Source organism: Rhynchophorus ferrugineus, unplaced genomic scaffold (assembly GCF_030347505.1).
Source record: "Rhynchophorus ferrugineus isolate W39M unplaced genomic scaffold, kcgeb_rfMv2 rfM10, whole genome shotgun sequence".
Lineage (NCBI taxonomy): Eukaryota > Metazoa > Arthropoda > Insecta > Coleoptera > Curculionidae > Rhynchophorus > Rhynchophorus ferrugineus.
The window spans coordinates 25230688-26331904 of NW_027472589.1; the positions used below are offsets into that span (position 1 = coordinate 25230688).

Consider the following 1101217-nt stretch of genomic DNA (forward strand, 5'->3'; position numbering starts at 1 on the left):
ATTGGTTATTAAAAATGAGCCGGATAAATTTATCAAACGAGCTCGCACAGCTGCTAAATGGGAAGATTGGCCTCTGACACCCATAAATTTCGACGAAAACGCGTCGCACACACTATCCGAACTCCTCCGCGTTTTCCGAGGGGAGTCTCGGTCTTTAAAATGCATCTAGGAAGCGTAGACACAGTCTAGAGTAGGCCTGTTGTAAAATATCGATACAGAGATATTTTGATTAAAATATATCGATGTTTTCGAGCGATTTTTTTTATTTCGATATATGGATATAAAAATATAGTTTGATTCAGGTCTTTCTTTTTTTTGTGGTCAGTTTTTGATCATCAGCGTAGTAAATATTTGAAATGCATTAATATTTAAAAAAATATATCGATATATCATTATTTTGAAGATAAACTATTTCTTTTATTTATAGATAGAGGTTGATTTTATTTTCAAACTCCAATTTTTGGTCATCGGAATAGTAGATCTTTGAAATTCATCAATATTTTCTAACGATATATAGATATTTTTATTAAAATATTTCAACGTTGGCCTTTGTAGAAAATAATCAATGTAGTAAAGATATCTGAGGCATCTGGTCTATTAATATGTTCAGAGCCTTGTTAAGGGTCTCTTAAGGAGAATGATATATTTTATATAAAAAAGGAATAAAGGGCAAGAAAACCAGAACAGTAATATGCTAATTTGCGATATTGGAACCCCATTGGTGGCAATAAGCGATAAAACCTTAAGTATTTGCCTGCGCTGGAATGTTGTTATTATATATATATATATATATATATATATATATATATATATATATATATATATATATATATATAACTATATGTTAACTCAGCTAAAGTATCTAGGAATTACCTTAGGGGCTAGACTTCCTTGTATAACTTCATGTCAAAAAAAAAAACGAGAACAGTTAAACATCAAATTGAAGAAAATTCATTGGCTACTTGGAAGGAATTCCAAGTTGTTTACACATAACAAACTGTTCCTATATAACCAAATCTTGAAACCTATTCGGACTAATACTATTCAACTCCGAGATTGTGCCAGCCAAAGCAGCATTCAAATAAAGCTCCAAGGAGCATCACTGATGCACCCTGGATCTGCAGAAACAAAGTCATTCATCGATATATTCAAATCGTACTGTTCACCATAGCCAAATTTGCCAGTAGCTAGAAGCGAAAGTTACTCAACCATGTGAATGTCGGGGCTATCCAGCTTGTGGACACCGAAAACCCAATTGTTCAGTCTTCTTATACTTACGAGTATGAAGCCTCATAAATTAACGAAACAGTATTAGTGTAAAGGAGAGTATTATACGGGTTGTGCTACGTGTTAACATTAATGTGGTTACGTTACCAGAGTACAGGGCGAAGACTTTAGTTTAAGTATCATAATTTTGCATATTGATCTATAAAAATCAGGAATTAAAGGACCAGCAATGTTTGTTTTTAAGTTTTTTCTTCAATTTATTATCAGTAATTTAAGTATTCGCTAGTTTTTAAATAAATCCATTAAATAAATATCCATCGACAAAAAAAAAACAGCGAGCCTAACCTTGATTGAATTATTGATATCATTTATTTCGATATATCAACATAAGAAACGATTTTTTCAAACTTTTCTTTTTTTTTTGGTGTCGATGTGGATGCCTTTCCTGGATAACCCACAAATTCACTTCTAATCGTCAGTCGCAATAAGCCACAAAAAAAACCCTTCACTTTTTACTTGGCAAGCGATGAAATTGCGATGCCGGGACGGTTCGAAATTGCATTGTCAGTCAATTCGTGTGGTAGCCATTTTCTGCTCCAGCTGTCTAGAGTTCTTTGAGAGCTTGAAGTGGATTTTCGTTCATTGTTACTGATTAAAATCATCCCACAAACCTGACAATTCGAATATGACGGAGCAGCGTCACCATAAATTTCTAAACGTCTTTGATGAGCTTCTTTATTGTCTCCCAAATATTGCAACCTGCAGGAATATTTAATATTATGGGTTTATGTAGAGATTTTCCATAGATTGTTACAAATATTTATTTTAAACTATACACTAAGATCATTGTTTGGACTGAGAGTCGGAGACGTGATCGGCTACGGCCGGTGTGGTGCTGGTAACGTCGATGCCGTAGTCTTTGGGGTTGTCCACGTATTTGCAGAAATCGGTGAAATAATCCAGGTACTCGGTCTCTTCGGTGGTCAAGTCGCGTTGTTGGACGACCTGCTGCAGCTTATGTTCCTCTGGAGGCGATCGCTTCTTCGGCTCTACCAAAGATATTATTTAATTAATTTTACAATTATTGTTATATAATTTCGTTGAATGCTCTTTGTAAGATAGTATGAGCTGAAGCTGAAGCTGGTGAAAATACTTTTCTTTCATGTTAAATAGTTTATTTTCAACACTAATATATGGATGTGACCTTTAACATGAGTATGATGCCCGTATAAAAGTATTAATAGTATTTGAGGAGAAAGTTCGCAGTTCTTGCTTCCTTCATTGCTTTATTATTCTAAAACCTCCCAGCTGGAGATGCAACATGTCTGAGGATTGATGAATTATCTGAGTTTCGTAAGCAAGATAATAGGAAAATTTAAGTTAAAAAAATGACTGGCCGGCACGAAGATTGGAGGCCATAAAGCTGAGAATAATTAGTCAAGCAGGACTAGAAAATAGGAGACACAACTAGGTAACTTCACTGTGAAAAAATAGTACAAGAGGAATTTAAACTAGTGACAGACCAGACGAAAAAGACCTGAAGTCCTTTTGAACTCACTCACACTCAACGGGCTGCGTCAAGAGTCTCGAGAGAGTTCAGGATAGACAGCTCAATGTCTCAGGGTAGTATGTTGTAAATAATGTACTGAAGATGACATGAAGAGATACTGTGCATCATAGATCGATTACGTAATTACTAGAGAGAGAAGGGGATCATACGAGGAAGAAATAGTACTAGGGTTAGGCATGGAAGAGAAATAGTTGTGTCATCATTAAATAGGTATTATGAAGAAGAAATATATAGGTTAATGAGTAGAGAAGGACCGGAAGGTGTCCAATGGAATCTTTTAGATGGAGAACTTTTAGAGCAATTCTTTCACGAAAAATTTTCAGATAGGTATGAGCGTTATCAATCAGACATCCAAAATCAATTTTATACAAGATAGTGGTCGTATAGATTTCTAGAATGGTGACTTGACCTCTATTTACTTAATTAATTTAATCAATTTAAACATAAATGAGCTATTTGCAAAAATTATCGAAATTGATTCCAAATAATTGCAATCTGATTGAATGAATAAGTTGCTGAAGATCACAGAAAAAGACAGCTGCAGTGAAGCTATAAGAAAAAATGAATAGCTGACTGTTTGGTGGAGAGAAGGTTGATGGAGTCCAAAAGGCATTCCGATTCAGGCATTGAGAGAATTTCGAATAAGTTTTCTTAAGTCTACTTAAGACAAATTAATTGATCAAATGCTGTTCTTGAAGCTTTGAAGCTGAGCGGAAATAGAGGAAACTTGACGGAAACTCCACATCAAGAATCATAGGTAAAAAGATTACTTGAAGATAGAAATGTATCTTTTCTTCTTCTTTGTGAATTTTAAATGTGCCTAAACAGTGAAGCTAACATTGTCAATTGAAACTGCCGATTATAAAAAACACGATTACATATAGAGAAGCAAAATACGACCTAATAGAAATAACGGTAGAAGCTTGTGAGGATTATGTACTAATGATAACTTGTAGACCATATCACCTACAGAACATCTTAAACCGATGGAATATGACACAAGGAGAAAATGCAATGATAACGAAAACGATAAGGCAGAACGAAAGTCATGGTGTTATTACAGAATCAGAAGAAATAAAGACGCTCATCGAGAATCTAAACATAAAACAAGTAAATACATTTACATTAATACTCTGAATAGTAAATGCATTAATAACAAGGAAATATCAAGACAAATTAAAACGAAAGTGTACGATGTCATTTACAGGTTGATTTATAGGAATATACAAGTAGTAGAATAGAACTAAAATAACTCAGAAGACTCCGAAAATATCTCAAAGATGGACAGTGCGAGAAATAAAAAAGCTAGAAAAGGCCTCAGTATCGAATCAGTGGAAGAATACATTGAAACGAGACAACTCAGAACTCTGGAGAGCACAAGAGCACAAGGCTTTAGGAAACCTGAGATGAATATATCAGAATAATACTTCAGAGGAGAGGAAAAGCCCCGACCGAAGCAAGAAAATTAAGCAGAGACAAATAAATAGAAGGAAGAGAAGGAAATAAAAACAATACGCATAATACACACAACTTAGTGGTACAGAAGATGTTTTTTCTATTATATATAGGCATTCCTTTTACCTACCTTTACCCATAGTTTTCACGAATGGTGGCGCAAAGGCCTTATTGAGTTTGGCGGTCAGTCTCTGAAGCTCCAGGTACTGTTTGGCGGCTTTTTCCGCCAAGCGCATCACCATCATCTGTTCCGCGTAACAGCCGCTCTCCAGTAATGCCACCTGCTCGGCTGGAACCTTATCCAGAGCCAATAGCTCGTTCCTATACTTGGCCTCGATAGCTCTCATCATAGCCGCCATGCTCAGATTGGCGTCATTCGGTCCGATTCTCGTCTCGTACACGTCCTCGACGAACACGTGCAAGTTCAACACATCATCCGCCATGACCAGCTGCTTGAACTCATTCCCGATCAACTTCAAGGCCAGTTCCTCCAGGTACTTGGCCCGCTCCTCCTCCCAACTGATACCGCCCTCCAGTTTGTCGATGATCTCCTGCAGATTGTTGATCTCCTCGTCGAACATGGTCTCGGCTTCGCGCATCCCGTCGCGGACCTGCTCCAGCGGTATCGCCAGTTCCTCGGAGTGTAGGAGCGAGTTGAGATTCTGCATCTCCATGAATCTGGAACCGGAACCGTGATCGCAAACATGAGGGGATGGTTACTTGTTGCTTACCAACCGGAATACGTCAATTAATTGCTCGGGGTCGGTGAAATAGAGCTCGGGCTCGGGGTTGTCCGAGGACTGGTTCTCGAACTGCTGCAGCAAGTTGCTCAGCGACATCTGATTCTCCACCATAGACAGGCGATACTTACCGAACATGTTGTCGTCGGCTTCCTCGTCAGCTTCGGCTTCCGTATGACTGTGACGAACAAAATTAAAAATGAAGTATTAAATTGCATTCCGGAAATATCTATGTCGGATATATCTAATATTTCCCTCGAAACCATCCAAAATTGTGTTCTTAGAGTAGGTCTCGGGGCCTACCGCCTAGCCCAATTCCCAGTCTCCAATATCACTTTAGATTTCAGCTAAATTCACTTTAAATATCGCTCCTTGCATAATCTAAACTCCTCACCCAATCCATCATCATATCGAATAATATTTTATCTCTATGTAACACATGGACTGAAAAGTCCCGGGCGTAACACATAGCTGACGCTAGTTTTATTGCATTCACCACTTTTCCAGTTCGTGCTAGCACTCAAAAGAGAGTTGTTAAAATTTCATGATATTCTACCCATAAGTTTGTGAGTGATTGTGTTAAGAGTGACACTACTTTGGTTATTTTCAAAACGATGAATCTAAAACAATTTTATGTTTTAGTTTTACACTGCTTCTTGATGGGAAAAATAACGCTCAAGCGAAGCAATGACTTGAAAAGTGTTATAAGGACTACGCTCCATCAGAAATAACAATAAAACCTTTGGTTGCTAACTTCAAACGTAGTCGTAGAGACACACCAATATACAGGTGATTACATAAGAAAACAGTTAAAAAATCCGCAAAATCCTTTTGAAAGATCGCAAAGTGAAGTTACGTGAGTTAACTAACATCGTAAAGATATCAAAAGAACGTGTTGGTCTTATGTTGCATGAGCATTTGACTATGAGAAAGCTCTGTTCAAAGTTGGTGCCGCGTTTGTTTACTGTTGCCCAATAACAAGAACGTGTTGATGATTCTGACTAGTGTATGGCCATGTTTAAACGTAACAAACCGGAATTTTTGCCTCGATATGTAACAATGGATGAGACTTGGATCCATCACTTCACTTCGGAATCAAAACGATTGTCATCTGAGCGGACAGCACCTGTTGCACAAGCCTATTTTGAGGCAAAAGATAAATCGTTATGAACAAAATAATAAAATGCCTTTTCTTTATTAAGCTCGGAACTTTTCAACCCATGTGTTAAATATACTAAACTTTAGATGTTTCCTTATCGCAAAATGACCCTTCTAGCCCTCTCTATCTTCGTCTATAAACAAAAATCGTCTTGCATATACAAAAAAAGGATTTTGGCACAGATATTTGAAAATTCAATGATAACAATGGATCAAAGAGCGATGAGGGAATTGGTATTGTTGTTCTAGGTGCATCCACTTTCCTAACTTTCAGCCTCCCCAAACACATGACAATTTGTACTGCTTAATGACTCTTGAAAGAAGGGCCTGGTGAGTGGCGAATCAGCACGAATTCTTCTAGCGCACTGAGTGCAACTGAATTACACTAGGCATGATAATTCCTTTTGCCTGAATTTCCAGTCACAAGGGAATTAAAAGAAACGAAAGGATTGAACTTATGGCTGAGGACATCATATCAATTGGTCCTCATGATCAACACATCATGTAATATAAATATACACTATCTTTTACTGAATTTGAATTAGATGACTTAACACAGCTGAACTGGGATCTAATGGAAGATAGCAGCAAGACTTATAAACTAAGAAAACATAACCATACTCCTTTGAAACTCCTCTTAATCCTTGAGATTCTTAACCTACAACAACCAATTTTGCTATCTAAATCCACCCTCCATCATTAGTATTTATGTTGTTTATATCATTAGTATTTGTGTATTTACATGTATGTGTCTTTATTTTTCATCAAAATTTTCAATTATTTGATTATTTGAGCATTTCGTCAGTCATATCCATTTTTGTTCTGTTGTTTTTATATTATTATATTTTGTTATTTGTTATTATATAAAAATATTGTAATCGTAACCATATCCAGCTACCGTTCTAATCATAGATATCTAATAATATATATTAAAAACATTACCACGAAAGAACAAACTCAACACACACTCAGGCTAAAATGGTTTGGGCAAGTATGTCAAATAAAAAAACTTCTGGTGCGAAATCGACCTTTTGAGTGAAAGACGAAAAGGCATAGCTCCGAAAAGGCATGGGTCATGATCATAGAAAGGTATCCGAAAATAGAAGACAAGACATTGTCCGAAGCCAGAACCATACTACAGATCGCCAACTATAGTGAGATAAAATGTGATCAAATATGAATAACCAACATCTCAAAACTAGCAAACATGCATTAAAGATGCTAAACAAGATGCCTTTGAGTGTTAATAACTCACTAAATAGAAATGCAAGAAATATCATCCACGTGATTCTTAAGAAGGCAATTATTAAAATATTCGCACTTATATTAGATTAAAATCAGATCAATATTGTTTTTCTTAATTAAATGCTTACGAGTATTCGTTAATCACTTACTGTCGCATCCTCCAGCTGAACGGACTGACCAAATACAGAAACTTCTCGTACATCTGACAATTTCTCCACTTCTCCTCCGAATTGTACACGGAGGATCGGATAGCGCCGAATTTCTTCAGTACAGCCTTATATTCTTCGTATTTGTCGTAGGCTTCGCGCGCAGCTTTTTCAGAATCCTGCCAAAAGTCAGACGAATTACACAATTAAAAAGAAAAACTGTTCAATATTTAGTGATATGACACTAAATCCTAACGTTAACAACATCCAATCTATAAAGTGGGGCAAAAATAATTTCGGTTCTGAGGTCGCTAATATTCAACTCCAATAATACCGCTCAATGAAGCCATATTATGAATCAGTGGCGCAGCGTACTGTATAAATATTTTAACAATTTCATATTCTCCACACACCTGCATACGAATTGAATGAAAAAATGAAAAATGGTAGTTGGTTATAGGTATTGTAAGGCATAATACATCGATGAGTCCTCTGGATTGTATTGCTGAAGTGAAAAAATGAAAGGTGATTGCTGCTAGAGGCAATGAAAATAAATTATTTAAAAATTACTGGGAAATCCAAGTTGGAAGATACTCCGTCCAATATTATAATACCTCGAATATTCTTCGCAGTTTCCATGAGCAATGCCAGCTGTGATAGAAATATTTCAATATTCACGTTGATCAAAAATTACTTAAGATCACCAATGAGTTCTTTAAAACTAACCAATAATATATATATATATATATATATATATATATATATATATATATATATATATATAGGAAGGTGGTACGTCAGAGACAACTGATACTGTGTTCCTGTGAATCTGGAGAAATGTCAGTTGGTTTAGGTATTGTAAAGCATAATACATCGATGAGTCCTCTGGATTATATTGTTGGAGTGAAAAAATTGAAGGTGAATCGGGTTATCTTAGTTTAGAATATGGTAAGGCTTATTTTGAGACATTTGCCATAGCTGCGCTTAGTTGATAATGTAACACGCATAGAGTATATATGGAGGTTTTACCTCTAATGCTAAACTAATGACTCTGAGACCACTTTTTTATGGTCTATTTAAATGGGCCTACAAAGGTATTTGATTGGCTCATTTCTATAATGCGGTTGTTTGTTTATGACGCCATTTTTGTGCGTCTGGCATAAAGTACAGTCAACATTTTTGAGTCTTAATTATAATCACTATTATTTCATTATAATGTATCTTCATTCTCAAAAGTATTGTGTATCCAGTATATGTGCGGAAATAAAAAACCAGACGTCGTTTTCCTTGGAAGAAACAATTCAAGTTAGTTAGATTAAGGATTTGTGGCTTAGCATTGCTTTTTATCTGGCGTACAATTATTTATATAGAACATTTCTATATATGCATTCATATATATTATTTTTTACCGGAATATAACAGAAGAAATCATGAAAATATTACCCACATTTTAAAACCAAAATGGGTCCAAATTTGGCGATGATAAAATTATATTGAATATAAATGTGATTAAACTATATGAAAAGTTTTTGTTACCCTTTGAAAGGTTGTTCATCCGAGCTTTATCATTATGTATTATTTTCATGTGACAATTAACTATTAAATTTTAAATTAACTATTAATTTCGACATCATTACTTCTTTTCTTTAATTTTATGAAATCTATTAGATATTGCCGATGCCCATCAAACATTTTTAAAAACCTGTGGGGACACAGCTCCATCATATTTCCTACTATCTCTTGGTTTCAACGATTTAAAGGTAATAATCTTTATATCAATTGCAAAGAAATGCCTGGAGGTTCAAAAGTGCTCGAAGATAATGAATTGCAAAACTTATTGAACGAACACCGAGCCAAAATACACAAATAACTCTCTGACAGCTCAGCAGTTGATAAATCAATTGTTTCAAGACGTTTACATGCTATGTGAAAGATCCAAAAGTGCCAGAATGGCTGTGATACAAATTGACTGAAAACCATTTCGACATCACGGTTAAATTACTTGCCGGACAATAAAGGAGATTATGCTGTGGCGTTTTGTGACTAACTATGGAAAGTGCATTACTACAGCAATCCCGAGCCTAAAAAGTCATGGGTTAGCCCAGGAGAAGCCTCAACACGGATACCTAAGTGGAATATTTATAGGCATAATGTCTTGCTGTGCATGTAATAAGATCAGGAAGGTGTATTATATTATGACTTGTTGAAATCGAGTGAAACTGCACCTACATATACCTACATAAGACAATTTAACGACTTATTGTCGCAGAAAATACCATCAATAGTCATAATCATCTACTATCAATGACAATGCTCGATCACACGTTTCGAAAGATGTGAAGAACACATTTCTGCAGGCCGAATGGGAAGTTCTACCGTACCTAGCACACTCGGCAAACACAGTACCTTCTGATTAGTAATTGTTCAGATCGATGCAGTATATCTAGGTTGAAGCACGGCCTCGAAGTACTGAAGAAGTGCGAAAATTGATCAATGAATAAATCGCTGCCAAGCCAACATTGTTTTTCTTTTAACAGAAAGATGGAAAAAAGTTGTAGAAATTGATAGAAAATATTTTGATTAATATGCATGTTGTAGCAACTTTTTTTAAGTAAGTTCCTTTTGTTCATTTTTTTTGATAATATTTTTATTAGATATGCATAGTACAATCTTAATTATAAATTAAATTATTACTACATTTTATTTATACTTGGATTAATTCACAAGCAAGACAAATACGAGAAAATACATCAATATGTATTACTCAATTATAAAATTATAATAACTTATAACTATAGTTTACAGTCAAGGTATACACTTTATATAAGTTCGTATGGTTTGGTTCGCTACAGTCTAATGACATCCTGCGCGCTGTCCACTAGTTGTATTGCTTCCACGTTAGTATGATTTAGTAATCTTCTTTCGTGTTTCAAGACGAAATCTTGGATAATTTCGCAAATCCATTTGATTTCCAGGCCATCGTGAAGTCTTCGTTGATTTCGTAGCGTTAGGCATTGGTAATTAATCGAGGAATTTTGTTTTGGCAGCGTTGGATGGCCAGTTGATGTGCTAGTAGTTCTGCTTGAGGAATCGGGCATCCATTGAGTGATCTAATTAAGTTTTTATTATTTCGCTGCAATGCAAAATTAATGTGGACAGATTTGGAGCTATTAAGTTTAATTTTCCAATATTTTGTCCATTTGTTGATTTTGTTGACCGCCACTTACACTTTTTCTATTGCCTTAGGCAGAGATATATCTTTTGCCATAATAATTGTGTCGTCAGCAAAGGTTTTAAGTAGTGCTTCTTTTGTTGTTGGAATGTCAGCAGTGCAGAGCATATACACAACTAAGAAGTTACCTTGTGGAACTCCAGCCGAAATAGTTTTAAATATCGAGGAAAAGATATGACTCCAGCAATTGACAATAGTTACGCGGTAACAATTTGCTCATCTTACAGATTAATCCCAAATGCCAAACGCTTCTGAGCTTCAAAAGCTTCTGAGACATCCAGGGATATTGCAGAACAGTATTTCTTTTCCTCAAAAGCCCTTTCAATAGCCGCAGTTACTCTGTGCACTTGATCGATTGTTGAGTGGTGATTTCAAAAACCAAACTGGAAATCTGGTATTGTTACAAAATATTTAACATGTTTAAATATTAATTTCTCAAATATTTTTGATATTGCAGGTAGCAGCGAAATAAGCCTGTAAGTTTCGACTTGTTCTGCAGGTTTGTCAGGTTTTTTGAGTATAATTATTTATGCCACCTTAAAGCATTCCGGAACATGCTTCAGTCTTAAATAGGCATTAAATATGTAAATGTCAACATGATGATTCTTTTTCGTGGCAGTTCGTTCAATAATCCAGGTGAAATATCATCTATTCCAGGTGCATTTTTAGGATTGAGGTTATCAATTTCAGTGGCAACTTCCAATGGAGAAATTAGATTTAGATCTACATTGGGTTGATGAACAGGAGATGTATCCATCGCAGATTCTATATCATTACGTTTAAATATGTTAGCTAAGTATTGTGCGAACAATTCAGCTTTTTCATCATTGCGTCGAGCGCATTCATTTCGATCATTTTTAATTGGCGGTACTCGAATAATTGGTCTTTTAAATCTTCGAATTGCTTTCCATATCGAAAAATATTTGTTTGCCTTTAGGTTTAATTCACTTGCATATTTTTGAAAGCAATTCTATATTCTATGTTTATATTCTTTGATATTTTGATTCATTTGATTACTAATTCTATTAAAAGTTGTTTTGTCTGCAGCATTTCTGGTTCTGTGCCATATTCTTCTAGCTCTTCGCCTTTCTTTATCATTTTTCTAATTTCGAGGAGGTAAATTACTTCATATTCTGATTTATCTCTTGTTATTGGAGTAGCACATTTTGCCGCTGACTTTTAAACTGATTTGTTCCTGCAATATTAATCTGAATTTGTCCCAGTCAGTATATTTGTTGATAAGATTTTTGTTGGTAAGAAGAGGCTTTTTTGCTTTTCTTAGGATTGTCGCGCTCAGTGTTAACAATACTGGAGTGTGATCAGATGTTAGGTCGCACATGTTCTCTGTACTAATTTAATTTAATGAGATGCCTTTTGAAATGTAGGAATCCAGCAGGTCTGGGACTTTATTACTGTCTGTGGGCCAGTAAATGGGTCCGAGATCTATTAAAATGAGTGAAAGAATTAAAAGAACACCGGAAAAACATAATACATAGGAGCCTTTAAGGAATGTAGAAATACTACCTCTCTTTCCCGGTAGCAACGCAAAGTAAATATTAAAAAATTAACACAACTGCCATGAAGTGTGTTTATAATGCATTATACTCAAACACTTAAATTAATACAACTAAAGTGAGCGATTATACAGGAACATTATTAAATATTGAGCAATATGTCTACTATAAAACCAGTATTTTAATACAATGAGGCCATTAATATAATATAATCAAAATTTATGTCAAGGCCGCCGGTTAAAACAGAACTCCCTTCACGATTTTTATAGCGAAACATTCAAACCGTTCAAAATAAAAAAACGCCCGTTCCTAAACCCAATATTAACGGCATCCAGCGTCCCCAACAACAATACATTGTTACACGTAACACAATAATGGGAATTTCAACGAGCGCTGATGATAGATTACGGTCCGATCTGCGTCGCAATAGCCGAATTCTTCGGCTACACACCACGTAACGTTATTATTAGACGCGAGCTTACCTTGAGCAACTGCATGGACGAAGTGTGGTCCCTGTACAAGAACTCCTCGAACACGTTCACGTATTTGTTGTAGTTGTCCCTGATGGAGTCGATGATCTTCTGTTCCAGAAGGAGGTTCTCCTCGATCAGCATGATGTCGTCCTCCCGGTAGCCGTTTACGATTTTCGTCCTGAGGGACTCCCTCACCGTTTCGATGTATTTCCTGATGTCTAGGCGGTCGGGAATTGGACGACCTATGACACGTATTATATATATTAGTGATCGTCTTGTAGTCGAAATTCGACCACAATGTATTAAGTTAATCAGTTTTCCCTCATAATAGAGTAAAAGGACTAATTTGAAAATGATATTTTACTAAAACTTGTTTTCGCAGTATTTTCAATATAAGATCACATATGTATTTGATGCAATTTTAAATTATTTAGGAGAAGGACTTATTTATATTTTATATTTTAGTAAGAATTATTTACTAGAAGGACCCATCGGCCCTATCTCAGTCTCCGGTGAAATATATTTGAATTTTTATACATGTTACTGCTGTATTTTTTATTATTGCACTTTATTATGTGCACCTCACTACACAAGATCAGATGGTTTGATACTTTTGAGTTTTTGTCCTGTTCTGGTGCTATCCAAAAGCTGCAATACTTCAATATTCTCATGAGAATGGAGTCTTTCCTCATGCCCCCTAGCAATTCTCTTGATTTCTTGACTGACTGTGGGTATCTGAAGGTCTCGATGTAGGTAATCAGTCCTCTAGTATTTGGGTGCACCCACAATACCTCTCAGGATTTTGTTCTGAAAAATTTGTATTTTATTTATGTTACTCTTTGTAGCACATCTCCCTAATTGAACTCCGTATGTCCATATAGGCTTCAGTATTTTCTCATATAATAGCAAATTGTTATTTACTGATAATTTTGATATTCTTCCAATTCCAATACATTTTCCCATATTTCAATTCCAGTTCTTTTTTTTCCTTCTTTGTATATTCTTTCTCGCGAAGTTTTTCATCAAGTTTCATTTCAAGATATATGGAATGATTAGTATTATTTAGTAGTTTAGTAGATTGAGTATTATTTAATGTTATTGGTACTTGTACGGTCTGTTTATAGGTGAACTGCACATGTAGAGAATTACTTTCATTAATTCTTATTTTCCAAGCTTGTGTCCATTATTTGTCATTTTTCTGTTGTAATTTCCGTGTGGCTTCTTCACTATTGTCTCCGACAGCTATGATCGTAGTATCATCAGCAAATGTAGACATCGTAATATTATCCATTTCTGGTATTTCACAAGTGTAGACTAGACAAAGCATTGATCCCAGTACACATCCTTTCTTCTTGTTTAAGTCTTAACATTCTGGCTGTAATGTACTGTTCTGGTAAGATTTTCTGTAATTTATGAACAAACATACTTTTTGACTTTCGTAGGCTTTTTCAATAACATCTGTTATTCTGTGGATCTGGTCAATTGTTGAGTGTTTGTTAATAAACACAAACTGGTGTGTTGGTATTAGGTTTTTTCTCTCTAAGTTCTAGTATTAATTTACTACTAAACATTAAAACAAAATATCATAAGTAAGATTATTTTCACACACGATCTTCCTCTACTTTTATGTTAAGACATAAGTATGGAATAATAATGTAGTAATACATGTTTTTGTATTAAAGCAGATAATATATGAATAAAGCAAATTTGAAATTAACTACTGTATATATAAGGTCTATATAGTAAATAATAAAAATAATTGATCATTGATCAGTTTCATTTTAAATCCTGCATATTTTCAGTACTTCATGTATTTATTCATTTAATCTATCCTTTATCCATATTTGTCCCCTAAAATATATATTACAAAAATAATAAATACCATCCTCATTGAAAGAATATTTCTTTAACTAATTTCTTAAATAAAATTACATCGTTCTTTGCTTATTTATTTCACTCTTTTATGGCTTTCATATTGGCTATTGCTTTCTACTTTGTCATATCTCCCGCAAGGGAACTAACAGCACAGAAAGAAATGAAGAATATACTAATGAAGAATAACAATATCCATTTGCATTTATTCATTGATGGTGTGCTAATTAACGTATTTATTACCTACAATATTCGGTTACTGCTTTGCTAATAAATGCATTTACTAATGAAACCTGAAATTAATCGGAAGCGAATGCCACTAAAATGTACAGAAAAATTTTAACAACGTAATTCTGAACGTTTTAGTACAATGATATACTATGTCTCCGGAACCATATCAAATAATATAAATAATCTATGTTGGGATGAAATGTGTCGTGAATGAAATATGAGACCCACATATGTCGGGTTTTTCTTTCACAACTATACATACCTTCCGATAAAACGGACACACTAATTTGTTTTCTCTGCAAAAAATATAAAATATAACTTTACGTATCATACTATTCTTAATCGTTTTTAATTTAAACTTGCTATATATCCTATATTTCATTTTATAACCTTTTTGAAAAAAAACCTTTAGCCCCAGCAAAGTTCGATCCTAGTACGTTATTGTCGACCAGCTTATCTTTTACCCCGCACGGCTATCCACTGGGTTTGTTTGTATACTTTCTGTCACCCATCTTCCAACAACCATTCCTGGTTTCTTGATTTTTGCGTTTTTCGATTTAGTGGAATATATTTATTTTAACGCATATTACACTAGGACTAAAAATTCTTTCTTAATATAAGATAAAACCGTACCAAATTTCACGCCTCCGGGTACACTTTCTTAAAAGGGCGACACTATTTTTGCTAAGCCCTTTAAAATAACAGATATATGAAAAAATAACATTTTGTCATGGTTGCTCACCTTCTACCACCTTGAAATACTCTGGCGCCAAGTCCAAGATGGTTTTCATGTCGGTCACTTTGGGTTCCTCGACATAGAGCCTGTTCAACAGGTCTCTCCGCTGACGGTCCTTGTATCCCGGTTTTCTACTACAGCTCATCTTCAGCTCCTTGATTCGGACGTCGTTCCGCCATGCTTTGGTCATCACCTTGTGGGCGAACTCCTCTAGGTCTTTCGGGTATTGAAATGGCGAAGGTTCCTGCAATCAGATAATTACAATTCCTTTGCTGATCAGTACCAAATTATTAATCTAAAATAACACATATTTTTTAAAAATAATGATCATTAATATAATTATAAATATTAAGTGATATTTTTTTGTCGCTCGTATGAATTTGTCGCTCAATTTATTCAATTGGCGTTGGTAGATATCTTCAGCAATAGTTTTATTCGATTTTTAGCAGCTCGTAATATTCTACACCTTGCTAATCCCACCATATGCACAACAACACTTTACGTTCATGAATATTCTGCTTTGATGTCAATATGTACAAGTATTGGAAGAGCCATATTTCTGAACTAACCTATAACTATTTTGATTTGAGATTGCCGTCGTAAATCCATTTTCCATCCACCTGGATGTTTAAATGGTCCGCAATGGCAATTTCGGTCAATGGTATACATTTTACATATTTTCGGATCCTTTTATTGTATATAAACGTCTGGAAAGCGTTCATTACTCACATGCTAGCTTGCCTGAAAATTATTTGAAAGTTTGAACTGGATTTTCGTTCAGTAGGGCCCGTCGCCTTTTGTCGTTGACGTTAAATTGGCCACTTTTAAATCAAACAAATCAATGTTGCATTACCATAAATTCATTCGATAGCAGATTTGTTTAAATGCGACAACAATAATAATGAGTGTTGTTGAGCGGAATTTAATTGTTGATGTTACATTAATACTTCACGTTTTCATTAGTAGGTATAATTATAGAGAGGTTCATAGAATTACAGACGTATTTTAAGAAGTCTATGAAGGTAAAAAAGCTTGTTGAGCCATGTTCTTATATGTAGCATAAACCTTCGATAAGTTATACCACGAATGCCTTGTTCATAAGCAACAGTAAATGTTACCTAAACAAGCCACTGAACTATCAGAGTACTGCATTGCACCTAGAATGTGTAGAGTCAAAAAAGAAGAAGCAACACTGTACAATAAAATAATCTAAAGCAGATGTACCACAACGAAGTCTATTGGAGCTAATTCTTTACTTACTCTAGGCATGTAATATCACCCAAATAGAAAATATCACGATGGCTACATTTGTGATGAAACACATGAAAATTACAGCAGATAAGTTACAATATAATAATCGGATCCAAACCTAGATAATGAAAATTAACAAAAGCAAATCTGTGCGTATAATCAGACCGACCAGACAAACACCAATAACAATAAATAACTCTCATTACATATCGTAACAACGCTAAGTATCTCGGAATGAATCTTGACGCAAAACTTCGCTGGAGGAATACGTAAAAAAGGAAAGGAAAGAACTGAAGTTAAAATATAGGAAAGTGTATTGATTAATTGGAACAAAATAAGAATTATCAGTACATAATGGGGATAGTCCACGAGAACTAGTAGATCCACCTATAGATACTATGTTAGAGGACTGATTACTTACACCGACACCTTCAGATACCGACTGTCACTCAGAAAATCAACAGAATCGCAAGAAGACATGAGGAGAGACTCCATTGTCATGTCAATATTGATGTATTACAATTCTCGGACAACACCAGAACAGGACACATATTCAAAATAATCAAATCATTTGATCTCGCAGTGTAGTGTAGTGGGGTGAATTTGAGAGTAAAAGAACGGTGTTAATACATAAACATTATTACACTAGAAGCTAAGATAAGGCCTATAGCCCACCTTCCTGATAACTGGATTTATGTTATTGTGAAGAAAAATTGTGGGATAGTCCACCATGACCAGTAACAATGTAATAAATCACTACATAGTATAAAACAAAGTCGCCTTTTCTGTCCCTATATCCCTATGTGCGCTTAAATCTTTAAAACTACACAACGGATTTTGATGCGGTTTTCAATAGATAGAGTGATTCAAGAGGAAGGTTTATATGTATAATACATGCATAATATACTAAGGCAACATTGCTAATTTTAGAGGTTTCTAACGTGATGTCGTAAATTAACCTATTTTTTTAGGCTTATTTAGCAATTAGCAAAAACGCTGCCTAACCCTACGAGTTAGATCAAATTAATGTACTACAGTATTGTACACCATAAAAAGGTCTACAAAAAAGTCCGCGATGGTATATGTTTATCTTTTAGGGATAACCCACATTAACCATTTTTATTGTTTACTTTTTACGTGAGAAAATGGCTTATTTAAGAAGCTATTTTAAGCAATACGGCATTAATCCTTATCGAATTAAGTACCTTAAATACAGTGTGCAATTAATATAGATCATTATGGTTCCTTACAGCATATAAATTAAACAAATATTTTCGGAGATATTACAAATTTAAAATTTGCGTTTAAAAATGTGTAATGTAATAAAAATTGTATGAATTTAGATATTCCAAAGATAGCAGGAAATCTTCATAGTAAGTATAGGGGAAGAGGAATTGTTTTACTCCAAATTTAATGCGTGCAGGCCAAGGGCAGTAATGAATGAACCAAAAATACTGGATCGATTTTAATCATGTTTTCATTGAGTGACATAGGCATATATATTTTATGCCCGTGCAAAGTCGGAGCGGGCCGCTATGTTTTTATATACAACGTTCATATTTTTTCTGTAGTGTATTTAATTTAGTATCAGCATTGCACCCGTGCGAAGCCGGGGCGGGTCGCTAATAGTAAGTAAATAATAAAGAGCTAATAAGTATTAGTGAGTAAAATGCACCTAACTGATAATCTAAAAGTGAAACATTGAATATAAAATAAGGACAAATAAAAATACAGGATATCAATAAATATAAAAATTGTAAGAACAATCACTATTGGATGACAAAAAATAAGAGAAAATAAGAGAGTCTGAACTGGGGAACTATCGAATATTCCTGCAAGCACTATAATTTTCATATAAAATTTTGCGAAATTTCTCTAAGGGCACATTTACAGATATTCAAATAGAATCAAATCTGAACTGTGCGGTATCCAACTTTCTGTGCCAAAATTATATTACTATGTAGGTGATATAATGTCGACTATTTGCGCATGCTCTAAATTTCTATATGGTTATTCCAAGGCAATTCAGAGAGATGTGTATCATTAAAAAACACAGAATGATTGTATCTAAGACTGGTTTTTGTAAAATGTTTTAAAACAAATATGATGTCTACATAACTTAAATATATTGCATGTAATTGAATTGTTTCGCATTTAGATAAATTTTATCTTGTTTAAATTATTACATTTATTGCAATAACATTTATGCTATGATATATTCTTTTAATATCTACTCATTATTTATCTAGTACAGACAACGATATACATTTGTTCTGTCCATTGTTCTGACACTGTGTTGTCCATCATAAAATCTGTTTATTTTTTATATTTTTGGTCACAGCTCCCAACCCTCTACGTTAATCTATTGCTGCGACTGAGGATGAGTCATCTCTTGAGCCTCACGTGCTATTGTCGAGCTATAGTATGTTGCGCAGACCTCCTCTTTTGTATACCACAATTTTGCTCTTATTGCTTAAACAGGTGTGACGACCTATATATATATATATATATATTTGGTAGTTTGCTTGTAAATAACAGTATATTGTATATTAATATAGCAGCATTTTGTAAGATTATTTTTCAAGATTATTAATATAATATAATTATTATTATTAATAATATTAATATAATAAGTTTGTGAAAAATAAATAGTAAAATACTTTTGACTGTTTTGATGGAAATAATAGCTAATTTTTTTATTAACTTTTTTTCTCGATCTAACTCAAAAGCTTCCAGAAATTGCATCGATTCAAAATGATTTGAAGAAGTTTCTACAGTAGCAGTTAAATTTCCTAATAAATATAGTTTCTGATAGGAAAACAATTCTTTTATATTCAACAGTTTATTTCCTTATCTATTAAAAGATACATGAAAATAATGATGGTCGGGACACTTTTTGGTTAAGATTTATTTTATCAGCAGGTAAGACAGTGGAATCTTTTTTGCAATCTATTTTTATTATTTTATAGCTTTTCAGTAGAATGGTGCATTCAGCGAAACGTTCTATGGTTTAAGGATATTTTGAAAGAGAATCTTCAAGTTCTACTATCTGCAATGCTCGAGTTAAAAAATCAGTATCTGGTATTACAAGGAATGTTGAGGCGATACAAGAAATTATCACAAAATACAATTTACTACAACTAGAAAATCAAGACACAAATACTACCAAAGAATGTATTACATCTGAAGATATTTTGATAAACTTCCAGCTAGAATAAAAGAAATAATTACACCAGATACTACAACAACTTTACAACGTCTAGAAAACCTGTTAGATTTTTTGCAAGCTCATAAAATGATATTACTTGAATTATATTACCTACATCTAAAATATTCTGTTATATCCGCAACATATATCACTTCGGAACGAGCTTTTTCAAAATTTGGCCAAATTATTCATCATAATATAACAATCGAAGAAATCGCATAACGAGAGAGAAGCTGATTTTTGAATAGTGATTAAAAATATGTCCGTTCAATGATAAGTGAAACATGTATTTTAATTAAAAAGGCTCTGATAGATATGGTGCCACCATTTTTAGTTATGTCATGGCTTAGTTTTTTTCTATGATTAGGTAAATGTTTCATTTTTATTTAGTATTTATGGTTATTGTACATTTTTATTTTTTAGGTTTTGTTTAAACTCTATTTTAGTATCTATGTTTATTATAGTATATTATTTAAAAAGAGTATCTCGGAATGAATCTCGATGCAAAACTTCGCAGGAAGGAATTATAAATAAACAAGGAACATATAAAGAAGAAAAGAAAAGAACTGGAATTGAAATGTAGGAAAATGTACTGGCTAATGGGAAGAAAATCACAATTATCGGTACATAATAAATTGCTATTATATAAGCAAATATTGAAACCTATATGGACATACGGAGTTCAATTATGGGGATGTTCTGCAAAGAGTAACATAAAGAAAATACAATTTTTTCAGAACAAAGTTCTGAGAGGTATTGTGGGTGCACCCAAATACTACAGGACTGAATATCGAGACTTCAGATACCCACACTCAATCAAGAAATCAAGAGAATTGCAAGGGGGCATGAGTAAAGACTCCGTTCTCATAGAATATTTAAATATTGCAACTTTTGAATACCACTAGAACAGGACATAGACTCAAAACAATCACACCATCTGATCTTGTGTAGTGTTGTGTAGTGAGGTACATGTAATAAGAAATACAGCAGTGACATGTATAAACATTATTTCACCAGAGACTGAGTTGGGGCCGATGGGTCCTCCTAGTTATATCCCTAGATTTAAGTTAGTATAAAGACAAATTGTAGGTTAGACGGAAACGATTAGTAACAATGTATTAATTCAATAACAGAAAAAAATTTAAAATAGCAATTAACATATTATTAAAATACGATAAAACATTTGTGGGGTTGTTATTCAATTAATTTTTACAGATCCAAGCAATTATCTCTGTCCTTTTCTCTCTCACAATTTATACAGGAAAGAATTAGTACATCTTCGTCTGACATCAGGAATGGAAAAAAACAGTGGAACCTTGTATCTGACTAAAATAGTAATTACTTTCGACTGTTTTGCAATTATCGACTGTTTCGACTATTTTCAGTCGATAGTTCCCAACGCTAATTATATATTTTCATGTCTCTCCATTTTCGTATTAAAAACCATTATATCTTCAACTATCTCTAGATATGTATTCAAATATCTGTAAAAACATGTGTTTTCATATAATTTAACATAAATGTTCCTTTGTTCGATGGCAAACACCAAATTAGCGTTACAAAAGTATGACATTTTACAACTAATTTAAATTCACCCGCTTAGCAATATCACTCGGTCGCTCTATTGTAATTAATTTTAGTTTCGTCCATAAATTTACTCTAAAAGGCATTATAATAGTATTTCGTATTTACTCACACATCACCAAAATTTTAACAGTAATAATAACTTTATTATGAAATCATTGCAAATTAGTTTAACCATTTCGTCCATATAACAATATTATTTTCTAAAGTTCTATAAACTCTCGATATATTGCCTTCACATATGATAAATCGCACAACTGTGTGTGTATATGTTTCTCTTAATAGTGTGATGAATGAGACATCTGGGCATAGGGATTTAGTTTACTTGAGAATAGATCTAAACCCTCAGTATTGTTTTGTATTATTTCGCCAATCAACAGTTCTCACTTCTTTGTATGAAATTAAACAGTTTTTTTGATTGACTGACTAGCATTATTGGTCTCCACAACGCTTTAGCATTCTTTAAGAGACTATTAACACAAACCAAGGATTATTAACGACAACCGAGGCTAAATACCCTCCGACAGTTACGCGTTCCAAGGAATTCCAAACAATAAAATACGATCAAATAGATCAACAGCCAAACCTACACAACAAACATCAAGACAAAACAAATATATGGACAAACAAATAAATAATAATATTTTGTATAGATAAAAAAAAATTTCACCAATATATATCGATGAGCAAAATACACGGAAGAACCTAATAAAGACAAATTAAACCATTACTAGTGAAGTGTATCAGAATTAACCGAAAATATTAAATGAAAATCAAAAATATAGAATACTGGTTTACAAAGCATATTTCAGACTCGTCGTTATCAAAAAATGTCAAGACTTGACGGCTTCACCCTATTGACACAACATCGTCTTGTTGTCAGAAAAATCAGAAAACAACAAAATATTAACATGTTAAAAAATGCGAAAACTATCAATCAATCTGGTATCAATTCCTGGTAATATAAGGAGGAAGGTCATGATAATAGCAACAAAGGACGACAGTTGGTTTAGAACCCTTTAAACAAAAGAACGTTCCAGATATGAAACACTGAAGCTGGGAAAAATATATTAATAAAAAGTAACACAAAAAACGAACAAACTTACATTTTCCAGGATCTTGCAGTTGGTTTGATCGATTCCCTGGCCCGACGTGAAGAATCTCTCCCTCACCGCCGTCTTGGGCTTGTATCTCTGCTTGGCGGTGATGAACTTGGGTTTCTTAACCGGTATTGCCATCCTAGACGAACGAAAATTACCCTAGGGCTGAATAATTTTGAGACATTACCTTAACGATTTGGTTTTGGCCACTACTGTACTCTTGGACGTGGACGATGAGGACCTTATCGGCAGTTGATCTGGCAAAGAGCCCTGAGACTCTTGTTTTTGCACGTCAGCCATGACGGTGGCAAAATATCGCCGAAAATAGATCAGACGAAAGGGTAATATTCTTGTCAGCGGCGAAGTTTTAGTGGGTTTCTATGGATACCAATTATTTTAAAACTTGTGACAAGGCCTGGGGTCTCAGCGCATTCGCCATTTCAACTACATTTAACTAAAAGTATTATTTCTCCAATAATATGTTGTTGATATATTAAAAATATTAATAAGGTATTTACAAATATATTATTTTATTGAAGTATTAAAGTCATAATAATACTACTACGATCAGGCTTATTTTTAACTCTTTGATTTTGTAGCTTTATTTTATTTTGTCTAATGAATTTAAACATTCCTGATTTTGTAGGCTATATTGTAACACTTAAAACAATAATAGCACCACATAGTAGCACATAATGTGAACTGAAACATTGTACACAAAACTGATAAAAGCACATCCGCCGTTTTATTTTATTTTCATGAATTTAATTTAATTCACTTGGATTGGTCATAATAAATATTTATTATAATATTATATATATATATATATATATATATATATATATATATATATATATATATATATATATGTATATATATCTGCGAGTGGTACTAAAAACATGATACAAATATTTCAGGAAAGTGCTGAAAAATATTATGCACCCAAATACTATAGGAACAGAAGATATTAAGAGATTCAGAACAAGACATGAGGAAAGACTTCACTCTGATGTAAACAACAAAGTGCTACAACTCTTGGACAGGACTGAATTAGGCCGCAGACTCAAGAGAACCAAACCGTATGTAGTTGTATAGTAAACATTTTATTTTATTAGAAACTAAGTATGGGCCTTCTTATTACATAAATTATATTTATATAGAATTCTTTTATAAATTAGTCGGCAACTTAACCCACGATGTTATAATTCAAAATCTTATTAATATAATTTGCAAATTTCGATAATTTCTACAAATTATTCTTAAATATAAATATAAAATATATAAATATAAGATTTGTACCAATATCCTGGCGCATTCGCCTTTTGGACATTGTCTTATTTTTGAAGAATTTACATTGTTGGTGATATACAAATTTATACACAGTAAATATATTAGAATATAAGAGCCCATTTAATAACATGCGGCACCTTGAAATTCCTACAAAAACTTAATGAATTTTTTATCTCTATGTTATTGGTGTTTTTAAATTTAAATTAAGTAACACTATGATTTGAATGGGCTGTACTTGTTAAGTACCAAGACCAAACAGTACAAAAATGTTTATAATTTCACCATTATATTAAAAATATGTTTTAGACAAATATGAATCTTAAAAAAAGAAACTGAAGAATAAAATCAGCAAATTTCAATGGCATTTCAGTTAAATATAAAATTGATAAATTATTGTCCCTGCGCCTTCATCATTTCAAAATAAGAATTTACACGTATTTGAACAACCTAATGAATGCAGCTTTTAAAGAAGCTATCTAGATCTTTTGGAATAACCCACTGTCAATTTGATTCTCATTTTAATTTTACACACATACTTTTCGATACCATGTATTTGATATAGTAATTCAGATAATCAACTTTGTATTTAATTTCAACATACGTTTTTCAAATTTAATCTTCATATTTCCCTTCTTAATTGTTATTTTCTGTATTAATCGGTTTTATTCATCACTTCTATTCAATTATTTGCTCCTAAGCTTGGTTTTCTATTAAAATCGTGATTGTTATATTGCATTCTCTTGTGACCTGAAATGTCGTTCATGTTATATATATATATATATATATATATATATATATATATATATATATATATATATATATATATATATATATATATATAATGTTTTTGTTGTCTTTGTATTTCTTTTATTAATGAGTTTCTTTTCGTTACGATATATTCCACCACTTTTTTGTTTCGTCTGCTATGTTAGAATTGTTTTGTTAATTTTCCTTAAAAATGGAAAATCATTTAGAGCATGTATAAATAGATACAGATATAAGTAAATAAAATATGAGATCGACAAATATTACCGATTTGACATATATTTCCTATACTGATCAATAATACTTCAGGAATATAAAAAATTAAATTAAATAATTTATTGTGTAACCTGCGCATTCGCCATTATTACAGAACCGAAAATATATTTTTAAATACATAGATTTGTGCGGATATAATAGGTAGAACATACCCTATAAAAGATTAGTTATCCTATAATGTTTTACAAACTTCTCCAAGAATTTTAATGAATGATAATTTACCACTACCAATGTACTTACCCTTATAAAAAGAAACGAAAGAAAAGAAATATTTGAATATATAGAATCGTAAGATGCTTAGAGACGTATGTCGAAGATAGTCTAGCCTAAATGTCTAATAAGAACGTAATTTATTTTAAAGAATATATGGCAAACATAATAATAAATTTTCGCAATCTAGCGCATTCGCAATTATAAAGAAAAAATAAAACAATTCAAGAACTGCCATAGATAAAATTACGAGCCTGGAGACGTTTTTTTTTGTTATGAATTACATCAAACAACATCCGATAACAACTAATTTGTCATTTAATTTACTGATAGCCTTATCGGTACAAAACAACGTATAAAAATAGATCCGATTAGAATATTTACGTCTCGATCGGAACTCGCCTTCGCCACGGTCGTTCATAAACAAACTCGAAGGGTTTTTTTCCTCAATGCCTTTGGGGAACAACTCGGTGGATTAAATGCCGAGAATACTGGACATTCCGAGATTTAAAAAGTGCTAGTACAGTGTCGTACCGCGACCGCTAAATCGGTACCGATTGTGGTCATGTCGTCGAGAGAAAGCCAGTTATCGTCGATTCCGTCATCTCCCGAAGAAAGAAAGCGTCGATAAATTTGCCTGAACATGTACGGGGATGCGTGCCGGTTTGGTACCGATCGCCGCGCGTCACGCGTGGCCCCCAACGAGACGCTGCTGCTTGAACCACACGTTCCTCACACGAAATAATTTCGCGAACCAAATCCGCACACTCTCATCGGCACCGCCATCGAATCGCAAATTATGTTACGCACTGCGTGCGGCATTTTGGCGCTGGCGCTATCACTTTATGCGTTCTACTCCAGGATACGACCAGGTGGGTGTGCTCCTCTCATTCTCCGCAACGCTAACTCACGCCTCTTGCAGGAGATCAGTTCCCGAAGCTGCGGGACAAATGGTGGGGCGAAGGCTATCGGATCATGGAAACTCACTACGTTGAGGATTCAAGAATTGAAGTTACCGATAAGGTAAGTTGTCTGTAAGACCTGTGTATTAATATTAAAAAAAATTGAAACAATTCCGCAAGCCCAACAAAAAAGTTGTACAAAATATTTTACATTTTCAAATCAACCAAGTCTCATTCTTATATTCTTTTGATCACCCAAATTATCTCATAATATTTTTATTTAAAATTATTTATGTAGAGTCATGTGAGACAACGTTTCCGTCTAACCTACAATTTGTCAACTTAAATCTAGGTATATAATTAGGAGGACCCATCGGCCCTATATCAGTCTCTGGCGAAATAATGTTTATACATGTTACTGCTGTATTTTTTATTATATGCACCTCACTACACAACACTACACAAGATCAGATGGTTTGATTCTTTTGAGTCTGTGTCCTGTTCTGGGGGTATCTAAAAGCTGCAACACTTCGATATTCTCTTGAGAATTGAATCTTTCCTCATTCCCCCTTGTAATTCTCATCATTTCTTGACTATCTGCGGGTATCTGAAGGTCTCGATGTAGATAATCAGTCCTATAGTATTTGGGTGCGCCCACAATACCTCTCAGGACTTTGTTATGAAAAATTTGTATTTTATTTATGTTACTCTTTGCAGAACATCCCCATAATTGAATTCCGTATGTCCATATAGGTTTCAGTATTTGCTTATATAATAGCAATTTATTATGTACTGATAATTGTGATTTTCTTCTACTTATCCAGTACATTTTCCTATATTTCAATTCGAGTTCTTTTCTTTCCTTCCTTGTACGTTCCTTCCAGCAAAGTTTTGCATCAAGATTCATTCCGAGATATACAGCGTTATTGCTATATGGAATGATAAAATTATTTAATGTTATTGGCGCTTGTACGGTCTGTTTACAGGTGAATTGCACATGTACATATTTACTTTCATTAATTTTTAATTTCCAAGCTTGTGTCCAATTATTTATATTGTCACTTGCCTGTTGTAATTTTCGTGAGGCTTCTTCACTATTGTCTCCGACAGCTATAATCGCAGTAACATTAGCAAATGTAGCCATCGTGATATTTTCCATTTGTGGTATATCAAGTGTAAAGTAGATAAAGCATTGGTCCCAGCTTCCTTGTGGTACACCTGCTTTAGGTTCTTTTATTGTAGAGTAAGCTTCTTCTTGTTTGACTCTAAACATTCTGGTTGTAATGTACGATTTTAATAGTTTGGTGTGTTGTTTTGGTAACATTTTCTGTAGTTTATGAACAAGGCCTTCTTTATCGAAGGCTTGCGCTACATCTAAGAATATAGCTGAACATACTTTTTTACTTTCGTAGGCTTTTTCAATAACATCTGTTATTCTGTCGACCTGGGCAATTATTGAATGCTTCTTAATAAACCCAAAGTGGTGTGTTGGTATTAGGTTTTTCTCTCTATGATCGGTTTTATTATTTTCAACAGAAGTTTAAACCATAGATATTACTGGCAGCAGTAATATAAGTCTATAGGTTTTTATTTGGTTTGGTGACTTCCTAGGTTTTCGGATCATTATAATTTCCGCCATCTTTCAAGTGCCTGTGACATGTTTTAATCTAGTAATTTTGCAGTAATTCTCCTGTTATTAAATCCTAGCCCGGTGATTTCCTGGGATTAATGTCGGTATTACTAACTTTGGTTAGCTTTTTCGGCGTGACTAATTCAATCATCGAAATCAGCTTCTATGTCCGGAAAATTATATTCAATATTAGTTTCGTTTGGTTTGAAAGTTTTTTTAGATATTCAGCAAATTCTTCTGCTTTTGGTGATTGTCACGTGCCCAATTCCCACAAAGGTCTCTTATAGGTTCAGTTTCTTTATCATCAGTTACATTAGTCAATGTTTTTTGTTCAATTCTTCAGCAAATCCTTCCCAGTCTGTTCTCTTATTTGTTAACGTTGGGTTTCTTTCTTTTCTTATATTTATATTTTCTTTCTCATATTTTCGTTCAACAGCAGAATCACTGGCGTATGATGTGAACTTAGCTCAAAATTTTCTTCGACTTTTGTGTAGTTGTATGTTATGTTTCTTACTATAAAGAAATCTAACAGGTCTAGGGTTTCCTCTTGATCAGTCGGCCAATAAGTTGGTTTTTCAGTTGACATGTAACTACATCTTACTTCAGCAGCTGCTTCATACAGTTCATTGCATTTAGTTGTTGTCATTCTGGATCCCCATCATAAATAATTCCAAATAATTTTCCTTTTTTTGATTCTATCTTGGAGGACAATAAATTCCTTGAGTTTAACTTGAGCTACTCTATTTCTCCTTTCTTCTAGTGTTTTAGCATCTACACATTCTCTATAACTTGCTGGATGCACTGAATTGTAGAAATTATAACACTTATTCTAATGATTATTTTTATTTTTATTCAAACCTTGATGATTAAAGGAAATGCAGGAGGTGCTCCAGCATCAGTGGGAAAGTATCCGCACGTCAGAAACTTAATAATCTACTACACATATATAATCTCTATCACATGTAAATGCGTTTTCAAATGGAATAGCGATTTGCTTGAAACACTATTTTACTTAAGGAAACAAGAGGCGACTTGCTAAACGGCGATACAAATCGACACTGACGATTTAAATTAGCGTTGGTAATTATCAAGTGAAAACAGTCGCAGAACAGCCGATAGTCAAAAAATTAGCGATAGTCAAATTCACGGTTCGACTGTTTTTTTTATTCGTTATGTTAGACGAAGATGAAGATCATTTCCTGTATAAATTGTGGGAGTGGAAGGGACGAGATAATTAAAGATGCTTTAGGCAGTTAATTTTAAATGTGCTTATATTTTCCAACGGTAGTATAAGCGAGAGGGAGATGTAGATATTCCTTCACGTACTTACTTTAAAAAAGAATAGGAAAAAAATAATTACTGAATACTATGAATAATTTCATTTAAAATGTATTAAAAGAAATGGAATCATAATCCCACAAATACTTTGTCGTATTTTAATATATTAATTGTTATTTTTAAATAACATACTATAACAAAAATAGATAATAAAATAGAACTTAAACAATATCTGAAAACTAAAGATGTACAATAACCATGAATACTATATAAAAATTAAACATTTATCTAATCATAGAAACAAACTAATCTATGACATAACTAAAAATCATGGCACAATAACTACTAGAGCTATTTGAAATAAAACAAATGCTTTATTTATTATTGAACATAAATATGTTTACTCCCTATTCAAAAATATAATTACATGTTCAGCTTTTCTCTCGTGATGAGATTTCTTCAATTGTGTGTGCCAAAAATCTAATGGGTTTTCTAAACGCCCAATAAGTGGCATCTCCAAATACTGCTTAATTTGTAAAGTTGTTGTAGTACCTGGTGTAATTATTTCTTTCATTCTAGCTAGTTTTTTTTTATCGAAATGCCTTCAGTGTATCTTGAATTTCGAGTTGTAGTACTGTATTTATATTTTTTGAAGTTAGAATGGAATATATCTCTTTTGCGATAATTTCTTGCATCGCCTCAGCATTTGTAATTCCAAGTACTGATTTTTTGAATCGAGGTTCGCAGATAGCGGAAGTTGAGGATTCTCTTTCAAAATATTCTGAAACCATAGGACGTTTCGCTGAATGCATCATTCTACTGAAACATTATAAAATAATAAAAACAGATTGCAAAAAAGATTTCACTGTCTTACCTGCTGATAAAATAAATCTTAACCAAAAAGGGTCCCGACCATCATTATTTTCATGTATCTTTTATTAGCTAGGGAAATAAATTGTTGAATATTCAGGAATAGTTTTCCTATCAGAAAATTAATATATTAGAAATGTTTAATATAAATATAGAGTATAGTTTATCACCCCTTTACGGTTAATTTTTTTTCTGCTATATTAATATAGAATATATTGTTATTTACAAGCAAACTAATTTACTAAATCTATATAAGCCTAATTTCGGCATATTTTTGTCAAGGTTGCTGTTAGGACGACAACCAGAACGTTAAAAATCAGTTGAATGTAAGTTGTAGAACCGAAAATAATAACGAAAAGTACTCGACTGACACAGTGGATGGCAAATAGTAATAAAATCAGTCGGGCCGAAAACAGCGACTGAAAGTAATCGACTGAAAGACTCACTAGTAAAAAATAGTAAAATCACTCGAACCAAAAATAGCAACTGAAACAGTCGATAGCAAAAAGTAGTGAATTACTAAACAGCCGATAGTCAATTTCAGTCGAAAGTTCCCAACGCTAATTTAAATTTATTCGTACATGCCTATGTGCCTATGTCTAGATGTCTCACTCATCACTATTCAGTCACATAAGCACTCCACCTTGTCTTCGTATAATCGTAATCAGGCCCGTTAACAGTCGCATGATATAACACCTCCATCTTGAAGAACCGACAATAGCGACGCACGTAGTTATCGTCCCATTTGGACATCTTATAGTTGTAATAAATAAAATTATTTTTGAGTACATTTGAAGATCTTACAAATTTCCACGGTAGTTATCGTCCCATTTGGACATCTTATAGTTGTAATAAATAAAATTATTTTTGAGTACATTTGAAGATCTTACAAATTTCCACGGCATTCCTCTATGGAATTGCTTTACAAATTTTGGTGACTCCAGACTCCAATAGTCTACGGCTAATAAACTGAGCTACAATCTGCATTTCGTGGCCCTTCACCCTGAACTAGAATAGTTCAACAGTGACTTCAGTCCATCTGTGGCTCCCCTACACCCTTAACTGTAATGTTTGTGCCGAGAATCCACGGACTAAGGGTGTTTTTCAAAGTTTGAATGTTTTCTAATTTGAATAGTTTATGGCTAGAGGTGTTTGAGCATCTGCAACCCACCTTTTGTGAAATTACAGCATCAACTGTTGTACTGTATATTCTGAAAAATTAAGCACATGTCTGTGCACATAAATATTTCAGTCTCTACAATATCATTTCCTAGAGATACCGTATATTAATTATATACTCACCTTTTAGTTGTTTCCACTTCCATCAAATCATAATCCCATATTCAGAAATATTCATTCAAGTAAATAACTCATCTGTTAATTTCCAATCTATTTAACAGGTCAGTTGAAAACTCCCTGGTCTACCATAGTAAAACGCATATTTTTGGCATTTTTTTTATTCACATGATTCCCTTGAAGTTTGACACACTGATAGCGACCCCCCAACGTTTCGATACCATTTTTGTAGTACGATTCGTCCTTTGTTTCAAAATAGGCCTCAGTTTCGGTGATTACCTCTTCATTCGACGAAAATTTATTCCCAGCGAGCATTCTTTTGAGATTTGAGAATAAGGGGCCAGATCTGGAGATGGATGGATGGGTGGATGAGGAAGCAGTTCAAAGCACAATTCATGGATTTTTGCCATAGTTTTCACTGACTTGTGACACGGTGCATTGTCTTAGTGAAGCAGCATTTTCTTTTTCTTCAAATGCGACCGTTATTCGGCGATTTCGTCCTTCAAACGGTCCAATAACGCTATATAATAGTCGCTCTTGATGGTCTCTCTTTTTTAAGGTAGTCAATGAAAATTATTCTACGCACATCCCAAAAGACAGACGTCATAACCGTGCCAACCGACTGTTGCGTTTTCCGTGTGCAGTCCACTCGGATGACTCTCGATTGGATTTCGGAGTGAAATGATGGAGCAACATTTCATCCATTGTATCAATGCAAAAACGCGGGTTTATTGCGCTTGATCATCTTCAAACACTGTTCCGAATCATCAACCCATCGTTGTTTTTGGTCAAAAGTGAGGTCGCCCAGCTCCCACTTTGCACAGAGCATTCTCATACACAAATATGCATGAACGATATGATGTACACGTTCAGTTAATATATTTAGAGTGTCTGCTATTTCACTCAATTTCAACTTACGGTCATTCAAAATCATTTTGTGGATGTTTTAAATGTTTTCGTCGGTAACACACTCTTTTGGGCGTCCGCTACGTTCATTGCCTTCGGTGCTCATTTCAGCACGTCTAAACTTAGGATACCAATCCTTGATGATTGATTTTCCTGGGGCAGTGTCCAGAGATTCGGCATCAAGCTAAGTTTTTGCTTCAATTGTATTTTTGCCCTTTAAAAAACAATATTTTATCAACACGCGAAATTATTTTTATCAATTTTTTTTACAATAACAAATGTTGCTTCACTCAAAATGCTACAATTAACAAATGATCCGACAGCTGTCAAATTTATACATGCATCTTTTGAGGGTTAGAGCTAACTAAAAAACATATGGATTTAATTATAGTACCGCCATCTTTGTGTCACGCCGGGGACTTTTCAAATGAACTGTTAATATTTGTTCATGATTTCATCGTTTGTCAATTGCTTCTTCAATGTGTCTGATCGAACTCACCCAATCCGAAGGTGTTATTTCAAAACATTTCAAGCATGTAGAAGAACATAAATACAATAAATTATTAATATATGTTATGACTAATAACACCTAATAAATTAGTATTTGAACGTTTACTTTTTTTCCATCAACTTTCGTTGTCTTAATACTATTTTTATTATCATCTTGCCATGAGTGACCATTGGGAATATTGGTCCCATTCTGAAATATCCATGTTTCCTCTAAAGAGTCTTTATTGAAATAATAAGTCTTTCTTGATTTTATTATAGGCTTTAAAAGAATCTATTTTTAAAAACCAATGTCTTGAAGTTCCTTTAGACCTCTTCGATACTTTTCAGGCTAACAGTTTCCTCTGAAATAATTGAATTAAATTATTTCTATAACGAAAGAACTACTCACTATTTTTATTCATCTCATATATTTGATCTCTATTAGAGCTAACATAAAGCTGATCTTGAATCGTTACCCGCTTCGTTTAAGGACGGTATATTTTCGGTGAATCCCAGATTATATTTTTCAAATTTCCAGATATTTTAGCGACCGTGTCCATAATAATATTCAGTGCAGCTGCAACACGCTAAAAATATTTTCAATAAAAATCTAAGTAACTGATTACAGACGTAATCTGTTCTGTCTGGCTTGGGCATATTCAATCAGTGTAATAATAAGCAGCCATTTGAAATTTATTAAAACAACCAAAACGTTTAAACGTTTGCGGGTTTATAACTTGCGGTTCTCTCTTCTCTTTTTCTTCTTCTTCCTCTTTTCTTTTTAATTACAATGAAATGAGAAGGAAAATATTATCTGATTCTAAAATGAATTTACAAATTGCGGCAAGTTTTCAATGACGCGAGTTTACTGTTAATTTGAATATACTATAGTTTCAACCTTGGTAAGACAATCTTGGGATCTATTAATGTTTTGTTGTTGTTCTCCTTGTCGGATGTCAAAGTTTTTCTTACAAGGCATTGTTTATTGGACCAATCCTGATCCTCTGTTGTTCCATTTATATATAAGACATGATAGCTTATACTCATATACAGGTGACAGAGACTACTAGTACGCTTACATATATGCAAATTGCAGTAGGCGCCCAGAAGAACAACGTCCTGCCAATCTGGAGATACCTGAGATCCTAAAATACTCCTAAATAAGGACGAATTCGCATTACTCCAAGTAGTACTATCTGTTAAATGGTGGATATATGCGGTTACCAGGTGCTTTGTGAAGCTTTAAACCCACGAAGAAATATTCTGCAATAAATTTACTCACATTCTCTAAATGACTTTCGTAATACATATTGAATAAAGTCATAATATAGCGCGTTTAAAAGGTAAAAACCTTTCGCTTTTATGATTCATATTCCGAAAGTCCAAGGTATCAAGATGACAGACCATGTACGACAGTAACATGTGAAAAAAATATGGTCGAAGCTCGTAAAAGCTTCACAAAGGATTGAAAAGCACACATCGGTGACAAGGAAGGTGACATTAAATGCTTGATAGGATTGTAAAAGTGTTGTTTATTAAGTACAGCTCAATCCTTGGCTGAAAAAATATTCGACTAATTGTAGTAAATTAAAAAAACTTACTATCAACTACACACAGATGACTTATCCAGGAAAAGTTTGTCTGTAGACACACGACTGAAAATACGAAATTGCAGAATAACTCATAAGTTTCTTCTAGAGAAGGACACCTTTTTCAGTTTGTACTGAGTGTGACACAACATATATTGACTAAAAACAGGAAATACACACATCAAAGACACAGTCGTCATTCTTGAGGGGCAGTGTTTATTAATTACGCATGTTAATGTATTATATGTTTGTATTCTTATACTTATTTATATATGCTCAGAGTTATTTTATGTGCAGGGGATCGACAAAATAATATGAACACAATGCAATATAATACATCTTTTTCGTGTAAGTACTAAGGCGCGTATGTTTATTCAGTGTACAGGCCAAGTCTTTTATGTTACATTCCAGTTACATACGCCTGGTTCTGTGACATTTAAAATAAGTGATGGGTGAGCTCGCCCTCCCATTCATATCATTGTTCTTATTGTCATACAGGGAGGGGACGAATACACTGACCTAGACCCAATATATTCAGGTGTTCTGCAGGGCAGTGTTCTTGGCCCATTGTTATATCTACTGTATATAACTGACCCACCGACCTCAAGAAGTACTACTGTTGTAACATATGCTGACAATACAGCGGTTTTATCATCACAGGAGTATCCAATATCAGTCACAAGAAACCTCCAACTTCATCTTAACAAAGTCGAATTGTGGTTGAAAACGTGGCGTATCAAAGCAAATGACACAAAATCTACCCATGTGATATTTACCCTTCATAGATTGACATGGAAAAACATATAGTGACAAAACGCAAACAGCATGGGTTAAAACTAAACCAAATGTGTTGGCCGATAAGGAGTAAATCTAAATCATCATTAAATAACAAGGTTTTGTTGTATAAGACAATACTTAGCCCATTTGGGCCTATAGTATTGAACTATGGGGTACTACTAACAAATCTAATATAGATATCCTCCAGAGGTTCCAGAATAGATTGTTGCAAATCATCGTCGATGCCCCATATTACGTGTCCAACAAACTTATTCAGAGCGATATCCCTTTAGTGACGAGTGTGATTCGGAGTGTTAGTGCGAAGTACTTTGGAAGACAATTAGTACATCTTAATGCACTCGCCAAACAGTTAATTGTGCGCGATGACAGTGTAGTGCATAGGCTTAAAGGCAAACTACTATACGAACTGATTAATAGAGACATAGAGTGAGATTTAATAATCTTTAGAATAAGAATAGTTTTAGAATAAGATAGGATATTCTTTAAAATAAGTTAGAATAGTATCTAGTATAAGATTTAGATTATAAGTTGTACAGCAGATCACTTAGTGAAGTGATTTTGTGTCACTCATATCAGGATGGTTATATTGTATAACGGGAATCATATAATAATACTTATTGCCTTCTGGTAGTTTGTTGGCGTTTTGAAAGATTAATAAAAAGAAAATTTCACTGTGCGTATAAATATCTCGACATCAACCTTCCTTGACCACCACAATTGTCAGACCACAACATAACCGTTATGGGGAGTTTTAGAACACAAAGTAAGGCGTAGATTTCCATCTTTAATATCATTGAAACAATTGGCAAATGTCTTGGTACAAAAATGACATAACATTGGAATCTATTCAGACACTCTACGAATCGATGCAGCGAAGAATTGCGGATGTTTTAAAAACAAATGGTGGCGCAATATATTTTTAATGAATAAATATTGTGTATAAATCATGTGTTCATATTATCTACTCTATCCCCTGTGTGTTGTATCAATGTTCGTCAATTGTCAATCAAATGTCTATCTAAAGTGAAGAACGATGTGAAAATAAATGCAAACATCTAATACATGAGTCTCCAGACCATAGAATGTCATTGAATTATCACCTTTCAGGTTCTCTACGATCTCCAAAATCGACTGAAGGCCACCCAGAAACTACACCCCAGCTATCTGGGTATGGGCCAGCGTTACGGCATCAGGGACAACGTCATGCAGGACGTCCTCGACTATTGGACGAATCACTACAACTTTACAAAGCGCCTGGAGTTCATCAACCAGTACCCACATCGTTTCGTTAAGATACGAGGCCTGACCATCCATTTCCTATACGCCCAGGCGCAGAGGAAGCATCAAAACACCAGGATCATACCATTGTTGATGGTGCACGGCTGGCCGAGTTCCTTCCTCGAGTTTTACGAAGTGTTACCGATGCTGGTGAAATCGGACCCCACGCTAGATTTTGTCTTCGAGGTGGTGGCCCCGTCCATACCGGGATTCGCCTTCTCCGACTACCCGCACAAGCCCGGAATGTCCGCCATTTACATTGCGCAGATCTTCGCCGAGCTGATGGAAATTCTCGAGTACGACCATTATTACGTGCACGGAGGCGATTGGGGCGGCGTCATCATCCAGCATATGGCCCATCGATATCCTCACAGAGTGCTGGGTATGCATTCCACCATGTGCTACGTCAACACCATCACTAGCAACTTAAAGTAGGATAAGAGAATAGATAAGATAACAAGATATTGACCTCCCACAACTTTCAGGTTCATTATCGGGAGTTATCTGCCGTCGTTGATTTACGAACCAGAGGAGATGAGACTGTGGAACAAAACTGCCAATTCGATAGCTTTCATGGTTGAAGAGGGCGGGTACTTCCATTTACAAGCTACGAAGCCTGATACCATTGGTAAGAATCCCATTTCAAATATTTTAAAACCTTGCATAATGCGGACGTAGAGAATTCATGTGTTTCATCTTCAATTTTTGATTGTGACATTAATGTGTACCAGGCGTACCGGAAAGTTATGACCGGTTTTTTTTTTCAGCAAAAATGACATGACTTTCAAGGAAATGCCAAAAATGTATTTATTAAAAGTATTGTCCATTTGATTCTATACATCTTGCCCATTTTTCAGTCAATGTATAGATGCCATCCCAAAAAACTGTTTGTCCTTTGAGCAAAACCATTAATAAATGTTGCTCTGCAAGCGCGTATATCCCATCCAAATGCTTTCAACGCCTCCTTGATCGGTTTTGCTTTATGAAACGGCGCGTTATCGTGCTGTGAAATTATTTTACCGGGTCTTCGGGCCCATTCCGGACATTTTTCGATCAACACATAGTTCAAATTAATCATTTAATTTTACTATTAACTGTTTCACCAGGTTTGTAATATACCACGCAACTCTGATACCGCCAAACACAGAACATTACCTTGCGACCAAAACGATTTGGCCTTGGAGTCGACCGGCCGGCCTTGTAGGTGATAATCTACATTTCATCACTCGTCACTATACGATGCAGAAATAGCTTCCGAAATTACCTTTGACTTTGAATCTCACAGACGATTTTTCGATTTTCCATTTGCCTGTCATTCAATTGATCTGGAACTCATCTTCCCATCTTTTGGGTTTCCCCCATTGCCAACACATAAAACGCTTCTACCAACTTCTTCTTTTGAGTTTGGGTTGGGTCTTCATCCAATAACTCTTGCAGTTTCGCATCTTGAAACTTTTTCGGTCAACAAGTCTTCTTTGTTTTACACATCGAAATCGCTACTTTTGAATTTCGAAACCACGTCTCACATATTTTTATGGTTCGAGTATGCTCACCGGCAAACTATGGCTTTCAGTGGCGTTTTTCTTTTGAAAATAGAAATAAGAAAAGTAATCCGTGCCACAAATGCACATTTTTAGATACGAAACTTGACATTTTCAGAAATTTGTAAATCTGTAACGATGTTATTTTCGCAAAATATAACATGTATAGCTTTGAAGCTTGATCTTAGTGGAATAAAAATCATAACATTGCATACTTAAGCCTTAACGTAACGATATCTGTTAGAAAAACCGGTAGAGACTTTCCGGTGCACCTGGTAAATTAGTCTGTTTGAACTTGTGTTTACGTTATTATTATGATGCACAGCGCATTCGCCATATGTCTATAAAATTGATCATTTTAAAATTGTTTACTACTACTACTGCGGTTTTATAGACAAACGTAAAGATGAATTTAAAGAAACCCATATCTAACTTTAGTTTTCTTATATTTATTTAAATTATGTTATTTTTCGCAAATGGATTCTTCTTTTTCATTATTGTTGTTACAATATCGAAATATAGCAATTAACAAAACTCTAACTTAAAAATAATTATTAATTAATATAATGTTGGAATATTGATGCTATAGGTTCTATTTTATAAGACGATTGCTTTTAATTTTTAATTATCGATATAATCAGACTTCACAAATAATTCTTTTTTCATTTCTTTCCTTCACCAATTAATTTATCATTTTTTGGGAGGTGTCCAAATTTCATATGCATCGGTATCTTTTCGGCTAGATAACAAATGTTAAAATAGACGTATTTTCTTGAAATGTATTAATGCAAATAAATACAGTATGTTAGAACCGATTGTGTAGAATCGATTTGGTGAAGGTGTCCGGGCAATTAAAACACTGGATTCAACTGAGTCACTCTCTATCTATTTCGACAAACATTTCGGTCAAAGCCCCAACACAGAATGAATCAAGATGGCGGGATATTCATCCTGTCCGGATGGCATTAGTACGAGCATGCGCCGTAGCGTTTATTATAATTTACAGGAAACTACTAATCGGCTATGCAACTATATATACATCGTCAGAGAACGTCAGATGTAGGCGCACCCACCCAATTATTTATATATCCAACAAGTAATAAAAATATATCAACTTCCAGTATCTATACTAGGATAATTGCTATTTATATTTCTTATTTCTCAGATGTTAGCCCAGAAATATATATATATGACTATATATATATATAGTCTATTCAACGTTTATTTGTATATGCGTCATCGAAATTCAAAATGTTTAATAATTTTGACATACAACAAAATTCTAATCTAAATAAAACAATAGAACAAACATGTTATCAGATATAATTTATTTTAACATTATAATACTTTAAAAACTACAGTTAATTATACAGCCACAACAGTTTATATAGGTTAGAGTTATAACCTCTTATATAACTATTAACTATTGATCTCAAGAATTTTGCATAAGTCTGACAACCGGACAGGCCCATTCGTTTCGTGTTCGAACTAATTAGACAGCATTGTTTCTCTTTTTAACTAGAATAAAATGCAAAGGAAAATATTGTCTGGTTCTAAAACGAATTTACAAATTGCGACAGGCAATACATTAAACATCTTGATGACGCATATACAAATAAACTTTGAATAGACTATATCAATAATCATCGTATATATGAGAACTGAGGTGTTGGGAATTCCATAATTTTATAAAAACCTGTTTGTCTCCTAGGGAATGCCATGTTATTTGAAAAGACTAACTCAAATTGTTCTTACTGCTATTTGTTCTGATACAGGATAGATGTTCACATATACATTAGTTATTGTATTGTACAGGAATGGCCCTTCGAGACAGCCCCATCGGTTTGGCCGCCTATATGCTGGAAAAGTTCAGCACATTAACGAACGCTAATTATAGAGATCGCGAGGATGGTGGTCTAACTGAGAAGTTTACAATGGAACAACTCCTGGATAACGTGATGGTCTACTGGGTCACCCGATGTATGACTAGCGCGATGAGAATCTACGCTGAGGCAATCACCAACTACGAACTGGAGTTTAACCGATAGTAAGTACTATACACTAGATATAATACTATAACCTGTTCAATAGAACAGTGAACTCACATTATCTGAATTGATGGCGTCAAAACGTCGCAATGTTGCAGCATTAACTATGATTTTTAATTCATTTTGGTTTTGACATTCAACAAAATTATAATTTAAATAAAATAATTAAATAAAAATACTATTATCAAATATAATTTAACATTATAGCACGTCTAATGCATATATTATAGAAGGACTTAAAACTACAGTTAATTATACGGTTAAAATAGTTTGTAGGGTAGGATTGTTTTTTATTATATTGACAGTTGAGTTCTAGGCATATTTTTTATGTAGTGGTATCCTCTGGAGGCCTAATTAACCTAATTAACAATTATATATCCAGATAATTTATTTTACTTTCATTAGAGAGCATATTTGCCTTTTATACTTAATTATTGTGTGTTTCGGTAGAGTTATTCTATGTAAAGTCATTTTGATATCACAGTATCTCTAATTAGTTTGTTATGTTACTACCTGTATACATATTTCTTGATTAAACTAGATTTAATCACTGAATTCTCCCTCATGAATTGGCCATATCTGTAAAACAGTTAGTATTATTTCTCTTCTTACACATTTTAACCAAATGCTCATGTATATTCTGAACAATGAAACATATCTGTGCATATATTTTCACACCCAACATTCAGATTTTCTACAGTTATCGTATATTAATTATATACTCACCTTTAGTTCTTTCGACTCCAATCACCCTGTCTTTGAAATTTGAGTATTCAATCATAATCCTATGTCCAGAAAGTTTCATTTAAGTGAATAACTAATCTGTTAAGGTCCCAATCAACGGATTTGTTCACAATGGAGATCATCATTTCTTAATTTCTACTTCAATATGTCAGATCGAGTTCATCCTTAAGGATAACCATTCCTGTTTTTAACGTTAAGAACAATATATCTGCCATGAATTGTTAATAAATCTTATGACTAATAAAACCTAATCAAATGATATTCCAACATTTACCTTTTCCATCAAATGTTGTTGTCTTAACACTATCTGTATTATCACCTTGCCATGGGTGACTTTGGGCATATTGGCCCCATTCTGAAATATCCATGTCTCATCTAAATACAAAAGTTTAAATAATAAACCTTTCTTGATTTTATTATATGCTTTAAAAAATTGTATCCTTTTGAAATTCCATTAGACCTCTTCGTAGGTTATCTTTAATCCATGTATGAAAGGATGTTTTATATTCCTCTCTCTGAGCTTATGATACCTTAAAGACTAAAAATTTTCTCTGAAATAATTGTGTTAAATTATGTGTATATTACTCACTGTATTTATACATTTCATATATTTGATCTCTGATAGTGTTAGCATCAAGCTTATCTTGATTCATCGCCCGCTTCGTATGAGGACGGTTTATTTTTGGTGAATCCAAGATTATATTTTTCATTTTTTGAGATATTTGAATGACAGTGTTCATACTAATGTTCGGTGCAGCTGCAACACGCTAAAAATATTTTCAATAAAAACCGCGGCAACTTAATATGTAATATAATCTCTCTAACGAAATGTATTAGCAAGAGGGGACCTCCGTTATCTCATTCCTGTTCGAAGTAATTGATTTACAGACAGGCATTTTCAATCAGACAGCGGCGATTCGAAATTTTCAAAAAAAGCAAAGCGTTAAAAGAACGTTTAGCGGTTTATAACTTCTTATTACTAATGTTTTGAAGAATTTTGTATACATTTGACAACCGCAAGACTTTTGTGGACTGATTCGGTTACATATAATGTGTGATTCTAAAACGAATTTACAAATTGCGACAGGCAATACATAAAACATATTTATGACGCCAGTTCACTATTATTTTAAATATACTATAGATATTGTGTATATGTCAGGTCTTCATAGAATTTTCTCCATCTCTTACATTCTGACCTGATATTCTCTAATAAAAAACATTTCATTTGCAGCATGAGGATCCTGGTACCTGCTGGATGTGCCCGATTTCCCAATGAAATATTACTATCGCCCAGGTACATTCTGAAGGAGCGATATACGAATTTGGTCCATTTGACCACGTACAACAACGGCGGCCATTTCGCCGCTATGGAGGTACCCGGCTCGCTGGCCTATGATATCACCTCATTCGTGGAAAAGGTGGAGAAGATGCGACCAGCGAAGAAACGGTCGTGATACTTGTGATTGTTATTTATTTGTTAGTTCCATTATTGCTATATTTTTTATATGTACTTTACAATTTTTAAACAATTAAAGAAGAATCTTACTCTCTAACCTCATTTTGTTTAGTGATCTCCGATTGTCTGTATTAACACATAGGCTGAAAAATCCAATCAAAAAGAAATCGCGGTTTTTTGATCAAAAACGGCTTTATTCATCAACGTAATCTCCCTCAAGAGCCACACAATCATTCCAACGCATCTTTAACATCTCAATGCCACATTTGTAGAACGATTTATCTTTTTCCTCAAAATAGGCCTCAGTTTTGAGGTCCCAGTAGTCACTGTAGTTTTTAAAATTCAGTTATTGAAGTTTTGTAAATTCATGTAGTTTTACCATTGTTTTTATTTGTGATACAGTGCGTTATCTTGATGATGCAAAATATGTTTCTTTTCCATATGCGGCCGTTTATTCTTCTTTCTGAAATAGTTGATGAATGTTACATTATGCACGTCCCAAAAAACCAAGGCTATCGCATTTCCAACCGATTGTTGTGCTGTCGGGTGCTTTGAACGAGGTTCGCCAGTTGTTACACACTCAGATACCGATCATTTTGATTCCGGAGTGAAGTGATGAATCCATGTTTCATCCGTTGTCAGATATCGACACAAATATTCCGTTTTGTTACGTTTAAACATGACCAAACACTGCTCAGACTCATCAACACATTCCAGTTTTTGGTCAATGGTGAACAAACGCGGCACCCACTTTGAACAGAGCTGTCTCATACTCAAATGTTCATGCAATATGAAACCAACACGTTCTTTTGATATTTTTACGATGTTAGGTAGCTCATATAACTTCAATTTACGATCATTCAAAATCATTTTGTGGATTTTTAATGCTTTCTGGTGTTACCACCTCTTTTGGACGTCCATGGCGTTCTGGATCATTGATGTCTCTACGACCAGGTTTGAAGTCAGCAAACCAACACGTTTTATTGTTGTTTTCGATGGAGAGGAGTCCTTATAATACGTTTAAAGCCATTGCTTCGTTTGAACGGTTTGTTTCCCATCAAGAAACAGTGCAGAATTGAAACACAAATGTAGTGTCACTTTTGGCACAATAATTCACAAACATTTGAGTAGAATATCATAAAATTTTAACAGCTTTCTTTTGAAGGGTAGAACTAACTGAAAAGCGGTTAATGCAATAAAACTAGCGCCATTTATGTGCTGGGTCCGGGACTTTCCAGGCGTATGTTATCATCATAAAACACCTTTTTATACCGACGAAAATGTGTTACCAATGTTATTGTTGTAGATGTGTTATATTTGTTGCTTATTCTCTTTTTTACCATTCATACATTCCTTCCAATTTTTTCGGTTTGCAGTCAGTTTTCTTGCTTGGCAAGATTTTTCCTCTCTTCTGAAGTATTTCTTTGATACATTCATCCCAACTTCATTTAGGAAGCCCACTAATTTTTCTCCTCTCCGCCCTTGCCTCCTTATTCTCTTTACCTGTCTTGTGTCCTCCTTACACTATCTTATATTTTTTCTCCCAAGCGTACCGGAATGTTATTACCGGCTTTTTAACACATGTCGCTGGGCTTAATTGTGCTATGTTATGATTTGACAAATAAATAATTTTATTCCACTGCTATACATGTTATACTTTGCGAAAGTAAACCGCCATAGATTTATATATCTTTGAAAATGTCAAGCTTCGCAGCTCAAAAAACGAGCATTTGAGGCACGCATTACATTTCTTATTTAATTAAAGAAAGACGCAGCTGACAGCCATCATTTGTTGGTAGAAACTTACAGTGAACATGCTGAAGGATTCAAAAATGGTGATTTCAAGTGATTTTATAATTTAAAAAACCGTTCTGGCAGACAGAAAATATGTGAACATGCGAAAGTGCAAAATTTATTGGATGAAGTGCTAACCCAAACTCACAAACAAATAGCAAAAGCGTTAAATGTAACTCAAGAAACGATTAGCGACCAATTAGTAGCAATGGGAAAAATCCAAAGGATGGGAAGAATAGTCTGTGAAATGATGCTTTAAAGGTATGATCGGAAGTCATTTCTGCATCGAATAGTGACGCGTGATGAAAAGTGAATTTATTTTAAATACCTTAAGCGCAAAAAATTATGAACTGTTAATCAGTTATCAGCTGGCGAAGACGGCCGATCGACTCCAAGGTCAAATTATTTTGATCGCAAAGGATCAGAGTGATGTGGTGTATCACGATATTGAAAGTTAAAACCTGGTGAAATAGTTAATAGTGATCGCTGAGGACAACAAATGATCAATTTGAACCAAAAACCTCCAGATTGGCCCCAAAGATACGGTAAAATGATTTTACAGCACTATAACGCACCGACTCATAAATCAAAACCGGTCAAGGAAGCGTTGAAAGCACTTGGAGGGGGCATATTATCGCACCCGCTGTACCCTCCAAACCTTGCCCCGCTTGACTATCAACTTTTCGCATCCATGGCACACGCGCTTGCCGAGCAGCATTTAAACAACTTCTAAGAAGTTAGAAAATCGCACGATGAATGGTTTTGCTCAAAGAACAAACTTTTTTTTTTAGAGATGGCATCCATAAATTGTCTGAATGGTGGGCAAGATGTATAGAATCAAATGGCCAGTACTTACATAAATACTTGAATAAATAAGTACATTCAATACTTGAATAAATCCATTAAAAATAACAGGTCAATTGAAAAGGCCCCGGCCTAACACATAGATGGCGCTACTAAAATTAAATCCATACGTTTTTTAGTTACTCAAAAGATGCGTGTATAAATTTGACAGCTGTCGGATCATTAGTTTGTGAATTATATACGTTTTGAGTGAAGCAACTTTAGTTATTGTGGAAAAAATGGATAAAAAGGAATTTCGCGTGCTAATAAAATATTGCTTTTTGAAGGGAAAAAAATACAGTTGAAGCAAAAACTTCGCTTGGTGCCGAGTTCTAGGACATTGTTGGTCTGACGCCGAGTTTCCGGACACTGCCCCAGGAATATTAACCATTAAGAAAAAATACATTTGAAGCAAAAACTTGGTTTGACGCCGAGTTTCCGGACACTGCCCCAGAAATATTAACCATCAAGGATTGATATGCTAAGTTTAGACGTGGTGAAATGAGTACCGAAGACGGTGAACGCAGTGGACGCCCAAAAGAGTATGTTACCGACGAAAACCATAAAATGATTTTAAATTACCATAAATTGAAATTGAATGAAATAGCAGACACTCTAAAGATATCAACTGAACTTGTACATCATATTATTCATGAATATTTGGGTATGAGAAAGCTATGTACAAAGTAGGTGCCACGCGAGGTCACTTTTGACTAAAAACAACGACGAGTTGATGATTCGGAGCAGTGTTTGAAGATGATCAAGCGTAATAAACCCGAGTATTTGCGTCGATATGTGACAATGGACATAGTACTACAAAAATGGTATAGAAAAGTTGGAGGGTCGATATAATCAGTATATCACCTTTGAAGGGAATTATGTTGAATAAAAAAACTAATTTTGCCAAAAAATATGTTTCACTATGGTAGGCCGGGGACTTTTCAATTGATCTGTTATATTAAATAGATAAATTTTTCCATATTCTTGAAAATCATATAGTTTTTTTACGAAAAACCGGCAATGACTTTCCAGTATGCTTGATTTATATGTATTCCTCCACTGATTCGCCATTCTTCTTTTCTTATTTCTTTATATCTCATCCTGTTCATCTTTGTTACAACCTAAACATTTCTGATGCATTTAACTTCTTATGTTCGCATCTTATTTTTGTCCCTCTGACAATATCCACGTCTAGCAACTGAAAGTTTTCATTTCAAAGTTTTCGTTTTACATTTATAAATTATCATTCCATATTATCTTAGTAATATATTGTATCTGCTTCAGACTTTTTGCAGGTGGTTCAGTTGTAGTTATCATCAGTTGTTGATTTATAAGTTGTTATTGGTACATAAACAATAATTTCTTACCGATATTTGTATTTTTTTCCTTATTTCTATATCCTACATATGGTACTATTCCGACTATTGGATATATTTTTTTAAATATATTTTAAAGTCTCCTTTTACCAACTATGGGTTTATCTGGACGTGGCCTAAAGTTTAACGTGGGCTCCGAACCACGGTCCTCAGCACTAAGCCTACCGACACTGGCGAGTAACCAACTTTAGAAATCATCCCAGAAGACATCCGGTCTTACCCTGCCTGGTTACTGACGTAACTGGGATCATTTTCCTTGTCGGATTGTACACTCTTGTGTAGGACAATCACAAATATTAAACAATCACAAACATACATTTACGACCATGCCCCAGCAGGATTCGAACCCGCGGCTATCGCAACTGTAGGAGGACCGTCCCATCGCCTTTACCGCTGCGCCACCAAGCCGGCTATACTGGATATTTATTTATTATTCTATCCATGAATATTATAAACAGGATTGGGCTTAAACTTCTACTTTGTCTTAATCTTGCTTGTATTTCGAAATTATTTTAATCTTAGGAAAATCTATGTATATAGCTTTAAAACTTATTATTAATAATGCTTATTATTAGTCTATTATTATCTAATGGTTTTGATACAGATAAAGTTATATTATATATTATTAATAAAATGATATTTTGATTAAAAAAAACGGGATAGTTTAACAAATTCCGTGACCTTCCTACAAAACGTTTACCTACAAAATGCTGTTTTTATGTTGTAATAATAGCCGCTGATGCTTATTTTACCTTCTTCACTTATCAGGTTTACTTTTTTTGATACAAATATTGTTACGCAACCTAACCTTCACAATGGTTTTGATATTTCGATGAAATTTAGATCCTCATTGTCGTTTTGTATCTCCTTTAACAAATCGGCTATTCTTTCCATAAATAGTATTTTAAAATGAATTATAGGTTTTATTATTTTTATTATTGTTCTAAACCCCTTCATATTTCACAACTGGTGCAATCATTCCGCAGTTTCCCGAAGCATTCCTAGGATTTCGAGCGAAAGCATCGCAGCCGAAGCTCTAAGTTCACAAGAGGTGGATTGAAAGTGCTCAACGGCCGCTAGCCATAAATTGTTCCAATTGGGAAACACTCAAGCTTTGAAAAACAACCCTTGTCCCCATCCAATCCGGCTTGTGTCGGAAAAAATCTCGGCACAAGCAATCACAATTGAGGACGTAAGACCACGAAAGGCGGACTGCAGTTTATGTGAACTAACATAGTCTACTGGAATTTGGACGGAAGCTTGCAGTTCAAGATACATGATCACTAAAGGCGGACTGCAGTAGTTCAGATTTTCATCCGTATTTGAATTTAAAGTCACCAAAACTTGGAAAACTATTCTACACTATTCTATACCATGGAAATTTGGGTAGAAAATGTGCCATTTCGAGGATTACTAAAGGCAAACTGACACACGAAGGTATAGACGATAGTTATAGATAATTTTATAACTATAAGCTGTCCAGACAATGACCACGTGAATCCCGACAGTAGTTTCTTTAGCAGAGAGGTGTATCATGAAACTATTAACGGGCCATACCAAGAAACTTGTGTATTCAAGAACGAGGTAGTGTGGTTATGTTACAGAATGATGGTGATGAGTGAGACTAAAGCAGCTAAACAAAAGCAGTTAATAGATTTAAACCCTCAGTGTTATTTTTTGTATCACCACTCAACAAGTCGTCCCTTGTTATTAAAATAAATATATTCTTAATAAATAGGATAGTATTTATAAGAAATACTTTTATTTCTTGGTAAATAAAATACAAATATTCGAAAAAACATTATAATGGTCACTATCTTGACAATAAACAAGGTATTACAACGGTGAATACAATAACATTCGTCTATGAACTACCTCAACAAGATAATCTTCACAAAATATTGAGAATTTAGAAGGGTATCTTATATGGCCGCATGCGAAACAATGTTTTAGTTTGTTCATTTTTGTCTAGGTGGCTTAAAGTTTAAATTTGGTAGCAAAGCTAAATTTGACATATTCAGCCTTCAGAAGATAGGTCTAGAAGATAAGAAATCGTAGGGTACGTGTGTTTATACTTGGTGGAGAGAATCAAGAAGTAAGTCTATATTTTGGACTTTTTTGGTAATTATATACTTCCCGTAGAAATAATTTTATTTATATACAAATAATTTCGGATTAATTTTTTTCAACAAAGTTTTTGTGGAAAGCGTCTCTTTAGCTTTAACTTATAAACTTTCGTGTTAAATATTCTAATTTTGTTAACTGTGTTTTTATGGTTCTTTTTTAGTTAAAATGATTTGTTTAAATCTGAAGACATCTCAGGTGTTGTGTCTCAGGTTGTAATATCGTTTCAAATAGAATGCACAACTTTCCTAGGGATCCTGCTCTATGTCAGAAATAGTTTTTAACAATAAATCATGAAAAACTGATGGGAATCTCTTGTAAGGTCTTAAATAAGAGCAAAAGGGGTTGTAGTGTACATTTTACACAGGCTGACTACAAACCGAAATGTGGAAGAGCATTGCTTAACAGGGATGGGGATGAACAGGGTTCCAGTTGTTATTTAAATTTAAGTCTTTCATAATGTTTACTGATAATTAATTTAATGATAATGATAGATTTAATTTGATGAAGCCAGACACTTTTTTACTTTGTTACTTTGTTAGTAAATGATATCTTGACTGTTCCATTTAAATCCCAGATTGCCTGTATTTTTCGACATAATCACCTGTACTAAGCATTCTCAACGAGACGCGATGTTATGATTATCTGTCCAGAATAGTTAGGTGTTGTTTGTTTTGGTAGACGAGAAATCTGAACAGAATAGCGAAAGGCAAAAATGAATCATTTTTTATTGCAACATCTAAATTAATCACAGGTTTTATGGATGATCTACAATTATATACTTACAATAAGTATTTAGCAAAAAAAAAGATTTAAAAACACATTTCAAAATAAATAGTCTTCAGCATATATTTTGTACTGTACTCTATATTTGGCCGAGTTATATTTAAGATAATATAAAATGTTCCATATTCAATAGTTTATTAAACTGTATATTTAAAAGTATAAGTTTTGTGTTAAATTTGTTATATTACACCTTAATGTATTGTTAGTGTAATATGTTGTCATTAAACATAGAAAATTCTAAGAATTCTCCTTGGAAATAATGTTTGCAATGTGCATTTTACATATATTCAAATAAAATGTATTTTTAAACTTTTATTACATTTAATAAAAATGTTAACTGATATTATTATTAATAAAATATTTTAAATTTCCCGCTACTAATATTGTCGGTCGCGCCCCCTGGTAGCAAATGAACACTAAACTTGTTAATAGGTAATACACGGGAAATATCCTTCTAAATCCTCTGTATTTTGTGATACTCTTCGAGAGACTCTAAAAGAAAATAAATAATTTCCAGTCAAGGCACCGGCCGTTGTACTGAAAAAGTGCGCATCTCAGTATTAGCGAATGAGTCATCAGGTACCTTCTACGTAATTCGCCCATAATGTCGTTCTATATTTTCTTACATACTTTAAAGTAAATTAAAAATGTTATTGTTTTAAACCCTCTTCATATTTTATAACGTATATTGATTATTTAAAACGATTTTTTGAATTATACTAATAATAATCAATATATATCGATTATTCTCAACGCTAGTTTCCGGTATCAATCCTGTTCGTTATCAGTAAACCCGGACCCTTCCTATTCTACTCCACTTACGACAAAACAAACATGCCGTTCAAAGGCTGCGTTTGTATCGAAGACGGTTTTAGAAGACATCCTTGAAATCTGGACTGCGATAAGTAATTGGAAAATAACACGCAGAGCCGGCTTTAGACGTTAATAGATCAATTGTATTATTATTTCAGCGTACGAATGCGCGGTTGGGCTTGTAAGAAATACTTTTATTTCTTGGTACATAAAATACAAATATTCAACAAAACATTATATTGGTTATTATCTTGATATTATACAAGGTATTACAACGGTGATTACAATAACACTCGGCTATCAAATACGTCATTAACATAGTATACATTAAAAATCATCGTGGTCCGGCTTAATATACAACTGTATAAGGAGTAATTGTCAAGGTAGTAATTTCCATAAAAGTATCGATGTGATTATTATCTTACGAATGAATTTTAGGTAGACTACGATAAGGAAAGAAGAGTTATGGCCAAAAAATAATAATAATCTCTAATAATATCTCTCTCATCATTGAATTTTGACTAGGTAATAGAGAATTATATATTTAAGTAATATCAATTAATCGTCCATTTTATAGGCATTCCAGAAGTGAAGGAAAAGATTGCATACTATTAATCCTGAAAAGGTAGTTATTTGGGAAAGTACTGTACTTGCTACAGCCGTACGATTGGTTGATACGAACGACGAATAATCTGCCGAAATATCAAAGAAGAGAAAAGCAGATCTAATAAGACCTATTTTCCTTCAGTGAAATTAGGCTTAATGATTTGACTCAGTTGATCTGAAACCTACCTAATTGTGGCCTATAAGACATGTGTTTTCTCCTCCATTTTCCTGTCCAAATCCACATCCTACCAGGTCATCCTAAACCGGCTTATACTGGAACACAGCAGAGCTACACACTCAGATATTCTGAGGAGAGGTTTCCCCATAATATTCCCATTTTGGAGCACCATACACAGTTTGTCACATTCTCATGGCATGTCATATTCTGGCCACATTGAGATTTAAACTCGATTTCCCTCGATGCACTACCTGACATATTTATCTGAAGAAACCTAACTATTTTACAAACTATTACATTACAATATATTACATTACTTATTTATTATTTATTAATATATTATTATTAGTCATTACCAGTTCTGTTCAAACCACCGCGGAGTGCAGACGAACCTTTCAGAACTATCTGTTGTAAACAAAAACATCTGAGTGAAAACAGTGAAAACCTAGTCTCAAGTATTGCAGGGCGAGAACGTGATTTAAAACGTGAACTATTGAAAGTAAAATTGAAGTTTTATTTTTTATAAGCAAGGCTCTACATTCTAGGAATATTCTTTCTTACTTTCGGTAAATGGTAAATCGAGCGAGTAAAATTATTAATAAAACATTTAATAACTATGTGATCTGTACAGTTAATTTGAATACATAAAGGCTAATCCACAACACCTTTCTATCGATTTATCAAGTGAATTACATGCTATTCGAAATAACAATCAACTGTCAATAACTGAAATCCCTCAAATGTACGAATGGAACATCGTTACAAACAAAAAACAGTTGAGACGTCTCGAAGAACAAGTCGTCCGAAAACAGACGAAAATCAGCGACTATTGGCTTCAAAAACCCCTCCCAACATACAACAGTTTCAGTGCCCTGACGGAAGAGACAGAAGAAAACCAGAACAACAAAGAAAACCAACCAAAAGCAATTCCCAGACCACCCCCAATAACAATATATAAGGTAGGTGTTGTTAAACATCTGCATGACTTGCTCAAGACAGTATGTAATAATTACACAATAAAACAATCGAATGTGAAACAGTGAAGATTAAAATGTTTGACCTTAAACATTTCAAAGTTTTAACAAGAGAATTGGACAATAGAAACACGCAATATCATACTTTTCGACCAAAATCCGAAAAAAACTATTAAATTCGTCATAAAAGGACTACATCACGCAACGGATACAAACACAATTAAAACAGCCCTAGTTGAACAAGGTTACGAAGTTGTAAATATACATAATATAAAACGTTGTGCAACAAAGGAGCCACTGCTAATGTTTTATATTGATTTGACGCCAAAAGAAAATAGTAAACATGTTTACGAGATTAAGTATTTGGACCACAATGTCATTAAATGTGAGCCATCAAACACAAGAAGAATCATCCCACAATGCGCCAGATGCCAAGCATATAGGCATACCAAAACATACTGTCGCAAGTTGTATAATTGTCCATCTAAACACAACAACAAGGCAGAACAATACCACGGTTTCTTTAACATGCTGGGTAATAGATTCATCAAAACATGTAATGTGGGGTTCTAGATTAATAACAGCAAAAGCCAGAGAATTGGTAAAAGCAATGAATTCACATAACTCTACTGGTGAGCCAACATATTGGCCGTCGGATAGAAATAAAATTCCCGATACCATAGACTTTTGTGTTGTGACAAAAAATATTGACACCAAAACGTGCAAAGCTAAATGCTTCGATCTGATCATGCACCAGTTATTATAACAGTGACTGAAGGAAACTTTCAGGATATGTTAAAATGCTGTGCAAAGCTGGAAATTCCTGAGACACAGTGAATAACGCAGTGAGAGTGGAAACAACTAAAGGTATGCACTTAATTAATTAAATATAACTGTATAAAATGGTATTGTATGGCATGAAGATTTGTGTGCACAGATATGTTTGTAGTTGTTCAAAATTAAACATGAGCATTAGGTTACAACGTATGAGGAGAGAATGAATGCTCACTGATTTGTAGATATGGTAAATGTATTAGAAAGTCATTAATTTTATGAAGAATTGTGTATACAGATAGCAGAAGAAGAAATAAAATATACAGTGATACCAAGATGACTTGACAAGTAAACACACCATCGTAAACAAGAACTAGACGTAAAAAGGTAAATATGCTCTCGAATGAAAGTAAAATATATTTCTTAGATATACAATTGTTAATTAGGTGGATTCGGCCTAGCAGGGGGATAGCACTACATAAAAATACGCGCCTAGAAACTCTACCTCATGGATGATGTGGAAAAGAGTTAAATGTAAACAAAACAAATCTAACCTACAAACTATTATACCTGAGTTCTTAATTGTAGTTTTAAGTCCTTTGATAATATATGTATTAGATGTACTATAATGTTATATATAATAAATTATATTTGATGACCATTCTTATTCAATTATTTTATTTAGTTAGAATTTTCTTGTATGTCAAAGCCAAACTGATCTAAAACTCAGGGTTGATGCGGCAACATTGCAATGTTTTGACGTCATCCATGATGCATTACTAAAAAAACTCTGAATAGACATAATATATATATATATATATATATATATATATATATATATATACATATATATATATACATATATATATATATATATATATATATATATATATATATATATATATATATATATATATATATATATATATATATATATATATATATATATATATATTGTGTTCGTTTCATATTTTGATTTTGATTTTGGAGTATAAAATAAAAAAATAATAAATTTTATAATAAAATTTATTTACATTTAAAATTGCTAAGTAACATCGAACAAGTGTATAATATAATAATACGCAAATTCTATATTGATTAATGCCTTATTAATTTAAGGTTAAATGAATTAACTCAGTTAAAAATATCAATTACGTGCCTGGCTTAGAACGTTGTGAGGATGCGCGGGATAAAATTGTTGTTGTCGCTGTTTTAACAACACACATTTATTATTATAGCATCCGCGCTTGTTGAACGTCCGCATCAATGGGTCTAGCGTGTAAGTTGATATTCCCGTTAATACTTGTCGGAGTGGGCTATGTCTACTTCATTTTAACAAAACTACCACCGGTACCAACGATACCGGAAACGTATTGGGGTCCCGGTCAGCCCAAGCCCGATGACACCACCATAAGGCCTTTTAAAATCGATATCCCCGATGAGGTAAGTCCTGGCGAGACCACTCGGTATAGTTCTATTTCGGGAATAATCAATTTAGGTGATCAACCGCTTGAAAGATCGCTTAGCCAACACGTTACCGTTCCAAACACCGCTGGAAGACGCCAAACAGCACTACGGCATCAACGCAAACCTCCTCTCCAGCATCGTGACGTACTGGAGAACCAAGTATGACTGGAAGAAACGTCAAACGTTCCTCAACCAGTATCCGCAGTTCAAAACTCAAATTCAGGTAAGTAATTGTAAATAAAGGGTGCTTGTGTAATTTTGTATCAAAATAATACCTTATTTTATTAATATACATATTGAATTGAAAATTTGAAACGTGAAAAATAAACAATATTTTTTAATTAGTAATGTTTTGAGCCACCATTTTCTTTTAAAACAGCTGTAATACTTCGCGAAATAGATTCGTAGAATATCTGAATAGTTTCGGACGGACAAATGTCCCATTCTTGTATCAATATATCCGCCAGGCTAGATGAATAAAAAATCACAAAAATATTGATTTATAATAATATCACACTAACAGGTCAATTGAAAAGTCCCCGGCTTACCATAGTAAAACACCATTTATATACCATATCATTTTTGTAGTACCATTTGTCCTTTGCTTCAAAATAGGCCTCAGTTTCGTCGATCACCTCTTCATTCGACGAAAATTTCTTCCCAGTGAGCATTCTTTTGAGACAGAAAATAGTAGCTGGGCGTCAAATCTGGACAATACGGTGGATGAGGAAGCAATTCGAAGACCAATTCATGGATTTCTGGTATCGTTTTCACTGACTTGTGACACGGTGCATTGTCTTGATGAAGCAGCACCTCCTCCAAATGCGCCCATTTTTGGGCGATTTCGTCCTTCAAACAGTCCAATAATGCTATGTAATAGTCGCTGTTGGTGGTCTTTCCTTTCTTAAGGTAGTCAATGAAAATTATTTCATGCGCATCCCAAAATATAGACGCCATAATCTTGCCAGCCGACTGTTGCGTTTTCCCACGCTTTGGAGCGGGTTAATCTCACCACGTCTAAACTTAGCATACTAATCCTTGATGGTTGATTTTCCTGGGACAGTGTCGGGAAACTCGTCATCAAGCCAAGTTTTTGATTCAACTGTACTTTCCCTTCGAAAAGCAATATTTTATCAACACGCAAAATTCCTCTTATCCAATTTTTTCACAATAACAAAAGTTGCTTCGTTCAAAATGCTATAACTCACAAACTAATGATCCGACAGTTGTCAAATTTATACACGAATCTTTTGAGGGTTAGGGCTAACTAAAAACATATGGACTTAATTCTAGTAAATAATATCTCATTGATGTTACTAAAGAATTATAATCTGCACAATACTTGACCAATGAATAATAGTATGCTGTTCAAAATTACTAAAAAAACTAAAGATTTTTGCCTTAAAATCCATCAAATTTTTTACACTAATATAATCGTGTAAAATAGCATTCGGTTCTACTTTTGCATAAACATCACATACTATACCAGCTCAACAGACGTGTCCCCTTGAGTAGTCTTGTCGAATCCGAGGCGTCGATAAAGTGAATTACTCCAACATTGACATGGTGAAGAAAAAAAACTGTTAATTACTCTGGGCAAGTTTTAGTGTGGTACATTTCAATACTCTACGAGACCGCTTTTTAAGTACCAGGGTTTGTTTTGTTCCGTTCTTCTCTCCATATCTGGGAATAAGAATTTTTTTATACGCCTTATTCATACAACTTTATTGTATGTTGACGGGAAAAAGTGTCATCCAAATAACGAATACGTTCTTCTAAATTTAATATGAACTTCTTTCTTCTTATTTACGCGTGCTGAGCTTCACATCCAGTGTCATCTCTAAATATTTAACTGTATTTAGGTATCATGTGGCACTTGGATATTATTTATTCTGATAGGGATCTGTTTATTTTTCTTGCATGACAAATTGGTGCCTACAAATTTAGTCTTATTCAAGCTGATTCTCCATTTTTAATTTTTTTTGTTTTGTTTTTTGTAACGTTTTTAATATCATTCCTTCTTCCTCATGATCTTTACCTAACAGGCCAATTTGAAAAGACCCCGGCCTGACATATAGATGGCGCTACTAGAATTAAATCCATATGATTTTTAGTTAGCCCTAACCCTCAAAAGATGCGTGTATAAATTTGACAGCTGGCGGATCATTAGTTTGTGAATTTTACATTTTGAGTAAAGTTACTTTTATTATTGTGAAAAAATGGACAAAAAGGAATTTCGCATGTTCGTTTTTCGCGTGACAAATCGTACTATAAAAATGATATCGAAAAGTTGGAGGATCTCTATAATCAGTGTATCACCCTTGACGGGAATTATTATTATTTTTAGAGAAAATTATCTAATTGTCTCTCTGAAAAGTATACATAAAAGAATTAGGGACATGCAGCTTTTTGAGGGATGTAAGACATCCTTTCATACCCTCTTACAGAGCACAGGGTTTAAATGGTATAAAAATAACCCTGGGAGAAGTTTAATGGAACTTCCAGACATTACCTTAAAAATAATTCAATTTCTAAAGGAATAAAATAAGACCAAGGAAGATAAACTATTTGAATTTGTGTATATTGATGAAACTTGAATATTTAAATTGGTTCATTGTGGCACTCTTGGCAAGACAGTAACAAAAAAGTATAAAGACAATAAAAATTGATGGAAAAAGGTAAAAGTTAAAATAGCATTCGATTAGGTTTTGTTGGTCATTATATTTATAATAATAATTAATAGCAGATATATTGCTGGTCGAGAACAATATTCCATCAAAAACTTTTTGGATATGTGCAAGGAAGCATTGTCAACCATAATGTATAAATTTGACAGCTGTCGGACCATTAGTTTGTGAATTTTACATTTTGAGTGAAGTTACTTTTATTATTGTGAAAAAATGGATAAAAAGGAATTTCGCGTGTTCGTTTTCGACAAATCGTACTATAAAAATGGTATCGAAAGTTGGACGGTCGCTATAATCAATGTATCACCCTTGAAGGGAATTATGTTGAATAAAAAAAACTAATTTTGCCAAAAAATATGTTTTACTATGGTAGGCCGGGGCTTTTCAATTGACCTGTAACAACCATTGCGGCAGTATCGCCAACAAAAGTATCTGAAGTACAAGAATTTAAATATTCTATTAGTTATCTGGGTAACGTCTTGCTTAATTTGAATTTAATCCTCAGAACAAAGATTTCTATTTTCATATGACCTTTCAATTATGTTCTTAATTATATAAACTTAGTCTATAGTTGAGGCTTTTTCTTTAAAACCAAAATGATGTGCTGGAATTATGTTACTATCTTCTATTCAGTCTCTTAAGTAGAACTTTTTGGAAACTACCTGCATTAAGAAGATTGGTCTGTAAGATGAGATGTCATTTAGCGGGTTTAGGTATCACTATCATTTTCACGATTTACGATTCAGTTTTACGATTTTACCTGGAAACTGCTTTAAAATTTATATTGGAATCAAGTGAAATCTAGGAGCCTTCTCAAAATTAATGATTTAATTTATTTCCATCGCCAAATCTTTTGAATTAGTAAGTCTAATATGTTCATCTTTCATCGTAAGATTATCTCTCATTAGGTCGGAATTTTATTTCGAGGTATTTGGCATATCTTCTAGTTCTTTGTAAATTACTTTTTGTCGTAACTTTGGGTAATGGAGCTTGCTGAATATTTCTAACAAATTTCTCTGCTTGATAGTCTCGACGATGTTCTTTTTAAAAGTAGCATGATTAAATAGTTAAGTTAAACTGTAGTTTAAAACTTCGATCAGTTTTCCTATTAGTTAATCTCGGTGATAGAAATGTGGGAGAAAGATCGGAATTCATGTACCAAGCCTATGTTTATATAATTTTCAGTCACATTTTGTACTATGAAGAAATCAATTAAACTTGGAACTGTATTTGTATTTATGAGTCAATATTTTGAGTGCTGATGTGTATTTAACCTTTCGAGAAGCTGATTTTTTTGGTATTTTTTTAATTTAATTATTACATTGTTACTAACCGTTTCCGACTAACCTACAATTTGTTTTTATGATAACTTAAATCCAGATATATAACTAGGAGGATCCATCGGTCCTATCTCAGTCTTTGATGAAATAATGTTTATACATGTCACTGCTGTATTTTTTATTAACTGCACTTTACTACACAACACTACACAAGATCAGATGGTTGGATTCTTTTGAGTCTGTGTCCTACTATAGTGGTATCCAAAAGTTGCAATACTTCAATATTCTTATGAGAATGGAGTTTTCTCTCATGCCCCCTTGCAATTCTCTTGATTTCTTGACTGATTATGGGTATCTGAAAGTCTCGATGTAGGTATTCAGTCCTGTAGTATTTGGGTGATAACAATAACATTGAAATAAATGTTTTTTACCATCTAATAAATAATTTACAAATATCTTATAAAAACCCTGTACTGTAGATATTGGAGTGAAAGGTAACGAAACATATATTTCAGGGACTCAATATACATTTCCTTCACGTAAAACCACAGAAAGTACCTTCGGGCGTCCAGGTGGTACCCCTTCTGCTTCTGCATGGTTGGCCGGGATCCGTGAGGGAGTTCTATGAAATTCTCCCCATTTTGACGACGCCTCAGAAGGGTATGTAATTATTACTGGAAAAAGTTTTAAAGTTTATATATTTAGGACAGCTGCCATCTTATAACATCAATGGTAACTTGAAGGTTATAGCTTAGAGTGTACTTAACTAAATAATAATACTTAAACTAAATACTCATTAAAACCAGACATATTTGTAATAATTCGATATTAATTTTGATAAAAAAACATTTAACTAAGTAAATATAATGAAGTGAGTTTATCGCTCGCTTGAGTTTTTAGATAGTTTAAAATGTTATAAAGTTCCATTATGGATTGTGAATTATCATGATGATTAAAAACCAATGAGTGTATTTTTGAGCCAACTTCTTAACGGAGGGCTGTTTTTTTAATATCCCATCTTTACTGAAGATCCAGTCTTTTTCTTTTTGATTGGCATTCTATTTAACAACAATTTTCTTACTATCATGAATTTTACGAGTGCCTTCCGCTGGGCGTTCGCTATTATAGAAATGGGATTTTAAGGTATTTCTCGGCCTGGCAACGAAGAACTATTTACAGTTAACAAATAAAAAACGATTTTATTATTTTGTATAATCTTTAGTGACTTCAATACTCTTGGTCCAGCATTTCTCCAGCATTTCTCCAGTATTATATCTTCCGCAAAGTGAGAATCTGAAAAATTGTGAAGATATTTATCTAGGACCTTCCTTTAGGACGCGAAACGCTTTATTATAAACTAATTTCTTCAATTTTCAAGGAATAGAATTCCAAGAATACCAAATTAGGAGAATAGGGCAAGAGGTCGACCAAATTCACTAACTCGTACCCCAAATCCTGCGGTTTTCTCATTGCCAACCGTTGACTGCAAACGTGTTGTCCTGGTTCTTAAAGATTTATGGTTAAGCGATACCCGTAGTGTTTCCATATCCAAATATTGATCATCCTCACTTTCAGTACCTCCCATAATGTCATCCAATTATCCAATATCGACCTCTTTTAGGCGCCTTTGCTTGGTTTCGATGATGGATGAAATTACTTTCACTTCATTTTTATTAAAATTCGTCTGGTATCAGTGGCCGTTAAACACAAACGAAACGACGCATCTTATCAAAAATAGTGATGAGGTTGTTAAACGAAAAACTAGTTGGGCTAAATGATTAATTAACTAGTTCTCTTCTTCTTAGTCTTCGACCGCTTCGATAGCTCTCTTACTGGATTGCCGTTGGAGCCCTTTTATTTGTTGCTAATTAATTATGTGCCCTGGTTGCTCACAACTAATGATTTCAGCTAAACATTCCTGCGAATTAATGAAACTATTACTTTACACTACTTAATTTATTTACGCGAAATACAGTTTAAGTGGACCAAGGCGATCTTTCATATGGATCTTTCTATATACCTCACGAATTATCGCTAATTGTAGGTTTAACGAAGTGAAAGATGATATTTAAGATGACATGTACGAAACGCCTACTCCCAAAGTATACTACATTTGCCAATCCCCTTCTCTTCTAGCGAATGGTCAATTATAAAGGTTTTTCCATCTCAAATAAGTCAGAGGGTAAGTAACGGTCACAAAACATGATCATATACTTACCGACAATATGCCGGAGAGACCAAAATATCACCATAAATGAAAGCAGTGTTTTGGAAAATGACGATTGGAATTTTACAAAATGGTTACAATAATTAACAATTTTATTCATTTATCTCCCCGACGTCGTTAACAGACGTTATAGGATGATGACAAATGCCCTAAACTATAACGAAATTGTAAAAAACTTATCGCGTACTTTGCAGGAAGGTCTGTTGTTTTCGAGGTGGTCGCACCATCATTGCCCGGGTATGGCTTCTCGGACGGGGCTAGTAAGCAAGGACTGGGAAGCGCCGAGATGGCCCAGATTTTCAATAAACTGATGCAAAGAATAGGATTCAAACGTTATTACGTCCAAGGAGGCGAGTACTTGAGCACCAGCTTTGTCAACGACCTCCAACAACCGTATCTTATTTACAGGCGACTGGGGCTCCATCATAGGATCGGACATCTCCGTTTTGTTCCCGGATCACGTTATCGGGTTCCACTCGAACATGTGTTTCGTTAACAGTCTCATGTCTAATCTCAAACTGTTCCTGGGATCACTTGCTCCCATCATCATCAACGCCAGTCAACTAGAGATCGAAACCAACTATCCTCTCTCAGCCAAATTCAGCTTCATTATACTAGAAACTGGATACATGCACTTACAGTCCTCTAAACCAGATACTGTGGGTCGGTACAGAACACTCCGGGTGTCACCAAGATCTTTAACGCCATTTTTTGTTAATAGGCGTGGCTCTTAGAGACAGTCCGGTGGGTTTAGCAGCCTATATCATAGAAAAGTTTACCACGTGGACGAATCCCGCTTGGAAAGACCTGGACGACGGTGGCTTGACTAAGAAATTCACTCTGGACAAACTTCTGGACAACGTAATGATATATTGGGTCACCAGCTCCATCACCACGTCCATGCGTCTCTATTCGGAGAATTTTAACAAAGCCCGCCGGGATTCTGGAATAGACTCGTGAGAAACACCCACCAGATGAAAAAAGCACCCCCCAGCTAACCATTCTGTTCATGTTTCAGTCTTCCGGTATTAGTACCCTCCGGATGCAGTCGTTTCAGATACGAGCTGTCCTTCCTTCCTAGGTTTGTCCTCAAGGACAAGTACCAGAAGCTGTTGACACTAACCGGCCACGAGGATGGCGGTCATTTCGCTGCTTTTGAGTTGCCGGAAGTGCTTGCCAAAGATGTGTTTGATTTTGTGGAGGAAGAACGCAAGTCCGTTCAAATTAAGCAAGAACTTTAATATTAAACGTCGAATAAAAGTTTTGTTATCAATAAAGTTGTTTATTTTTTGTTAAGGGTCTCATTTACTGTTCAAGATTACCAATCCCCGATATTGAATTAAAAAACCTGTTTATTTAATTTGTTGAACATTATTTTAAAGATAATCCATGTGGATGTTCTAAAGATTAAATTTTTCATATTGATTTTTTCAGAAACTATGGACTCTATAGATTTTCACTAAGTATTGAAGATTTTATATACATATATTTGTGTAAAAATGCCTAAGATTTTATGAAGTGAAATTAATACCTAATTAATTAATTATTAATACCTAATATTGATGAATATTTAACATAGTCTGTTATGTTTTTTATTAGATCATAATTCTTTTCCATGTCATAAATATTAAAAACTTCAGTTAAAAGGTCTAATAAATTAGACCCTCTAACAATAGAACCGAAAGAATTCTACAATTAGCGTAACTTACATTTTACAGGGCTGTCCCAACCATTCATAATAAATTTGCGTCGAAACAACCTCCCTCCTAAAGAAGTGGCCACATGGATGTACGTAGTCGTTATACCGTCAGGACAGTTTATAATTGTTATAAAAATTGTTTTTAAACGTCAAATTGTACCTTCGTCCGCCAATTTGCCTTTCCAATTTTGCCAAGATATTCGAAATGGCATTGTTTTGCACAAGAACGAGCAGAAATAGTGACAATATTTACTGAAAATATTGCCAGGTAAAATTGAAGAGTTTTTCGTCTAAACTGATAATGAGCGATGAAGCCCACTTTCTTCTGAGTGGCCACGTCGATAAACAGAACAGTCGGTTTTGGGGAACACAGAATCCTCAATTAATTCATGAAATATCATTGCAGCCACTAAAAACAACTGTATGGTGTGGAATTCATGCTGGAAACATCAATGGTCCTTATTTTTTTGAAAATAACCGAGGTGTTGCTGTTACTGCTGAACGGTAACAAGACATGATTCGAAGCTTTCTTGTGCCTGAAAAGGATTAAAGGATATGTGGTTTCAGCACAATTCAATTCTTGAATGACGTTTTTCCACGAAGACTAATTTCGCCAAGTGGCGATTTAGTATAGCCAGCCAAATTTTCTTATTTTTTTACTATTATTTCTTATATTTTTTAGACTTATAGATTTTAGAGATTTATATCTTATAGCGTTTCTTAAAATCAAAAGTTTATGCGAATAAGCCTCAAACGATTCAACACCTTAAAGACAATATTCGTCACGAAATTGAAGAAATTCAGCATCAGATGTTGCAGAATATCATGAAAAATTCCTTAAAAAGAGCCGAAAGTTGCATAGCGAATCGCGGTCAAGATTTAGCCGGTATCATTTTTCAATCATAATGAAAAAAAAAATGTAAAGACCAAATATTTTGTTTATGAAAACCAAACTTACTTATATTTCCTTTAAGAAAAGTTAGAGGCAATCAAAATGGTAGCGATACTTTTGCCCCAGGTTGTATATATCCAAAGGGATGGTCTTCTAAATGTTGGTGACGCCAGATTCGCTTTTGGTGACCGTTCGCACTGAACTGCAAGCTTTTATCAATGTTCCAGTAGACTACGTTAATTCACAGTAATTTCAATCCGCCTTTGGTATGTAAAGCCTTGAACTATGGTGCATATGCCGGGAATCTGCGGACTAGAGGTATCTTTTAAAGCTTGAATGTTTCTTGCTTAGAATAATTTATAGCTAAAGAACATTCAGCACCTTCAATCCACATTTTGTGACCTTACAGCTTCAGCTGCTATACTTTTGCCAAAACTCTACTTAACTACACCAAGAAATGCTCCGAATAATTGGAATAGTTTATGGTTAGGGGTCCTGGACGATCTCTAATCCACCTTTTGTAAACTTAAATTAGTTAGCTGAAATACTTTTACCAAAACTCTACTTAACTACACCAATAAATGCTTCGAATAATTGGAATAGTTTATGGCTAAGGACCCTTGACGATCTTTAATCCATCTTTTGTGAACTTACAGATTCAGCTGCAATAATCTTCTCCAACCTCTACTTAATTACACCAATAAATGCTTCGAATAATTGGAATAGTTTATGGTTATGGGTCCTTGACGATCTTTCATCTCCCTCTTGTGAACTTAGAGGTACATACCTACACCAAGGAACGCTTCGAGTAATTGAATAAATTCAAAAGAGAAAAGCTTTATGTTTTCTCCTAAATTATACCGACTACGCTAGTTATATTTAACGAAAGGGCTTTAAACAAAAAATAACTATTATTTTACTTAAAACTGATTTGTTCAAGTAAAGAAGATGCAAACTGCTTGAACGGCAATACAAAGCTACGCCAAGTTTTTCATTTAGTATTACTGAGACATTCAGTTTTTCTTTTGAATAAATCTGTTACCAAAACCCTTCAAGCACTTTTACAAACTTGTGGTGATGCTGCTCCTTTACAACTCAATTTTTAGTTTTGCTTTCAAGAATTTAAGGTGATTTAGATGTCAATACCAAAGAACGACCTAGAGAGCCAAAATAGTTCAATGAGAATGAATTTCAATATTTATTGGACGAAAACACAGCTCAAATTGTCAAAGAACTTTCAGATACCTTAGCAATTAATGAATCCAGATGTTTCCAAATGCTTACATGTGATGAGAAAAATATAAAAGCAGGAAAATTAGCTACCACACCAATTGCTTGCTGGGCAAAAGAAGAAACATTTTTTGTCCACATAAAGTTGATCTACTACGACAATCTCAAGCTCAAAACATCGTGGATTGATCTAGGAGAACTATTTCTTTTGAGATTTGTTTCTTAGAAGCGTTTCACATACGGCAACGAAATTGGGAAGAACATAGATGAACATTTTCACAGTCTTTCTGACTTTAAACACTTCGGAGAAGGAACACTAATGTTGGATAAATGCTGGACTAAGTGTGTTAAGTCATTGGAGATTATGTAGAAACATGAAACTATATTTGAACTGAAAATCGCTGTCTTTCATTGTCAGGTTTTTTACCTTACCCTCGTAAGTATAAATGAGTGACTGTAAGACTAAGTTAATCTTGCACATTGAACAATACCTGTTCACGAAAATTCAAGTAATCTTGAGGAATCAATGAGAAATTTTATATATTAGAATAGCAAAATACAAAATACCCAAAAATATGTATCCAAGATGTTGAACACGTCGGCGAATTAATGGAAACGAAGAGTCAATAAAGTAAAGCGTAACGAAGCAATTTGACCTCGGATATCATTTGTTTGATTAATTTGTTTAACATCCACTTATAGGTAATATCATCCTTATACCAAACAAATATAAGAAATTCTAAAATCTAAAACGTTAAATAAAATCCGTCTCTTATATCCTTCCTTCCTTCTCAACCAGACCTTCTGTATGGATCCTAGGACATTTTTACAGTCTGGTATATGTAAGCTTGAGGTCTTCCTAACACGACGGTTAAGACAAACTCTTTGATATAACGTTAGAAATTAAGTAATTCCTTTAAAATGCCACAACAAAGCACAGTTGAGGAACAAATCCAAAGACACAGTTTAAAATGGTTTCGACATGTCTGTCGAATGAAAAATGAACGAATTCCTCACAAACTTCTGTTAGTACATTAATTATACTACATAATTACCTACATTTTATTAAAGTTGAATGTCTTTCTACCGCCAATATCTCGAATAAAAATTGAATTTTCAAGTATTCTTAACCTACAACATAACATAAGTATGCTACCCGAGAAAGATAACGTAAGATAAATATCTGTCGATAACCTTAGTTTGTAAATTCAAAACACACCAAAATAATATTTGTTAGCATGGCAACACATACATAATATATCATTAAAAGTAAACACATTCAAAATAAAAATCAGAATGCCTTGTTATTTTTATTATGTATAAATCTGTTTAAATTAATACATTGTTATTACAATGTTTTTACAATAACTTAAACTAACTTAACCATCTAGGAGAATCCATGAGTGCTTACTTAGTCGCTGTAGTAATAATATTTAAGTATTAATTAACACTGTTGTTTTTTCCTATTAAAAAGACTTCATTGCACTACTTACCTTGCAATACTTCATTGCATCTGCTTGTGTATTATCCAAGAGTTACAGTGAAGGTATTAACCTGAGATTGGAGTCTCTTCTGGTGTCTCTATGATTCTTTTGTTTACCTGTTGGGGTAGCAGTTGGTTCTAAAGATAAGTATATAATTATTCTTATAAGTAATGGATGCACCTACGATGCATCTTGTTTAAATCTAAACAGTTGGCTGTGTTGAGTATGTTGTTCTGGCAACATTTTCTTAAGCTTGTAGATAAGTTTAGCTTACCAAAGCTTGTCGAGGACTTATTATATATATTTTTAGTATTATTACTTATATTTTTAGATATAGCCCAGCTGACTTGTTTGTTGTTCATAGCCTTTTCCAATGACCATTGTCTTCAAACTTGGAAGTGTTTTGGCACTAGTCCTTTATATAATCTATCCAAAGTTTTTTTATATATGCGTCATGGAAACTTGTGACGTGAAAACATCACAATGTTACCGCATTAACTCTGAGTTTTAGTTTAGTTTGGCTTTGACATACAACAAAATTCTAATCTAAATAAAATAATTGAACAAAAATGTTATCAAAAATAATTTATTTTAACGTTATAGTATATCTAAAAACTACAATTAATTATACAGCCAGAATAATTTATAGGTAAGAGTTAAAACCTCTTTTCACAATTGCTTTCAAGAATTTTGCATACGTCTGACAGCTAGACGCCGTCCGGTTGTAAGATGTACGTTAAATTATTCAAAATTAGTTATAATTACTACAGGTTATAAATCGGCAAACGTTATTTTAACCCCTTGATTATTTTGATAAATTTTAAGTTGCTCCGTAACATATCATATCACTTTGTTCGAAAGTGTCGAAAACAATAGATATTCTGGGTCACAAATGCGGTTTTAATAGGTTATTTCGAAAAGAAACGAGATTATGAAGGCCCGGTGAATAACATCGCTTACAAAATAAAGAACAATACGTTAGATTCAACCAAGAAAACTTGACCATCTTGATATTGACTCTATTCGAGATAAAATATAAGAAATTTATAAGAACAGTGAATACACAAACTATTTTATCGATATAAACATAAGTTAATAACATTATTTTAGAGAAAATTGTTAGTCTGGAAAGTATACATAAAAGAGGGACATACAGCTATTTGAGGGATATAAGACATCTCTTCATACATTCTTACAGGGCAAAGGATTTAAATGGTGTAAATGGAACTTCCAGATATTGCCTTAAAAAGAATTCAATTTTTAAAGTCATACAATAAAACCAAGGAAGATAAATTATTTTAATTTGTGTATCCTGATAAAACTTGGATAATTCAAAATGGTTCATTGGGACCCTTTTGGCAACACAATAACAAAAAAGTGTAAAGACAACAAAAATTGTTGGAAAAGATTAAAAGTTACAATAGCATTTGATTAGGTTTTGTTGATCATAATGTTTATCAATAATTAATTGCAGATATATTGTTATTCATGCAATGAATAAGAATGGTTTTATGCCTGGTACAGAATTAGTATTTTCCTCAAAATCTAATGGCATCTACTATGGAGAAATGAACCATAACATGTTTTTTTATGGTTTGAAAATCAATTGTTAAAAAACCTTGAGGAACCAACAGTTATTATGTTGAACTCGATAAAACAGACATAGGAAATAATTGATAAATGATGGATCTTGGACATGTTTTAGACAGATTGGAAATTAATAGTTTAGTGACTGCCTTGGACAATGACTCGGAAAGTGAAAGTAACAAAAAGAAACTTTCAGGGTATGTAATATAATGCTGAAAATTCTTGAGACAGAATGATGGGACTGGAAACAACTAAAGGTATGCACATAATTAATAGAATATAACTGTAGAAAATGAAATTGTAGGGCTTGAATGATTTGTGTGCACAGATATGATTGTAATTGTTCAATGAGCATTAGTACATTAGTTTTATAGATATCGCAAATGCATTAGGCAGAAATTAGTGATTAATTTTATCAAGAATGGTATACACAGGTTGTAGCAGAAGAAATAAAAAATACAGTGATATCAAGATGACTTGACAAGTAAACACCATCGAAGGAAACAAGAACTAAATGTAAAATGGTAAATATGCTCTGGAATGAAAGTCAAATACATTAATTTGATATATAATTGTGAATTGGTGGATTAGGCCTCCAGGGGAAACCACTACTAAAAAATATGTGCTTAGAACTCTACCTCATGGGTGGTGCGAAAAAGAGTTCAATGTAAATATAATAAAATAACTCTAACCTACAAAATATTATTCCTTTGTTCTTAACTGTAGTTTTAAGTCCTTCGATAATAGCATATATTATCTAATACATATTAGATGTACTATAATGTTAAAATAAATTATATTTGTAAACAGTATTTTTGTTTAATTATTTTATATAGATTAGAATTTTTTTGTATGTCAAAGCCGATCGGAACTAAACCTCATAGCTGATGCGGCATCATTGCAAAGTTTTGACGTCATAAATTTCGATAACGCATATATAAAAATACTTTGAGTAGACTATATGTTGTATATTAGGAACTTGCCTATATTTAATAAAAATATTTTTGCTACATTTGCAAATGACAATGCAATCCCAATCATTAGAAATAACGCCGAAAAGTTACAGCTATCACCGAAATACAATGCTGGACAGAAAATTTCACCAACAAAAGAATCAAATACAAGCCGACATATATAAATCAACAAGTAGTCCCGTATGGAATTTCAGCCAAATATCTTGGCATGAGTCTTGATGTTGAAGCCACATTTTAAGCAAAAATGTGAAACTCAAGCTGAAGTACAGAAAAATGTGCTGGTTATTGGTAGGTATTCAACTCTATCGCCAATTAATAAGCTATTATTTTACCAACGGATTTTATTTATTATCTTAGAAACTACTGTAAACTTATGGTAAATATTTGGGTTGAACCAGACAAAGCAATAGAAATATCATACAAAGTTTCCAAAACTGCGAGGTATTGTTGATGCTCCATCCAGATTGTACATTCGTAACGGTAATCTGCATAGTGACTCCATGAACATATCATTGTTGAGGTTCTCCAGCTCCTATATAATAATGACTTGGATAGAAGTTTGAAGAGAATAAAACGATTTGATCTAGTTAAGTGAAAAAATTGAGTTATAAATAAAACTCAGTACACATTAAAAAACGGTGATATAAATGTTAATCCCACGATGTCTATAGTCGACTAAGGACTTTGTTTTTAAAACCGTAACAAATTAGGATAAAAACAAATAGCTTATATAGGGAGTGTTATTTTTAACCGACTTCGAAGAAAGAGGAGGTTCTATGTTCGACTGTATATATAAATATTTTAACGTATATTCGCAGATTTCTCCGTCTATTGTGGGTCGATTTTCAAAATTCTTGTTTTATTGGAAAGAGTGCCCCTCCGAGGTGGTCCCATTGGAACCAAATCAGGATCTGTTGGGGGGAGGGGGGAAATCGAGGTAAATGCTCAAATTTCAAAGACACGTACAAAGTTTTCACATAGTGTTTATCTAAAATAATCAAATATTTGTGTATAATGTTATCTCTGAGCTGATGCAGCGGAAAATTGGAAGTCATTCAGTGTAAAAGCCATTCAGTTTGCTTTTCAAGCACTAACTGTAGCATATAAGAGCTCTTAGAAATATTGTACTACTGCTTCTACTGTGTAATGTTTAAAGCGTTAACGGAGGTTCGATTCCCGACACGGAAAACAATTTTTGCTGTTCTAGTTTAGTTAGAACATTTGTCAAATCACCTATGCTAGATAGCGGAACCCGGGGCCTGAAGCCTTCCTTATTTTCAATCATTGTTTATTACTATTACTATTCTTCCTCATACGAATTTACTTGGCCTACACATTGTAATATTAAATAAAATAACTACGTAATATATTAAGTAAATATCTAACACTAAAAAGAGGAAAATAAACTAATTTTAGCAAAAAAAATTTAATTGAATTCAAAAAATAAATAAGAAATTCACTAAAAATTATTATTACATATTTTATACTGCGATTATAGCTGTCGGAGACAATAGTTAAGAAGCCTCTCGAAAATTATAACAGGCAAGTGACAATATAAATAATTGGACACAAGCACCTATAAACAGACCGTACAAGCATCAATAACATTAAACAGCAATCATTCCATATAGCAACAACGCTAAAAAATCTTGGAATGAATCTCGATGCAAAACTTTGCTGCAAGGAACATATAAAGAAGAAAAGAAAAGAACTGGAATTGAAATATAGGAAAATGTACTGGCTATTTGGAAGAAAATCACAATTATCAGTACATAATAAATTGCTATTATATAAACAAATATTGAAGCCTATATGGACATACGGAGTTCAATTATGGGGATGTTCTGCAAAGAGTAACATTAATAAAATATAAATTTTTCAGAACAAAGTTCTGAGAGGTATTGTGGGTTCACGCAAATACTTCCAGATACCTTCAAATACCCACAGTCAATCAAGAAATCAAGAGAATTGCAAGGGGGCATGAGGAAAGACTCCATTCTCATACGAATATTGAAATATTGCAACTTTTGGATACCACCAGAACAGGACACAAACTCAAAAGAATGAAACCATCTGATCTTGTGTAGTGTCGTGTAGTGAGGTGCATATATTAAAAGATTGAGCAGTGACATGTATAAACATTATTTCACCAGAGACTGAGTTAGGGCCGATGGGTCCTCCTAGTTATATACCTAGATTTAAGTTAGCATACAGAGAAATTGTAGGTTAGACGGAAACGACTAGTAACAATATATTAATTAAATAATAAAAAATTACATATTTTATTTTAAAATGTCTTTTTTGTGTTAAAAACCTAAGTTTGATTATTTTTTAATTTTTAGTGTTAGGTTAGTTTAGTTTAATAAAATAATTAATTCAGTGTAACCAACAAATAGATTTAGTTGTCAAATTAGATACCAAATAAGAGCCAAATCATTCATAACAGTCACTTAATTGATATTGTTATTCATAAATAAAAAATCGTTTGAAAATATTTTTAAATTTAGTTTCAATAATATTATCTATTATATAATACACTGCCAATGTACTTGTAATGCGTTTTTGAACGAAAACAAAATCGTTGCGTGCGCGTTCGTCACGGAGACTAATTACACAAACAAACGGCTGCGAACTAAATGAACTTTTGCGTTTTGATTAAATGGACATCGTTTAAGTTTAACAACATATACATATATTTTGTCTAGACTAGTTCACTTCAAATTATTGTAAAGTCACTGTAATTCGATAGTGATTTTTCGCAACTAATGTTTTGTTTTTGGTTTATTTGATACCATACTGGAAGAACCAATAATACAATAATTACTATTAACAATAACAATAATTGAAAATCCTAACCTATAAAGTGATGTTAAAAGGATGACCCTCAGTAATGCAGGGCAGGCATTATAGTAAAAAGACAGAGCCGTAATTGAAATTTGGGGATGAAATTGAGAAAAATGACCGAAAAAGAATTTCCTACAATAAGAGATATTACGGATACATAACTTGATAATATTAACTCTCATCTGGAAAACAGAACAATGAAATAGAAGGGAAAAACAATAAAATCATCAATATTTATTGGCAAAAATGCCAAGTATCAATATAAATAACTGTTAGAAATCCTAATTAAATTATTAAATTTCATAGATTTAACATATCTCTGCATAAACTAACATTTTTCCAGTTAGTATTATTGAGTTATTCCATTTTTAACATTATTTACATTGGTTGCTTAATTTATAGAAATGTGTTGATGACTGTTGATTTTGATGACTGTTGAGATGCGGGAGAGAAAACAAGGTTGTAAATTAAATATAATTTATTATTTCTCTTCCTTGACTAAATTAATAACCAAAGACGGGTTATTTAATTAATAATAAAGAATACATACATATATATATATACAAATCGCACGTACTTACTATTAACGAAAAGAAAAATTTAGACAGGAATTCTATGCTTTCAATAATACTTCAATTAATATAATGATTTCTTCAATGTTTCTTCACTTAATGCTCATTTAATTCTTTCTTCTTCATTCAATTCAATACTTTCTTGTCCAAACAATTCAATATTTTCTCTCAGCAATACTTTATTCTTCTCACTTTCAATAACACTCTTTTCCTCAATGTTCATGCAAATTACTGCCAGACTGTCTTCTCGTTGTGGATGCACAGTGTTTTATCGCTGAAGCTCCTCCCTCAGGTTCTTGGTGGTGATGGACAAGGCTGGTCCAAGAAACCATTTTCTGTACCACGATGCGCTGAGAATATCTGTGTGGGAAACACTCTTCCAGATAGGAACTTCTCACGCTGATAATACATGTGCGTTTCGGACTCTTAGGGAATTCCCAAAAATTCCACTAATTTCGGGTCTTGGTATTTATGGTTATAGGCTCCATAAGGAGTCGTTTACCAGGTCTACCATCCGACACGTTTTGTCTAACCTCGGTTCCTGAACCCTCGTTTTACTAAACACTGGACAATGAGCCGATGGGAATCATCCTTGTGGAACAACTGTGTACTGCGAACGTTATGTTTTTTTATCAGGTCATAATTCTTTTCCATGTCATGAATATTAAAAACTTCAGTTAAAAGGTCTAATAAATTATACCCTCTAACAATAGAAACGAAAGAATTCTACAATTAACGTAACTTACATTTTATATGGCTGTCCCAACCATTCATAATAAATTTGCGTCGCAACAATGACAAAATTCGAGGAATTACAAAATTTATTGGGCAAACACCTAGCTGAAGCAATCAAAGAACTTTGTTTAATGTCAGCTCTTATCGGTTGATGAATCAACTGTTTCCAGATATTGAACATTGGATGGGAAATATTCAAAAGGAGATAAAATGGCTACCATTAACTACCATTACCTGAAAAAATACAATATCTATCCGAGCATTGGTAATTAATTGTAGATCTTTGTTTTGGATGCGTTTGATTACTGGTTTGATATTTTAGTACAACTCCATATTTGCACCCCTTAGCTGATAAACCAATCTCTTTGATTTTAGATCAAGTTGAGAGTATCCTCCTACTAACCAGTACAGTTACTTGCCTTTGTCTAATCTGCTCTGATTCTTGTCACAAGAATGTGTTGAAGCAGATACAGGAGTGGTCTCAAGCCCTACCCTATATTCTAATTTTTGACATCGATTTTGAAAAATCATCAAGTTTCATCAAATGTAGGTTTTTGGAACGAGAGTCTAGCAGTAATTCGTTGTATTGATCCTTTAATAAATATCGATAATTTTGGGAGACGATATATCGACAATTATCGGTTATGCGATATACTGTTACATCACTACATATAATACCCTTTTTATTATCACTCTTACATCTAGTTTTCAAGAAATTCAAATTTCGACAATGGAAAATTACGTGGTCTTATTAATAAATGTTGTTATTCCAAGGTGATATACGATTCTTCAATCATCATATTTGCTATGATTCAGCATGACTTGACAAATTAAAGAAATAACAACTAATTACTTCACAAATGATTTATTTATCATATTGTTGACGGTTTAAGCAATATATCGCAGTATTATCAGAACGACTTAAGCTTTGTTTGTCGTATAACGGTCTAAATAAAAATATTGAAATTACAGTGCGATAAAACAGTAAAGGAAATAGGCAAGGTTTAATAACTGTGAAGATCAATAGACTGCATACTATTATGTACAACATGGGTTATAAATATTGTAAAAGTGTCTCGCATAGAGTATGTTAAAGTGTGTGGGAGAATATACATGTTGAATTATTTCTCTTTACCTTCAAATATCTTCCTTGGGCAAATTAATTACCAGATACGTATTTAATTTTAAAGCCTTTATGGTCAAAAAGAAATTTAAAATGAAAATAAAGAATTAAATTAATAAAGAATCTATCTGAATACTGAAGAATCTTAAAAGAGCTCTCAGTAAAGTGCAGCTAATTAAAAACATTCATCTTTAATGCCATTTTAAGACTTAATTACTATTCTAGCACCTGAAAAGTGACTGAAATGACTATGATCCCTGGGAAAAAATCAGAAGATGTCTCCTTTTATCGTCCTTTAAGCCTGCCACTTTACTATACATTAAGAGACTCAAAATAATCGCAGAGGAGAGAAATATTGGATTGGATTTCGTAATAAATACGAAACAACAGGACAAATATATAGATTAGTCAACCAAATTAACAAAAACTTAAACGATAAAAAATATTGCTTCACTGCATTTCTTGATATTTCTCAGGCCTTCGGTAAGGTGTGGCATACTGGACTGCATGTTATATTGAAACAAATTTTGCCCCATATGCACTTTAAACTACTGAAATCATACCTCACAGGTAGACATTTTATTGCCAAACATGGTGACAAATATACTGATCTACACCCAATATATTCGAGTGTTCCTCAGGGAAATATTCTTGGCCCATTGTTATATCTAATGTATACAGATATAATATACACCGACCTCAAGAAATACTAATGCTACAACATATGCAGATGATACAGCGGTTTTATCATCACACGAGGATTCAATATCAGCCACAAGAACCCTCCAACTTCATCTTAACAAAATCGAATTATGGTTGAAAACATGGCGTATCAAAGCAAATGAGACAAAATCTACCCATGTGTCATTCGCCCTTTGTAGAAGAACTTGTCCCTCAGTAAAATTAAATAATCATGAACTTTTACAAACAGACAACGTTAAATATCTGGAAATGTATTTTGATCGACGCTTGATGTGGAAAAAACATATACTGACAAAACGCAAACAGCTTGGACTTAAACTAAACCAAATGTATTGGCTGATAAGGCGTAAATCTAAATTATCATTAGATAACAAGGTTTTGCTGTATAAGTCAATACTTGGACCCATTTGGACCTATGGTATTGAACTGTGGGGTACAAGTAGCAAATCTAACATAACTATCCTCCACAGGTCCCAAAATAAAGTGTTGCGAGTCATCGTCGATGCCCCATATTACGTCTCCAACAATCTAATTCATCGCGATATCCCCGTAGAACCCATAACGAGTATGATTCGAAATGTTAGTGCGAAGTGCTCTGAAAGACTATTAGTGCATCCCAATGCACTCGCCAAACAGTTAAATGCACGCGATGACAGTGTAGTGCATAGGCACAAACGCAAACTACCATACGAAATGATTAATAGACACATAGAGTGAAATTTAATAATTTCTAGAATAAGTTCGAATAGTCTTTAGAATAAGTTGTACAGCAGATCACTTACTGAAGAGATCTTCCACATGTCAGGATAGTTATATTATATAACGGAAATTATATGACAATACTTATTGTAGATTGTTGAAGTTCTAAGAGATTAATTTTAAAAAATTCAGAATCTACCGTTGTGATGAAATTTGTTACGTTATCCTGTCCTGGTTATAAAGCCAAGCATATGTCACAAACGAAGAATTATTAATTTTCTCTATTTTCGTAAATTTCTTCACATTAATTAAATTAAAGACCACTTCCATAGTCACAGTTATTACTATTTTCTCAATATGTTTTCCCCTAAAACACAGACAAAGACATGTACCATTCAAGGAAATCAAAAATCGTTCCAAAATCAACGGTACTTGAAATTCCATCTGGTAGTACGATATTGTAGACCTTTTAAATTTGGCTCGTTTATGTTTTTTTAAGGTTTGAGCGACAATGTAAACGAAATAGGCGGGATTGTCGCTTCTTTTAAATTGTATAATTTGTCGTATAATAGGCATACAGTTCATCTTGATGGCGCGACTTCACTGCTACTTTGGATAATCTATAGTTTCTAACCAAATGAATACAACATTTTCCCATATACAGTGGGTGATTAAATTCTTAGAGACAATATTGATGTTATTTAATTTTTATTAGTAATTATGTAGCTTAATTGGATTTTTGTAACAAAAGTCAAATCAAAACAGCAATGCAAATATAGGAAAATGTACTGGCTAATTGGAAGAAAATCACCATTATCAGTACATAATAAATTGCTATTATATAAGCAAATACTGAAACCTATATGGACATACGGAGTTCAATTATGGAGATGTTCTGCAAAAAGTAACATAAATAAAATACAAATTTTTCAGAATAAAGTCCTGAGAGGTGTTGTGGGTGCACCCAAATACTATAGGACTGATTATCAACATCGAGACCTTCAGATACCCACAGTCAGTCAAGAAATCAAGAGAATTGCAAGGAGCCATGAGGAAAGACTCCATTCTCACACGAATATTAAAATATTACAACTATTGGATACAACCAGAACAGGACACAGACTCAAAAAAATCAAACCATCTGATCTTGTGTAGTGAGGTGCATATATTAAAAAATTCAGCAGTGACATGTATAAACATTATTTCATCAGAGGCTGAGATAGGGCCGATGGGTCCTCCTAGTTATATACCTAGATGTAAGTTATCATAAAGACAAATTGTAGGTTAGACGAAAACGACTAGTAACAATATATTAATTAAATAATAAAAAAAACAGCAATACACCCACGTGCCTTGACAAAACGTCGCAATGATGCAGCACCAACTCTGAGTCTTAGTACATAATGGCTATGACATATAAAAAAATTCTAGTCTAAATAAAATAATGAAACAAAAATGTTTTGTATTATCATTTATTTTAACATTATAGTACATCTAATGTATATATTATCGAAGAAATTAAAACTATAATTAATTATACAGACACAATCATTTATATAGAGTTCTAGTGGTGTTTTTTTATGCAATGGTATCTCCCGAAGGCCTAATCCACCTAATTAACAACTGTATATCTGAGTAATACATTTTACTTTCATTAGAAAGCATATTTATCTCTTACACTTAATTCTTGTTTGGTTCAATGCAATGTTTCCTTGTAAAGTCATTTTGATATCACTATATTTCTCCTTAGTTTGTTCTGTTACTGCCTGTATACATCTTTATTGATAAAACTACACATAATCACTGCATTCTACTTAATGCATTTGCCATATCTCCAAACAGTATTATTTCTCTCCTCATACATTTTAACCAAATCTTCATGTATATTCTGAAAAATAACACACATGCTCATAAAGCTTTAACACTCTAGAATATAATTTCCTACAGTTAAAGTATATTAATTGGAAACTGACCTTTAGTTGTTTCCTTTTTCATCATCCTGTCTTGGTAATTGTCAGCATTGAATCATAAACCACCATTCATAAAGTTTTATTCAATCACTCACACTTTCAGAAACACTAATCAAGTCAATAACTAAGTTGTTTATTTCCAATCTATCAAAAAATGATCGAGCTCACCCAAACCGAAGAAGTTATTTTCGACAATGCCTCTTTCCATAAATCCAGACAGTTCTGGTTTGAATATCCTCCACGATCTGAATGTCTATTGTAATAATTCTTTGCAATCATACCCTATATCAACTCCATTGTGTTAAATATACAGTGATAGGGGGGAAGAGGTAATACTCTGTGGCCATAACATTCAGCAATCTGATCTACCATGTCTCTTTTCTCAGGCTTATTTTTAAGAAAGTAAATTACATAAAATGCAATTAAATATTTCATCTATAATTACCGTGTAACAATTTGATTACTTATTTTATGTACTTCAAACCATTCTTTAATTGCATGGAATAATTGCATTTAATTGTTGGGATCTTCTCCACCAGTGTACTATGATATGGTACATTGTACATAACAACAACTGATGGTTCCTCCAAGTACTTTAAAAGCTGATTTTCAAACTACAGCAAAACCAAGTTACCGTTCATTTCTCCATGGTAGTCACCCTTGTTCTGAGAGGAAAACACTAATTCTGCACCAGGAATAAAACCATTCCTGTTACCAGCATGAAGAACTATATGTCTGCAAAGAATTATTAATAAATGTTATGACTAACAAAACCTAATCGATAATTATTCCCACGTTTACCTTTTGCCATCAAGTTTTGTTGTCTTGTTGTAATAGTTCTTCCTTGATTTTGTTATATGATTTTAAAAATTGTATTCTTTTAAAAGCACTGCCTGGAAGTTCACTAAACCCCGTCGTGGCTTATCTTTACACCAGTTAAATCCTATATTACCCAACAATGTATGAAGGGATGTTTTACATCCCTCAAATAGCTGTATATCTTTTGTTTTTTATGTATACTTTCCAGGCTAACAATTTTCTCTGAAATAATTGTATTAAATTATGTTTCGATTTAAAAAACTACTTACTGTTTTTATATATTTCGTATATTCGATCTCTGATACAGCTAACATCAAGCTGATCTTAATTCATCACCTGTTTCGCATAAATACGGTTTCTTTTTGGTGAATTTAAGATTATATTTTTTGAGATATTTTAGTGACTAATATTCAGGTTTATTAGTTCCCGCACTAATATTCAGTGCAGCTGCAACACACACAAAAAAATTTCAATAAAAACCAGGGCGGTTCATAACCCGTAATTATATTTTGAAGAATTTTGCAGACGTTTGACAAACGGACAACTTTTACAGGCTCTTTCGGTTACATGTTCAAACTTCCTTAACAGCATTCTATCTCTTTTTAAATAGAATAAAATGAGAAGGAAGATAGTGTCTGACTGTTAAACGAATTTATAACTTTCGACAGGCACATATTGATGACGTGAGTCACTACTGTTTTGAAGAGACTATATTTTTTATTTGTATCTGTAATCTATCAGGATCATAAAAAGTATAAGTACAAGTACAAAGTCCTTGTTTCAGTAATTTTAATCTTTTAAATTTATTAAAAAATAACGGAATTAATATTTGGTGATGGCACCCTTTACCACAATAAGAGCTTCCGTGCGTTGAAGCATGCTCTCAATACATGTTTTTGCATCTTACTGGATGGATTTCGGAGTTGTGATGCCATTCTGATGATAGTTTCAATTAACTGATGCTTGGTGGTAATCACTCCTTTTTCAATGGCCCGTTTGGTGAGTTCCAACATGTTTTTTATGAGTCATTTGGTATCGTAGATTTTTGGTATGGTAATTTTTTTTCTGTCACATTTGCCAAAACGATTTGCTTCAAGAGGTTTTTTATTATCAATTTTAATTTGAATTCGATTGGCGACAGATTTTGACTCCAGCTATAGCTGCTATCTTTCGCTGGGAATGTGTGGAGTGCAGTAATAACGTTTGTGTCTCTCTATATTTTCTTGGAGACGTGTCTAAAGTCTCACCCATCTTGAAAAGTTGACAATTTGAATATATTCGTGGACAATACATAGCAGAAGTACTATTATACGAATCATTGCTTACCTCTTGATTGTTTTAGACACAGAGTCTATTTAAAAGTAATGGAGTTATAAATATTATAACAATACAATTAAGACAATACGCTTGTTTTAACCGAAAATGACTGAATGAGAAGAAACGTAACACAACTGACAAATGACGGGCGTTTACCGTGTTGCCACTTTACCTATTTAAGATCAAATAACCTTTATTTAAACAAATATAATAAACAATATATGATGTAAATACTGTACTGCGAGTACCGTCCCTAATAATTTTGGCCACCTACTGTAAATCCTGAAAATAAAACACCCTTACCAACGCAATAAAACACATGATGGTTATTCGCTTTTATATTTAGTGAGAAACAAAAAAAGGAAACTATTCCTCGCACATGAAGATAACAAAAAAAACAAAACCGCATCGCGCGGCGGACACGGAATCAAACACAAACACACGGATATCTACAGCATATAAATAAAACAATTAAAATAAATTAACGTAATAACAGGTATCTTAATCTGGTCAAGGTAGCGGCCAGGGCAGGCCGGAAAAGTCCACGGGACCGCCGAGACCGGCGTCCGCCTCCAGCAGGCTCATGATCACCGCCATGGCCGCCTCGTCGTTGCCGTCCATCGTGGCATTGTTGGTGGCGGGACACGCGCGGATGTCCGCCGACTCGATGATGTCCGAGATCTCGGTGGCGCCGTCTGCCGACGTCGACCCGCCGCCTAGAACTGACACAGGCGAACATTCAGCGTCGGAGGAGGCGCCGGACAGATAGGGGGGTGATAAGCGTGACAGTTTGCGACGGCGTGGGTCGGGATAGGGCGGCTGCTGATGGTGGTTATGGTGGTGGTGGTGGTGGTGGTACTTTTCGCTAAGGTAATCTACCAGGGGATCTACGTAAACACTAAGGGGATGTTTACCGGGATCGCTGGGCTTCGCCGATTGGTCCAGGTAGTGGTCGTGCGAGGGGACCATGTCCTGGAGCACCTCGTTCGGCCGGTAAGGGTCGCTGGTGGAGATATGTCCCTGCGACAGAATTAAGTCAAAAAACAAGCACCGGTATCTATAAGTTTCCATTATCCATTAACCTTGGGTGTACCATGTGGGTTATGGGGCACACCAGCCTTAAAAATTCTTAAAAATTCGCAACTGTTTAAAAAAATCTATATTTTAAAGTCTTTTACCAACTAGAGGTTTATTTGGAGTGGACCTACACAGTTTAACGTGGGCTACGAACCACAGCCCTCGGTATTAAGCCTACTGACTGGCGAGGGAACAACTTAGAAATCATCACAGAAAACATCCGATCTTACCCAGCCTGTTTACTGGCTTGACTGGGATCATATTCCTCGTCGGATTTTGCACTCTTGCCTAGGACAATCACAAATATTAAACAACCACAAACATAAAATTACGACCATGCCCCAGCAGGATTCGAACTCGCGACTATCGCAACATTAGGTGGAGCGTCCTGTCGCCTTTACCGCAGCGCCAAATAAGCCGGCTGTTTTAAAATTTAAAAATCGTGATAATCATAAATATGGAGCAACGAGATGGCAAAAAAACCCATGAAAAAAACAACATTCGTAGCTGAGCTGAAAATAACATGTCATTTGAAAAGTCCTCGGCCTGACACAAACTATAATTAAAGCACCATTAAATAACCCTCAGAAGATGCGTGTATAAATTTGACAGCTGTCGGATCATTAGTTTGTGAATTATACCATTTTTACTGAAGCAACTTTTGTTATTGTGAGAAAAATCGATGAAAAGGAATTTCGCGTGTTGATAAAATATTGCTTTTTGAAGGGAAAAATACAGTTGAAGCAAAAATTTACTACCCCAGGAAAATCAACCATCAAGGATTGGTATGCTAAGTTTAGACGTGGTGAAATGAGCACCGAAGATGGGTAACGCAGTGGACGCCCAAAAGAGGTTCTTACCAACTGTAATTGTAACTGTAAACGTAAATTGAAACTGAATGAAATAGCAGATACTCTAAATATATTAGCTGAACGTGTACATCATATCATTCCCGGATATTTGGGTATGAAAAAGCTCTGTGCAAAGTGGGTGCCGCGCGAGCTCACTTTTGACTAAAAACAACGACGAGTTGATGATTCAGAGCAGTGTTTGAAAATGATTAGGCGTAATAAACTCGAGTTTTTGCGTCGACAGTCATCCGAGTGGAGTGCACATGATTAACCCGCTCCAAAGTGTGGAAAAATACAACAGTCAGCTGGCAAGGTTATGGCGTCTGTATTTTGGGATAAGCATAGAATAATTTTCATTGAATACCTTGAAAAAGGACCATCAACAGCAACTATTAAATAGCATCATTGGACCGTTTGAAGAACTAAAACGTCGAAAAATGGTCCAATTTGAAGAAAAAAAGTGCTGCTTCACCAAGACAACACCCCGTGTCACAAGTCAGTGAAAACGATGGCAAAAATCCATGTATTGGGCTTCGAATGGGTTCCTCATCCACCGTGTTCTCCAGATCTGGCCCCCAGCGCCTGTTCACAGATCTCAAAAGAATGCTCTCTGGGAAGAAATTTTCGTCGAATGAAGAGATGATCGCCGAAACTGAGGCCTATTTTGAACCGAAGCACAAATCGTACTACAAAAATGGTATCGTGAAGTTGGAGGGTCGCTATAATCAGTGTATAACCCTTGAAGGAAATTAAGTTGTATAAAAAACTAATTTTGCCAAAAAAAATGTGTTTTACTATGGTAAGCCGGGGACTTTTCAATTGATCTGTTATTATTACCCATTAAGTCACCTCTTGACGGTTTTAGTTTATTTATTTCGAATGATATGATTAGCGAGATTATGAATTGCACTAATGGAAAAATACACTTAACTACCAGTGATAATCAACAAACGGAGATAGCGAAGGAAGAGATGAGAGCACTTTTTTGAATTATTATTAGGCTCGGTGCGTTTTGGTCGCCCAAGTACAATAGATTTATAGGCCACTGATGATACTGGGAAAAACATTTTTCGGGATGCAATGAATAGAAACAGATTTTCTTTCTTGTTGAACACCTTAAGACTACACGAGAGAACAAAGACTGACTGTTTAGTTCCAGTAAGACACATTATTGAACTTTTCATAAAAAAAACTGTCAAGATGCTTATATCCCATATGAAAACCTTAGAATTGATGAAGAACTAATTACTTTTAGAGGATGAGGTAACTTCCACCAGTACATTCCTGCAAAATCGGCAAAGTGCGGTATTAAAATATATGCTTTGATGGATAGAAAGTAGTTTTACAACCTAAATATGGAAGTATATTGTAGGAAACAGTCCAAAACAAGCCTTATGAGCTTGAGGATCGATTAGTACAATGTGTATCACAATTATTTCGGAATGTTGCCAGGGACAATTGTCTTACTACTTACGAAACTAAAGAAATGTATTAGGTATCACAAGTTTACACAAGACAAGTCGTGAACCAAATAGACCAATATTTGAATTTCAAAAAGACGAGATTATATTATCTTACGTCCCAAAGCCACGTGAATTGATATATCTGATGTCGTCGTTGACATCATGACAAAGAAATTGATTGTGCAACCGGAAGTAAACAAAAACCAGCTGTGATAACATTTTATAATCAGACCAAAAGTAGTATTCCAACGCAATATTACTCAATCATGTATGAATGAATAAATAGTACGATCGTACATATGATTGATAATGGGATAGAGGGAAACAAACCAAATTTGAGATCAAAGTTTATTCATGAATTGGACATTTTTTGAATAAAAGACCATTTGTATACAAGAAGACCAATGTTTACAAAAGACTTGCGCAACGGTATCAGTAAATACTTTGAACATTGTTCTGAAAATGTAAAAGCAAAAAGGCCTAATATGATGCAGAAATGCTCAAAATGTTCTAGAAAGAAGGACAGAGGAACATACATGACATTTTGTACATATGTACAAAATGTCGTACTGCTATACGTATGGAAAATGCTGAATGGCAAGACTCCAGTAATTTGAAATCCAGTAATCTCAATTGAAGTTAGTGACTACTAAATTTAATTTAATTGTTTAATTCATAGTTTATGCATTGTTGATTTCTAAATAATAACAATTGTGATATTTACATAAGTCATTCGGACTTAATACATCAGGTAAAAAATGTTATTCTTGATTTTGACATTTTACTGCCTGGGGTATGCAACATGCCACCTACTATGGGGCAGGTTTTTTAGTCACATGGTACACAGAAGGTTAATACCAAAACGTCTTAGTAGCAGGGATTATCTTCGTTCGCACATGATCATTAGACTAAGAAGAATTAGCAGATTTTGCAAAGGAAAGTACAAGTATAGTATATTCAAAATTATTTTGTACATGCGTCACTTAAATTTGTGACGTCAAAACGTCGCAATGTTGCCTCATCACCTCTGAGTTTTAGTTCAGTTTGGCTTTCATATACAACAAAATTCCAATCTAAATAAAATAACTGAACAAAAATGTTATCAAATATAAATTAGTTTAACATTATAGTACATCTAAAAACTAGAGTTAATTATACAGACACAATAATTTATAGGTTAGGGCTATAACCTCTTATCACTATTGTTTTCAACAATTTTGTATACGTCTGACAACCGGACGACTTTGACAGGTTCATTCATTTACGTGTTCGAACTAATCAGACCGCATTGTGTCTTTTTTTTTTATTTAATTTGATAGCATTCAAATTCAGAAACAAGTTAACAAAATATGTGCAAAACAATTGCAAATTCAAGGACAAACTAGAAGCCCTGTTTTCTACCACATAAAAATCTTCAATTATTCATTCACGAGCAATTCGAATGTGGACATTGGTGGACGTTGTGTCGTGTTCAACTATAATCGTTTCATATTTAGAAGAACGATTAACAAAAATTATAACAAATAATAATAAAATATAACAAAACACCTTAATTCACCAAAAATCAACTTTTATGTTTTAATAATAAATAAATAGCATAAAAATAATGAATATAATCCACTAGATAATAACAGGCCAATTGAAAAGTCCTCGGCCTAACACATAGATGGCGCTACTAGAATTACATCCATATGTTTTTAGTTAGTCCTAACCCTCAAAAGATGCGTGTATATATATGACAGTTGTCGGATCATTAGTTTGTGAATTATAGCATTATGAGTCAAGCAACTTTTGTTATTGCGAAAAAAATGGATAAAAAGGAATATCGCGTGATTATAAAATATTGCTTGTTGAAGGGAAAAAATACAGTTGAAGCAAAAACTTGGCTTGATGCCGAGTTTCCGGACACTGACCCAGGAAAATCAACCATCAAGTATTGGTATGCTAGGTTTAGACGTGGTGAAATGAGCACCGAAGACGGTGAAGGCAGTGGACGCTCAAAAGAGGTTGTTACCGACGAAAACATCTACAAAATGATTTTGAATGACCGTAAACTGAAATTGAAGGAAATAGCAGACACTCTAAGGATATCACAAGATATCAACTGAACGTCTACATCATATCAATCACGAATATTTGGATATGAGAAAGCTCTGTGCAAAGTGGGTGCCGTGCGAGCTCACTTTTGACTAAAAACAACGACGAGTTGATGATTCAGAGCAGTGTTTGAAGATGATCAAGCGTAATATACCCGAGTTATTGCACCGATATGTGACAATGGATGAAACGTGGCTCCATCATTTCTCTCCGAAATCCAATCGAGAGTCATCCGAATGGACTGCACACAATGAACCCGTTCCAAAGCGTGGGAAAATGCCATAGTCAGCTGGCAAGGTTATGGCGTCTGTATTTTGTGATGCGCATGGAATAATTTTCATTGACTACCTTGAAAAAGGAAGGACCATCAACAGCGACTATTACACAGCGTTATTGGGCCGTTTAAAGAATGAAATCGCCGAAAAACGGCCGCATTTGAAGAAAAAGAAAGTGCTGCTTCACCAAGACAATGCACCGTGTCATAAGTCAGTGAAAACTATGGCAAAAATCCATGAATTGGGCTTCAAATAGCTTCCTCATCCACCGTATTCTCCAGATCTGACCACCAGCGACTATTTCCTGTTCTCAGATCTCAAAAGAATGCTCGCTGGGAAGAAATTCTCATCGAAAGAATATGTGATCGCCAAAACTGAGCCATATATTGAAGCAAAGGACAAATTGTACGACAAAAATGGGATCGAAAAGTTGGAGGGTCGCTATAATAACTGTATCACCCTTGAAGGGAATTATATTGAATAAAATAAAATTGCCAAATAAAGTGTTTTACTATGGTAGGCCGGGAATTTTTCAATCGAATTTTTCTTCTTCTTCGATATTTTCTGGAAAAGAAACCGCCAAAATAATCTGAAGTAGAAATAAGTGTTCATGTGCTACTTCAGAGAACCAGCTACCAAGACTTTACGATACTAATGGCGACTACGTGGGAGTACTACGTACCTCGCTACCGGTCAAGTCGGAGGTAACCGCCGACTCCTCGGGACTTGCAGAACAGGAATCGGCGCTGCGTCGTTGAAGATCCAGGACCTGATCGGCTATTTGGCGTCCAATCTTACTAGCCTCCACGTGGGTACTGATCAAACTCTGCATGTCCTTCCCGTTCGCTGCAAATACCCAAATAAAAACATCCTCGATATTATCAAATTTTCCACTTATCTCATACCAACTCTTATAAAGATTCTGTATAAAATAAATTACTGCAAGAACTAATTTTGGTCAATTAGCAACAGCTCTTTGCTTATTTTTGTTTTGCGACTGGTATAGCGCTCGTAGTGTACATGTTTTATGTATTACCACTTATTATTCTTAAAATATATTTTTTATATATTTTAAGGTCCCTTTTTTACCAACTGGTATTTATCTGGACTAGATCTACAATTTAACGTGGTCGCCCAACCACGGTCCTCGGCATTAGACCTACCGACTGGCGAGTGACCACCTTAGAAATCATCCCAGAATACATCCAGTCTTACCAACCCTGATTACTGGCGTGACTGAGATCGTTTTCCTTGTCGGATTTTGCACTCTTGTCTAGGATAATCACAAATATTAAACAATCATAAACATAAATTTACGACCATGGCCCAGCAGAATTCGAACCCACTATCAACTATCATAACAATAGGACCATTCAGGATAAAGTAGACCATTCTATCTACTTTACCACTTATTACTTTTATAAAAAAAATTTCATAAAATGTAAGTGTATTTTCATCCCTGAACATCCCGGAAATCAAAACTGATATACCGCTCAGTATACTAATCAGATGTTCTAATTATTCGATCTATATAAAAGTAGCTAATACACAGTTCTGAAATGTTGAGAAAAATTATAGAAAAGGCAGTAAAACAATAATGAAGGACTTTATAAATAAGTCCCTATACAAGCAAACAAATGTATGAAATTTTTAGATGCTTAAAAAGATCTAGCCCTACTTATTTAACGAAAATTAATATATTATTTTAAACACTGAAAAACATTTTTTGGTAATATTATCAATTTATATATTATTATCCGCTGTTCTTTTTTTTCCTATTAAAAATCCATCCAAGATTCAATTTTTCTCTCGTATTTTCATAAAAATTTCTAGAGTGTACGGAACCATAATTTTGAACCAAAAGAAGAAGATATTCTAGGCACTCTCAAGTATATTTTAACGTAATTAACGTTTATTAAGTAAAAGTAAATCTACCAACGACAACACTCAAAAAGCACATGGATCCTTCATAAAATTACAAGATGTTTCGAAAGATGGAAGGACTTCAATTGCTGGAAGGAATCTCCCAGCAATTGACATACTATAAACTTAATTTGCTGATGACGAGCCAACATTGGACGAATTGCCAACGATAATAAAATCTTGAAAATGTGATAAGACCGACGGAGTCGACAATGTAGTGACAATGATCAAGGCCACTGGAGAAACATTATTTCAACGGCTTCACATTCTGCTCGTGTAAATTTGGTGATAGGAAGGGAATACCCTCAAAATGGAAGATAGGGATAATTGTTTTTATACTGAAAAACGGAGATAGTAAACATTGTAGAATCTATCGAGAAATGAGTCTCATATCAATTGTTGGAAAAGTAGTTATCAAAATCACACAAACCAATCTTTATTGATTGGTTATTTTGAAATCTCAACATATTCTCTTAAAAGTTCTGGAGACATGTCATGAAAGATCTGTCAAATTCATTTAAGAACACCGGTTTCACCAAGGGGAAGTCGTCTTTCCACTGTTTTCAACAAAATAGTGGATGTAATTATTCAACAAGTGTTTAAACATACATGGAGTATATGATGCTACTTAAATGAACTGATGCTCGCTAATGATAGCGCTATATTTGCTGGTACAGCTTTTGCTTTTCTAGCTTTTTTTAGCTTTCTTTGTACATATTGTTGAGCTCAACTCCCCCAAGCAGAGCATGTTAAATATCTTGGTATGCATTTAGATCGACGCGTAACCTGGAAGAAGCACATACTCTCTAAACGGAAACAACTAGGACTAAAATTATATCAAATGTATTGGCTCATTGGGCGCAAATCCAAGTTATCATTAGATAACAAGGTATTGCTGTATGAGTCTATACTCAAGCCCATTTGGACATATGGAATTCAACTATGGGGTACCGCCAGCAAATCTAATATATCCATCATTCAACGGTTCCAAAATAAGGTGTTGTGTGCCATTGTTGATGCTCCGTACTATATTTCAAATAAAGTGATACAACGCGATATTCCTCTAGAACCTATAACGAGTGTAATCTAACGTGTTTGTGTGAAGTACTTCGAAAGAGTGTCAGTGCATCCCAATGTACTCGCTAACCAGCTAAATATGCGACGTGATAGTGAAGTGCGTAGACTAAAACGTTTAACACCACCTGATCTGATTACTGGACATATGTAGAGTTTAGAATAAGCATTAGAATAAGACTAATTAATTAAGATAATATTTTATACAGAAGATTGCTTAATGAAGTGATTTTCTACATGCCATGTATATATAATATAAACAGAAGAAATACTTATTGCCAATAGGGCAGATTGTGGACTCACGAAGAGTAATAAAAAAAAAATAAAAAAAAATAAAAAAAATATTGTTGAGCTATATAGTTTGAGAATTTATGAAAAAGGGACCACAACCGAAGGATTGCTATTGAAAATATCAACGGGGTCCAGTTAGAGCAACTGCAGAACTTCAAGTACTTCGGATCGGTAATACAAGAGAAGAAAGCGGCATATGCAGCTTAAGTAATAAGCCGAGTCGGCAAAGCTGCAGGAATATTTGCTTCTCTAATGGTGAGTACAGAGTTGAACGTTCTGTTCTTCTCGGAAAGTTTGGGCTTGCAAAAATCATCTGACGGTTTTCGTCGTTTTGTTCGGAACCCTGAATTATTTTGTCTATAACCATACTTTTCACAATGGCATTCCAAAATAAAATGTCTTGTGAATCATTTTTCGACGGTACGTGTAGTGTTTTTTTCCTAAAAAGCAATATTTATTGCTAAAATAATATGTACGGTCTAATAGTTTATTAAAAGAGTTATTAAAAGATTACATTATTGTAGGTATGACCGGAAACATAATAAACAAAGTTCTGATAAGGAAGAAAATACGAATAATATTGAAATTTTAAGGTAAGAATATAACATGAAACTGTTATGTTTATACGGCTGTAGTATTCTATTTATAGATTTGTGAAGAGATTGCAAACATTTACAATTCTGTAACGATTACAAAAAATGATCCAAAATCACCAGAAGATTCAGTCCCAAGAGGAAATAATGTGTATGTGTAAATTTCACTATGAGGTAGACATAATACAATCTTAAATTAAGAATATTACCTTTATTTGGTGGCACAAAATGTATAAATGGAGTCATCAGGCAATTCATTCGTCAATGATAGGGACAGAAATTATATGGACAGGTATGCATTTATATTCGCTGCGTGATGTATTTTGTGTATATTTTATTACTATTTTGAAGGTGAAATATTTTTTAACTGGATTTAAGTTATTTCAGACGCAATGGACACACTAAGTATGAAAAAATAAAAGTTGACAAGTGCAAAATGATTTGGATGGAAGAGCCGCAGTCCTTATAAGAGGATATTATGCTAGTGTCTTCTCTAATTGTAAAGTAAAAATAAATTTGCTAACAAGCAAATTTGAGTCATACCTTGGAAAAAATGAAGGAGTAACACTTTGAAACTAGTGATGTATCTGCAGTCTAAAGAATAACATAGGTAAGTGACTCTTTTCTCTAAAACTACTGTGTTTAGTGAGTTTTACTTTATATCTTAGGTCGAAGATATCGTTTTTTTTTTGGAAAAAAGCTAAGGAGCGATTGTTGAGTATAGTGCGTTTAATGGGTGGTTATTTTTACATGTTGATATGTTCGTCACGTTTTAAAATGTTTGCATTGTTCTATGAATTAAATAAAATTAGTTGGCAAACTTAATATATTCATGTTGTTAACAATTATTTTATATTGGGATGATTATTAAACATCTTTTCTCTCATCAGCTGTGAAATACTTCTTCCATATTATTTCACAAACTTTGTACTATGGACTTTCCATCAATAAATGTAATTACCTTCAATGAAAGATAAGGAAAGCAATTCATAATTTTGACACACTTTTTTCTAATTACCATTAGCAAAATAGAAATCAAAGTTAAATATTATTTCAGATTTCTGCAAGTAAAATATAAATATTTTAATTTTTCGTGTTTTAATGAGGTTTTTATATAATTATATGTGTTATTATTGATCATTAATAGATATAAAACACATATCTATCATTCAAAGACATCCTTATAGTAATAATTAAATTACAAGGAAAAAGAAGGTTATTTTCTCGAAGCTAAAATATATATCATTCATATACCCGTCGATTTTTCCCACGTTCGCTCAAATTTGTTGGCCAGTTGTGGCCCCTGGCGCTGGAAGTCATTGTGGCAAACACTGGAACTAAGCAAAAAGCATGCGCACTACTACTTTGAACCAATTTTGAGACGTGTTCATCACGAGCGTTCACCGAATTCAGTTCTGCTCATGCGCATTTTCAGTTTTCCCACGAAATTCGCCCCGGTCTGTACCCACCATAAGATAGTGCGTGTGACGAAAAGGACATTACAATCAAAACGAAAATCCACCTCTTTCGGACACTAGTTTTGGCAACCCTTTTACAACGTGTGGCAAAAGTCCTGCATTTTGATTATCTATAAACTATAACTTGCTCTAAGAAAAGATAAATAAGTTTATTTGGTCTTTACAAAACAATTTTTACACAATGCTTATAGCGAAACTGAGCTAAACGTCACACAACCAAGATGGCGGAGGATCAAAATGTAGCGGGACTTTTGCCCCACCCTATATATAACTTGGACTCGGACACAGTTACAGTCTGAGTCTTGAGTTACATGCTCCTCTCTGAAACCGTATTAGGAATGAAGTTAATCCATTAAAATGGAACAATCAATATATAGTTGAGTTCGAATTCTGTGGCGAAATTTGTCATTAACCCGATGAAATGTATATAAATAAATTATCTTTGAAAATATGAAAAAATAACCGAAACTATTTTTCCCAAAACTCTCTATATCTTTAAAAGCATTCATTACTGTTTACCTCCTGAAAAAAAGTCGTACGTTTCCTGCTCCTGTAAACTGTCCGTTCGAGTGGCACTGCTTTCGACCGCCCGAAAGTCGCTCCTAAACCAAAGACACAACATCAACAATTAACGAATTACTCAAGCTCGCGGAAATATTTACAGCACGAGGTTATTTTTCGCGATCATGTGTTCGATCTCCTTGGTCCAGGGATTCTTGAACGATCTCCAATCGCTTTGCAATCGGACGAAGCCCCCGTCCTTCGTACGGAACCTAAGAAACCAGATTTAATCGATATGAGGGTCCTACATTTGATAGACTCACCTGTAAATACTGGTCACGACGTGCTCGTTCGTTTGGAGAACCATTTTGTGTCGTTCCGCCAGTAAGGAAATATCGTCGTTATGGTAATACTCGTACATGCTGGTTCCTAGAAGTTCTTGCGGCAAGAAGCCCAAAACCAGGGTGGCCCTAATATTGTTACAGTAGATTAGTTATTTGCGAATATTAGTGTATGAGAAAGATGTTCAATTGAGGATTTTGGAGACAGACCAAGAAGAATTAACGAAAACTAAGAGGCTAGAACCCCTCCTTCTGTCACACGTTCTAAGAAAACCCAGAACAATTAGGCAACCATTCATTGAGAGTTATAATGTATATAATTTAGAAATAAATAAAAAAAATCCGTGACAAAACTTGCATAATAAATATTACAAGAAAACAAATGTATATACAAACAAATAAATAAATAATCAATAAATACAAAATGAATCTGTGTACAAGGCAAAATTATATTTTAAAATAAAGACCGATTTGTTTAAGGAAATAAAATAAATTATTTCGAGACAAGAAAACATTCCTGAACGAACCAACGACTTCTTCTAATAGTTAATACTATGGTGACGTCAGGCCTCTTCTTCTTATCGCGAACTGGCCACAGAATAAGATTAACCAAAAACGACCAAGGGCACGCAGAAAAATAGACAGCAGATGCATTCATCGTTCGACGTTCAAGCATCTTACATTCAATCAACAATCATCCATTCAATGATCAAACATTCATACATTTTCATTAGTTAATAAGATATATAACAGTTAGTGTTATTAATAAAGTGTTAAGGGAAACATAGTTTCATTCAATAAATTAACGAAGACCTCCATAATACGTTTTATATTTTCTTATAATATGGGAAGCGAACATTGGTTCCTCACAATTGGGACACAGATATCTCTTACTTCGATGCAGCAGCTTGTTTAATTTTATTTGTATATTTCTTTTATCTAAATAGACAGCAAGAAAAAATAAGTCCTTCTTAACCACTCAAGCTGCCCTCAGGCTCTTATCTTACGATGTACATGTAAGGACAAATTTTTCTAATATAATGTATTTCTAATTAGTTCGTTGCATACCCGCTCCTATGGCTAGGAATTTAAAGAATGCTGTTTTTTCGAGATATACAACGTGCAAAGTTCCGCTACCATTTTGATCACCTATAACTTTGCTCAAAGAAAAGATAAGTAAGTTTCGTTTTCATAAAAAGTTTCTTTGGTGTTTACATTTTTTTTCGTTATGATTGAAAAATTATATCGACTAAATGGTGACCGCGATTCGCTATGTAATTTTCCGCTCCTTTTAAGGCATTTTTCATGACATCCTGCAACATCTGAGGCTAAATTTTTTCAATTTCGTGAAGAATATTGTATTTAAGATATTGAATAGTTTGGAGCTTATTCACATAAACTTTTGATTTTAAAAAACTCCGTAAGAAAAAGTCTCATGCTGTTAAATCCGGAGATCTGGCTGGCCATGCTAAATCACCATTTCGCGAAATTAGTCTTCGTGGAAAAACGTCATTCAATAATTGAATTGTTTAACGAGCGGTGTGTGCTGTGGCCCCATCTTGCCGAAACTACAAACTCTCTAGTCCATGTTCTTCCATTTTAGGTACTAGACAATTTCGGTTCATGTCTTGGTACCATTCAGCAGTAACATTAACTGCAACATCTTGGTCATTTTCAAAAAAAAAAGGGACCAATGATGTTTCCAGCATGAATACCACACCATACAGTTGTTTTTAGTGGATGTAATGATATTTCGTGAATTAATTGAGGAATCTGTGTTCCCCAAACCACGGTCGCCACTGAGAAGAAAATGGGCTTCATCGCGCATTATCAATTTAGACGAAAAATCTTCAATTTTACCAGACAGCCTTAGGATTGCATTACTGTACTCAATTCGTTGATCAGGATCTCACGGTAGCAATTTTTAAACTAATTGAATTTTGTACGGAAACATTTTCAAACCAGTTTTTAAAATTCGCCTTAAACTGAGTGCAGAAATGTGTAACTGGGAACCATATCTCCGAATTGATGTTTCTGGAGATTCTTCAACACTATCGCGTATCAGAGCCACATTTTCAGCGTTACGAGACGTCCGTTGTCTTCCAGAACAAGGCCTGTCTGCTGTCGTACTGTACTATCGAAAATTCGGATGTAAACGATACATTGTGGTTTTGTGAGGCGCTAGACGATTAGGATATTTTTGACGCAATTTCCGCTGAATAGAAATAATGGAGCAATTATTTTCAATAAATATTGTGACTATTTCTACTCGCTCTTGTAGCGTATATTTATCCATAATGAAATTTGGACGTCTACATAACACAATGGTTAAAGCGAAACTGAGCTAAAGGTTACATAACTAAGATAGCGCGCAATCAAAATGGTAGAGGAATTTTTGCCCCACCTTTTATCTAAACTCTATAATTAATTCAAGAATTTCTACCACTAGCGAATGTGAGGAAATGTTGAATGTGATATATGTGCTATTGCTGTAGTGTAACCCGGAACATAATTTTTCAGCTTCAAAGGTCTCGATCTGTATGTATCATGAAAATAGTTAGTCAAAAAAAGTCCTCAGAAGCAGGGTTCGCTAGTTATTAATAAAATATAATGACAAAAATATAGTACTAATTACTAAATCAATTATTACTCACTAACCGTTGGTCAACGAACAGAAACTTGCCATCCAAAGCGTGTCTGGACACAAACTGGATCGGTTGGGCCTTGGCGTGTCCGCTCAGAGCCACGGTGGAGATGTGAGGTAGTACCCGTCCAATGGCAACCAGACACGACAAGTTGCACGAATCGGCCTCGCTGTCTTCCTGCTCCTCCAGACCTATCTTCGCCGGAGCCCACGACTTCAAATACCCCGTGCACTGGATCACCGTGAATTTCTTATCGGAACCCAGTTTGGTTTTTCGCCGGTGACACCCGGTGGTGGTGTCCGCTTCCTCCTTGACCTGAGACGACGAACGACACTTCATCCGACAGAAGAACGAACGTCTGGCTCCCGGGCAGAGCCTGCTGGCGCCTTGGGGAAGGTCGGTCTTCACCGGCAGCATAGCTACCAACAAAAATTCTCATAAACTCACTCGTTATCATTCCAAATGTACTAACGCACTTTTAGCATCGATCAATCGTTCGCGTGGATTTAGATCGCTGGAGGAGAGTTGTTCCTTGATCTTCGCCACATCCTTCGGATGCAAAATATCGAACAAACTTTGGCCGAGCAAGTCGCTCTGAAAATAATGTAATTAGTTGTAAATATGACGAGGATATACATAAATTACCTGGGTATAGTTGAGGATCTTCGATACTGACTCAGATACGTAGAGGATTCGTCCTCGGTCACATCCTACCACGAAGAGAAATCCATCCGCTGCCTGAAAATGTTTAAAACAAATAAACATTTATATTATTGGGTGTAATACTTTATCGAACAATATTCTTCACGATGAGAGAAAAAGATGAGAGATCTGCTGAAAGATTATATTTATAAGGTGGAGCCAAAGTGCCGCTACCATTTTGATTGCACGCCATCTTGGTTATGTGATGTTTAGCTTAGTTTCGCTTTAACCATTGTGTTGTGTAAACGTCCAAATTTTATTATGGATAAATATACGCCACAAGAATGTGCAGAAATAGTAACAATAACAACAACAGATGTTTCGTCTAAATTGATAATGAGCTATGAAGCTCAACGTCAACAAACAGAACAGTCGGTTTTGGGGAACACAGAATTCTCAATTAATTCGTGAAACATGAAGGTGTTATGTTACTGTTACATGTGCAGTTACTGTTACTGCTGAACGGTAACAAGATGTGATTCGAAATTTTCTTGTGCCTGAAATGGAAAAGCAAGGACTAGAGCACATGTGGTTTCAACAAAATGGAACCATAGCACACACAGTCATTATTAAATGACGTTTTTCCACGAAAACTAATTTCACAAAGTAAAGATTTAGCACGGCCAGCCACGGATCTCCAGATTTAACAGCACCAGACTTTTTCTTATGGGATTTTTTAAAATGAAAAGTTTATGTGAATACGCCTCAAACGATTCAGCATCTTAAAGACAATATTCGTCACGAAATTGAAGAAATTCAGGGATTCTCAAAAGGGACCATCCCCATAAATCTCAGTCAATTAATCTCGCATACCATCAAGAATCAAAGAAGTTAAACAAATAATAATGGGAGAGATTCATTATAAAAAATATGATGATCGTATAACCAAATCTATTAACTACCAGAGAAGGGTGTAAAATTAAAAAATATATATATTTAATGCAATATATCTAGAGGCTCAGCCTTGAACCCCCTATTTTTCAATATTACAAGAGATTCCATCTTCAGTAACATCAGTCCAGGAGCTCATGCTATTCTCCTTATCTTCTTCCAGTATTGTAGCCGCAAATTTGAAGAAAGCATTCGCTCAATATCGAAATGCTCACTTCGATGTATTTTAAATATACCTGCCTCAAAATCGGCAATATATTTCTGTAGAATCCGGAGCTGTCCAAGAATGCACAACATATCATCTCACTTTAGCTATCAATTAGAATTCTAGGACTTATCGTGGTAGTTTCTAGCAGACCGAGGCTTGGGATTAGATCGAACACTAATCCTCAGAACATATAAGACCATAATCAGAGCTAAACTTCATTACAGTTACTTCCTCTATGGCTTTGTACGCCGAATATACTTACGGAAAATGAACATCGTTCAGAACTCTGCAGTAAGAATGGCTTTAGGTACGTTTCGGTCTACCCCCACAACAAGCCTCCAATGCCTTGCAATATCGCCGAATAACACTTCTTCTGAAAAAATCCAGCATCCATCTCAGATTTAGTTTAGAGTAGAGCGTTAGGAACAGATTTCTATCTGATATCTATCTTTCTATCTAACAGATGCCCGATTCCTCAAGCAGAATCAGCTAAATACCTCAGAATATCTCTGGACGGTAGGTTAAACTGGAACCATCAGACAAAAAGCAGAGCAGATTGGATTCAAAGTCAAGCAATTGTACTGGTTAGTCCGAAAATACTCTCAACTTGACCTAAAATCAAATATATTGATTCATGAGTCAATCATAAAGCCAATTTGGACCAATATAGGGTTGCACTAAAACAACAAACCAACTAGTAATCCAACGCAGACAAAACAAAGTTCTACGATTAATCACCGATATTTATCGCTACCCTACCAATGAAGAGCTGCACGATGACCTCGAAATCAAAAAAATATACGAAGTGATCCAAGATTTCGTCTTAATACATGAAATAAGGTTGCTAAATCAACAAGCAACGTCCAAGCAATACAGCTACTGGACAACACGCAGGAAAACAGAAGATTGAAGCTAACTAAACCAGACGAACTTGTATAGTGTATAAATGTATTCTTAACTTTAGCTTAAGTAGTTTAGTTTTAGTTTAATTTAGGAAATACATACTGATATATTATATTAATCCCGTACTCACCTTGATTGTCTATTAATGAACATAACTAACAGCATTTGTAAGTTAAGATTTTACTAAACATATCTAATGTAAGATATAATTAATTAAAAAACAATTATAAGACATTGAGACTAGGCAACCAATAATACTAAAAGTATTTTACCGTTACCGCGACACATTTAAGGCGCTTTTCCGACCAGTTCTCTAAATAAAAATAGAAGAATGTATGGTTCCGAGTGAGTGATTATAAAAATGGTTCGAACTAAATAACAACAAACAGGTCGCGCCTTAAACACGCACCAGGCCAACCCAGATTAGTCGGTTATTCATAAACCCACCTGCAGTATGAGACGCTTCAGCTCCTGGTCCGTCAGGAAGGAAGGCTTGTAGTGGCCCTCGGTGTAGGAGTGAATGGCACCCCGGATCGTCTTCAGGTGTTGCACGGCCATCCGGAGCACCGTCAACTTGTCCAGCTTCCTGGACATGGCATGGCACATGGGGATCATCGCCGACAGCTCGGTGATGTACGTGTTCATCTTGTCCCTGCGTCGTTTCTCGATCTCGCTATGGTTTTGCCTGTGAACTCATACACGCGAGTAACGATACACTACGTCCGAAAAGATCCCGATCTCATTGTTAAGTGTACGAATATGATTCCGTCTCTTTTCGATAAACAAAAAAAAACTATTTCAATTATGTAGAATGTATAATATCAAGCTAATAAATTAATTTTAAAGGATTAAGAACAGATGATGTTAGAGTGTATTAAAACATCTCGGGTACATTTGTAAACATCTTCATATTTCACTATTCAATATGTGTTATTTCGTCAAAGTGTAAACACAACAAATTTTTAGTATGTTGAAATGTTCTGAACTTTTATAAAATAAATCAAATTGGTTTTACTTTTTTATTTCAAATTGATGAAAAAGGCAGCTGAATGACATCGAAAGCTCTATGAAGCTTGTTGCAACCATGCTATACTATATAATACCAGTTTCGACGTTATAAAAGTGACAATTTTGACACCGAAGACAGAGAGTGCTCTGGTCAGACAAAAAAAATGGAGACGAAGGCATTACTCGATGAAGCCATCAATGAGGATTGCTATTGACAACAACAGACGCGTTTGAGCTGAGCGCTACTCGAAAAACGACCAAAATACGATAAAAAACGCAACAATGTGATTCTTCAACATGACAACGCTTAAAAAGAAACAAAAAACTCAAGCTCAGCCTTATTTAATCTCTTTATTTCAGATCTGCAGAGAAAAGAGAACATTGACGTCGCGTTTTACGTTGACGACACTGGTTTCTTCACGGCAGCCAGGTTCGAAGTTACAATTCATGAATGTTTACAGAAGCAGCCCGATCATGCGACCAAATGTTTCAAATTCTGCAGGTTGCAAATCAACCCCCTGAAAACCCAGGTCATTATTTTCCATAAGAAACGTTACGCACTGCACAACGCAATAATTCCATGGTTGGATAACGTCATGTACCTAGGTCTCCACTTCAACTGACGGTTCGGATGGCATTCCCAAATCCAGAAATCAAATCAGAAAAGTTCGGAGATAGCAAACCTGCCATCTTCTCTGATCTGCCCTTCTAGCAGACAACCCATATCCATCAAATGCTTATTTTACAAGATGTTAATTCGGTCCGTAATCCTCTACGGATCTAATGTCTACTTTAAGTGTGTTACACGCAAGCAGATGAAACGGCTTCAAGTTTTCCGAAATAAGCTCGTCAGGAGAATTTTGAACGCTCCATGGTTTATCAGAAATAATCAAATTCATAGGGAAACTGACACTCCAGAAATTAAGCACTTTATATATCAATCATTCCACAAATAACAACTCAGCTATAGTTCTTCTGAAAACACGCTTGTTCGCGAGCTGTTTGATATACTGGGGGCTTAGCACCGCGTCACCGCTAAGCTCCCCCTTTTTTCAGGCTGAAACGACCTCATCTGTCGCTGCAGTCATAACTTTTGCCCCCATACGACAGTATCCAGTCGTGTGTTAACTCAAGTTCGCGAATCAATAGAATCGCTGGGTCTTCGTGCCCAATAACGTCTGCCCCATCAGCGGGTGCCATATCCCCAAATTTAATGCAGTTGCAGTAGCGATCCACAAGGGTCAACTGAGAGGCGGTTTCGGTTTAGTGTATTGGTAAGTCTAGAGGCAGTCCCACATAACCGGTTCAATTCATGCATTCCACCGCCTGGTTTTAGGCCAAAATAAAAAAATCAAAACTCAACAAAAAATAGGTCGATTAGTGGATAGTCTTAAAAGATGTATCGTTCTTTCGAGATAGAATCCGTAAATCACCTAAAAAATGGGAAGAGGTAGCGGCTATCGATGAACAATACTTCGAATATAACTAAATACCGCTTCTGAATATAACTAAATCCTTTAATACTAATTTATAGGCTTAATTCTTAATTATAAGATGAACTGTTAGAGTTGAAGCTAAAAGATGGGTTAAACTACAATCTAATATTTAGTAATAATTTATTGTTCTACAATAAAAACATCATTAATGTTTAGAAAGTCTTTCAAAATTGAATCAAATAAAGAATTGTTGCAACACGTGCTGTTTTGCTTGTTCAGCCAAAAGGAAAACGCGAATGAAAGTCATAGTGCTTTTGTGCAAACTTATATTGACGCAATTTTCTTAAACAACACCCTTGCGTAAGAAAAAAGTTGGATGAAATGAGTTGGATAACTTACTGCATCCGGGTTTATAATTTTAGTTTGATATTCTTGCAATATATCCATTGTTCATCATCAATAACAACTTATTTACAAATATATTAAATGTTTCCATGTACTTTGATCATTTTGTCACATTAAAAAGACATTTATTGAGAAGAATCGGCACAATATATGTTGATCAAAATACCTTCTATAATTTTTTACCATTTTTGCCCATCTTTCTTGCCTTATCAGGTCGAAATAACGAAGTGGATTTGACAGCGATCAAATCTTCAAGCCCATTTTACACTTTTTCAGCATTTTAAAACCATGTGCCAGCCAAACCATGCCACATCGATCTGAATAAGTGGTAATCCCAAGGGATTATTTCTGGTGATTACGAACTGAACTGTCAGTGAAATCTTGTTAACTGTGACTGACGTTGTCATACAAGGGGATGACTGCATCCGTTATACGATATTGCTGATCATTTTTGTAATTTACGTCATCCATATTGTTCATTTGGCGTTGATACACATCTACAGTAACAGTTTTATCTATATACACAACAAGACGTTATAGCCATGAATATTCTGCTTCGGTGTCTATATGGGTAGTTCTCCTGGACTAACCCATGACTTTTTGCCCTTGGGATTATCAAAGTCGATTCACTTTCTATCTCCAATCACAACACGAAACGCACATGAAACTCTTTTGTAGCAATTCATGTAATCATACTTCCATCTTTTTACATCGCATATAAACGCCTGGAAACAGTTAATCCTGGTAAGCTATCTAAAGGTTCTTTGAAAGTTTGATCTGTGTTTTCAAATTCATTATCATCGAACAGTTTTGGTACTCCAGACCGTTCTTTGCCATTGACTTCAAAATTATCAACTTTAAATCGCTGAAATCAAAACTAAAAGTATGTAAAACAGTTTGATGGACCTCGGCAGCAGATTTCTTCAAGGAAAAACAACAAAAGTAATTAAGTACTTAAGTAACTCTAGAATAATACTAAATTGAAAATGTTATTTTAGATAAAAAATGTCAAAATCATCATATTTACTTATGTTGTATATGTTTACACGTAACATTACTATTTTAAAAATAATTTGAAATTCGAAAAAAAAGCGTTTTAGTTTTTGTTTTGAAACCAGTTATCTTAATCTATTTGCATTTGAATTAGTAGGTAATTAAGACCTAAGCTAAAGGGAAAATAAAACCATGGAATCGATAACAATATTAGATAGGTTATTCACACAAACCAGATTCATTCATCAGCCAATATGAACTAATAGTTTTGAATTACAACTATTAGTTCATATTAGCCAACCGTACTAAATATAATATTAACCTAAAGTAACTATAGTTATCTGAACAACAGAAACAATCATTCTAATGTATTTCCACTTAAATCAGCTGCTTTAACTTAGAATAAAACCAGTTTAAATCAAAGAGGAACGTTTTTGATTTTATTATCCGATCAAGCAATTAACTCCGTCCTTTCCTCTCTCACAATTTATACAGGAAAGGTTTCCTACGTCTTCGTCTGACATCACGAATTGAAAAAAAAACAGTCGAACCGTGCATTTGACTGAAAATAGTAATTACTACTTACCATAGAAAGTAGTACTTACTAATTACTTACTAAGATGCTAGTGTTTTGACCATCGACTGTTTCGACTTTTTTAAGTCGATAGTTGCCAACGTTAGTGTCAACCACAGACCAGAGAGAACATTGAAAAAAACATAGAAATGGAAATCAAACGGAGATAATCGTCACCACCTTCCGAGACCATTAGAGTGCTGGTGTAAAAGCAAAACAAGTGACAGATTTATTGCTTTTAGTTTTATAGTTTGGTTAGAAATCTCGTAGGACATCTTTGCTTAATGTTTTTCCTATATTTGTGTGTAATTTTAACAATTTTAATAGCATTTACGGAAAAATATATTTGTTTAAATATAAAAACGAAACAAAAGTGTTGTGCTACAGAATATGAAAGTTGAAATAGAGTTTCTAAAGGATATTGCTCCAACCGAAAAATGGGTTTTAAAAATAAACAATGATAAAATTAGGAGAAACTCTTAAGAACACCTACCTAAGAATAGGAAGGTGCGCGTTCTTTAGACCGTCTGATTATCTGATTATGAGATGTCAGACCGGCTAATTATAGATTCTATTATTCTATATGATTATCATAAACAAGTAGACAACGTTAAATATCTGGGAATGCATTTCGCTTGACGTTGGATATAGAAAAAAACCTATAGTGACTAGACGCAAACAGCTTGGGGTTAAACTAAACCAAATGTACTAGCTGAAGGTTTTGCTGTATAAGTCAATACTTAGGCCCATTTAGATCTATGGTATTGAACTGTAGGGTACTACTAGCAAATCTAACATAGATATCCTCCAAAGGTTCCAGAATAAAGTTTGGCGATTCGTTGATGCCCCATATTACGTGTCCAACAAACTAATTCAACGCGATATCCCCATAGAACCCATATCGAGTGTGATTCAGATTGTTAGTGCGAAGTACTCTGAAAGACTATTAGTGCATCCCAATGCACTCGCCAAACAGTCAAATGTGCGCGATGACAGTGAAGTGCATAGGCTCAAACGCAAACTACCATACGAACTAATTAATAAACACATAGAGTGATATCTAATACTCTCTAGAATAAGCTAGAATAGTTTTTAGAATAAGTTAGAATAGATTTTAAAACAAGTTAGAATAGTATCTAGAATAAGATTTAGATTATAAGTTGTAGAGTAGATCACTTACTGAAGTGATCTTCTACATAACAGGATAGTTATATTAGATAACTGAAATCATATAATAATACTTATTGCCCACAGGCAGGTTTCTGACGTTCAAGGAGATTAATTTAAAAAATGTGGAAGTGTTGGTGTAATTCCTAATTGAGATATAACTAGCAAGTTTTTTTTATTATGGTCAACGTACATAATAAAAATTTAATATAAAACATTTTTCTATTCACATATTCTTTAGTTTAACCTATCGAAAAGCAAAATATTACCATATTAGTTCAATATTGGAATCAGCATAAATTGTTCAGTCCAGAATTTTCGAAAAGATGTATAAAATAAATACATATATATTTTTTCTATCGAAATAAATTGGAATGTTTGAAAATTGAAAGTAATAACATGTATTTCTCCACGCATGCTGTACCACATAAATATGTGCCTTCAACTTCTAGTAGGTAGGAACCAAACAGTACGAGTAAGAATACTAAGTGTATAAGTGGTAACACTACAAGCAAAGATTGTTACATATATTTTATACATTGAACTATTGATTATTACAACTTAAAGTTATTTATATATATTTTTATTATTCGGTTATTGTTATTACGTTGCGTTATTATGTTAGTACCAGGAATCTTTTTTAAATCATTAGTGAATATATGTCATTAGTATCACGTAATTTAACTACAATTCTTAATCACATGTTATGCCAGAAAATATCTGTTTATTTTTAATACAATTAATTGTCTAGATCATCATCAATAGAACATTATAATAAAAAAATAATACATGTACCGTTTATTTTGGAGGATTACAAAAATCACTAGAATCAAAGAATTTTGGAACATATATGTGATTTATAGTCGATATAGACATGAGACTTTTAAGATCATTTATACAGGGGATAGACAAAATAATATAAACACCTGAGATATACACAATATGTATTTATTGGAAAGGTCACTATTTTCCTTTAAAACAGTTGCAGTTGTTGGCGGAAGAGATTAGCAGTGCTTCGATCCGGTAATTGATGAACGAGTAAAAAAGTTCGAAGACAATGCAGGAAAACCTATTTCATGCTTTCGAAGAACATTCGGACAATTTAGCAGCTGATGAATTAACTGTTTCCAAGCGTTGGAAAAGACTGAAGAGGAGAAGTAAAATGGCTACCACACAAATCGACTGAAAATACCATGTCGAGGCGTTTCAACATGACGGTTTCTTTGTGTATCAGCATCAAAAGAAGAGTTTTCTGTTGCCTCTTGTGACTAGCGATGAAAAGTGGTGATCAAAAGTCATGTATTATAATAAAAAACACCCACATCCACAGTGAAGCGGAATATTCATGGCTATAAAGTTTTGCTATGTTTATGGTGGGAACAGTAAGGCGCAGTGTGTTACGAGCTGATAAATCTGAATGAAAGTCTTAGTGTGGATGCCTAACGATGCCAAGACCGGTAACATCGAGTAACATTATCAGCAAAATCATCCGCTTGCATATCAACGCTGGACCACACTTTGCAAGTGTTGTGAAGGATATAGTTTTGCAACTTGAATGAAAAATGATTACCAGTTCTTCAGATCGCTGGCTGGCACATATTTTCCAAATGCTGAAGAAATGCGAAAACGATTAGCCTCAAAATATACATCGTTCTTTCGATACGGAATCGCCATCTTACCAGAAAGATGGAGAAAAGTCGTAGAAAATTATGGAAATATTCATCAATACACTATCATTCAAAAGTTTGGAAAGCCGGATTGTTTCGCACAATGGTAAAGGCGACAGGACGGAGCTACTAGAAAAAATCAAGAAGAAAAGAATTAAGAAAAATCAATCAATCAAACCCCCATTTTAAATGAAACACAAAAAGAGCCAGCATGAGCTACAACTGTTGGCACCTAAAAAAACAGACTAACTGGTACCCAAAAATGGACTGGAGTGGGCGAAATATTGACGAACCAAAAATTTAACGAAAATTGTGATAATTTTTTAAAAAATTTGTATCTGCATTATTGTGGTTTTTTAATGACTTTATTGTTTCCAAACTTTTGAAGGGGTATCCCAAAAATACTGCCTCGCAACTTAAGATCGACACCGCAATAATTCCATGGCTGGATAACGTCACGTACCTAGGTCTTCACTTCGACCGGCAGTTCGGTTGGCATTCCCTAATCCCGAAAGCAATCCAAAAAGGTTCGGGGATAGCAAACCTGCTATCTTCTCTGATCTGCCCTTCTAGTAGACTTCCCATCTCCATCAAATGCTTATTTTACAAGATGTTAATTCGGTCCATACTCCTCTACGGATCTAATGTCTACTTCAAGTTTGTTACACCCAACCAGGTCAAACGGCTTCAAGTTTTCCAAAATAAGCTCCTCAGGAGAATATTAAACGCTCCATGGTTTGTCAGAAATAATCAAATTCATAGGGAAACTGACACTCCAGAAATCAAGCACTTCATATCTCAATCATTCCACAAACAACAACTCAGCTCAAGTTCTTCTGAAAACGCGCTTGTTCGCGAGCTGGTCGATATGCTGGGAGCTTAGCACCGCGTAACCGCCAAGCTCCCCCCCTTTTCCAGGTTGGAACGACCTCATCCGTCGCTAGTCATAACTTTTGCCCCCATACAACAGTACCCAGTTGTGTGTTAACTCAGGTTTGCGAATCAATAGAATCGCCGGGCCCTCGTGCCCAATAACGGCTGCCCGATCAGCGGGTGCCATATCCCCAAATTTAATGCAGTAGCAGTAGTGATTCACAGGGGTCAACTGTGAGGAGGTTTCGGTTTAGTGTATTGGTAAGCCCAGAGGCAGTCCCACATAACCCGGTCCAACTTGTCACTCCAGGGCAAGTCTCCGCGACCAGGTATGCGTCATGCATTCCACCGCCTGGTTTTTGGGCCAGAACAAAAAAAAATACCGCATGAAAGTTATTTATTCTCACAAGAAAGTATTGTACCCTAAAAAACTAATTATTGTTTCATCGGATTCTCCATGTTTCACACATTTCCACTGTATGCTAACTCATTTTGTTTTTTTTTAGAATATCAAACAAACGTAGTGCCATTTTAGGGCTGTTTCGCCAAGGAAAAGGCCGATGTGAAATTGTTCGTTTGCTCAATGTTACGTAGCCGACTGTTTCTCGTGTCATCGATTGTTTTAAAGAGCTTGGCTATGATGGTCGGCCTCCAGGAAGTGGAAGAAAGTACACCGCCAACACTTTTGCTAACCGCAAGATCATCAAGAATGGAGTGCTGCGAAATTGTTGAGAGTTGGTGTCATATATTATGAACTATTGAAACCTGGAGAAACAATTAATACTAATAGTTACCGACAAGATATCATCAATTATCATCAAAATAAATATGCGTATACCGAAGAAGGTTAACACGCTGAAATATATGATAAGGTTATTCTGTATGACAACAAAACCAATCAAAGAAGTGTTGAATCACTTGGATGCGAAGCTTTATTGTACCTGTCATACTCTCCAAACCTGGCTCCATCCAGTAATAGAAAAAACGATTCTATGAATGATTTAAGACAAACTGTTCTTTTGGAATGTCATCCATAAATTGTCTGAGAGATGAACAAAATGTATAGAATCAAATGGCCAATACTTAAATAAGAAAATTTTAACTTTTAACTGTCTATTATAGATAACATGTTTTCTGTAGAGAATAAGGGAATTACCAACATATCCGATTGATTCAACAATATTTCGAACAACAACGAATATTTTACTTTCTCAATTAATTAATCAACACACTTCAGATTGTCGAACTACTTTTATTATTACACTTGAGCTTTTTTTAAAAAAGCGACAAGGAAAGTATATAATGTAAGCGTAAGCCGAGTCAGCAGTGCTAATTGTAGGTGTGTCTGCAAAAAATCTCGGTGACATTTGCGCGGTAGAAGGCTAACGGGACCCATACGCTACTGAGCGAGTTTCCATCATTATCCAACCGCGGCGAGTCCACGCCATCATCTTTATATTTGCAAAAAATCATCGGTATCATACGATAAACAAAACAGGCGAAGATAGGATCGCAAAAAACGAACGTAAAGATCTATCGGAGATGCCCAACCGTTACTTGGCGGTCAGTTCGTAATGCAATCGCTGCACCTTGAACTTGAATCGCCATTTTTTCCACACAGGCTTCACCTAACTGCATTATCCATTACGTCATGAGTGTGTACAGTTCTTTGACGGTCGATGAGTTATACCAGGCCTCTTCGAATTGTACCGCGAATAATAAACATAGAAACTATTCTGGATACTCGTTCATACATATGGATTAATTCATGAACCTTTAGTGTGAACGTTCTATTGATTTCTTTTCGATAATAATATTGAATACTTCCATTAAGCAAATATACAACTTCCGATTATCGATGGGTAAAATGTTCAATTAAATGGCAGCAATCCAGTAATAATAAGCGGTCGAAAAAATGTGTGGTGTTTTTTTTCCGTAAAACTTAACTATATTTCTATTATTAATGATATATGTTGATGAAAATGCGAAGTTCCAATATAAACAAATGTTAAATTAAATTTTAACATTTCTGTATATAAAACAAACCTGTTGTTTTATTAGAATTATTGAGTTTCTCAGTGTTTGTGTGGTTCGATTTGTAGAAATTTGTCGTCGAAAGCCAATTAATCTTAAAAACTTATGGTGATGCTGCTTCATGTACTCATTGGTCATATGCCAATTGATGGTTTTAGTTCTAGTGATGAAAAAAACGATAAAAATGACACGATTTAATAATAAATTGCAAGATTTGTTGGACGAAACCAAACTATAAAAACAAACCAAACCAACAAAAAGTGGCAAAAAAGATATCTTCAGACATCTTAGCAGTTGATAAATCAACTGTTTCTAACGATTACATTTGATTAAAAGATCCAAAAAGACAAAATATCACACAAACAGTACTCACCAGACATTTTAAAGAGCCTTTTTAAAAATGTAAACATGATCACAATACATGCAAACATTTAATAGTAACAGGTCAATTGAAAAGTCCCCGGACTACCATAGTATCACCTTTTCATTCGACAATTTTTTTTTCCCAGCGAGCATTCTTTTGAGATCTGAGAATAGGAAATAGTCGCTCTGAACCAGATCTGGAAAATACGGTAGATGAGGAAGCAATTCGAAGCCCAATTCAGGGATTTTTGCCATCGTTTTCACTGACTTGTGACACAGCGCATTGTCTTGGTGAAGCAGCACTTTCTTTTTCTTCAAATGCGGCCGTTTTCGCCCTTCAAACAAAGCTGCTAAATTTATACACGTATCTTTTGAGGTTAAGGGCTAACTAAAAACATATAGATTTAATTCTAGTAGCGCCATCTATATGTCAGGTCGGGGACTTTTCAAGTGACCTGTTATTAAATAAAGTTTTATATTTTGATAATTCTTGGATCTTTGAACCACAATGCCCTTGACAAAGAACTTATGTGGTTTTTGATACCTATTGCCGACAGAGTAGTTACGAAGAGTAAACGAATTCCTCAACAAACTTCTATGAAAACATTCTCTCCATGGATGATGTAACAAGCAGCCTCAAAAATTTCTGCACCAGACATGGCGCCCTCTGATTTTACTAAATTATTTAATTAGTATTAATTAATTAGTATTTTACTAAAGTACTAAAATGAAGTTACTAAAAACAATGTTCGGATAGTTCTTGGAACATTAAACCCCAATGCACTTGGTGAAGAACGTGTGTGGTCTTTGATACTTATTACCCATAGGGTAAACAGATCCTCAACAAATTTCTGTGCCAAATTCTCTATTACGTGGAAAATTTTTCAAAGGCAGATTTTTCAGAGCAGTTTAAAAACTGGAGCAACCGTTCGCGAAGGAGACATGGGTTAAGATACCAACATAGAAAGAAATTTGGTGTAGAGGCAACGTGTTGTTTAAAAAGTATATCTAAGTGTCGGCTATAGATTGACGATGATGATGATGAATAAAAATCCACATAAAACATGTAACTCATGACACCACAATTTAACAAAGTCGAATTGTGGTTGAAAACGTAGCGTAGCAAATGCGACAAAATCTACCCATATGACATTCATCCTTTGTAAAAGAACTTGGGCCTCGGTAAAATTGAATAATCATGAACTTCCGCAAGCAGACAACGCTAAATATCTGGGAATGTATTTTGATCGACGTTTGACATGGAAAAAAACATATAGTGACAAAACGTAAACAGCTTGGGCTTGAACTAAACCAAACGTATTGGCTGATAGGGCGTAAATCTAAATTATCATTAGATAACAAGGTTTTGCTATATAAGTCAATACTTAGACCCTGAACTGTGGGGTACAACTAGCAAATCTAACACAGCTATCCTCCAAAGGTTCCAGAATAACGTGTCGCGAGTCATCGTCGATGCCCCATATTACGTCTCCAACAAACTGATTGAGCACGATATCCCCTTAGAACCCATAACGAGTATGACTCGAAGTGTTAGTACGAAGTATTCCGAAAGACTATTAGTGCATCCCAGTGCACTCGCCAAACAGTTAAATGTGCGCGATGACAGTGTAGTGCATAGGCTCAAACGCACAATACCATACGAACGGATTAATGGACACATAGAGTGAGATTTAATAATCTCTAGAATAAGTTAGAATAGTCCTTAGAATAAGTTAGGATAGACTTTAAAATGAGTTAGAATAGTATCTGGAATAATATTTCGATTATAAGTTATACAGCAGATCAATTAATGAAGCGATCTTCTACATGTCAGGATAGTTATATTATATAACGGAAATCATACAATAATACTTAATGCCCGCGGGCAGATTGTTGAAGTTCTAAGAGATTAATAAAACAAGACACCATAATCAAAATTATCATACGATATATCGACATCAATATCAATAGAGTATGTATTATAACCGCAATAACTAGTATTGACCTCTGTTGAATATTGGACAATATTACAAGAAAATAAGTTAAACTAGAATAGTTACCATATCCCCATAAGCACAGCTCTCTTACACATTTAGCGCTTCAATTAATTTTACCTATACTTAAACTTTACGTGCTGCAGTCAATCTCCAACCTAATAGATGACCACTGAGGTTCAAAGTTCACAAATTACAGTAGTATTAATGAAAAATAAAGTAGTAAAAAATAAAAATATTAAATAAAATAATTAAAAATAAAAAGTTTTGATATTTTCAAAATCATAGATGAAAAAGAATTTCATGTGTAAGCATTAAGCATTTATGATAAAAAAAAATATGTTTAAAGTCAAATAATAGTGTGATAAGCCTTATGGAGATTCTACGCAAGGAAGATCAACTACAGACAATAATTTCAGAAAACCTTAAAATCAAGTTGCGTGTGATAGCCAACGCCTAGCGCTGTTAGAAAATGTATAAACAAAATATAGAACATTTATTAGGATAATATGTGACTTTGGGTGAAACATGGATACACTACAACATTCCTGAGTCAAAATGGTGATCAGCAGTCTGTGAAAATAGTCCAAAACGACCAAAACATGGTATGTTTGCACTGAGTCTACAAAAGAGTCTACAAAGTCTATGAAGTCTACCAACCGGTCGGTTTATTGATACTGATGACTAACAGATTTAGCAAAGTCATCGACATATGCCAGAAGGTATTGAAAGATGTATATTGCAGATCGAGTGGAAAGTTCTCGGACGCACAGCGTTCTCGTCTCACCAAACTTGTCGTCGTCTTTAGATCATTTGTTGGTATCAGTGCAGTTGACATATATTTTTAGAATTAGTGAAATTATATCGCTATATTGTCAAAAAGGTGAAAAAAAATATGAACCTACAACAGACACTCGATAACGTAAACACTTAATAATAAGAATATTGCGTTAATGTAAATATAAAATTAATACCAATGGATCCTGCGATAACGTAAATAAACTTTACGCTCGATGATGTAAACGGTTCTTGCCAATCAGACGCTTGATAGTTCCCGATTTAGTAAAGGAATCCCTGACCCATTTCGGGTGCCGAAACACACTGGTTCGGGTGGAAGGGTTTAAGTATATTTACTTTTTGAATCGGAGCTGGTACACTGCACACATTCAGCATGTTTACTACTATGTTACCCACATCCTATACAAGAAGGTGCTGAAAATGAATCGTTAAATCATAGCCAAAATTGCCAGTTGGCAAAATAAATGATGTCATTTGGCGAAATAGAAGAACTTAAAAAAATTCAAATAGTGAACTCATAAGTGGATTTGGTGACGAAATACTTAAAGAAATGGCTAAAGTCTTAAATGAAAAACTGAAAGATAAAAAAAATTCGCAGCTAATGAAGACTGGTTACGATGATTTAAAACACTACATAGAATTCGACTACAATATATATCTGGTTAGAAATCATCACCACAGCTAAAATATAACTCAGGAAAATTGAAATAAGCACACGAATGATAATAAGGAGGAATAAATGTAGTGACTCAAGCGAAAGCTATACAACTCTTTAACCAAGCTTTATATTGGGCTGAAAGAGAAAAGAATTGCTTCAGCTGATATAAATTTATGGAACAAAGATAAGCAGACAAAAGATAACACGGGGAAAGATATGGACGATGAGGACATTCCCATTGAAGTTAGAAATGTAGTGAAAGAAAAAAAGGATCACACACATATATATTTTAGTTATTCGTAAATTTCGATGTTAAACGCCAATTAACTAAGGCGGACTAAAACTGCAGAACTAAAAAATAATTATCGCTGTTCAAATATCGGTCCTAACGATTATTTGAAGATGGGGCAGGGTGCTTATGTGACTGAATGATGATGATGGGTGAGATGACCAGACACAGACAGTTTAGTTTATGTTCGAATAGATTTAAAACCAAATTAATCACCAAGAAACGGTTACGGTTGATTCGAAGCATTCCTTGGTGTAGTTAAGTGGAATTCGGGCAAAAGTATCGCAACTGAAGCTGTAAGGACACAAAAGGTAGATTGAAGGTGCTCAAAGACAACTATCCATAAACTATTCCAATTACGAATCATTCAAGGTTTGAAAAACATGCTTAGTCTATGGATTCCCAGCACAAGTATCACAGTTGAAGGTGTAAGGTCACCGAAGTCGGAAGTTACTGTGAACTAACAAAGTCCTTTGAAATATTGACAAGAGCTTGCAGTTCAGGGTGAAGAACCACTAAAGTCGGATTGTAATAGCTCAGTTTCTCAGTTACCAAAATCTGGAGTTACCAAAACTTGGAAAACCATTCAGTAGAGAGATACCATGGAGATTTGGGTAGAAAAAGTGCCAATTCGAAGACCTTCAAAAGAAAATTGGGAAACGAAGGTACAGTCAATAATCAAAAATAATTTAATTAGAACTATAAGCTGTCCAGATGGGACACAGACCTTGTCCATCCCTATAGTTGTTTTTTAAAAGGGATATATTATATCACGCAACTATTAGCAGGCTTGATTACGATTATCAAAGACGATGGGGGGTATTTATATGGCTGAATGGTGATGATGAGTGAGACGTCTGGATATAAATCATAATTAATGTTTTATATCACCGTTCAACAAATCGCCTCTTTTTTTCCTTAAATAAAATAGTAAGTGGGTAAGATTTTGGCGAGATAATAAGGGTGTTCTCTTTTGAATTCATTCAATTAACCGATATCGAATTAATTATCAAGATAAGAAGAACATAGTCCACTGAAATTTGGACAAAAGCTTGCAGTTCAGAGTGAACGGCCAGTATAGCTGGTATGTACTTTGAGAATATTAAATAAGTGGGGTATATGGATAGTCACATGGATAACATCAAAATTATATCGCTCTAGTAAACAATCTCTACGCTAATCCTTCGAGTTCCGCAGTTACTCGAAGCATTCCTTGGTGTAGTTAAGTGGAGTTCGGGCAAAAGTATCGCAACTGAAGCTGTAAAGACACAAAAGGTAGATTGAAGGTGCTCAAAGACAACTAGCCATAAACTATTCCAATTAGGAAACATTCAAGGTTTGAAAAACATCCTTAGTCTGTGGATTCCCGTTACAAGCATGACAGCTGCGGGTGAATGACCACTAAAGGTGGATTGCAGTCAGCACAGTTTCTCAGTCGTAGACTATTGGAATCTGAAGTCACCAAAATTTGGAAAACCATTCCATGGAGGGATGTTAATTAGAAGATCTTTGAAGGAAAACTGGCGGACGAAAGTACAGACGATAGTTTATCAAGAAATTAGTACTTAAACATGTCACAAACACGTTAAATCGCGTTCTTTAACTGTTATAACGTATATTTAAATGTTAAAAATTGTTAAGAATTAGTTTTCGACCATGGCGCAGAAACGAAAGAACTCAAAAGATACTGGCGCCAAAAGACAAGAACAGTCAGATCGGGATTTTTGCAAAGGAACCCCGTCCCAGATGAGAAAACTTATCGCGCAGCCCGGGTACGACCCCGGTACCATTCACTTTCCGTTCGGTTTCCCTTTCTCTCGTCAACGCGCTTTTCTTTTCAGTTCTAACTGTTCGTAGCCGATCCAGAAGGTTACCGCGCGCAAGAATGCCGCCGGTACCGTTATCGCGTCCGTTACTCAATCGATTATCGGTACCACCCCTCCCGCCTGCTCCCCCCCTCGCCCCTTCAATTACTCACTTTTTGTTGTCGTCCGTCTTGCTCGACTTGGAATCCTCCCCCGTGTCGTCATCCACGTCGCTGACGTCACTGCAAACCAAAAACAACACCCCCGGTTAGCATTCAACCTCTCTCCCCCTCAGTCCCCCTCGCCACCCGATCAAAGCACCGACAAAACCAAAACCAATTTAGTCGCAATAATCGCGCAACATATGAACTAATTAACGGCGTCTTAAAGACGCCGAATCCCTTGAGGTGCAGCCTCTGCCCGCGCTCGTGTGAACTTTCCGAGAAACAAAACGGCGTTGCTCGGTAGTTTGAGGTTTTTTTTTCGAAAATCTGGCAGAACTTCCCCGCAATCGAAGTTCGAGGAGTCTTTGATACCTTTGGGTGGCTTCCCTGCGTTCGCGCCACTTGCCCGGCTTCGGCCTCTTTTATCCCGCCCCGTCTACTTACTGGAACGACGCCTTCCGCTTCCTCCGGACGGTGGTGTCCACCGCCTGGCCCTCCATCATGGTCGTGGTGCATGTCGAGCTGGCTAATGACGTCGCGTAGGACGAGCAGGGGTTCCTGCAATGATAACAGATCGAGTGGTCATCACCAGCCGATAAAAAGCCGAGTCCGGGATCACTTACTCGACTATGTTGGTGAGCTCGTAGTAGGTCGGCTGGTAGGCCGACGCCTGTGCCTGCCCATGGTCCTGGTGCACTATCACCGGCTTCAGCTCCTCCAACGAGATGAAGTCGCGCTCGTCGTCGCCCGGTATCTGCAGCAGTCTCGAGTACGGGATGTCCTGCACCGTCAAGTTCCTCGCCACCATGCTGATCGCATCTTCCGCGCCGATTCGACTGCGAGATTGACGACGTTGAAATGCTCGACGGCACTCGCCGCGCTACGAGTTTAAATAAAATCACAGTTGCCGCGTCCGCGACAACCGCGAACGACTATTGGCCGCCGCGACTCACCCCTGACGACCAACCGGTGCCGGAGACTGTTTTTCGCCACGCGGTCGCGGCGGGACGGGTGCGGGACGGGACGCCGACTAAATAGACAAACAAATAAGATCCGATACGACGGACATAATAACTGTCATTTGCAGGGAGGTATTGGGGGGCCGCGCGCGTTTTACGCAACGCCAGCTCCAGCCTACCCCCCTTCGCAAAAGGACAAAATAACTATATACATATCGGTTATTTTTTTAATTAAATCGCGAAAACGATGACATTTTTATTTTTTTGCTCGCGCGTGTGTATGTGTTTCCGCCGGCCTTGATAATAGGATTAAGCGAGGGGTGAAACTAACAAGCTTTTTTAAATTTTCGTTTCAATTATTTTCCGGTCCGCACGCTGCCCGTCAAAGACTACATGCATCGGGCTAGTTAAAACCAAGACGTTATCGTTACAAAAAAATATATAAATACGTATAAAAATATTCATCATCACCAGTTATACCATACAGTTATCAAATCAAACAAATCAAAATGAAATTATGCACAAACGCATTTAAATAATACTCAAAATAAAACAAAAATAATTTAAAACATTATATTAGTATGTATATTAAACACTAATAAGTTATTTTGTCAGTTAAATACACATTACATGTCACGCTAAAACATATCGGTCACACATTTCATCAAAACACAATAATAATTTATAAGACCTTTTACAAATCCCAGAAATTGTATATCGATATTCAAGGGTTATCATTTATTACACGCAAACGCACTTAAATAACAGTCGAAACAAATCAAAAATAAAAAATACGTTACTTTACTATGTATATTAAACAAGAAAAAGTCATTTTCGCAGTTAAATAACCATTACATGTCACGCTGGCAAATATCGGTCACACTCGCACACATCGGTCACAAAATACACCCCCCACTCTTAATTATTTTGACATTTAAAGGTGATATTTACTTTATATATACTTACTTATATCTTACTTATATTTACCCAAAACTTCAAAAAAGAATATGGCCATTACAAGGACTATATGACAATTAACCCCATAGCATCATATGCGCATTTGAAAAAGCACAACAAAAAGTGCACAATAAAGTCACAAGAAACACTGTGTTAAAACACTCTATTATTTTGATATTGTGACAATTAAGACACATTGACAGCAATCACTCATATTTTATCACAACTCAAGAATATACAAAAAAACACTACGTTAACACTGACAATTAAGACATACTGACAGCTGTCACTCATATTTTAACAACCCAAATATAATGTAGAAATACTACTCTATAATAAATTTTATCTTATACATTAAAACTTAAGACAAAAATTAATAAACGCTATATTTCAACATTACCCCTTCATTGTGATATACTATGTACAGGGAGGGGCAACAGAAATAATATACAATGGCGCTATACTAGCGTTAGAAGGCTTACTTACTTACTTATTTACTTGTATCTTACTTATATGCACCCATTACTTCAAAAAAAAATATTGGCATTATAAGGGGGTTAATTGTAATCTATATGACAATTTACCCCTCCCTTTATATACGAGGCAATACAACAAAAATTGTACAATAAAGCATAATAATAGTCAAAAAAACATTACGTTAATGCAACCTCTTATTTTGATATTGCCAAAGACACTGACAGGTGTCACTTATATTTTATGACAACTCAAGAATAATGCATAATAACTTAATAACAGTAATAATTAATTTACACTATATGTCAACATCCTCCATCATTGTGATATGCTAAGTACAAGATGATGCAACAGAGAATACATACAATGACCGCTATACGAATATTGAAAGGCTTCACGTCTTGAAAATTCGACAGTGAATACACTAAACAGTAAATCAAGAATATAGTTCCAACATGATAGGGCCAGCAGTCACCAAACTATAGTTACTCAGATAATTATTCCCAAGCAGACTGATAATTAAAAGGAGGTGATAACCTTCGCCCCCCATCTTTTGTGAGAATAACTGAAACAAATTGTTCTCAACCTTTTGGTATAATATAATTTACAATTAAAACCAATAGTGTCATCTGTTTCATGTCTGAACAATTTTGAGATTTAAATAATGCCAGTGACAGGGGCACTTGCAACAAATTTGTTAGAAATCAAACTGCAATTTAAATACACCTTCATTTAATTCGTATTTTTATATACTCTAGATTTCGCCTGAATTAAATTCAAAATGGGAAAAGAAGTTGAAGAATCGTATGTCCGAAAAATAGGAGAGAGCTTAACAAGAAGTTGCCTGGGGTAACTGAAAACTAGAAAACAATTAGCGCTTTATTTGCCAATTAGATGTACTGCGTCCTGCTCTGTAGGACCTTATTATGGAAATGTATAGAAAATAATAAATAAAACTCCCCTTATAATATCCAATATTAGCACGAAAATCATTTTTGAATGTGCGGAACAGAAATATAGTTTTCAGGACCCGGTCACAGGTGAGAGATCAGGTTTCTTTTTATAATTGAAAGGATCCGATACCTCCTTACCGAATGGATGGACCGATTGGCTATTTTTCGAATTAAAGGCTCATGTTTCGCACGTGGTAGACATCGATCGATTCTAAAATATCTTTTCGGTATAAAGAATAATTAAAAATACAAAAGTGGTTTAATATGAGTTTATGTTAATGTACTATATTTTTTTATATTCTATGTTTATATTTGCTCATACTGCATATTTATGATAGATTGTCATATTATAAAAAAACATAAAATTATTGAAATTCCCACCACCAAACCAATGTTGCCAGTCGATTTTAACTATAAAACTAAGCCGATACAAATATCACGAAAATAAGTAAAATTTAGAAGAAAGAAGAATCATCTAAATAATTAATTTCTATCCATATTTATAAAACAAATATTTATAAAATATTTAGTATATATTGTAAATAAACGACATGACAACATTGCAAGTACTCTAACCTTATTTGTCAGAAAGTTACTAAGTGTTTAAATTAACTAACTATAAATACTTTATACTTGAAAGCATTGAAAAACAGTGTTGTTTATAGAAAGCATGTGGTTATAAAGTCTCCTCAGCTGCGGATAAAAAAGGACGATACGGATACAATTACTGATCCAAGTTGCAGATTTCTCGAATTTTAGCGGGAATTTTGAATCATGGACGAGATGGTACCATTATTTAACACAGAAGATGATCTCTTCAGCTTTGAGACTGATCATTTAGCTTTAAAAGGTAACAAGGACTATTGTGAAGTTTTAAAAACACTTGTTGTATTGGGAGCTCAGCGTGAACAAGCTTTAAAAGTATGTATAAGGAAGCTTTTATCGACATTATGTGTTCTGTATAAAACTGGATGTCTATAAATGCTTTATAGGATTATAAAACAGTATCAGAAGAAAGACAAAAGGCTTTAGCTGATCCAATTAATTTCATCAAAAAGATGCAGAATGGGGAAAGCCTGGGACTACCGACTATATTTGAATTACCTAAAGTAAGCAATAATAACTACATAAAAATAAAAATTAAGTTAATTTAATAGTGGATAATTTTAGCTTCCCAAGATAGATTTTCAGAAATACAACATAAACGTTTCTGAAAGCGAACTGCTGGATATTTATAGTAATTCCCTTCAAAACACCGACGAAAAATTAGAAATTAAAAGTTCCCAAAACAACAGGTCTTGGACCACCGAAGAGCAGAAACGTTTGGAAGAGTTGTTGCAAGTATATCCACCAGAACCAGTTGAGATGAAGAGGTATCAAAAAATTGCCAAAGCCTTAGGTAAAATATTTATTATATTTTATTTAAATGGATTATTGATTCTTTTATTTCAGGTACAAGAACATATTTACAAGTTGCTAGTCGAGTTCAGAAATATTTCTTAAAATTATACAAGGCTGGATTGCCTATACCAGGTAGAGTACCAAAATCTAGTGAAAAATATAAGGTACATCATTTAAAATTGTGAGGGCAAATCTGTAGTAAAGCATTTTTTTGATATACAGAAATCCAGTTTACATAAACACCAAAGGCGTAACCATTACTTATGGAAACCAACAACTTTTTTCCCTGAATTAAATGTACCTGTTCAGATGGACAATCTGGAGGATATCCCAGGGCCTAGTAGCGTGCCAACTGAACAATATTCAGGCAACACAAATACAGGCAAGTAATTGTTACTTGGAGATTATTGATTAGATTATTTAAGATTATCGCTTCGGAATGAGCTTAACTTCTTTTTACTTAGCATTAGGTTTATTTTTATATAAATTATAAGGGTACAATGATTTTTTATTGATATAATCGAATAGTGAGTAATTTCAGTTTTTTCTTATTTTTCAAAATGAATTTAATCACATAAATTTAGCGCTTAATCTTTATCACTTATCACTCTATCACTTAATTATCACTTGCAGGTAGTTTATTTTTTCTATGTAAAATTCAGATGTGTAGACATAGCTTCCAATTAACAGCGGTAACCGTTTCTTAGTTCACTCAGTAATGTTATTGACAGCTGTTTGTACCCTATAGTTGTCTCAATATTGTTACTTGCAATGAATAGTGTAATATCATCAGCAATTGCGGCCATTGTTACATCTTCATATTTAGGGTATCACTAACATAAGTAAATACAATATTGGTTCATAGACACTACCTTGTGTTACACCCACATAACAGGTAAATTAAGAAGTTTACGGCCTCCCATAGTAAAACACATTTTTTTGGCAAAATTAGTTTTTTTATTCAACATAATTCCCTTCAAGGGTGATATACTGATTATAGCGACCATCCAACTTTTCGATACCATTTTTGTAGTACGATTGTCCTTTGCTAAAAATAGGCCTCAGTTTTCGCGATCACCTCTTCATTCGACGAAAAATTCTTGCCAGCGAGCATTCTTTTGAGATCTGAGGACAGGAAATAGTCGCTGGGATGAGGAAGGAATTCGAAGCCCAATTCATGGATTTTTGCCATCGTTTTCACTGGCTTGCACTGACACGGTGCATTGTCTTGGTGAAGCAGCACTTTCTTTTTCTTCAAATGAGGCCGTTTTTTGGCAATTTCGACCTTCAAACGGTCCAATAACACTACGAAATAGTCGCTGTTGATGGTCCTCCCTTTTTCAAGGTAGTCAATGAAAATTTTTCCATGCGCATTCCAAAATACAGACGCCATAACCTTGCCAGCCGACTCTTGCGTTTTCCCACGCTTTAGAGCGGGTTCATGGTGAGCAGGCCACTCGGATGACTGTCGATTTGACTTCGGAATGAAATAATGGAGCTATGTTTCATCCATTGTCACATACCGACGCAAAAACTCGGGTTTATTACGCTTTATCATCTTCAAACACTGCTCCGAATCATCAACGTTGTTTTTGGTCAAAAGTGAGCTCGCGCGGCACCCACTTTGCACAGAGCTTTCTCATACACAAATATTCATGATGATATGATGTACACGTTCAGTTGATATCATTAGAGTGTCGGCTATTTTATTCAGTTTCAATTTGCGGTCATTCAAAATCATTTTGAGGATTTTTTAAATGTTTTTGTCGGTAACAACCTCTTTTGGACGCCCACTGCATTCACCGTTTTCGATGCTCATTTCACCACGTCTAAACTTAGCATACCAATCCATGATAGTTGATTTTCCTGGGTCAGTGTCCGCATCAAACCAAGTTTTTGCTTCAACTGTATTTTTTCCCTTCAAAAAGCAATATTTTATCAACACGCGGAACTCCTTTTTATCCATTTTTTTTTCACAATAACAAAAGTTACTTTACGCAAAATGCTATAATTCACAAACTAATGATGCAACAGCTCTCAAATTTATACGCGCCTCTTTTGAGGGTTAGGGCTAACTAAAAAAAAAACATATGGATTTAATTCTAGTAGGGCCATCTATGTCTCAGGACGGGGACTTTTCAATTGTCCTATTAGATGGATTTCAATAAATAGTCTTTCTAGTGGCTTGTAGTAATAAAAATATCTCTCACGTTTCTATTATCATTTGATGATTTGTGATGTGTTTTTTTTTACAGAAAACTACTTATTAAGGACGAACTACCATAACTCATCGAACAACACGACGAATAGAGAAAACTCTCACGAACAACAACTGAATCTGTTGAAGAGGGTTCGACAGGAGAAGGTCAAGGAGGACGCTCAGGATTACGTGCCTTTCAGTCATGTCGGTTATAAGGTGAGTAGATGCAGTTACGCTTAAAGGCGATGTCATCGGCGCGGGTTCGTTTCAGTGCGATTATTGCGATGAGGACCCCATAATAGGTTCGAGGTGGCACTGCATAGTGTGTCCGGATTCGGTGGATTATTGCACCGACTGTGTCCCGTCCCAGTTATACTCAGAGAATCCCCATCCACTCGGCCACTGGCTGGCCATATACAACGACGATTCCGAGAACTACTCGTTTCCCGAAGACTACTCCGATGCCAATCAGATCGAGACCAAGTCCGATCCGAATATGAGCAGTGATGAGAACGAGGCGTCCGACTAAAACTACTGTATGTTATTTTGTAAAGTACTTTTGTTAAAATAAATTATTTACATAAACAACTGACTTAATAAGCACGGTAGCTATACTCATCAGTTCACCACCACCCCTTTCAGTAATTATTTATTTTGACTGATGCCTTAATTAGGCAGCATTTACGTTTTTATTACGAGAAGCCGCATACTGAATGGTCTTTAAAGGCCTGTTATTTTTTTAGAATAAGGAATGTGTTTAAAAAAACTTCAAACTAACTGAACAAAGGTGCTGCATCTGGTCTGTTGATTTTGAATTTAGAAAGGCCTTTATTGAGACAACTTACACAACAGTGCACCAATCAAATTATATCATTTTCAACTACTTTTTCCAAACATGGTGATGCACTTTGGTTTAGCAGCGATCCAATGAGGCAACACTTCGCATTCATGCTGCAACAGTGTATCAAGTCGTGCAAGATTACGACTTTACATCTATTACGCACAAATGCTGGTGTTTTTTGCTACAATACGTCGTTCAATTGACATCTGCAGTAACAGTTATGTAATCACCATATGTACAGCCGGACTTGGACCTTTTATTTAATTAACTCCTTAAGCGGCAAATGTATCAATAAATGAACTTCATTGCCAATGAAGATACCCATAACGTTCGTAAAATTAAAAATAGTAAATTCAATTGTTACTTATTTTTATTTTGAACTATGTGTTGAGTATATTTATGGAGTATAAAAGAATGAAAATAATTCAAACATACGACGCATACGATTTTATTGCAACATTGTCAAATGTTGCATTCGTTCTCTACTCCCTCGCTGATACTAGAAAAAGAAACTAAACATACATGAAAACAAGTCACACATGTTACGAATTCGCCTTCTATTTTACAAAGGTGTCCGAACCATTTCATTTCGTTCAGAAAGAAACACGGAGAATTTACCATACGTATCGAAATATATCTGAAAAACTTCAATCTTACACTTAAAAGTACTCTCGCCCACAAGTACTATCTTAAAAAACCGAAAGCTACTGCAGTTCTGTCTATTCCACTTCTTACTTCAGTAGTGGATACTACTTTCCTCACCTGTATTACTGATCTGAAATATCAAATAAACTCCTGCACTCACTCTAACTAATATTTACAGTAATAGGTGACACCCTAATTGACAATAGTTTGTTCTTTGGTTCATTCTTCCAAGAGATATAGCATCTCCTTGGCAAACACAGATTCGGATCTCAAATGATCTCGAGTCGTACCCAGATGATGAATTTATCGTAAAATATCAGGAGTTTTATAATGTTTAGAGGGACAATGTTCAGCTTCCAAGGCTGCTCAAAGTAACCAGTATATGCAGTCGAAAGTAGAGTAAAGAATCAATAAAAACAATTGCACGCCTTTTTCCATACCGACAGTACTTTCTCCGATGGCCTATTTTACGTAAGCACAACGTAAAGCCGTTAAAATAGCTCCTCCACTGGTTTTGGTCATGTTTTCTATTACTCAACCTACTCTGGTGTTCTTGCCACACTTTATTGCTGTTTATAATTCGTTCGTGGTTGACACACTATCAAAATTAAAATTCTGGTGTGTCAATTATTGCTGGAACTACTAATCCCTACGTTAGATCATGATTGTAGAGCTGAATCTTCATCTCTCAACTCACTCCAATGTTGGAAACGTTCGACGCGCGACTTTATGAAGGTTCTCTCTGATTTTTAAATAGTATTATTGCTCAATCAGCTCAACAAATTGCTCAATCAGCTCAACAAATTGCTCAATCAGCTTTAGAAGTCAGACAGTCCAAATATGGATAATAAGAATAACAAATCATCTGATTAAAGTCACTATACATTATTTTATAAAATGCTTTTATTAAAATAAATTATTTACATATAAAACTGACTTAAAAATTAGGGTAACTATGTCAATACCGTAATACCCGTCGTTTTCATCAACTGGACAACGTATCATCGGTACATTTATTGCAATATTGTCAACTATATTTGAGGTACAACTAATATAAAAATATATTCTCTAAAAATATGATATTTGAAGGGAATTATTATCACTGGTTTCAGGTTGCTGAGTCTCCTTGATCCCCATTTGTACTACAAAACGAAAAGTTAGAAGATATTTAAAAAAAAATGAACTCACACAACTCACGGGATCAGTTTTTTCAGATTCTCATTCTCGTTCAGTAAACTCTGCATTTTTTCCTGCAGGGAATCAATGTGAGCGTCCTTCTCTCTTAGCTGTAACTTCAGATCCGATATCGTGTCTTCTAGAGCCTCGAACATTGCCCGAGATTCCTCGTTGGTTTCCGAACAGGTGGGCGGTTCGTTCAAACAGAAAAAGTCCTGGATTTCGATCGAACTCACCAGTTCCGGTACTCGTAGAATGGCATTGACCAACGTCTGCAAGCCACTGATCCTTTCTTCCAAAAATATTGGATCAAAGTTGTTTTTGAGCCTAAAAATCATTGAGTTTGTACCAATTTCGCTCTTGGATAAAGCACTGAATATATCAGACCATCTTTTTCTGGGTAAATACTTTACAACGTCGTGATATCGGTTCCTCAGCTTGTTACAGAGCCTGACAAAGTCCGTGTACCTCCGAAACACATACCAACAATCACCAGTGATTTTGTTTTCTATTCGAAGTTTATACACCTAGAATGTACAGTTAAAAGATTTTAATCTACCGACGCCCACGCCTATATTACCGTAAAACGAGCTCGTTCCTCCATGATCTCGTACCCAACTATGGGTATTTGTATGGGATTAAGAATATCATTCTTGTTACAAGAGATATTGTCACCCCCATGACTCATGTTAATGCTGTTTTCATCAGAAAGTGTAAGGCTCTCGGCCAAAAGTGTCACATTAGAAGCCGTAGAACAATTGAAAGCATAATTCCGATATCTAAAAGTTACAGTGTAAAGTAAAACAAAAACATAATAACCACTACAATTTTACCTCAATGGATCCGATAGATACTCATCTGAATCAGTAGAAACAGCCTCTTCACCAATGTCACACCGCATATTTCCATTTTCTACGTCTCCATTGTGAACAGAATTGTCCGAATAATTTATTTTCGTTTCCTCTTTACTGTCCATCTTCAATGAAATGTATAATTCCAATTACGAACATTTAACATTAATTTGTTTTACATTTTATAGACCGACAAATGTACGTTTCACTCGAATGGTTTTAGAAAACGTATGTATAAGTACCACTTCACATGGGAAACCGGAGAAATTAAGACAAATTGACCTGTTGAAGCTCAGATATTACCAGTGAATGAAAACAAGAGCACCAGACCATAAACAGCTGTTTTTGACAACCTAACTGTTTTTGACAGCTCAAGTAATTTCAAATTAAGAAAATACTCTCAAAGTAATGACGTAAAACATGGTAAATCACCAAATGAAATGCCTTGATCGAGTGTGCTTTCTAACCTAACATTATTTTGTTTTTTTTTGCAAAAGACCAATAATTATTTTGATATAGAGTTGAGAATTTCAACAACACGAAAAAGTAAAATGCCGCAGGGAAGAAGAAAGACGCCGTTCAGTGGAAAGGCGAAAAAGGAACAACTCAAAACAAAGAGAGAAAAACACGGTAGTATCTAACACAAATAAATCAATGTAAAATGTATTGTTTTTTATGTTAGGAAAAAAGGTGCCTTTTTTACAAAAACCTGGAGGTGACAGTGAAGATGAATCCGGACCTTCTGTCCAAAGGATAAATCATCAACCTGGGAAAAGTGGTAGATCCAAACCCAATAAATATGCTTTACAATTTTTTAGAGAAACTAATGAAGAGATTAAAGAGAAAAAAGAACTGGTATATTATTTTTGCTTTTATTAGTCCATTTTATAGGAAAAATATTGGATTTTAGGCCCGCCAAAGTTTAAAAGTTATAGATGAAAAAGAACTTGAAATAGATGGTGATCTTTTTTTTGAAAATAAGCTGGATTTCCCCAAGAGGCCGCATTGGAATTTTGACTTGTCAAAAGAGCAGCTTGATATTCAAGAAAACAAGTATAAACAGATAAATTAAGTAATGTATTTAAGGCATCTTAATTATGTTTGTTGTAGATATTTCACAGATTATTTAAAAACTATTGAGGCTGGTTTTGACACTAAGGATCTTAGTTATTTTGAACTGAATCTTGAAACATGGAGACAGTTGTGGCGGGTTTTGGAAATGTCTGATATTGTTCTCTTTATTGTCGATATTAGATTTCCTGTGAGCTAAACAAATAGTGACAGATACAAATATTTATTTGTAAGGTTCCCTATTGTTTTAGGCAGTTATGTTTCCCCCATCATTGTACCAATATGTTACTGAAGAATTGAAGAAAGACTTTATCTTGGTATTGAACAAAATAGATTTAGCCCCTGCGCCTCTTGTAGCTGCTTGGAAGCATTACTTCCAACAAAAATATCCTTTATTAAAATTGTGTATGTTCACTAGTTTGCCTGGTTATAATTTAATAGGGCAAAGGACTGATAAAGGAGGTATTACCCAATGTCTGGTGGATAGTTCAATTTTTTAATTTATTGACAATGTGGTAGGTTTGCAAGTAAGAAGAAGAAAAGGACGCATACGTATGGCAGCTGAGGGAAATCAGCAGCTATATGAAGTTTGTAACAGTTTGGTTGGTGATAAAGTAGACTTAACTTCATGGCATAATAAAATCAAGGCAAGTTGTCTTTTAATTTGAGAGCTTATTGAGATGTTGGTGAGTTTTTGCTGATATCTTAGGAAGAAATGGAAGAGGACTACCAGGAAGAAGAGAAAGTTGAAGTCGGGAAGATGTTACATGTTCAGAACAATACTGAGTTCTTTCAATATGAAAGGTTTAAAGGGGGTGTCCTTACCATTGGTTGTATTGGTCAACCCAATGTGGGTAAATCATCTTTGATGAACGCGATAATGGGAAAAAAGGTGCGACGTCCTGTTATGTTTTCAGGTTTCTTAAGGTTAACACTATCTCTATTTAGGTAGTGAGCGTTTCTAAAACGCCGGGCCATACAAAACATTTCCAGACGATTTTCTTAACAAATAATGTGAGGCTCTGTGATTGTCCTGGTTTAGTGTTTCCTTCCAAAGTGCCCAAACCATTGCAAGTCTTGATGGGCAGTTTCCCCATAGCACAATTAAGAGAACCTTACAGTACCGTTAAATACTTGGGTGCGCCGTGAGGACATTTTACAACTTTGTTTCATAATTTCAAGTATCTGTTTTAGCCGAGAGACTGGATCTTGTAAAGATGTTGAGGATAGACCATCCTTACAATGACGAGGTATGGTCCGCCATGGACATATGCGATGGATGGGCGAAGAAAAGGGGTTATATAACCGCTAAAGCGGCTCGATTAGACTCGTACAGAGGCGCTAACAGTGTACTGAGAATGGCACTGGATGGTAAAATATGTTTTTGTCTGAGGCCTCCCCATTATGCAAGGAGAAAAGGTATTTTCGCGCTTTGTGAATGTTATCATTGCTTGACCAACACGTTGGCCTACTCTCGTAGATTTCTGGCAGACGCACCAGGATCTAGAGATGGTTAGATGGATACAGGCACTGACGGTGGAAGAGGAGGGCGACGATCATTTGAATAGGTCCGTCGGCGACGGGAACAGCGACATGTCCAGTGATAACGACGACCATAATCGCCACGCCACCGATGACGAGGACACCTCTGGCTCCTCTTCCAGCGCTCCCGAGGTCGCTGGCGCGCTCTCGTCCAACAAATACGCCACGTTAGAACTCGATGATTAAGATTATGCATTGTTTTTGTTTCTTTTTATATTTACGCTTTTGTGTTACAATACATACTACTTTTGTCCTTTAAAAGCAGTCATTAATTTACGATATGCGCTTCTTTTTCTTGCGGTCCGGCATCATGTCGTCTGAGACCTGGTTAGCTTGTACGATCTCCTCGCTCTGCTTCTTCACGTCGTCCCTGGAGAGGAGGTGCGGGTCAATGAAGATCGTCTCGATCAATGCTGCAAATCAACCACCTAAAATCGTCGTTTTTAAACCACGGAAGCTCGCTTACACTCTTCGCTGATAGCCGTATCGGTTATCGGCGTTTTTGTCGACTCGGTCATGGTCTGTTCAAAAACTTTGTACCCCTCCTCCATTTCTTGATGTTTCAGGAGGTCCCGCGACTGCTGCGCTAATTTGGTGAACCTCTTCACCAACTCCGGAACGATCTTCGTGCCTAGAAAAAGCCATTGAACGTGACGGTCCACGCGTGGTTTGGAATTTACCGTCGATTTCATCCTCGACGGGCTTTTCGACGACCTCCATCATGGAGACTTGTTTCTTGAACTTCTGCTTCGGTTTGGCGTCCTCCGTAATCAAATTCGCCAGCAACTGGAGGTGTTTCAGAGCTATGCGAACCTTGGCCAGCAAAACGTGCCTGTTGTCGATCAGGCGGTCGCAGTCTCGAATCTTTTGTCGCTGCTCATCGGTTTGAGCCAAGAATGTCCTCTTGCTTTGTTTATATCTAAAAAAATAACGGTGACTATACCCGATGACGCCATTCGGTATGATGTTTTCACTGGCTAGTGGTTTCTATCATGGTGTTCTCCAGCTCCGACTTCACTATATGGGCGTGATTTGATTTTTTCAAGAGCTCGTCTTTGCTGGCCTCGCACTGTTGCACCAGGTCAGACAGGCGATCCTTCTGTCTCACTTGTTCTTGCAGGCTGGAAAAACAATTGACCTCATCCACATATTAAACAGGTTTCCTCACCATGGATATATCGCTTCGATGTTGGCCACGAAAATGGCATTCTTGAGGTAGTTCAGCGTCATTTCCAAGTCCTTCATGTCATTTCTTAAACTGGTAAAACTCTCGGACGGTTGGAGTTGGACTTTTCCCAAATTTATGTCACTCTACGTTAAAGAACAGATGATAAAAGTGGAAAGAGGCAGTAATATATAAGAATTACATCTCTCCTCAGGAGGTTCTTGATATTGGACCCAAAAAAGTGTACTCGCTGGCTGACTTTATCGATGTCAACTCGACGTGACGCCAGATCTTTCTTTACTATTTTTTCCAGTATATGAAACTCCTGTCGTCTATCGTCTAGGTATTCGGTCGCCAGTTGTCCCAGTTTGGTAGCGTTGATCATGCAGTATCCCTGACTGATACCATCGTTTCGGATCGCTTCCAGGATAGCGTCAAAGTACAGTGCGTCCTGAAGGAAGCTCTTTTGTAAAGTTTTATTAAACATATCGCGTTTAAGACCTTTTTCATTATCGCTATCATTTGTTTGTAAGAGTGCCTGATGACTATGGCAGCCTCCGTCTTGAGGATTGCATTTTGGACTTTACCCGTTATAATTTGAGCTTGCCTCTCACTGGGCAATATGCTCTGCCAGCTCAATCCTTCGAACTTCACTATATCCTCCAGCTTGGCGTAATGCAGCTACATAATTCGAATGAGTAAAGCAGTCATTAAATTAATATTTATCACCTTTAAATCCACTAGTTCTTGGGTTTTCCGTTGTTTCTTATACCTCAGCAAATCCATGCACTTTCTCTTGTTAAAATTCACCTGTTCCACCATCTCGATTACTTTCTGTAAAATGATGTGAAGAACTAGTTGCTTCACAGAGAAGTATGGGTTACCTGCGGTTGAGAATATTGGTAAGCCAGTTGCATTTCCCGATGCTCAGCTAGCGTATTTCTAAGCTTCTGCTTGTCCCCTCGTATAGCGTTATCCAAGTCCTGCTTATTCTGTTCAATTTCCTTCTGCAACTTCTTCAGCTCTCGGATTTGTTTCTTCTCAGCTACTCCCGTGTCCATCTCGATGATCTTTCGATCTCTAGCTAATCGAAGGCGAAAACATAGTTGATTTTAAGTTGTTATGAAGCCGACTTACTGTAGAGCTTGATGAGGCCCTTATATTGGGTGATTTTGTCCTTCGTTGTCCATTTGGTGGACGTCATCCCGTGCAGCTTGACCTTATTGGCCGAGAGCATATTCGTGGAATTCATACTTAGGTTTGTATCGATACGATTAGCGCCGCGATGCCACCCTAAAAGAAAATCTCACAAGACGTTTTCCGGCTATCAAATTGACAATACCACATCAAGGTAAGACGCCATCCAAAACAGGTAACGTAAGATAGGAATGGGAAAATAAAAAGGAACGAATTATAAAGCTCTTTTATTTCATCTCTGAAATCACAATTAATCCATACGACACCATGGTTAAATAAACTTATCGACTAACAACAGACTTATTTGCAATTCGAATACTGAAAAGCAAAAAAAAAAGTGAGTGAGCTACCGACGTAACTAGGTCCTGGAAGCCGTCGTGTCTAGGTGAGATCGTCGTCTGCCGAGTCGCCGTTGTCGTCATCGGCGTCATTGTGTTGTTGGTGTTCGGGGTGGATATTGCTCAAGAGGTCTCGCATGGCGTCCACCAGCGACGCCACGCTCCTGCGGAAATCTCCGTTATACCCGTCCTGGGGCAGGGCTTGCGCCTCGTCCTGCTGATTGTCGGCTCTGAAAATTTCACACAATCAACCCCCAGGGTCTCGCATACGTCCACTACTTGCCCACCCTTCCACGTTTCCTGGTAACTGGCTTGGATTAAAGTCGGGCATCAGGGAGCCCAGAAACATCATCAGGGGATTGGAGATGTTGTTCACGGTGGTTGGTCGTTTGGGCCTCGTGTATAAATTGATGGAATCCTTGGGTGGGAGCGGGTCGAAGCTCATAATGGGCCCAGAAGAATCCTGTGAATGGGTAAAATATTTTTTTCCTCGCTAGATATGTTTTTATACATACCGAAAACGACAATCCCTTAACGTCATCGGAAAGTATAATGTGCCGTCCTATACTCAATGGTAAGGGGCCAGAAAATCTATCAGACAAACAAAAATTGAAAAAATAATTCACCTAACGGCGCGAACGCACCTTCTCACACGCCTCTCCTTATAATCGTCCACCAAAGGATCCTTTTTGTCGACCCTATTCAAAACCTCATGCACGTTCCCTTCCAGCCAAGACAAGAGGTCACCATCTTTCCATATATGGTAGTTTCTATTGACATAGAGCTGCACCAACTGGTTTAAAGATGGCGGAGTACTGGCGGGACCAAACACAAAACCGTTTTAGATGATAATGAACAATATGCCATGCAATACTTGCTTTTTTTCATTCAGGCTGTTGAAAAATTCGTGTGTCGAGACTCTACTGTCAATTTGGACAGAGCATTGTTCTAAAAGAGGCTTTAAAACGTTGGGAAACATGAGGAGGGCATCCTGTAAAACCAACAAATTCAACGTAACCACTATTAAGAATATCCGACACCTAACATGCCTGTAATAAGTCATCAGCTTTATCAATTTCTCCTGTATAAAAATATGCTACTGGTAAAGAAAAAGCAATATTGGGTAACTGTAATAAATTGTAAGTTGAATCCAACTCAGATACAAAGTCAATCAACCATTGGTACTCTTTTGCTCTTAGAGCATAAAAATCAATGGCCAGCTTGATGGCTACAGGATCTGTTTCTGGGTCCAAGGTTAGTAAGAGCTTGCAAAATTCCAATGATGTTCTGGAGCAAGCTCTCCCACCCAAAAACATCAGATGTTTAAAAATAGTTATATATAAAGCCCTGGAAATAAAATTAATAATAAATATAATTAATTTCTTTAAATCTCTTATATTAATAATAATGAGTTCACCTGACCGTAAAGATTAGAATGAGTAATAGTAAAAAAAACTATGTCAAATTAAAAGTGGACAAAAAAATACCTGTTTTCTTGTCTTCTAAAATCCAAGCGGCAATTACCTTGGGCAACATTAAACAAAGGATGGAATGCAAACTCTAAACAATATAAGGCTCTCTCCACCAATTCTGCTGCCATAGCCAAATCTTCACTTAATTTACACAAATCAGATAGTTGTATTAACGCATTTACATGATAAGGATGTTCATTTATGATGGCAACAATATTATCTGGATTGAGACTTTCTACTGCCTACAAAATTATCATATTTAAGCATTTATCATATCCATTTAGGTTTCGACACAAACCTGCAAAAATGTGTTCTCCACTTGCCTATAGCTTTGACTGTGTTCATAATAAAAATATTGCAGCCCACCCTTTGTTTCTGCCAAAGACATAGACAATCCAGACTTGCCTACTTGTGGCCAGTTGTCCTTACAACTCACCATCCAAGTATTTTTCAAATGACCTCTCGTACCAACCCTACTTTTGCGCTTACTACAAAAAGTTACTTGTTAGATTTAAAATAATTTATCTATTGCAAACTTACTGTTCAGCTTGAATAATCTTGGATCCAAATATCCTTTTTAATTCATTGCTGGGATTTAAATGTTTATGCTGTACAGAAAGAATTGTTTTCTTGTAAGTACCCCTCTCATGACCTTTTTGGTTAATGGGTGTTGCCACCTTTGGTGAAACATTTTCACCAAGAAGTCTATTGACTTCCCTTACTGACCTTTCAACTTCATCAATCTATGAACAATAACAGATTGTTATATTGATTTTTATTTTTAATTGAGCTTAATAATATCTTACATCTGCATTATCTTCACTGCTTCTATGATTTGGTTGTTTCCCTGACTTCTTTTTCCTCTTCCTGCGCTTCTTTTTCACAGACTCATGAATATTTTCACCCTCGCATGATTTAGCTGCTTCAGTTTCATTATCATCCTCTTTCACTTCACTTTCTGAATGAGATTGCTGATTAAGCTACAAAGAATGTCAGTGGATATTTGTAAATGCATAACAAATACTGCAATCAACTATTGCACAAGAAAGAGGACAATATACTCTTACCAAATCATAGCGATTTATATTAAGTTGTTTCCTCCTTGCACCTCCAACCGGAGTGTCTATATCCATATCGGATATATTCTCATTATCAATTAAATCTTTTTCTTTATCACCTTGCAATTTTCGCAAAACTCTAGAAGACATGGCAATAGTCTATTATGGAATAAAAGTTTTCGCTATCAACTACGTATTATTATTTAAAACTTTATCGACTAAAACCCAGGAAAAAATATATTCAAAGATACATTGATCATGACAGATTTGTCACCTTTCATGATATTTAGCGTCGGCAACTATCGACTACAAAACTGTCGATAGAAACAAAACAGTCGAACTAGTCGAGGGTCAAAAAAATAATCAATTTAAAATATTAAATTTTGTACCAATTTTGGAAAAGGAACGAGACAATTACAGATTTCTATTATACTCTACAGACATTTTGAATTATAATTTAATTTTATATTTTGTATATTGGATTTTATTGTAAATAATAGAAAAATTACCCTCAAATATTTCTTTTTCGTATTTTCTCAGTCAATTTTTAACATGTACTTAACTATGGCATCCTTCTTAAATAAAAAAAATATTTTCTTTATCATGTTTTTGATAGTAAAGGAATATTTTAAAACCTGTTCGTTAAAACTTCAATAAAATAGTTTAAACATTTAAAAGACCTGAGTAAAAATCAAAAGACTTCAAAAAGTAAAAAAGTGGCTAAAAAGGGACCTGATCGTTTCCAAGATAAGTTAAATAGGGTTTAAAGTATTTCTTATTTCTTAAAATTTGATTCTTATTGCCGTATTAATATATCAAGAAATAACACTGAAAATTAGTATTCCAAAGGCTGCTAAATTAATGTGTATTGTTGTTGTAAAAAGTAGTAAATTACTTTTAACGTAAAAAGAGTCGATACTCGTTTTCATTCGATACTTTCCAACACTACTTACGTTTCCTTATATAGATAAATATTCAATATTCCGGAATCCAAAAAACTTTGCTTAAAACCAATTGCTTCATAAGAAGAAATGCATAGAGAAAAATTATGCATATCCCGTATAATAAATTTTTCTGTGGGATACCATCTCTGCTAAAATGTCATACTCCGAGACTAATATCATACCAACATTATAGAAAGCTGTACTAAGCAGCTAAATTTTATAAATTCTACGTGGCGCCATCTAAGAAATATTCTTATAAACTGCTAAAAAAGTACTGATATATGACAGAAATCTGTAATACGAAAACAACATTACAGAAATCTATAATTTAGTAAGAACAATAAAGAAATCTGTAATGTATGAGTCACAGTACAGAAATCTGTAATGTAAAGACAATAATAGAGAAATCTGTAATGTAAAAATTATACAGAAACCTATATCAAAATAATACAGGATTAACAAATACCTAATTATATTACAGATATCTCTATTAAAATACATCAGTAGTATATTTCACAAAATATAGAAAACTGTGTTCTCTATATTTTGTGTTTGAAATAAAAGAAATACTGAATAATGAGATTAATGCATTCTTACAAAAATTGTGGTTAATTATAATGCAATACATTTAAAAAAGCAGAACCTATACAACTCACAACCGCATTTTATTTTTTATTTGTTTAATTATTTTCATTGATAAACTTTGATATCAAATTAAATCTTAATTACTTCTACTAAACTTTTCTACTAATTAATTACTTCCGAGATATTTTATATTTAGGGTCGTTTAATATAAAATATAGTAAAGGATATAAATTAATCTTTTATACTTTGATAGAATATGTGTGTTAATAAAAATGCAGTTATGAACAAAAAAAAAACAAATATTAAAAGAAAACTTATGTAATATACATCATTGATATTATTATAAATAGTATGGAGTTTATAATGATAATACTACTAGTTCTAATTGATAGATAATTTAAATTCTAAATGGGAATATTATATAATGGAAATAATATATTATATAAATTAGTACAATATATCTTCAGTGTAATTTATAAGAAATATCAGTTAACAACTAATACTTTTGAAGACATCTCCCAACCTAATAAATAAGTAATCTATATACAGTGTATCGGTATCTGTAGTGCCTATGAATACTTCTCCCCTGTACTATACAATGAGGTAGTATATATTATCAAAAACACAGTACACAAGTTGGTTACTGCGACAATGTTGAGTTGAGTAAAGACTTCAAGTCATCATGATTTATTCAATAGTATTGTATGTAGTACCAAGTTGTCATCTATAGTAAAGAGTCTATAAGTTTTCTTGGATCCAAAATTATACAATGTAGAAAGTAAATACTGTAGAGAAACATTAATAGTGAAGATGTTAAAGAAAAGAAGTATCCATAGAGAAGAAGTGTTGATGAGGGAATTACTAAGAAATATTAATAGAAATAACAGGCAAGAAATCAATCAAGTTTCAGTTGAATGCTGTTGATGGTGAACTTAGATGAATTAATTGTTGAAACTAAACTGAAAGAACGTTTTTGGTAGCATCTGAGTATATAACAGGACTTAAAAAACAATTTTCTTGCACGGTAGAGGCAGAAAGAGGGAAAGAGAATTGTAGACATGGTTGGGAGGAATATAGATTTAGCAAAGTAAGATTAACCTGCAACTGGCCTAGGTTACATGACGGGAAAGTGAGCTAATTGATGGTTTCAAAGTTCCCTACTATGCTTCTACTGTAAATGCTACATTATTTCTAAAAGAAAATTAAAATAAATAAAAAACACTCTAAAATTACATCAAATATTAACCATTTAAAAGTTCCAAATTATCATCATCCATAAATGGTAAAAAATGTAAAACAGTTATTCAATTAAGAAAGTAGAAAAGATCGTGAGAAAGTCAGCGATTTATCTTACCTAGCTGAAAGATAATTAATTATACCTTTTACTTGTGAATAAGTTTTGTTCTTGTCTGTATAAGATATTATTAATATAGATTTCACCATTGTTCATATGATTTACCTGTCCCTAAAAATGATCTCAACATTTTGTATATTATATCATAAACGAAATATAATTTATCCAATAATACAGACAATGCACGTCATCAAAATATATGTAATTTAAAATTAGAGTAATATAATACTCTATGTTTAAAATTAACGCTTGCAGGCTGGTGACCTCTAAATGTTTTGAAGAATTTTGTAAACATTTGTCAACAGTATCGAGTTTTATGGACTGATTCTGTCTCTTTTCTACCAGAATAAAATCCAGAGATGGAAAAATCTGTTTCGAGTTTAAAATTAATTTTATATACAAACTGTATTTTGCGGTAGCTATGACGTGCATCGGCTGTTTTATTGTATGGACTACAGAAATTACTGTATTTGTATTTGTTTTACCTGTGTTTCTATTCTTCCACGGTCACCCACTTCATTCACATTTACTCACATTAATTACCGAATTATACGTATGAATCGAGTTCCAATCCAATTAATGTACCGCTCACTTACCTAAAACAAGAAAATCTTATTATAAGACATCACTGAAGCACTGAAATATTACTCATAATAAAGTTAATACTAGTCTTGGGAACTATCGACTGTTTTGTGAATGACTACTTTTTACTATCAACTGTTTCAGTCGCTATTTTTGGTTCGACTGATTTTACTACTTTTTACCAGTGACTGTTTCAGTCGCTATTTTCGGCCCGACTGGTTTTGTTACTATTTACTATCGACTGTTTCAGTCGTGTACTTTTAGTCACTATTTTTGGTTCTACCAGTTTCATTCGACTGATTTTTAACGTTCTTACTCTGTCGTCCTTACATAGATTTATATGTCATATATATAGTTTTATGATTTTTTTGGTAGTTTGCTTGTAAATAATATATTGTATATTAATATAGCAGCATTTTGGATCGATATTTTTCAAGATTGTTTGAATTTAATATGGTAAAAAGATTAACATTGTAAATGATAAATAGTAAAATACTTTGACTGTTTTTAAGACTGTTATAATAGGTGATATTTGGATTACTCTCTCGATTTTTGTTAAAAATTATCTCCGTTCAATAATGATTGAAGCATTTACATTATTTAGAAAAGCTCTAGTAGATAATGTGTGATCATTTTATATATCATATTATATGATTAGGTATATGTTTAATTATTATTTAGTATTTATGGTTATTGTGCATCTTTAATTTTTAAGTTCTGTTGTATTGTCTATATTTATTACAGCATTATTTCAAAATAGCAGTTAACATATTAAAATACGATAAAACATTTGTGGGGTATTATTCTATTCCATAGAAAAAGTACCTTTCTTTTTACAGATCCACAAAACATTCAAATATAAAAGTACTTCTACTTCGTTTAAAATGAAATTAGTAATTGCATGTTAATAGTATTCAGTAATTATTTGTTTCCTTTTCTTTTTTAAAGTTAGTAGGTGAAGGTATATGTACATCTCCATCTCCCTTATACTTCCATTGGAAAATATAAGCACTTAACATTAAGCATTAACTGCTCCAAGCAATTATCTCCGTCCTTTCCTCTCTCACAATTTATACAGGAAAGGGTTCGGACCTCTTCGTCTGACATCAGGAATTGAAATAAACAGTCCAACCATACATTTGACTGGAGATAGTATTTACTATTTTCAGTCGCTAGTTTTTTGACTATCGACTGTTTCGACTTTCTTCAGTCGTTAGTTCCCAACGCTAGTTAATATTATCCAACATGATTGAAGTCAATAAAACCTTTCCATCCAATTTGATAATTACATTTTGCGGATAATATTTTACCTATAACGTCAAAACGAGAAAATTACCTTGAAACATCTGGAAGTTTGCTCTAAGTCCAGCTGTGGTCCCCAACAAGTTCGTTCCAAGGCGGTACCATCTGCGGACTTCCTGGAACACGATTCCAAGAAACAAATATCCCATGGAAGGCGTCCGAAAAAGTCAGCAACGAGACAATTTACGCTGGATATATCAATTTACGCTGTTTATCCATCGAAAGTTATTATAGTACCGGCCTGGAACCGCGACGCGACCTTCTTGTACCTCCATCTGTAACAAGTCAAAGTTATATATTAAAATTGGTTACAAACTATACAAGAGACTAGACTTACCCGAAGTTCCATGTCCTTTTTCCTTATTTGCTTCGGTCCTACCCCAATATAAACGTAACGCGCACTTCGGGTGCTCGAGATTCTTTCGGGAATTCGGACGATCCCAACAAAAAATAATTAATGACGCGATATCGGGCTCGACGGGACCCTGGTTCTCTCGAGGGTTGGACCACACTTCACAGGCACCGTAAACACTCACGCTGCGCACGCGAAATGTCCTAGAACAAAAATAAAACAACATTAAAAAATTATATATTAGATATATGAGAGAAAAACTCACCTCACTTTTCTAAAAAGATACTGGGATATGCTGGCTCCGACTAAGAAGCTTCAACGCTAGCCCAGATCAAAACAACGAACCGTCTGAAGCCAGTTTGGTCATGAAAACTGATTTCCACCGAAAAACTGGCCACCCACGGATAATTGTCAGGACTGAACCGGCGCTAAAACTGTTTTTGAATTGAATTAGTACAAAAAAAAACGTGATCGCTCAAAAAGAGAACAAACAAAAACAATGGATGATTTTACCGCGCCGGGGTTCGTGACGCTGGGCACGTTAATGCAACAATCCGGATGGTCACCACGGGCCTCCCGACATCCTGGGCAAAAATCTTCAACGAATTGCTCGCGTGACTAGTCCTGATGACCGTCGAGTCCCACATTATCACCGGAAAAGGAGGAACGAAGATCTATCGGACCACCACCAATGACAACCCATACTAGCCCACTCATCATCTATCGGTCGAACTCACGGGTCCCCAGCTGTAGGAGACCCGCAAGGCGATCGACTAGAAGTTGCCGAAGCAACGGGCGATATCATACAACGTGTCAAAGTCTGCAATGGCCTGCTACCAAGGGAATAATAATGTGCACCAAGACTAGAACGATCCAGGCTCGTCAGCAACATTTACGCGCCCAGGGGCCACGCGCGCAGGTCGCGAGGTCGATTTAATTTTTCCGTACCTGAAAATAGAAAAATAGAAAATAAGAATATTATACCGATGCTTGTGGCGTTGACTCAGCGACGAATGTACGCTAAGTTCAATTATATTAATATTTATGAAATAATATCAACTTACCCGATGGGGAGCACAGCAAGTCACTATATAATAAAAAAAAAGAACGAATTCGGATAAAATTACCGCATTTTTAAGAAAAAAAAAATTAATAGTTGTATGGAGCGACGGTATCACGCCACAACGAAGGGCACCTCTCATACAACTATGAAGGAACAGCGACGAAGTACGATTCTATTCGACATCGAAGTGCACCGTTGTCAACAACACCGGAAAGATGCTCATCCTTAAATTCAACAAACTAAAATAAATTTTGCGTCGACATTTCAAATATATCCAGTCGCGCTAACATTAAATAAATAACAGGTGGCGTAAACTTATTCAATTTTGTTTAATGTAAGTATAAATTCAATTTATTTAAAACAAATTGATAGCACATAATGACAAATGCAAAATGCATAATGGCAACATAGTGCGCAAATCACGGGGTTGAAAAAAAATCATGGCACACTAGTTTTCCTTATAAGCAACAAATATGCTTTTTTTTATAGTGCCGTCTTAAGAAACCACAACATTTTGAACAAACTTTATTCAGGGGCGTGCAAATAATTTTATTCGGAAAATTAAAAAATAAATATAGAATAAATTATTTTAAATAAATTCATTTAAAATCACCTTACGCTTTGAATTTTTGACAAATATTTAACAAAATTTTATTATATAACTATACCTATTTTAAAGATTATAATAGGGCTTAAATCTAGTAAATTATTTTTAAAATATTGAAGTAAATAATTAGAATGCTTAAAATTTGTTAATATATAATATGTAATTTATATATTTGTTATTTGTATTTATATATAATCAAAATATTTATAACTAATTGAAAATAATTTCCAAAATAACTTGAACGCCAAAATTGGTGGCATCAATTCCTCATATCGTTCGACATCTGATTCGTGAAATTTATTAACAATATTACATTTATAACCAAAAATTAATATAAGCCAAAATTAATATTTAATTGAATAACGACTATAATATATACAGTTTTAATATTTGCAACGTCAAAAAGGTAACTTAAAATTAAAAACAATAATTTTCAAAGTAAGTTTAGATGTTGATTTACGGTTAAATTGATTCCAGTGTATGTCAAAAATTAAATGAAGGTAATTTAGGCATAATATTGAAAACACTTAAGTCACACGTTTTAAGTCATAAAATAAGTAACACTAAATAATTTAAGTCATAAAATGATGTGTCATTATTATATAAAATGACTTGTTATTCTATTAATCGACTGCACTAGTCAAGCAGAACTAATTCAAAGTAATAGTCGATAGTAAATAATTGTTTTAGTTGATAGTTCCTAGGTCTATTATAGGTATGCAGTTGAAAAAAAAGTAATGTAGGCAACCAATAATACACCGCATTGGCAGATTAGTAAGTTCCGAAACGTTATAACAAAAATATAAAATTTTGATAGTAGTGTCGTGAAATGTTATTAATATTTTATAAAAATATGTTATGTTCTGTTTATTTGGTATATTATTGTGTTACTTATAATTGCGCCAAGAAAAAATAATTATGGATGTGTAGAAACATTTAATAACGGAACGTGCTGTAGTTTTTAACGGATGGTTGTTTGAAAAACTTTTACGAACAATTTTATGAACATTATACAGAAAATGCTAGGAAATTAAAATAATTTAGATCATAACTAAATAGCAATGGTGAAGTGCGACAAGAATCTGAAAACGCCCCGTCGTAGGACGTCGGCGAAAAGTTCTGTAACTGCTGCAAAGGTATCAAAAGCTTTATCCCAGCCTGCGACTTCTACCGTGCCTAATCTCGGTAGAGTATCTAATATGACTGTAGTTGTAAGAGTGCGCCCCCCTAATAAAAAAGAACAAGAACAGAATTCCCGGTGAGTAACGATGTTTTAGTTAATAAAGCACCAGTATTCTAGAGGAATAAGTATATGTTATATTTCAGCATCGTAGTAAAAACAATAGATGATAAGATGCTTATATTTGATCCCAAAGAAGAAGAACAACCCTTTTTTTACCATGGAGTAAAACACAGAGATTTCTTAAAACGTGGCAATAAGGAATTAAAATTTGTTTTTGACAAGGTATGTGGTAATATCTCCACTAATGTGGAAGTATACACCCATAGCACTAAGAGTTTAGTGGATACCTTAATGAATGGATATAATTGTTCAGTGTTTGCTTATGGAGCTACTGGAGCTGGCAAAACATTCACCATGATAGGTAAATATGGCCTACATTATGCCTAGGATAAAATTGTTAATTTAGAGTTAGAATGACAATAAATTGAAATTAACACATATACTGTCACTATTTGTTAAATTTTGGTGGATGCAACCATCGTTTTGTTGACGTTAAATACCGTTACTGGCGCCTGTATTGGGCTCTCCCATCAACGGCACTGAATGTGCTAATTAAAAGTTCAAAATTTATACTACTTTTGAATTGAGATACATGATAAAAAAGACAAAAACAAGAAGTTGAATTAATTATTAAAGATATACTATAGACTTGATTATTTATTATTGAAAATCATAATTTTGCATTAGGTGCATGTTACCTTGTGTAAATAACAGTTGTCTAAAAGCGTCATAAGGCAATATGTAATTTTATGAATTTAATATCGGAATGTACATGTATGTGTAGATTTACAATAACAGGTCATCCGTCTGTTTTCAAATTTTGGTTCATTCATTCTCAAGCCATATAGCTTTGCATTGCGGACCATATCATGAAGAATGCTAGTAGGACTCAACATCAAACTCATCAGTTCATCAGCAAACTTCAGATCAAGCAAGGAGTTCGTAGCTTCATTTTGAATCTAATGTCTGTTTTTAATCACATAATTACATCTACTGCTGTGTTAAAAATTACTATGGAGAGACATCTTGGCGAATACTGGATTAGATCTCTCAAAATTACATTTTCTCCAACTTCATATGATACTTCTGTAGTAATAATCATCTGTAGTAAAACTCTTTTTAATTATCCATTATTATAATGTTGCATTAGGTTGTTGCTCTTTAGCATATTAAAATTGTCACCTCACTCTCTAGACTATAAAATACATTATATCATCCCGTACAAGAATAAGAGATAAATATATTAAAACTAGTTTTAGTCCAGCCAAGTTCTCAACAAACTCTGGGCTTTGCTTTTCAAAGACTTTAAATGTATCTTCTTCAGGCTTGACCTAATCTTTTTCAACGAGTTAATACCCACCTTTGATATTATTATATATAGTATATATAAAAATATCCGACAGGAACTGAAGAATCCCCAGGAATAACATTCCTGACAATGCAGGACTTGTTCAACAGAAAAAACGAACTTAGTTCCGAGAGGGAGTTTGAACTAATGGTCACCTATGTGGAAATATACAACGAAGTAGTGAAAGACTTGTTATGTTCGAATGGTTCACCATTATATCTTAGAGAAGACTCAAAGTACGGTAGGTAATTCCTGGTTAATTAAATATGTTTTTAATTTAATATGCGTTATTTTTGTTAGGCGTTATCATTTCTGGCGTTAAAGCTCACAAGATATCCAACCCTAGTGAATTATTTTCGTTACTGGACCAAGGGAATAAAAGACGAACGCAACATTTGACTGATGCCAATGCCGAGAGCAGTCGGTCACACGCCGTGTTTCAAGTATATATTCATATGACGTGTAAAAATACCAGAGAGGTAAGTTAGGCCCCAGAACTAAACCGGAGGGTCGCGTTAATTCGGTCTAAATTGTTTTAGTCATCCACAGCCAAACTAAGCATGATCGATTTAGCCGGAAGCGAACGAGGATCCGCAACGGGATACGTGGGTCCCCGTTTCAAGGAAGGGGCCAACATCAACAGATCACTTTTAGCTTTAGGGAACTGTATAAATAGTTTGATAAACGGCAAAAATCATATCCCGTACAGGTAAGTCAACTTAACGATGCTCTCGTTTGTAACAAGGGGTATTCTGGTCCAGAAGCCTACATTTTAACTTGTTTTTCCGGGTAGTATGAAACTAAAAACATTTTATGAAAAAAAATCACAAGTGAACAACGACAGAAGTAGAACTTAAGAATATTATATCAATCTCAAGTTTCATTAAAGCTTTTTGAAAATATCATGGAAACCCCTTAGAAATACTTTTCAACGGGTTTAAAAGTTTAAATACGATTTAAACTATGATATATTTATTTACATTGATCTAGTATGTCCGGTCCATAGAGAATTCCTTCTTCTTCCTCTTGGTAGTCCTTTAAAGCTTCTTGATCCGAGTTTGCTTTAGTTCTGGACGTGCTTCAACTTGACGTGAACATCTAATCGTCTCCAATGTTTGGAGAATACTTGCATATTTTTTCGCCTCCCATGTGTTTCATCTAAATGCTAAATGATTTACTGACCACAACAATCACTACTCTAGCAACATATTGTTAGATTTATTTAAATCAAGATAGAACTGGAGGGATAATAGAATTAACAGTGCAATTTGATACTATCCCTGTGATGGTACCATAACAACTGCATGAAGAACATACCTACCAGATAATATTAATAGTTTTTAACTCTCACAGGCGTTGTATGTTAAATATCTTGGTAAAATGCTAAATGAAAACAACTTGGATTTAAAATAGGTCAAATATATTGGCTTATCAGAAGAAAATCGAAGTTAACTTTAGGTAGCAAGATGTGCAAATCAATACTTAGATCCATTTGGTCATACTAATTCAACTATGGGGTACTGCGCACAGGTCCTACATATAGCCATCATTCAACGGTTCCAAAATATTGTCGATACACCGTTCTAAATCTCTCATAAAGTCATTCAACGCAATATCCCTCTAGAATGCATAACAGGTATAACACAATGTGTTTTTGTACTTCAGAAGTGTATCCCCATGTAATTGCCAATCAGCAATTGGTATTAAGTCTGATTAAAGAAGAAATATACTTTTTTAGATTTAGAATGATATTTTTACACAGATCACTTACTGGCACATACTTATTGCTCACTGGGTGTGTGTGAAAACGTTTTTTTTTTCACAAAGGATATTTATTTGTCGCCCAAAAATGCAAATGTATGATATGCTAAAATGGTTTGTACGTCCTTACTTTGTTTTGTTTCATTTTATTTTAGAGATTCAAAGCTCACGAGATTATTGAAAGATAGTTTAGGAGGAAATTGCCATACCGTTATGATAGCCAACGTATCCCCTTCATCTTTATCTTACGAAGAAACGTATAATACTCTGAAGTAAGCGCTGGTGCTTCAATTTTAAAACAGGAATGTAAATGACTGTATGCTTTTTTCAGATACGCTTATCGAGCGAAAAGCATCAAATCTAACATTAAGAAAAACGTTATCAGTGGAGATTTGCACGTTGAACAGTATATCAAGCTGGTTAGCGATCTTCAGACCGAAAATGCTCACCTGAAATCCGAGGTGGAACGTTTGAAGCAAGAGAAGACGCATTGCGACGACGGTGACAGCAGTGAACTGGACGCTTTGAGATCGGAAAACAACGAAATGAAGAAACAAATAGAGCTATTAAATTTGACCATCAACGCTCTGCGGTCGGTGAAGAGCGAAGGGAAGGGGGACGGTCCGTGTCCTTCAGAAGACCTGAGCAAAGTGAGAACGGAGGTGTATCAGGAGTTCGCCGTGTTGGTCAAGGATCAGACGGATGCCTTACAGTCTATTTTTGAAATGGAAAAATCAATTGTAGCTAAGAAAAAGTGAGTATTTTGTTCCATTTTGTTTATATTCTAATTTCCTACAGTTTTAAACTTACAAAGTACTTATTCTACAATTGACACTTTTGACTTAACATCTATGTCACTGTTTATAATGTACTCTGAGTTTTACTTATAACTTCACTGAACTAAATCAAATGGTTTTACTCTTTTTGATGTGCTGATGGAGCCTATATTCATGTCTTTAGGCATAGTCCTTGATAACATTATCGACAACAACTTTGAGATCCTTATGCAGATCGGCGTTACGAATAGTACCATGGAGCGTCAACAATATTACGCGGTACCTTGTTTTGGAATTTTTGTATATTTCCATTGCTTTGACCGGTACAACCCTAGAAATGAACACCATAAGTCCACACTGGTTTAAAAACTTGTTAGAAAATCAAAAGCTTATTATATACCGACAGAGCTGAGTATTTACCCAATAACCTGTAAATTTTTAATTTTTTTGTAAGTCTGGTTTTGTTTCCTGTTGGATAATTATGAATTACTTCCAGTTTATTCTACGATCTCAGCCCCCCTCATGCATTAATGAAAATAGGAAAACTAATTTTGTCTCTATTAGTTAACAGTCTTCTTTTAACAGAGCCAGCACATTGATTATTTTTATTTTGCCATATAGTTTTGCCGTCATGGTCATAATCAGAAATCTTTTAGCTTTTTAGCGTTTTTTATACCCTACTTCAATTCTTTTCTAAAACACTAAAAACTGGCAACTTTGAATTACACCCCAGTTACTTTAACTGCCATCTGTTAATAAATTACACCAAAATGTCTAGAATTATAACAAAAATAGAAAAAATATATTTCCGTGTGCTGATTAATCTTTTGGCTCGAAGATGAAGAGGTCATCACCGAAAAAAACGCCTATTGTTTAGCTATTGCCTTGAGAAAATCTAGTATTTTGGAGCAACAAAACAATTGAAAAACGCTAGACTACATTATACTACATTAGTATACACATGTTAAAAATATGGACGAAAAAAAAAACGATTTTTTGTCGAAAAAATTTTTTTCATTCAGAAACTTACTGATGCCAGAAATAAAAACGCCATTTAATCGTCCAGCCGAATCCTTAAACGATAGAGTAAAAATCAGGAATTGATAAGGGCATCGTAAAATACATACTGCTATTTCGCTATTCTATTGAATTTTCAAAATTCTTTATAATAATTTATTATTACTAACATGTTGTCCCCCCACAAACCACTTTAGTTTTGAGTAACTCTAACCTATCTGATACCGTGTGAAAACAGAATAAAATACTTTTAGTTGCCCTTAGAGTTTTCTGTTATAATTTCTCTGGAAAATAGTGTGACTAGCAGCATACAATAGCAGCGGTACATAAATTCAAGCCCTCCGCAATCATTGAAAAGCACAATTCATTTTTTACTTTTACTGCTGTGTGATTAATAGCAACATTAGATGAGACAGAATGTTAAAACATCAAAGGAGAGACTACTATATGACAATTTAATTACATTCTTGACTTTTTTCGTGTAATACTCTTATTAAACAATTAGTAAGTGCTATTGGCTTTCAGTAGCTTCAAATCACTTTAATACTTACACAAGCTTTGAATGAACTAGTTTTTCTGACGGTAGAATCTTTAAATCTTCTAACTTGCGAAACTGAAAACGCAACATATGTTTTGTACTGATCAGTATTTAATTATCTAATTGCAATTGTATATTTCAGACAAATAGAGACAGAATTGGCATTGCGAAGCACTGGTAAGGGCAAAGACGACAAGAAAAAGATTTCTGATAAGTACGACAAGGAAGAAAAGGATCTCAAACTGCAAATCGAACGTCTGAAGTCGATCAAGATGCGGACGTCCGTCAAAATAAAGAATTTGCTGTTGGTGTATCCGGAGCTGAACCAGGAATACGAAAAGTTCTCGTTGAACATGGATAGACTGGAGTTTCAATATCAGGTGAGCGGTGTTCGACGCTGGGATATTTGCCGTTCTCTAATTCAGGTCTATTTTCAGAACGAACTGACTCAGATGAAGAACGACATCTTGCGACAGATGCTTACCGACTTTCAGAAGGAAAAGCACCCGTTGAGCCAGTCAGCTAATATGCCGGGTACGTCGAGCGCGTGCGGGACGGTCACCCGGCCGAAGCGGAACCTTCAGGACGCCAAGGGGAAGATGAACTCCACGTTCGTGTTGGAAGGTGGGGACAAGCCGCCCGTTAAAACCAAAACAACGCGCAACATCGCCGTAAAAGGTGGGGTATACTTCGGTCACGTGCTCGTAGAGATCCTGCAGGGTCTCCTGCACGGCGATATCAAAGATCAATAGTGATAAAATAAGCTGTAATAAAGTCTGTTGGGCCCTAACCTTGAGTAATTTTATTTGATTGTTTCGCATGAAGTGAAAGGATAAATGGGCGTGCGAATGTCCTAATGATTCTGGTGTTTGTAGGCTTCAAGACCCGATCGTCCAAGAGGTTCTTGTTGGGAACCACGTCAGTAGGCAAGGAGAACAAGCCCGGCGGTTCGAAGCTCACTCTATCCTATGACGTCAAGAAGATCCAGAGGAAACGATGGGTGTAGCGTCTGAAACGGTTCTTTTACATTTAGTTCGTTGCTAATTATCCCTAACGACTTGCCATTGTGATTATATAACTAGTTTTATTAATTTTACTGTGTTCGATTTATTTTATATTTTTATATTATTGAAATAACATATGCTATGATATTCAGTTATAAAAAAATAAACGACTGACTATTTTTAATGAGAATGCTTGTTTTATTCATAGGATTCTGCCTTGGTTCCCAACTGTTTCAAGGTATATTTTACATTTTACTTTTGAGAAATCCATTTACTGATAAAATAAAACAGAATAACTTTACACACAGACAATTTATCTCCCTAACTAAATGATTTTGTTCACTTTGGACAATTAAACGTGGTGCCTTTTCATTTACAAGAATTTGCGACTAAGAGGTGGTCTGTGTTGGATCATTTATTTTAATTTTGGACACTTTGCGATGGTAGACGGTCTTCAGCATTACGAAGCGGTTTGTATGTTTCTTTTCCCGTTTTTGTTTTTAAGAAGTGGCAAGTGCTCATAGTCAACAAAATTAGAAAAAGGTGGGAGGGTAATTTTGGATTATCCTTTTAAGTAACGTACACATCTTGAGAAATAATAACTTGTAGTAACCAAGGTTTATCAATTAAGTCTCAGGCACGTTGCAACAAACATTCAAATGTTATTTAGTAACGGCGTAACGCAAATAAAATAAATGAGATGTGTCGGCGTCTTGTTTCCATTATAAATAAAGAAAGGGTAAGCCAATTATTGATTAAAAATGCAACTATTTAATAAGACAACAAACCCACAACGCCCAACATTTCGAAAAAAATTTTCTATTGAAGCGGCCTGTTTTTACTAACTGTATAACTACCAAGGATATTAAATAAATGATAAAAGAGTTCGCAAAATAAAAAAAACAACATCATGTACACAGAAAATTGGTTTTCTTAAAATCACTTTAAGAAGAAACGATTAGAACTTTGTGTGAGGCTCAAAAATTTATTAAAACAAAGTTTTTCGGAGTATTGTCGACGCTCCATTAAAATATTAAAAATGAGGACGGTTTGTGAAGAAACATCAAGTGAGATTGCGTGAAAGAGGCAAAAACTCTTTGAACTAATATAGTATAGGTAAGCTTTGTGTTAAAAAGCGACGTATTTAAATGTGGAGTGAACCAGTGGAGGTTCATCTATCAAATGCTAATTAAGTTTGGGTCTGCCTAATCTTAGATCTGGATTGGAAGAATAATATTCAGTAAAATATACTAGATAGTGAATATACTAGTTGTAATATGTGTTCCATGTGCTTTTAAAAAATATAATTTTAATATATATATAACTAAAAGAGGATGATAGCCAAAAATAAATATAAATAAGACTTGATAAATATATTTACAGTTGTTTATTTAATGTTTTATTTCATGGGTATTGCAGGGAATTAAGGCAAATATCATAAACTAATGTCAATATACTCGTTATATAATAAATATATACGCCCGCAGATAACATAGTAGATCAAATTCGAAAATTCATATGCTATAAATTACCCTTTTACAAAAAAAAAAGTGACAAAATCTAATGAATTACATATTAAAGCGCCTTCGCCATTATCAAATAACATATTCAATTAAGAAAACATATTCTAATAGACTTAGATTCAAAACATAATTAATAATAATAATTTGGTAAATATTTATATATGTACTAAATCAGTGTGTACAAAATGTTGCTTCAACGACAGAATCAAAGGCTTTTTGCATCACGTTGTTATTCATCCTGAAAAGTGAATCCATTACGAAAATCCAAAGCAAAAAAAATCATGGGGAACAGCTGGCCATGTATCAGCATCAATATCAACGCAAACAAAATAATGTAATATCCGTGGCTACAAGTTAATGCTCTGTATTTGGTGGGATCAGCTTGGTGTGGTAAACTATGAGCTGCTAAAACCTAATTAAACCACCAACGAGGATCGCTGTCGACTACAATTGGTGCTGTTGAATCATGTACTGTGCGAAAAACGACTGGAATACGAGCAACGATACAACAATGTTATTCTTCCACATGACAACGCTCGATCACATGTTGCAAAACTGGTGAAAATATACTTGGAGACATTAAAAAGAAAAGTGATACCCCACCTGCCGTATTTTCTGGATCTTGGTGCTTTAATTTACTGCTTGTTCTGACATATGAATCTTGACCTGTCCGAGCAACGCTTCACTCCTTATGAAGATATCAAAAAATGGGTCGATTCGTAGACAGCCCCAAGAGATACTTCGTTATTTCGAGATGAAATCCGTGGATTGCCCGAAAGATTGGAAAAGTAGCGGCTCTCAATGTACAAGACATGAATAAAATACATTGTACCGATTTTTCATAATAATTTTTTAATAATAAAACAAATGTTAGTCACCAAAAACTGATACGGTTAATTGATATGATAAACTCCTAAAACAAACTTTCTCAATACCAAATAATCATACTTTATCAAGAAACGTATACTATTATCCAGTAAAAAGACTTATATACTTGATTAAACCAATAAATATAGGACGGATTAAGATAAAGAGGCAAATATATATTCGTTAAGCTAATGCTGGGTATTATAAGGGCGCCTTCGCCATTTTAGAAAACATCTTTTTTATCGATGTTTCAACAGCAAACACGGAATGAATGATGATAAAATGTGTACGTGTGTTGGGACAATGTCCAGTCATAATACGGGTCTGAAGAATAGACCGATAATGAATTTCCGATACTACTTATAAAACGATTTCATTGTCAGTACCGGTGCGTATCGTACAAGACGACCAAGTCTTCATTAAGACGCCTTTATCAGTATCTCGTCCAGTTCTCGATAAACTATTCCGACGCATCGGTAAATATTTGCTCTAAATAAGTTCATAATGCAATTGTTTGACGAATAATGTCGCTATATATATACATAATACCAGCCCGCGGTCTCATTACCTAATCAACTAACCAAACAGTTTTTAAAAGTGCAAATACAAGACTATTATGTCGGTCATTCCGGAGCTTCCGCGACCTTAAAAAAAACGCAGAGGATACGTCCAATTAACTATAACAATAAGCCAGGACGGCATGTCTTGAATCCATTGTCTGATCGAGTCGGGTCGAACATTCCTTCACTTTTCAGATTCCGACTAAAATTTTATCTTCTAAGTCGCGGCGCGGTACAAAACGGACCGTGTATGTGACGAAACGTTAGTTCTTCGAGTTGGTTTTATCCGCAGTGTTCATTTTTTGAGCTGGTCAGTGGTCGGATGAATCTCATGTGAAACGCGCTGGTGCGAGTGACCGATCTACATCGTTTCATCAAGTTATGAGGAACAACTAATCTGGATCATCGAGTCATGACAGGTGAGGTATCCATCATCGCCGAACAGCAATAATCAACACACTCACACCACGAAAATAACTACGTCATCACCGGCGATAATAATTGATATTTTTGTGTCGAAAACCAATAAATTATTTCTTCTGGACTTCCTTATCGCTAATCTCTCTAAGTCGTTTCTTTTTCAATTAAAATCAATTTATGGAGATTAATTAATTCAAAAAAAAATTACGATATGGTGTTAGCGTTAAAACGTATCTGGGTTGATTCGTGTTGTTTTAACCTCGATGATAAAAGTGGCGATAAAGCGACCCGCAATATTTTTGCGAGCGCCAACATGACGTGCTAGGTGCATGAATGTTACGAAATCGATTAGCGTTTATTGTAAACCTATTTTGTTTTAACGGAAAGTGGTGGCGACTTGTTGATACCGACATAAACGAAACCCTTGATCACTGGTCCCATCGACTAGGCACAAACACAATTACAGCAAATGGACAAAATAATATGAACACCCTGACATGCACTATATATTTATTAATAGGGCGTCGAGTCCTTTGACAGTTACAATTATTCCCGGAATAAATTCGTGCAGTGTCTGAATAATTTCCAACGGTATGCATATATATTCTTGCACCAAAACATCCGGTAATTATCTCAATGATGTTGGAGATGGAAATCTACTCCTCACCCTTTGTTTTAAAACTCCCCAGGTCAGGAAAAGTGTTTGATGATATTCTGATGCTCTTCAGACCAAGACTGAAACTGTTTGGCTGTGTGTATGTGCGCATTATCATTTTGGAATATGGCAATGTTTGGCAGCAATGTGCTGGTCATAGAACTTCATCGATGGTGATGTCGGGATATCCATTCGTAGTAATCCGGCCAGTGATGTGAATGAGAGGACCAGCTGGATACCATGATATTTTTGAAAAATATATTTACTAATATATTATTACTAGTCGTTACTAGTCGCCGACTAACTTAGAATCTGTCTCTAGAGTGAACTTTAAACTAGGTACTTATCCCCATTGGCACATATCAGTCTTTTTATCATTTAATGATCTTCACTACACAACTTCACAAGATCACACGGTTTATTTCTCTTGGGTCTGTGTCCTAATTCAGTGTTCAAGAGTTGTAGCACTTCGGTGGTAACAAGGGAGTGGAGTATTTCCTCGTGTCTTGTTGCGAATTTCTTAATTTCTTCTGTGACAGTTGGACTCCGAAGGTCTCGGTGTAGTATCTGCTAGCATTCATAATACTTCTCATCAGTTTATTCTCAAATACTTGTAGATAACCATACTTCATAGATTCCATACTTCATATGGGTTTTAGTATCTGTTATATAGTAGTAACTTGTTATGTGTGGATAATTTACATTTTCTTCCAAATAACCAATATATTTGTTTGTATATTAATTTCAGTTATTTTCTTTTGTTTTTGATATGCTCTTTCCAAAGAAATTTTGCATCAAGATTCATTCCAAGGCACTTAGCAATGTTATTGTATGGTATTTGAACGATTGGTGTATGCACTGATTTACTCTCGTTGAGTTTTATTCTCCATATTTGAGTCAACTAATTTATATTATTATTTGTGTATTGCAATTGGTTCTCCTGGCGCCAAAGACCAGGAGAAGGGTTATTGGAAGAAAATCCAGCTGAAATTCTAAAAGAACTTTCAGAGAGCTTAGCAATTGATTAATGGAAACAGTTTATTTACATACGAATTGACGAAAAATGTTATTTCGAACCGATTTCAACATCGTGGTTTCATTGCTTGTCTGATAAAAAGACATGTGTTACTCCAGGGGAGCCATCCGCATCAACATCGTAGCGGAATAAACACAACCATAAATACTTGCTTTTCATTTGGTAGAATCAACAAGATGCTAAAACCATATGATATTGTTACAATTTCAACGACTTATTGTTGCAAAAAGATCAAGCAACAGACGCAAAGCAATCTTCTTGCATGACCGCACTCGATTAAACGTTGCAAAATTTGTGAATGATACACTATTGCAGTTCTAAAGGGAATGGGAAAAATGATCATTATACATGCACCACCTAAAACTTCAATCCGTCTTTAGTGTCTGTACACCCAAAATGGCAAGCTTCCGTTAAAAATCCATTAGACTAGGCTAAGAGGTGCTTCCTCAACCTAGCATAAAATAGCCAATGCACGTCATAGATTATGTGGAATATACTGCCAAATGTAGTTTGCCAAAATCTAAAATACATTTTAAACTCGGAGCAAATTATTACATCCCATTTTACCCTAGTTAAAAAGAGACAGAATGTTATCTGATGCGTCTAAACATTTCATCGAATCAAACCATAAAATTCCATTTGGGTTGCTACTGGTCCCTGTTGTCAAATGTCTACAGAATTCTTCAAATATTAGTGAATAATTAGATGTTACAAACTGGTAAACGTAAAAGAAAAGTCCAATTCGACGCGGCAACATTGCGACGTGCTGACGTTATACATTTTGAAGACGTGCATTGGCTCTTTATTCGATATACTATATATAAAAATACTATAGAGTACTAAACTATTATAATATGTATTAAAATTTCGAGTTTTTTTCCGTAAATATAATGATATTATTCAATCTCTGTAAAACAAACAAATATTTTTGCTCAAATATGCCTCCTCCTTAGGCCCAGGCTGCTGATTAATCTAATAGATGGACTGAAAAGTCCCAGGCGTTCAAAATTAGCTTTTGTCTTCAACGTAATCTCCATCAAAAGCCACACAATCATTCCAGTGCCGGTCTAATATTTCAATACCACTTTTGTAGAACGATTTACGTTTTGCCTTAAAATAGACCTATCACCAGTTGCTGTCCACTCGGATGACGATCATTTTGATTCAGGAGTGAAGTGATGGATCCATGTTTCATCTATTGTCATTGTGTTACGTTTAAACATGGCCAAACACTACTCAGAATCATCAACACATTTTTGTTTTTGGTCAACAGTGAGCAAATACGGCACCCACTTTGAACAGAGCTTTCTCATAGTCAAATGCTCATGCAATATAATACCAACATGTTCTTTTAATATCTTTACGATGTTAGCTCACGCAACATCACTATTAGATCATTCAAAACGATTTTGTGGATTTTTTTCTGGTGTTACCACCTAATTGGGACGTCCACTGCATTCTGCATCATCGGTGTCTTTACGATCACGTTTGAAGTCAGCAAATCAACGTTTCATAGTTCTTTCTGATGGAGCGCAGTCCATAACACTTTACAAGCCATTGCTTCGCTTGTACGGTGTTTTTCCCCATCAAGAAGCAGTGTAAAATTAAAACACAAAATTGTTTTTGATCCATTGTTTTGAAAATAACAAAAGTAGTCACTCTTAGCACAATAACTCACAAATTTATGAGTAGAATATCGTGAAATTTTAACAGCTTTCTTTTGAAAAGAAACATAGCTTGAGAAACCATTTCGTACAGCGTATATCGTGGAAATTTGACTAGGAACAGTGGTAGTTCGAAGGTCATTAAAAGCTAACTGACGGATAAAAGTACATGCGATATTCAAAAATAATTTTATTGCAACCATAAGCTGTCCTGATGGGATAACGATTACGTACATCCTTTTGGTCGTTTTTTTACGAGTGAGGTGTTATATCGCGCGACTAATACTGAATTCGGATTGTGTATTCATGGAAACGGGACCATATATTTTTATTACGACTAAATAGTGTAATGAATGAGATATCAAGAGATAGGGGTTTGGATTGTGTAGTGATGGACTTGGGCTGTCGTTGTCGTTTTAAATTATTGTTCAACAAATCGCCACTTCTTTCCTAAAAATAATGTGGTTGTATTGTAAACCCTTTCACATATCATAACCTGCATACACCCTCTAACTGTACCGTGTATTTAGCTAAAGAAGACGGTAAAACCAATGGAGCCGGCACGTCGGTGGGTCTCAAGCGAGAGCTGGGCCTGTTTTCCGCCATCAACCTCATCCTGGCCGTGATGATCGGTTCCGGAATCTTTGTGTCACCCGCGTCAGCCCTGAGGTACAGTGGATCTGTCGGAATGTGCGTCATCGTATGGGCTGTTTGCGGAGTGGTATCTTTACTAGGTAACCGTTTAAGTTTTTTAAATGTTAATGTCGGTTTTTAACGCTCCACTTTAGAGGGATATACCTTAAGTATTGGAATAGGAATTAAGCCTTTTCCAAATCATTTATTTCTCGTAATTCTGTCTACACTATCAGATTCAATAGTTCAAATACTTATCTGTTATGAATGACACTTTATCTGCGGTCGTTAGCGTAAAATGGACCACCCAAAGTGTATTTTCGACACCATTTATTTACAAACAACCTAAACTAGCTTTTACATTCCATGATTTTAACATCCTCTGCATAAAATGAGATAAAATGACAGACGCCGCTAATCATATACCGTACTTTTTCGAAATGTATCGCTTTTGTTCACTTTTCAATCACTTTTTTAAACACTTACCGGCAATGCTGCTCCCTCATATCCCAATTGTCGATTTTGGTTTCAATAATTTAAAAGTCATGCTGTTGATGGCAAAGAATGGCCTGGAGCACCAAAATAATTTTGACAGACAAGGAATCCTAAGACTTTTTAAATGAAAGCCCGGTTTAAATTCTCCAAGAACTTTTTAGGCGTTTTGTAACACATGGGCTGAAAAGCCCCGGGCGTAACAAAGAAAACGCGTTTTTTTTTGTTCAAATTGGCTTTATTCATCAACGTAATCTTCATCAAGAGCCACATAATCATTCCGGCGCCGCTCTAATATTTCAACACCACTTCTGTAGAACGATTTATCTTTTGCCTCAAAATAGGCCTGTCATCTGTTGCTCTTCACTCAGATAACGATCGTTTTGATTCAGGAGTGAAGTGATGGATTCATATTTCATCCATTGTCACATATCGATGCAAAAATTCCAGTTTGTTACATTTAAACATGGCCAAATACTGATCAGAATCATCAACACGTTCTTGTTTTTGGTTAACAGTGAGCAAATGCGGCATCCACTTTGAACATAAGTTTTTCATGGTCAAATACTCATGCAACATAAACTAACACGTTATTTTGATAGGTTTACGATGTTAGCTAGCTCACACAACTTCCCTTATCGATCATTCAAAACGATTTTATTGAGTTTTTGTATGTTTTCTGGTGTTACCATTTTATTAAGAAGTCCACTACCTTCTGTATCATCGGTGTTTCTACGAAGCAAACCAACATTTGATTATTGTTTGTGATAGAGCGGAGTCCTTATAACACTTTTCAAGTCATTGCTTCGCTTCAATGGTATTTCTTCCCATCAAGAAGCAGTGTAAAATTAAAACACGAAATTGTTTTTGAACCATTGTTTTGAAAATAACAAAATAGTGTCACTCTTAGCTCAATAACTCACATGAGTAGAATATCATGAAATTTTAACAGCTTTCTTTTGAATGTTTTGAAGGTACTAACTGAAAAAGCATTGAATGCAATATATCTAGTACCATGTTATGCTATAGGAAAGATCCATAAGAGAGGAACACACCCTTTCGAACCGTTTCAACATCGAGGTTTCATTGCTTGCAGGAAGAAAAGTATATTTTTTGTAGCAATTTATGATTTCCAATGAAAAATGGATCTAATAGAACAATCCAAACCGGAAGCATAGCTTGAGTTAGCCCAGGAGTCCATCTACATCGACACCAAAGCGAGATTATAATAGACGTTCATGGTTATAAAGTACTACTGTGGTGATATACAGCATAAAACTGAATGAAACTCTCAAATGTCTAATGGCGCCATATCAACAAATTAAATAACGCAATATTGTTGCGAAAAATGCCAGCAATAGCGAGTAGCAGACACAAAGTTTTCCTCTTACATAAAACTTCCATTACATAACAGAATTATGAAGGATATCTAATAGGATACAATCTGAAGAAGTGCCTGGTCATTGTCAAGCCAGCATCGTTCTTTCGATACGGTATTGCTATATTGAAAGATGCGAAGCAGCTGTAGAAAATAATGGAAAATATTTTGAATAATTTTTAGGATAAAATGATTTTTTGAAGTGAAAAACGCAGAATACATGCAGTCGCCTATTACTTTTCGTGTTTGATTTGAATAAATCTGCTGCCGAAGTCCATTAAACACTTTGAAAGCTTCTGGTACTGCCATTCCATCGTATCCCAACTGTAAAGTTGGGTTAATGGTTGAAATGTGGGTATTAACCAAATTTTAAAAATTTGAGAGCTGTATCTGGAGGGAAATGGTGATGTAGATTCGCACATACGTTTATTGTTGAATAGTTTGCTGGGAATTATATCTAGTGACAGCTTTGAACAGGTCGTCGATGGAATTCGTCATGATCACATGTCGTTTGAGGACTCAAGAATTGGGTGATAACAGAAATAGTGTTATTACATCAAGGATAAGTCTAAACCGAACACTAAAGAACTCCTTAATATCCCCCATCTGGACTAGACCCTGGCTCTTTTCTTTATGATTGTTATAATAAGCTAATACGTCCATGTCAACCCTCTTTTATTTGTCTATTTTCCATAAATGGTTCAATCCACAATTTTTCCAATTGTGACACGTAATTATTTTGTATTATTAAAGTTTTCATGTTATCATCCGTCACTTCAACGTGGCTAAGACCATCTATTAGTCTATTTTAAGCAGTTGCTTCTCGCCCACTACCTCCTTTTGTCATTCCACCGCTGAATACGCTGTTGATGTGACTGGCGTTCATTGTTCGTAATCTAGTCTAAACTCATAGAGAAAAATTGCACGTAATTATTGTACTTTTCGTATTAAAATCTACAAACATTAACAGCATTATTTCGTATGTTAGGCCGATGAACTATTTTTTTCATTATTCAATGTTTTTTTGATTATTGTTGAGAAAAATTACTGTAAGTTTGCAATTATATAATTATTATAAGCATCTCGACAACTTAGGGTGTAGAAATCATTCGAAAATCACGAGGACAATAAACTTAATAGTCCTTATATATTATTTTTAGAAACCTTCGTTAAGACGTTTTCACCATAATTTAATAAATGACTTAATTGCTAAAGACATTTTTCAGAAAGGATGAGAATAACAAAACTCATCTCTGCATTTTTGATGATATTATCATCATTATCAATCCGTAGCCGACGCTTGGAGATATTGTCTACTTCTCAATCAATACGTTGCTATTAGTGCAGCAGACTTCGAATATTCCTCACTAAATCTCACAGTAGATGCCACTTTCTTCTTCCATATTACTGATCTCAAGTATTTAGTCTTGCACTTGCTCTTCTGGATTTTGTTGACAGTTCTCAACACTTTGGTATTTTCTTTATGAATTTTCAAGCCGTATGGTACTGCAAGAGCCAGAGTAGAAAAGAGGAGGAAGAGTTAGTAGAGGGTGCTGTAACTTGTATTTAGTGTGTATAAAATACCAGGGATCAAAATAATGTTTCTCAAGCCTTCATCAAGCTGCCGGCATCGCAGCAACAATCCACCAGGTATTAAGAAAAGGTCGAAAAACTGGAGCCATTTTTTTAGATGCTTACAAAGCTTTTGATCAAGTATGGCATGATGGTCTAATATTCAAAGCGAAATAGCTTGGTCTGGATGACATAATCTCCCTGATAGATTCATGCTTGGACGGTAGATCCTTTCAAGTGAGGATCGGTGACGTAGTCTCCTCTCGTAATCAGATTTTCGCAGGTGTCCCGCAAGGTGCTCCACTAGCCCCAGCCCTGTTCAACCTCTATATGACTGATTTCTCACACAGCATTTTATGCAGATGATACCGCTTTTTTCACAACCGGTTATAGTCCCGACGCTATTCGCAACAAATTCTGGCGGCTGCAGATAAACCCCAGCAAAACTCAGGCTATTCTGTTCCATAGCAAGAAGGAGTTCCGCACCTATCGCCTCCAAACTGATAAAGTCCCTATCCCCTAGCTCCAGAAAGTTTCATACTTCGGTCTCCAGTTCGGCCGCAGATTGCAATGGTCAGCTCAAATACAGCATCCTATTTGCAAAAGCAATGGCGTGTATAGCCTACTATTTCCACTCCTCTGCAGAAAAAGTAAACTCCCGATCCCCCAGACAGCGACTGTACCAAATGCTAGTCCGTCCAGTCTGCCTCTACGGAGCACAAGTATGGTACAGGTATGTTTCTGAGAGACAGCTTGAACTACTCCAAGTGTTCCAATCCAAAAAAACTGAGTCCGCGCGTTATTCAATACCCATGCTTTATGACGAACGTCAACACTCACCTGGAATCAGGCATCCCGTTTGTGAAGAATTTCATGAACATGCTCAGTGTAAGGTTCTCCATAGGCGCCTTAGAACACAACACCTTGAATAAATCCTTACCCATCCACAAACCTCGGTAGTAAACCAACTACGACAATCCCAGTCGTAACCCAGGGTCTCTGTCGCCCGCAAAACACTCACTATCCCGAACCCGAAGCAACATTAGTAAAAGACCATTTGGTTCTAGCGAGTCATTATGGAATAAGAAAAAAAAGTTTCTATTTTGTTCCAATGCCATAAGTGGTGTTATTAATTCCGTCCCGTCCTGAATCATAAGTGATTCGTAAGATTTATATCATGAATGTTAGAAGCCTTAACATCTGTAACAGCATACTACGAGCTATTATCAGATCGATCAAGAAGTTTGTCACACTACTATGTTGAAAAGTAGAACCAATCGAAACCAGAGCGAACATGAATAAAAAATATAATCGCACGACTCCATAAACTGGTGGAATGTGAAAATGCCAATCTTTCGTTTGAGCCTGTCTCCTCGCGAGCTCCTTCAAGTCTCATTTGTATAATTTTCATAAATAATTTTCCTACAATTGATAGGAGACTTATTCCTCCTAAAACTTCCGCAATTTTGTAACATTTTGACTTTGATATGATAGAATCTGTTCACTAGAACTTGAGTAATGTCTTGGAGAAAAAAGTCTTTAAAATTTTTAGGTGCCGCGTCACTAAATCTGCTATCACCAAAAATAACTTACATTTTGCAAAATCATTCTTAAAGGGTTAAACTTCGAAAATAGAAAAAAAATGATTTTTTCAAATTGCTAGCCAAGATTACCACTTTAAGAAACAAAGTTACTCTTGATGCACCTTTCGTATTACAGAACAACCACAAATAAAATGAATGAGCGTTATAAAAACCGACATTATTTTTTTAATAACGTATTACGTCCCATTCACTTCACCATACCCATAACAATCACATCCTAGGAGCTCTGACTTTTGCCGAACTTGGTACGGTGATACCGCGATCTGGTGCCGAGTATGCCTATTTCATGGATTCCTTCGGACCACTACACAAGTTCTGGGGACCCTTGCCTGCCTTCTTATACTCCTGGTTGATGGTGGTGAGTATAACCAACACCAACTCTCAATATCAAACAGTTTTGGTGAAAACTTTAATGCATAGGTCGTGATACGACCGGCTGAAGTCGCCGTTATTATTCTAACTTTCTCGGAGTATCTCTGTCAACCGGTCATGGATCTGCTATGTATGGAAGACCCCGAAGCCAGTCAGACCGTCATTAAATATATCGCCATTGTAGCGTTAGGTGAGATATCGCGACTTTACTCACTGGGAATCATTTAGTTCACTATCACTCTCGTTTTAGGTTTGATGACTTACATTAACGTTGCCAGTGTAAAGCTCTATGTGATCGTACAGAATGTGTTCGGGTCCTTTAAAGTATTGGCCTGCCTAATCGTCATCTGTGGTGGCGTTTACGAGCTATACATGGGCCACACCGAAAACCTATTCCGCGGTTTCGAAGGAACCAGCTTCAAACCTAAAGACATCGCCTTGGCGTTCTACAGTGGACTGTGGGCCTACGACGGATGGTAAATAACTCCAACCCTGCACGACAGGAAAACTGAAGGTTTCATTTTCAGGTGCACCGTGACGGTAGTCACGGAGGAAATCAAAAAACCCGAAGTGTAAGTATACCCCCGTCTCTTTCTATCAAATCGCCTGACGCTTATCATGATGCAGTAACATCCTTCGGAGTATCGCCATCAGTGTTCCCATCGTCACCTTACTCTATGTGTTCATGAACATTGCCTACATGACGGTATTATCGATACCAGAAATGATGGAGTCCAAAGCAGTGGCCGTTACGTTCGGCGAACGAGTCCTGGGACCATTCTCCTTCATAATCCCTCTGGGAGTAGCTCTGAGTACTTTTGGGTGTGCGTTAAGTGTCCAGTTTGGAGTAACCAGGTTTGTTATTATAATTATTAAGCAAAATGTGTAGGAAATTATCTTAAAACCACCCATCTTTATAGATTATGCTATGTCGCTGGTCAAGACGGTTTCATGCTGAAGAACTTCTCCTACGTCCACTATAAAAGGCACACGCCCAGTCCAGCCGTGGTGTTTCAGGGAATCGTAGCATTTCTCTTCATAATCTCGGGAGATATCGTTCAATTAATAGAGTTTGCCAGCTTTCTAATATGGGTGAGCTACGGTACAGCCATGGTCTCACTGTTGATATTAAGAAAAACCAAAGCGGATGTTCCCAGGCCTTACAAGGTAGGAATTCCCCTAAATAACACTGATATCGGAACTACAGTTCTTATATATTTTCAGGTACCGATATGGATCCCAATTTTCATCCTCCTGGTTGCTCTGTATCTGAGTATCACACCGATCGTCACTGATCCGGATCCCATGTACTTTTTCGCGCTGGGTTTCGGACTGGCAGGTGTTCCGATTTATTACTGGTGCATTTACAAGGGAAGGCGTCCCAGGAAGATGATGAGTAAGTTTAAAGATACATATAGGAGGATATGTTTCCTAAAGTGTGTCTAATTCCAGATAAATTGACATACTGGATACAAATACTGTTCGAGGTCGTCCCTCCCGAAGACTAAGTCTCGTGCCACATTGTTATAGTTTTTTAAGTGAATCGTTAATAAAATCATGTGATTTATTGCTGTTCTTATAACGGGTTTTGTTCCCAGATAATAAATTATTGATCTGGTGTTATGGTGACTACAGGTAGTTCAACTTCCTTAAAATATCTTCTTTTTCATAACGTCCATCCATTTCATTGGCCATCAAACAGACTACTTTGATGAATTTAAATAACTATGGACTAGGCTTTAGGATGGCACATAGCGAAAATAAATATATACATTTTCACCAGGAGGCAAAAACTATCAAGCTTTTCTAAAACCTATTGAAATATCTAGTTCAGTTCAGCTATTAACTTTAAATTTGAGACAATAACAATTAAACTGATCAAAATGTGACAAGTGTGATATTTTGAAGATATCTAACAACTATTATAGAAATTACTTTAGAATCTAACTTATATTAAGTTGAAGATGGGAAAATTCGCTGTAAAAACAAAGTTAAATTTGTTGTGGACAAATAATAAAAATAGTATTTAATAAGGAATGATGATGGACGATTTTATTTCAGAATTTAGTTATTTTTGTTCAAAAATAATCCCCTCTAAAACTTCATGATGGACTAAGATGAAGAACAAAAAAATCAATCTAAATGAAATTAAAACTGCATTCATCAATTTAAATTAAATTTGTGGATCACATGCACATACCATACATCAGTTAAGGAGTAAGGCTGAAGATGATATTTTTACTTTCATACTTGTTTGACTTGGTAGTTTTTGGAATGTTTTATGTAGAGGTAAATTAAATTCATAACCAGACTATTTTTATATAATATCATTTATTTAAATCAACTCTTAACATATATTATCACAAAATATATTGATTACCTTTGGGATTAAAAAAAAAGTTAATTCCTATGAGATCTAAAACTTATGTCTCCAAAAAATATTAGAGGAAAGTTTTCAAACAGAACAATAAAAATAAAAATTTAACAGAAACTATAAAGAAAACCTTGACAATTTCAGTAGTTTAGAAATTATTCAGTGGACAGCCAACGTAGGCCCCTTTATCTATACAATAATTAATCACAGCCCTCCAGTGCACGTCTTGTCCTAAGACTTGAGGAAACCCGACCACCATCAAGAGTGACTTGGGCCTGGATATGGCCACGTTAAGCCTCTTGGGACTGGTCACGAACCCCAGACCGTGTTCCAAATCGCGTACCACAAATTCCTGCCCCGATCTGACCGTCGAAAGCAGTACGACTTCGAACTCCTGGCCCTGAAAGTCTTCTACGGTGCCCACTTTGGGGACATCGAAGTCGGCCTGGCGTATCATCTGACGAATTTCGCGTACCTGTTTTGTGTACGGCGTGATAATACCGATATCTTCAGCTTTGACTCCGTTCTTATACAATTGGTTAATATAGAAGAATATCTGAGCAGCCTCATGTGGGTTATACCTGGAATAACATACGTATAATGGGCGATAGAAACAATAAAATAAATAAGTTACAATACAAAAAATTGGATTAACAAAAAAACACTCCTGCAAACTGAAGAATATAAAATGGTGAAGGAGCACTAAACATTTATCTATATATGTCTTTCATTTCATTTTCTACATAAAAGATGTGAAAAAATCTCTAAATCATGTTTATTAAATTATATTTTGTGAAATTAAATTGTATTTAGCTTTTATATATTTCATAAATGTATGGATAAATAAATATATGTTGAGATATTTTTTTAAAATAAATATATGTCATATCATTCTTCATCCATTTTATTTCCGTTTACTCAATCTGAGGTGGGTCTTTTTACTGGATAATGGTAAAAGCAACCATATTTAGGGCATGATTTAGTGATTATATATATATATATATATATATATATATATTCAGTATTCCTTCATTCTGTATTTGTTGATTGAAAATAATGGTGGATGCGCTAATTAAAAAATAAATGTTGAACTTAGATTATTAATTGTTGGATATATAAATAATTGGGTGGATGCGCCTACATCTAACGCCCTCTCTCGGTGTATATATGACATAGTTAATATTAAAGTAGTTTCCTGTAAATTATAATAAACGCTACGGCGCATGCTCGCACTAATGCCATCCGGGCAGGATGAAGATCCCGCCATCTTGATTCATTCGGTGTTGGGGCTTTGACCGAAATGTTTGTCGAAATAAATAGAGAGAGACAGTTGAATCCAGTGTTTTAATTGCCCAAACACCTTCACCAAATCGATTCTACACAATCGGTTCTAACAAATCAGAAGTGGGATAAAGAACAACGCGTGCACAGTGATTTATAGTGATTGTTTAAAGTAGTGTTTAGTGTGTAAACGACGTAAACTAGAATCCATGAGGCGAACAAGGTAATACAAAGGAATATTATTAAAACACTATTGTTTTAGATCAATCGCCACAAGGGCAGTTTGATTATTAATTAGTAATTAGCCATTAACACGAAAATAACATAATGTAAACAAACATCGGCGCGTACCCAAGCCACAAAATGGCGCCGAAATGGATGAAACGTAAACAAAGGATGCAGGTATGAATTTAAAACATTTTAATTACACTGTAGCAAGAAAAGGGAACTTTCTTTAAATTCTGAAAAAGAAATGTTGAAAAAAATTCGGCGCGGCGAATTAGTTCTAGGTAATAGGCGACGCAAATTGATTGTCCGCCTCTGGGCACAATGGCACAGGACCGGATCTAGTAAAATATTTTTTTTATTTATTTTTTTTACAAGCGACAACGTTTTCAAGTACAACAGACGTACTTTCTATTTATTATAGGGAGTAGATAAATTTGAAAATTATATTTTTTTGATTCATCTGTTTTTTTTCCACAAGGGTTCTGTTGCAAATCGATAGACATGACAATGAGGTACACCAGCAAGTCGCCATGATGTGGAACAGCGAATTAGCTGTCTACATAGAGAGCAATAACCTGTGATACAACAATTCGCAACTGGCAGGCCACAGACATGGTGAACTACACAAGTTCGCTATAGTGAAAGACAACACCAGGTATACCAACAAGATTGACGCCACCTAGCAGTCCTGCACGATGAGAGACAGGAAGGGGTACATCAACAGGATGGGCGCCAACTAGGCCTGCATCATGAGAGACAGTACGAGGTGCACCAACAAGAGGGGTGCCACTGGAACTTCACCACGAGTTCGCAGACTTAGTATCAGGTATGTAAACAAGGTCGACGCCAATCTGGGGAGCCATGACAAACGATCCGCCAACCTGGGTGTTCCACGACATGACGCCTACCAGACGAGCGTGCCGCCTACCTGGGGTCCGCAGTCAGCGTGCAGCTTCTTCGAAGGGCCCGCAACATGCATGTCGCCTACCTGACGGGCGTGCAACCGTCGTGCCGCCTACCTGGGGTCCGCAATCAACGCGAAGCCTCTTCGAGGGGCCTGCAACATGCATGCCTCCTACCTGACGGGCGTGCAACCATTGTGCCGCCTACCTGGGGTCCGCAATCAACGCGAAGCCTCTTCGAGGGGCCCGCAACATGCATGCCTCCTACCTGACGGGCGTGCAACCAGCGTGCCGTCTACCTGGGGTCTGCAATCACCGTACAGGCTCTTTAAGGGCCCTGCAACCTGCTTGCCGCCTACCTGACGGTCGCACAACAGGTGTGACGTCAACTCGAGAAATCCACAATGAGCTGCCCACCAATCTGGGGGCCACAACGAGCGTTCCTTCAACATGGAAGGTCCACAACGAGCTGCCCACCAACCTGAGGGGGGTCCACACGAGCCGCCCACCAATCTGGGGGCCACAACGAGCGTTCCTTCAACATGGAAGGTCCACAATGAGCTGCCCACCAACCTGAGGGGGGGGTCCACAACGAGCCGCCCACCAGCCTGGGGTCCACAACGAGCGTTTCTCTTACAGAGAAGGTCCACAACGAGCGTTCCTTCAACCTAGAAGGTCCACAACGAGCTGCCCACCAACCTGGGGGGCCCACAACGAGCTGGCCGTCAATCTGAGGGGGCCACAACGAGCGTTCCGTCAACCAGGAGCGTCCACAATGAGCGTCCCACCAACCTGGGGGCCACAACGGGCAGTCCATAAACAGGGGCCACGCAGCAGACGTGCAGCCAACCAAGGGGGCCACACTTACGAACCACCAACCTTGTGGAGCCATCGCAGACCAGCTGCCCAGCCAAGAGACCACTACAGAATCACCAAGCACGGTGACACCAAGGGTCAACCAACTGGTTGCCACCACGAGTGACGTTCCATGAACGTCTACAACCAGACTGCCAGCGCAAGGGGGGCCAACCAACCGGTGGCCATCGCCAGCGACGTTTCTATGAACGTCTACAACAAAGCTGCCTGCAAGAGGGGGGGGGTCAACCAGCCTGTTGCCACCACGAGTGACGTTCCATGAACGTCTACAACCAGACTGCCAGCGCAAGGGGGGCCAACCAAACGGTGGCCATCGCCAGCGACGTTTCTGTGAACGTCTACAACAAAGCTGCCTGCAAGAGGGGGGGGTCAACCAGCCTGTTGCCACCACGAGTGGCCACCACCAGGTGGCCATCGCCAGCGACGTTTCTATGAACGTCTACAACCAGACTGCCAGCGCAAGAGGAGCCAACCAATCGGTGGCCATCGCAAGCGACGTTTATATAAACGTCTACTGCCAGGTCTCCACTACGGACGACAATAGCAGTCACGACATTCACATGAATGTCGGCAACCAGTCCTCCATCACAGGGGATGCATGCAGTCAGACGAACAAGAAGTTTGTCCGCTATCAGGCCTTCACCATGGCCGACAGCAGCAATTACAGCAATCAGATTGAGGTTTACAGTCAGACCACCATCACAGAGGCATCCGCAACCAATACAGATAGTATATCAGGCCACAATTACAGTGAGTATTAACATTTAGGTTGACAAGACGAACATCTACAGAACCGCCAAGCAGACACTTCAGCGCGAACACGCACAGCCAAGCGAACCAGTTGAATATCTGCAGTCAGGCCACCAACATGGGGCCAGCATCATTCATTACAACCAGATGAATGTCCGCAGTCAGCCTACCAACACGGGGCCAACAACACGCACGGCAATCAGATAGACATTTGAAATCAGGACATTATTAGAGTGAGTATTAACTTCCAGGCCGACAAGATAGTTGTCTCTAATTAGACCACTAACATCGAGAACAGCAGCAACAGCCATGCCAACCTAATGGGCGTTTGCAATCAGACTGCCATCATTAGGGGGAACCCAGTAGCTGTCGCCAACTAGACAACTGGCCACAAACAGGTTGCCATGTTGACAAATAAGCGTCTAAAAGGGGTACACCAAAATGTATGTTAACCACCAGGTGGTAATAAGGTAAAAGTCAACAAACCAACTATCCAGATTATGAAGAATAGTAGACAAACCGCTAGCAAAGTGGGTGTCAACAAACGAGCCATCAAGATGAAGTACTATTAACAAAATTGCAGTAAATATACAGCCAATAAGGTTTATATCAAAGTAGTGATGAAACTAGTAATTAAGCAGTATCAAAATTAGTAAACAAAACCTCAATAAACACACATGCTGCCAATATGGTGGATGTCATCAAACAGCCAAGCACAATAAAAGTCGCAATCATAGAAGATCAAGTAGTAATCAAACAGTAACAAAAATAGTAAACAAAACCTCTAGAATTACACATGTTGCCAATATGGCGAATGTCACACAGGCTATCAATAAGCAAAAATTCAACAAACGCACCACCACAATGTGGACATAAACAAACAGGCTGTTCAGAAACAAAATCAAGTAGTAACAAAGTCAATCATGTAGTCAGTAAAAGACGTCAACAATGGCCAGGTTTTAGAAGCAAGTCAATAGCAAGCACAAGCTTTCAGCATTACCAGTACACAAAATTGATGCAAGTAAGATAGACATCCTATTAATGTGCACAAAATTAGTAAGGTGAGAGAATACTAGAAATCATTGGTTTAGTAGTATAAGTAGTAAATCCACATGAGTTTGGATTAAAGCTAATTAGTATTTTGTTTCGAGTACATTATTATAGAAAAGCAGATAGAGATTAGGAAATAACACATCGGCTGTTATGCAAAAGTTACATGGACACAAGAAAAGAAGGAACCAGCAGCATTCACAGAAGCAGACCATTGGAAGAATATTTTTGAAGATCACTCACGGAAAACAGCAAATTATTCCACAGTAAACTTTGTAAGATGCACATTGGGGTAAAGTAACCATTGTTATTAAATCAGCCAAAATTAGTATATAATAAAAAAATTGGGAATCGAGATATTTTTAACATCCAAGATTACTATTTTAAATTCCATGTTAAAATTAGAAACAATAGACTTTAGTTATTTTATACAAATTCTAAATAATTTGCAGTCAACAAACATACCAATTATGACGATTCAATTTAAATACAAACATAATTCATTAAAATACATATTTAATACGATAATCTGATTAGTCGCTAAATAATTTCAGCAAAATTAGGTAATAAAGTTGTAGGATAAATTATATTAAATAATAATGTTGCTATATTTCAAGTTAAGTGTAAATTTCATTTTTGTTTAAATTTAATTAATAGAAGCTCAATTGTAGCATAATGATAATATTTCCTATAAACACTATGTATTTTTGGGTAATATCAATACATTTTAATTAGTATAATACATTCTGAGAATTTAAAATAAACGTTCAAAGAACAGATGTTTAACCCTCAGACGAAAGAAATGTTATAAAGTGCAAGATTATAAAATTTTCAGACAACATTGTACTGACACATTAACACAATAACATTCTTGACAAAATTTTGAAGTTGATTAATTTTAATTCAGAATTAGGGTTGACAACAGATCATATCAATATGTTTGAATAAATGGATACAAATAAAGCCTTCAAATAGATAGTTTAGTTCAGAAAATTTAAAATATTTTGATCAGCAATGGTATAGTTTATATTTTGTTACAAATATATAAAATAGCAAATGATTAAAATAAAATACTTTCTTTAAAGAAAAATACTCACATTTCGTTTGCCAAATTATCTATAAATTAGTTAAATAATTGAGAAGTCAACGAAACAAAAACTTTTTAAAAAACTTGAATTCATCTAATGTAAGCTAATCCAAATTCTTTTTAATTTTGGTGATTTCCTGGAATGGAATATTATAATTAACATTAAAAAAAAAGATAGCAGAACAACCTTCTTAAATCTAATAAGTGTGCCAATTGTAGTTGCATGAATTTTGTATGTAGATATGGCTTGAGATTATTATCAATTTAAAGGTTGTATCTTTGAAAGAATTCATGCATGATGTTAACCTGAATTAACAACTTTTCTGTTCGAGAAATCACCTACTTTCGTCAATAATTCTCAAAACATGAATATAATCATAGGTAAACGCTTACACTAGGGAAATATGTTAAAATTTTGGAATTGTAAATTTAAAACTTGTAGTGTATACATACATTCAATATGATTCTGTAACATTTATGATTAAAATGAAGGCAACATAACAATAACTTAAAAACTTTTGTTAAAAGTCAGCAACTAATCAGAGAATAAATTAACTTTTAAACGCAAATACAAGAATGTATGTGTTTTAATGAATACATGGAATATAAAATAAATCTATTAAGGACATAGTGATGAAGAACAATAGTCATATGAAATCAGACCAGTAAATAGGCAGATATATACAATTTAGTTAAAAGGCAATAAATGATCAAAATAGAAATCAAGTAATGAAATACATGGGTAAGAATAGTGTGAAAGAAAATACAACAAAGGTTTGCAGAACAACAATAAGTATAAACAGTTTATAGTTGGGTAAAGTAAATAATAAGTATACAGCAAACATGAGTTTGATTGTTCAGTTGAGGTGAACATTGAAAAAGATAATATTGTAGTTGTTGGATAGTTTCATTGGTTATAAAGTTTCAAAATGTTATAAAATATTGCAGTAAATGCAATTAAAATAAATTTAGTTGGAAAACAAAAAAACGAAGCAAGAAATTTTGGGGATCAACGTAGAACTTGAGAATATAAAGGTGCAAAGTTATTAAACAGTGTGTAAATTGGCAAAGTAATTATTTCAAGTAAATAGTTTAGACTATTATTGGATGTAAAATTCTAAATATCAAACGCAAAAGGATATAAATTATAAGGTTCGTTAGAAAGTAGCAGAAGAAGAAGCACGTAATGCACCAGGCCATTCAGAGAAGTTAAAATGGAGGCTAGCAGTTGAACCTCACCGAAGGCATCTGCAGTTCAGCCAAAAAGTATAAAATTGACTTCACAGAAGTTATAAAACAAACTGCATGGAAGCTATAAAATGAAGCAATGAAGGAAAAAAAATCATCCAGGTAAGACATTTTAATAGACCATGTAGTAAAGACTATGTTTCCATTATAGAAAGACCAAAGCCACCAACTACAATGTTCAAGAGCAACTGGAGTGAAGCCTTGCGAGGACGCTGCGAAGTCAGGATGGCCGAGTGTTGGATATATAAATAATTGGGTGGATGCGCCTACATCTAACGCCCTCTCTCGGTGTATATATGACATAGTTAATATTAAAGTAGTTTCCTGTAAATTATAATAAACGCTACGGCGCATGCTCGCACTAATGCCATCCGGGCAGGATGAAGATCCCGCCATCTTGATTCATTCGGTGTTGGGGCTTTGACCGAAATGTTTGTCGAAATAAATAGAGAGAGACAGTTGAATCCAGTGTTTTAATTGCCCAAACACCTTCACCAAATCGATTCTACACAATCGGTTCTAACATAATATAATTTCTGACCGAACGTATCGTAATTTTTTTAATGCGTTAAAAAAAGTAAAAGATGAATTGTCGTAGGAGACAATAACGTCACCATAACATTTAACGTGGTGGTCAAGATTGATATCAAAGGGCCCAAATAACTAATCAATCAGTTTTTCTGAATTAATTCTCACATTTTTACCTTTCTATCACTCTGTATTATCTTAAACAATAACTTACCAAGATGGCGAGTCTGGAGTTTGGAAATTTTGTCCCTTAACGCCGTGAAAGACTACTGAAGGTATTTTGCCAGCTTTAGTTCTCGGTAGCATCGAGGACAGCGATTGTAATAAGCCAGATGTCTTGCTATCTTCTTCTGAAATCTGCAACAAAACATAAAAAAAAAATGTTAGTAAAGTTCCCACCTCACCACCAAGAGAAGGCATTACTGTTGATATGAGTTCTCCATTGTAGAACAGTGAGCTAAACAGATTCAGTATGGGGCTTACAGAACGATAATTGTACAACAGCTTGGTGACTAGCCTTGGGTCGAAACCCTCCGTATCTGGGAAACTTTGAGTATCGCGCACGTATGGAAACTTGTCCAGTAACCGTTCCAAGAGGGATTCAGTGAGTCCACAGTTCTGGGCAACTTTAGAAATAACGATGGGGCCCAGCTGCATCGGGTCACCTGAATACCATTGCCGTATATTATTAATCGGATTTTCACGTATCAAACTTTTACCTACCGGCTAATACGGCTTGTCCGTTATGCTTATCTAAGAAAGTTAAGGGAATTAAGACCTCAGGTTCGCCAGCTTGACCTGCCTCGTCAACAAATATATGTGTAAAATGACCTTTTGGAAAGTCCATCATGTGCATAATTCCTGAACTGGAGCAGGTTGAAACGGTAATGCGATGTCTTCCCAAAACGCTGCTGCTACAATCTAAGAGGGATAATTATACTTAGTATCGATCATGGATGAATTCGGAGAAACAAACAATTATTTGTTACAATTTCAATGCTTGAATAACATAAAATAGTTCATTACCGAATTACAGAGGGAATTAATTTAACATCTGGATGATATTTAGTTAATTCTTAAACATAAAACACCATACCTGCCAATTTAGCCCTCGCTACATTAGTGCGTTTGAAAACCACTTTTTTATTAAGTAAGCATTTGCGGCTGGTGTAATTTGATTGGTTAAGATCGCGAGATTACTGCTTCCATTAGTTACAAAGAGATCTTTACTCCTCTCTTGGGAATACAACATCCATATATTGAACGATACAGTCGATATCAAAATCTTTTCTGCTGTTATTAAAAGCACTTTGCTGAAGTTTCTGTACAAGACCCCTTTACGCCATAGCTCTTCATGAATCATGTGACATTGTTGATGGTGAACAAATGTCTCTTTATATGAGTTTTTGAAAAGCATTAAATATCAAGCACTGAAGAAAGAATTCCTAGTATGTTGCAGTTGCAAAATTTATTAGCGAAGAAACAGGATTAGTATAGAATACAGACATAATACCTTGGTAGGTTATAATTCACAAGGCATCTCTTTAAGAAATCTTTTTACAGTGAAAAAATTATGGAAAACAAGCTGGGAAAGTTGATTTTTGTATATTGTGCTCTGCTTATCAACACCGGTAGCTTAATGAGTTTCTTTCTAAAGTATTTGAACGTGCACCAACACATGTTACAAAGTAATGGCAATGTGATTAATACGTGATTCATACAAAGCACGTCTGTTTTCGTCGCAAGCTGGTCATTGTATTGTAAGGATAATGATTAATTAATTTTCCTACAATCACTGAACATGGAATGAGAAATTACAAGGCAAAAATGGTGGTATTTTCAAAGTTTCTATCTTATTTTAGGAACGAATTTGCTACAAGATTCCAAGACTGCAGAAGCGAGGAAGTTGTCACAATTCCCCAAATCGAATTAACAAGTTGCTAACATCCACTTCAAATAGAGACAAGAAGATATTTCCTTGCATATTTATAAAAAGTTATCTATTAAAGAAATTTTGGGTAAATACATGTTTCAGAAAAGTATGAACATTGCAAAACACCAGTCTCAACATATATCATCTTTCTTAAAAATTACTTTTATGAACCGCCTTGAAGACGCATATTTGCTGTTTCCCACATGAACTAAACTATAAAACTGGCTCAAAATCTAAATTTTTGCCATTAATTAAAATGAGGCAAAATAAAAATAAGTAACACTTCTGGACGTTGATGAAGTGAATATCGATAAAGTCAACAGAATCTGGTTCCTAATTAAAATGATTTGCAGATTTTTGCTAATATCAGCTAGTACAATTACCTCTAATAGCTGGTTGTGATAAGAATTAATTCTTGATCCCAATATACTATTTCATATATACATACCTAAACGCATCCCATTAAGAGAAGAAATGTTGTTAGCGATGGTGCCCTCCCTGGCTATGCTTCCAGTAGCACAATACGGAATCAGTTGAGACGGGATATTTTCTCCGGTAGCGTAATTAACCGATACCAACCTGACCAAATCGCCCGGTTTCAAAATTCCAGAATCTGCAGCAAGGAAGACAAACTTCCATTAACATACTCTTCCCACATCATGTCCAAACACTTACCGATCAGTCTCAGGGCCAGTAGATCGGCGGCACTGTTCGACGGCGCAGTAACAAGGATCCTGCTACCTGGAACCATCCTAATAATCTGCAGGACGGTCTCTATCAATGTTACGGTTTTTCCGGTTCCAGGAGGCCCAAAGATGATATAAGGCAATGGTCTGCACACTCCCTTCAATATGTTCACGACGGCGTCTTTTTGCTTACAATTTAGGTTTCTATTGAACCACTCCAACTTACGGATGTTTTTGTTGGTTTCTTCCAGCTCCTTATTCTTCCTCGCCAGTTCAATTAAAGCTTTCAATTCGGCAGCGTTCTTCTTCTTTCTTCCATTACTGATATTCTTCATATAGGTTTCGTACCAAAATTCAGTTTGACATTGCTTCTCGTCGATTTTCGATGGAAACAACCAGTGTCTGCCTAGATGTCTTGCGGCTAGGAAGACAGCATGGTGTTGCCTCTTGTATGAAGAACGTCCTAAATAAAAAAAAAAGTATTTGGTTTTGATCAGAGTCCATGGTACGGTATGGTACGAGTCCACTAACCTGCTACTACTTTTATGGAGTAATCTTCATCATTGTAAGTTTCATGGAAATATTCGGAGAACTTCAGGTAAACATGTTTGGCGCCTACTTTGTACACGTTGCCCTCGAAAATTTGCGTTGCTCTATTGGAAGGATCAAGGGCATGGATTTTATCACCTAAAAATTAAAAGACTTAATTATACTATCGATAGATAAATATGATTTATGCATACCCAGAACAATGGAAGGTCTTCGTTCTGCTAAATTCTCTATTTCCAACATCAGGAACTCCCCATTTCGTATGAAACACGCCCTTTCTTGATCATATTGACGTAAATGGATTAGGTTGGCTATTTCATCCAAATGCAATAGGGTATGGAATCTATCTTCATAATTTAGGTAACTCTGAAAAAGACATTTATTCAATAATTCAAGTGCTGTACAACGACTAAATCTAATAATTTTTGTGTATTGAGAGAAGCAAATTCTGTAAAATATTCTTCGTAATCCATAATTAAGAAAAAAGCTGAATATACTGAATTAAAAAAACTACGAACAGGAATTGGCAGTTTCGAAGATCCAAGAAAACAAACAACACCAGATGAAAGAAACATATTGGTGTTTAGCTGCTAAATATGTTAAAAAGAAAATAACCGAGCTGAAGCTAAATCACTACAGTCCAAGGAGAAATCAAAAGGTTTGTCGGAAAATACGAAGTCACACCACACATCCATGAAATCCCTGATGCTCTTCATCTACTAGATGTTCAACACATCATTCATAGACTGAAAGGGCCAAACCCTAGAGATTTGTGTAGTACTGCAAGACTAAAAAGGGTCTGAATTAAAAGAACTCAACTACAGTGAATGAGAACTGATTTAAAAATAATAAGAAATAAATTAATGATTAGTTAAGTAAGTTTTAACTTACAATTAAACAGAAATCGATAATGATAATTACAAAGACTACATACTAGTATATTAAATATGCACTTCTTCATGTTCTTTAACTCCTCTAAAAATACTAGATTGTTGTTTGTATTTCCATTAGTGATGACTAAATTCAATAATTTCTTTGGTATTCCATAATCTGGCAAGTTCTTGGCTTTAAATCGGATGGTCTGTTCATTTTGACCCCTGTAAATTCCACCAAAGTTATTAAATATATAAAAAAGTGAATATGTTCTCATACCTTATCACAGTATGATTTGTTGTCAGCATGTTGTTCAAATTAACCTTAGGATTTATATAGGATTGATTTCTATATTGTATGGGTAATTTAACCTCTATATTAATACACTTCCCGATAACAAAATCTTCAAATTTAAATAGCAGCAGTTCATTAGAAAGACCAATAGATTTTGCAGTACATTGATAGCTCAGATCAATCTTTTCTTGGGGATTTATATCCTGGGGAACATGTTTTTCATTCTCATATAGTTGAGTATACTCTTCTCCTAACTGTACATCTAGTAGCTTTAGTGTGACTTCTGATGAATTTGTTAAAGTTACAATTATTTCCTTGCTCTCACCAAGCTTTGTAAATTCGACATTTGAACATGATATGTCCAATCCCTCATGGGATTCTTTGAAATGTTTCACCTTGGTCCGGCTCTTCTCTTTATCTATTTTTCTTTTCATGCGCTCAGGTATTAACTTTACAGCCCTCAATCTGTACGAACCTTGATCTGATTCAATAACCTCAGCAACAACTTTATCATTAACCACAGGTATGTAGCCACAACTTAACGAATCCTGATTAAAAAATATAGATCTGTTTATATGACCTGTCTTCCTATTAGCATCCCAATAAGTTATTTGGCCATTTGAAATATGAGGTTTTAATGGAGCTATCTTTATTATGTCAATGACTTTGCCACTTAAATCTAATGTATTCTTATCAACTTCACATTTTACTTCCAGTTCAATCCAGTCACCAACTAAAGGAACAAACTCAGATGATACACTATCAAGATTAAATTTTATATTGTCCTTGTCTAGAAAAATTTCTCTCCCATTTCGTTCTATCACTTTTGAAATAATAATACGACTTGTAACTAATGAATCTTTCTCAATATGAAGCTCCCAATCTTTTTCTATTTCATGTACATTGTAAATAACAATGTTTTCTACAAAAAATATCTATTAAAAAAATATTCTAAAAAAATATTGTATACATACCACCTTCCACAAGTTTCTGGAAAGAAACAGTTGTACCCACGTTAAATTCTTCTTTCTCCGATAAAAACTTATATAAATCATCGATAACATACTTGTCATTAATTTTTGCTGTGATAATACCTTTTGTTGTTGAGAAATTATAATCGTCCTTATGAAAATCATTGTTTCTATTATAATCATTTGCTGTTGATTCTTCATTATTGTCATTTTGAGTTAAAATGTTGACACATTCCTCGAGGGAAAGTTCTGGCTTAGGCCTGTAGAAAAAAGATAAAATATAAGAAAACATCTTTATATCAATAGAAACCGGTTCAAATTAAAACTATTCTTGTTTATAAACACCTTAACCTAAAATTGCCAATGGATTTTCCTAGAATTCACCTGGTGTAGATTCTCCGAACTACGGTGTCAAAACAATTTTCAGTAATAATTTTAAACTTATGAAATTTTGGTTAAAATCGATCATAAGCATTAATATAGTAATTAATACTATTGTCATTTTTTTAATTATTAAATAATGATAAATGAGCGATAAATATATTAACAAATCGGCAATATACACCACAGGAATCTGTAAAATATTGATAAGTAAATTTATAGTAGGTTAAGGAATTATAGCTATTAAGAATGAAAAATTATCAGTAAAAAAACATTTGATTCACGAAAAAATAAAATTACATTTGGCAATCAATTCTGATTTATATTCCCTGTGGTCCATCTGGTGTTGATTCTTCAAACTATAGTGTCAAGAAAACTGTAATGTGTCAAAGTTTAGGAATTTATGAGAATGATTAATGATAAATATAAACATAGTAGTAAATACTATTATATATCTTTTTAAAATGATCTAGTATTTTAAATTGCTTAATTGAATATTGACAAATTTATATTGACAATTTGGCAATATATATTACAGGAAACTGTTGACAAATGATGTTCGGTTGGAGTCGGTTAAGACATCCTAGATTCTAATAATCGAAAGATCGTAGTTCGAAAGAAGCATTAGATGGGAAATATCTAGGCCGATAGCCAAAAACAACATTGCGCCATATCGTGGACCAGGAAGTGGCCGGATAACGTTCCTGTTGGCTGACCTGAAAATCCAACGGACTCTTATGTCTATTATCGGAAACGGCCTCAGGCCGTAAGAGAATCGTCGTTACGTAAGCGACGAAAATGGTAGAGATCGATAGGATAGGACGCTATACACTATCATCGGCCTTAATCAAGGATATGAGACGGGCATAATTAATTTTTCAGTCGTTAGCCGTTATCACACCTTTAAGGGTACTCGCGAGGCCGTCTGTGCGCCTTTGACACGCACACCTTTCTCCCCTTGGCGTCCGGAGCGTTAGCAGGGGGAGGCCGCCTCTCCCTCTCGCCCCCCGGCCACCGCGGCGCTCCACAAAGTCGATCAATACGGCAGGGCTGCAAATTTAGGCCGAGCCATATCGGTTGCCATGACGACGCCTTTCACTCACGTGACACACTGACACCCAGAGCGAAAGGGGGAAGAGGTCCCCCTCGGGTGCCCCCTTTCTACCCTCCCCGGATAACCTGGAAAACTCGCACGCTCCGTACCGACTGAATATTTTAACATTCGGCCAATTTCCACGTGTATATTTATACATCCAGACACAGAAGACGCATATTTTGAGATTTTATTGCATCGTTTGAATGTAATTACCGTAAATAGCATAAAATACCGACTCGTATTTTACTTAGTATTTTACATCGGATGACCCAGAATCGCATTAGAGAATATAATAATCTGTCAGTTTGATACTGTGTAGAAATTAGGTTGACGGGTTGCCTAACCGTACGTTAGTTTAACATCATTTAATGTTATAATAAACATTTCGGCTTTATAAATAATAGAAAGGCTGCAACTTAAATACAAATGTTATTTTGCCTACGCTTTCTTACATTAAACTCAATTGTACAACAGGAAGTCCACCCTGAATAAATTCGGATGATTATCCGTACGATAAAAACGATTAAAATTCTAATATCAATTATAATTATACTGGCCGAGCTTTCAGAGCTCGATCTACGAGCGAACCTCGTAATGGGTGACCTAGAAAAACTCTATAGCGGGCTATAAACATGCAGCAGCGTTATACTTAACAGTATTTTATTTCGAAAAATTATCAATTACACTGAACCAGAAACAAATTTAGGTGTAAAATAAAACAGGCCGTCTCATTTAGATTCAAATTACAAACTAATTATTACTAATTTAATATTTTAATCTGATTATAATATCCCCCAACAATTTGGCCTAGTTTGTTATTTGGATCAATAGTAGGATTTTTATCACTGATGAATATTAAATAAGTTTTGAGAATGAATTGCCTTTTGTTAACTATTGTTAGTTTTAGAGACGTGTTTTTTTGGTTAGAACAATTATATTTTGAAAGATTTTGATCGGATTTTTTTTAGCATCGTTTAATTTTAGTGAAATTTAAGTTAGGTTAAGTATAAAACATTATAGGCAAAAAGAGTTTCTTTTATAGTGGCGAAACTTTATTTTGAAATAAAAGTGATGCAAATAAGTTTAAAGCTAAATAACTTTCCATTTGAGATAAAATGTTATCTTAAAAACTGTATTATTAGTATGCAATTGTACCAATATTTGACGAATACCATGAACATTATTCTCACCATCTTTTAAATGACAGTTAACTTGATTAAAAATTCAACTGACACATATATGAAATGCATTACGTATAACAATTAGAAATTAGTTAAATATATTGGACTTTGGAATTTGATATGGCATTTAGGCAATCTTCCTTTACCTTATTTGATTTCAGCCGAGCTTGAAAACCTGTTATTGTCTGTCGTATACCGACCACAATTTTTTAACAATGTTCTTGAGTGTTATCCTGTTTCCGTTATTGATTATAATTTTAAAATAAAACAATTCCGTGACGTAAAGTGACAATGACTTTGATTTTGTCAAATATAAACGATTTTAATGTCACCTGTGGATCGAAAACCGGCATAAAATATTGGAATAAAGTATAAGAATAAAATAATAACCAAATTCCAACATAGTTCGGTTCACTTTTGGTTATGTAGAATAGTTTTAAGTGCTGTATTGATATGAATTAAATTGAAACTTTGATTTTGCTCTAAACTATAATTATAATACAAAAAATATACATTTTTAAAGTATTACTTAGCATTAGATACTAGTTTATTCCAGTTTCCTAACAATATTTAAACTTCTCGTTAGAAAAACCATATGGTATTGATAAAAGTAGTTGTTTATAGAAACGGAGGATGTCTGGTTAATATAGCCTGTAAGATAGATTTTTTTCATTTAATATATTAATTCAGGATCATATTTATCGATTAGAATTAGAATTGAAGCCAGAAGATTTTGAATTGATTTTAAATTTTACAAATGAACTCCAAGACAGCAAAAAAAAACAATTTTAACTCTAAAGACATTTTTTCGTAATGTTTCTGTTAAGTGTAATCTTGGATCACTTCGTATATTCATTTTATTTCGGGGTCATTGTGCAGCTTTTTTTTTCTTTTTCCAGCATGACCAGCTAGAACCAAATGGTCTTTTGCTCATGGTGGCTTCGGGTTCAGGAAATTGGGTTTTGCGGGCGACATAGGCCCTGGGTTACGACTGGGATTGTGGTAGTTGGTTTTCTACCGAGGTTTGTCGATGGGTAGGGATTTTATCAAGGTGTTGTCGTGTTCTAAGGTTCCTATGGAGAACCTTACACTGAGTATGTTCGTGAAACTACTCACGAACGGGATGCCTGATTCGAGGTTCCTCGTAAACCATGGGGCATTGAGTAACGCGTGGAATTTTTTGGATTGGAACACTTGGAGTAGTGCAAGTTGTCCTGTACCACACCTGTGCCCCGTAGAGGCAGATCGGACGGACCAGCATTTTATATAGAGTCGCTTTCTGGGGAATTGGGAGTTTACTTTTTCTGCGAGTTTACTTTTTCTGCAGAGGAGTGGAAATAGTAGGCTGTACACGCCACTACCTTTGCAAGTAGCTTGCTGAATTTGGGCTGACCATTGGAACCTGCGGTCGAATTGGAAACCGAGGTATGATACCTTCTGGAGCCAGGGGATAGGGATTTTTTCAATTTGAAGGCAATATGCTTGGAACTCCTTCGTGCTGTGGGACAGAATAGCCTGAGTTTTGCTCGAGTTAGTCATAGAGAAATAGAGATTTAACTTCATAGGAATTATCGGCGAAATGTTTCGCGACGTCTAACATGTAGATGTCGCTACCTTTAACACATTATTTGTTTTTTTCGCTATGGTAAGAGCCGCGACGGAATCTGATTGGTTCATTTCGTTCTATGGTTTGCTTGTTTTGCACGCCATTTTCAAAGTGCCCCATATGGAAAACATTGTGGTTAGCTTTTTATAACGTTAATACATTAAATTATTATTTTATTTTATTACTATATACAAGTCGGTAGTTGAAATGCATTCCTGTTCTGCATCATCTTTTTCTGTTAAAAAAGCGATCTGTAAGATATGAGTAGAAAATCGTAAAAATCCTAAACTGGTTGGGTTAAACATGAAACAGTTTTATGATCGTTACCATGTGAGATATTTTTGTGATACATTTAAACTTTCCTTTAAGTACTTATAAACAATTTAGTAGTAAGTATCATCGACATTTGAACAAACTCCAAAAGGTAATGGTAAAGTTTGTATTCATTCAGCCAGTATCACCATTTCTGCTCATTCTTACTGTTAATTACTTGACTCTATAACTTCAGTCCAGATATTTCTATAAGAGCAAACAAAGTTTTACGTTATACCGTAGTGTACATCTTATCTTATTTAATAAAACTTTTTAAAAAAGAAATTAAGTGTGCTTTTTGTTTACATACAATTATGAATAAATCAGTAGACCCACAAATTAAGACTGATTTTATAGAGGCAAGACAATATCTCGTGCTCCACACTCTAACAAAATTGTTTTATTATACTGTCAGTAGGCCTTTGAGCTATGTCTTATTTTATTCAGCGATTTTGCCACGTCGATAATATAACAAAATTTCTGTCAAATGTTTAAAAAGAAGTTAATTTAAAACCCTTCAATTGTACATTCCATAATGATCTTTCAGATAAAATATTAAAAGTACTAACGGAGAGACGGAAGAGATAATTTTGATTAGCAATGCACTTTGCAATTAATTTAATAAATTGATTTCAGAAAAAAAAATGTTTTTTATTTAAATTTCATTGGTCAATTAAACATGACGTCAAGGCTGTCACGTGCCAAACTTTACTAATGAGCCAATCAAATGTCTTCACGGTAAAATATTTTCTTACAGGTGCCTATAATGGAGATTTAAATTGACCACTCAAATTACTTGAATGGGCCATTATGGCTCCCTCTGGATGTTGGGCAAAGCAAAACTTTTCGCCAGATTCCCCTATTGAGTTGCATCTCTATTACTCTATGGAGTTAATGTGCAGTCGCCAGAATGTATACCACGCAATAGCTTAGTTGAGCCTGAAGTCTGTCGCGGATGGCGTCGGGACTGTAACCGGTGAAAGCTGTGTCCTCTGTATAAAATGCTGTGTTTGATTGCTTGGGAAGGTGGAAATCAACCATGTACAAGTTGAACAGGGCTGGTGCTAGTGAGGCACTTTGCGAGACTCCTGCAGATATACGAAACTGCAGCATGCAGCTCTTCGTTGGTTGCGTAGCTACAAGCATTGGTAATTAATCGTAGATCTTTGTTTTGGCTGCGTTGGGTTACTAGTTGGTTTAATATTTTAGTGTAACCCTAGATTTGCACCCCATAGGTTCAAATTGGCTTTATGAGTGAGTAATAACCAACTTTTTTTTATTGATCTAGTCCATTTGTAGATCTTATTGACTGCTACTTGCACTTTTTCTACAATCCCAGGCGGAGATATAACTTTTGTCATGATAACTGTGTAGTCGGCAAATGTTCCAAGTACTATTTCCTTTGTTGTTGGGATATCAGCTAAACTAGAGCTGAAATACGTTTAAATATTGAGAATTCCGCGGTAACAATTTGCTCATTTTATAGATTAATCCCAAGTGCCATGTTGTAGTGAAAAAGGCCAGTAAGATTTGAGCAACCTTAACATTCCGGAACATGCTTCAGTCAGTCTCAAACAGGCGTTGAATATGTAAATCAACATGATGTTTGATTTTTGTGGTAGCTCGTTCAATAAACCAGGTGAAATATCATCAATTCCAGGAGCCTTTTTAGGATTGAGATGATATCATATCATTCGGTTGCAATACGTTAGCTAAATGTTTTGAAAATAATTCAGTTTTTTCATCGTTGCGTCGAACCCTTTCATTTCGAATATTTTCAGTAGGCGGTGCTCAAATAATTGGTTAAAAAACAACTCTGAACTGCTTTCCATACCGAGTAATCCTTGTTTGTTTCCGGGCTTAAGTCACTTACATATTTTTCGAAAGAAACTCACTGTGTTTATTCTTTAATATATTCATATGTTTGACTATTAATTCTATTAAATATTGTTTTGTCTACAACATTTCTGGTTCTAGCTTCGCGTTTCTAGCTTTTCGTCTTTCTTTTATCTTTTCCTTAATTTAAAGGGGGTTTTTACATCATATTCTGATTTGTATCTTTATGTCGGGGTAGTTTCTTTTGCAGCAGGTATATGAATATAGAATATGTTCAATTATATTTCGGGTTTGTTGCTCAAGATCGTCTATACTTTTGAGTCAGTACGTTAAAACTGACTCAGTTAGTTCACTTGATATGTTAAGTTTGAGGTATATATAATTGTATAGATATATTGCACGATTGGGGGACAACCCATATTACATTAAATAAACCTTTTTGAAAAATTGATACTTAATTTTAAATATTTAGTGCATTTTGGTACTTAACCGCTTACAGAACGCTACTTTTTAAAATAATTGGAGAATATCAATATTTTTTGGGCTAATATATCAATATTTTTAATTTTTTTCTTAAAAATATCGATATATATTTTGTACGAATTTTCTTCCCCGATATATCGATATATTTTGTAAAATATCGAAAATGATGTATCAATATTTTTTAAAGAAATGCATGTATAAGAATACATAGTCTATTCAAAGTTTTTTTATACATACATCATCTAGATGTTTAATGTATTGCCTGCTGCAATTTGTCAATTTGGTTTAGAATCAGACAATATTTTCCTTCTCATTTTATTCTAGTTAAAAAGAGACACAATCCTGTCTGATTAGTTCGAACACGTAAAAGAACGAGCCTGTCAAAGTATTTATAACTATAATCTATAAACTATTGTGGCTGTATAACTAACTGTGGTTTTTAGATGTTCTATAATGTTAAAATAAATTATATTTGATAACATTTTTGAACAATTTATTTAGATTAGAATTTTGTCGTATGTCAAAGACAAACTGAGCTAAAACTCAGTGTTGATGTGGCAACATTACGATGTTTTGACGTCACATATTTAGATGATGTACATATAACATAACTTTGAACAGACTATATATAACTTTGGTTTACTAGTGTATCTTATTATAATATAAGAATTGTACCAAAAATGTTAATTTTGAGTTTTTAGAGAAGTTTTATGTAAATTTGTGAGTTTGGGATAATTTATTCTATTTATAGAATCTTCAAATATACGTATACTTTACAAGAACTGGCGTGCCTGGCGTTTCAAGAATTAGATTCTTGTTTAACATAACTAGACATTGACAATGTCCTTGGTAAATGCATTCAGTCCCATATCCGGACAAAAAATCGAAAGATATTTGCATACATCAAAAATTAACTTAATTTGTAACCCACAAGTGAACATGGAGTTAAATATGTATTACGAACACAACAATATTATCTTCTGATCAGGAAACAAGTCGGTTACACGGGAAAGCGCCAAGACCGTTTCACTTTTCCGGGATATCGGCGAAGCCTCTTAAGCTTCTTACCGTTTACTTTGAAAGAAGCGACGAATCCCCGTCGCCCCTAGCAACCGGCGTTTCTTCTTTTTTCCCTGTCAGTTAATCGTGCCACGGAATAAATATAATGTTAAAAATCTAATACCGTAAACCGACGAAAAAAAATACTGTAAAGTAAAAGTGGGCCTTTACATTTTTCTTCTCGATAAGTACGGTAACTTCCTGGCTGACTGAGAGCGAGAGAAAGAGACGGAGAGAGGCGAGAGAAAAAATAAACGGTTCGCTAAAAATGATTTAATAATAAGAACGGTGCTATGCTACAACTTAATATTAAACTTTCTATATTTCATCAATGAGAAACAATTATATAAGGTATCGAGTAGATTGACGGGAGATAGCGTGTTTTAGAACCGTGTCAATTGTCCCCGTTAGTCAACTGTCACAGGTTCCTTGACATCTGGCAGTTTCCTAACCTAAAATATATCGTATTTAACGGAAATTATTTAGTTTTATTTTAAGTTGACGTGACTAATATAAGAGGGTTTTGTTTTGATTCTTCTCACTTTATTAGTATTAAATTGAGTTGTAAATGGGTCTTTTTTTTCATTAATATACTATTTTGACGACGTAAAATACAATTTGTTTTGTGGTGTATATAGTTTTTTGGTTCTGTTTTTAAGAGCTTTTGATTTTCTGTACATTTTTCTCGCTCCATAATGTTGTTGTTGTTTTGTCCAAATTCCGTTAAACTATGTATCACAACATCTTCAGTAAGCCTTGGTGGTCTTACACCTTCAACTATGATGTACGTGCCGGAAATCTACGGACTAGGGATGTTTTTCGAAGAATGAATGTTTCTTACTGGAATAGTTTATGGCTAGAGGTCGTTGATCTCCTTTATTTTACCTTTTGTGACCTTATAGCTTCCACTGCGCTACTTTTGCCCGAACTCCGAACTAAACCACACCAAGAAACGCTTCGAGTAACTGCGAAACGATTGCCAAACCAACGCCAACCTGGTTTTTTTATTGATAATTAATTTTATTCCGGATAATCGAACGGATTCAAAAGAGAACAACTTTATAATGTCCCCGGAATCCTAACGAGTGCGCCAGAATTAATATATGAAATTGTATTAAGCAAAAAAAAATCGTTTACTTAAAAAAACATCGAACGACATTGAGGGTTCTTATCTATTAGAAAACAGACCAACCCCAGTCAGGGCCGTATTACATGACATTTATAGGCTAGTTTATATGCCAAGTGTGTAGGTTATATTTTAGTGTATTATAGGCTTTGTTCTGCAATCGTTCATCAGTCGCAACCCTCCGATTACCAAACCTTTTATTACGGATAAAATATATAACGGAAGATAACGTTATGCTGCGAATGAAGTGGTGTAATAGTATTCAGCTGATCCTGATATTCCCATCACTGACCAAATTACTGTGAATAAATATTTCAACATTCTGTATGATGATGATCTTACCATGACTAACATATAGTTGCCAAATACTCTCATCTCTTTGTGAAGATTTAATGTTGTTTTGAGATTTTTCGGTTTGAGTAGTATCAGAATATCATCAGCATCTTCTCTGGTCAGCACAATAGCCATATCTCAACATAACTGAACCGTTATGGGGAGTTTTAGAGAAGAGTGTGGAGTCGATTTCTATCTCCAACATCAGTGAAGCAATAGGCGAATGTTTTGTTATAAGAATGATACAACAATTTGTTGGACACTTTGCTACGTTATTCCACGAAGAATTGCCGATGTTTTAAAAGCAAATGGTGCCTCAATATATTATTAATGAATAAATTATGTTATTTTGTCAATCTTCTGTACAAAACAGCAAAATATATACAAAATACACGACATTACGAGACTGGTAACTGGCTCATGATGTTGCGGTTTGAAGATGGCCACCGCGGAATTTGTTTATATTAAATTAGAATTTCGTCGGTTATTTATCGATGTTATCGTTGAAAATAGGCCGCTAGTTCGTAGAGGAACAACAACGGAGCTGCACTTTTACCAACGCTGGCCGGGTCGATGACCTTCTCTTCTAGCAACTTTTGGGTCCGCTTGACAGTAATATTATATTTTTCGAGCGTATCGGGCGCTTTTTTACCTTTACTATTAAGAATGCGAGCTGGCATCATCGTTTTGGTGTGTTATTATTAGCGTTGGGAACTATCGACTGAAAACAGTCGAAACAGTCGATAGTCAAAAAACTAGCGACTGAAAAGAGTAATTACCATTTTCAGTAAAATGCACGGTTCGACTGTTTTAATCCATTCGCGATCTCAGACGAAGATGTACGAACCCTTTCCTGTATAAATTGCGAGAGAGGAAAGGACGGAGATAATCGACTGGACCAGTTAATTTTATATGTGCTTATATTCTCCAACGGTAGAATAAGCGAGAAGAAGATGTACCTATTCCTTCACATACTAATTTTAAGAAAGGAAAGGAAAAAATTAATTACTGAATACTATTAACATGCACTTAATAATTTCATTTTAAACGAAGTAGAATTACTTTGTAAAAGTGAATGGACTTTTTCTATGGAATGGAATAATACCCCACGAATATTTTATCGTATTTTAATATGTTAGTTGCTATTTTTAAATAATATACTATAACAAATATAGACAATACAATAGAAATTAAACAAAACCTAAAAACTAAAGATGTACAATAACCACTAAATAAAAATTAAACATATACCTAATGATAGAAAAAAAAAACTAATTTATGACATAATTAAAAATGATCGCACAATAACTACTAGAGCTTTTTAAATAAAGTAAATGTTTGATTTATTATTGAACGGAAATATTTTTAAAAAATCGACAGAGTAATCGATATATTACCTATTATTGCCATAAAAACAGTCAAAAGTATTTTACTATTTATTATTCACAATTTAAAACTTTTTGCCCTATTACATTAACAATCTTGAAAAATGCTGTTCAAAATGCCGCTATATTGATATACAATATATTCTTATTTAGAAGCAAATTACGAAAAAAAAATCATAAAACTATATATATTACATATAAATCTATGTTAGCAAGATCGTCGGTAGGACGACAGAGCCAGAACGTTAAAAATCGAATGACACTAGTAGAACCAAAAATATTAACTAAAAGTACACGACTGATATAGTCGATAGTAAATAGTAACAAAATCAGTCGGACCGAAGAAGCGACTGAAAACAGTCGACTGAAACAGTCATTGGTAAAATGTAGAACCATTTATCGAGTGTCGAGTCATTTACTAAATAGTCGATAGTCGATTTCAGTCGATAGTTCCCAACACTAGTTATTATGTTGATCGGCCAACATTACAACGTAGTAGTCGTTGGTAGACACACTTACGCCAAGTGGTGATATGAAATATTCGATATAAAACATTCAAATAATTCTAAAATATAAAATATCATATGTCATTCAGATAAATTAATTAAAGTAATATTCAATGCTCAATTAATTGGCAAACGATTTCAACTAGTTGACCATATACAGTCCGCTAATTACGATTCAGGCTAATGATGCAACAATATAATAGGTGTACCGGAAATTCATTACTGGTACTGACTGACTTCAAGCTTCAAAGCTAAAGGTAAAGCCTAAGCTCAAAAATCATGATTATGTTGAAACCTGGCGAAACAGTTAATAGTGATCGCTACCGACAACGAATGATCAATTTGAACCATACATTGATTTTACAGCGCAATAACCCACCATCTCATAAAGCTAAACCGGCCAAGGAAGCGTTAGAAACACTTGGATGGGACATATTATTGCACCCGCCATTAACTTTTCGTATCAATGGGACACGCACATGTAGAGCAACACTTCGCCAATTTCAAAGAAGTTAGAAAATAGCTAGTTGAATGGTTTTGCTCAAAGGACAAACAGTGTTTTTTGGATAGCATCTATAAATGGCTTGAAAGATGTATGACAAGATGTATAGAATGAATTGGTCAATACGTTGAATAAATACAATTTTCTATTTTCTAGAAAATTATGTAGATTTTTTCCTAAAAAACCTTGTTGGGGAATGTCCTTGGGGTAATTCTAGGACGTCAGTAATTTTTATGGATGTCTTTGGGATCCAGTGTGATACAGCACATTGGCGTGTTTTCGTAGATTCATAAAAAGACGCCTTAAAGTAGTTGTGCTTTACAACGACGGCTTCTATGCTTCTGTTCCTCTGGGACATTCCATACACCTCTAAGAAACCTACAACAGCTTGGAACTGATTCGTCGTAAATTAAAATATGAGGACCATGGTAGGCAGGTGTGTGATGATTTTAATATTTTGTTCATGTAGCTCGGACAATAAACTGCATTTAACAAATTCCCCTAGTTTTGATGTCTATGGGATAACAGACACCGAGCAAATTTCTGGACCAAAAAGAGCTGACCGCAGAGGAAGCTTAAGGTTGTTGAAAAGAACGTCCTCCAAGAAATGTTGGTACCTCTACATAAAGTCCTTTTACCATCGCTGCACATACATTTGGTAATGATGAAGCAATTTGTGAAACCACTTTCTAAGGTTTTAAACAACCAACCCATTTGATGGCATATTCATAACAAGTGAAGCGCTGCATAGACAAGCAAGGACTCATATGTCGGAACAAGTAATCAGAAGGAGCAAAGTGTGGATAGCACTCCCGATTTTAATGTTTCCAAGTATGTTTTCACCGGTTTTGCAACATGTGGTCGAGCGTTGTCATGTGGAAGAATAACATTGTTGTATCTTTTTGCTCGTATTGCGGCCGTTTTCCGCATAGTACTCGGCTCAAACGCATCAATTATAGTCGATGGCGATCCCCATTGATGGTTTCATTAGGTTTTAGCAGCCTATAGTATTCCACACAAAGCTGATCCCACCAAATACAGAGCATTAGCTTGGGGTCATGGCTATTCCGTTTTATCGTCGATGTTGATGCATGATCAGGTGGTCTTCATGATTTTTTTTGCTGTGTACTATGCAAAAAAATACACCAATTTTGCCGTTAAAGCAGCAGTTCACAATTCAACAAACGGAAGGCGAACCTTTCAATGTATCTTGGTTGTAATTCATACGACACAAAACATTCAAATTTTTGGATCATTCCCATATTCTTCAGGCTGCAGAATAAAGCGTTGCGAGTCATCGTCGATACCCCATATTACGTGTCCAACAAACTGATTCAGCGCGATATTCACTTAGGACTCATAAATGATTCGAAGTATTCTGACTTATTAGTGCATCCCAACGCACTTGCCAAAGAGTTAAATATGCGCGATGACAGTGTAGTGCATAGGCTCAGACGCAAACTACCACACGAACTGATTAATAGAGACATAGAGTGAGATTTAATAATCTCTAGAATAAGTTAGAATAGTATCTAGAATAAGATTTAGATTGTAAGATGTTGATGACAGCAGAACATTTACTGAAATGATCTTCTATATTTCAGGATAGTTATATAATATAACGGAAATCATATAATCATATAATAACGGGCAGATTGTCGACATTATATATTTTACACCAGTCGTCATCAAATAATGCCTACAGATCATCGTCTTCAAAGGTTTTTCATTGTTCGGAACCCTCTTTATCGTTTGGTGTCAAAATTACAGTTTTTAAAACGTCGAATGACTATCAGCCGCCTTTTTATTCAAATTGAGGTAAAAAAATAAAACTTCCCGTAAATGCGATTTACTCAGTACAACTTCAGACATTTTCAACGTACCGAAAAAATGTTGTCAGAGAGGCTATTATATGAATTTAGTTACAAATGATGCAGTGACGACAATCCTTTAAATTTAATTTATAGATTTAATGTTTTATTAGAGACTAAATAATGTAACATAACAAGTCGGTGAAGAGAAAAATTGTAACTTGGTTAGCAACGACTTGTAATAATGCCAATGAATTTGACAATTTTTAAAATATTTACCAATTAAAATCACCTTTTTCAGAACACCCTTATCACTTTCATTATATTTGCTGAGCTATAGCCTTGCAGTATTAAAATAATTGATACATTCTTAATTATTGCCATTACCCCTTTTACTGATTAAAATGTATTGAAATATAGGCTTAATGGCAGCTGTTTTGCGGGGAATCTATTGTCGGAGGGAACAATGAAATGCTCTTTTGTCTACGTCATCTTTTGTAAAATCCTACAACTACAAATTAATTCCGACGCATAATAAAAAAAAACGCGATGAAATAAAAACATCGTCCGCGTTTTCTTCTGTTAACTGTTGAACAAGCAAATAAAATAAATTAACTCGTAAGTGGTGAGAAAGGTAAAAACAAGCCTGAGAAACTGACAGCGACTTATCAATGCGCTCATTATCGGGCATATTTTCTGTAGTCTTTATCACATCCGCCACAACGGAGGTTATTCCTTTTCAGCTGCTTACCATTGTGGTATTATTCATAGCTCGACAACTTATGTAACGATAGGCTTAGGATAATTGTTGCGGTTTATTATTCACTCCATGTTCCTGATAATGTCAAAGTTTGTCGAAAATTACTGGAAATTTTAACAACAAAATTAACGAATTTAACAACAAAAATATTAACGTTCGAAAATAAATGCGAGTTTTTTGATATAGAAGTATAAACTTATTAATTTTTTTATTATTATTTAATTAATACATTGGTACTAGTAGTTTCCGTCTAACCTACAATTTGTCTTTATGATAACTTAAATCTAGGTATATAACAAGGAGGACCCATCGGCCCTATCTCAGTCTCTGGTGAAATAATGTTGATACATGTCACTGCTGTATTTTCAATATATGCACCTCACTACATAACCCTACACAAGATCAGATGGTATGATTCTTTTGAGTCTGTTTCCTGTTCTGGTGGTATCCAAAAATGCAATATTTCAATATTCGCATGAGAATGGAGTTTTTCCTCATCCCCCTTGCAATTATCTTGATTTTTTGACTGACTGTGGGTATCTGAAGGTCTCGATGTAGGTAATCAGTCCTATAGTATTTCGGTGCGCCCACAACACCTCTCAGGATTTTGTTCTGAAAAATTTGTATTTTATTTATGTTACTTTTGCAGAACATTCCCATAATTGAACTCCGTATGTCCATATAGGTTTCAATATTTACTTATATAGTAGCAATTTATTATGTACTGATAATTGTAATTTTCTTCCAATTAGCCGGTACATTTTCCTATATTTCAATTCCATTTATTTTCTTTTCTTCTTCATATGTTCCTTCCAGCAAAGTTTTGCATCGAGATTCATTCCGAGATATTTAGCGTTGTTGCTATATGGAATGATAGTGTTATTTAATGTTATTGGTGCCTGTAGGTCTGTTTATAGGTGAACTGCACATGTACAGATTTACTTTCATTAATTCTTATTTTCCAAGCTTGTGTCCAATTATTTATATTGTCACTTGCCTGTTGTAATTTTCGTTAGGCTTCTTCACTATTGTCTTTGACAGCTATAATCGCAGTATCATCAGCAAATGTAGCCATCGTAATATTCTCCACTTGTGGTATATCACAAGTGCAGAGTAGATAAATAATTTGTCCCAGTACACTTCCTTGTACCACACCTGCTTTAGCTTCCTTTATTGTAAAACTCATTAATTTAACAACATTTCTTTATTCGTTGTATAATAATTTGCACTATCAAAAAAATATGTCGAAACAGTATTTCAGGTTGTCTCTTCTTGAGAATATCGGTATACAAACTTCTGATGGCCTTTACCCTGGTATAACGCTTTCCTTTTGATGAATATATGAAGTATTAATGTAGACAATCATTAAATAACCAAGCATAACTTTTAAATTCGATATTTTCATTTACATTTCGACATGAAATAGCAGCTGAATGAGGGAATACTCAAAAATTGCATTTTCGACATTCATATACTTTTGTTGTTTGATTTAAAAAAAAACTGCTATCGAAGCCCATCAAAAACTATTAAATTGAGACATAATGGCTACCACATGAATTGATTCAATATGTAATTTTGAACTGCCAGGCAAAAAAGAAGAATTTTCTGTGCCGTAATGTGACTAGTGAGGAAAAGAGGATCTACTATAATAATTTCAGATGAAAATATTTATAGGTTAGTCTACGAACCGATTGAAAACCGAATGAAAGAGTTGAATAAATTGAAAGACTTATTTCGTCAGCATTTATTTTAGATTGGAAATAAAAAAGACACTGGGGATCAAGTCTGGCGAATATGATGGATGTTATAATTAATTTTGTAATTTTGACCATTGAAATTTCATTGGTGCAAACCCAAGCAAGATGATTTCGTACTCTCACATTGTCAATTACTATATTTTCCATCTGCTGTCCGAAATAGTTTTTCTCGGATGTTTATTAAAGAAAATGTTTTGTCAGTGACTAAATTATAGTTGCATTGCACATCAGATGGCTTACATTGTTTGAATTGAATATTTTTAATTCAAATACATACAAAATATATATACCGTTTATCCAAAGTTGTTTTGTACATACGTCATCTAAATTTGTGACGTCAAAACGTCGCAATGTTGGCGCATCAACTCTGAGTTATTGTTCAGTTTGTATTTGACACACAAAAAAATTCCAATCTAAATAAAATATTTGAACACAAATGTTATCAAATATAATTTATTTTAACATTATAGTATATCTAAAAACTGCAGTTACTTATACAGAAACTATAATTTGTAGGTAAAAGTTAAAACCTCTTATCATTATTGCTTTCAAGAATTTTGTATACGTCTGACAAATGGATGACGGCCCGTTGTCAGACGTACGCAAAATTATTAAAAATATTAGTTATAATTACTACAGGTTATAAACCGACAAACGTTATTTTAGCGCTTTAATTATTTTAATAAAATTTGAATCACTCCGTAATATACCATATCACTTTGTTTGAAAATGCCGAAAGCAAGAGATATTCAGGGTCACAAATTGATTGCGGCTTTAATAAGTTATTTCGAGAAGGAACGAGATAATGAAGGGCCCCTTTTGCTTGTAAATTCCGTTAGAGAGGTAATTATTGATGATATTAAATATTCTAAGTTGCTGAAATTTTATTGAAAATGTTTTAGCATGTTGCTGCAGTGCTGAATATTAGTTTAGGTAGTGTGAATAACATCGCTTACAAAATGAAAGAAATACGTTAGATTCACCCAAGAAAATCCGTCTACATACGAAGTGGGTGACGAATCTTGACCATCTTGATGTTGGCTCTATTCGATATATGTTAAACATAATTTAATAAAATTCTTTCAGAGAAAATTGTTAGTCTGGAAAGCATACATAAAAGAGTTAGGGACATGTAGCTTTTTGAGAGATTCCTTTCCTTTCGTACACCCTTACAGAGCATAGGATTTAAATGGTGTAAAGATAACTATAATGGCGCTACTATAATTAAATCCATATACTTTTTAGGTAACCCTAATCCTCAAAAGATGCGTGTATAAATTTGACAGCTGTCGGATCATTAGTTTATGAATTATAGCATTTTGAGTGAAGCAACTTTTGTTATTGTGAAAAAAATTGATAAAAATAAATTTCGCGAGTTGATAAAATATTGCTTTTTGAAGGGAAAAAATACAATTGAAGCAAAAACTTGGCTTGATGCCGAGTTTCCGGACACTGCCCCAGAAAAATCAACCATCAAGGATTGGTATTCTAAGTTTAGACGTGGTGAAATGAGCACCGAAGACGGTAAAAACATTGGACGCCCAAAAGAGTTTATTACCGATGAGAACATTAAAAAAATCCACAAAATGATTTTGAATGACTGTAAATTGAAATTGAATGAAATAGCAGACACTCTAGAGATATCAACTGAACGTGTACATCATAATATCATTCACGAATATTTGGGTACGAGAAAGCTCTGTGTAAAGAGGGTGCCGCGCGAGCTCAGTTTTGACCAAAAACAACGACAAGTTGATGATTCGGAGCAGTGTTTGAAAATGATCAAGCGTCATAAACCCGAGTTTTTGCGTTGATATGTGACAATGGGTGAAACATGGCTCCATCGTTTCACTCCGAAGTCCAATCGACAGTCATGCGAATGGACTGCACAGGATGAACTTGCTCCAAAGCGTGGGAAAATGCAACCGGCCGTCGGCTGGCTAGGTTATGGCGTCTGTATTTTGGGATGTACATGGAATAATTTTTATTGACTACCTTGAAAAAGGAAGGATCATTAACAGCGACTATTACATAGCGTTATTGGTCCGTTTGAAGGACGAAATCGCTGAAAAGCGACCTCATTTGAAGAAAAAGAAAGTGATACTTCACCAAGACAATGCGCTGTGTCACAAGTCAGTGAAAACGATGGCAAAAATCCATTAATTGGGCTTCGAATTGCTTTCTCATCCACCGTATTCTCCAGATTTGGCCTTCTTGTTCTTAGATCTCAGAAGAATGCTCGCTGGGAAGAAATTTTCATCGAATGAAGGGGTGATCGCCGAAACTGTGGCCTATTTTGAAGCAAAGGACAAATCGTACTACAAAAATGGTATCGAAAAGTTGGAGGGTCGCTATAATCAATGTATCACCCTTGAAGGGAATTATGTTGAATAAAAAAACTAATTTTGGCAAAAAAATGTGTCGCCGGGGACTTTTTAATTGACCTGTTATGACAAAGCCAAACTGAACTAAAATCCAGAGTTTATACGGCGATATTGCGACGTAACGTCACAAATTTCGATGACGCATATATAAATAAACTTTGAATAGACTATAGATGTAAAGACCAAAAACAATGTAATAAATAAATTTGAAAATCATATCGGAAGTTTTATTTTCTTGGATAAACCAATAGTAACTTAAACATATTTTCACCTGTGGTTTCAGTGACGTTATCAAAACCAGACCGAGGGCACATCGCACGCTATAAAAGGGCAATATGCTTCCTATTTCCGAATACCGAATCCTTGAGATCAATATCAATCCAACAATAACGCTTATCGCTCGATGCTGATTTGTTTTACCGTCGTTAACGTACATAACAATTAAAATAATCCTTACACGATCTGATAAAGTGGTCAGCGCGATAAATCTAACGGTTTTTTTTTAGCGGCAGGAGGTTCGAGAACTTGATTCAACGCCGACTATCAGGATTCCATGGAAACAACCGTCGATTCTCTTCGGACCAAATGCCGGACGTCGAAAGAGGACCTTTCTAATAAATGATCGGCGATTTTTACGAACATCTGCAAGGACATAAGTTCCTGCAGCACACTTGCGACCGGTTATTTCCATCCCAACGTTATTTTTATTCGAATAGTGCAGCCGGTCATTTTTTTACGGGAATTTTCGGAAATGGTTCGGTGTGGTGGACGCCAGTCAATTCGACACACGACGGTTTACTGTATTGGAGGCGTTTGTGCGAGGTACAGCCCGTAAATAATGGTGTTTAGTTCGAAATAATCGTGTTTATGAACCGTGTTATGTCGTGATATGTCATGTCGTTTGTCTTAATGCTCCGAAAATGTGTCGGATTTTGTAGATTTGTGTTAAACGGCCGTTTTCAATCATTAAATTTTATTTCTTGATATTATCAGGTGGTTCCTTGACAAGGAGCGTCCTGGACAGCGTTGCCAACTGGTGGCAAATGCCCTAATCTACGGGAAATCTCATGTTGATCGGTGATTTATTGGAAATATATATAAGATGATTATATTTTGTGAAAGGCTATTAAATAAGAACAAATTATTTTACATAAAAAAAACTGTTTTATTTTACGGAAAGAAGAGGCAATTTTTTGACAAAGCGATACTGAGAGTTCTTACCTATTAGAAAACATTTATTTTTCATTTCGTACTAGTTAGAAAGAGACACAATGCTGTCTGAAAAGTACGAATGCGTAACCGAACTAGCCCTCCAAAGTCGTCCGGTCGACAAAATTCTTCAAAACAATATTGAAAAGACGCTGTAAACCGGCAACGTAATTCTTAACTTGTTTTGATAAATTTCAAATCGCTGCTTATTATTACTCTGATTGCAAATTCCGAAGCCAGAAGATCAGCTTGATGTTAACTCTATTAAAGATTAAATATATGACATGTTTAAAAACAGTGACTAGTTTTTCATTACAAACATAATTTAATACAATTATTTCAAAGGAAAGTGAATAATTATTAAAATAATTATTAAAAGCATATAATTAAATGAAGGAAGACTTAAACTTAAAGTCTTAAAAACGTCCTTACAACCAATACTGTCGTTTTTGAATATATGGGTCAAGCAAAACTTTAGTACCCTTAACAATTTGAAAACACAGAACTGCAATCGACTAAATACTGTAGTGTCTTTAATTGCAACAAGGGAAATTATTAAGAAATTGGGCGGCAGTGTCAAGTTTAATTGGTTAAGCGAAATGCTTGCAAGAAAAATTTGGAAAAAAGTGTAACGTTATAATTCATAATATTACACTTTATTCCATGTTATGAAAAGATAAAAAATGAATAGTATTTAAGCCGTTGAGACTTTATTTTCATTTCATTAAAATAATTTTGAGGGGAATTTGTGAGGAATCAGTAAAATGTTTCCCTTAATTTGGAGAATTTGACTTGGATTATTGGAGAATTTGATAAATTGGCATTAGCAACCTTGGTCCTGGATAACCAAAACATTGTTCGATGAATGGTTAATTAATTGCTTATTGGATGAAAAAATAACTCAAACTACCAAAGAACTTTCAAATAGCTGTTGATGAATCAACTGTTTCAAGATGTTTATACGTGATTGCAGACTCAACATTATGGTTTCATTGTTGACACTGATCTGAAATATTCATGGCTATAATATACAACGTGCAAAAGTCCCGCTACCATTTTGATTGCCTATAACTTTGCTCAAAGAAAAGACAAGTAAGTTTGGTTTCCATAAAAAGTGTATTTGGTCTTCGGTGTATCGGCTAAATGGTGACCGCGATTCGCTATGCAACTTTCGGCTCTTTTTAAGGCATTTTTCATGACATCGTGCCACATCCGAGGCTGAATTTCTTCAATTTCGTGACGAATATTGTCTTTAAGATGTTGATCGTTTGGGGCTTATTCACATAAAGTTTTGATTTAAAAAAACTACATAAGAAAATGTCTGGTGCTGTTAAATCCGGAGATCTGGCTGGCCATGCTAAATCGTCAGTTCGCGAAATTAGTCTTTGTGGAAAAATGTCATTCAATAATTGAATTGTTGAACGAGCTGTATGTGCTATGATCTCATCTTGCTGAAACCACATGTTCTTTAGTCCTTGCTCTTCCATTTCAGGCACAAGAAAATTTTGAATCATGTCTTGGTAACGTTCAGCAGTAACAGTAACTACAACACCTTGGTTATTTTCAAAAAACTAGGGATCAATGATGTTTCCAGCATGAATACCACACCACACAGTTGTTTTAGTGGATGCAATGATGTTTTATGAATTAATTGAGGATTCTGTGTTCCCCAAAACCGACTGTTCTGTTTATTGACGTGGCCACCGAGAAAAAAATGGGCTTTATCTTCACTTTCACCAGTCACCGGACAGTCTTAGGATTGATTTAATGTACTCAACTCGTTGATCAGGATCTCTCGGTAGCAATTTTTGGACTAACTGAATTTTGTACGGAAACATTTTCAAATCAGTTTTCAAAATTCGCCTTAAACTGCTTGCAGATATGTGTAAGTGGGAACCACGTCTCTCAATTGATGTTTCTGGAGACTCTGCAACACTATCACGCACCGTAGCCATAGTTTCAGCCTTACGAGACGTGAGTTCTCTTCTAGAACGAGGCCTGTCTGCTGTCGGACCGTACTGTTGAAAATTCGCATGTAAACGATAACTTGTGGTTTTGGGAGGCACTGGACGATTAGGATATTTTTGATGCAATAATGGAACGATTATTTTCAATAAATATTGTTACTATTTCTGCTCGTTCTTATGGCGTATATTTATCTTCAATAAAACTTGGACGTCTACAGAACACAATGGTTAAAGCGAAACTGAGCTAAACGTCACATAACCAAGATGGCGCGCAATCAAAATGCTCTCTTCGCGGTCCTTCCCTGCGTCACCATGACGCACGGTCACTTGATGACTTTGAGCCCGTCTACCACATACTGAACGAATGTCCAGGGGTCATCCCGATTAGAACTAGGTAAGGGATGCAAAATTTTAGAAATGCCTTAACAGGAAAGAGACTCGTCTTTCGAGATTTTCTCCATAGAATCTAGCCTATGATAAGTTTAGTATTCCTGACTAAATAACCATTACCACTTCTATATGGGCGCTGATATGGTTGTGTTTGTAGTCCTGTATTTGTGTGTTCATTTTTAAATTGTATATACACTATTTATACTTTTAGCCCCCATGCACCACAAAAAATTTTACACCTGGTTTTAAAATTTGCCCTATAATCATTGATTCAATTAAAAGTAATTTAGAATTAGATACCGTACCAATGCAATCGTTCATAATATAAGTGATATCAGCCTATTACCCTGACGTTCCGACTCTATTAATCTATTCTCTCTTATTAATAGACAATCATCTACTAGTGTAACGAGAAAACATGTCCAATTAACCGAGAGCTGAGCGGCCGGTTATCTAAACGCTACAGGCATTGCCAATGAGGTCATCGTGGTGACGTCACCGCGTTTAAAATTTTCTCGGTTTTCTTTGTTCGCCGGTACTGCCGCGTTTCCATTTATTTCTCCGTTTCCCTCTCTGTGCTGTTTCCCCGACGTCTCACCTCCCTCACGAAACAATGCCAGGCGTTAGGGACGCGCAGGCGTGAGTGAGACAGACGCTGTTGTTTTCAACAGTGACAGAGGAGCTTTAAAGTTTTTTCAAGGTAACGCACGGTACACGTTATGTAATTTTTTTAAATTCAATCATCCCACTTGGAAATACGTACAATATATACGACGAACCAATAGTAATACTGTGTAGATGGTACCGTCTCTGTTTAATAGACTACAGGGAAGTGAATAAGATGTAGTACATGATCTAGGTTCGTCCTGCGTATGCGCATTGCGATATTCTACATCCGATTATGTATTATTATTTGCTTATCTTGTTCACTTCCTTGTGGTCTCTGTTCAATAATTTTTTTTAGAAAATTATCACTCAGGCAACAGTCACAATGTTAATAGAGTTTAGGAACGATCGATATTAGAAAAACATTGATGTTAACATCGAATAAATATAGATTCAGAAACATCGATATGTATAAAACATGGTTGTTTTCGATAACAAATAAAAGTACCGATTATATTTATGAAAAGTGTTTATTGTTATTGAAAAAGGAAAAAAATAACATTCGCAATAGTTTGGGGTACACTCTGTAAAAAATTAACTTTGACAGTTGTTTTCCCTTTAGTCTGTTTCATTGCTGGTACAGCAGTTGGCCAGCTTTGGAAAAAATCAGTTCTGAAGCTGTTGATGTCGCTATGCAACACAAATACTTAAGAGCAATTTTCTTTTGTAAAACCGAGTTTTATTTATTTATATTTTATCGAATTTTTTTCCTAAAATAAGACACAGACATGTAGCATTCAAGGAAATCATAAATCGTTCTGAATGCCTTTTAATTTGTGGGTCGTTCAATTGTTTTTTTTTAAAGGTTTGAACGATAATGTAAAGGAACTAGGCGGGATTGCCGCTTCTTTTTAATTATAAGATTTGTCATCGTTGCGAATACTTATTGACAGAAATAATTGAGTAAATGAATGGCAACAGTGTTGATCTTTCTTCGGGGGACTGTATTTGTCAGATGTGATCACGACCTAGGGATATTAGAACTTCATACTAGTCCATTTCTAAAGACGCGACTGCCAGGGTCATTACGTTGTCATCTTCCAGTTAATTTTATTGTGTTTTGTGCCGTCCAAGCTGAGTTTCATCAAATGATGGATTTGTTCACAGAGCATTCCAGTTTTTTCTTCCAGTATTCCTATTTATCATTTATTATTTATTAAATCTCCAGTTATTATATTCTAATTATTATTTTATATTTATTAGCTTTCATTTCTCATATTCTATTTATTATTTTATACTTATTATCTCTATTCATTATGCTCTACTTAGTTATTTATTTATCTATCCGTCGTTATATATTTTATTCTACTCTATTTTATTATTTCTTCGACTCGTCGTATATTCTCCATAATTCTTAGATTACGGCAAATCAAAGATATTTTTTTTACCCTTTGTGATTCCACAATATGCCCCATAGGTAAAAAGTATTTCTATATTATATTTACATGGTATGCAGAAAATCACTTTATTGAGCGATCTTTTGTATAAAATATTATCTTAATTAATTAGTCTTATTCTAAAGCTTATTCTAAAGTTTATATATGTCCAGTAATCAGATCAGGTGGTGTTAAACGTTTTAGTCTACGCACTTCACTATCACGTCGCATATTTAGCTGATTAGCAAGTACATTGCATCCCAACTGACACTCTTTCGAAGTACAAACACGTTAATCACACTCGTTATAGGTTCTAGAGGAATATCGCGTTGTATCACTTTATTTGAAATATAGTACGGAGCATCAACAATGGCACGCAACACTTTATTTTGGAACCGTTGAATGATGGATATATTAGATTTGCTAGCGGTACCCCATAGTTGGATTTCATATGACCAAATAGGCTTGAGTATAGACTCATACAGCAACACCTTTAACAACACCAATTAATCTAATGATAGCTTGGATTTGCGCCCGATGAGCCAATACATTTGATATAATTTCAGTCGAAATTGTTTTCGTTTATAGAGTATGTGCTTCTTCCAGGTTAGACGTCGATCCATATGCATACCAAGATATTTAACTTGCTCTGCTTGGGGGAGTTGACGATGATTGATATTCACTGGTGGTCATGTTCTTCTACACAGGGTAAACGTTGCATGCGTGGATTTTGTTTTATTGACTTTAATGCGCCATGTCTTAATCACCCATAATTGTATTTGCTCCAGGTGGGTTTGTAGGTTTATTAATGCTGTAAGCGGATCTTCATGGAATGCCAAGATGATATATATAAGATGATGATATTAATGCTGTGTCGTCGGCGTATGTTGCCACAGCAGTTATTTTTGTGGTGGGTAAATCGGCCGGATACAGAAGATACAGTAGTGGACCCAGTACATTACCTTGCGGAACTCCTAAATATATGGGATTTAATTCGGTATGTTCATCTCCTTGATTTACAATAAAATGTCTATCAGTGAGATACGATTTTAGTAACTGATAGTCCGGATGAGGGAGAAGTTTAACCTGCAAGCTCGTATGCTGCCCAAATTCTCTAGGTATTCTTAAATGTCTTGGTTTTGTTCATTTTGAATTCGTTCTTTCAGTTTTTTTATTGCACTATTAAATTTTCTCTTATTCCCTTCAGTCCTTTGCTGTTGACAATTCCGTCGTAACTTTCTTTTTTCTGCTATCTTTTTCTGTATTGTACATGATATATGTGTATTTTTTCTTGGAAATGTTTCATTGTTAGGAGTTGCGGAATATGCAGCCTCCTGTATATTTTTTGTAATGTTTATTCCTGCCATTTCTATGTTAATTTCAGTTTGTAACGGTAAGTTTAGAGAGATGTTTCGGTCTAAGTTTTCTCTAAATGAGGACCAGTTAGTTTTATTATTGCACAGAGAAGGGGGTTTATCTTTGATGGCAATTTTTGAAAAAAGTGTTACTATTATTGGTGAGTGATCAGAAGACAGGTCAAAACATGATTCTGCATGACACTTATTTATATCAATATTTTTTGTAATACAGAAATCTATAGTATCTGGATTTTTATTTCTGTCTGAAGGCCAATATGCTGGTTCACCAATAGAGATATGTTGTAAATTATCTGTCTTTATTGCTTTTAGCAGTTCTCTACCTTTTGAGGTTATTATTCTTGAACCCCACATTAAATGTTTTGCATTGAAAATCAAAGATAATAGTTTTATGGTTGCAACTATAATAATAATTAAAACTATTTTATAATCCAGAAAATAACATTATAATAATAATCTATGGATAACTTGAAGCATACGTAAACGCCACTGAAAATGGTTTCTGATGACCCTTGATGGCAGCGTATCTAGCGTATAGCTTTTAGCTTGCTTCCTTGTAAGCATTGCACGTCCATCATAGCTGGAGCTGGACAATTGAGTGTACGAGTAATAGTACTGTTCATTTTTTTTTTGGGAATTTAGCTTAATCCTAGCGAGGCCTATCAACCATAGTGGCAGAAGATCTCGCGCGTTACTTCCCTGGATCTCTTGCACGTCATTATTGTGTGTTAGGACATAAACTGGTACGTCGCGCGCTACTTTCCCTTCGTACCGTGTGCACATGTCATACTTCATCCAAGCACAGTTTATCATTGCTATCAATTATCGGTATTATATTATATGTTGCCTGTTGGCTATATGCATCCTGGCGAGTACTACTAACGCTAATAGCATGATATTGTGCATCTACCTCCCTTGATCTCATTACATGTTCCTTATTGTTGTTCTTAGGGTATAAGCTAGTACGTTGCGCGCTACTTTCCTTTCGTACCGTGTGCACATGTCACACTTCATTCTAGCATAGTTTATCATTGCTATCAGTTCCCGCTATTGTCTGTTTTATAATGATTGTCCTATGACTATGGACGAAGATTATCGCTAACCATCCTGGTTAATCTGTAATTTTTTACCTACCATTGTCTTTGCTTTTATTTGAGATTATCGACCACCTATTACCAGTATTTGTCTATATATACATTATTACTGATACAATTATATCTGCCAGTACTGTTAAATTTTAATTGCTTGACAATAGAAGCATCTATCTATGTAATATATCAATTATATTTTCACCCTTGTCATCGAAAATTGGTTGCTCAGGTACGTTTTTTTATGTTCGCAAAATTATCACCCGACCAACTCGAACATCAAGATCTCGCACGCTTATTTGCATTATTTATTTCGCCATTTATTGAGTAAGTAGTTGTTATATCATTTATTTTGATCTCTGTTTTTTGATTTTGATCTATTTAAGATGTTTGATTATTTTATATTGTTTTACTAAGTATAATTTTATTTTACGCCCTGGGTTTACAAACAACCCTACACTTCAAATTAGGGTGGGTGTATTCTAGCACTTTCCATAAAAGTAATGGGTCTTGTTTTACATTAGCTACCAGGCTTTTTAAATAAAATTGTAGTTCCATCGGCATATTCGTGTCGCGTTGGCTAGACCAAATATTATTATTTTCGTCAATACTCAATACCTGAAATCAATTCTTTGATACTCCTAATGGCCCTGGAACAGTCTAATGGATCTTGGAAATGTGTTATTTTTGAAGCCATGATCCAAGAGAGTGGTGACAGTAAGATTAACATGTTCGGTTTGTAGCAATCGTTTACCATTTATTTAATTACTTAGTTTTTTAAATTATGTCCTATTTTCTGTTTTGGTTGGAAGCCTGTCACTTTTATAGTAAGTAATCTGGTAAGTGGTATAACTTTGTACTGTATACGTACGATACTTACTTCATGAGTAGTCATTTCTGTTGGTCGTAAAATCTCACAAACTTCAGTTAAATCAAGAATAATTAACGTTTTGATATTTTATTCTTGTAACATCGATATCTCGATGATATCGAAGTCAACACATCGATGTCAAACCATCGATTTTTATTCACCATCGATGAATATCGATCATCTCTAATATATTTTTCAATATTTTACGAGAATTAATGGAATTAAAACTTCAAAACTTGTGAAAGTAACACTCCTAGTTTGTGGATTCCTGACACATATATTATAGTTCAAGGTGTAAGGCCACCAAAAGCTTGCACTTCAGGGTGAACGGCAACCAAAGGCGAATTGAAGGAGTTTCTTAGCCGTAGACTAGTGGAATATGGAGTCACCAAAAATTGGAAAACCATGGGATAGAGGGATGTTGTGGAAATTTGGGTTGAAACATTTGCTTTTTGCGATTTCAATGATCATCAAAGACATACTGGCGGGCCTGAAGGTACAGGCGATACTCAAACATAATTTTATTAGAATTACAAGCTGTCCAGACGAGACAACGACCATATCTCTGTGATCTTTTCAGCCAGTGCTACTATTGCACTGGCTACGGACTACTGTAATCTGAGGGGCCGTCTGTTTTGAATGGCGTTACGAGTGAGTAGAGTCAGCATGATTTTTACCTGTTTTCACCCTAACTGTCGCTTTGTATCGTCGTTCAACTAGTCACCTTTTCTTTCCATTAAATAAAATAGTTTTTTTAAGTAAACTAATAGTTTTTGTTTCTTAAACCCTTTCACATTATTAGTCACAATTACACTAACAGTGATATATACATATTTGACGTATTCTACCAAATAGTAATATAATTATAATATAGTATAATTTTTAACAATTTGCAACGTTGTAAATTCAAGTCTTTTGGCGCATGCGACGATCCTCCAGAAGTAAACTCTTGTGTCCCGGTAGGTAGTCCCGACCGTCGTATTCCGGACAGCCAGCGCGATATTTGAATTGTTGCGACGTAAAAAAGCAATTATCGCCACCTGTGTCGATTTTGGCGCGTTGCGCAAACGCCGTGGGCCAACCGAACGTTACCCAACCCGGGCGGTACCGTAGAAAATAGCGCGCGGTGGCCGTTTCGGTGACGTGTCGATTAGAAAACGTTCGATGACGTAATTCGCGGATGATTCACGCCGATTCTCTACGATCGCGGCCCGAACGAAAATTCCGCGTTACGAACGGATCCGAGGAATTCCGATTTCGTCAATGATGTCACCGCCGCCTTGTTTCTATGCTTGTGTTGTTTGTTTCTGACGAAAACCCGGGCATACGATAAAATTTAGCGTCCTTACCCAGTCATTTCATGATCGTGTAAACTGGTCTTCGTTTTTCGATTAATATTCATTGTATAAACATCCGCTAGGAGGTAAATATCACGGGTCTTGTTTTAATTTAAAGATACTGCCAATAAAATGTCTCGCAGTGATTAGTCGTATAGCGGATGGCCACTGTTAACCATTGTAATACTTGCGGGAAAATCTTGATTGATGCCACTACTATTCGGTGGTGTCTCCCAAGTCCTAAAAATGACATAGTTTGTCATCAAATGCCCTATGAATACTAATTAAATATTTTATATTGTAAAATATAAATAAATATTAAGACATTTTGATATAATATTCGCAATATTAAAAGCACAACGTACCGTCTTCGACAGATTAAGCTAAAGAAAAATATCGATGTGTCGGTATTTCAGTTTGGAGATTTCTTCCCCCATGTTCTCTAGTAATTTTGCGTAGAAAAGTAGGGTTAGAGTGAAGAAATGTCGATATTGTTAAACATAAGTATCGACATATTTTGTTTTTTAGGATTAATCTACAAAATGAATAAATCGCTACCGCGGAATTACTGTCGACTGCTGGAATCTTTTCGAAAGAAAATTTAGAGTCTCACATGAAGGGGCATGCTCAACACTTACCCCTATTTTGCCTAGAGTTCCATAGGGTAGTGTTTTGGGAGCACTCCTATATCTGCTCTATACTATACTGCTGATATCCCAACAACAAAAGAAACAGTATTTGAAACATTTGTCGACGACACAGTTATCATGCCAAAAGATGTATCTCCGTTTCAGGCTGTAGAAAAAGTAAGTAGTTCTTTATGTATTTCTCAAAAATTTTCGAGATTATCGGCTATAAACTGATAGGCCGGTAGCAGGTGACATCTTCTGATATTTTTCTTGGTTTGAGAATCATTAATATTTTAGCTACTTTCCAGATGCTAGAAAGAGTTAAAAACAAAGAAATGTACTGGTTAGTCGAAATATACCACTTTAACTATAATATCAATCCGACTTGTAATCGAACGATGCCAAAACAAAGTTCTTCAATTAATTACCAATGATTATCGCTACTTACTAAGTCACAGTAACGTGGAGAAATACAGCTACTGGTGTAGGAAATCAGAAGATTAAAGCGAGACAAATCACGTGAACTTATAGTGTATAAGTGCTACTCTTAACTTCAGCTCAACTGGTATAATTTAATTGTGATTTGGTTAATACCTATTGATGTATTTATCCCCCCCCTAGTCTTGTCTCGTCAAAACAATAGTATTAGTTTTTGAATTTATATTTTGTTAAGCATATCTAATGTACGATGTAATAAAAAAAGTTCTCCGAAATGGAAACTACGTAATATAATAATGATATTATTGTAAAAATTTGTGGAATTTGATAATTTTTTATGTTTTTGTATTCTGATCAGCTAAAGTTCGGAGATGAGTAGAAAACATTAAAAAAAGATAATTCTTGATAGAAAACCCTCATTATTCAAAGGAGGAACAATTATTGAAGATATTTAATCACTAATTCCAGCTCACAATGAAATACTTCACCAAACCTCCCTTCTTTTATGTTTTCTTAAATGTAAATGTATACAACAAATACCAGAAGTTATATGTTGGATTTGGCGAATAAGAACGGCGAATGTAATTTTATGTCTCAGCCAAATGTTGAAGATTATGTTTAATCTTAAAGGATATTCTAGTCACAACAATATTTTTGGTATCCATTTCTAACTAGATATTTATTAATTTTTAAGGAATACATAAAAGAAAAAAGTGAAAAAATAGAAATCTAAAAGTTACGGTTTAAATGACTGTTAGAAAAACCGAGACTTTGTCCACCATGATCCAAATGTTGTTATGATTTTACATTGTATGATAGAAGAATGCACAGAGAAGGCTCACACCAAATTTCAAGTAAATTGGTTCACTAGAACTTGAGTCATATCATGTGAACCGTTTCGAAGGAAATAGTTTCGATACCTGTTGCTTCAATAAGCTTAGTTGACACGCATTAATGAAAGTAAGTCTGTACATGTCCATTTCACCTATAAACAGACCATATAAATACCAATAACAATAAATAATACTATCATTCCATATAGCAGAATGAATCTAGATGCAAAACTTTGCTGGAAGGAACATATAAAGAAGAAAAGAAAATAATTGGAATCGAAATATAGGAAAATGTATTGGTTAATTGAAGAAAATCACATTCATCAGTACATAATAAATTGCTATTATATGAGAAAATACTGAAACCTATACGGACATACGAAGTTCAATTATGGGGTTGTTCTACAAAAAGTAACACAAATAAAATACACATTTTTTAGAACAAAGTCCTGAGAGGTATTGTGGGCGCACCCGAATACTATAGGACCGATTACCTAAATCGAAACTTTCAGATATCCACAGTCAGTCAAGAAATCAGGAGAATTGCAAGGGGGCGTGAGGAAAGACTCCATTCTTATGAGAATATTGAAATATGGTAGCTTTTGGATACCACCAGAATAGGACGCAGACTCAATAGAATCAGTTAGTTATAACTGTTAATAGTTATCAACTTCATGTTGAAGGTCTCACTGCCACTTACACTGATTGAATACGTTTTTCAGTATGTGTCATTTCGTCGCACTATGAACAAAACATTTTTTCGGTGCGTTGAAAATGTCCGATTTTATACAGAGTGAATCGCATTTGGGGGAAGTTTTACTTTTCTCATCAATTTGAAGGAAAAGCGGTTGAAACACTTGAAAATTCCACTCCATCGATTTCGACATGTGAATACTGATGTCGGCGTTTTAAAATCCATGATCTTTACACCGAAAACAAAGAGTGTCCTGCATAGCCAAAAAAATACGACCAGGATATGAACATGGACTTGAATATATAAGAAAAAAAATCTATTTAAAAATTAATATTTATAAAACAAAGTATGTTGATATTGAACTTTATTGTTCATGTATAGAACAAGGTTTATATTACACACAACAAAGCAATAACACACAGCGAAGAATATAATTACTTTCTTGTCAAATCAATAACAAATCATCTATGAACGCTGTCTTACTGTTTCAATTTCAGTTTCAGGTCTTCTTTGCAGACAAAAAACAGATATTCTATTATCAGGGAGTCGGAAAATTATCAAAAAAAAAACATGACAAAGGAATATAACATTAAATAGAAGCTGATCGACCCTTGTTGTTTATTTATAGTAAAAATGTTATATATCACAAAACTGAAATTATTTTCTTGACACCAGTCAAAAGTTTATTTGATTTATATAATTTTTTATTAAAAATTGTTTTGATTCTTTCTAATTATTTCTTTTCATATGTATTAGATTAATATTTAAAAAAATCTATAACAACTATAGAGAAACTATGAGCTCTGTTAGCCAGAACATCTTTGGGTCTTAGTTTGAAGTATCGATGTTTTTCCGGTAGTAAATACTAGAGTATCATATAGAAATGAATTAAGAAGTAAATTTCCATTAAAAAGAAGATCTTGCGGTTTGAAATAAATTGTATTAATCAATACAATCTCCTTGAATTGCACTAAATTTGTTTCATTTATGACTATGGAAAATATTGTATTTATAGAAGACTAACTATGGACACTGGAACCTAATTTTTGGTGAATAGAGCGTATAATTGATTTACATTTTCAACCCAAACAAAATAAAAATATAATTTTGTGATATATCGACACCGACATCAAAGTGGTCAGTTGATAGTAGTCAAAGTAATATTGTAAATAGATAAATAGGTTTAGGTAGGTATTAAGCTATATCGTGTGTATATAGTAGAATATAAAATACGTGTAGTAGATAGGTTAAATAAGGTTTTTGATTATTTTTATTTAGTTATTACAACGATTATTATGAACATATTTTATTTTTCAAAGAGGTTGATTTATAAGACAATTATAAAGCCAATGGGGGTGCCACCTATGGGGTGCAAATATGGAGTTGAACCAAAAATTCAGATCAACTAGTCATTCAACGCTGTCATAACAAGATTCTTCGATTGATTACCAATGCTTATCGCTATGTAACCAAGAACTACACGATAACATGGAAATCAAATGGATTTGCGAAGTTATCCAAGATTTCGCCTTGAAACACGAAAGAAAGTTAGTAAATTATACTAACGTGGAAGCAATACAACTGCTGGACAGCGTACAGGATGTCAGGAACTTGAAGTAATAATATAAAATGAATGTAATAATATGAAATAATATAAAGTGTACACCTTTGGTGTAAACTATAGCTATTAAGTTATTATAATTTTATAATTGAGGAATTGACATATTAATGTATTTTCTCGCACTCGTCTTGCTTGTGAATTAATCCAAGTACAAATGAAATGTAGTAATAAATTAATATATAATTAAGATTGTACTAAGGGTATTTAATAAAAATTTGTATAAAAAATTATTTTGAAATGTTTTTTTTGGTATTAAATATTTAAGTTTGATTATTTTTTAATTTTTAGCTTTTAAGTTCCTTATTTATTTTTTGAAGTCGATGAAATTTTTTTGTCGAATATATTTTATTTTTCGCTTTTTAGTGTTAAATATTTACTCAATAAATTACGCAGTTATTTTATTTAATACTAGCGACCCACCCCGGCTTCGCACGGGTGCAATGCTGATACTAAATTAAATACACTACAGAAAAAATACGAACGTTGTATATAAAAACATAGCGGCCCGCTCCGACTTTGCACGGGCATAAAATATATATGCCTATGTCACTCAATGAAAACATGATTAAAATCGATCCAGTATTTTTGGTTCATTCATTACTGCCCTTGGCCTGCACGCATTAAATTTGGAGTAAAACAATTCCTCTTCCCCTATACTTACTATGAAGATTTCCTGCCATCTTTGGAGTATCTAAATTCATACAATTCTTATTACATTACACATTTTTAAACGCAAATTTTAAATTTGTAATATCTCCGAAAATATTTGTTTAATTTACATGCTGTAAGGAACCATATTGATCTATATTAATTGCACACTGTATTTAAGGTACTTAATTCGATAAGGATTAATGCCGTATTGCTTAAAATAGCTTCGTAAATAAGCCATTTTCTCACGTAAAAAGTAAACAATAAAATGGTTAATGTAGGTTATCCCTAAAAGATAAACATATACCATCGCGGACTTTTTTGTAGACCTTTTTATGGTGTACAATACTGTAGTACATTAATTTGATCTAACTCGTAGGGTTAGGCAGCGTTTTTGCTAATTGCTAAATAAGCCTAAAAAATAGGTTAATTTACGACATCACGTTAGAAACCTCTAAAATTAGCAATGTTACCTTAGTATATTATGCATGTGTTATACATATAAACCTTCCTCTTGAATCACTCTATCTATTGAAACCGCATCAAAATCCGTTGCGTAGTTTTAAAGATTTAAGCTCACATAGGGATATAGGGACAGAAAAGGCGACTTTGTTTTATACTATGTAGTGATTACAATGCGTAGGCCAAGTAAAAGTGCTGCCCATATGAGGAAAAATAGGAAAAAAGAGACAACGATTGAAAATAAGGAACGTTTCAGGCCCTGGCGTCCGCTACCTGGTCTAGGTGATTTGACAAATGTTGTAACAACAACAAAAAGTTATTATCCCCGCCGGGAATCGAACCCGCGATCTCCGTTTGGAAGCTCTACGTTTTAACCATTACACCATAGAAGCAGTTATCTACAGTATGATAAGTTCCAATGAGACCAGTTCTGAAGTATACTCTGTCGAATAAAAAAAGAATTTTTTTAAATAACATATTTTAAAGTCTCCTTTTACCAACTATGGGTTTATTTGCACTGGACCTACAGTTTAACGTGGGATCCGAACCACGGTCCTCGGCATTAAGCCTTCCTACTGGCCAGTGACCAACTTCGAAATCATCCCAGAAGACATCCGGTCTTACCCAGCCTAGTTACTGTGATCATTTTCCTTGTCGGATTTTGCACTCTTGCCTAGGACAATCACAAACATAAAGTAACCACCATGCCCCAGCAGGATTCGAACACGCGACTATCACAACAGTATGAGGACCGTCCTGTCGCTATTACCACTGCGCCACCAAGCCGAGAATCTTGAAAATCGTCCCACAATTGAGGGAGAAATCGGCGAACATACATTAATAGAAAATATACAGCCGAATATAGAACCTCCTCCTTTTTCGAAGTCGGTTAATAAATTAAGAGGTAAATATTTCTATTAGAAACAAGATTTTGCGGTTCGATATACATTTTATTAATCAATACAATCTCCTGGAATTGCACTATATTTATGGAAGACTGACTATGGGTACATGAACTCAATTTTGGCGAATAGAGTGTACAATTGATATTTTAGTTCACTGATTTTAGAGCTGATATTTCAAACTAGGTGAAAAATTACATTTCCCTGATCTATTGGCTTGTTGATTGGAGGGCATCAGGTTATTTTATATTTCCCATAGATCGGTGAACAACTGAGAGAATGATATGTCAGGTGAAAATATTGGTGTTATAACTTAGTTAAGGAGTGGCTAAAACCTCTACTTTATTAAAATTAATGACTTGGCCAGTATCTATTCAGTGTTCAGACAAAATTGTCTGGACCGTATGCACATATTAGTATATTCACAGTTTAAGACACCTGATTTGGAGGTGACAATGGATGATGGTGTAACATAACCTGACAAACAATTTTATTGTACCTTAACAAACTATTTTATTTTAAGGAAAGTAAAGGCGAATTGTTGAACGGCGATGCAAAACGAAACGGAGGATTTTTATCAAACCCAACCACTATCTCGACGTCTATTTTTAGACATCTCACTCGTTTCATATTTTAGTTTTAAAATACACGACCTTAAATGGCTTGGAACACATGGTCTTGAAACACAGTTTCGTGATATAGCATTTCCCTCCTAAAGAATTGACCGCATGGATATAGATTGCCTTTAATGATAACATAAATGACAGTGTTTCTACCCAAATTTTCCATGGTATTCCTCTATGGAATGGTTTCCCAAGTCCATTCGCCTTGATCTGCAAATTTCTGTCCAAATTCCAGTAGACTATGTAAGTTCACAGTAATTTCAGTTCGTCTTTCGTGGCCTTACACCTTGAATTGTGATGCATGTGCCGGGAATCTAAGAACTAGGGATATTTAGGGTATATAAGGTGAATTGAATATTTGGATATTGAGGGTTTAGGTGAGTCAGAGTCTGTGTGAATTTGAATGACAAATGTATCGTCCACATACCAAACCAAACCAAGTCGAAGGCTTTTAGTGTGGTGTTAAATAGTATCTTGTTAACCGACTTCGAAAAAGGAAGAGGTTTTATGTTATATATATATATATATATATATATATATATATATATATATATATATATATATATATATATATATAATATAAATATATATATATATATATATATATATATATATATATATATATATATATATATATATATAATATAATATATATATATATATATATATATATATATATATATATATATATATAATATAAAATATATATATATATATATATATTTAATAATATATTTTTGATATATATTAAATTAATTTTTAATATATTTTCGCGGATTTTTCCGTCAATTGTGGGCCGATTTTCAAAATTCTTTTTTTTTCGAATAGAGCGCACTTCCGAGTTGGTTTCATTAGAACCAAATCAGGATCTGTAGTGGGGGGAAGGGGAAAATCGAGGAAAACGCTAAAATTTCAAAGGCACGTAGTACGTAAGTCTCATTGATAGGGACATTCACAAAAATGTAAATTGCTCCAAAACTAACAAGAAAGTCAAGGATTGGTACCGGTTCGTTCTTGGATTGATTTAGTTAAGTATGTTAGGATTGAAATTTGGACTTCGGATGTAGCGAATAATAGGGCGAAGAGGTAAGTACTTATAGAAGTACGGATAGTCTGAGTGGTAATCAGGAAATCTCGAGGAATTAAAGGTTCTATATTTTTTTTGTTCAAAACCAAATTCCTTTAGCTGAAGAGCAGTGTTTTTCAGATCTCTGAGGTTGGGTTTTAGGTTTCAAAGAACAACGCAAAACCAAGGATATACTCCTACACTACATGGAAGAGTTTTGGTGCCCATTATAATATCTATATACTTAAGTAGAAAGTTAGAGCTGACATAACTGCAACATTTATACTTACTACAGCAATTTTAGAATGACAAAGCTATTAGAAACAATAGCCTTTAATAAACGAAATGTATAAATGACGAAGATCGATGAGAAAGGAAAGCTGTATTGACTTATACAGCAAAACCTTGTTACCTAATGATAACTTAGATTTACGCCCTATCAGGAAATACATTTGGTTTAGTTTAAGCTCAAGCTGTTTGCGTTTTGTCATTATATGTTTTTTCTCATGTTAAACGTCAATCAAAATGCATTCCCAGATATTTAACATTGTTTGTTTGCAGTTCAGATAATTCAATTTTACCGAGGAACATGTTCTTCTACAAAAGGTGAATGCCACATGGGTAGATTTTGTCTCATTTGCTTTGATACGCCACGTTTTCAACCACAATTCGACTTTGTTAAGATGAAGTTGGAAGTTTCTTATGGCTGATATAAAATCCTTGTGTGATGATAAAACCGCTGTATCCTCAGCATATGTTGCAACAGTAGTATTTCTTGAGGTCGGTAGTTCAGCTGTATATAATAGATTATAACAATGGGCCAAGAACACTGTCCTACAGAACACCCGAATATATTGGGTTAAGTTCAGTGTATTCGTCACCCTGTTTGACAATAAAATGTCTATCTGTGAAGTATGATTTCAGCAGTTGAATGTGCGTATGGGGCAAAAGTATTTTCAATTTAACATGCAGTCCAGTGCGCCACACCTTGTCGAAGGCCTGAGATATATCGAGAAATGTAGCGAAGCAATATTTTGTGTTGTTTAAGTTTTTGTTAATTGGGCTGACTAATTTATGTATTTGTTCTGTTGTTCTATGTTTATTACGAAAGCTAAATTGATGGTCTGGAATAATATTTCCCACTTCCGCGATTATTTCGAGAATATTTTATTTAGATAATAACTTTTAGCCGTTACTATCTGCAAAAATTGGTACTTAATTACATGTTTTCAATACAAGCCAAGCTTAAGAATAAAATATAGATTTGTAAATAATTCAGTTCTGTGATAGAACGAAAATCATCATGATTTATTATTAATAATACTCTTGAAGCTGTACGTGTAAATATTTTAAAATAATTGTTGTCTTTTTCAAGAGACGTTCCAACTTCCTTGCATACATTATGTAAAACAAGTACTATTAAAAGGTTGCTGCGCCTGACTTGCCAGTAGCTCATTCTCGTAGACCAATTTTGCAGCCCGTCGTCGGTTGCTTGTGACTCTGTTGCAGGAATATCTCGACGGATCTATCAAAATACTATTTTAAATTATAATTCGAATAAATATGACCGTGATGCCAAATGGTGCCAATCGATTATTAATTTACAGAAAAATTAATTTTACTTTATAATTTCTGTGCTGTCTGATAGTTTCGTTTAATATCTAATAATACGTTTAGCTGATGTAACGTATGGGGTATGATCGAACATTCGGAGAACACTTAATTTTGATATGTGTAGCGATGGAAAAACACTTCTTCTTGTGATAATAGTTTTTGTTTCAAGATAAATAAGTAGCGACTTAGCAAAGATAATTCATTTAATCCGCACATACATATACATTTTTTAATCATCACTCTTTAAACAAGAAAATGGACAATCAAAAAATCGTCGGTGAAATATTGCCTCAAAGAATTTGAAGTCACTTCTGCATCGAATAGTGACGGGTGTTGAATAACGTGCGTTATCGCCTGGTGAAGCCGGCCGATCGACTCCAAGGCCAAATTGTTTTGGTTACTTTTGGTTGTTTTGATTGCAATTGACCTGTGTGATGTGGTGTATTATGAATCGTTGAAACTTGATGAAATAGTTAATAGTGACTGGCGATAATAAATGATCAATTTGAACCATGCATCGATCAAAAAACGTCATCAAGAATGGGCCCATAGAGAGAAAAATAATAATAATAACACACCAGTTTAGGTTTATTAATAAGCATTCAACAATCGACTAGGTCCACAGCATAACAGATGTTATTGAAAAAGCCTACGAAAGTCAAAAAGTATGCTCAGCTATATTCTTAGATTACAGAAAATGCTACCAAAACAAGACACCGAACTGTTAAAATCATACATTACAACCAGAATGTTTAGAGTCAAGCAAGAAGAAGCTTACTCTACAATAAAAGAAGCTAAAGCAGGTGTACCACAAGGAAGTGTACTGGGACCAATGCTTTATCTACTTTACACTTGTGATATGCCACAAATGGAAAATATCACGATGGCTACATTTGCTGATGATACTGCGATTATAGCTGTCGGAGACAATAGTGAAGAAGCCTCACGAAAATTACAACAGGCAAGTGACAATATAAATAATTGGACACAAGCTTGGAAAATAAGAATTAATGAAAGTAAATCTGTACATGTGCAGTTCACCTATAAACACACCGTACAAGCACCAATAACATTAATTAACACTATTATTATATATAGCAACAACGCTAAATATTTCGGTATGAATCTTGATGCAAAATTTCGCTGGAAGAAACATATAAAGAAGAAAAAAAAAGAACTGGAATATAGGAACATGTACTGGCTAATTGGAAGAAAATCACAATTATCAGTACATAATAAATTGCTATTATATAAGCAAATACTGAAACCTATATGGACATACGGAGTTCTAATTATGGGGATGTTTTGCAAAGAGTAACATAAACAAAATACAAATTTTTCAGAACAAAGTCCTGAGACGTGTATTGTGGGCGCACCTAATTACCACAGGACTGATTACCTACATTGAGACCTTCAGATACCCACATTATTTCACCAGAGACTGAGATAGGGCCGATGGGCCCCCCTAGTTACATACCTATATTTAACTTATCGTAAAGACAACTTGTAGGTTAGTCGGAAACGGCTGGGCCTAACGATACGGTATGTCGTCTCATAAAGCAAAATCAACCAAGGAAGCGTTGTAAGCACTTGGATGAGACATATTATCGCACGCGTCGTAATCTATAGACCTTGCCCCGTTCGACTATCAACTTTTCGCATCAGTGGGACACGCGCTTGCAGAGTAACACTTCGCTAGTTTCGAAGAAACGGGCTTCATGATAATGGCTCTTCCATAAACAGCTTCACTGACCCGCACCACATAATTTCTAATGAACAATTCGGTTTCCGTGCCAAACACTCAAGCCTTCATGAAGCTGCTCGCATCATAGCAACCATACATCAGGCACTTTGTGTTCGAAGTTTCGCAAAGCAAATCAACTAGGTCTACCAGATGACCTAATTTCTCTAATTCAGTTATACTTAAAAAGTATGGATCGGCGATGAGGTCTCTTCTTGGAAACAAATCTCTGTGGGAGTCCCGCAAGGTGTTCCACTTGCCCGTGTCCTGTTCAACTTGTACATGGCGGATTTTCCACTTTCCAAGCAATCAAACAGACGATACAGCTTTCCTTACCGTCAATTACAGTTTCGACGCCATCCGTGACGGACTTCAGGTCCAACTCAACCAAGCGATTGCGTGTTACAAATTCTGGCGACTGCTGGTTAACCGGAGCAAAACTCGGGCTATTTTGTACCATCGCCGGAAAGAGTTCCGCTTATACCGCCTCCAAATTGAAAAAGTTCCTATCCCCTGGCTCCAGAAGGTATCATACCTTGGTCTTCAATTCCACCGCAGGTTGCAATGGTCAGCCCAAATTCAGCAAGCTATTTGCAAAAGCTATGGCGTATATAGCCTACTATTCCTGCTCCTCTGCAGAAAAAGCGAACTTCCAATCCCCCAAGAAGCGACTCTGTATAAAATACTGGTCTGTCCGAGCTGCCTTTACCGGACACATGTGTGGTATAGTTACATCTCCGAGAGACAACTTGAACTACTCCAAGTGTTCCAATTCAAAAAAGTCCGCCAGTTATTCAATGCCCCATGGTTTATGGGCAGCTCGAACACCCATCTAGAATTAGACCGGGATGCCTTCATCAGATGAAAAGCTTCACGAATATGTTCAGTGCGAAGTTCTCTCTAGGCGCCTTAGAACACGACAACACCATGATTAAATCCCTACCCATCCACAAACCTCGGTAGTAAACCAACAACGACAATCCCAGTCGTAACTCGAAGCGATATCAGCAAAAGACCATTTGGTTCTAACTGGTCACTACGGAAAAAGAAGAACAAGGCCCAAAGAATGGTTGTGTTTAAAGAACAAACAGTTATTTTGAGTGACATCCGTAAGTTGCCTGAAAGATGGGCAAGATGTATATAATAAAATAGCCAATACTCCATTTTCTTGAAAATGTAGTTTAAAAAATCGCTAATGACTTTCCGGCACACCCGTTATCACTACATAGTATAAAACAAAGTTGCCTTTTCTGTCCCTATATCCCTATGTGCGCTTAAATCTTTAAAACTACGCAACGGATTTTGATGCGGTTCTTTTCAATAGATAGAGTAGTTCAAGAGGAAGGTTTATATGTATAATACATGCATAATATACTAAGGCAACATTGCTAATTTTAGAGGTTTCTAACGTGATGTCGTAAATTTACCTATTTTTTTAGGCTTATTTAGCAATTAGCAAAAACGCTGCCTAACCCTACGAGTTAGATCAAATTAATGTACTACAGTATTGTACACCATAAAAAGGTCTACAAAAAAGTCCGCGATGGTATATGTTTATCTTTTAGGGATAACCCACATTAACCATTTTTATTGTTTACTTTTTACGTGAGAAAATGGCTTATTTACGAAGCTATTTTAAGCAATACGGCATTAATCCTTATCGAATTAAGTACCTTAAATACAGTGTGCAATTAATATAAATCAATATGGTTCCTTACAGCATGTAAATTAAACAAATATTTTCGGAGATATTACAAATTTAAAATTTGCGTTTAAAAATGTGTAATGTAATAAGAATTGTATGAATTTAGATACTCCAAAGATGGCAGGAAATCTTCATAGTAAGTATAGGGGAAGAGGAATTGTTTTACTCCAAATTTAATGCGTGCAGGCCAAGGGCAGTAATGAATGAACCAAAAATACTGGATCGATTTTAATCATGTTTTCATTGAGTGACATAGGCATATATATTTTATGCCCGTGCAAAGTCGGAGCGGGCCGCTATGTTTTTATATACAACGTTCGTATTTTTTCTGTAGTGTATTTAATTTAGTATCAGCATTGCACCCGTGCGAAGCCGGGGTGGGTCGCTAGTGTTACTATAATCGATATATTTCCACGGTTTAACCCATTTCGAACAATTCCACTCGAAACCCTACATCTCCCGCGAAAACGATACATCCGACAACGTCGATCGTCAACTAGAACTTATTCGGGTTTAAACAATAAATAATCGGGCATTTATAAACGACGAACAGACGGCGTTACGCAATCGTATTAATAAAAGTTCGCCTATTTAAAGGTAGCGGGCAAGCGGGCATACTAGATCGGCCAACTGGCAGACGGGACATGTCGAGAGAGGCATATGCGATCTCAACCTTGAAACGTTAGTTACGATGAGCGAGAGACTATTATCCGGCCCAGAAAATATATCTGTCTCCGAAGCTGCGTCGTTTTTACTGTCGCCGTTAAGCATAAATATCGCGACAGTCTAGTGATAAAACGGTCGACGGGCGTCCTACTGTAACCGTAACGTTACGTTAAGTTTCAATGCAAATATATGGAATAAAATAAACAGAACGCGCGATTGCGGCGTAACTAGTCATTGAACGAGAAAAAATATGGCGGATTTTTGGCGGGAAACCGATTGACATCGCATAGCTCAAGGTCTTCAGTTCAGTTGAGGTGATCAGGCGATCTGCGCCAACGGTACGGACGGATACCGAGCGATTTTGCGTGGGAGTCGACAATTTTCGCCAGTGTTGCTCGTATGTGCCAGCATCATCGACTGTTTCATTGAATTTTAGCATTTACATGTATTTTATCAGCGATATCGTGTCAATATGAATAACCTAATCTAAATGGTTAATATTTCCAGAGCTTAACCAAATAAGAATATGCCCTTAACACGTTCACTGCCGATCTGGGATCAAATACTTACACTAGAAGCCGACTAAGTTTTCTTTGATTACAACAATAAAATATTCCTTTTTTATTATTTAATTATTACATTGTTACTAGTCTTTTCCGACTAACCTACAATTTGTCTTTATGCTAACTTAAATTTAGGTATACAACTAGGAGGATCCATCGGCCCTATCTCAGTCTCTGGTGAAATAATGTTTATACATTTCACTGCTGTATTTTTTATTAACTGCACCTCACTACATAACACTACACAAGATCAGATGGTTTAATTCTTCTGAGTCTGTGTCTTGTTCTGGTGGTATCCAAAAGTTGCAATACTTCAATATTCTCATGAGAATGGAGTCGTTCCTCATGCCCCCTTACAATTCTCTTGATTTCTTGATTGACTGTGGGTATTTGAAGGTCTCGATTTAGGTAGTCAGTCCTGTAGTAATTGGATGGGCCCACAATACTTCTCAGGACCTTCTTCTGAAAAGTTTGTATTTTTTTATGGTACTCTTTGCAGAACATCCCCATAATTGAACTCCGTATGTCCATATAGGTTTCAGTATTTGCTTGTATAGTAGCAATTTAGTCTTTACTGATAATTGTCATTTTCTTCCAATTAGCTAATACATTTTCCGATATTTCAATTCTAGTTCTTTTCATTTCTTCTGTATACATTCCTTCCAGCGAAGTTTTGCATCAAGATTCAGTCCGAGATATTTAGCGTTGATTCTATATGGAATGATAGTATTATTTAATGTTATTGGTGCTTGTACGGTCTGATTGTAGGTGAACTGCACATGCACAGTTTTACTTTCGTTAATTTTCATTTTTCCAAGTGTAGCGACCTTGAGGCATGTCGAATTTTACATCGTGGAATAACGGTCTATAAAATACCCAGAATTATAATCTCAGATGTTGAACACGGGCGGGGTGCCAGCAGTGCCAATAAGAACCCGACAACGAATAGCTGGCGGCAACCCCGAGACGTTTATCTGGGATGTTATTGAAGGGTATTTCGATTCATTCAGTACTTGACTACTTGACGTTTGGTTTAGACGTGCCACCATCGACTGCCCAAGCCTCGTCAACAGGTAACTCCGCTGCTATCCGTTATACCATTTGTATTTTTCACATTTTTTTTTTAGAGCCAATAAATAACGGTCACATAATGTAAACACCACTGTTTCATTTCGTTTTACCTCCATTCACCGAGCCACATCGTTTACCCTAAACAAGCTTGTGTCCAATTATTTATATTGTCAGTTGTCTGTTGTATCTTTCGTGTGGCTCCTTCACTATTGTCTCCGAGAACTATAATCGCAGTATTTTCAGCAAATGTAGCCATCGTTATATTTGTGGTAGATCACAAGTGTAGAGTAGATAAAGCATTGGCCCCAGTACACTTCCTTGTGGTACACCTGCTTAAGCTTCTTTTATAGGAGAGTAAGCTTCTTTTTGTTTAACTTTAAATATTCTGGCTGTAATATACGATTTTAGTAGTTTGGTGTGCAACATTTTCTGTAGTTTATGAACAAGGCCTTCATGCCAAACCTTACCGACAGCTTGATGTAGCACAAGAGAATATAGCTAAGCGTACCTTTTTACTATCGTGGGCTTTTTCAATAATATCTGTTATTCTGTGGACCTGGTCAATGGTTGAATGCTTTTTATTAATTGCTTTTAACAATTATTATACTAAGCATGTCTAATGTCTAATATTCATTAACTACTATGATCTCTAAAATGGTGTATTTATACATTTGTTAACATTTAAAGAGTTTTTAACTGATATCTAATAATAATTAAACCATTGCTGCAAAAACCATACGGTTTTAACAGAGCCGGTTAACGAAGTTTTCCGCCAACGTTCACGCGAAGGACGACTGGAACAAGCGTTGGCAAACGCGCATCAATAGATAGCCGATCGCCGAGATAAAAACGTCGCAGGATCAAAGTCCACCACCCGAAAAAAAATTACGCGTACTTTTTAAAATCTACTTTCGGGTTTAACATATAATGAAAATTGTTCAAAAATAGTATGACCACTTGACAATCCGCATTGTAGATTGCCGGGATATTTATAGTAGTTCCTACACGTTTTGTTTTTGTTTAAAATTTTTTCGATAAATTAAAAATAACAACATCCCGTCAAGAAGACGTTGTCGTTTTCCTGAATATGATCGTCACACTACTGGATCTAGTCGGTTTCAGAATGTCCACATGTTTATCTCGGGACAACACGAGTCTGTTGTTGTTGGAACTAGACGAATTCAATGCGTGTTTTGAATATCAGGTGATTTTCGTTCAAAAATCGTCCTTATCTACTTAAGTGAAATTTAAAAAATCTCATAATTCAAAAACATCATTGATGGAAGGTATATTTTTAGAAAGGGTTTAACCAAAAAAAAGTACTATTACTTTACATAAAATCTGATTTATTCAAGAAAAGATCCGATATTTCGGGTGGATGAACGGAAATACAAAGCGACATTGAGGGTAAAAACAGACCAATCCATCTCACTCGTTCACTAGGCCGATCAAGAGATGGCTGGATAATCTGTGCCATATTACATAACACCACCTTCCCAAATAAGCGGCAACAGGGATGTACGTGGTCATTATTCTATCTGGACAGATTATAGTTGGTGTTTTATGTTGAGTATCTCTGCCACATGAGAAATTTACTGTTAAGGAAGTAAAACAAATAATACATAAAGAAATCAATGCTAGAAAAGCTCCTGGTTTCGACCTAATTATTGGAAGAATCTCAAATCGTCCTATAAGCTTTTTACCTGTGATCTGAAAACTTTTCGATAAACTATACATTAAGAGACTCAAAATAATCGTAGAGGAGAAAAATATTATTCCAGACCATCACTTCCTTCCGTAATAAACATGGAACAACAGAACAAATACATAGATTAGTCAACCAAATTAACAAAAAATTAAACGAAAAAAAAATACTTCGCTGAATTTCTCGATATATCTCAAGTCTTCGACAAGGTGTGACACATTGAACTGTATGTTAAATTAAAAAGGCTTTTGCCCCATATGCACTTTGAATTTTATTGTCAAGCAGGGTGACGAATACACTGACCTACTACAGCCCATATATTCGGGTGTTCCGCAGGACAGTGTTCTTGGCCCATTGTTATACATATTGTATACAGCTGGCCTACCGACCTCAAGAAACACTACTGTTGCAACATATGCTGACGATATAGTGGTTTTATCATCACGCGAGGATCTTACATCAGCCATAAGAAAGCTCCAATTTTATCTTAATAAAGTCGAATGGTGGTTAAAAACGTGATGCATCAAAGCAAATGAGACAAAATCTACCCATGTGACATTCACCCTTTTGTAGAAGAACATGTACCTCAGTACAATTCAATAATCATGAACTTTCACAAGCAGTCAACGTTACATATATACAAAACACAAACAAAACGCAAACAGCTTGGGCTAAAACAAAATGTATAGGGCGTAAATCTAAATTATCATTAGATAACAAGTGTCTGCTGTATAAGTCAATACTTAGGCACATTTGGACGTATGGTATTGAACTGTGGGGTACTACTAGCAAATCTAACATAGATATCCTCCAGAGGTTCGAGAATAAAGTGCTGCGAGTCATCTTACTGAAGTGATCTTCTACATGTCAGGATAGTTATATTATAGAACGGAAATCATATAATAGTATTTATTGCCCACGGGCAGATTGTTGACGTTCAAAGAGATTCATAAAAAAAATGTTGAGCATCGACACCGCGGGCAACGGTTGAGCGAGCAACTGTTGTTCAAATTTGATGGCCATTCGTTCTGATAGTAGTTCACTTCTGTACAAATTCCAGTAGACTATGTTAATTAACAACTTCAGTCAGTCTTTGGTGGCTTTACACCTTGAACTATATGTATATGCCGGAAATTCACGAACTAGGGGTGTTTTTCCAAGCTTGAATGTTTCTTACTTGGAATAGTTTATGGCTAGGGGTCGTTGACCACCTTCAATCCACCTTTTGTGATCTTAAAACTTCAGCTGCGATACTTTTGCCCGAACTCCACTTAACTACACCAACGTCAACCTGTCTTCTTTTCTTGATAATTAATTTGACAGTTATATTTTATGAAATGGTTTTAACCAAAAAAAAAATGTTTATTTAATGTATATTGCTTAAAATCTGATTCATACAAGAAGAGAAGATTCGATTGGTTGAACAGCAATACAAAGATACACTGTACATTGAGGGTAAAAACAAACCAACCGTATACGTATACATAAAATACGTCAATGTTGAGTCAACTTAGGTATTTTTGAGGATTGATTTATTTGAGCAACGGCAATATTATCTAGCATGACATTGCGGGATTCGTTGTTAAATTCCTGGTACAAGAAAAACATTAAATAGGAAATTGAGGTATATTAAAATATAGCTTCTTCCATAGCTCTTATTGGTCACAGAGCATTTTCATATCGGAGGCTATGTAAACAAAAAAAGATAAATTTACAACAATTGTTAATGTGAATGATCACAAATATAACAGAACTTTAGACGAATAGAGCAGATTAGACTTTAACTATATTGATTAGTGAGAAGATACACCCAATTTAACCGAAGATCATAGAGATTGGCATGTTAGTCAATTATAAAGTCTATTTGGACTTATGGGGTTGTATTTACCAAAACATCAAACTGACTATTAATCCAACACTGTCAAAACAGCGTTCTTCGATTAACTACCACTGCTTATCGCAACGTAACCAACGAAGAACTGTACGATAACCTCAAAATCAGTTAGATCCACGAAGTTGTCTAAGATAAAACGTGAAATAACCCTACCAAATCACAACAACGTGATAGCAATACCGCTACTGACCAAAGTACAGTATATCAGAAGGTTCAAGTGAATCAAACCATATGAACTTATATTATTGTTACTAAAGTTAAGTAGTTTAAGTAATCTAAATTAATTTTAATTTGCGAAATACATACTGACATATTTATCCCGCACTCGTCTTGGTTGTGTATTGATGCAAGTACAACAGAACAATAGTCATATGTAAATTAAGATTGTACCAAGAATATCTAATGTAAGCTGTAAAACTGAACACAAGCAATCAGGAATACACAGTACAAGCGTTAAGGATCGAATGATTCAGTTATAGTCCCAAAAATAAGCTTAACAGATGGAATAACTTATAATATATTAAAATGATTAATTCGCATGTATCTTACTGGAATTGTAATCAAGTACGGCCCTGCTTTATTAATTTACTAAATAGAAATATCACTATTTGATTGCCAGCAATGACGATTCCATTTTAAGGCACATTGTTTCCATATTACATGTTGATGTGCTATAGTAAAATATTTAAATATTCTAAAACCCCATGAATAATAAATTAAGTGAGTAACACATAATAGAGGAATATAAGTAGAATTGTGATCGTCATCATTATCACACCTACAACTGCTTGGGATTGCATCATCGCCATAATTTTCATGACCAATATAGCTACAGTACTATTTTACTACTTTTTTAAAAACCGAACTAAATTCCGACGGTATCCGATGTCAGATCGACCTCGATATCTCTTGTTTTTGCTACATTTATAGATAAATCCGAATGCGATCTCATTGATAACTCTTGGTCGAACCGCTATAGTCAAACTGTTTATATTTTACTAATAGTAAATAGTTGAACTATATCCATATTAGTGTTGGGAACTATCGACTGTTTAGTAATTGACTACTTTTTACTATCGACTGTTTCAGTCGCTATTTTTGGTTCGACTGATTTTGTTGCTATTTACTATCGACTGTCGTGTACTTTTAGTTACTATATTGGTCCTGCTTGTTTTACTCGACTGATTTTCAACGTTCTGGCTCTGTCGTCCTAGCCGCAACCTTGACAAAAATGTACCCAATTTATGCTTACATAGATTTATATATAATATATGTAGTTTATGATTTTCTTGGTAGTTTGCTTGTAAATAACAATATATTGTATATTAATATTATGGCATTTTGGTACTATATTTTTCAAGATTGTTAATGTAATAGATGACTGTTTTTATGGCAATAATAGGTAATGTTCATGGAGAAATAGAGATTTAACTTCATAGGAAATTTTGGCGATATGTTTCGCGACGTCCAACATGTAGAAGTCGCTACCTTTAACATATTGCTTGTTTTATTCGCTATGCTAAGAGCCGCGACAGAATCTGATTGGTTCATTTCGTTCTATAGTTTGTTTATTTTGCACGCCATTTTCAATGTGCCCTATATAGAAAACAGTGTGGTTAGATTTTTATAACGTTTATATATTAATTTTTTTTTATAATTTTATTACTATATACAAGTCAGTAGTTGAAATGCTTTCGCATTCTAGGAAGTGTTGTATGCCCGGATGCACAGATAGTGAGGAAATGCATCAAAGTTTTCCGTTAAAAAAGCGATCTTTAAGAAATGAGTAGAAAACATTAAAAATCTTAAACTGGTTGGGTTAAACATGAAACAGGTTTATGATCGTTACCATGTGAGACATTTTTGTGATTCATTTAAACCTTCCTTTAAGTACTTATGAACAATTTAGTGATGGTGAAAATAATACCGCGAGCCCAGAATATGTACAAATGGAAGTGGATCAAAATCAAAATTATATAGAAGGTAAATTGAAAGAGTCAGTCACATTTTTGTTCATAATTGTTACCATTAATTTCTAAAATGTTTTACTATATTTGTAGTGCCTATTTCCATCATTCCAGGCCCACAATCAGGGTGTTCGAAACAAATATCATCGACATTTGAACAAATTCCACAAGGTAATGGTAAAGTTTGTATTCATTCAGCCAGTATCCAACTTTCTGCTCATTCTTACTGTTAATTACTTGACTCTATAATTTCAGTCCAAATGTTCCTATAAGACCAAACAAAGTTGTACGTTGTACGTAGTGTACATCTCAGGTTATTTAGTAAAACTTTTTAAAAAAGAAATGAAGTGTGATTTTTGTTTACATAAAATTATGAGTAAATTAGTAGACCCCCAAATTGAGACTGATTTTATAGAGGCAAGACAATATCTTGTGCCCCAGACTCTAACAAAATTGTTTTATTATACTGTCAGTGGGTTTTTGAGCTGTCTTATTTTATTCAGCGATTTTGCTACGTCGATAATAAAACAAAATTTTTGTGAAATGTTTAAAAAAAAGTAAATTTAAAACCCTTCAATTGTACATTCCATAATGAAATTATTAAAAGTACTGACGGAGAGATGGAAGAGATAATTTTGATTTACAATGCACCAAGGTTTTTTGCTTATGGTTTTATATATATGTATATAATATTTATATTTTATAAATATGTTTATTTTTATATTATATTTATATTTTGTAGATAATTTACATTATAAATTTATATTTATTGTTATAGATTATATATATATTCATTTAATTTTACAGATTATATTTATATGTATATTTAATTGAATTTAATTTAATAAATTTATTTCAGAAAAAAAATTGTTTTTTATTTAAATTTCATTGGTCAATTAAACATGGCGTCAAGGCTGTCACGTGCCAAACCTTACTAATGAGTCAATCAAATGTCTTCACAGTAAAATATTTTTCTTACAGGTGCCTATAATGGAGATTTAAATTGACCAATAAAATTTCTTGAACGGCCCATTATGGCTCCCTCTGGATGTTGGGCAAAGCAACACTTTGCGCAAGAATCCCCTATTGAGTTGCATCTCTATTACTCTATGGTAATAATTCGATTGTTCTCTCGATTTTTGTTAAAAAAATATATCCGTTCAGTAATAAATATAGCATTAACTTTATTTAAAAAATCTCTAGTAGTTATTGTGGGATCATTTTTAATTATGTCATGAATTAGTCTTTTTCTATGATTAGGTATATGTTTAATTTTTATTTACTATTTATGGTTATTGTACATCTTTAGTTTTTAGGTTTTGTTTAAATTCTATCGTATTTTCTACATTTATTATAGTATATTATTTGAAAATAGCAATTAACATATTAAAATAGGGTAAAACATTTGTAGGGTATTATTCATTCCATGGAAAAATTCCATTCTTTTTACAGATCCACAGAACATTCAAATATAAAAGTAATTCTGCTTCGTTTAAAATTAAATTATAAATTGAATGTTAATAGTGTTCAGTAATTATATTTTCCTTTTCTTTTTTAAGTTAACACGTGAAGGAATATGTACATCTCCGTCTCGCTTATTCTACCGTCGGAAAATATAAGCACATTTAAAATTAACTGCTCCAAGCATTTTCCTCTGTCCTTTCCTCTCTGGCAATTTATACAGGAAAGGGTTCGTACATGTTCGTCTGACATCACGAATTGAAAAAAAAAAACAGTCGAACGTGCATTTGACTGAAAATAGTAATTACTACTTTCAGTTGCTAGTTTTTTGACTATCGATTGATTCAACTTTTTTTGTGACTATCGACTGTTTCGAGTGTTTTCAGTCGAAAGTTCCCAACGCTAATCTGTATTAAATAAAAACTACATTTGTTTAAATATACAGTGTTAAATATGTTTTAACTTGAACGATAATGAAATGATAAAATATTAACCGCTTGCATGTACAGGGAACCGATGACGTATACACAATATTTATTTATTAATAAAATATTAAACCAGTATGTGTTTTTCAAGCAGCTGAAATTTTAAGTTTTAAAATATTTAAACATTTTAAATTAAGATGCGGCACTCTTGGACCCACACCTTTCTACTTAGTGTTCATGGTTTCTTGCAACTTGTGTCATGCCATATTGTAATATGAGGCTTTAATTCTTCATTGCATATTTGCAAGGTTTAATTAGAAACTTGTGCTATATCCAGGAATATTTCTGATATTAATAATTCAGATCAAGGAAAATGATCTCAATCACGCCAGTAACCGGGCTGGATAAGACCGGATTGTCTTCTGGGATGATTTCTAAAGTCAGTCACTTGCCAGTCGGTAGGCTTAGTACCGAGAGCCATGGTTCGGAGCCTACGTTAAACTGTAGGCCCGGTCCAGATAAACCCTTAGTTGGTAAAAGTAAAGGTAAACTATTTATAATCAGTATAAGTGTTCATAGATTATTTTAAATATATTTGAAGTGTAAAAACATCTATGGAAATGCTATGAGTGTTAACGGAGAAAAGATATTGTGGGACGAAATAGCGGATGGTTTAAGGGAAATATTGAACAGAGAATTTGCGAAAAATCAGAAATACTTAAATTGTTTTTTTCAGGTATTATCTATACTACAAGGTTTTCTCTAACGTTTCTAAGATTATTGCTTACCATTGTCATCGTTTTTACTGAGACCAGTATACGTCGATACACTTATTTAACGATACTACTATACCTGCCAGTATTCTAACTGTCAGTATGTAAAACCGAATTTTATTTGTTTATATTTTTTCGATATTTTTTCCCTAAAACACAGACACAGACATGTAGCATTCAATAAAATCATAAGTCGTTCCGAATGTCTATGGTACTTAGAATTTCATTTTGTAGTTCAATATTTTAGACCTTTTAATTTTTGGGTTGTTCAAGTGTTTTTTTAAAAAAGGTTTGAACGATAATGTAAAGCAAAGATGCGGGATTACCGCTGCTTTTTAATTATATGATTTGTCACCGTTGCGAATACTTACCATGAATGACAACATTCTTGATCATTCTTCGGGGGCTGTATTTGCTAGACGTGATCGCGTCCTAGGGATGTTAGAACTTCATAAAAGTCCATTCCTAAAGACGCAACGACCAGAGTCACTATATTCTTCTTATTCAGTTTATTTTATCGTGTTTTGTGCCGTCCAAGCTGCGTTTCATCAAATGGTGAGTTTGTTCACAGTGTCTTCCAGTTTAATATTTTTATTTATCATTGATTATTTATTAAATCTCAATTTATTATGTTCTAATTATTATTTTATACTTATTACTCTCTATTCATTATACTCTACTTATTTAAATATTCATCCATCCATCCGATGCTGGCGTACCTCAAGGTTCCCCGCTGGCCCAGCCTTCTTTAACCTCTTTATTTCAGATCTTCCGAGAAAAGAGCACATTGGCGTCGCTTTTTGCGCTGACGACACTGCTTTCTTCACGACCGCTAGGTTCGACGTTGCAACTTATGGACGTTTACAGAAGCAGCTCGATCATGCGGTCAAGTGCTTCAAATTGTGGAGGTTGCAAATCAACCCCCTGAAAACACAGACCATCATTTTCCACAAGAAGCGTTACGCACTGCGCGTCTCGCAACTTAAGATCGACACCGCAACCATTCCATGGCTGTAAAACGTAAGGTACCTAGGTCTCCACTTCGACCGACGGTTCGGTTGGCATTCCCAAATCCAGTAAGCAATCCAGAAAGGTTCGGAGATAGCAAACCTGCTATCTTCTCTGATCTGCCCTTCTAGTAGACTTCCCATCTCCATCAAATGCTTAGTTTACAAGATGTTAATTCGGTCCGTACTCCTCTACGGATCTTATGTCTACTTCAAGTTTGTTTCACCCATCCGGGTGAAATGGCTTCAAGATTTCCAAAATAAGCTCATCAGGAGAATCTTAAACGCTCCACGGTTTGTCAGAAATAATCAAATTCATTGGGAAACTGACACTCCAGAAATCAACCACCTTATATCTCAATCATTCCACAAACAACAACTCAGCTTAAGTTCTTCTGAAAACGCGCTTGTTCGCGATCTGGTCAACGTGCTGGGAGCTTAGCACCGCGTCTGCGCTAACGTCCCCCCAGTTTCCTGGTTGAAACGAACTCATCTATCGTTGCAGTCATAACTTTTGCCCCCATATGACAGTATCCAGTCATGTGTTAACTCAAGTTAGCGAATCAATAGAATAGCCATGTCCTTGTGCCCAATAACGGCTGCCCGATCAGCGGGTGCCATATCCCCAAATTTAATGCAGTAGCAGTAGCGATCCACAGGGGTCAACTGCGTCATGCATTCCACCGCCTGGATTTAGGCCAGAACAAAAAAAAACCATCCATCCATCATTATATATTTTATTATACTATGTTACATTATTTCTTCGAATCGTCGGATATTCTCCATAATTCTTAGATTACGGCAAATCAAAGATAATAGTTGTATGGTTGGAACTGTAAATATAAATTATAACTATTTTATAATCCAGTAACTAACGTCAAAGTGGCTAAAGTTACTGATGCGTATTTATGATCCATGGATAACTTGTAAACATAATGTATATGTATGCGTTTATATAAGTATACATAAACGCCACCGAATGTAGTTTCTGCTGGCTCTTGGTTGCAGTGTATGTAGCGTGTGGCTTTTAGCTTTCTCCCTTTTACGCGTTGCACGTCCATCATAGCTGCAGCTGGAGAAGTGACTGCACTAATAATAGTAGTGTTCATTTATTTATATATTTATTTTGAGAATTTAGCTTAATCTTAGCGAGGGCTATTAACTATAGTGGCAGTTACTTCCCTTGATCTCTTGCACATCATTATTGTTAGTGTTAGGACATTGCTAGTGTCATACTTCATCCGATCACAGTTCATCATTGCTATCAGTTATAGTTATTGTCTGTTTTATAGTGATTATCTGTTTTTATAATGATTGTCAATTATTGACTAGTATGGACTAAGACTATTGCTAACCATCCTGGTTAATCTAACATCTATTGTCTAACATTGTCGTCGTCTTTATTTGAGATTATCGACACCATCCATTACCAGTATTTGTCGATATATTCATTTATCCATATCATTATTATCGATATTATTATGGCTACCGTATTTTGACTGCCAATAACGTTATATTTTAATTACCTGACAATTGAAGCAATCTATCTACGTAATATGTCAATTATGTGTTACTTTCACCCTTGTCATTGAAAATTGGTTGGTCGGGTACGTTTTATTATTTTTACAGAATGATCATCCGACCACTTCGAACATCAAGATCTCGCACGCTTATTTGCATTATTTATTTTGCCATTTATTGAGTAAGTAGTAAGATGTTTCGATTATTTTATATTGTTTTACTAAATATAATCTTTATTTTACTCCATGGGTTTAAAAATAAACGAACAGTTTGCATACCAAATATTTCTCTTCAGAATATCGTAAAAAATTATTTATAAACGACTTTTTAAGGTATTTCACTTTAGATATCGCGTTTTTATTTAATTTTTTTTTCAGACCAAACACACAACCAATAAAAAATGTTTAAATATTCACGTTTGTTTGATCAACGCCTATACGAACGGTTCGACTCGTACTTCGCTCGTATCGTTCGATACATTTTATATCGGGCAGGCTTCTTCGCGAACCATCGCGGGCATGTTTATTTTTCCTATCTCTGTTCGTTCGTTCTGTTGCCCAATTGTGTCGGCGTTGCGATACGTTCCGCGTTATTCAATACGCCGCACATATACACGCACGATATCCATTCGATTCCGGCCGTCATCTCCCTATCAACAAACAGTTTTGAAAATAACTTGCTATGGGCCAACACTATTATATTTGAATAACCTAGTTTGGAGCTAACCAAATGCCACTAACCTCATTACATAAAATGTTGCTGTTTAAAAACCGAGCCTAAATTTAACCAGGACCGTATTTAGCCTCTTGTATTGTATAACAAAATTTTGTGAAAAAATACAGATTCACACTAGGGATGTTGGCCACCAAAAAATATAATATAAATATATCGATGTATCGATATATCGGACAAAAAATATCGATATTTTTAAGAAAAAATGAAAATAGTGAAATATTAGCCTAATATATATATATATATATTAGGCGATTAGATCTACTCGAGGCGTTGCACATACCTGAAGTTAGCACCCACGGTGAGGTGGCAACAAGTGGTACTGACAGAGGGTACGACGTGGCAACCTCGGGTGGTGAAGCTAGGGGATGACGCGACGCCTCGATGTGCTTTCCGTTCCCGACTCTGAGAGTGATCAGACGTGCCACTGTTCGTAACATCTGAAGGTAACTCTGCCACGTGCATTTCTTTATCTTTATATTCATATAGTGTGATCTTGTTTAGTGTATAATATCTGGTTTATTGTTTAATATCTGCTCGTCAAAAATTAATATTTCTTCTGCATATAATTATAATCCATTTGTACGAAAATAAATCATCGAAGATATTGTCTTTATCTAACCGCACCTGTACCCTAAATATATATATATATATATATATATATATATATATATTATTTCTAAATATTTTGAAAAGTAGTAATATTTTTAATAAACCTTTACCATTGGTACTTAATTTATTCTGAAACAATATCGAAAAATATCGGCTAAAAAATATCGATATATTGGGCAAAAGATATCGTCCAAAAAAAATCCTGATCCTTTTTAAAATGCAATCCAGAGCACAGTATTGCTTATGCATTATGAAGCACCCTCACATTATGAAGCTTTCCCTCACAAAGAGAGAGAGAGAGAGCTGTTTAACAAAAATATCTGCTACTGAAATGTTATTTGAACTGTAATCTTATCCATGTGAGGTAATATTGTATATTTGTAAAACAGAGATATATTTAATAATACAATAATAAAGAATTTAACATCTTATATAAATAAAAACAGAGAGATCCAAATAGATCTATTTACACCATACTTATAACATAACAACTACTTACGGCTTAAATGGTAAAATAAATAAAGTAAATAGCGAGATACGTGCTAGATCTTGCTGTCGTGGTGGTCGGGTGATAGTTCTGAAAATATGATGAAAACGTACATGAGCAACCAATTTTCAATGACAAGGGTGAAATTAAAAATATACTTGGAATATAACGGGGTTATTATTGATTATTATTACGACAGATACTTCTGATATCTGGTAATTTTGAAATATAACGCTACTGACTAATGTACGGGTAATTAGATGTATAAAATAATGTATAAAATCGACAAATACTATCGATATAGACAAAATTGATAATTTCAATAAAAGACGATGACAATGGTAGGCAATAACACTAACTGACAATCATTATAAAGCAGACAATAACGGTAACTGACAGCAATGATAAACTATATTAAGATGAAGCTGATGATGATGATGACCTGTGCACTCGGTGGGAAGAGAAAGTAACGCACGACGTACCGGCTTATACCATGACACTAACAATAATGGACGTACATTGAATTTAAGGGAAGTAGGCGCACGACATCCTGCCATTAGGGTTAGTAGTACTCGCTAGGATAAAGCTAAAATTATTTAATATATAAATATGTGAATAAATAAGTCATCACCTCTATTGCTATTGTGCACTCACTTCTCCTAACTCCCAATATGATGAAAGTGCAATGCGTCAAAGGCAAAAAGACAGAAGCAAACACGCTAGATACGCCGGCACCAAGAGCCGGCAGGAACCACATTCGGTGGCGTTTATGTATGCTTCAGATTGTCGATAAACCATAATTACAAAATATAGCCAACAAATAACATATAATGGATAATAATGATAATAGCGATAATTGATAGCAATGATAAAATGTCTATACAGTACGAAGGGAAAGTAACACACCACGTACTCTCTTATGTTCCAACTCCAACACTATGGTTGATATGCCTCGCTAGGATTAAGCTAAATTCTTAAATAAATAAATTAACAGTACTGTTGCTATAGTGCAATCACTTCTCCTGCTCTAGCTATGATGAATGTGCAGTGCGTACACTGGAGAAAGCTAGAGGCCACACGCTAGATACGCCGGCACCAAGAGCCGGCAGGAACCACATTCGGTGGCGTTTATGTATGCTTCAGATTGTCGATAAACCATAATTACAAAATATAGCCAACAAATAACATATAATGGATAATAATGATAATAGCGATAATTGATAGCAATGATATAATGTCTACACAGTACGAAGAGAAACTAACACACCACGTACTCTCTTATGTTCCAACTCCAACACTATGGTTGATATGCCTCGCTAGGATTAAGCTAAATTCTTAAATAAATAAATTAACAGTACTGTTGCTATAGTGCAATCACTTCTCCTGCTCTAGCTATGATGAATGTGCAGTGCGTTCACTGGAGAAAGCTAGAGGCCACACGCTAGATACGCCGGCACCAAGAGCCGGCAGGAACCACATTCGGTGGCGTTTATGTATGCTTTAGATTGCCGATAAACCATAATTACAAAATATAGCGAACAAATAACATATAATGGATAATAATGATAATAGCGATAATTGATAGCAATGATAAAATGTCTATACAGTACGAAGGGAAAGTAACACACCACGTACTCTCTTATGTTCTAACTCCAACACTATGGTTGATATGCCTCGCTAGGATTAAGCTAAATTCTTAAACAAATAAATTAACAGTACTGTTGCTATAGTGCAATCACTTCTCCTGCTCTAGCTATGATGAATGTGCAGTGCGTACACTGGAGAAAGCTAGAGGCCACACGCTAGATACGCCGGCACCAAGAGCCGGCAGGAACCACATTCGGTGGCGTTTATGTATGCTTTAGATTGCCGATAAACCATAATTACAAAATATAGCGAACAAATAACATATAATGGATAATAATGATAATAGCGATAATTGATAGCAATGATAAAATGTCTACACAGTACGAAGGGAAAGTAACACACCACGTACTCTCTTATGTTCCAACTCCAACACTATGGTTGATATGCCTCGCTAGGATTAAGCTAAATTCTTAAATAAATAAATTAACAGTACTGTTGCTATAGTGCAATCACTTCTCCTGCTCTAGCTATGATGAATGTGCAATGCGTACACTAGAGAAAGCTAGAGGCCACACGCTAGATACGCTGCCACCAAGAGCCAGCGGAAACCACTTTCGGTGCGCGATAAACCATAATTACAAAATATAGCCAACAAATAACATATAATGGATAATAATGACGTTTATATATACTACAAATTATCCATAGATCATAACTACACATCAGTAACTCTGGCCACTTTGGCGTTAGTTCCTGGATTATAAAATAGTTATAATTTATACTTTATAATCACTACATAGTATAAAACAAAGTCGCCTTTTCTGTCCCTATATCCCTATGTGCGCTTAAATCTTTAAAACTACGCAACGGATTTTGATGCGGTTTTTTTCAATAGATAGAGTGATTCAAGAGGAAGGTTTATATGTATAATACATGCATAATATACTAAGGCAACATTGCTAATTTTAGAGGTTTCTAACGTGATGTCGTAAATTAACCTATTTTTTTAGGCTTATTTAGCAATTAGCAAAAACGCTGCCTAACCCTACGAGTTAGATCAAATTAATGTACTACAGTATTGTACACCATAAAAAGGTCTACAAAAAAGTCCGCCATGGTATATGTTTATCTTTTAGGGATAACCCACATTAACCATTTTTATTGTTTACTTTTTACGTGAGAAAATGGCTTATTTACGAAGCTATTTTAAGCAATACGGCATTAATCCTTATCGAATTAAGTACCTTAAATACAGTGTGCAATTAATATAGATCAATATGGTTCCTTACAGCATGTAAATTAAACAAATATTTTCGGAGATATTACAAATTTAAAATTTGCGTTTAAAAATGTGTAATGTAATAAAAATTGTATGAATTTAGATATTCCAAAGATAGCAGGAAATCTTCATAGTAAGTATAGGGGAAGAGGAATTGTTTTACTCCAAATTTAATGCGTGCAGGCCAAGGGCAGTAATGAATGAACCAAAAATACTGGATCGATTTTAATCATGTTTTCATTGAGTAACATAGGCATATATATTTTATGCCCGTGCAAAGTCGGAGCGGGCCGCTATGTTTTTATATACAACGTTTATATTTTTTCTATAATGTATTTAATTTAGTATCAGCATTGCACCCGTGCGAAGCCGGGGCGGGTCGCTAGTACTAAAATATATGGAAAATAGTGATTCTTGAAGTTGGTAGATCAGCTGTATACAATAGATATAAGAATAGACCAACGACACAGATCTGCGGAAAAACTAAATATATTTGATGTCCAATTTCTCAAGCAGGTTAATGGTAGGTTAAATTGGAAACACCAAGCTAGTCAAGAATCAGAGCAGATCAGTCTCAAAATGAAGCAAATGTACTGGTTAGTCGGGAGATACTCTAAACTTGACCTAAAATCAAAGAGATTGGTTTATTAGCCAATCATAAAGCCAATTTGAGAATATGGAGTACATATATGATGTACATTTCACTAAAACATCAAACACGATTAATTACCAACGCTTATCGCGAAGAATTATATTTGCAATAGCAATATATATAATACTATTAGTAATTTCTCGTATTCTTCTTTTCATTTAATTTTGTGCTGAAGAACCTGGGAAGTAGATCAAAACTGATATTTAATTTGCTCGTAAGTATCAAATTTTTTTGTAAGTATCCAAATTTTGTTATAGTTATAGTTTGATACGAAAGAAGAACGTATAGAGAGGGCTTACACCAAATTTTTTTGATCTATAATTATTCATAGTTAACATATTTCGTTAGATATTTAAATCGTAACTCAAAATTAAATAATACTGCGACGTAATATCCGTAAACACTGTTCTGATTCTCAGTTCAGTGTAGAAATAAATTACAAGAGATAGAAGAGTAAAATGCATTTGTAATCGTCACTTTTTCATAAAACGAAAAAACTATTAAATAATTTAACTAAATAACCGCATCAAATAATCTACAAACCAAAATGTTCTTCTGGGAATTGTATCTTAAAAGCGCAATAACTTGAACTACTTTCATATATAAAATGTTCCATAGACTGTTGTCTTTCAAACTATAGCGTTGAATAAAATGGTTGAATAGATATTACTAGATTTTAAATGGAGTTTAAACCAATTTATTATTAGGTAAAATCAAAACTACTGTTTTCGCAAACTTACATCTAAACTATGTGCCATTTTTTGTGTGGGATTGTCATAATAAATTATACAATTTAGAGTCAGGTATATGCTATCAATTTTCTTTAGATCTCCAGTTATGTTAGTACAGGGGCTAGTGAACCCGTAATTTTTATAGTATCCAAAAGATTGATATTTGGCACTTAGAATCATAACATTCTCCCACACTTGGCATCTTAAAATATACCATGTTTCTGACGATAAAAAGCTATGAGCTGGGATTTACGGCAGTATTACTTACATTTATTTTGAACTTACTTATTTCAGTTCTTATATTGCAGGTAGTTATTTTCATAAAAGTAAATGCTAATGAATTATGCCATTCATCAGCGAGAGATTATAGATTAGGTGCTTGCATGAATTTTCATTTGCATATATTGGTAAAAATGCGAAGAAATAAGGTAAATATTTGTTTAAACAACCTAACCTAACTATTAAATTCGATAGCTATACGTTTAACGGCCTATTAATAGAAAAGTCGACTGTTTTTAGGAAATATCAAAAATAGGAAAAATTGTTATCACAGCAAATGACTGAATGTGCCATTTCGAACTGTATAACAAGTCAATTGAAAAGTCCCCGCTCAACCATAATAAAAAATATTAGTTTTAGTTTTTCATTTAATTAGTTTTTTTATTCAACATAATTCCCTTCATGGGTGATTCACTTATTATGGCGACCCTCCAACTTTTCGATACCATTTTTGTAGTACGATTTGTCCTTTGCTTCAAAATAGGCCTCAGTTTCGGCGATTACCTCTTCATTCGACAAACATTTCTTTCCGGCGAGCATTCTTTTGAGATCTGAGAACAGTAAATAGTCGCTGTGGGCCAGATCTAGAGAATACGGACGAATACAGCGGATAAGGAAGCAATTCGGGGCCCAATTCATGGATTTTTGCTATCGTTTTCACTGACTTATGACACGGAGCATTGTCTTGCTGAAGCAGTACTTTCTTTTTCTTCAAATGCGGCCTTTGTTCGGCGATTTCGTCCTTCAAAAGGGCCCAATAACTACGTAACAGTCGCTGTTGATGATCCTTCCTTTTTCAAGGTAGTCAATGAAAATTATTCCATGCGAATCTCAAAATACAGACGCCATAAACTTGCCAGCCGACTGTTGCGTTTTCACACGCTTTGGAGCAGGTTCATCGTGTGCAGTCCATTCGGATGACTGTCGATTGGACTACGGAGTGAAATGATGGAGCCATGTTTCATCCATTGTCACATATCGACGCAAAAACTCGGGTTTATTACTCATCTTCAAACACTGCTCCGAATCATCAACTCGTCGTTCTTTTTGGTTAAAAGTGAGCTCGCGCGGCACCCACTTTGCATAGAACTTCTTCTTATATTGCAGGTAGTTATTTTCATAAAAGTAAATGCTAATGAATTATGCCATTCATCAGCGAGAGATTATAGATTAGGTGCTTGCATGAATTTTCATTTGCATCTATTGGTAAAAATGCGGAGAAATAATGTAAACAAATATTAAACAACCTAACCTAACTGTTAAATTCAATACGTATACGTTTAACGGCCTATTAATAGAAAAGTCGACTGTTTTTAGGAAATATCAAAAATAGGAAAAATTGTTACCACACCAAATGACTGAATGTGCCATTTCGAACTGTATAACAGGTCAATTGAAAAGTCCCCGGCCAACCATAATAAAAACATTTTTTTGGCAAAATTAGTTTTTTTTATTCGACATAATTTCCTTCATGGGTGATACACTTATTATAGCGACCCACCAACTTTTCGATACGATTTTTGTAGTACGATTTGTCCTTTGCTTCAAAATAGGCCCCAGTTTCGGCGATTACCTCTTCATTCGACAAACATTTCTTCCCGGCGAGCATTCTTTTGAGATCTGAGAACAGTAAATAGTCGCTGTGGGCCAGATCTCGAGAATACGGTGGATGAGGAAGCAATTCGAGGCCCAATTCATGGATTTTTGCCATCGTTTTCACTGACTTGTGACACGACGCATTGTCTTGCTGAAGCAGTACTTTCTTTTTCTTCAAATGCGGCCGTTGTTCGGCAATTTTGTCCTTCAAACGGTACAATAACTACGTAACAGTCGCTGTTGATGATCCTTCCTTTTTCAAGGTAGTCAATGAAAATTATTCCATGCGAATCTCAAAACTACAGACGCCATAAACTTGCCAGCCGACTGTTGCGTTTTCACATGTTTTGGAGCAGGTTCATCGTGTGCAGTCCATTCGGATGACTGTCGATTGGACTACGGAGTGAAATGATGGAGCCATGTTTCATCCATTGACACATATCGACGCAAAGACTCGGGTTTATTACTCTTGATCATCTTCAAACACTGCTCCGAATCATCAACTCGTCGTTCTTTTTGGTCAAAAGTGACCCACTTTGCATAGAGATTTCTCATACCAAAACATTCGTGAATGATATAATGTAAACGTTCAGTTGGTATCTTTAGAGTGTATAGTATTCCATTCAGTCCACTGGGTTCACCGTCTTCGGTGCTCATTTCACCACGTCTAAACTTGGCATACCAATCCTTGGTGGTTGATTTTCCTGGAGCAGTGTCCGGAAACTCGGAATCAAGCCAAGTTCTTGCGTCAACTGTATTTTTTCCCTTCAAAAAGCAATATTTTATCAACACGCGAAATTCCTTTTCATCCATTTTATTCGCAATAACAAAAGTTGCCTCACTCAAAATGCTATAATGTACAAACTAATGATCCGACAGCTGTCAAATTTATACATGCATCTTTGGAGGGTTAGGGTTAACGAAAAAACATATGGAATTAATTCTAGTAGCGCCATCTATGGCTTCTATGACTTTTTAATTGACCTGTTACAATGTTTCGAGATTTCAAAATAAGAATATATAAACAAAGGTTGAAAATAATCAGATTTTAATCCTTCAGGACAGTCACTAATTAAATAGTATTATTATAATGAAAGATAAAAACCGGTCGGTTAAGTCAAAATCAAAGTTCCAAACCAAGTACGATCCTGTTTTAATACATCTGTATATCTCGACCATTCATTGGGAAATTCTAACGATATTCTATGCTACTCTAGTCGACCTCATTTTATTATTTACAATATAATCAAAAATAAGGTCGTGTTCGGAGTCATTACTAACACATTATAAATTAGAACATTTTTATCGTTGTTGATAGCTGTTGGAAATTGTTCGAAAATTCGCCTGTTTATGCTTTTCAATATTGTACAACGCTTTATCAATCAGTAAAAATTTGGATGACGGTTTTATGTGTCGACATTGGTAATGGTGTTAATAAATCAGATTGGGTAGGGCCCTGCATTGCCAAATATATTATAATCGAGCTATTTATTGACAAAATCTGGTGATTTCTGATGACAAGTTCGTCCTGTTTTACGTAAACCTCAGGCAGCTACATTCTATAAGTTTCTGGTTATTTTTTTCGGAATATTTTATTAAATAATGGATTCGGGAAAAAGTTATTTCGGTATTCTTTTATGTCCTTCAAAGCTTTCTTAAAAATTATTGTTATAATTTTCAAACACTAGTCAATTAAACATTATTTTTCTGTGTGAAGTTTTTTTTATTATTTAATTAATGAACATTAACAATGTGTTACTAGTCGTTTCCGTCTAACCTAGAATTTGTCTTTATGATGACTTAAATCTAGGTATATTTCCAGGAGGACCCATCGGCCCTATCTCAATCTCTGGTGAAATAATGTTTATACATGTCACTGCAATTTTTTAATATATGCACCTCACTACACAACACTACACAAGATCAGATGCTTTGATTCTTTTAAGTCTGTGCCCTGTTCTGGTGGTATCCAAAAGCTGCAATATTTCAATATTCGTATGAGAATGGAGTCTTTCCTCATGCCCCCTTGCAATTCTCTTGATTTCTTGACTGACTGTGGGTATCTGAGGGTCTCGATGTAGGTAATCAGTCCTATAGTATTTGGGTGTACCCACAATACCTCTCAGGACTTTGTTCTGAAACATTTGTATTTTATTTATGTTACTCTTTGCAGAACATCCCCATAATTGAACTCCGTATGTCCATATAGGTTTCAATATTAGCTTATATAATAGCAATTTATTATGTACTGATAATTGTGATTTTCTTCCAACATTTTTCTATATTTCAATTCCAGTTCCTTTCTTTACTTCTTCATATGTTCCTTCCAGCGAAGTTTTGCATCGAGATTCATTCCGAGATATTTAGCATTGTTGCTATATGGAATGATAGTATTATTTAATGTTATTGGTGCTTGTACGGTCTGTTCACAGGTGAACTGCACATGTACATATTTTCTTTCATCAATTCTTATTTTCCAAGCTTGTGTCCAATTATTTATATTGTCACTTGCCTGCTGTAATTTTCGTGAGGCTTCTTCACTCTTCACTATTCTTCACTATTGTCTCCGACAGCAATATCATCAGTAAATGTAGCCATCGTAATATTTTCGATTTGTGGTAGATCACAAGTGTAGAGTAGATAAAGCATTGGTGCCAGTACACTTCCTTGTGTCTGTGTGAAGTGATTTGCCCTTTAAGTCAGCCTACTACCATTGAGAGACTTTTGCGAAAACACAGCATATGGCTGTTAAACGTCCGGACCATACAGTTGAAGTATCAAATACTTCGATAGTTTATATCTACTTATGTTATAATTCTATGGTTATATTTTAGTTATATGTAGTTGTGTTTTAGTTATATGTAGGCACCTATCAGTATATAATATATTATTAGTAAAAACTCAATAAAAATTCAAAGCCCATTTCATTGGCGCAGTAGTTAGGGCAAATGATAAAATCACCGTATCGTCAGTATATATTGCCACAGTAATGGTGTTTGAGGTGGGTACGTCAGCTGCATACAGGAGATATAACAATGGGCCAAGGACCCTGTGGAAGGTCTGAATATATTCTTTGTTTCTAAAAACTAATGTTGTAATTATGTATGGAATATAAAATCGTACAAATATTCGCTTCTCACGTTGGGGTGATCCAATTTTCCTAAATCAATATTTTATTTAGATTAGAATTTTGTTGGATGTCAAAGCCAAATTGAACTAAAACTCAGAGTTGATGCGGCAATATTGCGACGTTTTTACGTCCCAAATTTATATGACGTATGTACAAAATAACTTTGGATAAACTGTATATACTAATTGGTATTTTTTACTGAACTGTTATTTACTGTTATTCTATTCTATAAAATTCTTGGACATGGCGATCTTAGTATCTCATTAGGGCTAAAATTGGACAGTATTTTGAATTACTTGTAATTAAAATAGGCAATTGAAATACACGTTGTTTTAAATCTACCTCTCTAACGGAAATTATAGGCAAAAGAGACCTCCATTACCTCGTTCCTTTTCGAAATATTTTATTAAAGCCGCAATCAATTTGTGACCCTGATTGTTTTCGGTATTTTCAAATGAAATTATATCATATGTGATGGAGCGATTTAACGTTTGTCGGTTTTTTAATCTGTAGTAATAATGACTAATATTTTAAATACGTGGGCAAAATTCTTTAACGCAATAGTGTTAAGAGGTTTTAACTCTTACCTATTAATTATTGTAGCTGTATAATTAACTGTAGTTTTCAGATATACTATAATGTTAAAATAAATTATATTTGATAACATTTTGGTTCAATTATTTTATTTAGATTAGTATTTTGTTGTATGTCAAAGTCAAACTGAACTAAGACTCATAGTTGATGCGGCAACATTACAATGTTTCGACGTCAGAAATATCTATGACGCATTACTCAAAAAACTTTGAATAGACTATATCTAATCTAACACCAAACTGAAGCTTGTAATTTGTATTTTAACTAAAAATAGTTTATTTTATATCTTATATTTCAAATAAATGCAGGATGGTATTTCTTTATTCTTATTTTAATCAAAGTAAATAATATATTTTGCCCAGCTCTGGCTCCCGCTCACACCAAATCCATTATACCCGAACCGGGAATGTCCGGCGATGTTTTAGTTCTAGTCCGACCTCATTTTGCTATTTATAATATAATTGAAAAAGTAGCACGCGTCTATTTCCACACGCAGAGACCGACGGGAAAAATGGAGGCCAGGAGAAAAATCAATGAGGAACGGCGGAAAAATCGCCTGAAAATAGGCAGGGCAGCCGAGAAGAGACGACCTAAAACCATTCCATCCATCACGTCCGCGATCTAATAAACAACTACGAAATTATCGTCCCGTTCGGCTCGTATCTCTCGACTAGGAACTAGGTCTGGATAATAAAACCGATTATACGGACAAGAGACGTGGGTTTTTCTACTTATTAAAAGTGTTTATTGGTGTTCGTCATGACGATGTGATGTTTGTCTTTTAATAATAAATAACAGTGCCTTAAGTTTTTTGTAATTATTATTCTTGGTGGTTCAACAATCTGCCCAGTGGGCAAGGAGCATTTCTTATAATAATAATATATACATGACATCTGGGAAATCATTTCATTAAGTGATTGTATAAAATATTATCTTAATTAGTCTTATTATAAATGTTATCATAAAGTTTCAGTAACTGACTCTAATTGGTCTTTGATAAACATTAGATTTTTCGGTATATTTTGGGAAATAACGATTGAATGCATCGATCAACATTTGTAAATGAGTCTAGCGTCATACTGTTTGTCTTCCACACATTAAAAGTACTTTCAAGTGCATTTAATGTATGCAAACGCAAAATAATTATTTTCTTCAATTTTATGTAACCACAACTGAAGAAATTTTTAGAGATCAAGGATATCAATATTATTAGTTAGGTGCTTGTATGTATTTTCATCAGCGATATGTGTTGATGAAAATGTTATAAACAACATAGAAATATTTCTCTGCATAGAAATATTTCATTTAATATTATTAACTTATATGTGGTATACAGAAACTAATCGTGGAGAGACCAAAATTTATTAATTTACTAGCGACCCGCCCAGGCTTCGCACGGGTGCAATGCTGATACTAAATTAAATACACTACAGAAAAAATATGAACGTTGTATATAAAAACATAGCGGCCCGTTCCGACTTTGCACGGGCATAAAATATATATGCCTATGTCACTCAATGAAAACATGATTAAAATCGATCCAGTATTTTTGGTTCATTCATTACTGCCCTTAGCCTGCACGCATTAAATTTGGAGTAAAACAATTCCTCTTCCCCTATACTTACTATGAAGATTTTCTGCTATCTTTGGAATATCTAAATTCATACAATTTTTATTACATTACACATTTTTAAACGCAAATTTTAAATTTGTAATATCTCCGAAAATATTTGTTTAATTTACATGCTGTAAGGAACCATATTGATCTATATTAATTGCACACTGTATTTAAGGTACTTAATTGGATAAGGATTAATGCCGTATTGCTTAAAATAGCTTCGTAAATAAGCCATTTTCTCACGTAAAAAGTAAACAATAAAAATGGTTAATGTGGGTTATCCCTAAAAGATAAACATATACCATCGCGGACTTTTTTGTAGACCTTTTTATGGTGTACAATACTGTAGTACATTAATTTGATCTAACTCGTAGGGTTAGGCAGCGTTTTTGCTAATTGCTAAATAAGCCTAAAAAAATAGGTTAATTTACGACATCACGTTAGAAACCTCTAAAATTAGCAATGTTGCCTTAGTATATTATGCATGTATTATACATATAAACCTTCCTCTTGAATCACTCTATCTATTGAAAAAAACCGCATCAAAATCCGTTGCGTAGTTTTAAAGATTTAAGCGCACATAGGGATATAGGGACAGAAAAGGCGACTTTGTTTTATATTATGTAGTGATTCATTCATTCAAGGCCTTTAAACACCTTTAAAATCTTGGTGATGCTGCTCTGTTATATATCAATAGTCGGTTTTAATCGACAAAGAACGGCCTGGAACCCAGTACTTACTATTAAAGAAATTTCAGACAGATTAGCAGTTGTTAAATCAATTGTTTCCAGACCTTTATCTGCGATGAAAGACGAAGTTATTATGACAATCCCAACAGCAAAAATTATTGGTTAATTCAGGAGACCAGAAATGCCACATCACCAACGAAGCGGAACATACATAGCCATATACTAAGTCATGCTGAATATGGTGAGATCAGCAAGATGTAGTATATTACGAACTACTAAAACGGTGTCTGCAGATATTTAGTGATGTTTATTGGACAAATTCAACGATGTGTTGTTGCAAAAAGGGCAGCAATAACTATTATAAATAGAGTAATAGAACACTATTGCAGCTGAAGAAATGCAAAAATGGATCAGTGATTGGACTATTGCTAAAATAATATGAAAAATATTTTTTCCATGAACTCTTTTAAAATAAAAAATTATCAGAATATATGCAGACACATAGGCAATATAATCAACTCTTGAAGATTCTAAATTATCAGATTATCATAACAAAAATTTACCACAACTTAACCATAATGTTTCCAATCTTTCTGGTTATATTTGAGTTCCCCATTATACCTGATATCACTCGGAACAACTGTCCAAAGGGACCACGATGGGTGAATACCACGAGTACCATTTATTTCTTTTCACATACATGATAACATTTCTCTTATAGTGGTTCTGATCGGTTTGAGCACTGTTAAATAATCTCCATTAATAATTCATCGTTATTAATTATTGTTTTAATCGTTTAAACGAATTTAATGAAAAACATAGTCGTTATATGTTAATTAATAACAATAGTTCCCAGTAGAATAGTAAAATTTATTATTATAATTATCGACGCTGTAAAATCAGGAATTCCAACAATTAGAATATAATACGCAAGAAAACTAAATGAACTTTAAAACATTTATTCTGCGCACTGCCATAACATTTGTTCTTGATATCATCTAATTTCATAATTTTTATTTCACTGATTCTTTTTATAACATCTTTATTGGATACGCTTAGTACAATCTTAATTATAAATTAATTTATTATTACTTTTCCTATGTACTTGGATTAATTAACAAGCAAAACGAGTGCGAGAAAATACATCAATATGTATTCCTCAATAATAAAATTATAATAACTCATAGCTATAGTTTACACTAAAGGTATACACTTTATATAAGTTCAAATGGTTTTGTTCGCTTTAATCTCCTGATATCAGCGTGCTATCTAGTAGTTATATTACTTCCATGTTAGTATGATTTAGTAATCTTCTTTCGTGTTTCAAGGCGAAATATTGGATAACTTCACAAATCCATTTGATTTCCAGGTCATCGTGCAGTTATTCGTTAGTTACATAGCGATAGGCATTGGTAATCAATCGAAGAACCTTGTTTTGACAGCGTTGTATGACTAGTTGATTTGAATTTCCAAATTGGTTTTATAATTGTATTATAGATCAATCTCTTTGATTCTAGATCAAGTTGAGAGTATCTTCCAACTAACCAGTATAGTTATTTTATTTTGGTTCTAATGTGTTTTGCATTTTGTCTAACGTGATGTTTCCAATTTAATCTACCGTCAAGATGGATTCCAAGGTATTTAGCTGATTCTGCTTGAGGAATCGGGCATCCATTGAGTGATATAATTAATTTTTTATTATTTCGACGCAATGTAAAATTAACGTGGACAGATTTGGAACTATTAAGTTGAATTTTTCAATCTTTCTTCCATTTGTAGATTTTGTTGACTGCCGCTTACACTTTTTCTATTGCCCTAGGCAGAGATATATTTTTTGCTATAATAATTGTGTCGTCAGCAAAGGTACCAACTAGTGTTTCTTTGTTGTTGGAATGTCAGCAGCGTAGAGCAGATATGGGAGAGGTCCTAAGACGCTATCTTGTGGAACTCCAGCCGAAATTGTTTTAAATGCTGATTTCTGGTTCTGTGCCAGACTCTTCTAGCTTTTCGCCCTTCTTTTATCATTTCTCTAATTTCGAGGGGGTAAATTACTTCATATTCTGATTTCTCTCTTGCTATTGGGGTAGCATCTTTTGCAGCTGACCGAATTTGTTCAGTTATATGTTTGGTTTGTTGCTCAAGATCATCTATACTTTTAGTCTTACTTTTAAACTGATTTGTTCCTGGAGTATTAATATGAATTTGTCCCATTGCTTTTCTGAGGATTCTCGCGCCCAGTGTTAACAATACTGCATCAGATGTTAGATCACGCAAGCTTTCTGTACTAATTAGATTTAATGAGATACCTTTTGTAATGTATTTCCACTGAAATGTCGCAATAAGTTCGTATAATACTTGTTCAATGCGTTTTCTCTTTAAATGTAACTAATTAATCTTCTAAAAGACTTTTCTTTTTCAATATTTTAAAGTCTTCTTTTTACCAACGACGGCTTGGATCTGGACTGGACCTACAGTTTAGCGTGGGCTCCGAACCATGGTCCTCGGTATTAAGCCTACCGATTGGCCACGGACCTACTTAGAGACCATCCTAGAAGACATCCGGATTTATCCAGCGTAGTTACTAACGTGACTGTTAAAATTGTCTTCCATCTTTCTGATCTGCGGTAAGAGATGTTTTACTCTACCCCTTGCTGACTCCACTATGTGCACAGCAATACTTTATCTTGGGTCTAGATGTGGATGTCTCTCCTCTAATAACCTATAATAGTAAACCACTGCAAAGCAAAGATATCATGATGTTAAAACGGTTCAAACGACATTTGCAGTCAATCCGTGCGTTACTAATTTTCTCTCCTTTTGAATATTTGCACATCTGGAGGATAGTTGATCAACTGCCAAGTAGGGTAGGTTTTCACCCAAGAAGATTTGTGATTCATTGTTTTCGAATATTTTTGATCCCCTGGTTCTTTGTTATTGAAATCAACATCACATCACTACTGTTTTCAGTAGTAAATATTTTTAATGGACTTCGATACCAAATTTATCAAATTAAGCAACAAAAGTATCGAATGTCGAAATTGTAATTTTGAGCCTTCCAGGACTAACATTTTAATCTACTGAATGAGTTTATAAATCCATAAAATTGCTTTTTTTACCATAATAATTTTGCAAACACAAACCCCCTATCTATACTTCCGGTCGCCTATATCTAGAATTACCTTCGTATACTCGATTCTGGCCCAACTCCTGAAAAACGGACAAACGTTCATTGACAATGAAATTATTGATTAGTCAGTGACTATGAAGCCAACATTGTTATGTATACATGAATTATTCTTTCTCTATGTATATACAGTAGTGTTGGGAACAATCGACTGAAGTCGACAATCGACTGTTCAGTAATTGACTACTTTTTACTATCGACTATTTCAGTCGCTATTTTTTGGTTCGACTGTTTTTACTAGTAACTGTTTTCAGTCGCTATTTTCGGTTTGATTGATTTTGTTACTATTTACTATCGACTGTTTCAGTTGTTTACTTTTAGTTACTATTTTCGGTTCTACTAGTTCATTCGACTGACTTTTAACATTCTGGCCTTCCGTCCTAGCCGCGACCTTGAAAGTAATGCGCCGAATTTATGCTTATATAGATTTATATGTAATATATGTGGTTTGATGTTTTTTTTTGTAGTTTGCTTGTGAATAACTATATATGGTAAATTAATATAGCAGCATTTTGGAACGCTAGTTTTCGAGGGCAAAAAAATTTAATTGTAAATGATAAATAGTAAGATACTTTTGACTGGCATAATAGGTAAGACTTTGGACTGGTATGATAGGTAATACTTTTTTGATATACTTTCACGATTTTTGTCCAAGCCTCTTGTTTGTCGAAACTTTTTTCCTAAAATCTTGAAAACTAAAATTAGGTTCCAAAGGTTTGAGAAATTGCATAGATCCAAAATATTTGAAAATTTTTTTACAGTAACAGTAAATTTCTTTTAAAAATATTAAGCGTAAAGATATTAAGATTCACCTCTCAGAGTATATTAAATATTTGTAGTAAATAATACATTTTCTGATCTCTGATGAGGAAAACTCTACTTTAATATTCAACAATTTATTTTGTTGGCTGTTAAGAAGAGCACCACAGTTTTGATTTGTTAACGAATGGACTATCTTAACAGAATGTGTTCAACTTTTAAAGCCCATTGAAATAATGACCACCGAGTTATCTCGTGAAAGATATCCCAAGGATGACTTAATTATATGGTTAATAAGAGGACTGTAACATTCCATCAAAACCAGGATTTTAACAAGTGAATGGGGGAAAATGACAAAATTGTCTACTAAATGTCATCAATAAAAGACTGGAAAATTTAGAAAAGAATACGATATGCGTGAAATCCACATTTTTAGATCCTAGATTTAAAAAAGCAGGATTTGGTATTGCAAATAATGCTGAGGCGATACAAAAAGTTATCACAAAAGAGGTATCTTTCATGCTGAGGCGATACAAAAAGTTATCACAAAAGAGGTATCTTTCATTCTAACTTGAAAAAATACAAATATAGTACCAGAACTCGAAATTCAAGACAAAACTACTGACCAAGAATGTATTGACATCTGGAGATATTTTGATAAAAAAAAGGCTAGAATGAAAGAAGTAATTACTTCAAGTACTGCAGCAACTTTACAGATTTAGCAGCATTTGGAAATTTCAATTATTGGGCGTTTAGAAAACCCATTGGATTTTTGGAAAGCCCATAAAATGAAACTATCTGAATTATATCAGTTACACATAAAATATTCCTCTATACCCGCCACATCTGTCCCATGGGAACGAGTTTTTTCAAAATCTGAGTAAATCTAGAAAAGGAGAAAAGTTGAACATGATAATATTCACAGTAATTTTGAAATATTTCCGTTCAAAACTAAATAAAACTTTTATTTAAAAAGGGTCTGGTAGTTATTGTATGATCATTTTTAGGTTCATCATGGATTAGATATTTCAATGAGGTATATGTTTACATTTTATTTAGTAGTTATGGTTATTGAAAATATTTACTTTTTAGGTTTTATTTAATTTGTATTGTACTATTTATATTTATTATGATATGTTATTTAAAAATAGCAATTATTATATTAAAACAGGATAAAACATTTGTAGTATTATTATTCCATTCCTTTTTACACATCCACAGAACATTCAGTATAAAAATAATCCTACTTCCTTTAAAATTATATTTATTACGTGATAATACAAATTAGTATTTTTTTTTCTTGAATATATATACATCTCTGTCTCGTTTATACTACCATTGGAGATTATAAACACACTTAAAATTAACTGCTCCAAGCATTTATCTCTGTCCTTTCCTATCTCACATTTTATACAGACAAGAATTCGTACTTCTTCGTTTGACATCACGAATGAAAAAAAAAAACAATCGAATCGTGCATTTGACTGAAAATAGTAACTATCTTCAGTCGCTATTTTTTTGACTATCGATTGTTTCGACTATTTTGCGACTATCGACGATTTCAACTGATTTCAGTCGATAGTTCCCAAAGCTAATATACAGTATATTTGTTGAATATGAGTCACTATCATACCATGACGCATCCTAATTTGATTACTAACACATTTGTATGTTTACGTTTAGCTATTTCAACCACAATTAATCATAAACTTTTGTTTTTTTCCTAAAATATTCGCGGATATACTGGGGGAAAGAGTTAAAAATTGCTGGTGAGTTATACGAGAGCTCCTTGATAAATACCAGGACCTAGGTTAGAAGTAGTGCTGTAGGTTATCAATGTTAAAGATCTTAGTAATACTAGTTAATTTGTGGTTTTACAATAAAACATATAAAGATATTCTATCGCAATAGACAGGATGATTAACTTTATTTTACTCAGAATATGTATTATTCCTCCAAAAAAAAGTTTACAAAAATAATTTAAAAAATATTTTAGTTTCTTTTTACCAACTAGGGTTTATCTGTAGTAGACCTACTGTTTAACGTGGTCTTCGAACAACAGTCCTCGTCATAAGCCTACCGACTGGCGAGTGACCAATTTGGAAATCATCCCAGAATACACCGGTCGTACCCAGTCTGGTTACTGGCGTAACTGGGATCACTATCCTTAACGGATTTTGAATTATTGCCTCAAGGACAATTACAAACATAAATTTACGACCATGCCCCAGCAGAATTCGATCCCGAGACTATCGCCACAGTAAGAGGACCTTCCTGTCGCCTTAACTGTTACTCCAAAACGGCATTATCATTTGGGTCTAGTTTTACAAGTATGCATGAAGAATATCTACTCCTACAAGATTTAAATGGCAACTAACCAATATTAGTAAATATTTGGTATCTTGTACATCAAATAGTACACTATACTAGCAATGCTAACCGTATGTCATACATATTTGGTTGAACAGTGTCACTTTATCAAGTATTTACAGCTTGGTGGGCGTTATGACACAGAGAAGTTTGGTACATTTTAAACAATACATACTTATAGCTGGCTCGGTGGCGCAGTGGTAAAAGCGATAGGAAATCCTGCTGGGGCATGGTCGTAAATTTATGTTTGTGAATGTTTAATATTTTTGATTGTCCTAGGCAAAAGTGCAAAAGCCGACAAGGAAAATGATCCCAGTCACGTAACCAGGCTGGGTAAGACCGGATGTATGTTTTCTGGGGTGATTTCTGAGTTGGTCACTCGCCAGTCGGTGGCCTTAATGCCGAGACCGTGGTTCAGAGCCCACGTTAAACTGTAGGTTCAGTCCAGATAAACCCCCTAGTTGGTAAAAGGAAGCTTATATATACATACATACATACATACATACATACATACATACATACATACATATATATATATATATATATATATATATATATATATATATATATATATATATATATATATATATATATATATATATATATACATTTAAGAGAAATTAACATGTTAAATCATGTTTAACTACGGATTTTATAAAAGTACTTGATGAAGTATTGTAAATTGCTAAACAGTACTCTTATAAATGGTGGGGTGGTTATTAAAATAAACTTCAAAATTACAATATGTGCATTTTATTTAAAAATATTATAACGTATTCCAGTACACTTTTTCTTTCCACAGACTTACAAATGCTTATCAAAATCAAACATCCATCACTAAATATTTTAAATATAATTTAAGCTTTTTTGTGTTATAAATACTGTGACTACATAAAGATTTTTTTGTAGTCACGGTTAATATTGGTAGTCCTGTCGATAAAATTGAAGATGTAAACGTAAATGTGTTTGACACGTATTGCATCATAAAATATTTCAGTAGGTTTGCCATCGATACAATTTTAATACGTCTTAGCAATTATGATATACTTGATCTCATAACACTATTTTCACACTCTCCAATTGGTGATGATGGATACATTGGATATTTTTTTGAGAATATTTCTTGCCTACGTGTCAGTGTATAGCATTTTGTAACTTCATTTTCTTCAATATTCTACCACCTTTCATGTTTAGTGTGTTTAGAATGCTCTTTTTCGATAAACCGATTTTATAAATATGAAATATAAGATAAATAACAGTATACAAATGATGAAACGAAGGAAACTTAATATAGATAATTTTTAGACGTTGTATTTTTATATCTACTAAAATGTTAATAACAAACTTAAAATTTAAAAATACATGTTTTTAGAATCTGTCATATCGTTATTATAAATCAATATTCTTGTGATTCTTTGTTGTTGCCATCAAGTTCATTCGAATAAAACTTTCTTAAACTGCGCGTACTTGCTGGAATTGATGCGTTTTGTTTATAATTTGCTCAGACCGCAACAGCATGGCTTGATTGTCACACAATTTTAAAATCTCAAAAAGTGATATCATTCTATTAACAGAGTATCTTTATATTGTCAAAAAAATATTGAAAAATATTTTTATTAGCCTAGTTTCACCATATTTTTTATAGTATTTCCTATAATTTTTGCCTTTATGAATGTTGTTTCATAAGAATTAATTTACTATAGCATAACGTGGCTACACTGCACAATGCAAAATGATAATATAGTTAAACAACAACTATTTTTAGCGTGGTTGTGATCCACAGAACTGAAACACTGAAAATAGTTAAAATAATTGCTCTTACAGTTAAAAGAAGAATAGAGTAGCACATTGAAATCCAATCAAAATAACTTTGTTATCCAAACGAATCTCGAGAAGTTATCGAGAACATTTCACCATAACTTGTAGTCTCGTTCATCAAAATTAAAACCAGGGCCTCGAATGTAATTTAGAAAACAAATTACCTAGTCAGATGAGCCAGATTATGAAATCCTACATTTCTAATCGTTGTTTTAGAGTAAGTCACAACGACGAATATTCAGATATGAAACTTCTCTATGTGGGTGTACCAAAATGTAGTTAGTGTCCTTGGACCAATATTGTATTTACTAACAATAGCCCCATTTGCTGATAATACTGCAATACTCACTACAACTAACAATTTTAAGGTAACTGTAAATACATTACAAACAGCTGTCAATAACATTGCTGAGTTTATGAATAAATGACGAATAAAATACTATGAAGTCTACACGGACGACAATCCGAATTTTTATTCCACAATAAATTATTAATAGCCGATCCAGTATCAATCTGATCCAAACTAATCAGAAAAAAATTATTCGTAGCACTGTTAATGTCCCATGATATAATAGAAAGGAGGTCATTTATAAAGAACTAAGGGTGCCTGAAAAATTGAAATAATCACAAGGTATATGTAAAATTAGAACTGTATTTTGGCGAAGATAAAATTGGGTTCCATAAAAAAAAACAAGTGAGATTGCGTGAACACAAAAACGTCAAAATATTACAACGATGAACCCATTCGATGGTTGAAGGAACAAAAGCACTTTGAACTAGCAAAGTTAAAGTATGTGTGAAAACTATGTCATCTTTTAAAATTATGTGGAGTACATCGGTGGAAGTATATCCATCAAAAGCTGATTAAGTTTGGGTTTGAAATCTTAAATTTGGCTTTGTAAGAGTAATATTAACCATAGTTTCAGATAACAGAGCAGGAAACAAATATAGGGTATAAAATGATATGAATTGACAAAATAAAAATTGACTAAGCAAATCCAATGTAAAGATTAAACCCATTCGATGGTTGAAGAAACAAAACCACTTTGAACTAGCAAACTTAAAGTATGTGTGAAGACTATGTCATCTTTTAAAATTAAGTGGAGTACATCGGTGGAAGTATATCCATCAAAAGCTAATTAAGTTTGGGTTTGAAATCTTAAATTTGGGCTTGTAAGAGTAATATTAACCATAGTTTCAGATAACAGAGCAGGAAACAAATATAGGGTATAAAATGATATGAATTGACAAAATAAAAATTGACTAAGCAAATCCAATGTAAAGATTAAACCCATTTGATGGTTGAAGAAACAAAACTTTGAACTAGCAAACTTAAAGTATGTGTGAACACTATGTCATCTTTTAAAATTAAGTGGAGTACATCGGTGGAAGTATATCCATCAAAAGCTAATTAAGTTTGGGTTTGAAATCTTAAATTTGGGCTTGTAAGAGTAATATTAACCATAGTTTCAGATAACAGAGCAGGAAACAAATATAGGGTATAAAATGATATGAATTGACAAAATAAAAATTGACTAAGCAAATCCAATGTAAAGATTAAACCCATTCGATGGTTGAAGAAACAAAACCACTTTGAACTAGCAAACTTAAAGTATGTGTGAAGACTATGTCATCTTTTAAAATTAAGTGGAGTACATCGGTGGAAGTATATCCATCAAAAGCTAATTAAGTTTGGGTTTGAAATCTTAAATTTGGGCTTGTAAGAGTAATATTAACCATAGTTTCAGATAACAGAGCAGGAAACAAATATAGGGTATAAAATGATATGAATTAACAAAATAAAAATTGACTAAGTAAATCCAATGTAAAGATTAAACCCATTCGATGGTTGAAGAAACAAAAGCACTTTGAACTAGCAAAGTTAAAGTATGTGTGAAAACTATGTCATCTTTTAAAATTATGTGGAGTACATCAGTGGAAGTATACCCATCAAAAGGTAATTAAGTTTGGGTTTGAAATCTTAAATTTGGCTTTGTAAGAGTAATATTAACCATAATTTCAGATAACAGAGCAGTAAACAAATATAGGGTATAAAATGATATGAATTAACAAAATAAAAATTGACTAAGTAAATCCAATGTAAAGATTAAACCCATTCGATGGTTGAAGAAACAAAAGCACTTTGAACTAGCAAAGTTAAAGTATGTGTGAAAACTATGTCATCTTTTAAAATTATGTGGAGTACATCAGTGGAAGTATATCCATCAAAAGCTAATTAAGTTTGGGTTTGAAATCTTAAATTTGGGCTTGTAAGAGTAATATTAACCATAGTTTCAGATAACAGAGCAGGAAACAAATATAGGGTATAAAATGATATGAATTGACAAAATAAAAATTGACTAAGCAAATCCAATGTAAAGATTAAACCCATTTGATGGTTGAAGAAACAAAACTTTGAACTAGCAAACTTAAAGTATGTGTGAACACTATGTCATCTTTTAAAATTAAGTGGAGTACATCGGTGGAAGTATATCCATCAAAAGCTAATTAAGTTTGGGTTTGAAATCTTAAATTTGGGCTTGTAAGAGTAATATTAACCATAGTTTCAGATAACAGAGCAGGAAACAAATATAGGGTATAAAATGATATGAATTAACAAAATAAAAATTGACTAAGTAAATCCAATGTAAAGATTAAACCCATTCGATGGTTGAAGAAACAAAAGCACTTTGAACTAGCAAAGTTAAAGTATGTGTGAACACTATGTCATCTTTTAAAATTATATGGAGTACATCGGTGGAAGTATATCCATCAAAAGGTAATTAAGTTTGGGTTTGAAATCTTAAATTTGGCTTTGTAAGAGTAATATTAACCATAATTTCAGATAACAGAGCAGTAAACAAATATAGGGTATAAAATGATATGAATTAACAAAATAAAAATTGACCAAGCAAATCCAATGTAAAGATTAAACCCATTCGATGGTTGAAGAAACAAAAGCACTTTGAACTAGCAAAGTTAAAGTATGTGTGAACACTACGTCATCTTTTAAAATTATGTGGAGTACATCAGTGGAAGTATACCCATCAAAAGGTAATTAAGTTTGGGTTTGAAATCTTAAATTTGGCTTTGTAAGAGTAATATTAACCATAATTTCAGATAACAGAGCAGAAAACAAATATAGGGTATAAAATGATATGAATTAACAAAATAAAAATTGACCAAGCAAATCCAATGTAAAGATTAAACCCATTCGATGGTTGAAGAAACAAAAGCACTTTGAACTAGCAAAGTTAAAGTATGTGTGAACACTACGTCATCTTTTAAAATTATGTGGAGTACATCAGTGGAAGTATACCCATCAAAAGGTAATTAAGTTTGGGTTTGAAATCTTAAATTTGGCTTTGTAAGAGTAATATTAACCATAATTTCAGATAACAGAGCAGAAAACAAATATAGGGTATAAAATGATATGAATTAACAAAATAAAAATTGACCAAGCAAAGCCAATGTAAAGATTAAACCCATTCGATGGTTGAAGAAACAAAAGCACTTTGAACTAGCAAAGTTAAAGTATGTGTGAACACTATGTCATCTTTTAAAATTATGTGGAGTACATCAGTGGAAGTATACCCATCAAAAGGTAATTAAGTTTGGGTTTGAAATCTTAAATTTGGCTTTGTAAGAGTAATATTAACCATAATTTCAGATAACAGAGCAGTAAACAAATATAGGGTATAAAATGATATGAATTAACAAAATAAAAATTGACCAAGCAAATCCAATGTAAAGATTAAACCCGATGGTTGAAGAAACAAAAGCACTTTGAACTAGCAAAGTTAAAGTATGTGTGAACACTATGTCATCTTTTAAAATTATATGGAGTACATCGGTGGAAGTATATCCATCAAAAGGTAATTAAGTTTGGGTTTGAAATCTTAAATTTGGGCTTGTAAGAGTAATATTAACCATAGTTTCAGATAACAGAGCAGGAAACAAATATAGGGTATAAAATGATATGAATTAACAAAATAAAAATTGACTAAGCAAATCCAATGTAAAGATTAAACCCATTCGATGGTTGAAGAAACAAAAGCACTTTGAACTAGCAAAGTTAAAGTATGTGTGAACACTATGTCATCTTTTAAAATTATATGGAGTACATCGGTGGAAGTATATCCATCAAAAGGTAATTAAGTTTGGGTTTGAAATCTTAAATTTGGGCTTGTAAGAGTAATATTAACCATAGTTTCAGATAACAGAGCAGGAAACAAATATAGGGTATAAAATGATATGAATTGACAAAATAAAAATTGACTAAGCAAATCCAATGTAAAGATTAAACCCATTTGATGGTTGAAGAAACAAAACTTTGAACTAGCAAACTTAAAGTATGTGTGAACACTATGTCATCTTTTAAAATTAAGTGGAGTACATCGGTGGAAGTATATCCATCAAAAGCTAATTAAGTTTGGGTTTGAAATCTTAAATTTGGGCTTGTAAGAGTAATATTAACCATAGTTTCAGATAACAGAGCAGGAAACAAATATAGGGTATAAAATGATATGAATTAACAAAATAAAAATTGACTAAGCAAATCCAATGTAAAGATTAAACCCATTCGATGGTTGAAGAAACAAAAGCACTTTGAACTAGCAAAGTTAAAGTATGTGTGAACACTATGTCATCTTTTAAAATTATATGGAGTACATCGGTGGAAGTATATCCATCAAAAGGTAATTAAGTTTGGGTTTGAAATCTTAAATTTGGCTTTGTAAGAGTAATATTAACCATAATTTCAGATAACAGAGCAGTAAACAAATATAGGGTATAAAATGATATGAATTAACAAAATAAAAATTGACCAAGCAAATCCAATGTAAAGATTAAACCCATTCGATGGTTGAAGAAACAAAAGCACTTTGAACTAGCAAAGTTAAAGTATGTGTGAACACTACGTCATCTTTTAAAATTATGTGGAGTACATCAGTGGAAGTATACCCATCAAAAGGTAATTAAGTTTGGGTTTGAAATCTTAAATTTGGCTTTGTAAGAGTAATATTAACCATAATTTCAGATAACAGAGCAGAAAACAAATATAGGGTATAAAATGATATGAATTAACAAAATAAAAATTGACCAAGCAAATCCAATGTAAAGATTAAACCCATTCGATGGTTGAAGAAACAAAAGCACTTTGAACTAGCAAAGTTAAAGTATGTGTGAACACTACGTCATCTTTTAAAATTATGTGGAGTACATCAGTGGAAGTATACCCATCAAAAGGTAATTAAGTTTGGGTTTGAAATCTTAAATTTGGCTTTGTAAGAGTAATATTAACCATAATTTCAGATAACAGAGCAGTAAACAAATATAGGGTATAAAATGATATGAATTAACAAAATAAAAATTGACTAAGCAAATCCAATGTAAAGATTAAACCCGATGGTTGAAGAAACAAAAGCACTTTGAACTAGCAAAGTTAAAGTATGTGTGAACACTACGTCATCTTTTAAAATTATGTGGAGTACATCAGTGGAAGTATACCCATCAAAAGGTAATTAAGTTTGGGTTTGAAATCTTAAATTTGGCTTTGTAAGAGTAATATTAACCATAATTTCAGATAACAGAGCAGAAAACAAATATAGGGTATAAAATGATATGAATTAACAAAATAAAAATTGACCAAGCAAATCCAATGTAAAGATTAAACCCATTCGATGGTTGAAGAAACAAAAGCACTTTGAACTAGCAAAGTTAAAGTATGTGTGAACACTACGTCATCTTTTAAAATTATGTGGAGTACATCAGTGGAAGTATACCCATCAAAAGGTAATTAAGTTTGGGTTTGAAATCTTAAATTTGGCTTTGTAAGAGTAATATTAACCATAATTTCAGATAACAGAGCAGTAAACAAATATAGGGTATAAAATGATATGAATTAACAAAATAAAAATTGACCAAGCAAATCCAATGTAAAGATTAAACCCATTCGATGGTTGAAGAAACAAAAGCACTTTGAACTAGCAAAGTTAAAGTATGTGTGAACACTACGTCATCTTTTAAAATTATGTGGAGTACATCGGTGGAAGTATATCCATCAAAAGTTAATTAAGTTTGGTTTTGAAATCTTAAATTTGGCTTTGTAAGAGTAATATTAACCATAATTTCAGATAACAGAGCAGTAAACAAATATAGGGTATAAAATGATATGAATTAACAAAATAAAAATTGACCAAGCAAATCCAATGTAAAGATTAAACCCATTCGATGGTTGAAGAAACAAAAGCACTTTGAACTAGCAAAGTTAAAGTATGTGTGAACACTACGTCATCTTTTAAAATTATGTGGAGTACATCAGTGGAAGTATACCCATCAAAAGGTAATTAAGTTTGGGTTTGAAATCTTAAATTTGGCTTTGTAAGAGTAATATTAACCATAATTTCAGATAACAGAGCAGAAAACAAATATAGGGTATAAAATGATATGAATTAACAAAATAAAAATTGACCAAGCAAATCCAATGTAAAGATTAAACCCATTCGATGGTTGAAGAAACAAAAGCACTTTGAACTAGCAAAGTTAAAGTATGTATGAACACTACGTCATCTTTTAAAATTATGTGGAGTACATCAGTGGAAGTATATCCATCAAAAGGTAATTAAGTTTGGGTTTGAAATCTTAAATTTGGCTTTGTAAGAGTAATATTAACCATAATTTCAGATAACAGAGCAGAAAACAAATATAGGGTATAAAATGATATGAATTAACAAAATAAAAATTGACCAAGCAAATCCAATGTAAAGATTAAACCCATTCGATGGTTGAAGAAACAAAAGCACTTTGAACTAGCAAAGTTAAAGTATGTGTGAACACTACGTCATCTTTTAAAATTATGTGGAGTACATCAGTGGAAGTATACCCATCAAAAGGTAATTAAGTTTGGGTTTGAAATCTTAAATTTGGCTTTGTAAGAGTAATATTAACCATAATTTCAGATAACAGAGCAGAAAACAAATATAGGGTATAAAATGATATGAATTAACAAAATAAAAATTGACCAAGCAAATCCAATGTAAAGATTAAACCCATTCGATGGTTGAAGAAACAAAAGCACTTTGAACTAGCAAAGTTAAAGTATGTATGAACACTACGTCATCTTTTAAAATTATGTGGAGTACATCAGTGGAAGTATACCCATCAAAAGGTAATTAAGTTTGGGTTTGAAATCTTAAATTTGGCTTTGTAAGAGTAATATTAACCATAATTTCAGATAACAGAGCAGAAAACAAATATAGGGTATAAAATGATATGAATTAACAAAATAAAAATTGACCAAGCAAATCCAATGTAAAGATTAAACCCATTCGATGGTTGAAGAAACAAAAGCACTTTGAACTAGCAAAGTTAAAGTATGTGTGAACACTACGTCATCTTTTAAAATTATGTGGAGTACATCAGTGGAAGTATACCCATCAAAAGGTAATTAAGTTTGGGTTTGAAATCTTAAATTTGGCTTTGTAAGAGTAATATTAACCATAATTTCAGATAACAGAGCAGAAAACAAATATAGGGTATAAAATGATATGAATTAACAAAATAAAAATTGACCAAGCAAATCCAATGTAAAGATTAAACCCATTCGATGGTTGAAGAAACAAAAGCACTTTGAACTAGCAAAGTTAAAGTATGTATGAACACTACGTCATCTTTTAAAATTATGTGGAGTACATCAGTGGAAGTATACCCATCAAAAGGTAATTAAGTTTGGGTTTGAAATCTTAAATTTGGCTTTGTAAGAGTAATATTAACCATAATTTCAGATAACAGAGCAGAAAACAAATATAGGGTATAAAATGATATGAATTAACAAAATAAAAATTGACCAAGCAAATCCAATGTAAAGATTAAACCCATTCGATGGTTGAAGAAACAAAAGCACTTTGAACTAGCAAAGTTAAAGTATGTATGAACACTACGTCATCTTTTAAAATTATGTGGAGTACATCAGTGGAAGTATACCCATCAAAAGGTAATTAAGTTTGGGTTTGAAATCTTAAATTTGGCTTTGTAAGAGTAATATTAACCATAATTTCAGATAACAGAGCAGAAAACAAATATAGGGTATAAAATGATATGAATTAACAAAATAAAAATTGACCAAGCAAAGCCAATGTAAAGATTAAACCCATTCGATGGTTGAAGAAACAAAAGCACTTTGAACTAGCAAAGTTAAAGTATGTGTGAACACTACGTCATCTTTTAAAATTATGTGGAGTACATCAGTGGAAGTATATCCATCAAAAGGTAATTAAGTTTGGGTTTGAAATCTTAAATTTGGCTTTGTAAGAGTAATATTAACCATAATTTCAGATAACAGAGCAGAAAACAAATATAGGGTATAAAATGATATGAATTAACAAAATAAAAATTGACCAAGCAAAGCCAATGTAAAGATTAAACCCATTCGATGGTTGAAGAAACAAAAGCACTTTGAACTAGCAAAGTTAAAGTATGTGTGAAAACTATGTCATCTTTTAAAATTATGTGGAGTACATAGGTGGAAGTATATCCATCAAAAGGTAATTAAGTTTGGGTTTGAAATCTTAAATTTGGCTTTGTAAGAGTAATATTAACCATAATTTCAGATAACAGAGCAGAAAACAAATATAGGGTATAAAATGATATGAATTAACAAAATAAAAATTGACCAAGCAAAGCCAATGTAAAGATTAAACCCATTCGATGGTTGAAGAAACAAAAGCACTTTGAACTAGCAAAGTTAAAGTATGTGTGAAAACTATGTCATCTTTTAAAATTATGTGGAGTACATAGGTGGAAGTATATCCATCAAAAGGTAATTAAGTTTGGGTTTGAAATCTTAAATTTGGCTTTGTAAGAGTAATATTAACCATAATTTCAGATAACAGAGCAGAAAACAAATATAGGGTATAAAATGATATGAATTAACAAAATAAAAATTGACCAAGCAAAGCCAATGTAAAGATAAAATCTATCTTATATTTATTTTTCTTTTGTTATGTTAGTAAAAATAAGGACTGATTTATTAAGTTCCATTTACTTTACATCAAATCTGGTAATTCACCAGTAATAACTGGGAGTTTTCTATAAAATAACATTCGAAAGAAGATAGATATTTGGAACATGGTCTACATGCGACTTACTAAGATATAGTACAATAAATTATATAGATAGTAAGTCATACATTGTGTGATTGTTGACTTCTTGATTCGTTGAATTTTAAGTCATGCTTATTCAAGAAGGTAAGATCAGATGTCTCCTAGATACTCTAGTTGGTAAAAATAAACTATACTTTTAAGAATGCAGTAGTTAATAAAAAATCGATTTTTACAAATTCCTAGACTAGACTACCCTCTTAATGGTCGGTACAGGAGACCAAAAATCTTGTATCATTGCTACATTGTACGCTGAACAACCAGAAGGGATCAAAACTGATATTGATATTTCCTGTAATTCTAAGTACCAATATCTTCTGTTATTCAGAAATGTTACTATTTTTAGGATAATTCTACCCCATATTTTAATAAAAGTATAACCTAAAATAAAATAAAGTTCTTATTGGTTGTCCATCGATATAAGTACAACCGAACAATAGTAATAATTTTACAAATTAAGATTGTATAATTAATTGAAAAAAAAATCTCTTAATAAATAAATAACACCATTTTGTATCATTTTCTTGCCATGACCGATGCTGTTAACTATGTGTTGATATTTCCCGTAATTCTAACTATCAATACTTTGTTGAATTTTTATACCATCTATCGACATAATAATAAATAATACCAGAATAGTAAACATCTAAATTTTGTAATAGTTTTAATTTTATCGGATAGAAGAAGGTACAGAAAAGGCTGAATTTGAATTTCGATAAATCCTTTTGAGGAGAAAATGCGAAAAAATTTTTCTCAAATTTCTGGATTAGAATAGCCCCTTAATGGTTGATCTAGAAGACCAGTTTGAATGTGGAATTACATTTATTAATTTTTGTTTTCAACAAACTGAAAATATAGGGATATGTCATTTACTTTTAAGTACCAGTATTTTAAAAGTATAACCTTTTAACATTTCTTAATCAAATATTTTTTACCATTTCTGAATTTATTAAAAATATTAAACACCTACATATTGTTATAGTTTTTCTTTGATAGAACCGAAAAAGATGTAGAGAAGGCTTTATTTAAATTTCGGAAAATCGTCCTAAAGGCAAATTCTTAATGGGTTAAGCTTTTAATATGTGAAAAAAAAGTTATTCACAAATTTCTAGATTAGAATAGCCCCTTAATGCTTGGTCCAGAAGACCAGTTTGAATGTGGAATTAAATTTTATAACGTATTCACATCATTATTATATATCTTTGTTTTCATATAATTTTGTTCTGAAAATCCTGAAGAAGAAAACAAATTCGATATGCGTCCGATTCTAAGTAGCAGTATTATTTGAAAATGTTACTATTTTTAGAACGTTGCTGAATATTAACCGATTTTTGATAACATCTTTTCAACATGTAAAAAATATATTAAAACGTAAAAAATGCCCATTAATTGTTCACGCACCTAACGGGAATCAACGAAACAAATCACCAGATTCATCGGGCGCGTCAGTACGACCAACGGTCAACGAAAATGCCCACCAAGGGGACAAACAGGAGTCGTATTCGATGATCTAGTCCATCCGTTCGAAACTAACGAGAGCCCGCGATGTCGATGATTGAAACGGCCGTTGCCAGATCTAAGAGACGCGCGCCTGGCGATTTGCCGTCGGTTCCGTTTTTTCCAATCGTCCCACTTTGACCTAGATCGGCTGCGATCGCCCGAAACGGCAACGCGGTCCGCTATCGCGTTGCCAAATCTAACAGATAAGGTCCGAAATTCGGATTCCCGTATCGACCGATTCAAACGGTCGAAACGGTCAGCGCGTGTTATTTAATTTTTCTACACGTTGGCGTGGAATCGCTGACCTTGTAAATTCGCCTCTGATAGAACAAAGATGCGCCAGAACTTTTCTGCAACCCATCGTCGTTGAGAGAACGTACGACGTGGGCAAGGATCGCGACTATCGCGTTGACTAGATGTTGAATCACACATCTTCGTTGCTTCAATCTCGAAAAATAGTGACGACACTTTCGAGATACAACTCAGAAACTATAATAAAATATAATATGCGACGCGAAACATTAGATAGAAACAGGGCTAGATACGATTTAAAATCATCACCGTTAAATAAACAGCGCGAAAATCGCCAAATCTACGTTTTTTTATTCGAGTAGTAATATCATCGAGTTACATGTGGACGCCGACCGAACGAACGAATTACCATAAACATTTGAAAACGTTACACAATTGTCAAATCGACAAGTCGCGCGCTTCCTGGAAAAAAACTCGATCCAAGGCCTATTAAAAAAACCGTAGCCCGCGTCCTATTTTAAGACGTTACGTCAGAGGCGCGCGCGAATCGGGCAGGAAAAAACGGTCATCTCAATCCGGACGACATAACCTCACCAAGAGACGCCGTTCTCTAGGCCGAATATTCGAAAAAAAACTTACGTAACAAAGAACAACGGTCGCGGTCGATTACTGTTCTAGGGACGGTTGATGGTCGCGGTCCATTGTTCAAGAACAGGACTCTCGAAACCTGTTTGGGGGCCTTACGTAATCGTAGCTGGCTAGTCCCGACGGGAAGGTCATGATAATGTAATAAACAACGCTACCAAAATGGTTCCTTAAAAGAAAAACCTACTATTTACTTACGGGAGACTCGATGGTGTTATTGTTTGCCGTGTTGCGAAACCGAAGCGAACTGTTCCTACCTAATTTCGAAAAAAAATGATGTCGAAACCGAACCGGAGAGAATTTAGAAAAAAAAAACTGGTCGAATTGACTGGCGTCCCCCTAGTTGCTATGGCGAACGAGTACAATTACCGTCCTGGTACGCTATTGGCCGAAAATTCGCTAGCCGAATCTCGGGTAGAACGGGCCACGTCGATGGTTCGTGAAATATGGCCTTGAGCGCCAGCGGTTATATCATCCGGTCTTGTGATGGCGCGGAATTAGTCGTAGAAAAAGTTAAACTCCTGGGTTCGGGTTCCTCTCGTCGTGACGAAATGGATTAAATAGGAGAGAGAAAAAGACTGACTGGTTGGAAAAGCAAAGTTAGCCTGAATCACTCTCCTACTCACCCATTAGGCTGGCCGCTGGCTCGTTAAACGATCCGGGATCTGCAATAAAAAAATCGCTTCTCTTCATCCCGCACTGTGGTGGTACGCGGAAATAATATACGAGGCGACAAGATGGCCGCTGTGCGAATGCGGAAGTCGGTTAAACTGGGTCGACGCCGTCGGATTCTTCCTGGATGACGCGGACACTGGCTGTCGGATCAAATACAGACGCACTGTCGGTGATGAAGTAAGCGAGAACAGGGACCATTACAAAAAACAACAGTGCTTGTTGGTGGAATAGAAAAAAAGCAGCAGGCAACCCGAAATCTCCCGGAGACTCGGAGCACAACCACACGAAACGACTGCCCGATCAAGAATGAGAGAACTCCCAGGAAAACGATCGAGAAAGCAAACGGCGCGGCGGGGTGGGGGGACGAGCGTCCTGCGCTCTCATTGGCCCCGATTACCCCTCCCCGGCGGCGTGACGCAATGCGCTTCGGTGGAACGACGCGCGCTCCTAGTTTTCTAGGACAAAGATGGCGGTAGTCGGTCCTTTTTACACGTGGCCACCTATCGAACAAGTTCGATGACCTTCGGATCGGAGGGCTCGATAAGAGACGCGAGCCGCTAGAAAGAAAATTGGAAACAAGCGTCTTACCTGGTCGAGGAGACGATCGAACTACGTCCGTGCGATTCGGAGGGGAAAATACCCACAAACAACAACAACAAATGATTTCACTGGCGAAGCCACCCAGAACGACAGGACAAGAGTGAACGAGGCTTCGGCTTGGATTTAAGGTTATGACGACGCGCAATTACGTCACAACACGTTCGACGACTAGCGCGAACGGAGCCGAATAACCGAAAATTTTTGGAGGAAAATCGAGTTGGCCTCGACGGAACGCTCTCGCCCTGTTGCCACGTCCTCCGCGTTGTCCGATTCGATAACTGCCTTGGAGAGGGAGGTGGAAATTAGCGTTGGGAACTATCGACTATAAATAGTCGATAGTGAAAAAAAATTGCGGCTTCAGTCAAATGCAGGCTTCGTCTGTATTTCTTTTCATGATAACAGACGGAAATGTACGAATTCCTTCCTGTACTAATTTTGAGAGAGAAAAGGACGAAAATAACGGTTTGATCTTTTGTATTGTACAGATCGATTCATTTAAAGTGGCAAGTGGCAGTGTCATAAAAGGAATGAAATAATGATCTCAAATGTATTTATTCTTATTTTAATATTTCGAATATTCCGGTTTATTTCTATTGAATTCCAACATATGCTTATTAATTTGTTCTTTCAACTGTGACATAAGTAAGACGGGGATACGTATAACTTTTGATAAGAAAAATATAAGAAAGAGAAAATTGCTATTACGTTGAAAATAAGACCCATTTTAAATTCAATAAGAATTTTATTTATGGTTAATGAGGAATATTTTAAGATTATTATTCGTTGAAGCTTGAATGAAACAAGTTTTAACTTTCAAAAGACTTGAACAATCATCGACAGACTTAGAAAATTGAAAAAGTTAATCAAGAATGACCTAAAATATTGTTCTTTTTACCTTATTAATTAATAAACAAACGTGAGAAATAATGAAAAAAAAGTGAATAGTGAAAAACAAACCATATAAAACCATATATATTACATAAATATTTATAGGGTGGGGCAAAAGTCCCACTACCATTTTGACGTTGATTGTGACGTTTAGCTCAGCTTCGCTTTAACCATTGTGTTGTGTAGACGTCCAAATTTTATTATGTATATCTATCCATAACAAAATATATATTTATGCGCCACAAGAACGAGCAGAAACAGTGACAATGTTTATTGAAAATAATCGTTACATCATTGTCACTCAGCGGAAATTTACTTTTGCCCCACCCTATATTATATGTAAGAATGAATTCGGCACATTATTTTAAAGGACGGCAAAGTAGTGGCTCTTTCTGGAAAATCTTGACCGTATTTTCGTGAGCGTGATCGATCAGTGATTCATAAAGGTATATCAAGGAATAAGAGGTGAATTTTATTAGAATCAGACAAAAATATGATTGCAGCTAAACTAGCTGCTATATAATTCATATGGATGTTATGTTGGATGAAACGCGAGCTAATTTAAGTAGTGGTAATTTGAAGAGACTAGATTTATTCATTTATATAATATAGCATCACGTTAGACAAAAAGCAAAACACATTAGAACCAAAATAAAACAACTATACTGGTTAGTCGGAAGATACTCCCAACTTGATCTAAAATCAAAGAGGTTGATCTATAATACAATTATAAAGGCAATTTGGACCTATGGGGTGCAAATATGGGGTTGCACTAAATATTCAAATCAGTTAGTCATACAGCGCTGTCAAAACAAGATTCTTCGATTGATTACCAATGCCTATCGCTATGTAACCAATGAAGAACTGCACGATGACCTGGAAATCAAATGGATTTGCGAAGTTGTGCAGGATTTCGCCTTGAAACACGAAAGAAGATTACTAAATCATTCTAACGTGGAAGCAATACAACTGCTGGACAGCGCACAGTATGTCAGGAGACTGAAACGAACAAAACCATACGAACTTGTGTGAACATTTAGTGTGTATTATTAGTGTAAACTATAGCTATAAGTTAATAATTAATAAATAATTATAATTTTATAATTGAGGAATACATACTGATGTATTTTCTCGTACTCGTCTTGCTTGCTAATTAATCCAAGCACATAGGAAAAGTAGTAATAAATTAATTGTAATAATAATAATAATTAAGATTGTAATAAGCGTATCTAATAAAGATGTTATATAAAAAAAAATATATAATATTCAACAAACAAGCCAATTTAATTCTACAGATACAAAACATAAAAGTTACGTTACCAGTGTCGTGTTGGAGCATGGGTAAATGATATCAAAAGCACAGGATGCGTATTCTATAATCCACAATATTAGTTTCGGAGTACCCATCCTATTTTAAATAAAGAAGATTTTACGTTAGTCATAATGAATGAAGGGCAATATGAAATATTAAAAGAAATATAGCCATGAATTTATACAGCTTAATGTATGTTGGTTTGAATTGCATTCATTGCGTTAATTAAATGAATTGAGAGAGCGGTCTCCATGTTGTTTTTGCATATCGAAAAGTTTTTTTTAGTGTTGTGCAATATTTGCTATTGAGTAATATTAAAGATACAAGCATGCTTGAGTTTTCATATATTGATAAATAAATAATGTTTGTAATCTTAAATGTTATTTTATTCTCCCATCTTCGTTCTTCCATAAAAGGTTAAATTAATATATAAACTACAATAATAGACGGTAAACTTAGTTAAATTTGAATTTGAGTTTCAAATGAGATTCCAGAATATATATGTACTCTTCAAGTATACGCAAGTTTATGCATTGGTAAATAATTACATATTGTTCTATTTTCTCTTTTTTGCTTGTTAAAATTATTTTAAAATCAAAGACATTTACAAAAAGTTCTTCGTATTATATTTTTTATGTTTTAAAAAATTTATAAAAACATTTTAATTTGGGTCTCAACAGAAATATTAGGTTCAATTTATATTATATTCTTCAAATGTATATATAATTTTATACAACTGTCAACGTTGCAAACTAAAACCTTTGTGCGCATGTCGGGATTCTCCAGAACTAAACTCTTGTGGACAACAAACAGTAAGTCCGGAAATAGTAAATGAAAGTACACGAATGAAACAGTCGACGGTAAAAAAAGTCAATTACCGAACAGTCGATAGTTCCCAACTCTAGTGGAAACTGGTGATGACCTTTATTTCGACGAACTGTAAATATTTGAAATACATAGAAGTTTGTTTTAGCGTAGGCGCTTTTCTCTTTCTCTCTCACATACGCGCATGCACTCTCTCAGTAACAGAACGACGTTTAAAAATGGTTTTTTGTTATTGTGGCGAAGATGGGAGCAGTTTTTCTTAAGCCAACACGATTTTCTCGGTATTACCTTGAACGTCGATAACCGTGGAAAACTACGTGGCCCGTGGCCCCGGGCTGGAGCCGGCAACAGCGCGCCCGTTCCGAACGAAACAAAGGAAAAACGGTTGACGGGCACATGTTTCGCTTTCGAGTATCGATCGAGCGCGTTCGGCCGCGATCGTTCGTTTCCGTTAGGACCGCGCGTAAATAGGTCAGTAGAATTTTCCACGTGCCGCCATCGTAGATCGCTGACGGCCTTGACTTACTCTTCGCCGGGGCGACAGAGAGCGCGAGCCTGAGAGAGATAGACGGCGGGGGGGGTTGGGATGAACGAAAGAAAGAGCGAACGCGCGAGGGGTTGGCGGGTGGGTGGTTGGTCGGTGGCGAGAGGGCGTCGAATAAAGTACCCGGTCCGGATGGCGGAGGAGGCAGAGGAATGTTTGGGTTTATTTTTAAATAGCCTGCGATTATTTTAAAAACAATTACGTAACGACATACTTATTCGGCGGTGACGCGGTTCGCCTTGGGAACGACACACGTACAGGGTCGACACTGTGCCGTTCGAAGGCGGGGAGCACCGCGATCGATAAGCGCCCCCCCGAAATCTCTGGACTGAACCAGGTCGTGTCTTCTTCCGCGATGCCGTCGAATGAGTCGAACTAATTGCTTCGAGGATCATTATCGAGAACTACGTCACCCGGACGTGTGTAAGGCAACCGCATTTTTCTGTTTGTTTTACGCGTATATCTATCGGTCCCAGCTGTAATATTACGTTCAGTTAAATATTCGATTGTTTTTGTCGAACCTTATTACAATAGTGCTCGTTTCTAATATAAATATTTTTTCGACAATAGTTAAAACTAGCGTTGGGAACTATCGACTGAAAACGACTATCGACTGTTTAGTAATTGACTACTTTTTACTATCGACTGTTTCAGTCGCTATTTTTGGTTCGACTGATTTTACTACTTTTTATCAGTGACTTTTCAGTCGACTGTTTCCAGTCGCTATTTTCGGTCCGACTGATTTTGTTACTCTTTACTATCGACTGTTTCAGTCGTGTACTTTTAGTTACTAATTTTGCTTCTATTAGTTTCATTCGACTGATTTTTAACGTTCTGGCTCTGTCGTCCTAGCCGCGACCTTGACAAAAATGTACCCAATTTATGCTTACATAGATTTATATGTAATATATATAGAGTTTTATGATTTGTTTGGTAGTTTGCTTGTAAATAACAATATATTGTATATTAATATTATAGAATTTTGTACGATATTTTTCAAGATTGTTAATATAATTCGGTAAAAAGATTAAAATTGGGAATAATAAATAATAAAATATTTGGACTGTTTTTATGGCAATAATAGGTAATACTTCGATTACTCTCTCGATTTTTGTTAAAACATATTTCCGTTCAATAATAAATATTTACATCACTTCGTATATTATAGTAAAATTTAGTATATTATTTAAAAATAGCAATTAAAGCATTAAAGCACTATAAAACATTGGTGGGGTATTATTCCATTCCATTGAAAAATTTCATTTCTTTTTACAGATCCACAGAATATTCAAATATAAAAGTAATTTACTGTTAATGTTATATATATAATTATTATAATAGTATTCAGTAATTATTTTTTCCCTTATCATTTTCAAAGTTAGTTCATGAAGGAATTGGCACATCTCCTTCTCTCTTATACTACCTGACATCACAAATTAAAAAAAAACAAAAACAATCCAATCGTGCATTTGACTGCCAATAGTAATTACTATTTTCAGTCGCTAGTTTTTTGACTATCGACTGTTTCGACTGTTTTGCGGCTATCGACTGTTTCGATTGTTTTCAATCGATAGTTCCCAACGCTAGAAAAATAAGTCATTTGTTTATATTATGATTTGTAACTAAACTTTTCAATATATATAGTAGATGCTTGTATGTATTTATCAGTCCTATAAATAGTTCTAAAGGATTTGCAGTAGATTGTGTTAAGGGTAATAAATCGCATCACATCAATATTTTAACCAACTTCATATTGAAGCCGATCGATCATACGGTCAAGTGGTTCAAATTCTGGAGGCTGCAAATCAACCCAGGCCATCATTTTCCATATAATAAATCTGATTTCTCCAATGGAAGTTCCCACGGAAATTGACAACAACCTCAATCCTAAAAAGGGTCCCGGAATTGATGATATTTCACCTGGGTTATTAAAAGAGATGCCTCGAAAAACAATAATCATGTTGACATATATATCCGATGGCTTTTTGGAGACTGAAGCATGTCCTGGAATGTCTTAAGGTTGTTCGAATAATTATGCTTAAAACACCTGACAAACCGCAGAACGATTCGGATTTTACGGGCCTATTTAGCTGCTCCCTGCGATATCAAAATTATTTGAGAAACTAGTGTTTAAAAGTACTAAACCATTTATAGAAAAAGCATCACGTTAGACAAAAAGCAAAACACATTAGAACCAAGATTTACTGGTTACTCTCAACTTGATCTAAAATCAAAGAGGTCGATCTATAATACAATTATAAAGCCAACTTGGACCTATGAGGGGCAAATATGGGGTTGTACTAAAAATTCAAATCAACTAATCATACAACGCTGTCAAAACAAGGTTCTTCGATTGATTACCAATGCCTATCGCTATGTAACTAAAGAAGAACTGCACGATGACCTGGAAATCAAATGGATTTGCGAAGTTGTCCAGGATTTCGTCTTGAAACACGAAAGAAGATTACTAAATCATACTAACGTGAAAGCAATACAACCGCTGGACAGCGCGCAGGATGTCTAGAGAACGAAGCGAACCAAACCATACGAACTTATATAAAGTGTATACATTTAGTGTAAACTATAGCTATAAGTTAATAATTAATAAATAATTATAATTTTATAATAGAGGAATACATACTGATATATTTTCTCGCACTCGTCTTGCTTGTTAATTAATCCAAGTACATAGGAAGAGTAGTAATAAATTAATTGTAAATTAAGATTGCACTAAGCGTATCTAATAAAGATGTTATAAAAAAAATTATAGAAATACCAGATTTCCAGTTTGGATTTCGAAATCACCCCTCGACAGTCGACCAAGTGCACAGAGTAACAGCGGTTGTTCAAAAGGCATTCGAAGAAAAGAAATACTGCCCTGCAATATTCCTGGATGTCTCACAAGCTTTTACTGGGTATGGCATTTGAGATTAATATACAAAATGAGCAAAATCCTACCGCGGAATTACTGTCGACTGTTTACGTGATCGTGAGTACGTTTTCGTGATCTTGAGTAATATTATTGAGGTTATAAAACACACCGTATTTTCTACAATGTGATATAATGTTGCATAAAAATAAAACTAATATGCAAACGTAATAATATCTACACATCTTTAACCATTAATCTTTCACTGATATTTTGTCAATGACCGTTCCCACTTCATAGTTATCTATCATTTTCCTGTAGTATTCACAAAAAATATTTATATATATTTTCAAAATTTTTTGGTGACCAAAATTCTTGTATTTTGTGTTTTTTTTAGTCACATATCTATGAATAGCGGAGGGTGAGCAGAATTTTAAAATGTTTCACTATACGCATTTTTTTCAAAGATAATTCTGGTGGACATATGACGAAAATTATATTGAAAAAAAAATACTCTACATATTTTTAAAAGTAAGTATAAGATATGTAATATTTACAAATAAGATTGATTTTTGACGGTAATTTTTGACATGATGGGTAAACATTTTTAATAGAAATTAATAACTAGTAGATAGAAACTATTTATAGAAATATAAATGTAGCATACAAACAATTTCGTTAACACATTAATACAGTCTAACCAACGATTATTTCATTCTTTCCAATGATCAAATTTCATAATTTCATCAGATACTGACTTTTAATATGTTCTGATATTCCAAAATATATTTTAACTATAACCTGCCATAAGTCTTTTTGTACTTTATCTTCTAGTTAACACTTGAAACCCCCGGAAGAAGAAAGAAGTATCCAAGTATAGACTTAACGTCTCTCTAATTGTATCATAACATTAATAGATAAGGTATTGATCTTAATATACAATGAAATTTACAACAAATATAACAATTGGTAAACTTTTTATAGTGTCAATATTCCAATATTCCTATGATAAGTATTTCAATGTTTACTGAAGAGAAATCTATTAAATTCCTGTTTATTATGTTATTTTTATATATCAATATTTACGTATCATAAAGTATATTTTAATTTTTTCTACATCATACTTTTACATAGTATGTAGTATGTTATAAATGTTGAATCAAGCTGAAATTTTTAATACAATATCAATGTTTTATTACGAATTTTATTAGAAAAACCTAAAATTTCACACATCCTTTTTGTTTCAGAAACTAATAAGGAATTAGTTGTATAAAATAACAGACAGCATTGAAAATATTTAAAATAAATAAAGTATGTTATACATTAAAGTTATATTTTTGAATATATAGGTTTTCGACAAAGCATAACGGACTTATTTACAAATCTGAGGACTTACTACTAAAACGATATACTAACATCTATACTCTTACATCTGAGAATATTTAGAATGAAACGAGAAATAATCAAAAGGTACGTGTATAAATTTGACTACTGTCGGATCATTAGTTTGTGAATAATAGCATTTTGAGTGAAGCAACTTTTGTTATTGTGAAAAAAATGGATAAAAGGAATTTCGCGTGTTGATAAAATATTTCTTTTTGAAGGGAAAAATACAGTTGAAGCAAAAACTTCGCTTGAAGCCGAGTTTCCGGACACAGCCCCAGGAAAATCAACCATCAATGATTGGTATGCTAAGTTTAGACATGGCGAAATGAGCACCGACAACGGCGAACCCAGTGGACGCCCAAAAGAGGTTCTTACTAACGAAAACATTGAAAAAATCCACAAAATGATCGTAAATTGAGATTAAATGAAATAGCAGACACTCTAAAGATCTCAACTGAAAGTGTACATCATATAATTCACGAATATTTGGGTATGAGAAAGCTCTGTGCAAAGTGGGTGCCGCGCTAGCTCACTTTTGACCAAAAACAACGACGAGATGATGATTCGGAGCAGTGCAGTTTTTGTGTCGATAAAATGGATGAAACACGGCTCCATCATTTCACTCCGAAGTCCAATCGACAGTCATCCGAGTGGACAGCACACGATGAACCCGCTCCAAAGCTTGGGAAAACGCAACAGTCGACCGGCAAAGTTATGGCGTCTGTATTTGGGATGCACATGGAATAATTTTCATTGACTACCTTGAAAATGGAAGGACCATCAACAGCGACTATTACATAGTGTTGTTGGACCGTTTGAAATCGCCGAAAAACAGCCGTATTTGAAGAAAAAGAAAGTGCTGCTTCACCAAGACAATACACCGTGTCCACCGTAAGAGGTCATCGCTGAAACTGATGCCTATTTTGAAGGAAAGGACAAATCGTACTACAAAAATGGTATCGAAAAATTGGAGGGTCGCTATAATCAGTGTATCACCCTTGAAATTAATTATGTTGAATAATAAAACTAATTTTGACAAAAAAATGTGTTTTACTATGGTAGGCCGGGGAATTTTCCATTGACCTGTTATATTAAGGTTACCGAAATAATGCAACTTTTGTACAACACTGAATTAGAAGGAAGACTAAAAAAACATTTGATTTTGCGTAGTCGTATGTGTTGTTTAGAAAACTCAGCAATGTTAATAAATACATCAACAGTACTATCGTGGAGACTAAGTAAGGACCAATGGGTCTTTCTATAAAAATAATTAATTTAAAATTATTGTAAAATTAAATTGTAAGTGACTAACAACAATAAGTAAATATTTATTGATAAATAAATACATTTTAGAACTGTCATATTGTTTAAACTAAAACAATTTTATCTCTTATTATTTCGTCGCTTATATGTTTTCTCAAAGCCACTGTGTTTGGATCTAATTACATTATTTACAGATCCCTGTAGATTAAAGGTCAAAAATGTTATCTTAATTATATTTCAAAAATAATTTACTATGAAACACTCAGTCGCAAAGTTTGTAAAACAATTACGTAAGAAATCACTTCAGGATGTAAATTCTATGTTTATAAATACCACTACTAATAAACAAATCATCAGTTTATATATATGCATTATATATTTCGCCCTGCTGAGATAATATTTCACGTCATATGACTAATAAAGGTTTGGTTCACAGATGGACTGCTATGATGTAAAACACCATTGTGTCAATTACTTAATGACATTGAACAAAACTCGTAAATTATTGGAAAACACCGGTCAAGGTCATTGTAATTTTTATAATCCCGCAGATATTATTACAGTAGGCTTTGCACGAGTCGGTTTTATTTGTTTCCGTCATTTTTCATTTCCCGTCAATGTGTATAAATGTTATGTATGGATCCAACAAACAGCATAACATTTTTTATAAATTTTATTAATCTCCTAGAACGTCAACAATCTGCCCGTGGGCAACAAGTGTTATTATATGATTTCAGTTATTAAATATAACTTTCCTGACATGTAGTAGATCACTTCAGTAAGTGACCTACTGTACAGCATAAAATAATATACGAAATAAAACGTTAATCGATAGATAAATAAGGTTATGTGGAATCGCGAATATAACTCGATATTTGAATGAACGGTGTAATAGAAAATACTATAGACTCGACGAAACAAAAGAACGTCTTGACAGAGGCTGACATTTAAAATACACACGAAAGTAATCGATGACAAAAAAGAGAAAAAATGTCGCTCAAGGTCATTTTAATTACCTAACCGAACAAAAAACGATGCATATACTCATAGTTACAGGATAATATTTCGAGCGGTTATGTCAAAATCACGGAGTACTAGAATTTGTATTTTAGTTTAATGTATGCGTTTAATTTAGTTGGCGATGACCAAATCCTTTGAATATAAATTACGAATCTATAGGAAACGTATGGTAATTTTCAGTGGCATAGTAACATTAAAAACAGTACTTAACGTCAAGAAATGATCTTTAAATTGTCTTATTCTTGTCTTTTTTGTTGTAATTTGAACGGAAATATGTTTAATGGATTGCCTTGTATAGAACATTATGTGAAACAATCTTAAAATCTCAGAATAAAGAATCTTCTGTTGATATTTATATTTTCCTATTTTCTGTAGTTAGATCACAGTCGGCGATGAATCCTTTGAAATAACGTTATGATAAATAACTTACATCTCGGTTATAATTCAATGACATTATACCCTTGAAAGTCGCCATTTTGGATCGATTGTTTCACCATATAGTCTGTTATAAAGTATTAACAGAAATTTTATCAATTATCTTTAATTTGGTGTACCATATAGCAACAAGAGAAGTACTATTCGACTAATAATTGTCTTAATGATCATTAGGAGTTCTCATTTATTCTAATAAAATGTTCTAATAAGAATAGTGTAAAAATTATACACTGATAAATTTAAAAAATACGATGTTTACATTCTTTGCTTTTGTTAGCTGGGGCCAGACAAAATAATCCAAGTAAATTCCAATGACACACTAGGCTGAGGGTCACCATCTTGAACTGACGGTTTTGTGAACTTTTGTGTAACGAAATTTATCGAAAACGATGTAAATATTGCGTTTCTAATATTGTGGAAGATGTCGATATATATGTGTATTATTTCTCTGAAAAATAACCATAAAACTGCTATTACATTTATCAATTATTAAATATATACAGAGGATTCTGTGAGTTAAACAGACGCGAACAAAACACATGTCAACATCATAGAGAACCAGACTTGTTTATTTGAGTTGGCGTTTAACAAATTATTTCCAAACAATTGAAGGAAACTATGAGCAATGTTGGTTATTTTTCAGTGCCACAGTGGTAAAGGAAATCGTTGGTTTGAATTGATCGAACACCATTATTTTGTTTAAAATTCAATATTAAAATATCAGAAAGTAGTTTGAATTTTCGTAGATATATTGAAAGGAAATTATTATTTTGAAATATTTTTCACTGTTAGTCTTTTACGGGAAAATATATCTTGTTATTTATATTTTTAATTAATTTTATTTATAAATGACATAATGCTCTACATTTTATTTATTTATTGTTACAATGTCCTCTGTAGCATTATAAAATTGTTTCGTTTCAAAATTACAGGGAACTAGACTTGTTTAATTGGGTTAGCAATGCACACATTGTTTTCAAACAACTGAAAGAATCTATATACAAAGTAGGTTATTTTTCAACGACCCAGTGATAATGTTATCATTACACAGTTTATCATTAATGTTAAATTGTAGATAAATAGATACTGTTAATTTTTGTGTCCGTATATGACATTAATACATTCCATTGGTAGATTTTTAGGCTTATACATTAATTTTAAAGGATTTACAATAGATGGTGTTACTGTGTATTAAATGGAAAACGAGTATATTTGTAACATCATTCATGGGCTTCACTTTTTAGAATGTGTCGAATTGTGGACAAACATTTTTTTCAGTTGATCCAAAAAGGTCTGAATTTGTATCGAGTGACTCGCATTTGCGGAAAGTTTTACTTTTTACTTCTATTTGGAGAAAAAAGGTCAAAAAATTGGTCCGGCTTATGGTCATCGAATGCTGTGTGAAGTATATGGTAACTATGCTCAATCGATTTCAATACGTGAATACTGGTTTCGAGGTTTTAAAAGTGGTGATATTGATATCGTAGACAAAAAATGTTCTGGACAGCCAAAAAAGATGAAGCTTTGAAGGCATTACTCGATAAAACCATTAATGGGAATCGCTAGCGATTACAATTGATGCGTACGAGGTGAGCATTGCGCGAAAACCGACTGAAATACGAGCAAGGACACATCAGTGTTATTCTTCACAGTATGCTAACAGTTCAGTATGATAACGCCCGACCACATGTGGGAAAGCCGGTAAAAATATAGTGGGAAACATTAAAATGGCTGGTGCCACTTCACCCATCATATTCTCCAGATCTTGCTTGACCTGTCTGAGCAGACCTGCTAAGCACTTCTTATGAAGATACCAAAAAATAGGTCGATAAGCGAATAACCTGAGTATATAGATCGTTCTTCCGAGGTGGAATTCGTAAATTGCCTGAAAGATGGAAGAAAAGTAGCGTCTATTGATGGACAGTACGTCAAATTAAAAAAAAAACCTTTAAAATAAATTTATGGGTCTAATAGATAAATGACAATTTGAATTTATATGGTTGTATCTAAACAAAATAATTCATTGGTAGATTTTTACAAAAAATGTATGAGATTATTATTATTTGTCATTACATTATTTTAACATAACACAATGCTTCTCTGCCTAGGGCAATAGAAAAAGTGCAAGTGGCAGTCAACAAAATCTACAAATGGAAGAAAGATTGGAAAATTCTACGTAATAGCTCCAAATCTGTCCACGTTAATTTTGCAATGCGGCGAAATAGTAAAAACTTAATTATATCACCCAATGGATGCCCGATTCCTCAATCAGAATTAGCTAAATACCTTGGAATCCATCTTGATGGTAAATTAAATTGGAAACATTACGTTAGACAAAAAGCATAACACATTAAAACCAATAATAAAATAAACTAACCATAACGAAATAAAACAACTATACTGGTTAGACGGAAGATACTTTCAACCTGATCTAAAATCAAAGAGGCTGATCTATAAGATAATTATAACGCCAATTTCGACCTATGGGATGCAAATGTGGGGTTGCACTATAAATTCAAATCAACTAGTCATCCAACGCTGTCAAAACAAGGTTCTTCGATTGATTACCAATGCCTATCGCTACGTATCCAACAAAGAACTGCACGGTGACCTGGAAATCAAATGGATTTGCGATGTTATCCAAGATTTCGCCTTGAAAAACGAAAGAAAATTACAAAATCATACTAACGGGGAAGCAATACAACTGCTGGACAGTGTGCAGGATGTCAGGAGATTGAAGCGAACAAAACCATACGAACTTATATAAAGTGTATACCTTTAGTGTAAACTATAGCTAAAAGTTATTATAATTTTGTAATTGAGGAATGCATATTGATGTATTTTCTTGCACTCGTCTTGCTTGTGTATTTATCCAAGTACAAATTAAATATAGTAATGAATTAATTGTAAATTAAGATTATACTAAGCGTATCTAATAAATATATTATAAAAAAATAGAGTGGTATTGAAACAAAAGAACATTTCATCAGCAGAATTTTATAGGAAAATATATCACATTATGATTAAATATCATAAAATTTTTTTAAACGGAACATAAATTTTCATTATTTACAACCAACTCATCTATTTATTGTTGTAATGTTTCTCTAATGACTATAACGAATTAACATTTAAAAATCACAGAGAACTAGATTCGTTTTTGAACGAACATATTATTTCCAAACAAATGAAAGAACTTATTTAAAAAGTAGGTAATATCTCAATGACACGGTGATAATGAAAGTCGCCATTTTGAATCGATCCAAAGAAATTTTTTTGTTTATTATGAGTGTTAAATTGTAGTTAAATATATCCTGTGAATTTATACGGTAATATCAGAACAAAAGAATATGTTATTGGTAGAGTTTTACGCGAGAATATATAAGATTACTATTATTTATCATTACATTTATTTATACGGAACCTAACTAACCGTCCTATATAGAATAACTCCTCTTTTGACTATCAAGAAGTAGGATTTCAAAATCACAGAGAACCAGATTCTATTGTGGGTCGACGATGAACACATTATTTCAAAACAATTGAAGGAATCTATTTACAATGTAGGTTATGTTTCAATGACACAGTGATAATGAAAGTCGCCATTTTGAATCGAACTTTCAGTGTTGTAAATAAATATCCCACTAGCAAACGTCTTGCGGGAAAATATATCGTGTTAAATTTATTTATACGGAACTTAATGGTTGAAAAACTAAACTATTTATTGTTGCAACGTCTGATGGCGATTATAAAAGAAGCAGGAGGAAAAAATGGTTATTTTGTACGGTACGCTCGCAGCTTTCCAAAAAGCGGCCGTTCGGCTTTTTGTTTATCGGCTTTCACTTTTGATAGATTAGATCGAGAGGCGAAACACCACCTTTCGTCCGCGCGGCAAATGTTTCCAAGGCCTACTTCGAAAAACGTTACGAGACCACGTAGTCTCCGGGCTTCGGGTGGATGAAGATGAGAAAACCTTACCGGGTCTTGGAGAGCGTCTTCGGCGGCTAGCCGGACGTAACGGCACGCTACTGTAAAGCTGCACCCCAACGGCACTCTACTGGACTTATACCGTGAGGGAACCCGCGTAGCCGGGGCCCGCAGGAGTCGGCATCGATCCGCAGGGGGTGGCGCCGACGCAATGTCCTCGCGCCTTACACATCGGAAAATTCGGACGATCATCATCAACAACGTCCCCATTACTCGTCGACGCTATTAGAGGGGGAGAGGAGGGAACGGCACGATAAGAGTCCGAAGGAGACGGTACCGAGTCGGTAAATACTAGGTCTACCGGAAAGTAATTACCGGTTAAAAAGAATTACATTTTCTTATTATTTAATTATTTCATTGTTACTAGTCGTTTCCGACTAACCTACAGTTTGTCTTTATGATAACTTAAATCTAGGTATATAACTAGGAGGACCCATCGGCCCTATCTCAGTCTCTGGTGAAATAATGTTTATACATGTCCCTGTTGTATTTTTTATTAAATGAACCTCACTACACAAGACTACACAAGATCAGATGGCTTGATTCTTTTGAGTCTGTGTCTTACTCTGGTGGTATCCAAAAGTTACAATACTTCAATATTCTCATGAGAATGGAGCCTTTCCTCATGCCCCCTTGCAATTCTTTTAATTTCTTGGCTTACTGTGGGTATCGGAAGGTCTTGATGTAGATACTCAATCCTGTAGTATTTGGGTGCGCCCACGATACTTCTCAGGACTTTCTTATGAAAAATTTGTATTTTGTTTATGTTACTCTTTGCAGAACATCCCCATAATTGAACTCCGTATGTCCATATAGGTTTCAGTATTTGCTTGTATAACAGCAATTTATTATGTACTGGTAAATATGACTTTCTTCCAATTAGCCAATACATTTTCCTATTTCATTTCCAGTTCTTTTCTTTCCTTCTTTATATGTTCCTTCCAGCGAAGTTTTGCATCAAGATTCATTCCGAGATATTTAGCGTTGTTACTATATGGAATGATAGTATTATTTAATGTTAATGGTGCTTGTACGATCTGATTGTAGGTGAACTGCACATGCACAGATTTACTTTCATTAATTTTTATTTTCCAAGCTTTTGCCCAATTATTTATATTGTCAGTATATTGTCTTTCCTGTTGTAATTTTCGTGTGGCTTCTTAACTATTGGCTCCAACAGATATAAACGCGATATCATCAGCAAATATAGCCATCGTAATATTTTCCAATTGTGGTATATCGCAAGTAAATAGTAGATAAAGCATTGGTCCCAGTTCACTTCCTTGTGGTACACCTGCTTTAGCGTCTTTTATTGTAGAGTAAGCTTCTTCTTGTTTAACTATAAACATTCTGGCTGTAATGTACGATTTTAGTAGTTCGGTATATTGTTTTGGTAAGATTTTCTCTAGTTTATGAACAAGACCTTCATACCAAACCTTATCGAAGGCTTGTGCTACATCAAAGAATATAGCTGAGCATACTTTTTTACTTTCGTAGGCTTTTTCATTAACATCTGTTATTCTGTGGACCTGGTCAAATGTTGAATGCTTATTAATAGACCCAAACTGGTGTATTGGTATTAGGTGTTTTCTTTCTATGATCGGAAAAATTACATAATTTTCAAGAATTTGTAGCGACCTCGAAGCATGTCGAGCACATCATAGAATAACGGCCTACAAAATACCCTTAAAATATTATTCCAGATGTTGAACACGTGCGGGGTGCCAGCAGCGATGTTCATTAAAAGAAAACGAGGATCTGGCAACCCCGATACGTTTATCTGGGATATTATTGAAGGGTACTTTGATCCATTCAGACACTGACGAGCGTTCAGTGGAGACATACCATCATCGACTGTCCAAGCCTCGTCTTCATATAAAACTAACGCCGCTCTGTTCTATCTAATATCTACTGTATTTTCGATATTCTTATTTGCCAATAAATGTTTTATTTCGTTCTACCTCCATTCACCGAGTCATATAATCATTCCTAAATTTTTTAAAATTAATTTCTCAGAACTGCAACAATTTTCCCGTGAGCAATAAGTATTTTTTATGATTTTCGATATGTAACTATACTGCAATGTAGAAGATTGGTTCAATAACTGATCTGCTTTACAAAGTTATAATATAAATCTAATTCTAGAAACAACTGTAACTTAAATTCTATCCTAACTTATTATAAGAGTATTATAACTTAATCTAGAGAATATTATATCTCATTATATGTGTCTATTAATCAATTCCATGTTAGTCCATCCCTTTGAATCATACTCATTATGGGTTCCAAGAGTATATTGCACTGAATTAGTTTCTTGAAGACTTAAAATGGGGCACCGACGATGGTCGCAAAACTTTATTCTGGAACCTTTGAAGGATGGCTATGCTTTTGCTATGGCTAAATTTGCTAGTTGTATACCAGCATAGGTCCAAATGTGCCTAAGTATTGACTTATCTAGCAAAATCCTTTTACCTAAGGATCATTTAAATTTACGTCGTATATATCAGTCAATATATTTGGTTTAGTTTAAACCCAAGTTGTTTGCATTTTGTCGGTATATATTTTTTCTTCATGTTAAACGTAGATCAAGACGCATTTCCTGATATTTAACATTGTTTTATTGTATTGGTCCTTTGATTCTACACATGTTGCTTATGAAAAAATATCTAGTTGTCCTTTGAGCAAAACTATTCATCAGGCCATTTTCTAACTTCTTCAAGAATGCCGAAGTGTTATGGCTATATGGCATATTGATAAGAAAAGTTAATCTCGGACGAGGTATGGTCTAGAGAGTACGGCGGGTGCGATGATATTCCCATTCTATTTACTATTTCACGAGGCTTCAACAGTTCGTAATACAACACACCACCACTCTGGTCCCACCAAACACAGAGATATTGTGACCAAAACGATTTGACCTTGGAGTCAATCGGTTGGCTTCACCAGGTGATAACCATGATTTTTTGTGCTTATGGTTTTCAAAATTACTCCACTTTTCATCACTCATCACTATTCGATGCATAAATAACTTTCGATCATACCTTTGAAGCAACATTTCACACACGATTTTTCGATTTTCCATTTGCCTCTCATTCAATTGATGTGCCATCTATCTTTCCATCTTTTGAATTTTTCTTATTGCTCGTAATCGGTCGCCATTTGTTTGTGGAGTCATTTCTGCCAAGTGTGTTTGGGTTGGGTCTTCAGGCTGAGGCCTCAATATTATTTATTTTGATATTACATTATTTATACTTTAAACATAATTAAAAGTACTGAAAATAGTAAATATTGACATTGGAATGATCTTAATGCTGTGACTAAATTACCAATGTTCCGCCTTGCAAGATTTTTTACCTTGGAATGAAAATATATAACTTCTTTGAAGTTTTTGCTGATGTATAATTATATTTGGGACTCTAACACCATCAATACACGTTAGAATATCTAATTATAGCACATAATTATTAAAATAATGTATAAATAAGACCTGTACCCAAGCAAACCTTCCAGTGCGACCAAAACGCCTACGTCATGTGCAGATAGAAGCGTTTAGGGCGTGTTTAAAATTTCATTATTCAAAACGTCATTTTTTTTGAAGAAATAACTTATTATTCCAGGTAACGTAAATACGTAGAATTGTCTTAAAATAATTTTGTTACAAAAATAGTCCTCTAGCCTGTTAAAAAGTAACACAGTCTGTTTGGAGGTCGCGACAACAATGTTCGTTGTATGCTGGAATGGATGGAACTTCACCACTAGGGTGGGAATGCGGGATAGTAGGTTATGTGACAAGGACTGAAGGGCGGTACCTTAGATTACGCACCGTCGACACCTTGAGAGATGGTGGTACAAAAACAGACAAGGGCTGAAGACTCAGGTGTGTTTTTTATGCACTAATGGGTGTCAAGAAGTGGCTGGGATATAACGCGGTGAAAGTACTTCGGAGATGATGACGATGACGTCGCCGGCGCTTCAACCGGAACGAAGAGAGGTGAACGCCCGGTGGATGGACGTCATCGTAGCTCGGTGCTTTCGTAGTTTTCCTCGATGATGTTTCAGGTCGAGGATTTCACTATACGATGTTTTCTCTCACTGGCCCCGTATCGGCCGCTGAGATTTGTTACAGTTAAACTTTGTGGTTAAAATATAGACTTTTTCAAACCGTGCACAAGTATTGGAATAAGAAAATAGAGAGAGAGTGTACATGTTTTAGGCCACTTTATTATACTAGGTAGTAAAGATGAGTAATTTTTATTTCCAGCTGTTAGGTGCTTGAATATTAATCAAAACATTTTCCATTATTTTTTTCACGATTTTTTGGTGACATGGCGAAACAATGTCGAAACGACGATGTCGGTTTAGCAGCGATCCGTTTATCGATCTGAACAAGATGTAATTAGAAGGCGTTATGGACCAGATATATCCTACACAAATCTTGCAAGTACTATCTTTAATAATAGAAAAGCAAGTCAAGTACGGGATTAATTCATCAATATGTATTTCCAAAATTAAAATAAAACTAAACTACTTAAGCTGAAGTTAACAATGCACTTATACACTATACAAGTACGTGTGGTTTCGTTGGCTTCAATCTTCTGATATCTTGCGCGATGTCCAACAGGTGTATTGCTTCCACATTGCTGTGATTTAGCGACCTTATTTCATGTTTTAAAGCGAAATCTTGGATCACTTCGTAAATCCATTTGATATCGAGGTCATCGTGCAACTTTGGCTACTTAGCGATAATCATTAGTAATTAATCGTGGAACTTTGATTTCGCTGCGTTGGCTTACTAGTTAGTCTGATGTGCTAATACAATCCCATATTTGCACACTATAAGTCCAAATTAGCTTTATGATTGAGTTAAACCAATCTCTTGGACTTTAGATCAAGTTGAGACTATCTTCCGACTAACCAGTACAGTTGCTTGACTTTGAGTCTAATCTGCTCTAAGTTCAGGTTAACCTACCATCGAGATGGATGCCGAGGTATTTAGCTGACTCTGCTTGGGACATCGGGCATTCGTCAGGTGGTATAATTAGGTTTTTACCATTTCGCCGCAACGCAAAATTAACATGGACAGATTTGGAGTTATTTAGTGGTGTTTTCCAGTCTCTATATATCTTTTGTCATAGTAACTGTGTCGTCGACAAAGGTTCATAGTATTTTTTCTTTTGTTGTTAGGATATCAGCACTGTAGAGCAGATACAGGAACGATCCCAAGACATAACCCTGGGGAACTTCAACTCAAAATTTAAGTGTTCAGAATGCGAGACCCTAAATTTTCTTTCAAAAATATGTTATTCCAGCAGCCGACAATAATTCGACGGTGGCATATTGCTGTTAGTCTGTGCACTTGGTCGATTGTTGAGTGGTGATTTCGAAATCCAAACTTGATATCTAGCATTTCTTATAAATAGTTTAATACGTTTTAACGGGACTTTCTCAAATAATTTTAATATCGCAGGTAACAACGAAACAGGCCTGTAAGATGCTGCTTGTTCTGCCGATTTGTCAGTTTTTTTAGCATAATTATTTTAGTAAAAACATTCTGGAACTTGCTTCAGTCTCAAACAACCATTGAATATATATGTCAATATGATGACTTTTTTTCGTTGCAGTTCCCTCAATAATTCAGGTAAAATATCATCAATTTCAGGAGCTTTCTTAGGATTGATGTTGTTGTTAATTCTGGGACAACGTCCATTGCAGAAATCAGTTTTACAGCTACATTAGGCTGATAAACAGGACTTGTATCTATTGTAGAATCTATATCATTCGGTTGGAATAGCTTTTCATCGTTGCGTCGAACCCATTCATTTCGGTATTTTAATAATTGGCGTGTTAAATCTCCGAGTTGCTTTCCATAGCGAGACAATAATTCAGCTTCCGGGCTTAATTTAATTACATATTTTTCGAAGCAACTTTGTTTGTTCTTTGATCTTTTTATCGGTTTCGTGTCTATTCTATTTCGTGTTCGTTTTTATATAATTATGTTTTGGATTTATTTCTTTATTATAATCAAACTAATTTGACGAATCATTTCTCACTCCCTTCAGGAAGTTTAATAATTTTTAAGGAAACATGTTCAACTTCCGAAAAACTGCCCAAAATGAGAGAATGTGAATCTTGTCCATAAGTCGGTTTAAAACCAATCTTCTCTTCTTGGCCTCTTTGCCAGCTATTTGAAGTCTGACTTGTATAGTTCTCATAAATACTTGTACGACAATTGATAGGAGACTTATATCTTGACAGTTTTTGTAATATCAACTATATATTTCATAAGTGGAACACAGATTGTATTTTGTCATGCTCTCGGCACTCTACCTGCTGGCGAATGTGAAGACATTGAAATAAGGCATAAATACTGAACTTCATAATTTCGGATACCACTCGAAGAACCTTGGTTTGACAGCGTGGGATGACTAGTTGATTTAATTTTTAGTGCAACCTCATATTTGCACCCCATAGGGCCAAACTGGCTTTATGTTTGTCTTATAAATCAACCTCTTTGATTTTAGATCAAGTTCAGAGTATCTCCCGACTAATCAGTATAGTATAGTTGTTTTATTTTGGTTCTAATGTGTTCTGTTATTGGAGTGTTTTAGTCTAGGAATTTTGAATATCTTAATATCTCAAAAGAATTTGAAAAAATTTGAATTATTTTGGAAGATGTAACTGTTTTAGTGAACCGGCATCTGAAAACGAAACTTTTAAAACTGTAAAAAAACTAAAAAGGCTTTTTTCTAGAAACTATATTTTCGGGATGGTTAACATGATATCTCAGTTTTCACTAAACCGATTTACTGAAAATTTAGTGTGTAAAATTGTATACATTTTCCTATCACACAAAGTAAACCTATAACAAAATTTTAGACTATTTTTAAAGAAATGGTAAAAAAATTCTCGTTTTTCCCAAACAGCTTTACAAAAAAAGAAAAGAATTTGTTATTCTTTACTATGATACTCTGTACTGTAGAAAAAAAATATGGAGAAGGCTCACACCGAATTTTAAAAAAATTGGTTCAGTAGAACTTGAAATATCATATCAACTGTCTAGAAAAAAGAGTTTTGGTAAAAACACCCTTGGAGTTTCGTTTTTAGATACCACGTCCAACTAATTCAGCGCGATATCCCCATATAAATCATAGCGAGTGTGATTCAAAGTGTTAGTGCAAAGTACTCTGAAAGACTATTGTTGCCCAATGCACTCGCCAAAGAGTTAAATGTGTGCGATGACAGTGTAGTGTTAAAACGCAAACTACCATACGAACTGATTAATAGAGTGAGATATAATAATCTCGAGAATAAGTTAGGGTATTCTTTAGAATAAGTTTTAATGGTATCTAGAATAAGATTTAGATTATAATTATATACTTATACTTATACTTTATAACGTAAATCATAAAAAATATTGCCCATGGGCAGATTGTTCAAGTTCTTAGAGATTAATTTTTTTGATAAAGTCTTTATTAGATACACTTAGTACAATCTTAATTATAAATTAATTTATTACTACATATCATTTGTACTTGGATTAGTTCACAAGCAAGTTCGTATGGTTTGGTTCGCTTCAATCTTCTGACATCCTGCGCGCTGTCCAGCAGTTGTATTGCTTCCACGTTAGTATGATTTAATAATATTATTTCGTGTTTCAAGGCGAAATATTGGATAACTTATCAAATCCATTTGATTTCCAGGTCAACGTGCAGTTCTTCGTTGGTTACGTAGCGATAGGCATTGGTAATCAATCGACGAACCTTGGTTTGTCAGCGTTGGATGACTAGTTGATTTAATTTTTAGTGCAACCTCATATTTGCATCCCACAGGTCCAAATTGGCTTTATGTTTGTCTTATGAATCAACCTCTTTGATTTTAGATCAAGTTGAGAGTATCTTCCGACTAATCAGTATAGTTGTTTTATTTAGGTTCTAATGTGTTTTGCTTTTTGTCTAAGATGATGTTCTAAGAGATTAATTAAAAAAAATTTTTTTTAGGGGCATATCTTTAAAAGGTTAAAGCTTTAGAGATATAAAGTAAAATTAGTTTTTTCGAATTTCTATACTAGAATACTCCCATAATATAAGTTTCCTGCAATATATCCTGTTGAAGATTTTTTTAACAAAAAGAGCGATATATTATTGACTAAACATTTTCTCACTGAATAAATTAATGTTTTATGAAGCAGGCGTTTCAGAAATAGTAAAATTAAAGGCAGAGACCTATCGGATATATTCCAACCGTTCTAATCGCGCAAAAACACTTTACGTACGAACACATTTGCGATTTATTGAGTGATCGGTATCGTTTCTCAGCGAATCAGCCACCTGGAGAGGATCAATACAGCCGAAAAAGAAAAACCTTGATGGAGGGAAGGAAGTTAGGAGGGCCACGTGCTGCTGCAAGACTCGAATGACAATACCCGCCGAGCAATTGACAACCTGCCTGCCTGATCCCCCTCGCCACCCTCCCCGCCGCCCGTAAACTATGATTTATTATTAGAGCTTGGCTCAGAACCGGGTCAGTAGGTCGATCGATGAACGAAAACCGACCATCTACCGCATTGGGCGTGCCCTTTCCCCAAAACTGGAACGGGACCCTATTGATTCTTTCGTCGGATTTTCGGCGAAATCGGGCCATCCGAATCGGGGAAAGGAATCGGCCCGATAACCCCCCTTTGTCTAGTTAACGACGATAACGCGGATAATTGCCGGTATAAGAAGAATTGGGTCAGCTTTCCCGGTAAATCGGATCGAGATCAAACAGTTCCTTGTTACTTTTATTGGGATCATTAATCATGATACATATTTTTATCAACATGTCAACATATTATCAGTAATATGGATTATTATAATAGATTTTTTTTAATTATCTTACTAGCCCAACAATATTCTCAGTGGGCAATAAGTAAGAATTACTGATTATCATTAACATTACATCTAAAAGATGGATTCGTATGGACTTTGTATAAGGCAAAACTTTCTAGCAATTGTTTAACACATTCTGGGAATTTGCCAAGGTCATAAACACAAAGAAGCCACAAGCAGCAACTACTAGATCATTAGGAAAGAAGTAAAGCTAAACCCTTAATAAATTAAGAAATCTCTTAGAATGAAAATTTAAGCCAATTTCCGAAGGTGAATTGGTTAAAAAATTATGTTTGGAGATTCCCTTTATAACGATTTTAAGAAGCAAAGTCAAATTGTTGTTGAAATTCAAGATCTACAATTGAAAGGACGAGTGAGAAAATAATATATTGATAGATATTTTTGTTTTTTCCTTCAGTGTAATATACTGACAAATATAAGTGATATAGCAAAATTACTTGTATGTTGAGATCCCATATTGTTGAATTGTTGCGTATGATTTCTTTCAAGGAAAATACTAGAGTTGTAGATAATATTAAAACATTTAAAAATTTTGCCCAATGATTTGAAAGTAACACTTTTTAAATTAGTCTTCTCAATAAGATCGGATGGCACAGTTGTTATGATGGGTTTCATAAATTGATTTATAGTCTTATGTGAAGAAGAAGATGAAATTCCCAAACTTTTTTGAGCTATCGCTGCATAATTCACCAGTAAGTATTAGCTAGCAAGAGACTAAAAACAAAAAAGGTATTAGACATTTTTTTTTAAATTTAAAATTGTCAATTCAGTTCAGGTTCCCTCAAACGGCATCTCTTGCAAATACAGTTCGATGAAGGTTAACTTGAATTATTACTACGTACCGATGTCAGATGGACAAGTGTAGGTAAATTTCTGCAGACATTTTGTGATTTATTGCCTGAAATTATAGATTTTCAACACGAACAAGATGGAAACTGTGAAAATTTAAATGATGAAACTTGGCTTAATAAAATAGCAATTACTTAATTGCTAACAAAACAAAATTAATCCGAATAATTTTCCAAATATGGCAGATGATCTACAGGATATAAAAAAATTAATTATAAGATCGACAAATACATTGCGGAATTACAAAAAGTAATTAAAGATTTTGAGGTAAGATGCCAGGATTTTATTAACATTCAAGAAATTGAAGAATTTACATATTTTCTTTAAAGAAAATTAAGTGTTAAACAGCTTAGCCAAAAAATTGCAGACATATTTCATATGACTCAAAATGTATTAGAAAATTAAATTATATTTTTACAAACTGACTTAATCTTACAATAGTATCAATATTATCAACAAATATAGCGGATATATACTTGTTTCGGCTATACATATGGTACATATGCATTTTCACACTTGAAGCTAACTAAGACTAAACAACGTTCTACCCTGAGCGAAGGCTCATTGTTAATATCTTTGTCAGTATATATACTTAATAATGAATCTTTGGATAGACACAAGCAAACTCAGTCTACACGTTAATGTTAAGGAAACAAGGTAATTCTAAATCTGTTTTTATCTTAACTAATTTGAAATAATACCTAATGTTAATAATTATCCAGGTTTTATGTATGTAGATAAACCATATATCTACATTTCATTAAGGTATAATCAGCAAGCTATTGATAGATTAATAATATAATATAAATTTGCCTGCCCTAAAAAAATGCGAAAGTGAAATATTGAAATCAAGTTATCAGTCATTTTCTGTATTTCTATAACATCTTATATGTGTTGCTATGGGACTTATGGGATTTATTTTTTTTAAGTCTGCCTGTAGATGTTCTCAGGTATTTTGTAGAAGAGTTAGGGATCAAGTAACTTAATTTTTCAATGGGCAGTTATTCATATAAACACTAATAAATAATATACGTGTTCATCAACGGCCTTTTGCTATCAATGCAGTTTGTAATTAGTTGCAATGAGTTTTGTAAATAGTTGTTTAAATTTTATGGAAACACTAAGGATAGTAGGCAACGCATTTCCTATTGATTTTATCCGTTTTTCTTTGATCGCTTGCTTCGATCCAATTAGGGGTGTTGATGGTACTAAGTCGAGTTAATGGTTTGGCAGGTGTTCATGATGAATCTTTTGAATCCCTTCGAATATTTATCATCGTCTTTCGTAGTAATAATGAGTACTTTGTAACTATTTGTCAAAAGTAGAGAGGTTTATCTTCAACATCAAAATTTCTGGAACATAAATAACCGAAAGTATGCTTCAGGAATCTTTTTTTTAAGCGCTTTTGACGCAAAAAGATCTTTTGAAAAAGTAAATGAAAGGCGCTATTTTCATATCTAGAATGTGCTATATGGTTCCTTATTTTAAAACCTAACATCATGTTAAACGAAAAGCAAAACACATTAGAACCAAAATAAAACCACTGTACTGGTACTGGTTAGTCGGAAGATACTCTCAACTTGATCTAAAATCAAAGAGGCTGTTTTATAATACAATCATAAAGTCAATTTGGACCTCAGGGGTGCAAATATGAGGTTTCAGTAAAAATTCAAATCAACTGTCATCCAACGCTGTTAAAACAGGTTTCTTCAATTGATGACCAATGCCTATCGCTACGTAATCAACGAAAAACTGCACGATAACCTGGAAATCAAATGGATTTTCGAAGTTATCCAAGATTTCGCCATGAAACACGAAAGAAGATTACTAAATCATAGTTACGTGGAAGCAATACAAATGCTGGATAGCGCGCAGAATATCAGGAGATTGAAGCGAACCAAACCATACGAACTATATAAAGTGTATACCTTTGGTGTAAACTATAGCTATTAAGTTATTATAATTTTATAATTGAGGAATTGACATATTAATGTATTTTCTCGCACTCGTCTTGCTTGTGAATTGATCCATGTACCAATGAAATGTAGTAATAAATTAATTTATAATTAAGAGTTTACTAAGCGTATCTAATAAAAATTTTATAAAAAAATTTAAAACCTTGCATTATATTCTTTCAATACCCCAAAAAATGACGAACATAATATTTTTCCTGAAATCTTATATGGATATATTTTCATATATCTTAATTTAAACCCTCAATATCGTTTTGTATCGCAATTCAACAAGTCGTCACTTCTTTCCCTAAAATAAAGTAGTTTAGTAAAAGTTTTTGTTATCACAAACTCTTCAGATTTCATATTTGTGCTTTTATTGAACTTAATTAATGCTAGAATATGAAATGGCTTCAAATATATCTCCATATTTAGTTGAAAATTATCTTATTTTAGACTCGAAATATTTCATCTCATTAATTAATTTAACATTAATTTGTCCAGTTATTGTTGATATTTAATAGTTATAAAATATAGCATTTATAAAAAATATGAAGTCAATTTTCCTGGATGATTGAGTTAAAGTTAATGAGATTAAATAACTTATCGCTGTATGTCGAGAGATAGCGTTATCAGGACTGCGTGTGTGTAATTTACGATATCAATACAACTATAAGAAATTAATGTAAACAAGCTTCAAGTAGGGTGTCTAACATTTCCTTGAAATGCAAATTGTTTAATTAATATTTTGCATGTTGAAATTTACTGTACATATGTGTTGATGTAGAGGGCGACCATTCAACAATAAATTAGTACAAAAAATTATTAACTTCTCAAATAATCTCAGCACAACTCGACATAACTATGTTATGTAGTAACATTAGGACGTCACTGCTGGAGATCATAAGGCGGTTTTCTGTTGAGTTAATGAAACCAGAATTAAGCCAGAATTAACTAAAGAAGAAGATAATCTATTTATTAAAAGAAGAAAACAGGTTGACGTTGGATTGGTAATCGTTCTGCAGTTACTCGAAATACTCTTTGTACTCATTTTACTTCGAATAATTCATGGTTTAGTGGACTTTGGGCAAAAATATTGAAGTTGAAGCCGCAAAGTCACAAAAGATAAATTGAAGGTGCTCAAAGATCGCTAGCTGTAAACTATGGACTGAAGTTGCGGTGTACTATCATATTCTACTGGAATTTAGATAGAGTCTAGGTAGTCAACCGTAGTCATCAAAGCTTGGGAAACGATTTCATATAGTAATAGTGCTATTCGAAAGAACATCAATAACAAACTAGCGGACGAAGACGCAGATGCTCACAATACTCACATTTAACTGCAACAATCAGTTGTCCGGTCGGGACAGCGACCACTTACACCATTTAAGAAAGTGATTTTTGAAGGATCTCAAATATCATCTCAAAGGGGGATATATCTCCTTTTAAAGACACTTTATACATTTGCTGTTCCCCACGCAAACAAAACTACAAGCTAGAATAACAAGGTTCAAAACCATGATTTATGATCTCGAATTAATTTTACCTATTGTGTTTTATATGATTAGTTAAATGAGGCAAAAGAAATATTAGTAGGCATTATGAGTTTTCTCAGGGCGTCGGTAACATTTTTCAAAAGTACCCAGGTCCCTTTTAAGATTACTTACTACGTTAATCACCAAAAAGCAGAAGCATTTGCTAAATATCTAGAAAAATCTTTCAAACTAAAAGAAACTAATATTGAATATTCAACAATTTGAATGAAAGCATTCAACAATTGACCAAGTCCACAGAATAACAGATGTTATGAAAAAGCCTAAGAGAGTAAAAAAATAAGCTCAGCTATATTCTTAGATGTAGAACAAACCTTAAATAAGGTTTAGCATGAAGGCCTTGTTCATAAACTACAGAAAATGTTACCAAAACAACACACAAACAACTACGATATTTGTTACTATAAAAATCGTAGACTACAGCCATAATGTTTAGAGTTAAACAAGAAGAAGCTTACCCTACAATAAAAGAATCTAAAGCCACAAGGAAGTATACCAGAGCCAATGCTTTATGTACTCTACACTGCTGATAGATCAAGAACATTACGATGGCTACATTTGCTGATGATACTGCGTTTATAGCTGTCGGTGACAATAGTGAAGCAGCCACACGAAAATTACAACAGACAAGTGACAATAAGATTAAATTGTATTAAAAACGCAGTTGACCTACAATCAGATCGTAAAAGCACCAATAATCATTCCAAATAGCTGGGAATGAATCTTGATGCAATACTTCTCTGAAAGGAACACATAAAGAAGAAAAGAAAAGAAATGGAATTGAAATAGGAAAATGTATTGACTAATTGGAAGAAACTTACAATTATCGGCACATAATAAATTGCTATTATATAAGCAAATACTGAAACCTATATGGACATACGGAGTTCAATTATGGGGATGTTCTGCAAAGAGTAACATAAGAAATAATTCAGCATTGACTACCTACATCGAGACCTTCAGATACCCATAGTCAGTCAAGAAATCAAGAGAATTGCAATGGGACATGAGGAAAGATTCCATTCTCATGAGAATATGGAAGTATTGCAACTTTTGGATACCACCAGAGCAGGATACAGATTCAAAAGAATGAAACCCTTTTACCAGAGACTGAGATAGGGCCGATAGGTGCTCCTTGTTATATACCTAGATTTAAGTTATTATAAAGACAAATTGTAGGTTATTCGGAAACGACTAGAAACTATCTAATAATTAAATAATAGAAAACAAATTACTATATCTATACATGCCCCAAAAAGGCGTAATAATGGTTGTATGTCTAATAGAGTTTATAAAAAATTGTAATACTAAGTAAAACCAACAAAATGTGCTTATGAATCGATAGATATGAATGAACCGGTTTTGCAACATGTGATCGAGCATTGTCATACCGAAGAATAATATAGTATTTGCTTGCAAACGCATCAATTGTAATCTATAGCTATCCCCATTTATGGTTTCATCTAGTAATGTCTTCATATCCTCATTTTATATATATTTTTTTAACTGTCCAAACGCTCTATGTCTTCGGTGTCAAAATCACCACTTTTAAAGGGTCAAAAAATGTTTTCTTATATTGCAATCGCTGGAGCTTGATTGTCAGAAGCTTAACACAGCATTCAATTATATTTAGCCGCGTTTTTCTTCAGATTGAAGTGGAAACTTAAGACTGAAGACTTAAACATAAAGTTGGTTATAAATTAAAATTTTTTTTAATTAATTTATAAGCAAATGACTTAAATATAAACTATCTTGAAGAATCTCTAAATATTGAACGTATGTAGCTGTTTAGTTCAGCATTCCTTTTAACCATTTTGATAATAACAACAAACAATCTTTGTAATATTTTAATTTTAAGATTGCAGTGTAACAATACGATTTGAACAGTAAGACTCCGACAGATAACATTAATCATTGATATATTCAAGGTCGAGAATAAGTGATTAATAATATTTTATAGTTACCTAATGTATTTTGCCGTTTTACTATCATACATTTGCCTGTACAAATATTAGACCGTAAATGCGTATGTAATGGTACACATAGTATATAACATATTAGTTACATATTTTATGAGATATTTAAATTATTATCGCGATTCTCAACACGATTTGATTAATAAAGCCATTCATTTGTTTTAAATTAATGCGTCTTTGTATTTTACTATGTACTATACGAGATTTTAAATAATTTAAAAACATATGCAGGGTTCATGGCTTGTTATGATTGTAAATATGTTTTGACGTAGTTTGAAGTTAGAAATATAGTATATAAAGACAACTTGTCTGTTTTCTTCATTATTGTTGCAATTACTTATTAAAAATACTGAATAAATGATAAATAGGGATATAAATATCTGATAAAGTATTTCCTATTGTAGTTTGCTATTTTACTATGTTATATAATTTATTAAAAGTGTGAAGTTTAAAGGTACATACCTTTAATACTCTTAAAATCCACTGTACAAACGACACTGCCTAATCAACCATATTCTAACGTAATATTTTTTCATTAATCTCTTAGAACTTCAACGATCTGCCCATGGGCAATAAGTATTATCATATTATTTCCATTGTATAATATAACTATCTTGGCATGTAGAAGATCTCTTCAGTAAGTGATCTGCTGTACAACTTATAATCTAAATCTTACTCTAGATACTATTCTAACTTATTTTAAAGTCTATCCTAACGTATCTAAACACTATTCTAAGTTATTATATAGATTATTAAATCTCACTTTATGTGTCTATTAATCGGTTCGTTAGGTAGTTTGCGTTTGTGTCTATGCACTACACTGCCATCGCGCACACTTAACTGTTTGGCGAGTGCATTGGGATGCACTAATAGTTTTTTAGAGTACTTCGCACTAATATTTAGAATCACACTCGTTATGGGTTCTAAGGAGATATCGTGCTGAATCAGTTTATTGGAGACGTAATATGGGGTATCGACGATGACTCGCAACACATTATTCTGAAACATCTGGAAGATAGCTATGTTAGATTTGTTAGTTAGTTAGTACCCCACAGTTCATTACCATAGGTCCAAATGGGCATAAGTGTTATCTAATAATAATTTAGATTTATGCCCTATTAGCCAATACATTTGGTTTAGTTTAAGCCGAAGCTGTTTTCGTTTTGTCACCATATATTTTTTTCATGTCAAACGTAGATCAAAATGCATTTCCAGATACTTAACGTTGACCCATTTTCCAAGTGCTAGGATGGAATTCAATATGAATGTTATTAATTTAATGCACTTTTCGGAGAGCTCTTTTAAGTTTCTTTCAGTAATTAGGTCAAGAGCAGGAGCTTTATCAGTATAGATTTCCCTAACTATTATTTGTTTTACTTCCTGAACAGCAAATTTCTCATGCGGCAGATCCATTTGAAATGGGATTTTAAGGATGTCAACCAAATATGTTATTTTCTTCAGTTGTGCATATTTCATACGAGTATGGATTAAATAATGTTTCTAAGTGTTTAGAAAAAACTTCCGCTTTGTCTTTATCACCTCTAGACCACGTGTTGTTGTCAATTTTAATGGGTAACGTAAATGAAACCCATAAAATGTATATACTATTCATCACTTGTCACTCACATCTTCGCTGATTTATTAGAATATCCAGTGCTGTATTAGTCGCACTATATGTAGCTCCTTACAGGGGACAAAATAATATGATCTGACAAAATAATATGTATAATATATAATATGTACACAATATTTATTTATTAATAAGTTGTTGTATTTACCATAGCAAGAACTTTATCATTAAGGATGTCGAGATCAGTGATGTGGATGAGAGGACCAACTGAATACCATTATATTGCCATCCAATCTCTCACATTCGTAACCGTAGGAAGCAAGCAGTCCGGATAGTAGGATTCTTTTCGGTTTCCTATTGATTCTATTAATAGTTGTAGAACAAGGCGTATAATATACTGAATTATACACTACAAGACTTGACATGTAAACTGAGCAGTACATAGGCATCGCATTATTTACACATGACAACAGTGTTGATAACATTCAACAAGATGTACTATATTGTATGGTGTTCATATTGTTTTATCCAACGTCTGCTAGAATATGTTAGGACCTTCAGTTTAATTAAGGTTTTATTAATGAAGCATTCTTGAATTGTGGAATATTGAGATTCCATCTTGTATAACAAGAAACAGGGGATGATGAAGATGGACGGATGCCAAAGATTATATGAATATCTTGGTTCCGTAGTATTACGGTGAGGTATTTTAGTGTTGAAACACTTAAATAAATTTCAAAGCTCAAATGGAAAGAGCATGTAAACAAGGAACTAGCAGAACTTTGTTTGAGGCTCCAGAAATGTGCTGCGTGCTTCACAACGAATTGTAAATATAGGAACAAATTTTGAACTTACCTACTAGACTTTACTTTTTCTCATTTTTGTTAGTTTTTGTTAAGTTTCCTCAATTACGTCAAATCCTTGATCTTATACCATCTTGATATACTATGGCACTTGACCAATTGTGAATTGTTCCATATAGATTTCTAAATCCATACTGATGAACCGAAATTAGTAGCTTTTAAATGTAACGTCTCAAATAATTTGATTGCTAACGATAGCTGTGATATTGGTTGATATGATATTTTATCCTTGGGCGATTTACCTTTTTGATGATGTATAGAACTTTCTAATTCTTAATCCGGTTCGAAGGACTAAAAATGTATATACTTTTATGTTTTCCTATCCGTGTTAGAGAATCTTTTCAATAGCCCATGAGTGGAACTGTCATTGAATAATGTCAGTAATTCATGACATTAGCAGATGGCTAGTAACTGGGAAAGATTTCCCAGTTACTCATAATTGAACTTCAATTAGATTTGGATGTAATTAAACACTCGCTCAACCAGAAAAATAAAGGTTCTTGAACCTTTAAAAACTCCCAAATATAGGGATTATACTATTTTCGACCATTTTCAACTACATAAGAGTATGTTACAATCATACTGCAGCGCTGAATATATATCAAGTTTTATTATGTAATTTTTTGAAAGCAGTTTAAGTACTTGGCAACCCACTAGATCATAAGCTGGAGCTTTGGGTTTGTAATAATTGGGTTTTTAACTGTTTCTTAATTTCTATTCAGATTAGGTAAGGTATCACATCCGTTAGCAGGGTGAGGTTGGAAAATATTTACTAAATACTCAGCAAATAATTCCACCTTCTCGCTATCTTTTTTGCTCACTCTCCATTATCTTTAAATTAAGTTTAAAGGCCTTACAACAGATGGTGGTGTTACTGTGTAATAAATTGTATACATTGGGTAAATTTGTAACCTACTTCATGTTGAAGTCTCACTGACGGGCTTCACTTTTCAATATACGTGATGTTATCTAAATGTGAATAACACACTTTTTCAATGCGTTGAAAATGTCTGAACTGTCTCTCTATCTGTCTATTTACCAAGTAAATCCTATTTGTGAAAAGTTTTAATTTTAACATCAATTTAAAGAAAAATGCGACTGAAAGTCATCTAGTACTCTGTAAAGTTTATGTCAACCATTCTCCATCGAATTCAATATGTAAATACTGTTTTCGACTTTTTAAAAGTGGCAATTTTGACACCCAAAATAAAAAACGCTCTGGAGAGAAAACGATTTAAAGACGAAGGCATTAGTCGATGATGATATTGTAGGAATGTTCGTCGGGTCGGTCAGTCGGTCGAAATGTGTGGCTGCCGCTGCGATTATTTGTCAGAACACTCACTACGAGTACGAGAACTGAAAAACACTGGTTTAATAATCACTTGTTTATTTCGATATTGAGTGATACATGTGGTCGACGGGAGAATTGACAGGATATTAGGTTAGGTAGAGGAAGTACGGTAGCGCTGTGGAAGTGATACTATTACAGGGGGATGGAGAAAAGAGAAGAGAGCGAGACGTCGTCGTGATGGTCTTTTATACCCTGGAACTGCATGGTACCAATCCACCGGCGTTGCCAACCTTTGTACTTGTTGATGAAAACGTGGTGGCCTATACAATATAAACGGGAAGAAGAATATGCAGAATTGTGGGGAGAAACAGAATAAACCAGTTTTAATTGCTCAAAGAACCTGGAAATGATTAAGAAGCTTGCATATTTCATGTCATATAGGTTATTAAAAAGTATATCCATTAGGTAAATCCAACCACCTGGCCATGCACCAACCTCAACGGCAAAGCCGAATATCCATGACTTCAAGTTTATGTTCTGTATTTCGCAGCATCAGCACTGGTACACTATGAGCTGCTAAAACTTAATGAAACCATCAGTAAGGATCACTATGGACTATAATTGACGTTTTTGAGCCGGAATACGAGCAAAGACCCAACAATGTTATTCCTCAGCATGATAACTCTCGATTACATGTTGCCAAACTGGTGAAAACATAGTTTTAAGCATTAAAATGGGAAGTGCTATCCTCCCGCCGTATTTTCAGATCTTGGACTCTTTGATTAATACTTGTTCCGATATATGAGTCGTGACTTATCTGACTGATCGCTACTCATTATGAAGGTATCAAAAATGAGTTCTTTTGAGATGGAATACGTCCATTCCCTCAAATATAGTAAAAGGTAGCGGATATCGATGGACAATACCTTAAATATAATACAATATACAGATTTTTCACAATAAAACTTCAAATTAAATAAAAAAACAGAGAATATTCTTCCTTCAATATTTACAAATAAAAATACTCGCTCCTACAGCCTACTAAACGATGATTTCACGTCGGATTTTCATAATTTTGCTAGAATTTATTCGAAACAAAGTAGATCGAGAGTCTGTTACGTTTCAACTCGATCTAAAAATAATCCCATTGGCGTAAAAGTATTTTTATCTCTATTACGAATACGTTTATGACATCGGGAATCAATCTACATCGACAAAACCTAGACATGTCCCGTTTTCGCAGTCGTACGAGTTAAATTGTTATTGTTACTTGTGCGTAATAGAATTAGTAATCAGATAAATCAAAAGATTATAGAATATAAACAGATTTGCTTCGAAAAACATGTAATTAAGCCAGGAAGCAACTCGGTAATTTAAAAGTCCAATTATTAGAGTACCGCCTCTTAAAAGTGATAGAAATAAATGGGTTCAGCGCACCGGTGAAAAAATTTAATTATACGCAGAATATTTATAATTATATTCTATTTATCAGCTCGATGTAGCTGAAAATTTGATTTCTCCAATGAAAACCAAACTCATTCCTAAAAAGGCTCCTGGAATTGATGATATTTCACCTGGGATATTTCACCTTATTGAAAGAGCTGCCATGAAAAACAATAATCATGTTAACATATGTATTTAATTCCAGTTTGGGACTCAGCATGTTCTGAAACGTCTTAAGATTGCTTGAATAATAATGTTTAAAAAACCTGACAAACCCGCAGAACAAGTTGGATCTTACAATCCTATTTCGCGGTTAACTACAATATCAAGATTATTTGAGAAGCTGCCGTTAAAACATATCAAACCATTTATAGAAATACTAGATTTCGAAATCACCATTCGACAATCGATCAAGTACACAGAGTAACAGCGGTTGTTGAAAAGGCATTCGAAGAAAAGAAATACAGCCCTGCAGTATTCTTAGACGACACACAAGCTATTGACTGGGTATGGCATTTGGGATTAATCTACAAAATGAACAAATTGTTATCACAGAATTATTGTCGGCTGCTGGAATCATAATTTCGAAAGAAAATTTCTCGCATGACGGGTCATTCTCAACACTTAAACCTATTTCGCCTGGAGTTCCACAGGATAGTGTCTTATGATCGTTCCTGTGCCTGCTCTACATCCCTAATCCTACAATAAAAGAAACAGTAGTTGGAACATTTGCCGACCACACAGTTATTATGACAAAGGATGTATCTCGGTCTAAGGCTGTAGAAAAAGTATAAGTAGCGGTCAACGAGACCTTCAAATAGACTATAGACGCTTAATAGCTCCAAATCTGCTCATATATTTTTATTAATCTCCTAGGACGTCAACAATCTGCCCGTGGGCAAAAAGTATTATCATTTGATTTCAGTTATATAATATAACCATCCTGACATGTAGAAGGTCACTTCAGTAAGTGATATACTGTACAAGTTATAATATAAATCTTATTCTGGATACTATTCTTATCCTAACTTATTCTAAAAACTGCTTATTCTAGAGATTATAAAATATCACTCCATGTGTTTACTAATCAGTTCGTATGGTAATTTGCGTTTGAGTCTACGCACTTCACTGTCATCGCGTTCATTTAACTGTTTGGCGAGTGCATTGGGATGCACTAATAGTCTTTCAGAGTACTTCACATCAACACTTCGATCACACTCGTTATGGGCTCTAAGGCGATATCGCGCTGAATCAGTTTATGGACACGTAATATGGGGCATCGACGATGACTTGCAACATTTTATTCTGAAACCTCTGGATGATATCTGTTTAGATTTGCTACTAGTTCAATACCACAAGTCCAAATGGGCCTAAGATTGACTTATACAGTAAAACCTTGTTATCTAACGATAATTTAGATTTGCGCTATATCAGCCAGTACATTTGGTTTAGTTTAACCACAGGCGGTCTGGGTCTTGTCACAATATGTTTTTTCCATGTCAAACGTCGATCGAAATGCATTCCCTGATATTTAACGTTGTCTGCTTGCGAGTATATGATTATTCAATTTTACTGAGGGACATGTTCTTCTACAAAGGGTGAATGCCACATGGATAGATTTTGTCTTGTTTGCTTTGATACGCCATGTTTTCAACTACAATTCGATTTTGTTAAGATGAAGCTGGAGGTTCTTTGTGGCTGATATTGGAACCTCGTATAAAACCAATGTATCGTGAGCATATGTTGCAGCAGTAGTATTTTTTGAGGTCGGTAGGTCAGCTGTATACATAAGTTATAAGAATGGGCTGAGAACAAATCCCTGCGGAACACCCGAATATATTAGGTCTAGGTCAGTGTGTTCGTCACCCTATTTGACAATAAAATATCCGTCTGTGAGGTGTGTTTTCAGCAGCTGAAAGTGCGTAAAGGTGCAAAGCTTTTTCAATTTAACATGCAGTCCAGTATGCCACACCTTGTCGAAGGCCTGAGAAATATCGATAAATGCAGCGAGCAATATATTATATCGATTAAGTTTTTGTTAATTTGGTTGACTATTCTATGTATTTGTTCTATTGTTCCGTGTTTATTATGGAAGCCAATTTATTTTTCTTCTCTGCGATCATTTTGAGTCTCCTAATGTATAGTGTTTCGAATAGTTTAGAGATCACAGGGAACAGGCTTATAGGACGATAAGAGAAATCTTCTGGTTTTTTTCCCAGGTTTAAGAATCATAATAATTTGAGCCACTTTCCAAGTGTTAGGAAAATAATTAAGTCTTAACATGACATTAAATATGAATGTTGTTAATTTGATGTACCTTTGTGACAGCTCTTTTAGGATTCTTCCAGTTATTAGGTCAAAACCAGGAGCTTTTTAAAAATTTCTTTCTTCTTTGATTTCTTTATGTCTGTTCGTTTTGCTTCCTGAACAGTGAGTTTCTCGTATGGCAGATCCATTTGAAACGGAGTGTTAAGAAAGTCAACTATGTTATTTTCTTCTGTTGAGGATATTTCAGACGGGTACGGCTGCCCATCTTAATTTCGCATTGCGACGACATGACAAACTCCTTATTTTATCACTTGATGGGTGCCCGATTCTTCAAGCAGAATCGATGGTAGGTTAAACTGGAAACATCATGTTAGAAAAAAAGCAGAGCACATTAGACCCAAAGTCAAGTGACTGTACTCTCAATTTGATCTAAAATCAAAGAGATTCGTTTATCAGTCAACATTAAGCCTATTTGGGCCTATGGTGTGCAAATATGGGTTTGCACTAAAACATCAAACCAACTAGTAATTCAACGCACTAATCCTTATCGCTATGTAATCAACGAAGATCTGCACGATGACCTCGAAATCACATAGATACACGAAGTGATCCAAGATTTCGCCTTAAAACATGAAATAAGGTTGCTAAATTAGAACAACGTGGAAGCAATACAGCTGCTGGACAACACGAAATAAATCAAAAGATTGAAGCGAACCAAACCACACGAACTGGTTTAGTGTATAAGTGTATTTTTAACTTTAGCTTAAGTAATTTCAGTAAATTAGTGTTATTTTAATTTGGAAAACACACTGATGTATTAATCCCGTAGTGGCTTTGCTTGTGTATTAATATAAGTACAAAAGAGTAATAAATTAATTTATAAATTAAGATTGTATTAAGCATATCTAATGTAAGAGATGTAATTAATAAAAAAATGTGCGTTATCTAAAACGGATAACAAACGGTGACATAACCATCGATTACGGCGAGTTTTCAGATGTCAAACGACCTTGATACGTTCCCTCGCTCGACTTATTATCGCTTGATTAATTATCATCGACCGAATTAATAAAGCGCCAGGAAAAATATGGAGTTTTATCGAAAACAAGTGACGCCGGCCGCTGGTGGCGTGACTGACGCGTGCCATTTTCGTCGAGGGTGAGCAAAACGGCCCAAAAGCGACGACCCCCTACCACCATCAGCGGCACAGAAGGCGCCTGGTGGTGTCATGACGGAGATGCGTCGTGGGTAGCGAATTGGCCTTGACCTACGCCAACCCTATTGGTCGGGCTCAGATCTAGGTAAAAAAAATTGACTGGGGGCGTTTTTATTGGTATTTTGGTAGCGAGATGCGGATATAAAATGGCGCTGGATTTGAGTAGGTTCGGAAATAACAAAAAATTTTCGTGTATATCGGATTTTTTTCGTTAATATAATAATAAAGGAACAGGTTCTTTTATTGCCCCTTACGTTAGATATGTTTGCAACAATCTTAACTTACAAATTATTTTATTACTGTTGTTCTATTCTGGTTTCATCAATACGCAAACAAGACGAATACAGGATAAATTAATAATAAGGTGTTGCCACCAATTGATTTTAAAATAGCTGCAGTTATATGCGGAATAGATTCGTAGAGTGTCTGAATAGTTTCCAATGAAATGTTGGAAATTGATATCCACTCCTCACTATCTGCTTTAAAGCTTCACATAAGGGTTCAATTATTTTGGGATCTGGTGCTTCTTAAACCAAATGGACATATGCTAGTCACAGTCAACTCTAAACACCAAATGGTTGTATAAACGAGACGAAGATATATATTCCTTCACGTACTAACTTTGAAAAAGAAAATAAAAAAAATAATTACCGAAAACTATTAATGAATCTATGGATCTGCAGAAAAGAATGGAATTTTTCTATGGAATGGATTAATACCCCACAAACGTTTCGTCATATTTTAATATGTTAATTGCTATATTCAAATAATATACTATAATAAATATAGACAATATAATAGAACCTAAACAAAACCTAAAAACTAAAGATATACAATAACCATAAATACTAAATAAAAATTAAAAATATACCTAATAATATAAGAAAAACTAATTCATTGCATAATTAAAAATGACCGCACTATAACTACTAGAGCTTTTTTAAATAAAGTAAATGCTTCATTTATTATTGAAATGAAATATTTTTTAAAAAAAATCCGGAGAGTAATCGAAATATTACCTATTATTGGCAGAAAAACAGTCAAAAGTATCTTATTATTTATCATTCACAATTTTAATCTTTTTACCCTATTATATTAACAATCTTGAAAAAAATCGTTCCAAAATAGTGCTATGTTAATATACAATATATTTTGCTATTTACAAGCAAACTACCAAAAAATCAAAAAACTATCTATATTACATATCACTACATAGTATAAAACAAAGTCGCCTTTTCTGTCCCTATATCCCTATGTGCGCTTAAATCTTTAAAACTACGCAACGGATTTTGATGCGGTTCTTTTCAATAGATAGAGTGATTCAAGAGGAAGGTTTATATACATAATACATTTAGAGGTTTCTAACGTGATGTCGTAAATTAACCTATATTTTTAGGCTTATTTAGCAATTAGCAAAAACGCTGCCTAACCCTACGAGTTAGATCAAATTAATGTACTACAGTATTGTACACCATAAAAAGGTCTACAAAAAAGTCCGCGATGGTATATGTTTATCTTTTAGGGATAACCCACATTAACCATTTTTATTGTTTACTTTTTACGTGAGAAAATGGCTTATTTACGAAGCTATTTTAAGCAATACGGCATTAATCCTTATCGAATTAAGTACCTTAAATACAGTGTGCAATTAATATAGATCAATATGGTTCCTTACAGCATGTAAATTAAACAAATATTTTCGGAGATATTACAAATTTAAAATTTGCGTTTAAAAATATGTAATGTAATAAAAATTGTATGAATTTAGATATTCCAAAGATAGCAGGAAATCTTCATAGTAAGTATAGGGGAAGAGGAATTGTTTTACTCCAAATTTAATGCGTGCAGGCCAAGGGCAGTAATGAATGAACCAAAAATACTGGATCGATTTTAATCATGTTTTCATTGAGTGACATAGACATATATATTTTATGCCCGTGCAAAGTCGGAGCGGGCCGCTGTGTTTTTATATACAACATTCATATTTTTTCTGTAGTGTATTTAATTTAGTATCAGCATTGCACCCGTGCGAAGCCGGGGCGGGTCGCTAGTAAATCTATATAAGCCTAAGTTCAGCATATTTTTTGTCAAGGTCGTAGAATCGTCGGAGAATGACAGGGACCGAGCGTAAAAAATCAGTCGAAGGAAACGAGTAGAACCAAAAATAGTAACTAAAAGTACACGACTGAAACTAAATCACTTCAATCACTAAAAATAGCGATTGAAATAGTTAGTAATTAATTACCTTTTACTATTTTAAATGATTTTACTACTTTTTACCAGTGACTGGTATGTGTGTATATATATATATATATATATATATATATATATATATATATCTATATATATATACATATATATACCCAAAAAACTATTATGTTTTTTCTATTTAAAAAAAAACATTTAAAATTGTTTGTTGCTTCTCAGAATAATCCGTAGAAATATCTTCTCTAAATCTGTTTTCTTGGGTAGTAGATACAAATCCTCTTGTTTTTATTTTTAGTCAAAAAATTATGCTTTAGGAGACATCCTTGTTAGCTATAACGTAGTCTTTATTTTTACTAATGTCTAAATTAAATATAATTCAGAAACAAAAAGACTGCTGTCTTTCGATCCCATATTTATTACAATTTCAATTCCTATCTGTTATCCCTTCGCTGCCAACATCATTCTTCAAGGAACATTTTAAAAAGTAGCCACTAGCCACTTAAACGTTCTACCTGTTTTATATGTATAGAAGTAACCATGCATATTCAACATCTAAATATCTAATTCATCATGGAGAATAATTGCGTGATTCCTTTCCTAAGCATACAAGTAAACTACTTCGACCTAGGCTACATCGCCTAAACTATCCATTAACTAAAACTATCCATCCTTAATTTATAGGGCTCTCATTATATCCAAAATATACCCCTTATAGAATGAATTTAATCACCTCATGTGTGCGTTTCCTTAAAATGGATACAGCTCGAGGGATATAAATATAAAGTAAATCCTCCAAATTCGCAGTAAGATCTAACAATCATACACAACAAAAAGAGAAACAGGTACTGAAAAGATAATAAAGAAATACAATATTACAGATTCAATAATAGGTGTCAAAATGGTTCATTTAAAGTATCGCCATGTTGCCAAAAAATGTAGAAAATGATGGACAATATTTTGGGTAATATATATCGTACCGATTTTTGTAATAAACATTTTTTCAAGTGAAAGAGCCCAAGAAGCTAGTTCCTTGCCTTGATATTAAAGTAAGTCTTCATAAAAGGCGTTAAATTGCTTTTTTATATTTAACAAAAAAAAACTATTATGTCACTAGGAATGTAGAGGAATATTGCTGACTGAACTTACACATTTTCAAGGCATATTGATGTAACGAATATTATGTCATTAATATATGCCAAAACTGCATCAATTACAACAAAAATACTGTAAAATTAATTGTCACAGCAATAGTATGACCATTTATAAACTTTAAACAACTAGATCGTTTGTGTTTGGATAGTTGATACTTCTATAGGTTTGCTAATAGTTTATTTCCAGATATTTTCGTTCTTTATTCAATATAAACATATTTTTGTTATTGTTATTGTATTTATTATTTAATTTTTGTAATTATTATTTTTAACATTGATTTGGCAGACAGTATTTAACTCTCTCTGAGAGGAACATTGACTTATCCCTAATATTTAAAAATATCAAGTTGTGATGGGAATCTTTCCAAGTTTTCGACTTCCTGATATCGAAATCGACAGACATTATCAGACTGTTTCTAACAAAATCGCTTTCTACGTGAACTTCGTAGTTTATTACAGTTGCTAGTTTCTCAGGAACTAAACCTGTTTATTAGATGATTAGGACGGATGTTTTTGATTCGTAATTAGTTATTTAAATGCTTTAAATGTCACTATTACTCATAGTAATAATGTTAGGGTCTCCATACGTTGGAGACGCGTAGGAAGTATTAGATTGTCACACTTAGTAACCTATTATTTTTCCTTCGTATCATCTTTTCGTATGATGAAAAATTATTTTCCAAAAACAATTTTTGGTGAAGTGACAAGAGTCAGCAGTCACAAGGAGCAATTGAAACAATTCATACTTTACATTTTAGCGATGGTTTTGAACAAGTGTTGTATCTTAATATTTAAAATGGTCTTACCTGATGATATTTAAAATGGTCTTGGCAAACCTGATCTTTTTTTTGCGAGTTTCTGCGTCACATTGATTGATTGAAAAGTTACGGCCGGCTTAGTTGGCACATTGTCGCGGGTTCGAATCCTGCTGGGACATGGTCGTACATTGATGTTTGTGATTGTTTAATATTTGCGATTGTCTTAGACAAGAGTGTAAAATCCGACAAGGAAAATGATCCCAGTCACGCCAGTAACCAGGCTGGGTAAGACCGGATGTCTTCTGGGATGATTTCTAAGTTGGTCAGTCGCCAGTCGGTAGACCTAATGCCGAGGACCGTAGTTCGGAGTCCACGTTAAAGTGTAGGTCCAATCCAGATAAACCCTCGTTGGTAAAAAGGAGATTTAATTTTTTTTAAGTTACAGTAATAATCTGAGTCTATTGTTTTAACATTTTGCAGATAGTCTCTGAACAAAATTCATTTTCTACACAAAAAAAGTAATTATAGCACTTTCTTGGATGATTTATTAACACGAACTCACTTAGGATTGATTGGGCTGGATGCTGGATTTATTAAGTTACGTTTTACTGTTGTTGCCGCAGAATGATATGCAAATGTAGAAATTAAATTTACTGCTCACTCAATCAAAAGATTGAGTTGAGAAATAAGTAATTTCGGTTTCTTGTGTCATGCGCCATTTTTATCTATGATATTTAAGCATTTTTATAGTAAAATCATAATTCTCTAACTGAATAATTATTGGTGATTATTGATAATAATAGTTAATTCTACCAACATTTAAGATTTTTGTCCGAAAAACTGAGCCAAATGATTTTAATTAGCCACTTTTGAAGCCAGCTTTCATTAAGAGGGCTTTGGAAAGACCGAAACAAATAATAGTTGGATGAGCCCCGGTTATACGATGAATTCATCAAAACATCCCAGCTAACCTCCCTCTGTATTCTGCTCATTTTTCGCTTTAGAAGGACATTTATTCAGAAAAATTATATTAGTATAATATATTAATCGAAATACTTTCCATCGTTTTCTGCAACCTTTTTTATCTTTCTGATAGAATAGTGATACTGTGTCAACAAAACGATCTTGGTTGAGCAGCAATCCAACCATGGAACAATTGCTCGTAATCGGTCGCTAATCCTTTCTTGGGCGCCAGTTAACGCTTCTGCTAATTGTTTTTGAGATTGGGTTTGGTCTTCATCCAATATCTATTGCAGTTTCGCATGTTCAAACTTTTTCGGCCCATCAGAGTCGAAATCAGTGCTTTTTAACTAGTGAATTTTCGAAACCAAGTGTTTTTAAAGTTGCTCTAACAGACCAATTAAAAAGTCCTCGGTTTGACACATAGATGGCGCTACTAGAATTAAATCCATATGTTTTTTTAGTTAGCTCTAACCCTCAAAAGATGCGTGTATAAATTTGACAGCTGTCAAATTTATACACGCATCTTTGCGCTATTGTGAAAAAAAAATGGATAAAAGGAATTTCGCGTGTTGATATAATATTGCTTTTTGAAGAGAAAAAATACAGTTGAAGCAAAAACTTGATTTCATGCCGAGTTTCCGGACACTGCCCAAGGAAAATCAACTATTAAGGATTGGTATGCTAAGTTTAGACGTGGTGAAATGAGCACCGAAGACGTTGAACACAGTGGACGCCCAAAAGAGGTTGTTACTGACGAAAACATTAAAAAAATCAACAAAATGATTTTGAATGACTGTAAATTGAAATTGAATGAAATAGCAGACACTCTAAAGATATCAACTGAAAGTGTACATCATATCATTCACGAATATTTGGGTATGAGAAAGCTCTGTGCAAAGTGGGTGCCGCGTGAGCTCACTTTTGACCAAAATGATGATACCTTTGATGATACGAAAGTAATCAACCCGAGTTTTTGCGTCGATATGTGACAATGGATGAAATGTGGCTCCATCATTTCACTCCTAAGTGCAGTCGACAGTCATCAGAGTGGATTATACACCATGAACCCCCTCCAAAGCGTGGGAAATGGCAACAGTTGACTGGCAAGGTAACGGCGTCTGTATTTCGGGATGGCCATACAATAGTTTTCATTGACTACCTACATTGACCACCTTGAAAAAGGAAGGACCATCAACAGCGACTCTTATATTGCAGAAAAATAACTGCATTTGAAGAAAAAGAAAGTGCTGCTTCACCAAGACAATGCACCGTGTCACAACTCAGTGAAAACGATGGCAAAAATCCATGAATTGAGCTTCGAATTTCTTCCTTATCCATCGTATTTCCCAGATGTGGTCCCCAGCGACTATTTCCTCTTCTCAGATCTCGAAAGAATGCTCGCTGGGAAGAAATATTGGTCGAATGAAGAGGTGATCGCCGAAACTGAGGCCTATTTTGAAGCAACGGACAAACCGTACTACAAATATGGTATCGAAAAGTTGGAGGATCGCTATAATCAGTGTACCACCCTTGAAGGAATTATGTTGAATAAAAATAACTAATTTTCTCAAAAAAATATTTTTTCACTTTTCAATTGACCTGTATGGCTCTTCTGTTTTAAGGTTAAAGCATGCTCTACCAGCGAACGATGACTTTCAGTGGCTTTTTTCTTTTGATTAATTAAGAAATGCGTGCCGCAAATGCACGTTTGCAGGAACAAAACTTTGAAAATGCCAAAGAGGTATAAATCTATGGCGGTGTCATACTTTACTTATACTTAACTTAACTTAATGTTACTTTCGCAAAATATATCATGTATAGCTTTGAAGCTTGATATCAGTAGATTAAAGTGACATATGTGTGCCAAATCATAATTGTATACTTAAGCTTAGCGCAATCTCTTAAACCTTAATGACTTTCCGATACACCTGGTATATATTGCAGGAATTGGAAGGATATCTTTATATAGCATTAAATTCTAAGAAAAAAATAATATTTTTAAAGGCTTCTTCCAAGCTTGGTATTATTAAGTTTCGCTATACAAAAGTCAAATTGTAACTAATTTACACAACATTCCGTGGTGATATTATGTCTGAGACTAAAAACAAACCATGTTTCTTCAAAGCCAACTGACACTTTTTCTTGTTTTACCGCTTCGCTTTTAAGGTAATAAACGATAAAACATTACATTCACATCGTACTGGCATATTTACATATGACCGTAAAATATGGTTACTATTTGTTTTTGGTTATACTATCTGATACACGTACGTAAAATCTTTTTTTGGGGTCTACTAATGGTTGTGAAACGATATTATTGTAACATATAACAAGTATCTGGAGCTGCAGTTTTAATTCATAGCCAACTAAGATGATGTTTATATTATACATCATCATAACGATTTATTAACAGACAAGCAGTCTTATATTGTACAAATATTTTCATGTTCCATGTTTGTAGAAACTATCTTACCGCCAAGGCTTAGTACTACTTAAAGTATTATGATATTAGATCTAAAATTATAAGCAAACAAAGAAAATAACGGGGCTAGTATAATCGTTGCGTTACGTTGTATCTAAGGTTAGAAACAAGTGACAACACTTTCCTTTCAAAGTCAACTAGCACTTTCTCTTTTCGTGTTGTTCTACTGTTTGGGAGATAAATAAACGGTAATATACATCGTTCACTACTCTGTGCTGAATACCTGGCGTTTTACGGTATATTTCCCATATACAGAGCAATTTAAATTTATTACCGGTTGCTTTTTTTGTAAAATCATATTCCTAAAATACTTTTATGTTTCTTGCGTTTCGATAACATATGTTTCGCTATCTATTCATTAAGGTGTTTGGTTATTAATTAATATATATTTTAGAATACAGTTATAAGGCATCAGCTGAAAAGTCCGCGGTTCCAGCTGAAGGTCAATTCAATATGATTTTTATGGGTTTAAAGTTTTGTTTTTTTCGTTCAAGGTCAATAATTATTAATGAATATCAATAACCAATATTATAGCACAATAGTCGTTCAACTGTGTGTTGAAATTAAGAGTTGAAATTAAATCCATGTGCTCTCTTTCAGTAAAGTAATGAACTCTATTGTGTAATGATTTTAACACCAACATTCTTAGGCTATGACTATTTTTCAAAATGCGGAAAAAATATCAATCGATATATCGATGTTAAAACCTAAGGTTCTTGAACAATCAACACTACTATTCTTTTTGAGCATTGATTGAGATTTAATTTATAAGAACTTTACATGAAAAACTAGGGTTCAAGTAAAGAAATATCTATATTGTTAAAAATAATTATCGATATTTCTTTGGGGTTATCCGATATTCTTTATTCTTCGATATATTAATAATTTTTGAAAATATAGAAGACGATGTATCGCTATATTAATATTTTCTTCCTTGGACAACACAAAAATACAGGTAACTAAGACTCATTTACAGTAAATAAATACAATGAAGAATTTGAGAATAATATTAGTTTGATTAACAGCTATGGTAACTGAGTAACTGGTCCAAAAGGTAAATAGACTGAAGAAATCTGTTTAAATAAACAATATTCGTATACTTTATATGTGATTATAATATTATGTTAAAAAGAAAGAGGAATGTATTTTTATACATTCGGTCCTTGTGTGTATTTTGATCAAGTACTAATGTAAACAAATGTTTACAATAACTGTATTTAATTCTAATTATGGAACCATTACAAATTAGTTTTTCGATAATGATTACTTTTGTTGTTTATTTTAAAGAACGGGGTCTCTAGTCCATTTGGTTATCTAGTCCATTTTTAGGTTATCTAGTCCATCTACTACTTGTTCTCTTTTCATAATTATCGGCCTCTAGTCAGATATGTTTTTTGTCATAATGTCAATTTCAAGGAAGAGGGATGTTGAAGGAACGTGAAGACTATATTAGGTGGAGAATTATTATTATTATTATTATTTAGTAGTTATTTTAGGAAATAGTTCATTGCGTTATAATTAATCAGTGCTTGCTAAATATGTTCAATTAGTTTAGAATCTTATGTAGATCTATTTATATTTTTTTAAATTTCTTTTAGCCAATAGTTTGAGATTATATACATGAACTCTAGTATATTGGCTCAGTGGCAACTTTAACGTAAAACAAACATATATTTTAGTTAATAATGTCATATTTTACAAAATAATCTATTGTTACTGTTCTGTTGTACTAGCATCAATACACAAGTTCGTGTGATTTGGTTCGCTTCAGTTTTCTGATTTGCTGAGTGTTGCCTAGTAGCTCTATTGCTTCCACGTTGCTGGGATTTAGCAACCTTATTTCATGTTTTAACACGAAATCTTGAATGACTTCGTCTATCCAGTTGATTTTGAGGTCATCGTGCAGCTCTTCTTTGGATACATATCGATAAACATTGGTAATTGTTCGTAGAATTTCGTTTTAGATGAGTTGGACTACTAGTTGGTTTGATGTCTTACTGCAACCTCATATTTTCACTCTATAGATCCAGCTATAACAGTTTCTTATATAATATTGATATAGCGGGACAAACCAAACATTTTTTTTATTACTCTTCGTGATTCCGCAATCTGCCCTATTGGCAATAAGTATTTCTTATGTCTATATTATATATACATGGCATGTAGAAAATCACTTCATTAAGCAATCTTCTGTATAAAATATTATCTTAATTAATTAGTCTTATTCTAAAGCTTATACCAAAGCCTACTTATGTCCAGTAATCAGATCAGGTGGTGTTAAACGTTTAAGTCTACGCACTTCACTATCACGTCGCATATTTAGCTGATTAGAGAGTACATTCGGATGCACCGACACTCTTTCGAAGTACTTCACACAAATACGTTGAATAACACTCGTTATAGGTTCTAGAGGAATATCACGTTGTATCACTTTATTTGAAATATAGTACGGAGCATCAACAATGGCACGCAACACCTTATTTTGGAACCGTTGAATGATGGATATATTAGATTTGCTAGCGGTACCCCATAGTTGGATTCCATATGACCAAATGGGCTTGAGTATAGACTCATACAGCAATACCTTGTTATCTAATGATAACTTGGGTTTTCACCCGATAAACCAATACATTTGATACAATTTAAGTCCAAGTTGTTTCCGTTTAGAGAGTATGTGCTTCTTCCAGGTTAGGCGTCGATTTAAGTTCATATCAAGATATTTAATATACTCTGCTTTCTTCTACGCAGGGTAAACGTTACATGCTTGGATTTTGTTTCATTGGCTTTAATGCGCCATGTTTTCAACCAAAATTGTATTTGCTCCAGGTGGGTTTGTAGGTTTGTTGATGCTGTGACTGGATCTTCATGGGATGCTAAGATTGCTGTGTCGTCTGCATATGTTGCCACAGTAGTTATTTTTTGTGGTGGGTAGATACACTACCTTGCGGAACTCTTGAATATATGGGGTTTAATTCGGTATGTTCATCGCCTTGATTTACAATAAAATGTCTATCAGTGAGATACGACTTTAGTAACTGATAGTCCGGATGAGGGAAAAGTTTCTTTAGTTTAACCTACAAGCCCGTATTCCATACTTTGTCAAAAGCCTGAGATATGTCTAGAAAAGCGACCGAACAATATCTTTTGGCATTTAGGCCAGTGTTTATTTGGTTTACAAGTCTATGCACTTGCTCTATAGTCCCATGCTTATTGCGAAAGCCATACTGATGTTCTGGAATAATTTTTCTTTTTTCTATTATATAGTTTAGTTTTTTTATGTATAATTTCTCGAAAACTTTCGAGATTATCGGTAATAAACTTATAGTTCGGTAGGAGGTCACATCTTCTGGTATTTTTCCTGGTTTAAGAATCATTACTATTTTAGATACTTTACAGATACTAGGGATGTAATTATTTAGTAGCATACCATTAAATATAAATGTTAATAGTTTTATACCCTTTTCTGAGAGTTCTTTTAAAATTTTACCAGTAATTCAGTTATAACCAAGAGCTTTTTTAATATTAATCTCTCTCATTATTGTTTGTTTAACTTTTTTGACTGTTAATTTCTCGTGTGGCAAGTCCATTTGAAATGGCAAATCTAAAAAGCTATTAATTTTATTTTTCTCATCTTTATGTAGTTGAGACTGGAAAGGTTTAAAAACATTTTTTAAGTGTTTTGAGAAAATGCCGGCCTTCTCTTTATTGCTTCTCGCCCAATTATTTTCGTTTGCTTTAATAGGTGGGTTATGCTGCTGGGATCTCCTAAGCTTTTTTGTTGCTTTCCACAACGAATAGTCTGTAGCCTCAGTTGATGTCAAGTTTTCTAGGTATTCTTGAATGCCTTGGTTTTGTTTAATTTGGATTAGTTCTTTCAACTCTTTTATTACCCTATTAAATTTTCTTTTATTATCTTCAACAAACCAAACATGGCTTATACTAATGTAATATTCTCAACGCCATTTCAACAGTCTGATAAAAACCTTTCATAATTTACATGACCGTCTTGATGGCATCGTCGAAATTGAAAATAATCAGACCGGCGAGATGCGATAACGAAAAGGAGGTCTCCCGACAATCCCGCATCATACGTCATAACTAAATTGCGCCTTTTCCAAGCCGGCTCGCTTTTTCCGAGCAAAAAGTGAAAATGGTGCACCGAAATAGCGTGCTGGGCCCGCTATCGATCCGGCTGGCCGGCGCAGACGCCGTCTCACTCACAACAAACGACGTCGAGCAGCGAGGCAAAAAAATATCCGTACGAAAGGCCCAGAATTTCGAGAAAACGTCGTTTTACGACACGTGACGACGTGGCGGTTCGAAGAAACGCAACGAGATACAACTTATCAGCGAAGATTTCTGGGGAAAATCATTGGGAAAAACGCGTCGTTTGGTTGAAAGCGATGAATCGGTGAAGTTTCTTTTAATACCCTTAGTGGTTCGACAATCAGTATTTTTTATGATAACCCAAGTATACACGGTTTTGGACCTGAGAAACCAAAAGCTGTTTATAAAGTAAATCGAGAACCCTAATCAGAATAAGCCACCCGTCTTTTAAAATTGCTTCTAATTTTTAAAATATTCAATAAATTCATTATTTTACTGTTTTTCGCAATGAACAGCGATTTACTGAATTAAAAAGTATAAATCAGAAATAACAGGTCAATTGAAAAATCCCCGGCCTACCATAGTAAAACACATTTTTTGCCAAAATTTTTTTTTTATTCAACATAATTCTCTTCAAGTGTGAAACACTTATTATAGTGACCCTCCAACTTTTCGATATCAATTTGTAGTACAATTTGTCCCTTGTTTCAATTTCGGTGATCACCTCTTCATTCGACGAAAATTTCTTCGCAGCGAGCATTCTTTTGAGGTTTGAGAACAGCAAATAGTCGCTGGCGGCCAGATCTGGAGAATACGGTAGATGAGAAAGCAATTCGAAGCCCGATCGTTTTCACTGATTTGTGACACGGTGCAATGGTGAAGCAGTACTTTCTTTTTCTTCAAATGCGGCCGTTTTTCTGCGATTTCGTTCTTCAAACGATTCTATAACGCTACGTAATATTAGCTGTTGATGGTCCTTCCTTTTTCAAGGTAGTCAATGAAAATTATTCCATGTGCATCCCAAAATACAGACGCTATAACCTTGCCAGCCGATTTTTGCGTTTTCCCACGCTTTTTTTACACTCAGATGACTGTCGATTGGACTTCGGAGTGAAATGATGGAGCCATGTTTCATCCATTGTCATATATCGACGCAAAAACTCTGGTTTATTACACTTGATCATCTTCAAACACTGCTCCGAATCATCAACTCGTCGTTGTTTTTGGTCAAAAGGGAGCTCGCGCGGCACCCACTTTGTACAGAGCTCTCTCATACCCAAATCTTCGTGAATGAAATGATCTACGCGTTCAGTTAATATCTTTAAAGTGTCTGCTATTTCATTCAATTTCAGTTTACGGTCATTCAAAATCATTTTGTGGATTTTTTAAATGTTTCCTTCGGTAACAACCTCTTTAGGGCGTCCACTGCGTTCATCGTCTTCTGTGCTAATTTTACCATGTCTAAACTTAATATACCAATCTTTCATGGCTGATTTTTATAGGGCAAAAAGCAATATTTTATCAACACGCGAAATTCCTTTTTATCCATTTTTTCACAATGACAAAAGTTGCTTCACTCAAAATGCTATAATTCACAAACTAATAATCCGACAGCTGCCAACTTTATACACGCATGTTGTGAGGGTTATGGCTAACTAAAGAACATATGGATTTAATTCTAGTAGCGCCATATATGTGTCAGGCTTGGGATTTCTCAATTAACTGAGTCTTTTATACTGCTTGGGGTCCGTTTCACGCATTAGGACCCAATAATAATGTCTCGTCATGAATTCGTCCCTAAAACATTGGAATCGTTTTTCGATTTTCGTTATATATTGGTGTAGCTGCTTTCCTAACTGAATGATCGTGTCATTCAAGTTTTGTGGAGAAAAACGAAGATGTGAATGCAGAAAATATAGACATTCAAGCTCAAATCTTGTGATAATTTTGCAACAAATTATCAATTACGTACTTGTAATCCTGTGATTTGTGGTTACCCAGAAAGTTGTCAACAACACCTTGAAATCAAATACTTTCCTTCTATAACGAAATCGCTTTCATCACTCTTATGTTATGTGATGAAGACGAAGTTCTTAAAGCTTTTTGCATTTATATCTGAACAAATAGTGATCATATTACTGTCCGCACGTGAATCTCGATTTAGCACTGATGGTACGTCAGGATATTTATACTGTACTATATTCTTGCATGTATACCGACGACATTCATCGAGTAAAAGTAACAGTCATCTACATAAATTTTCTGTCCTCTCCATAACGTAGGCACATAAAATGAAAAGTATACATTTTCATGTGTCATTTTCAGCGACTACTTGTTCATCTCTGTTCTCTGTACGCGTTACAAAACAATTTCGGTACCCATAACTTGTCAGAATTTACTATAGCAGAACCAAATTGCTGTAAATACGCATCTTTGAGTGTATTTGTAGTGATTTCTCTACGTTTACTGGGTGTATAATACACACAAACGTAACAAAAAACAATTTTAATAGACTTTGCAACGTTGTCTCTGCATTTTCACGCATTCTAAAAGTATAGATGAGGATGAAGCTTTTTTAGTGTACCCTGCAGCCCTGTGTGTCATATTCTATCAAAAGCCTGAGATATATATTGTAGGAATGTTCATCTTGTTGGTCGGATTGTATGGCTGTCGATGCGATTGTTTGTTCGAACACTCTACCATTTTGTGGAAGGAATTCACACGGCTACTGCAATCACTGATTGAATAAGAACTTGTTTATTGCGACGTTAAATGTGGTCGATGGAAGGATGGACTGCTACAAGGTGTAGGTATAATAATTGTGGCCTAAAGGGTTGTAGCGGTCGTTACAATATTATAATATAGCCGCATATTTTTCACAATTCAGGTCTGTATTTATTTTATTTACCAGTCCATATATTTATTATATAGTTCCGTGCTTGTTACGGAACCGAAATCAATGTTTTAGAATAACTTTTTAAACAATAAAGATGTTCAATTATTGTACTAAGCCTCTTGATGTACAGTTTCTCAAAATCTTTCGTGGCTCGCTCAAATCTCCTTAGCTTTGATATCATTTGTAGAGTCAGAAACTGTTCAAGACATCTCACTTCCTGTGTGTAGTAAGGTAATAATTTCATACCAGCAAAAACCATTTGCGAAAATATTCGACCTCAAAATAAACTAGTATCACTTTTAGAAAGAGCACATTGAAGACTTTAATATTATTGAGTGCATATCCTGCAGAAAACTTGGCGATGATCAATCCTTAATATTAAGGGCCTAATCTATAAATCTATGATTAGGTCCAAGCTACATTATGGCTGATCCTTACATAATAATTCTTCAGCAATTACTACTTATTTACGAATAATAAAACCATGCAAGACACTGTCTTGAAAATGACACTGGGAGCGTTTAAATCTAGTCTTGTAAATAATGTTATCACTAAGCTATCAAAAACAATTGGTCTATTTCTTATTACCCAGGGTTGAATATATTTTCACATCTGAGACGCTATGAATTTTGTCTAGTATCAAAGTAAATTGGACAATAACGTCTTATAATAAATAAAATTTAAGTTAATTAACTTTTCAGGAATTATTCTATCTTTCAAGTCCTATCAGATCACCCAAATTGTGAGGTTAATTACACAGTTATAAGTCCTCTCTAGCTGTACGTGATGCAATACATTATAGATCTCACAATAAACTCTTCTCAGTATTTCAATCCCCATTTACACCATTCTTACTGCTGAGATGAATAAAGAAGACCATACGCCTTTATGAAATATGTTTTAATAGCCATGTCAAAACCATGTTATATGATGTGGCTAGTTAAACTTACTGCAAACTATCGCCCCTTCTTCTGTGTCCCAATTTCAATAAACCATAAAATCTTACTAACTATCAGAAGTCATTGTTTGATTCATAGAGGGATGTTTACCCTCAAAATTCGCCCGAATTGTTCGATTTCTTTAAGAAAACTGGTGTTTATTTTAAAATCACTATAAAAATTCATTTTAAGATAACTTTTATCTAAACACAACTTTATTTGTTTATTTATTGATGTATTTGTTTATCTAGATACTTGTACTGTTTCGATATTTATTATGCAAATTTCATTACTGATTTTATTTATTTATTTTAAAATTTTAAACTTTATAGCTATTAATGAATTGTTGATTTATTGTTTGGGTTTCCTTGGAAACTCCCAACATACGAAAGGGTTCCAGCCTTTTAGTTTTTGTTAATATTTAATGGTTTTTGGTTGTAGTCTCCAAAAAATAGCATCGCCTATTCCCAACGCATAGGAGAGACTAAAGTAATAGTATGAATCAATCAAGAGCTTCCAAGATTACAGATAATAAATAAAATAGGTCGGTAGGAGGTGAATACTACTTTTTTTCGGATTTCTGGTAGGTTTTGCAGAATTTTTCTAATTATCAGATCATATCTATCATCATACCATGGCCACGAGCTTTTCTATGCTTAGTTTCACTTATTATTTACTCACATTATTTATGAAACTCCCTTCACAGTAATATTTTCATGGGGTAGGTCCAGATAGTGGATTTTAAACTGGTAATTTTACTTTCCTCATCTATAATTATCTGAATCGAGAAGTCTAAGAAGCGACGAAGTGAAATTAAAACGATGGTGGATGGAAAAAACCGAGCTGATCTAAACAATCGACAGAAAAGAGGCCACCAAAACAAGAGGTCGTGAATTGAAGCGAATGCCTTCGCCGGAACGTGGGCCGTCATGAGAAAGGAGAATAAATGAAATTACATGCTAGGAACGTTTGGAGTCATGGGTCGGGCGAAGACGGTCTGCACGACACGCTGAAATACACACGTAAAATAGAAGTATATTGAACGGGGTACTCAAGCTCCTTCCATATATATATATAGCAAGAAACACACTCACACTATTATTTTAACATAGAAATAACAGAAATACCTTTAAGAATACATTACCGAGAGAACATTTTAAAATGTTATATAGGGTGGTCTATCTGGTGTTCTCTTCGTGATATTGCTAATGCTACTAATTTTCTTTAAAAGCAATGTTCTTAAATTTTTTCAATCAGTTAGGAAAAGTAATTTCGTGTTTTTTAAATGTTCTTCAAAGCGCTTGCCAAGGAAAATTATAATTCCGTTACTGTAGGCGAACCAAGTGATTTTCACAAGATTTCTCAAGTTTTATAAGAGCATCGAGACATCCATGGTGGTTGGATGGGACAAGATCCGGGCTATACGATGGATACACTAAAACTTAGAAACTATCTATAATAATTTTTACCAAGTCGTTTCCTATTGATCAATTCCTAAGATCAATTCTCAACTTCAACTGGATTTGGAATATATTATTTTATTAGACGAATATCCCAATAATTCATACATAATAAGTTGTGGTTATATAAGCAAATCTAGATACTATAGGAATCAGAAGAAAATTCAAGAACGTCAGGAATTGGTTTATAAGGTCAAAATTGATAAGATACAGCATAGTGGCGTCTTTTCGTAGTTTAATCCTTTAGCAGCAATTCTGTTTCACAACAGGGGATTTTATGTTTGTATTCCTGTAGTTGACAAGCTTGGTTTGCCAAATTAACTTGCTCTTTGTGTCTATGATAGCAGAGAGCGATAAAATGACTGAAGATAGACCACTTAACTTTTACCACCTCTGCGAATAAAGTTGGAATTGATGAAGCGATGTCTAAAATCATCTTTCATAGATGGAGATTTCTTAAAATATTTAGTTTCAAAGTTTCCAGGCCTCTTCAACGGCAAGTAAAGATGTTTTCGTAGGGCTAGGTATTAGACGGCTTATAAATGACGCACAATTCATCATGGACATGAAGGATCCCAAAAAGAAGTGTGGATTGCTTTCAGTAGGTCATAGAGAAATTTTTAAGCAATTAAAAAGCCTTAAAACTATGAACAAATCATCAAAAGAATGCTAAAGCCTTTCAAGCTTTTGCCTACTGAGTTTAAAGTACATTTTCTTCATTCTTACCTCGATTACTTTCCTGAAAACTTAGGAGATGAAGTAAAGAGCAAGATGAACGATCTCATCAAGACATTAAGGAGATGGGAAAAATATAGCACGGAAAATCGGGCAATCAGACTAGTACTATTAGATGCTTCAGATAGACCTTCCAGATTCTTCCTACACTGTATGCTAGTGAACATATATTAGATAAAAAAATTTATTGTTAATATTTTGTTAATAAAACAATATTTTTCTAGTCTACTCTCTCTTTTCTTAATATAATAAATCGTTTAACATAATTGCCCAAATTGTCAAGTCAAAAGTAAAATGTCTTTAACAGGAAAACATCAGTGTTAATTAACACATGATCAGTATTATAATAGAGACTAAGTAAAAGGATTCTCTTAGATATGTATCTGGATTTTAAGTTATTGTAAAACAAATTGTAGATTAATTAGCAATGACTAATGTGGACAATGTATTAATAAAAAGCTACTTTATTCGCATTCGTTCTTGTAGAAAGTAAAGAGTCGAATTCATGGATTAGCCAGTTTTGACCAGTTTTTTAATTAATATCTTATTACTAGTTGTTGCCGATTAACTCAGAATTTGTCTTTACAGTGGCTTAAAACTAGATACTTTCTAATAAGAGCCATTGGCCCTTACTTTATCTCTTCTAAAATAAAATAGAACTAAAGTTGGTAGCACTTTTCAATGTTTTACCATTTAGCAGACTTCACTACACAACTACACAAAGTCGCTCTGTTTAATTCTTTTGAGCCTACGCTATCCAATCCTCATGAAAGTGTTCCAAATCCAAGAGTTATTCTAACATGGGAGTGGAGTCTTTTCTCACGTCTTGTTGTGAATATTTTAATTTCCTCTATGGTAGGTGGAATCCGAAGATCTCTGTATTAGTAATTCTTCCAATAGTATCTGGGTTTTATTCGTAAATATTTTATTATGTTGAGTTGATATTACTTCTCGAGGAACATGCCCATAACCGAATTTCGTAAGTCCTTGTAAGTTTTAGTATTTGCTTGTACAGCAGCAACTTTAGAATTTCTTCCAATATCCTCTTTATATTCAGTTCTTTAGAGCTAATACGGGCTTTGCAATTGTTCGTGAAGCTTATCCAGTCTTCGATTCAAAAAATTCACTCGATTCGTTTCTTTTCGACAAGGATTCTCAAAAGGGAACTCCGCATATTTAATTTTGTACTGTTAATTCATGTGAATCGCGAGTCTTATTATTTTCTTATATAAATAGCTTAATGCTATTTTACAGCCGATATATTAAAGAATTTTATGATTTTATCAAAGATTGGCCGACCGCCATGAGAGTTTCTATTAGACTGCCGTTTTTTCCCCTATTTGAAAATAAAAGAAGTAACGAATAACTTATAACTGGAGTCATTTCCTGAGCTTTACAACCTCTTACCTCTGGATTTAAAAGGCATCTATTAAGAAATATTGAAATTACAATTTCCCATTACCACTTATTACTTATCATTAATTATTATAATTTGATGATTCAATTTCTCTTTAATATATGAATAATGTCATTGTTCCCAGAAATACGTTAAACAGTCATTCTTTCAGGAAGTATTGATTGTCAACTAATACTAGGTTTTCAATAAGTTGGTGGAATTTGTTTTTATATTTAAAAGCACACGGCGCACATATTACAACTAGTTTTTATCTGCAACTATCTATATGTAATCTATATTATATCTATCTCTAATTTTTATTTCATTTTTTAAGTCCAGATCTAACACCTAAACCCAGTTAACATTTGATAGATATACTCTATATAGTTTCAAATAGACACATAGCACAGTTTTCACACATAACTGCATAAATTCAAAAGGGTTTTTGTTCCTTCAACCCCCGGGAATGTCCAGTGCTGTCGAGCAGTTGTAGTTCTTAGAAATTTTCTAGATGCTTTTAATTTTTTCGCTAACCGTTCGTACCCTTAAATCTTTGTGGATGTCATCGTCTCTAATGTACAATGGCGCATTAACAATTCTCGGAAAACTTTATTTTAGTAAGTCTGAATCATATTAACATTAGATTACTTCGTGAAACCCCATAATTACTTCAAGACTTGCTCGTACAAAATATACTCATATAAATATCTGCTCTTTCCATTTCAATATGCTTTTTCAACTTGAGGTTGAGGCCAGTGTTTGCATACGGAATTACCTTAGAGCCAATTAACAGGTCAATTGTGAAAAAAATTTATAAAAAATGGAATTTCGCGTGTTGATAAAATATTGCTTTTTGAAGGGGAAAAATATAGTTGAAGCAAAAAACTTGGCTTGTTGCCGAGTTTCCGGACACTGTCCCAGGAAAATCATACCATCAAGGATTGGTATGCTAAGTTTAGGCGTGTTGAAATGAGCACCAAAGACGGTGAATGCAGTGGACGCCGAAAAGAGGTTGTTATCAATTAAAACATTTAAAAAATCCACAAAATGATCTTGAATGACCCTAAATTGAAATTGTATGAAACAGCAGACACTTTAAAGATATCAACTGAACCTGTGCATCATACCATTCACGAATATTTGGGTATGAGAAAGCTCTGTGCAAAGTGGGTGCCGCGCGAGCTCACTTTTGACCAAAAGCAACGATGACTTAATGATTCACAGCAGTGTTTGAAGATGATCAAGCGTAATAAACCCAATTTTTGCATCGATATGTAACAATGGATGAAACATGGCTCCATCATTTCACTCCAAAGTCCAATCGACAGTAATCCGAGTGATCTGCACACGATTAACCCGCTCCAAAGCCTGGGAAAACGCAACAGTCGGCTGGCAAGATTATGGTGTCTGCATTTTGAGATGCGCATGGAATAATTTTCATTGACTACCTTGAAAAAGGAAGGACCATCAACAGCGAATATTACATAGCGTTATTAGACTGTTTGAAGGACGAAATCGCCGAAAAACCTCCGAATTTAAAGAAAAAGAAAGTGCTGCTTCACCAAAACAATGCACCGTGTCACAAGTCAGTGAAAACGATGACAAAAATCCATGAATTGGGCTTCGAACTGCTTATCTACCGTATTCTCCAGATCTAGCCCCCAGCGGCTATTTCCTGTTCTCAGATCTGAAAAGAATGCTCGCTGGGAAGAAATTTTCTTCGAATGCAGAGGTGATCGCCAAAACTAAGGCCTATTTCGAAGCAGATTGAAGGACAAATCGTACTCCAAAAACGGTATGGAAAAGTTGGAGGGTCGCTATAATCAGTGTATCACCCTTGAAGGGAATTATGTTGAATAAAAAAAACTAATTTTGCCAAAAAAATGTGTTTTGCTATGGTAGGCATAGTGTATTGACCTGTTATAACTGGTAGATAATCTAGTTTTGGTGTGTAAAACCCACATGTGCTTCATGCGACTTCGTAGTATTTAATTTAGTTTGTGGTGTTCAAACAGAAATTAAGAAAACGGATTTTGCCCAACATTAATACACTTGTTTTAACGATCTTACTATTTATGGACCCCATCACTGTATTGTTCGAAAATCTTCCAAAATATCTCTTTACGATAGCTATTACCTTTTCATTTGATGAAATGTAATAGTTTTCGATTTTTGTTGTTCAAATGCATAAAAACTACTTAAAACACTAACGTAAAAACACGAGTAACTAAATCTGGAAATTAATTTGGATGTAAAGGAAAATCGTAATTTGATTTACTAATTTTAGCAGCAGTTTATTGAACTGTGTAAACAGCTGTAGTCAATTTTTAACAAAGGTTACAATGGTAATAAGGATTTTATCGTTTTATCAGTTCTGTAGGTAACATACGAATAAAATTCCGTTCACATTGAATTTTTAGTTCCATCATTGATGAATAAATGAGCTCCATTGATATTCTAAAAAAGTTATAAAGAAATCATTTGGTTATGTTTTATGTGGTAAGTTAGTTATACAGTAAGTTATTAGTTATGTATGCAAAATCAACGTTTTCGATTTCACAATATACTTGAAGGGCAAAACAATTTATTTTTAATTTTGGATGTTTAACACTGACATATCTGTTATTTCCATTTATGTTGGTGTAGACAATGTCGATATGATACACGTTAAAACTAATACATTTGCTGTTTTCATATTTCTACGTATTGTTAGGAAATTTTGAAACACTATGCCGTGTTGTTACAAAATAACAAGAAAGATACTAAAAATAAAGATGTAAGTATTCCTCTCAGGGTTTGTCAGTGATGATCTGACATCTTGTTCCTTTGTCAATAGATTTCAATTTGGTGGAAAAATCTAAATATATTCTCATGACTAAAATAGATGGGCTGGACACATTAACGCTTGTAATAATAATGATTGTTAACCAGCATTACTACCTTGAGGTTCTCTCCTGACCATCATTCATTTTAGGACGACCTATCCACTCACAATACATTATTTATTAAAATCTTTATAATAAAGCAACGTCTCAGTATTAGACCGTTTTCCCGCATCATTGTCATCATCATCATAATCATTATCAGCAATTTTTTACCATGACAATCGGTAACATTCATCCCTCCTTCACAGGGACACTCTTCAAGCTGTTAAAACAGATGACATGACTGATATCATAACCATTATTAATTTTAACCCTGTCATGACAAAGAACACCACTTTTCACTGTATCACAGGAACACTTTTTAAGCTTTCTGTTTAGCTTAAAACAGATTACATCATTCCTATACGAGCTTACAGAAGAAGAATGTTTTGAACAATGGTAAATTTGTAATAATATATCCTATGTTATGTAATACCTAAATTATAACTGATATCGAATAATAATGGAAGTAGGGGATATATTTTTTTAGAAATTTACAACAAGGAAATAATAAGAAGAGCACAATTGTGTTACTAATTTTTTTGGTTTATTATCTGTAATTTTGTAGATCTGGTATTGGTTTGGTCATACGGTATTCAACTCAGGGGTCATCTCAAGATGACGTGATAAATTACTAGTTTCCTAAGTTCGCCATTTAAAATGAATTTACCACATAAAAAATTCATAGTAAATGTCAACAAATAATAATCAGAGAGATTAAATGTGAAAAAGCTCCTGGATATGATTTAATAACCGGAAAAATATTTCAGGAACTATCAGAGAAGGGGGTTAAATTATTAATATTCATATTCAATGCTATATTATGAATTAATTATTTTCCTAAGATCTGGAAAGTAGCTCAAATAATAATGATTCTCAAACCAGGAAAAACACAAGAAAATGTCACCTTCTACCGACCTTTAAGTTTATTACCGATAATCTGAAAAGTTTTTGAGAAACTGTACATAAAGAGGCTTAATAGTATAATAGAAAAAAGAAAGATCATCATAACAAACACGAATTTGGGTTTCGCAATAAGCGTCGAACAATAGAACAAGTGCATAAACTTGTTAACAAAATAAATTTGGACTTAAACACCAAAAATATTGTTCAGATATATTTCCAAACATACCTCAGGCCTTTGATAATTTAAGGCATACGAGATTGCAGTTTAAATTAAAGATGGTTCTCTCTCATCCGGATTATAAACTACTTCAGAAACCCCAAAAAACCTTACCTACAGATCTAAACCACAGATCGTAATGTTATTGTAATACAAGGCAATGAACATACCGAATTACAAGCAATATATTCAGGAGTTCCGCGAAGTAGTGTACTGGGTCCAGTACTATATCTTCTGTACACAGCAGATCTACCTACAACAAAAATAACCACCGTGGCAACATATGCAGACTAATGTGGCTGACAAGACGGCGTATAAAAGCAAACAAAACAAAATCCAGTCATATATGTTGTATTTCAATAAGAGTTTTACCTAATGTTCTTGAAGATTGTTGGAAAGTTTAAATTTTACAGATTACTGCTGGTAGGTTTCAAAAAAGTATCAAAACAACAGGGCAGAAACATAACAGAATCCACGAAAAGTTTATTTATATGAGAAATCCTACGCTATCTGTATTCGCCAGAAGTGGTTTCTTGTGATAATTATTTGTTCTGATCGATGCCCCACTATATGAACAGTGCTCGGGTACAATGTTGATAAAAATATTCGAAATTTGATAAAGAATTCAAATTCTATCAAGTAACGGCTAATGATGAACGATATTTTGAAAAATAATAACGTACACAATATTTCACAATAAGATAATGAATTTACAAACAAAATTTCAAAATTATTATATACAATATTGGAGTAAAGGTATTATATATATATGATGTAAGGTCGTATTATTTGATCGAAATACTGAATAGCTTTTGTTTCTGTCTAAAGAATCACTACATAGTATAAAACAAAGTCGCCTTTTCTGTACCTATATCCCTATGTGCGCTTAAATCTTTAAAACCACGCAACGGATTTTGATGCGGTTTTTTTCAATAGATAGAGTGATTCAAGAGGAAGGTTTATATGTATAATACATGCATAATATACTAAGGCAACATTGCTAATTTTAGAGGTTTCTAACGTGATGTCGTAAATTAACCTATTTTTTTAGGCTTATTTAGCAATTAGCAAAAACGCTGCCTAACCCTACGAGTTAGATCAAATTAATGTACTACAGTATTGTACACCATAAAAAGGTCTACAAAAAAGTCCGCGATGGTATATGTTTATCTTTTAGGGATAACCCACATTAACCATTTTTATTGTTTACTTTTTACGTGAGAAAATGGCTTATTTACGAAGCTATTTTAAGCAATACGGCATTAATCCTTATCGAATTAAGTACCTTAAATACAGTGTGCAATTAATATAGATCAATATGGTTCCTTACAGCATGTAAATTAAACAAATATTTTCGGAGATATTACAAATTTAAAATTTGCGTTTAAAAATGTGTAATGTAATAAAAATTGTATGAATTTAGATATTCCAAAGATAGCAGGAAATCTTCATAGTAAGTGTAGGGGAAGAGGAATTGTTTTACTCCAAATTTAATGCGTGCAGGCCAAGGGCAGTAATGAATGAACCGAAAATACTGGATCGATTTTAATCATGTTTTCATTGAGTGACATAGGCATATATATTTTATGCCCGTGCAAAGTCGGAGCGGGCCGCTATGTTTTTATATACAACGTTCATATTTTTTCTGTAGTGTATTTAATTTAGTATCAGCATTGCACCCGTGCGAAGCCGGGGCGGGTCGCTAGTGTTGAATAAAGCAACATACTATAACAGAACATGTGATTTAATACCGAATAACAACTAAAGAATATTATTATGGTGATGTTGACTATTAGTAGTAATTATAATTTGGTGTAATTGAAATTAAAGCAATTACTTATGGGTATATGAGAGCAGTTTGAGGACCAGCCAGTGACTTTTTCTATGAAAGGAATTTTTTTCGCCAAAAAAGTTTTATTTCTCAATATAACTCAGTGTTAAAATATGTGCATCAAAATTAATAAATAATTGAAATAATACGGATTTTTTTGTTATTTAAAGTTTTTAAAGTATTAATTTAATCAGTATTGGAAGAAACAATTATTTCTAGCCACAGCTACCTTTACGCTAGTGGTATCCGGAATTTCATCCATATTCAGTTGTAGCTTTGCCAAGAAATTCAACGTCTCATATATTTTTACGTGTGCTTACGTGTTTTTGTTGTTTAAAAGTTGATATAATATTTTGTAATGAACATTATTGATAAAACAGCATAACATTTTTTTATAAATAAACGTATCAAAAGAAAATAAATTCATATCATTGTAACTATTTATTTGCGAATTATACTGGTTTTATGTTTTGTTTTGCTATTTTGAAATCACTGGATAACAGAAACCTTGTGTGTTGATTAAACATTAATTCTTCACCCGGAAGAATGCTTCTGAAGCCAAACAGTGGTTTGATAAATGTTATGAAAACTCTATAACTTTGAAATCATCCATGATTAAGATTTGTTTCCATGATATAAGATTAATAAAACTAACTAATACAATGCTAGTTTTACAAATTTTCTCTTCTTGTAAACATTGCGTTGTGTTTCAACTGAATGAGAATATGGAAGGAGTAAAAACGAACTCCTAAAAAAAGATCTTTCTTAATTAAATTCAATTTTTATTTATTTTCTTAACTTTTCTGGAGATTCTATGTACTCAGGGAAGTATAAAACATGTTCCCAACAATAATTTAAATTAAAATATTAATAGCTGAGTCGTATAATAAGTTGTTCAAAGACCAACAACTCATAAAACTAACAAAAACAATGATAATATTTATTTGTTATATAATATGTTTTGTTGTTGGAAAAAGTTTGAAATTTTTTTTGGATATCGTGCTTTTAAGTCAAATAGCCATCTTCTTTTTTTGTTTTATTAATTACATCTTACTAGATATTAGATATGCTTAGTACAATCTTAATTTACAGTTAATTTACTATTACCGTTTGTTGTACCTGCATTACTAGAAATAAAAATAAAAGAAAAGCTAGTACCAAATTAAAATAAAACTAATCTACTAAAACTACTTGAGTTAAAGTTAAAAATATACTTATACACTAAACAAGATCATGTGGATTAATTCGCTTCAATCTTCTGATTTCCTGCGTGTTATCCAGCAGCTGTATTGCTTCCACGTTGGTGTGATTTAACAACCTTATTTCATGTTTTAAGGCGAAATCTTGGATCACTTCGTGTATCTATTTAATTTCGAGGTTATTGTGCAGCTCTTCGTTGGTTGCGTAGCGACAAGCATTGATAATGAATCGTAAAATTTTGTTTTGGGTGCGTTTTCTTGCACAAAATTTGCACCACATAGGTCCAAATTGTCTGATAAGCCAATCTCTTTGATTTTAGGTCAAGTTCAGAGTATCTTCTGACTGAACCAGTACAGTTGCTTGAATTTGAGTCTAATCTGCTCTGCTTCTTGTCTAACGTGATGTTGCCAGTTTAACCTACCCTCGAGATATATTTCAAGGAATTTGGTTGATTCTGCTTATAGAGTCGCGCATCCATCAAGTGATATAATTAGGATTTTTGTCATTTCACCGCAAAGCAAAACTAACATGGACAAATTCGGAGTTACTAAGTTGTATTTGCTAGTCGCTAGTTCATTTGTAGAATTTGTTGACTGCAACTTGTACTTTTTTTACAGTCTTAGACAGAGACACATTTTTAAATACCAATTTTCTGCGTACTCTGAACTATAAAGCATGTACCAAACAACAAATTAAATCAAATAATAGTAGCTGAGTCATACCAAGTGTTGTCCAAAGACGAATAACTCATGATATTAACAAAAACTACACTAATAGTAGATATTTTCCTAGGAAAAAAGTGAAAAAGTTTCTTAATTAGGATCAAATCCGGTTAGGTATCGTGCGTTTAAATGAAATACCAACCTTCTGCGTACTCTGGAAACTATAAAGCATATACCAAACAACAAATTAAATCAAATAATAATAGCTAAGTCAAACCAAGAGTTGTCCAAAGACGAATAACTCATGATATTAACAAAAACTACACTAATATTAGATATTTTCCTAAGAAAAAAGTGAAAAAGTTTCTTAATTAGGATCAAATCCGGTTAGGTATCGTGCGTTTAAATGAAATACCAACCTTCTGCGTACTCTGGAAACTATAAAGCATGTACCAAACAACAAGTTAAATCAAATAATATTAACTGAGTCGAGTAATAAGTTATTCAAAGACCAACAAGTCATAAAATTAACAAAAACCATGATAATATTAGTACCGTGTTACAGTACCTATTCTAGAAGCTAATAACTTTAACATCTGGGAATTTAGAATACAAACAATATTAATAAGGGAAAACTGCATTGATGCCATACTAAAAAGCAAACCGAGTGCAAAAGCTACCACATCGGAGATGGAGAAGTGGATCAAAGAGGATTGTAAAGCAAAATCCATAATAGTGCAAGGAGTTTCAGACAAACATTTAAATATAATAAAAGATTGCACAAATGCAAAGGATCAAATGGAAGGACTACACTAATATTAGATATTTTCCTAGGAAAAAAGTGAAAAAGTTTCTTTATTAGGATCAAATCCGGTTAGGTATCGTGCGTTTAAATGAAATACCAACCTTCTGCGTACTCTGGAAACTATAAAGCATGTACCAAACAACAAGTTAAATCAAATAATATTAACTGAGTCGAGTAATAAGTTATTCAAAGACCAACAAGTCATAAAATTAACAAAAACCATGATAATATTAGTACCGTGTTACAGTACCTATTCTAGAAGCTAATAACTTTAACATCTGGGAATTTAGAATACAAACAATATTAATAAGGGAAAACTGCATTGATGCCATACTAAAAAGCAAACCGAGTGCAAAAGCTACCACATCGGAGATGGAGAAGTGGATCAAAGAGGATTGTAAAGCAAAATCCATAATAGTGCAAGGAGTTTCAGACAAACATTTAAATATAATAAAAGATTGCACAAATGCAAAGGATCAAATGGAAGGACTACACTAATATTAGATATTTTCCTAGGAAAAAAGTGAAAAAGTTTCTTTATTAGGATCAAATCCGGTTAGGTATCGTGCGTTTAAATGAAATACCAACCTTCTGCGTACTCTGGAAACTATAAAGCATGTACCAAACAACAAGTTAAATCAAATAATATTAACTGAGTCGACTAATAAGTTATTCAAAGACCAACAAGTCATAAAACTAACAAAAACTATGATAATATTAGAGATTTTTCTTCAAAAAAAAGAATGTTCTTAAGTAGGATCAAATCCTGTTGGGTATTATGCTTTTAAGTCAAATACCAACCATATGCGCACTCTGGAAATTATAAAGCATATGCCAAACAACGAGTTGAATCAAAGAAAACTAGCTGGGCAGTTTTAAGAGTTGTTTAAAGACCAACAACTCGTAAAACTAACGAAAACAATGATAATATTAGAAATTGTGCTTGTAAACACGGCATTGTGTACCAGTTCTCGCATCAGTATCAGTTATATACGTAAAATCGAGACGGAGAGGCGTTTAAAAATAGGAAAGCCATCGTGTACGTCGTCCCAAACGTGATATCTAGCACGTGGAGTATCTAGGTCAACGGCGTTGCATCATCTCACAACGGGGTCACGTGATACCAAGCGCCATGTTTCCCTTCGGAAAAGGCGGCCTTTGTCGCTTCCCGTCTTCGTTGTTTCGTAACGCCAACAGCAGAAATAAAGCCGGCCACTTTTCCAGCTACCAAATTTGCCCTCGATTTTAGGCTGATGTCCGAATGGAATCCTTGCGCCATCTAGTAACGATCTAGAGAAATACCTCAACCAACGCTTCCTTAGGTGTATAACATGTTGCATAAAAGGTCCATTGTAATTCATCTTTAATCATAAAGGAACTGTTATAATATATCTTTGAAAAGGCCTATACTTCGATTTCAGACTGCAATAGCTACTATGTTAAATTAACTGCCATTTGAAGGTAATTAAGTGAAATACTTTAGTTGAATAGATAATGGATTTGGTTTAAGGACAAATTTAATCGAGCTGATGGTGCCATCTAATGATAACTGGTGCAAACACAAGATACTTATTTCCGGTATGTATTACATGTTGCATAACGGTAAATTTTTTTAATTAATTACAGCTTTATATAAAATACTAGCGACCCGCCCCGGCTTCGCACGGGTGCAATGCTGATACTAAATTAAAAACACTACAGAAAAAATATGAACGTTGTATATAAAAACATAGCGGCCCGCTCCGACTTTGCACGGGCATAAAATATATATGCCTATGTCACTCAATGAAAACATGATTAAAATCGATCCAGTATTTTTGGTTCATTCATTACTGCCCTTGGCCTGCACGCATTAAATTTGGAGTAAAACAATTCCTCTTCCCCTATACTTACTATGAAGATTTCCTGCTATCTTTGGAATATCTAAATTCATACAATTTTTATTACATTACACATTTTTAAACGCAAATTTTAAATTTGTAATATCTCCGAAAATATTTGTTTAATTTACATGCTGTAAGGAACCATATTGATCTATATTAATTGCACACTGTATTTAAGGTACTTAATTCGATATGGATTAATGCCGTATTGCTTAAAATAGCTTCGTATATAAGCCATTTTCTCACGTAAAAAGTAAACAATAGAAATGGTTAATGTGGATTATCCCTAAAAGATAAACATATACCATGGCGGACTTTTTTGTAGACCTTTTTATGGTGTACAATACTGTACTGTACATTAATTTGATCTAACTCGTAGGGTTAGGCAGCGTTTTTGCTAATTGCTAAATAAGCCTAAAAAAATAGGTTAATTTACGACATCACTTTAGAAACCTCTAAAATTAACAATGTTGCCTAGTACAAACAATAGCATATTATGCATGTATTATACATATAAACCTTCCTCTTGAATCACTGTATCTATTGAAAAAAACCGCATCAAAATCCGTTGCGTAGTTTTAAAGATTTAAGCGCACATAGGGATATAGGGACAGAAAAGGCGACTTTGTTTTATACTATGTAGTGATTGAAGTATATACCAGAGAAACTATTAGTAATTATTAATATTAATAATACAACATTTGCGATACAGGCATACGTATTAGAAATTAATAAAAATGTTTCCTTATAGACCTAGACTACATTCTGGTGGTATGTGTAATTAAATTCCAATATTAAAATTTTTAGAACAAAATTATTCATATACAATTATAACTCTATAACAGGAACTCTCATCTATACTCCTATAGGAACTCCTGACATTTCTGGGATAAAAACTGAACCTAAACTGTTTTCAAGAGCTTCCTTTAAAAGTCACTTTAACTGTTTGTTCAAAACTTTTTAGCAATTTTAGTCAATACAAGAAAGTTTTCTGAAAATACCCCTTTAAGTATGAAAATGGCAATCGACAATATACTTAATAATTTGAGATATAGTACAGGTACAGTGTTGCCAACTTTAAATATTGATACATTTAGCGGTCGCCATTATGCTTACAAAACCTATTGAGTCTTATTTTCATTGCACAAAGTTATTTTAATAAGGTCGCTAAATGTACTTATGTTCAAATGTATTTTGGAGCCATAAAAATGTTAAATACTAACTACAAAATAGCTCAGCTTCAGGAAGTTAATATACCATTTACTAATGACCTTTTCAAAATTTAATCGAATTACAAATACCAAATGTATTTCAGATATGTATTTTATTCCAAATAATTAGAATACTGCTCAACCCTCCTTGGCTGGTATACGATTTATTATTTTTGACAACGTCTCGCTATGTTCTCAGAAAGACGGAAAACATTGGCAAAAAAGGAAAATAATTTGATTGTACAATAATTATACCAACTTTTCAAATTTTGAATGATCATGTTGCTTTTCTAACAGGGCGTTCAAATTCTTACAGAAGCTTGCGAAAAATAATAGTTCACGGCAGACTCTCGTTTTACATTTATCGTATCACATTACTACTCGGTTTTATTAGTATAAGACAAAACAACATTTTTTTAAAGCTTCCATTATAACAACTACACATTATATATATCGAAAATGTATGTGTTGCTTAACGTAGGTGAGGACATCCTGTCTTACCCATTAGAGTTCTTTAAAGATCTTAAGTTCTTTAAGGTATTACTAAACAAATGTTGTTGGCTGTATATTATGTTGCCTAATTTCAATAACATACATTTTTGACTTTATTAAGATTTTAAAATCTTTAATTTTCTATAACATTAAGTAAGCTTTATTTAAAACGAATCATGGATACATAGGTATCTAATCTCACTTGGTAAACAACAAACAGTATCGTAACAGTAAAAGGTTACTAATTTAGTTTCATACTACAGATACTTCGCGTTAACCATTTTAGATTACTGAATGAAGGCTGACTATGCAGATAAAAGACTAAATGACTATTGCTCTCTAAGTAATTTTCTGTCTATCAATACATAAAGCATCATATTCGGATTACTTTTTAAGAATTTTTCGCGTAAGCATGAGCGTAAAATTTGATATAATTAAAGTTTATATGTAGAGATTCAGAGTAACGCAATAATAATTGGATAGTGTAAAAATGTGTTCCACTATTACGTCATCGAAGTAGCGTCATATAATTTAAAACAAAACCATCAGAGGTCCTTGGAAATAGTGACATTTGAAAACGCATACCAGAAATTATTGTTTTAATAATTTAGAATAATGATCCTTGGATTAATTGGATATTAATGATTTAGGAATTAAATAGATAGAAAGACATTAATACATAGCTAAACTAACATAGCTTTTTTCTATTTCTATTAAGTTTGAATCAGTAGGGGAACTTCAGTTGAGGTTCATTGAAAGGGACCTAATATAACTTGTTCGTGCCAAAAGTTATTTTACAAATAGAAAACAGCTTGTTTTATTTAGTTAAGATGAATGTTGCCTAGAATTAAATAATAAAATAATTTTGTTAAGATTCAGAACTTAAGATAATTCGGCAAATAATGAATGTCTTTGTTTACACGCAGAAAAATCGTTTACACAGATATTTTTCAATTTTTTTATTGACCAATCATTTACTTCTTACTTAGTTTCTGATAAAATAATATGAAATAAGAGATAGTAGAATTATCACAAGATAATTTTGTTAAGATTCAAAACTTAAGATAATCCAGCAAATAATGAATGTGTTTGTTTACACGCACAAAAATCGTTTGCACAGATATTTTTCATTTTTTTTATTTATCAGTATATTATTACTAGGTATTAAGGACTAATTTAAAATTCGTCTCTAAAAACTAAGTACTTATGTAGAAAAACCCATTGACTCTTACTTAATTTCTAATAAAATAATATAAAATAAAAGATAAAAGAGAAAACTACACAACCCCACAAGATCGCACGAATTGGTTCTCTTGAAGATCCTCATAACTAAATTCTATTGCTCCATGTCGTTTACTATCTACTTGCACAACATGAAAATTTTCAAACAATACATTTTTTTTGTGTTTTAATTTCAGTTCTACTCTTTCCTTTTGATACACTACTACAAAAATCCGACTACATCAACAAATTTCAAAATATATGAATCATTTATATATAAATATATAAATAAAATGTTCAATTGATTTAATGATATTTTTACTTTCTTGTTGTCGCAGGGCAAACACTTATTAGCACCTAATTACAAACTGGTCTGGTTTAAAATGTGAGAAGTAAATACGATGGTGGTTCAAATATGATTTATTTACTGTTGAAAAAAATTACAAAAATTTACAGTCTTTCTAGGTATTTCTCCTCACTAGTTACGTATTTTGTCAAGTTTTTTGATGCCGGTATCGAAGAATTCCTTGGGCAACTCGGACAGTGATATGCGCACGAATTCCTCTACGTCGTCGCCAGTGTTGAATATTTGACCTCCGAGGGCTTCTTTCGGTGGTCCAAACATGCGGTAGTCGCAGGGCGATAAATCCGGACCATAGTGGGGGCGTTCCAGTACCTCTCACCCTAATTCCGATATTGTATTGTGCGTGAGACGCGCGGTATGAGCGCGCGTTATCCTGGAGAAGAATCGCACTTCATGCTGGAATGCTCCTCCGTTTCTAGCGATAAGCGGGTTTCACGTGTGTTTTCAGAAGGTTAGAGTAGTATGCAGCATTAACGGTACGTTGGATGCGCAGGAAATCCACGTACAGCACGCCCCACCGGTCTCAGAACACCGTACACAGAACCTTACCTGCGGATCTGGTTGTCTTCGCTTTGACTTCCGCCCTTCGCTCCTCCTTTCGCCACTCTTTAGACGACATATTGCTTTCGGAAGTGTAATAGCGTACCCATGTCTCGTCTGTAGTGAAGATTCGCATTAAAAAATCGTCACCTCAATCAATTTCTGTTCGAAGTTCAACAATTTAGGAACCCATCGCGCCGTTATTTTGCGATATTGAAGGTGTTCATGGATGATAGACTCCACACTACCAATACTGATGCCAAGTTCAGCCGAAATGTCTCGACCATTCATCCTATGGTCCAAAATGAGTTGTTTCTACGCGGCGAATATTGTCTGGCGTGATGCTTGTTCGCGTTCGACGATCATACGGCTCATTCTCGACGGTTTCGAGACCATCCTTCAATGCTTCGGCCTCACCCACTATCGAAATGATTTCGCAAATGCAAAAAAAATCCGCCTTTTTAACTCCTTCCCACGCTAAAACATGAATAACAATACATTGCGCTACGGGTCGGTACTTGACGTACTTGACTCATGGTCGTAGTACGCGCGTGAAACATGCGCTCACGACGGAAATTATGCCACACTGTTCCGTCTGGACAGCTTATAGTTGTTGTAAAATAATGTTTCAGTATCGTGTCGTATATTCTCCCGCTAATTTTTCCTTAAAAATCAAAATGTTACTGTTTCTACCCGATTTTCTATGGAATCCCACTATGGAATGGGTTTTTAGCTTTGGTGACTCCTGAATATAACACCCTATATATATGGACTGAAAAGTTCCGGACCTGACATATAGACAGCGCTAGTTTATTGTATTTGTAGGATTATTCGTCTTGTCGGTCGGAATGTATGGCTTTTAACACGATTGTTTATCCGAACATTTACTACTATTATTTTGGAAGACATTTGCACCGGAACAGAAAACGCCGGCTAAATAAAAAGTTGTTTAGGTCCATCTTAAATACTACATGTGTTCGACGGGGGGATGGATAGGATATTAGGTTAGGTAAAGGAAATATGGAAGCGCTACTGAAGTGATACTGTTACAAGGGGATAGAGAAAAGAGAAAAGAGAAAAAAGAGACCTGTCCTTGTGGTATTTTATAGCCGGGAACCGCATGGTACCAATCCACAACTTTTGAACTTAGTGTAGCTATATACGTGGTGGCTTAAAAGGTCGTAGCGGTACACATACAACGGTTTTTCAGTTAGTACTAACCTTCCAAAGAAAGTTGTTAAAATTTCATCATATTCTACACATACGTTTAAGAGTTAATTTGTTAAGAGTGGTTCTAGTTTTGTTATTTTCAAAACAATGGATTAAAAACAATTTCGTGTTTTACTTTTATATTGCTTTTGACTCCGCTCTCTCACATACAGCAATAAAACGCTGATTTGCTGACTTCTAACATGGTCGTAGAGACACCGATGATGCAGAACGCAATAGACGTTCAAATGAGCTGGTAACACCACAAAACATAAAAAATCCGCAAAATCGCTTCGAATGATCGAGAAGTGAAGTTGCGTGAGTTAACTAACATCGTAAAGATATCAAAAGATCGTGTTGGTTTTATATCGCATGAGCATTCGACTATGAGAAAGCTCTGTTCAAAGTGGGTGCCGCGTTTGCTCACTGTTGACGAAAAACAAAAATGTGTTCATGACTCTGAGTAGTGTTTGGCCATGTTTAGACGTAACAAACTGACATTTTTGCGTCGATATGTGACAATGAAACATGGATCCATCACTTCACACCTGAATCAAAACGATCGATATCTGAGTGGAGAGCAACAGGTGACAGGCCTATTTTGAGGCAAAAGATAAATCGTTCTACAAAGCAAAAAGGAAAAAGTATTCAAAAGTATTGAATAACCGACAAAATGAATACTTTCAATACTTTGTTTATTGTCTCAATACTTTTTTTATTGTCTCAATACCTTTTTTAAAATTATGGTTTGCTTTTTCCGCTCATAAACTATATACGCACATACTTTCAATAGATAAGATATAATTTTATACTCTAGAAAAAAATGATATGGCAAAACAACGTTTTCCGGGACAGCTAGTCAATATATAAACAGTTCAAGAGATACTTTAGTGACTTAAAATAAATAACAAATTAAATAAGATAAGACTAATAAACAGATTTAAAAGTTACTGTTGTTCGATGAGTGGTTATCAGCTTTGTTATATAAATAATAGTGAAAATTTTTCTCAGAAATGAAATGTTTCCTCTATACTATATCTATACTTTTTACCAACCACAGTTTATATGAATCAGTTTTTCCCAAAAATTATTTTGCCATGGTCCGGTCATATTCACACTGCCCATTCGTGACCCACTAATACTTTAAAACCCAACCTGGTTCCATCAGGTAAACCAATACACATCCATTAATAGTAAAAATTAGCGTTGGGAACTATCGACTGAAACCAGTCGAAACAGTCGATAGTCAAAAAACTAGCAACTGAAAATAGTAATTACTATTTTCAGCCAAAAGCACGGTTCGACGATTTTTGTTCCACGGTTTTTTTTAATTCGTGATGTCAGACGAAGATGTACGAACCCTTTCCTGTATAAATTGTGAGAGAGGAAAGGACGGAGATAATTGCTTGGGGCAGTTAATTTTATATGTGGTTATATTTTCCAAAGTTAGTATAAGGAGATGTATAAATTCCTCCCGAACTAACTTTAACTAATTTAAAAAAAATAATTACTGAATACTATTATAATATGTAATTTATAATTTAATTTTAAACGAAGTAGAATTACTTTTATATTTGAATGTTCTGTGGATCTGTAAAAAGGAATGGAATTTTCCTATAGAATGAAATAATACCCCACAAATTTTTTATTGTATTTTCATGTATTAATTGCTAATTTTAAATAATATACTGTAGTAAATATAGATAATACAATAGAACAAATGAAACAAAACATAAAATCTAAAAATGTACAATAACCATAAATACAATATAACAATTAAACATATACCTAATCATAGAAAAAAAAACTAATCCATAGCATAATTAAAAACGATCTGATTGAAATGTTAATCTATGTTAAATCTATACTATATATATATATATATATATATATATATATATATATATATATATATATATATATATATATCTATATATATATATAAATATATATATGGATGTTGACCTCGAAATCAGATGGATCTATAAAGTTATTCAAAATTTTGCCTTAAAAAGTGAAGTAAGTCACAGTAATGTGGAAGCAATACTGGACTAGACAATAAGCAGGCAATCAGAAGATTGCAGCGAAACAAACCACATGATTTTTATAATGTTTGAAAGTTGTTCTTAAAATCAGCTTAAATAGACTAGTTAAGTAAGTAGAGTCATCTTACTTGTGTTTTGATGCAAGTGCAACAGAACAATAGTAATAAAGTATTTTGTAAATTAAGATTCTAATTTGCATATCTAATGTAAGATGAAGCTTATATATGTGAGAATGGAGGATGGGCACGTGGTTTTTATAATAAAACTTCCACTATGGTTTATACAAGAAGCCAGCTCAGAAGCTTATTCAATTGTCCTTGGATTAGGACTTTTCCTTCTTCAGGTGTGGGGAGGGGATCTTAATATTTCTTCGGATATTCAAAGGAGGCCGCACCCCAACTGCTTACGGCCAATAAACGGCGTATGTTCACATATAATAAATCGAATTAAAATCTATTTCAACATATTTTAATAATTATATACAATTACTAGTGTTTATTGACTAAAACGATAAATCCGATTACTGGCCTATTAGCTTGATCAGCTCTCTTTCAAATCTAGCAAAAAAAGTGTTCATCCTCAGCAAAATATTATTTGAATCTAGCTGACCACTTTAGCAGAAAAAGTTCTCACTCTGATATTCTAATTATTTTAACTAAGTTCAGGAGGATAAATGAAGATATTATACCAAAAATACATTAAAAGTTTATAATAATTAATATACAGTTAGTAAAAAGACGACATTCAATGATTTAATAAAGATAAAAGATGATTTACCAACTCTGGAGCATACGACATAAAATTAGTTTACTAATGTTAAACCGCACACCGCAGAAATTGTCCGATTTTATTAATAGTTATAGCACATGCAAGTTCTATAGGCAATGAGCATGATTACATTTACAAAGAACAAAAACAATAATTTGCTTTATTTAAGTAGGTCACAAATCATAACAATCTGCTATATTCAGTCAAACATCCCTTTCCTGACAAAAGTTTTCCTGACATCACACTTTCCTAAACATTTTCGCAGTTTGTTCGAACTTGTTGGCATGTTTTGATTTTTATTCTTCAGTTGCTTGAAGCTTTACTGTTGTATAATCAGTTTTGTACTACCAATAGCACGAAAAAGAAATTTTCGTCTGCTAAATATATTTTTTTATTACTTTTAGTAGATCTATAATCTGACCAGAGGGCAATAAGTATTTGTTACGTTTATATTATATATGCATGGCATGTAGAAAATCACTTCACTAAGCAATCTTCTGTAAAAAATACTATTTTAATTAACTAATCTTATTCCAAAGTCTATTTCCAATAATTAGATGGGACTTCATTGTCACTTCGCATATTTAGCTAATTAGCGAGTACATTGGGATGTACTGACAACTCTTTTGAAGTACTTCACACAACCCCGTTAAATTACATTCGTTATTGGTTCTAGAGGAATATCGCGTTGTATCACTTCATTTTAAACATTTCCATTTGGCAAGTATTGTAGAACGAATTTCATTATGTGGGCATAAATAAAAAATATAAATTATTTTTAAAGGATATTTGGTTATTTTAGTTACAAGAAAATATATACACAATAAAAAGAAACATCATATAAAGTACTTACAAATAATAAATCAATTAAAGTAAAAGTAAACAGGTGGTAAAGGTCTATTGAGGAAATAGTAGGGCGACAGTTCTGAAATAAATAAAAAAGTACCTGAGCAACCTATTTTCAAGAATAAAAGTAAGATATAAAGAACTTTAAATCAGCTGTATAATTATTAAAGGAATTATCGGCCAAGTTAATTAAAAACGGTGATGATACTGATAATTAAGGCGAATTGACGTAATTGAATTTGTACGTCGGTCTGTTGAGTTTTCAATGCCGATAGTGATAACAATGCTTAAACTTGGTATTAGGGAATAATGATGAAAGACAATAGCGATATCTGATAGCAATGATAAACTATGCTTGGATGAAGTATGACATGTGCTCACGGTACGAAGCGACAGCACGCGACGTACCAGCTTATGTCCAGCACTGACAATAATGACGTGCAATGTGATACTGTCACTAAGATTTGTAGGCTTCGCTAGGATTAAGCTGTATTTTTAAAATAAATAAACAAATTAACAAATAAATAGTACTGTTACTAGTGCACTCACTTCTCCAGCTCCAGCTATGATGGACGTGCAATGCTTACAAGGGAGAAAGCTAAAAGCCACATGATAGATACGCTACCATCAAGGGCCATTAGAAACCACTTTCAGTGGCGTTTATGTATGCTATAAATTACCCATAGATCATAACTATACATCAGAAACTCTGGCCACCATGCCAATAGCCTCTGGTTTATAAGATAACTACAATTTATATTTACAGTTGCAACCGTAAAATTATTACCTTTGATTTATAGTGATTATGAGTTATAATAATTAAATAAATAAATAGCGCCGAATGTTCAGAATAAATTGATAACTGAATAGATAAATGAGTAGATAACGGAATAGATAACTGAATAGATAAATAAATATATAGCGGAATAGATAACTGAATAGATAAATGAATAGAATCACATTTGGCAACTGCAGTTCGGGAAGGGGGCTAAACATGTTGCCAATTATGTCAATTGTTTTTGGTGCTGGGTGCAAAGGTGGCAGATTCTTTACCGGTATCTCAATTTTCCCGGAAACATAAAACACACCAATATCAAATTTCTCTTAAAATATGATCGATGTTTTACCGTTAACGTAAACTTTCTAACGGTCGATTCTGGTTCGATTTCCAACTCCTCGAACCACAAGTGTTTCATTTTGTTCGGTTTTTTTTGAGATGAATTTAAAATATTATATTAAAATATAATTCTTTACAGTATATAATGCTTTAGGGTAAAATGATGTGGCTCGGTGAATGGAGGTAAAACGAAATAAAACAGTGGTGTTTACATGATGTGACCGTTATTTATTGGCAATATAAAAAAAATGGGAAAAATACAAAATAATAAAACAGATGGCAGCGGAGTTACCTGTTGACGAGGCTTGGGCAGTCGATGGTGGCACGTCTAAACCAAACGAGGGTTGAGCACTGAATGACCGAAATACCCTTCAATAATATCCCAGATAAACGTCTCGGGGTTGCCGCCAGCTATTCGTTGTCGGGTTCCAGTTAGCACCCCGCCCGTGTTCAACATCTGGGATTATATTTCTGAGTATTTTGTAGACCGTTATTCCACGATGTAAAATTCGACATGCTCAAGGTCGCTACAATGCTTTTACAGTATATACTTCTTCCAAGTTAGGCGTCGATTTAGATGCATACCAAGATATTTAGCATCCTCTATTTGCGTTCTGTTCTTCTACGGAGCGTTAAAGTTATATGACTGGAGACTGCTAACTTGAAATCTAACAGTAAACGATGCCTTTCAGCGCACTTATCTTTTTATCAAATATGAAAAGTAATGCATGCCGTAAATGCAGGTTTTCAGGCACGAAATTTGACATTTTCAAAGAGGTATAAATCTATGTCGGTGTTACTTTTGCAAAATATAACGTGTATAGCTTTGAAGCTTAATATATTTCAAATCATAACATTGTACACTCAACTTTAGCGACATCTGTTAAAAAAACCGGTAATGTTTTTCCGGTACACCCGGTAGAGTATTCCGGACTGTTACCTGTCAAACGTACCGTAGTATGGTAAATATCCGGGTTTCGACGGAATTCTTCTGACGAATTACCCAATTAAAAAGGCTCCCGCATAAGAAACTCGCGGAATTAGCTAACATAATTAACTCATAATCATGAGGCTGCAACATTTTCCGGCGTCTTGGAAACACGCCCATATAGCGGTTATTCCCAAGAAAGGAACAAAATCATCTCCATCTGGTTACAGGCCCATCAGTCTTATCAGTACCATTTCGCAGTTTGCTGAGAGTGTAATGCTCCACGCTCTCAACTCATTCACCAAGGAAAACAACATCATTCTTGACGAACAATTCGAATATCATGCTTACCATTCATCCGTTCATCAGGCTACTCACAGGCGGCACATATCCATCACACAACACGCTCTTAGCCGACGTGAAAAGCTTAGAGCATTTCTCCTGGACCTAATCAAAGCTTTCGCCAAGATCTGGCGCGACGTTTTAATCACAAAATGTGTACGGTTACCTAATCGCTCTCATCAAATCCTACCTATCGATCAGATCTTTCCTGGTCCAGATTATGTAAACACTTACCACCAGCTTTGTTATGAAAATCAAACAAAGCTGGCGTATCTCAAGGCTCACCACTGGACCCAGCCCTATTTAACCTATTTATTTCAGATCTGCCGAGAAAAGAGCACATTAACGTAGCGTTTTACGCTGATGACACTACTTTCTTCACGGCCTCCAGGTTTGAGGATACCATTCAAGGACGTTTACAGAAGCAGCTCGATCAAGCTGCCAAATGGTTCAAATGTTGGAAGTTGCAAATCAACCTCCTGAAAATCCAGGTCATCATTTTACGTAAGAAGCGTAACGCACTGCGCGTCTCGCAACTCAAGATCTACACCGCAACAGTTCCATGACCGGATAACGTCACGTACCTAGGTCTCCACTTCGATCGACGATTCAGTTGGCATTCCCAAGACCAGAAAGCAATCCAGAAAGTTTCGAGAATAGCAAACCTGCTAACTTCTCTGATCTGCTCTTCTAGCAGACTTTCCATCTCAATTATATACTTATTTTACAATATATTAATCCGTTCCGTACTACTTTACAGATTCAATGTTTACTTCAAGATTGTTATATCCAACCAGGTGAAAGGTTTTCAAGTTTTCCACAATAAGCTCCTTTTCTTTTCAGAGAAACTGATACTCCAGAAACCAATTACTTCATATGTCAATCCTTCCACAAGCCATAACTCAGCTCAAGTTCTGAACCTTCTGAAAACGCACTTGTTCGCAAGGTGGTCGACATGCTGGGAGCTTAGCACCGGGTCACCATTAATTTCCACTTTTTCAGGCTGCAATGACCTTATCGGTAGCAGCAGTCATAACTTTTGCCCCCATACGACAGCATCCAGTCATGTGTTAACTCAAGATTGCGAATCAACTAGTTCCACTAGCTACTCTTTCGCCGGGTCTTCGTGCCATATCGTGCTATATCACCAAATTTAATACATTAGCAGTAGCAACCTAGAGGGGTCAGCTGTGAGGTGATTTCGGTAACCCGGCCTAACTTGTCGCTCCAGGGCAAGCCTCCGCGATTGGATATGCGACATGCATTCCAGCGCCTGGTTTTAGGCCAGTAAAAAAAAGTGGTATGGTTTCATAAAACCAAGCCATCTATTCGGAAGAACCAAAATTACATTTCCCAAACCGTATATTTGCCAGTTTGGTTGGCGTAGTAGTAAAGGCGACAGGACGGTCCACCTGCTGTTGCGATAGTCGCGGGTTCGAATCTTGCTGGAGCATGGTCGTAAATTTATGTTTGTAATTATTTAATATTTGTGACAGTCCTAGGTAAGAGTGCAAAAGCCGACAAGGAAAATGATCCCAGTCCCATCAGTAACCAGGCTGGGATGTCTTCTGGGATGATTGGTCAATTGCCAGTCGGTAGGGTTAATCCCGAGGACTGTGGTTCGCAGCCTACGTTAAACAGTATGTCCCGTCCAAATAAACCCCCATTGGTAAAAAGTTAATCCATCCAAATCCCAGTCACGTCAGTAACCAGGCTGGGTAAGACCAGATGTCTTCTGGAATGATTTCTAAAGTTGGTCACTCGCTAGTCGGTAGGCTTAATGCCGAGGACCGTGGTTCGTAGCCCACGTTAAACTTTAGGTCCAGCCCGGATAAACCCATAGTAGGTAAAAGGAGACTTTAAAATATATATGAAAAAAATTGTATTAAATTTTCTTTCCACACCTTTTTTCCAGTTATTACTTTATTTCAAATGTACCCCCTTGCACCCTACTGTCAGCGCCAATGTTATTTTTTGTTTTATTGCCTTTATTTCAACTAGTGTTAATTTTATGTGTGTTTTCTTTCTTTAATTGTAATAATCACAGAATAATATTATTAATTTATTAACAAGGTACTGAGCTGGCATTTGATATCAAAACGTATGCAATTCTTCGCAGAATAGAATCGTCTGAATAGTTCCCAATGGAATGTTGTTCCATTCTTGTACCAAAATATCCGCCAATTGTTTCAGTGATGTTGGAGATGGAAATCTACTCTTCATTCTATGCTATAAAACTCGCCATAACAGTTCAAGTACGTTGAAGTCTGACGGTTGTTCTGGTTTTTGGAGTTTTTACGTCGATATGTGACAATGGATGAAATATGGCTCCATCACTTCACTTTGAAGTCCAATCGACAGTCATTCGAGTGGATTGTACACGATGGACCCGCTCGCAGGCGTGGTAAAAAGCAACAGTCGGCTGGCAATGTTATGGCGTCTGTATTTTAGGATGCCCATGGAATAATTTTCATTGAGTACCTTCAAAATGGAAGGACCATCAACAGCGACTGTTACATAACGTTATTGGACCGTTTGAAGAACAAAATCGCCGAATAACGCATTTGAAGAAAAAGAAAGTACTGCTTCACCAAGACAAAACACCCTGTCAAAAATCCATGAATTGGACTTAGAATTGCTTTCTCATCCACCGTATTCTTCAGATCCTGTCCCCAGCGACTATTTCCTATTCTCATATCTCAAAAGAATGCTCGCTGGGAACAAATTTTCGTCGAGTGAAGAGGTGATCGCCGAAACTGAGGCCTATTTTGAAGCAAAGTTTAAATTGTACTACATAAATACAATACATATATATATATATATATATATATATATATATATATACTATATATAATTACATAAAGTAATATGTTCTCCACAGTCCCTATAGTGTTTTTAATCATAACATAATATACCCCAAACTATTCATTTCGTATAAATATTTGTGTAACGATGGATATGATGGATTGAATTGGGCCTAGCAGGACTGAAACGAATTTATTCTCGTTATCAGTAAATTCTGGGACATTTACATGTATTGCTTGCGTTTGCTTTGCTTGTTAACTGCAATATTTGCTTGTTAACTGCAAAGCATCAAAAATTAATTCTGCGCACTGTTTGCCGCATTATTCATAGAATTTCTCAATACCGATTAACGCGCGCTCTGGTAACGTTATCATTAAAGTTCTGTAACTGTTCGGAAACTAACTGATATATAATCTGTTGCAATTAATACTGGTTTTGGGCTGAAAGTAGTTTGTGAACAAATATAGACAGGTAAATATTTATACACAAATTTCACGACTAGATTATTAGGAATCAAGACCGTATCAAACAAGTATTGGTAAACCACAATTAACAAAAAAGAGGCGACCATTGAATAGCTGCTGTTACCGTCGCATTCACCATTTAATCGTGAAACCCGACCATAATTTTCGATGTGGTTATGTTTCTTTTCCTTCTCTGTTCTGCGTCATGGCAAACTGCTTCAGTATAATAAGCTACTGTGTTGTCCATTTTCTAGACTGTTTGTTATTGTATTTTTAACGAGAAATCTTCAATCCCATACCCCGTTAATAAAAATACAAAATAAAAAGCACAGTGATAAATTTAAGACAATTTATTTTAGTATCGAAAAAAATACATTTTCATAAAAATTTAAAATGCTGTATTATTGTGAAGGTTGGTGCTGCCTTTTTTCAACTAAATTGATAATATTCGTGTTTACATTTTTACCCGATACGTAATCTCTAATCGGATTCCAAATGTAATCTATTTCTGCATTTGTTTTTGATGTACACGAGAGCAAAGAATACCATTTCACAGAGGTATGTGGGTCAGAAAAACAATAAATGTTTCTTTTGCTTCTTCTTATATTTCTTTATAAACATTTTTTAAATTCACCGAAAAACTTGTTAGCGAACATTCTTTGAAATTACGTTTTCAAACTAAATGACATGACATTTCGCTTGGGATGTTGGATAATGGGATGGGATGATATCTAAATCATTTGCATTGAAGGATTCTGCTATGAAAGGTTTTTTTTCTGCCGGGTTCTGGAAAATAATCCCGAAAAGACGACCTCAAACTACTGAGGTGTTCATTTGATCTTCTGTTTGCATTCACCAGACGACTCCAAAAATGTTGTCAGTGTAGGAAAATCATAAACGTTTTCTTTAAATTGTACGATTGGTACAAAGGTCAAGTGTTTTTTTTATCATAGTTTCTATTTTATCTTCAGTTTGGAAGATATTGTTATCTCTTCCTTGTAGGCTTTTTTGCAACTAAATTGGTAATATTCGCGCTGACGTTTTTACTCGATTGTAATCTCTAATCGGATTCCAAATGTAATCTATTTCTGTATTTGTTTTTGATGTACACGAGAGCAAAGAATACCATTTCACAGAGGTATGTGGGTCAGAAAAACAACAAATGTTTCTTTTGCTTCTTCTTATATTTCTTTATAAACATTTTTTAAATTCACCAAAAAACTTGATAGCGAACATTCTTTGAAATTACGTTTTCAAACTAAATGACATGACATTTCGCTTGGGATGTTGGATAATGGGATGGGATGATATCTAAATCATTTGCATTGAAGGATTCTGCTGTGAAAGGTTTTTATTTCTGGCGGGTTCTGGTAAATAATCCCGTAAAGACGACCTCAAACTGCGAAGGTGTTCATTGCATCTTCTGCTTGCATTCACCAGATGATTCCAAAAACGTTGCCAATGTAGGAAACTCATTAAGGTTTTTTTTTAATTGTAGATTAGGTTTGTTAGAGGTCATGTTTTTTATCATAGTTTCTATTTAACCTTCAATTTGGAAGATATTGTTATCTCTTCCTTGTAGACATAAGTTCAGATCGTTTAGGACACTGAAGTTATTGCGGAGCCCCTTACACATAACACGGACCTGCAGGGTGCCGCTGACCACAGGTTAAGTATCACTGCTGTATATGAATCTATTACTAAAGCTGGAGATGTCGCATCTCTTAAGCTTCACGTGCTGTTGTCCTCTAATTTATCTCAACGGCAATGTCATTTGCCTGTTTGTATTTTGGGCTGATAATTTATGCTATAATTTATTATTTCCTGTTTTACTGTTCGCAGACCGATGATCCAGATTTTTCTAAATTAATCTCTTAAAACTTCAACAATCTGCCCATGGGGCAATAAGCATACTATTATATGATCTGCTGTACAACTTATAATCTAAATCTTATTCTAGATATTATTCTAACTTATTTTAAAGTATATCCTAACTTATTCTAAAGACTATTCTAACTTATTCTAGAGATTATTAAATCTCACTCTATGTGTCTATTAATCAGTTCGTATGGTAGTTTGCGTTTAAGCATATGTACTACACTGTCATCTCGCACATTTAACTGTTTGGCGAGTGAATTGGGATGCACTAACAGTCTTTCAGAGTACAGTTTGTTGGAGACGTAATATGGGGCATCGACGATGACTCGCGATACTTTGTTCTGGAATGTCTGGAGGATAGTTATGTTAGATTTATTAGTTGTAACCCACATTTCAATACCACAGGTCCAAGTCGGTCTAAGTATTGATTTATACAGCAAAACCTTGTTAACAAATGATAATAGATTTACGCCCTCAGCCAATATATTTGGTTCAGTTTAAGCCAAATTGCTGATTGCGTTTTGTCACTATAGGTTTTTCCATGTCAAATGTCGATTAAAATACATTGCCAGATATTTAACGTTATCTGCTTGCGGAAGTTCATGATTATTCAATTTTATTGAGGGACATGTTCTCGTACAAAGGGTGAATATCACAAGGGTAGATTTTGTCTCATTTGCTTTAATACGCCACGTTTTCAACCACAATTCGACTTTGTTAAGATGAAGTTGGAGGTTTCTTGTGGCTGATAATGCAACAGTAGTTTTTCTTGGGGTCGGTAGGTCAGCTGTATACAAAGATGTAACAATGGGCCCAGAACACTGCCCTGCTTAACTGCTGTATATTGGTCACCCTGTTTGACAATAAAATGTCTGTCTGCGGGGTATCATTTCAGCAGTTGAAAGTGCGTATTGGGCAAAAGCTTTTTCAATTAACATGCAGTCCAGTGTGCCACACCTTGTCGAAGGCTTGAGATATACAGCGGAGCATGTTTATCGTAAATTTTTGTCAATTTGTTGTGTTGTTCTGTGTTTATTACGGAAGTCAAATACCAGGTTCCCAGGTTTAAAAATCATAATGATTTGAGCCAATTTCCAAGTGCTAGGAAACCATCAGTGTCACGATTGTACCATTTGTCATTTCTTGTCTGATGAAGTTCATCCAAACCAAAGGTGTTATTGTAGATAATACTTCTTTCCACATATCCACACAGTTCTCGCTTGTGTATCATTTTCAACTTATTTCATCATTTCAATTGTTTCAGCATATCTATTATAATAATTCTTTGCCACTAGTTTTAGATTAACTGCTTCGAAATTGACTTTAACAGCAATTAAGCGAAACATTCGGGATATGTGATTATGATGCAATGTTGACAATTACTAAGATAGGGCGATTGGAGTGGAAACAACTAAAAGGGTGTATAGAATGAGTAAAGTCATTAAGTCTTAGCTCGGCATTAAATATGAATGTAATTATGTAAAAACCAGGACCTTTTTTACCATTCATTTCTTTAAAAATTGTTTGTTTTACTTCCTTAACAGTAAATTTCTCATGGGGTAGAGATACTCAAAATAAAACAACAACTATAATCTGTCCAGATAGAATAATGACCACGTACATCCGTGTTGCCGTTTATAACGAGTTATTTAGTTAGTTAGGAGTTATGTAATACGGCACAGACTACAAGTTACTATTAATAATTTTTGTGATAAATGTAAAACCAGTAAGCCAGGAATATTATTTCTGCTAGTTTGCTAGGAAGTAGGTTCGCTATTTAAGCTTCGTTATTTCTCTTACTCGTAGTGGTTGCCTTCGATAATTGGGGAGCCCCAATGTGTATGCTTGTCCAGTCCAGTCACGACAGATAAATCTGGTAACTTTTTTAGCAAAGAAGCCTCCTTTAAATTTTGTATATCTAAGTAGGCTAGTAAACTGCAGATGTGATGTGGCTGAGGTTTATTGAGGTTTTATACTGTTTTTAATAATAATGGTTGTTTACCATGGCTGTTACCCGATGGATGGTTCGCTGTATGGACGGGGTAATTTTGAAATCAACATGAGATTTAGTAGTAAACATCGTTTCAGATATTATAGAAATTGGGGTTGTCGTTATGTTGAACAGTATTTTTATTATAGGTGTCGAGAAACAATGGATAAACAATCGCCACCGCCATATACATATCAAGCACCACCGCCTAATCCGGGCACGTATCCTCCGGGTTCTTATCCGTCACAACCGAGTTCTGGGATATACCAACCTCCAGGTGCCCCACACGTCAACCACTCTGGCCAAGCGCCCATACATCACATTGAACATACAGGTATATATATATTTTTTTTTCTAAATTAATATAAGCTACAGTCGTCAAATTTTGTACTCTAATGTAATTTCGTCCTTTGTCGTATTTTTTCTGTTTACTCACACTATATAGTCTATCCAAAATATCAGTGAATTCACGTCATCTAAATTTGTGATGTGGGAACGTTGCAATGTTGCCTCATCACCTCTGAGTTTTATTTTGATTTTGACTTATTACAAAATTGTGATGCCAAAAAATAATGAAACAATGCTATCAAATATAATATAGTTTAACATTATGGTATCAATGAACTTAAATTACAGTTCATTATACAGCCACAATGGTTTGTAGGTAAGAGTTTTATTATATTTACATTGAACTCTTTTCCACACCACCCACGAGGTAGAGTTCTAGGCGCGTTTTTTATGTAATGGTATCCTTTGGAGGTCTAATTCGCCTAGTTAACAATTCTATATTCAAGTAATGTGCACCTTTCATTAGAGGGCATATTTACCTTTTTAGGTTTAGTTCTTGTTTCCTTCATTGCTGTCTCTCGTTGCACTATTCTTGGTAAATTTTTATTTAAACACTACATTCTCCCTAATACATTTACTATATCTAAATAACATTTATCAAGTATTCATCCTCTTCTCGTACATTCTAACCTAAGGCTCATGTATAATTCTGAACAATTACACATATATTTATGCACACAAATCTTTCACATCGAACAATACAGTTTTCTACAGTTATCATCCATTTATTGTATACACCCTTTTAGTTATTTCCGCTCTCATCACCCTATCTTAGTAATTGTCAGCATTGTATCATAATCACATATCCCGAATGTTTCATTTAATTGCTGTCAATCTCTAAGCTGTTAGTCTAAAACTAGTGGCAAATAATTATTACAATAAATATGCAAGTTGAAAATGATACACAAGCAAGAACTGTCTGGATATATGGAAAGAAGTATTGTCTACAATAACAGCTTTGGTTTGGATGAACTTCATCGGACAAGAAATAACAAATGAGTGGATGGGGAAACATCTGATCACGACCAACTCTAGATTTCTGCTGACGAAGAATGTAGTAACAGTGGTGATGTCGAATGCCCAGTTTGTCAGTTGCTTTTCCCAAGACAAAATGGAAAATTTTTCTTAAGATGGATCAAATGTTTCCAATGGATGCATGAAGATTGCGTAGAAATTCCATAATCTAAAATTTATCTATGCAACGTACCTACAATTTGTCTTTATAATAACTTAAATATAAGTATATATCTAGAACGATCTATTAGCCCTATTTCAGTCTCTGGTATAATAATGTTTATATATTAACACTGATGTTTTTCTATTAAATACATGTTACTACACTACACAAGAGCAAATGGTCTGATTCTTTTGAGTCAGTGTCAGGTTTTGGTGTTATCCAAGAGTTGTATTACTTCGATATTGACATGAGAATGGAGTCGTAGAGACAGTCTCCATGCATTGCTCCCTTGATTTCCTGAGTGACACTCGGTATCTGAAGGTCTCGGTGTAAACAATCAGTCCTGTAATCTCTAAGTGCACCTACAACACTTCTCAGAACTTTGTTCTGGAAAATTCCTATAGTATTCATATTACTTTTCGCGAAACATCTCCATAAGTGAATTCCGATCCACCGATATCAGTGTCATGTCGGTGCCGGCAGATGTGAAAACGCCCATACTTGTAGCGTACTTGAGCGTTGTTGCTATATGGAATGATAATATTATTTATTGTTATTGGTACTTGCTCGGTCTGACTATACGTGAACTACACATGCACAAATTTACTTTGGATCATTTTCATTTTCCAGGTTTGGGTTCAATTATTTATATCGTCACTTGCTTGTTCTAATTTTCGTGTGGCTTCTTCGCTATTGTCTATGACAGCAAGGATCGCAGTGTTATCAGCAAATGTAGCCATTGTGATATTGTCCATTTTTGATATAGCATACGTGTAGTGTTGGTAAAGAATTGGCCCTATACATTTTCTTAGGTACACCTGCCTCAGGTTATATCATTATAGAGTAGCCTTCCCCTTGTTTAACTTTAAACATTACTGCTCTATTGTAAGATTTTAATAGTTCAGTGTGTTGTTTTGTGTGTTATTTTCTCTAGCTTATGAACATCTATCCTTTATCCAAGGCTTGTGCTACATCTAAGAGTATAGTTGAACATACCCTTTACTTTCATAGAAAAAATTAAAAGGAATGTAAATATTGTAAAATGAATATAAAAGGAAATATATTTCATAATATGGCTATTAATATGGCATGGCTATACCGTCGCAGTGGAAATTTATTTCGATAAAATAAACTAACGTGGAATACGCGAACTAATTTTTCTTTTTCGTTTTAGTGGTTATAGCTACAGCACCTGCAGCTTACGGGCCCAACCCCATTCAAATAGGCTGTCCTTATTGTCACGCTGTTATTACCACAGCAGTAGAAACTGAACCGACAACTAAGACACATTTATTTGCTCTTATTCTTTGTGTAATAGGGTAAGCAAATTTTGCATAAATTTACTTTGGTGCATACGTTATTTTGTTAATTTTAAACGTTCTTATTTACAGATGTTGGTTGTGCTGCTGTTTTCCATACTGCATGGATTCCTGCCAAAGTAAGAAGCATTTCTGTCCAAGCTGCAAAGCCTATTTAGGCGAATATAACAATTAAACAGATGAGAAACAAGTTGTGATGAACTCTAAAAATAACTATTTTATATAACTATACTACCATTGTTATATACATTTATTAAAAATAATCAGTATATACATAATAACAAAACATTAAATTGATTACAATAACATTCGTCTATCAACTACGTCAACAAGTACCCTTCGAGACTTTAAGAAACTATCTAATCTCCAGTCAAGGCGTCGGCATTTATATCCAAAAGTGTACAAATCAGACTTTTACAGCACAAGAATACAATTTAGTAAAGCCATCTACTGAAAAAATTAACGATTTATTTTTACTAAACCTAAACCTAGGCGTCCTTAAAGAGATAGGGCTATGGAAAAATAACTTCTCGAAAGCTTAAGCATTTTCAAAACTTTCGAAACTGTTACGAAACAGTCCAAAAAGAACCTACCGAAGTTGTTGATGAAGAGTCTCGAAAGAAGAGCGATAAAACTGGTACGTAATCCTTATTTAGGGCATTGTGATTTATCAACAAAGTATCAACAAAGTTCCCTTAAACAATTCCTTCGGATAAACATGTTACTAAAGGCTTTAGTTTACGCTTTTAATGCGTCAAATATAACACTCCCAATAAGCCAATAAATATGGTTAATTTTTGGTCTAATAGTTCAGCTCTAATAGTTCTAATAAAATTATTTTTGAGTATCGTCTGTACCCTCGTCCGCCAGTTTGCCTTTCAAGATATTCGAAATTTTTTTTTTATTACTCTACGTGAGTCCACAATCTGCCCTATTGGCAATAAGTATTTCTTATGTCTATATTATATATACATCACTTCATTAAGAAATCTTCTGTAATAATTAATAATTAATTAGTCTTATTCTAAAGTTTATTCTAAAGTCTACATATGTCCAGTAATCAGATCAGGTTGTGTTAAACGTTTTAGTCTACGCACTTCACTATCACGTCGTATATTTAGCTGATTAGCGAGTACATTGGGATGCACTGACACTCTTTCGAAGTACTTCACACAAACACGTTGAATTACACTCGTTATAGGTTCTAGAGGAATATCGCGTTGTATCACTTTATTTGAAATATAGTACGGAGCATCAACAATGGCACGCAACACCTTATTTTGGAACCGTTGAATGATTGATATATTAGATTTGCTAGCGTTACCCCACAGTTGGATTCCATATGCCCAAATGGGCTTGAGAATAGACTCATACAGCAATACCTTGTTATCTAATGATAACTTGGATTTGCGCCCGATGAGCCAATACATTTGATATAATTTTAATCCAAGTTATTTCCGTTTAGAGAGTATGTGCTTCTTCCAGGTTAGGCGTCGATCTAAGTGCATACCAAGATATTTAACATGCTCTGCTTGGGGGAGTTGACGATGATTGATATTCACTGGTGATATTCGAAATGGCAATACGAAATTTCGATGCTATTCCCATGAGGAAAGTTTTGGTGACCCCAATAGTCTATGGCTAAGAAACTGAGTCACGACAATCCGCCTGTGATGGCCGTTCACCATAACCTGGAAGTTGTTTTTTCAAATTCCAGTAGAACTCACGAAATAGGGCCGTTCTTTATAGCTTCAATGTTTCCGAATATAAATAGTGTATGGTTAGTGGTCTTTCAACACATGCAATCCAACTTTTGTAAGCTTATAGCTTCAGTTCCTATACTTTTACCCTAACTACACCAAGGAATGCTTGCCTTCTTTTTTTGATAATTAATTCGAGTTCGACTAATTAATTTAAGAGCCTGCAATATTCCTGGATATCTCACAAGCTTTTGATCGGGTTTGGCATTTGAGATTAATCTGTAAGATGAGCAAATTGTTACCGCGTAACTATTGTCAATTGGTGGAGTCATATTTATTCGGAAGAAAATTTAGAGTATCGCACGAAATGGCGTTCTCGACATTTAAAAATATCTCGGCTGCAGTTCCACAAGGTAGCGTCTTAGGACCTCTCCTGTATCTGCTCTACACTGCTGACATTTCAACTACAGAAACACTTCTTGGAGCCTTTGCTGACCACACAATTATTATGGCAAAAGATATATCTCTGCCTAGGGCAATAGAAAAAGTGCAAGTGGCAGTCAAGAAATTCTACAAATGGACGAAATATTGGAAAATTCAACTTAATAGCTCCAAATCCGTCCACGTTAATTTTGCATTGAGGCGAAATAATAAAAACTTAATTATATCACTCAATGTATGCCCGATTCCTTAAGCAAAATCAGCCAAATACCTTGGAATCCATCTTGACGGTAGATTAAATCGGAAGCATCACGTTGGACAAAAAGCAAAACACATTAGAACCTAAATAAAACAACTATACTGGTTAGTCGGAAGATACTCTCAACTTGATCTAAAATCAAAGAGGTTGATCCATAATAAAATTATAAAGCCAATGTGGACCTATGGGGTGCAAATATGGGGTTGCATTAAAAATTCAAATCAACTAGTCATACGACGCTGTCAAAACAAGGTTCTTCGATTGATGACCAATGCCTATCGCTATGTAACCAATGAAGAACTGCACGATGACCTGGAAATCAAATGGATTTGCGAAGTTATCCAAGATTTCACCTTGAAACACGAAAGAAGATTACTAAATCATACTAACGTGGAAGCAATACAACTGCTGGACAGTGCGCAGGATGTCAGGAGTTTGCAGCGAACAAAACCATACGAACTTATATAAAGTGTATACATTAAATGTAAACTATAGCTATAAGTTAATAACTAATAAATAATTATAATTTTATAATTGAGGAATACATACTGATGTATTTTCTCGCACTCGTCTTGCTTGTTAATTAATCCAAGTACATAGGGAAAGTAGTAATAAATTAATTGTAAATTAAGATTGTACTAAGCGTATCTAATAAAGATGTTATAAAAAAATTTAAACATAATAACAATTAGTTTAATGAAGAACTAGTTTATTCAAGGAAATAATTCAATACAAAACGATATTGACGATTTAAATATTTTCGAATAAAAACATATGCAAACATATATCAACGTATATAAACAAATCTACCTATGCCAATCATGTCAGCATTTAAAAATCGTGTGTCATCCTAGCCATGATGCATAAGAACAAAGGATAATTAGAAGATTTATCTGATGAGTCTACTGGGAATGGCTGCACTTTCCATAGCAGCTCTTCGAGATTGTTATGGAAAATAGAGGTAGCCATTTTGTTTCCATTTTTACCATTTAAACATCAAGAAAGGACTAAGCAACAAAGCGATAATATGATTAAAGTACATCATTATAATGATCACGAGTATCCAATATTTTTTTTATTAATTACATCTTGCATAAGATATGCTTAGTACAATCTTAATTTATAAATTAATTTATTACTATTTTTCTGTTTTACTTGCATTACTAGAAATAAAAATAAAAGCAGGGCGAGTACATCATTAATTAATATGATTAATACATCAGTATGTATTTAAGAATAGACTTCATTAAACAAGTTCGTGTGGTTTGCTTCGCAACAATCTTCTATTTTCCTGCGTGTTGTCCAGTAGCTTTATTGCTTCCACGTTCTTTTGAGTACGTTGGATTACAAGTTGGTTTGATGTCTTTATGATTGACTGATAAATCAATCTCTTTGATTTTAAGTCGAGTTGAGAGTATTGTGCAACTAACCAGTACAGTTGCTTGACTGTACATGATGTTTCCAGTTTTACCTACCATCGATATAGATTCCGAGGTACTTGAATGATTCTGCTTGAGTGATATAATTAGGTTCTTGTTATTTCGCCGCAAAATTAACATGGACAGATTTGGAGATATTAAGCTGTATTTTCTCTATCAATCTCTAGTCCATTTGTAGGTCTTCTTGACGCTACTTCTACTTTTTCTACGACCTTAGGCAGAAATAAATTTTTTGCCATGATAACTGTCGTCGGCAAATGTTCCAAGTACTGTTTATATTGTTGTTGAGATATCAGCAGTATAGAGCAGATACAGGAGTGGTCCCAAGGCACTATCCTGTGGAACTCCAGCCGAAATAGGTTTCAGTGTTAAGAATGCACCTAAAGACTTTAAATTTTCGTTCGAGAAGATATGACTCCAGCAGTAAGTAGTAATTCCGCGGTAACAATTTGCTCATTTTTAATATTAATCCCAAATGCCATACCCGGGCAAAAGCTTGTGAGACGTGCAGGAATATTGCAGGGCAGTATTACTTTACTTCAAAAGTCCTCTAAACAACCGCTGTTACTCTCTGCACTTGGTGGATTGCCGAGCGGTAATTTCGAAATACAAACTTGAAATCTGGTATTTCTCTCATCTCAGTTTCTGAAATAATTTTGATATCGCAGATAACAGCGAAATAGACCTGTAAGATCCAACTTGTTCTGCCGGTTTGATAAGTGTATCCAATAAATGCCTGCACTTTCTTTGAGGCAGTCCTATGTAAAATTACTTTATTGAAATATAATTAGACAAAATATTACAACTTAATAAGCTTCTAATTGAATCTAATTAAATTGAATTTTATGTCGTTATCTTTTCACCTTCATCTTCAGAAGATCGAGTTGGTGCGACATGTGGCTGTATTCACATCTATGTTTCAATACATGATATTATAGGGTTGCAAATTGTGTAAAAGTTTGTATCTACAATAAATATTCACCGAAACCGTTTGATTTGTAAAAGAATACGTTCAAAGTTTTGTCCGCCAAGCACAGAAGAGCCCAAACCAGACAATAAAAATTATTCTGGAATGAAAATGATCAACAAAGACAAATCAGAAGATTTTCAATAGATTATTGTAGGAATAATTTAGTGTGAATATAATATTTGCTTACTTTTCATATATAAAAAATAGTGATTTGGTTCTTATTGGCATCATAATATGTATGATGTTTTGACTGTATATAGAGAAATATTTCTGAAAATATATACACAATAAAAACAAACATCATATGAAGTACTTACAAACAACAATAAATCAATTAAACTAAAAGTAAACAGGTGGTAAACGTCTATTGAGGAAATAGTCGGGCGACAGTTCTGAAATAGATAAACAAGTATCAGAGCCACCAATTTTCGAGAATAAGAGTAAGATATAAAGAATTTTAAATCGGCCGTATAATTATTAAAGGAATTATCGGCCAGGTTGATTAACAACGGTGATGATACTGATAATTAAGGCCAATTGACTGGTAATTGAATTTGTACGTCGGTCTGTTGAATTTTCAATGCCGATATGTATGATAGCAATGATAAACTATACTTGGATGAATTATGACATGTGCACACGGTACGAAGGAATAGCACGCGATGTACCAGCTTATGTTCTAACAGTAACAATAATGACGTACAATGTGATCAAGGGATAACGCGCGAGATCTACTGTCACTAAGGTTTGTAGACCTGCTAGGATTAAGCTGTTTTTTTAAATAAATAAACAAATTAACAAATGAACAGTATTGTTACTAGTACACTCACTTCTCCAGCTCCAGCTGTGATGGACGTGCAATGCGTACAAGGGAGAAAGCTAAAGCCACACGCTAGATAAGCTGCCACCAAGAGCCAGTAGAAACCACTTTCGGTGGCGTTTATGTATGCTTCAAATTATCGATAGATCATAACTATACATCAGAAACTTTGGCCACTATGGCATTAGCCTCTGATTTATAAGATAGACAATTTATATTTACAGTTGTAACCATAAAATTATTACCTTTGATTTATAATGATTATGAGTCATAATAATTAAATAAATAAATAGCGCCGAATGTTCAGAATAAATTAATAACTAAATAGATAAATGAGTAGATAACTGAATAGATAAATAAATATATAACTTTTTATTATTTAATTAATATATTGTTACTAGTCGTTTCCGTCTAACCTACAATTTGTCTTTCTGCTAAGTTAAATCTAGGTATATAACTAGGAGGATGCTGCTGAATTTTTTAATATATGCACCGCACTAGACACCACTACACAAGATCAGATGGTTTCATTCTTTTGAATCTGTGTCCTGTTCTGGTGGTATCCAAAAGTTGCAGTATTTCAATATTAGTATGAGAATAGAGTCTTTCCTCATACCCCCTTGCAATTCTCTTGATTTCTTGACTGACTGTGGGTATCTGAAGGTCCCGATGTAGGTAATCAGACCTATAGTATTTGTGTGCACCCACAATACCTCTCAAGATTTTGTTCTGAAAAATTTGTATTTTATTAATGTTACTCGTTGCATAACATCCCCATAATTGAACTCCATATGTCCATATAGGTTTCAATATTTGCTTATATAATAGCAATATATTATGTACTGATAATTGTGATTTTCTTCCGATTAGCCCGTACATTTTCCTATATTTCAATTCCAGTTCTTTTCTTTTCTTCTTTATATGTTCCTTCCAGCGAAGTTTTGCATCGAGATCCATTCCGAGATATTTAGCGTTGTTGCTTTATAGAATGATAAATATATAACTGAATAGATAAATGAATAGATAAATGAATAGATAAATGAATAGATAAATGAATAGATACATAAATTGTTAAATGAATAGAATTAAAATAAAGAGAAAATTGGAATACTCTGTAAAAACTCACTATATTGAAAACTCGGGTTATGCAGCATAAAACACTGTATAATCGACACGATTGAAAAACGTAGTTACTCTGACGGTCGCGGCTGCTGGCTGCTGTTGGTGCTGGGTGTCTGCAAGGGTAGCAGATCCCAATCGAGCAGAGGTGACAACCTCGCCCTTTCTAGTTTCTTTACCGGTATCTCAATTTTTCCCGAAACTTAAAACACACCAATAAAATATCAAATTACCCTTAAAATATGATCGATGTTTTACCGTTAACGTAAACTTTCTAACCGTCGATTCTGGGATTTCCAACTCGTTTTTTTTAGAGATCAATTTAAAAAAATTATATTAAAAATAATTCGCTTTTACACATGGTAACAGTTATATATTCTTCTAATGTTATATTGTTTTTATTCACGTCAAACCCTTGGATTTTTTAGTAACTGGACCTACAGCTTAACCGTGCGCTCCTAACCACGGTCCTCATCATTAAGCCTACCGACTGGCGAGCGGCAACTTTAGAAATCATCCCAGAAGATATCCGATTTTACCCAGCCTGGTTACACTCTTTCCTAGGAGAATCACAAATATAAATTTACGACCATACCTGAGCAAGATTCGAACCCGCGACTACCGGAACAGTAGGAGGACCGTCCTGTCGCCTTTATCACTGCGCCACCAAGCCGGCTATTTCTTCTTCTATTTTTCACAACTTCACTTAGTCCCTTCCCTTCGGCAGCATTTCATATAGTTTTTGACATAATTGTTTATTATTTGAGTACACAATACGTGTTAGTTTACCCTAACAATTTTCTCTATTAGACCATACCCTGTTTTTCGATGTTGACATTTTAGAAGTTTTTTGGAAATTTCCTTTGGATTATTGATTTATAACTTTACCTTCATGTCTACTTGGATTAGGTAAGGTATCATCTCTGTCAATTTGTTAAATACTCAGCAAATTATTTCGCTTTTTGGCTATATCGCTTTAGTTTTTCAACCGCCTCCCGAAGAGAATATTCAGTCTCTTGATCGTCTGCTAAGTTCTTATATTATTTTTCGCAACACGAATTTCCTGTTTAAGTTGTTGAACCAGCTGAAGCTCTGTTTTGTTGCCATTTTTTTCCTTGCGTTACGCTTTGTTGCAAAAAACCCTCGTTTTCTCAAATTTTCTTGCATAGCTTACGCTGGTAGTTTGTTGCTTGGTATTGGGATATTATTCGATGTTATTTTTTTTGTAAAAAGGGCATAATTCTTCTTCCATCTCCGGTCGTTCAATTGTTTTCAGAAGAACATGTAAATTAATATTTTATACCACATCTATCCTGGATTGATTCCACTCTGTCTATTTTATGTATTAACAATAATAAATGGGATACATTAATTATTATCTCGCTCGCCAAGTCATCTGAGAATATATCATACTTGATGAAACTGGTTTAAATATTTTTCGACATAAATGATAAGTATCTTAGGTTTGGTGTTTGGTTCGCATCTGGTGGTCAATATATTGGTCTAGTAAACTTGCATACACATGGCTTGTTTAATTGCATCGTATAGATGTTTACCACTTGTGGTGATAAGTCTCGATTCCTAAAATGTACATATGGCATTGGATTATTCTCGAATTATAAAGCGATTGCTTTACTAACATTATTACTGACCCTGAAAGAGTTCGAAGTAGTCATATTTTTCAATTGCATATCTGAGTGGGTAGCATATTGCCCTAATTGTATACTCCTTGGACTTTGTACGGATTTGTAATGTTTAATATAATTATTTATTATTACTACAGATCGATGCCTAGCTGTACTGTTTAGGTGGATAGAAAGGTGCAGCTGGTAAAGTATATATTATGGTGAAATTTAGCAAATACCTATTTTTTTGGCCAAAGAAAAATATTTATATTTCGTGGATATTTTATATACAGCCCATTTGTATTCCAGGTAACTATTTTAATTATTGACATTTAGTTCTTGATTTGGAAGCTGCCCACTTCATTCGTTCCAAAAGCTAACCTTCTAATACCATCTAGTGTGAACATACATATATATATATATATATATATATATATATATATATATATATATATATATATAGAGAGAGAGAGAGAGAGAGAGAGAGAGAGAGAGAGAGAGAGCGAGAGAGAGAGAGAATAGAGAACGGCTGGACCGATTTGGACAATTTTGGTCTTGAATTAAATTAAATAAAAACAACAATTTTGTTTTTTCTTTTATGTATCCCCCGTCGTTTAGAAATCAAATAGAAAGAATAGTTTAAAATGAATAACGAATTAGAATTTTTATATCTTTATTCTCGGAAGGTAAAAAATAAATTTAATTTTAGCTAACTACAGTTGTCAACTATATATTATATTATTTTTATATAGATTGATAAATCTTATGTTTTGTCACAAATTAAATTTCTGAACGCAACTATAATATTTGACATTTGACAACCAACTAATATGCCTTTTGGTCACAAATTAAATTTCTAACCACTACCATAATATTTGACATTTGAAAACCAACTAATATGTCGATCCATATTCTATGTGGATCGATATCTCAGAAGAGTGCATCCTTCTATCTTTTTGAGTGACGATTACCGCTACGTGCCCGATAACTTTCTTAACTTCGATGATCTTTTGTGACAGTGATGAAGTGAATTATGTGCTCTTTTTTTGTTAACTTTTTGTGATAGTGACACTTTACTGCTAACTGCGCGAGAACTTTTCTTACTTAATTACAATTTACGATTCCGAGGAGAAGACGGCCTGACTTAGGTCGTCGCAGTCAATCAAATGTGCGAAGAGCTACCTCACGTGCTAACTGCTCTGATGACCAGAGTGAGACAGGCCAAGAAAATAGTCGTATTGCTATGTCAGAATTGCGTTCTTTAGAGAGTGACAATGAAGTAGATAGGCTTAGAATGCAGCGAATTCGTGCACATCAAACACAACAACAGCGAGCACGACATAATGAAGTTGAGCGATTCCGCAGACACAGTGCTCCTGTGATCCTGGAACGAACTGCATTCCGACATGTGTGTGCCGACAAATCGGTAACAATTGGGGAAATGACAATAATTTGTAAATATTGCAAGGCGTTAAAATACAGTGGTGATTCTACTGGATTATATTGTGCTGGAAGCAAAGTAAAATTGCCACAATTGGTCCGACGACCAGATCCTTTACGCTCTTTAATTTCTGTGATTGGAAATGATTCTAAGCACTTCTTGGCCAACATTCAGAAATATAACAGCTGTTTCCAGATGACATCACTTTCAAGGTTTACCATAACATTTTATCTTATTTACTAAGTATCTTCATATCTTTGTTACTTATTGATGTACAATAAAGTATTACAAACATTTTTTTATAATATTCAAGTTTGTATTAAAATATATACCAGAAATAATTATTGGACAAGTCTTTAAAAATTACAGATACAAGGACAAATGTATTACTTACTGGGGGCGCTGTTACCACTACCAGATGCAGACCATCAATTTTTACAAATTTATTTTATAGGCAATTCAGATGCGGAAGTTGATAAACGTTGTGCTCGTAATCCAACAGTGAAGAGAACCATTGTCCAAGAATTACAGATGTTTCTTCATCAGAAGAACAATTTAGTAAACTTGTTCAAAATAGCATTGGATCGGATGCCATCTGACAGCCATAATATTGTCATTCATTTAGGTCTTTTATTTATCGATTGAGATAGTACGAAATCTGCCGTGTCAGCTAGTTAAATAATAGATTTCTTGTTATTGGACGCAATGTAAACATATTTCAAAGTATAGTTTTCCATTTTTGTTCCGTGTCATGGCAATCTACCTCAGAACAATAAACCGTTATGTTTTCCAACTGAACTGTTCGTTTATTATATTTTATTGGTAAGAGGGCTACTGACTATGGATGTCATATCTCTTGAGCCTCATGCGTTGTTGTCCTCCTATTCCAATCAGCGTCAAAAACTATTTTGAAATAGAGAAGCTTTTATCGATGCAAAAAATAGTTTTTCAAAAGCTTAAACATTTTAAATTTTCTTTCAAACACTGACATTAGCCCAAGCCACCTTGTTTTACTACTAACCTAAGAAATTTTTTTTCCTGTTAATTGAAATATTGCAGTGTTTATATAACGATAAAAATGATATATAAATGGATTTTTTAAATTGACATTATGCAAAAAAAGTCAGACTCTTGAAGTTCTCACAATCGATATATTAAATTAATGATAATTAATTAGTACAGTTCTTCGGCCATTTAAAGTCCAAACGACTTTGTTGCAGTAAAGTTTGTTTGTTTGTAAAGACAAAGGGGTAAATATGAATATAGATATTGACAAATTTACCGAAATTTATTGAATATTTTTTATTACTATAGGGATTGACGGAAAATGGGGGATGGAGACCGACCATCGATATATACAAGTGTCCCAGAAGAACCTATCGAAGATGCTGATGAACAGGCATCAAACCACAGCAAAAAGACCGGTATGTGGTATTGCTCTTATTTAAGGCAATGTGACTCTTCAATATATCTATTACTGTCTTAGAATATTATCAATCCACGCGCTAGGGGATTATAGTGCGCTTTTAATAACGAATACCTAGAAGATCACTTCATTAGGTGATATGAGTCTAAGAGTTTCATATTATTTTGGCTTTAACATATACCAAAATTCTAGTCTAAATAAAATAATGAAAGAAGTATGTTATCAGATATAATTTATGTTAAGATTATAGTACATCTAAATAAACTACAGTTAATTGTACAGCCACAATAGTTTGTAGGTTAGAGTTGTTTTATTATATTTATAAATTAAACTATTTTCCCACCACCCATGAGGTAGAGTTCTAGGCGCGATTTTTGATGTACTGGTGTCCCCTGGAGGCTTAATCCACTTTATTAACAATTGTATATCCAAGTAATATATTTTACTATTATTGGAGAGCACATTTACCTTTTTACGTTTATTTCTTGTTTACCTCGATGGTGTGATGTCTTGTCAAGTCATTTTGATATCACTGTATTTTTCTTGTTTCTTCTGTTATTAACTATATGTGTACACCATTCTTGACAAAACCAACTACTGAATTCTCCCTAATGCATTTATGATAACCACAACATAGTTAATATTCATCCTCTCCTCATATATTCTAAGATAATGCTCATGTATAATTCTGAACATATATCACATACGAGTGAGCATATACGAGTATTATTGAAGGACTTAAGCTATAGTTGACATAATTATACAGCCACAGTAGTTCGTAGTGTAGAGAAAACAAAATACCCAGAAATATAATCCCAGATGTTGAACACGGGCGGGGTGCCAGCAGCGCCAACTAGAACCCGATAACGAATAGCTGGCGGCAACCCCGAGACGTTCATCTCGGATGTTATTGAAGGGTATTTCGATTAATTTGAGTGCTCAACCCTCGTTTGGTTTAGACGTACCACCATCGACTGCCTAAGCCTCGTCACCAGGTAACACCGCTGCCATCCGTTTTAATATTTGTATTATTTAAATTTTACCCTAAACCACCTATGAAATAGAGTTCTAAGTACGTATATATAGCGGTACCCTTGGAGACCTAATAACTTATAAACGACACTCTAAAGAGGAAAGACTTCCAGTCAGTTCATCTTCTGAAGAGCATAGTCTCTACCAAAGACTTTCAGCTCTCTATGAAACGTATGTCCTCCAAAAAACCTCCAGGCCCAGATGGTATAACAATAAACTTGTTAACATTATCAATTCCATCCTGAGGTTAAAACATTTCCCAAAGAACCGGAAACATGAGCTTGTCGAACGAAACATTTTCCTAAAAGAATGCCAAGTTTAACCCATCTGACTACAGGCCCATCAGCCTGATTAGTTCACTCTCTAAACGTATCGATAAGGCGATATTAAACGCATAATCCCGAACGAACAATTCGGTTTCCGTGCTAAACATTCAAGCCTCTATCAAGCTGCCCGCGTCGCAGCAACTATCCACCAGGCACTGATAAAAGGTCGGAAAACTGGAATCATCTTTTTAGATGTCTCCAAAGCTTTCGACCAAGTATGAGGAGACAACTAGGTCTACAATGACCTAATATCCCTGATAGATTCATACCTGGATGGTAGGTCTTTTCAGGTGAGGATCGGTGATGCAGTAAACTCTCGTAAACAAATCTCCGCAGGTGTTCTGCAAGGTTCTCCATTAGCCCCAGCCCCATTCAACCTTTATGTGGCTGATTTCCCGCTCTACAAACTTTTTCCACACAGCATTTTACGCAGATGATATCGCTTTCTTCACAACCGGTTACTATACCGACGCAATGCGCAATAGACTCCAAGTACAACTAAACCAAGCGATAGTGTGGTACAAATTCTGGCTGCTACAGATTAACCCGAGCAAAACTCAGGCCATTCTGTTCCACCGCAAGAAGGAGTTCCGCACCTATCGCCTCCAAATCGATAAAGTTCCTATCCCATGGCTCCAGAAAGTTTCGTACCTCGGTTTCCATTTCGACCGCAGATTCTAATGGTCAGCCCAAATTCAGCACGCCATTTGCAAATGAAAACGCTGAAAAATATTACCAATACAAGAAGCAACTTAATAACTACTACTGTAATGCATTTTACTGACATCTCCATTGTCTTGTTTCTGTTCGAAGTAACTCATTAGAGACGCAGTATGTTTCTGTCTCTGACTCCTGAGTCAGAGTCAGTGAAGAAGAAGCAGTCAGCCAATCAGAATAATCTTAAATGTTAAGCAGGGATATAAGCTATTTAACAAGGTTTACAAACTCTAACTTATATCACTAGTGTTTGTGAAGTATTTTGCAGACATTTGAAAACTTTAACTTTTAAAAAAAAATTTTTTTTTAAATATATTTTTAAAATGAATTTAAAAACTGCATTAGACTTTGTGATGACGTAAGTTTACTGTTATTTTGGAAGGATTATGTATCACTTCAATATCTTATCAATGTAGGTTAAGATATTTTACTTTGTATAAGTTATGCGCCATCAAATTATAATAATAATGCAACATTAACTGGAAGACACCGAGTCCCCCATTTTAAAATCAGGCGTAACCGTGTGCCACATTTTGTTTCTTTTTAAAGGCTCAAAAGACATAGGTATATTATTAATCTTGAATATTCCCTGTAATGAAGACACTAAAAGAGTCCATATGATATTAGTCAAGAGATGTCTTGCTCTTGAAACAATCTATTAGCACGCAACCTGAAGAAGAAGAACAACAAGAACAAGACGAAGCAAAAGTATTTGATGGATATTAATCAGACAAATAATTTACTCCATATATATGTAGTCGTACCATGTTTTATTATTAAATAGTATAGTATATTTACAGAGAAAAAACAATTATATATTATATATAGAGCTTTTGTATATATAGTAGATCTATAAGATCGTGTCAGGTACATTTATAACTAACTTCATGCTGAAGCCTCAATGACTGGCTTCACTTTTCAGCATGTGTCATTTCGCTATAGTGAAAAAAAATGTGTTGAGCGCGTTGAACATATCTGAATGTGAACCGAGGAAATCCCATTAGCGGCAAGTTTTACTTTTTACTCCAATTTGAACAAAAACACTACTGAATGTCCTCGAATGATGTGTGAACCTTATGAGAACCGTGCTCCATTGGTTTCATCATGTGAATCCTGGTTTAAGCGTTTCAAAATTGATGATTTTGACAACAACAATTAATGTAAAACTCCATGCAGAATTGCTGAGAATAACAAAAGAAACCATTTTCAATCGCTTGAAGAACACAGGAATAATTCAAAAGCTTGGATATATTACGCCTTGCGAATTGTAGACAAAAAACGATGCATAAATGTACTAAATGCCTTTTTAAAGCAAAACAATGATCAGAATGCATCTAGACACTTAGCAAAGGATTAGAATCAAATGAATAACAATGTCTCACTTCATTTGAAACTCCCTAAAAGCTGCCACACGATGTTTTCTAATTTTGGCTAATTTTTGTCTTTCTTTTATGTCATGACAGAGGCATCGACTTCGTCTACGTCTTCAGCTTCAGAGGTTCCGATTCAGGTGACTTGTGGTTGTTGTCATACCTCTTTTTCAACACAAACTCTAGTTGAAATTTTAAGGTAAGTTTGTATCTACATTCCTACATATTTATATGCATTTTAAACCTTTCTCTTTTTAGAAACATACATTCCATATTTTTTCAATCAACTCAAGAGCAGTCCAATCCAGACGAGGAAGACGATTAAGACTATGACGAAAAGGTGGAAGAATAGTTAATGGGCTATTATTTAAATAATATAGTTTAAATATGATTTTTTTTACTTTATACGTACGTACCTTATATAAAAAGTTGACACTGTTGTTTTTATCATAATAATAACAAAATAAATATTGTTAATTATTATACGATTATTTTCAATAACATCTCAGGTATAGAGAAATAGTTCTTCTTTCCTCTGTTCGTAATTATCGTTATGTAATTCATGTCTAGCCGTCAACCATCGCTCTGTTGTTGGTGCTGCAGGATACGTAAGTTTCGAAGATCCTTCATTAAATCTTCAATCACTCTGGGCTCGAACAATATCGCATCTGAAAGAGTTCGAGCTTAGAGATCTTAGAGCTGCTAGAGAAGGAATTGCATAATAAGTGGCCCGCTTGTCACGCTCTCTAGCAGTTTTTTATTCTATATATTATATATGGGAAAATCGTCTTCTATGTCTTATTTTTGTAAGTCTGTACGTTTTTAACCGACTTCAAAAAAGGAGAAAGTTCTATGTTCGATTGTATATTTTTTTATGTATGTTCACCAATTTCTCCGTCAATTATGGATCGATTTTTGATATTCAAGCCAAGCAAATGCAAATTCATGCAAAAGCAAAATGCCGAGCCCAAATAATTTCGATATAATAATATAATTATGGATCCTATACACAACATTATCAATTGGTAGTGGTTAAATAATATAGTAAATAGACAAAAAGGTTCAGGTAGGTATTAAGCTAAATTGTGTGTATATAGTAGAATAAAAAGTACGTGTAGTAGATAGGTTAAACAAAGTTTATGTTTATTTTTATTTAGTTATTACAGCGATTATTATTTACATATTTTATTTTAAAATCTTTTTTTTTGTGTTAAAAATCAAACTGATTAATTTTTACTTTTTAGTGAGTTCCTTAATTTTTGAGTTAAAAATATTTTATACTTGTAATGTTGCTAATAATATATCAGTATCTTATAATATTTAATTTTATTTTACCTACAATCAGATATTTCAATAAGATATATAATTTTAAAGTATCTGATAAACTGAATACATTTTTAGCAGAGTGCAAGATTAGATTTTGTCGTTAACTGGGTTCAAAAATAAATCTATTTAGGCTTTTAATTGGATTCGAATGTCATCAAGATTAAATCCGTTTAAATTGCCGATAATTTATTTGGATAAAAAACAGATTATTTGTACATAATTGCACAGTATTTTGTTCATAAAAATGAAGAGGGAATCCAAGAATTTATGATTTTGCTAACTTCAACTATCGACTACTTATCGTTAACTACTTTTAGCTAACTACTTTTTTTTAGTAATTAACTACTTTTTACTATTAAATGCTTCATTTGTTATTAGCTTTAAACTGATTAGTAATTTAAGAGGAGTCCAATCCAGACGAGGAAGACGATTCAGACTATGACGAAAAGGTGGAAGAATAGTTAATGGGCTATTATTTAAATAATATAGTTTAAATATGATTTTTTTTACTTTATACGTACGTACCTTATATAAAAAGTTGACACTGTTTTTTTTATCATAATAATAACAAAATAAATATTGTTAATTATTATATGATTATTTTCAATAACATCTCAACTCAATTTGGTTATGTATGATATTTTGGTTGAGTATAGAGAAATAGTCCTTCTTTCCTCTGTTCGTAATCATCGTAATGTAATTCATGTCTAGCCGTCAACCATCGCTCTGTTGTTGGTGCTGCAGGATACGTAAGTTTCGAAGATCCTTCATTAAATCTTCAATCAATCTGGGCTCGAACAATATCGCATCTGAAAGAGTTCGAGCTTAGAGATCTTAGAGCCGCTAGAGAAGGAATTGAGTAATGAGTGGCCCTCTTTTCACGCTCTCTAGCAGTTTTTTATTCTATATATTATATATGGGAAAATCGTCTTCTATGTCTTATTTTTGTAAGTCTGTACGTTTTTAACCGACTTCAAAAAAGGAGAAAGTTCTATGTTCGATTGTATATTTTTTTTATGTATGTTCACCAATTTCTCCGTCAATTATGGATCGATTTTTGATATTCAAGCCAAGCAAATGCAAATTCATGCAAAAGCAAAATGCCGAGCCCAAATAATTTCGATATAATAATATAATTATGGATCCTATACACAACATTATCAATTGGTAGTGGTTAAATAATATAGTAAATAGACAAAAAGGTTCAGGTAGGTATTAAGCTAAATTGTGTGTATATAGTAGAATAAAAAGTACGTGTAGTAGATAGGTTAAACAAAGTTTATGTTTATTTTTATTTAGTTATTACAGCGATTATTATGTACATATTTTATTTTAAAATCTTTACTTTTTAGTGAGTTCCTTAATTTTTGAGTTAAAAATATTTTATACTTGTAATGTTGCAAAAAATATATCAGTATCTTATAATATTTAATTTTATTTTACCTACAATCAGATATTTCAATAAGATATATAATTTTAAAGTATCTGATAAACTGAATACATTTTTAGCAGAATGCAAGATTAGATTTTGTCGTTAACTGGGTTCAAGAATAAATCTATTTAGGCTTTTAATTGGATTCGAATGTCGTCAAGATTAAATCCATTTAAATTGCCGATAATTTATTTGGATAAAAAACAGATTATTTGTACATAATTGCACAGTATTTTGTTCATAAAAATGAAGCGGGAATCCAAGAATTTTTTATTTTGCTAACTTCAATTATCGACTACTTATCGTTAACTACTTTTAGTTAACTACTTTTTATTAGTAATTAACTACTTTTTACTATTAAATGCTTCATTTGTTATTAGTTTTAAACTGATTAGTAAATTAAAATAATGTTTAATTAAAATAAAATTTGTTATATTTTTATTCGGCATATTAGAGCGTTGCTATTAATTTTTATCATGTCTACATGTGGTTGGAAAGTTCTAATAGCAGCCGCTGGCAAACATTTAAAAGGAGATGAAGAGTGCAATAGACGATACTGTAAAAATGACGTGGCATCATTACAAAGACATTCTCATAATTATAAGTTATTACAAATATAATTTTTTTTCCAAAGAACTAAATTTAAATATTCTAAAACTGAAAATTATAACAAATACATCTTCGCAGGTCTTTTTGAAACAAACGAATCGGTGCCTCCAATTTAATACAGATAAGATTCAGACAGTATAGCACCAAAAAGTTTAAGTAGTAAGTAGTCTATATGTTATTTATCGGTACTTGAAACCTTTTTTAATTCATTTGTGTATAAAGCTGTCACTAGATTTTTTTATTTATCGCTACAAATATGTACTAAACTAAATTTAAAGAAAATTATCATTCAGATGTTATGTCAGCAATTGCAATTCTTTGAAAACGATTCATTGTGAATTATATCCCAAGAAAAAGCAATATAACAAGAATAATAATAATTGCGTTTTGGGTTGTGGTTGGTGGAAAAAATGTACATGTCTTAACATTCAATGAATTTAAACCTTGTATAAAATACTGTTTTTTATGTTTTAGTGTTTTTTTAAATGTATTCTGGAACTGCTTTATACAAATATTAAGTAGCATTTAAATAAAAATCCCTGTACCGAGAATTGTTTATTAAAATAGTCCTTTTAAATCTCCCCCTCTATGTATATTCGCGCTTAACGCGCTCTGGTTACGACGCGAAAAACTTAGCTACAACTTCATACATACGTTACATCGGCAGATCGTATTCTCCTTATTTTAGTATTGGAATAATTAAAATTTTCGTTATTCGTGCAGTGTGCTGCAAAAACGTAAATAATTCAGCCTGTTTCTTTAATATTGCTGTGATTATTGTGGTAAATATAGGATTTTGTATTTCGTTTGTAACGTGATTATAAACAGCAACGTACATTAACACGGCAATATTTAGAAATGCTATTTTAAGGTAAAAAATAACCTGGCCAAGTATGTTGTTCTTTTTATTGAATTTCTTAGTTTAAAATTCTCTCAATGTTTGTTAAAGTCTATTTGATGTTAAAATATATTTCATTGCAGTTTTAACGAATAGCAGTTTTAAGATATTCTCGATTAATGATAGATAAAATTGTTACTTTACTTAGAAAGTGTTTGATAGTATTGTCTGTATGTTAATAACACATAATGGAATAAATAATAAGTTTAATGTAATGTTTAATGTTTTTTTTTTGATACACAACATTGTTAGTTTTGTTTTTTTTTGGCGCTTAAAATGTTGGATATTAATGTTAATTTAGTTATCTTGTTTCAGTTTTTAAGGCGAAATCTTCTCTGATAATTTCATAAATCCATTTGATTTTGTGGTTATCGTGTAGTTCTTCGTTAGTTTCATCAGCATAACTAGCAGTTGTGCCCTTTACACAAAATATTGAGAATTTAGAAATGTATCTTATATGGGCGCATGCGAAACAGTGTTTTAGTTTGTTCATTTGCGGATAGGTGGCTTGAAGTTTAAATTTGGCAGCAAAGCTAAATTTGACATATTCAGCTTTCAGAAGACCGTTCTAGAAGATAAGAAGACGCACAGTACTTGTGTTTATATTTGACAGGCCTGTAATATGTAAGTTACGCTAATTGTAGAATTCTTCCGGTTCTATTGTTAGAGTGTCTAATTTATTAGACCTTGTAACTGAAGTTTTTAATATATATGACATGGAAAAGAATTATGACCTTGTGGTGACATCAGGCCTTTTCTTCTTCTCGCGAATGGATACAGAATAAGATTGACCAAAAACGATCAAGGGTAGAAAAATAGACAGCGGATTCATTCATCTTTCGACGTCCAAGCATCTTACATTCAATCAACAATCATCCATTCAATGATGAAATTCAATATGAATCTTTGCATACATTTTCATTAGTTAATTAGTTGTATAATAGTTAGTATTATAAATAAAGTGTTAAGGGAAAGATAGTTTCATTCAATAAATCACAAGAGGACCTCCATAACCTGATAAAAAAACATAACGTTCGCAGTATATTAAACGTCTTGTGAATATAGACAGACAAAAAGATACCAAGTAAACAGAACAGACGTGATCAACAAGGATGATTCCCGTCAGCTGGTTGTCGAGTGTTCGGATAACGAGGGTTCAGGTACCGAGGCTAGACGAAACGTGTCGGATGTTAGACCTGGTAGAGGACTCTTTATGGCGCCTAACCATAAATATCAAGAAGACCCGAAACCGTGGAATTATTGGGAATTCCTTAAGAATCCGAAACGCACATGTTTTATCAGCGTGAGAAGTTCCTAGCTGGAAGAGTGTTTCCCACCCAGATATTCTCAGCGAAAGACAGAAAGGGGTTTCTTGGACCAGCCTTGTCTACCTCCACCAAGAACCCGGAGGAGCTTCAGCGATAAAACACTGTGCATCCACAATGAGAAGACAATCTTACAGTAATTTGCATGAACACCGAGGAAAAGAGTGTTATTGAAAATGAGAAGAATAAAGTATTGCTGAGAGAAACTACTGAAATGTTTGTAGAAGAAACTATTGAATTGAACGAAGATGAAAGAATTGAATGAGCATTAATTGAAGAAACATTGAAGAAATCATTGTATTAATTGAAGTATTATTGAAAGCATAGAATTCCTGTCTATATTAGCTATACCTTTCTTTAATAGTAAGTACCTGCGATTTGAATCATAATCCTTTTCCTGTGACGTATTAAGTAATAGCTTTTAAATGTATATATGTGTATTCTTTATTATCAATTAAACAACTCGTCTTTGGGTATTTCCAGGTTATGCACAAAACTTAACTTAACAAGACCAACTGTACTGAGCATTCTCAACGAGATTTGATTACAAAGATAATAGTTAGGTGATAGTTTGTTTTGGTGGATGAGAAAAGTGAACAGAATAGCAAAAGGTAAAAATGAAACATTTTTTATTGTAACATCTAAATATAACACAGCTTATATGGATGACTTACAAACATATACTTACAATAAATATTTGTCCAAAGAAAGATTTAAAAAGAGATTACGAAATAAATAGTCTTCAGCATATATTTTGTACTGTACTCTATATTTGGCCGAGTTATATTTAAGATAATATAAAATGTTCCATATTCAATAGTTTATTAAACTTTGTATATTTAAAAATATGTCATTTTTTTATATTACGTTTTAATATATTGGTAGTATAATATATTATCATTAAACATAGAAAATTATATGAAATCTCCGTAAATTTTACATATACTTAAATAAAATGTATTAAATTATTTTTAATGTATTATTACTACTGTTATTATTATTACTAAAATATTTCAAATTTCTTACTACTCATATTCTACTTGTTAGTCGCGCCCTCTGGCTGCAATTGATCGCTAAACTTGTTCACAGGTAATGCATGGGATTCTAATATCTCTATATTTTGTGACTATATAGTGTTATAAAGGACACAAAGGTTCACTGTTACGCATCTGTATAATAAAATCTGTTTAAGAACCAATCAAATGCCTTCTTTTAATAGAGATTTAAACTAGCTAATTAAATTACTAGAATACCATCTGGATATTTGACTTTGTGAAACATTTCCCCAGAGCACCTATTGAGTTTTCTCTCTATTACGTTATGCTAACAAATATGAAAATATAGTCAGTTGAAAATTGATCAAATCTCGCTTATATTCGAAAATGGCGCTTGACAAAATATAAAATCTGAAACGAAACAATTTTGTCCAATCTAATGTCGTTACGCCAGCTTACGCCATCTATTATAAATCATAAAAACTTCCCTATGCAAAATACTTAATGTAACAAACAGTAGTGATGGTGATATCGTTAAACTTACACATGCGTTCATAAGATGTGATATCTTGTGTGTTGACTCTGTTTTACTGGGAATAAACATACAAAGGTAAATAATTCAGTCTGTTTCGCTTCCTATTTAACATTATTGTGATATACTGTGGTTAAGCTATATTTAAGATATAATATATTTGTTAATAAAATTTTTTCTGTTGTATATATATATTAATAACATATACAATACAATATTATTTGCGGGTACTGTACCGCTTCTTAGGTCTCTCTCTCTCTCCCTTTCGCTCTCTCTCTCTCTCTCTCTCTCTTTACATACAGAGAATGTTTTACATCCACTTTTTAAATGATACATTAGATTAAATATAAACGTTCTTAATTTTGTTTACTCTCTGGTATCAACATTTTCATATATCAACATACACTTTTTGAATGATATGGAGATAATATCAACATTTTCTTTACTGTTCCTAGCTCAATTATTGTTATTATTTCTAACGGGTAGATTATGCTACTGGCTTCTGTCAAGTTTTCAAATTGCTATCCATTGCCTCAGTTGGCATTAGTTTAACATCCGGTTTCCTGTTCTGTTGTTACTTAATGCTTGATGTTGTTCTGATATAGATTGTGGCGATTGAGATTAACATGAGTTTTTTCAAAAAGTCAGTGACTTTTTGAATGAAACATGCTTTTTGGGGAAAAAAGTCGTTTTATTTACCAACATAATTTCTTTTTAGGTCACTAAAGTTTCTTCATTATTTTTCCGATTTTTTTGTTGTATCCAAATAATTACTTTTCACGGGGCCTCGGGTTTTGAAACAGAAAATAGTCGCAAGGAACTAAATCTGAAGAATATGCTGGATGGATTAGCATTTTGGATTTTTTATTATTATTATTTAATTATTACATTGTTACTAGTCGTTTCCGTCTAACCTACAATTTGTCTTTATGGTAACTTAAATCTAGGTATATAACTAGGGGGACCCATCGGCCATATCTTAGTCTCTAGTGAAATAATTTTTATACATGTCACTGCTGTATTTTGAGTCTGTGTCCTATTGTGATGATATTCAAAAGCTGCAATACTTCAATATTATCATGAGAATGGAGTCTTTCCTCATGCCCCCTTGCAATTCTCTTGATTCCTTGACTTACTGTGGGTATGTACTGTAATGTACTTATTATGTGATTTTCTTCCAATTAGCCAGTACATTTTCCTATATTTCAATTTCAGTTCTTTTCTTTTCTTCTTTATATGTTCCTTCCAGCGAAGCTTTGCATCAAGATACATTTAGCGTTGTTGCTATATGGAATGATAGTATTATTTATAGGTGATTGTACTGCCTGATTGTAGGTGAACTGCACATGCACATATTTACTTTCGTTAATTTTTATTTTCCAAGCTTGTGTCCAATTATTTATATCATCACTTGTCTGTTGTAATATTCGTGAGGCTTCTTCACTATTGTTTCCGACAGCTATAATAGCCGTACCATCAGCAAATGTAGCCATCATTATATTCTCCATTTTTGCTATATCACAGGTGTAGGTAGATAACGCATTGGCTCCAGTACACTTCCTTGTGGTACACCTACTTTGGCTTCTTTTATTGTGGAGTAAGCTTCTTCTTGTTTGACTCTAAACATTCTGGTTGTAATGTACGATTTTAATAGTTCAGTGTGTTGCTTTGGTAACATTTATTGTAGTTTATGAACAAGGCCTTCATGCCAAACGTTATCGAAAGCTTGTGGTTCATTTAAGAATAAAGCTGAGCATATTTTTTTACTTTCGTACGTTTGCTCAATAACATCTGTTATTCTGTGGACCTGGTCGATTGTTCAATGCTTGTTTAGCAACCCAAACTGGTGTGTTGGTATTAGTTTTTTTCTCTCTATGATATCATTTTGGAATTCTCGATTATAAATTTTTGCCATGGTGACTATGCACATATGTGTACTTGTGCATTACCTTTAGAACGCCATTCCACCCCAAATATGGTCGTGTTTGTTTCAAATCAATCAACTGCCCCTAGCTCAATTATTAATATTATTTCTATTCGGTAGATTATGCTAGTGGTATCTTTCAAGTTTTCAAGTTGCTTTCCATAGTGGATATTATGTTGTCCCATTTGGCATTAGTTTGGCATCAGTTTTTCCAAGTATTCTTGAAGTTCTTAACTTTGTTTGTTGTGAATCAGTTCTTTCAGCTCTTCGATTTCTCTTCATTTTGTACTTGCTGCCAATGTATTCCTGTTATATAATGCAACTACGGTTATATAAGACGGAGCTAACTCGCTAATCTGAATGGTGAACGAGTAAGATCGGTCTGTTTTCTAATAGATAAAAACCCTTAGTTTCGCTTTGTATTAAATATTTGTTCAAGTAAATTAATAGATTTTATGTTCTAAACCCTTTCACATTTTTTAACTTTCACAGCTTATATGTTACTGAATTGACGGTTTTTTACTATAGGTATTGAAGAAAAAATGGAAAAACAACTACCACCGCCATATTCCATTAAAGATCCGCTGTTGAATTCAGAAATGTGCCCTTCTTATTTACCACCGCCAAGTCAAGAGATGTGTGATACAATTGCTTATCCTCCACCAGATCTAGGAATGTATATTCCACGTGCTTATCCATCACCTTCAGCACCCCCATCGTTACCACAACCCGTGCACCAGCACGTTGAAATGCCAACGCAGCAAACAAAACAACTCGGTACTAGTTACTATTTTTGTTCATGTTTTCCTTTTGTTAATATCTACTTTTCTTTTAAGTCATTATCACTTTACCCGAATCACCTGCTATATACGGACCCAGCCCTATTTCTACAAGATGCCCTCGCTGTAGAAACCTGATTACAACTGCAGTACGAACTAAGCCCACCATAAAGACGCATTTATTTGCCCTACTCCTTTGTGCTCTAGGGTAAGTAAACTGCAGCCCCAATTCCAATGATTTCAAACATTTGTTTTTATGCTAGATGCTGGTTGTGCTGCTTCTTTCCATACTGCATTGACTCCTGTCAAAGTAAAAAGCACTTCTGTACAATCTGCAAAGCATATTTGGCAGAATCTGTCGTGTAAATTGAAACATGAGCGGTCATATCTAAATACTTTAAAAGGAATAATAGTAACAGCTTTAGGAAATATCGAATGAAATCATTTCCGATTGGTAATCCAAAAAGATATGTAAAATAAAGACATGTTAGGTATTTTAAAGTCAATTATATAAAGTTGACGTAATGATGCTTTGTTAAACAATTAGTCTTTTACGTTCGACTTTATGGCTAGTTCGTCTAAAATGCAAACTGAAAACACAACACATAGATGTATGACCAATATTCTGTGAAATGCTAAAATTTTCCATAAACACAGTATTTTTCCTCCAGTAAAAGGGCATTTATTTACTCACTTTTTCGGAAAATTCTATGGAGAAGATAATGTGGAGACAATTTTGATTCCTTTTTTGAATCTATTAATATGAAATTTAAAAGAAATTTTTTGCCAATTTTAATAATATAGAATATTATTATGCATATGTGCATTTCTAGTTCTTTTAATTAATTTATACACTGCCTTTTGCTAAGTTTAAATCATTTAAACTATTCTCTACACTAGTAATTGTAGCGAATTGAGGCATGTCGAATTTTACATCGTGGAATAACGGTCTACAAAATACCCAGAAATATAATCCCAGATGTTGAACACGGGCGGGGTGCCAATTGGAACCCGACAACGAATAGCTGGCGGCAACCCCGACACGTTTATCTGGGATATTATTGAAGGGTATTTCGGTCATTCAGTGCTCAACCCTCGTTCGGTTAAGACGTGCCACCATCGACTGCCCAAGCCTCGTCTTCAGGTAACTCCGCTGCCATCCGTTTTATTTATTTGTATTATTCACATTTTTTTTTATATTGTCAATAAATAACGGTCACATGTAAACACCACTGTGTTATTTCGTTTTACCTCCATTCACCGAGCCACATCATTTTACCCTAAATAATTACAAGTTATATAGTAAGATCTATTTTCATTCGATATATCCCACCACTAACTAGTAATATAATTTCTGTATTTTATATGATATGATATAACTACATTTATGATGCACTGATATATATATTATGTGTTATTTTAATAAAAATATGTTCTTATCTTATCGCTCTCTGGTACCCTATGTGCCTAATCAAGTCATCCGGTTGCTCGTTCTGTTGTTATTTAGTGGTTAAGGTTTTTCTGATATAGATTGTGGCGTATTATATATTTATTTAATTATTAACGTGTTGAAAACGATGTATATTCATAATTTAATTAATGGTAGTTCAAAATTACGAGAGCAGTTTATTAAGACCGTGATTTTTTTTGAATTATTTATTCTCGTATTTATTCTTTCCAAATAATTGCTTTTCACGAGGCTGTTCAGGTTTGGAAAGAGGAAATAGCCTCAAGTAACTAAACCTGAAGTATTTTCTGGATGAACTAGCATTTTGGAATGCTGGATTATGGCTTTTTGCCATGACAACTGCGTATGTGTGCACCCGTTCATTGTTTTTAGAACACTATTTTCTTCGTTATGTGGTCGTTTCTGTATCAAATCAATAACACATCTGTCCAAACGCTTTGAATAATATTTTCCGATAATAGTTTTGTAGGAATGTTGATCTTGTCGGTCGGAATGTGTGACTGTTAACGCGATTGTTTGTCCGAACACTTACTACTATTTTTGTAAAAGGAATTCGCACGTGAATTGAAAATACCGGCTGAATAAAAACTTGTTTATTTCGATCTTAAATGATGCATGTGTTCGACGGGATAATAGACAGGAACTAGGTTAGTTAAAGGAAGTACGGAAGCGCTATGGAAGTGGTACTGTTACAAGGGTATAGAGAAAAAAGAAAACAGTAAGAGGTGTTCCTTTTTCTAATTCCATGATGACCAGCTAGAACCAAATAGTCTTTTGCTGATGTCGCTTCGGGTTTGGGATAGTGAGCGGTTCGCGGCCGACAAAGACCCTGCGTTACGACTGGGATTGTCGTAGTTGGTTTACTACCGAGGTTTGTGTATGGGTAGGGATTTAATCAAGATGTTGTCGTGTTCTAAGGAGCCTATGGACAATCTTACACTGAACATGTTGAAACAACTTGAACATGTGAAATGTGAAATGGGATGTCTGATTCTAGGTGAGTGTTGACGTTCCTCATAAAACATGGGACATTGAGTACCGTGCGGACTTTTTTGGATTGGAACACTTGGAGTAATTCAAGTTGCCTCTCAGAGACATGCCTGTACCACACCTGTGCTCCGTAGAGGCAGACTGGATGGACTAGAATTATGTACAGAGTGGTTTTCTGAGGGATTGGAAGTTAACTTTTTCTGCAGAGGAGAGGAAATAATAGGCTGTCCACGCCATTGCCTTTGCATTAGCGTGTGGTATTTGAACTGACCATTAGAATCTGCGGTCGAACTGCAGATTGAGGTATGAAACTTTCTGAAACCAGGGGATGGGGACTTATCAATTTGGAGGCGATAGGCGCGCAACTCCTTCTTGCGGTGGTAAGAGACATTGTCGTGGTGGTCTTTTAGAGCCGGGAACCGCATGGTACCAATCCACCAGCGTTGCCAATCCTTGAACTTGATGTAGATGGTGGCACATGGTGGCCTAAATGGTAGTAGCGGTCATTTTATACTTTCCAAGATAATTCAAGACTTCTTTGGCACACATTCACGCAGAGAGGTCCACTGTTTCGATTGTTCCTTGGTTTATGACGTTTTGTAATGCATCCATGTTTCCAAACGATGCAATATCACTTTTGGATTGCGATTGAACATCGCAAAACACTCCTCTGAAGAGGTCGAACTGTTTTACTTACATCATATTAATCCGAGGCAGTTGAGAGTTGCAATAATGTATTTAGTTGTTGCGCGGTAAATTCAAAAACCAATCACTTATAAAACTACCCTCGTATTTACAAAGAATATTATTTTAGTGTTATGCATTATTTGTGCAAAGCTATTTAATGACTCCATTGCTCTATTAGTTTGATTTAGTAATGGCTACCGCTATAAAATATCGACTAATAAAGTATAAGACTGTTAAAAATATGTCATCAATGAACATCTTTATCTAATTTAGTGTGAAACGAAGAAAATCGAAGAAAATAATATATATTATTACTCTACATAATCGAAAAAAATTCTTATAATAATCGATGATTCGATAGTTTTAGGTGTATAAGTTTTTTTGTACACACGTCATCAAGATGTTTAACGTACTGCCCGCGTATTTTTTTTCACATTTTATTTTAGTTAAAAAAAGACACAATGCTGTCTGATTAGTTCGAACACGTAAACGAATGAGCCTGTCAAACTCGTCCGGTTGTCAGACATATACAAAATTCTTGAAACGAATAGTGATAACAGGTTATAACTCTAACCTATAAACTATTGCGACTGTATATTTAGCTGTAGTTTTTATATGTACTATAATATTAAAATAAATTATATTTGATAACATTTTCGTTCAGTTATTTTATTTATATTAGAATGTTGTTGTATGTCAAAGCCAAACTGAACTAAAACGCAGTATTGAAGCGGCAACATTGCGGCGTTTTGACGTCCCAAATTTAGATGCCGTATATACAACATAACTTAATAGTAATAATAAATAAGCTTATTACCAATTAAGGAAAATTATTATAATTAAGGGCATCCACAAAGATCTAGAGTTACCAACGGTTAACGAAGGAATTAGAAGGGTTCGACAAAAACTTCAAAAAAGATTGCGAGACCACAAAAACGTCGAAGTACTACAACTGCTCGACAACAGGACTTACTCGGATATTGAAAAGACAGGAGATTTTTGAATTTATACGATCGTTTGTGAAAACTGTGCCGTGTTTTGAAACCAAGTGGAATGAGCGTACATCCATCAAATGGTCCTTGGTTTGGCAGGTTTGATGTTGTATCCGGACTTTAATTGCTAGACAGATAGATAGGTAGATAATAACTAGTTGTAATGTGCGTGCCATGTGCTTTTAATTAATAAAAAACCCAAATTAAGTTCTTTAAAACTGTTTCATTTAAATGTTAACTATCACATAAAAATATTTCTAAGTTAAAATCATTTTTAAAATTTGTCGTTATAAATATTTATTCTTGAAGCGCTCTCTGGCGATGACTCGAAAAACTGATTACATATTTTATAGTTATAAAAGATCGCCATCCATGCGCCTCCGTTTTGTAATCTTACACTAATATTCTCATATGCCAAAGTTTACGGCATAAAATAATATACAGAGTTTTAACTTAATATAAATAAGTTTAGAATTGTTTTGCGTAATCTCAACAGGAAGGCGCTGAGGACGTCATTTCATTGCATTTCATTGGTTAGTTTTGAATTACCATTACAGGCATCTGTAATGAAAATATTTCATTAGGAAACCATTTCATTGGTAGAGGATTATATAACTATATTTGAAATAAATAAAACCAAAATTTAAATTTTCAAAACCAATTATCAATATAAAATTTTCTATAAATACAAATATTATAAAATATTAAAAAGCTAAAATATCAGTATATTATGAATGTATTATATATTATGTATATAAATAAAAAATAATTAAATGTGAATATAAAAGAGATATCAATATAATCAAAATTTTCTATAGAGCTTTTTCCCTTTTTCATATTTTTTTAGTGCAATCAATTCAAATAAGATGTATTAAAATTTCATTAAATTAAATTTTTTATCTTTTTATTCCCTCATACTGAAAGTAGAGCAGCACAGCTGAAAGTAAAATAATGCAAAATAATTTTGGAATTATTCGTATTAAGTTAACACTCTATACATTACTCTATGGTATAAATTCAGACATTTTTGACAAAATGACACACACTGAAAAGTGAAGCCTGTCAGTGAGGCTTCAACATAAAAATGATTACAAATATAGCCAATACGATTTAATACACAATAACACCATCTATTACGGTTCCTTCAAATTAGGCCTGTGTGACTTCAAGTGACGTTTTATCGTGACTTAAAAATCGCCATTTTTTGACATAAAATATACACTTTTCAATAAAATTCATCTACAATTGAAATATGACAACAAATATGCGTTTCGGTCCTGATCCAATTCAAATGACGTGCCCTTATTGTAACAGTCCAATTACAACTCTAACCACGACCAGGGCCAGTAAAAAAACACACTTAATGGCTCTATTATTATGCTTTCTGGGGTGAGTAGAGCAGTTATCACTATTTACTAGCAGTACATTCTTCTAATTGTTTTGTAGTGGATATTGTTGCTGTTGTTTGATCCCTTACTGCGTTGCCTCTTGTAAAGATATCATACATTACTGTCCTAGGTGTAATCATTATTTGGGAACTTACGATAATTAGTAGCAAAGTATGTAATTTAATTTATATAGAAAATGTAAATATAAAAAATACATAATATACATAGAAAAGTCAGGCTTAAATAATAGGTTCGTTGACTGTTTACCAAAGGTTCGCTCACAGAATAATAAAAAGGCTACTCAATTGGGAACCATCGAGAAAATTTTGGAGTCCCTCATACTACAATGTCCATTTGAGGAATGTTTTATTATTGTTATTTACTATACTAATCTAGTAAAATAACATTAATAAGCTACTGTTTTAAAATTGCAAATTACTTATACTGTTATAGACACTTTGGACTTAACATCTAACAGTTCAATTGAAAAGTCCTCGGCCTACCATAGTAAAACAAATTTTTTGGCAAAATTAGTTTTTTTTATTCAACATAATTCCTTTCAAGGGTGATACATGGATTATAGCCACCCTTCAACTTTGCGATACCATTTATGTAATACGATTTGTCCTTTGCTTCAAAATGGGCCTCACTTTCGGCGATCACCTCTTCATTCGACGAAAATTTCTTCCCAGCGAGCATTCTTTTGAGATCTGAGAACAGGAAATAGTCGCTGGGGCTCGATCTGCAGAATACGGTGGATGGGGAAGAAATTCGAAGCCCAATTTATGGATTTTTGACATGGTGCATTGTCTTGGTGAAGCAGCAATTTCTTTTTCTTCAATTGCGGTTTTTTTCGGCGACTTCGTCCTTCAAACGGTCCAATAACGCTATGTAATAGGTGCTGTTGATAGTCCTTCCTTTTTCAAGGTAGTCAACAAAAATTATTCCATGCACATCCCAAAATACAGACGGCATAATCTCGCCAGCAGACTATTGCGTTTTCGCACGGTTTGAAGCAAGTTCATCGTATGCAGTCCACTCAGATGACTGTCGATTGGACTTCGGAGTGAAATGATGGAGCCATGTTTCATCCATTGTCACATATCGACGCAAAAACTCGGGTTTATTCGCTTGATCATCTTCAAACACTGCTCCGAGTCATCAACTCGTCGTTGTTTTTGTGTTGTCACCCACTTTGCACAAAGCTTTCTCATACCCAAATATTCGTGAATGATATGATGTACACGTTCAGTTGATATCTTTGAAGTGTCTGCTATTTCATTCAATTTCAATTTACGATCATTCAAAATTATTTTGTGGATTTTTTAATGTTTTCGTCGGTAACAAGCTCTTTTGGGCGTCCACGGCGTTCACCGTCTTCGGTGCTCATTTCACCACGTCTAACCTTAGCATACCAATCCTAGATGGTTGATTTTCCTGGGGCGGGTGTCCGGAAACTCGGCATCAAGCCAGGTTTTGCTTGAACAGTATTTTTTCCCTTCAGAAAGCAATATTTTATCAACACGCGAAATTCCTTTTATTCAATTTTTTTGCACGATAACAAAAGTTGCTTCACTCAAAATTCTGTAATACACAAACTAATGATCCGACAGCTGTCAAATTTTACACGCATTTTTTGATGGTTAGGGCTAACTAAAAAAATATATGGATTTAATTTTAGAGTTATTTATGTGTCAAGCCGCCGACTTTCCACTTGATCTGTTATTTCACTATTTTTAATGTGCACTGAGTTTCACTTATAACTTCACTAAATTAGTTCAATTGGTTTTACTCTTTTTAAACTTCTAACTAAACCATCATCTAGGACCTGGAGAAGCCCAACTTTGATGTGCTGATAGAATCACTCTTCATATTTTTGAGCGCAGTCCGGTATAACATTATCGACAATTTCTACCTTCGGGTCCTTATGCAGATTACCCTTACAAATGTACCATGGAGCATCAACAATATCTCGCAGTGGGATATTTGAGAATTTCTCTATTCTTCTATTGATTGATATACCTGGTAAAACCTCAGAGTTGAAAACTATAAGTCCACATTAGTTTCAAGACGTGTTGGTCAAGCAAAAACGTATTATATGACAGGATTGAATTTCTACCCAATAACCAGTTTAAATATTTAAATGATGAATGGAGATATTTTGCTGTATCTACACGGGACTAATTGTTGATTTATATATACTAACTTGTTCTTGATTTTTTTGTTGGTGAAATCAATTTGGACTGACTACATTTATTTTGATACATTTTGATGCTCCATTTCTCTACCCAATATTCCATTTCGGCAATAGCTGTTTATGCATTTTCGTCTGATTCAGTGTTGTTATCACCAATGACTAGGATTGCAGTGTCATCATAAAATGTAGTAACGAGATTTTCGTTGATTGTAGGCAAATTTAAATTTTACAGCAGATAAAAGACTGACCCCAATAGAGTTCCCTGTAGCACTTCTGCGTGTATTTTCCTCAAGTCAGAATAGGTATCTTCTTGTTTGAAAATGTTGCAGAACAAATTTAATTTTCCTCTAGTGACTTCCCAATGACAATGATATGGGAACTTGATCAATCGTTGACTGTTGTTTCCTGAAACCAAATTGATAATCCAGAATAAGATACTTTTCCTTAATGATTAATTTTAACTTTTTTAATAAAATAATTTAGATATTGTCGGCAAAAGCGATACCGGCCGATATGACGTTATTTCATGAGGTGGCTTTCCTGGTTTAGGAATCCTAATTACTTCAACCACAGTTGTGGTACGTATTGTAGTCTGAACAAAGCGTTTATTAGGTTGATGGTCTTAATTAGGATTTTTCTTGGGAGTTCTTTTAATGTTTGCCGGGTAATTAGATCACAACTATGAGCCGTTTTTGGACTGATATAGCAAATCAAACAAAATTGATCAAAATCTACCCATGCAACTTTTACCCTGTGTAGAAGAATATACCCAGGGGTGAATATCAATTACAGCTAGAGGATGCTATATACTTTATCATGAATCTAAACGTCTAAATATATTGCCTAAATCCAAGTTATCATTATGTATTAAGATATTGTTATATGAATCGATACTTAAACCTATTTGGTCGTATGGAATCCAACTATGAGGAACTACCGGTTAGTCTAATATAGCCATCATTCATTGGTTTCATTGTAAAGTGTTGCGTGTTTCGTATTTTGTCTCTACTGGAGTGATACAGTGCCATATTTCGTTAGAACAAAAAATGTAATTCAAACTGTTTTTATTATGTACTTGGAAAAAGTGTTAATACACCCCAATGAGCTTGCTAATCAAGTAAATGTGAGCGAAGTTCGTAAAGTAAAACGTTTAACGCAATCCGAACTGATGAATGGATATGTTTAGACTTTAGAATAGGTTAATTTACACAAAAAACATCACTATCACTACATAGTATAAAACAAAGTCGCCTTTTCTGTCCCTATATCCCTATGTGCGCTTAAATCTTTAAAACTACGCAACGGATTTTGATGCGGTTTTTTTCAATAGATAGAGTGATTCAAGAGGAAGGTTTATATGTATAATACATGCATAATATACTAAGGCAACATTGCTAATTTTAGAGGTTTCTAACGTGATGTCGTAAATTAACCTATTTTTTTAGGCTTATTTAGCAATTAGCAAAAACGCTGCCTAACCCTACGAGTTAGATCAAATTAATGTACTACAGTATTGTACACCATAAAAAGGTCTACAAAAAAGTTCCCGATGGTATATGTTTATCTTTTAGGGATAACCCACATTAACCATTTTTATTGTTTACTTTTTACGTGAGAAAATGGCTTATTTACGAAGCTATTTTAAGCAATACGGCATTAATCCTTATCGAATTAAGTACCTTAAATCCAGTGTGCAATTAATATAGATCAATATGGTTCCTTACAGCATGTAAATTAAACAAATATTTTCGGAGATATTACAAATTTAAAATTTGCGTTTAAAAATGTGTAATGTAATAAAAATTGTATGAATTTAGATATTCCAAAGATAGCAGGAAATCTTCATAGTAAGTATAGGGGAAGAGGAATTGTTTTACTCCAAATTTAATGCGTGCAGGCCAAGGGCAGTAATGAATGAACCAAAAATACTGGATCGATTTTAATCATGTTTTCATTGAGTGACATAGGCATATATATTTTATGCCCGTGCAAAGTCGGAGCGGGCCGCTATGTTTTTATATACAACGTTCATATTTTTTCTGTAGTGTATTTAATTTAGTATCAGCATTGCACCCGTGCGAAGCCGGGGCGGGTCGCTAGTTGTATATAATAGTTAATATTGAACATATTGTTGCACATCACGATACCTGATTCGAGGTGACTGTTGACGTTCCTCATAAACCATGGGGCATTGAGTAACTCGCGGACTTCTTTGGATTGGCACACTTGGAGTAGTTCAAATTGTCTCTCAGAGACACACCTGTACCACACCTGTGCTCTGTAGATGCGGACTGGATGGACTAGCATTATGTACAGAGTCGCTTTCTGGGGGATTGGAAGTTTAATTTTTCTGCAGAGGAGTGGAAATAGTAGGCTTTACACGCTATTGCCTTTGCAAATAGCGTGCTGTATTTGAGCTGACCATTGGAATCCGCGGTCGAACTGGGGACCGAGGTATGAAACATTCTGGAACCAGGAGATGGGGACTTTATCAATTTGGAGGCGATAGGCACGGAACTCCTTCTTGCGGTGAAACAGAATAGCTTGAGTTTTGCTCGGGTTTATCTGCAGCCGCCAGAATTTGTACCACGAAATCGCCTGGTTTAGCTGGTCTTGAAGTCTGTTGCCAATAGCGTCGGGATTATTAATCGGTTGTGAAAAAACCGATATCATCTGCATAAAATGTTTTGTTGGAAAGTTTGTGGAGTGGGAAATCAGCAATATAGAGGTTGATTAGGGCTGGGGATAGTGGAGCACCTTGCGGGGCTCCTGCGGAAATCTGTTTACGAGAGGAGACTGCGTCACCGATCCTCACTTAAAAGAGATCGAGATGGTACCGATCCACCAACGTTGCCAACCGTGCAGTGCCATCTAGATAATGGACACAGCAAAACAATTCTTCAACATCGCTTATAAAGTTAATTTTATGTGCTTTCCTATTTTAACATCCATTGTGTCATCATTAAGCATTGATCAACTGGGTAACAAGTTAATTTTTTTATATTTTGTTCTTCTTTAGCCAACTTTTTACCAACTAGGGTTTATATGGACTGGACCTACTACTTAACGTGGCCTCCGAACTACGGTTCTCGGCATTAAACCTATCGACTGGCGAGTGACCAACTTAGAAATCATCCCAGAAGACATCCGGTCTTACCCAGCCTGGTTACTGGCATGACTGGGATAATTTCCTTTGTCGCATTTTGCACTCTTGCCTTTGGACAATCAAAAACATAAATTAACGACCAGCGCGATTCCCAACCCGCGACTATCGCAACAGTAGAGGAAGCGTCCTTTGGCCTTGACCACTGTCTCAATCAAGGCGGCCAGTTATATATATATATATATATATATATATATATATATATATATATATATATATATATATATATATATATATATATATATATATATATATATATAATGATTTTGGTCTGATTGTCTTTTTCGAACTCCTTTGAATATTCCAACTAAGATAATGACTATCGTTGTACTCCCCTTGATATCTAATTACAGATAAACTTTCTTATAATGAAATTAATTAATTCAGTCTCTTCTGATTCATCCATTCACACACTTACCAGTTTATTCAATTTTTCCTGTTTATTTTTCTTTCCCTGCTTTTTCCTTTTATTGTATATAGGCAATATATGATAATGTATTTACTGTGTATAGGCAAAAAAAACTGATATTGGCCATGTATATGAATAAAAATATATCGGATTATAGGCAACACAATATACTAGGGAATGTATAGTTTCGCTTCCAAGTATACAGAATTTACAGCTTATCATGGTTATATTTAACTAATTGAAAACATTTTGTAAACAATAATAATTTTCCTAATTGGCGTTATTTAGCAAAAAGTAATATTTAATTAACATATGTTTCTTTAATTCCATTATATTTATTATCAGTTCATCTAGTTTCGCAATAAGCACTCAGTAATTTTTGCTGAGATTTTTTGGCCCATATATCGAAATATTTTCGGAAATATTTTTTAAAAATATATCGATAGTTGTAAAGTAGAGAATAGAACTCTTAGTTACAAAATGGTTATCAAGTGAATTTTGCGTGGAATGGTAGGATTCGGTCGAACTAAAAACTTTTTAAAATATGAATATAACGAAATATCGATATTTCCGTTCGCGGTGTACATTCCCAGTTTGGCTTTCTGTAGTTTTGTTATCTCAAATTATATCCTTATCACTAGCGCACTATTACACAAGTTCAGTCGCGTTTGTAGTTGTATCCTCTGAAGGCCTGATCCACTTAATTAGCAATTGTATATCCAAGTAATATATTTTGCTTTCATTGCGTCCTTCGGTACAATGTTTCCTTTCCAAGACATTTTGATATCACTGTATTTCTCCTTCATTTTGTTCTGTAAATACCTGTATACATCTTTTTTGATAAAACTAGAATTAAGCACCGCATTCTCCTTATTGCATTTGCTATATCTGCAAAACGGTCGCTATTCTTTCTCTTCTGACATATTTTAACCAAGTGCTGAGCAATTACAGACGTATATGTGCACATAGATCTTTTACACTCTACAATAACATTTCCTACAGTTATCATATATTGATTATATTCTCACCTTTACTTGTTTCCACTCTCGTTACCCTGTCTTAGAAATTGGCAGCGTTGAATCATATCATATTCAGAAAGTTTCATTCAAGTGAATAACTAAGCGGTTAATTTACAATCTATCTAACATTTGTTCACAATTTCATCATTTGTCAATTTCTTCTTCAATGTGTCTGATCGAGCTCACCCAATCCGAAGGTGTTATTAATCATTCCAGTTTCCAGCATGAAGTACAATATATCTGCAATGAATTAAATATTACAGAAATGTTATGACTAATAAATCCTAATGAATATTTATTCCAACGTTCCTTTCCAAGTCCAATTCCAACCTTTTTCCATCAACTTTTGTTATCTTAACACCACTGTTATTATCATCGTGCCATGAAAGACCCAATATACTATTCTGAAATATTCATGTCTCATCTAAATACATAAATTGAAATAATAAGTCTTTCTTCATTTTTTATAGGCTTTTAAAAATTATATTCATTTAAAAGCAATATCTGGAATCAGTTTCCTATTTCAAAGGAAACTTACTTAAACTACAAAAATTGTATTAAATTATGTTTGTAATGAAAATCTACTCACTGTTTTTATATACTCCATATATTTAATCTCTAATAAAGCTAATATCAAGTTGATCTTGTTTATATTTTTCATTTAGAAATATATCAGTGACCGTGTCCATACTAATATTCAGTGCAGCTGCAACACGTTAAAAATATTTTCAATAAAAATCGTTGAAAATTAATATTTAATAGTAAAAACGCTTACCTCTCTAACGAATTTTACTGACAAGAGGGGGCATCTACTCTCTCGTTCCTATTCTGTCTCGCTTCAGCAATTTCGATCAGAGTAATAACAGGCAGCAATTTGCAATTTTCAATACAAGCAAATCATTAAAATAACGTTTGTCGGTTTATATCCTCCGATCACTATTGTTTTCAAGAATTTTGCATACGTTTGACAACCGGACGACTTATCAGAAAACAATGTGTCTGTTTTTAACTAGAATAAAATGAAAAGGAAGATGTTTGATTCTTAAATTAATTTACAAATTGCAGCAGGCAACACATTAAACATATTGTACAAGATAACTTTGGATAGACTATATGCTACTAATACAAAGTATGAACAAAATAATATGAATACCTGACATATACACAATAATTATTTATAAATAAGATGTCGATTTGCTTTCGAAACAGCTAAAATTCTTCACAAAATAGATTCGTAGAGTATCTGAAGAGTTTTCAACGCAATGTTGTACAATTATTGCCACATATGCTTGGTACAATATGCGTTGCGGAAGGAAATATATTCCTCACTATCTGGTCTAAAACTCCTCATAATTAGTCAGTCATGTTGAGGTCTAGCGATTGCGGTGGTTGAAGGAAGATGTTTGATGATATTTTGATGCTCCTAACCAATGCTGAACCTTTTTGAGTGTACGTATAGCCGCATTATCATCTTGGAATATGGCAGTATTTGACAGCAAATGCTAGTTATAGTAAGAACTTTATCATTGAGGATTTAGATATATTCATTCACAATAACCCGTCGAGGGATATGAATGAGATAACTAGCTGAATATCACGATATTGCCAACCAAATCATAACGGAACCTCCCCGATACTTGACTATGGATAGCAGGCACTGTGAATTCGCTGATTGGCTCGCAGACCATTAAATAAAATCCGAGAGATCACACATTTCACCGTTCGCTAGTTTTAGCCGTCTTAGAAAATTAGCGTATAATACACTGAAATATAACCTACAAAACTTGACGTGTAACCTAAGCTGACATCTTCTATATATAGCCTATTCAAAGTTATTTTGTATATACGTAATCTAAATTTGTGACGTCAAAACGTCACAATGTTGCCGCATCAACTCTGAGTTCAGTTGGGTTTTGATATACAACAAAATTTTAATCTAAATAAAATAATTGAACAAAAATGTTATCAAATATAATTTGTTTTAACATTATAGTACATCTAAAAATTACAGTTAATTATACAGCCACAAAAGTTTATAGGTTAGAGTTCTAACCACTTATCACTATTGCTTTCAAGAATTTTGAATGCGTCTGACAACCGGATGACGGGCTCATTCGTTTACATGTTTGGACTGATCAGACGGCATTGTATCTCTTTTTAACTAAAATAAAATAGGAAGGAAAATATTGTCTTATTCAAAAACGCATTTACAAATTGACGTAGAAAACATATTAAACATCTTGATGACGAATGTACAAAAAAACGTTGAATAGACTATATGTATTATATATTCCATGTCACTACCTTAAGCATAATTCAGAATGTTCATGTTCTTCATTATTTCTGAAAAGCTTATTGTAAAATTTAGGGTGTTGAATGTCTTTAAGCTTTAATCGATCGTGTCAAACTTTGTCGAAAGCTTGTGCTGCGGCTAAGAAAATTGCAAAACTTATTTCCTTTACCTGTTCGAAACAAAATTCCTTTAACGCCTTAAAAAATTAATGCTAACACTTTGTGGGTTGGATCTTAAACAGAAACTTGCTGAAAACCCAAGTTTATACCACTCTTTATTCTCTGGGTTTCAGGATTATCTTCATAATGGACGGAACGATTCATTCATACTCGGATGTAAAAAGAAAAGAGTGTAAAATATAATTTTTAAAATTCTTATAATAAAATTTTGATTATTATGAAATATATTATGAGAAATTAAATATTAAAATGCAGCAAAAATTAAAATATAATATTGAACAGTTTCACAATATTTTTGAGTAATCTAATACATTCAAAGTAATTAATGTTTTCCGTTTTAATTAAATAAAATTATTTCGAAAATGTTTAATAAATAAGGTAGCCTGATTCTGATTAGGCGTCTATTATCTATAGTTATAAATTTTCTTAACATATATATCACATCAATTATATTTTAATGGAGTGAAACAATAACATTGACATTATCTAAAGTCATTTCGGATAATACCTTTTCAAACTTTTTAAGTGTTTTGCTGGTCTCTGATGCAGCGTATTTTTTTGTTATTATTTTTGAAATTCATCGATGATGAATTGGCACTTTTTAGCTTAGACTCTATTTTTAAGTATTGGTATTAGTATTTTTAGCCTTCGTTCATTTTTACGGGTAACACACGAATTCTCTTTAATAAAATCTTAATTTTCAAGTTAATTTACTACTATTATTCTGTTGTACTTGCTTCAATAAACAAGCAGAGTGAGTGCTATATAAATACAGTATGTATTTTCCAAGTTAAAATAAAATTAGATTACTTAAATTAAGGTTTACAGTGACACTTTTAAAAGACATTATACAAGTTCGTGTGATTTGATTTGCTTCATTCTACTGTAGTCCTGCGCGTTGATCAGTAGGATATAACAGGTCAATTAAAAAGTCCCCGACCTACCATAGTAAAACACATTTTTTTGGCATAATTATTTTGTTTTATTCAACATAATTCCCTTCAAGGGTGATACACTGATTATAGCGATCCTCCAACTTTTCCATATCATTTTTGTAATAGGATCTGTCCTTTGCTTCAAAGTAGGCCTCAGTTTCGGCTATCACTTCTTCATTGGACGAAATTCTTATCCCAGCGAGCATTCTTTTGAGATCTGAGAACAGGAAAGAGTTTCTGGGGGCCGGATTTGGAGAATGTGGTGGATTTTTGGCACGGTGTATTGCCTTGGTGAAACAGTACGTTCTTTTTCATCAAATGCGGCCGTTTTTGGGAAGTTCATCCTTCAAACGGCTCAACAACGCTATGTAATAGTCGCTGTTGATGGTCCTACCTTCTTCAAGGTAGTCAATGAAAATTATTCCATGCGCATCCCAAAATACATACACCATAACCTTGCCAGCAGATTGTTGTGTTCTCCCACGCTTTGGAGCGGGTTCATCGTGTGCAGTTCACTCGGATGACTTCGTGGATTGGACTTCGAAGTGAAATGATGCAGCCATCTTTCATCCATTGTCAAATATCGACGAAAAAACTCGGGTTTATTACGATTGATCATCTTCAAACACTGCTCCGAATCAACTCATTATTTTTGGTCAAAAGTGAGTTCCCGCGGCACCCATTTTGCACAGAGCTTTCTCATACCCAAATATTCGTGAATGATATGATGTACACGTTCAGTTGATATCTTTAGACTGTCTGCTATTTCACTCAATTTCAATTTACTATTTATCGAACTATTTTCATGATTCTTTTTAAGGAAACCCTCAAGTGATATAATTAGTTTTGTGTTGCAACGCAAAATTGACACATGAACACATTTAGAGTTGTGAAGCTGTATTTTACAAACTCTAGTCAATTTTTGGATCTTGTTAACTGCCACTTATACTTGTTTTAGCCCTAGGCAAAGATTGGATAGAAATGTGTCGTTTTCCATAATATTTATATTCTATAAGTTGGTTAAAAGGATTAATAATTTGTTAAGAAAAGTGTTGGTAAGATATGGGAATCAGAATCAGGGGTTAAAAGTTTAACCAATCACTTATAATTCGGGACAGGACGAAATTAATAGCACCACTTATGGCATTTTTGAACAGTCCCAATACAAATTATAGTGCCCTCTACTAGCTGTTCTTCTTTTTTTCTACATTAATTCTTGTATCGACATAAATCATATATTTAACACCGCATCTCAAATTAAATGTATGTAACAACTGACTTGATCAACATTATAAACAAATATTACAAAAATACACTTAAATTACCAGAACAAAACTATTCTAGAACTATAACTAAAACTATTCTATTTAATTAATAATTTAATTGAATAAGTCTGCACAATTATGTGACAAATTTTTGAACAATTATAGAAATACCCGCCAAAATATTGTCCACTATTAATACCAATTATTTAGTTTGTACTTGGGCTGCCAAATCTACAAACATGTATTCTTCGAATGAATTTACACCGTGCCACTGGATTGGCTTTATGAAATGTCAGTCTTCATCTCTTGCTCCTTCAAGCCCACTATCACCTTATGGTCTTTTGTAGTGTTGGGATCTATCGACTGAAATCGACTATCGACCGTTTAGTAACTAACTACTTTTTACTATCGACTGTTTCAGTCTCTATTTTGGTTCGATTGATTTTACTACTATTTACTATGGACTGTTTCAGTTATGTACTTACTTAGTTACTATTTGTGGTTCTACTAGTTTCATTCGACTGATTTTTAACGTTCTGGCTCTGTCGTCCTAGCCGTGAACTTGACAAAAATGACTTTATCAAATATTTCTTTATATACGAAGTATGACTGCATTTTAATATAGGGTTTTAAATTATTTATCCCCCTTCGTAGATATTAATATTAATGTCAATCAGTGTTAGACCCTCCATGTTAAATATCTCGAGCAGCCGTTAAATTATGTGTTTTTGATGAACTTTTAATCGCTCTTCTGATATATTTAAGAAAAAAACCTAACAAAGACTCATCATTAATTTGCTGATCTTGTGGATTCATCTCAATACCATAACAGGTCAAATACTTGTGAGAAGCCCGGGTATAATGCAGGGCATTATCTTTTTTAAACTCTTTCCTTAAACCGCCCTTTCAATTATTTCGACCGGTTTTAGCAACACCTATTACCACATAACAAGTTGACCTGACAATATCCTATCAGGACCCTTGCATTTTCTTCCGTTTGGTGTTGTCATAGTAAATCCACTCTTTGCCTCCATTAACTATGCAATACGTATATTTCTTTCTTCATTGTTGTTCGCGCTTTTGCTGAAATTCAACAAATAAGTAAATTCTAAGTTCAGATTCTAAGTGTGCGAGATCTTGATGTCAAGGTGGTCGGAATTCTGAAAACCAACGGAAAAAATACGTTTTCAACCAGTTTTTAATGATTATCACGACAGATAATTCTAAAGTCAGATAATAATTAAATATAAACACACTGACAGTTACGGGTAATTAATTTTGCTACTGTGTCATAGTAGTGATAAATAATAATACCGATAAACAAAAGCACTGAGAAATGATGGTAAAGATAATAGATGGCATTGATAAATCAGTAACAGACAATGAATGACGTAATAATTATGATGGTTAACTACAATCTTAGTCCATAGTAGTTTACATTGACGAACGTAATCACATGATAAACGATTGATTTACGTGATAATCATAACACACAACAAATAACATACAACGGATAATATAACGGTAACTGACACTGGCGATAAACTATGCTGGGTTTGAAAATTGAAGAAACCGCTGTTAAAATGCCTTAAACTATCTATAGAAATACCAGATTTCCAGTTTGGATTTCGAAATCACCACTCGACAAACTACCAAGTGAACAAAGTAACTGCGTTTATTGAAAATTCAAAAAAAAATACTGCACTACAATAACAGGTCAATTGAATAATATCCAGCCTGACACATAGATGGCGCTACTAGAATTAAATCCGTATGTTTTTTAGTTGGCCCTAACCCTCAAAAGACGCGTGTATAAATTTGACAGCTATCAGATCATTAGTTTGTGAATTATAGCATTTTTAGTGAAGCAACTTTTGTCATTGTTGAAAGAATTGATAAAAAGGAATTTCACATGTTGATAAAATATTGCTTTCTGAAGGGAAAAAATACAGTTGAAGCAAGAACTTGGCTTGATACCGAGTTTCCGGACACTGCCCCAGGAAAATCAACCATCAAGAATTGGTATGTTAAATTTAGACGTGGTGAAATGAGCACCGAAGACCGTGAACGCAGTGGACGCCCAAAGGAGGTTGTTACCGGCGAAAACATTTAAAAAATCCACAAAACTATTTTGAGTGAACGAAAATTGAAATTGAATGAAATAGCAGACACTCTAAAGATTTCAACTGAACGTGTACATCATATCATTCACGAATATTTGTTTACGAGAAAGCTCTGTGCAAAGTGGGTGCCGTAAGAGCTCACTTTTGACCAAAAACAACGACGAGTTGATGATTCGGAGCAGTGTTTGAAGATGATCAAACGTAATTAACTTGAGTTTTGCGTCGATATGTAACAATGGATGAAACATGGCTCCATCATTTCACTCAGAAGTCCAATCGACAGTCATCCGAGTGGACTGCACACGATGTATCCGCTCCAAAGCGTGGGAAAACGCAACAGTCCTCTTGACAAGGTTATGGCGCCTGTATTTTGGGATGCGCATGGAATAATTTTCATTGACTACCATGAAAAAGAAAGGACCATCAACAGCGACTATTACATAGCGTTATTGGAACCGAAAACGGCCGAATTTAAAGAAAAAGAATGTGCTGCTTCATCAAGACAATGCACCGTGTCAAAAATCTATAAATTGGACTTCAAATTGCTTCCTCATCTACCGTATTCTCTAAATCTGGCCCCAGCGACTATTTCCTGTTCTCAGATCTCAAAAGAATGCTGGGAAGAAATTCTCGTCGAATGAAGAGGTGATCGACGAAACTAAGACCTATTTTGAAGCAAAGGACAAATCGTACTACAAAAATGGTATCGAAAAGTCGGAGTGTCCCTATAATCAGTGTATCACCCTTGAAGGGAATTATGTTGAATAAATAAACTAATTTTGCCAAAAAAATATGTTTTACTATGGTAAGCCGGGGACTTTTCAGTTGACCTGTTATTCCTGGACGTCTCACAAACTTTTGGCTGGGTATGGTATTTAGGATTAATCTACAAAATGAGCGGACTTACCGTCGAGTACTGGAATTATATTTTTTCTAAATAAAATATACAGTCTCGCACGAAGGGGCATTCTCAACACTTAAAACTATTTCGGCTGGACTTTTCCAGGATAATGTCATCGGGTCACTCCTGAATTTGCGCTACATTGCTGATGTCCCAACAACAAAAGAAATAGTACTTGGTAATCATATCTCTGCCTAAGGCTACAGCAGTCTACAAATGGAGTAAAGACTGGGAAACACATCTTAATATCTCCAAATCTGTCTATGTCAATTTTTCGCTGCGGCGAAAAGACAAAAACCTAATTATATCACTTGATGAGTGCCCGATTCCTTAAGCAGAATCAGTTAAATACCTCAGTGTCCATCTTATTGTAGGTTAAACTTGAAACATCATGTCAGACAAAATGCAGAGCAAATTAGATTCAAAGTCAAGCAACTGTATTGGTTAGTCGGAAGATACTCAACGTAGCACTAAAACATAAAATCAACTAGTAATCCAACGCCAAACAAAGTGCTACAATTAATTACCAATGATCCAAGATTTCGCCTTAAAACCTGAAGAATTCCTGAAGAGTTGCTAAATCACTAACATGGAAGCTATTACTGGAAATAGTGTATATAGTCTATTCATTTTATTTATTTATCAAATTTGTAGCTATAGATAATAGAGGCCTAACTAGTATCAGGTTACCTTTTTTATTAAAAATTTTAGAAATAATCTTATTTAATTAAAACTGAAAACATTAATTACTTTGAATGTATTAGATTACTCAATAATATTGTGAAACTATTCAATAGTATATTTAAATTTTTGCTGCATTTTAATATTTAAGTTTTCATAACATATTTCATAATAATCAAAATGTTATTATAAGAATTTTAAAAATTATATTTTACACTCTTTTCTTTTTACATCCGAGTATCAATGAATCGTTCCGTCCATTATGAAGATAATCCTGAAAACCAGATAATAAAGAGCGGTATAAACTTGGCTTTTCAGCAAGTTTCTATTCAAGATCCAACCCACAAAGTGTTAGCATTAATTTTTTAAGGCGTTAAAGGAATTTTGTTTCGAACAGGTAAAGGAAATAAGTTTTGCAATTTTCTTAGCCGCAGCACAAGCTTTCGACAAAGTTTGACACGATCGATTAAATCTTAAAGACATTCAACACCCTAAATTTTACAATAAGCTTTTCAGAAATAATGAAGAACATGAACATTCTGAATTATGCTTAAGGTGGTGCCATGGAATCTATACTACATATAGTCTATTCAAAGTTTTTTTGTACATACGTCATCAAGATGTTTAATGTATTTTCTGCCGCAATTTGTAAATTCGTTTTAGAATAAGACAATAATTTTTTTCTTATTTTATTTTAGTTAAAAAGAGATACAATGCTGTCTAATTAGTCCAAACATGTAAACCAATGAGTCTGTCAAAGTCATCCAATTTTCAGACGTATTCAAAATTCTTGAAAGCAATAGTCATAAGAAGTTACTCTAACCTATAAACTTTTGTGGCTGTATAATTAACTGTAGTTTTTAGATGTACTATAATATTAAAACAAATTATATTTGATAACATGTTTGTTTAATTATTTTATTTAGGTTAAAATGTTGTTGTATATCAAAACCTAACTGAACTAGATCTCTTATACTCTGAATATATTCTTAACTTTAGCTTAAGTAGTTTAGTATTATTTTAATTTGAGGTATACATACTTATAGATTAATCCCTTACTCGCTTTGGTTATCTATTATACTTGATTGTACTAAGCGTATCTAATGTAGAAGTATCTAATGTAGTTACTTTTAAATTAATTTACATCCTTTATCAAAAAATTCGTCATCTATTTTGATAAAAGCATATAGGGTCTAGGAAAAAATTAAGACCAGATATATGACTTATATCAGTTCCTGGTATAAAATATGAAATAAAACATGTTTGCTTAGGCAATCGTTAAGATATTAGACGAAAATTAACGTTAAATATCCGCGAGAAACTTAAGAAAATCCATTTGCGGTTTAGTGAGATACCAGTGCAACGCATCCAGCGATACAGCGAACTTATTTATACTGAGTTGTTTCCGTAGTTAAACAAATTCATTGAGAGTCCGTTGTTTTGTCAATTCGCGGCCTTCTATTTTTTCCCAGCATTGTTAACAACGTTCGAATAACACTAATAAATAAAAAGGTGAGAAACGTATGACTAATTGTTATATAGCGATAAGAGCGAGCTTAGGGCATGTTTATTATTAGTTGGTGTTTGCTGCACGTCAGGAACTATTACAGGTGAGGTTTTTTTTGCCTAGTTTATGTCCATCGGACGTGGCAAACTCATCAAAACGCCACGACTGTCCATTTACCAAAGTCCGTCTGTAATTATTGATGGTTTTTCGTAACATTAATTTATTCGCAATAAATTTTTGACGTAGGTGTTGTAAAAGCTGGATAAACGGTAATCCTGATAAAAATTCCGTATGGTTTAGGATTTATTTAGTTCGTACATCTGCCCAATATAGTTACTATCGTGTCTCAGTTTAAATAAAGCGAATCAGGTTGGTACATTCTAGTTAATTATAATTTAAATAGGTTTCATTAACAGTATATACAGATATTATTTAAAATTATATTATAAAAATGATACATTAGTGCAGATCGAAGGTATAACTAACATTATTACTATCACGGAAACCATTACCATTTTTATTTTATACTCACCCAACATAATTGTGCAAAATGGTGAAATATAATCAATACTTGAAATAATTTTTATAGCAATATTTGGATCTTAATTATGTATCTACATTACATAACGAATTCTCGTCAATTAAAATTATTATTAGACAAAATATAAGTGAATTTAATTACTATTAAATGCAGTAATTATTAATATATTTAATTTTGTTTTTATCACTGGCGCATTCACCATTTTCTTCATTATACTTAACAGTGCCTTTTCTGTTTTAGTGATTGAATAAAAATGGAAAAAGAATTACCGCCACCTTACGCACCACAACCGGTGATGTATCCCCCGGGCGCCTATCCACCACCACCCCAACCTGGATATCCTCCACCGCCCCAAGCTGGATATCCCCCTATTGGAATGCAAACACCATCAGTCGGACATACTGGTATCTATTATTCCCCGTTAGCCCCTCTTCGTATATTTAATTCATTTAATTTCAGTGATTGTTACAACTACAGCACCTGCAGCATATGGTCCTGAACCCATCGGTGTAACATGTCCCTATTGTCACGCTGCTATTACCACGACCGTGGAGACTGAACCCAACACCAAAACCCATTTATCTGCTTTACTCCTCTTTGTATGTGGGTAAGTGACTTCGGAGAAGAAGATGAGATTTTGTCAGACTGGCATTATTTTCATATTTTGTCTTTCTAGGTGCTGGTTGTGTTGCTGTATACCATATTGCATGGACTCCTGTCAAAGCAAGAAGCACTTCTGTCCAAATTGCAAGGCCTACTTGGCCGAATATTCTCCTTAATTTTTGTGATGATATAAAGCTATTGGAGTGTCTTATAATATCAATGTATCATTATCAGATTTCTTCACATAATCAAATATTGCCATAATATATCGTAAATATGTTTAATATACATAATTAGTCAATATATTTTAATGCTGTTTAGTATTTAATAGTCAATGATGTTTAGGTATTAAATTAGTTTATCTTCATTCTAAATGTGTATATACCAAATATAAATATATATTTTTATTAAAAATTTAATGGTACTTGATGAAGAAGTTACTATTACTCATGACCAGTTTTTGTTTTCACAATGTGCTGTTACCAATATACAGTATCAGAGAATATCAAAGATATTATTATCCTTTCAAAGAATCTTTAAACCTCAGTTGAGAGGCTAAATGTACTTGCTTATTATAGAAATAAAAATAGATCCATGTTTTTATCCAGTACCCCTAACCTCCAATTGTGTAATAGAATTATATTAAATTATATATTCAAACTTCTTTGAAAATTTAATCTACAGAAGAATGTATCTCAAATGCTTAATGAGATTAATTTAACGATCAAATATTACAGATTTACTTCTAATTAATTTCTCAGTAAATTACCAGGTAGTTAAGAAGTAACATTCCAGGTAAGAATCACCATTTGTTTACTTAATTCCAAGTTATCAAGCGTTGGAAATGAAGATCCCATGTAGTCATTTTCGTCATATTTGGTTTTTTATTTCCGAAAAGAGAAAGAGGCAGCATGTACTCATCGAAAATTGGGTAGTGTTTACGGTGATAGATATTTAAATGAACACCAAGCTCAGAATTGGTATGCTATTGTTATTCCGGAAATCTAAATGTTAATAAAACTTCACCGACCAATTGTTAAAACATAAACATTTCGAGGTAGACCGACACATTTAACTAAAGATAATCAACTATAAGATAATATTGACCCATTTACATAAGACTGAATATGAAAACAGCTCAATAATTGGGATCCACGCGAATTAAGAGTAAAAAATTTATTGAATCTAGTTTTTATTTGTGAACTCCTGCTCAGACAAGACGAAAAAAGTTGATGATAAAACGTAAATAACTTATTACATTTATAAAGGAAGGAATTATTCATCAGGAGCTGTGATAATCTATCCAACCATTCATGCCAACTTTTTCAATTAAACGATTTGAACATGAAACTACGTAATTCCATCACCTTCGCCATTCCATCACGTAATGCAGATATTTCGATATAATAATATTAATAATATATTATATAATACAGATATATTTGATGTTACTTCAAACATATTGTCCGCAGAGTATGATATTATTTATTTTATTATTTGGTATTATTTGATTTGATTGAAGTCTTGACGTATGACTTTATATTTATTTTGACATAAATTATTTATTTTAAGACTCATTCGTATTATCGCATATACAAAATATGACTACAAATATACGATACGGTCCTGATCCCATTTTTATGACTTGCCCGTTTTGCAACAAACCAATAACTACTGTTATTAAAACCAAGCCCAGTAAAAAAACTCATTTATTGGCCCTTATATTGTGTTTTCTTGGGTGAGTAAAACAATAATCATAAGTTTTTGTTTTCTGTAATTTTGTTCCAGAGGTTGTTGTTGCTGTTGCTTGATTCCATATTGTGTACCTTCATGCAAAGATAAATTACATTATTGCCCTAGATGTGACACTTACTTGGGAACTTATGCCAATTAATAGAAAGATGCTCCGCAAAAGCAAAATTTGCCTGTTTTTAGCAATATTTACGACATTGTTATATGGCATAAATAAATGTATTAAAAATTAAATATAAAAATATTTCTTTTACAGTTTCCTATTATATTGACTTGTTTATAAATAATTTGTCATAACTTGCTTTGTTTATTTAAATTATATATTGTTATATTTAGCTTTATATATTTTATTACTTATCATATATGTACGTGTTACTATATCAGCTTGCTTTTGCTTAATATTTTTTGTAACATTAAATTAAGGCCATGCTGTATATTTCAAATATAGGCAACATAACACTCATCAAAATAATTTTCGAATTATTTATCCTCATTGGAAGATTAGTAAATTCCCTTCAAATACGGGGATTTAATGAAACCGATTAAAGAGCCAACATTATTGATAAATGCATTCTAAAAATATTTTCTATTGGAGGCTCATATTAATTTAAATCTGTTCAGCACACTACTGCTATAAATAAATGTATCTAAGAAAAGAAACACATAAGAAAAAAACCCAATACACAACCTCATTATAAGATAAGTTCCAACAAGTTTTCTGAGAGATACACAATTCATCAAACAAAGACTGGGTAAGTTAAATGTATTAAAAATGTATATATTCACAAAGAGTAAATATAGTGCAGATTTGTAAAAAGTTGAATATATTGAAGGCTTAACTAGCAAATTTATTAATATATATGTATTATCTCTTGTTATGTTATCTTAAGTTGATAGATATTCATATCTTAGATTTTTTAAAAGCTATTCTAATGTTATTTTAGCTGTCAATTTGGTCAATCATAATTCAGAAATGGATTATTTAAGTGTACTTAAGAACGTATTTCCAGACCGTCCTGAAGAACAATTGCTTGATATTATAGCTATTATAGAGGAAAGCTTGCCTAGTGATAACCCAGAGCAAAAGTATGAACAAATGGTATTATTATTGTCTGGTGATTTTCTTCCAGATAATGTGGAATTGAATGGAGATGAAGCTGCTGGTATGTAATTAGTTGATTGTTATTGTTTTAGACTTGTTAAACGTAATTATTTAGTTTGTTTTTAGGTTATGTATTTTATGAATTATCATAATAATAAATTTTAGGATATAATATTCCTGTTGAGAATGTTGGACCTGCTGCTGGACTCGATTGGAAAGCAATATGGGCCCAGTATAGAGATGCTTTACCAGACGCCGATCCTGAATATCTAAGGGGACAGGCTATGAACTATGCAAAGCAGGGTATTGAAAGTGTTGAAAACTTTTTGTCTGCAGCCATAGAAACGAAAGATTATCCCAAAATGGAAGAATATATCAAGTATTTTATTTTTGCTTTATAATAATCCAGTGTGAAATCTTTAGATATAGAATCATTTTTATTAACTAAAATTATCACTATATTTATTGTCTTTCAATTTCTGTGACCAAACTGTTGAAGTGATTGAATCAATTACTGAATTATAATGATGAAATACTATGATTTACTAATTTTAATTTAATATTACTTTGATGTTTTGTTCATAGGAGACAGAAAGATGAGTCCACTTTGGCTCGTTACAGGGAGGCTGTAAATAATAGAGATAAGTTCTTGGAGCTATTTCCTAACCCTAATGAAGATTTTAAGAATGAGTCTTATGCGAATGTGTTGGATGATGAAAATATAACTGATGATGACCTGTTTTATGCCAAAGTTTTCCTTTACAATAAATATCCTTGTATAAGAAAGAGGCACATTGATCTCACATTATCTATTAGGAACAAAAATTTATTGCACTGCTGTGATCATTTGGACATTATCCATAATGGTTTAAAGAAACCTCGCCGTGCTGAAAACTTTCCCAGTATCGCAAATATCACACTATTGAAACTGGTAAGTGTATCTCCTTATTTTTCCCCTTGTATTTTTTGGTATTGTGGCTCATATTGGAGGACCTATTGGTACTTAATAACTGTAATAATACACACTTTACTATACTACACAGGTATAAATAGTTTAATACTTTTGAACTTATGTTCTACAGTGTTATCCCTGAGTTGCAATATTACAATGTCAACATGAAACTGGAGTCTTCTTTTGTTTTGCTGCGAATGTCTTGATTTCCCACAGCCCCAGCACAAGTAAGCCGCTGAACACATTCAATAGCGGTAGCAAATTAACACAGTGTGTTAATTTTGATATCCCATTACTAGTTGAGGCCACTGCCCTGTTGTTTTATAATCTTTGGAGTTTTGACAATGATTCAATAGTTCCTTCCTATTTATTAATTTTTGTTTAACATTTTGATTATTTGTTTATAATTATAGGCCACATTTTCTTTAATTTTTCTACACATTTTTGGTCGCTCTTTCTTGGTTTCAACAATTAGGCATGTGTAACTTCTCATCCATATCTTAACTTCTTTCTGATATTCTTTGCTGCACTTTGTTCATGATGGTTTAGCATTTTTAGTTTTGTGCAATATTCAATAAAGTGTTTGCAAGAATATTTTATACTACTTTGCTCTTTCTTGGATATATATATATGGACAGCGCCGTTGAAAAATAACTGAATATACTAGGTGTTGGCAGGTATTTTGTTCAGCGAAATCTAAAGCTGAAAATACCAAGTACCACTATAGACAAAAAAGAAGAGTTTTCTGTGGCATATTAACGATGCAAATTGATGAGGATCTACTAGGACAATTCTAATCGTAAAAAGTCATGGATTAATTGAGGAGAGTCATCTATTTCGACAACAAAGCATAACATTTATGGTCATAAATAACGTATTTTTACAAAAAAAAAACCAGCAATAGTGAATAAGATATGCCTCTTCAGGTTCTCCTTCTATATCACAACACTCTTTAGCCACACCCAGGGTACTAATCAGGCATAGCGCCTTCTTGTTACTATTTGGAAAGATCAATCACAGCATGGCTTACTTGATATACGGTTTCGAAATACTGAATAAGTACGAAAATACATAACTGCCAAACCAACATCATTCTCCGGACACGGTAAAATTTTGTAAAAAATGTAAAATATTGTAAATTTTTTCTCAATAAGTGTTTTTTTTAGTGAAGAAATTATCAGAATACGTGCAAGCATATTGTTATTGTGATTTTACATAAACGAAGCACAATTTTTATTAACATATATTTATTTTTAGGTTGCTTTCCTCCAGCATAGGAAAATTATCAACAGCTATAGCAAATATAAAAAAGATACCTATGATATTTTCAAAGAAGAGGCACGCCAACTGAATTTGCTCAAAGATTGTCTTATTTGTTATGATGAATTGATACCCGAGGAATGTTTCATTTGTCAGAAGGGCTGTATATTTTGTAAAAAGTGTCTACATCAAGCTATTATGGTTAAGATGGGGGACGGTGAATATAATTTCGATTGTTCGATGTGTGATTCTAAGTTCACCATGCCGACAGTGCAGGTAGGTTTTAATGTTACGTTGATATATCTTTTATTAGACTTTTTTAGAACGTTCTGGGACAGGAGAAGTTTGACGCGTTGATGATAAAAGTCCAGAGCGAGGAAATCCGAAGAGCTAACGTGGATGGTATGGAGACCTGTCCATTTTGTGATTTCACCGATGTTCCACTACCAAGCTCAAATATATTTAAATGTTTGAACCCGGATTGTCGCAAGGAATCGTGTCGGTAAGGAATAGTCTGTTTTTTTAAATAACAGAACCTGTACGTTTCATATTTTTCTTTAGGTTATGTCGTCACGAATCCCACATTCCACAAAGATGTGACGAGATCGAGTATGACGAGGATGTGCAGAGACGAATTTTTATCGAGAACAGGATGACGGAAGCCTTAGCCAGGTAGGTTATTGGTATAACCAGTATATGTAAATATGATAAATGGATACATCTTCAAGGACATGTTACAAATGTAACAAAATGTTCATCAAGACAACGGGCTGCAATAAAATGATATGCAACTGCGGGGCAATGATGTGCTACATATGTCGCCAGCCAATTGAGGGTTATGATCATTTTGGGGTACTGTAAGTAGAAACATAATTCACGTATCCCTCTCTTTCTGCTTGTGGTCGTATCAATTAGGCAATAATATCAATGTTTTCCCATTTATCATTTACATTATCATTGCATCATTGGTTGTGTGGTTTTGTTGGTTTACTGCTGACTCACCATTTTGGTTTTAGTCCAAAATGTCCACTGCATACGGACGATAAAGAGATTGACTTGAGAACAATTCAGCAATGGGCCGAAGAAGCAAAAGCCAAATTAGGGAACGTTAAGATTAAGAATGATCCTAGTGTAGGTATAGAGAATTTCTACAACTAATATTGGTCACTGAAATGTTTCCATTTATATCATTCTTGGTCTATAAGTGGCCAAGCAACATTTATAAGATTTGTATGATTTATCAAGAAATTACTGGTAATATAGTGATTAATTATGTGCCAATATTCTGATATATAGAGTTAGTTATTCAATGATTTATATGGATAGTAAGGACTTATATATTTTGTTATATTTTGTTTTTATTTTTTTTTTAAGATCCTTTTTCCTTTTCCCACGTTCTTCAAGTTAAGTTTCTAGTTGTTGAAGTAAGGCAGTTATTGAATTTATGATAATGTGAACCAAGTACTTTGACTACGTGATTAAGGGTCCGAAAATTAGTGAAAAATAAGTGCAGATTACAACTTATTATTTACTAAGATAGGAATTTTATATACTTCTCATCGCTTGCTCAGATATGAACGTTTGTTAAAATTATTTTAAAAATCTGATCTTAAGTAACACCTTTTAAAATAAAACATTTTATATATGATGGTTCTGCCTTGAGAATGATGTTGGGGGCATTTAAATATAGTTTTGTAGCTAATATACAATTGTGCTATATATTAAATCTCCTAGATAGGCGGCTCTCTACTAAGATTGTTCACTAAGGTAGGAACAGTGAATAGAAGGTCATGGATCCATAAAAGTCGTGGATCAATATTTCAAATTTATATGAATTAAGTTCGTTTTGTAACTAAATTACTTTTTTCCCAACCGTTTATAATTAGATTGTCATCGGTAGTGAACACCTTAAATGGAACCTACGGAATGCTCTCTACTTCTAGATTAACGTGTACAGAAGTTGGCTTTGCTCTAAATTGCGAATTGTGGAATCCTTGATCAATAGCTATCAAATTGATCGAATTGTTAAATGCAATAAAAAATGGATTGATTTTGATAACAGACGGTTTGCATAATGGATAGGAAAATAATAAGTTTGGTTGGCCACACGGGACGTTATAAGTAGGTTTTTCACCGCGTACCAATTACATTCACCATATGGTCGTGATATTTCGCTTTGTGATTACTGTCACTTTTGTTTTACTCCGAACCCTTTAGCGAGAAAGCAATTTATTTTTCTGGAAGGATCTAAAACTGGGATAATTATTTTTTAACGCTTCGAAGAATCACTACTTTTAAAATGTTGGAAGAAAATATTAACATGTTTGCCGTATGGTCAAGACATTTTCCTATGTGCAATTATTATTTGTATTTAGTATATTTTGATGAATATTGTATAATATAAGTTGTCCCATTTCGAAGACAATTTTAATACTAAGATTAATTTTGTTCGTTTTTTTTTGTTAAAAATTGTTATTTTTATAGTATTGATGATAATTATTAGCAGTCACCATACTGTCATCATATTTCTTATCAATCAAAATTTTTTCTTTTACTTTGCTTTCTGTAATTACTACATTTAGAAAGTATTACTACTTTAAGAAACATTAAAATTGTTGGTTGCTTTAAATTTTTATTGTTTCGATAAGGACGAAGTAATTGGCTTGGTTTAATTCTAGTAAGTTAACACGGCTTATAGACGCCCAAGTAAAAGTTACACCTGGGACAGAAATGGTAAACGTTATTGCAGGACCTGATACAGAAGGGTAGTAAGCAACAAGGCCAACACAGGCATAGAAATAGCACCATGGAGCTGACATACGAGAGCACTGAACGTTCCGGACGAGTTTCCGATACCACTATGACCCTGCAACGTGGACACGTAACATAAACTGGCCGCGGCCCTAATAAAATGGAGTCAGCTGCAAGAAAGAAAACATTAATAGTCCTATGTTCAGTAAAGGTAAATTTACATGTATTCTAGAACAGGGGTTCCTAAACTTTTAAGGTTCTACAGAGCCCTATTTATTTTATACAATTTTGATAAGACCAAAATGTTTTAATTAGAAATATTTGAAAGAAAATTTTAATTATTTACTTTAACTTTTAATGTGAAGCATGAAATTATTTCATTGTTTTGTATATAATTGATCATTGAACTGGTTTGGTATATGACCGACTGTTGTATGCATCCATTCTGAACCATTTTTTATATTTTCACATGTGTAAGCTGATACAATCTGTTTAACGATGCTTTGTGATAAAAGTAGAACCAAGATATCTTTCTTGACTACTTCAACGTATTCATTCCTAATACCAACCCATAACTTGTTCAAAGTGATAGACTCAAACGTGCGTTTTAATGTGGATGCATCCTGAAAACTTAAGGATAGAATGTATTCTTTCATGGGAATATGATTTATACGATGCCTGTATGTAAATATTTTGCGGTAGATATTTTTGCAGGAAGAGCTCTGATGTCGTATTAAAAATGTTATATGATTTTGTTACATTATTTGGATGACCAATATCACTACAATTCCTTCTGCCGTTTCTTTCGTTCATTAATTTAATTATAAAGTGCTCTGGGTTTTGGAACTGACTTAATATATACAAATGTGTACAATGAATTGTTATTGAACTGAACTGGTCATTGGGTCTCCCTTTGTAATTGGTTTGTAAAATTAATGTTATATATTTTTTCTAGTTTGTGGCAACGCTTGGGTAAATTTCAGGTATTTATCAAGTGTCTAGTTATAATTTATTTCATTTTATTTCACAATTCTAGCATGTTTCCCTGGAGAAAGCTGTATAAATGTCGAAAATATATTCACTCTTGTTCCCTTCTGCGCAGACAATTTAATTTTTCTTTAAGGCTGATAATTTGTCTCTTACCATAGATAATGTTGTTAATTGTCTATACAAAAAGGTTTTGTTGATTTCTCCAAAATGATAGGCTAATTTTATGTCACTGCTCATCATGCATGAAAATAGTTAAAGAAACAGATTTGCGGCTACCTATTTGAAAAATCTTTCAACTCTTTTTGAAGATCATATAACCTGACTTGCTCCTTGTTGTCATTAAGGATTGTCGGTGTGCAAGAGTTCGTATTGAATGTTCGTAATCATCTGACGCTATTTGGTGCGAGTGCGTAAAGATGCAAAATACAAAAAAATATAAAAATATTTTTACATTCAGGTGCAATATTTCGAATTTTTGATATGGCACCTTTTATTTTCCTTATCATTTCTGTAACTCCATCGTTACATATATATGTATGGAATTTTTTTAATAGTCAAAAATAGGAATCATTGTTCTAGAATAACTCAAGATAATTTCATGACGCTTTGGTGAATTTTAAACTGACCTTCGGTGAAAACTTACAGGAAACAACGCTGGGATTATCGTCCCAGCCGTGGACTTCAGCGTATGAGGGAGGCGGTGGTCGGGCGATGAAGGGTATCGAAGGGTAAGTCCGGGAATCAAAGATGGTAATCGGTGGCCCCAGTTTCAGGACCGTCGAGTAGGAAGGCGGTATTCGGTTCAGGGAGATCTTCGAGTCGGGTTTTTGGACGTAGTGCTCGTGGTGCATGGCGCTTGTGCTGTTAACGATGCCTCCTGAGGAACCAAAACAATGCAGAAACGCCCGCTTAAGATCAACTATAGATCGGTACCTGTGCTCTTAAAAACGTTCAGATCCTCGTTATCGCTGCGCAAGTTCGGCTGCGACATGGTGATCAAGTTGGGCTTCCTCTCGTCCCTCCATAAACCCAGAAAGGCGTAGCCGGATGTGGTCGCTGAGACGTGAGGACGATTTTCTTCCGTTGCCTCGGTTGGGGGTGGTACATCGTTTGTGTTAGCTTCGTTCGCATGATCGGAGGTTTTTTTTGTGGGTGTCTTGTCCTCGTCGCTCATCGCTGACATGTGTCAGCTGTGACGGACAATCGTCAAACTTGACCGCATCGCAAAATGTCAATGGGCCACGCCGCCGCTCTGGTTCTGTTGAATGGAATCAGCCCTGGTGTGCCAGATATGCGGTCAGAAGTTGTCGTTTAACCCGGGATGTCCGTGTTCGTTGGGCGAGCACATGCTGAGGAAACATCCCCATCTGGAAATGGGGCATTTCTCTAATCAGGATATATGTAATTGTTGTAGCGTTTCATCGAAAAATCGTCCACTTTGTAAAGCGATCAGAACCATTAACTTTCGGAGTATACGGTGTTTTTATATATTCCAGGTTCTCGGACACAATTACCTTGTCTTTGTTCATCATTCGAAAAGCCACGTAAACCGAAACCCACCGTTTTCAAAACCACAGGTACTTATTAATCATCGTATATTTGTCTCGGTTTCAGATAGTTGTTGAAAATTTGAAATACTGTGCCATAAGACTGGCGTTAATGTCAACGTTTTTTAGTAGAAAGTTGGAAACCAGGGCCTCTTAGAGTGACCTGTCCACGATGTCAGCACTTGGATCGACCGTGCATTCGCCACCAGAGAAACAGAGTAAGTTGAAGTAAGTAATACAGTAATAGGTACAATGTTTCATTTTTATTTGAATATGTTGATAATGTTGTTCCATGGAACCGTAATTCTTGTTGTTTTTCCTTTCAATCATTTTAAGGGAAAGGTGAAAAGTAGTAAGTTTTAGATTTATTTTTATATTTATGATTTAATAGTATAATGTTATGAAGTACAATAAGACTGAACCTAAATTATTTAAATTTATTTTAGAATTTGCATTGTTCTTATTATATTCTTATTCTATTTGTTCATTATTTAAAATTGATTTATTTTTATTACATAGAATCTTAGGATCTCTCTGGCCAATTATTATTAAATATAGGGAGTCTTAAAAACCCAGTGAGATATAGGGTTGCCCTAGATTGAACTGAGTTCATGTTGTATGTTGTATTTAGCAATATTGTCTCTGGAATAATTAAGTATTTTTGATTCCTTATAGGAATATATTTACAGGATATATTTTACAGGAAGTTCTTTGTGTATATATTTGTTTGTATCTAATAATTGGCATCTTGTTGTTTTTATAGTGAAATATTTTTTATGTTATACAGGAAAATATCTAAATATTAAAATTGTGGTAAAAGGTTTTTTGTCTGTATAAATTTGTTTATTGTTTGAAATTGATTTGTTTTTATTATGGAGTGGGATTATATGATCCTAGGATTTCTGACTCAATATAGGACACTCGGAAAAAGCAATAAGCTATATGTTGTGACATGGTATATGGTGTCATGATATGGTGTTTTGCCTCTATATTTTTTTATTGTTTGAAATTTATTTGTTTTTATTATATGGTTCAGAGATATAAGGACCCCTCTGTACGTCTCCAACACAATATAAGAAATTTTAAGAAGCCAATGAGTTATAGTTAGTCATAATTTGGCATATGTTCTATATATTTGTTTATTGTTTGAAATTGATTTGTTTTATTATATGATCTAGATATTTTAAGGTTTATCTTTACATTTCTGATTGTTTACAGTGAGTTTAAGAAACAAGCGAGATGTAGATTTGCAACAGATTGATTCTGTTTTGATTTATCTTAACTTAGTAATTGGTTTATTTTCTTTTTATGGTGCAATATTTTTTATGCTCTATAGGGAGATATCTAAATAGTCAAATTGTGGAGAAAGGGCCAATTTATTAATTAATATTTCTCAATTTAGTCATGATATGGTTTTTTGTCCATATATTTGTTTATTGTTTGAAATTGATTTGTGTTATTATATGATCTAGATATTTTAAGGTTTATCTTTACATTTCTTATTGTTTACAGTGAATTTAAGAAACAAGCGAGTTGTAGATTTGCTCCAGATTGATTCTGTTTTAATTTATCTTAATTTAATAATTGGTTTATTTTCTTTTTATGGTGAAATATTTTTTATGCTATATAGGGAGATATCTAAGTAGTCAAATAGTGGAGAAAGGGCCAATTTATTAATTAATATTTCTCAATTTAGTCATGATATGGTTTTGTGTCCATATATTTGTTTATTGTTTGAAATTGATTTGTTTTTATTATATGGTTTAGAGATCTTAGGATCTCTTTGTATATTTCTGACTTAATATAGGACACTTGGAAAAACCAATAAGGTATATGTTGTGACATGTTATATGGTGTCATGATATGGTGTTTTGTCTCTATATTTTTTTATTGTTTGAAATTTATTTGTTTTTATTATATGGTTCAGAGATATAAGGACCCCTCTGTACGTCTCCAACACAATATAAGAAATTTTAAGAAGCCAATAAGATATAGTTAGTCATGATTTGGCATATGTTCTATATATTTGTTTATTGTTTGAAATTGATTTGTTTTATTATATGATCTAGATATTTTAAGGTTTATCTTTACATTTCTTATTGTTTACAGTGAATTTAAGAAACAAGCGAGATGTAGATTTGCTCCAGATTGATTCTGTTTTAATTTATCTTAATTTAATAATTGGTTTATTTTCTTTTTATGGTGAAATATTTTTTATGCTATATAGGGAGATATCTAAATAGTCAAATTGTGGTGAAAGAGCTAATTTATTAATTAATATTTCTCAATTTAGTCATGATATGTTTTTTTGTCCATATATTTGTTTATTGTTTGAAATTGATTTGTTTTTATTATATGGTGTAGAGATCTTAGGATCTCTTTGTATATTTCTGACTCAATATAGGACACTTGGAAAAACCAATAAGGTATATGTTGTGACATGGTATATGGTGTCATGATATGGTGTTTTGTCTCTATATTTTTTTGTTGTTTGAAAATTATTTGTTTTTATTATATGGTTCGGAGATATAAGGACCCCTCTATACATCTCCGATAAAATATAAGAAAATTTAAGAAGCCAATGAGATATAGTTAGTCATGATTTGGCATATGTTCTTTATATTTGTTTATTGTTTGAAATTGATTTGTGTTATTATATGATCTAGATATTTTAAGGTTTATCTTTACATTTCTTATTGTTTACAGTGAATTTAAGAAACAAGCGAGTTGTAGATTTGCTCCAGATTGATTCTGTTTTAATTTATCTTAATTTAATAATTGGTTTATTTTCTTTTTATGGTGAAATATTTTTTATGCTATATAGGGAGATATCTAAATAGTCAAATTGTGGTGAAAGAGCTAATTTATTAATTAATATTTCTCAATTTAGTCATGATATGTTTTTTTGTCCATATATTTGTTTATTGTTTGAAATTGATTTGTTTTTATTATATGGTTTAGAGATCTTAGGATCTCTTTGTATATTTCTGACTTAATATAGGACACTTGGAAAAACCAATAAGGTATATGTTGTGACATGGTATATGGTGTCATGATATGGTGTTTTGTCTCTATATTTTTTTGTTGTTTGAAAATTATTTGTTTTTATTATATGGTTCGGAGATATAAGGACCCCTCTATACATCTCCGATAAAATATAAGAAAATTTAAGAAGCCAATGAGATATAGTTAGTCATGATTTGGCATATGTTCTTTATATTTGTTTATTGTTTGAAATTGATTTGTGTTATTATATGATCTAGATATTTTAAGGTTTATCTTTACATTTCTTATTGTTTACAGTGAATTTAAGAAACAAGCGAGTTGTAGATTTGCTCCAGATTGATTCTGTTTTAATTTATCTTAATTTAATAATTGGTTTATTTTCTTTTTATGGTGAAATATTTTTTATGCTATATAGGGAGATATCTAAATAGTCAAATTGTGGTGAAAGGGCCAATTTATTAATTAATATTTCTCAATTTAGTCATGATATGGTTTTTTGTCCATATATTTGTTTATGGTTTGAAATTGATTTGTTTTTATTATATGGTTTAGAGGTCTTAGGATCTCTTTGTATATTTCTGATTCAATATAGGACACTTGGAAAAACCAATAAGGTATATGTTGTGACATGGTATATGGTGTCATGATATGGTGTTTTGTCTCTATATTTTTTTGTTGTTTGAAAATTATTTGTTTTTATTATATGGTTCGGAGATATAAGGACCCCTCTATACATCTCCGATAAAATATAAGAAAATTTAAGAAGCCAATGAGATATAGTTAGTCATGATTTGGCATATGTTCTTTATATTTGTTTATTGTTTGAAATTGATTTGTGTTATTATATGATCTAGATATTTTAAGGTTTATCTTTACATTTCTTATTGTTTACAGTGAATTTAAGAAACAAGCGAGTTGTAGATTTGCTCCAGATTGATTCTGTTTTAATTTATCTTAATTTAATAATTGGTTTATTTTCTTTTTATGGTGAAATATTTTTTATGCTATATAGGGAGATATCTAAATAGTCAAATTGTGGTGAAAGGGCCAATTTATTAATTAATATTTCTCAATTTAGTCATGATATGGTTTTTTGTCCATATATTTGTTTATGGTTTGAAATTGATTTGTTTTTATTATATGGTTTAGAGGTCTTAGGATCTCTTTGTATATTTCTGATTCAATATAGGACACTTGAAAAAACCAATAAGGTATATGTTGCGACATGGTATATGGTGTTTTGTCTCTATATTTCTTTGTTGTTTGAAAATTATTTGTTTTTATTATATGGTTCGGAGATATAAGGACCCCTCTATACATCTCCGATAAAATATAAGAAAATTTAAGAAACCAATGAGATATAGTTAGTCATGATTTCGCATATGTTCTATATATTTGTTTATTGTTTGAAATTGATTTGTGTTATTATATGATCTAGATATTTTAAGGTTTATCTTTACATTTCTTATTGTTTACAGTGAATTTAAGAAACAAGCGAGTTGTAGATTTGCTCCAGATTGATTCTGTTTTAATTTATCTTAATTTAATAATTGGTTTATTTTCTTTTTATGGTGAAATATTTTTTATGCTATATAGGGAGATATCTAAATAATCAAATTGTGGTGAAAGGGCCAATTTATTAATTAATATTTTACAATTTAATCATGATATGGTTTTTTGTCCATATATTTGTTTATGGTTAGAAATTGATTTGTTTTTATTATATGATTTAGAGGTCTTAGGATCTCTTTGTATATTTCTGATTCAATATAGGACACTTGGAAAAACCAATAAGGTATATGTTGCGACATGGTATATGGTGTCATGATATGGTGTTTTGTCTTTATATTTTTTTGTTGTTTGAAAATTATTTGTTTTTATTATATGGTTCGGAGATATAAGGACCCCTTATACATCTCCGATAAAATATAAGAAAATTTAAGAAGCCAATGAGATATAGTTGTTCATGATTTGGCATATGTTCTATATATTTGTTTATTGTTTGAAATTGATTTGTGTTATTATATGATCTAGATATTTTAAGGTTTATCTTTACATTTCTTATTGTTTACAGTGAATTTAAGAAACAAGCGAGTTGTAGATTTGCTCCAGATTGATTCTGTTTTAATTTATCTTAATTTAATAATTGGTTTATTTTCTTTTTATGGTGAAATATTTTTTATGCTATATAGGGAGATATCTAAATAGTCAAATTGTGGTGAAAGAGCTAATTTATTAATTAATATTTCTCAATTTAGTCATGATATGTTTTTTTGTCCATATATTTGTTTATTGTTTGAAATTGATTTGTTTTTATTATATGGTTTAGAGATCTTAGGATCTCTTTGTATATTTCTGACTTAATATAGGACACTTGGAAAAACCAATAAGGTATATGTTGTGACATGGTATATGGTGTCATGATATGGTGTTTTGTCTCTATATTTTTTTGTTGTTTGAAAATTATTTGTTTTTATTATATGGTTCGGAGATATAAGGACCCCTCTATACATCTCCGATAAAATATAAGAAAATTTAAGAAGCCAATGAGATATAGTTAGTCATGATTTGGCATATGTTCTTTATATTTGTTTATTGTTTGAAATTGATTTGTGTTATTATATGATCTAGATATTTTAAGGTTTATCTTTACATTTCTTATTGTTTACAGTGAATTTAAGAAACAAGCGAGTTGTAGATTTGCTCCAGATTGATTCTGTTTTAATTTATCTTAATTTAATAATTAGTTTATTTTCTTTTTATGGTGAAATATTTTTATGCTATATAGGGAGATATCTAAATAGTCAAATTGTGGTGAAAGGGCCAATTTATTAATTAATATTTCTCAATTTAGTCATGATATGGTTTTTTGTCCATATATTTGTTTATGGTTTGAAATTGATTTGTTTTTATTATATGGTTTAAAGGTCTTAGGATCTCTTTGTATATTTCTGATTCAATATAGGACACTTGGAAAAACCAATAAGGTATATGTTGCGACATGGTATATGGTGTTTTGTCTCTATATTTCTTTGTTGTTTGAAAATTATTTGTTTTTATTATATGGTTCGGAGATATAAGGACCCCTCTATACATCTCCGATAAAATATAAGAAAATTTAAGAAACCAATGAGATATAGTTAGTCATGATTTCGCATATGTTCTATATATTTGTTTATTGTTTGAAATTGATTTGTGTTATTATATGATCTAGATATTTTAAGGTTTATCTTTACATTTCTTATTGTTTACAGTGAATTTAAGAAACAAGCGAGTTGTAGATTTGCTCCAGATTGATTCTGTTTTAATTTATCTTAATTTAATAATTGGTTTATTTTCTTTTTATGGTGAAATATTTTTTTTGCTATATAGGGAGATATCTAAATAATCAAATTGTGGTGAAAGGGCCAATTTATTAATTAATATTTTACAATTTAATCATGATATGGTTTTTTGTCCATATATTTGTTTATGGTTTGAAATTGATTTGTTTTTATTATATGATTTAGAGGTCTTAGGATCTCTTTGTATATTTCTGATTCAATATAGGACACTTGGAAAAACCAATAAGGTATATGTTGCGACATGGTATATGGTGTCATGATATGGTGTTTTGTCTTTATATTTTTTTGTTGTTTGAAAATTATTTGTTTTTATTATATGGTTCGGAGATATAAGGACCCCTCTATACATCTCCGATAAAATATAAGAAAATTTAAGAAGCCAATGAGATATAGTTGTTCATGATTTGGCATATGTTCTATATATTTGTTTATTGTTTGAAATTGATTTGTGTTATTATATGATCTAGATATTTTAAGGTTTATCTTTACATTTCTTATTGTTTACAGTGAATTTAAGAAACAAGCGAGTTGTAGATTTGCTCCAGATTGATTCTGTTTTAATTTATCTTAATTTAATAATTGGTTTATTTTCTTTTTATGGTGAAATATTTTTTATGCTATATAGGGAGATATCTAAATAGTCAAATTGTGGTGAAAGGGCCAATTTATTAATTAATATTTCTCAATTTAGTCATGATATGGTTTTTTGTCCATATATTTGTTTATGGTTTGAAATTGATTTGTTTTTATTATATGGTTTAGAGGTCTTAGGATCTCTTTGTATATTTCTGATTCAATATAGGACACTTGGAAAAACCAATAAGGTATATGTTGCGACATGGTATATGGTGTTTTGTCTCTATATTTCTTTGTTGTTTGAAAATTATTTGTTTTTATTATATGGTTCGGAGATATAAGGACCCCTCTATACATCTCCGATAAAATATAAGAAAATTTAAGAAACCAATGAGATATAGATAGTCATGATTTCGCATATGTTCTATATATTTGTTTATTGTTTGAAATTGATTTGTGTTATTATATGATCTAGATATTTTAAGGATTATCTTTACATTTCTTATTATTTACAGTGAATTTAAGAAACAAGCGAGTTGTAGATTTGCTCCAGATTGATTCTGTTTTAATTTGTCTTAATTTAATAATTGGTTTATTTTCTTTTTATGGTGAAATATTTTTAATGCTATATAGGGAGATATCTAAATAGTCAAATTGTGGTGAAAGGGCCAATTTATTAATTAATATTTCTCAATTTAGTCATGATATGGTTTTTTCTCCATATATTTGTTTATTGTTTGAAATTGATTTGTTTTTATTATATGGTTTAGAGGTCTTAGGATCTCTTTGTATATTTCTGATTCAATATAGGACACTTGGAAAAACCAATAAGGTATATGTTGTGATGTGGTATATGGTGTCATGATATGGTATTTTTTTGTTATTTTGTTTTTTTTGTTTTTATTGATATTTTTTTGTTGTTTGAAAATTATTTGTTTTTATTATATGGTTCAGAGATATAAGGACCCCTCATTATTTGGCATATATTCTATATATTTGTTTATTATTTGAAATTGATTTGTTTTTATTTTGTGGTTTAGGGATTTTAGAATTTCTCTATATTTATGATTCAATAAAGTGTTCAAAGAAACTACTGAAATATTTTGTTGCTTTGGATTGACTTGGAGCTTGTATTAATTTATTTTAATTTGATATTTGACATTTTATTATTAATTTGGTGAATTGTTTTTGCTGTTATACATATATTTAGATAGTGAAATTCTGGGGAAATAATCAGTTCTTTAATTAATATTACTCAGTTCACTTGTGATATGATTCATTGTGATATGTATATATTGCTTATTATTTAAAATTAATTTGTTTTTATTGTGTGGTTTAAATATTTTAGGATTTATCTCTAAATGTCTGATTCAATACACGAGTTTTAAGAAACTGCTAAGAGATAGAGTGGCGCCAGATTGACTCAGTTTGTTTAAATTTATTTTAATTTGATATTTAGCATCTCGTTACAAATATGGCGACATATTTTGATATTATGGAGATATTTTAATATAGTTACATCGTAAAGAACGAACTAATTCATTAATTAATTAGTACTTCCATTTCAGTTATGACATGGTTTTGTGGGTATTTGTTTTTTGTTTGAAATGGATTTATTTTATTATACATTTAGATACTTTAATATGTACATATATTTCTGATTTAGTATAGGTCGTTTTAAAAACCAATAAGTTGTAAAGTAGTTTCAGTTTAAACTCAGTTTGTTTTAATGTTTTAATTTGTTATTTAACCATTTTTGTTACAGCTATTTTGAAATATGTTTTAAGCTCCACAGTGATATATTGAAATGGTCAAATTGTGCTAAAAGGATTGATTGATTAATTAATGTTAGTCGGTTACTGAACCTGGGTGATATGGTTCTTTGTGTATATAATTATTTATCTTTTAACATTGATTTGTTTTTGTTAAGTAGTTTAGAAATCTCAGGATTTATTTCTATATGTTTATTTAATATAGGGAGTTTTAAGAAACCAGTAAGATTAGAATTGCTCCAGATTCATCTCAGTTTATTTTAATTTATTTTAATTTAATATTTGGACAATGTTCAAATATATAGATAGATTAATAGATAGATTAATATATAGAAATATATATAGATAGATTTCTATGATTTTGATAGATATTTTTTGTTTTCTGCATCTTTCTTCCAAAGGTATTGAACCTACACACTACAGCGGCCTGTGAGGAATTCATTTAGCTTTCATACAACAAACATGTTAAAACCAAATCATTGTAATCAGCGTCTTTGAATATGTTTGTTCATCCATGCATCGATTGTCGCATCTTAAACGTATGTGTTCATTTGTAAAATCTCGGAGGGAACCATATAGATCTGATATATGAGCTAAATTACCCCCTTGATGAAATTGATAAAAGGAAAAAGAGTATGGTACAGAACCAGAAATGCTGTTGAGAAAATAACATTTAATATAATTAGTAATCAAACAAATCAAAAGATTAAAGAACATAAACAGAGTTGCTTCGAAAAATATGCAAGTTAATTAAGCCCGGAAGCTGACTATGGAAAGCGACTCGGAGGTTTAAAAGGCCAGTTATTAAAGTACCGCCTACTAAAAACGATCGAAATGAATGGGTTCGACGAAACGATGAAAAAGCTTAATTATTCGCACATTTAGCTAACGTATTCCAACCGAACGATATGCGATCTACATTGGATACAAATCCTGTTTATAATCTTGAGGTACCTGTAAATCTGATTTCTCCCATGGAAGTTGCCACAAAAACTGACAACAACCTCAACCCTAAAACGGCTCCTGGCGTTGATGACATTTCATCTGGGTTATTGAAAGATCTGTCATGAAAAGCTATCATCATGCTGACATACATATTCAATACCTATTTGAGACTGATGCATGTTCTGGAATGTTTTAGGCCTCTCATTCATTACCTGCCCGCCGACCGATCCGCTAATGAGTGACATAGAATAATACATAGAGTGTTAACTTAATTCACATAATTTCAGAATTGTTTTGCGTGGTCTCAGCAGGAAGGTGGTGAGAACGTCATTTCGCTGAATTTCATTAGTTAGTTTAAAGTACCATTACAGGGACCTGTAATGAAAATATTTTATTAGGAGAGCATTTCATTGGTCGACGATTTCATATGCATCACATGACTAACGTCTGACGTCACATTCTACTGAACAATTATATTACAAATAAAACAAAATATGTAATTTTTAATATAAAATTGCATATAAATTTAAATATTATACAGTATCAGAAAGCCAAAATATAAGTATATAATGAATGTATTATATATTATGTATATAAATAAAAAATAATGAAATATAAATATATAAATAAATAATAATTAATTGTGGATATAAAAATGGCTGCAATCTAATTCAAAACATAACATATGTCGTGGCAAATACAATAAAAATTGTCTATAGCTCTTTGTCCCTAAATCCTATTTCTTTAATTGATTCATTCCATTGCCATTTTTAATTGATAGCACTATCAATTCGATAAGATGTATTAAAGTTACTATTTTTTTGTTCCCTTATACTGAAAGCAGAGCAGCACAGCTGAAAGTCTGTGGCTGTTAATATTTTACTTATTTGCTCAACACAAAAATGTATTGAGACAAGATATAACTATTACTACAATGCTATTGTGAAAATTATGGAACAGATAATTAAAACAGTTTAATCAATATACGTCAGAATGGAGAAAATATACCAAAAAAGTAATACTTAGCATCAAAAAATTTAAATGTATGCTATTTTAGGGTAAATGATGTGGCTCGGTGAATGGAGGTAAAACGAAATGAAACAGTGATGTTTACATTATGTGACCGTTATTTATTGAAGTAATATAAAAATGTGAAAAATACAAATAATAAAACGGATGGCAGCGGTGTTACCTGGAGACGAGGCTTGGGCAGTCGATGGTGGCACGTCTAAACCAAACGATGGTTGAGCACTGAATGAATGAAAGTACCCTTCAATAATATCTCAGATAAACGTCTCGGGGTTGCCGCCAGCTATTCGTTATCGGGTTCTAGTTGGCGCTGCTGGCACCCCGCCCGTGTTCAACATCTGGGATTATATTTCTGGGTATTTTGTAGACCGTTATTCCACTATGTAAAATGTGAAATTCGACATGCCTCAAGGTCGCTACAATATATATCAAAAGTATTACTGTGCTCTTATTGTAGTAACATCGAGGAGTCAAAAAGACAGCTGAAGCATCTGTTATCAACAATATAATAAAACAGGCATGATAACCTCTTGTCTACAAAATCAAGTTCATCTTGTTGGTCTACAAATTGTATTATATTATTTTGTATTAATGTATTTTATAGACATCCCTGTAGAAAAGGTTATCTCGGTTAAGAAGCCTTAAGCCAAATTATTAATTGTAAGTATCATGACTAATATATATTTGTGTTAAGTAAATGATCGCCTTCCAAATAATTAGGTTTTTAAATGATGGCACTTTACAAACAACTTTTTAAGGGATAATAAAATCTTTTCATATGGTATAATCACATTTACCTTCAATGTCATTTTGCCGTCGCCCCATTTAGACATATTTTTTTAAAATTTATTTAAAGTCTCCTTTTACCAACTATGGGTTTATCTGGATAGGACCTAAAGTTTAACGTGGGCTCTGAGCCACAGTCCTCAGCATTAAGCCTATCGACTGGCGAGTGACCAACTTTAGAAATCATCCCAGACGTACTAGGTAAAAGCATTGCAAAGTCATACTCATATCCTTAATCTAGCTAACTTGGGTTGTTTCTTCCAAAGAAAACTACGTCTGGTTTTTTATTTCCGCACATACACTGGATACACAACACTTTCGAGGGTGAAGATACATTATAATCAAATAATAGTGATTATAGTTGAGGCACAAAAATGCGAATTGTATTTTATGTCAGACACGTAAAAATGACGTCGTAAACAAACTGAACAAACAATCGCGCTATAGAAATGATCTAATCAAATTCCTTTGTAGGCTACTTTAAATGAACCAACAAAAAAGTGGTTTCAGATACATTGAACGGACCACGCAAAACATTTCCTTGGTTTCGCCTATTGAAGTAAAACCTTTATATATACTCTATGATTAATGGTAACCAGAGACACAGCATGTAACGGTCAGGGTCGTGTCGCAAGTTCGACAATTTGGCAACCGAACCTTGGACGCAACCACAGATTTGTCCGGCGACTCCAAGCGGGTCACAGGATTTAATACATTGCAATAAATGTATAAACTGTGCTTTTGCAACTACATTTTGGACAAAATGGGGGCCATAGTGCTGTTATAGGTTTTGTGCGGACAATGAACTCCATTGCCAGGTTCGTATAATGTATGCTGTAGCATAGATAAGTCGCATTTGGGGTCCGGTCTAAGCTCACATAATGAATGGGGCTCTTTAAGGCAGATCGAATAATTAAGCTCAGAAAACCTGACATACCGCCAGAACAAACCGGATCTTACAGGTCTATTTCGCTGCTACCTGCGATATCCAAATAGTTTGAGAAATTTCTGTTAAAACATATTAAGCTATTTATAGAAACACTAGATTTCTAGTTTGGATTTTGAAAACACCACTCGACAATCGACGAAGTGCACAACGGTCGTTGAAAAGTCATTTGAATAAGAGAAATACTGCCCTGCGATATTATTGAACGTCCCACAAGCTTTTGATCGGGTATGGCATTTGCGATTAATCTACAAAATAAGTAAGTTGCTACCGCGGAATTACAGTCGACTGCTTGAATTATATATTTAACACTGATGACTGATATACTGATTATAGCGACCATAGATTTTTGCCATCGTTTTCGCTGATTTGTGACACGGTGCATAGTCTTGGTGAAGCAGCACTTCCTTTTTCTTCCAATGCGGCCGTTTTTCGGCGACTTGGTCCTTCAAACGGTCCAATAACGCTATGTAATAGTCGCTCTTGATGGTTCTTCCTTTTCCAAGGTAGTCAATGAAAATTATTCTACGCGCATCCCAAAATACAGAGACCATAACCTTGCCAGCCGATTGTTACGTTTTTCCACGCTTTGGAGCACGATGAACCATGTGCAGTCCACTCGGATGACTGTCGATTGGACTTCGTAGTGAAATGACGGAACCATGTTTCATCCATTGTCACATATCGACGCAAAAACTCGGGTTTATTACGCTTAATCATCTTCAAACAGTGCTCCGAATCATCAACTCGTCGTTTTTGGTCAAAAGTGAGCTCGCGCGGTACCGACTTTGCACAGAACTTTTTCATATTCAAATATTCGTGAATGATATGATGTACACGTTCAGTGGATATCTTTAGAGTGCCTGCATTTCATTCAACTTCAGTTTACGGGCATTCAAAATCATGTTGTGGATTTTTTAAATGTTTTCATCGGTAACAACCTCTTTTGGGCCTCTACTGCGTTCGCCGTCTTCGCTACTCATTTCACCACATTTAAACTTAGCATACCAATTCTTGATGGTTGATTTTCCTGGGACAGTGTCCGGAAACTCGGCATCAAGCCATCTGTTTTGCTTCAACTGTATTTTTCCCTTTCAAAAAACAATATTTTATCAACACGTAAAGATCCTTTTTATCCATTTTTTTCACAATAACAAAAGTTGCTTCACTCAAAATGCTATAATTCACAAACTAATGATCAATTTATGAGCTGTCAAATTTATATACGCACATTTTAAGGGTTAGGGTTAACTAAAAAACATATGGATTTAATTGTAATAGCGCCATCTATCTGTCAGGCTGGGAACGTTTCAATTGACCTGTTAAGATGTAATTAATAAAAACGCATATATTTTCTAGATATCCCGATCAGCTTTGGGTGCCTTGTGCTTGCTGTTGTGCTGGCCGGTTTGCTTCATGTCCGAGAGCAGCAGGATCCACTTGTTCTGCCGCAGGTGTCACGCTTTCATGGGTAAATATACCTGCGTACGATTCCTTCGATTCCCGCCCCGCATATACAGGTCGTAATGTTCACAGGGGAGTACGATCGGAAGACCGGACGCATGAAGTGTCCACCCTGTCCGGCCAGCAGCCGGTACGACCTCAACACCATCCCGTCCGTCTGCTAGGACGCCGTCCTGGCATCCCTCCGGAGTGCCGCGACCATCCGCCGTCAGTCACGACCCGACGCCGTCACAGCGTACATCGGTGCAGTTTGTCCGCGCCCGCGGCCTCGACTCTCATTCGTTTTCGGATTCCCGACGAGACGCGACAGTTCACCCGCCAAATTGTTTAGCGACAGTGAATACGATAATGTGAACAATAAAGTTTGGTTCGTTCAGTCAGTTTGTTTTTGTGGTGTTTGTTTATCATTTTTTTTTCGGTAAGTATCCGATGCGTTTTACTAACATGTTTTTGTAAATTATTTTATCTTTGGTATTTCTCATTTAAACTTACGAATTTATATTCATTGGTATTTAAAAAATATTTTTTTAAATTTATTTATTACATTGTTACTAGTCGTTGTAGATAATTCGTCTTTTCAATAACTTAAATCTAGGTATATATATAAATATATATATATATATATATATATATATATATATATATATATATATATATATATATATATATATATCTATATATATATCTATATATATATATATATATATATATATGTCCTATTCCGGTGGTATCCGAGAGTTGTAATACTTCGATGTTGACATGGGAATGAAGTCTCTCCTCATGCCTCCTTGCGATTTTCTAGATTTCCTGAGCGACAGTCTGTATCTGAAGGTCTCACTCCTATAGTATCTGGGTGCACCTATAACACTTCTGAGGACTTTGTACTGGAAAACTACATTTTTACGTTTTTTTTACGAATTTACGTTATTTTTCACGGAACATCCCCATAATTGAATTTCATATGTCCATATATAATAGCAATTTATTATGTATTGTTAATTGTGATTTTCTTCCAATTATCCAATACAGTTTCCTCCAGTTCTTTTCTTTTCTTCTTTATATGTTCCTTCCAGCGAAGTTTTGCATCGAGATTCATTCCGAGATACTTAACTTTCTTGCTATATGGAACGATAGTATTATTTATTGATATTGACACCTGTGCGGTCTAATTAAACGTATATGCGTTACTGCACATGCACATATTTACTTCTATTGAGTTTTATTTTCCATGTTTGGGTTCAATTATTCATATTGTCACTTTCCTGTTGTAATTCTTGCATGATTTCTTCGCTAGGATCTCCAACATCAAGATCGGGATTCTTCTCATCAGCAAATGTAGCCATCATGATATTTTTCCATTTGTATTATTGTATATTTGTATCACATGTGTAGAGTAGGTTAAGAAATGATCCCAATACACTTCCTTGTGGTACACCTCCTTTAGCCTCTTTTATTGTAGTGTATTTTGTTTACTGTAGGTTTCCTCTTATGTGACTCTAAACATTCTGGCTGTAATGTAAGATTTCAATAGTCCAGCGTGTTATTTCTGTAACATTTTCTATACCTTATGAACAAGCATATAACTGAACATATTTTTACCTTCATAGGCAAATATGATCATGAAATAATTTTTGTCATATCCTTATTTGAATATTTTAAATCAACTTTTTCCATGTTTTTGGTAAATATTTTGTCGAGAAAATTCGATTTCTAGTTATTTTTGCATTTCCTTAGCATTTGGCCATTTTAAATTTTTGATTATTAGAAGGCACCAAATATGGTGGATATTCTAGTTGCGCAAAACAAACGTTTTCTCGAAATTTTGAATTTTAATAACGTTTCTTCGCTGTTGTTGATCTTTTCCGTTCAGAATGATCAGAACTTCTTCGTTGAGATCGTTAAATTGCGAATGGCGGACCATGTTTGGTTGATTATGATGTATTTTTTGTGTATATATTTGTTCATTATTTAAAATTGATCTTAGGATATCTCTGTACGTTACTAATTTAATATTGGAAGTTTTACGAAACTAATGAGGTATAGATTTCCCTAGATGGAACTGAGTTTAGTTTAATCTATTTTTATGATCAAATAACATATTTTTGATTCGGTACAGGGAGATATTTAGATAGTCAAATTCTGGCGAAGGGAGCGTTTTATTACTTAATATTTCTCAATTTAGCCATGATATGGGGTTATTATGTACATATTTGTTGATTGTTTAAAACTGATGTGTTTTTATTATATGGTTAAAATATTATTGATACTTAATAGGTAGATATGAGATTCATAAGATATCTTTTACAGGAAGTAATTTTTATATATATTTGTTCATATTTAAAATTGAACTATATTTATCATATGGTTTAGTGATCTTAGGATCTCTCTGTACGTTTCGAATCCAATATAGAAAGTTTTACGAAACCAATGAGATATACATTTCTCTAGTTGGAACTGGGTTTAGTTTAATTTATCTTTATGTGGTATTTACCCGTTGTTTATTTTACCCGGTACAATTAAATATTTTTGATTCTATACAGGTAGATATTTGGATAGACATATTGTGGCGAAAGAAGCCTTTTATTGATTAATATTTCGCAATTTAGTCACGATATGGTTTTTGTGTATATATTGCTTGATTGTTTAAAAGTGATTTGTTTTTATTACATGATTTGAATATTTGAAGATATATCTCTATAATTTATAATGCGTGAATATAGGGAGTTTTAAAATTATTTTAGATTCAGAAATGCTTTAAAGTTAACTCAGTTTATTTTACTATAAACAACATGTATATAAATGTATATGAAGATGTACAATAACCAAAAATACTATATAAAAATTAAAAATATATATAATCATAGAAAAAAGAACTAATCCATGACATAATTAAAAATGATCTGAATGAAATTATATAAATGCTTTATTATTGAACAAAAATCGAGAGATTAATCTAAGTTAATTATTGCCATAAAAACGATCAAAATATTTCACTATTTATCATTCCCAATTTTAATCTATTTACCCTATTACATTAAGAATCTTGAAAAATATCGCACCAAAATGCTACAATATTAATATACAATATATTGTTATTTACAAGCAACTATCAAAAAATCATAAAACTACATATATTACATGTAGATCTATGTAAGCATAAATTGGGTACATTTTTGTCAAGGTCGCGGATAGGACGACAGACACAGAACGCTAAAAAACAGTCGAATGAAACTAGTAGAACCAAAAATAGTAACTGAAACAGTCGCTGAAAAAAAGTAGTAAAATCAGTCGAACCGAAAGTATCGACTGAAACAGTCGATAGTAAAAAGTAATCAATCACTAAAAACTGTCGATAGTAAATTTCAGTCGATAGTTCCCAACACTAATATATATATATATATATATATATATATATATATATATATATATATATATATATATATATATATATATATATATATATATATATATATATATATAGGATATTTAGCCAGTTAAAGACACAACCAAAAAAAAAACGGAGCCAAGAAAACATAAATCCGCATGTACAGGAAGCATCCGACGCGAAATAAACACTGCATGTTCGGAGCGTGTACGTTTCCAGTTTGTAAATATATCAATTTCAACTAAAACATCGCCGAAGACTGTGACAAGAATATAAATCGAGCCCCCGTAGCCCGATAACGTCAAAGTTAAAAGTTACCACCCTAATCGCTATGAAAAATGTACTGCCGACGGAAGTTCTACGTTTTGCATTTGGCAAAAGTCGACGGCAGCGGAGAGTGATTCCTCCTCCTCTTCTGGTTATCGCGATTTTTCTCCGGGATTGCGGAAGGTTCGGCGATCTTGCCGGGATGTTTTATCGGTCGATTCGAATAAAAGAAGAACGGGCAATTATCGGGTATCAACTTGATCCAACTGACGCCTGTGGGTTAAATTCGATCGGTGGGAACATCAATTAGGCATTAATACGAGATTATCCGTGGTAAAAATTGTAGAACATTTAAAAGAAACTCATTTTAAAGGATCTATTTAAAGTAGTATGTTCGATTTAACGGGATTAATTGTACTATTATTATTTACTATTGTAAAATACAGACTACAGGGAAGTGAACAAAATGTATTTATATGATTGGCTAGTTGAGCGCTTGAATTGGGTCGTTGATTGAGGTTGTTTTTTTGACGCTTTTATTGTTGATATTGTAGGAATGTTCACCTGGTCGGTCGGAATGTGTGTCGGAACACTCACTACTATTTTATGGAAGAAGTTTGCACGGGAGCTGAAAACACTAGTTGAATAAAAACTTGTGTATTTCGATGTTGAATGATACATGTGGCCGATGGGAGGATGGACAGGATATTAAGTTAAGGTAAAGGAAGTACGGTAGCGCTGTGGAAGTGGTACTGTTACAAGGGAGGGGAGAAAAGAAAAAAGAGCGAGACGGTCGTCGTGGTGGTCTTTTATAGCTGGGAACCGCATGGTACCAATCCACCAGTGTTGTTAACCTTTGAACTTGCTGTAGTTGAATGCGTGGTGGACTAAAAGGTCGTAGCGGTCGCTACAATATGTCTGTATATCATTGAGAAATAACCTCTCTTTGAAAAACAATTGATTACAATGCGGATACACTTATCAATATTTCAAGAGAATAGAATTGAAGTTGAAAAACTTAACTAAAAATAAAATCAAACTTGTATCAATAATTACTTATTATATTGATCAAATTTACTAATACGCCTTTTTTCGTCACTAAATAACTGAAAATAATATAAATAAAACTTGACTAGACTAGAACTGAGGCATTGAAAACATTAATCAGAATGATGGAAACAAAATAAAGTTGTTTCAGTCGTGTAGTTTCAGTTAGTATATTCAGTTCTACTAGTTTCATTTGACTGGTTTTTAACATTCTGCCGTCCAGCCGCGACATTTAATATAATGTGCTGAATTTATGATTACATATAGTCTGTTCAATAAAACACTGAACTCACGTCATATGAATTGGTGACGTCAAAACGTTGCAATGTTGCCGCATCAACTCTGAGTTTTAGTTCAGTTTGGCTTTGACATACAAGATTCTAATCTAAATACAATAATTAAACAAGAATAGTGTTATCAAATATAATTTATTTTAACATTATAGTACATCTAATGCATATGTTATCGAATGACTTAAAACTACAATTACACCACTTATAATAATTTGTATTTGTAATTTTTCCATCAACTTTTGTTGTCATAACACTATTTTTATTATCATCTTGCCATGAGTGACTATTGGGTATATTGTTCCCATTCCGAAACAGCTAACATCGAGCTGACCTTGATCACCCGCTCCATATGAGGACGGTTTCTTTTCGGTGAATTCAAGGTTATATTTTTCATTTGTTAATATATTTCAGTGACAGTGCTCATACTGGTTCAGTGCAACTGCATCACTCTAAAAGATAATATCAATTAAAACCGCAAAATTAATATTTTACAGTAAAAATGCTTACCTCTCTAGCGAATTTTCCTGGCAAGAGGGGGCCTCCATTATCTTGTTCTTGTTCTAAGTAACTAATTAGAGACGCAATCTGTTTTATCTGACTTTGCATTTGCATTAAATTTGGGAATATGGCACCCGCTGATCGAGCAGCCGTTATTGGGCACGAGGACCCGGCGATTCTATTGATTCGCTAACTTGAGTTAACACATGACTGGATACTGTCGTATGGGGGCAAAAGTTATGACTGCAGCAACGGAAGAAGTCGTTTTAGGAATAGGGGGCGAGGTTAGCGGTGACGCGGTGCTAAGCTCGAAACATGGCGACCAGCTCGCTAACAAGTGCGTTTTCCGACGAACTTGAGCTGAGTTGTTGTTTGTGGAATGATTGAGATATGAAGTGCTTGATTTCTGGAGTGCTAGTTTCCCTATGAATTTGATTATATCTGACAAACCATGGAGCGTTTAAGATTCTCCTTAGGAGCTTATTTTGGAAAACTTGAAGCCGTTTGATCTGGTTGGGTGTACCAAACTTGAATTAGACATTATATCCGTAGAGGAGTACGGACCGAATTAACATCTTGTAAAATAAGCATTTGATGGAGATGGGAAGTCTGCTAGAAGAGCAGATCAGAGAAGATAGCAGTTTTGCTATCCCCGAATCTTTCTGGATTGCTTTCTGGATTTAGGAATGCCAACCGAACCGTCGGTCGAAGTGGAGACCTAGGTTCGTGACGTTATCCAGCCATGGAATTATTGCGGTATCGATCTTAAGTTGCGAGACGCGCAGTGCTTAACGCTTCTTATGGAAAATGATGGCCTGGGTTTTCAGGGGGTTGATTTGCAATTTCCAGAATTTGAACCAGTTGACCGCATGATCGAGCTGCTTCTGTAAACGTTCATGGATTGTTACTTCGAACTTGGCGGCCGTGAAGAAAGCAGTGTCGTTCGCGTAAAACACGACATCAGTATGCTCTTTTCTCGGCAGATCGGAAATAAAGAGGTTAAATAAGGCCGGGGCCAGCGGGGAACCTTGAGGTACGCCAGCATCGATTTGTTTTCGACTGGAAAGTGTCTTCCTGATCTTGACCTGGAAAGATCTGTCCGAGAGATAGGACTTGATGAGAGCGGTTAGGTCTTCTGAGAGGCCTAATCGCACGCATTTTGCGATCAAACCGTGGTGCCAGAGCTTGTCTTGAAGGCTTTGGTTAGGTCCAGAAGAACTGCTCCAAGCTTTTCACGTTGGTCAAGAGCGTGATGGATGTGTGCGGCCAGACGGGTAGCCTGATGGACGGATAAGTGGTGAGCGCGAAATCCGAATTGTTCATCGGGAATGATGTTGTTGTCCTTTGTGAAAGAGTTGAAGGCAAGCTTTGAAATGGCACTGAGAAGGCTGATGGGTCTGTAGTCAGATTGGGATGATTTTGCTCCTTTCTTGTGAATAACGGCTATACGTGCGTGTTTCCAAGACGCCGGGAAATGTTGCAGCCTCATGATGGAGTTAATGATGTTTGCCAGTTCCGCGAGCTGCTTATGCGGGAGCTTTTTTAACTGGGTAATTGACATTCCTTCGAAACCTGGAGATTTTTTTGGTTTGCAGTTTGCCGATCATAGCCTGTAGAGACTTTGGAGACATGAAATGGAGACACATAACGTTCCTTGATGACAGTGTCGTTATCTTTAGCTTTAGTGTTTTCTGAGGGTGGCATTTCATCTGAGCCTTGTAGGTCTCTGCGAGGAGCTCGACTTTTTCTTGGTTAGTGACTGCGAAATTTCCTGTAACGGCTGACTTCAGGGGGTGGGGGAATTACATTGTGCGTCTTCCCCACGAGGCATTTGGAGACACTCCAGAAAGAAGGGAGGCCATCCAGCCTTTGGTCCGCGAGAAATAAGTTCCATTTCATCGCTTGCCAGGTTGAGACACTTCTTATCTTCACACTGCGGCTTTCCTTATCCCCTCACATGCTCTGTTCGCCTCCTTCTTGTCTGCTGTATCAAGGATGAATCGAGCTAATCTGCATGGATCGATTTTGATGCGAATTTTATGTTTAAGAGTAGCGGGAAGGTTGTTTCTCCACGGTTGGGGTTCTGATGAAATTTCGACTGGTAGATTCGTGAGCAGACTGAATATCACGAGTTAGCTTAAGTACAGCTTCCTCGAGCTATTCTGGAGTGTTAATTATCGGTATTGGATCGGATTCCAAGAGAAGAGATTGGTAGTTCTTCCAGTCGGTCTTTTTCCTGAATCTTGTAAGTGCGACTTGAGTGGTGGTAGATAGGCTAGTTCTGTTACTCGGAAAATATTCTTTGATTCTAAAATGACAAATTGCGGCAGTCATTACATTAAATATCTTGATGACGTATGTACCAATAAACATTGAATAGACTATAGGTTATAACCGGTATTTTTCAGAGGATGTGATCACATATTACGAACGTCTGGTCATATATTATAAAGTGACTCTAGACGACGGACATATTTTAGTGCGTCGTGTTTTGACGAGGGTCGGACGACAAAAAAAGAACCAGAACGATCTCTATCGCGACGAAGTCGAAGGGCAACGTAGCATTATCAAAGGACGTGATTGGAGGAAAATTGAGGAGCTTGCTCGTCTCATTACGCGGTCTTTGAGGTCCGGACGGTGTTTTTGCCCGGTAAATATGGGTTCGCGATCGGCCGGAGAAAAACGACATTAATTGAACAGAGGGAATGTCGAGTCGGTTGATGACGAGGTCCGGTCTTCGGCCGACCATCGCCGTTATTACGACGCCATTCGGTGCGATTTTGATGAGGGGTCTCGAGAGTGGATCTTCGAATCTGTTATTCTGGTAGCGCTGGCGTTCGTGGCGACAAAAAAATAGTTTTTCATATACAGCTGACGCTTCTTAACGTCAACTAATTCATACCTAGCGTAGGTCACATTATCGGAATGTTTATATGTGACCTATAAGTTTATTTTAAAGGATTTTTTTAATTTAAAGCTTTATTGTGAAAAATCAGTATCTATCAAATATTTTCCATCTTTCAGGTATAGTAACATTCATATTTAATGCCATGCTAAGACTTAGTTACTTTCCTAGCACGTGAAAAGTGAGCCTACCTGTGATCTCTAAACTTTTTTAAAAACTATACGTTAAGGGACTCAAAATAATCGCAGAAGAGAGAAATATTATTCCGGATGATGAATTTGGCTTCCGTAATAAACACGGAACAACAGAAATGATACATAGACTAGTCAACCAAATTAACAAAAAATTAAACGATAAAAAAATTGCTCTGCTGCATTTCTCGATATATCTCAGGCCTTCGACAAGGTCTGACACACTGGACTGCGTGTTAAATTGAAAAAGCTTTGCCCCATACGCATTTTCAATTGCTGAAATCGTACCTCACAGCCAGACATTTTATTGTCAAATAGGGTGACGAATACACAGAGTACACTCAATACATTCGGGTGTTCTGCAGGGCAGTGTTCTTGGCCCATTGTTATATCTATTGTATACAGCTGACCTACCGACCTCAATAAATACAACATATGCTGACGATACAGCGGTTTTATCATCACACGAGGATCCAATATCAGCCACAAGAAACATCCAACTTCATCTTAACAAAGTCGAATTGTGGTTGAAAACGTAGCGTATCAAAGCAAATGAGACAAAATCTACCCATGTGATCTTCACTCTTTGTAGAAGATCTTGTTCCTTAGTAAAGTTGAATAATCTTGAATTTCTGCAGGCAGAGAATGTTAAATATCTGGGAATGCCTTTTGATTGACATTTAATATGGAAAAAACATATATTGACAAAACAGCTTGGGCTTAAACTAAACCACATGTATTTGTTGATAGGACGTAAATCTAAATTATCATTTGATAACAAGCTTTTCCTTTATAAGTCATTACTTAGGTCCATTTGGATCCATGGTATTGAATTGTGGGGTACAACTAGCATATCAAACATAGCTATTCTCCAGAGGTTTCAGAATAAAGAGTTGCGAGTCATCGTCGATGCCCCATATTACGTCTCCAACAAACTGATTCAGCGCGATATCCCCTTAGAACCCATAACGAGTGTGATTCGAAGTATTAGTGCGAAGTATTCTGAAAGTCTATTAGTGCATCCCAATGCACTCGCTAAACAGTTAAATTTGCGCGATGACAATGTAGTGTATAGGCTCAACGCAAACTACCATACAAACTGATTAATGGACACATAGAGTGAGATTTAATAATCTCTAGAGTAAGTTAGAATAGTTTTTGGAATAAGATAGGATTGACTTTAAAATAAGTTAGAATAGTATCTAGAATAAGATTTACATTATAAGTTGTACAGCAGATGACTTACGGAAGCGATCTTCTACCTGTTAGGATAGTTATATTATATAAGGGAAATCATATAATAATACTTATTGCCCACGGGCATATTGTTGAAGTTCTGAGAGATTAATAAAAAAATCTTTCAGGTAATTTACGGACTTTATCTCGAAAGAACGATGCATCATTTAAGGCTATCCACGAATCGACCTATTTTTTGGCATCTTTACAAAAACTGAAGCGCTACTTAGACAGATCATAACTCATATGTCGTCGTTGCTGATGAGTAACACTGTCATGTCTTCATAGTGCACACGTTGTAGTCGATAGCGATCTTCATTGATGACTTCATTAAGTTTTAACAGCTCATAGTTTAGTATACTAAGCTGAAAACAACAAATACATAGCATTAGCTTGGATGCCATGGATATTCGGCCTTGCAGTTGATGTTGATACATTCACATTATTATCGTAATGGATCCACTTTTCATTACCAGTATCAATACGATTCAGCAATACCGTTAAAGTAGTATTTCACATATGATCACACGCCTTTCAATGTCTCTTGGTTTCAATTCATACGGTTCAAAATACTCCAGCTTTTGGATCATTCCCGAAGAACAAGTGATTGGAAATGGTTTCTTTTACAACGTGGCAAAAGTCCCGCTACCATTTTGATTGCGTATAACTTTGCTGAAAGAAAAACTAAGTAAGTTTGGTTCTCATAAAACGTTTATTTGTTCTTTAATTTTTTTTGTTTGGTTATGGTTGAAACATTATATCGGCTAAATGGTGACCGCGATTTGTTATGCAACTTTTGGCTCTTTTAAGGCATTTTTCATGACATCCTGCAACATCTGAGGCCGAATTTCTTCAATTTAGTGACGAATATTGTCTTTAAGATGTTGAATCGTTTTGTTGAAATCGGAAGTAGTTCAGTGTGAAAGCTTGTCAGTTTGCTTTTTAAGCACTGAACGTATCATACGAGAAGTCATAGAGATGTTGAAGGCAGCTACTTCTACAAGGTGGAACGGTTAAAGCGTTCAGCTCACACGCAGAGGAGAGGTCGCGGGTTCGATTCCCGACGGGAACAACAATTTTTTGTTGTTCTAGTTTGGTTAGAACATTTCTCAAATCTCTTAGGCTAGTTTTTTTGTGTTAAAAATCTAAGTTTTATTATTTTTTACTTTTTAGTGAGTTTCTTATTTATTTTTTGCAGTCGGTTCAATTTTTTTGTTAAGAATATTTTATCTAGTGAGAATATTCCGTTGCATCAGTTGCCGTTAGCTCTTTCACGTCTTTTGTTGTCTTGTTTTTCTTATTCTTACTTATGGCAAAGTTCTTCGCCACTGAGATTTTGTGGATGATATGAAATTAACTTTATGATATGCTGCACTATTAGTAGTTGCATAGTATGCTGCATCTGGTATGTTTTTTGTTATGGTTATTGCTATTATGTCTGTATCTGTCTCACTTTTGAAGAGCAAATTTAATGATATTAAACTGTGCGGTTAATATTAACTGTTAACGAAATAATAAACATTATATTATTCAAACAGTATTTATCTCTTGAATCTTATGGTATATTGGATGAAAGCAGCAAGTATATTTCAAGATGTTTCTCGTATCAAAATTGTTCTTTTACAGGCGCGCGAATACTTATTTCCACCGTGTTTTAATAGACTTACTGAGAATTTAACCATCGTAAACTCGACATTTCATCATCAGTTCGCCCGGCAGCCCTCTCCTCCGCCCCCCGCACTCCTCCACTCACGCCCGCTCGTCCCTTAAGTGACAATTATGGCGTCGTAACGTCGACCGAAGCCGGCGTTCCTCTTGAAAGATTTCCATTGCCCGAGAGCAAAATAACTTGATATATGATTAGTGGCTCGCACACCGCCGTGCAATTTAAAGGGCCCTGAAGATGACTCGTAAATACGTTTTATTCCATCCGACGAAGTGCATTGCCGGATAAACCTGATCCCGGTGCTTTTGTATTGTCTGGATTATTTCTGGTTCGAAGTAAGAGTTTCTGTAGATGAGAACCGTTTCGAGATACGGCGGAAGCTCCCGTTAATTAATTTAGGATTGCTTTTCCATGAAGAAAAAATACAAATTACAATCGATCGCAAAAATTAACTTTTTGTCTTTTTGAAAGTTAAATATATTTTTTTATTATTTAATTGTTGGATTGTTACTAGTCGTTTCCGTCTAACCTACAATTTGTCTTTAAGCTAACTTAAATCTAGATATATAACTAGGAGGACCCATCGGCCCTAACTCAGTCTCTGGTGAAATAATGTTTATACATGTCACTGCTGTATTTTTTAATATATGCACCTCACTACACAACACTACACAAGATCAGATGGTTTGATTCTTTTGAGTCTGTTTCCTGCTCTGGTGGTATCCCAGAGTTGCAATACTTCAATATTTTCATGAGAATGGAGTCTTTCCTTATGCCCCCTTCCTCATTCTCTTGATTTCTTGACGGACTCTGGGTATCTGAAGGTCTCGATGTAGGTAATCAGTCCTGTAGTATTTGGGTGCGCCCACAATACCACTCAGGACTTTGTTCTGAAAAATTTGTATTTTCTTTATGTTACTCTTTGCAGAACATCCCCATAATTGAACTCCGTATGTCTATATAGGTTTCAGTATTTGTTTATATAATAGTAATTTATTATGTACTGATAATTGTGATTTTCAGCCAGTACATTTTCCTATATTTCAATTCCAGTTCTTTTTTTCTTCTTTATGTGTTCCTTCCAGCGAAGTTGTGCATCAAGTTTCATTCCGAGATATTTAGCGTTGTTGCTACATGGAATGATAGTATTATTTAATGTTATTGGTGCTTGTACGATCTGATTGTAGGTAAATTGCATATGCACAGATTTACTACCGTTAATTTTTATATTCCAAGCTTGTGTCCAATTATTCATATTGTCACCCGCCTGTTGTAATTTTCGTGTGGCTTCTTCACTATTGTCTCCGACAGCTATAATCGCAGTATCATCAGCAAATGTAGCCATCGTAATATTGTCCACTTGTGGTATATTACAAGTGTAGAGTAGATAAAACATTGGCCTCATTCCTTGTGGTACACCTGCTTTAGCGTCTTTTATTGTAGAGTAAGCTTCTTCTTGTTTGACTCTGAACATTCTGGTTGAATGTACGATTTTAATAGTCCGATGTGTGGTTTTGGTAACATTTTCTGTAGTTTATGAACAAGACTTTTATGCCAAACCTTATTGAATGCTTATGCTATATCTAAGAATATAACTGAGCATACTTTTTTACTTTCGTAGACTTTTTCAATAACATCTGTTATTCTCTGGACCTGGTCAGTTGTTGAATGATTGTTAATAAACCCAAACTGGTGTGTTGATATTAGGGTTTTTAGCTCTATGATGGCTAAATAATGAAATAAAATTTTTAGTTCTTATTGTTAATTATTCTTTTACAAAATTTTAGTTATGTTATAAAACATTATTTACACAACCTTTCTACTCGTTTATTCTATATATATATATATACATATATATATATATATATATATATATATATATATATACATATATATATATATATATATATATATATATATATATATATATATATATATATATATATATATATATATATATATATATAGTCTTATGGTGTTATACTGTCTGGTTTTAAAATTTTCAGTTTTGAAAAAAAATTTATTTTCTTTGAAAAAATATTATAAGTGTGGGCTGAGCAACTGGTGATTCCAACATTTAAATTGTAGTCATAATTTCCTTTTCGGTAGATTAAGGGAAATTATCTGGGAATATACACATATCATGTATTTCCATTCAATTATCGATGTAGATTTTAATGAAAAACTTACTATTAAAATTGTAGTTAGGAATTGTATTTTAGTTAAAAGCTTTTGTTCGAAAGCTTGATGTAGAGAGATGATCATTAGAGGTTTCCTGAAATTTATCATTATTTACTTTCAAAAACCTTCACATTCTGGCAAACAACACTTTCTTCTGTTTTTTGTATTTAAACAAATTATATTTATCTTAAATGCTATAAAAATTATGTCGCAACAACAAATTTTCTTAAAATTATAGACAAAAATAAAAAATACAAAATAAATGAAATTTGTCAGTTGTCCTTGGTTATATATCTCCAGCCCCCCTTTAGTGCGCCTATTTAGCTTTCCATTCTATATTTTATGAATATAATAATCTAAGTTTGACACATTGAGTAATAGTGAGACAATTCAATAGGGGCTCTGCAGAAAGGTTTTGTTTTGCCCAACATCCAGATGGGGCTAAATCGGCCATTCAAGTATTTTGATTGGTCAATTTAAATCGCCATTATAGGCATCGGTAAGGAAAACATTTTGCTGTGAAGACGTGACTGCTCTGACGTCACATTTTATCGACCAATAAAATTTAAATAAAAAACAATTTAATTTCTGAAATAAATTTATTAAATAAAATTCAATGAATGAAATTAATATAATCTGTAAAACTGCAAATTATGTATAAAATATAAATATAGTATAAAAATAAATATATTTCTCTGTTAAAATTCTGTTTACCTGTTTTATCCAAAAGTATATGGCACATATTTTTAACATTCTATCTGGATGAACATTAAATAGTGTACAATTGAAAGGTTTTAAATTTAAACATTTTTAAAAGATGTTTGACAAAAATATGTTTTATTATCAATGTGGCAATGTTGTGAGATAAAATAATAAGATAGTTCAAAGAACTACTGACAGTATAATGAAACTATTTTCTGGGTTAATATATATATATATATATATATATATATATATATATATATATATATATATATATATATATATATATATACGGATAACCATACATTTTTTTAATGAAATGAACCCTCTCAAGGTGATTATTAAACTTTTAATCAACTTAATTAACAAATTTGTTCATACTTGGGCAATATAATTTAAGCACTATTTAACTCCTTAATCGCTTTGCACCCTCTTAAAAGGTTTGCATTCAGTAGCTATTATTTTAGTGGAGTTTCTTCAATTATCATATAATTGATCCAAGAATAAAAGTATATGGCCGTTTGTGTAGCTTCTTCCGGAAAGAGATTAATTTCTAAAATTAAAAATTAAATATTTGATATTTTTAACGATTATAAATTTCTTTGATAGTTAATCCAGTCACTTTGGGATTTTTAATATTATCAATCATTTTTTAAAGACAGTAAGTCAAGTAAAAGGAGACAAAGTAAAAGGAGTCTGCATATCTTTACTATCTGTACATTCGAGTACACAACATTTTCTGGATCGATAATTCACTTTACTTATTGTACTACTGTTTTATAAATACTGATGAACTAATAACTTAATTTCTAAGGGTAATAAAAATCTAAATACACTGCTGGTTAGGTTAGGCACACTGAAAATGGCGCCCGAAACAAATAAACAATAAAGGCGCTATAGAGACGAAGTGAACCAATTGGATCCCGTCACGACTCATAGCATAGCGATTAAAACAAGTAATAAGTTAAAAGTGGCGACATTTACATTTCCCCAAAATTTCTTATGAAGTTAAATCATAGAGTAATAGAGATGTAACTCAATAGGGGACTCTGGCGCAAAGTTTTGCTTTGCCCAACATCCAGAGGGCGCGATAATTGGCCGTTTAAGTAATTTGATTGGTCAATTTAAATCCCCATTATAGTCCTGTAAGAGAAATATTTTACTGTGAAGACATTTGATTGGCTCGTTAGTAATGTTTGGCACGTGACATCCTTAACGTCATGTTTAATTGACCAATGAAATTTAAATAAAAATCAATGTATCTTAGAAATAAATTTATTAAATAAAATATAAATAAATATTTATATAACCATACACAAAAAACTTTGGTACATTGCAAATCAAAATAATCTAAATTTAATAGGATCTATCAGAGGTGGCAAAATCGCTGAATAAAATAAAAGAGATAGCTCAAAGACCTACTGACAGTATTCTCATATCATCCCCGGTTATTATAGAATATAAATATTTAGAGCCCTCATGTTCATCCTCTTCACAATTACCGAAAGACCAATGAGATGAAAAAGATTAACTTATGGTCAGCGCTTCAAATGATTTCTGAAACATACTAGCCAAGGATGTATATTCCTGAATCCATCAGCTAGATCCGCAACAAACTATCTTGATTAAGTAGCCTTAAGAAAATATATTTATTTTAATAATTATATTAAATTGATGACACTTTAACAAATTTGTTCTTACTTGGGTAATACATTTTACACCAAAATCCCTCGTGTATTGAATGTCGGTTAATCGTCTTTCAATAGATTTGCATTCAGAAGCCATCATTTTATTAGAGCTGCAACTATTGCTCCAAGAAGTAAAGTATGTAGCTATTTGCATGGCGTTTATCGGAAGGGTATTAATTTCTAAAATAAAAAAAATTAATATTTGATATTTATATATATGAATAAACTTACCCCAACTTACAATAACAAAACATACTGTAACGATCATAATTTTTCTTTGATATTAATCCAATCGGTTTGGGATTTTAAACGTTATCAACCATTTTTTAATGAGAGCCAAATACTTCGAACGGAAACGATTCTGTTTTTCTTTACTATCTGTACATCCGGGTACACAACACTTCCTAGTTCACTTTACTTTTTGTACCACCGACTTATATATACTAATGAACTAATAATTTAATCTCTAAACGCACTATTCCATATGTAAGCCATACTGAAAATGGCGCTTAAAATAAATAGACAACAAACGTACCATAGAAACGAAGTGAGCCAATCAGATCCCCTCGTGGCTTATAGCGTAGCGATTAAAGCAAGTGTGGCGATCGCCACGACCCTTTAGGCCACCACGAATACATCAATAAGTACAAAGGTTGGCAACGCCGGTGAATTGGTACCATGCGGTTCCAGGGTATAAAAGACCATCACGACGACGTCTCGCTCTCTTCTCTTTTCTCCATCCCCCTGTAATAGTACCACTTTCACAGCGCTACCGTACTTCCTCTACCTAACCTAATATCCTGTCAATTCTCCCGTCCACCACATGTATCACTCAATATCGAACTAAACAAGTGATAATTAAACCAGTGTTTTTCAGTTCTCGTGCAAATTCCTTCCAAAAATAGTAGTGAGTGTTCTGACAAATAATCGCAGCGGCAGCCACACATTTCGACCGACTGACCGACCCGACGAACATTCCTACACAAGTAATAAATGTGGCGACATCTAGATGTTGGACGTCGCGAAACATTTCCCCAAAATTTCCTATAAAGTTAAATCTCTATTTCTCTATGAGTTAAATATCTATTTCGCTGTGGTTTGACAATGTCAGTGTTGTTACGCATCTGTCACTCCTTATATTTTGTCAAATATCAAAAATCGACTGTTATAATATACGAGATCATTGAGTTTACATAATATAATTGGCTTCCATGCGAACGATCCGGCACTGTATCAAACGAGCTTGGCTGAACCACAGCGGGCGAAGCTTTCGCGTAAAGCCCTCCTATCACTTACCGTTCCACGAATAATTCCTGCCGTTAGACGTATGTGGAGCGAAAGTGACACGACAACTGACAAATCGTTAACATATTGAATCATATTAATACTAAGAATCTGTTAGAAGGGGACATAATAGAATTTTCAGGCAATTTTCACTCCCATCAAATCAAAGTGAGAAAAACACGATTAAATAATGACTTTTTGACAATATCGGATATATAGATATGGACATTTTTATGTGCTTGATATACATCACCATCATCTTTGAATAAAAGAGGAAAGGTTTAGAATTTCAGAATTATTCAGAAAAATATAGGGTGAAAAAATATACGTTTTTCATGTTTTTGTGCTATATTGAAGCCTTTGTTTTCGAGACATTGGTACAACAATTAGACATCATCATGATTACAATATAAGTATACACTCGTTGAAGTTACGAAATGTGAAAGGTTTAAAACCACAAACATTTTTAATTTATTTTAAAACTATTTTCTTTTAAGGAAAGACGAATTATTCATATAATTTTTAAAAATTTACAAACATTAATAAAATCGAGGTTACATTTCCCTAACTTTTTTTTTATTATATATATTTTAAAGTCTCCTTTTACCAACTATGGGTTTATCTGGACTGGGCCTAAAGTTTAACTTGAGCTCCGAACTACGGCCCTTAGTATTACGCCTACCGACTGGCGAGTGACCAACTTTAGAAATCATCCCAGAAGACATCCGGTCTTACCCAGCCTGGTTACTGGCATGACTGGGATCATTTTCCTTGTCGGATTTTACACTCTTGCCTAAAACATTCACAAATTTTAAACAACCACAAACATAAATTTACGACCATGCCCCAGCAGTTGGAGGACCGTCCCATCGCCTTTACCACTGCGCCACCAAGCCGGCATTCCCTAACTTATTATATTTTACTTATTATCAGACAATAATTACAATATATACACAAATATGTGACATGAATATAATTATTGTGTTGGTTGATTCAATATAACATTAGTTACAAAAATAATTCATGTTTTAGATGCTTGTATCTATTTTTAACCGACTTCAAAAAAGGAGGAGGTTCTATGTTCAACTGTATATTTTTTTATGTATGTTCAGCTTGACGGGGAAATCGTCAAGTATGGACCGATTTTCAAAAATCTTTTTTTATTAATATGGAAAGTCATATTAGAGCGTTCAGCTCATATGTGGAGATCGCGGGTTCGATTCTCGACAGGGGTAATAACTTTTAATTGTTCTAGTTTGGTTCGAACATTTAACGGCGTAATTATTTGAGGAAATATTTAACATTAAAAAGACGAAAATAAAAAAAATACAAAAAAAATTCTACCGATTTCAAAAAATAAATAAGGAACTCACTAAAAAGTAAAAAATAATTAAATTTAGATTTTTAACACAAAATATTTTAAAATAAAATATGTGAATAACAATTGTAATAACTAAATAGAGATAAACAAAAACCTTATTATAACATATCTACTACACGTATTTGATATGCTGCTATATACACACACAATTTAGCTTAATACCTACCTAAACCTATTTATCTATTTACAATATTATTTTAACTACTACCAACTGATTAGTTTGAAATCGATGCCGAACTCAAACAATACAAAAATAATAATATAAGCTTCTCACTTTTTTTTTACTTTTACTTTTAATTATTTTTTGAAGACAATTCATTTTTTTTGTAAAACATGTTTAATGTTTATGACGAAAATGCATGAATGAATCATTGTAAAAAAATTGAAAAATTACCTAACATAATTGTTGGATGATTTTGAGACTCTCTACATAAAATTACTTTATGTTAAATGATCGTTTTCCCTTAAATTCCATTTCCGATATTAAATGCTACTCAATTTTGAAAAATCTACCGCCGAGAACCATCACACTTTTGAAACATATGGTAATGCTGCTGTTTTTATTTCAGCGATTTAGAAGTGCTTGATTTTGATGTCAATGACTAAGAACCGCCTAGAGGATTAAGAAAGCTTGAATACAACAGATTGCGTGCTTTATTAGATGAAAACCGAGTTCAAACTATCGGAATACTTTCGATCAGTTTATCAGTTGATGAATTCATTGCCATCCAAAAGAAAGAAATATGGCTACCACGCAAGTTGACTGAAAATACTATTTTAAAGCGATTCAACATTGTGATTTCATCACTTACCATGCCAACAAGAAGAGTTTTCTGTTATATGTGTAACTGACAATGAAAGATGGTTCTAGTACGATTACCTCAAGTGCAAAATGTCATGGGTTAATTCAGTGGCTTATTCATGCCCATAATGTATTCCTGGTCATATGGTGACATCAGCAAGATGCATGTGTATTATGAGCTGCTAAAACTGAATGAAACTCTTACTTCAGATGTCTACCGATGCATACACTGCAAAACTTGTGAAGAATACACTATTGCAACTTGAATGGAAAGTTGTACCGCATCTAGCGTACTCACTAGATAATGTGCCTTTTGATTACCACTTGTTTAGATCGATGCAATATGGTTTGGCAACACTGCGAATATGTATCGATGATTGTATAGCTGCCAAACCAACATCGCTCTTTCTACACGGCATCGCCGTGTTTGTAGAAAGGTGCTGGAAGAAATTAGCAATAAAAATTAAGCAGAATTATCTGACATCGCAATTCGGGCATGCCATTAAACAACTAAAAAATGACACCATGGGTGGATTTTTACGTTGACCTGCTAATAATGTCTAGTGGTGAATATTTACTATGGAGAGCTATCAGAATCTTAAAAGTGCCTATCATACAAACTCCGATAAAAAATATGGATGGGAGCTGTACCAGCATCATACAGTCTCATACAGTCGATGATGTTAAATCATTACCCTGAGTCATTAGACAAGAAAAGATGAAAATTCCATTTGTCACTTTGACCGAGGTTAAGAAAGATATAAAAATGATATTAACACAAAAGAGGCTCCTGGTTTTGGCCTTATTACTGGGACAATATTAGAGGAACTTCAAAAACAAGTACTAACTAAGATCATCAACCTAATAAATGCTTCATTCAGACTACAATATGTACCACAAGTGTAGAAGGTGCCTTGAAATAATTATAATTCCTAAACCAAGAAATTGCCGACAATGTTCAAATTATATGAAAGGCTTCTCTTGTAAAGGATAAAAGCAATCATTGTGGAGGAGCATCTTATTCCGGATCATCAATTTGATTTCAAGATACAACATTCGACAATCGATCACTAGAAAAATCATGGAAAAATCACTAGAAGAAAATACATTTTGTTCTTCAATATTTTTATATTAATGTTATTGATGTTTCATGGTACATTCGTAACGACAATCTGCATAGTGACCTGAAGGGAGAAACTATCGATAACATTATCAAAGGACTATGACCAAAGACGTCTGGCTGAGGCTGCATCAGTACATTAATGTTGAAGTTCTCCAACTCCTAGATAATAATAGTTTAGTCAGATGATTAAAAAGAATAAAACCATTTGATCAAGTTCAGTGACATAAAATTCAGTGCACCTTAAAAAACAGTCACATAGATGATAAGCCCAAAATGTCTATCGTAGAAGAAAGTAGTACTTTGTGGTACTTTGTAATTTTAAAACCGTAGCAAAATAGAATAAAACAAATAGCTTATTAGTGTCAATTTACTATATGGATATAATAAGTATTTTAAAAAAAAGTTGCAGGAATTGATGGAAAATATTTTGATTAATATATGCTGTAGATATTTTTCCAATAAATGCCTTTTTACAATGAAAAATGATTAAGGAGTATCTGCAAGCACCTAATGGTATTTTAGACAAAGGCCTGAAAATCCCCCTTAGAGGAAAGCAAAATTAATCTGATCCATCAACATATTTTTATTAGTTAGATCGACGATTCATCAACGTGTTACACATATATCGGCACAATTTGTCAGAAATTACCCAGATGTAACGAAAAAAACAGACGATTCATGTTCATTTGTCCATGTGGCTCGGTGTATTAGCACTAAACCCGCCGGGTCCGATGTTGGAGGCTGACTAGTCAGTTGGAAATCCATTAATCGGCTTGAATGAAGTTAAATACAAGGTTGCGGGGGCGGATTGAAATCGAACGGGGACGATTGAGAACGCCAAAAAGGGGGGAAATCAGAATAAAGTTGCGTGGGGGGTTAGGCCCTTACCAACTTTGTATTTACCGAATCGGGATAAGTTACTGATATTGACTTGTGATGTTTACTATTGTTGCTTATCTCGCTTTATTTTTGCGAGGACTAATTTTTTTAAAATAATGCTGATTATTCCCACCTTAGTTTGTGCTTGTTTTGTAGGGGTATTTTTTTCAAATATATTTTAAAGTCTCCTTTTACCAACTAGGGGTTTATCTGGACTGGACCTACAGTTTAACGTGGGCTCCGAATCACGATCCTCGGCATTAAGCCTACCGACTGACGAGTGACCAACTTAGAAATTATCTCAGAAAACATCCGGTCCTACCCAGTCTGGTTACTGGCGTGACTGAGATCATTTTCCTTGTCTGATTTTGCACTATTGCCTAGGACAATCACAAATATTAAACAATCACTAACATAAATTCACTACCATGCCCCGGCAGGATTCGAACCCGCGACTATCGCAACAGTCGGTGGACCGTCCTGCCGCCTTTACGACTGCTCCACCAAGCCGGCTTGTAGCAGTAATGATGTGGCATAGTGGTCCGAATTAATTAAATACTGTATTGGATTTAGTTATATCATATTAATATACTCGTTGAACTTTTTATCACCTATAACTATTTTACAAATTTTCTCCCCCCATAACTATAGCTTAAGCAACATTTTTACTAAATCGCTGTTCTGATGAAGAACAGTTTCTTGTTCTTGGATCATAGTCCGCTTCACTGTTGGATTGGAGCACTTAAACAATTTCCTCATCTTATTAGTTCATAAATTTGTAAGAATCTATGTTTTCTATCTTTAATTGTTTAAGATGTTATCAGTATTTGTTTGCTACAAATTCAATATTATCAAATTTCTTTATGGTATATTAACTTAAAAATAGATATGCAGATTTTATGTACTATATTTAAAGTATATATTTTATGTATTATATTTTTGAATGTTGGCCAATAAGTGGTTGTGTGGTGATGCTGGTGGGACAATTGTAGAAATGTTACTTTGCCACGTTACTTGTTAAATGTTAAATGTTACTTTACAGCTTATGTATTATAATGCCTGATAATATTCACACACGGTTGTAATTTCCCCAATTATATCTGATTCCTTGGCACCATAACTGGCACTATTTTTGACAGAAGCACTGCTTTTTAGGAATAGCTTACTTTCGTTGTGTCGTGCTTTTGTTGTTTTTTTTTGATATAAAAAGCTCGTAACATTCTAAGTCTGTCCACTTTTTACACATTTCCAGTCACTGTCGGACGCATTTGTGACATTCCAATACAATTATTATCATTTTGTCTCTCGTTGGTCAGTACCATCAGTGTGGTTACTATGTAAGGTACCTCGTCGTAATTTAATTGGCTTTGGTGACCTAAGTTAGGTAGTTTTCACTTTGGCATAAATAATACTAAGAAATTAATAGGAAAAATAATCAAATATAGATATAAAAAATATACAACCTTATTGAGAAGACAACATATCTCCTGGTAAATATAATACAAATTGTCTATAGCGACTTTTCCCTTTTTCATATTTCTTTATTACTATGAATTTAAATAAGGTGTAGGAACTATATCGTTTTGTTTATTCATACTGAAAGCATACTAAGCCTGTGCCTGTTAATATTTTGTTTACTTGTTCAACGCAAAAATGTGTTGGGGCAATTGGCATTTATAGTAAGATTGGGCTTTTTTTCACAATTATCACGCTTAGTTTTAACAACACTGGACTGTGATCAGACGATAGTTCGCACAAGCTCTCGATTTTTATCTGATTTGATGAGATGCCTTTCGAAATATAAAAGTCCTGTAGGTCCGATACTTGATTACTGTCGGTGGGCCAGTATGTAAGTTCGCGCCCTGAATCATAGTTACAATTAGTATTATTTATTGCTGCGAGTAATTCGTTTCCTTTTCCAGGTGTTATTAATCGTGAACCCCAGGCCGTGTATTTAACATTAAATTCCCCTCCAAAATAATCCTTGAGCCTAATTTTAAAAATAAATCTCTGAATTGTTTTTGTGTTATTTTATATCTTGATGGACAGTATATAGCTCACGCAGTAGGACAGTGTTTTCAATACTAATTATCGCAGTTTGTATTTCTTCTCATATAATCTCGTCTCATTGGAAATTCTGTATATTTTGTTTTATTATTAGGGCTGTTCCGCCTCGAGTACGTTCACTGGGGTTTACTGTCCAGTATGCATGATAACCTTGTATATATATATATATATATATATATATATATATATATTGTCCACCAAGATACAAAATAACACAAAAACAATAGAGAGATTTATTTTTCAAATTAGGCTCAAGGATTATTTTGGAGGTGAGACAATATGAGAGCTATATATATATATATATATATATATATATATATATATATATATATATATATTATTTGTTGTTAGAAATAGTTCTAGTTCCTGGAATCGCTGATTTAGCCAATTTGTTATCATACTTAAGAACGAATTACTCATTTTTATTTTTCTTTAACTTATTTTGGGACTTTTCTAAATTTTTCTACTCTGTTTTCTAATTGAAATTTTGTCCCATTTCAGTCTGAAATTCACTGAGCAATTTCATCATAACGGCGATGGTTCGCTCGTTGGTTGCAGTTTCCTGCTTTTTTACGTTAATTGGTTTATCATTAGAATATTTTTTGCAGTTGGAGTTGCTGTATCTTCAAGTGTTTTATTTTCAATGGCAGTTGGCTTTGCAGAGTGTTGGGCTTTGTCGAGTTGTCTTAGGTAATTAATTGAAATACTCTGTTTTGGCACCGTTTGATTACTAGTTGATCGGGGGTTTCAGTATAATAGTCATATCAAGACGCCATACATTCAAATAGACTTTAAATCATATTTTATTTCATATCAAAGATCGATACCTAAAAGAAACTTGATGTTCAACATTAAATACTGTAGATTGCGACTTTCTCTCGATTTGTATGTTTCGACGACTCCAATTCAAACTGGTATTTTTCGCCGCCGTTACGTACAAGTATTACAGAGCAATAAATTATATTTATCTGTCTGATGAACAGAAAGATAAATACGAACGGGCATTATTCAGCGCATTACTCTAATTACATCTAACAACTTCATTTCCCTAGAAAACCTGTTGCTTTCAGTCGATTTCCATTCATTTACATTATGTTTTCCTGACGCTTTCGTTGCGCAACAAAATGACGCGATTTTTACGTTGTGTATTCGTTTTGTTTTATTATTTTTATTATTCCTGGATGTTTTTACTATTCCGAAGTGAAATCTTAAATTAAATTGAGATTTACGGCCTGTGATGAACATAGTTTGACTGGAGATTGCGTTCAAGGTGTTTTTTTTGGGTTGTATCTGGATAAACTGTCTTAATTTTTCTTACCATTTAAAAAAAAATTGGAAATATCATAAAACGATAAAACATAGATTTTCGAATTTCTGAACCATAAGATCGCCCTTAATTAATGTAAGCACAATTTGAATTTCTTTTCTTGTCTTGTCTCTTGGTTACATTTTGATTGGGTAGTACATCACGTGTTCCTAACACGTTATGATTATATTTTAGGTCTTTAAATAATTTCTTGCCGTTCTGTTCTTGTTTTATTTGTGAAAAATCGTATATCCTAATGTTTCGAGGCTAACAAAGTGTCATATCATTTATGGAAAGCGAAAGTTATATCCCACTAGCTTATTTCTCAAGAATACTGTCACTTTAAGATTAGACGTTCTATTTTAACATTATCAAGTGATCCTTTTATTTCCGATGTTCTCATCAGGCATATGATTTCATCTTTACAGGCTTTTTGTTTTGACATTTGAAATAGTTTGGTTAAAAAGGAATTTTGCTTTTTTCTAATAGATGCCTTTAAAGTGACCACACATATCACGTATGTCCGTGATTTTCTTGCGGATTTCTCGTTAAAGAAAACACGTAATTTACAATGGATAGTTAAAATAGTATTAGCATTCAAAGTAGTGGCCATTTGGTTCTATACATTTGGCTTACCTATCAGGCGACTATAACTCGTCTAGCCATCTTTTTAACCGATTTAAAAAAAAGAGGAGGTTCTATGTTCGGCTATATATATATGTTTTTCGTTCGCCGTGTATGTTCACCGATTTTCAAAATTCTTTTTTTATTCGAACGAGTGTACTTCCGAGGAGGTCCCATTGGGATCAAGTTAGTATCTGATGTGGGAAGGGGGGAAATGGACGGAAAACCTCAGATTTTAAAGGCACTTACATTGTTTTCACACATTTTTTAAGACCACACGCGGAGGTCGCGAGTTCAATTCTCAACAGGGCAGCTATTTTTTTTTTCTAGTTTGGTTGGAACATTTGTCGAATCACCTAGGTAGCGGGCCCTAGGGCCTAAAACGTTCCTTATTTTCAATCATTTTTTTTATTCCTATTTTTCCTCATGCGCATTGTACTTTTACTTGAGCTATCCATTGTAATATTTAATAAAATAACTGCGTAATTTATTGAGTAAATATCTAACACTATCAAACTTAGACTTTTAACAAAAAGAAAGACGTTTTAAATAAAATATGTACGTAATAATTGTTGTAATAACTAAAGAAAGATCAATTTGAAATCGGTGCCCTCAAAGAATGCAAAAATAATAATATAATTTTATGTCATAAACACAAAATTAAATTAGAAACAAAACAAATCTAATTTAATGTAACTGTTTGGGCACGGTGCCGACTTCAAACTGATTTGTTGGTTGTAGTTATTTGATAGTATGTTAAGTTCTGAGAATAATTAGTTGTTGGTTGTACATTAATTTTAATAAATATATTAAAACAATAACTGATATCAAGCCGGCATTGTTCTGAATAAATTCAGAACAATGCCGGCTTGATTGGCGCAGTGGTAAAGTCGACAGGACGGTCCACAAACTGTTGGGACAGGGTTGTAAATTTATGTTTGTAATTGTTTAATCAGAATAATAAATATAAAATGTTTTAGTATATAACTCATGGTATATAAAACATTTGATTAATTAAAATAATGTAAAATGCTACTAAGAAAGATGTATTTCGTTGTAGAGGTCAGTCGTTTTCAAGATATCAAGTTTTCCAGGTTTCCTATAATAAGGCACGCTTTCATTATATCCCCAATCCCAAATTTCCTGCATTTGCTGAGCGCATTTCCTGTATTCTAACAGGATATGCTTCACTGCGGCAGACCTGTCGCCTTTGGATAGGAATTCGCTTGTTATCTTACAGTATCCTATTTTTAGACGGGTGTAGGTGGATATATATTTCCTGATGAGTTAACATATTTTACAACAAATATTTCGCTACTGTTGCTAAGACAACTGGACATTTCGAACAAACGACAAACGAAAGTATTTTACTCTCGCAGTATATGTTCTTCACTGGTCTTGTTTGTAAGGCTCTAAGGACTATTTTTAATTATGGTGTCCAGATTTTCAATGCAGGATGAAACATTTACCTCGAATTTTGAAATAGTTAGATACTTGTAAACGTTCAATTATGTAAGCCTGGTTGTACTCCAGTGGAAGCTGACAGGAGTCAAATTTGATAACATTTGGGAACATATAAGTACATTTCATCAGTACTTCTCAATCAATAAGCTGCTATTAGCGCCGTAGAACATTCTTCACTAAATCTCTCCACAGCTGGCGGTCGGCTACATTGTTCAGCTTCTGAGAATCTTGGTCTATGTCTTTTTCAGAGCTATTTGCTATATCTTCCAATCAAAAAGTCTATATCGCCACAAAAGTCTGTAAGGAATTCATTCACTTTTTATTCATTATTTTTTTCATTATTTTATATTTCATTATTTTATATAACTAATCTGCGTTTCTGTAAGTTTGTTCCTTAATTGTGCACTGATTAGTCCATCTTAAACCAATACATTTATTTGTAATACAGTCTCGGAAGGAAACATGTAGAATTTGTCTAGGCATTGCATCTGAAATACTTCTAACCGAAAGATGTCAAACGGTACTTGCACTCCCACACTTCTTCTGAGTGGTTCCTGTTGTAATATATTAATTCTCAAGAGATATAGCTCTGCAGTATGAGCTATTGCGTGAAGAAAGCTACAAGCCTTATCATTTATATCAGCATATATTGCGATCATCAGCTAATTCACGAGGATCACTATTTATATTTCGGGAATTGGCAACACTGTTGTCATGTGAGTCCATGTGACGGTTCCATCGTGAAGTTTGACATTTTAGACGATGTACATACTCAGAACATTTTGTCGCACGGACGCTATTTGTTTATTTTATATTTAGTTGAATGTTCGTCTCGGCAAAAAATGGGGCTAAATCGTGAATATTTTCGTGATTTTTTACGATTTTCGACGTGGATTATCACAAGAGTGCATCAGTCAACTTAATTTGACTTTTGGCGATGAAACTCCATCAAAAACCACCATATATCACTGGTTTAGTGAATTCAATCGTGGTCGTAGTTCGCTATCCAACGAGTGAAGGTCGTCCAAAATCGGCTATTGTGCCAGAAAACATCGATGCTGTTTGCGAAATTATTAAGCAAGCCATGTCACCTATTGTGAGATTGGGACATCTCTAAGCATTAGTTCCTTCAGCATATATGCGATTTTACATGAACATTTGGCTGTGCGAAAGTTACGCTCGCGTTCGATCTCACTCAGTTTGACAATCGCCCAAAAAAAGGCTCGTGTTGATTGATGTAAACAAATGCTTAAGAAAATCAATCGGGGTGCTTCGAAAGACATTTATAAAATCGTGACAGGTGACGAATCATAGATATATTTGTATGACCCCGAAAGTAGGCAGCAGTCGACTGTATGGGTGTTCCAAGATGAATCAAATCCAACAGTTGATTCCAAAGTTGTTCGCGCACGAAGTCTTCAAAGAAAATGGTGATCTGTTTCTTAAGGCAGACTGGTCATATGGCAACAGTGCCTCTAGAGGATCGTAGAACTGAAAATTCTGCTTGGTACACAACCATTTGTTTGCCAGAAATCTTAGGTGAAATAAGGAAAATAAACAAGAGACGCCGGATTGTTCTTCATCATGAAAATGCTCATACATCGGCTCAAACAAGAGACTGTTTGAGCACTCAAAACATCGAATTGATAGGCCACTCACCGTACAGCCCTGATTTGGCACCCAATGATTTCTTTTTGTTCCCATCCGTGAAGAATAAACTGCGTGGTCAACGATTTTCATTGCTCGAAGAAGCTATTGAAGCGATCAGAAATCATGTTATTAAGATACCTCATTCGGAATGGAATAAATGCTTTGAAAATTGGGTTAAGCGTATACAAAAGTATATTGATCATCGTCGCGAGTACTTTGAAAAACAACAATAATATATTCGCAGTTTAACTATTTGTTTTTTTTCCTATTCCCGAAATATAAATAGTGACCCTCGTATCAGATCGGACAAGAAGTTTGTTTTCATCAATTGATAGTATGTTAATGCTTGGGTAATTCCTTCTAAAGTAGCGAATATTAGTTTATGTCCAAGCAGCAATGGACATTCCATCCTCTGCAGCCCATGTCAGAAGAGAATCTAAGCATCTCTCAGCCGAAGACTGACATATCTTGGAATCCTAATTTGTGTAATAAACTGCAATGCCCTCTGAAGTTAATAGAAGCTAGGAGATGACCGTTAGCTTTTGCTTGGAATTTTCATTTTAGTACAGAATTTCAGACTGTTGATGACCAAACCAAACCAAATAGCTGTCAAAATCATCAATACTTTGAAGTTTTTGATTAAATTTGAATACACGTATAGAATCAGAGAGCGTAATCAGCATCGCCAATACAGGTGTACCAGAAAGTCATTACCGATCTTTCGCTAGGCTTATGTATGCAATGTTATGATTTGACACATATGTCATATTATTCTACTGACATCAAGCAAAGCTGTACATGTTACATTTTGCGAAAGTACCACCGTCATTGATTTATATATCTTTGAAAATGTCAAGTTTCGTGCTTAAAAACGTGCATTTTCGGCACGCATTACTTTTATTACTTAATCAAAATAAAAATCTTCTGAAAGTTATTGTTTGCTGGCAGAAACTTGATGATGCTCTAACGACGTGCAAGACAAAGAACGTTCTGATAGACCGAAAATGCTCGAAGATGCGAAAAAGCAAGAGTTATTGGGTAACACAACAACCTAAACTCATAAACAATTGGCAGAAGCGTTAAATGTGACCCAAAAAACGATTAACGACCGATTACGAGCAATGATAAAAATCCAAAAGATGAGAAGATGGATGCCACATCAATTAAATGAATATATGACGAAATGTCCGAAATCAATGAAAATCGTTTGTGAAATGTTGCTTCAAGTCATTTCTGCATCGAATAGTGAGGGTTGAAGAAAAGTGAATTTATTTTGAAAATCGTAAGTGTCAAAAATCATGGTTATCACCTGACGAAGCCAACCGATTGACTCCAAGGCTAAATCGTTTTGGTCGCAAGACAATGCCCTGTGGTTGGTAAAACCATAGTGGCGTGTTATATTACGAACTGTTGAAAGCTGGTAGAACAGTTAATAGTGATCGCTATTGAAAACAAATGAACTATACATTGATCGAAAAACGTCCAGAATGGATCCGAAGACAGGGCAAAGTGATTTTACAGCACGATGATGTCTCATAAAGCAGAATCAGTCAAGGAAGCGTTTAAAGCATTTGGATGTTTTAATTAAAGCACCCAGTGTTTTTTCCAGATATTGCCCCGTCCGACTATCAACTTTTCCCATATATTGAACACGCATTTGCAGAGCAGCATTTTGCCAATTTGGAAGATGTTTGAAAGTGACTCGATTAATAGTTCTGTTCAATGGATAAAAAGTTTTCTTGGGATGCCATTCATATATAGCCTGAAAGACGGACAAGATGTATAGCATCAAATCGTCAATACTTTGAATAAATAAACAGCGGTATTTTTTTGCTATTTTTAACAAATTAATTTATTACTACTGTTCTGTTGTTCTTGCATTAATATACAAGCAAGGCGAGTACGAGATTAATACATCAGCATGCCTTACACCTAATAAGGGCTAATAGGCTTCACTTTAAAAGGGCATTTACTGAAAAAATAACGTCGATAGGCATCTGCAATAACATTCTCCTTCGGTTTTAGATGTAGTAGATGTAGATGACCCTTCTGGACTTCTATTAACCTATGACTTCTTGCATCTGAGGTTGTCGTAGTAGATACACTTTTCCTTGTTATCTACAATACACCACAGAAAACTTTTGTTATTTGGCAAATAATAAAATCGCTTAGTCGAAATGGCTTATTGAATTGAATGGCTTGAAATAGTGGAAATGAGACTTGAAGTTGATTCGTGTGGTAGCCATTTTTTCTTCACTTGCAAACAATCTTTTAATTAATTTTTAAGCTCTCTGAAAGTTCTTTGATAGTTTCAGCTGGGTTTTCGTGTAAGAAGTCTTACAATTCATTGCCTTTGAGCTTTTTTGATCCGCCAATGGATTATTTATCATTGACACCAAAATGGTCGATAAAACTCTCATCAACCTTCAACCATAAATTACTGAAACCAAACTAAAAATATTGAGAACAGGACGGAGCAGTATCACCATAAGATATTAAGAGTATTTCTTAGGTGTCGGCAGTAGATTGCTTCAAATGAAACAATAAAAAGTAGAATCTCAAATATAATAACAGGTTAATTGAAAAGTCCCCGGCCCACCATAGCAAAATACATTTTTTTGGCAAAATTAGTTTTATTCAACATAATTGCTTTCAAGGATGATACACTGATTATAGCGACCCTCCAACTTTTCGATACCATTTTTGTAGTACGATTTGTCTTTTGCTTCAAACTAGGCCTTAGTTTCGGCGATCACCTCTTCATTCGACGAAAATTTCTTCCCAGCGAGCATTCTTTTGAGATCTTAAAACGAGAAATAGTCGCTGGGGCCAGATCTGGAGAATACGGTGGATGAGCAAGTAAATCGATCCCAATTCGTGGATTTTTGACACGGTGCATTGTCTTGGGGAAGCAGAACTTTCTTTTTCTTCAAATGCGGCCATTTATCGGCGATTTCGTCCTTCAAACGATCCAATAACGCCAATGTCGTTGTTATTGAAAATTATTCCATGCGCATTCCAAAATACCGACGCCATAACCTTGCCAGTCGACTGTTGCGTTTTCCCAAGCTTTGGGGCGGGTTCTTCGTGTGCAGTCCACTCGGAGAACTGTCGATTAGACTTCGGAGTGAAATGATGGAGCCATGTTTCATCCATTGTGACATATCGACGCAAAAACTCGGATTTATTACGCTTGATCGTCTTCAAACACTGCTCCGAATCATTAACTCGTTGTTGTTTTTAGTCAAAAGTGAGTTCGCGCGGCACCCACTTTGCATAGAGCTTTCTCATACCCAAATATTCGTGAATAATATAATGTACATGTTCAGTTGACATCTTTAGAGTGTCTGCTGTTTCATTCAATTTCAATTTACGGTTATTCAAAGACATTTTGTGAATTTTTTAAGTGTTTTTGTCGGTAACAACCTCTGTTGGGCGTCCACTGCGGTCACCATCTTCGATGCTCATTTATCACCACGTCTAAACTTAGTATACCAATCCTTGATGGTAGATTTTCCTGGGGCAATGTTGCAACACGCGAAATTTCATTTTTTTCACAATAACAAAAGTCGCTTCTCTTAAAGTGCTATAATTCACAAACTAATCATCCGACAGCTGTTAAATTTATACACGCATCTTATGAGGTTTAGGACTAACTAAAAACCATATAGATTTAATTCTAGTGGCGCCATCTATGTTTTGGGCCGGGGACTTTTCATTTGACCTGTTATACAGTTACACTCTCAGGAATATACATTGATGAATTCAATAATACTAAGAGAAAAAAACTATTATTTTATGTACCGAAACAATAAGCAGTTACGTTAGTTTGTTTAACAGATACTTAGATTAATAATTTGCATTTTCATCAAGATATATTACTGAATAAAATACATGCAAGCATCAATACATCAAACCTTCTTAATTTCTTGACGGTTGGATTAGTACGTTTTAATAAAATCGAAATGAGCGAATTATAATTCGGCTATCGATAAGCTCTCCTTGCGATAATATCGATTATTGAAATATATCGATCATGTCCAACACTACAATAGTAACAACGTTTTGACAGAAACGATATATATTGATAGAATATTGACTTAGCATTATATGGAACAAAATAACCTAACAAGGCATGACTGGACATTGACAAAACTTGATATAAAATGACATGACCGAAGTAACCGTATCAATAAGACACAAATTTGTCGTGTTGTAGACGCAAAATGAGAACTCTATCGAAACAGGAATTTATTTTAACGTGTCCGAATTGTCTGACGCCAGCTTTGACTAAAATCGTGAGAAGACCCTATAAGAAAGCGTTATTGTTTGCTGTCTCGTTAATGCCGTTATTGCTATTGTTAGTGCCTTTTTGCATCAAAAAATTCAGGAGATATGAACATCGTTGTCGGGCTTGTAATGTTTTTTTAGCGTTGACTGAGAAATGAATATCAAAAGAAGCAATAAAATGTATTATTTGGTGTTTGAATATGCTATATTTTTATTAAATTTTCCAAAGGATTGCTAATGTTTTGATGAACAACCAATATCAGAGTGAAAGAAATAATTTCAAAATTATGTGTTACTAGAACTTGTTTTCACAGTATTTTCAATATAAGATCAGAAATGTACTTCATATATAACTTTAATTAAAATAATAAATATGTGTATATTTAAAACATTAAAATAACTATCTCAAGAACTAACACTCATTAACCTTTTTTAAATTACATTTAATTAAATCTAATTTTTTAACTTTCACAATTTTAACTGTTGAGATGCTAAATGTTGAATGTAGAGCTTTGAAATTATCAGTAGATATTAAACCCATACTTCGTTGAGTTAGGTACTGGAATAATTTATAGTTTTTAACAAAAAATGGCGTAAATAATACAGCATTATGTTATTATTTCCAATAATTTATATCTTTCATTTTACCACTCAGTTATAAGATCATTTTAGTAGGTATTATTTTACTTTATGAGACGACGCTTTACTTCAAGACCATTCTGAACGTCATTCGATCCACGCATGGTTCAAATTGACCATCTATGGCGATCACTATTAACTGTTTCACCAGGTTTCAATAGTTCGTAATACACCACCCCTCTCCCACCAAACACAGAGTTGCGACCAAAACGACTTGGTCTTAGAGTCGATCGGCGGGTAATAATCATGATTTTTTGCGCTTGTTGTGACACCCATTTTTCATCTGATTTTTTTTACTCGTAATCGGTTGCTAGTCCTTTTTTGGGGCTCATTTAACGTCTATGTTAATTGCTTTTGAGTTTTCATGGGGTCTTCATCCAATGACTCTTGCAGTTTCGTATCGTCAAACTTTTTCGGTCTAGTCTACCATATCGAAATTTTTGAAATAACACTTTTTAGTTATCGAAACCACGCCTCATATGCTTTAAGTGTTATAGTATGTTCACTATAAGTTTCTACTAGCAAACGATGACTATTAGCGGCTTTTTTCTCTTGATTAAATATGAGAAGAAATTCGTACCACAAATGCACGTTTTTAGGCACAAAACTTAACAATTTCAAATAGGTTTAAATCTATGATGGTATTACTTTCGCAAAATATAACATGTATAGATTGGAAGGTTGATGTCAGTAGAATATAATAATATATAGTCTATTTAAAACAGTACTGGCACGGATGACCTGTGAAAACGTAGTGGTGTTGCCGCAGCAACTCTGAGTTTTAGTTTATTTTTTCTTTGACCTATAATAAAATTTTAATATAAATAAAGTAATGAAACAAAAGTGTTATGTTTTATAATTTATTTTAAGATTATATTACATCTAATGCATATATTATCAAAGAATTTAAAACTACAATTAGAGTGGAGTTGTTTTATTATATATACATTAAACTTTCAAGGCCTAATCTACCTAATTAACAATTGTATATCTGAGTAATATATTTTACTTTTATTACAGAGCATATTTATGTTTTACGCTTAGTTCTTGTCTCTTTCGATGCAGTGTATCCTTGTAAAGCCATTATGATATTGCTATATTTCTTGTTAGTTTGTCTGTTACTACCTGTATACATCTTTCTTGTTTAAACTACATTTAATCACTACATTTTCCTTAATGCATTTGCCATATCTTCAAAACAGATATTATTTTTCTCCTCATATATGTTAACCAAATGTTCATGTATATTCTGAACAATAACAGACACGCTCATAAAGCTTTCACACTCTATAATCTAATTCCCTACAATTAAATTATATTAATTGTATACTAGTTGTTTTCACTCTCTCTTGGTAATTGTCAGTACTGAACCATAAACCAACATTCATTAAGTTTTATTCAATCACTGTCACATTCAGAAACACTAATCAAGTTAATAACTAAGCTGTTTATTTCCAATCTATCAAAACCTTGCTCAAGATTCTACCATTTGTCAATTTCTTCTTCAATGTGTTTGATCGAGCTTACACAAACCGAAGGCATTATTTTCAACAATGCCTCTTTCCATAAATCTAGACAGTTTGAATATCCTTCTCGACCTGAATGGCTATTGCAGTACCCCATATCAACTGAATTGGATTAAATATGCAGTGATAGGGAGGAAGACGTAATACTCTGAGGCCATAATATTCAGTAATTTGATCTACCATGTATCTTTTTTCAGGCTTGTTTCTAAAAAAGTAAATTACATAAAATGCAATTAAATATTTCATATATATTTACCGAGTAACAATTTGAAATAGTTCATTCTTTAACATGATTTCCTCGAAACTTATTTTATGTACTTTAAGCCATTCCTTAATTGCAGCCTTTGTTGATGCACCTGGTGGAATTTTCCCCACCAGTGTACTATATATATGGTATATATGGTGCATTGTACATGTCAATAACTGATGGTTCTTCCAATTTCTTCAAAAGTTGATTTTCAAACTACTGCAAAAACAAGTTCTGGTTCTCCATGGTAGTCATCCTTGGACTTAGAGGAAAACACTAATTCTGCACCAGGAATAAACTATAATAACTAAGATAAACTAAGATATATAATATATAAAACTAAGATAATATATAAACTTATATCGTTTATATAATATATAAACTAAGATATATAATAGATAAACTAAGATATATAATCTTTCATCCTGTCTCCAGCATGAAAGATTATATATCTGCAATGAATTATTAATAAATGTTATGATTAAGAAAACCTAATCGATAGTTATTCCAACGTTTACCTTTTTCCATCAACTTTTGTTGTATTTGCACTATATTTATTATCATCTTGCCATGGTCAACCCACTGTACCATTCTGAATTATTTATGTCTTGTTTATATATATATATATATATATATATATATATATATATATATATATATATATATATATATATATATATATATATTGATATATTGATATAATAGTTCTTCCTTGATTTTGTTATATGTTTTTAAAAATTGTATTATTTAAAAGCAACATCTGGGAGTGCTATTAAATCCCTTCGTTTGTTATCTTTACACCACTTAAATCCTGTATTACCCAACAGTCTATGAACGGATGTTCTACATCCCTCAAATAGCTGTAAATGTTTTGGCTTTCTATGGATACTTTCCAGACTAACAAACTTCTCTGAAATAATTGTATTAAATAATCTTTCGATTGAAAAACTACTTACTGTTTTTATACAATTCGTATATTTGATCTCTGATACAGCTAACATCAAGCTGATCTTGATTCGTCACATATTGTCATATATTGTTTTTTATTTTTTGAGATATTTTAGTGACCGTACAATAAAATCCCCGGCGATTTGCAATTTATTAAAACAACGTTTGTCGGTTTTTAACCCGTAAATATAATATTTAGAGAAATTTTGCAAATGTTTAACAAATGGACAGGAACTTTTGCAGGCTTTTTCGAATACATGATCAAACTTCTCTAACAGCATTCTATGTCTTTTTAAACAAAATAAAACGGGAATGATAATATTGTCTGACTGTAAAACGAATTTACAACTTTAGACAGACACATATTGACACACTTGTCTCTACTGTTTTGAATTGACTATATGTGTCAAATAATAACATTGCATACTTAAGGTTAGGCACATTTGAGGGAGAAACCGGTAATTACTTTCTGGTATACCTGTTATATTATACATAAATATATGCAAATATAATTTTGGCATATTATTTTTAAGGTCGAGGCTAGGACGGCAAAGTCTGAACGTCACTAGTCGAATGGAACTGGTCGAACTAGTCGAAAATAGGGACCAGAAGTAGACTGAAACAACTATTGTAAAAAGCAGTAACTTACGATCGATAATCCTTTTCAGTTGATAGTTTCCAACTCTACAAAATATGGTATTAACAAAGTTCGCATCGGTGTTATCTAAAATCCCGAATATTATCTAAAAAAGTACATTTTTATTTTGAAATCTTTAATCTCCAGCGACGGTATTGTTTTCGTAGTTTGTACGGGATTTCGGACGCTTCATTCATCATCCTCCCCCACCGGCGAACCGTACCGCACCACCTCCCACGCCCGCGGAAAAAAAGCGAAAGCGTTGTTAAACGAAAAGCCATCGGACCAGAAAACACGACGAATAATAACGATCCGTTCTCGCACAGGCTGCGCTTCGTAAAGTTTAATACAAGAAAAATGACCATAGACAACCCCGCGGATGACTTCGGACTTTCTCATGATCCTCCCTTCTCGCTCTTCCTGCCTCCCCCCGCTCCGCACGACCCTTCGTCATTTAGTCCGTGTAGTTCTTGTGCTCGTCGCTGCTGCTGACATAATGTTTATATGAAAGGGATGGACAAAATAATGTGAACACCGAACATATAAACAAAATGTATTTATTGATAAGGTGTAGAGCGACTATTTGCCACTAAAATAGCTGTAATTATTCACGAAATGGATTCGTAGAGTTTTTGAATAGTTTTCATTGGAATGTTGTCCCATTCTTGTATCAAAACAACCGGCAATTGCCTCATTGATGTTGGAGATGGTTGGAATTGCTCTAAATCTCTCCATAATAGTTCACTTATGCCGAGATATTGCGGCGATTTTGCTGCTCCAAAGATGTTAGATGATATTCCGATGCTACTGAAACCAACACTGAACCGTTTTGGTATGCATGTGGGCACAGTATCATGTTGGACTACGGCAGTGTTTGGTAGCAATACGCAGGTGAGAATAAGTTCTTCATCAATGAATATGACGAGATATTCATTCGCAATTATTCAGTCAGTAATGTGAATGAGAGGACCACCCAAATACGAAGATATTACCGCCTAAGTTATAACAGAACCTCCCCTTGCTTGATTGTAGTAAGTAGTTTGTATGGATCGGTTGAAAAAAAGGCCTTATCAGGTTTTTCATACACAAACCCAGTCGTTTGTAGGAAATAATGTGAACAATGATATATTGTACCATATATACTCAATTCGAAACAACAATGTACCCAAGACCTGTCAAAACGTCGCAATGTTGCCGCAGCAGAGTTTTAGTACTTTCTGACTTTGATATATAATAAAATTCTAATCTAAATAAAATAATGAAACAAAAGTGTTATATATTATAATTTATTTTAACATTATAGTACATGTAATGCGTATATTATCGAAGAACTTAAACTATAATTAATTATACAGCCTCAATAATTTATAGATTAGAGTTGTTTTATTATATTTACATTTAACTTTTTTCCACACTAGTATAGGTAGAGTTCTAGGCGCGTTTTTTATGTAGTGGTATCCACCTAATTAACAATTGTATATCTGAGTAATGTATTTTATCCTTTCCTTATAAAGTCATTTTGATATTACTATATGTTACTTCTCTGTAGTTTGTCCTATTACTACTTGTAGACATATTTCTTGATAAAACTACATTTAATCACTGCATTCTACTTAATGCATTTGCCATATCTGCAAAACAGTTAGTATTATTTCTCTCCTCATACATGTTACCAATGTTTTCTCTTTCATCACCTTGTCTTGGTAATTGTCAGTCATTCATAAAGTGTCATTCATAAAGTCTTGTTCAATCACTGTCACTTTCAGAAACACTAATCCAGTTAATAACTAAGCAGTTTTTTTCAATCTATCAAAAACCTGGTCACGATTCCACCATTGGCTAATTTCTTCTTCAATGTGTCCTATAGAGTTCAGCCAAACCAAAGGTGTTATTTTCGACAATGCCTTTTTCCATAAATCTAGACAGTTCTGATTTATGGCTATCTGAATATGCTCCTCGACCCAATGTCTATTGTAATAATTCTTTGCAATGTCCTATTTCAACACAATTGGATTAAATATGCAGTGATAGGGAGGAAGACGTAATACTCTGTGGCCATAACGTTCAGCAGTCTGATCTACCACGTATGTTTTCTCAGGTTTATTTCTAAAAAAGTAAATTATATAAAATGCAATTAAATATTTCATTTATATTTACCGACTAACAATTTGAAATAGTTCTATCTTTAACATGGTTTCTTCATAACTTATTTTATGTACTTTAAACCATTGCTTAATTGCAGCCTTTGTTTGGATCTTCTCCATCAGTGTATTATGATATTGTACATTGTACACGACAATAACTGATGGTTCCTTCAAGTTCTTTAAAAGCTGATTTTCAAACTACTGTAAAAACAAGTTGTGGTTCGTTGGTGAATTTAAGGTTATTTTTTTTTTTAGATATTTTAGTGACGGTGCCTCTACTAACCGCGGCGATTTGAAATTTATTAAAAGAAAACGTTTGCCGGTTTATATTCCTTAATTATAATATTTTAATATAAATAATTGGACACAAGCTTGGAAAATAAAAATTAATGAAAGTAAATCTGTACATGTGCAGTTCACCTATAAACAGACCGTACAAGCACTAATAACATTAAATTATACTATTATTACATTTAGAAACAACGCTAAATATCTCGGAATGAATCTCGATGCAAAACTTTGCTGGAAGGAACATATAAAGAAGAAAAGAAAAGAACTGGAATTGAGATATAGGAAAACATACTGGCTAATTGGAAGAAAATCACAATTGTCAATACATAATAAATTGCTATTATATAAGTAAATATTGAAACCTATATGGACATTGGGAGTTCAATTATGGGGATGTTCTGCAAAGTGTAACATAAATAAAATACACATTATTTCACCTTCAGATACCCACAGTCAGTCAAGAAATTAAGAGAATTGCAAGGGGGCATGAGGAAAGACTCCATTCTCATACGAATATTGCAATATTGCAACTTTTGGATACCACCAGAACAGGACACAGACTCAAAAGAATCAATCTGCTTCATCTGATCTTGTGTAGTGTTATCAGAACTACTAGTAACAATGTATTAATAAAAAAAATTATAATATTTTGAAGAATTTTGCGGACGTTTGGCAAAAGGACAATTTTTGCATGTTCTTTCGGTTACATGTTCGAACTTCTCAAACAGCATTCTATTTCTTTTTAAATAGAATAAAATGAGAAGGAAATATTCTCTGATTGTAAAACGAATTTACAACTTTCACAGGCACATATTGATGACTTGCATCACTACTGTTTTGAATAAACTTGATAAATTCGAATAGGCAATCATCAAGTACACTGAATAACTCAATAACGGTAAGTGGATTAATCGAATTTAACAGTTATTTATATTGATGGTTCGCAATTTCACTAATAGATATCACCGATTAAAATACATGCAATCACCTGACACATATCACAGTTATATTCATGGAGTAAAAGAAGCATCTGCTGTCATACTTTTTTCCTAAACAGATTTTTAAAGGTAATCATTTTTAAATACCAAAAATAGACCATCAAAACTAAAACAAGATTTTAAGTTCATATCACTCTTAATATTCAGTAATATAAAAATCGAGCTAATAGTACTATCACTATTAAAAACCCTGTTTCCATTTTAATGAATAAAAATATTTGGAAAATAACGCATGCGGAAAAGCTGAAAAATGAAATTAATAATTTAATTTTTTACAACTCGGGATAGTAAATATTTCGTTTCAGTTTTGTTTTTATATTTATATGTAGGTAATAAAAAACGTACTAATTTCATTGTGAAAAATGTAATACACCATTCTTGTTATATTATACAGTAGCTTAGAAATTTATAATTGTCGTATTTGCACTTGCTTCAGCATTTATTGAGAAATATTGGCACAAACCAGCAGATAGCATGGTGTTTACTGTAATTATAGCTCTTACAACGTCGCGGTAAGATTGCGGTTTTACGTTTGTTTCAGTTGGTCCTTTTCACAACGTCTCTTTGTTAAAATCGTTCAACTAATGGTGGTAAACTTCAGCAATCATCCTATCACTCCATCATTGTTCTGGTTGCGATGTTGATGGGTTTTCCAGGATTAACCCATGATTTTTTTATTTTATTAATTCACATTATATTTTGCAATATACCAGATTGGATTTATTGACAAATATTCAACAATTGATGAGGTGCATAACAGGTCAATTGAAAAGTCTCCGGCCTACCATAGTAAAACAAATTTTTTTGGCAAAATTAGTTTTTTTTATTCAAAATAATTCTCTTCAAGGGTGATACATTGATTATAGCGATCTTCCAACTTTTCGATACCATTTCTGTAGTACGATTTGTCCATTGCTTCAAAATAAGCCTCAGTTTCGTCGATCACCTCTTCATTCGACGAAAATTTATACCCAGCGAGCTTTCTTTTGAGAACTGAGAACAGCAAATAGTGGCTGGGGGCCAGATCTAGAGAATACGGTGGATGACGAAGCAATTTGAAGCCTAATTCATGGATTTTTGACACGGTGCATTGTCTTGTATAAGAAACATTTTCTTTTTCTTCAAATGCGGCCGGTCAAATGTAATAGTCGCTATTGATGGTCAAAAGTGAGCTCACGCGTCACCCACTTTGCACAGAGCTTTTTATACCCAAATATTCGTGAATGATATGATGTACACGTTCAGTTGATATATTTAGTGTGTCTGCTATTTCATTCAGTTTCAATTTACGGTCATTCAAAATCATTTTGTGGATTTTTTAATGTTTTCGTCGGTAACAACCTCTTTTGGGCATCCACTGCGTTCACCGTCTTCGGTGCTCATCTCACCACGTCTAAATTTAGCATACCAATACTTGATGGTTAATTTTCCTGTGGCACTATCCGGCTTTTTGCTTCAACTGTATTTTTCCCTTCAAAAAGCAATATTTTATCAACACGCGAAATTCCTTTTTAACCATTTTTTTTTTCACATTAACAAAAGTTGCTTCACTAAAAATGCTATAATTCACAAACTAATGATCTGACAGCTGTCAAATTTATACAAGCATCTTTTGAGAATTAGGGCTAACTAAAAACATGGATTTAATTCTAGTAGCGCCATCTATGTGTCAGGCCGCAAGGAGATATGAGGAGAGACTCCATTCTCATGTCAACATTGAAGTATTATAACTCTTGGATATAGCCGGAATAGGACACAAACTCAAAAGTATCAAACCGTTTGATCTTTTGTAGTGTAGTGTAGCGTGGTGAGCTGCATTTAATAGAAAAACAGTGGTGTTAATACATACACATTATTACACCAGAGACTAAGATAGAGCCAATGGGTCCTCCTAGATATACACCGGTGGGTAAGATTCAAGAGAAAGAAAAATGTTCACCAACGAATTGACTAAAAATGCCATTCAGTATTGCGATTTCATTACTTTCAAGGCAAAATCCAAACATTTTCTATATCATGACTGGCGCTGAAGATAGATATATACCTAGATTAAAATTATTATAAAGACAAATAGTAAGTTAGTCGACAATAGCTAATAACATTGTAATAAATAAATAATAAAAAACTTACCCAACGGGTAGTCGTGAACCCTAAGAGTTTAACTTGCCAACAATAACGTACTACGATCAAATCTCGAGCTAATGTTCGTCTAAAAAAGGTTTATAATATACAATAAAAGGATAGTGTTAAAATTAAGTGAGTGTTTGAAGTCGCTAAATAACACAATAGTGTTGGGGTGACTATAAATTATAAAAAAATTACAGTTTATTTTCCTGGCGATTAAAGAAACTACCATTATGATGATCCGAATTACAATAACATATTTAGATAATTTGTTTGGTTAACATATCCATTCCTTTTCAAAGCCTTCTAATATTTTCTAACAGTCGATTCGTCAGTTTCCAGCTTATCGATTTTTTATGTACTGGGGCTAAGTTTACGTTGTCCTCTCTTTTGAACCTCTCTATTCTGGAATTTTGTTTATCATTCGTTCTCATCATCACCACCATCATCCAGTCCATAGCCGGCACACGGGGAGAGTATCTACTGTTTTTAGTTTTTAATTTTTTCAGTCTTGATGCTGCTTTATATTTTGATTCATGTTTTTTTCGAAGATGCTTGGTGGGCCCTCCATGATTCGCAAATTCTTCACCTGTCTTACCCATTTCAAGTACTTGAACTCTTGCTATGGAGTTTTACAGTAGTGGACAAACCGTTATCAATTTTGACTTTTTGCCTTCTCTTCATCGATTCTCAAGTATATAACAGGCCTTAATATTAGCACCAAAAAATATACTTCGATCATCAGGGAATATGAGATCTTATTAATGTTATTAATATTGCAGTATCATATTGAACGTCATGTCTGCTTTTGAAAATGTTTCTTTTAAAAAGTTACCACTACTACGTTAAAAAACAGTGGAGAGACGATATCTCCTTGACGAATATTGGTTCGGATCTCAAATAAATGTAACAAATCATATCTCACTCACAAACAGCTAATGGAACCATCAAAATATGCCTGTAGTAGTTTTAATTTCTAGGGGAACATGTTCAGGTTTTTGTTCGACTTCTTGTACATTATAACAATTTCTAAAGAGACATGTTCAGATTTAAAGTTTCCCAATGCGAGGGCCATCGTATATAGTCGAAAGCACCAAATTAACAAAAAAGACAATCGCATGATTTCTACTTTTTGTTGTCGTTAACAATAAAACAACCATTTTTAAACCACGAAAAGTTTGGTAGTTGTGGTATCATCATAAATATCGACAAGTGTTTGATATTATAATATATCTTTTTAAGTTTCCTCTGATTTTAAGTTAACTCAGTATTATTTTTTAATTAATTACACTTTACATTAGATATGCTCAGAATAAATTAGATATGGAATCTTAATTTACAAATGAATTTATTACTACTGTTCTATTGTACCTAAATCAATACATAAATAAGGAGAAAGCTGCATAAATATATCATTATTATAAATAAAACAAATGAGCATTATTGAAGAAAAGCTCTTTTTAGAAAAGATTTTTTAGTATCCTATTGTTCAATTATTTACATGGTTTAGATCCCTAGCTATTTCTCATCGCTACTAACAAAAGTGATTAATTAAGAATATCTGTGCCTTAAATTATTAATTATTTCACAGTCTGTGCTAGGAATAAAGAGCTTGATGTGCTTCTCTATTTTATCAACGGTTGCTGTTGATGTTTTTTTTTTGGTCCGTAACTTGCTAGAGGAAAAACCATACGCCCTGTTATGCTGTAAAGCGACCGGAGATATTTAAAATATTTGTAATCACACATACTCTCTTAAGATATAAATATATTTCTACCAATTTTTCCTGTAATATTAAAAACAGACATTTGTCTGTTAATTGTTCAAAAATGTATCGAGGATTTTGTTAATTTTGGTAGTAGTTACTGCCACTAGAGATGTTTTGTTAATATAATGTACTTTTAAATTAAGTTACATAATAGTATTATACAGTGTTGTACTAATTGACCTGTGTGATTAATAAAAACCAAATCAGACCAAAAACAAACAACATAGCGGTTCGAAGAAATCAGACTGGAAATTGACTATTATTTATAGAAGAACCAGAAACCTGGAAAACTATTTGAATGAAAGCAAAGAAGTAGAACAAAAGTGAAACTTTTGAAGCTTTTTCACTAAGTTCTAATAACTTAAACATAAAAGACAGATAAAAGATGAAAAGGAGACAACACAACTGAAGATGAAAAAATAAGAGAAACATGAGAGGAATTCTTTCAGGATTTGCTTTTTCCACAGGAAGCAACATGCGAAAAATATATCGACCAACAAGAGAAGAAAGTGAAAGTACAAAGGAGATAAAATTGAGGAATTAAAAATTGTATTTAGAAAATGAAGAATGGGAGAGCACCGGATCAAAAGATAAGATGTGTACCAGAAATGTTGAAAAACTGAGTCAGAAAGTTCAACCATAAAAACAGATATATCCAGCTTGTATTGATTTAGATAAGTCATTTGACAGATTAAGACAAGAAAGACTATGAGTTATGTTAGAACAAAGAGACGTAAGTTACAGAATTGTAAGAATGATTCTAGAAATACGCAGGATTAATATCAATGCTGCCATAACAGAAAACATTAAATTAAAAACTACATTAGGACCAGGCGTAAATTTAACCGCAACCCTATTATTATAAGCAGTACGAAATAATAATGAAATGTGGAATGGACAAAATAGGCTATAAAATTATGGAAAGAATAGAAATGTTGATAAGAGCTTTTGCATGTGATAATAACCGCCTATAGCACAGAATACTTACACAAAATCGAAAACAGATGAAATATAAAATTAAGAGAATATGGAATGATAATGAATAAAAACAAAAGTAACAAATTCATAAATAAAAAGAACAAAACTGAGTTGGCAGAGTACAAAGCAATTTACAGACCAGCCCTTACATTCGGTTGCGAGGACAAAATCGCCGAAAAACGGCCACGCTTGAAGAAAAAGAAAGTGCTTCTTCACCAATACAATGCACCGTGTCACAAGTCAGTGAAAACGATGGCAAAAATCCATGAATTCGGCTTCGAATTGCCTCCTCATCTACCGTATTCACCAGATCTACACCCCCCACCCCCCAGGGACTATTTCCTATTCTCAGATCTCAAAAGAATGATCGCTGGGAAGAAATTTTCGTCGAATGAAGAGGTGATCGCCGAAAGTGAGGCCTATTTTGAAGCAAAGGACAAATCGTACTACACAAATGGTATGGAAAAATCACCCTTGAGGGGAATTATGTTGAATAAAAAAAAACTAATTTTACCAAAAAAATGTGTTTTACAATGGTAGGAATTTTCAGTTGACCTGTTATATGTTTTTTATTTTAGCTCCAGTCTGCTCCACATTGTTTTTTTTAAAATTGATAGTGTATTACGTGATATAGCCTTGAGCAGAGTGTTACTGTATTAGTCTCCCCAGCTTAAAAGCCAAACATTTGGGAAATTGGAGTGATAAAAATCGACCTGCCTAACAGATATTGATGAGCATCCTTTCGTAATTAATCGTAATCGCCGTATCAGCATAGGCGCGTGTCCTGACATATTGGACATGTGTTTTTATCAGTTGGGCAAATAAGTCAAGTGCGCGATTGAAGTAATTATTTTCCTGACATTTTGGAAGCAATAATAATTGAGTTACGGTATATTGCGTGGTTTTCAATAAATTATTACTATAATAATTCATGAATTGACTCCCTTTAACACCTCTATCACATATTCGGTTCGAAATATGTATTTCCAAATATCATTATATTAATTAAATGCCAAGAAAAATGCGAAATTTCTTCGTATCAATACATTTTATTTTTATTTTCTTTCGAAACTGAATTGTTTAAATTTAAATCTAATGCTCTTATAATATATCATTTAGTATATTGAATGGATTTACGTTGAAAGTTGTATATATTGTTATTCTTTAAATTTCATCGACGTATTCACATCTAGCTACTACATTTTTTATCTCTTATCATATTCATAAAAATAGAAGTGATGTTCAGTTAAATCAGGCTGCATCAATTTAATGATGTGCTAATACAAAACTCTGGAGAATACGGCAAGTAAAGTAGTATTTACCATTAAAGTGCTTGTTTGCCAAAATTCAAATTTCAAAGGCACATACAATGTTTTCACATATTTTTTTATCTAAAATAATCAGATATTGGTATATAATGTTATTGCTAAGCTGATATGACGTAAATTATTTAGTGTAAAAGTCAGTCACTTTGCTTTTTAAGCACTAACCATATCATATGGGACGACGTAGTAACACTGTAGGTAACTGTTTCTATGATATAATGGTTAAAACGTTTAGCTCACACGCGGAAGTCGTGGATTCTATTCCCTACAGGGTAGTAGCTTTTTTTGTTTTAGTTTGATTGGAACATTTGTCAAATCACCTAAACTAGGTAGGGGGCTGAAACATTTCTTATTTTCAATCATTGGGTTTTGCAATAAGCATGGGACTATAGAACAAGTGCACAGACTTGTAAACAAAATAAACACTGACCTAAAGGCCAAAAGATATTTTCGGCTGCCTTTTTAGATATATCTCAGGCTTTTGACAAAGTATGGCATACAGGCTTGTAGGTTAAACTAAAGAAATTTCTCCCTCATCCGGACTATCAGTTACTAAAATCGCAAGATAGAGGTCCGCAAGATAGTGTACTGGGTCCAGTACTGTATCTTCTTTATACGGCCGATCTGCCAACCATAAAAATGATTACTGTGGCAACATACGCAGACGACACAGTAATCTTGGCATCCCATAAAGATCCAGTCACAGCATCAATAAACCTACAAACCCACCTGTATCAAATACAATTGAAATACAATGGTTGAAGACATGGCGCATTAAAGTCAATGAAACAAAATCCACGCATGCAACGTTAACCCTGCATAGAAGAACATGTCCACCAGTGAATATAAATCATCGTCAACTCCCCCAAGCAGAGAAAGTTAAATATCTTGGCATACACTTAGATCGACGCCTAACCTGGAAGAAGCACATACTCTCTAAACGAAAACAACTTCGACTGAAATTATATGAAATGTATTGGCTCATCGTGCGCAAATCCAAGTTATCATTACATAACAAGGTATTGCTGTATGAGTCTATACTCAAGCCCATTTGGTCATATGGAATCCAGCTATGGGGTACCGCTAGCAAATCTAATATATCCATCATTCAACGGTTCCAAAATAAGGTGTTGCGTGCCATTGTTGATGTTCCGTACTATATTTCAAATAAAGTGATACAACGCGATATTCCTCTAGAACCTATAACGAGTGTAATTCAACGTGTTTGTGTGAAGTAGTTCGAAAGAGTGTCAGTGCATCCCAATGTATACGCTAATCAGCTAAATATTCGACGTGATAGTGAAGTGCGAAGACTAAAACGTTTAACTTTGTTCAGTGATAAAGCTCCATCCTACATCATTGTAAAGACCTGGTATAACGAATTCAATCGTAGCGGACATCCGCTCCTGCACAACCTTGGTTATTGTGCAGGAAAACGTCCACTCTGGGCGTAATCTTATAAAGCAGGAATCGTCAGGTGTGGTCAACAAAACATTGCACGATTATGTTGCTGTGAACGTAATTATTCGACTTGGATGCTGTAAAATCTGACAATAACACAATAATAACTTCATAACAGTAATGAATGCAATTTCGTTTTGAATTAACTATTTTTATTAAAAAGATAAATGAATTCCAATGATTAATATTTCTCGTTACCTTTATTTAATACTAGCGACCCGCCCCGGCTTCGCACGGGTGCAATGCTGATACTAAATTAAATACACTACAGAAAAAATATGAACGTTGTATATAAAAACATAGCGGCCCGCTCCGACTTTGCACGGGCATAAAATATATATGCCTATGTCACTCAATGAAAACATGATTAAAATCGATCCAGTATTTTTGGTTCATTCATTACTGCCCTTGGCCTGCACGCATTAAATTTGGAGTAAAACAATTCCTCTTCCCCTATACTTACTATGAAGATTTCCTGCTATCTTTGGAACATCTAAATTCATACAATTTTTATTACATTACACATTTTTAAACGCAAATTTTAAATTTGTAATATTTGAAAATATTTGTTTAATTTACATGCTGTAAGGAACCATATTGATCTATATTAATTGCACACTGGATTTAAGGTACTTAATTCGATAAGGATTAATGCCGTATTGCTTAAAATAGCTTCGTAAATAAGCCATTTTCTCACGTAAAAAGTAAACAATAAAAATGGTTAATTTGGGTTATCCCTAAAAGATAAACATATACCATCGCGGACTTTTTTGTAGACCTTTTTATGGTGTACAATACTGTAGTACATTAATTTGATCTAACTCGTAGGGTTAGGCAGCGTTTTTGCTAATTGCTAAATAGGCCTAAAAAAATAGGTTAATTTACGACATCACGTTAGAAACCTCTAAAATTAGCAATGTTGCCTTAGTATATTATGCATGTATTATACATATAAACCTTCCTCTTGAATCACTCTATCTATTGAAAAAAACCGCATCAAAATCCGTTGCGTAGTTTTAAAGATTTAAGCGCACATAGGGATATAGGGACAGAAAAGGCGACTTTGTTTTATACTATGTAGTGATAACTATTTACAATGTGTACTGTAATTGTAGTGTGTGTGTAACTGCAAGTGCCAAAGCGTAGAAAAGAAGAAATCCTCTATGATTAAGGATGACGCCTAATATAAATAACTTTTGGATGCCACCTCGTTACACTGTGAAAGGGTTTTTCGTTTTTTTTTCCACTACTATCGAACCCTTTTAATTAAGCCGAACACAATGATTGCCTTCATAATGTTACAATGCCATCAGTCACTATACAGACAGATTTATTTGGTTTACATATTTGTTCACGTTGCGTACAAGTAAATATGATACTGATCCAATTTCTGATAAATATACTAGGATTGTGTCAATATGAGCTAATGAAAGAGAATCGGTGGTGGTGGTCGAGTTTTATAATCATGGAATTTTGCTTCTTTCATCCTTTATTCTATGGATCGTAGATTTTTTGATATATAAAGATAGTGAATTAATTTTTTTGTATCGTATTTTCAAATAAATCTGCTAATGCCATTTATGTTATTAAACAATTTCATGTAATCTAAATGTGACATTTCTCTACAAAAAATAACAGTTATTCATTTAGAATTATTGAGTTATTCAGCGTATCATTACAAGGTTTATAATTGCATTTTAAACATTATTTTTTCATTATTTTTGTTGTTTAATTTCAAGCATTCTGCTTGCGAAGCTCATTAAACAATTTTAGGAACTTACGGTGATACTGCTCTGTCATATCCCAATTGCCAGTTTTGGATTTAAAAGTGGTGATTTTGCTGTCAATGACAAAGAACGGCCTGGAGGGCCAAAAAGCCTTATGACAGTGAATTCCAAGACGTATCAGACGGATTGGACTGCTTTAACTCTGAAACAACTTTCGGACAGCTTATCAATTGATGAGTTTTCTGTTTTCAGACGTATATATGCAATGGGAAATATTTAAAAAGACAGAAAAAGGCTACCACCCGAATTTAATCGCAGTTTTATTTATTTCTTTTAAAGGAGCGTTTTCTGTCGCGTTTTGTAACTGTCTATCGATATTTATTAAGCAAGTTCAACGACGTATTGTTGCAAAAGAGGCTAATAGTAGCAAGTACCACTCGCAAAATCATTCTCTTACATTATAATTATCAGCCAGCCCACTAAAAAATAAATAGCATTAACATGTTACCAGTTTTAAGACACCTAACAGTCGGATAAGATTTGTATTCCTTTAAAATCATAGGTTATATCTAATTTAGCGGTTATAATATATTATTATACGTCTATTAATTATATTGCTTGAGGGAAGAACTGAAATTGAACTTATATTCCCAAACTTCTTTTAAAGCTTTATACCATTAGGAGAGTCTTGCTCAGACTACAACAAATGGTAGTCAGACTCTATGACGTATAAATCACTAAGCTCCATCTCCGAATTTTGATTAGTTACTAAGTATGTATGTGATCTAGCGTTGTTGTGATGGAAATCCATGCCTAGTTGTTAATTGAGCTTATTTTTTAATTGCCAGCCTCAATGCCATTAGTTATTGACTGTTTTAACTGCCGAAATAATTATTTGAACAGCTCGTGATGAACAACTTCTTTCCAATTACGCCGAACACTTAGCGTTACCTTTCTTGTCATCACTGGGCGCTTATCAGGCTGTTGTGAAGCTTCTAGTCTTCGACCATGATATCTTTCACACATTATTATCGTAGATGATCCACTCTTCATTTAGCGTAACCGTTCGTTCCAAGAATTACTCGATTTTAGTTCGTTCTAGTAGTGATTCACAAATGGAAACTTGGAAACCCAAGTATTATTATACAGACATTTGTAAATGGTTCCAAACAGTTTTCTAATTGATACTTAGTTCTATAGTGATTTCATGAAATGAAATAAGGTGATATACCTTGATATTTTTAAGAATTCCGTCGGCTTTTACAGCGATTGGTCGGCCAAATTAATAGAGTTATTCAACTAAAACTTTTTTTAATTCAATTTTGGATATTTATTGAATCAAATTGGTTTTTATTGCGTTGTTTATTCAGTTTAGCGAATTAATCGGATAGAGCCTATAACCAAATCCAGTTGATAGGATGTCCACTGAATGTTGTGAGATAAATATTTGAAGAAAAAAATCGCGGTTAACCAATGTCATAAGGTGGATTGTCGTGATGAAGCCTCTTAAGACAAATAAGTTCATGCAAACCACTTCTTTTTGACATAACTCCTTGTTTATACTTTTGTCGGACAGGAAGAAATTAAAACAAACAATTTCAAATAATATATGCCATGTGTACATAACTTTTATGTTATACCATTGTTTTAAAATGGTATCAGTATCATATAAGCGACGGTTTCGGCTGATCTGTGAACAAATGCGAGACATGGGAAGTGGATTAATATTTCAGTATACATAATTGTTAGTTATATGATGGCTGCTGTTTATATGTTGATCCTAACAATGAAAATACAGTAATTTATAAATAATGGTTTTATTGTTTTCAAAGTATTCTCCATGATAACCAATACATTTTTGCATGCAATACTTCAACTATTCGTAACACTTTTTCCGTTCTGATCCAGGTACATAAAACATGCTTTTTGAAGGAAAAACGTTGACCGCGCAATTTATTTTTGTTAAAAACAAGTAATTTCGTGTCAAATCAGAACTGTATGAAGACCGACGACCAATCAATTCGATTTGGCCATTCAAATAGGTGGTTGTTTCAGCTTTCACATAGCTTTCATGTTGAAAAATAATCTTTGGATGTCGCTTTTTTTTTCATATTTTCGGAGACACTTCTTGTCAAAAAATGGTTTTGTACCATTCTACATTGTTTCAGTGACACGGTTGCCACATGTTAAGTTATTCCGAAGAGACAGGCGATCATTTGATTCGAATTACTTCACGTACGAATAATTTTTGTTTTACCCCTTCTTGGAAGACCCATACTATGAGTTGATGAGTTTTCTATTTTCAGACGTCTATATGCATTGGGAAATATTCAAAAGGACGGAAATAGGCTACCACCCGAATTTTGTCACGGTTTTATTTATTTCCAGGCAAAAAAGAAGCGTTTTATGTTGCGTATTGTAACTGCTAAATCTTGCTGTCCATTTAGTGCTACTGCATATGCTTGTCGATATCTATTAAGAAAGTTGAACGACGTATTATTGCAAAAGAGGCCAACTGTAGTAAGTACCACTCGCAAAATCATTCTCTTACATTACAATTCTTGGCCACGCGTTGCAAGAATTGTGAAATATAGTTTTGCAGCTAATATGAGAAGTTCTGTCGCATCTAGCATATTTACCGGACATAGCGCCTTCTCATTATCACAGCACATTATTTCGACAGGCGATCATTTGCTTCGAATCACTTCACGTACGAATCATTTTTGTTTTACCACTTCTTGAGAGACCCATACAATAAATTGTATTATTTAGGGTTCATGCGCATATACCGAAAATTCGCCACCTTTGCAGATTTTAAACACAGCTTTTGATGTACTGCGGCTGCATTTCTTGGTCATTTCTTTGCGATTTTGTCAAATTATGAGCGATCCAATATGAACATGCGTTTTTTAACCGACTTCAAAAAAGGAGGAGGTTCTATGTTCGGCTATATATATATATATATATATATATATATATATATATATATATATATATATATATATATATATATATATATATATATATATATATATATATTTATTAAAGGTATGTTCGCCGATTCGTTCGTCAACTGTGGGCCGATTTTTAAAATTCTTCTTTTATTCGATAGAGCATACTTCCAAGGTGGTCCCATTCGAACCAAGTCAGGATCTGTTGGGGTAGGGAGGAAATCGACGGAAATGCTAAAATGTTTAAGGCACGTACATAGTTGACACATATTTTTTATCTAAAATAATCAGATATTGGTGTATAATGCTATTGCTGAATTGATGTGACGGAAAATCCGAAGTCGTTCAGTGCAAAAGCCATTCAGTTTGCTTTTTAAGCACTAACAATAGCATATAAGACCTCGTAGAAATGTTAGACACAACTGCTTCTATGGTATAACGGTTAAAGCGTTTAGCCCCCCTAAGAGAGGTTGTGGGTTCGATTCCCGACGGGGACAATTAATTTTTGTTGTTGTTTAGTTAGAACATTTGTCAAATCACCTAGACTAGGTAGCAGACCCCAGGGTCTGAAACATTCCTTATTTTCAATCATTGTTTTTTTTGCTAAACAATACAAAAATTAATAATACAATTTTGTCACTTATACACAAAATTAAATTACGAACAAGACAAATCTGATTTATTGCTCGGCACTGACTTCAAAGTGATTAGTTGGTGGTAGTTAAAATAATATTGTAATTAAATAAATAGGTTTAGGAATACCTACCTAAGCTAAATTATTGAAACGTTTTGTTTGTTCCACGGTACCAAAAGACACTGAGGCTTTTTATTTATTAAAAACCCAGTAAAAATCTTTATATCGACGACATCTAATTTTAAACACTTTCAATCTTAACACAATAATAATAAATGCCCAGCGTAGATCGTAGTGAGTATGTTCGCCGATTTCTCCGTCAACTGTGGGCCGATTTTCAATATTCTTTTTTTATTCGAAAGAGCATATAATAAAGAGGAATACCTACCTAAGCTAAATTGTGTGTATATAGTAGAATATAAAATACGTGTAGATAGATTTTTATGTTAAAAATCCAAGCTTGATTATTTTTTTACTTTTTAATGAGTTCCTTATTTATTTTTTGAAGTCAGTTCACTTTTTTTGTTGAAAATATTTTTTGACATCTTAATTTTCAGGCACTCGGTAGTGCTATAATATAAGTACGATTATTGATGTAGGTTGGGGATGTATGTATGTAATTGTGTTCTAATCACAAAACTTTTAAAGAAGGTTTTGATTATAAAGGTCAATATTTCTAGTATTGCCGAAGCTCACAATGTAAATAGCAACCCAGGTAGCACACAATCTTAGTTTTAGCGCCATACTCTTATTTTTTAGCTACACCTTGTAACAATTCTTTCTTGGCTTTGGGGTTATAATGTTGTATATTGACAATATTTAAATTGTTGTATTTTAACGTTTTTATTCCCAATTGTTGGAGGTTTTTTTCCACCGCAGATAATGTTCTATTCATCTGAATAATAATCGTAAATCTATCATTGTTGATACGGAATTGATGGTTTTGCGGCCCTATTGGGACTTGTGCCTGGTTCATATCAAGATAATGCAATGGGGATGACTGAAAATCGATATAAATGGCGGTTATCGGAGAGGATTTTGTTGTAATTAAACGAAGTCTAGAGAACAGGGTGTGTGAGCTGTGTTTATGAAGTAACCAAATATTTTTTCGATGTTTTGCGTAAACACGGTTGAGATACGGTGGCCATATTGACAGTGTGGTGAAGAAGTAAGTGATTTTTTATTGGCAAACAACAGAGTAACTATTTTAATAACCACTTAATTGTCCTCTGTTTGACCTAGGACAATTGACTAAACATTGCGTTTTGATGTGATATATTTGGGTTTGATTGGATTTATCAATTATAATCTTAAAAATGCAATTATTGAGATTAATCCGTACAATATATTTTGGTCAAAATATTCTGCATTATTTTCTACTTTATTTGATTGAGTACCGAAATTGAATTAATCTGTTTGAAATATTATTTTCGGCAAATTCGTGTTTCATTTTTCTCCTTTTAAATTTTTCTGAAATTAATTGTTTCATCAATTAAGCTTTCTGGAAGTTACAGATTGAATTCTTTTAATTTTGTTGGTCTTGTTCTTTTAATTTTCTTCGAACGGTTTTGATCTTCCAGGTCGCTCTCTATCATTGATGTCAAAATCACCATTTTCCAATTATTTAAACGTTTTGTTTGTTCCACGCTTAGTTTAACAAAACTATCCTATTTAACAGTTATATTAGGTTGCGTGCATACCAGTTGTTTACGTTCATATGTTATTTCGCATTTTTGCTAGTAGATCACTAGTCAAAATATATGCTAGCTCCTGATATATTATTTAAGCAAAGGACTATTATAACAAAAGTTTTGTTGCGTTGGTCCCAAACAGTATCTGTTATTAATTGATCTCCTGTTTTATCGTAGTTTCGTAATTATTTAGATTAATCTAAATGAAAACTGACAACCGCATTGAGCAAAACTTGTATAAATAGATAACGATAATAATATAGAAGTGATTTGATAATGAAACGAGAAAAATGTTCTTACTTAATTCAATATACAATATAAAAGAAGAATTTGTAATTTTATTATTAAGTATATTATAATACAAAAGAATGGAGTCTTCGATGGGCTACACAATTGCAACCAGGCATGTACATTAGTTATGATATCTGTGAAAAGGCTTAAGAAACAAACACTAGATAACTGTATGAAAAGAAGAGGCGACTTGTTGAACGGCGATACCAAAGGACATTGAGGCTTTTCATTTATTAAAAACCCAGTAAAAATCTTTATATCGACGACGTCTAATTTTAGATACTTTCAATCTTAACACAATAATAATAAATGTCCAGCGTAGATCGTAGTGAGTGACGAAACAATCACGCAATGTAATCCCTTTTAAAGAAATGACCACAGGGATGGCGTGGACTTAAACTCATCGCCTCTACCTCCGTCCGCCAGTTTGTATCGTTGATTTTGTAAGTGACACTGTTCCTATCGAAATTTTCGTAATATCCAGGTATGGAATTGTTTCCCACTGTTGAACTTTACACATACATATAGGAAACTGAATCTTTAGCAGCTGTACACTCTCAACTGCAAGGTTCGTCCACATTTCAGTTGAGTTCCCAGCAATTTTAGTCCATCTTTGGTCCTTGAACTAGGGACTTTTGTGATTACATTACAGATTCAGCTGCGATACTTTTGTCTGAATTCCACTTAGCTACACAAAGAAATGCTTGAACGAAAGAGTAATGCTTTTAAAAATAATATATAATAGTAGCGTGTGGAAGTGAGTAACTGCTGGACAATTGCCACCCCAATGTCCAGAATAGCTTCTTTTCTTGATACTTAATTTGATTCCAGTTATTTGAATTAATTCAAAACAGAACGTGAAAGGGTTTACAAACAAAAACTATTAATTTACTTCTGCAATCTTAACAGAAGTACTTTTATGGTCCGACCAAACCTAAAGTCCAAAAAAATTGTTAATTCAATTAAAATTAGCCAAGATTTACGACGCCAGCACGTTGCCAGGTTGCCTAATTACTTAGGTTGCCTCTAATTATTATCATTAATGTTTTTAAGAATTTTACAGGCATTTGGCAACATATCCCACCAGTACCACCTCAAATCGAATTTGATAGACCAAAAATGAAACGAAATTAGTATAATTCAGTCCTTATTCACAGTGTATTCCTCTTTTATCTTTATATAAACTGTGGAAGAAAAGAAAATTAATCGACATATTACAAGGAATCATAATATGATATATTATATCATAATAGATGAATTTCTATTTTAGTTTAGTCTCTGGCCGATCTCGTGCATAATAGGCGGTATAGTTTTTATCCCGTAACGCTGGGATCACAAAAGGGTATAAGAAAAGCGGGATTTTCCCCAGTCGATGAACGTCGGATACCGCACGGCTTTTGAAAGGGCCGGTTCTAGGCTTTTGTTTCTTTGATAAACATTGTGAAAGCGTTTTAAAGCATCCAGGACATTGTAATCCGATAATTTAGTGGGCCCTATGAAAACGTTTGTCAAGTAATTACTTCCTTTTTTCGCCGGACCTGGGATAAATCGACAAAACAATGTTGGGATTCATTTATTACAAGTTTAGTGATTAAAATTGTAGTAATAATTAAGTTGTTAACAGAAAAAATGTTAATAATATATTTAATAACGACTTAACTATCCGATTTTATTATTCGGCCGATGAGAACACACTCAAAAGGCGCTTTAAGAATAAAAATTGTATTTTCTTAATAAGCTCGACGAAAGCTAATTTTTTTTATTAATCTCTTAGAACATCAACAATTGGTCCGTGGACATTAAGTATTATTATATGATTTCCGTTATATAATATGACACGTAGAAAATCGCTTCAGTAAGTGATCTGCCATACAACTTATAATCTAAATCTTATTCTAGATGCTCTGGTTCTGTTCAAATCACCTCGGAGTGCAGACGTACCTTTCAGAATGCTCTGCTGTTAAAAAAACATCTAGTGTTACTATTGGTGTCATAGAAGTGCTGGTCATAAAAAGTGAAAAAGTCTCAACCATTCTAAGGTGAGAACGTGATTTAAAACGTGAATTATTGAACATGACATTTATAATTTATTTCTTATAAGCAAGGCTCTATCTTCTAGGAATTTTCCTTCTTATTCTCGGAATGGTAATTCGAGCGAGTAAAATATGATGCCTGTAAAAAAAATTATATTAAACATTTAATAACTATTAAGTGATCTGTGGGGTTAATTTCAATACATAATGGCTAATCCGCAACACATTTATGTCGATTTATCAATTGAATCACCCCCTATTCGAAATAACAATCAACTGCCGATAAAAAACGCTTAAGAACTCCTGAAGGACAACTAGTCCGAAATAATATGGAAATCAGCGACTATTGGCTTCACAAACCCCTCCCAATATACAACAGTTTCAGTGCCCTGACAGAAGAGACAGAAAAAAACCAGAACAACAAAGAAAACCAAACAAAAGCAATTCCCACACCACCCCCAATAACAATATATAAGGTGGGTGTTGTTAAAAATCTGTATGACTGGTTCAAGACAATATCCAGCATGATACAATAAAAACAATCGGATCTGAAACAATAAAGATTCAAATGTTTAAAAACTACTTCAAATTAACATAGCCCTAGCTGAACAAGACCACGAAATTGTAAATATACATAATATTAAGCATCATGCAACAAAGGAGCTACTTTCAGTGTTTTATATTGATTTGAAGCCAAAAGAAAATAATAAACATGTTTACGATATTAAGTATTTGGACCACAATGTTATTAAATCTGATCCACCATACACAAAAATAATCATCCCACAATGTACCAGATGCCAAGCATATCGGCATACCAAAACATACTGTCCAAGTTGTATAGATGTGTGAAATGCGCAGGAGAGCATGCGACCAATGATGCAAAACACGTGACGATAAAGTAAAATGCGTCAGAAAAACTGTTGTTGTTATCTAATGATAATTTACATTTACGCCCTATCAGCCATTCTTTGTCTTTAATTTATCATCAAAAATCCACCACTTTTTAATCGTTGAAACCAAAACCAATAATTGAAATATGACGTAGCAGCATCATCATACAATTTTAATAGTTTTTAATTAAAATCAGGTTCAGGTCTTCATTGAATTACCCAATAATACCAAATGGAAAACTGTTATTTTAGCTAGATATATGATACTTTGCAATTTCACCAAACGATATCTCTGATCAAAATATATGAAATTTCCTAATATATTATTTCATTCTATGGAAGTACCTTTCAGGGGTGTGCAACTCCAATGGTAAGTAATGGGACAATGTTTCGCTTAGTTCAATCATCGGCGGCGTTAACAACGTGAATTTGATTGGTTAGTTTAAAATAGTTACGTAGAAACCTGTAAGGAAAATACTCTGCTTTGATTGGTACCTTAAACTACGTGTAGACATGTGTAACTGGGAATGACGTCTCCGAATTGATGTTTCTGGAGACTCTACAACATTATGACGCACCAGAGCCACATTTTTAGCGTTACGAGATATTCGTCACCTTCCAGAACGAGGCCTGCCTACTGTCGTACTGTACTGTCGAAAATTCACATGTAAAAGATAAATTGGGGTTTTGTGAGGCACTGGACGATTAGGATATATTTGACGCAATTTCCGTTGAGTGACAATAATGGAACGAATAGTTTCAATAAATATTGTCACTATTTCTGCTCGTTCTTGTGGCGTATATTTATCACTACATAGTATAAAACAAAGTCGCCTTTTCTGTCCCTATATCCCTATGTGCGCTTAAATCTTTAAAACTACGCAACGGATTTTGATGCGGTTTTTTTCAATAGATAGAGTGATTCAAGAGGAAGGTTTATATGTACAATACATGCATAATGTACTAAGGCAACATTGCTAATTTTAGAAGTTTCTAACGTGATGTCGTAAATTAACCTATTTTTTTAGGCTTATTTAGCAATTACCAAAAATGCTGCCTAACCCTACGAGTTAGATCAAATTAATGTACTACAGTATTGTACACCATAAAAAGTTCTACAAAAAAGTCCGCAATGGTATATGTTTATCTTTTAGGGATAACCCACATTAACCATTTTTATTGTTTACTTTTTACGTGAGAGAATGGCTTATTTACGAAGCTATTTTAAGCAATACGGCATTAATCCTTATCGAATTAAGTACCTTAAATACAGTGTGCAATTAATATAGATCAATATGGTTCCTTACAGCATGTAAATTAAACAAATATTTTCGGAGATATTACAAATTTAAAATTTGCGTTTAAAAATGTGTAATGTAATAAAAATTGTATGAATTTAGATATTCCAAAGATAGCAGGAAATCTTCATAGTAAGTATAGGGGAAGAGGAATTGTTTTACTTCAAATTTAATGCGTGCAGGCCAAGGGCAGTAATGAATGAACCAAAAATACTGGATCGATTTTAATCATGTTTTCATTGAGTGACATAGGCATATATCTATGCCCGTGCAAAGTCGGAGCGGGCCGCTATGTTTTTATATACAACGTTCATATTTTTTCTGTAGTGTATTTAATTTAGTATCAGCATTGCACCCGTGCGAAGCCGGGGCGGGTCGCTAGTTTTCAATAAAATTTGGACGTCTACCCAACACAATGGTTAAAGCGAAACTGAACTAACACTCACATAGCACGTAACGGAACTTTTGCCACCTGTTATATAACTTTTTTTGTATGTACTTTCTAGGAAATGTTTAGACATTACCCTCTTATGTTTCCAATTTAATATGTTTATTTATATCCCTCAAGCTGCGCCTATTTTGAGGAAGGAAAATTCTGCAGCGAGTGCGTTTTATTAAGGAATCTGATTCGGATTCGATGGAGATGAGCTTTTGGTATAGATTCTGACGTGATGTAACCTGTAAATAATGTTTCGCGTAAATTTGGTATCATTCCTAACCATTATCTTCTTTTTTTTCATCGAACTACGACATCTAAGAACCGAATATCTGAATTATTTCGGCTTCAGTCATAAACAGGATGTCTGGATGGGAAGTTTTCACATATTATTATTTTAAAGTTGACGGATACTATAAATCTTATCTAAAAACAACGATAAGTTATCGCTATTTGGTGGTTGTTTCGAATTCTAATTTTTTACTATACTCCTATTTATTAACAATAGATAAAGAACGAAACGTTTATTTTAAACCTGCGTTTTGTCAGTTGATATCCTCGTTACCGGGAATTTGGCGTTGTTTAGCTTTTTATTAGAAAGTTTCGCAGCCCGAGACAAAGGAATAAAACTTTTAAGTGACGTGTGTGAGCCTCAAAGATAGGATGTAGACGATAGAATAACCGGCAATATCAGCGAGCTGTAAGTAATAAGGTATAAGGGACATAGATGCTCGGAAGACGCGATGTGAGGCAGATGTCTAAGCCACAGCTCCGTTCGCGTAATATTCGGTGAGTTTCTGTTTGGAATTTGAACGTAAAATTGTATCAATGTAAAAGGTCAATGGTTTTGAAATATTCAAAATCGGGTATTAAACTAATCGTCCATTCTTATATGGACGATGTCTATTGTTGAAGGTGTGTTCTGGCGATCTGCCATCTTGCAAATATGTTTTCTTTTTTGGCAATGCTATTGTCTCTGAATTTTACTTCAAATTTTGCGATTATTTATGAAAAATATCTTTATAAAAATTGTTGCAGCTGAGTTGGCAGTTAATTATTTTTAATACAACGTCCACTCTTTGTAAGGTGATTTTGTAATTAGCTCGAAGTATAATTCATATATTTATCTAAAAATTGTCCAAATAACAAGCGTTCAAAACGACTGACACTACTACCAAACGGCTGTTGGTGATTGGATATTAAAGACGGAAGATGGCACTTTTGTTCTAAAAAAATAATTTTGAACGCAAAATCATTCAAGACCATGTCAAGAAGCGATTGCGGAAATAGTCATCTCTTGAGATCCGAAAGATCCTTACGTATGCTAATTATGAATTGAGGGTTTTATGTTTTAATGTATATTTTACGCGTATATTTTTCATTGCCTCGCATGAAGTTTTATAGCAGTTTTTTTATCAAGCTTCATTCATATCGACCCAAAAATTCATATAAATTTTTGTTTAGTTTCTGCATCACAAAGTTATTTTTTCTCCCAACAAACATTCAAACAAGAGTCTATTTAAAGTGAATCATACTGTGCGTAATAACACTTTACTTTGCTACGCTGCCAATTTATATAAATTGTAGGCAAGTTTCAAAAATATAACAGGTCAGTCAAGTCTCCGGCCTGGCACGTAGATGGCACTACTAGAATTAAATCCATATGTTTTTTAGTTAGCCCTAACACTCAAAAGATGCGTGTATACATTTGACAGCTATCGAATCATTAGTTTGTGAATGATAGCATATTCAGTGAAGCAACTTTAGTTATCGTGAATAATAAACATGAATTTCGCGTGTTGATAAAATATTGCTCTTTGAAGGAAAACATACGGTTGGAGCAAAAACTTGGCTTGATGCCGAGTTTCCAACCACTGCCCCAGGAAAATCAACCATCAATGATTGGTATGTTAAGTTTAGACGTAGTGAAATTAGCACCGAAGACGGTGAACGCAGTGGACGCCCAAAAGAGGTTGTTATCGACGAGAATATTTTAAAAATCCACAAAATGATTTTGAATGGCCGTAAATTGAAATTGAGTGAAATAAGTGAAGTGCGAGCTCACTTTTGACCAAAAATAACGACGAGTTGGTAATTCGGAGCAGTGTTTGAAGATGATCAAGCGTAATAAACCTGAGTTTTTGCGTCGATATGTGACAATGGACGGAACATGGCTCCATAATTTCACTACCAAGTCCAATCGACAGTAATTCGAGTGGACTGCACTCGATGAACCCGCTCCAAAACGTGGGAAAACGACACAGTCTGCTGGCAAGGTTATGGCGTCTGCATTTTGGGATGCACATAGAATAATTTTCATTGACTACCTTGAAAAAGGAAGGCCCATCAACAGCGACTATTATATAGCGTTTGAAGGACGAAATCACCAAAAAACGGCCGCATTTGAAAAAAAGGAAGAACAATACACCTTGTCACAACTCAGTGAAAACGATGGCAAAAATCCATGAATTGGGCTTCGAACTGCTTCCTTATCCATAGTATTCTCCAGATCTGGCACCGACTATTTCCTGTTCTCGTATCTAAAAAGAATGCTCGCTGGGAAGAAATTTTCTTCGAATGAAGAGGTGATCACCGAAACTGAGGCCTATTTTGAGGTAAAGGACAAAATGGTACCGAAAAGTTGGAGGGTCGCTGTAATCAGTATATCACCATTGAGGGGAATTATGTTGAATAAAAAAAAACTAATTTTGCCAAAAAAATGTGTTTTACTATGGTAGGCCAGGAACTTTTCAATTGACCTGTTATATTATATTGAGTATTTGGATAGTTGGGTATTATCACCATGTCTTGTTCGATTTTATTTTCTGTTGATGATATGTTCTTAAGTCATGGATTTAGTTAGTATACGCGTAAATACAAACACATAAACACAAGATTAATATCAACTGTATGAGATCATGCTGAAGAATTTCGACCCTTCCCATCCAAAAGTATCGTTGTCATTTTCCAAGGATGTGAAATGACTATGATTATCCAACAAATATATAAATAAAAAAGGAAGAAAAGTAATTTAAAAACAATATTAGAAAAAAGCTTATTATTAATATTTCATTGACTCACAATTACTTTTGTTGCAGGAATAAGAGTGGCAATGCTTGATTACGATGTGGAGTTATGTAATGGCATCTGCTCGAGGTAACATGAACAACAGGACTGGGCCAGTCTTCACTGTCCAGACAGCGAACAGTTGTGGAGATCCAGGTCCCTGTAGAGACGGACTAAATTCTGACAGGTGCGAATTGTCCTTTTGTAATCTCATTCCAGCATTCTGTCTTTTCTATCTATTATTATAGATTCCCGACTAAGCCACGGTTTAAAGTTCAGCCACAGTTGCTGAATGCTTTGTCCAGAACGGATCTGGGGATGGTTCTATCGCGAGATGGATCCAGGGATGCGTTGGCCGAGGTTCGGGTACAATCTGGATGTGCGGACAATACTTTGGATAATCCTTCACAAGTAAGTGGTGACATTTCTATAATTTTTAATGAATCTTTTAGCTTTTATGCATGCTATGTTATGTTCAATGTCATGTTGTGTTCAATGTCATGTTGTGTTCAATTTGAAACATAAAAATTATTTAATTTTTTCAGCATATTTAGTGATATTTTTAAAACGTATAATTATATTAAAAATAATAATATAAAGGTACAATTTACAAGCTAATATAAGAGTAGAAAAACGTTGCAGCTCTTTTGATCGGCTAAATCAAAATTAATATGGCGGTTTTCTATGGAAAAATTTGTTCAACTATGTTGAAAATTGGTTGATTTTTATCTTGTCTATAAATATTTTAGTACAATTATCGAGTGGTCAAGAATAATTTTACCAAATTTAATATATAATATTTTATGTGTGTTATTCGGACTTGGTGCATTTCACCAGCAACTGGTGAAAGAAAATTGTTGTAAGTCAGTGAATTCATATTAAATATTTGAATAAATAAAATATATGAGAAAAGCGTTATTGTGACGTATTATATTTTTGTTAAGGACTAATTGTTTTATTCTGAAGATATATGTTCTATATATATTTATATTTTGTCGTGTTTAAAAAAAAGTTGTAGAATAATTATTTCGAATTATAAAAGACTGGCATCACTTTTTCCCCACATATTTCATACCGTTTCACCTAATATATGTACAACTTCATTTCTTATTTTGAATTTGATGTTGCAAAATGAACATTTACGAAGAATAAACGTGACAAGTATTCTTAAATATTTGGGACTGTTCTCATCAATTACGCATTATTTAACGAGTTTTTTTTAAGTGATGGACTGTTTTTGTCCAATCTATTGGATTGTTGTTTCATTATCAGTTTGAAAATTATTTGTTTAGTTATTCCTAATTGTGAGAATATATAAAATGCATTAGATAAAGAATACCCTGGACTTGAAGCAGTCCTGTTTATATTATCTCTTTCAACTCAAAAAAGACTATTTGTGATATATTTGGTATTATCTCTACATACAAATTTGGAATCTTTTTGTCCAGATTATATTACGTGTCAAGCTTTCGTGCTAAGCATTGTTGAAAGCTTATGTGACGTCTACAAAAATTACAGACCAAATCTCTTGATCCTCCAAAGAACGATATGGTCGCGGTGTTAATAATCTCTTGAACATTTCCATGGCTTAATTCTATTTTTAACCACCTTCAAATAAAGAGGAGGTTCTATATTCAATTATATGTATATTTTTTATGTATGTTCGCCGATTTCTTCGTCAATTGTGGATCGATTTTAAGATTATTTTTTATTTGAAAGAGAGCACTACCGAGGTAGTCCCATTAGGACTAAGTCAGTCTCTGACGGTGGAATCCGGAGAAATCGAGGGAAACCTTCAAATTTGAAAGGCACAGAATATTTTCACATATGTATTTTCTATCTAAAATAATCAGATATTCATGTATGCTATTGTTGAGCTGATGTGAGGGAAGACACAACTCCTCAACGACTAGAAGTTGGAGCATATTTCTTTAAATATTATGGTTTAAGGCTTTGAGGTTATTTGGTAAGTTGATGTTGAATGCAGTGACCGTATTGCTATACCCTTCAGGTGTTTTTGAGAAGTTTTTAGTAAGGATTTGCTTACCAAAATTCAATGTAAAAGCCGTTCAGTTTGCTTTGTTTGGTGCCGAGTCCAAACAATGATAATATAATTTTGTATCATATAAACAAAATTAAATTACGAACAAAACAAATCTAATTTGTAACTCGGCACTGACTTCAAACTAATCAGTTGGTAATAGTTAAAATTATATTGTAAATAGATAAATAGGTTTAGGTAAGTATTAAGCTAAATTGTGTGTATATAGTAGAATATAAAATACGTGTAGTAGATCGGTTAAATAAGGTTTTGTTTATATTTATTTAGCTATCACAACGATTATTATGCATATATTATATCTTAAAACTTTTGTTTTGTGCTAAAAATCTAAATTTGATTATTTTTTACTTTTCAGTGAGTTCCTTATAAATTTTTTGAAATCGGTTTAATTTTTAAAAATATTTTTATAACGCTAATAATACTTTTATGTAACAATATAAAGAAACTTGGCAAACTCCCATATCATATTTTGTACGGTGGTAGACTGTTGCATATCTTCAATATGTTGCAGAGAAACATTGTAAATAATGCAATTCATAGACATTTGGAATGACGGCTTACATCTCAATATTAGTTTTGTGGTTTGTTTGGTGCCGAGTCCAAACAATGATAATATAATTTTGTATTATATAAACAAAATTAAATTACGAACAAAACAAATCTAATTTGTTACTCGGCACTGACTTCAAACTAATCAGTTGGTAATAGTTAAAATTATATTGTAAATAGATAAATAGGTTTATGTAGGTATTAAGCTAAATTGTGTATATATAGTAGAATATAAAATAAGTGTAGTAGATCGGTTAAATAAGGTTTTGTTTATTTTTATTTAGCTATCACAACGATTATTATGCACATACTATATCTTAAAACTTTTGTTTTGTGCTAAAAATCTAAATTTGATTATTTTTACTTTTCAGTGAGTTCCTTATAAATTTTTTGAAATCGGTTTAATTTTTAAAAATATTTTTATAACGCTAATAATACTTTTATGTAACAATATAAAGAAACTTGGCAAACTCCCATATCATATTTTATACGGTGGTAGACTGTTGCATATCTTCAATATGTTGCAGAGAAACATTGTAAATAATGCAATTCATAGACATTTGGAATGACGGCTTACATCTCGATGTTAGTTTTGTGGTTTGTTTGGTGCCGAGTCCAAACAATGATAATATAATTTTGTATTATATAAACAAAATTAAATTATGAACAAAACAAATCTAATTTGTTACTCGGCACTGACTTCAAACTAATCAGTTGGTAATAGTTAAAATTAGATTGTAAATAGATAAATAGGTTTATGTAGGTATTAAGCTAAATTGTGTGTATATAGTAGAATATAAAATAAGTGTAGTAGATCGGTTAAATAAGGTTTTGTTTATATTTATTTAGCTATCACAACGATTATTATGCATATATTATATCTTAAAACTTTTGTTTTGTGCTAAAAATCTAAATTTGATTATTTTTACTTTTCAGTGAGTTCCTTATAAATTTTTTGAAATCGGTTTAATTTTTAAAAATATTTTTATAACGCTAATAATACTTTTATGTAACAATATAAAGAAACTTGGCAAACTCCCATATCATATTTTATACGGTGGTAGACTGTTGCATATCTTCAATATGTTGCAGAGAAACATTGTAAATAATGCAATTCATAGACATTTGGAATGACGGCTTACATCTCGATGTTAGTTTTGTGGTTTGTTTGGTGCCGAGTCCAAACAATGACAATATAATTTTGTATTATATAAACAAAATTAAATTACGAACAAAACAAATCTAATTTGTTACTCGGCACTGACTTCAAACTAATCAGTTGGTAATAGTTAAAATTATATTGTAAATACATAAATAGGTTTAGGTAAGTATTAAGCTAAATTGTGTGTATATAGTAGACTATAAAATACGTGTAGTAGATCGGTTAAATAAGGTTTTGTTTATTTTTATTTAGCTATCACAACGATTATTATGCACATATTATATCTTAAAACTTTTGTTTTGTGCTAAAAATTTAAATTTGATTATTTTTTACTTTTCAGTGAGTTCCTTATTAATTTTTTGAAATCGGTTTAATTTTTAAAATATTTTTATAACGCTAATAATACTCATATGTAACAATATAAAGAAACTTGGCAAACTCCCATATCATATTTTGTACGGTGGTAGACTGTTGCATCTCTTCAATATTTTGTAAAGAAAAATTGTAAATAATGCAATTCATAGACATCTGGAATGACGGCTTACATCTCGATATTAGTTTTGTTCTTTGTTTGGTGCCTAGTCCAAACAATGATAATATAATTTTGTATTATATAAACAAAATTAAATTACGAACAAAACAAATCTAATTTGTTACTCGGCACTGACTTCAAACTAATCAGTTGGTAATAGTTAAAATTATATTGTAAATAGATAAATAGGTTTTGGTAAGTATTAAGCTAAATTGTGTGTATATAGTAGAATATAAAATAAGTGTAGTAGATCGGTTAAATAAGGTTTTGTTTATTCTTATTTAGTTATCACAACGATTATTATGCACATATTATATCTTAAAACTTTTGTTTTGTGCTAAAAATCTAAATTTGATTATTTTTTATTTTTCAGTGAGTTCCTTATTAATTTTTTGAAATCGGTTTAATTTTTAAAAATATTTTTATAACGCTAATAATACTCATATGTAAGAATATAAAGAAACTTGGCAGACTCCCATATCATATTTTGTACGGTGGTAGACTGTTGCATGTCTTCAATATGTTGCAAAGAAAAATTGTAAATAATGCAATTCATAGACATTTGGAATGGCGGCTTACATCTCGATATTAGTTTTGTGGGAGCATATAAAAAATCAATCTACAATCATACCGAATCGAATTCTTGTCCGCCATTTGTAGAAATTTCCATATAAATTTTCATCTATTCATATTTTCCGCATTTACATATTTTGTATCTGACTGAAGCCGAATAAGACAAACTGAAAACTCTATACATACAAAGACTTCGTTATAGAGGGAACATATATAGATATATATATATATATATATATATATATATATATATATATATATATATTTTTTTTTTTATTTTAATCCCGGAAAAGTTGGTTGAAATTTTCTTTGTACATTGGCAGAGGATGTTTATTGCTTCTATTTAAATAATGTCTTTTGTTGTTTGTATCAGTTCTACTCACGTCAATGTCAATGTTTTTTTCTATCTAGCAAATTAACACTAATAAACTATTTCCTTTTATCCTAATTTGCAACAGCTTAAAATTATAAAGTACTTATTCTAGGACATAAACTTTACATTTTTTAATATGCTCTGAGTTTTGCTTGTAACTTCACTGAATTAGATCACCTGGTTTTACTTTATTTAATATTCTGACTTAATCAGCATTATCTAGGAGCTGGAGAACCCCAACATTAATGTGCTGATGGAGCCTCTGTTCATGTCTTTGGGCATTGTTCTTGTATACGTTTTGAGTATGACAGTTTCTACCTTCAGGACCTTCTGCAGATTGTCGTTACGAATATGTTTCCATTGGTTTAGCTGGTACAATCCCAAAGTTGAACACCATAAGTCCACACTGCTTTTGAGGCTTGATGCTAAAGCAAACGCTTATTATATACTGACAGGGATGAATATCTACCCAATAACAATTTTGTTGTACTTCAGCTGGAGTTCTTCACCTTTTTTTACATGTGGGGGTTTACCAGAATGATCATCAAGAACCATACCAAGATATTTGGCTATATTTCCATATGAAAGTATTTGCTGATTAATATATACTGGCTTGTGCTTGATTCTTTTATTGGTGAAATCAGTATGTACATATTTGTTGTGGTTCATTTTGCTATAGAATTTTTCTGTTCAGCATTGTATTTCGGAAATAGCTGTTTGTAACTTTTCAGTTTGTTCGATTCAGTGTTGTTATATCCAATGACTAGGATTCCACTGTAATCTAGAAATCTAGCAATACTATTCTAATTGAATATCAATAGACCCTGAGTGTACAACAGATAAGAACTGGCCCAATACACTTCCCTGTGACACACTTGCTTGTGTTCTCCTCATGTCAGAATAGGAATCTTCTTGTTTAATTCTGAAGTATCGATCGGTTATATATGAGTCTTAAATTTGTGAATATTGACAGGGGAGAAGCATTTTAATCTTATGTTTTAAACTCTTCTAGAAAGCTTGAGAAACATTTAGAAATATTGCAAAACAAACTTTATTTGCTTCTAGTGATTTTTCTATGACATTTGTGCTTCTGTGAATCCGATCAGTCGTGGAATGTTGTTTCCTGAATCCAAATTGATGATCCGGAATAAGATGATTTTCTTCAGTGATTGGTTTTATCCTTTTCAATAAAACTTTTTCATATAATTTGAACATTGTCTGCAATAGTGATATTGGTCGATATGACGTTGTTTCATGAGGTGGTTCTCCTGGTTGAGGAATCATAATTGCTTCAACTACCTTCCACATTTGCGGTACATATTCTAATCTGATTGAAGTATGCTATATTGCATGGTGTTAATAGAATTTTGTCTATCCTGTGTATGTTTTACTAAGTTTAACTAAGATGTTAAGCAAGATGTTTTAAAATAAAAAAATCGAAAACAAAAAAAATTGATGTTCTTATTAAACCAATATCTATATATAATAAAATGAAGATTGCTGACTGAAAATATTTGTAGGAGAGCGAGGTCTTCTTCGTTATTGCCAAAGCTATATAGACACTCCATGATTTCGTATCTACTACTATCTATATATTTCTCATCTTTCGGTATGATACTGTCCCCCTTCTTAAATAAACTGCAGTGTATTGCAGACTATCATCATCCCCGTCATCGACATCTTCATTGTTGATTACGGGAAAATCGCAATATGTTAAACGTTCTTTCTTTACTGAAAACCATAGGAAAGTTGAATAATTCATCAATAGGTAGGATGACTTAATCTACTTACATAAATAAATGACTTCGTCATACCATTGTCCCGGATCAACAGCAAAAATTGTGCATATGTAGTTTTCGTGAAGCAGCGTTATGACTGTTAGTATTCCGGCCAATAATAAACATATTAGCCCTAAAAAACATAAAATCGCTGTATAACTATTACTGAGAATATAAGCATCTAGTTAGCCATGCTAAACAATACAATAAAATTTGTATAATTCGAGAGAATAGTGTTTTACCAAACGAATTATGTAGGTGTTTACTGGGGTTTAAATAAAACCATATACGCGGCTAGGCCTATAAAATAATTTTAAAGGATTTACATCACACGGTGTTATGTGTACCTTCACGTTGAAGCTTGACTGACAGGCTTCACTTTTCAATATGTATCATTTCGTCGAAGTTTTTCTGAATTTGTACAATTTTAACAAAAAGGCCACCTTTGGTGGAAGATCATCGAATACTGTGCGAAGCTATGATAAAGATGCTCCATTTATTGTAAAATTTTAAAAGCAACAAAAACAAATATACAAAAAAATCTCTGGTCAACCAAAACAATTTAAAAACGAAGATTTGAAGGCATTAGTCAATGATGGTGTTTGTAAAAAAAGGCAAGAAGAATATGCAGAATTATTGGGATCAACAGAAGAAACCAAATTTTTAATTGGTTGAGGAACCTGGGAATGATCATCGAGAGCCAGAAGCTAAGGCAGGCAAACATATTCGAAGGAGAGGATTGGAAGACATTATTGAATAAAACTGTTAATACGGATCGATTCTATCGATTACAATTTGTGCGTTTGAGAAAAAAAATATCCGGAATACTAGCAAAGACACGCCATTGTTATTCTTCAGCATGACAATGCTCGGCCATATGTTGCAAAATATACTTGGAAATATTAAAATGGTGAGTGCTAGCCCATCCACCGTATTTTCCAGATCTTGCTCCTTGTGATTACTGCTTATTCCGACATATCTGTCGTGACCGGTCTGCGCTTCGTGAATAGCCCCTAAAGATACATCGTTCTTTCAAGATGGAATCCATAAATTGCCCGAAAGCTGGTCGAAAGTAGAAGCTATCGATAGACAAAACTTTGAATGAAATAAATTGTACTGATTTTTCACAATAAATCAGCATTTGGAGGTTATCATTATCACTACAAACACACGTGAGATATATTGGGAACATAAACAATATTGTAACTCGAAGAGACAAAAAGGAAGTGGTAGTTCTTTAATTAGTGTTAACCCTGAAGATATTAGTATAGTATAAGAGATTATTGAACAGAACAATATCATTGCATATAATATTATGCAAATTTATGTGGACTAAATCACAAAATGTGGCCACCACAATTATATTAGAATAATGGACAGAGCTATTCGGTACATCGAAAACTGATTGTTTACTGTGGTCAGTAAAGTTCCAAGAGCAGAAGCCACATTGTATATTGCATTATTACAGATAACAGTAGCGTATTCAATATTTCACTAAAAATGAACTCCCAGTTAAGGAGCATACTCCTTATTCACCGGACTTAGCGATATGTGGATTCTAGATATCTGTATACCAAATATTTGCTGATTCCAGTTTGATCATATAGATAACTTTTGGAACAATAATAATGAAAACAAGACGCATTTATATACGACTCTTCGAAACATTAATCATATTTAAGTATTGTGTTATAACTATGGAGGGGACTTGGGTTGCAAATTCTGATAGAAAGTTCGAAAAAATTAGCCGTAAAGACGTTGCATTGATTTTTCGAAATGCAAAAGGAACTTTGACCTAAAACAATATTATTATCAGATTATTATTGATGTTTTTTTGATCCGACGTTTTTTAAAACGTAAAAATTGACAAGAAAATGCATGGTTACAAATTTGTTCATAAAAAAGTCACTTTTTCACACCCAATAAACCATCCCTTTGAATCAGAATTACTTCCTTCTTATACTCTTCGATATGATTCATCAGTCATTGGATTTATATATATGGACGGGCTTATATACTAAGAGGCATATTTTTTATTTTTAAACGCGAATTTCATTATTTTGTATAATTATAATATTTATAATACCTGTGCTGAAACAACACCAAAAGGTGAGACCGTAATGAGGTACTAATGTACCATTTCCCATGTAGATTTCCAGAGGTACAGAATTTTTAATAATAGCCCACACAGAATTGGCTATAAGCAGAAGCATCCCAGATGTCGCTAGGAAATATATACCTAAAAAAGAGATAAATGTACATATTTAAATTACTGGATTATTTTATATTATATTACTATAAAAATATCATCAGAATAACTAATCAAAATAAAACATATTAATGGTTAATACAGCTGTTCTTTTTGTAACACATATATATAGCGACCTTGAGGCATGTCGATGAAAACGGGCTGGGTGCACCAACTATGAAATGATAACGATTATCTGGCAACCCCGAGACGTTTATCTGGGGTACTTTGTTATTCAAGGGTACTTTCCTTGAATGTTTTCTTATTGTTATTGTTAATCTTAGAGCATCAAACCCTCCTGCTGCTGTAGATGCCACTTTCTTCTTCTTTATTACTGATCCCACGTACTTGAATCCTTACAATTGCTCTAACTCTAATTTGAAATTCCATTGAGGTACAATTGCAGTTGGTAGGTAGATAGTTGAGACCAATAATTCAATTTTCTTCATCAGATCGAGCAGATAGTTAACACCATATCTGTTTTTAAAACTGTTCGCTTAATAGCATCCACTACGGCATTCAAAAGCCGTGGAGGCACAACATCTCTTTGGCGAACATCGCCCCGATTCTCAAAATGAACTTGACAAATTATTTCGCAAATGCACACAGATGGAACATAGTGGACATAACGGAATTATAGTAAGATGATGTCTGAAGAACTTTAATAACGAACCCCTTTCTGAATATCGATTTTCAATGCTCTATCAGCATCTCAGAAATTGTCCACTTTCCAATCAATACAATTTCGAATATTCTTTACCAAATTCCGCCAGTTTTGACTATCTTCAGCAAGTATTGCAAACCTCGAGCTGCTTGGTGGTTTAGCTTTTTCAGTGTTTCAGATTTTCAGCAGCTGCTTTAACTTGTAATTTTCAAATGAAATCACTATATAAAGAACGCGTCTAATGATGTTAAAGATGACTAGTCAGCATTCTTTCTTACGTTCAGGTCGACATTTGACTTCGAGTTTGATGTCATGTCCATATCTTATCACAGCCAGCATGATTTAGACCAAAATTTAGTTAAACAATCTTTTCTATGGATATAAAATCAAGTTTTATTTTTTCTTCTTTTCGTCAGAGTTATGAAACATTAACTAATCAGACATAATTGACTTTGATCATTGACATAATTGTACAGTAATAATTATTTTATGAATGCTTTATTAGCCTAACACTCCATAAATGGATATCGCTGCTTTTGACGAAGCATTCTAAATGCTTTGTAGTGAATCAGTCACTGCTCCGTTTCTATTTTATTTTATTTTTTTCGGTTTTATTCCGTTTTTATATATTACTATTTGGTTCACGTATGTCTGCATCATCAATTATTTGTTCTCTTAATCTTTCTGTTCATTCTGGCATTTTGGTACATTTTTTTGTTTCTTTTTAAATTTTTATTTTTAGTGCTTCTTTAGTGTTTTGTTCTATTCACACAGTTGTGTCATTTTAATATTTGATTTTTGATGATAATGTACTCTGTAAACGCTTTTTGTTTTCGGCTCCCCTGTTTTCATTTTCTTTTATTTCTTTCTCTTTTTCGAAGTATTTTCCCATTATCTTCCCTTGATTCTTCCGTTTCTGTGCTTTCCAACGCTTGTTTCCTCAGTCCAACTTCCCATTCGAGTTGAAATAGTATTGCTATCATAACTTTTACGACCTTTGGCCGAGTGTAACAATTAGTCGTTCAATTTATTGAATTGTCGTCGATAGATATTTTCAGTAACAGTTTTATTCGGTTTTCACAGCTCGTAGTACACTACACCTTGCTGATCCCCCCATATGCATCCAGACTTTACAGCCTGCAAGTCTATGCTGATTGCTTTTCTTAATTAACATAGGTCACTTTAGACCTCATCGCCACTCATAATACAATACAGAAAACTGCTTCAGAATTGGCGTCGAAGCTATTTTCCCTGTTTTTAATAGTTCCCACCGAATGAAAACGCTTGGAGACCGTTCGTCTGAACCGTCCGAAAGTTCTTTGAGAGTTTCAGCTGTGTTTTTGTTATAAGTCTTTAAATTCATTTCCTTTAAACTTTTTTTGATTTTCTGGGGTGTTAATAACCACCCCCTCAGTATCAATGTATCTTTCTTACAGATATTTGGGAAATGATGAAATAGCATCATCATAAGTTTCTAAAAGTATTAATTTATGAAAAACTGTTGTTTTATGTAGAAAAATTCGATCGAATTTTATATAATTAAATAATTAAATAATATTTTATAACATTTTCCAGATTGATTATGTCATATGAAACGATACCAGTGCAATTACAGTAACTTTATTAAAAGGATTATTATCAACCGATATCTGTATAATGTTTCGCAACTTTATTTCAAAATCGTCGCAGTCGCCAATTCCGCTTAATGACTTCCGGGTATAATATCATAATTAAAAGCGCGTGATCCATCATTTTAACGCAAAATCATTATAAAGCATTGTGGAAAGAATACTGATTAGCCTTACCATAATTCACTACCGTTTGGAACATCACCAACGAGATGAGGTAGGATATGAAAGCGGTCCATAAAAATAGGTTCGTATACCAGCTCGCCGACCTGTAGAACCTTCCGTATCTGGAACCGGGTTCGTCCACCACGAAATACTCCAGAGCCCACAACAGAGGTTTGGGTAGGTTCCTGGCTCTGGATTCTTCATAATATTCCTTCATTTTATTGGCTGAAAATCAATGAATTTAACTTGTTTTGTCACTATTGAGCTTAAGAAAAAATTGCGTTTCTTTAAATTTGATTTTAATTTACGAATTTTTGATAGTTTCTGATTATATTCGTTATTCTATTAGTTTTTATTAGTTCCAATATCATTCAATGCAGTGATGCTTTTAATGTGCTTGTGAGTTCGAGTGAGCATATCAGCAATAAAATGGGATGGTCTCTAAATTGGTCACTTATGCATAGTTCCAGAGACAGAGATTTCTTGTTAAAAATCACATATTATAACTAGTTATTTTATTACTACAGCTATTGAGTAATTTTTCCTTAATAACGTTCTTCCAAATCGGTGCCAAGCCCAAACAATAAAAAAATAATAATATAATTTTGTGTCATATAAACAAAATTAAAGTATGAGCAAAACAAATCTAATTTGCTGCTCGGTACCGACTTCAAACTAATCAGTTGGTAATAGTTAAAATAATATTGTAAATAGATAAATAGGTTTAGGTAGGTATTGGGCTAAATTGTATGTATATAGTAGAATATAAAATACGTGTAGCGGATAGGTTAAATAAGGTCTTTGTTTATTTTTATTTTGTTATTACAACGATTATTATGTACATATTTGGTTTTAAAATGCTTTTTTTTGTCAAAAATCAATATTTTTGCGAGTAGTACAATATCATCAACAAATGCGGTTATTGTTAGTCCATCACTTTACGGTCTACACCAGTGATGTTGAGTAGAAGTATAGTATTAATTTGGTGACAATACTTTGTACAACCATATAGATCATTGAAATCTGATTATTTGTCGCCGTATCTTATTCTAAAGTGATGATTAGTAATGTAATATTTGAAAATCTGGCTTTTCTGAGCTCAAAAGCTTGGGCCACATCTAGAAATATAGCGGAAAGTGTTTCCTTTATTCTAAATGTTTTTTCTGAATCAAATCCGTAATAAAATGTGCTCCATCAATTGTCAAGTGTTTCCCAAATGTAAACTGATGTGTGGGTTGAGTTGCTTTTGTTTAGTAGTTTTCCTTTCGAATTATTGAGTTAATAATTATCAACCCATTAATATTATTGGTTGTAATTCCACCTAATTTCAATTTGGATTAGGTAAGATAGCACAACCATCAATAGCAGTAAGGTTGCCAAGTATTCCCAAAGTACTCAGCAAAGAGTCCCGCCTTTATACTAACTGCTTTGCCCAGTCTCCATTTTCTTTATCGGCGAGTTTTAATATTTTTGTGGATTTCATTTTTTGGTGGCCTTCCAAATATCTCAATCTTCAATTTTTATATCAATAAATATCTTTATCGTTTGCTAATTCTCTTTCTTGGTCCGGTTTATTTAGTAGAGTTTTGATTTTCTGTTTTGTTGCCATTTTCTTCTTTTATGCTTTGTTGCATCTCTCTTATTTGCCTTCGGTAGTTTTCATTCCCGGGCTTTTGCTTTTTGGTGTTGCTTCTACGCTGCTTTTTTAGGCAAAATAAACTATTGCTAGGAGGAGGTAGTTCCTTTCGTTTGTATTCCGAAATATTAACCTTCATTGAAAAATATCTCCCTTTTTAAATCAAGTAAGGGATCAGTAAGTAAGTTAGTCACGCCAGTAGGGTCAGCCAGTTGTCGAGTTCTACGTCAGGAATAAACTGGTAACCGGCTAAATCGGACTGTATGTTTAGAAACAACAAGTAATCACACGGAGCAGTGTACTGTGAATACAGCAAATAGGGTGAGAGTCTTATTTAGGCATTTCCTTGCAGAATTTTATGAATCTTGTAGCCTGTGGCCAAAAGTCGTCAATCTTTATTCTTCGCTGTTTAGGTAATTTTTTTTTTTGATGATTCTATCTCAAAAATATGGTTAGCTTTTTGAGGTGATCCAAGTAAAGTACCCATTGTCGAGCTCTACGCCGAAAATGAGTAGATAACCTGTCCGATCCCACTGTACCTTTCGAAATAAACAGTAATCACGTAAGGATCAGAGTTCTGCGAATATAGCAAATAGGGTGAAAAGTCCTATTTAGGATTTTCCTTGTACAATTTTAAATAATTTATTGTTATCACGTAAAATATCCTTCTTTGGAACATTTATTATTACCAGTTCTTTGCTCTGATTTTCATTCATTGATGGAAAAACTTTGAAAGTTGTATGAGCAAATATTGGGTCCATTTACGCATCTATTAATGGGGCAAAAATGGAAAATATAATATGTGGAACAGCATTCATATTTTAGTAGTTGAAGATGTAAGTTCCTGGTTAAATTTCGCCTGATATAAAAGAACAGTTATAATTTAATATTAATGAGTTATTCAAGGTATACAGATTCTTATTATGGAACAGTCCAAATTACATTTTCTGGATTCATTTCTGTAATTTTTAAGTTGAACAAATTTGCTATCGAAGCCTATCAAACATATTCAAGAATGATTTGTTGCTCCATCATCTTCCCAATTGTAGGCTTTGGGTTCGACCTTCTAGAAGAAAGTTTTGGATGACCCAAGAAATTCCAAGACAACGAATTCCAATACTTATTTGACGAAGATCCGGCTCAAATGTAAAAGAACATTTATATAGTTTATCGATCACTGTTTTCAGACGTTTAAATGCGATATCGAAGTGATATCACTGTGTCGAATCTGATCGGTTAACTGTCTAAAAGAAAAAAGTGGAAAATGCCTATCACACAAAATGACTGAAAAGTAGGTATTCCAATTGAACTGGAATTGACATCGCGGTTCCACTGATTGCCAGTCAAAATAGAAAAGTTTCCTGTGACTGACAATGAAATGTAAATATACTACGACAATCCCAAGCGCAAGAAACCATCAGTTATTTAAGAAGAGAACTAGTCAAGACAAAAGCCACATCGATACCGAAGCAAGAAAAAGAAAAAAAGAAAACTTAAAAAAGAGTCTTAATATATGTATGGTGACTCTTCAAGGCTTTACTGCAGATACTTACCGACGTCAATTCAACATGAATTATATGATGCATGTTATCATATAATTGTCATATATATATATATATATATATATATATATATATATATATATATATATATATATATATATATATATATATATGTATGTATTACTATTTTCATTATAAATAATATTGCAACTGATAAGAATCTATTCAAGTCAGTCTTACCATCACTCCAAGACCACTCAAATCTTTCGTTGTATTCGATGACCTTTCCAACAAAGTATCCTTTGTTCTTGATGACATCTTTTTCAGTCATGTGTCCTTGTATGCTTATATTGAACCCGTGTATTCCGACAAGAAGTTTTATAGTGTAGTTCACCTGGTCAGCATGACCCGGTAGAAACTGAGTAGATGTTCTCAGGCTGCCTTCCTCCCATTTTGACGAATAAATTGACACTGAAAATATAATAACCAATCAAAGTCTTCATTCGTGTTAGCATATATATAGTTAAATTTCATTCAATGTTATTGACAAGATTGGCCCACGCAACCGATGCTCAAATTTTAAACTCTTATACTCTTACATCTCACCCAGAATCCTTAGAGTCAAGTGGCATAATATCTGCTTTACAATAATATAAAGTAGAGCAAATATACTACAAGGAAGTGTATTCGGAACAATTATTTACCTACTTTATACGCCGTGATACTTACTGTTGGAGAAAATAGCGAAGAAGTAGCCAGAATATTGTAACCGCCAAATGATAATATAAATAACTGGAATCAGACATGAAAAATAACACATATATCATCTCATACAGCAACAACTTTAAGTATACTGGACTGAATCGTGTTGAAAAATTAGGTTAGAAGAAGCACATAAAGAGAAAATAAAATAACAGGAATAGAAGTGTAAAAAGGTATATGCAATATACTAATGATTCTAGAACCTTTATATTTTATATATAAAGACATCTACACCCATGTAATATATAATATGCAAAAGTATATCCGAATTCTAAAAGTATATCGAAAGGCTTAAAACAAGGAGATGGGCTGGACTCTGTTAACCTGGACCTTATTTAATTAAGCTCTAGAATACATAGTAAAGCGGTAGACTTCGCGAAGGAAAACCTGCTAGCGAATAAGATGCCACTGCTACCCACCAAGTGTTCCGGGTCATCGTCGATGCCCCATATTACGTGTCCAATAAACTGATTCAGCACGATATCCCCATAAAACCCATAACGAGTGTGATTCGAAGTGTTAGTGTGAAAAACTATTAGTGCATCCCAATGCACTCGCCAAACAGTTAAATGTGCGCGACGACAGTATAGTGCATAGGCTCAAATGTAAATATACGAACTGATTAATATTAATAGACACATAGAGTAAGATTTAATAATCTCTAGTTAATAAATAAGTTAGAATATAATTTATAATATAATTAATTAATAAGTTAGAATATCTAACTTCTACATGCCAGGATAGTTATATCATATAACGGAAATTATATGATAATACTTATTACCTATACGGGTAGATTGTTGAAGGTCTAAGAAATTGATTTAAAAAAAAAACAAGATGCCACATCTGGCTGTCTATGCAGATGACATCAATGTCATATGAGCCGAGGAGCAGAAGCGGCAAGCCAAGCATGTTCAGAACTAAAACTCCATCCCAACAACATCAGCCTTGAGATTTAAAGCATAGACTTTAAGACAGAAAAGAGGTAATGGAGACGCACAAATCATGGTAGAAGATGATATTAAATCGGTGGATCACTTTACATATGTCAGAGTGGAACAGAACCCAGCGGTAAGATGGAGAAATTCGCTGAAGCATAAACATAGCTAATGAAGCCTATTTAGCAATATCCTACGTACTGAAATCTAGAAACCTACACCGTGATAACAAGCTGAGAGTCTGCAAAAGAATAATAAGATTCATCGCAAGCTATGGATGCGAGGCGTGGACCATGACGGAAAGAACAAAAATCATGCTCAATCTCTTCGAAAGAACCGCATTGAGAAAGATAATGGCAACATGGCACAACATATGGCACCATTTAACGATAATAACATCTGGAAATCTAGGTATAATCAAGAATTATATGATCTGTTAAAAAACACTCTCAGAATTCATCAGACTACAACAGAATAATTGAAGACGAGAGGTTACCAAAAAGAGCTTTAGATAGTCGAGTGCACAAGAAAAGACCAGTGGGAAGAGGCCAGAAACGCTTTGAAGATGAAACACAGGAAGATGTACGGGAGCTTCTGATACAAATATGGAGGCAGAAGATAAAGGAGGCCAAGGCCCAGTTGGGGTTGTAGCGCAATTTGGAGAAGAAGGATATATCCTAATGTATCATGTACCAGAAGTCGAGTTAGAAAGATCCAAAATACCCAACAGTTTTATTAATTCACTGAAGTACCCAGTATGCAACCAAATACAAGCAACATGGATCAAAAGGTGTCGTAGATGCATCTGGATGCTATAAAAATTATTAACTACACTGCGAGACCTCCAATTTCCGACTGTATGCTACAGATTGACGAAATTAAGAGAATCACAAAAAAGACATGGAGACAATCTCATGTATAACGTATTTACCCAATTTTAAGTTATTATAATAAGAAATTATAGATTATTTTGCAACATCTTGTAACAACGTATATATAAAAAAAACTAGATCTACTGTAAAACAAGTGTGTAACTAAAATGCCATATTCATAGTTACAAGTTAGTTATCTGCAAATTATGTAGCAGCAGTAGAAGACAACTGAGTCAGACCTTCACTTCTGAAATATATCAACGTCATCATTCACAACGCACAACAGGATACACCTAACTAATCTAACACTATTGTAATTGAAATGAGCCGTTATAACTTTCGTTGAGATCAAAAATATGTTGTTCTATCGACAAACTATTGCTATGTAGCCAGAGAGATGGAAAAAATATGAAGTATTCTATTTGAATCCGATATTTATAAAGTTTTGTCAACAAAATGCATATTTGCGTATACAGAGGATATACAAAATAATACGAACACCATGTAATACAGTAGATCTTGTTGCATGTTTACAACACTTCATTTGAGTAAACAATGTGACACATATATATTACTCAATTTGCACGCCAAGTTTTGTAGGTTATATTACATTCTATATAGAGTATTATACGTTTTGCTGTGCAACTGTTAAAGACTTCGATGAAATATGACACTTAGTATATTGTATCAGACGAAACAAGGCAAATCGTTGATGCTCGGTTAGCAGAAGCATCTGTGACGATAAGAGGTTAATTGTTTAACCGCGATTGAATGTAATTGCGAAGCTTTTCATAACAGGAACGAAAGCTAAGATGCAAAAGGAGAAGTAAAACAATCATAAAACTTGATCACTGGATTTGAAGAATGTATTTTGGATGAATTATCATGTACATTGTTTCCTACAAATGTCCGGGTTTATATATAGAGGAACCCCAGAAGAAGCCATGTGTGAACTTTCGTTATGATTTCGGCGACAATATCTTGGTTTTCAGCCAGTCTTTTCGTTCATATCACTGATCAGATTACTGCAAAGGCTCAATATTTCGACATCCTCAATGATCAAGCTCTTACTTTGACTAGCATATTGCTGGTAAATACTGTCATATGTCAAGATGAGAATGCGTCCATACGCACAGCCGAAAAAGTTCAATTTTAGCTTGGGGAGCATTAGAACATCATCAGACATCTTCACTGTCCAGCAAATTTCCATCCCCATCATCATTGAAGCAAGTGTTTTGGTACAAGAATGGAGCAACATTCCATTGGAAACCATTCTACGAATCTATTACGAGAAGAATTACGGTTATTTTAAGAACAAATGGCGATTCAACACCTTGATGAGAAATAAACATTGTATATATGCAAAGTGTTAATATTATTTCGTTCATTCCTTGTAGGTAGATTATTGGGCGTTCCTGTTATTTCAACTATGCATGAATAAAAGTTTAAACCAAATTTTACATAGCCATTTTAACACAACATGTCCAAAAATTAAATACATATAAAATATATTATACTCACATAATATCATAAGTCCTATGACGAGTTTGATAAAAGTCCGGACATAAGTTATAAGCACCTGCAGCCAAATCCAATGTTAATTAAAAATCGAATAAAACATAAATGTTTAAATTAAGATAAAAACGAGTCCTTACTTCCTTCCAGTTAGGCCTCAACAGCGATATTAACAAAGCACAAATAATAAAACTGAACAGGATTAAAATAACGTTTTCTTTCCACAACATATCGTCAAGAATTTAAAACAATGGCCATAATATTTTTAGTTCAAACGACTGATGTCGACACAGTGACATGAACTATCAATTTGCGGGTTTCCTTTCGATGAATGACTAATTATTATTATAACTATAGTTAACCGCAGCTATGTATATACACAGCGTTATCAGTAATAGACTGTATAATACACATATAGACTGTGTAATACACATATAGACTGTGTAATACACATATACATAAGATATGCTTAAAAAATTATATTCATTTTAAATAATTGGTCGTTTTTATTTATGCCCAGGGGAACCCCTCTACACTTGTTGGCTCTTAGGATATACACTGTATTAAAAATTTTTCAGGCATATTACGATGGTTCCAATAGCTATGTGTGGGTGTGACATGATTTGTTAAATTTATTCGACTTCAGAGACAGTGTTCGCCAAGGAGATGTCATCTCTTCACAGCTTTCAACATAGTAGTGAATACCGAAGTATTGACAATATATAGATCGTCTGCTATTGTAAATCTCAATGGGATCCAGCAAGTGCACAAGTTCAAGTATTTGGGATCAGTAATACAGGAGAATAAAGCGGCATCTACCGTCGAAGTAATAAGTTGAATCATTCAAGATATAACTGGCCAATTTAAAAGTCCCAGCTCTGACATATAGATGGCGCTACTAGAATTAGTTATTAGTTTTTTAGTTAGCCCTAACTGTCAAAAGATGCGTGTATAAATTTTACAGCTGTCGGATCATTAGTTTGTTAATTATAGCATTTTGAGTGAAGCAACTTTTGTTATTGTGAAACAAATGGCTTGATGCCGAATTTTTAGACACTGCCCCAGGAAAATCAGCCGTCAGGAATTGGTATGCCAAGACTAGACGTGGCGAAATAAGCACTGAAGACGGTGAACGCAGTGGACGCCCAAAAGAGGTTGTTATCGACGAAAACATTTTAAGAATCCACAAAAGGATTTTAAATGACCGTAAATTGAAATTGAATGAAATAGCAGACACTCTAAAGATATCAACTGAACGTGTACATCATATCATTCACGAATATTTTGGTATGAGAAAGCTCTGTGCAAAGTGGGTGCCGCTCGAACTCACTTTTAACCAAAAACAACGATGAGTTGATGATTCGGAGTATTGTTTGAAGATGATCAAGCGTAATAAACCCGAGTTTTTGCGTCGATATGTGACAATGGATGAAACATGGCTCCATCATTTCACTACGAAGTCCAATCGACAGTCATCCGAGTGGGCTGCACACGACGGACCCGCTCGGCAATCCAGTCGGCTGGCAAGGTTATGGCGTCTGTATTTTGGGATGCGCATGGAATAACTTTCATTGACTACCTTGAAAAAGGTACTACCAAAAAAAATGTGTTTTAATATGGTAGGCTGGGAACTTTTCGATTGACTTGTTAGTTTAGAGTTTTAATTATCCAAAATGGTACCTAAGGAACCCAGGAAATATTACAATTAACATTAAAATCCACTTATTTCCAACGCTAATCGTGCCTATCCTTTTTTTCGCTCCAAGTTTTGGGTACTGTTACAGTCTTATATGTGTAAGCTCGAGGTATTTCATATGCGATGCCCAAGGCAAAATCAATTCGGAAATGCAGATTACATTGGCCTGGAGATGTTTGTCTAATGAAAATTTAACTATTTCCTCACCCACTTTTATTACAAAATCGACCTTTGGGTGGAAGATACAGTGAACAGCTCCGAAAAAGACATGGATCAAGATCGTAGGAAGCGATCTGAAATATAGAAGACTATATTAACGTTGTCCAAGCCTTTATTTTTGTGAGATTCCTTCATTCTCAAGTACCGACTATGGATTGTTGTATTAAAAAATACAAGCGTATTTCTCTCTTTATCACTCGAAACTTTTCTCTCTTTATAACGAAATTGACGTGTGTATATAAGTATATAAGTGTCACTTTAGTTCAGTAATGGTTAAGGCGACAGTTAATGGTTCAAATTAGGGATGCATATAAAATATCGATATTTTCTGAAAAATATATATCGATATTCTTGGCCGATATATCGATATTTTTTAGCCGACATTTTTCGATATTTCTTGACAACAAATTAATTATAATTTTTAATAATCCTTTAAAATTGATACTTATTTTTTTTAAATATCGAAAACGATATATCGAAATATCGATATTTTTTTCGGTGGACAATATCCCTAGTTTAAATCTCACAGAGCAATGGTTGCTTTTATGGTTGCGATTTTAATTTTTTCCGCTGTTTTAGAATCATGATTATTTTAGCTACTTTCAAAAGCTAGAGAAATAACTAATTCATAATATTGCATTAAATGTGAATGTTATACTCTTCTGTGGTAGTTCTTGTAATATTTTCACTGTTATTAGATCATATCCTCGAGTTCTTTTACAATAATCTTCCTCATTATTATTTGTTTCTGAAATTGGGAATTTAGAATATCTGTGATTTATTTCCTTCGTCTTTAAAAAGATCAGCCGGGAAAGGCATATGTTTTTAACCGACTTCAAAAATGGAGGAGGTTCTACGTTCGGCTGTATATATGTTTTTAATGTATGTTCGCCGATTTCTTTGACATTTATGGACCTATTTTCAAAATTATTTTTTTTATTCAAAAGAATGCACTTCCGAGATGGCCCCGTTGGAACCAAGTCAGGATCTGTTGCGGGAAAGGGGAGAAATCGAGGGAAAACCTCAAATTCTGAGGCACGTAAAATATGTTCACATTTTTTTTTTCTAAAATAATCGGACTATAAATATCTAACACTAAAAAGAGAAAAATAAAATAATTTTAACAAGAAAATTGAACCGACTTCAAGAAATAAGTAAGGAACTCACTAAAAATTAAAAAATAATCGAACTTTAAAACAAAAAAACCTTATAAAATAAAATATGTATATAATAATCGTTGTAATATTTAACCTATCCACTGCACGTATTTTATATTCTACTATATACACACAATTTAGCTTAATACTTACCCAAAACTATTTATCTATTTACGATTGTATTTGAACTACTACCAAGTGATTAGTTTGAAGTCGATGCCGAGGCTTAACAATACAAAAGTAATATTATTTTGTAACATATGGACAAAACGAAATTACGAACAAAACAAATATAATTTGCTGCTCGGTACCGACTTCAAAGTAATCAGTTGGTAGTACTAAAAATAATATTATAAATAGATAAATAGGTTTAGGTAGGTACGTACAGCAAATAGATTAAATAAGTTTTTTGTTTATTTTTATTTAGTCATTACAACGATTATTATGTACATATTTTTTAAGCATTTTTATTAACTTAAAACTAGTTTTTTTTATTCAACATAATTCCCTTCAAGGGTGATTATAGCGACCTTCCAACTTTTCGATACCATTTTTGTAGTACAATTTGTCCATTGCTTCAAAATAGGCCTCAGTTTCGTCGATCACCTCTTCATTCGACCAAAATTTCTTTCTGTGAGAACAGGAAATAGTCGCTGGCGGCCAGATCTGGAGAATACGGTGGATGAGGAAGAAATTCGAATTCCTGGATTTTTGGGGCGGTGTCTGCGGGCATTGTCTTCGTTTTTCGGCTATTTCGTCCTTCAAGCGTTCCAGTAACATTTTATCAATACGCGAAATTGCTTTTATCCATTTTTTCACAATAACAAAAGTTGCTTCATTCAAAACGCTATAATTCATAAACTAATGATTCGACAGCTGTCCAATTTATGCACGAATCTTTAGAGGGTTAGGGCTAAAACATATGGATTAATTCTACTAGCGCCATCTATTTCTCAGGCCGGGGACTTTTCAACTGACTTGTTATTGTTTATTGTCCAATTATCCTTTTTTATAGGATAATTCTGGTGTCTTTTGATCTTTCTTGTTGCTTTCCGTAATGAATAATCTGTAGTCTCAGTTGGCGACAGATTTCCAAAGTATTCTTGAAACGCGGCGAACATAAATAGTAAAATATTTATAAAAATATATTAATCAAAAGTAAATATTTGTGTAACTATAAATATCTTTTTCCATCTCACTTCTAAGAAATGGATGTTGATGATATGAGTTTTTAAAAGTATGTATTTGTTTATATAAATCTATATAAACAAAAATGAATCGCGCCTAAATGTATGTATGCGCATGACTTCCGAACCACTGCACCAATCTATATAATTCTTTATTGCTGTTGTCAGAACAAAGTTTGTACGAAAAAATTAAATAAAGCTAACGGAAAAGTTTTTTATAATTCAACCTCATAATATTTTTTTTATAACATCTTTATGAGACACTCTTAGTACAATCTTAATTATAAATTAATTTATTACTACATTTCATTTGTACTTGGATTAATTAAGCAAGACGAGTGCGAGAAAATACATCAATATGTATTGCTCAATTATAAAATTATAATAACTTATAGTTATAGTTTATACTAAAGGTATACACTTTATATAAATTCATATGGTTTGGTTCGCTTCAATCTCCTGACAACCTGCGCGCTGTCCAGCAGTTGTATTGCTTCCACGTTAGTGTGATTTAGTAATCTTCTTTCGTGTTTCAAGACGAAATCTTGGATAACTTCGCAAATCCATTTGATTTCCAGGTCATCGTGCAGTTCTTCGTTGGTTACGTAGCGATAGGCATTGGTAATCAATCGAAGAACCTTGTTTTGACAGCGTTGTATGACTAGTTGATTTGAATTTTTATTGCAACCCCATATTCGCACCCCATAGATCCAAATTGGCTTTATAATTGTCTTATAAATCAACCTTTTTGATTTTAGATAAACTTGAGAGTATTTTCCGACTAACTAATATAGTTGTTTTATTTTGGTTCTAATGTGTTTTGTTAGACAACAGTCTAATATGATGTTTCCAATATAAAACCTGATAATATGAACAGAGTGACACAGAAGACAGGTTAATATTTTCTGTCGTCTGCTTCTTTGACCATTGACTAGTTCGACTATTTCGCGACTGTCGACTGTTTTCGGTCTATAATTCCCAACGGTAATTAAAATTATACGAGTCCTTCTATTTTTCACAGTCCTTCTTGCATCATAACCGAATATAAACTGTTTCGAAACCTCAAACCAGTTTGAATCGCAAGTGGTACCGCTGTAATCCAACGCATACGTTCCTGGCTTTAAGGTAAAGCAAGAGCGAGGATTTATGGAAATCGAGTACGCGCCATCAGGATTAAGATGGTCCATAAATTCCGGGGAAAATATCATTTTACTGGATTTTCTCATAGCGCCGTGTTTATTGCAAATTCTGTTAGTTGTGCGCGCCGTAGAGGGCGTTGCGGTTTGAGGAATGGCGTGTACGTGTTAAATATAAGCCGGATAAGTCCCCGGAATAAATACCGACATGTTTTTGATCGAGAAAAATCGGTTTGTTTTTGACGTTAGGTAATCCAGATGCGATATAATCGTTTGTTTGCTTATTTCCGAATGGAATACGTTCTGTGGGAAGAAATGTTCGAGAAATGCGCGAATTTTGCACGCTCGGTGTGAAATAACAGGCCAATTGAAAAGTCCGCGGCCCACCATAGTAAAATAAATGTTTTTTAGCTAAATTAATTTCTTTTATTTAACATAATTCTCTTCAATGATCGTGATCAATCAAGTGATACGTTGGTTATAGCGATCCTCCAACTTTTCGATACCATTTTTGTAGTAGGATTTGTCCTTTGCTTCAAAATAGGCCTCAGTTTCGGCGATTACCTCTTCATTCGACGAAATTTTTTATTTCCAGCGAGCATTCTTTTGAGATCTGAGAACAGGAAATAGTCGCCGGAGGCCAGATGTGGAAAATACGGTAGATAAGGAAGCAATTCGAAGCCTAATTCATGGATTTTTTTGCAATTCACGCAATTTTTGTCATCGTATTCACTGACTTGTGACACGGTGCATTGTCTTGGTGAAGCAACACTTTAATTTTATTCAAATGCGGCGATTTCGTCCCTCAAATGGTCCAATAACGCTATGTAATAGTCACTATTAATGGTCCTTCCTTTTTCAAGGTAGTCAATGAAAATTATTCCATGCGCGTCCCAAAATACAGACGCCATAACCTTGCCAGCCGACTGTTGCGTTTTCCCACGCTTTGGAGCGGGTTCATCGTGTGCAGTCCACTCGGATGACTGTCGATTTTACTAGAAATTGATATATTTTCGGCCGAGCGAAATAAATTCAAAAATACAAAACGACTGAATTAAAATCTTAAGAAATTAATTCTTAAGATAAGCGATATCGAAATAAAGTCAATCATTTTTAGATCGCCGTCAAAAGCAGCCCGGGTCTTGTCGGAGACTCAAAATTATACGATAAAAAGAAATTGGTCTGCTGGAATAAATAATTTTCGACCCGTCTCAGTACAACGTTTCGGCAGGTTTATTAAGATTTTAACTGTCAGTAAGTCTCTTTAACAAGTTCTCTCGGAATATCATAACGAATAATTAAAAAGTTGTAATTACTCGTTCTAATAAATCATATCAATTATGTTGAGCTGGATTGACAATAAATATATTTATTGATTTGGTAAGATGTGTGGGTAAGAATTATTTCCTGCTGTGGCTATATAGAAATACGTAGTCTTTTCTGGCAAAATAATTCCAAGTTAGAAGTACGATATGTTACTTAAAGGTAATTTTCTCATCAGATAGGTCTGATAAATGTGACGGATGGATGCTAATTGGGAAAGAGATCGAGAAAAAAAAGCTTCTTGTACCAACTGCTGCAAAGGCGTGCGAACAAGTTTTGAAGGTGTTTTCTTAGAGGAATATTTAATATCTTGACGACGTTGCGGCAGAATTTCATCAGCCATCTTCAGGTTTTGCTTCCTTTTATTCTATTTCCGCTTACACGAAATAAACTGAAATATATATATATATATATATATATATATATACTAGCGACCCGCCCCGGCTTCGCACGGGTGCAATGCTGATACTAAATTAAATACACTACAGAAAAAATATGAACGTTGTATATAAAAACATAGCGGCCCGCTCCGACTTTGCACGGGCATAAAATATATATGCCTATGTCACTCAATGAAAACATGATTAAAATCGATCCAGTATTTTTGGTTCATTCATTATTGCCCTTGGCCTGCACGCATTAAATTTGGAGTAAAACAATTCCTCTTCCCCTATACTTACTATGAAGATTTCCTGCTATCTTTGGAATATCTAAATTCATACAATTTTTATTACATTACATATTTTTAAACGCAAATTTTAAATTTGTAATATCTCCGAAAATATTTGTTTAATTTACATGCTGTAAGGAACCATATTGATCTATATTAATTGCACACTGTATTTAAGGTACTTAATTCGATAAGGATTAATGCCGTATTGCTTAAAATAGCTTCGTAAATAAGCCATTTTCTCAAGTAAAAAGTAAACAATAAAAATGGTTAATGTGGGTTATCCCTAAAAGATAAACATATACCATCGCTTACTTTTTTGTAGACCTTTTTATGGTGTACATTAATTTGATCTAACTCGTAGGGTTAGGCAGCGTTTTTACTAATTGCTAAATAAGCCTAAAAAAAATAGGTTAATTTACGACATCACGTTAGAAACCTCTAAAATTAGCAATGTTGCCTTAGTATATTATGCATGTATTATACATATAAACCTTCCTCTTGAATCACTCTATCTATTGAAAAAACCCGCATCAAAATCCGTTGCGTAGTTTTAAAGATTTAAGCGCACATAGGGATATAGGGACAGAAAAGGCGACTTTGTTTTGTACTATGTAGTGATATATATACATGCATTTCTATATATAAAAATTATGATCCGGAATCATCTTCCCAATGGAACTTTTTCAAATAAAATATATTGACCGGTAAGACGATATTTCATAAGGTGGCCTTTCAGAAACCTAATTATTTCATCCAGGTGGTTCCAGAGAAGGTTCCACAATAGTGGTACATATTATAATCTAGATGAAGCATTTATTAAGTTGATGATCTTAATTAGTGCTTTTGCTGGAAGTTCCTACAATATTTTCCAGGTAATAAGATCAAAGCCCTTTTTTACGCTAATATTATTCCTTCTTCCTTTCCTTTCTTCGCAAGGTAGTATATAACATCATCCACTACATGGGATTGAAACATTATTTTGATGTGGTTTACATATCTTGCCGGCTTCTCCTAATTATCTCTAGCCAAGCTCATGGCTCTCTAGAGCGAATACTCAGCTCTAGCTTTAATACCAATTGTTTAATTTTATGTCTCAGCTGCTATATAAGATTATTCAACTTAGTTTTATCTTGCTGAGATTTAGAATAATATCATTTCTTCCACTTCCTTTTTTTTCCTGTTAATTATTCTATATACATATTTATTATAAATATATTATTGCTATATATAAAATATATATATATATATATATATATATATATATATATATATATATATATATATATATAAGACCTCTGGAAATAAAGGTTAGGTTTACCCTCAGTATCCTTTTCTATCACTTTATAGTCTGTAAAATCAAGCATGTAAAGACATACATTTCATAAAGAACCTACAAAAGATTTGGAAGCCTATGAAACATGCAATAGGGCCTAAAATGGAGAAATCTTTCTATAACTGGTTTTTAAAACAATGGGAAAAGTATGTCCCAATAAGCGGAGAAATATTCAATGAAAGTACTACAACTTTAAATAAAAAAACTTAAGAGACCAATATAGTGATAGCGAGCTAAAATGATTTGTAACAAGATATGGTATTCGACTACTATCTAAGTGAGAAATTATCTATAATTAATACAAACATTCAAAAAAAATTGATGAAAGTAATTAGCTAGGTAGACTTAAGAGTAATAGAGTTTAGAAAAGTATAATTTGTCCTTGTCGAAAAAAAAAGCCTGTCCTAGTAGAAAGCCGGAAAATAGATAAACAATGAAGGACTTTTCTTACTTGTACTAATGCATATAATTCACAAACACTTTATGTTTTACCTTTAGACTTTATCCAGTGACTACAGGAAAAGCAAAACATCTGCGCTCATTTAGAAAATTTAATATTCCTGTTGATTATTGATGATATTCCTGATGATTATTCAAAAACTGCCTGGAGGATAAGCATTATATTCCTTCAACGGTCTCACAAGCGATTTGTCCTTCAGTTATTAAAATGATTTTGTAAACGCAAATGTTCCAGATCCAAAAAGAGCATAATCTTCCAATAAAAGCCCTATTACTGTTAGATAACGCATGTAGTCACTTTCCAGGATAGCAAATGAGCAGCATTGAGCAAATATGTACATTTTTGCCATTTATCTGCCACCGCAAACAAAATTACAATGAAACAATTATGTATGCAAAACTTAGTGGAAACGTTATAATAACCCTTTGTTTAGCACCATTTTGTCAGATGTGTATTAAATGTCCTTTTTTCGTATTATAACTGTGGACCTATAAACTAATTTTAAAGGATGTACATCAAACGGTGTTACTCTGTGTTAACGTTAAAAGCATCTATAATAAGTTCATGTTGAAGCGCGAAATGTGAACAAACATTTTTTCAGTGCGTTGAAAATGTCTGAATTTGTATCGAGTAAATCGCATATACGGGAAGTTTTATTTTTTTATTTCAGCTTGTATAAGAAGGCGGCTAAATACGGTCGAATGCTGCGTGAAGCTCATGGCAACCATCGATTTCGACATGTGAATACTGATTTCGACGTTTTAAAAGTGGTGATTTTAACACCGAAGACAAAGAGCGTTCTGACAGGCAAAAAAATTGACGAGGACGAAGAAGACGAGGTTTTTAAGGCATTACTCGGTGAATCCACCAATGAAAATTCGTTTGAGCTGAGCACTACACCAAAAAGGGCCAGAATACAAGCAAAGATACAATAATGTTATTCTTCAGCATGACAACGCTGGACAACCACTTGTTACAAAAGTGATTAAAAGGGACTTAAAAAAGTGCTATCCCACTCCTCCAGATCTTGCTCCATTAGAATACTACTTGTTCCGACATATGTGTCGTGACCTGCTGAGAAGCACGTCACTTTTTATGATAATTCTCAAGAATTGGTCGTATCGTGAATAACCTCAAAATATGCATCGTTCTTTCGCAATAAAATCCGTAAATTGCCTTAAAGATGGGAAAAAGTAGCTGATATCAATAGACAATACATTGATTGAAATACATCGTACCGATTTGTCATATTAAAGCTTTAAAAAAAAGATCATTTAAAACTAATTATATAGCATATATACCTGCCCTCAATCCTGATCAGACTTCTATTAGTCTGGATTGTTGAGTCTGTGAACAGAGGATTTTATGAATTAATTGAAATGTATGGGGAAAATATCCAAAAGGTATCTGCAATGGCTATCGAAATACTAAACCTTAATCTCAAAAGTACCAATTAGGTCCAGTTTTGCAAATAAAAGTGAATGATATGCCACCATTCCATATTTCTTATTTTCAGTTTGTAATAAATTCGTTTTTCAATATTAACTTGTTCCATTAAAACAAGTTTCCAAAGCTATAAATAGTGACATCAGGACAAGTGCTGAAAAATCTACTAAGAAAGACAATTATAAAACCCACCAATTTGATTTGTGTAATGTTGTTATGAAGAAAATTACCATGATTCTACTTATGGCTTGGAAATTTATAAAATTACCAGATGAAGTAAAATATTATCGGCAATTTTCACTGCTTCCACTAATATCTAAAATATTTGAAAAACTCCTGCAAAAAAAGTTTCAGGCGATAAAACTAATTTATATTAAGGCATATATACGTGGCCTCAGTAATTTAAATCCTGACCAGACTAATTAATCTGGATTGTTGATGTCTACAAGAAACAAAACAGAGGGTTTCATCAAGTAATTGAAATTTGGGGGAAAAAAATCCAAAATGTATCTTCTTTGGCTATCGAAATAGTAAACCTTAATCTTATAAGTACCAATTAGGTCCAGTTTTGCAAATAAAAGTGAATGATATGCCACCATTCCATATTTCTTATTTTCAGTTTATAATAAATTCGTTTTCAATATTAACTTGTTACATTAAAACAAGTTTCCAAAGCTATAAATAGCGACATCAGGACAAGTGCTGAAAAATCTATTAAGAAAGGCAATTATAAAATCCACCAACTTGATTTGTGTAACATTGTTATGATGAAAATTACCATGATTCTACTTATGGCTTGGAAATCTATAAAATTACCAGATGTAGTAAAATATTATCGGCAATTTTCACTGCTTCCACTAATATCTAAAGTATTTGAAAAACTCCTGCAAAAAAAGTTAAAGGGGATAAAATTAATTTATAGGCATATATACGTGGCGTCAGTAATTTAAATCCTGACCAGACTAGATAATCTTGAGTGTTGAGGTCTACAAAGAAACAAAACAGAGGGTTTCATCAAGTAATTGAAATTTGTGGGGAAAAAATCCAAAAGTTTATAGTAAATTCGTTTTTTAATATTAACTTCTTACACTAAAACAAAGCTATAAATAGCGACATCAGGACAAGTGCTGAAAAATCTATTAAGAAAGGCAATTATAAAACCCACCAACTTGATTTGTGTAACATTGTTATGATGAAAATTATCATGATTCTACTTATGGCTTCGAAATCTATAAAATTACCAAATGAAGTAAAATATTATCGGCAATTTTCACTGGTTCCAGTAATAGCTAAAGTATTTGAAAAGCTCCTGCTAAAAAAAAGTTAAAAGCGATAAAACTAATTTGTAGGAATATATACCTGGCCTCGGTAATTTAAATCCTAATCATACTTTAATTAGTCTGGATTGTTGAGGTCTATGAAGGAACAAAATAGAGGATTTCATCAAGTAATTGATATTTATGGGGAAAAAACTAAAATCTGAGCAAAACAAAGCGAAAAATTGATAATCGTAACTTCGTGATATCCCCCGTAGACAATCCATTTTGATTTTGTTTACGAAAAAAATGCCTTTCCATTAGTTATCGCACTCAAAGGTACAGCTGAATTTTAACCTTTCGCTCCGCAGTTAATTTATTCAAATGTAGTACCCTCACGTAGTGGACCGCCTAATTGGCGTTTAGTGTCACATCGACACCTTGAATAATAAAATAATTTTCGCCGCGAAACGTTGCCGTTAAAGCCGGCGAGTTTTTTTTTTTATTTCAACGTGGAGACAGCGACCTCACGCTCAACCGTTCGGAGTGGAATTGATTTAAAGATTTATATAAAGAGAATAAAACGAGAAATTAGCGAGAATATAACTTTCTCTATATATTTTTGGCTCTTTCTAACCGACTTCAAAAAAGGAGGAGGTTCTAACAGGTCAATTGAAAAGTCCCCGGCCTACCATAGTTAAACACTTTTTTTTTGGCAAAATTAGTTTTTTGTATTCAACATAATTCCCTTCAAGGGTGATACACTGATTACAGCGACCCTCCAACATCTCGCTACCATTTTTGTAGTACGATTTGACCTTTTCTTCAAGCGATCATTCTTTTGAGATCTGATAACAGGAAATAGTCTCTGGGGGCCAGATTTGGAGAATACTGTGGATGAGAAAGCAATTCGAAACCCAATTCATGGATTTTTGACACAGGGCATTGTCTTGGTGAAGCAGCACTTCCTTTTTCTTCAAATGCGGTCGTTTTTCGGCGATTTCATCCTTCAAATGGCCCAATAACGCTATACAATAGTAGCTGTTAATGGTCCTTCCTTTTTCAAGGTAGTCAATGAAAACTATTCCATGCGAATCTCAAAATACAGACGCCATAACCTTGCCAGCCCACTGTTGCGTTTTCCCAGGCTTTGAAGCGGGTTCATCGTGTGCAGTCCACTCGGATGACTGTCGATTGGACCTCGGAGTAAAATGATGGAGCCATGTTTCATCCATTGTCACATATCGACGCAAAAACTCGGTTTGTTACGCTTTATCATCTTCAAACACTACGCCGAATCATCAACTCGTCGTTGTTTTTGGTCCAAAGTTAGTTCGCGCGGCACCTACTTTGCACGCAGCTTGCTCATACCCAAAATATTCGTGAATGATATGATGTACACGTTAGAGTGTCTTTAGAGTGTCTGCTATTTTATTTAGTTTCAATTTGCGGTCATTCAAAATCATTTTGTGGATTTTTAAAGTGTTTTCGTCGATAACAACCTCTTTTGGGCGTCCACTGCATTCACCGTCTTCGGTACTCTTTTCACCACGTCTTAGCATACCAGTCCTAGATGGTTGATTTTCCTGTATTCAACTGTTTTTTTCCCTTCAAAAAGCAATATTTTATCAACATGCGAAATTAATTTTTATCCATTTTTTTCACAATAATAAAATTTGCTTCACTCAAAATGCTCTCAAATTTATACACGCATCTTCTGAGGGTTAGGACTAACTAAAAAACATGTGGATTTAATTCTAGTAGGGCCATCTATGTGTCAGGCCGGGAACTTTTCAATTGACCTGTTAAATTTTAGTCCTAAAGGTACCGATTGAATCCAGGTTTGCGGATAAAAGTATAAATTAAGATTATAGTAAATTCGTTTTCAGATCTTTCATCAGATCAAAGATCTTTCCAATGGTATGGAGAGGGACTTCAGGACAGGTACTGGCAAAATCTACTAAGAACGGCAATTATAAATACTACTAGTAATACCTAAAGTATTTGAAAAAGTCCTGCTAAAATATTTAAAACCCATCATAGACAGAATACATCTAATACCCTGCACATTAGTTTGGTTTTATGACCAAACAATTGACCAGGTGCCGGCTTGAAGAAGACAGAACGGTCCACCTGCTGTTGCGATAGTCGCGGGTTCGGATCCTGCTGGGGCATGGTCGTAAATGTATGTTTGTGATTGTTTAATATTTGTGATTGTCCAAAAGGCAACAGTGCATAATCCGAAAAGGAAAATGATCGCAGTCACGCCATTAACCAAGTTGGGTAAGACCGGATATCTTCTGGGATGATTTCTAAGTTGGTCACTCGCCAATCGGTAAGCTTAATGCCGAGGATCGTGGTCGGAGCCAACTGTAGGTCCAGTCCAGATAAACCCCTAGCTGGTAAAAGGAGACTTGACTTGAGAATCATATACATTTTACACCATGTACACAAAGAGCATCGAAAAACTAGAAACGCGTTGGAATTGAGAGAAAGTATGTTGATGAATAATATGAATTTGTTAAAGAAAATTTTCAATGATTCGTTATATTATATTATTATTATCCCACTATACTAATATTTTGAAGAATCACAATCACAAGTAAGATAACGATGGTACCCCATTTGATCGATCTTAATATGCTCCGCAAGCGGTGCAAGATAGATGCAATTTAAAACCTTGAAATCGCAGGCCGTCGGAGCAATCGCGTTTAAACAGATACGATTCTTCTTAATTTTTTCCTCGCCTCTCGCAATCCAAACCGAACCCCCACCGGCCCCCTCATCCGGTTTAATCCCGATAAAAGTTTCCCAACTATCCATTTCCATCCGCAGGAATGTCTTCCCGTCTAACTTCCAGGATAATTGAAATGCGGTGGATTAGGATCGGATGGGGGGGCTGCGGTGCCGGGCGAAGGGAGGGGAGTGTTTGCCTCCTCCGATTTGCCTACGACCTTGATCGGGAGGTCCCCAGAAACAAAACGGAAATGACCCGGCGCGCAGAACTGGAATCCGGCTACGAGATGGCCTTTCTCGCCGTTTTTCCAGGTAGTTACTCGGATGGAAATTGTCACCTGTTTTGTTTTTTACGTAAATAGGGCGCCGTTGCGTTTACCGTTTGTTTTTACGTCGGCGATCGAAATGAAAAAAGTTTTTTTATATCCACATCGTCATCACCTATTATTATCCTCACCAGCACCTCAACTGCCTCCATATTCATGATTTATGCTGATGATAATATGGCTTTGGCAGAATTTAAATTCCAGGCCAACAAAAACATCAGTTCACCTAATCAGGCCACGTAGTATTGGTCAAAATAAAAAGAATAGAAGGGACAAGGTCAGGTGTATACAACGGATCTTACAGGACATTTTCCATGCAGGTTTTCACCCTTTTTTTCAAACATGTGGTTGAGATAGAGATGGATGTTGTATAGATCTATACTCAATCTAATTTGGTCATATGGAATCGAGCTATGGGGAACCGCTATCATGTCTAATATATCCATCATATAACAGTTCCAAAATAAAGTGTTGCGTGCCATTGTCGATGCCCCGTACTATGTTTCAAATAAAGTAATACAACGCGATATTTCTCTAGAACCAATAACGAGGGTACTTCAACTTGTTTGTGTGAAGTACTTCGAAAGAGTGCCACTACATCCCAATGTACTCGCTAATCAGCTAAATATGCAAAGTGACACTTATGTGCGTAACCTAAAACGTCTAACACCATCCAATCTGATTATGTGTATATATACTTTAGAGTAAGCTTTATGATAACACTAATTAATTAAAATAATATTTTATACAGGAGATCACCTAATGAAGTGATGTTCTACATGCCATGTTTACATAATGTGAATATAACAAATACCTATTGCCCTCTAGGCAGATTTTGAAACTATGTTACTAAGAGTAAAAAAAGCTTTTTAACATATTATACAACACAGGGATTTGTCTTATATTTTTATTATTATATAATATATCAATGATTTTACTTAAAAAATTATAAACTGAACAATACTTGTTCAATGAGTAATACAATACAATTCTAAATTACTGAAAAAAGTTTAAAGATGTTCGTTTAAATCTCGATTTATATTAAAATGTCTTGGGTTCTATCGCCTTGCTTACGCTGACATTAACGTATAGTCACTATGCTATGCTTTTACACCGCACCATCTCAACTTAAACCTCTTAAGTTGTCTTGTCCATCCGCGACTTCAAGAAACCTAATTGTTTTATCATTAACATGATGATAGAGGTCTTTGCTCATAACAATTTTTAACGGTCTGGTTAATAATGTCCATTTCCAAATCTATATGGATGAAAACCACCAGTCATTAACAGCACAGCTCAGTAGTTTTTTCTGAAACCGCTGAATTATGTTCGGAATTACTACTCTTTTTGGCACCACGCCATCTCTGGGTACCATATGTCCACTGGTTTTAAGGATTTACTTATACAGCGGTATTTTATTGTATATTAATAGGGCAGAATTTTTCCGTAATAGTCGATATATTCTTATACTTTTAATACCCAAGTTGTAACTTAAATCATCTGTTGTAAACAACAAAATTAGTTCAATTTACGCTCTATATAATAACGTTTATACTGCGCATCTTTTTTGACTGTTTTTTTTACTTCTTATAGTAGAAAAATTAATTAAATAAATATCAAGCAGTATACTGATACCATACCATATACACAGTGCATAACTGTACTCAGCTCGTTAATCAGGATCTCTCGATAGCAATTTTTAGAGTAATTGAGTTTTATACTAGAACATTTTCAAATCAGTTTTCAAAATTCGCCTTAAACTGTGTGCAGAAATGTGAAACTGAGAACCACGGGGGTCCGAATTGATGTTTCTGGAGACTCTGCAACACGATCGTGCACCAGAGCCATATTTTCAACGTGACGAGACGTCCGTTGTCTTCCAGAATGAAGCCTGTCGTACCATAGTGTCGAAAATTCGCATGTAAACGATAAATTGTGGTTTTGTGAGACACTGGACGATTGGGATAATTTTGACGCAGTTTCCGGTGAGTGGCAATGTAACGATTATTTTCAATTAATATCGTCACTATTTCTGCTCGTTCTTGTGGCGTACATTTATCCATAATAAAATGTGGACATCTATACAGAAAGAATAAAATAATATTGATATATCAAATATATTTTCACCAAACATCCTGTACAGTCCGGATTCTATAATAAAGACCTGTTACATTCGGATGAAGGATAAAACTGATTAAAATTCCGATCACATTTTTGTCTCTGCTTCTAAAAATAGGCATAGACTGGCCGAAATAAGTTTTACGACCTCATTAATATTTTCCATTTTTACCAAGCCTCCCTCCTCCAGGGTCTGCATTACGTTACAGAGGAAAGCCCGATAACGGTTATTTCTGAATCACTGGATGGTTAGCTGGATTAATGGTAATATCCTGCGAGTAAAATTGGATTTGCCGAATATTTGTAATTGGATTCTAATCGGTTGACAATTAAGTCGTTTCATCTATTTTTTTCAATTAAATTGTTTTGGGTAATTTTAAATTATATGTATTTTATATATATTTTTATTTATATTTTAATTATATAATTATAATTCTTAAAACCTATTTTCTAATAATTTATTATTTCTGCAGGAAATAAAGGTTAAAAAAATGATTTTGCATATTTTGGATTTTTAAATTATCGTTTCTTAGGATCAGTAATACTGAAAATGTCTGAATTTTGTTGACCAAAGGCTGAGCAACAGTATCAGCAAATCAACTATTGGCATATTTAAGTTATTTGTCTTGATGGACTCTTGCTTCTAGCTTTTCTTTCGATAGCTTGGAAACTAGACAATTGATCCTTATAAACCACGAAAAATTCTGTTAAAACAGGTGAAAAGGATTAAAAGGCACATTTATCATCGTGTTAGTGTTCGTGCAAAATAAAATGTTAATTACGTCGAATGGTACATGTGATAAAACAATGGGAAAGTACAAGGAAGAAATGAGAAATTATTCAATATTTCATTATTTGATGAAGCGAAATTGGCAGGCGGTATTACATGGTAGTCCGATTGAACAAGAAAACTTGGAGAAACAATCTGATTGATTAAAACAACAGCAAACTCCAAAGATTATGACGAGATATATTAGTTGAAGATGAAAAACTAATGGAGATATGCAAAACATACGAAAAAAAGTGTTAACTCAGAGAAGATAAACATTGAGGAATTAAAAAGTGTACTGAAGAAATTGAGGAACGGAAAAGCCACATAGGTTGCATTTATTTGATTGTTTTGGCTGCACACACAGTCGATTCAACAAGTACTTATTTTCGTTGATATACTACAAGTAAGTAAAAAGAAAGAAAAAGTAAAATAAAGCTTCTATTTGGAAGTCTACACGTTTCACACAAATATACTCTTAATGCTTATCTGTAATATCTCGAATAAAATAGCATTATGATAACACACCGTCCAACACAGCAGGTTTCCTCATTGGATTCAACAATATAAATAGATAATTTCTAATTATGTTTCTATTACGAGAGACATGGATGATATGGTTGTCAATTATTTTCTTTGGTAATATTGCTAATAACTGGCAGAATGCATTTAAACTAGCAATTAACTTTTACTAAAATACATTATATTTTGATACATTTATATAAAACTCAAAAGGCGTCTTCTTTGGTTATCGAAATAGTTAATATTATTCTTAAAAGTACCAATTAGTAGTACCTCTTATATATTCTTTATTTTCAGTTTAAAATTTAGTTATTTAGTAGTTATTTTATTATTTACCGTATTAACTTGTTGCACCAAAAGAAGTTTCCAATGTTATAGCGGGTGACATCAGGACAAGTGCTAAAAAATCTACTAAGAAAGATGATTATAAAACCCACCAGCTTGATTAATGCGACATTGTTATGATGAAAATTACCATTCTACTTATGACTTCGAAATCTAGAAAATTACCAAATAATGTAAAATATTATTGACCAATTTCGCTGCTTCCGGCAATATCCAAAATATTCCTGCTAAAAAAGTTAAAACCAATTATAGACAGAAAAATTCTAATATCTGCACATAGGTATCATGACCAAACAATTGACCAGATGCATAGAATCACATACATTATTGGAAAAGGATACAAAAATAAAAAATATTGCTCAGCTACATTCTTGGACGTAGTGCAATAAATATGATTAGTACTATTATCCCATATAGTAGCAGTGCTAAGTACCTTCTGATGAATCTTGATATAAAACTTCATTGGAGAGAAACTATAATTAAAATACAAAAAACGTATTGATCATTTGGAAAAAATATAATATATCCGTAAATAATAACTAAAAATCTACCGATGGAATTGGGTTATGTGGACGTTCTGCAAGATGCAATATAAATGTAATACAAGTATTTGAGAATAAGATCATAAGAAGTATTGTGAATGCACCCACATACTATAGGGACAACTATTTACACCGAGACTTTGGGATTCCAACTGTCTTAGAAGGAATTTAGAAATTCTAGGTTAATCGGCAACGACTAGTAAGAATATATTAATTAAACAATTAATATTCGTGCTAATTGCCCATATAAATCTAATGTAGGTGCTTGAAATGCAATTGTTACTTGTGAAATATATTATAGTTTTGGAAAGGAAAGGAAAATAATCTTGGGAAGCTTCCATAGAAGACATAGAAGTTTACGAAGCAAAATAGAGGAAAATTATTCTCACTTGGTCATAGAACTTCTACAAAAATACTTCATTAGCCATTAGGGTTTCATTAGTACAAAGCTCTTGCCTCACTTGATGTTTGCTGAACATGGTACTGTATTCGCTGACGCAAGTGTTGAGGTATTGGCTTGACAATCATAGTGCATATAAAAAACTATGCATATTAGAAATCAGACTAAATTCCGGTTAATTTTAATGCTCATCTCGCCAATCCCTCTCATGCCTTAAAAATTTGAGCTAAGAGGTATATTTCTTCGACAATTTCAATTATTTATTGGGCATTATTGTAGCTCTATCCTTATATTTAGTCTTTTTTGTTCCCCAATAAGTTACTCGTAATTCTCTCCACGCCTCACCACCTATTCTATCTATATGCTTCAAAATTAATTCAATCGGCTTGGTTAGCGCAGTGGTAAAGGCGCAGGACGGTTCACCTACTATTGTGATAGTCGCGAGTTTTTAATCCTACGGGACATGGTTGTATATTTAGGTTTGTGACGGTTTAATATTTGTGATTATCCTAGGCAAGAGTACAAAATCCGACAAGGAAAATAATCCCATGTCTTCTGGGATGATTTCTAAGTTGGTCACCCGCCAGTCGGTAGGCTTATTGCCGAGGACCGTGGTTTGGAGCCCATGTTAAACAGTAGGTCTAGTCCAGATAAACACTAGTTAGTTAGGTAAAAAGGAGACTAAGAAAAGGAGAAAAGGAGAGGAAAAAGTTGGAGGAACACTGGTTTAGAAAAGTCTTCCCTGAAAGAAATCGCATTGATTCCCTCATTTATTTTCTCAATATATTTTTAATTAATTAGTCTGGGAACTTTTCCTGTTGATATATTACTTTTTATATTACCACCCACGCTTTGAGCGTATTAGTTATCGTTAGTTTTACTACTTTTCGATTTCTGTAAATGGTACAATGTTTCGTCCTATTGTGACACAATTATATTACAGCGGGAGCCGGTTTATTGCTTGCTGTTTCGGGTGAAATTTCGAGCTAAAACTTTTGTATTATCAGCGCTAGAAATTTCATTAGGCGTTCTGATTGTACAAGCGAATTAATCCGACTCTCCGTTTTCGTTTGAGTTAATCCAATCAAATAAATAAATATTCATAATGCGATAAGTATTCATAAAAGTCGCTATCAACAAGGACAATTTAGTTTTTATACGATTTTTAGTGCGACTGGGACTCTTACAGTTTATGATTTTAATTAACAAATAACCCGAAATAAAAATCATTAAGCGGATTATTCTCCTCCGATACCAGGGTTACTATTTATATTTTTTTCCTTGCTAAATCCTATACTAAGTGTTGTTAATTTAACTTTTATAACCGTAACTTTCTTCAGAACGTTTTATTATTTGAGCATGACGTGTGTTGCTAACATATACAGTGCCTTGGGAAGTTTCTCTGATTAAAAAATGAAGTTAATTCGTAAACATTTTCGTGCGATGATTTTTAGATAGAGTTTCGACGTAGATCATTAAGAAAGGAATGCATGAATCAACTGTAGGGCTAAATTTAAAAAAATAGTGCGTAAAATAAATATTTTATTTAAATAAAACAATTTAGTATTTAGAAAAAAATAAAGCAGAAGGCAAAATAAGTGATATAACAACGTTGTACTGTTGGATAATAATACTGATAAAGAATAGTACCGATACATTATTGTACTGACACTTATTAGTGCTGGTAATCAATGGTATTGATAATGTGAATAACAGACAATGATAATAATAATCAATAGCAATGACAGAACAATCATGATGGTTAACAACAATCTTGGTCCATAGTAATCAATAACAATGGCGGAAAATCGTAACAAACAAAGGTAATAGATAACAAATGAAATACAATCTATATTTCTTATTAATATTATTTATTTATTAATTACCCATCAGCCTCTTGAGCTTTTTAGGATCAGTTTCTAGTATTACAAAATAGTATAGCATTTAAATATACTTATAAGTGATTAAATATATAATGGAGAATAAAAAATATAAATCAAAATTTTAAATATGAAGTATAATAGGTGATGGGTTTGTACCGAATTAAGGCTGTTCTTAGAGCTAACTTTAGAGCTTTGTAGATGGCTACACGATAAAGAGGGAAGTTTGAAGTCGTTTTTCCGATAACGCTAATGTAAAAGCTCAAATAATCATAGCTCTTGGATCCATCTGTATAGATAAAAAATGTTCGGGATACCTATTAGTTTTATTTTGGTTAAAGAGGGAGCAACACTGTGGGAACCGTTCCTCTTGGAAAGATTCCTCATGAAGAAATCTTCTGAACTGAAAGAAACTGAAGAAAACAGTTACAGGTGGTGGTTGCCAGAGAGATAATATATCGCTTATAATGTAGACAGGTGGAAATCCAGAGATAGGCGATCATAGACTGCATGAAATTTGTGATATAAACCTTGGTACTGGTCTCTGGACTTTTAAAATCTTTGAAACTCTACAATTGATATTAATATGTATCGAAAGAAAGGCTTATACTGAGTTATCAGTTACTTTGACCACTTTGGCATCAGTTTCTGGCTTGTAAAATAGTAATAATTTATACTATACAGTTGCAACCATAAAACTATTATCTGTAAATTACAGTAATATAAGAATTATGGAAAAGATACGTTTAAATAATAAAATACAGGAAATGAAGTATATAAAGATAAAATGATAAATAAATAAGTCAATAGAAAATAATTAATGGAATTAATAGAATGGAATTAAATTAAAAAGAGAAAACTCGAATAATTTATGAACAAACTTAGCTTTTCCTTATTAGACTAACGAAAATAATTGTATTAAACTAACAAAAAACAACCTTATCTGGCCTGTACACTTGAGGAGCTTAAAATGCGATATATTAAGGCAAATTCTACACTTTTATCTCTGAGACCGTATTAAAAATGGTCATTCATTTAAAATGTGACAATCATCAAATAGTTAGTTGAGGAACGAGTCCAGAAAATAGGAATATAGGAGACTAACATTGAAGTTGCAATAGCTGCCACCGATCGCCAACCCTGGCAAAGATAACGTCTTTATTACATTTTTATCGCACGTTTCCTCTTTATTGGCGATATTTATATGCACTCTATCTGTCACTTGTTCTCTTTCACTGCACTATCCGTAATGGAGAATATTTGAATGTTTAATCTAATCCATACCTATAGCACTCTTTTTCATTATTTGTCTATTTTCAAACTGTAAACACATCTAACCAAACATATTAATACTTATTATCCAGACAGTGTATATAATTCGAACACGAACCACTGTCACATGTAACATATATTTACAAAATGCCCTCGAAAGTGACAGGTTTCAAGCAATATATTGCCTAAGCTATGGTCGTGTATGAATTATGGATGAACTTAATATTTAACACAATTTCGTATTATGAAACTATTTTTTGTTTGTTTAAAATAACTTGGAATATTAGAATCTGGGAAATTAAAAAGAAATCAATAACACTTCTTATGTATTTTAATTATGTAATTACAAGAAAAATTAAAACCAATTTGTCTGCTTTTATTAACTAGACAAAAAGTTTACCAAATTTTCTGAATCTTGAAAAAAGGTATTTATATGTATTAAAAAAATATTATTATTATTAGACTATTTCAATGTTTTTCATAATATTTATGACATGGGAAACTAATTATAACTTGACACAGTATAAAATATATCATGGTATCAAATGTCTCTGATAACGTGCCAACCAAGAAGGGGTTATTCGTATAATGAGGTTCTGAATAAGAAGCTTCTGTCAGAAGATGCAAGATCGTGGCATTCTCAATACTCCCTCGAGAAGTTCCTAGCTGGACAGTCGTTTCCATCCCGATATTCTGAACGAATCGGTGTACAGAAAAGGGCTTCTTAGACCAGCCTTGTCCACCGCCACCAACTATCCGAGGGAGTAACCCAGACGATAAAACAAGGAACATCAACAACGAGAACCAGATTTTTGATAAGAAAATCTAGGGAAAGGATAGTTGACTAAAGATTTTCAACCAGGAAAAACACCTGAATTAGACAGAATTAAGAAGGAAGAATTGTTAAGAAGTATCGACAAGAAAGAATTACTGAAGAATTGAACCAGAAGATCAGAATCAGACCAACATCCCAACAACACAATTTAACGTAAATCATTTTGTACTCCTTTTCCCAGCTTTTCTACAACGTGAAGATACCGTATTGATAGAACGACATTTGTTTGGCAGTGATCCATTTTTAACAAGTGACAAACCGTGGGTGCTATGTCTGGTGCTGACGCCAGGTGCACCAGAACTTCAGCACAGGAGATTCACTTCAGCACGTTATATCCTTTATATAATATAGTATAGCATTAACAAGTAGCATATCAAACCCCTATGGTGACATGTTTAAAAATAACATTTTCAGCGAATGCTGCTAGTGTAGTAGCAATTTTTTACTTGAGTTTGAAAGCTCCCTGAGAGTTTTAACTGAGTTCTCGTTCTATAAGTCTTGCAATTCATTGTTTTTAACCATTTTTGGACTCCCTGGTCGTTATTATTATCATCAAAATTGCCACTTTTAAATCGTTGAAAGTCAAACCGACTATTGGGATATGATGAAGCATCATAACCATATATTTACAAAATGGTTTTTAGAGACTTCGACAACAGATTTCTTCATATCAAAGAAAAACGTAATGAATGTCGAAAATACAATTTGGAGAACGAATTTCATAATCATGAATTCATAGCCGGCGCTTAGGGAAGTGACTGCAGGACTTTGGACTTTTTGGATGTTTTTTTTTCGGAGCCGTTTGCCGTATCTTCCGATCGATCGAGTCGATTTCGCCACAAAAGTCTATGGTGGATTTGTTCACTTTTCATTCGACAGACATATGACATATCCAAATCATTGTAATCCGCGTCTCTGAATTTGTCTTTCAGATGTTCACTTATTGTCGCATATTAGACGATTTCTAATACGATCTCAGAAAGAAACATGTAGCATTTACCTTAGGATTACGGGTGTCAGACTGAACAGTGTATAAGACAAACGTTCGAAAGAAGCGAATTTTAGTCTTGATTGTAATATGTCTCCTCTTCCATGCTCACCATCTTAGAGAAGAAAACGCTCCAGTAGCTTCGCCGATTGACGGTAGCTTTTCTCCTCACTGCATCCGCTACTGTGTTAAAAAACAGTAGAGAGAGGACATCTTCTTGACGAACATGGTTCGGACCTGACAGTGACTTATAAGTCATTTAGCACTCAGCTAATGGGACCTTCTTAGGACACCTGAAGGAGTCTAATAACTTTTAGACGAACGAAATGTTCAGCTTCCAAAGCTGCTCAAAGTGAGGGACAGTGTAGACAATCAAAATCGGAGCAGAAAAAATAAAAATGATGATCGTATCTTTTCCGCATCTAATACGTTTCTCCATAAACTGTCCTAGTGCGAAAATCTTTTCTACACAATATCGGTTACATCTTGATCCCTTCTGTTCATATCGGTTTGTCTCTTCACGAGTTTTTTGAAGCTTCATTTGTGTGATCTTCATAAACATCTTCTCAACAGTTGATAGGGAGCTTATATCTTCGTAGTTCTTACGCTGTTTGCTGTTACTTTTTTCAGAATCGGTACAATTAAGGTTGTAAGATACAACAAACTTAGGCATCTAGGTCTGGCGCGGTTGGCTTTTGGTGTATGGACGCTCGGTTGACTGCCCTTTGTAGCGCTGGTTTCCAAAATGGCAGGCGCTGTGTATCGTCTATAATTTTGAGATTCTTGGGATGTTTTTCTATCTCAATAGCTTCTCTTATGATCCTTTTTGATTTATACTACAAATTAGCTATGTTTTTGTGTTGTCAAAATCAATCCTGTGTCAAGTCATTCTTGCACATTGTGCAAGAGACGAAATTTTTTCACTTTTGTTGATTACATTGCGATGGTACTTCCTTCGTCTGCCCATTCTTCTTTTTGTTTATCTCATGTAGATCTTCTCAGTCTTCGCAGGGAATTTTGTATACTCCTTGGTTTTCCAGCTCTACTTTAGTTTTTCGCTTTGATAGGATTGCACTAATCTTTTTGTCGGTCTTAAAAATTCTTTCAATGTTGTATTTTTAAAGATTCGGGTAATTTTTTCTGCGATGCCTTTTATGTATAACAGTATACACGTTTTTCTTAATGGCCTTTCTTCATGTTTACTTAGGCGTGATCCTTGTGCTCTTATTTTGCTTTATTTCTCCGTGTAGCTGTTCTGGAGAATTTTCTCTATTGTTTCTATTTTTTTATTTATTTTGTGAATATGTTTACCTTTCTGATCAATTGACAAGTCCCCGGCCTGGCACATAGATGGCGCTACTATTTTAGTTTTTCAGTTAGCCCTAACCCTCAAAAGATGCGTGTATAAATTGCGTTTGATATAAATATTGCGTTTTGAAGGGAAAAATTACCGTTGGAGCAAAAACTTGGGTTGATGCCGAGTTTCCGGACACTGCCCCAGGAAAATCAACCATGAAGGATTGGTATGCTAAGTTTAGACGTGGTGCAATGAGCACCGAAGACAGTAAACGCAGTGGACGCCCAAAAGAGGTTGTTATCTACGAGAACATTAAAAAAATCCACAAAATGATTTTGAATGACCATTTTGATGAAACATAGCTCCATCATTTCACTTCGAAGTCCAATCGACAGTCATCCGAGTGGACTACACACGATGAACCCGCTCCAAAGCATGGGAAAACGCAACAATCGGCTGGAAAGGTTATGGCGTCTGTATTTTGGGAAGCGCATGGAACAATTTTCATTGACTACCTTGTAAAAGGAAGGACCATCAAACGCGACTATTACATAGCGTTATTGGACCGTTTGAGGGACGAAATCGCCGAAAACGGCCGCATTTGAAGACAAATAAAGTGCTGCTTCACCAAGACGATGTCACATTGTCACAAGTCAGTAAAAACGATGGCAAAAATCCATGAATTGGGCTTCGAATTGCTTTCTCATCCACCATATTCTGCAGATCTGGCCACAGCGACTATTTATTTTTCCTGTTTTCATATCTGAAGAGAATGCTCGCCGGGAAAAGAATTTGTCGAATGAAGAGGTATATATCTGAGCCATAAGAGAGGGTTGTGGCTTATCATATTTTTTGCTTTTACTCCTAGTTGCTCCATAAATAGGTTTGCAATGACAGGGGTTGACTGTAAACTCATTTGTGTCCCTTCCATTTGTTTGTATATTTTATCTTTAAGAATTGTCAGATTTTTTGTCTCCTCAAATATAGTTTTTTATATTGGTTATGGCCTCTTTTATAGGCACGTAGGCAGGAAAACTGATACAACGTCAAAGCTTACTAGCTATGGGCTCGATGAAGTTCTTAGCCAAAGAATCCGCTTTTTCGGCCTAAGGACTTCGGGATAAGTTACATTTGTTGTTCTCTATTGATTAATGTCTTGAGTTGCCTTAATTTTGATTAACGATCTTTTGATCTTACCTTTAGATTTAAATATATATATATATATATATATATATATATATATATATATATATATATATATATATATATATATATATATATATATACGAAACATCTAAACCAAAAAAAATCTGATAATCGTTGTCCAATATCATTTCTGTTCGATTTTAATGATTTCCTTAATATCTTTTCGATGCCATTTCGGGGGGGACCGGCCATTTATGCAAGGCCAATAAAATATTATTTATCGGACGTCGTCTAAGACGGTATTAGTTCTTTCTTTATGGTCGACCTCCCAGCCAGGAACCGACCGCGGCAGCATGTTACGCCACGATGATGATTCCCGATAGCAAAAACGCCGGATTTATCAGTGAAACGAAATGGTTCATATCAAAATTGATATCGGTGAAATATTAGGCGGACGGGTACGTAGCAATATGTTTCTTTTTTTAGTTTTTCCTTTTTGTTATTGACCGAAAATGTTTCTATAACGATTTCTTATTAATTTCTGTTTTATTGTGTTGTTTTGATATAAATCCTTAATATTTCATAACTTCATAACGCACAGTCATCGTAATTAGGACCGAATCAGTCACACGATATATAACACCTTCTTTTAGCTTTTGGTTGAAGTAGAATTATATGTAAGTATCGCCTGTACCTTGGTCCGCCAGTTTGCCTTCGACAGTATTTCACTTCTCACTTCTAATCACTGTTTCTACCCAAATTTCATATGGTATACCCTGTAAGGAATAGTTTCCCAAGTTTTGACGGCTCCAAGTTCCAATGGTCTTTCGCTCAGTGACTTAGCTACTATAATCCGCTTTTGCTGACCCTACACCCAGAACTTCAAGTTTTTCTCATCAAATTTCAGGAGACTATATTAGTTTACAATAACTTCAGTTTATCTTTAGTAGTTTTACATCCGGAAAACTGGGATGCTTGTGCCGTTTCTCGCGGCATGTATATTTCCTAACAGTAATAGTTTGGTTAGTATAATAATGGTTAGGGATTTTTGAACGCTGCGATACTTTTGTCCGAACTCTACTTAACTATACCTAGATATACTTCCAGTAATTGCGCAATGAATTCCAAGTCAACGAATTAAGAAACCATTGCGATATAAACCGAACTGCTATAGTCTATTCAAGGCTTTTTTAGTAATGCGTCATGTATTGTGACGTCGAAACATTGCAATGTTGCTGCAACAATTCAGTTTTGGTTCAGTTCAGTTCAGTTTGATATCTTATACATATATTATCGAAGCACTTAAAGCTACAACTAAGAAGACAGGTGTAATAGTTTGTAGGTTTGATTTGTTTCGTTTACATTGAACTCTTTTCCACACCACCCATGAGGTAGAGTTTCTAGGCGCATTTTTTTATATAGTGGTATCCCCTAGAGGCCTAATCCACCTAATTAACAATTGTATATCCGAGAACCGCATTTTACTTTCATTCGAGAGTATATTTACCTTTTTACGTTTAGTTTTTGTTTCCTTCGATGGTGTGTTTACTTGTCAAGTCATCTTGGTATCACTGTATATTTTATTTCGTCTGCTACTATCTGTGTACACCATTCTTCATAAAATTAATCACTGAATTCTGTCTGATGCACTTACCATATCTACAAAACAGTTAGTATTTATTCTCTCCTCATACGTTCTAACCTAATGCTCATGTTTAATTTTGAACAAGTACAATCATATCTCTAAACATAAATCTTTCAAACCTTATAATACCATTTTCTACATTTATATTCAATTAATTATGTGCATACCTTTAGTTGCTTCCACTCTAATCACTCTGTCTCAGGAATTTCCAGCATTACACAGCTTATCACATATCCTGAAGGTTTCCTTCAGTCACTTTCACTTTCCGACTCGCTGTCCAATGTAATCACTAAAATGTTAATTTCTAATCTGTCTAAAATATGTTCTCGATTCCACCGTTTATCAATTACTTCCTCTGTATGTCTTATCCAGTTCATCCAAACTGAAGGTGTTAGTTAGCTTCCTTCCACATATCCAAACAGTTTTTGATTGAATATCCTTGTCGACCAGTAATATATCTGCAATTAATTATTAATATGATGACCAACATAACCTAATCGAATGCTATTGTAACTTTTACCTTTTTCCATCAATTGTTGTTGTCTTTACACTTTTTTTTGTCACTGTCTTGCCAAGAGTGCCACAATGAACAATTTTGAAAAATTCAAGTTTCATCAAGATACACAATTTCGTAACAAACAAACAAACAAAATAGTTTATCCTCCTTAGTCTTATTTTATGCCTTCAAAAATTGAATTATTTTTAAGGCAGTGTATCTTATGCTATCATTTTAGTTCATACAATTTCCATTAACTATCTGATATTCATATGATCTTAAAAATTCATGGCATTTCTTTCAGACATCTTGTACCATTTATTAATTTAATAATTTCAAATATCTTGCGAAATGGAAGGTATACGTGCAAATGTATACATGTATGACCACTCCCCATTATTACCTTTAGTAACAACTTCTATTTTCATATTATTTAACATAAATATCCCTTTGTTCAATAGCAACGTACCAAATAGTGTTAGCAAATTAACACACATATTTTCATATTGTCTGGTGCTAATTTACTATATCAAATAATAAATAATTATATTAAATTAATTTTTTTATTAATTACATCTAGATATACTTAGTATAGTCTTAATTTACAAATTAATTTATTACTACTGTTCTGTTGTACTTGCATTAATACACAAGCAAGACGAGTACGGGATTAATACGTCAGTATATATTTCCTAAATTAAAATAAAACTAAACTTAAGTAAGTAGCTAAAGTTAAGAATATACTTGTATACTATAGAAGTTCGTGTGATTTGGTTCGCGTCAATCTTCTGATTTCCCGCGTGTTTTCCAGTAGCTGTATTGCTTCCACGTTGATGTTATTTTGCAAACTTATTTCATGTTTTAAGGCGAAATATTGGATCAATTCGTATATCCATTTAATTTGAAGGTCATCGTGCAGCTTTTTGTTGGTTACGTAGCAATAAGCATTGGTAATTAATAGTAGAACTTTGTTTTGGGTGCGTTGGAATACTAGTTGGTTTGATTTTTTAATTCAACCAAACAGCATAGGTCCAAATTGGCTTTATAGTTAACCACTTTCTTTGATTTTAAGTCAAATTGAGAGTATATTCCAACTGTTCTGCTTTTTCTAACGTGATGTTTCCAACTTAATCTACCATCGAGATTTATACCGTAGTATTAAGATGATTCTACTTGAATAATAGGCCATCCGTCAAGTGATATAATTAGGTTTTTATTATTTCAACACAACGCAAAATTAACTTGGCCGGATTTGGAGCTATTAAGCTGTATTGACTGCTACTCATACTTTTTCTACAACCCTAGGCGAGGATATATGTTTGCCATGATAACTGTGTGGTCGGCAAAGGAACCAGGTACTATTTCTTTTGTTGTTAGGATATCGGCAGTATAGAGCTGATACAGAAATAGTCCCAAGACATTACCCTGGGGAATTGAAGAAAAATGGAAGCGTAAAATTAACTCAAAAAATACCATCTAATTATTTTACTCTAGTCCAACAACAACGCGTGGCGTGAAGACACTATTCACCAAAAATAACAGCTAGGAATTCCAGAAATTGGCTCATGTGGAAAGAGTTAATCACAAATCACTATCATGTAGTCCAAATCTACCCCTGAATCGAGATCTATCCCAGACTTCACATGAAGAAGTGACTGGCGAGATATAAATAGTCCTGGGCTTATTGAGATTAATTATTCTGATTAATTATTTGAGCAGGACTCTCAGTTCTGTCGAAGGTGTCTTACGATGGATACATAAGCTGTGTTCGAGTGCGAAGTGAATTGTCAAATTCATTTGAGAGCCGAGCTGGTATTCGCCAAAGAGATGTCTCGCCACTGCTTTTCTACATAGTAGTGGATGCAATTATGGGAATAGTTTTTAAAAGCAGACATGGCAACCAATTCCTTATACTGATCTAACGATCGCTGATGATAGCGCTATATACGATGATATAAATGTTGATGCTTCTAACATTCTTCATGGTATAGTTCCTATTGCAGAACCATATAGCTTGAGAATTAATACCAATATATTGATAACTGACCGATCGCCTGCCATTGTAGAACTCAACGATGGAAAAGCTGCGTCTGGTGTTACTTAAAAATAATTTATAGCGTCATTTAAAAATAATATTATGAAATATTTTAAGACACATTGCACCAAAAAAATATACGTGATTTTTTATGGGGATGGTGGTGTAGGAATGTTCGTCTTGTCGGCCGGGATGTATGGCTGTCGACGGGGTCGTTTCTTGGAACACTCACTACTATTTTTGTGGAAGGAATTCGCATTGGAAACTGAAAACACCGGTTGTATAAAAACTTATTGAAAACTATTACTATATTAAATGATACATGTGTTCGATGGGAGAATTGATAGGATATTAGTTTAAATATCATGGAAGTAATATTACAAAAGGGTAGAGAAAAGAGAGAGAGATGTCGTCGTGGTGGTCTTTGATAGCCGGGAACCGCATGGTACCAATGCACCACTGTTGCCATTCTTTGAACTTGATGTAGGTGAATACGTGGTGGCCTAAAGTGTCGTAACGATAGCTACATAACTCCTCGCCTAGTGGAACTGCCGTTGAACGTATCTCCATGTGGTACAGGTTCCTGAGAACACCTGCAGTCACGCAATCAATCGCACAGGGGCTGCCAATCATCATCCAATACGGTATCAGCTACCATCGAAAGAGTAGCAGGACGTAGTTCATCGTAGGGTGTTTCGATTTATTTTAGGATACCTACAAGTGTGGTGCCTTACGTGTCCCGTTGCGTGATGCAAGGGTGTTCATGTGTTGATGTTATGCATGATGGACTTCTGTGGTTTTCGTCCATCGCGCTAGTCTCGTAGGATAACGTCGATCATGGGTGATGATGGGTTCCTCGCGGTATCCTTCCATGAACGTGTCGAGCACCTGTCGAGTGGATCGGGTTGAGCTGGTTTATCCGTTAGGCACTTCGATCACGTTAGGGTCACCAATTTAGGGTTTTATAGGGCTCGGTTAATGGAGATAGAACAAAATGAAATAGTTATGGTTAACATGATGTGACCGTTATTTATAAATATAATATAAAAAATGAAAATATAAATAGATAAAATGGATGGCAGCGGTGTGACTTCGAGACGAGACTTGGGCGGTCGATGGTGGCACGTCTGAACTGAACTATGATCAGTGACTGAAGGGATGACTGGATAAACGTATCGGGGTTGCCAGATATTCGTTATCGTGTATTTGTTGACGCTACTGGCACTCCGCCCGTGTTCAACACCTGGGATTATATTTTTGGGTATTTTGTAGACCGTTATTCCACGATGTAAAATTTGACAAGCCTCAAGGTCGCTACAGATAATATTATGAAACATTTTGACACACATTGCACCAAAAAAATATAATTAATTTTTTATGAGGACAATGGTAAAAAGCTGATAAATCATCACATGATTAATGCACGGTTCCTATTTTTACAAATCAAGTTACAATCACTTTTATCAAGAAAGAGAAAGCGTTTTGAGACGATTGAGGCGATAAAAAAGAATTCGCTGATGAAGCTGAATGTTATTCCTAAATCGGCCGCCGAAAAGTATTTTGACGATTCTGAAAAGCATGGGAATAAGTGTATTGGTGTTAATAAAATGTTATAAAATAAATATAGATATGAATTGAGCCGCTTCCGTTTTATTTCTTCCAAATTCCGGGTATTTTATGTATATTTATAGCAAATAACACCATATTTTAGACTTTTAAACTAATTTCGTACTTTATATTGGTATATGCATTAGTGCTAGTTCTCGGCTGTGTATATTTATTGTTTTACTCGTTATCAATTAATTATTATATTCTTTATATTTGAAAAAAATTCCACTAACCTACACGTGGGCCGCCGTGGACTACGCCCATCATAAAAATGGATTGGACATTAGTGGACATTTGACATTTGAGGACGTTAGTATTTCAGAGATTATTCCTTCAAATCTTGTCACAGTACCCGAATTGTGAGGTCGTTTATAAGGATAGCTCTAAATTATGTATATGAGTAGGTGCTGCAATACATCATAGGTCTAAAAAAACTCTATTGCCTGAGGCCTTCTATTTCCACTGTACTTACAGCTAAAATACTTGCAATAATTAAGCCCCAAAGCCTTATAATATCACTTAGTAGTCATGCTGAAACATGGCTTATGTGCTCTAACTCGCAAAACTCGGTTCATGTTATCGATAATGTTTTTTCCCCATATCCGCTAGTGGCCCACATCCTTGAATCATATTCGTCTGGATCCAAAGCTACAATGGCATAACTGGGAATGAATTGACTGATGGCCTCGCCAAAAACGCTATAGCGGGTTGTAAATATTTTATATTATAAGGATCTTCACCCATTTGTAGATGGTAGGATAGATAGCCTAGTGAAACTTGAGTGAAACGTGCTGGAAGAGGAAAGCAAGCTTTAGGCCAGGAAAAGGCCTCCAGGAATAGAAACAGGCTACTGATTAGTCACTAGTCCATTAGTCCTTCATAATGAATCGAACCTGAGTGACTGACTGACTGACTCTGATATTATGGTGAAATGAAGAAATATGTTAACTGTTAGAAGAATTTATGACTTACCTGATTCATTGAAGAATGTGTTCTTGCCTCAAAACTTTACCGAATTCTTTTATTTCCTCAAAGAAATCGGTCGGTACTTTAAAGTCTAATTTTAGCCTGTTTAGGATGACTTTTATATTAATTTTATTATTTATTTGTTTGTCCAGATATTTGTTTTATCTCGATGTTTGTTGTGTAGGTTTGGTTGTTGATCTATTTAATAGTTTCTTTGAAGTTCTAAACATATTAACTGTTAATTAGCTTATTGTTTTGGAAATCCTTGCAACGCGCAAGTGTTGCAGGGTATTTAGCCTCGGTTGTCATTAATAACTCTTGGTCTGTGTTAGTCTCTAAAAATGCTAAAATGTTGGGAAGGGTCTAAACCAATAATATCAATCAATCAATCAATCAAAAAACCTCACCTCTTTTGACGTGTTTATAATATTTGTGCTTATATTAGAGAACCTCTTCTATAGCTCACGAATAGAACTATAATCAGATCCCGTCTGTTTTAATTTATTAACGTCAGTGCTTCACGATGTGACATTAACATCTTTCTCTTCTAAATGCCTTGGTTTCTGACAATTGAACTCTAATTTGACTTCGACTCAATCAGATATCTGACTGTATTTAACATTATTTTATTTCAACCAACTATATATAATGAAGTCAATCAGGTGAATTTTATCAATGAAACTACTTCTGCGACTTCTCAAATAAGGATGTTCTCTACTTACATCGTAAAGTAGCAGACCCACCACCATCAGCCTGAGGTAATATTATATTTTCCAAGAACCTGACCCCATTAGCGGATGTTGAAATGACTCCTAATAAACATTCATAGCCCCTTCGAATTGATTCCATGTTATGATTGATGATTCCAATATAGATGGATTTACAGAATGTGATCAATATTAGCCTTTAATCTATTAAAAATCTACTAACAGAGTGTTCATGTATGTGGAAGGGATGACCGGTATTATATTTTACTGTTAACTATACATCAATCATTGTCATAATGAACATATAATCCCCCTCCATCCCCCAAAGTCTTATAGTCTGTTGGTTGTTTCTCACGTATGAGTCCCGTATCAGAATAGATATGTAACAGCAGCATATAGGAAAAAAAAGGAAATGGCTACCACATTTAGCAGAATATATCAATTCGAATAGTTTCAGCATCCCAATTTTATTCCATTATCAGGCAAAAAAAGAAGAATTATGGCTACTATGGCGTATTATAACTGGCGATAAAAAGTGGATCAACTACAATTTCGTTCTTCGGTATAAGGCATTGAAGTAAAGCAGCGAATAATATTTTTTAGCGTTGGAAACTATCGTCGTAACAGTCGATAGTGGCAAAACAGTCGATAGTCAAAAATTTGCGACTGAAAATAGTAATTTAATAGTTTTCAGACAAATACACAGTTCGACTATTTTGTTGAATTCGTGATGTCACATGAATATGTGCGAACCCTTTCCTATATAAATATGAGAGCGGAAAGGACGGACCAACGGTAGTATAGGCGAGACGGAGATGTACATATTCCTTCATGTACTAACTTAAAAAAAAAAGGAATAAAATAACTACTGAATGCTATTAACATACAATTAATTATTACATTTTAAAAGAAGTAGAATTACTTTTATATTTGAATTTTCTGTGGATGTGTAAAAAGGAATGGAATTTTTCTATGGAATGGAATAATACCCCACAAATGTTTTATCGTATTTTAATATGTTAATTGCTATTTTTAAATAATATACTATAATAAACATAGACAATACAATAGAACTTAAACAAAACCTAAAAACTAAAGATGTACAATAACCATAAACACTAAATAAAAATTAAACATATACCTAATCATAGAAAAAAAAACTATGACGTAATTAAAAATGATCTAAATAAAATGATATAAATGCTTTATTTGTTGTTGAACGGAATAATTCTTTAACAAAATCGATAGGGTAATCGAAATATTACCTATTATTGCCACAAAAAAACAGTCAAAATATTTTACTATTTATCATTCCCAATTTTAATCTTTAACAATCTTGAAAAATATTGTACCAAAATGCTATAATATTAATATACAATATTTATTTATAAGCAAAGTACCAAAAAATCATAAAACTACACATATTACATATAAATCTATGTAAGCATAAATTGGGTACATTTTTGTTAATGTCGCGACTAGGACGACAGAGCGAGAACGTTTAAAATCAGTCGAATGAAACAAGTAGACCCAAAAATTGTAACTAAAAGTACGACTGAAACAGTCGATAGAAAATAGTAACAAATTCAGTCGGACCGAAAATAGCGACTGGAACAGTTAATAGTAAAAAGTAGTCAATTACTAAACAGTCGATAGTCAACTTCAGTCGATAGTTCCCAACACTAATATTTTTCAATGTCAATAATCACCTCCAAATATAAAACTGTCTAAGATTTGAATTGGTGTACTTTAGTGGGCAGCTATTGGCAGCCCATTATTAAAATTGTGGTTTATTATTCATACAAAATCTAATTAGGAAGAATTGAAATAATTAATTTAATTGCCTTATTTTACTAAAATTTGATTCCCATTGTACAAATTTGTATACAAGAAAAAATAGACATATATTAATAACCGAACAAAGCTTTTAAGCTTAACCTACACATAGAATTATAAAAATTTGTAAATTAAATACGGATAATATTATTTATTAAAAATACTTGTTACAGGATGCCACCCAGCAGAATCGTATTTTGCTGGCAATGAGGGGACGCCTACGTCAAGTGGCCTCCTCTCTACAAGCTGCCATCCGTCTCCGAAGATTCTCCAGACGGACTGCCACAGCCCCGGATTGGTTCGTCGATAAAAGCCACCAGGAAGACGCCCAGGAGAATGGGGACGCACTCCGGCAGAACTGTTGGGGTATCCGGGTGGTTTTTGATCCTTCATCAACTAATTATTACAAGGTAACGATATATATGTATCTCAAATAAATAGGTTTTAAGCCACAGAAGTTAAGGACTATTAACAGATCTATATTTCATGTTGTATATATATATATATATATATATATATATATATATATATATATATATATATATATATATATATATCTGAGCGATGAATGTTCAATTCGAATTCGAACACTGGACTAAATGATTTTAAAAAATTCAAAAACATATCATATTTACCTTTTACGTTTAGTTCTTGTTTCCTTCGTTACAGTGTTTCTTTGTAAATTCATTTTGATATCACTATATTTCGCTTTAGTTTCTTCTCTGACTATCTGTATATATAATATATCTTGATAAAATTACATGTAATCACTGAATTATTCCTAATATATTTGCGCGCATCTGTAAAACAGTTCATTCAACAAGTATTCCTTCTCTCTTCATACATTTTAAACAAATGCTCATATATTTTCTGAACAATTACACATAAATATATGAACACAGTTATCGTATATTAATTATATAGTTACCTTTAGTTGTTTCCACTCTCATCGCCCTGTCTCGTTAACTGTCATCATTAGATCATAATATCACAGCCAGTTTCATTCAATCATTGACACTTTCTGAGTCTCTATTCAAGTCATCAGCTAAGCTGTTAATTCCAATCTATCTAACACCTGTTGTCTTCTTCTTCAGTATGGTGTGATTCAAACTAGAGGTACTATTGCATACAATCCTTCTTTCCAGATATCCAGGCAGTTCTTGCAGCTCTTCACTCTCGACTCTCTTCACTCTTCACTCTTCTCTTCTCTCTTCACTCTCGACCTGCTGTTGATTGTAACAATTCTTCGTCAAACGCCATATCAATTCAATTACATTGAATATACAGTATATATACAGTACTCTGTGATCAAATGCCATTGTCAACAATTTTATCTACTATTTATTTTTTCATGCCTTTTTCTAATAAAAGTAAATTACATTAAACAATTAAACATTTCATTTGCATTGACGGAGTAACAATTTCAAGTAGCTCGACGTTTAAAACTTAATTTATGATTTGCAAGCTTCTCCTTTGTTATGGCCTTTGTTGATGTACAAGGGATATTTTCTACCAGTGTGCTATAGTATGGTAAATTGTCCATAAACCAAAGCAAGAACATACTATGGTTAATGAACCATAGTATATTATTATATGCTTTATTATACAGATATCACTCAGCTTTCTATGAACACTTTTAAGTATAACATTTTGCTCTGAAATTATTTATTTTTATAAATTTCATAAATTTTATCTCTGATAGAGTTAACATTATATATATATATATATATATATATATATATATATAAAATAATATAATATACTTATATTTCATAAGGGATACGTTCGATGCTTACAAATAAAGGATTAATTACAATTAAAGAAGACTAAATCTTAAAGCACAACGCATTTAATCAAAATATATACCGAAACGATGAAACTGGCGGAATTTTTTCAATCAGTTAAAATTGAACTGCAACTACGTTGATCAACGGCAATCGATCAGTTCATTCGGCACTCAAGCTGCCGTTGAACATGCACACTAACAAAACTCCAACTTGCAGTCTTGGGTTCTGCAATAGCAAAAGTACTTCAGCAAAGCAAATTGATGAATGTTCGATGGCACATAAAAAGTTTTTGAAGACATAGACAAACGTATACGCAGATGTTTTAACACTGCAATTCTAATAATAATAGGTGATTAGAATAAATAGTAGTTGTTGTGATAGAAGCTCAGTTTTAACATAGAATAAATTAAGGAAAGCAATTACCGGAAACTAATGAATGTAATGGCTCTGATGGCTGGCGATGGCCACTGGCGCAACACAATCTAGGGACTTCATTTTTAAACTTAAATGAATTGCAGCATCGACAAGAGATGTTCCTTGTTCCAGTAGCAAAGATCCTCTGAACTATAATTAAAGAACCAAATTCAAAACAAAATTAAAAACTGAGTCCTTTTGATGGTTCTGTATACCACCTGTTAGTCTATCAAAGGTTATATATATATATATATATATATATATATATATATATATATATATATATATAATATAAATGAATGTGACGTCAAAACGCCGCTATGTTGCCATATCAACTTTGAGTTTTAGTTCAGTTTGGCTTTGATATATAATAAAATTTTAAAAAATCTAAATAAAGTAATTAAACAAAAATATTGTTATCAAATGTAACTTTATAGTAAATCTAATGCATATATTATCGAAGGAATTAAAACGATAATTAAATACACACTTACAATTGTTTGTAGTTTGGGGCTATATTTGATTATATTTACGTTGAACTCGTTTCCATACCACCTATTAGTTACTAGTTCTAGAGGTGTTTTTCATGTAGTTATATCCGCTGGAGGCCTAATCCGCCTAATTAGCAATTGTATATCCATTAGTATATTTTACTTTTATTAAAGAGCATATTTACCTTCCACGCTTATTTCTTGTGCCCTTCAAAACAGTGTTTACTTGTAAAGACATTTTTATATCACTGTGTCTCTCCTTAGTTTGTTCTGTTAATATATGTATACATCTTTCTTGATAAAACGAGATCTAGTCACTGCATTCTTAATGCCATATCTGCAAAACTGTTACTCTTCTTTCTCTCCTCGCACATTTTAACCAAATGCTCATGTATATTCTGAATTTTTAAAGTTTTTTATTATTTAAAATTATTTTATACATTTTATTAGTGAAAATATGAAAATTTAATATTAGCCGATGCATATTAACCTCTGGCCGCAGTTCGTGACTTTCTTTGGCTCGAAGGCCTTTAGTTTCCATTACGCCTTTTTTTGTAAACCGCCATTATTCATTCTCGCCATCTTTAGTAATTCTTTATTAAAATAAAAAGCCTAAATTTATTCTAGTTGAAAAAATATTTATTCTCTATAATATTACCGTAACAAATGGTGTGAGCTAGAGTTTTGTTTAAATAACACGTCGGTTAAAAAGTCCCCAGATCTACTAATAAAATGCGTTCGAGCAAATACGAGTTTATCCGTTCAATTTAGTTTCTTTCAAAAGGGATATAATCAGTTATATATAAGAACTATTTTTATAGGAAAATGTCTCAAATGTCTCTGTAGTTTCTAATGTGGCATCTCGATCGATGACTCTTTACAATTTTTCATAGTTCTGTTAGAGAAAAACTGAAGTTTCTGAGCGAAAAGCTGAACTGGCGGCGATTTTCACAAGCAAAATGATGGTGTGGTAGATGCAGCAAATCGTCTGAGTCGATGTTTTTCTTATGTTTTCTAAATCATTAAATTTGTATGTGGTCTATTGATATAGTGATGGAAACCAACTCATTTTCTATTTACTAATTATGAAGTGAATATAGTAAAACAGTAGTAAGTCAAATTAACGATTTAGCTATGTTCGAGCAACTGATGATAAACGATACCATTCCAATCTCCCTAAGTACGTAAGTAAGTGTTTTAGTACATTTTATGTACTAAAAAGTATGTGTTATTTCACTATCAAATCTCAAATATCGATAAGTTGGTCCACTAACATAAGTATTTCACTATTAGTTGTAACAGTTCTAACGATTCTAACAATCAAATATTGTCTTATGATTGGGGTTTAAGTCCATACCCATGTTGTGAAATGAAAAATGTTGATCTACCTCGATATATTAATATTAGGATTCGCTGACCAGGTGAAGAATCATCGTTAACATACAGTGTTGATTCTGCCGAAGCACCCATGGCATCCCATGGGCACCATATACTTTTTGACGATCCTGTGCTGCTTTTTTCCTTTTACTAACTTAAAATATGGTAATATTACCTTTTTCTTCAATTTCGAAGCACACTATTTTTAATAAGGAATGACGGTACACACCTACCTTTCTACCTTTCATGCCTGTTAAAGCCAAGAAAAAAAACAAAATTACATTTTCCTCAACATTATATTATTTATAAACACATTATTTACAAAATTACAATCAACTAAAACAATGCGAATGAACACCAATCCATTCGAAGGACTAATTTTAGTTGCGTCAGTAATTTTGTTAGGATGAGTGTTGAGAGATTCTGATGTTGTTTTCGTAAACTTCCGTTTCCTAATCGGATTAACTATGGGATTTCCGGGGAAAGTATTGTTGACCGTGCATTTTAGTTTCTTATTAGCGAAGTGAAGAGAAGAAATGAAACAGCTGACTGTGTTAGTTCTTTTGTAAGCCTAAATTGAATACAAAATAATTGCTTGTTTGTTATTGATATTTTAATATTTCTATATTTTTTAAATATTCACATAATTTGATTAATTGCGTTTAGTAATTATGTCTGAAGAATGATGAATCCATCGACCCTATCTCAGTGTCTGATGAAATAATGTTTATACATGTTACTGCTATATTTTTATTAACACTACACAATATCAGATGGTTTAATTATATTGAATCTTTGTCCTGCTCTGGTGGTATCCAAAAGTTGCAATACTTCAATATTCTCATGAGAATTTAGTCTTTCCTCATGCCCCATTCTACAAAATATTCTACAATTCTCTTGATTTCTTGATTGACTGTGGGTATCTGAAGGTGTAGGTAGTCAGTCCTGTAGTATTTGGGTGCCCCCACAATACTCCCCACAATACTTCTCAGGGCTTTGTTCCGAAAAATGTCTATTTTATTTATGTTACTCTTTGCGGTATTTGCTTATATAATATCAATTAATTATGTACTGATAATTGTGGCTTTCTTCCAATTAGCCAATACATTTTCCTATACTTTTTGAGTTTATATAATGGAATCTTACTATGCGGTTCAGGATTAGATACTGTGTGGAGATTTAATAGTTGTCTTTATATCATTTTATATATAAGTAAATAGCAGAGCAATGAGCAATAATGAACCTTTGTCCAAACAAGAATGAAAACTTTAGTCAATGCCAAAAATATTCTACAATTACTAAAAATTGAATTTTATTTAAAACATTTAATAAATATGGCGATTATTTTAAATATTTCTGTAGAAAATGTCTTGATTTGTCAGAAGTTATATTGAAAGAAAGAGTTTGTTGTCATATTGTGAGAGGTTGCACTAAAACATCAAAACAACTAGTAATCCAACATAGTCAAAACAAAGTTCTATGATTAATTACCAATATTTATCACTGTATAACCAACGAAGAACTGCACCTAATAAATCCAAATAGGTTTTATTATAGACCACTTTGTTCAACAAGTAACATCATGTTCTTTCTTGACATTACACTGAACTAATAGGCCAACAATTTTTAATTTATGGTCACCACAACATACTTCTGTAGAGTGCTACAAATGTTATGCATTTCTTCATTATTCTTTATTCTTTTACAACCACACTGATTATTACAATTACAATTTTATTCATAAACAGATAGGCTCCAGAATTCAACAGTTTTTTTTAGCAAAGTCTAACACGTTTTGTAATTTTGTTTTGCCTCTTTGTATTTTTGTCAGATAATGGAAAACAAAATGATCTACAACTATTTTAAATTTTTTTTTTTTTTTTTTTTTTTTTTATAATTATATACATTGTTACTAGTCGTTGCCGACTAACCTACAATTTGTCCTTATAATAGCTTAAATCTAGGTATATATCTAATAGGACTCATCAGTCCTACATAGTCTCTAACATAATAATAATTGTTTTAACACTTTGAGTTTTTTCTAATGCACCTCACTGCACTACACTACAACACACTACACAAGTTCAAATGGTTTGGTCCTTTTGAGTCTGCGTCCGGTTTTGGTGTTGTCCAAGAGTTGTAATACTTCGAAATTAACATGAGAGTGAAGTCTCTCCTCATGTCTCTTTGCAATTCTTTTAATTTCTTGATTGACAGTCGGTATCTGAAGATCTCGATGTAAATAAATGGTCCGGTAATATCTGGGTGCACCTACGATGCTTCTTAGGACTTTGTTCTGGAAAACTTGTATTAGATTTATGTTGCTTTTTGCGGAACATCCCCATAATTGTATTCCGTATGTCCATATAGGTTTTAATATTTGTTTATATAGAAGTAATTTATTATGTATAGTTAATTGAGATTTTCTTCCAATTAGCCAATACATTTTTCTATATTTTAACTCAAGTTCTTTTCTTTTCTTTTTGACATGTTCCTTCCACCGTAGTTTTGCATCAAGTGTCATTCCGAGATACTTAGCATTATTGCTGTATGGTATGACAGTGTGGTTTATGGTCAATGGTGTAAGCGCGGCCTGTTTATAGGTGAATTGAACATGCACAGATTTGTTTTGGTTAATTTGTATTTTCCAGATTTGGGTCCATTTATTTATAGCGTCAGTAGCCTGTTGTAGGTTTCGGGTTGCTTCTTCGCTATTGTTTCCGACAGCAAGAATAGCAGTATCATCAGCAAATGTAGCCATTGTAATGTTTTCGATTTGTGGTATATCACATGTATAAAGTAGGTACAGAATTGGCCCCAGTACACTTCCTTGTGGTACACCTGCTTTAGCTTCTTTTATTGTAGAGTAAGCTTCCTCTTGTTTCACTCTAAACATTCTGGCTGTGATGTAAGATTTTAATAGTTCGGTGTGTTGCTTCGGTAATATTTTCTGTAGCTTATGGACGAGGCCTTTGTGCCATACCTTGTCGAAAGCTTGTGCTACATCTAAGAATACAGCTGAGCATACTTTATTATCTTCATAGGCTTTTTCAATAACATCTGTTATTCTATGCACTTGATCAATCGTTGAATGTTTGGTAATAAACCCAAACTGGTGTGTTGGTATTAGGTTTTTTCTCTCTATAATTGGTTTTAATCTTTTCAAGAGGAGCTTTTCAAATACCTTAGCTATCATCGGTAACAGTGAGATAGGTCGATAAGCTTTTATATCATTTGGTGATTTTCCAGGTTTTGGAACCATTATTATTTCAGCCATTTTCCAAACGTCTGGGACATATTTCAGTCGAAATGCTGCATTGATTAAGTTAGTGAGCTTTATAATACCCTTTCTTGGCAGATTGTGCAGCAATTGCCCTGTTATTAAATCATAGCCTGGTGATTTATTTGGCTTGATGTTAGTTTTAATAACGTTGGTGACTTCTTTCGGAGTTGTTAATTGAATTGTCGAATTTTCGCCGTCTATGTCCGGTAAAGTATGTTCAATTTCACTTTCGTTTGGTTTGAAAGTTTTCTCTAAATGGTCAGCGAATGCTTCTGCTTTCTCCAGGTTGCTGCGTGCCCAACTTCCATGCATGTTTCTTATCGGAGGACTATGTAGACAGGATCGTTTTAGGTATTTAGTGGCTTTCCAGAGCGAGTAGTCTGTGTTCTTGTCATCTGTTAAATTTCGTAGATAGTTATTTATGGAATTGTTTTTAATTTCCAAAATTTCCCTCTTCAACCTTTGTGTTATGTTGTTTAAGATATTCTTATTTTCAGGTGTTCTATTTTGCTGCCATTTTTTCCGTAGTTTTCGTTTTTCAGCTACCATTTCCTTGATTTCTTTCGGGTAATTTATTCCTTTGGTTGAAGTTTTAATTTCTGGAGTGTTATTCCAAGCAGCCTGTTGGATGTCTGCAACGAATTTTTCGGTTTCATAATTTAATTGGTCTTCTGTCTTAAGGGGAACATTTAGTTGAATTCGATTGTTTATTTCTTCAACAAATCCTTCCCAGTCTGTCCTCTTGTTGGTTAATGTTGGATTTTGTTGTTTTCTTATAATGTTTTCACTCAGCGTCAAAATCACAGGTGTGTGATCTGAACTTAAGTCAAAATTTTCTTCAACTTCCATGTAGTTAGTGGTTATGTTTCTAGCTATAAAGAAGTCTAACAGGTCTGGAGTTTTCTCTGGATCGGTAGGCCAATAAGTTGGTTTTCCTGTCGACATGTAACTGCACCCTAGCTCAGCAGCTGCTTTATGTAATTCATTACCTTTAGTTGTCGTCATTCTAGATCCCCATCTTGTATTTTTAGCATTGAAATCACCACCGATTATAAATTTTTCTCCTAGGTTGTTTAGAACATTCAAGTAATTTTCTTTTTTTTGGTTGTATCTTGGAGGGCTATATATGGAAGCTAATGTAACCCTGTATTTGCTAGATATAACAGTTACTGCCGTTACCTGATTTTCTGCTAAACTGAGTCCGGGTTCTTGATGATGGCATATATTATTTTTTATTATTATTGCACTTCCTCCTCTTGCTGTGTTAGCTGGATGAATGGTGTGGTAAAAGTAATATCCTCTAAATTTAATAAAGGATTCCTTTGTCAAATGGGTTTCAGATATTAAGCAAATATCTATTTTTTGCAATTCTAGGAATACTTGTAGGTCAGCGTGATGTTTCTGAATCCCATTAGCATTCCAAATTGCGATGCGGATGTCTTTACTTGCCATTTTTAGTTCTTGAGGCCACCGCCCTATTGTTTTCGAGTTTAAGTAATCTTTCAGAAAACGATTCAATAATCTTTTCCTGGTTGTCCAGCTTTGCTATAAGTTTCAATAGCAGTTCGTTGGTTGTAACGTCTTCTTTTTTTGTTTCTTTTTGAGCGGTTTGGTTTATGCTTTGAGCATAGGTCATTTCATCGTTGATTTCGTTGTACATTTTTGGTTGTTTATTTTGAGTCACTGTTTTTTGCTCTTTAGCCTGACTGATTTTATTTCTTCTCTCTTGGAATGTTTTCGCAACTACGCATCCTCTGTAGCTTGCTGGATGCGCTTCATTGCAATTCGCACATTTCGCTTTTGTTCCTTTGGGTTTTTTGCATTCTCCCGTGATGTGTTTTCCTGAGCATTTTACACACCTTGGTTCCCTTTTACAGAATTTTTGTGTGTGTCCATGTAATTGGCATCTCTTGCACTGTGGCACAAGATTTGCCTTTCTAAGAGGTTCTATTTTTACTTCGACTCCTAGAATTTGTTTAATTTCATAAATTGCTTTTATGTCCGTGTTATGTTGGAATGATAACATAAACAGTGGTAAAGGCTTCTTCTGGACAACTATTTCTCCATTGTTATTTTTATTTCGTTCTTTTTTCAGGATATTTGTGACGTCAGTACATTTAAGTCCATTTTTTATTAACTCTTCCACTATTTTAGTAGTTTTAGCTGTCGGTGGAAGCCCTCTTGCCATTACTTTAATGTCTCTGGTTTGCTTATCTTCATACGAGTGCCATTGTAATTTTAGGAATTCCAAGCACTCAGCAATTTTCGTAAAAGTTTTACGACATTCGGCGTTTAATTTGATTTGTCCATTGTTTAATGTTGTTGCTCTAAATAGTATATTATTTGTTTTCATTGTTTCATATAGCAAGTCAAAGTCTGTGACATTACTTACTATAATTGGAGGTGGTCTCGGCACTTTTATTTCTTTATTCAATTCTTGTGCTTTAATGGTTTTTGGTTGTTGTGGTGAAGCTTCAGGTGTGTAGTTTGCTTTTCGTTTCTTATTTCTTTTAACTGTTATCCAGCCTACTTCTTTTTGCAATTCTTCCTCGTCTGTTTCATAGTTTACAGGCAATTTGTTTTCAGTGCACTGGTTCACTACGGGAATGCTAGTTGGATTGTATGTGTTTTGGTTTTTTATTAGGAGTTGTAGTGCATCTAATTGTTTTTGCATATTTGTTAGTGCAATTTCCAGATTCCGTCGGGCTGTTTTTTCGTTAATATACGCATTATAGAGAGCTTGCTCATTTTGCGTTCTCTTATGGTTTTCTTGACAAAAGATTTGATTCTGTTGTGCCAGATAAGCTTCACCTGACGTTGAGGATTGTGTTTCCATCTCATTTAGTCTCTGGTTCTCTCTATTAATCATTTTTATTTAATGAATAGTTTAATTCACGTTTTTACAAAAATTTCAGTACCGGTATTTGTTTCAGAACCGTTATAACGCCGCATTTGTGGTACAGATGATGCACCTCCGACCCTTAACAGCCCCCAAAATTTTACCTTTGTTACTTTATTGCAGTGACCATCGTTTTAAACACATTTTCACTAAACATTTAACGCGCAGTTTTAACACTGTTATTGTCGTCACGGTTTTTACTTATTTTTTAAAATCGCATTTGTGGCACAGGTAGTACACTTTCAAATTTATTACACTGACCGTCGCTCCAAACACGTCTTTACTCTACGAAGGTCGAACGACAACTGAACTATTTTAAATGAAGAAGTAAATCAAGACGCATCAGTACCAATATGATCTTTTCGGTGTAGTTAATGATCGCTAGTGTAAAATATCTAAAATGTCAATTTCAAAATTTTTCTACAAAGTAATTTTAGTAATTTTTTATTGTAAAGAAGATAACTGGATTGATTAGTCTATCTTCATAATCACACATTCGTAATCATTTTTACGTTCTCTGCTTTATTACAGTTATTGAATATTCATATTAAAGATGCCCAGTAATCCCTATATGTTCATTCTGACATTTTTTTACCTTCTAGATATTTCTTCGATTTTCTTCACGTGATCAGACAATACAAAATAAAATATACTTAACATAGATACTCACTAGATATTCCATTGAGATCGCAATTTACAGGTCAGGTTTTTTTTAGTGACTTTTGTGCCAGTGACCAAAGTTTCATTTTATTTTTTGTACGGTATATCTTAAATATAGAATAGGTCTGATAAATTAGAGTATAAGGTAGATGAATTGTTATATTATCTTACGAAGAAGTTCCAATTAGTTAAGTAGGATTTTAACAGCTTACACTTTAGATTTATCTCATGTCAGTATGAGTTTTAGTTTTTTTTATTATTGCGAATATCCACAGAATAATATATTTTAGCTTCCAAATCCCCATTTATCTTATTTAACTATAATTACATCGACTTATCTCGAAATTCCGTTGAACCTGTTTCAGAAACCTATTTTTTTCTATATATAATCATCATAGAAGATTTATTAGGTTTCGTAAAGTGGGTTTAAATGTTTGGTTACTTTGGAGATCACAGAATTTACATTTTTGGATTTTTTGTCTATTTTCAATGATTGCAGTTTGGCCCCCATATGGATATATTATAAGGAATATTTCAGCTGGTATAGGATACACAATAACATTTAATGATTGTTTCCTTTATAGAATTGTTTTTATTTATAATTTGGATGGTTGGTCTATTTATGGTGAGACAGGACAAATTTAATAGATTTTCCTAATAAAATATCAGGCCTATAAATTAATTTTAAAGGATGGTGTTAGTATGTATTAAATCGCATTTAATACCTTTGAAACGGTCATGTTGAAACATCACTGGTTGACTGACGAGTAAATCGTATATTCGCGAAGTTTTACATGTTTACTTCAATTTGATGGAAAAGGCAGTTATCTAATGCTATGTGACGCTTATGGTAACCATGCTTCATCGATTTCAACATGTGAATACTGGTTTCTGCGTTTTAAATGTTGTGATTCTGACAAGACGAGAATTTGAAGGCATTATTCGATTCAGTGAATTTAACTTGATTCTTTTACTTTTAAACTAATTTATAGGCTTAGTAAATAAATAAGGAATTATTATTATATATCCAAGAGGTAATTCTTGTCAATGTTAATTAGCTACCGTTTTCTATTAGCATTTTGTATTTCTTAATCAAAGTAGTTTCTAAAAGTTTTTGTTCAATCCGCCATAATTATAGTTTAATTAGTTTTGAGAAAACCCTTTTTTTATTAATCTCCTAGAACGTCAACAATCTGCCCGTGGGCAATAAGTATTATTATATACTTTCAGTTATATAACACGCACTTCACCGTCATCGCGCACATTTAACTGTTTGGCGAGTGCATTGGGATGCACTAATAGTCTTTCAGAGTACTTCGTACTAGCACTTCAAATCACACTCGTTATGGGTTCTATAGGGATATCGCGATGAATCAGTTTGTTGGACACGTAATATGGGGCATCGACGATGACTCGCAACACTTTATTCTGGAACCTCTGAAGGATAACTATGTTAAATTTGCTACTTGTACCCTACAGTTAATACCATAGGTGCAAATGGGCCTAAGTATTGACTTATAAATTGATTATGACATCGTTTTCACTCACTTGTGACACGGTGCATTGTCTTGGTGAAGCAGCACTTTCTTTTTCTTCAAATGCGGCCGTTTTTCGGCGGTTTCTTCCTTCAAACGGTCCAATAACGCTATGTAAGTCGTATGTAGTCGCTGTTGATGGTCCTTCCTTTTTCAGGCTATTCAATGAAAATTATTCCATGCGCATCCAAAAATACAGACGCCATAACCTTGCCAGCCGACTGTACGTTTTTCCACGCTTTGGAGCGGGTTGATCGTGTACAGTCCACTCGGATGACTGTCGATTGGACTTCGGAGTGAAATGATGGAGCCATGTTTCATCCATCAGGCACCCACTTTGCACAGAGCTTTCTCATAGCCAAATATTCGTGAATGATATTATGTACACGTTCAGTTAATATATATCTTTAGAGTGTTTGCTATTTCATTCAATTTCAATTTACGGTCATTCAAAAACATTTTGTGGATTTTTTAAATGTTTTCGTCGGTAACAACCTCTTTTGGGCGTCCACTGTGTTCACCGTCTTCGGTGCTCATTTCACCACGTCTAAACTTAGTATAGCAATTCTTGATGGTTGATTTTCCTGGGGTAGTGTCCGGAAACTCGGCATTAAGCCAAGCTTTTGCTTAAAATGTTTTTTTTTCCCTTCAATGAGCAATATGGGACCAACACGCGAAATTCGTTTTTGTCCATTTTTTTCACAATAACAAAAGTTGCTTCGCTCAAAATGCTATAATTCACAAACTAATGATCCTATAGCTGTCAATTTTTGTACACGCATCTTTTGAGGGTCAAGGCTGACTAAAATAAATGGATTTAACTCTAGCTAACCGGTAGCGCCATCTATGTATCAGGCCGGGGACTTTTTAATTGACCTGTTATGCTTAACACTTCGGAAAAATGACAATATCTGCCAAGCGGTTGCATGCATTAATATAAAAATCTTAAATATAATTCACATTATTTAGAGTACCACTTTTGATACAAACAATCAAATACATTTTTATTTTCAAATGGAATAAATTTTGGTGTAATTTTCAACGAAATACGGAATTCGAAATAAAATTAACCGAAATTACTTTTCGCGTTGCTAAATAATATCACTTATCTAGCCAGTCCGGAACAATGAAGCGCACCCTTCTCACCACGCTTATATATTAACTGACTTGGCGTTAATGCTTCCGACTGTTTCTGTTGGCGAATGTCTCGCATTCGTCAAATTAAAAGCCAATCGAGAAAAATAAGCGATACGGTTATTGAGGATTCCACACCGATGCGACCGTTCCTATTTACTATTAACGCCAATAAAGCGTATCGTTTTCATTATGATAATGATAAAGGCCACTTCGTCGTTCTTATCTGTTAATTGACTTATTTGTCGTCGCTTGACGGGCGACAGTGCCACGATGACACCCGAAGAAGTGACCAAAAAGATAGAGCGGTATATTTTGCAGATCACCGGGAGTGTTATTAACGAGGTACCACTTATTTTTTAAATCTGTTTGTTGTATTGTTGCAAAATCGACGTTTTTAAGCTTCTGCTGTTTTGTGCCATCTCGTATTCATTTGTTTATCCAACTACATTTGAATGAGACGTCTCCTCACATCCAGCGTAGTCACGAGACACGTGTATCACGTCACGTGTTAAAATTGAAGCAGCATCACTGGAATACATTTTCAAAATGCTGAATAAATGCGAAAAGCGAATGGGATGATTCCATCGCAGCCGAATAATTTTTTCGACACGCTATCACCGAAAAAAAACCTATAAAAAATTATGGAAATTATATTGATCGTCGATTACCTGTGGTCATTATATTTAATTAATCATTCTTCTCTCATAACAGAGTAAAAGGACTAACTTAAAAAATGATATGCTGCTAAAACTTATTTTCACAGTATTTTCAATATAATATTAGAAATGTATTAGAATATATGCAAACTATCTCAAGAACTAACACTCACTGAACATTTTTTATCTTTTATTTAATTATTTCCTTCAACTTACAATAATCAACAAAGTATAAATAAGTGTAAATTATTGCGCCACTGAACATAAGTAAGATTATTTTCAGAACTATAACAACTTCACAGCATCAAATATAAGTATACATAATCTTTCTTTATTGATTATTTATCTTTCAAAAGAATTTCGTAAATATAATAAGGTTCAAATAATAAAATGCCATATAGTCTATTAATGTATCAATGGTTTAATATGTTTATAAATGTTCTGTTAATAATTCATAATTTCTTCTATTTGTCCTATATGTTTCATCTATGCAAATTATGTAGTTAGATAATTTCAGTTAAAATCTTGCATATTTATTACTTCATTTATATATTTATATAATCCTTATCTATATCTCACGCTTAAAGTATATATTACAAAAACGATAAATACACCTGGCTGATTATAAGAATAATTTATTTACCTAATTTTTTAAATTTACATTGCTCTTTGCTTATTTATTTCACTCTACAGTCTCGCCTTTACCTATGGCTCATCTTTAGTTCGTCTTCAGTGGCTTTCAATTGTTTATTGCTTTCTACTTTTTCTTATGTCCCACGTGGGAACTAACAACACACAAACCAACTCATCATCAACAAATAAGGAAGTTTAATTTTAACTCTTGATGCACAAATTACCTGAAATGCTCGGTTAGTGTTTTTTTTTTGGTTCTGGACTAAAACCAGGCGGTGGAATGCATGACGCGTACCTGGTCGCGGAGATTTGCTCTAGAGAGACGGGTAAAATATTGCCATCTCGGCAAGCTTCGAAATGGCACTGAGAAGGCTGATGGGCCTGTAGTCAGATGTAGAGGATTTTGCTCCTTTCTTGGGAATAACTGATATATGTGCGTGTTTCCAAGATGCCGGGAAAGGTTGCAGCCTTATGATAGAGTTAATGATGTTTGCCAATTCCGCGTACTGCTTATGCGGGAGATATTCCGTCGAAACCTGGAAGAACCGGTCCATCGAAACCGGTTTTGAGGTTTTCCGATCATAGTTTGTAGAAACTTTGGAGACGCGAATTGATTATAAAGGCTGGGGTGACTGGTGTTTTGATGGAGGGTTTAGTCTTTTCTGCGGAAAGGATGTATTTAATCTGGACTTCGTAGGTTTCGTTCGAGCTCGACTTTTTCTTGGTCAGTGACTGCGAAATTTCCTGTAACCGTTAGACCGCCTCTCTTACCATCTTGCATGCTCTGTTCGCCTCCCTTTTGTCTACAGCATCAATGGTGAATCCGAGCTAATCTGCATGGACCGTTTTTGATGCAAATTTGACGTTTAAGAGAAGCGGGAAGGTTGTTTCTCCACAGTTGGAGTTGTGATGAAATTTCGACTGTGGTAGATTCGTGAGAAGACTGAATATCACGAGTTAGCTTGAGTACGGCTTCCTCGAGCAGTTCTGGAGTGTTAATTTTTGGAATTGTATCGGATTCCAGGAGAAGAGATTGGTAGTTCTTCCAGTCGGTCTTTTTCCTGAATCTTGTGAGTAGGACTTGAGTGGTGACGCAGTTTCCGGGTTTGAGGAGAACCGGACGATGATCAGAGTCTAGTTCGATTTACGTCCTGAAGAATAAAGAAATCGGGGACGCTTGCTGCGCCTTGAGAAGCTGAACTGGGGTGATATGTGGATTCATTTGGCAGGGCAACGATAGCGTTACCTACGGGATAGCCTCTAGAACACCCCCAGGTGAACACTCGCTTCGTGCTTTGTTAAGAAGTGCATTTACTAAAGAAACGTAAAGTTCAATACTACTAAAATGTAGAGAAAAATCTTAACAACCTTTAGAATTACATTTAGTAATTCCATTTTTTTTACATTCAATAATAATTGAATTATATTATTAATAATTAATGAAGTGGGTCGACATGATATTACTTCGCACCTTCAGCCATCTTCCAAAGATGTTTCCCGGAAGTACAATTCTAATCGCGTTTCCCTCGATTTGTCCCCCTCCCCTCCCCTACAGATCCTGGTTTGGTTCCAATGGGATTATCTCGGAAGTCCACTCTGTCAAATAAAAAAAGAATTTTGAAAATCGGGCCATGATTGAAGGAGAAATCGGCGAAAATACATTTAAAAAAATATTCAGCCGAAGAATAAGTTTTTTTCATAGAAGAATTTTTTTCGAAGTCGGTTAAAAGTTTCAAGCAGAATCTACGCACCAAAATAGAGTATGAGAGAGTATGAGGTTCAATATATTGTGGTGGTTGCACCACCCCATAACAAATGGTTATTATATGGGGAGCACAAGTCCCGCTACCATTTTGATTGCCTATAACTTTGCTCAAAAAAAAGATAAGTAAGTTTGGCTTTCATAAAATATTTATTTGATCTATGCATTTTTTTTTCGTTATGATTGAAAAATTATACCGGCTAAATGGTAACCACGATTCGCTATGCAACTTTCGGTTCTTTTTAAGGCATTTTTCATGACATTCTGCACCATCTGAGGCTGAATTTTTTTAATTTCGAGACGAATATTGTCTTTAAGATGTTGAATCGTTTGGGGCTTATTCATATAAACTTTCGAATTTAAAATAATACATAAGATCTGGCTGGCCATTGAAATTGAAGTCTTCGTGAAAAAACGTCATTCGATAATTGAATTGTCGAACGAGCTGTGTCTGCTGTGGCCCCATCTTGCTGAAACCATATGTCCTCTAGTCATTGCTGTTCCATTGCAGACACAAGAAAATTTCAAATCATGTCTTGGTACCGTTCAGCAGTAATAGCAACAACTGCAACATCTTGGTCATTTTAAAAAAAGGGATCAATGATGTTTCCAGCATGAATACCGCTCCATACAGTTGTTTTTAGTGGATGCAATGCTTTTTAATGAGTTAATTGAGGATTCTGTGTTCCCCAAAACCGACTGTTCTGTTTATTGACGTGGCCACTGAGAAGAAAATGAGCTTCATCGCTCCTTATCAATTTTGACCGAAGTTTCAGATTCACCAGACCGCCTTAGGATTGCATTACTGTACTCAATTCGTTGATCAGGATCTCTCGGTAGCAATTTTTGGACTAACTGAATTTTGTACGAGAATATTTTGAAGTCAGTTTTCAAAATTCGCCTTAAACTGTGTGCAATAATGTGTAACTGGGAAGCACGTCTCCAAATTGATGTTTCTGGAGACTCTGCAAGGCTATCGTGTACCAGAGCCACATTTTTAGCATCACGAGACGTCCATTGGCTTCCAGAATAAGGCCTGTCTGGTATCGTACCGTACTGTCAAAATTCGCATGTAAACGATAAATTATGGTTTTGTGAGGCACTGGACAATTAGGATATTTTTGACGCAATTTCTGCTGAGTGCCAATAATGGAACGATTATTTTCAATAAATATCGTCACTATTTCTGCTCGTTCTTGTGGCGTATATTTATCCATAATAAAATTTGGACGTCTACACAACACAATGGTTAAAGCGAAACTGAGCTAAACGTTACAAAACCAAGATGGCGCGCAATCAAAATGTTAGCTGGATTTTTGCCCCACGTGGTACAAACAAATTTTGTATCTAGTTTTTGGACCTATAGTGTACAACTATGGGGTTGCACATAGAACACCCCAAGATATGTTATAAATAAAGACATCCATATAGATCTAAGGGTACCATCAGGCAGAGAAGAAATTAAATGGTTTGTAAAGAAAACTTCAAAAGATATTGCGTACGCATAAAAACGTCGAAATACTACAATGACTGAACAGCAGTGGACTTAGCCGGAAGTTGAAGAGACAAGAAATTGTGCTCTGCTTTATGCGTGCATCACCGTTAATTACATTTGAGTCTAAAATCTTAGATCTGGACTTAAAAACAATATAAAGGAAAATTACTAGATAGTTGTAGTTATCAACTAGTTATGCTATATGTCATTTTTTAATAAAAACATTTTCATATACGCAATGTTATATTTTAGCATTTTACTTGTTATCTTGACTCTCAGAGGACAACCGTTTGTTTCGAAACATTAGCTACCGCGCTAAATATGAATGATATATCTTAGCAAAAACCGGACACGTTATATTAACCATGCAGCGATAGAAAGTCGGCTTTTTCGTTGCATTTGCGGGGGTTTTCCAGTGGGATCTCAAGCGTGATATATACGGAGCTTTCAGCGATGGTTAGAAAGAATCTACGACCGCCGTTAAGCCCTTGCGCTTTGGCGAGCATTTACTTTTAAGTGGGATGACAAAAAAACAAAGAAATGGTAACCAGAGCTGTAGCTTAATTAATGAGAATAAACGCATCTGCCATGTATACATAAAAAGTACGGTCATAAACCAAACTTTCAAGCATATTATTTAACGTTTTAACATTTGGTTACTAAATCCTAATTACAGGGATGAACAAGAAAATATGAACACTTGACATATACAAAATATTTATTTATTTGTAGGGTGTTGAGCCATCATTTGCTTTTAAATCATATGCAATTCTTCTCCGAATAGATTAATAAAGTGTCTAAATAGTTTCCAAAGGAATATTGTTCTATTCTTGTAGTAAAATATCGGCCAATTCCTTCATTACAGTATGTGTATTATTATACTTGGGCTATTACTAATGATATTTGTTAGATGCTGTAAACTTATTTATTAGAAATTATTAGAGATTATTAGAAACCCAATAACCTATATACATATATATATATATATATATATATATATATATATATATATATATATATATATATATATATATATATATATATATATATATATATATATATATATATATATATATATATATATATATATATATATATATATATATATATATATATATATATATATATATATATATATATATATATATATATATATATATTGCGTCATGGATATTTGTGACGTCGAAACATTGCAATGTTGCCGCCCATCAACTCTGAGTTTTAGTTCAGTTTGGCTTTAACATGCAACAAAATTCTAATATAAATAAAATAATTAAACTAAAATATTATCAAATATAATTTATTTTAACATTTATAGTACATCTAATACATATATTATCGAATGACTTAAACGTATAATTAATTACATAGGTATAATAGTTTGTAGGTTTGATTTGTTTTGTTTATTACATTGAACTCTTTTCCACACCACCCATGAGGTAGAGTTTCTAGACGCGTTTTTTATGTACTGGTATCCCCCTTGGGTGCCTTATCGACCTAATTAACAATTGTGTATCTGAGAAACGTATTTTACTTTCAGTCGAGAGCCATAGTGTGTTTACTTGTCAAGTCATCTTGGTATCACTGTATATTTTATTTTTTCTGCTACTATCTATGTACAGCATTCTTCATAAAATTAATCACTAAATTATGTCTAATGCATTTACCACATCTTCAAAACAGTTAGTTCATCCAAACCGAAGGTGTTAGTTAGCTTCCTTCCACATATCCAAACAGTTTTTGATGGAATATCCTTCTTGACCAGCAATATATCTGCAATTAATTATTAATAAGTATAATGACCAAGAAAACCTTATCAAATGCTATTGTTAATTTTCCTTTTTTTCATAAGTGTTTGTGGTCTTTACACTTTTTTTGTTACTGTCTTGCCAAGAGTGCCACAATGAACCATTTTGAAATATTCAAGTTTCATCAAAATACACAAATTCAAATAGTTTGTCTTCCTTGGTCTTATTTTATGCCTTTAAAAATTTAATTAATTTTTAAGGCATTGTCTGGAAGTTCCATTAAACCTCTCCGAGGGTTATCTTAACACCATTTAAACCCTATGCCCTGTATGAGTGTATGAAAGGATGTCTTATATCCCTAATTCTTTTACGTATATTTTCCAGACTAACAATTTTCTCTAAAATAATTTTATTAAATTATGTTTATATCGATAAAATAGTTTGTGTACTCACTGTTCTTATAGATTTCGTATATTTGATCTCGAATAGAGTTAATGTCAAGATAAGGTCAAGACTCGTCACCAACTTCGTATGTAGACGGGTGTTGGGTGAATCTAACGTATTGTTCTTCATTTTGTAAACGATATTATTCACAGTACCCACACTAATATTTAGCGTGGCAGCAACCCGGTAAAAAATATTTTCAATAAAATTGTAGGGACTTATATTATTTAATATTGTCAATAATTACCTCTCTAACGAAAATTATAGGCAAGGCTTTATAGGTGACAGTGACTATCTATTGTTTTCAAACAAAATCGTTCTTTATGATTGTTCAAAATTGTGATTGTCTAAATGACAAGAGCGTTACGCCTGTAACCAAGCTGGATAAGACCGTATATTTTCTGAAATGATCTCCAAGTTGGTCACCTAAAATATTAATCTCCCTAAAATATTCAGCAATATTTTTTACACTAAAGTAATTGATATTAAATATTCCAAAGAACGGTGTGGTTGAACCGGTGAAAGTATTGTCAATTGATGATTGAATATTTTATGGTTTTTACTTCTGATAGCGATGAATCGTTTTTATGCTGGTATACAGTCCTCATACGGTGTAAAACTAAACTGGTCCCTATTTGGGTATTTTATGTTTTCTTTCAGTGTGAAGATGAGTTTGTTGTTTTACGAAGATATCGTTGTTGGATTCGCCAACGTTAAGCTGGTGAAAGTAAGTGTTAAAATGACCGTTTCATTAGTTATGATAGCGTTTTTTAATTAAATTAAATCATTCATCATCATTCAGTTTAACAGTAAATATTACTAAGTATAACTAAACGATAGATTGGTAGTAATCACCTGTATGTTATATTTCAAGCGGTTGTTTTCAATATATACTAGGTTGTTCTATGTGATTTTAAATATACAAGCTTAATTTTATTTTTTGGTAAAATTGTGTTAAAAGTTAATATAGTGAGAGGGATAATCGTAATGGAAACAGTAAGGAGACTCCGGAAGCCTGTTGAAATATACTTCCACGGCTGCTGTTTCCTTTAAGGGAATATACAACAATTATCTTTTTAACAGACTTCAAAAAAGGAGGAGGTTCTATGTTCAGCTGTATATATATATATATATATATATATATATATATATATATATATATATATATATATATTTAATGTATGTGCGCCGATTTCTCCGTCAATTATGGATCGATTTTCAAAATTCTTTTTTTATTCGAAAGAGTGCACTTTCGAGGTAATCCCATTGGAACCAAATCAGGATCTGTTAGGGGAAAAGGGGGAAATCGAGGGAAAACCTGAAATTTCAAAGGCACGTACAATGTTTTTACAAATTTTTAATCTAAAATAATCAGATATTGGTGTATAATGCTATTGCTGATCTAATGTGACGAAAAATCGGAAGTAGTTCAGTGTAAAAGGCAGTCAGTTTGCTTTTTAAGCACCAAAGATATCATATGAGATGTCATAGAAACATTGTCATTAACTGTTTCTATGGTGTAATAGTTAGAACGTTGAGCTTACACGCGGAGTTCGCGGATTCGATCCCCACCAGTGCAGCAATTTTATCATGGTTTGATTGGAACATTTGTCAAATCACCTAGACTAGTTAGCGGACCCCAGGACCTCAAACGTTCCTTATTTTCAATCATTGTTTCTTTATTCCTACTTTTGCTCACACGGGCTTTATCTTTACTTGGGCTATCCACTGTAATAATTAATAAAATAACTACGTAATTTATTGAGTAAATATTTAATACTTTATGTACTATTATGTATAAACTGTTATGTATATATATTATTTTAAAACGTTTTTTTGTGTTAAAAAACGTTTGATTATTGTTTATTTTTTGAAATCGATTCAATTTATTTGTTAAAATTATTTCATTATACAACAGTTCACACATTAGTTTACTAATTTTCATAATGATTTCTTGAGATATGTGAGAGAGCATGTGATCTTAATAAAAACGATTAATCCAAAATATTGCTATAATAGTTTGGAGATAAAATTAAATTAACCATTTTAAATGGGTATATTCAGGGGATAGACTATATAATATGAACCACTGACATTTTTTTTGAAAACATCTTTATTAGATACGTTTAGTAGAATTTTAATTATAAATTAATTTCTTACTACATTTCATTTATACTTGGATTAATTCATAAACAAGACGAGTGCGAGAAAATACATCAATATGTATTCCAATTATAAAATTTTAATAACTTATAGCTACAGTTTACACTAATGGTATAAACCTTATATAAGTTCGTATGGTTTGGTTCACTTCAATCTTCTGACATCCTGCTCCCAGTTGTATTGCTTTCAGGTTAGTATGATTTAGTGACCTTCTTTCGTGTTTCAAGGCCAAAATCTTGGATAACTTCGCAAATCCATTTGATATCCAGATCATCGTGCAATTCTTTGTTGGTTACGTAGCGATAGGCTTGGTAATCAATCGAAGAACCTTACTTTGACAGCATTAGATGACTAGTTGATTTGAATTTTAGTGCAACCCCATATTTGGCCCCATAGGTCCAAATTGGCTTTATGATCGTCTTATAAATTAAAAATTTTAATTTTAGATCTTCCAAGAGTATCTTCTGACTAACCAGTATAATTATTTTATTTTGGTTCTAATGTGTTTTGCTTTTTGTCTAACATGATGTTAAACCCCTGACATATACACAGTATTTGTTTATTATTAAGGTTTGAACCCCCGTATTCTTTTAAAAATCTTGCAATTCCTCTCGGTACAGATTCCTAGAGTGCTTATATAGTTTTTGACGGAATGTTGTGCATTTCTTGTACCAAAACATACGCCAATTGCTTCAGTGTTGTTGGAGGTAGAAATATATTACTCACTCACTCTTCGTTATTAACTAATTGATTAAAATAAGATCTGGCGGTTATGCTGGCCAGAGAAGATATTTGTTTCTGATGCTTCTCAAATCAGAACTTAACTGTGTTTTATCGCTGTGCGTATGGGAGCATTCTCATATTAGAATATATCAGTGTTTGGTGGCAATATATACTAGTCAAGGCAAAAACTTTATCAGTGTAGAAGTCCATATGAATGTGGATGAGCAGACTATATAAATAACACTATATTGCGGTTCAAATCATAACGGAACCTTCCTCATTCTTAACTGTAGAAAGCAGGCATTCCAGGTTGTGGGCTTCTTCTAGGATTCTCGATAAACAACCCTAGTTATTTAGAAGGAATAAGGCAAACTATGATTCGTGGGACTATACCACATTCTTATAAACATTGTGCTACTTCTTTTGCAGCTTAGCATTGGCTTCCGTTATAAAGGGTTTCACAGTCGCAGCGCTTCCATGAACGTTAGCTTTGTGGAACTCTCGTTGTACTATTCCTCAAATGAATGTTGAGTTCTGCTGTCACTTTTGCAAATAATTTTATGTTATGTGACAATAATCCTTTTTAATGTTTGTGTTTCTCTGTCAGTTCTCTTAGGGTTTCGGTCATTATTCCACTTCGTCGATGATGTTTTACCATGTTTTGTGTTTGCTGTCATGACCGTGGATACCATCATGTTTCATAGTTTCTACATATATTTTCACTTTATAAACAATAATTTGGTTTTTCAAGAAACCACATCGAATTGTATTCGCTGACAATTGAAGCAGCTGATTTTGCTGAATAACCATATATACCTCACAACTTTTCGCGCTTAGGAGTATAGAAAGGTATTCATTTTCCATTACTTGTAATAATATGATTTCTCTTCTTTCCTTTTCTTCAGATAGAGGTGCAGTTTTCAAGTAATACTAATTATAAAATATTGGACATCATTTGGACAGATTTAAAAGCATCAAACTTAATATTAAAATACTTTATACTGTTTCTGTAGTTATAGACGAATGGCACCCTAGAAGAAACTTGCAGCCTTCGATGCGCTAAACTTGTTAAGTCAGTATGTAAGAGAACTGTTATTAAACCTGTCCTATATGTATAACAATTGTCAGCTAAACAGTGATGCTGATGAAAAAAATGTAAATAAGTTACGAAGTGAGAACAATTAACAAAAATACAATAAGATTGGTACTGAATGACGTGTTATTATAAAGGCCATTATAAGTCTATAAATTAGTTTTAAAGGTTTTTTTTAATTTGAAGCTTTATTGTGAATAATCGGTACAATATTTTTTATTGGAAGTATTGTCCATCGATAGCCTCTACTTGTTCCCAACTTTCAGACAATTTATGGTTTCCATTTCTAAAGAACAATATTTTGATAGACGCATTTTTTGATATCTTCATTAAAAATGAAACGGTGGTCAAACAGGTCACGATTCATATGTCGGAACAAGTAGAAATCAGAAGCCTCGAGATTATGGCGGATGGAGTAGCACTTCCCATTTTAATACTTAACAGGTCAATTAAAAAGTCCACGGCCTACCAATGTAAAACACATTTTTTTGGCAAAATTAGTTTTTTTTATTCAACATAATTCCCTTCAAGGGTGTTTCACACTGATTATAGCGACCCTCCAACTTTTCAATACCGATTTTGTCCTCCAAACGGTCCAATAACGCTATGTAAATAGTAGCTGTTGATGGTCCTTCCTTTTTCAAGGTAGTCAATGAAAATTATTCCATGCGCATCCCAAAATACAGACGCCATAACCTTGCCAGTGGACTGTTACATTTTCCACGGTGTGGACCGGGTTCATCGTATGTAGTCCACTCGGGTCACTGTCTATTGGACTTCAGAGTGAAACGATGGAGCCATGTTTCATCCATTGTCACATATCGAACAAATCGGTTCAAACACTGCTCCGAATCATCAATTCGTCGTTGTCTTTGGTCAAAAGAGAGCTCGCGCGACACCCACTTTGCACAGAGCTTTCTCATACCCAAATATTCGTGCATGATATGACGTACACGTTCAGTTTATAACTCTAGAGTGTCTGCTATTTCATTAAATTTCAATTTAAGGTAATTCAAAATCATTTTGTGGATTTTTTAAATGTTTTCGTCGGTAACAACCTCTTTTGGGCGTCCACTGCGTTCATCGTCTTCGATGCTCATTTCACCTAATGTAAACTTAGCATACCAATCCTTGATGGTTGATTTTCCTGGGGCAGTATGCGAAAACTCGGCATCAAGCCAAATTTTTGCTTCAGAGGGTTAAGTCTAATTAAAAAATATATGGATTTAATTCTAGTAGCGCCATCTATGTGCCAGGCCGTGAACTTTTCAATTGACCTGTTAAGTATGTTTTCACGGGTTCATGTGGTCGAGTGAGGTCATGCCGAAATATAACATTTTTGTGCCGATCACTAGGATCAATTACAGTCGATAGCCATCCCTATTAATGGTTTCGTCGAATAATGCCTTCAATTTCTATTCTTCACATTTAGACGCTCTTTGCCTTCGGTGTAATAATAACCACTTTTTAAACACCGGAATCTGTATTCACATAGCGAAATCGATAAAGCATGGTTAACTTAATAAATAATAATATAATATAAGCTTGACACAGCATTCGATGACCTTCAGTCGCCTTTTTTTTCAAAATTTTCAGTAAAACTCCCGCAACTACGAGTTACTCGGTACAAATTCAAACATTTTCAACGTACTGAAATATTTTTTATGCACACTTCGACTAATTAATATTTACGGAAAAGTGAAGTCTCTCAATGAGACTTGAACATGAATTTGGTTACAAATATACCCAATGCGATTAACACCAGTAACGCCAGTTGTTGTAAATCATTTAAAATTAATTTATAGGCGTGATTAAAGACGCAACTAATAAAAATATTTGTTTTCTTTTCAGTGGTTAATGGTTGTATCGCTGGCTGTTCTCTACAATGTCGTGTTCGTATTGGGCAGGGCGGTATTCTGGGAGCTAAACATCTCCGTACCGGCTCTCTGGTGGACCCTGGACTACGTATGCGACTTGATTTATATCCTCGACACCCTGGTACACGCACACGAAGGTAAGAACGACGCACGAGCCGGGATCGAGGAAACGGCGTAGAACAATAGATATAGCACGCGCGACAAAGAGCGGCGAGGGCAGGAGGGAAAGGGAGGAGGAGGGCTTGCGACTCGTTCCGGTCGGCCCGCCCTTGTTTGTCGACGTATTAAGGAAATATCACTTCGAGTTTAGCGCGTAAAATGAGAAAATTATCATTCATAATTTTTCTAACGGCCGGGGGGGTTATTGGTTTGCTTTTTTCGCTTCTAGTGCGAGCGACGGCGAGTGTTTTGCAAATATTTGAGCCATTTCTGACGTAACGCGATTAAAATGGGCGCAAAGGCGGCACCCCACTTTTCCCGCTTTACATCCTTTATTTGTTTTTTGTGTACGTTATATTCCTGTATGGGGTTGGTAGTTTGTGGAGTTACAATATGCTGAACCTTTAGAATTTATGCTTTGATTGTTATTTTATAATATAGGGAGGTTTTTTTCTGTTATGACCCTCAATGTCTTTATATTTTGCCCAATGAGCAATAAGTATTCCTTATGATAACTATCTATTATTTATTATTATTTTTTATTACATTGTTACTAGTATTTATTACTATTATACGACAACATTAATATCATTAATAAGACTTTCTTACCAATGATAATATCGATATATTTGTTGATACAGATGTTGAGGCTTCTTATATTCTTGAGAATTCATGAAGAAACGAAAAAGAGTCAAAATTGACAACTGACGGTTCTCCTGTTAAGCATAGGAGTTCAGGTACTTCAGATCACTAGACAGGTGAAGAAATCGCGAACCACTGAGGGCCCAGCAGCCACCTCCGACAAAGACATAGGTTTCAATAATTGCTTCTATAATTGCAATTTATTAACATATCAATTGAGAAGTCCCCGGCGTGACACATAGATGGCGCTACTAGAATTAAATATGTTTTTTAGTTAGCCTTAACCCTCAAAAGATGCGTGTACAAATTTGATAGGTTTAGGATCACTAGTTTGTACATAATAGCATTTTGAGTGAAACAACTTTTGTTATTGTGAAAATGGATAAAAATGAATTTGGCGTGTTGATAAAATATTGCTTTTTGAAGGTAAAAAATACAGTTGAAGCAAAAACTTGGCTTGATGCCGAGTTTCCCGGCACTGCCCCAGGAAAATCAATCATCAAGGATAGGTATGCTAAGTTTAGACGTGGTAACGAAAACATTAAAAAAATTTCACAAAATGATTTTGAGTGATCGTAAATTGTGAAGATATCAACTAAATATATACATCATATCATTCACGAATATTTGGGTATGAGAAAGCTCTGTGCAAAGTGGGTGCCGCGCTAGCTCACTTTGGACCAAAAACAACGACGAGTTGATGATTCGGAGCAGTGTTTGAAGATGATCAAGCGACGAAACATGGCTATCATTTCACTCCGAAGTCCAATCGACAGTCTTCCAAAGCGTGGGAAAACGTAACAATCGGCTGGCAAAGTTACGGCGTCTGTATTTTGAAACACGCGTGGAATAATTTTCATTGACTACCTTGAAAAAGGAAGGACTATCAACAACGACTATTACATAGCGTTATTGGACCGTTTGAAGGACGAAATCGCCAAAAAAACGGCTGCATTTCAAGAAAAAGAAAATTCTGCTTTACCAAGACAATGCACCCTGTCAAAAATCTGTGAAGTGGGCTTCAATTTGCTTCCTCATCCACCATATTCTCCAGATATGGCCCCCAGCAACAATTTCCTGTTCTCAAATCTCAAAAGAATGCTCGCTGGCAAAAAAATTTCGTCTAATGAAGAGGTGATTGACGAAACTGAGGCCTATTTTGGAGCAAGGGACAAATCGTACTACAAAAATGGTATCGAAAAGTCGTAGAGTCGCTATAATCAGTGTATCGCCCTTGAAGGGAATTATGTTGAATAAAAAAAATGGACCAGGGACTTTTCAATTGACCTGTTAATAAAATGTAGTAAAATAGTAAATACCTACTATCAAAATGGTCTTCATAGATATAGATTACCGACGTTTAAGTTATATCTGCTGGTTTTCGTTTTGCAACGTTTATCTACATATATCTCACCTCCATCTTTTTGCCTTGGAACTACTATAGGTGCATTATTATACTCAGGAGCCGCACACCGTCGATGTGCCTTAGAATGCATAATTATAACATATAATTTTTAAAACAATATAGCGATAGGGCTTGTAACTATACAACTAGTCGAGTGTGACAAAAACGACTACGTCGCACACAGTCTTAGCACGCATTTAACATAACATTATTTCAGATCTCAACTCTTCTTACAGAAATAACATTTATTCCGGGATAGGTAATTGAATATATAAATGTGGTGAAATAGTATTTCAAAATTAGTCAGGTTAAGCCTGGCTCAAACTTTTAAAGAGTTTAAGGCGGCTTCTCAGTTGATGAACAAACTCTTTCCAGATTCCAGATGTCTCTTCTAAATAGAAAGGAAAACACAAATTGACTGATAATGCCATTTCAAAAAAATGGGCACTAGAAATATGCTGGTGCATGATTCCAAAGAAGAGTAGAAATGGGTTGATGATTTAATCACTGGTAAACCAACATTGTTCTTTCGGGTATCGACAAGTTGCTATAAAGATGGTAATAAGATGGAAACTATACCTATGATTGAAAATAATTGTTTAATTGTTCAATAAATGCCTGTTTAAACCGAACAATTGATCAGAATACCCGCAAGCACCTCATACTTATAATGTTGGGTTTTCCATTTCTCCAACCATTTAGTATCAACCGAATACTTATTTATTAATTTAAAAGCTTTAGCATAAATATTACTTCTTGAGTTATTATTCTTTTTTGAACACATTTCATTGGCAGTCATTGGAATCTATAAAGATAATTAAATTGATAAACGTTATAACGAACGGTATTAAATTAATGGCTCTATTATCTCAACCCCGTTTTCTTTTAAACGTTTGTTGCCTTTATCATTAGGTTTTTATTGAATTGGAAGAAAAGAGAAATTACTTAATGAATTTTAACACTAAGTTTTTTTTAAACCTATTTATATCAAGTTTTGGCATGTATTCTGGTCATTTTTTCACTTTAAGAGGTTTTTAGTGAGAAAAATTGTACAATCTACAGGAGATGAATATTATTTAATATATTCAGAGTATTTATTTAATAATAAGACGTTGGGCTACAATTTGCTAACAGCTCCACAAATAGTGCTTGAATAGTTTCCAACGGCACGTAATCCTATTCATTTACCAAAACATCCGTCAATTGCTACAATGATGTTGGAGATGGAGATAGTACTCCTCACTCTGCTCTAAAACTCCGCATAACTGTTCAGTTATGCTGAGATCTAGCGATAGTGCTGACCACTAAAGATGTGTGATTTTGATGCACCTCAACGATATGAATGAGAGGACTAGCTGAATACCACGATATTCACGACTAAATTATAATAGAATCTCCTCAATTATTTAAGGTGGAAACAGACACTCCGGATCGTAGGCTTCTTTTGGAGTTGTCCATATTGCGTTGCCCAGGCGTTTTTAAGAAATAATGTAAACGATGATTCATCGAATCATACCACATCTTTTCAATCATCAAACATCCAAGTTTTATGTTTGTTTCAGTTGATTCAATTAATGTTAGCTCTATGGAGAATTATAGAAGATTCCCCGCTCTACTGTTTTTGTCGAAATAGTATTACTGCGAGTTACGTTATGTTGTCACAATCATTTTTCTGTCGGTTTTTCTCAGATAACTTTGGTGTTCGTCCACTATCTCCCTCCGCCGATGATGCTTTAGCATGTTTTGTGTATTATGTCAGTACTATGGATACTGTTGATCGTGAAGGTTCTGAAAAGTTCTGAGAGATTACTCATTTCACCGATCCCTTATTTCAACTGCCGCAGAACAAAGCTTATAATATACTGAAATATAACATATAAAACATTTTTTATTACACCTAGTGGTTCCGCAATCTGCCCAATAGGCAATTAGTATATCTTACGTTTTACTCTACGGACTTCATTATCACGTCGCATATTTAGCTTATTATCGAGTACATTAGGATGCACTGACACTCTTTCGAAGTAGTTCACACAAACACGTTGAATTACACTCGTTATATGTTCTAGAGGAATGCTGCGTTGTATCACTTCATTTGAAACATAGTACGGAGCATCAGCAATGGCAGACAACACTTATTTTGGAACCGTTGAATGATGGATATATTAGATTTGCCAGCGGTACCCCATAGGTGGATTCCATATGACCATATAAGCTTGAGTATAGACTCACACAGCAATACCTTGTTATCTAATGATAAGTTGGATTTGCGGCCGATGAAACAATACATTTGATATAATTTATGTCCAAATTGTTTTCATTTAGAAAGTTACAGGTTAGGCTTCTTCCAGGTTAGGCGTAACATCCTCTACTTAAGGGAGTTGACAATGATTGATAATCACTGATGGACATGTTCTTCTGCGCAGGGTAAAAGTTATATGAGTCGATTTTGTTTTATTGGCTTTAATGCGCCATGTCTTCAACCATAGTTGTATTTGCTCTAGGTGGGTTTGTAGGTTCATTGATGCTGTGACTGGATCTTCATGAGATACTAAGATTGCTGTGTGGTCTGTGTATTAGTAGTTATTTTTGTAGTGGCTAGATCGGCTGTATATAGAAGATTACTACCTTGCAGAACTCCTGAATATATCGGATGTAACTCGGTATGTTCAACGCCTTGTTTTATAGTAAAATGTCTGTCAGTGAGATACAATTTTACTAAATGATAGTCCAATGAGGGAGAAATTTCTTTAATTTAACTTGCAAGCCCGTCTGCCGTACTTTGTCAAAAGCCTGAAATATGTCTAGGAAAGCAGCCGAACAATATCTTTTGGCATTTGGGTCCATGTTTGTTTTGTTTACAAGTCTATGCATAGTTCCATAATTATTGCGAAGCCCAAACTAATGTTATGGAATTATTTTTCTTTTCTCTATTATATAGTTTAGCTTCTTTATCTAATTATTAAGTATTAGTTTGAGAATCATTAATATTTTAGCTACTTTCCAGAAGCTAATTTGTAGCATAGCATTAAATATAAATGTTAATAGCTGTATACCCTTTTCTGATAGTTCTTGTAAAATTTTACCGGTAATTAAATCGTAACCAGGAGCTTTTTTAATATTAATCTCTCTCATTATTGTTTGTTTAAATTTTTTGACCGTTAATTTTCTATGTGGTAGGCCATTTTAAATGGTGAATTTAGAAAGCTAATTTTATTTTCGTCATCTTTATGCTCAGACTGGAAAGGTTTAAAAACATTTTTTAAGTGTTTTGAGAAAATGTCGGCCTTCTCTTTAATGCTTCTATCTCAATTATTTTCATTAGTTTTAATAGGTGGGTTATGCTGCTGGGGTCTCTTAAGTTTTTTTGTTGCTTTCCACAACAAATAGTCTGTAGCGTCAGTTGATGTCAAATTTTCTAAATATTCTTGAATGCCTTGGTTTTGTTCACTTTGGATCAGCTCTTGCAGCTCTTTTGTCTTATTAAATTTTCTTTCATTCCCTTCAGTTCTTAGCTGTTGCTAATTCTTTCTTTCTTTTTTTTCAACTTTCTTTTTTCTGTTATCTTTTTATTATTCGTATTTCTGAATTGTACATGATATATGTTTGTTTTTTCTTGGAAATCTTTCACTTTTAGCAGTGGCAGAATATGCTGCTCCACCTATAAGACATGGCATGTAAACTGAACTATACATATGCGTGGTCCACCTTTTACAGCATTTCGAATCTGTGTATCAGTCATGCTCCATCAATCTGAACAAGTGGTAGTTAAAGAGAACCATGATAGTGCCTGCGAACTCTCAATAACTCACTAATACCACATGGAAAATTCTTACTTTATGTAGTGAAATATCAGATCCATAGGATTTAACAGTTAGGTTAACTATTAGGTTAGGTATGCACTCACCTATTATTTCACCTAATATTTTGAATTTTGCCCGTACAACAGTCTAGAGTTGCACTTAAATAACCATAGTTATATTGAGTCCAACTCAGAAATGAAGAGTAAAACAAGAAAGAGTCTTTTGTTAGTTGTAGTAGGCATCATTTAAGTGTTTTTAAATAAATCTATTCTGTTTGAGTGTGAGTTTTTGAGCACATGAATAACTGGAAGTGTCCTAAATATTTGATATAATTATTTCTGGAAAATAAAGTGACTTGCATTACTATGGTCTAAGTCAAATCAAATAATATTATTCATTAAAATGTATAAGTTTTCACATAAGAGCGAACAATTGAGAACAATCGGCCAGCAATTTACCTTCCATAAACATCGTTTCTTGATGAGAAGCCAAGAATGGATGAATTGCATTTAAATGTTGTAAGACCGCTGGTATCGGCCTAGCAGTGACAGAAATAATAAAGGCCGTTGGAGAAACATTCTTTCAACGACTTCATGTGCTGCTTATACAAATTTAGTGACAAGAAAGAGCACTGTCAGCACAGCTTACACTTAAAAAATGCGATAGCAACATTCTAAAAGTTATCGCGGTATAAGTCTCCTGTCAATTGTCGGAAAGGAGTTTATATGAGTGTCTTAAAAATGATAATTTAAAGAGCTCGCGAGAAGACTCTTTTGGCAGATTTCGAAGCTTAACAGGTTCCATTAAAAAATATTCACTTCTTCAGGCGTCTGATCGTATTCCTATTAGTTAGATGCAAGTGTGAGATCGGATCGGATAGTAAATTCATTTGAGATCCGAGCCGGTGTAAGCCAAAGAGATGTCCCTCCACTGTCTTTCAAAATAGTCAATCTAATTATACGAAATTTTTTTAATACAAAAATAATATAACTATATTTATGACTGCAGTATCATATGAGTTGAGTGTAGTATTGCTGCTGTAAATCTCAACGAAATCTAGATAGAACAAATGGAGAACTTCAGGTACTTGGTATTAGTAAAATAAAAGAGGAAAGTAACATCTATCGATGTAAATAAAATTTGGATATGAGCCAGGATAAGAGCTTTTGCTTCTCTAAGGTGATGCGTTTAATCAGGATTAAAATATGAACCTTTTTTCACCAATCCTTCTGTATCGCTCAGGAACTTAGAAACTGCTACATCTAGAAACTAATTTGCTGCAATATTTCAACATTCTCATGAGAATGGAATCCTTCCTCTTGCCCCCTTGCAATTATCTTGATTTCTTGACTTACTGTGGGTATCTGAAGGTCTCGATGTAGGTAATCACTCCTATAATACTTGGGTGCACCCACAATACCTCTCAGGACTTTGTTCTGAAAAATTTGTATTTTATTAATGTTACTCTTTGCAGAACACCCATAACTGAACTTTGTGTTTTTTTATAGGTTTCAGTATTTGATCATATAATAGCAATTTATTATGTATTGATTTTCTTCCAATTAGCCAGTACATTTTCCTATATTTCAATTCCAGTTCTTTTTTTCTTCTTTATGTGTTCCTTCCAGCGAAGTTTTGCATCAAGATTCATTCCTAGATATTTAGCGTTGTTGCTATATGGAATGATAATATTATTTAATATTGTAGGTGCTTGTACGGTCTGATTATAGGTGAACTGCACATGCACAGATTTACTTTCGCTAATTTTTATTTTCCAAGCTTGTGTCCAATTATTTATGTTGTCACTTGCCTGTTGTAATTTTCGTGTGGCTTCTTCACTATTGTCTTCGACAGCTATAATCGCAGTATCATCAGCAAATGTAACCATCGTGATATTTTCCATTTGTGGTATATCACAAATGTAAGGTAGACAAAGCATTGGTCCCAGTACACTTCCTTGTGGTACACCTGCTTTAGATTATTTTATTGTAGAGTAAGCTTCTTCTTGCTTGACTCTAAAGATTCTGGTTGTAATGTTTGATCTTAATAGTTCGGTGTGTTGTTTTGGTAGCATTTTCTGTGGTTTATGAACAAGGCCTTCATGCCAAACCTTATCGAAGGCTTGTGATACATTTAATAATATAGCTGAGCATACTTTTTAACTCTCGTAGGCTTTTTAAATATCATCTGTTATTCTGTGGACCTGGTCAATTGTTGAGTGTTTGTTAATAAACCCAAACAGGTGTGTTGGTATTAGGTTTTTTCTCTCTATGATCGGTTTTATTCTTTTCAACAGGAGTTTTTCAAAAACCTTAGATATTACTGGCAGCAGTGATATAGGTCTATAATATTTTATTTCGTTTGGTGACTTCCCATGTTTTGGGACCATTATAATTTCCGCCATCTTCCAAATGTCTGGGACATGTTTTAATCTAAACGCTGTATTGATTAAGTTGGTGAGTTTTATAATTCCCTTTTTTGGTAGTTTTTGCAGTAATTCTCCTGTTATTAAATCGTAGCCTGGTCATTTCCTGGGGTTAATGTCAGTTTTATTAACTTTGGTTAACTCTTTGGGCGTGACTAATTCAATCATCGAATTTTCAGCTTCTATGTCCGGCAAATTATGTTCAATATTAGTTTCGTTTGGTTTGAAAGTTTTTCTAGATATTCCGCAAATGCTTCTGCTTTTTGGTGTTTAAATAAATAAACTCATCTTTACACTTATTGTTTACAGCAAAAGGAACTACTCAACAGTATGCTTCCCTTCTTGGAGGAACAGAATTTTTTCAATAGCCGCGTTACATTAAAGTCCAAACGGCGGAAGGTCTTTTAATCTGCGCCCCTGTATACCGACCCACGTTCCAAACAGCATGAAAGGGACGACCCCAGCCTCTACTCCACCTCCCCACCTTCCGCCCGACCGAAGAACGATCGCCATCAATTAGGAGCGGGGCGTCGCGACGGAGGTCAAAGCCGCAATAAACGTCAAAACGATGAGATGATTCTATTCGTAATTAGTGGCCGTGTTTGCCCGAGTTAAGTGGTGTTTGCCGGCGGTAAATAATACTGTTTGCGTGCCGCTGCCCCTTGCGAGACAACCCTAATAGCCCGAATTACTTTATTAAATTCGAAAGACAATTAGATAGATTTCGATCTGGTGTCCGGGGTCTTTTTGCACCCGGCTTGTGTCTGTATCTGTGTGTGTGTGTGTGTGCGTCTTAGCGGCCGTTGATCGACGGACCTGGGCCGCGTCGATATTTCATTCTGACCCAGATCAGCGAAATCGTGCGGATCCAACGCCAACCGGATGAAACCGAACCGTTTTGTTTCAGTTGGCTTTTTTTCTGTCTCCTCTATCTGTTTTTTTTTGTCTTTGTTGTCCGTTTGATGGACTCGGATGTTCGGATGATAATCTTACACGGAAGGGCGTGATGGATATTGTTTCCTGGGATCAACGCGAAATTAATTGATCCCTAGACCAACCGCTGGGTTGTTCGATAACCCTGCCAACAAAAAGAGAGTGTTTCCACCATTTTTTTAGTCAATTCTCGGTAATGCATACATGTTGTACATGTTGTTTTCTGATATGGAATATATGAAATCTTTTCATTAAAATAATCACAAGTCGGTAAAAGAAGTCTTCTATCATATTATGTGATAACTTCAAATCAAAACGTGTTAAAACCACTCATATATATGCTGCTATTGTATTTCTGAATGTTGGTCAAGAACTCGTTAGAGTTATTTCCCGTCCCTGAAACCAATGAACGCAATGGATCTGGCGATGGAACCAGTTTGTAATTTGGTAAATGTTTACTCGACTATAGTAAGAATGCGATTCAAAATCATCATCATTCATTAGATATATATGTCATTAATTTCCATTTGTATTAAATATAAATCTTGGTAAAGTATTAAAGGAGATATTTTCCAATCGCTGTTTCATAATAGTGACCAGTAGTTTTAATCAGTGTCTCACTAAATAAACTTTCCCTAAACTTCCACAAATATTTCACGACCAACATTATATAAATAGGTCCAGCTATTTTAGCCAGACTAACGAACAGTAATTCATGCCGATATAAGTTTATAGATATAGATTCTTAGGTTTCGAAATCACCACTCAACAATTGAGCGAAAGTGTGAAAGGCGTTTGACAAAAAATAAGGTTTGCAATATTGCTGGATGTCTCACAGCCATTTGACCGGGTGTAAAATTTGAGATTGATTCACAATATGAGCAAAATATTGCAGATCTATTTTTTTGAAATAACATATACGAAGGGGTATTCTCAACATTTAGACCTATCTCGGTTGTAGTTCTGCAGGGTCGTTCCGTAGGTAGGTTCCAAGACTCTCTTGTATCAACACTGCTGATATACCAACGACAAAAAAAACGGTACTTAGAACATTCGCCGACGACATAGTCCTTATGACAAAAGACACCTCTCTGCATAGAGCTATAGAAAAACAATAAGCGGATGTGAATAAGCTATGTAATAGTCGCTGTTGATGATCCTTCCTTTTTCTAGGTAGTCAATGGGAATTATTCCATGCATATACCAAAATACAGACGCCATAACCTTGCCAGCTGACTGTTGCGTTTTTCCACGCTTTGGAGCGGGTTCATCTTGTGCCGTCTACTCGGATGACGGTCGATTGGATTTCGGGTGCAATTATTGAAATGATGGAGCTGTTAACATTCATTGTCACATATTGACGCAAAAACTCAGGTTTATTACGCTTATCATCTTCAAACACTGCTCCGAATCATCGGCTCGTCGTTGTTTTTGGTCAAAAGTGAACGAGCGTCAAATATTCGTGAATGATATGATGTACACGTTGAGTTGATATCTTTAGAGTATCTGCTATTTCATTCAATTTCGATTTACGGTCATTCAAAATCATTTTGTGGGGTTTTTTAATGTTTTTATCGGGAACAACCTCATTTGGGCGTTCACTGCGTTCACCGTCTTCGGTGCAAATTTCACCACGTCTAAACTTAGCATATCAATACTTGATGTATGATTTTCCTGGGGTAGTGTCCGGAAACTCGGCATCAAGCCAACCAACCAAGTTTGTGCTTCAACTGTATTTTATCCCTTCAAAAAGGAATATTTTATCAACACGCGAAATTCCTTTTTATCCATTTTTTTCACAATAACAAAAGTTGCTTCACTCAAAATGTTATAATTCACAAACTAATGATCCGACAACTGTCAAATTTACACACGCATCTTTTGAGGGTTGTGGCTAACTAAAAAACATATGGATTTAATTCTAGTAGCGCCATCTATGTGTCAGGCCAGGGACTTTTCAGTTGACCTGTTAAACTTTTTATTAACCGACTTCGAAAAAGAAGGAGGTTCTATGTTCGTCTGTATATTTTTTAATGTATGTTCGCCGATTTCTCGTGAACTATGGACCGATTTTCAAATGTCTTTATTTATTCGAAAAAGTGCATTTCTGGGATGGTCCTATTGGTACCAAGTCTTCATCTGATTAGGGGAAGGGGGCAAATCGAGGAAAACGCTCAAATTTCAAAGCACGTATGTTTTTTATCTAAAATTATCAGATATTTGGGTATAATATTATCGCTCAGCTGATACGGCGAAAAATCGGAAGTAGTTCAGTGCCAAAGCCATTATTACTAACTAACTGTACTGCTTCTATGGTTAAAGCGTTTAGCTACCTAACGAAGGGCACAGGTTCGATTCCCAGCGCGGAGAACAATTTTTTGTTATAGTTAGAATATTTGTCAGATCACCTAGATCAGATAGGCTAGAGAGCGGACCCCGGGGGCTGAAGCGTTCCTTATTTTCAACCATTGTTTGTTTAATCCTAGTTTTCCTCATACGGGCTGCACTTACTAGGCCTACACATTGTAATATTAAATAAATTAACTGCGTAATTTATTGAATAAATATCTAATACTAAAAAGACTATATTTTATTTTATTATTTTTTAATTTCAGTGAGTTCCTTATTAATTTTTTAAAGTTGGTTCAATTTTTTAAATATTTTTTAAGTTTAGTATAAGAACTGGAGCTTTTTTTAGAGATTTAATGAAAACTACATGTTTATACTCATTTGGTAAATACTGGGTTCCAAATAGTTTGTAGGCACTATGACAACCGATTTGCTAATGTGGACACATTCGTATGGGGATGGAAAGTAGTATAGAAAGTGGCCAGGTCCAATTTAGCATGCGTTTTTGTGTGCATTTTCTCACAAAGCTTAATTTCAATTAATTCCATCGAATTATTATAATTACATACGTATTCTAATCAATTAACGTACAAATTATTGCAACATCCTTTTTACTTACCAAATTTACTCCTCTCCGACTTTGGCTATTAAAACGCGGACAATTAAACTATTAATTAATAAATTACTGGAAAGTAGTTTTACTACGTGATAATTTTTAATTACAGGTTATCTGGAACAAGGACTTCTGGTTACCGATCCAAAGAAGTTACGAGCCCACTATCTCCAATCAAAATCGTGGAAAACCGACGTTTTCGCGGTACTCCCAACGGATTTGGCCTATTTCTGGTGGTGGCCGTTCGACTGTCAGGTGAAAGTACCTTGCAGCGTCATAGTACGCCTCAATAGACTGTTCAAGCTGCCGCGATTGTGGGAATGGTTCGAACGCACGGAAACTGACACAAATTACCCCAACGTTTTCCGAATCTGTAAGGTGGTACTGGCCATTCTGGTACTCATACATTGGAACGCGTGTTTGTATTTTGCAATCAGCTATGCTATTGGTAAGTATACTTAATATATAACTTTTTTATTCTTGTGTTTCACTTACTCTATATGATCTGGTCAAATTCAACCAAATTATAGTTAGTATTAATATTTTTTAGTACATGCATCCATTTTTTTTTTGTTCTTCATTCAATATACTGGTTCTCTAACGCATATATCAAAAAAAATAATTATGGTTCCAGAATCATCAAAGTCAGTTAATTTAGATAGAGGATGCCAATCGAAAAATATTGGCTATTTAAATATATAATTAATATTATAATAAATATATAATTGCGAAATACATCTGATTATTACTGTAAAATGTTATCATGACATTTAGTGCGTTTAAATTAAGCAATTAAGCTATAAAAGAAGAAAAGGCAGAACGACTAAATAGACACAATAGGTTAGATTTGCAATAAATAATAATTCTAGGCTTGTTAAAAATGTCACTTGGAAGGTGTGTTGATCAAGATCCTTCCCATTATACTGCACCGCCGTTATCATGCTATACAAATTTAAAATACGAACTTTCCCAATGGGCATCCTGTTAAACTAAATAAGCATATTTTATAGTATAATGGTTATTGCTTAGTATCCAAGTAACAGGTCAATTGGAAAGTCCCCAGCCTACCATAGTAAAACACACTTTTTGGCAATATTACTTTTCTTAATTAACATAATTCTCTTCAAAAAAAAAGGTTGACACACTTATTATATATATACTACTGATTATATTTCAGCGATCACCTCTTCATTCAACACACCGAACTATTAAATTCATACATTACAACCAGAATGTTTAGAGTCAAACAAGAAGAAGCTTACTCTACAATAAAAGAATCTAAAGCAGGTGTACCACAAGGAAGTGTACTGGGCCCAATGCTTTATCTACTCTACACATGTGATATACCACAAACGGAAAATATTAAGATGGCTACATTTGCTGATGATACTGCGATTATAGCTGTCGGAGACAATAGAGAAGAAGCCTCACGAAAATTACAACAGGCAAGTGATAATATAATTAATTGGACACAAGCTTGGAAAATAAGAATTAATGAAAGTAAATCTGTACATGTGCCTATAAACAGACCGTACAAGCATCCATAATATTAAATAACAACAACGCTAAATATCTCGGAATGAATCTCGATGCAAAACTTCGCTGGAAGGAAGATATAAAGAAGAAAAGAAAATAACTGGAATTGAAATATAAGAAAATGTACTGGCTAATTGGAAGAAAATCACAATTATCAGTACATAATAAATTGCTATTATATAAGCAAATATTGAAACCTATATGGACATACGATGTTCAATTATGGGGATGTTCTGCAAAGAGTAACATAAATAAAATATAAATTTTTCAGAGCAAAGTCCTGAGAGGTATTCTGGGGGCACCCAAATACTATAGGACTGATCTACATCGAGACCTTCAGATATCCACAGTCAGTCAAGAAATCAAGAAAATTGCAAGGGAGCGTGAGAAAAGACTCCATTCTCACACGGATATTGAAATATTACAACTATTGGATACCCAGAACAGGACACAGACTCAAAAGAATCAAACCATCTGATCTTGTGTAGTGTTGTGTAGTGAGGTGCATATATTAAAAAAAAAAAGCAGTGACATGTATAAACATTATTTCAGCAGAAACTGAGATAGGGCCGATGGGTCCTTCTAGTTATATACCTACATTAAAGTTATCATAAAGACAAATTGTAGGTTAGCCGGAAACGACTAGTAACAATATATTAATTAAATAATAAAAAAAACCTCTTCATTCAAAGAAAATTTCTTTCCAGCAAGCATTCTTTTGAGATCTGAGAACAGGAAATAGTCGCTGGGGGCAGATCTGGAGAAGACGGTGGGTGAGGAAGCAAATCAAAGCCCAATTCATGGATTTTGATCATCATTTTCACTGATTTGTGACACGGTGTATTGTCTTGGTGAAGCAGCACTTTCTTTTCCTCTTTTCGTAGAAGATTTCGTCCTTCAAACGGCCCAATAACGCTATGTAATAGTCGCTGTTGATGGTCCTTCGTTTCTCACGGCAGTCAATGAGAATTATTCCATGCACATCCCAAAATACAGACGCCATAACCTTGCCAGGCGACTATTGCGTTTTCCCACGCTTTGGGGTGGGTTCATCGTGTGCACTCGGATGACTATCGATTGGACTTCGAAGTGAATTGATGGAGCCATGTTTCATCCATTGTAACATATCGACGCAAAAACTTGGGTTTATTAGGCTTGATCATCTTCAAACACTGCTCCGAATCATCAACTCTTCGTTGTTTTTGGTCAAAAGTGAGTTCGCGCGGCACCCACTTCGCACAGAGCTTTCTTATACCCAAATATTCGTGAATGATATGATGTACAATACAGCTGTCAAATGTATACATGCATCTTTTGAGGGTTAGGGTTAACTAAAAAACATATGGATTTATACTAGTAGCGCCATCTATGTGTCAGGCCGGGGACTTTTCAATTGACCTGTTATTGCTGACTTTAGTTCACCATTTCTTTATATGTAATTATTTATTATAAATTGAATAGAAATGTATTCATTTACATTTGGTCGGTTTAATTAGAATGCAACCTCAACATTAAAATTATTGGAAACACAATCCTAAAAATTATTTAACACTTCTTATAATTTTTTATAAGCATATCCATTTTCATTTTTTATACTTTACTGAGAATAAAATATCTTACCGATTATTTCTGGAGCTTTCGGTTTATCTGCATCTCTCTCTGCTTCAGGTTTTGGAACGGATAATTGGGTTTACAACTTAGAAGGGCCGAAGAATTCAACGTTGGCGAGACAATATATTTACAGTTTTTACTGGTCGACGCTGACGCTGACGACGATTGGAGAGACCCCAGTACCCGAGAACGATGCCGAATATCTGTTCGTGGTGGCCGATTTCTTAGCCGGAGTCCTCATCTTTGCCACCATTGTCGGTAAGTCTTCCTCTCACTATCAATTGAATGAATACTACTTACACTAGATTGAATCGCCTTCGTTTTTTAAGAGTGTATTCTAGTTTAGAATTTTGAAAAACTCGATTTTTGAGGCTTAATCATTCAAGAATGTGAGGATAAAGAGAGGATTTTCTAAAATCATTTTTTTTTTCTAAAATATGGTTGTTTTAGTTATCTTATTTTTCTCATTATATCTTCGAAAATAATTTAAATATTGAAAAATCCTCTTAAGGATTAAGTTACTTAAGGACTTAATGATTGGAAAAATGTAGTCCAATGAATCATCATTTACATTGAATCCTAGAAATGGCTATCTTTATGTATATAACCCCAAAAGAAACCTAAGGTCCAAAGTGCCTGCTTCCTACACTCAAACGTGGGGGAGCATGGGGATGGTATTCACCTGTTCCTATCATTCACATCACTGGCCGGATTACTGCGAATAAATATCTCCACATCCCCAGTGATGAATTTATTAGTATGACCAATAATGCACCCACATCATTGAAGTAGTTGACAAATATTTTGAAATAAAAATGGGACAATATGCAATTGAAAGCTATTCACACACTATTCTGCGAAGAGTTGCAGCTATTTTAAAAGCAAATACTGGCTCAATACCTTATTATTCAATAAATATTGTGTATATATCAAGTGTGCTTTATTTTGTCTATCCTTGGAATTAAGGCTACCGACTGGCGAGCGACAAACTTAGAAATCATCCCAGAAAAAATCCGGTCTTACCCAGCCTGGTTACTGGCGTGACTGGGATAATTTTCCTTGTCGTATTTTACACTCTTGCCTAGGACAACCACAAACATAATCTTACGACCATACCCCAGCACGATTCGAACGCGCGACTATCGCAACATTAGGTGGACCGTCCTGTCGCCTTTACCACTGCGCCACCAAGCCGGCTGGGGTTAAGTTTTGAAAATCGTTAAATTAATATTAATAAATATTGACTATAACTTATAGTTCTTGACACTTTTTTTGATAGAAAAAGTTAAATGTATTACTTAGGAAGTTGTTCTTAAATACGTTGTTCATTAATAGGCGCTACTTTGCCCCAATTTCGTAACGAAATATAGACTCTTCCTTTTTTTTTAATGCAATCCATGAATCGATTGATCTAGACTGATAATAGTTACGGGAAGCAACATCGGGAAAATGAAGCGAATATAGGAGGATTTCCCATATGAGCGTTCCCAAATATGTTTTGATGATTTTGAGGCGTCCCAACAAATATTGTACTGAAAAATTATTTTGCCATGTCTTAAATATTCCTATGTAGCGACCTTGAGGCATGTCTAATTTTATATCGTGGAATAGCAGTCAACAAAGTACCCAGAAATATAATCAGATGTTAAACACGGGCGGGTGCCAGTAGCGACAACTAGAATACGATAACGAATAGCTGGCAACCCCGAGACCTTTATCTGGGATGTTATTGAAGGCTATTTCGATCATTCAATACCCGACCATCGTTTGATTCACACGTGCCACCATCGACTGCCCAAGCCTCGTCACCAGGTAACACCGCTGCCATCCGTTTTACCTATTTTCTATTTTCTACATTTGTATTACTTCAATAAATAACTGTCACATAATATAAACACCACTGTTTCATTACATATTACCTCCATTCACCGAGCCATTTTACTTACCCCAAACATATTATTCTTTCTTTATGATGTCATCCTCTAGTTATGATGTCATTTGGTTTTTGTAGATCACATTAAATGTTTCTGATGCTTGTTTGTTGTAATAGGTCCGTTTCTTAAAGTCGCTTATTAATTATTGCTTCACTTCCTTCATTACCATTGAAGCAGCAGGTTACAAATGAAAACACATCTCTCAATCCTCGTAGATTTCATCATATGACATCTCTCGATGGTGATAGGCGTTTGGTCGCTGTTAATAAGTCATCATTCAACGATTGACATCAGTTTTCATCTACAAATTTCTCGACTTTGCATTTAAACAAGCGATATGTAAAATGTGAGTACATACACAATGGCAGCATACCCAAAATATGGTAAAACATTAATAATGGTGGCCTGACGAGATGAAACTACCGCGGCGAAAGTGACGGCAGAACTCAAACTCACTTGTCCAATACTATTTCAAAAAGAAAAACAAAACAGCTGGAGCTCCACATCCATAACTAACATCCATGGAAGGGATACGATTACGAAACCCTTTATAACGAAAACCAACGTTAAGCTTCGAAAGAAGTGATACAACGATTATAAAACCTGGATTTAATGATTGGAAAAATGCGGTGTAGTCCAATGAATCATCACTTACATTGAATCCTAGAAATGGAAAGGAAGCTTCAAGAAGCCCCAAAGTGCTTGTTTCCTGCAGTCATACATGGAGGAGGATGGGGATGGTATTCAGCTGGTCCTCTCATTCATATCCCTGACCGTATTACTGCGATTGAATATCTCCACATCCTCAATAATGAAGTTCTTAGTATGACTAGCATATTGCCGCTAGAACTGTCATATTCATAGTCTAAGCCAAAGAAGATCTTAGTTTCAGTTTGAGGAACATCAAAATATTATCAAACATCTTCTCTGACCAGCATAATCGCCAGGCTTCAACATAATTGAACCGCTATAAGGAGTTCTGAAGCAGCGAATAAGGAGTAGATTTCCATGTCCAACATCAGTGACGGAATTGACTAATGTTTTGGAATAAGAATGGGACAACTATTCAGACGCTATTCTGCGAAGTATTGCAGCTATTTTAAAAGCAAATAGTGACCCAACACCTTTTAATCAGTAAATATTATACGCATTTCAGGTGTTCATAGTATTTTGTCCATCTCCTGTGATTCTAGATTGCTGAAGGAAATATTCTAATGCCCATTTATTATTTTCTAAAACGTTACGAACTAATAATTCCAACATCTAATATTATAGAATAATATGCTTAGAGCATTACTATATGTTAAAAATAATTTTCATAAATAGATAAAGGAATGTGTGATAATATCCTAATATTCCGATATATAATCCAATAAAGATATCATATACATGTCAAACTTGATTTGATAAGGTCTAGCGAACTTGATAATCTCTGTTAATCCCTCGAATGTTTGATTTAGAAACCTGTGCGTTGAATTAAAAGTGTTTTTATATTAATCGTTAGCTAAAGATTCATCATTTCATTATAATTCAGAAATAGAAGTGTTACTAATTTAATTAACAAAAAATATAAACTTTATCGGTTGATAATTCCATGACTAAGACTAATTTTAAGCTCATAACATTTGCCTTCGCATTTGTTGAAATATTGGAAGCATCACGTTAGACAAAAAGCAAAACACATTAGAACCAAAATAAAACAACTATACTGGTTAGTCGGAAGATACTCTCAACTTGATCTAAAATCAAAGAGGTTGATCTATAATACAATTATAAAGCCAATTTGGACTTATGGGGTGCAAATATGGGGTTGCACTAAAAATTCAAATCAGTTAGTCATACAGCGCTGTCAAAACAAGGTTCTTCGATTGATTACCAATGCCTATCGCTATGTAACCAATGAAGAACTGCACGATGACCTGGAAATCAAATGGATTTGCGAAGTTGTGCAGGATTTCGCCTTGAAACACGAAAGAAGATTACTAAATCATACTAACGTGGAAGCAATACAACTGCTGGACAGCGCGCAGGATGTCAGGAGATTGAAACGAACAAAACCATACGAACTTGTGTGAACATTTAGTGTGTATTATTAGTGTAAATTATAGCTATAAGTTAATAATTAATAAATAATTATAATTTTATAATTGAGGAATACATACTGATGTATTTTCTCGCACTCGTCTTGCTTGTTAATTAACCCAAGCACATAGGAAAAGTAGTAATAAATTAATTGTAATAATAATAATAATTAAGATTGTACTAAAGCGTATCTAAAAAGATGTTATAAAAAAATTGTTGAAATAGTTGGCCGAATAAAAAGCAAATGTTCTTTTGTGTGGTACCAAACATGATATGATATCAAGGGAACAAAAGGACTGCTCCACATATTGTTAAACGGATATGTTGTATAATAAAAATTGGAAGAAACCCGTTAGATATTCCAGCATTGAAAGACGATCTTATAATAGGAACATCATTCGGAAATTGAAACATATATTTGAAAAAATCTCCAAAAAAGTCCAATATTTTTGTGTAAAACCTACGAAACTTTGTCCAGTTTGTCAAATGCCCAATATCTTCAGTATTACTCCTATATATAGAATGGGGCGAAAGTCCCGCTACCGTTGACGCAATTTCTGCTGAGTGACAATAATGGAACAACTAGCTAATAATGGAACAAACTCAATTAATATTGTCACCATTTCGGCTTGTTCTTGTGGCGTATATTTATCCATAATAAAATTTGGACGTCTACATAACACAATGGTTAAAGCAAAACTGAGCTAAAAAGTCAATGGTAGCGGGACTTTTGCCTCAGCTTAATGTCAAATCAAAATGATAGCGTGATTTTTGCCCCACCTTATATAAGTTTCTAAACAAAACCGGACTCCTCACATAACATTACGTGATGAAGATGTAATTCAATCTAGTAACAAGGACGTCTGCTTCAAAAATATGATTGTTGCACGTGTGACATGTTGTTGAAATCACAGCTTCCTCATATCTAATTCTAAAGGTAATAAACGTAGCTTTATTTACTATAATATTGCCGTCAGTATTGTTTTTAAAAAATTATAAGTTAATGATTTCACCGGTCTCTAAAATACACAGTTAGTTTATCTGAATATAACAGTATTTCAACATGGTCTTGAGGATTGTCTTCATTTCAAAGGGCCAGTTTTGAATCAAACCAAACCAAATATAAGTTTCATTTCTAAATAATGTTTCCACTATGCTACAGTCTAGGGCATCAATAAAAATGATGATATTTTAAGAAAAATTTGCACTGCAAAAACTTACTCTAGATATTGGGCCTCAACGAACTCAAAAGAGAGACAACATAGGTTATTACACCGTCTAAACATTACTCGTGGGCTTTACCTTTTTAGACTTTCAGTGGACGAAGTGTATATGAGTGAATAGAAAATATTTGTAGGGTATTTAATTAGGTCCTTATATGAATTTTGATCAGAAATATCTATAGATGAAAATGAAAAGTATCGATGTAAACAACAGCTAAATCCAGTGTTTTTGCCATTGTTATAAATGAAATAATACTTTTTAATATAATATTATAGGGTTTTTATCTATATCCAGGCGCTAATTGTAGAACTGCCGATGTCCAACACTTTTAGAAACATATGACGATGCTACGCCATCATATCCAAGTTGTCGGTTTTGGTTGTATTACTAGTTGGTTTGATGTTTTAGTGCAACCCCATAGGTTCATTGGTTTTACGATTGATTAATAAACCAATCTCTTTGATGTTATGTCAAGTTGAGAGTATCTTCCGACTAACCAGTACAGTTGCTTGATTTTGAATCTGATATGTTCTGATTTTTGACTAATATGATGCTTCTCATTTGACCTACCATCGAGAAAGATACCATCTGATTCTGCTTGAGGAATCGCGCATCTGTCAAATAACATTATTAACATAGACAGATGTGGAACTATAAAGCTCTATGTTTTCAGCACTTGTAGTTTTTCTACAGCCTTAAGCAGAAATATATATATATATATATATATATATATATATATATATACTAGCGACCCGCCCCGGCTTCGCACGGGTGCAATGCTGATACTAAATTAAATACACTACAGAAAAAATATGAACGTTGTATATAAAAACATAGCGGCCCGCTCCGACTTTGCACGGGCATAAAATATATATGCCTATGTCACTCAATGAAAACATGATTAAAATCGATCCAGTATTTTTGGTTCATTCATTACTGCCCTAGGCCTGCACGCATTAAATTTGGAGTAAAACAATTCCTCTTCCCCTATACTTACTATGAAGATTTCCTGCTATCTTTGGAATATCTAAATTCATACAATTTTTATTACATTACACATTTTTAAACGCAAATTTTAAATTTGTATCTCCGAAAATATTTGTTTAATTTACATGCTGTAAGGAACCATATTGATCTATATTAATTGCACACTGTATTTAAGGTACTTAATTCGATAAGGATTAATGCCGTATTGCTTAAAATAGCTTCGTAAATAAGCCATTTTCTCACGTAAAAAGTAAACAATAAAAATGGTTAATGTGGATTATCCCTGAAAGATAAACATATACCATCGCGGACTTTTTTGTAGACCTTTTTATAGTGTACAATACTGTAGTACATTAATTTGATCTAACTCGTAGGATTAGGCAGCGTTTTTGATAATTGCTAAATAAGCCTAAAAAAATAGGTCAATTTACGACATCACGTTAGAAACCTCTAAAATTAGCAATGTTGCCTTAGTATATTATGCATGTATTATACATACAAACCTTCCTCTTGAATCACTCTATCTATTGAAAAAAACCGCATCAAAATCCGTTGCGTAGTTTTAAAGATTTAAGCGCACAATGGGATATAGGGACAGAAAAGGCGACTTTGTTTTATACTATGTAGTGATATATATATATATATATATATATATATATATATATATATATATTACTATGATAACTGTGTCGTCAACAATGATTGCAAGTATTTTCTTTTATTGCTGAAATATCAGCAATGTAGAGCAGATATAGGAGTGGTCCCAAGATACCGCACTGGGGAACTCTAGCCGTAATAGGTTTAAGTGTTGAGAATGTCGCTACATAAAATATTTTCCTTATATGCTTCTTTTGCAAAGATATGACCACAGTAATAATTGTGCGGTAGCAATTTGCTGATCTTGCACGTTAGTCCCAAATGCCATACTCGCGTGTAGGGCGTCCAGAAATATTGCAAAGCAGTGTTTCTTTTCTTCAAAAGCCTTTTCAACTACCGCTCCCTGCATTTGGTCGATTAGTGAGTGGTTATTTCGAAAATGCAAATCTAGTATTTATATAAATGGGTTAATATGTTTTAAGAGCATATTCTCAAATTATTTTGATATCGCAGGTAGCATCGAAATAGGTCTGTAAGATCTGACTTGTTCTGGTGGTTTATATATAGACTCATCAGCCTAATGGACTATTTAGGGTTTGTTTACAGAAATACAATATACATCACATTTACATCAGTTAAAGTATACAATGTTATGACAACTATAGAATGCAAAGAACAATATAAATACATGGTTGGAATATAAAGTCTATAGTTAAATGTGTAGGATATAGAGTACATATTATAAAATGACAAGTAAAATATGTAAAATCAGACAGATGCATGAATATATAAATGTTACAGTACAATGGTCGCACAACCCACGACAATGGTATGGATACAAGATACAAAACTGCAAACGAACATGCACGATATTACATAGATGCACACTATTATATTTCTGTTACGGTTAGAAAATTAATGAGCTTGTCCAGGTTCTCCAGCCCAAGACACTGGTCCATCGTCTCTCCCAGGTTGACCAACCGTCTCTGGGTGTTGTATTTTCGGCATTCAGTTAGTGTGTGTTGATAAACAATGATAAAACACAATCGACGCACAGTAATGGACTTCTTCCCTTAATGAGAAACTCATGGGTTAGTTTGCAGTGACCAATTCTGAGATGCGAAAATAAGCTTAAGTTGCGCCTGTTGATGTTAGTGGTGCTAAGGCCCTGATAATACTCTTCTTACATCTCCCAAAGCTTATTGTTTTCTATTAGATCCCATCTGAGTTGGTTTAGATATCTAAAAATCCTAGTAGAGTGGTGCTTAATATATCTACTCCAGAAGAGAAAATTTTCCGTAAGTGATCCTTCCCTCTTATAGGCTAAGTAGTCCGCTCTTTCATTTTCAATGATCTCAGAGACAGAAGGGAGCCACATAAAGGTGATAGTTTTGCCGCTCCTTTTCAATTTAGAGGTTAATTCCGGATAAGAACTCTTAACGGTTGTAGAGGTAGATGTGGTTAGAGGCACTTTAAGGAGTTCATTGAATCGGAGTCGATAACTATTCGTTTGTCTTGAATATTTTGTATTGAGATCAGGGCCCTATACATGGCAGTCATTCAACAGTTCAGTTGCAACAGGCAACAGTTCAGTCGTCAACACACTCGATGAAACGGGGTGTCCTGAAGTATCCTTCCGATATCACCGATGTAAATGCTGCCCCCACGTAGTCATTGCTCTTGGAAACGTCCGCGAATATGTAAAGATGTTCAGGATATTTAATTCTGTCGGTTTGAAAGGTATTTCAAGGTAAACATTTCAATATAGTTGATTAATCAACTGCTAGAAAGTTATTTAAAGTTATTAAGAGTTTAAGCTGTGTTTTCATCCAATACTTTTACTATTATTATTACTTTTTATTACTATTATTACTTTTTAATTCATTGCCTTCGAACTTTTTTAGTCTCGAAGTTGCTCTTTATCATTGCTATCAAAACTACAACATTTTTTTTCAAATCAAACAAAAAAGAAATTCATCCAGAAAATATAATTTGGGGTGTTCCAAGATTAGCGTCTATATATACTGAATAACAGAATAATTCTAAATGAATAACGGTTATTTTGTGTAGAAAACTATACAAACCTTCGTATTTATCGATCAGGTTAGGTTGTTTAACAGTTGTTTACGATGATTCTAACATTAATGGTTGATAAATAATGAATATTCCGAATAAAATTATCTTAAAAATTGTCTTAAAAGAGCTTGCGCATATTCATTCTCTTAAAATGTTATTTTAACCATTTCGAGCAACCATTTTTATTTCTCTAATCAGAGATCCAAACTCGGGACCACCGTTCTTAAACTTAAAAGTATCTGTCGATGCAAATATAACGAACGAAATCGATGGTTATTTTTCGTCTGGAACTTTTTCCCCCTCTCTCCGGCTAATGAATATTCATTTTTCTTTCGCGACTTATCGGAGCGTCTGTTTCGCACGGTCGAAACGGCAGGTTCAGTTTTCGTTTTGATGAACAATTAGCCGTGAAAAGGGAACTTTAATTAAATCTTCAAAATACGCGCGAAACAATTAAATTTCCCACCGTGGTTATTAAAATTATGTTGTTTTTTGTCTGAAATTGAGTAGTAAGTCATCGGTAAAACCAAACTTAGGGAGACCACTTTTTGGGACTGAAGATACCTTATAATCAAATAATAGTAATCATAATTAAGTAACAAAAATGGCGTCATACACAAATTGAAACAGACCATAGAAACAAACAATCGGTTTATAGAAATTAGCCAATCAAATGTCTTTGTAGGGAAATTCAAATGAACCAATCATAAAAGTGGTCCCAGTGCCTACATTGGTGGGACCACGCATAATATTTTCCGCGGTTTCGCCTATTGAAGTAAAACCTCTATATAGTCTATTCGAAGTTTTTTTAGTAATGCGTCATGGGCATTTGTGACGTCGAAATATTACAATGTTGCCGCATCAACTCTCAGTTTTAGTTCAGTTTGGCTTTGCCATACAAAAAAATCTAATATAAATAAAGTAATTGAACAAAAATGTTATCACTACATAGTATAAAACAAAGTCGCCTTTTCTGTCCCTATATCCCTATGTGCGCTTAAATCTTTAAAACTACGCAACGGATTTTGATGCGGTTTTTTTCAATAGATAGAGTGATTCAAGAGGAAGGTTTATATGTATAATACATGCATAATATACTATGGGAACATTGCTAATTGTAGAGGTTTCTAACGTGATGTCGTAAATTAACATATTTTTTTAGGCTTATTTAGCAATTAGCAAAAATGCTGCCTAACCCTACGAGTTAGATCAAATTAATGTACTACAGTATTGTACACCATAAAAAGGTCTACAAAAAAGTCCGCGATGGTATATGTTTATCTTTTAGGGATAACCCACATTAACCATTTTTATTGTTTACTTTTTACGTGAGAAAATGGCTTATTTACGAAGCTATTTTAAGCAATACTGCATTAATACTTATCGAATTAAGTACCTTAAATACAGTGTGCAATTAGTATAGATCAATATGGTTCCTTACAGCATGTAAATTAAACAAATATTTTCGGAGATATTACAAATTTAAAATTTGCGTTTAAAAATGTGTAATGTAATAAAAATTGTATGAATTTAGATATTCCAAAGATAGCAGGAAATCTTCATAGTAAGTATAGGGGAAGAGGAATTGTTTTACTCCAAATTTAATGCGTGCAGGCCAAGGGCAGTAATGAATGAACCAAAAATACTGGATCGATTTTAATCATGTTTTCATTGAGTGACATAGGCATATATATTTTATGCCCGTGCAAAGTCGGAGCGGGCCGCTATGTTTTTATATACAACGTTCATATTTTTTCTGTAGTGTATTTAATTTAGTATCAGCATTGCACCCGTGCGAAGCCGGGGCGGGTCGCTAGTCAAATGTAATTTATTTTAACGTTATAGTACATCTTATACATATATTATCGAAGGACTTAGAACACATTTAAGAAAGACAGTATTAACTTTAAGAAACAGGTATAATAGTTTGTAGGTTAGATTTGTTTTGTTTACATTTAACTCTTTTCCACACCACCCATGAGGTAGAGTTTCTAGACGCGTTTTTTTATATCCCGTATCCCCCTGCAGGCCTAGTCCACCTAATTAACAATTGTATATCTGAGAAACGTATGTTACTTTCATTCGAGAGCATATTTACCTTTTTTACGTTTAGTTCTTGTTTTCTTCGATGGTGTGTTTACCTGTCAAATCGTTTTGGTAACACTGTGTACGCCATTCTTCATAAAATTAATCACTGAATTCTGTCTACTGCATTTACTATATCTACAAAACAGTTAGTATCCATTCTCTCCTCATACCCTCATCTCTAACCTATTGCTCATTAATTAATGCTAACAATTACAATCATATCAGTGCACACAAATCTTTCATGCCCTACAATACCATTTTCTACAGTTATATTCATTTAACTATGTGCATACCTTTAGTTGTTTCCACTCTCATCACTCTGTCTCAGGACGTTCCAGCATTGCACAGCATTATCACATATCCTGAAAGTTTCCGTCAGTCACTTTCACTTTTCGACTCACTGTCCAATTCAATCACTAAACTGTTAATTTATAATCTGTCTAAAACATGTTCACGATTCCACCATTTATCAATTACTTCCTCTGTACGTCTTATCGGGTTCATAAAAACCGATGGTGTTATGGTTGACAATGCTTCCACATATCCAAACAGTATTTGATGGAATATCTTTCTCGACCAGCAATATATCTGCAATTAATTATTAGTAAATAGAATATAATTTTTCCATCAAGTTTTGATGTCTTTAAAATTTTTGTTACTGTCTTGCCAAACTTCCACAATGAACAATTTTTGAAATATTCAAATTTCATCAAGATACACAAATTTAAATAGTTTATCTTCCTTGATCTTATTTTATGCTTTAAAAATTGAATTATTTTTAAGATAATGTCTGAAAGTTCCATTAAACCTGTCCGAGGGTTCTCTTTACGCCATTTAAACCCTATACCCTGTAAGAGTAAGAGTGTATAAAAGGATGTGTTACATCCCTCAAAAAGCTGCATGTCTCTAATTCTTTTATGTATACTTTCCAGACAGACAATTTTCTCTAAAATAATTTTATTAAATTATGTTTATATCGATAAAATAGTTTGTGTACTTACTGTTCTTATACCTTTCGTATATTTAGCCTTGAATAGAGCCAATATCAAGATGATCAAGATTCGTCACTCACTTTGTATGTAGACAGGGTTTCTTGGGTGAATCTAACGTATTATTCTTCATTTTGTAAGCGATATTATTTACAGTACCCACACTAATATTTAGCGCGGCAGCAACCCGCTAAAAACATTTTCAATAAAATTGTAGGGACTTATATTATTTATACCATTAATAATTACCTCTCCAACGGAATTTACCGGCAAAAGGGGCCCTCCATTATCTCGTTCCTTTTCGAAATAACCTATTTAAGCCGCAATCAATTTGTGACCCTGAATATCTATTGTTTTCGGTATTTTAAAATAAAGTAATATGATATATTACAGAGCGACTCCAAAGTTCAAATTTATCAAAATAATCAAAGGGCTAAATAATGTTTTCCGGTTTATAACCTGTAGTAATTATAACTAATATTTTGTATAAGTTAAAGTACATCTGACAACCGGACGGTAACCAACTGTCAGACGTATGCAAAATTCTTGAAAGCAATAGTGATTAACTGTAGTATTTAAATGTACTATAACGTTAAAATAAATTATATATGATGACATTTTTGTTCCATTATTTTATTTAGATTAGAATTTTGTTGTATGCCAAAACCAAACTGACCTAAAACTCAGAGTTAAAGTGGCAACAGACCTATGTGGGAATTGGGCACGTGACAATCACCAAAAAGCAGAAACATTTGCTGAATATCCAGAAAAAACTTTTAAACCAAACGAAACTAATATTGAATATAATTTGACCGACATAGGAGCCGAATATTCGATGATTGAATTAGTCACGCCGAAAGAGCTAACCAAAGTTATTAAAACTGACATTAATCCCAGAAAATCACCAGGCTATGATTTAATGAGAATCACTGCAAAAACTACCAAGAAAGGGAATTATAAAACTCACCAATTTGATCAATACAGCATTTAGATTAAAATATGTCCCAAGCATTTGGAAGAAATATAACCAGAAATTTCCAGAAAACCTAGAAAGTCATCAAACAAAATAAAAACCTATAGACCTATGTCACTGCTGCCAATAATATAAGGTTTTTGAAAAACTTTTGATGAAAAGCATAAAACTGATCATAAAGAGAAAAAACCTAATACCAACACACCAGTTTGTGTTTATTAACAAGCATTCAACAATTGACCAGGTACATATAATAACAGATGTTATTGAAAAATTGTTATTGAAAAAGCCTACGAAAGTAAAAAGTATGCTCAGCTTTATTCTTAGTTATAGCATAAGCCTTCAATAAGGTTTGGCATGAAGGGCTTATTCATAAATTACAGAAAATGTTACCAAAGCAACACACCGAACTATTAAAGCCGTACATTACAGCCAGAATGTATATAATTAAACAAGAAGAAACTTACTCTACAAGAAGCTAAAGCAGGTGTACTACAAGGAAGTGTAATGGGGCCAATGATTTATCTACTCTACTTGTGATATGCCACAAATCGACAATATTACGATGGCTAGATTTGCTGATGATACTGCGATTATATCCATCGGAGACAATAGTAAAGAAACCATACGAAAATTACAACAGGGAAGTGACATTGCCTGGGATTGCATGGGAAGTGGATTGAAACATTGCAATGTTTCAAATATCCATTAAGCATTACTAAAAAAACCTTTGAATAGAGTATATAATACCCTCCGACAGGACAATGTTTGTCGGAGCTGATAATGTTATATATTTTGTGAATTTTAACACCCGTTAAATACAACCGTTGTCAGATGTACATTTAATATCACAAATAAAATACTCAAATCTATTAAAATAATTCTTGTTTTCTGAATCGTCACCATTACATAGTGAATAACGTAAAACGAAAACGTTTGAAATTTCTTTTCGCTTTATGGGTTATTGCGGTTTGGAATTTTTTGTTATAATTCGCATAAACATATATAGGCGGGGAAACAAACGGGAGAGAATTTATTAAAAACGTTAGGAACGACCCTTTTTCCTAGGAACGGGCGGTCGTCAGAAAGACAAAAAAAAACACTGACGCAACCCTAACAAGATTTTTATTGTGATTAAAAATGATAGACCATTAAATCCATTCTGTTATTTAATTACGATGGGGGGCAGATAGCGGCTGTATCGCTCTAGGGATGAAAGGGCGCGAATAAAAATAATTGAAGCCGGCTATTAAACGGCGTTAACATTCCTGAAATGGCAAAAATTTTATATACAAGCTTTGCAGATGAATTGGACCGACGAAATATGGTATAACCCGATTTAAAATATTTGTTTTAGTTTTTATTTACCTTTTTATTTATAATTTAACTTCAAAAGTATTGTTGTATGTATAGTCTGCCTAGGGAAATAGAAAAAGTGCAAGTGGCAGTCAACAAAATCTACAAATGGACTGTAAACTTTAACTTAATAGCTCCAAATCTATCCACGTTATTTTTGCATTGCGGCGAAATAATAAAAACTTAATTATATCACTCAATGGATGCCCGATTCATCAAGCAGAATCAGCTAAATACCTTGGAATCCATCTTGTCGGTAGATTAAATTAGAAACATCACGTTAGACAAAAAGCAAAACACATTAGAACCAAAATAAGACAACTATACCGGTTAGTCGGAAGATACTCTCAACTTGATCTAAAATCAAACAATTTGATCTATAATACGATTCTAAAGCCAATTTGGACCTATGGGGTGCAGATATGGGGTTGCACTAAAAATTCAAATCAACTACTCATACAACGCTGTCAAAACAAGGTTCTTCTATTGATTAACAATGCTTATCGCTACATAACCAACGAAGACCTGGAAATCAAATGGATTTGCGAAGTTATCCAAGATTTCACCTTGAAACACGAAAGAAAAATACTAAATCATACTAACGTGGAAGCAATACAACTGCTGGCCAGCGCGTAGGATGTTAGGAGATTGAAGCCAACAAAACCATACGAACTTATATAAAGTGTATACCTTTAGTATAAACTATAGCTATAAGGTATTATAATTGTATAATTGAGGAATACATATTGATGTATTTATCTTACACTCGTCTTGCTTGTGAATTAATCCAAGTACAAATATATATATATATATATATATAGGCTTCGGCTTCAGTATTTGCTTATATAATAACAATTTATTATGTACTTATAATTGTGATTTTCTTCCAATTAGCCAATACATTTTCCTATATTTCAATTCCAGTTCTTTTGTTTTCTTATTTATATGTTCCTTCCAGCGAAGTTTTGCGTCAAAATTCATTCCGAGATATTTAGCGTTGTTGCTATATGAAATGATAGTATTATTTAATGTTATTGGTGCTTGTACGGTCTGATTTTAGGTGAACTGCATATGCACAGATTTACTTTCGTTAATTTCTATTTTCCAAGCTTGTGTCCAATTGTTTATATTGTCACTTCCCTGTTGTAATATTCGTATGGCTTCTTTACTATTGTCTCCGACGACTATAATCGCAGTATCATCAGCAAATCTAGCCATTGTAATATTGTCCATTTGTGGTATATCACAAGTAGAGTAGATAAATCGTTGGCCCCAGTACACTTCCTTGTGGTACACCTGCTTTAGCTTCTTGTAGACTAAGTTTTAACTATAAACATTCTGGCTGTAATGTACGATTTTAATCGATGTGTTGCTTTGGTAACATTTTCTGTAATTTATGAATAAGCCCTTCATGCCAAAGCTTCTCGAAGGCGTATGCTACACCTAAGAGTAAAGCTGAGCATACTTTTTACTTTCGTTCAATAACATCTGTTATTCTGTGGTCAATTGTTGAGTGCTTGTTAATAAACACAAACTGGTGTGTTGGTATTAGGTTTTTTCTCTTTATGATCGGTTTTATTCTTTTCAACAAAAGTTTTTCAAAAACCTTAGATATTACTGGCAGCAGTGATATAGGTCTATAGGTTTTTATTTTGTTTGATGACTTCCTAGGTTTTCTGGAAATTTCTGGTTCTATTTCTTCCAAATGCTTGGGACATATTTTAATCTAAATGCTGTATTGATCAAGTTGGTAAGTTTTATAATTCCCTTTCTTGGTAGTTTTTGCACTAATTCTCCTGTTATTAAATCGTAGCCTAGTGATTTCCTGGGGTTAATGTCAGTTTTAATAACTTTGGTTAGCTCTTTCGGCCTGATTAATTCAATCATCGAATTTTCGGCTTCTATGTCGGGCAAATTATGTTCAATATTAGTTTCGTTTGGTTTAAAAGTTTTTTCTGGATATTCAGCAAATGCTTCTACTTTTTGGTGATTGTCACGTGCCCAATTCCCACATAGGTCTCTTATAGGCGGACTATGTAGACATGAGCGCTTTAGATATTTCGTGGCTTTCCAGAGTGAATAATCAGTTTCTTTATCATTTGTTAAATTTCTCAGATATTTATTTATGGATTCGTTTTTAATTTCCAATATTTCCCTTTTCAGTCTTTGGGTTACATTGTTTAAAATATTTTTATTTTCATGTATTCTGTTTTGTTGCCATTTTTTTCGTAATTTTCGTTTTTTTTTCAGCTACCACTTCCTTCACTTCTTTTGGATAATTAATTCATTTAATTGTACTCTTAATTTCTGGAGTATTATTTCGAACAGCTTGTTGAATATCTACTACGCATTTTTCTGCTTCAAAATTTAATTGTTCTTGTGTCTTGAGAAATATATTTAGTTGAATTCGTCTGTTCAATTCTTCAGCAAATCCTTCCCAGTCTGTTCTCTTGTTTATTAACGTTTTCGGGTTTCTTTCTTTTCTTATAATATTTTCGCTCAATGTTAGAATCACTGGCGTATGATCTAAACTTAGTTCAAAATTTTCTTGAACTTTTATATAGTTGAATGTTATGTTTCTGACTACGAAGAAATCTAACAGGTCTGAAGTTTTCTCTTGATCAATAAATAAATCATCATTACTGCTTGTTCAGATCAATGTAGCATAATTTGGCCGACACACGGCTTCGGATGCTGAAGAAGTACGAAAATGGATTGCTACCAAACCAAGATCCCAAGAAATCAACCGAATAAATATCGAATGAAGTTGTAGAATTAAAATATTTTGATTAATATATACTGTACCAATTCTTCTGAGTAAGGGTTCTTCTAAAATAAAGGGATTATCAATATACATGCAAGCACCTAATAATATGATTTTGTGCCATTACTAGAAAATAAAATACCCATTTTGTTTTGTGATAAAGCAGCTTTCTGAAAGATAAAATGTATATAACAATAATATTGATTATTTTTTCATTGTAACTGAATATTTATCCAGAGAAATGTATACAATATATGTTATTTAAAGTATCATCCATCGTCGACCACAACTTTCCAAAAAAAAAATTGTGTTTAAAAATTATCCACAAATCGACCTTCGATCGAACATCTGACTGTTTTGAAAACTTATTTGGACTTATTTGTATCCTTAATAAAACACTGAAAATGGCTTCAACTTCAGTAAAACCGCAATCACTAGTTGGCACTGATAACAAGTGATTATTATGCTTGTATTATATTCTCGATATCCCATAAATCTTTGGGGTTTTGCACGTTTTACGAGACACTCGACACCGTATTTAAGTCCAAAAGGTCCGAATCAAACCAATTTACAAATACGACGCGTCCCATTGTCGTCGGGCTATGAAAGAGTGAGAAAAGGGTCGTCCCTCGGGTGGGCCTTTCCGCGTCCTGTAGCCCTCGAACCTTGTTGCGCTAGACATGAGCTTGAGACCCTCGACCTCTGAAACCGCTGTCTAATTGAATCCATACGTTTAAGAGGATATTTAACAACGCCATACGCTCGAGCATTTGGCAATTCATTATTTCAAACAAGATTTAACATGTACGTAGGACTAGACTACAATATATATTAACGCATTGGTTGAAAAGTCCCCGGTTTTGTCCAAGTTTCGAGTTAGAAATGGTGAAAGTGAAGAGGTGAAAATATTGAATTCTAAATTACACAGTACTGCAATTAAAAGCTGTTTAGATTTTATGACGTAATCTTTATGTTTTGGGGGGTAATGAATCCGAAACTGATTTCCTTTTTGTCATAGGGTGACATGTCTCTTGAAAATTTAGGTCGCTATGTTAAACGAACAATATTAAAATAAAAGAGAACAGACTTGGATAAGATTACACCGTTCTACAGCCTTTTTTGCTCGTAGAACACGTGTATCTAATTTTTGCTTTTATGATTTTTTTTTGATTTTATGTGAAAAATTGTCTAATAGGTGTGCATAAAAATGATTTATTAAAATATAACGAACTATTCATGATTTATTTGTCTTTAAATAGAATCCGAATGTTTAAAAATAACCAGTTTTACTTGTCCTGTCATTCTCAACAGAGGTTTCTCAAATATCAACTCCCGAATATAATATCTCATCATGTTTTCAGTGTGGTGGCCTTGATAATGCCTCTCAAATTCCATTGCGTCTTGATGGAGACGTTTTTCTTGTTCTTCTGAGCGTCAGAATCAATTCCACTGTTTTAACCGTGATGCCAATAATTCTGCTTTATTTTTTGGAATATTTAGGTCTCTTATTAACTTATTCAAATCTTCACTCCATACTAAAATCTTTTCTTTTTCGCAGTGAGGCTCCCCTTTATCCATTTTCGCTTGTGGAAAGAATCTGAAAGGTCTCTTTGAACCGTCCAGCAGCAATCTGATATCATTGAAACTCTCCATTATCCTTGGACTTTTAATTTTCTCCAACACATTAGTAATCCAGTGAAATAGTGCAAAAAATTAATACGTAGAAAATGTTTTTCTTTGAATGAAGAGGCCGTAGAATTAATTTTCGCCAATTTTTTCTAATTATCAGTTTAAAAATGGTAGAAATTCATCAATTAATCTTGATTAGTACATTATAATCTACACATTGACCTAACTGTAAAGGATATTAAGTATTATCAATGTTTTAAGTGAACTATCACTAATCTTAGGTATTGGATTTAGCAGCATCTTTTTCATTATAAAATATCTTAAATGAAATTGAAAAATGAAATCCTCTCTTCTCTCCCCTCTCCTCTTTAGGTGCAATCGATGAATTTATCTATTTATTGCAATCAACGACCAGCAAGTTAAGCTTCCCATTGATTTGTGTGCTTTCCAAGTGTTTTCAATTTTCTTCTCGACCAGTTCCAAGACGTATGGAACTAACGTTGTCCGTACTTGTAATTTCCAGTCTAGTCCATAATTGTAATTTATTACTACTGTTCTATTACTTCTACTAGTTCTGTTACTATTTACGAGTGCGGGATTAATATATCAATATATATTTCGGAAATTAAGATAAAACTATACACTAAACAAGTTTGTATGATTTGGTTCGCTTCAATCTTCTATTTCTGTGATTTAGCAACCTTATTTCATGTTTTAAGGCGAAATCTAGGATTGTTTCGTAAATCCATTTAATTTCGAGGTCTTCGTAGCGATGAGCATTGGTAATTCATCGAAGAACTTTGTTTTGGTACCGTTAAATTATTAGTTAAGGCCATAGGTCCAAATTGGCTTTATAATTAACTGATAAACCAATCTGAGAATATCTTTCGACTAACCAGTACACTTGCTTGACTGTGAGTCTAATCTGCTCTGCTTTCTTCTAATATGATGTTTCCAATTTAACCTACCATCAAGATAGATGCCGAAGTATTTAGCTGATTCTGCTTGACGCAAAATTAAAATGGACAAGTTTGGAGCTATTAAGCTGTATTTTCGAGTCTCTAGTCCATTTGTAGATCTTGTTGACCGCTACTTGTGCTTTTTCTACAATCTTAGGCAGAGAATATATCTTTTGCCATATTTGTGTCGGCAAATATTCCAAGTATTGTTTCTTTTATTGTTGGGAAATCAGTAGTGTGGGGGAAATACAGGAACGATCCCAAGACACTACCCTGGGGAACTCTAGCCGACATTGTCATAGATATAAACATCATCAATTTTTAATCGTAGAAACCAAAAAGGGACATGACGTAGCAGCATCACAAAACTAATATCGAAAATTCAATTTTGAGTATTCCATTACAAGAATCTGTATACACTGAACAACTCAATAATGCTAAATTGAAAACTGTTACTAAATAATACTATTTGGATTTGTTTACACTGATACTTTAGTACAAATTCATCAATTAATCTTGTACATAATAATGCACTCATTAAAAATATATATCCTCTCTTCTCTTCCATGTCCTCTTTGGGTGCCTTACCAATCTTCCTTATCTTACGGCCAGCAAGTGAAACTTATTTGTGTGGTTTAAAAGTATTTTCAGTTTTCTTTTCAAGACATATGGACATGTGATATTTATTACTGTTCTTTATTAATCTATTACTACTATTCTATTACTTATTCTAGTTCTGTTACTACTTAAGCTAAAGTTAAAAATACACTTATAAACTAAACAAGTAACCTAACCGTAAAAGATGTAGATGTAGCAAAATGTTCGTGGGGTCGTTCGGTCGGAATGAATGGCTGTCGACGCAATTGCTTGTCTGAACACTCACTACTATTTTTGGAAGGAATTTGCCCGAGAACTAAAAACACTGATTGAAGAAATACTTGTTTATTGCGATATTAAACGATACATGTGGTCGACGGGAGAATTGACAGGATATTAGGTTAGGTAAAGGAAGTACGGTAGCGCTGTGGAAGTGGTACTGTTATAAGGGGACAGTGAAAAGAAAAGAGAGCGAGACGTCGTCGTGATGGTCTTTTATACCCTGGAACTGCATGGTACCAATCCACCGGCGTTGCCAACCTTTGAACTTGTTGTTGGTGAATGCGTTGTGGTTGAACTCCCCTCCCAGTGGAACTGCCGTAGAACTTACCTCTATGTGGTGCAGGTTCCGGAGTGCAGCCGCAATCACTCAAACACACGCCCAGGCACTGTTGATGAGATGGGGATCCCAACCTGAGCGAGGAGTTTTACGGGATCAGCTGCCATGGAAGTTGTAGCAGGACGTCGTTCGTCTTGGGGCGTTTCGATTTGTTTGAGGGTACCTATAAGTGTGGTACCTTACGTGTCCCGTTTCGTAATGCAAGGGTGTTTATGTCTTTTTCGTCCATCAGGCTCGTCTCGTGGGATGTCGTCGATCATGTGATGTTGATGGATTCCATTCCTCGTGTTGTCCTTCCATACACGTGTCAAGCACCTGTCGAGTGGCTTATATTGAGCTCTGTTAGACACTTTGATCACGTCGGGGTCACCAATTGTAGGAATGTTCGTCCGGTTGGTCGGTCGAAATGAATGGCTGTCGACGCGATTGCTTGTCTGAACAATTACTACTATTTTTGGAAGGAATTTGCACGAGAACTAAAAACACTGGTTGAATCAAGGATATTAGGTTAGGTAAAGGAAATACGGTAGCGCTGTGGAAGTGGTAATGTTGCGAGGGGGTGGAGAAAGATAAGAGAGCGAGACGTCGTCGTGATGGTCTTTTATAGCCCGAAACCGCATGGTACCAATCCACCGGCGTTGCCAACCTTTGAACTTGTTGGTGAATGCGTGGTGGCCTAAAGGGTCGTGGCGGTCGCCACAAAGATATTAAGTAAATGCTATAAATTAAGCTCTTCGATTGTTACGTAGTGATGAGCATTGGTAATTAGGTTTATAATTTATAATTAATTAGGTTTTTGTCATTTAGCCGCAACGCAAAATTAAAATGGACAGATTTGGAGCTACCAGCTGTATTTTCCAGTCTCTAGTCCATTTGCAGATCTTGTTGACTACTTGTACTTTTTCTGCAGCCTTAGACAGAAATATATCTTTTGCCACATCTGTGTCGTCCGCAATGTTCCAAGTACTGTTTCTTTTGTTGTTGGGATATCAATAGTGTAGAAAAAATACAGGAATGGTCCCGACACACTACCTTGGAGAATTCCAGCCGAAATTGTCATTGACATAGAAATCGCCACTTTTAAATCATTGAAGCGAAAACGGATAGTTGAGACATGACGTAGCAACATCACCAAGTTTCTAAGGGTATTATGGATTTTTGCAGTAAAGAAGTCTCAAACCAAATCATATAGCAAAATAATTCCGAAAATTCAGTTTTGAACGTTCCGTTATGATACTCTATATACACTGAACAACTCAGTAATATTGATTTTTAATTTTTTGATACTAATATCGATATTTCGCCTTCTCAGAAATATATATACAATCTTTTTCAGGAATACCTGGCTACTATTTTCTCAATACTTCTCTGTTATCAATCAAATTACAATTAATTGTATTGAAAGTTCGACCACTATTCTTACAAACTTTGTTTCATTCTCATTTTATTGTATTTTACTCCAGGAAACATTGGTTCTATGATCTCCAATATGAATGTGGCCAGGGTAGACTTCCAGAACCGCATGGATGGCGTTAAACAGTACATGGCCTTCCGGAAGGTTGGGCGTGAATTGGAGGCCCGCGTGATCAGGTAAAAATCTTCATTGACTATTCCTGTAGAAGAAATCGAACGTATTTTTTTTTCTTTACAGATGGTTCGCGTATACGTGGCAAGAAAGCGGAGCTCTGGACGAGGAACGAGTATTGTCCGCCCTTCCTGACAAGTTGAAGGCGGAGATCGCTATCAGGGTCCACCTGGATACCTTGCGGAAAGTCAGGATATTCCAGGACTGCGAGCCGGGGTTGTTGGAGGCTCTGGTGTTGAAACTCAAGCTGCAGGTGGGTTTGAACATTTGACGCGAGTTAACTGTCTTCGCTGCAGACTGTTGCAGATTTAATCGATGTGTTGCAGGTGTTCTCTCCGGGCGACTACATTTGCAGAAAGGGCGACGTCGGCAAGGAGATGTACATTGTGAAGAGGGGAAGGTTGCAGGTTGTAGCCGACGATGGGTACACGGTGTTGGCCACACTTGGTGCTGGTAGTGTTTTTGGTGAGGTATGTACCATAATTATCATTATATGTAAATACCTTTTAACTACGATGTTTAAAAATAAAGCATCACAAGTTTCTTGAGAGTTATTTGTATTTAGTAAAAAGTAATCACCAATATTCACGTTACGCATCATTCAAGAAACACCAAAATATCCCGGATATATCAAATCAATTGATCATATCATATTCCTGAAACAACACAAGCCAATAAAAAACTGTTTGCCAAAACTTTTATTAACAAAGTTGCCATTTCTGTATCAGTTTTTTATCAGTCAATTCTCTCACAAGATTCCTTTTTTATTATTATCATTCGTTGCCAGCTAACATACAGTTTTTCTCTGCAGTGAGTCAAAACTAGACACTTATCTAGGAAGACCCTTCAAGGAAGACTTTTCAAAGTTTTTACCATTTAGCGCACTTCACTACATCACTATAAGTTTATTTGTATATGCGTCATCGTAATTTGTGACGTCAAAACGTTGCAATGTTGCCGCATCAACTCCGTTTGGCTTTGACCTAAAATTATAATCTAAATAAAATAATTGAACAAAAATGTTATCAAATATAATTTATTTTAACATTATAGTACATCTAATGCGTATATTATCGAAGGACTTAAAACTACAATTAAGAACAAATATATATAAGTATAATATTTTGTAGGTTAGAGTTGTTTTATTATTTTTACATTGAACTTTTTTCCACACCACCTACGAGACACAGTTCTAGGCACATATTTTTAAGCAGTGGTATCCCTCTGGAGGACTAATACAACTAATTAATAATTATTTATCAATGTAATGTATTTTACTTTCATTTGAGAGCATATTTACCTTTTTGCATTTAGTTCTTGTTTCCTTCGATGGTGTGTTTACTTGTCAAGTCATCTTACTGTATATTTTATTTCTTCTGCTACTACCTGCGTACAACATTTCTGATAAAATTTATCACTGAATTCTGCCTAATGTATTTTTACTATATCTACGAAACAGTTAGTATTCATTCTCTCCTCCTACATGCTAACCTAATGCTCATGTTTAATTCTGAACAATTACAATCCTATCTGGGCACACAAATCTTTCACGACCTACAATTCTACTTTATACAGTTATATTCTATTAATTATGTGCATAGCTTTAGTTGTTTCCACTCTGTCTCAGGTTACTCTGCCTCATATCACATATCCTGAAAGTTTCCTTTAGTCACTTTCACTTTCCAAGTCACTGTCGAAGTCAATCACTAAACTGTTAATTTCTATTCTGTCTAAAACATGTTCACGATCCACCAATTATCAATTACTTCCTCTGTATGTCTCAACGAGTTCATCCAAACCGAAGGTGTTATGATCGACAATACTTCCTTCCACATATCCAAACAGTTCTTGATGGAATATCCTGCTCGAGCAGCATTTCCATTATAATAAATCTTTGCTATCAACTCGATTGGATTGAATATAGAGTAAAAACATTTTCAATAAAATTGCAGCAACATATAGTATTTAACATCATCAACAATTATCTCTCTAACGGAATTTACGGGCATAGGGGGCCTTCATTATCTCGTTCCTTTTCGTAATAACTTATTAAAAGCGCCGCAATCAATTTGTGACTGTCTATTTGCCCTGGATGGATCATTAATAGGCGTATCAATATTTATAATATCGATGAGTTCGGATAGTCTGATTTCAATAAAGACAGTTCACCCTCTAGTTATAGCTATCAGAAAGCTACATACAGCACTGGAGAGGAAGCGAGTAAGGATAAATTATCTATGGGTTCCCTCTCACAGGCGAATTTTCGGTAACCAAAAATGTGACTATCTGGCGAGCAGAAAGGAAGATTCAATTAAACTAAGCGTTCTATTTAGTAAGGAAGACGTTAAAACACACATAGGGACTCTACACAAAAAACTGGATCAACTAAATTCGGATCTCCTTATGGAAAATAACAAGTTGTGGGAGATCAAGAGGATCTGTCATCAATCTCCTAATATTAATAACTTTAACAGGTTCTAAGTGAGCATCCTTGCTCGCCTGCGAAAAGGATATAGCAGACTAACTCATGAGCATTTGTTAAAAGGAAGATACCCTCCACAATGTGCTGAATGTCAAATACAACAGAGCGTCAAGCACATTCTTCTGTACTGTGGAAAGCTTGAAGTACTGAGATAGCAACTTGGGATGCCAAGGTCATTAGAGCAACTGATCCAACCCAAACATTTGGACATATTTATCAACTTTTTAACGGCGTCGGGATTGATACAGCTCCTGTAATTCTCCTCTATTGCAATTTGTATTGATTATTATTTTAATTTAAATGTCATTATTTTGTATACTTTATTTAAAAACCACATTATAACTCGACCCTAAATAGCCGAAGAGGCTAATGGGCTTTTAAAATAATAAATAAATAAAATAATATGTTTTCCTATTAAATCCAACTGGACCAGGCGATTGCGTACGAATTCTGGCGGCTGCAGATAAACCCGAGCAAAACTCAAGCTATTCTGTTCCACCGCAAGAAGGAGTTCCGCAGCTATCGTCTCCAAATTGATAAAGTCTCTATCCCCTGGCTCCAGAAAGTTTCATACCTCGGTCTCCAGTTCGGCCGCAGATTCCAATGATCAACTCAAATACAGCACGCTATTTGCAAAGCCAATGGCGTGTACTACCTACTATTTCCACTCCTCTGCAGAATATCAACTCCCAATCCCCCAGAAAGCGACTCTGTACAAAATGCTAGTCCGTCCAGTCTGTATCTACGGAGCACAGGTGTGGTACAGGTATGTCCCTGAGAGACAACTTAAACTACTCCAAGTGTTCCAATCTAAAAAAGTCCGCGCGTTACTCAATGCCACATGGTTTATGTGGAACGTCAGTAAGGTTCTCCATAGGCTCCTTAGAACACGACAACACCTTGACTAAATCCCTACCCATCCACAAACCTCGGTAGTAAACCAACTACGACAATCCTAGTCGTAACCCAGAGTCTCTCTCGCCAGCAAAATACTCACTATCCCGAACCCAAAGCAACATCAGCAAAAGACCATTTGGTTCTAGCTGATCATCTTAGAATAAGAAAAAGTCTTTTTCTATGTCACAGATATTGAACAAACCACTTAAATATATATATATATATATATATATATATATATATAATTTGGATATTATTGCATGGCAACAAACGCTATTAAAATTACATGCCAAAAGAGATATACCGAATGAATCCAGTGTTATTATGTTCCGACAAAGACCTTTCTCGTTCGTTTAAACGAACACCCATCTCCGTTCAGTGACAGCAATTAAAACCGTTTGTCTTGCAGGTGAGCGTGCTGGACATCGCAGGAAACCGAACCGGCAACCGTCGCACCGCCAACGTACGTTCCCTGGGCTACTCCGACCTCTTTTGCCTGGCCAAGGACGATCTCCTGGTGGCGCTGGCCGACTATCCCGAGGTATGAGGCGACGCTGCGATGGATGTTTATTTGTTTGTCCGTCGCGGAGTCCAGTTGCAGCACCGGCTGGGGCCGCCGGCCGGTCCGACGATAAATAAACCCAGCCGCCCTGATGATTGCTTTCGTATCCGTCATTTGTTTTTGAACGCCACTATTTTTAGAGTCGGAAAGGAGGGTTTTATTTATTGTTAGGGCGATTGGACTTTTTTTAAACAAACGCGCGACGTTAAGATACTTCGGAGGGTAATAAAGAGACACCCACCCAGTTCTGAAAATAGCTCCATTCAAAATACGTATACCGGAAAGTCATTATAGGTTTTTTCGAAAAAAAAACTACGTAATTTTCAAAAAAAAGGAAACATTTATTTATTCAAAGCGTTGACCACTTGATTCTATACATCTTACCCATCTTTCAGGCAATTTATGGATGCCATCCCAAAAAAACTCTTTGTCCATTGAGCAGAACCATTCATTGAGCCACTTCCTTGCCCCTTCGAATTTGGCGAAGTGTTGATCTTCAAACGCGCGTCCCATTGATGCGAAATTTTGATTCAGTCGGACGGGGCAAGGTGTGGAGAGTACGGCGGGTGCAATAGTATGTCACATCCAAGTGCTTTCAACGCTTCCTTGGCCGGTTTTGCTTTATGAGCTGGCGAGTTATCGTGCGGTAAAACCACTTTACTGTGTCTTGACGTATTTTGATCAAAGCATGATTTAAATTGATCATTTGTTGTCGGTAGCGATTATTATTTACTATTTCAACAGGTTTCAACAGTTCATAATACATCACACCACTTTGGGCCCACCAAACACAGAGCACTGTCTTATCTATCAAAACGATTTGGTGTTGGAGTCGATCGGCCGGCATCGCCAGATGATAACCATGTTTTTTTGGGCTTAGAGTTTTTAAAGTCACTATTCGATGCAGAAATGGCTTCCGTTCATACCTCTGAATATGGGATCCATCCTCCCATCTTTTGAATTTTCTCTCTAATGCTCATAATCACTCGTTAATCGTTTCTTGGGTCATATTTAGCGCATTCTACCAAGTGTTTTTGAGTTTGGGTCGCGTCTTCATCCAATAACTCTGGCAGTTTCGGAGCTTCTAACTCTTTCGACGTACCAGAACATTCTTTGTCTTAAACATCGAAATCACCTCTTTTGAATTTTTGAAACAAGGCATTACATCTCTACCAGCAAACGATGACTTTCAGCGGCTTTTTTCTTTTGATTAAATAAGAAACGTAATGCACATTTTCAGATACGAAACTTAACATTTTCAGAGGAAAAAATATATAACTGTGTTACTTTCGAAAAATATTACATGTATCACTATAAAACTTTCTGTCAGTAGAATAACATGACATATGTGTCAAGTCATAATACTGCATACTTAAACCTAACGACATCTATTAGAAAAACCGGTAATGACTTTCCGGTACACCTGGTATATATAAGAAATTTGAAATCTGAAATTTGATAATTTGAATTGTTAACTAAGTGAGCACATCTACTCACTTAGGTAACATTATTTCGGCAAAAAATATATAGTAGAAGTTCCATAAAACTGCATTTTTATGACCTGGTTTACCAGCTGTTTCATAGCTGATTTCAAATTGAATTTAAGAAGGTGTATTACTGGGGCACAAGAACCCTAGGCTTTGATGTTGAAATCCGAGGCTGCCTGAGAGTTTCGTTTTAAACTTAAAAGTTTATCCACCTGTTCAGGCCCGACAAACTGATACCAGCTGTTTGATCCGTACAAGGTGACTCATCTGATTAACAACTTGTAGAGCAAGACTTTAATCATCAAGATTAATCAGTATAGAATGGAGGCGATTGACTTTGGAGGGTGAGGGTAATGATGGAGGTGATCCTTCGTTGATAACTTTGTTGATTTATTTTTGAATTTTTTGAAGACCATTTGGATCTACGATCGGAACCTTTTATAACGGAAACCAACGCTAAACTGCGAACACTTAATCTTAATCACTTGATAAAATTTGAACACGTGATGATTGGAAGAATGTGGTATGGTCCAATGAATCATCATTTACATTGTTTCGTGCGAATGGTTGGGTTTATATATGAAGACCATCAAAAGAAGCGTACGATTTGGACTGCGTGCTTCTTACAGTCAAACATGGCGGAGGTTCCGTGATTATTTGGACGGCAATATCATAGTATTCAATTAGTCCTCTTATTCACTAGCCGGATTGCTGTGAATGAATATGTCGACATCTTCAGTGATTAGGTTCTTATCATGATTAACATATTGCTGCCAATACTGCCATAATAACATGATAATGCGCTCATACTTACAGTCAAAGTGCTTCGCTTTTGGTTTGAAAAACATCAGAATATTATCAATCATTATTCCAGTACAGTACAATTGCCAGATCGCAACATAATTGAACCCTCCTGAAGAGTTTTAGAGCAACTGGAGAGTTGATTTCCATCTCCAACATCATTGAATCAATTGGCGAATATTCATCTCGTTGGAAACTATCCTAAACACAACCTATTCCACGAAGAGTTGCAGCTATTTTAAAATCAAAAGGTGGCTCAACACAGTATACAACTAACAATTAACTTTAATCTGACCTAACCTACTAACAAACAATTACACTCAATCACTTACTCAGCACCTTATTTTGGAGTCACTGGCGTAGCCCCACAGCTGAATTCCATAGCTCCACACTGGTCTCAGTATCAGCTGGTATAAGATAAGCTTGTTGTAAGTTGATAGATCTAAGTTTCGGCAGAGCAATTAATACATTTTCCTGAACTTGATGTTGAGTTCATCGCAACTAGCTGGTAGAAATGCTTAGGGATAAATGATTTTATTTTATAGAGGATACTGTCATATCGTACTCTGTCAAAAGCTTGTGCAACCTCAAGAAAGACAACAGAGCTCTCTCTTTTATTTCCTAGAGATTTTTCAATTACACCTGTAATTCGATGTAACAGGTCAATTGAAAAGTCCCCAGCCTACCATAGTAAAACACATTTTTTATTATTATTTTCATTATTAATTTTTTTTATTCAACATAATTCCCTTCAAAGGTAATAGACTGATTATAGCGACCCTCCAACTTTTCGATACCATTTGTAGTACGATTTGTCCTTTCCTTCAAAATAGGTCTCAGTTTCGGCGATCACCTATTCATTCGACGAAAATTTCTTCCCAGCGATCATTCTTTTGAGATCCGAGAACATAATACAGACGCCATAACCTTGTCAGTCGACTGTTGCGTTTTTTCACGCTTTGGAGCGAGTTCATCGTGTTCAGTCCACTCGGATGACTGTCGATTGGACTTCAAAGTGAAACGATGGAGCCGTGTTTCATCCATTGTCACATATCGACGTGAAAACTCGGATTTATTACGCTTTATTAACTTCAAACACTACTCCGAATCATCAACTCGTCGTTGTTTTTGGTTAAAAGTGAGCTCGCGCGGCACCTTCTTTGCACAGAGCTTTCTCATACCCAAATATTCGTGAATGATATGATGTACACGTTCAGTTGATATCTTTAGAGTGTCTGCTATTTCATTCAATATCAATCTATGGTTATTCAAAATTATTTTTTGGATTTTTTAAATGTTTTCGTCGGTAACAACCTCTTTTGGGCGTCCACTGCGTTCACCGTCTTCGGTGCTCGTTTCACCACGTCTAAACCTAGCATACCAATCCTTGACTCTTGATTTTCCTGGGGTGTCCGGAAACTCGGCATCAAGCCAAGTTTTTGCTTCAACTGTATTTTTCCCTTCAAAAAGCAATATTTTATCAACACGCGAAATTCCTTTTTATCCATTTTTTTTGACAATAACAAAAGTTGCTTCGCTCAAAATATTATAATTCATAAACTAATGATCCGACAGCTGTCAAATTTATACACGCCTCTTTTGGGGGTTAGAGCTAACTAAAAAACATATGGATTTAATGCTAGTAGCGCCATCTATGTGCCAGGCTGGAGACTTTTCAATTGATCTGTTACTTATTAAGTTGTCAATTATTAAGGAGGCATTCCTGAAATGAAACTGTTGTGATGGCATCAGCATTCTTTGCTCGAGGTTTGTGGGGTTTCACAATCAATTTATGAAATAGTTTGACCATAACTGAAAATAAATAAATAAATAATTATGACTACAGCAGTTTTTCATGCATCTAGTACATAGGTTAACCTAACGCAAGCATTAAACATGTTGCTTAATTTAACCAAGGGTCTTATTTGGAGTCTTTTAAGAATCTCTCCCATTACGTCATGGCCTGGTGCTTAACATTTTTCAAATTAAAGGGGTGCTTAATTTCTTTCGAAACTTTCCTATGAGTAACCATGGTAATCCTCGAAAAACAGTTATTGGGATTGAAGCATCAGAAAAAGAAAATCAAAAGAAAATTTAATAAAGCAATAAAAGAGCTGAAAGAGATTATTCAATATTAACAAAACCAATGCGTTCAGGAATACTTAGAAAATGTGACACCAACTAACTTTACAGATTATTCATTGTTCATTGCAACACGAAAACTCAAAAGGTCCCAGCAGCATAACCCTCCTATTAAAATATATAAAAATAATTGAGCTGGAGGCAATTAAGAAAAGGCCGACATCTTTTCAAAGTAGTTAAAAAATGTATTTAAACCCTTCCCGTCTGAGCTATCTCAAAATGACGAAAATAAAATTACTAGCTTCCTAAATTCGCCATTTCACATGAATTTACCACATAAAAAATCACCATTCAATGATAATTCAATGATAATCAAAGAGATTAGTTCTAAAAATACACCTGGATATGATTTAATAACCGGGAAAATATTACAGGAACTATCAGAGAAGGGCGTGAAATTACTAACATTCATATTTAATGCTTATTATGAACTAGCATCTGGAAAATAGCTCAAATAATAATGATTCTCAAACCAGGGAAAACACGAAAAGATGTCACCTCCTACCGGCCTATAAGTTTATTACCGATAATCTTAAAAGTTTTTGAGAAACTGTACAGAAAGAGGCACAATTGTATAATAGAAAAAAGAAAGGTCATTCCAGAACACCAATTTGGGTTTAGTAATAAGCATAGAGAAATTAAACAAGTGCGTGCATAGACTTGTCAACAAAATAAATATGGCCCTAAACGCCACGCCATAGTGTTTATAGTAGTGTACTGGGTCCAGTAGTATATCTTCTGTACACAGCCGATCTACCGACAACAAAAATAAGCACTGTGGCAACATACGCAGACGACACGACAGTCTTAGCCTCTCGTGAAGATCCAGCCATAGTATCAATTAATTTATAACACACATAAATCAAATACAAAAGTGGCTGAAAAGATAACGTATAAAAGCCAAGGAAACAGAATCCGGTCATATAACTTTTACTCTCCGTAGAAGAAACGGTAACGACTTGGACTCAAACTTTACCAAATATATTGACCTATCGGCAGCCTAGAGTTACTCAAACCTATTTGGTCATTTGCAATCCAACTATGGGGAACCGTTAGCAAGTCTAATATATCCATCATACAATGGTTCCAAAATAAAGTGTTGCGTGCCATTGTTGATGCTTCGTACCATGTTTCAAATGAAGTGATACAACGCGATATTCCTCTAGAACCTATAACGAGTGTAATTCAGCGTGTTTGTGTGAAATACTTCGAAAGAGTGTCAGTACATCCCAATGTACTTGCTAATCAGCTAAATATGCGAAGTAACAGTAACAGATTAAAACGTCTAACACCATTCGCTGTGATTGTTGAACAAATATAGACTTTAGAATAAAATTAATTAATTAAAATGGTATTTTTAACAGATCACTTAATGAAGTGATTTTCTACGTGCCATATATAATATATAATATATTATCAACATTACAAATACATAATGCCTTCTGGTCAGATTGTGAAACTACGAAGAGTAATAAAAAACATTTCTCTACAAAAAATAACAGTTTTCAATTTAGCATTGTTGATCTATTCAATGTATAAAGACGCATTGTATATCATGAAACATTCAATTGCATCTTACATTCATTAATGTTGTTTGTTTTAAACAAATCAACTGCCGAAACCCATCACTAACTTTTAGTTTTAGTGATTTAAAATGGTGAATTTGATGTTAATGACAAGGAACGATCTGGAGGACCAAGGAAGTTGTAATAGAATGAATGGCAATACCTGTTGGACAATAACGTTCGTATTTAACAGTTAGCTTAGGTTCATGAACAGTTGTTTACGTTCATACTTCACATTTTCCAAGAGGTATCGCTGATATAAATACATGCAAGCACCTAAAACCATATCAGGTTTTATAATGTTTTAAATAATTTAATTGCTTCTTTAACATACTGTCAAAATGGTGAAGGAATTAAAATGAAACTAATTTCTTAATGTTTTATCTGGAAAATATATGTAAATCTGTTATCGATTGGGTCGAACAGAATCACTCTAACAAAGCAAAATCACTTTTGTCCAATTTTTCGCTTGATTTGAGATGCGAATTATTGTTTGTGCAGCAGGAACACGTCAAACGAACCAGTTAGGGGCTCCAGGATCGATCGAGATTCTCTTTTATTTTTAAATGGTTGGACTTTTTTCCCATCTAAAATCTTATTTTTATCAATAGCAACTCAGTAAAAAGATCATTTATCAGAAGGATTGTTGGGAAATAATAAATAAAATAACGTTTTTACATCTAGTATTAAAAAGAAGCGAGTTTAGTCCACGTGGCAAGATAAAAATTGGCTTCATGAGAAAATGGATTGGTTTGGATGGATATAAATGGAACACCTTATTAAATCCTCTATTATTACTGTCGAAAACTGACCCAAACGCAGAATGATCTAAGAGTTTTAAAACTTTTAGTGCACTTTATTTGCACCACGAGCGTTCCCCATTATTTCCAAATATTATGATGTATATTTATTTAAAAACAAACCAACAAATTAATAAACTGTTAGATACAGTTATGTATATAAACAGCCACTTTTACTGACTAGTTAGACTTGAAACTGAACACTCTTAAGATATTTTTTTAAACAATTCATTGGACATTATTATAACAGTTCTTTTTACAAATTATATGACGTGACCTGATCTATTGTCCTTCCAATGAAACAGCCAATGCATGCTAGAGGTGACGTCGAATATACTGCCAAATGTAGTTTTTAAAAATGTAACATAACTGAGAACGAATTTTTTCTTCTAATTATTCAAAACAGTGGTAATAATTGGAGGTTACAAACCGGCTGACAGTAACCTACTGACGTCATAAATTATATGCCGTGCGTTAGCTGTGACTTTACATTATAAATGGTACCAGTAATTTATACATTTGGGGGAAAATTAGTTTCGGTTTTTTATAATAATGGCTTTATAGTAATATATATTCGGAAAACTTCTTCTTCTTCCAGAAAACGAACAATTCAGAGCTGGCTCATCGAAAATGATATGGTGATTCATCACCATGTCCTGACTGACCAATCGCCAAAAGTCGATGTTATCTTATTCTTACCACAAAACCATAGAACGCATTTACATTAATTACTGGATGTCAATAGAAGCTCAACACTTGGACTGCACATGAATTAGCAGTGAAAAGAAAAAAACCTAGTTTGCATTTGTGAAAGACGACTGAAACGAATCTAAACGGAGTCATTCTCGGAACCTAAACGTATATAAAAATCACTTTTTTCAACCAACTTTTTTGCTCATAGATCGCAAACACTTTACAGTGGCGAAATTGTAATTTTATCAGAAAAGTTCCATAATCCCTTCGATCCAAAAGGCACCTATATTATAAAAACCTTGATTAGTATTTCAAAATTATATGAATAGATTCACATTGAAAACATGAAAAAAAAAAAACGAAATTGTTTGCACAACCTGAATATTTTACATACGGTTTGAAAAAATATTTTGTATGGGTGGATATTTGTTTTCAACTTACATAACAATTAAAAATGCCAGGTTTCTTTTTCTTTCCATATTAGACAATAAGATTTTATCCTTATGATTTTTTCACTTTAAAAAGGCATTTTTGAAAGAAAATTGTAATCAAAATGATTTCCTGTTGAAAACAGGCTAGCTATCGACAAGCTAAGCTTCCTGGAAGTTCTTTGAGCTAAGTTTTCATCCAATAAGTCTTGTTGATTTCTTCAAATCAAAGAATAATAGAAATAAATATCGAAAAATGTTGAGCGATCTACGATTAGCATATGTATATACTTAACATTTAGGTTAAGTTGTTTACATTGCTACTTATTCATTCAAATTCACCAATATATATCTCCGATCAAAATACATGCAAGCAGTGACTCTTAATTAACATTTCTAATATTTCTAGGCTAAAGCAACCCTGATAGAACGCGGCTGTCAACTACTTCGAAAGGACGGCCTTCTAGACGAAGACGTGTTCAAACGAGCCAAAGATACCCAACATTCCATGGAGGACTCGATCAAAAAGCTGGAGAGCACGGTGGAGAATCTCCAGTCTCGACTGGCCCGACTCCTGGCCGAGTTCTCCGCGAGTCAGGCGAAGCTCAAACAGAGACTGAGTCGCGTGGAGAGCAGGTACGAGTCTCCCCCCTCATACCTCCTCCGGGATTCACGATAGTTTTGTTTTAGGAACGATCGGGATCGAGAGGACGAAGTGTCGGACTGCCTGACGGTGCCCACGGTGAGGAAAAGGCTCAGATCGTACGAGATGAAGAAAGGCGACTTCGCAGCCGGTTCCAGACATAAAACCATGTAGATAGGAAAAGATATTCACAACGAACAACATGTATGGCCTTGATATCGACGAGATGACAAACGACGTAGTCCCACACAACACGTACCGGTCGATGAAGTGCCAACTATCTGTATCATACACTAGGAAATGATTCAATTTAAAGTGGACCAACGACAAAGAACAAAAACAAAGACAAAACTCTATGGTCAAATTTTAGTCAATTTGTTATATACATAACATAAGTTATAAAAGAAAAATAACGCGCTTCAATTCACTCTTATCAATATTTTCTTCCTTAGGGACATGCAACGAAGAAATCAAACTAGATATTTTTTTAAATAGCGAAGTCTTCCAATATATGTGGTCTCCAGATTGTCTGGCACCATAATGATCACCAGTTTGGATACCACACATAACTCCAAACAGTTTTTACGTTCACTTAAAGTTCAGGGGAATTTTGCGCTTAATGTAATCCAAATGACGAACAAAACAAGAAACTAATATGTTAGAATCAAACGAAGAGCACCATCATGTTTTCTTTCTTCGGGCTTTGATTGTTTCGTAATGGCATCAATCTATGTATCAGTATCATTTTACAAAAAAACGAACGAAACAGTTTGAAGACATATCTCTATTTTTGAAACACGACGCGTAGCTAATAAGTGTTTTTCGGTTTCATCGTTGTGCAACTGCTGAGACTCGGTGGGTTTCTGTTGAGCGAGAGTCTTGTGGTATGCAAGAGTATTTGGGGGGTAAAAAGCCTTAATTATTGTGATAAATAGATTGATTTTTTTGTAGATATATATATTCAAGATGAGAACGCTAGCGACGAGAGACATATAACTTTTGTTTGAAAATAGTTCCGCGTTTATTCAGATTTACTTAGGAGATATTTAAGACAGTGTATTTGTATTTTTTAAGAGTAATCTGTATAAAACAAATGGAAAATATATATATTTATCAAGTACAAGGACTTGGATAAGGCCCCATATTTCCGATTCCCAGTTTCCTTTGATTTCACGCGCATTCGCCATTTCTTTAAGAAAAATTAAATTAACATTGTTCTAGAACACATCATCATCATAGAAACTAATGAAACACAATATAGAAATTATTCAGTATAAATATCTATAGCTTTGCCTTCTAACTATATTTTATCCCAATTTAATTCATTATTTCGCAATAATATTATAACGAAAATTGAATAATTAATATATAATAAACTACTATATTACATGACAGTTATTCTAGCTTACTACAATTTTAAGTGCAAAGATTCGATTAGGAATAACTATATTTCCGTTTTTCAAAAATTCTATTGTATTTAGTTTTCTGTCACCATTTCATTAAAATATTATATTTTAGCCCAAAATAAAAAAATCAGCTTTAGTACCAATAATCCTATATACTATATGACAATTATTCTAGTTTACTGTATTTTTTAGTACAAAGACTCACATAGGAAGACCATATTTTAATTTTTTAATAATCCTATTTTATATCAGGATCTTTCAGCATTTCATAATTATATTGTATTTGAGAAAAAATTTAATGTATTATCTATATCTGTGTAGTCTAAGTATGCTTTAATCCAAGTTCATTCTTTATTTCTTTTGTATTTCCGTTAACTTTTTTTTATTATTTAATTATTACATTGTTACTAGTCGTTTCCGACTAACCTACAATTTGTCAATTGTTTGTTATGATAACTTAAATCTAGGTATATAACTAGAAGTACCCATCGGCCCATCTCAGTCTCTGGTTAAATAATGTTTATATATGTCAATGCTATATTTTTTATTATATGCACCTCACTACACAAGATCAGATGGTTTGATTCTATTGAGTTTGTGTATTGTTCTGGTGGTATCCAAAAGCTGTAATACTTCGATATTCTCATGAGAATGGAGTCTTTCCTCATGCCCCTTGCAATTCTCTTGATTTCTTGACTGACTGTGGGTATCTGAAGGTCTCGATGTAGGTAATCGGTCTTATAGTATTTGAGTGCGCCCACAATACCTCTCAAGATTTTGTTCTGAAAATTTTGTATTTTCTTTATGTTATTCTTTGCAGAACATCCCCGTAATTGAACTCCGTATGTCCATATTGGTTTCAGTATTTCCTTATATAATAATAATTTATTATGTAGTGATGATTGTGATTTTCTTCCAATTAGCCAGTACATTTTCCTATATTTCCATTCCAGTTCTTTTCTTTTCTTTTTTATATGTTGCTTCCAGTGAAGTTTTGCATCAAAATATTTAGCGTTGTTGCTATATGGAATGATAATATTATTTAGTATTATTGGTGCTTGTACTGTCCAATTATTTAGATTGTCACTTGCCTTCTGTAATTTTCGTGAGGCTTCTTCACTATTGTCTCCTATACAGCTACAATCGCACTATCACCAGCAAATGTAGGGCGGAATATTCTTCATTTGTAGTATATCACAAATATAGAGTAACTAAAGCATTGACCCCAGTACACTTCCTTGTAGTACATCTGCTTTAGCTTCTTTTATTTTAGAGTAAGCTTCTTCTTGTTTGACTCTAAACATTCTGGTTGTAATGTACGATTTTAATAGTTCGGTGTGTTGTTTTGCTAACATTTTCTGTAGTTTATGAACAAGGCCTTCATATCAAACCTTATCGAATGCTTGTGCTAACTCTAAGAATATAGCTGAGCATACTTTTTTACTTTCGTAGGCTTTTCAATTTAATATTAAACTATATTATAAAAAGCTTTCTGCAAACCACTATAATATACAAACGATCAATAGGAAGCTATAATTCGGCTTTATATTTAGCCAATATTTTTGTAATTTGAGGAAAATTAAATATGTTTATACTTGATATCAAAAGATTTTGAAATTATCCCATATTTTAACACATATACTTTATTTAAATCTCATTAAAAATTTTATGAAAGTTTCAATACTCCAGTAGAAATCAAAGCTTTACTGTAAAAGTTATATTGAAAAAATAAAACAATATATTCATTAAATACATTTATTAATTAATAAACATTTTTAACATATTACGATTATTTACATATATATAAATTCTTTTTAATATATTTATTAATAAACAGTTAAAAATCTATACAAAATAAAGGTTTTCCGTTTAGTTATCATTAAAATAATTTCTTATGGGATTTAAGATTATTCAATGACTGAATCCAAGTTTTTATGGGTCTACGATTCATGATTCCAACTGGGTCGATAGGTACAAAAACTTGCTTGTTAGATACTATATAATGAAAGAAGTTTAATAAAACTTAGGATATTGATGCTGATTTAAGTACTACTACATATTTAAATATTACCTGATTTGTAACAAGCAACTTCAGACATTAAAAAGATAAAACTGAAGAAATATAAGAGCCAGAAAATCTTCATTTTAACTTCACTTTATCAATAGTACAAATGAAAATGACCAAGTCATCATATGTATTCTATTTATAGCTTAGGTAGATGGGTATTCACAGTCTGTTTCAAAGAAATGTTTAGCTTTTTGAATCACTGGTTTTCCTTCTTCATAAAATTCCCCTCCTTCAAGATACGGAGGTGTAAATTCTCGGTATGCCAGGCACACTCTTCTTTCAGTAATATCTTCTCTCAACACTCTATGTTCATAATTATATCTGGCATTACCATACATTACTATTAATGAGTTCCGCGGCATAGGTACTCGGATTATTGGATACACTGTTTCTGGTTTTATAAAATCCACATGGAAACTATCCCAATTATCGGTATTTATGATAAATTTACCATTGTGGTCTAATATGCGCCTATATGTAGATACTAAATCAATATTATATTTATCAGGTTTTTGATTAAAAGTCAATGTCAACACAGAGTCACTTAAAAGATTTACAGTCACCACCCTTTCACCCCAAATCCAACAATCGTCAACATGAGGATCGATGGAAGCTCCTTTTTTTGGGTCATACTCCAATGAACATTGTTCGATTGTCTGGAAACCTTCCATGATTGGGACGCTTAAAAATTTGTCTTGAATAAACTTTGTACAGAACGGGAATCCCGAGAAATTCCCCATTCGTAACTTTCGTTTCCTGAAATTACATTTTGGGCCATAATTCTGTTTCCTTCGTCCACTTTGAGACAAGTCCCAAGGAATACGATCTATTGATTCAATTAAGTCGTCATGTTCTTCGTTAGATAGGAATTCCAGATGAACATAAACACCAGGACATTTTATTGGCTGTCCTTCATGGTTCGGATGTTTTTTATATAAGTTCATATCCCAGCCCGGAAAACAAAGATTACAATACGGACAGAACACATAGGTACTAGCATTCGGATCCAAAACATAAACATCTTGGAGGATCTGGAAATCCGCTTCACAGATCAGACAAGTTCTACGCCCTTTGCAGCCACAAGGCCGTGGTTTATCCATATTTTACAAAAATATAAAATAAATAAATATATTGTATAAACATAGATTATCTGTCAATCGTATATAATTATAAACCAAACACATAGATGGCGCTCAAACAGTAGTTTTAATGATCATTATTATCGATAGTTATAAGAAATATCGATTATGCTTTAAACATTTGATAGTAGTAACTGAGATATTAATATCCAAATCGATAAGTCCTGATAAAATATGTGGGATTTTAGAAAGCAAAAAACAAAAGCTACTATTTTCTACAAATGAATATTGAGCACTAGTAATATTTATAGTCGATATTAAACCTCCGTAATGTTTTGTTTTACCAGGTCGGTTGTTACCGCCCACTAGTGAGAGGCACCGGAAGCTCACTAGTTCAAGTGAAGATAACTGTAAAGAAATTCTTTTAAATATCTTATACACAGTGTGTTTTTTAGTATTGGTTGAGGATATCCGGAATTGTCAAATTATTTCTCAAAATATAGTGATTCCCTCATAACCTAAAGAAAAAATGAAAGAAATAGAATAAAATATTAATTACATTGAGACTGAAGAAAACTATATTTTCAATTCTCTATAAAGACTATATTAAGCTCCATTTCAACAGTTAAATATTAAAATTCCCGGTAATAGTCAACATTTAGTTTAATAATAACATATCTTAAGCCTAAAAATATTTTATTATGTCCTTTACTTTAAAGTTATTAAATGAAAAGATGTCTTAATAAAATCTTAATTATAATAAAATATGTTCTAAAAGTATTTTGTTTCATTACGTACCTTTCAAATTTATGAAATATGTATTTTGTAGATGGGGACATCTATGCAATTTCGCTTGAACTAACCTACTATTTTACAGATATCCGCAAACCAGGTCCAGTTCAAATTACAGAAACCTGTATAAGGGCCAAATCGAATTTCAACTGAATAACACTAGATGGCGCCACGCTCAATGCATAAACCATTCAAACATATAGATGTGCAGTTAAACAAATATTTTTATAAATCATCAGAACATCTAGATGAAAAAATAAATATTTTTCTCTAAAAATTCTATTGAAATCCGTTGATTGTGTTGAAATTTTCTGATTTTTATTAGGAATATAGAAGTGTAGGGGAGGTATTTTATTTCATCCTCCGAATATACAATTCTTGACTTTGAGGTGAAGGCAATTTTTAAATTTGACGAAGAGCTGAAAACGTAAACAAAAGCACCTTTTCGCTCTCGTATGCTACTGATACAGATTTAATTTTTCTTCAAACTTTGCAGGTATTATTTATCAAAATCTTCCGTCGAGATTTTCAGATTTTCATTAGGAACATAGAAGTATAGAGGAGGTATTTTTGATATCTACTCCGGGGTAGATAGATTCATTACATTTTTACAAAAGGTAAATTAAAATTGATGTCAAGGCTGAAAATGTAAACAAATTAATCTCCTCCCATTCGTATGCTCCTGATACATGATTATATTTTTCGGGTAAAAATTTCGTCGACAACATAAAATGATTTTGTAGAAAATTCTCAGATTTTCATTAGGAACATAGAAGTATCGAGGAGGTATTTTTGATATCTACTGCGTGGTAGATAGATTCATTATATTTTTACAAAAGGTAAATTAAAATTGGTGTCAAGGCTGAAAATGTAAACAAATTAATCTCCTCGCATTCGTATGCTCCTGATACATGATTATATTTTTCGAGTAAAAATATTGTCGACAACATAAAATGATTTTGTAGAAATTCTCAGATTTTCATTAGGAACATAGAAGTATCGAGGAGGTATTGTTTCCACCTACTCCGTGTAAATGGATTCTTGACTTTTAGGTGAAGGAAATTTTATATTTAACGAGGAGCTGATAACGTAAACAAAATCATCTCCTCGCTCTCGTATGCTCCTGATACCGATTTAATTTTTCCCTAAAATTCAGTCATATTACTTTATTTTGACAAAGTTCTATGAATTTTTGATGACGGTAGAATAAAATTGATTATCGAATATAGACATAAATAAAGTCAGCTATTTCTGAAGATACTTTTCGTTTTTTAGCTTAAATCATAAAATCAAGTTTTGTTAAAATTGTTGTAGATATAAAACTTAAATTTTCTTAAATTTTTTTATTTAAGCATGCTGATATGGCGAAGGTGCTGGGTATACGGATTGTGTATTAATTTTCCAGATTACAGAAACCTGTAATGGTCTGTGCTAGTTCTAGTATATTTGGTTAGATGGCGAACGGAGATATACTTTTTTGAATCCACTGTAGATGTCGCTGACAAATTTTCAGACTTTAATCAACTAGATTTTTAATGTACTTTTTTGGTACATTGTATTTTTTTTTTATGTAAAGGAAATGGGAGAGGAAATTTAAACATCAAAATTTAAAATAATATAATTTATTAACAATAACTATTAATAGGATATATCACTGCTTAAGAGCCGGATTATCTATGCCGTTGAGTTTCCCATTTTCTTGCGTGGTATTAAGTTCATCGGACTCGCTACTGGATTCCTGGTCGTCATTGGTGACGTACTTGTAACGGATGGCCAGCCACATGAATACCAGCATATCCACCAACATCAATCCCGTGTATAAGAAGAAATCGTTTGACTGAAATGGAAAATAAAACGACGCTCTTTATATTTGGTTAAGAATTCTTGTTGATTAAGTACCTGTTTTTCGAATATTTTTGCTGATTCGATAAGGACGATTATCAGGTTGCCGAATGCGGTGGTGAGCAGGAACAGGGCTTGCAATACGGACTTCATGGTGGACGGCGCTTGCGAATACGAAAACTCCAGGCCGGTGATGGAGAACATGATCTCTGCAGCGGTAATAACGAAATACTGAGGTAGCAGCCACAGAATGTGAACGCTATTTGGTTTGGTGATAGTCCTCACCTTCACATCATTGTTCTTGAAACAAATATGTTATTTTGGTTCTGCAGCCGTTGTTATCCAAAAATTCCTCCTACCTTATCGATGGTTATAGTGTAAGTGCCTCCCAAGTCCACATCAAATTGTGTGTCTCCGAGTTTATAACTACCAGTGTATGATAAGCTAGTTAAATTAAAGTTACCAGCTTCAATTTCTACGTTCTGCTTGGAATGCTGCAAGACAAATGAAGTGGATTGATCGTAGGCTAGAACCCTAAAATAGAATATATCATTGGGGAAAAATGATTACTAAACTATATGTTCTTCCAATATTATGGAAAAAATTGCAGGTTCATAAATATTTAACCTAGGGAAGAAGTTTTTACGTTTATGGTCATGATTTACCTACTTGATGTATTTCTTGGATTACATTTTTATGATCAATTATGGCGAAGGTGCCTGGATGATGTTAATGTCTTTCTGGTAGAAATACTCTTAATAAATTTTATGTAAAATCTTTGTTAAGCTGCATAAAAATGTTTTGTGTTAGTTAACTTTGAGAGTTTTCAATTGATATGTTAGATTTTTTTTTCTTTTTTTTAGAAAATAGATTTTGTGTCCGTTACAAGCTGTACATGTTCATTTGATATGTTCACGCATATAAGGGAAGATTACGCCGAAAACAATTCATAAAAATAAATAATAATAAATCATGGGAATTTCTAGATTGGAGTAGTAAAAAAATATTGTTGAATAATGAGTTGAAATTGAAAATATTTTGTAGTTTCTGTCTTAAAACAAAAATTTGATGTGCCTATAAGAAAGATCGTTACATCCAAATTCTTAGATTTGTTTTAAGTTTATACAATATTTGAGGAGGGATTGTTTGATTCCTATTCGATATAGAACATTGAAGTTTATGTTGCTTCCTAATGGCCCATAATGGGTGCTAATGGCCCATAATATAGGGAGTTATGCAATTTTAACTCTTGTTATGTTCCTGGAGTGAAGTTTCATGGAATTTAATGGTCATCTAATTTAAAGACATTATCAAATCACAGTATTATTTGTTGCTTTAGTTATGGTGAAGGTGCTGGTGATCAGTGCAATGTTATGCTTTTGGTTTTTCATAAGATCTACACAGGTGGTTTGATAAGTATTCAAGTTTTCACACAGTAGAAAAAACATTATATTGAAAATCAGAGAAAGTTAAAGGCGAATTTTAAATAAAAATTTTACTGAGTAGTAAAAAAAGTTTTTTAGTTATGCATTATTATAATTAGTTGAGTTTTAAATTAATTAATCAATGTCAATTTTTTTGTTCTGTTACTTATGAGAACTGTGTGGTTTTTATATTTACCTTATTAAAGGATATCCATCGTCACTTTTGTCTACATTATCAATATATGTTTGTCCTCCCTTTGATGTAAAAAATATTCCATAAGCAGTTTTCTGGGTAACAGCAAAATTAACTATAACATTGGAGTCAAACTGAAATTTCAGCTGCAAATAAAAAAATTAAAACGTTAGGGATGTATTATGTCCAGGAATTACTTTTTATCAGTATGTTAAATTGGTCGCGATTTTGACATTATAAGGTTCATATTCAAGAGTTTTTGATAAGAGTACTACTTCTTTTAATAAGAACTAGTGTACTACAAGCTGTTTAGTGAAATGTACTTTAGCATGTAGGAGGTACTCAATGATACTTTGAATAGACAAATAGTTTGAATAAACTGGAACAAGCAGACTAAGATTTCTTCTTGCAGGACAATGTTCTTGTTAAAACTTGATGACCGAATGAGATTAGTCAATAATTATTTATTTATTAGTGAATTTTGTATATGAGTGTATTCCAAATATAGAAATGTATTAATGTATTTGAAAAATTACCATACCTCCTCGTTATCAATCTTAAATGTTCCCATGAAATATCCTGAGTCAACTTGGTACTGGGTGTTATTATTGACGAAAGTAAACCTAAAAAAAATATTTGTAAACTCTATTAAAACTAGTTTAAACCTAAACCTAAAAACTAAATGTTATAATTGAAGATAATGGCGCAGCCACCATAATGTTAAAAAGTGTTATGTTTCAGTTCGCACTGTTGTTAGATTATTGAATTAAATTTATATATGGGGAATATCGTATATATAGACCGTTTCAGGTTTAAAAGTATATTAAGTTGATTGAATTAATTGAAATACATTTTTTTAAAATAATGTTATATGTATATATAGATATTTTGCTGCTTCCAATATTTCTATAGCATTCGTCACTGAGTGCTGACGTAATTCGCTCTTATTGGTGATCATGGCATATTGCTCTATCTTTAGGTAGTATTTAAGTGTAAAATAAATTATTTTAAAATAATTATATTAATTTTAGTTTTTTATTACTTGATATAGCAAGACTTACATGGAAGTCTCTCTCTCTCTCTCTCTCTCTCTCTCTCTCTCTCTTCAATGAATCTCCCTTTTTTATACATTTAGTAGTAGGAAACTAATTTAATTAGTTGCCTGTATGTATTTTATAAGCGATATCTATTGATGAAAATGCGAGGTCAATGTAAATAACTGTCAAACAATCCGACCTATTTGTTAAAATCGATGGTTTATATAGATTCCTCTATATAAAATAACAGTTGTTCTTTCGGTACTATTACGTTATTCAGTGTATAACGGCGTTAGCTGACTTGATTTGAAGAAGCTATACTTGCTGCTAAATTCGAAGCTACATAATTCGCATAGATGGAAGATATAGTACAAATAGAAAAAATCATGAATTATTAACAGTTAATTTGTAAACACTTTAAAGCAATGATAAATAATAAGATGTGTAACGATTAGTGTTATAAAATATGGGACTATATGACATTGCGCGATGAGAGTAAAGTGTTAGGCTCAAACGCCTACTCCATTTGAACTGATTAATAGACACATAGAGTGAGGTATAATGATCTATAGAATAAGTTATAATAGCCTTTAGTATAAGTTAGAATAGTCTGTAGAATATTTATTAGATTTAAATTACTGGATCTATCTTTTACGTGTCAGTACAATTATATTGTATGATGGAAATCATATTAAAATACTTTTTGCCCACAGGCAGATTATTGGAGTTCTAAGAGATTAATAAAAAAAATAAAATTATTTTCATTACTGTATTATTAGTGAAACAGAATTGCCTTAATAAATTGTGGTCGAATATCGACCACAGGGCAATCACTAGTTTTGATTAATACTTTTTAATTAATTAATTAATACTTTTTTTAAAGTGAATCACATTACATGCAGTACTTAATATAACTACGAAACATCGTGATAAGTGGTTCGAATAGTACGAGCAGAAATGAGGACGAAATGTCTACGAAATCATGACGTCACGCTATTCTAATTGGCGTTTTATGTAATACTCTCGACGTAGAACTATAGTCTGTTCAAAACAGTAGTGACACATCTGATTAATAAGTGTCTATCGAAAGTTGTAAATTCGTTTTAAAGTCAGAAAATGTTAGCCTTCTTATTTGGTTCTATTTAAAAAGAGATAGAATGCTGTTCGAACATATAACCGAAAGAGCCTATCTCTGTATATAGTTGATATGGGGTATTGCAAAGAATTATTGCAATAGACATTCAGGTCGGGGAGGATATTCAAACCAGAACCGTCTGGATTTACAGAAAGAGGCACTGTCGACCTTCGGTTTGTGTGAGCTCGATCAGACACATTGAAGAAGAAATTGATAAATGGTAGAATCTTGAGCAAGTTGTTGATAGATTGGAAATAAACAGCTTAGTTATAAACATGATTAGTGTTTCTGAAAGTGGCAATGATTGAATAAGACTTTAGGAATGTTGGTTTATGATTCAATGCTGACAATTATCAAGACAGGGTGATGAAAGAGGAAACAACTAAAGGTCAGTATACAGTTAATATACTTTAATTGTAGGAAATAGTATTATAGAGTGTGAAAGCTTTAAGAGCATGTGTGTTATTGTTCAGAACATACATGAACGCTTTGTTAAAATGTATGACTGTTTTGCAGATATGGCAAATGCATGAAGGAGAATGCAGTGATTAAATGTAGTTTTATCAAGAAAGATGTATACAGGTAGTAACAGGACAAACTAAAGAGAAATAAAATATAGTAATATTGCATCGAAAGAAACAAGAACTAAGCGTAAAACATAAATATGCTTTCTGATGAAAGTAAAATATATTACTCAGATATACAATTGTTAAATAGTTGGATCAAGCCGTTTCGGGGAAACCATTACATAAAAAAAGGGCCTAGAACTCTACAGATACTAGTGTGAACAACTTTAACCTATAAATTATTGTGGCTGTATAATTAATTGTTTTTTTAAGTTCATCGATATGCATCAGATGTACTATAATGGTAATATAAATTATACTACATAACATTTTTGTTTCATTATTTGATTTATATTAGAATTTTCTTATATGTTGCCAATTATATGAGCCAAAATGTACTAAAACTCAGAGTTGCTGCGGCAATATTGCGACGTTTTGACAGGTCGCGTGTGTCACTACTATTTTGAATAGACTATAAAATCGTTTGTAGCAACATAAGCAGTATTTAACCACTCTATGCTAAGTTCTACGCCGTTCGGGCAGATTTAGGTCCTTTTGATTGCTATGTGGATTATTTTCTCATAGACCTAATATTTTGAGTCGCTCAACATGAACTTATGAAGTAGTACTGGTAACTTACGAATCATGTGAATTTGATGTGTCGTATATCCGAACTTGGGCTTCACCAGCTTGGGGCAGCACGGGATAAGTTGATTCTAACGCCATTGAGACTCCAGCAGAAATGGCGAATGCGGCTGCCGCCAGGAACCCGCCGCAACACATCCTCTGCAGGGGCGTCTTCAGCAGGTGACATTTAGCTAATAGTGGATAGATCCAGTAAGTAAACAAGGGGATGAAAGCCAGAATCAGCAAGGGATTAACAACCTAAACAGTAACCTTAATTAATGGCGATGCCTGGAGTTTATTATGAGGTACCTACCTGCATCTGGTCCGGCAGAATTGTATAGAATCCCAGTGAACCATTCATTCTCACTGCTTGGAAGGTCCAGCCGGAACCTTGTTGGTCGTACAACGCCCAAAAGATGGGCAGGGGAATGTAAAGTACGAGGACCTTAAGTAGAGACTTGATGTCGTTGACTAGTTGGGATCCATACCTATCTTCGGACCTGTCCAGCCAGTGGTCTACCGAACGACCACTTCTATGGGTCAGTGCGTACTAAAAAAAACATAATGGGACAAAATTAGTCTATGTTATATAAAGTGTGAATGTAACAGGTCGATTGAAAAGTCCCCGGCCTGGCAGATAGATGGCGCTACTAGAGTTAAATTCATATGTTTTTTAGTTAGCCCTAATGCTCAAAAGATCACTGCCCTAGGCAAATAAACCGTCAAAAATTGTTATGCTAAGTTGAGTCGTGGTCAAATGAGCACCGAATACGAGGTATGCAAAAGACAGACGAAAACATTCAAAAATCCATAAAATGATTTTGAATGACTGTAAATTGAAATTGAATAAAATAGCAGACACTCTAAAGATATCAACTGAATTTGGGTATGAGAAAGCTCTGTGCAAAGTGGGTGCCGCGCGAGCTCACTTTTGACGAAAAATAACGACGAGTTGATTATTCGGAGCAGTGTTTGAAGATGATCAAGCGTAATTAACCCGAGTTTTTGCGTCGATATGTGACAATTGATGAAAAATGGCTCTATCATTTCATTCCGAAGTCCAATCGACAGTCATCCGAGTGGACTGCACACGATGAACCCGTTCTAAAACGTGGGAAAACGTAATAGTCGGCTGGCAAGGTTATGGCGTCTGCATTTTGGGATGCGCATGGAATAATTTTCATTGACTACATTGAAAAAGGAAGGAACATCAACAGCGACTATTACATAGCATTATTGGACCGTTTGAAGTACGAAATCGCCGAAAAACGACCGCATTTGAAGAAAAAGAAAGTGCTGCTTCACCAAGACAATGTACCATGTCATAAGTCAGTGGAAACGATAGTAAAAATCCATGAAGTGGGCTTCGAATTGCTTCCTCATTAATCGTATTCTCCAGACCTGTCCGCCAGCGACTATTTCCTGTTCTCAGATCTCAAAAGAATGATCGCTGAAAAGAAATTTTCGTCGAATGAAAAGGTGATCGCCGAAATTGAGGCCTATTTTGAAGTAAAGGACAAATCGTACTATAAAAATGGTACTGGAAAGTTGGAGGATCGCTAGAGTCACTGTATCACCTTTGATGGAAATTATGTTGAATAAAAAAAATAATTTTGCGAAATAAATGTGTTTTACTATGGTAGGCCGTGGACTTTTCAATTGACCTGTTAAATAACTGTTAAATTCCATGGCTTTGACATATTTCTACATAAAATTTCCATTTCCATTTACAGCTACTGATTTATTCAGTGTATAACACACGGGCTGAAAAGTTCCGGGCGAAACAAAGAAAACATGTTTTTTTTTTTGTTCAAAATCTGCTTTATTCATGAACATAATCTCCATCAAGAGCCACATAACCATTCCAGTGCCGCTCTAACATTTCAATATCACTTTTGTAGACTGATTTATCTTTTGCCTCAAAATGGAATTTTTTTGAGCTCTGCGAATAGTTAGTAGTCGATGGAAGCCAAATCTAGCGAATACGATTAATGTGAGATTAATTCAAAGTTCAATTCATGCAGTTTTGCTATTGTTTTGAATGATTTGTGACACGATGCGTTGTCTTGATTAAACACCTTTTTTTATTTGCCATATGCGGTCGTTTCTTTGCAATTTCGGCCTCCAAACGCTCCAAAAATTTTATACAATATTCACCGTTGATGATATTTCCCTTCTCAGGATAGTGAATGCATATTAAACCACGTACATCCTAAAATACCGAGGCCATAACCTTTCTAGTCGATTGTTGTGCCTGCGGGCGTTTTGGACGCGGTTCACCTGTTGCTGTCCACTCAGATGATCGATTTGATTCCGGAGTGAAGTGATGGATCCATGTTTGAGTCATTATCGCACATCGATCCAAAAATTCCAGTTTGTTATGTTTAAACTTAGCGAAACAGCGCTAAGGAAGGAAGGATCATTAACAGCGATTATTACATAGCATTATTGGACCGTTTGAAGGACGAAATCGCCAAAAATGCCCGCATTTGAAGAAAAAGAAAGTGCTGCTTCACCAAGACAATGCACCGTGTCACAAGTCAGTGAAAACGATGGCAACAATCAATGAATTGGGCTTCGAATTGCTTCCTCATCCACCGTATTCTCCAGATCTGCCCCCCAGCGACTATTTCCTGTTATCAGATGTCAAAAGAATGCTTGCTGGGAAGAAATTTTCGTCGAATGAAGAGGTGATCGCCGAAACTGAGGCCTATTTTGAGCAAAGGAAAAATCGTACTACAAAAATGGTATCGAAAAGTTGGAGGGTCGCTACAATCAGTGTGTCACCCTTGAAGTTAATTATTTTGAATAAAAAACTAATTTTGCCATAAAAATGTGTTTGACTATGGTAGGCCGGAGACTTTTCAATTGACATGTTATAGTTAGGTTTTTATTTTCCAGGTTTTTGTAATTTGTCTCGTAATTTTTCTGAGGATTCTTCGCTATTATTTATTGTTAGTATGTTAATCTGTTGTAAACAAAAATTTAACCGGAAATTACTTTTTAACTACAACTTTCATAAACACGAACAACTACAACGCTACGAATAGTTGTTATAAGGCTTGGAAACGCAAAAGGCTGAAAAATAAAATAAAACAAATGTGGCTTACCCATATACACTTCACTACTTCAACCAAAATGTTCCCTCTGGGCTCCTTGATCTTGTACATGGGCTTTCCGAGAGCGAAGATAACTGAAAACAGAACAATTATCCGGTGTTTTTCCATTTTATCGACAAACACTCCACGTTACCGATAGAGATGATCATCAAAACTCCAGGAACGGCAAACGCCAAAGGGAAACAGCTATCCTGGTCGAAGCAGTGCACGTCGTTCCTCAGGATGGGCGTCAGAAACGTCGAAATCAAACTACCCGCGTTGATGGAGAAGTAAAACAGGGAGAAGAACGTCGCCAGCTGAAGCTCTTGCTGAAAACACGAGAAAAACGCGTTGGTACAGAATAATATTAGTTATCACTACATAGTATAAAACAAAGTCGCCTTTTCTGTCCCTATATCCCTATGTGCGCTTAAATCTTTAAAACTACGCAACGGATTTTGATGCGGTTTTTTTCAATAGATAGAGTGATTCAAGAGGAAGGTTTATATGTATAATACATGCATAATATACTAAGGCAGCATTGCTAATTTTAGAGGTTTCTAACGTGATGTCGTAAATTAACCTATTTTTTAGGCTTATTTAGCAATTAGCAAAAACGCTGCCTAACCCTACGAGTTAGATCAAATTAATGTACTACAGTATTGTACTACAAAAAAGTCCGCGATGGTATATGTTTATCTTTTAGGGATAACCCACATTAACTATTTTTATTGTTTACTTTTTACTTGAGAAAATGGCTTATTTACGAAGCTATTTTAAGCAATACGGCATTAATCCTTATCGAATTAAGTACCTTTAATACAGTGTGCAATTAATATAGATCAATATGGTTCCTTACAGCATGTAAATTAAACAAATATTTTCGGAGATATTACAAATTTAAAATTTGCGTTTAAAAATGTGTAATGTAATAAAAATTGTATGAATTTAGATATTCCAAAGATAGCAGGAAATCTTCATAGTAAGTATAGGGGAAGAGGAATTGTTTTACTCCAAATTTAATGCGTGCAGGCCAAGGGCAGTAATGAATGAACCAAAAATACTGGATCGATTTTAATCATGTTTTCATTGAGTGACATAGGCATATATATTTTATGCCCGTGCAAAGTCGGAGCGGGCCGCTATGTTTTTACATATAACGTTCATATTTTTTCTGTAGTGTATTTAATTTAGTATCAGAATTGCACCCGTGCGAAGCCGGGGCGGGTCGCTAGTTAAGTAATATGCATTAAACATTTCAAATTAAGTACCAATGTTAAAGGTTTATTAACATTTAAATTTCTTTTTTTTAATATATCGAAAAATATCCGCTGATAAAAATATCGATATATCGACCAAGAAAAATATGGATTTTTTATTATTTAGACATTCCTAGGTCTCGCTCACTTAACCTGGACACCTACCTGAGGTATGACGAACTGGTCGCCCCCGAAAGCTGAGACGCACGGTTTGATTCCTCCGGTCCCCAGGGCGATCAGGAACAGGCCCAGTATGGAGAAGGGCTTCTGTGGTATATTAAGTGGTTCCACCGAGCTCAAGGCTAGTAAGATGCTGCCGCAAGCGTAAATCATGGAGACGTACAGGATTGTCTTGAATTTGCCCAGCCAGCTGTCGGAGATGATGGCTCCGAACACCGGGAAGAAGTACACGAACATGGTGAAGGTGTGGTAGATGATTTTGGCGTCCGCCTCATTGTATAAGAGGATATTGGTGAGGTAGAGAATGAGAATGGCTGAAAAAAAAAAACACAAATGATAACGCTATTTTAGAATCACTACATAGTATAAAACAAAGTCGCCTTTTCTGTCCCTATATCCCTATGTGCGCTTAAATCTTTAAAACTACGTAACGGATTTTGATGCGGTTTTTTTCAATAGATAGAGTGATTCAAGAGGAAGGTTTATATGTATAATACATGCATAATATACAAAGGCAACATTGCTAATTTTAGAGGTTTCTAACGTGATGTCGTAAATTAACCTATTTTTTAGGCTTATTTAGCAATTAGCAAAAACGCTGCCTAACCCTACGAGTTAGATCAAATTAATGTACTACAGTATTGTACACCATAAAAAGGTCTACAAAAAAGTCCGCGATGGTATATGTTTATCTTTTAGGGATAACCCACATTAACCATTTTTATTGTTTACTTTTTACGTGAGAAAATGGCTTATTTACGAAGCTATTTTAGGCAATACGGCATTAATCCTTATCGAATTAAGTACCTTAAATACAGTGTGCAATTAATATAGATCAATATGGTTCCTTACAGCATGTAAATTAAACAAATATTTTCGGAGATATTACAAATTTAAAGTTTGCGTTTAAAAATGTGTAATGTAATAAAAATTGTATGATTTAGATATTCCAAAGATAGCAGGAAATCTTCATAGTAAGTATAGGGGAAGAGGAATTGTTTTACTCCAAATTTAATGCGTGCAGGCCAAGGGCAGTAATGAATGAACCAAAAATACTGGATCGATTTTAATCATGTTTTCATTGAGTGACATGGGCATATATATTTTATGCCCGTGCAAAGTCGGAGCGGGCCGCTATGTTTTTATATACAACGTTCATATTTTTTCTGTAGTGTATTTAATTTAGTATCAGCATTGCACCCGTGCGAAGCCGGGGCGGGTCGCTAGTATAACAATAAATATTTATTAATTTTTATTTATTCGCTAAAGATATTCTTGAACGTTGTACAGAAACGCTGATTAAGACATGTACCATAGAAGTAAATGAATAAATCGTTCCGAATATTTATGGTACCTACGGTTCCATCTGGTAATTCGATGTTTTAGACCTTTTTGTTATTCATGAACTTGAATTGTGGAACTTGTCACCTTTGCGGTTTTCGAGTAATAGAAGCAATTGCCACTAATAGCTACGTCTATTCAAGATAACAGTGAACTCACGTCATCAAGATGATTAAAGTATTGCCTGCCGTAATTTGTAAATTCGTTTTAGAATCAGACAATATTTTCCTTCTTGTTTTAGTCTAGTTAAATAGAGATACAATGCTGTATGATGCGTTGGAACATGTAACCAAATCAGCCTGCAAAAGTAGTTCGGCTGTCAAATGTCTACAAAATTCTTCAAAATATTAGCGGCAATAAGAGTTTATAAACAGGCAAACGTTGTTTCGGCGCTTTGCTTGTTGTGATAACTTTCAAATCGCTGCTTAGTCCGTCTAATTACTATAATAGAAAATCCCTAATTCTGAGATAATTTAGGAACATATTCCCTTTGGGATGTAGATAATGCCTTTGTACAGTGTTCCGAGGCAAAGGTTTTAAATACGGTAAAAGACTGTGGTGTAACCCTCGGCAACACAGCATTAAAAAGAGTGTAAACACAATAAAAGTTGATGGAAAATAGCAAAAGTTAGAATAACATTTGATTAGGTTTTGTTAGTCATAATATATAATAACTCATATCTGTATATCATTCTTCATGCTGGAGATTGGAATGGTTTTATTCTTGCAGTGAAGCTAGTGTTAGAAATGAACCAGAGCATATTTTTTAAACTGGTTTGAAAATCAACTATTGAAGAAACCATGTCGGGTTTCCATATTCTAAATTAAGCTAGGCGGGATTGACGGATATTCGCGGATATCCAACAACAGAAGCAATTGCCACAACTCACGTTATCAAGATGATTAATGTGTTGCCAGTGGACAATATTTTCTTTTCTTTTTTTATTATTATTTATATTTTATTTTCTTATTTTCTTTTTCTTATTTCTTCTTATTTTCTTTCTCATTTTAGTCAAGTTAAATAGAGACACAATGATGTCTGATGCGTTCGAACATGTAACAGAATCAACCTGCAAAAGTCGTTCGGTTGTCAACAAAATTCTTCAAAACATTAGTTATAAAAAGAGGTTATAAACAGACAAACGTTGCTTTGGCGCTTTGCTGGTTTTGATAAATTTCACGTAGCTACTTAATGTTTGTTAGTACTCTGTAATTCTGAGATAATTTAGGAATAGACTCTTTGAGGGATCTAGATAATCCCTTAGTTTCGAGGCATAGGTTTTAAATAGTGTAAAAGGCTGTGGTGTGATCCTCGGCAAGACACCGTTACAACGAGTGTAAAGACAACAAAAGTTGATGGAAAAAGGTGAAAGTTAAAATTAGACAACGTTTGATTAGGTTTTGTTAGTCATAATATATAATAATTCATATCTGCATATCATTCTTCATGCTGGAAATTGGAATGGTTTTATTCTTGCAGCCGAGTTAGTGTTAGAAATGAACCAGAATATATTTTTGATCTGGTTTGAAAATCAACTGTTAAAAAATCTGGAAGAATCATCAGTTGTTTTTTTATAGAAAATGCACCATACTATAGCATACTGGTTGAAAAGATCGCAAAAAGTGAATCGACAAAATCTGTAATTACGAAATATCTTGCCCCTTCTTCTCTATCACCGTATATTCAATCCAAACGAATTGATATGGAATGTAGCAAAGAATTGCTACAATGGAAGGATTTACAATCAAGAATTAATTGGGCTCGATGAATTTCCTCAAACTGACGGAAGAAGAAACTGACAAATGGTGGAATCGTGAACAAGCGTTTGATACATTGGGAATTAACAATTTAGTGGTTGACTGGAATAGTGACTCAAATAGTTAAAATGTGAGTAACTAAATTAAAATTTATAAATTATAAGAAAAAATTGGGAAGATCAAATATAAAATTATACAACTGTAATGATAAGTCGGAAGGTTCTCTCAACTTGACCTAAGATGAGAAAGTATAGGGTTACACTATGTTTAGCTATAAAATTATCCAAGATTTCGCCATAAATCATGAAAGAAGGTTACTAAATCATACTAACATAGAGGCAACATAACTACTGGGCAACGCACAGGAGATCAGAAGACTGAAGTGAACCAAACAACACGAACTTGTTGAAGTGTATAGGTGTTGCTATTAACTTTAGCTTAACTTAGTCCAACTTAATTTTAATTTGAAAAAACACATAGTGATGCATTTATCCCACACTAATAAAATATGTTATACAACATGGTACCAAAAGTCCCGCTACCATTTTGATTGCATATAACTTTGCTCAAAGAAAAGATGAGTAAGTTTGGTTTTCATAAAAAGTTTATTTGGTCTTTACATTTTTTTTGCAACATACTGCAACATCTGAGGCTGAATTTCTTCAATTTCGTGACGAATGTTGTCTTTAAGATGTTGAATCGTTTGGGGCTTATTCACATAAACTTTTGATTTTAAAAAACCGCATAAGAAAAATCCCGTGCTGTTAAATCCGGAGGTCTGGCTGGCCGTGCTAAATCACCACTTCGCGAAATTAGTCTTCGTGGAAAAACGTCAATGAATAATTGAATTGTTGAACGAGCTGTGTGAGCTCTGGCACCTCTTGCTGAACTCACATGTCCTCTAGTCCTTGCTTGTCCATTTCATCGGGTTTCGATAATATTTCGATAGCCCAACTAAAAAATCTTCCCTACAAGCAGCTCGCCGAACTATGTAATATCATCAACGCCATTCTAAGGCTGCAACACTTTCCATCCACATGGAAACATGCATTCATCGCAGTTATCCCCAAAAAAGGAGCTAAGTCATCACCTTCTGACTACAGACTTATCAGCCTACTAAGTTCCATTTCCAAGTAGGCTGAAAGAGCAATTCTTTATGCCCTCAATGATTTTACGAAAACAAACAATATCATTCCAGATGAGCAATTCGGGTTCCGCGCTAAACATTCAGCCGTTTATCAGGCCCATCGGCTGTCCGCAAAAATCAACTGTGCTTTTAACCGACGTGAAAGACTTGGAGCGGCCTTCTTGGACCTAACCAAAGCCTTTGACAAGGTTTGGCACGAAGGCTTAGTGGCGAAATGCATCCGATTAGGTCTACCTGATGACCTAACAGCTCTTATCAAATCATTTCTGTCAGGACGATCGTTCCAGGTGAAGATTAAAGATATTTTCTCTAGCCGGAAAACCATCGACGCAGGAGTTCCATAAGGCTCCCTACTGGCACCCGCTCTATTTAATATCTTTCTTTCAGATATCCCTAGGAGACCACAAGTTGAGGCTGCTTTTTACGCAGACGATAGGGTGGGGTTTAGTGGGTAGCCCAGAGGCAGCCTCCACATAACCAGTCCAACTCGCTTATTCTTGCAGGTCTTCCCGACCAGGTATCCGTAACAGGATTTCCCTACCCGGTTCCAGGCCAAAAAAAAAATTGTCCATTTCAGGCACAAGAAAATTTCGAATCATATCTTCGTATCGTTTAGCAGTAACAGTAACTGTAACACCTTGGTCATTTTCAAAAAAATAGGGACCTCTGATGTTTACAGCATGAATACCACACCGTATAGTTGTTTTTAGTGGATGCAATGATGTTTCATGAATTAATTGAGGATTCTGTGTTCCCCAAAATCGACTGTTCTGTTTATGGCCACGTCTGGCCACTGAGAAGAAAATGGGCTTCATCGCTCATTATCAATTCAGACGAAAAATTTTCAATTTCACCGGACAGCCTTCAGACATAATTTCTGCTCGTTCTTGTAGCGTATATTTATCCATAATAAAATTTGGACGTCTACACAACACAATGGTTAAAGTGAAACTGAGCTAAATGTGCCATAATCAAGATGGCGCGCAATCATCAAAATGGTAGTGGGACTTTTGCCTATATTTACATCCTGCCTTGATGTTTTGAATGTTTTTAAACATTTCTTCAATTAATTGTTGGAATATCCCCAATCTTGTTCTAGACGAAAAGGCTTTTTGAGTTTGGGGAAAAATAGAGGTCCAACTGGGCTAAACCAGGCGAGTAGAACGGTTACAGAGTCATATAAATTGAATATGTGTTGAAGTAGTCGGGAAGAAAAAACCAAGATTTCCCGTCCCCAATTTTTTGTTGATAATTGTGCCCGATGATGGAATTTAATAATGAAAAACTAATTATCGTGGTTTTCTTCAGTCCTACTATTTCTTGATTATAGTAGCATATAATCGTGTAATAAATATAATATATTTATTAAACTATTATTAGTTGCGTCTAAAATTGTTTGAAAATAGTTTTCATAAATAAACAATTCAAGGTACAATTACTTATGTAAATTCGCACAACTGCAACCGGTTATCGCAGCAGGTTTTACATTTTTTAAAAAGTATTTGGGACGTAAAGATAAAACATAATTTACGTGGGTCAAGACACAATTACTGCGAATGGGTTTTAAAAGTACATATATGGGTTCAGAGCAATTGCTGTTTACCATCTGATATGGGAAGTGGCAAAGTATTACTGCAATGGACATACAGGTCAAACACCGTTTGTATATTTACGATGAACTCCATCACACGTACGAAAGAAAAAATGTTACATATATTGCAAATAATTCGTTTAATTGGACAAGTACCTGATGTTAAAACTCTATACATTTTTGGCAACTGTTATGATTCACGTTTCCAAAGAAAAACATCATAAATGGGATAAGAACTCTACTTTTGTAGATTATGATACAGAAATAGAAAAATACAGTATTTATTAGCAGAGATGTGAGCATCACGGATCATATTGCACAAGTAAAGCGCGATTCATCTAGGTTGAAGAAGATATCCAAAGTGTACCAGTATTAAGAAGATCGGAGCGCATTCTCAAACCCAAGAAGTTTGAAGACTTTTGCGCTTATACGTGCCCAGAAAGCTTAAAAACTCTCTCAGGGATGTCTTTTAACGACCCGATGATGACAAATGGAAGAAATATATGGAAAATGAGCTGATCATTTCGTTTGAAAATGCCTAAAAAATGCTTTTTGTCCGTAAATTCAGTTAGAGAGGTGAATATTGATGATATTATTAAATATTATAAGTTCCTGCAATTTTATTGAAAATGTTTTTTAGCGCGTTGCTGCTGCGCTGTATATTTAGTGTGGACACTGTGGCCAACATCACTTAAAAATGAAGAACAATGTGTTAGATACAACCAAGAAAACCCGTCTACGTACGAAGTGGGCCTTGGCCGTCTTGATATTGGCTCTATTCGAGATCAAATATACGAAATGTATAAGAACAGTGAGTACACAAACTATTTTATTGATGTAAAAATAATTTAATAAAATTATTTCAGAGAAAATTGTTCAAGGAAGATAAATTATATTTGACTGTGTATCTTGATGAAACTTGGATATTTCAAAATGGTTCATTGGGCCACTCTCGGCAAGACAGCAACATAAAAAGTGTAAAGACAACAACAATTGATGGAAAAAGGTAAAATTTACAATAGCATTTGATTAGGTTCTGTTGGTCATAATATTTACTAATAATTAATTGCAGATATATGGTTATTCATGCAGGTAATAAAAATGGTTTTATTCCTTTTATTAGCATTTTCTTCCAAGCCCAAGGGCGAATATCATGGATAAATGAACCATAACATGTTTATGTTATGGTTTGAAAATCAATTGTTAAAGAACCTGGAGGAACCATCAGGTATTATTAAATCCCGACAATAGTATCAACAAAGGCTACAATAAAGGAATGGTTTTCAGAACATAAAATTTTGCTAAAAACTGAACTATTTCAATTGTTACTAGGTACATATAAATGAAATGTTTCATTGGGTTTTTTGCAATTTACTTTTCTTAGAAATAAGATCACACTGTATATTCAGTTTGTAGATATGATGAATGTATTAGGCAGAATTCAGTGATTAATTTTTTCAAGAATGGTGTACACAGGTTGTAGCAGAAGAAATATAAAATACAGTGATATCAAGATGGCTTAAGAAGTAAACACACCACCGAAGGAAACAAAAACTAAACGTAACAAGGTAAATATGCTCTCTAATGAACGTAAAATACATTACTTTTCCCTAGAACTCTACCTCATGGGTGGTGTCGAAAAGAGTTGAATGTAAACAAAACAATTCTAACCTACAAACTATTATACCTGTGTTCTTAACTGTAGTTTTAAGTCCTTCGATAATATATGCATTAGATGTACTATAATGTTAAAATAAATTATATTTGATAACAGTAATTTTGTTTAATTATTTTATTTAGATTAGAATTTTGTTGCATGTCAAAGACAAATTGAATTGAAATTCAGAGTTGATGCGGTAACATTGCGGCGTTTTGGCGTTACAAATTTAGATGGCGTATGTACAAAATAACTTAGAATAGACTATACTAGTTCATATCTGTAATTAGTTTAGTAGCATGAGCGTACAAGAGATGTTGGCACCATCGCTACATCAGTATTTTTTGTGTATATATTGTAAAGATGTTTCATTTCAATGGAGCGGTCCATGATTAGTATTTGAAAAACTGTTATTTCACGTAGAGATATGTTAAAACCACGGAATTTAGTAGTTAGTTAGCAGGTTACTTTGCGTATTCACCTATGGATATCTCTGACAAAGATATATTTTTTAAGCACCTAATAAAAAGGTCCAACATACTCGTCGAACTTCGACGGTATTTATATGCAGATTTTCGGAATTTCCATGTCTTTCAACGTGTTTATTGTGACAAGATTTGACTGGTACCCAGTATATTTACTTACTTCGCATTCCATAGTAGGAGAAGCGTTCGCAGAACTCATTGCTTACAATAAAGAATACTGATTTTGGGTAAGGTAGTTTCTGTAACAAAAAAGAAAAAGAACGGGTTAGTTTGAAAGTCAGAATTATTTTTAGAGATAAACGAGGGAGCTCGATTCACACTTATTAATAAGTCTGCGTAGGCTGGTTTATTGGGTTCCACTGTATCTGTACCATTGTAAATAATGGTTATTGCCTGCTCAAGGTTAACCGCGGAATCCTTGATCATTAGTTGATAATTTGCTAGACCATTAATTATTGTATTTAGAACAAACTACATAGTTACTGTCTAGTTTTAATGCTAAATATAAGCCGGCTTGGTTCGCGCAGTGGTCATGGAGACAGGACCGTCCTCCTACTGTTGCGATAGTCATGGGTTCGAATACTGCTAGTGCATGGATATACTTTATGTTTGTGATTGTAATGATTGTAATTGTAAATGTCTGTATAGGCAATAGTGGAAAATCCGACAAGGAACAACTATCTCAGTCACGACAGTAACCAGGCTGGGTAAGACCGAATGTTTTCTGCTGCGATGGTCTCTGAGTTGGTCACTGGCCAATCGGTGGGCTTAATGCCGAGGACCGAGGTTCGGGACCCACGTTAAACACTAGGTCCAGTCCAGATAAACTCTCGTTGATAAAAAGGATACTTTAAATTATATCAAAAAAAGTTAAATATATAGAAATCTGAGCTATGAATATTTTATTGAATATTTAATTAAAACATTTTTAATACACAACATTAATAGCTTTGTTTTATGGCGCGGAGATAAATAACGTTGATGGTTTTCTATCCTTTGAACAAAGACATTTACAATAAAGCATTAGAAAGAAAGAAACTTTTTCCCTTTTTAAATCAACAACAAAACTATGCCGATGTGAACGATGGGACTGGTGGCATTTTCTTAGATACTCCTGGACGATGTAGATTAGATGCTTGACTTGTGGCATTGCTAATTATGCGATCTAAGTTTAGTACTCCTAAATAGTGGAACTGTAGCTACCGCTACGACCCTTTAGGCCACCATTCTAGAACTAGATCAAGCATTTACCTAGAGCAAGCAGTTCAGGAGCAAGTTCAAAGGTTGGCAACCACCGGCGGATTGGTTCCACCGGCGGATTGGTACCATGCGATTCCCGGCTGTACAAGACCACCACGATGACGTCTCGCTCTCTTTTCTTATCTCTACCCCCTTGTAACAGTACCACTTCCACAGCGCTACCGTACTTCCTTTATCTAACCTAATGTCCTGTCAATTCTCCCGTCGACCACATCTATCGACCTCAGTGTCGACCACAGTATTTTTAATTCTCGTGCAAATTCCTTCCAAAAATAGTAGTGAGTATTCGGACAAACAATCGCATCGGCAGGCACACATTTCAACTGACCGACCCGACTAACATTCCTACAATTGGTAACCCATTTCAACATAAGCTACTCGACAGGTGCTTGACACGTGCATGAAAGGATAACATGAGGAATGGAACCCATCAACATCACATGATCGGTCGACGTTATCCCACGAGACTAGCCTGATGGACGAAAACCATAGAAGCCCATCATGCATAACATCAACACATGAATACCCTTGCATCACGAAACGGGACAAGTAAGGCACCACACTTATATGTGCCCTCAAATCGCAACACTCCAAGACGAATGACGTCCTGCTGCTACTTCGATGGCAGCTGATCCCTTAAAACTCCTCGCTCTGGTTGGGATCCCCATCTCATAAGCAGTCTCTAGGCTATTCATTGCTTGACACGTGCATGAAATGATAGCACGAGGAACGGAACCCGTCAACATCTCATGGTCGACGATATCCCACGAGACTAGCCTGGCGGACGAAAAGCACAGAAGTCCATCATGCATAGCGGCCGCTACGACCCGTTAGGCCACGACGCATTCACCTACAGCAAGTTCAAAGATTGGCAACGCCGGTGGATTGGTACCATGCGGTTCCCGGCTATAAAAGACCACCACGACGACGTTTCGCTCTCTTTTCTTTTCTCTATCCTCTTGTAACAGTACCACTTCTACAGCGCTACCGTACTTCCTATACCTAACCTAATATCCTGTCAATTCTCCCGTCGTCTTCAATGTTTTTAATTCTCGTGCAAATTCCTTACAAAAACAGTAGTGAGTGTTCGGACAAACAATCGCATCGACAGCCACACATTTCGACCGACCGACTAGACGAACATTCCTACAGAACCAAATTCAAATGAAAATAAAAATTAACTTCCTTGATGTTTCTGTAAACAATAACTTCGAAAATATAATTAAGGCCCTAAATTTTCTAATTTTTTGCGTAGTCTTAATTTTTCTTTCGGTAAAGAATGAAATCGGCAGGTTATGGCGTGTGCAAAGGAAATAGGGATTAATTTTAGAAAATTGTATTAATATCATGAGGTTTTAAATGCAAACAGAATGGAAGAACATCTGGTTTTAACAATTTTCACCAATCATATCTCAAGACAAACACAAAGGCAAATATTAATTGAAATACAAGCCTTTACAGAGTGGCCATAAAGCCGAGTTCTATTATGGCCATCTGGAAATACCATCAACAGCGATTATTACATAGTGTTATTGGACCGCTTGAAGGACGAAATCGGCGAAAAACGGCCGCATTTGAAGAAAAAAAAAGTGCTGCTTCACCAAGAAAAGGCACCGTGTCAAAAATCAATGAATTGGGCTTCGAATTGCTTCCTCATCCACCAGATCTGGCCCCCCAGCGACTATTTCCTGTTCTCATATCTCAAAAGAATGCTCGCTGGGAAGAAATTTTCGTTGAATGAAGAGGTGATCGCCGAAACTGAGGCTTATTTTGAAGCAAAGGACAAATCGTACTACAAAAATGGTATCGAATAGTTGGAGGGTCGCTATAATCACCTGTTGAAGGGAATTATATTGAATTAAAAAAAAATTTGCCAAATAAATGTGTTTTAGTATGGTAGGCCGGGGACTTGTCAATTGACCTGTTAATTTAATATAACTGGGCACGTTACGATTATTAAGTACATATTTTATTTTAAAATGCTTTTTTTATGTTAAAAGTCTAAGTGTGATTATTTTTTCATTTTAGTGAGTTCCTTATTTATTTTTTGAAGTCGGTTCAATTTTTTTTACGTAAAAATATATTATAAATAACGCAAAAATAATTTTTACCATGATTACTATATATAGAAATACATCAAGATGTTTAGTATTCATTCGCCGTCTATGAAATAAAAATAAAATAAACATTTCACGTATCGCTCGGTATGACTTCAGGGCAAACTGAAACCTTGACCGAAAAATTGAAAATTAATTTATCGATCAATCGGTTCAAGGACAAATATGACGGCATGTTTGAATAACGATAATTTCGGCATCGGTACACTCAGTTCCGGTTCTTGACGGTTCGGGTGCCGCAGTGGTTCCTTTGAATCGACTAATATATATAAACAAAACACTTTAGGTTGTTGCGATAGCTTCGTTACCGTTGTAAACAAACAGCGCCGCGTTGATAGCGACGCACGTCAACAAACACAGTTAGTTAAAATGTTTGTGTACGTCTTTTTACGAAATTGATTTTAATAGTTCTTCATGCCGTGAGTGTCGACTGTATTATATAGATAGGTGTTGTTAAATAGTTTTGCAAATATGCGCTATAAATTGGCCTTAAAGGCTGTTTTTATATGAGGTTTTATTCGATCGATAGCGACTACTTTCTCCTATCTATCACGCAAATTAAAAAAATTACAAAAATTACAAAATAGAGAGCATTGGCAGTAAAAATAGAGTATAAAAAACTTTTCTGATATTGCTTTTATAGCCGGGAACCGCATGGTACCAATCCACCGGCGTTGCCAATCTTTGAACTTGCTGTAGGTGAATGCCTGGTGGTCTAAAGGGTTGTAGCGGTCGCTATGCATGATGGACTTCTGTGCTTTTCGTCCGCCAGGCTAGTCTCGTGGGATATCGTCGACCATGAGATGTTGACGGGTTCCGTTCCTCGTGCTATCATTTCATGCACGTGTCAAGCACCTGTCGAGTGGCTTATGTTGAGCTGGTTTACCTGTTAGACACATCGATCACGTCGGGGTCACCAATTGTAGGAATGTTCGTCTGGTCGATCGGAATGTGTGGCTGTCGATGCGATTGTTTGTCCGAACACTCACTACCATTTTATGGAAGGAATTCGCACGACAACTGAAAACACTGCTTGAATAAATACTTGTTTATTTTGATACTGAATTGATACATGTGGGGTCGACGGGAGAATGGCCAGGATATTACGTTAGGTAGAGGAAGTACGAAAAGAGCGCGAGACGTCGTCATGGTGGTAGCCGGGAATCGCATGGTACCAATCCACCGGCTTTTAATTCATACTGAACATCCAAGGATATTTATCCAAGCTTTTAGATACTTCTCATGTTCTGTAATTGATTGGATATAGTTTCTTATGTTACTCCCAACAATTCTGCATATTCTTCTTGCGCTTTATACGTATCATCATCGAGTAATGTTCTCAAATTCTTGGGTATGGTTGTACAGAAAGTTTTTAGACTTCAGTGTCAAATTTACCATTTGTAAAAGGCCGAAACCAGTATTTAAAGTATTGAAATCAATGGATCTTGGTTTCGCCATAAGTTTAAAATAGTATTCGATGATCTTTGACTGCCTTTTTAAATAATATTGAAGTTCACATTCACACTTAGATGCAATTACATACTGAAAAGTGAAGCCAGTCGTGTCAGTGAGGATTCAATATGAAATCGGTTACAAATGAACCCGTTGTGATTTAATACACGCTCTATTGTAAATCTTTTAAAGTCGGATTGGTAAGGGTTCGAATCCAGCTGGGGAATGGTCGTAAATGTATGTTTGCGATTGTTTAATATTTGTGATTGCCCTAGGTAAGAATGTAAAATCCGACAAGGAAAATGATCCCAGTCACGCCAGTAACCAGGCTGAGTAAGACCGGATGCCTTCTGGGATGATTTCTAAGTTAGTCACTCGCCAGTCGATAAACTTAATGCTGAGGACCGTGGTTCGGAGCCCACGTTAAACTATAGGTCCAGTCCTTACTACTATGGTTACAAATTGATTGCGGCTTTCATAAAATATTTCGAACAGGAACGTGATAATGGAGGCCTCTTTGCCTCTAATTTCCGTTAGAGAGGTAATTAGTGATGGTATTAAATAAAATAAGTCCCTACAATTTTATTGAAAATCTATTTTAGAGGGTTGCTACCGTGCTAAATATTAATATTATGTGGGTATTGTGAATAACATCGGTTACAAAATGAAGAATAGTACGTTAGATTCACCCAAGAAAACCCGTCTACATATAAAATGGTTGATGAATCTTGACCATCTTGATATTGACTCTCTTCGAGACCAAATATACGAAATGTATAAGAACAGTAAGTACACAAAACCACTTTATCGATATAAACATAATTTAAAAGAATTATTTTAGAGAAAATTGTCTGTCTGGAAAGCATACATAAAAGAGTTAGGGACATACAGCTTTTTGAGGGATATAAGGCATCCTTTCATACACTCCTCCAGGGCATAAGGTTTAAATGGTGTAAAGATAACCATCGGAGAAATTTAATGGAACTTCCAGACATTGCCTTAAAAATAATTCAATTTTTAAAGGCATAAAATAAAACTAGAGAATATTTCAAAATGGTTCATTGTGGCACTCTTGGTAAGACAAAAAACTTGGGTAACAAGAAAAGTGTAAAGACAACAAAAATTGATGGAAAAAGGTAAAAATTACAATAGCATTCGATTATGTTTTGTTGGTCATTATATTTATTAATAAATTGTAGATACATTGCTGGTCGAGAAGGATATTCCATTAAAAACTGTTTGGATAAGTGGAAGCATTGGTAACCACAACACTTTCGCTTTGGATAAACTCGATAAGATATACAGAGGAAGTAATTGATAAATGGTGGAATCGTGAACATGTTTTAGACAGGTTAGAAATTAACAGTTTAGTGATAGATTGATGAGAGGGGAAACAACTAAAGGTATGCATATAATTAATTGAATATAACTGTAGAAAATGGTATTGTAGGACGTGAAAGATTTATGTGTACAGATATTATTGTAATTGTTCAAAATTAAACATGAGCATTAGGTTACAACGTATGAGGAGAGAATGAATACTAACTGTTTTGTAGATATGGTAAATGCATTAGACAGAATTTAGTGATTAATTTTATGAAGAATGGTGTACACAGATAGTAGCAGAAGAAATAAAATATACAATGATACCAAGATGACTTGACAAGTAAACACACCATTGAAGGAAACAAGAACTAAACGAAAAAAGTAAATATGCTCTCGAATGAAAGCAAAATACGTTTCTCAGATATACAATTGTTAATTAGGTAGATTAGGCCTCCAGGGGGATACTACTACATAAAAAATGCGCCTAGAAACTCTACTTCATGGATGGTGTGGAAAAGAGTTAAATGTAAACAAAACAAATTTAACCTACGAACTATTATAGCTGTTTCTTAATTGTAGTTTTAAGTCCTTCGATATTATAAGTATTAGATCACTACATAGTATAAAACAAAGTCGCCTTTTCTGTCACTATATCCCTATGTGCGCTTAAATCTTTAAAACTACGCAACGGATTTTGATGCGGTTTTTTTCAATAGATAGAGTGATTCAAGAGGAAGGTTTGTATGTATAATACATGCATAATATACTAAGGCAACATTGCTAATTTTAGAGGTTTCTAACGTGATGTCGTAAATTAACCTATTTTTTAGGCTTATTTAGCAATTAGCAAAAACGCTGCCTAACCCTACGAGTTAGATCAAATTAATGTACTACAGTATTGTACACCATAAAAAGGTCTACAAAAAAGTCCGCGATGGTATATGTTTATCTTTTAGGGATAACCCACATTAACCATTTTTATTGTTTACTTTTTACGTGAGAAAATGGCTTATTTACGAAGCTATTTTAAGCAATACGGCATTAATCCTTATCGAATTAAGTACCTTAAATACAGTGTGCAATTAATATAGATCAATATGGTTCCTTACAGCATGTAAATTAAACAAATATTTTCGGAGATATTACAAATTTAAAATTTGCGTTTAAAAATGTGTAATGTAATAAAAATTGTATGAATTTAGATATTCCAAAGATAGCAGGAAATCTTCATAGTAAGTATAGGAGAAGAGGAATTGTTTTACTCCAAATTTAATGCATGCAGGCCAAGGGCAGTAATGAATGAACCAAAAATACTGGATCGATTTTAATCATGTTTTCATTGAGTGACATAGGCATATATATTTTATGCCCGTGCAAAGTCGGAGCGGGCCGCTATGTTTTTATATACAACGTTCATATTTTTTCTGTAGTGTATTTAATTTAGTATCAGCATTGCACCCGTGCGAAGCCGGGGCGGGTCGCTAGTGTACTATAATATTAAAATAATAAATTATGTTTCATAACATTTTTGTTCAATTATTTTATTTAGATTAGAATTTTCTTGTGCCAAAGCCAAACTGAACTAAAACTCAGAGTTAATTCGGCAACATTGCAATATTTTGACGTCACAAATATCCATGAGGCATTACTAAAAAAACTTTGAATAGACCATACATTCGGCGTTTTATTTTTAAGGTTATGGCTAGGACGCGGAAAAATTGCTGTTCGATAGTTTTGCTAAAATTCGAGAACGGCTTGATCGATTTGGCTAGTTTTGGATCTGAAGTATCTGTGGAAGTCTACCGAACGTTCATATGGCGAGAAAATACGGAATAATTTTGAGGAAAATATTAAAAATAAACATTTTGTTTTCATATACAAAGGTCACTATGCTCAATAGTTTCATCGTCACAAAGGATCGATATTTTTGTTGGTTGTCAAATATTTATGAATGAATTCTCAAAAATGTTGAATAAACTGCGACTAGAATACATAATTTATTAAACGTTGAAGAAGTTGAAGATGATTTCGTGGCACCGACTGAACTGAAATGTAGGTTTTTGATCCCTCGATTTTATAACGTGAAATCAAAGTAAAAAATACTGACATATATGTTAAATAAGATGCAATTATATATCTACACTACTATCAGAATTTCGAATTACTTTCTAATTGCGGTCGAGTAAACGTTTAAGCAGAATCGACTTGAAATATGTAGTGACTGTTTGTGGTAAACCACACTTTGTAAATGTATTTCATATCTTTTATTATTCAGTCACAAGTATAGAGCGCGAGAATTTGTTTTGCCTTTATTGTTAGGAATACCAAAGAGAACACTTCTAAAAAATCTCACGTGCTAACCGCAATGATGACCAGCGAGAGACAGACGATGATAATAGTCGTATTGTTATATCGCAATTTCGTTCGAAAATTGACCAAAAACATTGCATGTTCTGGATGTTGATTCCACCTATCATGTCTGGATCAACGACAAGGCAATATGTTGTATCTATATGTCTCTTGCCAAAGTAGCGATGGACAACTTTACTAATATATGTTTTTTAAGTTTTACTTTAAACAAATTTATATTAAACAAAAAACTGGCTAAATTCAACATCTAATGCTAATAATTTTTTTTTAGTATTTTAATATGTATTTTGGAACAGCGGGAAATATCTTAAATCTGACCAAAAACATTTTTTTTTGAACTGGTATTGGGAACTATTACGACGACGACCGAAATCGACTATTGATTGTTTAGTAATTGACTACTTTTTACTATCGACTGTTTCAGTCGCTATTTTTGGTTCGACTGATTTTACCACATCTTACCAGTGACTGTTTCACTCGACTGTTTTCAGTCGCTATTTTCGGTCCGACTGATTGTGTTACTCTTTACTATCAACTGTTTCAGTCGTGTACTTTTAGTCACTATTTTTGGTTCTACTAGTTTCATTCGACTGATTTTTAACGTAGTGGCTCTGTCATCCTAGCCACGACCTTGACAAAAATGTACCCAATTTATGCTTACATAGATTTATTTGTAATAAATATTTATATGTATATAGTTTTATGATTTTTTTGGTAGTTTGCTTGTAAATAATAATATATTGTATATTAATATAAAAGAATTTTGGAAGGATTTCAAGATTCTTAATGTTATAAGGTAAAAAGATTAAAAGTGTGAATGATAAATAGTAAAATACTTTTGACTGATTTTATGGCAATAATAGGTTATTTTTCGATTACTCTCTCGATAGAAAGCTCTAGTAGTTATTGTGTGATCATTTTTAATTATATCATGAATAAGTTTTTTTCTATGATTAGGTATATGTTTAATTTTTATTTAGTATTTATGGTTATTGTACATGTTTAGTTTTTAGATTTTGTTTAAATACTATTGTATTGTCTCTATTTATTATAGTTTATTATTTAAAAATAGATTATTTAAAATTAATATATTAAAATACGATAAAAGATTTGTGGGGTATTATTTCATTCCATAGAAAAAATTAATTCCTTTTTACAGATCCACAGAACATTCAAATAGAAAAGTAATTTTAATTCGTTCAGCATGAAATTATTAACTGCATGTTAATAGTATTCAGCAATTACTTTTTTCCTTTTCTTTTTAAAAGTTAGTATGTGATGGAATATATACATCTCCGTCCCGCTTATACTACCGTTGGAAAATATAAGCACATATAAAATTAATTGCTCCAAGAAATTATCTCCGTCTTTTCCTCTCTTACAATTTATACAGGAAAGGGTTCGTACATCTTCGTCTGACATCACGAACAGTCGAACCGTGCATTTGACTGAAAATAGTAATTCCTATTTTCAGTCGCTAGTTTTTTAACTATCGACTGTTTCGACTGTTTTCCGATTATCGACGGTTTTCAGTCGATAGTTCCCAACGCTACTTTAAAAAATTGTTTTTTTAATACTCAACTGGCTAAATTCAACACTTAACGCTAATAAAGTTTCATTTCTAATAGTATTTTAAGATATATCTTCGAAATATCTCAAAACTGACCAAAAATACTTGGAAATGCTCAAATGCACACCTGTCCTATGCTCTGGATGTGGATTCAACTTATCATGTCTCGATCACTCTCGATCTCGATAACTTTATTAATACTTTTTTAAAATTTTTACTTTAGACAAATTATAATTTAAGAAATAAGTGGCGAAATGCAACACTTCACGCTAATAAAGGTTGATTTCTAGTCGTATTTTAAAACACATGTTGCGTAAAATATATGAATTAATTTTATTTTATACCTTAAAATTGTAATTTCGTACAGTATATAATATATAATCTGGTAATAAGTATATAATTCAATAATCTAGTTTAAAAATCTAACCGTGTATCAGCCTTGACATCAATCTTACATACAATTTACGTAAGTACCAGATAGTTGAATCTCAAGTACTCTTACTTGGGTAAAATGAGTCAAAAAGATTAAATATGTGTGTCTGTGTGATTAAGACTATATTTAATAAAAGTTACTATATGGCTATACATTTTTCGGTCTTAATATCACAGGTATTATAAAAAGAAATTACGAGGGTCTAGCTGTAGTTATTGAAAACATCTAAAATAAATATTTGTTAATTAAATAGAATTCAGTCAAGATTTAATCAGAATTAAGAAGACAGAAAATGTATCAAGAATGGACGTCAATAATCAAGAATAGTAGAATTCTTAAATGTCGTGTATAATTATCAGTTGGGTCTGATTACGGAATAAGTATTATCCTAAATCAGACAGAATAATTAGTAAGTCACTTCCATCCAGTTCATAATTCTTTCATCATTATGTATCGATTTAACATTTTTATCTGTATATATATCTTAATATTATTCATTTAAATAAACAAAGTCGTCTTTGTGGATTCTATTTACGCAAAGAAGAGAGTATATGAAATGTAACAGTTCAATTGAAGAGTTCCCGGCCTACTATAGTAACACATATTTTTTTGTCAAAATTAGTTTTTTTTTATTCAACAAAATTTTCTTCAAGGGTGATACACAGATTATAGCGACCCTCCAACTTTTCGATATCATTTTTGTAGTACGATTTGTCCTTTGCTTCAAAATAGGCCTCATTTTCGCCGATCACCTCTTCATTCGACGAAAATTTCTTCCCAGCGAGCATTCTTTTGAGATCTAACAACAGGAAATAGTCGTTGGGGGGCAGATCTGGAGAATACGGTCGATCAGGAATAGGGTGGTCATCGTTTTCATTGACTTGTGACACGGTGTATTGTCTTGGTGAAGCAGAACTTTCTTTTTATTCAAATGCAGTTTTTCCGGCGATTTCGTCCTCCGAACCGTCCAATAACGCTATGTAATAGTCCCTGTAGATGGTCCCTTCTTTTTCAAGGTAGTCAATGAAAATTATTCCATGCGCATCCGAAAATACAGGTGCCATAAACTTGCCAGCATTCTATTGCGTTTTCCCACGCTTTGGAGCGGGTTCATCGTGTGCAGTCCACTCGGATGATTGTCGATTGGACTTCGGAGTGAAATTATGGAGCCATGTTTCATCCATTGTCACATATCGACGAAAACAACTCGAGTTTACGCTTAATCATCTTCAAACACTGATCCGAATCATCAACGTCGTTGTTTTTGGTCAAAAGTGAGTTCACGTGGCGCCCACTTTGCACAGAGTTTTCTCATACCAAAATATTCGTGAATGATATGATATACACGTTCAGTTGATATCTTTAGAGTGTCTGCTATTTCACTCAATTTCAATTTACGGTCATTCAAAATCGTTTTGTGGATTTTTTAAATGTTTTCCTCAGTAACAACGTCTTTTGGGCCTCCACTGCGTTCACCGTCTTCGGTGCTCATTTCATTACGTCTAAACTTAGTAACTGTATTTTATTCTACTGGCATCAAACTTCAAAGCTATACATTTTATATTGTGCGAAGGTAACACCGTCACAGATTTATACCTCTTCGGAAATGTCAAGTTTCGTCCCTGAAAATGTGCATTTGCAGCATGTATGACTTTTTTTTATTTAATCAAAAGAAAAAAGCCGCTGTTGTCGTTTGTTGGTAGAAATTTACGACGAGCGTGCTCTAAGCTTATCAAAAAATTGTGAGGCGTGGTTTCGAAAATTTAAAGGTGATGATTTCGATGTGCGAGACAAAGAACGTTCTGGTAGACCGAAAAAGTTTGAAGATGCGAATCTGTACTGAGTTATTGGATGAAGACCCAACCCAAACTCAAAAGCACCTGTCAGAAGCGTTAAGTGTGGTCCAAGAAAATGATAGGGAAAATCCAAAAGACGAAAAGATGGGTGCCACATCAACTGAATGATAGACAAACGGAAAATGGAAAAATTGTCTTCGAAATGGTGCTTCAAAGGTATGATCGGGAATCATTTTGCATCGAATAGTGACGGGTAATGAAAAGTGGATTTCTTTTGACAAACCTAAGTACAAAAAATCATTATTATCACCTGGTGAAGCCGGACCATCGACTACAAAGACAGATTGTTTTGGTCGCAAGACAGTGTTCTGTTTGGTGGGACCAGAAAGGCGTGATGTACAACAAGAACTGATTAAATCTGTGAAACAGTTAATAGTGATCACTACCGACAACAAATGATCAATTTGAACCATGCATTGATCAAAAAACATCCAGAATGGGTCCGAAGACACGGTAAAGTGACTTTACAACACGTGCGATAACGTACCGTCTCATAAAGCAAAACTGGTCAAGGAAGCATTGAAAGGATGGGACATTATCGCACCCTCAGTACTCTCCAGATCTTAACCCGTCCTACTATAAACTTTTCGCATCAATGGGACACGCACGATGGGCAAGATGTATATAATCAAATGGCTAATACTTTGAATAAATAATCTTTTTCATTTGGTTGGAGATAAAATAGTTTTTTTTTCGAAAAAACTGGTAATGACTTTCCGGTACACCCGGTATGTGCAATTTTACCAAAACAATAATATACGGTGAAACTATTTGAAGCTTACAAATTAAACAGCATTAAACCGAATCAAAAATCTCGTACATATTGTAAATAAAGTCGTACATATTGTATATTTATAAATACAAGTTGGTGTCGGTAATATCAACAAAATAGACGAAAATAATTTGTGTCGTCTCCTTGAATGAACTGATAGCACTGACATTGACATTTCCTATTATTTAATTTTGGTTATTCTTGAGTAATCTATAATAATTGAGCAGTCTGCTTCCGCCTACTGGATTATATGCATAACAAAATTATATTACCAGTAATAGTACTATCAATCTGGTTAACGGGACGATTTTAAAATGATGAAACACGTGCTGAATTATTTCAATAGTTCGGTTATTTGGTATAGTCATCAGCTGTTAATTATTTAATTAATAGTAAGACATTTTAAAATCAGCTGTTGTTTTTATTTGGATAATTTGTTAATCGTTCTTTTGAGAGTTGCTGAGGGAGTTCCAGAAGTAGTCAGGCGATTGCAATTAAACGATAATTATAGTTAACATGAACTCGGTTCAAATTTAATGTAGTACTAGCTGGCTTGGCAAACTTTGTTTTGCTACGTTAATAATTTCTAGAGAACTTTTAGCTATGAGGGAATATAAAAATAACAAAACACCAATCATTATTTTCTTATTTTATTATAATTTATTTTAAATAATGATTATTTATATCATTAATTCATTACATAGTATTAATCTCTTAATGCTACAGCGTGAACAATATTTTTTGTTAGCCCGTCTTTAACTAATACAAACAAACTCTATGATTTACCTACTCGAGAGCATACATAACTAGTAAAACTAGTCTAACATAGTAAAACACATTTTTTTTGGATTTTTTTTTATTCAACATAATTCCCTTCAAGGGTGATACACTGATTATAGCGACCCTCCAACTTTTCGATACTATTTTTGTAGTACGATTCTTCCTTTGCTTCGAAATGGGCCTCAGTTTCGGCGATCACCTCTTCATTCGACGAAAATTTCTTCTCAGCGCGTAGTCTTTTGAGATATGAGAAAAGGAAATAGTCGCTGGGGGCCTGATCTGGAGAATACGGTGAATGAGGGAGCAATTCGAAGCCCAATTCATAGCTTTTTGCCATCGCTTTCACTGACTTGTGACAGGGTGCATTGTCTTGATGAAGCATCACTTTTTTTTTCTTCAAATGCGGTCGTTTTTCAGCGATTAGTCACTGTTGATGATCCTTCATTTTTCAATGTAGTCAATGAAAATTATTCCATGCGCATCCCAAAATATAGACGTCATAATCTTGCCAGCAGACTGTTGCGTTTTCTCACGCTTTGGCGCGGGTTCATCGTGTGCAGTCCACTCGGATGACCGTCAATTGGATTTCGAAGTGAAATGATGGAGCCATATCTCATCCGTTGTCACATATCGACGCACAAACTTCCGAAATCATCCTGTTCCAAATCATCAACTCGTCGTTGTTTTTGGTCAAAAGTGAGCTCGCGCGGTACCCACTTTGCACAGAACTTTCTCATACCCAAATATTCGTGAACGATATGAATATTATTCATATATATTTCTTTCAATTTCAATTTACGGTCATTCAAAATTATTTTGTGGATTTTCTAAATGTTTTCGTCAGTAACAACCTCTTTTGGGCATCCACTGCATTCACCGTCTTCGCTGCTCATTTCACCACGTCCAAACTTAGCATACCAATCCTTGATGGTTGATTTTCCTGGTACAGTGTCTGAAAACTCGGCATCATGATAAGTTTTTGCCTCAACTATATTCTTTTCCTTCAAAAAGCAATATTTTATCAACACGCGAAATTCCTTTTTATCCATTTCTTTCACAATAACAAAAGTTGCTTCACTCAAAATGTTATAATTCACAAACTAATGATCTGACAGCTGTCAAATTTATACACGCATTTTTTGAGGGCTAAGACTAACTAAAAATATGGATTTAATTCTAGTAGCGCCATCTATGTGTCAGGCCGGGAACTTTTCAATTTACCTGTTATAATTGTCCGTGTGAAAAACATGGTGTGCTCCAAATATAAGCCACAAACAGACATTGTTTGGTCTTAGGATTTGTTAATAGTCATTGCAAATGCCAATCTAATCGGAAATTGAATACGCTTAAACTGAATTCGCACATCTGTGGGTATAATAGGTATTCGTGGTATTAATACATTTTCACCTCGAAATTTAGCATTTCAAATGGTGGCTTCGATAACGTTTTTCATTAACTTTTTAATCGTGTACCGCTGCACAGTCGTGGCGGGTTCAAATTACGAAGCAAAGCAATTGGAGATCCAACCTTCAATTGTAAGTTATGCGGTGGCATGCCTGGCAAATCCAGTGATTTCAAAAACTATGTTGGAAAATTAACAGCTTCAGTGGCATCGCACACTGTATCAATAGATTTATATGATACCAAGTCCCCTGGCAATAACTGTTGTATCTTCAGGTTCAAAATGTCAACGTCCACATTTCTTGCCGCTAAAATTGCTCTTTCTGCAAGCCACTCGAGATTTATGTAATTCGTGTTTACATCGGGAAATATTTGTTCAATGAGAACATCTTGCGATTCAATAACTGTGCAGAAGTCAGTCGGCAATTTTACGCATCCAGTTTCATCCATGGTGACTTTTCCATCGCCTATATCTAAGATTTGTTTTGAGAACTTTCCTGCAGATGGATATTGTAGCATTTGAACGCGCATATTTACTTTCAGCTGTACTTTTTCAACATTACGCCACAATGATTTTAAGCAGGCGTTGATTTCATCAGCGTATGTTGAATGTGGATTGACGGGAAATGTTTGTCTGAAGTTACCTGAAAGGACTAACAGAGTGCCACCAAATAGTTTGTCGTTGTATTTAATATCTTTCAATGTCCTGTTCTAAACCTCAAGCGAATGTTTGTGTGCCATGGTACATTCATCCCAGATGATAATTTTAAACTGTTTCAACACTGTGGCCATGGACGATTGTTTTTTTATGTTGCAAACTGCGTCAGGGTTATTTTGAATATTTTGAAGCAGGGGTTGGTGGTAGAATAGTGAACATTTAGGGTTGTATGTATTTTATAATGTTACAATAAAAAAATAAATAAATTTTTGGGGTGGACACCCATTATCACTTCCACTTTCACAGGGGTTTCAAAAATAGATAGTCCGATTCTCAAACCTACTAAATATGCTTACAAAATTTCATAAGAATCGGTCAAGCCGTTTCAGAAAGCGAAAACTTAATACTTACATGCCAGTTTGAGTTTATTAACAAACATTCAACACTTGACCAGGTGCATAGAATTACAGGTATACAATAATCCTTCTTTACAGGTTTAAGCTAACTAAGGGCCGATTAAGTCTTGTTTTTTCGCAATGCTGCAGGTGATTTTATGGTAAACCCAATGTTTGTTTGCCCTTTGGCTCTTGAATAAATATAAGGACTGTGAATCCTAAGCTTGGGTTACGATGACGCTATTTTCAGACTGGTTTACTAATTGTTTTGTGCGTAGTGTTAAACAGTATTTATTCTCAAAGTCATTATTATTTAAGGCACTTCTGCTTATTAACAATGCGCCCGGCCAACCGGAGACCTTAAATTTAATAAACCCCAATGTGATAACACAATGTTTACCTCCCAACACAACTTCGTTTCTGCAACCATTAGATCAGGGTATAGTAGCAGTATTTAAACGAGTTTATCTAAGACGCACTTTTAATTGCATCTTATCAGTAATATTGTTTAATATTGACTTAAGATCATCAACTACAAATGCATGCTGGAAAAACCTAGTGCCGAAAGTTGTCATCAATATCTCAGCACGGCGGAATAAAGAAGCCGAAGTCACTAATACTTTACAAGTTATGCATCAAATATATGGAGGTTTTGAAGATCTTCAGTTCAGTTCAGAACAGATGTTTTAGCCGCTAATGACAATGAACTCATAGAAGAGGAACTCGTTGAAATTTTGGAAAGCAATTCAAATAATGAATCAAATGATGAAGATGATGCTTCTCAAGAATTAGTTGGAAAATCAACTCCGTCTTTACCTTTAGAAAAAATAAATAAGATTTTGTCATCTGCTCATGAACTGCAGGATCTGGTTTTGGACCTGGATCCTTCACTGGAGCGAAGTATGAAGTTTAATAATAGTCTAGAGAGTTTACTACGACCGTATGAAGAAGCACAGACAGACATTTATAAAATAATGAAACAGCTAACAATCCTTTCATTTTATTAAAAAACTTTCTTTCGTAACATTCGTATTTTGTAAATATATATAACTTTGTAACTTGCGTACTATAGTTCTTTTTGTTATTTTATGTTTTCATCAGCAAGTAAAATATAAGTAAAAATAAATTGCATGTTTACGTAGAACTAACAGAATAATTAAAAAGTCCGCGGTCTGACACATAGATCGCGCTACTAGAATTAAATCCATATGTTTTTTAGTTAGCCCTAACCCTCAAACGGTGCGTGTATAAATTTGACAGCTATCGGGTCATTAGTTTGTGCATTATAGCATTTTGAGTGAAGCAACTTTTGTTATTGTGAAAAAATGGATAAAAAGCAATTTCGCGTGTTGATAAAATATTGCTTTTTGAAGGGAAAATTACAGTTGAAGCAAAAACTTGGCTTGATGCCAAGTTTCCGGACACTGCCCCAGGAAAACCAACAAATCAAGGACTTCTATGCCAAGTTTAATCGTAGTGAAATGAGCACAGAAAACGGTGAAGGCAGTGGACGCCCAAAAGAGGTTGTTACCGAAGAAAACATAAAAAAATCCACAAAATGATTTTGAACGACCGTGAATTAAAATTGAATGAAATAGTAGGCACTCTAAAGATATCAACTGAACGTCTACATCATATCATTTACGAATATTTGGGTATGGGAAAGCTCATTGCAAAGTGGGTGCCGCGCGAGCTCATTTTTGACCAAAAACAACGACGAGTTGATGATTCGGAGCGGTGTTTGAAGATGATCAAGCGTAATAAACCTGAGTTCTTGCGTCAATATGTGACAATAGATGATATATGGTTTCATCATTTCACTCCGAAGTCCAATCGACAGTCATTTGAGTGGACTGCACACGATGAAGCCGCTCCAAAGCGTGGGAAAACGCAACCTTCGGCTGGAAAGGTTATGGAGTCTGTATTTTGGGATGTTTATGGAATCATTTTCATTTACTACCTTGAAACAAGAAGGAGCATTAACAGCGACTATTAAATAGCCTTATTGGACCATTTGAAGGACAATATCTCCGAAAAACGGCCGCATCTGAAGGAAAAGAAACTGCTGCTTCACAAAGACAATGCACCGTATTACAAGTCAGTGAAAATGATGGCAAAAATCCTTTCTCATTCACCGTATTCTCCATATCTGACCCCCAGCGATTATTTACTGTTCTCAGATCTCAAAAGAATGCTCGCTGGAAAGACATTTTCGTTGAATGAAGAGGTGATCGACGAAACTGAGGTCCATTTTGAAGCAAAGGACAAATTGTACAACAAAAATGGCATCGAAAAATTGGAGGGTCGCTATAATCAGTGAATCACTTATACATAGAAATTTTGCCAAAAAAATGTGTTTTACTACTATGGTAGGCCAGAGGCTTTTCAATTGACCTGTTATATAAGCAAAATGTTATCTACATCTATAAACAGAAGTTATCTATTGAAGATGTTGGCATTATTTAAGTTGTGTTTTTAACAATTTTATCGATTCATTCATAACGCGTTCTAGTTTGAATCCAAAAATACACAGATATTTTTGTTTTTATCAGTAAACACTGTAATATTTACTTAAAATAATTAGAAAAAGTTTATTTAGTCTGAATACGTTTCAAGTAATTAAAATAAATTATCTCGATGTTACTCTTAACGCTAACAGTATTTATTTATAAACTGTTGCAAGGATTAGTTAGTTTAAAGTAATTATAAAATCCGGATATAAAATGTTCAATTGGCATTCATCTTTTTTTCAGTTAGTAACTTTTAATAACTTTCATAAGAAAGCTGTTAAAATTTCACGATATTCTACTCATAAGTTTGTGAGTTATTGTGATAAGAGTGACACTATTTTTGTTATTTTCAGAACAATTGGATTGAAAAAAATTTCGTGTTTTAATTTTACATTGCTTGATGGGGAAAAAATACCGTTCAAGCGAAGCAATGGCTTGAAAAGTGTTACAAGGACTCCGTCCCATCAGAAAAAACAATAAAACGTCGGTTTGCTGACTTCAAAGATAGTCATAGAGACACCGATGGTGCAGAACGCAGTGGACGTCCAAATGAGGTGCTAACACCAGAAAACATAAAAAAAATCCACAAAATCGTTCTGAACGATCGAAAAGTGAAAATTGCTTGGGTTAGATGACATCGTAAAGATATCAAAAGAATGTGTTGGTTTTATATTGCATGAGACTTTGACAATGAGAAAGCTGTGTTCAAAGTGGATGCCGCATTTGTTCACTGTTGACCAAAAACAAAGACCTGTTGATTCTGAGCAGTGTTTGGCCATGTTTAAACATAACAAAACGGAATTTTTGCATCGATATGTGATAATGGATGAAACATGAATCCATCACTTCACTCCGGAATCAAAACGATCGTAATCTGAGTGAACAGCAACTGATGACAGGCCTATTTTGAGGCAAAATATAAATCGTACTACAAAAGTAGTATTGAAATGTTAGAGCGACGCTGAAATCGTTGTATAGTTCTTGATGAATAAAGCCAATTTTCAACAAAAAAAAAACATTTGACGGTTTTCATCGTTTGGTTCGGAAACCTGTATTATTTTGTTTATAAACATACTTGTGAATCTTGTGTGTCTTGTGAATCATTTTTCGAAGGTACGTGTAGTGTTCTTATCCTAAAAAGCAATGTTTATTACTAAAATAATAAGTACCGTCTAGCCGTTTTTAAAAGAGTATGAAATTATTGTAAGTAACGCCGGTAGGATAATAATCAAAGTTATGATAAGGGAGAAACTACAAATAATATTGAAATTCAACTCGTCTGAAGTTTACGGTAAGACTATAACATAAAACTCTTATTATTGCTGGCTTTGGTATTCTATTTATAGATTCGTGAAGAGATTTCAAACATTGACAATTCTGTAGCGATAACAAAATGATCCAAAATCACCAGAAGATATATCCAGTCACAAGAAAAAATAATGTATAAGTATAAATTTCACTATCACGTGGACATAATAAAAGAAGAGAATTCTCGTTAAGAATAGAGACAAGAATATATAAACAGGTATGAATTTATATTTACTGCATGGCGTATGATTATATTATAGAAATTTTATTACTTTCTTGAAGGTGAAATATCTGTTAATTGGATTTATATTATTTCAGACACAATGGCTAAGTAGTATGAATAAATAAAAGCTGACAAGTGCAAGGTGATTTGGACAGAAGAGCCACAGTCCTTATAAGAGGATATTATGCAAGTATCTTTTCGAATTATAAAATAAAAAATAAACTTGCTAACAAGCACATTTGAGAAAAAATGAAAGAGTAACACCTTGAACCTAGTGATAATCTGCTGTCTAAAGAATAACATAGGTAAGATAGTCTTTTCTCTAAAACTACTGTGTTTATTGAGTTTTACTTTATATTTTAGGTCGAAGATATAGTTCTCTTGGAAAGAAGCTAAGAAGCGATTGTTGAGTATAGTGCGTTTAATGGGTGGTTATTTTTACATGTTGATGTGTTCGTTACATTTTAAAATGTTTGCATTGATCTATGAATGAAATAAAATTAGTTGGAGAACTTAATATTTTCGTGTTGTTAATAATTATTTTACATGAGATTATTTTTAAACATCTTTCACTATCTCACCAGTTGTGAAATACTTTTTCCATATTAATTCACAAATTTTGTACTATGGAAATTCATAATCTTGACACGTTTTTTTGTAATTACCATTTGCAAAATAGAAATCGAATTTAAATATTATGTCAGATATCATAATAAGATTCCTGCAAGTACAATATAAATATTTAAATTTTTCGCGTTTTTTATGAGGTTTCTATGTTATTATGTGTATTATTATTAATAGATGTAATACACATATTTATCATTCAAAGACATCTTTATAGTAATAATTAAATTACAACGAAAAACAGGGTTATTTTCTCGAAACCAAAATATATGTTATTCATAATACCGATAATTTTTCCCACGTTCGCTAAAATTTGTTGGCCAGATCCGCGGCTCCTGGAACTGCTTTCTGTTCGTCGTCAAGCGCTCAAAATCATTGTGGCAAACACTGGAACTAAGCAAAATGCACGCGCACTATGACTTCGAACCAATTTTCAAACCTATTCATCACGACTGTTCGCCGAATTCAGTTCTGTCATACGCATATTCAATTTTCCCACGAAATTCGCTCCGAATGCTCAGGTCTGTACCCACCATAATATATAATTCCGTCAATATTTCTCCGTTTTTGCACACTCGCTAAAGATGTACAGGGGATAGACAAAATAATATAAACACGATGCGATAAAGAACATCTCGTTGCGTTCACTGCCCCCAAAAAAAAATTAACGCGACGATTTGAAGGAATTACTTGATAAAAACATCAATGGGGATCGCCATCGACAATAATTGATGCGTTTGAGCTTAAGAGTGCACGGCCGAAATACGAGCAAAGACATAGCAATGTTATTCTTCAGCATGATAACCCTAGAGCACATTCGTAAAACCGGTAAAAACATACTTGGAAACATTAAAATTAGAAGTGCTACCCGCAGTATTATCCTGACCTTGCTTGTTTTGATCACTACTTGCTCAGACAGATTCGTGGATAGCCTCATACAGCGTTCTTTCGAGATAGAACTCATAAATTGCCCGAAAGATGGGAAAAATCGTGGTTATCGATAGACAACACTTTGAATAAAATACTTTTTATCGAACTTTCATAATAAAGCTTAAAATTAAAAAAAATCTTTATGACTTTTTTGGGCTTAATATTACTCACATTATATGCCAATTCCTGTAGGTTATTGTTAGTTATTATGAGTATTGGGAACTATCGACTGAAATCGACTATCGACTGTTTCAGTCGTGTACTTTTAGTTACTATTTTTGGTTCTACTAGTTTCATTCGACTGATTTTTAACGTTGTGGCTCTGTCGTCCTAGCCACGACCTTGACAAAAATATACCCAACTTTTTGCTTAAAAAATATTTTCGTTCAATAATAAATAAAGCATATACTTTATTTATAAAGCCCCAGTAGTTATTGTGGGAACATATATATATATATATATATATATATATATATATATATATATATATATATATATATATATCTCAATTTCATTTCGGTTTTAACAATTTTAAAGAAGAAGAAGAATTTTTGGTATCAATGACAGTTTAGTTTCTAGAGTTCATTTCAGAGAGTTTCAATGGGGTTTTCGCCTGATATTTTCTTGCAATTAATTGTTTTTAAACCCCTTTGTGCTCTATGCTATTCTTTGTTACTGATACTAAAACCATCACTTTTAAATATCTAGCAAATATCGCTCATCAAAAGACAAACACCTAATAAGAGAAATGAGTACAATATATTTCATTTAAAATATTGTGCATTGTCTTTTGAGGTGGTTTACCACCTAATTTTTTACCTCTTCCTAAGTAAAGTGTTACTCAGTCGGTAAGTTGCAGTCAAAATGACAATATCATTGAATATGAATATGGTGAGAGGATTAGAGCTATCTATTTAATTTGATATCCATCAATTCACCTATCATCATTTACATACAATTACAGATTTTATCAAGTTGAATTGACCCTATATAATATGTTATTAAATTATATTAGTATTCCTTTCATCCAAGAAACGTACAGTGGTATTTTATGAATCACAAACACAAAACATATAAATATAGAATGGGAACTTAAATGGACACACCGTTAACCAAGTTCTTACTGTGCGATAAATTTTGTAAGACATCCTAAGTTATATTTGTTTTTGTTTTGTGTATATAATTTGAAGGAAATGTGTAGCATTTAAGGTAAATACTATTAGTTTGAATGCAAAAACATCATAGGAATGATGTTTTGCAGGATGTGAAGGTTCAAACGAAATAAATTATTTTCCAAAGGATTTTGCTATGGCACAGAAACGATTTTTAAAAATAAACTTCAGGAGAACCTTCATGATATCTTGCATCAAACTTCCGAACAGGAATGAACTCAAATGTGGAGAGTATTGCTTAACCAAGATGCTATTCCTAATTATATTTTAAATAGTAAGTCTTCATTTATATCTATATCGATAATTCAATTGAAATATATAATATTAGTATATTCACAAATTATTTACTTTAACCAATTGAAAACGAAAATATGGCTACAGGGTCATCGTGGGAATGATCAATTCTTTAGCCCACATTAGAATATTCAAAAATAACTACTTGTTCGTTTTATCAAATGAATTAAAATGAGTAACATGAATGGTTTTAAAACAGAACATTATGACACATGCTTACCCGCGGATGCCTTTGGAATAAACGAATCTGTCCTTTCAACTTCATGCTGATTAAAACCAGACAGTGTAGCAGAAAAAACTAAGATCTATATCTATATATATGGTCATGTTACAAGCAAGAATTTTTACATATACATTTATGATTCGACTAATATGTTATATTATCTAAATTTTATTTGGCGGTAGAAGCAACTCATTTTTATTCGTATGTGTGAGAATATATCTCTTGACTTTTTAAAAAAAATATAGTCACTTCAACACTTTTGTGTTATTTAGTGACTGAAACGTACATTTATTTAATTAGGACACTAATATATTCTTGACTTTTTATTTATTGCCAAACGAATATACAAAACAAATTTAACGAAAACCCTCATTCAGATATTATTTCAGAAAATGATGATTTATTTTAGATAATTGTTTTACATTGTATACAAGATCCTGATTAGAGGCGATAAATTAATAAAAATAATAATTAGGTGTTGTTTGTTCTAGTGGATGAAAAATATAAATAGGATTGCGAAGGGAAAAATGAAAAATTTTGGATCGTTACGTATAATATGGATAGTGCCCAATTAAGTAAAAAAAGAAAGGGAGGTCTCTGTCAAATAATATAATTTTAAAGTATTATTAAAAAGTAAATTTTTGTAAAGTATATTTTTGGACAAGTGATTTTTTAATTTATAGTTTTTTACTTTATAAAATCTTAGGCAATAACAATGTACAATTAAAAAATAAATTATCCATTGGCAAATTATACATTGTGCCTGATGTATTTTGAAAATGTTTTATACAAATGTTAACTAGTATTGAAATAAAATATTTTAATAAAATTACAAAAATAAATCCGCTTGGTGCGCCACCAGGTGATTTATGAGCAAAACTTAGCTGTAGCTCTAAACATGGCAGATCGCATTCTATGCCTGTCTGTTCTATTAAACTTGTACCAAATGAATACGAATTTTTATTCGGTGTGATTTATAGTATATCCATCGTTCATTGTTTTTTTTTTTGTTATTTCCCCGAGTAAACAACAAAACAGATTGTTCGCTACGTGTTCTCGTCTTTATATTTTTTAAATATCTCTATTTTATCAAGTTGAATTGACCCTATATAATATGTTATTAAATTATATTAATATTCCTTTCATTCAAGAAACGTACAGTGTTCTTTAATGAATCACAAACACAAAACATACAAATATAGAATGGGAACTTAAATGGACACACCGTTCACCATGTTCTTACTATGCGATAAATTTTGTAAGACATCTTAAGTTATATTTGTTTTTATTTTGTGTGTATAATTTGAATGAAATTTGTAGCATTTAAGGTAAATACTATTAGTTTGAATGCAAAAACATCATAAGAATGATGTTTTCCAGCATGTGAAGGTTCGAACGAAATAAATTATTTTCCAAAGGATTTTGCTATGGCACAGAAACGATTTTTAAAAGTAAACTTCAAGAAAACCTTCATGATATCTTGCATCAAACTTCCGAACAGGAATCCGCTTGGCGCACCACCTGGTGATTTATGAACTAAACTTATCTACAGCTCTAAAAATGGCAGATCGCATTCTATGCCTGTCTATTCTATTAAACTGGTACCAAATGAATACGAATTTTTATTCGGTGTGATTTATAGTATATCCATCGTTCATTGTTATTTTTTTTTGTTATTTCCCCGAGTAAACAACAAAACAGGTTGTTCGCTACGTGTTCTCGTCTTTATATTTTTTAAATATTTCCGTTTTTAAAACATTGGTAATTTCATTATTATTTTGATTTGGGTTCAAATTATGCAGATATGTCGAGCCATTTGCTTTCAAGTTGCATATGGAAAGAAAGTGAAATCAAGGCTGATGTCATTCTCGCATATTTTCTACGTCTTGAAAGATTTTTGGGTTAATATATGTGGTAATAAATTAAATATGTTATTTCTCCGATTTCGAAGATAATATCTGATGATATTTTAATCAAGTTTCGGGCCAATTTTCTTTATTGTGTTTTATAAACATTTGGTTACGCTCAAATCTGATCTGGTCGTGAAAAAGCACCTTGTATAGTACCTTTTATCTAAATATAGCACTATGATTCTATGGTAAAACTCAACCCATAGTGTTGCATCATCACTAACTTTATCATTAAAGTTCCTTCGGTTAGATGCTTAATATTAACCAAGAATACGAGGCCACTCGTTTGTAGCAAAAAATAATTATATGTTTTGACAGGATGTTTTTTGAATGTTTGTTACAACAAGACATATGTTTTTGTATATTTAGGGATTACAAATGTATTGTACATCGCTAGTCAGTACTTTTACAATTATTTTGGCAGTATTTCAATTCCAAGTTGGGCTGAAGATCTTGACATCATCATACTACAAGATACATATCGTCTATCCAAAATAACAGTGAAACTAGATAATCACGGTGTCGAATATATAGCTTCATTTTATTCTAGTTAAAAAGAAAATTCGCCAGGTTGTGAAATATCTGCAAAAATGCAAGTATGCAGCTCTTTGAGGGATGCAAGTCATCCCATCATACACTGTCAAGAGACATATGAGTTAAATGGTGTAAAGCTCACGAAGAGGTCTAATGGAACTTCGTTCGAAAATCGTTCCGAATATCTATGTTACTCGGAATTCCATCTGCAAGTTCGATATTTTAGACCTATATATAACAGATCAATTGAAAAGTCCCCGGCCTGACACATAGATGGCAATACCAGAATGTTTATCAGAATGTAAATTCATATGTTTATTAGCTAGCCCTAACTCTCAAAAGATGCGTGTATAAATTCGACAACTGTCGGATCATTAGTTTGTGAATTATAGCATTTTGAGTGAAGCAACTTTTGTTATTGTGAAAAAAATGGATAAAAAGGAATTTCACGTGTTGATAATATACTGCTTTTTGAAGGGAAAAAATACAGTTGTAGCAAAAACTTGGCTTGATGCCGAGTTTCCGGACACTGCCCTGGGAAAATCAACCATCAAGGATTCTTATGCTAAGTACAGAAGTGGTGAAATGAGCACCCAAGACGGTGAACGCTGTGGACGCCGAAAAGACGTTCTTGCCGACAAAATCATTAAAAAAATCCACATATTTTATTCCAGTTAAAAAGAAAAATGCCCTGGTTGTGAAATATCCATTGCAATTGTGCAGTAATTGCAAGTATGCAGTTCTTTGAGATATGTAAGTCATCCCATCATACACTGTTAGGAAACTTAATATTTAAATAGATGGTGTAAAGATAGCCGACGAAGAGGTCTAATGAAATTTCCAGACATTACTTTAAAAAGGATACCACTCTTGGCAAGACATTAATTAAAAGAGCCTAAAGACAACGAAAGTTGATGGTAAAATAGAAACGTTTTAACGATAATAAAAAAGATAACTAATTTTTAATAATTCATCAGATATAATGTTCCTCATGCTGGACACGAAAATGATTATATTCCTGGGGTTGAGTTAGTGGAGAAATGAAACAATATGTTTGTGCTCTAGATGAACAATATGACGACAGAATATTGCGTCTTCCTTCCTATCACTGCACATTCAACCCAATCGAATTGGCATGGGATGCGGCAAATAATTACTACAATGGACATGCAGGCCGAGAAGGATATACAAGCAAGAACTGTTTGAACATGTGGGAAAAAACATTGGTTTTTATCAACAATTAATATAAGATAACTGTAGAAAATCGTACTGAAGAGTGTGAAGGATTTATGTGCATATATATGCCTGTAATTATTCAGAATATACGATTGGTTTGAATTTATGGTATTTGGTTAGAATGTATGAGGAGTGAATGAATACTAACTGTTTAGCAGATATGGTAAAGGCATTAGGGAGAAGATTACAGCTGTGATTAAATCAAATTTTGGCACGAGAAATATACACCGCAAAAATAGCGAAACAGCAAAAACATTTGGTTGCGAAACGTTTGACGATACAAATATCGATAAATATAAAATACAAGCAGCAGAAATTAAATATCTCAGAAGAGTCAGGGGTGTAACAAAGGTGGACAACTTCAGAGAGAAATAAATAAGAAAATATCTCAATAACATCAATCAGATGCGGAGTACACATAGAAAGGTGACATAACTCAGTTTGTTTACACGGAATCATTGGTAAAAGCTTTTGTTTGTTTATATTTTGTCGATATTTTTTCCTAATACACAGGCAAAAACATCTACAGGAAAATCAACCATCAAGGATTGGTATGCTAAGTTCAGACGTGGAGAAATGAGCACCGAAGACGGTGAACGCAGTGGACGGCCAAAAGAGGTTGTTACCGACGAAAACATTTAAAAAATCCACAAAATGATTTTGAATGGTTATATTATATCCAAATATTCACGAATATTTGGATATAAGAAAGCTTTATTTTGTCTAAAGTGGGTGCAGCGCGAGCTCACTTTTGACCAAAAACAACGACGAGTTGATGATTCGGAGCAGTGTTTGAATATGATTAAGTGTAATAAATTCGATAATTTGCATCTATATGTGACAATGAATGAAACATGGCTCCATCGTTTCACTCCGAAGTATAATGGACTGTCATCCGAGTGGACTGCACACGATGAACCTGCTCCAACGCGTGGGAAAACGTAACAGTCGGCTGGCAACGTTATGGCGCCTGTATTTTGGTATGTGCATGGAATAATTTTCATTGACTACCTTGAAAAAAGAAGGACCATCAACAGCGACTATTACTTAGCATTATTGGACCGTTTGAAGGACGAAATCGCCGAAAAACGGATGTATTTGAATAAAAAGAAACTGCTTCACCAAGAAAATGCACCGTGTCACAAGTCTTCTCCAGTATTCTCCAGATTTGGCCCTCAGTGATTATTTCCTTTTTTTTTTATATTTTCTCAGATCTCAAAAGAGTGCATGCTGGGAAGAAAGTTTTGTCGAATGAAGAGCTGATCGCCGAAACTGAGGCCTATTTTGAAGGACAAATCGTACTACAAAAATGGTATCGAAAGGTTGGAGGGTCGCTATAATCAGTGTATCACCCTTGAAGGGAATTATGTTCAATAAGAAAAACTAATTTTGCCAAAAAATGTGTTTTACTCTGGTAGGCTGGGGACTTTTGACTTCTGTAGGACAATTGACCTGTTAGATTTATAATTTCATCTTTGTCATTGAAAACTGGATGCATAGGTACGTTTGCATTAGGTTTTCAGAACACCTGTAACCGTACCACCTCGACATCAAGATCTCGCATCTATTTTGCCATTTATTGTGTAGGTAGTTGTTATATCTTTTATTTTGATCTCTGTTTTTGTTAATTTAAGATGTTAAATTATATTATATTGATTTATTATATATAATTTTTATTTTATTTTACGCCATGCATTTGAAAATAACTCTACACATTTTTGTTGGTTATTTAACCTGATAACATTTCGAATTTTAGAAATCGGCTGTAAAATCGACAGTGGTCGCTTAAAGCCAACTAACCAGGTAAATATCAACGCTATAACATGTTTCAATAATTGCAGCGGACGCGGTTTAATGATTTCGTTAATCTGAAATGATGACGAAACAATCGCATACCAGCGCAACAACGAATACAAAGAAAAATGATTAAATATTAAAATTGATTAAAAAAAATAAACCGTCATAATTACGTACCTTCACTTGTTTTTCATCGGCCATCTGCATCACATTCCTTTCACAGCCCATTTTCAGAGTTTATCAGCCGAGTTTAACAGAAAAAAACAAACAATAAGGTAAAAAAATCGGCACAGCGCGGGGACGCGTGTACGACCTACGAATCGTCTGTTTCACGGATACTGCGATTTTCTCTTCCGCATCTCCTCCGTTCTGTTTGTTTTTGTTTTCTTGCACTTTGTTGTCGTGGCGATACGGGGTAACGGCGGCGTTCGGTGATGGCGATCAAAGCGTGCTACGACGACGGTGCCGAGTGGACGACTGTTTTTTGACGGGCGAGAGCCGCGCGACCGGTAATTGCGAAGAACGAACGCGTCCAGTTTGGCGGCCGCAATCATTATTTTAACTCGAAATTTATCTTAATCCTGGCCGGCGTGAGAGTGAGGTGCGAGACGTGGTCCACTGCGGGCCGATCGAGTTACGATTGAGTTACGAGAGATGGTCATCGCAATGATGAAAGCGAGTTTTATTTGGTTACACTTCTTCGATATTTTCTTTTCCTTAAAACACGAAGACATGCACCATTCAAGAAAATCATAAATCGTTCCGAATATCTATGATACTCGGAATTCCATCTGCTAGGTCGATATTTTAGACCTAAATAAATAGGTCAATTGAAAAGTCCCCGGCCTGACACATAGATGGCGCTACTAGAATTAAAACGATATGATTTTAGTTAGCCCGAACTCTTAAACGATGCGTGTATAAATTTGACAGTTGTCGGATCATTAGTTTGTCAATTATAGTACTTTGAGTGAAGCAATTTTTGTTATTGTGAAAAAAATGGATAAAAAGGAATTTTGCGTGTTGACAAAGTATTGCTTTTTGAAGGGAAAATACAGTTGACGAAAAACTCGGCATGATGCCGAGTTTCCGGACACTGCCCCAGGAAAATCAATCATCTAGGATTGGTATGCTAAGTATAGACGTGGTGAAATGAGCACCGAAGACGTTGAACGCAGTGGACACCTAAAAGAGGTTGTTACCGACGAAAATATTTAAAAAATCCACAAAATAATTTTGAATGACCGTAAATTGAATGAAATAGCATACACTCTAAAGATATTAACAGAACGTGTACATCATATCATTCACGAATATTTGGGTATGAGAAAGCTCTGTGCAAAGTGGGTGCAGCGCGAGCTCACTTTTGACCAAAAAACAACGACGAATTGATGATTCGGAGCAGTGTTTGAAGATGTTCAAGTGTAATAAGATTTTGCACGCATATGTGACAATGGCTCCAACATTTCACTCCGAAGTCCAATCGATTGTCATCTGAATGAATTACACACGATGAACCCACTCCAAAGCGTGGGAAAATGCAACAGTCGGCTGGCAAGGTTATGGCGTCTGTATTTTAGGATGCGCATGGAATAATTTTCATTCACTATCTTGAAAAAGGAAGGGCTATCAACAGCGACTATTACATAGCGTTATTGGACCGTTTTAAGGACGAAATCGTCGAAAAACGGCCGCATTTGAAGAAAAAGAAAGTGCTGCTTCACCAAGACAATCCACCGTCTCTCAAGTGAGCGAAAATGATGGCAAAAATCCATGAATTGGGATTCGGGTTGCTTCCTCCTCCACCGTATTCTCTAGATCTGGCCACCAGCGACTATTTCCTGTTCGCAAATCACAAAAGAATGCTCGCTGGGAAGAAATTTCCGTCGAATGAAGAAGTGATCGTCGAAACTGAGACCTATTTTGAAGCAAAGGACTAATCGTACGACAAAAATGGTATCGAAAAGTTGGAGGGTCGCTATAATCAGTGTAGCACCCTTAAAGGGATCAATATCACTCCATCATCAGAGTGACCAGGAAACGGATTAATTTCCCACAGCAATAGCAGTCGTTCCAACTACGTATCATGCACACGCCAGATAATGCAAGACCAAGAACAAAGCAATTCGGAACACTCATCCTCACACGGTCTCAGAGTCCCAGTCATCGATTCTCCAGAACAAAAGCAACCGCCAGCGTCCAGTCGCAGTTGTTCAATTTAATATTTCAAAGAGTTGACATATCAATTTAGCTGCAACCACGATTTATATTACTTATATATCATTTGTAATTCAAGTAAACATAAATCATTTTAATTATATTCTATTTTTACACGTATTTTAGACAAGTGCTAATACGAGTAAATAAAGTTATTTAAAAAGAATAAAACACCAATCATTATTTAACTATGGAAACATATACAATATTTATTTCGGACCAATGACAGCTAGGCAGTGTTTTAATTATTACGGAGATACTTTGAAAATGGGTCTAATACCTACTGGATGACCTAAAAGAAGTAGCGTTTCTCTGGCGTCAAATTTAAGTGCTGTCCAAATATATGGATAATATTTTGAAAATTAATAATTACAATAATTTGACAAAAACAAACATTTACAAAAAAATCACAATATATACTAAAATATAAGCAAGAATTCTTAAGAAGCTCTTAAGAATAATATTGTGGGCCACTGAAGACTAAATGCATTGATACTGATTGTGACTTAGGTCCAGTTATATATCAGTATATAACAATAAATTAGGTTAGATTAAAATGGGTCGACGGTCAATCTTGACCAGATTATCACCACATAAATATCAATTTGGTATCTATAAAAAAAGTTCCAATAACTAGATTTCACTGTTACTATGCACCAATATATTACTAAAAGTTACATTAAGTTTGAAGTCATACGGATATAGTTTTAGAAATCAATACTTAAGTAAAATTAATGTGAATTAACTTTCAAACAGACAAAGTAGATATCTAGTAGTAATATAGATTAGTATAAACTGTAGCACATAGTACTATTATATACGACAGGAATTATTTGGTGAGTTTTAAATATCAACAAGAATATCAAATTACAACAAATAAATTCCAAAAGCTGAATGAATATTAATATTGAAATTATAGCAAAAAAAGTCTCTGGAATGTACCCTTAAAGTATATTCACAAGCTCCAACCCACCAGCATATTAGGAGCGTTGTTATTAATCTGTAAAGTACTTTGTATTGGGTTTTCTTCTATATAATGTATTATATTGTTTCACGTAAGGCAATCAACTGTAATAACCCTTCATGTTATTATTTCATTGTCTATAATATTCTGTCTCCACATTCTACACTTTCTCACCACTTAAGTTTTAAACAAAAAAAATTAGATAAGTTCTGCAAGAAGTTAACTTTAAGGTTCATCAGCTAATCATAGCTATTGAACTTACGTTTCATATCGTAGCTAATTTGTACCATAAGTTTATAGTTAGGGTCTTCCATATTGCCTACAATCTTAATTACAATTTCTTTACTTATTTCGGTTGGTACTCGTTGCTGTTAAATCGAATTCGAACACAACATAAACTTCTTTCAATTTAAGTTCGGATACATGAGGAAACGTTCTGCATAAATACTTAAAACAAAAACCATCTTGTTGAATGTTGATATTGCTGATCAATGTTGATCTCCTGTTCTGCTATTCTACTGACATACAAAATCTAAAATTCGTTTGCTGACTAAGGAGCATGGAGGTAACTTCTAAGCCATAAGCGACCAATGATCAAATAATAAAAAGTTATTCGTAAGTTTCCTGATGTTAAGTAATAATAAACATTTTAAATTTGTTTCTGATAATAAAATATTAAAATGTTAAAAATTGATGGGAGATATGACTTGATTATTATGATTTTTGGTATCAGGACGCCAAATAAATTGAGGTTTACTTTTTTCCTGTGCAACCAGATAATTTTATACCGCTCAGTGTTACTCTTTTTGTTTAATTCAAGAAAATTGCAAAAAAAATTGATTAATTACTAATGGAAAATTATGGTGAACATATTCCATGAAAAGAACAGGTAAATGGTATTGCTCAATGTACACTGCCAAGTATTCTAGGTTATATTTCATTGTCTTATAAGCTTTGTTCTGCTACGGTTAAAAAAAGCGATCGATGAAATGTTTTTTTTTGTTCTATACAAAATGTGGTAAAAATTAAAACATGGCATATTGCTGCTAGATACTGCCATATTTCCAGATGATGATGCGGCCATACCCTTGGCCAAAAAGGTTCAGTCTTCATTTGAAGAGCATCAGAATATTATCAAACATCTCCCATGGCCAGCATAACACCAGATCTCAACATAATTGAACCGTTATGGTGAGACTTCTAATATACAACATGGGGCAAAAGTCCCGTTACTATTTTGATTGCCTATAACAATGTTCAAAGAAACGATAAGTAAGTTTAGTTTTCATAAAAAAGTTTATTTGGTTTTTAAATTTTTTTTCGTTATGAAAAATTATGTCTAAATGGTGACCGCGATTCGCTATGCAACTTTGGGCTCTTTTTAAGGCATTTTCGTGACATCCTGCAACATCTGAGCCTGAATTTATTCAATTTCGTGCCGAATATTGTCTTTAACTAACTTTAACTTTTGATTTTAAAAAACGCCATAAGAAAAAGTCTGGTACTGTTAAATCCGCAGTTTACTTTAATAATTTAATTGTTGAACGAGCTGTGCGTGCTGTGGGTCTATCTTGCTGAAACAGCATGTCATCTAGTCCTTGTTCTTCCATTTCAGACACAAGAAAATTTCGAATCATATCTTGGTACCGTTCAGCAACAACAGTAACTGCAATACCTTGGCCATTTTCAAAAAAATAGGGACCAGTGATGTTTCCAGCATGAATACCACACCATACAGTTGTTTTTAGTGGATGCAATGATGTTTCATGAATCAATTGAGGATTCTGTGTTGCCTAAAACTGACTGTTATGCTGCCATAACGTTGCCAGCCGACTGTTGCGTTTTCCAATGCTTTGGAGCGGGTTCATTGTGTGCAGTCCACTCGGATGACTTTCGATTGGATTTCGGAGTGAAATGATGGAGCCATGTTTCAGCCATTGTCACACATCGACGCAAAAACTCGAGTTTATTACGACTGATCATCTTCAAACACTGCTCCGAATCATCAACTCGTCGTTGTTTTTGGACAAAAGTGAGCTCGCGCGGCACAGCACAAAGCTTTCTCATACCCAAATATTCGTGAATGATATGATGTACACGTTCGGTTGATATATTTAGAGTGTCTGCTATTTTATTCTATTTTAATTTACGGTCATTCAAAATCATTTTGTGGAATTTTTTAATGTTTTCGTTGGTAACAAGCTCATTTGGACGTTTACTGCGTTCTCCATCTTCGGTGCTCATTTCTTGATGCTTGATGGTTGATTTTCCTAGGGCAGTGTCCGGAAACTCGGCATCAAGCCTAGTTTTTGCTTCAACTGTATTTTTTCCCTTCAAAAAGCAATATTTTATCAACACGCGAAATTCCTTTCTATCCATTTTTTTTGGCAATAACAAAAGTTGCTTCACTCAAAATGCTATAATTCACAAACTGATGATCCGACAGTTGTCAAATTTATACACGCATCTTTTGAGGGTTAGGGCTAACTAAAAAACATATGGATTTAATTCTAGTAGCGCCATCTATATATCAGGCCGGGGACTTTTCAATTGATCTGTTAATTCAATAAACTAGAATACCTTGTTATATCGAAGATATATAGCTAGAGAGATATATGTGGCAGGTTACTGCTTTTAATATTGCTTCTTAATTGTTATGATCTATATCATAACAATGGCGAATTAATCAATTTTCTTAGTCACGCGACTTTTTCCTGTTAAACAGATATAACACGATATTATACGTTTAATCTATCTTTTGACTGAACTAGTCAAATTAATGCCAGAGCACGTAATGGTAGTTTCATTTTATTAACTTAATAGTAATTTTGTAATATACGAGGACCTTGTCTTTATAAAGAAATTTGAGATCAATAATTTACCAAAATGGATTATTAATCAAAATATTTTCAGCAAATATCATAAACTGAACCTATAATCAAAGAAATTGGTTATATCAGTTCATGATATCCTAAATATTACTTGGACTTATGGGGTTGTGTTAAAGCATTAAACCAACCAGTTATTCAACGCATCCAAAACAAACTTTTTCGGTCAACTACACAAAATACAAGAACTAGACGATGACCACAAAATAGAATAGTTATCAAAGATAGTATATTTTTTGAGATATTATATTATATGATTTTGAGGGCCACCTGGAGTCGTGAAACTTGGCAGGGTTAAAGCTTATATCGAGGAAGAATTTTTAGGTCTAACATTTTTATGTAACATGCGTTACAAATAAATAAATTCCAGTAAAACGAAATACGTCCAAATCAAGTAACCAGGAATAGACGTCAGATCGTTGACACAAATATATATAAACAAATATTTTAGGCCGACGAATTGCCAGCTCCAATTCTTATACGGTAGATTATTCGTCGTTTCTGTTGTACGTAAATCATCTACAGACGGATACTTTTTAAAATCAAATGCCGGCAGGCAATTTTGAATCGCAAGATAAATCCCCAAATTTCACATTTGGAACAATATCAAAACCGAAAGTGAGTGTGTTTAGTGTTAATTAATATTTTTGTTACTCTCTATTATTCTCGTATTGTTGCAACTTTTAAAGAGTTGTGGCAACTTTGGATAAAAAAAGACAATAGGAATAGTATGATATTTAGAATTTCGAAGTCAGCTTCCGAGCACAGATAAGACAAATTGTTCTTACTTAAGGACTGTTAGTAGTTGTTGTGGTTCTGGAGTCATATCATTGTACTAGAGGCAATTCAAGAAGTTATTAAGATTTTTCTAAAGAGAAATAGATTTTGTAAACAAATATTGATAAATATTAAGGCGTTTAACAATCAATGTAATGATATGTGAAGAGAATCAATATATGTGACTATAAGACACTTTATTCTTTAAATTTTATTTTCTTTATAGATCTAAGTTTTGGACAATCAGTAGTTAACTTTGTGATTGTGAATACATTCCTTTAGTATAAATTTCTAAATTGTAACACATAACTTACTTAATTTTGTTTTGCGTAAATGTTTTAATATATATGCTAAAGGCAAATGTGAATTTACAAATTGGTTTAGGTGGTTTAGAAAAGAGTTCAATGTATATATAATAAAATAGCCCTAACCTATAAACCCTTGCGGCTGTTTAATTAACTGTAGTCTAAGTCCTGCGATAATATATGCATCAGATGTACTATAATGTTAAAGTAAATTATATTTTAAAATATTTTTGTTTTATTATTTTATTTATATTAGAATATTGTTATATATCAAAGTTAAAATAAAGTAAGTGTCAATGTTTGCGACGTTTTGACGTCATAGATATAGATGACGTGAGCTCACCGCTTCTTGGGATACACTATACCTAAATTTATAGTTTATCCAATGAAGCAGTGAACTTACATCATCAAGATGTCTAATGTATTGTCTGTCGCAATTTTGTAAATTCGTTTTAGTATCAGACAATATATTCTTTCTCATTTTATTCCAGTTCAAAAGAGATACAATGCTCTCTGATACGTTCGAATACGTAATCGAACACCGCTCGGTTGTCAAGTGCAAAATTCTTCAAAATATTAGTTATAACAACTACAAGTTTTATCAGCGTTCTAAAGGTTTCTAACTACAGGTAACTACAGGTTTTTAATGCTTTGCTTATTTTGATAAATTTAAAATCGCTGCTTATTATTACTCTGACTGAAAATGCCGAAGCCAGATAAAACAGAGTGCCTCTCTAATCAGTTACTTCAGGCCACGAATCAAGATCTCTTTGATGTTAGCTTCATAACAGAAGACAAGACAGTAACAAAACAGTGAGTAGTTTAATTAACATAATTTAATACAATTATTTTAGAAGAAACTATCTGAAAAGTATCTGTAGGTAGCTTAGAGCAATGGTTTTTGCCGCATGTAGAATAGCCCTTTCTACGCTGTTAGGTAATATAGGATTTAAAAGGTGTAAAGATAACCTACGAAGAGGTTGTTTTGGATGGAACTTGTTTTGGACATTGTTTTTAAAAGAATACAATTTTTAAAATCGTTTAATAAAATCAAGGAAGACTTATTATTTAAATTTGTGTATTTAGACGAGATATGAATATTTCAGAATGGGACATTAGGTCACTCATGGCAAGATGATGATTATAAAAAGTGTTAAGACAATAAAAATTGATCGAAAAAGGTAAATGGTGGAATAACAATTTATTAGGTATTATTAGTTATAACATTTATTAATAATTCATTGCAGATATTTTGTTCTTCTTCTTCTTAGAACTGTTGAGGTGGAATGGTAATAACACCTCACATCATTGAGAGAAGATGAAATCGTGAACAAATGTTAGATAGGCTGGAGATCAATCAATTTCCAAGGTGATGAGAGTGGAAACAACTAAAGACGAGTATATAATTACACTACATAAGAAATGTGCCCAGAACTCTATAATCTCATGGGTGGTGTGGAGCAGAGTTCATTGTAAATATCATAAAACAACTTCAACCTATAAACTATTGTAGCTGTATAATTAACTGTAGTTTAAATTATTCGATAATATATGCATTAGATGTACTATAATGTTGAAATAAATTATATTAGATAACACTTTTGGTTCTTTGTTTTATTTGGAATTTTGTTATATATCAAAGTCAAAATTAACTAAAACTCAAAGTTGGTGCGGCTTGACTTCATAAATTGAGATGCCTCACAGACAGATATTTTATTGTCAAACAGAGTGACGAATACACTGACCTACACACGAAATATTCGGGTGTTCCGCAGGCCCATTGTTATATCTATTATATAGAGCTGACATACCGACCTCAAGCAGACAACTTCCACAAGCAGACAACGTTAAATATCTGGGAATGCATTTTGATCGACGTTTGACATGGAAAAACATATATTTACAAAACACAAAATTAGATAACAAGGTTTTGCTGTATAAGTCAATACTTAGGCCAATTTGGACCTATGGCATTGAACTGTGGGGTACAACTAGCAAATTTAACATAGATATCCTCCAGACATTCCAGAATAAAATGTTGCTTGTTAAAATAAAGTCATCGTCGATGCCCCACATTATATGTCCAACAAACTGATTCAGCGCGATATCCCCATAGAACCCATAACGAGTGTAATTCGGAGTGTTAGTGCGAAGTACTCTGAAAGACTATTAGTGCATCCCAGTGCACTCGCCAAACAGTTAAATATGCGCGATGACAGTGAAGTGCGAGTGCTCAAATGCAAAATGCCACAAAAACTGATTAATAGACACATAGAGTGAGATTTAATAATCTCTAGAATAAGCTAGAATAGTTTTTAGTATAAGTTAGGATAGACTTTAAAATAAGTTAGAATAGTATCTAGAATAAGATTTAGATTATACGTTGAACAGTAGATCGCTTCAGTACGTTTTCTACATGCCAAAATAGTTATAATATATAACTGAAATCATATAATAATACTTATTGCCAATGGGCACTTTGTTGACGTTCTAGGGGATTAATAAAAATAAATAAATTGAGATGACGTAGGTTCACGGCTACTTTAGATAGACTATAGATACTAGATATATAATTATTTATACCGAAACATTATTTTAAATTTTAAATAATTATAGATTGACTCGTATTTGCCATGTCATTGTATCTATTAATATCACAAACTGAGATAAGTACTTACCTCTAAAGTTGATTCTTCATCGATTTTTTCATCGGAATCGGTCCGACCAACGCCTGAAACAAATAACTGATTATAATCCGTGAGCAATATTTACTTGACTACATCTAATAATATCAGCATTATCTTACAATTTTATGTATATTGTAAGTCAGACCCTCGAAGAAATTGCGCGTTACAATTAACTACCGATTATTCGCACCAAATTAGGGAAAAAATGGTTATCAGTCCTCTTGATAGTGTGTATTTATTTTCCCATAATTCCTATAATATTCTCAGTGTTAATATTTACCTCGTCTGCTCGTTATCTTTTACAGCGTTATTATTTGTTGGGTTGAGTAAGAACTGCAGAGTCGGTTTTACCGTAATTAAACTTTGGAGTTATCAAGAGGATTTGCAAAAAATCATTGTCGGAAGGATGAGTGCTTGTTACATATTTTTTTACGATGCCAGGTGATTGTATTATGTATTGCGATAAAACCGTGTTTATCTTATATGTGCCGCATCACCCACAATAAAGAATTGTCACAATTGTGTGAATCTAAATTAACAAATGCAAATAAAAGTTGTCTATAAATAAAACTTAACCATTTCCTTTGAATTCGGGGTTTTTATATACATAATACTTTTTAAATACTACATAATTATCACACCTTTGAAGGTGGAAAACCTGTTTTTCATTTTTAATCGTTGAAATTTGTGTGTTTTTTAAAAAATTTTCTAGTTTTGTATCGAATATGTATCTTTAGTTATTAGGTGCACGTATATATTCTCCTAATTGTTTCACATAAAAAGGCATTTATTGACAAATCTTGGTACGATACGTGTTAGTCAAAATACTACTAGAGCTTTTTCCTATCTTTCTGGCAATATAGGGTTATCCTGTCGAAAGAAGAATAAATATAAATAAATTGAATGGGTATCTCTAATTATTATGTGCTTGCATATATTATGACCATATCTTCACTTGGAAAAACTTAGTTACTGTTATTTAGAAACGATATTGGTTTGGCAGTGACCTATGTTCGTACTTCTATTCAGTTTTTCCATATGGTGTGCCAGCGAAGCCATGTATCAACCTGAAGAACCTTTTTTTACGATACCAGGTGATTGTATTATGTATTGCGATAAAACCGTGTTTATCTGATATGTGCCGCATCAACCACAATAAGAATTATCACAATTGTGTGAATCTAAATTAACAATTGCAAATAAAAGTTGTCTATAAATAAAACTGTTTTTAATCATTCCCTTTGAATTCGTGGTTTTTATATATACATAATACTTTTTAAATACTACATAATTATCACACCTTTGAAGGTGGAAAACCTGTTTTTCATTTTTAATCGTTGAAATTTGTGTGTTTTTTAAAAAAATTTCTAGTTTTGTATCGAATATGTATCTTTAGTTATTAGGTGCACGTATATATTCTCCTAATTGGTTACCCTGTCGAAAGAAGAATAAATATAAATAAATTGAATGGGTATCTCTAATTATTATGTGCTTGCATATATTATGACCATTTCTTCACTTGGAAAAACTTAGTTACTGTTATTTAGAAACGATATTGGTTTGGCAGTGACCTATGTTCGTACTTCTATTCAGTTTTTCCATATGGTGTGCCAGCGAAGCCATGTATCAACCTGAAGAACCTTTTTTTACGATACCAGGTGATTGTATTATGTATTGCGATAAAACCGTGTTTATCTGATATGTGCCGCATCAACCACAATAAGAATTATCACAATTGTGTGAATCTAAATTAACAATTGCAAATAAAAGTTGTCTATAAATAAAACTGTTTTTATATACATAATACTTTTTAAATACTACATAATTATCACACCTTTGAAGGTGGAAAACCTGTTTTTCATTTTTAATCGTTGAAATTTGTGTGTTTTTTAAAAAAATTTCTAGTTTTGTATCGAATATGTATCTTTAGTTATTAGGTGCACGTATATGTTCTCCTAATTGTTTCACATAAAAAGGCATTTATTGACAAATCTTGGTACGATACGTGTTAGTCAAAATACTACTAGAGCTTTTTCCTATCTTTCTGGCAATATAGGGTTACCCTGTCGAAAGAAGAATAAATATAAATAAATTGAATGGGTATCTCTAATTATTATGTGCTTGCATATATTATGACAATTTCTTCATTTGGAAAAACTTAGTTACTGTTATTTAGAAACGATATTGGTTTGGCAGCGACCTATGTTCGTACTTCTATTCAGTTTTTCCATATGGTGTGCCAGCGAAGCCATGTATCAACCTGAAGAAGTCGTAATCAGTAATGTGTCTCAACCACGTACACAGCATTCGAATAGTGTATCGTTTACAACACTTGAAACCTGTGACTGATTGTTGTATGGAGGATTATGACTTCACATTTGTTACTCACTGTAAGTGGTTCTTTTTTTTTCCAACAATACGTTATTTAATTTATTTCATTGACGTTGGTAGATATCTACAGTTTCATTCGGTTCTAGTGGATCATAAATCATTACACCTTATTGATCCCATCATATGGCTCTCCTGGAGTAATCCTTAACTGTTTGCCTTTGGGATTGTCATAGTAGATTCACTTTTCATTGCAAGACACAATACGTCACAGAAAACTTTTAGTTTTAGCTGATGAACAATTAAACTGCGATGAGATTCCTCTTTAGGGATCTTTCTACTTACTAACTACTTACTAAGTTATCTGAATATTCTTTGAGATTTGTGTTGGGTTTTCGTCCAATAAATCTCGTAATTTATTGCCTTCCAATCCAAACTTTTTTGATCTTCGAAACTAAAATCACCAGTTTAACGCCATTGCATTGAAAACAAAAAAAAAAGGAATGTGATGGAGCGGCATTACTATAAGTTTCTAATAAGTGTTTGATGGTCTTCGGCAATAAATTTCTTCAATATTTTTTAAATCTTAAAATTACAAAGTACTTATTCCTACGATAGATGCTTTAGTATTAACATCTATGGCACTATTTTTAAGGTAGTTTACTAAGAACTTCACTGAACTAGATCAAATGGTTTTACTTTCTTTAATCTTCTAACTAACCCATGATTACCAAGGAATTCGAGAAACTTAACATTGGTGTGCTGATGGAGCCTCCGTTAATATCTTGTGGAAGAGTCTTTGTCTTAAGTATCTATCTTCAGGTCCTTATGCAGATTGTCATCACAAATGTACCATGGAGCACCAGAATCCAACAAAAATGCAGCAAGGAGGAATCATTATCCTATAGTCATGGAGTTTAAGTATTTGGTATCATTAATACAGAAGAAGGAAGTAGGTAGCCTCTACTGTTGAAGCAGTAAGCCGAATTAGCCAAGTTGAAGGAGCATTTGCTTTTTCTATGTTCCAAAGATTGATGATGATGATGTACAACAATAATTGGCCTTAACTCCACTAATGGCTTATTTATGAAGATTGAATACGTGAATATTGTTATTACGATATTTAGTGATAATAAATATCAATTTTAATTGCAAGAATAGTTTACATGAAAATGTTTGAGAAGATGCATATGATAATTCGAGGATAAAGATGCACCCTTCTATAAAAATGGCATATAAAATATGTATATGTATTAATATATTAATTAATATAGGCTGAAATTAAAATTGTTTGGTTTGATTGCGGAGACACCCTCGGACTAGAACAATCTGGGTATAATTTTAGCACAAGGCAAATTGTGAAGACAATATTTGATATTGCATAACCTTGGTCAGTTTTTATTTGTTTTTCAAATGGTTTCTAAAACGATATCTATGCTGAATAATTTAATAAATTGTTATTTAAATGTCACGCCAATCGAATACAAACGAAAAAAATCTGAGCCAAATTAAAATCTGTTTTTCAATTAACTGATTATTGCGATATCTGGTTTTAATCGATGTTATGATGCAATTATTTTAGTAGCAACGTAAGGAAAAGGAAAAATTGAAGTGTAATGTTCGCAATTAAAGGAAAGTTGATTAGAATTATGATATTATTGGGTTGGCAAGAAATTAAATATTGTTTTGTAGTGTAAATAAACTGGTCGCGCATATGAACTAAAATTAACTTTCATTAACCATATATTTTTCCTTTTGTGCGATTGCTATTACCATCTGATACTGTCATATTTCAATGTTTATCTTTCTAAGTTTAGTTTTGTTTTGATTGTTGAATTATTAATGCATTACTGAGAATTATAAGTTAATTTTGAATGTTTTTTGGGCATCAACACTTTTCAAACTACTGTTTATAGTATTTTTTCTTTTTCGACTTATCGATTTGGGTCGATTTTCAAAATTGTTTATTTATTCGAAAGAGTACACCTTCTATTAAGTCAGGATCTGATGGCGGAATCCGTTGAAGTCGAGGGAAATCCTCAAATTATAAACGCACGAACGTTTCCACATATTTTTTTGTTTAAAATAATTAGATATTTGTGTATGTTATTGCCGAGCTGATGTGACGGAAGACCAGTGCAAAAGCCGTTCAGTTTGCTTTTTAAGCACTGACCATATCATATGTGAAGCCGTAGAGATGTTGCGGACATCTACTTCTATGGTGTAGTGATTGGAGTATTCAGATCACTCAAGCGGAGGCCGCGGGTTCGATTCCCGGCGGGGCAACGACTTTTTTGTTCTTATTTAAACAAATTTAGGAGGAGACGGTAGCAGCTGTTGAAAGCGGCAAAATATATAATACCTTAATATATATGTAGAAGGTATCTCGTATAGAAGTTTATACATGTTTATTTATCACAAATACAATAAGTATCAAATCAAATAATAACAAATGACTAATTAATTAAATATAGATCAGCTTAAGTACCATTTAATTTTGTTATGTTATTTTAAACGCAATAGGCGTTATCTATTAATTTTATTTGTTATGTATTTTCATGTTTTCCTGCTTTAAAATGGCTTTTGTGAGAAAAATTGGTACAATATATATTAAAAAATATTTTACCAAAAATAACCACTGTATTTGCTTTGGCTGGCTCTTTTAATACCAATGCAACATTCAATTTATTCAATTGGCATGATTGTTTGCGGTTGGCATTTTCGTGACAGATCAACTTTTCAACGCCAGTTACTATACGTCACGAGAACTCACTTTTTGTCAAGCAGACAATGAAAATGCGATGTTAATCATTGCTAGACCACACTAAGCGATGGCTTTTCTTTTGGATCCTATCCATCGAATGTAAACTTCTAGACACCCTTGAACTTGAAATGCTTAGGAATATATTTGATGGAGAACTGTTTTAGGTATTATCTTAACTCCAGACTTATTAAACTATTTGAAGTGTTTTTATTATTTGTTTATAGATGCACACAAGGCCAACTAAGCCATTGCTAGACCACACTAAGCAATGGCTTTTCTTTTGGATCCTATCCATCGAATGTAAACTTCTAGACACCCTTGAACTTGAAATGCTTAGGAATATATTTGATAGAGAACTGTTTCAGATATTATCTTAACTCCAAACTTATTAAACTATTTGAACTGTTTTTAATATTCCTTTATAGATGCACACAAGGCCAACTAAGCCATTGCTAGACCACACTAAGCAATGGCTCTTCTTTTGGATCCTAACCATCGAATGTACACTTCTAGACACCCTTGAACTTGAAATGCTTAGGAATATGTTTGATAGAGAACTGTTTCAGATATTATCTTAACTCCAAACTTATTAAACTATTTGAACTGTTTTTAATATTCCTTTATAGATGCACACAAGGCCAACTAAGCCATTGCTAGACCACACTAAGCAATGGCTCTTCTTTTGGATCCTAACCATCGAATGTAAACTTCTAGACACCCTCGAACTTGAAATGCTTAGGAATATGTTTCATAGAGAACTGTTTCAGATATTATCTTAACTCCAAACTTATTAAACTATTTGAACTGTTTTTAATATTCCTTTATAGACGCACACAAGGCCAACTAAGCCATTGCTAGACCACACTAAGCAATGGCTCTTCTTTTGGATCCTAACCATCGAATGTACACTTCTAGACACCCTTGAACTTGAAATGCTTAGGAATATGTTTCATAGAGAACTGTTTCAGATATTATCTTAACTCCAAACTTATTAAACTATTTGAACTGTTTTTAATATTCCTTTATAGATGCACACAAGGCCAACTAAGCCATTGCTAGACCACACTAAGCAATGGCTCTTCTTTTGGATCCTAACCATCGAATGTAAACTTCTAGACACCCTCGAACTTGAAATGCTTAGGAATATGTTTCATAGAGAACTGTTTCAGATATTATCTTAACTCCAAACTTATTAAACTATTTGAACTGTTTTTAATATTCCTTTATAGACGCACACAAGGCCAACTAAGCCATTGCTAGACCACACTAAGCAATGGCTCTTCTTTTGGATCCTAACCATCGAATGTACACTTCTAGACACCCTTGAACTTGAAATGCTTAGGAATATGTTTCATAGAGAACTGTTTCAGATATTATCTTAACTCCAAACTTATTAAACTATTTGAACTGTTTTTAATATTCCTTTATAGATGCACACAAGGCCAACTAAGCCATTGCTAGACCACACTAAGCAATGGCTCTTCTTTTGGATCCTAACCATCGAATGTAAACTTCTAGACACCCTCGAACTTGAAATGCTTAGGAATATGTTTCATAGAGAACTGTTTCAGATATTATCTTAACTCCAAACTTATTAAACTATTTGAACTGTTTTTAATATTCCTTTATAGACGCACACAAGGCCAACTAAGCCATTGCTAGACCACACTAAGCAATGGCTCTTCTTTTGGATCCTAACCATCGAATGTAAACTTCTAGACACCCTTGAACTTGAAATGCTTAGGAATATGTTTCATAGAGAACTGTTTCAGATATTATCTTAACTCCAAACTTATTAAACTATTTGAACTGTTTTTAATATTCCTTTATAGACGCACACAAGGCCAACTAAGCCATTGCTAGACCACACTAAGCAATGGCTCTTCTTTTGGATCCTAACCATCGAATGTAAACTTCTAGACACCCTCGAACTTGAAATGCTTAGGAATATGTTTCATAGAGAACTGTTTCAGATATTATCTTAACTCCAAACTTATTAAACTATTTGAACTGTTTTTAATATTCCTTTATAGACGCACACAAGGCCAACTAAGCCATTGCTAGACCACACTAAGCAATGGCTCTTCTTTTGGATCCTAACCATCGAATGTAAACTTCTAGACACCCTTGAACTTGAAATGCTTAGGAATATGTTTCATAGAGAACTGTTTCAGATATTATCTTAACTCCAAACTTATTAAACTATTTGAACTGTTTTTAATATTCCTTTATAGATGCACACAAGGCCAACTAAGCCATTGCTAGACCACACTAAGCAATGGCTCTTCTTTTGGATCCTAACCATCGAATGTAAACTTCTAGACACCCTCGAACTTGAAATGCTTAGGAATATGTTTCATAGAGAACTGTTTCAGATATTATCTTAACTCCAAACTTATTAAACTATTTGAACTGTTTTTAATATTCCTTTATAGATGCACACAAGGCCAACTAAGCCATTGCTAGACCACACTAAGCAATGGCTCTTCTTTTGGATCCTATCCATCGAATGTAAACTTCTAGACACCCTTGAACTTGAAATGCTTAGGAATATGTTTCATAGAGAACTGTTTCAGATATTATCTTAACTCCAAACTTATTAAACTATTTGAACTGTTTTTAATATTCCTTTATAGATGCACACAAGGCCAACTAAGCCATTGCTAGACCACACTAAGCAATGGCTCTTCTTTTGGATCCTATCCATCGAATGTAAACTTCTAGACACCCTCGAACTTGAAATGCTTAGGAATATGTTTCATAGAGAACTGTTTCAGATATTATCTTAACTCCAAACTTATTAAACTATTTGAACTGTTTTTAATATTCCTTTATAGATGCACACAAGGCCAACTAAGCCATTGCTAGACCACACTAAGCAATGGCTCTTCTTTTGGATCCTATCCATCGAATGTAAACTTCTAGACACCCTCGAACTTGAAATGCTTAGGAATATGTTTCATAGAGAACTGTTTCAGATATTATCTTAACTCCAAACTTATTAAACTATTTGAACTGTTTTTAATATTCCTTTATAGACGCACACAAGGCCAACTAAGCCATTGCTAGACCACACTAAGCAATGGCTCTTCTTTTGGATCCTAACCATCGAATGTAAACTTCTAGACACCCTCGAACTTGAAATGCTTAGGAATATGTTTCATAGAGAACTGTTTCAGATATTATCTTAACTCCAAACTTATTAAACTATTTGAACTGTTTTTAATATTCCTTTATAGACGCACACAAGGCCAACTAAGCCATTGCTAGACCACACTAAGCAATGGCTCTTCTTTTGGATCCTATCCATCGAATGTAAACTTCTAGACACCCTCGAACTTGAAATGCTTAGGAATATGTTTCATAGAGAACTGTTTCAGATATTATCTTAACTCCAAACTTATTAAACTATTTGAACTGTTTTTAATATTCCTTTATAGATGCACACAAGGCCAACTAAGCCATTGCTAGACCACACTAAGCAATGGCTCTTCTTTTGGATCCTAACCATCGAATGTAAACTTCTAGACACCCTCGAACTTGAAATGCTTAGGAATATGTTTCATAGAGAACTGTTTCAGATATTATCTTAACTCCAAACTTATTAAACTATTTGAACTGTTTTTAATATTCCTTTATAGATGCACACAAGGCCAACTAAGCCATTGCTAGACCACACTAAGCAATGGCTCTTCTTTTGGATCCTAACCATCGAATGTAAACTTCTAGACACCCTCGAACTTGAAATGCTTAGGAATATGTTTCATAGAGAACTGTTTCAGATATTATCTTAACTCCAAACTTATTAAACTATTTGAACTGTTTTTAATATTCCTTTATAGACGCACACAAGGCCAACTAAGCCATTGCTAGACCACACTAAGCAATGGCTCTTCTTTTGGATCCTAACCATCGAATGTACACTTCTAGACACCCTTGAACTTGAAATGCTTAGGAATATGTTTCATAGAGAACTGTTTCAGATATTATCTTAACTCCAAACTTATTAAACTATTTGAACTGTTTTTAATATTCCTTTATAGATGCACACAAGGCCAACTAAGCCATTGCTAGACCACACTAAGCAATGGCTCTTCTTTTGGATCCTAACCATCGAATGTAAACTTCTAGACACCCTCGAACTTGAAATGCTTAGGAATATGTTTCATAGAGAACTGTTTCAGATATTATCTTAACTCCAAACTTATTAAACTATTTGAACTGTTTTTAATATTCCTTTATAGACGCACACAAGGCCAACTAAGCCATTGCTAGACCACACTAAGCAATGGCTCTTCTTTTGGATCCTAACCATCGAATGTAAACTTCTAGACACCCTTGAACTTGAAATGCTTAGGAATATGTTTCATAGAGAACTGTTTCAGATATTATCTTAACTCCAAACTTATTAAACTATTTGAACTGTTTTTAATATTCCTTTATAGACGCACACAAGGCCAACTAAGCCATTGCTAGACCACACTAAGCAATGGCTCTTCTTTTGGATCCTAACCATCGAATGTAAACTTCTAGACACCCTCGAACTTGAAATGCTTAGGAATATGTTTCATAGAGAACTGTTTCAGATATTATCTTAACTCCAAACTTATTAAACTATTTGAACTGTTTTTAATATTCCTTTATAGACGCACACAAGGCCAACTAAGCCATTGCTAGACCACACTAAGCAATGGCTCTTCTTTTGGATCCTAACCATCGAATGTAAACTTCTAGACACCCTTGAACTTGAAATGCTTAGGAATATGTTTCATAGAGAACTGTTTCAGATATTATCTTAACTCCAAACTTATTAAACTATTTGAACTGTTTTTAATATTCCTTTATAGATGCACACAAGGCCAACTAAGCCATTGCTAGACCACACTAAGCAATGGCTCTTCTTTTGGATCCTAACCATCGAATGTAAACTTCTAGACACCCTCGAACTTGAAATGCTTAGGAATATGTTTCATAGAGAACTGTTTCAGATATTATCTTAACTCCAAACTTATTAAACTATTTGAACTGTTTTTAATATTCCTTTATAGATGCACACAAGGCCAACTAAGCCATTGCTAGACCACACTAAGCAATGGCTCTTCTTTTGGATCCTATCCATCGAATGTAAACTTCTAGACACCCTTGAACTTGAAATGCTTAGGAATATGTTTCATAGAGAACTGTTTCAGATATTATCTTAACTCCAAACTTATTAAACTATTTGAACTGTTTTTAATATTCCTTTATAGATGCACACAAGGCCAACTAAGCCATTGCTAGACCACACTAAGCAATGGCTCTTCTTTTGGATCCTATCCATCGAATGTAAACTTCTAGACACCCTCGAACTTGAAATGCTTAGGAATATGTTTCATAGAGAACTGTTTCAGATATTATCTTAACTCCAAACTTATTAAACTATTTGAACTGTTTTTAATATTCCTTTATAGATGCACACAAGGCCAACTAAGCCATTGCTAGACCACACTAAGCAATGGCTCTTCTTTTGGATCCTATCCATCGAATGTAAACTTCTAGACACCCTCGAACTTGAAATGCTTAGGAATATGTTTCATAGAGAACTGTTTCAGATATTATCTTAACTCCAAACTTATTAAACTATTTGAACTGTTTTTAATATTCCTTTATAGACGCACACAAGGCCAACTAAGCCATTGCTAGACCACACTAAGCAATGGCTCTTCTTTTGGATCCTAACCATCGAATGTAAACTTCTAGACACCCTCGAACTTGAAATGCTTAGGAATATGTTTCATAGAGAACTGTTTCAGATATTATCTTAACTCCAAACTTATTAAACTATTTGAACTGTTTTTAATATTCCTTTATAGACGCACACAAGGCCAACTAAGCCATTGCTAGACCACACTAAGCAATGGCTCTTCTTTTGGATCCTATCCATCGAATGTAAACTTCTAGACACCCTCGAACTTGAAATGCTTAGGAATATGTTTCATAGAGAACTGTTTCAGATATTATCTTAACTCCAAACTTATTAAACTATTTGAACTGTTTTTAATATTCCTTTATAGATGCACACAAGGCCAACTAAGCCATTGCTAGACCACACTAAGCAATGGCTCTTCTTTTGGATCCTATCCATCGAATGTAAACTTCTAGACACCCTTGAACTTGAAATGCTTAGGAATATGTTTCATAGAGAACTGTTTCAGATATTATCTTAACTCCAAACTTATTAAACTATTTGAACTGTTTTTAATATTCCTTTATAGATGCACACAAGGCCAACTAAGCCATTGCTAGACCACACTAAGCAATGGCTCTTCTTTTGGATCCTATCCATCGAATGTAAACTTCTAGACACCCTCGAACTTGAAATGCTTAGGAATATGTTTCATAGAGAACTGTTTCAGATATTATCTTAACTCCAAACTTATTAAACTATTTGAACTGTTTTTAATATTCCTTTATAGATGCACACAAGGCCAACTAAGCCATTGCTAGACCACACTAAGCAATGGCTCTTCTTTTGGATCCTATCCATCGAATGTAAACTTCTAGACACCCTCGAACTTGAAATGCTTAGGAATATGTTTCATAGAGAACTGTTTCAGATATTATCTTAACTCCAAACTTATTAAACTATTTGAACTGTTTTTAATATTCCTTTATAGACGCACACAAGGCCAACTAAGCCATTGCTAGACCACACTAAGCAATGGCTCTTCTTTTGGATCCTAACCATCGAATGTAAACTTCTAGACACCCTCGAACTTGAAATGCTTAGGAATATGTTTCATAGAGAACTGTTTCAGATATTATCTTAACTCCAAACTTATTAAACTATTTGAACTGTTTTTAATATTCCTTTATAGACGCACACAAGGCCAACTAAGCCATTGCTAGACCACACTAAGCAATGGCTCTTCTTTTGGATCCTATCCATCGAATGTAAACTTCTAGACACCCTCGAACTTGAAATGCTTAGGAATATGTTTCATAGAGAACTGTTTCAGATATTATCTTAACTCCAAACTTATTAAACTATTTGAACTGTTTTTAATATTCCTTTATAGATGCACACAAGGCCAACTAAGCCATTGCTAGACCACACTAAGCAATGGCTCTTCTTTTGGATCCTATCCATCGAATGTAAACTTCTAGACACCCTCGAACTTGAAATGCTTAGGAATATGTTTCATAGAGAACTGTTTCAGATATTATCTTAACTCCAAACTTATTAAACTATTTGAACTGTTTTTAATATTCCTTTATAGATGCACACAAGGCCAACTAAGCCATTGCTAGACCACACTAAGCAATGGCTCTTCTTTTGGATCCTATCCATCGAATGTAAACTTCTAGACACCCTCGAACTTGAAATGCTTAGGAATATGTTTCATAGAGAACTGTTTCAGATATTATCTTAACTCCAAACTTATTAAACTATTTGAACTGTTTTTAATATTCCTTTATAGATGCACACAAGGCCAACTAAGCCATTGCTAGACCACACTAAGCAATGGCTCTTCTTTTGGATCCTATCCATCGAATGTAAACTTCTAGACACCCTTGAACTTGAAATGCTTAGGAATATGTTTCATAGAGAACTGTTTCAGATATTATCTTAACTCCAAACTTATTAAACTATTTGAACTGTTTTTAATATTCCTTTATAGATGCACACAAGGCCAACTAAGCCATTGCTAGACCACACTAAGCAATGGCTCTTCTTTTGGATCCTATCCATCGAATGTAAACTTCTAGACACCCTCGAACTTGAAATGCTTAGGAATATGTTTCATAGAGAACTGTTTCAGATATTATCTTAACTCCAAACTTATTAAACTATTTGAACTGTTTTTAATATTCCTTTATAGATGCACACAAGGCCAACTAAGCCATTGCTAGACCACACTAAGCAATGGCTCTTCTTTTGGATCCTAACCATCGAATGTACACTTCTAGACACCCTCGAACTTGAAATGCTTAGGAATATGTTTCATAGAGAACTGTTTCAGATATTATCTTAACTCCAAACTTATTAAACTATTTGAACTGTTTTTAATATTCCTTTATAGATGCACACAAGGCCAACTAAGCCATTGCTAGACCACACTAAGCAATGGCTCTTCTTTTGGATCCTATCCATCGAATGTAAACTTCTAGACACCCTTGAACTTGAAATGCTTAGGAATATGTTTCATAGAGAACTGTTTCAGATATTATCTTAACTCCAAACTTATTAAACTATTTGAACTGTTTTTAATATTCCTTTATAGATGCACACAAGGCCAACTAAGCCATTGCTAGACCACACTAAGCAATGGCTCTTCTTTTGGATCCTATCCATCGAATGTAAACTTCTAGACACCCTTGAACTTGAAATGCTTAGGAATATGTTTCATAGAGAACTGTTTCAGATATTATCTTAACTCCAAACTTATTAAACTATTTGAACTGTTTTTAATATTCCTTTATAGATGCACACAAGGCCAACTAAGCCATTGCTAGACCACACTAAGCAATGGCTCTTCTTTTGGATCCTATCCATCGAATGTAAACTTCTAGACACCCTTGAACTTGAAATGCTTAGGAATATGTTTCATAGAGAACTGTTTCAGATATTATCTTAACTCCAAACTTATTAAACTATTTGAACTGTTTTTAATATTCCTTTATAGATGCACACAAGGCCAACTAAGCCATTGCTAGACCACACTAAGCAATGGCTCTTCTTTTGGATCCTATCCATCGAATGTAAACTTCTAGACACCCTTGAACTTGAAATGCTTAGGAATATGTTTCATAGAGAACTGTTTCAGATATTATCTTAACTCCAAACTTATTAAACTATTTGAACTGTTTTTAATATTCCTTTATAGATGCACACAAGGCCAACTAAGCCATTGCTAGACCACACTAAGCAATGGCTCTTCTTTTGGATCCTATCCATCGAATGTAAACTTCTAGACACCCTTGAACTGGGAATGCTTAGGAATATATTTGATGGAGAACTGTTTTAGATATTATCTTAACTCCAGACTTATTAAACTATTTGAAGTGTTTTTATTATTTGTTTATAGATGCACACAAGGCCAACTAAGCCATTGCTAGACCACACTAAGCAATGGCTCTTCTTTTGGATCCTATCCATCGAATGTACACTTCTAGACACCCTTGAACTTGAAATGCTTAGGAATATGTTTCATAGAGAACTGTTTCAGATATTATCTTAACTCCAAACTTATTAAACTATTTGAACTGTTTTTAATATTCCTTTATAGACGCACACAAGGCCAACTAAGCCATTGCTAGACCACACTAAGCAATGGCTCTTCTTTTGGATCCTAACCATCGAATGTACACTTCTAGACACCCTCGAACTTGAAATGCTTAGGAATATGTTTCATAGAGAACTGTTTCAGATATTATCTTAACTCCAAACTTATTAAACTATTTGAACTGTTTTTAATATTCCTTTATAGACGCACACAAGGCCAACTAAGCCATTGCTAGACCACACTAAGCAATGGCTCTTCTTTTGGATCCTAACCATCGAATGTACACTTCTAGACACCCTCGAACTTGAAATGCTTAGGAATATGTTTCATAGAGAACTGTTTCAGATATTATCTTAACTCCAAACTTATTAAACTATTTGAACTGTTTTTAATATTCCTTTATAGATGCACACAAGGCCAACTAAGCCATTGCTAGACCACACTAAGCAATGGCTCTTCTTTTGGATCCTATCCATCGAATGTAAACTTCTAGACACCCTTGAACTTGAAATGCTTAGGAATATGTTTCATAGAGAACTGTTTCAGATATTATCTTAACTCCAAACTTATTAAACTATTTGAACTGTTTTTAATATTCCTTTATAGATGCACACAAGGCCAACTAAGCCATTGCTAGACCACACTAAGCAATGGCTCTTCTTTTGGATCCTATCCATCGAATGTAAACTTCTAGACACCCTCGAACTTGAAATGCTTAGGAATATGTTTCATAGAGAACTGTTTCAGATATTATCTTAACTCCAAACTTATTAAACTATTTGAACTGTTTTTAATATTCCTTTATAGATGCACACAAGGCCAACTAAGCCATTGCTAGACCACACTAAGCAATGGCTCTTCTTTTGGATCCTATCCATCGAATGTAAACTTCTAGACACCCTTGAACTTGAAATGCTTAGGAATATGTTTCATAGAGAACTGTTTCAGATATTATCTTAACTCCAAACTTATTAAACTATTTGAACTGTTTTTAATATTCCTTTATAGAGGCACACAAGGCCAACTAAGCCATTGCTAGACCACACTAAGCAATGGCTCTTCTTTTGGATCCTAACCATCGAATGTAAACTTCTAGACACCCTCGAACTTGAAATGCTTAGGAATATGTTTCATAGAGAACTGTTTCAGATATTATCTTAACTCCAAACTTATTAAACTATTTGAACTGTTTTTAATATTCCTTTATAGATGCACACAAGGCCAACTAAGCCATTGCTAGACCACACTAAGCAATGGCTCTTCTTTTGGATCCTAACCATCGAATGTAAACTTCTAGACACCCTCGAACTTGAAATGCTTAGGAATATGTTTCATAGAGAACTGTTTCAGATATTATCTTAACTCCAAACTTATTAAACTATTTGAACTGTTTTTAATATTCCTTTATAGATGCACACAAGGCCAACTAAGCCATTGCTAGACCACACTAAGCAATGGCTCTTCTTTTGGATCCTAACCATCGAATGTAAACTTCTAGACACCCTCGAACTTGAAATGCTTAGGAATATGTTTCATAGAGAACTGTTTCAGATATTATCTTAACTCCAAACTTATTAAACTATTTGAACTGTTTTTAATATTCCTTTATAGATGCACACAAGGCCAACTAAGCCATTGCTAGACCACACTAAGCAATGGCTCTTCTTTTGGATCCTAACCATCGAATGTAAACTTCTAGACACCCTCGAACTTGAAATGCTTAGGAATATGTTTCATAGAGAACTGTTTCAGATATTATCTTAACTCCAAACTTATTAAACTATTTGAACTGTTTTTAATATTCCTTTATAGATGCACACAAGGCCAACTAAGCCATTGCTAGACCACACTAAGCAATGGCTCTTCTTTTGGATCCTATCCATCGAATGTAAACTTCTAGACACCCTCGAACTTGAAATGCTTAGGAATATGTTTCATAGAGAACTGTTTCAGATATTATCTTAACTCCAAACTTATTAAACTATTTGAACTGTTTTTAATATTCCTTTATAGATGCACACAAGGCCAACTAAGCCATTGCTAGACCACACTAAGCAATGGCTCTTCTTTTGGATCCTAACCATCGAATGTAAACTTCTAGACACCCTCGAACTTGAAATGCTTAGGAATATGTTTCATAGAGAACTGTTTCAGATATTATCTTAACTCCAAACTTATTAAACTATTTGAACTGTTTTTAATATTCCTTTATAGATGCACACAAGGCCAACTAAGCCATTGCTAGACCACACTAAGCAATGGCTCTTCTTTTGGATCCTATCCATCGAATGTAAACTTCTAGACACCCTCGAACTTGAAATGCTTAGGAATATGTTTCATAGAGAACTGTTTCAGATATTATCTTAACTCCAAACTTATTAAACTATTTGAACTGTTTTTAATATTCCTTTATAGATGCACACAAGGCCAACTAAGCCATTGCTAGACCACACTAAGCAATGGCTCTTCTTTTGGATCCTATCCATCGAATGTAAACTTCTAGACACCCTCGAACTTGAAATGCTTAGGAATATGTTTCATAGAGAACTGTTTCAGATATTATCTTAACTCCAAACTTATTAAACTATTTGAACTGTTTTTAATATTCCTTTATAGATGCACACAAGGCCAACTAAGCCATTGCTAGACCACACTAAGCAATGGCTCTTCTTTTGGATCCTATCCATCGAATGTAAACTTCTAGACACCCTTGAACTTGAAATGCTTAGGAATATGTTTCATAGAGAACTGTTTCAGATATTATCTTAACTCCAAACTTATTAAACTATTTGAACTGTTTTTAATATTCCTTTATAGATGCACACAAGGCCAACTAAGCCATTGCTAGACCACACTAAGCAATGGCTCTTCTTTTGGATCCTATCCATCGAATGTAAACTTCTAGACACCCTTGAACTGGGAATGCTTAGGAATATATTTGATGGAGAACTGTTTTAGATATTATCTTAACTCCAGACTTATTAAACTATTTGAAGTGTTTTTATTATTTGTTTATAGATGCACACAAGGCCAACTAAGCCATTGCTAGACCACACTAAGCAATGGCTCTTCTTTTGGATCCTATCCATCGAATGTACACTTCTAGACACCCTTGAACTTGAAATGCTTAGGAATATGTTTCATAGAGAACTGTTTCAGATATTATCTTAACTCCAAACTTATTAAACTATTTGAACTGTTTTTAATATTCCTTTATAGACGCACACAAGGCCAACTAAGCCATTGCTAGACCACACTAAGCAATGGCTCTTCTTTTGGATCCTAACCATCGAATGTACACTTCTAGACACCCTCGAACTTGAAATGCTTAGGAATATGTTTCATAGAGAACTGTTTCAGATATTATCTTAACTCCAAACTTATTAAACTATTTGAACTGTTTTTAATATTCCTTTATAGACGCACACAAGGCCAACTAAGCCATTGCTAGACCACACTAAGCAATGGCTCTTCTTTTGGATCCTAACCATCGAATGTACACTTCTAGACACCCTCGAACTTGAAATGCTTAGGAATATGTTTCATAGAGAACTGTTTCAGATATTATCTTAACTCCAAACTTATTAAACTATTTGAACTGTTTTTAATATTCCTTTATAGATGCACACAAGGCCAACTAAGCCATTGCTAGACCACACTAAGCAATGGCTCTTCTTTTGGATCCTATCCATCGAATGTAAACTTCTAGACACCCTTGAACTTGAAATGCTTAGGAATATGTTTCATAGAGAACTGTTTCAGATATTATCTTAACTCCAAACTTATTAAACTATTTGAACTGTTTTTAATATTCCTTTATAGATGCACACAAGGCCAACTAAGCCATTGCTAGACCACACTAAGCAATGGCTCTTCTTTTGGATCCTATCCATCGAATGTAAACTTCTAGACACCCTCGAACTTGAAATGCTTAGGAATATGTTTCATAGAGAACTGTTTCAGATATTATCTTAACTCCAAACTTATTAAACTATTTGAACTGTTTTTAATATTCCTTTATAGATGCACACAAGGCCAACTAAGCCATTGCTAGACCACACTAAGCAATGGCTCTTCTTTTGGATCCTATCCATCGAATGTAAACTTCTAGACACCCTTGAACTTGAAATGCTTAGGAATATGTTTCATAGAGAACTGTTTCAGATATTATCTTAACTCCAAACTTATTAAACTATTTGAACTGTTTTTAATATTCCTTTATAGAGGCACACAAGGCCAACTAAGCCATTGCTAGACCACACTAAGCAATGGCTCTTCTTTTGGATCCTAACCATCGAATGTAAACTTCTAGACACCCTCGAACTTGAAATGCTTAGGAATATGTTTCATAGAGAACTGTTTCAGATATTATCTTAACTCCAAACTTATTAAACTATTTGAACTGTTTTTAATATTCCTTTATAGATGCACACAAGGCCAACTAAGCCATTGCTAGACCACACTAAGCAATGGCTCTTCTTTTGGATCCTAACCATCGAATGTAAACTTCTAGACACCCTCGAACTTGAAATGCTTAGGAATATGTTTCATAGAGAACTGTTTCAGATATTATCTTAACTCCAAACTTATTAAACTATTTGAACTGTTTTTAATATTCCTTTATAGATGCACACAAGGCCAACTAAGCCATTGCTAGACCACACTAAGCAATGGCTCTTCTTTTGGATCCTAACCATCGAATGTAAACTTCTAGACACCCTCGAACTTGAAATGCTTAGGAATATGTTTCATAGAGAACTGTTTCAGATATTATCTTAACTCCAAACTTATTAAACTATTTGAACTGTTTTTAATATTCCTTTATAGATGCACACAAGGCCAACTAAGCCATTGCTAGACCACACTAAGCAATGGCTCTTCTTTTGGATCCTAACCATCGAATGTAAACTTCTAGACACCCTCGAACTTGAAATGCTTAGGAATATGTTTCATAGAGAACTGTTTCAGATATTATCTTAACTCCAAACTTATTAAACTATTTGAACTGTTTTTAATATTCCTTTATAGACGCACACAAGGCCAACTAAGCCATTGCTAGACCACACTAAGCAATGGCTCTTCTTTTGGATCCTAACCATCGAATGTACACTTCTAGACACCCTTGAACTTGAAATGCTTAGGAATATGTTTCATAGAGAACTGTTTCAGATATTATCTTAACTCCAAACTTATTAAACTATTTGAACTGTTTTTAATATTCCTTTATAGATGCACACAAGGCCAACTAAGCCATTGCTAGACCACACTAAGCAATGGCTCTTCTTTTGGATCCTAACCATCGAATGTACACTTCTAGACACCCTCGAACTTGAAATGCTTAGGAATATGTTTCATAGAGAACTGTTTCAGATATTATCTTAACTCCAAACTTATTAAACTATTTGAACTGTTTTTAATATTCCTTTATAGATGCACACAAGGCCAACTAAGCCATTGCTAGACCACACTAAGCAATGGCTCTTCTTTTGGATCCTATCCATCGAATGTAAACTTCTAGACACCCTTGAACTTGAAATGCTTAGGAATATGTTTCATAGAGAACTGTTTCAGATATTATCTTAACTCCAAACTTATTAAACTATTTGAACTGTTTTTAATATTCCTTTATAGATGCACACAAGGCCAACTAAGCCATTGCTAGACCACACTAAGCAATGGCTCTTCTTTTGGATCCTATCCATCGAATGTAAACTTCTAGACACCCTCGAACTTGAAATGCTTAGGAATATGTTTCATAGAGAACTGTTTCAGATATTATCTTAACTCCAAACTTATTAAACTATTTGAACTGTTTTTAATATTCCTTTATAGATGCACACAAGGCCAACTAAGCCATTGCTAGACCACACTAAGCAATGGCTCTTCTTTTGGATCCTATCCATCGAATGTAAACTTCTAGACACCCTCGAACTTGAAATGCTTAGGAATATGTTTCATAGAGAACTGTTTCAGATATTATCTTAACTCCAAACTTATTAAACTATTTGAACTGTTTTTAATATTCCTTTATAGATGCACACAAGGCCAACTAAGCCATTGCTAGACCACACTAAGCAATGGCTCTTCTTTTGGATCCTATCCATCGAATGTAAACTTCTAGACACCCTCGAACTTGAAATGCTTAGGAATATGTTTCATAGAGAACTGTTTCAGATATTATCTTAACTCCAAACTTATTAAACTATTTGAACTGTTTTTAATATTCCTTTATAGATGCACACAAGGCCAACTAAGCCATTGCTAGACCACACTAAGCAATGGCTCTTCTTTTGGATCCTATCCATCGAATGTAAACTTCTAGACACCCTCGAACTTGAAATGCTTAGGAATATGTTTCATAGAGAACTGTTTCAGATATTATCTTAACTCCAAACTTATTAAACTATTTGAACTGTTTTTAATATTCCTTTATAGATGCACACAAGGCCAACTAAGCCATTGCTAGACCACACTAAGCAATGGCTCTTCTTTTGGATCCTATCCATCGAATGTAAACTTCTAGACACCCTCGAACTTGAAATGCTTAGGAATATGTTTCATAGAGAACTGTTTCAGATATTATCTTAACTCCAAACTTATTAAACTATTTGAACTGTTTTTAATATTCCTTTATAGATGCACACAAGGCCAACTAAGCCATTGCTAGACCACACTAAGCAATGGCTCTTCTTTTGGATCCTATCCATCGAATGTAAACTTCTAGACACCCTTGAACTTGAAATGCTTAGGAATATGTTTCATAGAGAACTGTTTCAGATATTATCTTAACTCCAAACTTATTAAACTATTTGAACTGTTTTTAATATTCCTTTATAGATGCACACAAGGCCAACTAAGCCATTGCTAGACCACACTAAGCAATGGCTCTTCTTTTGGATCCTATCCATCGAATGTAAACTTCTAGACACCCTTGAACTGGGAATGCTTAGGAATATATTTGATGGAGAACTGTTTTAGATATTATCTTAACTCCAGACTTATTAAACTATTTGAAGTGTTTTTATTATTTGTTTATAGATGCACACAAGGCCAACTAAGCCATTGCTAGACCACACTAAGCAATGGCTCTTCTTTTGGATCCTATCCATCGAATGTACACTTCTAGACACCCTTGAACTTGAAATGCTTAGGAATATGTTTCATAGAGAACTGTTTCAGATATTATCTTAACTCCAAACTTATTAAACTATTTGAACTGTTTTTAATATTCCTTTATAGACGCACACAAGGCCAACTAAGCCATTGCTAGACCACACTAAGCAATGGCTCTTCTTTTGGATCCTAACCATCGAATGTACACTTCTAGACACCCTCGAACTTGAAATGCTTAGGAATATGTTTCATAGAGAACTGTTTCAGTTATTATCTTAACTCCAAACTTATTAAACTATTTGAACTGTTTTTAATATTCCTTTATAGATGCACACAAGGCCAACTAAGCCATTGCTAGACCACACTAAGCAATGGCTCTTCTTTTGGATCCTATCCATCGAATGTAAACTTCTAGACACCCTTGAACTTGAAATGCTTAGGAATATGTTTCATAGAGAACTGTTTCAGATATTATCTTAACTCCAAACTTATTAAACTATTTGAACTGTTTTTAATATTCCTTTATAGACGCACACAAGGCCAACTAAGCCATTGCTAGACCACACTAAGCAATGGCTCTTCTTTTGGATCCTAACCATCGAATGTACACTTCTAGACACCCTTGAACTTGAAATGCTTAGGAATATGTTTCATAGAGAACTGTTTCAGATATTATCTTAACTCCAAACTTATTAAACTATTTGAACTGTTTTTAATATTCCTTTATAGATGCACACAAGGCCAACTAAGCCATTGCTAGACCACACTAAGCAATGGCTCTTCTTTTGGATCCTAACCATCGAATGTAAACTTCTAGACACCCTCGAACTTGAAATGCTTAGGAATATGTTTCATAGAGAACTGTTTCAGATATTATCTTAACTCCAAACTTATTAAACTATTTGAACTGTTTTTAATATTCCTTTATAGATGCACACAAGGCCAACTAAGCCATTGCTAGACCACACTAAGCAATGGCTCTTCTTTTGGATCCTATCCATCGAATGTAAACTTCTAGACACCCTTGAACTTGAAATGCTTAGGAATATGTTTCATAGAGAACTGTTTCAGATATTATCTTAACTCCAAACTTATTAAACTATTTGAACTGTTTTTAATATTCCTTTATAGATGCACACAAGGCCAACTAAGCCATTGCTAGACCACACTAAGCAATGGCTCTTCTTTTGGATCCTATCCATCGAATGTAAACTTCTAGACACCCTCGAACTTGAAATGCTTAGGAATATGTTTCATAGAGAACTGTTTCAGATATTATCTTAACTCCAAACTTATTAAACTATTTGAACTGTTTTTAATATTCCTTTATAGATGCACACAAGGCCAACTAAGCCATTGCTAGACCACACTAAGCAATGGCTCTTCTTTTGGATCCTATCCATCGAATGTAAACTTCTAGACACCCTTGAACTTGAAATGCTTAGGAATATGTTTCATAGAGAACTGTTTCAGATATTATCTTAACTCCAAACTTATTAAACTATTTGAACTGTTTTTAATATTCCTTTATAGATGCACACAAGGCCAACTAAGCCATTGCTAGACCACACTAAGCAATGGCTCTTCTTTTGGATCCTATCCATCGAATGTACACTTCTAGACACCCTTGAACTTGAAATGCTTAGGAATATGTTTCATAGAGAACTGTTTCAGATATTATCTTAACTCCAAACTTATTAAACTATTTGAACTGTTTTTAATATTCCTTTATAGACGCACACAAGGCCAACTAAGCCATTGCTAGACCACACTAAGCAATGGCTCTTCTTTTGGATCCTAACCATCGAATGTACACTTCTAGACACCCTCGAACTTGAAATGCTTAGGAATATGTTTCATAGAGAACTGTTTCAGATATTATCTTAACTCCAAACTTATTAAACTATTTGAACTGTTTTTAATATTCCTTTATAGACGCACACAAGGCCAACTAAGCCATTGCTAGACCACACTAAGCAATGGCTCTTCTTTTGGATCCTATCCATCGAATGTACACTTCTAGACACCCTTGAACTTGAAATGCTTAGGAATATGTTTCATAGAGAACTGTTTCAGATATTATCTTAACTCCAAACTTATTAAACTATTTGAACTGTTTTTAATATTCCTTTATAGACGCACACAAGGCCAACTAAGCCATTGCTAGACCACACTAAGCAATGGCTCTTCTTTTGGATCCTATCCATCGAATGTACACTTCTAGACACCCTTGAACTTGAAATGCTTAGGAATATGTTTCATAGAGAACTGTTTCAGATATTATCTTAACTCCAAACTTATTAAACTATTTGAACTGTTTTTAATATTCCTTTATAGACGCACACAAGGCCAACTAAGCCATTGCTAGACCACACTAAGCAATGGCTCTTCTTTTGGATCCTAACCATCGAATGTAAACTTCTAGACACCCTCGAACTTGAAATGCTTAGGAATATGTTTCATAGAGAACTGTTTCAGATATTATCTTAACTCCAAACTTATTAAACTATTTGAACTGTTTTTAATATTCCTTTATAGACGCACACAAGGCCAACTAAGCCATTGCTAGACCACACTAAGCAATGGCTCTTCTTTTGGATCCTAACCATCGAATGTACACTTCTAGACACCCTTGAACTTGAAATGCTTAGGAATATGTTTCATAGAGAACTGTTTCAGATATTATCTTAACTCCAAACTTATTAAACTATTTGAACTGTTTTTAATATTCCTTTATAGATGCACACAAGGCCAACTAAGCCATTGCTAGACCACACTAAGCAATGGCTCTTCTTTTGGATCCTAACCATCGAATGTAAACTTCTAGACACCCTCGAACTTGAAATGCTTAGGAATATGTTTCATAGAGAACTGTTTCAGATATTATCTTAACTCCAAACTTATTAAACTATTTGAACTGTTTTTAATATTCCTTTATAGATGCACACAAGGCCAACTAAGCCATTGCTAGACCACACTAAGCAATGGCTCTTCTTTTGGATCCTATCCATCGAATGTAAACTTCTAGACACCCTTGAACTTGAAATGCTTAGGAATATGTTTCATAGAGAACTGTTTCAGATATTATCTTAACTCCAAACTTATTAAACTATTTGAACTGTTTTTAATATTCCTTTATAGATGCACACAAGGCCAACTAAGCCATTGCTAGACCACACTAAGCAATGGCTCTTCTTTTGGATCCTATCCATCGAATGTAAACTTCTAGACACCCTCGAACTTGAAATGCTTAGGAATATGTTTCATAGAGAACTGTTTCAGATATTATCTTAACTCCAAACTTATTAAACTATTTGAACTGTTTTTAATATTCCTTTATAGATGCACACAAGGCCAACTAAGCCATTGCTAGACCACACTAAGCAATGGCTCTTCTTTTGGATCCTATCCATCGAATGTAAACTTCTAGACACCCTTGAACTTGAAATGCTTAGGAATATGTTTCATAGAGAACTGTTTCAGATATTATCTTAACTCCAAACTTATTAAACTATTTGAACTGTTTTTAATATTCCTTTATAGATGCACACAAGGCCAACTAAGCCATTGCTAGACCACACTAAGCAATGGCTCTTCTTTTGGATCCTATCCATCGAATGTACACTTCTAGACACCCTTGAACTTGAAATGCTTAGGAATATGTTTCATAGAGAACTGTTTCAGATATTATCTTAACTCCAAACTTATTAAACTATTTGAACTGTTTTTAATATTCCTTTATAGACGCACACAAGGCCAACTAAGCCATTGCTAGACCACACTAAGCAATGGCTCTTCTTTTGGATCCTAACCATCGAATGTACACTTCTAGACACCCTCGAACTTGAAATGCTTAGGAATATGTTTCATAGAGAACTGTTTCAGATATTATCTTAACTCCAAACTTATTAAACTATTTGAACTGTTTTTAATATTCCTTTATAGACGCACACAAGGCCAACTAAGCCATTGCTAGACCACACTAAGCAATGGCTCTTCTTTTGGATCCTATCCATCGAATGTACACTTCTAGACACCCTTGAACTTGAAATGCTTAGGAATATGTTTCATAGAGAACTGTTTCAGATATTATCTTAACTCCAAACTTATTAAACTATTTGAACTGTTTTTAATATTCCTTTATAGACGCACACAAGGCCAACTAAGCCATTGCTAGACCACACTAAGCAATGGCTCTTCTTTTGGATCCTATCCATCGAATGTACACTTCTAGACACCCTTGAACTTGAAATGCTTAGGAATATGTTTCATAGAGAACTGTTTCAGATATTATCTTAACTCCAAACTTATTAAACTATTTGAACTGTTTTTAATATTCCTTTATAGACGCACACAAGGCCAACTAAGCCATTGCTAGACCACACTAAGCAATGGCTCTTCTTTTGGATCCTAACCATCGAATGTAAACTTCTAGACACCCTCGAACTTGAAATGCTTAGGAATATGTTTCATAGAGAACTGTTTCAGATATTATCTTAACTCCAAACTTATTAAACTATTTGAACTGTTTTTAATATTCCTTTATAGATGCACACAAGGCCAACTAAGCCATTGCTAGACCACACTAAGCAATGGCTCTTCTTTTGGATCCTATCCATCGAATGTAAACTTCTAGACACCCTCGAACTTGAAATGCTTAGGAATATGTTTCATAGAGAACTGTTTCAGATATTATCTTAACTCCAAACTTATTAAACTATTTGAACTGTTTTTAATATTCCTTTATAGATGCACACAAGGCCAACTAAGCCATTGCTAGACCACACTAAGCAATGGCTCTTCTTTTGGATCCTATCCATCGAATGTAAACTTCTAGACACCCTCGAACTTGAAATGCTTAGGAATATGTTTCATAGAGAACTGTTTCATATATTATCTTAACTCCAAACTTATTAAACTATTTGAACTGTTTTTAATATTCCTTTATAGATGCACACAAGGCCAACTAAGCCATTGCTAGACCACACTAAGCAATGGCTCTTCTTTTGGATCCTATCCATCGAATGTAAACTTCTAGACACCCTCGAACTTGAAATGCTTAGGAATATGTTTCATAGAGAACTGTTTCATATATTATCTTAACTCCAAACTTATTAAACTATTTGAACTGTTTTTAATATTCCTTTATAGATGCACACAAGGCCAACTAAGCCATTGCTAGACCACACTAAGCAATGGCTCTTCTTTTGGATCCTATCCATCGAATGTAAACTTCTAGACACCCTTGAACTTGAAATGCTTAGGAATATGTTTCATAGAGAACTGTTTCAGATATTATCTTAACTCCAAACTTATTAAACTATTTGAACTGTTTTTAATATTCCTTTATAGATGCACACAAGGCCAACTAAGCCATTGCTAGACCACACTAAGCAATGGCTCTTCTTTTGGATCCTATCCATCGAATGTAAACTTCTAGACACCCTCGAACTTGAAATGCTTAGGAATATGTTTCATAGAGAACTGTTTCATATATTATCTTAACTCCAAACTTATTAAACTATTTGAACTGTTTTTAATATTCCTTTATAGATGCACACAAGGCCAACTAAGCCATTGCTAGACCACACTAAGCAATGGCTCTTCTTTTGGATCCTATCCATCGAATGTAAACTTCTAGACACCCTCGAACTTGAAATGCTTAGGAATATGTTTCATAGAGAACTGTTTCAGATATTATCTTAACTCCAAACTTATTAAACTATTTGAACTGTTTTTAATATTCCTTTATAGATGCACACAAGGCCAACTAAGCCATTGCTAGACCACACTAAGCAATGGCTCTTCTTTTGGATCCTATCCATCGAATGTAAACTTCTAGACACCCTCGAACTTGAAATGCTTAGGAATATGTTTCATAGAGAACTGTTTCATATATTATCTTAACTCCAAACTTATTAAACTATTTGAACTGTTTTTAATATTCCTTTATAGATGCACACAAGGCCAACTAAGCCATTGCTAGACCACACTAAGCAATGGCTCTTCTTTTGGATCCTATCCATCGAATGTAAACTTCTAGACACCCTTGAACTTGAAATGCTTAAGAATATGTTTCATAGAGAACTGTTTCAGATATTATCTTAACTCCAAACTTATTAAACTATTTGAACTGTTTTTAATATTCCTTTATAGATGCACACAAGGCCAACTAAGCCATTGCTAGACCACACTAAGCAATGGCTCTTCTTTTGGATCCTATCCATCGAATGTAAACTTCTAGACACCCTTGAACTGGGAATGCTTAGGAATATATTTGATGGAGAACTGTTTTAGATATTATCTTAACTCCAGACTTATTAAACTATTTGAAGTGTTTTTATTATTTGTTTATAGATGCACACAAGGCCAACTAAGCCATTGCTAGACCACACTAAGCAATGGCTCTTCTTTTGGATCCTATCCATCGAATGTACACTTCTAGACACCCTTGAACTTGAAATGCTTAGGAATATGTTTCATAGAGAACTGTTTCAGATATTATCTTAACTCCAAACTTATTAAACTATTTGAACTGTTTTTAATATTCCTTTATAGACGCACACAAGGCCAACTAAGCCATTGCTAGACCACACTAAGCAATGGCTCTTCTTTTGGATCCTAACCATCGAATGTACACTTCTAGACACCCTTGAACTTGAAATGCTTAGGAATATGTTTCATAGAGAACTGTTTCAGATATTATCTTAACTCCAAACTTATTAAACTATTTGAACTGTTTTTAATATTCCTTTATAGACGCACACAAGGCCAACTAAGCCATTGCTAGACCACACTAAGCAATGGCTCTTCTTTTGGATCCTATCCATCGAATGTAAACTTCTAGACACCCTTGAACTTGAAATGCTTAGGAATATGTTTCATAGAGAACTGTTTCAGATATTATCTTAACTCCAAACTTATTAAACTATTTGAACTGTTTTTAATATTCCTTTATAGATGCACACAAGGCCAACTAAGCCATTGCTAGACCACACTAAGCAATGGCTCTTCTTTTGGATCCTATCCATCGAATGTAAACTTCTAGACACCCTTGAACTTGAAATGCTTAGGAATATGTTTCATAGAGAACTGTTTCAGATATTATCTTAACTCCAAACTTATTAAACTATTTGAACTGTTTTTAATATTCCTTTATAGATGCACACAAGGCCAACTAAGCCATTGCTAGACCACACTAAGCAATGGCTCTTCTTTTGGATCCTATCCATCGAATGTAAACTTCTAGACACCCTTGAACTTGAAATGCTTAGGAATATGTTTCATAGAGAACTGTTTCAGATATTATCTTAACTCCAAACTTATTAAACTATTTGAACTGTTTTTAATATTCCTTTATAGATGCACACAAGGCCAACTAAGCCATTGCTAGACCACACTAAGCAATGGCTCTTCTTTTGGATCCTATCCATCGAATGTACACTTCTAGACACCCTTGAACTTGAAATGCTTAGGAATATGTTTCATAGAGAACTGTTTCAGATATTATCTTAACTCCAAACTTATTAAACTATTTGAACTGTTTTTAATATTCCTTTATAGATGCACACAAGGCCAACTAAGCCATTGCTAGACCACACTAAGCAATGGCTCTTCTTTTGGATCCTATCCATCGAATGTAAACTTCTAGACACCCTTGAACTTGAAATGCTTAGGAATATGTTTCATAGAGAACTGTTTCAGATATTATCTTAACTCCAAACTTATTAAACTATTTGAACTGTTTTTAATATTCCTTTATAGATGCACACAAGGCCAACTAAGCCATTGCTAGACCACACTAAGCAATGGCTCTTCTTTTGGATCCTATCCATCGAATGTACACTTCTAGACACCCTTGAACTTGAAATGCTTAGGAATATGTTTCATAGAGAACTGTTTCAGATATTATCTTAACTCCAAACTTATTAAACTATTTGAACTGTTTTTAATATTCCTTTATAGATGCACACAAGGCCAACTAAGCCATTGCTAGACCACACTAAGCAATGGCTCTTCTTTTGGATCCTATCCATCGAATGTACACTTCTAGACACCCTTGAACTTGAAATGCTTAGGAATATGTTTCATAGAGAACTGTTTCAGATATTATCTTAACTCCAAACTTATTAAACTATTTGAACTGTTTTTAATATTCCTTTATAGATGCACACAAGGCCAACTAAGCCATTGCTAGACCACACTAAGCAATGGCTCTTCTTTTGGATCCTATCCATCGAATGTACACTTCTAGACACCCTTGAACTTGAAATGCTTAGGAATATGTTTCATAGAGAACTGTTTCAGATATTATCTTAACTCCAAACTTATTAAACTATTTGAACTGTTTTTAATATTCCTTTATAGATGCACACAAGGCCAACTAAGCCATTGCTAGACCACACTAAGCAATGGCTCTTCTTTTGGATCCTATCCATCGAATGTACACTTCTAGACACCCTTGAACTTGAAATGCTTAGGAATATGTTTCATAGAGAACTGTTTCAGATATTATCTTAACTCCAAACTTATTAAACTATTTGAACTGTTTTTAATATTCCTTTATAGATGCACACAAGGCCAACTAAGCCATTGCTAGACCACACTAAGCAATGGCTCTTCTTTTGGATCCTATCCATCGAATGTACACTTCTAGACACCCTTGAACTTGAAATGCTTAGGAATATGTTTCATAGAGAACTGTTTCAGATATTATCTTAACTCCAAACTTATTAAACTATTTGAACTGTTTTTAATATTCCTTTATAGATGCACACAAGGCCAACTAAGCCATTGCTAGACCACACTAAGCAATGGCTCTTCTTTTGGATCCTATCCATCGAATGTAAACTTCTAGACACCCTTGAACTTGAAATGCTTAGGAATATGTTTCATAGAGAACTGTTTCAGATATTATCTTAACTCCAAACTTATTAAACTATTTGAACTGTTTTTAATATTCCTTTATAGATGCACACAAGGCCAACTAAGCCATTGCTAGACCACACTAAGCAATGGCTCTTCTTTTGGATCCTATCCATCGAATGTAAACTTCTAGACACCCTTGAACTTGAAATGCTTAGGAATATGTTTCATAGAGAACTGTTTCAGATATTATCTTAACTCCAAACTTATTAAACTATTTGAACTGTTTTTAATATTCCTTTATAGATGCACACAAGGCCAACTAAGCCATTGCTAGACCACACTAAGCAATGGCTCTTCTTTTGGATCCTATCCATCGAATGTAAACTTCTAGACACCCTTGAACTTGAAATGCTTAGGAATATGTTTCATAGAGAACTGTTTCAGATATTATCTTAACTCCAAACTTATTAAACTATTTGAACTGTTTTTAATATTCCTTTATAGATGCACACAAGGCCAACTAAGCCATTGCTAGACCACACTAAGCAATGGCTCTTCTTTTGGATCCTATCCATCGAATGTAAACTTCTAGACACCCTTGAACTTGAAATGCTTAGGAATATGTTTCATAGAGAACTGTTTCAGATATTATCTTAACTCCAAACTTATTAAACTATTTGAACTGTTTTTAATATTCCTTTATAGATGCACACAAGGCCAACTAAGCCATTGCTAGACCACACTAAGCAATGGCTCTTCTTTTGGATCCTATCCATCGAATGTAAACTTCTAGACACCCTCGAACTTGAAATGCTTAGGAATATGTTTCATAGAGAACTGTTTCAGATATTATCTTAACTCCAAACTTATTAAACTATTTGAACTGTTTTTAATATTCCTTTATAGATGCACACAAGGCCAACTAAGCCATTGCTAGACCACACTAAGCAATGGCTCTTCTTTTGGATCCTATCCATCGAATGTAAACTTCTAGACACCCTTGAACTTGAAATGCTTAGGAATATGTTTCATAGAGAACTGTTTCAGATATTATCTTAACTCCAAACTTATTAAACTATTTGAACTGTTTTTAATATTCCTTTATAGATGCATTTAGCGAAAATATATATTTGAGACCTACTAATCCTAGTGTCAGGATCTCGTTCGTCTTCATACTAGCACATTTGTCATCGCTATCAATTATCGCTATTATCCCTCGTATGTTATTTGTTGTTTATTATGATTGTTCGTTATTATTATTCACTATTATTCCGTATTGCTATTGACTACCACTGTCATTATCTGCTATTGATATTATCCATTAAGTGTACTATTATTTTTCAACCCAATTGTTCATCGGTACTATAATTTATCCGTACTATGATCCTTGATATTAGAAATATATGTCGTGATACTTACGAATTCTTATTAGATTTCATATGTATTTACCCTTGTCAGTAAAAATTGGTTGCTAGGATACGTTTTGATTTCGTTTTCAGAACTGTCAAGTGACATCAAGACCTAGCACTCTTAGAAATTGCTTTATTTATTGCCATTTATTGTATAAGTAGCTGTTGTATCATTTATTTTGATCTGTGTTTTTATTTATTTAGGATGTTAAATTGTTTCATATTATTTTCTATAAATATTTTACGTCATAGGTTTAAATTTGGTTTTACAAACATTTCATGCTTATGGCTAGAGAAATATGTTGTACGAATTGATAGAGAAGTCTATCGTTTCCTTTTTTATATGAAACAAATTTGCTGAAAAATCTTTAAAAATTAGCTGATACACCTATACAAGACAGATATACCAAAAACAAGAGCTCCACGAATATACTCTCCAATATAAATTTGTCAGTGCAAATATGAAGATGGATAAAAATAGAGACGAGACACCAATAAAAAGAAAACGCGAATCCACGACCACCCTGTACGACTAAAATTCTGCAATTCCGACGACTTCTTGCGAAACTTCGAAATGCAACAACCACTGCCCAAGGTCGACCATAACCATGGACTAGAGTCGCGCCTACCCAAAACAAATATGCCGAACAGGTCCGACGATGATGTCGCAATCGTCAAGCCGGTCAATGTCGACGCGACCAAATTGAATTCGTCAAAGCGGTTCGATCGGGTACTTTATTGGCCAGACCTCAAACCGTTTGCGAGCGCTAATTAGAGGTCGACCCACTGACCTGTCCACGGTCAGAATTTCGGTCAATGAACACCACCATCAATAAATAAACTTGATCTATTATCGCCTCCGTTGATTCATTTGTCTATAAAACAATGACATATCAAATGAAAATTAATAGAAATGTGTTCATCAGTCTTCATATAATAGTTCGTATTTTATTTTAGTTCAGTCATACTTGGGGTTTCACCTCGCAATAACAGACAATGAACAGTAAGTCCTTATATGTTATAAACCTTTGTTTTGACATTTCAAAAGTTTCCTCAAAAGAGGCATAAAATCTGGCGTCCACGACTTATGTTATGAAAGGCCAAAGATTATAAAGTCGTTTTTTTTACAAATATCTCGGTTTCTATGGGTTTAATGCTACTTATATTTATTATAAGTACTGTATGTATACTACATGTATAAATACTTTATATAAACGGTCAATTGAAAAGTCTACGAATTACCATAGTAAAACACATCTTTTTGGCTAATTTTTTTTTATTTAACATAATTCCATTCAAGGGTGACACACTAATTATAATGAGCCTCCAACTTTTCGATACCATTTTGTAGGACGATTTGTCCTTTGCTTCAAAATAGGCCTCAGTTTCGGCGGTCACCTCTCCATTCGACGAAATTTTTTTCCCAGCGAGCATTCTTTTGAGATCTGAGAACAGGAAATAGTCGCTGGTGGCCACATATGGAAAAACAGAGGATGAGGAAGTAATTCGAAGCCCAATTAATGAATGTTTGAAATCGTTTTCACTGACTTGTGACACGGTGCATTGCCTTGGTGAACCAGCACATTTTTTTTCTTCAAATGCGGCCATTTCTCGGCGATTTCGTCCTTCAAATGATCCAATAATGCTATGTAATAGTCGCTGTGGATGGCCCTTCCTTTTGACGCCATAACTTTGCCGCCGACTATTGCGTTTTCCCATGCTTTGGAGCGGGTTCATCGTGTGCAATCCAATCGGATGACTGTTAATTGGACTTCGGAGTGAAATGATGGAGCCATGTTTCACCCATTGATATACATTAACATACACTACGCAAAAACTCGTGTTTATTACGCTTGATCATCTTCAAACACTACCCCGAATCGTCAACTCGTCGTTATTTTTGGTCAAAAGTGAGCCCGCGCGGCACCCACTTTGCACAGAGCTTTCTCATGCCCCAATATTCGTGAATGATATGATGTACACGTTCTTACTTTTATGACCTTTGATATCTTAAGATGATGACATTAAGATTTTAGAATGCCAAAATAAAGTTTTATAATGACTTAGAGCTGATCGTTCTTTTTTGCTTTTTGACTGGACTATTAAAAGTACACATTAATAGCATACACTACCCCTTCAATGATATCAGATATTAAGATTTTAGGGGTGTCAGTACATTTTTGCGTATTTTATAGGCCGTTATTTTCAAGATCAAAATATATCTATATATGTTATATCAAACATGGGAACATTTACCTAGCCTAATAAAGTAATTTTAATTGGAAATATACTGAAATGTTTATTCATCGATATTAAATGATGTAAATCATATTCCCATTCTTTATCCATTCCCATTAATTCATTCAACATAAAATTCCATATTCAGACCATATATTTGGTTAAAGTTTCTAGCCGCGACCTTGACAAAAATGTACCCAATTTATGCTTACATAGATTTATTTGTAATATACGTAGTTTTATGATTTTTTTGGCAGTTTGCTTGTAAATAACAATATATTTTACGTTAATATAGCAGCATTTTAGAACGATATTTTTCAAGATTGTTAATGTAATAGGGTAAAAAGATTAAAATTGTGAATGATAAGTAGTAAAATACTTTTGGCTGTTTCTATGGCAATAATAATATTTCGATTACTAAGAATACTATAAGAATTTACTTTATTTAAAAAAGTTCTAGTAGTTATTGTGCGATCATTTTTAATTATATCAAGGATTAGTTTTTTCTCTATGATTAGGTATATGTTTAGTTTTTATTTAGTATTTATGGTTATTGTACATCTTTAGTTTTTAGCTCTTGTTTAAGTTCTAATGTATTGTCTATATTTATTATAGTATATTATTTGAAAAAAGCAATTAATATATTAAAATAGGATAAAATGTTTGTGGGTATTATTCCATTCCATAGAAAAATTCCATTCCTTTTTACAGATCAACACAACATTCAAATATAAAAGTAATTCTGCTTCGTTTAAAATGAATTACGGAATAGTATTCAGTATTTCCTTGTTTCTTTTCTTTTTTAAAGATAGTACGCGTGAAGGAATATGTGCATCTCTGTCTCGCTTATACTCCCGTCGTTTTTTGACTATCGACTGTTTTGACTATTTTCAGTCGATAGTTCCCAACGCTAATAAAGATGAAGCCTATAGAGGCATCTTTTCATACACTGTTAAGAAACATAGGATTTAAATGTGGTAGAGATAACCCACGAAGAGGTCTCACAGAACTTCCATACATTTGGCCACTTTGGCAAAACTTATAGAAGGAGTGTAAAGACTATAAAAGTTGATAGAAAAAGGTAAGAATCATGTCATTAGGTCTTTTCAGTCATAATATGTTTGAATTATTCATTGATTATTGTTCTACATACTGGAAACAGGAATAGTTGTATTGCTATAGCAGAGTTAGTGTCATCTTTCATATTTCTCTACTACCGTGGAAAAGGAACCATAATATGTTTTTGCTCTGTTTTGAAAATCAGCTATTAAAGAACTGACATGAACCATCAGTTATTGTTATGGACAATGCACACATATTATGACACACTGATGGAAAATATACGAATAAGTGGATCCTCAAAGTTTATAATTAAGTAATGACTAGAAAACATAAATTAGGCCTTGAAAATTCCATATTAAAGAGTGAACCATTTCGAGTTGTTATTCAGTATATATACATGAACAGTTTAATTAGTAATTAGTAATTTAAAGTTATATTATAGATAATTTTTTAATTAGGCCTGAAACAAGATACACTATACATCAGATGGATGAACAATATGACCATAGACGGTTATATATTTGAGCACTTGGTTAGAATGTATAAGAAGATAATCAATACTATTTTGCAGATATCGCCAAATTATCGTACATAATTTTATCCGGAAAAATTTACACAGGTAGTAATAAAAGAAACACAGTAATATTAGAATTACTTGATAGGGAAACACAGAAATGAAGGAAAGAAGAACTAAACGTTAGAAAGAAAACTGCTCTCTAATGAAAGTAAAATATGTTACTTGTATATACAATTGTTAATTAGATGGACTAGGACTCCATGGGATACTAGTAAGGTAGTGTGGTTAAAGCCAAAATAATCTAAAACGTAATGTTGATGTGACAACATTGAGACATTTTGATGCCAAAAATTTAGATGACGCGAATTCACTGCTAATCGGACACTCGATTCAAAAAACATCCAAAAAAAGTCAAATTACTTTTCTCTAATTTATTATACTTTTTCATATCATCGTATATAATGATGCGAGAGATGACGTCTATATCAGTTTAAAAAATCGCTACACTTAAGAGAAGAATGCAAAAAAATCTACTTTAAAAATGTCAATCTTCAAGATTCCAGAATTTCAAACGTATATATGTTATTAATCATCAAATATTTTATAAAAATATGGATCATTTCAGGTAATTAAAATTCAAGCGATAACACATGGATAAGAAGAGGTATTTTGATAGAACGAAATATCTCACTATTTATTTAAATAAAATAAAAAACAAATATTGAATACTAGCGACCCGCCCCGGCTTCGCACGGGTGCAATGCTGATACTAAATTAAATACACTACAAAAAATATATAGAACAAAATATAGAACGTAGTATATAAAAACATAGCGGCCCGCTCCGACTTTGCACGGGCATAAAATATATATGCCTATGACACTCAATGAAAACATGATTAAAATCGATCCAGTATTTTTGGTTCATTCATTACTACCCTTGGCCTGCACGCATTAAATTTGGAGTAAAACAATTCCTCTTCCCCTATACTTACTATGAAGATTTCCTGCTATCTTTGGAATATCTAAATTCATACAATTTTTATTACATTACACATTTTTAAACGCAAATTTTAAATTTGTAATATCTCCGAAAATATTTGTTTAATTTAAATGCTCTAAGGAACCATATTGATCTATATTAATTGCACACTGTATTTAAGGTACTTAATTCGATAAGGATTAATGCCGTATTGCTCAAAATAGCTTCGTAAATAAGCCATTTTCTCACGTAAAAAGTAAACAATAAAAATGGTTAATGTGGGTTATCCCTAAAAGATAAACATATACCATCGCGGACTTTTTTGTAGACCCTTTTATGGTGTACAATACTGTAGTACATTAATTTGATCTAACTCGTAGGGTTAGGCAGCGTTTTTGCTAATTGCTAAAATGGGCCTAAAAAAATAGGTTAATTTACGACATCACGTTAGAAACCTCTAAAATTAGCAATGTTGCCTTAGTATATTATGCATATATTATACATATAAACCTTCCTCTTGAATCACTCTATCTATTGAAAAAAACCGCATCAAAATCCGTTGCGTAGCTTTAAAGATTTAAGCGCACATAGGGATATAGGGACAGAAAAGGCGACTTTGTTTTATACTATGTAGTGATTTTAATATTTTAATAAAATACTGATATGGATGAGTTTATAATCGTATCGGCCCTTCTTTATATTATAAATAAAATTATTTACTATTATTTGTCCTAATTATCTTCCAATCTTACATTTCATTCCTTATTATAATTCATATTTCATTATTATTATCTGACATTAAAGATATCTAACATGATAATTATCTATCATTGTGAATGTTACCGTTGTATTATGTAATATGTAATATTAAGCAAAAGCAAACCACGTCTTCATAAGAGATAACTTTGTGGTAAATACAAAATATAAAGATATAGAATGTAATCAAATTTTGACTGTGCGAAAAACAAATGACAGGTTTGTTTTCCTTCGACTTCAACGCAGACAAAAGCAGAACAAAAGTGTTGTTTTCTGGTACGTGAAGATTCAAGTAGAATGAATTATTTTCCAACGCATTCTGCTTTAGCGCAGAAATTATATTTGAAAGAAAACAGTGATAAAACTAAAAAAGTAATATCTGAAAACCAAGCTTTCGGACAAGAAGGTTTATTCTATGCATTTCATATTATTATGGACTCAATTCATTATAACATGTGTTTCTCCACAGATTCTTTTCAAACAGATACATATGTGCCCTGAATTTCACAGATTCTTTGCCTTAACCTATTGAAAAATATGGCTAGAAGTTCAACATTGGAATTGGTAGTTGTTCGGTCCATATTAGAATCTTCAAGAATAATTAGAAATAAGTACAGATATGATTCAGATGTTTGAAAACTGTATTTACTGTTTGTAACTGTAAATTATAACATGTGTTTCTCCACAGATTCTTTTCAAACAGATACATATGTGCCTTGAATTTCAGGCATTTATGATAATACAACACCAAAGAGACAGACAAGTCTTTCGCTAAAATTTACATCGATCATTACAGATATAATACATAATCTATAATAAATAATTGAATTGAAATACATAAAATGTGTATATTCACAGATTCTTTGCCTTAACCTATTGAAAAATATGGCTAGAAGTTCAACATTGGAATTGGTAGTTCTTTGGTCCATATTAGAATCTTCAAGAATAATTAGAAATAAGTGCAGATATGACTCTTGAAAACTGTATTTACTGTTTGTAACTGTAAATTATAATATGTGTTTCTCCACAGATTCTTTTCAAACAGATACATACGTGCCTTGAATTTCAGGCAGATAGGATAATACAGCACCAAAGAGACAGAGAAGTCTTTCGCTAAAATTTACATCGATCATTACATATATAATACATAATCTATAATAAATAATTGAATTGAAATACATAACACGCGTATCTTCACAGATTATTTGCTTTAACCTATCGAAAAATATGGCTAGAAGTTCAACATTGAAATTGGTAGTTCTTCGGTCCATACTAGAATCTTCAAAAATAATTAGAAATAAGAGATATGATTGAGATGTTTGAAAGCTGTTTGTAACTGTAAATTATAACATGTGTTTCTCCGTAGATTATTTTTCCATAGACGAATCCGTGTCTAAGAACGAAAGACTAAGAACTAAATATATATATGGTATTTCCTAAGCAAGAATTCTTACATATCATTTTATTATTCTGATATTACTATTACGTTATTATTTATTAGTACCAAAAACTTATTTTAATTGCTTTGTGTGTGACGCTATCTCTAGACTTCTTTATTTGTTATCAAAAGTTCTTCACAGTCTAATTGAATTGAAATCCTCAGGATCAGATATTATGCCAGTCATTTAAAATGTTGTTTAAACTAAACTACATAGTCATAACTAAATTATCTGCAACGTCCGTAGTAAGGTAATGTAATAAGAAAAATAATAATTAGGTGCTGCTTCTGCTTGCTGGTGGATAATGAAAATAAATAGAATTTATAAAATATAATTATATATAAATAGAAAAAAATTTTGCATGTTTATGGATACTGAATATAATTCAAATATGTAATCCATTTTAGTATATCTAAAGCTAGTATTTTTAAATATATCTAAGAAATAGTGTTATTTAATGTTAGTGTATTATATAAGCAAATATTGAAACCTATATTGAAACCTCTATTGAAACCTGCAAAGAGTACCATTAATAAAATACAAATTTTTCAGAACAAAGTCCTGAGAGGTATTGTGGGTGCACCCAAATACTATAGGACTGATTACCTACATCGAGACCTTCAGATACCCACAGTCAGTCAAGAAATCAAGAGAATTGCAAGGGGGCATGAGCAAAGACTCCATTCTCATACTAATATTGAAATACTGCAACTTTTGGATACCACCAGCGCAGGACACAGACTCAAAAGAATCAAACTATCTGATCTTGTGTAGTGTTGTGTAGTGAGGTGCATATATTAAAAAATTCAGCAGTGACTTGTATAAACAATATTTCACCAGAGACTGAGTTAGGGCCGATGGGTCCTCCTAGTTATATTCCTAGATTTAAGTTACCATAAAGACAAATTGTAGGTTAGACGGAAACGACTAGTAACAATGTATTAATTAAATTAAAAAAATGTTAGTTACCTATTGAAATAAAATATTATTATGGTACCACATCTAAGGCAATAACGATGTATAATTAGAAAATACGTTATCAGCTGGAGCTATCAGATAGTGTTTATATATATTAGATTAACTAGTATTTAAATAAAATATCTCATTATAATCCTATTTTTTAATTTCCCCTATAATAATTATGTCTGCTTGTGTGCCTCAGGTGGTTAAGACGCTCAAAGGTTGTCTAGAACTTTATAAAGGATAGATCGAATTCTATACTTCTTTATTTTATGATAACGAATAAGCACCAAAAACTGAACAAACGTGTCTGGAATTAATAAATAATTTTATATCCTACTATAAAAAATATCTCTGTGAAATTGTGTGCGCCTGATTAAGATAACAACAATGTAATGCGACTTAATTTATGATTTATATTATTTATTTATTTTTCAATAATACGAATCAATTCAATTGATATCAATGTGAAAATATGAAAGAACTCTCATTGTGTTTTGTCGATAATTTAGTAATGGACAATGATTGAGATTTATATGTAAAATTGGCAATTAAGATACAAAATTTTGATGTATCACCATTATATTTTGGATTTAGAAAATTTGTCTGGGATAAATCTTATCAATCTAAACAGGTCAGATTAGAAAGACCAAGCGTAAAATTATGAGAATACATCACTACTTTCTGTTCTGATTGTCCGTCATTGTTGTTGATTACCATTGTTTAATATTATTGTTAACCATCAAGGATATTCCGTCAGAGTTATTGAGTATTACTGTATGTAATTGTTATTAATTGTCCGTGTTATATACAACCATTGTCACTGTCTGTTTTTGATATTATTGCCTGTAGGTACAATTATTTATCAGTACTAACAGGTCAATTGAAAAACCCCAACACATAGATTGGGCTACTAGAATTAAATCCATATGTTTTTTCACGTATTGACGAAATATTGCTTTTTGAAGGAAAAATACAGTTGAAGCAAAAACTTGACTTGATGCCGAGTTTCCGGACACTGCCCCAGGAAAATAAATCATCAAGGATTAGTATGCTAAGTTTAGACGTGGTGAAATGAGCACCGAAGACGGTGAACGCAGTGGGCGCCCAAAAGGGGTTATTACCGATGAAAACATTTAAAAAATGCACAAAACGATTTTGAATGAACGTAAATTGAAATTGAATGAAATAGCAAACACTCTAAAGATATCAACTGAACTTGTACATCATATCATTTACGAATATTTGGATATGAGAAACCTCTGTGAAAAGTGGGTGGCGCGCGAGCTCACTTTTGACCAAAAACAACGATGAGTTGATGATTCGGAGTAGTGTTAACGGATGAGCAGCATATTCGGATGATTAAGCGTAATAAACCCGAGTTTACGTCAACATGTGACAATGGATGAAACATAGCTCCATCATTTCCCGCTCCAAAGCGTGGGAAAACGCAACAGTCGGCCGACAAGGTTATGGCATCTGTATTGTGGGATGCGCCTAGAATAATTTTCATTGACTACCTTGAAAAAGGAAGGACCATCAGCAGCGACTATTACAAAGCGTTATTGGACAGTTTGAAGGACGAAAGAAAGTGCTGCTTCACCAAGACAATGCACCGTGTCACAAGTCAGTGAAAACGATGGCAAAAATCCATGAATTGGGCTTCGAATTGTTTCCTCATCCACCGTATTCTCCAGATGTGACTATTTTCTGTTCCCAGATCTAAAAAGAATGCTCGCTGTTACAGAAATCCAATTAATCTCAATATTGTCCCTAATAATTTGGCCACCCACTGTAATTTACTAATATCTTTTGCTACTTGGTAACTTTGTTCGAACCTAATTCACAAGGACCCATGTAGTGTGAAAGTTTAAACTTATCAAATTATTAGTTTTAAAAAATTCTGATCTACAACTGGAATGTATCCTTATCGTGTTGGAAATTATTATTTTTTGTGGGTGAACTGGTAAATATTAAACGTAAATAATTATATCGATATCAATGTTTATATTTACGATTGATTATTAACTGAATATCAATTGCGCTTAACACAAATAAATAATACTTATACAAATAAATAATTTTTCCATGGTTAAAAGTATTTTCGCAAAAAAAATTATTTCCCTTTCATATAGTTTCAGCGATTTGAGAGTTGTGATTCGGATGTCAAAGAACAAGAAGTATTTAAAATATTAGAAGCAAGCCTAGATGGAGGATGTCTCAGTTCAAAATCCCATAGAACTTTTGGAAAACATAACAACTGGCAAGTCAACTATTTCAAGACGTTTACATGGGGTAAGAAAGATCCAGAAATAAGGAAAGTATCTACTGCACGAATTGGCAGATATCTTTTTTTTGTCGCTTGGGACGATTTTATCGTAATTTCGTGACTATATATTGTTCTTTTGTGCTTGAAACAGAACATTCCATATAAAGGGCGTGGACAAATACAATTGTTTATGTCTATAAGTAAAAAATATATATTAAATTAAAGTAACATTACGACAAAATGTGTATAGGTAAAATTTTGATATAAGTAAAATAAATGTCAACAGCGAAATGTCAACGTTATGAAAGGAACAGCGGATGAATAGTCGAAGAATATAAAGACAAACGAGAGTTATTGAGAGTTAAGGGGCAGATTTATATAAGTTAATCCCATCAACCAATGACCATTGTGTTCTTAGTAACTACAGTGTTCTTATGACTATTCAGTCTAAAACTTATTCTTATAGAGTATAGGCGATGGCAGTCGCCCAAAAGGTGGCAAACAGAGATTGGGGATTAGTCACAGAATTTACAGCTCGGTGCAGCTTTTTTATATTTTATAAAGTCTCCTTTTTATCAACGAAGGTTTATCTGGACTGGACCCACAGTTTAACGTATGCTCCGAACTACGGTCCTCGGCATTAAGCCTACCGACTGGCGAGTGACCAACTTAGAAATCATCCGGTCTTACCCAGCTTGGTTACTGGCGTGACTGGGATCATTTTCCTTGTCGGATTTTACACTCTTGCCTAGGACAATCACAAATATTAAACAATCACAAACATAAATCTACGACCATGCCCCAACATGATTCGAACCGCGACTATCGCAACAATCGACAATGGTAAAGGCGACAGGACCCTCCTGTCGCCTTTACCATTGCGCCAACTAACCCGGCTGTGGAAGTGTTGTTGGTGTGGAGTGTTTTTGAGGACGTCAAGCTGTTGTGTGAGAAATAACAGTGTCCCAGCGTCCTTGAATTGTGTTTGAATCTGATTTTGATGATAGGATAGAGGTCAGTGTGAAATATGTTCTCGACAGGGACTTGAATGTGAGCGGCATCTCTCTGTTCATGTAAAGTACCCCATCGTGAGAGGGGATTAGTATCAGGAAATGATCAATCTGTAAGAGTGATCACAGGAGACTAGGGAATTAAAAATGTGCCGTGCTAATCTTCTCTGTATAGTTTCAATTTTAATATATGTACCGCCGAAGTGGGTACATTGAAAATCCTTGACTCTCAGGCAAAACTAAGAGTTTCCCGAGACGTATTCTGATTGGCGACGAAAAGTCGACCTACTATGGTATTTTCAAGCGCAAAAAGTTATAGGTTAATTCAGGAGAGGCATCCACATCGACACCGAAGTAGAATATTCGTAGTCAAAAAGTCCTTTTGCACATATGGCGGAATAAGAAACGTGTAGTATATTACAAGAGGTTCGAAATGTTGGTTGAAGTTCGAAAATGGACGATTAGTTGAATCGCCAGTAAATCAACATAGTTCTTTCGACACGGTATCGCCATGTTACCGGAAGGTTTAATAAGTGTGTAGAAAATGATGGAAAATATTTTGATTAATATATATTGCACCAACTTTTCTTAATAAATGTCTTTTTAAAGTAAAAATGACCAGAACAGATTAGAAGGCAAGAAAATATTTCAATATATTTCATAATTATTTTGATAATCCTCGGACGACAAAATTACACTAATCCTTACCTGCAGTCATTTTCACTCACTCAATATTTGAATAATACCACGAAATCACCACCAGTTTATCCGGAAGCAAGGTAATGCTACGAAGTACTACACACAACTAAGAACTGATCACCGAAATTGGACTGGATTCTCAAGTGTCTTATCAGGAAATTCAAATCGATTACAATATGTTTGACGTTGTTGAATAAAATATCAACGATGATCGGTACCAGTTATAGCTGTAGGATAACAACAGTTTCTACACTATATATTTTTTTTCGGCTTGATCACAGCTAGGTTTTATTCATGAAGTAGTTTTTGAAACAATGTAACTGTCACCTGTTATCTGTTAAGTGGAACGGCATCGGTTGTGTTTTGTTTACCATGCGGTTATAAACGTATTAAATGCTTCTATTTGATGGATGTCATTAGGCGAGGTAAATAAAAGTTTTTATTTGAAATGAAATTAGGAATAAGCCGAGTCATTCCAAAATAAAACAGTAATTCAAAGGTGTCAGGTTATATATTTCGTCTTAAAATCACGCCAGGTTCATGAGAAAGACCCTATATTAAGTGTAGAGGCTAATAATGGTAAGACTGCTTCAAACTGAGGTAGCAAACTAGAAAACTTGGCTTAAAAAATATCACGATACAATTTCACAAAAATCGAAGCTTTAGGTATTTAGTATAAATAAAGTTCCACTTAGTTATGTTAAAGGTTAGTGTTGGGAACTATCGACTGAAATCGACTATCGACTATATAGCAACTGACTACTTTTTATTATCGACTGTTTCAGGAGCTATTTTTGGTTCGACTGATTTTACTACTTTTTACTAGTGACTAGTCGACTGTTTTCAGTCGCTATTTACGGTCCAACTGATTTTGTTTCAGTTGTGTACTTTTAGTTACTATTTTTGGTTCTACTCATTCATTCGGCTGATTTTTAATGTTCTGGCTCTGTGGTCCTAGCTGCGACCTTGACAAAAATGTACCCAATTTATGCTTACATTGATTTATACGTAATATATACAGTTTTATGATTTTTCTGGTAGTTTGCTTGTAAATAACAATATATTGCATATTAATAGAGCAGGATTTTAGAACGATATTTTTCAAGATTGTTAATATAATGGGGTAAAAAGATCAAAATTATGAATGATAGATAATTTTATGACAATAATAGGTAATTTTTCAATTATTCTCACGATTTTTGTTAAAGAATATCCGTTCAATAATAAATAAAACATTTCATTTATTTAAAAAATCTCTAGCACTTACTGTGCGATCATTTTTAATTAAGTCATAGATTGTTTTCGCTATGATTAGGTATATGTTTAATTTTTATTTAGTATTTATGGTTATTGCACATCTTTAGTTTTTAGGTTTTGTTTAAGTTCTATTGTATTGTCTATATTTATTATAGTAGATTATTTAGAAACGGCAATAAACATATTAAAATATGATAAAACATTTGTGGGATATCATTCTATTCCATAGAAAAATTCGATTCCTATTTGCAGATCCACAGAATATTCAAATAAAAATAATTCTACTTTCTTTAAAATGAAATCTCCGTCCTTTTCTCTCTCAAAATTTATACAGGAAATGGTTCGTACGTCTTAGACTGACATCACGTATTGAAAAAAAAAACAGTCGAGCCGTGCAATAGTAATTACTATTTTCAGTCGCTAGTTTTTTGACTATCGACTGTTTCGACTATTTTCAATTGACAATTCCCAATGCTATTAAACGTAAAAATGTCTTAATACGTTCGCTGCCAATAACGCACTAACGCATAATGTGAACCTTTAATTGGACGCCAGTTACGCTCCAGAGCGTCATACGTGCGGTGGGCTTTCTAAGCCTTATATTTAGTTACTAATTATCAGTGTGTTCATACAGTTGTATCGACATTATTTGAAGATTATAGGTGGGTCATTCACGTGCTTGCTTTCGATTTTTCCCTTTTGATTCATATGTATTACAGAATTGCATATGGTGGGAAAAATATCGATATGTCACGGCTCTCTCGTCCTAACAGTGAAAAAATAGATATAAAACGGGCCCTAACTTTACAATATTCAGGCAATCGTATTACTATTTACGACTTTCGTTTGTCTTGTAAAAGGTGACTAAGGGCTCCGTTCAAACCTACTTCCGGAGCGGTTATCAGCGAACATGTTTTGAAAATACGAAAGGAGAAGAAAGCAGGAGAGGTAATGAGAAAGCAATGTAAAAATTGTTATTTATAAGAAAAAGGAAAGGCACTATTTATGTATGCAGTGCATGTCCTGGATATCCGTTACTGTTTAGATTGCGCAAAATTTAGTCATCAATGACTTCTTATAATTTATCTGAATAGGGTTCTCAATTTACTTGAATAGATAGTTTGTTGGTTTGCTGCAACTTACTTTTACTTAGTTATTTTTTCTCGTTTTTCTGCTGAACATTTTTTGATCTTATTTTAGTAGTTGATTCATTAAAAGGTAACTAAAGACTCCGTTCAGACCTACTTCCAGAACGGTTATCAGAGAACATGTTTTGAAAATACGAAAGGAGAAGAAAGCAGGAGAGGTAATGAGAAAGCAATGTAAAAATTGTTATTTACAAAAAAAAAGGAAAGACACTATTTATGTATCCAGTTGTCCTGGATATCCTGATTAGTGTTTAGACCGTGAAAAAATTAATCATCAATGATCTCTTATAATTTATCTGAATAGGGTTTTTATTTATTTTGTAAGTTTTAGTGAAAATTTGTATTAGCGTTTTATAGCTTATAGTCGTTCATTTATTTCTATGGACTTCTCAATTTACTTGAATAGATATTTTGTTTGTTTGCATATATATATATATATATATATATATATATATATATATATAATTATATCTATATAAATTATATCTTCTAATCAACAATCTATTTTCCTATACTGTCGATTTTAATTAGCCACGCGCTCGCGCGTTATGCTGCCATCGGCAATAAAATTTGACCTCAGTACCGATGCGTGAGATGACCTCATGCTAGCGCGTGACACAAAATATATTATATTGAATATAAAATTTAAAAATATTTTATTGTTGTAATCAGAGAAATTTGGAAAAATTTAGATCATAGAAATTCATTATAAGTATCTGAAGGCAAAACGGTTAAAAGTGGTAAGACCTACTTAAGGTTATGTTCTGTTATACCAACAATATATACTGTTTAGCTACTACTTTTCAAAAGTTAAAGCCATATTTATATACCTACCAAACGATAACTATGATAACTTCAGGATGTTTAACTATAGTTGTACCTTAACACTATTAAAGTTGTAAATTCAGATCATAGTGGTGGGTTATAAGTATCTGAACCCAAAAGTGTTGAAGGCGATAGTTAAAGGTGGCAAGACTTAGTGAAAATGATGTTCTGTTATACTATCAACATATATTGTTCACCTACTACTTTTCATAAAAAAGAACTATATTAATATACCTACTAAACATTTGTAACACAGAAGCAACATCATTGATTTCTTAATAAAGGTAATAGAATGATAACACAGGTCTACAATAGAAGACCTGTTATGTTCAACTGACATATATATACTTTTATATGCCAAAAAAACAAATAATACAGGTAAAATTCTAGTACGTCAGGAATTAATATATTGAACAAATAGTGAAAGATTAATGCATCGCATTTTTTCATAGATTGATCATAATGAAACTCGGATATATATTGGGACTGGGATGAAACAATTTTTAAATTCACTTCATTTAAAAATGGAGCTTCAAATTAATAGTTTCCAGGCCTCTCAAGACCAAAGGTAGAGGAAAATGTTTCGTCTGATCATATATTCGACTTATAACTGACCGACAAGTCATCACAATCATGGTGCATCCTCAAAAAAAAAGAGTGGATTGTTCTTAAGGAGGTCATAGGAGGTCATAGGCAAAAAATTCTAAAAGCACTTCAAGCGACTAGTTTCCAGAAAATTTCGAAGATGACATATCTAAGAGCAGGGTAAACGATTTCACTAAGACGTTAATGAAACGGAAAAAATATATCACATAAAATTCAGGTGGGCCACTGTGGGGCGCTTCAGACAGACTTTCCAAATTCTTCAAACAAACGAAAATGTACAAAGATGAATCTCAGTGGGGGAAAGACAATATATATTAGATTAAAAAATATATCATTAATTGTTTTTGTAAATAAAATAATGTTCAAACCCAATTCCCTTTTATTTTAATGTAACAACTCGTTTAACATAGTTACCCAAATTACAAAGAAACATGTTGTTCAATGATAAAAAGGAACAATATTTTTAGATTCAGTGCACCTAAAATATCCAGATTACGTCACAAAACCTAAACAGCCTTTTCAATTTTCTGTAGACCCCTGTAATTATTTAACACGGATTTTCCAGAATCATTAACAAAGCAGAATCATAGACATCAATACGTCACATCACTTTTGTTTCGGATCCTTTTATTTCGTATCTAATCTAAAGAAAAAAATATCTTGTAACCTAATGATTACTAATTGTTTACTGTTCGATTAGATTTATAATATCGGAACACTTAAACTGACCAACTTGAAGAATAGTATCGCTACGAATACTGATAAAATTTTATCTTTTTAACAATAGGAAATCGTATCTCAAAACACATTTTATTTTCTATTGTTACAGGGATAGTTGCACTTTGTTCCACTTGAGTAAAACATTTGGTTTGTTAATTATAGGATAATGTTGCTACATACCTGAAAAATAATAACGGTGTGTATTTTGTCAGATTGCGTAAACGAGTCAAGCATTTTCGTCTAACTGAGAATCCCGGTTCATGATTAAAACCGAACTGTCCACTTCCAGTTCAACAAAATGATAGTTGGTGGCCATCTCCGTGAATATCATCATGTCTGCTATGATTATCAGGGCGAAAAGGAAGAATTCGTAAGCCTAGAATAGAATATTATACATGAATTACGAATTCCTCGCACCAGGGTAGTTCGATAAATTCTTGGAAATAGTCTCGTAAAAAATATTTTAAATAATGTATTGTCTCTATGGTTAGTTACATTTTACTATCTTTCAGTCATTCTCTGTAGCCTCTTATTTCCGTAAAAAAAAACTAGTTTTTTTTTGTAAATTAATAGTAAATTTCACATTTCTAACTGACACAGTCGGTAGGATTAAAAGGAGATATAAGGCTGTTCTCTTTTGAATTTATTCAATTAATATGACTCGTTTTTTGAGGTAGTTAAATAGAGTTCGGGCAAAAGTATCGCAGCTGAAGCTGTAAGTTCACAGGAGTTTAATTAAAGATGCTCATACCCACGACCTCTAGCCATAAACCATGTCAAGTAAGAAACATTCAAGCTTGGAAAAATACCCCTAGTCCATCGATTTCTGGCACTTGCATCGCAGTTCAAGTTAAAACGCCACCAAAGGTAGACTAAAGTTGCTGTTAATTAACACAGTTTACTATTTCAACAGGAGTTTGCAATTCAAGATGAACGGATTGCAGTAGCTCAGTTTCTTAGCTGCAGACTATTGAAATCTGGAGTCACCAAAGCCGGGATACCATTGCATAGAGCGATACCACGGAATTTTGGGTAAAAACAGTGCCATTTCGAAGATCATAAAAACTCAAAACCCATTTTTATGACAACTGTAAGCAATAACGACCCTGTGACCGTTTCTTTAGGAGGGAGATGTTATGTAATAGGGCCCAGATTATCCGGCCATCTGGTATACTGAATACCTGAATGCTGAACAGGTGAAACTGGCTGAACTGTGTTCTAATAGATAAGAAACCTCAATGTCGCGTTATATCGCCATTCAACAAATGTCTTTGGTTGATGGTTTGGCTGGGTAGGCACTTTTATTCGAAAATACCTGAACATAAGAGCCCTAAATAACGTAGCGCTTTTCTGACATAAACTTCAAATATAGTATGAAGAATATATTTTTTGATATATATTGGCCTATATATATATATATATATATATATATATATATATATATATTTCAATTAAAAATATTTAATGTTTATAATAAGAAAATGAATTGTATTTCAATCAATAAAAGTATCAATCATGATAATCTATAGATATATAGATTAACTATTGTTGGCTGAAGTAAATAGTAATTAGAAAAAATGATATCTAGACTGGAATTATTCATATATTTTGCAACAATTGGTGCATTGTCTGATATACTCAAGTCATTTTTGAACCAATAACCGATATAATACGATTAATTATTTTTTACAATTGGCGGCTGTAATAGTTTCAAATGACTAGCTGATGAAGCAACGCACTTGTCTAATTGTATTAGAATAATAATATGAATCGATTTAACCATGTTAAAATACATGGGGAGCTAATAGAAATTATTAGTAGACAACAAACTGAGAAAACATTATTAAACAACTCTCATCCATTCATGTTGTATAATATTTAGGAAATAAATATCGCCATTTAACAAAATTTGGAACACACTATTGATTTTGCGAAAATAAAATAATTTGAGATATTTGACATCAGAGCGGCTATTCACCGAGGAGACATCGTCCCTCCACTGCTTTTCAGTATTTAAAAACAGACATGAAGTTCAATATAATGCTGCCAACTCCTTGGCCAATTTAATGTTCTTTGAGATAGAGCCACATGGCTTGACAACTCATGAAAAAACCCCTCAGAAGCCTACTTGGTTGGCGCAGTGGTAAAGGCGACAGGACGGTCCTTCTACTGCTGCGATAGTCGCGGGTTCTAATCCTGCTGGGGCATGGTCGTAAATTTATATTTGATGATTATTTAATATTTTTAGTTGCAGGAGTGCAGACGTACCTTTCAGAACGCTCTGTTGTAAAAGAACTGTGTTACACTTAATGTCATAAAAGTGCCGGTCAAAAAAGTCTAAACCTAGTCTCAACCATTGTAGGGTGAGAACGTGATTTAAAACGTGCACTATTGAACGTGAAATCTAAAATTTATTTTATAAAAGCACGACTCTACTTTTTGGAAATTTTCTTCGTTATTTTCGCTACGGTAAATCGAGCGAGCAAAATGTGACGCGCGTATTTTTTTTAATTAAACATTTAATAACTATTAAGTGATCTGTATTGTTAATTTCAATACCTAATGGCTAATCCACAACATCTTTCTGTCAATTCGTCAATAGAATCACCCGTTATTCGAAATAACAGTGAACTGCCAATAACTGAAACCCCTCAAATGCACGAATGGAACACGGTTACAAACAAAAACGCTTACGAAGTCTCGAAGAACAAATAGTTCGAAAACAGACGAAAATCAGCGACTATTGGCTTCAAAAATCCCTCCCAACATACAACAGTTTCAGTGCCCTAACAGAAGAGACAGAAGAAAACAGGAACAACAAAGAAAACCAACCAAAAGCAATTCCCAGACTACTCCCAATAACTGTATATAAGGTAGGTGTTGTTAAAAATCTGTATGATTTGCTCAAGACAATATCCAGTCATTATACAATAAAAACAATCGGATCTGAAACAATAAAGATTCAAATGTTTGACCCTGAACATTTCAAAATTCTAATAAAATAGTTAGACAATAGAAACACGCAATATCATACTTTTCGACCAAAATCCGAAAAAACTTTTAAATTTGTCATAAAAGGACTACATCATGCAACGGATACAAACACAATTAAAATAACCCTAGCTGAACAAGGCCACGAAGTTGTAAATATACATAACATAAAGTCAAACACAAAAAGAATCACCCCACAATGCGCTAGATGCCCAGCATATGGGCATACCAAAACATACTGTCACAAGTTGTATAGATGCGTGAAATACGCAGGAGAACGTTCCACCAATAATTGCACACGTAAAACACGTGCCCATACCATCTAACTCGTCTAAAGCACCAATACAATATCCTCATATCTTATATGCACACGCAGTAACCAACAGTCAGACCCAACCTAATACGCAGACAACGCCAATCACCACTGAACCTATAAGTACTATTAGTAAATTAGAGAAAATGATGGGAAAACTTATGGTACAAATGAGCACAATGATGAATTTACTCACCCTCTCCAGAATGATAGTCTACATGATATAACTGATAGCCACTACAGCAAATACAAAATAGCCGTCTGGAATGCTAATGGACCCCAGCAACATACCAGGGAGCTTAAAATGTTTTTATATGAACAAAATATTGATATCATGATGGTATCCGAAACACATTTCACGGATAGAAATTATTTACGGATTCCGAAATACAAGCTGTATCACACAAAACACCCAGATGATAAAGCACGTGCTCCATGTGCACATCAATAATTATTCGTGAAAACATAAGACACTGTAAAAGAGAGAAATCAGCGAGGAATATTCACAAGCCACCAGTCTAACTATGAAGAAGTGCATGGGCCGTTAACAAGTGCTAATAACAAGGCAGAATAATACCAAGGTTTCTTTAACACGTTGGGTAATAGATTCACTGCCGGAGGAGACTACAATGCAAACCATGTTATGTGGGGATCTAGACTCATAACACCAAAAGGCAGAGAATTCGTCAAAGCAATGAAGGCACATAATTTACAGCATAATTCTACTGGTGAGCCAACATATTGGCCGTCACATAGAAATAAAATTCCCAATACCAGAGACTTTTGTGTTACAAAAAATATTGATACCAAAACGTGCAAAGCTGAATCATGCTTCGATCTATCATCTGATCACTCACCAGTTATTATAACAGTGAACTCAATATTCTCAACAAAACAAAGTCACCTTCTTTGCATAACACTAAAACCAACTGGCCATTATTTAGAGAAAAATCAGACAGTTTGTTATCACTACATTTACCTCTCAAAACAGAAAGAGAAAAAATATAAAAAAGAGAAAAATATAACAAAAACTATGCAAGAGGTCGCATGGTACGCATCACCTAATAGAGCGACATATCAAAAGTTTAATTATACTTATATTTCATTTACAATTAAACAAAAGAGCTGAAAGAGCGAATAAATATGGAATAAAATCAAGGAATTCAAAACTATTTAGAAAACTTAACGCCAACTGATGCAACGAAGTATTCTCTGTGGAAATTAACAAAAAAGATTAAAGAACTTCAACAACATAATCCACCCATTAAAATTCACAATACCTGGGCTAGGAACGATAAAGATAAAGCGGAAGTTTTCTCTAAACACTATAAAACCGTATTTAATGCGTACCCATCTGAAATACCCGCAACAGAAGAAAATAACATAATTGACTTTTTTATTAACAATTATTAACTCTTAATTAACACTCCGTTTCATATGAATCTGCCATATGAGAAATTTACTGTTAAGGAAGTAAAAGAAACAATACTTAAAGAAATCAATGATAAAAAGCTCCCGGTTTTGACCAAATTACTGGAAGAATCTTGAAAGAGCTCTCAGAAAAGTGTATCAAATTAATAACATTCATATTTAATGCCAAAGATAGTTGTTCATAGTAGACCAAAGATTACAAATTCCACCACTAGAGTTTTAACTCTAATATTCCCATTTAAAAAGTTTTATTGAGAGCTACAGATACGTTTGGCCAAGTACATCATGTAAAGTATTCAATAGTGTAATATTTATATGATATATACCTTTTAATATAATCTAACATAACCTTTTTAATCAAGATATATTATTATAAGCATTTTTATATTATGCTTGTTCTCTATGATTACCCACAAACAAATTTCTTAATCTAAATTCAACCATACAACATGAGTTACACTTCCAGCTTGCTTAAGTATTTATACTTTTCGTTTAATTAAATAAATTAAGTTTTTATGTCACTACTGTGAATTGTTATATAAACAAATTCTATCGATATTGATGGATGAAGAGCCATCAATTGAAAACTTGATCATTTTGAAGGGTTTAATTTACTTAAAGAAATCTATTAGCCAACTAAGATGCAGATGGGATTTTTTTTTGGTTTAGATGTCTTCATTAAGTACATTAATTTTTTTTTAATTCAATAATATAAAATAAAGAAATACAATTCGTACATCAACAAGTTGAGACTAATTTTATAGACGAGATAATAATCTCATGATGGTTTTGTTATATTTTTAAGTTGCCTCTTTAATTTAACTCCTTGATTTTACAATAACAAAAGCGCAGCAGTAATTTTGACCTATATCATATATTTTAATTTTGTGTTGCTGTTCTGCTTTTAGCAGACTTAATATATTTATTTTATATGTTTTGCCGGCTTGGTTGGCGCAGTGGTAAAGAAAACAGGACGATCCCCCTACTGTTGCAATAGTCGCGGGTTCGGATCCTGCTGGGGCATGGATGTACTTTATGTTTATAACTGAAATGGTAAATGTCTTTAGGCAACAGCGGAAAATCCGATAAGGAACAACCATTCCAGTCTCGCCAGTAACCAGACTGAGTAAGACTGGATGTCTTCAGGGATGGCATCTCAGTTGGTCACTAAACAGTGGGTAGGATTAATGCCCACGACTTTGGTTTGGAGCCCTCGTTGAACAGTGGATCCAGTCTAGATGAACCCTCATTGGTAAAAAGGAAACTTTAAAGTATATATAAAAATATATATTTTTCATTTAAACGATATCACTTCAGAATTATAGAAAATGGTAAATGTATTTATATATAATAATTTTTTATTTATGTAAATTATAACTATATTTTCGTATTAAATTTTAGCATATTTACATTTATAAATATTTGTATTTTAATTATATATTCATATTTTAAATAAGTTAAGTATGTGTAATTTATGTAATTATGACTAGCAAAATATAAGCAATAAATATAACCTGTAATAGCTATTTAAACTAACGAATCCAATGCAGCGCAATGACAATCTCAGCGCCTTCTCTGCTTAGCCCACACAAAACAATTCTAGAATTATATGCAAGTTAACAGTCTACATACTACTCTATGGAATACGAGCAATATTTTTCGTTTGATCATTGTTTAGCATTTTTTGTTCTATCCAGAAAAAAATATTCATTATTGTTCATTATTTATTATTTTCGATATCTACTTTTTATTTGTCTTTTTTTAATCAGCTATTCTTTATTTCATCTATATGCAAGCTATATGTTCAGTCAAATGCACGGTTCGACTGACTTAATAGTAATAAAATCAGTCGAAGTGAAAATAGCGACTGAAACATTCACTAGTAAAAAGTAGTAAAATCAGTCGAACCAAAAATAGCGACTGAAACAATCGATAGTAAGAAGCAGTCAATTACTAAAAAGTCGATAGTCAATTTCAGTCAAAGCTTCCCAACGCTACTTTGTATTTTTCAGATTGAAAGTAGGACTCCATAATATCTCAAATTAGTACCGAAATATATTGAAATATAATTTTTTGGAAAAATATTTATCAATAAATACATACTCAAGCAAAAATTGATAAGAATGTATACCTGAATTATTACTTGAACATAATAAAATGTATGATACCTGTTAATACTACTGTGTTAGAATGTGATTGGGCTTAATTCGATTTAGTTCATAAAAATTATGGTTGTTTTTACAATCATTTCAAGCGGCTAATTACGATTTATTAGGTTAAAACAGACATTTTTGTTTCGCCTTAATATCATTCATCAAAACGTTACTAACTATTAGTAAGGTCATCTATTTCAAAATCCTTTGCGATTAGGTATAATACCATATAAAAACTATAAAAATAATTATTAGAATAACAAACACATTATGCATTAGTAATAAAAGCATTAGTGATAACTAATCCGTGGAAAATGATAAATATGTTCGTTCATTTACAGAGCAAGATATTTGACCTTTTACTTAATCGAAAGATATATTACAGAATGAAACTAATCCTGCGAATCGGCGTTCTTTAAAAAGCCTCGCATTACATCAATTAAATCCTATAATCCATGCTGACAACACGAAATCCTCTAGTTTTTTAAATAGACTATAATCTTTTTAGACGTTAACGGATTAGGATTTTATGTTAACACACCACCCATATACTTATGTGGGCTTATTAAAAAATTTCTGTAAGAATTGGAAATTTAGATAAGATAAAAAAAATTGAATAAAAAAGCGCTTGTTGTTCAGGCAAACGAACTATAGTTATTTGTTACATTATAAACTAGATATGCTTATAATCTTAATTTATAAAATTAGTTTATTACTAATATTGTTTTTTTAAAAGTCTCCTTTTACCAACTATGGGTTTATCTGGACTGGACCTACAGTTAACGTGGGCTCCAAATCACGGTTCTCGGAACTAAGCCTACCGACTGGCGAGTGACCAATTTAGAAATCATCCCAGAAGATATCCGGTCTTACCCAGTCTGGTTACTGGCGTGACTGGGATCATTTTCCTTGTCGGATTTTGCACTATTGTCTAGGACAATCACAAAGATAAATTTACGACCATGTCCCAGCAGGATTCGAACCCGCGGCTATTGCAACAGTAGCAGGACTGTCCTGTTGCCTTTACCTCTGCGCCACCGCCGGCTTACCAATATTCTGTTGTAATTTCATCGATATAACAACAAACCCATAACACGGGTGTGGAATAAATACATCAGTGTGTATTTGCCAAATTAAAATTAAATTAGACTACTTAAGCTAAATTAAGAGTAAATATTTATATAACAGGTGGGGCAAAAGACCCGCTACCATTTTGATTGCGCGCCATTTTGGTTATGTGACGTTTAGCTCAGTTTCGCTTTAACCATTGCGTTGTATAGACGTCCAAATTTTATTATGAGTAAATATACGCCATAAGAACGAGCAGAAATATTGAAAATAATCGTTCCATTATTGCCACTCAGCGGAAATTGCGTCAAAAATATCCTAATCGTCCAGTGGCTCACAAAACCACAATTTTTTGTTTACATCCGAATTTTCGATAATACGGTAGGACAGCAGACAGGCCTTGTTCTGAAAGACAACGGACGTGTCGTAACGCAGAAAATATGGCTCTGGTGCGCGATAGTGCTACAGAGTCTACAGAAACATTAATTCGGGTACGTCGTTCCCAGTTATACATTTCTGCACGCAGTTTAAGGCGAATTTTAATCCAAATATTGCTACCGAGAGATCCTGATCAACGAATTGAGTACAGTAATGCAATCCTAAGGCTGTCTGGTGAAATGAAAGATTTATCGACCAAATTGATAATGAGCGATGAAGCCCATTTACTTCTCAATAAACACAACAGTCGGTTTTGGGAACACGCAATCCTCAATTAATTCATGAAACATCGTTGCATCCGCTAAAACAACTATATGGTGTGGTATTCATGCTCGAAATATCTTTAGTTTTGTCGTTTGATTCAAAGGAACATATTGCCGAAGTACATTAAGCGCTTTCAGAAAATGATGGTGAAGGTAATTATGTAAGATTAGGACTAGCCGCAATCATGAGGAAGCAATATTCCCGCTCCTATTGAACGCGAAATTAGCATCAAAAATGGTCTATGCAGATTTGCTCAATTAACGATCGATGCTGCAGACGAACAGGACATGCAAGGAGGTCAAGGAGGGCGTCGCGAAATGGCGAGCGATGAAATGGAACATATTTCTGGCGGACTAAAGACTGGACGGTCTTTCTAGATGCCTCGTGGGGAAGACGCACAATGTCACCCCACACTCCTGAAGTCAGCGGTTATACAAGAAAATTTCGCAGTCACCGACCAAGAAAAATTTGAGCTCCTCGCAGATGTTACGAGACCCAGATGAAATGCCTCCCTCTCGTAAAAAGGTTCACCGCTGGCCCCAGCCTTATTTAACCTCTTTATTTCAGATCTGCTGAGAAAAAAGCACATTGACGGCGCATCGTACCCAGACTACACTGCCTTCTTCACGGCAAAGTTACAATTCAAGAACGTTTACAGAAACAGGCCATCATGTTCCATAAGAAGTGTGACACACTGCACGTCTCGCAACTTAAGATCGACACCGCAATAATTCTATGGCTGGGTAACATCACATTCCTAGGTCTCCACTTCGATCGACGGGTAAGCTGGCATTCCTAAAGCCAGAAAGCAATCCAGAAAAGTTCGGGTATAGCGAACCTGCCATCTTCTCTTGATACAACTTTCTAGCAGACTTTCAATTCGATCCGTACTCCTCTACCCACCTAATATCTATTTCAACTTTATTATACCCAACCAGGTGAAGCGACTTCAAGTATTCCAAAATAAGCTCCTCATGAGAATGTTAAGCGCTCCGTGATTTGTCAGAAATAAACAAATTCACAGGGAAACTGACACCCTAGAAATCAAGCTCTTCATATCTCAATCCTTCCACAAACAATGACACAGCTCAAGATCTTCTAGTAACGCGCTTGTTCGCCAGCTGATGTTGGGAGCTTAGCAACGCATCAGCGCTAACCTCCTCTTTTCCAGGCTGAAACGATCTCATCCATCGCTGCAATCATAACTTTCACTCCCATGTTTACAGAAGCATCCAGTCGTGTGCTAACTCAAGCAGTTATGTATAGTTAGTTTCACTATCTGTTTTTTCGCCGGGTCTTCGTGCCCACTAACTGCTGCTCGGTTAGCGGGTGCCACATCCCCAAATTTAATGCAGTAGCAGTAGCGATCCACAGGGGCCAACTGTGAGGCGGTTTCAGTTTAGTGTATTGGTAAACCCATAGGCAGGCCGACATGACCCGGTCCAACTTGTCACTCCAGGGCAAGTCTCCGCAAAGTCTTCCAACATCGCGGTTTTATTGCTTGCCAATCAAAAAAGAAGAATTTCCTGTGGAATATTGTTATTAACGAAGAAAAGTGGATCTAATGAGACAATGCCGAGGGCAAAAAGTCATAGGAAGCGGAATAATCATGGCTATAAAATGAGCCTGCGCATCTTTCTTCACCGGCAAGGTACTAAAGCCGACTGACAGTATTACTGAAGATGTTTAAAAATGTTAGTTGAACAAATTGAATGACGTGTCATTACAAAAGAACCAGTACTAACGAGTAATAGGCGCAAAGCCATCTTTTTGTAGGTCAATGTTGGGTCATACGTTGCAAGACTTGTGAAAGATACACGGGATACACAATCAGCATCGAAAGTTCTGTAGCACTCAACCTACTCATTAGAGATGGTACCTTCTGATTACCATTTTGTGCAAATCCATGCACCATGTCTTAGCAGGCATACGGCTTCGAGATGCCAAAGAAGATACAAAAAATATTTCGATTAATATATATTGTATCAATTCTTTTTCAATATATGCTCTTTTAATGTGAAAAAAAGTAAACAAACATCTTAATAATTATTATTAAACTAGTGAATAGTTACGATAAGATATTATTAGTGATAATTTTTAATCAATATATTTTGTTTTTTTAAAAATTATTGAAGTATTTTTCACCAATTTGTAAATAGAAACACTTACCTGGCTATTGAAGAAATTCAGTTTGGTTATGATGATGACTATCAAGTTACCGACGGCAGTGGATAGGTACCAGCCAGCGATGGTAATAGTTTTCATACTCTTCGGCGCCTGGTGCGAAAAAAATCTCCAACTAACAATATTTAATGACACTAATAAAGTACTCCTTACCTGCGTGAAGGAAAACTCCAACCCGGCCACTCCAAACATAATCTCGGCCACCGAAATGAATAGATACTGTGGCAGCTGCCACAAAATGTTCACTGAATTGGGACTGGACATTGTGAGCAACTTGACAAACTGAAATCAAATTTGCCACTGAGGATAATCATCATCGATTTCTATCACGAACATTCTCACACAAATCGTTCATAACTATTTCATTTTAGTTTAGGTCTATAAATTAGCTTGAAAGGATTTTTTTATTTCGAGCTTTATTATAAAAAATCGATACAATGTATTTTATTTAAAGTTTTGTCTATCGATAGCCGCTACTTCTTCCCATTATATAGGCAATCTACGAATTTCATCGTAAAATAACGATGTATCTTTTGAGGCTCTCCACGAGTCAATCCAATTATATGGTATAATGTTGGTATCTCTAAAAGTGAAGCGCTTATTTCAGACAGGTTAAAAGTGGTGACCTGTCTGCAATAAGTAGTAATCAAATGAAACATGGTATGGAGAATACGATGGACGAAGTAGCACTTATTTCAGACATGTTAAAATTGGTGACCTGTCTGCAACAATTAGTAGTCAAATGAAGCAGGATCTGGAGAATACAATGGATGGAGTAGCACTTCCCATTTTAACGTTATTAAGTATGTTTTCATCGGTTTTTCAACCTGCAGTCGAGTACCGTCATGGTAAAAAAAAACATTGTGGTGTCTTTGCTTGTATAGAGCTACCATTTTGATTACGTGGCAACTGATTTAAAAATGTTCCCGTACAAAATTCAATTATTCAAAAAATTGCTACCGAGAGATCTTGATCAACGAGTTGAGTAGAGTAAGGCAATCCTAAGGATATCTGGTAAAATTGAAGATTTTTCGTCCAAATAGATAATGAGCAATGAAGCCCATTTTCTTCTCAGTTGCCATATCAATAAACACAACAGTCGATTTTGGGGAACGCAGGAACAACTGTATGGTGTGAACATTTCAACATCTTAAAGACAATATTCTTTAGGTTATCGTAATGAATCCACTTTTAGTCGCTGATGAAGCAGCATTTCACAAATAACCAGACGTCTTTCCATGTCTCTTGGCTTCAGTTCATACGGCACAAAATATCGAAGCGTTTGGATCATTTCCCTATTCTTCAATAGCGATCGGAAATGATTTATTGTGTTACAAATTACAAATTCTTGTTGCGTTTTACACAGATCACCATCGACTAACGTTTTCAAATCTTCGTCTTTTGCCTTGAACGTCGAAACTAGCCTTCACATCTTGAAATCGATGGAGCATGATTGCCATAAGCTTCACACAACATTCAACGACCTTCAGCCGCCTGTTCGTTAAAATTGAGGTAAAAATATAAATGTTCCCGCAAATGCGACTTACTCAGAAGGAATTTTAAACGCACTGAAAAAAGTTTTTGTGCACACTTTGACGAAATGACAGATACGATGAAAAGTGAAGTCCGTCAGTAAGGCTTCAACATTATTTTGGTTACAAATGTACCCGATGCAACTTAATACACGATGTAGCAACCGCTACGATACTTTAGGCCACCACGTATTCACCCAGAGCAAGTTCAAAGTTTGGTAACGCTGGTGGATTCGTATCATGCTGTTTTCGGCTATAAAACACCACCACGACGACGTCTCGCTCTCTTTTCTTTTCTCTACTCCTTGTAACAGTACCACTTCCACAGCGCTATCGTACTTCCTTTACCTAACCTAATATCATGTCCATTCTCACATTGACCAATTGTATCATTAGAAAAAAAAAGTATCGAAATAAACAACTTTTTATTCAACCAGCGTTTTCAGTTCTCGTGTGAATTCCTTCGACAAAATAGTAGTGAGTAGTTATATATTCTTTAAAATTAATTCATAGGCCAATAGGTTATGATGAATGAGTAGTACTATATCATCTGGTACATACCTCAATGCTCATATTGCTCTCTCGAATAATCAACGAGTAAACTCCACCGAAAGCAAAATGGAGGTGCTTCCGAAAATGTTCCCGGGACTGTCCACTTCGGACATAACACTCGTATCTGAAATATATTATTTACATTCTCAAAATAATCTACAGAGGAACAGATACTTACACGCCTTGAGGCAATTCGAGATATGGTGAAACGGCCACTTGGGAGTCGTCAGATCCTTCTCCGAAAAAATACATATCCGTCAGCCCAAAGGTGCTTTGGAAACTTAAGGACACGTTGTCGAAGGCGTTCATATTTTTTACGTAATCGATTCTAGAAAGGAGAATGCCCTTTTAATTGACGATAAATTATTTATAGAAAATCCATATTTCGTAATTCATTAAGCTATAATTATTCATTCATTTAGCTATAAGTAATAGTTCAGAATATCTCACTTAACCATTCTTCTCTCACATAGTATAAAATTATTATTAATATTTAAAAAATTATATGACGGAAATAATTATAAATAAATATATTCTAGTTTTTGTATATAACAATATCATCAGTTTAGATCTATTAAAGAATTAGCTATTCGGTCGCAGTTTAGCTTCCAATTGTCCAATTCATATTTTCTTGATGCGAGATCTCTAAATGATATTAAAAAATCACAATAATGCCTTTCCTCAAAAATTTATTCAAGAATCAACTTGCTTTTTATTGTTTTCTTGATAAAAGATGAACGAAAAAAATTTAACCATACAAATAACACTACAACACATTAAAAAATCTAGTGAGACAAAAACACCTGGAGAAGAGCAATCAATTCGTATGTTTTGTTACTCGGTCGGCTGGATGGAGTAACAAAAGGGTTCTAAATTTTTATTTATTTTCTTATGCTGAAAATAAAAATAACACGGAAAAAATATAGGACGTCAGGATTTCTTACTACGATCTAATACGATTGAGCGCAATGGCGTATTTTCTTCATAGATTGATCAAAATGAAGACTGAAAGCAGTTTTGCTTTACAACGGCACTTGGAAACCACAACAAACAACGGCACAGATGTGCGACGATTTTAGAACGTTGTGCAAGTTGGTCGAACCACAATCTGGGTTTGTCAAATTCCATTGATTCTGTGTATATAGGATAGCAGAAACCGAACAAATCAATGAGCCAAAATGAGTTGCTTGCCGAGGAGGATTAAAGATAGTGAAAATAACGTCCTCCAAGAAATAGTGGTACCTCCACATAAAATTCTTTTACCACTGCATATAAAGTTGCGATATATACTTGAGAGGGTCGTAGATATATTTTTAGGAAATCATAATTATTGTAAGCATAAACAAAATCGTCAAGAGAATGCTAAAAATATTTTTAACAAAAAAACCTAACCGACTTCAAAAAATAAATAAAAAATAATTAAACTAGGATTTTTAATACAAAAATAGACGTTTTAAAATAAAATATGTACATAATAATCATTTTAATAACTAAATAAAAGTAAACAAAAAATTATTTAATCTATCACTACACGTATTTTATATCCTACTATGTAAAAACAATTTAGCTTAATACCTACCTACCTATTTATCTGATTAAAATACTATTTTAACTACCACCAAATGATTATTTTAAGTCGGTTCCGAGATAACAAATTAGATTTGTTTTGTTCGTAACTAAATTTTGTGTATATGCCTCAAAATTATTATTATTTTTGTATTGTTTGAGCTCGGCCCCGACTTCGAACTGATCAGTTGGTAGTAGTTAAAATAGTATTGTGAATACATAAATAGGTATTAAGCTAAATTGTGGGTATATAGTAGAATATAAAATACGTGTAGTAGATAGGTTAAATAAGTTTTTTGTTAATTTTTATATAGTTATTACAAAAATTATCATCAACATATTTTATTTTACAATGTTTCTTTGGTGTTAAAAATCTAAATTTGATTATTCTTTACCTCTTAGTGAGTTCCTTATTTATTTTTTGAAGTCGGTTGATTTTTTTAAAAATATTTTATTTTACTCACTTTAATTATGCAATAATTTTATTAAGTATTACAATGGATAGCCCAAGTAAAAGTGTAGTCCGTATGAAAAATAATAGGAATAAAGAAACAATGATTGAAAATAGTGTTCCAACCATACTAGAAGAAAAAAGTTGCTGCACCCGTTGGGAATCGAACTCGCGGCCGCCGTGTGTGAACTGGTCCTAACCGTTACACTACAGAAACACTTGCCCGTAATATTTTTACGACTTCTTATATCATATGGTTAATCCTAACTTGGTTTATATAAATTTAAAAAATATATTTATACGGCGGAACCGCCTCCTTTTTTGAATTCGGTTAAAAATCATTTAAAGCTTAAGGAATGTCTAAAAAAGTCAAAAATTATATTCGCTTCATTTCCATTTCGACTACTTTCCGGATACTTTAGGAAATCTGAGTGAAGTGAAGAGCAAAGTAAATGATATCGCTAGGACATTAAAAACATGGAGAAAATATACCAAGGCAAATGGAGAGTCAGTAATATCTAGCTACTCTCGGACGCTTCAGATACACCTCCCAAATTCTTTCCAAAATCGAAAATGAACAAGGAACAGCCTCACAAGGAAAAAGAAACGGTTTTAGTATATGCTAGTGAACCTATAATAGAGTTTAAAAAAATGCATCGTCAATGGTTCATATATAAAATAATATTTTTCAAGTCTACATTTTAATATAATAACTAATTTAATATAGTTATCCAAATTGCCAAGAAACCTGTCGCTCTGACACACGTTTTAAAGACAAAAAAGAGGTCATTTTCGGATTCCTCGGCACCTCCACTAGGGAATATACCTAAAAGCATACAGATAACTTCACAAAGCCTAAACAGCTCTTAGAAGTTTTTTTGCAGATTCACGTTACTCAATAAAATCGCAATATTTGCTTATTTATTCGAGTTTTCCATCCATTTCCATCTTTCAGGACAGTGTTCTTGGCCCATTCTTATATCTATTGTATACAGCTGACCTACCGACCTCAAGAAACACTATTGTTACAACATATGCTGACGATACAGCGGTTTTATCATCACACGAGGATCCAATATCAGCCACAAGAAACCTCCAACTTGATCTTAACAAAGTCAAATTGTGGTTGAAAACATGGCGTATCAAAGCAAATGAGATAAAATCTACCCATATGACATTCACCCTTTGCAGAAAAATATGTCCGTCAGTAAAACTGAATAATCACGAACTTCCGCAAGCAGATAAAGTTAAATACCTGGGAATGCATTTTGAGCGGCGTTTAACATGGAAAAAACATATAGTGACAAAACGCAAACAGCTTGGGCTTAAACTAAACCAAATGTATTGGCTGATAGGGCGTAAATCTAAATATTCATTAGATAACAAGGTTTTGCTGTATAAATCAATACTTAGGCCCATTTGGACCTATGGTATTGAACTCTGGGGTACTACTAGCAAATCTAACATAGATATCCTCCAGAGGTTCCAGAATAAAGTGTTGTGAGTCATTGTCGATGCCCCATATTACGTCTCCAACAAACTAATTCAGCGCGATATCCCCATAGAACCCATAAAGAGTGTCATTCAAATTACCATATGAACTGATTAATAGACGCATAGAATGAGTTTTAATAATCTTTAGAATAAGTTAGAATAGATTTTAAAATAAGTTAGAATAGTATCTAGAATAATATTTAGATTGTAAGTTTGTACAGTAGATCACTTACTGAAGTGATCTTCTACATGTCAGGATGGTTAAATGCATTAATTTTAAAAAATTCATCGTTAACATTTTGTACTATCACCAAACATTATTATAATTGTCGATTAAAATAAAATTACGAAATAAATAACCCGTTAATCTAAATCCCCAACGATTCTTTGCGATATAACAACGATAATGGAATTTTAAAGGTTAAGTAAACGCTATTAAAAACAAATTATATCGAAAACATCATAAGACCACCCACACATATTAAAACAATAACCTGATTTTTGGATTACCACTGACTGATTTGGAGAAATCCACGCGATCGATCATGTATCCCTTGACATCGTAATTCTTGTTGTAGCTGATAATCAATGTTGTTTCCTAAAATTTTATTAATCTCAAACCGATGCCAATAAAATATATCGCGGGTGTACCTGTTTTTCCTGTAGGAATCCTTCGATTTGCAGTATTTCTTGAGATAACGTTATGTCTCGGCAGCGTCTTGGGGCTTCAACGATGATGAGAAGTCGACTTTGGTTTTTACATTGCATGTCTTGGTATCTGCAACACCATTAAAGCGTTGCTGAAGTAGTTGGAAATGTTCATCAATTGAACAGAACACCAATGCTCAACAAAAATCACTACATTACTAGATACAAATCTAGTATATAGTCTATCCAAAGGAGTTTTGAACATACGTTGTCTAAATTTGTGACGTCAAAACATCACAATGTTGCCGTATCACCTCTGAGTTTTAGTTGTTTGGCTTTGACATACCAGAAAATTCTAATCTAAATAAAATAATTTAACAAAAATACTAGGTTAGGGTTACCACCAATGAGTTAGAGTTCTAGGCGCCCTATTCATCCCATTAGGCACATTTGTTATGTAGTTGTATCCTCTGGAGGCCTTAACAACTGTATATCCAACTAACATATTTTAGTTTCATTAGAGAACATATTTAGCTTTCACACTTAGTTCCTGTGTCCTTCGGTACAATATTTCCTTGTAAAGACATTTTGATATCACTATATTTCTCCTTAGTTTGTTCTGTAAATACTATTTCTTGACAAAACTAGATTTAATCACTGTATTATCCTTAATGAATTTGCCATATCTGCAAGAGAATGTTTTTCTGCTGATACATTTTAACCAAATGCTCATGTATATTCTGAATAATTAGACATATATCTTTGCATATAAATGTTTTACACTTTACATATACATTTACATATCATATTCAGAAAGTTTCATTCAAGTGAATAACTAAGCTGTTAATGTCCATTCTATCAAATATTTATGAATAATAAAACCTAATCAATCGTTATGCCAACATATATCTTTTTCCATCAAGGTTTGTTGTCACAACCCAATTTTTATTATCATCTTGCCAAGAGTGACCATTGGGTATATTGGTCCAATTCTGAAACATGTCTTATCTATATAAATAAATTGAAATAATACGTCTTCCTTCATTTTATTATATACTTTTAAAAATTGTATTCTTTTAAAAACAATATCTGGAAGTTCCATTAGACCTCTTCGATACTTTTTAGACTAAGAGTTTCCTCTGGAGTAATTGTATTATGTTTATGTTGACAAACTACTCACTGTTTTCCTAATTTTAGATATTTAATATTTTATAAAGATTTTTTTCGGCGAATTCACGATTATATTTTCTAATATTTCAGTGCCTGTGTCCGTACTAATACTTTCAATAAATATTCATAAAATTTCAATAAATTTTCAATAAAACTTTCAGCAAATTAATATTTAGTAGTAAAAATACTTAGCTGTTTATTGAATTTCACTTGTAAGAGGTGGCCTCCATTATGTCGTTTCTGTTCAAAGTAACTGGTTAGAGACACAATCTGTTCTGTCTGCCTTCGGAATTTTCAGAGTAATAATTGGCAGCTATTTCAAATTTATCAAAACAAGCAAAGCATTAAAACAACATTTGCCGATTTATAACCTGTTATCACTATTGTTTTGAACAATTTTGCATACGTTTGACAACCGGACAACTTTGACGGGCTAGTTCGGTTACACATTCGAGCTTATCAGACAGCATTGTGTCTCTTTTTAACTAAAATAAAAATAAAAGGAAGATATTGTCTGATTCTAAAACTAATTTACAAATTGCGACAGGCAATACATTAAACATATTGATGACGTATGTACAAAACTTCCTTGGATAGACTATAATTAATTTTTGTCACATTCCGTAAAATATGATTATCTGACATTATCCGAAAATTAACAGGAAATAAATTATTTGGAGCAAGATGATTATACATGTAGGCCATGCATATAAAAGATACAGCCGCTTGGTCTTATCAAGCCGGTAGTCGAGATAAGGTGAGTGCTGACGTCAGGAACAAGACGAAGACGTCTCCACTTTTAATCTCTTAGAAGATTCCCGATTGTAATCAATAAACAGACCACCTAGTTGAACGAGTAACCACGCTATGGATCTTGAAAACCTGGGGATTCTACAGAATTTCTGGGAACTTATAAAATAAGTATTTTATCGAAATTAGAAAGTCGTCGCTCCTTCCCAACTCCGAAATATCAGCGAATAAAGTTACAAGTATTTTGATCTGTCTGTTCCATGTCAAAGATCATGTATATTAAAAAAGCACTTACCGAATGGTAGAACCCGGGTTGAGGCAACGTTTCTGATAAGGCTTAGTCAAAATCGTAATATCACAGGGTAGGGCATTGATAACGTTCAAGGAACCGTGATTTTTATCTGGTAAGTCTGGATAAGTTCGTTCCAAAAACAATTCTAATATTCCAGCTGCAAAAAAAATCTTGGTTAAATAACATTACACGAAACAAAATAAATAACATTTCAATATTTTGGTACAAAAGTAACATTATTTAATTTTAAAGAATTAACATATATGTAAGCATCCATCCTGTATCAGAACTTTTAGTGATAACAACAATCTGAAGTGGTCTTGGTAAATATTGTGTATGTATTCTCCAGAAGGCAAAAGGTTTTTACAGAATTATAGAATACCCAACAATAAAAGAGAAAACACCCAAGTCCCGCCCTCAATCAAGGACCCAACGATGGAGCTGTAACTATAAAAACTCCGACACAGATATTCGACGGTCTCACCAGCAAGCAATTATCAGAGCTTGCCAATATCATCAACTCCATCTTGAGGTTAAAGCACTTCCTAAAGAATTGGAAACACGCTCTTGTCGCTATCATTCCAAAAAAGAAAGCCTAATCCATCTGACCATAGGCCCATCACACTGATTAGTTCTCTTTCCAAACTTGCCGAAAAAGCGATATTACGCGCTTTAAACAGTTTCACAGACGCGTACCACATAATCCGGAACGAACAATTTGGTTTCCGTGCCAAACACTCAAGCCTTCATCAAGCTGCTCGCGCCGCAGCAACCGTCCACCAGGCAATAAGAAAAGGTCGAAAAACTGGAGCTATCTTTTTAGTTGTTTCCAAAGCTTTCGACTAAGTATGGCAAAACGGTCTAATTTTCAAAGCAAATCAGTTTGACCTAATTTCCCTGATAAATTCATACTTGGACGGTAGATCCTTTCAAGGGAGGATCGGTGACACAGTCCCCTCTAAAAAACAGATCCCCGCAAGTTGCTCCACTAGCCTCCGCCCTGTTCAACCTATATTTGGCTGATTTCCCAGTCCACAAACATTCCCACAAAACATTTTATGGATGATACAGTTTTGTTTACCACAGGTTAGAGTTCCGACGCCATCCGTGACAGACTTCAACTCTAACTGAACCAGTCGATTGCGTGGTACAAATTCTGGTGGCTGCAGATAAACCCAAAGCAGTCTGCATCCGCTGGCTCCAGAAAGTATCATACCTCGGTCTCCAGTTCGACCGCAGGTTCCAATAGTCATCCCAAAACCAATACGCTGTCTGCAAAGGCAATGTACAGCCTACTCCTCCCACTCCTCTGCATAAAAAGTAAACTCCCAATACCCCAGAAAGCGACTCTGTATAAAATGCTAGGCCGTCCAGTCTGCCCCTTCGAAGTACAGGTGTGGTTCAGGTACGTCTCTGAGAGACAACTTGAACTACTTCAAGTGTTCCAATCCAAAAAAGTCCGCGCGTTAATCAATCCCTCATGGTTTATTAATAACGTGAACACTCATCTCGAATCAGGCATCCCGTTCGTGAAAAGTTTCATGAACATATTCAGTGTAAGGTTCTCTCTAGGCGCCTTAGAACACGACAACATCTTTATCAACCTCGGTAGATAACCAACTACCACAATCCCAGTCGTAACTCAGGGTCTCGCCCGCAAAACACTTTACTATCCCGAAGACGAAGCGACATCAGCAAAAGACCATTTGGTTTTTGGCTGGTCATTTTGGAATAAGAAAAAAACTCGACGGTCTCTTCTTCTCCGGGCTCCCTCGGGTAGCTGTGTCGTCACCTGTAAATTGTCAATCAGTCGAATAAACCATAAATAATACCGTTAGTTTATATCACTTACCACGTGCCCATTCTTCAATTCTCACATATATGTTATTAATAATTATTTTAAGTATGATGTAGTGTGAGACTATAGCACGAAACGAACACTTCAGTAAATATATTTAAATCTAATTTGAAAGCATATTATTTGAATCGTGTGAAACATTTTAGTGTTTAAAGTAAAAACTCCTTAATTTAAAGGAAAATAGCAGAAAGTGTTGCTGAAAGTCATCTAAGTCATCATTGAAAAAATTCCATAACAGAATATAGAGAACATAGAAGATCTTAAATATGTTCATGTCAAACAAGGTTTGACCTTTTTGTTTTGCCGCTATCAGTATAAAATCAATATGAATGACAAATTTGTCGTAACTAATTATCAGAAAAGAACTGAATTAAACAAATTTCCGTTTATTCGATTAAGTAATTATTGTTTTTTTTTTTGAAAATTTTGGTAATTAGATAAAATCTGTAGTACTTTCTAGAATGGTTACATATTTCTCTATTGTAGGTGTTAGTGCTTCGAATAGAATGCATTATTTTTCAAAGTATTCTATTCCATATTAGAAGAAGTTTCAGCAGTTAAATACGATTTAATAGGTTCGAAGTTTGAATTTTAGACAAGCCAAACTATATTGATTAACTAAAAATGTTTCGACTATAAAGATAAATGTGGTAATTATACTGCAACTTTCAACAATTTTAGACTCAGCAAAAGTCAATTTGCCTGAAAGGCCAGTAATGGAAAGAGTTGTCCATATTGAACAGCAATAGCACAACATATATTTCAAATTCATTCATTCAAATGCGCCAGTATCATGGATGTAACCTAAGAAAGCTTGGTACGTATTTTTATTTTATTAGTGAATGAAGCAATATTTAGACTTGATTTGATACCAAAATTATGTACAACACTTAATATAAAAACATAACTGATCGATTGAAAAGTCCCCGGTCTGACACATAGATGGCGCTACTATAATTAAATCCATACGTTTTTTTAGTTAGCCAACACTCAAAACTCCCTAACCCTCAGTTTTGACGTGGTGAAATGAGCACCGACGACAGTGAACGCAGTGGAGGCCCAAAAGAGGTTGTTACTCTCGAAAACATTTAAAAAATCCACAAAATGATTCTGTATGACCGTAAATTGAAATTGAATGAAATAGCAGACACTCTAAAGATATCAACTGAACATGTACATCATATCATTCATGAATATTTGGGTATAAAAAAGCTCTGTGCAAAGTGAGTGTCGCGCGAGCTCACTTTTGACCAAAAACAACGACGAGTTGATGATTCAGAGTAGTGTTTGAAGATGATCAAGCGTAATAAACCAAAATTTTTGCGTCGATATGTAGCAATGGATGAAACATGGCTCCATCATTTCATGTATGCGCATGGAATAATTTTCATTAACTACTTTGAAAAAGGAAGGACCATCAACAGTGACTATTACATAACGTTATTGGAGTGTTTCAAGGATGAAATCGCCGAAAAAAGGCCGCATTTCAAAGAAAAAGAAAGTGCTGTTTCACTAAGACAATGCACCGTGTCACAAGTCAGTGAAAACGGTAGCAAAAATCTATCCATCCACCGTATTCTCCAGGTCTGCCCCCCAGCGAATATTTCCTGTTCTCAGATCTCAAAAAACGCTCGCTGGTAAGATATTTTCGTCGAATGAAGAGGTGATCGCCGAGACTGAGGCCTATTTTGAAGCAAAGGACACATCGTACTACAAAAATGGTATCGCAAAGTTGGAGGGTCGCTATAATCAGTATATCACCCCTGAAGAGAATTATGTTGAATAAAAAAACTAATTTTGACAAAAAAATGTGTTTTACTATGGTAGGCCGAGGACTTTTCAATTGACCTGTTAAGCTCGGTGATTATAAAGATATATCAAGGACATGATGTATCCACATGAACCAAGAATATAATAAATTTAAGCTCTTGACAAAGTATAGGAAAAATCCCTCAAAATGAATTAATAGTTTTATAGAATTTACAAAGACAATGTATATATACGAAACAAAAACAATTTACCTGATATGAATGCTAATCCAGCTGCCAATCCTCCCAGTGCCATTCGGTGCAAGGAGTTCCTCCAAACGTTGAACCTCTCCAAGCGGGGATACAATACTTTATCGAAGATTGGTATCAGAACGAGAACCATAGCCGGATTGATGACTTGCATCTGATCAGGCACCACCTGTAAGCCCAGAACGTTCGTGTCCATGTGAGAAGCCTGAAACGTCCATCTGGATCCCTGCTGGTCGAACAAGGACCAAAAAATGGGCAAGGGCACGAAGAGCAATAACACGGAAAACACCATTTTCATGTCGTGTATCAGTTTTGCGTCGAAATCACTTTTGGCGTGATCTAACCAGTGGTCGTATCGAATGTTGGTGGATCTTCTCTTGTTCACTATAGCTCTCTGAAAATGGTATTTGATTCGAATTTTGTTTTGGAGCAATCACGATACAGACCCACGAGCACTTTAAAAATTCCAGTATGACATTTCTCTTCGGCGTTTTTACTTTGTAGAAACTCTTACCCATGATGAATAGCACTGAAAAGACAAACATTAATGGTATCAAGACAAGTACAACATAATGAGGGTTCAGGTACTCGGGCTAGACGAAGCGTATAAGAAGTTAGACTTGGTAAAAGATCCCTTAGGGTGGCTATAAACATAAATTTTAAGAAGGTCCGAGATGGTGTAATATTAGAGTATTTTTAAGAATCCGTAACTCACGTGTTCCATCGGCCTGAGAAATTCCTAGCTGGAAGAGTCTTCCCCCCCCCCCCCAATGGATCGGGAAAAAAAAAGGAGCTAAGTAATATCATCAAGACCTAAGTAAGAAGTTTTCCAACAAGAAAAGTAAAGACTAAAAAAGGAGCTAAGTCATCACCTTCTGACTACAGAGCTATCACCCTACTAAGTTCCATTTCCAAACTTGTTGAAGGAGCAATTCTTTATGCTCTTAATGATTTTACAAAGACAAACAATATCATTCCTGATGAGCAATTGGGGTTCCGCGCCAAACACTCAGCCGTTCATCAGGTTCATCGGGTGGCCGCAAAAATCAACTCTGCTTTTAATCAACGTAAAAAACTTGGAGCGGTCTTCTTGGACCTAACCAAAGCCTTTGACAAGGTTTGGCACGAAGGCTTAGTGGCGAAATGCATCCGATTAGGTCTACCCGATGACCAAACAGTTCTTATCAAATCATTTCTGTCAGGACGATCATTCCAGGTGAAGATTAAAGGTATTCTCTCTAGCCAGAAAAACATCGACGCAAGAGTTCCACAAGGCTCTCCCCTGGTACCCGCTTTATTTACTATTTTTCTTTCAGATATCCCTAGGAGACCACAAGTTGAGGCAGCTTTTTACGCAGACGACACTGCTTACTTTGCCTCTTCAAGAGTAGCACCGCACATCCGAAGCAGACTCCAAAAACAACTCGATGAGACGGTCCAGTGGTTACATTTCTGGAGGTTGCACGTCAATCCACAGAAAATCCAGGCCATCTTCTACCACAAGAAGAGAATGCCGAAATCCCATGGTCAGAAGAAGCCACCTATCTCGGTTTTGTCTTCGATCGCAAGTTTAGGTGGAATTCCCAGATTCAAAGGTCCCTCCATAAAGGTCAAGGTATTGTTAATTTGTTGTTCCCGCTTATCAACCGGGCTAGCAGGCTTCATTTCTCAATAAAATCTCTCCTGTACAAGATGCTGGTTCGATCAGTCGTTCTATACGGTTCCAGTGTCGTATCTAAAATACGTCTCACCTAGCCCGGTGGAACGTCTTCAAGTCTTTCAAAACAAAGTTGTCAGGAGAATAATTAATGTCCCCTGACTCGTCGGGAATAATCAAATTCATAGAGAAACGGACGTCCCCCAAGTTCACAATTTTATATCCGAGCTCTACTCGAGATATTTCTCCATTCTTCGTCTCTCGAACAATAGATATATTACCGAGCTGGCCGATATTTTAGGCCAATAACTCATTGGGCTATTCGTGGCCTTATTCTATCACAGTCGACACTACCCCGTCGTGCTCTAACTCCAAATTGTCTCGACATTCTCCGGCGAGTGATTAACTCATGTAACGCAAGCTGCGTGGTGTGATAACAACGCCATGTCCTTGTGCGTTTTAACGGTGTTACCGGTTACGGGCACCCTCCTTACTAACATTAAGAAGTATCAGTTGGGGTCAATGTGGGTAGCCCAGAGGCAGTCTCCACATAACCAGTCTAACTCGCTTATTCCTGCAGGTCTCCCCGACCATGTATCCGTAACAGGTTTCTCCTTCTCGGTTTCAGGTCAAAAAAAAAGGGATGCAGAAAGGGGTTGCTTGAACCAGCCTTCTTAGCCACCATCAAGAATCCGAGAGAAGAGCTTTAGCGATAAAACACGATGTACCGAGAATGAGAATCGGAATTACAGAATAAGTCATAACATATAAAGGTCGAGAAATAAGAAGTAAAAGAATCAGAAGTGTGTGAATTGGAATTCACACTGGGAAGAACGAAAAAATACAAACTCTTTTCAAGGAGAGCTGTAGAATTTTTATACGTCGTGTATTCATCAGTTTGGTCCGATGACGGCATCAATCAGATATACGATTTAGTAGGTGATTTCAATTCAATTTATAATTCTTTTCACCATTACGTATCGACTTTATATTATTTCTACATTACTTTTTAATTTTTTTATTTGTTACATTATTCATTTAAATAAGCAAACTCGCCTTTGTGCATTAATTTACCCAAAGAAGAGAAAAAATAAATTGTATTTTACTTGCAACATTGTTTTAACTCCTTAACAGCTCAAGTGTAGTTTACATTATCGAACTATTCGTGAACGCAATTTAACTGATTTAAGTAATAATCATTTTATTAAAAGAAACGATTAATATATATACATATAATTGGTGTAACATTGTCATCCAATGCCTACGCTAGTGACTTACGAAAAATTAAAATATCTGTGTATGATCGTTCTCTTTTCAGCTAATTATAGTTTTAACAATTGTCACGAATAAAACACGTCATAAAAACTTACGAATTGATAGCAGCATTAAAGCAGCAGGAAAACCAAAGCCGAGAACGTAGCAGGTGTCATCGCCGAAGCACGAAACTGCCTTCTTCATGATGGGAGTCACCACCATACCGACGAAACCTCCCAAATTGATAGTAAAGTAAAAAACCGAAAAGAAATATCTGAAAATGGTTAAGGACGATAGTACCTCATTCAAGACCGTTTCGAAGTTTACCTTAATAGTTCACGCTGTTCTGGAAGCCGAAATTGTTCAGCGCCAAACGCTGCTATACACGGTTTCAAACCACCAGTTCCGATAGCGATCAACAGGAGTCCCAAAGTTGATAATAAACTACAGAAAATTGGAGTGATGGGTTATATTATTATGTTATATAATTTTAAATGATGATACATTGGGTTATGGTCTAGGACTGGAACAGCTGCCAGGCACATCAGTAAATTTCCTATCAGGTATATTAGGGAAAAGTTTCGTATAGTCCTGAAAATAACGCAACAAATAAATATTCCATTACTAAAAATGTAAATTAGTATATAACAGGTCAATTGAAAAGTCCCCAGCCTGAGACATAGATTGCGCTACTAGAATTAAATCCATATGTTTCTTAGTTAGCCCTAACACTCAAAGTATACCTGTATAAATTTTACAGCTGCCGGATCATTAGTTTGTGAATTACAAAATTTTACAGCAAAAACTTGGCATGATGCCGAGTTTCCGGACACTGCCTCAGGAAAATCAACCATCAGAATTGGTATGTTAAGTTTAGACGTAACGCAGTGCACACCCAAAAAATCCACTAAATGATTTTGAATGACCATAAATTGAAATTGAATGAAATAACAGACACTCTGAAGATATCAACTTAACGTGTATATCATATCATTCACGAATATTTGGGCATGAGAAAGCTCTGTGCAAAGTGGATGCCGCGCGAGTTCACTTTTGACCAAAAACAACGACGAGTTGATGATTCGGAGCACTGTTTGAAGATGATCAAGCGTAATAAACCCGAGTTTTTGCATCGATATGTGACAATGGATGCAATATTGATATGTAACAATGGAAAATGGCTCCATTATTTCACTCCGAAGTCAAATGGACAGTTATCCGAGTAGACTGCACACGATGAACCCGCTCCATGGCGTGGGAAAACACAACAGTCGGCTGGCATGGTTATAGTGTCTGTATTTTGGAGATGCGCATGGAATAATTTTCATTGACTACCTTGAAAAAGGAAGGACCATCAACAGCGACTATTACACAGCATTATTGGACCGTTTGAAGAACAAAATCGCCGAAAAACGGCCGCATTTTAAGAAAAAGAAAGTGCTGCTTCATCAAGTCAATGTACCGTGTCACAAGTCAGTGAAAACGATGGCAAAAATCCATTAATTGGGATTCGAATTGCTTCCTCATCCATCGTATTCTCCAGATCTGACCTCCAACGACTATTCCCTGTTCTCAAATCTCAAAAGAATGCTCGCTGGGAAGAAATTTTCGTCGAATGAAGAGGTGATCGCCGAAACTGAGGCTTATTTTGAAGCAAAGGACAAATCGTACTACAAAAATAGTATCGAAAAGTTAGAGGGTAGCTATAATCAGTATACTACCATTGAAGGGAATTATGTTGAATAAAAAAAACTAATTTTGTCAAAAAAATGTGTTTTACTATGGTAGGCCAGGGACTTTTCAATTGACCTGTTAGTTGTTTATTAGTCGATGAAGTCGGATTAAAATTATTTATTAGTTGTATACTGGCTTTAATAAATAAATTTTAGGAAATATATGCATTAGAAAAGAGGCCTTCTGAAATGGGGTGGTTACCGATGTTACATTATCAGACATTGTATTAAATAGTTAAAAAATTTAGTAGAATATATTAGTAAAACTTACCGATATCGACCAAAATAACTATCAGCATGGATAGCACCAATAATAGGTACTATATAACATCCCATGATGAAGATGTGATAGATAATTGTTGAAGAATCCTCAGAGAACTCTAGAACGTTTCTTAAATACAGTGATAATATAGCTGCAAAAGATAATTATAAATAAATAATAAATTAAATTTTAGTGGGTGACAAAGTAATCCAAGTTTCTAATGTAGTGGATGATTTAGATTTTTTGAAATCTAAAAATAATCGGAAATCGATATCAGATCAGTTGGAGAAAAAGTTATTATACATTTTTATGTTTTCCAAAGAGAATGTGTTGTTTTGGTTGATGACATTTTGCCAGGTCTGAGATTTTTGGTTGAAAAACTGAATAAATAAAATAAATAATAAAGGTTTATACGGACTTACAGCTTATTATCGATTATCCGAAGGTGTAACTTCTAATATGACTAGACTATACTAAAGATACGTGACTTTAAGACCAACTATTACAGAAAAGCGAAATGACTTCTTCCTCAGTCTAATGTGTCAATTTGATGTCGACTAGTTTAAAAATTTCCACGAGGTATTGTTCTTTGGTTAATTAATATGGTCAATTGATATTTAATTACTTTTAAAATAATTGAAAAACGTTTTCTTATAATCAACCCATCGTTTACCGAAGTTTAAGCCAATTGTTTGAGTCGCTTAACGAGCATATGTTCCATTATAAATACAAGACATGTAACATATGGCCCACAATCTAAATATTGATAAGTAGTTTAAAATTTAAAGAATCAGAATCTATATTTCATGTTTTAACATGTTTTTATGTTTATTTACGCGACTGATGGTGATTTTTAAACTTTTATAGTAAGTATACTTGATCGATCCAAAAAAAATTGATTGCAAAATAAACCAAAGATTATTTTCGAAACGTAGATTACTTTATCATACACTTCAATAATACAGTACATAAACCTTGTGAATATAATAAAAAAAACTGCAGAAATATAAATCTTAAATGCATGGTTTGATTTTTTCTAGATCAGTAATTTTATTTCATACAAAAAAAGAAAGAGCAAAGAATTTTTTCTGAGAAAATGATGCAGGTTTCAGAGCGATAAAGGGTTTAACAAATATATGAATTTTGTTTTGTCCATTAAGACGTGCCGCATTGTGGATAGTGGCAAATCTGGTAGCATCCCATTCCATTCCAAGTTAAAGAAGATCCTATTACTCACATAAGGAATGTGAGTTTGAGAGTTATAGTATAGATTTCTTGGTCATTTGCCTATGTTCTAGCCTAGTAAAGGGCCGTTTCTGATCAAGATCAAGTTATACATTCAGTTTTTCCAATTGCTGGCTCGGTCGTCATTTACCCAGTTTTTGATCTACACCTTCTTTGAATAGATGTCCTGTTTTGGTTTCAATGCCTTGGGACATCTTACGTTCAAGATCACAACCTCTTTTCTAAATTGTCTTTTTACAAATTCCTTTTCTTGTTGCCGGTCAGTTTGTGCTCACTCTACATAGGAAGATAAAGTGTATTCATCACATGTCGGAACAATCTTCCAGGTTTTAAAAATATTTCTCATTTTATGCAAGTTTGACTTGTATTGTACTAACAATACGTTGAGATGTATGAGGTACTAAGTACTCTTGATTAAGTAATGCACTTGGGCTTCATCCCTAAATGTTTTGAAAGATTTTGTTTGATCTTTTTAAAGCTACAATAGACTACAAAAACAATCATGTTTGAAATATAATTTTAAGCTCAAAAAAATCATAAAAATGAAACCATACACTATAAGATAGGAACAAAAATATTAAATAGAACCATCATAATACTTCTAAGTCCGCAGAACGAGAACCTCTCGCAGAACTCTGTGGCTATTATGCAGAACACAGCAGCAGGATATAACGAGTCCTGAAAATGTGAAACATTAAATATAAATCTAATAGTAAAGCGATTTCTTCTACCAAATGCATCAATTTCTGTGAATTAAGTCTAATAATTTTTAAGTGTAAAAAATAACACAAATATCGAATAACTCAAACGTCAAATAAGTCAAATGTGCTTTGACGTCTGTTTCTTATGACATTCTCATGGCTGGAAAATAATCTGGAGGAAACCTTACCCCATAATATCCATGATAATTTTAAATTAAAAAATATTGGTCAATTCTGGAGTAGCATTGACAAAAAAACTAGATAAATAATTGGTAATAATGTCAACTGGACAATTTTATTTATCAGCTGCTTATATTGAGAATTAGGATCAAAATATTTTCTACAACTTATTCCCATAATTCTCGTACTATGACAATACGATACTGGTTTGGCAGCGATTCAATTATCAATCCATTTTCATAGCTTTAGCATTTCGTAGCCCTATGGCAGCCAATCTATATTCCATCGATCTGAATAAGTAGTGATTAGTTGCTATCACAGAGAAATAGAGATTTAACTTTATAGGAAATGTTGGTACTCGGTAGTACAATAAGTAAGGTGAATTCTTGATCTAGGAAGTGTTGTGTACCCGGATACACAGACAATAAAGATGTGCAGAATCATTTTCTATCGAAGAAGTATTTGGCTGTCGTTAAAAAATGATTGATGATCAATTATTTGATCATTACAGCGTGTTTTGTTGTTGCAAGTTGGATTTACTTAATTCATATTAATAATCATATAAAATATCAAATATTTATTTTTTAATTTCAGAAATTAATCCCCTTCCGAAAGAAGCTATATAAATGGCTATATACTTGTATTCTTGGATTAATTATTTGAAGTTTCAACTCCACTAAAATAATAGCCACCGAATACAAACTTTTTAAGAGAGGATTAACCGAAGTTCAATACACAGAATTTTGGTGCAAAGCGATTCAGGACTTGAATAGTGCTTAGATTTTATTGCCCAAGTAAGAACAAATTAGTTAAAGTGTAATAACTATCCTGATGGGGTTTATTTCAATAAATAAAAAGTAATTATTCGAATAAACATATTGGCTTCAGGCTGCTTAACAAAGATAGTTTGGATTTTTTTTGGATCTATTAGAGCTCATGGATACAGGAATATACATCCCTCGGCTAACATATTTGAGAAATCATTTACAGCGTTCATCATAAGTTATTTTTTAAAAATCTCATTCGCCTTTAGGAAATTATGAGAAGGATGAACATGAGGGCTATGTATTACCAGGAGTTGAGAAATTGCAAGTTGACTCTAGATCCTTAATTCAGATGTTCAATAATTCATTAAACGAGGCAAGGTAATATGTTATGCCCCAGAGAACTTTTTATTATACTCTCAGTAGGTTTTTGAACTATTTCAGCAGGGAAAGACTCAAAGTTTGCTTTCAGTATAAGAAAACAAAAAGACAGAACTCTAATAGATCCTATTAAATTAATGGCAATAAACAAATATGAAAAAGTGAAGAGACAGAATAGATCATTTTGATTTGTTCGAAAGTTCTTTGTTTACATTTTATTATTTATAGATACATTTATTTTTACAGATTGTATTTATTTTATTAATTTAATTTTATTTAATACATTTATTTCAGAAATTAAATTGTTTTTTATTTCAATTTTATTGGCCAATTAAACGTGACGTCAGGGCTGTTAAGTGCCAAACTTTATCGAAGAGCCAATCAAATGTTTTTATACCAAAAGGTTACTCTTAGGGGGATATAATGGAGGTTTAAATTAACCAATCAAATTACGTGAATGGCGAAAGCAAAACTTTTCTCCAGAGACCCCTATTGAGTTTTCTCTTTATTACTTATTCTTTATTACTTATTATGGTTGCTATGTCTGGTGGGTACGCTGGGTATGACATTCCAGCTGCAACAATGTGTACTTGTACAAATCTTGCAATGTGTAACAGAGTTGTCATGTAAGGAAGTGGATCTGCTTTGCTTTGGATTTGTCACTTGCTAGTGATGATCTTTTTTGTAAGAATACGTCATTCATTTGATGTTTGTCGACATCTGCAGTAAGAATTTCATTTCATTTTAGCAGCTCGTAATACACTGTATCTTGTTTATTACACCAAAGACATAGTAAAACAAATAAAGAGAGTAAAGACAATTGAAAAGACATAGTATTCCGCTTCGGTGTCACTGCGTATGGCTCCTGGACAAACCCATGACTTCTTGCTATTGGTGTTATAGTAGTGTCTACTTTTTATCGCTTATTAGTCACAATACGCTACAGAAAATACTCATTTTTTACATGAGTAGCATGAAATCGCGTTGTTGAAATGATTCGAATTGGCATTTTCAGTTATCACACCAAATAACAATTTTCTCTCTTTTTAACCGACTTCAAAAAAAAACAGGAGGTTCTATTTTCGACTGTATAATTCTTTGTGTATGTTCACAGCTTTCTCCGTCAATTGTGGACCGATTTTCAAAATTATTCTTTTATTCGAAAGGGTACAATTCCGAGTTGGTCCCATTAGGACCTAGTCAGAATCTGATGGTGGAATCCGAGGAAATCGAGAGAAATCCCCAAATTTCAAAGGCACGTACAATGTTTTCATTTTTTATCTAAAATAATAGATATTTGTGTAAAATGTTATTGAAGAACTGATATGACGAAAGACACAACTTCTCAAAAGTTAGGAATTAGATTTCTTTAAATATTATGGGGGCATACAGACAACTAACTGCATATTTAGGTAAGTTGATGAAAGCAGGGACCGGACCCTTCATGGGTTTTTGATGAGTTTGTAGTAAGGTTTTGCAATGCAAAAGCTGTTCTGTTTGCTTTTTAAGCACTAACCATAGCATATGGAAAGCCGTAGAAATATTGCCGGCAACTATCTCCATGGTATATTGGTTAAAGCGTTCAACTCACACGCAAAGATCGCGGGTTCGATTCCCGGCGGAGGCAACGACTTTTTGTTGTTGCTCTAGTTGGGTTAGAACATTTGTAAAATCAACTAGGATAGGTAGCAGCCTGAAGCGTTCTTTATTTTCAATCATTGTTTCTTTATTTTGAACCGACTTCGAAAAATAAATAAGGAACTCACTAAAAAGTAAACATAATAATCGTTGTAATACCTAAATAAAAATAAACAAAAGCCTTATTTCACCTATCTGCTACACGTAATAAATTTTATATTCTGTTATATACACACAATTTAGCTTAATACTTACCTAAACCTATTTATCTATTAACAAAATTATTTTAACCATTAGGCAGTAACATAATTGAATAAAATTTTTGTTTACTTTTATTTAGTAATTTGTGTTAAAAGCTAAGTTTGATTATTACTAAAAAAACTGCTAACATATATAAGTTTTTTTATAGTTTAAACTGAGTTTTTGTTTTAATATTTGTTTCTTTTTCTGACAATTGATCACCCTGAGATTTTTTATCTTTCAGATAGTTCTTCTCATTGACATCAAAATAAGGGATTTTAAACCAAAACCAATCATTGCGGATATGACAGTGCCATGTCACCAAAATTTTCTAAAACTGTCTGATGAGCTTTCACAGCAGATTTCTTAAAATTAAGCAACAGAACAAAGGTACTAAATGCGTTACGTGAATGGCGCCTGTATTCATAAATATATTAAATAACTATAAAATGACTTTAAATGACTAGGCTATTAGATTATGAAGGGAAATAATGAAGTTTGTTAGTATTTCGTATCTTTACCAGTATATATCCCTGATTAAAATATGGGCACCTAATAAAAAGTTTTAAAAAATTATGAAATAGTTTTATATAAATTTATGAAATTTTGTCAAATGTTATGCGAAAAGAAATTAAACGCATTTAAAAAGCCCTCGCCACCATGTATTAACATTTTTAATGTACGTAGTTATATTACTATATAAAAAAAAATACTGTACACAATAAGCAAAAAAAGTGTACCTAAATTTTGTTAAAACAAGGAATATATAGACAATATCTAATTAATGATTAATCGTAATTATAAACAATTCCTTCACCATAACATCGTTATGTTCAAAAGTAAACTAATACAATTAATTAATAACAACTCAACTTTAATTTTAATTTCAACTAAAAGGAAGGGAATAACTTAACACAAAAATAACATCCGATTTTCCAAGTTTTTATTACAACTTAAAAAATCTACAATCAAGTAGTGTAGATTTACGTTTATTAAGTTAACCATAATGAATTAGTTGGACTATGATATTAGACATACAAGATATGCGAGATAATCTATCCAGCAACAACAGAAATCATCAAATATGTTTGTGGCGATCATTATACGTTATTGCTAGTAAATTATCTAGAATATCTAAAAACATTGATATACACTTGTACGATATTTTTTATTTCATCATTTAATGTGAGTAGGTCTCATTGGTTTAAACCTAGCTGGGATTACAATGTGTTTTTTATCATGAAAAGCTATCGATTACAGTCATTACAGTTATCTGACTTAATTTAGATGATATATCTTTAATAACACCCATTTATTTGTGCAATTACAGTACAGTTATTATAGTCGACGCTGTAAGCTACAAGGAGATCGAAAATAACGGCCTAGTCTATGATATTTTGTGCATTTAATACTGAATAGTTTTTCATTATTTCAAAGAAAATTGATAAGTTCGGTTTGAATAAACTTCTCAATTTTTTTAAATGTTTTAATCTAGTTCAGCTATTCAGAATTATCAAATGTTCAAGTTTAGTTTGCAGTTTAAACATGTGTCAGCAGCTGTTAATTACCCTTGAGATACTCAAGATATAGGAAAAGAAGTAGTTAGTTAACTGAGCTTGGAGAATGGTAATGTTCGGAACTATTTGCGGTGTGTGTGGGTTACCTTAGGTATCTCAGATTGATATTCGTTTTAGGAGGAGTAACGTACATTGCATAGCTTCACAATAAAATAAAAGGAGATGTAAATAGTGCTTTACAGTTTCTGATAACCATATGTGGTCCCCTATCACATATATTTTTTTTTTCGTTAATATTTTAATCACAGTTACAAAGGCTGTCCATTTTCAAGTATTTACACATTTTTTTTCATATCTTTCTTTCAGCTATCTTAACCCATGTTGCCGACATAATGTGAAAATACGGAAAGTTTACACGATTCATATAAAAAATTTCTAGAAAAAATAAAAATTCTTCTATGTACACGTTCTTCCATCGGAAGAACGTAATAGGACAAGGAAGGCAAGAGTTTTAAATCATATCGCGTGACGGAATGATTTTTTCAATTCCTAGTTTGTTTAATTGTTATTTATAATTAATTAATTATAATATAATTGTTTAATAAAATAAAACGTAATCGGTAAATAGTTGTTCTTCTATTTAAACTCAACCCCTATTAATTTCATCATTGTAATTAAAGATTGGATATTAAAACATTGTTTCAAAAATCCTTCACCATTTTATAGTTATTTTACATTATTACACAAAAACAGTTGTTCCATAAATTTTATCGCAAAAATAAAAAATACCACACATTTAATAAGAAATTGCAATATAAATGTGTACGGCTTTTCTCATTCTATTCAGTCTAACTATTATGATTGATTTTTGAATTTTAAAATTTTCAGGATATTCAAAATGGAACATACATAAAATTATAGATCACATATAGAACTAACTAATTTGGTATATATACTAGAAAAGCGACTTGTTTAATACCGTACTATAGTTTTAAAGCTCATTCGCCATTTTATTTTTATTTAAAATTGTGAACCTTTTATAAAGAATAAATATATTCTACACAATTAGCGTTAAAAAAATGCTCAGGATACGTTACTTCAACGTAATTAATTTAAAAATGACACGCAATATATTATCTATAGTAGTTATAGCAAGCCCCTACGCCATTTCATCATAAAGAGTATGAATATCAAGATTTACAGCCTTCCTTGTTCTATAAGTAATGTACAAGAGATTCCACACACATCGATACATATACTATGTATATATTATATTATATATAGATATACAAATACATCCATTAGTAGTATTTAAAAGTATGGTCATTACATATATACCTCATCAGTAAAACATGTAATAAAAATATAATTAACTCTTAATGAAAGTTATACCAGGTGTTTCAAGGACCCGACACCCAATTTACAAAAATTGATATATATATTTCTTATATAATCTAGACACCTATAGTAAATATCTTCAGTGCAGGAATACATGAAATTAACAAAATACAATATATAGTATATATATAATTTTTTTGATATTTTGGTATTGTCTAAAGTAGCTTTTCTTACACTCATTCAAAGGGTCTACACATAGCTTAGGCACAGGGGCTTTCGGTTATACAACCGTGCATACATCAAGCCCTACATTACGGCCGTACCCTGTGTACAGTAACATCGAGGAACGAATCGAGCTAGCTTGGAACAATAAGCGCTTTTTTTTTTTCGTTTTACACATGTTTTTTTGTTAATTATTAATTAATCAATGAAGAAGCTCGTAGTGACTAGGACAGAACACGTGCGGACGGAAAATACGTGCGTATAAATATATTTTGTCGCTATTTAACTTAAGTTAATATCACCAGTGCTCATAAGAAACAAAACGTGACTTTATTGCTCGATTAATATACATGGAGAGAGGAGTGGCGTTTTTCTGCTGATAGCAATAGGCTAAATTGGCTGGTTATATGGCGAAACAAAATTGTGTGACTTTAAGACAAAGTGGAAAATAGCAATTTTCAGGGCTCCTTCACCATTTTATAATTATCAGTATTTCTGTTTTAAACAAACTTTTACCGAATACTACTGCTTGTAAAAGTAAAATACATAAAATACTTAATTGAGCGAAAAGTTGAATACTATATGATACAAAATATATCAATAAATAATAAATTTAAGAAAAAACACTCACCATTTCGTAGTTAATATCAATTAAATAATATGTATAATTTAAAATTGATAAAATATAGCATACTGACATTCTAAATATAATTACTTAACATAAATATACAATTTTGTGTGGTAAAATATTTCTTTATTTCATTGTTAAAAAATAATTATATTACAAAACGACAAAAAATGTTCTTTGTCGTAAAATTTATTTTATGATTTTTCTATTTATTATGCTCCAAAATAAATGAGAAATATTCTTGCTTTGTAAAAAGTTTGTTTATGTTGTACTTATGATAATTGAGTTATGCATAGCTTTTTTGGGTTACTGTATATAAAAAACCGATTAAATTATTCTCGTGTTAATAAAAATACGATGAAAAATAAAAAACTCACAATTATCACACAGCGTTTACAGCGTTTTTATAGTAGACACAATCAACCGTTTTCCTGGATACAAAAGTGAATTTTTTAGGCCATATACTTTTTTTCATTTAATTATCCATAAATCTATCGAAATTTCATACTCTCTTTTGACAGTGGTACAAAATTTATAGTGATCAGTGTTATTTACATTACATAAAGATAAATGAAAAAATCAAATAATTAAGATTAAATAGAGAAAGAATATTCAAAAATCAATATTCAGTAATGTAATAAATGAAGACATCTAAATTAAATTTAATATTTGTTATAATATAATTTAATAGTACACATATCATTCACCATATCATCGCTAACTCAAAATATCATAAAATTGAATGAAATGGAATATACTAAGTTTTATTATTAATCATTGCGAGAATTTTGTATATAAAAAATTACTTAAAATTGAGTTGAATTAGAAAATAACATACCACTGATAATTTTTGGGTAGTAAAAAGTTCCTTCGCCATTTCGTAGTTATTCCAATATATTTGTAAGCACAATTATTGAGTACCATATAAAGCCAATGAATAATTATTCAGGTACAAGAAACGAAACGGCGTATGCTTATTCATCGAAGCGATAGAACAATGTTCAGTCTTGACACACGCTCGCGGGCACAGAAGCTGTCAAACACGCACATCACATTTACAAATACAAATCGATACTTAAAATTATTAAAGCTTTCAAAAAGGCGGCGTTTTCATTATGTGTTTTTTTGTTCTTTTATTATTTTTTTAAAGGTTATACACGAACACCGAATACAAATCCAAGCTATCTTGATTCGTTCTCGTCTTTGAAACAAAAATTATAACGTCCACACAGACCGTATAACTGGCTGGGTAACGTATTGTGCTGCGATATGACTTGCAAATCGGTCGGTCAGCGTTAGTTATGTCAGTTTTCGTTCAACTATCGGTGACATAGTCGGGCCCTTTGTATAAACAACACTCTCTTGTTTATTCGACTTACAATATGGGATTGGAGAATTTTAAACAGGTGGTAGATTGTATCGGGCCAGCGGACAAAATGGGTCATTGAAATAACAGGAAAACTCGATGTTTTACTAATAATTTGCATATTTAGTTTTGAAATAATAAATCCTTGTCGAAATTAATATATATATAAATATATATATATATATATATATATATATATATATATATATATATATATATATATATATATATATATATATATTATATATATATATTGTATAATATAAAAATTTACAGATAAAAGTTTTTAAAGTTATTAAAATTTTAAAAAATTATATTTTTTACTTATCAGAAGTAGATATAGATCAAAGAAAATGATAAAGAACTGAATGAATTATATATTATCCACCTAACCACTGCACCACTAATAAGACCGAAAATTTTCTTGCTTTCTTTAATACTTTGAGTAATAGATTGTTTCTTAGAAGAGACTATAATATATCAAAGGGCAAATAATTAGTCAAATCAGTGAAGACAAGAAACTCTGAAGAAAAACTTGCAGAGAAAAAGGAGTTATGAAAGAAAAACGGAAACAAGCAAGCAGAAAAATAGCATAATATTTGACAAAGTGACAAAACAACTACATGAACTTATCCGCAACGAAGAAAAGAAAAGCAATAACTACCAAGCAAGAGTATTTGAAAAATCTGAGACCTGAACTTAGGAAGCGGAATAATAACTATGGAAAGCAATCAAAAGAGTTAAACAAATAATAATAATAATAATAGGGTAAATTACGCGCAGGTTATGATCTTATAACTGGAAATATTCTACAAGCACTACCAGAAAATGGCATAACATTAATAATACTTTGTATCAATTGCAATATTATGAATTAATCGTTTCCCTAACATTTAGAATGTGATTGGAATCTTGACCCTAAAACTCGAAAAGTAACCAAAAAGCTCAGATCTATACCAATCCATAAAAATATTACCTGCTAACTTAAATCTTTGAGAATATTAAGACAAGATACTTGTACTTGGCAGTGTATATAACAGTGCATCATAGAAATTCCAAACACACCTTATAAACTATAACTCTGACTGAAAACTTGGCGTATTACCTTACATAGAAGAACATGTCCACCAGCGAATGTCAAATCCAGCACATCAGTTTAAAGTTTTTCTGTTCTTTATTTAAAAAGTTTTTTTGCTACTGCTATACATAGAGTCCCAAAGGATGCTTGCAGGCCTCTCAGAAGCAATGATGAAGGAAGGTGTTTTCATTGGACCACATATTAGATGGCTACCAATTCATCCAAAATTCATGAAGGCTATGACGGGTCCTCCAAACCAATGGTGAATTTCTTTTAAGGGGATTATAGAGACATTTTTGGATAATCATAAAGACCCTAACTATAAACCTAACCTGTATTATTCCCATATTAATAATTCATAAATCGAGACATCCTCATATTGTATGTCCATAATATTAAAAACTTGTCTGTAAACTGATTTACCACTTTATAAGCTTATACTAGTGAATATCGTAATAATATAATGAATATATGAGATTATGTGATTATTAAAAAATAGAAAACTAATAATAAAAATAAAAATATACAATAATAAACAGATATTGATTTTTAAACATAAATTACTAAGAAACCTACAAGAAACCACACAGTGTTCATTAATATTTCAATGTGTCATTTACTATTTCAACATATACGCATTAGTTTAACAGAAATACTGAAATGTAATAATAAGTAATATATCAAGAATTCTATAATCACTAAATTAATACATTTAATTCAAGCATTATACGTAATAGTTTTTGACAATAAAAACAGATATATTACTAGAATTTTGAAAGAACTATAAATGTTTTTAATCAAAATTTCCAGAGAAATAAATTTATAAAAGGGTATCGGTAGATTGCATAAAATAAAATTAATGGCTCTGCCTCCTAGTAATACTCCCAGTCTCCTATAAACTATTGGGAAGGTGTTTATGAAGATCATACCCAACTCATTTAAAACCAAATGAGGACGTGTAGATAAGATTTTCGGGATATCCCATCTAATGGAGGAACACATTAGATTGTTATTTGACATTACAGTTATAGTATTGACAGTTACTTTTATTGGTTTTTGCTCTGCTTTTGACTGTATATACTGTCCATCAACTTGGAGAGCTTTGGAAGCCAATTAGGCGCTCCTAAAAATTATTACATGTCTTCAGGCACCTCACCATGGTTCCATTAGCTGTGTGCTAGTGAGAAATGATGTGTTATTACACATCACAATTATTATTTTTCAATATAGTAGTGGATGTAATTGGACAACAGACAAAATATTCAATGTGATGCTATAAACTCTTTGTCCAATCCGATGTTTGCTAATAGCCATATGGCTATATAGCCATGAGTATTGATGAATAAAATATCAAAAGTATTGACTACTGTCTGATCATCTACTATGTAAGTACTAACTGAATCCAGTTAGAGTATGTGATGGTATTTAAATACTTGGAATCAGTAATGCATGGGAAAAAGTGGCATCTAACATATCGACGAAGTTGCGCGAGTTTTTGATTCTCCAAGATGGTGCTTGTGGAAGGAAGGAAATATTACAATCAAGTCCAAAATTCGCATCTTTCGAACGTTTATCTTGCTAATTCTTTGATATAGCTCTGAGACTCGTTAGACGCCGTAATATTTTATCGGAAAAAGTGGCATCTAACATATCGACCAAGCTGCGGGAGTTTTTGGTTCTCAAAGATGATGCGTGTGAAAAGAAGGAAATATTACAATCAAGAGTAAAATCTTTAGAACGTTTATCTTGATAATTATTTTATATAGCTCCAAAGGCAGGCTCCATAGCTCGTAAGGCAAATTTTTCATGTTTTTTTTCTAAGATAATATACAAAGTCATTCGTTCAAGAGTAAACAATATATGCACAGTTTAGGAACAAATTCAGAGATGTAGATTACAATGGCTGAGACATGCCTGTTGTAAAAAAGATAAACGAATTCGACAGAGCCCAAAGACGCAGTGAACAGCAGCAGCGAAAGAGCAGCTCCGGGAAAGGCATAGATGAAGATCATAAAAACGGAGCAGAAAATCAAGAGCCTAACAATGTCCGAGGTCTGAAAAATATCGTGAAATGCCTGTACCTCAATAGTAGGATATTGGTTGTGTAGATAATATCTCCTAGCACTGCCTATGAATTGTTGATGATGAACGCTTACTTCAAACAAATTTATATTTCGCTGAAAATCAAATAAAAAATCTATTTACTCAGAAAAAGAAATATTCCTGATTAACCTGTATTAACATTATTATTTAATAATGTTCAGTAATATTTATTAGTTGGTAAGATTATGATTAAATGATAAGTCGAAGAAAAACTAAAGATAGAAGAAAGAATAGAAAAAATAACATAGAAAAAACTGAAGAAAAAATATAAATAAATATTGCAGAGAAATAAAGTAGCTAGCCAAAAGATATTACGCCAGCTTGGAAGCGACAATGGGTGATACGACAGGACGATCCTACCGCTGCGGTTTCGAATCTCGCAGGGCATTCATATAATTTATAGCCAGTCCAATAAAACAACCAATACACGTCATAGATGACGTCGAATATAGTGCAAATTACAGTTTGTAGAAATATCATATTATGGAGAATTTGGCTCGGACTTTTACTTCTCATTTTATCCTAGTTAAAAGGAGATAGGATGATGTCTGATGCTTCGGAACATGTAGATTCAACAGATTCGATTTGGGTTGATATCGATCGGCCCTGTTGTCAAGTGTTTACAAAATTCTTCAAAACATTAATTATTATCACTAAAGATTATAAATCGGTCTCTAATCAGTTAAAGTGCGTTAGAGAGGTAAGTATTGATACTATTAAATATTAAGTTGCTGGGACTTAATATTAATACATGCGCTCTGATTGAAATCTCCAAAAAAGTGGAGAAAAATGTAATGTTGGATCTACCAAAGAGAAATTATCCATCTACGAAGTTGGTGATGAAATAAGATCACCTTGATGTGATCAGGGACGTATCTTTAGAAAATTTCGAAACATGCAACTCTTTGAAGGTTATAGATTATCCCTTCATACACTGCTAGGAAACATATGTTTTAAATTGTGTAAAGATAACCGACGAAGAGAGCTAATGGAAGTTCCAGATAATGCTTTTAAAAGAATCCTTTTTTAAAGGCACATAATAAAATTAAGGTTCATTATTTGAATGTGTATATCTAGGAAATATAGATACTCTAAATTAGAACATGATAAGACTAATAAAAAGAGTGCAAGGGCAACAAATGTTGATGGATAAAGTTAAAAATTAGAATAATATTTGAAAAGGTTTTGTTAGTCATAATTTTTTTTAAATAACTGAGTACAGATATATCATTCTTCATTCTGGAATCAAGAATGGTTTTATTACTGGAGCAGAGTTGTCCAAGGGCCATGGCCAAGAACATAGAACTTGGAGGAACCATCAGTTATTATTATGGACAATGTCCCATATCATAGCATACTGGTGGAAAAGATTCCAACAAGTGAATGGATAAAGCATGTAATTACGGAAAGGCTTGCAAAATATACATTTTGTTGAAAAAGCTTTGAAGAGTGTACTATTTTATATTGTTACTTGGTTATAGTTTACTTTTTTAGAAATCTGACTGAAAAAAAGATACACTGTAGATTAGACCTTCCTAACAATTTAGTGATTAAACTCCATATAAATACAAAGTAAATCAAAGTAAAGACAACCCTACACCATCAATTATTGTGGCTGTATACTAAAATGTAAATATCTGTAGTTGAAGCCCTTCGATAATATATGCATTATATATATTATATTATTCCTTACGAGTAAAAAATAAACCATATGTGAAATTCGATGCGGTAACATTAGGTAACATTGGTGTATTGGCTGTTTTATTAGGCGGGATTATATATTTCTGATTGTGTCTCTAGGCAACAGTGTAAAATCCGACAAAGAATAATCATTCCAGTCACGCCAGTAATCAGGCTGGATAAGACCGGATGTCTTCTGGGATGATCCTTATATTGTTCGCTGGCGAATCAGTAGACGCTTAAGGCTGAGGACAGTGGTTAAGAGCACAAAATAAAAAAGAAGCACAAGATCGAGATGGTTCGGTGAAATCTAAATATGATTGGTTGGAAAAATAAATGGGAGAGAACGGAATGAGAAAAAAAATGATAAAAAGGCAAAGGAAACCGCGTACAAAAACTGGAACTGGACACTATAAAGTACCTAGAATGCTTGTTTAGAAGCTGCTATAGCACTTCAAAATAGTATCTTTAAACCGCCATATTAAAGCGGTTTTAATAAATCAGCTAAATATCTATAATTTTGATAAAACCTTTTTCTTATATAGATCACTGAACATATTACCTTCCGACCTTTCAAATATTTATCTTCGTATCATCATCAAGAAGCACATTAAATCGTTACCCAACCTTAATATACTCGTGTGGTCTGCTTCTATACATAACTGGACGCAAACTTCTTCAGTGTTGGAAGGAATGTCGTTAAGATTTGTTTTTTTTTTTGAAAACTAACATCTGCTCTCGTACGCTCGCCGAAGGAATGTGATGGTGCTGGTTACATTATTTCTTAACTCAACATCCTCTACATGATTCCGCCCCTTCAGGGGTGGAACAGTCTTATTTATAAATAACCCTACTTGACTAAACACCAAATTTAAAGCTTTTTACGAAGTGTGTGGGGGATAGGAGGTGGGAGGGCGCATCCAGCCGACTATATCCATACTCCGGTGTGGTGGGAGACCCCTCTGCCATGGGCAGTGGTCGCCCTGACCACCGTTGCCATATCTCCTCATCATAACTCGTACACTTCCCTGCCATTAGCTCGGCCTGATGTGCATCTTTAACAGACAACGTATGAGTGATGGGGTGATATATTTGTGAGTTTCTCGTCGACCTTTGGTTACATAGTTCAAAAATGTACGGTGTATTGTTTGAAGAAATGTAAGAAGATGTGAGTGTTAGCCGTTGTAGAAAATGTGTGCTGGTGAAATGAATGAGTGTTTTTTTATTTATTTAATTTTTTTTAAATACTTGGATCTGTCCGTGACACTCATGAATAAAGCATAGAATCATAGGAATAATATCCATGTAGTCCCAGTTTTGCTATATCTTGATCGCTAAATATTGAGAATTATTTATAATACTAAATATTATTAAGTTCCTTAGGTGGCTAAATCAGTCTTAGTTCTCAAGAAAAAGTTATTGGTGTGTGGCCTAAACATTAGTTCTAGTAAATAATACAAAAAAAACTATAAAGAAATGGAAATTAAATCATGTTCATTTAACGCACAAAATATCGAGAATTTAAAAGGGTATCTTAAATGGACGCATGCGAAACAGTGTTTTAGTTTGTTAAAAACGAGGTAAATGAGGTAGTAAAGTTGAAATTTGGCACTTTCTGCTTTCAGAAGGCTACTCTAGAAAATAAGAAGGCGTAGAGAGTACGTGGGTTTATATTTGGAGGAAGTAGAAAGAAGAAGAAGAGGAAACAATTTGATTTATATACAAAGAATTTCGGTTTAATTTTTTTCGATAAAGTTTTTGTTGAAAGCGTGTCTTTAACGTAATATGGCTCACCAAAGCAAAACTTTAAAAACTTATAAACAATCATGTTAACTGTTACTGTCTTAGTTAAAATGATTTGTTTAAATATTAGGACATCTCAGGTGTTGCGTCCCAGGATGTTGTACCGTTTCAAATAGAATGCACATTTTTCCTAGGGATCCTTTTAGCAATAAATAACGAAAAATTTATGGGAATCTCTTGTGAGGTCTTCAATAAGAGCCAAAGGGATTGTAATGAACATTTTACACAGGCTGACTACAAACCGAAATGTGGAAGAGCACTGCTTAACAGGGATACGGTTTCCAGTTGTTATTTAAATTGTAATTCATTTATAATGTTAATTATATGTAACTGATTTGTGAAATACAACAAGCCTCTATTTTAGCTGTGCCATAGAAGAAGGAAAACATTGATTCAAATATGTTAGAAAATATTAGTGAGTTGAACTGTGAAGTTACAAAGCCCGGCAGTATGATGGATGTAATTTGGCAATGCCAGAGACTTTTTTTACTTTCTATGTAAATGATATCTTGACTGTTCTATAAAATTCCCACATTATTCACAAAACTTTACAAGCAGTCTGTCTGACTCTATTGAGCATTTTCAACGAGACGCGATTAGAAGGATGACAGTTAGATGTTGTTTGTTTTGGTGAACAGAATAGCAAAAGGCAAAAATGAAACATATTTTATTGCAAGATCTAAATATAACACAGCTTATATGGATGAAGTACAATTTTGTACTTATAATAAATATTTGACAAAAAAAAGATTTAAAAAGACATTTGAAAATGTCTCTGTATTTGGGCGAGTTATATTTAAGATAATATAAAATGTTCCATAGTCAATAGTTTATTGAATTTTGTATATTTAAAAGTTTAAGTCTTGTGTTATATTACGTTTTAATGTATTGTTAGTATAATATACTGTCATTAAACATAGAAAATTCCAAAAATTCTCTTTTGAAATAATATTTGCAATGTAAATTTTACATACATTTAAATAAAATGTATTTTGAAACTTTTTTTGAATTTTTATTTTTACTATTTTTTTTACTACTATTATTATTAATAAAATATTTTAAATTTCCCGCTATTCAAATTGTCAGTCGCGCCCTCTGGTAGCAAATGAACGCTAAACTTGTTTACAGGTAATATATGGGAGACACACTTCTAATTCCTCAGTGTTTTGTGATTCAACATTTAAACATTTTGACTGATTAAAATCTATAAATTATAATGGGGCAAAAATCCCGCTACCATTTTGATTGTGTACCATCTTGGTTATGTGACGTTTGGTTCAGTTTCGCTTTAACCATTGTGTTGTGTAGATGTCTAAATTGTATTATGGATAAATATACACAAGAACGAGCAAAAACAGTGACAATATTTATTGAAAATAATCGTTCCATTATTGCCACTTTGGAAATTGCATCAATTGGAGCGGGACTTTTGCCCAACCCTATATTAAATTGCTAACTATACAGGCCTGACAGAAAAAAGCTGTTTGAGTAACTGACCCCTATGTATTTTGGTATGGTGAAAACGAAAATAATATGAAAACCAAAACACCTTATTTAAAAAGACTTTACAGGAACTTTGCTCTTTAACAATTAACATACGTGATAACAGAGGCTGTGAAAACAATGGAGGAAAGACTGGGAAACGTCTTAGTTTGTTGAATATTGATAAAAAGAAATCAATAAACGATTTTCACTCCAATCTATGAACCGACTCAGTGGAGATCTGGTTGGTTTTATGCCAAATTTGAATCTAAGTAGCAGCCGAAGCAGTTGATGCGAAAGAAAAAACATCGCATTTAGGATGCGAAAACATCATCTCAATCATAAGAAACGTAAAACAATTACAATCGAATATTACTCCAACTTTCCCTCGTTTAAATCCGCTCTTTTTGACCTTATTATCTTGTTTTGGCATACTCGGGCTTTTATCTGTTCCTAAATTTGGAGATTTTAATTCGCAAAAGTACTTGACACCCAATGAAAAGGTTTAAGAGCCGTAGATGTATAGCATTCAAAACTTTCACTTGCTGGGGTAAATAACAGGTCAATTGAAAAGTCCCCGGCCTACCATAGTAAAACACATTTTTTAGCAAGATTAGTTTTTTTATTCAACATAATTCCCTTCAAGGATGATACACTGATTATACCCTCCTACTTTTCGATACCATTTTTGTAGTACGATTTGTCCTTTGTTTCACAATAGGCCCCAGTTTCGACAATCACCTCTTCATTCTTCCCAAAAAATATATTTTTTTCATTCTTTTGGGATCTGAGAACAGGAAATGGTCGCTGAGAGCCAGATCTGAAGAATACGGCGGATGAAGAAGTAATTCATGGATTTTTGACACAGTGCATTGTCTTGGTGAAGCAGCACTTTCTTTTTCTTCAAATGCGGCCGTTTTTCGGCGATTTCGTCCTTCAAACGGTCTAATAACACTATGTAATAGTCGCTGTTGATGGTCCTTCCTTTTTCAAGGTAGTCAATGAAAATTATTCCATGCGCATCCCAAAATACAGACGCCATAACCTTGCCAGCCGACTGTTGCGTTTTCCCACGCTTTGGAGCGGGTTCATCGTGTGCAGTCAACTCGGATGACTGTCGATTGGACTTCGGAGTGAAATTATGAAACCATGTTTCAACCATTGTCATATATCGACGCAAAAACTCGGGTTTATTACGCTTGATCATCTTCAAACACTGCTCCGAATCATCAACTCGTCCTTGTTTTTGGTCAAAAGTGAGCTCGCGCGGCACCCACTTTGCACAGAGCTTTCTCATACCCAAATATTCGTGAATGATATGATGTACACGTTCAGTTGAGATCTTTAGAGTGTCTGCTATTTCATTCAATTTCAATTTACGGTCATTCAAAATGATTTTGTGGATTTTTTAAATGTTTTCGTCGGTAACAACCTCTTTTGGGGGTCCACTGCGTTCAGCGTCTTCGGTGCTCATTTCACCACATATAAACTTAGCATACTAATCCTTGATGGTTGATTTTCCTGGGGCAGTTTCCAGAAACTCGGCATCAAGCCAAGTTTTTGCTTCAACTGTATTTTTTCCCTTCAAAAAGCAATATTTTATCAACACGCGAAATTCGTTTTTATTTTTTTTTTCTTAATAACAAAAGTTACTTCACTGAAAATTATATAATTCACAAACTAATGATCCGACAGCTGTCAAATTTATACTCGCATCTTTTGAGGGTTACAGTTAACTAAAAAAAATGGATTTAATTCTAGTAGCGCCATCTATGTGTCAGGCCGGAGACTTTTCAATTGACCTGTTACTGGTGATACAGAAATATAGAGACAAAGAAAAAAATATAAAAATGTAGAAAAATTTAAAAAAATTGGCTTCTTTACTCTCGTATATACCACATTGGTTAGCGCAACCAAACACACCCATAAAAAAACCTGTATTTTTATATACTATAGTTGTTTTTGATAAATATTCTTGAAAGTTAAATGCTACATCTTGGAAAAATCAATAAAAATTTTAAATTAGTGTTATAATGTTAAATGTTAAAAAAATATTAATATGTAAGTTATAGGTGAAGAGTGACAGGATGATTAAAGCTTATAAACAGAGATGTATGGATAAAAGGCTTAAACTACGTTATTTTGTTCATAATAAGAAATAGAGAATGAAGAATTGTTTACCTATCTGTGAATCGTTTGCTGCGTCCGCCCTCGTTAGCTCGTTGGGGACTGCAGTACATGTTGTAGCCCGGAATAATATGTACCCTGACATCACCAGATGGTCTCACGCCTTCAGGTCTCTGTCTTCTCGAAAATGATACGGTGGTCTTGCAGCAACAGTACTAGAAATAAACGTTGATCACATCGAAGAATAGTCCAAAAAGTGGATATGAATAATTTCAAAAACTAAATATTATAAGTACGAGGGGGAAACAAATATAGACGGCAATTTTGTAAAATAAATTTATTGATCAATGGTTCAGAAACTAAACATTTAGCATTTTTTGATGTAGTCACCTCCGTGCTTTACACACTTTTGCCACCGATTTGGATGAGGGCGAGTTGAGCGAATTTCACACATACTCCTCTACTTCTTCATTTCTTTCAATTATTTTGCCTCCAAGTGATTCTTTCAATGACACAAAGCAAAAATATCACAAGATGATAAGTCAGAGCTATAAGGAGGGTGATAGAGGCCTTCCCAGCGCATTTCTTCCAACTTATTCTTTGTCAAAACTGCGCTGTGTGGCTTGCTATTAGCATTAGTTGATGCCTTGTGCAACAAGGTATCTCGCGCATAACTGAGTGCTGTACTGCAGACAAAACCGAGCAGGGCTGCTACCCACACCGGTTTACACTCGATTTTAACAACATACAATACATTAAATCTTACTGAATTCACATAACATATTTCATCTTCAGTGTCGATGTGGATTTGTCTTCTGGACTAATACATAACTTTTTGAGCTTGATATTGTCATAGTCGAATCACTACTCATCAATCACAATATACAATAGAAAACTCTTCTTTTTTGTTCGGTAAAGAATGAAACAAGTATATTTAAACGGTTCGATATGCTATTTGCAGTCAATTTATACTCATTGGATATAAGCGTCTGGAAAATTTATTCATCAACTGTTAAGCTCTCTATAAGTTATTTGAGAATTTAAGCTGAGTTTAAAAGTCGCCCAATAAGCCTTGCAGTTTATTATCTTCAAAAATGTTTGGTCGTCAACGATATTATTTATCAATGAGGTCAAAATCACTATTAAATCATTAAAATAAAATAATTAAAAGCGACAACTCGGATATGACGAAGCATTATCGTTATAAGTTTATAAAAGTGTTTTTAAAATTAAATAACAAAAAAACAAAATATTTTAACAGTTATATCACCAAATTAGATATTGCGAATCAAAATACATACAAGCACTGAAAATAATAATGAAATAATGGAAAAGATAGAAAGAACTTACTTGAAATAAATTGATGTATGCCCCACGGAAATGTCGGTTTAAAATACCATAGAGAATGCTGTTGATGCAAGACTTACTGATAGCCAGCCAAGCTAAATTATAAAAGACCTTTCCGGACACTTTGTTGATGTTGTCTATCGCAAGTACCACGCCGAATGGTATCCAAAACACCAAGAACACCACAAAACTGTACATATTGGTTTGCGCCAGGGCATAGTCCCAATTGAATGTCACTGGGGCTTTGAAGTTAGGTCTAGATTTGTAACTGAAACAATAGTGAATGTGAACGATTGATTAATGGACTTAACAAAGACGAAGTTCTGTTTAAAATTACAAGCAGGGTCAATTATTACAATTTTTTAAAGATAATGTCAGAATTTATCTCATTCAGAATCATTTTCATTAAAAAGAACTTATGTTGTAACGATTAGACATACACATTTTAAAATTGTTGACGAAGTATAAATATGTATAGATACTTCAAAGTACTAGTCATCAAAGGTAAATTTTATACAATGATATAATATTGATAGAATATAATATAGGATGTGCTGCATCATGAATCTATTGTAAGGTTTAAACTAATTTATTCAATTGCAAACATAGAAGATAGAAATTTGGTCGGAAATTTCATTCAATGGAACCTTCGTTTCTGTGGCTGTTAACCATTTAAAATATATGTATTTATTCAATATTCTCTCTTATTATAAGTAAATAAAAGATTATTAATAATTCATAGTAAAAATGAATGTATGCGATGGACATAACATCATATCATATCAAATTTTAATAAAAATATCCAAAAAAATTAGATAAAGGAAGAGTAGTAAATCTAATAGTAGTTGTATAATAACAAATAAACGAATAAATAATAGGAAACGTACTTACCGTCTGACTTGATAACCAGTTCTAATATAACAAAATAATGTTATAGATAGTGGGAAAAAGACGAATATCACGCACACGGTTGCTTGATATGGTATCAGACCTAAATCGTTTCTTGTGCAATAGTCAAACGATAGGTCTGAATAGAACTGCATTCCTGATATGCATCCACATCCGGTCCAAATACCCAAGAGGATAAATGTAATTTTCCTGTAATAAATAGCGTAAATACAAACTTGGCTATTCACAAGATAGTTGAAGCGTATAAATTTAATGGGTACATAAAAATGATATCCTACTACATGTTATCCTTACACTGCAAAGTAGTATATATAACTGAAGAGAAGAAGGATAAGAAATGCTTTTAAAAATAAAATATAATTGAATATATTTGAAGTAATTTTAAGCGAAAATTGTGTATATTCCATCTTTTTGGCATCCTAATTCTATTAGAGATCTATTGCTTATATTTTAATTATAAAATATTCAAAACTAATTCTCCTATTATATTCTAGTAGCTTTGTGATTAATTTTTCTACAAAAATATCTTTAAATAAAATATGTTCATTACCTCCTTGTTAGTTTCTGGTAGACATCTACTGAATAACACAGTCTGAAGTAGTTTTCCCAAGCAACTGCAGTTAGAGATAATACGGTCACCAAGAAGCACCAAACAGCTACGAACCATTGGAATCTGCAGACTGTTAGATTGTCCTTCAGTCCAGCTAAAATAACTACCGCCGAAGCAGGAATTACCAGTCCACTGACGAGCAAATCTGCAAGACCTACGTTGACTATAAAAGTGTTTCCTGTAAGAAATAGAGAAAATATTAATAATTGCAAGAGAGAAAAAATAGCTAATATTTATAGCGATATGTTCAAAAATTAGAAGTTCCATGATGACTGAGTTATGGTTTTGGCAGAATACTGACAAAAGGTAATATTTGTTCTCAATATTGATAGTTTAACACTAATGTCAATGAGGTACTTATTATTGCACTACTGATCTGATACATGAAATAGGCAATAAAAGAAATTACTATAGTGGGATAACTCTGTTGCTGTATGGCCATGAAGATATACAAACAATTTATAGAAAGTCACCTAAAAACAGTAGTAGATAATCGCAGAACGGATACCGAAAGGATAGAAATTTAACAGATCATATATTTAGTAGATGACAAATATTATTTATTTATTTGAAAAAGCTATTTGACAAAGTAAGAAGATAAACAATTATGGTTATATTAGGACAAAAAGATGTAATAAAATTGGAAAAATAATTCAAGAAATGTACAGGATATATCCAATGCATTCATTGCAGACAATATGAAGTCTAACACCTTCAACACTCAAGCAGGACTACGACAAGGCGAAATCTTAAGCCCAACCCTGTTTGTGATATTAATTAATAAAATTCCGAATAAATAAAACAGGGCTATACAGGACATAACAATATGGAAAAAATAGAAATGTCAGTAAGAGTTTTTGCAGATGATGTAATAATAACAACTAATAGACCAGAATACTTCTAGAATATAATAGAAAAACGGAAGTTGTGATGATGGGAGAGCCAAAAGTAATAAATTTTTTTCTACGAATATTATCAAGAACTAATATAGCCAGCTTAGTTGGGGCGGTGGTCAAGGCGACAGGAGGAGCTACTGTTGCGATAGTCGCGGGTTCGAATCCTGCTGAGGCATGGTCGTAAATGTATGTTTGTGATTGTTTAATATTTGTGATTGTCCTAGGCGAGAGTGTAAAATCCGACAAGGAAAATGATCCCAGTCACGCCAGTATCCAGGCTGGGTAATACCGGTTGTCTTCTGGGATGATTTCTAACTTCTGGGATGGTCACTCGCTAGTCGGTAGGCTTAATTCCGAGGACCGTGGTTCAGAGCCTACGTTAAACTGTAGGTCCAATCGATATAAACCCCTGGTTGGTAAAAGGAGACTTTAATATATATATATATATATATATATATATATATATATATATATATATATATATATATATATATATATGTATATATATATATATATTTTAATATATATATATATATATATATATATATATATGTATATATATATATATATATTTTAATATATATATATATATATATATATATATATATGTATATATATATATATATATTTTAATATATATATATATATATATATATATGTATATATATATATATATATTTTAATATATATATATATATATATATATATATATATATATATATATATGTATATATATATATATATATATATATATATATATATATATGTATATAAAAGAAATCCAATTAAACTAAAAAATTCAATATTCTCATTATTGTAACCTTATACATATTCAGTTAAATTTGCAATATTATATATTTATTTTCCACGAATATTATCAATAACTAATATACATAAAATTAATAATGACAAAATCGATCAACAACAAGACAATATCGACCGTCGACCTTCCCCAACCGACACCTGGTCACATTCTGCGAGGAATTAGACGTAAAAACTCCAACGACGACTAAGGGCAAATACCGACGCGTTGAGCAACTTCGAGGGGGTGGCAGGCAGAGGGTACCGCGGCGGGGAGCCATCATCCTGCGAATTAATAAATCATTTTGTTCGTCAAGATGATAAATTGAAATGCCAGAGCAACAGGTCGCGTCGGATCTAGATAAGTCCTTCGTGCCCCGAACGGTGGCATATTTCGGGGCGATGGGGTCGTCTTTTGTATCCAATAAGTCGTCGCGGACAGACAGTTCGTTCTTATCGCCGTGTCTTGGTGAAACGGAATAGAATAGGAGAGTAGGGATAGTTTGAGAACCTAAAAGTAGTCAGTTCATATTGTAAAAATAGTTTTTTTTTAATTTATTTATTTCATTTAAATAGCAGATAGTATTATCCTTCTCATTTCAAATGGATTTACCGCACAAGAAATTAACGGTCAAAAAAGTTAAACAAACGATAATGAGAGAGATTAATATTAAAAATGCTCCTGGTTATGACTTAATTACTGGCAGAATTTTGAAGGAACTATCAGAAAAGGGTATAAAACTATTAACATCTATATTTAATGCTATGCTACGAATTAATTACTTCCCTAGTATCTGGAAAGTAGCTAAAATATTAATGATTCTTAAACCAGGAAAAATACTAGAAGATGTGACCTCCTACCGACCTATAAATTCATTACCGATAATCCCGAAAGTTTTCGAGAAATTATACATAAAAAAGCTAAACTATATAATAGAAAAAAGAAAAATTATTCCAGAACATCAGTTTGGCTTTCGCAATAAGCATGGGACTTGTAATGGCAAGTGCATAGACTTGTAAACAAAATAAACGCTGACCTAAATGCCAAAAGATATTCGGCTGCTTTTCTAGACATATCTCAGGCTTTTGACAAAATATGACATACGGGCTTGCAGGTTAAACTAAAGAAACTTCTCCCTCATCCGGACTATCAGTTACTAAAATCGTATCTCACATTTTATTGTAAATCAAGGCGATGCACATACCGAATTAAATCCCATATATTCAGGAGTTCCGCAAGATAGCGTACTGGGTCCAGTACTGTATCTTCTGTATACGGCTGATCTACCCACCACAAAAATAACTACTGTGGCAACATATGCAGACGATACAGCAATCTTAGCATCCCATGAAGATCTAATCACAGCATCACTAAACCAACAAACCCACCTGGAGTAAATACAATTATGGTTGAAGACATGGCGCATTAAAGCCAATGAGCAAAATACACGCATGTAACCTTTACCCTGCGTAGAAGAACATGTCCACCAGTGAATATCAATCATCGTCAAATCCCCCAAGCAGAGCATGTTAAATATCTTGGTATGCACTTGGATCGACGCCTAACCTGGAAGAAGCACATACTCTCTAAATGGAAACAACTGGGACTAAAATTATATCAAATATATTGGCTCATCGGGCGCAAATCCAAGTTATCATTAGATAACAAGGTATTGCTGTATGAGTCTATACTCAAGCCCATTTGCCATAGCCCATAGCAAATCTAATATATCCATCATTCAACGGTTCCAAAATAAGGTGTTGCGTGCCATTGTTGATGCTTCGTACTATATTTCAAATAAAGTGATACAACGCGATATTCCTCTAGAACCTATAACGAGTGTAATTCAACGTGTTTGTACTCGCTAATCAGCTAAATATGCGACGTGATAGTGAAGTGCGTAGACTAAAACGTTTAACACCACCTGATCTAATTGCTGGACATATGTAGACTTTAGAATAAGCTTTAGAATAAGACTAATTAATTAAGATAATATTTTATACAGAAGATTACTTAATGAAGTGATTTTCTACTTGCCATGTATATATAATATAGATAGAAGAAATACTTATTGCCAATAGGGCAGATTGTGGACTCACGAAGACTAAAAAAAATGAGCTTGGTTTCACAGGTGATTCAATTTATGTTCTTTAATATATATTTTAGGTGAAAAATATGTACAAAAAGGAAAAATTATATTAATACATAAATGAACTAATAAAATTATGTAAAATTAAACTAAATACGAAATTTGCTTAGATAAAACACATGGAACAAATAAAAGAAATTATGAATTATTACCAGTAATTTGGTAAATATTTAAACCGTAGATAAATATTAAGAGGTTTAACAATTAATTCAATAAAATATGTAACTATATGACAATTTATTCGTTGCAGCTTTTATCAATTATTGTAGTTATTTAATTTATACACCTAAGTTTTGAGAATTGAATAGTTCATTTAATGATTATAAATATAATTAATTTAATATAATTTCTATATTATAAAAAATAAGGCGCCTAATTGTGTTTGTTATTATTTTAATTAACATACAAATATGTATTACTGTATTTAACATTTCATGTTTATGATTATAACATAATAGTAAATAAAAATCATATATACTTATACTTGATAATCTGAAGTTGTTGCAGTTCTGAAAATAATCTTACTCATGATACTTTTGTTATAATGTTCAGTAATGTAGTAATTTAAAATTTTTAACATTTTGCAGATCATTCAAACTTAATGGAAATTAAATTCAACTAAATGTCATTTAAAGAAGGTTGGTGAGTGTTAGTTCTTGAAATAGTTTGTATCTATTTTAATATACAGACATTTGTTACCGTAGTTAATGTTATATTAAATATATTATAATGAATATTTATGATATTATATTAAAAATAGTGTCAGGAAAATTTTAGCAATATTAACACATCATTTTTTAAAGTTGTTTTGTATAGTCTATTATGATAGAAACATGATTAAGTTTACAAGTTGTCGAATTTTCACAACATGGCGATCAATAGTAACTTTAATTAATCATGCCAACTGTATTGACGAAGAATTAGTAGCGCCATCTATCAAAAAGGCATCATGATCATGATTAGATTATCGCACCTAACGCAGTTGCACAAATATGTCGGTATCGAAGAATTCCTTGGGAACTCATCCACCTCGTCGTCGGTGTTGAACCTTTGACCTGCGAAGGCTTCTTTCAGTGGTCCAAACATATGGTAGTCGCAGCAAGATGAATCCGGACTCTAGGGGGGGGGGTTCCATAACCTCCTATCCTAATTCCGATATTGTATCCAGAGTGAGAGGCGCGGTATGAGGGCGCGCGTTATCCTGGGGAAGAATCGCACTTCATGCTGGAATGCTCCTTTTCGAGCGATAAGCGGGTCCTTTTCACGTATGTTTTGAGAAGGTTAGAGTAGTATGCAGAATTAATGGTACCTTGGGTGTGCAGGAAATCGACTTACAGCACGCCCCACCGGGTCCAGAACACCGTACACAGAACCTTACCCGCGGACCTGGTTGTCTTCGCTTTGACGCTCCTCCCTCCTTCTACCCCTCTCTTTAGACGACATCTTGCCTTCGGGAGTGTAATAGTGTACCCATGTCTCGTCTGTAGTGAAGATTCGCGTTAAAAAAACCGTCCCCGACCGCCTAGTATCGCGTCAGCAATCGGCGACAAACTTTCAACCGCGTAAATTTTTGCTCGAAGTTCAACAGTTTAGAGACCTTACACTACCAATACTGATGCCGAGTTCAGGCAAAATATCTCGAACATTCATCCCACGGTCCTCCAAAATGAGTTCTACGCTACAAATGTTGTCCGGTATGATGCTGGTTCGCGGTCAACGACCATGCGGTTCATTCTCGACGGGTTCGCGGCCATTCTTGAATGCTTTGTCCCATTTAAAAATGGCAGCCCTACTCCGGCACTCACTACCGAACTGATTGAACTGAAATTTCCTTTTATATCTTCAATCTTTTTAACGCCTTCCCACACTAAAAAACGAACGACAATACGTTGCGCGACGGCGGTAGACACTTGACGTTCACTCATGGTCGTAGCACGAACGTGAAACATGCACTCCCCACAAAAACTATACCGCACTCTTCGTAATCGTCATCGTATCATATACTCAAGCCACGACCTTCAAAACTTATATGCGCTTGTCTTACAGCGTTTGTCTCCATCATATTTGAGATGAAAGTAAAAAACCTATATACCAATGCCTATACAAGTTTAAATTGGCTGGAACTGTACATGCGCACTTGTTCTAATCTAGCCTAAGAGTTTTCGTAACTACGCGCCCTTTTCTATATACGGTTTGGTGTTTACTACAGTTGTGGTTAGAAGTCATTTTTAGGTTAATTTTGTATTTACATTTTGTTGAGGTAATATAATTATTTCATAGGGCAAAATTAGCGGCAGATGATGCGAAAATAAGTGTATAAGGTATGAATTATTAGTAATATGTAGTCACTTTATAACAATAATCTTGTAGATTGTTATGGAACAAAGGATATATTTTTATGTTAAATAATATGGATACAGAATTTATTTAAAGATTTTAGTAAAGGTAAGAATGAAATATTTGTTTACGTTTTCTGCCTATTTGTTATTATAATTATATATTTTTGATTGTACAGATATTTTGAATCAATACAAATATGGCAATAGAATCTTTGAACAACGTATAAAAAACAAATACACTAAGAAGGAATGTTAGGATGTCAGTTGAAAAACTACTAGATTCGTTAGGTGACCTGGTATATTTGATAATTTGGAAAAGGATTTTGAATATTGAAAGACCAAACGCTAGTATCTATTAGAATCGTATAATTATTGGGGCCCATAAGAGACCAGAATGTACAAAAAATAAGTCTAAAATACATACAGTTCAACAACACTTAGTCAAATTTGAAGTAAAATATTACAACAAAATACACAATGTAAATAATAATCAAATCTGCGAGAATAGTTGTAAAATTTTGTATTGTATATTGTGTAAAATGTGTGTCTATTAGTATGTTTGTAGCTCTCCAGAGTATACGATAAAGAATACTCTGTTTAAGCATGTGCATTTGGTATATATGTATGAGAATAGAATGGACACTAATTCTTTTGTAGATAATGTAGCTGATGCTCGGGGAGAGAAGACACTGATTAAATTGCAAGACAACAATTTAGAGAAATCATACCAAAAAAACACACAGTGAGAAGCAGAAGGAGCAAATAAGGAAAATGGCATCGATAACAGAATAGACACCTGTACCTACAGATTGGAAATCAGTAAATCAAGAATCTCAAATTGAAATTGTTAATAACATAGACGTGGTGCTTATAAATTATACAATTATACTAATATAGTGTTTATTATTTATATGGTTTGGGTCTATGTTTCTAAATGTGTATTGCTTAGATTACATTTTCTTTGTTTATTTTATTCCCTTTATTGCAATAAAATTTGTTAAATGATGTAATATTTCGACATTACTTGTCTGCTCCGAGGAGTTGTATAAACCCAAAGAAACAATAAATCACAAAGAATCCCATGTTATCGATTTATTCCAACCACTTTCTATTAAGTACACCTTATATTTACACTCTGCTGAAAACTCATGACACTTTTACGTCTTACGTTAAATATTTAGGTTTTTTCTTCCTTTGCAATAGCTGTAAAATCAGAAAGATAAAGTATAATAACAAATATAATATAATATACGGAAAGGGTATACAAAAATGACCATATTTTATTCCTACCTTTACTAAAATCTTTAGATAAGTTCCGTTTCCATATTAGTTAACATAAAAATATATCCTTTGTTCCATAACAATCTACAAAATGGGTGTTATTAAATAATAATATTTTACTATTAATTCATTACTTATACAGTTATTTTCGCATTATCTGCCGCTAATTTTGCCTATGAAATAATTATATTACCTCAAAAAAATGTAAATACAAACAACAGGCGTATATAGAAAAGTCAAAAATCTCTGACTAGATTGCAACAAGTGCGCTTGTGCAGTTCCAGCCAATCGAAACCTGTATCGGCATGGATGTATAGGTTTTTTTTACTGTCGTCTTCATATTTGAACCACCCTCGTAAATAACTTCACTCGCGGGTTAATATACAAACTGATCCCATCAGACGCTTTATTCTCCGCATCCTTTTTGCCTATTCCATTAATACCTCGAAGTCGAACGTCTGGAGCGCGCGCCCCTTTTCCCACTTTGCCGGTCGTTCGCGTGAAATTAGATTTTTCTTCTAGACGCGGCGACGGGAATGTTTTTATCGGTACGTTTCTTGTATGTGGAAATTGCGGGGCGGGAAGTATCGACCCGTGTCTGTATGGAAACACGCGAATAAAACATTTCTACTATCACAATTAGATGTTGTCCGTATCGGTGTTCTAACAACCTTTCGGCACCGATAAAATGCCGGATAACTGTGACGTACTGGATAACTTCGATTTATCACAACCTTAGATGTTAACTTAATGGTATATATACAGGCATGATATTTCGATATATATATATATATATATATATATATATATATATATATATATATACACATATATATATATATATATATATATATATATACATATATATATATATATATATATATATATATACATATATATATATATATATATATATATATATATATATATATATATATATAACAGGTCAATTGAAAAGTCCCCGGCCTACCATAGTAAAAACATTTTTTTGGCAAAATTTGTTATTATTATTCAACACAATTCCCTTCAAGGGCGATACACATTATAGCGACTCTCCAACTTTTCGATGCCATTTTTGTAATACGATTTGTCCTTTGCTTTAAAATAGGCCTTCGGCAATCACCTCTTCATTCGACGAAGATGTCTTCCCAGCGAGCATTCTTTTAAGATATGAGAACTGGAAATGGTCGCTGGGGGGCCAGATCTGGAAAATACAGTGGATGTGGAAGGAATTTGAAACCCAATTCATGAATTTTTGCCATCGTTTTAACTAAATTATGACACGGTGCATTGTCTTGGTGAAGCAGCACTAGGTTGATGGTCCTTCCTTTTTCAAGGTAGTCAATGAAAATTATTACGTGCGCATCCCAAAATACAGACGCCATAACCTTGCCAGCCGACTATTGCGTTTTCCCACGCTTTGGGGCGGGTTCATCGTGAGCAGTCCACACGGATGACCGTCGATTGGACTTCAGAGTGAAATGATGGAGCCATGTTTCATCCATTGTCACATATCGATGCAAAAATTCGGGTTAATTACGCTTGATCATCTTCAAACACCGCTCCGAATCATCAACTCGTCACTGTTTTTGGTCAAAAGTGAACTCGCGCTGCACCCACTTTGTACAGTGCTTTCTCATACCCAAATATTCGTAAATAATATTATGTAAAAGTTCAGCTAACTAAAAAATATATATGTATTTAATTCTAGTAGCACTATCTATGTGCCAGGTCGGGGACTTTTCAATTGACCCCATCTGAATGTTGGGCAAAGCAAAACTGTTCGCCAGAGATCCCTATTGAGTTGACTCTCTATTACTCTGTGCAGATAGCTCATCTTTAATTTGTCTTCTATGGCTTCTAATCTACAGATTTCCAAATTGCCTTGTGTCCCATATAATGACAAAACCCTCACGAAGAAATGATTCATTTTAACTTGCTTAATTCATTATAACTTTATAATTTTTTGCAATTACATGCATGTATTTTATATTACCCCTAATACAATAATTTTTTATGGCTCCAGAACCTTATAAATTATTACCAATTCTTAGGCAAGAACAATTTCTTTTAGCTGTTCTGAGTTCACCTCATATCAAACTAACTGAAATTCTTAAAATTAAAAATTGATTGATATTTATGTTATTGTTATTATATCGTTGATCAACAACGTCTGGTCACAGATAAATAGTAAACGACATCAAGGATATAAATCTATTATATCAAACCAAAATCATGTTTTTGAATATCAATTAAACCTACGTCCGCCAATTTTCCTCTTAGAATCGTTTTCCAAGTTTTTGTAGTTTCAAATTCCGATAGTCTACCACTAAAAAACTGAGTAACTACAATCCGCCGTGAACTGCAAACTTATGTTCAAATTCCACTAAACTATGTTAAATCACATCAATTTCAGACCGCCTTGGGCTCTACACGTTGAAGTATGATGCACGTTTCTTATTTGGAATGTATTACGGCTAGCGGTCTTTCAGCACCTTCCATCTACATTTTTGAGTTTACAGCTTCAGCTCCGGTACTTTCGCCCTAACTCCACTTAACTAGACCAAGAAATAATTTGAGTAAGCTCCGAATGATTGCCAATCCAAAGTCGATCTGTCGATTTTCTTGATAATTAATTTAATGTAATAATTTAATGTGCGTTAACGTGCGTTTCAAATTTAATAATCTCTCTAGGAACAGGTAAACCCACGTGTATGTAGGCCACGAAACAACTCAGCAGTATTCTAACCCTATCATCACTGGAAATCGTAATAGTAATAACAGAAGGCATACAACATTATGATATACATATTGTCATTTTCTTTCGACACCGCTATCCTTATTAACCATCACCACTTTTCCATCGTCAACATTGTGTATTTTCTTTACACGATTTACTATATGAAAATATATTATATTGTCTATCCAAAGTACCAGTGGACTTACGTCATCGATATGTATAATGTATTACCTGTTGCACTTTGCAAATTTGTTTTAATACCAGACAATGTTTTCTTTCTTATTTTATTCCTGTTAAAAGGAGCTAAAATTCTGTCTGATAAGTTCAAACCAATAACTGAATTGGCCTACAAAAGTTGTCCGGTTGTCAAATGTCTGCGAAATTCTTCAAAACATTGGTGGTGAGAAGTTATGAACTGGCAAACGTTATTACTCTAGTTGAAAATGGCCAAACAAATAGTCAGTAACGTCACTAAGGTAATCAATAACTTCGAACAGAAACGAGGTAATGAGGGCGAGGGGGGGCGGCGTTCTTTCCAGTAAAATAAGTTAGAGAAGTGAGTGTTGATGCTATTAAATATTAAGCTATTAGCATATTGATTGGAAATATTTTTATTGTGTTGAAGTTGTTATTGTGTATAGTATGTCACTATAACTAAAATCTCCAAAATAAAAGAGACGCAATATAACTTTGGATTCACCGAAAAGAAAGTATCTACAAATCTTGACGTTAGCTCTATTCAAGATTAAATTGATGAAATGTATAAAAATGGTATTTTTTTTTAATAAAAATAATTTAATACAATTATTTGAGAGATAACTGTTATTATGGAAAGAATACATAAAAACTTAGGGATACGCAACTCTTTGAGGGATAAGTCATCCCTTGTGTACAGACATAGGTATTTCAAAATGGATCATTAGGTCACCCTTGACGAGATTCTAGTGAAAACAGTTTAAAGGTAAAAGTTAGAAAAATACCTGATTGGCATAATATTTTTTAATAATTCATTGCAGATATATTGTTCTGATCAGCAACAGGAAGTTAGTATCAGTTTATGGTTAAGAAACAAACTCGTCTTTATGCATTAATTTACCCAAAGAGAGAAAATATATTGTATTTTATTTACAACATTGTTTTCTCTCCTTGACAGCTCGACACCCTTATATCAATAATAGTAATATAGATTTATCTTGCACAGTTAAATAGATTTTTCGATCATTAATAATTGTAGCTTAAACCAACGAATCAACTGATACTTACCGCTACTAAATTTAGTACACGAGATAGCTTTCTTGTCAATCCAATATCAATCCGATTTTACTATTTTCAATCTGATTATGACGGTAAAGCCGCAAAAGCCGACAAACCAAATACCACCGTCTACATTACCCCCTTCCCATTCTGTTATTTTTAGCCGACTTAATTGGTTTTGGAGACCTCTTGTTAGTTCTTCCGTTAATTGAATAGGAATTGCAATCGATTTCCTCCACTACTCGACGGAGCACAGTGGACGACGACAGCATCGCAGCGACCGGCAATAGAGCTTTCGATCATTAAAAAGCAATTATTAGATTGTTCGAAATCCGATGTTTTTCCGCGTTTTATTTTTACTGTCGTGCACTTGTATTTGCTCGACATTCAATTTATATTATTGGGAGGTGTCATTTTTATATGGTGGGTGGTACCAAAAAGAATTATTTAAAATGCAATATAAAGCCTTAATCAATATCGGGCTTCCATATGCAAAAAGAAGGAGGACCTGTAGATGGTAAATGAAATTATGTCGAAACGTCAGCAAGACACTGAAGATTGTTTTGAGCAATTATGGCTGATGGAAGTGCTTAATATTACAGCAACATGTAATACATGCGGATGCATCAGAAATAACGAATAATACATTTATAAAAAACAAAACAGCTATTTCAACAGCGATAATTTTTTTAATTAGGTGAAAAATAATCTGTAATTTTAACCGGCTATTGGTTAATTGGCGTTTGGCATTGCCTTACGAAGAACCAAATTGTCAATATGACACTTCCTTTTTCTCATTCCAATCTAAAGCTTGATTAAAAACTTATATAGTTTGCGCGTCAGTTACTACATTTCTAAGTTATCTCTACATGTACTATTTAATAGTAACGGAAGATTTTGTTCTATTAGAAACTATTTTCTTACAAATTAAATACATATCTATCTTTAAATTATGAAGTTAACGACAAAACGCTTCTGTAATCACTTCAGCAATATAATGTTGTTGTCATGATACAACTATTATCATCAAATCAGTCTTAGAACATTCATAATCAACTCAAGATATGTTAACGCTTTTAAATGAGCGCGGATATTTTGCTTTTTCTATCGTGGTGATGTCAGGCCTCTTCTTCTTATCGCGAACTGGCCACAGAATAAGATTGACCAAAAACGATCAAGGGCACGTAGAAAAATAGACAGCAGATTCATTCATCTTTCGACATCCAATCATCTTACATTCAATCAACAATTATCCATTCAATAATCAAATATTCATACATTTTCATTAGTTAATTAGTTGTATAATAGTTAGTGTTATTAATAAAGTGTTAAGGGAAACATAGTTTCATTCAATACACTACACGAAGACTACCATACTATTATAATTGGCTTTATTTTGTGTGAACCATTAAAATTATTACAAGTTAGAAACGTTACTCGCCCTAGGCAGAGATATGTCGTTTGCCATAATAATTGTGTCATCAGCAAAGGTTCTAAGTAGTGTTTCTTTTGTTGTTGAATTGTCAGCAGTGTAGAGCAGATATAGGAAAGGTCCTAAGACGCTACCTTGTGGAACTCTAGCCGAAATAGTTTTAAATGTCGAGAACGCCATTTCGTGCGAAACTCTAATTTTTCTTTCGACAAGATAGGACTCCAGCAATTGACAATACTTACGTGGTAACAATTTGCTCATCTTACAGATTAATCCCAAATGCCAAACCCGATCAAAGGCTTGTGAGACATCCAGGAATATTGCAGGGCAGTATTTTTTTTACTCAAACGCTTTTTCAATAGCCGGAGTTACTCTGTGCACTTGATCGATTGTTGAATGGTGATTTCGAAAACCGAACTGGAAATCTGGTGTTATTACAAAATCTTTAACGCGTTTAAATATTAGTTTTTCAAATAGTTTTGATATTGCAGGTAGCAGCAAAATAGACCTATAAGATTCGACTTGTTCTGCAGGTTTGTCATGTTTTTTGAGTACAATTAACATATGTGGCACAAATCACCTTAAATAATTCCGGAACATACTTCAGTCTTAAACAGGCATTAAATATTTATGTCGACATGATGATTGTTTTTCGTGGCAGTTCCTTCAATAATCCAGGTGAAATGTCATCTATACCACGTGCCTTTTTAGGATTGAGGTTATCAATTTCAATTCAACTTCTAATGGAGAAATTAGATTTAGATCTACATTGGGTTGATAAACAGGGGACGTATCCATGGTAGATTCTATATTATTAGGTAGAAATATGTTAGCGAACAATTCAGCTTTTTCATCGTTGAGTTGAACCCATTCATTTCGATAATTTTTAATTGGCGGTACTCGAATAATTGGTCTTTTAAATCTTCAAGTCGCTTTCCATAGTGAATAATCTTTGCTGCTTCTAGGCTTAATTCACTTACATATTTTTGAAAGCAATTCTGTTTATATTCTTTGATCTTTTGATTCGTCTGATTACTATTTCTATAAAAAGTAGTTTTGTCTGCAGAATTTCTGGTTCTGTGCCATACTCTTGTCGCGCCCAGTGTTAACAATACTAAAATACTGGGGTGTGATCAGATGTTAGATCGCTGAAGCTTCCTCTACTAATTTGATTTAATGAGATGCCTTTTGAAATGTAAAAATCCAGCAGGTCTGGGCAGACAGGCATTGCCTTACGACGAACCAAATTGTCCGTGTATGACACTTCTTTTCTCTCAGCCCAATCTAAAGCTTGGTTAAAAACTTATATAGTTATGTCCGTCTCTACATACACTATTTAATAGTAACGGAAGGTTTTGTTCTAATAGAACATATTTTCTTGCAAATTAAATACATATCTACCTTAAAATTAAGAAGTTAGCGACGAAATGCTTCTGTAATCATTTAAACAATATAATGTTGTTGTCATAGTACAATTATTACCATCAAATCGGTCTTAGAACATTCATAATCAACTCAAGGTATGTTAATGCTTTTAAATGAGCGCGGATATTTTGCTTTTTCTATCGTGGTGACGTCAGGCTTCTTCTTCTTATCGCGAACTCGTCACAGAATAAGATTGACAAAAACGATCAAGGGCAAGCAGAAAAATAGACAGCAGATTCATTCATCTTTCGACATCTAAGCATCTTACATTCAATCAACAATCATCCAATCAACAATCAAACATTCATACATTTTCATTAGTTAATTAGTTGTATAATAGTTAGTGTTATTAATAAAGTGTTAAGGGAAACATAGTTTCATTTAATACATTACACGAAGACTACCATACTATTATAATTGGCTTTATTTTGTGTGAACCATTAGCATTATTATAAGTTAGAAACGTTACTCGCCCTAGGCAGAGATATGTCGTTTGCCATAACAATTGTGTCATCAGCAAAGGTTCTAAGTAGTGTTTCTTGTGTTGTTGAATTGTCAGCAGTGTAGAGCAGATATAGGAGAGGTCCCAAGACGCTACCTTGTGGAACTCTAGCCGAAATAGTTTTAAATGTCGAGAACGCCATTTCGTGCGATACTCTAAATTTTCTTCCGACAAGATATGACTCCAGCTATTGACAATAGTTACGTGGTAACAATTTGCTCATCTTACACATTAATCCCAAATGCCAAACCCGATCAAAGGCTTGTGAGACATCCAGAAATATTGCAGGGTAGTATTTTTTTTACTCAAACGCTTTTTCAATAGCCGCTGTTACTCTGTGCACTTGATCGATTGTTGAATGGTGATTTCGAAAACCGAACTGGAAATCTGGTGTTATTACAAAATTTTTAACACGTTTAAATATTACTTTCTCAAATAGTTTTAATATTGCAGGTAACAGCAAAATAGGCCTGTAAGATTCGACTTGTTCTGCAGGTTTGTCACGTTTTTTGAGTATAATTAACATATGTGGCACAAATCACCTTAAATAATTCCGGAACATACTTCAGTCTTAAGCAGGCATTAAATATTTATGTCGACATGATGATTGTTTTTCGTGGCAGTTCCTTCAATAATCCAGGTAAAATGTCATTTATACCACGTGCCTTTTTAGGATTGAGGTTATCAATTTCAATTCAACTTCTAATGGAGAAATTAGATTTAGATCTACATTGGGTTGATAAACAGAAGACGTATATCCATGGTAGATTCTATATTATTAGGTAGAAATATGTTAGCAAACAATTCAGCTTTTTCATCGTTGGGTCGAACCCATTCATTTCGATAATTTTTAATTGGCGGTACTCGAATAATTGGTCTTTTAAATCTTCGAGTCGCTTTCCATAGCGAATAATCTTTGTCTGCTTCTGGGCTTAATTCACTTACATATTTTTGAAAGCAATTCTGTTTATATACTTTGATCTTTTGATTCGTCTGATTACTATTTCTATAAAAAGTAGTTTTGTCTGCAGAATTTCTGGTTCTGTGCCATACTCTTGTCGCGCCCAGTGTTAACAATACTAAAATACTGGGGTGTGATCAGATGTTAGATCGCTGAAGCTTTCTCTACTAATTTGATTTAATGAGATGCCTTTTGAAATGTAGAAATCCAACAGGTCTGGGCAGACAGGCATTGCCTTACGACGAACCAAATTGTCCGTGTATGACACTTGTTTTCTCTCAGCCCAATCTAAAGCTTAGTTAAAAATTTATACAGTTTGCGCGTCAGTTACTACATTTCTAAGTTACTTAATAATGTCATAGTTCTTAATGTCCATCTCTACATACACTATTTAATAGTAACGGAAGATTTTGTTCTATTAGAAACTATTTTCTTACAAATTAAATACATATCTATCTTAAAATTAAGAAGTTAGCGACGAAACACCTCTGTAATCACTTCAACAATATAATGCTGTTGTCTTGGTACAATTATTACCATCAAATCGGTCTTAGAACATTCATAATCAACTCAAGGAATGTTCACGCTTTTAAATGAGCGCGGATATTTTGCTTTTTCTATCGTGGTGATGTCAGGCCTCTTCTTCTTATCGCGAACTATCCACAGAATAAGACTGACCAAAAACGATCAAGGGCAAGCAGAAAAACAGACAGCAGGTTCATTCATCTTTCGACATATAAGCATCTTGCATTCAATCAACAATCATCCATTCAATGATCAAACATGCATACATTTTCATTAGTTAATTAGTTGTATAATAGTTAGTGTTATTAATAAAGCGTTAAGAGAAACATAGTTTCATTCAATACATTACACGAAGACTACCATACTATTATAATTGGCTTTATTTTGTGTGAACCATTAAAATTATTATAAATTAGAAACGTTACTCGTTGTTGTTTTTACAGCTTCCTACCCAGAACAGATATTTACGGTACGACTTTTGTATATATGTATATTATGTAATACGGCTCAGATTATCCGGCCATGTGTTTTTACTACCTGATTGTTGAACGAGTGATGAACGAGTTGACGGGCCGGTCTGTTTTTAACATCAGTGTCGTTTTGTATCGCCGTTCAACCAGTCGCCTCTTCTTTCCGTTAAATAAAATAATATTTTCTAGTAAATTAGTATCTTTTGTTTCCTAAAGCCTTTTACATAGTATAACTGGCGCAGTCCGTAGAATTACGGGAAGATAATAAGGCCGTCCTCTTTTGAATTTATTCAATTAACCAGAATCTATTCAAGTATCATGCAAAGAAGACCGGTTGACGTTGGTTTGGCAATTGTTCCGAAATTACTCAAAGCGTTTCTTGGTGTACTTCGGGTAAAAGTATCGCAGCAGAAGCTCATCCGCGTGTGAGCTGAACGCTCTAATCACTACATTATAGAAGCATTTTTATACAATCTTAATTATAAATTAATTTATTACTATATTTCATTTGTACTTGGATTAATTCATGAGCAAGACGAGTGCGAGAAAATACATCAATATGTATTCCTCAATTATAAAATTATAATAACTTATAGCTATAGTTTACACTAAAGGTATACACTTTATATAAGTTCGTATGGCTTGGTTCGCTTCAATCTCCTGACATCCTGCGCACTGTCCAGCAGTTGTATTGCTTCCACGTTAGTATGATTTAGTAATCTTCTTTCAGTGTTTCAAGGCGAAATCTTGGATAACTTCGCAAATCCATTTGATTTCCAGGTCATCGTGCAGTCCTTCGTTGGTTACGTAGCGATAGGAATTGGCAATCAATCGAAGAACCTTGTTCTGACAGCGTTGGATGACTAGTTGGTTTGAATTTTTAGTGAAACCCCATATTTGCACCCTAAAGGTCCAAATTGGCTTTATAATTATGTTATAGATCAACCTCTTTGATTTTAGATCAAGTTGAGAGTATCTTCCGACTAACTATTATAGTTGTTTTATTTTGGTTCTAATGTGTTTTGCTTTTTGTGATGATGTTTCCAATTTAATATACCGTCAAGATGGATTCCAAGGTATTTAACTGATTCTGCTTGAGGAATCGGGCATCCATTGAGTGATATAATTAACTTTTTATTATTTCGCCGCTATGCAAAATTAACGTAGACAGATTTGGAGCTGTTAAGTTGAATTTTCCAATCTTTCGTACATTTCTAGATTTTGTTGACTGCCACTTGTAGCAGTATTTCTTTTGTTTTTGGAATGTCAGAAGTGTAGAGCAGATATAGGAGAGGTCCTAAGACGCTATCTTGTGGAACTCCAGCCGAAATAGTTTTAAATGTCGAGGACGCCATTTCGTGCGATACTCTAAATTTTCTTCCGAAAAGATATGACTCCAGCAATTGACAATACTTACGCGGTAACAATTTGCTCATCTTACAGATTAATCCCAAATGCCAAACAGCTTGTGAGACATCCAGGAATATTGATTTTCCTCAAACGCTTTTTCAATAGCCGCAATTATTCTGTGCACTTGATCGATTGTTCTGTCAAAACTCCTGAAGAGTATAGCGATACATACCCTGTTTTCATCATCAGCTTACCTAAATAACTTCAAAGTATACAATTAGTTGTCTCTACGTTCCCATAATATTTAAAGAAATATTCTTTAAATATTATATTATAACACCTAACCGTTGAGGAGTTTCCGTCACATCAGCTTAACCATAAATTTATACCCAAATATCTGATTATTTTTGATAAAAAAATATGTGAAAACATTACATATGTTTTTGAAATTTGAGGATTTCCCTCAATTTCCCCGGATTTCACTATCACATCCTGACTTGTCTCCAATGGGGCTCGGAAGTGCACAATTTCGAATAAAAAATAATTTTGAAAATCGGTCCATAATTGACGGAGAAATCGGCGAACATATAAAAAAATACAGTCGAACGTAGAACCTCTCTGAGTTCGTATCTAAAACGAAGACATAAGTTTAAGTTTCGAAAATCACTGCATACTTATGAAACAAATTCAAACACTTAGATTACAATGGTTTGAGCATGTGGATCGCATGAAAGACGAACGAATTCCCCAGAAACTTCTGTGCCGAAATTGCCCTTTTGTGTGAAATATACAGTAAACATCTTTGGAAGAGATATCGATCAAGATCATCGAACACGATCTGAAAAATATTCGAATATTCGAAATGCTACAGTACCATTGCGGTAGTGAAAGCAGTGTATTAGTTGAATAGACATTCTACTTGCTGCCTGAGCGCTGACGAACTTAGCATGTTTTATGAACTCACCTTTCCAACACGCTATAGTATGTACGTATATATGTATGTATGTAAAGTCGCCTGTAAGAAAAAAACGCAATTATTGTTTCACTAAAAATATTTGTTTTTTTTAAGCTATCACAAGATTCCAATAAAACAACATCGCAACTTTATTCTGAACACTGGTAAAATTTCAGTTGATATAAATTGATAATTGCTGGGGCTGATTGGTTTTGAAACGAGAGCCACTTTATTTCCACCCAACAGCGGCATCGCAGCGGAGACCTGACGATAATCGATTGGATTTTTATTTAATTAAAACGCAAATTAACGGGAAGGGTCCGAAAGTAATTAAAGCTGGATGGTGGATGTTGTCAAAGTAATTCCAATTTCCCGTCATAATTATTTTAATAAAACTTTAGTTTAAAGGCGTTCATAGTTGGGTTTTTATCCCTGGAATGGTGACAGGGTTGTCTCCTCGCCGCTTTCCAACGTAGTAGTGTATTCAGTTAAGCGAAAAGTATTTAAGAAGAAATCCCCAATTCTCGAGAAAGCGACTCTGTATAAAATGCTAGTCCATCCAGTCTGCCTCTACGGAGCACAAGTGTGGCCCAGGTATGTGTTCCAATCCAAAAGTCCGCGCGATATTCAATGCCCCATGGTTTATGAGGAACGTCAACAATCACCTCTAATCAGGCATCCCGTTCGTGAAGAATTTCACGAACATGCTTAGTGTACGGTCTCCCTAGGCATGTTAGAACACGAAAACACCTTGATAAAATCCCTACCCATCCACAAACCTCGGTAGATAAGCAACTACGACAATCTCAGTCGTAAGCCAGTGTCTCTGTCGCCCGCAAAACACTTCACTACCCCAAAATCGAAGCGACATCAGCAAAAGACCATTTGATTCTAGCTGATCATCTTGGAACAAGGAAAAAAAAAGAGGAAATGTAGATCATTTAATATGATACTACAAACATTCATTTATTTATTTGTTTGTTATTGACCCATAAAGCCTCTTGGGCTATTTAGGGCCTATTTCTTGTTTTACTAAATGACATAGCAAATACAATATATAGAATATAAAATATACATTATATATTATATATGTATACACTTCAATGTACTGAATATTGCAGGTAATAAATACGTTAATTTGTGAATCAACAGCTGAAATTAATGTTCCAGAGTATAATAACAGTTATAAAACAATTTCATAGAATTTTCATCCTCATTTGTTGGTGAGTTATTAGTTCCCACGTAAGACAGAGGACGAGAATTAGAAAGCAATATATAAACAACAAATATACACATTAAAGATGAACTACCTGCAAGAGCCAAACTAAAGATTGAAATAAAGAAGCAAAGTACAATGCAATTTTATTTAAACATTTAGTTAAAAATATTATTTTTTCAGTCTTATTTATTTATTGCTTTTGTAATATATATTATGACACATATATTATGAGGTGACAAATATGGATAAAATATAAGAACCATATGAATACATAAAGTAATGAAAATATGTGGGATTTAAATGAATTTGTAAATAAATACATTTCTAAATATTTCAAAGCATTGCTAAATATTATGGTATTTAATGATTAATATATTAAGATATGTGACCATAGGATATTCTATTCTTTCAACATTGTATCAATCAAATATTTTTATTGTTTACTATATATATTTAAGTTTAATTATTAATAAATTTAATGATTGTAAACACATTCCTGTAATATACATTTCCATATTTTAAAAAATGAATTGCATAATTTTGATTGTTATTTTTTTTATTATAAATACTAAAACCAAATATCAATTTCAAAACTGTTGTATTAAACATTGTGGCCGAATTTCGGACTAGTACATATAAAATTGCAATAATAAGCAACAGAAAACACCATGCCAGTTGCAATCCAGCTGAAGGCATTGTTCAATCTTTTCTCCCAAGCTAAATAATTGCCTCTGTGACAGGTACATACAACACTCAATCAATACATGCCTAATGGTCAGTGAAGATCCGCATTCATTGCATCGTGGTGGAGGCTCCCTCTTTAGAAAAAAGATTGATAGTTTACGTCAGCTAACATTGGCAGTATTAAGGCCCTGGTAGGACTTTCTCTTCACCTCCCATAATTGTTTGATCTCCATCAGATCCCACCCAAGCTGATCCAGTTGCCCAAAAAGAGCAGGGCAACAAAGGATCCAGAGAAGGAAGTCTTCCAATAAGGATCCCTCTCTCTTCCCTGCCAAATAATCTGCTGTTTCACTGCCTTCGATTCCAATATGAGATAGAAGACACAACTAAACCTTTACGATGTAAAGTTACCTTTACAAACACTACTTTAGATATACTTAGTCTTCACTTAATTATTAAAAAATATAGTCGCAAAAGTTTGGGAGGAATATGTAACATTCTAATAATATTCTATGCAAAAATATAATGTTAATATTCTGTTTATCACAGGAATTAGATCGATTGATTTTACGTCAGTACTGGTATAATAATAAACTAAAAATAAAAAAATTATATTTTAGCACAAAATTAAAAATAATGCCCTATTCATAATCATGGTTTCGCCAAATAAGAAACGTTTATTAGTAAATTAAAAGGCCATGAAGTATTCTTAGCAGTCTTTATTCACAAGAAAGGTCAGCATAGGCGCCACTAAAATTACCCTTGATGCTTTTATAGCCGTTTATAACGGCAACTCATAAATAAGCAAAGGGGATGTGAAGAATGCTCGGATAATTCCTCCATTGTTTAGTAAAAGGCAATTCGAAACGTCTAGCATATCGCTGTAGTCCACTATATTTTCTTGTATTTAAATTAGGAATAAATCGGGAGAATTACTGCGTTCTTTGTGACAGAACACTTATTTTATCATTTTAAATTGTACCCGTTTAAAAGGGAAGCTAAAGTTCCCAAGCTTGAGTGAAAATATTGAAAAAATCATTATATTTAACTAATTACACAGGTCTGCAATAAAAAAGATGCTTCAGTATATTCAAGTGTATTTAGGCAAGCTTTTTAAAAAAGCCTTTAAGAAGTTTTGCATTAGAACGGCGATTTTCATGCTTTTTCATATAAATTTCTATAAAATCTTGGAATAGACTATTCGCTAATTTCAATATGAAGACTGTTTTGTAGATTTTCTCCTATTTTTAACCGACTTCGAAAAAGGAGGTGGTTCTATGTTGGACTGTACATATTTTTTTAATATATGTTCACCGATTTCTCCATCAGTTTAGGTAGGCCTATTTTCAAAATTATTTTTTCATTCGAAAGAGTGCACTTCCGAGGTGATCCCATTGGAACCAAGTCAGTATATGATGGGGGGGAAGGGGGAAATCGAGGGAAGCCCTCAAATTTCAAAGGCACGTACCTAGTTCTGATGTGACGGAAAATCGGAAGTCATTCAGTGCAAAAGCCATTTAGTTTGCATTTTAAGCACTAACCAAAGCATATAAGCCCTCGCAGAAATATAGTAGACAACTGTTTCTATGGTGTAATGGTTAGAGAGTTCGGCGCTCCGACGGAGATTGTGGGTTTAATTTCCGGCGGGGACAATTACTTTTTGTTCTAGTTTAGTTAGAAAATTTGTCACCTAGGCTAGGTAGCGGACCCTGGGGCCTGAAGCGTTCCTTATTTTCAATTACTGTTTCTTTATTCCTATTTTTGCTTATACGGGCTGCATCTTTACTTGGGCCACCCATTATAATACTTAATAGAGTAACTGTGTAATTTATTGACTAAATATCTAACACTCAAAAGAAAAAAATTTAAAAATTTTAACAAAAACATGGAACCGAATTCAAAAAATAATTAGGAACTCATTAAAAAGAAAAAAATAATCAAAGTTACCAAAACAAAAAAAAAATACAAAAAATATGTACATAATAATCGTTGTAATAACTAAATAAAAATAAAAACCTTATTTAACTTATCTACTAAGTGTATATTATATTCTACTATATACACACAATTTAGCTTAATACCTACTAAAACTTATTTATCTATTTACAATATAATTTTAACTACTACCAACTGATCAGTTGTAAGTCGGTGCCGAGTCCCAACTATGTAAAATTATAATATAATTGTAACATATACACAAAATGAAATTACGAACAAAACAAATCTAATTTGTTGCTCGGTACCTACTTCAAGAGGATTAGTTAGTAGTAGCTAAAATAATACTGTAAATAGATAGTTAGATAGTTAATTAGATCGGCTGCGTAAATTCTTAAGTTAATGAATATGAGTCTATAACTTATAGTTAACTAACTAATTAGTCTAAACGTATGTTTTCTTTATTCCCATCCCGAATACTTCCAGAAAATTCGGAAGATTCGAACGAAGAGCAAGGTGAACGATCTCACTAATATATTAAAGAGATGGGGAACACATATTAAGGAAAAATGAGCATCTCAATAGTATCAGAGAGATCTTCCAAATTCTCTCCACAAATAAAAATGTAAAAAGAGAAGAATCACTGTTGTGTGATTGTTGAGATGCGGGAGAGAAAACAAGGTTGTAAATTAAACACAATTTATTTTCTCTCTTCCTTGAGTAAATTAGTACCCAAAGACGAGTTGTTTAATTGATAATAAAGAATACACATATATACATTTAAAAGATATTACTACATGGGATAAGATATTACTACAAAAGATAATACGTCATGGGATAAAGATTATGATTCAAGTCGCATGTACTTACTATTAACGTAAGGTGTAGACTGGCTAATATAGACAGGAATTCTATGCTTTCAATAATACTTCAATTAATACAATGATTTCTTCAATTAATGATCATTTAATTCTTTCTTCTTCGTTCAATTCAATAGTTTCTTCTTCTCCAGCATTACTTTATTCTTCTCATTTTTCAATAACACTCCTTTCATCGGTGTTCATGTAAATTACTCTCAGACTGTCTTCTCGTTGTGGATGCACAGTGTTGTATCGCTGAAGCTCCTCCCTCGGGTTCTTGGCGGTGGTGGACAAAGCTGGTCCAAGAAACCCTTTTCTGTACGCCCATTCGCTGAGAATATCTGGGTGGGAAACACTCTTCCTACTAGGAACTTCTCATGCTGATGAAACAAGTGCGTTTCGGACTCTTAAGGAATTCCCAAAAATTCCACGATTTCGGGTCTTCTTGATATATTTATGGTTAGGCGCCATAAAGAGTCCTCTGCCAGGTCTAACATCCGACACGTTTCGTCTAGCCTCGGTACTTAAACCCTCGTTATCCTAAACACTCGACAACGAGCCGATGGGAATCATCCTTGTTGAACACGTCTGTTCTTGGTATCTTTTTGCATGTCTATATTTACCAGACGTTCAATATACTGCGAACGTTATGTTTTTTATCAGGTCATAATTCTTTTCTATGTCATAAATATTAAAAACTTCATTTAAAAGGTCTAATAAATTAGATCCTCTAACATTAGAACCGAAAGTATTCTATAATTAGCGTAACTTACATTTTACATGGCTGTCCCAACTACTCATAATATATTTGCGTCGCAACGGTGATAATGAACGTATATTAAATTAAGAAATATGTATTGTGAATGGTAATAAGTAGTAAGTCTATTCTTTTTTATCATAATGTAATAACTCGTTAACTCGTAACATAGTTGCCCAAATTTTCAATATAATCATTTTTGGATTCGGCCAACACAAAAACATAAATATTAGGTTACAAGATAAAAATAGCTATTTTTAAAATTATTTTTGCAGACCTGTGTTATTCTTTAATTTTCTGTTGAAAATCCGAAGATGAAAGGCGAATCATACTTTCATGAATTAGGCAACTGGAACAACAATAACGTAACCCTAATAATTACATTATTCACATCTTTAGAATACTCTATTAGACTAATATTAGAGTAAATTTGTAGTATGAATTGTTTAATACCGGTAATAACTTCGTAAAGCGTCAATATTAAAACTAAAAATTCCTCGTTATTTTGATCATTTTAAACCTGTAACAATGTAATAAAATACATTCAAGAAAAATTTCAAATTCAAAATTTAAAAAAAAACAAAAATTGTTTTTGTAATGTTACGTTACCATGAATGACACTACTGGATCTATTACTACAACCCTGGATCAAAACAATAGGCTAAGAAACGTCTGTTTTCTTTGCCTCTTTTAATATTCCGTAAGAATATTAAAATTTTCAAAATCAGCTTTTGGCGAAGAAAAAGAAATAAAGAAAAATAGAGACATAGTATATCATTGTACTGAAGGTAACCCTAAAGGTTGATAAGACTTTTTTGTAAATTTTAGTGGTATTGACTTAGTGATATTAATAAGTAAACGCATTTCTTAATAAAGCACTAACCGAATATTTCAGGTAATAAATACGTCAAATTGTGCATCAAGAGTTAAAATGAATATTGCATAGAATATTAACAGTTATAAAATAGTTGCATAGAGTTTTAATTCCTCATTGGTTGGAGCGTTGGTAGTTGTTAGACATAAGACAAAGTACCAAGCAATACATAAATGAAAGCATGATAAACGAAAACAAGCTAAAGATGAACTATCTCCTAGGACGAGATCGAAGAGTGATAAATATATAAGCAAACACCAATGCAATTTTTTTTAAAAATTTAGGTAAAGAAACTATTCTTTTATTCGGCCTGGTGTATATATTGTTCTAGTGTATATATGTGTATACAATTTAGTGATATTGACTTAGTGGTATTAATTAGTATCACATTTCTTAACAAAGCACTAACCGAAGATTTCAGGTAATAAATACGTCAAATTGTGCATCAAGAGTTAAAATGAATATTGCGTAGAATATTAACAGTTATAAAATAGTTGCATAGAGTTTTAATTCCTCATTGGTTGGAGAGTTGTTAGTTGTTAGACATAAGACAAAGTACCAAGCAATACATAAATGAAAGCATGATAAACGAAAACAAGCTAAAGATGAACTATGTCCTAGGACGAGATAGAAGAGTGATATATATAAGCAAACACCAATGCAATTTTATTTAAAATTTAGGTAAAGAAATTATTCTTTTATTCGGCCTGGTGTATATATTGTTATAGTGTATATATGTGTATAAAATTTAGTGATATTGACTTAGTGGTATTAATTAGTAAACACATTTCTTAACAAAGCACTAACCGAAGATTTCAGGTAATAAATACGTCAAATTGTGCATCAAGAGTTAAAATGAATATTGCATAGAATATTAACAGTTATAAAATAGTTGCATAGAGTTTTCATTCCTCATTGGTTGGAGAGTTGTTAGTTGTTAGACATAAGACAAAGTACCAAGCAATACATAAATGAAAGCCTGATAAACGAAAACAAGCTAAAGATGAACTATCTCCAAGGACGAGATCGAAGAGTGATATATATAAGCAAACACCAATGCAATTTTATTTAAAAATTTAGGAAAAGAAATTATTCTTTTATTCGGCCTGGTGTATATATTGTTTTTGTAATACACATTTTAGGTGAGAAATAAGTATTAAAGGTAAAGACTATATTAATACATAAATGAAATAAAGAAGATATGCAGGAGTTGAAATGAAACGTATTACATAGTTTGCATAGATGGAATACTCAGGGCAAATAGAAGAAATTATGAATTATTACATTTGTAAACAAGTTAAGGCATTGATCACTATTAAGGTACTTAATAATTAATGGCATAAGTGGCTATAAATTATTTCGATTATTTACTTTCTAGACTTTTATTTTTGTTTTGGAAAATCAGTAGTTTATTTAATTATCGTAAATACATTCCTTAAACTATTATTCCTTACATTTAAAAACTGTTATATACATATATTCTTTGTTTAAATATACAAACTTGCATTACTTCATATCATTCTTCGTTTATAACATAAAAATAGAGAAAGGTCCTGTATACTTAACCTTGATGCTCTGAAGTTATTATAGTTCTGAAAATATTCTTACTTATGATACTTTTTTATGATGTTTAGTGGCCTATAAATTTACCAGTAATCAGTATTTTTTTAATTATTGAACGATAATAGAAATTAGATTTAATTAAATGCAATAAAAAAACATTATAGTGAGTGTTAGTTGATATATATTATAATAAAATTTTACATTTATTATTTTAATTGATGTTATGTATCAAATATATGAACTGACTATAATGAAAATACTGTCAAAATAATTTTTATTAACACATCATTTTTAAATTAGTCATTTTACTCTATTAGGAGAGAAACATCATTAATTTAATACATTGTGGTCGAATTTCGACCACAGGGCGATCACTAGTTAAGGTAATTGGCAGATATTTTCTACGAGATGTTGAAAAGCATTCAAACACTCTACAAATCTATTCCGTAAAAACTTATAACTGCATTAATAACAAATGATATTTAGTCCATCCCTTCTATAAAAGTTAAAGAAAATTCTTTGTATAGAGAACAGCACCATGATTTTTAAACCTTACTATTTTCTGGTCAAATAAGTATAATAGGTTAGATCATATTACTTTCAAAAGTTAGCTGTAAAAGTAATCAGTACCAGTATCAGATTATAACTTCTTTGTAATATGTAGCAATATATATTTTCGGAGTATATACGGTCTAAAACGCGTAATGGCAAAAATTTTGCCGGTGCTCACTTTCTTAAGAGTTTAACATTGATATACAGATTTAGGTTCGAGAATTATAAAAATATACTATATATTATAATTACGGGTTACCGTACCGTATCTACCGGCAAAAGTTGTGTTAACGCTTTGTTTTGAATAAATTTGAAATCTCCGGGGTTTTTATTGAAAATATTTTTTGCGCCTTGCAGCTGCACTGTATTTAGTATGTAAAAAATAAAAAACAATATAACTTTAAATTCGCCAAAAAGAAACCGTGTTTATGCGAAACAGGTGAGGAATAAAGGTCAATCTTGGTCTTTCAGAGATCCAATATATGAAATGTATAAAACAGTAAGTAGTTTTTTCACGACATAATTGAATACAATTATTTCAGAAAAAATTGTTAGTCTGAAAAGTATCCACAAAGATTCAAAATATATATAGCTATTTGAGAGATGTGGAACATCCTTTCATACATTGTTGGATAATATAGAATTTAAGTCATGTAAAGATAACCCACGAAGGGGTTTAATGGAACTTCCAAATACAATTTTTAAAAATATATAACAAAATCAAGGAAGAATTTTATCAATTTATATATTTAAAACAGCCATGAATATTTCAGAATGGTACATTGAGTTGCTCATGGCAAAAAGATAATAAATAACATTTTTTAATAATTCATTGCAGACATATAGTTCTTTATGCTGGAAACAGGAGTGGTATTATTCCTGGTGCAGAATTAGTGTTTCTCTAAGTCCAAGGGTGACTACCATGAAGAAATGAACCATAACTTGTCTTTGCAGTAGTTTGAAAATCAGCTTTTAAAGAAATTGGAGGAACCATCAGTTATTGTTATGTACAATGCACTATATCTGCCATATATATATATATATATATATATATATAGTACACTGGTGGAGAAAATCCTAACAAGTTCATCAACTCAGTTCATGCAATTAAGGAATGGCTTAAAGTACATAAAATAAGTTTCGAAGAAATCATGTTAAAGAATGAAGTATTTCAAATTATTACTCGGTAAATATAAATGAAATATTGAATTGCATTTTATGTAATTTACTTTATTAAAATTAAGCCTGAGAAAAGATACATAGTAGATCAGATTACTGAATCTTATGGCCACAGAGTATTACGTCTTCCTCCCTATCACTGTATTTTTAATCCAATTGAGTTGATATGGGGTATTGCAAAGAATTATTACAGTATATATTCAGGTCGAGGAGGATATTCAAACCAGAACTGTCTGGATTTATGGAAAGAGGCATTGTCGAAAATAACACCTTCGGTTTGTATGAGCTCGATCAGACACATTGAAGAAGAAATTGACAAATGGTAGAATCTTGAGCAAGTTTTTAATAGATTGGAAATAAACAGCTTGGTTATTAACTTGACTAGTATTTCTGAAAGTGACTGTGATTGAATAAAACTTTATGAATGTTGGTTTATGATTCAATGCTGACGATTACCAAGACAGGGTGATGAAAGAGGAAACCACTAAAGGTCAGTATACAATTAATATACTTTAATTGTAGGGAATTGTATTTTAGAGTGTGAAAGCTTTATGAGCATGTGTTATTGTTCAGAATATACATGAACGTTCGGTTAACATGTATGAGTAGAGAAATAACACTAACTGTTTTGCAGATATGGCAAATGCTTTAAGGAGAATGCAGTGATTAAATGTAGTTTTATCAAGAAAGATGTATACAGATAGTAACGGGACAAACTAAAGAGAAATATAGTAATATCATAATGACTTTATAAGGATACATTGCATCGAAAGTAACAAGAACTAAGCGTAAAACATAAATATGCTCTCCAATGAAAGTGAAATACATTACTCAGATATACAATTGTTAATTAAGTGGATTGTGCCTTCGGGGGATACTACTACATACAAAAAAGCGCCTAGAACGCTACCGATACTAGTATTGAAAATAGCTCAATGTATATATAATAAAACAACTCTAACCTATAAATTATTATGGCTGCAAAATTAATTGAAGTTTTAAGTTCTTCGATAATAAATGGATTTGATGTACGATATTGTTAGAATAAATTATATTTAATAGAATATTTGTTCAATTATTTTATTTATATTAAAATTTTGTTATATGTCAGATCCTAAATGTACTAAAAATCAGAGTGGTTGCGGCAACATTGCGACGTTTCATTGCTCCCTTGTAAATATAATGAGTATTATGTATTAATATATCCAAATAAGCGCTACTACATGTAATTTCCCGGAAAATTTGAATTCCGGTTTATTTAAACTGATAAAAACATATTGCAATCAGATAATATTTACGAGTTAGATAAAAATAAACACTGATCAGAATTGCTGATAATGTATACGCTAATATACAGGTCGAGGAGGATATTTAAACCAGAACTGTCTGGATTTATGGAAAGAGGCATTGTCGAAAATAACACCTTCGGTTTGTATGAGCTCGATCAGATCAGTGAAGAAGAAGCTGACAAATGGTAGAATCTTGAGCAAGTTTTTAATAGATTGGAAATAAACAGCTTGGTGATTAACTTGACTGGTATTTCTGAAAGTGACTGTGATTGAATAAAACTTTATGAATGTTGGTTTATGATTCAATACTGACGATTACCAAGACAGGGTGATGAAAGAGGAAACCACTAAAGGTCAGTATACAATTAATATACTTTAATTGTAGGGAATTGTATTTTAGAGTGTGAAAGCTTTATGAGCATGTGTTATTGTTCAGAATATACATGAACGTTCGGTTAACATGTATGAGTAGAGAAATAACACTAACTGTTTTGCAGATATGGCAAATGCTTTAAGGAGAATGCAGTGATTAAATATAGTTTTATCATGAAAGATGTACACACATAGTAACGGGACAAACTAAAGAGAAATATAGTAATATCATAATGACTTTACAAGGATTCATTGCATCGAAAGAAACAAGAACTAAGCGTAAAACATAAATATGCTCTCCAATGAAAGTAAAATACATTACTCAGATATACAATTGTTAATTAAGTGGATTATGTCTTCGGGTGATACTACTACATACAAAACGCGTCTAGAACCCTACCGATACTAGTGTGGAAAAAAGCTCAAGGTATATATAATAAAACAACTCTAACCTATAAATTATTATGGCTGCAAAATTAATTGAAGTTTTAAGTTCTTCGATAATAAATGGATTTGATGTACGATATTGTTAGAATAAATTATATTTAATAGAATATTTGTTCAATTATTTTATTTATATTAAAATTTTGTTATATGTCAGATCCTAAATATACTAAAAATCAGAGTGGTTGCGGCAACATTGCGACGTTTCATTGCTCCCTTGTAAATATAATGAGTATTATGTATTAATGTATCCAAATAAGCGCTACTACATGTAATTTCCCGGAAAATTTGAATTCCGGTTTATTTAAACTGATAAAAACATATTGCAATCAGATAATATTTACGAGTTAGATAAAAATAAACACTGATCAGAATTGCTGATAATGTATACGCTAATATACAGGTCGAGGAGGATATTTAAACCAGAACTGTCTGGATTTATGGAAAGAGGCATTGTCGAAAATAACACCTTCGGTTTGTATGAGCTCGATCAGATCAGTGAAGAAGAAGCTGACAAATGGTAGAATCTTGACCAAGTTTTTAATAGATTGGAAATAAACAGCTTGGTGATTAACTTGACTGGTATTTCTGAAAGTGACTGTGATTGAATAAAACTTTATGAATGTTGGTTTATGATTCAATACTGACGATTACCAAGACAGGGTGATGAAAGAGGAAACCACTAAAGGTCAGTATACAATTAATATACTTTAATTGTAGGGAATTGTATTTTAGAGTGTGAAAGCTTTATGAGCATGTGTTATTCTTCAGAATGTACATGAACGTTCGGTTAACATGTATGAGTAGAGAAATAACACTAACTGTTTTGCAGATATGGCAAATGCTTTAAGGAGAATGCAGTGATTAAATGTAGTTTTATCAAGAAAGATGTATACAGATAGTAACGGGACAAACTAAAGAGAAATATAGTAATATCATAATGACTTTATAAGGATACATTGCATCGAAAGAAACAAGAACTAATCGCAAAACATAAATATGCTCTCCAATGAAAGTAATATACATTACTCAAATATACAATTGTTAATTAAGTGGATTGTGCCTTCGGTGGATACTACTACATACAAAAAAACGCCTAGAACGCTACCGATACTAGTGTGGAAAAAAGCTCAATGTATATATAATAAAACAACTCTAACCTATAAATTATTATGGCTGCAAAATTAATTGTAGTTTTAAGTTCTTCGATAATAAATGCATTTGATGTACTACATTATTAAAATAAATTATATTTAATAGAATATTTGTTCAATTATTTTATTTATATTAAAATTTTGTTAAACGTCAGAGCCTAAATGTACTAACAATCAGAGTGCTTGCGGCAACATTACGACGTTTCATTGCTCCCTTGTAAATATAATTAGTATTATGTATTAATGTATCCAAATAAGCGCTACTACATGTAATTTCCCGGAAAATTTGAATTCCGGTTTATTTAAACTGATAAAAACATATTGCAATCAGATAATATTTACGAGTTAGATAAAAATAAACACTGATCAGAATTGCTGATAATGTATACGCTAATATACATATCGTAAAATCCGCCACTACAATTATTTGACGATTATATCTGGAAATACTTAAATAGCCAACAGGAATAAATATTAGGCAAAACATAAGTTAGACAAATTAGCTTGTTGAATAAAACACGAATATTCTACACGCTACAATACCCAGTATGCATCATTAAAAACCCGTTAAAACCAACTTACTATATCGTAATATTTTATTTTATTGCGTTATACGCAACAGTAGTAACGTAATTTTAATATGTAGCGTGAAATAAGATACATTCTCGATAATATACAGTGAGCATAAATCTTATTCAAAGAATAAAATTACACAAGTTGGCTTTCAGATAATGATTTACTAGGATTTCAAGTATTTATTTCGAACTGATTCGATACTAACAAGTGAAATTAATATATTGTACGAATATTTATATTTAACACAAGCTGTAAGTCTGTTTCTAACAGATTTCTAAATTATTAATCTAGAGTAAGATTAACGAGCAGTATTTTCTGATTAAAATCCTAAAGCTACGTTGTTTTACCGAGTGTGACCCACTGGCGTTTCCTCAGTTTTGTTCGCTCTTAGTTACACCACACAATTCGCACTGTGCTCTGCTTTTTACCCACTGTACTACACTAGTTCAAAAGGTTTGATACTTTTAAGTCTTCTCACTACTCCACTTTTGCCTAGCAGCTGGATTGCTTCGACATTCTCGTGGCTATTTAGCCTGGATATAAACGCCACCCGAAATGGTTCCAGCCGGCTCTCCATGGCAGCGTATCTAACGTGTTTCCCTTTGGCTTTTTCATTTGTGTGTAATTACATGATCTCGTACCTCAACTTCTTTTGCTCTCATTGCACGTCCATTATTGTTAGTGCTAGAAGAGAAGCTGATACGTCGCGTGTTACCTTTCGTTCGTACCATGTGCCATGCCACACTTTATCGTAGCATATTTATCCGTCACTGTTATTGACTATTATGAAATTAGATAGTTGTTAACCATCGTGGTTACGCCGTCATTCACTACCATTTCCTGTCGGTACTGTTATTTATTAGTACTACGAGGGTCACTATTTATATTTCGAGAATAGAAAAAAACAAATTGTTTTTCATAGTATTCGCCACGATGATCGGTATACTTTTGCATACGCTTAAACCAATTTTCAAAGCATTTATTCCGAATGAGGTGTCTTCAAAACATAATTTTTGAACGCTTCAATAGATTCTTCGGACGATGAAAATCGTTGACCACACAGTTTATTCTTCACAGATGGGAACAAAAAGAAGTCATTGGGTGCCAAATCAGGGCTGTACGGCGGATGACCCATCAATTCGATGTTTTGAGTGTTCAAATAATCTCTCGTTTGAGCCAATGTCGCATTGTCATGATGAAGGACAATCCGGCGTCCCTTGTTTGTTTTATTTGTTTCACCGAAGATTTCTGGCAAACAAATGGTTGTTTACCAATCAGAATTTACTGATCTACGATCCTCTAGAAGCACTCTTGCAATATGACTAGTTTTTCCGAAGAAACAGGCCACCCATTTCTTTGAAATGCTTCGTACGGAAACAAGTTTTGTTGGATTTGGTTCATCTTGGAACACCCATACAGTTGACTGCTGCTTACTTTCGGGCTCATACAAATATATCCATCATTCGACACCTGTCACGATTTTATAACGTCTTTCGAAGTATCGCGATTAAATTCCTTAAACATTTCTTTGCACCAGTTGACATGCGCCTTTTTTTGAGCGATTGTCAAATTGTGTGAGATCCAACGAGAACATAACTTTCGCACAGCTAAATGTTCATGTAAAATCGCATATATGCTGGTGGAACTAATGCTTAGGGATGCCTCAATCTCACAAGAGGTGACATGATGATCTTACTTAATCATTTCGCAAACAGCATCGATGTTTTCTGGCACAACAGCCGATTTTGGACGACCTTCACGAAATTCGTCGGACAGCGAACTACGACCAGGATTTAATTTACTAAACCAGCGATGCACAATGGTTTTTGATGGAGCTTCATCGCCAAAAGTCAAATTAAGTTGATTGATGCACTCTTGTTGTGATAATCCACGTCGAAAATCATTTATAATGTTTTTTTTATTATACATTTTGTTTGACGCCCTGGGTTAAAAGAAATTTAAAAATGTAACCGTATATGGTTCTGAAATAAAATAAATTCCTGGAACCAATTTAGCGATATCTCTTAATTATCTAGTTATCAACTAAATCATCCAACTTTACCATCGCCAAAGAAAACCTAACTGAAATAGGCCGCTAGAAAAAACTTCCCGTCACTGTCCCAGGGGAAGGTTTTCGTGTACCGTATCCGGCCCCCGCATCGTTCCCGTAGCAAGAACCGTTAATAGTTATTAGTTCTCAGTTCTATCGTGCCGCCCAACAAACGGTGAACTCTACTGCATTATTTATTCACCTTTCTCTATTTTATTGGCATTGTAACCGAGGGGGGTTGGTCCATCACGCATGAGCTTCGAGTGTATTTCATCCCGTGACGACGTCAGGTCCACACGCACGCACATTTCGATCAGCCGCTTATTGATCACATCGGAATTTATTTTATTTCCCTTTCGGTGTTGACACCGGTGTAAAAGATAATTTCGATTCATCATCATCGGCTTGATTTAAGGGGATATTCTAGTCAAAAAATTTGGAAAAATCGATTTACTTTCATAGTTTAAAAATCAGAACCCTTCAAGAATATACTCTTTAGAGGATTTTTCCAAAGTTAAATTAACTTCGGAGATATAGCTGTTTTACTCGGCATCTACAACGAAACTTTTGGTGTGACCCAAAAGTATAACAAAATAGATTTTTATTATATTTAAAAAATTCGGAAATGTCGCAAGTTGGCCAAAAAATATAGTTATTTTTCAAGACATGAAGGTTCAGAATACAGTCAATTCTATTCCTATATTCCTAAAGGATTCAGCACAGAAATATATTTTCGAATGTAAACAACGATAAGCCTAAGCTCTCTAAGCTAAGAGCGACGATTATCAACGATAAAATGTAATGTAAGAAAGTGTTTTTTCTTCCTTATTATATGAGATATATTTAGTACAAATAAATCTATCGTTGTGTTGTACTTGTATCAATATACAAAAGAAGATCATACATCATTATAGTATTTAAGAGTAACACTTATACACTATACCAGTTCGTGTGGTTTATAATAGCTGTAATGCTTCTACATCACTGTGATTTAGTAACCTTATTTCATGTGTCAATGCAAAATTCTGGATCATAGAAAAAATAGAATTTCACGGTATAGGCGACCTTGGGGAAACGTTTTGTTTAGTTCAATCAACGGTAGCGTTGCGATCGCAAATTGTGATTGGCTAGTTTAAATTTCTGGTGCCGCCACTAACATGAAACGTGATTGGCCGATCAAATTGTGTCAAGTCAGCATTTTCTATGGGCGTCCATTTTTAAGTTTGTCGTTTGAAGGTTTTGGTTTTTGTTTAGATCAAGAAATCTTTGTCTTACGTTATGCATTTTTTCTGTTTTACATTAATTATTATGTAGTAATAATATAAAAATTGATGACAATGCGGCCGTATAGTAAAAGATGTAGTGTACCTGGGTGAAAATCTACTACGGAAATTAGACATAGTTATACAAGTAACAAGTAAGTAGTAGACAAGTAAATAGTAGTAAGTTACCTGGATAAACCACAATGCAAATATATCAACGTCATGGTGTCTATCACGGACATTTTAGTGAAAAATTTAGAATTACCCTTCCTTCACGAACAGGTATTAGGGTAAATGCATATCCAACATTGTTTTTATCAGGTACATATAAAATTATCTATCTACTACATGTCTGTTTATATATTGTTTGTTTGCAGAAAATCAAAATCTACTTATGAAGATGTTAGTAGTAATAAAATTCAACTAATCTACCAAGTTGTTCATATGCTGTCAGTGTGATGTCTCTACATAAAGAAATCTTACGAGAAGGTAATAATTAAGATAACTGGATAATTAGTAGTAATAAATACTACTTTTAATTGTAAAATATCCCTAAAATATTTGTAATACTTTAACTTTTTAGAACAATCAGTGTTCTATAATTTTATAGTAGACGTGTTGTATATTTAAATTTGATTGCCTTGTTAAGAAAATATTTGTTACGGTGCCATCAATTAAAAATTTAATTGCTACTTTTAGGGGATTTATTACCTTAAAGAAATCTATTTTGTCTAAGTTTACAAATAACTACATTTGTTTAACAAATCTTAACCAAGATTGCTTAAAGAATTGTGTTGGATCTATTGGAGTCATGGAGGTAGAAACAGCATCCTTCACCTAGTATGTTCGAGAAATCTTTAAAAGGGCACATCATCAGTTCAATTTTTTCACATCATTCTCCCGGAGAAAATTGCCAAGAAAATGAACATGTTACATAACTTATATTCTTTTTTAACTAGGAGATCTAGTACCACTTGAGGTTGTTAAATCACCAGTTGAGTCTATATTTTCAGTTCCAGAGAATTTTGCTCTGAGGAAAACAAGAGTCTAATATTGTATTTTAGTCTTATTTCAGGCTATTTAACAAAACTTCTGAAAAAGAGACAACATGCAATATTTGTCTACATTCTTTATTAAGTAGTTCCACAGATTAAATACTCTAAAATCTAAATATCTTTAAAAAACACATAAATGTTTAGTGTTTCAACTGTCCAATCCATAATGATTTTCAAGAGAAAATTTTAAAAGTTTTTATGAGGTGTGATTGTACTTTTGGTTTAATGAAGTTAATGTAATATCAACAGAGAAGGATTAAAGTTTACCCTCAATATATCAAGAATAGTTAGAACTCTAATAGATCCCATACAATTGATGGCACTAAACAAATATGGGAAGGCGTTATAGAAGAATTATAGATAATTTAATTTTGCCTAGAATAGAGTTCATAATTGTTTTTTTTGCTTTTTGTTTATATACATTTATATTATTTACACTTATGTATATTTGTATAGGATTTTATTTTAATAAATTAATTTTATAAATAAGATTGTACTAAGCGTATCTAATAAAGATGTTATAAAAAATATATATTTATTGAACTTTATTAAAAATTGGTTATTATATGAACGCAACGCAAAATGGACATAGATTTCAATCCATTAAGCTGTATAATTTAGTATCTGTCCATTTGTTTATTTTGTGGACTGCCACTATAACTCTAGAGAGATATGTCTTTCGTCAAAATGGCGTATTATCCTAATATTACCTCATACTAACATTAGAAAGAAATATCTTAAAGTATACTTTTAAGTATATACTTAAAAGTTATACCTGCTAATACAAAGTGTGACTTGGATATACGGAATAAGTTACGCCATCTATTACAAATACTTCAATAATATAATGTATTATTCACTATATTCCTACACGTACTCATAATTCCATTATCGTCAACGATAAAAGGAAAGTATTATTGGGTCCAATAAATGGCCTTTTTAGAAATATCGAAAATAAAGTATGGACGTGCTTTTGAATAATTCATCAAGCTATGTCACTCTGGTACGGGATAAAATTATTTTCAACTTCTAAATATAAACTTGTGAAAGTCGACATATAATAACGAACAATTTGACTAGGTCTAATTAGAATTAGAATTATAGGGGTCCAATAGTTAATACGATAACTTCGACATTACAATGTCTTCGCCTGACAATGAAAGGTTGCGATTTTCTGTTAAAAATTATTTTTACTGCATAATCTTCCTTAACTTTAACATACTTGAACTAGCGTCTCTAGTATTTCTTTCCAAAAGTGAGAGTCTGAAAGGTTGTAAGAATATTTATTAATGACCCCCTCAACTTCTTCAATGAACGCGAAGCATTATTTTCATAATTTGTTTGTATTTTAAGTGTCATCAAGGGTTAATCACGTGATGCCACTCTCTTTGTTTAAGAACCAATCAAGTATCTTCACAACAACATATTTCTTACAGATGCCTATGAAGGAAATGCATACTAAATAATTAAATTTCTCAGATATCAATCAAAGTACCATCCAGCTTCTGGGCACTACGAAAAGTTGGTTCTCTATTACTCTGAGTTTCAACGGGCAATCTCTATCATGCGTACAATAAACAAAAAGCTATAATGTTGGGTAAAATATCATGTGTGATAAAAAAACGATGAAACTCTCAAATTTGCTAGTGTAAATCATTTTAACAATTAAATACCATAGCATTAAAATAATGTAGAATGCCCAAGGATGTGGGATAGTGTGGCAATATATCCCTGAATAAATATATAATAAATTTTGTGTAATGAAGCCTAAAAATTTTAAAATCATATTTTTACAATCATTTATGTTATACTCATATATATATATATATATATATATATATATATATATATATATATGAAATAATATAGTCATCTTATTATTTATAGCGCTAGATATATGAATGTTAATTAAGAAAATTATGAAATAGTTAAAACAGGTACTGAAAACATACTAAACTTTGGCATGCTCTTACCTCTTTTCCTTAGATAGTCCTCTATCATTACAGCACTGATCATGAAGACGTTGCCGACGCTGCCCACAGCTGACATGGAGGCCAACAGAATCAGCCGCGCCAACCTGGACCAATGGTCGTTGAGTGTCACAGGCGAAACCTCCTCGGTAGTCAACACATGGCTCATATTTAATACCATTCCCAGACGAATCTGAAACATAAAACATTATTTTAATAAGCTTATATTTAAACGGTGTTAACTAACTTTAAATTACTAAAAATAGGGCGCGATTTCTTTTAAAGAAGCAGTAAGCTTCTGTGCTAGAGGGCAATAAAGTAATTTCTCAGATTTAAATGAATGAACTGTGGATGGAAAGTCGATGTTTTGTGATAAATGAACATGTCGAATAAATCCCGCTAACCCGATAGATTATTGATAGAAATAGATTATTGATGAAGATACGTTAAAAAAACAACTGATTGTAGGTCAAAAGATTAATTAGTCGTCAGTCCGAGTAACGTTCTTGGGACCTTTCATTTATTAGCTAAAACAACTTTTACCCCATTTTTATCCCCTTGGTACAATTTTACGTTCAATAACAATATGCTTCTACTACTAGGTATAAAGAATCAGCGGCAATAATTTAAAAACCATTTGTTTTTAAATTATTATAGGTATTAAATTTTATTATTTTGCTAAAAATAATTCCTCTTTCATCTTTATATAATATTAAATCAGCCCAGAGACACTCAAAACAATCTCTAAGAAATTCACTCTCTGAAAGCTCGCACATTTTAAAATCATCACAAGTTCGATCTTTAGTTTGCAACCATTCTTATACCTATCTGAAAGTACGTCTATGTTTCTGTTTTTCCGAAAAGGAGATACAAATCAGCTCTCTCTAACTACCGTCCAATCAACACTTTAGAGAGCTATTCTCTATTCTCAGCAAAGTTTCGAAAATGAGGAACATCATCAAGAAGAGCAATTTGGATATCGAACCAAATACTCACCAATCCACTCAACTGCGAGGTTAGAATAGCGAGGACGAGAAGTTTTCAGACCTTAACAAAGCCTTTGCTTTCAATTCAAAGACCTTGTAAACCCAATTCGGAAAACTTGGGTGACGCGGGACTTTGGGATAACTTTAAAAATCCTGACTTCAACCTGTAAATTGCAGTTTAGAGGTACCATTCACAGAAGGTTCACAGGAGACCTTTACCGTACTGTGAAAAACACAAACCTTTATCTCTACCCAATTCTTTGATCCTAAGACATAAATTAGTTGAGACTTATATGAATCTGAAAATATAAATTTTGGGGAAAATATATCAAGATTGGCTATCTAAGTATCACAAACATTGATAGGATTTAAAGGTCTGAAGAAACTTTCCTCCTATTTACTTTTTTTTTATCATTCTCTCATCATAAATATTAGTACGTCACATAAAATACAACGTACACACCGTCAAGAAATCACAAGGTTGATCTTCCCTACAAGCCAATATTCCGATTTCATCATATAATACCACGATATTATATTAAATTGTTAGTATTTTTTAAAAATAGATCCGGAATTAAGAGATACCAAAATTTTTCGTAGAGTAAGTAACCTTAGCAATCATTGTCATCTAAATGTCTTGTAGGTTCTTGAAGACTAGTCCATCCTGACATGTTCTTTTGGTGAAGAACAAATCCGTTTTTTAATTAAAAAAAGCATATAAAACATTGTGTTTATAAATTTTCTACCTTACTAATATTATTTAAAATATTCAATAAAAATAGAAAAATTTTGAAAATCTGGGAATATGGGAAACGTATATTTTTTGAAAAACCATTGGATAGTTCACATGAGTTCTTTCACTTCCTAAAAATTACAACGGGAATGGGACTACAGAAAAGGGTTTATTCAGCCGGCCTTCTTAGCTATCACCAACAACTTGATGAAGGAGCCTCAGGAATAAAATACTATGTATCCATCAGATCGACATAGAATATTATTACTAATATCAGACAGTATTTTTAAAAGAAAACAGAAAAGAAAATTATAATTATTAAATTTTTGTCTTAATGTAACGTGAATCTTCATCAGCAATAAATGTTTGATGCGCTTTACACTTTATATACAAACAGATAATAATAGACGTTATAACATTATTGACGTCTTAGAAATAGTTTTTAATATATAACTTTGAAGAATAGTTATTTTTTGTAAATTTGTAAACTAAAAATCAAATAACCGACGTTTAGCTTAATTTTCAGTATTTTCATCCCACGCAAATTTAGCGAAAATATTATTAACTGAACGCCCTAGAGAATTGTTGCGAAACTATTTATAGTTCAATTTAGAAGAACATTCTTTCTTGCGCAGCGAGTAAAGAAATTTTTATGGCGAGTGGGTTCAGTATTTTTCAATTTTATATGGAATTTCAGTTAATTCGTGTAGAATACCTTTAACTCCACTTTGGCTGTCATTCAATTAATGTTATTTCACTATCTGATTCAGACTATTGCAAATATCATAACATTAAAATTGCAACGGTTAGATTCTAGATTAATATATTATCTAGAGCTTCTAGATTAATGACACCAAAAAGCAAAGAATTAGTCAAAGCGATGAGAGCCCATAATTTACAGCATATCTCTACTGGTGAGCCAACATCTTGGCCGTGAGATAGAAATAAAATTCCCGATACCATAGACTTTTGTCTTATAAAAAATATTGACCCAAAAAAGTGTAAAGCTGAATCATGTTATCATCTGATCACTCACCAGTTATTATAACAGTTAACTCAAATATTCTCAACAAAACAAAACCACCTTCTTTGCATAACGCCAAAACTAACTGGCTATTATTTAGAGAGAAACTAGACAGTTTAATATCCCTAAATTTACCTCTAAAAACAGAAAGAGATACAGAATCAATAAATATAACAAAAACTATACAAGAGGCCGCATGGTATGCAACTCCTAATAGCGCTACATATCGAAAGTTTAATTATATATCAACTGTAATTAAATAAAAAATTGCCGAAAAGAGCAAACTGTGAAAACCCTAGCAACAAATCAGAACAGAAGAAAACAAGAGAAAATTCAACAAGGCCACAAAAGAGCCCTTAAAAACTTAATGCCCACTGATGCAACGGGAATATTCTCTCTGGAAAGCTACAAAGAAGATTAAAAAACTTCAACAACATAATCAACCCATCAAAATTGATTACAATACCCGGTCTAGGAATGGCAAAGATAAAGCGGAAGTTTTCTCTAAACACTTAAGAACTGTATACATACATAGCTGACTTTCCTAACACTCCGTTTCAACGGATCTGCCATATGAGAAATTTATTGTTAAGGAAGTAAAACAACCAATACATAAAGAAATCAATTCTAAAAAAGCTCTTGGTTTTGACCTAATAACTGGAAGAATTTTAAACGAGCTGTCAGCAAACTGCATGAAATTAATAACATTCATATTTAATGTCATTCTAGAAGTTAATTACTTTCGTAGCATTGGCTACGGAAAATGGCTCTAATCATTATGATTCTTAAACCAGGGAAAAAATCAGAAGATTGGTCTCTTTTCGTCTTATAAGGCTACCTATAGGTTACCTGTGATATCTAAATTTTTTGAAAAACTATACAAAAGAGACTTAAAATAATCGCAGAAGAGAGAAATATTATTCCAGTTTATTAATTGATTCCGTAATAAACACGGAACAAATACCTAATATTAGTCAAAAAAATTAATAAAAACCTAAATGATAAAAAATATTGCTCCACTGCATTTCTCGATATATCTCAAGCCTTCGACAAGGTGTGGCACACTGGACTGCATGTTAAAAGGAAAATGCTTTTGCCCCATACGTACTTTTAACAACTCAAATCATACCTCACCGACAGACATTTTATTGTGAAACAGGGTGACCAATACTCTGACCCATATCCAATATATTCGGGTGTTCCGAGTTCAATGAGGCCAATGTTCTTTGCCCATTGTTATATCGATTGTATACAGTTGATCTACCAACCTCAAGAAACACTACTGTTGCAACATATGCTGACGATACAGAGGTTTTAACATCACACGAGAATCCAATATCGCCTACAAGAAACCTGCAACTTGATATTAACAAAGTTGAATTGTGGTTGAAAACGTGGCGTATTAAAGCAAATGAGGCAAAATTTACCCATGTGACTTTCACCTATTGTAGAAGAACTTGCCCCTCAGTAAAATTGAATAATTATGAACTTCCGCGAGCAAACAACGTTAAATATCTACGAATGTATTTCGATCGACTTTTGTCATGGAAAAACATATAGTCACAAAACGCAAACAGCTTGGGCTTAAACTAAACCAAATCTATTGGCTTATAGGGCGTAAATCTAAATTATCATTAGATAATAAAGTTTTGCTGTCTGTATAAGTCAATACTTAGGCCTATTTGGACTTATGGTATTAAACTGTGGGGTACTACTAGCAAATCTAACATAGCTATCCTCCGGAGGTTCCAGAATAATGTGTTGCGAGTCATCGTCGATGCCACATATTACGTCTCCAACAAAATGATTCGCGCGATATCCCCTTAGAACCCATAACGAGTGTGATTGGAAGAGTTAGTGCGAAGTACTCTGAAAGACATCATCAAAGTGCATCCCAATCCCAACAGTAGATTACTTACCGAAGTGATCTACTACATGTCAGGATAGTTATATTATATAACTGAAATCATATTATAATTATTCCCCTTGGGCAGATTGTTGAATTTCTAAGAGATTAATAAAATAATTATATAGCATTGATAAGAGTTAATTATTGGTTTTAGTAACGAATTAAAGAAAAAGTAATTTCGGTTCAGTTTTTCAGATTTAAAATTCATATAAATTTCAAACACTAAACAATTATATATGTACCATTTTGATCAATGATCTTTCATCACCTTTCTATTCAATCATTAAATATATTTACATTATAGTCTATCCTCAAATCTCATAACATTAAAATTGCAATAATTGGATAGCACTGGTAATTGGCAATGGTCCCATTTTGATCAAAGATCCTTCATCGCCTTCCTGATAAAGCCATAATTTCATTCTAGACAAAAACTGATTCTCACATGGCTCTGTTATCAGTACTCTGAAATATTAATCAATACATCAAAACTCTCTCAATTTTTGCCGAGGCACTGAAGACATTTCTGATCTTTGCTACTGATTCAATGTGAAGCTTCTTGCGGTTTAAATTATAATCTTTTTTGCACATTATTGTCGTATATGAAACGTATGTCGTATGTCTATAAATGGAAATTTTATCCATTAAATGTTTCATTGTTACTCATGTGGAACCCAATTAACCAAAACCGAGCTTCCTGTTGTATCCATTCGTATTTTTCAACGACTGGCACGACTAGCAAGATTCTTCCTTAACGAAAACAAGCCGACCACTCTAAGATAAGAGTTTACCAACGAATTTAGCTAATTTTACATCTAAAATGTTCTATGGACAAGTAACTTTTCAGTGCGCTATAGTATGGCTTCATTGAATAGGTAGTACTTGACTAATTAATTTAAATGATTTACTACTAATTAATTTATGATCCTTAGATAGTAATAGTAGTAGATAGAAATGAACTTCAAACTTGATTCCATTTATCCATAGATAAATTCCAAACCACATTACTAAGAATGGCACTTAAATTCATTATTACCGTCACTGAAAACAAATAGTTTTTATATTATCTCTTAAGACTTTAACCTGCTGTATGTACCAATCTTAGGGCCCTTGTCAATATGGTATATATATATATATATATATATATATATATATATATATATATATATATATATATATATATATATATAACGTCCATTTTTATGCCTCAGTCTTCTGGTTTCAGCACAGCAGTTTCAGTTTTTTTCTCTTTTCTGAAGTATTTCTCTGAAACATTAATGCCAGGTTACTTTAAGTTGTCCTTTAAATGTTCTTACCTACGTCTTTGCTTTCCATATTATCTTTGCCTGTTTTATATCCTTCATACTTTGTTATTTTCTCTATTATCTTCCCAGAGAATGATAATTAACATTAGAGTCTGTATTCAATATTGAGGTTTTTTTATTTAATTAGTTCTCATCCTGCTGCTTTTGCTGCTTCTGTCTTACTTTTATCTCTATTTAACAACACCCACACCTGACAACTGAATGTAAGGGCTAGTTTGTTAACTGAATTCCACACTTCCATTTTAGTTTAAATGATTAGTGAAGATAACCTTCACACTGTCACAGTGACATCAAATGTGCACACTGTTGACCAGATATTTAAATGTCCTTGAAGGCTCTTAAAGAATGTGTGTATATTCGTATGCAGACTGTCTGAAAACTCGTGTGATATGTTTGAAGATTTCTATGAAGACTGAACATAGTATCTTATCCCCATTACTCCTCCCTTGGGTACCCTGTATCGAGAAAATAGGCTAACTTAATTCTCCTTCTCGCAACTTGATTAGTAATTATTTCTGGTGAGTGCAAGACTTATCCAATGGTAATTTACTTATCTATATAAAGCCATATACCCATAAATACCGCGAAATTCATCTACACTTTTCTTATCTCAAGTGTCTTCAAGAAATACGCCTGGTTTCACACCTGATTTTTTACACATTCTTACAAGATCGATATCTTAGAAATTAGCCTATCTAAATGTTCCGAACTAATATTGACATAAATAAAATCGGTGACTTGTTTGTACTTCATGTAATTCAAAAGATAAATGGATTCCGAATAATTAATAGTCGTCCGTTTTCCTATACCTACAACTGACGCAACAATAAATTAATAAGAATGCGCTCGCAATACATTCCGACAATTCCAGAAATTGCGCAAACGCCGGCAACCTCGCGAAGCCTTACCGAGCCCGGCTAGCTCGACCGCTAAATCAGCTGACTCATTCCAAGCATCCGAAGATCGATCGGACGCGATGCCCTGCACACCAAACATACCATACCGCATTTCACGATTTTAAACAATTTTACTGCCGAATAGTACGGTGGATTTCGGTATTTCGATGCCGCAGATATCGTCGTGAACGAGAAAACGAAAAAATCCTTATCGAAAAATAATCGGACGACATCGGCAACAGTGTAGGACGCCTACAGTCGACGTCATCGTCGGTAGCTCGCTTAGAATCGCTGTCAAAACAAAAGAAGGAGGTTGGTGCGTTTTTCCAATGAAATACTAACAGTTATTTCGTTTTATTTGCGTGAAAAAACAATGACAACATAACCCACGAGTTTCGGTAAGTTTATTTTGTATACTCTCTAGTGAATAGTGGGGTGTCAATAGATAAACACGGTTAAAAAACGTTTTAAATCTACTTTTGAGGTTAGAATCCGGGACCAACAAAACAATGTATTTTCGTCACTGTTTTATACTCGAATTTAATCATTAAGAAACGAAATTCATATCATTTTTACGATTCAAAAACAATTTCTAATCGTATGGCATTTGCTTGTTATGAATAATTTCCAATAATCACTAATGATTCGTACGAAATTCCATTGTTTTACGGAAGTTTTCGATCAATACAATCGGCGAAATGCTTTGTAGTGTTAAGAGATAATAGTTGGTTTCGACAAACACCATGTATTGTTTCAAACAGTTTTCTTCGAGCCTAGATAAGAGCACTTAAGCAAAAATACGTATTCTCCAGTGCGTCGACCACTCGCAAGCATCGCTCCGCCGTCATTCATGATGTAAGAACAATTATTTTAATATTTATCTAGTATTTAACTCGTTTTGTTTGCGGTTATACATTTGTTTTAATTGTATATCTTATCGTGGTTTAATTTCACTGGTTTCCGAACGTGGCCTACTAAGTTGTTTTTTACTATGTTCGTATATTTATTTCTAATGTGGTGCACGTCAAACTGATATTAATGTTTCTACTGTGATTCTATAAATATATTCTAATTGGATTAGTCTAAACGAATTTGAGTCATCGAGTGGTTATTTGAATTAGAAGTGAAAAATAAATTGTGTATTTGCGATAATTTCTAATCAAAAAACTATGATTCATCATCGGGTTTGTATTTGTTATTTTTGGTGTCTAGGGTCATGGCCTACTTATTCTAGTAACAAATGTTTTGTTTTCTGTATGTGTTATGCTAGACGATGAATTAATTTCATGGCATTCACAATTAATTGTGTTCCGATTTTATATCGCTTTCGTTCTTTGCATCCATGCTCTGTCATTAATTTGACGCTTCTATGTGACAAAATATATACGACTTTGAACTTGGTCCCGAAAATTTACAGTACGGGTGTTGGCCACCGAAAAAAATATCGATATTTCGCCTATATATAACAAATATAAAGCCAATGATGTGTCATAGTTTTTTGATTAGAAATTATCGCAAATACACAATTTATTTTTCAGTTCTAATTCAAATAACCACTCGATGACTCAAATTCGTTTAGGTTTCTATATTTATTCCGTCGGTTTTAGAGAGACCTTAAAAAAACCTAGAAAATTAAGTACTAATTTTAAAGGTTTGTTAAAAATTATTTTTAATTTATCCTGAAAAAAATATCCCTCGCTTACAGTAAACATATCCCTGATAAGGAAGACATTGGTTTTGACTAACGTTGGGCACTATCGACTGAAAATAGTCGTAAAAAGCTAGTCACTGAATATTACTATTTCAGTCAAATGCAGACTTCGTCTATTTTACTATTCATGATAACAGACGGAGATATATGAATTCCTTCTTTCGTTTATTTCTATTTCATTCCAACATGCGCCTACTTATTTTTTCTGCTGTAAATATTCATATATTTACAGCAGAAAAAAAATTACTTACTATTTAAATACTTCAAAGTAACAGTTTCATTATGAACGATGTAATTTTTTTTATATTTCATACATTTGACTTGATTCTAAAGAGAAATGGAGTAAAGACTACTAAATCTTTGTATCATATTTTTTGATCAATCTTTACCAACTATTTAATCATCGCACCCTTTTTAAATAGAATAATATTTTTACTTATTGATATATATATATATATATATATATATATATATATATATATATAAGGGACACTTTAAGGTTATTTTACATTTAAACTTGAGTGAACGAAGTTTTAATATGCAAAAGACCCAATAGTTGCCAAGATAACATAAATTCAGTGAAAATTATTTTTCTATATATCCATCAAAATATTGTTCTTTTTACATTATTACCTTTATAAATAATCTTGAAAAATAGAGTTCCATGATGCTGCAAAATTAATGTATAATATATAGTTATCTACAGTCAAAATACAAACAAAACATAAAACCATATATATTACATGTAAATCTGTAATCATTTTCAATCGAAATCAAAACGAATATCAGACCAAAAATAGTGACTGAAAGTAGTTGACTGAAACACTCTATAATAAAAACTAGTAAAATTACTAAACAGTCGATAGTTCTCAAGGCTAGTTTTGAAAAATAATTGTCCCATTATACATATAATATAAATATATATAATACGTATAAAACGCTACAATATAATATAGGGCTGCAGAGAAAAATATTGACATATCGGTTTGTTAAAAATATCTTTCTTCTAAAACTAAATATGTAAAATGTCGATATTTTCATTTGAACAATATCGATATTTCTTCATTATTATTTTTCGATCGATATTTTTAATATGTAATACTAAAAAGAGAAAAATAAAATATTTTTAACTAAAAAATTGAACTGAATTCGAAAAAATTAAAAAGGAACTCACTAAAAAGTAAAAAATAAACAAACTTCATATTTTTAACACAGAAAAACGTTTTAAAACAAAATATGTACATAACAATCCTAGTAAGAACTAAATAAAAATATACAAAAACCTTCTTTAACCTATCTACTACACGTATTTTATATTCAACTATACACACATTTAGCTTAATATCTTTTTAGTGAGTTCCTTATTTATTTTTTGAAGTCTATTGAATTTTTTTGTTAAAATATTTTATTTTTCTCTTTTTAGTGTTAGACATTTACTCAATAAATTACGCAGTTATTTTATTAAGTATTACAACAGGTAGGCCAAGTAAAGGTGCAACCCGTATGGGGAAAAACAGGAATAAAGAAACAATGATTGAAAATAAGGAACGCTTCAGACCCCGTTGTCCGCTACCTAGTCTAGGTGATTTAACAAATGTTCTAATCAAACTAGAACAAAAAGTTGTTGCCGCCGTCGGGAATCGAACCCGCGACCTCTGCATATGAGCTGAACGTTCTACCCATTACTCTATAGAATATGGTTTGTGCTCAAAAAGGCAAACTGAATAGATTTTACTCTGAACTAATTACGAATTTCCGTCACATCAGGTCTGCAATAACATTATACACAAATATCTAATTATTTTAGATAAAAAATATGTGAAAACTTTGTACATGCCTTTGAAATTTGAGGTTTTCCCCCCTTCCCTCACCAGATCCTGACTTGGTTCTAATGGGACCACCTCGGAAGTGCGCTCTTTCGAATAAAAAAATTATTTTGAAGATCGGTCCACAATTGACGGAGAAATCGGCGAATATACATTTAAAAAAATATATACAGCTGAACTCGAACCTCCTCCTTTTTTGAAGTCTCTTAAAAACAGAGTATTGCTGTTTTCTTTGACTAATTTTAAGATTACAACAAAATATTGTCGTCGTAATTCGTAATATGCCAAATATCAACGACCCGAAATTTTGTTTATCGCTTTCATTGTACGGGATGTGCAAATAATTTTATGTTTTTTTTGTATTCTTGTATTTGTACGTTTGATTCATAAATCTCTATATATGAATGGTCAGAATTCCTTTAAGTTTTTAAACATTTTTAGTTTGTTAATATATAACTTAGTGTGTTAAAATATCTGTATAGTTAATCCAATTCGGTGATATTTTTGAATATTTCTGATGTTTGTTTAAGTGGTGAAATTGTGAATTATTTAGTTCTATACCAATAATTATATTATATCTTCATTCATTGTTCGTTTTTTTACTTAATTCCTCTGATCACAACTTCTATTTTTACATATCTAAAGGGTTTTGATAATTTATATAAATATCTTTCGGATGATAATAAATGTACATTCGCTCATCTGACTGATAAAACTGTTGTACTGGGAATCACCAGTTCTAGCTTGTATTTATGATTGTGGTGTAACTTTATTTCAATATAATACAAGTTATTCCTTTTTATTTCCTTTATATATATATTTTTAATTTTATGTTTACGTCTAGACATTATTTTTGCCAATTCCGCTCTTAATTTTATTATCTTCTAATTTTCTGAAATAAGCAAAACTTTTCATAAAATTAAAGTTATTTAGGAAATATTAAAAACAATTAATTAGGTGTTTTCTGTCTATAAATAGTATTCCTCACTGTGACCTTTTTGTTCAAATTTTCTTTAATTATTTACTAACTAGCGACCCGCCCCGGCTTCACACGGGTGCAATGCTGATGCTAAATTAAATACACTACAGAAAAAATATGAACGTTGTATATAAAAACATAGCGGCCCGCTCCGACTTTGCACGGGCATAAAATATATATGCCTATGTCACTCAATGAAAACATGATTAAAATCGATCCAGTATTTTTGGTTCATTCATTACTGCCCTTGGCCTGCACGCATTAAATTTGGAGTAAAACAATTCCTCTTCCCCTATACTTACTATGAAGATTTCCTGCTATCTTTGGAATATCTAAATTCATACAATTTTTATTACATTACACATTTTTAAACGGAAATTTTAAATTTGTAATATCTCCGAAAATATTTGTTTAATTTACATGCTGTAAGGAACCATATTGATCTATATTAATTGCACACTGTATTTAAGGTACTTAATTCGATAAGGATTAATGCCGTATTGCTTAAAATAGCTTCGTAAATAAGCCATTTTCTCACGTAAAAAGTAAACAATAAAAATGGTTAATGTGGGTTATCCCTAAAAGATAAACATATACCATCGCGGACTTTTTTGTAGACCTTTTTATGGTGTACAATACTGTAGTACATTAATTTGATCTAACTCGTAGGGTTAGGCAGCGTTTTTGCTAATTGCTAAATAAGCCTAAAAAAATAGGTTAATTTACGACATCACGTTAGAAACCTCTAAAATTAGCAATGTTGCCTTAGTATATTATGCATGTATTATACATATATATATATATATATATATACCTTCCTCTTGAATCACTCTATCTATTGAAAAAAACCGCATCAAAATCCGTTGCGTAGTTTTAAAGATGTAAGCGCACATAGGGATATAGGGACAGAAAAGGCGACTTTGTTTTATACTATGTAGTGATATAGCAAAACTAGGTTGTAGCCTGAACTTGTGTTGGTAAATACTATAATACTTTAAATAGACTCTTAAATAATCACTCTGTGAAATAATTAATGGTATCTGAAAGGAAAAAGACATTTTAATAATAAATAAGTATTATTTTTAGACATTTACAGTTATTCATCCTTATTATAAGCCCTTACAAAAGGGCAAGTATTGGAAAGACTAACCAACGTTTCGTATCTATTACTTTAGGATGGGATCTGTCCTGATCCAGGGTATCATGTTTAAAAAAGGACCTGTCACGACCTTTTTCACGGCTCGCTGAATAATTAAAATCCGGTAGGATGGTATGCTAGATGGAGTTGATCTGATAGCCCGTGTCTTTGTTGAGATAATTTCGGTTTTTACAAATAACAAAACCCTCTCATTGTTTTTATGCAAAGTTCTCTTGTTGAATAGCTAAAACCTCAACTTTATTGAACTGAACGTTGTGGAGAGTATCCATAAAGTCTGCAGTCAATAGTAACCGGTCCCACACATCGTTAATGTTCTTTTATCCGTATATTTATCATACTCTCAGTTTCTCCTATGTACACTTGCTGGTGTATTACCTTTTAATTTTTGGAGTATCTTTAACAAAATGTTCTGCAAAGTTTATCTGCTATAATCACACTCAAATTATTTCCCATCATTTTCATTAACTTAAAAAGTACCTTTAATACAGGCCTTATCAGCCAGATCAACATCAACAAGAACTTAACATGATAGTTAATTGATAAAAAAATAGATTTTCCTTTGGTTAAAAAAAAGCAATTCGTATCATTCATGGGATTGTACTAGAATGACACACTATACAGATACATATTGTTTTGATGGAAAATGATTCATTAAATGTTACTATTTTTCTTTTATAGCGTAGGAAACTGTAAGTCATTCATAATATTAACCAGATCGTGGATCATATTTATATAAAATGTTTCCTGGTGGGTAACGACTGTTATTTTGCCAATACAAAGCCTATTTCATTAAGCTACGTTATCTTTGCATTTTGTGGTTATTCGTAACAAGTTGTTCACTCGCCAACCAAATCCGGTCATAATCATAAATTACCAAAGGATATTAATTAATTGGTGATCGAGGTTTCGTGGCTTGACACTAAGGTGTCATTAAACAGGCCAGTCATTTGCGAGTACTAATACCTATATATATACGAACGATATATCTTATTATACATATATCTAATCTCTTCATCAAAATAATTAACATTAACAATGAATACTTTTATTATATTTGATGGATTTTCCAAAAATATTATTTGCATTTTCTAAAAAAATACTATAAAAGGTGACAATTAAGATAAATATTAATTTAATTTATTTGTGATAGAGTAGGTAACTCCGTAATATAAAACTCTTAAATGATCGTTTGCCGGCTTGGTGGCGCAGTGGTAAAGGCGACCGGATGGTCCTCCTACTGTTGCGATAGTCGCCGGTTCGAATCCTAAAATCTATGTTTGTGATTGTTTAATATTTGTGCATGTCCTAGACAATAGCGTAAAATCCTACAAGGAAAATGATTCCAGTCACGCGTGTAATTTGATTTTTCTGCGTTTTTCAATTGCGTTTTTCATAAAGACTTGCTTTCTAAACCCTTTAGATAAGACATTTTAAAACTATTACTCCCTGGGTATCTCTAGTAAAATATTTGTAGTAGAGAGGTTAAATAAGGTTTTTGTTTATTTGTATTTAGTTATTACTACGATTATTATGTATATATTTTATTTTAAAACGTATTATTTTTTTGTTAAACATCTAAGTTTGATTATTTTTTACTTTTTAGTGAGTTCCTTATTTATTTCTTGAAGTCGGTTCAATTTTTTTATTAAAAGTATTTTATTTTTCTCTTTTTAGTGTTATATACCTACTCAATAAATTACGCAGTTACTTTATTAAATATTATAATGGGCAGGCTAAATAATAATAAACAATAAACAGCCCGTATAAGGAAAAATAGGAATAAAGAAAGAAACAATAATTGAAAATAAGGAACGCTTCAGGCTTCGTGGTTCGCTACCTAGTCTAGGTGATTTGACGAATGTTCTAACCAAACTAGAACAACAAAAAGTTGTTGCCATTGCCATTACAACATAGAAGCAGTTGCATGCAATTCGTTTTCTCATATAATATGGTTAGTACTTAAAAAGCAAACTGAATGGCTTTTACACTGAACTACTTCCGATTTTCCGTCATATCAGGTCAGCAATAACATTATACACAAATATCTGATCATTTTAGAGAAAAAAATATGTGGAAACTTTGCACATGCCTTTGAAATTTGAAGGTTTCTCTCGATTTCCCCTCTTTCCCCCAAGAGATTCTGGTTTGGTTTTCTTGTATTCTTTTGAATACAAGAAGATTCTTGACGGAGAAATCGGCCAACATATATATATATATATATGCCCAACAGCGTACTAATAAATAAATATTGTGTATATGACAGGTTGAATGGAAAATGGAAGAAAGATAAATTGTTCGTATCCGTTATTAAATCATTACATTCTTTAGTTTAATCTTTAATAGTTGCAAATACACGACTCTTATAGGCTCCCACGATTATTTTAATTGAAATAGAGAACACGTTCACTCATTCACAACTGCATGTTAGCAGGAAGTAAATTAATTCGGCTATTGTAGCCGAGGTTGTACGAAACCCCTGTCGTGATATCGTCGAATTTGTGAGGTTCGGGATATTTCTTCGGCTAATTTCCGAAATGGTTGCCGATAAAATTATGCAATGATATATCCGAATGAATCATCGTCGGCGTTCCGTGCCGCTGATGCTTCGGTAAATGCTTCGCTAAATCTGATGCTCGCGAATTGTTCGTGACCTTTATTAAGTTTCGTTTTGGTAAATATGGGTGGGTGAATAGATTAACAGTAGAAAATATATCTTTTAGTTGTTTTATGTGGTGCACCAATACTATTTTTAAATCATTAAAGTTGTTGTTAAGGATTTACGACGTATATAATCGGATAAGGTATATTTGTAACAAAGTTCATGTTGAAACTTCACTGACAGGCTTCACTTTTCAACATATGACATTTGGTTGCTAGTAAACAAAAAAAATTTTCAGGGCGTTAAAAATGTTTGCGAATTTGTATCGAGTAATTCGCATTTGCAGGAAGTTTTGCTTTTTGTATCAATTTATAAATAAAGACGGCCGAAGGTCATCTAGTGCTGTGCGAAGCTTAAGACAGCTACGCTCCATAGATTTCAACATGTAAATACTGGTTTCGTCGTTTCAAAAGTGATATTGACACCGAAAACAAAGAGCGTTCTGGAGATCCAAAATAAATTGAAGATGAGGATTTGAACTCGGTTCTGATCCGTGTAAAACGTGTAAAAAATCTATTTCATGTGTGAAATGCTGTTTCAGCAGCAAACTCAAAAATATTTTTTGCATTGTATTGTTACTGATGATCAAATATACAAAATGAATATTGTCATACATCAACAACAACGGCAAAGTAATTATGACAATATTAAGTATTCTTAGAGTCACATTCCAACATCGATACCTATTCTACAGATATCTTTTAAAACTTAAAACTTTCCTCTCACTGTCTGGTTTCTGTGATGATGATTTCAGAAAAGTATTGGGCAACACATTCGTTCCTTCACATATGCCCAAATTGCGTATGTGAGCGTTCCACGATTGGCGCTTATATACACTGAGCAAATCATTAATACTAAATGGAAAAATGTTATTTTACATAGATAAATGCCAAAATCGTCGAATAGGTGAGGTTTTTCAGTTAGGTTGTTTAAAAATTGTTTACATTAATACTTTGCATTTTCTTTATGCATTAGATAAATAAAGTCCTTATTTACTACTTAATGCAATGAAGAAAACAAGCACAATCCTTTCAAATGCACGGATGAAAATTAAACTAAACAAACATGAAGAATGAGAAGCAAAGAACAAATTAACTCAATAAAATCACACTGCTCAAAGTATTAAATAAGAAATAGATTATTAAAACAAAATATTATAAGAACTATTAAGATACTATTACACGTATTATGAGTGCACTAAGTGTTGTCCGACGGCATCTGACGTTTCCATTGGAAACATGATTGAACATGAACAAACAAACATGAACAAACATTAACGATTTAATAACCTTCTTCAGAAGATTTTTATTGTTTGTAATAACTTTAGCTGCTTTCACTGCTATAATAGTCACGGGTTCGAATCCTGCCAGGTCCTGGTCGTACATTTATCTTTCCACTAGTGTTTAATTATAATTGTTCATAGAAAATAATGAAAAACCACGCAAGTCAGGCCAGTAATCAGGCTGACTTAAACCGGATGTCTGCTGGGATGATCTCTAAGTTGGTCACTCGCCATTCGTTAAGCTTAGTGCCGAGAACTATGGTTTGGAGCCCATATTAAGCACCTGATCCTGCGCAGATAAGCCATCGATGAAAAGTAGGCTTTACAACATATAAATATGTCAGATAAACACAGAAATTCACAAATTAAGCCACACAACGACTCAGCAGGCAGATACCTATCATGCAACCCTCGTAAATATCATAAATTAAAAACAAAATGAAATAATAATCATTAACTAATTTACGTTTAGGCGTAGATAAACACTTAATAATTCGTCTTTACACAACTTACTACAACAGCAAATGTTACATATTTACTGTTTTATATTTAGAATAAATATTATTTCTATTAGTATGTAATCAACATAATAACCGATAAATATCAACTAAGTCAAATATAAATTAAATACGATAATTATTCAGTAATTAATCTGACAATAACGAAAAAATGGAACCGTATAAAGAAACCAGGATAACGATGACTTAATATTAATTTAATTAAGACCTGGAGTGCATAAACAAAAAATTCCATAAATATAAACAATCGTTCTTAGTCGAAATCGCCACTTTTATGATTGCAAGTTTTTACGACATTTATTCTAGCAGCGAAAAACAAACATTAAGTCTTTTGTTTTTGGAAGTAATAAGTAAATTTAGTTTCTAAGAAATGATTTTTATTAAACACGTGGTTATTAAACTTTTTGATATAAATTGTTCCATTAGAGCAACCACAAACATTATATACCACTCTTATTTGACCATGGCAAGGAAGCTCTTTAGATGGTTTCATCAATGTTTGGTGCGGAAATAAATCTCAGATGTGCATTGACTTTTTTTTAAGTGAACGTTTTCTTGGAACAAATATTCACTGGCATATAGAGGAAAGAAGTATCATTCAGTAATCGATATATTTGAGTAACGATTTTCTCAAATTTCATGTGACCTTATGATGTTCCATGTGTTATATGTATATATATATATATATATATATATATATATATATATATATATATATATATATATATATATATATATACGCCCTGGTGGCCACAGAACTTCAAGTAGTCTTTACCTTGTCTTTTTATATCTCTTGTTGGAGATCGTTTACGACTGTTATATATATATTAATATGGATGATGTGGCTTCAAAAGAAAAGAATACTGTTTTCTAATAAGTAGTACAATAATCGTCAATTTATTCTAATTGTTAGAAGTGGCCGCTTTTATAAAATTAAAGAACGAAAACATACAAACATGCTCTCATAACTTTCAAATTACAGAACGACTCAGAAACTTGCACAATACTACAGTCTTTTATCGGTGAAATGTAAAATTTAGTATCAAAAAATCCAGATGAAACACTTGAAAAAATTATGCGTATTGCTTCATTGGATAAAAATTCAATAATATAAATACAATAGCTATATAGCTCTATAAAATACTATAGATACAGCTTATAGAACAGCGAACAGCTTATTGGGTTTCCAACATATATATATATATATATATATATCCTTTATGGTCTAAATTAGAAGATATCTTAAAAATATGGGTTTCCAACAATGCTTGTCATCTTCGTAATTGGGAATCATACACATTAGTTCGTGTTTAGCTGTCAATTGCGCTATTTATCACTGGTAGTAAATTCATCACTTGACAATCCATTGATCCATATTTTTGCGCTTCCTCAATATTTGGAAAATTCTTTCAGAAAGAAAAAGTATTTTTGCCTGGAAAACAATGAAATCGCGATGTTGAAAAATGTTTCCTTCTTTTGAATCTTTCCCATCGTTATAAACGTCTTTAAACAGTTGACTTATCAGTTCTTAAGCTGCCTGAAAATTACTTGAGCGTTTCAGCTGGGTTTTCGTTCAATAAGTCTTCGAACTTTTTTGGCCAGTCTTTGTAATTGACGTCCAAATCAGTCGTTGAAATCAAAACCACTAATTGAAATATAATCTCTAAATGTGTTACGGATTTCGGCAGCACATTTATTGCAGACAACAAAATTAAGGAATGCCAAAAGGACAGTTTCGAGGGTTCCGTGATTAACATCTTTAGATACTAAATAACTCAATAATACCAAGGGGGAAAATATTATTGTATGTTAGTTTGTTTAGCATTTGTTTAAATTTTTCGTTGTTGTCAATAAATGTGTACATAATATTTGTATACTTAATTTTGTATGCAATTTTCCATAACACAGTATTCATATTATCAGCAACAATCCGACTTAGTTGACGCAGTGGTCCACGGTCACGGTCCTACTGTTGCGATAGTCGCGAGTCCGAATCCTGCTGTGCCATGCTCGTAAATTTATGTCTGTGATTGTTTATCATTGTCCAAAAGGCAAGAGTGCAAAATCCGACAAGGAAAACAGTAGCGCCAGTAACTAGGCTGATTAAGATCGGGATAAGATAAGGTAAGATGTCTCCTGGGATGAACTCCAAGTTGGTCATTCGCCAGTCGATAGGCTTAATGCAGATGACCGCGGTTCGAAGTCCACTTTAAGCGCAGGTCCAGGTCCCAAATAAACTCTGGTTGATAACAACGATTCTAAAATATTAACAAAAAAAAGACCCTACAATATTGACGCACAACAGTTATGTTGTTCAAAGTCCCTTTTTTGCTTTAAAATAACATTAACATTTTGTGACATGTAGTAAATTATAGATGTTTTCCTAGATTTAATAGAGATTTTTGTTTACAGAAAACCATCCGAATCCTTCAATGAACAACCATTAAGCAACCGACAGTAGATTCACTACGTAAATCCACAACACCTTCCAACACCATGGACGCAATCGAAGACTACTCAGAAGTATACCAGCGTCTGCCTCGCAAAGTTTACCTCGCCTACGGAATGGGCCACGTCCTGAACGACGTCTGCGCATCGATGTGGTTCACCTACCTGCTGGTCTTCTTCCACCTGGTGCTGAATTTCAGCAATACGGAGGCGGGAGCACTGTTGCTCGTCGGACAGATAGCGGACGCCGTGGCCACGCCTTTTGTCGGCTACTTCTCGGATCAGGGTGACGATTTCTGGTTCTGCCGCTACGGCAAGCGAAAAATCTGGCACCTGCTCGGTACCGTGTGCGTAGTCGTTTCCTTCCCGTTCATATTCTCGCCGTGCGTGACTTGCGAGAACGCCCCCAGATGGAGCCAGATGTTCTACTATTCGATGTTCATCATCATATTCCAGTTCGGTTGGGCGGCCGTCCAGATCTCCCACCTCTCCCTCATACCGGAGATCAGCCCGAACGAGCACGACCGTACCAAGTTGACCGCCATCAGATACGCCTTCACGGTCACCTCCAACGTGGTGGTCTACGTGGTGACCTGGGCCGTGCTGCACCTATCGGGCAACGACAACAACAAGATCGGTTGGAACGATGCCGCTAAGTTCCAGCACATCGTTTGGGGAGTCATGGCATTCGGAACGATCTGTTCCATCCTGTTTCATGTCTTGGTCAAGGAACACGAGGTACTTAGCGGTTACCACGACGTACGAGGTACGAAGATTCGTACCGATCTCAAGGAACTGTTCACCGATCCCCAGGTCTACCAGGTGGCCATCAACTACATGTGCTCCAGGCTGTTCATCAATCTCACTCAGGTCTTCATCACGCTGTACTTACACGAGGCCCTAGACATGGTTGCTAGTTCCCTGGCGGTAGTACCGCTCACTATGTACATCGCCAGTCTGGTCACGTCTTTCTCCGTCGAGTTCATCAACAAAGCTGCCGGCAGGAAGATCACCTACAGCTTCGGGGCCATGCTGGGACTATCCGCCTGTCTCTGCATCTCCCTGGGAAGCGGAACGCTCTACACCAGGTATCTGATCTACGTCGTAGCTGCCCTACTGGGCTCCGCCAGCTCGATAGTACTAGTTTCCAGTCTCGGAATCACGACGGACCTCATCGGAACCCGAACCAACTCCGGGGCCTTCGTCTACGGCATCATGAGCTTCACGGATAAGCTCTCCAACGGATTGGTGGTCGAAATTATTGAAGCCTTGCACAAGAACGAGTCCAACACCTGGTTCTATCGTGATATACTCACCTACGTTTGCGGAGGTGCCGTGTTGATCGGTGTTATCGCGGTGATGTTCCTCAAAAGGCCGCTGAGCGTCAGCGAGTCCACCAGGGGTTTATTGGTCGAAAGCGATGACACGGGCGACGCGATCAATTGATGCAAGGACGCGAAACTTCCATGAACCGTATTGAAAGCTGTTGACGCTTATTTCACGAAATATGATATGTATATGTAGATCTGAGATATATATTTTATAATTTTTGTTATCAAATTCGATACTGTGTATATATGATATAAGATATGACCTCTAGTCAGGAGGCAGACATGTTGATTGACCTCCTTTTTGGAAGAGTATTATTAACAAATTAAATATAAATTATGTTTATTATTAATAATACTGTAGTTTTTTTTAAATAATTTTAGAGTTTCCCTTTACGAACTAGAGCTTATTTAGAGTGGACCTACCGTACACTTATCGAATTAACATAATATATTCTTATATACCTTTGAAGGCTAACTCCCATAGAAACTTACTACAACATATGTGTCGAGAAAAGCTTGTCATTTTTTAATTAAATATCACAACCCCTCTTTAGTGGATCGACCTCAACCTACCTCATAATTTGTATAAGCTCAACAATAACAGAGATATTTCTCTAAAGGTAAATTGGTTAGTTATCATCATTTCGAATATCGCTAATAATATAATCCTGCAACTGTTCGGCTAACATAAATTTTCCTGTAATGTTCTTATTTTTGCTAACTTAATATACAAAAATATAAAAGTGAATAAACCGAACAAAGTATAGCTGCTGTTTGTGATGTCTATAGGAGATCTGTAAACTATCACAAAGTATAATGATATCAGTCACGCCAGTGACCAGGCTAGATAATATCAATCTTTAGTTGACTACTTTATTAAGACTTGGAATTTATTCTTATCACTAACTCAAATTTAATGTATTGTAAAGTTAAAGTATTTATTGGATACAATGAAAAGTTTCCATTGACTGTATATTATTCAAAACCATAAATTCCAATCTTTCAGACAATTTATAAATTAAATTCGTTAAAAAAATCTCATTTATTAAGAAATCTATAGAACCAATCCTTTCAAGTAAAGTAACATATCAAAGACATATAGGGAAAAGCATGTCGTAGTTAGAAGGAACTAATTCTGAGCTATACGACTGGTGCGATAGAACTGCCCGTTATATCATGATGAAAAATTATTTTTTCTGGTTTGCTAGAACAAAATGATTGTATTCCGATAAACGTTTTGATCTCATTCACTTAAATACCCTTTAGTCTGTTCCCATCAAATCCAAAGATGCAACAAAAAGTTAAGCAGTAGCATTGTGCATAAATCTATTATTTGGAGTGTTAAGATAGCGTCTTTCCGTGTAACGAATTTTTTTATTTTTTCTTTTATTTTGAAATATATATATCGAAGACTGTTTCTTCCACAACATTGCATACTGATGGTACATGTGATTTAAATGTCAATATGTTGATGGGCATCTTGTGATAAAAATGATAATTCACTCAAGCCATTGTTTTTCTGGCTATTTGGAAAATTGTATCTGCATTACAGTCCTTCTGGACCTAACCAAAGCCTTCGACAAGGTCTGGCACGACGGTTTGATAGCAAAGTGCGTGCGGTTAGGACTCTAGACTCTCATCAAGTCCTATCTCTCGGACAGATCTTTCCAGGTCAAGATCAGGGTCGTAAAGTCTTTCACTTCGTAAAATCACTTTCCAGTCGTAAACAAATTGATGCTGGCGTACCTCAAGGTTCCCCGCTGGCCCCAGCCTTATTTAACTTCTTTATTTCAGATATGCCGAGAAAAGAGTACATTGACGTCGCGTTTTACGCTGACGACACTGCTTTCTTCACGGTCGCCAGGTTCGAAGTTACAGTCGATGACCGTTTAAAGAAACAGCTCGATCATGCGGTCAAGAGGTTCAAATTTTGGAGGCTGTAAATCAACCCCCTGAAAACCCAGGCCATCATTTTCCATAAGAAGCGTTACGCACTGCGCGTCTCGCAACTTAAGATCGACACCGCAATAATTCCATGGCTGGATAACGTCACGTATCTAGGTCTCCACTTCGACCGGCGGTTAGGTTGGCATTCCCAAATCCAGAAAGCAATCCAAAAAGGTTCGGGGATAGCAAACCTGCTATCCTCTCTGATCTGCCCTTCCAGCAGACTTCCCATCTCCATCAAATGCTTATTTTACAAGATGTTAATTCGGTCCATACTCCTATACGGATCTAATGTCTACTTCAGGTTTGTTACACCCAACCAGGTCAAACGGCTTCAAATTTTCCAAAATAAGCTCTTCAGGAGAATATGAAACGCTCCATGGTTTGACAGAAATAATCAAATTCATAGGGAAAGTGACACTCTAGAAATCAAGCACTTCATATCTCAATCATTCCACAAATAACAACTCAGCTCAAGTTCTTCTGAAAACGCGCTTGTTCCCGAGCTGGTCGATATGCTGGGAGCTTAACACAGCGTCACCGCTAAGCTCCCCCCCTTTTCCAGGCTGAAACGACCTCATCCATCGCTACAGTCATAACTTTTGCCCCCATACAACAGTACCCAGTTGTGTGTTAACTCAGGTTCGCGAATCAATAGAATCGCCGGGTCCTCGTACCCAATAACGGCTGCCCGATCAGCGGGTACCATATCCCCAAATTTAATGCATTAACAGTAGCGATCCACAGGGGTCAACTGTGAGGCGGTTTCGGTTTAGTGTATTAGTAAGCCCAGAGGCAGTCCCACATAACCCGGTCCAACTTCTCACTTCAGGGCAAGTCTTCGCGACCAGGTATGCGTCATGCATTCCACCGCCTGGTTTTAGGCCAGATCAAAAAAAAAATGTATCTGCATGCATTGTTGCACCACTAGTTATAACTATATTAATTGCACCTTAACACATGAGGTGAAAATTACCGGGCCTAACACATAGATGGCGCTAATTTTATTGCATTCGCCAATTTTTCCATTAGTGCTAACCTTCAAAAGAAAGGTGTTAAAATTTCATTATTTTCTACCTATAAGTTTGTAAGTTATTGTGCTAAGAGTGACACTACTTTTGTTATTTTCAAAACAATGGACCAAAAACAATTGCGTGTTTTAATTTTATACTGCTTCTTGATGGTGAAAAATACTGTTCAAGCGAAGCAATGGCTTTGAAAGTGTTATAAAGACTACGCTCCATCAGAAACAATAAAACGTTGGTTTGCTGACTTCAAAAGTGATAGTAGAAGCACCGATGATACAGAACGCAAGTGGAGGTCCAAATGAGGTGGTACCACCAGCAAACATAAAAAAATCCACAAAGTCGTTTTGAATGATCGAAAAATGATATTGCGAGAGTGAGCTAACATCGTAGAGATATCACAAGAATGTGTTGGTCTTATTTTTATCTATTGCATGAGCAATGAGACTATAAGAAAGCTCTGTTCAAAGTGGGTGCCGCGTTTGCTCTCTGTTCACTAAAAACAAGAACGCGTTGATGAGCAATGTTTGGTTAATTTTAAACGTAGCAAACCGGAATTTTGTACAAAAGTAGTATTGAAATGTTAGAGCACCACTGAATGATTGTGCGGCTCTTGATGGAAATTACGTTGATGAATAAAGGATATGAAAAAATGTTGAACAAAAAAACGCATTTTCTTTGCTGATACGACCAGCTTATGAACAATATGCACTTTTAATCAGGCACCATATTCTCATGTAAATGTTTTAATTTATATTTGTGATTGTATATGAGATCGCAATGGCAGCAGTAACTAGACTAGATAACATTAGTCTTTTTGAAATGGTCTCTAAATTGGTTCCTCGAGATTTGTTCCGTTACACAGTAGTTCCACTACAGATAAAGCCGAATCAATAAAATATCTAATATACATGAATTATTTATTAAATTTAATGGTTTAAATGTATATCAAGTACGGTAAATACAGCCAAAAGTGGCATTGTCGTAACTATTAGGGAAACAATTTTTAATAACTTAAAATTTTATTTTAAAAAATTTCCAATAACTATTTTTTATTCTATCTTAGTCGTCTTTAATTTTTAAAATTTATCTGAACTAGATCTACTGTTTAAGCGCGGTCCTCAGTATAAGTCTACCGATTATCGAGTGACTAACTTAGAGATTACCCCAAAAGACATCCGGTCTTACCCAGCCTGGTTAATGGCATGAGATGATTTTCCTTGTCCCATTGTACACTGTTGCTTTATAGACAGTCACAAACATAAATTTTATAACCATACCCCGGCAGGGCGAGGGAAAAATTCGACTTCGAAATAAATAAGAAACTCAAAAAAATTCAACTTACATAAAATAAAATAGGTACGTAATAATAGTTATAATAACTTAATAAAAGTTGGTGCCGAGCACTCAAATAATACAAAAATAATAATATAATTTTGTGAGATATACAAAAAAATAAATTACCAATCTAAATTAATAGTAGTTATTTGTTTGGGTTAGGCACCGACTCCAAACTAACCAGTTGGTAGTACTTAAAATAATATTGTAAATAGATAAATAGGTTCAGGTATTAAGCTAAATTGTGTGTATATAGTAGAATATAATATACGTGAAGTAATGGTTAAATAAGGCTTTTGTTTATTTTATTTGGTTATTACGACAAGTATTATGTACATATTTTATTTTAAAATGTTTTTTTGTGTTACCAATATAAGTTTGATTATTTTTTTAATTTTTAATGAGTTCCTTATATATTTTTTGAAGTCGGTTCAATTTATTTGTTAAAAATATTTGATTTTGTAATGATTTAGGACTGCACAATATTACTAATTGAACATGTGTTGTTCGTATTGTAATTTTTAGTAACAATGTAGTATATAATATTTTATATAGTAGATAGTATTTTAATAATAAAAAATATATAAATCCTATGTAGAAATATATTTTTTAAAACTATAAAAAAAACTATTCGGGAATGATTTGTAATTGGCCGAACTCAATTGACACAAATTGGTTTCGAAACTAGTTTAATTCACTTAATACAAAATCAAAAATCCGAATCTGAGGCTACCGGTGAACGGGATGGAGAGGAATCGCCGCGAAATGGGAGAACGATACCCGGCTTATATATAGGTCACTTACACTTCGGGATCTATAACCCTCCGAGTTTAATATCGCGAGATGACTCCGAAAAACTTTTCGTCCACTTGAGGGAATTTCGGGCGCCCTTTATGGGAGAGGCCGAGTTTTCGTCCTTTTCTCGGGTCCAATTTCTTATTTACTATAATGTTATCGTTTCGTTATTAATATCTTTTTTTCGGGCTAGTTTTCGTCAAATTGGATCGCCTATATATTGTAAAAGTAATATTGCTTCGTCGTTTTTCTTTTTTTATCGAAAAACTTTAGATGGCAACATTGGAGAGTACCGTTCAGCATTTTCTATTAGTTTCTCAGTATAAATTATAAGAAATATCTAATAAAAACTTGCCCTATATGAAATATCATTTTACACAATATCCATTTTTTGCATCCTTTAATAAAATATTATTTTTAAAAAGTTAAACAGCATATGTGGTCCTTAACAATACCGTGTCAATCAGAATATTTTTCATAATTTTACACAACTTTTCCACTTTTCTGGCGATATCTACCCGATAATGTACTTATTTTCGCAAAACTTTCCTGAAATCTAAGAAAAAAATTATATTATATTGCAATATTAATAATAATATTGCAATATTGCAGTAATATTGCAGGTAATAAATACGTTAACGTGTGCCTGAAGAGTTAAAATGAATATTGCTTAGATTATTAACAAATCTATTAAAATAGTTTCATAATAATTTTAATTGGGATACATAGGACATAAGACAGAGTAGAAAGCAATAAATAAATGAAAGCCATAGAATATAATCTAAAGATGAGCCATCTGCATGGGAGAGATCGAAGAGTGAAATAAATAAACAAAGAATAATGCAATTTTGGTTAAAAATTTACATAAAGAAATTATTCTGTTAATCAGCCTAGTGTATTTATTGCTTTGTAATATATATTTTAGTTGGGAAATACGTATAAAAATAAGGACTATATAAATACATAAATGAAGTAATGAAAATATTCAGCATAATTTGTATAGATGGAACACGTAGGACTAATAGAAGAATTTATAAATTATTAAGAGAATATTTGTAATATATAAGAACAGCATACTTATTAGAATATTATATAGAATATTTGTAAACATTTTAAAGCATTGATAAATATTAAGGTTTTTAATGATTAATGTAATAAGATATGTGACTATATATATATATATTTTATCCAGCCCAATTTCTTATTTACTATAATGTAATCGTTCCGTTATTAATATCTTTTTTTCGGGCTAGTTTTCGTCAAATTGGATCGCCTATATATTGTAAAAGTAATATTGCTTCGTCGTTTTTCTTTTTTTTTATCGAATACGTTTAGATGACAATATTGTGTGGTGGTGTTCAGCATTTTCTATTAGTTTCTAAAATTCTCGGTATAAATTATAATCAATATCTAATATAAACTTGCCTTATATGAAGTATCAATTTACACAATGTCCACCTTTTTTTACACCTTTTTATAAAATATTATTTTTAAAATATTTAAACAGCATATGTGGTCCTTAACAATTATCAGAATATTTTTCATAATTTTACACAACTCTTCCAACTTTCTGGCGATGTCTACCCGATAATGTACTTATTTTCGCAAAACGTTTCTAAAACCTAAGAAAAAAATTATTTAAAAATCCTAAGCAATCCAAGACAAAATAACAACATATAAATTTGTAGTTCACGGTGATTTCAATCTGCCTGGGTATTGACGGTAGTTACATAAATCAGTATCTGGACTAGAAAGTGCTTCTAGAAATTGCTACGAATTTGATTTTGAAGAAATATTTTGATCTAGGTGCATGCATCAGTTGTTTTGATTATATGAAAACACAATAAGAAAGAAGAAAATGCAATAATATCAAATAAGTTAACCGACTGGGAAGAATTTCTACAGGATTTAAGCAATAACATTAAGTCAAATGTATCAAATCAAATGTATATGAAGTGTTATTCTTGCCGGTATATTCTTGAACTTCGTTCGACTAAAGTCGACAACATTAAAACCTGTCAAGAATCAAAAAGAAAACCTCAATTACTCACACCTAACAAGTTGCTGATGTAAAATTAACTATTAATCAAATACTACAGCAATAATTACCTACACCTAGACCTTCACATTCCAACTGCCATTGAGGAAATTAAGAAATTCACAAATCGAAATCAAAACATTGTAATGAGATGTATTTAATTGAATTAATTGAATACACAATAAAGTGCTAATTATTACAACAAAATATTAATCATTTAGATATTAAGTAAGTATTAATAGATCATTTTAGGTAAAATATCTAGTTTTAAGTCATTGTTAAAACAAATTGTGCCAGCTTGATGGCGCAGTGATAAAGGCGATAGGACGGTCCTCCTACTGTTGCGATCGACGCGGGTTCGAATCCCGCTGGGGCATGGTCATAAATTTATGTTTGTGATTATTTAAAATTTGTGATTGTCCTAAGCAAGAGTGTAAAATTCGACAAGGAAAATGATTCCAGTCACGCCAGTAACTACGCTGGGTAAGACCGGATGTCTTCTGGGATGATTTATAAAGTTGGTCACTCGCCAGTCGGTAGGCTTAATGCTGGGGACCGTGGTTCGGAGCCCACGTTAAAATGTAGGTCCAGTCCAAAAAAACAAATTGTAGGTAAATCGACAACGGCTAGTCACAATGCTTTATAACAGAGAAAACAATTCAATAAAGTCCGCGGCAAAATACAAACTCTGTGGATATTTAATTTGCTAATGTAATAGAGTTTAAAGCTCAATTAGACGCTCTGTTTTCGAAAAATATAGTACAGAATTACTTTGCTAGAAGCGTAATACGGTAGGCATCATCGATGGTACGAAACACCACACCCCACACTTATTTTGATAACCTTTTAATATGTATATAGTAAAGGAATACTTTACATCTCTTCACAGCTGTATTGTATATATCCAAGAAATAATTAAGGCAGCAATACCTTACAATATAATGATAAATTCGATATGTATCCAATCAACAGCAAAGGACAGTACTAGCCGTTTATATATTTTGTGTTCCAATACAGAAGCAAAATGTTTTGCTAATGAAGCATAACTACAATTTTCCAATAAAAAACAATGGGGCCAATTACTAATCCTTGCTGAATTTATTAATAACTCACAATATACCAAGAGTTAATCAGTGGCACAGCATTTGTGATAATTAATATTAGTAACAACGAAGTTCTTAGTTGTTACAAATATTATGGCGCTAAAAAGAATGTTTCTCGAGTATAAAAAATAAAATCTAACTAAAATAACCATAAGAAAATGTACTCAATTTGAAATAAAATAGCGAAATAACAAAATAAAATCTTGAATTGGAAAATAATACACCATCAGGAACCATTACTCATCAGCAAAAAATACTGTATTTACAACAGCAATTGTATTATTATCTGAATGTCCGATTAAAGGCAACCAAAATAAAGACAAAAAGGTTTGACCGTCTAATGTAATAAGCAGCAAGTAATAGATGATTACGAATGCTAAAGAAAACATCAAAGAGATAGAAGAGAGAAAAACTCTGAATATAGCTAATAAAATATATTTAATTAACTTTAATAATGGAATAGAAACTGTAGAACTTTGTGGAGGAGACGTTAAAGTTGCAACTATTATTTAAAACAAAATTTAACGATTTTCAAAATTATTTAGCCTAAACTTCCTGAGGATGATCTTGTATGAAATTATTCATATATATGCTCTGACAATATCCAGCAGAGGAATCAACACAACGATAGTCATTATGATCCACAAATGGACTAAATACTCGTAAATACAATAGAGAAATCTGGCCATGATAGTTTTGTTAGAACGCTAGGTAGAAAAACTATAAAATAAAACAAAAGCAAAGCCTGGGGATGGAACCAGAACCTCCCATATGGTACATCTCCGAGCGATTTTTAGGAAGACAACAATAAAATATATATATTTAGAGCTAGAGAAATATTATAAGTGTCTCTGAAAAATATCCACAAATGGGCTAAAGACTCGTAAATACAACAGAGAAATCTGGCCATGATAGTTTTGTTAGAACGGTAGGTAGAAAACCATAAAAAACAAAAACAAAGCCTGGGGATGGAACCAGAACCTCCCATATGGTACATCTCCGAGCGATTTTTCGGAAGACAACAATAAATGTTGGCCAATAAAGCATGATTTTGTGTCCTCTATTGTAGTCTTCAAATCCAGATCCTGCCAGGTCATTCCAAATCGGCTCACGCTGATACACTGCAGAGACATTGATACTTTCTGAGTGAAGATTCCCCTACGATGTCCCCGCACTCGTCCACGTTAATTTTTGGTCACATTAAGAGCGGAACTCCATTTATCTCATGAACTACCTGACATGACTCCAAGAAACCTGTCCAAAGTGTTTACTTTCCTTGGCAACCTTAAACTAAAAGCAATATATGATATCGTCGAGCTTTTCATTGGTTACGTAGCGATAAGCATTGGTAATTAATCGTAAAATATTGTTTTTGGTACATTGTATTACTAGTTGATTTGATCTCTTGGTGCAACCCCATATTTGCACCCCATAGCTGATAAAAGAATCTCTTTGATTTTAGATCAAGTTGAGAGTATCTTCAGACTCAATTGCTTGACTTTGAGTCTAATCTGTTCTGCTTTTTGTCTCACGTGATGTTTCCAATTTAACCTACTATCGAGATATATATTCCCGAGGTATTTAGCTGATTATGCTTGAAGAATTGGGCATCCGTCAAGTGATACAATTAGGTTTGTGTCATTTCGCCGCAACGCAAAATTAACATGCGCAGATTTGAAGCCATTAATGTTCTTAGCTAGTGTTCCAAATACTGTTTCTTTTGTTAGGATATCAGCAGTATCAAGAGCAGTTATAGGAGTGGCCCCAAGATGTGAAACTACAACAAAACTTCTTTCAAAAAGATAAGATTCCAGTAGTCGACAGCAATTCCGCGGTAGCAATTTGCTAATTCTGTAGATTAATCCCAAATGCCATACCCGGTTAAAAGCTTGTAAGACGTCCAGAAATATTGCAGAGCAGTATTTATTTTCTTCGAATGCTTTTTCAACAATCGCTGTTACTCTGTGTACTTGTTCGATTGTCAAGTGGTGATTTCGAAATCCAAACTGGAAATCTGGTATTTCTCTAAATGATTTAATACGTTTTACCACCCGTTCCTCAAATCATTTTGATATCGCAGCAGCGAAATAGGCCTGTAAGATCCAACTTGTTCTACCGGTTTGTCAGGTTTTTTAAGATGAATTATTCGAGCAACCTTAAGACATTCCGAAACATGCTTCAGTATCAAACACGCATTGAATATGTCAACATTATTATTGCTTTTCGTGGCAGGTTTTTTTAATAATCCAGGTGAAATGTCCAGGTGCCTTTTTAGGATTGAGGTTATCAATTTCAGTGGCTACTTCCATTGCAGAAATCAAATTTACAGCTACATCGGACTGATAAACAGAATTTATATATCTACAGTAACATATTATTCTGTAGGAATTGTACGTTACGTTTACGTTAGCTAAATGTTCGGCGAATAATTGAGCTTTTTCATCGTTGCGTCGAGCCCAGTCATTTTAATAATTTTTAATAGGCGCCACTCTAATAATTGGTGTTTTTAAACTCCGAGTCGCTTTCCATAGCGAATATTCTTTTTCTGCTTCCGGGCTTTATTCACTTACATATTTTTCGAAGCAATTCTGTTTATGTATTTTAATATTTTATTTTGTCTGATTACTAATTCTATTAAATATTGTTTTGCTTACAGCATTTCTGGTTCTGTGCCATACTGTTCCAGCTTTCTGTTTTTCTCTTATCAATTTCCTAATTTCAAGGGTGTAATTTACCTCATATTCTGATTTCTCTCTTGATGTTGGGGTAGCTTCTTTTGCAGCAGACCGAAATTGCTCAATTATATTTCGGGTTTGCTGCTCAAGATCGTCTATACTTTTGAGTCTTACTTCACTACATAGTATAAAACAAAGTCGCCTTTTCTGTCCCTATATCCCTATGTGCGCTTAAATCTTTAAAACTACGCAACGGATTTTGATGCGGTGTTTTTCAATAGATAGAGTGATTCAAGAGGAAGGTTTATATGTATAATACATGCATAATATACTAAGGCAACATTGCTAATTTTAGAGGTTTCTAACGTGATGTCGTAAATTAACCTATTTTTTTAGGCTTATTTAGCAATTAGCAAAAACGCTGCCTAACCCTACGAGTTAGATCAAATTAATGTACTACAGTATTGTACACCATAAAAAGGTCTACAAAAAAGTCCGCGATGGTATATGTTTATCTTTTAGGGATAACCCACATTAACCATTTTTATTGTTTACTTTTTACGTGAGAAAATGGCTTATTTACGAAGCTATTTTAAGCAATACGGCATTAATCCTTATCGAATTAAGTACCTTAAATACAGTGTGCAATTAATATAGATCAATATGGTTCCTTACAGCATGTAAATTAAACAAATATTTTCGGAGATATTACAAATTTAAAATTTGCGTTTAAAAATGTGTAATGTAATAAAAATTGTATGAATTTAGATATTCCAAAGATAGCAGGAAATCTTCATAGTAAGTATAGGGGAAGAGGAATTGTTTTACTCCAAATTTAATGCGTGCAGGCCAAGGGCAGTAATGAATGAACCAAAAATACTGGATCGATTTTAATCATGTTTTCATTGAGTGACATAGGCATATATATTTTATGCCCGTGCAAAGTCGGAGCGGGCCGCTATGTTTTTATATACAACGTTCATATTTTTTCTGTAGTGTATTTAATTTAGTATCAGCATTGCACCCGTGCGAAGCCGGGGCGGGTCGCTAGTTTAAACTAATTTGTTCATATATTATAAGTCTAAACATATTCCAGTTAGTAAAGTTGTTAGTTAGATTAGGCTTCTTTTTTTTCAGAATTGTCGCGCCTAGTATTATACTGGAGTGTGATCAGATGATCAGACAGATCAGAGATGCCTCTCGAAATGTAAAAGTCCAGTAGGTCTGGTACTTTATTACTATCGGTGGGCCAGTAAGTGGGTTCACGCACTGAATGACACAATTAGTAATATTTATGCAGCGAGTAATTCGTCTCCTTTTCCTGCTGTTATTAATCGTACACCCCAGACTGTGTGTTTAACATTAAAGTAACTTCCAATAATAAACCTTGAGCCTAATTTTAAAGATAAATCTCTGTATTGTTATTATGTTATTTTATATCTTGACGGACAGTATATAGCTCCCATTTTTATTTCAGCGCCGTTCTTTTCAATGCTAACTATCGTAGTTTGTATTTCTTCTTTTTTATCTGGTCTTATTAAAAATGTTATATATTTTGTTTTATGATTAGAGCTGCTTCGCCTCGAACACATTCACTGGGATGTACTGTCCAGTATACATCATAGCCTTTTACTTTTAACTTTTAATGTAATTTTTTTGAATAATACGTTTCCGATATGCAAACTATATATTTGTTATTTGTTCTCAGAAATAGTTCTAGTTTCCGGGCTCGCTGATTTAGGCAATTTACGTTCCACGTTATGATTCGTAACAATTACTCATTTATGTTTTTCTTTAACTTGTCTTGAGGTTTCTCTTATTTTTCTACCGCTTACTAATTGACTGAACTCGTATCGCATTTTAGTCTGAAATTCACTGAGCAATTTCATCATGTTGACAATGGTTGGCTCGTTGGTTACCACTGCTTTTTACTTTCATTTGTCTATTGCTAGATTTCTTGTCGCATATATTATTTGCCGTTGGAATTGCAGTTTCTTTTAGTTTTTTATTTTCGTTCGCAGATAATTTTGCAGAGTTTTGAGCTTTGTCGAGCTGTCTTAATCGTCGAACAACTGTAATTTTAATTGGTTGAAGTTCTTTTATTTTCTTCTGATACACAACGTACCCTTCATTAACTGGCAGTGGTGATGTTTACGAGCACACTTCACATATCTAGTTACCCCAAGCTGTTTGCAATTTGTGCATTGGGGAAATAGCACATATATGTTAAGAACAAAGTTTTGAGAAAAAGTCCCCTAGTTCGCGAATTCATGGAATTTAGAAAAACCCCTAAATGACCCTATCGCATTCTTAAGAGTAATAAAACATTCAATTTAAAAAATTGATCCGTTATAATACGTAACGCATTATTGTTCACGTAAATAATATAATATATAAATAGGACGTGAAATTGTCGAGTAAACTCATTAATAACTGAAAGATAAATGGGCTCGTAAAGCGGAAACGTGAGGAAAAAGGACGTTTTATACGAAAGTTCGACGAAACTGCACCGAGGCCATAAATCGTAACGTATAAATGACCCGTAAAAGAGTAACCATTTTAAAAGTTTTTACGTTGTCACTTACAAATATCCCCTTCGAAATGTCAAAAGGAAATGAATTGCCCTGTCGCCATCTTTTACGGGAGGTTCGGTCGCCCTTTATTAAGTCCATGGTGTTGGGGGTGAGGCCATCTGTTGGTTTATTTTCGTAAGTGCGTTTTGTTACGACATTGGCGCAACACTACAACACTTAATCGAACTTATATTACTACCAAACGTTTATTATAAGAAACGGAAGATCGTCTTCCTTTTAAAAATTGTTAAGTAATACTTTTTTTTGTTCTGGCCTAAAACCAGGCGGTGGAATGCATGACGCATACCTGGTCGCGGAGACTTGCGCTGGAGTGACAAGTTAAACCGGGTTATGTGGGACCGCCTCTGTGCTTACCAATACACTAAACCGAAACCGCCTCACAGTTGACCCCTGTGAATCGCTACTGCTACTGCATTAAATTCTATTCTATCGACCCGGCGATTCTATTGATTCACAAACTTGAGGTAACACTCGACTGGATACTGTCGTATGGGGGGCAAAAGTTATGACTGCAACGACGGATGAGATCGGTTCAGCATGGAAAAGAGGGAAGTTGCGGTGACGCGGTGCTAAGCTCCCAGCATGTCGACCAGCTCGCGAACAAGCGCGTTTTCAGAAGAACTTGCGCTGAGTTGTTGTTTGTGGAATGATTGAGATATGAAGTGCTTGATTTCTGGAGTGTCAGTTTCCCTATCAATTTGATTATTTCTGACAAACCATGGAGCGTTTGAAATTCTCCTGAAGAGCTTATTTTGGAAAACATGAAGCCGTTTCACCTGGTTGGGCGTAACAAACTTAGTAACCATTAGATCCGTAGAGAAGTACGAACCGAATTAACATCTTGTAAAATAAGCATTTGATGAAGATGGGAAGTCTGCTAGAAGGTCGGATCAGAGAAGATAACAGGTTTGCTATCGCCGAACTTTTCTGGATTGCTTTCTGGATCTGGGATTTCCAACCGAACCGTCGATCGAAGTGGAGACCTAGGTACGTGACGTTACCCAGCCATGGAATTGTTGCGGTGACAACCTTAGTGGCGAGACGCGCTCAAGTAATACTTCGATTTTAATCGAAAAAGTTATGTTTTATTTATTAGCAATTAACAACCCAACAGCCTCTCGGACTTTTAGGATAGGGGTTTACATAATTTCTGTACAAAAATGTTTTACAATGTTGGCAAAGTACAATACTTATAGACTAGATCTTAATAGTATACGAAGTATATATAACAAATCAGTATATAAATAAAAATAAACGAGTGTAAGTAGACAAACATATAGCACAGTTATGTATATAAAACAGGTAAACGTATATATAAAAGTTACAAGATTGTAAAAATACAATCAAAATTAATATGCACATAAAGACTCAGTAGGACCTGTCTTAACACTAAGGGTAACCAATACCCCTTAGGAATAACATCAATCCATTCAAATTTCGCTGTCTAAGCCTCCAAGTTGTTCCCAACCTCACTCTTTGATTTGAGTATTTCCTGCATTCAATTAAAATTTGTTTCACTGTCAGTGCTCTGTGCAAACCAGAGGAGGTTCACCCTTCAGAAGCAGCTCATGGGTTATCCCACAGTGACCTCTATTTAGTCAGGTGTATACAGATACCCTTCTCCTTAGAATGTCTGTATTTTGTACAGTTCCAATATATGAGCATTTAGGTCTTTATACCAAAATAAAGTATTCCTGTATCCATCCTACAATGTAGTCAGCACGCTCATACAAGATAGCAGTCACGTGAACGAAACAGATCTGCGATTTAATTATTTAATTTTATCAATAATGACCTAGGCCTGAGGGTGTTTTGGATTTGTAGAACTAAAGTGCTTCAGGAAGCTCATGGAATCTTCAAATGGCAATGGCAATTCAAATGTGTAGTTTTCTTTCTAAAAGAAGTCTGACGCTTTAAAAGGCAAATAGATCCGCAGTTCCGCCAGTTATTATGGGTATGCTAAAGTGTTGCTCTTGCACCAAATTCGTAAACACTATCATCCCTCTTGGAACTCTCAGTAAATACGAAATGATGATGCCTATATTTTTCTTCCCTTATCTGAGCAGTCGCACAAAAAGTTTGTCTGATGGCCGAAGCAATATAAACAAACAGAAAGAAAAATGCTCGATGTGATCTTTGGAATAGTAAAATCATTGTTCACTGCTTGATTTCAAATGAAAATGGTAACGATGATATATTAACTTATTGTTTTTGATATCTTCGTTCTTGTAAAATGCTCATTTTAGTTTCATTTCTGATATTTTTATTTGATTATTATGTACATATTTTATTTTAAAACTTTTTTTTCTAAGAGTTTCTTATTTATTTTTTAGAGTCGTTTTATTTTTTTTAATATTCTATATTTACTCAAATTACAGGAGTTTTTCGATTCGAACCAGAACGTGTTACACGCCCGAAACACCTCAAACATAAAGTTTTACATCGTTCCATTAATTTACGGTCGGAACACGACTTTTATTGGAAGCTAAACTTCGCAAGCGGCCATAAAACAATGCGAAACGATCGTTCCACAGGCCGGATCTATTACCGCGTAAATATCGAACAACGAAATATTTATTCTAAGTGTTTTAGACCGGTATTGAGCTATAAATAAGTCGCCTTCTTCGAATTAAAAGCTTTTAAACAGAGTGCAATATCAGAAAAAGTCTGTTTGATTTTTGCTAAAAGTTTATACGGTCATAACACGTGGTTCGCTATAGCGGAAATATATTTGTGTAACGTGTGGTATAACAGGTAGTGCAGAAAGTTTTGCCGTTCAATAAAAATAAGAGGTTATAGTTTAAAATACGTTACAAACACATTTTATTACATGCTTACGTGTATTCTAATCATTTTCTCACTTTAAAAAGACGTTTATTGAGAAAAATTGGTAGAATAGACGGAAAAAAATTATATAATTTTCAAGAAAATTGAAAATTTTATTTATGTATTTAATACCCTGGCCATTTGATTCTATACATCTTGTCCGTCTTTCGGGAAAATTATGGATGCCATCCCAAAAAAACTGTTTTTCCTTTGAGCAAAACCAACTTCTTTGATATAGGCAAAGTACTGCTCTGCAAGCGCGTGTCCCATTGATACGAAAATTTCGAAAACGCGGACGGAGCAAAGTCTGAGGATACGACGGGTTCTAAAATATTTCCCATCCATAGTGCTTCCTTCAGCGCTTCCTTGGCTGATTTTGCTTTATGAAACAGTGCGTTATCGTGCTGTAAACTACTTTATTGTGTCTTCGAGCCCATTATGGACGTTGTTCGATCAATGCACGCTTCAAATTAATTATTGTTGTCGGTAGCGAGCACTATTATTTTTTCACGAGGTTTCAACAGTTCGTAATACACCACGCCACTTTGGTCCGACCAAACTCAAAGAATTGTGTCGCGATCAAAATGATTTGACCTTGGGTCGGCTTCGTCAGGTGATAACCATGAGTTTTTGCGCCTAGGTTTTTCAAAATAAATCTACTTAGCATCAACAGTCACTATTCGATGCAGAAATGACTTCCAATCATACCTTTGAAGTATTTCACAGATGATTTTTAGATTTATCATTTGCCTGTCATTCAATTGATGTGGTACCCCTTATAAAGCTTGTGAGTTGTTTGTCTTTAAGATTAGTGTATGCTCATCGTAAGTTTCTACCAGCAAACGATGATTTTAAGCAGCCGTTTTCTTTTTATTAAATAATAAAAGTAATGTGTACAGCAAATGCACGTTTTCAGGCACGAAACTTGTATAAATCTATGACGGTGTTACTATCGCAAAATATAACGGGTACGGCTTTGAAGCTTGATGTCAGTAGAATAAAATGACATGAAAATGTGTTAAATCATAACATTACAAACGTAAGCCTAACGACATCTGTTTTGAATTTTGAATTTTTATTTAATTATCTATCAAATAACTACATCTAATGAGCACGTCTGCTCTACAGCGTTGTTCATCTTCAACTCTTACCTTATTCCTAGCTTATTATTACTGAACTACTTGATTCCTTTGCACACTACCAATCCAGTGCCGTTCATACATCCATCCCTCTTCCTCTCAGGCTACATAATACGATATCACAATTAAACAGTACGCCACTGACACAAAACTAAAGGTCTAACATCTATTTTATCAATTAGTCATCTGTAAAGTAGTTTTCTTTAGTACTACATACACATTAATGAAAATCAAATTGTTTTTCCTTTCTGGTAAAACGGTGACACAATATCGAATGTACGATGTTAGTTTGCTAGCAATCCAAACATCGATCTATTTTCTCACTTCTTCAGCATTTGGAAACCGTGAACCAGCTAAGCCATCCTACAGTGATTTAAATAAATGATAAATAGAAAGTGATACGTCAGATATTCCCATTCTAAGTACCAAAGTGTACCCTTCACAAATTTTGCAGCTTGTGGCCAAGCGTTCTCATGTAAGAAAATAACTTTTTGTCTGTTATTCGCTATTGCTGTTTTATTACAACAATACGTCATTAAATTTGTTCAGTTGACACCGGCAAGCACCGTAAAAACGTACACACAACGTACAAAGCAAAGTAACAATTTTATTCGGTTTTAGCAGCAGGTTATACAGTACATTTTGTTTATCTCACCATATGCACAGCAAGACGATATGGCTTCATGTATACCACTTCAGTATCGGTGTATGTGGACCTCCAGAATCAACCCATGACCTATTGCCTTTGGGATTGTCGTTGTAGATCCCCTCTTTATCGCTAGTCAGTCACATTACGCCATGTTCGAAATAACACTGTCAGACGATTTGTGTGGTAGCTATTTTTCTTCCTTTTGTGTTTTTTTCAATTGGATATAAACGCTAGAAAACACCGGTTTCATTAACTGTTAAGCTGTCAAAGTTACGTGCAAGTTTGAGTTGGTTTTTCGCCCAATACGTAGTCCTGGCCGTCTGATATTTGGGCAGCAGATTTCTTCTGATGCAATTTCGAGAGCTTTGATTAGCCTTTCCGATTTATTGATTTTAACTAGGTATTTTTAAGAACTGTGAGTTATCCATCAAAAAGGTCGATTTTATCACAGAAGTCCTTGAGGGATTCGTTCAATTTTATGGACATGTCCAAACTATGGTAATCTGCGTCTATGATTGTCAATTTCCTGTTGCCTTTGGCGAATCCCTTTTAATTTTGGGACAGAGAAGTGCTTGAACCATCTACACTGAAGGTTTTCACACACGGTTTTCACAAGGATTGAAAAATTCCGGGCGTAACAAAGAAACGCGGTTTCTTTTATTTTACATCGTTCCATTAATTTATAGTCGGAACACGACTTTTATTGGAAGCTAAACTTCGCGAGCGGCCATAAAACAATGCGAAACGATCGTTCCACAGGCCGGATCTATTACCGCGTAAATATCGAACAACGAAATATTTATTCTAAGTGTTTTAGACCGGTATTGAGCTATAAATAAGTCGCCTTCTTAGAATTAAAAGCTTTTAAACAGAGTGCAATATCAGAAAAAAGTCTGTTTGATTTTTGCTAAAAGTTTATACGGTCATAGCACGTGGTTCGCTATAGCGAAAATATATTTGTGTAACGTGTGGTATAACAGGTAGTGCAGAAAGTTTTGCCGTTCAATAAAAATAAGAGGTTTAGTTTAAATACGTTACAAACACATTTTATTACATGCTTACGTGTATTCTAATCATTTTCTCACTTTAAAAAGACGTTTATTGAGAAAAATTGGTAGAATAGACGGAAAAAAATTATATAATTTTCAAGAAAATTGAAAATTTTATTTATGTAGAGTATTGGCCAATTGATTCTATACGTCTTGTCCGTCTTTCGGGAAAATTATGGATGCCATCCCAAAAAAACTGTTTTTCCTTTGAGCAAAACCAACTTCTTTGATATACGCAAAGTACTGCTCTGCAAGCGCGTGTCCCATTGATACGAAAATTTCGAAAACGCGGACGGAGCAAAGTCTGAGGATACGACGGGTTCTAAAATATTTCCCATCCATTGTGCTTCCTTCAGCGCTTCCTTGGCTGATTTTGCTTTATGAAACAGTGCGTTATCGTGCTGTAAACTACTTTATTGTGTCTTCGAGCCCATTATGGACGTTGTTCGATCAATGCATGCTTCAAATTGATTATTGTTGTCGGTAGTATTATTTTTTCACGAGTTTTCGACAGTTCGTAATACACCACGCCACATTGGTCCGACCAAACACAAAGAATTGTGTCGCGATCAAAATGATTTGACCTTGGGTCGGCTTCGCCATGTGATAACCATGATATTTTGCGCTTAGGATTTTCAAAGTAAATCCACTTAGCCTCAACAGTAACTATTCGATGCAGAAATGACTTCCAATCATACCTTTGAAGTATTTCATAGATGATTTTTCGATTTATCATTTCCCTGTCATTCAATTGATGTGGTACCCCTTATAAAGCTTGTGAGTTGTTTGTCTTTAAGATTAGTGTATGCTCATCGTAAGTTTCTACCAGCAAACGATGATTTTAAGCAGCCGTTTTCTTTTTATTAAATAATAAAAGTAATGTGTACAGCAAATGCACGTTTTCAGGCACGAAACTTGACATTTGAAAGAGGTATAAATCTATGACGGTGTTACTATCGCAAAATATAACGGCTACGGTTTTGAAGCTTGATGTCAGTAAAATAAAATGATATGAAAATGTGTTATATCATAACATTATAAACGTAAGCCTAACGACATCTGTTTTGAATTTTGATTTTTTATTTAATTATCTATCAAATAACTACATCTAATGAGCACGTCTGCTCTACAGCGTTGTTCATCTTCAACTCTTACCTTATTCCTAGCTTATTATTACTGAACTACTTGATTCCTTTGCACACTACCAATCCAGTGCCGTTCATACATCCATCCCTCTTCCTCTCAGGCTACATAATACGATATCACAATTAAACAGTACGCCACTGACACAAAACTAAAGGTCTAACATCTATTTTATCAATTAGTCATCTGTAAAGTAGTTTTCTTTAGTACTACATACACATTAATGAAAATCTAATTGTTTTTCCTTTCTGGTAAAACGGTGACACAATATCGCATGTACGATGTTAGTTTGCTAGCAATCCAAACATCGATCTATTTTCTCACTTCTTCAGCATTTGGAAACCGTGAACCAGCTAAGCCATCCTACAGTGATTTAAATAAATGATAAATAGAAAGTGATACGTCAGATATTCCCATTCTAAGTACCAAAGTGTACCCTTCACAAATTTTGCAGCTTGTGGCCAAGCGGTCTCACGTAAGAAAATAACTTTTTATCTGTTATTCGCTATTGCTGTTTTATTACAACAATACGTCATTAAATTTGTTCAGTTGACAACGGCAAGCAACGTAAAAACGTACACACAACGTACAAAGCAAAGTAACAATTTCATTCGGTTTTAGCAGCTGGTTATACAGTACATTTTGCTTATCTCACCATATGCACAGCAAGACGTTATGGCTTCATGTATACCACAGTATCGGTGTATGTGGACCTCCAGAATCAACCCATGACCTATTGCCTTTGGGATTGTCGTTGTAGATCTCCTCTTTATCGCTAGTCAGTCACATTACGCCATGTTCGAAATAACACTGTCAGACGATTTGTGTGGTAGCTATTTTTCTTCCTTTTGTGTTTTTTTCAATTGGATATAAACGCTAGAAAACACCGGTTTCATTAACTGTTAAGCTGTCAAAGTTACGTGCAAGTTTGAGTTGGTTTTTCGCCCAATACGTAGTCCTGGCCGTCTGATATTTGGGCAGCAGATTTCTTCTGATGCAATTTCGAGAGCTTTGATTAGCCTTTCCGATTTATTGATTTTAACTAGGTATTTTTAAGAACTGTGAGTTATCCATCAAAAAGGTCGATTTTATCACAGAAGTCCGTGAGGGATTCGTTCAATTTTATAGACATGTCCAAACTATGGTAATCTGCGTCTATGATTGTCAATTTCCTGTTGCCTTTGGCGGATCCCTTTTAATTTTGGGACAGTGGAGTGCTTGAACCATCTACACTGAAGGTCTTCACACACGGTTTTCACAAGGATTGAAAAATTCCGGGCGTAACAAAGAAACGCGGTTTCTTTTGTTCAAAATTGGCTTTATTCATCAACGTAATCTCGATCAACAGCCACACAGTTATTCCAGCGCCACTCAATTAACTTAAGTAAGCCGATGATAAAATAAAGTAAGAAAGCAATTAACCGACCTTTATAACACCTAGCTAACTCACGCAACTTCACTATTCCACCATTCAAGACGATTTTTTGGATTTTTTGATGTTTTCTGCTGTTACCACCTCACTTGGACGGCCTCTGGATCCTGCATCATCGGTGTCTCTACGACCACGTTTAAAGATAGAAATCGAACGTTTTATTGTTGTTTTTGATAAAGCGGAGTCCTTATAACACTTTTCAAGCCACTGCCTCGCTTGAACGGTATTTCAATTTCAATCATTTTCAAGATGCAGTGTAAAATTAAAACACGAAATTGTTTTTGATTCATTGTTTTGAAAATAATAAAAGTAGTGTCACTCTTAACACAATAATACACAAAATTTTGACTTGGAATTTCTTTTAAAAGTTAGTACTAACCGAAAGAGGGGGGAATGCAATAAAACTAGCGCCATCTACGTGTTAGGACCGGGACTTTTCAGGCCATGTGTTACAGGCCATCTCATGTGGTTTTAAGATTAACTAAGATTTTTAACTTTAAGACTTAGTACTAACATCGATTATGCCAAACGATCTGATCCAAAATCGATAGTTGAAAACGTTTGAAACAGTTACTTGTTCTTACTTCCTACTAATGATTCTCTCCCAAAAATAGGTGGACCTTTGAACCGTCCAAAGCAGGTGTCATTTTTCTTGCGTGAAATTCAAATACTGTCAAAAATGTGGAAGCAAGTGGTGACCATCAATGAATAATATTAATAGTTATAAAATAGTCTAATTGAATAATAGATAGATTAGATATAATTGGGAAATATGTGACATAAGACAAAGTAGAAAGCAATACATAAATTAAAGCCATAAAAGAATGAAATAAGTAAGCAAAGAACAATTTTATTTAAAAATTATTAAAAGAAATTATTTTTTTAATCAGCCTGGTATATTTATTATTTTTGTAATACTTATTTTAGGTGGTATTTTAGGAAATACGGATAAAAGATAAGGAATATGTGAGTACATAAATAAAGTAATGAAAATATGGGGGATTTAAAATAAAAGTAATTATATAATTTGCGTGCATGGAAAAATAGAAGAAATTATGAATTATTAACAGTGTATTGGTAAATATTTAGACTAATAAATATTAAGGTGTTAAATATTAAGATATGTGGCTATATGACATGTTATCCTTTGAACCTTGTATCAATTATTTTGATTATTTACTTTACTATATATTTTTTTTAAACAGTTTTATTCACATATTATCTATTTTAATATACAAACATGTATAACTTCATTTACCATTTCATACTGATGTTTATAACATGAAAGTAAAGAAAGATCACGTATACTTTTATTTGGGGCTCTGAAGTTCTTACAGTTCTGAAAATAATCTTATTTTTGACACTTTGTTAAAATATTCATTTTTAAATTAGTCCTATTACCCAATTAAAAGAGAAACATGATTAATTTAATACATTGTGGTCGAATTTCGGCCACAGGACGATCACTAGTAGTCTAGTCTTAATTTTCAATATAGAAATATTGAAAATAAATTGGAGAACAAAAGGAAAATTAATTAATATTTTTTGTTATATGTAATATGGTCCTGTTGTTAAACAATACGTATAAGATTACCTTAAAAATTACTCTCAATCACTATATAGAACACTTACTAAATAAAAAAAACTTAGATCATAACTATGACGAAAATATTATAGACAAAAATATAAAAACGGAAACGTTAAACCTATTTTTCAATTTTGCATAGTAAAATATATTGAAATATGCCCTAACCACTCCCGTTTCCGAAACAATGAAACGCATAAAAATAGCCTCGAATATATTTGTTCTAGGTCAAAACGATATAACGAATATAAACAATTTACATTATTGATGGAGTTTAGAAAGCCTCCTGCTAGTTGGCAATGGATCACTCACTTAACAGAAATCATAGAAAATCGGGATAGATATAAAAGTTGCGAAAAAACCAGTTTAAAATGGTTTTACACTATAATAAATTCTTGCTGATTATAATTCCATCTCATTGTTATTCTTTCCCTTAAATATTGCAAATGACTGTTACTCAGGTTTTAAATAAATGCTGGATGAGTCTTTTTAAATTGCATAAAAAGCACCCTTGCTAATAGAGATATGATTTCCGGGTAGTACTAATGTTCAAACGATAGGGGTCAACATCGCATAACGTACTATTATTTTACAAGTTACAGTAGTTTTAGGAAACCAAGTATTTTTTCTTGAGAATGAATAAAAATAATGTAATTTTACATAATATTTTACATAATATTTTTAATGAATTAATCTTACATTAATTTTAATGGCGAAAAATACTATTGAGACTAGATAATAGTTTGATAAGGCTTATGATATATTTAAGCACGGTTGTACAAACACATCTTATACAAATAAAAGTTCACAAAATAGTTTTACGATACAATTTTATGAAATGCTAATAGAGTAAATAAAAAGCAATAATATCTTAAATATATCAAAAGATAATGTTATATACATAGTTTATAATTTTGCAGGAGCATTTGGGTATGTGTAATTTACGTGTAAACAGAATGTATTTTGAAAGGATTTCTAACATCGATATATAACAGTGAATGAAACGTGTTACTACTACGCGACTGAATTTAAGAGATTATCAGCCCAGTACACTACCGTTCAAAAGTTTGGAATCACTCATCGTTTGCTATCACTATTTTTAATTTATAAAAAAAATTATTGCTTATTAATATTTAAATATTGTTGGTATTATAGTTTATTCTTTTTTCGACCTTGTCTATAACAATAATCGACAAAATTATACTCAATTCAGTCTACTTTGAGTCGTTTAGGTAATAGTTACAACATATTATAAGCGCATATACTGACAAAAATGAAGTAGATTTCTGTTAAATAATAGAGCATTATCTTTATTTCGTCAAGAAATATATTCTTTATGCCAAATAGCAGATAAGGTCGGAGTTTCATGTAAAGGTGTAAATTATAGTCTGTGGACGTTCCAAATCTACAACAAAGCAGTTTAACTGCGCTTCAAATGACCCTACTTTAAATGAAAAACGAGAAAAGGCAGTTTCAACTACAAGTAATGTAGCAGACAAAAAAACGAAGCTAAGTAGTGCCGATAAGAAAAATAAACTTAATAATAATAAGCTAAAAAGCATACAAAACAGACAAAAAAACTGGAAAATGTTCTATAGACGGATGAGTCAAAATTTGAGATTTTTGGATCTCTGTATGTCAATCAAAAGAACGGATTTCAGAAGAATGTACTGTGCGGACTGCAAAGCATGTAGCCTGATGATTTAAGGATAATTTGGTAATTGGTCGAAGTTTTATTTGGTCCAAAATGATGTCGGTGCTGCTGAAGCAAAAATGAACCAAGGAAACTTTGCAAATGATGAAATGGCCACCATAATCGCCTGACCTCACTCCCATTGAACTAGTATCGGATAAAATCGATGAGGAAAGTGAAGAATCGACACTTAAATTTTAACTAAGAAACTTAACGGAAAATTTATTCAATTTTTTTTTATTCATATTAAATATATTTAACTAACTTTACCTTTACCTTTATCTTAGGCTTAACTTATCTGTTTTATTGTGGTTTCTTCTTTATATTACATTATTATTCCAATTATATTAAACAGTGCGGTATATATATATATATATATATATATATATATATATATATATATATATATATATATATATATGTTAGGTAATGTTGTAAAAAGGGTTTTGCCAATACAGTATTAGGATCGAATCTCGTTGGGGCTTATGTTCGTTAAAAAAGTCTAATGCAAAATAAGGATTACTGTAGACATGCAGGCCGAGAAATATATACAGGCAACTTTGGATACATGTAAAGTATTGTCTACAGAAATACCCTTTGGTTTGGATGAAATACATCAGGCCCATAGAAGAAGAAATTGGCAAATGGTGAAATTGTAAACTAGTATTAGATTTAACAGAATTTTAACAGAGATTTAGAAATTAACAGCTTGGTTATTGACTTGAATACTAATTCAGAATGTGACAGTGAGTGAATGAAGCTAGCTGGATGTGGGATTATGATTCAATTCTGACAATTTCCAAGACGGGGTGATGAAAGTGGAAACAACTAAAGATTAGTATATAATTAAATAATAATATAAGAAATCTGTAGAAAATCGCGTTACAGAGTGTGAAAGATGAATGGGCATAGATAAGTGTGTAATGGTTTAGAATATATTTGAGCATTTGGTTAAAATGCACGAGGAGATAATGAATACTAACTGTTTTGTAGATACTAATTTTATCCATAAAAATATACACAGATAGAAAAAAATTTAAAAGAAATACAGTGATATTAGAATGATTTGACAAGAAAGCACAGCAATGAAGGAAACTAGAACTAAACATAAAAAGGTAGATATGTTCTGTAATGAAAATAAAATACAAGTAATGTATACACAATTGTTAATTAAGTAGATTAAGCCTCGAAGGGATACTTGGAATAGGTGGTTTAGAAAAGAGTTAGATGTCAATATAATAAAATAACTCTAACCTACAAACTATTGTGGCTGTATAATTAAATGTAGTTTGAGTGCATGTGTGTTGATAATATGTGGATATATACTATAATGTTAAAATGAATTATATTTGATAACATTTTTGTTTCATTATTTCATTTATGTTAGATTGTTGTTATATATCGAAGCTAAAATAAACTAAAATGGGTAAAATGTCAGTGTTATATGCGGCTATATTGCACTGTTTTGAAGTCATAGATTCTGATGACGTGAGTCCACTGTTACTTTGGATAGACTATAGTATTTAAACACTAAATTAATGGATTCATAATAGCAACATTAAAGAAAGCAACAATATTTCCATTGCGTCGAAAATGTTATTCAGAAAATGGTGTTATTAACAGGTCAATTGAAAAGTATTCAGCCTGACACATAGATGGCGCTATTAGAATTAAATCCATATGTTTTTTAGTTAGCCCTAACCCTCAAAAGATGCGTGTATAAATTTGACAGCTGTCGGATCATTAGTTTGTGAATTATAGCATTTTGAGTGAAGCAACTTTTGTTATTGTGAAAAAAATGGATAAAAAGGAATTTCGCGTGGTGATAAAACACTGCTTTTTGAAAGGAAAAAATACAGTTGAAACAAAAACTTGGCTGTATGCCGAGTTCCTTTATGCCTGGACACTGCCCAGGAAAATCAACCATCAAGGATTGGTATGCTAAGTTTAGACTGGGGAACTGAACACCGAAGACGGTGAACGCAGTGCACGCCCAAAAGAGATTGTTATCGACGAAAATATTTAAAAAATCCACAAAATGAATTTGAATGGCCGTAAATTGAAACTGAATGAAATAGCAGACACTCTAAAGATATCAACTGAATGTGTACATCATATCATTTACGAATATTTGGGTATGAGGAAGCTCTGTGCAAAGTGGGTGCCGCGCGAGCTCACTTTTGATCAAAAACAACGACGGGTTGATGAGTGCAGTGTTTGAAGATGATCAAGCGTAATAAACCCGAGATTTTTCGTCGATATGTGACAATGGATGAAACATGGCTCTATCATTTCACTCCGAAGTCCAATCGACAGTCATCCGAGTGGACTGCACACGATAAACCCGCTCCAAAGCGTGGGAAAACGCAACAGTTGGCTGTATTTTGGGACAGGCATGGAATAATTTTCATTGACTAATCACACTTATGGCAATAATTGAAATCGCCGAAAAACGACCGCATTTGAAGAAAAGAAAGTTCTGCTTCACCAAGACAATGCACCGTGTCACAAGTCAGTAAAAACGATGGCAAAAATCCATGAATTGGGCTTCAAATTGCTTCCTCATCGACCGTATTCTCCAGCTCCAGATCTGGCCCCCAGCGACTATTTCCTGTTCTCAGATCTCAAAAGAATGCTCGCTGGGAAGACATTTTCGTCGAGTGAAGAGATGATCGCCGAAACTGAGGCCTATTGTGAAGCAAAGGACAAATCGTACTACAAAAATGTTATCGAAAAGTTGGAGGGTCGCTATAATCAGTGTATCATCCTTGGAGGGAATTGTGTTGAATAAAAAAAACAAATTTTGCCAAAAACATGTGTTTTACTATGGTAGGCCAAGAACTTTTCAATTGACCTGTTAACACCAGTTCATTTAATAATCGAATAGTACCCCATCTGACTATATATTTTATTTGAGGTAACTCTTGTAGGTCAAAACGGTGAGTTTTTGCCGGCACGTTAGTCCTAATAATTACGAAAAAAGCGGCTAATAGAAACAGATTTAAACCCTCGTAAAAATATACATCAACTCAATAATTGCCCCGTAATATACCCGACGTATAAATCGTTCACCAGACATTGATTTATAGATGTTTTTCAGGATTAACGGGCAATGATATCGACATAATTCAAATATTTGATGGGTCCATATAAATTAACGAAAGACGTTTTCATTTTATAGCAGATCGGTTAATTTATTTCGGTCCTGGTTTTAATTCGTTTAAAATTATCCCTTTCCAGTACCTACACCGAATATACTGCGGAATGACAAGATATAAATCATCAACGAATAACCTTGTAATAAAAGATTTCGAGATTAACTAATCGATGGGAAATTGTTAGATTCAAAGGCTCAAAACGGATACAGTTTGAGAGGTATAAATAAAGAACTTACCTACTGTAAAAAGACCAATACAGAAAAAGGTAAGACTGAAGAACATATATTATAGCACATAACTCTGTAGACAAAACCATATTTAATAGAATGAGTAATCAGACAAATCAAAAGATTAAAGAATATAAACAGAGTTGCTTCGAAAGATATGTAAGTGAATTAAGCCCGGAAATCTCTTAAACGTGAAATTCGCATCAAAAACGTTCTGTGCAGATTAGCTCGATTCGAGCATGTAATGTAGGTGGTCGTCTCGACCTGGCGAGCGATGAAATAGAACTCATTTCTCGCGGACCAAAGACTGGATGGCCCTTCTTCCTTCTGGCATGTCTCCAAATGCCTCCCAAAGAAGACGCTCAATGTTATCCCCCCCCCCTGAAGTCAGCAGAAATTTCGCAGTCACTGACCAAGAAAAAGTCGAGCTCCTTGCAGAGACCTACGAGGCTCAGATGAAATGCCTCCCACCTACAGAGAACATTAAAGATAAAGACAATGACACTGTCATCAACGAATCCAACTCCATCAAAAGACCATTAACCCCAGCCTTTCTTCTCAACCATTTCATGTTTCCAAAGTCTCTACAGATAGCCAGGTTCGAAGTTACAATTCATGAACGTTTACAGAAGCAGATCGATCATGCGCCAAGCCATCATTCCAACCAAGCCATCATTTTTCATAATAATAAGAAGCGTTACGCACTGCGCGTCTCGTAACTTAAGATCGACACCGCACTCTCCACTTCGACCGACGGTTCGGTTGGCATTCCCAAATCCAGAAAGCAATCCAGAATGATTCAGGGATAGCAAACCTGCTATCTTCCCTGCAGACAGATCAAATGCTTGTTTTACAAGATGTTAATCCGTACACCTCTACGGATCTAATGTCTACTTCAAGTTTGTTACACCCAACCAGGTCAAACGGCTTCAAGTTTTCCAAAAATAAACTCCTCAGGAGAGTTTTAAACGCTCCATGGTTTATCAGAAATAATCAAATTCATATGGAAACTAACACTCTAGAAATCAAGCACTTCATATCTCAATCATTCCACCAACAACAACTCAGCTCAAGTTCAAACGCGCTTGTTTGCGAGCTGATCGACATGCTGGGAGCTTAGCACCGCATCACCGCTAACCTCCCCCTCCTTTCCAGGCTGACACGACATCATCCGTCGCTGCAGTCATAACTTTTGCCCCATACGAAAGTATCCAGTCACGTGTTAACTTAAGTTTGCGAATCAATAGAATCGCCGAATCCTCGTGCCCACTAACAGCTGCCCGATCAGCGGGTGCCATATCCCGAAATTTAGTGCAGTAGCAGTAGCGATCCACAGGGGTGAACTATGAGGCGGTTTCGGTTTAGTGTACTGGTAAGCCCAGAGGCAGTCCCACAAATACCAATCCAACTTGTCACTCCAGGGCAAGTCTCCACGACCACCTATGCGTTATGCATTCCACCGCCTGGTTTTAGGCCAAAACAACAAAAATTAAACCCGGAAGCAGACAAAGATTACTCTCAATGGAAATCAACTCGGACATTTAAAATACCAATTATTAGAATACCATTTATAGAGTAACATTTAACTAACGTATTCCAACCGAATGATTTAGAATCTGCAATAGATACAAATCCTGTTTATCAGCCCGATATAGCTGTAAATTTGATTTATCCAATGGAAGTTGACACAGAAATTGACAATCCTCAATCTACAAAGGCTTCTAAAAAAGCTCCTGATGATACTTCATCTGGGTTAACGAAAGAGCTGCCACGAGAAGCAATCATCATGTTTTCCGGTCTTATGATTTCTCGAATAATTATGCTTAATAACTCTGACAAACCAGTCGAACAACTTGGATCTTACAGAACTGCTGTTAAAATGTATTAAAGCATTTATAGAAATACCAGATTTCCAGTTTGGGTTTCGAAATAACTAATTGACAATCGACCAAAAGGCATTCGAGAAAAAATGTTGCCCTACAATATTCCTGGACGTCTTACCAGCTTTTGACCGAATATGGCATTTGGAATTAGTCTACAAAATGAGCAAATTTCTACCGCTGAATTATAGTCGACTGCTGTATCATATCTTTTCAAAATAAAATTTGGAGTCTCGAACGAAGGGGCATTTTCAACACAAATTATGAAATGATAAAAACCTAATTATATCACTTGACGGATGCCCGATTCCTCAAGCGGAATCAGCTAAATACCTCGACACACATCTGGATATTAGGTTAAATTGGAAACATCATTTTAGACATAAAGCAGAGCAGATTAGACTGAAGTCAAGCAAGTGTACTGATTGGTAGTCGGAAGATACTTTCCACTTGACTTAAAATCAAAGAGATTGGTTTATGGGGTGCAAATATGGGGTTGCACTAAGACATCAAACCAACCAGCACTCCAACGCAGCCAAAATAAAATTCTACTATTAATTACCAATGCTTATCGCTACGTAACCAATGAAGACCTGCACGATCATCTTGATATCAAATGGATATACGAGGTGATACAAGATTTCGCCTTAATATAGCATGACAACATGCTGGAAATCAGAAGATTGTAGCGAACCAAACCATACCAACCTGTTTGGTGTATAAATGTATTCTTAACTTTAGCTTAAGTAGTTTTATTTTAATTTTAATTTGTGAAATACGTACTGATGTATTAATCCATTACTCGCCTTGATTGGTTACTAATGCGAGTACAATAGAACAGTATTAATAAATAAATATTATATATATATATATATATATATATATATATATATATATATATATATATATCCTCTCAATGAATGTCTTTAAAGAAAAAAATGAGCAACTAGTATTTCGGGGAAGATTTTAAAATGATACATTTCAAATATTTTTACACAAAGTCTTTATATTAAAAAAATTCCCTACTTTTTTACAATTCCCAGAAAATTCATTTAAAATTTTCGGGGGCGCCAGAGAATTTTAAAGAGCGATCCAAACATTTTTGCAGGATTTCGCTGGAAATACTGAACTAATTCCACTTCAAATTACTCAACAAAAAATGTCCTACTCTCTTAATTACTCTAATACTGATTGTTACAACGCGGAATATAAATAGAGCCTAATTACGGAAATACATTCCGAATATTGGGGTATAATTTACACTGAAGCGTCGGTGGTGAAAATATAAAGTACCTTTGAGGTTAGATCTAATAAGATCGAGTTAACGACCTCCGCGCGAATATAGATTATCATCCGAAAATGTTCAATAAATCATCAAATTCCGTATTAATTAATTATACTAATATAAATTGTCATGGTATCAAGACTAACTAAAACGATAGAAAATAGGAAAAGCCACAAAGAAGCAAATAAAATAAAATCATAAATAGAAGAAATATTAGTATATATGGAAAAGATAGTTATAACATCCAAAATAAGATTCTAGTCATAGAGTAATAGAGAGACGACTCAATAGGGGGCTCTGAAGAAAAGTTTTACATTGTCCAACATCCAGATGGCGTTATATCGGCTGTTCAAGTAATCTGATTGGTCAATTTAAATATCCATTATAGACACCTGTAAAGAAACGTTTTGCTGTGAAGACATTTGAATGGCTCTTTGATACAGTTTGACACTTGACTGCCCCGACATCACGTTTAATTGATCAATAAGATTTAAATTTTAAAAAAAATAATTTCTGAAATAAATGTATTGAATAAAGTTCAATGAATGAAATAAATATAATCTGTAAAATTGCAAAATATGTATAAAATATAAATATAGTATAAAAAATTTTCTAACATCTTTATTAGATACGCTTAGTACAATCTTAATTATAAATTAATTTATTACTACATTTCATTTGTACTTGGATTAATTCACAAGCAAGACGAGTGCGAGAAAATACATATTGAAGTATTCCTCAATTATAAAATTATAACTTATAAGTTCGTATGGTTTGGTTCGCTTCAATCTTCTAATATTCTGCGCGTTGTCCAATAATTGTATTACTTCCACGTTAGTAATCTTCTTTCGTGTTTAAAGACGAAATCTTGGATAACTTCGCAAATCCATTTGATTTCCAGGTCATGAAAAAACTTGTTCTGACAGCGCTGGATGAATAGTTGATTTGAATTTTTAGTGAAACCCCATATTTGCACCCCTTAGGTCCAAATTGGCTTTATAATTGTATTATAGATCAACCTCTTTGATTTTAGATCAAGTTGAGAGTATCTTCCGACTAACCAGTATAGTTGTTTTATTTTGGTTCTAATGTGTTTTGCTTTTTGTCTAACGTGATGGTTCCAATTAAATCTACCGTCAAGATGGATTCCAAGGTATTTTGCTGATTTTGCTTGAGGATTCCGCAAGCAAAAATTGGGCATCCATTGAGTGATATTATCAATTTTTTATTATTTCGCCGCAATGCAAAATTAATGTGGACAGATTTGGAACTATTAAGTTGAATTTTCCAATCTTTCATCCATTTGTAGATTTTGTTGACTGCCACTTGTACTTTTTCTATTGGCCTTAGCCTTTCGAAGTAGTGTTTCTGTTGTTGTTGGAATGTCAGCAGTGTAGAGCAAATATAGGAGAGGTTCAAAGACGCTACCTTGTGGAACTCCAGCCGAAATAGTTTTAATGTCGAGAACGCCATTTCATGCGATACTCTAAATTTTCTTCCGAAAAAATATGACTCCAGCATTTGACAATAGTTACGCGGTAAAAATGTGGTCATCATACAGCGTAATCCCAAATGCCAAACCCGATCGAAAGCTTGTGAGACATCCAGGAATATTGAATTATAAAAAATCGATCAAAACTAATGCTCATTCCTTATGTTAACTTTATTATTCCTCCTATTATTCATTATCCATACCACTACTTTTATATCCCAAATAATGAAATGAAGAAACATATATTAATGACTGCATAGAAGCATATCAATGTATTAAGACAAAAAAGTTGGAAGACAATGAATTGTAAGACTTATTGGATGAAAACCCAGTTCAAACTCTCACAGAACTTTAAGGCAGCTTAAGATTTCATGAATCAACTGTCTACAGACTTCTACGCTTAGAAATATACAAAACATCATAATTTAGCTCCATCAGATTTGTCTAATGCCTTGTCGGCTATAGTCTCTAAGCTCAAAAAACTGTTTCAAAAGTATAACTTTATTGTGTATACTAAAAACCCAATATACATATTTAACAGAAACAATTTCGAAATTTTTTAATAATAATAACAATTTTTCAACGTTTATATGAATCTATTATAATCAAAAAGGACTACTCTATAGGGGTAGGAGTGTAATAAATGTGACAAAGTAAATAATACAGTAAAATACACCGGAAAATTTAAATAATGCGCAGGAAAACTATGACTAAGAATAAAAATAGAGAAAACAGAAATAATTCAAGAGTTCAAGACAAACATTAGATGAAAACGAACATTTAGCAGTATATACAATTGATTTTCGATATCTGTTAGTAAAAATGCGAAGTATCAATGCAAATAACTATTAAAAAAGTAACATAACTGTTAAATTCAATGGTTTTGACATTTCTGTGCTTAAAATTAAAATAACAGATTTGCGTTTAGTGTTATTAGGTTATTCAGTGTATATAGATGCTAATAATAGAACACGCAATATTACATTTTCAATTTATTACTTTCCTTGTTTGGTTTGAAGAAAACTTAGAAAATCACAAAATCTCAAAGAACTTTCAGGCAGCTTAGTAGTTGATGCATTAACCGTTGAAATTCACATCACATTTGATTGAAAAGACACAAAAAGAGGGAAAATGGCTACAGGAATTAACTGAAACTGCCATTTTTGAACATTTCAACATCGCAGCCTTTACTTATCGGACAAAAAAAGTGTATTTTGTGTCATATCGCGACTGGAGATGAAAATTAGATCCACTACGATAACCCTAAGTCATGGGCTAGTTCAAGAATGCCATCCATATCGATACGGAATCAGAATATTCATGGACATAATGTAGGTATCAATGTGAAACAAGATTTGAAATAGAAAGTAACCATTACCAAAACATTACCATGCAACTAACACGTACCAACTGAATAAATACCACTTCAGCTTTATCACAACTACAAACATTCTAACGGTAGAACTCTTCGCCATTGTGGGACCTATTTATTTTAACCCTGGAAGCCAAACAAGACTTTCGTAGTTGCAACAGACTCGATGACGTCACTATAAGCAATCAAGTCCACCTGCTTTAAAATATTATATTAAAATATTATTAAAAAAAACTAAAGACAGCATCCGATCAGAGCAAATCGATTGAAACCCATACAAATTAGATATCCCCTAGCAAAAAAAATGTATCCGCCTCATTGGGACAATCTCGAGAAAGACTGACTATTTAGCATATACTTGTAAAAGTCAACCCTTATAACAAAACAAGAAATCTGAACCTGAAACTGAATCTTGGCAACATGCTAAAAATATCCTAGCAATAGAGCTACCTTCTAACATTTAACTTATAGTCTGATCCATATAATATTGTTTAATTGTGTTTAATTAGTATATTAATTATTGTAAAAGGCCCTAGAAAGCTCTAAACAAGAAGGCTAACCGGTCAAAAATTATATAATAAATAAATAATATCTAAGCTTCTAAGGTTGAATATGAATCATAATACTCCACAGAAGTTCAGGAATCACTGATAACAAATAATTTCAGTATATAACGTCAACTAACTAAAATAGTTTAAATATTTCTAATAAAACGATATTACTTCCTAAATTTAATAATTTCATGACAGTACAAATACAAGAAATATACAGATAGGAATCATGTTAAAAACATATGGTATTAATTACCCATTCACAAGAACCCGCAATGCCAACCACCGAAATATCTGAAAAACAATCATTGGTTTCACAAGATCCCAATAAAACTCCCCTTGTTCATCCCAAAAAAAAGTTTTCCAGAATGAATTTGTAATATTTTACATTTAAACGTTAAAAACGTATATTATTTTTTCACGGGATTAAAACTAAATCAAGAAGCTGATCCAAGTCACCATTTTATACAACTCTGTGAACTATGTGACTTCATTAAAACTCGCCTTATGATTGATGCCTTTGTAATTACACAAATACACCGAGCATAACGTCGAATTACCTTTTGAGGTCATATAATACCCCAAAATAATACCGAACAACATTAACTATTTATGAATACGTCCTACTAGAAAATGCCCACAATTTTTTTTGGGAAAATAAACACCATACAAAAAGAACAAATATTTCCATGTCGTTCATGTTTTATGATTAGTAAAACGAGTTTCTGTATCTATCATGTTTCCATTGATTAACTTCGTTTTTTTTTCGTATATTTATTCTGGTCTTTACCAATACCTGTCTGAATTCAAAATATAATTTATTTACAGACTATAGAAAGTTCAACGAAAAATTAAAATATTTGTAGTTTTTTTTTTAATTCATTTAGTTTTAAACAGGGCTAATCTTAATCTACTTTAATACCTTTAAAATCGATATTTTGCACTCGGTAACAAATCAAATATCAAATATCAGTTTTTAGATTTCCTTTTAGAAAAAATCCTAATTTAAAAAATAACTGATACAACATGAGAATTCATTTTATTATGCCCAGTATAGTAAAGTACTGTTAACAGATAAAAATGAATAAATTAAAAGTTTACCTGCTACCATAAAGTGTCACTACATAAATAATGTAGATATTACTACATTTCTAAACTTTCCATAAATGTAGATTAATAATGCATTCACCGTGCATCAAAAACATTATTTTCGTACAGAATGAATCATTGTCAGCTTACAACCTGTTGAAAGCATACTTAGAAAGAGATATTTGTTTTAAACTTTGTTTTTCTAACCAAATAAAACTCACATCCTCCCATTGTGTCATCAGATTTGCGTAAACTTTGCTAATGTATAACATACACCAATAAAAAGACATAATATCACAACACTAAGTTATTAAGTAGAATACGGATTATATAAATATCCTTATCAACAAAATCAAACAATAATAAATTATACGGACTTTATCCGGTCTATTCTTTATAACGACTATTTACCTTAAAGCTATTCTTACCTGAACGTTAACGAGGACACAAGTCAAACAATAACACTAAATCACTAAAAATCGAAATATTCACACCAGATCATTTTTACTTCCGAGTATGTGAAACGGGAAAATGAAAAACCGTATTTTTCTCACACGAAACGTCGGATTTCAGTCAAGCGAATTTTCGCTTTCAATTATTTTGTTCTTCTGTCGTCACGCCAGAGCCTACTTTTCAAACGACGTCCCGGAGTCTACTGCTTTGTCCCGGAGTCGACGGCTGATGAGGGCGTCGGTAGGATGCGTAGCGACGCTTAAATCAGATGGTCTGCCCGTATATTATTCACACTTTTAATAGCGTTTTGATCAAACCCTGTACAGGAACACCCAACAATTTTTTCAAACATAAATAATACATATAGTGACATCTATTGAGAACACGACCGTTCTAAACAATATAAAAACAATATATTGATAAAAGCAAATATCACACAAAATGTTTAAGAATTCATATACAACATACTTATAATATAAAGAAGTAATATTTAAAAAATTTAGAAACCGAGAATAATATACAGGCAGCGCCATCTATGAAATTTTGTTGGAACCACGCAAATGTTACTATTTTTCAAATATAGCATTGGCTTAATTGCCATCTATTCACTATAAGTTAATATTAATGGTTGATTAATCATCAATATGACCATCATTAGAGTTAGTATATTCCCATCAATTTATAATTTTTGAGAAAGATAGATCTACCAGTGTAGGCGGATATTAGTTCATCAATTGCACGTATCAGCTGTTTTCCCAGAATTGAAGCTTGTTTTTTGACAGATCTGGTAATGCCAGGTGCGAGGCTGTTGTTCGTTTTCTGAGGTAAATTTTTAAATATTAATACATATCTTTAGTAGTTGTTCACCACGAATGTATTTTAATGGGTATCTTTCTTCTGTTTGAAATATTAAGACTATCTATATATACAATATATCTTTATATTGTACTTATAGATTTTTAGTTTTATAGTGGTCATGATTTTTTATGTGTTTTTTCCAGTGTACATTATTATTTACTTGTAATTGATTTCTATCAAATTATCTTGGAAATAGTTTTCCATTCTGCTCGTAAAAATCATCTGCAATTTAGCTTCCTCTTTATATTGTATGTATGTATTTTGGTTCATCTATTTTTATTCAAAAGAAATTACAATCATTTAGGTCATTGTTATTTAACTATGGATTTAAAATCCATATTGACTACTATTTGGTCGCATTATCCAATAAATAATATTTTTTTTAGGTGTTCTGTATGTAGTTCATGATTAACCAACAGAACGATGTACATATTCAATCCAAAGCCCTACCAAAAGACAGTCCAACCACGTATCTAAACACCAAATTTGCTTTTGTTATTTTTTGTCTGTTGGATTATTATTGTTTTGTTAATTTCCTATTCTGCTTGTTTAATATGTCAGACTCAATTGAAAAATTGTTTGCTAAATTGGAAGCTAATGATAAGACTGTTGTGGAAAGTCTGAAGAAATGCATAAGAGAATCAAAGCGTAAGTTTCATTGAGTTTAAAAACAATGTATTTAACTGGGTCTTGTTTTTAGCAAATGATACATCACTGATAAATGGTTTATATGATTATTACCTAAGGTCAAATTCTCTAAAATGCATAGATATGTTTATTGTTATGAAAGAACCACAGGAACAGTGCCTTTTTGAAAGGTAAATGAGCAATGTTATTGATCATTAAATGTTTTAAAAATAAATACATTACAGGTTAAAAGATTCTTTAGCAAAGTCAAAATCTGAACTGAAAACCAGAGTACAAGCCCTGACACTTTTAGGACATATTGCAACAAGTCATCCCACTTGGTTACAGAAATTACCTGATCATGCATTGTTTAAAGAGCTATTGGAATTTTTAAAGGTATATCACCAATGCAGGCATTGTGTTTTTTTTTAATGATTTGTATAGTAAAGATATGAATGCTGTGATATATGTTATATTTGATATTCAGCAATAAATAAACCACATAAATAATGCAATTCTATGTTGCAGGTAGAAACAGAGCTATTACCACTCGTTAGTGCTCTGTTAGTATTAATAATATTTATACCCATGTTTCCTTCATCAATTGGAAAAAAATATTTAGATGATATTTTTTGCATATTCAAGTAAGTTATATTTTCTCTTAAACAATAATATTACAAGTCAAAAAAAAACTTACATATTTTCTGTGGATTTTAATTACAACTGAATGTTTTTCATAATTTGGCTTCAGATTAGTTAAAATATATGTGTAGAAAATTAAACTTCCATCAGAAAATATGTTTATAGAAAGAAAAGACAAAAATAACTTAAAGTTTTTTATTGGTTTTGCTTGTTTCTGCATATAGTAATAAATATGAGGGATCAAGTAAATTTCATTGTTGAAGTCTGGCTTCAGTTTGATTTTAAGACAAATTTAGGTTCACCTTGGTGAATTAATATGATCCATTTATACTACTATATAATCCTTTGACTTGAGATAGTGGACAGTCTGCAGTATGAGGAAACAATTTAGTTGCTAATTCTACATGAGGATATATTATTTTTTCTATTGTTTTATAAAAATACCACATCATTTTTATTAAACAGAAATAACCTACACTCTGTAACATAATTCATCAGTTATCATCTTTTTTTTCTAATTAATTTTTAATGTCTATATATAGGAAAGGTTTACTACTCTAACGACCGAAAAAAAGTCGTGTTAATATTTTTTCAGCGAACCGATTTTTGGTGCTTAGCATAAGTTAACAAATTTTCTTTCAAAGTTTGGGAGATAGTCGTATAATAAGAATTAATATTTAAATAAATAAGTAATCTAGCATTAATATTCTTTGCAATCTAGTTTTTTATTCACAGACAAATAAATTATCTTTATTTCATTGTTCAAATTAATTTGTTAGATTATCCATGAGATTATAAACCCAATATTTTTGTTAAATATCAGTAGCATGTGTGTTATGTTATATTATTTTTATATGAAAGTATAAAGTATGCTTGAGCTATTGGTTTCTGGATTAGAATTGGATATAACTAAAATTAGTAGACGTTTTGTAATGGGTTGAGATTACAATTTCATAGTAACTATTCTAATCCAGTTAACCTATTTAAGTATTTATTAATTAATTAAAAAATCGGGAGGTTGGTGTGCCAGGTAGGGTTGATCTTATAACCCTTGTTTGTGTTGATATCGTTTTTTTTTTGTTTTCTTTCAATTAATATCGTGGCCATTATCCACCCAGTGTTCAGTCGAGTATGTCCATACCTCAGGCTCTTCCTTACAGTGTTCCCTATGTACACTTTTTACGCTCCACGTTAGATTTAGCGGATGCCCTTTAGCCCCAGGGTAAAGGAGTACATATTCCTCTATGGATTGAAGATAACTTATTATTGTATATAAGATCTTGCCAACGTTGTCTGTTATTCAATAGAGAAATGGGGAGCTGCCTTTTTGGTCATTTGATAGGTTTTCTTATTTCCACCCTTTAAAATGTATCAATTCTGAAGAAGAACACGTCTGGTATGATTCAGGCTCGTTCTCTAAAAATTGTGGATATGATGAAGTAGTACTAATATATATATATATTAGTATATATATATATATATATATATATATATATATATATATATATATATTACATATATCGTCTCATAGATAAAGTTGGTTACTCTAACTTACAACAATTGCTTGGCAACACCACTTTAGACCTTTTTTTAACAACAAAAATAACTTGAATAACTTGGAACATTGAAATGAAATGGCCATACTCGATTTTAACTTGAAGTAAACTCCCCACAAATAAAACAAAAGATATCAGTGAATTTGAGTATTGTGTCTTTAAAAACAACACATTTGAAAATAAACTAAAGTAACTTGTCACAATTAACAACAGCCTGTTAGAAATAGAACAATGTTAATTACAGTAGGTGTTCGAGCCATATTAATGGTATTATTGTGCAAACCATTAAAAGAAGTCAAACCAACATCTTTCTTTCGACACCGTATCGGTATTTTGTACAAAGATGAGGAAAGGTTGTAAAAATGTTTTTTTTTTCACTATTCTTTAAGTCGTATCTTTCGAAGATATATAATTGGATTATCGGCTAAAGTCGTATTGATCAATAATAAACATTTATTTTCAGGAGACTAGCAGGATGGAATTTACGTGTACCTGGAGGGCTTGTGGAAGTCCAACTGATACACTTACAAATAGCACTACACGCTTTATTTTTACTACTATACGGAATGTATCCCAGTAACTTTTTGCAATTTTTGCAACTAAATTTCAAAGATAAGAACGATCCCGTGTTTTCTCACACCATCAAGGTAATCAGACGCATCAATCTGCTGTTTCATCGATATTTACTGTCACTCTTTCAGCCTATGATGGATACAGTAAAAATGAATCCATCATTAGTAGTCACATCAAAAGAAAAAGAAACGACAACAGAAAGGTGGTAGTTCTGGAGCAAGGTAAGTAGATTGTGTTTCATTTTTGGGCTTGCAGGTGGCAAAAATTGGCTATGCACGACGTAATTGTGGAATGTGAAAGATTCAGCTTGGACATTACCGATCGATGTCCCCATGAAACATGTCAAAATACCACAGAATTTCGTTCCCGTTCTGGCACGATGAATTCCACGCTCGGAACAAATGGAAATAGTAAGAAATTAGTGATTCCTTTTTAATTAACTGTGATAATTTGATTATTGTGTTGTTTTTTATGGCTATACTGGCAATACATTTCTGCTGAATCCAAGGCAAATTTCTTAGTTAATGATTTATTCTTGAATATATACTAGGTTTGTGAAAATGCAGTCTACGTTTTTAACATTTAAATAAATAAGATTATAGGTTTTTTCAAATACCATACGCTTTTAATCAATAAAGTGATTCCGAAAACAAAAATAAAAATGTTGATTTTCAAAACAAAAAACACACATCTTGGTTTTAAGATTTTCTTCTAATTTTTTAATAAGACCAGATGGCGGAAATGAAAGTGAGAAATAAGAAAGAAAGTAAAACACATAAAGGCCTGGAAGAAAGTGTAAAATAGAAGCCACTGTAGAACACTCTGTGTGGCTTCTATTTATATCTAATCGATTTTATAAAAATTAAGTTTTATTTAAATCTCAATTTTGAGTGCAACTATAGCTTTGTATGGAAAAGTATGTATTAAAGAGATATATTTTAGAAAAATATTTTTATTTTTTCAAATTCTTTTTTGCTATTTGTGGGGATCTGTATTTATCCTCCACTCGCCTTGATTATGTATTAATGCAAGTGCAACTGAACAGTACTGACAAATTAATTTTATAAATAAAAATTATACTAAGCGTATCCAATGTAGAATGTAATTAATAAAAAAAGTTATTTGTGTATTATAAGCCAATATATGTAAATATTCTTGGGATAATATAAGCATATAATTTAAAAAAAACAAAATAAGCTTTTATTGTAGCACTTTCTCACGCACCTAATATTGTTCCAAAACATTTTAGATAGTAACAACGTTCCACGAAACTAAAATACATTAATAGTTTATAATAGTGATATGTTTATATGTTCGCAGATTCTCCATATTCGCAACCAAATATAAAAACCCTAACAGCCCTTCAGAAGTCGGGTAGCGACATAATCTACACCCCTAGTAAGTCCTACCATGTACAAACACCGCCGATCACTGAGTCCGGCGGCACAACTATTCATCATATACAGGTAATCGAGGTAGGATTAGGTAACATCTTGCTTTTTCTATTATTCATTCAATATGCGCTTCATGGGAGGTCTAAATTCATGTCGCTTTCATTTGAGTTATTATATATCTGGGTGCAATCATTGTTATTTGTACATCTTATAGTGTAAATTAAATTAATAGTATGTCCATATTGGTACGACATACCACAGCATAATGATACAAAAGCAATATGTTTTAGCATAAAGAGATACTCCATTAATCCATTTGTAACAGCAAAGATGACATAATAGAATACAAAAAAGCATTACCTTCAGGTTCATGCCAGTCCAAATACTCTTTGAGTATAAGCTCCAAAAGAAAATACCAACAATATTCAGGAAACCTCAGCGTTAAAATGCGTTATTACTTCAACTAATGTAACAGCATTAAAAAAATTTCCCTGCAATATTCCTGCATGTCTCATAGTCTTGATTTGACTGAGTATGGCATTTGGAACTAATCTACAAGATAAGCCTACAAATCTTTTCAAAAGAAAATTGAGAGTTGCATTTAGGGGCACTCTCAGCGCTTAAACCTATTTCGACTGAAATTCCCCAGGGTAGTGTAAAAAATGTACAAGTAGCAATCAACAAGATCTACAAGTGAATTAAAGACTGGCTTTATAGTTCCAAGTCTGGCCATGTTAATTTTGCGTTGCGAAAAGCAGAGTGAGCTAAATACCTAGGCATCTATATTGATGATAGATTAAACTGGAAGCATCACAGTCGACAAAAAAATAAAAGCAGAACAGAGTTCCGTTGATTATGAAGGGCTGCACGATGACCTCAAAATCAAATGGATTTTTCCAAGATTTCGTAATAAAACATGAAATAAGATTACTAAATCACAGCTACGTGGAAGCAACATGGCTACTGAACAACACGCAGGAAATCAGAAGATTGAAGCGAACCAAACGATAGGAACTTGTTTAGTACACACACAAGTGTTATCCTTAACTTTAGCTTAAATAGTTTAATTTTGGAAATACTTACTGATGTATTCATCGCGTATATATCTTGCTTATGTGTCGACGCAAGAACAACAAAAGTATATCTACTGTCAGATGTAATTAATTTAAAACAAAACTTATACCAAACATTCCACAATTCCTCAAGATTTCTTCATTCATATTGCCACGTCATTATAACAGTATGCACAGTTTATTGCTGGGTGGTGCCCCAATGTGGACGTACTTAATGCAGCGAGTATCATGATGTTTTAATCAATTATAAAAAGTCCGTCATGTTCTAGGGAGTTGCAAGCAGAAATAATTATTCAGCCAGTCAGGAAGGATCACCTCCCGAGGCGGCTATTGAGGCTACTCCAGAAACCACGCCCGTCAGAGTAAGTTTTATTTTCTCACATAAAAAGGCTTTTTGGTATGGTAGAGAATCGTGTTTGTTGTCATAAAATGTTTTTTATATACCATCGGGGTTTTGGCGAAACATTCTTATGGTGAGCTTATTTAGTTGCTGTTTAACTTTCTCATTTCAATCAACGCCATATTAAATAAGGTCATCTGAATGTTGTGAATAGTCAGAAACATCATCCCCATCACGCCTGCTTTTTCTAATTCGTTGCCCAAGTACGAGTGTCAGGCTTACGCTTGCAGGACTTCAACACGACGCCCGTGAAGCCCTCCTCCGCCAAGAGTAGCGTCGCCCGAGCGATCACTTCCTTTCACACCAACGCGAGCGGCCACATTGTCAGCGGCACACCGACTGGCAGCGTGCCTTCCTCGCCGATGCGCAAAGAACCATCACCGTTCATATTTCCATCCAGCAGCTCCGTCATATTAGGAAACGCCGTTGTTAAGGAATCCTCACCCGGATACCCTGGCGTCGGCGAATACCGATCGCCCGGAAGTGTGTCAGCTTTCGCCAGGGCTTCTGGGGTACCTTTCAGTCAACACAAGATCCATAAGCTGACGAAAGAATCGGCTCAGCTGCAGGTAAGATAATCGCAGGGAATGCGCTACAAGTGAGTAGGGAGCTTATTTGTTGTCATCATCATTATTTATGCTTATTTTGTTCGGAATGCTTTGGTCATCGCTGTTTTAATACGCTAAAATTAACCAACCTATATTTTGTACATAGTTCCCATTTATCACATTTCTCTTGATTGTAGCAATACTAGTGTTTCAATTAATTGAATGTGCTCCTAATGAACGGGTTTTAAGGAACAGTTATTTTTAGGGATCAGATTCTTCTGGACCTACCAATAAACCGCCACCCTCCAGCCCGTTAAAGATACAGCACTTGGAAGGGTCAGGTCGTATGAGGATGGAATCTCCTTTAACTCAAGAGGATGAGGAAGTGTCATCTATATCCGTCGCTTCCAAGAAGACCAAGACCCCGTCAAAGCTGATGGCTCGGTCTAACGAAAGCATTTTACCAGATATTGAGACTGGTAGGTTGACGATGATTGTGCTAATCTTGTCGTGGATAAATTGAATTGAATGAATGAATGATTCGCTTAAACGCCACATGAAGTCGCCGCTTTCTAGATAATCTGGAAAGGGTCAGTTTCTGTCCGCTTATTTTATGGACATGTGTTCCTTCTGCTACAGTTTTCAACGTCGTTCTTATATTTCACATGTCTATACTAATTATTTCTAGTTTTTTGTCCATGCTCCATGCTGAGCTTTCATCCTTTCTTTCGCATTTTTGGTCGATTCTTTGTTAATACTGTTACAATTACTGTTAGTAGTCTCTTAATACTTTGTTTTATAACTTTTGTTTCCATTCTTATTTTTTCCCAACCATTCCCCAGTTTCCCTCTTTTTCTCTTTGGCAATCCCTCTCCAATTATGAACATTTACGATTATGAACACTTTAACAAGACCATTGGCACTAACAGTTTGTTAAATTTTGGCAGGTACCGTCTACTGTTTTCTCCACTTTCTGTCAATGACAGGTTATTTTATTTTTAAGAATATTCTTTTATGGAATTGCGGGAATATAATTATGTTTCAAACAAAATATAATGTACATATTAGCTTTGTTGGGGATTATGGCTCGGTGATTGGAGACAGACAAGAATAAAACTGTGGTGCTTTACATGAGGTGACCGTTATTTATTAACGTTACATAAATTTAGAATATATAATAGATGAAAAAGAGCGGCGCAGTTTTACCATTAATGGTGGCATTGAGCTGGACGATGGTCAGTTACTGAGTGATACCAAATACCCTTCAATAATATCCGAAATCAATGTCTCGGGGTTGCCACATCTTCGTTATCGTTCAATGAACATCGCCGCTGCCACTCTGTACTCGCATGATTCTGATACATATTTTCTAGGTGTTTTGTAGACCGCTATTTTAAGATGTAAAATTCGACATGCCTCAAGGTCGCTACAGTTTAATAGCTGGTTTCTGAAATGTCACCACTTTTGATCAATTTATGTGATATCAATATTTTTCCCTTTTGGATCAAATCAAAAGTAAAATATTTTTCAATTATTGGTTAAATTTTTAAAAATCAGCAGTACAATTTGTTAGTTGCTTAAAATAAAATAACTGACTTGGAAAGTGTTTAGAGAAAAGAATATTTTCTTATTATATGTACTGCAGGTCCACTTATTTTCATTTGCTATACAGTCTGGATGTCTCTGGTTGCTTCTTATCAAATATCCCACCAGTTTACTCTCGTTTTACATATTTCTATCTCTATTCAATAATTCGTTCTTAGTGTGCATACCTTCTCAGTTTTTCTTGCTTGTGTGTTTTAGCCTGTATAAAATAAATAAAATACTATATTATATATACTACTAAATATATATAATATTGAAATTATAACCAATATATGACACCAAAGAGAATTAATGGCAAATTTTGACTATTTTTTGTATCTACAATTAAGATGGCAAGGACTTGGAGCATGGTTCCCCTTGCAGCGCGGGTGGACTGCACATGCCCAACTCAGAGTCTGTGAATAGCTTTAAGAAACGCATCAGGAGGTTCCGTTACCACAGCCAGTGCAACACTGAGCCGGATCACGTTGAACTGTCTACCGGAAGTAGCCCCGGTAATGGTAAGAAGGTTTCCTGCATTAACGAGACCCTACGAAATGATGCGACGTTATTAATTTAAGGGATGTCTTGTGTCTCCACTGCAGTAGTTAAAAGAGCCAAGTCCTGGCCCGATCTGGCGCAGCTGTTACAAACGCCAAAGAAAGACAAGTTGGTGAACACTTCTAACGGTGTTGACGTTAAATCAAGTAAACAGGTACTGTGACAGTATATTCGTGCGAAACTAATTTTAATTCCGATGGATTTCGTAGAAGTTTGTGTTGATCCATGCCCACACCCAGACAGAAGTGTTTTGGCCTATGCCCTATGAGCACTTATTCTTAATGATCTTCCCCTCTCTGAAGGAAGAAAGTATCGATGCCAAACTAAGCCCGTCTCCCAGTCCCGCTCTTGCTCTTCAATCAGCCGAACAGTATAAACCGTCACTGTATGATATTCTTGACAAGTAAGTTGGTAGTTTAGGTTAAATTATATTTTATTTACAACTATTTTTCAATACAATTCGCTAATTTCTTAAAATTAATAGCTGTTGAAATAGTAATTTTCTTCTTGAAGTTACATTATGTCTCAATAATTTAATTTCTTTATTAATCAGTAATTTAGTAAAGACGCATAAAGAGCATTTCGAATCATGGAGAGAGTTCTTTATGCAGCTCTGGAATAACGACCTATCTCAAGGTCTGTCAATAGTTTATATTCCCGAAACTCCATTCCCTGATGTTAGCTATAAAATCATTAACACCTTAATGTAATGCCAGTGGGAACGTATTAAATGTGAAGTGTGCAGTTGCTGTTTTTGTTGATTTTCATTCTGCTTTTGACTATATACGTCGGACCTATTTCAGGCAGCTTTAAAGCTGAACTAAGTGCCAAATTCATTTGTGGCCCGACCTGGTATTCGAAGGTGAAGTTGGGAAGATGTCGTCTCTCCACTGTTCTGCAATATATTATTGGGCGTATTTATGCAAAGTCTTTAAAAAGAAACACGATATTAAATAATATTCTACGATCTCCTTGGTCGATCTGATATTCGCTGATACAGATGTTGAGACTTCTAGCATTCTTTAGCTATATAATTCACTTATTAGAAAATTTACGAAGAAAACACTAAAGTATCTAAAACAGAAGAGAGGAAATATTACCAGAATACTATTCAGAGACGCAGATTACAATTGTTTGGACATCTGCAACGAAAAGGCGACGAATTCCTTCCAAACTTGTGTGACGAAATCGATATTCTCATAATTGGATTTGAAAAGCTGTAAGACTTGTTTAGAGCACATCAAAATAACTCACTTTTCCATCCATTTTAAATTATAATGTTGTAGTTTCTTTTTAAAGGAAATTATTACCTACAATTTTAGTAAAAATTAAAGTATATTATGGAAAGAGTAAGGAACCAAAAAATAATAATCAGTTATTAATACTCCAATTCAAAAAGAAGCAGTTAAAATGTGTAAAGTATTATGATATTCCTTTATAATAATTTTTTTTCAACACCATTCATTTGATACAGCTTTAGGCGTGTTTTCTATGTTATTTGTCCTAGATTTCTTTTTATTTTTACAATTACAATTTACTAAATTTTTTATTAATTTTTGACTTTATACAGACCATTCTTTGTATTACAGATCTTTATATTTACTTGGACAATAGCACTGTATTTGTACTCAGTTTTCTTTTTTCGCTTCATATTTTGTTCTATTCTCTCAAGTAACTTATCTCTTCCATTGATTTTTCAGTAGATATATATTGTGGTCCTAATGATTTAAAACTTCTCGATACCTCTCGTATATTTTCTTGAAGAACTTAATTATCCCAGATTCTTAAAGCATAGCGTCCATACATTAAATCAAGTTGCATAGAAGAAAACTAAAAAAAGCTTTTCTAATGACCTAAACGCTTAATACCCTAATAGTTTTTATATCCTGTGCCTGTTGAATTGCGTAACTCTTCACTTCACTTCATTCAACTTGGAAAATGCTAATGTAGAAAAAATAATACATTTTTTGCTGCTGTTTTATTATGCAAAGGGATGATTAAATATATTTTAAGACATTATTTCTTTTTTATATCCTACTATTTGAACCTGAAATTATTTTTAACATATTAAGAATGCGATGTTTTTGTGTAGATATATAGAAAGTTGCGTGGCTACAGCTGATAATAATACCATTAAAGATCAACTTCAGTTGGTGCATCAGCAACTTTTATTCGAGAGGCATCGCCGAGAAGTACATGCCTACGGGAATCGGAGACTTTTGTCTGACGCTAAAAGCACCAGATTACTGGAAGAGTGCAATTCAGCGCTGGTGAGTCAACCAAAATCAGTTTAAAAAACAATTCATTACGTAGGATTCCTTTCAGAGAGACCAGGTTCAGCTAGAACAGAAGGAAATAGATGATCTCCGAAGTCAACTGCAATGTTGCAAGAGAGATGTCACTGAAAAGGATCATTTTCTAAGCTATACCTTGACATCGATTGAGAATCAGGTATGTTTTTTTGCTGTAAAACTTCTCTACACATTTGGCGATCGCCTCACGTAATATGTTTTAGTGTGCAAACATGAAAAGCGAGAACGCCATGCTAAAAGATAAGATAAGGGAACTCGAATTGGACATCAGCAAGTGTAAAAAAGAGTATAGCGAGCTGGACAAAAAGAGACAGATATCAGAAGCCGCCCTGTTCGACGCTTACGCCGAAGTCAAGGTAGCCAAAGAACAGGCCCTGGTCGGGGAACAAGTCAAGCAGGAGTTGCAAAGGGTTAACACGGAACTCCTTCTCAAAGGGGAGCTGCACGTTAAATATCGCGAAAAGCTGAGCAAGCTGGAGGGTCTGAAACAGTATGACGAAATAACAAACCAACACAAGAGGGCGTTTGAGGAAGAAGTTAAGTGTAAGTATTCAAACATAGGATGGCGTGATGAACAACGAATTATTATAACGTCTCGTAGCTCTACAGTCCGTAATTGAAGCCAAATCCGTGGTATTGGAGTCATACAAGGTACGGTTGTTTGAACTGGAGCAGCAATTATCACAGAAGGATGAAACTATATCCGAACAGAAGCGGACATTGGCGAGTGTCAACGAAGAGCATGAAGCATTGATTAAGGTATTATAGTTCGACCCATCTAAGTAGATCGAAATGCACGCTCGAGTTTCTGTTTCAGTCCGTAGAAAGCAAATACGAGAACCAGCTGGCGATAAATCGAGCGTTGGAACAGAAAATCCTGGAACTGAAAAACAAGCTGGAAATCGAAACGGCAAACAAAAAGATGAACTCGCCCGATACATCGAGTTGCCTCGAGGTTCAGGCCACCACCACAGCCGGTCTCAGTAGCCATTCGTCTCCCTTATCTGCGTCTCTGGCGTCGTCGGTCGGCAGTAATCTGCAGGATAAGGAAATGCGAAATTTGCAGGTAATACTTTAGTTAATTTTCCTAAGAGATTCCGAACATTTTCCAAATAAGACATGGGCTTAAAAGTCTCAGACAGATGGCTCTAGTTTTTTTTTTGGATTCACTGCTCTTTCAGTTAGTATTAACTTTCAAAAGAGAGCTTTTAAAATTTCATGATATTCTACTCATAACTTTGTGAGTTATTCTGCTAAGAGTGACACTATTTTTGTTGTTTTCAAAACATTGGATCAAAAACAATTTTGTGTCTTAATTTTACACTGCTTTTTGATGGGGAAAAATAACGTTCAAGCGAAGCAATGGCTTGCAAAGTGTTATAAGGACTCCGCTCCATCAGAAACAACAAAAAAACGTTGGTTTACTGACTTCAAACGTGGTCGTAGAGACATCGATGATGCAGAACGCGGTGGCCGTCCAAATGAGGTGGTAATACCAGAAAACATAAAAAAATCCACAAAATCGTTTCAAATGGTTGAAAAGTGAAGTTGCGTGAGTTAGCTAGCATCCTAATGATATCAAAAGAATCAGTTGGTTTTATACTGTATGAGTATTTGACTATGAGAAAGCTCTGTTCAAAGTGGGTGCCGCGTTTGCTCACTGTTGACGAAAAACAATAACGTGTTGATGATTCTGAGCAGTGTTTGGCCATGTTTAAACGTAACAAACCGGAATTTTTGTGTCGATATATGACAATGGGTGAAGCATGGATACATCACCTCACTCTGGAATCAAAACGATCTTCATCTGAGTGGACAGCAACTGATGACAAGTCTATTTTGAAGCAACAGATAAATCGTTCTACAAAAGTGGTATTGACATTTTAGAGCGGCGCTGGAATGACCGTGTAGCTCTAGATGGAGATAACGTTGATCAATAAAGCCAATTTTGATTTTAAAAAAACGCGTTTTATTTGTTACGCCCGGGACTTTTCAGCCCATGTGTTAAAAGTACCAACTTGATTCGCGGTTCAAACGCATCAATTATAGTTAGTACTAATCCCCATTTAGTGTCTCATTTGGTTTTGCAGTTTTCTGACCCAATCGAATATAAATCATGAGTCATAACCAACAAAAATATATATGTGAGATACATCTCACTAACTGATATTTATGGTTCGACACGCTTAAGTTATAGCTCTCTACACTTGAGATTGTCGTAAGAAAATAGAGAGAGAATATTGTTTGTTCCATTGATTTCTAGATCTCCAAATGAAAGAATTTTTTACGAAATACTTCTGGGTATATATCTAATATCAAAAACGATATACTTCTGGATATTCATTTTGTCACCCTCGTGATTCATTTTCTCTCTATGCCTTTCCCAAATTGATTTATGTCTATGTCTAGTGATTAACTTTTCTGTCTTATGTCTTCATATTCTCGATATAAAAGAACATTACTTTAAAATATAAAAAAAATAATTATTTATTATTTCAAGTTTTAATTTTTTAGTCACAATAATATTGACGAAATGAACTTCTTAAAGCGAAAGATTTGAACACACTAAAGAAAATCACAAAAGAATAATACTCAATATATTCCCAAGCCGGAATGTTTTAATATTGATCTGGAAAATTGAGAAATCGTTTTCGTTCAGAGAGTCAAAGCAGGCAGTTTTATTATTACATAACAGGTCAATTGAAAAGTCCCTAGCCTGATGACATAGATGGCGCTACTAGAATTAAATCCATGCTTTTTAGTTAGCCCTAACCCTCAAAAGATGCGTGTATAGATTTGACAGCTGTCGGGTCATTAGTTTGTGAACATTTGTGAACATTTGTGAATTATAGCATTTTGAGCGAAGCAACTTTTGTTATTGTGAAAAAATGGATAAAAAGGAATTTCGCGTGTTGATAAAATATTTCTTTTTGATGGGAAAAAATACGGTTGAAGCAAAAACTTGGCTTCAACAGTTGATGCCGAGTTTCCGGACACTGCCCTTGGAAAATCAACCATCAAGGATTGGTATGCTATGTTTAGACGTGGTGAAATGAGCACCGAAGACGGTGAACGCAGTGGACGCCTAAAAGAGGTTGTTACCGACGAAAACATTAAAAAAATTCACAAAATGATTTTGAATGGCCGTAAATTAAAATTGAATGAAATAGCAGACACTCTAAAGATATCAACTGAACGTGTACATCATATCATTCATGAATATTTGGATATGAGAAAGATCTGTACAAAGTGGGTGCCGCGCGAACTCACTTTTGACCAAAAACAACGACGAGTTGATGATTCGGAGCAGTGTTTGAAGATGATCAAGCGTAATATACCTGAGTTTTTGCGTCGATATGTGATAATGGATGAAACATGGCTCCATCATTTCACTCTGAAATCCAATCGACAGTCATCCGAGTGGACTACACACGATGAACCCGCTCCAAAGCCTGGGAAAACGCAACAGTCGGCTGGCAAGGTTATAGCATATATATTTTGGGATGCACATGGAATAATTTGAAGAAAAAATTGTAGTCATTTACTTTAACAAAATTCTACTTCTCCGTGATGGTTTATGAAATGGAATAGACATAACCTTTCAAATGTACCAAAGAAGTTGGTTTTCCTACGGGAAAGCACTCAATTGCCTAGTGTAAGAAGCTAAACTTCTGATTGACATCTTGAGGTTTTGATTCTTGCGCCAACTGAATTTTATAGGTCTTTCTGCAAATTACAATATAATGACATATCCGTATTTAAAATATTTGCGCTATATGATCATCAGGAACATACTGATAAACACTTCCATATTTTCTACCGTTTTCGATGACCGTGGTCGCCCAGATTTTGGTTTCTTCAGACTGTTTGGTCCATTTTCGAATAAAAAAATGCTTGACGCGTCATTTTTAAAGAGCTAAAACCTCCATAGCTATTAAATTCCCAAGAAACAGTATATCTATTAACATACCTCCCAAACGCACCTCAGAATATACCCTTTTGAGACATCTATAACCACATATAACACTGATATCTGATTATATAACGTTTTTTTCTCTTTCAGGCGTTTGTTGAGGAGAAGGACAGCTAGGGTAAAGACTAGCGACAACGACTGATTTTTTCACTATTACTTTAGGACTACATAGAGTTTTAAGCGACAAAGGTCCAAGTATATACATCTTGTTCATCTCACCAATCATTTTAGATAAAAAATATCTTTAGCTAAGTCGCCAAAGAATATTTTAATATCCATTTGTTTTTTCCTTTCGAACTAGAATATTATTCAGTTCAGTTGTGACCCATAACTTACCTTCATTATGAGATGGATACATGACCATTTTTTCGGGGTGTTCAATGGCTTTCAACATCAGCAAATAACTGGTGTTGAAATCATGATGTCTAAATAGGTCTGCGATATGAATCAAGTTGTTAACGTAAGTTACGATTTTCGATCGACGCTTAAACCACTTTACTGAAAAGAACGGAAACGAACGAAGCCCTCACTGTAGTAGAATATAAGTATTTACAACCTTATTTTAAAGGTTACTGACGACTTTTTTTTTCTTAATACAACGGTATTTGTTTTTCTTTTTTTTTCGATATTTAAAAGCATTCCTTTTATACACAGCTTAAACTTTTCTCGCGCCCGTAAAGGTTACAAAATTCGACAGCAGGCGGTTGTTCTTTTTTTGTTTCCTACTTCGAAACCGCCCAGTTTCTCACGAAACCCGAATGACATTTCGGGCATTGCTTTCCATGTTACGTTCAACCGATCCCCATTGGTTCGACGAAATTAGCGAACGAAACATTGTCCAATTACTGTACAAATTTGAGATTTAGATCATGAAGATTTATTGGCCTTTGACAAAATATGTTGCTATGACTATATTGTATTTGTGGAAAATAAAACAATTAAGTCATTTTTATTAAATGTATTTAAATATGCGAAAGGTGGTTTTATTTCTTTTACCAATTCCATTCAGATCCAAATTAGGGAATGCTATCTTGATGTACATCTTTTGCAAAACATATATTATGTTTCTGAGGACCTCACTGCAGATAATCTAGTCAAAAGGAGTGTCATACAGGAAGAAAATATAAGAATATAATCTTCCTAATATTACTAGGTCATCTTCCACATACTTCTTATATAACATAACTTATAGCAGAGTAGTAGATATTCTATAGGAAGATGGATTGTTTCTTTTAATGACTGGAGATGACCTGAATTTACCTGCTGCTGCTTTTGCAGAAGCCAATACAATCATTGAAAATAAATTAAAAAATAATCTTTAAGTAAAAATCTCTTTTTATAACTATAACGCTTTGCAATATTTACAAATTATGGTCATTTCCCCAATTGTTACCCATTTGTCGGCACAATAATATTTTGCTGCAATATAGTGGAATGCAGCTCGTTCCAGGATCACAGTGTCTGCGGAATCACTCAATTTCATGATATCCTGCTCGCTATGTCTTTTTTTTTTCACTAGTTTCTATAGAGAGTCAATTTTTACAGTTTTCTTATACTTAAATAGTGTGAGTCGTAAAAATATTTAATTTTTCTCTTATTAGTGTTAGATATTTACTTAATAAATTACGTAATTATTTTATTTAATACAACAGTGGGTAGGCCAAGTAAAGGTGCAGCCAGTATGAGGAAAAATAGGAATAAAGAAACAATGACTGAAAATAAGGTGATTAAGGAGAGGGTAAATGTTCTAACTAAACTAGAACAGCAAAAAATTGTTCTCCGTCACGAAACGTTCACGTCATCAACAAACCCACGACCTCCGTTTGGAAGAGAAACGCTTTAATCATTACACAATAGAAGCAGTAGTATAATATAAACGATATTTCTACGAGGTTTTATATGCTACATTTAGTGCTTCAAAAGTAAACTGAATGGGTTTTGCACTGAAAGACTTCCGATTTTCCGCCGCATCATTAGCGCTATTCTTTTACACAAATATATGATTATTTTAGATATAAAAATATGTGATAACTTTGTACGTGCCTTTGAAATGTGAGCCTTTCTCTCGATTCCGCCCTTTCCCCTAACAGATCCTGATTTGGTTACAATGGGACCACCTCGGAAGGCCACTCTTTCAAATAAAATAATTTTTCCTGAAATACTGGCTATTTATAAGGTTTCAAATAGATATTTACAAACACACACAGTTATGGTACAGTTTGTTAATCAATTTAAAGCTTTCTGATAAAATATATTTTTTGTTTTGTTTTGTGATGCATAAATAAACAAACAAAGATGACGGTTTTCCGACGCGCGAACATGCGACGTATAATTGTCCATACGCGAGACAGGGAAACTCCAAGTTAATTCCGCAAACTTCCAACCACTGGCCTTGAGATTTATTTATGGTCATCGCAAAGGCCAGACGTACTAGAAATTGTAAACGTTTCAAATCGAATGGTAAATACGTTGGAATAATCGGTATACGCAGGATCAAGACATCATCATCCTCTCCTTTGTATTTTCACTTTATGATTGTTGCCTCAATGACGTTATTCATAATCTTTTTCACGGCCAGTTTTGTTCCATTGCACAGTCGAGGATGATTAATGTTACGCAGCATGATGACAACTGATCCTACTTTTAACTTCAAATTGTGAGTTGGTAATATAGGCTATTCCTGAACTGAACTGAATTTAAAAACTACGTGGGATAGTTCACTACGTCGTCCTGGTTCATAACGTGTCGACTGATTTGAAGGAAACCAACTGTTCCGGAAGAAAATTCTGAATGGTCGCATTGAGATCCTCGACACATTTCCTCCTGACCATTTTCTAAATGGACTACTGTAGGGTGTCTTTCATGGATTGCAAATGAAAAGATACGCCAAACGTTACAGCGAAGACGGCCATATCGCTACCTTTGTTAACATATTTACATATGTACTTTATCGACTTCACAGAGTTACAATATTCCACATTGATGTTTGTCTCAAAAACTTTGGTAATATTGGCGAGTGTGGCAAGATCCAAAGATTGTCTACATCAACATGTTGTCCTTTTACCTTCACAACTACCGAATTGTCCGCAACTGATCACCGACGATACAATGGGTATTCATCATTTCCCGTTATGGTTTCAGCGATCAGGTCTCGAGGGTATCGCTTAGAACACTTGTCGTTAACCATACAAGGTGAATTGTAGTTGAAAACTCCGCAAGGTCCGTGTATTATGTGTTTGGTAACTACTGCATGCAATTTTGGATCAACTGTGGAAATGAAATTGTCCTGTATAATATGTGTAGCGCCAAATGACATCATCTGGAAACAGCTGTAATATTTCTGAATGTTGGCCAAGAAGTGCTTAGAATCATTTCCAATCTCAGAAACTAAAGTGCGTAAATGATCTGCTGGTGAGACCAATTGTGGCAATTTTACTTTGCCTCCAGCACAACATAATCCAGTAGATTCACCACTGTATTTTAACGCTTTGCAATACTTACAAATTATTGTCATTTCCCCAATTGTTACCCATTTGTCGGCACAATAATCTATTGCCGCAGTGTCTGCGGAATCACTCAATTTCATGATGTCGTGCTCGCTGTTGTGTTTGATGTGCACGAACTCGTTGCATTCTAAACCTATCTACTCCATTGTCACTGTTTAAAGAACACAATTCTCTCTCTGGTCATCAGTGCGGTTAGCACGTGAGGTAGCTCTTCGACATTTGATTGACTGCGACAACCTAAGTCAGGTGGTACTCTCCTCGGCATCGTAAATTAGCACTTAGCAGTAAAGTGTGACTATTACAAGAAATCAATAAAAAAAAACAAAATTGTTTTTATTTAATTTCGAGCATTTATTCACCTTTTCACCCTTCCCCGGACTTTCACAAATAATTCAAGACCAAAATTATCCAAATCGGTGCAGCCGTTCTCGAGTTTTAAAGAGACTAACTAACGATTCATTCATCATCATCATATATATATATATCTTATCTTATATATATATATATATATAGACTATTTCCAACCTACCGTTGCGGCGTAACCTTTATTTATATTTAAGAACATTATACAATTTTAAGTTTATATATGTTTGTTTTTTCTTTTTTATAATTTAGAGGTTTAACTTATTAGACCGTTTAACTGTTTTTCGTAATATTTATGACATGGGAAAATAATTATGACTTGAGACAACATAAAATATCTCATTGTATCGAAAGTCTATGCGAAGCTAGGCCAATATAAGGCACCGAGCAAATAGAAAACTCCTGTCTAGCAAAAAGAATGTCTCACCGGCTCGTTGTCGTGTATTCAGGGGTTTATATAATGGGTTCAGGTACTGAGGCTAGCAGAAGCGTATCAGACATCAGACCTGGTAGAGGACCCCTTATAGTGGCTATAACCATAAATATCAAGAAGGCCCGAGATCGTGAAATTTTCGAGCATTTCTTTTGCATGAGAAGTTCCTACCTAGATAGCCTTTTACTCCCCAAAATTCTGAGCGAATCGAGATACAGAAAAGGGTTTGTTCAACTTTCTTAACCATCTCCAAAAACACGAGGGTGGAACAATAAACACAAATAACAGAATTGGAGATAATAACACAATTAAGAGTTACCAAACCAAGACCAGAAACACTAAAAAAATTACAGAATAAGTCAAGGAACATGAGTTAAGAAACAATGAAGATTTAATTAGAATTAAGAAAAAAATTCAAGAATGGAAGGTAAGAATGAAGAACAGTAGAATTCCTATATGTCGCGTGTATAATCATCAGTTGGGTAGGATGATGGAATCACTATTATCCTAAATCAGACAGACCATTAAGTAAGTTATTTTCATCCAATTCATAATTCTTTCACCAGTATGTATCAATTTAACATCTTTAATTCTCTTTCTGCATTAATTTACACAAATAAAAGAGGAAATAAATTGTATTTCATTTGCAACGTCGTTTCCTCTCTAACAACTCAATATCCATCTAAACCTAAAATTCTTATTTTTGAAATAGCCTTTCTCAAGTATAATTTCTGTTAATTCTCAAAAAAGAATAAAAACAAAGCCGGTAATTACTGTATTCAGTAGTAATAATAAATAAAGGATTATAAAGAATAAACATGTTTTTGTTTAATGTTGCCCTTAATCACATAATATGCTTTAATTTAGTGTCCTGAATAAAAGCAATAGGGTTTTTTAAAATAGCTCGATTCGAAATTGCAGCCTTGATTGAAAATAAAGGATAAAGGAAAAAAGATTACCTAAATGCAGCGTTTAATAGAAATATACAAGTAACAAAACTGTTTTAATCTTGGAATCATTTAACGGGAACAAACTGGATGAGCCTCTTGATTTTCCGTAAAAGAGCCTCCACGAAGCCCCTATCCGACTCGGATCGATCCTATAAAAAATTACACGCATCAGCATTTGGTGTAAATATAGCTTGGCAACATAAATTACCTGAGCTGTTTCCAGAAGCTGTTTACTGAAACTGTCATTGAATAACGAAACTAGGCCCTGTTTTAAATTACTGATAACCTCCGTGGATACCTTCCAAGTGGCTTCTGTAGATGACGGTAATGTTGCTGAAACGTATCTATTACTAAAAGACGCCCTCTTGATAGGTGTTAATAGACCTTACCGTCAACAATATTACTCAGACTGGTGTTAGGTTGAATATAGCCGGCGTTCCTGGGTTTTGGTATCGCTCTCAACATATAGTAATCCAGATGAGCCCAAATCAAATACAAAGAATTTTCGATAATAAATGCGCAGTAATCCATTTCTTTTCTCTGAAACGCGACACTTGGTTATGACATCGCCTGGGATCGGATATATATTTCGTTTTCCTACCTTTTTCTCGAGACGGTCTGATATTACTTCATAAGCCCGTTCTCTCTTGATTGCCAATTCGCACATATCCAAATTATCATCGATGAAAATCCTCAAATCTACCGAATTCATATCGGGGACTTCCTTTATTTTCCTCTCAAGAAGGTCAAAAGTCACCTTTTCTTGATGCTGATAATTTACTGTGTTTATTAGCTGTTGTACAATTATACCTAAAATAACAATAGTCTAAGATTTCCATTCAAGGGGGAAAATGAGATTGCTTCTACTTATAACAAATAAGGTAAACCATCCCTGGGTTTTCGGTTTATGCAAACATAAACATTATTCATGTAACACTCATTCTATGCCATGTAAACCAAAAGATTGTGATATCTTATTCTCTTAAAATGCCCCAAAACCCCTTTAATTCAAAACACTTTTACTGAATTTTGTATTAACATGGACTGGTACAATTGAATTGGAGCTATGATTAAGATCTGCTGAATATAATAAAAGATCGTTGAACTATAGTTCACTAGATGAGCTTACCTATGTATAAAACAAGAGGTAGCATAGTATAATACGCATTACTGGCAATGGAAAAATTTAAAATACGCGAAATGCTTGTAGAATCTAGGCTACCATAAAAAAGTTTTGTCGCATTTTTCCTATTTTGATTTGGTACATGCGCAAAAATGTTTTAAAATCCAAGTTAACTTGTCTAATGATGACCACCAAAAATAAATTAACAGTGCTTACCACCTTAATTTCTTTGTATTTTAGCAGGGCTTCGCAAATATTTCAGTAAATCATTTCTTGTGTTCAACTCATGAGGTCTATTTTTTACCGAATTTTGTATAACACCGAAAAAAACAGGAACTTTTTCCTATATCCATAGTAGTAAAAGATACTTACCAAGATTAGGTTCTTGGTCATTTACGTTTCCTACAGCTCTGCTGTGGAAGGCATGCAACTTGGGATCACTCAGTGTGGGGTAAAATATCACACCAACTCCACCGTGTTCGACATCGTGATTTGCTACGATATTCTTCGCATAACACAGGAGATTTGAAGCAACTTGCATGGCGTACAACAAGCGATCCGAGGTCTGGAACAGGTTCTTCTCCAGGCTGTTATGGCTAAGCAATTTTTTCACCGTATCATCTGATAGTATGAACTTTTGTATCAAGTTCAGCATCAATTTTTGTAGTCTGTATAATTGTGCCCTGTTGCTATGCACTATGTTGGGGTTCTCCAAGACGTTAATGAGATTATTGTTGGCTGTTCGAGATAGTACCGAAGTTAATAGTGAGAGTTCTTTGAGGGACATAGGAGAAAGTTCGGCATGACCAGACCTAAAATAAATTACAAAAAATGATAGTTATGTCATACCTAGTCATAATAGCAAAAAGAAAACACTTATTAACGAAAAAACAAATAAAACTGGTGAGAATTGGAAACCAAAACATTGCATTTCCAACATTACTTTCCTTGTTTGATTTGAAGAAATCCGCTACTGACAAACTAATTCCGAAACATTTTTAGAAACTTAAGCTGCTCCAGTTTGGTTTCGACGATTTCAAAGTTGCATGAATAATTTGATGTAAACCCAGCTTTAATTCCCAAAAGGCTTTCAGGACAACTTAGCTGTTGATGAATTAACTGTTTTCAGAAGTTTACATCATAACTGAACAAGTTGAACGACGTATTGTTGAAAGAAAGACTAACAACAGCGAGTAACAGTTGCCAAGTCGCACTGCTGCAGCTCGAATGGGAAATTTTGTTTTGAAATTCTGAAGAACCTCGGACATGGATCGATAATTAGATCGCTGCCAAAGAATATTTTGAATAATTTATATTTTACCAGTTTTATTTTAGTAAATTCCATTTAATGTGAATAAATTATCAGAATAGAGGCGCAAGCACCTATACACTCTGCTGGTGTAGACTACCTGATGTAAAAACTTTTAATAAAGACTGACCTTAATATAAGTTCAACCACGTTCATGTTGCTAAACAGGTAGAACATGATCTGAACTACTGCTGACTGATTCTCCGTTCCCAAGGTAGTTAAGATGGCATTGCAGATATCTAAAGTTGGCATGAAAATCTGCAGGTACTGCTGTTCGACCGGGGGTAGGAAATCCTCCAACACATCTTCCCCTTGCCAAATTTTCGAAATCTCCGGATGGTAACCGAACACCGACATGTTACTGAACACGCCCAATAGTTTTTGCTCCAAGATCATTTCCGCGCCTACCCTCGATCCTAAATAAAGGCCAATAATATTGTCAAACACTTTACGATTAATTTCTACAATCCTGCATACCTGCTAAACGAACCAACAGCAACATTTTCGCCAAATACAGATACAATGGCTTAATGTTCTCCGCCCCTGGCTCCAACATCGTTCTAAGATCACTGTCACTTTCTAGTATGCCTTGTATTATATGTTTAAGGTAACCTTTACTTGACAGGTATATAATCCAATTCACGTTGCCGGTCATTGTCATCAAATGGCTGAAGCTTGACATGGCTAGAATCTTGCAAATCTCCTGACCTGGAACGATAACAAATAAAACCTTAAAAAGCAATTTTATTGCATGTGTATTAAACATACCTCCGATACAGTCATGGCAAAGAACCTCCATCAACTTCTCACCAAAATTCGCTATAATATCAGTGGAGAACTTCATTTGTTTGTCGCTGTCTTCGATGCTATACCTCGACCCGTCCAACCGACTTATATATAAACTACTGTCCGCTGTTATATCTTCGTGTGATTGTTCAACATTAGCTAATTGTAAAAAGGTTACTAAAGCTGCGTAGAGGTTGATTCTGAGCTCTCCGTCGATAACGTCGGACGTCATGATCCATTCCACGAGGCTTTCCAAAATTTTCTTCAACGACCTGTTGATATCGATAAGAAATTGGGTTTAAAGATTTTACTATTTTAAATAAAAAGAGTATTTTACCCAAAATAGTACGAAATCACGTTGAAATTCGGCCTTTCCGACTCGGCGTTCACCTTCTTGAATTTCTGCTCTCTCACATAATGCCGTCGGATATTGTCGATCATCAGGAGCACTGCCCCGGATAACAGACGATTAACCTCAGGGAGTAATTGGGACTTCGTAGCCTTGTTCAAGATGCTCAATAACAGGGTGATGCTCAAAACTTGCTGTTCCATGGGGTCCAAGATCTCTAAAGGCATAAAACTGACCAACACCTCGGCTACTTGGCGCCAGGCATCCACCAGGTCGACCACCGAAACGCACGACTCGGTCCTTTTGTTCAAGCTCAATGCATATTTCAAAACTTTCGGGATCTCTTGGTTAATAGCTTGGATCTGGCCTATAGCTGCTGTACCTGGATTAAAAAAAATAACATTAACGTCCGAATTATTTTTCTATGAAGTTGTGTTGGTTACCTTGCAAATTTTTCAATTCATCATATAATATTTGATGTAGCTTCTTCAAATCAATTAATTTCATCGAAGACTTCTTCTGACACTGTTGCAGTATCTGAGTGAGGACGTGGTTATCGAAAAACTCCCAGGTGGGCGTCTCGACCTCGGGCACCTTGAACTCGAAAAAGTCGATGAAACTCGTCATGAAGTTGTTGAGTTTTACGTCGTCCGGGGTAACGAGCCTGGTCTCCAGCAGATTCTTCTGGACCAACGAGAATATGTCCTCTTGACCCTCCTCGCCCGCCGGGATGTTGATGAGGAAACTGGTTAGTTGTTTGAGGTAAGTCACCTGTTTGGTGTTGCTGGTCACTTTCAGTTCGATCGCGAGCGTTTTCATCAACCAAGATAGCTGATTCACTCCGGTCAGTTCTATGCAAGAAAAATTAGCATTTTAAACGGAAACACCTTTTTTTCCTTACCTTTATTGAAGTTCTTTCTTGATTCTTTTAGATGATTTTTGAAAAACGACTTATTCAATCGCAGAAACCTCAACACTGGGCCGCTGGTTTTGTAATTAGCTGCCAGTAAATAGAGTAAGTGATAACCAGATTCTACGAGGTCTGGAGGCGGTGACTCCATCACGGTGGAAATGACAGAATCCAACAACGATAGTAGGGCGTGTAGACAAGTCCTCGGGAAATTCATGACGCCGGGATATTGAAACTCCGTTTTCGATACGTCTCGTCTCAAATCGAAACCCACGAGGAAATGTGTCAGATTTGGTGAAGTATAATTTAAGCATTGTTTTAACAGCCTACAATAAAAACATAGTTAAAGTTCTTCTATTAATTTTGTCATTTCTTGATAACAATGAAGCGCAAAGCTTTTTTTACTCAAATATTTTAAATATAAGAACTGCCGATTTTATGTTGTAAATTTCGTCCGAATGATTTAAAGTACTGTTCATCATTGTCACTACATTTTTACATATTTCAGGTAAAATACGAAGGTTGCTATTTATATTTTGAACCTTGGCAGTACTAACAGTTGTTAGGTTTCACCTGATGCTTCCGAATGGAAGTTTTACCCTTTTAACCACAACCTTCTTCAGAACTTTTTGTCATTTTCACGTAACGTAACGTTATGTTGCTTACAATAACTTGAAAATGTGGGTGGAAAAATGGAGTTAACATTTCCGGTTGTGCCAAAAACTGTTCATGCTATCGGCAAAATGATATTGAAAAACGTAATTTACTATAGATGTTGATCGCGGAGAAAATTATCGATATGTTGGCAAACAAAAAACGTCGATATTTCTTCACTCCAACCCCACTTTTCCCCGCGCAATTCACTTGATGACCTGGTGGAAGAAATCTGAAAACAAATTTTTTTTTGACAAAAATATCGATATTTTTCGGGATGCCGAAACTCATCATGAGAATATGAGCTGTGAAAAAAACTTGTTTGCGTTGGATTCAGTAATTTGGCAAAAGTTACCTCGATCAGGGTAGAAAAAGTGTTACGAAGATTGGTTCAAGCGCATGCAAAAATGTACTGATCATCATGGAGAATATTTCAAACAATAAAATCATTTTTGTTAATAAATTACTGCCTTTTCAATATTAGGTTCAAGCATCTTTCAAAAAATGGATATCAAAAATGCTTTTTAATCATTTTATCGTATTTGTAAAAACGCCTGAAACTTAGGCCTCTACACCAGAATATCCCACAACTGCTCACGAACATGGTGATGCTGAATGGTAACTGGATTTCAGTTGATACTACACTCATTTTCCTTGCTTCTGTATCATTCCTAGATATTTGTGGTTTTTTCAAATAATTTCTATCTATGTAATAAAAATTATCCCAAATGTTATCGACTTTGGTGTAGTTTTCTTAAATAATCCATAGAAACCCATTAATATGCCGGTGTTTATGTTGATAAATGTTGGAAATAACCGCGACACTATTTGACTAATTCGGCTTCGAAAATCAATGCTAAGACCTCCCGCCAATATCGATAAATTAGCCCCTAAACTAAAATTTTAATTTAAGAATAACTCTATGATAAATACATCATTTATTTATTTATCAACCACTAATTACTGTTAAATAGGAAAAACAACACGAAACGGAAATATAAAAACACGACGGAAGCAAAGTAATACATTTTTCTTGTTAATTACCTTAAAATTTCCTTTTTGGTCGCATTGATAGTATCTTTATCATCGTTGGTCGAATCCAGACATTCAAAAAATCCGCTCTTTATAATCTGCTGTGATTCATCCGTCGACATAAGGATGTTCATGAACTGCGTGTGACCCACCGCCGACGAGGTGATATGGCAGAGGATCTTAACGGCAACCAAACTGTGCTTGGGCACGTGCTGTTGATAAGTGACGTATTTCGCCACGTTGATGCAATGGTCGGGTTTGCCCGACCGCCTGTTGATGGTCAAAAGCAACTTATTCATACTGATCAGAATCAAACTGGTTGAAGACATCGCTAGAGTACTGAAAAACAAAAAAAAATCGACTTAATGCATCTTTCTAAAACATATAGATTATTTTGTTACTCTTGGTGTAAGAGTGATTTCGATTACTTTTATGGTAACAATTCACGAAGCTATCTATGAATGGTTATCTGGACTATTTTAATCGTCCTTATCATATTATACCAAAAAATTATTAAATAAGGGAAAAGAAATAACTAAAATGATAGCTAATCGTTTTGTTTTAGTGTTTAATTATTTTAATGTTTGAATTTGTAAAATGTATGTTAGACTTCAGTGAAACTCCTTTTATAAACTTTTCTTTTATATATATTATTGAGAATAATATATTTTTATCATGTGACGGCTCCATCTACAGTGATACTTTTCTTAAACCACTTTTAGATCCTGGTGAACTTGCATTCCCTATTCCTTATTATAAACCCTTCCTAGATTCTCAATAAGTGTATCCAGGTGACTAGGAAATGTTATAACACCGAAACAAAACATATCTAAGCTTCATTTCAGAATCTTTCGGTTATAACTTCTATAAAGCTTGTATGTTCAATGTTCGAATTTGGGAACCATCAAATATTTCAGATTCCAAATAACCACCGTAAGAAATGTATTTAAAACATTCTCCTTTCTAGTTCAACCTAACTTGATATGTAGTAGTGTAGGTATGATTTTTTTTCTCTACTTAACAATAGCTCATTATATTGGCTCTACCAACGATTAAGAACTACATCGAACGTAGTAATTTGGTGTAGCTTGTGTAGCCACTTTGCTGGCCTTGTAAAAAGTTAACAATCCTTAAGTCAACACAAATCAGTACAAAAAAATAAATAAAACATTATTTTCACTAGATCATCTGCTGAAATATCTGGCCTCAGGATGGACTACTATCTCCCCTGGAGGGAACACATCGAAGATCTTAAAAACAGCAGCGGATCTTAATATTAATAAGTATTTATCCTGCAGAAAACTAGGCAGTGGTCAATATTTGATATTATTACTTTATTTTAAAACCTCATTTTAATCTCTACATAGCTTTATTTTAAAATGACTTACCTAATTATTATATCACAATTTTATTATTTACTTTTTGTCTAGATATTTATTGTATGAGTTTGGTTACTGACGTTATATAATTATTTTTAAACTATAAGCAATATAACTGTTAAATAACTCTGCCTTCTTGTTTTGGAATTTCTGGAAACACCCAACTGACGGAAGGGTTTTAAACCTTTCAGTTTTCATTGATATTTCTGCGGCATGTGTTGAAAGTCTCCGAAAAAAACAGTAAGGCGTTAGGGAGACTCGTAAACTAATGATATCCAATTATTAGAGAGCCCTATTAGAACAATGAGATATACATTTCCTGATCTTTAAAGCCGATAATATTCGGTTCCTTTGAGTTGTACCAGGGAATGTTGGTATTTTTTGCTGGACATTTTATGATACAAAAGTTAAAATTCTGCAGGTGTACTTCTATTAAATTTTGGTTTTCTTTTGACTGTATATTTTTTTTTAATTATTACATTGTTACTAGTCGTTTCCGACTAACCTATAATTTGTCTTTATGATAACTTAAATCTAGGTATATAACAAGGAGGACATATCCGCCCTATCTCAGTCTCTGGTTGTAATGTATGATTTTAGTAGTTCGGTGTTATTTTGTTATTTTGGTAACATTTTCTGTAGTTTATGAACAAGGCCTTCATGCCAAACCTTATTGAAGGCTTGTGCTACATCTAAGAATATAACTGAGAATACTTTTTTATTTGCACAGACTTTTTCGATAAGATCTGTTATTCTGTGGTCAATTGTTGAAAGCTTGTTAATAAACCCAAACTGGTGTGTTGATATCAAGTTTCTTCCCTCTGAGTTTCGACTGATTCCTTCGCCGATTACCTTTTCCTTAAGAGTTTTGGAATTTTTTTAATCATATAACTTTTTATTGCTATGTGATTTATTGTTATTTTCAAGAAATATGCTAATGGTTCATATCAAAAAAGGATGGATCATTATTAGAATTTCAAATATATAGCACCCTACAAAAAATATCATCACATAAATACCTGAAGAATTTTGACTGCAAGACTAACGTCCTATGAAGGATATTCAAACAGGTCAGGGTACAATCTCTGACCTTCTCCTGGCCGGGGAACGAAACGTACGCGTCGAAGTATCGATTCCCGTCGTCGATGATGTCTAGTATAGTGTTGAGCACTTCGGTCTTGTTGTTCAGCTGCAGCATGAGGTGGTACCCGGGCGGGCTGTTGAACTCCGACGCGGTGTTCATTGGGAAATCCGAAACCTACACGGGGAAAACATCATATACAGTTAAGGTAGGACACGCACGGCGAGATACCGACCTTCGGGTCGTACTGCGTCAAAAACTTCTCGAACAGCCTCAGGCACATGAGCGCGACGTCCCATTTCTCCTCCGGATTCCGGTACGACCTGGAGTTGTACTTCAAAAATACAGAATTAACAATGAAAGACAGATAAGGATCGAAACCGGGCTTCCTGGGGCCAGCGCCTAGCGTCCGTGGTATCCCGAAGTTGGTCAGCGTGTCCAGTAGCTTCAACAACGCCCTGGTCAACGGATACTCCTCCATCCTCGACTCGATCTCGTCCAATTCCGTCTGAATGCCCCTGAACAAAAAACAAATACGATAATTCTGTGTCTGGATCGACTAAAACTCCATGAATACCTAGGGGCGTAACTCGACGTCGTTGGAATCGTAACTAATATCTGAGAAGCCTCTAGATTCTCCCACATCTGGCTGGCGTTCTCGCTGGATTTAGCCAACGATGCCAAGGTAAGAAGCAAGTCCGCTTTCAATGGAATTGGTACGGAACAACTTACCAAACCTATTAAAAAATATATTAACATACAACTGCGGCCATTAATAAACATTACAGTACCTAAAAGAATAGTTTGGGGAGACCACGCAGGATGTTCACACAAAGCCAGTCGCGAGAATTCATCGTGTTCGGCTACACTCCGAATCAACAGAAGAACAGCGTGAAGACCTTCGAGTTCTTGTGGGCTGACGCCCTTGTGGTAACCAGGTCGATTTCTATAGACGGTATCGGTCTGAGCTGGGGCTTCCTGCCGCAAATTATTGTAATACTGAGTGAAGGAGATGAAGAAATGATCCCAACTAAGAGTTTGAGATAAATGAACACCTAAAATTATGAAAACCGGATATAGATGATAATAATTTTAAAAAATATGCACTTACCGGCTTGTTTCAGCATGTTGAAACAATGTCTCGCGGTTGAAGGCGATGTGGAAAGGCCGCTTAACATTTTGACGAACGGTACAAATAACGTCGAAGGCACCATGTCCCCTAAACAAAAATAATAATAATTATTATTATTACTATAACTATTCTTCTATTAGTATATATAGAAGTATATGTAGTATGTGTACAAGCAGCTCGCAGAATTGGTAAAAATTGTCAATTTCATTCGGAGGTTAAAATATTTCCCTACATTGTGGAAACACGCCTTCATTGCGAAAATTTCTCAAAAAGAAGCCAAATCTTCACCATTGGACTATAGAGTCATCATCAGCATTTTAAAACTTGCTGAGAGAGCAATTCCCTATGCGGTTTTCGTGCCAAACATCCGGCCGTTCACCAGGCTCATCGTCTGGCCGCAAAAATATATCATGCCTTTTACCCCCGCCAAAGAATACGAGAGTTCCTACTGTACTTAATCAAAGATTTCGACAAGGTTTGGCATGAAAGCCTAGTGACAAAATGCACCCGGCTAGGTCTACCTGAAGACATAACCTCTCACCAAATCCTTTTTGGCAAACAGATCGTTCCAAGTTAAAATCAAGAAATTTCTCTTCGATGAAAACTGATTAACACAGAAGTGGTACCTGTTCTTTCCAATCTTTTCGTAGCACACATCCTCATAAGGACACACGTAAAAGCTACGCCAATGACACTGCATTTTTCGTCACATTGAACAATACAAAATTAATTCAAGTCAACTCCCGAAAAAGCCCAGGCCATCATCTTCTACGAGAAGCATTTCTCAATTCCATGGTAGGAACAGGCCACCTATCTAGGTCTATTCTTGGATCGAAGATTGCAAATTCCATTCAAAAACGTCAGCATGTTATACCTGTTGTTCCTACTCATCAACACGGACATCAGACAGTCTTTTCCTATTAAATATCTCCTGTACCAGACGCTGATTCTATCCGTCGTTCTACACAAGTCCAGCGTTTATTGTCAGTACATCTCACCATATCAGGTTGAACGCTTTCAAGTTTTCAAAACAAATTCAGGAGAATCCTCAATGCCACCTGGTTCGTCAGGAAAACTGACGTTTCACGCGTCCATATCTCATTTCTGACACGTTTTCAAGAATGTATCGGGTCTCACTCTCAAAGCTGGCCCACATCACAGGCCATTAAGTCATTCTACCAAGTCCAGTTATGCTTCCATCACAGCACCGACACACCAGAGGCAATTTTTCAGCTAGTTCAAGTAACTTTTCCTGTGAGTCTTTTTTTACCCGGTTCCAGGCAAAAAAATAATGAAGTTACTGTTAACTAACATAATATGCTAGAATTTGGACAAAAACTTTCTGCTTGCTTATTCAAGGCGTATGGCCACCAGAATCAATTTTTTTAAATTGATTACATCTTACATTAGATACGCTTAGTATAATCGTAATATACAAATTGATGTATTACTACTGTCCTGTTGTACTTGAATCAATACAAAAACAAGGTCAGCATCAGGATAAATACATCAGTATGTATTTTCCAAACCAAAAGCGAAATAGTTCATTTGCTCAGCTGTAAACTACAGGAATTGAGTGATAGCAAAATTTATGAAACAATTCTATACAGGCCACGAATACTTATTATTTTGTCATTGAAAGCTGCTTTCTGCTTCAGAGATCAGAGAAGTGTTATATCGCGCGACTAATACTGGTTGATCGGCGTGTTTGTGTCGGGTCTGAGATCCATTGGTTAAAAGTTGCGAGAAACTTTTTATAATTGTTTCGTTTATATCAGAATAAGATTACAGCGCTCCTAAAGTCGATTAAACAATATTTCCCCTTGGAAAACACAAAGGAATTACTCCTTGTAAGGCAATACTAACACGTTCTGGTTTAAGCATAACCTATCACAGCATAAAACATTTTTCCTTAAAAATTTTAATTCCCCTGCTGATAAAAATAAAGAATCATAACATCGGTTCGGGAATATTAGAAATAGATTAAAACTAACCTATGCTCCTGCCTTCATCCATAACAAAATAACTTCATGGATTCGACCAAATATTGAAATTAATCTATCTATGAAATGATTCCTCAAGAGCTAGATCAACTCATAATGATCCCTCATACAGGGTCATCATACAGCACTTCATATTTACTGATGGTCCTAAGAGAGATGTTTACATCAGATAGGCACTTAGGAACTTGGTGCAGGAACAACACTTTAGTCTACTCATAGTGTCTGGTATTCCGACTGTGGAACAATTTGACATATTTAAAGCGTTATAATGCATTCATAAAGAAAACTACAAATTTTCTATAATTGTCACAGACCCTATGAGGTCCCCCAAGAACCTTAGTTCCATACAACCCAAACACCCTCTGGCCAAGGTCCTTATAGACAAAATTAAATCCTTAAATCACGGATTTGCTTCATTCATGTGCCATCTCATAGGGGCAGTGAGGTGTGCTGACTACCTTGCAGGAAAGAATAAATATAATTGTGCTATATGTTTTTGTACTTATACTGGTATATATTTAATTATATACATTGTATACTATAAAAAATCCACCAATTTTTTTCTCTTAAAATAAATATTTTTCAACGGAATTAAAATTAACCAAAAATCGGTATCTTTTGAAGAGCACTGTCGGAAAGGGTCCCCAATTTTAAAGATTTGAAAAACCAAATCTTTTAGTAAAATAAGAATATTTTTTGTAAGGCGTTCCATTGTCCTGCACCCCAAACTTATTTAAAAATGCAGTTTTCATAGGCAGTACGATACTAATGATTTAAAATTCTTACCAGCAAACCTAATAAATTTAAACAAAGACACCGCTCGGGATGGTGCTCTCAAATTCGTAGTTTGATTGGGGTTTATATCCAAGGGACTCCACCATGCCAGGGCACAATCGTTATCCAGGACATTGTTGGAATAAAATTTAGCAATGCTGAGGAGTAGGTTATCGAAATACCTATAAATACAAATGTCTGATAATAACAAATGTCGGGAGATTAAAATTCTCTGTCTTCAAATACCTTGGCAAATTTGCTGGCGCTTCCAAACCCTCCCTTATGTAAAACTGCAGAGTTCTTGACACCTCGTTCGCTTTCATTCTTAAATCTTTTACTTTTGGGTACATATACACTATAAAATCAGTGATCAAGTTATGTATACGTTTGAACAAAAACTGTTCCTTGTATAAAGTCTGATTTTCCAGAAAGATGTTATTCAGGAAACTGAATACATTCATTTCAATTGCTGCATCGGCCAATGCATCTTCTTTATTTATGGCTTCTTGATAGAGATAATTTTGAGGCACTACTTTTAAAGAAGCCAAACATACTGATAATCCAAAAGTAGACAGAGACTGTAATCCTAGGGAAACAAATAGTTCTTTATCTGAAGAAAAAATGCATGGTAGAAATTACCTTTACAGACCCATGCAGGTTTGCTAGGCAAGAACTCATTTACCATAGCGGTAATATAAGTCGCATCTGATAAAACTGGAAGTTCCTGTACTGCTTCTTCACCGTCCTCTCTTGAATGTAGAACACTCAAATCAAATGCTGAAAGAAGAGCCATCTAAAATAGAAATAAGCATAAAAAGCAAAGAAAACAGAAATTAGAAATACCCAAATAACAATAAAAATTCTTACCTGGAGATATAAATTAACATCATCAATAACACCTGATGCTTCAGATTCAATTTTGACTTCCCGCAAATAATTAATCAAAGCTATTGTTGGGTCTTTAGGCAAACCACTTTGTGTTGACCAAGAAAATACAATATCGGCTAATATACTTCTTATATCATTGAATAAGTCGATAACTTGTCTTCTGTGTTTTGGACCTCCCAAAGCCAAGTTTTGTTGCAATTTTTCAATTTCCTTGCTTAAGTCAAGAGTTCTTAACAATTCAAATATTCTATTAAATAATCCACCTTCCATCAATTTATCTGTATAATCTGTAATAAACCTGAAATTTACAAAATATTCAGTTTGAAAATTGATGATCAAATTGATATTATTACCTTCCAATTTCAGGTTTAATATTGACAGTCCACTGTATTCCACTTCTAGCTTGAACTAAATACAATAATGTTGTAAGCAAAGCTTTTTTACCATCATAATAAAGCAAGATAGCTACTAAACCTCGGGGTAAGCCTGGGTAAAAATAATTTAATTAAATTTACATATTTTACAAGGTTCTGATTAATTTTTCTGATATTATTCTGATTATTTACCTGGATAATAAGGTACTTGTATTTGTGCCGTGCACAATAAGTCTAAAGCAACCAACTCATTGATATCAAACATATCAGAAATAATAACAGTTTCTTGGTATAATTCTTTTGATAACACTTGATGACCAATACCTTTAACATTAATACCCTCAACCATCCCTTTTTTGAGGTCTTCGCGATTTTTTGCATTTTTCGGCTAAAATAAATAATGTGCTTAATATAGTTTATAGGTTAGAATATTATCTATAATGTAAGTGAATAAAAGAATATCTAAAATAATATAAGTCATGCGGACTTACAGGATTTTGTAGCAACGAAAAAAATGTTTGTTTATGTCTCCTTAAAATATTCTCGAAATCTGAGGAAGGTAAATCTGACCCAGGGCTTTGATTTAAATACTTCCAAACAACACCTTTTAATTCCTTATAAGAATTCCACAAATCATCCGACGTATTCACAGCCATTTTGTGGTATCAATATATCTTCTAAGTTACTTAAAACATTAACAATTAAATGTTTACAAACTGTAAAAAACTAATGAACATTTAAATGTATATTTGAAAACACTAAATAACCGGTAAGCAGAAATGTCAACAATGTCATTTGTGTAAATAAAAATTCTATAACCACGGATTGGTAGAACTGATGATAAGAAAAAACATAACCGTAAATGTAGGTTGCATATGTTAAAATTATGTTAAATAAATATAAACATAATAAGTAAATATGAAAAATTTACCGTCGAGTTTTAAAAGGCCATGGAGGAAAGTGTTGTACGAAAAACAGGATTATCCAGATAATTATGTAGATCCAAATGTATTCTTGAAAGAATTGAAAAAAAATTCAACATTAGAAAAAGTTACTTTATGGGAAGCCCATTTAGGCACTAACTTATTTTGTCAAGAATTCAGTGTGGTTGTGTTATTCCTTCTGGTTTATTATTATATAGTAAATAACATGGTACAACCATGGCATATATTCTATGGAACTACTGGAATTGGTTTTGTTGGCTTTGTCTTTTACAGATTCAAAATTAGAGGTAATCTTATAATTAATACATTTAATATTCTGAATGGATTACTTTCCAGATGATAGCCTCAAACGAACGATAGGTCATGATATTCGGACGATACTGACATTTGTTGTGTTTGGCCAATTATTTTCACCAGTTCTTCACACCCTAACGGATACAATAAGTACCGATACTATTTACACTACAACATTCCTTATGATGGTGATACATTTGATATTCTTTGACTATGGAGTCAGTGCTGCAATTGTATCAAGAAGTTTGTCATTAAGTGCAGCAATATTTGCTTCAATATGTCTTGCATCAAGGTTGTCATCTGCAAATGAAGCTTTTATACTGATGACTGTTTCAACCCAGGCTTTTGTCTTGTTCCCCATTTTAAGGAAAGAAATTGGAAATTCCATACTGCTAACAATATGCTTAATCTTAGTGGAGTCACTTTTACTAGTGAAAACATCCCTAGCTGCATCATGTCTCTTTTTTTTAGCATTGGTTGTTATTGAAGCTTGTCCACTTTTATTTGTCACATGTCACAAATACCGAATGAATATTCACGGCCCGTGGGACGAAGCAGTTATTACAGATACTAATGTTATAAGGTAGAGATTACCTTAAAACCTTTTGAATTTGAATTATTATATTTGAAGTGCTAAGAAATAAAAAACAATTGAAACCATCAATTATGTGAGCCATTTATTAATTATTTATTGTGACAAAAACTAAACACAGTCAACATTAAAACATGAGAACTCAAAATCTGACAACTAATATATTTACGGAAAGGCACAATTATATAAAATTAGTATTGTACAGTCGCCTACTAACTAATAATTTTGCGGTGATAATGTGAACAGCTCGTACCGATGGAATTCCTGTGGTTAAATGAATGTTGAACAGATTGTAGTGCCATCTTTCATGTGATGGCGATATTCTTAGAACCCGTGGACCTTTAGTTGGTCCGGTTTGGCCAAGCCAGCTTTTGTCAGCCACTGGCAAATGTTTTCTCTCTGGTCGCCTTGAAGCTGGAGAACTTCGCCGTACTCAGGATGTTCAATTACTGTACCATTACAAGCAAACTCCTGCAAGACATTCATTTCTCACACAATAACACCAACAATAATATCATATTTATTTACAGTATGGTTTCAAAACAAAACCTAATACTTTTATGGATCACATTAAAATGAATGAAAATAAAAATCACCTTTTTACATGCTCGAACTATTTTCTTTAGGTCATACTCTGATGAAAGTCCTTGAACTGTGGTTAGAGTCTTACGACCATTTCTTTGTTGAATTCTTATATGAACAAGTCCGTCTTGAACATCATCATCGGCACCCTTACTTGCATCAGCAAAGGGGTCTGAAAATAAGAGTATAAATTGAAAACGTATCTAAGAATTGTATCATTTCAGGGAAAATACTAATAAGAAGTTTTAATTGAGCTTAAGAGATAAAAAAATCAATAAAGAAAGATAAAAGTAAATGGTTAATTTAAGGGGTAGATGAAAATAAATAAAAATTATATTTAGGTATGACTAAATAGCAAACAATAAGAAACCACCTTTTAACATTATAAAACTAAATTTAGGTCAAGGGTATCGTAACTGTTTCTTATTGCAAATCGATGGAAAAATACTTTATATTTAACATTATAAAAAATATATCCTATATCTGATAAAAAGAAATATAAATCAGAAAACAACCTAGTAAACGTTGAAATGTATAAAGCCCTATGACTCATGACCGATGAATATAGATCGGTTCCGGAATTATGGTTGCAATTGATTATAGGAGAAACATTAAAATAGCAGTCGGATTTTTTTGATTTAAAGCCAAATATATCGATAATAAATGTAAATAAAAGATGGAACGCCATCTTGTCTACAAAAACACATAGCGAAAATTCAGGTTGTATATACTCTATTTTATTCGTTCTTGGCTGAATGTACTCACCAAATGTGTTAAGGTTCTGGATGGACATACGATATTCAAAAAACGAACTGGAAAAGAAAAATCTGCAAACTGCACTGACGTTTCTTAATTTGGCCGGCGGACCGCGGGTTTTATAATCCTTCGTCGAGACGATTCAAAAATTAAAGAATTGGTAAGGACGACTGGGCGAATGACTTATATGACGTGACCGTTGTTGCCAAATTAAACAAGGTGTGAAAAGCGCCATTAATTATATGAATATATAGAATTCAAAAAATTATTTCCTTTAAATTATTCGATTTATTCTAATGTTGTAGTGGGTATACATATTTCAATTCATCATGTAGATCTCTGGTGAATAAATTATTTTATTATGAAATAATTCATATATTTTTAGACAATATTTATATGACATGTGTTTTATATTTGACAAACCATGTTATGTCAAATTTATTTTGTGTATTTGATATTATCTGAAATAAGCTGAAGTATATCTTAAATAACATCAAAAAAGCTAATTAGTGTGGCATAACGGCTTTAATCAAAACTTACGAAAACTTAAACGACCTGAATATGAGGGAGATTTCTGAAAAAATTCATTATATCCTAGAATATCACTTTGATCAAAAACATAAGCCTATACAGGCGTGTGAAAGCATTTGTCCCCATTTATGGCCCTGATACTATATCATTATCCCAAGTCCAAAAATTGTTTATTAATTTTCGTTGTGTACAATTTGAAATCAAACATGAATCAGATAGCTCCGGCCAATTAAAAACATTAAAACATGAAGACGAGATGGATATTTGGATCCCATCTGAAAAAGCTTTTGAGGACCGTGTTTTGATATGTAGCATGCTGAAATTACGGAATGACCAAAGTCCATATCTAAAAAGGTTGATAGGTAGGGGATGAAAAGTGGATAAGATATAGAAGTATGACAGAACTGGGTTATGTATTAGATAAAGTGTTGCTGAGTGTCTGGTGGGATTGGAAAGGAATTGTTCACTTTGAGTTATTACATTCTGGTCAAATCAAAGATTCTGATTTCTTTTGTCAGCAATTAATGAAGCTGAGACAAATTATTGAAGAGAAACGGCCCAATTTACTGAATGAGAGGAGCATCATCCTTCATGTGGAAAACCATAGAACGCACACAGCTTCGAGGGCCCGCCAAATACTGAGAGAGTTTGGCTGGGAAACTTTGATACAGCCACCATATAGCCCTGACTTAGCACCTTCACACTATCATTTGTTTAAATCTCTGGACACATTCCTTGATAAAGTAGAACTGACATCAGTAGAGGATTGTGAGAATCCCTTGTCACAGTTCTGTAGCCAAAAAACTGAAGAGTTTTATAGTAGCGGAATAATGGCTTTGCCTGGGAGATGAAAAAAATCTATCAATACAAAATCAATCGTTTAACTTTCCTTAAAAAAAAATACTTTTTACAGATCCATAGTTGTTTAAAATTAAATAAGTGTTTGTGTGGGATTATATTAATTGATTTGGTGGAATTCTTGCAGCTTTGTATTGAAAAAGGGAGACAGGTTACGGATTTATAATTTTGATATGTTATTAATTTTAATGGGTTTATTATGCAGATTGTCAGGTGTACTTTAATAATATAATTATTCTTTTCTTTTAGATTTGCCTTTATTATTTTTTACCTATTACAGATTGATAAGAATGTGAATTCGTAGAGTAGGGTAACATTTGTTTAATTTTGTCTGAAAAATTATATAGACATAATTATCATCTAATCAAAATTAAATTTAGGTACAACCATATTAGAAACAAAGACTATTCTGTTTTATAAAACTATATCCAAATGATTATGACAAGGTGTTGCTAATAACTGTTACGTACAATAAACACCAATGTTATAAAAAAGACGCTCGGCGACAAATTTGAAGAGTTAGTTCTGTCATACCCGAAGACTCCAAAGCCAAATAAATAATTGCACAGGGAGTACCAGATGAACATCTGGATATCATAAAAGAGTGTTACCAAATTCATTCATCAAACTTTCCCTATGGGAAAAATTAATAAATTTGAAAAATGTGATCGATAAATTCAATACATTCTTAGGAGAATCAAAAGTGAATGGATGGGATTTAAGTGAGACTGACAAATTTTGCCATTTACTTCTGACATTCACATCATTCTTCTGAAAACATTCTGTGTTGTGGCTGTAACCGAGACGAGCAATCTTGTATCCAGTGTTTTAATTGCCTATCACCTCCACCAAATCAATTTCATAAATCGGTTCTAACAAAGACGAAAAAATTAAATTAACATCAAATAATGAGAGAGGATAGTAACTGAAGGTAGGAACCAGAAGGTATTATATACGAGGTAGCGATCAATATACACAAAATTAAATAAGCCTCGTTTTGTATGTATCGAAGTAAAATCAACAAGAGGTCAGAAGTAATGAGAAACAGGCAAGCATAGTAGGAGAGTTGATTTATTCAGACATTCACCAGATAATAAATTAGTTTATATTAAAAAACAAAAAATAAATGAGGTAATCCATGAAATCGAATATTTAATTATTTACGAAATTAAGAAGTCGTTCAATTTTTCTGACAATGTCTTATCTCCGGATAAAATTATATTTGTTTCCGTTTTAAGTTAAGCCTTCTGTTAACTTAAAATGTGTGAAAGGGTATTTACACAGAAAAACTATAAATTCACTTGAAAATATTATTTGATTTGACGGAAAGAAGAAGCGACTTGTTGAACGGTGATACAAAGCGACAATGGGGGTTAGAAAACAGACCGACCCGTCTCACTCGTTCACCATTCAGGTAATTTTTATATAGTCAAGATCGTGTTATATAACACCTTCCTCCTAATGAAATAGTCGGAGGGATATATGTGGTCAATATTCCGCCTGGGCAGCTGAATTATTTAGAATTATAATCGCCTATACTTTTGTGCGGTAGTTTGCATTTGAAGATCATTGAAATTGCACATTATTAACTGTGATTCATGTGCCGAGAATTCGCGGACTAGGTATATTTTGAATGTATTATGCGTGTCAAATGCCAAAAAAGTCTTGTCAAAGGTTTAATGATCTTGGAATAGTTCATGGCTAGGGGTCTTTGTACACGTTGATCCACCTTTTGTGACCTTCATAGAGTAATAGAGAGTAAAAGGCGAAAAGTTTTACTCTGCCCAACATCCAGAAGGGGTTATATCGGCTATTCAAGTATTGATTGGCCAATTAAAATCTACACTATAGGCACCTGTAAAAAAGATTTCGCGGTGAAGACATTTGATTGGTTCTTTGATAAAGTTTCTTATGCAGGTGTGGCACGTGACAGCCCTGACGTCACGTTTAACAGGTCAATTGAAAAGTGCCCGGCTTACCATATATTCAACATAATTCCCTTCAAGGGTGATACACTGATTATAGCGACCCTCCCACTTTTCGATACCATTTTTGTAGTACGATTTGTCCTTTGCATCAAGGCCTCAGTTCGGCGATCACCGTCTCATTCGACGAAAATTTCTGCCCAGCGAACATTCTTTTGAGATTTGAGAACAGCAAATAGTCGCTGGGGGCCAGATCTGGAGAATACGGTGAATGAGGGAGCAATTCGAAGCCCAATTCATGGATTGTTACCATCGTTTTCACAATGGCACGGTGCATTGTCTTGGTGAAGCAGCATTTTCTTTTTCTTCAAATGCAGCCGTTTTCGGCGACTTCGTCCTTCAAACGGTCCAATAACGCTATGTAATAGTCGCTGTTGATGGTCCTTCCTTTTTCATGGCGGTCAGTGAAAATTATTCCATGCGCATCCCAAAATACAGACGCCATAACCTTACTAGCCGACTGTTCTAGTAGCGCCATCTACGTGTCAGGTCGGGTACTTTTTAATTGTCCTGTTAATTGATTAATAAAAATTAAAAAAAAATTTAAATAAATTTATTAAACGAAATTAAATAATATTCAATGAATGAATATATATAAAAAAATCATAAACAAAGAACTTTGGAAGAAATCATAATTACTTCTTCAATATTTTCCCTTTTCCATATTTGCGTAGTGCCATCAATTTAATCTATTAGAGATCTATCAAGAGTTCTGTCCAATCAGATCCCGTTGCAGCTGTTAGCATAGCGACTAAAGCAAGTAATATGTCGCGACAGCTACCACCCTTTAGGCCAGCACGCATTCACCTACATCAAGTCAAAGGTTGGCAACGCTGGTGGACTGGTACCATGCGGTTCCCGGCTATAAAAGACCACCACGACGACGTCTCGCTCACTTTTCTTCAACCAGTGTGTTTTCAGGTACCATGCGAATTCCTTCCACAAAATAGTAGTGAGTGTTCGGACAAACAGTCGCATCGACAGCCACACATTCCGACTAACCCGACGAACATTTCTACAGATAAGTTAAAAGTAGCGACATCTAGATGTTCGACGTCGCGAAAAATGTCCTTAAAATTTCCTATAAACTTAAATCTTCTATTTTTCTATGGTGACCTTACAGCTTCAGTTGCGATACTGTTACCCAAACTACACTTACCTACACCAAAGAAAGCTTCGAGTAACTCCAGAACGATTGCCAACCCAACCTCAACCTGTCTTCTTTTCTGGATTATTAATTGGATTTCTTGGATTCAAAAATTATCCTAAAATATCCCTGTAAATTCCACTTTCCATAATAGTAAAATAGTAATAAGTAAAATTTCCACTTTCTATAATATACTTTGTAGTGATATATTTAATTTTAAAATAATTATAGAGAAAAAAGGAAATAAAATAATATATAGTATAACAAATATAATAACAAAAACAATCGCTTTATAAACTTCATCCATATATTCATATATGTATATATTTTTTCCCACATACTTAGTAGAAGGTTTTTATTGAAAATTTAAGAAAATTTCTAGACAGAATTGGAAAATTTAAGAAAACTTAACGAGCATTTCAATTTCACGCGATTAACAGTGACAGTTTGACAAACACGTAATAAATTATGTGATCGAATCGTTTCCAAAATTAATATATTAAAAACGATTTTCCAGTTACACCAAGAACGTCTACGAAAAAATACTGTTTCCGTAAAAATCGTTCACTGTTTTCATGAGTGTGCTTTAAGCATATTTTTGTTGTTGATTTAACAGGGAAACGCTTCTTCAACTGTTTCTCTCAATGCCTCGGAAATGTATTGGATTACACACCTCAACTCTTGTTTAAATTCGTTGTGTATTGGGTATTTTAATTTCTAATTGTATTGATCCTTTGCTGGTAGGCATGGGCAAAGTGATAAAATCAATAAACGAAATGAAAATGAACTAAATTCGACGATATTTGAACCGAACAAGTTTAAAAATCGGTTCAAAATTGTATTGCGCATGCACTTTGCTTAGTTCCAATGTTTGCCGCATGACGTTTCGCGCTCGGCGACGAACGGAATCGTGTCTCAGGAGTCGCGAGTCGCAAGATTCGGGCCAATTCCCGCATGCGCACAGAAGTTTACGTTTACAATGTTGCCAGTTGTTGAAAATTATACATCTATTTGAAGAATATAATATAAATAAAATAAATTCTCTTCAGTTCACAGATTAACCTAATATCATAGAACTTAATGTTTTTTTGAGATCCAAGCCAAAATGTTTTTATATATTTTTTGGTCCGCTATAATATGAAAAATTTAATATGATTTAATCTTTCATTTTAATATAATTTTGAAAAGAAAAAAGGCAAAATAAAACGATATGTCATTTTTTGTCAATACATAAACACTACAACAAGCCAAAGTTATAGTCCTTCTAAATTATTCGTATACTTGAAGATTGTAACATATATTCTAGTCAAAGTATTTTTGTACACACGTCATCAAGATGTTTAATATATTGCCTGCAATTTTTAAATTTGTTTTGGAATCAGATATTTTTCTTCTCATTTTATTCTAGTTAAAAAGAGACACAATTTTGTCTGATTAGCTCGAACACGTAAACGAATGAGTCTGTCAAAGTCATCCAGTTGTCAGACGTATGCAGCATTCTTGAAAGCAATAGTGATAAGAGGTTAGAACTCTAACCTATAAATTATTGTGGCTGTATTTGATACCATTTTGTTAAAGCCAAACTGAACTAAAACTCAGAGTTGATGCGGCAACATTGCGACGTTTAACATTTGACAACAAAATAACCCAAAAATAAAAACAATGAACTTGAACTACTTTGCAAACATTTATGCTATATAATAATCTTATCTAGTGATATAATTAGTGGTTTATAACGAGCTTAAAAACAACACCAATACAAATGTTTATAAGTAGAAATATGCTATTGTTTGTAAACATAGCCACTTCAGGTAACTATTTTAATTATTTAGATATTGGAGTACTTTAACAGTTGGATTGGACTGAAGTTATATCCTAGCTTCTTTGTGTCAACTGATAATTGTTAATAAATCGTTGATAATTGTTATAAATACAGGGGATTTATTATATATAGACAAAAAAAGATAAAATAAGTAACTTAAAAGTAAATAATTTATTTGATAAGTTCGGTAAGACCAACATTTTCTCGGCCATCGAACTGGAATAATTGGGGGAATTTATTGAACTATTGATTGAATCCATTTGCTACAGATTTACATTACATTCGGGGAATTAAATGTTATTATAGTATATTATATACTAGCGACCCGCCCCGGCTTCGCACGGGTGCAATGCTGATACTAAATTAAATACACCGCAGAAAAAATATGAACGTTGTATATAAAAACATAGCGGCCCGCTCCGACTTTGCACGGGCATAAAATATATATGCCTATGTCACTCAATGAAAACATGATTAAAATCGATCCAGTATTTTTGGTTCATTCATTACTACCCTTGGCCTGCACGCATTAAATTTGGAGTAAAACAATTCCTCTTCCCCTATACTTACTATGAAAATTTCCTGCTATCTTTGGAATATATAAATTCATACAATTTTTATTACATTACACATTTTTAAACGCATATTTTAAATTTGTAATATCTCCGAAAATATTTGTTTAATTTACATGCTGTATTTAAGGTACTTAATTCGATAAGGATTAATGCCGTATTGCTTAAAATAGCTTCGTAAATAAGCCATTTTCTCACGTAAAAAGTAAACAATAAAAATGGTTAATGTGGGTTATCCCTAAAAGATAAACATATACCATCGCGGACTTTTTTGTAGACCTTTTTATGGTGTACAATACTGTAGTACATTAATTTGATCTAACTCGTAGGGATAGGCAGCGTTTTTGCTAAAAAAATAGGTTAATTTACGACATCACGTTAGAAACCTCTAAAATTAGCAATGTTGCCTTAGTATATTATGCATGTATTATACATATAAACCTTCCTCTTGAATCACTCTATCTACTGAAAAAAACCGCATCAAAATCCGTTGCCTAGTTTTAAAGATTTAAGCGCACATAGGGATATAGGGACAGAAAAGGTGACTTTGTTTTATACCATGTAGTGATTTTCCAATATTTTCCTGTTCATTTTATTTTAGTTAAAAAGACAAACAATTCTGTTTCAAAAGTTCGAACGCGAAACCGAACTAGCCTGTCAAAGTCGTCTGGTTGTCAAACGTACGCAAAATTATTCAAAATATTATAATTACGGGTTGTAAACCGGCAAAGGTTGTTTTAAGGCTTTGTTTTAATAAATTTCAAATCTCCGCCTCGGTTTTATTGAGAATACTGTTTAGCGTGTTGCAGCTGCACTGCATATTAGTACCGACACGGTCTCTATAATATCTCAAAAAATCAAAAACAATATAACCTTAAATACACCAAAAAGAAACCGTCTTTACGCGAAACGCGTGATGAATCAAGATCAGCTTCATGTTAGCTGTATCGGAGTTCAAATATACGAAGTGTATAAAGACAGAAATCAGTACCTTCAATCGAAACATAATTTAATAAAATTATTTCAGAGAAAATTGTTTATTTTAAATGTATCCATAAAAAGCTGAAAGTTATGCAGCTATTTGAGGGATGTTGAACATTCCTTTATACACTGTTGGGTAATATAGGATTTAAGTGGTGTAAAGATAACCGACGAATGGGACTTGAAACTTGCAGGCATCGCTTTTAAAGTAATACAGTTTCTAAAAACATAATAAAAGCAAGGAATTATTATATCAATTTGTATATTTAGATGAGACGTGGATATGTTAAAATGATACATTGGACCACTCATGGCAAGATGACAATAAATATAGCGTAAAGGCAACAAAAGTTGATGGAAAAAGGTAAACGTGGGAATAACTATCGATTAGGTTTTGTTGGTCATGACATTATTAATAATTCATTGTAAACATAACTATATGTCATGAAGAACTACCTCTAAGACCAAGGGTGACTACCATAACTTTGATTTTGCACTGGTTTGAAAATCAACTTCAAAAGAACTTGGAGGAACCATCAGTTATTGTTATGGACAATTCACCATATCTTAGTATACTGATGGAGAAGATCCCAACAAGTGCACCAACAAAGGCTGCATTTAAGGAATGGCTTAAAGTACACAAAATAAGTATTGAAGAGGCAATGTTAAAGAATTAACTATTTCAAATCGTTACTCGGTCAATGTAAATGAAATATTTAATTGCGTTTTTTGTAATTTGCTTTTTTTTTGAAATAAGTCCGAAAAAACATATACAGTAGATCAGATGGCTGAACAATATGGTCACTAGTATCACTGTATATTCAATTCAATCGAGTTGATATGGGGGGCAAAAGAAAGAGTTATTATAATAGACATGCTGGTCGAGAAGGATGTTCCATCAAGAACTGTTTGGATATGTAAAGCATTATCGACTATAACGCCTTGGGTTTGAATGAACTCGATAAGACATACAGAAGAAGTAAATGAAAAATGGTGGAATTGTGAACGTGTTTTAGACATATTGGACATTAACAGTTTAGTAATTGAATTGGACAGTGACTAGGAAAGTGAAAGTAACTAAAGGAAACTTATAGGATATGTGATAATGCTGCAAATTCCTGAGACAGAGTAATGAGAGTGGAAACAACTAAAGATATGCACATAATTAATTGAATATAACTGTAGAAAACGATATTGTAGAGCGTGAAAGATTTGTGTGCACAGATATGATTGTAATTGTTCAAAATTAAACATGAGCATTAGGTTAGAACATATGAGAGAATGAATACTAACTTTTTTGTAGATATGGTAAATGCATTAGGTAGAATTCACTGATTAATTTTATCAAGAATAGTGTACATAGGCAGAAGAAATCAAAAATATAGTGATATCAAGATGACTTGACAAGAAAACACACCATCAACGAAAATAAGAACTAAACATAAAAAGGTAAATATGTTCTTGAATGAGGCCTCCAGGGGGATACCACAACATAAATAAACGCGCCTAGAACTCTACCTCACTGATGGTGAGGAAAAGAGTTCAATGTAAATATAATAAAACAACTTTAACCTACAAACTATTATACCTGTGTTCTTAATTATAGTTTTAAGTCCTTCGATAGTATATGAATTAGATGTACTATAATGTTTTTTTTTATTACTCTTCGTGAGTCCACAATCTGCCCTATTGGCAATAAGTATTTCTTCTGTTTGTATTATATATACATGGAATGTAGAAAATCACTTCATTAAGAAATCTTCTGTATAAAATATTATCTTAATTAGTTAGTCTTATTCTAATGCTTATTCTAAACTCTACATATATCCAGTAATCAGATCAGGTGGTGTTAAAAGTTCTAGTCTACGCACTTCACTATCACGTCGCATATTTAGCTGATTAGCGAGTACATTGGGATGCACTGACACTCTTTCGAAGTACTTTACACAAACACGTTGGATTACACTCGTTATAGGTTTTAGAGGAATATCGCGTTGTATCACTTTATTTGAAATATAGTACGGAGCATCAACAATGGCACGCAACACCTTAATTTGGAACCGTTGAATGATGGATATATTAAATTTGCTAGCGGTACCCCATAGTTGAATACCATATGTCCAAATGGGCTTGAGTATAGACTCATACAGCAATACATTGTTATCTATTGATAACTTGGATTTGCGCCCAATGAGCCAATACACTTGATATAATTTTAGTCCCAGTTGTTTCCGTTTAGAGAGTATGTGTTTCTTCCAGGTTAGGCGTCGATCTAAATGCATACCAAGATATTTAACTTGCTCTGCTTGGGGGAGTTGACGATGATTGATATTTACTGGTGGACATGTTCTTCTATGCAGGGTAAACGTTATATGCGTGGATTTTGATTCATTGGCTTTAATGCGCCATGTTTTCAACCATAATTGTATTTGCTCCTGGTGGGTTTGTAGGTTTATTAATGCTGTGACTGGATCTTCATGGGATGCTAAGATTGCTGTATCGTCTGCATATGTTGCCACAGTAGTTATTTTTGTGGTGGGCAGATCAGCCGTGTACAGAAGATACAGTACTGGACCCAGTACACTACCTTGCGGAACTCCTGAATATATGGGATTTAATTCGGTATGTTCATCGCCTTGATTTACAATAAAATGTCTGTCAGTGAGATACGATTTTAGTAGCTGATAGTCCGGATGAGGGAGAAGTTTCTTTAGTTTAACCTGCAAGCCCGTATGCCATACTTTGTCAAAAGCCTGAGATATGTCTAGGAAAGCAGCCGAACAATATCTTTTGGCATTTAGGTCAGCGTTTATTTGGTTTACAAGTCTATGCACTTGTTCTATAGTCCCATGCTTATTGCGAAAGCCAAACTGATGTTACTATAATGTTGAAATAAATTATATTTGATAACATTTTTGTTCAATTATTTTATTTAGACTAGAATTTTGTTGTATGTCAAAGCTAAACTGAACCAAAACTCAGATTTGATGCGGCAACATTGCGACGTTTTGACGTCACAAATTTCTATGACGCATATACAAATAAACTTTGAATAGACTATATATCAAACTTCTGCTTTCTTTAATGTCTATAAAAACCATATTACTTAGAATGATTTTACAATTATTGTATCACAACTAACAGATAGCTAAGAAGGATGTTTCAATAGAAAGTTTTTGAACTTTTTTCTGAAATAAACGGACCCATGTTGGCGTCATTAGTAGTTACAAAATACGTTCGTTTCCGTTAAGCACCACAATAAGATAAGGTGTCTTTAGTAAGCTTTATTAATTTCCTAAATCCAAGAAGGCTGTTTGTCGATAGTACATTTATCACTCATGAAAGCAAATTCTTTTTTTGCTAATTAATAGGCTAGGTTGGATAAGTTATATATTATTTAAATTAGCGCTGGGAACTTTCGAGTAATTGACTACTTTTTACTATCGAGTGTCGCTATTTTTGTTTCGATAGATTTTACTACTTTTTACTAGTGACTGTTTCAATCGATTGTTTTCGGTCCGACTGATTTTATTACTATTTACTATCGACTGTTTCAATCGTGTCCTTTTAGTTTCTATTTTTGGTTCTACTAGTTTCATTCGACTGATTTTTAACGTTCTGGCTCTGTCGTTCTAGCCGCGACCTTGAGAAGAATGTACTCAATTTATGCTTATATAGATTTATATGTAATATATATAGTTCTATGATTTTTTGGTAGTTTGCTTGTAAATAACAATATATTGTATATTAATATAGCAGCATTTTGGAACGATATCAAGATTGTTAATATAATGGTACAAAAAGATTAAAATTGTGAATAATAAATAGTAAAATACTTTTAACTGTTTTTATGACAATAATACGTAATATTTTGATTACTCTTTGGATTTTTCTTAAAAAATATTTCAGTTCAATAATAATTAAAGCATTTATTTTATTTAAAAAAGCTCTAATAGTTATTTTTTAGTTTAGAATAGTTTCTTTTTCTATGATTGTATATGTTCTATTGTATTGTCCATGTTTATTGTAGTATATTATTTAAAAATAGCAATTAAACAAATATTTGTGGGGTACTATTCTATTCCATAGAAAAATTCCATTCCTTTTTGCAGATCCACAGAACATTCAAATATAAAGGTAATTCTATTTCGTTTAAAATGAAATTATAAATTAGATGTTAATAGTATTCAGTAATTAGTTTTTCCATTTCTTTTTTAAAGTTAGTACGTGAAGGAATATGTACATCTCCGTGTCGCTTATACTACCGTTCGAAAATATAAGCACATATAAAATTAACTTCTCCAAGCAATTATCTCTGTCCTTTCCTCTCTCGCAATTTATACTAGAAAGAGTACATCTTCGTCTGACATCATGAATTGAAAAAAAAGGTCGAGCTAGCGAGTTAATTTTTTGACTACCGACTATTTTGAGTGTTTTGCGACTATCGACTGTTTCGACTGTTTTCAGTCAATAGTTCCCAACGCTAATTTAAATAATCTACTACCTTACTATTTTGTAACTTCCATTTTCCATTTCAAAAACTAGTAAAAGTAAAAATAATTAATTAAAGTCATAATATTGTATTTTTTATTTCATGTTTCAAATATATAACTGACAGAGACCGACGAACATTAAAAAGGATTGTGAATGGGCAACATACAACTACCACTACAAATTTGAGCTCATTTGAGCAATATTATTTCTATAAAACAGTATGGCGGGAGTTTCACAGACTTAACATTCTTGGAAGTCCTTCCATACTGTTCAGAAATCAGTCAAAGCTAAGCTGGAAGAAGTGGTACAACGATCATAAAACCTGGACACTTGATGGTTAGAAGAATGTGGTTTGGTCCGATGAACTACCGTTCCTATTTTTTCCAACAAACACACCAGGTTTATGTATAGAGGACCCCAAAAGAAACTTATTTCTATACCATGGTATTCAGTTCTCATTCATATCACTGGCTGAATCGCTATGAGTGAATATCTCATTTTATCTCATCTCATTGGCATCCTTAATGATGGATTATTAATATTGTATTATGACTAGCATATTGATGTCGAACATTGTCATATTCTTAGATAAAGCGCACACGCTTTGGCACACATACACACAACCAAAAAGGTTTATTCTTGGTTTAAGTAGCATCAGAATATCATCAAACTTCTCCCCTGGCCAACACAGTCACTAGACATCAACATAATTGAACCAATTTTAGTTCTATTCATCATTATGTAATAAAATTAATATAACCGACTAAATACTATTGTTTATCAGATCAGATATTTCACTATTGATATAGACCGACACTAAATTCATTGAAAACTAATCCAACGTACAATATGACGAGTCTTATTTTTATTTTATTAAAGATTATCGTCTAGCTATAAAAACCATTGTCTCGGAAATGATTTGATAAGAAACAACTACTTTCTGCTTCTGATAAAAATGTTGTATCATCAACGAGCCGACATTGAACTTGACAATGAGGATTAAATAGTTTCTAGATAAATATGTACGTATGATAGTCATTCACCTGATATTTCGAAGTTCTTTCTAAACTATACTCGCATATATTCTGATCATTTTTAATTTCAAAAGGTATTTATTGAGATAACATATTGGTACAATATATATTAACCCATTCCTTCTTCTTGTTGTGATTTGTGTTATTGTCTTTTTATTCACATTCACTTATATTCTTCAATATTGGAATTGGAAATATTAGAAACAATACTAATGAAAGTTCTTTTTATAGTGAAGAAGTATGAAGAAGAATATTATCTTCTGATATATATATATATATATATATATACTAGTTGGTTTGATGTTTTAGTGCAATCCTATATTTGTGCCACAAAGACCCAAATTGACTTTATGATCGACTGATAAACCAATCTCTTTGATTTTAGGTCAAGTTGAGCGTATCGTCCGACTTACCAGTACAGTTGACTGTTGAGATTTTGAGTCTAATTTGCTCTGCTTTTTGTCTCACATGATGTTTCCAGTTTAACCTACCATCCAGATGTATTCCGAGGTATTTAGCTGATTCTGCTTGAAGAAATAGGTATTCGTAAAGTGATATAATTAGGTTTTTGCTATTTCGCCGCAACGCAAAATTAACATGGACAGATTTGGAGCTACTAGCTGCATTTTCCAGTCTCTACTCCATTTGCAGATCTTGTTGAGCGCTACTTGTACTTTTTCTACAGTCTTAGACGGAGATACATCTTTTGCCATGATAACTATGTAATGTAAAAGTATTTTTCCAGTTGTAGTAGTTTGGTCGTAACGTAATATACATTTTATTAACTTGATGCACTTTTGTGAGAGTTCTTGTAAGATTCTTCCAGTTATTGCATCAAATTCGAGAGACTGTTTAACAGTAATTAATTGTTCAATATTGTTTCACTTTCATAACATTACATTGTTCGTGTGGCAGATCAATTCGAAATGGAGTATTAAGAAAGCAAATAAAATATACGGAACGCGTGAAATAATACGCAATAAAACGCGTAAAATATAAATATTTAAACTAAAATTACGTGACGTGATAGTTCGAGAGGCGTCAGCAGACGCACTTATCATAGTAGAGGCGCTATACCCACCAAAATAAACGAATCTATAAGCTAGCACAGCTTATGAGCTTAGTGATTTTAATAGAAAAAGGACCCCAGAATACTGTAATGTAAACTGTGACCATTAAACGATTTTTTTACATTTAACTGTTCAAAATTAGAAAACTTGACTGTTGAATTGGCTTGTTGTATCCCCTCCTTATCCATTACCCCAATTTTCCCCTTGACCCTTTACTACCCCTTCCGTAAACACATCCTTATCCCAATTTTATAAAAGAGAATATTGTCCTTACCTTATTTGGTCCAAGTTCTGTGAATTTCTCCACTCTTACCCTGGCCGCAAGTACGTATATACCGATGGCTCCAAATCTCGCAGAGGGCTTGGCAGTGCCTTTGTGGTGGACAATCGGGCATTCTGTTTCAAGCTTCCTGAACAGGGTTCAGTATTGACCGCTGAAATCTTCAGAATATTCAAATCTTTATCCTACAGCAAAACACAATGCTAAATTAAGTGTCACTGACCAAATAACCATTACCACTTCGGTATGGGTGCTAATGTGTGCTGTCTGGGTAGAGCCTCCACTTCGTTATTCCTGCGAGACTTTCTTCCAAAAATATATAATTCCAGCAGTCAACAGTAATTCCGCGGTAGAAATTTGTTTATTTTGTAGATTAATCTCAAATGCCATCAAAGGCCGGTCAAAAGCTTGTGAAACGTCCAGGAGTACTGGAGGGCAATATTTCTTTTTTTGAAGGTCTTTTCAACAACCGCAGTTACTTTGTGCACTTAGTGGATTGTCGAGTGGAAACTTCGAAATCCAAACTAGAAATCTGGTATTTCTATAAATGGTTTAATACGCATTAACAACAGTTTCTCAAATAGTTTTGATATCAGCAGCAGCGAAATAGGCCTGTAGGATTCAACTTGTTCCATTCTTGTTTTCATTCAACAACAAGAAACATAATTATTCGAGCAATCCTAAGATATCTTGGAATAACTCGAATCCAAGCCTCAATGTTTCGGCAATCATGGTTATTGCTTTTCGTGGTAGTTCTTTTAATAACCCAAGTGAAATATCATCAATTTCAGGAATCCTTTTAGGACTTAAGGCAAATTAATAATAACGTAGACCATAGAAAAAGATCTTGTTACGCATATGTTGGGATAAACCAGATCTAGCATATTACGAACTGGTAAAATTGAATGAAAAAATTGGTGCCTATATTTACCAAAGTCAATTGAACAAATTGATTGACATATAAAACTGATCAGCTGTAGCAAATAATAGACGCCTCATCTTCTTGACAGAGTTCCTTCTGGTTAATACTTACGAAATGCTGAAGAAGTACAAAAATCGTACTTCGTCAGCAAATCGTAGTAAATAAGGATCGATGAGTTCATCCATGCAAAACTAACAACGTTCGCTCGACACGGTATCGTCATGTTGTCAGAAAAATGGGAAATAGTTGTAGAAAATGTTGGAGATTATTTCTATTAAGATATATTATACCAATGTTTCTCAATAAATGTATTTTTACATACATAACATAAGGTCAATTGAAATGTCCCCGGCCTGACACATAGATGGCGCTACTAGAATTAAATCAATATGTTTTTTAGGTAGCCCTAACCTTCAAAAGATGCGTGTATAAATCTGACAGCTGTCGGAATAGTAGTTTGTGTATAATAATTTCGCGTGAAGCAATTTTTGTTGCTGTGAAAAAAAAATGATAAAAAGGAATTTCGCGTGTTGATAAAATATTGCTTTTTGAAGGGAAAAAATACAGTTGAAGCAAAATCGTGGCTTGATGCAGAGTTTCCGGACACTGCCCCAGGAAAATCAACCATCAAGGATTGGTATGCTAAGTTCAGACGTGGCGAAATGAGCACCGAAGACGATGAAAGCAGTGGACAGCCAAAAGAAGTGGTTACCCCACGAAAACATTTAAAAAATTCGCAAAATGATTTTGAATTGCCGTAAATTAAAACTGAATGAAATAGAAGACACTCTAAAGATATCAGTTGAACGTGTGCATCATATCATTCATGAATATTTGGGTATCACAAAGCTCTGCGCAAAGTGAGTGACCGTGCGAGCTCACTTTTGACCAAAAACAACGACGAGTGTTTGACGAGCAGTGTTTGAAGATGATGAAGCGTAATAAATCCGAGTTTTGTGCATCGATATGTGACAATGGATGAAACATGGCTCCATAATTTCACTCCGAAGTCCAATCGACAGTCATCCGAGTGGACTGCACACGATGAACCCGCTCCAAAGGGTAGGAAAACGCAACAGTCGGCTGGCAAGGTTATGGCGTCTGTATTGAAAATGGAAAGACCACCAACAACGACTATTACATAGCGTTATTGTCCCGTTTGAAGGACAACATCGCCGAAAAACTGCCGCATTTGAAGAAAAAGAAGGTGCTGCTTCACTAAGACAATGCACCGTGGTCATAAGTCAGTAAAAACGATGGCAAAAATCCATGAATTGGGCTTCCAATTGCTTCCTCATCCACGGTATTCTCCAGATCTGGCCGCCAGCGACTATTTCCTGTTCTCAAAAGAATGCTCACTGGGAATAAATTTTCGTTGAATGAAGAGGTGATCGCCAAACCTGAGGCCTATTTGAAGCAAACGACAAATCGTACTACAAAAATGGTATCGAAAAGTTGGAGGGTCGCTATCAAGTTGCAGTGTATCACCCTTGAAGAGAATTATATTGAATAAAAAAACTAATTTTGCCAAAAAATATGTGTTTTACTATGGTAGGCCGGGGACTTTTCAACTGACCTGTTATATCCCTATACATATAGTCTTTTCACTAACAGAAGTGATATAATACTAACATAATAACACTATCTGTAAATATAATATTGAAATTTTGCGTTATTATAGTATTAACGTCTTTAATAGAATTACACTAGACGTGTTACACGTAATACAGACAGTTTTTACTAAGATTTACTATAATTCTTAAGAATGGTTCATAGATAAAAATCGTAAAATAGTGCAAATAGTAGATTGGCGTTTTTTGTCAACCTTATGTACACTTAAGGTTTGTACTTGAGTACTTGAGAACGTAAATTAAACAAGTAACTAGTATAATAACCATAACTATATGTAACTAATATAAGTACTGATAAATAGCAAATTCTTCTCATCAATAAAAGTATTCTGGAAGCGATAGATGCTTGATTGATAAAGCGATTTGTATAGTAATGAAAATATATTTAAATAACTGCAAAAAATATTTTCAGCGAAAGGAAAGTTTATTATACGTTGTTACGTATCATTAACAACAGAACAGGAACTTATATTATTATTATTGTATTGTTTGGGCTCGGCACCGACTTCAAACTGATCAACTGGCATTTTAGTTAAAATGATATTCTAAATAGATAAATATGTTTAGCTAGGTATTAAGCTAAATAGTGTGGATATAATTGAATATAAAATAAGTATTTCAATGGGTAGGCCAAGTAAAGGTGTAGCCCGTATGAGCAAAAATAGGAATAAAGAAACAATGATTGAAATTAAGGAACGCTACAGGTTCCGGGGTCCCCTATTATATCTAGGTGTTTTGTGTAACACAGCTTGTATTTCGGAATCCGTATATAATTTATATGAGTGAAATGTGTTTCGGATACCATCATGATATCTATATTTTCTTCATATAAGAATATTTTAAGCTCCCTGGCATGTTGCTGGAATCCATTAGCATTCCAGACGTCTATTTTGTATTTGCTGTAATTTCTATCATGTTAGTACTTAAAAAGCAAACTAAATGGTTTTACATTGAATTACTTCCGATTTTTCGTTACATCAGTTCAGCCATAACATTATAAACAAATATCTGTTTACTTTAGATAAAAAGATATGTGAAAACTTTGTACATGCTTTTGAAATTTGAGGGTTTCCCTTGATTTCCTCGGATTCTACCATCAGAAGTGACGGAGAAATCGGCGAACATACATTAAAAGAAAAATACAGTGAAACACAGAACCTCCTCCTTTTTTGAAGTCGGTTAATAACCAAAACTCAAAACTCAAGGAAGGTCGTTCAATTGATAGTCACTAAAATAAGAAATTAAGTAACAATCCCTGTATAGTAAATCTGGTGAATATAATAGCTTTAGAAGTGATTATACGTCATCATAGCCATGCATAAGTATGCATATGTTATGTTGATATTAGAAAACGATGTTCTATTAAAGTATAGTTTAGTCTACTAATATATCATATACATTTTTAAATTCATTTCAAGTTGCAACAATTCCAGTAAGACTTATTTAATGCAAAAAACTTATTTGTCTCTTACTAAGTAAAAGCACTTTAACTTCATATCGATCTACTAGAAATTCCTTAAAATTAAAATAAATATTACATCTAATACATGACAATCTATTATTATTGCCAATTTATAATTCGCGATAAACTACCAAGTTTATTTATTTACGAGTGATAATATTGTTAAATTGTTTAATTTTTAAGTCCTTTTCCTATTGTTTATGGTCATTGAGAAAACACAAGTTATGTTTAAACTGTCGATGGATTAATACATTATTTATCAAATATACGGGGTGTCTATTTAAAAAGCATAACAGTTCAATCAAATTCAAAAGGCCCCGGCCTACCATAGTAAAACACATTTTTTTGGCAAAATTCGATTTTTTATTCAACATAATTCCCTTCAAGGGTGATATACTGATTATAGCGATCCTCCAACTTTTCGATACCATTTTGTGGTACGATTTGTCATTTGCTTCAAAATAGGCCTCACTTTCGGCCATCACCTCTTCATTCGACGAACATGTCTTTCCAGCGAGCATTCTTTTGAGATCTGAGAACAGGAAATAGTCGCTGGGGGTCAAATCTGGAGAATACGGTGGATGAGGAAGCAATTCGAAGCCTAATGGACTCAATTCATGGATTTTTGCCATTTTGCGTTTTCACTGACTTGTGACACGATGCCTTCTTGGTGAGGCAGCACTTTCTTTTTTTTAATAAGGCCGTTTTTCGCCGATTACGCCCTTAAGAGTTCCAAAAGTGATCTCGCGCGGCACCCATTTTGCACAGAGCTTTCTCATACCCAAATATTCGTGAATTATATGATGTACACGTTCAGTTGATATCTTTAGAGTGTCTGCTATTTCATTTAATTTCAATTTACGATCATTCAAAATCATTTCGTGGATTTTTTAAATGTTCGGTAACAAGCTCGTTTGGGCGTCCACTGCGTTCACCGTCTTTGGTGCTCATTTCACCACGTCTAAATTTAGCATACCAATCCTTGATGGTTGATTTTCCTGTGGTAATGTACGGAAACTCGGCATCAAGCCAAGTTTTTGCTTCAACTGTATTTTTTCCCTTCAAAAAGTAATATTTTATCAACACGCCAAATTCCTTTTTATCCATTTTTCACAATAACAAAAGTTGCTTCACTCAAAATGCTATAATTAACAAACTAATGACGTCAGATCAGCTGTCAAATTTATACACGCATCTTTTGGGGGTTCTGGCTAACTAAAAAACATATATATTTAATTCTAGTAGCGCCATCTATGTGTCAGACCAGGGACATTTCAATAGACTTGTTATATCCCCAAATTTAATGCGGTACCAATAGCGATCCATAGGGATCACCTGTGAGATGATTTCAGTTTAATGTTTTGGTAAGCCCAGAGGCAGTCCTACATAACCTGCTCCAACTTGTCACTCCAGGGCAAGTCTCCGCGACAGGTTTGCGTCTTTTAAACTTTGATGTTCCAAAATTTCATAATTATATGTACAATTTTAAATGGTAAGTCGTATATAGGAATGGTTTTCTTTAGGTTTTTTATATTCTCTGGCTCTGTTTGACATAATATGGCGAATTTTTAAATTTTGTGCTTTTAGTTCTACTAAAATCTTAATAATCAAGAATTCCTTTATCCTATATTGTTACCATAAAACAATATTTTTGTAATTCCTTATTAATGTCATCATTCTCATTGTGTTGTATAGCAAATGTATACCAGAAATAGTATTAGTAGTATTATTTCGAGTATATCCAAACGACAAAAATGGAACGAGGGAATGATTTTTTTTATAACATATTTACATATAATATACAATTAATTCATTACTACATTTCATTTCTACTTGGATTAATTCACAAGAAAGACGAGTGCGAGAAAATACATCAGTATGTATTCCCCAATTATAAAATTATAATTATTTATTAATTATTAACTTATAGCTATAGTATACACTAAAGGTATACACACTTTACATAAGTTCGTATGGTTTGGTTCGCTTTAATCCCCTGACCACCTGCGCGTTGTCCAGCAGTTGTATTGCTTCCACGTTAGTATGATTTAGTAATCTTCTTTCGTATTTCAAGTCGAAATCTTGGATAACTTTACAAATTCACTTGATTTCCAGGTCATCGCGCAGTTCTTCATTAGTTACATAGCGATAGGCATTGGTAATCAATCGAAGAACCTTGTTTTGACAGCGTTGGATGACTAGTTGATTTGAATTTTTAGTGCAACCCCATATTTGCACCCCATAGGTCCAAATTGGCTTTATAATTGTATTATAGATCAACCTCTTTGATTTTAGATCAAGTTGAGAGTATCTTCCGACTAACCAGTATAGTTGTTTTATTTTGGTTCTAATGTGTTTTGCTTTTTGTCTATCCTGATAAGGGAATGATAATAACTAAATATTATTATAAATAAATTATTCCACACGACAATTACATTTTATTTTTAATTAGACAATTTCTAATATTTAAAATAAAAATGCTACAAAGCTCTCTTTTGCCAACAATAGATTGTATTGATAAATAGAAACTAACCAGTCACTTTTAATACATTCTAATTAACAAATATTAGCAAGCTTTAAGTTATTATTAACGTTGATCAACTATTTAAATCTCGTTTTCTGATAAGATTGTTAACTTTTACAATGTACACATTTTTTATTTAAACAATTTGAACTTGAAATGATTTTTAAATATCCCATGGAGGCTATACGAAGAAAAGTGTATACATAGTAACTGTACCTAACAATTCTCTAAAACAGATGAGAAAATAATGTTCTATATATAGAAATAACAATCATTGTGAATGCTATCTCTTAATGTGCCCTTGAATTTTTATAAAAACAATAATATAAATAGCAGAATTAGACCAGGTTTATTATTTATCAGATCATCGTTACATCAGTTAGTAGGAAATTAGTTTTTTATCATTAAAGTAACTCCTAATTATAAAAATATGAATAATGGAGCAGTTTAAAATCTTGTCATAACAAGGTTCTTCGATTGATTACCAATGCCTATCGCTACGTAACCAACGAAGAATTGCAAGAATTGCACGGAAATCAAATTTAGTGTAAACTATAGTTATAAATTATTATAATTTAATAATTGAGGAATATATATTGATGTATTTTCTCGCACTCGTCTTGCTTGTGAATTAATCCAAGTAGAAATGAAATGTAGTAATGAATTAATTGTAAATTAAGATTGTACTAAGCGTATCTAATAAAGATGTTATAAAAAAAGGTTTAAAATCTATAAGTAGTAAGACGATAACAATAAAAATTAATCTTATATATTATTATTGGTGAAAATGCAAGGTATCAATGGACAAGTAGTTAATCTAACAATAGTTAAACAACCTGACCTAACTGTCAAATTCTATGGTTTTAACATTTCTCTACATAAAATAAGTAAATTTCTTTACATAAAAAGCTTTTCATTTAGTACGCTCCAAATTGAATTTTACACATTTATTATTTCTCGTTATTTGAGCATACTTTTTAACTTTCGTAGGGTTTTTCAATAACATCTGTTATTCTGTGGACCTGGGCAATTGATGAGTGCTTGTTCATAAACCCAAACTGGTGTGTTGGTATTAGGTTTTTTCTCTCTATGATCGGATTTATTCTTTTTAACAGGAGTTTTTCAGAAACCTTAGACATAACTGGCAGCAGTGATATAGGTCTATAGGCTTTTATTTCGTTTGCTGATTTCCCAGGATTTGGGATCGTTATAATTTCCGCCGTCTTCCAAATGTCTGGGACATATTTTAATCTAAATGCTGTATTGATCAAGTTGGTGAGTTGTTCATCGAATTTTCAGCTTCTATGTCCGACAAATTATGTTCAATATTAGTTTTTTCTAGATATTGAGCAAATACTTCTCATTTTTGGTGGTTGTCACGTGCCCAATTCCCACATAGGTCTCTTATGGGTGGACTGTGTAGACATGAGCGCTTTAGATATTTTATGGCTTTCCAGAATGAGTAATCAGTTTCTTTATCATCTGTTAAATTTCTCAGATAGTCATTTATGGTTTTGTTTTTAATTTCCAGTATTTCCCTTTTCAGTCTTTGGGTTATATTGTTTAAACTATTTTCATTTTCAGGTGGTCTGTTTTGTTGACATTTTTTTCGTAATTTACGTTTTTCAGTTACCATTTCCTTCACTTCTTTTGGATAATTAACTCCTTTAGTTGTACGTATTTCATAAATAAATTAAATAAAATATGTTATTTTGTTTGTACTAACACATTACAATACAAATTTCCAATCAATCTCGATATGTTTCATATCAATGATCCTAAAAAAAAAACACCCAAATCTGAATTCCTAACCATTCCAAAATAATTATTTATTTAAGATTGCCATGAGAATAAAATTATTGTTTGTTATGCAGAAGCTGTTTTATATGATTTATATCCAAATACAAATGATGTTTATCCGAAATAAAATATTTGATAATACATTGTATGCACAATTCTTGTTTTCTCTTTAGAACAATTGAAAAAAATATAAATTATGTCGGCTAGCGAACCAACAACATGAAAAAAATAAAGGCGAAATCCATGGTAGGAATACATATTATATTTGTTTTGCGTTGTTTATTTCATAATTAATTTTTAATAAATTAATAATTTTTAATAATTTAATAATTTTTTTAATATTTAATAAATTTCAGCTGAAATAGGTACAAATAAGCTTTCTTAATGTGCGAAACTGAGTTATTCATTTTCATAGCAAGTTTATGCAACAGATGTAATTATTTAAGACACGCCTAAACAATAACACATCGGATGAAAAGTTCCTGGCCTAAAACATTGCATTCACCGCTTTTTCAAAAATTTCGTGTTTTAATTTTACACTGCTTCTTGATGGGAAGAAATACCGTTTTAGCGAAGAAACGGCTTGAAAAGAACTCCGCTCTAACGGAATCAACAATAAAACATTGCTGACTTCAAGCGTGATCGTAGAGACACCGATGCTGCGGAACGCAGTGGACGTCTAAATGACTGTAATACTGGTGGTAATACCAGAAAACATTTAATTTGGATTGGACCATTTGGATCCATCACTTCACTTTGGAATCAAAACAATCGTGCTGAGTGGACAGCAGCTGGTGAACCTCGTCCAAAGCGCTCGAAGGCACAACAATCGCCCGGAAAGGTTATGACCTCGGTATTTTGGAATGTGCGTGATGTATCATAGGGAAATATTGATAAAATCTGGACTGATGGGGAAATTGATGAAACATTGAAAGCATATATGTGAAAAGTCCAAGATGTAATAAATTTACTGATGTACAAAGTCTGTCTTTTCACACAAATCAAAATTTAAATAATATAGAATAATCTCTCTTTGTCACTCTTTGTACCACTTAGTGGTGTAGATGTGTTATGTTGCCTCTTTTTCTAATATAAATACGTTCCATTTGAATCAGCCTCTGCTCATTCATTTGTGTGAAAAGACATACTTTGTACATTAGTAAATCTATTACATCTTGGGCTTTTCACATATATGCTTTCAATGTTTCATCAATTTCCCCATCAGTCCAGATTTTATCAATATTTCCCTATGATACATCACGCACATTCCAAAATACCGAGGTCATAACCTTTCCGGGCGATTGTTGTGCCTTCGAGCGCTTTGGACGAGGTTCACCAGCTGCTGTCCACTCAGCACGATTGTTTTGATTCCAAAGTGAAGTGATGGATCCAAATGGTCCAATCCAAATTAAATGTTTTCTGGTATTACCACCAGTATTACAGTCATTTAGACGTCCACTGCGTTCCGCAGCATCGGTGTCTCTACGATCACGCTTGAAGTCAGCAATGTTTTATTGTTGATTCCGTTAGAGCGGAGTTCTTTTCAAGCCGTTTCTTCGCTAAAACGGTATTTCTTCCCATCAAGAAGCAGTGTAAAATTAAAACACGAAATTTTTGAAAAAGCGGTGAATGCAATGTTTTAGGCCAGGAACTTTTCATCCGATGTGTTATTGTTTAGGCGTGTCTTAAATAATTACATCTGTTGCATAAACTTGCTATGAAAATGAATAACTCAGTTTCGCACATTAAGAAAGCTTATTTGTACCTATTTCAGCTGAAATTTATTAAATATTAAAAAAATTATTAAATTATTAAAAATTATTAATTTATTAAAAATTAATTATGAAATAAACAACGCAAAACAAATATAATATGTATTCCTACCATGGATTTCGCCTTTATTTTTTTCATGTTGTTGGTTCGCTAGCCGACATAATTTATATTTTTTTCAATTGTTCTAAAGAGAAAACAAGAATTGTGCATACAATGTATTATCAAATATTTTATTTCGGATAAACATCATTTGTATTTGGATATAAATCATATAAAACAGCTTCTGCATAACAAACAATAATTTTATTCTCATGGCAATCTTAAATAAATAATTATTTTGGAATGGTTAGGAATTCAGATTTGGGTGTTTTTTTTTTAGGATCATTGATATGAAACATATCGAGATTGATTGGAAATTTGTATTGTAATGTGTTAGTACAAACAAAATAACATATTTTATTTAATTTATTTATGAAATACGTACAACTAAAGGAGTTAATTATCCAAAAGAAGTGAAGGAAATGGTAACTGAAAAACGTAAATTACGAAAAAAATGTCAACAAAACAGACCACCTGAAAATGAAAATAGTTTAAACAATATAACCCAAAGACTGAAAAGGGAAATACTGGAAATTAAAAACAAAACCATAAATGACTATCTGAGAAATTTAACAGATGATAAAGAAACTGATTACTCATTCTGGAAAGCCATAAAATATCTAAAGCGCTCATGTCTACACAGTCCACCCATAAGAGACCTATGTGGGAATTGGGCACGTGACAACCACCAAAAATGAGAAGTATTTGCTCAATATCTAGAAAAAACTAATATTGAACATAATTTGTCGGACATAGAAGCTGAAAATTCGATGAACAACTCACCAACTTGATCAATACAGCATTTAGATTAAAATATGTCCCAGACATTTGGAAGACGGCGGAAATTATAACGATCCCAAATCCTGGGAAATCAGCAAACGAAATAAAAGCCTATAGACCTATATCACTGCTGCCAGTTATGTCTAAGGTTTCTGAAAAACTCCTGTTAAAAAGAATAAATCCGATCATAGAGAGAAAAAACCTAATACCAACACACCAGTTTGGGTTTATGAACAAGCACTCATCAATTGCCCAGGTCCACAGAATAACAGATGTTATTGAAAAAGCCTACGAAAGTTAAAAAGTATGCTCAAATAACGAGAAATAATAAATGTGTAAAATTCAATTTGGAGCGTACTAAATGAAAAGCTTTTTATGTAAAGAAATTTACTTATTTTATGTAGAGAAATGTTAAAACCATAGAATTTGACAGTTAGGTCAGGTTGTTTAACTATTGTTAGATTAACTACTTGTCCATTGATACCTTGCATTTTCACCAATAATAATATATAAGATTAATTTTTATTGTTATCGTCTTACTACTTATAGATTTTAAACCTTTTTTTATAACATCTTTATTAGATACGCTTAGTACAATCTTAATTTACAATTAATTCATTACTACATTTCATTTCTACTTGGATTAATTCACAAGAAAGACGAGTGCGAGAAAATACATCAGTATGTATTCCCCAATTATAAAATTATAATTATTTATTAATTATTAACTTATAGCTATAGTATACACTAAAGGTATACACACTTTACATAAGTTCGTATGGTTTGGTTCGCTTTAATCCCCTGACCACCTGCGCGTTGTCCAGCAGTTGTATTGCTTCCACGTTAGTATGATTTAGTAATCTTCTTTCGTATTTCAAGTCGAAATCTTGGATAACTTTACAAATTCACTTGATTTCCAGGTCATCGCGCAGTTCTTCATTAGTTACATAGCGATAGGCATTGGTAATCAATCGAAGAACCTTGTTTTGACAGCGTTGGATGACTAGTTGATTTGAATTTTTAGTGCAACCCCATATTTGCACCCCATAGGTCCAAATTGGCTTTATAATTGTATTATAGATCAACCTCTTTGATTTTAGATCAAGTTGAGAGTATCTTCCGACTAACCAGTATAGTTGTTTTATTTTGGTTCTAATGTGTTTTGCTTTTTGTCTATCCTGATAAGGGAATGATAATAACTAAATATTATTATAAATAAATTATTCCACACGACAATTACATTTTATTTTTAATTAGACAATTTCTAATATTTAAAATAAAAATGCTACAAAGCTCTCTTTTGCCAACAATAGATTGTATTGATAAATAGAAACTAACCAGTCACTTTTAATACATTCTAATTAACAAATATTAGCAAGCTTTAAGTTATTATTAACGTTGATCAACTATTTAAATCTCGTTTTCTGATAAGATTGTTAACTTTTACAATGTACACATTTTTTATTTAAACAATTTGAACTTGAAATGTGATTTTTAAATATCCCATGGAGGCTATACGAAGAAAAGTGTATACATAGTAACTGTACCTAACAATTCTCTAAAACAGATGAGAAAATAATGTTCTATATATAGAAATAACAATCATTGTGAATGCTATCTCTTAATGTGCCCTTGAATTTTTATAAAAACAATAATATAAATAGCAGAATTAGACCAGGTTTATTATTTATCAGATCATCGTTACATCAGTTAGTAGGAAATTAGTTTTTTATCATTAAAGTAACTCCTAATTATAAAAATATGAATAATGGAGCAGTTTAAAATCTTGTCATAACAAGGTTCTTCGATTGATTACCAATGCCTATCGCTACGTAACCAACGAAGAATTGCAAGAATTGCACGGAAATCAAATTTAGTGTAAACTATAGTTATAAATTATTATAATTTAATAATTGAGGAATATATATTGATGTATTTTCTCGCACTCGTCTTGCTTGTGAATTAATCCAAGTAGAAATGAAATGTAGTAATGAATTAATTGTAAATTAAGATTGTACTAAGCGTATCTAATAAAGATGTTATAAAAAAAGGTTTAAAATCTATAAGTAGTAAGACGATAACAATAAAAATTAATCTTATATATTATTATTGGTGAAAATGCAAGGTATCAATGGACAAGTAGTTAATCTAACAATAGTTAAACAACCTGACCTAACTGTCAAATTCTATGGTTTTAACATTTCTCTACATAAAATAAGTAAATTTCTTTACATAAAAAGCTTTTCATTTAGTACGCTCCAAATTGAATTTTACACATTTATTATTTCTCGTTATTTGAGCATACTTTTTAACTTTCGTAGGGTTTTTCAATAACATCTGTTATTCTGTGGACCTGGGCAATTGATGAGTGCTTGTTCATAAACCCAAACTGGTGTGTTGGTATTAGGTTTTTTCTCTCTATGATCGGATTTATTCTTTTTAACAGGAGTTTTTCAGAAACCTTAGACATAACTGGCAGCAGTGATATAGGTCTATAGGCTTTTATTTCGTTTGCTGATTTCCCAGGATTTGGGATCGTTATAATTTCCGCCGTCTTCCAAATGTCTGGGACATATTTTAATCTAAATGCTGTATTGATCAAGTTGGTGAGTTGTTCATCGAATTTTCAGCTTCTATGTCCGACAAATTATGTTCAATATTAGTTTTTTCTAGATATTGAGCAAATACTTCTCATTTTTGGTGGTTGTCACGTGCCCAATTCCCACATAGGTCTCTTATGGGTGGACTGTGTAGACATGAGCGCTTTAGATATTTTATGGCTTTCCAGAATGAGTAATCAGTTTCTTTATCATCTGTTAAATTTCTCAGATAGTCATTTATGGTTTTGTTTTTAATTTCCAGTATTTCCCTTTTCAGTCTTTGGGTTATATTGTTTAAACTATTTTCATTTTCAGGTGGTCTGTTTTGTTGACATTTTTTTCGTAATTTACGTTTTTCAGTTACCATTTCCTTCACTTCTTTTGGATAATTAACTCCTTTAGTTGTACGTATTTCATAAATAAATTAAATAAAATATGTTATTTTGTTTGTACTAACACATTACAATACAAATTTCCAATCAATCTCGATATGTTTCATATCAATGATCCTAAAAAAAAAACACCCAAATCTGAATTCCTAACCATTCCAAAATAATTATTTATTTAAGATTGCCATGAGAATAAAATTATTGTTTGTTATGCAGAAGCTGTTTTATATGATTTATATCCAAATACAAATGATGTTTATCCGAAATAAAATATTTGATAATACATTGTATGCACAATTCTTGTTTTCTCTTTAGAACAATTGAAAAAAATATAAATTATGTCGGCTAGCGAACCAACAACATGAAAAAAATAAAGGCGAAATCCATGGTAGGAATACATATTATATTTGTTTTGCGTTGTTTATTTCATAATTAATTTTTAATAAATTAATAATTTTTAATAATTTAATAATTTTTTTAATATTTAATAAATTTCAGCTGAAATAGGTACAAATAAGCTTTCTTAATGTGCGAAACTGAGTTATTCATTTTCATAGCAAGTTTATGCAACAGATGTAATTATTTAAGACACGCCTAAACAATAACACATCGGATGAAAAGTTCCTGGCCTAAAACATTGCATTCACCGCTTTTTCAAAAATTTCGTGTTTTAATTTTACACTGCTTCTTGATGGGAAGAAATACCGTTTTAGCGAAGAAACGGCTTGAAAAGAACTCCGCTCTAACGGAATCAACAATAAAACATTGCTGACTTCAAGCGTGATCGTAGAGACACCGATGCTGCGGAACGCAGTGGACGTCTAAATGACTGTAATACTGGTGGTAATACCAGAAAACATTTAATTTGGATTGGACCATTTGGATCCATCACTTCACTTTGGAATCAAAACAATCGTGCTGAGTGGACAGCAGCTGGTGAACCTCGTCCAAAGCGCTCGAAGGCACAACAATCGCCCGGAAAGGTTATGACCTCGGTATTTTGGAATGTGCGTGATGTATCATAGGGAAATATTGATAAAATCTGGACTGATGGGGAAATTGATGAAACATTGAAAGCATATATGTGAAAAGTCCAAGATGTAATAAATTTACTGATGTACAAAGTCTGTCTTTTCACACAAATCAAAATTTAAATAATATAGAATAATCTCTCTTTGTCACTCTTTGTACCACTTAGTGGTGTAGATGTGTTATGTTGCCTCTTTTTCTAATATAAATACGTTCCATTTGAATCAGCCTCTGCTCATTCATTTGTGTGAAAAGACATACTTTGTACATCAGTAAATCTATTACATCTTGGGCTTTTCACATATATGCTTTCAATGTTTCATCAATTTCCCCATCAGTCCAGATTTTATCAATATTTCCCTATGATACATCACGCACATTCCAAAATACCGAGGTCATAACCTTTCCGGGCGATTGTTGTGCCTTCGAGCGCTTTGGACGAGGTTCACCAGCTGCTGTCCACTCAGCACGATTGTTTTGATTCCAAAGTGAAGTGATGGATCCAAATGGTCCAATCCAAATTAAATGTTTTCTGGTATTACCACCAGTATTACAGTCATTTAGACGTCCACTGCGTTCCGCAGCATCGGTGTCTCTACGATCACGCTTGAAGTCAGCAATGTTTTATTGTTGATTCCGTTAGAGCGGAGTTCTTTTCAAGCCGTTTCTTCGCTAAAACGGTATTTCTTCCCATCAAGAAGCAGTGTAAAATTAAAACACGAAATTTTTGAAAAAGCGGTGAATGCAATGTTTTAGGCCAGGAACTTTTCATCCGATGTGTTATTGTTTAGGCGTGTCTTAAATAATTACATCTGTTGCATAAACTTGCTATGAAAATGAATAACTCAGTTTCGCACATTAAGAAAGCTTATTTGTACCTATTTCAGCTGAAATTTATTAAATATTAAAAAAATTATTAAATTATTAAAAATTATTAATTTATTAAAAATTAATTATGAAATAAACAACGCAAAACAAATATAATATGTATTCCTACCATGGATTTCGCCTTTATTTTTTTCATGTTGTTGGTTCGCTAGCCGACATAATTTATATTTTTTTCAATTGTTCTAAAGAGAAAACAAGAATTGTGCATACAATGTATTATCAAATATTTTATTTCGGATAAACATCATTTGTATTTGGATATAAATCATATAAAACAGCTTCTGCATAACAAACAATAATTTTATTCTCATGGCAATCTTAAATAAATAATTATTTTGGAATGGTTAGGAATTCAGATTTGGGTGTTTTTTTTTTAGGATCATTGATATGAAACATATCGAGATTGATTGGAAATTTGTATTGTAATGTGTTAGTACAAACAAAATAACATATTTTATTTAATTTATTTATGAAATACGTACAACTAAAGGAGTTAATTATCCAAAAGAAGTGAAGGAAATGGTAACTGAAAAACGTAAATTACGAAAAAAATGTCAACAAAACAGACCACCTGAAAATGAAAATAGTTTAAACAATATAACCCAAAGACTGAAAAGGGAAATACTGGAAATTAAAAACAAAACCATAAATGACTATCTGAGAAATTTAACAGATGATAAAGAAACTGATTACTCATTCTGGAAAGCCATAAAATATCTAAAGCGCTCATGTCTACACAGTCCACCCATAAGAGACCTATGTGGGAATTGGGCACGTGACAACCACCAAAAATGAGAAGTATTTGCTCAATATCTAGAAAAAACTAATATTGAACATAATTTGTCGGACATAGAAGCTGAAAATTCGATGAACAACTCACCAACTTGATCAATACAGCATTTAGATTAAAATATGTCCCAGACATTTGGAAGACGGCGGAAATTATAACGATCCCAAATCCTGGGAAATCAGCAAACGAAATAAAAGCCTATAGACCTATATCACTGCTGCCAGTTATGTCTAAGGTTTCTGAAAAACTCCTGTTAAAAAGAATAAATCCGATCATAGAGAGAAAAAACCTAATACCAACACACCAGTTTGGGTTTATGAACAAGCACTCATCAATTGCCCAGGTCCACAGAATAACAGATGTTATTGAAAAACCCTACGAAAGTTAAAAAGTATGCTCAAATAACGAGAAATAATAAATGTGTAAAATTCAATTTGGAGCGTACTAAATGAAAAGCTTTTTATGTAAAGAAATTTACTTATTTTATGTAGAGAAATGTTAAAACCATAGAATTTGACAGTTAGGTCAGGTTGTTTAACTATTGTTAGATTAACTACTTGTCCATTGATACCTTGCATTTTCACCAATAATAATATATAAGATTAATTTTTATTGTTATCGTCTTACTACTTATAGATTTTAAACCTTTTTTTATAACATCTTTATTAGATACGCTTAGTACAATCTTAATTTACAATTAATTCATTACTACATTTCATTTCTACTTGGATTAATTCACAAGCAAGACGAGTGCGAGAAAATACATCAATATATATTCCTCAATTATTAAATTATAATAATTTATAACTATAGTTTACACTAAATTTGATTTCCGTGCAATTCTTGCAATTCTTCGTTGGTTACGTAGCGATAGGCATTGGTAATCAATCGAAGAACCTTGTTATGACAAGATTTTAAACTGCTCCATTATTCATATTTTTATAATTAGGAGTTACTTTAATGATAAAAAACTAATTTCCTACTAACTGATGTAACGATGATCTGATAAATAATAAACCTGGTCTAATTCTGCTATTTATATTATTGTTTTTATAAAAATTCAAGGGCACATTAAGAGATAGCATTCACAATGATTGTTATTTCTATATATAGAACATTATTTTCTCATCTGTTTTAGAGAATTGTTAGGTACAGTTACTATGTATACACTTTTCTTCGTATAGCCTCCATGGGATATTTAAAAATCATTTCAAGTTCAAATTGTTTAAATAAAAAATGTGTACATTGTAAAAGTTAACAATCTTATCAGAAAACGAGATTTAAATAGTTGATCAACGTTAATAATAACTTAAAGCTTGCTAATATTTGTTAATTAGAATGTATTAAAAGTGACTGGTTAGTTTCTATTTATCAATACAATCTATTGTTGGCAAAAGAGAGCTTTGTAGCATTTTTATTTTAAATATTAGAAATTGTCTAATTAAAAATAAAATGTAATTGTCGTGTGGAATAATTTATTTATAATAATATTTAGTTATTATCATTCCCTTATCAGGATAGACAAAAAGCAAAACACATTAGAACCAAAATAAAACAACTATACTGGTTAGTCGGAAGATACTCTCAACTTGATCTAAAATCAAAGAGGTTGATCTATAATACAATTATAAAGCCAATTTGGACCTATGGGGTGCAAATATGGGGTTGCACTAAAAATTCAAATCAACTAGTCATCCAACGCTGTCAAAACAAGGTTCTTCGATTGATTACCAATGCCTATCGCTATGTAACTAATGAAGAACTGCGCGATGACCTGGAAATCAAGTGAATTTGTAAAGTTATCCAAGATTTCGACTTGAAATACGAAAGAAGATTACTAAATCATACTAACGTGGAAGCAATACAACTGCTGGACAACGCGCAGGTGGTCAGGGGATTAAAGCGAACCAAACCATACGAACTTATGTAAAGTGTGTATACCTTTAGTGTATACTATAGCTATAAGTTAATAATTAATAAATAATTATAATTTTATAATTGGGGAATACATACTGATGTATTTTCTCGCACTCGTCTTTCTTGTGAATTAATCCAAGTAGAAATGAAATGTAGTAATGAATTAATTGTAAATTAAGATTGTACTAAGCGTATCTAATAAAGATGTTATAAAAAAAGGTTTAAAATCTATAAGTAGTAAGACGATAACAATAAAAATTAATCTTATATATTATTATTGGTGAAAATGCAAGGTATCAATGGACAAGTAGTTAATCTAACAATAGTTAAACAACCTGACCTAACTGTCAAATTCTATGGTTTTAACATTTCTCTACATAAAATAAGTAAATTTCTTTACATAAAAAGCTTTTCATTTAGTACGCTCCAAATTGAATTTTACACATTTATTATTTCTCGTTATTTGAGCATACTTTTTAACTTTCGTAGGCTTTTTCAATAACATCTGTTATTCTGTGGACCTGGGCAATTGATGAGTGCTTGTTCATAAACCCAAACTGGTGTGTTGGTATTAGGTTTTTTCTCTCTATGATCGGATTTATTCTTTTTAACAGGAGTTTTTCAGAAACCTTAGACATAACTGGCAGCAGTGATATAGGTCTATAGGCTTTTATTTCGTTTGCTGATTTCCCAGGATTTGGGATCGTTATAATTTCCGCCGTCTTCCAAATGTCTGGGACATATTTTAATCTAAATGCTGTATTGATCAAGTTGGTGAGTTTTATAATTCCCTTCCTTGGTAGTTTTTGCAGTAATTCTCCTGTTATTAAATCGTAACCTGGTAATCACCAGGAAACTGACATTAACCCGAAGGTAATCACCTGGGGTTAATGTCAGTTTTAATAACTTTGGTTAACTCTTTCGGCGTGATTAATTAATTCATCGAATTTTCAGCTTCTATGTCCGACAAATTATGTTCAATATTAGTTTTTTCTAGATATTGAGCAAATACTTCTCATTTTTGGTGGTTGTCACGTGCCCAATTCCCACATAGGTCTCTTATGGGTGGACTGTGTAGACATGAGCGCTTTAGATATTTTATGGCTTTCCAGAATGAGTAATCAGTTTCTTTATCATCTGTTAAATTTCTCAGATAGTCATTTATGGTTTTGTTTTTAATTTCCAGTATTTCCCTTTTCAGTCTTTGGGTTATATTGTTTAAACTATTTTCATTTTCAGGTGGTCTGTTTTGTTGACATTTTTTTCGTAATTTACGTTTTTCAGTTACCATTTCCTTCACTTCTTTTGGATAATTAACTCCTTTAGTTGTACGTATTTCATAAATAAATTAAATAAAATATGTTATTTTGTTTGTACTAACACATTACAATACAAATTTCCAATCAATCTCGATATGTTTCATATCAATGATCCTAAAAAAAAAACACCCAAATCTGAATTCCTAACCATTCCAAAATAATTATTTATTTAAGATTGCCATGAGAATAAAATTATTGTTTGTTATGCAGAAGCTGTTTTATATGATTTATATCCAAATACAAATGATGTTTATCCGAAATAAAATATTTGATAATACATTGTATGCACAATTCTTGTTTTCTCTTTAGAACAATTGAAAAAAATATAAATTATGTCGGCTAGCGAACCAACAACATGAAAAAAATAAAGGCGAAATCCATGGTAGGAATACATATTATATTTGTTTTGCGTTGTTTATTTCATAATTAATTTTTAATAAATTAATAATTTTTAATAATTTAATAATTTTTTTAATATTTAATAAATTTCAGCTGAAATAGGTACAAATAAGCTTTCTTAATGTGCGAAACTGAGTTATTCATTTTCATAGCAAGTTTATGCAACAGATGTAATTATTTAAGACACGCCTAAACAATAACACATCGGATGAAAAGTTCCTGGCCTAAAACATTGCATTCACCGCTTTTTCAAAAATTTCGTGTTTTAATTTTACACTGCTTCTTGATGGGAAGAAATACCGTTTTAGCGAAGAAACGGCTTGAAAAGAACTCCGCTCTAACGGAATCAACAATAAAACATTGCTGACTTCAAGCGTGATCGTAGAGACACCGATGCTGCGGAACGCAGTGGACGTCTAAATGACTGTAATACTGGTGGTAATACCAGAAAACATTTAATTTGGATTGGACCATTTGGATCCATCACTTCACTTTGGAATCAAAACAATCGTGCTGAGTGGACAGCAGCTGGTGAACCTCGTCCAAAGCGCTCGAAGGCACAACAATCGCCCGGAAAGGTTATGACCTCGGTATTTTGGAATGTGCGTGATGTATTCATCGACTATCTTGAGAAAGGAAATACAATCAACAGTGAATATTACATATTCTCATTGGAGCAAGACTACATGAATTGCATTTCGAATAGTTTCCACATACACGGTGTGTTCGCCAGATTTAGCTCCCAGCGACTACTGACTGTTCGCAGACCCCAAAAATATGTTCACCGGTAAAAAATTTCGCTCGAATAAAGAGGTTATCGCTGAAACTGACGCTGTCTATTTTGAAGCAATAGATAAATCGTTCTACAGAAGTGGTAGTGAAATGTTAGAGCGGCGCTGGAATGATTATGTGGTTCTTGATGGAGGTTACGTTGATGAATAAAGCAAATTTTGAATAAAAAACGCGCTGACGAACGTTATTATGTAAAAGAATGATTTTGCGTCTGTTACTCGATATCTTTTTGTAAAAATATATTCAATTGACGTCAGTATTTAACTTACCATTTTAGCAGCTCGTAACAGCTACACCTTGCTGATCCCACCAGATACACAACAAAACTTAATGGCCATAAATATTTCGCTTCGGTTTTTATGTAGATACGGCTTTTCTCAGTTAATTCATAACTTTTTACATCTAGTGTTATCGTAATAGAACCACCAGCAACTGGGATATGACCGCGACGGAATTTGATTGGTTCATTTCGTTCTATGGTTTGCTTATTATGCGCGCCATTTTCAATGTGCTCTATACTGAAAACAATGTGGTTAGCTTTTTATAACGTTTATACATTCAATTATCATTTTATTTTATTACTATATACAAGTCGGTCGTTGAAATGCATTCCCGTTCTAGGAAGTGTTGTGTGCCCGGATGCACAGATAGTGAGGAAATTCATCATTGTTTTTGGTTAAAAAAGGTTAATTTTTAAGAAATGAGTAGAAAACATAAAAAATCCTAAACTGGTTGGGTTAAACATGAAACAGATTTATGATCGTTGTCATGTGGGACATTTTTGTGATACATTTAAACTTTCCTTTAAGTACTTATGAACGATTTAGTGATGGTGAAAATAATACCACGAGCCCAGAGTATGTACAAATGGAAGTGGAACGAAATCAAAAACTAACTATTAAAGCGTTTGATAGTTCTTTTTTAAAGTTATATTGTGATGTTCCTTTTTACTTAAAAAGAAGCCCTTTTAGTTGAACAATTCAGAGTTTTAACGGGATTACAAATGGAGAGTTATTAAATTACTCATGGAGAGTCAAAGGTAGGTTTAGTTTCAGCTGTTACAAATAGGATAAATTAATTAAATGACCTAAATTTTGCTGTGAAAGTAAATTAATATGTCAAGTTTGTAATATGACTTACTTAATAGCAAGAGAACGAAAAATTCTGCACAACTAAAGCCGATGACAAGAAGGATCATCTGCCTTCTATGTGTCCCCGATTTAATGATTTTAGTATCCGTACATACTGAATCTAGGCAGCATCATTGCCGGATCCATAATATAATAGATATTAAACAATCTAATCTATATTTTAAGAATTCGTAAAGCTTTGAAAGTTGAAAGCCACAGGACGATAAAAAACAGAAATATTGCTTAAAGAATTTCTCAGAAAACAAGAAGTCAAGAAGCTTATATACCAATGTATAAAGAGTTATCATCAAGGTATTATTTTCCATAAAACTGTAGATGTGATTATTATCTTACGAATAAATTTTAAGCCGGGTACGATAAGTCAAAAAGAGTTATGGGCAAATAGTTAATTTGGGCCTCTCTATATAAGTTTTTTTTTGTTAAGAATGTTATAAGACTCAATATTGAAGCAAATACAAGTAGCCAATATGAATCCCAGAATAATATTCGGCAATTGAATTTTGTCCAGGTAATAGGGAATTATATATTTAAGTAATTTCAATTAATCGTCCAATTTATAGGCATTGCAGAAGTGCAGGAAAGGATTGTGCTTTCTACAACTGTATGATTTGTTGGTAAGGAAGAGTAATCTGGCAAAATACCAAAGAGAAAAATAGGAGTAAGAAGAAATAAAAGAAAATAGTTGAAATGTATGTATACTATAAAAAAACACAAAATATTAACGTCATTGAGTTTTTAGGTACTTAAGTCCTTTATTTGGAAAAAAATTCTATTACAACTTTTATTGTATTGTAATTAATTGGTAATTAGTGTGAGAAGTATAAAGGACTGTATCTGCAATAGAGTTGTTATAAAATTTTATTTATTTATAATACATTTGTATTGCATTTTCAAATATGTGGTAATTTAGTAAATAGTTTATGGCATAGCTAAGGTTCATTGTCTTATATCTTATATACGAGCAATTATTGAACATTACATTGACGTACTCAATTCAATAATAGAGATTTTCTGCGAAAAGTAATTTAAATACAAGTTTTCCAAAACAAAATCCGGAGAAGTACCGTAGGTGCATCCAAATACTACACTGAATACTTACACCGAGACCTTCAGTTACCGACTGTCACTCAGGAAATCAAGAAAATTGCAAGGAAACATGAGGAGAGACACCATTCTCATGTTTAGAAAGAAACTTAAATTGTCGTAGATTTGCCGAATGTAAAAATTACTTTTTTTTACTTTTACTGGATGATACTGGATTTTATAAAACAAACAAAAATGCTTGATGTATGAATAGACGTGGCATCATAGGGAAATATTGATAAAATCTGGACTGATGGGGAAATTGATGAAACATTGAAAGCATATATGTGAAAAGTCCAAGATGTAATAAATTTACTGATGTACAAAGTCTGTCTTTTCACACAAATCAAAATTTAAATAATATAGAATAATCTCTCTTTGTCACTCTTTGTACCACTTAGTGGTGTAGATGTGTTATGTTGCCTCTTTTTCTAATATAAATACGTTCCATTTGAATCAGCCTCTGCTCATTCATTTGTGTGAAAAGACATACTTTGTACATTAGTAAATCTATTACATCTTGACCAGATTCTATCAATATTTCCCCATGATGCCATGTCTATTCATACGTCAAGCATTTTTGTTTGTTTTATAAAATCCAGTATCGTCCAGTAAAGGTAAAAAAAGTAATTTTTGTATTTATATTACTTTTCGCGGAAAATCTCGATAATTGAATTGAGTACGGCAATATAATTGTTCAATAATTGCTCGTATAATAGCAATTTATTATACTGATATTTTCTTCCAACTGACCAATATATATTTTAACTCCAGTTCATTCCTTTTCTTTTTTAAAAGTTCCATTCAGCGAAATTTTGTATCAAGATGTATTTCGAGATACTTAGCGTTGTTTCTATGTGTAATGAGTGTTTTATTTATTGTTATTGGTGCTTGTGCGATATGATTGTATTATAATTAGAATTATTTATATTGTCACTTACCTGGTGGAATTTCGGAAAAAACGTTCCAAGGAAGGTTATGGTTATCAGATTTAGTCTAGTGATTTACGGGCCGAATTTCGAAAGGAAATTGCAAATGTGCATGAACAGAACTGTATTCGGCGAACATTCGTACCCAGGTTTCAAAATTGGTGCAAAGTCGTACTGCGCATGTACCTTGCTTAATTCCAGTGTTCGCTGCATAACTTTTAGCGCTTGAACAGAACTTAGTTCTTGGAGCCGCGAATGGCGCCAACACATTTGAGCGAAAGTGGGAAAGATTGGCAGGATTTTGAATGAGATAAGATTTGGTTTTGAGAGAATAACTCTATTTGTCCTTGTAATTTACCTATTACTATAAAGATGTTTCGAAATATATGTTTAATATCTATTAATTATTAATAATAATCCATATAATTATATAAAAACCTTATGAAAAACGTGAAAAATTAAAATATTTATATTTTACTTACAAGAATCTTGTTATGAAATCTGAAATAATATTTAACTTGAATTTCTATATTGCAAATGGTCAAAAATGCGTCAGAACAATATTTGTTTTTCTTATTTTTCATTGAAGGGAATTACATTTATTGATACTTTCCATAGCAGAGAGCTTGTCAAATATGGAAGAATATAGAAAATTAAGTTTATCAAGGGTTGTTGGAACATTATTTTTCAATATATTATTGCTTATATATGAACATATTTGAAAGTTATGTAAATACTAGAAATAGCAATTGAAGAAAGGTTGAAAAAATACAACAATATCATATTACTACTAATTTTATTTAATTCATCATACTATTCATTCACCCATTAATAGCACTACACTCAACAATCGGTTTTTAGCTTCTTTTCCTAAATAGTGGCATATTTTCGACCTAAAAGATAAACTAAAACTCATTAAATACAGTAACTTTAGAAAAAAGTAATTTATCTATATTATTCTTTAGACAGCAGATATCATCACTGCGGTTTGAAGGTGTTACTCCTTAGTTTTCTCCAAGATATGTCTGAAATGTGCTCGTTAGTAAGTTTCTTTTTAACTTTATAATTTGAAAAGATACTAGCATAATATCCTCTTATAAGGACTGTGGCTCTTCCACCCAAATCATCTTTTACTGGTCAGGTTTAATTTTTCATACTACTTAGCCAATGTGTCTGAAATAATTTAAACACAGTTAACAAATAGTTCACATCACCTTCAAAATAGTAATAACATTTCTATAATATATTCATACACCATACAGTAAATACAAATTCATACCTGTTTATATAATTCTTGAAAATTTAAACGATGAAAACCGTAAAATGATTTTTGGTGACCGAAACTATCCAAGAGGAACCGAACGTGCCACGAGTTGATTTCGCTCACAGCGAACGGAGAGATATTCGCCGAATGCATGCCGAATCTTCGCGCATGGACTTGCGTAGACCCCGAACCGTTCGCAGGATACATTAAAAATCATCGTGGTCTGGTAGATTGATTATACTGCGACGGCGCGCGCGTCCCTAGTGTTGAGATATTTGAATATTCTCAGTATTGCTTGGGACGTCACGAGTAGAACTGTGTCTTATCTATAACCAAACTTCTGGTATCGGCATAGTGTTCGTCTTCGAGGAGTAAAATATACTCTGTATTAGTTATTAAAATAAAGAGTAATGTTCATACGCTTTATATTAAGCTATATATACCATACATATGTATATATAGTAAAAATTACCTTAAAAAACCGTAAGAACATGACATTAATTTACGAAACATTTTGGAGGAGGTAAACAGAAAAATACAGCATAATACTAAATTTTTATGTCATATTAAATTATATATTTCAAAATTTAATATTAATTTTATATTATAAATTAGAGGATATAAAACAATGAACCTTAGCTATACCATAAACTATTTACTAAATTACCACATATTTGAATATGCAATACAAATGTATTATAAATAAATAAAATTTTATAACAACTCTATTGCAGATACAGTCCTTTATACTTTTCACACTAATTACTAATTAATTACAATACAATAAAAGTTGCAATACAATGTTTTTCCAAATAAAGGCAATAATATATTTCATGGAAAAAGGGCGTACCCACTAAAAAACCACCACCATTTTGTGTATATAATTAATATTTTGTGTTTTTTTATAGTATATATACATTTCAACTATTTTCTTTTATTTCTTCTTAGTCCTATTTTTCTCTTTGGTATTTTGCCCGATTACTCTTCCTTACCAACAAATCATACAGTTGTAGAAAGCACAATCCTTTCCTGCACTTCTGCAATGCCTATAAATTGGACGATTAATTGAAATTACTTAAATATATAATTCCCTATTACCTGGACAAAATTCAATTGCCGAATATTATTCTGGGATTCATATTGGCTACTTGTATTTGCTTCAATATTGAGTCTTATAACATTCTTAACAAAAAAAAACTTATATAGAGAGGCCCAAATTAACTATTTGCCCATAACTCTTTTTGACTTATCGTACCCGGCTTAAAATTTATTCGTAAGATAATAATCACATCTACAGTTTTGTGGAAAATAATACCTTGATGATAACTCTTTATACATTGGTATATAAGCTTCTTGACTTCTTGTTTTCTGAGAAATTCTTTAAGCAATATTTTTGTTCTTTATCGTCCTGTGGCTTTCAACTTTCAAAGCTTTACGAATTCTTAAAATATAGATTAGATTGTTTAATATCTATTATATTATGGATCCGGCAATGATGCTGCCTAGATTCAGTATGTACGGATACTAAAATCATTAAATCGGGGACACATAGAAGGCAGATGATCCTTCTTGTCATCGGCTTTAGTTGTGCAGCAAGCTCCTAGTGAAATATTTCTTTCTCTTGCTGCTAAGTATGTCATTTTACAAACTTGACATATTAATTTACTTTCACTGCAAAATTTAAGTCATTTAATTAATTTATTCTATGTGTAACAACTTAAACTAAACCTACCTTTGACTCTTCGTATTTGTAATCCTGTTAAAACCATGAAATGTTCAACTAAAAGGGCTTCTTTTTAAGTAAAAAGGAACATCACCATATAACTTATAAAAAAAAACTATCAAACGCCTTAATAGTTAAACAAATAAATGTCCAACATTAACTCAGAGCAATACCGTTTATCACCATTTCTTATGATGAACGCTTAGCTTGCAGCAGCTTGCGTGTTGCCAAATATAAAGCAAGAAATATATATTGTACTAAATAGTAAAAAGCCTATCTAATCTATTATTATTTTTTGTTTCAAGGCAAAATATAAAAGTTAATATCAGAAAGTCTTGTTAAATAAATGATTTGTCTAAATTAAATTACATCCATAAGGCAAATAACCCAACGGTAAATTTGACCATATCGACTTTTAGCATTTTGGTTTGCGGCAAGTAGATTGCGCCGACGAATATACGAATAGTTCCGAAAGTAGCCGCCGGACTACGATGATTTTTAATATACACTACCGTTCGCTTCGTTCATGCCTGTACTCACCATAATAACACTTGGTATTGTCAAATCAATGATCAAAGTATAAATAGCAACACTTGTTGATCGTTGGTAAAAAGGAGACTTTAAAATATAAAAGAAACTCTCCTTGGGAAAAAAGGTACCTCTGCATGCCCGACAAGACTTGATTGATATGTTAATTGATGTTTAACTGAGTATAAGATATTACATATTTTTAATATTTTTTCATAGTTTCACAAACACATTTTGAATTTACGGAAGAATTATAATTGAAATTATTTCACAGTTCTTATAATGTTAGAATTATATACTTTATATAAGCAGTATAAATTTGTATAGGATTATTTTGTTTATGTGATTTTATTTATGCGAATAATATATATTTTTGACGAGACATTATGCATTGTTGAATGATTATGTTTGTGCTAACATTTTTGTTATGCATCTTAATTTCAAAAACATCATATGTTAAATACCGATAAAATATAAAACTAAATAAACTTTGTATATGCGTTGATAAGAATATAATAAAAACATGATCAAGATTGAGTTCTCCACAGTAACAGACCAGAGGTAGAGTCAGAAACAGAGCAGAAAGAAATGGCTTTTCGTATAGCGTTTGTTTTGATATTGTTATTTGGTACAATCAAATGCGACGACATCTTTGGTAAGTTATTTTAGTTCTATTTTTTTGATGGATAGCAATAAACAACTTATACGAATCAATGAATACATAAAACGTACATATTAACTGTGAATTAATTTTAAGGGATTAATTATTTTCATTGTGTGCGAATCAATAAGTAAAATGAAACAAGGTGTCAGTGACATATCTAGTTTTTTTTGCTTGAATGAGACTTTAAGGGTATCAACTGATTAAGGATTATTGACATAGAACCTGCAAACCTCACTACAGGAAGTCAAATTGCACGTTACCTCTGCGAGATTGATTTTAAAATTGATTTTTTTTGAAAATTTTGTCTCACAAGCTTTTGACCGGGTATGGAATTTGGGATTAATATACAAAATGAGCAAATTGCTGGCACGGTATTATTGTCTAATGCTGGAATCATATCTTAGAAAAAGAGTTTTACCTGTAGAGGCATTACTGCACTTAAAACTTAAACCTATTGCGGCTAGGGTTCCACAGGGTAAAGTCTTGGGACTGCTTCTATATCTATAAAAGAAACAGTACTTGGAACATTTGCGAATGACACAGTTATCATGGCAAGAGATGTACCTCTCTCTAAGGCTATAGAAAAAGCACAAGTAACGGCCAACAAAATCTTCAAATGGACTAGAGACCGGAAAATACAGCTTAATAGCTCCAAATCTGTCCATGTTAATTTTACGTTGCGGCGAAATGACAAAGACCTAAATGTATCACTTGACAGATCATCGGAATATATCCCGATGGTAGGTTAAACTGTATACATTATGTTAGACAAAAAGCAGATCAGATTATACTCAAAGTCAAGCAACTGTACTGGTTCGACGGAAGATACTCTTAACATGACACAAAATCAAAACATTGGTTTATCAGTCAATCATTAAACCTATTTGGACCACCAAACCAACTCGTAATCCAAAGCAACCAAAACAAAGTTCTACGATTAGATGCCAGTACTTATCGCTATATAACCGATGAGGAGCTGTACGATGACCTCGAAATCAAGTGGATTCACGAAGTGATCCAAGATTTCGCCTTAAAACTCGAAATAAGGTTGCTAAATCATAGCAATACAGCTGCTGGACAACACGCAGGAAATCAGAAGGTTGCAGCGAATTAAACCACACGAACTTGTTTAGTGTAAATGTGTATTTTTTAACTTTAGCTTAAGTAGTTTTTAGTTAATTTGTTTTATTTTAATTTCGGAAATACATAGTGATGTATTAATTACCCTACTCGTCTTGCTTGTGTATTAATGAAAGTACAACAGAACCGTAGTAATAAATTAATTGCAAATTAATTTGTAATAAAAACAATAATTAATTCCAAAAATTGCATCTTCGACAATCATTACTTTTGTTGTTTAACTTGAAGAACTTCTCTGTCGAAGAACACCAAACCCTTTTAGAAATTTAAGGTGATGGTGTCAATTATTTGAAAGTTATGATTTCTGTATAACACTTGGACGTAACACCTTAGAAGACAAACAAGTTTAGAGACAAATTACAAGAAAACCGAGCTCAAACTCTCAAATACCTTTCAGAGAGCTAAACAATTTATAAATGATTTGTTGCCACATTCTATATATCTTAAAATTTATTCACAGTATTAGTAAATACCATGTAGATGATTTTCATAAAACAAAAGTTATTATATATAGTGATACATTTGTTTACAGATATAACTGATGAACAGCTCAATGAACTCATCGCTCTGAAGAATCTGACCGAGCAACTCACCCTATTGAATTTAACCTATGAGCTCTCTCAAGGATTCATTTTATATGACGATTCGGACATATCATTTTATGTATATACTAAGAACTCTACTGACGGCACTAAACTTAGGTACGACCAAAGTAACCGACTCAGTTACGTGGCTGGATTCGACAGTAATCTCCGGACTGTCTTTATCATACACGGTTGGTTGAACTATTACAAATCAGAAGTGAATACAATTATAAGAGCAGCTCTTTTGGCTCTTGACAAGAGCTTCAATATAATATCGGTGGATTGGTCCCGGTACTCTTATCTATTATACTCTTTGTCAAGACTGACAGTTCCTAAAGTCGGCAAAACTGTGGCACTGTTCATAAATTCAATGATGGCAAAGTACACTTATTCAGCTGACGATATTATCCTTATTGGACACAGTTTAGGTGCTCACGTAGCAGGCTTCGCTGGAAAGGAACTGAACGGTACTTTAGGGACCATCCTAGGTTTAGATCCAGCTGGGCCGTTGTTTTTCGAGAAAGACGAAAACACTCGATTGTATATCAACGATGCCAAATATGTCCAAGCCATTCACACGAATTCGTTCTTATTTGGAGTCAATTTTCCTATAGGAACCATCGATTTCTGGCCCAACGGGGGATGTTGGCAACCGGGATGCTCTCAGCTTCCTATCGTTGTTGATATTTGTTCCCATTTGATGGCTTACAGGTTCATGGCCGAATCAATCGGGAACAACCTGTTTTATGCTAGAAAGTGCAGTTCTTATGGTGAATATGAAAGCGGAAATTGTTCCGCTGGTACGTCGGCTTTGATGGGCGGTTTAAACTTGAACATAAGGTGAAAGTCAAGTAATTTTATTAATGAGATCGATAACATTGGTGTTTTTGTTTCAGTCTCAGTGGCGATTTCTACTTAAAGACAAATTTGTGCTCACCATATGGATTAGAAGATATTTAATTAAGTTATTTTAGATGAACGATGAACGAATGAAAGTTTTTTTCTACTAATATAAAATAATAAGATAGTAAATATATTTTATTTATTAATGTATTTAATAAAGTTTGCATAAAGCTACTAATTTTAATAAAATATTTTCATTTATTTCGATGCATTGGTTGCCTAATGAACAGACATGTCTTAAAAACAATCATACCATTCATTATAATTCTACAAACACCTTGATCGATGTGATGTTCGCTGATGATAAGTGATATATACGCTGATACATATGTTGGTTCTGGCAACTGATGCATCGCCTGCTAATGTAAATCTCAACAGGGTTCAGTTAGAGTAGGTTAGTTTAGGTATTTGAGATCAGTAACACAAGAGAAAAATGGGTCATGTACTACTGAAGTTAATAAGCACAATTGGTCAAACTAAAGACCCTTTTGCTTCTCTAGGATGGTGTGTATGGAGAAAAAATATAATCAATACTAAAATCTACCTCTTGAAAAGTTGTCTTTATGCTCTTTGTTCAATAAAAGAGATTTATAAAGTTTCTTTGTATTGCATATAAACTGCACAGTAGAGCAAGGGATCATCATTGACCCAACAAAGATGGTACGTAAAAATACCCAGCAAAAATACACTTTCCATAAAACTACGTTAAACCCCAAATGATTCCCTACCATCATTACACATAATATTGGCTTTAGTGGAACAATTTGTAAAAGTTTTGCCTAAAGATGGTTTTAAATATTTTCGCAGAAAACTTTTTCATTTACGAAAGAAACTAACTGAAAGAAAAGTTTTCGTTGTACTTTGATATTCGCAACTGATGAAGTTATGACTAAGACTAAGTAAGATCGGCAATCAAAAAAACACCTTTCGTACCATCGCACTGTTTTTATCGTATACATAAATTCAATAATGGTGAATTATAGCTACTTAGTTGATGACATTATCGATTATTGTTGTTGGACATAACTTAGGGGCTCACGAAGCAGGCTTCGCTGGCAAGAAACGGTATTTTAGGAACGATCTTAGGTTTAGATCCACCTGGGCCGTTGTTTTTCGAGAGAGAGAACATTACTCGTTTGTATATCAACGTTGCTAAATATGTCCAAATCACTCACATAAATTCATTCATATTTGGAGTCAATTTTTCTATAGGAAATATCGATTTCGGGCCAAAAGGGGGATCTTGACAAATGGGGTGCCCTCTACTTTCTATCGTTGTTGATATTTGTTCCCATTTGATGGCGTACAGTGTCATGGCCGAATCAATCGGGAATAACCTATTTTATGCTAGAAAATTCAATTCTTATTGTGAATATGAATACAGAATTTGTACCGCTGGTACGTCGGCTTTGATGAGTATATATGCTAATATTGGAATGATACAGAGAGGATTAGCATGGACAAGGACGGCATAGAAAATCTAAGAGCATATTGCTTTGAGGGGAAAAGCGAAGAGTCCCTACTGGAAAACTTCTTCTTCTGAAGCACAGATTTGAAATCCTCCACTACTCTGCTCTTTAGATAATTAGATCAGCTCAAATGGAGCCTGATGGAGAATAATAAGTTGTGGGAAGTGAAGAAAGAGTTCTACCAGTGCCTTAATAATTAATACCTATAATACTTACTTACTATTTGTAACTAATACGTTAATTTTTTTTTGTTTTGTCATATTTTTATATTTCTATATTCTTATATTTTTATAGTCTTATATTTAATTAAATTATTTGTGATGAATAAGTTTTTTCTCTATTTTAAAATAATAAAATAGTAAATATATTTTATTTATTAATGTATTTAATAAAGTTTGCATAAACGTAATACTTTTAATAAAATATATCGATTTATATATATGATATGATATTCGCTAATGATAGCGTTATATTAATTGATACACATGTTGGAGCTTATATCATCTTTCAGGATATCATTTGTTCTGCAGAGCTATAGAACTTCGGATTTAATGAAGACAGGGCCAAAGTATTGAGAATTGATGGATCGCCTGCTATTGTAAATCTCAACTTAAACATAATTTTACATCAAATTAATACATAATATTAATTATGCCTACTACTAGCTATGATTATATGCGTTGGGAAGTTGTCATTATGCTTATTGTTTAATAAAAGGGAATTACAAAAATTTCTTGTATTATAGGTAACAGGTCAATTGAAAAGTCCCCGGTCTACCATAGTAATTTTCTTTGGCAAAACTAGTTTTTTTTATTCAGCATAATTCCCTTCAAGGGTGCATTTCCCTTTTCGATACCATTTTCGGCGATCACCATTCGGCGAAAATTTCTTCCCAGCGAGCGATCTCTTGAGATTTCAGAACAGGAAATAGTTACTGGGGGCCAGATCTGGAGAATACGGCGGATGGACGGATTTTTTCCACCGTTTTCACTGACTTGTGACACGGTGTATAGTCTTGGTGAAGCAGCACTTTCTTTTCCTTCAAATGCGGCCGTTTTTTGGTGATTTCGTCCTTCAAATGGTCTAATAACGCTATGTAATAGTCGCTGTATATGTGCCTTACATTTTCAAGGTAGTCAATGAAAATTATTCCATGCGTATCTCAAAATGCAGACGCCATAACCTTGCCAGTCGACTGTTGCATTTTCCCACGCTTTGGAGCGGGTTCATCGTGTGCAGTCCACTCGGATGACTGTCGATTGGACTTCGGAGTGAAATGATGGGGCCATGTTTCATCCATTGTCACATATCGATGCAAAAACTCAGATTTATTACGATTGATCATCTTCAAACACTGCTTCAAATTATCAAGTAGTCGTTACTTTGGTCGCAAGAGAGCTCGTGCGGAGCCCACTTTGCACAGAGCTTTCTCATACCCAAATATTCGTGAATTATATGATGTATACATTCAGTTGATATCTTTAGAGTGTCTGCTATTTTATTCAATTTCAATTTACGGTTATTCAAAATCATTTTGTGGTCAATCAAATGTTTTCGTCTGTAACAAGCTCTTTTGGGCGTCCACTGCGTTCACCTTGCGCGTCTTCGGTGCTTATTTCTTCGCGGCTAAACTTATCATACCAATCCTTGATGGTTGATTTTCCTGGGGCAATGTCCGGAAACTTGGCATCAAGCCAAGTTTTGGCTTCAACGTATTTTTTCCCTTCAAAAAGCAATATTTTATCAACACGCAAAATTCCTTTTTATCCATTTTTTTTCACAATAACAAAAGTTGCTTCACTCAAAATGCTGTAATTCAAAAACTAATGATCCGACAGCTGTCAAATTTATACACGCATCTTTTGAGGGTTAGCTAACTAAAAAATTTGGATTTAGTTCTAGTAGTGCCATCTACATGTCAGGCCGGAGACTTTTCAATTGACCTGTTAAGTGGGAAGCAGAATGAGGGATCATCATTGGTAAAAAAAAACAATGGCAGATGATACCCTTTCCATTAGCCTCAAAAAGTGTAATTTGACCAATTTGTAAAAGTTTTACCTAAAGATGGTGATTGTTTTAAATATTGGTGTAGAAACTGTTAATGCTCATTTATGAGAAGCTATACTGAAAGAACGGCTTTCAGTATACCTTGATATTTGAAATTCACACACATTTCTGAGACACAGATTCAAAATGCCGGAGAAATGCGATGACTGATTACTGGATTGCAGCCAAACCAGCGTCGTTCTTTCGACACGGTATCATCATGTAGTCAGAAAGCTGGGAAAACTTGAAGACGGCGTTGAAAACCATTTGGCCAATACATGCTGTATCAGTGTTCCTCAATCAGTTCCATTATGAAGTTAAAAAATGTTACGAAGAACACGTACGTTAGAATATGTATATGCACTTATCTAATATTTACAATTTAGTTGTCGTGTCAAGTCATATATATAGCACATGGACTGAAAATTCCCGGGCCACACATCCGAGATTTAGTTTTATTGCATTCGCCGCATATTCAGTTAATACTAGCCTTCAAAAGAAACCTGTTAAAATTTCATGATATTTTACTCATAAGTTTGTGAGTTATAGTTAAGAGACCCTACTTTTGTTATTTGTAAAACAATGGATCAAAAACAAATTCTTGTTTTAATTTTACACTGCTTCTTGATGGGAAAAAATACCATTCGAGCGAAGCAATGGCCTGAAACGTGTTATAAGGACTCCGCTCTATGACAAACAACAATGAAACATTAAGATGCTGACTTCAACCGTGATCGTAGAGACACTGATGGTGCAGAATGCAATGGACATACAAATTAGGTGGTAACATCAGAAAACATTTGAAAAAATCGTTCTGAATGATCCAAAAGTGAAGTTGCATGAGTTAGCTAACATCGTGAAGATATCGAAAGGGCGTGTTCGATTTATATTGCATATTGCATTTCATAATGAGAAAACTCTGATCAAAATGGGTGCCGCGTTTGCTCATTGTTGACCAAAAACAAGAACGTGGTGATAATTCTGAGCAGTGCTTGGCCAGTTAAAAACGTAACAAACCGGAATTTTTGCGTCGAATGTGAAAATGGATGAAACATGAATCCGTATAATGGATGGAATATTGTATATCTACATGGAATATTGTATAGTAGTATTGGAGCGTTTGCAAAGCTGAAATTGCAAAGAAACGACCGCATATGGCAAATAAAAAAATTGTTTCATTAAGACAACGCACCGAGTCACAAGTCAATCAAAACAATGACAAAACTACATGAATTGAACTACAAGTTGCCCCCACATCCACCGTATTCGCCAGATTAGGTTATGAGAGACTACTGGCTGTTGGCAGACATTAAAATAATGCTCATCGCCAAGAAATTCCGCTCGAATGAAGAGGTTATCGCTGAAACTAAGACTTATTTTGAGGCAAAAGATAAATCGTTCTATAAAAGTCGTGTTCGAATGTTCGAGTGGCGTTGGAATGATTGTGTGACTCTTGATGGAGGTTACGTTAATGAATAAAGCTAATTTGAATAAAAGAAATGCGTTTTCTTTGTACGCACGAGACTTTTCAGCCCATGTTTTATACATGTCAAGAGTTAAATAATTTTAAAAAATGGCTTTAAAATATTGTCATAATTTGAAGTTAATTTAAAATAAAGTTTTCTAAGTTTATTTTTATTGAAATTCGGGTAGGGAGTTGTACAAACCAAGCCAGACATAAATTACATTCGAATTTCGCCCACTGAGCGATTACTAGTTAGGTTTTAATAGATTATATATTATCAATCAGCATTAATTCTTCTTCCGAGCTGTGAATTATGCTTTTTCCAGGTCATGCACCGTAAAACTATTTCTATAGATAGGGAAATTGTTAACACAACAATGAGGATGACAAACATTGCGAAGATTTCGTAATTTATTACACGGAAAAATAAAAACAACGCAAATATTACTATAAAAGAGCGTCAAAAGTTACACAATACACAAAATCAAGTGCAACCACACTAATTTTGAAATATTCCGATAAAAATATTAATATAAATGCGACTAAAGGTGCATCTCTCGTAGTTCCTGGTTCACATAAAACATGCAGCTGCACTTGGTCATTGTCTTGACATCGCTGTTTGCTTATTGCAGATCCGATGTCTACAACAGAACAGGTAAGTCTGACTTCAGTTTTAATTCGTTTTTTTTAATTAGATTTTATTTTTAATATTAGATATTTTTTTTCAAAAATTAATTCATGACTACTGAATAACTATATATAGTAATACTATAGTTTATTCAAAGCTAATAATTAATTTAATACCTACCGCAATCTGTAAATGTGTCTTAGAATCAGACAATATTTTCCTTTTCATTTTATTTTAATTAAAAAGAGACACAATGCTCTCTGATTAGTTCGAACACGTAAACGAATGGGTCTGTTAAAGTCACAAATTGAGATGACGTATACACAAAATAACTTTGAATAGACTATAACTACATAGATCACAGGGTTGAGCTTTTCTTAAGTCTGCGTCCTAGTTCAGTGTTTTCCAAGAGTTGCGGCACTTCGTCATTTACACTGAAGTGAAGTCTTTTCTCATGTCTTGTTGCGAATATTGTGATTTCTTCTATACTAGTTGGAAAAAGAAAGTCTTGTTGTGAGTAACTGTTCCTGTAATATCTGATGAGTCAACAAAACTTGTCAGCACTTTATTTTAAAATACTTGTATCATGTTGATATTACTTTTTGCAAAACACCACCATAACTAAAATTCTATAGATTCATATAAGTTTTTAGTATCTGCTTGTGTGGCAGTAGCTGACTATGGTACGGATAATTTAGATTTTTTCCCAAATAGCCAATACATTTTTTAAAATTTTATTTCTTTCTTACTATACAAATAAAAAAATTAAACTAGGCTACTTCTAGGAAAGTTTCGCAGGAAATTAAGCACCACTTTAATTTCAAAAAAGCACCAGGCTATAACCTTACTACGGAATAGATTCTTAAAAACCCCAAAGAAAGCCAAAGAACAACTTGTTTAATGCTTCGTTAAGTACAAGATGCATGGAAAACTGCCGAAAACATAATGATAGCAAAACCCGGTGAAAATCTAAGTGAAGTTGAATCATACCGCCCTATTTTATTTTTTTTTATTTCCAGTTATGGCTAAAATCTTTGAGAAATTGATTGCGAAACGCCTTAGACCTATTCTCGAGTAAAGAAACTTGATATAATCTCAACAATTCGGTTTCAGAAATATCCACTAAACAATCGATCAAGCGTATTGAATTACAATTGTTGTCTTTCTCAATGTTTCACGGAGAATGGCATGAAGAAGTACATAAAAGCTTTATAAAATAAAGTCATTTGTGCCTAAACATTTCTATCAGCTATTAAAATCATATTTGATTGATCTATACATCCGTGTTACGCATAAAGTTGGGGCCAGTACTTTATCTCCTTTACATCACTGATCTCATAACATTATATAACATCACCACTACCTTTACACATTTATTTGCAGATTCAAATATCGACAACATTTCTGAAATCAAGACGCTTATTAAACTGTCCGATATAAAGAGTAACCTGAGCAAAATTTCCGACATGTCTCGAGTTTTCCTGGATTCCTCCATCTTATTTTACGTGTACACTCAATCATCAATTGACGCCACGATACTCACCCACGATCAGAGTAATTTGCTTGCATCAGTCAAAGGTTTTAATACCGAAATTCCTACGGTCTTCATAATACACGGCTGGGTCAACAACTACGAATCGCACGTTAACACTTACATAAGAGATGCTCTGCTAGAATATGCCGACGTCAACGTCATCTCCGTGGATTGGTCCTGTTATTCTTTCCTGGAGTACTGTATCGCAAGGTCGAATGTCCTCAATGTTGGTAGAACTGTCGGCCAATTTATAAAAGGAATGATCGATACTTTCGAGTATTCTCCTAAAGATATCATTTTACTAGGGCACAGTTTGGGTGCCCACGTGTCAGGATTTGCCGGCAAGGCACTGAACGGTACTTTAGGGACGATTGTTGGAATGGATCCGGCTGGACCATTATTTTTTATAGATAAACCGGAAGATCGCTTGAATCCTGGAGATGCTGAATACGTGCAGGCTATTCACACGAACGCTGGAGGGTTGGGAGCGGCCTTTTCCTTGGGTGACGCTGATTTCTGGCCCAACGGCGGGTCCCTACAACCACCTTGCTCGCCATCATTCAAAATAATAAAGGACATATGTTCCCATGATTGGTCGTACGTTTACATGGCCGAATCAATTAAGAATAATAAGTATTATGGTAAACAGTGTAGTACTTATAATGACTATTGCTATGGCGCATGTGATACCAATCCTTTTAATCTGATGGGTGGCCTGGATTATGATAAAAGGTGGGTATAATATTTGCCGTAATTCATACTGACTGATGCTACTTTTATTTATTGTTGCAGCGCCAAAGGGAATTTTTATTTAAAAATATTTTAGGAGTGAAGATCTTATAGCACTGACCGACCATTTGGAAACAATATATACTATAAATATTTATGATAACAATTAGTTAACCCACACATATGTAGACCTAGTAGCAATAATAATAAAGAAAAATATAATTTTAATGGGTTTATTTATTTCATTTAATCTTTAATATATAATAATATTATTTGTGTCATCAGCATTGGTTCCCTACTGAAAATATGTTTAGTGTGTCGAAGATTTTGACAGTTTGTGCATTGTGGTATATTAGTATTTTTCTTCGGAGGTTCCACTTTTATCGTACAGTCTAGTAAATAATTTATGTTATATATAATTTTATTATTTTCGTTTTATGTCATGTCTACGTAGAACAACGGAGAAGTTTTAATTTGTTTTTCACCATTTACACTAGTTGTCTTTTTCGCTATAGGCATGACGGTCACTATTTCGTGCTCGCAAGCCCGTAATTCCGATTTAATATCGTCTTGATTTGTTGTGAATGGTAATCCTCTAATGACAACTCTATACCACCTATCTTTTTAACTGATAAGTGTGGTGATAAATGATTCGAGTTTATTGAATGAATTGTTTTTCTTTATCTCAATGAGATGCTTTTTTACATTCCTATAGTCCGTTTCATTACTAAGGGTTGCGTTAATATCATCGCTAGACAAAGCTTTAAACTGCACTCGGTCAGAGGCTACTCCCTTTATTTGTGATATAAATAAATTAAAATTGCCAACATTGTTTACCTTGATCGGAGGGGGCAGAGGGATTTTGTCTTCTTGCTTCTTTATTTTAATGTTTATAATACTTTTTGCGATTGGCGAAGGCGTCATCTCTGACTTCTTCCTCTTTTTATCCTTCTTGTTTGTTATTTCGGTCCAGTCAGACTGTTCCTCTACCTCTAATGCTAGTTCGTCTTCATCAGTGTAATAGTCTTCTGCATAATTAGTATGCCTTTTTGGTGTATCTTGCGTGTGACCTTGCAGTTGCAAACGGATAGCAGCCATATCCTTAGATAATTGCAACAGTTGTTGGTTCAGACGCTCGTTATTCGTTCTTAATTCTTCGTTTTCTTTCAATGATATATTCAAATCCATTATGTTGTATTGTTATAATTAAATGCTAATATTAAAACTAACTTTCACTTTTTTTCCTTTTTGGAAAACGTGGAACGTCTTTTGTTTGAGAGCACGTATTTACTTCACTAAGGGTTGGCCGTTTCACCGTATCCCGTACCTGGGAGTTCTTTGAAACCGTTAACCGAAGTTGACCGTAAAAAAATATATAGATGTATTTTTATTTGATATATACAGACTCGTTTTAGGGAAGGAAAAAACACGTCTTGACTCTATGAAGGTCGAGACCGACCTAATCTTAGATATTGATAATGAAAAATAATGCCCTATAATAAACTAAATCATTATAATTATTATTAATTCAAGAAATTCTTGATATAAATAAGAGAGAAGTGTGTCTGCTATCCGAAACATATTTTACGAAAATCTACAACTAAACTCAGACCATTCACACATTGTGCTGACATTAACTGAGTACATCATGTTAAAACCAACTAATTGCCGTCTGGTTAATAGAATAACCAATTTTATAGGCTTAGGAGTGGCATTAGAAAAACAGATACACAAATTTGAGATGGAAAAGTTGATTATGTATAAATCAGAATGAAAGTAAAGGAAATCTCGAAAAAAGTAAAAAAAAAGAAAGGACTTCCAAGAAAAATCATTAATTTCTACCTAGTAAATGCTTCATTGCACTACAATATGTACCACAGCCGTGGAAGGTGGCTGAAGTAATTATGAATCCCAAACCAGAAAAACTACAAAAATTTCTATTGAAAGGGATAAAACTATTCATTGAGGAATGTGTTCACAGAATTACCAATTTGATAGAAAAATCACTAGAAGAAAATAAAGTTTGTTCTGCAATATTTTCAGATATTACTTTTTTCATAAAGTTCATGCTGCAATGCTATTTGACACAACGCTAAATCAACCGAAAAGTTACAAGTAGCTAATGTGGAAATATAATGCTGGACAGAAAAAGGGTGCATCAAAATGAATCAAAATAAATTAGTATATATTGCAAATCGGCAAGTAGTCAACCCCCTGAAAATCCAGGTTACACACTGCGCGTCTCGCAACTTAAGATCGATACCGCAACAATTCTATGGCTGGATAATGTCACGTACTTAGGTCTCCAGTTCGACCGTCGGTTCGGTTGACTGACACTCCAGAAATCAAGCACTTCACATCTCAGTCCTTCCACGAATAACAACTCAGCTCAAGTTCTTCTGGAAACGCCCTTGTTCGCGAGCTGGTTGACAGGCTGGGAGCTTAGCACCGCGTCACCGCTAACCTCCCCCCTTTTTCAGGCTGAAATGACCTCATCCGTCGCTGCAGCCATAACTTTTGTCCCCATACGACAATATCCAATCGTGTGTTAACTCAAGTTCGCGAATCAATAGTTTCACTATCTGGTTTTTCGCCGGGTACTTGTGTCCAATAACGGCTGCCTGGTTGGCAGATTCCATATCCCCAAATTTAATGCAATAGCAGTAGTTACCCACAGGGGTCAACTATAAGGCGGTTTCGGTTTAGTGTATCGGCAAGCCCAGAAGCAGTCCCACATAACCCGGTCCAACTTGTAACTCCTTGTCAAGCCTTCGACCTGGCCTAGTTTTAGGCCAGAACAAGACACAATTATCTTAGCCTTGGCTTAGTAAAATATGGATAACCTGGAAACAGAGATTATTCTATCCACAATTTCCAAAAACGATCCAGTCTAGACCTTCTGAAGTGCTAATATTTTTCAAAGAACATACATTGATATACATATTTTTTTGAAACCAACAAATGTGTTCCTTCTGAAGAACAAGGCAGTGCAACAACACCGAGACCAAGAACTAAATGAATTATTACGTATATTTATATACTGGATAGTTGCTAAATATCGCATTTAAATAATGTTAATGTTATTTATATATGTCTTTATTGTACTCTTATTATTCTTATGTTATGCTATCTAAATGTTATTCAACGGTGCCAGGGATCTAATTTATTAGTGAATGGTGCTATATCTCTTCTCATTATTTTCTCTCTCTATGTTTTTATCCGAGTCTCCAATATCCCAGCTTAGTGATACAGGGCGCTGTAATAAACAGGACGTTGCAACTGGAAAATTGATGTGATGTTCGTTTTGGTTGATGGTGAAAATTACTAGAATTTCTATTTAGAATTAGGGGCAATGTATTTTCATATTAAGTAATAGAAGAAATTATAAAATATACTGTAATATCAAAAGGACTTCTTGTTAAAGTATAGTATTTCTTCTTCTGTTAAAAGTAGACTTCTGTGTTAACGACAATAACGAAAAGTTACGTTTCTAGGCACTTTTAGTTATGTAGTTGTCATGCTGTGTACAGACGGGGAAAACGAAGGACAATGAACGAAATTCGGCGTTGGATACCAAAGTGTCAGTTAAGATAAAAACCAAGTGGTTGTTATGTATTATTCTTTTTTCGATTATCGACTCTTTTAAAATTTAGATAGATGCATTAAATCAATAATGCTGTTTATTAAAGTAATCTCAGAATATCAATCAATAAATAACCTAAAATCTCAACACTTCTCAAGAAAATATTGCAACGAAGAAAACAAAAACTAAATGTAAATGATGAAGTGAGTTCACTGTTTTATTGAACGGACTATATATCACAGAGAAAAGGTAAATATACTCTCTAATAAAAGTAAAATACATTACTTGGATACATAATTGTTAATTAGGTTAATTACGCCTTCAGGGGATAAAACTACATAGAAACGCGTCTAGAACTTTACCCCATAGGTGGTGTGGAAAAGAGTTTAATATAAATATAATAAAATACAACTCCAGCCTGAAAACTACTGTAATTCTATAGTTAACTATAGTACCAGTGCTTCAATAATATAGGCATTAGATGTATTATAATGTTAGAATAAATTATATTTGATAACAGTATATTTGTTTGATTATTTTATTTAGATTAGAATTTTGTTATATCTCAAAGCCAAAACGAACCAAAACTTAAAGTTAATTCTGCTACATTAGGACGCTTTGACGTCATAAATTTTGATGACGTGAGATCACTGTGTTATTGAAGGGACTATATATCACAGATACTGGAAAGGGCTAGGGTGTTTGAAAAATTGCAATTGATAAGAATAAAATCGATTGTAGGAAGAAAAAACTTAATACCAACACACCAGTTTGGGTTTATTAACCTTCGATAATACCGAAGCAATATAGTGAACTATTATCTTACATCAGAGCTGGAATATTTATAGTCAAACAAGAGAAAGTATACTTCACAATAAAATAGTCTAAAGCAGGTGTACAGCAAGAAAGTGAATTGGACCCAATTTTTTACATACTTTCCACATTCTTCTCTTATCTTCAGATTGATGAACATTACCAATATACGTAGTATCAACCTCTTGGGCTATTTAGGGTCGAGTTACAATGTAGTTTTTAAATAAAGTATACAAAATAATGACATTCTAGTTCAAATAATAAGTAATACAAATTGCAATAGAGGAGAATCACAGGAGCTGTATCAATCCCGCGGTCGTTGAAAAGTTGATAAACATGTCCAAATGCTTGGATTGGACCAGTTGCTCTAATGACCTTGGCATCCCGAGTTGCTGGCTGAGTACTTCAAGCTTTCTACAGTCCAGAAGGATGTACTTGACGCTCTGTTGTTTTGACATTCATCGCATTGTGGAGGGTCTCTTCCTTTTGACAAATGCTCATGAGTTAGTCTGCTATGTCCTATTCGCAGCCGAGCAAGGATGCTTAGTTGGAACCTGCTAAAGTTATTAATATTAGGAGATTTGGTATTTTATTGAGGCAATTCTGTAGAAGGTGTTGGCTATATTTATGATCTGAATGCTTATGATAAATAATCACATCGTCTGCACAAATCCGAGCATTGATGAATAGTGGGAGAACCTGATTAATCGAGTCTATAGCGAATGAATAATAATGGGCCGATACAGGAACCCTGTGGAACTCCATTGGTCTGACGGTAAGATGATGATGTCACCCCATTCACTCTAACCCGATAACATCTGTTGGCCAAGAAGGATGTAATAAATTTATACCTATTCCCTCATATTTTCTATTTCAGTGGTTGCTTTTGAATACTGATGATTTTATGTTGTCAAATGCTTTTTTTAAATCGACGGCAGTCACATGTTGTCCCGAGTTGAATGCTTCACAGAGATCGTCCTGGGAATCCTAATTGACGGCCATTCAATAATTTCTTAGTCTCTTCAAAGACTTTTAATTATGTATATGAGTCTACTGCAGACCATACGCTCCAGTGCTTTGCACAAATGGTTAGTTAGAGCAATGGGTCTATAGATGTTAACTAAATACCTTGGTTTACCCGGTTTATGTATAGATATCAACAGTGATTGTTTCCATTTTAGAGGCAGATGTTCTTGACTACAAATTCCATTGTATATATTAAGCAGGTGAATTAGTTGGGAATGTGCGAGATTCTTAATTAGAGGGAAATGAGTTTCGTCCGGCCCACAAGACGTATCTTTGCCTTTGTTTAAAGCTCTATCAAGCTCCTCCATTGTGAATGGGTCGTTTAATTGATTATACGCGCCCTTAACCTCCTCAGATCTGCTGCTCTCATCCCCTCCCTTGTGCGCGTTTAGTATGGTATCGTAGTGTGTTGCAATCAAGTCCGATATCTCGTAGGGGTCCTCAAAACGATGATCTCCGTCTATCATCGCTGGAATTTCAGGCGGTGGGATGGACTCCAGAATTCTCACTTTCCTCCACACATCATGGGACGAAGTTTGTGGAGTGAGGCTGCTTGTGAATTCTCTCCAGGAGTTGATCTTCACTTGCCTTATGGTTTTTTCGGGCGATTGCTTTTTTCTTTTGTAATTTACAAAATATTCAGTCGTCGGGTTTAATGCAGATTATTTATTTGAATATTTTTATGCGATATTTTTTATAAAAAAAACACTGCGTAACCGAAATGGTACTTTAAAGAAATAACCTGTTATATAAACGTTTGAACATTTAATTCTAAATCACTGATAACTAATTCAAATACTTTAAAGTATATTTGCAAAACAAACATAAGTGTTCACATTGTGAATCTTGTTTTTATATTATTCAAATTATTTGTTCACTTACTGATACAATCCGTATTATTATCAATTATACCTCATAGGAAAACAATAAATGTGCTTAAAATATTACTATATGTAAACATAATTTGAATTGGGATATAAATCAAGTAGAAAGAGGCTTGCTCAATAAATAAAAATTCTAGTCCGATAATTATCCTAAGCAAATGTTTGGGAATGATTAGTAATTACATAGATTCGAAGATGTTTTTCGAGAGATGAATACTACAAAATAAATCGAGCTTGCTTTGTTATTTATTTATTTGTTTTATCTTATAGTTGATGTTATATATAGGTTGATTTATAAGACAATTATAAAGCCAATTTGGACGTATGGGGCGCAAATATGGGTTTTTACTAAAAATTCAAATCAACTAGTCATCCAACGTTGTCAAAACAAGGTTCATCGATTGATTACCTACGTAACCAACGAAGAACTGCACAATGACCTGGAAATCAAATGGATTTGCGAAGATATCCAATATTTCGCATTGAAACACGAAAGAAACTTCTTCATTCGACGAAAATTTGTTTCAGCGAGCATTCTTTTGAGATCTGAGAACAGGAAATAGTCGCTGGGAGCCAGATCTGGAGAATACGGTGGATGAGGAATTCGAAGTTCGAATTCATGGATTTTTGCTATCGCTTTCACTGACTTGTGACACGGTGCATTGTCTTGTTGAAACAGCACTTTGTTTTTCTTCAAATGTGGCCGTTTTTCCAAACATGGTCCAATAACGCTATGTAAAAGTCGCTGTTGATGGTCCTTCCTTTTTCAAGGTAGTCAATGAAAATTAGTCCATGCGCATCCCAAAATACAGACGCCATAACCTTGCCAGCCGACTGTTGCGTTTTTCTACGCTTTGGAGCGGGTTCATCGTGTGCAGTCCACTCGGATGACTGTCTATTGGACTTCGGAGTGAAATGATGGAGCAATGTTTCATCCATTGTAACATATCGATGCAAAAATTTCGATTTGTTTAAACATGACAAAATCAGTGCTCAGAATCATCAACGCGTTTCTGTTTATAAACAGTGAGAAAACGTGACACTCACTTTGAGCAGAACTGTCTCATAGTCAAATGCTCATGTAATATAAAACCGCATGTTCTCTTGATGTCTTTACGATGTTAACTAACTCACCCAACTTCGCTTGTTGATCATTCAAAACGATTTTATGGATTTTTTAAAAATGTTTTTTGGTGTTACCACCTCATTTGGACGTTCACTGCGTTCTGCATCGTCGGTGTCTCAGCGATCACGTTTGAATTTAGCAGAACAACGTTTTATTGTTGTTTCTGACGGGACGGAGTCCTTATAACAATTTACAAACCATTGCTTCCATCCTCCATCAAGAAGCAGTGTAAAACTAAAACACATTGTTTTGAAAATAACAAAAGTAGTGTCACTTTTAGCACAATAACTCACAAACTTATGAGTAGAATATCATGAAATTTTAAAAGATTTCTTTTGTAAGTTAGTACTATCTATAAATGTAATATCTAGAAAAGCGGCGAATGCAATAAATCAAGCGCCATCTATGTGGTAAGGGCTTGGTTTATGCTAGAATAGATTTTAAACCTCCGTATCGATTTGTGTTCCCCCTTCAACACTTCTTATCGTAAAATAAAATAGTTTTTGAAGTAAAACAAAAGTTTTTTTTCCTCTAAACCCCTCATATTTCATAGCTTACATATTTACGCTACTTACATCTGCACCTGATAATATCGAAAAATGGTTCTTCTTTATTAACAGCGGTGTATCGGTTGAGAAGAAGGCGCTCTCATCGAACACCAGTGAACAGTGATCATATTTAGTTAGTAATGCTCTTTTCTATCATCACTAATAATCATTAAGTCTTAGGTAACATTAAAACAAATACTGTTTCGGCATGAAATTCAAATGCCGCTAGAAAGGTGTTTAATGACTGGCGATGTAATGACAATTGTACTAAATAGAATTCTGAACAAAAAAGAGTACACGTGTTGGTGGAATAAGCCATGTTTGTACAAAAGAAAATCCCTAAAAAATATTTTCGTTCATATAACATTATAAAATAAGAATAGTATAAATTTGTACAAGATTAACAACTGTCATGTTTTGCGAATAATGACTAATCCTGCGGCACCATTAGGCAACGCTACGTAAGTTTCAATGAAAAATTTGCTGCTATCTTTGTTTTGCGATAGTTACTAGTTGCGAAAACATAATAAAAATGATTATATATCCAAATAAGTAGGCTTTTCTTAGGCCTTGATAAGAATACTATTAAAATGGTGATCAATACTGATGCCATCACAGTAACAAGCTTGAAACGAAGTGGTTTGGTCCGAAAGAAGAAATGTCTTTTTACGTAGCGTTTGTTTTGGCGCTGCTATGCTGCCATGGTTGCAAAGGCAGCAATACTTCGGGTAAGCCTAACGAACGGTTTTTTTTAATTATAGGTTTAATTTTTAATTCATTAATGGGGACTATATTTTATTAAGTCTTCTTGATATTATTCTTGAACCTTCTTTGAATTTCTTGGGAATAATAGCTTAATTTTAGACTTATTCTTCAGCTTATTATCATCCTGATCTGTTTTCTGTCATATTCACCTTTTCGTTTAATAGTTATATAATCAAGAATGAATTATGAGAATATGTTTATAATTATATCTGATGAACTGTCTGAAGATTATTACAACTACAAAATTGCTTATTATACATTTTATATATTATATTGCTTATTTCTTTTGAGTTTCTTCCAATTCGTAAATATTGTTATGATGCCAATTTTCTAAGGTACATTGGTACATTGGTCAATGATTGAGTATAAATATTGGAAAAAGATACCCACCACTATTTTTCCTTACCCACTTCTATACTTACCTTACCCACCACTCCTATAGCCGAAATTCGGCCACATTATGTTAAGTTAATCACGTTTTTCCCATAATAGAGTAAAAAGAATAATTTTAAAGATAATATCTTGCTAAAACTTATTTTCATAGTATTTACAATATATGATCAGAAATGTATGTGATATATAATATTAATTAAAATAATAAACAATGTTAAAACAATTATTTCAAGAATTAACATTCCCTAAACTTTTTAAATAACATTTAATTAAGTCTAATTTACATTAGGTTACAATATTCAACAAACTATTGATAAGTTTAAATTACCACATCAATGAAGTATCCTAAGTAAGATTATTTTCAGAACTGTAACAAATTCAGGGCATCGAATATAAGTAGACATGATATTTCTTTATTTTAATGTTATAAAGATAAATTTGGTATGATTAATAAAGTTATACATGTCTGTAAACTTTAAGTGTATATTAAAGGAATGTATTTATATTAGAATAACTATTGATTTTTCAAAATTTAGGTCTATAAAGTAAAGAATCAAAATAATTTTTACAAAGTTCAAAGAATAAAATGTCATATAGTTACATATTTTATTGTATTAACCGTTAAATACCTTAATATTTATTAATGTACACAACTTAATGTGTAAATGTTTACAAATTTACTGTTAATAATTCATAATTTCTTCTATTTGTCCATGTACGCAAATTATATAGTTAGTTTCACTTTAAATCCCCCATATTTTCATTATTTTATTTATGTATTCACAGGTGTGGCAAAAGTTCCATAGTAGCTAAGTTTCGCTTTATTCATTTTGTTGTATAGACGTCCAAATTTTATTATGGATAAATATACGCCACAAGAACTAGCAGAAATAGTGACAATATTTATTGAAAATAATCGTTCCATTATTGCCACTCAGCGGAAATTCCATAAAAATATCCTAATCGTCCAGTGCCTCATAAAACCACAATTTATCGTTTACATGCGAATTTTCGACAGTACGGTACGACAGCAGACAGGCCTCGTTCTGGAAGACAACGGACCTCTCGTAGTGCTGGAAATATGGCTCTGGTGCGCGATGGTGTTGAAGAGTTTCCAGAAACATCATTTCGGAGACATGGTTTCCAGTTACACATTTTTGCACGCAGTTTAAGGCGAATTTCGAAAACTGGTTTGAAAATGTTCTCGTACAAAACTCAATTAATCCAAAAATTGCTACCGGGAGATCCTGATCAACCAGTTGGGTAGAGTAATGGTATCAGTAATGTAAGACTGTCTGGTGAAATTGAAGATTATTCGTCTAAATTTATAATGAGCGATGGGTGGCCACGTCAATAAACAGAACAGTCGGTTTTGGGGAACAGAAAATCCTTAATTGATTCATGAAAAATCATTGTATCCACTAGAAACTTCTGTATGGTATGGTATTCATGCTGGAAACATCATTGGTCCTTATTTTTTTGAAAATGACCAAGGTGTTGCTATTACTATTACTGCTGAACGGTACCAAGATTCCTGAAAGGTACATGTTTCGAAATTTTCTTCAAAAATTCAATTATTGAATGACGTTTTTCCACGAATACTAATTTCGGAAAGTGGTGATTTAGCGTGGCCAGCCAGATCTCCGGATTTAACAGCACCACACTTTTATTATGGGGTTCTTTAAAATCAAAAGTTTATGTGAATACGCCCCAAACGAGTCAACGTCTTGAAGACAATATTCCTCAAATTCAAGAATTCCAGTCTCAGACGTTGCAGAATGTTATAAAAAATGATTTAAAAGGAACCGACAGTTGCATAGCGCATCGCGGTCACCATTTAACATTATTTAATATTTCAATCATAACGAAGAAAAAATGTAAAATCCAAATAAACTTTTTATGAAAACCAAACTTATTATATTAATTTATTTTAACTGAATATTAATAATTTAATTAAATATATATGTATATATATATATATATATATATATATATATATATATATATATGACTACTGATAATAACTTTATAATTATTAGGTACATATCATTAGCAATATTTGTAATAAACAAGGTGGTTTCACGCATACTTCCTATATATACAATGGAAAAATAAGAAAAATCTAACAAGAGCAAATGCAAATTTAGTTGTAACATGTATAGTTGCAGTTATCTACGAAAAATGGTCCAGAAGTATTAAAAATATGACCTATTTCATCATAAATTTTACGAATATAATAAATGCAGCAACAACATAAATTACAACCTGTTAAATAGTGACACATTTTTAACTTGGAAAATGGAAAATAATTTTACGTCGTTACTTACTTGGCATAATCAGTTTTATATACTTTACATATATTGATCTATTCCGGATGAAACAATAAATAATAAAAATAATAAAATATGTCAATAAAATTAGGCAATGGAATAATTGAAACAGCTATCGGAAAATTAATATAGAAAGGAAGTACCACCATATGTCAAACAGAACTGATAATTTAGTTCAAGTAATGTGGCCTAAATTACAGGTATTAATAAACTGGAAAATTAATTATTAATAATTAATTAAGGTATATTAAGTTAATAGCGACTATGAATGTAATTTAACTATACCACAGGGTTGCCTATTACAAAAATAGACTAACTATTTGACTTACCTTATAGATAATTTCATCCATTAATATCAAGCTATAATCCAAAATAATAAAATATGTCAATAAAGGCAAATAATCAATAAGGTCAATAAATTAGGCAATAATATAATAGAAACAGCAATTGGAAAATCAATATAGAAAGGAAGTACCACCATATGTCAAACAATATATATACATATATATATATATATATATATATATATATATATATATATATATATATATATATATATATATATTTATATATATTCTGTCTGTACATACTTTATGTAGAAGAATATTATGCTAATTTATTAGCAGATTACCGGTTGTGGGGGAAATTGTCTCCCACACAATAAATTTTAGAAGTAACAAGGTCTGGAGAATGCGGAAGTATTTGGTCACCAGTATTGCAATATATGATCGAGCATTGTCGTGACGAAGAATAACATTGTTGTGTTTTTGCTTATATTCCGGTCTTTTTTCACATACTACTCGGTTCAAATGCCTTAATTGTAGTCGATAGCGATCCCTTCATTAGATTGAATTGAATACTTCATTAGATTTTGGTAGCTTATAGTATATCACACCGAGCTGATTCCACCAAATGCAGGGAATTAGCTTGAAGCCATGGATATTCGGATTTTTGGTTTCATTACTTTTTATGCTTTGATTTATCGTAATAGATCCAATACCTTTCAATGTATCTTGACTTCAATTTATACAACACAAAATATCCAAGTTTTGGGATTATTCCAATGTTTCTCAAGTGATTGGAAATGGTTTCCTGTATTACTCTCAACAATTCTGCAAATTCTCATTGCGTTTTACGAGGATTATCATCGAGTAATGTCTTAAAATCCTCGTCTACAACTTTTTTTTGGCTATCCATCTTATTCTTTATCTTTGGTGTAAAAACTTCACTTTTATAACCAGTATTCACATGATGAAATATATTGGACAGCATTTTTCTTCTATATTAGTAATATTTTCCGTAAAAGCGATTTATTCGGAATAAACTCGGACATTTTCAACACACCGAAGAAATGACGCATACTGAAAAGTGAAGCCCCAACACTGCTTCAACATAAAGTTGAAACAGTTACAAATGTATCCAATGCGATTTAATACACAGTAACGTCGTCTGTTGTAAATCCTTCCAAATCAATTTAAATGTCGGTAGATTAATATCATTATATTTATTTTCAGATATATCTGAGGAATACCTTTCGGAACTCTTGGTGCTGAGGAATTTTACCGAACAGCTAGACTTACTGGATATAGTCTACGAACTCCCTCTGGAGCTCATAGACTTCCAAGAGTCGAACGTCTACTTTTACGTGTACACGAAATTGTCTCCGCTCGGAACCAAACTCGACTACGACGAAAGCAACCGACTGAGCTCCGTTCTTGGGTTCAGCACGAACGTTCCCACGGTTTTTATCATCCACGGGTGGATGAACAGCTACCAATCGGGCGTCAACACCGACATTATAACCCCACTTTTGGCCTACGATAACGTCAACATCATCTCCGTGGACTGGTCCAGTTACTCCTTCCTCCTGTATACATTAGCGAGGTTGAACGTTCCCAATGTCGGTAAAACCGTCGGATATTTCATAGAATCGATGCTCTCGAACTACGACTATTCAGCCGACGATATAGTTGTCGTGGGACACAGTTTGGGCGCTCATGTGGCGGGTATCGCTGGCAAGAAACTGAACGGTACTCTGGGAGTGATCGTTGGTCTGGACCCAGCCGGGCCGTTGTTCTTCGAGAGTGATACCTCAGGTAGATTGAACGTGGGAGATGCTCAATATGTTGAAGCCATCCATACGGACGGTTCTCTTTTTGGAGTCAATTACGATGTAGGCAACATTGATTTCTGGCCTAACGGCGGATATGTTCAACCGGACTGCATCGTGTTACTCAGTACTTGTTCCCACATGAAGTCGTACCTGTACTTTGCCGAATCACTCAGTAACGATCAGTTTTACGCGAGACAATGCGATTCTTATTCCGATTATACCGGAGGAGAATGTGCCGACAACACGGTGACCTTAATGGGCAGTCTGAGTTTCAACACCAGGTGAGTCCTACCCCATTTTAATAATAAAATAATAAATTTTTGTTGTTATTTTAGTCTGACTGGTAACTTCTACCTGAACACTAGTTCAACCTCACCATACGGATTGGGAAACATCTACGATAGTTAAATGAAATCGGTTTGGGTTATCCATGAGATAATTTTAGTCTTATATGCAAATATGTAGCAATAAACTTGTAAATATATATTTATAACAACAATGGTTTTTTTATTGTAAATAATGATCACCCAGTATTCCAAATTCTACTGTAATTCATTTAAATTAATTACTATGACTGTGACTTTTTTCCTGTGCAGTAAGGTAGTTTCTTGCTATCCTCAACTGTCATCTGGTAATGTATTACTGAAGTTTTGAGCAAGCTGCGTCATATAGCAGGTGGGGCAAAAATCCCGCTACCATTCTGACTGCGCGTCATCTTGGTTATGTGACTTTTAGCTCAGTTTCGCTTTACCATTGTGTTGTGTAGACGTCCAAATTCTATTACGGATAAATATGCGCCACAAGAATGAGAAATAGTGACAATATTTATTCGAAATAACCGGTCCATTATTGCCACTCAGCGGAAATTGCATCAAAAATATCCTGATCGTTCAGTGACCCACGAAACCACAATTTATTGTTTACATGCTAATTTTCGACAGTACGGTACGACAGCAGACAGGCCTCGTTCTGAAAGACAACGGATGTCTGGTAACGCTGAAAATGTACCTCTGGTGCGCAATAGTGTTGCAGGGTCTCCAGAAACATCAATTCAGAGACGTGGTTCCCAGTTACACATATCTGCACGCAGTTTAAGGCGAATTTTGAAAACTGATTTGAAAATGTTCCCTAGATCTTGATCAACGAGTTGAGTACAGTAATGCAACCCTAAGGATGTCTGGTGAAAGTGAAGATTTTTCATCTAAATTGATAATGAGCGATGAAGCTCAATCAGAATCCTCAATTAATTCAAGAAACATCATTTAATCCACTAAAAACAAGTGGCGATTTAGCATGGCCAGCCATATCTCCGGATTTAACAGCACCAGACTTTTTCTTACGGGTATTTTAAAAATCAAAAGTTTATGTGAATAAGCCCCAAACGATTCCACATCTTAAAGACAATATTCGTCACGAAATTAAAGAAATTCAGCTTCAAAAAGAGCTGAAAGTTGTTTTAATCATAACGAAAAAAAAATGTAAAGACCAAATAAACTTTTTATGAAAACCAAACTTACTTATCTTTTCTTTGAGCAAAGTTATAGGCAATCAAAATGATAGCGGGACTTTTGCCCCACGTTGTAGTTACCAGAGTCTAATTTTAGAGAATCATGACATGCTCACAATGATTTGAATTTACAACGTCGCCAGTTCTTCCAAATTATACGTATATTTGAATGTAAATAGAATAAATACTTGATTTCACAACTTAACCTAAATTTTCGATACTTTTTCGTCTCCTATAATATAAACAATTGTAATATGAAGCACCTTTTATAAATATATTTCATTTTAAAGGGAAAAGGAGAACAGTATTTAGAAAAGATTACAGTAAAAACAAACCAAAGTTATAGTTCTTGTAACTTATTTGTATATTTAAAGAGTATATGTTTTTCAATTCCCAAATTAACCTAAAATCTTCCTTGAAACTCAAGTTGAAATTTAACTTAGTAAGTTTATTGGTACAATACTCATATCTATTGTGTATAAATATAATATGAAGAAACTTTTATAAACATATTCCATTTTAAATGCTATATTCTTATATCATGACTATACTCTTGTAACATTTCATATTCTTCTTCATTCGTAGTGATTAAAATAAAATGTTATAACCTATTATTATTTCTCAAAAATATATCACCATTGGTAGTGTACTTATTCGCCATATTTCTGTTTCTGCACTCTGTTGGTCCCTGAGTGCTTAGTCATTAACTCAGTTTTACAATTATTTTTGCACAGTTTTTTTAGTTGGTTTAGTTAAATAAAATTCCCTATGTCTCTTTGGCTAATCTGGTTTACCACATAAGTGGTTATGGTCTATTAAACAATTGTTTAAAGGTTTAAAACAATGGTTTATTGGTGACTACTGATAACTTTATAATTATTAGGTATATATCATTAGCAATATTTGTAATAAACAAGGTGGTTTCACGCAAACTTCCTGTATATACAGCGGAAAAATAAGAAAAATCTAGCAAGAGCAAATGTAAGTTTAGTTGTAACATGTATAGTTGCAGTTATCTACGAAAAATGGTTCAGGGGTATTAAAAATATGACCTATTTCATCATAAATTTTACGAATATAATAAATGCAGCAACAACATAAATTATAACCTGTTAAATAGTGACACATTTTTAACTTAGAAAATGGAAAATATACATAATTTTGCGTCGTTACTTACTTGGCATAAGCAGTTTTATATACTTTACATATATTGATCTATTCGGGATGAAACAATAAATAATAAAAATAATAAAATAAGTCAATAAAATTAGGCAATGGTATAATTGAAACAGCTATTGGAAAATCAATATACAAAGGAAGTACCACCATATGTCAAACAACACTGATAATTTAGTTCAAGTAATGTGGCCTAAATTACAGGTATTAATAATCTTGAAAATTAATTATTAATAATTAATTAGGTATATTAAGTTAATAGCGACTATGAATATAATTTAACTATACCACAGGGTTGCCTATTATAAAAATAGACTAACTATTTGACTTACCTTATAGATAATTTCATCCGTTAATATCAAGCTATAATCCAACTTTTGCGATTTATTCGATTGCCACATACTATTTTCCAAATATATTAGATTTTGAGTATAAGTATAAGAAAAATACATTGGTTTTACTAAAAAAAAACAACTAAATAATGTTTAGGACTCATAAAGTAACTATAAATAACCAAATATCAAAATACACAACCCTTTAACGTCTATATTTGACGTTTCACCGATGGAAAACCGTACGATTTACAAGATAACATTTAATCACTACTAGTCAGAAATAATGGAAAACAAATTATTGGAATTTATATTTTTTTATTATATATTAATTTAATTTTAATACATTGTTATATTAAACATTATACAATATTAATTACAAAGTCAATATATGTGGATTTTAGTATTCTAAATGACTAATTTTTATTGACAACAAATGTCACAACTTGTATTAGTTATTGTAATTTGGTCTTATTAGTCAGTTGTTTTAAGATGGCGGTTTTAAGTGTTTGTTGTGTTCTCCGGGTTTTGTTTTTCAATTAATTTTTGCGTTTTTTCGTGTTGTGTTGGAAGAAATAACATAAAAATCGAAATATATATATTGTGGTCTGGTAAGTACAATAATTTAAATAAATTTTAATCTTATATTTTGTACATAATAGCGAAAATATTAATCTGAATTTGTATCACGGGTTCCATATATTTTACTCATAATAGTTCATAATATTTCTTTTAGACATGTTATTTTATACTAATCTTATGTACTAATTATTACTTTTCAGCAGAATGTATTATTTGTGTGGATGAATATTTTGCCATACTACAATTGATTATTTATAATTTACTATATTAGTTGTTATCTTCTTTTATCCTTTGAACTGAATCTTTAGTTATTTAAGTTATTTAAGTTAAGTTATTTAAAACGTATTTTTTAAATATATTTTACAGATATTGAGAAAAAATATAAATATTTTGCAGTAATTTTATAATTACTAAAATATATTATTTAGTTTAGTGTAGTATTCCATTAATTATTAGAATAATGTATAATATATTTTCAGTTATATTGTTTTTTTTTTCAGAATATCATATTTATTTTCAGGTATATTAATTTTAGTTACTATAATTCGTTATAAAACTTCATCTTGAATTGTAGTTTGTTTGAAATCATGTGTGATTAAATCGATTTTTCTCAGGTATTTCCATTTGTTACATATTTATTTTTTTACACACAGGTCTGAATGTCTTGTGTCGTGTATAAAAATTATAGGTAATTTACAAATTTATTTTTTAGCAGAATTTATTGTTTATCTTTTTTTTTTCAATATTCAATATTTACATTATTTTATTTTTCAGGTATATTAATTTTAGTTACTACAATTTATAGATCCGAATGAATCTAGCATTTAATTCGATTTTCTTATAGTTTTTTGTGGTATTGACATTTAATTCCGACCTTTGTCATATATATCATATATTTATCCATAAGTATATAGGGATATAAGATTTTAATATTTATTAATTATTCCGTTTTAGCAGAATTTATTACTTATTTTATTTAAATTTATTTTTTATAGCTGATGATAGATTATGTATTATCGGAGTTATATACTATAATTATTTAAATCTACTTATAAATTTGAGGTGATATAATTATTTTACTATTTTACTATTTTACATATAATACTATTTTATTTTGATATATTTGTTGGATATTTATTTTAGTTGCAATAATTTATTAAAACTGTTGACCTGGGGAATTTCCGTTTTAAATTAATTTAGTCTGTTTGGTGTTTGGCTTATTTTATATATTTTTAAAAATCCTATACTATTTAAATCGATTTTATATTTGAACATATTTTATTTTACGATCTTCAATTATATATATGTATACCTATATAACTATAGGTTAGAGTTGTTTTATTATATTTACATTGAACTCTTAAAAACTTAAGTCATGTTTTGAAAGCAATTCCTTCATTACAGGCTTTGTTGATGTTATTGTTGGGATTTTTTCCACCAGTGTGCTATCATGTAATAAATATCCCATAACAATAACTGATGGTAATTTATTTGTCAATGGTAGTCGTCCTTGGACAGAGAGGAGAACATTTATTCTGCTCCAGGAATGAAACCATTATTATTCCCTGCAAGAATAACAATATATCTACAATTAATTATTAATAAATATTATGATCAACATAACATAATCAAATGCTATTGTAAATTTTACCTTTTTACGTCAATTTTTGTTGTGTTTACACTTTTTTTGTTACTTTCTTGCCAAGAGTGCCACAATGAACCATTTATTTTATTTTTATTTTTTACACAAGTCTGGATGTTTTTCGAGTATATTTTTATAGGTAAAATTTATGGGGTACAAGTTTCTTTTTGATATTTAGAAATGTATTTTTAGCAGAGTTTATTAGCTGGTTCTTTTTATGTTTTTTTTAGTATTCAATTTTTTTTTCATATTAATTTCATTTACTACCCTTTATAGATCCGAATGAATCGCATTTAAATCGAGTTTCTTATATTTTTTTTGAGGTATTGACACTTGATATGAGGTATATATATAAATACTGGGATATAAGATATAATAAAATATTTATTAATTATTCCCTTTTAGCAGAATTTATTAATTATTTTATTTTAATGTATTTTTTGTTAGTGATGATTGATCATGTATATCATTACTAAAAATTAATTAAATATATTTATAAATATGAATTGAAATAATTATTAAAATATGATATTTGTAAATTACTCTGCTTGATTTTCAGCGTTATCTGATTTGATTTTATTACTTATTTTATTTTAATATATTTAATGCATATTTATTTTAGTTGCTACAATTCATTAAAACAGTTGCCCTAGGGAATTTTCATTTATAATGAATATAGCCTGTTTGATATTGAGTTTATTTTATATGTTTTTGGAAATCCTATACTATTTAATTTTATTTTATATTTAAACATATTTTATTCTACGCTGATTAATTAATTAAATATAATTCGCACATTTTGTATATATGTTTAGAGGTATAATTTTATTATTTTCATGAGATATTTTATCCATTTAATGAATTATATTTCATGTGTTTTATAATATTGAAATTGTGGTATTTTCGATCAATTTCAAACTTTTATCAAGTTATTTTTCAATCAACTTTAGTGATATGGTACAATTTTGCGGATATTTGATAAGGTGATATATTGGTAATGTGATCTAATATATGTAATAGTTTGATCTGCGTTTTTCTATTTACAATGACATATTTTAATTATTAGATTTAGAAATTGTTTCTTACAATTTTTTCTTGATAAAACCCTATATAGATAATTGAGGTAAAGGTTAAACAGCCTTAATTTCATGATTCTTTCTAGCTTTTTCCAGTAGTTCTACTATTTACATGTTAGATTGGGAGGCTAAATCCAAATCACTAGACCGTTTTTCCAAATTAGTTCTAGTCTTTGAAATATTCAATAAATACATTATTTTCCTATTTTTCGCCATTAACGACTATTTATTGACATAAAAAGTAAACATCAGAATTGAACAGAGGTTCAAATGAGTCTTTCGTCCCAAAATCCTTGGTATTGTCAAGCCTTTCGATTTTCGCTATATTTTGTTTGCTTGTGTAGCTCTCCTTGGTCGTCGCTCGAGTCCCCTTTTTTTTGAAGTTTTATTGAAAATTCCTATAAAAAGTATATGTTACGACCAGGATATATTTTTCTAAACCTGTTGAGTTTTATTCATTACATAAATACATTATTTTTGTGATTATTTGAAACTAAATAAACCTATCTATTGTTTTATAATAAACGTTACTTATGGTAAAGTCCCGGAAACATAACTTCCTTCGATAATATAAATTGCAATGCACTTGCATTGTTTTTCTTTATCGTTTATAGAAAATATTTCAATATAATTTCATATTTCATTTCAACTTTTTTATTTGTTTTGTTATTATTAATATTATATTTGTCGAAATTAACGACACGAGAGCCATTATTTTACCCAGAAGGAAGACTGGCGATGAAGTAATTTCAGCTTATCCTAACATATGACATTTATTTCAAGTGTAAAATTTTACTTTTTCCTATACGCATTACATTTTTCTTCAAATGTTTCTTTGTTATTACCGACGATTCGCAAACTGACGTTCCTCAATTCTTCAATTTGCCTTCAGTGCTCACAGCTCACCATTTCAGCTGGACTTGGATGCAAATTAAACCACTCACTGTACTATTTCACTGATACTTTATTAATTAACTATATACCACGAAGTGAATCAAGGCGAAGGTTTTGTTTGGTTTTTTCTACTCCGACCTCTCGATTGTAAATGTTTCAATGGTTGTATAAATGGTCCCAATAGATTTAGGATAAGGCAGTGGTAGTAAAAAATGTTCCAAAAAGGGTACTAAATATAAATTTAGAAAAGTTTTTTAAAATTTGTTTATTACATTGTTACTAGTCGTTGTCGACTAACCTACAATTTATCTTTAGTATAACTTACAACTCTAGGTTGATATCCAGGAGGATCCATAGACCCTTAGTCTCTAGTAATATTTATGTATTAACATTGCGGTTTTTCTATTATATCCACCTCACTACACAACACTACACAAGATCAAATGGTTTGATTCTTTTGAGTCTGCGTCCTGTTATTGTGTCATCCAAGCCTTATATTACTTCGATATTTCCATGAGAATGGAGTCTCCCGTCATGTTTCCTTGCTATTTGTTTGATTTCCTGAGTGACAGTTTCTATTGGTCTCGGTGTAAATAATTAGTCCCGTAGTACAATTTTTAGTTAGTGAATATTTTTAATAAACCCAATGTGAGACAAGACGTGACTAACAATGGTGGCTCGTCCATTAAAAAACTCTCTAGCTAGCAGGTTTATAGAAAGTATTTCAATATATTTTCATATTTCAGTTCAAATTTTCTATTTGTTTTGTTATTATTAATGTTAAATTTGTCGAACATCACGACACGAGAGTCATTGTTTTACCCAAAAGGAAGACTGGTAATAAAGTAATATCAGCTTGTCCTAACATATGACATTCATTTCACGTGTTATGATGTCAGTCGTTGAAAGAAATCGATAAAATTTTACTTTTTCCTATACCCATTGCATTTTTCTTCAAAAAACATTTTTTAACTTATATAAAGCGGATGATTTTTTTGAATATTTCAAAATATTACAATAAGATATAACTATATTGATAAAAGCGTGGGTGAAGTGTGCAATAGACATTTTTTTACGTCTTACACTGAGTGAAGACGATCTTTATCTTTTTTTCAAATATGTTAGTGCAAAAAAAAACATAACAAAAAATGGTAAAGTTTTGCAATCTATGATGTCTTGATAACAATCTAAATATAAGCTTCAATCAAGACGGGGGCTCTCCCAGTAATTAAGCAGACTCAAATTCAATTGCTCTGCCGAAAGAAATGTATTTCTATAAATTATTTGCATTGATATTGGTATTTGCGATAGTCCAGGGCAATCACCAATATGGAATGGGTGAGTAAATTATACAAAGCTTCTTTAAAAGTACATACTAGCATCAGTAGTTCGATAAAGTATTTTGCACGCAATGACGCACAAATTACCGAATTTATTTAACTGTTATTATTTATGTTATCTTTGTTAACAGTTTTACGTAAATGTCTACGGTCTGTCTGAATGTTCGTATGAATTTTCGATAGGATACTTAAACCGAACTAGGTAATATTCTTTCAATAGACAAAGCGCATATTTGTTGCTTATATCTGCATCTTCTTACTGATAAGCTCATATAGTTTCAAGCTGTACATCCCTCTTTGTTGACTGTTGTTGCCTTGGTTGCTCACAGTTGACGATTTCAGCTAGATTTTCTTGCTAATTAATGAAACATTTTACCTAACTTTATTTGCATCATTATTTACTTAATTTATTTACACTAATTACAATTTTGTGAACCAAGACCAGCTTTAATTTGGATCTTTTTATCTATCTCTCATACGTGTATGTTTTACCATTATATTTTTACTGGATGTGACCGCAACGCCCACCCGCAGAGCATGGGTACATTGGTCCATCACTACATAGTATAAAACAAAGTCGCCTTTTCTGTCCCTATATCCCTATGTGCGCTTAAATCTTTAAAACTACGCAACAGATTTTGATGCGGTTTTTTTCAATAGATAGAGTAATTCAAGAGGAAGGTTAATATGTATAATACATGCATAATATACTAAGGCAACATTGCTAATTTTAGAGGTTTCTAACGTGATGTCGTAAATTAACCTATTTTTTAGGCTTATTTAGCAATTAGCAAAAACGCTGCCTAACCCTACGAGTTAGATCAAATTAATGTACTACACTATTGTACACCATAAAAAGGTCTACAAAAAAGTCCGCGATGGTATATGTTTATCTTTTAGGGATAACCCACATTAACCATTTTTATTGTTTACTTTTTACGTGAGAAAATGGCTTATTTACGAAGCTATTTTAAGCAATACGGCATTAATCCTTATCGAATTAAGTACCTTAAATACAGTGTGCAATTAATATAGATCAATATGGTTCCTTACAGCATATAAATTAAACAAATATTTTCGGAGATATTACAAATTTAAAATTTGCGTTTAAAAATGTGTAATGTAATAAAAATTGTATGAATTTAGATATTCCAAAGATAGCAGGAAATCTTCATAGTAAGTATAGGGGAAGAGGAATTGTTTTACTCCAAATTTAATGCGTGCAGGCCAAGGGCAGTAATGAATGAACCAAAAATACTGGATCGATTTTAATCATGTTTTCATTGAGTGACATAGGCATATATATTTTATGCCCGTGCAAAGTCGGAGCGGGCCGCTATGTTTTTATATACAACGTTCATATTTTTTCTGTAGTGTATTAATTTAGTATCAGCATCGCACCCGTGCGAAGCCGGGGCGGGTCGCTAGTTAATAGATATATTTAGGTCTTTCGGTAGAAATATAGGGGTCCTAAAACTGTAAAGAAGTCTGAAATATTTTCGCATATTGTGATATCAATCGTAGAGAAAATAGATGAAATTCTGAAAAATAGATAATAGAGGAACATAGATAAAAAAAGGTGGTCGACTAACATATTACACTTCCTGATATCGCAACAACTTAAGAGACCGAATTTATATATGCGAATCGCTATTTTTGAAAGAAGTTTTTTTTTTTTTTTTTTATTATTACTCTTCGTGAGTCCACAATCTGCCCTATTGGCAATAAGTATTTCTTCTGTTTATATTATATATACATGGCATGTAGAAAATCACTTCATTAAGCAATCTTCTGTATAAAATATTATCTTAATTAATTAGTCTTATTCTAATGCTTATTCTAAACTCTACATATGTCCAGTAATCAGATCAGATGGTGTTAAACGTTTTAGTCTACGCACTTCACTATCACGTCGCATATTTAGCTGATTAGCGAGTACATTGGGATGCACTGACACTCTTTCGAAGTACTTCACACAAACACGTTGGATTACACTCGTTATAGGTTCTAGAGGAATATCGCGTTGTATCACTTTATTTGAAATATAGTACGGAGCATCAACAATGGCACGCAACACCTTATTTTGGAACCGTTGAATGATGGATATATTGGATTTGCTAGCGGTACCCCATAGTTGAATTCCATATGTCCAAATGGGCTTGAGTATAGACTCATACAGCAATACCTTGTTATCTAATGATAACTTGGATTTGCGCCCAATGAGCCAATACATTTGATATAATTTTAGTCCTAGTTGTTTCCGTTTAGAGAGTATGTGCTTCTTCCAGGTTAGGCGTCGATCTAAATGCATACCAAGATATTTAACATGGTCTGCTTGGGGGAGTTGGCGATGATTGATATTTACTGGTGGACATGTTCTTCTACGCAGGATAAACGTTATATGCGTGGATTTTGATTCATTGGCTTTAATGCGCCATGTCTTCAACCATAATTGGATTTGCTCCAGGTGGGTTTGTAGGTTTATTGATGCTGTGACTGGATCTTCATGGGATGCTAAGATTGCTGTATCGTCTGCATATGTTGCCACAGTAGTTATTTTTGTGGTGGGCAGATCAGCCGTATACAGAAGATACAGTACTGGACCCAGTACACTACCTTGCGGAACTCCTGAATATATGGGATTTAATTCGGTATGTTCATCGCCTTGATTTACAATAAAATGTCTGTCAGTGAGATACGATTTTAGTAGCTGATAGTCCGGATGAGGGAGAAGTTTCTTTAGTTTAACCTGCAAGCCCGTATGCCATACTTTGTCAAAAGCCTGAGATATGTCTAGGAAAGCAGCCGAACAATATCTTTTGGCATTTAGGTCAGCGTTTATTTGGTTTACAAGTCTATGCACTTGTTCTATAGTCCCATGCTTATTGCGAAAGCCAAACTGATGTTCTGGAATAATTTTTCTTTTTTCTATTATATAGTTTAGTTTTTTTATGTATAACTTCTCGAAAACTTTCGAGATTATTGGTAATAAACTTATAGGTCGGTAGGAGGTCACATCTTCTGGTATTTTTCCTGGTTTAAGTATCATTAATATTTTAGCTACTTTCCAGATACTAGGGAAGTAATTAATTCGTAGCATAGCATTAAATATATATGTTAATAGTTTTATAGCCTTTTCTGATAGTTCTTTTAAAATTTTGCCAGTAATTAAGTCATAACCAGGAGCTTTTTTAATATTAATCTCTCTCATTATTGTATGTTTAACTTTTTTGACCGTTAATTTCTCGTGCGGTAAATCCATTTGAAATGGCGAATCTAGAAAGCTAGTAATTTTATTTTCGTCATCTTTATGTAGCTGAGACTGGAAAGGTTTAAAAACATTTTTTAAGTGTTTTGAGAAAATGTCGGCCTTCTCTTTATTGCTTCTCGCCCAATTATTTTCGCTTGTTTTAATAGGTGGGTTATGCTGCTGGGATCTCCTAAGCTTTTTTGTTGCTTTCCACAACGAATAGTCTGTAGCCTCAGTTGATGTCAAGTTTTCTAGGTATTCTTGAATGCCTTGGTTCTGTTCGATTTGGATTAAATCTCTCAGCTCTTTTATGGCCCTATTAAATTTTCTTTTATTCTCTTCAGTCCTTTGCTGTTGCCAATTTCGTCGTAACTTTCTTTTTTCTGCTATCTTTTTCTGTATTGTACATGATATATGTGTATTTTTTCTTGGAAATGTTTCAATGTTGGGAGTCGCGGAATATGCTGCCTCCTGTATATTTTTTGTAAGATTTATTGCTGCTATTTCTATATCCATTTCAGTTTGTAACGGTAAGTTTAGAGAGATATTTTGGTCTAAGTTTTCTCTAAATGAGGGCCAGTTAGTTCTATTATTGCACAGAGAAGGGGGTTTATCTTTGATGGTAATTTTTGAAGAAATTGTTACTATTATTGGTGAATGATCAGAAGACAGGTCGAAACATGATTCTGCTTGACACTTTTTTGGATCAATATTTTTTGTAATACAGAAATCTATTGTATCTGGTTTTTTATTTCTGTCTGAAGGCCAATATGTTGGTTCACCAGTAGAGATATGTTGTAAGTTATCTATCCTTATGGCTTTGAGCAGTTCTCTACCTTTTGAGGTTATTATTCTTGAGCCCCACATTAAATGTTTTGCATTATAATCTCCTCCTGCTATAAATCTATTACCTAGCGTACGGAAGAATTCTTGAAATTGTTCTGCCTTGTTGTTATGTTTGGGTGGGCAATAAATCGCAGAAATTGTTAATGGTCCATGGGCTTCCTCTATGGTTATACTGGTGGCTTGCAGGTAGTCTTTGCGGAATTTTTCTTTTTCGAAATGCTTTATATCATCTCGAATTATTATGGCTGTACCTCCATGTGCTTTATCATCAGGGTGATTTGTATGATAAAGCTTATATTTAGGAACTTTCAAATAATTTTTGTCCGTAAAGTGTGTTTCGGAAACCATCATAACGTCAATATTTTGTTCAATTACGAACATTTTTAGTTCCCTGGCATGTTGTTGGAGCCCATTGGCATTCCAGACGGCGATTTTGTAGCTATTGGTTTCAGGCATTAGGCAAGTTTGCTTACGACGGTTGTGAGTAGACCAAGCATCGTACTCATTTGATCCATTAGTTTGGCCATCATATTTTCCAATCTTGAGATGTTGCTAGTTTCAGTAGGTTGAGATATTGTCTCTCGTTTTTGTGCTGAACCATTTTCAACTATTTGGGCATAAGTTATGTCTGGTTGACTTGTTCTGGTGGGTAGTGGTAAATTGGTAGTAGTGGATTGTTTTTGTTGATGCCTTTTTTCCCTTAAGGCAGGATAGAGTTTCTGCTGTAGTTGCTTGTGAACTGCGCAACCCTTGTAGTTCGCTGGATGATTTCCGTTACAGTTGACACATTTCACTTTTTCATCGCGAACTTTACGAGTACAATCTCCTGTCTTATGTTCTCCTGCACATTTTACGCATCTATATGATTTGCGACAGTAAGTCTTTGTGTGCCCGTGCGCTTGACACCTTGTGCATTGTGGTATAATTCTTTTTATATGTGGTGGTTCGCATTTAATAATATTATTTTCCAATTTGGTGATTTCATACACCGCCTTATTGTTTCCATTAGGTTTTATGTCTATATAAAACATAGGCAGAGGTTTTTTTGTCGTGTGATGTCGTATATTGTGAATATTTACGACCTCGTGGCCTTTTTCAGCTAGTGCTACCTTGATGGTGTTAAAGTCCGTCCCGTGATGTAATCCTTTTAGTACGAATTTAAATGTTCTCTCGGATTTTGGCCTGAATGTATGGTATTGGGTGTTTCTTTCATCTAATTCTTTTATAAGAACTTTAAAGTGATCCGCTTCGAACAATTGGATTTTAATTGTTTCATAGCTCACTGTTTTAATTGTATAGTTCGTAGTAATGGTTTTTAATAAATCATGGATGTTTTTTATTATTCCTACCTTATAGACTGTTATTGGTGGTGGTTTGGGAACAACTTTTTCAGGGCTTGGTTGTATGTTCTCTTCAATTTCTTCCGACAGGTTGCTAAAACTGTTTTTTGTCTCTATCGGTTTCTGCAACCAATAGTCACTGATTCTTGTTTGTTTCCTCGCGATTTCTTCTTCTGGACTTCTCAATCGTTTTTTGTTAACGACTGTAGTCCATTCTGATGGTGGAGTTTGCGTTATTGCTGTTTGTTCTAATCTTATATCAAAGTGTGCAGGTGATTTGGTTGAATCGCTATTGTTTGCCATTTTTTAATTTTTAATATTTTATTTAATTTACTTCCAGAGGATAAAAAAAATAAAATAAATACATTGTTTATTTCACGCACTTCATTTTTCACTTACGTTATTTTAGCACTAGTTTTTTTACTATAAATAATATAAATGAATTTCAAAAGGACTGTTGTAAAATAAGATGAAATAATTTTAAACACTAATAAAAATGAGATGCAGTCCTTTTGTCTGGTCACGTAAACACGTATTCACTTTGAAAGAAGTGATAACATAATGAAAAGCGTGTCAACAATATGCGAAAATAGTCATGATAGAAGACGGAGGAAGCTTCATAAACAGTTGTAAGACCCTCATCGGTATCAGGGAAGGTGATACTAAGTGTTTGATGGGATTGGAAGGACTAATTTATCGTGAACTAATTAGAGTTTAAAATTAAATGTATCACACATATCCTTAGTGACTCTGCAATAATTGAAATATATTGACCGGGGAGTTTCAAGGAATTCATCGTATAACTCGGACTTTACCCTCTTCGACTTCTATTTGTTCCTTTCTCTACAAACCTCTCCCAGTGAAGTACAGCTGGCTTTAAAAGAGTTAACCAAAGAGAGCTACCAAACTTATAATAATCTTCAAAGTGGCAGTCCTTTTTCCTAAACCCAGTACTTTGCTTTCCGAAAAACATCTTTTAAATTACTTATTATCGATGATTTGTTAATTATTTCAAAATATTACAATAAGATAACTATATGTATTTAAATGTACTTGAAGTGGCCAAAAGACAAATTTTTTCACGTGTTACACTGAGTGAACACGATTTTTTTTTCAAATAATACAAGAAACACAACAAAAAAATGATAAAGTTTGATAATCTATGATTGAAATGTCTTGATAACAATCTAAATATAAGCATCAATCAAAACGGGGACTCTTATAATAATCAAGCAGAATCAAATTCGAATGCTCTACCGAAAGAAATATATTTCTATAAATTATTTGTGCTGATTCTGGTGTTTGCGGTAGTGTAGGGCAAGCCCCAGTATGGAATGGGTGAGTAAATTATAACCAGTTTCTTTAAAAGTATATGTTGAGACGCAAATTTAATTATTTATATTTGGGGTAGTCGTGTAAATTTAAGTTTACGTTAATTGTAGAATTCTTTCGGTTGTATAGTTAACGGGTCTAATTTATTAGAACTTTAACTGATGCTTCTAATATTTATAACGTGGGAAAAGAATTATGGCATGATACAGAATATAATATAGCATTGTATTGAACGTCTGGTGAAATTAGCCAACCAAAAAAGATACCGAGTAAAGACTATATACGATACGTGTTCAACAAAGAGGAATCCCATAGGCTCGTTGATGAGTGTCAGAAGTTCAGTTGATGTGTCACAATTTAAATATTATTGTTATAGACTTGTTAATGCATCACAAAATCTAAATATTCTAGCTAATTGCTTGTTGTCATTCGATCAACAGTAAATTTTAAAATGGACGATTATACATACTGTAGATAGGAAGAGCTAGAGAAATTCTTCTTTCTGCATCTCGTTGTCTATCCTCAATCCTTTTTAACGTTCGTCGGTTTCCGTCAGTTAACTTTGGATTTCGCTCGCTATTCCTCTTCGCCGATGATGTTTTGCTGTACTTCGTATATGCTGTCATTACTGTGAATACTGTCGCTCGTGAAACGTTAAACGGTTCATTTGTTTTCGACGCAGACTCTCCCGATAATCGGGTACCAGCTAATTGCAATCTCGCAATGTCTGACAAATTACATATCTTCCCAATTGCTTATTTTAAACAGCAATATATACACATCGCATTATTAAGCATTATCGAGCCGCTTTAAGAGGAAATCCTGGATCACTTCGTATATCCATTTGATTTCGACGTCATAGTGCAATTCTTTGTTGGTTACATAACAATGTGCATTGGTAATTAGTCGTAGAACTTTGTTTTGGGTCTGTTGATTACTAGTTGATTTGATGTTTTAGTGCATCCCCATATTTGCACCCCATAGGTCCAAATTGGCTTTATGATTGAGTAATAAACTAATCCGTCCGACTAACCAGTACAATTGCTCGACTTTGAGTCTCATAAACTGCTCGGCTCTTTGTCTAACATGATGTTTCCAATTTAACCTACCCTTAAGATGTATTCCGAGGTATTTAGCTAATTCTACTTGAAGAATCGGACATCTGTCGAGTGATATAACTAGGTTTTTTCATTTCGCTGAAACACAATATTAACATGGAGATATTTGGAGCTATTAAGCGGTATTTTACAGTCTCTGTGTTCAGTTCTAGGTTTTATTGACCGATGCTTATACTTTTTCTACAGCCTTAGACAGAGATACATCTTTGCCATGATAACTGTGTCGTCGGCAATGGTTCCAAGTACTATTTATTTTGTTGTGCTATCAGCAATCTCTGTGAAACTCCAGCCGAAATAGGTTTAAGTGTTGAGAATGCCCCTTCATGCAAGACTCTAAATTATCTTTCGAAAAGATATGATTCCAGCCGCCGACAGTAATTTCCCGGTCGCAATTTCCGAATTTTATAGATTAATCCCAAATGCCATACTCGGTAAAAAGCTTGTAAGACGTCCAAAATTATATCAGGGTAGTATTTCTTTTCTTTGAATGTCATTTCAACAACCGCTGTTACTTTATGCACTTAGTCGATTGTCTGGTGAATCCAAACTGCAAACATAGTGTTTCCATAAATGTTTTTTTTATAATAATAAATAGGCCTGTAAGATCCAACATATTCTGCCCGTTTGTCAGGTTTTTTAAGCATAATTATTCGAGCAACCTTAAAAGATTCCGGTCATTGAATATATATATCAACATGATTGTTTCGTGGCAGATATTTCAATATTCCAGGTGAAATATCGTCAATTCCAAGAGCCTTTTTAAAATTGAGGTTGTTGTCAATTTCTGTGAGAACTTCCTTTTTAGAAATTAGATTTACATCTACATCGGGCTGATAAACCGGATTTATATCTATTGTAGAATCTATATTCCTTCGTTCATTTCGCTCATTTTAATAGACAATACTGTTTTAAATCTCCAAATTGTTTTCCATAAAAAGTAGCCTTTGACCACTTCCGGGGTTAATTCACTTACGAAGTGGCGTCTTCTTTCCATAAGGTAAAATCCTTTTTACAGTGAAGTAAACGTTTCTGTTATTTTAAACCTGTCACATTTCATAACTAGTATAGTTTATGAAAAATATGTTATCACGTATATATTTCCAGATATAAGCTCTGAATACCTGGCCGAGCTGAAGTCAATGAAGGAACTAACCGACCGCCTTGACAAACAGAACCTTACCTACGAAATCCCCAAAGATGTCCTCAACTACGCCAACACGGACATCTCTTTTTACGTCTACACTCAATCCTCTACCGGCGGCACCAAACTCAGCTACGACGCACGAATCTCCGCACGGTATTCATCATCCATGGCTGGACCAATAACTACGAATCGGACGTGAACACATTGATAAGGGCTGCTCTTCTAACTTACGACAACGTCAACGTCATCTCGGTAGATTGGTCCAGTTATTCTTCTCTACTATACACGATGGCAGTGTCGAATGTTTCAAATGTGGGTAAAACCGTGGGATTATTCATAGAGTCTCTGCTGACCAATTATGATTATTCGCCTGACGACGTCATCTTAATTGGTCGCAGTTTGGGTGCTCATGTAGCGGGTTACGCTGGCAAGGAACTGAACGGTACTTTGGGCGTGATCGTTGGTCTGGATCCGGCTGGGCCACTATTTTTCGAGAGTAATAGCGCGAGTCGTTTGAACTCCGGTAACGCTCAGTTTCTCGGAGTCAACTACGATTTAGCCGATACGGATTTCTGGCCTAACGGAGAATACTCGCAACCAGGGTGCTTATTGTCCAGCATATGCTTCCATTCGAGATCTTACATGTATATGGCCGAATCCATTGGGAGTAACCAATTCTATGCCAGACAATGTGACTCTTATGATGACTACACCGGTGGAGCTTGTGCTACCAATACGCTGTACTTGATGGGTGGATTAACATTCGATGATAGGTCAGTACGGAAGTAATATTAGTATATTGCTCTGGTACTGGTGGAAATGATACAGTTCTAAACTGATTTCTGTTCTCAGTTGTTCAAATAGTTTATATATCTCTCGGTAATATTTGGTTTGGGTTTCATATAAAGCATGTTTCTACATATTTAATGTGTTAATTCTTGTGTCAACTCAGTAGTATTTTCAGAAGATCATAATCATGCTGTTCTAATTATAAACAAAAACATACCTTTTTTGTTTATAAAAATGTATAGCGATGATAGTTCATGTAGCTAACAGTTTCGTTATTGCAAGTTGTATAAAAAGAGGCCTTATTTATTGGCGAAAGGGCGAGATTTCAATGTCAACACCGTTAAATAACCTAATCTGTTAAATTACATAGTTTCGGCATTTATTACATTTGTTGTTTAGTTTAAAGACAAGCTTCAAAAACTTGCTGCTGCTCATCTATATTCAAACTCTCAGTTTTTGTTTCGGCGACAGGTGATTTTGATATCAATGTCATCGATGACGATGTTTAAAAAAGTTGGTATTGAAGAAAACTTAGCTTATGAATCAACTGTGTTGCAAGCACTTAATAAAATGTAAGATGCGTAATAAAAGAAATGGGAAGACACTGGCTTGAGGGCATAACAGTTTAAAATCATGTTGATGTTATTCTTGTACAGGATGATGTGTAGTTTTCGCAATAGAAAAGTCATAAAAATAGATGTGAACGGTCCATTTGATGCATATTTTGACAACTTCTTTCGCTGATAACGATTATGTTTTGGCTCACAACTTGGATAGTCTCAATAAATTAGATGTTATTTCCGATAATATTTGATATTCGCTTCAGTGGTATATATAACAGGTCAATTGAAAAGTCCCCGGCCTACCATAGTAAAACACATTTTTTGGCAAAATTGGTTTTTTTATTCAACATAATTCCCTTCAAGGGCGATACACTGGTTATAGCGACCCTCCAACTTTTCGCTACCATTTTTATAGTACGGTTTGTCCCTTGCTTCAAAATAGGCCTCAGGTTCGGCGATCACCTCTTCACCGTCTTGGGTGCTCATTTCAGCACGTCTAAACTTAGCATACCAATTCTTGATGGTTGATTTTCCATGGGCAGTGTCCGGAAACTCGGCATCAAGCCAAGTTTATGCTTCACCGGTATTTTTGCCCTTCAGAAGGCAATATTTTATCAACACGTGAAATTCCTTTTTATTAATTTTTTTCGCAATAAAAAAAGTTACTTCACTCAAAATGCTATAATTCACAAACTAATGATTCGACAGCTGTCTAATTTGTACACGCATCTTTTGAGTGTTAGGGCTAACTAAAAAACATATGCATTTAATTCTAGTAACCCCATCTATGTGTCAGGCCGAGGAATTTTCGATTGGCTCGCTACTAAAATTATGGTGTAGGGATGACACCCAAAATAGTAAATCGTTCCACAATTTTTAATGAGGCTATGAATACCGTTGCAGTGTTTCTGGACATCGAAGAATCATTCGATTCTTTCAGGTAGTTAAACATTTTTGATTATCGTGCGAAATGGAATGTTGGAGGAAAAACATACTGTTTCGTGCAGTCTTTTGTCAGAGTGATCAAAGTGCTGCCTTCTTCAGTTTCACAAACTAATTGGGTCTCATTGAGTTCCTGTATCAGCCCTCTATTGTTGTGAATAGTAATTAATTCAGTCAGTCAAGTTCTAGTCACGATATAGTCTTTTATCATACTTACGCTTACCGAAGTCCAGTGCTGACGGTTTGGTTATGAGTATTGGTGCATTGTCATCTTGTCGATTTGGTAATGTTTGGTAGCATGGTAAGAACTTCTTCATTGAGGATGTCGAAATATTAATTTGCAATAATCTGAACGGTAATGTAAATGAGTGGATTAGCTGAATGTTACGATATTTCCACCTAAATCACCTTCTTTCTTTCTCATTGAGCATAGGAAGCAGGCTGTCCAGTCATAGGCTTCTTTTGAAGTTGTCCATACATAAATCCGACCATTTGTAGGAAAATGTGTAAATAATGATTCATGGGACCGGTCACCATTTTTCCTATCATCAAATGTCCAGGTTTTATGATTTTTGCACCATTTCTTTCGCAGCTTAGCGGTAGCTTCCATTATAAAGGGTTTCGCATTTGCAGCCCTTTCATGAATATTAAATTTTTGGAGCTCCCACCGTACTGTTTTTGGCGCTTTGGCCGTGGTATTTTGAGGTCGTTTCTATAATAATTTTTAATGTTTTATTCGTTCTCTTTTGTTCTCTAGGATATATTAAAAATCATCGTGGTCCGGTAGATTGATTATAGTGTGCCGGTGCAGGCGTTTCCAGTGTTAGAAAAATTTAAACATTCTCAGTATTGCTTGAGACGTCACGAGTAGGACTGTGTCTTATCTATAACCAAACTTTTGATATCGGCATAGTGTTAGTCTTCGAGGCGTTACAGTATACTCTGTGTTAGTTATTAAAATAAAGGGTAATGTTCATAAGTTTGATATTAAACTATATATATCACATATATGTATATATAGTAAAAATGACCATTAAGAAATCGTAAGAACATGCCATTCATTTACGAAACATTTTAGAGGAGGTAAAAAAAATACAACATAACACTAAATTTTTATATTATATTAATGTATATAACTTAAAATTTAATATTAATTTTCAATTATAAATTAAAGGATATAAAACAATGAACCTTAACTATGCCATAAACTATTTACTAAATTACCATATATTTTTATATACAATACTACAAATGTATTATATATAAATAAAATTTTATAACAACTTTCTTGTAGATACAGTCCTTTATACTTCTCACATTAATTACTAATTAATTACAATACAATAAAGGTTTTAATAGAAAATGTTTCCAAATAAAGGCAAATTTAATATATTTCATGGAAAAGGGGCTTACCCACTAAAAATCACCATCATATTTAATTAAGTCAGGAGCTCAAGTATCTAAAAACTCAATGAAGTTAATATTTTGTGTTTGTTTGTTAGTATATGTACCTTTCAAGTATTTTCTTTTATTTCTTCTTTTTTATCTTCTTTGATATTTCGGCAGATTATTCTTCCTTTTCAATATATCATGCTGCAGTAAGTACAATATTTTACTAAATAGCTGCCTTTTCAGGATTAATGGTGTGCAATATTTTCCTGCACTTCTGCAATGCCTGGACTGGACGATTAATTAAAATTACTCAAATATATAATTCCCCATTACCTTGTCAAAATTCAATTGTAGAATATTATTCTGGGTCATATTGGGTATTTGTGTTTGCTTCAATATTAAGTCTTATAACATTCTTAACAAAAAAAAACTTAGATAGACAGATTCAAATTAATTTTTTGTCCGTAACTCTTCTTGACTTATCGTACCCTACCTAAAATTCATTTGTAAGATAATAATCACATCTATAGTTTTATGGAAAATAATACTTTGATGATAACTCCTTATACGGTGGTATATAAGCTTCTTGACTTCTTGTTTTCTGAGAAATTCTCTAAGCAATATTTCTTTTCTTTATCGTGCTGTGGCTTCCAATTTTCAAAGCCTTACGAATTCTTAAAAATAGATTAGATTGTTTAATATCTATATTATGGATTCGACAAAGATGCTGCCGAAATTCGGTAAGTATGGATACTAAAATCATTAAATTGGTGACACAGAGAAGGCAGATCCTTCTTGTTATCGGCTTTAGTTGTGCAGCAAGCTCATGGTGAAATATTTCTTTCTCTTGCTGGTAACTATGTTATATTACAAACTTGACATATTAATTTACTTTCATTGCAAAATTTAATTCATTTAATTAAATTATCCTATTTGTAACAACTGATACTAAAGTTACCTTTGACTCTCCATATTTGTAATCCTTTTAAAACGCTGAAATGTTATACTAAAAGGCCTCCTTTTTAAGTAAAAAGGAACGTCACAATTTAACTTTAAAAAAGCCATATCAAACGCTTTAATAGTTAATAGTTTAAACAAATAAATGTCCAACATTCATAATTTAGAGCAATACCGTTTATCGCCATTTCTTATGAGGAACGCCTAGCTTGCGGCTGCTGCAGTGCTGCCAAATATAACGCAAGAACTATATATTGTACTAAATAGTAAAAAAAAAAGTATCTAATCTAATATTATTTTTTGTTTCACGACAAAATATAAAAGTTAAGTCCTAATAAATTATTTGTCTAAAATAAATTACATCCATAAGGCAAATAACCTAACGGTAAATTTGGCAACATCGACTTTTGGATTTTCGGCTTGTCGGGGGTATGTGCAATATACCCGATATACGAATAGAGCCGAAAGTAGTCGAATCGATGGACCACGATGATTTTTAATGTATACTTATTTCTGTTCGCTGATGATGTTTTATCATGGTCTGTGTGTACCGCCATTATTGTCAGTCGTAAAACATTAAAATTTTAATCGCTTGTTTTAACAGTAGTAGAACAAAGCATATCAATACTGAAATATAACCTCGAAAACTTGGCATGCCTACTAAGCAGCATTATTCAAACGGAAGCTGTGTTACCAACATTGTATGGTATTAGTATTAATTTGTCAATCGCTAGTGATATATACACAAAAATACTGCAAGCTGTATTAGGTAAAACAGCTCAATTAGTAGAAGAATTTGTTATTCAAATAACGACTATACTATTTAATATCGCAGTAATATACCGTGAATGTTGTTTTTTTTTTCAGCGACACCGGAAGCTACTATTTGAATACCACTTCGTCTTCGCCATATGGATTAGGAGATATATTTGGGAATTAATTTAATTAATTATGATGTATATTAATTCATACACACACACACACAGTTAATCGCTTTTAATCCCAAGAGCTTTATTTTGATGTTTATCTTCTTGAGTAAACAATTATTTTAATACGTAGACTTAATGTTAATGACTTGAGATGTTAATTAAAATATTTTAATGATGTAATTTATTAATGTATTTGTTTGTAAATATGTGATCAAAATATGGAAATAGTTTATGCACAAATATATAGGAATTTATTTATTATATTTGTGTGTCCTGTTTACCTTTTGTATATCTAGAATATGGAACCTGGCATTTGAGATAGATTTCGGGCTTACCTTTTACTACTTGTCTGGTTATCACTATAACTCAAATTGAATTAATGGATATCGTTAAAAAAAACCATGGAATAACTAGAGGAACAAGTTGAACACTGTTGAGTTATTCAAAGTAGACGTAGTAGTTCTTCTGCAGACGCGCTTGCTCGCGAGCTGGTCGACATGCTGGGGGCTTAGCACCGCGGCACCGCTAATCTCCCTTTTTTCAGGCTGCAACGATATCATCCGTCTCTGAAGTCATAACTTTTGCCCCCATACGACAGCACCCAATAGTGTGTGTTAAGGCGGGTACCATATTCCCAAACTTAATGAAGTAACAGTTGTAGTTATGGGTATATAACAGGTCAATTGAAAAGTCCTCGGCCTGACTTATAGATGGCGCTACTAGAATTAAATCCATATATTTTTTATTTAGCATTAACCCTCCAAAGATGCTTGTATAAATTTGACAGCTGTCGGATCATTAGTCTGTGAATTATAGCATTTTGAGTGAAGCAACTTTTGTTATTGTGAAAAAAATGAATAAAAAGGAATTTCGCGTGTTAAAATATTGTTTTTTGAAGGGAAAATTAACAGTTGAAGCAGAAACTTGGCTTGATTTGGCTTGTTTCCGCACACTGTCCCAGGAAAATCAACCATCAAGGATTGGTATGCTAAGTTTAGACGTGGTGAAATGGGCACCGAAGAAGGTGAACGCAGTGGACTCCCAAAAGAGGTTGTTACCGACGAAAATTTAAAAAATTCATGAAATTATTTTGAATGACCGTAAATTGAAATTGAAACAGCAGGCATTCTAAAGATATCAGCAGAACGTGTACATCATCGTTTCATTCACGTATATTTGGGTATGAGAAAGCTCTGTATAAACTACGAACACTCAGTGAGTGCCGCGCGAACTCACTTTTAACCAAAAAAAAAAACGACGAGTTGATGATTCGGAGCAGTGTTTGAAGATGAACAAGCGTAATAAAAAAGAGTTTTTGCGTTACGAATTCCCATTTCATATTTCCCCATTTTTTTTTTTGAACCCATTCCAAAGCGTGGGGAAACGCAACAGTCGGCCGGCAAGGTTATAGCGTCTGTATTTTGGGATGCGCATGGAATAATTTTCATTAACTACCTTGAAAAAGGAAGGACCATCAACAGCGACTATTACATAGCGTTATTGGACCGTTTGAAGGACGAAATCGCTGAAAAACTACGTACTACAAAAATGGTATCGAAATGTTGTACGATCGCTATAATCAGTATGTCACTCTTGAAGGGAATTATGTTGAATAAAAAAATTAATTTGGCCAAAAAAGTGTTTTTATGTGTTGTAGGCCGGAGACTTTTCAATTGACCTGTCATATAGGTTATATGATATATAGGATATAGTATATATAGTGGTCAGCTGTGCGGCGGTTTCGGCTTAGTGTATTAATAAGCCCAAAGGCAGTCCCACATAATCTGATCCAACTCGTCACTCCAAGGCGAATCTCCATGTCAGGGTATGCTTCACGAATTCCACAGCCTGGTTTTAGACCATAACAAGAAAAGAGTGATTACACGCATAATTAAAGGTTTAAACTACCCAGCAGGAATTATTTCGAATGTGTCAACCAACTAGGGACCCTACAGACAAGACAATACTTATTAATAAAATTCAAACGTAAAATATCCAGTTTTGATTTCGATAAAAAACATTCAATAATGGACCAGGTGAGCGTTCTTTGGAAGAAAAACAAATATGCTCTGTACAGGGCTTGATATATACATTTAACAAAATGCTGCCAAAACAATATGTAGATATTTGAACAGTATATATCTCCAATAGATTCTCCAGATTTAAAGCATTCAGCGCTTTAGCTACTGCATGGACGACACTTGGTTTGCAATCGTCAGTAAAGGGGTGAAGCGTGCGAGAGTATTGCCTGTTATGTGTATATTATCAATGCCATACATTATCAGTACCATTGCTTGTAGTTACTATTCTTTACCCGTACTCTGATCCGTCAGTATATTTAATTACTCGTACTATTAACTGCCAGTAATATTAACTGCCAGTAATATTAACTGTCAGCATTATTATACTTATTATCTGACATTTGAAGTATCTAGCATTATAATCACCAATAATTCGTATATTTCATGTGTATTTTTAATTTCATCAGGCACATTTTTATTTCGTTTTCAGAACTGTTACCCGACAATAAAATATCGTTTCCCGTTAGAATTATTTTATATAGTTTGCCATTTATTGTGTGAATAGCTGATGATTTTGATCTCTGTTTTTATGTGTTTAGAATATTAAATAGTTTTATTTATGTATAAATTATATTTTACGCCCTGGGTTTAAAATTAGAGCTGCATATTTTAATAATATTTTAATATATTATATAAACTAAATTTACATCATATCTTATAATACATAATACCTTAACTAGCAACATTAATAACATGATATCTTATTTAATCACCGTAAATGTTTCCTAATCCGTATGGCGAAGATGAACTTGTCTTCAGGTAGAAGTTGCCGGTCAGACTAAAACAAAAACATCATTATTATTGATAATATTACGAAAAATAACTTAATTCTCACCTGGTGTTAAAGTTCAAACCACCCATTAGAGCCAGTGTGTTACTAGCGCAGCCCCCTCCAATATAATCGTCATAAGAGTCGCACTCTCTGGCATAGAACTGATTATCACCGATTGATTCGGCCATGAAAATGAACGATCTCCAATGGGAACAAGTATTGGCTAATAACAAGCATCCCGGTTGCGTGTTTCCTCCGTTGGGCCAGAAATCGATGTTGCCCAAAGCGTAATTGACTCCGAAAAGGGATGAATCCGTATGGATGGCCTGAACGTACTGAGCATCTCCGACGTTTAACCTGCTGGTACTGCTCTCGAAATAGAGCGGTCCGGCCGGATCCAATCCGACGATCACTCCTAGAGTACCGTTCAGTTTCTTGCCGGCGAAGCCTGCCACGTGGGCGCCCAGACTGTGTCCGATGAGGATAATGTCGTCGGGTGAATAGCTATAGTAGGACAGTAAGGATTCTATGAACAATCCAATGGTTTCGCCAACATTCGGGACACTCGATACCGAGAGTGAGTACAGTAGACGCGAGTAACTGGACCAATCCACCGAGATGATGTTGACGTCGTCGTAAGTTAGAAGAGCAGCCCTTATCAATGTGTTCACGTCTGACTCGTAATTGTCCGTCCAACCGTGTATTATAAACACGGTCCGGAGATCCGTGCTGAAGCCGTCCACAGAGCTCAGCAGGCTGCTTTCGTCGTAGGTGAGTTTAGTGCCACTGGTCGAGGATTGAGTGTAAACGTAAAAATATATGGCCGAATTATCATAAAATAGGATCCTTTGTTGTATTGCAGATTTCGTATTCAATCCATTAATTTGGTCGGTTATTGTCCTCAGTGCGTTGAGCTCTACCACATCAGGGCTTATATCTAAACATAATGATGTTATTAGGTAATTTCGGTAAATATCTATATATTAATAGGCTTAGCAAAAATTTTGCTCACCGAGATGCTAAAATGTTTGTATAATAAGCCCTACAAATAAGTAAATTCCAATAAAACGACGTCTAAATCAAGTAACCAGGAATACACATGATATATAAAAAATATTTTAGGCTCTATTTTCATTGGACCTGGGTCGGCCTGGCCTGTCCGCGGCCTCTAATTTTAATATGATAGATTATTCACCGTTTTCGTTGCACGTAAATCGACTACGAACGTGTAACTTTAGGTTGTGACTTAAATTGGTAAGCCCTGTAGCGCAAATCAATCTTAAGAGATTATTATTAAGAGATTAAGATTATTATCTTGAGTTAAGAGATTATTAAATTATTTTATTTAATTTTAAACAGTGTGGTTTAAGATGTTGTTTTACTCATGGTTATTCCCGTATTGCTAGAACTATTACAGAGTTATGGTAGTTATGGTTTAACGATTGAGAAAAGTATAATCATATAAAGTTACAATTTACATTATCTGTAGAAACAACAAATTAATGTATCCGTTTTATCGGATGGTATATTCAGCTATGAAAGAAAAACACGACATATATGAAGATTTCATCTTAATATGAATTAATAATATTCAAGAATAACGAGAATGGTTGGTGCTCTGTTTACAAGATATTTAGATTTTCGAAAGCGGCTTTTTTAGGTTCATAATATAAACAACAATCAATCCATTTTTAATCTTACGATTTTTTATTCATTTGATATCTGGTGAACTCAAACCAGATAAGAAACGATTCTTTTGTCAAATAAGCATGGTTTTTTATTCAATTTTACTGTTTTCAATATTTATTTTAGGTGAAAAATATATGTAAAAGTTATAAACAGTAATTTGATATATATTTTAGAGCAATGGTAAATATTAAGATGTTTAACGAATATTGCAATAAAATATGTATGACTATATGTCAATTAATTCTTTGAACCGTTTATCATTTATTGAAGTTATTTATTTTATAGACCTAAGTTTTGAGAAGTGAATAGTTCATTTAATTATTATAAATTCATTATTTTAATATGATTTCTAAATTGTAAAATATGAAGTGCCTAATGGTGTTTGTTATTGTTTTAATTAATATACAAATAGGTATCACTTCATTTAATATTCAATGTTTATGATTATAATCATTCAGTGTGTATACATTATAAATGTAAATAAGAGTCATATATACTTATATTTGATGCTCTGAAGTTGTTGCAGTTCTGAAAATAATTTTACTTATGATACTTTTGTTATAATGTTCAGTGATGTAGTAATTTAAACTTATTAATTCTTAATTGTAATTAGATTGAATTAAATGCCATTTAAAATAGGTTAGTGAGTGTCAGTTCTTGAGATGGCTTGCATTTATTTTAATATACAGACATTTGTTACACTAATTAATGTTATATATCAAATACATTTCCGATCTTAAATTTAAAAAGGTTATCAAAACTTCCTAAATTGTGGTTGAATTTCGATCACAGGGCTATCATATTATGTCATGCCACTTGTATCGGACCTGACTATGATTATTCAAAAACGAGACGATGTGCTGTGCATGTTTGTAATGAATTCGAATACATTTAAATCGTCAGTGCATGCATAGCCCTTTAATAAGTCACCGCTTTTTTCATCATAGGAAATATTTTTTTCACATATATTAATCCAATTAATCTGAATTAAATAAGTTATCAAGAACAGATCTAACGCCAATCTGTTTTAGCAATTGTTTCCCAGTTATTCGAAGCAATTCTTGGTGTAGTTAAGTAGACTTCGGACAAAAGTATCGTAAATGAAGCTGTAATTTTAGTGAAAGTAGATTGAAGGTTCTCAAAGATCCTAAACTATAAACTATTCCCATTATGAAACATTCGAGCTTAAAAAAATTCTTAGTTAGGGCCATCAAAGGCTGACTGAAGTTGTCGTTAATTAACATAGTGACAGAAGCTTGCAGCTGTGGGTAAAAGTCCAATTTTAATAGCTCAACGTCTCTGAAATTTAGAGTCATCAACAATTGTGAAACGACTGAAACCGATACCATGGAAAGTTGAGTAGAAACCGTATCATTCAGAAGATACGGGTGCAAATGATACTCAAAATGGCCACGAAATGGCTGTTTTGATCTATTAAATCTAAATTATGTATATATTAAAGATTGAAAACGCATAAAATTCATTAGATAAATGAACCATAATTATCTTGTATTCTATGTATTCTACTAATATGTTTTTATTATACCCTATGATATAACATTTTCTAATAAAATATTAAGAATAATATTACTCAACATTCTAATTGTCTAGGTTATGTTCAAAAGATAATAGAACAACAGTAAGTCATTCGTCATTCTGTAAAAATAATTATACTAAATGTATATTTGTTATAATCATATTTAATTTTTTTAAACGATGGGTTATGTCAATGATTTCAATAAGAAATACTTACTAATTATAATTATTTAAATGAATCGACATAGTATATGCTTACCTCTTTGTTCCAAATCGGATTTGCAGAACGCAAATGAAAAAAGGATACAAATTACTGTGTAGGTGTTCATCTTCTTTCTTGTCTTAAATGAAACAGTATAAAATAGCAATTGTTCCTTCCGCTTTTATACATTTCATTCTGTTGATAAGGCTATGGATTTTTTTATCAGATAATTTCATATTAATTCCGTATATTTCATTATAATTTTATGTAACAATAAAATATTGCTTAATTTATTAAGATAGTGTAGAAAGAGAGGATATTTGTTAAACGAAAATAGTAATATCCGAACAGACGCCATCATAAATATTGATGTAAAGATAACTCATAGAGTGATTTTCATGTTATATGTGATTATTTTAACACAACTACTAATACAAACCCAACAACAAGTATATAATATGCCAATAATGATGATTACTAGGTTTTTCGTCAGAATTTTAGAGATGTACTCTTAACTAGGCTAATTTGGATATTGAAGGATATCGAAAACTCGACTCTTTAAGTAGTAAATCTTTAAAATATGATATATATATATATATATATACATATATATATATATATATATGTTGGGGTAGAATTTTAATAAAACACTTAATTTATTATGTACAGTTTAGACTCCCAGATTGAAGCCACATTTATCGGTAACAACTCGGCAACGTTTTGCAATCGTTATAGGTTTCATCATCAGGATCGGGATAATCCATGCATTAACAGAAAGACAAAATATGCAGACTTAGAATGCGATCTTCCCTGTATAAGACTGTGACCAAATTATGCTCTGCCATGCCACCAGAGGTCCCGCAAAACTGGTTTATTTAATACGGGGGGATTCGAAAATAAGAATAAAATACATTTATGATATTACATCCAGGATACTAGCTACATGTTACAATTTTGATTGCGAAACCTCCTTTTCTTTTTTATTATTATTATATAACAATAATATAAGTGAAGGCTGTTGTAGATCAGTTGCCAATTACCACGTCGCTTATAAAAAAAGTTATCCAAACCTCCTTCTGAATATCCTCTTCATAGTTGGCTTCTGGTGATTCAAAAATATTTTCCAATCTCTTTTCTGATACTATTCTATTTATTCTACTGTTTTCTTCAGAAACAGAAACTACTTAGTATAATGCTGGGTTTTTTGAAGTTAACATAAATTGTCGAGTAACATTAACTGCAGATAGTATCTGACCTCTAGATTCTATTAAATAAAAATTAACAAAACAATAAAAAAGGGCACATATTGGATTGAAGGCACATATTCGTCTACTTCTAGGTGATTTACATAAAGACATAATATAATTTTAAGTATTGAGTTATCTTTATTTCGAAAGTAATTGTACTTTCTTTTTACACTATTTCGGTTGCAACTAGGAATAACATTTTTGCTAAAGAGTGGTCTGCCATATTTGGGTCTATACTCTTCTGCTCTAAAATGCAAAAAGCAAACACTTATATGCATATATAAATATTGCCAAGAGAGCCCCTTAAGTTTATCATTGTTTACGTTATCAAGACATTTCTAGCTGAAAGCAGGACTTTTGACAAAAGATGCATTCTGATAGAACCTTTACTTGACAAACGCCCACGTTATATTTTACAAAATGAAATACATTAATAATTCAAATCCAAAGAAAGAAATCTGTAATCTTTTTATTGGCGGCCTAGTGGTGTGCCAGTACACTGAGATCATGGCTACGAGTGTGCCCGTTTAAGTTTATAATCTATATTTCAATGTTTTCTGCAGAAAGAACAAAAATCTCTGTGATTCGGATCATAGCGATATATGTATTTACTAATCAGTTTATTTTTTTATGATTTAATGTACTGCAAAGGTTAGAAACATGTCGGACAGGACATAGTGTATTTTAACAAAAAATACTTATTCAGTTTAAAAATACGATAAAATTAGTTTCTAGAGGTGAAAAATTATTCTTATTTTATTAAAAATACAGATATATTATTATTACCCATGCCTGGGTCCTATTGGAAAACGCGAAGTGCAACAAATTGACATTTCAGTATATTCTCCTCTTCTTTCGGCCCATATTTATTTCATTCTCTCGGAATGGGCTCTTTTTCATACATCTAACCACCTGGTTCCATGTTTTTTCTGGGTTTCTCTGTCTGGTTTCTTGGGATCCTATACTTCTTGTGTTGGTTTGGCGCCCTTCAGATTCTTCTTCATTGCAGCGATCCATTTCATTGTTTCAATCTTAATCTTACTGCGCGCTTTATATAATTTCACCACCTTTCTGGTCAATCTGCTTGGTTCCATACTTTTAATATGCCCATAAAACCTTAAGCCACATTTTTTTTAAATCCGAATATATATGACTTAGCTTATCCACTTCTTTATTTGCCCTTAGTCTGTATGTTCCTTATTCTAATAACTTTTCTTTTGGATTTCTCCAATGCCCCTCTTTCTGTTCAAACTGTGAGCTTCAGCTCCCTAAAGCACCCTAGCTTGACCACAGTATTGTAATGTCTCAGTTCTGTATATTTAGAGATACATTTTTTGTTGAAGATTTCTTTTGTAAATCTAAAAGCTGTATCCATATTTTGACAGCGAAACATATCAGCCAAATATTTTAAATGAGAAACACTTTGGATTTTGTCGTATTTAGTTTCTAAAAATTTTGGTGCTAATTTATTGCTCGTCATAAACATTATTTTTTTTAATGAAATTTTGAAAATTACTTCTTCGCCAGATCATCTGCAAAAATCAAACAGTATATCGTTATTTTTATTCTTCCTGATTTGATTGATTGGTCAATTTTAAAGTTTGTCTTTATTTTGCGCCACTCTCACAAATGTACAGACGACTTTCTTATTATAATATAGCGACCCGCCCAGGCTTCGCACGGGTGCAATGCTGATACTAAATTAAATACACTACAGAAAAAATATGAACGTTGTATATAAAAACATAGCGGCCCGCTCCGACTTTGCAAGGGCATAAAATATATATGCCTATGTCACTCAATGAAAACATGATTAAAATCGATCCAGTATTTTTGGTTCATTCATTACTGCCCTTGGCCTGCACGCATTAAATTTGGAGTAAAACAATTCCTCTTCCCCTATACTTACTATGAAGATTTCCCGCTATCTTTGGAGTATCTAAATTCATAAAATTTTTATTACATTACACATTTTTAAACGCAAATTTTGAATTTGTAATATCTCCGAAAATATTTGTTTAATTTACATGCTCTAAGGAACCATATTGATCTATATTAATTTCACACTGTATTTAAGGTACTTAATTCGATAAGGATTAATGCCGTATTGCTTAAAATAGCTTCGTAAATAAGCCATTTTCTCACGTAAAAAGTAAACAATAAAAATGGTTAATGTGGGTTATCCCTAAAAGATAAACATATACCATCGCGGACTTTTTTGTAGACCTTTTTATGGTGTACAATACTGTAGTACTTTAATTTGATCTAACTCGTAGGGTTAGGCAGCGTTTTTGCTAATTGCTAAATAAGCCTAAAAAATAGGTTAATTTACGACATCACGTTAGAAACCTCTAAAATTAGCAATGTTGCCTTAGTATATTATGCATGTATTATACACATAAACCTTCCTCTTGAATCACTCTATCTATTGAAAAAAACCGCATCAAAATCCGTTGCGTAGTTTTAAAGATTTAAGCGCACATAGGGATATAGGGACAGAAAAGGCGACTTTGTTTTATACTATGTATTGATTTTCTGTTGTCTGATAATTAATTTTAAACTTAATATTTTTTTCTGGACAAGATATGCCTGGTCTGAAACCTGCTGGATTTTCATCAAATTTGTATTCAAGTTGTTGTTTTCGGCCCAGGAGGCATTGCGAGAACATTTTGTGGGTTATTGGCAAAAGGGAAATTCCTATGATTTACATAAACTTTGGCCTCCCTTCTTATGTAGTGAATGGATCAAGGCACTACCATCATCAGGAATCTTTTCAGTTTGCTAAATGTTTTGCATGATCAATGTGATATCCCTTACATTTTCCGGACCGATTGACTTCAAGAGTTCTGCTACAATTTCGTCTTTACCTGGTACCTTTTTAGTCTTTTAACATGTCTGATAATTTCTTCTTCGTTTGGCTCCTCTGAATTTGGGTTCATTTTTGGAGGATTTTGGTGGTTAAGTGCCAAATGCCTATTTTCCATCTCGAAATGGAGATGTAACACGTCAACTGAAAAGTCCCCCGCCTACCACAATAAAGCACATTTTTTTTAATTATTTTTTTTTATTTAATATTATTCCCTTCAAGGGTGATACACTGGTTGTAGCGACATTCCAACTTTTCGATACAATTTTTGTAGTACGATTTGTCCTTTGCTTGAATATAGGCCTCAGTATCGGCAATCACTTATTTATTCGGCGAAAATTTCTTCCCAGCGAGAATTCTTTTGAGATCTGAGAACAGGAAATAGTCGTGGAGGCCAGATCTGGAGAATACAGTGGATAAGGAAGCAATTCGAAGCTTAATTCATGCATTTTTGCCATGGTCTTCACTGACTTGTGACACGGTGCATTGTCTTGGTGAAGCAACATTGACTTTTTTTTTTCAAATGCAACCGTTTTTCGATGATTTCGTCCTTCAAACGGTCCAATAACGCTATGTAATAGTCGTTGTTGATGGTGGTTCCTTTTTCAAGGTAGTCAATGAAAATTATTCCATGCGCATTCCAAAATACAGATGCCATAACATTGCCCGCCAGGCGCCTGTTGCGTTTTTACCACGCTTTGGAGCGAGTTCATTGTGTACAGTCCACTTGGATGACTGTCGATTGGATTTCGGGGTGAAATGATGGAGCCATGTTTCATCCATTGTCATATATCGACGCAAAAATCTAGTTTATTACCCTTGATCATCTTCAAACACTGCTTCGAATCATCAATTCGTCGTTGTTTTTGGTCAAAAGTGAGCTCGTGCAGCACCCATTTTACACATATATTCATACCCAAATATTCGTGAATGAAATGATGTACACGTTCAGTTGATATCTTTAGAGTGTCTGCTATTTCTTTCAATTTTAATTTACGGCCTTTGAAAATCATTTTGTGGATTTTTTTAATGTTTTCGTCGGTAACAACCTCTTTTGGGCGCCGACTGCGAACGCCGTCTTCGGTGCTCATTTCGTCTAAACTTAGTATACCAATCCTTGATGGTTGATTTTCTTCGGACAGTGTCCGGAAACTCGGCATCAAGCCAAGTTTTTGCATTAACTGTATTTTTCCCTTTAAAAATCAATATTTTATCAACACGCGAAATTCCTTTTTATCCATTTTTTTCACAATAACAAAAGTTGCTTCATTGAAAATAATTCGCAAACTAATGATCCAACAGCTGTCTAATTTATATACGCATCTTTTGAGGGTTAGGGTTAACTAAAAAACATATGGATTTAGTTCTAATAGTGCCATCAATGTGTCGGGTCAGGGACTTTTCAATTGACCTATTGTACTAATATTTAGGTAATCAGTCATCTATAATTTAAAGAGGCTTTTTATTTCCGGCATATATTCCTAGACTGTTTGAATAGTCGAACATAATGTTTCTCATTCTTATATCAGAATATCTGTCAGTTGTTTCAGTGAGCCAACATCATTGAAATGTACTCCTTATTCTCTAGTCTAAAAGTTCGCATAATGGGTTAGTTCTGCCGGACAGGGAGATGTTTGATGATATTTTCAAACTTACACAAACTAAGTTTAAACTTTTTATGGCTGTGTTTCGCATGTATTATGCTAGGCATAGTAAGAACTTCATCATTAAGGATATTGACATATTAATTCGCAGTAATTCGGCCAGTGATTCTTCCAACCATTTTTGCAAAACTTCTTTCGCAGATTAGCATTGGTGTTAGCTTTGTGGAGCTCCTGCTATACTGTTTTTGTCGAAACAGTATTATTCAAGTAAGCGTTGTGTTATGCTATCACTTTTGATTAGCATGACATTATTTTTATTGCTTTATTAAAACCTGATCTATGTTTCTATATTATTTATTGTGTAAAAAATAAATTATATTAATAATCCTACATAAAACCTGTTTATGTTTTTTTGCTCATTTGTCAATGTAATATTTAATTTTAAATATATTGTTTGAAAGTATATTGTGTGCATAAGAATTGTTTAAGCTTTATCTGTGCACTTAAAAATATGTTCATTGTCTCTTATAAAATAAATATAATTATCTACAATTTCCAACATATGACATTACCCTTTGGTATATGATGTGATGGTAGAGATATTTATAATCCTAAATCTATTTGCCTTAGTAGAGCTGGTGTTTGTTTTAAATTTTAACTGCGTTGCTATGTTATAGTGATACTACTAGTATTATTGAGATAAATATATGGTAAGACAAAAATCGCATTGTTGCTCATTATTATAGGTTATGAAACGTATATATTTTAAAACAAAAGCAATGAATTTCCTAGAAAACGATTTTATTTTCACGGAAAGGAGGCACAGCGAGTGTACAGACAGAAAATTAATTAAATATACATTTATATTAAAATATTTCTATTATTATTTAATTTTTCTACGCTCTGTTTTAATTCCTTACAACCGCTAGTGCTTTTATAGACTACAGCATAAGTTCATAGCGAACAAGATGTCCTATATGATTAGCTCGTTTTGCGTATGCGCATTTTATTAAATTTCATCATGTTCTGTTTATTGTTTATTAAGTTAATGGTTATTTGTTTTATTTATACTATTTTCTAGACAAAGGAACGTTTAGGGAACATTGGTGGTCTGAAAAAAAAAATTCAAAGGAATTACATCAATAATAAATGAATAATCATAATTAAATATATCGATGCTGTTTCTTCGATTACTGAAATATACCATAATAGACATCAACTTTGATATATTTCTTTTGTTTTGATTAACGTTTTCAATCCGTGAACTAAAACTTCTTATTTGTATCATTTTAAGTGATTTTATGTAGATAAAGGGTATATCTATCTACTGAGGCAATTATAATTTTATTGATATTATTTTATAATTTTCGACTTTCAATTCCAATAATTATCGTAAAATATTGATAATTGCAATCGCATTGTGATGAATTGTTTTCCAAAGAAAGAATATTCTTAGATAAATTTACTTAATACAGACTAAATACGGACCATTTTACAATAAAAATGCCAAACAAAGCAAAAGTAAAATGATATTTTATTTCAGTGCACCTGAGCTCAACTAACCAAGCATAGACTGCTTGTTTACTTCCTATAATATGCGGTTCATGTCCGATATAATATAGCTATCTACACACAAAAAACGATCTAACCCACAAATCAACTGAATGATAGTGGGGCTAAAGATGATATTAAAATGGCCAAGTAGAAGGATATTTCCCAATTAGGGATACCTAGTGCAACCTAAAAAATTCTTCTGACTTACTACCTGTCTAAAAAAGGCATGCTGTTTATAACTGAGCTAAATAGATTGATAGATCACCTTTTGTTAAAACAATATAACAGAAAGTTCGAAAAGAAGATATTGGAAGTTAAAAACAAACCCATAAATAACTATCTGCGAGAACATATGACAAGGAATTGATATATAATGTGTTATATTAATATATAATATAATGTGTATTCCGTGTAATAACACTGCCGAGGCAAAAGTGACAGCAGAACTCATTACTTACTTGAGTAATACTGTTTTGATAAAAATAGTAGGGCGGAAGCTCCGAAAAATTAATATTCATGGATGGGCTGGGATTGCGAAACTCCTCTTAGCGGAAGCCAGCGCTAAGCTGTAGAAGAAGAGATGTGACGATGATAAAACCGGGACACTTGATGATTGGAAGGATGTGGTGTGGTCCGATGAATCATCGTTTACTTGTGTTCCTACAAACAATCGGGTTTATGTATGGAGAACCCCAAAAGAGGCCTACGTTCAGGACTGACTGCTTCCTAGAATCAAGCATGGGGCAGTTTACTTTATAATATAAATGACAATATCATGATATTCAATCACATAAATAATTCAGTCTGTATAAACTCATGTACATATACGAAATCAAAAGATTCAGTCTTAGTTTGAGCAGCATCAGAATATCATCAAACATTTCCCTGGCCAGTACAATCGCCAGACCTCAACATAATAAAACCATTATAGGGAGTTTTAGAGCAGAGGGTGAGGAGTAGATTCTCATCTCCAACATCCTTAAAGGAATTGGCGGATGTTTTATTACAAGAAAGGCACAATATTCTGCTGGAAATTGTGCAGATACTATTCGGTGAAGAATTACAGCTGTTTTAAAACCAAATGGTGGCGCAACACCTCATTATAAAAACATATTGTGTATATCTCTGGTGTTCATCTTATTTTGTCCATTCTTCCTGTATGTTCATTTTGGCATGCGTTCGAATCGTATGTAAAAGTATTTAAAACAAGAAAAAAAGAAGAAGGAAAATTAATATTGAATTTGAAAAAAGATTAAAACAAGAAAACTAATAATTGATGAATGGCAAATGTAAAATAAAGGATGAGAGATCAATATAGAGAGAGAGAGGTTCAAGGCACAATAGTATAAAAAAGTGTTTTAGAGCAATGAATAAGAACTTGACAGAGACTAATTAATTCCAAGGGATCTTGATAATTTCTTTAATGAAATGACTTTACACTTTCCCAAAACATTGTCTTTCATTTCGCTTGAGATATCTCTAAAAGGTTATGTTAGAATAGATTTACGATTTTCATTGAAAAGATATTTCATTAAGTACCAAAACGGGACTGTACATGGGATGACACATAACCTCAATGAAAATCGAAGAAATATATTTATAGTTCATTTTTTTAGTTCTCTAGTTTTAAGATCTTTATTCGCTACTTCAATATATCAATATATTATAGAAGAAAATAATTTTAGGAATAGAAAATATTTGTTTTCAGATGTGAAAAGTGTTTCGTATAATCTAGACAATGTTAAAAATATAAACTATCGAAGTGTTCCAACAACGTAATCAATAACACTATTGTTATTTCTTCAGCGATACTGGATACTATTATTTGAATACTAGATACTTTACAATATAGATTACTTAATAGAATTACTTTATAATATAGATGACAATATCATGATATTCAATCACATAAAAAATTCAATCTTTATAAACTCATGTACATATACTAAATCAAAAGATTCAGTCTTAGTTTGAGCAGCACCAGAATATCATCAAACATTTCCCTGGCCAGTACAATCGCCAGACCTCAACATAATAAAACCATTATGTGGAGTTTTAGAGCAGAGGGTGAGGAGTAGATTCTCATCTCCAACATCCTTAAAGCAATTGGCTGATGTTTGATTACAAGAAAGGCACAATATTCTGCTGGAAATTGTGCAGATACTATTCGGTGAAGAATTACAGCTGTTTTAAAACCAAATGGTGGCGCAACACCTCATTATAAAAACATATTGTGTATATCTCTGGTGTTCATCTTATTTTGTCCATTCTTCCTGTATGTTCATTTTGGCATGCGTTCGAATAGTATGTAAAAGTATTTAAAACAAGAAAACTAGAAGAAGGATAATTGATGAATGGCAAATGTAAAATAAAGGATGACAGATCAATATATATATATATATATATATATATAGAGAGAGAGAGAGAGAGAGAGAGAGAGAGAGAGAGTTACAAGGCACAATAGTATAAAAAAGTGTTTTAGAGCAATGAATAAGAACTTGACAGAGATTAATTAACTCCAAGGGATCTTGATAATTTCTTTAATGAAATGACTTTACACTTTCCCAAAAAATTATCTTTCATTTCACTTGAGATATCTCTAAAAGGTTATGTTAGAATAGATTTACGATTTTTATTGAAAAGATATTTCATTAAGTACCAAAACAGGACTGTACGTGGGATGACACATAACCTCAATGAAAATCGAAGAAATATATTTATAGTTCGTTTTTTTAGTTCTCTAGTTTTAAGATCTTTATTCACTACTTCAATATATCAATATATTATAGAAGAAAGTAATTTTAAAAATAGAAAATATTTGTTTTGAGATGTGAAAAGTGTTTTGTATAATCTAGACAATGTTAAAAATATAAACTATGAAAGTATTCCAACAACGTAAACAATAACACTGTCGTTATTTCTTCAGCGATACTGGATACTATTATTTGAATACTAGATCGTCTTTACCTTACGGATTAGGACATATATTTACATATCATAGTTATAATAGATGTTTGAATTATTTATGACATGAATTAATTCGTTTATACGTACCATTAATTGTTCTTAATTAACATTTGTCTAGTTAAGTAAACAAATTCTAGCATTCATAGACTATACGTAATTTCATTCAATATGTTCATGCTTTTAAAGGTAAACTTCACATTATATAATGTAGTAATTTAAGTATTAAACTCATATAATTTCGGTATTTTGTGTCCTCTAAAGTATAATATATTGGACCTATAAATTAATTTTAAAGAATTTACTATAAATGGCGTTATTATACATTAAATCTCATCAAGTAAATTTGAGACTATCTTCATGTTGAAGCACCACTCACAGGCTGTCCTTTTCAGTAGGCAACATCTCGTAGAAGTGTGAACAAAACATTTTTTCAGTGCCTTGAAAATATCTGAATTTGTACCGAGTAAATCGAATTTGAGTGAAATTTAATTTTTTTACTTCGAGTTGAAGCAAAAGGCGGGCGAAAGTCGTCGAATGCTGTAGAAAGCTTATGGAAACCATCCCCCATCGAAAAAACTTGAAGACGAGGTTTTGAAGGCATTACTTGATGGAACTACACATGGAAATCGATATTGATGAATTTTAGCCGAGCCCTGCGGGAAAAACGGCCGGAATAAAAGCAAAGATACAACCATGATATTCTTCAGCATGATAACGCTGGAACCCATGTTACAAAACCGATGAAAGCATACTTGGAAAGATTAAAATGCAAAGTGCTACTCCACCAGCCGTATTCTCCAGACTTTACTGCTTCTGATTATTACTTGTTCCGACCAATGAATCGTAACCTGACTGGTCAGCGCTTCACTTCTTATGAAGATATTTTTAGAAAATAGATCGATTCGTGTATAGCCTCAAAATATACATCAAAAAGTAGCTACTAGTATTAAAATGTGATAAATATCTGGATGAAAAATGTAGTTAAAGTAACCAACTAACATTTTTGTGTATTCTAGTACACAAATTAAAGGGCCTTGTATTATCTTTTTATTTTAAATATGTTGTTTTAAATATGAAAAACATGATAAAAAACCATAACAATTTGTAATTTGTTTTTGAGATGCCTTGATAACAATTTAAATATAAACTCTACTCAAGACTGGGACATTCACAGTAATTGAACAGAGGTAAATTCGATTGATTTAGTGAAAAGAAATGTCTTTCATGTCTTTCTCTATAGCCTTTCCTTTGGTTGTCGTATCTGCTATAGCCAATTGTGAATCCCACTATGGAATGGGTATGTAGATATTATAATTAATCTTTAAAATTAATGTAAAAAAATAAACAAACATAAATTGACGGTACCGGTATAACCTTGTAATTGAATACTTTAGCATAAAGATGTTTTTTTCAGATCTTAATATATTGAGGATTATTAACTAGATCCCAATACTTTTACTGGTATCTTAGATCTTTAGATCTGTATGTTCCCGCTGATGTAATAAGAAATAACATATATTTCACTAGAATCTTTAATTTTTTATCGTAGCATTGACCTTTATTTAATAGAAAAAGCCTTCTGCATGTCAACGTTATAGAGCAGTTTGCGATTTTTTTATATACATTCATATAATATTTATTAGCACTATAATACTTATTCAAAGTATTGTCCATCGATAGCTACTGCTCTTTCCCTTCTTTCAGGCGATTTACTAATTTCATCTCGTTGTACTTGTTCTGATATATGAGTTCGCCGAGTCTCTTGAGTGAATATATTTACAAAAATATGTTGTTTCGTGTATAACCTCAAAAGATACATCATTCTTTCGAAATGGAATCCATGAATTGCTGGAAAAATGGAAAAAGTAGCCGCTAACGACGCTAGTGTATAGGGGTACTGAACCAGGACTACTGTACTTCTACTACGATGAAATGTTCATTTTGTTGTACTCCGGTGATGATATGATCGACAAAAGAACTGCTTTTGGTTTCATAGCTCTTCAGTTTAAACCAGATAAAAATTCGACGCTAGGCGATATAAGAGCAATATGAGGACCTGATAATAGATCTGATCACTCTCTCCACCATGCGCCATTATAAACACCATATGCACCAAGTAACCCCAAGAGCAATCTTTTGAGATCTGAGAACAAGAAATAGTAGCTGGGGGCCAGATCTAGAGAATATAGTGGATAAGGAAGCAATGCGAAGTCCAATTCATGGATTTTTGCCATCGTTTTCACTAACTTGTGACACGGTGCATTGTCTTGGTGAAGCAGAACTTTCTTTTTCTTCAAACGCGGCCGTTTTTCGACGATTTCGTCCTTCCAACGGTCCAAAGTAGTCAATGAAAGTTATTCCAGGCGCATCCCACAATACAGATGCCATAACCTTGCCAGCCGACTGTTGCGCTTTCCCACGCTTTGGAGCGGATTCATCGTGTGCAGTCCACTCGGATGACTGTCGAATGGACGTCGGAGTGAAACAATGGAGCCATGTTTCATCCATTGTCACATATCGGTTCAAAAACTCGGGTTTATTACGCTTGATCATCTTCAAACATTGCTTCGAATCATCAACTCGTCATTGTTTTTGGTCAAAAGTAAACTCGAATATCGCGAGAATATGGATTTAATTCTAGTAGGGCCATCTATGTGTCAGGCCGGGGACTTTTTAATTGACCTGTTATGCTTAAAGTATGAACCAAAACAAAATGCATTTTGGTGCATTTTAGTGTCTTCATCTAGCAGTAATGTTAAATAAATATATTAAAATTGAGATATTTATACTAATATTTGGAATTATGTATACAAATGTTTCTAGAATTGCTAGAATAAAAAATCGGTATTTACTTTATATTTAGACCCACCTGATCCCTATGTTAAATTTAGAGGATATAATTTTATCATGAACAACGCAAAAATAGGAGTTTCAGAAACAATTAAGAATACTATTTCTCACTATTAATCAATAACTGATTATAGGTGGTTCTGCAATTCAATTCATTAATAAAATTAGATAATAGCCATGGCAATTAATTCGGGCAAATATAGGATTACACTAGCTGTAATGCATTGCCCTCAAATATACAAATATAACATAAAAATATAATTGGCAGCGATTTCAATACCAAAAGTAAAAAGTGAGTGTCTAAAATGATTATTAATTGCACGAAGCAGCTGTTATGCTATGATGTAGTTACTTTCATGAAAATGTATTGGCCGACTGATCCAAATATAACCTCAAACCTATTAAATTTTTTAAGAATAGGAAATCTATATAGAAGTTCAAGAATAGAAAAAGAAGAACCCCATTAAAATTAAAAGCGTAGAAGGTCTCATATTCTCTCGTAAATATCCAATAAGGTGCTTTTAATAATACTCCATAAAAAAAGAGTACAATTAAAAGAACTACTGATCTCCATGTGGTCGAAATTCGCCCCCAATGTATAAAGTTAATCATGTTTGAGGAATTAAAATTTTATGAAACTATTTTATATCTACTAATATTCTATGCAATATTCATTATAACCCTTGCTGTACAAATTAACGTATTCATTACATGCAATGTTCGGTTAGTACTTTGTTAAGAAATGTATTTACTAATGAAACCTGAAATTAATTAGAAACCAATACCACTAAAATTTTGTAGAAAAATCAGACATCATTTCTTCGCCAAACTTAAAAAGCGAAAATTTAAATATCTCGTAAGAAAAGAAAACATACGATTCTTGTTATTCTCGAATTTTATTAATCTATGTTAGAATAACATTTTCACATATGACGGGGTTTTCTTTCACAGCTGTATATATATACCTTCCGATAAAGCGGAATAATTAATTAATTAATTTTCTTTGCAAAAAATGTAAAATATAACGTTACGTGATCAGACCATTCTTATAATTTTCTTTAACCAAACTTGCCATAACTCTTTAATGATTCTAACAATACGGGAATAACCGTTCAATAATGTTTTAACCACTTACTTTCCATTTTAGTATCGTTGGAAATGTAAAATATAAATAGTCACTTAATTTGAATGAACACTATCGTTTATTTTATTTTATAAATTTAAAAATACCTTTATACCCAGCGAGATTCGATTCTAGTACATTATTATCGACGAGAACGAGCAAATCTTTCAGCATGCAACGCTGCCCACTGGTTTTTTAAATATATTTTGTGTTATCGATCTTATGGCTATTGCAGGCTGCTTTATTTAGGCGTTTTTCTTTTTATCGGAATATATTTATTGGTAGCGCATATTACATCAAAATATTAGACCTGAAAATTCTTCCTCGGTATGAGTTTTAACCGTGCGATATTTCACGCCTCAATCTTCAAAAAAGCAAAATTTCAACTAAGGCGATTAATATATAGATTAATTATTTCAAAGGAATTTAATAAATAGTAGCTGAAAGATAATAACTACAAAAATATTACAACGAAATAGAACGTATGAGAATAAAAATGCTTTATACAATGCAATACAAGGTTAAGAAAATTATCAACCTAAATGAACGTAGGACATGCAACAAAACATAAAAATACTGAAGCATTCTCTGGCTATTTAGAATAAACCTTGAAACTAAACGAAACCATTCGACAACTCATCTAAAATCTGCGTTTGAGTTTAGTGTCATAAACAAATATTCAGTAATTAACTAGGCGCATAGAAAAAGCCTACCAAGATAAAAAAAGACTGTTCAATTATATTTTTAGATGTAACCCTAGACAGCGGCTTATTTAGACTTTGAAAAAGCCTTCGATATAATGAAAATATCGAAAGTTCTTAACACACTTAAAGAATGGAAAATCGGAAGCAAAATTCAAAAAAACTAACCGCTTCATTCAATCATTTCTGAGTTACCGTTCACTTAAGGTTACAGTAAATGGAGTCCTCTCATCCTCATATTCCCAGGCTAACGGAGTACCGTAAGGGTCAAGTATTAGCCCAACCTTATTCCTTATAGCCTTTGATTTGATCAATGTAATGATAATAAAGATGGCTACCACACTAGCCAAGACCATAAGTTAAGTCAAAGGCTACTGCAAAAGTGTCTCCATACCTTACCATCATGGGCCAAAACAAACAGATTATCGTTCTCGCACGGTAAATGTGCCAGTGTTCATTTCTGCAAAATGAGAAAGCGAGCACCCTGACGATTGGCGGATGCACCATAAGCAGTAAGCTTGACCATACATTTTTGGGACTTATATTAGACTCTCGTCTCAGCTGGCTCCCGCATATTAACTATGTAAGGAATAAATGTTTGGCAAATACTAGTATTCTATGCACTTTGACTAACTTTCATTGGGGCGCCCATAGGATCACATCACTAAATATTTATAAACCATTAACGCTAAGCAAATTGGGGTATGGCTGCCAAAGCTTCATCTGCGCTGACTACTCATACAAGATTGAACCCAATCCACAACTCAGCTCTTAGAATCGCACTGGGGCTACTGTCTACTGGCCTTCCACAATAGCCCAGTAGACAGCTTGCTCTGCTAAGCAGAAGTCCCTTCCCTAGAAACCAGACGCGCATTGATTTTGATTGAATATGAGAACTCCTTGAGATTTAAGTCAAGTCGGCGTCATTACAGCCATTTTTTTCCATCAAGCACCAAACTCAACCCCTCTAGAAAGCAACACAGGGGCTCTTGCCATAGATTCCATGCAGTTTGTAGTCGCTTATCGCTGTTTTTTTCATCGATATACACCTCCGAGGATAGATTGCCTCCATGGCAACTGTCGCTGATGACTGTCGATCTTTCCATGAGGAGTCTACCAAATAATAGTTCTGAATCTGGCAGCATCCGCACCCAATTCAATCAATGTAAAACCGAGAAATGTCCTGAACACCTTTTCATATTCTCGGACGTTTCCAAAAGCGATGACTATATGGGGGCAGCATTTACATCGGTGATGTCGGTAGGACACTTCAGGCTCCCCGTTTCATCGAGCGCATTGACGACTGAACTGTTTGCCATGTATAGGGCTCTGACCTCAGTACAAGATGTGCAAGGCAAACGATTAGTTATTGCCTCCAATTCAATGAGTTCTTTAAAAATGCCTCCAACCATATTTACCTCTACACCCGCTAGGAGTGCTTATTCTTGAACTAACCTCTAAATTGGAAGGAGCGGCAAAACTATCACCTTTATGTGGCTCTCTTCTCACTCTGGGATCATTGAAAATGAAATAGCGGATTACTTAGCCAAGAAGAGGAAGAATCATTTCGAATCTTTAAACATCTAGACCAACTCAGATGGGATCTAACAGAAAACAACAAGCTTTGGGAGGTGAGAAAAGAGTATTATCAGGACCTTAACACCACTAACGTCAGCAGACGAAACTTAGGCTTATTCTCGCGATTCTGAATTGGTCACTGCAAACTGACCCATGAGTTTGCCATTAAAGGAGGAAGTCCACCGCTGTGCGTCGAATGTGGTTCCTCACTGTCAGCCAAACACATACTAATCGAATGCCGAAGATACAACTCGCAAAGACGGTTGGTCAACCTGGTAGAGACGAAGGACCAGTGCCATAGGCTGGAGAACCTGGACAAGCTGATTAATTTTCTAACCGTAACAGGACTATTACTAGAAATATAATAGAATTGTTTGTATCTTGTATCCTTATCACTATCATGGGTAGACTGACGACCATCATACTGTAGCATCAATTTATTCAAATATCTGTATGTTTTTACATATTTTGCTTGTCATCTTGCAACATACTTGTAATAACATTGTATACTTTAACTGATACTGTAAATGTGTTTTTTATTGTATATCTGTAAATAGACCCTAAATAGTCCCGGAGGCTGATGGGTCTATAATATACATATAAATAAATAAATGTAAGATTCCGACAAGGCATGATATAAGGAAGTTGTCCTCGATAGCCGCTACTTTTTCCCATCTTTTACGCAATCATTTTCGAATCTCATTTCGAAATAATGACGTATCTTTTGAGGCTATCCATGAATCATCCCATTTTTTGGTATCTTCATAAAAAGTGAAGCGCTGCTTAGAAAGGTCACGGCTAATATGTCGGAACTAGTATTAATCAGAAGAAGTAGTTTCTGAAATATACGACAAGTGGTGTAGCTCTTCCCATTTTAATGTTTTCAAGTATATACTCGTTGTATTCAGCGTTGTTATGCTGAATAATAACATAATAACATATTTGATCGTGTTTCTACCATTTTTCGCATAACTCATCAATTATAGTCAATCCCCATTGATGTTTTCGTAAATTAATGCCTTGGAGTCGTCAGCTTAATTTTTTTTTGCCTGTCCAGAATGCTATTTTTCTTCAGTGCCAAAATATTCATTTTTAAACCATCGAAATCAATATATATATATATATATATATATATATATATATATATATATATATATAAATATTACAGAGGCAACACACTAAACTCTTAGACTTTTATATCTCAGCCAGAATGTTCAGTCAAACAACAAGAAGCCAACTCTTTAAAAAAAACTAAAGCAGGCGTACCACACAGAATTGTATTGGGGCTAATTATTTACCTGCTTTTCACATGTGATATATCACAAATGGAAAATATTGCAACCACTAAATTCGTTGGTGGCACTACGAGAGGGTTGGAGATGACAATGAAGAAACATTTGGATAAACAATAGGCGAGTGATAACATACTTAATATGATCCAGGATAACACTCGAACAGGACACAGTCTCAAAACTATTAAACCATTTGATCTTGGAGTGCAGTGAAGCGTATTGTCCACAAAATACAGCAATCTTAACTAGTACATAAACGTTATTACTATAGAGACATATACTAAATTGTAGGTTAGTCGGCAGCAACTAGTAACAATGTTTTAAAATAAATCAAGTGCTCTTACTGGAGTCCCTATTGAACTGATTAAATACACTTAATATCAATATCATTACTTGTAATAGTTCATATCCATATTCAATTTATGAAAGATCATTTTAATAAATGGAATGTATGGTATGCGACAGTTAAGATAAAACAATATCACAAAATATATTTAAAGGATCTCGTTTGTTTTATATTTCCTATTTGGTAATTTAAATTTGGATATTATGTATTTTTTTATTTTAAATTTACGTATCAATTAATACGTTGGCTGAAAAATGCACGGTCTGTCGTGTTTTTTCCATATTAACCTTTAAATCAGGCTTGAGTAAATCCAGATGATTTATACAAATTTATTAATTTTTTTTGTAGGGATACTAGATAATCCGATGAATTTTTTATAACCTGCATCGATCTTGCAAATTTTTTCCGTCAGTAACGCTAACGATTTCATTGTTTTCTGGTCAATTAAATCTTCTCTCGTTAACAAAGGAAAGCAGCGACTGAAAATGGTAGATGAGATTCTGCCGAAACGTTGTCAAAATATTAAAATTAAGAAAAGGACTATACGCCGATAGAAGCCCGGAATACCACGCCAACATGTAACACCCACTGAAGCATCAAAAATACGTCTTAGCTTCTTTTGTTACTATTTGTGTACATATTTCTTGATAAAATTAAACTTAATCACTCCATTCTTCCTAATACATTGGTCAAATCTACAAAACTATTAGTATTCCTTCTCTTCTCATACATTTTATCAAAATGCTCATATATATTATAAACAATTACACACATATCCATGCATACACATCTTTGACACTCTACAATACGCCATAATTTTCTAGAGTCAACCTATATTAACTATATACTTAACTTATATACTACTAGCGACCCGCCCCGGCTTCGCACGGGTGCAATGCTGACACTAAATTAAATACACTACAGAAAAAATATGAACGTTGTATATAAAAACATAGCGGCCCGCTCCGACTTTGCACGGGCATAAAATATATATGCCTATGTCACTCAATGAAAACATGATTAAAATCGATCCAGTATTTTTGGTTCATTCATTACTGCCCTTGGCCTGCACGCATTAAATTTGGAGTAAAACAATTCCTCTTCCCCTATACTTACTATGAAGATTTCCTGCTATCTTTGGAATATCTAAATTCATACAATTTTTATTACATTACACATTTTTAAACGCAAATTTTAAATTTGTAATATCTCCGAAAATATTTGTTTAATTTACATGCTGTAAGGAACCATATTGATCTATATTAATTGCACACTGTATTTAAGGTACTTAATTCGATAAGGATTAATGCCGTATTGCTTAAAATAGCTTCGTAAATAAGCCATTTTCTCACGTAAAAAGTAAACAATAAAAATGGTTAATGTGAGTTATCCCTAAAAGATAAACATATACCATCGCGGACTTTTCTGTAGACCTTATTATGATGTACAATACTGTAGTACATTAATTTGATCTAACTCGTAGGGTTAGGCAGCGTTTTTGCTAATTGCTAAATAAGCCTAAAAGAATAGGTTAATTTACGACATCACGTTAGAAACCTCTAAAATTAGCAATGTTGCCTTAGTATATTATGCATGTATTATACATATAAACCTTCCTCTTGAATCACTCTATCTATTGAAAAAAACCGCATCAAAATCCGTTGCGTAGTTTTAAAGATTTAAGTGCACATAGGGATATAGAGACAGAAAAGGCGACTTTGTTTTATACTATGTAGTGATACTTATTTTAACTCTCACCACTCTGTCTTGGTAATTGTCAGCATTGGATCATAATCTATCATCCAGAAAGTTTTATTCAGTCACTATTCAAGTCAATAAATAACTAAGCGGTTGATATCCAATCTATCTAACACTTCTTCCTCAGTGTATCTCATGGAGTTCATCTAAACCGAAGGTGTTATTGTAGACAATACTTCTTTCCGCATATCCAGACTGTTCTTGCTTGTACATCCTTCTCGATTTGAATGTCTATTGTAATAATTCTAATTTGATAGGGAGGAAGATTGAACCTTCTGGTGGTTGCTCCAGGCTCTTTAACATGTTACGAATCATTTCCCCATGATAGTCGCCCTTGGACTAGGAGGATAATACTAATTCTGCAGCAGGAATAAAACTATAACAACAACAAAACTGAGTAACAAAATCTAATCAAATATTGCTAACTTATAACTTTTTTCACCATCTTTTATTGTCTTTACGTTATTTTTATTATAATGTTGCCATTGGTTTCCCAAAGTTTTGTTTTAAAATATCCATGTCTCATGTAGATACGAAAATTGGTATAACCCCTAAATATTCTCTAATTTTATTATACTTTTTACTTACTTATTACGTTAATATATATTTCCGATAAGATGCAATTTAGTATGTATAATACCTGTGTAACGCGTTTTACTGACAAGAGGGGCTTCCTTTATCTCATTCCTGTTCAAAGTAAGTGACTTGAGATGCAATTTGTTTCTCAGTCCGACTATCTAATAGCTTCAGACGAATTTTGCAGACGTTTGACAACCAGGCGAATTTTGTAGGTTGATTCGGTTATGTGTTTGAATGTATCAAACAGCATTGTATCTATTTTTAACTAGAATAAAACGAGAAGGAAAATATGGTCTATTTTTAACACGACCTTCCAAATTGCGATAAGTAATACATTTAACATAGTGATGACGTGAGTTCACTGTTATTTTAAATAGACTATATACTGCATGGTCATATTTTATCTATTCCGCGTTCCATTAGGAATATTAATATGATATCATAAAAATTGATGATCGTTTTAGCATATTTTGGACATGAAACTAATTTCGTGTCAGAGGCGCCCTTCTTTTTGGATATTATCCATGAATCAACCCATGGCTTCATCAGACAAGAACTCCTTCTCAATTAGTGCAATATCTGGAGAATACGTGTGGTCGAGATTGATCTTAACCAAAACTAATTTTATTGTATTTTTCTGAGTATTAACATTGATTGTGGTCGATAATAATCTCCTCTAACGGTTTCATCTGGTTTAATTTGGTTCTCGCACTTCATAAATTTTTTCCTTACAATACATAGATAGATTGGACATACATAGATTGGATTTTTAACTGGACGGTTTGTAGAGCTTAATCCGAAATGTTCTCTGCTTAAGTCTATAGTAATACTATAGTTAATACATCTTCCATCATTAATGTATCACTTTGCCGGCTTGTTCATAGCGACGGGACTACTGTACCTCTGGTTCCCCTACTGTTTTGATAATCGAGGGTTCGAATCTTTCTGGGACATATTGTTGAGCATTATCTATAAGCAAAAAGCGTAAAATCCCACAGGAAAAATGATTGCATTTACGTCAGTAACTAGGCTGGGATCTCTTCTAGACTGATCTCTAAGTTGATCATTCGCTAGTCGGTAGGCTTGATACTGAAGTTCCTGGTTTGAAGACCAGGTTAAACAATAGGTTCCGTTCAGATAAACTCTACCTAGTTGGTAAAAAGGAAACTGTAAACTGTGTTCTCCAAAAGTTTCATTTTGAATTACTCAATAAAAATACCTCTTATATTAAATAGTAAGAATAATTAGTTAAATATTGCAAAGTATTCAAATATAATAAATATCTGGATGAAAAATGTGGTTCAAGTAGCTTACGGACATTTTTTTGTATTCTAGTACACAAATTGAGTGGGCCTGTATTATCTTTTTTATTTCAAATATGTGCGAATGCGAAAAACATTATAAAAAACGATAACAATGAGTAATCCGTTCTTGAGATGCCTTGATAACAATTAAAATATAAGCGTTACTCAAGACTGGGACATTCACAGTAATTGAACAGAGGTAAATTCGATTGATTTAGTGAAAAAAATGTCTTACTCTATAGCCCTTGCTTTGGCTCTCGTATTGGCTATAGCCAATTGCGAATCCCGCTATGGAATGGGTATGTAGATATTATAATAATTCTTTAAAATTAATGTTAAAAATAAGTAAAAATAATATAACGAAAGTAAAAATCGTATAACCACGTAACTCAATACTTTAGCATTGATAATTTTTATTCAGATCTTAATATATTAAAGCTTATTAACTAGATTGCCAATACTTTTACTGGTTTCTTAGATCTCTAGATCTGTATGTTCCCGCTGATGTAATAAGAAATAACATATATCTCACTAAAATCTTTAATTTTTTATCATTTAGCATTTACTTATATATAATAAGCATTCTGCATGTCAACGTTATAGAGCTGTTTGCGATTTTTATGTACTTTCGCATAATATATTAACATATAACACGTCAATTGAAAACTGCCCGGCCTACCATAGTAAAACACATTTTTTTGGCAATTTTTTTTTTATTCAACATAATTTCCTTCAAGGGTGATACACTGATTATAGCGACCGCGATTATCCAACTTTTCGATACCATTTTTGTAGTACGATTTGTCCTTTGCTTCAAAATAGACTTCAGTTTCGTCACCTCTTCATTCGACGAGAATTTCTTCCCAGCGAGCATTCTTTTGAGATCTGAGAACAGAAAATAATCGCTAGGGGCCAGATCAGGAGAATACGGTGGATGAGGAAGCAATTCGAAGCCCAATTCATGGATTTTTGACACGGTGCATTGTCTTGGTGAAGCAGCACTTTCTTTTTCTTCAAATGCGGCGGCTTTTGGCGATTTCGTCCTTCAAATTCAAATCAAAACATTCGCTGTTGATGGTCCTTCCTTTTTCAAGGTAGTAAATGAAAATTGTTCCATGCGCATCCCAAAATACAAACGCCATAACCGTGCCAGCCAACTGTTGCGTTTTCCCACGCTTTCGAGCGAGTTCATCGTCTGCAGTTCACTCGGATGATTGTCGATTGGACTTCGTGGAGTTGAAATGAGTGAAATGATGGAGCCGTGTTTCATCCATTGTCACATATCGACGCAAAAACTCGGGTTTATTATTATTGATCATCTTCAATCACTGCTCCGAATCATCAACTCGTCGTTCTCTTTGATCAAAAGTGAGCTCGCGCGGCACCCACTTTGCACAGATATTTCTCATACCCAAATATTTGTGAATGATATGACGTACACGTTAAGTTGATATCTTTAGAGTATCTGCTATTTCATTTTATTTCAATTTACGGTCATAAAAAATCACTTCGTTTAAGCTTGGGTCAGTGTCCGGAAACTCGGTATTAAGGCAAGTTTTTGTTTCAACTGTATTTTTTCCTTTCAAAAAGCAATATTTTATTAACATGAGGAATTCCTTTTTATCCATATTTTTTTCACAATAACAAAAGTTGCTTCACTCAAAATGCTATAATTCACAAACTAATAATCCGACAGCCGTCAAATTTATACACGCATCTTTTGAGGGTTAGGGCTACCTGAAAAATCATATTGAATTAATTCTAGTAGCGCCATCTATGTGTCAGGCCGGGGACTTTTCAATTGACCTGTTACGCCTAGATAGATAATATATTTTAGGGCTATAAACTAATAGAATGTTTTTAATTTAAAGATTTATTTTTAAAAATAAATACAATGTATCTTATTCAAAGTATCTCCATCAATAGCCGCTACTTTTTCTCATCTTTCAGGCAATTTACGAATTTCATCTCGAAAGAATGATGTATCTTTTGAGGCTATCCATGAGTCAACCCATTTTTTGGTATCTTCATAAGAAGTAAAACGCTGTTTCTGAAGTATACGACAAGTGGTGTAGGACGTCCCATTATATTCAAGTATATATTCATTGTTTTCACCATTGTTATGCTGAATAATGACATTGTGGTATATTTACTCGTGTTTCTGGCGTTTCTCGCACACTGCTTGGGTCAAACGCATCAATTGTAGTCGATAGCGATCCCCATTAATGTTTTCTTAAATTAATGCCTTGGAATCCTTATCAAAAAATGTTTTGCCTCTCCAAAACGCTTCTTTTCTTCAGTGCTAAGATATTCACTTTTAAACCATCGAAATCAATATATACATATCAAAATCGATGAAGCATAGTTTTCATAAGATTTATACAGTATTCGATAACTTCCAGTCGCAGGCACTATATAAATAAATCTATCAAATCTATCAAAAAAAAATCAATCTATCAAAATATATCAAAAATAAAGCTATCAAATAAACGACGAATGCAGATTATCAATATTTATGACGTGAGTATGTCGCAATGTTGCCGCATCAATTTAGAATTTTGCTTTACAATGTTTGCTGGTTTATATGCTCCTAAGCCAGAATAGTTTCAATTTCTTGAAAATAATTGACCATATAAACATATTTTATTTAACCTATAGTTCTTTGATAATTTCGAAAACATTATTTTTTTGTTACTGCTTAATAGAGTTTCTAATAATTTTTTTGTGTGTATTCTTACTTTTTGTCTCAAATAAAAATACATACGGGCAGCAAATTTGAAGTGTCAATTTTATAACGATAACCTATGTAAAATTTTAGTGATTATCAAGTAATTTTTTTTCAAATCATGTAAAAAATCAAAGCAACAAAAACTTAGCGGACGATAGCCCAGAATATGTTTGGCGCGTTACAACATTTAACGTCACCTAATTGATGCCTTTTTAGAATTAACAATTAGATCTTCTTCAATTTTAGACATAAATTACATTTTTTACCAAATTTGTCCTTGAATTCATTGAATTAAGGCTTTATTTTCCTAATAGGTTGTCTATATCAATATATTTAGGATTAAATATGTTAAAAGTTGTAAAAGTTATGTTAGCAAATGCAGTAAACGACAAAAAACGTTTCGATTAACCAAAAATGTCGAGAATGTCAGGTATATCAATCATTATTGGATGGAAATTCAGATATATTATATCAACTTCTTATGTGCTATAAATTGGTCAATATAACGAATCATTATTATGAGAGAATTACCCAAGTAAGAGAAAAACCAAAAATCCTTCGCCAGACAAAATTTTTAAAAATGTTAAAATCAATGTTTCCATGTTTAACATTATTCGTCTTCCCCACTGGCCATTTTAGAGGAGAAAATTGTGTAGTTCTTTAGTTTTTCTGCTATATTAATGATTCATGTAAAGAACTTGCCAGTGCTCTAACCGTTTGGTTTACTATATGGTTATAAATTTAATTGAAAATCAAAGAGAGACATTAGATTGAGACATCTTTGAGCATTAGTATTACAAGCATCATTAAATTAATTGAATTATCCTGCGAAAACTGAAGTTAAAGTCGCAGATTCGTGTATTCAAAAGGAATTTTGAAAAAGAAAGAACGTTTTATGATTTTAAGATTCTAATGTGGGCTGAGCTACTGCTGATTCCAATATTTTCCTTTTCGGTAGGTTAAGGGCGATGCTCTGTGAATGTGAATGTTATCTATTTCAATTCATTTATTTTAATGAAATAGATTTTAATGAAATATTTTCTATTTATATCAAAATTAGGAGTAAAATCTTGGTTTATCAATTAAGTAATTCAATATTTGGGTCCATAATCATCTGGTGTGAAATGTAAATAGCAAACCTTCCTATCCGGAAGCTTTATATAGGAGCTCATAATAGATTTTCTTAAGCTTATCATTATTTAATTTTAAAAACCGTCTCTACACTAGAGCAGAATCTTTTTGAAAATAATTAATTTTCTTTGAATATTCACATCCTGGAAAATCAAATTTTTGTATTTAAACAAATCATATTTACCTTAAATACTACAAGAATACCATAATAAAAACTAATTTCTTTAAAATGATACCCAAAAATAGGAAAACAAAAAATTTAAAATACTCTACCATATTTCAAATTTTAAAAAACGGCCATTTCTTGTTTTTATACATATGGTCCTCTGGTGGCTAAGAAGTATAGTTTGAGTAACCTTTCTATATACCTGTGTTTTGTGAAACGTAATATTTCTATTATTTAAATTAGTTAATCAATCACATAAGCTTCTTTTATTCTACCATGTTTTTAGAAATTACTGATTATAAATAAAATTAAGCATGCTCTTTATTGATCATTGCCAATTTACCCATTCCTTCCTAATGGATCAAACTAAGAGACTTATGTGTCCCAAATCCGAGGAGTCAGTGTCTGTCTCTCATATTTTAACGAAATGCTGATACTTGTTAACGATTAGAAGAAGTCATGGCTTCTTCATATTGAAACAGTTGGAAGGATACGGAGGAAAGATCCTCTCAGTTTTCATTAATATTTCTTGGTTAATATTATAGTCCCTAAAAAAAGCTAAACCGTTGGAGATACAATTTATAAGTTACTCACGTTTCTCTCATAACAGTAAAGCAAACGGAATAATTTATAGTATTTGATATAATTAATATTAGTTATAATAATAAATGTCTGTAACAGGTCAATTGAAAAGTCCCCGGCCTGACACATAGATGGCGTTACTAGAATTAATTCCATATGTTTTTTAGTTATCCCTAACCCTCATGATGCTTGTATAAATTCGACAGCTGTCAGATCACTTGTTTGTGAATTATAATATTTTGAGTGGAGGTACTTTTATTATTGAGAAAAAAATGGATAAAAAGGAATTTCGCGTGTTATATTAATTTAATAGTAATAGTATATTGTTATATATTGCTTATATAATATATTTATATAATACATATTATAATATTGCTTTTTGAAGGGAAAAATACAGTTGAGCAAAAACTTGGCTTGATGCCGAGTTTCCGGAGACTTCCCCATTAAAATCAACCATCAATAATTGGTATACTAAATTTAGACGTAGTGAAATGAGCATCGAAGACGGTGAACGCAGTGGACGCCCAAAAGAGATATCAACTGAACGTGTACATCATATCATTCACGAATATTTGGGTATGAGAAAGCTCTGTGCAAAGTGGATGCCGCGCGAGCTCACTTTTGACCAAAAACAACGACGAGTTGATTATTTGGAGCAGTGTTTGAAGATGATAAAGTGTAATAAACCCGAGTGTTTGCTTCGATATGTGACAATGGATGAAACATAGCTCCATAATTTCAGTCCGAAGTCCAATCGACACTCATCCGAGGGGACTGCACATGATGAACCCGCTCCAAAGCGTGGGAAAACGCAACCGTCGGCTAGCAAGGTTAGTGCGTCTGTATTTTGGGATGCGCATGGAGTAATTTTTATTGACTACCTTGAAAAAGGAAGGACCATCAACAGTTACTATTCCATAGCGTTATTGGACTGTTTGAAGGACGAAATCGCTGAAAAGCGGCCGCATTTGAAGAAAAAGATAGTGCTGCTTCATCAAGACAATGTACCGTGTCAAAAATCCATGAATTGGGCTTCGAATTGCTTCCTCATCCACTGTATTCTCCAGATCTGCCCCTTTTCCTGTTCTTATAACATTTTCATCGAATAAAGAGGTGATCGACGAAACTGATGCCTATTTTGAAGCAAAGGACAAATCGTACTACAAAAATGGCATCCAAAAGTTGGAGGATCGCTATAATCAGTGTATCACTCTTGAAGGGAATTATGTTGAATAAAAAAAACTAATTTTGCCAAAAAAAATCTGTTTTACTATGGTAGGCCGGGGATTTTTCAATTGATTTGTTATATTACAACATATTAAAATAAGTATATGAAGAACTAATACTCACTGACCATTTTTAAATTAAATTTAACTTCCATTAAGTTTCAAGATCCAACAAAGTATTAGTATATTAGTAATTAGTACACGTTAAAACAAAGTATCACAAGTAAAATTATTTTCAGAGCTGTAACCACATAATAACATCAAATATAAGTATTTACTTTTATGTTATAAACATAAATATGGAATAATAAAGGATTCTGAAATTGATAATTGATTTTAGCGTGTATAATATAACAATAACGAACACAATTAGGTAACTTATTTTCTACAATTTAGAAATATATATTAAACAAATGTATTTACAATAATTAAATTAACTATTGATGTATCAACACTTAGGTCTATGAAGTTAATAATAAATACAATTGAGACAAAATACAACCAATAAAATGGCTTCCATCTAAGCAGTTAGTTTTGTTTTAACTGCTGCATATTTTCATTACTTCATTTATATATTCATATAGTCTACTCACCTAAAATATATATTGCAAAAACAATAAATACACCAAGCTATTTAAAAGAATAATTTTGGTACCTAAATTTTTAAATAAAATTGCATTATTCTCTTCCTTTCATCTCACCCATGCAGATAGCTCGTCTTTAATTTGCCTTTTATGGCTTTCGTTTATCTGCTGCTTTCTACTTTGTCTTATGTACTACGTGGGCACTAACATCAACTTAACTCATCAACAAATGAGAAACTAAAATTATATAAAGCTATTTTATAATTGGTAAAATTCTTTGCAATATTTACTTAAGCAAGAACAATTTTTCTTAGCTGGTCTCTGTTTACCAGACATCAAATTAAACCAAAGACTAATTTCAAAATGCTAAATATCTTGTAAGCAAAGAAGACAGATGATTTTCTTCGAACTTCATTAATCTATGTTGGGATTAAATTTTTGCATATATCGGGCTTCTCTTTCACAGCTGTATATACCTTCCGATAAAGCGAACACATTAATTTGTTCTCTCTACAAAAAATATAAAATTAAATATTACATAATCATACTATTTATAGGTTTTTTATCCAAACTTGTCGTAACTCTTTAAATGTTTCAACAACACCGGGAATAACCGGAAATAACACAACATCTTAAATAACACTGCTTAAGATTAATTAACTTCGTTTAATAATTTTTTATCACGCTCATTTTCGGTTTTAATATCGTTCCAAATGTAAAATTTAGAAACTGTGAAAATTTACGCGTCCGTGGGTGATATGCGCTCAACAGAAACTATTTAGAATCTACCGTTTAAGAGTTGGAGCTGGCAATGCTTCGGCCAGAGCCTAAAATATTTATTTAAATATTTTATGTCACCGATCTGACATTATTTTATTTTATTGAAATATTTTTATTTGTAGTAGGTGTTACACAAACATTTTAGAGATAAAATTTTATCCTCGATATAAGCTTTAACCGTACGAAATTTGGTACCTCCGGGTACCCCCGCTTATTCTTAAAAGTTTAAGCTTTACGTTTATTTTCAGATATAAGTCCCGAACATATGGCCGAGTTGGAGATACTGAAGAACCTAACCGACCAGCTGGTTAAAGAGAACCTTACTTACGAAGTCCCCAGGGATGTCATCAAGTACGACAACTCGGACATCTATTTTTACGTCTACACCCAATCGTCTACCAACGGCACCAAGCTTACCTACGACGAAAGCGACCAGCTCAGCTCCGTGAGTGGATTCAGCACGGATCTCCGGACTGTCTTTATCATACATGGTTGGCAAAACGACTACGAATCGGACGTTAATACATTAATAAGAGCAGCTCTTCTGGCCAAAGTTAAGGTCAATATCATCACTGTAGATTGGTCCAGTTACTCGTATTTGCTCTACGCACTAGCCGTGTCGAATGTTGAGAACGTGGGAAAGACCGTTGGACTGTTCATAGAATCGCTGGTGTCCAACTATGACTATTCACCCGACAATATCATTCTAGTCGGTCACAGTTTGGGGGCTCATGTGGCAGGATTCGCCGGCAAGGAACTGAACGGTACTTTAGGAGTGATAGTTGGGATGGATCCAGCCGGACCATTATTTTTCGAGAGCAGTACCGATCGTTTAAATGTCGGAGATGCCCAATACGTTGAAGCAATCCACACGAACGCTCAATTTCTCGGAGTCAATTACGCTTTGGGCGATACAGACTTCTGGCCCAATGGAGGATACATGCAGGCAGGGTGCTTGTTGTCGCAAACTTGTTCCCACTCTAGGTCTTACATATACATGGCCGAATCTATCGAGGACAATACGTTCTATGCCCGACAGTGTGACTTATATGACGAGTATACTGATGGAGCTTGTTCCGCCAATACACTTTACTTAATGGGTGGTTTAAAGTTCGAAACCAGGTCAGTATGGGGAGAATTACAGGGGATAGAATAAGTAATATAAACACGTAATATAGTGCATTTATTGCCACATGTTACCAACACTAATTTCCTGTAAATGATACGGCGCGTAGGTCTTCTACAGTCTATCCAAAATAGCAGTGCAAAAAAAACCACGTCATTTTAATTTATGTCAAGACAATACATTATTGTCATTATTAACATTTTACGCTTCGATATGTAACAATATTCTAATGTAAATAAAATAATAAAACAAATATAATTTATTTTAACACTATCGTACATCTAATACATATATTATCTTTGCATGTGCATATATCTACTCTCTTCGAAACCACCTATGGTATCCCCTGGAGGCTTAATCCACCTAATTATTTATATCTAAGTAATGTATTTTATTTTAATTAGAGAACATATTTACCATTTTATGTTTAGGTATTGTTTCCTTTGTTGTTATGTTTTCTTGTCAAATCATTCTGCTATCACTGTATTTTTCATTAGATTCTTCTGTTACTACCTGTGTACACTTTCCTGGATAAAATTAGATACAATCACTGTATTCTCCCTAATGCATTTGCCATGTCTGCAGAAAAATTAGTATTCATTTTCTCCTCGTGCATTTTGACCAAATGATTATATATATTCTAAACAATTACACAAATATATGTGCACATAAATCTTTTAAACTCTACAATAGCATTTCCTACAGTTATCATATATTAATTATATACTCACCTTTAGTTGTTTCCACTCTTATCACCCTATCTTGGTATTGTCAGCAGTGATTCATAATCCTACACCCACAAAGTTTCAATGACTCACTATTCAATTCTGAAAAGTTATTCAAGTCAATAACTAAATTATTAATTTCCAATCTAAGACTAGTTCACAATTCCACTAATTGTCACTTTCTTCTTCAGTGTGTCCGATGGAGTTCATCCAAACCGAAGGGTGTTGTTGTAGAAAATCCTTTCCACATATCGAAATAGTTCTTGGCTGTATATTTATCTTTATCTACATATTCACTGAAGTATTTCTTTGCCACATCCCATAATAATTCGTTTTGATTGAATATGCAGGGATAGGTAGGAGATGTTACACTCTGTGGCCATATTAATCAGTTATCTGATCTATTGTGTATATTTTTTCAGGCCTAATTCTAAAAAAGTATATTACATAATACACAGTTAAACATTTAATTTATATTTACCAAGTGACAACTTGAAATACTTTACTCTTTAACATATTATGTTCAAAACATTATTTATGTTTTGCGAGCCATTCCTTAATTTCAGCCAGTTCCGACCGACATCTTTTTGTTGGATTCCACTTTCTAGCATGATGAACAATATATCTGCAATGAATCATTAAAAATTATTATGATTTACAAAACCTATTCAACTTTTGTTGTCTTTACACTATTTTTATTAGCGTCTTGCCAAGGGTGTCCTAATGTTCCATTTTAAAATAACTATGTCTGTACACAAATTGAAATAACAAGGCTCTCATAATTTTATTATATGGTTTTAAAACTTATATTCTTTTAAACGCAATATCTGGAAGTTGCCTCTTCGTGGGTTATCTTTATACTATTTAAGTTCTATTTTTCCTAACAGTGTTTGAAGTCATGCCTTATATTTCTCAAAGAGATATCCCTAAGCTATCTACAGTTACTTTCCATACTAACAGTTATCTCTGAAAGAATTCTATTAATGTATGTTTATATTAAAAAGACTATTCACCATTTTTTATACATTTCATAAATTTTATCTTGAATAAAACTAACATCAATGTATGTAGATACTTTCTTTTCGGTGAATCCAAAATTATGTTGTTTTTCTTTAATTTGACAGATTTTAGTTATAGTGCTGCGGCTACACTAATATTCAGTTGCAGCTGCAACACAATAAAAATATTTCCATTAAAAATCCCAGCAGCTTAATATTTATTAATATCAATACTCTTTACTCTCTAATGAGTCTAACGTTAAGAACATGCCTCCATTACCTCATTCCTGTTCAAAGTTATAGATTAGAGACATAATCTGTTTCTGACTATTTATTTGGCCTCTACATTTTCAACCAGAATAATTAAAAATATTAAGCAGCGATTTGAACTTTATCAAAACAAGTAAAGTAAAGTAAACAAAATTTGACAAACGAACGACTTTTGCAGGCTTATTCGGTTACATTTTCGAGCGTATCAAACAGCATTGTATCACTTTTTGACCGAAATAAAATGAGAATAAAAATATTTCATAATATTTAAACGAATTTACAATCTAGAATAGGCAACACATGCATCTTGATGACGTGAGTTCACTGCTACTTTGGACAAACTATAGGTTATATTTCAGGGTATTATACACTTTGATTTCTGCGGCAGTTAAAACTAGGAATTGGTGGAATGTTGAGGTTTTTAACCGGCGATTTCGGTTCACCAAATATTAAACTATGTTCTTAACTTTTTATATTATTTAAATTAGTGAATAATAACACAAATTTAATTCTGCATATGGTATTATGCTAAACAACTTATTTCCTACATGTTGACGCTGCTTGTTTTTTCTTTTCTTTTTAACTACAAAGTGTCGGACACCAATACTCCAAACATATTGAGTTTTTTTTTTCCAAATGCTTGTCAGTCACTTGTCATCATTTTCGAGGAACCATATGTGTCCAGTACAATCTATGTAAGTTTATAAACGTTAAGTGTTCCAAATTCCAGTTATATATATATATATATATATATATATATATATATATATATATATATATATATATATATATATATATATATATATATATATTCAACTACTTCCAAGTTTTTCTTTCAAGGTTTATAGGCGTTTCCATGAAGCTTTTTAATTTATCGACTTCAAATGAGTTTATTACACACAATTTTATGTTCCTCAAAGGAGAATGACATTTTTAACTGCTTGCAGTGATCAAATTTATTTGTTATGTTTGTTTCTAGTTCAAGCCAAGAACAAACTACATTTTTCCTGTCCAATCCAATATTCCAATATCTCATACTTCGAAAGAGTGATGAAAACAACTCAATTGTTCAACGTTTCTCCACTGACACTATCCAGAGTAACGTTAACATACACAAAACGATTTTCATCAAAACGTTAAAGACTCAGAGAGAATATACCAATTCCACTTTATTAAATATTCCACAAGCGAAAATGTACAAAGAAACGTCTCACTGGGAAAAAGAAAACTTTTTGGTGTGTGCTAGAGTGAAATTTAAAAAAAAGTGTCGTTAATGGTTTGTAAACAAAATAATATTTTTGAAGTCTATTCTGTTTTACCTTAATGTAATCGTTTAACATAGTTACTCAAATTGTCAAGAAGCGTGCTTTACTAGGACAAAAAATGCATAAAGGTTATGGCAGGAAACCTAAAAACATTTCAACAATGTCAAAAAACCTCTAACAACACCTATAATTGAAAATATGAATAATAACTTTTTGGCATCAAGAATGTTGAGTTAAGCGAATAATAATTTTATTGTTTTTTTTTTCAGTAAAACTGGAAATTACTATTTGAATACCAGTTCGTCTTCCCCATACGGATTAGGAGATATTTTCGGAAATTAATACATCGTAATTGAATTATTTATTATGTAAATTAACCCACTTGCATACATAGTTAATAGTTGATAATCGCAAGTGATTTATTATACTATATCTGTTTAGTTACGTAAACAATTATCATTCTAAACATAATGTGAAAGTCCTGGCCTACCATAGTAAAACCCATTTTATTGGCAAAATTAGCTTTTTTTATTCAACATAATTCCCTTCAAAGTTGCTACACTGACTATAGCGAACCTCCAACTTCGATTCGAAGCCCAATTCATGGGTTTTTTCCATCGTTTTCACTGACTTGGGACACGGTGCATTGTCTTGGTGAATCAGCACTTTCCTTTTCTTCAAATGCGGCCTTTTTCCGGCGATTTCGTCCTCCGAACAGTCCAATAACGCTATGTAATGGTCGTTGTTGATGGTCCTTCCTTTTTCAACGTAGTCAATGAAAATTATTCCATGCGCATCCCAAAAAAGAGATGTCATAACTTTGCCAGCCGACTGTTGCGTTTTCCCATGCTTTGGAACGGATTCATCGTGTGCAGTCCACTCGGATGACTGTCGATTGGACTTCGGAATGTAATAATGGAGCCATGTTTCATCCATTGTCACATATCGATGCAAAAACTCGGATTTATTATGCTTGGTCATCTTCAAACACTGCTCCGAATCATCAACTCCTCGTTGTTTTTGGTCAAAAGTGAGCTCACGCCACACCCACTTTGCACAGAACTTTCTCATACTCAAATATTCATAAATGGTATGATGTAAACGTTCAGTTGATATCTTTAGAATGTCTGCTATTTCATTCAATTTTAATTTACGGTCATTTAAAATCATTTTGTGGATTTTTTAAATGTTTTTTTTAATTTGCTTCACTCAAAATGCTACAGCTCACAATTTTGAGGTGCGATACACACATCTTTTGAGGGTTGGGGCTTACTAAAAAACATATGGATTTAATTCTCGTAAGGTATCTATGTGTCAGGCCAGGGACCTTTCAATTTACCTGTTATGACCCAGGCAAATGCATTAGAGAAGATTAAAGCAATGATTAAAGCCTAATATGTAGACGAAATCTTAATTTTATAATAAAAATGTACTCATGTAATGGAAATAGTAATAGTAATAGAAGAAAATAAGAAGTAGAGTGACATAAAAATGACTTGACAAGGAAATATAAGATGGAAATAGTAGTGAAGGAAACAAGAACTAAACGAAGAAAGCAGATATGCAATTGTTAATTACGTGGATTAGTCCTCCATTGGATACAACTACATAAAAAACGCGCCTAGAATTCTAACTCAGATGGTATGGAAAAGAGTTCAGTGTAAATATAATCAAACACAACCCTAACCTACAAACTATTATAACTGTGTACTTAATTGTAGTTTTAGTTTTTTCGATAATATATGCATTAGATGTACTATAATGTCCAAATAAATTATATTTGATAACAGTTTTGTTCAATTATTTTATTTAGATTAGAATTTTGTTGTATGTCAAACCCAAACTGAACTATAACTCAGAGTTGATACGGCAACATTGCGACGTTTTGACGTCACAAATTTAGATGTGGTCTGTTCAAAACTTCTTTGAATGGACTATACGTAACTTTTTGTAGCCACAGAATAGGAACTTGTTCAACTGGTAAATTGATTTTAGTAAGGAAACATTTACGATGGAAAATTATCGCTGTTTATCTTGTGGATTAGTCTGCAGTTTTTATAATTTTAGCCATTTCACTGTTATATTTACCTGCTGTTAGAGTTTGAAGCGTATTTCTTTGGGTGTTAGAGAGTGTAGAGAGAAGGCAGTCATCGACGCAAAACTTTGATATTAGAGTGAATAGTACCCTGAATACAGTGAATATGTCTGTGACTGTCTGGAGGAATATCATAGTCGAGAAATAATCTCCAAATTTGAATTGAAATTACTAAAAATACAAAATTTAATTCCTTGGAATGTTTAGAAAAATATGACTATGATACTACACATTGGCAAAGGATTTGATTAGGTCCAGTAAGACTATCCCCATGAGGTTGTTGTTATGAGAAGTGGGATTTACAAAACCTGATAAACTTTTCATTTTCAGCAGTATGTACATCATTGAATATAGTAAATATTCTATATCTTTGATAATAATCTCAGAAGGATGATTGGAGGGTAGTTGGAGGATGTTAATTGTCACCCGTTTTGGAATTTTGGAATAGCACGTGCCCCTGTATCGTAACAATAGTTCTATATTTATAGTAAGTGGTATACACACATTCGATTAAACAAAAACAAAAACCTTGAATGAGATAAATATAAAGTTTTGCTTATTTAGAAAATATATTCATACATCGTACTTTCGAAAGCCTTGAGCTATGAAAGCAAATACACAGTACATTGTGGTGCGCATCAAATATTAAATCTCTAGATGTTTAATGATTTAAGATGTTTAAGTAATTGACATTATCTGGCTTAGTACTCTATTAGCAGGTAAGCATTTCCGTGCCTTTTATACTACGAGTAAAATAACGTGGCGTAATATTTCGATATATTTTAGAATAGTGATTACTAAAGCTATCCCAAACTATTTATTTTTGACTCTTAAGCAATTTCAGAATTAAGTGCATGTGTTTTGCAAAATACCAGCTGAGAAAAATCCGTTTCTGTAGTTTATATATGTAAATTCGTGGCTTTGAAAACTTAATTATTAAAACTTAAAATATTAATTTTTCGAAAGACGCAAATAACTTTAATTACAAATAAAAGTAAAAAATAATTATTAATTTAACAAGGGTGGGCGGAATTTAGTTTTTTTAATTGCGAAAGATCTTTACAATATGTTTGATTCAAAGTCTTGTCCAACGATAGCCGGAAACATAAAGAGATAGAAACAGCCGGAATTTTGTCCGAAATGTTTTTCACACAGTGTTCGGCACAATTTTATCAATCAATCATCATCGATATCGATTCCATCTCGAAGGTATGATATATCTTTTGATGCTATCCACGAATCGATCGATTCTTTGGGATCTTCATAAAAAATGAAATGCCACTCAAATAGGTCACAGCTCATATGTCAAAACAAATAATAATCAGAAGGAGTAAGGTCTGGAGAATACGGAGGATGTGTTAGTATTTCCCCTTTAAATCTTTCCAAGTATGGTTTCATCGGTTTTGATACATGTGTTCCATTGTTATCATGCTGAAGAATAATATGGTTGTGTCTTTGCTTGAATTCCGGCTGTTTTTCACACAGCGTTCGGTACTATTTTAGCAATCAATCATCATTGATATCGATTCCATCTCGAAGTTACGATATATCTTTTGAAGCTATGCACGAATCGATCGATTCTTTGAGATCTTCATAAGGAATTAATTGTCGCTCAGATTGGTCACAACTCATATGTCGAAACAAATAATAATCTGAAGGAACAAGGTCTGGAGAATACGGCGGATGTGTTGCCACTTCCGCTTTTAATCTTTCCAAGTATGGCTTCATCGGTTTTGTAACATGCTTTCCAGCCTTATCATGCTGAAGAATAACATGATTATGTCTTTGCTTGTAATCCGGTTGTTTTTTGCACAGTGCTCGACACAATTGTATTAATGAATTGTCGTCGATATCGAACCCTATTTAGTTGGAGCCATGGACATTCGACTTTGTTGTTGATGTTGAGGCATGACCAGGTAACCTCCATCATTTTTTCGATTTGGATTATCGTAATGAATTTAGTTTTCATCGCCAGTAACAATACGATGCAAAAGATCTTAACGATTTTACTGTTGAAGCAGCCTTTCACACATGAGCTTTAAAACCCCTTTCAATGTTTCTCGGGTTCAATTCATACGGCATAAAATATCCAAGATTTTGGATCATTCCCATGTTTTTAAAAATGTTTTTCTCTGTGTTCGATATCAAAATCAACACTTTTGATTCACATGTTTTAATCGATGGAGCGTGGCTGCCATTTGCTTCACACAGCATTCGATACATTTTCCTTCAAATTGAAGCAAAAGAAAAGAATTTCGCACAAATGCCCACCAAATGTACCAAATAAAGGTACAAATTCAGATATTTTCAACGCGCCGCACGTAATTTTCTGTTCATACTTCGACGAAATATTTATAGCGTTTACGTTTTTCGTCATGCCCTGTATTGAAAAGGTGCGATTAATTTGGGTTCTTGCAGAGACGCGGCTTGGTTTGGGCACCCGCCGAATGGTAAGGCTAGCCCGAAGGAAGAGTAGAAGAAAAAGTTTCCTTGAAGTCTCAGACCCTTAGTAGATGCAAGCCTTTTCTTTTCTTTCTCATAAGCGGGACTATAAAGATCGTTTGTCTATCTCTATGGGTTTTATGGAAGGGTTTTTTTTAAGGATAGTTTTATGACAGCATAGCTCATGATATCAATTTTTTTATAATAGGACATTGTTAGTTTGCGTTATGTCTATATCGGTTCGAGCGTTGACTCTCACAGAGTCATATTGAATTGATTTGGTTGAAATTGTGAATTTCATATTATATTATTTTATTAGTAGGATATTAGTTATAAAGATTCTAATGTAAGTGGTGTAACGTATAAATTGAAATAGATCTAGTTATATGTTATCTGTTATTATATGCTAGTTATCACCCTAACACTCATTAACGTTTTATAAATGGCATTTAATTAAATCTAATATCTCTTAAATTTTAATAATCAACAGCAAAAGTATTAATAATTTTAAATTTCTATATCACTGAACATTAAAACAAAGTATCATAAGCAAGATTATTTTCAGAACTGTAACAACTTCAGAGAATGAAAAATAAGCATACATGAATCTTCTTTACTTTTATGTTATAAACGTATATATGGAAGAATAAATCAAGTAGTACATGTTTGTTTATTAAAACAGAGAATATATGTATAAAATAAGTTTGAAACTGATACTCGACTTTAGCATGTATATTAAAATAATAATGAACACAATTAGGTAACTTATTTTTTACATTACTATTGATTTTTCAAAACTTAGGCCTATAAAGTAAAGAATCAAAATAATTGATATATTGTTACCTTATTTATTTCATTCTTCGATGTCATCCTTGCTAAATCAATCAATCAATCAATCAAACAAAGAGACAGACGATTCTGGTCATTCACGAATTTTGTTAAACTGTGTAGGGATGAAATGTTTGCATATATCGGGTTTTTCAACACTTACCTTTACCTTGATGTCGACAGCTAGCTTCTTTTGTCGTAGCTCCGTTACTACATTTCATTGTTTTTAATGATTTCAATACCCATATTAAACAATGATATTTTTCAAGGTATTTGTTTCTTTTTTCGTACATAAAATAGCACAATTTCTGACAATAATTTACGAGTGCATTTATTACAATTATGTATTTATAGAATAAAATTATCTGATAAAATTATTCGCGCTTTCTTATCATCCCGCTAAGTAATATAAATACCAAGAAGGACAATCTTTCAACTGTAGTGAATTTTGTAACAAAATAAGATGAACATTTGTGCAGTAATCGGTTTCTTCCTACTATTTGCTCTATGCAAATCTGATTTTCAAAATATTGGTAAGTACTATATATTAAATAATATATATATATATATATATATATATATATATATATATATATATATATATATATATTTATATATATATATATATATATATATAAATATATAATATATATATATATACATATATATATAAATATATATATATATATATATATATATATATATATATATATATATATTATATATTTATATATATATATATATATATATAAATATATAATATATATATATATATATATATATATATATATATATAAATATATAATATATATATATATATATATATATATATTTATATATATATATATATACTAGCGACCCGCCACGGCTTCGCACAGGTGCAATGCTGATACTAAATTAAATACACTACAGAAAAAATATGAACGTTGTATATAAAAACATAGCGGCCCGCTCCGACTTTGCACGGGCATAAAATATATATGCCTATGTCACTCAATGAAAACATGATTAAAATCGATCCAGTATTTTTGGTTCATTCATTACTGCCCTTGGCCTGCACGCATTAAATTTGGAGTAAAACAATTCCTCTTCCCCTATACTTACTATGAAGATTTCCTGCTATCTTTGGAATATCTAAATTCATACAATTTTTATTACATTACACATTTTTAAACGCAAATTTTAAATGTGTAATATCTCCGAAAACATTTGTTTAATTTACATGCTGTAAGGAACCATATTGATCTATATTAATTGCACACTGTATTTAAGGTACTTAATTCGATAAGGATTAATGCCGTATTGCTTAAAATAGCTTCGTAAATAAGCCATTTTCTCACGTAAAAAGTAAACAATAAAAATGGTTAATGTGGGTTATCCCTAAAAGATAAACATATACCATCGCGGACTTTTTTGTAGACCTTTTTATGGTGTACAATACTGTAGTACATTAATTTGATCTAACTCGTAGGGTTAGGCAGCGTTTTTGCTAATTGCTAAATAAGCCTAAAAAAATAGGTTAATTTACGACATCACGTTAGAAACCTCTAAAATTAGCAATGTTGTCTTAGTATATTATGCATGTATTATACATATAAACCTTCCTCTTGATTCACTCTATCTATTGAAAAAAACTGCATCAAAATCCGTTGCGTAGTTTTAAAGATTTAAGCGCACATAGGGATATAGGGACAGAAAAGGCGACTTTGTTTTATACTATGTAGTGATATATATATATACATATATATATATATATATATATATATATATATATATATATATATATTAGAGCGGGTTTAACACTTGTTAAGACTTTTCTTTAAATCATTACAACACAACAAATGTGAACAATATATTGAGAAAATGAGTAATATGGGCGATACAATAAACACGTAAACATTAGGAGAAATATGTTTAATACAAAAGAGATGTGAACTGTACGAAGTGGTACCAAGGAATGTGTCCTCGACATTCCAAAAGGGTTCTTAATAATGGGACAGAACCAATAATGGGTCGCTAACACGGCTATAATCACAGATGTTGCGCTTTGGATGCAAAAAAAAGGGATAAGAACAAATTACTCAACAGTTAATTAAATTATTAAAACCCTTTTGTGATTTTTTTTCGAAAATTTATTAACTACAATATTAAAATAGTTTTACTGACCCATATAACAATAACAATAACGATAATAACAATAATTGGACTGGGAATAGGACGAAATTTCTTTTATCGGTGACTAGACAGTTTTGTCTTTTGTTTTTGATAGATTGTGCACACAACGGCCTATTATGTAATATATCATTTAAGGTATCCCAATTGTAATATCTATATCGAAGTTCAGAGGCGACGCAAGACGTATACGCATAACTCGATAGTACGTTTTCATAAGAGTTCAGAGACCTCACACTCATATAAGCTTGTCTTCGTTAATCAACAGGTCAATTGAAAAGTCCCGGCCTAACACATAGCTGGCGCTACTAGAATTGAGTCCATACGTTTTTTAGTTAGCCCTAACCCTCAAAAGATGCGTGTATAAATTTGATAGCCGCCGTATCATTTGTTGTGAATTATAACGTCTTGAGTGAAGCAATTTTTGTTATTGTGAAAAAAATGGATAAAAAGGAATTTCGCGTGTTGATAAAATATTGTTTTTGAAGGGAAAAAATAGAGTTGAAGCAAAAACTTGGCTTGATGCCGAGTTTCCGAACACTGTCCCAGAAAATCAACCACCAAGGATTGGTATGCTAAGTTTAGACGGGGTGAAAAGAGGTTGCTACCGACGAAAACATTAATAAAATCTACAAAATGATTTTGAATTACCGTAAATTGAAATTAAATGAAATATCAGACACTCTAAAGATATCAACTGAACGTGTACATGATATAATTCACGAATATTTGGCTATGAGAAAGCGCTGTGCAAAGTGGGTGCCGCGCGAGCTCACTTTTGACCAAAAACAACGACTGATGATTCAGAGCAGTGTTTGAAGATCATCAAGCGTAATAAACCCGAGTTTTGTGTCGATATCTGACAATGGATGAAACATGACTGCATCATTTCACTCCGAAATCCAATCGACAGTCATTCGAGTGGACTGCACACGATGAACCTGCTCCAAAGCGTGGAAAAACGCAACAATCGGCTGGCAAGGTTATGGGGTCTGAATTTTGGGATGCACATGGAATCATCTGCAGCGTCTATTACATAGCGTTATTGGGCCGTTTGAAGGACGATATCTCCGAAAAATGGCCTCATTTGAAGAGAAAGAAAGTGCTGCTTCACCAAGACAATGCACCGTGTCACAAGTCAGTGAAAACGACAGCAAAAATCCATGAATTGGGCTTCGAATTGCTTCCTCATCTACTGTATGCTCCAGATCTGGCCCTCAGCAACTATTTCCTATTCTCAAAAGAATGCTCGCTGGGAAGAATTTTTCGTTGAATGAAGAGTTGAATTTTGCCAAAAAATGTGTTTTACTATGCCGGAGACTTTTCAATTGAAATGTTATGTGAAAACTATGTTATAAAAGTATGTGGAGTGCACTAGTGGTAGTACATCCATGAAATTCTAATTATCTTCTGAAATCTAGATGTTAAGAACAAATAATTAGTTAATTGCATTTATCAACTACAAATAGTCATTAAGTAATAAAAAATAAATATAATAAAAAATAGTAATAAAAAAATAAACACCAAGCCTGTGCTATTAGAAGACTGAGACATCAATATATTAAAAATTATCTTCCATAAATATCCATTGTCAAAGCTCAATAACTTTTGCCTGAGTAAATGAAAGAATGAGCTATATCTAGATTGCTCTTTGGACTGTTACCCTTCAAACACTACAATATGGCTTAATTCAACAAGTGTTACTGGGGATATGCGAATTTAAAACTTTTCCCTCATCCCATTATAAAATAGTTTATATGAAAATGTCTCTGTTAAATGAATTTATTTTTTTGCAGGTTTGAACAGGGATAGTACTAAAATCCTGTTAGATGTTGAGCCTAAGGCGTTAAGCAGAGCCACTGCTTACGACGAAGGAAACATAGAATTTTATATTTACACAAATACTGACATCACTAAACTATACTACAACGAAAGTGGTCTTTTAAGTACCATTAGTGGATTCAATGCCTCCTGGAAAACAGTATTTGTCATACATGGATGGACGAATAGCCACCTGTCTTTAATCACTACAATGTTAACAAGCTCTCTTCTGCAACACGGTGATGTCAACGTTATCGCTGTTGACTGGTCATTTTACGCTGGTGCAGATTATATATCAGCCGTCGCAAAGGTTCCATATGTTGGTCAGACCGTAGCCTCCTTCATTGATGGGATAATTGATAGTTTCGGCTATTCTCTTGATTTAGTTATATTGATGGGTCATAGCCTGGGCGCACATGTCGCAGGATATGCAGGAAAGAATCTGGATGGCAATATCGGTGTTATTATAGGCCTAGATCCAGCTGGACCTCTCTACTTAGAAATTACTCCGGCGTCTCGTTTGAATGCTACCGATGCCAAATACGTCCAAGCCATCCACACCAACGCCATGGTGCTTGGAGTTAACTACAACTTAGCGGACGTCGATTTCTGGCCCAATGGTGGAAGTATACAGCCCGGTTGTACTGGTATATTGTATAACGGATGCTCACATAACAGATCGTATTATTACATGTCCGAATCGATTAATAACGATAATTTCTACGCCGTGAAATGTGGCAGTTACTTAGACTTTGCAAGTGGAAACTGTGACACCAACACTGTGTTGCAAATGGGGAGCTTGGTCTTTGATACTTCGTAAGTAGTCATTTAAACGTTAGTTTTATGTAATGTATGTTTTAATTCATAGGGTCACTGGAGTATTTTATCTAAATACCAATTCAGAATCCGATTATGCCTTGGGAAACGTCTTTAGTGATATTGATGACTAATTTTTTACTACTAATTGTAAATTTTATTTTTAATAAAATAATATGTCTACGTAGTATTTCATTTTACATATCTATTCTCAACAAAATCGGTCTTCGATTGATAAATACATCATAATAGATTTTCCACGTTAAAATTAATGGCGTATCAAAGCAAATGGGACAAAATCTACCCATGTGACATTCACCCTTTGTAGAAGAACATGCTCAATAGTAAAAATTATAATTATAAACTTCCGCAAGCAGACAACGTTAAATATTTGAAAATGCATTTTGATCGACGTTTAACATGGAAAAAACATATAATGACAAAGTGCAAACAGTTTGGGCTTATGAATGGGCTAGATAACTGTTAACTGTATATTAATATGCTTTAGAGAGATTAATAAAAATCCACTTATTTTCAAATTAAAGGTTGGATTACTAAGATTTTAGGTAGATGCCGATTCTAGCTACTCGAGGAAGCCCAGAGAAAGAAGGGACCGTCGAGTTTTTTTTTTAATCCAATTTGACCAGCTAGAATCAAATGCTTTAACCTCAGGATGGTTGTTGAATGTTGGCAAGCTCTGAAAGCTGCTTGCTGGTGCGGTTTTTCAGATGGTTTACCGTGATACTATCTGGGCCTGGAGCTTCTTTTGAATACAGACGTTTTATGAGAGCTGAAGGTCTCTGGGAGAGATTATGCTATTCAGAAGATATACTGATTTAAAATGTTTCCTCTTCAGTGAGGGGATAGTGTTGTTAATAATGGATAACGTCTGTTGAGCTGGGCTAAGATATTGGTTGCATTTCATTTGGTTCTCGAACGAATTAGCGAGGCTTTTTCCGGATTTATTAGGGCGTAGAAGAATCGGCCTTTAGAGGGGGGATTGGGGCCATAAGAACTAGTGGGCTTGCCTAGATTTTAAAGAAATTATTCCTATTTGCTCTCGTTCCAGCCTCTAACCCTGTCCCTGTCCGTGACTTCTCTGATTGCGCACTGTGCCACGCGTTTGTCCTCAGGATCCAGTGTGAGTATCTGTTTCGGGTTTTTATAGATCAAATCTTGGGTCCTCGATTGAGAGCAGGATCTGGGTATTATCTCTTTTAGTGTTGGGAATTCCATAATTCTGTAAAAACCTTTTATCTCCTGAGGAATGACATAATATTTGCAAAGACCAATTCAAATTGTTGTTATCGCTATTTATTCTGATACAGGATAGATAGGTATCAGTTACACTTAACCTGGTGAAATATAGCCCATCGAACTCTTTGATGTACAAGAAACCCAGATATTTGATATTGACTTTTTGTAATCTAACCATGATGGGATTCAATTTAATTCATATAAAATTCAATAAAATTCATTCAATTTAATTAATAGTTTTCTTTGCATTTTAAGATTATTTGATCGTTCAGCAGTGATCAGTATATCAGTGAGTTCAGTTAGAATCCCTTTATTTTTGTCTATACACACTTGTACGACTAAACCCATCACATTATATTAAGTATAATTTTCCATATTATTTGGTAATTGAAAAAAGAACAAAATTATTATGGACGAACAACAATGTTATTTACTCAACAGTGTTATTTATCCTGATATAGTTTTATTTCTACTTTAGATATAATTAAATGTACTTAGAATAATAAATACTTACATTAAAATGCTATTAGTTTTGCGAATAAATTACGGTGGATGGATTCATTATTGATATTGTTTTGATTTGTGACACGGTGTATTGTCTTGATGAAGCGGCACTTTCTTTTTCTTCAAATGCGGCCGTTTTCCGGCGATTTCGTCCTTCATGCGGTCCAATAACGCTATAAAGTAGTCGCTGTTGATGGTCCTTCCTTTTTCAAGTGCAGTCCACTCGGATAACAGTCGATTCATCCATTGTCACATATCGATGCAAAAACTCGGGTTTATAACACTTTATCATCTTCAAACACTACTCCAAATAATCAACTCGTCGTTGTTATTGGTCAAAAATGAGCTCGCACGGCACCCACTTTCCACAGAGCTTTCTCATACCTAAATATTCGTGAATAATATGATGTGCCCATTCAGTTGATACCTTTAGAGTGTCTGAAATTTCATTCAATTTCAATTTACGGTCATTCAAAATCATTTTGTGGATTTTTTAAATGTTTTCGTCGTTAACAACCTCTTTCAGGCGTCCACTGCGTTCACCGTCTTCGGTGCTCATTTCACCACGTCTAAACTCAGCATACAGCTTGATGGTTTATTTTCCTGGGGCAGTATCCGGAGTTTTTGCTTCAACTGTATTTTTTTCTTTTAAAAAGCTATATTTTATCCACACGCGAAATTCCTTTTTATCAATTTTTTTCACAATAACAAAAGTTGCTTCACTCAAAATGCTATAATTCACAAACTAGTGATCCGACAGCTGTCAAATTTATGCACGGATCTTTTGAGGGTTATGGCCATCTAAAAACATGGATTTAATTCCGGTGGCGCCATCTATGTGTCAGGTCATAGACTTTTCAATTAACCCATTATATTAGAATATCTAATTAGAACACAAAATTAATAGTATAATAATAAGGACTCCACAGTGCGACCAAAACATTTACATCACGCGCAGAGTTCAAGCGTTTTAGGGTGCAATTAACATTACACTATTTCAAACGTCAATTTTTCCTTCACATCCATATTTTTGCAGAAATAACTTTTATTCCGAGAAAAGTAAATACATAAAATTGTCATAAAGGGGTTTTATTTTAAAATAGTCATCTAGCCTATTATGGTTAAAGCAGAAATATAGGAAAAATCATCGATCGCAGTATGGCATATATATCATTTGAATAGTTTTAAACATGTATATGAACCGATTCATTTAAAAAAAAATTAAAAACCCGAATCTATTTTATCCCCAAATTATATCAAAGACAAAACATTAGATAATAATTAGATCATCGTGATTTTTCTCCTCAATCATATTTGCTCATATCTAATGAAGGCTGAAACATTTTAAAAATCTCATTCGATATTGCTTTTGGGAAAATTATAATACAAATAACTTTATAAGAAGTTCCTACATCAATTTTAATTTTCGTCCGGTTCTGGTGTTATCATTATTTTTTAACAAATACAATATTTGTACTCTGTTAACAAATAAAGTTTAATATGATTGTTGATCTGCAGGATTGTCAAACAATTAAATAATATGACGTTATCTGATAAACATATCCGCGGCTCTATTAACCAAATGGAAGTATAAAAGTGAAAGGAAGAATTATTGTTTCAGACAGTTTCATCTAATTCAGGAAAAAAGATGAACATCTACACAGCAATTGGTATCCTTTCGCTTATTACGCTCTGCAGATCTGATTTGGAGCAAAGTAGTAAGTACATTCTATAGAAATTGATTCAAATAATTCTTACTAGTAATGTTCTCTTACTGATATCATCACAAAAACATTAATCGCATAATATCTTAGTATTACTCATTATTTAAAAAAAATAATAAAAATTTACTGTACAAAATATTAACTAAATTTAATCATTTGTATCATGAAGACATTAGTTTAGATAAAAATAACCCTGAATAAAATATTACAAGTAATTAGGATTAAAATTAATTAATTAACATTAATATTAAAGTTTTGTTTGAAAATGTTGTAGAGACATTGGTATTGGGTATAATTGGAAAAATTTATAATTTTCCAGCATCGAGGGTTGCATAATGACAACAAATGATCGAGCAGTGGTCGAAATACATTAAGTTAATTACGTCTCTTTGGATAACATTTTATGCGTTTTCTATCTCATATTTATATAATTTATCAGAGGAATTAGCACATTTCTATGTTAATTTTTATCTATCTCTATATATTTATCTATTGAAATAGCGTTAGTAGCTTTAGAGGAATGCGTTTACTTTCATACGTATGACTTGAATGATGATTTATTTGATAAGATAAAATACACAAAATACAGTAATCCACCATGATAAGTTGAAAACACTTCTTTTTTTGTCTGGAAACCAATAAAACCACCATGATGAAAAAACTTGCAATTCATTATACTCCAACTTATTTGGTCCTCCAGACTGTTCTTCGTTCGAAACCGACAACTTATATATATATATATATATATATATATATATATATATATATATATATATATATATATATATATATATATATATATATATATATATATATATATATATATATATATATATATAAAGCGAAGAAGGAGGAATATATATAAAGCATCTAATAAAAAAAGTATGAACTTAATGGGTCTTATTAAAAACAAAATCTCCATAACCTCCGTGTACAATAACATTGATAATATTTTTATTTTAAAGGATTAGACACTTTGGGGTGTGTTTTCATCCAATAAACATTGTAATTGCTTTGTGTTCGACTTTTTCGGTCAACCAGATCTTTCTTTGACATCAATATTTCCTCTCTTAAAAAGTTGAAAATAAAATCGAAAAATAGGAGTAATTTGACTATATAATGCAGCAGTAACACCACAAGTTGTTGAATATGTTTAATAAACTGAAGTATACACTAAATAAGTCAATAATATTATATATAACACTAATATTATGTAGATATGTGAAAACCGACTAATTTAATGGTTAGGTCAGATTATGCTAAAGTTTTTATATTGATGATCAAAATATATGCAAGCACCTAATGACGATAAAATGTAGATTGATCAACAAATTGCAAGCATCTTTCAAACTTTATATTTCTGTTGTTCTGTTCTATGTTCGATTTCCCCAAACTATCACTTTATATTTATGTTAAATCTTTTTTTTAAGGATTAGCTCGGGATAGTCTGAGTAGTATCGAAGATTTACTCAAAGCAAACCAATACTCGCAACCTAAAGTATCCACCAGATTGAGTTTATACAATGATGGTGCCATAGAATTTTATGTATATACAAATTCCAGTACGACCAAGGTGTACTATAATGAAGCCAGTCTATTAAGCTCCATAAGCGAATTTAACACATCCTGGAACACAGCCTTCGTTATTCATGGTTGGATTAACTCACACACTGATCTAATAACGCTGATTGATGCTCTAGTAGAGCATGGAGAAATAAACGTCATTGCTGTGGATTGGGCAACTTATTCTTATTTGGGATACGCAACATCTGTCGCTCAGCTTTCGAGTGTTGGCAGTACTGTTGGTAAATTCATCCAAGGCATGCAAGACACTTATAATTATTCTCCCGACTCAGTAATAATAATGGGTCACAGTCTAGGATCGCATGTATCAGGATTTGCTGGTAAAAGCGTGGGCGTCATCATAGGTCTCGACCCCGCTGGACCACTTTTCCTTGAAGCCCTTCCCGGCTCTCGTTTGAATGCCACCGATGCCCAATACGTGCAAGCTATTCACACCAATGCCAAAATGTTTGGGGTGGATTATAATTTGGCCGATGATGACTTCTGGGTCAATGATGGATCTGTGCAACCTGGCTGTGATGATGCATTAGAGTTGATCATGTGTTCCCATAACAGATCATTCATCCTCATGGCAGAATCCATTAATAACGATAATTTTTACGGTGTGGAATGTGATAGTTACTCAGATTACTTGGGTGGTGAATGTGCTGACAATACTGTGCTAAAAATGGGAGGTCTAATCTACAATACATCGTAAGTAGTTATTTTAAGTAATAGTATTAAATAATTCATGTTAACATTTCCAGATCCACTGGGGTATTTTATTTAAACACAAGTTCAACATACCCTTATGCTCTGGGCGATGTCTATAGTGATTCTGATGACTAAAATCGATAGTACTTACCATATTGTAGTTAATAATTGTAAAATTTTATTTATAATTTATGAAAATGGTGTTTATTGTTGTCTATCACATATTAATAAAATTGTATTAGTTCCTCGTTACTCAATTCTTCAATATACACACCATTTTATATTATTCAGCCGTCGTTTCTCTAAAATAAGTCAGTATTGTCATTAATCTTTAGCTGGCTTAATCATATATGCTGCAGCGTCTAGATAAGCCGCAGTCGTTCTGGGTTCAGATACTGTTATCCTCATATTCTTCAAATCTCTATGATCTTAATCCATGTTTTTTTGCGGAAATGGTTTCGTACTCCATCGAGATATCTGAATGTAGCTCTAACTTTGCATCCAATAATCGTGAAATTAAAATTTGCGAGAATACTTAGTCGCGACCACGAATTCTTTGCCATTCATTGCCAAATTATGCTCGCCTTTGGAAAACACTGAAAACACTTCTTGTGTCAGGAATATACGAATTATGATTTCCAGTTTATTGCTAGGGGACTTAAGCACCTTCAGTCCACCTTTGGTAACCACAGCTTCAAATATTGCTATTCTATTTTTAAGGTCTTTGTTCTTTATAAACTGATTCTGTTGAATCTGACTATAAATAAATATAGAACAGCCTTAGAAAATAAAAGAGTCCGTAAACGTATCTCTAGCGATCCTCCTGTTTCTCTAAGAAACAACAAACTGCATTGTAAGGGTACTAAAGAAACTTAACGTCAAAATTATATTCAAATGACCCGACATATCTACCAACACTCTCTAACCCAAAAGCTAAAACGATAAGTTAAAGAGAGCTGGTATACAAGATGCTATGTGAGTGTGGGAAAGTGTTAAAATGAGAAACTAGGAGGAAGATAAGAACACGGATAAAAGGACATATACAATAATGGGCCAGTCAGTCCAATCAGTTTTAGCTAAACGTTGGGTGGACACTATCTACGATGTTCTGTTCAACAAAAAGTTAGTCACTCCACAAGACTATTTTTAAAATAATATATATATATATATATATATATATATATATATATATATAGTATATAAGTATTTTTTAAAGGAATTAAACTCCCTAAACATTAAAAAATAATCAAACTTAGATTTGTAACACATAAAGAAGTTTTAAATAAAAATTAAATAAAAATAAAGGAAAACCTTATTTAACCTATCTAGTACACGTATTTTATATTCTACTATATACACACCATTTAGCTTAATACCTATCTAAAACTACCTCCTACTGTTGCGATAGCCGCGGGTTCGAATCCTGCTGGGGCATGGTCGTAAATTTATGTTTGTAATTGTTTAATATTTGTGAATGTTCTAGGTAAGAGTGTAAAATCCGACAAGGAAAATGATCCTAGTCACGCCAGTAACCAGGCTAGGTAAGACCGGACTGTTGAGGGCCGTGGTTCGGAGCTCACGTAACTGTAGGTCCAGTCCAGATAAACTAATAGTTGGTAAAAGGAGACTTTAAAATATATTATAAAAAAAAAGAAAAAAAAATATATCAATAATTTTTTAACAAGCCTAGTCGACAGTAGATCTCTAAAGTTCGAATAAAAAACCTGAAAATCATTATTAATATCATATTTTTATATTTGCTGATTGGTTTGGATTATCGAATAAATTGATGAATAATAGATAAAAATAAATGGGACCGTATATGCCTTGGGGAAATGTTTTGTCAGGTCCAATCACCGGTAGCGCTGCGATCACTGCAACGTGTGAATGGCTAATTTAAAATGGTTAAAACCGCCATTACAAAAGTATGTGATTAATTCGTTTAAATTGTTATTGAAAGTTATAGGAAGTGGTTTTGTTTTAAGTGTTTAGAGCCATTTTGGACACCGTAGAATAGAAGAAAATCTTCATATTACGTTATGCATATTTTTTGTGTTAAATTAATTGTTACTACATTATTTATTAATATAAACATTTATTACAATGCATCCTGATACTAAAAAATATTGTGTACTTGGACGTAAACCTATTAGAGAAAGGAGACATCGTTTTCCATAGAATAATCCGGTTCTTTTCCAAAAATAGGTTGATCAAGTAAATAACACCAAATTATCTGGACTAAGCAAAATACAAATTTATCATCGTCATCGTGTGTGTCACATACATTTTAATGGGAATTCATATTTACCCTTCCATCACGAACAGGTCTTAGGGTAAATGCCTATCCAATATTGTTTTTACCAGGTACATATACAATTATCTAACTATTATATACTATTACATGTATATATTGGTTCCTTACAGAAAGTCAACCTTCTTGTTATCCAGACGTAAGTGATTGTGATTACTTCTACTCATCTGTTCGAAAAATATGTCATCGTATGAAGAAATCCTCCTAAAAAGTAATAGTTAATTAGGATATATTTAGATAATTTTTTTATAACATCTTTATTAGATACGCTTAGTACAATCTTAATTATTATTATTACAATTAATTTATTACTACTTTTCCTATGTGCTTGGATTAATTAACAAGCAAGACGAGTACGAGAAAATACATCAGTATGTATTCCTCAATTATAAAATTATAATTATTTATTAATTATTAACTTATAGCTATAGTTTACACTAATAATACACACTAAACGTTCACACAAGTTCGTATGGTTTTGTTCGTTTCAGTCTCCTGACATCCTGTGCGCTGTCCAGCAGTTGTATTGCTTCCACGTTAGAATGATTTAGTAATCTTCTTTCGTGTTTCAAGGCGAAATCCTGCACAACTTCGCAAATCCATTTGATTTCCAGGTCATCGTGCAGTTCTTCGTTGGTTACATAGCGATAGGCATTGGTAATCAATCGAAGAATCTTGTTTTGACAGCGCTGTATGACTAACTGATTTGAATATTTAGTGCAACCCCATATTTGCACCCCATAGGTCCAAATTGGCTTTATAATTGTATTATAGATCAACCTCTTTGATTTTAGATCAAGTTGGGAGTATCTTCCGACTAACCAGTATAGTTGTTTTATTTTGGTTCTAATGTGTTTTGCTTTTTGTCTAACGTGATGCTTCCAATTTAATCTACCGTCAGGATGGATTCCAAGGTATTTTGCTGATTCTGCTTGAGGAATCGGGCATCCATTGAGTGATATAATTAAGTTTTTATTATTTCGCCTTAATGCAAAATTAACGTGGACAGATTTGGAGCTATTAAGTTGAATTTTCCAATCTTTTGTCCATTTGTAGATTTTGTTGACTGCCACTTGTACTTTTTCTATTGCCTCTTTTGTTGTTGGAATGTCAACAGTGTAGAGCAGATACAGGAGAGGTCCTAAGACGCTACCTTGTGGAACTCCAGCCGAGATATTTTTAAATGTCGAGAACGCCTTTTCGTGCGATACTCTAAATTTTCTTCCGAATAAATATGACTCCAGCAATTGACAATAGTTACGCGGTAACAATTTGCTCATCTTACAGATTAATCCCAAATGCCAAACCCGATCAAAAGCTTGTGAGACATCCAGGAATATTGCAGGGCAGTATTTCTTTTCTTCAAACGCTCTTTCAATAGCCGCAGTTACACTGTGCACTTGATCGATAGTTGAATGGTGATTTCGAAAACCAAACTGGAAATCTGGTATTATTACCAAATGTTTAACACGTTTATATATCAGCTTCTCAAATAGCTTTGATATTGCAGATAGTAGCGAAATAGGCCTGTAAGATTCGACTTGTTCTGCAGGTTTGTCAGGTTTTTTGACCATAATTATTTGTATTTAGATAATTAAAAAATATTTGTTATGTCACAATTAATTAAAAATGTAATTGCTACTTTAAGGGAATTTATTTCTTTAAAGAAATCTGTTTTAATTGAGTTTCCAACTCATTATATTTAACACATGAACTGAAAAGTACCGGGAGTAACAAAGAAAAGACGGTATATTTCGGGTTATTTGGCAACACTTCTAAAAAAGAGACAACATGCAACATTTATCTACAATCTCCATTAAGTAATTCCACAGATTACAAATTTGAGGCTGATATGGGAGCAATGTAGTAGCGTAGGCGCATTAGCGATTCTATCAAGGACGTTTTGTTCAAGGATGGGGAATGTGTAATTAACGATGTGCTGTCTGTAGATCTATCTCTTATTTAATTTCTAGATTTTGCGATAAAAATAACGTATCAGTTATTTTGAAAGACATCTTAAAAAGTATATACACTTAAAGCGTTAAGTTTCAATCCGTAACGATTTTAACATTAAATTTTAAAAATTATTGTCTTTTGTAAAAATCACTATATTTTTGAGTCAAACAAGTACATGCAATATTAACAGGAAAAGGCTTAATATATTCTAATATATTAATATAACAAGTGGGGCAAAAGTCCAGCTACCACTTTGATTGCACACCATCTTAGTTATGTGACGTTTACCTCAGTTTCGCTTTAACCATTGTATTGTGTAGACATTCAAATTTTATTATTACAAATTCCATTGTTAACACTCAGTGGAAATTGCGTCAAAAATATCCTAATCGTCCAGTGCCTCACAAAACCATCATTTATCGTTTACATGCGAATTTTCGACAGTACGATACGACAGCAGACAGTCTTCGTTCTGGAAGACAACGGACGTCCCGTAGCGCTGAAAATGTGGTTCTGGTGCGCGATAATGTTGCAGAGTCTCCAGAAATATCATTTCGGAGACATGGTTTTCAGTTACACATTTCTGCATGCAGTTTAAGGCGAATTTTGAAAACTAATTTGAAAATGTTCCCGTATAAAACTCAATTAGTCCAAAAATTGCTACCGAGAGATCTTGATCAACGAGTTGAGTACAGTAATGCCATCCTAAGGCTGTGTGGTGAAATTGAAAATTTAAAAATTTAAATGGTTTAAATTGATAATGAGCAATGAAGTCCATTTTCTTCTCAGTGGCCACGTCGATAAACAGTACAGTCGGTTTTGGGGAACACAGAATCCTCAATTAATTCATGAAACATCATTGCATCCACTAAAACCAACCGTATGGTGTCGTATTCATGCTGAAAATGACCAAGGTGTCGTAGTTACTGCCGAACGGTACCAAAACATGATTCAAAATTTTCTTGTGCCTGAAATGGAAGGACTAGGGGACGTGTTATTTCAGCAAGATGGGGGACAGCACACACAGCTCGTTCAACAACTCAATTATTGAATGACGTTTTTCCACGAAGACGCGCGAAGTAGCGATATAGTATGGCCCGCCAGATCTTCGGATTTAACAGCACCAGACTTTTTTTATGAATTTTTGTGTGATGTTAATAAGCCTCAAACGATTCACCATCTTTAAAACAATGTTCGTCATGAGATTGAAGAAATTCAGCATCGGATGTTATACAGGTTGTAATGAAAAATGCCTTAAAAAGAGCCAAAACTTGCATAGCGAATCGCGTACACCATTTAGCCGATATAACTTTTCAATTACAGTGAGCAAAAAATGTAAAGATCAAATTATTTTTTGATGAAAAGCAAACTTACTTAACTTTTTCTTGAGCAAAGTTATAGGCAATCAAAATGGTAGCGGGACTTTTTCCCAACCAATGTCAACAAATGTGACGTCATAGTGTGGTCACGTGAAATGAAGGAACCAATGAAAGCAAAATATTTTTTCAACAAATTTACACTTGAAATTGACCAATCAAATGTCGTGTTTTGAGCGCCCCCAATGATTTGACCTGCCGAAACATTTCTCCATATTACTATACGAGATTCATTCTCCTAATTTTTATTTGTAGTTGTGCTAAAGTATGCACACGTATCATGACAATTTATATATATTTATAGTCACGCCGGCATGGTGTCACTATTCCTTTTTCTTTAACCAGTAACCTCTCTTTCTATACCGCCTTATATAATAAATTATATAAATAATATTATAATAATAAATTAAGTAAAATTTTATTGTTATATAGAATTACAATAGAGGATATGATATTATGACAAAGTTATCTGATAAAAAATCACGACTTTATCAACACAACGAATATATAAAAGTGAAAGGAAGAATTATAGTTTCAGACAGTTTCGTCTAATATAGGAAACAAGATGAACATCTACACAGCAATTGGTATCGTTTTGCTTATTGCGCTCTGCAGATCTGATTTCGAGCAAAGTGGTAAGTATATTATGTATCAATTTATTCAAATAATTGTAACTAGTAATCTTCTCTTTCGTAAATAATCGCAAAAACATTAATCATATAATAGTTTGACATTACCCATTAATTTAAAAAAATGAAAAATATCCGTTAAGTTTAATTTATTGAATCATGAAATAAAATGACCTTCAGCCGTCCTATTGTACTCAGTCTAAAAAATTAGAACCTTAAATAAAATATTGCTGGATTAATTATATCTCACATAAGAATATTAATTATATCGACGGCTGCAATACGTAGGACGGCGTTTTTGTGTCTTTTTTATGATTTTTTTTAACCAATTAAAAATAAATTTATTTCAATTATATTTTGAGAACATATTGTACATGTATTTCACAGTTTATAAAGAAATTTTCAAAAAGTTTGAGTTTTCATCCAGGTAGGTGATTTATGTAAGTTCTGGAGGTCATAATTTTCACCCGAAACAAATTTTTCAAAAAAAAAATACTTTTTTAAAGTGTCTCTTCTATGTGAACTAATATTTTTAAGAGTTAAAAATACACTTATACATTAAACTAGTTCGTGTGGTTTGGTTCGCTTCAATCTTCTGATTTCTTACCTGTTGTCCAGTAGCTTTATTGCTTCCACGTTGCTATGTTTTAGCAACCTAGTTTCATGTTTTATGGCGAAATCTTGGATCACTTCGTGTATCCATTTAATTCCGAGATCATGGTGCCCCTTTTCTTTGGTTACGTAGCGATAAGCATTAGTCGTAGAATCGTAGAACTTTGTTTTGGGTGCGTTGGATTACTAGTTGGTTTGACGTTTTAGTGCAACACCATATTAGCACCTGATAGGTCCAAATAAGCTTTATGATTGACTGATAAATCACACTCATTGATTTTGGATCAAGTTGAGAGTATCTTCCGATTAACCAGTACTGTTGCTTGAGTTTGAGTCTAATTTGCTCTGCTTTTTGTCTCACATGATATTTCCAGTTTAATCTACCATCCAAATATATTCCGAGGTATTTAGCTGATTTTTCTTGAGGAATCGGGCATCCGTCAAGTGATGTAATTAAGTTTTTGTCAATTCGCCGCAACGCAAAATTAACATGGATAGATTTGGAGCTATTAAGCTGTATTTTCCAGCCTCTATTCCATTTATAGATCTTGTTAACCGCTGCTTGTACTTGTTCAATAGCCTTATACAGAGATACATCTTTTGACACCATGTGAACTAACACTAAAAAAAGGTAAAAGAAAATGAATATTTATATTCGGAATGTGAAAACCATAAAATGTACATCCAATAAAAAAATAGTAAAATGAAAATGTGAATTAGAAACATTGGAAAAGAGCTAGAATGTACACAAATTCGAAAAAAATATTTTCCTGAAATACTTCTTTGAAAGTTAGAGTAGCATTAGAGGTAAGTTTACGGCAATAATTAATTAACTTATACAAGTTACTAATTAATCAGTTATCCAAGCATTATATTTCAGTCCTTCATCAGCTTCATATGTGCCACTTTCGATTTGCTGCTGCTGTTTTCGAACGTTTCGAGCTTCTTTACTGTCCAGAGAGCTACGCCGATTTTGTCGGATTAGGCGTCGATTATCAACTTCTAAGGCATAATTGAAGCTTCTGCTAACAACAGTAATATTAAGCTGGTTGAGAAAAGTTCAAATACTGAAAGTTCATTCATTAAATAAGCACGCAGACAAATACGCTCAGACGTCAACGATTTTTAAACCAGAAAATGTTTTGTAGCCAACTGTTGAATTGAAGCTTTTATTTGCATTCTGAGTATGGCCAATTAAACATCTATAGAGTAAATCATCCCTCGATAAACCTTCATTTTCACTTTCTTCTTCTTTCTTTTTTTTTCTTTCCTTTCACTTCTTTCTTTTCTCCTTCTTCATTTTCACTACAGCTATTTGACTGTCGATTTGTATATCGATTTCCTTGAAATGATCTTATACAAAGTCTAGTACTACAGTTTGAACCATCGTGCTCGATTTTCGGATACGAAGACATTTTTTGTATAAATAAAATGTCCGCTATGAAAGTTGATTTAAAAATCATTTTAAAATTTATTTTTGCTAGGTCACTACTATATCCATACATTTTTATCCAAATTCTCTATTTTTAAAAGAAACAAAGAATTCTTCCTTGACCATCGGACATTTACTCGTACTAAAGCGCTTATCACTATTGTATGGTTTTTCTTTGTAATTTCCAGAGTATATTCTTGAATAGTTGTAATATCGATTTGTGAAACAATAAATATGAATTTTTGAAGCCTTTGCACCTGTCCCCACCCCCCTTAATTTAATTAGGTCTCTTTGGATAATATTGTGTTCGATTCATATTTTATATTTTTTATATCAAAACTTTTAAAAAGATTTTATTAAGTAAAATGTTGAAAAGTACGTTTGAAATACAGGCAGTTGTTCTTTGTTTAACACCAGAGCAAAATATTTTTAAATATTTGTTCAATTTACATTAATTGTAGATGATATTCTTGGTTAGATGATAGCTGTAAATATCGCGGCATTCAGCTGTTATTTTTCGTTCCTCCATATTTAATTAATTTTAATTTATCAGTGAAAGAACTCTTCCAACAATGCGTCACTTTCACGTTACTCTCACTCTCATATATAGTTGAAAACAAAATCGAAAAATATGATTAATTTAACTATATAATGGGGCAGTATCACCATAAGTTGTTGAAAGCGTTTAATAGACTAAAGTATACACTAAATAAGTCAATAAAATTGAATGGAAGACTTTTATTATGTCGAGAAATGTGAAAACCGACTAATCTTACAGTTAAGTCAGATCATGCAAAGGTTCTTTATGTTGGAGATCAAAATACATGCAAGTACTTAATGAAGATAAAATTTAGTAATAAAATCTATTGATCAACGGCTGTTTTGTTCTACGTTTTCTTTCTCCATAATATCCCTTTATATTAACGTTAAATATTTTTGTAATTTTAAAGGATTAGCTCGGGATAGTCTGACTGGTATCGAAGATTTACTCAAAGCAAACCAATACTCGCAACCCAAAATATCGACCAGATTGAGTTTATACATCGATGGTGCCATAGAATTTTATGTATATACGAATTCCAGTACGACCAAGGTGTACTATAATGAAGCCAGTCTATTAAGCTCCATAAGCGAATTTAACACATCCTGGAACACAGCCTTCGTTATTCATGGTTGGATTAACTCACACACTGATCTAATAACGCTGATTGATGCTCTAGTAGAGCATGGAGAAATAAACGTTATCGCTGTGGATTGGGCAACTTATTCGTATCTGGGATACGTAGCATCCGTCACACTGCTTTCGAGTGTTGGTGGTACAGTCGCTAAATTCATCGAAGGCATGCAGGAAGCTTACGATTATTCTCCCGACTCAGTGATAATAATGGGTCACAGTCTAGGATCGCATGTATCAGGATTTGCTGGTAAAAGCTTGAATGGCAGCGTGGGCGTCATTATAGGTCTCGACCCAGCTGGACCACTTTTCCTTGAAGCCCTTCCCGGCTCTCGTTTGAATGCCACCGATGCCCAATACGTTCAAGCAATTCACACCAATGCCAAAATGTTTGGGGTGGATTATAATTTGGCCGATGATGACTTCTGGGTCAATGATGGATCTGTGCAGCCTGGCTGTGATAACGTGTTTGAACTGATCATGTGTTCCCATAACAGATCATTTATCCTCATGGCAGAATCCATTAATAACGATAATTTTTACGGTGTGGAATGTGATAGTTATTCGGATTACTTGGATGGTGAATGTGCTAACAATACTGAGCTAAGAATGGGGAGTCTTATCTACAACACATCGTAAGTAGTTATTTAGGTGATAATGTTAAATAATCCATATGTCAATTTCTAGATCGACTGGGGTATTTTATTTAAACACAAGTTCCACGTATCCTTATGCTCTGGGTGATATCTATGGCGATTATGATGAGTAAAACGTACCCAACTTACGATATTTTAGTTTATAATTGTAAACTTTTATTTACAATATACCTAAATAGTATGTATTGTTTCCTATCACATGCTAATAATATTTTAACTGTTCCTTATTATCCAGTTGTTTAGTATACAAGCTATTTTACCATCACTCAGTCATGATTTCACTAAAATAAGTCTGTATTAATTAGTGCTAAGTGACATTAAGGGAGACTTTGACTTTCAAGTCTTGCCATCCGTGACGATGAACCGCACTGGTTTTGGTCTCAATGACTGTTATCATCGAATTCTTCAAAGCCGCAAAATACATAACTTTTTGTGGAAATGCTTTGACGTCTGATTTTAAATTTAATTATTATATTTTCTTTTACGTATGAACTCCAGGTTATTTAAAAAATCTCCTGGTGTTTCTTCGATTCGGCTTTAATACTTACTATTCTAACATGTCAATTGAAAAGTCCCCGCCCTGACACATAGATGGCGCTACTAGAATGAAATCCATATGTTTTTTAGTTAGCCCTAACTCTGAGTGTATAAATTTATTACCGGTTGTTACCGACGAAAACATACCGTACATCATATCATTCACAAATATTTGGGTATAAGAAAGCTCTGCAAAACTCACTTTTGACTAAAAAGAACAACGAGTTGATGATTTGGAGCAGCGTTTGAAGATGATCAAGCGTAATAAACCCGAGTTTTTGCATTGATATGTGACAATGGATGAAACATGGCTTCATCATTTCACTCCGAAGTCCAGTCGACCGTCCACGCTTCAAAGCGTGGGAAAACACAACAGTCGACTGGCAGTGTTATGGCGTCTGTATTTTGGGATGCATATGGAATAATTTTGATTGAATACCTTGAAAAAGGAAGGATTATCAACAGCGACTATTACATAAAATTATTGGACCGTTTGAGGGACGAAATCGCCGAAAAACGGCCGCATTTGAAGAAAAAGAATGTGCTGCTTCACCAAGACAATGCACCGTGTCACAAGTCAGTGAAAACGATGGCAAAAATCCATGAATTGGGCTTTGAATTGCTTCTTTATCCCAGCGACTCTTTCCTGTTCTCAGATCTCAAAGGAATGCTCGCTGGGAAGAAATTTTCGTTTGAATGAAGAGGTGATCAACGAAACTGAGGTCTATTTTGAAGCAAAGGACAAATCGTACTAAAAGAATGGTATCGAAAAGTTGGAAGGTCGCTATAATCAGTGTATCACCTTTGAAGGCAATTATGTTGAATAAAAAAACTGATTTTGCCAAAAAAATTTATGTTACTATGATAGGCCGGGGACTTTTCAAAAGACTTGTTATGTCTCATGTTAATAAAATTGTACTAGTTTCTAATTACTCAGCTATTTGCAAACTATTTTATATCTATCGAACTATTGTCAATTGCTAGAGTGTCTTTTCAAAAGAAAATATAATTTTTCTCATGGAAATGAACTTCCAACACTGCCACAGTACTTGGAATATTTGTCGATAGCGCATTCACTGTGGCAAAAGTCATATCTTTTCCTAGAGTTATAAATAAATTACAAATAATAATCAACAAAATCAACAAATGGATTAGAAATTGACAATACAGCTTAGTAGCTAGAAATCTGTTCATGTTAATTTTGCATTGCAAGTTCACGAATCATCAATATCATAGAAAAATCACTAGAAGAAAATAAAGTTTGTTCTGCAATATTTTTAGATGTTGCTCAAGCTTTCGATAAAGTTTGGCATGAGAACAGCTTAAAACATAAGATTAAAATGCTTCTTCCTGACCGATGTACAACAATGTTCGTCATATATAATTGACCGACACTTCAGAGTCAAACAAGACCTATTATGACTTGAGGAAAATAAAAGCAGGTTTGCCACAGATAAGTGTATTGGACTTTTTTTTCCTGCTGTACACTCGAGACTTGCCTACATTGAGATGTGCCTCAATGTTGAGGTTGTCTACTAGATAATGAAAGCTTTGTCAGTAGATTAAAGAAGTTAAAGCCATTTTATTTAGTTCAATGAAGTTCTAAGTAAAACTCTCAAAGTGCACACTAAAACAGTTAGATTTTAAAAAATTGCATTGCAGCGAAATGGAAGAATCTAATTATATCCCTTGAGGATAGATTAAGTCATGAAAGAAAATTATTAAATCGCAGCAACGTTTAAGTTATACAACAACTGAATAACTCGCGATTAGTTAAAATATTAAAACGAACCAAACCACACGAGCTGTGATCATTCATTCATATATTCATTCTATGATTATTATGATTCATTCTAGCGGAGGGAACTATCGACCAGAACACCAGAACAAAAAACTAACGACTAAAAAAAATAATTACTATTGAACCGTTTGTCTGTTTTTTCAATTCGTGATATCAGATGAAGATATATATATATATATATATATATATATATATATATATATATATATATATATATATATATCATCTTCAAATGTAAGATATATGAAATGAACGTATATAATTTGTTAGAACCGATTTTATACAATCGATTTGGTGAAGGTGTTGGGCAATTAAGACACTGGATTCAACCGAGCCGCTCTCTATTTATTTCTACAAAGAGCTCTGTCAAAGCCTCAACACAGAATGAATCTAGATGGCGGGATCTTCATCCTATCCGGATGGCTTTAACACGAGCATGCGCCGTAGCGTTCATTATAATTTACAGAAAAAATTTTTAATATCGACCTATGCAACCATATATACATGAGGACGTTGCATGTAGGCGCATCCACCAAATTATTTATATGCCCAACATATTATTTATTTGTGATTTATGATAAAGTTAATGATAATGAACAAATACATTTTGTTTGACTATTTATTAGATTATATATCATCATGTATTAATTAATAGTGAATTTGTGGAGGGCCCTTTTCTCGCGTTAAGCTAAGGGTATCTGCCAGCAAATTTATCTCAAATTAAAAAACAACTTTCTCTCGACACATAAGTATAAGTACATTATCACTAACACATCACGCAATAAGTTCAGAATCTGACATATACATGATCACATAATAAATATAAATTTAACTTTGTTAACAAATTTGAAGCAATATTTCGGACTGTCCAATATATAAATGATACTACAGTAGTTTCTTCGATCCATTTGATTGTTTTATTTCATTTGTATGGTACGTAAATAAACAACATTTATTTTTGGGTGCATTTAGGATTTTTCTACATTTTTGTGATTAAATTATCATCAAAATTAGTTCATCATAATGCATTTCCTTGTTAGGAAGTATATTATTTTTGTTACAATTTTTTTTATAAATTTTACCTATTTTGCGTCTAATAAATGGGTGATAATAATATAAATATTGGTCAGAGTATTAACCTGAAATCTGTTCAAATAGAACAGTGTCAACATTTTTGAGTTTAATGTAATTACAAAAAAGATTTTTATCGGAAAGTCAATCAACTTTTTAATAGTATCATATTGCATTGTACTTTAAAAGTATGTTTAAGAAAGTAGTAATCAATTTTTTAAGGGGATAATTGATTTAATGAAATTTATTTTGTCTAAATACCTAAATCTTATCAATAAATACTGTGGTTTAAGGCTATTTAACCTACACTTCCTAATAATTAGGCTTTAAAATATAGATTTTGATCAGAATATCATATTTAGATGAGATTTAGGATGGGATAACTCAGATATAGCCTACCGGTGGGATTAAGTTTATAGAGGCAAGATAGCATGCCTTATAAGCATGTTTGTCAAAAGTTAAGATATGTATTTAAGTGTTTTAAGTGACCTCTGTATAGTTTAAGCTGTCTCCTTCATTTTATTTCTAGCCTTATTCCTTTATTCCTAACAAATATCTTTTTAAAATTATAAATTTTACACCTTTTGTTGCAATACTCCTAATGTATTATGTAACACATAACATATATATATATATATATATATATATATATATATATATATATATATATATATATATATGTCCGTCGAACATTTCTACAATTGGTGATCCCGACGTGATCAAAGTGCCTGACAGGTAAATCAGCTCAACATAAGCCACTCTACAGGTGCTTGATAGGTGCATGGAAGGATAACACGAGGAAGGGAACCCATCAACATCATATTATCGACGACATCCCACGAGACCAGCCTGATGGACGAAAACCGCAGAAGCCCTTCATGTATAATGGCAACACATGAACACCCTTGCATCACAAAACGGGACACGTAAGGCACCACATTTATAGGTACCCTCAAACAAAGCTAAACATCCCAAGACGAACGACGTCCTGCTACAACTTCGATGGCAGCTGATCCTGTAAAACTCCTCGCTCAGGTTAGGATCCCCATCTCATCATCAGCCCTGGGCGTTTCTTTGCTTAATTGCAGGTGCACTCCGGAACCTGCACTACAGAGGTGCGTTCCACGGCAGTTCCACTAAGAGGGGAGTTATGTGACGACCGCCACAACCCTTTAGGCCACCACGCATTAACCCACAACAAGTTAAAAGGTTGGCAACGCCGGTGGATTGGTACCATGCGCTTCCAGGCTATAAAAGACCATCACGACGACGTCTCGCTCTCTTTCTCATTTTCCCGCTGTTAAAAGAAATAGCCCTTGTGTCGTGTCGGACCAGTTTCTGTAAATAAAGAATTCCACGTGGTCCTTGTTTTTTTACTAAGTTATTGTGTGGGTCGCATTGCATAGAACCCACATTCTCCAAATTCCAGAGACATCTATTGAATTGTCTTGTTTTTACTCAATGATATATGACGGCTAAACTTTCTGAACCTAACCCAGTAATCCATAAAGCATTATATACAGAATTAACTTAAATTGGTTCGTTAATCGTCCCACAAAGACATTTTAGACTAATTAGCTAAATTAACGATATACTGTGAGTTATAATTGTTTTTACCTATATGTGCACAATTATTTATATAAAACATTTGCGTCCATTTATAGATGTGTGTTTTTTTTACAGAAACACATAACATGAAACAACAGAATAAATTAAATGTGTTTAAATGGGGCAATAGCTAAATTATATTTTGGGTAAATATGACTATATTGCATGAAAAGTTATAGTACAAAGCCATTCCATATATATATAGTCCTAAATTTTATGGCCCTTTATAGGGCGCTATCAATTAAAAACTTATTTATTTGGAAGGGATTAATTTACTTAAATAAATGTATTTTCATTAAGATACTGAATACATAATTTGGCTTAAGGCTACAACCGAGATAGTAAAGCATTAGCTCAGAAATATTCATTCTTCAACAAGTATTTTTTAAAATAAACTTAATACTCTTTTTGTTTGCATTCAATTATACATTAATATAAAATAAAATAATACAATTCGTGGTAATACAAACAAGTTGAGTCTAATTTTATAAACAAGACAGTATCTCATGCTTGTTTTATTATATCGTTACAGAGTAATTTTGATATATATCATACATTGATTTAAAATATCACTTTTTGGTATGTTTTCTCCATTTTGACATATCGTATAATTTAACCGTTTTAAATATTCGATCGACAATTTCTACAATAAAATTTAAAAAATAATTATAACTTTCCTCAATATATTTTTGTATTGAACAAGCAAATAAAATATTAACAGGTGTTGACTTAGTCTGCTTTCAGTATGAGGAAACAAAAAGATAGCAACTTTAATACATCTTATTTAAATTGATAGCACTAAAAGATATGAAAAAAGGGAAAAGGCGCTATTAACAATTTTGATTACATTTACCAAAGCGTTGGGAACTATCGACTAAAAACTGTCGACACAGTCGATAGTCAAAAAACTAGAGATTGAATATAGTAATTACTATTTTCAGTCAAATACACGGTTCGGCTGTTTTGTTCAATTTGTTCTTTCCTGTATAAATTGTGAGAGAGGAAAGGACGGAGATAACTACTTGAAGCAGTTAATTTTATATGTGGTTATATTTTCCAACGGTAGTATAAACGAGACGGAGATATACATATTTCTTCACGTACCAACTTTAAAAAAGAAAAGCAAAAAAATAATTACTGAATACTATTAACATGCAATTCATAATTTCATTTTAAACGAAATACAATTACTTTTATATTTGAGTGTTCTGTGGATCTGTAAAAAGGAATAGAAGTCTTCTGTTTGGTGTAATACGCCACAAATGTTTTATTCTATTTTAATATGTTAATTGCTGTTTTCAAATAATATACTATAATAAATATAGACAATATAATAGAACTTAAACAAAACCTAAAAGTAAAGATGTACAATAACCATAAATACTAAATAAAAATTAAACATATACCTATCATATCATAGAAAAAAAAACTAATTCATGACAATTAAAAATGATCGCCCAATAAGTATTAGAGACTTTTTAAATAAAGTAAATGCTTTATTTATTATTGAACGGAAATATTTTTTAACAAAAATCGAGAGAGGAATCGAAATATTACCTATTATTGCCTGAAAAGCGCCAAAAATCAAAGAAAACCAAAATCTGCCAAGTGCCCTGGATGTTTTAGTAATTTTAGGCATGTTTTTTAGGCTGATCGAGTTATATTCGCAAATTGTCTTTGGCTCAGAAGGATGATAAAATTGTAATCCCAGTATGTCGTCTCATGAGCTAAAGGTGATCCACGAACAAAATTCCTCTTACTTCTGGTCGCTTATACCTTATCCTATATTCATAAATACAATATGCCAGTTATTGACACTTTTCCTCAAACTTGATGACGTACTATTTATCGTATCAATCTTTTATTTAAATAGATTTTTTTGTCATAAAATACTTTATTTACACCTTATACAATATCCTTTTTTTATTGCATACAGATATAACGACAAACTTGAGTTTCTAAAACTACCGATTCTTGGAATATTGGATGTTTTATTAGAAGCACTGCGTAAGAATGAGACGCAGGACTTTGACCGTGACCATTATCATCGGTTATTTGAATACAGAATGATACTGATAACTGTATTTACCAAGAATATGTAGGAAATCAAAAAGTAATTCATAGAAATAGTAAAACTTTTCAAATAAAAGACAAACGAATTTTTGTCAGATATATCTGGAATTAATTAGGTTTTAGTACACTTAATTAATCTAATAGAGTGGTTTTGCAATAAAGTCAGTTAAATTTTCATACTAACATTACACTTAGAAGAGATTTTAAATGGATGACCTTGGTCCCTGTTTGTATGTACTTCAGAGATATTAGGAGGACCGAAAGTATAAAACAAGGCAATATAAAAAAAATACCCTTAAGATTTTTAATAGAATTCGACCCGTCAGCTGATAATACGTCAGCTGAAAAGGTGTAAATTGAAAGAAGAGAACTAGTAATTGGATGAACTATAATAAGTGGGATGATTGTATGTATTTTGATAAATTTTTCACTTTAAAAGGGTATTTTTTGAGAAAAATTGGTACAGTATAAATTAATCAAAATATTTAATTGATTTCCTGCAACTTTGTCTCATTTTTCTGACATGAAAGAACGATTTTATTTAGATGGTGATATTATCATCGATTCATTTTCATCCTTCTACAATATTTTGAAACAGTGTACCAACCAGAACTCTTGCAACGTGTGGCAAAGCGTTGTTATGAAAGAGGTCGAGCTTTGCGTCTGTTTGGGTAATACACTACACCTTGCTGATCCCACTATATATGTTAAATGGCAAGAAAATTAATGTTTCGCTTCGCTGTCCATGTAGAATTTTCTGAATTAACCTTTTTGACCTTTGGTATTGGAAGTGTCGTGAGTGTTACGTCGAAATGACCTTTTAAGTAAGTGAGCATGTTGAGTTTCAATTTTCCTTCTTTTTGGATCTTTCCCATCATGTGTAAACATCTAGAAACAGTTGACTTAATCAGCTGCTAAATTGCCTGAGAAGTCTTTGAGAGTTTTCTCTCTCTTTTCACTTAACAATTCTTCATCATGGAGACACTAAAACTAAATGGAAAACTGTTTAAATATTGGTTACATAAGTAAGCATTTTTACCATTTTGTTCAAAATACATGCAAGCACTTAATAATAAATTAATAGTTGGTTATTTTAGAATTACATTTTAAATAAACTTAATCAATTTTTAAATATTTAATATATATGTATATATATATATATATATATATATATATATATATATATATATATATATAAATTAAGTAACAAATCTTCAACGCTCAAACTATCTAACTAATACTAACATTGCTATGGAAACTTTATATGATCCTATTGTTTTCTTATGTCTACTTAAACATATACATGCTGTTAAGAACAACGATAGTTCAATTAATCTACGACAGACAATATAAAATATTATTTGCTTTCTTATTATATTAACAAAGATTGGTGATTAGTTGTATTTTATATACTAACTCACTAGTCTTTGCTAAAAATATTTTAAGGAGTTATACCACCAGGACTATTTCCATTTTTTAGTGGTTTGATACATAAACTATTCAAAAATAGTTTTCAACCAATATGGTGCAGTGATTAAAACAGTGTATTACTACTACTGTAATAATATCTGGTTGTTGGCACAATTTTGATGAAAAAAATCGACAAATAACTTATTTTTCTGAACGTATTTGCCTTGAAACCTAAAATATTACATATAAGACACCGTCCAAAGGAAACCCCGCACAAAATTATGCAATTTTGAGAAGGAAGTCATAGAGGTCGAGTTAAATTAATCATAATATTAATCAATAATCAGTTGATATACTGATAAAATAGAACAAATTAGGAATGAGGTATTAACATCATTTTTTTATTTGAAAGACCCATGTATACCATTACCTTTTCAATTTTCATAGTTTTATGTATTTGAATGGTGTAATTTTCAATGAACGATGGCCTAGGTTATGTTGGCTTTAAAAATACCTGTAGTTTGAGGCAATATCCATCTATCAATCAGCTGTGTGGCAGGTTGAGTTGTCCAGGTAGAATCACATGTTGTTCACATCGATACTGATTATTTTGGACCAACATAACTATTATCATCGTTACCAATGTCGTTTCCAGAAAAACACGAAATAGTGACGTTGTGGAACCAAAATCCATACCAAATTGTAAATTTGTGTAAACGTATTGCTACAAAAATGCTTCTCATGCCTAAAGATATTTTTTTTGTTCCGGCCTAAAAACCAGGCGGTGGAATGCATGACGCATACCTGGTCGCGGAGACTTGCCCTGGAGTGACAAGTTGGACCGGGTTATGTGAGACTGCCTCTGATCTTACCAATACACTAAACCGAAACCGCCTCACAGTTGACCCCTGTGGATCGCTACTGCTACTGCATTAAATTTGGGGATATGGCACCCGCTGATCGGGCAGCCGTTATTGGGCACGAGGGCCCTGCGATTCTATTAATTCGCGAACCAGTTTTAACACAACTGGATACTGTTGTATGGGGGCAAAAGTTATGACTGTAGCGACGGATGAGGCCGTTTCAGGCTGGAAAAAGGGGGGAGCTTAGCGGTGACGCGGTGCTAAGCTCCCAGCATGTCGACCAGCTCGCGAACAAGCGCGTTTTCAGAAGAACTTGAGCTGAGTTGTTGTTTGTGGAATGATTGAGATATGAAGTGCTTGATTTCTGGTGTGTCAGTTTCGCTATGAATTTGATCATTTCTGACAAACCATGGAGCATATTCTCCGGAGGAGCTTATTTTGGAAAACTTGAAGCCGTTTGACCTGGTTGGGTATAACAAACTTGAAGTAGACATTAGATCCGTAGAGGAATACGGACCGAATTAACATCTTGTAAAATAAGCATTTGATGGAGATGGAAAGTCTGCTAGAAGGGCAGATCAGAGAAGATAGTAGGTTTGCTATCTACGAACCTTTTTGGATTGCTTTCTGGATTTGGGAATGCCAACCGAACCACCGGTCGAAGTGAAGACCTAGGTACGTGGCGTTATCCAGCCATGGAATTATTGCGGTGTCAATCTTAAGTTGCGAGACGCGCAGTGCGTAACACTTCTTATGGAAAATGATGGCCTTGGTTTTCAGGGGGTTGATTTGCAACCTCCAGAATTTGAACCACTTGACGGCATAATCGAGCTGCTTCTGTAAACGTTCATGAATTGTAACTTCGAACCTGGAGGCCATGGAGATAGCAGTGTCGCCTGCGTAAAAGGCAACGTCAATGTGCTCTTTTCTCGGCAGATCTGAAATAAAGAGGTTAAATAAGGCTGGGTCCAGCGGGGAATGTTGAGGTACGCCAGCATCGATTTATTTACGACTGGAAAGTGATACCTAAAGACAATTTTTCATCCAAAATTGAGATCCCCTTCCAAACAACCCGAAGCCTTAAGGGGTTATTCTAGCCTAGAGGCATACATTTGACTTAGTGAAATTTTGAGAAAACCAAATGTTTACAGTCCTATAAATTAAGGAAGGTTTTCAAGATCATCGATTGATGTGTGAAGCTTATGCAACCATGCTCCACCGGTTTCAATAAGTGAATACTGATTTCGAAGTTTTAATAGTGCTGATTTTGACACCGAAAACGAAGAGCGTTCTATGTGGCCAAATTAATTTAAAGACGAGGATTTGAAGGCACTACTCATTACTAATAAGGATCACTATCGACTACAATGGATGGGTTTGAACAGAGCAATGTGCGAAGAACTGCCGGCATACCAGCAAAGACACGACAATGTTATTCTTCAGCCGACAATGCTTGATCACATGTTGCAAGAACTGTGAAAACCCACTTAAAATTGTAAAAAAGGAGGTACTACCATACGCGTCGTATTTTCCAGATCTTGCTCCTTGTAATTACTATTTGCTCCGATATATGAGTCGTGATTTCTCTAAGCAGCACTTCACTTCTTACGAAGATACTAAAAAATGGGTGGATTGGTTTACATTTTCGGATTTTTTAAAAATATTCAAAATTCAAATTTTACTATAGTTTTATTTTGACGACAAAACGATTTTTTACGATAGAAGAATGTATAGAGAGGAGTCACACCAGATATCATGTCAACCATTTCGAAAAAAGTAATTTCGTTTTATCGTCACTAAAACAACTTTATCATCGAAATTAATTTAAAATTTGAGAAAGCACAGTCTTCCGCACATATTCTCAAGGGGTTGGGCTTTAAAAATATGAAAATAAGTCGAGATTTTCAAATTTCTACTTTGTGGTCCGGGGTTAGTTAGTTTATTGACGGAGTAGATTCAAGTTCTAACACTCTGCTCTTCTACAGTGCATTTCGGTTATCTGGAATGTCGCCATTTTTTTTTTCTTATTCCAGCTTGACTATCTAGAACCTGTCGCTTCTGGTTCGGGATAGAGAAGTGTTTTGCTGGCGATAGAGGCACTGGGTTACGACTGTTTGTCGTAGTTTGTTATCCACCGGGGTTTATGGACGGTTAGGAATTTGATCAGATTGATAACGTGTTCTAAAGCGCCTAGGGAGAACCTCACACTGAGCATGTTTATGAGATTTTTCACGAACGGGATGCCTGATTTGAGATGAGTGTTCGCGTTCCTCATAAACCATGAGGCATTGAGTAACGCGCGGACTTTTTTTGGATTGCAACACTTGAAGTAGTTCAAATTGTCTCTCCGAGACATACCTGTACCACACCTGTGCTCCGTAGAAGCAGACTGGACGGACTAGCATCTTTACAGAGTCGCTTTCTGTGGTATTGGGAGTTTGCTTTTTCTGCAGAGGTGTGGGAAGAGAACTGGAGATCGATTTGGATGCGATAAGCGCGGAACTTCTTCTTACGGTGGAACAGAATAGCCTGAGTTTTGCTCAATAATATCTAATCCGCAGCCGCCAGATTTTGTACCACGGAATCGCCTGATTCAGTTGGACTTGAAGTCTGTTGCGGATGGCGTCGAGATTGCAACCTGTGATGAAGAAAGCTGTATCATCTGCATAAAATGCTGTGTGGGAATGTTTATGGAGAGGGAAATCAGCCATATAAAGGTTGAACAAGGCAGGGGCTAGTGGAGAACCTTGCGGGGATCCCGCGAAGATCTATTTACGAGAGGAGACTGCGTCACCGATCCTCACTTAAAAGGATCTATCGTACAAGTATGAATCAATCAGGAGATTGTTTCATTCGGTAGACCTAGATGGTTCGCTTTGTACACTAGACCGTTGTGCCATACTTGATCGAAAGCTTTAGGAACATCTAAAAAGATGGCTCCAGTTTTACAACCTTTTCTTAGTGCTTGGTGGATGATCGCTGCGGCGCGGGCAGCTTGATGAATTGAATATTGGGTACGGAAACCGAATTGTTCGTTCGGGATTGTGTGGTGTACGTCTGTGAAGCTGTTTGAAACGTGTAACATCGTTTTTTCGGCGAGAGTGAAATTGTCGCCATCAAACCTTCAAGAGCCAAATTTAAAGTGCTACCACTTGTATCTTTACCTTCCAAGAATTTTTGTCTGACACTGAATCTAAGTAATCTTAAAATATTTACATTTTAAAGTTATATCTAATTTATTGTCAGTTTAAATTAGTTCTTACTGTTGAGTTTATACTGGGATTATCGATGTATTAGCGAACACTACCTTTTTCTCCGCTCTCTTAGGAAATAAACTAAAACTAATACTACACACAACACAATATTTTGATATAAAATTCTAACAGAGGATATAATATTAACTGATAAGATTTTTTACAACCTTATCAAATACATATTTAGTATAAATATGAAATAGAAGAATACTTCCAGATTATTTCACGCAACAAAAGAAGATGAAACTCTACGCAATAATCAGTTTCTTTTTGCCACTGGCTGTCTGCGAATCCCATGGCCAAGTTGGTAAGTAATTGATTCAATATTAACAAACTACTTATATTAATAATTAATTTTAAATAGTTGAATACGAAAAAAATATAATCATTTTTAAACGTTATATATTAAATAAAATATTAAAACAATAAATCCTATAATATAGAGTTGATTGACTGTAGAAGTTTTATCAGTATTGAACAAGACACTGAACCAAATGCTTTTTGTCAAGCCTCTTTTGAAGTCATATTTACACCGCTAAAATATTTTGCAGAGAACACACAAATGGTAGTCGAACGTAGGCTATACGGTGGAAAATACTTGGAAATAAATAAAGTTTCTAATTAATAATTTGTTCATATTCATCTAAAAAGGAGACTCCTAATCAATTTTTTTCAATTTTCTGGGCTACCAAAAATTGAAAACAACCCTTCCCTATTGAACAATTCTGTTCTTGTTCTTAAATAGCATTAATCAATTCTTCAGTTGATTTAATTGTACGTATTAGGTTATAATTAATAATTTGTTCATATTCATCTAAAAAGGAGACTCCTAATCAATTTTTTTCAATTTTCTGGGCTACCAAAAATTGAAAACAACCCTTTACCATCGAACAATTATGTTCTTGTTCTTGTGTATCCTTAATTAATCCTTCAGGTAATTTAATCGCTCGTATTAGGTTCTAATTAATAATTTGTTCATATTCATCTAAAAGGATGAAGGATTCATCTAAAATATAACAAAACGTGATTACTTTAAACGGTATTAACTTTTAACAGTGTAGATTATACATTGGTCTGTGGTGTCATATGAAAAAGCTTCAGCTAACAGCAAACATTAGAAATTCACAGTTGAACGATCCATCTGCTGAAGATCTCCCCAATTTCGTGTTACCTAAAGACGAGCTGTGGGAGTAAAAGGAATTTTGATGACGGACAAACAAAGAATGGGATGAGTTAAATCAAAAAGAATCAAATTGTTGTCAAATCAAATCAATCTAAACCAACCAAAACTATATAATGGGACGTGTTTAGTGATTAAAAAAACTGAAGAATAATGTGACTTACAGGATGATCTTCACCGACATTAATAAACGGAGAATAATTGATTAATATCAAAAAGATAATCGTAACAACTTCTTGAATATGTAGATTAATTATTCAGCTACCATATAATTTAAACTTAAAAGATACAACGTAAAACTTTAAACGAAAAAAAAACAATTTAAATGTTTTCGGTTAAAATTATCTTTTAGTAATTTTTTTTAATCTACGATGTAACATTACAATAATATATATGCCTATCTTTCAGGCAAAAAAAAACCTTTTAAGCTAATTATCGCCTATATAATCACGTCATAAAGGTATATCGGTATATATAAGTTTTAAAAAATTGAATTAATCAGTTAGTTAAAATGACTACCTATTTGGAAATCGTTACTGTATTGTTTTCGGTGTATTTCCAATGCGTATTCTTAAAAAGAATTGGTAAGCGATAGAGAGAGAGACCTTTTTATGTTATAATGGAAAATGATTTGTATTGGTATAATAGCGATAACCTCGGGATTCCCACGAAAATTACATTAATGCTGCCATTCTTAGTATGAAAATAACCTTTAATCATTTTTAAGCATTGTTCGGTTCTTAAAAATAGTTCTAACATATTGCACTAGCAGAATTCGCACAGAATCTTCTCTATTTATTCTATGTAAATTGGCGTTACCCAAGATTCTTTTATCAATTAACATTATTAATCGCTCAATGATAAAAATTCGACCGTAATTCATTCAAAGTAATTATGTTTCTGTTGCAAAACTTTCCCCTAAACACTAAGTTAATTAAAAAATAGTGTGATATATTAAAGCTTGTTCTTATCTCAAAATAATTTCAAAATTTGTGATATCAACAATTTTTCCAAAAACTATTCAATTCCTAACATTTTCAATATAATAATTAAGTTATCAAAAATGTAAAAAAACAATGTAAACAACTGTTAAACAGTCTAACTATATTATTCCATTATCTAGATATACATTTCTCTATACAAAATAATAGTGTTTTATTTAGTATATCTACAAGATGAGAAAATTTCTTCATATTATTGTCATATCTGGAATCATATCTTTTTAAATTTCACATGTCTTGCATGAAGGAGCATTGTCAACACATAAACCTATTTCGGCTGGAGTTTCCCAGAGTAGGATCATGGTATCACTCCTATATATACTCAATATTGTTGATATCCCAACGACAACAAAAAAACAGTGATTGGAACATTTGCTAACAACACAGTTATCACAACAAAAGACATATCTCTGCCTAAGGCTGTAATAAATACCATAGTGGCCATCAACGAGATTTACAAATGAAGTAGATACCAGAAAATATAGCTTAATAACTCCAAATGTTGCCATGTTGCAATCACGCCGCAGCGCAAAATTATAAAAATTATATCCCTTGTTGGATGCCCGATTCCTCAAGCAAAATCAGCTAAATACCTCGAGATCTGTCTCGATGATAGACACGTTCGAATAATCGTGTTAAACGAAAAGCAGAGCAAATCAAAATCTGAGATAAAAGAGATTGGTTTATCAGACAATAATAAACCTAATTTGGTTCCCATGAAAATATGGGTTTGCACTAAAACATTAAACTAATCAGTAATCACGAGTTAAAACGTGAAATAAGATTACTGAATCAAACCAACGTGAAACCAATACAGCCACTGGACAACCACACGAACTTGTAGAGTATATGCGCTGCTCTGGACTTCAGATTAAGAAGTTCAGTTTTATTTTAATTTGGGAACAATGTACTAAAGCACGAATCCCGTAGTCTCCTTGTTGTAAAATAGTTTCATAGAAGTTTAATTCCTTATTTGTTGGCGAGTTGGTAGTTCCCACGTGTGACATAATACAATGTATATAACAGTAAATTAACGAAAGACATAGTAGACAAATGAATGATGAGCTATCTGAAAGGGTGAGATCAAAGAGTGGAATAAATAAGCAAAGAACAATTTAATTTAAAAGTTTAGGTAAAAAAACAAGCATACAGCGGATTTATAGTTTTTGCAATATATATTTTAGGGAAAAATATGGATAAAAGATAAAAGATATATGAATACATAAATGAAATAATGAAAATATGTAGGTGTTAAATTGAAACTAACTACATAATTTACATAGGTGGAACTCATAGGACAAGCAGAAGAAATTATGAGTTATTAACAGTACATTTGTAAACATTTTAAGGCATTGATAAATATTAAGGTGTTGTATTTACTATTTACTTATCTTGTATCAATTATTTTGATTATTATTTTTATTAAAAATTCTTTAATATAGATTTCCAAATTGAAAAAACATATAACCTAATTGTATTAGCTATTGTTTTAACATATATGCTAATGTCAAATATTAATTTCAAAATTGTTTAATTCATATATTATTTTATTCATATATTACTTCATTTATTATTTGTTTATAAGTTATGTGCTTATTTTATAAGATAAAAATAAAGAAGTATCATGTATATTTATATTTAATGCTCTGAAGTTGTTATAGTTCTGAAAATAATATTACTTGTGATACGTTGTAGTAATGTTCAGTGCTGTAATAATTTACATTTATAAATACTTGTCATCATGAATAGTGATAGTTCTGTTAAATGAATGATTTAAATTAAACATTATATAGTCTAATTGCAATCTTAATAAACAGTAATAATTTGTTTTCTAGGTCTTTCTCTGGACTATCTCTCCGAAATCCAAGCTATACAAGATCTGGCAAACCAAGACCAAGCTGTGAAGGCTTCACCGGAGTACATACCGTTCGACGTGAATAAAGTCGAGTTCTACGTCTCGACCACAAGCGATAAAACCACCAAGTTATATTACAACGAAACCAGAAGCCTGAGAAATATCAAAGGTTTCAGTACCGATTCTCTCACTGTCTTCGTCATTCACGGATGGATCAACAGCCACCTGACCCAAGTCAGCGTGGTGATGCGGGACGCTCTGTTGAAACACGGAAATATCACCGCTGTTATCGTCGATTGGTCCTACTATTCCCACATGGATTATACCACGTCCATAGCTAAAGTCCCCCACGTTGGTCAGACAGTGGCCAGCTTCATCAGGGGCATGGTGGACGATCACAACTGCTCTCTCGATAGGGTGATCGTCACCGGACACAGCCTGGGTGCTCAGATATCGGGATTCGTGGGGAAAAGCCTGAACGGCAGTCTCGGGGCCATAGTGGGTATGGATCCCGCCGGTCCCCTATATTTCGAGAGCTTCCCGGAATCCCGGCTGAGTTCCGGAGATGCGAAATACGTCCAGGCCATTCACAGCAACGCCCGGATGCTGGGGGTGAACTACAACATGGCCGACGCTGATTTCTGGCCCAACGGTGGTATCGTGCAGCCCGGGTGCGACGATGAATCGTACAGTTTGTTTTCCCATAACAGATCGTATATCTTCATGGCCGAATCAATTAATAATAATAATTTTTACGCCAGAAAATGCAATAGTATCACGGATTACAGAAGCGGTAGCTGTGCCGGCAACACTGTAGCGAAAATGGGTGGTCTCGTCTTCGATACCTCGTAAGTCATGATTAGAAATCAAGTATCAATAGATATAATACGTTTTATTCTTCACAGGCTCACTGGAGCATTTTATCTCAACACTAGTGCAACACCTCCCTTCGGTTTGGGTGATATTTTTGGTCATGGCCAAAACTAAACAAAATTTTTAATGTGTTAACTGGTAAAATAATATGTACAAAAAGAATAAACCCATCCAGTATAAAAATGTTGTTTGTTTACCTTATATGCTAAACTATGATATGATAATGAAGTAACTTTGATAGAATACGATATGCAGAAGAGAATGTTTGAATAAGCGCATGCGCACAATCCTCTATATTCCTGTCTCTCTCACTCTTTCTACTACAGTATATATAATCGGCCACTTTAAATTTTACTGTGGATCGAATGAAAACAACAAATAATATAGACTATTTAGATTTTTCGTTCCGACTAACCTACAATTTGTCTTTATGATAACTTAAATCTAGGTATATAACTAGGAGGACCAATCGGCCGTAACTCAGTTTCTGGTGAAATAATGTTTATACATGTCACTGCTGTATTTTTATTATACGCACCTCACTACACAACACTACATAAGATCAGATCGTTTGATTATTTTGACTCTATGTCCTGCTCCGGTGGTATCCAAAAGTTACAATAATTCAATATTCTGATGAGAATGGAGTCTTTGCTCATGCCCCTTGCAATTCTCTTGATTTCTTGGCTGACTGTGAGTAGGATGTCGATGTAGGTATTCAGCTCTGTAGTATTCGGGTGCAACGAAAATACTTCTCTTTGTTCTGAAAAATTTGTATTTTGTTTATGTTACTCTTTGCAGAATATCTCCATTATTGAACTCCGTATGTCCATATAGGTTTCAGTATTTGCTTATTATAATAGCAATTTATTATGTATTGATAATTGTGATTTTCTTCCAATTAGCCAGTAGATTTTCCTATATTTCAATTCCAGTTCTTTTCTTTTCTTCTTTATATGTTCCTTCCAGCGATGTTTTGCATCAAGATTCATTCCGAGATATTTAGCGTTGTAGCGTTGTATTATTTAATGTTATTGGTGCTTGTACGGTCTGATTGTAGGTAGACTGCACATACACATATTTACTTTCGTTAATTTTTATTTTCGAAGCTTGTGTCAAATTATTTATATTGTCACTTGCATGTTCTAAGAGTTGCTGTAATTCTCGTCTGGCTTTTTCACTATTGTCTCCAACAGCTATAATCACAGTATCATCAGCAAATGCAGCCATCATAATATTCTCCATTTGTGGTATATCATAAGTGTAGAGTAGACAAAGCATTGCCCCCAATACACTTCCTTGTGGTACACCTGCTTTAGCTTATTTTATTGTAGAATAAGCTTCTTCTTATTTAACTCTAAATATTCTAACTGTAATGTATGATTTTAGTAATTGGATGTGATATTTTAGTAACGTTTTCTGTAGTTTATGAACAAGGCCTTCATGCTAAACCTTATCGAACGCTTGTACTATATCTAAGAATATAGCTGAGCATGCTTTTTGACTTTCGTAGGCTTTTTAAATAACATCTGTTATTCTGTGGACCTGGTCAATTGTTGAGTGCTTGTTAATAAACCCAAACTGGTGTGTTGGTATTAGGTTTTCTCTTAGGTAATGTTACATTTTTGAAAGATAAAATATCCAAACAGCATCAATGTTGTTTGTGAGTGGGAATATTAACTGCCAAATTTGTAACAACATTTTCACAATATAATAATAGGTAACACATATCAAAATTCCATTCTGATATAGCTGCAGATTTTAAAACAATAACAGGAAGCAAATGAGAATTTTTTTTTTCTTGAAATAAATGAGTTGCATGAGATATATATATATATATATATATATATATATATATATATATATATATAATATATATTGTACATTTTGCTTTAATAAACCATCCATTCGCTTTAGGATAATAGATGTACAATACGTCAACCAAAAGCTAGACAGTCAGTTCAGTAGTCAATTCATTAATAGGGTTTGTTCATTAAAAATAGTAGCAAAAATTGCAGTAACTGATAAAAACTGGACATTTACTTTAGTCATAAGATATTTTAGTAATGATTTAAATTTTCTTTTATAGGTGTAGTGTTGCTACTATTTGTTGAAGGAAATCTGAAGAAAGTTAAGTCAGAAAGAATAATAAAAAAAATTAGATAGGATTTGGCAGGATGCAAGAATGGTGGAGGACGATGCTTTGAAAAGACCAAATGTATCAATAAGAGTTGACCTGGAACATGGCTCCATCATTTTACTCCGAAATCCAATCGACAGTCATCCGAGTGGACTGCACACGATGAACCCGCTCCAAAGCGTAGGAAAACGCATCAGTCGGCTGGCAAGGTTATGGCGTTTGTATCTTGGGATGCGTATGGAATAATTTTCATTAACTACCCTGGAAAAGGAAGGACCATCAACAGCGACTATTACGTAGCGTTATTGGACCGTTTGAAGGACGAAATTGCCGAAAAAAGGCCGCATTTGTCACAAGTCAGTGAGAACGATGGCAAAAGTCCATGAATTCGGCTTCGAATTGCTTCCTCATCCACCGTATTCTCCAGATCCGGTCCCCAGCGACTATTTCCTTTTCTCAGATCTCAAAAGAATGCTCGCTGGGAAGAAATTTTCGACGAATGAAGAGTTGATCGCCGAAACTGAGACCTATTTTGAAACAAAGGACAAATCGTACTATATACGCTATAGTCAGTGTATCACCCTTGAAGGGAATTATGTTGAATAAAAAAGTAACTTTGCCAAGAAAATGTGTTTTGCTATGGTAGGCCGGGAACTTTTCAGTTGACCTGTTGGTAGGATAGCAGTCAACGTCAAATAAATTAAATAATTAGTTTTACTCGACCAGCGTGGTAATGGTATTTAAAGTAAAATATGGGTTCTAAATCTATCTATATTAAATATCACATTAGAACCATCTAGAGAAATACAGTTCGTTCTGAAATTAACTTTGATTAAGGTTTCGAAACTAAACATTTCAATGAATTGATTAAATTACCATCATTGTTTCTTTTGGAATATTAATTGAAGATTCTTTTTTTTATATTTTAATTGTCACTCTGGTAATTTAACTTTTAGTAGTTAATTTATTCCTCAAATCAAATTAATTTATATTTTTATGGAATTATAATTTTGTTGGGTCAACTATAAGACGGTATAGACAGTAACGATTTGGTAATTCCACAATTGTAACCAATGACAATGGTTTATTAGTTCTAGTCTTTAATATCTAAAACTATTATTCGATCGAATTTATTGCCCGAGAAGCAATATAACCTTTTTTAGGTATTTTTTTTATTGGTATACATTTAAGATGTTTATTGTGTTAAACTTTCTTTAGCCACTTACTGTTTGAAAATTTCTGAAATTATTAAATATTTATTCGCCAGTGTACTACCTTCCCTCTAGGCAGGCTTCCAGGTAGTTCGCAATATGCTATTAGTTCGTTTCCATAAAGAAGTTTTAAAATAAAGTTCTCGCATTCCTCCATTATATTATAACACAATTTACCACATGACATAAATACGTAGTGATCGTTATTAATATTATCGAAAATTCGTTAGTCTGAATGAATTTGGAATAGTAGTATGTAATGAAAAATAATTGTCTCTTGCCAAATGCAATTTTATTTGAGATCTTTTGTACTTTGATTTCTTTAAATATACAAAGGTTTTTCGGAAGTTAAAATATTATTGTTTTGTTTTAATTGTCGCTCTGGTAATTTCAAATCAAATTAATTTATATTTTTATGGAATTATAATGTTGTTGGGTCAACTATAAGACGGTATAGACAGTAACGATTTGGTAATTCCACAATTGTAACCAATAACAATGGTTTATTAGTTCTAACCTTTAGTATCTAAAACTATTATTCGCCGGAATTTATTGCCCGAGAAGCAATATAATTTTTTTAAGTATATTTTTTATTATTGGTTTACATTTAAGATGTTTGTTATGTTAAACTTTCTTTTTAAAAAGTTTTTTCGACGTTAAAATATTATTGTTTTCTCTGTTTGTTGTCTAATTTTATAGTAGCCAATTTGAATTATTTAAAAAATCTTTTGTGGAACAACCATCTACAAATTGTCCTTTAGATTACTAAAAATATATTTCGGATTAAAATAAATAAATTTTGGATCAAATCCATGATGATATATTTATTTTTCTTCAAAATACAGTTGACAATTTGCTTTCTTGATCTTGAACACTTAAAATATTATATATGAAGGTATTAAGAAAGCTGTGATGATGAAAAAGTCTTGACAATACTTGCACTGGAGAATGTTGAAGAATGTCATATAAAATAGTAAGTTATTCTTGTTGTTTTCCTTAAATCGGTAGTTATGGCTTACATTCAGGAGCAAAATTATCACCAATAGAGACATATTTGTTCCATTATATTTGCTACTTGTTGAGTGATATATTTGTTTATTGCATTGTAAGTAAATATATTAACTGTTTAGCTCAGCAATTTTTAGGCACAACCAATTTTCCCAAATATTCTTTTTTTTTAATATGCATTCATTAACGCTGTATGACTACTAGAAAATCAGAAAGTTATGATCTTATGAGAATTGATCGATCATTAGGATATTTATAATATATAGTTCGTACATAAAAGACAATATGATATAGTAGGGACAAATTTGTATTTTTAGTATTGTAGAGCCGAATACAACTACTACTCTGTATAGGTAACTGTTTCCAAATTTAGTAATATATACAATAATAAAGCTTTTATTCTTCTTTCTTACAGACCACAACGGTGACCAGAAAACTGTTGACTCTAAGGAGAAAAGTTAGATTTTACTCTTTAATGTCATGTTGAAAACGTTCTAGTTAAATTACTCCGTTAGTTTTAGTCAATAAACACGAAACCACTCGGGAAGTGTAAGCAGTCTTACTCATCCATTGTAAATCAACCAATGAAATATTTCAGATAACATGTAATAATTGCGTTTAATGACTTTGCTCGTCATTTACATCAAATCCAACTCGTTAAATAACTTAATAACATATTTTATTCAATATTATATGATAAACATTTACACAAAACACTAACAATACTAAAAATATAAACAAAAATATTATGATCGTGTACAGATCCAAAATATATACAGCAGTAAGCTAGTCAAATAAAGTAACTTCGGCGATATGTTATTTCTAATTATGTATATTAGCAGTTCCATGATGGTTGTATCTAGATTGCTTTGAACCACTCTGCACTGTCAACAGTTTTCTCTAAAAGGGCTTCACTACTATCTTCAGGTATATTAACATGCATTCACTAAGCACTATTGTTAATTCAACTCTACTCACGGTTTTCTGTTGGTTCTTGAGTAACAGCTGAGGAATTGTGAGCTCTTAGTTTTTTACGGCCTCTGGGCTACTGACTAAACACTGATACGTCTTACGTTTAGTAAACCCTTTATAAAGACCCTGTTGTAAAGATTTTAAAGAAGAAGGGATAATATTAATTGCACCCTAATAGCTAACAAAATTCGTTATATTACTATATTATACCGTTTAAGTATCATAAATAATACATAAAAAATTCTATTTGGTAAGGATAGGATACGATAGTTTGTTATTTTATATATTTTGGAATATACTACTTATTCTTAAATTCGGCTTATTTCGGCATTATAAAATAAAATGCCTATTTTTATGACTATTTCTGAAAAACTAATTTATGACAATTCTACGTATTTACTTTACCCGGAATAATAGTATATTACACCACAAGGGCCGAAAGTCGAATTTTCGGCCCTACTCGGCTCGGGACCGAGATTTCAACTTTTGGCCCGTGTGGTGTATACGAATTTTTTTCATAGCCGGTCGAACGTACGTTATTAACAACATTGATGATTATTTTTAAGGTTAAAGGTGGCAACGTTAATGAGAACGGCAAACAATTTGTTGTAGCGACAGAATAAATAGTCCCTAGTTACGAGTATAAATTCGCATAAGAAATTCTTTCCTCCCGCTGTTATAGAGGGCGAGGGTGTATTTCTCACAAGGAGTTAATGTTTAATTTATTTTAACATTATAGTTCATCAAATGCATTTATTATCGAACAACTTAAAACTACAATTAATTTTACAGCCACAATAATTTATAGGTTAGAGTTGTTTTATTATATATACATTGAGCTTTTTTCCACACTAGTATCGGTAGGGTTCTAGACGCGTTCTTGTATGTAGTGGCATCCCCCGAAGGCCTAATCCACTTAATTAACAATTGTATATCTGAGTAATGTATTTTACTTTCATTAGAGAGCATATTTATGTTTTATGCTTAGTTCTTGTTTCTTTCGATGCAATGTACCCTTGTAAAGTCATTATGATATTACTATATTTCTCTTTAGTTTGTCCTGTTACTATCTATATACATCTCTCTTTATATTATGGTACTTTAAGCCATTCCTTTATTGCTACCTTTGTTGATGAACTTGTTAGTATTTTCTCCGCCAGTGTACTATAATATATGTATATATATATATATATATATATATATATATATATATGGTGCATTGTACATAACAATAACTGATGGTTCTGACAGAAACACTAATTCTGCGTCAGGAATAAAACCATTCCTGTTTCCAGCATGAAGAACTCTATGCCTACAATGAATAAATGTTATGACTAACAAAACCTAATCGATAGTTATTCCAATGTTTACCTTTTTCCATGAACCTTTGTTGCCTTTACACTATATTTATTCATCTTGCCATGCGCAACCCAATGTACCATTCTGAAATATTCATGTCTATTTTAAATATATCAATTGATATAATTCTTCCTTGATTTTGTTATATGTTTTAAAGTAATATCTGGAAGTTCCATTAAACCCCTTCGTGGGTTATCTTTACACCACTTAAATCCTATATTATCCAACAATGTATGAATGGATGTTCTACATATCTCAAATACTATATAATATATATGCATGCATATATATATTATTATATATACTATTATACATTTCGTATATAATTTTGCAAAAAAAATGTGTTAGGCCGGGGACTTTTCAATTGACCTGTTAGTTATTGAAGATCATGAAATGTGTGGAGAACCAAACTAAAATTCGTTTAAATACGACGGTTCAGAAGGATATACGAGGGGCAAATAAAATATAGGGTTCCCCCATTTTTTTCAGATTTAAGGCATTTTTATTGCAATAAATAAGTATACCATCTGAAAGCTTTTACTTTAAGCTATTTTTCTACATTCACCAGATTCTTCTACGCATTTTTGCTGGCGAGTTATCCACTTCTGAAAATCCGCTTCGAAGAACTCCGCCGATGAACTTGGTGACCGCTTCCTTCACCTCTTCATCTTTACTGAATCGTTGTCCACCCAAGAGTTGCTTCAATTTCGGAAACAAGTGGATGTCGCTGGGAGCAATATCAGGGCTGTAGGGGATATGATCAAGCAATGTCCAGCCGAATTTATACAGTAGGGCGGTGGTGTATCGAGATATACACGGGCGCGCGTTGTCGTAGTGCAGCCCAACGCCCTTGGTCAGTTTGTTTTCCTGTCCGGCGATTTTGAATGGCTCTTTTGAGTTTCGTCAACGTCTCACAGTACCTGTCCGAAGGAAAGGGATACCCAGAATGGCAGCCAAGAGGAGACGAATGCTGGCGCGCAAGAAAGTGGCCAAGCTAGAGATCAGGGACAGAACATGACAGGGAACTAAGCAAATAAAAAGTGTAATAACGTCGCGACGGTACTGAAAAGGCGCTCGGAGACTCATCCGTGAACCGTTTCCGGGATTTATGTAGGAAAGACCAGCTCAGAGCTTTAACAAGCACCAGAGCCAAAGACAAATGGTCTACGATTTCAAAGTACCTGTCCGAATTTATTGTAGTCCCTTCAGACATAAACTCGGTAAGAAAAACGCCTTCTCGGTCCCAAAACGCGGCTCCATTGTTTCAATTGTTGTTTTGTTTCCGGCTCTCGCAATAAGAAGAAGTCTTAAGAGAATTCTTCGGCGCATTCTCAAAGAAAACCCTCGGCTCACTTGACGCGATTGTCTTTGTGGGTTTCTGAAATCATGTGCGGGACCCACCACGCGCACCTGTTACGATAACCAAGTTTTTCGGTCAAAATGTTGTCGATGGTTTTTTCACAAATCTCAGGAACCTGCTCAGCCAGCTCCCGAAGCGTTACACTCCGATAGGATACATTAAAAATCATCGTGGTCCGGTAGATTGAATATACTAAGCTAGCGCGTGCGTCCCACTGTTAGAAATGTTTGTATATCTCAGTGTTGCTTGAGACGTCGTGGGTGACTCTGTGTCTTAATTACAACCAAACTTATGATATCGGCATAGCATTAGTATTTAATATTTGAAATATTCTCTGTATTATTTTTTAAATTAAATGGTAATGTTGATAAGTTTTATAGAGAGTAAAACGAAAAATACAGCATAATATTAAATTTTTAATTATAAATTAAAGGATATAAAACAACAAACCTTAATTATGCATAAACCATATATTACACTACCACATCTTTCTAGCTTACTTGTAGATACATTCCTTTATACTTCTCTTTTTTCTCTTTCTTTGTTCTTTATGCTTCTATAAAAAATTGGAAATCTGCGCTTGTCGCTGTCATTCCTAAAAAGGATGCCGAGTCCATTTCATCTGACTACACCCATCAACCTAATTTGTTCACTTTCCAAACTTGTCGAAAAAGCGATATTACACGCTTTAAACAATTTCACAGATGTATGCCACATAACCCCGAAGGAACAATTCGGTTTCCCTGCCAAACATTCAAGCTTTCATCAAGCTGCCCGCGTCGCAGAACAATCCATTATAAGTTTTATTACCCGTTCTTTTAACTGCGACTAATATTAACTATCAATACCATCATTGTATTATTACCTGACATTGGAAGTATCTATAGTGATAAGTAACAAATCTTGTTATATTTCATAAATATTTTTTTATATATTTTAAAGTTTCTTTTTGCCAAGTATGGGTTTACCTGGACTGGACCTACAGTTTAACGTGGGCTCCGAACCACGGTCCTCAGCCTTAGGCCTACCGACTGGCGAGTGACCAAACTTTAGAAAATCATCCCAGAAGACAACCGGTCTTATCCAGTTTGGTTACTGACGTGACTGGGATCATTTTCCTTGTCGGATTTTATTACACTCTTGCCTAGAACACTCACAAATTTTAAACATAAATTTACGACAATGTCCCAGCAGGATTCGAACCTGCGGCTATCGCAACCGTAGGAGGACCGTCCCATCGCCTTTACCACTGCGCCACCAAGCCGGCTTCATAAATATTTTGAATGTCACCCTTGAGACTCTTAGTGAAAAACGGTTGTTGGTTCTAGAATTTGATTATTTGTTTTGTCATTTATCGTATATGTAACTGTTGTATTATTTATTTTGATTTCTATTTTTATTTATCTAAGACGTTAAATTGCTTTATATTGTTTTACTTAAATTCATTTTACGCCATGGGTTTAAGTTAACTCCGCATTTGTTTTAAACATTTAATGGTTTATTTTTGAAATACAAACAGAAAATATATAAAAGGTTAGAGTTTATTATAGGGTAAGGGTGTTGGCCACGGAAAAATATCGATATTTTACAAAAATATATATATTTTTTCTAAATATTTATTTGGTGGACATTTAAAATTAAGTACCAAAATATCGATTTATCGATATATTCGCCAAAAATAACTGTATTTTTTTAGAAAATATTGACATTTCGATATTTCTCCGCATCCCTATTATAAGATATTTAAATATTTAAAATATATTTGAAATCATGTATTGTAAAACAATACATGATTTCATCAACAATGTAATTAATATATGAAAATCATTTAAAATGTACAATATTAGTCAAATTTGATTCAAACTTCTACGTAGTAATAAGTTTTTTTCTTGACTTATGATCCTATATAAGTTGGCCACAAATTAACAATAAAATGTAATGATTTGTAGGATAATCAATAAATATGTATAAAATATTTTAACATATTTTATTACAACTCTATGTTTTACTGTATATAAATTTGCCGGACTATTGAACTGTTATAAAACATAAACTCTCAATCCAACATATTGTAACCCGTATATTAAGTTGCCTAGGTTTAACAATTTATTAAATATATATAAATTCTGTCTTGATATATAATTCATTGGCAGGCAACTAAATATGCTTTCTGTTTAATTTGAATTGTGATATTTTTATCAAGTAGTCCAAGATAGATTTAAGTGTTATAGTATTTTTTCTTATTTACGTTTTTTAGAGGATAAAAAACATCCACAATTTTATCGGAAATGTATGATATTTACAAAAAAACTATATGGTAGTCAAATGCAAATATAGTTGGAATACAAGAATACGGAATACGAGTATACGAAGCGTTCGAAAATCACTAATTCATCAGGTAAACATTAGG

General features: G+C 33.7%; 42 protein-coding genes, 8 long non-coding RNA genes and 3 pseudogenes across 78 annotated transcripts; 31 read left to right on the top strand and 22 right to left on the bottom strand.

Annotated features, from left to right (window-relative positions):
• Positions 1-1965: 1965 nt before the first annotated feature.
• Positions 1966-23154, bottom strand: LOC143203905 (cilia- and flagella-associated protein 100). The gene is made up of 8 exons (XM_076416230.1): positions 22930-23154; positions 22749-22881; positions 15606-15843; positions 12770-13002; positions 7545-7720; positions 4988-5170; positions 4383-4930; positions 1966-2276 (listed from the first exon to the last, which is right to left on the bottom strand). The coding sequence occupies exons 1-8, from the start codon at positions 23040-23042 to the stop codon at positions 2071-2073; spliced, it is 1830 nt and encodes a 609-aa protein (XP_076272345.1). The 5' UTR covers positions 23043-23154; the 3' UTR covers positions 1966-2070.
• Positions 23155-25971: 2817 nt separating this feature from the next.
• On the top strand, positions 25972-42208 carry LOC143204327 (juvenile hormone epoxide hydrolase 2). Its single transcript, XM_076416918.1, has 6 exons — positions 25972-26155; positions 26206-26306; positions 36149-36750; positions 36805-36947; positions 39676-39907; positions 41887-42208. The coding sequence occupies exons 1-6, from the start codon at positions 26083-26085 to the stop codon at positions 42107-42109; spliced, it is 1374 nt and encodes a 457-aa protein (XP_076273033.1). The 5' UTR covers positions 25972-26082; the 3' UTR covers positions 42110-42208.
• An 11389-nt stretch (positions 42209-53597) lies between these two features.
• On the top strand, positions 53598-61330 carry LOC143203910 (juvenile hormone epoxide hydrolase 2). The gene is made up of 7 exons (XM_076416236.1): positions 53598-53822; positions 53878-54069; positions 58329-58473; positions 60235-60390; positions 60449-60703; positions 60762-60996; positions 61059-61330. Exons 1-7 carry the CDS (start codon positions 53646-53648, stop codon positions 61279-61281), a joined length of 1383 nt encoding a protein of 460 aa, XP_076272351.1. The 5' UTR covers positions 53598-53645; the 3' UTR covers positions 61282-61330.
• Positions 61331-65159: 3829 nt separating this feature from the next.
• On the bottom strand, positions 65160-65854 carry LOC143203924 (uncharacterized). Of its 2 annotated transcripts, XR_013007464.1 has the most exons (3): positions 65530-65854; positions 65355-65461; positions 65160-65279 (listed from the first exon to the last, which is right to left on the bottom strand). It is a non-coding gene; the product is annotated as an uncharacterized LOC143203924 (long non-coding RNA). The 2 variants fall into 2 exon arrangements; XR_013007463.1 differs by having other exon boundaries at positions 65253-65461.
• Positions 65855-76331: 10477 nt separating this feature from the next.
• LOC143203927 (uncharacterized) lies at positions 76332-76858 on the bottom strand. The gene is made up of 3 exons (XR_013007467.1): positions 76720-76858; positions 76555-76659; positions 76332-76469 (listed from the first exon to the last, which is right to left on the bottom strand). It is a non-coding gene; the product is annotated as an uncharacterized LOC143203927 (long non-coding RNA).
• Positions 76859-79010: 2152 nt separating this feature from the next.
• Positions 79011-113169, bottom strand: cyc (basic helix-loop-helix ARNT-like protein cyc). Of its 2 annotated transcripts, XM_076416226.1 has the most exons (13): positions 112852-113169; positions 112673-112786; positions 112238-112306; positions 96448-96685; positions 93942-94034; positions 93773-93890; positions 93310-93715; positions 90634-90780; positions 90472-90582; positions 90329-90411; positions 85133-85296; positions 79602-79707; positions 79011-79409 (listed from the first exon to the last, which is right to left on the bottom strand). In XM_076416226.1, the coding sequence occupies exons 1-13, from the start codon at positions 113034-113036 to the stop codon at positions 79198-79200; spliced, it is 2046 nt and encodes a 681-aa protein (XP_076272341.1). In that variant the 5' UTR covers positions 113037-113169; the 3' UTR covers positions 79011-79197. The 2 variants fall into 2 exon arrangements, with proteins under 2 accessions (XP_076272341.1, XP_076272340.1); XM_076416225.1 differs by having other exon boundaries at positions 79011-79707.
• Positions 113170-116209: 3040 nt separating this feature from the next.
• On the top strand, positions 116210-119760 carry Atac1 (Ada2a-containing complex component 1). 2 transcript variants are annotated; one of them, XM_076416239.1, is made up of 7 exons: positions 116210-116492; positions 116564-116680; positions 116742-116970; positions 117024-117136; positions 117195-117354; positions 119228-119388; positions 119444-119760. In XM_076416239.1, the coding sequence occupies exons 1-7, from the start codon at positions 116346-116348 to the stop codon at positions 119699-119701; spliced, it is 1185 nt and encodes a 394-aa protein (XP_076272354.1). In that variant the 5' UTR covers positions 116210-116345; the 3' UTR covers positions 119702-119760. The 2 variants fall into 2 exon arrangements, with proteins under 2 accessions (XP_076272354.1, XP_076272355.1); XM_076416240.1 differs by having other exon boundaries at positions 116285-116421.
• Positions 119761-121543: 1783 nt separating this feature from the next.
• Snx16 (Sorting nexin 16) lies at positions 121544-123038 on the bottom strand. 2 transcript variants are annotated; one of them, XM_076416148.1, is made up of 6 exons: positions 122865-123038; positions 122668-122810; positions 122415-122613; positions 122222-122361; positions 121856-122161; positions 121544-121800 (listed from the first exon to the last, which is right to left on the bottom strand). In XM_076416148.1, the coding sequence occupies exons 2-6, from the start codon at positions 122808-122810 to the stop codon at positions 121767-121769; spliced, it is 822 nt and encodes a 273-aa protein (XP_076272263.1). In that variant the 5' UTR covers positions 122865-123038; the 3' UTR covers positions 121544-121766. The 2 variants fall into 2 exon arrangements, with proteins under 2 accessions (XP_076272263.1, XP_076272262.1); XM_076416147.1 differs by having other exon boundaries at positions 122668-123038.
• Positions 123039-123142: 104 nt separating this feature from the next.
• Ns4 (Nucleostemin 4) lies at positions 123143-125559 on the top strand. Of its 2 annotated transcripts, none has more exons than XM_076416144.1 (10): positions 123143-123315; positions 123368-123540; positions 123596-123738; positions 123796-123946; positions 124008-124218; positions 124276-124407; positions 124470-124648; positions 124705-124894; positions 124951-125175; positions 125237-125559. In XM_076416144.1, exons 1-10 carry the CDS (start codon positions 123237-123239, stop codon positions 125482-125484), a joined length of 1731 nt encoding a protein of 576 aa, XP_076272259.1. In that variant the 5' UTR covers positions 123143-123236; the 3' UTR covers positions 125485-125559. The 2 variants fall into 2 exon arrangements, with proteins under 2 accessions (XP_076272259.1, XP_076272260.1); XM_076416145.1 differs by having other exon boundaries at positions 124276-124403; positions 124466-124648.
• A 12-nt stretch (positions 125560-125571) lies between these two features.
• Positions 125572-127758, bottom strand: LOC143203836 (uncharacterized). The gene is made up of 10 exons (XM_076416146.1): positions 127601-127758; positions 127348-127547; positions 127193-127297; positions 126965-127144; positions 126666-126914; positions 126467-126609; positions 126273-126419; positions 125979-126217; positions 125765-125929; positions 125572-125711 (listed from the first exon to the last, which is right to left on the bottom strand). The coding sequence occupies exons 1-10, from the start codon at positions 127713-127715 to the stop codon at positions 125572-125574; spliced, it is 1683 nt and encodes a 560-aa protein (XP_076272261.1). The 5' UTR covers positions 127716-127758.
• Positions 127759-127872: 114 nt separating this feature from the next.
• Positions 127873-130827, bottom strand: Nulp1 (Nuclear localized protein 1). Its single transcript, XM_076416143.1, has 11 exons — positions 130538-130827; positions 130277-130450; positions 130011-130213; positions 129769-129958; positions 129486-129712; positions 129048-129345; positions 128877-128989; positions 128643-128813; positions 128514-128589; positions 128286-128461; positions 127873-128228 (listed from the first exon to the last, which is right to left on the bottom strand). Exons 1-11 carry the CDS (start codon positions 130676-130678, stop codon positions 128042-128044), a joined length of 1956 nt encoding a protein of 651 aa, XP_076272258.1. The 5' UTR covers positions 130679-130827; the 3' UTR covers positions 127873-128041.
• Positions 130828-133673: 2846 nt separating this feature from the next.
• Positions 133674-135844, bottom strand: LOC143203792 (uncharacterized). Its single transcript, XR_013007436.1, has 3 exons — positions 135633-135844; positions 135330-135570; positions 133674-134007 (listed from the first exon to the last, which is right to left on the bottom strand). It is a non-coding gene; the product is annotated as an uncharacterized LOC143203792 (long non-coding RNA).
• Positions 135845-138264: 2420 nt separating this feature from the next.
• On the top strand, positions 138265-145194 carry LOC143204206 (kinesin-like protein KIF18A). 2 transcript variants are annotated; one of them, XM_076416692.1, is made up of 10 exons: positions 138265-138575; positions 138644-138921; positions 139964-140149; positions 140209-140387; positions 140448-140617; positions 141825-141941; positions 142001-142423; positions 144143-144380; positions 144438-144678; positions 144876-145194. In XM_076416692.1, the coding sequence occupies exons 1-10, from the start codon at positions 138379-138381 to the stop codon at positions 145004-145006; spliced, it is 2160 nt and encodes a 719-aa protein (XP_076272807.1). In that variant the 5' UTR covers positions 138265-138378; the 3' UTR covers positions 145007-145194. The 2 variants fall into 2 exon arrangements, with proteins under 2 accessions (XP_076272807.1, XP_076272808.1); XM_076416693.1 differs by having other exon boundaries at positions 138456-138575; positions 138652-138921.
• Positions 145195-147825: 2631 nt separating this feature from the next.
• Positions 147826-159397, top strand: LOC143203908 (b(0,+)-type amino acid transporter 1). 2 transcript variants are annotated; one of them, XM_076416232.1, is made up of 10 exons: positions 147826-148373; positions 152260-152463; positions 157630-157766; positions 157829-157970; positions 158031-158256; positions 158308-158352; positions 158408-158635; positions 158701-158947; positions 159005-159176; positions 159233-159397. In XM_076416232.1, exons 1-10 carry the CDS (start codon positions 148367-148369, stop codon positions 159286-159288), a joined length of 1464 nt encoding a protein of 487 aa, XP_076272347.1. In that variant the 5' UTR covers positions 147826-148366; the 3' UTR covers positions 159289-159397. The 2 variants fall into 2 exon arrangements, with proteins under 2 accessions (XP_076272347.1, XP_076272348.1); XM_076416233.1 differs by lacking the exon at positions 152260-152463 and having other exon boundaries at positions 148234-148373.
• Positions 159398-160094: 697 nt separating this feature from the next.
• On the bottom strand, positions 160095-173894 carry LOC143203902 (putative RNA helicase armi). Of its 3 annotated transcripts, XM_076416223.1 has the most exons (13): positions 173762-173894; positions 173534-173670; positions 173414-173429; positions 172425-173361; positions 172207-172369; positions 171467-171638; positions 171255-171410; positions 170713-171186; positions 170486-170650; positions 168828-169025; positions 168528-168769; positions 168319-168461; positions 160095-160735 (listed from the first exon to the last, which is right to left on the bottom strand). In XM_076416223.1, exons 2-13 carry the CDS (start codon positions 173618-173620, stop codon positions 160303-160305), a joined length of 3186 nt encoding a protein of 1061 aa, XP_076272338.1. In that variant the 5' UTR covers positions 173621-173670; positions 173762-173894; the 3' UTR covers positions 160095-160302. The 3 variants fall into 3 exon arrangements, with proteins under 3 accessions (XP_076272338.1, XP_076272337.1, XP_076272336.1); XM_076416222.1 differs by lacking the exon at positions 173762-173894 and having other exon boundaries at positions 173534-173755; XM_076416221.1 differs by having other exon boundaries at positions 173414-173812.
• Positions 162010-163773, bottom strand: LOC143203919 (uncharacterized). Its single transcript, XM_076416250.1, has 2 exons — positions 162774-163773; positions 162010-162682 (listed from the first exon to the last, which is right to left on the bottom strand). The coding sequence occupies exon 1, from the start codon at positions 163455-163457 to the stop codon at positions 163011-163013; it is 447 nt and encodes a 148-aa protein (XP_076272365.1). The 5' UTR covers positions 163458-163773; the 3' UTR covers positions 162010-162682; positions 162774-163010.
• Positions 162461-162878, bottom strand: LOC143203925 (uncharacterized). The gene is made up of 2 exons (XR_013007465.1): positions 162743-162878; positions 162461-162591 (listed from the first exon to the last, which is right to left on the bottom strand). It is a non-coding gene; the product is annotated as an uncharacterized LOC143203925 (long non-coding RNA).
• Positions 163502-168040, top strand: LOC143203922 (uncharacterized). 2 transcript variants are annotated; one of them, XM_076416258.1, is made up of 2 exons: positions 163502-163601; positions 163849-164349. In XM_076416258.1, the coding sequence occupies exons 1-2, from the start codon at positions 163554-163556 to the stop codon at positions 164200-164202; spliced, it is 402 nt and encodes a 133-aa protein (XP_076272373.1). In that variant the 5' UTR covers positions 163502-163553; the 3' UTR covers positions 164203-164349. The 2 variants fall into 2 exon arrangements, with proteins under 2 accessions (XP_076272373.1, XP_076272371.1); XM_076416256.1 differs by having other exon boundaries at positions 163568-163747; positions 163849-168040.
• Positions 173895-201832: 27938 nt separating the features above from the next.
• On the top strand, positions 201833-204435 carry LOC143203926 (uncharacterized). Its single transcript, XR_013007466.1, has 4 exons — positions 201833-202676; positions 202737-203014; positions 203135-204235; positions 204318-204435. It is a non-coding gene; the product is annotated as an uncharacterized LOC143203926 (long non-coding RNA).
• A 140876-nt stretch (positions 204436-345311) lies between these two features.
• Positions 345312-352465, top strand: LOC143203920 (lipopolysaccharide-induced tumor necrosis factor-alpha factor homolog). Its single transcript, XM_076416251.1, has 4 exons — positions 345312-345463; positions 349474-349658; positions 352024-352168; positions 352241-352465. Exons 2-4 carry the CDS (start codon positions 349487-349489, stop codon positions 352341-352343), a joined length of 420 nt encoding a protein of 139 aa, XP_076272366.1. The 5' UTR covers positions 345312-345463; positions 349474-349486; the 3' UTR covers positions 352344-352465.
• Positions 352466-363112: 10647 nt separating this feature from the next.
• On the top strand, positions 363113-367452 carry LOC143204330 (uncharacterized). The gene is made up of 4 exons (XR_013007562.1): positions 363113-363232; positions 363297-363406; positions 366947-367052; positions 367112-367452. It is a non-coding gene; the product is annotated as an uncharacterized LOC143204330 (long non-coding RNA).
• Positions 367453-370865: 3413 nt separating this feature from the next.
• Positions 370866-377325, top strand: LOC143203917 (lipopolysaccharide-induced tumor necrosis factor-alpha factor homolog). Of its 4 annotated transcripts, XM_076416245.1 has the most exons (6): positions 370878-371002; positions 371671-371742; positions 372927-373054; positions 376423-376671; positions 376731-376881; positions 376937-377325. In XM_076416245.1, exons 3-6 carry the CDS (start codon positions 373027-373029, stop codon positions 377037-377039), a joined length of 531 nt encoding a protein of 176 aa, XP_076272360.1. In that variant the 5' UTR covers positions 370878-371002; positions 371671-371742; positions 372927-373026; the 3' UTR covers positions 377040-377325. The 4 variants fall into 4 exon arrangements, with proteins under 4 accessions (XP_076272361.1, XP_076272360.1, XP_076272362.1 ...); XM_076416244.1 differs by lacking the exons at positions 370878-371002; positions 371671-371742 and adding an exon at positions 372542-372806; XM_076416246.1 differs by lacking the exons at positions 371671-371742; positions 372927-373054 and having other exon boundaries at positions 370866-371002.
• LOC143203921 (lipopolysaccharide-induced tumor necrosis factor-alpha factor homolog) lies at positions 373979-400605 on the top strand. Of its 4 annotated transcripts, XM_076416252.1 has the most exons (5): positions 398911-398973; positions 399117-399239; positions 399652-399815; positions 399871-400018; positions 400088-400605. In XM_076416252.1, exons 3-5 carry the CDS (start codon positions 399665-399667, stop codon positions 400188-400190), a joined length of 402 nt encoding a protein of 133 aa, XP_076272367.1. In that variant the 5' UTR covers positions 398911-398973; positions 399117-399239; positions 399652-399664; the 3' UTR covers positions 400191-400605. The 4 variants fall into 4 exon arrangements, with proteins under 4 accessions (XP_076272370.1, XP_076272368.1, XP_076272369.1 ...); XM_076416255.1 differs by lacking the exons at positions 398911-398973; positions 399117-399239 and adding an exon at positions 373979-374048; XM_076416253.1 differs by lacking the exons at positions 398911-398973; positions 399117-399239 and adding an exon at positions 398733-398875.
• Positions 400606-401509: 904 nt separating this feature from the next.
• On the top strand, positions 401510-402034 carry LOC143203923 (lipopolysaccharide-induced tumor necrosis factor-alpha factor homolog). The gene is made up of 2 exons (XM_076416259.1): positions 401510-401752; positions 401803-402034. Exons 1-2 carry the CDS (start codon positions 401616-401618, stop codon positions 401906-401908), a joined length of 243 nt encoding a protein of 80 aa, XP_076272374.1. The 5' UTR covers positions 401510-401615; the 3' UTR covers positions 401909-402034.
• A 185-nt stretch (positions 402035-402219) lies between these two features.
• LOC143203906 (uncharacterized) lies at positions 402220-406435 on the top strand. The gene is made up of 9 exons (XM_076416231.1): positions 402220-402518; positions 402711-402929; positions 403034-403247; positions 403454-403799; positions 405078-405356; positions 405404-405582; positions 405642-405752; positions 405809-405937; positions 406097-406435. The coding sequence occupies exons 2-9, from the start codon at positions 402740-402742 to the stop codon at positions 406236-406238; spliced, it is 1590 nt and encodes a 529-aa protein (XP_076272346.1). The 5' UTR covers positions 402220-402518; positions 402711-402739; the 3' UTR covers positions 406239-406435.
• A 1416-nt stretch (positions 406436-407851) lies between these two features.
• LOC143203918 (uncharacterized) lies at positions 407852-410004 on the bottom strand. The gene is made up of 3 exons (XM_076416249.1): positions 409755-410004; positions 409448-409698; positions 407852-408001 (listed from the first exon to the last, which is right to left on the bottom strand). The coding sequence occupies exons 1-3, from the start codon at positions 410002-410004 to the stop codon at positions 407984-407986; spliced, it is 519 nt and encodes a 172-aa protein (XP_076272364.1). The 3' UTR covers positions 407852-407983.
• Positions 409967-424545, top strand: LOC143203915 (uncharacterized). The gene is made up of 5 exons (XM_076416243.1): positions 409967-410261; positions 410318-410398; positions 410498-410586; positions 424132-424243; positions 424309-424545. The coding sequence occupies exons 1-5, from the start codon at positions 410087-410089 to the stop codon at positions 424398-424400; spliced, it is 549 nt and encodes a 182-aa protein (XP_076272358.1). The 5' UTR covers positions 409967-410086; the 3' UTR covers positions 424401-424545.
• Positions 424447-620314, top strand: CngA (Cyclic nucleotide-gated ion channel subunit A). 3 transcript variants are annotated; one of them, XM_076416227.1, is made up of 13 exons: positions 424447-424654; positions 487304-487458; positions 487520-487682; positions 542759-542995; positions 568737-568899; positions 581204-581539; positions 584296-584496; positions 606576-606702; positions 606764-606950; positions 606994-607167; positions 610486-610617; positions 618964-619190; positions 619245-620314. In XM_076416227.1, the coding sequence occupies exons 2-13, from the start codon at positions 487331-487333 to the stop codon at positions 619369-619371; spliced, it is 2202 nt and encodes a 733-aa protein (XP_076272342.1). In that variant the 5' UTR covers positions 424447-424654; positions 487304-487330; the 3' UTR covers positions 619372-620314. The 3 variants fall into 3 exon arrangements, with proteins under 3 accessions (XP_076272342.1, XP_076272343.1, XP_076272344.1); XM_076416228.1 differs by having other exon boundaries at positions 607024-607167; XM_076416229.1 differs by lacking the exons at positions 424447-424654; positions 487304-487458; positions 487520-487682 and adding an exon at positions 533617-533750.
• LOC143203913 (dual oxidase maturation factor 1) lies at positions 493967-506548 on the bottom strand. The gene is made up of 7 exons (XM_076416241.1): positions 506371-506548; positions 506237-506294; positions 502384-502614; positions 499018-499230; positions 496387-496539; positions 494314-494433; positions 493967-494253 (listed from the first exon to the last, which is right to left on the bottom strand). Exons 1-7 carry the CDS (start codon positions 506458-506460, stop codon positions 494111-494113), a joined length of 1008 nt encoding a protein of 335 aa, XP_076272356.1. The 5' UTR covers positions 506461-506548; the 3' UTR covers positions 493967-494110.
• A 2030-nt stretch (positions 620315-622344) lies between the features above and the next one.
• LOC143203930 (alpha-ketoglutarate-dependent dioxygenase alkB homolog 4) lies at positions 622345-623844 on the bottom strand. Its single transcript, XM_076416260.1, has one exon. The coding sequence runs from the start codon at positions 623769-623771 to the stop codon at positions 622815-622817; it is 957 nt and encodes a 318-aa protein (XP_076272375.1). The 5' UTR covers positions 623772-623844; the 3' UTR covers positions 622345-622814.
• Positions 623845-626148: 2304 nt separating this feature from the next.
• LOC143203932 (peptide transporter family 1) lies at positions 626149-726899 on the bottom strand. 2 transcript variants are annotated; one of them, XM_076416262.1, is made up of 13 exons: positions 726560-726899; positions 682863-682915; positions 644043-644121; positions 635889-636217; positions 634619-634793; positions 634477-634559; positions 631680-631916; positions 631380-631624; positions 628543-628624; positions 628005-628147; positions 626744-626918; positions 626442-626684; positions 626149-626379 (listed from the first exon to the last, which is right to left on the bottom strand). In XM_076416262.1, exons 1-13 carry the CDS (start codon positions 726567-726569, stop codon positions 626194-626196), a joined length of 2040 nt encoding a protein of 679 aa, XP_076272377.1. In that variant the 5' UTR covers positions 726570-726899; the 3' UTR covers positions 626149-626193. The 2 variants fall into 2 exon arrangements, with proteins under 2 accessions (XP_076272377.1, XP_076272378.1); XM_076416263.1 differs by lacking the exons at positions 682863-682915; positions 726560-726899 and adding an exon at positions 673211-673697.
• Positions 642329-643513, top strand: LOC143203762 (uncharacterized). Its single transcript, XM_076416029.1, has 5 exons — positions 642329-642551; positions 642607-642746; positions 642813-643072; positions 643150-643300; positions 643355-643513. Exons 1-3 carry the CDS (start codon positions 642438-642440, stop codon positions 642910-642912), a joined length of 354 nt encoding a protein of 117 aa, XP_076272144.1. The 5' UTR covers positions 642329-642437; the 3' UTR covers positions 642913-643072; positions 643150-643300; positions 643355-643513.
• Positions 648057-650617, top strand: LOC143204337 (uncharacterized). Its single transcript, XM_076416925.1, has 5 exons — positions 648057-649252; positions 649314-649496; positions 649553-649786; positions 649911-650114; positions 650268-650617. The coding sequence occupies exons 2-3, from the start codon at positions 649376-649378 to the stop codon at positions 649738-649740; spliced, it is 309 nt and encodes a 102-aa protein (XP_076273040.1). The 5' UTR covers positions 648057-649252; positions 649314-649375; the 3' UTR covers positions 649741-649786; positions 649911-650114; positions 650268-650617.
• LOC143203477 (uncharacterized) lies at positions 683152-686486 on the top strand. Its single transcript, XR_013007340.1, has 2 exons — positions 683152-683312; positions 686022-686486. It is a non-coding gene; the product is annotated as an uncharacterized LOC143203477 (long non-coding RNA).
• Positions 726003-726062, bottom strand: LOC143204374 (uncharacterized; annotated as a pseudogene).
• Positions 726900-731291: 4392 nt separating the features above from the next.
• On the bottom strand, positions 731292-761749 carry LOC143203931 (peptide transporter family 1). Its single transcript, XM_076416261.1, has 16 exons — positions 761162-761749; positions 761030-761108; positions 759195-759336; positions 757695-757781; positions 757518-757634; positions 757307-757464; positions 754726-754808; positions 754283-754673; positions 750407-750560; positions 748195-748321; positions 748038-748141; positions 744211-744360; positions 744042-744156; positions 742102-742230; positions 741934-742041; positions 731292-731482 (listed from the first exon to the last, which is right to left on the bottom strand). Exons 1-16 carry the CDS (start codon positions 761168-761170, stop codon positions 731333-731335), a joined length of 2103 nt encoding a protein of 700 aa, XP_076272376.1. The 5' UTR covers positions 761171-761749; the 3' UTR covers positions 731292-731332.
• A 7990-nt stretch (positions 761750-769739) lies between these two features.
• Positions 769740-879008, bottom strand: LOC143203934 (melatonin receptor type 1C). Its single transcript, XM_076416267.1, has 7 exons — positions 878720-879008; positions 821424-821613; positions 782485-782722; positions 781917-782123; positions 781029-781293; positions 779733-779893; positions 769740-775321 (listed from the first exon to the last, which is right to left on the bottom strand). The coding sequence occupies exons 2-7, from the start codon at positions 821599-821601 to the stop codon at positions 775276-775278; spliced, it is 1095 nt and encodes a 364-aa protein (XP_076272382.1). The 5' UTR covers positions 821602-821613; positions 878720-879008; the 3' UTR covers positions 769740-775275.
• On the top strand, positions 828389-842559 carry LOC143203933 (major facilitator superfamily domain-containing protein 12). Of its 2 annotated transcripts, none has more exons than XM_076416265.1 (2): positions 828389-828691; positions 840840-842559. In XM_076416265.1, exon 2 carries the CDS (start codon positions 840924-840926, stop codon positions 842319-842321), a length of 1398 nt encoding a protein of 465 aa, XP_076272380.1. In that variant the 5' UTR covers positions 828389-828691; positions 840840-840923; the 3' UTR covers positions 842322-842559. The 2 variants fall into 2 exon arrangements, with proteins under 2 accessions (XP_076272380.1, XP_076272381.1); XM_076416266.1 differs by lacking the exon at positions 828389-828691 and adding an exon at positions 828994-829148.
• Positions 879009-879356: 348 nt separating the features above from the next.
• On the top strand, positions 879357-895821 carry Tsc1 (tuberous sclerosis 1 protein hamartin). Of its 4 annotated transcripts, none has more exons than XM_076416269.1 (21): positions 879432-879568; positions 879989-880250; positions 880303-880420; positions 880475-880625; positions 880758-880873; positions 882891-883074; positions 883129-883202; positions 883256-883410; positions 884321-884475; positions 885737-885829; positions 886098-886436; positions 886681-886894; positions 888350-888520; positions 888581-888714; positions 888770-888963; positions 890653-890830; positions 890886-891011; positions 891076-891415; positions 891474-891631; positions 891690-891938; positions 894936-895821. In XM_076416269.1, exons 2-21 carry the CDS (start codon positions 880007-880009, stop codon positions 894960-894962), a joined length of 3420 nt encoding a protein of 1139 aa, XP_076272384.1. In that variant the 5' UTR covers positions 879432-879568; positions 879989-880006; the 3' UTR covers positions 894963-895821. The 4 variants fall into 4 exon arrangements, with proteins under 4 accessions (XP_076272387.1, XP_076272384.1, XP_076272385.1 ...); XM_076416270.1 differs by having other exon boundaries at positions 884321-884466; XM_076416272.1 differs by lacking the exon at positions 886098-886436 and having other exon boundaries at positions 879357-879568; positions 884321-884466.
• Positions 895822-900102: 4281 nt separating this feature from the next.
• Positions 900103-914701, bottom strand: Nup205 (nuclear pore complex protein Nup205). The gene is made up of 24 exons (XM_076416268.1): positions 914383-914701; positions 914084-914279; positions 913871-914003; positions 913497-913815; positions 913269-913422; positions 912876-913215; positions 912642-912811; positions 909832-909939; positions 909512-909775; positions 909298-909457; positions 908956-909238; positions 908659-908897; positions 906273-906599; positions 904566-904900; positions 904108-904515; positions 903653-904046; positions 903298-903587; positions 903007-903237; positions 902660-902945; positions 901593-902032; positions 900699-900907; positions 900487-900637; positions 900306-900430; positions 900103-900246 (listed from the first exon to the last, which is right to left on the bottom strand). Exons 1-24 carry the CDS (start codon positions 914545-914547, stop codon positions 900163-900165), a joined length of 5811 nt encoding a protein of 1936 aa, XP_076272383.1. The 5' UTR covers positions 914548-914701; the 3' UTR covers positions 900103-900162.
• A 30-nt stretch (positions 914702-914731) lies between these two features.
• Positions 914732-915793, top strand: PIG-C (Phosphatidylinositol glycan anchor biosynthesis class C). The gene is made up of 2 exons (XM_076416283.1): positions 914732-915122; positions 915172-915793. The coding sequence occupies exons 1-2, from the start codon at positions 914810-914812 to the stop codon at positions 915714-915716; spliced, it is 858 nt and encodes a 285-aa protein (XP_076272398.1). The 5' UTR covers positions 914732-914809; the 3' UTR covers positions 915717-915793.
• On the bottom strand, positions 915792-917234 carry eIF1 (eukaryotic translation initiation factor eIF1). Its single transcript, XM_076416284.1, has 3 exons — positions 917069-917234; positions 916318-916475; positions 915792-916192 (listed from the first exon to the last, which is right to left on the bottom strand). The coding sequence occupies exons 1-3, from the start codon at positions 917094-917096 to the stop codon at positions 916046-916048; spliced, it is 333 nt and encodes a 110-aa protein (XP_076272399.1). The 5' UTR covers positions 917097-917234; the 3' UTR covers positions 915792-916045.
• A 39760-nt stretch (positions 917235-956994) lies between these two features.
• LOC143203945 (uncharacterized) lies at positions 956995-987487 on the bottom strand. 2 transcript variants are annotated; one of them, XR_013007470.1, is made up of 3 exons: positions 987384-987487; positions 957190-957283; positions 956995-957135 (listed from the first exon to the last, which is right to left on the bottom strand). It is a non-coding gene; the product is annotated as an uncharacterized LOC143203945 (long non-coding RNA). The 2 variants fall into 2 exon arrangements; XR_013007469.1 differs by lacking the exons at positions 956995-957135; positions 957190-957283 and adding an exon at positions 975458-975740 and having other exon boundaries at positions 987384-987460.
• On the top strand, positions 960123-970992 carry LOC143203408 (uncharacterized). The gene is made up of 7 exons (XM_076415528.1): positions 960123-960280; positions 961962-962853; positions 962910-962970; positions 963948-964050; positions 968477-968551; positions 969908-970790; positions 970851-970992. Exons 1-7 carry the CDS (start codon positions 960214-960216, stop codon positions 970882-970884), a joined length of 2115 nt encoding a protein of 704 aa, XP_076271643.1. The 5' UTR covers positions 960123-960213; the 3' UTR covers positions 970885-970992.
• On the top strand, positions 964315-964414 carry LOC143204375 (uncharacterized; annotated as a pseudogene).
• LOC143203939 (pancreatic triacylglycerol lipase) lies at positions 979381-984860 on the top strand. The gene is made up of 3 exons (XM_076416277.1): positions 979381-979495; positions 983770-984649; positions 984704-984860. Exons 1-3 carry the CDS (start codon positions 979426-979428, stop codon positions 984774-984776), a joined length of 1023 nt encoding a protein of 340 aa, XP_076272392.1. The 5' UTR covers positions 979381-979425; the 3' UTR covers positions 984777-984860.
• Positions 987488-987878: 391 nt separating the features above from the next.
• LOC143203940 (pancreatic triacylglycerol lipase-like) lies at positions 987879-1048800 on the top strand. 4 transcript variants are annotated; one of them, XM_076416281.1, is made up of 3 exons: positions 987879-987994; positions 1043014-1043887; positions 1047419-1047629. In XM_076416281.1, exons 2-3 carry the CDS (start codon positions 1043031-1043033, stop codon positions 1047489-1047491), a joined length of 930 nt encoding a protein of 309 aa, XP_076272396.1. In that variant the 5' UTR covers positions 987879-987994; positions 1043014-1043030; the 3' UTR covers positions 1047492-1047629. The 4 variants fall into 4 exon arrangements, with proteins under 4 accessions (XP_076272396.1, XP_076272394.1, XP_076272395.1 ...); XM_076416279.1 differs by lacking the exon at positions 987879-987994 and adding an exon at positions 992821-992915; XM_076416280.1 differs by lacking the exon at positions 987879-987994 and adding an exon at positions 999590-999691 and having other exon boundaries at positions 1047419-1048800.
• LOC143203946 (pancreatic triacylglycerol lipase-like) lies at positions 1001927-1007543 on the top strand (annotated as a pseudogene). Its single transcript, XR_013007471.1, has 2 exons — positions 1001927-1002720; positions 1007458-1007543. The product of XR_013007471.1 is annotated as a pancreatic triacylglycerol lipase-like (transcript).
• On the bottom strand, positions 1010238-1013938 carry LOC143204217 (pancreatic triacylglycerol lipase-like). The gene is made up of 3 exons (XM_076416724.1): positions 1013857-1013938; positions 1010436-1011309; positions 1010238-1010378 (listed from the first exon to the last, which is right to left on the bottom strand). The coding sequence occupies exons 1-3, from the start codon at positions 1013924-1013926 to the stop codon at positions 1010306-1010308; spliced, it is 1017 nt and encodes a 338-aa protein (XP_076272839.1). The 5' UTR covers positions 1013927-1013938; the 3' UTR covers positions 1010238-1010305.
• Positions 1048801-1052923: 4123 nt separating the features above from the next.
• Positions 1052924-1057506, top strand: LOC143203942 (pancreatic lipase-related protein 2). The gene is made up of 3 exons (XM_076416282.1): positions 1052924-1053047; positions 1056483-1057323; positions 1057376-1057506. The coding sequence occupies exons 1-3, from the start codon at positions 1052978-1052980 to the stop codon at positions 1057455-1057457; spliced, it is 993 nt and encodes a 330-aa protein (XP_076272397.1). The 5' UTR covers positions 1052924-1052977; the 3' UTR covers positions 1057458-1057506.
• A 3195-nt stretch (positions 1057507-1060701) lies between these two features.
• LOC143203670 (phospholipase A1) lies at positions 1060702-1063337 on the top strand. The gene is made up of 3 exons (XM_076415924.1): positions 1060702-1060802; positions 1062239-1063085; positions 1063139-1063337. The coding sequence occupies exons 1-3, from the start codon at positions 1060733-1060735 to the stop codon at positions 1063218-1063220; spliced, it is 999 nt and encodes a 332-aa protein (XP_076272039.1). The 5' UTR covers positions 1060702-1060732; the 3' UTR covers positions 1063221-1063337.
• A 5929-nt stretch (positions 1063338-1069266) lies between these two features.
• LOC143203669 (pancreatic triacylglycerol lipase) lies at positions 1069267-1073406 on the top strand. Its single transcript, XM_076415923.1, has 3 exons — positions 1069267-1069363; positions 1072352-1073210; positions 1073263-1073406. Exons 1-3 carry the CDS (start codon positions 1069294-1069296, stop codon positions 1073342-1073344), a joined length of 1011 nt encoding a protein of 336 aa, XP_076272038.1. The 5' UTR covers positions 1069267-1069293; the 3' UTR covers positions 1073345-1073406.
• A 14073-nt stretch (positions 1073407-1087479) lies between these two features.
• Positions 1087480-1090940, top strand: LOC143204320 (phospholipase A1). Its single transcript, XM_076416911.1, has 3 exons — positions 1087480-1087612; positions 1089865-1090732; positions 1090790-1090940. Exons 1-3 carry the CDS (start codon positions 1087540-1087542, stop codon positions 1090869-1090871), a joined length of 1023 nt encoding a protein of 340 aa, XP_076273026.1. The 5' UTR covers positions 1087480-1087539; the 3' UTR covers positions 1090872-1090940.
• The last annotated feature ends 10277 nt before the right edge of the window (positions 1090941-1101217 follow it).

Coding starts and splice junctions, on each gene's coding strand:
- LOC143203905 (XM_076416230.1), bottom strand. CDS start 23,042: ATGGCTGACGTGCAAAAACAAGAGTCTCAGGGCTCTTTGCCAGATCAA. Junction 5,171..7,544: donor TTCAGCTGGAGGATGCGACA/GTAAGTGATTAA, acceptor TGTTCGTCACAG/TCATACGGAAGCCGAAGCTG. Junction 2,277..4,382: donor CGTGAAAACTATGGGTAAAG/GTAGGTAAAAGG, acceptor TATCTTTGGTAG/AGCCGAAGAAGCGATCGCCT.
- LOC143204327 (XM_076416918.1), top strand. CDS start 26,083: ATGTTACGCACTGCGTGCGGCATTTTGGCGCTGGCGCTATCACTTTAT. Junction 36,751..36,804: donor ACCATCACTAGCAACTTAAA/GTAGGATAAGAG, acceptor CACAACTTTCAG/GTTCATTATCGGGAGTTATC. Junction 36,948..39,675: donor TACGAAGCCTGATACCATTG/GTAAGAATCCCA, acceptor TGTATTGTACAG/GAATGGCCCTTCGAGACAGC.
- LOC143203910 (XM_076416236.1), top strand. CDS start 53,646: ATGGGTCTAGCGTGTAAGTTGATATTCCCGTTAATACTTGTCGGAGTG. Junction 58,474..60,234: donor TTTGACGACGCCTCAGAAGG/GTATGTAATTAT, acceptor CGTACTTTGCAG/GAAGGTCTGTTGTTTTCGAG. Junction 60,997..61,058: donor CGGGATTCTGGAATAGACTC/GTGAGAAACACC, acceptor TTCATGTTTCAG/TCTTCCGGTATTAGTACCCT.
- cyc (XM_076416225.1), bottom strand. CDS start 113,036: ATGGTGGCGAGGAACTTGACGGTGCAGGACATCCCGTACTCGAGACTG. Junction 93,891..93,941: donor AGATCCTCAACTATACCCAG/GTAATTTATGTA, acceptor CATTATTTTCAG/AGCGACTTGCTCGGCCAAAG. Junction 90,781..93,309: donor TTTCTGTTCGTTGACCAACG/GTTAGTGAGTAA, acceptor TAACAATATTAG/GGCCACCCTGGTTTTGGGCT.
- Atac1 (XM_076416239.1), top strand. CDS start 116,346: ATGGACGAGATGGTACCATTATTTAACACAGAAGATGATCTCTTCAGC. Junction 116,681..116,741: donor CTATATTTGAATTACCTAAA/GTAAGCAATAAT, acceptor GGATAATTTTAG/CTTCCCAAGATAGATTTTCA. Junction 117,355..119,227: donor TTCAGGCAACACAAATACAG/GCAAGTAATTGT, acceptor TTTTTTTTACAG/AAAACTACTTATTAAGGACG.
- Snx16 (XM_076416148.1), bottom strand. CDS start 122,810: ATGGACAGTAAAGAGGAAACGAAAATAAATTATTCGGACAATTCTGTT. Junction 122,362..122,414: donor AGGAACGAGCTCGTTTTACG/GTAATATAGGCG, acceptor TGTACATTCTAG/GTGTATAAACTTCGAATAGA. Junction 122,162..122,221: donor TATTTACCCAGAAAAAGATG/GTCTGATATATT, acceptor AATGATTTTTAG/GCTCAAAAACAACTTTGATC.
- Ns4 (XM_076416144.1), top strand. CDS start 123,237: ATGCCGCAGGGAAGAAGAAAGACGCCGTTCAGTGGAAAGGCGAAAAAG. Junction 123,739..123,795: donor CTTGATATTCAAGAAAACAA/GTATAAACAGAT, acceptor TGTTTGTTGTAG/ATATTTCACAGATTATTTAA. Junction 124,895..124,950: donor CAGTACCGTTAAATACTTGG/GTGCGCCGTGAG, acceptor TATCTGTTTTAG/CCGAGAGACTGGATCTTGTA.
- LOC143203836 (XM_076416146.1), bottom strand. CDS start 127,715: ATGAATTCCACGAATATGCTCTCGGCCAATAAGGTCAAGCTGCACGGG. Junction 126,915..126,964: donor TGATAGCGATAATGAAAAAG/GTCTTAAACGCG, acceptor AGCTTCCTTCAG/GACGCACTGTACTTTGACGC. Junction 126,420..126,466: donor ATCGAAGCGATATATCCATG/GTGAGGAAACCT, acceptor TTGTTTTTCCAG/CCTGCAAGAACAAGTGAGAC.
- Nulp1 (XM_076416143.1), bottom strand. CDS start 130,678: ATGTCTTCTAGAGTTTTGCGAAAATTGCAAGGTGATAAAGAAAAAGAT. Junction 130,451..130,537: donor ATATAAATCGCTATGATTTG/GTAAGAGTATAT, acceptor CATTCTTTGTAG/CTTAATCAGCAATCTCATTC. Junction 128,990..129,047: donor AAGCTGATGACTTATTACAG/GCATGTTAGGTG, acceptor TTGGTTTTACAG/GATGCCCTCCTCATGTTTCC.
- LOC143204206 (XM_076416692.1), top strand. CDS start 138,379: ATGGTGAAGTGCGACAAGAATCTGAAAACGCCCCGTCGTAGGACGTCG. Junction 138,576..138,643: donor GAACAAGAACAGAATTCCCG/GTGAGTAACGAT, acceptor GTTATATTTCAG/CATCGTAGTAAAAACAATAG. Junction 138,922..139,963: donor CAAAACATTCACCATGATAG/GTAAATATGGCC, acceptor AATATCCGACAG/GAACTGAAGAATCCCCAGGA.
- LOC143203908 (XM_076416232.1), top strand. Junction 158,353..158,407: donor GAAATCAAAAAACCCGAAGT/GTAAGTATACCC, acceptor ATCATGATGCAG/TAACATCCTTCGGAGTATCG. Junction 158,948..159,004: donor ATGTTCCCAGGCCTTACAAG/GTAGGAATTCCC, acceptor ATATATTTTCAG/GTACCGATATGGATCCCAAT.
- LOC143203919 (XM_076416250.1), bottom strand. CDS start 163,457: ATGGCTCCACAAGGTTGGTGGTTCGTAAGTGTGGCCCCCTTGGTTGGC.
- LOC143203922 (XM_076416258.1), top strand. CDS start 163,554: ATGAACGTCTACAACCAGACTGCCAGCGCAAGGGGGGCCAACCAACCG. Junction 163,602..163,848: donor CAAGGGGGGCCAACCAACCG/GTGGCCATCGCC, acceptor GGCCACCACCAG/GTGGCCATCGCCAGCGACGT.
- LOC143203902 (XM_076416221.1), bottom strand. CDS start 173,702: ATGTTTTCTTATATTTTATCTTTTTTCTACAGGCCTAAGCCAGAACTT. Junction 170,651..170,712: donor ACTGGCCCTGAGACTGATCG/GTAAGTGTTTGG, acceptor TCCTTGCTGCAG/ATTCTGGAATTTTGAAACCG. Junction 168,770..168,827: donor CGGACAAGCCGTATTAGCCG/GTAGGTAAAAGT, acceptor AATGGTATTCAG/GTGACCCGATGCAGCTGGGC.
- LOC143203920 (XM_076416251.1), top strand. CDS start 349,487: ATGGATAAACAATCGCCACCGCCATATACATATCAAGCACCACCGCCT. Junction 349,659..352,023: donor ACATCACATTGAACATACAG/GTATATATATAT, acceptor TTTTCGTTTTAG/TGGTTATAGCTACAGCACCT. Junction 352,169..352,240: donor CTTATTCTTTGTGTAATAGG/GTAAGCAAATTT, acceptor TCTTATTTACAG/ATGTTGGTTGTGCTGCTGTT.
- LOC143203917 (XM_076416245.1), top strand. CDS start 373,027: ATGAGAAAAGTGAACAGAATAGCAAAAG. Junction 376,672..376,730: donor GCAGCAAACAAAACAACTCG/GTACTAGTTACT, acceptor TTTTCTTTTAAG/TCATTATCACTTTACCCGAA. Junction 376,882..376,936: donor CTACTCCTTTGTGCTCTAGG/GTAAGTAAACTG, acceptor TTTTTATGCTAG/ATGCTGGTTGTGCTGCTTCT.
- LOC143203921 (XM_076416255.1), top strand. CDS start 399,665: ATGGAAAAAGAATTACCGCCACCTTACGCACCACAACCGGTGATGTAT. Junction 399,816..399,870: donor ACCATCAGTCGGACATACTG/GTATCTATTATT, acceptor ATTTAATTTCAG/TGATTGTTACAACTACAGCA. Junction 400,019..400,087: donor TTACTCCTCTTTGTATGTGG/GTAAGTGACTTC, acceptor TTGTCTTTCTAG/GTGCTGGTTGTGTTGCTGTA.
- LOC143203923 (XM_076416259.1), top strand. CDS start 401,616: ATGACTACAAATATACGATACGGTCCTGATCCCATTTTTATGACTTGC. Junction 401,753..401,802: donor CTTATATTGTGTTTTCTTGG/GTGAGTAAAACA, acceptor ATTTTGTTCCAG/AGGTTGTTGTTGCTGTTGCT.
- LOC143203906 (XM_076416231.1), top strand. CDS start 402,740: ATGGATTATTTAAGTGTACTTAAGAACGTATTTCCAGACCGTCCTGAA. Junction 403,800..405,077: donor ATATCACACTATTGAAACTG/GTAAGTGTATCT, acceptor ATTTATTTTTAG/GTTGCTTTCCTCCAGCATAG. Junction 405,938..406,096: donor TATGATCATTTTGGGGTACT/GTAAGTAGAAAC, acceptor TTTTGGTTTTAG/TCCAAAATGTCCACTGCATA.
- LOC143203918 (XM_076416249.1), bottom strand. CDS start 410,004: ATGTCAGCGATGAGCGACGAGGACAAGACACCCACAAAAAAAACCTCC. Junction 409,699..409,754: donor GAACGTTTTTAAGAGCACAG/GTACCGATCTAT, acceptor TTGGTTCCTCAG/GAGGCATCGTTAACAGCACA.
- LOC143203915 (XM_076416243.1), top strand. CDS start 410,087: ATGGAATCAGCCCTGGTGTGCCAGATATGCGGTCAGAAGTTGTCGTTT. Junction 410,399..410,497: donor CACCGTTTTCAAAACCACAG/GTACTTATTAAT, acceptor AACGTTTTTTAG/TAGAAAGTTGGAAACCAGGG. Junction 410,587..424,131: donor TTCGCCACCAGAGAAACAGA/GTAAGTTGAAGT, acceptor TATATTTTCTAG/ATATCCCGATCAGCTTTGGG.
- CngA (XM_076416227.1), top strand. CDS start 487,331: ATGTGGAGTTATGTAATGGCATCTGCTCGAGGTAACATGAACAACAGG. Junction 542,996..568,736: donor CATCAACTAATTATTACAAG/GTAACGATATAT, acceptor TTTTCTTTTCAG/TGGTTAATGGTTGTATCGCT. Junction 619,191..619,244: donor CTGAGTCGCGTGGAGAGCAG/GTACGAGTCTCC, acceptor GTTTTGTTTTAG/GAACGATCGGGATCGAGAGG.
- LOC143203913 (XM_076416241.1), bottom strand. CDS start 506,460: ATGTTGTGGAAAGAAAACGTTATTTTAATCCTGTTCAGTTTTATTATT. Junction 496,540..499,017: donor CCAAACGGTAGTGAATTATG/GTAAGGCTAATC, acceptor TCTCTTTTTTAG/GTATATATTTCCTAGCGACA. Junction 494,434..496,386: donor TTGGTGTTGTTTCAGCACAG/GTATTATAAATA, acceptor TATGTTTTTTAG/GGCTAATATGTTTATTATTG.
- LOC143203930 (XM_076416260.1), bottom strand. CDS start 623,771: ATGGATAAACCACGGCCTTGTGGCTGCAAAGGGCGTAGAACTTGTCTG.
- LOC143203762 (XM_076416029.1), top strand. CDS start 642,438: ATGAAGAACAATGTGTTAGATACAACCAAGAAAACCCGTCTACGTACG. Junction 642,552..642,606: donor ATACGAAATGTATAAGAACA/GTGAGTACACAA, acceptor AAATTATTTCAG/AGAAAATTGTTCAAGGAAGA. Junction 642,747..642,812: donor ACAACAATTGATGGAAAAAG/GTAAAATTTACA, acceptor AATTAATTGCAG/ATATATGGTTATTCATGCAG.
- LOC143204337 (XM_076416925.1), top strand. CDS start 649,376: ATGAAGAATAGTACGTTAGATTCACCCAAGAAAACCCGTCTACATATA. Junction 649,497..649,552: donor ATACGAAATGTATAAGAACA/GTAAGTACACAA, acceptor GAATTATTTTAG/AGAAAATTGTCTGTCTGGAA.
- LOC143203932 (XM_076416262.1), bottom strand. Junction 644,122..682,862: donor ATGAAGAATCAACTTTAGAG/GTAAGTACTTAT, acceptor TTTTTGTTACAG/AAACTACCTTACCCAAAATC. Junction 634,794..635,888: donor ACCAGTTCGTCATACCTCAG/GTAGGTGTCCAG, acceptor TCGTGTTTTCAG/CAAGAGCTTCAGCTGGCGAC.
- LOC143203931 (XM_076416261.1), bottom strand. Junction 754,674..754,725: donor AATTTTTAAAGTGCTCGTGG/GTCTGTATCGTG, acceptor TACCATTTTCAG/AGAGCTATAGTGAACAAGAG. Junction 744,157..744,210: donor CTCGAATTGCCTCAAGGCGT/GTAAGTATCTGT, acceptor AATATATTTCAG/ATACGAGTGTTATGTCCGAA.
- LOC143203934 (XM_076416267.1), bottom strand. CDS start 821,601: ATGGTATTAAATATGAGCCATGTGTTGACTACCGAGGAGGTTTCGCCT. Junction 782,124..782,484: donor TACCAGAAACTAACAAGGAG/GTAATGAACATA, acceptor TATTTATTACAG/GAAAATTACATTTATCCTCT. Junction 781,294..781,916: donor ACTGGTTATCAAGTCAGACG/GTAAGTACGTTT, acceptor CTATTGTTTCAG/TTACAAATCTAGACCTAACT.
- LOC143203933 (XM_076416265.1), top strand. CDS start 840,924: ATGGACGCAATCGAAGACTACTCAGAAGTATACCAGCGTCTGCCTCGC.
- Tsc1 (XM_076416269.1), top strand. CDS start 880,007: ATGATTAACCAACAGAACGATGTACATATTCAATCCAAAGCCCTACCA. Junction 883,411..884,320: donor GCTCGGAACAAATGGAAATA/GTAAGAAATTAG, acceptor ATATGTTCGCAG/ATTCTCCATATTCGCAACCA. Junction 885,830..886,097: donor CAGAAACCACGCCCGTCAGA/GTAAGTTTTATT, acceptor TTACGCTTGCAG/GACTTCAACACGACGCCCGT.
- Nup205 (XM_076416268.1), bottom strand. CDS start 914,547: ATGGCTGTGAATACGTCGGATGATTTGTGGAATTCTTATAAGGAATTA. Junction 914,004..914,083: donor ACAAGTACCTTATTATCCAG/GTAAATAATCAG, acceptor ATTTTTACCCAG/GCTTACCCCGAGGTTTAGTA. Junction 908,898..908,955: donor TGACGCAGTACGACCCGAAG/GTCGGTATCTCG, acceptor TTCCCCGTGTAG/GTTTCGGATTTCCCAATGAA.
- PIG-C (XM_076416283.1), top strand. CDS start 914,810: ATGAAAAATTTACCGTCGAGTTTTAAAAGGCCATGGAGGAAAGTGTTG. Junction 915,123..915,171: donor TTACAGATTCAAAATTAGAG/GTAATCTTATAA, acceptor ATTACTTTCCAG/ATGATAGCCTCAAACGAACG.
- eIF1 (XM_076416284.1), bottom strand. CDS start 917,096: ATGTCCATCCAGAACCTTAACACATTTG. Junction 916,476..917,068: donor CCAGAACCTTAACACATTTG/GTGAGTACATTC, acceptor TCTTATTTTCAG/ACCCCTTTGCTGATGCAAGT. Junction 916,193..916,317: donor TAGTTCGAGCATGTAAAAAG/GTGATTTTTATT, acceptor AATGTCTTGCAG/GAGTTTGCTTGTAATGGTAC.
- LOC143203408 (XM_076415528.1), top strand. CDS start 960,214: ATGGCTTTTCGTATAGCGTTTGTTTTGATATTGTTATTTGGTACAATC. Junction 962,854..962,909: donor GGTTTAAACTTGAACATAAG/GTGAAAGTCAAG, acceptor TTTTTGTTTCAG/TCTCAGTGGCGATTTCTACT. Junction 964,051..968,476: donor CGAGAGAGAGAACATTACTC/GTTTGTATATCA, acceptor GGTTCACATAAA/ACATGCAGCTGCACTTGGTC.
- LOC143203939 (XM_076416277.1), top strand. CDS start 979,426: ATGTCTTTTTACGTAGCGTTTGTTTTGGCGCTGCTATGCTGCCATGGT. Junction 979,496..983,769: donor CAAAGGCAGCAATACTTCGG/GTAAGCCTAACG, acceptor ATTTATTTTCAG/ATATATCTGAGGAATACCTT. Junction 984,650..984,703: donor AGTCTGAGTTTCAACACCAG/GTGAGTCCTACC, acceptor TTGTTATTTTAG/TCTGACTGGTAACTTCTACC.
- LOC143203940 (XM_076416279.1), top strand. CDS start 992,843: ATGTATTTCTATAAATTATTTGCATTGATATTGGTATTTGCGATAGTC. Junction 992,916..1,043,013: donor CAATCACCAATATGGAATGG/GTGAGTAAATTA, acceptor GTTTATTTTCAG/ATATAAGTCCCGAACATATG. Junction 1,043,888..1,047,418: donor GGTTTAAAGTTCGAAACCAG/GTCAGTATGGGG, acceptor TTTTTTTTTCAG/TAAAACTGGAAATTACTATT.
- LOC143204217 (XM_076416724.1), bottom strand. CDS start 1,013,926: ATGAACACCTACACAGTAATTTGTATCCTTTTTTCATTTGCGTTCTGC. Junction 1,011,310..1,013,856: donor ATCCGATTTGGAACAAAGAG/GTAAGCATATAC, acceptor CATTATGTTTAG/ATATAAGCCCTGATGTGGTA. Junction 1,010,379..1,010,435: donor GGTTTGAACTTTAACACCAG/GTGAGAATTAAG, acceptor TTTTTGTTTTAG/TCTGACCGGCAACTTCTACC.
- LOC143203942 (XM_076416282.1), top strand. CDS start 1,052,978: ATGAACATTTGTGCAGTAATCGGTTTCTTCCTACTATTTGCTCTATGC. Junction 1,053,048..1,056,482: donor ATCTGATTTTCAAAATATTG/GTAAGTACTATA, acceptor ATTTTTTTGCAG/GTTTGAACAGGGATAGTACT. Junction 1,057,324..1,057,375: donor AGCTTGGTCTTTGATACTTC/GTAAGTAGTCAT, acceptor TTTAATTCATAG/GGTCACTGGAGTATTTTATC.
- LOC143203670 (XM_076415924.1), top strand. CDS start 1,060,733: ATGAACATCTACACAGCAATTGGTATCCTTTCGCTTATTACGCTCTGC. Junction 1,060,803..1,062,238: donor ATCTGATTTGGAGCAAAGTA/GTAAGTACATTC, acceptor CTTTTTTTTAAG/GATTAGCTCGGGATAGTCTG. Junction 1,063,086..1,063,138: donor GGTCTAATCTACAATACATC/GTAAGTAGTTAT, acceptor TAACATTTCCAG/ATCCACTGGGGTATTTTATT.
- LOC143203669 (XM_076415923.1), top strand. CDS start 1,069,294: ATGAACATCTACACAGCAATTGGTATCGTTTTGCTTATTGCGCTCTGC. Junction 1,069,364..1,072,351: donor ATCTGATTTCGAGCAAAGTG/GTAAGTATATTA, acceptor GTAATTTTAAAG/GATTAGCTCGGGATAGTCTG. Junction 1,073,211..1,073,262: donor AGTCTTATCTACAACACATC/GTAAGTAGTTAT, acceptor GTCAATTTCTAG/ATCGACTGGGGTATTTTATT.
- LOC143204320 (XM_076416911.1), top strand. CDS start 1,087,540: ATGACTACCTATTTGGAAATCGTTACTGTATTGTTTTCGGTGTATTTC. Junction 1,087,613..1,089,864: donor CGTATTCTTAAAAAGAATTG/GTAAGCGATAGA, acceptor TTTGTTTTCTAG/GTCTTTCTCTGGACTATCTC. Junction 1,090,733..1,090,789: donor GGTCTCGTCTTCGATACCTC/GTAAGTCATGAT, acceptor TATTCTTCACAG/GCTCACTGGAGCATTTTATC.